This window comes from Lissotriton vulgaris, chromosome 2_2 (assembly GCF_964263255.1).
Source record: "Lissotriton vulgaris chromosome 2_2, aLisVul1.2, whole genome shotgun sequence".
Classification (NCBI taxonomy): Eukaryota; Metazoa; Chordata; class Amphibia; order Caudata; family Salamandridae; genus Lissotriton; species Lissotriton vulgaris.
Window position 1 is genome coordinate 330,887,361 of NC_141688.1, and position 1,109,813 is coordinate 331,997,173.

The following is a 1,109,813-nucleotide window of genomic DNA, read 5'->3' on the forward strand; positions in this document are numbered from 1 at the left end:
GTCCCGCCCCTTTTGTTTGACACTGAACTTGGGGCCACTCACTCACAGACTCTTCTCTTCAGAGCCCAGGGTCGCCTGATGCTGCTCACACTGCTGCATCTTTAGACCACATGTGATGTCATTTCGATGTGTGCGATGGAAGCTCTTTGGGGTGGTGCATCGAATGTGGGTGCAAAATATTGGAAAATTCTGAGCCCTCCAATAAACATGTTGCGTTTGTAAAGGAATGGGAGATACGTGGTATATGAACCAGACGTAGAGGGATACATATAAACATGCATACATGGCACATGATCCATGCATCCATAGATACATGGTACATGATCCAGAAGCAGTAGGATGCAAAGAAACACACACACATACCATACATACATACATGCATGCACAGTACATGATCCACACATACATAGATACGTACATGCATACATACATACACAGTACATGAATCATGCATCCGTAGATACATGGTACATGATCCAGAAGCAGTAGGATGCAAAGAAACACACACACATACCATACGTACATACATACATGCATACACAGTACATGATCCACACATACATAGATACCTACATGCATACATACATACACAGTACATGAATCATGCATACATACATGATCCACACATACTACATATGCACAAGCACACATACATGGTACAGGATCCACGCATACACGCATACATACATGATCCATGCATACAGACAGCTCCCATGTGCTGCGCCTGGACTCTGAGTGTTGTGCTACAGATGGTTCATGTTTGAAGCCTGGGGAGGCCCCTTGGCAGGGCCCCCACTGCTGAGAACAGGTCTAATCTCATGTCTTACCCTCCTGCAGGGACCCCCCCCTCCGACCCAGCGCCCCAAGGACCTTCCCGCCTCCAGCCCTGGCAAGGGACCGCCCGCAGAGCAGCAGCGCCCCCCACAGGTGGGTGTGTGAACTCCCCTGCTCTTGGATCATTTCTGGCTCTGTCTGTCTCAGGGGCAGCATCTCTGCTGGGGGTACATGGCGTGTGTCTCTTGCAGGTCTGTGTCTGTCCGTCTGCCGAGGTTGTGTGTCTGCTTCCTTGGTGCGTATGCACGGGCTGTGCCTGTCTCAAGTGCACTCACATCCTCTTTGTGGCTGGTTCAGCTACACAGATTGGGGCTGCACTTGTAATCTAGTCATAACCTCTGTGTCTGTACCTCTGATGATGTCACACCCTCTGTGTCTGTACCTCTGATGATGTCACACCCTCTGTGTCTGTACCTCTGATGATGCCACACCCTCTGTGTCTGTACCTCTGATGATGTCACACCCTCTGTGTCTGTACCTCTGATGATGTCACACCCTCTGTGTCTGTACCTCTGATGATGCCACACCCTCTGTGTCTGTACCTCTGATGATGTCACACCCTCTGTGTCTGTACCTCTGATGATGTCACACCCTCTGTGTCTGTACCTCTGATGATGTCACACCCTCTGTGTCTGTACCTCTGATGATGTCACACCCTCTGTGTCTGTCCCTCTGATGATGTCACACCCTCTGTGTCTGTACCTCTGATGATGTCACACCCTCTGTGTCTGTACCTCTGATGTCACACCCTCTGTGTCTGTACCTCTGATGATGTCACACCCTCTGTGTCTGTACCTCTGATGTCACACCCTCTGTGTCTGTACCTCTGATGTCACACCCTCTGTGTCTGTACCTCTGATGATGTCACACCCTCTGTGTCTGTACCTCTGATGATGTCACACCCTCTGTGTCTGTACCTCTGATGATGTCACACCCTCTGTGTCTGTACCTCTGATGATGTCACACCCTCTGTGTCTGTACCTCTGATGTCACACCCTCTGTGTCTGTACCTCTGATGATGTCACACCCTCTGTGTCTGTACCTCTGATGATGTCACACCCTCTGTGTCTGTACCTCTGATGATGTCACACCCTCTGTGTCTGTACCTCTGATGTCACACCCTCTGTGTCTGTACCTCTGATGTCACACCCTCTGTGTCTGTACCTCTGATGATGTCACACCCTCTGTGTCTGTACCTCTGATGATGTCACACCCTCTGTGTCTGTACCTCTGATGATGTCACACCCTCTGTGTCTGTACCTCTGATGATGTCACACCCTCTGTGTCTGTACCTCTGATGTCACACCCTCTGTGTCTGTACCTCTGATGATGTCACACCCTCTGTGTCTGTACCTCTGATGATGTCACACCCTCTGTGTCTGTACCTCTGATGATGTCACACCCTCTGTGTCTGTACCTCTGATGTCACACCCTCTGTGTCTGTACCTCTGATGATGTCACACCCTCTGTGTCTGTACCTCTGATGATGTCACACCCTCTGTGTCTGTACCTCTGATGTCACACCCTCTGTGTCTGTACCTCTGATGATGTCACACCCTCTGTGTCTGTACCTCTGATGATGTCACACCCTCTGTGTCTGTACCTCTGATGTCACACCCTCTGTGTCTGTACCTCTGATGATGTCACACCCTCTGTGTCTGTACCTCTGATGATGTCACACCCTCTGTGTCTGTACCTCTGATGATGTCACACCCTCTGTGTCTGTACCTCTGATGTCACACCCTCTGTGTCTGTACCTCTGATGATGTCACACCCTCTGTGTCTGTACCTCTGATGTCACACCCTCTGTGTCTGTACCTCTGATGATGTCACACCCTCTGTGTCTGTACCTCTGATGATGTCACACCCTCTGTGTCTGTACCTCTGATGATGTCACACCCTCTGTGTCTGTACCTCTGATGTCACACCCTCTGTGTCTGTACCTCTGATGATGTCACACCCTCTGTGTCTGTACCTCTGATGATGTCACACCCTCTGTGTCTGTACCTCTGATGATGTCACACCCTCTGTGTCTGTACCTCTGATGATGTCATAACCTCTGTGTCTGTACTTCTGATGTCACACCCTCTGTGTCTGTACCTCTGATGATGTCACACCCTCTGTGTCTGTACCTCTGATTATGTCACACCCTTTGATGATGTCACAGCCTTTGTGCGCGTACCTCTGATGTCACAGCCTCTGTGCCTGTACCTCTGATGATGTCACAACCTCTGTGCCTGTACCTCTGATGTCACACCCTCTGTGTCTGTACCTCTGATGTCACACCCTCTGTGTCTGTACCTCTGATGATGTCACACCCTCTGTGTCTGTCCCTCTGATGATGTCACACCCTCTGTGTCTGTCCCTCTGATGATGTCACACCCTCTGTGTCTGTACCTCTGATGATGTCACACCCTCTGTGTCTGTACCTCTGATGATGTCATAACCTCTGTGTCTGTACCTCTGATGATGCCACACCCTCTGTGTCTGTACCTCTGATGATGTCATACCCTCTGTGTCTGTACCTCTGATGATGTCATAACCTCTGTGTCTGTACTTCTGATGTCACACCCTCTGTGTCTGTACCTCTGATTATGTCACACCCTCTGTGTCTGTACCTCTGATGATGTCACAACCTCTGTGCCTGTACCTCTGATGATGTCACACCCTCTGTGTCTGTACCTCTGATGTCACACCCTCTGTGTCTGTACCTCTGATGATGTCACACCCTCTGTGTCTGTCCCTCTGATGATGTCACACTCTCTGTGTCTGTCCCTCTGATGATGTCACACCCTCTGTGTCTGTACCTCTGATGATGTCACACCCTCTGTGTCTGTACCTCTGATGATGTCATAACCTCTGTGTCTGTACTTCTGATGTCACACCCTCTGTGTCTGTACCTCTGATTATGTCACACCCTCTGTGTCTGTACCTCTGATGATGTCACACCCTCTGTGTCTGTACCTCTGATTATGTCACACCCTTTGATGATGTCACAGCCTTTGTGCGCGTACCTCTGATGTCACAGCCTCTGTGCCTGTATCTCTAATGATGTCACAGCCTCTGTGTCTGTACCTCTGATGATGTCACAACCTCTGTGCCTGTACCTCTGATGATGTCACACCCTCTGTGTCTGTACTTCTGATGTCACACCCTCTGTGTCTGTACCTCTGATTATGTCACACCCTCTGTGTCTGTACCTCTGATGATGTCACACCCTCTGTGTCTGTACCTCTGATTATGTCACACCCTTTGATGATGTCACAGCCTTTGTGCGCGTACCTCTGATGTCACACCCTCTGTGTCTGTACCTCTGATGTCACAGCCTCTGTGTCTGTACCTCTGATGATGTCACAACCTCTGTGCCTGTACCTCTGATGTCACAGCCTCTGTGCCTGTACCTCTAATGATGTCACAGCCTCTGTGTCTGTACCTCTGATGATGTCACAACCTCTGTGCCTGTACCTCTGATGTCACACCCTCTGTGTCTGTACCTCTGATGATGTCACATCCTCTGTGTCTGTACCTCTGATTATGTCACACCCTTTGATGATGTCACAGCCTTTGTGCGCGTACCTCTGATGTCACAGCCTCTGTGCCTGTACCTCTAATGATGTCACAGCCTCTGTGTCTGTACCTCTGATGATGTCACAACCTCTGTGCCTGTACCTCTGATGTCACAACCTCTGTGCCTGTACCTCTGATGTCACAACCTCTGTGCCTGTACCTCTGTTGATGTCACACCCTCTGTGTCTGTACCTCTGATGATGTCACACCCTCTGTGTCTGTACCTCTGATGATGTCACAGCCTCTGTGTCTGTACCTCTGATGATGTCACAACCTCTGTGTCTGTACCTCTGATGTCACAACCTCTGTGCCTGTACCTCTGATGTCACAACCTCTGTGCCTGTACCTCTGTTGATGTCATAACCTCTGTGTCTGTACCTCTGATGTCACAACCTCTGTGCCTGTACCTCTGTTGATGTCACAGCCTCTGTGTCTGTACCTCTGATGATGTCACACCCTCTGTGTCTGTACCTCTGATGATGTCACAGCCTCTGTGTCTGTACCTCTGATGATGTCACAGCCTCTGTGTCTGTACCTCTGATGATGTCACACCCTCTGTGTCTGTACCTCTGATGATGTCACACCCTCTGTGTCTGTACCTCTGATGATGTCACAGCCTCTGTGTCTGTACCTCTGTTGTCACAGCCTCTGTGCCTCTGATGATGTCACACGTCTGATGTTCTCAGACCCTATGTGTCTGCACATGTATGTATGTGTGCATGTGTGCAGATTGCCTGGTATGTATCGTGTGTATCCTCTGCTTGTAACCCATAGCTGTGTCTTCCATTTATAGGGAACCAATGAAAAGGGTTCCGGGGCTTCTAACGTCTTGATTCCGCGGACGGCCAGTGTGAGCTCTGTGCACCTGGAGTATCGAGGCGGGAGTAAAGCCAAGCAGGTGATGGAGGTGAGCCTATGTCCCCTTGGTCCCCTGGGAGCCCAAGGGCCCAGGAACAGCTGGAGGGTAGCAGCCAGGCAGGACCTTTGTACCTGCCGCTCATAGAGAGCAGCATCTCGGTCTGCTGCCATGATAGATCATTATCCGGTGTTATGGCCCTCTGCTCGGTGCTTTAACAGTGGTTATCGTCTGCATAATAAGAGGAAATAGAAGGAACTCTGGACATCTGACTGCATATGGACAGAGTGCACTTAGCACCCAAAACAGGTGAAAAAACACACCCACCCTCTTTGTAGGCCTCATGTCCCCACCACTGAGCCCGGATACAGACAGCAGTAGGTTTCGCTCTCTAAGCATTCTGATTGGCTGAGTGGGGAGTCCGAGAGAGGAACAAGAGCCATGTGGGATGGATGCCGCCAAGTCCTAGCTAGAGCCTCTGCCTGCATAGCTTGTTGGGTCTGACTCCCTTCATCTGTCTATTGCTTCCAATACCAGTATTTCATGCAGGATCAAATCTTTCATTAGGCCATCCCATCTGGGAATTCTGCCTAGATTCACAGAGAGGAGAGGCCATCCCACCTAGGAATCCTGTCTAGAAGAGAGACCACCCCACCTAGGAATCCGGTCTAGAAGAGAGACCATCCCACCTAGGAATCCGGTCTAGATTCACAGAGGAGAGACCATCCAGCCTAGGAATCCGGTCTAGATTCACAGAGAAGAGAGACCATCCCACCTAGGAATCCTGTCTAGAAGAGAGACCACCCCACCTAGGAATCCGGTCTAGATTCACAGAGGAGAGATGTAGGAAGGGGGAGGCTCTAGTTGGCGCAGTGTAACACTAGCGACAAGCAGGGACTCTCTCTTCCTCGTCAGGGCTGAGGGTTACCTTCCAGACAACCTCTGCTTACCCTCTAGGTAGTGTGGCTTAAGCAGTCGTAGGCTAATCTTTGGGGCACATAGGGTTAAACACTTGCAACGGTACACCTTTACAACCAACCCACCACACAACGAGACCAGACTGTATTCTTGTAAAAATATATATCTTTATATAGATTTTAAGCAGGCTTGTGAATACAGTCAATAACTTTATGAAGACGGTTGCAGGTTACTTAATTCGGGTTACCACAGTTCTTATGGAAGTTCTCTTGAGGCCCGTAGGCCGGTGTTATTCAAAGTTCTTGTGGAGCCGGCGGCTTCCAAGGGATCTGTCCCACGTCGCTTTGCCTTCCCGGGGTCGCTGATCGTTGCGGCTCTTCGGCCGAGTAGGTCACTGGTCGTCCGGGGCAGCGGTGTTCTGTGGCGGCAGGGTCCTCTCCTCGTCGTCCGCTCCGACCCTGGAGGCGGCGGCTGTGCGGTGGTGACAAGTGGCAGTACGGTCCCCAAGTGCAGGACGTACCCAGCCAAATGTCGGTGCAGCTGTGGGCTCACAGCTGGGCTGTCGGGCAGGCTTACCGACCTTGCGGATTCCCGTAGGGCACTTGTCCGTCTTTGCAGGTGAGTGAGGGCTCGCTATGCCTTCACCTCGATAGCTCGGACCGGACAGGTCCTCCTTCGCTTTGCTCTCGGGCTCCCGGTACAGTTGCGGTCACGGTGTTCGGAACAGCGGCGGCTGGTCCTTACTTTGCTTTCGCTGTTGCTTTGGGCCCCGGTCACGGTGGTCGGGAGGCTGTTGATGCCTTAGAGGAGATTCCTCCGTCGGTGCTGCGGCGATGGTCAGCACCCGCAGTCGCTTTCCAAGGGGGTAGCGTCCACTGGTCCTGGGACGCTGGTCAGGGGGCAAGTTCAGTTGCAAGCCCTTGGAGATCTCTTTGCAGAGTTTGGCACAAGTAGCACAACAGTCTTTTCGTAGTCTTATTGTCTTCCTCTCCTTCAACAGCAAGGCACCAGACACAGGCAAGAGTCAGCACCCTTCCTTGTCTCTCGCGGTCCTTCTCGTAGGGCAGAGTCTTTCTGTGGCCCAAACCGGATCTAATTTTCAAGGAGCAGGGCTCCGTCTTTTATAGGCCAATTCTTTTGTTCTCGCAGGCCAGGGGGGCCTTTGCATAGCCACTCTCAGTTCTGGAGTACCCCCGCGGGTGCACTCCGGCTTCTGCGTTCAGTGTGAGGGGCAGGCGCATCAGACGCCCCACAGGAGGTGGAGCCAGCATTGTGCAGACGGGAGTGGCCAGAGTACCTTGTTGATGGGGGCTTCGCCCTTCCTGGGCCAGGTGCCGGCAGAGTCATCCGCCGCTCCCCAGGAGGGTGGAGCCAGCATTGTGGAGGTCGAGCACAGTGACAGCTCGAGTCAAGAGGCACTCCTACCTCCCACTAAGGTGTAATCTGCGCATTCACCACCCGTCATCCCTCCAGCCCTGTCACTCACACATCCCAGACAGTCAGATACACACCAGCAGAGGCGGCTGAAATGGTTAAGCAAGCAAATGCTAACTTTCTAAAAGTAGCATTTGCAAACCCAGGATACTGAAATAAACTTGACTACAAGAAATATCTCATTATCCCGAGTTCAGGCATACTAAACATGACTCCCTACCATGCTCCTTGAGCCTGCGGGGATTATAGGGTGTAATAACCCTCGCAGCTCAGTCTGGCCTAATGGAGCAGGTAGCCTTCAGTAGTGAAATACGGTCTTCGTTGTAAGTCACTACTAGGACATGCCACGCACATCAGGGCTTGTCCTACCTTGCACCTACAACGCACCCTGCCCGCAGGCCTACCATAGGGGTGACTAATATGTAGTCAAGGGAAGGGTCGGTGCTGGCAAGTGGGGACACTTGCCCAGCTAGCGTGACAGTACGAGACCGCACGCGGGTTCTGCGGTCGCAGTTCCCAGGCACATCTTTACGGCTGCTTCGGTGGGTGGCGCAACCAGCGCTGCAGGCCCACCAGCAGTATTGGCATCTACAAGCCCCGGCACTCTCTCGTGCGCTTTACTAGGGACTAACAGTAAATCCAATGCACCAATCATGGATACCAATCGTATGTACAGTTTACAGTAGGGAGCACTTGCACTGCGGCATGGATCAGCCGTGGCGCAGTGCCCTGAGTATCGGAAAACCAGCAAAACATCGGAGGCACATCAGCAAAAAGTGGAAGGGAGACTCACGCCAAGGTGCCAGGTCTAACATGTGTCCCCTCCAGCTGAAATGTGGGGGGAACTACCCTTCCCCAGGGAGTTCCACATCACTAAGGCGGAAAAATCTGGACAGACCGTCAGCGTTGGCGTGATTGGTGCCAGGGCGGTGTTCCACCGTAAAGTCCATACTCTGTAGAGAAATGGACCACCTCAACAGTTTCGGGTTCTCACCCCTCATTTGCATCAACCATCTGAGGGGCCTGTGGTCCGTCTGAACTCGGAAGTTAGACCCAAACAAGTAGGGTCTTAGCTTCTTCAGCGCCCAGACCACAGCAAATGCTTCACGCTCTATTGCACTCCACCTACTTTCCCGTGGGAGTAACCTCCGACTTATGAAGGCTACGGGTTGGTCAAAGCCCTCCTCAGTCATCTGTGAAAGAACAGCCCCTACACCATGCTCTGAAGCGTCTGTTTGCACAATGAATTCCTTGGAGAAATCTGGCGCCAGGAGCACGGGCGCCGTGCACATGGCAGTCTTCAGGGTGTCGAAAGCCTTCTGACAGGTGTCCGTCCAAATCACATTCCTGGGCTGCTTTTTCGAAGTCAGCTCTGTCAAGGGGGCCACGATCGTGCCATAGCCCTTGACAAACCTCCTGTAATACCCAGTGAGCCCCAGGAAGGCTCTCACTGCAGTCTGGGTCTTGGGGGGTTCCCAAGCCAGGATGGTTTCGATTTTGGGCTGCAAGGGGGCTACCTTGCCACTCCCAACTTGGTGTCCCAAGTACACCACTGAACCCTGCCCAATCTGGCACTTGCTTGCCTTGATTGTGAGGCCTGCTCTGCGCAGGGCCATCAACACTTCCCAGAGGTGTCGCAGGTGTTCGGGCCAGGTGCCGCTGAACACCGCGATGTCATCCAGGTAGGCGGCACTGAACTCGTCCAGTCCAGCCAACACCTGGTTGACCAATCTCTGAAAGGTGGCAGGGGCATTCTTCATTCCAAATGGCATGACCCGGAACTGGAAATGCCCATCTGGTGTAGAGAATGCCGACCTCTCCTTTGCCCCATCGGTCAAGGCGATCTGCCAGTACCCAGACGTCAAATCAAACGTGCTGAGAAACCGGGCAGCCCCTAGCCGATCAATGAGCTCGTCAGCTCTGGGGATGGGGTGCGCGTCAGTCTTCGTGACTGAATTGAGTCCTCTGTAGTCCACACAGAACCGGAGTTCGGGTGTGGCTCCCGGCGCAGCAGCCTTCGGAACCAAGACCACGGGGCTGGACCAAGGACTGCTGGAAGACTCAACCACCCCGAGGGCAAGCATCTTGGAGACCTCCTCCTTGATGCAGGCCCGGACCCTGTCAGTTACCCGGTAAGCCTTGTGCTTCACCGGTAAGCTGTCTCCAGTGTCCACATCATGGACGCACCAATCTGTGACACTCGGAACCAGGGAGAACAGGTCTGGAAACTGTCCCAGCAACTGGCGGCAGTCCTCCTGTTGTTCGGCGGTCAGGGAGGGTGAGAGGTTAACTCCATCCACAGACCCATCCTTCTCACAGGCCACCAAGAGGTCAGGAAGAGGCTCCGACTCCTCCTCCATTCCGTCATCGGTTGCCAACAACATGCCCACTTCGGACCTTCGCAAGTGGGGCTTGAGGCGGTTGACATGTAGGACCCGCAAAGGGTTCCTGGGCGTCTTCATGTCCACCAAGTATGTCACGGGGCTCTTGCGCTCCACAACCTCAAATGGTCCTGTCCACTTATCTTGAAGGGCACAGGGCTCCACTGGGGCCAAGACATACACCTCCTGTCCAGGCTGAAGCTCGACCAGAGTGGCATTCTGATCGTACCACCGCTTCATTTCTTCCTGGCTCGCTTCCAGATTTGCCTCGGCAAGTTGTCTGAAGCGCCTGGTCTGGTTTCTGAAGGCCAGCATGTAGCTATATACATTCTGGGGAGGTTTCCTGGGAGATTGCTCCCAGCCTTCCTTTACCAAACTCAGTGGTCCTCTCACGGGGTGACCGTACAGCAGTTCAAAGGGGCTGAACCCTAGGGACTTCTGTGGTACCTCGCGATATGCAAACAGTAGGCATGGCAAGAGGACGTCCCACTTACGCCTCATCGGACCTTCCAGGCCCATTATCATGCCTTTGAGGGTTCGGTTGAATCTTTCAACCAACCCGTTACCTTGGGGATGGTAGGGTGTGGTGAACTTGTACGTTACGCCACACTCCTGCCAAAGGGACTTCATATATTTCGATATGAAATTGGTCCCCCTGTCGCTCACCACCTCTAGAGGGAATCCTACTCGTGATAAAATTCCCATCAGTGCACGCCCCACCACGGGAGCCGTCACTGTCCTCAGAGGGATGGCTTCAGGGTACCGGGTGGCATGGTCCACCAAGACCAGGATGAACCTGTTGCCCACGGCTGTCTTGGGGTCCAGAGGCCCAACGATGTCAATACCCACTCGCTGGAATGGCGTACCGACCACGGGGAAGGGTTGGAGGGGAGCCTTGTTCTTCCCTCCCGTCTTCCCACTTGCCTGGCAAGTCGGACAGGTTCTGCAATAAGCGTCTGAGCTTTTATGCATTTGGGGCCAGTAGAAGTGGGTGACAAGCCTGTCATAGGTCTTGTCCATCCCTAAATGTCCTGCTAAAGGCACATCGTGAGCCAGACCCAGTAGGAAGGCTCTGAACTTCTGGGGTACCACCAGCACACGGGCTGACCCAGGTTCAGCAGCCTTAGGCTCCGAATACAGGAGGTCGTTCTCCCAGTACACGTAATGTGTTTTGGCCTGAACACCATTGGCCTGGTCTGCAGCCTGCTGCCGCATACCCACGAGAGAAGGGCATTCTTTCTGCTCCCTGCAGAATTCCTCCCTGGAGGGTCCTCCTTCTTGCTGCCAATGGGTCAGCTCAGGCAGGTCCCCCAGTTCGGCGATCTGTTCCCCTGTAGGCTCCAGGGCATCCCCCTCAAGGTCTGCCTCCTCCTGGACCGTAGGAACTTCAGGGGCCGGTTTCCCGCGCCCCCTGCGCCTTCTCCCTAAAGCTGGTTCCTGGGCCTCTCCATCAGGCCCCAGGACCTCTCGATCACCCTTACTGGCTGCCATCGACCGGGTGGTCACGCACGCCCAGTCAGGCAGACCCACCATCCGCAGGTGAGTCGTCTTCTCCACCTTTTCCCAAGGGGAGTGCTCCAAGTCGTTCCCTAGCAAACAGTCAACAGGCATGGTTTTTCTCACACAGACCTGCAGAGTACCAGAGACCCCCCCCCACTCGAAGGGAACTTGAGCCATCGGACACTGACTCTCAGAATTATCAGCGTTGATAACCCTACAGTAGGCATGGGGTACAACCTGCTCTTGAGACACCAGGTGCTGCCTCACTGCAGTCACACTGGCTCCTGTGTCTCTAAGAGCCTCAGCTTCTTTACCATTGATGATCACCACCTGCCCATATTTTTTAGTGTTAGAGGGCAGGTAGTTCGTCGGGATCATCTCACTGTCTCCTAGCGAGACCAGGGTCATGTGAACGGGATCTCCACCCCCCGGGACCATCATTTCTTCTCCCAGGTGAACGCTAGTCACTTGTCGGGGCGGAGCACCAGTGGGTGCGGGTTTTCCAAATAGGCGACACTTGGGGTCACTGGATATGTGCCCAGGCTCGCCACATTTGAAACAATTGAAGGGCCCCTTTGGAACAGGTTTACCTGTCGGGGCTCCATTCTGCTTCGGGGGTGGGGGAGGCTGAGAACCCTGCTGCGGATTCCCTTGGGAACTACTTTGGGGGCCTTTTTGGAACCCTTTCTGTTTTCCCCCTTTGTCCCCCCCACTCTTCTGCTGGGGACCCTGCCCACTCTTGGCGGAATCTCCCACGGGACCCTTGTGGACCCTGGTGCTGAGCCAGCGGTCCGCCTCCTCAGCAAGCTTCCTCGGGTTGGACAGCTTGCTATCGATCAGGTGTTGGCGTAACTCAGGAAAACAGTGATCAGACAAGTGCTCCCATGCAATTAAATCAAAGAGACCTTGAAAATCATTCACTTTGTTACCTTTCACCCAACCATCCAGTGCTCTGCAAAAGTAAGTCACATACTCCACATACGTATTCCCAGGCCGCTTAGTACATCCCCTAAACTTCTGTCTATACATTTCAGGGGTAAGCCCGTACTTGTTTAATAAAGCTTCTTTCATGTGGGCATAGGATCTCTGATTCTCAACGGGCAAATCTAGCAAAGTATCTCTCCCTTCGCTAAGGAACCTTCCCCACAACCCCGCTCCCCAATCCTTGTCAGGGACCCGGTGGGCGGACATGGCTACCTCGTATGCCCTAAACCACTGTCCTATGTCATCCCCCTTAAAGAACTCCTTAACTACGTCCTTCGGGATGTGCACTCTTGACTCTACCTGCACTGGCGATGTGCTGCCACCAGAGGGAGGCCGATCCAAGTCTCTCTCCTTGAGACTTATCTCCCTCATCTTGATTTCATAATCCATCTGGTGCTTTCGCTCTTCCAGCGCCATTCTTTTGGTTTCCAGCTCCAGCTGGATTTTCAATTCTGCCAACTTTCTTTCGTGATTCCGGGTTTCCTTCCTGTCCGCCAGCTCCTCTGGCGACAGGCCTTTACCAAAGCTGTGCTCGCTGTCTTGCCTCTCGAGATCGATCAGATCCCCAAGTGCATTCTGCTCCTCCGTCGTATTCTGCTCGGCGAGGACGTCTTGCTCTTCCGGGGTCTTTCTGGACTCCACCCAGGCTTTCAGGGCCTTGTAGAGCTCCGGCTTGTTTTTGCAGCCAGCGTGCCGAACTTTGAGTTTCCTACAGAAAAACTTCAGTTCAACTCTGGTGTACTTATCCAGCTTTGCGGCGTCCCACTCCACCTCCAACACCTCAGAGGTCGTGGACTCCGCTCCATCCAGGCTCTTTGTGCCCGGCATGGTTTCTGCACGCGGAATCTTCTTTCAAAAAGCAAAGTCTGTGGTCTAGTAGCCGTACCGCAATCCTTGTGTAGTGGTCAGAAGCTCAGGTATAACTATCGCAAGTGTAAGTTCGAAAATCCTCACCGCTGCGTCCAATGTAGGAAGGGGGAGGCTCTAGTTGGCGCAGTGTAACACTAGCGACAAGCAGGGACTCTCTCTTCCTCGTCAGGGCTGAGGGTTACCTTCCAGACAACCTCTGCTTACCCTCTAGGTAGTGTGGCTTAAGCAGTCGTAGGCTAATCTTTGGGGCACATAGGGTTAAACACTTGCAACGGTACACCTTTACAACCAACCCACCACACAACGAGACCAGACTGTATTCTTGTAAAAATATATATCTTTATATAGATTTTAAGCAGGCTTGTGAATACAGTCAATAACTTTATGAAGACGGTTGCAGGTTACTTAATTCGGGTTACCACAGTTCTTATGGAAGTTCTCTTGAGGCCCGTAGGCCGGTGTTATTCAAAGTTCTTGTGGACTTGGCGGCTTCCAAGGGATCTGTCCCACGTCGCTTTGCCTTCCCGGGGTCGCTGATCGTTGCGGCTCTTCGGCCGAGTAGGTCACTGGTCGTCCGGGGCAGCGGTGTTCTGTGGCGGCAGGGTCCTTTCCTCGTCGTCCGCTCCGACCCTGGAGGCGGCGGCTGTGCGGTGGTGACAAGTGGCAGTACGGTCCCCAAGTGCAGGACGTACCCAGCCAAATGTCGGTGCAGCTGTGGGCTCACAGCTGGGCTGTCGGGCAGGCTTACTGACCTTGCGGATTCCCGTAGGGCACTTGTCCGTCTTTGCAGGTGAGTGAGGGCTCGCTATGCCTTCACCTCGATAGCTCGGACCGGACGGGTCCTCCTTCGCTTTGCTCTCGGGCTCCCGGTACAGTTGCGGTCACGGTGTTCGGAACAGCGGCGGCTGGTCCTTACTTTGCTTTCGCTGTTGCTTTGGGCCCCGGTCACGGTGGTCGGGAGGCTGTTGATGCCTTAGAGGAGATTCCTCCGTCGGTGCTGCGGCGATGGTCAGCACCCGCAGTCGCTTTCCAAGGGGGTAGCGTCCACTGGTCCTGGGATGCTGGTCAGGGGGCAAGTTCAGTTGCAAGCCCTTGGAGATCTCTTTGCAGAGTTTGGCACAAGTAGCACAACAGTCTTTTCGTAGTCTTATTGTCTTCCTCTCCTTCAGCAGCAAGGCACCAGACACAGGCAAGAGTCAGCACCCTTCCTTGTCTCTCGCGGTCCTTCTCGTAGGGCAGAGTCTTTCTGTGGCCCAAACCGGATCTAATTTTCAAGGAGCAGGGCTCCGTCTTTTATAGGCCAATTCTTTTGTTCTCGCAGGCCAGGGGGGCCTTTGCATAGCCACTCTCAGTTCTGGAGTACCCCCGCGGGTGCACTCCGGCTTCTGCGTTCAGTGTGAGGGGCAGGCGCATCAGACGCCCCACAGGAGGTGGAGCCAGCATTGTGCAGACGGGAGTGGCCAGAGTACCTTGTTGATGGGGGCTTCGCCCTTCCTGGGCCAGGTGCCGGCAGAGTCATCCGCCGCTCCCCAGGAGGGTGGAGCCAGCATTGTGGAGGTCGAGCACAGTGACAGCTCGAGTCAAGAGGCACTCCTACCTCCCACTAAGGTGTAATCTGCGCATTCACCACCCGTCATCCCTCCAGCCCTGTCACTCACACATCCCAGACAGTCAGATACACACCAGCAGAGGCGGCTGAAATGGTTAAGCAAGCAAATGCTAACTTTCTAAAAGTAGCATTTGCAAACCCAGGATACTGAAATAAACTTGACTACAAGAAATATCTCATTATCCCGAGTTCAGGCATACTAAACATGACTCCCTACCATGCTCCTTGAGCCTGCGGGGATTATAGGGTGTAATAACCCTCGCAGCTCAGTCTGGCCTAATGGAGCAGGTAGCCTTCAGTAGTGAAATACGGTCTTCGTTGTAAGTCACTACTAGGACATGCCACGCACATCAGGGCTTGTCCTACCTTGCACCTACAACGCACCCTGCCCGCAGGCCTACCATAGGGGTGACTAATATGTAGTCAAGGGAAGGGTCGGTGCTGGCAAGTGGGGACACTTGCCCAGCTAGCGTGACAGTACGAGACCGCACGCGGGTTCTGCGGTCGCAGTTCCCAGGCACATCTTTACGGCTGCTTCGGTGGGTGGCGCAACCAGCGCTGCAGGCCCACCAGCAGTATTGGCATCTACAAGCCCCGGCACTCTCTCGTGCGCTTTACTAGGGACTAACAGTAAATCCAATGCACCAATCATGGATACCAATCGTATGTACAGTTTACAGTAGGGAGCACTTGCACTGCGGCACGGATCAGCCGTGGCGCAGTGCCCTGAGTATCGGAAAACCAGCAAAACATCGGAGGCACATCAGCAAAAAGTGGAAGGGAGACTCACGCCAAGGTGCCAGGTCTAACAAGAGACCATCCAGCCTAGGAATCCGGTCTAGATTCCCAGAGAAGAGACTGTAGGAACTGGGATCACCAGTTCCCCGGGGGTAGCCTGGCACGAGCAGGTAGGCACCCGAAAGCTTAGGTGTTAAGTGACTACACAGCACACGCATCCACTGAGACAATAAAAGGCACGCAATGACTGACGCCACTCCAGTGAGTTTGATTAAAAATCAAATAACTTTTATCTAAGCTCAAGGTTCAGGAGTGGAAAATCACAGTATCAATTACTCATCAGAGCATTTCAGAGGGGAGTAAAGGGAGCAGTTCAATATCCAATTTAACACGTCGCAATAAATATTTCATTAAAGGATTAGCATTTCATTATTTCACAATAAACCAGGGTAACACATTTCATTTATTAGAGGTAACCCTCTCAGAACTCACTTGGCGCTGAGAGGGGCAGTTCCTTACGCCAGGGTGGACATCTCCTTAGTTAGGAAGAAATATTTCATTAGGCATTAAATGACCAGGCACCCAGCAGGGTTGGAGGGCTCCAGCCCTCCGGTAAGCCTCACGCGGCCTTTGAACCAATCCCAGACTCTGCGCCGGGGGGGCTCTTGCACTCTCGCTAAGCCCTCCGGCGACGACAGGCTGTTCCCGGGCCTTCTGCAGCCTCCACGGCCCGGGATCCAATCAGGACACGGCTGGTGAGGGGCTCGACCCCAACGGCAATCGCGGGGCAGCAATAGCGTGTGCCGAGCCCCAGAGCCAATCCGAGGCTCGCTTGGCAGCGCGTCCAATCACAGCGGGCGGGGGCGTGGCCTAGTGACGCGGCCGTCGGCCCCTGTCCCGTGATGGTGGTGATTGCTTCAGGGCCTATCGTGGCCCCTTCAACACTACGGTGGCCCTCTCCTGGCTCCGAGGGCCTCCGAGGGGGGCAATGATGTTGGCTCGTGTTGCGGTGTCAGCAACGGCGGCGGCCTCCCTCAGGCTCCGGGGGCCGCCTGGGGCATACACAGCGCTTTGCCAAACACAGCAGGTGAGCGCTTGAGGGGACAACAGTACGGCGCGGTCTGGAACAGCGCTTCAAAGGCAGAGGAGCTCTTGGCCAGTATAGCGCACAGGGGCCACCCCAGCAACGCAGCGGCTCTTCGCAGGGCACACCGATGAGCTCCGGCCAGGCAGCGCGATTGGGGCACAGCTCTTTTAAGGGCAATGCAGTCCTGGAGATGACAGCGCTTCTGCAGGGGGACTCAGCGCTTTGCGCTTGAGCTTCAGTCAGCACAATCAGCTCAGGGAAGCACTTGGTGAAACACGTTGTGGGTGCACACCCAGCAGTTCAGGGCAGGCAGTCTACATCCTAGCGCTTATCCGGTCAGCAGGTTAAAGCGATTCAGATAGTTCAGTCAGGACAGCGCTGGGGGCACAGAGGGGAGACAGCACCAGTACCTGGTTGATCCCAAGTAGTCCTTGTAGTTAGGTTCCTTCTTGACGCTGGATGGTTTTGGCGCCCTTGTAAATAGCAGATTCTTGGTTTCTTGAAGGGGGGTTGAGTTGAGGGCTGCTGACAGGAATCCTCAGCAGGACACTGCAGATGGTACCTGGGTTCCCCTCCTGCCGGGCCAGATCAGTGGGCTAGTTCAGGGTACCTCACTCAACTTGGAAGGTAGCACCTAAGCCCCGTCACTCCCAGTGTCATAAGTCCCTGACTAGGCCCTACCGCCTAAATCTCCTGTGTGGGTCCCCCAGGTCAGTGATGCCCCAACTGACTGGAAAGTTTCCCTCCCTTTCCTTTTATAGGCCCAGGTCAGGTGACCACCCTCTAAGGCAGCAAAACTAGGCTCCGCCCCTATTCTAGAAGGTGCCAGGAGCTTCCCTACTCTAACTGTGGGCAGGCAAGGCAGGCTGGAATGGCAACAATGTATGGGGTCTCAGCCAGCTCCTGGCAGCTAGAATGCGCCTTAACAAGACCACGCTGCAGTAGCAGGGGCCTATGGCAGCCATGATGAAGGTAGAGGGCACCTGCACCTAGCATAGATTTTAATAATACACAGGGCATCTCAGCTACACAGGGCCTATACAATTTTATTACAAGGGGGGGCTTCAAGAACTAGGGGAAGCAAAAAGCAAAACATTTCAGGGAAAAGGGCCAAGTCCAACAGAGACCATCCCACCTAGGAATCCTGCCTAGAATTAAAGAGAAGAGAGACAATCCCACCTAGGAATCCTGTCTAGATTCTCAGAGAAGAGAGACCATCCCACCTAGGAATCCTGTCTAGAAGAGAGACTATCCCACCTAGGAATCCTGCCCAGGATCAAAGAGAAGAGAGACCATCCAGCCTAGGAATCCGGTCTAGATTCACACAGAAGAGAGACCATCCCACCTAGGAATCCTGTCTAGAATCACAGAGAAGAGAGACCATCCCACCTAGGAATCCTGTCTAGATTCAAAGAGAAGAGAGGCCTTCCCACCTAGGTATCCTGTCTAGATTCACAGAGAAGAGAGACCATCCCACCTAGGAATCCAGTCTAGATTCTCAGAGAAGAGAGCCAACCCCACCTAGGAATCCAGTCTATATTCACTGAGAAGAGAGACCATCCCGCCTAGGAATCCTGTCTAGATTCACAGAGAAGAGAGACCATCCCACCTAGAAATCCTGTCTAGATTCACAGAGAAGAGAGCCCATCCCACCTAGGAATACTGCCTAGAATCAAAGAGAAGAGAGACCATCCCACCTAGGAATCCTGTCTAGATTCACAGAGAAGAGAGACCATCCCGCCTAGTAATACTGCCTAGATTCTAAGACAAGAGAGACCACCCCGCCTACGAATCCTGTCTAGATTCACAGAGAAGAGAGACCATCCCGCCTAGGAATCCTGCCTAGAATCACAGAGAAGAGAGACCATCCCACCTAGGAATCCTGCCTGGATTCACAGAGAAGAGAGACTATCCCACCTAGGAATCCTGCCTGGATTCAATGAGAAGAGAGACTATCCCACCTAGGAATCCTGCCTAGATTCACAGAGAAGAGAGACCATCTAGGAATCCTGCCTAGATTCACAGAGAAGAGAGACCATCTCACCTAGGAATCCTGTCCAGATTCATAGAGAGAGACCATCCCACCTAGGAATCCAGTCTAGATTCACAGAGAAGAGAGACCATCCCACCTAGCTATGCTGTCTAGATTCACAGAGAAGAGAAATCCTCCCACCTAGGAATCCTGTCTAGATTCACAGAGAAGATAGACCATCCCACCTAGGAATCCTGCCTATAATCAAAGAGAAGAGAGACCATCCCGCCTAGGAATCCTGTCTAGATTCACAGAGAAGAGAGACCATCCCACCTGGGAATCCTGTCTAGATTCACAGAGAAGAGAGACCATCCCACCTAGGAATCCTGCCTAGAATCAAAGAGAAGAGAGACCACCCAGCCTAGGAATCCTGTCTAGATTCACAGAGAATAGAGACCATCCCACCTAGTAATCCTGCCTACATTCTAAGACAAGAGAGACCATCCCACAAAGGAATCTTGTCTAGATTCACAGAGAAGAGAGACCATCCCACCTAGGAATCCTGCCTAGAATCAAAGAGAAGAGAGACCATCCAGCCTAGGAATCCTGTCTAGATTCACAGAGAAGAGAGACCATCCCACCTAGTAATCCTGCCTACATTCTAAGACAAGAGAGACCATCCCACCTAGGAATCCTGTCTAGATTCATAGAGAAGAGAGACCATCCCACCTAGGAATCCTGCCTAGATTCATAGAGAAGAGAGATCATCCCACCTAGGAATCCTGCCTAGATTCACAGAGAAGAGAGACCATCCCACCTAGGAATCCTGTCTTGATTCACAGAGAAGAGAGACCATCCCACCTAGTAATCCTGCCTAGATTCACAGAGAAGATAGGCCATCTAGGAATCCTGCCTAGATTCACAGAGAAGAGAGACCATCCCACCTAGGAATCCTGTCTAGATTCACAGAGAAGAGAGCATACCACCTAGGAATCCAGTCTAGATTCACAGAGAAGAGAGACCATCCCACCTAGTAATCCTGCCTAGATTCACAGAGAAGAGAGACCATACCACCTAGGAATCCTGTCTAGATTCACAGAGGAGAGAGACCATCCCATCAAGGAATCCTGTCTAGATGTATAGAAAGAGTGACCATCCCACCTAGTAATCCTGCCTAGATTCACAGAGAAGAGAGACCATACCACCTAGGAATCCTGTCTAGATTTACAGAGGAGAGAGACCATCCCATCGAGTAATCCTGTCTAGATTTATAGAAAGAGAGACCATCCCACCTAGTAACCCTGCCTAGATTCACAGAGAAGAGAGACCATACCACCTAGGAATCCTGTCTAGATTCACAGAGGAGAGAGACCATCCCATCAAGGAATCCTGTCTAGATGTATAGAAAGAGTGACCATCCCACCTAGTAATCCTGCCTAGATTCACAGAGAAGAGAGACCATACCACCTAGGAATCCTGTCTAGATTTACAGAGGAGAGAGACCATACCACCTAGGAATCCTGTCTAGATTCACAGAGGAGAGAGACCATCCCATCAAGGAATCCTGTCTAGATGTATAGAAAGAGTGACCATCCCACCTAGTAATCCTGCCTAGATTCACAGAGAAGAGAGATCATCCCATCAAGTAATCCTGTCTAGATTTATAGAAAGAGAGACCATCTATAAAGAAATCCTTTCCAGATTCATTGAGATGAGACATTATTGTGTGTGGAGGCCGAGTAGAGCCAGGTCTCAGTATTGGAAGACGATGTCGAAGGTGAGGGTGGTGATGGTGTCCTATATCTCCGTTGCCTGCTTGCAGAGGGATTGAGTGTTGAGCAGGAGGCATGGAGTTGTCGGGGTGCCCGCATTGCCGATTGGGTTGGTGGCAGTAGGGTGCACTGGTGTGGCAGTGATGCAGAAGTGGCAGCGGCGACAGCTGAAGGGTCCTGCTGTTGAGTGAGTAGAGGTGAGGCAGCAGTTCTTGTTGTGGGGTCTGGCATTCAGGGCAATGAGCTCAGCCCCGGAGTAGCGGCGGACAGTAGCAGAGCTTAGCACTGGGTGCGGTCAAGGCACGGACGGGTGGAGATGGGCGTGCCTTTGGCATGCAAACAGCACGCCAACGGCATACTTTCACTGCAAGGCTGCGCTGCAGCCGTCATTAAGTAGGTCCGGGGAGAGGAGCTGGGGAGGTGGGCAGCAGGAAGAGGATGGCAGGAAGGGGTTGGCGGAATGGCACTGGGCGTGCAGTGAGGCTCGTAGACCAGAGGACAACAAAGCCCAAAAACCGATGCCAACACAAAAACCAGCAATAAAACTCAAACAACTCAAAGCAAAGCAAGCTGGCTAGGACTGGCCAGCACGGGCAGGAGCAGCCAACAGTGGTAACACAGAGGGAGTCACAATGAAGGAAGTAGGGCAGGGCAGGCCTCAGGAGCTGTGGAAGACCGCCACCTCTGTTGCAAAACCATTCGGAGTCCAGAGGAGCTCAGGATCAGTAGACCGGTCGACTTAGGTTCAGTGCCTGCAAATGCAGGGGAGAGACTCCTTCACTCCAAGGGAGATTCCTTCAGGTGTCTTTGATGCTCACAGGCCTTGGAAGGTTCCTGTTTGGTGCACAGACAATGTAGCAGACTGGGAGGGGGATGAAGTTGAGCCCAAGTGAAGTCCAGCAAAGTCTAGAGCGCCCAGATGTTAGAAGAAGAAGTGGTGTCTGATCTGAATTGCATCCCAAGACAAATCTAGGGACATACATCCAGGTAAGCCCTTAAGTACCCCAGGGAAAGGGTTGGGATGATTCAGGGGTGTCTCCCAGGGAATGATCTGGACAGAGGGGAGGTTACTCCCATGTTCTTTGTCCAGTTTCGTGCTAGAGTGGGAGCCAACGGCTCCAAGGACTGGTTTGAACTGGACTATGCATGGGTCCACCAAATGTGCCCCACCTGCAGACTGAGTGGCGCTGGAGAGCGCACCCACCCTGCTCCAATACACTTAATCCTGTCTAGGAGGTGGTCACACCTCCCTGTGACAGGATGCCTATTGTTGTGCCTTCCCCTGCTCAAGCTTGGCTCAGCAGCAGGAGGGCAGAATCATGTCTCTAGTCAGCTGCAACAATTTGGTGCTGTCCAGGTCTGTGAGACTGGTACCTGGGACATGGAGAGCCGAACGGAGGGCTCTTACAGTGCTTGGAATCAAACCTCCCACACCATTTACGGTGTGGGGGTATGATTGGATTGGCATTTTGAATGGTCTCCCATGGGTGGCATAATATATGCTTCAGCCCATGGGAGACCTCAGGGGTACCTATGCCCTGGGTTCCTTAGTACCATATACTAGGGACTTGTAAGGGTACCTCAGTATCCAGTCTGGGATGTACCCAAGTACTGAACATAACCATTCAAGGAGAAAGCAGATAGACTGGGGTTCTGGTTATCAGGATCCCAGTCAGTAACAGCTTAGCACCAGGCAAAAAGTGGGGGTAACCATAGAAGCAGATCCTACTTTCCAACAACAAGAGACCTCCCATCATGGAATCCTGTCCAGGTTCAAGGAGAGGAGAGACCATCCCACCATGGAATCCTGTCCAGATTCATGGAGAAGATAGACCATCCCATCTTGGAATCCTGTCCAGATTCATGGAGAAGAGAGACCATCCCATCATGGAATCCTGTCCAAATTCATGGAGAAGAGAGACCATCCCATCATGGAATCCTGTCCAGATTCATGGAGAAGAGAGGCCATCCCATCATAGAATCCTGTCCAAATTCATGGAGAAGAGAGACCATCCCATCATGGAATCCTGTCCAGATTCATGGAGAAGAGAGACCATCCCATCATGGAATCCTGTCCAGATTCATGGAGAAGAGAGACCATCCCATCATGGAATCCTGTCCAAATTCATGGAGAAGAGAGACCATCCCATCATGGAATCCTGTCCTTATTCATGGAGAAGAGAAACCATCCCATCATGGAATCCTGTCCAGATTCATGGAGAAGAGAGACCTCCCATCATGGAATCCTGTCCAGATTCATGGAGAAGAGAGACCATCCCATCATGGAATCCTGTCCAGATTCATGGAGAAGAGAGACCTCCCATCATGGAATCCTGTCCAGATTCATGGAGAAGAGAGACCATCCCATCATGGAATCCTGTCCAAATTCATGGAGAAGAGAGACCATCCCATCATGGAATCCTGTCCAGATTCATGGAGAAGAGAAACTGTCCCATCATGGAATCCTGTCCAGATTCATGGAGAAGAGAGACCTCCCATCATGGAATCCTGTCCAGATTCATGGAGAAGAGAGACCATCCCATCATGGAATCATGTCCAGATTCATGGAGAAGATAGACCATCCCATCATGGAATCCTGTCCAGATTCATGGAGAAGAGAGACCATCCCATCATGGAATCCTGTCCAGATTCATGGAGAAGAGAGACCATCCCATCATGGAATCCTGTCCAAATTCATGGAGAAGAGAAACCATCCCATCATGGAATCCTGTCCAGATTCATGGAGAAGAGAGACCTCCCATCATGGAATCCTGTCCAAATTCATAGAGAAGAGAGACCTTCCATTAAGAAATCCTGTCCAGATTCATGGAGAAGAGAGACCTCCCATCATGAAATCATGTCCAGATTCATGGAGAAGATAGACCATCCCATCATGGAATCCTGTCTAGATTTATGGAGAAGAGAGACCCTTCCACCATGGAATCCTGTCCAGATTCATGGAGAAGATAGACCATCCCATCATGGAATCCTGTCCAGATTCATGGAGGAGAGACCATCCCATCATGGAATCCTGTCCAGATTCATGGAGAAGATAGACCATCCCGTCATGGAATCCTGTCCAGATTCATGGAGAAGAGAGACCATCCCATCATGGAATCCTGTCCAAATTCATGGAGAAGAGAGACCATCCCATCATGGAATCCTGTCCAGATTCATGGAGAAGAGAGACCATCCCATCATGGAATCCTGTCCAAATTCATGGAGAAGAGAAACCATCCCATCATGGAATCCTGTCCAGATTCATGGAGAAGAGAGACCATCCCATCATGGAATCCTGTCCAGATTCATGGAGAAGAGAGACCATCCCATCATGGAATCCTGTCCAAATTCATGGAGAAGAGAGACCATCCCATCATGGAATCCTGTCCAGATTAATGGAGAAGATAGACCATCCCATCATGGAATCCTGTCCAGATTCATGGAGAAGAGAGACCATCCCATCATGGAATCCTGTCCAAATTCATGGAGAAGAGAAACCATCCCATCATGGAATCCTGTCCAAATTCATGGAGAAGAGAGACCATCCCATCATGGAATCCCTTCCAGATTCATGGAGAAGAGAGACCATCCCATCATGCAATCCTGTCCAAATTCATGGAGAAGAGAGACCATCCCATCATGGAATCCTGTCCAGATTCATGGAGAAGAGAGACCATCCCATCATGGAATCCTGTCCAGATTCATGGAAAAGATAGACCATCCCATCATGGAATCCTGTCCAGATTCATGGAGAAGAAAGACCATCCAATCATGGAATCCTGTCCAGATTCATAGAGAAGAGAGACCTTCCATTAAGAAATCCTGTCCAGATTAATGGAGAAGAGAGACCTCCCATCATGGAATCGTGTCCAGATTCATGGAGAAGAGAGACCATCCCATCAAGGAATCCTGTCCAAATTCTGTGCTGTGGTTAAAGTGGAATCTGGGTTGGGATGCATCCAGAGGGTCGTTGTTCTCTAGCTGTTTCATGAGTTACAGGTTGATGGCCTTTTCGAGGACTTTGCCAGGAAAAGGGAGCAGGGAGTTTGGTCGGATGTTTTTGCGCTTGTTGGATCGGTAGAAAGTTTCTTGAGGGGGGGTCCGATTTTGGCGTGTTTCCAGTCATCTGGGAAGGTGGCTGACGTGATGGACATGTTGAAGATGTCTGTGAGCTTCCTGCTGATGGTGCTGTTGCTGACATTGAACACGTGCTGCGGGAAGGGGTATGTTGGAGATTCGGAGCAGATCAACTTCATGATGTCGGCGGTGTTCTGCGTGATTAGTTGCTTCCAGACGGGGATCCTGTTATTAGCAGGGGCATCTGTGGGGTCTAAGCAGCATCAGGTTTGGGTTTCAACCTTTTTGTAGATGGTGGATATCTTGTAGAAGAAGTCAGGTAGAGTGTTGCAAAGTTCCTGGGAGGGTGTGATGTTTTCAGTCACTATGAGGTTGGAGAACTCCTTGACGATGCTGAAGAATTCTTTGCTGTGGTTGGAGCTGGCTTTGGTACGGTTGGCTAAGGCGTTTCTTCTGGTGTTTTTCAAGAGTCTGTGGTATTGGCTGAGTTAAATTTTGAATGTGGTCCAGTCAGTGGGTTCCTTGGTGTTGTGCCATCTTCTTTCCAGTTGTTTGCAATTACGTTTGAAGGCTCTCAGTTCCAGGGTGTACCAGCTGGTTCGCCTGGAGGGTCTGTTGGGTTTATAGGTTTTGCTGGGGGCAACTCTGTTGGCGCTGTTGGAGATCCTGGTGGTGACGTTTTTGATGGCTTGATCAATGTTCGAGGAGGTGTCGGGGGAGGAGTTGAGAGTGTCTGTCCATTGGCTCTCGGATACTCTGTTCCAGCTGCGGTGAGAGGTGCTGATTGGCCTGGTGGCGTGACTGGGGACTGTTGTGTAGGTGAAGTGGACGATGGTATCGTCTGTCCAGGTGAGCTTGATGGTGTGGCTGTATTTGACTCTGTTACTGGCAGTGAAGATAGGATCTAGCATTCATCCTGCGATGTGCGTGTGATTGGTGACTATCTGAGTAAGGCTGATGATGTTCATGCTGTCCAGAAAGATGACGGTGTTGCCGTCATTGAGGTGAAAATTGGGATCTCCGAGAAAAAAGTAGTGTTCAGTGTCCATGGCTTGGGGGACGATGAAATCAGGAACGACATTGTAGAAATCAGGCTGGTGTTCCTGGGGTCCTGTAGGCTACTTACTCGTTCTCAGCACCAGATTATAAAACATCTTCATATCCCAGAGGTATGTGTGTCGAAGGACATCTAGGAAACTTGCATCGACATCTGAGTGCTGAAATAGGTTCAGCTACTGGTTTGGAAGGAGGCGCTTGCCCGGAGAACTAGAGGGAAGCGCCAAAGCTCGCTAGGCGGTCTTCAGTGTATGTGATTTGTGGTGCTCTGGAAAATACTGCTTCTAAATTGTTTTCATTGTTTTTTTAACCATAATCCCTGCTGCTAATAATTTGTGTTGAATCTGCACATGTTTTTTAAAAACTGAATCTGACCCGTTATTAAAATTGTAATCGACCGGTACCTGCAGCGCATTTCCCTCGCTGACGTTACGCAGAGCTGATTGGTTGGGGGGCGGAAGGGGAGTACCTAAATTGCCACGCTAGGGCGGACGCGCCGCACCAAAGACGTGCCAAAGTCAAGCCCATCTATGCCCGTCCGCTCCAGACTGGGTCCTCGTCAATTGCTGTGGTACTCAGCAGAAGAACTACAGAACATAGCCACAGGAACCTATGCTCTAAGCAGTAACTTAGTAGTAAAGCTGAGAGAGGTAAAATCCTGAGGGAAAATGGAGGGGGCAAGCCTATGTTCCTGCTTCCAGCATCCCACAAAAACAACGTATCTGAAAACCAGCCAAGGTTGAAGGTGGCAATCCTTAACACACGCTCCTTACAGAAGCACCACCTTAAAGTCTTTTCACTCCTCCAAGATGGGGTCATAGACCTCTTGGCACTTAGAGAAACCTGGCGAGGTGACACACCTGTCCCTGACATCATTGCAGCCCTCCTGGGAGACTTTGATGCCCTCTGGCATAACCGTGGAGATAAAACGAGAGGAGGGGGTGTGGCTATATTTTATAAGAGGCAGTTAATGTTTACCAAAATAATGGTCGGAGGGCATTGATAATGCAGACATACTTGGGGTCAACATCTCATTTCAATCCTCCTGCCTTCTACTTTTGGTAGCGTACCCTCCTCCGTGGTCAAACCCCTGCTTCAACGATCTCTTTTCGGAGATTATCACTGGCCTCTGCTCACGGTACCATCAACTCCTTGTGGTTGGGGACTTCAATTATCACTGGGATAAAGTATCGAAAGAGCCACTGGCCAGCCAATTTGAGACAGCATTGGGCTCGATGGGGCTCCACCAATTGGTCGACGGCCCCACCCACACTAAAGGTCACATCCTGGACCTCATCTTGACCTCGCAACCACAGGCTAGTCTAATAGACATCAGCCCCTGTGCCTGGTATGACCACTCATTAATTAGCTGATTGGTCCAGATGGACGGCCAACTGTCACAACCACCCCCAGGGTGGAAAAAAATGGAGGCAGTGAACCTAGTGGACACCCTACTCAGACTCCTCCCCCAAATTTGAGACAGGAAACTTGGACCAGGAAAGTGAAGCCCTCACTGGTACTCTATGTGCAGCCACAGAGCAAGTGGCACCAGAGCGGAGGGATAGGGTTAGAGACAAGGGTAAGGGGGCCCCCTGGTTTGATGAGTTCTTGAGGGAAAGAAAGCAAAAATTCTGCGAAGCCGAGAGACTGTGGCTTAAAGCTTATGACCCAGCCGAGCTGATAATTTACAAAACTCTACTTACCGTTTACAAAAAATATATTATGACCATAAAAGCCGAGTATTACAAGACAAGAATTACAGTCAAAGCAAACCAACAGAAAGAGACTTTCAGAATATTGAAAGAACTCAGCCAAAAGTCTGAGCGGAAATCGGCATCCGCGCCTATTGACTGCAATCATTCCAATCCTTCGTTCTCCAGAAGGTCAGGGATATCCTCTCCGAGATTGATAACACCCCTATTAATCAGAGCTCCCCGTTTTATCTCCAAGCCCCTTCCCCCTGTAAGCTACTAACCGCCATTCCCAAACTAGACTCAGCCTCTCTAACATTCCTGATGAATCAGACTAAATCGGACTAAATCAGGTTCTCCAGCAGATCCCTGCCCCCCTAGGATCATCCGAATGCCCCTTCCCGGGCTGGAAAGGCAGATCATCTCCCTAATAAACAACTCCTTGAGTCTGGCTACCTGCCATCTAACCTGACGGAGGCCAGAGGCATCCCCCTGCTAAAGAAACCAGGGGCAGACGCAGCTAACCCCAAAAACTATAGGCCCATCTCCCAGCTTCCCTTCCTGGTGAAAGTTGTGGAACAACATGTCCTTAAGACACTTTCGTCCTTCGTGGAGGAACACCAGCTACTCCAGGGGCGACAAGCAGGCTTTAGAGACCATCACAGTACTGAGCTGGTGATGCTGTCAGTACTTGACGAGCTCAGAATTATGCCTGGCAATAAAAAACAAGCGCCCTGATTTACTAGATCTATCAGCGGCGTTCGATACAGTCAGCCATGCTCCACTGCTGGCCAGACTCCCTGCTTTTGGCATCTGTGGGTTGGCACACTGCTGGCTAGAATCCTTCTTGTCAGGTCGGTTCCAGAGGATTTAGTTGGGTGAGCATGTATCGTACAGGGGCATTCTTACTTGCAGCATTCCTCAAGGCTCTGCCCTGTCCCCACTCCTTTTTAACATGTATCTACAGCCGCTGGTGGCGACCCTAGCCAGCTTGGACTGCAGAGTCTTCAATTACGCTGATGATACCCAACTCATCCTCCGTATTCAAAACTCCTCCCATGCACATGATCTGGTACAAAACATCCTCAGTTTTACAGTGAACACGATGACAGCCGATTCGCTGAAAACCAACCCAGATAAAAAAGAAGTCCTTGTTATTCCCACCAAAAGCAACCCCTGGAGTGACCTCTTCTGGCCCCAGGCGCTAGGTTTCACCCCTTTACCAGTGCGGGTCAAAGCCTGGATATAAAAGTTGATTCTGAGCTTTCCATGGCCAACCAGGTCACCTCAGTGGTCGGCACTTGTACAGGCCTTATGAGGCAGTTCTGGAAACTTGTCCCTCTCCTTTCAACCACCTCATTACAGATGATTATGTCAGCTAGTATTGTCTCGAGGTTAGACTATGGCAATGCCTTCCCCAGAAACATATTAATAAACTACAGGTGGCACTGAACGGCGCAGCCAGGTTGATTTTCAGGCTTCCGAGAAGGTCTCAAGCCACCCCGTTGGTGTGCAAGCTGCACTGGCTCCCCATTAGGCCAAGAGCAACATTTAAGGGCCTCTGTCTTGCCCTCAAAGCAATCTATGACCAAGCCCCGGCCTACATTAAAGATCGTCTGAGAACAATGTTCCACCCATACACTGCGGTCTTTCGTGGTCTGCCACTTGGCCCTTCCACGGTACAACACCGCATCCAAAGAGGGCAGAGCATTCTCCGGCCTGGTTCCACACCTATGGAACCATTAAATATAATCCTGTAGTCATCCAGGACTGATCGTTACGCAATGTGCACCATCCCCAGGTAGGTTTTGGGAGCGGCGCAGATTACAGTAAAGCTGGCTCAAGATGGTAAGTTGGTCCAGACTGAGCTTGCAGAATGGTTCTGTCTAAACTAGGCGTGGATCCGATGCTAGAGAAGGAGCGGATGCAGAACAGGAATACTATCTCTCCATCACGGGGATCCTGTCGATTAACCTCTTCGATGCGGCCGCGATTCCCCTGGTGTGCTGTAAACAGCACGAACAGGGGCGGGCCGTGACGAACCCCAGCCGTCATCAGCACACGAGCACCGTAGTGCATGACGGCTGGGGTTCGTCATGAGCATGGAAGGGGTTAATAACTGAACCCCCAGTCGACCTCTCATTGGAGGCTTCTGTTATAATTGAAGATATTGAGCAGAAAATGACCTGAAATTGCTCCATTAATTCAAAGATGTCTTAGGCGGCATGGACGTGGATAATGCTGAAAAACAGACATCTGTTTCAGAGTTCCTCAATCTATCAATCAATCAATTAATAAGTCTTGTAGCACACTTCCCCTCACCCCTGAGGGTATCCGGGCGCTGATGTGTAGGTGGTCTCATTTGAAAAGCCAGGTCTTTACTTCTCTTCTTAAGTCCGCCATGTAGGGAGATGCGCATATGTGGCAGGGCAGGTTGTACCAGGAGAAGGCGTGGTCTCCACTGCTGTTGTCACAGATGCGGGCGGTGCGCGCAAGGGCCCAGGAGGTGGAGTGCAGGTGTCTGAGAGGTTGGTGGGAGTTCATGTGGTGGTTGATGTAGACTTGTGCCTGGTCACGTAGAGCTCAGTAGGAGTGTGCTAGAAGCTTGAACTGGCATCTCTTCTTGACGGGGAGCCAATGGAGGTTCCTGAGGTGGGGAGAATGTGGGTGTGCTTGGGGAAGTCGAGGATGAGTTTATCTGCTGCATTCTGTATGGTCTGGAGTCTCTTGAGGAGTTGGGTGGTGATTCCGGCATAGAGAGCATTCCCGGAGTTGAGACAGCTGGTGATGAGGTCTTGGGTGACAGTTTTCCTAGTGTTGACAGGGATCCATTTGAAGATTTTCTGGAGCATGCGAAGGGTGTGGAATCACGGGGAGGCCACTGCGTTGATTTGGTGCTTCATAGTGAGTTCTGGTGCATACCTGCTGGCTCTTTTGGGGGCTCTGCAGGTGCTGGCTGGTTTCATGGGGACGTCTCAGTCAGTGTATTTGGTGATCCAGTCTGAGAAGTTCTGGATGGCCTGTTCCAGGTTTGTTACAGCATCGTGCTGGGAGGTGTTGAGGGCCTGTGTACATTGGGTCTCTGTTCATTTGGTCCATCTACAGTGTTGAGGAACTGGGTGTCTTGGTGGTGGTGTCTTGGGAGCCTGTGATGGTGAAATGGATGGCTGAGTGGTCGGTCCATGTGAGTTTGGAGATGTGGATGCGTTGGATTCTGTCGCTGGGTGCAAATATTGGATCGAGTATGTGTCCTGCGCTGTGTGTGGAGTCGATGACCAGGTGGGTGAGGCCAATGTTGCTCATGTTTTCTAGGAGATTGGTGGAGTTGGTGTTGTTGAGGTCGTTGAGGTGGAAGTTGAGGTTGGTGAGTAGTAAGTTGTGTACGGAGTCGAAGGTTAGCGGGCGATGAATTCGGAGATGGCTTTGCAGAATGCTGGTGGTGGCCCTGCGGGTGTGTAGGCGAGGGTGCCTATGATGATGGTGATAGTTCAGATGTTCCATGAATGGTGTGGTGTAGTCTTTGGTGGCGGTGCATCAGATTGTTTCCTTGTGGATTATGGCGATGCCTCATCCATGTTTGTTGGTGCAAGCACGATGGATCATCTCAAACTCTAAGAGAGTCTTATGCTCAGCTGATCACCATCTCCCAAGGTCCTGAGGGTACATTTGGCTACAGCAGGGGGTCTCTATTTTTCTTTCCTGCCCCCTCTAGGGTGGAACAAGCTCCTTCTTGACTTGCGTTAAACAAATGCTGAAGCTGTTTTCAAGAGAAAGCTTAAGACCTGGCTTTTCTCTCAGTAATTGCCATCTGCATCTTCTGCTATTTTTCAGACCGTATAGCGCCGGAACGACACTCTCACTATCTCTTATAGCATCAGGCATTGCTGTGGTGATGGTTGGGGCTGGGGTGGCATTGAACCAGGTCCTCGTTATGAAGATGCCCTCGGGGTGGGGTGGCGATGGTGTCCTAGAGTTCTGTGGTGTGTTTTCAGAGGAACCCGGGGTTGAGCAGTTGATCAGAATATGAGCAGAATATTTTAAACCCAGTTTCTGAGTTTAAAATATTTTTTCTTTGCTATTGTGTTGGGATCTCTTATTTAGAGAAGGAAAAAGGCACAAAGTGCTAAAAGAGTTTGGGCCAATACGCAAAGGTCGTTAGACGTTTGGTCTACACGTAGACCAAACGTCCAATTTTACAACTTTGGGATTTCACAAAGGGCATTTACGAGTGCTACTTCATGTCAGCAGTCGGGGCGGGGAGCCAGCCTGAGTGTGGACATCAAGATAGTACTAGTAAATGCCTTTTTTCAATTCCTACAGGTGTAGACTTAGACGATTGGTCTAAGTTTTGACCAAACATCTAAATGTACCTTTGTAAAACAGGTCCAAAGTGTTTCCACGGTGTGCATGGCAGCTGGGAATGATTCTAAGGTTTCTATTCCAGCGAGTTTACTCTTGCTGTAGAAGCCTTGTCCAGGTCAGTAACTAGTAAACCATTCTGGGCCTCTCAGGTCCTTTCTTCTCTGCTGGTCTAAGACACTCTCGCTCCCTTCCCTGTTTAGGCCTCTGTTCTGGAGCCAGCAGCAGCATCATGTGTGGTGATCGGGGAGACGTCCACGCCGCTCGAGGTGCCCCCAGGTATGATGCATGCTTCCCTCCTTTTAATATAATAGTTCAGCTCACTGAGAACGGCAGTGAGATAAAAATATCAATCAGAAAGGTGATTACCTTGAAGCATCCAGGCACAGGTACACTTACTGAGAACAGAAATACTAACACAAGTATGAAGGATCATATCCCATACCTGCCTGCCCCTGACATGTACAGACTGCACTGATAGAAGTCTTGCATAAACTGCACTGTTAGAATGCCCTGTGCGGACTGCACTGTTAGAATGCCCCTGTGCGGACTGCACTGTTAGAATGACCCTGTGCGGACTGCAGTGTTAGAATGCCCCTGTGCGGACTGCACTGTTAGAATGCCCCTGTGCGGACTGCACTGTTAGAATGCCCCTGTGTGGACTGCACTGTTAGAATGCCCCAGTGCAGACTGCACTGTTAAAATGCCCCAGTGCGGACTGCACTGTTAGAATGCCCCTGTGCGAACTGCACTGTTAGAATGCCCCTGTGCGGACTGCACTGTTAGAATGCCCCTGTGCGGACTGCACTGTTAGAATGCCCCTGTGCAGACTGCACTGTTAGAATGCCCCTGTGTGGACTGCACTGTTAGAATGCCCTGTGCGGACTGCATTGTTAGAATGCCCCGTGCGGACTGCACTGTTAGAATACCCCTGTGCGGACTGCACTGTTATAATGCCCCTGTGCAGACTGCACTGTTAAAATGCCCCTGTGCGGACTGCACTGTTAGAATGCCCCTGTGCGGACTGCACTGTTAGAATGCCTTGTGTGGACTGCACTGTTAGAATGCCCCTGTGCGGACTGCACTGTTAGAATGCCCCTGTGCGGACTGCACTGTTAAAATGCCCCTGTGCGGACTGCACTGTTGGAATGCCCCATGCGGACTGCACTGTTAGAATGCCCCTGTGCAGACTGTACTGTTAGAATGCCCCTGTGTGGACTGCACTGTTAGAATGCCCCTGTGTGGACTGCACTGTTAGAATGCCCCGTGCGGACTGCACTGTTAGAATACCCCGTGTGGACTAAACTGTTAGAATACCCCCGTTCGGACTGCACTGTTAGAATGCCCCTGTGCAGACTGCACTGTTAAAATGCCCCTGTGCGGACTGCACTGTTAGAATGCCCCTGTGCGGACTGCACTGTTAGAATGCCCTGTGTGGACTGCACTGTTAGAATGCCCCTGTGCGGACTGCACTGTTAGAATGCCCTGTAAGGACTGCTCTGTTAAAAAGAATGCCCTGTGCGGACTGCACTGTTAGAATGCCCCTGTGCGGACTGCACTGTTAGAATGCCCCTGTGCGGACTGCACTGTTAGAATGCCCTGTGCGGACCGCACTGTTAGAATGCCCTGTGCGGACTGCACTGTTAGAATGCCCCTGTGCGGACTACACTGTTAGAATGCCCCTGTGCGGACTGCACTGTTAGAATGCCCCGTGCGGACTGCACTGTTAAAATGCCCCTGTGCGGACTGCCCTGTTAGAATGCCCCTGTGCAGACTGCACTGTTAGAATGCCCCTGTGCAGACTGCGCTGTTAGAATGCCCCTGTGCGGACTGCACTGTTAGAATGCCCCTGTGCGGACTGCACTGTAGAATGCCCCTGTGTGGACTGCACTGTTAGAATGCCCCGTGCGGACTGCACTGTTAGAATGCCCCTGTGCGGACTGCACTGTTAGAATGCCCCTGTGCGGACTGCACTGTAGAATGCCCCTGTGTGGACTGCACTGTTAGAATGCCCCGTGCGGACTGCACTGTTAGAATACCCCTGTGCAGACTGCACTGTTAAAATGCCCCTGTGCGGACTGCACTGTTAGAATGCCCTGTGCGGACTGCACTGTTAGAATGCCCCTGTGCGGACTGCACTATTAGAATGCCCCTGTGCGGACTGCACTGTTAGAATACCCCTGTGCGGACTGCACTGTTAAAATGCTCCTGTGTGGACTGCACTGTTAGAATGCCCCTGTGCGGACTGCACTGTTAGAATGCCCTGTGCGGACGCACTGTTAGAATGCCCCTGTGCGGACTGCACTGTTAGAACGTATTGGACAGGCCTCGTGAAAGGCCCGCTCCCTCCCCGCCTGACGGGGACCGGACCCCTGCTCTCCCTGTATTCCCGACAAGAACCATCACGGCAACCCACCGAGGCAACCCGCAACCCGTCCCCAACGGGACTCCAGCTCCTGAACTCCCCCGTATCGGCTGGCCCGGGCCCCCGTCAGCACCATTGCCCCGGCCCAGCCGTCATCTTTGGACACTGCATCCCGAGGCCGCGTGGCCTCGGCTCGACCCCAACCCTGGGCCTGGCTAGGCCCCGACATCGAGGCACCACCATCCACCCAGGAGGTGAAGAGACCACTTGGCAGGTCAATGGGAGAGGGAGTGTCAATGGCTCTCCTCCGCCAGGTGTCGATCGCCCCCGGCCTTCCCGGGCGCTGGCTCCACCCCCCTGCTGGGTGTCTGGACTCCCTCATCCCGGACCTCCCGACCTCCAAGTGCGAGGGTCCGGACATCAAAGGAGGCCAGACCTATAACTGGGGCAGCTCCAGAGCAAGAAGGCATTTGTATCCTGGAGTCGAGAGACACCGAGAAGAACTCATCCTTGACGGACTGCTGGCGCTGCCGCAGCCCTGCCTTGTGAACCATCTCTGAAGCCTGCTGGCGCTGCCGCGGCCCTCTGCAACATGCACCTTCGTCTTGGCCTGCCGGCGCTGCCGCGGCCCATCCTCGTGAACCATCGCCTTGGCCTGCTGGCGCTGCTGCGGCCCCTCTGCAACGTGAACCATCATCCTAGCCTGCTGGCGCTGCCGCGGCCCTCCTCGTTGACAAGCATTCGTCCTGGCCTGCTGGCGCTGCCGCGGCCCTCCTTGCCGAGAACTTTCATCCTAGCCTGCTGGCGCTGCCGCGGCCCTCCTTGCCGAGAACTTTCATCCTAGCCTGCTGGCGCTGCCGCGGCCCTCCTTGCCGAGACCTTTCATCCTAGCCTGCTGGCGCTGCCGCGGCCCGACCTTGCAGACCCCTAAGCTCGAGGATTGTGAGCTCCTTCTTGCCGCCCCTGTACCAGACCGGTACCAAGACTGTCCCGCTACCCCTTTCCCTACAGAGACTAGAATTGGGAGGATCCTCGTGTCCTGACCCCACTGTATCGTTGATAACCTTGCCTCAAGAACCTTATATAAAGTGTGTAGACCTCATCCTTGTGTGGTGTCCATCTGTGGGGGGGGGGGGAGTTACTTGTCTGTACGATCGCCGGAGACGGCCCTCACCGGAGGCCTCTCCCCCTGTACTCGGCCGACCCTCCGGGTCCCCGTCTAACATTGGTGGCAGCGGTGGGATCCGAGCCAACGCGTAATCGTACAGAGAGTAACTCACCCCACGACACAACCACAATGTCAACACAAGAGAGCGGAACCACAGAAAAATTCCAGATGGAAAAACTAGAAGAATACAACCACAGAGAACTAAAACAATTCTGCATAGAACTAGGCATTGCTACCACAGGACTGAGCACGAAAGAAGACTTCAAAAACGCCCTGGAATCTTGGGCAGAGACGGGTACGGCCGTACCCCAAAACCAAAGCCTCGAGGCACCGGAAACGAGCACCACTCCGACGGAAGAAAGAAGATCGGGTCTCTCCCCGGAGGAGGTCCGAGAACGGGAAAAAAGCAGGCTCCATAAATTGGAACTGGCTCGACTTCGTTTAGATGGAGAACTTAAATTGGCGGAACAAAAAATAACGTTGGAACACTTGCGGCTCCGAGAGGAGCGAGAAGAGAAACAAAGACAGAGAGAGTTAGAAGAGAAAAAGCTAGCCTACGAACATGAGCGCAACCTAAAAGAACTAGAGATTCGGAAACAGAACAAAGATCTCGGGGTCCCCGAGCGCCCGAACACTCCTGCCACTACAGACCCAAAGGTCCACATCCCCAAGGATGTTGTCAGAGAGTATTACCGGAACGATGATATCCAGCAATGGTTCAAAGCCTACGAGGTAGCCATGACCTCCCACCGGATTCCCCGAAGCGACTGGGGAGCCGGGTTATGGGGGAGGTTTGTCAACGAAGGGAGAGACGCCCTGCTGCAACTCCCGGACCATCAGATGACATCCTACGACCACATGAAAGCCGCCCTCCTCACTCGATACGGACTCACGCCCGAGATGTACCGCCAGCGGTTCCGCGACTGCAAGCGGATCCCGGGTACAACCTGGGTGGAGTACGTGAACTTCTTTAGCAGAGCCTTCAAAGGGTGGATCAAGGGCAGCAAAGTAACCACTTATGAGCAACTCTTCGACCTTATTGTGTGGGAACACCTTTCTAACAACTGCTTCGTCGAGCTCAGGCAGCACCTCCTCGACAGTAAACTGACTGAACCTCGGCAACTCGCCGCCGAAGCTGACCGATGGGAAAGCACCCGAGTTGCCCGAAATGGGCCCAGCGACCAGAACAGAGCCGCCCCAGGACCCCATCGCCCCCGAGGGGGAGGAGGAGGCCAGGGTCGGGGCAGGGACACCGTCCCGGTGGCTCCCGCCAGCAACGCCCCACCCCCGGCCGGCAGGGGAAACCTCCCGATGCGTCCAGGTTTCCGAGCCAACGTTACTTGTCACCGATGCCAGCGACCCGGCCACTACGCCAATGATCCCAACTGCCCGAAGAACCAGAGCCCTATGCCCCGCCAGGTCGCTGCAGCCGCCCTGGGAGAAGAGCAAACCCAAGAAGACATTGAAGAGTACGAGCCAGACCAGCCCGAGTGGGAACCAGCCACCATGTCCCTGGTCTGACTAGGGAAAAGAGACATAATCCCGCGGGCCCCCCTGCCCGCCAACACGCAGAAATACAGCCAGTGGGTCAACATTAATGGGCGCCGGGCTGAAGCCCTCCGCGACACCGGGGCCAGTGTGACCGCAGTCCGCTGTCATCTGGTGACCCCGGACCAGATCTTGCCAAACATCCTTTGCCCAGTACGGTCGGCCGACAACTCAGAAAGCCTGTGTCGGATGGCCTGCGTCCCCTTCGAGAGGGGAGGAGTGTCCAGAATGCTGAAAGTAACTGTCCGCGATGATGCACCCGTGGACTGCCTCCTGGGGAACGACCTCGAAAGTTCCCCCTGGGCAGCCGTCGAAAGAAGAGAGAACCTGGGGATGTTGGGCCTCCCTGAATGGGCCTGCGTAACGACCCGGTCCATGGCCGCCCGCACCCTCCCCAGTCCCGAAGAACCCGAATGGCCAGATCCTCCTCCCCCGATCGTCCCAGAGGGAGCCACCCTAGAAGCCAGTCCTCCAGAACAAAACGCAGAAGGACTCGATCGGCTCCGGGACCATCCCGAACTGGCCTAGTGGCGTCAAGAGGGTGGTCCCACCCAGGAACAATTCCGACAAGAGTAGAGGACATGTCCCTCCCTCGAGGGACTCCGGCAGCAAGCCCTCGCCCAGAGCGCAGGAGACACCTCGGGGGCCCACTGGATTTATTGGGACAATGACCTGCTCTACAGTGAGCAAAGTATTGCTGAGCTGGGGGCCAGTGGGGTGCTGGTGGTACCCCTCCGCTTCAGAGACTTCCTCTTGAACTTGGCACACGATGTGCCTCTCGCCGGACACCTGGGGCAAGACAAAACGTACAGCCGCCTGGTGACCCACTTCTACTGGCCCAAAATGCGAAATGATGTCTCCCACCACTGCCGGACCTGCCCCACCTGCCAGACCAGCAGGAAGAGCGGCCGAAAGACCAAAGCACCCTTGCAACCCTTTCCCGTCGTCACCACCCCGTTCGAACGGGTGGTAATAGACATTGTGGGGCCCTTGGACCCTCGAACGGCACAAGGGCACCGGTTCATCCTGGTCCTGGTGGACCACGCCACCCGCTATCCCGAGGCCATTCCTCTTCGGACTGTGACAGCGCCCGTGGTAGGCCGAGCCCTGATGGGGATCTTCTCTCGGGTGGGCTTCCCCCGGGAAGTCGTCAGCGACAGGGGCACAAACTTTATCTCGAAGTACATGAGGTCTCTCTGGCAACAGTGCGGGGTCACCTACAAATTCACGACCCCCTATCACCTGCAAGGAAATGGACTGGTCGAGCGGTTTAACCGCACTCTCAAGGGAATGATCATGGGCCTAGAAGAACCCCTACGTCGCCAATGGGACGTGCTGCTCCCGTGCCTCCTGTTCGCCTACCGAGAAGTCCCCCAGAAATCCCTAGGCTTCAGCCCATTTGAGCTCCTGTACGGACACCCCGTCCAGGGTCCCCTCAGCCTGGTCAAGGAAGGATGGGAGATGGCCCCCCAGAAGACTCCTCCAGATATATATAAGTATCTCCTGACCCTTAGCAACCAGACCTGGCGATTCAGGGAACTCGCCAAAGCCAACCTTGAAGCCAGCCAGGAGGACATGAAGAAATGGTATGATCAGCATGCCTCCTCCATCGAGTTTGAGCCGGGACAACAAGTCTGGGTGATGTCCCCGGTCGAACCCTGTGCCCTACAGGACAAATGGACAGGACCCTTCAAGGTAATAGAGCGCAAGGGTCCCGTCACCTACCTAATCGACATGGAGTCCTCCCGGAACCCCCTACGGGTTCTCCACGCCAACAGACTCAAACCACACTTCGTACGCTCGGAACTCAGCCTCCTGATGGCTACCGATAGTGGGACAGAGGAAGACTCCGAGCCCCTCCCTGACCTACTGAGGACCCGTGAAAAAGATGGCTCAGTGGAAGGGGTCAGACTCTCCGATGCCTTGTCCCCGGAGCAACGCCAAGACTGTCGAGCTCTCCTGCTACAATTTGCAAACCTGTTCTCCCTCACCCCCGGGGTCACCCCCTGGTGCCTTCACGACGTGGACACCGGGGATAGTCCACCTATTCGACACAGGGCGTACCGAGTGCCAGATCGGGTGCGCGCCTGCATCCAGAACGAAGTCACCAAAATGCTGGCTCTGGGAGTGATCGAGCCATCTGACAGCCCCTGGGCCAGCCCAGTCGTACTGGTCCCCAAGGCTGCCGCCCCGGGCGTTGCCCCCGAGCTCCGGTTCTGTGTGGACTATCGGGGCCTGAACGCCGTTACCAGAACCGACGCTCACCCTATCCCCCGGGCGGATGAGCTAGTTGACCGCATGGGGGCCGCCCGCTACCTGAGCATCTTCGATCTGACAGCGGGCTACTGGCAAATCGGCCTCACCCCAGGGGCCCAAGAGCGATACACCTTCTCTACCCCGGATGGCCACTACCACTTCAAGGAGATGCCATTCGGCCTGAAAAACGCCCCAGCCACCTTCCAGAGACTCGTGAACCAGGTACTGGCGGGCCTCGAAGAATTCAGCGCCGCCTACCTGGACAATATTGCTGTGTACAGTCGCCACTGGGCAGACCACCTCCACCACCTCCGGGAAGTCCTGCACGCCCTCCGGCAGGCCGGCCTCACCATCAAAGCCAGCAAATGCCAGATCGGCCAGGGGTCTGTGACCTACCTCGGACACCAAGTGGGGAGCGGTCTGGTGGCCCCCCTTCAGCTCAAGATCGCTGCCATCCAGTCCTGGCAACCACCTGTCACCCAAACCGAGGTCCGAGCCTTCCTGGGGCTCACCGGGTACTACCAGCGGTTTGTGAAGGACTATGGCAGCAATGTGGGGCCCCTCACAGAACTCACATCCAAGAAGAACCCCAAAACAGTCAACTGGACTCCGGACTGTCAAGCGGCCTTCGAGAAGTTGAAGACCGCCATGTGCACCGCCCCCGTGCTCCAGGCCCCCGACTACAGCCGGGAGTTCATAGTGCAGACGGACGCCTCAGATCATGGCGTTGGGGCAGTCCTCTCTCAACTCAACGCCGAGGGAGTCGATCAGCCAGTGGCCTTCATCAGCCGACGCCTGCTGGCCCGAGAACAGCGCTGAAGCACCATCAAGCGCGAGGCCTTCGCCCCTGCCTTCAGCTGTGGGGGACGCATGTTGGACAGGCCTCGTGAAAGGCCCGCTCCCTCCCCGCCTGACGGGGACCGGACCCCTGCTCTCCCTGTATTCCCGACAAGAACCATCAGGGCAACCCACTCAGGCAACCCGCAACCCGTCCCCAACGGGACTCCAGCTCCTGAACTCCCCCGTATCGGCTGGCCCGGGCCCCCGTCAGCACCATTGCCCCGGCCCAGCCGCCATCTTTGGACACTGCATCACGAGGCCGCGTGGCCTCGGCTCGACCCCAACCCTGGGCCTGGCCAGGCCCCGGCATCGAGGCACCACCATCCACCCAGGAGGTGAAGAGACCACTTGGCAGGTCAATGGGAGAGGGAGTGTCAATGGCTCTCCTCCGCCAGGTGTCGATCGCCCCCGGCCTTCCCGGGCGCTGGCTCCACCCCCCTGCTGGGTGTCTGGACTCCCTCATCCCGGACCTCCCGACCTCCAAGTGCGAGGGTCCGGACATCAAAGGAGGCCAGACCTATAACTGGGGCAGCTCCAGAGCAAGAAGGCATTTGTATCCTGGAGTCGAGAGACACCGAGAAGAACTCATCCTTGACGGACTGCTGGCGCTGCCGCAGCCCTGCCTTGTGAACCATCTCTGAAGCCTGCTGGCGCTGCTGCGGCCCTCTGCAACATGCACCTTCGTCTTGGCCTGCCGGCGCTGCCGCGGCCCATCCTCGTGAACCATCGCCTTGGCCTGCTGGCGCTGCTGCGGCCCCTCTGCAACGTGAACCATCATCCTAGCCTGCTGGCGCTGCCGCGGCCCTCCTCGTTGACAAGCATTCGTCCTGGCCTGCTGGCGCTGCCGCGGCCCTCCTTGCCGAGAACTTTCATCCTAGCCTGCTGGCGCTGCCGCGGCCCTCCTTGCCGAGAACTTTCATCCTAGCCTGCTGGCGCTGCCGCGGCCCTCCTTGCCGAGACCTTTCATCCTAGCCTGCTGGCGCTGCCGCGGCCCGACCTTGCAGACCCCTAAGCTCGAGGATTGTGAGCTCCTTCTTGCCGCCCCTGTACCAGACCGGTACCAAGACTGTCCCGCTACCCCTTTCCCTACAGAGACTAGAATTGGGAGGATCCTCGTGTCCTGACCCCACTGTATCGTTGATAACCTTGCCTCAAGAACCTTATATAAAGTGTGTAGACCTCATCCTTGTGTGGTGTCCATCTGTGGGGGGGGGGAAGTTACTTGTCTGTACGATCGCCGGAGACGGCCCTCACCGGAGGCCTCTCCCCCTGTACTCGGCCGACCCTCCGGGTCCCCGTCTAACATTGGTGGCAGCGGTGGGATCCGAGCCAACGCGTAATCGTACAGAGAGTAACTCACCCCACGACACAACCACAATGTCAACACAAGAGAGCGGAACCACAGAAAAATTCCAGATGGAAAAACTAAAAGAATACAACCACAGAGAACTAAAACAATTCTGCATAGAACTAGGCATTGCTACCACAGGACTGAGCACGAAAGAAGACTTCAAAAACGCCCTGGAATCTTGGGCAGAGACGGGTACGGCCGTACTCCAAAACCAAAGCCTCGAGGCACCGGAAACGAGCACCACTCCGACGGAAGAAAGAAGATCGGGTCTCTCCCCGGAGGAGGTCCGAGAACGGGAAAAAAGCAGGCTCCATGAATTGGAACTGGCTCGACTTCGTTTAGATGGAGAACTTAAATTGGCGGAACAAAAAATAACGTTGGAACACTTGCGGCTCCGAGAGGAGCGAGAAGAGAAACAAAGACAGAGAGAGTTAGAAGAGAAAAAGCTAGCCTACGAACATGAGCGCAACCTAAAAGAACTAGAGATTCGGAAACAGAACAAAGATCTCGGGGTCCCCGAGCGCCCGAACACTCCTGCCACTACAGACCCAAAGGTCCACATCCCCAAGGATGTTGTCAGAGAGTATTACCGGAACGATGATATCCAGCAATGGTTCAAAGCCTACGAGGTAGCCATGACCTCCCACCGGATTCCCCGAAGCGACTGGGGAGCCGGGTTATGGGGGAGGTTTGTCAACGAAGGGAGAGACGCCCTGCTGCAACTCCCGGACCATCAGATGACATCCTACGACCACATGAAAGCCGCCCTCCTCACTCGATACGGACTCACGCCCGAGATGTACCGCCAGCGGTTCCGCGACTGCAAGCGGATCCCGGGTACAACCTGGGTGGAGTACGTGAACTTCTTTAGCAGAGCCTTCGAAGGGTGGATCAAGGGCAGCAAAGTAACCACTTATGAGCAACTCTTCGACCTTATTGTGTGGGAACACCTTTCTAACAACTGCTTCGTCGAGCTCAGGCAGCACCTCCTCGACAGTAAACTGACTGAACCTCGGCAACTCGCCGCCGAAGCTGACCGATGGGAAAGCACCCGAGTTGCCCGAAATGGGCCCAGCGACCAGAACAGAGCCACCCCAGGACCCCATCGCCCCCGAGGGGGAGGAGGAGGCCAGGGTCGGGGCAGGGACACCGTCCCGGTGGCTCCCGCCAGCAACGCCCCGCTCCCGGCCGGCAGGGGAAACCTCCCGATGCGTCCAGGTTTCCGAGCCAACGTTACTTGTCACCGATGCCAGCGACCCGGCCACTACGCCAATGATCCCAACTGCCCGAAGAACCAGAGCCCTATGCCCCGCCAGGTCGCTGCAGCCGCCCTGGGAGAAGAGCAAACCCAAGAAGACATTGAAGAGTACGAGCCAGACCAGCCCGAGTGGGAACCAGCCACCATGTCCCTGGTCTGACTAGGGAAAAGAGACATAATCCCGCGGGCCCCCCTGCCCGCCAACACGCAGAAATACAGCCAGTGGGTCAACATTAATGGGCGCCGGGCTGAAGCCCTCCGCGACACCGGGGCCAGTGTGACCGCAGTCCGCTGTCATCTGGTGACCCCGGACCAGATCTTGCCAAACATCCTTTGCCCAGTACGGTCGGCCGACAACTCAGAAAGCCTGTGTCGGATGGCCTGCGTCCCCTTCGAGTGGGGAGGAGTGTCCAGAATGCTGAAAGTAACTGTCCGCGATGATGCACCCGTGGACTGCCTCCTGGGGAACGACCTCGAAAGTTCCCCCTGGGCAGCCGTCGAAAGAAGAGAGCACCTGGGGATGTTGGGCCTCCCTGAATGGGCCTGCGTAACGACCCGGTCCATGTTCGCCCGCACCCTCCCCAGTCCCGAAGAACCCGAATGGCCAGAGCCTCCTCCCCCGATCGTCCCAGAGGGAGCCACCCTAGAAGCCAGTCCTCCAGAACAAAACGCAGAAGGACTCGATCGGCTCCGGGACCATCCCGAACTGGCCTAGTGGCGTCAAGAGGGTGGTCCCACCCAGGAACAATTCCGACAAGAGTAGAGGACATGTCCCTCCCTCGAGGGACTCCGGCAGCAAGCCCTCGCCCAGAGCGCAGGAGACACCTCGGGGGCCCACTGGATTTATTGGGACAATGACCTGCTCTACAGTGAGCAAAGGATTGCTGAGCTGGGGGCCAGTCGGGTGCTGGTGGTACCCCTCCGCTTCAGAGACTTCCTCTTGAACTTGGCACACGATGTGCCTCTCGCCGGACACCTGGGGCAAGACAAAACGTACAGCCGCCTGGTGACCCACTTCTACTGGCCCAAAATGCGAAATGATGTCTCCCACCACTGCCGGACCTGCCCCACCTGCCAGACCAGCAGGAAGAGCTGCCGAAAGACCAAAGCACCCTTGCAACCCTTTCCCGTCGTCACCACCCCGTTCGAACGGGTGGTAATAGACATTGTGGGGCCCTTGGACCCTCGAACGGCACAAGGGCACCGGTTCATCCTGGTCCTGGTGGACCACGCCACCCGCTATCCCGAGGCCATTCCTCTTCGGACTGTGACAGCGCCCGTGGTAGGCCGAGCCCTGATGGGGATCTTCTCTCGGGTGGGCTTCCCCCGGGAAGTCGTCAGCGACAGGGGCACAAACTTTATCTCGAAGTACATGAGGTCTCTCTGGCAACAGTGCGGGGTCACCTACAAATTCACGACCCCCTATCACCCGCAAGGAAATGGACTGGTCGAGCGGTTTAACCGCACTCTCAAGGGAATGATCATGGGCCTAGAAGAACCCCTACGTCGCCAATGGGACGTGCTGCTCCCGTGCCTCCTGTTCGCCTACCGAGAAGTCCCCCAGAAATCCCTAGGCTTCAGCCCATTTGAGCTCCTGTACGGACACCCCGTCCAGGGTCCCCTCAGCCTGGTCAAGGAAGGATGGGAGATGGCCCCCCAGAAGACTCCTCCAGATATATATAAGTATCTCCTGACCCTTCGCAACCAGACCTGGCGATTCAGGGAACTCGCCAAAGCCAACCTTGAAGCCAGCCAGGAGGACATGAAGAAATGGTATGATCAGCATGCCTCCTCCATCGAGTTTGAGCCGGGACAACAAGTCTGGGTGATGTCCCCGGTCGAACCCTGTGCCCTACAGGACAAATGGACAGGACCCTTCAAGGTAATAGAGCGCAAGGGTCCCGTCACCTACCTAATCGACATGGAGTCCTCCCGGAACCCCCTACGGGTTCTCCACGCCAACAGACTCAAACCCCACTTCGTACGCTCGGAACTCAGCCTCCTGATGGCTACCGATAGTGGGACAGAGGAAGACTCCGAGCCCCTCCCTGACCTACTGAGGACCCGTGAAAAAGATGGCTCAGTGGAAGGGGTCAGACTCTCCGATGCCTTGTCCCCGGAGCAACGCCAAGACTGTCGAGCTCTCCTGCTACAATTTGCAAACCTGTTCTCCCTCACCCCCGGGGTCACCCCCTGGTGCCTTCACGACGTGGACACCGGGGATAGTCCACCTATTCGACACAGGGCGTACCGAGTGCCAGATCGGGTGCGCGCCTGCATCCAGAACGAAGTCACCAAAATGCTGGCTCTGGGAGTGATCGAGCCATCTGACAGCCCCTGGGCCAGCCCAGTCGTACTGGTCCCCAAGGCTGCCGCCCCGGGCGTTGCCCCCGAGCTCCGGTTCTGTGTGGACTATCGGGGCCTGAACGCCGTTACCAGAACCGACGCTCACCCTATCCCCCGGGCGGATGAGCTAGTTGACCGCATGGGGGCCGCCCGCTACCTGAGCATCTTCGATCTGACAGCGGGCTACTGGCAAATCGGCCTCACCCCAGGGGCCCAAGAGCGATACACCTTCTCTACCCCGGATGGCCACTACCACTTCAAGGAGATGCCATTCGGCATGAAAAACGCCCCAGCCACCTTCCAGAGACTCGTGAACCAGGTACTGGCGGGCCTCGAAGAATTCAGCGCCGCCTACCTGGACAATATTGCTGTGTACAGTCGCCACTGGGCAGACCACCTCCACCACCTCCGGGAAGTCCTGCACGCCCTCCGGCAGGCCGGCCTCACCATCAAAGCCAGCAAATGCCAGATCGGCCAGGGGTCTGTGACCTACCTCGGACACCAAGTGGGGAGCGGTCTGGTGGCCCCCCTTCAGCTCAAGATCGCTGCCATCCAGTCCTGGCAACCACCTGTCACCCAAACCGAGGTCCGAGCCTTCCTGGGGCTCACCGGGTACTACCGGCGGTTTGTGAAGGACTATGGCAGCAATGTGGGGCCCCTCACAGAACTCACATCCAAGAAGAACCCCAAAACAGTCAACTGGACTCCGGACTGTCAAGCGGCCTTCGAGAAGTTGAAGACCGCCATGTGCACCGCCCCCGTGCTCCAGGCCCCCGACTACAGCCGGGAGTTCATAGTGCAGACGGACGCCTCAGATCATGGCGTTGGGGCAGTCCTCTCTCAACTCAACGCCGAGGGAGTCGATCAGCCAGTGGCCTTCATCAGCCGACGCCTGCTGGCCCGAGAACAGCGCTGAAGCACCATCAAGCGCGAGGCCTTCGCCGTGGTATGGGCCCTCAAGAAGCTCCGGCCCTACCTCTTCGGTACCCACTTCCGGGTGCAAACAGATCACCGCCCCCTGCAATGGCTGATGCAAATGCAGGGGGAGAACCCAAAACTGTTGCGATGGTCCATCTCCTTGCAGGGGATGGACTTCACTGTGGAGCATCGTCCAGGCCAGGACCACGCCAACGCAGACGGCCTGTCACGCTTTTTCCGCCTCGGCGAGGAGAGTACCCAAGAAGATGGGTGACTCTCCCTGCCTTCAGCTGGGGGGGACGCATGTTGGACAGGCCTCGTGAAAGGCCCGCTCCCTCCCCGCCTGACGGGGACCGGGCCCCTGCTCTCCCTGTATTCCCGACAAGAACCATCAGGGCAACCCACCGAGGCAACCCGCAACCCGTCCCCAACGGGACTCCAGCTCCTGAACTCCCCCGAATCGGCTGGCCCGGGCCCCCGTCAGCACCATTGCCCCGGCCCAGCCGCCATCTTTGGACACTGCATCACGAGGCCGCGTGGCCTCGGCTCGACCCCAACCCTGGGCCTGGCCAGGCCCCGGCATCGAGGCACCACCATCCACCCAGGAGGTGAAGAGACCACTTGGCAGGTCAATGGGAGAGGGAGTGTCAATGGCTCTCCTCCGCCAGGTGTCGATCGCCCCCGGCCTCCCCGGGCGCTGGCTCCACCCCCCTGCTGGGTGTCTGGACTCCCTCATCCCGGACTTCCCGACCTCCAAGTGCGAGGGTCCGGACATCAAAGGAGGCCAGACCTATAACTGGGGCAGCTCCAGAGCAAGAAGGCAGTTGTATCCTGGAGTCGAGAGACACCGAGAAGAACTCATCCTTGACGGACTGCTGGCACTGCCGCAGCCCTGCCTTGTGAACCATCTCTGAAGCCTGCTGGCGCTGCCGCGGCCCTCTGCAACGTACACCTTCTTCTTGGCCTGCCGGCGCTGCCGCGGCCCATCCTCGTGAACCATCGCCTTGGCCTGCTGGCGCTGCCGCGGCCCCTCTGCAACGTGAACCATCATCCTAGCCTGCTGGCGCTGCCGCAGCCCTCCTCGTTGACAAGCATTCATCCTGGCCTGCTGGCGCTGCCGCGGCCCTCCTTGCCGAGAACTTTCATCCTAGCCTGCTGGCGCTGCCGCGGCCCTCCTTGCCGAGAACTTTCATCCTAGCCTGCTGGCGCTGCCACGGCCCTCCTTGCCGAGACCTTTCATCCTAGCCTGCTGGCGCTGCCTCGGCCCGACCTTGCAGACCCCTAAGCTCGAGGATTCTGAGCTCCTTCTTGCCGCCCCTGTACCAGACCGGTACCAAGACTGTCCCGCTACCCCTTTCCCTACAGAGACTAGAATTGGGAGGATCCTCGTGTCCTGACCCCACTGTATCGTTGATAACCTTGCCTCAAGAACCTTATATAAAGTGTGTAGACCTCATCCTTGTGTGGTGTCCATCTGTAGGGGGGGAAGTTACTTGTCTGTACGATCGCCGGAGACGGCCCTCACCGGAGGCCTCTCCCCGTGTACTCGGCCGACCCTCCGGGTCCCCGTCTAACAGAATGCCCCCGTGCGGACTGCACTGTTAGAATGCCCTGTGCGGACTGCACTGTTAGAATGCCCCTGTGCGGACTGCACTGTTAGAATACCCCTGTGCGGACTGCACTGTTAGAATACCCCTGTGCGGACTGCACTGTTAGAATGCCCCCGTGCGGACTGCACTGTTAGAATGCCCCTGTACGGACTGCACTGTTAAAATGCCCCTGTGCGGACTGCACTGTTAGAATGCCCCTGTATGGACTGTGTCGTAACACTCTTACATGTACAGACTGCGCTGCAATAGTGTCTCCTGCATACACATACTGTGCTCTAATAATTTCTTGCATGTACAGACAACGCTGTAATAATGTCTTACGCGCACAGACTGTACTGTAACTATCTCTTACATGCACAGACTGCGCTGTAACAATCTCTTACATGCACAGACTGCGCTGTAATAATTACTTGCATGTACAGACAACGCTGTAATAATGTTTTACGCGCACAGACTGCGCTGTAACAATCTCTTACATGCACAGACTGCGCTGTAATAATGTCTTACGAGCACAGACTGCGCTGTAACAATTTCTTACATGCACAGACTGCGCTGTAACAATCTCTTACATGCACAGACTGCGCTGTAACAATCTTACATGTACAGACTGCGTTGTAACAATTTCTTACATGCACAGACTGCGCTGTAACAATCTCTTACATGCACAGACTGCGCTGTAACAATCTTACATGTACAGACTGCGTTGTAACAATCTCTTACATGTACAGACTGCGTTGTAACAATCTCTTGCATGTACAGACAACGCTGTAATAATGTCTTACGCGCACAGACTGCGCTGTAACAGTCTCTTACATGCACAGACTGCGCTGTGACACTGTCTCTTCCTTGAGGTCGGAGCTGCTTTGTGATTCGAATCCAAGAAGTGTCCCTTTTGCTGGAATGAGGTATAATGTCCTTTTAATGTTTTTCTTTCAGATAATCTTCGCTTGACCTATGTGACTGGACAGCGTTTATTTTACCAAGAAAGTGATATTCCACAAGGAGGTAAGTGTCTGTTGCAGTGTTGGGCAGACTCCAGCTTCCATCCCTACCTGTTCAGAGCGCCAGACAGAGTAGGCGTCACTATGTATCGATCTGTAATTGACACAGCGTGGTCCTTTGCAGCGCAGTCCAGACATTCGTGTCCGCTCGCATGCATTATTTGTGGTTAATGTGTGAGCCAGACCGACTGAGATACATCGAGAGCTGTTACCGTGGTCTTCAGATATCAGTGTCTGACTTCTGTATCCATCAATGTATGATACAAACATGTATCATGACATGTAGGGTGTCTGTCAGTGGATGTATGAGAGGCTGGGTGTTTCTTGCCCGGCTTTGACTGAGGTGCACGGGGTCTCTGCTGACCAGGTTCCCAGTCCCAGTGTCCATAGGGTGGAGAGCTGCGAGTGTGGGGACACAGTGGCAAAACTCCTTGTTTTAAAGCCAAGACAAAAAAGAGTGAAGAGCCAGAGAACCTCAATAACAAGTGGGGGAACCTCATATACAGAGCCGAGGGATATCGTGGATGTCTTCCATAAGTTGACCAGCGAAGAGTATAGGAGGCTGGGGGGGACGCGAGTGATAGGCTGGAGTCGGAATGCACAATGGAGGAGAGACAAACAGCGATAAAGCAGCTTGCCTCAGGTAAGGCTGCCGGCCCTGATAAGATTCCACTAGAATGTTATAAAATCTTTTTAGAAGTGCTAGCCCCTCTGCTCTGGGATCTGTCTCTGTGGTACAATATTCTGGAGACCCACCAGATTCTTGGAAAGGTACCAATATTGTTATCTTCCCCAAGGAGGATAAACAACAGGATATGCCTACTACTTACAGGCCCATTTCCCTAATTAACCCCTTCGCTGCGGCGGCTATTCCGCCGCAGCGCTAAGGGGGTGGGGCACCCACGCGGCGGCTCCATACTAGTGACGGAACCGCTCCGTCACGGTTCGCGGGCGAGCTGTGCTTGTGACGGAACGGTTCCGTCACGAACCCGCCCGCCCATCAAAGCGTCAGCACAGGCGCGAAATCAGCGCCGCGCAGGCGCGGCGAGCGGGCCGTGACGGAACCGTTCCGTCACAAGCACAGCTCACCCGTGGCTTGTGACGGAGTGGTTCCGTCACAAGCATGGGAGGGGTTAATGCGGATGCAAAAATCTATTTCCAAATCTTGGGGACTCGCCTCCAGGGGTCATAGCCAGACTTGTTCCACCGTGGAGTGGTGTGGCTCACTGGTTAGAGGTGGCAGACCCGGAAGCAGAGGACAGCCCGGGACCAGGATTCAATCTCCGACGCGGCCAGGTCATGAACCAGGGTCAGCGAACTCGATAATTCTCTCCTCGGTGCCTACTCCAACCATGGGTCACACTCGGCAACTCTGGGCATTAGCTTGCCTCATCTCCACAATGGCCCCCCACAAACGCCGGGGATGCCTGGTTTCACCTTGGAGATACTCAGGAGGGAACATCTCACAGGGAAAGCCAGGACGGGTTCCCCAGCGGTCTGTAGCGCCAGGACGCCTCCGGGTAGCAGTGCGCTTTACAAGACACACACACCACACACACCAACACGCTTTGTATCGGGTAGAGATACAACTGACAATGTAAGGCGAGCTGTGGCCTTATTCAATATTGCACGGGAAACCAATTACAGTCTGGCTATAATCCTCCTGGACGCGGAAAAAGCATTCGACAGGGTGCCATGGGAGTACTTATTTGGAATTCTGGCAGCCAAAGGATTTGGCCCTCAGGTAATCAATGCAATCAAAGCAATGTATAAGGCACCATACGTGAAGCTACAGTTGATGGGCAGAGAGTCAGACATAAGGGTGTCAAGGGGGACAGACAGGAGTGTCCCTGCTCAACAATTTTATTTGCCCTGTATATCGCCCCATTCCTCCAAACAATAATTGAGAATCAGGCAATTATAGCAGTGACAACCCAAGGGTTCAATAGTAAAGTATTAGCTTAAGCGGATGATATCATGGCCCGGAGGGAGGAATGAAGGAAATAGAAATAATGGCTGCTAAATTTGGTAAGGAGTCGGGGTATCTACTGAATAAATCCAAGACCCAGATAGTCTGTTCTGATAAGGCTATCAGGACAGCCGGCGAGTACCTACGCCCACCTATCTCGGGGTTAGGGTTAGTCTGGATACAGATCAGATTGCCCAAATCAATTTTAGCCCCCTGATTAAAAAAATGGTTATTGACCTCAGGCGGATGAGCTCACTTCACCTAACCATTATAGGAAGAATTAATGTCCTTAAAATGCTGACACTCCCCAAGATATTGTATCTGTTTAGGGCGCTCCCGGCAGATATCGAGGGTTCTATAATTAAAACTCTAGACTCTATAGACAGTAAATGTATCTGGCAGTATGGTACGGTTAGGAGATCTCTATAGTTTGTTGTCTTGCCACAAGCACGGGGAGGGTGGGCTGCTCCTAATCTTGCCTTTTATCATCGGGCAGCCTTATTACAACATTGGAACAGACTCATCTTTGATAATGACAGCAGAGCCAGTGGGCACAGGCCGAGGGTCTCCCGACAATCTACGAGCTGCCATTAGGGGAAGGGCAAGAGCATTGCTGCTTCGCCAGGTGGAACCCAGCTACTATAAAAAGGTTTGATTTAAGATTATAAGTGCGTGGAAAGTCTGGGGCAAAATCCAAAAACATATAAATATTAATAAATTTACAAAGTATACACGCATCTGTAGATCATCACTATGTCCCCCCAAGTTTTTTGATTCTACTGGGAAACAATGGGAGCAACTCGGCTTAAGGACAGTTTGGGATATTCAAGCAAAAGGCCAACTATATTCATTTGCTGAGTTACAAAGAGAGTACGGCATATCGGAAAGGCATTATTTTAAATACCTTCAAATAAAGGGTTCTTTTGGCAAATGGAAGCAGGCAATCCCAAGTGCCAAAATTATATTGTTTGAGACTATGGGAAAACCAATCTGTGATATTTAACATCTAAATGGTATAATGATGGAGCAAGTTCCGGTTGATATAGAAAAAATAGAACCACAATGGGCCAGTAGATTAGAAAATGATGATTTGGATATTGATATGTCATTGCGGCTGGCAAAGAAAACGCTCTTATCAGCCAAAATTTAAAGGCGCAACACTATAAAACAATCTACAACTTATACTTTACTCCTGCCAAAGTAATTAAACGGGGTAAAAGGAAGGACGACAAATGTCCTAGACGTGGGGTTGGGCCAGCAGAGGAGTTCCACATGTTTGATGGTTGTCCGCAGCTTGATTTGTTAAAAACAGAACCAGTAAAGTTCTGGGAAAGGATTTTTGGTAAAATGTGGAATTAACCCCTTCGCTCATGAGGGTGGGATTTGATAGCAGTGAAGGGATAGATCAAGTCCAAATTAGTATTACATTTATTTCAGTTACTATGATTAGGTTACTTCCTGCAACTAGATGGAGGGATCCAAGGCCTCCATGAGTATCGGGCCCGCTTTATAGCTGTATATAAATTTGAACAGGCCCTGTATGCAAGTAAGTGGCACCAGGCTAAAAAATGGGGCATGAAATGATGGCTCCAATTGCGAAGTGGTTAACAGGGTAGGGTAATGTATACAGTATGTGTAATACATTGAGATCATATAGACTAAGCTCGTGTTAATATTGTGATTTACCATTTTTCCCTCCCTCTCTCGGTTTGGCTTTTATTTTTCTCCCCACTTTTGTCGCAATGAACTATGTATATATTATATTCTCCAGTATTACATCTTTCATAGATTCACATGCTTGTATCTTCCCCGTCGTCATGGTGGGAGTCTCACGGTAACAGAATGACCAAGCAGTATCATAGAGAAGAAAAACTGCATAGAGAATCCCCATAGGGGCTGTATTATTTGGTAACCAGACCATGTCTTTGTTTTGGTCCAAAAGCTAGCCAATCAGAATTGCTGCCCTGCCCTCACACTCCCCAGCAGCAGCTTCCTGCCTCAGATTTCCAACCGCCTTCGTGTGAGAAAGGAGTCTCCCTGAGCTCTGCTCAGTTTTCTTCTGTTTCCTGTGTGAACTTTTGACCCTTTGGGAATCTGTTTACCGCCTTCTACCTTGAGGTATTGTGTGTATTCTTTTTGCTTAAGATGGCTGAAAGCTCTAAGAAGAGGCTGTTCAGGCCATGCAGATCCTGTGGGAAGGCCAGACTCTTCTCTGAGGACCCACATGAGGACTGCCTTTATTGCCTCTACCCTGATCACCTGGTGAAGTCCTGTAAGCTTTGTAGAAAATTTTCTGACAAAACTAAGCGTGACAGGGAGGCAAGATTACTGTTGTGGCTTCAGAAGAAGAAGGCCGCTCCAGGCACAGATTCTGAGGAAGAATCTTCTCACCCCACTCCCAAGAAAAGGAAGGCCTCTGTTTCTGTGGAGAAAGTGGAGCCTAAAAGGGGTAAATCTGAAGAAAAATCGACATCATCTCTTCCTATTACTCCTCTGGTGAAGCAGTCTAGTCTTAAAGGTCCTGGATCTGCACCTTCTACCAGTTCGATGGTTTCTGCTCATAAGTCTGTGGTGAAACCTCCGATTCAGTCATCTTCGGCTTCATCTAAGGCTGCGTCGACGACCACGACGTCTACGGCAACGACATCGATGAGTAAGATGTCTCTGTCAGGCCCGTCGACGATGACGACGACGACGACTTCGTCGACGACAGGTTCGATGTCTCGAATGTCGACGGGGGTCCCGTCGACGAAGGTCCCGTCGACGAAGGCCCCGTCGACGAAGGTCCCGTCGACGAAGGCCCCGTCGACGAAGGTCCCGTCGACGAAGGTCCCGTCGACGAAGGTCCCGTCGACGAAGGTCCCGTCGACGAAGGTCCCGTCGACGATGGTCCCGTCGACGATGGTCCCGTCGACGATGATCCCGTCGACGATGGTCCCGTCGACGGAGGTTCCGTCGACGATGGTCCCGTCGACGGTGGTTCCGGCGACGAAAATCTTACTTTCAACAGCTAAAGCCTACAGTTCTCCTCAATCAAAGACCATGATCTCCATACGCTCTTTTCAGTCGACAAGAGGTTCGGCTACCATCAGTAAGTCCGCGGAATTCACCTCTTGGACAAAGATTTCTCCATTGCCGCCAACATCGCTGTTGGAGCAGGATTCGGAGGGAGAGGAGTCCTCAGGTGCTGCCTACAGCCCCTCTCAGCTTCAAATAAAAAGCCAGGATACGGATGAGGAGGAAACCTTTTCCTTCAGGGACAGGCCACAATCTGCCAGATACGAATCATTCCAGGAATCTGGTGCCTATGAAGATGAAGAGGAGCAGCACGAGGACTCACGGGAGGAAGAACGTCAGGAGACAGTTTCCATACCCCTCACCCTTGTGTCTGACCTAAGACTGATGCTGAACGACTACTATCGTCGCTTCCCGGAGGCGAACTCTTCGCAGCCAGTTACGCTCACGCCTCCCACGCAGACACCCAAACAGGCACCTGCCCCTCAAGATCGGGGAGTTCAATCTCCGCAGGTGGTTACTATCAGGGATGACCTAACGGACTCTGATGACGATGAAGAGCCCGAAGATGGAGAGCTAGTCCATGATGCCTCGGGCAAGGAATGGGACGAGTACGTTTTGCCTTCAGCTGCATCGCCTGAACCACTCAAATCTACCTCCCCTCCTCAGGACATCGGAGGCTTCCATGATATCATGGAAAGGGCGGCCAAGAGATTCAGTCTGGATGTGGACGTACAGGAAACGGATTGTTTCTTGTACGATTTCAAGGATGATAACAAGAAGTCACTCCGCTCAATACCTATTATCCCGCATTTATGGGAGGAGGGCCTCAAGATTCTAAAAACACCAGCCTCCATAGCGGTTTCAGTTCCGCGAATCGAAAAGAAATACAGAGCTCCAGAATCTACGGCAGCCTGCCTCATTGGTCATCCCAGGCCGGAATCGGTGGTGACACAGGCGGCGCAAAGAAACTCAAAAAACCCGGTGGCTACGTCACTAGTGCCACCAGACAAGGAAGGGAGGAGAATGGATGGAGCGGGTAAGAGGTTTGCGGTCATGGCAGCCTCTACCATCAAAGCGGCAAATGCGATGGCTCTGCTCGGCCGCTACAACAGGCAAATATGGTCAGATCTGGCCCCCATCTTGTCGGCGCTTCCTGAGGATCGAAAGGAGGAAGCGGCAGCCCTTCTCAAGGAAGGAGCAAAATCAGCAGCTGAGTCTATCGACATCGCCATGGATGTTTCGTCCCTAGGTTTCAGGCAAATGGCAGGGGCGGTCTCGCTTCGCAGACAGGGCTGGCTAAAGGCGACTTCTTTTCGACCAGAAGTGCAGGCGAAGATTGTCGATATGCCCTTCGACGGTGAGAACCTGTTTGGGAAGCATATCGATGAGGCATTGCAAGGCATAAAGTCAGACACTGATACGGCTAGAGCGCTGGGATCTCTCCAGCAGGGAAGGTTTCAGTCCTTTCGGAAGAGGGGTGCAAGAGGGCAATTTAACCAACGATCCTCTTTTCAATCTAACCGATATCAGCCGTACAGTCAGCAGGGATATCGTCAGTTCAACTCCAACAACCAGTACAGATCCTCCAACTCCTCTTACCAACAACAGTCCAGAGGTAAATCCAACGCCAGGGGGAAAAATCAGCAGTCTAATAGACGTCAATGATTTCAGGCAGGCGCTCCCCACACTACAGATCCCGGACGACGACCACTATCTGTCTCAATACTACGCCAACTGGATGTCCATAACATCGGACAAATGGGTCCTGGACGTCATCAGCAAGGGCCACACACTGGAATTTGTGGAAATACCACCGGACCACCCTCCAGTGCTCAGGTCCAACCATCATCGCAAAGAAATGCAAATGGAAGTTCTCTCGCTCCTACAAAAGGAAGCCATAGAGGAAGTACCACAGCATCTCAGGGGGAGAGGCTTCTATTCACATTTCTTCCTCATCAAAAAGAAACAGGCCCAGAAATGGAGACAGGTATTGGACCTGAGGGATCTCAATCATTACATAAAAAAGATACCCTTCAGAATGTTGTCGTTGCAGGAGATCTTACTCATGTTAAAGGGCAAGGACTACTTAGCGTCCTTGGATCTCATGGATGCGTACTTCCATATTCCCATCCATCGGAAGCACAGGAAGTATTTGAGGTTTGCTGTGGAGAGTCGCCACTTCCAGTTCAAAGTCCTGCCGTTCGGACTCAAATCGGCCCCGAGGGTATTCACCAAATGCATGGCCCCGGTGGCGGCCCACTTAAGGCTACAAGGCCATTACATTTACCCATACCTGGACGACTGGCTGGTGACAGGTCCATCTTTCAGGGACGCAGCGGAAGCTCTACAAAACTGCGTCCGGTTGTTTCAGCGATTAGGCCTGAGAACAAACTTGGAGAAGTCCTCGCTGACTCCGGCCCAGGGCATACAATTCTTAGGGGCATGGATATGCACCAAAGAAGGCAAAGCCTACCCTTCCAAAGATCGGATCAGAAAGATCAGAGGACTGACGACTTCTCTACAAGCAAAAAAGTCCACTTCCGTGAGGATTTACAAGTCCATGTTGGGGATGATGTCATCCTGCATCCCGTTGGTACCAAACTGTCGTCTAAGGATGAGACCTTTGCAGGAACAACTCGACGAGCAGTGGGTACAGGCCAGCGGAACCTTCGAGGATCGCATTACCATCACGACCAGTATGAAGGTGGCCATGTCATGGTGGAAGATCCTAAAAAACCTAAACCAGGGACTGAGCTTCATTCCTCGGGATCACGACTTCGTGATGACGACGGACGCTTCACTGAAAGGATGGGGCGCGCATCTTCAAGAACTGGAGATTCAGGGCCTTTGGTCAGATTGGGAAGCTCAGCTGCACATAAACATGTTGGAGCTCAAGGCAGTATTCCTAGGGCTTCAGGCTTTCCTCCCCAGAATACGTCAGTCGTCAGTACTTATTCAAACAGACAGCACCACGTCCATGTTTTACCTGCTGAAACAGGGCGGGACGAGATCCAAACAGCTGTCAGCACTGGCGCAAAGGATCTGGAAGTGGCTCATATCCAACGAAATCTCGATCCAAGTCCAGCATATACAGGGAGTCCTCAACACTCGGGCGGACGCCCTGAGCCGCACTCCCAATGCGACACACGAATGGGAACTTCACGACTCTCAGATTTGCATTCTGTTCCAAAGGTGGGGCACTCCCACATTAGATTTGTTCGCGACTCAAACCAATTCAAAGTGCACTCACTTTGCGTCAAGGTACCGTCAACAGGGATCCATGGGAGATGCATTCCTCATGGACTGGACAGGAAGGTTTGCATACGCGTTCCCTCCGTTCCCGTTGATTCCGCGCATACTGCGCAAGATGAGACTGGAACCGTGCCGGATCATAATGATTGCTCCAGCCTGGCCAAGACAGGCGTGGTTTTCAGACCTCCTTCAATTGTCGAGGGGCGACAAGATCCAGCTCCCGACATTTCAAGACCTCATCTCCATGGAGAAAGGCCAGATTCTGCATCCGGATCTACGCTCTCTGAAGTTGTCTGCATGGAACCTCACGAGCGTGAATTTCAGGATCTAAATATTTCGCAAGAGTGCAGGCATATCCTCTCACAAGCGAGAGCTGTATCCACGAACAAAACATATACAGCAAAATGGACCCGGTTCTGCCACTGGTGCAACAGACAAAGCTTGCATCCCTTTGAGGTTCAGCCTGAAGGTATCCTGCCTTACCTGCTCTTACTATCAAAGTCAGGCCTTTCGCATGCTTCAGTCAAGGTGCACTTAGCAGCAATATCACGATTCAGGCGAAAGCCAAACGAACCATCTCTCTGGTCGTCCAGAGTAATAAAGGAATTTATCAAGGGACTCTTTAGAGTCTTTCCACCCATCCAACGACCACCTGTTCCGTGGCATCTGAATACAGTGCTATCGCAGCTTATGAGGCCACCCTTTGAGCCCATACATAAGACAGACTTGCAGTTCCTGTCCTGGAAAACAGCCCTCCTTCTCGCCTTAACATCTGCAAGGAGGGTTAGCGAAATCCAGGCCTTTTCGGTGGAGGAACCCTTCTTACAATTCCGTCAGGACAGGGTTATATTGAGAACTAATCCTACCTTTATTCCCAAGGTGGCGACGTCTTTTCACCTGAACGAACCCATTATTCTACCTACTTTCTTCAGCAAGCCCTCATCGGATGCAGAAAGAGCCTTACACTCTCTAGACATTTCAAGATGCCTAAAGTTCTACATTGAGAGGACAAAGCAGTTCCGTAAGTCCAAGCAATTGTTCATCGCATTTGAAGGGCAGAGAAAAGGTCTTCCATTGTCGAGACTGAGTATTGCTAGATGGATATCCTCAGCTATCCTGAAATGTCATGACAAAGCGGGGAAGCCGCTACACTCTAAAGTGCAGGCGCATTCAACGAGGAAGATGGCAACCTCGATGGCCTTGTTTGCAGGAGTGGCACTGCCAGATATCTGCAGGGCAGCAACGTGGAAGAGTGTCCACTCATTTACAAAGCACTACTGTCTGGACACTGCGTGGAAGGAGGACACGGCAGTGGGTCAGGCTGTTCTGAAGCGTCTATTCCAGTAAGGTATGGCCTAATGGCACATTGTTTTTTGCTATACAGTACTTTGATGTGTATTTGCATGCATTTATCGTATTGCTGATGTTTTTCATAGCTATTATTAGGTCATTGCTGTGCGGCAGAGCTTCCTTCTAGGTTCTGTCCTGGAAACGCTACGGATATGGTGAGCACTGCTTACTACTCTGATACAAGCATGTGAATCTATGAAAGATGTAATACTGGAGAAGGAATTAGTTACTTACCTGTACACTATAGTTCTCCAGTATTATCTTTCATAGATTCACATGCGCCCGCCCGCCTCCCCGTTTCTCAGGCAGATCTTGTTCTCGGAATTTATCCTTGTCTCTCACTCGGGGACGGAAATCTGAGGCAGGAAGCTGCTGCTGGGGAGTGTGAGGGCAGGGCAGCAATTCTGATTGGCTAGCTTTTGGACCAAAACAAAGACATGGTCTGGTTACCAAATAATACAGCCCCTATGGGGATTCTCTATGCAGTTTTTCTTCTCTATGATACTGCTTGGTCATTCTGTTACCGTGAGACTCCCACCATGACGACGGGGAAGATACAAGCATGTGAATCTATGAAAGATAATACTGGAGAACTATAGTGTACAGGTAAGTAACTAATTCCTTTTTGGAAATCGCCATCTACCTTGGAATTTTTAAAGGTAAGACGTAGAAATTTGAATTATTTGATAATAATTGATATTGTACAAGGAATTAATACGTTTTGATTACATATATGATATCTTTCTGAATTAATAAAAAAAGTACCATAATTGGCACAACTTCAGCTACCCCTGAAAGTCCCTAGTAAATGCTACCCCTGGTACCGAGGGCATTGGTACTGAAGAGGGTCTCCTGGGACTACAGCACTGGTTGTGCCACACCAGGAACCCCTCACCAAGGCTAAGCCCTTCCATTGCAGGCTGCAAGTTTTGGTTCAGGAAAATCCGAAGACTCGACATGGCACACATCACTGTGTACAAAAGCAGGAGTGGAGGGTCCGAGGAAGTTTTAAGACCAGCGCACATATATGCCTATACAAGTATTGAAAAACACCTGATAATCCACGGGTCTAAAAGGCTTGAGCAAACACTAGAAATTTAGAACACAAGCAGAAGGCTCTCAATCATGCCTAGTGCAAATCCTTTAATAAGGACAGAATCCCATCACCCACCAAGGTGGGCATGCATCATCATCTGGGATTTCTCCTCTTGGCTAAAACACCTAGTGTAGCCAAGGGCTACAACCCCCTCCCTGTGAGGGAGGAGCTTAGGGATGTTTTCAGATGCTACTCGTATATAGGATCTGCTAAAATCCAACAGATGTAAAGCACTATAGTCCTGGGGTGATGGGTGGAGTGCAAAAAAGTGAAGTGTGTGATGAAACTAACTGCCAAGAGAGAAAAGGCTTTATTAGTTACCTCTTGGGGTCAGGATTAAAAACAGTGCATGTGCAGTTCGAAAATAATATCTGCATCTGTCCTAAAAGCAGGTCTACAAGTTTCGGCCAATGTGACCTCAAAGGTGTGGCCTTTCTCAGGGCCTAGATGTTAAATGCTACTGCATAACAAACTGATCAAATGAATGTGATTCAGAACAAATGCAACCTACATCACCAGTGGTTTTACTTTAGGTAGATTATGATGTAATTGTGACACCTGTGAATAAAACAGAAAGAGATCGAATGCTTGTGTCTATTACATTCATAAACTTGTGAGTCACAGATACTCATCATATGGCTTATCTTCATGTATACAGTGAAATAAAGCTATAAAGTAGACGTTCCCATGAATTACGAATAAGAAGCCTCACGTCACCTGGCAACAGCTCAGGACGGGAGGCACCGGTCTAAAAAAATGTTGGCAAAAGGTCAGACTAAGATGGATGTTCTAGTGTAGACTGCAACTGGATGCTGGTTGAGAAACATGTGTTGACACTACGCCCAGAAGGTGCAGTGCGGGAATACATAGGTAGCTCCAAGGAGTATTGCACACTGACAACATGACTGACGTGTCTATACTCTGATAAGGGCATTGAGTATCACTGAACCTACATAACACCGCTACGCAAGTAGGTGCTGATATCAAAAAGTTACACATGTCTGCGAGTATTCAATACAAACACTTGTGATTATGTGGACTACAACCTACATTAGAAGGTAATAGAATAGGTTGGGCAACTGACTCCGCGAGAAACTAGCAGAGGGAGACTAGTCGCTATGACAAAACAGGGAGGCATTGTTAAATTCACAAGGATTAGTAGCAGGAGCCAGAGAATGAGCGTGTACGTGGCTACAGAGACGGATAATCATATACAGCTCAGTACTTAAATATGAGATGTGAGTGTCTCAAAAAGCCACGTACAGCAAACATTCTATCATTTCAGCACGTGATGGGTGTCAGACGTGCACTGCAGCCACTACTGAGACATGTAGTAATGTACGGTACATCCAGAGATGTAGATGTCTCAACCAAACCCTTGTGGTATACGTTCTGTTATTTCAGCGTGTCGTGAGTGTCAGACACTCTCCATCTTGCGCTATATCAGAAGTACAACTAAATCGCCCCTCAAAGGCACCGTAGCCTCCACTCTCACTTAGTGGTGATATCGAAACACAAAACCTCCGATACACAGTCTAGCACACATGAAAACGATTTGTGAGAACTCCCAATAATTTACAAGAGTACCATGTCACTTCAATTCACTTACCTCTCCGTTGATACCCCGGGCTGGCGAAAGCTGCGTCCGGGGGAACTGGGGGTAGGTAAGGAAAGGGGCCCGATTCACAGAACTAACTTAAGACAAAATTCTAAACTTACTACTTTTGGTATTCACAGAAGTTAGGATTTTGTCTTAAGTTTGTCTTAAGCCAGACTTAAGACAGACTTAAGTTAGGATGTTGTCTTAAGTCTGTCTTAAGTCTGTCTTAAGACAAACTTAAGACAAAATCCTAACTTCTGTGAATACTAAAAGTAGTAAGTTTAGGATTTTGTCTTAAGTTAGGTCTGTGAATCGGGCCCAAGGTCTTTTATACATATTCACATCAGCGGCCCTCGCCGGTGTAGGTAATTGACCTAATTACTCGGCCCATCACGATGGCATCACAAGTAAAGAACTACCCGAGCGCCGGTAGACTCATGGGGGTTGTAGTTCGATGCCAGGATGTTATTGTTTACAGCATTTAACTCCCAGCTTATAAGTTTGTGAGTCAGTACATATTGTAAAAATGATAGTGCAAAGTGCTCTCATGGATAACCGAGAGGCTGGCAGACCATCTGAATGTTGAAATCAGGTCTGTCCGTCTAACGTGCACATTGACCTAGGTGTCTTTATAGGAAAGTCAAACATCCTTTGGACCTTTGCCATTGCCCGATATGACTATTAGGCACAGGTTTACCTACACATAGTACACATATTTTACAGAGTCTCAGGGTTGTTGAACAGACTCATTAATCAGAAGATATTCTAATTTGAGAGTACTCTGGTGATATATGTGCATTGCCCCTCATACACTGCATATGATGTAGGTAAGTCACCCCTACTGCAAGCCATTAGCCCTAAGGCAGGGTATCCTATGTGAGAGCAGATGCCCCTGCAAAGTCGAGTCGGTTCTGAGATGTTGTAAGTGCACAACGAAGCCATAAGAGTACATGGACCGGATACTTGTCACTATCAGTTTCCTAGCTCCATGAAGGCTTCACTGATTCCTAAGTTGTTTGGTACCAAACATCTTGTCTTACTTACTAACTTCACACAGGAGACACTTTTAGATGGTCCTCTGAAAACCTATTAAGCACTGGTGTGGTCCATGACCTGTTGCAACCAGCATGCCACCACCAGACATGATTCTGGCCTCATGGGGTGAGGGCCAGCACTCTCAGAGGACATTAGCAATACCTACTCTGGGCAGAGGTGCTTCACACCTCCTTCAAGACAGGATGGCTCAAAGGCAATGTCTCCTTTGAAATCCAAATCAGGAACCTCCAGATAGTGGGGGAGGGCTTTCCTGCTCCACTTTTGGGTGGGAGGAAAGGGATGACAATTAGTTAGATTAGGAGGAGGGTTCCCACTTAGCCTGCACCACCTTTAGGGCAGGGCAGGTGATGTGAACCCCTCTCCTGAAATTCCACCGTCTTGAGATGTTGAGAAAACCTCTAATCAAGGCTAGGGTAATGCCTCTTCCCACGAAAGTGGTCACTAAAGGGTGTAGACCCCCTAATGTTAGCCCATTAGCTACTACGTGTCTCCCCTTGTAGCCCCCTTACATTGAGCACCATCAGATTCAACAGACAAGAGAAGACCAGGACCAAGAAGACCCTCTGCAAAGAGAACTGCAGCAGAAAGGAAAGGTGCCAAACCCTGCCAGCTGCTCCAAGGACTTGACAATTGCTGCTGCTACGTCGTCCCGAGACCTGAAAGGACTCAGAGAATACAGCGTTTCCAGCTTTCAAGAAATCGCCAAGAAGCTCCATTGGAGTGAAGGTGTCACTCCCCTCCCCCCCACAGGCACCGATCCCATGAAGTCCAGTTTGTGGATGTGCTGCTCCCCGATGACCTCATTGCAGCACTGAAGCAAGAAGAGGTACAACAGCTCTGCGAGGTCAGATCTGCCTCTCCCCCAAGTTTGGGGGCACCAGGACCTACGGGAGCTGCGGCCTGCTAATACCTAGGGTACCGGACTCCCAGTGGTAAAAGCCAAGAAGAGTCCACACCCGAATCCCAAAGCACCAGAAGCAAGCACCCGTCGAGAACAGTCAGTGTATGATACGGACAGCTGTATCTGTCAGTGTGTGATGCAGGCATGGGCTCTGTCAGTGTGTATTACAGGCCTCGCTATCTGTCCATGTGATATATCAGTATACGCCAGTGTGTGATGTAGGCGTTGTTATGTGATTTAGACATCGGTATCCAGTGTCCTCTCCTCCTTTGAGTTCATGAACATTAGGCGACGTCCTGGAACATAACTAGCATTATAAGCGTGTGCATCACACACTATGTTTACTTCCTATTGTCCCTCTCATGCAAGGCCCTTTCTTGCACTTATTCGCTTAGTTGAGGACTTGGACATAGATCTGTGGTTTGGGTCTCAGCTTCTGAATGTTTTGCCCCACATTCCTCTGTTGCACCTTCTAAAGTTGATGTCCTCATGTCAAGAGGCTTTTGAAAGGGTTCTACTGCTATGTGTGAGTGCTGCGTCACCAGAATCTCTGCCTGATGGCACATTCTTAGGGCTGGGTTGGGACAGACTCGTGTTATCAATTCTTAGAAACAGTACAAAAAGTACAGTGAGAGAGTGGTTCTTTGGCCCAAACTCCTTCAGCCATTGCCTTTCATGTGTTTGTCAAGATTTGGCATTGCTGAAGGAGCTGGACAACAAGGCAATGGCAGTCTGTGGGTGGTCATATTTCCTCCTTTCTGTCCCCCTTTGGTTTCAGTGAAGACAATGGCAGTCTGTGGGTGGTCACATTGCCTCCTTTCTGTCCCCTTTGGTTCCAGTGATGGGTAATGGCAGTCTGTGGGTGGTCACATTGCCTCCGTTCTGTCCCCCTTTGGTTTCAGTGAAGACAATGGCAGTCTGTGGGTGGTGACATTGCCACCTTTCTGTTCCCTTTGGTTCCAGTGATGGGCAATGGTAGTCTGTGGGTGGTGACATTGCCACCTTTCTGTTCCCTTTGGTTCCAGTGATGGGCAATGGCAGTCTGTGGGTGGTGACATTGCCACCTTTCTGTTCCCTTTGGTTCCAGTGATGGGCAATGGCAGTCAGTGGGTGGTCACATTGCCTTCTTTCTGTCCCCCTTTTGGTTCCAGTGATGTGAATGGCAGTCTGTGGGTGGTCACAGTGCCTTCTTTCTGTCCCCCTTTGGTTCCAGTGATGTGAATGGCAGTCTGTGGGTGGTGACATTGCCTCCTTTCTGTTCCCTTTGGTTCCAGTGATGGGCAATGGCAGTCAGTGGGTGGTCACATTGCCTTCTTTCTGTCCCCCTTTGGTTCCAGTGATGGGCAATGGCAGTCTGTGGGTGGTCACATTGCCTCCGTTCTGTCCCCCTTTGGTTTCAGTGAAGACAATGGCAGTCTGTGGGTGGTGACATTGCCACCTTTCTGTTCCCTTTGGTTCCAGTGATGGGCAATGGCAGTCAGTGGGTGGTCACATTGCCTCCTTTAAATTCCTCTTTGGTTTCAGTGAAGACAATGACAGTCTGTGGGTGGTGACATCGCCTCCTTTCTATTCCCCTTTGGTTTCAGTGAAGACAATGACAGTCTGTGGGTGGTGACATCACCTCCTTTCTATTCCCTTTGGTTACAGTGATGGGCAATGGCAGTCTGTGGGTGGTCATATTGCCTCCTTTCTGTTCCCATTTGCTTCCATTGATGGGCAATGGCAGTCTTTGGGTGGTGACATTGCCTCCTTTCTGTTCCCATTTGCTTCCATTGATGGGCAATGGCAGTCTTTGGGTGGTCACATTGCCTCCTTTCCGTTCCCCTGTAATCTCCTGGTTCCTCAGGATCGGATAACTATAGAATACCAACTGGCCAACCCTTGTCAGTACAAAGAAGCACTACAGATACGCTGTGTTGAATAAACCGGATTTAATAACTCAAAACACTGCCAGAGGGAGTTGTTACAGCCACTGTCCGTTACGGGGTTGATAACACCCTGTGTAGCTCCGAGACCTCTGTTACGCAGTACTGTCACACCGTCCTCCGCACGAATGCCGGTCCCCTCATTCCTCAACGGAGGGCACCGTGCTAAGTAGTGGCCGACAATGCCACTCGATTAGTCATATAGGGTATCTATTGCTTTAGACTTCAACCCTGTGTATCGTCCTCCGCATGAGTGTCGGTCCCGACACTCTCCAACAGAGGGCAAAGTAAATAAAGGAAGGGGCTTCGTTGCTCCTGTCCTTCTTTGCTCCGGTCCTGCTCGTTTACCCTCGAGCGGGGACTGGTGCTACAAACGTAGTAAGTTATGGAGTCCTACACACTCGATTACCCTCGAGCGGGGACTGTGACGTCAAGCCGGTATGAGGCTTTACGTCGCCCGATAACCCTCGAGCGGAGACAAGGCAGTAATGCCGGTATGCGTTTTTGCTCCGGTCCTGCTCGATTACCCTTCAGCGGGGACTGGTGCAACAAAGCCGGTCTGGGGCTTTAACCCGCTTGATAACCCTCGAGCGGGGACTAGTGCTCCAATGCGCTGTGAACAAACAGCGAACTGCGGGGCCATCTGCTGGTAGGTAGCGGCCGCTCACCTGACACAGCGAACCACGGGTAATTCGGAATAACGTCCAGGGGTCAAGGTCTACCCTCATCAGATGGCTCGGGCGTTGTGGTCCATAACACGAACTCTGAATATCCGACGCCGTCCTTAGCGTCCGTGTTCCGTTTTTTGTCGGCGAGAACAGCGCATGCTCCACGCGTTGCTCTCTGGGTAGCGTAGTTCCTGGAGAGGCGTTCCTGGGGGATGTAGTCCAAAGATCGGAACGCGTAGTGTGGACGATCCAATTCGTGTCCTGACAATACATTCCCCCTCCCTCAGGGGTCCCGCACAGGGCCCGGCTTCTCGGGATACTTTCTGTGAAAAGCGGACACCAACCGGGGCGCATTGACCCCGGAAACAGGCTCCCACGACTGTTCCTCAGGCCCGTATCCTTTCCACGCAACAAGGTACCATAGTTTGCCCCTGCTCCACTTGGAATCCCGGACGCCCTCAACCTCATAGTCACGCTCGGCATCCACAAGAACCGGCGAAGGGACGAAGGCTTGGTCGAGTGAGAGGGCTTGAGCAGAGACACGTGAAACACCGGGTGTATTCGCATACTAGCCGGCAACTCCAGTCTCATGTTCACAGGGCTGATGCATTCCTTGATGCGGTATGGTCCTATATATCGCGGGTGGAATACGCTGTGCTTGGGAAACCGTAGATTTTTGGAGGAAACCCACACGTAATCCCCCGCCTTGTATAGTGGACCAGGCCACCAGCGCTTGTCCGCGTATGCCTTATAGACCGCCTTGGCCTCCGCCAAACACCTCCGAGTGTGTACCTCTGTATTCTTGATGTGGGCCACCCGTCTGTTGGTTTCTGGCAGTCCTGTAGATGTCGAGGGGTGCACCAAAGGGAGGAACCTGGGATGGTGCCCATAATTGCCTTAAAACGGTGACACCTTCGTGGCACTGTGCGTGGCATTTTTGTACGCGATCTCTGCAAGCCATAACTGATCAACCCATTCTTCCGTGCCCTGATCAATGAAACAGCGGAGATACTGTTTCAGGGTCTGGTTGAGGCGCTCTGTTTGGCCGTCTGTTTGGGGGTGATAGCTGGTGGACAATGCTGATGTAACATGCAGAGCCGAACACCAGGTTTTCCAGAAACGCGCCGTGAACTGTGATTCATGGTCCGATACGATCATACTAGGTAATCCATGTACACGCACCACCTCTTTCAAGAGCGTCGTAGCCAGTTGCCCTGCCGACGGCACTCCTCTGCAGGCGATGAAATGACCCATCTTGGTCAGATAGTCGACTACCACGAGAATGGCGGTACACCCCTGGTCCACCGATAGTCCCACTATGAAGTCCAAGGAGATGTTTTCCCCTGGTCGCAAGGGGGTCGGGAGTGGCTGTAGGAGACCCTGTGGGCGGCCATGATCCGATTTCATGGCAGAGTATACCTCACACGCGGCTATCCATCCTCTGACGTCAGCCCTCACTGATGGCCACCAGAACTGACGTAAGACATAGTCGACCGTTTTCTCCAGACCCAAATGACCCGCACTGGGCGACTCATGACACCATCTGAAGGCTTGCTTCCTCAGTCCCATAATGGGCAGTAGGACGCATCGGCCTTTCACCGGGATCCCGTCTCTGACCTGCCATTCTTTGTGTTGACGAAGCCATGTTTTCCATGTGAAGGAGAGGATGCCTCTTTGAATCACTCGGAGGAAGTCCCCCGGCTGGATCGCCACCACCACCGCTCCGGGAAGGATGATGGACTTGATGGTCGGTGAAGGACGCTCCGAGGATGTGGACTGACGTGAAAGAGCATCCGGCTTCCGGTTTTCGGTACCCGGACGGTACGTGATGGTAAAGTGGAATCTGGAGAAAAACAGCATCCATCTCAGCTGACGGGGAGATAGCTGCATGGCCGCCGTCATGAACTGGAGGTTCCTGTGATCGGTAAACACTGATACCACGTGTTTGGCCCCCATCAGCAGGTGTCTCCATTCGGTGAAGGCGTCCTTGATGGCCAACAACTCCTATTCGGCGGCGTGCTAATTCCTCTCAGCCTCGTTTAGCTTCCTAGACATGAAGGCAACAGGATGTAGCAAGCCCGACACAGGATTCCTTTGCGAATGGATGGCTCCCACCGCCAGGTCCGATGCGTCCGCTTCCACGATGTACTGCTGTTCCGGGTCAGGATGTGCAAGAACAGGTGCTGACACAAACGCTTGTTTCCATGCAATAAACGCTCCCTGTGCCTCAGAGGTCCAAAGAAAAGAAGGCGATTTCCTCAGGAGATGTGTGATAGGAGCCACCAATCCAGAAAACCTCTCTATGAACCTCCGGTAAAAATTGGCAAAGCCAAGGAAGCTCTGCACCTCCTTTATGCTCCGTGGGGCTGGCCAATCCACTACCGCCCTTACTTTTCTTTCAGCCATTGTTTGGCCTTCAGGACTCAGCATGACCCCCAAGAATTCCACTGTTGTTACACTTGGAAGTCACACTTGCTGAGCTTGCAATATAGTGAGTTCTCCCTTAGGATCTGTAGGACCGAAGAAACATGCTGCACATGTTCTGCCAAGCTATCCGAGTACACCAGAATATCGTCTATATACACAACGACGTACACATCCAGGATGTTGCTTAGCACGTCGTTTAGGAAGAACTGAAACGCCGTAGGGGCGTTACACAGCCCGACCGGCATCACTCTGTATTCAAACAACCCGAACCGTGTTTTAAAGGCCGTTTTCCACTCGTCCCCACATCGCATGCAGACAAGATGGTATGCCCCTTTCAGATCAAGTTTGGTATACACCTTAGCTGTTTTGACTTGTTCCAAGAGCACGTTGATGAGCAGTAAGGGGTACCGATTCTTAACAGTGATGGCGTTAAGCGCCCTGAAATCCACGTAAGCACGAATTTCACCGTTGGCTTTCGGGATAAAAAACAGGGGCGAGGCCGCCAGTGATTTTGATGGTCTTATAAACCTCAGACTCAGCATTTTGTCCAAATAGTAACGGAGGTAGGTGTTCTCAGGCTCAGACAAAGCATACAGCCTCCCGCTAGGTATGTTCGCTCCAGGGACCAGGTCGATTTGACAGTCATAGATCCTGTGGGGAGGAAGGGCCTCTGCTTGCATGTCATCAAACACGTCCCAATACTCTTTGTATTCTCTGGGAAGGACCACCTCCTTCTCCGCTGCAGTGGCTACCTCATGCCCCATACTCGCAGCCTGTGCAGAACACCCCGATGGCCGACTGCAGTGTTGCGAACAATATGGGGAGTATATTTGTATGTCCAGGGATACCCAGTTGATAGAAGGGTTGTGTTTCTGCAGCGACGGCAACCCCAGTATGACTCTGTATTGAGGAGCACATATGATATTGAAGTCCAGGACTTCCCTGTGTTGCTTTCCATAACCTACCTCAATATCACCAGTGTGAAGACTTATGGGCCCTGAAACCAACCTGCGCCCATCCACCGCATATACTTCCTCCGGGACAGCACAGGGTAGGAGAGTAACGCCTATGTGTAGTGATTCCTTTTCATTCATAAACAGCCCAGTGGCTCCTGAGTCTATCATAGCTGACACCGAAACCCACTCGTTCTGAACCTTTAGCTGAAGAGGAATAAACATATGCCTGGGACTACTCGATGCATGCTGCTGTACTGAAGGGATGTAACCATGACTCCAGGAATCCCCTTCTTTGTTCCGGTAGTCCGTCAGTTTTCCGCCCCCTTTTCCACAGTTGATGTTGTCATCCGGTTGGGGCGAGAACGGCCTGTCCTTGATTTTGCTGGACACTCGCGGACGTAATGTCCCTTCTTTCCGCAGTACAAACATAGGCCTTGTTTCTGGTGGGACTCCTCCGTAGCCCTAAGGCTGGCTCTGACTGCCCCTGAGTCCATGGGTTCTGTCCGAGGGGATTGTGGCGATTCCGTGGTCCCCGGAAGGCCGGATGCGTGCGATGTCTTGTCCTTCTTTGTACCACCGCCTCAACGCTCGCTCAGTTTATGCTCTAAGCGAAGGGCCAGGCTGATCAATTCCTCACAATGCACAGGTTGCGGGTCGATCTGAGCTATCACGTCCTTCAGCTCTTCGCTCAATCCTTGGTGGAAGAGCGCCGTTTGTTTGGCCGGTGGCCATTTGGTTTCCGCGATGAGTCGCCTGAACGTATTGAGATACTGGACAAGACCAGTGGTGCCTTGTTTTAACTCGAGTAGTTCTCTGTCTGCGGTGTAGGAGTCCGCTCTCCGGGCGAACACCTTTACGAATTCCTCCTGAAAGGCTTCCCAATCATACAGAAGTGGGTCGTCTCTGCTTACCAATGGTACTGCCCATTGGGCTGCGTTCCCCACCAAATAAGAAATCATAAAGGCGACTCCCGCCTGGTTTGTAGGAAAGGACTTTGGCTTGCACGAGAAATGGAGGGCTACCTGAGTCAGGAAGTCCTGGACAGTGGCAGAGTCCCCACTGTATCTTTCCGGCGTGGCTAGCGGGATTGCGACTGGCATCTCCACCACCACTGCTGCCGGCTGTCCTGTATTGGGAGCCCCAGCATTGAACGGATTCCTCTGTATGTTGTCCATCCTAGCCCGCAGGTCCGCTGTCTCTTGCCGGGACGCAGCCAGCTCGTTCTGAACATCAAGCAACGCAGACAACACCTCGTCCATAGCGGCCATGGCTTCTTTACCCGACCAGGAGGGTGATTAAAGTTCAAGGTCGGATATTATGTAATCTCCTGGTTTCTCAGGATCGGATAACTATAGAATACCAACTGGCCAACCCTTGTCGGTACAAAGAAGCACTACAGATACGCTGTGTTGAATAAACCGGATTTAATAACTCAAAACACTGCCAGAGGGAGTTGTTACAGCCACTGTCCGTTACGGGGTTGATAACACCCTGTGTAGCTCCGAGACCTCTGTTTACACGGTACTGTCACACCGTCCTCCGCACGAATGCCGGTCCCGGCATTCCCCAACGGAGGGCACCGTGCTAAGTAGTGGCCGACAATGCCACTCGATTAGTCATATAGGGTATCCCTTGCTTTAGACTTCAACCCTGTGTATCTTCCTCCGCATGAGTGTCGGTCCCGACACTCTCCAACAGAGGGCAAAGTAAATAAAGGAAGGGGCTTCGTTGCTCCTGTCCTTCTTTGCTCCGGTCCTGCTCATTTACCCTCGAGCGGGGACTGGTGCTACAAGCGTAGTATGTTATGGAGTCCTACACACTCGATTACCCTCGAGTGGGGACTGTGCCGTCAAGCCGGTATGAGGCTTTACCTCGCCCAATAACCCTCGAGCGGGGACAAGGCAGTAATGCCGGTATGCGTTTTTGCTCCGGTCCTGCTCGATTACCCTCGAGCGGTGACTGGTGCAACAAAGCCTGTCTTTGGCTTTAACCCGCTCGATAACCCTCGAGCGTGGACTAGTGCTCCAAGGCGCTGTGAACAAACAGCGAACTGCGGGGCCGTCTGCTGGTAGGTAGCGGCCGCTCACCTGACTCAGCGAACCACAGGTAATTCGGAATAACGTCCAGGGATCAAGGTCTCACCTCATCGGATGGCTCGGGCGTTGTGGTCCATAACACGAACTCTGAATATCCGACGCCGTCCTTAGCGTCCGTGTTCCGTTTTATGTCGGCGAGAACAGCGCATGCTCCGCGCGTTGCTCTCTGGGTAGCGTAGTTCCTAGAGAGGTGTTCCTGGGGGATATAATCCAAAGATCGGAACACTCGCGCAGATGTCCAAGAACGCATAGTGTGGACGATCCGATTCGTGTCCTGACATCCCCTTTGGGTGTCATCAGCTTAGGAGACTAACTCCACTCCGAACGTCTGCACCACCTCAGCCAGAGGGGCCATATATAAATTAAACAAGGTGGGACTCAAGGCAGAGCCTTGAGGCACCCCTTGTTCCAGAGCTACCTCTGCAGACTGAAAGGAGCCCTGTTGGACCTGAAAGCTACGGGCCGTTAAGAAGGATTTCAGCCAGCCCAGTGCAGACCCTCTGACCCCACCTTTGTTCAGACACTGCAGCAAGGTGAAATGAGCTACAGTGTCGAATGCCGCACTGAGGTCGAGCATGATCAGTGCTATGGTATGTCCAGCATCCGCACCTTGCCTAATGGTCTCTGTAGCAGGGAGGTTTCAGTAGAGTATCCCACCCTAAAGCCCGATTGAGAGGGATGTAAGAGATTCGCCTTCCCTAGATGGGCCATCAATTGTGTATTTACCACCTTCTCTGCCACCTTGGCTAAATACGGCAGCAGAGAGATAGGTCTAAGGTTCTCTAGAACTTCATGGCTAACATTTGGTTTATTTCTAATTGGTAAGACTACCGCTCTCTTCCAAGCCGCCGGTAGAGTGTGGGAAGCAAAGGAGATCTCAAGGACATATCTAATATAGGGCTCCAGGATTTGCAGGCTCTCTCCCAACACCCTAGGCGGTGCTGGATCTCATGGGGACCCGGATTTGACACTGAGACAAATACTTCTCAGAATTTCCGGCAGGGGGACTATAAATTGCTCCAAGGTCCATTCCGTATTACTAGCCCCTGTCACTTCCTCAAAGGTCAGACCACTTTCAGGGCTGCTAGAGAAAAAGGCATAGATGTTCCTAACCTTCGTAGCAAAATACTCCGCAACTCGATTACATTCGGCCACTGAGTCATTGTCCGGAGCGATTGAGCAGGCCACAACAGATATCAGTTTTCCGTTTCCCCAATTCTGTTTTTATAATGTGAAGCCTTCGCTCCCCTCAGCAGCACTTGATATTTCCTCTGAGCCACCCTATAAAGTTTATTTTCCTGAATGCAAAAACCCTTACGCCACCTTCTCTCTAGTCTCTTACAATCAGACCTAGCCGTCTGCAAGATAGGAGTAAACCAGGGGGCCGATTTTCTAGCTCTGTTGCCAGGTTTTGTTAGTAGTGGCGGAGCCACCTCATTGAGTGCCAGCAGGATGCGCTCCTCTAGATTTTTATTAGCGCTATCACTGTCCGAACCTCCCGGGGGTCCACCTTTGCCCATCAACTTGTCAAAGGTGTCCTGGGAGAAATGTTTCCATTTACGACAGGGATAGCTTTTATTTTCTCCCCTCTGCATATCTTCCACCAGCCCATTTATCCTAAAGGGTACCAGAAAGTGGTCTGATCAGGGGACAGGTAAAGGTGTGTCCACCTCCACCCCATCCCAACTGGCGAACACGGGATCTAGCAGCTGGACATGCTTATGGGTGGGGATATCTGATTTCAGCTCCAGTTGCATAATCTGCAAGTCTTGCCTTAACTCTACCGCCTCCTTCAATGAACCGTCCTCCAGATGTATATTCAAGTCCCCTAACACAAGAAGCCTACGACGTCTAGTCGCCAAATGGGCAATACCCTCCTGCAGACTCAACCTAAAGTCTCCAAGTCCCCCTGGGGGACGATATAGAAGGATCCCTGCGATAGAGGACTTCGGGCTTACTATTAATCCAAAAAGACCTGCCTCACAGTTCTTCATTTCTAGGGGTTCCAAGGTGCATCCATAAGGTGCTTTGGTAATAATTGCAATTCCACCACCCCTACCTATAGCTCTATCAATTCTAGTCATTGTATAGCCAGGAGGGAGAGCCTCAATGATATCCGGATCTGAATTATCCCTCAACCATGTCTCCGTTAGGAAAATACCATCAGGTTTTTCCTCCAAAAGGAGCTCCCAGATCTGGGTACTATGTTTGCTTAAAGATCTACAGTTCAATAGTCCGCCCAGAAGCGTCCTGCTGCCTGTCCCGCTAGCTGACTCTTTATATACCTCGAAAGGGCAATTAGGGCAGTTACAGAGTTGCAATGCCTCCATAGAGTATCTGCACAGCACAGCTATGGGTGGGCGTCTGTGGGTGGTCATATCACTTCCTTTCTGTTCCCCTTTGGTTCTAGTGGTAGGAAACGGCAGTCTGTGGGTGGTCACATTGGGTGGTCACATTGCCTCCTTTCTGTGCCCCTTTGGTTTCGGTGAAGACAATGGCAGTTTGTGGGTGGTCACAATGCTTCCGTTCTGTCCCCATTTGGTTCCATTGATGGGCAATTGCTGTCTGTGGGTGGTCACATTGCCTCCTTCTCTGTCCCCTTTGGTTTCAGTGATGGGAAATGGCAGTCTGTGGGTGGTCACGGTGCCTCCTTCTCTGTCCCCCTTTGCTTATAGTGAAGACAACGGCAGTCTGTGGGTGGTGACATTGCCTCCTTTCTATTCCCATTTGGTTCCAGTGATGGGTAATGGCAGTCTGTGGGTGGTCACATTGCCTCCTGTCTGTTCCCCTTTGGTTTCAGTGAAGACAATGGCAGTTTGTGGGTGGTGACATTGCCTCCTTTCCGTTCCCCTTTGGTTCCAGTGATGGGCAATGGCAATCTGTGGGTGGTCACAATGCTTCCGTTCTGTCCCCATTTGGTTCCATTGATGGGCAATTGCAGTCTGTGGGTGGTCACATTGCCTCCTTTCTGTCCCCTTTGGTTTCAGTGATGGGAAATGGCAGTCTGTGGGTGGTCACGGTCCCTCCTTCTCTGTCCCCCTTTGCTTACAGTGAAGACAACGGCAGTCTGTGGGTGGTGACATTGCCTCCTTTCTGTTCCCCTTTGGTTTCTGTGATGGTCAATGGCAGTCTGTGGGTTGTCAGATTGCCTCCTTTCTGTCCCCTTTGGTTCCAGTGATGGGTAATGGCAGTTTGTGGGTGGTCACGTTGTCTCCGTTCTGTCCCTCTTTGGTTTCAGGGTCGACACTGAAAGTCTGTGGGTGGTCACATTGCCTCCTTTCTGTTCCCATTTGCTTCCATTGATGGGCAATTGCAGTCTGTGGGTGTTCACATTGCCTCCTTTCTGTCCCCTTTGGTTCCAGTGATGGGTAATGGCAGTCTGTGGGTGGTCACATTGCCTCCTTTCTATTCCCCTTTGGTTTCAGTGAAGACAATGGCAGTCTGTGGGTAGTCACAATGCTTCCGTTCTGTCCCCATTTGGTTCGATTGATGGGCAATTGCAGACTGTGGGTGGTCACGGTGCCTCCTTCTCTGTCCCTTTTGCTTACAGTTAAGACAACGGCAGTCTGTGGGTGGTGGCATTGCCTCCTTTCTGTTCCCCTTTGATTTCTGTGATGGTCAATGGCAGTCTGTGGGTTGTCAGATTGCCTCCTTTCTGTCCCCTTTGGTTCCAGTGATGGGTAATGGCAGTTTGTGGGTTGTCACGTTGTCTCCGTTCTGTCCCCCTTTGGTTTCAGGGAAGATAATGGCAGTCTGTGGGTGGCCACATTGCTTCCTTTCTGTTCCAATTTGGTTTCAGTGTCGACACTGGCAGTCTGTGGGTGGTCACATTGCCTCCTTTCTGTTCCCATTTGTTTCCATTGATGGGCAATTGCAGTCTGTGGGTGTTCACATTGCCTCCTTTCTGTCCCCTTTGGTTCCCGTGGGTGGTCACATTGCCTCCGTTCTGTCCCCCTTTGGTTTCAGTGAAGACAATGGCAGTCTGTGGGTGGTGACATTGCCTCCTTTCTGTTCCCTTTGGTTCCATTGATGGGCAATTGCAGACTGTGGGTGGTCACGGTGCCTCCTTCTCTGTCCCTTTTGCTTACAGTTAAGACAACGGCAGTCTGTGGGTGGTGACATTGCCTCCTTTCTGTCCCCTTTGGTTCAGTGATGGGAAAGGGCTGTCTGTGAGTGGTCACATTGCCTCCCGTCTGTCCCCTTTAGTTTCAGTAAAGACAATGACAGTCATTGCGTTTTCACATTGCCTCCTTTCTATTCCCATTTGGTTACAGTGATGGGCAGTTGCAGTCTGTGGGTGGTCACATTGCCTTCTTTCTGGCCCTCTTTGGTTCGAGTGATGGGCAATGGCAGTCTGTGGGTGGTCACGTTGCCTCCTTTCTGTTCCCTTTGGTTCCAGTGATGGGCAATGGCAGTCAGTGGGTGGTCACAGTGCCTCCTTTCTATTCCCCTTTGATTTCAGTAAAGACAATGGCAGTCTGTGGGTGGTCATATTGCTTCCTTTCTGTTCCACTTTGGTTCGAGTGATAGGAAATGGCAGTCTGTGGGTGGTCACATTGCCTCCTTTCTGTGCCCCTTTGGTTTCGGTGAAGACAATGGCAGTCTGTGGGTGGTGACATTGCCTCCTTTCTGTTCCCCTTAGGTTCCAGTGATGGGCAATGGCAATCTGTGTGTGGTCACATTGCCTCCTTTCTATTCCCCTTTGGTTTCAGTGAAGACAATGGCAGTCTGTCGGTGGTCATATTACTTCCTTTCTGTTCCCCTTTGGTTCTAGTGATAGGAAATGGCAGTCTGTGGGTGGTCACATTGCCTCCTTTCTGTGCCCCTTTGGTTTCGGTGAAGACAATGGCAGTCTGTGGGTGATCACAATGCTTCCGTTCTGTCCCCATTTGGTTCCAGTGATGGGCAATGGCAGTCTGTGGGTGGTCACATTGCCTCCTTTCTATTCCCATTTGGTTCGAGTGATGGGCAATGGCAGTCCGCGGGTAGTGACATTGCCTCCTTTCTGTCCCCTTTGGTTCGGTGATGGGAAATGGCTGTCTGTGAGTGGTCACATTGCCTCCCGTCTGTCCCCCTTAGTTTCAGTAAAGACAATGACAGTCATTGGGTTTTCACATTGCCTCCTTTCTATTCCCATTTGGTTACAGTGATGGGCAATTGCAGTCTGTGGGTGGTCACATTGCCTCCTTTCTGTTCCCTTTGGTTCCAGTGATGGGCAATGGCAGTCTGTGGGTGGTCACATTGCCTCCTTTCTATTCCCATTTGGTTCGAGTGATGGGCAATGGCAGTCCGCGGGTGGTGACATTGCCTCCTTTCTGTCCCCTTTGGTTCGGTGATGGGAAATGGCTGTCTGTGAGTGGTCACATTGCCTCCAGTCTGTCCCCCTTAGTTTCAGTAAAGACAATGACAGTCATTGGGTTTTCACATTGCCTCCTTTCTATTCCCATTTGGTTACAGTGATGGGCAGTTGCAGTCTGTGGGTGGTCACATTGCCTTCTTTCTGGCCCCCTTTGGTTCCAGTGATGGGCAATGGCAGTCTGTGGGTGGTCACATTGCCTTCTTTCTGTCCCCCTTTGGTTCCAGCGATGTGAATGGCAGTCTGTGGGTGGTCACAGTGCCTCCTTTCTATTCCCCTTTGATTTCAGTTAAGACAATGGCAGTCTGTGGGTGGCCACATTGCCTCCTTTCTGTTTCCATTTGGTTTCAGTGTCGACACTGGCAGTCTGTGGGTGGTCACATTGCCTCCTTTCTGTTCCCATTTGTTTCCATTGATGGGCAATTGCAGTCTGTGGGTGTTCACATTGCCTCCTTTCTGTCCCCTTTGGTTCCAGTGATGGGTAATGGCAGTCTGTGGGTGGTCACATTGCCTCAGTTCTGTCCCCCTTTGGTTTCAGTGAAGACAATGGCAGTCTGTGGGTGGTGACATTGCCTCCTTTCTGTTCCCTTTGGTTCCAGTGATGGGCAATGGCAGTCTGTGGGTGGTCACATTGCCTCCTTTCTATGCCCATTTGGTTCGAGTGATGGGCAATGGCAGTCCACGGGTGGTGACATTGCCTCCTTTCTGTCCCCTTTGGTTCAGTGATGGGAAAGGGCTGTCTGTGAGTGGTCACATTGCCTCCCGTCTGTCCCCTTTAGTTTGAGTAAAGACAATGACAGTCATTGGGTTTTCACATTGCCTCCTTTCTATTCCCATTTGGTTACAGTGATGGGCAGTTGCAGTCTGTGGGTGGTCACATTGCCTTCTTTCTGGCCCCCTTTGGTTCCAGTGATGGGCAATGGCAGTCTGTGGGTGGTCACGTTGCCTCCTTTCTGTTCCCTTTGGTTCCAGTGATGGGCAATGGCAGTCAGTGGGTGGTCACAGTGCCTCCTTTCTATTCCCCTTTGATTTCAGTGAAGACAATGGCAGTCTGTGGGTGGTCATATTGCTTCCTTTCTGTTCCACTTTGGTTCGAGTGATAGGAAATGGCAGTCTGTGGGTGGTCACATTGCCTCCTTTCTGTGCCCCTTTGGTTTCGGTGAAGACAATGGCAGTCTGTGGGTGGTGACATTGCCTCCTTTCTGTTCCCCTTAGGTTCCAGTGATGGGCAATGGCAATCTGTGGGTGGTCACATTGCCTCTTTTCTATTCCCCTTTGGTTTCAGTGAAGACAATGGCAGTCTGTCAGTGGTCATATTACTTCCTTTCTGTTCCCCTTTGGTTCTAGTGATAGGAAATGGCAGTCTGTGGGTGGTCACATTGCCTCCATTTTGTGCCCCTTTGGTTTCGGTGAAGACAATGGCAGTCTGTGGGTGGTCACAATGCTTCCGTTCTGTCCCCATTTGGTTCCAGTGATGGGCAATGGCAGTCTGTGGGTGGTCACATTGCCTCCTTTCTATTCCCATTTGGTTCGAGTGATGGGCAATGGCAGTCCGCGGGTGGTGACATTGCCTCCTTTCTGTCCCCTTTGGTTCAGTGATGGGAAAGGGCTGTCTGTGAGTGGTCACATTGCCTCCCGTCTGTCCCCTTTAGTTTCAGTAAAGACAATGACAGTCATTGGGTTTTCACATTGCCTCCTTTCTATTCCCATTTGGTTACAGTGATGGGCAGTTGCAGTCTGTGGGTGGTCACATTGCTTTCTTTCTGGCCCCCTTTGGTTCCAGTGATGGGCAATGGCAGTCTGTGGGTGGTCACGTTGCCTCCTTTCTGTTCCCTTTGGTTCCAGTGATGGGCAATGGCAGTCAGTGGGTGGTCACATTGCCTTCTTTCTGTCCCCCTTTGGTTCCAGTGATGTGAATGGCAGTCTGTGGGTGGTCACAGTGCCTCCTTTCTATTCCCCTTTGATTTCAGTGAAGACAATGGCAGTCTGTGGGTGGTCACATTGCCTCCTTTCTGTGCCCCTTTGGTTTCGGTGAAGACAATGGCAGTCTGTGGGTGGTGACATTGCCTCCTTTCTGTTCCCCTTTGGTTCCAGTGATGGGCAATGGCAATCTGTGGGTGGTCACATTGCCTCCTTTCTATTCCCCTTTGGTTTCAGTGAAGACAATGGCAGTCTGTCGGTGGTCATATTACTTCCTTTCTGTTCCCCTTTGGTTCTAGTGATAGGAAATGGCAGTCTGTGGGTGGTCACTTTGCCTCCTTTTTGTGCCCCTTTGGTTTCGGTGAAGACAATGGCAGTCTGTGGGTGGTCACAATGCATCCGTTCTGTCCCCATTTGGTACCATTGATGGGCAATTGCAGACTGTGGGTGGTCACATTGCCTCCTTTCTGTCCCCTTTGGTTTCAGTGATGGGAAATGGCAGTCTGTGGGTGGTCACGGTGCCTCCTTCTCTGTCCCCCTTTGCTTACAATGAAGACAACGGCAGTCTGTGGGTGGTGACATTGCCTCCTTTCTGTTCCCCTTTGGTTTCTGTGATGGTCAATGGCAGTCTTGGGGTTGTCAGATTGCCTCCTTTCTGTCCCCTTTGGTTCTAGTGATGGGTAATGGCAGTTTGTGGGTTGTCACGTTGTCTCAGTTCTGTCCCCCTTTGGTTTCAGGGAAGATAATGGCAGTCTGTGGGTGGCCACATTGCCTCCTTTCTGTTCCCATTTGGTTTCAGTGTCAAGACTGGCAGTCTGTGGGTGGTCACATTGCCTCCTTTCTGTTCCCATTTGTTTCCATTGATGGGCAATTGCAGTCTGTGGGTGTTCACATTGCCTCCTTTCTGTCCCCTTTGGTTCCTGTGGGTGGTCACATTGCCTCTGTTCTGTCCCCCTTTGGTTTCAGTGAAGACAATGGCAGTCTGTGGCTGGTGACATTGCCTCATTTCTGTTCCCTTTGGTTCCAGTGATGGGCAATGGCAGTCTGTGGGTGGTCACATTGCCTCCTTTCTGTTCCCCTTTGGTACCAGTGATGGGAAATGGCAGTCTGGGGGTGGTGACATTGCCTCCTTTCTGTCCCCTTTGGTTCAGTTATGGGAAATGGCTGTCTGTAAATGTAAATGTAAATTGATACTTGTAAATTGATACTTGTATAGCGCACTACTCACCGCAAGGGTCTCAAGGCGCATGTATGAATACCGCTGTGGAACCCATCCTGGCTTTCCCTGTGAGGTGTCCACTCCCGGGGACCCCCAAGGTGGAGGCCAGGCATCCTTAGCGTTGTGGGGGCCGTTGTGGAGATTAAGCAAGCTAATGCCCAGAGTTGCAGAGTGGGACTCCATGACTGGAATAGGCACCGAGGCGAGAATTATCACGTGTTGGACAGGCCTCGGGGAAGGCCCGCTCCCTCCCCGCATGACGGGGACCGGACCCCTGCTCTCCCTGTATCCCCGAACAGAACCATCCCGGCAACCCGCTGGGGCAGCCCACGACCCGTCCACAACGGAACTCCAGCCCCTGAACACCCCAATATCGGCTGGCCCGGGCCCCCGTCAGCACCACTGCCCCGGCCCAGCCGCCATCTTTGGACACTACATAACAAGGCCACGTGGCCTCGGCTCGACCCCAACCATGGGCCTGGCCAGGCCCCGACATCGAGGCACCACCATCCACCCAGGAGGTGAAGAGACCACTTGGCAGGTCAATGGGAGAAGGAGTGTCAATGGCTCCCCTCCGCCAGGTGCCGATCGCCCCCGGCCTCCCCGGGCGCTGGCTCCACCCCCCTGCTGGGTGTCTGGACTCCCTCATCCCGGACCTCCCGACCTCCAAGTGCGAGGGTCTGGACATCAAAGGAGACCAGACCTATAACTGGGGCAGCTCCAGAGCAGGAAGGCAGTTGTATCTTGGAGTCGAGAGACACCGTGAGGAACTCATCCTTGGAGGCCTGCTGGCGCTGCCGCGGCCCTTTCTTGTGAACCATCTCCGAAGCCTGCTGGCGCTGCCGCGGCCCTTTCTTGTGAACCATCTCCGAAGCCTGCTGGCGCTGCCGCGGCCCTTTCTTGTGAACCATCTCCGAAGCCTGCTGGCGCTGCCGCGGCCCTCTCCAACGTGAACCATCGTCTTGGCCTGCTGGCGCTGCCGCGGCCTTTCTCGTCGTGCACCATCTTCGTAGCCTGCTGGCACTGCCGCGGCCCTCCTCGTTGTGAACAATCGTCCTAGCCTGCTGGCGCTGCCGCGGCCCTCCTCGCTGTGAACCATCGCCCTCGCCTGCTGGCGCTGCCGCGGCCCATCTTTGCGGACCCCCATGCTCGAGGATTGTGAGCTTCCCTCTTGCCGCACCTGTACCGGACCGGTACTAAGACTGTCCCGCTACCCCTTTCCCCTACAGAGACTAGAATTGGGAGGACCCTCGTGTCCTGACCCCCCTGTATCGTTTATCACCTTGCCTCAAGATTCTTATATAAAGTGTGTTGAACTCATCCTTGTGTGGTGTCCATCTGTGGGGGGAAGTTACTTGGCTGTACGATCGCCGGAGACGGCCCTCACCGGAGGCCTCTCCCCCTGTACTCGGCCGACCCTGCGGGTCCCCGTCTAACATTGGTGGCCAGCGGCGCGATCCGAGCCAACGCATAATCGTACAGAGAGTAACTCACCCCACGACACACAACCACCATGACAACAAAAGAGAGCGGAACAACGGAAAAATTCCAGATGGAAAAACTAGAAGAATACAGCCACAGAGAACTAAAACAATTCTGCATAGAACTGGGCATTGCTACCACAGGACTGAGCACGAAAGAGGACTTCAAACACGCCCTGGAAACTTGGGCGGAGACGGGTACGGCCGTACCCCAAAACCAAAGCCTCGAGACAACCGAAACAAGCACCGCGCCGACAGAAGAAAGAAGACCGGGTCTCTCACCAGAGGAGGCCCGAGAACGAGAGAAGAGCAGGCTCCACAAATTGGAACTGGCTCGACTTTGCTTAGATGGAGAACTCAAATTGGCGGAACAAAAAATAACTTTGGAACACTTACGGCTCCGAGAGGAGCGCGAAGAGAAACAAAGGCAGAGAGAGTTAGAAGAGAAAAAGCTAGCCTACGAGCATGAGCGCAACTTGAAGGAACTAGAGATTCGGAGGCAGAACAAAGATCTCGGGGTCCCCGGGCACCCGAGCCCCCCTGTCACTACGGACCCCAAGGTCCACATCCCCAAGGCTGTCGTCAGAGAATATTACCGGAACGATGATATCCAGCAATGATTCAAAGCCTACGAAGTAGCCATGACCTCCCACCGGATTCCCCGGAGCGACTGGGGAGCCGGGTTATGGGGGAGGTTTGTCAACGAAGGTCACAGTGCCTCCTTTCTATTCCCCTTTGATTTCAGTGAAGACAATGGCAGTCTGTGGGTGGTCATATTGCTTCCTTTCTGTTCCACTTTGGTTCGAGTGATAGGAAATGGCAGTCTGTGGGTGGTCACATTGCCTCCTTTCTGTGCCCCTTTGGTTTCGGTGAAGACAATGGCAGTCTGTGGGTGGTGACATTGCCTCCTTTCTGTTCCCCTTAGGTTCCAGTGATGGGCAATGGCAATCTGTGGGTGGTCACATTGCCTCCTTTCTATTCCCCTTTGGTTTCAGTGAAGACAATGGCAGTCTGTCAGTGGTCATATTACTTCCTTTCTGTTCCCCTTTGGTTCTAGTGATAGGAAATGGCAGTCTGTGGGTGGTCACATTGCCTCCATTTTGTGCCCCTTTGGTTTCGGTGAAGACAATGGCAGTCTGTGGGTGGTCACAATGCTTCCGTTCTGTCCCCATTTGGTTCCAGTGATGGGCAATGGCAGTCTGTGGGTGGTCACATTGCCTCCTTTCTATTCCCATTTGGTTCGAGTGATGGGCAATGGCAGTCCGCGGGTGGTGACATTGCCTCCTTTCTGTCCCCTTTGGTTCAGTGATGGGAAAGGGCTGTCTGTGAGTGGTCACATTGCCTCCCGTCTGTCCCCTTTAGTTTCAGTAAAGACAATGACAGTCATTGGGTTTTCACATTGCCTCCTTTCTATTCCCATTTGGTTACAGTGATGGGCAGTTGCAGTCTGTGGGTGGTCACATTGCTTTCTTTCTGGCCCCCTTTGGTTCCAGTGATGGGCAATGGCAGTCTGTGGGTGGTCACGTTGCCTCCTTTCTGTTCCCTTTGGTTCTAGTGATGGGCAATGGCAGTCAGTGGGTGGTCACATTGCCTTCTTTCTGTCCCCCTTTGGTTCCAGTGATGTGAATGGCAGTCTGTGGGTGGTCACAGTGCCTCCTTTCTATTCCCCTTTGATTTCAGTGAAGACAATGGCAGTCTGTGGGTGGTCACATTGCCTCCTTTCTGTGCCCCTTTGGTTTCGGTGAAGACAATGGCAGTCTGTGGGTGGTGACATTGCCTCCTTTCTGTTCCCCTTTGGTTCCAGTGATGGGCAATGGCAATCTGTGGGTGGTCACATTGCCTCCTTTCTATTCCCCTTTGGTTTCAGTGAAGACAATGGCAGTCTGTCGGTGGTCATATTACTTCCTTTCTGTTCCCCTTTGGTTCTAGTGATAGGAAATGGCAGTCTGTGGGTGGTCACTTTGCCTCCTTTTTGTGCCCCTTTGGTTTCGGTGAAGACAATGGCAGTCTGTGGGTGGTCACAATGCATCCGTTCTGTCCCCATTTGGTACCATTGATGGGCAATTGCAGACTGTGGGTGGTCACATTGCCTCCTTTCTGTCCCCTTTGGTTTCAGTGATGGGAAATGGCAGTCTGTGGGTGGTCACGGTGCCTCCTTCTCTGTCCCCCTTTGCTTACAATGAAGACAACGGCAGTCTGTGGGTGGTGACATTGCCTCCTTTCTGTTCCCCTTTGGTTTCTGTGATGGTCAATGGCAGTCTTGGGGTTGTCAGATTGCCTCCTTTCTGTCCCCTTTGGTTCTAGTGATGGGTAATGGCAGTTTGTGGGTTGTCACGTTGTCTCAGTTCTGTCCCCCTTTGGTTTCAGGGAAGATAATGGCAGTCTGTGGGTGGCCACATTGCCTCCTTTCTGTTCCCATTTGGTTTCAGTGTCAAGACTGGCAGTCTGTGGGTGGTCACATTGCCTCCTTTCTGTTCCCATTTGTTTCCATTGATGGGCAATTGCAGTCTGTGGGTGTTCACATTGCCTCCTTTCTGTCCCCTTTGGTTCCTGTGGGTGGTCACATTGCCTCTGTTCCGTCCCCCTTTGATTTCAGTGAAGACAATGGCAGTCTGTGGCTGGTGACATTGCCTCATTTCTGTTCCCTTTGGTTCCAGTGATGGGCAATGGCAGTCTGTGGGTGGTCACATTGCCTCCTTTCTGTTCCCCTTTGGTACCAGTGATGGGAAATGGCAGTCTGGGGGTGGTGACATTGCCTCCTTTCTGTCCCCTTTGGTTCAGTTATGGGAAATGGCTGTCTGTAAATGTAAATGTAAATTGATACTTGTAAATTGATACTTGTATAGCGCACTACTCACCGCAAGGGTCTCAAGGCGCATGTATGAATACCGCTGTGGAACCCATCCTGGCTTTCCCTGTGAGGTGTCCACTCCCGGGGACCCCCAAGGTGGAGGCCAGGCATCCTTAGCGTTGTGGGGGCCGTTGGGGAGATTAAGCAAGCTAATGCCCAGAGTTGCAGAGTGGGACTCCATGACTGGAATAGGCACCGAGGCGAGAATTATCACGTGTTGGACAGGCCTCGGGGAAGGCCCGCTCCCTCCCCGCATGACGGGGACCGGACCCCTGCTCTCCCTGTATCCCCGAACAGAACCATCCCGGCAACCCGCTGGGGCAGCCCACGACCCGTCCACAACGGAACTCCAGCCCCTGAACACCGCAATATCGGCTGGCCCGGGCCCCCGTCAGCACCACTGCCCCGGCCCAGCCGCCATCTTTGGACACTACATAACAAGGCCACGTGGCCTCGGCTCGACCCCAACCCTGGGCCTGGCCAGGCCCCGACATCGAGGCACCACCATCCACCCAGGAGGTGAAGAGACCACTTGGCAGGTCAATGGGAGAAGGAGTGTCAATGGCTCCCCTCCGCCAGGTGCCGATCGCCCCCGGCCTCCCCGGGCGCTGGCTCCACCCCCCTGCTGGGTGTCTGGACTCCCTCATCCCGGACCTCCCGACCTCCAAGTGCGAGGGTCTGGACATCAAAGGAGACCAGACCTATAACTGGGGCAGCTCCAGAGCAGGAAGGCAGTTGTATCTTGGAGTCGAGAGACACCGTGAGGAACTCATCCTTGGAGGCCTGCTGGCGCTGCCGCGGCCCTTTCTTGTGAACCATCTCCGAAGCCTGCTGGCGCTGCCGCGGCCCTTTCTTGTGAACCATCTCCGAAGCCTGCTGGCGCTGCCGCGGCCCTTTCTTGTGAACCATCTCCGAAGCCTGCTGGCGCTGCCGCGGCCCTCTCCAACGTGAACCATCGTCTTGGCCTGCTGGCGCTGCCGCGGCCTTTCTCGTCGTGCACCATCTTCGTAGCCTGCTGGCACTGCCGCGGCCCTCCTCGTTGTGAACAATCGTCCTAGCCTGCTGGCGCTGCCGCGGCCCTCCTCGCTGTGAACCATCGCCCTCGCCTGCTGGCGCTGCCGCGGCCCATCTTTGCGGACCCCCATGCTCGAGGATTGTGAGCTTCCCTCTTGCCGCACCTGTACCGGACCGGTACTAAGACTGTCCCGCTACCCCTTTCCCCTACAGAGACTAGAATTGGGAGGACCCTCGTGTCCTGACCCCCCTGTATCGTTTATCACCTTGCCTCAAGATTCTTATATAAAGTGTGTTGAACTCATCCTTGTGTGGTGTCCATCTGTGGGGGGAAGTTACTTGGCTGTACGATCGCCGGAGACGGCCCTCACCGGAGGCCTCTCCCCCTGTACTCGGCCGACCCTGCGGGTCCCCGTCTAACATTGGTGGCCAGCGGCGCGATCCGAGCCAACGCATAATCGTACAGAGAGTAACTCACCCCACGACACACAACCACCATGACAACAAAAGAGAGCGGAACAACGGAAAAATTCCAGATGGAAAAACTAGAAGAATACAGCCACAGAGAACTAAAACAATTCTGCATAGAACTGGGCATTGCTACCACAGGACTGAGCACGAAAGAGGACTTCAAACACGCCCTGGAAACTTGGGCGGAGACGGGTACGGCCGTACCCCAAAACCAAAGCCTCGAGACAACCGAAACAAGCACCGCGCCGACAGAAGAAAGAAGACCGGGTCTCTCACCAGAGGAGGCCCGAGAACGAGAGAAGAGCAGGCTCCACAAATTGGAACTGGCTCGACTTTGCTTAGATGGAGAACTCAAATTGGCGGAACAAAAAATAACTTTGGAACACTTACGGCTCCGAGAGGAGCGCGAAGAGAAACAAAGGCAGAGAGAGTTAGAAGAGAAAAAGCTAGCCTACGAGCATGAGCGCAACTTGAAGGAACTAGAGATTCGGAGGCAGAACAAAGATCTCGGGGTCCCCGGGCACCCGAGCCCCCCTGTCACTACGGACCCCAAGGTCCACATCCCCAAGGCTGTCGTCAGAGAATATTACCGGAACGATGATATCCAGCAATGATTCAAAGCCTACGAAGTAGCCATGACCTCCCACCGGATTCCCCGGAGCGACTGGGGAGCCGGGTTATGGGGGAGGTTTGTCAACGAAGGACGAGACGCCCTGCTGCAACTCCCGGACCATCAGATGACGTCCTACGACCACATGAAAGCCGCCCTCCTCACTCGATACGGGCTCACGCCCGAGATGTACCGCCAGAGGTTCCGCGACTGCAAACGGATCCCGGATACGACTTGGGTGGAGTACGTGAACTTCTTTAGCCGAGCCTTTGAGGGGTGGATCAAGGGCAGCAAGGTGACCACTTACGAGCAACTCTTTGACCTTATTGTATGGGAGCACCTTTCTAACAACTGCTTCGTCGAGCTCAGGCAGCACCTCCTTGACAGTAAACTGACTGAACCTCGGCAACTCGCCGTCGAGGCTGACCGATGGGAAAGCACCCGAGTTCCCCGAAACGGGCCCAGCGAACAGAACAGAGCCGCCCAAGGGTTCCATCGCCCCCGAGGGGGAGGAGGAGGCCAGGGTCGGGGCAGAGACACCGTCCCGGTGCATCCCGCCAGCAACACCCCGCCCCCGGCCGGCAGGGGGAGCCTCCCGATGCGACCAGGTTTCCGCGCCAACGTTACCTGCCACCGATGCCAGCGACCCGGCCACTACGCCAATGATCCCAACTGCCCAAAGAACCAGAGCCCTATGCCCTGCCAGGTCGCTGCCGCCGCCCTGGGAGAAGAGCAAACCCAAGAAGACTCTGAAGAGTACGAGCCAGACCAGCCCGAGTGGGAACCAGCCGCCATGTCCCTGGTCTGCCTAGGGGAAAGAGACCTGATCCTGCGGGCACCCCTTCCCGCCAACACGCAGAAGTACAGCCAGTGGGTCAACATTAATGGGCACCGGGCTGAAGCCCTCCGCGACACCGGGGCCAGTGTGACCGCAGTCCACTGCCATCTGGTGACCCCGGACCAGATCTTGCCAAATATCCTTTGCCCCGTACGGTCGGCCGACAATTCAGAAAGCCTATGTCGGATGGCCTGCGTCCCCTTCGAGTGGGGAGGAGTATCCGGAATGCTGAAAGTGACTGTCCGCGATGATGCCCCTGTGGGCTGCCTCCTGGGGAACGACCTCGAAAGTTCTCCCTGGTCAGCCGTCGAGAGAAGAGAGCACGTGGGGATGCTGGGCCTCCCTGAATGGGTCTGCGTAACAACCCGGTCCATGGCCGCCCGCGCCATCCCCAGTCCCGAAGAACCCGAATGGCCAGAGCCTCCTCCCCCGATCGTCCAAGAGGGAGCCACCCTGGAAGCCAGTTCTCCGGAACACAGCGAAGAAGGACTCGATCGGCTCCGGGACCTTCCCGAACTGGCCCAGTGGCGTCAAGAGGGTGGCCCCACCCAGGAACAATTCCGACAGGAGCAGAGAGCATGTCCTTCCCTCGAGGGACTCCGGCAGCAAGCCCTCGCCCAGAGCGCAGGAGACACCTCGGGGGCCCACTGGATTTATTGGGACAATGACCTGCTCTACCGTGAGCAAAGGATTGCTGAGCTGGGGGCCAGCCGGGTGCTGGTGGTCCCCCTCCGCTTCAGAGACTTCCTCTTGAACCTAGCACACGATGTGCCCCTTGCCGGACACTTGGGACAAGACAAAATGTACAGCTGCCTGGTGACCCACTTCTACTGGCCCAAAATGCGGAATGATGTATCCAACCCCTGCCGGGCCTGCCCAACCTGCCAGGCCAGCGGGAAGAGCGGCCGCAAGATCAAAGCACCCTTGCAGCCTTTCCCCATCGTCACCACCCCGTTTGAACGGGTGGGAATAGACATTGTGGGGCCCCTGGACCCCCGAACAGCACAAGGGCACCGGTTCATCCTAGTCCTGGTGGACCACGCCACCCGCTATCCCGAGGCCATCCCTCTTCGGACCGTGACGGCGCCCGTGGTAGGCCGAGCCCTGATGGGGATCTTCTCTCGGGTGGGCTTCCCCCGGGAAGTCGTCAGCGACAGGGGCACGAACTTTATCTCTAAATACATGAAGTCTCTCTGGCAACAGTGCGGGGTCACCTACAAATTCACGACCCCCTATCAACTGCAAGGAAATGGACTGGTCGAGCGGTTTAACCGCACCCTCAAGGGGATGATCATGGGCCTAGAAGAACCCCTACGTTGCCAATGGGATGTGCTGCTCCCGTGCCTCCTGTTCGCCTACCGAGAAGTCCCCCAGAAATCCCTGGGCTTCAGCCCATTCGAACTCCTGTATGGACACCCCGTCCGGGGTCCCCTCAGCCTGGTCAAAGAAGGGTGGGAGGTGGCCCCCCAGAAGACTCCGCCGGATGTATACAAGTATCTCCTGACCCTCCGCAACCAGACCCGGCGATTCAGGGAACTCGCCAAGGCAAACCTTGAAGCCAGTCAGGAGGACATGAAGAGATGGTATGATCAGCATGCCTCCTCCATCGAGTTCGAGCCGGGACAACAAGTCTGGGTGATGTCCCCGGTTGAACCCTGCGCCCTACAGGACAAATGGACAGGGCCCTTCAAGGTGATAGAGCGCAAGGGTCCCGTCACCTACCTGATCGACATGGAGTCCCCCCGGAACCCCTTACGGGTCCTCCACGCCAACAGACTCAAACCCCACTTCGTACGCTCAGAACTCAGCCTCCTGATGGCTACCGATAGTGGGACGGAAGAAGACTCCGAGCCCCTTCCTGACCTGCTGAGGACACTCGAGCAGGACGGCTCAGTGAAAGGGGTCAGACTCTCCAATGCTTTATCCCCAGAGCAACGCCAAGACTGTCGAGATCTCCTGCTACAATTCGCAGACCTGTTTTCCCTCATCCCCGGGGTCACCCCCTGGTGCCTTCACGACGTGGACACCGGGGATAGCCCCCCTATTCGACACCGGGCGCACCGATTGCCGGATCGAGTGCGCGTCTGCATCCAGAACGAAGGATCCAAAATGCTGGCTCTAGGAGTGATCGAGCCGTCTGACAGCCCCTGGGCCAGCCCAGTCGTACTGGTCCCCAAGGCTGCCGCCCCGGGCGTTGCCCCCGAGCTCCGGTTCTGCGTGGACTATCGGGGCCTGAACGCCGTTACCAGAACCGACGCTCACCCCATCCCCCGGGCGGATGAGCTGATTGACCGCATGGGGGCCGCCCGCTTCCTGAGCATCTTCGATCTAACAGCGGGCTACTGGCAGATCGGCCTCACCCCCGGGGCCCAAGAGCGATCCGCCTTCTCTACCCCGGATGGCCACTACCACTTCAAGGTGATGCCATTCGACATGAAAAACGCCCCAGCTACCTTCCAGAGACTCGTGAACCAGGTACTGGCGGGCCTCGAAGAATTCAGCGCCGCCTATCTGGACGACATTGCTGTATACAGTCGTCATTGGGCAGACCACCTCCACCATCTCCGGGAGGTCCTGCACGCCCTCCGGCAGGCCGGGCTCACCATCAAAGTCAGCAAATGCCAGATTGGCCAAGGGTCCGTGACCTACCTGGGACACCAAGTGGGGAGCGGTCTGGTGGCCCCCCTCCAGCTCAATATTGCTGCCATCCAGGCCTGGCAACCACCTGTCACCCAAACCGAGGTCCGGGCCTTCCTGGGGCTCACCGGGTACTACCGGCGGTTTGTAAAGGACTATGGCAGCATTGTGGGGCCCCTCACAGAACTCACATCCAAGAAAAACCCCAAAACAGTCAACTGGACTCCGGACTGTCAAGCGGCCTTTGAGAAATTGAAGGCCGCCATGTGCACCGCCCCCGTGCTCCAGGCCCCCGACTACAGCCGGGAGTTCATAGTGCAGACGGACGCCTCAGATCATGGCATTGGGGCCGTCCTCTCTCAACTCAACACCGAGGGAGTCGATCAGCCAATGGCCTTCATCAGCCGACGCCTGCTGGCCCGAGAACAGCGCTGGAGCACCATCGAGCGCGAGGCCTTCGCCGTGGTATGAGGCCTCAAGAAGCTCCGGCCCTATCTCTTCGGTACCCACTTCCGAGTGCAAACGGATCACCGACCCCTGCAATGGCTGATGCAGATGCGGGGAGAGAACCCAAAACTGTTGCGATGGTCCATCTCCCTGCAGGGGATGGATTTCACTGTGGAGCATCGTCCAGGCCAGGACCACGCCAACGCAGACGGCCTGTCACGCTTCTTCCGCCTCGGCGAGGAGAGTACCCAAGAGGATGGGTGACTCTCCCTGCCTTCAGCTGGGGGGGACGCATGTTGGACAGGCCTCGGGGAAGGCCCGCTCCCTCCCCGCATGACGGGGACCGGACCCCTGCTCTCCCTGTATCCCCGACCAGAACCATCCCGGCAACCCGTTGGGGCAGCCCACGACCCGTCCACAACGGAACTCCAGCCCCTGAACACCCCAATATCGGCTGGCCCGGGCCCCCGTCAGCACCACTGCCCCGGCCCAGCCGCCATCTTTGGACACTACATAACAAGGCCGCGTGGCCTCGGCTCGACCCCAACCCTGGGCCTGGCCAGGCCCCGACATCGAGGCACCACCATCCACCCAGGAGGTGAAGAGACCACTTGGCAGGTCAATGGGAGAAGGAGTGTCAATGGCTCCCCTCCGCCAGGTGCCGATCGCCCCCGGCCTCCCCGGGCGCTGGCTCCACCCCCCTGCTGGGTGTCTGGACTCCCTCATCCCGGACCTCCCGACCTCCAAGTGCGAGGGTCTGGACATCAAAGGAGACCAGACCTATAACTGGGGCAGCTCCAGAGCAGGAAGGCAGTTGTATCTTGGAGTCGAGAGACACCGTGAGGAACTCATCCTTGGAGGCCTGCTGGCGCTGCCGCGGCCCTTTCTTGTGAACCATCTCCGAAGCCTGCTGGCGCTGCCGCGGCCCTTTCTTGTGAACCATCTCCGAAGCCTGCTGGCGCTGCCGCGGCCCTTTCTTGTGAACCATCTCCGAAGCCTGCTGGCGCTGCCGCGGCCCTCTCCAACGTGAACCATCGTCTTGGCCTGCTGGCGCTGCCGCGGCCTTTCTCGTCGTGCACCATCTTCGTAGCCTGCTGGCACTGCCGCGGCCCTCCTCGTTGTGAACAATCGTCCTAGCCTGCTGGCGCTGCCGCGGCCCTCCTCGCTGTGAACCATCGCCCTCGCCTGCTGGCGCTGCCGCGGCCCATCTTTGCGGACCCCCATGCTCGAGGATTGTGAGCTTCCCTCTTGCCGCACCTGTACCGGACCGGTACTAAGACTGTCCCGCTACCCCTTTCCCCTACAGAGACTAGAATTGGGAGGACCCTCGTGTCCTGACCCCCCTGTATCGTTTATCACCTTGCCTCAAGATTCTTATATAAAGTGTGTTGAACTCATCCTTGTGTGGTGTCCATCTGTGGGGGGAAGTTACTTGGCTGTACGATCGCCGGAGACGGCCCTCACCGGAGGCCTCTCCCCCTGTACTCGGCCGACCCTGCGGGTCCCCGTCTAACATTGGTGGCCAGCGGCGCGATCCGAGCCAACGCATAATCGTACAGAGAGTAACTCACCCCACGACACACAACCACCATGACAACAAAAGAGAGCGGAACAACGGAAAAATTCCAGATGGAAAAACTAGAAGAATACAGCCACAGAGAACTAAAACAATTCTGCATAGAACTGGGCATTGCTACCACAGGACTGAGCACGAAAGAGGACTTCAAACACGCCCTGGAAACTTGGGCGGAGACGGGTACGGCCGTACCCCAAAACCAAAGCCTCGAGACAACCGAAACAAGCACCGCGCCGACAGAAGAAAGAAGACCGGGTCTCTCACCAGAGGAGGCCCGAGAACGAGAGAAGAGCAGGCTCCACAAATTGGAACTGGCTCGACTTTGCTTAGATGGAGAACTCAAATTGGCGGAACAAAAAATAACTTTGGAACACTTACGGCTCCGAGAGGAGCGCGAAGAGAAACAAAGGCAGAGAGAGTTAGAAGAGAAAAAGCTAGCCTACGAGCATGAGCGCAACTTGAAGGAACTAGAGATTCGGAGGCAGAACAAAGATCTCGGGGTCCCCGGGCACCCGAGCCCCCCTGTCACTACGGACCCCAAGGTCCACATCCCCAAGGCTGTCGTCAGAGAATATTACCGGAACAATGATATCCAGCAATGATTCAAAGCCTACGAAGTAGCCATGACCTCCCACCGGATTCCCCGGAGCGACTGGGGAGCCGGGTTATGGGGGAGGTTTGTCAACGAAGGACGAGACGCCCTGCTGCAACTCCCGGACCATCAGATGACGTCCTACGACCACATGAAAGCCGCCCTCCTCACTCGATACGGGCTCACGCCCGAGATGTACCGCCAGAGGTTCCGCGACTGCAAACGGATCCCGGATACGACTTGGGTGGAGTACGTGAACTTCTTTAGCCGAGCCTTTGAGGGGTGGATCAAGGGCAGCAAGGTGACCACTTACGAGCAACTCTTTGACCTTATTGTATGGGAGCACCTTTCTAACAACTGCTTCGTCGAGCTCAGGCAGCACCTCCTTGACAGTAAACTGACTGAACCTCGGCAACTCGCCGTCGAGGCTGACCGATGGGAAAGCACCCGAGTTCCCCGAAACGGGCCCAGCGAACAGAACAGAGCCGCCCAAGGGTTCCATCGCCCCCGAGGGGGAGGAGGAGGCCAGGGTCGGGGCAGAGACACCGTCCCGGTGCATCCCGCCAGCAACACCCCGCCCCCGGCCGGCAGGGGGAGCCTCCCGATGCGACCAGGTTTCCGCGCCAACGTTACCTGCCACCGATGCCAGCGACCCGGCCACTACGCCAATGATCCCAACTGCCCAAAGAACCAGAGCCCTATGCCCTGCCAGGTCGCTGCCGCCGCCCTGGGAGAAGAGCAAACCCAAGAAGACACTGAAGAGTACGAGCCAGACCAGCCCGAGTGGGAACCAGCCGCCATGTCCCTGGTCTGCCTAGGGGAAAGAGACCTGATCCTGCGGGCACCCCTTCCCGCCAACACGCAGAAGTACAGCCAGTGGGTCAACATTAATGGGCACCGGGCTGAAGCCCTCCGCGACACCGGGGCCAGTGTGACCGCAGTCCACTGCCATCTGGTGACCCCGGACCAGATCTTGCCAAATATCCTTTGCCCCGTACGGTCGGCCGACAATTCAGAAAGCCTATGTCGGATGGCCTGCGTCCCCTTCGAGTGGGGAGGAGTATCCGGAATGCTGAAAGTGACTGTCCGCGATGATGCCCCTGTGGGCTGCCTCCTGGGGAACGACCTCGAAAGTTCTCCCTGGTCAGCCGTCGAGAGAAGAGAGCACGTGGGGATGCTGGGCCTCCCTGAATGGGTCTGCGTAACAACCCGGTCCATGGCCGCCCGCGCCATCCCCAGTCCCGAAGAACCCGAATGGCCAGAGCCTCCTCCCCCGATCGTCCAAGAGGGAGCCACCCTGGAAGCCAGTTCTCCGGAACACAGCGAAGAAGGACTCGATCGGCTCCGGGACCTTCCCGAACTGGCCCAGTGGCGTCAAGAGGGTGGCCCCACCCAGGAACAATTCCGACAGGAGCAGAGAGCATGTCCTTCCCTCGAGGGACTCCGGCAGCAAGCCCTCGCCCAGAGCGCAGGAGACACCTCGGGGGCCCACTGGATTTATTGGGACAATGACCTGCTCTACCGTGAGCAAAGGATTGCTGAGCTGGGGGCCAGCCGGGTGCTGGTGGTCCCCCTCCGCTTCAGAGACTTCCTCTTGAACCTAGCACACGATGTGCCCCTTGCCGGACACTTGGGACAAGACAAAATGTACAGCTGCCTGGTGACCCACTTCTACTGGCCCAAAATGCGGAATGATGTATCCAACCACTGCCGGGCCTGCCCAACCTGCCAGGCCAGCGGGAAGAGCGGCCGCAAGATCAAAGCACCCTTGCAGCCTTTCCCCATCGTCACCACCCCGTTTGAACGGGTGGGAATAGACATTGTGGGGCCCCTGGACCCCCGAACAGCACAAGGGCACCGGTTCATCCTAGTCCTGGTGGACCACGCCACCCGCTATCCCGAGGCCATCCCTCTTCGGACCGTGACGGTGCCCGTGGTAGGCCGAGCCCTGATGGGGATCTTCTCTCGGGTGGGCTTCCCCCGGGAAGTCGTCAGCGACAGGGGCACGAACTTTATCTCTAAATACATGAAGTCTCTCTGGCAACAGTGCGGGGTCACCTACAAATTCACGACCCCCTATCAACTGCAAGGAAATGGACTGGTCGAGCGGTTTAACCGCACCCTCAAGGGGATGATCATGGGCCTAGAAGAACCCCTACGTCGCCAATGGGATGTGCTGCTCCCGTGCCTCCTGTTCGCCTACCGAGAAGTCCCCCAGAAATCCCTGGGCTTCAGCCCATTCGAACTCCTGTATGGACACCCCGTCCGGGGTCCCCTCAGCCTGGTCAAAGAAGGGTGGGAGGTGGCCCCCCAGAAGACTCCGCCGGATGTATACAAGTATCTCCTGACCCTCCGCAACCAGACCCGGCGATTCAGGGAACTCGCCAAGGCAAACCTTGAAGCCAGTCTGGAGGACATGAAGAGATGGTATGATCAGCATGCCTCCTCCATCGAGTTCGAGCCGGGACAACAAGTCTGGGTGATGTCCCCGGTTGAACCCTGCGCCCTACAGGACAAATGGACAGGGCCCTTCAAGGTGATAGAGCGCAAGGGTCCCGTCACCTACCTGATCGACATGGAGTCCCCCCGGAACCCCTTACGGGTCCTCCACGCCAACAGACTCAAACCCCACTTCGTACGCTCAGAACTCAGCCTCCTGATGGCTACCGATAGTGGGACGGAAGAAGACTCCGAGCCCCTTCCTGACCTGCTGAGGACACTCGAGCAGGACGGCTCAGTGAAAGGGGTCAGACTCTCCAATGCTTTATCCCCAGAGCAACGCCAAGACTGTCGAGATCTCCTGCTACAATTCGCAGACCTGTTTTCCCTCATCCCCGGGGTCACCCCCTGGTGCCTTCACGACGTGGACACCGGGGATAGCCCCCCTATTCGACACCGGGCGCACCGAGTGCCGGATCGAGTGCGCGTCTGCATCCAGAACGAAGGATCCAAAATGCTGGCTCTAGGAGTGATCGAGCCGTCTGACAGCCCCTGGGCCAGCCCAGTCGTACTGGTCCCCAAGGCTGCCGCCCCGGGCGTTGCCCCCGAGCTCCGGTTCTGCGTGGACTATCGGGGCCTGAACGCCGTTACCAGAACCGACGCTCACCCCATCCCCCGGGCGGATGAGCTGATTGACCGCATGGGGGCCGCCCGCTTCCTGAGCATCTTCGATCTAACAGCGGGCTACTGGCAGATCGGCCTCACCCCCGGGGCCCAAGAGCGATCCGCCTTCTCTACCCCGGATGGCCACTACCACTTCAAGGTGATGCCATTCGACATGAAAAACGCCCCAGCTACCTTCCAGAGACTCGTGAACCAGGTACTGGCGGGCCTCGAAGAATTCAGCGCCGCCTATCTGGACGACATTGCTGTATACAGTCGTCATTGGGCAGACCACCTCCACCATCTCCGGGAGGTCCTGCACGCCCTCCGGCAGGCCGGGCTCACCATCAAAGTCAGCAAATGCCAGATTGGCCAAGGGTCCGTGACCTACCTGGGACACCAAGTGGGGAGCGGTCTGGTGGCCCCCCTCCAGCTCAATATTGCTGCCATCCAGGCCTGGCAACCACCTGTCACCCAAACCGAGGTCCGGGCCTTCCTGGGGCTCACCGGGTACTACCGGCGGTTTGTAAAGGACTATGGCAGCATTGTGGGGCCCCTTACAGAACTCACATCCAAGAAAAACCCCAAAACAGTCAACTGGACTCCGGACTGTCAAGCGGCCTTTGAGAAATTGAAGGCCGCCATGTGCACCGCCCCCGTGCTCCAGGCCCCCGACTACAGCCGGGAGTTCATAGTGCAGACGGACGCCTCAGATCATGGCATTGGGGCCGTCCTCTCTCAACTCAACACCGAGGGAGTCGATCAGCCAATGGCCTTCATCAGCCGACGCCTGCTGGCCCGAGAACAGCGCTGGAGCACCATCGAGCGCGAGGCCTTCGCCGTGGTATGAGGCCTCAAGAAGCTCCGGCCCTATCTCTTCGGTACCCACTTCCGAGTGCAAACGGATCACCGACCCCTGCAATGGCTGATGCAGATGCGGGGAGAGAACCCAAAACTGTTGCGATGGTCCATCTCCCTGCAGGGGATGGATTTCACTGTGGAGCATCGTCCAGGCCAGGACCACGCCAACGCAGACGGCCTGTCACGCTTCTTCCGCCTCGGCGAGGAGAGTACCCAAGAGGATGGGTGACTCTCCCTGCCTTCAGCTGGGGGGGACGCATGTTGGACAGGCCTCGGGAAAGGCCCGCTCCCTCCCCGCATGACGGGGACCGGACCCCTGCTCTCCCTGTATCCCCGACCAGAACCATCCCGGCAACCCGTTGGGGCAGCCCACGACCCGTCCACAACGGAACTCCAGCCCCTGAACACCCCAATATCGGCTGGCCCGGGCCCCCGTCAGCACCACTGCCCCGGCCCAGCCGCCATCTTTGGACACTACATAACAAGGCCGCGTGGCCTCGGCTCGACCCCAACCCTGGGCCTGGCCAGGCCCCGACATCGAGGCACCACCATCCACCCAGGAGGTGAAGAGACCACTTGGCAGGTCAATGGGAGAAGGAGTGTCAATGGCTCCCCTCCGCCAGGTGCCGATCGCCCCCGGCCTCCCCGGGCGCTGGCTCCACCCCCCTGCTGGGTGTCTGGACTCCCTCATCCCGGACCTCCCGACCTCCAAGTGCGAGGGTCCGGACATCAAAGGAGACCAGACCTATAACTGGGGCAGCTCCAGAGCAGGAAGGCAGTTGTATCTTGGAGTCGAGAGACACCGTGAGGAACTCATCCTTGGAGGCCTGCTGGCGCTGCCGCGGCCCTTTCTTGTGAACCATCTCCGAAGCCTGCTGGCGCTGCCGCGGCCCTTTCTTGTGAACCATCTCCGAAGCCTGCTGGCGCTGCCGCGGCCCTCTCCAACGTGAACCATCGTCTTGGCCTGCTGGCGCTGCCGCGGCCTTTCTCGTCGTGCACCATCTTCGTAGCCTGCTGGCACTGCCGCGGCCCTCCTCGTTGTGAACAATCGTCCTAGCCTGCTGGCGCTGCCGCGGCCCTCCTCGCTGTGAACCATCGCCCTCGCCTGCTGGCGCTGCCGCGGTCCATCTTTGCGGACCCCCAAGCTCGAGGATTGTGAGCTTCCCTCTTGCCGCACCTGTACCGGACCGGTACTAAGACTGTCCCGCTACCCCTTTCCCCTACAGAGACTAGAATTGGGAGGACCCTCGTGTCCTGACCCCCCTGTATCGTTTATCACCTTGCCTCAAGATTCTTATATAAAGTGTGTTGAACTCATCCTTGTGTGGTGTCCATCTGTGGGGGGGAAGTTACTTGTCTGTACGATCGCCGGAGACGGCCCTCACCGGAGGCCTCTCCCCCTGTACTCGGCCGACCCTCCGGGTCCCCGTCTAACATCACGTCCGTTGAATTTTGAGCCCAAGACCCGCCGAGGCGGGGAATTGAACCCTGGTCTCGGGCCAGACCTCTGCATCAGGGTCTGCCGCTCTAACCATTAAGCCACACTTCTCCACTCTGTGAGTGGTCACATTGCCTCCCTTCTGTCCCCCTTAGTTTCAGTAAAGACAACGACAGTCTGTGGGTTTTCACATTGCCTCCTTTCTATTCCCATAACCCAAGGAGTATCTTATTTCATAAATGTAATGATTCAATAGTCTCTTGTAGACAACATCAGTCCAACAACAAAAACTCTTTACTGCAGGCTTGCTTCTTCTTTCTTTTTTTTTCACACTTCAAGTGATATCTTCAACGATGTTTCAATAATTAATCCAACAGTTCAACTGATGAGCAAAAACAGCCACAGTACAAATGATGATCAAATACAGCCTACGCGTTTCGTCCCCACTGGGACATCATCAGGGCTTTAAAGAGACGTAGGTAAACTAACTTTTGACATGATGTTATAAAAAATTATGCATTTCTGAATCACTATTCAAACCATCTTTCACAGCTCTACAGCGACTTATCCATGTAGCTTCCTCCTTCCTGATCTGAAGTTCCCAACATCCCCCTCTTGCAATAGGTACTATTTTCTGAAGGCCATGAAATTTAAATTCTTGTTCACTTTCATGAAATTTTTTTATATGAACAAAAATAGGTGATTTGAAAGTCTTCATTAATAATAGCTCTTCTGTGTACTTGCACGCGTATTTTGAGCACTCTCTTGGTGCTCCCAATGTACACTTTGTTGCATGCACAAACCAATGCGTATACAACCCCTGTACTATTACAATTAATGAATTGCCTGATCTGATAAGTGCGTGAGCTGTTGTATCGAAATTTCTTGATCCTATTCAAACCCCAAGGACACATATTGCAACCCCCACATGTGAAGAACCCATTCGGTGTTATGGGCATCCATTCTTGTCTTACTTGTTGAATGGGTGGAATATAATTTCTAGTGATAAGATTACTGATAGTAGGACTTCGCCTATATACAATTTTAGGGACTTCTCCAATTTGTCCCAAAAGTCCTGGTACACCCATCAACAAATGCCAATTCTTTTTGAGAATCCTGTAGATCCTATCTTTATCTATGCTATATGTTGTCAAAAAGGTCTGTTTGATTCTTTTTTATCTTTCAACTTGGGAGTCAATGTTGTGTGTCTTTCTATCTGGCTTACTTTTTTACGCGCAGAGTCCAACAAATTTTTAGAGTACCCCCGTTTTTCCAATCTGTGACTAAGCTTGTTAATCTCATCTTTGAAATCTCCTTCATTACTACAATTTCTTCTAATTCTAACCATTTCGTCAAATGGTATGCCTTTAATCACTGATGTTGGGTGCGAACTATCTGCCCTCAAAATAGAATTAGTTGCGGTCTCCTTTCTAAATAATTAGCTTTTGATGGAATCTTCCACTACAAAGAGTTCCACGTCCAGGTATTCAATCCTTTCGTGTTGAAAGTTCATAGTCAGTGTCACATTGAACGAATTATCGTTCAAAAACAATAAATACTCTTCCATCTGATCCTTAGTCCCTCTCCAGAGGATTCAAATGTCGTCTATAAAACGACCCCAGAAAATTATACAGTCTGTCCAATTTGCAGCTCTTGGGGTCCAGTCATGCTCCCTCTCATACCAACCTATGAAAAGGTTGGCATAAGAGGGTGCAAACCGGGAGCCCATTGCCGTGCCCTTAATTTGTTGGTACCATATATTTTGGAAGAGGAAAAAGTTGTTATCTAGTATAAGTGAGCTCATGGCCACAAGCATTTCTGAGTGTTCCACCAGACTGGCACTTCTCTGTCCCAAGAAATGTTTAAGGGCAGCTTCCCCTTTGTCGTTATTAATACAAGTGTAGAGTCCCACTACATCCATAGTCACAAAGCTCATACTCTCATCCCAAATCACGTTTTCCAGTTTGTTTAGTATATCCATGGTGTCCCTAATGTAGGAAGGTAAATTATGTACGATAGGCTTTAAAAAACCATCAACAAATTCAGACAGGTGTTCTGTCAAGCTTCCTATACTGGAAACAATCGGTCTTCCTGGTGGATCAGTTCTTGACTTGTGTATTTTTGGGAGTGTGTATATAAAGGGATAGGATGGATTCAAAACTCGTAAATATTTATATTCAGCATCATCCAATAATCCTGCTTCTTTCCAAGAAAAAAGACGTTCTGCAATCATTCTACCTGCTAGTGTAGTGGGATTCTGTCTCAATTTTCGATAACACGTCTGGGCTGATAATTGTCTGGCTATTTCACCGCAATATTGGGTTCTATCCTGCACCACAATATTGCCCCCTTTGTCCGCCTCTTTGATCACAATAGATTCATCATTCCTTAAACTCCTAATAGCTAATCGCTCTTTCACAGTCAAATTGTCAGAGTTTTTCCAAAATCTCATGGGCCGTTTGTTCCTGTCCTGTAATTGGTGTAGATCATGTAAAGTTTTTTGAATAAATACATCTATAGCAGCAAATTGAGTCCCATGTGGGGTGAATTTTGAAGCCATACGCAAGCCGCTAGTTAAATTATAATTAGTTTCAACTCCCAGTAAACTCGCAACATCACTAATACCAAGTTCATCCCCCTCAGTGATTGATAGCAATAATTGTACTTCACGTAAGTGTTTCTTTAATCACTGTTTTTGAGTTAACAGTCTTATCAAACAAGGAGAAAAAACTTTTCAATTTCAGCAAGCGAGAAAACTTAAACAGATCAATTTCAGTTTCAGTGAAATCACATCTTTTCTGAGGACAGAAAGAAAGGCTCTTTTTCAATACAGTAATTTCATCAACATTTAAATTTCTTTGAGAAATATTAATGACCTCAAATTCGAGTCCTGATGTTTCTTCTATATTCTGAGTATTATCTACTTCCTCAATAGATCCAGGCTCCTTGTCCCCATTCTTGTACCGCCTGTGTTTCCTCCTCCCTCTTTTGGTGCTGTTGGGAATTTTTTCTTGCCTCTCTTTATCCTGTCTATCTCTTCTAAAAAAGATGAACTGGTGGATAGTACTGTACCGCCCCCTATTGCCCCAGATTCTTCAGTAGAAGAAATGCTGGAACTGCTAGGACTTGAATCGGAGGTCATTAATCTTTCTCAAACTCTCCATGTGCCTTCCATGCCTAGGACGAGATCACGTTCCAAAGGGCGCCTGAACCCTAATTCCACTCTAAGAAGTTCTAATTTGGATATTGTATGAGTTCCCAGAAGAGAAGAACTGTTTTCTTTTTTATTTTCAAAAAGAAAATCCCAAAGCGGAATTTTCTTTTTGAAAATAAAAAATAAATGCTCCCCTTGCCACCGGAGTCCTCTCCCGTGGCAAGGGAAACATTTAGCAGTTCTCACTACCCCTTACAGGGTTTTCCTGGCAGTGACAGGCAGGGAAAACTGACCACTTATTAAGCCCATCTGAATTAGGGGGGCGATATCAAAGGTCGGCCTCCGACTGCCCTTGCTCCACAGGGCTGCCTGCGAAGTTTGGCCATGGTCCTGCTGAAGTAGGCACTGCCGTGGTCAAACTTACAGTCTGTCCACATTTAAATAAGGTTGCCGCACCACTTTGTTGGTGGGGTTGAAACTCCCTGCGGTTGTGAAGAAGTTGCCTCTCCGCGTACATATAGATAGGGCCTGTTAGAAATGGGTATCTCTAGTTGGCAGCGGCTGGTGCCGAGGTCCAAATAGGGATCCTTCTTCCTAAGTCAGAGTAAGGGGGCTACACTCCTTTATTAACCCGTGCTCAACCCTGTGGTACCGTAGCACAAGCAGACAGGTCTATCTCAGAGGCAGTGTGTGAAGCATTTATGATCATACAAAATAACGCAGGAAGGACACTACAAACGGACACCACAAGTGGTTATCTTTATATAGACTGAACATGAGGCTTAAAAGCGCTCAAGGAGCCACAATGCACATAATTACAGATTCACTTCAAAAGTAATAAAAGCACTCAAAAAGGGGTGTGGAACGAACTTAGTTCGAGGCCATGGTCCATGCGACCCAGTAGTGCACAATGTATGTGAGATTTAAAGGGGCACAGCACGCAGCCTCACAAGGAAGCCGCAGTGATGATAGGTGGACTCGTAGCGGCCACAGCTCCCAGCTATAGCGGTCCGCGGCATGCACTCACGATAATCCTGGGACGGGGCTTAAAGGCGGGCACCCAGCGGCACGCGCAGGTGGTAACAAGATCCTTAAAGTGGGGACCATTGCGGGTACTCAGTGGCACAGCTCCTCAGCTGCAGCGGCCCACAATAGCAATTGCGATGATTCTCATAGGACGGCAAATGAGGGCACTCAGCAGAACAGTTCCTCAGCTGCAGCTGCCCACAATATCAAAAGCGGTGATTCTCGCAGGATGGCAAATGGGGGCACTCAGCGGCACAGCTCCTCAGCTGCAGCAGCCCACAATAGCGATAGCGATGATTCTCAGAGGACGTCAAAAGCGGGTACTCAGCGGCACAGCTCCTTAGCTGCAGTGGCCCACAATAGCGATAGCGATGATTTTGGTAACACAGGCAAATGTGGGCTCTCAGCGGCAACAGCTCCTAAGCTGCGGCGGCCCACAATAGGGATAGCAATGGTTTTGGTAACACAGGCAAATGCGGGCTCTCAGCGGCAACAGCTCCTCAGCTCCGGCGGCACACAATAGCGATCACAATGATTGTGGTAACACAGGCAAATGCGAGCTTTCAGCAGCAACAGCTCATCAGCTGCGGCGGCCCACAATAGCAATAATCATGACTTTCAGCCCCGCAGTAGAACCAGAGGCTATGGAATTCTCAACAGAGCCCTCACCTGCGAGTAGAATCCCCCTCAAATAGGAATCCGGACGGCTGATGGGTGAAGTCTAATGTCCCTGAGACTTCGGCAGGAGGCAAGCTCAAATCAGGCCCTTGGGTAGTTGCTTCAGCAAGAAGGATGAAAGTTTCAAAGTCCTTTCCCTCTAGTTACACGGACAGAGGTTCGTCTTGACATCCAGAAGTAACACACCTTGTAGGGGTTTTAGCACAGATCTTTATACCCCAAAAGTCTTTGTTCTCAAAAAGTCACAAATCACTGAGCCCAGCCAGAACCAGTTTGGTGTCGTCCTGGAGAACTTTGTTTACAAGGCTGAAGCCTGCCTTTCAGGAAGAGGGGGTCTGCCAACAGACGCACAGTGGGAGGTGGAGCCATCTTTCCCCAACTGCAGATCTCTCTATTCAATCTAGGTCGGGCTCAGCCTACCCTGACCCTCCAAACCAGACAGCCAATACATATACCAGCAGAGCACACTGGAAGGTTTAGGTAAGAAAATACCTACTTCCTAAAAGTGGTATTTTCAATCACAGAATATAAAAATAATCGTCACTAAAAGATGCACATCAATATTCTGAGCTCAGGCATACTAAATTTGACTTTCATATCCTGTTCTTTGAGTCAATTAGGATTATACCATTTCATTCAGTCAATGTACAATAGGGAGCATTCGTGCTACGGCACTGAATGGGTGTCACAGTGCCCAGAGCATCTAACATCAGCAAACACAGAGGAGACAAATGGAAGGGAGACCCACGCCAATGGTGCCAGGTCTAACCCGCGTCCCCTCCAGCTGAAATGTGGGGAGTACTGCCCACCCACTTGGGAGTATTCATCACTTAGGCAGAAAAATCTGGACAGACCATCCGCATTGGCGTGTTCTGTACCAGGGCGGTGTTCCACCGTAAAGTCCATTCCCTGTAGGGAAATGGACCACCTCAACAACTTTGGATTCTCTCCCCTCATCTGCATCAACCATCTGATGGGCCTGTGGTCTGTCTGAACCCGGAAGAGAGTCCCAAACAAGTAGGGTCTCAGCTTCTTTACTGCCCAGACCATAGCAAATTCCTCACGCTCAACAACACTCCACCTCTGTTCTTGTAGAAGTAACCTCCTACTGATGAAGGCTACAGGTTGGTCTAGGCCCTCCTCATTGACCTGTGACAGAACGGCCCCCACACCTTGCTCGGAAGCGTGTGTCTGGACAACAAATTCTTTTAAAAAGTTGGGCACCTGAAGTACAGTACAGTACATAGCAGTCTTCAGGGCGTCAAAAGCTTTCTGACAGGTGTCTGTCCATTTCACCATCTTTGGTTGCTTCTTAGAAGTCAGCTCAGGCAAGGCTGCAACAATGCTGCCGTACCCCTTGACAAACCTCCTGTAATAGCCTGTGAGACCTAGGAAGGCTCTCACCTGTATCTGGGTCTTTAGGGACTCCCAAGCCAGGATGGTTTCAATCTTAGGCTGTTGGGGCGCCACCTGGCCGCTCCATACCTGGTGCCCCAAGTACACCACAGAACCCTGCCCACTTACCACTTACTCACCTTGATTGTGAGGCCTGCCTTCCACAGTGCCATCAACACTTCCCAGAGGTGGCCCAGTTGGTCCTCCCATGAGGAACTAAACACTACAATGTCATCCAGGTAGACGCTGCAATGTCATCCAGGTAGATGGCACTTCCAGCTCAACCAACACCCTGTTGACCAACTTCTTAAAGGTGGCAGGGGCAGTCTTCCTCCCCAAGGGCATCACCCGAAACTGTTAGTGCCCATCTGGTGTGGAGAATGCTGACCTCTCCATTGCTCCATCAGTGAAGGCGATCTGCCAATACCAGACATCAGTTCAAACATGCTGAGGTACCGTTCAGCCCCTAACCGATCAATGAGCTCATCAGCTCTGGGGATGGGGTGCGCGTCGGTCTTCATGACTGAATTGAGACCTTGGTAGTCCACACAGAACTGAAGTTCTGGGGTGGCACCAGGCACTGCAGCTTTTGGTACCAGGACCACGGGCTGGACCATGGGCTGCTAGAGGACTCAATCACCCCTAAAGCAAACATTTTGGAGACCTTCTCCTTAAGGTATGCTCTGACCCGGTCAGTCACCCTGTAAGCCTGGTACTTGACAGGAGGACTGTCCCCAGTGTCTACGTCATGGACGCACCTATCAGTGACAATAGGCCCCTGGAAGAACAGATCACTGAATTGCCCCAACAGTTGGTGACAATCGCTCTGCTGCTCAGGGGTCAGTGTGGTAGAGAGGACCACACCCTCCACTGACCCATCTTGTTCCTCTGCACACAGGAGGTCAGGAAGAGGCTCACTCTCATTCCTGCATCTGTTGCTAAGAGCATGCCCACTTCAGACTTCTCAAAGTGGGGCTTCAGGCCGTTAACATGTAGGACCCGCAAGCCGTTCCTGGGAGACTGCAAGTCCACCATGTAGGTAACAGGACTCTTGGGCTCCACTACCTCAAAGGGGCCAGTCCACTTATCCTGGAGCGCACAGGGCTCCACTGGGGCCATGAACCAAACTTTTTGACTAGGCTGAAACTCAATCAGAGTGGCATTCTGATCATGCCAGCGTTTCATCTCTTCCTGGCTGGCTTTCAGATTTGTCTCAGCAAGTTTGTCTGGTTCCCGAAGGCCAGCTTGTAACTAAACACATCCTGGGGAACCCTAAGGACCTCTGTGACACCTCACAGTAAGTAAACAGCAGGCATGGCAGGAGGACGTCCCACTTATGCCTCATGGGCTCCTCCAGGCCCATAATCACGCCCTTAAGGGTCTGGTTTAATCTCTAAACCAGACCATTACCTTGGGGGTGGTAAGGAGTAGTAAACTTGTAAGTTACCCCACACTCCTCCCAGAGGGACTTTGTAAGTTTGGAAATGAAGTTAGTACCCCTATCAGACACCACCTCTCTGGGGAACCGAACAAGGGAGAAAATCCCCATCAGTCCCGTCCCACCACAGGGGCAGTCACTCTCCTGAGCGGGATGGCCTCAGGGTACCGGGTGGCATGGTCCACCAAGACCAGGATGAACCTGTTGCCCATGGCTGTCTTGGGCTTTAGGGGGCCCACAATGTCAATGCCCACTCACTCGAATGGAGTACTGACAACTGGAAAGGGCTGGAGTGGGGCCTTGATCTTCCTCCCACTCTTCCCACTTGCCTGGCAAGTTTCACATGTCCTGCAGTGAGCATCTGAGCTCCTGCGCATCTGGGGCTAATGAAAGTGGATGACCAGCCTCTCGAAGGTCTTGGTCTGCCCCAGATGTTCTGTCAATGGCACATCATGAGCCAACCCTAGTAAGAAGGTTCCTTCTTACTACCAGCACACGGGCTGACCCACGCTCAGCAACCTTAGGCTCGCTGCAAAGGAGGTCATTCCCCCAATAGATCCGATGTGGCCCTGACTGATCCCCTGCTGCCTGGGCGGCAGCCTGTCGCCGCAGCCTCTCAAGAGAAGGGCACATTCTCTGCTGTTCACAAAATTCCTCCCTGGTGGGCCCCACTTCCTGCTGCCAATGGGTCAGCTCAGACAGGTCCCTCAGTTTGGCGACTTGTTCCCCTGTAGGCTCCAGGGCATCCCCCTCAAGGTCTGCTCCCTCCTGGATCCTGGGAACCATGGGGGCCGGTTTCCTGCCCCCTACCCGTTCTCTTTAATGGGCATGGGCCATGCTTTCAGGCTCCAGGTCCTTCTGAACATCCTGACTGGCTGCCATGGACAGAGTGGTCGCGCACGCCCACTCAGGCAGACCCAACATTTCCAAGTGAGATTTTCCCCCACCGTAGCCCACGGAGAGTTATCTAAATCGTTGCCCAACAGACAGTCTACCGGCATGGCTGACCTCATAGCTACTTGAAGAGTTCCTGAGACCTCCCCCACTCGAAGGGAACCTAAGCCACCTCACACTGGCTCTCAGAGTTGTCTGCTGACACCACTGGGCAGAATGCATGGCGGACAACCTGCTCTTTGGATACCAACCAGGAGCTGACAGCAGTCACACACACAGAGCCGCCATCCCATGGCCATTGATGGCGGCTCTGTGTGTGTGACTGCTGTCAGCTCCTGGTTGGTATCCAAAGAGCAGGTTGTCCCCCATGCATTCTGCCCAGTGGTGTCAGCAGACAACCAATGGCCATAGGATGGCGGCTCTGTGTGTGTGACTGCTGTCAGCTCCTGGTTGGTATCCAAAGAGCAGGTTGTCCCCCATGCATTCTTCTTAGTGTTATCAGGCAGTGTGGGATAAGGGACCTTCTCAAAGTCTCCTAGCGAGACAAGGGTCAATTCTACAAGATCCCACCTGCTTTTGGCACCCATCTCCTCCCCTCCCAGGGCTTCACTGGCATTCTGTTGGGGGGGGGGGTGCATGGGGTGGTGCGCTGGAGTCCCTCTGGGGACACTGGGGATCGTAATACCGGTGGCCCACTTGACCACACTTAAAACAAGTAAGAGGCACCTTCTGAACAGGCCTACCTGTTGGGGGCACTGGCGTCTTCTCCGGGGGAGGCTGGGACACCACTCCTTGGTTCCCTTGGGAATTACTTTGGGGCCCTCTCTGGAACTCTCTCTGTTTACCCCTGTCCCCCATGTTCTCTGCTGAGGACCCAGCCCACCTTTGGCAAAGTCTCCCACAGGACCCTCGCCAACCCGGGTGCTCACCCAGCGGTCCTCCTCCTCAGAAAGCTTTCTAGGGTGAGTTAGCTTGCTATCAATACGGAGCTGGCGTAGCTCAGGAAAACAATTACTAGACAAGTGCTCCCATGCAAACAAATCATACAATTGCTCAAAAATGTGCACCTTGTTACACTTTACCCAGCGATCCATTGCTCTGCAAACAAAAGGCACATATTCAACCCAAGTGGTACCCTCTAACTTCTTACAGGTTCTAAATCTCTACCTGTACATTTCTGGGGTCAAACCATATCGCGTCATCAAAGCCTCTTTCATATGGGCATACACCATCCTGCTCTCGTCAGGCAGATCCAACAGGGTATCCCTCCCATCACTCACAAAGCGTCCCCACAACCCCGCTCCCCAATCTTTCTCAGGGACCCCGTGGGACACCATGGCTACCTCATATGCAGCAAACCATTGCCCAATATCCTCACTCTTATGGAAATTGTTAGAAATGGTATCCCTGGCTGGCCAGGGTTTGCGCCAAAGTCAGTCAGAGACCACCACTCTAAGTCAGGGCAAGGGAGTTACACGCCAAGATAACCTCTGCTCACCCTCTAGGTAACGTGATGCGAGCAGCAAGGCTAAACTTAGAGGCTATGTAGGTTAAGTGTTTGCACGCGCACCCAGCAACAACACCCAAGGCCCACCACAAAGGAAACTCCACACAAGGTGATATATAAAAATAGCTTTTGTTTTATACCAAAACACATTAGATAAGAACACACACTTTACAATGTGCCAACAGGCATGGGCAGAATTTACAGGGGATATGTACAAGACAGGGCCACTTAGTACTTGGTAGAATTAGCACTTGTAGGAATAATAATTAGCACATAGCACATATAATAATAATCACTGTAGCACAAAATAGAACATAAAGCACACAACCAGTAACCACTGCTAACAGGTAAGTACCACCTACGCAACCCTAACCACCTCAGGAAAAGGTCACGCAGGGAACCAGGACCTCGCTAGCAACACCTGTACTAGCAAGAACAACCACCTAAGTATCACCATACATTTAGGGGTATAGGCACATTACACATGATGCATCACAACACATTCAGAGGTGTAGGGAAGGAAAACACATGATGCAAAATATACATTCATTCATACATTCAGCGGTGTAAGAACAAGGCACATGACCCATCAAAACACATTCAGAGGTGCCGGGAAACACAATTGCGCAGAACTCACATAAGCCACCACATGTGGCAGTCCCTAGGCCAACTGGCCTTGCTGGGACTAGGACGCCCTGTGTCCCAATGTCAGGGCAGGCTGCAGGCAGCCAAGAACAAACCTAAACGGAGCAGCTGCCCACTAAGTGCTGGGCAGCTGGAGAATGGAGCCTGGCACCAGCGTGCCTCCTGGCTCTCCTCTGGGACTCACAATAAAACAACTGTGCGGCAAGAACCACGTGGGAGCCACTTAGGCACTGTAGGGATAAAACAATGGTGCCCCCGTGAGCCTCATGGGCTCTGGACTTAAATGTGCCTACTGGGGGTGCGGCCCGCTGCCAGCCGGGGCCGCTCGCTCACCCAAAATTCCCCCTTGGAGGCTCTCAGGGCTCGTAGTCAAGCTATGCCGCCGAGAGCCTCTTGGGCTCTGGAGAACTCAATGTCCCCGTCGTAGGAGTCCCCCACTGGGGACTCTGAACTCGCAACTGCCTGTGAGCCTAGTGGACTCCAAGTAAACAAAATGCAGGTACCCCTTTAGCCAGTGGGGGCGGGCACCAGCAATGTGCCCCGACACCCCCCTCTGTACCAAACAACACCAGGCCCCACTCACCGGATGTCTGGGGGACGTCTCCTCCGGTCTGTCTCTTCTGGGGCGGCACCACTCTTCCCGGTGTGGGGCTGACGGAGGTCTCCTGCGCAGCCCGGTCCGTCACGCGCCAGGTAAGCTGCTGGCGGGGAACGGGGCTATTTTTACACAGGAGAGCCCCCGCTGGTGCTGATCTCTAGCCTGGTCCGCTCCTGAGACTGGAGCTGAGCAGGGCTGCCCGTGAGCTGGGGAACAGCTTCCTCCCGCCTGGGGGGAGCGGAAATGGAGCCCGCAAGGCTCTTCTTTGTCCCAACCGGCCCCGCCCACCGTCAGGCGCGGGCGCCGGCTCCTCTCTCCCTCTCTACTTGTGCTGCAAGGCGGGGTGGCACCCCTGTGGGCACGAGAATTGGCCTAAGTGCAGCGTGGGCAGCTGCGAAAAAGCAGCAAAAGGCAGGGTGGGCACCTGCTTTACCCCACGCAAAATGCGGGCAAAGAACCGCTTAAAATAAATAAAAGCAAAAAGCGCTCCCAGGCCCTCGAGGTGAATGTAAAGCGCTGCCAGGCGCTTTGAGGAAAATCCAGCGCTCCCAGGCGCTTGAGGGGAAACAGAAAGTCCAGCAAAAGGTCCCTCAAGAAGTGTAGCAAGGTGGGGGGCAAGGCTGAGCCCAGGAGCCAGCTCACTGGTCCCTCCAGCAGGAAGGTGGCCCCAGTGGCGGTTCCTCCTGGCGCCCAGTAGCAGCAGCCCCCCTCAGTCAAGATCAGGAACAGAAAGAACAGTTTGTAAGGGGACACAGCCCCTTTTTATACACAGTATTCCTTTGTCTTTGCTCAGGGTGAGGGGAAAAACCAGTTGCAGCTGGTTTGTGAGCACTCTTGATGTGCTCAGCTTCTCACTCTATTCATTGGCAGGGCTAGGGACATTAGACGCACCACAGGGGGCGGAGCCAGCATTGTGTGGGGAAAGCCCAGCCCTATTCAGGACCCAGGTTCACTCCTCCCCAGCCATCAGCATGCTAATCTCCACACTCACCACCGGGCAGACCCATCCAGACTCCTGGAGCCAGGCTCACCAGCCAGCTCCAGCCAATCACACGCCAGCACATTCACTGCACAGACAGGCACACTTCTAGAAGTGGCACTTCCATATTAGACACAAACATGCTGCACGCATCATAGCGCAGCATTCAATCACACGAGTCCGCACATACCAAACTCGAGCCTGCACTCCCCACACATCAGGAACTAACATTCCTCATGCATTCCTATGGGAGGGCAGGCCAACCTTACTCCACGTACTCAGAGTGCGCACGCACTTTCCACTGGGACACAGTGAAAGTGCGCAGAAACCAAAAAACACTACCACCAATTCACATGGTTTAGGGGTGAACCTGCCATAAGGGCTAAGTCCAACAGAAATCCTTGATGATATCCTTGGGTATGTAAATTCTACTCTTGTTAGGTACTAAAGGTATGCTGCCACCAGAGGGGGAGACCTCTAAACTCTTAGCCTTGATCTCCAGCTCCCTCAATACTCTCTGATGCTCAGGTTTCATTTTCTCAAGTTCAAATGCCAATCTGTTATTCTCAATATCCAACATCTTACTATCTAGTGTACTTCTGACCTTCTAATTTGGCCATCTCCAAACTATACTTCCTATCTCTCTCCCTGTCCTCCATCTCTTCTGGAGACAGGCCCTTTGAGGACACACTAGTACCTGGACTGCAAAGTGCTTTATCTCCCACTAAATCCACCTAGTCATCCTGCTGCCCTCCAGCATTCTCTCCCTCATTCCAGGCGGACTCTCTTGCTTCTAACCAGGCCTTAAGGGCCTTCTGATATTCCTCCTTCCTAGAGAGACCCACAACAGGAGTGGTGAATCGCTTGCAAAAAGACTTTAGCTGTTTGGCAGTGTAGGTTTCTAAGCTGTCTTCCTCAAAGATGAGATCCTCAGAAGCATTGGACGTTGGCCTACCCATTGTAGATATAACTGGCAATTACAATCAACAATAGAACAAAATCAAACCGTATGTGGTTGCCTCTAGTCCTACACTCACTAGTAGCGTACATCAGTTATTGTATGTGGATCATAAATGCAAGTCTTGATCCAACTGCTGTCCAGTAATGTTAGAAATGGGGATCTCTATTGGCAGCGGTTGGCGCCGAGGTCCAAATAGGGATCCTTCTTCCTAAGTCAGAGTAAGGGGGCTACACCCTTTGATAACCCCTGCTCGACCCATGTTGTAACGTAGCATGAGCAGACAGGCCTATCTCAGAGGCAGTGTGTGAACCGTTTATGACCATACACAATAACGCAGAAAGAACGCTACAAACGGACACCACAAGCAGTTATAGAAAAGTAGTTATCTTTATATAAACAGAACATGAGGTTTAAAAGCCCTCAAGGAGCTACAATGCACATAATGACAGATTCACTTCAAAAGCAATAAAGGCAATCAAAAAGCGTGTGGAACGAACTAAGTTTGAGGCCGGGGTCCACGTGACCCGGTGGTGCACAATGTACCTGAGATTTAAGGGGGCACAGCATGCAGCCTCACAAGGAAGCCGCGGTGATGACAGGCGGACTCGCAGCGGTCACAGCTCCCAGCTATAGCAGTCCGCGGCATGCACTCACGATAATCCTGGGACGGGGCTTAAAGGCGGGCACCTAGCAGCACACACAGGTGATAACAAGATCCTTGAAGTGGTGACTAGTGCCGCACTCAGCGGCACAGCTCCTCAGCTGCAGTGGCCCACAATAGCGATTGCAATGATTCTCTGAGGACGGCAAATGCGTGCACTCACCTGCACAGTTCCTCAGCTGCAGCGGCCCACAATAGCGATAGCGATGATTCTCGCAGGACGGCAAATGCGGGCACTCAGCGGCACAGCTGCTCTGCTGCAGTGGCCCACAATAGCGATAGTGATAATTCTCGTAGGATGGCAAATGCGGGCACTCAGCGGCACAGCTCCTCAGCTGCAGCAGCCCACAATAGCGATATCGATGATTTTGGTAACACAGGAAAATGCGGGCTCTCAGCGTCCACAGCTCCTCAGCTGCGGCGGCCCACAATAGCAAAAGTGATGATTTTGGTAACACGGGCAAATACGGGCTCTCAGCGGCAACAGCTCCTCAGCTGAGGTGGCCCGCAATAACGATGACTTTCAGCCAGCGTTCCCCGCAGTAGAACCAGAGGCTCTGGAATTCTCAACAGAGGCCTCACCTGCGAGTAGAATCCCCCTCAAATAGGAATCCGGACGGCTGATGGGTGAAGTCTAATGTCCCTGAGACTTCGGGAGGAGGCAAGCTCAATTTAGGCCCTTGGGTAGTTGCTTCAGCAAGAAGGATGGAAGTTCCGTTCCTTCTAGTTACACGGACAGAGGTTTGTCTTGACATCCAGAAGTAACACCCTGTGTAAGGATTTTAGCACAGATCTTTATACCCCAAAAGTCTTTGTTCCCAAAAAGTCGCAAATCACTGAACCAGTTTGGTGTCGTCCTGGAGCACTTTATTTACGAGGCTGTATCCTGCCTTTCAGGAAGAGGGGGTCTGCCATCAGACGCACAGTGGGAGGTGGAGCCATCATTCACCTTGCCAGCTACAGCCCTGCTCAGATCAAAGGGTCATACCTCCCCATACTCCAACTGAAGATCTCTCCATTCAATCCAGGTCAGGCTCAGCCTGCTCTGACCTTCCAAAACCAGACAGCCAATACACATAACAGCAGAGCACGGTAGAAGGTTTAGGCAAGAAAATACCTACTTCCTAAAAGTGGTATTTTCAATCACAGAATATAAAAATAATCGTCACTAAAAGATGCACTTTAATATTTGGAGCTCAGGCATAATAAATTTGAATTTCCTATCATGTTCCTTGGGTCAATTAGGATTACACCAATATATACAGTCAATTTACAATAGGGAGCCTTCGCGCTGTTGCAGTCTGTGGGTGTTCACATTGCCTCCTTTCTGTCCCCTTTGGTTCCAGTGATGGGTAATGGCAGTCTGTGGGTGGTCACATTGCCTCAGTTCTGTCCCCCTTTGGTGTCAGTGAAGACAATGGCAGTCTGTGGGTGGTGACATTGCCTCCTTTCTGTTCCCTTTGGTTCCAGTGATGGGCAATGGCAGTCTGTGGGTGGTCACATTGCCTCCTTTCTATTCCCATTTGGTTCGAGTGATGGGCAATGGCAGTCCAAGGGTGGTGACATTGCCTCCTTTCTGTCCCCTTTGGTTCAGTGATGGGAAAGGGCTGTCTGTGAGTGGTCACATTGCCTCCCGTCTGTCCCCTTTAGTTTCAGTAAAGACAATGACAGTCATTGGGTTTTCACATTGCCTCCTTTCTATTCCCATTTGGTTACAGTGATGGGCAGTTGCAGTCTGTGGGTGGTCACATTGCCTTCTTTCTGGCCCCCTTTGGTTCCAGTGATGGGCAATGGCAGTCTGTGGGTGGTCACATTGCCTCCTTTCTGTTCCCTTTGGTTCCAGTGATGGGCAATGGCAGTCAGTGGGTGGTCACAGTGCCTCCTTTCTATTCCCCTTTGATTTCAGTGAAGACAATGGCAGTCTGTGGGTGGTCACATTGCTTCCTTTCTGTTCCACTTTGGTTCGAGTGATAGGAAATGGCAGTCTGTGGGTGGTCACATTGCCTCCTTTCTGTGCCCCTTTGGTTTCGGTGAAGACAATGGTTGAATGGTTCCGGTCCTTTCTAAAGGACAGGTCCTTTCGAGTTTCAGCCCCACCCTACATCTCCCAACCCCATTCCATCGAACAGGGAGTTCCCCAGGGATCGGCACTAAGCCCATCCCTTTTTAATCTGTACGTCCAGCCTCTCGCAGTAGTGGCAAAAGAGTGGGACCTTACGCTGGTGTCGTACGCCGACGACACACAGCTGGTCATCACACTCTCTGAAGGCCCATCATCCTCGGCTACTAAATTCAGGAATGGTCTAGCGGCAGTTGCACAGTGGATGACGCGCAACTGCCTGCAGCTGAACGCCGGGAAAACGGAGGTGCTTCTCCTTGGCAAAAACCCCAGCCACTGGAGCGATCATTGGTGGCCCTCTTTGCTTGGCCCCACCCCGTGCCAAAAAATGTTGTCAAGAACCTAGGTGTCTGGCTCGACTCCTCACTCAACTTTCAGTCCCACACAAAGAAAGTGGCAGCTACGTGTGTGGGTCTAATGAGGAGCCTTAGCCCGATACTCGGCTTCTTTGACTCCAGAACCCGCCAACTTATCATCCAATCCATGATCCTTGCCCGGCTGGACTATGCCAATGTTCTATTCTTGGGGGCAAATAAAGCAGAACTAGCAAGGCTACAGCGCATTCAAAACTCGGCCGCCAGAGCTGTGGTTGGCCTCCCACGCAGGTGCTCTGCCAGAGCCACCATCCGTAATTTGCACTGGCTGCCAATTGAATCCCAAATTCATTTCAAAACCCTTACCATTGCATTCAAAATTCTTAACTCAGACTGCCCTGAACTTCTACGCCCGCTCCTTGTACCCTACACTCCCCAGCGCACCTTGCGCTCACTGGGACAACACCTCGTGACGGTCCCCCGAACCAGGCTTTGTAGAATGGGCGGACGCTCCTTCAAAGTCTTAGGGGCAAGACTCTGGAACTCCCTGCCTCTACACATCCGCACCCTAACCAATTTGACTGCCTTTCGAAAGGAACTCAAAAACCATCTCTTTTCTGTCATCTAGTCTTCTGTTGGTTATCCCACCCACCCCTCAGGTACTGGTTAGGTCAGCGCCGGGACGCTCCGTTGCTGGGGCAGCTGTTTGCGCTTCAACAAAGGGTTAACATAACATAACATAACATAACAATGGCAGTCTGTGGGTGGTGACATTGCCTCCTTTCTGTTCCCATTTGGTTCGAGTGATGGGCAATGGCAGTCTGTGGGTGGTCACATTGCCTCCTTTCTGTTCCCCTTTGGTACCAGTGATGGGAAATGGCAGTCTGGGGGTGGTGACATTGCCTCCTTTCTGTCCCCTTTGGTTCAGTGATGGGAAATGGCTGTCTGTAAATGTAAATGTAAATTGATACTTGTAAATTGATACTTGTATAGCGCACTACTCACCGCAAGGGTCTCAAGGCGCATGTATGAATACCGCTGTGGAACCCATCCTGGCTTTCCCTGTGAGGTGTCCACTCCCGGGCACCCCCAAGGTGGAGGCCAGGCATCCTTAGCGTTGTGGGGGCCGTTGTGGAGATTAAGCAAGCTAATGCCCAGAGTTGCAGAGTGGGACTCCATGACTGGAATAGGCACCGAGGCGAGAATTATCACGTCCGTGGAATTTTGAGCCCAAGACCCGCCGAGGCGGGGAATTGAACCCTGGTCTCGGGCCAGACCTCTGCATCAGGGTCTGCCGCTCTAACCATTAAGCCACACTTCTCCACTCTGTGAGTGGTCACATTGCCTCCCTTCTGTCCCCCTTAGTTTCAGTAAAGACAATGACAGTCTGTGGGTTTTCACATTGCCTCCTTTCTATTCCCATAACCCAAGGAGTATCTTATTTCATAAATGTAATGATTCAATAGTCTCTTGTAGACAACATCAGTCCAACAACAAAAACTCTTTCCTGCAGGCTTGCTTCTTCTTTCTTTTTTTTTCACACTTCAAGTGATATATTCAACGATGTTTCAATAATTAATCCAACAGTTCAACTGATGAGCAAAAACAGCCACAGTACAAATGATGATCAAATACAGCCTACGCGTTTCGTCCCCACTGGGACATCATCAGGGCTTGAAAGAGACGTAGGTAAACTAACTTTTGACATGATGTTATAAAAAATGATGCATTTCTGAATCACTATTCAAACCATCTTTCACAGCTCTACAGCGACTTATCCATCTAGCTTCCTCCTTCCTGATCTGAAGTTCCCAACATCCCCCTCTTGCATTAGGTACTATTTTCTGAAGGCCATGAAATTTAAATTCTTGTTCACTTTCATGAAATTTTTTTATATGAACAAAAATAGGTGATTTGAAGTCTTCATTAATAATAGCTCTTCTGTGTACTTGCACGCGTATTTTGAGCACTCTCTTGGTGCTCCCAATGTACACTTTGTTGCATGCACAAACCAATGCGTATACAACCCCTGTACTATTACAATTAATGAATTGCCTGATCTGATAAGTGCGTGAGCTGTTGTATCAAAATTTCTTAATCTTATTCAGACCCCAAGGACACATATTGCAACCCCCACATGTGAAGAACCCATTCGGTGTTATGGGCATCCATTCTTGTCTTACTTGTTGAATGGGTGGAATATAACTTCTAGTGATAAGATTACTGATAGTAGGACTTCGCCTATATACAATTTTAGGGACTTCTCCAATTTGTCCCAAAAGTCCTGGTACACCCATCAACAAATGCCAATTCTTTTTGAGAATCCTGTAGATCCTATCTTTATCTATGCTATATGTTGTCAAAAAGGTCTGTTTGATTCTTTTTTATCTTTCAACTTGGGAGTCAATGTTGTGTGTCTTTCTATCTGGCTTACTTTTTTACGCGCAGAGTCCAACAAATTTTTAGAGTACCCACGTTTTTCCAATCTGTGACTAAGCTTGTTAATCTCATCTTTGAAATCTCCTTCATTACTACAATTTCTTCTAATTCTAACCATTTCGTCAAATGGTATGCCTTTAATCACTGATGTCGGGTGCGAACTATCTGCCCTCAAAATAGAATTAGTTGCGGTCTCCTTTCTAAATAATTTGCTTTTGATGGAATCTTCCACTACAAAGAGTTCCACGTCCAGATATTCAATCCTTTCGTGTTGAAAGTTCATAGTCAGTGTCACATTGAACGAATTATCGTTCAAAAACGATAAATACTCTTCCATCTGATCCTTAGTCCCTCTCCAGAGGATTCAAATGTCGTCTATAAAACGACCCCAGAAAATTATACAGTCTGTCCAATTTGCAGCTCTTGGGGTCCAGTCTTGCTCCCTCTCATACCAACCCATGAAAAGGTTGGCATAAGAGGGTGCAAACCGGGAGCCCATTGCCGTGCCCTTAATTTGTTGGTACCATATATTTTGGAAGAGGAAAAAGTTGTTATCTAGTATAAGTGAGCTCATGGCCACAAGCATTTCTGAGTGTTCCACAAGACTGGCACTTCTCTGTCCCAAGAAATGTTTAAGGGCAGCTTCCCCTTTGTCGTTATTAATACAAGTGTAGAGTCCCACTACATCCATAGTCACAAAGCTCATACTCTCATCCCAAATCACGTTTTCCAGTTTGTTTAGTATATCCATGGTGTCCCTAATGTAGGAAGGTAAATAATGTACGATAGGCTTTAAAAAACCATCAACAAATTCAGACAGGTGTTCTGTCAAGCTTCCTATACTGGAAACAATCGGTCTTCCTGGTGGATCAGTTCTTGACTTGTGTATTTTTGGGAGTGTGTATATAAAGGGATAGGATGGATTCAAAACTCGTAAATACTTATATTCAGCATCATCCAATAATCCTGCTTCTTTCCAAGAAAAAAGACGTTCTGCAATCATTCTACCTGCTAGTGTAGTGGGATTCTGTCTCAATTTTCGATAACACGTCTGGGCTGATAATTGTCTGGCTATTTCACCGCAATATTGGGTTCTATCCTGCACCACAATATTGCCCCCTTTGTCCGCCTCTCTGATCACAATAGATTCATCATTCCTTAAACTCCTAATAGCTATTCGCTCTATCATAGTCAAATTGTCAGAGTTTTTCCCAAATCTCATGGGCCGTTTGTTCCTGTCCTGTAATTGGTGTAGATCATGTAAAGTTTTTTGAATAAATACATCTATAGCAGCAAATTGAGTCCCCTGTGGGGTGAATTTTGAAGCCATACGCAAGCCGCTAGTTAAATTATAATTAGTTTCAACTCCCAGTAAACTTGCAACATCACTAATACCAAGTTCATCCCCCTCAGGGATTGATAGCAATAATTGTACTTCACGTAAGTGTTTCTTTAATCACTGTTTTTGAGTTAACAGTCTTATCAAACAAGGAGAAAAAACTTTTCAATTTCAGCAAGCGAGAAAACTTAAACAGATCAATTTCAGTTTCAGTGAAATCACATCTTTTCTGAGGACAGAAAGAAAGGCTCTTTTTCAATACAGTAATTTCATCAACATTTAAATTTCTTTGAGAAATATTAATGACCTCAAATTCAAGTCCTGATGTTTCTTCAATATTCTGAGCATTATCTACTTCCTCAAGAGATCCTGGCTCCTTGTCCCCATTCTTGTACCGCCTGTGTTTCCTCCTCCCTCTTTTGGTGCTGTTGGGAATTTTTTCTTGCCTCTCTTTATCCTGTCTATCTCTTCTAAAAAAGATGAACTGGTGGATAGTACTGTAGAGAAGAACTGTTTTCTTTTTTATTTTCAAAGAGAAAATCCCAAAGCGGAATTTTCTTTTTGAAAATAAAAAATAAATGCTCCCCTTGCCACCGGAGTCCTCTCCCGTGGCGAGGGAAACATTTAGCAGTTCTCACTACCCCCTACAGGGTTTTCCTGGCAGTGACAGGCAGGGAAAACTGACCACTTATTAAGCCCATCTGAATTAGGGGGGCGATATCAAAGGTCGGCCTCCGACCGCCCTTACTCCACAGGGCTGCCTGCGAAGTTTGGTCATGGTCCTGCTGGAGTAGGCACTGCCGTGGTCAAACTTACAGTCTGTCCACATTTAAATAAGGTTGCCGCACCACTTTGTTGGTGGGGTTGAAACTCCCTGCGGTTGTGAAGAAGTTGCCTCTCCGCGTACATATAGATAGAGCCTATTAGAAATGGGTATCTCTAGTTGGCAGCGGCTGGCGCCGAGGTCCAAATAGGGATCCTTCTTCCTAAGTCAGAGTAAGGGGGCTACACTCCTTTGATAACCCGTGCTCAACCCTGTGGTACCGTAGCACAAGCAGACAGGCCTATCTCAGAGGCAGTGTGTGAAGCATTTATGACCATACACAATAACGCAGGAAGGACACTACAAACGGACACCACAAGTGGTTATCTTTATATAGACTGAACATGAGGCTTAAAAGCGCTCAAGGAGCCACAATGCACATAATTACAGATTCACTTCAAAAGCAATAAAAGAACTCAAAAAGGGGTGTGGAACGAACTTAGTTCGAGGCCATGTTCCATGCGACCCAGTAGTGCACAATGTATGTGAGATTTAAAGGGGCACAGCACGCAGCCTCACAAGGAAGCCGCAGTGATGATAGGTGGACTCGTAGCGGCCACAGCTCCCACCTATAGCGGTCCGCGGCATGCACTCACGATAATCCTGGGACGGGGCTTAAAGGCGGGCACCCAACGGCACGCGCAGGTGGTATCAAGATCCTTAAAGAGGGGACCATTGCGGGTACTCAGTGGCACAGCTCCTCAGCTGCAGCGGCCCACAATATCGAAAGCGGTGATTCTCGCAGGATGGCAAATGGGGGCACTCAGCGGCACAGCTCCTCAGCTGCAGCAGCCCACAATAGCGATAGCGATGATTCTCAGAGGACGTCAAAAGTGGGTACTCAGCGGCACAGCTCCTTAGCTGCAGTGGCCCACAATAGCGATAGCGATGATTTTGGTAACACAGGCAAATGTGGGCTCTCAGCGGCAACAGCTCCTAAGCTGCGGCGGCCCACAATAGGGATAGCAATGGTTTTGGTAACACAGGCAAATGCGGGCTCTCAGCGGCAACAGCTCCTCAGCTCCGGCGGCACACAATAGCGATCACAATGATTGTGGTAACACAGGCAAATGCGAGCTTTCAGCAGCAACAGCTCATCAGCTGCGGTGGCCCACAATAGCAATAACGATGACTTTCAGCCCGCGTTCCCCGCAGTAGAACCAGAGGCTATGGAATTCTCAACAGAGGCCTCACCTGCGAGTAGAATCCCCCTCAAATAGGAATCCGGACGGCTGATGGGTGAAGTCTAATGTCCCTGAGACTTCGGCAGGAGGCAAGCTCAAATCAGGCCCTTGGGTAGTTGCTTCAGCAAGAAGGATGGAAGTTTCAGAGTCCTTTCCCTCTAGTTACACGGACAGAGGTTCGTCTTGACATCCAGAAGTAACACACCTTGTAGGGGTTTTAGCACAGATCTTTATACCCCAAAAGTCTTTGTTCTCAAAAAGTCACAAATCACTGAGCCCAGCCAGAACTAGTTTGGTGTCGTCCTGGAGCACTTTCTTTACAAGGCTGAAGCCTGCCTTTCAGGAAGAGGGGGTCTGCCAACAGACGCACAGTGGGAGGTGGAGCCATCTTTCCCCTTGCCAGGTACAGGTCTGCTCACAAAGGGCCACCCCTCCCCAACTGCAGATCTCTCTATTCAATCTAGGTCGGGCTCAGCCTACCCTGACCCTCCAAACCAGACAGCCAATACATATACCAGCAGAGCACACTGGAGGTTTAGGTAAGAAAATACCTACTTCCTAAAAGTGGTATTGTCAATCACAGAATATAAAAATAATCGTCACTAAAAGATGCACATCAATATTCTGAGCTCAGGCATACTAAATTTGACTTTCATATCATGTTCTTTGAGTCAATTAGGATTATACCATTTCATTCAGTCAATGTGCAATAGGGAGCATTCGTGCTACGGCACTGAATGGGTGTCACAGTGCCCAGAGCATCTAACATCAGCAAACACAGAGGAGACAAATGGAAGGGAGACCCACGCCAATGGTGCCAGGTCTAACCCGCGTCCCCTCCAGCTGAAATGTGGGGAGTACTACCCACCCACTTGGGAGTATTCATCACTTAGGCAGAAAAATCTGGACAGACCATCCGCATTGGCGTGTTCTGTACCAGGGCGGTGTTCCGCCGTAAAGTCCATTCCCTGTAGGGAAATGGACCACCTCAACAACTTTGGGTTCTCTCCCCTCATCTGCATCAACCATCTGATGGGCCTGTGGTCTGTCTGAACCCGGAAGAGAGTCCCAAACAAGTAGGGTCTCAGCTTCTTTACTGCCCAGACCATAGCAAATTCCTCACGCTCAACAACACTCCACTTCTGTTCTTGTAGAAGTAACCTCCTACTGATGAAGGCTACAGGTTGGTCTAGGCCCTCCTCATTGACCTGTGACAGAACGGCCCCCACACCTTGCTCGGAAGCGTCTGTCTGGACAACAAATTCTTTTGAAAAGTTGGGCACCTGAAGTACAGTACAGTACATAGCAGTCTTCAGGGCGTCAAAAGCTTTCTGACAGGTGTCTGTCCATTTCACCATCTTTGGTTGCTTCTTAGAAGTCAGCTCAGGCAAGGCTGCAACAATGCTGCCGTACCCCTTGACAAACCTCCTGTAATAGCCTGTGAGACCTAGGAAGGCTCTCACCTGTATCTGGGTCTTTAGGGACTCCCAAGCCAGGATGGTTTCAATCTTAGGCTGTTGGGGCGCCACCTGGCCGCTCCATACCTAGTGCCCCAAGTACACCACAGAACCCTGCCCAATCTGGCACTTACTCACCTTGATTGTGAGGCCTGCCTTCCACAGTGCCATCAACACTTCCCAGAGGTGGCCCAGGTGGTCCTCCCATGAGGAACTAAACACTACAATGTCATCCAGGTAGACGCTGCAATGTCATTCAGGTAGATGGCACTTCCAGCTCAACCAACACCCTGTTGACCAACTTCTTAAAGGTGGCAGGGGCAGTCTTCCTCCCCAAGGGCATCACCCGAAACTGTTAGTGCCCATCTGGTGTGGAGAATGCTGACCTCTCCATTGCTCCATCAGTGAAGGCGATCTGCCAATACCCAGACATCAGTTCAAACATGCTGAGGTACCGTTCAGCCCCTAACCGATCAATGAGCTCATCAGCTCTGGGAATGGGGTGCGCGTCGGTCTTCATGACTGAATTGAGACCTTGGTAGTCCACACAGAACTGAAGTTCTGGGGTGGCACCAGGCACTGCAGCTTTTGGTACCAGGACCACGGGCTGGACCATGGGCTGCTAGAGGACTCAATCACCCCTAAAGCAAACATTTTGGAGACCTTCTCCTTAAGGTATGCTCTGACCCGGTCAGTCACCCTGTAAGCCTTGTACTTGACAGGAGGACTGTCCCCAGTGTCTACGTCATGGACGCACCAATCAGTGACAATAGGCCCCTGGAAGAACAGATCACTGAATTGCCCCAACAGTTGGTGACAATCGCTCTGCTGCTCAGGGGTCAGTGTGGTAGAGAGGACCACACCCTACCCTGACCCATCTTGTTCCTCTGCACACAGGAGGTCAGGAAGAGGCTCACTCTCATTCCTGCATCTGTTGCTAAGAGCATGCCCACTTCAGACTTCTCAAAGTGGGGCTTCAGGCCGTTAACATGTAGGACCCGCAAGCCGTTCCTGGGAGACTGCAAGTCCACCATGTAGGTAACAGGACTCTTGGGCTCCACTACCTCAAAGGGGCCAGTCCACTTATCCTGGAGCGCACAGGGCTCCACTGGGGCCATGAACCAAACTTTTTGACTAGGCTGAAACTCAATCAGAGTGGCATTCTGATCATGCCAGCGTTTCATCTCTTCCTGGCTGGCTTTCAGATTTGTCTCAGCAAGTTTGTCTGGTTCCCGAAGGCCAGCTTGTAACTAAACACATCCTGGGGAACCCTAAGGACTTCTGTGACACCTCACAGTAAGTAAACAGCAGGCATGGCAGGAGGACGTCCCACTTATGCCTCATGGGCTCCTCCAGGCCCATAATCACGCCCTTAAGGGTCTGGTTGAATCTCTAAACCAGACCATTACCTTGGGGGTGGTAAGGAGTAGTAAACTTGTAAGTTACCCCACACTCCTCCCATAGGGACTTTGTAAGTTTGGAAATGAAGTTAGTACCCCTATCAGACACCACCTCTCTGGGGAACCCAACAAGGGAGAAAATCCCCATCAGTCCCGTCCCACCACAGGGGCAGTCACTCTCCTGAGCGGGATGGCCTCAGGGTACCGGGTGGCATGGTCCACCAAGACCAGGATGAACCTGTTGCCCATGGCTGTCTTGGGGTTTAGGGGGCCCACAATGTCAATGCCCACTCACTCGAATGGAGTACTGACAACTGGAAAGGGCTGGAGTGGGGCCTTGATCTTCCTCCCACTCTTCCCACTTGCCTGGCAAGTTTCACATGTCCTGCAGTGAGCATCTGAGCTCCTGCACATCTGGGGCTAATGAAAGTGGATGACCAGCCTCTCGAAGGTCTTGGTCTGCCCCAGATGTTCTGTCAATGGCACATCATGAGCCAACCCTAGTAAGAAGGTTCCTAAGCACGGGGGTACCACCAGCACACGGGCTGACCCACGCTCAGCAACCTTAGGCTCGCTGCAAAGGAGGTCATTCCCCCAATAGATCAGATGTGGCCCTGACTGATCCCCTGCTGCCTGGGCTGCAGCCTGTCGCCGCAGCCTCTCAAGAGAAGGGCACATTCTCTGCTGTTCACAAAATTCCTCCCTGGTGGGCCCCCTTCCTGCTGCCAATGGGTCAGCTCAGACAGGTCCCTCAGTTCGGCGACTTGTTCCCCTGTAGGCTCCAGGGCAACCCCCTCAAGGTCTGCTCCCTCCTGGATCCTGGGAACCATGGGGGCCGGTTTCCTGCCCCCCTACCCGTTCTCTTTAATGGGCATGGGCCATGCTTTCAGGCTCCAGGTCCTTCTGAACATCCTGACTGGCTGCCATGGACAGAGTGGTCGCTCACGCACACTCAGGCAGACCCAACAGTTCCAAGTGAGATTTTCCCCCCACCGTAGCCCACGGAGAGTTCTCTAAATCGTTGCCCAACAGACAGTCTACCGGCATGGCTGACCTCATAGCTACTTGAAGAGTTCCTGAGACCTCCCCCACTCGAAGGGAACCTAAGCCACCTCACACTGGCTCTCAGAGTTGTCTGCTGACACCACTGGGCAGAATGCATGGGGGACAACCTGCTCTTTGGATACCAACCAGGAGCTGACAGCAGTCACACACACAGAGCCGCCATCCTATGGCCATTGATGGTCACCCACCGCATGTACTTCTTAGTGTTATCAGGCAGTGTGGGATTAGGGACCTTCTCAAAGTCTCCTAGCGAGACAAGGGTCAATTCTACAAGATCCCACCTGCTTTTGGCACCCATCTCCTCCCCTCCCAGGGCTTCACTGGCATTCTGTTGGGGGGGGGGTGCATAGGGTGGTGCGCTGGAGTCCCTCTGGGGACACTGGGGATCGTAATACCGGTGGCCCACTTGACCACACTTAAAACAAGTAAGAGGCACCTTCTGAACAGGCCTACCTGTTGGGGGCACTGGCGTCTTCTCAGGGGGAGGCTGGGACACCACTCCTTGGTTCCCTTGGGAATTACTTTGGGGCCCTCTTTGGAACTCTCTCTGTTTACCCCTGTCCCCCATGTTCTCTGCTGAGGACCCTGCCCACCTTTGGCAAAGTCTCCCACAGGACCCTCGCAAACCCGGGTGCTCACCCAGCGGTCCGCCTCCTCAGAAAGCTTTCTAGGGTGAGTTAGCTTGCTATCAATACGGACCTGGCGTAGCTCAGGAAAACAATTACTAGACAAGTGCTCCCATGCAAACAAATCATACAATTGCTCATAAATTTGCACCTTGTTACACTTTACCCAGCGATCCATTGCTCTGCAAACAAAAGACACATATTCAACCCAAGTGGTACCCTCTAACTTCTTACAGGTTCTAAATCTCTACCTGTACATTTCAGGGGTCAAACCATATCGCGTCATCAAGGCCTCTTTCATATGGACATACACCATCCTGCTCTCGTCAGGCAGATCCAACAGGGTATCCCTCCCATCACTCACAAAGCGTCCCCACAACCCCGCTCCCCAATCTTTCTCAGGGACCCCGTGGGACACCATGGCAACCTCATATGCAGCAAACCATTGCCCAATATCCTCACTCTTATGGAAATTGTTAGAAATGGGATCCCTGGCTGGCCAGGGTTTGCGCCAAAGTCAGTCAGAGACCACCACTCTAAGTCAGGGCAAGGGAGTTACACGCCAAGATAACCTCTGCTCACCCTCTAGGTAACATGATGCGAGCAGCAAGGCTAAACTTAGAGGCTATGTAGGTTAAGTATTTGCACGCGCACCCAGCAACAACACCCAAGGCCCACCACAAAGGAAACTCAACACAAGGTGATATATAAAAATAGCTTTTGTTTTATACCAAAACACATTAGATAAGAACACACACTTTACAATGTGCCAACAGGCATGTGCAGAATTTACAGGCGATAAGTACAAGACAGGGCCACTTAGTACTTGGTAGAATTAGCACTTGTAGGAATAATAATTAGCACATAGCACATATAATAATAATCACTGTAGCACAAAATAGAACATAAAGCACACAACCAGTAACCACTGCTAACAGGTAAGTACCACCTACGCAACCCTAACCACCTTAGGAAAAGGTCACGCAGGGAACCAGGACCTCGCTAGCAACACCTGTACTAGCAAGAACAACCACCTAAGTATCACCATACATTTAGGGGTATAGGCACATTACACATGATGCATCACAACACATTCAGAGGTGTAGGGAAGGAAAACACATGATGCAAAATATACATTAATTCATACATTCAGCGGTGTAAGAACAAGGCACATGACCCATCAAAACACATTCAGAGGTGCCGGGGAACACAATTGCGCAGAACTCACATAAGCCACCACATGTGGCAGTCCCTAGGCCAACTGGCCTTGCTGGGACTAGGACGCCCTGTGTCCCAATGTCAGGGCAGGCTGCAGGCAGCCAAGAACAAACCTAAACGGAGCAGCTGCCCACTAAGTGCTGGGCAGCTGGAGAATGGAGCCTGGCACCAGCGTGCCTCCTGGCTCTCCTCTGGGACTCACAATAAAACAACTGTGCGGCAAGAACCACGTGGGAGCCACTTAGGCACTGTAGGGATAAAACAATGGTGCCCCCCTGAGCCTCATGGGCTCTGGACTTAAATGTGCCTACTGGGGGAGCGGCCCGCTGCCAGCCGGGGCCGCTCGCTCACCCAAAATGCCCCCTTGGAGGCTCTCAGGGCTCGTAGTCTAGCTATGCCGCCGAGAGCCTCTTGGGCTCTGAAGAACTCAATGTCCCCGTCGTAGGAGTCCCCCACTGGGAACTCTGAACTCGCAACTGCCCGTGAACCTAGTGGACTCCAAGTAAACAAAATGCAGGTACCCCTTTAGCCAGGGGGGCGGGCACCGGCAATGTGCCCCGACGCCCCCCTCTGTACCAAACAACACCGGGCCCCACTCACCGGATGTCTGGGGGACGTCCCCTCCGGTCTGTCTCTTCTGGGGCGGCACCACTCTTCCCGGTGTGGGGCTGACGGAGGTCTCCTGCGCAGCCCGGTCCGTCACGCGCCAGGTAAGCTGCTAGCGGGGAACGGGGCTATTTTTACACAGGAGAGCCCCCGCTGGTGCTGATCTCTAGCCTGGTCCGCTCCTGAGACTGGAGCTGAGCAGGGCTGCCCGTGAGCTGGGGAACAGCTTCCTCCCGCCTGGGGGGAGCGGAAATGGAGCCCGCAAGGCTCTTCTTTGTCCCAGCCGGCCCCGCCCACCGTCAGGCGCGGGCGCCGGCTCCTCTCTCCCTCTCTTCTTGTGCTGCAAGGCGGGGTGGCACCCCTGTGGGCACGAGAATTGGGCTAAGTGCGGCGTGGGCAGCTGCGAAAAAGCAGCAAAAGGCAGGGTGGGCACCTGCTTTCCCCCACGCAAAATGCGGGCAAAGAACCGCTTAAAATAAATAAAAGCAAAAAGCGCTCCCAGGCCCTCGAGGTGAATGTAAAGCGCTGCCAGGCGCTTTGAGGAAAATCCAGCGCTCCCAAGCGCTTGAGGGGAACCAAAAAGTCCAGCAAAAGGTCCCTCAAGAAGTGTAGCAAGGTGGGGGGGCAAGGCTGAGCCCAGGGGCCAGCTCACTGGTCCCTCCAGCAGGAAGGTGGCCCCAGTGGCGGTTCCTCCTGGCGCCCAGTAGCAGCAGCCCCCTCAGTCAAGATCAGGAACAGAAAGAACAGTTTGTAAGGGGACACAGCCCCTTTTTATACACAGTATTCCTTTGTCTTTGCTCAGAGTGAGGGGAAAAACCAGTCGCAGCTGGTTTGTGAGCACTCTTGATGTGCTCAGCTTCTCACTCTATTCACTGGCAGGGCTAGGGACATTAGACGCACCACAGGGGGCGGAGCCAGCATTGTGTGGGGAAAGCCCAGCCCTATTCAGGACCCAGGTTCACTCCTCCCCAGCCATCAGCATGCTAATCTCCACACTCACCACCGGGCAGACCCATCCAGACTCCTGGAGCCAGGCTCACCAACCAGCTCCAGCCAATCACACGCCACCACATTCACTGCACAGACAGGCACACTTCTAGAAGTGGCACTTCCATATTAGACACAAACATGCTGCACGCATCATAGCGCAGCATTCAATCACACGAGTCCGCACATACCAAACTCGAGCCTGCACTCCCCACACATCAGGAACTAACATTCCCCATGCATTCCTATGGGAGGGCAGGCCAACCTTACTCCACGTACTCAGAGTGCGCACGCTCTTTCCACTGGGACACAGTGAAAGTGCGCAGAAACCAAAAATCACTACCACCAATTCACATTCAAAAAGCAAAAAGTTTAGGGGTGAACCTGCCATTAGGGCTAAGTCCAACAGAAATCCTTGATGATATCCTTGGGTATGTAAATTCTACTCTTGGTAGGTACTAAAGGTATGCTGCCACCAGAGGGGGAGACCTCTAAACTCTTAGCCTTGATCTCCAGCTCCCTCAATACTCTCTGATGCTCAGGTTTTATTTTCTCAAGTTCAAATGCCAATCTGTTATTCTCAATATCCAACATCTTACTCTCTAGTGTACTTCTGACCTTCTAATTTGGCCATCTCCAAACTATACTTCCTATCTCTCTCCCTGTCCTCCATCTCTTCTGTAGACAGGCCCTTTGAGGACACACTAGTACCTGGACTGCAAAGTGCTTTATCTCCCACTAAATCCACCTAGTCATCCTGCTGCCCTCCAGCATTCTCTCCCTCATTCCAGGCGGACTCTCTTGCTTCTAACCAGGCCTTAAGGGCCTTCTGATAATCCTCCTTCCTAGAAAAACCCACAACAGGGGTGGTGAATCGCTTGCAAAAAGACTTTAGCTGTTTGGCAGTGTAGGTTTCTAAGCTGTCTTCCTCAAAGATGAGATCCTCAGAAGCATTGGACGTTGGCCTACCCATTGTAGATATAACTGGCAATTACAATCAACAATAGAACAAAATCAAACCGTATGTGGTTGCCTCTAGGCCTACACTCACTAGTAGCGTACACCAGTTATTGTATGTGGATCATAAATGCAAGTCCTGATCCCACCGCTGTCCAGTAATGTTAGAAATGGGGATCTCTAGTTGGCAGCGGTTGGCGCCGAGGTCCAAATAGGGATCCTTCTTCCTAAGTCAGAGTAAGGGGGCTACACCCTTTGATAACCCCTGCTCGACCCATGTTGTAACGTAGCATGAGCAGACAGGCCTATCTCAGAGGCAGTGTGTGAACCGTTTATGACCATACACAATAACGCAGGAAGAACGCTACAAACGGACACCACAAGCAGTTATAGAAAAATAGTTATCTTTATATAAACAGAATATGAGGTTTAAAAGCCCTCAAGGAGCTACAATGCACATAATGACAGATTCACTTCAAAAGCAATAAAGGCACTCAAAAAGCGTGTGGAACGAACTAAGTTTGAGGCCGGGGTCCACGTGACCCGGTGGTGCACAATGTACCTGAGATTTAAGGGGGCACAGCATGCAGCCTCACAAGGAAGCCGCGGTGATGACAGGCGGACTCGCAGCGGTCACAGCTCCCAGCTATAGCGGTCCGCGGCATGCACTCACGATAATCCTGGGACGGGGCTTAAAGGCGGGCACCTAGCAGCACACGCAGGTGATAACAAGATCCTTGAAGTGGTGACTAGTGCGGCACTCAGCGGCACAGCTCCTCAGCTGCAGTGGCCCACAATAGCGATTGCAATGATTCTCTGCGGACGGCAAATGCGTGCACTCACCTGCACAGTTCCTCAGCTGCAGCGGCCCACAATAGGGATAGCGATGATTCTCGCAGGACGGCAAATGCGGGCACTCAGCGGCACAGCTGCTCTGCTGCAGTGGCCCACAATAGCGATAGTGATAATTCTCGTAGGATGGCAAATGCGGGCACTCAGCGGCACAGCTCCTCAGCTGCAGCAGCCCACAATAGCGATATCGATGATTTTGGTAACACAGGCAAATGCGGGCTCTCAGCGTCCACAGCTCCTCAGCTGCGGCGGCCCACAATAGCGATAGTGATGATTTTGGTAACACGGGCAAATACGGGCTCTCAGCGGCAACAGCTCCTCAGCTGAGGTGGCCCGCAATAACGATGACTTTCAGCCAGCGTTCCCCGCAGTAGAACCAGAAGCTCTGGAATTCTCAACAGAGGCCTCACCTGCGAGTAGAATCCCCCTCAAATAGGAATCCGGACGGCTGATGGGTGAAGTCTAATGTCCCTGAGACTTCAGGAGGAGGCAAGCTCAATTTAGGCCCTTGGGTAGTTGCTTCAGCAAGAAGGATGGAAGTTCCGTTCCTTCTAGTTACACGGACAGAGGTTTGTCTTGACATCCAGAAGTAACACCCTGTGTAGGGATTTTAGCACAGATCTTTATACCCCAAAAGTCTTTGTTCCCAAAAAGTCACAAATCACTGAACCAGTTTGGTGTCGTCCTGGAGCACTTTATTTACGAGGCTGTATCCTGCCTTTCAGGAAGAGGGGGTCTGCCATCAGACGCACAGTGGGAGGTGGAGCCATCATTCACCTTGCCAGCTACAGCCCTGCTCAGATCAAAGGGTCATACCTCCCCATACTCCAACTGAAGATCTCTCCATTCAATCCAGGTCAGGCTCAGCCTGCTCTGACCTTCCAAAACCAGACAGCCAATACACATAACAGCAGAGCACGCTAGAAGGTTTAGGCAAGAAAATACCTACTTCCTAAAAGTGGTATTTTCAATCACAAAATATAAAAATAATCGTCACTAAAAGATGCACTTTAATATTTGGAGCTCAGGCATAATAAATTCGACTTTCCTATCATGTTCCTTGGGTCAATTAGGATTACACCAATATATACAGTCAATTTACAATAGGGAGCATTTGCGCTGTGGCACTGAATGGCAGTGGCACAGTGCCCAGAGCATCTAACATCAGCAAACACAGAGGAGTTAAAAGCGAAAAATGGAAGGGAGACCAACGCCAATGGTGCCAGGTCTAACAGGGCCCATTGTTTTGATTGGACATTGAGATTATTGTGTGCATTCACTTCTGAATTCCAACCTCTCTACCACTTCCTGCAGTAACATTAGACTGCTCCCCCTCGCTGAGCCTTGATTGACTCAAGTGTACGAAGGGAGACCCACGCCAATGGCGCCAGGTCTAACAGGGCCCATTGTTTTGATTGGACATTGAGATGATTGTGTGTATTCACCTCTCTTCCACTTCCTGCAGTAACATTAGCCTGCTCCCCCTCGCTGAGCCTTGATTGACTCAAGTGTACGAAGGGAGTAACTTCATTTAGAGTGCTGCTTTTATGGTCCTCAGACACCAGTGATGAAGAAAAGGGCCCCCCACAGACAATGGCCAGTAACCACTGCGTGATTTGGTTATTTATCACTCCTTCTTGTCACTTAGTGGTCCTTTGTGGCACAAAAGGGTTGCTGGACTCTTCTGGTTTGGTTGACGCTAGGCCGAGTATTGTTCATTTGTTCTTCTCACATGCTCTAGTTTGTATTCTTTTCTCTGTGTCACAAGTGGAGGACGCCATTTTACCTCAAATATGTGCAATGTTCATTTTACAGATTCTATTCCAGCAGCCAGTGATACTTTTTGTCATCGTCACCTGCCATTGAGATCACAACTCCAGCAACCTGGGCAGCACCACCCCCTCGTGATAACTGTGATTCAGCATCCGAGAAAGGCTGCGTCATCTAGACAGACTGTGTCACCCATCAAACAGCACCCACCCCCCTTTGATCCTCTGCTGAGCCAGCCAGGAGTGACTAACCAAGTGTCTAAGAAAGGTATGTCACCTGTGTGTGTGTGTGACCGTGTGTGGATGGATTTTCTCTACGGTGGATTATCACTACTGTGGATGGATTATCTTCACTGTGGATGTATGGATTAGCTCTACTGTGGATGGATGGATTATCTCTACTGTGGATGGATGGATTATCTCTACTGTGCATGGATGGATTCTCTCTGCTGTGGATGGATGATCTCTACTGTGGATAGATTATCTCTACTGTGTATGGCTTATCTCTACTGTTGGTGTATTATCTCTACTGTGGATGGATGGATTACTGTGGATGGATGGATTATCTCTACTGTGGATGGTTGGATTATCTCTACTGAGGATGGATGGATTATCTCTACTGTGGATGGAGTATCTCTACTGTGGATGGATGGAGTATCTACTGTGGATGAATGGATTATCTCTACTGTGGATGGATTATCTCTACTGTGGATGGATGGATTATCAAATTTAAAATTTAAAATCTTTATTTCGATCAATTGATCATAAAAGCTATACAACAGTTAATCATCATTAAAATGATTATTATTATTATTTTTTTTTTAAATGTTAAAACAAGAGTGACAGTGTATCAAAAACGAGAGATTTTCAGTGGTCCCCTGCCATCTTTACATGTCGGGTTCTGGCATACCACATTGCTGTTAAAAATTAGGCCAGGACAAACACCGTTGACGGGGATAAGTCTGTTTTTAAAACTCTAAATGCAGGAAGGAAAGTTCTGAATCCCAAGTTTCTCAATAGTGGGAGCAACCAGTATCGTCTGATTTTGAGGTAGGATGGGCAAAAAAAGATGACATGAACTTCACTCTCTTTAGTATGAGCACAAGCAGGGCATAACTCGGTAGACGGCTGTCCCGCCCACGCTCTAGTGAAAGTCTTTAGGGGAAGAGTCCCATACCTCTATTGCAAGAAAAGTTTCCTTGTTAAAATAGGAGCCATTACATCCAAAACGCTTTCGAAATTGTATAAGTCTTTATTTACAATAAAGGCATATGTCAGAGAACCCTCTCGAGCACTGGCCAGGACTCGGGTAAGCATTTTATCATAATATACTCTGGAGAGTGCTTTCCTTGAAATCCTGATACTTGTGCTTTCTGGGTGTGACCACAGTTCTGGTAATCCGAGGGTCTCACATGTTGTCTTAATGTAATTTAGCCAAGGTATCTTGGCAGCGTTAGGTAGAGTTAAAATTCCAGCAGCTCAGATCGATAGGAAGTGAGGTCCTGGCTGCTCCAAATGCGGTGCCAGAATGTTATAGGCTTTAGCCCTAGTTCCTCTCCGATGGGCCTCAGAGCCAAATCCAGTCTCAGGGGCAGGAGTGGAGTACTTGGTGGTAGGGCAGTGAGCTGTCTTATAAATGTATTTTCCGTCACCTGTAGGTTGGAAGATGACGTGTGGCCCCACAACTCCCCCCCTTAGATAACACCGCCCCGAGCCTGCATTTTATAAATTTGGATAGCGGGGGACAAAGGGCGGAAAGTTGACTTTGACGCAATTCTCATGATGCCCCCCGCCTTCTGGGCTAACCTCATATTGGCTTTTGTTTGGTGGGCCCCCCACGTCAAGTTTTGATTTAGCGTTAACCCCAAATACTCTATGGTGTGTATCCTTTCCAGACGCACAGAACCGAGTAGGGGATTTGGGCGCTTTGGGGACTTGGGATTTAAAATCATAAATTTAGTTTTTTGGGGGTTAATTTTGAGGCCCCTTTCTGTGCAGAAGTCCTGGAAGCCATCGAGCACCCTCTGTATGCCCATCGGGGTTTTAGATAGCAGCAGGGTGTCGTCCGCAAACATAATGGCGGGCACCCGGCTGCCAGTCAGTTTTGGGGCGTCGGTGTTGGCAATCCCGGTCAGGTGTGAGATTACCCTGTTCACAAAGAGGCAGAACAGGGTAGGTGCGAGCACACAACCCTGCCTCACCCCTCTGCGAACGGGGAATCTTTCAGTCAGTTTTCCACTTCTCCCACATCTGACCCTTGCGAAGTTGTTGTGGTGTAGTTTCATTAAAATCACAAGGATGTCTTTTGGGACACCTAGTTCTATCATTACCTCCCACAATTTTGCTCTTGGCACTAAGTCGAAGGCGGCACGCAGGTCCACAAAGACCGTATATAGGGTGCCGCCCTCGATAAGTGCCCTCCTCCAATATATGAAATTTAATCTAAATACTTGGGTCAATTGTGGAAACACCCCTCCTGAATCCAGCCTGGTATGGGCTGAGAGTGTCCGTTTCCTCCAGCCAATTCTGCAAGCGATTCAGTATTAATCTACCAAAAAGCTTCTGTGAGACATCTATCAGGCTTATGGGGCGATAGTTGGCTGGGAGCAGAGGGGATCCCTTTTTGAATATAGGGACCACCTCTGCGCCCAGCCAAGTATCTGGAACCTCCATGCCCCCAAGCACCGCATTAAATATCAGCAATAGATACGGTGCCCATATCTCTGGTTCCTGTTTGAAAAGGTCTCCAGGGACCCCATCCAACCCCGGTGCTTTACCTCCTGCCAGCCCCTCAATTGCGGCACGGACTTCTTTTAACAAGAATGGATCACCCTCCTGACCAGTCATAGCAATGCTGTTAGGATTGGTCTGGGGCGTTCCCTCCATTGAGTATAGGGATTGATAATGTTCCTGCCATAAGGCAGGGGCAATATTGGGTTCAATAGCAGAGGGGAGATCCTCTGACCCGTGGTTAACCACTCGCCAAAATTTACGAGAATCTTTATTGGCTAGTGCCTCAGACAGATCTTCCTAATGCTTTTGGTCCCATTCGGCCTTGGCATTTGCCAACAGTGTCCTGTAGGCCCGTCTTTTCCCTTGTATTATCTCGCGGCATCCGTGAGCCTTAATTACAGATAAAGGTTCTCGTTTTGATTCCCGGCATGCGGCATTGTACCAGGATTTTTTGTTTAACGCACTGGTTTTTAATGGCGCTTCTGCGAATAGGTCTAACTGTAGTGTGTTTATTAGTTCTTTATGGGTTTGTCCCAGTGATTCTAGATTCCCTCGGTCATCTAGTTTATCGGCAAGACCAAATGCCTTTTCAAGTACTGGAATTATTCTGGCGTAGAGCCTAGATAGTTTTACGTCATTTGTTGCCAGCTTCCCACACCTCACTCTCCTCCTATTGTTCTCTAGGAGTAGCCCAGTGGTTGCATTTCCGTTATCCGAACCCGTTTCCTCTATACCTGGAATGGCATATTCAAGTATGAGGGCGTTGTGGTCACTATCCTCTCTACTCAGTACCCTAAAATCAATTATTCGAGTCCAGTTTGATATTTGGACTAGAATATAATCTAGTCTGGATTCACTGCCTGGTTTGTTGAAAGTACATTTACAGGGGTTGTCTGATTTTGTACGCCCATTGCATGCTCCTAAACCATAATTGAGGGTCAATGCTGTAATTTGTAATGCAAGGGGTGTCCAGGCTCTTGGTGGGGGAGCCACCATGTCTGGTATCAGGCAACTAGCATCCTCCTCTAGGGAAGGTCCATCAAGCAAGCCAGGGAGTGGCTCGTAGTGGGAATTGAGGTCTCCTGCTACCAAATGCGGGAGATCCCTTGGGACATCGCTCAGGAAGGCTGAGAGATCCTCGATCGTTTTCGATTCCCCTGATATAGGCACGGGTCTCGAGTAAACATTTATGACCAACAACTTAACCAGATTTGGCCATTCTAGGAGGACGGGTAAAATGTCCTCAGAATCCTTGACTAAACACCTAGCCTTGCAACCCAGGTGGGAGGCAATCAATGTTGCCAACCCTCCTGACGGACGTCCCTTGCCCCCCCATTTAGCTTTTTTTGAAAAAACTTCGAAACCTGGGCACGTGAACTCCTCTCTTGCCCAGGTTTCCTGGAAAAGGCAGATTCCTTTTGAGCTGATGAATGACAGCCAATCGGGACATTCGATTTTATTGCCAATACCCGCTACGTTCCATGAAATTATGTTGAGCGCAGCGGGCCTTGGAGGTGATAGCTCGGTGTTAAACAGGATGTTCTCTGTGGGGGCGAGAGTAGGATTTGCCATTAAAGTTTGTGGCAATTCTCCTTGTTCAACCTCTGAGTTGGTAGTATTGTCCCCTATGTCAACTATACGACTAGGGTGGTCTTGGAAATGGTTTAGAGTGTCGGGAGTGGTTTTTAATTGTATTTGTGACCGGAGTTGATCTCCGGTGGTAGGTCTATCCTCATCATAATTTGCTATAGCAGGGTGGTCCACCGCCCTTATGTTCGGATCAACCAGTCAATCAACCATTTCCAGGGTGCTATACCTATTTGAAATTGGAAGGTAGGCTGGGTGATGCAATCTATGTGGGCCAGGGACTCCTCTCGGTCTGCCACCCCATCCCCCTCTCCTTCTGGTGCTGTACTCCCACCCCTCCCCCTCTTCATGTAATGGTGGGTATTCAGGGAGCGTGTTCCTATGGTAATGAGGCTCCCTTCTCCCTACACTGTTGCTTTCCCACTCTTCCAATAACTCCTGATGGTACCCCCATCTAGGATCTTCAGATAGATAGATACTTGATGGGTAGAAGAACGAGAGGGGTAGAGCCTGGATTAAGTTCCCTTGGTCGTCCGGGGCCCAGCTACAAATGTACGAGGGTGTCCTTGGATCCCTAAAGCTGACCACGATGCAATCACCCCTTCAGAGCCGCCTCAAACGCCCACCATCAACTCATCAGAGAAACGAGGAAAAAAGCGATTGAAGACAGAATCTCCACCCACGCACACAAGAGCAAGGAACTCTTCAGCATCATCAAGGAGTTCGCCCAACCCACCAGCGAGTCTACCGACATCCCTCCCTCACAAGACCTCTGCGACAAACTCAGCATCTTTTTCCACCACAAAATCAAGAGCATCTACGACAACTTCGACAAAGACAACCAACACACTGAACCCTCACCAACCACCCCGACACCCGGAAACCAGCGATTGATGACTGGACAGCCCTCACCACCGAAGACACACTTAAGACAATGAAGTCAATCCACTCAGGGGCCCCCACGGACCCCTGCCCCCACCGCATCTTCAACAGAGCCGCCACACCATCGCACCCATGCTCCGCCAAACCATCAACCGCTCCCTGGCGACCGCCTCGTTCCCCGACGACTGGAAACACGCCGAGGTCAACCCCCTCCTAAAGAAACCCTCAGCGGACCCCACCGACCTCAAAAACTACAGACCCATCTCCCTGCTCCCGTTCCCAGCGAAAGTCATCGAGAAAGCCATCAACAGCCAACTTGCCACATTCATTGAAGAACACAACATCCTCGACTCCTCCCAATCAGGCTTCAGAAAAAACCACAGTACGGAAACCGCCCTCCTCGCCGCAACAGACGACATCCGCACCTTACTGGACAAAGGAGAAACAGTAGCCCTCATCCTCCTCGACCTATCAGCGGCGTTCGACACAGTCTCCCACCGCACCCTAATACGCAGACTCTACGATGCAGGAATCCAGGACAAGGCCCTCGACTGGATCTGCTCCTTCCTCTCCGGCAGGACGCAGCGGGTCAGACTCCCCCCTTTCCTCTCGGACCCCACACCGATCACCTGCGGAGTCCCCCAGGGCTCCTCCCTCAGCCCGACGCTCTTCAACGTCTACATGGCTCCACTTGCCCCCATCGTCAGAACCTACGAACTCAACATCATGTCATATGCAGACGACACCCAGCTCATCCTCTCCCTATCCAACGAGCCCAACACCGCCAGATGCAACTTTCGAGAAGGCATGGAAGCCGTTGCCAAATGGATGAAAAACAGCTGCCTTTAACTAAACACCAACAAAACAGAAGTACTCATCATGGGCCCAAACCCCGACGCCTGGAGCGACACCTGGTGGCCCACCGCCCTCGGAAACCCGCCAACCCCCACAGACCACGCACGCAACCTGGGAATCATCCTGGACTCCGAGCTCAAAATGGACCGCCAGATCAACTCTGTCTCATCTTCCTGCTTCCACACCCTCCGCCTCCTTCGTAAGACCTTCAAATGGATCCCCCTCGAACACCGAAAGACAGTCACTCACGCCCTGGTCACCAGCAGACTCGACTACGGCAACGCACTCTACGCCGGAATAAACAAAAACCTCATCCGCAAGCTACAGAACATGCAGAACGCCGCCGCAAGACTGGTCCTCAACCTGCCAAAACACTGCCACATATCCCAGCACCTGCTCACACTCCACTGGCTCCTCGTCGAGGCGAGAATCACCTTTAAGATGCTCACCCACGCACACAAGGCCCTCCACGGCACCGGACCAGCATACCTGAACAGCCGACTCAAATTCCACGCACCCCAAAGGACCCTACTATCAGCCCAGCTTTCCTACGCCGTGGTCCCCCGCACCAGAAAGACCAGATCGGGAGGCCGCTCCTTCTCCTTCCTCGCGGCCAAAGCATGGAACTCCCTTCCGCTCCACCTCAGACAGACAACATCGCTCCCCATCTTCGCAAGAAACCTCAAAACCTGGCTCTTCGACAGACCCCCTCCTTGATGGAATGGAACCTGCACCCCCCCCACCCCCCACCCCTAGCGCCTTGAGACCCTTACGGGTGAGTAGTCGCGCTTTAACAAACTCCTGATTGATTGATTGATTGTCTTTCTCAGGTTACCCACCCAGGCGACGCGTCTCACCAGGAGTACATCGCTAGTTTTTCCTTGCGGGAGGGGTCTGTATATGGACAGCCAGTTAATGACTTTGTTTTCAAGCGAGGTTGTCATCTCAATGGAGTTGGGAGATAGTTCAGGCACTCCTGCCAAAATCACTGTGTAGGAGGACGCCTCCGGAGGTAAGTTTACGGGTTTAGGTTTTCGAGTATTGGTCTGGATGTTGTCCAGGGGCCTCGTAGCACTCTTAACTCTGTCTGGGGGATCGGACTTATGTGTGGGTTTGCTTGTTGTGTTTGGAGTCGTAGGGGTTGGTGTCTGACTTTGTATGGGGGATTGAGTTGATATGGATGGTATAGTTTTGTTTACACTAGCAGGGGCTTGCATCGTCTTGTTTTGGTTGGGTATGGTTTTTATATTTTGCAAGGTGGGAGGACCAGTTTTCTTCATCAGGATTGTATGATCTATACTCTTTTTAAGCATGCTATCTGACCCTATTTTGGTGCCCTTGGTTTCTGACTTAAGACTATCTGCCAGCTGGACTGTTGATTTCTCGATATTGACCAGCCTTGCTTCGATCTTTATCAGTCGGGCTTCCAAGGGGCTTAAGAGTGACCTGATAATTGTGCCTATATCTGCAAGAGTAATATCCTCATTTGTGGAGTCTATGGAGATATCAGCTTGGTGGAGGAGTGGGTCTGTAGGTCGAGAGGCAGTTTTTCTAGTTTTCCTGGTATTCATGGGTGGTTGTCCCGGAGTGTTACCACCAAGGGTACCAGCGTCACCCACAAGTTTGGGCTCTGATGTTTTTAACTTACTGCCTCCTTTGGTTTGCCCTCCTTTCTTCTTTTTTTGAATGGCTCCCTCCCTTGCCCCTCTCTGTAATTCTGGGGTATTCTCAGTAATGCAGGGGGTAGCCAGGTCCTTACTAGAGGCTGGGGGTGGCACAGATGATATGCGAGTCATCGGTAAGGTCATGAGGCTCATGTCCTCTAGGTCCTTAGAGCTCACCATGGTTAGATCTATGTTGGAGGCAGAGTGGGTTCTCTCAGGACCATTCTGGATGTTACCATGAGGTTCTGGCCTTTCTTCCGGTGTCTTAGCCAGAGCCATTGGCCCCATTGATGATCTCCTCACCCAGTCAATCTCTTGAGAGATGCGTCGTTCTAGCACGGAGATTTCATCTATCAGCAATGAGCCAGCTTTAACAAAATAATTATCAATAATACCTTTGGGAACTCCAACTCCGGCCAATGCGGTTTTACTTCTCGTTTCCCTGGTGGTCATCGTTGGATCCCGGTGGGCCAAGTCCGTTGAAAAGTGAGGTGATAGTACTGGGCCGGCCAGGGGGAGTTGCCCGGGCCCGGTCTCTCCGGTCCTCGAACGGCCTCAAACGGCCCACCCTTTGCCCGGGCTTTGCTCCGCGCTTTGCCCCGTGAGCGTCACGCTAGCGCGTCCGGCGCAGTCTGTTTAAAACGGGAGGTGGGCGGGAAGAGGACCAGCTGTGGCGAGTCTCCAGACGCAACGCCCGCTGGTCCTCGCAGTCCCGCAGGGGTTGGACGTCGCTGCAGGCTCCTCTCGCTGTTGTTGGTAGTCCTGTGATAATTCGGTAGCTCGAGCGGCTCCCGCGAAGCGGGGGCCGCGAGAAGTAGGCAGAGTCTGCTGGGTCAATGAGGGATTTCGCCAGAAGTCGGACAGGCAGAAAGTTAGCCCGTCCCGCAGCACACACAGCACCCAAGCCCTCCGGAGATTTATCCGAGCGGGAGGAGGGCGGGAAGAGGACCAGCTGTGGCGAGTCTCCAGACGCAACGCCCGCTGGTCCTCGCAGTCCCGCAGGGGTTGGGTGTCGCTGCAGGCTCCTCTCGCTGTTGTTGGTAGTCCTATGATAATTCGGTAGCTCAAGCAGCACCCGCGAAGCGGGGGCCGCGAGAAGTAGGCAGAGTCTGCTAGGTCAATGAGGGATTTCGCCAGAAGTCGGACAGGCAGAAAGTCAGCCCGTCCCGCAGCACACACAGCACCCAAGCTCTCCGCAGATTTATCCGAGCAGGAGGGGGGCGGGAAGAGGACCAGCTGTGGCGAGTCTCCAGACGCAACGCCCGCTGGGCCTCGCAGTCCCGCAGAGGTTGGGCGTCACTGCAGGCTCCTCTCGCTGTTGTTAGTAGTCCTGTGATAATTCGGTAGCTTGAGCGGCACCCGCGAAGCGGGGGCCGCGAGAAGTAGGCAGAGTCTGCTGGGTCAATGAGGGATTTCGCCAGAAGTCGGACAGGCAGAAAGTCAGCCCGTCCCGCAGCAGATTATCTCTACTGAGGATGGATGGATTATCTCTACTGTGGATGGATGGATTATCTCTACTGTGGATGGATTATCTCTACTGTGGATGGATGGATTATCTACTGTGGATTAATGGATTATCTCTACTGTGGATGGATGGATTATCTCTACTGTGGATGGATTATCTCTGCTGAGGATGGATGGATTATCTCTACTGTGGATGGATGGATTATCTCTACTGTGGACGGATTATCTCTGCTGTGGATGGATGGATTATCTCTACAGAGGATGGATGGATTATCTCTACTGTGGATGGATGGATTATCTCTACTGAGGATGGATGGATTATCTCTACTGTGGATGGATGGATTATCTCTACTGTGGATGGATGGATTATCTACTGTGGATGAATGGATTATCTCTACTGTGGATGGATAATCTCTACTGTGGATGATGGATTGTCTACTGTGGATGAATGGATTATCTCTACTGTGGATGGACGGATTACCTCTACTGTGGACGGATTATCTCTACTGTGGATGGATGGATTATCTCTACTGTGTATGGATTATCTCTATGGTGGGTGTATTATCTCTACTGTGTATGGATGGAGTATCTCTACTGTGGATGGATGGATTATCTCTTCTATGGATGGATTATCCCTACTGTGGATGGATGGATTATCTCTACTGTGGACGGATTATCTCTACTGTGGATGGATGGATTACCTCTACTGTGGATGGGTGGATTAGCTCTACTGTGGACGGATTATCTCTGCTGTGGATGGATGGATTATCTCTACTGTGGATGGATGGATTATCTCTACTGAGGATGGATGGATTATCTCTACTGAGGATGGATGGATTAGCTCTACTGTGAATGGATGGATTATCTCTACTGTGGATGGATGGATTAGCTCTACTGTGGACGGATTATCTCTGCTGTGGATGGATGGATTATCTCTACTGAGAATGGATGGATTATCTCTACTGTGGATGGATGGATTATCTCTATTGAGGATGGATATATTATCTCTACTTTGGATGGATGGATTATCTCTACTGTGGATGGATTATATCTACTGCGGATGGATGGATTATCTCTACTGTGGATGGATGGATTATCTACTTTGAATGAATGGATTATCTCTACTGTGGATGGATGGATTATCTCTAATGTGGACAGATTATCTCTGCTGAGGATGGATGGATTATCTCTACTGTGTATGGATGGATTATCTCTACTGTGGACGGATTATCTCTGCTGAGGATGGATGGATTATCTCTACTGTGGATGGATGGATTATCTCTACTGTGGATGGATTATCTCTGCTGTGGATGGATGGATTATCTCTAATACGGATGGATGGATTATCTCTACTGTGTATGGATGGATTATCTCTACTGAGGATGGATGGATTATCTCTACTGTGGATGGATGGATTATCTCTACTGTGGATGGATTATATCTACTGTGGATGGATGGATTATATACTGTGGATGAATGGATTATCTCTACTGTGGATGGATTATCTCTACTGTGGATGGATGGATTATCTACTGTGGATGAATGGATTATCTCTACTGTGGATGGACGGATTATCTCTACTGTGAACGGATTATCTCTGCTGAGGATGGATGGATTATCTCTACTGTGGATGGATGGATTAGCTCTACTGTGAACGGATTATCTCTGCTGAGGATGGATGGATTATCTCTACTGTGGATGGATGGATTAGCTCTACTGTGGACGGATTATCTCTGCTGTGGATGGATGGATTATCTCTACTGAGGATGGACGGATTATCTTTACTGTGGATGGATGGATTATCTCTACTGTGGATGGATGGATTATCTCTACTGTGGATGGACGGATTATCTCTACTGTGGATGGATGGATTATCTCTACTGAGGATGGATGGAATATCTCTACTGTGGATGGATGGATTAGCTCTACTGTGGGCAGATTATCTCTGCTGTGGATGATGAATTATGTCTACTGTGAACGGATTATGTCATGTATAGGAGAGTTATGGAGTGGAGAGTAGATGTGCACATAACAGGCACGGAGAGCAAATGTGTACAGGACAGATGTGGTGACAGTAGATGTACATTGAGCACTATGATAGTGTGGGTGCAGAATTCATGGAGGAAATGTTGTGTAGGAGAAGCGTGCAAGGACTTGTATTCATGAACGACGTTAAGTGGATGTAAATTTGAAAGGAATGAAGAGTTTGTGTACTACAGTCAAGCTTGTGTTCACAAGGCAGTGAGAGCAGGGTACAGGAAGAGATGGCAAAGGAAGAGATGGCAAAGGAAGAGATGGCAAAGGAAGAGATGACAAAGGAAGAGATGACAAAGGAAGAGATGGCAAAGGAAGAGATGACAAAGGAAGAGATGACAAAGGAAGAGATGGCAAAGGAAGAGATGGCAAAGGAAGAGATGACAAAGGAAGAGATGACAAAGGAAGAGATGGCAAAGGAAGAGATGGCAAAGGAAGAGATGACAAAGGAAGAGATGACAAAGGAAGAGATGGCAAAGGAAGAGATGGCAAAGAAAGAGATGACAAAGGAAGAGATGACAAAGGAAGAGATGGCAAAGGAAGAGATGGCAAAGGAAGAGATGGCAAAGGAAGAGATGGCAAAGGAAGAGAGGACAAAGGAAGAGATGGCGAAGGAAGAGATGGCAAAGGAAGAGATGGCAAAGGAAGAGATGACAAAGGAAGAGATGACAAAGGAAGAGATGACAAAGGAAGAGATGGCGAAGGAAGAGATGGCAAAGGAAGAGATGGCAAAGGAAGAGATGGCAAGGAAGAGATGGCGAAGGAAGAGATGGCGAAGGAAGAGATGGTAAAGAAAGAGATGGCAAAGGAAGAGATGGCAAAGGAAGAGATGGCAAAGGAAGAGATGACAAAGGAAGAGATGGCAAAGAAAGAGATGGCAAAGGAAGAGATGACAAAGGAAGAGATGGCAAAGGAAGAGATGGCAAAGGAAGAGATGACCAAGGAAGAGATGACAACGCAAATGATGGCAAAGGAAAAGATGGGTCTACCTCATTTAGAGTTGCGGTATCGCCGGGCCATCTGTCTAGAGTGGTAGATACAAAGCCTGTGCATGTGTATCTTGGTCTAGGCAAGACTCGAAAGACTTCACTTTGGGGGAGATATTTCGTGATTGAGTTCTTTGAGCTGTTCTGTGTTCAGCTTTAGTTCGGGCTGTCTGGATAGAACAATAAACGTAGCTTTGTTCTGGGTTGTTTCAAAATATAAACAGCGTTGATGACTGCAAGTTTTAAACAAATGTGACTGTCTTCTTCAAAGAAGTGAACTGTCAGGATCCATGTACAGGTTGAACAACTTGTGGGCAAACATGGAGCAGGAGGTACCTGACATGTGGACAGATCAGGACTGAGAAGATGTCTCCTATTTCCATCAGTTCATTGTGTTTGGTTAGGATTGAAGTCTCACCCAGAAGATTGCTCGAGTCCGTTGTGAGTTTCCAGGAAGGGTAGCAGCCTTCTAAGATCAGCGGCATCGAGTGCAGTTCGATGGTCAAGAAGATCGGGGAGACAACCGTTGCTCTCGTATGCAGTGGATGTTCTCCAGAACCTTCAGGATCCAGTCAAGTAGGAGCCAGTAGATTGCTTTTCACTATGAAGGAGCTGCGTTGTTTAGATGCAGCTTTCAATTACTTTGCCAATCCAGGGAGGCCTATTATGATGTGATAATGATTGAGTTGGTTTGGATTGGTCTGGATCTTTTTGGGTAAATATACCATTTCTGAGCCAAAAGTTAATGGCATGACACCAAGTTTCCATCTTTGTAATTAATGTTGCTGAGATAACAGTCTCATAGATGAAGGTTGGTTCAGTTCTTTAATTATTATGGTCGGCTGCTTCTCTGTAGTTGCTAAAATGGAATGATGACAATGCCCGAGGAAGAGGCTGTTGGTTACAAGTCTTCCCCTGAATAGGGAGCAGCAAGCTTGGAGGACAGCAAGAGACTGGGGCTTTTGCACTGCACATGGATTCCAAGGGGTTTGCTCCACCATGTGTCCCTCAAAGAGCAGTGTTTTGATGCTGCATCGCTGTACAAAGGATATAGCAAGGGTTGCGCTCCCAGATGTAGTGCATCACAGCTGTGCCTTGAGCAGTGCCTATGCAGCTCCGCTCCCACCCTTGTTACGGTTTCCTTGCCCAAGGCTGATCCTGCCTTGCCTCTGTGGTTTTTCCTCTTTCACTGTGGTCCTACACAAGAGTTTCGATCTCCACCTGCTCATGTCCTAATTTCTTATATTCCGTCCTGAGGCCTTACCAAGTTCCAGGCAGACTGTACTATGGCCAGGAAGCTGTGGGTTCTCGGACACGATGCTACACAAGGACTACTTTCTGATGACTTACTCTAGGCTTCAGTTACTCACCTGAACTTCTTCAAGACTTGGCGAAACTCACCCGGAAGCAGCTTGAGAGGATGTGGCGCTGGGGACAGAGCTATGAGTTGGGAGCTGGGGATTCGAGTTTGAGTCCCGCCGTCAGCTCAACAAGCTGTCATTCTAGGCAAATCAATGAATCTCCCTGAGCCCAGGGACAGCGCCTGTATACCCTCACAGAGGATAAGCCACGATATATAAATCTAGAAATGTAATTTAAATTTAATTTGTCTTTTCCATGTTCCTCATTTAAGAGACAAGCCCGTTCTGAGTGATGTCTACTGTTACAAGCTTACAATCTAACACAAGGGTGTGTAACCTCTCCTGTGCACACGTCAGCGGATCCTCTTCAGTAAGAACCTCTCCTGTCTACACGTCAGCGGATCCTTTTCAGCATGGGACCTCTCCTGTCCACACGCTAGCATGTCTACTTCAGTATGTACTCTCTCCTGCCCACACATCAGTGGATCATCTTCAGTAGGAACCTCTCCTGTCCACACGTCAGTGGATCCTCTTTAGTAGGAACCTCTCCTGTCCACACGTCAGCGGTTGCTCTTTAGTATGGCACCTCTCCTGTGCACATGCCAGCTTCTGTCAACACACTAGCAGATCCTCTTCAGCAGGAACCTCTCCTGTCCACACGTACGTGGATCCTCTCAGTATGGAACCTCTCCTGTCCACACGTCAGCGGATCCTCTTCTGTATGTACCCTCTCCTGTCCACACGTCAGCAGATCCTCCTCAGTATGGAACCTCTCCTGTCCACACGTCAGTGGATCCACTTCAGTAGGAACCTCTCCTGTCCACACCTCCGCGGATCCTCTTCAGGAGGAACCTCTCCTGTCCACATGTCAGTGGATCCTCTTCAGTAGGAACCTCTCCTGTCTACACGTCAGCGGATCCTTTTCAGCATGGGACCTCTCCTGTCCACACGCTAGCAGGTCTTCTTCAGTATGTATTCTCTCCTGCCCACACGTCAGTGGATCATCTTCAGTAGGAAACTCTCCTCTCCACACGTCAGCGGATCCTCTTCAGCAGGAACCTCTCCTGTCCACACGTCAGTGGATCCTCTTCAGTAGGAACCTCTCCTGTCTACACGTCAGCGGATCCTTTTCAGCATGGGACCTCTCCTGTCCACACGCTAGCAGGTCTTCTTCAGTATGTATTCTCTCCTGCCCACACGTCAGTGGATCATCTTCAGTAGGAAACTCTCCTCTCCACACGTCAGCGGATCCTCTTCAGCAGGAACCTCTCCTGTCCACACGTCAGCGGATCCACTTCAGTAGGAACCTCTCCTGTCCACACGTCAGCGGTTGCTCTTTAGTATGGCACCTCTCTTGTGCACATGTCAGCTTCTGTCCACACACTAGCAGATCCTCTTCAGCAGGAACCTCTCCTGTCCACACGTACGTGGATCCTCTTCAGTAGGAACCTCTCCTGTCCACACATCAGCGGATCCTCTTCTGTATGTACCCTCTCCCGTCCACACGTCAGCAGATCCTCCTCAGTATGGAACCTCTCCTGTCCACACGTCAGTGGATCCACTTCAGTATGGTATCTCTCCCGTACACACGTCAGCGGATCCTCTTCAGTACGGAACCTCTCCTGTCCACACATCAGTGGATCCTCTTCAGTACGGAACCTCTCCTGTCCACACGTCAGCGGATCCTCTTCAGTATGGTATCTCTCCCGTACACACATCAGTGGATCCTCTTTAGTAGGAACCTCTCCTGTCTACATGCTAGATGATCCAAGGATCAGGGCAGAGGGGTGTTAGAGGCCCAACGCATCCACATTATAGCTGTATTTCTCCATGAATCCACTGGATGGAAGGTCCATTGTCCTTGGTTGCTCCGGGGTCTATGCCACCTTCGCTGCCCCATTGTCTGATCCTACATGGTATGTCATCTGCGGGTTGTAGGGACAGGACATTGGTATGAAAGCCACGTGAGTGTGTGTGCAGGACAGATGGGCAGGGATGTCAGAGGACAGTTGTGACAGCCCATGATGTGTGCAGGAGAAGGATGACTGAGGAGATGTGTGCAGAAGGCGTGAACCTGTCATATTTTCATACATTCTTTCAGGCCCTGCTGACACATTTTAAAACTTTCTCTCAGTTGCTTCTCCTGTCTCTTGTTGCTCTCCGTCTAACGTTGTTTTTCTCTTTCTTCCTCCGGTGTATCCACCTCTCCATGTCTTTCTCCATTTTCCACTCTTCTGAACCTCTTTATCTCTCTAACTTGTTTCCCTCTGCTGTCTTTTTCTCACTTCATCTTCTCTCTCTGATTATATTTGCATCTTCCCTTCTTTGTTGTGCTGCAGTGAATTTTTGTGCTGCTCTTTCTAACAACATCCTTTCCTTGTTCAGATAGGTCATGGTCCGGAGACCCTTCTGTCACAGGAACCCAGTCGGGCAGGTGGGTGAGCTGCTGGGCTCTAGCCCACTTTATTTGTGAGAGAGATCATTTCCTTTCCCATGTTTTAAGGAGATGCTGGAAGTTTAATGGGATTACAGTTCTTACTGAGATGCTGAGGGGTTAGTAGGACTACAAGCAATGCAATGTCTTCCACAGCTCTTAAGAGATGCTGGGGGTTTAATGTTAATGTGACTTATACCTGTACGTGTCAAGGCGCTAACTCAGAGTGAGGTAAACAGAAGCCCTGTCTTGATCTCTAATTAGAAAAATGTTTTAAAGCCTTCCTAAACACAAGCACATGTGTTATGTCCCTGGTGTAAGGAGGGATGGATTCCATTATTTTGCTGTTGAGGTCACTAAACTTCTTCCCCCCGTTTTGTAAGCTTAAATCTGTTGACCACCAATTTCTGAGTGCCCATGGAACGAAGGTTTCTCCCCGGTCCTTACCCGGACCTGACCTCGGGTCGCTCCCCACGCCGCACGGCTCCTCCTGGGTGCCCGTGTCTCGTGTATCTCTCCCGCTGCTGCCGAGGGTTCGCCGCCCCTGGTGATTGCTTGGCTGTACTGCTAATCTTTTGTTGCTAATCTTTTCTTACTCTCCCATCTTGTCTTTTGTAACTTGCCTTTTGTTTTTTGCTTTTGGTCTCTGTGAGAAGTTGGCCTGATATGTAGTGTTTCCAATTCTGGAACCACTTGGTATCAGTCCAAACAAACCCCAAAGATGTCAGGTTGTAAGTCAACCTTGTAGACAAGCTATCCTAGTGGTAGCATGGACTAAGCAGCCTTAAAGGCTTAACTTAAGAGGTCGTGTTAAGCGAGCTTGTTTTACCACATACAATCCTGTAATCAAATGAAAGGACACCACACAAGTATATATTATAAAAATATATGTATTTATTTCTAAATTACTCCCCAGTACTCTTTATGAGGAAAGGGGCACAAGCGTTAAATCAAAAGCACTGTTACACATATAAAGTTGCACGTTTATGGATGAGGGCGGGTGGCCACTCAGACCATATATCAAAAAAGTGGTATAAGTAACACTTTACGAACAATGGTTAGGCCTAGGGCCTAGAGATTCGCTGGGAGCAGTCAGGACAAGCAATGAAGAAGTCGGGAGTAGCCCACAGGAGACGGGTGCAGCACGGAAAGTGCGGCGCGCACCAATGCACTGTCAATGGTGCGTAAAAGTCAGTTAAAGTGAATAAAAAGATACTTCCGCTGAACCTAGGAACACAAAACTTTAGACACAGACCCTAGAGGTGTGTACCAGTGTAAAGACACCGGCGTTGCAAAGTTACCTCACCCACAGGCCGTGGGTGCACAGGGTCGAAGTGGCGTCGGGTTCTGTCACGCAGGTTCTGGGTGCTTGGAGCTGTTGCAGCTGCAGGCGCTGTGAAGCAGAAGTGTCCGGTGCGATCCAAGGGTGGATCGATGTAGAAAAGTACCTGAAAGCAGAGGGGACAGAGTCTGGGTCACTCAGCAGTGACCAGGGTGGAACCAGGACGGAACCAGGCAATGTCGGGCGCAATCAGGCGGTTGTCGATAGGCTTCTCTCCGCTGTCACGTGGGCTCTGGGGCATCTGCGACGTCCAGGAGCAGGTCACGATCTGTCCCACGTAGGCTCTCGCCGTCAGCACCGTCGGCTTGAAGATTGTAGCAAACAGCACTTGGCAAAAGCAATCCACGCGGAACCGGGAGATTGCTTATCACTCGAACCAGGAGGGTCAGAGTGGGTGCTCCTTTTCACAGGAGCTGGTGCAGATCTGGAGCAACCAGAAAAGCAAGTCGGATTTCAAAGTTCGTCGGCACAGGGGCCACAAGCCAGCTGGCAAGTGACCGGGCCAACGCGTCGAGCGCACACAAGCAGAAGGGCCCCACGCAGCACTCAGCGAGTGTGGAGGGGTGAGCTTTGGTGCAAGTGGAGCTCGGGGCTGGGGCTTCTCAAACCCCGGTGTACAGCTTCGAGGGTCACTCGTGGGCCGCACGGTCAGCGTCTCGTGGCCTTTTCAAGATGGCGTGCCCCACGCTTCCGGTCGCCTCCACGGGTCTCAGCTCTGCAGGGACTGTGGATCGGGCAGGTAGAAGGCAGGCAAGCTTGATCTCGTCGATCTCTGTCGCTCGAGTTCCGGCGGGAACTGCAACAAAGCAAGGGTCGAGGGCTGGATGGTGCCTGTTTGCACAGGGTGGTCACTCCTTGACCACAAGGGAGATTCTTCAGTCTTCTCACGTCGTGTAGAAAGTCGAAGGGTCCAGATTTCGTTTCTTATGTTTCTTCAGGATGATCTGAGGTCCGTTGGGACTGCTCCCCCTCTTATTCGAATCTAGGGGGTTGGACATCCTGCTAGGTCCCCTCCTATGGGTGGGACCCAGGAAGGGGGTGGTTACACCCCTCTCCTTTGATCCTGGCCACGCTGGGACAGGGGCTGGGAGGCCCCAGAACCGGTTTGGCCGGATCCTGCAAGGGGCAGCCTTGTGCTCCCCAGGCAGTGTCTGGTTTCATTGAAACCTCCCTACTCCAATCCACTATCTCCTGTCTGGGGTGGTTTGACACCGCCCTGTGACAGGAAACTCTTTGTCCAGGCCTCCTCTGCCGGGTTTCGGTCAGCAGCAGGAGGTCAGACCCGTGTCTGTGGCAGGGGCATCCATTTTGTGGATCTGAGGCTCATTTTAAATCAACCGCGTTTCAGCAAAGTAACATGTCTTCTCCCTCTAGAAGGGTGGAATGCTACCCCCGTCGCCAGAACTGGCGAGGGGGTAGTATTCCAATTCGTATGACACCTTACACGACATGTTTTGATAAAGCCAAACCAAAGTTGCTATATAACCGCGAGGATTATAATGCGCTTAAGAGTATATGGTTTGGCATTATCCCGGAACAGCTAAGGGAATTGGTCCCGACAGCTGCAGACAGGCTCAGCTCATGCTAGAGCACCATCTCACATTAAACCACGCACTCTGCCTTCAGGATTGTTAAGGCCTGCCATAGGAGTGGCTCACAGGTTTATATGTGTCCAGATAGGTTTAGATATAGGCATACTATATCTAAGCAAGGGGTGATTACACCACCTTGCCCCAGCTGAGTGATCAGCCAGTTGTGTCAATTTTAGATAGCCAGCCAGGGGTGGCAAAAGATATGCTGCAGCCCCTGGTAGGCCTTGGATGCACCTATGCCCTGGGCACCTATAGTGCTCTGTACAGGGGCTGATAAGGTGACCCAAGCCAATCTAGTTATGCACCTAGGGTACATGGAATCCATTTTACAGAGAGAGCAGATAGCCTGGGGCCCTGATTAGCAGGGAACCAGGCCAACTAAGTCGAAAACCAGCTAAACACAGGGCAAAAAATCTGGGGTAACCATAGTCAGGTAGCCACCTTCCTACATAACCCCCCCCCAAACGAAAGGAGATAAGGCTATCCTTGGCCAGGTAAGCCTTTATTGCCTGAGTGGCCATATAAGGAAGTACCTGCACTAGCATGGGTACCCCCTGTCTCATGGTCCACTAAGCAGTCCCTCACCCTAGGGGTATTAGAGGGTCTCCACCATAGGGAATCACTACCTTGGGTGTGTTTATGCAAAGTTAAAGGCTGGTTTGGATATGGAGTATTGAAGTGAGGCTCCACTATTTTTGGGCTCAACTTCCTCCAATTATCTTCCACCATATGTGCCTTTCTTTCTTCAACTGAGTTGCACTGAGCTCTCAGGGTCAACCTCTGGCTACCTAAAGCTGGAGGCTGGGTCCCTCTGTTTGGTTTGCTGGAGGGACAGTTCAGGTTTGGGCCCTTTGGGTCCCAGGTTTGGCTGTGCCCAACAGAATCCATCTGTGGGAGGTCCCTAACTGTTTTTAAGGGGGCTCCCTCAGGAGTTTTTAAAGTTTTCACCTTACTAGGCCTACTAGTTTTGGTGCCCCTAATCTGTTGATGGGGGTGCTTTATTTGACAGGGGGCCCTCTGGGTCTCACTGTCCTTCTTGTCCTCTGCAGCCCTGGGCTGACTGAGGCAAGGTAGAGAGGGGCAGGTTACCTGCTCCAGACTGGATCCCACCTGAGAAGGGTCCACTGCCATCAGAGGCTCTGTCAGGCCAGGCCTAACAACCTCTGGGGCAGTTCCTTCACCAGGGGTAAGATCAGTTCCCTGAGGAGGCTGATCCTGTCCTACTGTCTGGTGAGGGGGAGATTTCTCTTCCTCCTCCATGCTCTCAGTTTGGGTGGAGTGATCCATCATTTCAGGCTTCACAACACACATATCTGTTTGAGTTTGGGCTGTGGCCATCACAGCCCCACCAACCTTTTCAGGAGGAGACTCAGTTTGGGTTTCTGCTGTTATCATAACAGCTTTGCTATTCTGTCTGGGAAGAGCTTCTGGTAAAGATGGGGCAGAGAGTTGCTCAGCCCTACCAACCTTTTCAGGAAGGACATCTTGAATTGGGGCCATAGCCAGTACATCCCCACTAACCTTTCCATTGGAATTTACCATTCTAGAATGGATTTCCTGTTCAACCTCAGCCCAGGCTGAGATTTCCAAATCATTACCCAGTAGACAGTCTACAGGCAAGTTTGGTGACACTGCCACTCTCTTTGGGCCAATGACACCTCCCCAGCTGAGACTTACTACTGCCATTGGATGATTTGTTTGGATACCATCAATGTTTGTTACCTGGTATGTGGCACCTGGTAAAAGTTGCTTAGAGGGGACTATACAGTCAGCCACCATGGTGATGCTAGCCCCTGTGTCTCTAAAAGCTTCAACTTTCAAACCATTGATGATGGGTTCCTGTCTATATTTGCTCAAGGTATTTGGGCAAACAGAGAAGTTGGCAAACCCCATGCCAGTCTCATAGACAAGATCATTTGGGGATGGAGACCTGGATAGGCCAGGGTCCCCTTGGGCTCCAAAAGTAAACCCACCCAGATTCCTGGGTGTGCTCCCACTTCCTGGGGGATTACTGCTGACAGTAACAGGAGGTGTTGGAGCTGGCTTTGGAGGTATGTTTTCTTTATTGCCATTCTTGGGACAACAGCTGTCTGTTTTGTAATGCCCAACCTGTTTACAGGCATGGCAATAAGGCTTTTTCTCTGTTGAAGAAGTGTCTTGGGACCCACCCCCCTTCTTGGAGTTTTGGGGCCCTGGGGAAGTGTTTTCTTTACTTTTATCCCCACCCTTATCTTGAGGCTTGGTAGACTCCTTCTTCTGGTTATTGTCCTGATTCTTAGGCCTAATCCTGGTTCTGACCCACTTATCTGCCCTCTTTCCCAATTCTTGGGGAGAGGTCAAATCTGAGTCCACCAGGTGCTGGTGTAAGAGCTGGTTCTGACAATTACTAAGGATCTGCTCCCTCATAATCAAATTATACAATCCTGTGAAGTCATGTACTTTGCTGCCATTCAGCCAACCCTCCAGAGCCTTAGTTGCACAATCAACAAAATCAGTCCAGTCCTGAGTCTGTGTCTTCTGGGTATCTCTGAACTTTAACCTGTACTGTTCAGTGGTTAAGCCAAACCCATCTATCAGAACACTCTTCAGGACTTTGTAATTGCTGGCATCCTCATGTCTGACAGTGAGGAGCCTATCCCTCCCTTTCTCTGAAAAGGAGTACCATAAGATTGCTGCCCACTGTTCCTCAGGAACCTGCTGTACCATGCAGGCTCTCTCCAGAGCAGTCATCCATTTGTGGATGTCATCCCCTTCCTGATAGGGGGGCACAATCTTTGTCAGGTTTCTACTATCATAGGACCTGGGTTTCTCTTTAGGAATTTTGCTGCCACCAGTGGCATCTAAGCCACTTAATTTCTGTTCCCTAGCCAAGGTAAGTTTAGCTTGAGCCAAGGTAAGTTTAGCTTGAGCCAGAGCTACCTCCTCCCTCTCTATCTGGAGTTGGACAGCCCTCATTCTGGCCCTATGCTCTTTTCTCTGGGAGGAAGTCATCCCTCTTTGAGATTCTCTTGAGGCACTAGAAAGATGAGAGTCCCCTGATGGAGATCTCACCCTCCTGTTGCCTGGGAGAATTTGGTTATGAGATCTGGAGTGGTGCTGGCCCTCTCCATTCTCATGTAGGTCCAAGTTGGCCTGGTTAAGCCTGGCAACCTGTACCTGGTTTCCCCTCTGATCCTGATCTTCAGGCTCTTCTAAATCAGAGCCTTCCTCTTCCTCTTCCTCCTCCTCTTCTTCATCTTCTGGAAGATTCTCATTCTCAGGGGAGTGTATCCCTTCACCTGAATCTAAGGGAGCCTGACTCACCTTATCTAAGTCATCCTTTTCTAGGATAGCTATTAGGGAAGGAATGGTAGGGCCTCTGCCCCTTTTTAGCCCCCTGGCTGTGCACAAGGCACTCAGGTCTTTGTGGCTAAGGTTGTCATATCTGGATGTTGTCCCTATAGGATCAACTATTACAGGAGCAGAGCCTGAGGCTCTACCTGTATCAGACATGACTGCTAGTGAGGTGTAAGTGATGCACTTACCTACACTAAGTGTTTTCCTACTGTACCTTGCTAGTGAGTTGTAGTCAGGGTGTGCTAATTCCTTTAATCTACAACTACTAAGTTCAGTAGAACTTAATATGCTAAGCTTTTGATTTATATGTACCTAAGGTACTTGATGTGATCTTTCAATTTGATGTAAAGATTGCAATGGTAAAACAAACAGCAAGCTCAAATCCGCACCGCTGCACACCAATGTGAGAAGTTGGCCTGATATGTAGTGTTTCCAATTCTGGAACCACTTGGTATCAGTCCAAACAAACCCCAAAGATGTCAGGTTGTAAGTCAACCTTGTAGACAAGCTATCCTAGTGGTAGCATGGACTAAGCAGCCTTAAAGGCTTAACTTAAGAGGTCGTGTTAAGCGAGCTTGTTTTACCACATACAATCCTGTAATCAAATGAAAGGACACCACACAAGTATATATTATAAAAATATATGTATTTATTTCTAAATTACTCCCCAGTACTCTTTATGAGGAAAGGGGCACAAGCGTTAAATCAAAAGCACTGTTACACATATAAAGTTGCACGTTTATGGATGAGGGCGGGTGGCCACTCAGACCATATATCAAAAAAGTGGTATAAGTAACACTTTACGAACAATGGTTAGGCCTAGGGCCTAGAGATTCGCTGGGAGCAGTCAGGACAAGCAATGAAGAAGTCGGGAGTAGCCCACAGGAGACGGGTGCAGCACGGAAAGTGCGGCGCGCACCAATGCACTGTCAATGGTGCGTAAAAGTCAGTTAAAGTGAATAAAAAGATACTTCCGCTGAACCTAGGAACACAAAACTTTAGACACAGACCCTAGAGGTGTGTACCAGTGTATGGACACCGGCGTTGCAATGTTACCTCACCCACAGGCCGTGGGTGCACAGGGTCGAAGTGGCGTCGGGTTCTGTCACGCAGGTTCTGGGTGCTTGGAGCTGTTGCAGCTGCAGGCGCTGTGAAGCAGAAGTGTCCGGTGCGATCCAAGGGTGGATCGATGTAGAAAAGTACCTGAAAGCAGAGGGGACAGAGTCTGGGTCACTCAGCAGTGACCAGGGTGGAACCAGGACGGAACCAGGCAATGTCGGGCGCAATCAGGCGGTTGTCGATAGGCTTCTCTCCGCTGTCACGTGGGCTCTGGGGCATCTGCGACGTCCAGGAGCAGGTCACGATCTGTCCCACGTAGGCTCTCGCCGTCAGCACCGTCGGCTTGAAGATTGTAGCAAACAGCACTTGGCAAAAGCAATCCACGCGGAACCGGGAGATTGCTTATCACTCGAACCAGGAGGGTCAGAGTGGGTGCTCCTTTTCACAGGAGCTGGTGCAGATCTGGAGCAACCAGAAAAGCAAGTCGGATTTCAAAGTTCGTCGGCACAGGGGCCACAAGCCAGCTGGCAAGTGACCGGGCCAACGCGTCGAGCGCACACAAGCAGAAGGGCCCCACGCAGCACTCAGCGAGTGTGGAGGGGTGAGCTTTGGTGCAAGTGGAGCTCGGGGCTGGGGCTTCTCAAACCCCGGTGTACAGCTTCGAGGGTCACTCGTGGGCCGCACGGTCAGCGTCTCGTGGCCTTTTCAAGATGGCGTGCCCCACGCTTCCGGTCGCCTCCACGGGTCTCAGCTCTGCAGGGACTGTGGATCGGGCAGGTAGAAGGCAGGCAAGCTTGATCTCGTCGATCTCTGTCGCTCGAGTTCCGGCGGGAACTGCAACAAAGCAAGGGTCGAGGGCTGGATGGTGCCTGTTTGCACAGGGTGGTCACTCCTTGACCACAAGGGAGATTCTTCAGTCTTCTCACGTCGTGTAGAAAGTCGAAGGGTCCAGATTTCGTTTCTTATGTTTCTTCAGGATGATCTGAGGTCCGTTGGGACTGCTCCCCCTCTTATTCGAATCTAGGGGGTTGGACATCCTGCTAGGTCCCCTCCTATGGGTGGGACCCAGGAAGGGGGTGGTTACACCCCTCTCCTTTGATCCTGGCCACGCTGGGACAGGGGCTGGGAGGCCCCAGAACCGGTTTGGCCGGATCCTGCAAGGGGCAGCCTTGTGCTCCCCAGGCAGTGTCTGGTTTCATTGAAACCTCCCTACTCCAATCCACTATCTCCTGTCTGGGGTGGTTTGACACCGCCCTGTGACAGGAAACTCTTTGTCCAGGCCTCCTCTGCCGGGTTTCGGTCAGCAGCAGGAGGTCAGACCCGTGTCTGTGGCAGGGGCATCCATTTTGTGGATCTGAGGCTCATTTTAAATCAACCGCGTTTCAGCAAAGTAACATGTCTTCTCCCTCTAGAAGGGTGGAATGCTACCCCCGTCGCCAGAACTGGCGAGGGGGTAGTATTCCAATTCGTATGACACCTTACACGACATGTTTTGATAAAGCCAAACCAAAGTTGCTATATAACCGCGAGGATTATAATGCGCTTAAGAGTATATGGTTTGGCATTATCCCGGAACAGCTAAGGGAATTGGTCCCGACAGCTGCAGACAGGCTCAGCTCATGCTAGAGCACCATCTCACATTAAACCACGCACTCTGCCTTCAGGATTGTTAAGGCCTGCCATAGGAGTGGCTCACAGGTTTATATGTGTCCAGATAGGTTTAGATATAGGCATACTATATCTAAGCAAGGGGTGATTACACCACCTTGCCCCAGCTGAGTGATCAGCCAGTTGTGTCAATTTTAGATAGCCAGCCAGGGGTGGCAAAAGATATGCTGCAGCCCCTGGTAGGCCTTGGATGCACCTATGCCCTGGGCACCTATAGTGCTCTGTACAGGGGCTGATAAGGTGACCCAAGCCAATCTAGTTATGCACCTAGGGTACATGGAATCCATTTTACAGAGAGAGCAGATAGCCTGGGGCCCTGATTAGCAGGGAACCAGGCCAACTAAGTCGAAAACCAGCTAAACACAGGGCAAAAAATCTGGGGTAACCATAGTCAGGTAGCCACCTTCCTACAGTCTCTCTGCTTAGGCGATCCTTTTTTCGCCACTGCCCTCTGAGCCCCCCCCCCCCACCCCCCAGCGCCAGAACCCCTGGACCCCTGAGCCCCGCCCCCTTTTGCCTTTTGTCTCCCTGCCCTCGCCCATTGGCCGCCCACTCCCGCCTCCCAGCTGCTCCTCTCTCCCACTTGGCCTCTTATGGAGGTCGCAGCGCGGCAGTGAAGTGACCTGACCTTGGGTCGCTCCCTACGCCGCACAGCTCCTCCTGGGTGCCCGTGTCTCGTGTCTCTCTCCCGCTGCTGCCGAGGGTTCGCTGCCCCTGGTGACTGCTTGGCTGTACTGCTAATCTTTTGTTGCTAATCTTTTGTTATTTCTCCCATCTTGTCTTTTGTAACTTGACTTTTGTTTTTTGCTTTTGGTCTCTCTGCTTAGGAGATCCTTTTTTTGCCACTGCCCTCTGAGCCCCCCCTGCCCCCCGATTCACGCCGCTGCTCTCCTGCGGCCCGCCCCCTTTTTTGCCTTTTGTCTCCCTGCCCTCGCCCATTGGCCGCCCGCTCCCGCCTCCCAGCTGGTCCTCCCTCCCACATCGCCTCTTATGGAGGTCGCCGAGCGCAAGCGCAGCAGACGCGCGCCGCTGGCGCGCCAAAGGCAAGCCCGTCTGCGCCCGTCTGCGCCCGTCCGTGCCTGGACCGCGCTCAGCGCAAGAACCCCTGGACCCCGCGCCTCCCGCAACACCAGACTGCACGCCAGACTGCACTACGACTCCAGCACCCTCCACGCACTCAACACCGGACGAGACCACCCCTGCCACCGGGCCACTCCGAAGCGCACCCAAGGGCCCTTCGCCTGCCGGAACTGCAGATTCACCAGCATCCAGCCCACCAAACCACCAACCAGAGAACACAATCACCTCCGCTGCATCCTCCTCAAACCCGCTCCGCTCGCAAGCACGCCATCAAACTCTGGGACCTCCTAGCCTCTACCGCCCCCAACATCGCCTTACTGACGGAGACCTGGCTGAACGCCACCTCAGCACTAGACATCGCCATAGCCATCCCACAGGGCCACAAGAGCTCCCGCAGAGACGCATCAACGGAGTGGGAGGGGGAATCACCATCATCCACAAGGACACCCTCAGAGTCACGACCAACACCGACGACACCCTCACCACCGCCGAGCACATGTACTTCCAGATCCAAACCGACCCCAACACGACCCTCAGAGGAACACTCATCTACAGACCACCCGGACCACGACCACAGTTCAGCGACACCATCGCCAACCTCGTCAGCACCCACTCCCTCGCCTCCACGGACTACATCCTCCTCAGGGACTTGAACTTCCACCTCGAGAACAACGACTCCAAATCCACCGCCCTGATGGACAACCTCGCCAACCTCGGACTCAAACAGCTCGTGACGACACCCAACCACGCCGCTGGACACACGCTGGACCCTATCTTCTCCACAAGCCCCCACGTCTCCTTCAACCACACCACCGAACCCCACTGGACCGACCACAGATGCGTCCACTTCACCTTCAGGAAACCCACCACACATCACCGCACCAAATAACTACCACGCCGCTGCTGGGCAAGGTCACCAAGGACCAACTGACTACCACCCTCACCCTGAGACCACCCGCTGACCCCACCGACCCAGACACCGCAGCGACCAACCTCAAACTGTGGATCAACGACTGCGCCAACACCCTCGCCCCCTCAAAACCTCCACAACCAACCACACCAGCAAGAAAGCCGCCTGGTTCACCGAAGACCTCCGGATCTCCAAGCGCACCTGTCGGAAGCTGGAGAAGAAATGGCTCCACGACCGAACACCAGACAGCCAAACAGCCCACAAGAGCGCCACCCGCAGACACCACCAACTCATCAGGACCGCCAAGAGGACCGCCTTCAAGGACCGCTTAGACAACAACGCACACAACACCAAAGAGCTCTTCAGCATTGTGAAAGAACTCTCCAACCCCAGCGCCAACACCAACAACTTCCCACCATCACAAGACCTGTGCGACTCCCTGGCCACCTTCTTTCACCTCAAGATCACTGACATCCACGACAGCTTCAACTCGGACACCCCCGCACCCACTACCGAGTCCACCACCCCTGCGACCCCCTCCCGCACCAGCCGTCTAACCACCTGGGCCTACGTCAGCGACAAAGACACCATCAAAACCATGAACTGCATTGACTCCGGATCCCCATGTGACCCCTGCCCTCACCACGTCTTCAACAAAGCCAGCACAACCATCGCGCCCCACCTCTGGAAAACAATCAACAGTTCCTTCGAGACCGCAACCTTCCCGGAAAGCTGGAAGCACGCCGAGATCGACGCCCTTCTGAAGAAGCCCAAGGCGGACCCCAAAGACCTCAAGAACTTCCGGCCCATCTCCCTGCTCCCGTTCCTGGCAAAAGTGACAGAGAAGATTGTCAACAAACAGTTAACCCGCCACCTCGAAGACAACAACATCCTGGACCCTTCCCAATCCGGTTTTCGCAGCAACCACAGCACCGAGACCGGCCTCATAGCCGCCACCGACGACATCAGGATCCTGATGGACAAAGGAGAAACAGCCGCCCTCATCCTGCTGGACCTATCAGCAGCCTTTGAAACAGTCTGCCAACGCACCCTATCAGCATGCCTCCATGACTCCGGAATTCAAGAGAAGGCCCTGTCCTGGACCACATCCTTCCTCTCTGGCCGAACCCAGAGTGTCCGCCTCCCACCCTTCCGCTCAAAAACCACTGAGATCATCTGAGGCGTCCCACAGGGATCCTCCCTCAGCCTGACGCTGTTCAATATCTACATGGCACCGCTCGCCCACGTCTCACGACAACATAACAAATCATTTACAAATCATATTTCATTCATTGTGAGCTCCTGTCTCTGTCTGCCCGCAGCTAATTTTGAGTTAGGCGCCTTGACGCCCACTGGGCATAGTAGCGCATTTACAAATCATATTTCATTCATAACCTCAACATCATCTCCTACGCCGACGACACCCAGCTGATCATATCCCTCACCGAAGACCCCCACACCGCCAAAGCCAACCTTCACAGAGGAATGAAGGCCGTAGCCGACTGGATGAAGGACAGCAGACTGAAGCTGAACTCAGACAAGACAGAGGTCCTCATTCTCGGACCCACCCCATCAGCCTGGGACGACTCTTGGTGGCCCACATCGCTAGGCACAACCCCGGAACCCACAGACCACGCAAGTACATGGGGGTCATCCTCGACTCCACCCTCTCCATGACCAGGCAAGTCAACGCCGTCTCCGCGTCTTGCTTCAACACTCTCAGAATGCTCCGCAGGATCTTCAAATGGATCCCCCCCGACGCGAGAAAAACCGTCACCAAGGCCCTCATCACCAGCAGACTTGACTACGGGAACGCCCTCTACTCAGGAACAACAACCAAGCTCCTGAGACGTCTACAACGAATCCAGAACGCCTCGGCACGACTGATCCTTGAAATCCCCCGACGCAGCCACATCACACCCCACCTGAGAGGCCTGCACTGGCTCTCCATCACCATGAGGATCACCTTCAAGCTCCTCATCCACGCACACAAAGCACTACACAACACCGGACCTACATACCTCAACAACCGACTCAGCTGCCACACCCCCACCCGAAGCCTCCACTCAGCCATCCCCGCCCTCGCCACCATTCCTCGTATACGGAAAACCACCGCCGGCGGCAGATCTTTCTCTTACCTCGCCGCCAAGACCTGGAACACTCTCCCTACCAGCCTACGACAGACCCAGGACCTGCTGGCCTTCAGAAGACTTCTCAAGACCTGGCTCTTCGATCAGTAGCGGCCCCCACCCCCAGCGCCTTGAGACCCTCACGGGTATGTAGCGCGCTTTAGAAATACAGTGATTGATTGATTGATCTAGAGGAAAGTTTCAGGAAGTCAGGGCCAGATCCATAGAGGGTTTTATGGGCCAGGCATAGGGCCTGACTGGCAACCAAAGGAGCTTGTTAATGACGCGTACAACAGACTTATGTTTGGGAATGCGGGCCAGTATTCTGGCAGACATATTTTGTAGAACCTGTGACCTGCTTAGATGTCGATGCTCCATACTAAGATTCATTGCATTGAAATTGTATTTTTTGACTCGGACTAAAGCAGTTATCGCTTTTTTTGGGAAGTTGAGGGAATGAAAACAAAACCTTTTAAAGCTTTCTAATAATTAAGAAATCAGAAGATGCGATTGCGTTAACCTGTGCCCAATTTCTTAATTTATTGTCCATGATCACACCTACAGTTTTTACTTTACTGTCTGGGACAGGAAGCTAACCCATTTCCTCTGGTCTCCAGGATGGGGACCACAGGGAGGGGTTATTTCCGAACAGAATGACCTCTGTTTTCACAGAGTTGAGTTTTAGACAATTTTCATTTTTTCATTTTCCAATGGCTCTCGTACAATCATGGTTATTTCCACCTCCATAGTTGTTGGGGGACGACATAGCTACAACAATTTGGGTATCATCTGCATAAGAAGTAAAATCCAACCGATCTTTTCAGTGGTGCCATGGATTTAGCGTAAACGTTTAACCAGGTGGGGCTAAAATAAGATCCCTGCGGGGCTCGAAATGGCAACCATAACGGTTCGGAAAGAAGAGGATCCGGGGCCACCATGTGTCTTCTTACAGATAGAAATGTCTTTATCAGTTTTAGAGACGAAGCCCTTGACACCGACAGCCCAGAGACGGTTAGCCTCAAGCCCTCGACAACGACAGCCCAGAGACGGTTAGAGCTGAGCCCTCGACAACGACAGCCCAGAGCCGGTTAGAGCTGAGCCCTCAACCCCGACAGCCCAGAGACGGTTAGAGCCGAGCCCTTGACCCCGACAGCACAGAGACGGTTAGAGCCGAGCCCTCAACCCCGACAGCCCAGAGACGGTTAGAGCCGAGCCCTTGACCCCGACAGCCCAGAGACGGTTAGAGACGAGCCCTAGACCCCGACAGCCCAGAGACGGTTAGAGCTGAGCCCTCAACCCCGACAGCCCAGAGACAGTTAGAGCCGAGCCCTAGACCCTCACAGCCCAGAGACGGTTAGAGCCGAGCCCTAGACCCTCACAGCCCAGAGACGGTCAGCCAAAGTCTTGTAGTCAACCTTATCAAAGGCTGCCGATGGATTGAGGAGAATCAGCGCTGCACTGCCGCTGTCAGCCGCTATTGATCTGATCTCTTCAGTTGTTTTTGCTGAGCCGTTTAGTACTATGACCGCTTCTAAACCCAGATTGGGTTGTATCTAGTATCTCATGATCGAGTAGAAACTGAGCTCGTTGCTGGTTCATGGCCTTCTCAACGACCTTTGATGGTAAAGGGAGGCGAGAAATAAGCCGGCAGTTATTTGGATCGTCAGATTCAGGTTTACCTTTTTTAAAAGGGGAGAACGGATGCTTCCTTCCAATCAGGGGGGATATAGCCATGTTCCAGCATTGAGTTAAAGATCATGGTAAGGCCTACAGCAATGGTATCTGTGGCCTGTCAGTGGACATGGGTACCGATACGACCCCGATTTAGTGGCAGTGATAACTGTGGCCATTTGCTGCACTGAAAAAGGGGAAAATTTGCAAATTTAGGACAATCCTCATCTGTGGCGGAACGATAGGGACTTTCAGGACTATAAATTATGTTTTGATCAAGCTTATTAAAGATCTGGACAACATTATCCAAAACGAAATGGGCAGTGTATCACAAAAAGACTGGCCATTCTTAGACAGATTATTCCTAGGGAGTCCAACCAGAGTGGAGACTGCTTGAAAGAGTTCCTTGGCAGAGTTGTTGTCCACTTCTGTTTGTCGAGTAAAATGTGTTTTTATCCTTGAGCATAAGTTCTTTTTAGGTGTTCAGGCTCTTTTTCTGTACTATTACGGTCTTTCCTCCAAAGTCTCTCTTGTCTTCTTCTTAAGTCTAAGGTTCTCAGAGAGCCAGAGGGCGGAAGGCTTGCGTCTCCGCGAATGCAAAGTTCAATGGGGCTGAAGCTTGAAATGGTTGAATTAAGCCCATCTGTGTATTTTGTAATAGACTCGTTGACATGTTCCTCAAATGGAGCCCTACTTGTTAGGACATTGCATGCACTCCCATCAGGTCACACTATTAATCAGACTTTGTGACATAGAGCCTGAGAGTGGTTTCTCAATGTTGACCTGTGCCGCAGGACACTGGTGCTCAGCAGCTTCCTATGAGGACCAGTGGTAAGGCCCAGAGGTGTAGGGACCTCTACCACAGCGTGCAGACCGGTGAGACAGCCAGAGGTGTAGGGACCTCTACCACAGCGTGCAGACCGGTGAGACAGCCAGAGGTGTAGGGACCTCTACCACAGCGTGCAGACCGGTGAGACAGCCAGAGGTGTTGGGACCTCTACCACAGCGTGCAGACCGGTGAGACAGCCAGAGGTATAGGGACCTCTACCACAGCGTGCAGACCGGTGGGACAGCCAGAGGTGTAGGGACCTCTACCACAGCGTGCAGACCGGTGGGACCACCAGAGGTGTAGGGACCTCTACCACAGCGTGCAGACCGGTGGGACAGCCAAAGGTGTAGGGACCTCTACCACAGCGTGCAGACCGGTGGGACCACCAGAGGTGTAGGGACCTCTACCACAGCGTGCAGACCGGTGAGACAGCCAGAGGTGTAGGGACCTCTACCACAGCGTTCAGACCGGTGGGACCACCAGAGGTGTAGGGACTTCTACCACAGCGTGCAGACCGGTGGGACCACCAGAGGTGTAGGGACCTCTACCACAGCATGCAGACCGGTGAGACAGCCAGAGGTGTAGGGACCCCTACCACAGCGTGCAGACCTGTGAGACAGCCAGAGGTATAGGGACCTCTACCACAGCGTGCAGACCGGTGGGACAGCCAGAGGTGTAGGGACCTCTACCACAGCATGCAGACCGGTGGGACAGCCAGAGGTGTAGGGACCTCCCTCACATCGTGCAGACCGGTAGGACAGCCAGAGGTGTAGGGACCTCTACCACAGCGTGCAGACCGGTGGGACCACCAGAGGTGTAGGGACCTCTACCACAGCATGCAGACTGGTGGGACAGCCAGAGGTGTAGGGACCTCTACCACAGCGTGCAGACCGGTGGGACAGCCAGAGGTGTAGGGACCTCTACCACAGCATGCAGACCGGTGGGACAGCCAGAGGTGTAGGGACCTCTACCACAGCGTGCAGACCGGTGAGACAGCCAGAGGTATAGGGACCTCTACCACAGCGTGCAGACAGGGGGGACAGCCAGAGGTGTAGGGACCTCTACCACAGCGTGCAGACCGGTGGTACCACCAGAGGTGTAGGGACCTCTACCACAGCGTGCAGACTGGTGGGACCACCAGAGGTGTAGGGACCTCTACCACAGCGTGCAGACCGGTGAGACAGCCAGAGGTGTAGGGACCTCTACCACAGCGTACAGACCAGTGAGACAGCCAGAGGTATAGGGACCTCTACCACAGCGTGCAGACCGGTGGGACAGCCAGAGGTGTAGGGACCTCTACCACAGCGTGCAGACTGGTGGGACCACCAGAGGTGTAGGGACCTCTACCACAGCGTGCAGACCGGTGAGACAGCCAGAGGTGTAGGGACCTCTACCACAGCGTACAGACCGGTGAGACAGCCAGAGGTATAGGGACCTCTACCACAGCGTGCAGACCGGTGGGACAGCCAGAGGTGTAGGGACCTCTACCACAGCGTGCAGACCGGTGGGACCACCAGAGGTGTAGGGACCTCTACCACAGCGTACAGACCGGTGAGACCACCAGAGGTGTAGGGACCTCTACCACAGCGTACAGACCGGTGGGACAGCCAGAGGTGTAGGGACCTCTACCACAGCGTGCAGACTGGTGGGACCACCAGAGGTGTAGGGACTTCTACCACAGCGTGCAGACCGGTGGGACCACCAGAGGTGTAGGGACCTCTACCACAGCGTGCAGACCGGTGAGACAGCCAGAGGTGTAGGGACCTCTACCACAGCGTGCAGACCTGTGAGACAGCCAGAGGTGTAGGGACCTCTACCACAGCGTACAGACCGGTGGGACAGCCAGAGGTGTAGGGACCTCCCTCACATCGTGCAGACCGGTAGGACAGCCAGAGGTGTAGGGACCTCTACCACAGCGTGCAGACCGGTGGGACCACCAGAGGTGTAGGGACCTCTACCACAGCGTGCAGACCGGTGGGACAGCCAGAGGTGTAGGGACCTCTACCACAGCGTGCAGACCGGTGGGACAGCCAGAGGTGTAGGAACCTCTACCACAGCGTGCAGACCGGTGGGACAGCCAGAGGTGTAGGGACCTCTACCACAGCGTGCAGACCGGTGAGACAGCCAGAGGTATAGGGACCTCTACCACAGCGTGCAGACCGGTGGGACAGCCAGAGGTGTAGGGACCTCTACCACAGCGTGCAGACCGGTGGGACCACCAGAGGTGTAGGGGCCTCTACCACAGCGTGCAGACTGGTGGGACCACCAGAGGTGTAGGGACCTCTACCACAGCATGCAGACCGGTGGGACCACCAGAGGTGTAGGGACCTCTACCACAGCGTGCAGACCGGTGGGACAGCCAGAGGTGTAGGGACCTCTGCCACAGCGTGCAGACCGGTGAGACAGCCAGAGGTATAGGGACCTCTAGCACAGCGTGCAGACCGGTGGGACAGCCAGAGGTGTAGGGACCTCTACCACAGCGTGCAGACCGGTGGGACCACCAGAGGTGTAGGGACCTCTACCACAGCGTGCAGACTGGTGGGACCACCAGAGGTGTAGGGACCTCTACCACAGCGTGCAGACCGGTGAGACAGCCAGAGGTGTAGGGACCTCTACCACAGCGTACAGACCGGTGAGACAGCCAGAGGTATAGGGACCTCTACCACAGCGTGCAGACCGGTGGGACAGCCAGAGGTGTAGGGACCTCTACCACAGTGTGCAGACCGGTGGGACCACCAGAGGTGTAGGGACCTCTACCACAGCGTGCAGACCGGTGAGACCACCAGAGGTGTAGGGACCTCTACCACAGCGTACAGACCGGTGGGACAGCCAGAGGTGTAGGGACCTCTACCACAGCGTGCAGACTGGTGGGACCACCAGAGGTGTAGGGACTTCTACCACAGCGTGCAGACCGGTGGGACCACCAGAGGTGTAGGGACCTCTACCACAGCGTACAGACCGGTGAGACAGCCAGAGGTATAGGGACCTCTACCACAGCGTGCAGGCCGGTGGGACAGCCAGAGGTGTAGGGACCTCTACCACAGCGTGCAGACCGGTGGGACCACCAGAGGTGTAGGGACCTCTACCACAGCGTGCAGACTGGTGGGACCACCAGAGGTGTAGGGACCTCTACCACAGCGTGCAGACCGGTGAGACAGCCAGAGGTGTAGGGACCTCTACCACAGGGTACAGACCGGTGAGACAGCCAGAGGTATAGGGACCTCTACCACAGCGTGCAGACCGGTGGGACAGCCAGAGGTGTAGGGACCTCTACCACAGCGTGCAGACCGGTGGGACCACCAGAGGTGTAGGGACCTCTACCACAGCGTGCAGACCGGTGAGACCACCAGAGGTGTAGGGACCTCTACCACAGCGTACAGACCGGTGGGACAGCCAGAGGTGTAGGGACCTCTGCCACAGCGTGCAGACCGGTGAGACAGCCAGAGGTATAGGGACCTCTACCACAGCGTGCAGACCGGTGGGACAGCCAGAGGTGTAGGGACCTCTACCACAGCGTGCAGACCGGTGGGACCACCAGAGGTGTAGGGACCTCTACCACAGCGTGCAGACTGGTGGGACCACCAGAGGTGTAGGGACCTCTACCACAGCGTGCAGACCGGTGAGACAGCCAGAGGTGTAGGGACCTCTACCACAGCGTACAGACTGGTGAGACAGCCAGAGGTATAGGGACCTCTACCACAGCGTGCAGACCGGTGGGACAGCCAGAGGTGTAGGGACCTCTACCACAGCGTGCAGACCGGTGGGACCACCAGAGGTGTAGGGACCTCTACCACAGCGTGCAGACCGGTGAGACAGCCAGAGGTGTAGGGACCTCTACCACAGCGTACAGACCGGTGAGACAGCCAGAGGTATATGGACCTCTACCACAGCGTGCAGACCGGTGGGACAGCCAGAGGTGTAGGGACCTCTACCACAGCGTGCAGACCGGTGGGACCACCAGAGGTGTAGGGACCTCTACCACAGCGTGCAGACCGATGAGACCACCAGAGGTGTAGGGACCTCTACCACAGCGTACAGACCGGTGGGACAGCCAGAGGTGTAGGGACCTCTACCACAGCGTGCAGACTGGTGGGACCACCAGAGGTGTAGGGACTTCTACCACAGCGTGCAGACCGGTGGGACCACCAGAGGTGTAGGGACCTCTACCACAGCGTGCAGACCGGTGAGACAGCCAGAGGTGTAGGGACCTCTACCACAGCGTGCAGACCTGTGAGACAGCCAGAGGTGTAGGGACCTCTACCACAGCGTGCAGACCGGTGGGACAGCCAGAGGTGTAGGGACCTCCCTCACATCGTGCAGACCGGTAGGACAGCCAGAGGTGTAGGGACCTCTACCACAGCGTGCAGACCGGTGGGACCACCAGAGGTGTAGGGACCTCTACCACAGCGTGCAGACCGGTGGGACAGCCAGAGGTGTAGGGACCTCGACCACAGCGTGCAGACCGGTGGGACAGCCAGAGGTGTAGGAACCTCTACCACAGCGTGCAGACCGGTGGGACAGCCAGAGGTGTAGGGACCTCTACCACAGCGTGCAGACCGGTGAGACAGCCAGAGGTATAGGGACCTCTACCACAACGTGCAGACCGGTGGTACAGCCAGAGGTGTAGGGACCTCTACCACAGCGTGCAGACCGGTGGGACCACCAGAGGTGTAGGGACCTCTACCACAGCGTGCAGACCGGTGGGACAGCCAGAGGTGTAGGGACCTCTACCACAGCGTGCAGACCAATGGGACCACCAGAGGTGTAGGGACCTCTACCACAGCATGCAGACTGGTGGGACCACCAGAGGTGTAGGGACCTCCCTCACATCGTGCAGACCGGTGGGACCACCAGAGGTGTAGGGATCTACAAGGTGCTCCTGCTTCCGTACCATCCACGGAATGAGCACTGAATGAGTCTAACCGAATGACCTGAGGGACAAGGACCCCTGGAGTACCTCCTGTGAGTTATCGGCCCTTATCTGGTGGGTTCTCTTAGAGTTTGAGGAATCACTGTCCCTGTTGAACTGCTTGAGATTGATATTTTTTAAAGATTCTCTTTGAACAACTTCATTGACCTCTCTCCACAGCTCCGTTGCTAACGCAGGCTTCCGGAAGGTTGGCGGTACTCCCTCTTCCTGGACATTTGGTGGCGTTCCATCTCAGATAGACGTTCCCAAGTCTGTGGACACTGGAAGAGTTAAAGAGGAAGCCCTGGTGTCTCTCGTCTCTTCAAGATCAGGTGAGAAGGCCCTGGTGGTGGAGCATCAATAACGGTCATGATATTAATCTGTCCCCATTACCACTTCGATCAAGAGGGCCAGTTATGATCATTCAATGCCCACACTTTACTGATAATACACATTGATCTGTTACCATTACTAGTGACAATAGAGAGAAGTGGGAACATCATTCTGAGTTTTAATGGAACAGGGGAGGGAAGGGTGTTGATCCATCTGATTATCTATAACTGACCCCAGGAGGAGGTCTCTGGCTCTATGAAGAAGCTTGCATCTTAAATGGAAGTCATATCATATTCCAGCCAGGAGCAGTAAAAGAGGTTTATGCTACAATGATGGATTATATCCATCATTCAATCAAGTCATACTTGTATGGCACAGCTTATCACCTGAGAGTGTATCCAGGCGCTGTGCCGCAGGTCTCAATCGAAGAGCCAGGTCTTGAGTCACTCACTGAAGTGGGTCAGCGAGGGTGCGGTCCGAAGGTGTAGGGGAAGGGCTTTCCAGGCTTTGGCGGCAAGGTGAGAGAAGCATCCTCTGTAACGTCCTCTGAAACGTCCTCTGAAACGGCTGTGGCGAATTCATGGTATCTGTGTGAGGGCAAGGTGTACAGAGCGGAGGATTCTGGGAGTTCGGTGGAAGTGCAGCTGGTTGTTCATGTAAGCGGGTCCTTGGTCGTGGAGGGTTTTGTAGGCGTGGGTCAGAAGCTTGAAATGGCATCTCTTCTGGACGTGGAGCCAGTGGTGGTCCTTCAGGTGCTGATTGATGTGGGTCCACTTGGGTAGCTTGCGGGTCAGTTTGACGGTTGCGTTCTCGATCGTCTGGAGTCTTTGCTTGAGTTTGGTTGTGGTTCCTGCATAGAATACATTTCCGTAGTCCAGTCAGCTGGGGATTAGGGTCAGTGTCACTGTTTTCCTGGTGCTGATGGGAAGCCCCTTGAAAGCTTTGCGGAGCATGAGGGGACAGTGTTGACCTGACGTTTTGTTGCTTGGATATGAGTTTACCTTAAAAAAAAAAGACCAGAGGCATTTGGCAAAACAGGAAACAGTTGGTTTAATTAAAGGCAGTGGCCAGTAGAGTCTCATCAGAATGTGTATGAGGAAGGTCTCTCAATGGGCAAAGCTTTGGCTGACATTATATACATCTTGTGAGGTACAATAAAGTAATTTCTGCATTCTTGATAAGCATCTCAGTCATAAATTAACAAGCTCGGGCATCAGATAACGACTCAGATGGCTCTCGACCTCGGGGACAGCAAGTGTGGGCCAGGGTGTATGTGTCCAGATATCCAGCATGAAGAGTGTGTGATCACTGCGTGTGGTGTGCATGTTGTGTCCTGATTAGCTACTTGTTCCTATCTAAACGTTGTATCAAGCTGTGTGGTATTTCTGGGGAATACAAGCCTTTCGCCAAACGTGTTTTATTGGGCCCAAATTCCTCGAACCTGTTGGTGGTGCAACTATCTATCTGTGCAATCAATCAGGGTTTTGCTTGGGTGCTCGATTGTCTTTGGGTTAAGAGAGACCCACCTGTGACCTGTCCTTTGATAGGCGTGGGTGCGGTTCGCAGGGCCTACCTGACCACATATCTGACTCATGGTTGATGCGGAAGTCTCCTTGGGTAAATCCAACAGCAATGACACAAGTTTGTTGGAACTCTGGAAAATAATACGGCAGTCACTTGTATCATTTTTATCGACATTCTCAACATAGTGCGTATGGCTGTCATAGCGTACATTGTTATTGTTTTTACTGATATTGACATAGTTATGTTTGCCTAGATCATGGCGTACATCAACATTGTTTCTAATGGTGTCATTTGTGCATGGACTATGGCAGACATTGACATGGTTACTGCTGCTATCAACGCTATTGGGCAGGCATAGATTATGTCAGACATGGGCATTGCATTTATGGGCATTGGCATTGTTATGCAGGCACAGGTTGCAGCATACGTTGACATTGCATTTATTGGTGTTGTCGTTCTCTGACATGCACATATCCTGGTATTCGTTGACACAGTATTTATCCATTCCAACAGTTTCATGAACAGTTCTCTGTCCAGTACGATGCCGCAGTTGCGGGTATGAACTCTCGGCGTAGAGGGGGAGGAGAGTCTGAGCCATCAGGAGTCATTCCAGAGGACGGTGTGTCTGCCCAAGATTAGAACTTCAGTTTTGTCCATGTTGAGCTTCAGGCAGTTGTCCTCCATCCAGTATGAGACTTTCTTAATACAGTTGTCGAAGTTGGTCTTCGTCAATGGATGAAAGCGAGAGGACGAGCTGGATATCGTCAGCATAGGACATGATGATGTTGATGTTGTGCGATCTGATGATGTCTGTGAGTGGAGGTGTCACATGGTTACTAGAGACATTACCGACATCTTTAAGTTAGCTTGAGCCCGGTGGTGGTTTGTTTACAGTAGTTACTTGGAAATCAGTTCACACGTTCACAATACACCTGTGCCTCGATTTTGGAACAGAAGCTGACTCTGGCGTCGCTGAAGCTGCTCTAAAACATCTCTTTGTATCCGAAACAACGGTTTCCCTTCTCACACGGAACCAGGGTATCTATCGTATAACAGGGGGAAACGGTTCCTGTGGACCATGTGTTTGATGCTTGATACAATGAACGCCCAATGGCATATACTTGTGTGGGAGGTGCAAGTCAGGATCAGAATCAGAACTCTACACTCCGTAGAATTGTCTATTCAATATGTTAGATCGAGAATCAGTCCTCTCGTACAACGCTAAAAGGCTGAAAAGGTGGCTCATTTGTAGTGTGTGTCCATACCACACATTGAATTGTGGTCGTTTGATATATATATTGAAACATTTTTTACCACTCACTAGCACTCCCCCTCTTTTCTAAGGTTCTATTTCACTTGGGACACGAGCACTTTTTTGTTCGCATTTTCAGTTAAAATATTATCAATTCAGTAAAAGTGTTTTTTGACAATTTTACTAAGTGTATAGTTCTGATTTTTTCCGCTGTCCCCTGTTATATACCAAAAAGTCTCTTTGGATTACTCTAAACGTATGTTTTCTTTTTTCTTTAATATCTCATATAAGTAAAGCTGTTATTCCTTTTACCCAAGAGACCCATATTTTAGCTTCCACTGTATCCTAAGATTTATGACTAAAAATCTTACAATGCAGGCGAAATGGTTTCTTGTCGTCCTGGTCTGTGTCACAAGAATCTTCATGAAGTCTTAGCTCTTCCCTCCTCCCAAACTTCCTCGCACACTCCAGACCCAAACTACTCACTTCAGAAAAGAACTGTGATGTTCCTGCCAGGACAGGGCATCGTACCCACATGGTCAGGATGGCTGGTGCAAGCCTCTTACCCTGCACTGCTCTTCAATAGGAGACATGTAGGCAGCAGTGTGTCGTGGGCGCTGCAATGGAGCTGTAAGAGAGGAGTTTTAGAATCAAACTGTCTACATTTTGGAAACCTTGCCTATCGCATGCTTTCGAGGGCGCTCAGCAACATATGAACATGTTGCTCTTTTCCCCCTAACCATTGAACTTTAGTCTCATATATTGATTTCAAGAGTCTGGGGTCCTTGCACGGAGCACGGAATGATTGTAATGTTTATGGCTTCAATGAAGATTGCCATGATGCAGAACCAGGACTTCAAGGAGCCTTTTCTTCTGATGAGATAAAAGTGGACATCCCGGAACACCGAGAGCCCGAAGAAGGAGGGTAGCGACGGCGGTCCGCTCTGCTCAATCAAGTTTAGGCCTACCGAAAACCCACAATAATTCTACGCGTAAAAAGTTGCTAATCGTAAATTTGGGTCTTCCCCCGGTGTCAGGGGGCGGAGACATGTGAGTCTACACATGGTAGTCAATTTGCATTCAGAATGGAAGAGGTGTGGCGCAGCGGTCAGGGTGCCTGACTCCGGACCATAGGTTAGCCCAGCACCGTGTGACTCTGGGCAATAGCTTCCTTAATCAGTCAGTCAGTCAGAATACACTTTATTCGATTTTTGTTAAAATCATAAAAGGCAAGGTACAATACAAAAAATTTTTAAAAACATCAGTGAATTTGATTACTAATTATGACAATGAATTATTAATCTCATTTTTCCTAATGTTTACAGATTATTAAAATTACAGATAAAACCACATTTAAAATAAGATTAAAATAAAACCTTCCGAGGAGTTCTTTTGTTCCTTAATCGGAAGGCAGCTGTTAAGAAGCATGCAATGCTAAAAATAGTATGAATGTCCGCTAGTGATTGGAGGAAAACTAGCGCTGGCCTTACTTGGATGAAGCCCGCAGCCTTCAGGACAGGTAATAGATATTTTGCCCTCTCAGTGGTATACAGACCACAAAAGAATGTAAAATGGAGGGTATCCTGGATCAAAAACTGGTCACAATCACAGGGTGGACCGTCTTCTGGTTTTGTCCACACGGGGAAACTACCAAGTGAACAGTGAATCAAGTTCAATCTAAATTTTGTTAGCAAGAATCTATGGAGTGGGTTAGTAACGATTTTTAAATATGGTTCCAGGAAGGGGGTAGTAGTTAAAACTATGTAAGCTCTTACAGAGGGTTTCCTCAGTTCCAACTCCTCTCTCTCCAGGCAAGCCCTCTCCCGGAATTCTTGCCTAATCCACCTGATGTCTTCCCTCCTGATGTTAGTTGGTGCGGTAAAGAGCTCCGGTCTCCCAAGCGTGGCAAATGCAGATCTGATGTATTTCAGCCAGGGTATTCTCATGGCCTGATCCCTTGAGGTTACATCTTTGAGAATAGCGTGATTAAGTGTTAACTCGGGGTTCGACCATGTTTTAGCCCAAAAAAGAAGTGGGGCTAATTTCAGTTTATCAGTAATATAGGTCAAACCCATTTCCTCATGAATCGTGAAGGTAGGGGTGGAATTGGGGACAGATAAAAATTGTCTAATGAGCCCATTTTCCACCCTCTGGATTTTATCCAGATTTACATATCCCCACATGGCGGACCCATACATGGCAATTGGGATGCACTTACTGTTGTATACCTTATCACTGCCTCCATTGGTTTGGCCCCTAGTCTTTTTGTAAAAGCCAACAGGGCTGATGTTGATCAGGCTAAGCTTATACTCTTTGCCTTGATCTGGGGGACCCAGGAGCCTCTCTGGTCAAAAAGAACCCCCAGATATGGGAAAACAGGGACCCTGGAAAGAACCTCACCCTTACAAGTAAAAGATTTTGCGTGCAACTTATTTCCTTTACTGTCTACAATCATAGTGTGTGACTTTGTTACATTAATGTTTAAGCTTCCTTAATCTTCCCGACGGCACCTAGCGCCCGGACACCTCTCCGGAGGTATCTGTGCGCTTTAGAAATACTGGTATTATTCTTATTCATTGGTGACTCGTTTAAAGTAGTACATTTACTACAAAGAATAAGAGTTCATTTTCACTTATATATTCACTCACAAGTAAATGTAAATGTGGCGTATTTGTATAGCGCAAACAGTGACCCGGAGGCATCCCGGCGCTTGTACTCCTACCACAAGGGAACCCCTCCTGGCTTTTCCTTGTGGGGTGTCCACTCCTGGGCATCCCATGGTGAAACCAGGCATCCCTTGTGTATCAGGGGGCCTTTGTGGAGACTAAGCAAGCTATTGCCCAGAGTTGCAGCGTGGGACCCATGCTTAGAATCGGCACTGAGGCGAGAATATCCCGGTCAGAGGAATTTAAGCCCGAAACCCGCCGAGGCGGGAATTGAACCCTGGTCCCTAGCCAGCGTTCTGCATCAAGGTCTGCCGCTCTAAGCATTGAGCCACACTTCTCCACTAATTGTAACTGTAAAAGTAATTGTAACTACGCGATTATCCCCTCACTTTTTAAAGGTAAGTTTCAAACACACATAATTGGCTTCAGGTTGAAGAGGGGCGGGGTTGAGGAGAGCACCGCGCTCTGGGGGGCTTTCAGAGTCTTCATTAGGGGAATATGTGTCTCAAAAGAGGCGGACATTCTTGAGGCTCTACAAGGTAAGCAAGAAACATCCGAAGCCTGTCTGAGCTGGAGTGGGGCCCCATATCCAGCGTGACTCCTGCAGATTACTGGAGGTCCGTGACAAACGAAAACTATTCTGAGACTTTGTCGACCAAGAAGCTCTATCTTCCTGAAAACCTGCTCGAGCTGGGAGTTATGGTTAGGGTGGCGGATTGGGTAGGACTCTAGCAGAAATAGTAAGGGGTCATGATGGTTATACTCATATAGTTCAAGTTACCACTACGGGGGTCACCTTGGTGTCCCAGCCTGAGGAAGTCCTGGATATCTTTGCATTTATGACACATATTTATACTCAAAAAACAATGTTATCCCGAGCACTCTTTAAACCATATTCATCCAAGTTTAGAAATTTACTGGAAGGTACCCTCGTCGCCGCACGTAGCCAAAACGTGCCTTTACAAATCAATCAAGTATTGAGGTTAGAAACACTAGCCTCCAGACTGGGCGCCAAATTCACAACGAAAACGTCGTTTTCTCTTTAAAGTTCATATGTGTTTATTCAGTTCATCCAATATGTTTCGAATCAATTCATTTATGCAACATTACATTGTCTTCCTGGCCAACATAATCGTCTTCTTATGTCGCAATGTTATTAGTGCAATAATCCACTTAATCGTGACACCCAATGCATTTCGGGTCAAACAAAACCATGACCCTTCGTCAGGGGTCTGCCAATGGAAATCAAACAGGACCAAATTAGTCACCCTCAATAATCCACAACTGTACAATGCTCTACGCCGCAATATCACTAACAGAAAAAACGGAAAGGAAAAGGAAAATAGAGTGCTGTTTCAAAAGTTTCCAAATCACCAAAAGCAAAATACACATTATAATCATTTCACTGAGCAGGAGCGTACTACACCCTCACGATAAGTGAACCCATTATAATGATAGCGCTTACTCCCTTCCCAACTGCATTGCTAACCGATGACCCACATGTAAATAACTTACGAGCATTCGGACGCGTTCGCGCCTCCGTGGATTCTGAAGTTTTACCAACATAGTAACTTCGACAGTTCTAATAGGATAGAGACTAAGTCACATGATCGCGACCACAACCAATGGTGTTGCGGCACTCCGGTCATGTGAGATGAGTGCTATGGCTTCATAACAAGAATCATGATCACGTTACGAATGGAGATTGACAAACAAATAATCACAAAGAAAATTCCTCGTGTTTTAGCAACACGCTAAGAAATATACATAAAAAGAAACAATGCATGAGCATTAATACTAAATGTGCAATACGAACAATATACAAGTAGAAACTTGCCATCATCAAAACCATACTATGTCAACATAAATGGGGAACATATGAACTTTAAAGAGAAAACGACGTTTTCGTTGTGAATTTGGCGCCCAGTCTGGAGGCTAGTGTTTCTAACCTCAATACTTGATTGACATATTTATACTCCACATGCAATACATTCCAGCAGCCCTATGTGAGGTGGCACGGGCTAGGGTGAAGGGGTAGTCCGGGGACGTCTTACCTCCTCCGCAGTGTGGGCAATGGTCAGTGGCCAGGCTCCTGTTGACTGTTATTAGGAGTATCTTTAACTCCTAGCACCGGACCTGCTGAAAGTCCACATTAAGGCCTTTGAGGCAGCACTCTGCCTGCCACCATGCAGCAGGTAATCGTCACCACCTTACTCCAGCCAGGCAGAGATCCTCAGCACTCCATCATACTGTCCTCCATCACTCCTAAATATTGACCATCAGAGGCTGGCTAAAGTGTTTTCAAGCAGGTCTCTGCCTCTCATGCCACACTCAGCCTTCCTGGATCAGGTGGGATTCATTGCCCAGCGGTGCATCAGACATGACTTTGCACATTGATAGCAAGACTCCTCTGCGACAGCCCATCCCTTCCTGCAGCGGCTGGACTCTTACATGCAGAGAGAGCACTTGGCTCGATGGAGTGGTCGTTCATGATGGAGGTACTGGGGTGACTCGGAGTGATGGCACGAGAATACTAGCTTTGCTTACTCCTTAAAACACCATACTCACCTGTGCCCATAAATACACATACTATAAGCCTGTAACCTATTTGGTGCCGATCAGGAATTATATTTACCTTATAATGACTTATACCTGTACATCATTTCTTACCAATTCCTTGTCACCTTGTTACTTAATTTATTCAGGTGGATAGATCAGGTTATTTGCATAATAGGCATGAACGACATTTACCTTATTCCATTGAATCACCACAGACTCGGGAGGGTTTTAAGCACTTTATCTAGGCAATAATTGTGTGAGTCAAATACCAACACATGTAAACGCCAACTTTTCGAGGAGAATTTTAAGATTCAAAGAATATTATAAAAGACTTAGAAAAATCTCATGACGTTGGTACCTGGGAAGGGTGGAGAAGGAAAACAGTACAAGGACATACCACATAGATTGATATTTACCTAGAATGGTGGGAGGACCAACCCCCGGTCAGGGGCTGGAAAGAAAGGGCTCCCGACTAATCAGGAGCCAACGGATCAGGACAGGTGCAGGGCAGGACAGGTAGCCTCCGCAAAGAGCAAGGCCAGAGGTACACCCCTCTTTGGTGCTACTCTTTTCCCCTTCCAAATGGATCGATGCTTCTTCAGCAATCAACGATTCTGCTCCCAGAGTGCTCGATTAGCCCCTGGCCTTTGTGGCATCTGCCTTCTTCAGTTTCAACCTCAGGGAGGGTATGGACACGAATCAGCCCTAGGCCCTGGCCCTCCTCGATCTCTCCGCCGCGTTCGACACGGTGGATCATGCCATCTTACTTTCCCGTGTCGAAGCGGCGGGTATCGGTGGTGTGGCTTTGGTCTGGTTGTCCTCCCTCCTGAGCGGCCGCTCTCAAGCAGTTCGCTTGGGGGATTACTCTGCCGACTTCCGGCCTGTACAGTGCGGGGTTCCCCAAGGATCCTCCCTCTCCTCATTGCTATTTAATCTGTACATCGCCCCTCTTATTTTTGCTTTACAGCAGCTGAAGGTCTCTATGTATAACTATGCGGATGACCTCCAGCTTATTTTTTCTTTATCCTCCTCCCCTGCTTCAATATCCAACTTTCATTCTGTTATGACCTTCATTCAGGACTGGATGAACCACAACCACCTGAAACTCAATCCCGATAAAATGGAATTGGTGTTGACAGGTGGTTGCTCCAGTCCATGGTCTTCTCTCTTTTGGCCCCCTTCCTTAGGTCCCCCACTCACCCCCTCCTCTTCTGTTAAAACTCTTGGTTTCAAACTCAATGATCAACTTTCCCTTCTTTCCCAAGTCAGTGCTGCCATATCCTCAGCTTTTCTCTCCCTCCGGACAATTCGCAAAGTCTCCCGCTTCTTTTCCCCTTCTGCCCTCAAACTCATACTCTTGGCGATGGTGACGTCCCACTTGGACTACGGTAATGTCCTTTATTGGGGCATGCCGGCGTACCTCGTGAGGCGTCTCCAGTTGGTTCAGAACCAGGCGGCCCGCCTCGTTTTTAATTTACCCATATTTTATCACGTACGCCCCTTCTTAAATCCTTACACTGGCTCCCTGTACAGCAACGTGCCCTGTTTAAACTGGGCTGTATCATTTTCAATGTTCGGTCCGGTTCTGCCCCTGCATTCATTGGGTCTGCAATTCACGCCTACACCCCGTCTAGAGAACTGCGCTCGTCTACCCAACAACTCCTCGTAGTCCCCTGTCTTAAACGAAAAAAATGGGGTGGATCCAAGTTCTCTACCTTGGCTCCTGCCTTCTGGAACTCTCTCCCCATCCACTTGCGATCCTGCCCCCAGTACTCCCTTTTTCGCAAAGCCCTTAAAACCTTTCTTTTTACTCAGGCCTTGTAATGTAATGTAATGTAATGTGTCTTGTAAAGCGCACTGCTGCCCTGAGGCATCCTGGCGCTGTAGACCGCTGGGGAACCCGTCCTGGCTATCCCTGTGAGATGGTTCCTACTGGGTATCTCCAAGGTGAAACCAGGCATCCCCGGCGAATGTGGGGGCCGTTGTAGAGATGAGGCAAGCTAATGCCCAGAGTTGCCGAGTGTGATCACTGGTTAGAGTAGGCACCAAGGCGAGAATTATCGAGTCCGCTGACCCTGGTCCACAACCCTGCCGCGTCGGGAATTGAACTCTGGTCCCGGGCTGTTCTCTGCTTCCGGGTCTGCCGCCTCTAACCAGTGAGCCACACCACTCCCCTCTTAACTTTTCCCTGTCCCCCCCGTCAGTCTTTCTTTACTTGGGTTTGTAGTATTGCATAGCGCCATGAAACCGCTGGGTGTACGTGCGCTCTAGAAATATTTTTTAACTCAAACTAAACGCTGGGTCAGTGACAGGTCTGTGACAAGTCGCACAATCTAACTGACTAAGCCTACCTTAGTTATACTATTCTCAGTGTATGTACCTCCCTCCAATGTTTCAATATTCGTGTATTCCCTTCATTCAAGTCAAGTCAAGTCAGGATTTATATAGCGCGCTACATACCCAGAGGGTCTCAAGGCGCTTGAGGAGGGGGGGGGGGGGGAGTTACTTGTCGAATATCCAAGTTTTAAGTTGTTTTCTGAATGTTATGTGGTTCTGAGTAAGACGTAGGTGAGTGGGAAGAGAGTTCCAGGTTTTAGCTGCCAGGTAGGAGAAGGATCTACCTCCCATGGTGGCTTTGTTGATGCGAGGTACAGTGGCAAGGGCTTGGTTGGAGGATCGTAGCTGACGGGAGGGGGTGTAGAAGGACAGTCGTGTGTTGAGGCATTCGGGTCCAAGTTCGTAGAGTGCTTTGTGTGCGTGGGTTAAGAGGCGGAAAGTAATCCTCTTATTTACGGGGAGCCAGTGGAGGTTTTTCAGGTGACCAGAGATGTGTTCTTTACGCGGGATGTCAAGAATGAGCCTGGCTGAAGCGTTCTGGATGCGTTGGAGTTTTTTCTGGAGTTTTGCGGAGGTACCGGCGTATAAGGTGTTTCCATAGTCCAGGCGGCTCGTGACCAGTGCGTGAGTGACCGTTTTTCTAGTTTCGGTGGGGATCCAGCGAAATGTCTTTTTGAGCATGCGGAGAATGTTGAAGCAGGATGATGAGACGGCGTTGACTTGTCTTTTCATCGAGAGTGAGGAGTCCAGGATGACGCCCAGGTTCCGTGCGTGGTCCGTCGGGATGGGTGCTTTTCCAAGGGCCTCTGGCCACCAAGAGTCATCCCAGGTGGAGGGGGAGGTGCCTAAGATGGGGACTTCTGTTTTGTCTGAGTTAAGTTTCAGATGGCTGTGCTTCATCCACTCGGCTACTTCTTTCATTCCTTCGTGTAAGTTGTTTTTGGCGGTGTTAGGGTCTTTGGTGAGTGAAAGGATCAGTTGAGTGTCGTCAGCGTAGGAGATGATGTTGAGGTTGTGTTGGCGTGCGATGGCTGCGAGGGGGCTCATGTATACGTTGAAGAGGGTGGGGCTGAGTGAGGATCCTTGTGGCACGCCGCAGATGACTTCAGAGGCCTCTGACTTGAATGGAGGGAGCCGGACTCTCTGAGTTCTTCCGGTAAGGAACGAGGTGATCCATTCCAGTGCTTTTCCTTGGATTCCGATGTTTCTGAGGCGCTGTAATAGGGTAATATGACAGACTGTGTCGAAGGCTGCGGAGAGGTCGAGGAGGATGAGAGCTACTGTGTCTCCATTGTCCAATAGAGTTCGGATGTCGTCTGTTGCTGCGATGAGTGCGGTCTCTGTGCTGTGTTTGGCTCGGAAGCCGGACTGAGAGGGGTCGAGGGATTTGTTGCTTTCGAGGAAGGTGGCGAGCTGGTTGTTGACAGCTTTCTCAATGACTTTGGCCGGGAAAGGAAGAAGCGAGATGGGGCGGTAGTTTTTGAGTTCGGTGGGGTCAGCTGTGGGTTTTTTCAGGAGGGCGCTGAGTTCAGCGTGTTTCCAGCTTTCCGGGAAGGTGGCGGAGTTGAGGGAGCAGTTGATGATGTCTCGGAGGTGTGGAGCTATGATGGAGTCTGCTTTGTTGAAGATGTGGTGAGGGCATGGGTCAGTTGGCGATCCTGAGTGGATGGAGTTCATCAGGCGGATGGTGTCCTCGGTTGAGATTGGGGTCCATTCGTTAAGGATGTTCAAGGGGGGTGAAGGTCCTGCAGTAGGTTGATTCGGTTGGTCTCCGGGTCGGTTGTCGAAGCTGTTGTGAATGTCTGCGATTTTGTTGTAGAAGAAGGAAGCTAGTGAGTCGCATAGGGCTTGGGAGGGGGTGATGTCGTTGGAGTTGGCTGATGGGTTAGTAAACTCTTTGACGATGTTGAATAATTCCTTGCTGTTGTGGGCGTTGTTATCTAGTCGGTGTTTGAAAGCGGCTTTCTTGGCAGACCGGATTAGTTGGTGGTGTATGCGGGAGGCGTTTTTGAAGGCGTCTTTGGTGCTGGTGTTTGGGTCTTTTTTCCAGGCCTTCTCGAGGGAGCGACAGAGTTTCTTGGATTTCTTAAGATCATCGTTGAACCAGGAGGCGTTTTTGCTGCTAGGCTTGATTTGACGTTTTTTCAACGGTGCTAGGCTGTCGGCGCTGTTGGATAGCCATTGGGTGAAGTTAATGGCTGCTTGGTCGGGGTTTGAAGAGTGGGCAGGAGGGTTTTGAAGGAGCGATAAGGAGATCTGGTCGATGGTGAGTTTGTTCCAGTTTCTACGTAGGGTGGGTTGAGGGTGGTTGTGTATTGTGGTCTTATTGTAGATAAAGTGAACGCCGCTGTGGTCCGTCCAATGGAGAGCTGTGGTATGGCTGAAAGAGACATGTTTGCTGGAAGTGAAGATAGGGTCGAGTGTGTGACCAGCAATGTGGGTGGGGGAAGTGACAATTTGTTTGAGTCCGAGGTTGGCGAGTTTGTCCAGAAGGGTGGTGGCGCTGTTGTCATTGCTCTTTTCCAGGTGAAAATTGAGGTCGCCCAATAGGATGTAGTCCTCGGAGGGGAGGGCGTGTGGGGTGATAAAGTCAGCGATGCCGTATTTTGAGATTAATTAGAACACAGCCTAAATGTGAGATTACTCACAAAGTATCGAGTGAAAATGTGCAAGGGGAACTAGAATACCCACTTTTTGAAAAAGTGAACCTGATATGTTAGTTTAACGTGCCCTACCATGTAAGTGCAACAAATGTTAATTAATTACACGTTTTGAATAGAGATTCCTAGTAATGTCTAAATCGTAAACATGATGATGAAAAGTTATCTTGGCACACACTGTCTAAAATCATGTATTTACTTACAATTGTAGATGTCCCTGACGAAGGGAGGTTTCCTCCCGAAATGCATTGGACCATGGTAATAAAACGTGACACGGAATTCACCCCATGCCTCTGAGTGCTTTTTAGAATGTGGAAACGACAGATTGAATAAAATGAATTGATCTCAAGAAAATGGTTTAAACATAAGGAGGAAAACTCGAAAGAAAACTCGAAAGAATCTAAAATATGAAGAATGCAAATGAACTTGATTCATTGGATTTAATCCAGAACTTGGCTGTGCGACTTTTGTGTATCCGTAAATAGGGTCCACCGTTCTTGGAAATAAAGTCAGCGATGTCGTCATTGAATTGTACACGGGATCCCGGGGGCCGGTAGAGGAGGGTGCCTCTGAGTGTGGTCTTGGGGTCGGTGTGGATCTGGAAGTGAAGGTGTTCGGCGCTAGAGAGGTTGACGTCTGAGCTGGTTGAGATGCGGATGGAATTTTTATGGACGATGGCAATGCCTCCTCCTGTGTGCTTGACGCGGTCTTTACGGATGATCTTGTATCCTTCTGGGATGGCAATGGAGATGTCTGGGGCTGAGGAGGCGTTCATCCATGTTTCTGTTAGGAAGGCGACGTCCGGAGAGATGGTGTCAAGTAGATTCCAAAGGTCGATGGCATGTCTGTGGACTGATCGGGTGTTGAGCAGGATACATTTTAGGTGGTTGGTGTCAGGTCTCTGTATGGCGTTGGTGGATGCGGAGATGGTTTTGGTGCCGTCGAACTTGCAGGAGTTGCATGAGAAGGGTCCATGGGTGTGTCCGGGGGCGGCTTGGGCGCAGGTGGGGAGTCGGCCGGGGTTAAGGGCTAGGAGGGTGGAGGAATCGTAAGTAATGCGGGAGGGGTGGGAGGGACGGGGACCAAGGGGTCTGGCGCTGGGCGCGGTCCAGGCGCGGACGGGCGTAGACGGGCTTACCTTTGGCGCACCTTCGGCGCGACTGGGGCGCGAACGCTGCGCGTGGACGCTGCGCGTTGGGTCATTGGTCATAAATGGATGGTGGAGGGGGCGGAGCGTGGGAGGGGCAGCAGCTGGGAGGCGGTGGCGGGAGGAGGGGCGGACCAGGGGAAAACAACACAAAATGGAGGGTCAAAGGCGAGCACAGACAGGGGCAGCAAATGCGCAGAGTGTGCAGGAAAAAGAGCCTTAAACGCACCAACCAGCCTTAGTGTAGCGCAAATTAAACTTACAGCCTCAGCGAGGTCGCGCTACTAATTAAATAAATAAATGCGATAGTGTCGCGCTATTAATTAAATAAATAAATGCGATAGTGCAGCGCTATTAATTAAATAAATAAATGCGACAGTGCAGCGCTACGCGAGCAGAGCGCTGCAGTGATGCTGGGTTCAGGTTAAACAGAACTGAGAGCAGGAGATAAAACGATACCAGCGTGCAGGTCAGCAGGAGCGTGGGGGAGCAACCGGACTGAAGGAGGGTCCAGGCGGTCACAGTGAGCTCGGGAACGAGGAAGGCTACAAATCGTGGGTGGGAGGGGCAGCAGCTGGAAGGCGGTGGCGGGAGGAGGGGCGGACCAGGGGAAAGCAACACAAAATGGAGGGTCAAAGGCGAGCACAGACAGGGGCAGCAAATGCGCAGAGTGTGCAGGAAAAAGAGCCTTAAACGCACCAACCAGCCTTAGTGTAGCGCAAATTAAACTTACAGCCTCAGCGAGGTCGCGCTACTAATTAAATAAATAAATGCGATAGTGTTGCGCTATTAATTAAATAAATAAATGCGATAGTGCAGCGCTATTAATTAAATAAATAAATGCGACAGTGCAGCGCTATGCGAGCAGAGCGCTGCAGTGATGCTGGGTTCAGGTTAAACAGAACTGAGAGCAGGAGATAAAACGATACCAGCGTGCAGGTCAGCAGGAGCGTGGGGGAGCAACCGGACTGAAGGAGGGTCCAGGCGGTCATTCGATTGGTCAATGGGATGGGGAGAGGTCATCACTCCATACTAATATGAAGTTATCTTTTTTGGTTTAATTGTTCTATGTTCCCGCCCTTAATTTACTTTCCGATGCTTTATTCACACCCGCATTTAACATTAGGATTTTAAACAGTGTATACAAATTGGTTCTTTTCTCCTTCCCCTCACCGGGTCAAAAGGTGCAGTTCCCAGGCGCATCGCTGGTGAGATGGGAATTGGCAGCACTTCAATGTCATAGCTCAAACTCTTGACAGAGTACCAGGCGCATGCGTTCATTCATTCAAGATGGAGATTTCAGTCACCCTCCAGGCCCAAATACGAACTAATGATAAAGTCAAGGAAGCACACATTATAATACAGAAATAAATGAATGTACTGTATACCACTTATTCCTACTCTAATCCCATTATTTTATTATAACTATTGCATTAGCAGTTTAGGAAAACATGCGAGGTTTAGTTTAAGCAAAGCATCTGCATTAGCATGTGAGGTTCAAAGTGACCATTTTAGGCTCCACTGCGCCGCTGCAAAGAATTCCCTCCAAAAGTAAAGGACGTCATACTACGTAGATGCAGTAAACGCATGCGCAAAAAGGTTCCCGCGTTTTTAGCAGCCCTATTAAGTCACTCAAGTTACTTGTTAGTAAAAGCACATTTAAAAGCTTCCCCTAGATGAAAAATATGTTGTGTGGTGCATTTATTAGTATTCACAAAACATGTTGGTTTGTAGCAGGGTTTCCGTTCTCCCACAGAACTGTGCATAGAGATCTAGAACCTCAGTGAGTTAGGATGATCCAAAAACTCATCTCAGTGTCAGAAATCTCCTTACCTAGCTAGCTACAGTGTCTCATGGATCATTATGGAATGATCCATGTCTTAGACAAACCAGAACATGATCTTTAGAATACCTCAGGAGTCGTGGAACACATGAACACTCTTTCGTTATATAATCATTTCAAACCAAAACTGAGAGTCAAAGAACACACGTGCAAGTTTGAAATATTTATTATTCAATGCAAAGTTCTCAAACGCAGTATCTTGTATAATACCAAAATGCAGATTATAAAAATCAGAGTCAGCAGCATAGTCACTAATCCATAGTAAGCAAAAGGTGCTAGCATGTTATAATGCAATTTCTATAGAAATCTATATCACCTATATTTCGCGCACCCTATCTAGCATATTATATTATATCTAAGAAGGTCTCATTTGGGCTTTAGCAGGGCGGCCCCATACCTCTCAATGTCAGTAGGAGCAGATCACATCAACAGCTACCAGCTCTCTTCATGCGCAGCACCAAGTGTCTACGTTCATTCCGTGTAACTCTATCTTAAACCCGCGTAGAGCCCAAAATGTTGGCATCAACATTATTTGTGTTATGTCTAATGTGGTGCGAGGATCAAGTCTCCCAGCAACCTTGTGTTAGGTTAATCTTAGAGTGTGCAGCTCTCAGTGTGCAGACAGTTGTACCAAGTGTACCAGGCAAAGCTGATAGCATAGAAATAACATATTATTCTCAAATAAACCACCTCACCGCTTCTAGGGTGAAGGCGACAACAACAAGTATGTGTCGTGTGCAAAACTGAAGCCGAAGGAAAAAAGGCTGTTTAAACATGTAATGCACTCATGCTAACTTAACGCAATATATGTAACGAAGTATCCATATGACACCCCCCCATTGGTCCGAGCACCGTCAAACATAAGGGAAAAGGCAATACTAAATCAGATACAAAAATTGAAAGCAAAGTTCAATAATCTTGAGCTAAAATAAGCTAAAAATATGTATGAATGAATATGTATGAATGCCTACAGTGGCCTCAAGTCTAAAAATAAAAACAAAACTTTCGAACCAAAAGTTATCCGCCAGGTCTCAAAATATGAAATGTAGGACCAGGCCGCATCAATTCAAATGTTTGTAAGAGAAAAAACAAGGCACTTATCCGATATCCAAAGTCATGTGCCACATTGACGTTATCCTCAGCGACATCACGTGATTGAACTTTCCATCAGCTGAACACAGTCCATCCCTCCAATTCAGCGAGGGGAAAGTCATATTTCACAACAAAGCACTCCTCCCAGGCATGTCATGATTGGAAAGTATATGCAAAGAAAGTTGCAACAGCCTCCAGTATGAAATCACTGCCATCATCCGAAAATAGTTCAGCAATCCAATTCAGCAATGGGAAAGAACATACGTGCTCCTCCAGCATCGGATCCTCCTGTAACGTCAGAGGACAACTCGGTGGGTTCACCAGATCGCTGTGTGTCAGAAAGGCATCTGCCACTGCAGAGATCTCCCATTGGCCCAGAACTCCATTTATCGCTGCCAAGGCCATAACTCTTTCGCCAGAACAGATCAGCTCGTGAGCCACCACGGGACGCATTAGCTGATCAAAATCGACGTCAGGAGCAGTCCTCAAGCATAGGCACAAATCAATGGCCCAATCGAACTCGCAGCTCAGGCAGTGAAACACAGGTTGGACACACGTGAAGTCGGTGAACCGAAATGACAATCTATAGGCCGTGCTTAATGCTGCAAGCGGCAATGTTCCATAGTAATTGAGCATCCGATTACGGCACAGTGTCAGGAGGCGTTGAACGGCGTCTTGCGCAGGATGGGCATCCATGTTTTATGAAGAAAAACACCAACAGAATGCCTGCGGCTACAGCCAGCAATACAGGTAGTCCACCAAACAAACTCGAAAAAACAGTGTGGAAAAACGTGGGAATGATACCAAAAACTTTTTCAAACGTAGTCACGAGGCCACTGCTTACTACCTTGAAAAAATGTGCAAGCCCAGTCGTTGAAGAAGCATTGAAAATCTGGTGTACCAGCTCGCAGAAATGAAACGGCAAATCAGTATTTAAAAGCGCCTGCACCTCTGTGCGGGTGTTGGCTATGTGAAGGACATAAGTTTCCCGGGCCGAACTCAGGGTCACTTGTTTTTGAGACAAAAGGGCCCTTATTCTGCTTAAACCATTGAATTTTGCTTCCAAGGTTGGAATCCGTGGCCAGATGGAGACATCTAAAGACCCATGCGTGGGTGGGTATAGAACATTCTTGCAGCACGCCACACGCTCTGATACAGTTACCACATAAGCCACACCAATTAATAAACCACAACATAATTCGTTGTTTAAAAGCAAATAACTACCATTAGCTAATAATGTGAATGTGGGAACCACTGCTGGAACTGGCGTGCCTTTTAAAACACATGCTAAATTTGGACGGTCCTGATTACAAGAACCGTGTAACTGAATGTGTCTGCATATTAATGAACGGTCAGGTGACTGTGTGCATTCCTCACCATTAAGATTCACTTCTTTCCCATCCTTCAGACATCTGTATGTGTATGGTAATGACCATGCCTCATGTAGGAATGCATTGCCTAGTGGTTCATATCGTCCTATAGCAATATACCGCATACAGTTAGTAAATTTATATAAAGGAAATGGTAATGTAATTAACCCATGAATAAGCCACGTGGCAGTAGTGGTTTCAGCAACAGAAAAAGGCAAGGATTCTAGCTTCTCAATATGTAACATAGAAAATGATGCATCACGCATTGAAAGCATGCGCTGTTTTTCAGTAAGATTAAAAGGGGCGAAAAGGGATGAAACGTTCAATGAGGTCCAGGGAACTCGACCAGCCTTAATTGTCTGTAGAGTCCAGGCAAACTGCATTACAGAACGCAATTGATTTTGACCATGGTATAACGTGGACACTTCATCATGTACAATATCAACAACAGAAGAAACAATATTATCCAATGTGTAAATCCTGGAAGAAAGCATGTTAATACTGTTATCGACCACTGCAAGCACTTTTTCCAAATTGGCTTGATCAATAGCCCTCAGGCGTTTAGCTGCTTCGACTTGTGAAAATTTCCAAATTTCATTATAAACAGCATAAATAAAGCGTTTAGACCTACCCATAGTCGGGCCTTTTATAAAATCATTTAGCTCTATATTCTCATTCAACTGGGACAGATGCAGTTTAACTGCAGCTAAAGTGGAATGTTGTAACCAGTTCTGACACAATTTGCCTACTGAATAAGTTGTAACAGTGTGATCTGTGTCAAACCTGGGATCTGGCCTGATGTGTGTAAAACCGTCAGACAAACCCAAAAAACGACGTTGGCAAGAATCAGAGCTTCTTTGCCATAAAAGCCACCCATCTGGATCAAAACTGGAAATATTAAAGGAGGAATTCTGCATAAGTGCTTGTATCTCACTTATGGATAATGTAGTGAAATTGCTCCAACCTGAATATTCTTCCAAATCAGGGATAGTAGGGGTATTTAATTTTTTTGATGTAGCCAATCCAAAACATGTTGTTTGGGAAACAGTCGAATTTAAAAACAACATGTGATTCGGGATGAGACATGCACGATGCAAAGCCTCAGTGCCTTGTACCTGCCAATCTTTTGTACCCCAAATCGATTTAAGGTCAATAGCATCCTTCCATAACTCATAGCCATCCACAGATAACCTTTCTAGAAAGGACTTTGAATACAGCAATTTTGTGTCAGTTAGCCTAACTTTGGGCATGAATTTCTGGTTCACTTTAAAATAAAACGACTCAGGATTTGAACGATTAAAATCTGTAAAGTAAGAGTATTTTCCCAGAAACGTACTTGAGCTCCCCTGTAAAGGAGTAGGGCAATGTTCCCACTGAGTGTAATTCACAGGAACCCGCCTGGAACTTGTTTTGTGCAAGAAATGATTCCCATAATGTTGGTAACAAAACAAATCACCATAATTGACAGAATCTAAATATAAATCCTCATCATCAAAGGCCGCATAATATTTCAAATCAGAGAACAATGCTTCTACGGCCTGAAGATCCCAATCATCAGAATGAATATTTTGCTTAATCACATCTCCCATGTTTACTCTAAGCACATTAGGAACATTAATAACCTCTGTGGGGCCATGTATCTGAAACCTAACCGCATCCCACACAATCCCATCAAGGACAGGCCAAGCAGTAATCTCTACTGAATGTAAGTCTCTCTTTAGTCTGTGTGCTGAATGTGAGGAGGAAAGAGGGGCCAATGTTCCATTAAGGTACCGAATTCCTGTTCTTTCTTTCACATAATGGCCATCAATCAGGCGGAAAAAATAAAACACAAAACCAATTGACATAAAAAGATAAAATGAAAATAGTATCAGCCAAATGTATGTCCAAGGTGGAACTAAAAAATGTTTTTTAAACAACGTGGCATATTTTGCAATAGTCGATGGTTTCTTTGAAAGTTCCGAATCAGAGTCAAAAGAGAATCTGGACTGGTTAGCCAAACGAGCATGTAAATCGGACATAGATAAATCAGCAGGATCTGCATATGTCACTTCATCAATGTTAGTAACAGGAATAGTATTTAATAAAGGACTGGATATGGCAGGCATCTCGAGGGACACCTCCTGATCTGCACCAGATGTTATAGCCAGCACAGAGTGCCTCACCATGGAAGGACAGGATACAGCCGGTGTCATGCTATGAAGAATCGGCCACCCTGTGTGTCTTGACATTGTCAATAGAAATAAATCTGTTTTCTTTACGACCTGGAAGTGGTGGTAAAATGACTGTTCTTGTGCCCTTCACTCCAAGGACTCGAACCGGCGCTCGATATGAGGGACCAAACTCTTTCTTGTTATCGATCTTCTCTCGAACCAGTTCTCCAACTTGGGGTAGCCAGCCAACTACCGGGATCTGCAAAGCATCATCCGACGTGGAGGGCAAGTGTTTCTTTGCAAGACTGTCTCTGGTCTTTTGTAGATCCTGTAAAACATTGCAATGTTCATCTACGTCAAAGGCCTCGGCCTGGGCCTGGCAGTCTGCACCATCAAGGTCAGGGACGTACATCTTGATACCAAAGAGCATTTCGTATGGGGTCCGCCCACCCAGAGACCTTCTAGGGAGATTATTAAGCGCACGCTGCACGCCATAGAGGTGGGTCAGCCAGTTTCTACCAGTGCCTATAACACGGGCTGTCAAAGATTGCTTTAAGTCGCGGTTCATTCTTTCTACTACAGAATTGCCCTCAGGCCTGTAGGGACTTGAAAACTTCACCTGTACTCCCAACGAAACCATAGCATCCTTATACGCCTTAGAGGCGAAAGCCGGACCCTGGTCCGAATGGAAAGCACCACAAGCAAAGATTCCCACAAAGACACGCAAATCCTTAATGACAGTTCGCGAATCAGCGCTTCGATGCGGCCATACCCATACAAAGCGTGTGCATGAGTCAACTGCTACTAAGATGTATTTATACGCAGTATCAGAAGAAAAAGGACCGCAGTGATCCAAATAAACACAACCAAGTGGTTTATTAGAGATGTACAACTGTGTCTGAGGCGAACGCGCAGCAGTAGAAGGCTTAATCTGCTGACAAATGTCACACATAAGGACATAATCGCGCGTCTGTTTGTACAGTCCCCGCCACCAGAACCTCTGTTGTAGCTGAGATACAGTGGCTGAGACGCCCGCATGCGCAGACGCCACACCTTCATGAGCCGCTGTAATCAGAGAAGCTCTGCGATCCGAGTTGGGAACTAGACGCTCTCCAACTTCAGGAATTTTCACATAAGGAACCTTATCGGGACTTAAGTGGTATGTGTACTTCGAAGGGAACCCCGCAGGATATTTACCTCCCTTCTCCGTGGCAGCAACAGCTGCCAAGATGTCATCATCTATTTTGCTTTTGGACCTCGTGACTGCTGCAACTAAGTATTTAGATACCGCTGACTTCGCCTCTTCATCAGCAAGCGAGTTGCCAACAGCGTGGACCCCCACGCGCTGGTGGCAGAGAGTATGAATCACAAACACGAGCGGCAGTTTCTCTTTAAGTTCCGCCACTCGGACCCAGATCATTTTATGTTTTATTGTGCTACCCTTGGAATCATGAAAATCATTCTGAATCCAAAAGAACAAGTTCTCATTGTAAGACTGGACACAATAGTAAGAATCACTTACGATTAAAGTCGTCACACAAGGATCAGCGTACTCCAATGCAAGCATCAGAGCACGCAGCTCAGCTAATTGTGCGGTGCAGTCCCCAAGCGTCTGCGTGTGCACGACACTGGACTTGAACTCATCGTTCACCATGGCACCGACCACAATGGCGCAAGCGGAAACGTAGGCATGTTTAGAGCCATGCGCAACCTGCGCCGAACCATCCGTGTAAATGATACAATGGAAATCCTCCAACGGCCGCATTGCTAAAGGAGCAGGATGAACAAATTCATACTGTAAATACTCCTGCGACCGTAAAGCGGCGTCAAAAATAAACGTGACATCCTGAGATGTCAAGGATGTAGCCCACTGAATCCACCGAGGGTGCAAAGCTTTAGAATTCGGTACACTGGCTTTCGTGACCGCCTCCAAGGCAGGACACGGGGTAACAACCAACATGCGCTTTCCCTGCGACAGGGCACGTTCTTTAAGAATTGCCATCTGCACAGCTGTTAAAACTTTCTCCACAGTGGAAAAACGCAGTTCAGCCGAAGTGTACAAGTGTGACTTGTAAGCAATAGGTACAGTATCCCCCTCATTAAAAGTCAGGTACGTGAAACCCACCGTCCCAGGGATAATTCTTATCACCAGGTTGGTCTGGTTATCACGGGTCTGTAAGTAGTCAGAAGTGAGCAAATCAGCCTGCAAAGACTGCAGAATGGCTGAATGCTCAGGCAGCCAGCATGATTTGGAAAAAGATGGTTGTACCAAGGCATATAAAGGCTTGATACGCTGGGCATATTCCGGAATGTATGTCCTCCCGAAATTTAAAAAACCCAGTAAAGACTGTAATTTTTTCAGCGTTGTCGGAGAGCGCAACTGCGCGCACTTCTCCAGGAAGTGAGGAGCCAATCCCTTTCCTTCATGGTTAAGTTCATAACCTAGAAACAACACTGTGTACTCCGCAATGTGTGATTTTGCAAAGTTAAACTTGTAACCCATGTCTGCAAAGTTACAAATTATGCTGTTTACTCGACACAGATGCACCCAAAGCTCGTCGTCTGTGAGATAAATGTCATCCACATACGAACATGCAACTGGATCGAAACTCTCATAAAAGAGAGACTATGCGGGCGGAAAACACTCCAGGACTATTTTTATATCCCATTGGGAGTCGTTTAAACATTTTTTGTACGCCGCCGCACGTAAAACTGGTCCATTGGGAACTTAGACCATCTAATCTATGTGCATAAAAACCATTGGAAATGTCAAGCGTGGTTTTGAACCGTTTACGCTCAAGACTATTCACTAGGGCAGAGCCGTGAGTATTCTGTACTGCACAGTTACGGCAATGCGAGTTCAAATGCCGGTAATCCAAAACCAGACGATATGAGCCGTCCGGTTTGTTAACAGTAAAAAGGGGATTATTCATTGGTGACACACACGTTTCAATTACACCTTGATATTCCAATTGTTCAAGGATAGCCGCGACCGAAGCTTTAGCTTCACGCCGTATGGGATACTGGGGTTGTGGCTGCGGCTGTGACCGTAAAGGAATCTCATGGCTAGGGGACAATTTATCCCAGCCACACTGATTCCGGTACACAGCCGGCGCAAGCGCCAGAGCCCACTCTTCTGCAAAATGCAGCGCTTCCACTCTCGGCACAGTGTGCGCGAAACTGGGGAGGATTACCTCCTCCCCTCGCGGAGCTGCGAGAACAAAAGGTGGGGGCCAGTCAGCCTCCGAAAGCAAAATGTCATACGTATCCGAAAGATTCTCCCAAAATACCCCTTTTACAGTTCGCTGCATGTCACCTTCAATCAACAGGACAATTTCAAAAAGTCTTTCAGGGGGAGCAACATGTGTATCAGCTGTTTCAATCACAATAAAAGTCTCAGTCGCTGTCACCTTCAACAGTGGACGGAGGGCCTCTCTCACTATGGTAATCTCCGCCGCGCTGTCCAGCAAGGTCAGAGCCCACGTCAGATTCCGAAGCCGCGTTCTCACTATCTGGGGCATATCGATGCGCCGTTAAGGCAGCGACTTTCTTCTTGGCAAACTGCGGTCTCTTAGGCGTAGAGTCGTCCCGCTGATCCCCTTCACTTCGCGTGCGGGGCTGGCCACGTCCTTGCTGGCCACCCCTGCCCCTGCCGCCCCCTCCACCACCGGTTGACGGAGCCGACGAGTCCTGAAAGGAACGAGGAGAGCGTTGGTCAGAAGCCTGATATCTCTCTGGCGTTTTAATCATCGCGCGATCGCGCAAATCATAAACTCGATCTGACTGCGCAGGCTGCGAAGGTGTAGGACCAGAAACCTGTGTCTGCTGTTGTTGTTGCTTACCCTGCTTCTGCTTTTTAGGCTAATTTTGTTTTTTGGACTTGGGTTGTCCACCCGTTTCCGAAGACTGTCCCTGGGGCTGCTTCCTCTCTTTTTCAGAAAAAGCTTTTAAACCCTTAGAAGTGCGGCCAACCATTTTATAAGCCGCCACAATAATTCTTGCCAGCTGACGGGGTTTCTCGGCCTCGGGAATTAACGCCAGAGCATTGGCCACCTGAAAGTTCACTGCATCCCCCTTGACATTTGCAAGGATAAGACCGCAAACCGTCTCAAATGAGCCGCTCAGGCGCATACCCAATTCGACCGCCGACTCCGGTCCGTGATCATCCTGAACACGTTTAAGGACCTCAGAAAGGTTTGACACTGACGGGGTGCCATAGCACCTCGAATAAACCGCTGCAAAAGTCTTACCCCATGTTTCACAGTCAGCAAGTTCAGGGGCTAAATCTTTCGGTAAACTAAGCGTAAGAATCCGGTGTTTTTCACCCGGAGTCGTATTAGGAAACACAGCCTCTAGCTGGTCGAATTTCTCGGCAAGCCAGTAAGGAAAATCATCCTTATTCTCTGGCTTTCTGCCCATAACGGAATTCACCAAGACAGGACTGATTTTCAAACCAGCCTGTTCCGCCCGAAGCTGCGCACCTGCGGGGGCTGCGCCATGAATATTACGACCAATGTAATGAACAAGCGCTCTAATCACTCCAACCGCGACCTCATGAAGACGCCGCAGGTCACCCACGTTACAAGTGGCGCGATTAGGATGAGGAGTAAATCCACCCAAAGCGGGCCAATTTGTGCCCGGAATGGACAAAGGACCTAACCTCGGAGCCGTTAAAGAATGGGGTAGGGCGCCACCAAACCAAACTCCGTGCTGCCAAGCGTCAATAGGTACTTCCAGTGCCCTGTACGGAGCATAAGCCGCCGGTACATCCGTGGCAGTGTATGAATGAAAGACACCCGAATTAGCGTCCACACCCGGAAATGTTACCCAGGAATAAAACAATTCGTACGGGTACGCATGTTCCGCACTCACCACTAGAACCACAGCTAAGCCTTCCGCAGGTACATTATATGCCCGCAAGTGGTCGCGAACCGCGACTCGGCTATGCTGCGCAATGTCCACGGCCATGTTAGCACAGGAAGTGAAAAGAGACAAAGAACAGTTTGTAGCACAACTGGGTAGTAATTCAAAGAAACCGTTTATAGAAAAATTCAAGCTTGAAAAGACCTATTTCAAAAATAGGTAGGTTTTTCCGACACCACCGTTTACCGGAAACGGGAATGAAGGTGTTAAGGTTTGAATGATATACTACTCGAGTGTCATGAAATACGGCCAACCAATCCGTTGGGCGCCATGTAGCAGGGTTTCCGTTCTCCCACAGAACTGTGCATAGAGATCTAGAACCTCAGTGAGTTAGGATGATCCAAAAACTCATCTCAGTGTCAGAAATCTCCTTACCTAGCTAGCTACAGTGTCTCATGGATCATTATGGAATGATCCATGTCTTAGACAAACCAGAACATGATCTTTAGAATACCTCAGGAGTCGTGGAACACATGAACACTCTTTCGTTATATAATCATTTCAAACCAAAACTGAGAGTCAAAGAACACAAGTGCAAGTTTGAAATATTTATTATTCAATGCAAAGTTCTCAAACGCAGTATCTTGTATAATACCAAAATGCAGATTATAAAAATCAGAGTCAGCAGCATAGTCACTAATCCATAGTAAGCAAAAGGTGCTAGCATGTTATAATGCAATTTCTATAGAAATCTATATCACCTATATTTCGCGCACCCTATCTAGCATATTATATTATATCTAAGAAGGTCTCATTTGGGCTTTAGCAGGGCGGCCCCATACCTCTCAATGTCAGTAGGAGCAGTTCACATCAACAGCTACCAGCTCTCTTCATGCGCAGCACCAAGTGTCTACGTTCATTCCGTGTAACTCTATCTTAAACCCGCGTAGAGCCCAAAATGTTGGCATCAACATTATTTGTGTTATGTCTAATGTGGTGCGAGGATCAAGTCTCCCAGCAACCTTGTGTTAGGTTAATCTTAGAGTGTGCAGCTCTCAGTGTGCAGACAGTTGTACCAAGTGTACCAGGCAAAGCTGATAGCATAGAAATAACATATTATTCTCAAATAAACCACCTCACCGCTTCTAGGGTGAAGGCGACAACAACAAGTATGTGTCGTGTGCAAAACTGAAGCCGAAGGAAAAAAGGCTGTTTAAACATGTAATGCACTCATGCTAACTTAACGCAATATATGTAACGAAGTATCCATATGACATGTCATTCGAGAGGGTTGAGTACAAGCAAGTTTCTTACATACAAAACCTTGCTTCATCAGGAGTAGGGAAAACTTCTTGCAATGATCCACTTACTTTCTACTATCCCACAGTTAAGGTTAAGGTAAATGGAATGATATTGCTTCCTGTGATAATGGAGAGGTGAATTAGGCGTAGGAGAGTAGGGTCTGCTTCCTATGGTCACCCCCACTTTTTGCTGTGATTCTCTGGTTTTTCGACTTTAGTGTGGCTGTGAGCCTGCTAATCAGACCCACGGCCCAGCTGTTCTCTCTCTAAGTTGATACCATGTGCTTTAGGTACATACCAGATTGGATATTGGGTCACCTTTGTGAGCCCCTGTATAGTGTACCCTAGGTACCCAGGGCATAGGTGCACCCAAGGCCTACCAGGGGCTGCACCCCTGGCTGACCCTCTAAACTGACACCACAGGCTGATCACTCAGCTTGGGTAAGGTGGTGTAATCACCCCTTACTTAGATATAGTATATCTATATCTACCTTATCTATAGACACATAGTAACCTATAAGTCACTCCTATGGCAGGCCTTATCGATCCTGGAGGCAGAGTGCTTGGTTTTATGTGAGAGGGTGCCCTAGCATGAACTGAGCCCCTCTGCAGCTTTTGGAACCATCTCCTTATAGCTGTTCTATGATATAGCCATACCATATACTCTTAAGTGCATTATAATCCTAGCGGTTAATGCTAACTTTGGTTTGGCTTTATCAAAACATGTTGTATAAGGTGTCAAACACTTTGGAATACTACCCCCGCCAGTCTTGGCAGCGGGGGTAGCATTCCACCCTTCTAGAGGGAGAAGACATTAAGCATGGGCGAATTTTGCGAATCTCGCGTTCGCGAATTTTGCGGATTTGCGAATTCGCAATCCGCAAAATCCGCGAATTCTCGCGAATTTGCGGATTTTTTTTTTTTGTGTTCGCAAGTGTTTCTGCCAGTTTGCGAGGATTTGGTACTAGTTCGCAATTGCGAACTTACTTGTCGGCTCGCAACGGTCGCGACTATGTTGTTTCTACGTCTGGTTCATCATCACAGCCTCCCAGCACCCTCTGTTTCACCACTGGCACCCTCTCTTTGACCCATGCCACCCTCTGTTACATCAATGCCACCCTCTGGTTCATCATCACTGTAGAAGATGGGGGGGGAAAGCAAGCCCACCTGCCCTGCTTGAACTGACATGAATTAATTTGGGGTTAGTTTATTAACAACACCTGCCCTGCCCCAACTGACAATAATGAATTAGGGGCTAATTAATGTGTCACTGAAAGAATTTGAAGTTCCAGCCTGGCACCTGCTTGTCTGCTCCTTTAGCTGTAAATCAGGACCTTTGTGGCATACAGTTAAGGTCAGAGCAGGGTCACACAATAGTTGCAAGCAGGCAACCGAATTCTGGAGGGCCCCCTCAGGAAGCACTACAGGGAATCGTTACAAATCATGAGGTTGACCTTTTGCACCTGCTCATTGCTTTTGCTTTTGCTAAAATCGTTTTTCAGTTTTTTTGCGCTATTCGCGGGGCGCGGCGTCGTGCGAAACCGACCGCGGAAGCCGCCAATTCGTGCGAATGAGCTTTTTATTTTTTTGCGGCTTGTTGTTTCGCGAGTTTTTTTGCAGTATTCGCGAGCCGCTTGCAGCGCAACACGCGAATTTACCCCAAGGTCGAGTACGGGCGCGGCCATTTTGTTTGCGTGACGTATTTCCGTTTCCGCCCGCTATGTATAATCTCGCGCAGTAAGCGCATTGCGAGTAGAGGTTCGCACGAGATCGCGAGGGAAATCTAGAGGTTCGCACGAGATCGCGAGGGAAATCTCGCGCAAACTTACTTTCGCGCTCGTGAACGGGCGCAGGCCATCTTGTTTTTCATTCATTTCCTGTGTCTGGGCATGGTGTTTAATCCTCTTGGTATCTTTGCCATCCTTTGCTTGTTTTCAGTTTTTTTTTTACGATTTTGCTTCTTATCTATCCCTCTCTTTTCCTAGCTGTATATTTTTGTCTTTTCTGCTATTTTTCTTTACTTTTAAACTACTTTTTTAAACTCTTTTCTTTTCTTCTTCCCTATCCTATTCTTTCTTAATTTTCTACTTCTTCCTACCTTACCTGCCCAGACCATGGTCAAGCCAGGCGCCGTGAAGCTGCCCAGGCACTTGAGGGCCGCAGCGGCGGCGGGGAGTAGTACTGGACCCAGTGCCAGGACAGCATGCGGGAGATTGAGGGGGGAGCAGGTGACGCGACGGGAGATATTCAGCCCAGAGGAAGTGTGCGCGCTGGTCTACTTCGTCCAGCGCCGCCTGCCCAGGACCATCGCGGGAGGCGGCAGGATCGCGGCCGGCGGCTACAACATGCGGGAGCGCCGGAAGCGGTGGGAGAAGGTGTGCTGGGCCATATCCCACCTCTACGGGGTCCAGCGCACCTACAGCCAGGTCACCCATCGCTGGACGGACCTCCTGGACCGGGAGCGCGACCTGCTGGACCAGCTCGGCTTGGAGATCCCCGGGCTTGGTGAGTAGTAGTAGCCATTTCATCACTCACTACTATGATGTTTTCTCCTGCTCTGTGTTGTTGTATTGCAAATATTTGTTTTTTACATGGAGCAAGCCAATAATGCCGCTGATGACGATTACATTGTAGTTAAATTATATTTCAAAATCTTCTGTGCATTTCAGGTGCACTGCTCTCCTTCTCAGTGGCGTTGCTACTATGCTTATTTGTTTTCTATTTCGTGGTCTCATTGGCCTGAGTAACTATTATGTATGAGTGTACTTTACAGAACTGCGTAATGCTAGACACTAGGGGGCAGATTACATTTACAAGCCCCTTGCACCACATTTACGTTGCCTTGCGTGACGCAACAGCGGCGTAAACGTGCCGCATACCTGCGAGTCATTTACAGCATGACGCATCTAGGGAGATGCGTCACGTTATAAAGCCATGGGCCTGCACCACAATGGGTGCGTTCCTAGTACGCAGGGTGGGCGGTCCTGCGGCTGTGCGCCTCGCAAAATTGCCTGCGTGAAATCTACAAGATTTAACGCAGGCACTTCTGCGACGCTGCTACGTCAATTCAATTCCTTATGCCTGCTTGAAGCAGGCGAAAGGACTGACACAGCATGTTAAGTATTGGGTGGCCCTGAGCATTACTGGAGTTGCATTGCGTTGGCGACGTGACTCCAGCGATGCGCCGCTCTTACGTGACGAGATGCGTCACGCAAGTGCCTACCCTTGCGCCAGGGCGCGCCGCATTGTAAATGAGGCGCATCTGCCGTGTCGCAAGGGTAGTTTTGCGTGACGCATTTGATCTGGCGCATCTCTGGAGATGCGCCAGAACGCGTAAGTAAGTATGCCCCTAAGGGGCAGAATTGCAATTACCGTCGCATCCATGCAAAGTAGCAGGGATGCGCCATTAATTGTGCGGCCCGCTACCACCACCAAACATGGTGCGCCGTATTTGCAATGCGGCGCACCATGGGCCCAAAACGTCACCGAAGCTTTACTGCTGGAGTTGCGTCGCAACGATGGCGCAGCTCCAGCAATGCTCTGGGGTACCCTATCTCCCCAATGCTGGGTCAAGCCGTACGTCTGCTTCAAGCAGGTGCAGGGTTTGTGTGACGCATCATTGTCCTAAAGGTGACTGATTGAAATTTTGTAGATTTCCCTCAGCCACTTTTAGGATGTGTTCCAGCGCCGGAACGCCCCCTGATGGCGCAGGGCTTTATAACGGGATGCATCTCTCAAATGCGTCACGTTGTTATAATATTATACGCCGCACCATGGCGCCCTTTTTTGTTTAGCTGCTGCGTCACAAAAGTCACGCAAGAACGGAGCAAAAGAGCCGCAAGGGGCTTAAATCTGCCCCTTCCTTTGTACCCCTGACAATAAGAAAAATAGTGGCGGTGGATTGATAGTTTGACTATTTAAATGACTGGTAATGTAGCAGGCAACTGTTAGTGTTGTCACTGATCTGACTGAAATCACAATGGAGTTTGTCTGTCACTTTGCGTCTTGCCTGCGGACTGCTGCCTGCCAGTCCTAGGTGAACCTTTCAGTACTTTGTTTAGTGAGTTACGTGACTTTCGAAGTCACAGGTCCGCAAATAAATGAAAACTAACCCTAATCAATATAAGTTCGCGGAAATATTTTGTTATTGTTCTTTTGAAATGTTTGATTTAGTTGACATTGACAAGCAACAATCATCCATGTTTTCTGTTCTTTCTTTCATGTTGTACGTCAGCTCCCCCCAGGGGCGAGAGGAGGACACAGGAGCAGCAGGCGGCGGATGCTGTTCAACAGGGCCAGGATCGGGCAGGCGAGGGCTCCTTTGCTGGCCCCAGTAAGTTTTCATTTTAGACTAGTACCTATTTTTCCTAGCGTTCCTCATTTGACTTTTTTCAAAATTGTCTTTGATCTTCTTGTAGACTGTATCTAAATTCTTATCCTGCCTCTACTATGACTCCCTGTGGTATTACTAGATTATTCTTATTAGTCTGTCTGTGTAGCTAACTAAGATTGCACGGTTGGCGAAACTCCCATGATTCTAGTCAGCAATAGCTCTATCAACTTAGTGCAGTCCTCTGGGATTGTCCATAATGTCTTTTGAAGTGTTCTATCTGGACTCATGCTTGCAAAAATTGCAAAACCTTTCGCTCAGTCACTCTAGTCTGGACCAAAAAACACAGATTGTATTTAAGTTTAAAAGCTTTATTAAAAGTAAACACATGTATTAAAATGAAGTCATAATAAAACTAAACGTTTAACTGATAATGGAAAAGTGGTTAGTGCTGACGATTAATTGAAGACATTTCTTGTGGTCGAGCCGAGCTCTCACCTGGTTTCAACTTGATCTTGTTGTTAGAAGTCCATCTTCTGTCTGTGTGGAGAAAAATGGTGCGTGTTAAAAAACCAGCCTTCATCAGTTGTGCCAAAAAGTGCAGCAAGACAACCTTCCCTGGAAAAAGGGACATTTTTTTTAACTTTAAAGTAGACAGTCACAAATTACATTGTTTTCACATGTCTTCATTCCTAGACCAAAGACTAGTGAGTGCTTTATTCTAACATTCTTCAATGTACTTTGTAGGTGGAACATCTGGTGGCGGGGCCAGCGTGGAGGTGGTGGTGCTCGACACAGAGGCGGAGGGCAATTCTTCAGGGGAGGAGGAGGCGGCGGCTGTGAGAGTTGAGACGGTGGTGGTGGCGGCCAGAGGTAAGCTCTTATATATTCCTTACTTATTGAGATTGAAGACTAGCTGGGAAGGCAAGAATATGAGATGCATGGCTGGGTGAATGATGAAGCAATGATGGGTGGAAGGACAACAGCCTGGGTGGGTGACACAGAAACTGTATGTGTCCATATACCTGGATCATGCTAATATCTGACTCTCAGATAGCATATGTGTATCTAGAGCAGGAGTACTCATAGTACGGTCCGCGGGCCGGTGGTGGCCCGGCAAGCCTTCCTTGGCGGTGCGCAGACCTTGCAGACAATCACTGCTCCCCCGGCCCCCACAGAGCAGAGGCTTTTTTGTATTTCACCTGTTAGCGCCCCTGCATCTCCACTCTGACAATCACTGCTCCCCCGGCCCCCACAGAGCAGAGTGGAGATGCAAGGCCACAAAGAAGTGAAATAGAACAAAGCCTCTGCTCTGTGCGGCCGGGCAAGCAGTGATTGTCAGGGTGGAGATGCAGGGGCGCTACAACAAACAAAGCCTCAATAATATGTTAATGGTCTTTTAAAGACCTGTTAAGTACTTTGGTGTTGTTGTCTGTGTGTGCGCGTTGAGGAAGCGGTCTCAACCCGGGCTGAAGGCTGACACAGATAGACACACACACAGTGAGATGACAGAGGGGGAGGGAGAGGGAGGGCAGGAGGGAGAGAGAGATGGAGAGGGAGGGCAGGAGGGAGAGCAGGAGGGAGAGAGATGTATGTAAATGCTGGGTCTGGTGGCTCAGTGGATGAAGGCATCTGCTGCAGGGACCTGTGTGCAACCTCATGGTCACAAGTTTTCGTTTTGCTTTAGCCCCGCCCCCTCTGACTCCGCCCCCACCAGTGCGGCCCTCGGCCACAAACTACACTGTAAATTTAGCCCCTGAGAGAAAGTTTGTGAGTACCCATGATCTAGAGAGAGTAGACGGTCAGTGGATGAACTAAGTGTAACTTTGAAGAGCATGTAACACTGCACCCGCACGTCCGTTCCAGTGTAGGAAAGGCAAGGAAAAGAAGTTTTAATTTTGTCCAAATACTACCATCAATAGTAGCAGTAGTTTGTATTGCAAGCACAGCATAGATCCGGTTATTACGGTGGCCACTCCCTACCTCTCTTAATAAGTTTAGTAGTACTCAGTCATTCATGTGTGGATGTATCACTGGTCACTCAATAAAAAGCAAAGCACCTAAAGTCATCCCATATATAAGCAAAAACATCCCATGTGAAGTGATAGATAATCAGATTATTTATCTTAGTACCATTTACCCCTGAGCACACAATCAATAAAGTATAAGTCCAGATATCCTGATGCTTGAATTGGTCAGCAAACCACAAAATATATTAATGAAAGAGTCCTTAGATTGTCCTTCAGATTTTAATTCCAAGTGTTGCAAATAATGGTCAGGAACCAAAGCAAATCTTCAGTACATCAATTCAGGTCAAAATGCCAACACGTGTTTCGTCATGTGTGTATTTCACATATAGACTTCCTCAGGGCTGAAAACACAATATACAAAAGCCCTGTATTAGATTCATACAAATTAATAACATAGGGAAATATAGGAATAGTCCCCATCACCACCGAACTTATCACGTGCAAAAGATGTGTGGGCTCAAGGTCGGAAAAAGATAGGAGAGAAGAATTACACCCAACATAATCACCAACAAAATGTGTGTACCTTATAACCAATAACATAAGAGAGAGTAAGGTCTCATATTCACCTTCAAATTATAGGTATATAATTCTCTCAACAACTTCAATTCTTCTATCCAACAGATGCGCGAATGTCTGAATAATATAAGGGACAGACATCACAATATACTCAAAGTTACTTATTATACCTATCCCAGCGTTCCTAGCAGAAGTCTACTAATAAAGCTTCTACCCCAGTTTGAACTGTATATCCAATAAACAAAAGCTACCTTATTCCAAATACATCCCCATTAATGCAAATTAAACAGTGATGGACTCGTCTTAGGGCTGCCTGCGTGAAACCACAATGTAATAACAGCTGGTGACTCACCCAGGGTCTCGTGGTAATCACTTCACGAGAATTTACCTAATCGCATCTGTCACAAACGTTCTGCAATAATATCCATAAGACGGAACAAGTATAAGAAAGACTGTAACTATCAAAATATAACCAGAAAAAACAGCGTAAGGACTACACTCACCAAATCCAGCAATATGAATCTCTTTACGCTAGGGCGCTGAAAATAAAATAGTGAATATTCACTATACACATAAAAGTGATATTGCAGGTTTGTAATTCGCAAACTGCACATATATGCTCACCTATCTCGTGATATATAGTCGCCCGGTCCCCAGGCTAATCCTTTAATCCAATGACTCTATCTTGCTAATCGACCTCTATCAATTATTGGACCTTCGAAAAAATGTAAACATAGAGTAAAAAACAGTTGTCAGTGATAGTGTTTTTAAGAATATTTTGCCGATACCATCACAGCCTATGCCCCCGCTATTAAGTCTTACCGAGGGTAATCAGTGCCGGCAGAGCGACGTATAAGTCCCCACCTAGAACACGAAGGAAACCATTAAATTCTGGCTTCAGAAACCGATATTACATTATTATAAAGTAAGAACATACACAAGGAACCGGCGCCGAGCACATAACCACTCACCAGTTGTCCAGCGGCAAGTGTCCTCGCTGAATTTCGGCGTTTGCTATGAGCGCCATCTTGAAATATCTAGTTATAGGGTCTAATAACGTCGCCATCTTGTAGTGGTGAAATACTACCACCATTTCTCAATATACGCCCATAACTTTAAATTTGTGTATATTATAATCCTCCGTGTTACAATATGTGATTCTAACAGTAAGCGGCTGTACCAGGTAACGTACCGCAGCCAATTCTCACTATCCAAAAAATAAAACGATTACAATGCTCTATAAATTTATCATTATCACCGCTACTCATTACCGAAGAATAATGCACTAACATTGAAGTTATCACTAACACCTCAAAACTGTTGATTACTTCACATTGCCGAGTAACGTAAGTGCAGAACAGAGTTACCACCTATGAATCTTTAAATCCCTGTAGTACTGCTGTTAAAACATCAAATAACTTAAGTACCAGTAGACTTATGTGGAAATCACTAACGCGTTCCACAGACAAGACCAGCAACTGAAAAATTACAATCACCCTGTGTAGTAGGGTGTACTGTATATGCTCCCTCAGTGATGAAACAAGGAAAGGTGTACAGATAGATCACACACCAAAGGAAGGAAAGACATCCCCATATTTAGTGTGAGAGAGCACAGTCTATAGCTCTGTTTTACATGCGAGCAGTTGTCACCCAAACTGTCAGAAAAGATCGATTCCCTATTCTGAGATGACCAGAGCAAGAAGGAATTGCTCTGAAGAGGAGGATTTTGAATATAACCTACAAGATTTGTCTAATAGATTTACGGCAAGAGGTTATAACAGAGAGGTTATTCACAAAGCCAGGAGGAGGGTCAAGAACCTACAAAGACATCAGACCTTAGAGAGTAAAGTGGTTACTAGAGTAAGCCCAGACAAGGTGAGGCTGGTTACACAATACAATACAGAATCCAATACTCTTTACTCTATTATTAACAGACACTGGCATTTACTGATGGCGGACAAGGATTTACTGCCATTCATAACTACCAAACCTTCAATTACGTATAGGAAGGGCAGGACACTAGCCAACGATTTAAGCCCAAGCTATCCCATCAAAACCAGGAGAGAAGTTTGGTTTGATGACCTTAGGAAGGGCTTTCACAAATGTGGGCGTTGTAACTCATGCAGATGGGCAGAGAAGAAAGTGGTTCGTTTTAGTTACAATGGCTCAGAGACATATACTATAGATGTATTTATGAATTGTGACACTACTTATGTTATATACGTCATTGCCTGCTCATGTGGTCAGATCTATGTGGGTAGCACCATTAGAAGACTGAGGGACAGAATGATGGAGCATTTTCGCGCATGGAAAAATGGAGACACCAGATACCCTATTGCAGCCCATAGCGTACAGCATCATGAGAAACGAGAACAACACCAATTCAGCTATCATGCAATAGATCATGTTACAGCTGACCCTAGGGGTGGCAATAGACAACTCAAGCTTAGAAGAAGGGAGGTAATCTGGATTATGAAGCTTCGGGCTGTCAGTAGGGGTTTGAACATTGATAATGAGTACCAATACTACTTGGGTCAGGATTAATGATGTTGAAGATGATGACCTAAGCTGAGGAGAACTAATATGTATTGATATGCAAATTTATACTGCACAGTGTCTGTTTTGATGTGTGATTATTCACGGTTGAGAAATGATGTATTTCTGTGATGTATTTTGTATTATAATGACAACCGTATACACATATACTGTCACTAGGTTCTTTTCGATTCCACTGAACTTTGTGCAAAAATAGTGTATTCCTCTGAACTTTGTGTAAAAATAGTGGATTTAGTGAGTGATCTTAAAAGATTTGTACAGAGCTATAGACTGTGCTCTCTCACACTAAATATGGGGATGTCTTTCCTTCCTTTGGTGTGTGATCTATCTGTACACCTTTCCTTGTTTCATCACTGAGGGAGCATATACAGTACACCCTACTACACAGGGTGATTGTAATTTTTCAGTTGCTGGTCTTGTCTGTGGAACGCGTTAGTGATTTCCACATAAGTCTACTGGTACTTAAGTTATTTGATGTTTTAACAGCAGTACTACAGGGATTTAAAGATTCATAGGTGGTAACTCTGTTCTGCACTTACGTTACTCGGCAATGTGAAGTAATCAACAGTTTTGAGGTGTTAGTGATAACTTCAATGTTAGTGCATTATTCTTCGGTAATGAGTAGCGGTGATAATGATAAATTTATAGAGCATTGTAATCGTTTTATTTTTTGGATAGTGAGAATTGGCGGCGGTACGTTACCTGGTACAGCCGCTTACTGTTAGAATCACATATTGTAACACGGAGGATTATAATATACACAAATTTAAAGTTATGGGCGTATATTGAGAAATGGTGGTAGTATTTCACCACTACAAGATGGCGACGTTATTAGACCCTATAACTAGATATTTCAAGATGGCGCTCATAGCAAACGCCGAAATTCAGCGAGGACACTTGCCGCTGGACAACTGGTGAGTGGTTATGTGCTCGGCGCCGGTTCCTTGTGTATGTTCTTACTTTATAATAATGTAATATCGGTTTCTGAAGCCAGAATTTAATGGTTTCCTTCGTGTTCTAGGTGGGGACTTATACGTCGCTCTGCCGGCACTGATTACCCTCGGTAAGACTTAATAGCGGGGGCATAGGCTGTGATGGTATCGGCAAAATATTCTTAAAAACACTATCACTGACAACTGTTTTTTACTCTATGTTTACATTTTTTCGAAGGTCCAATAATTGATAGAGGTCGATTAGCAAGATAGAGTCATTGGATTAAAGGATTAGCCTGGGGACCGGGCGACTATATATCACGAGATAGGTGAGCATATATGTGCAGTTTGCGAATTACAAACCTGCAATATCACTTTTATGTGTATAGTGAACATTCACTATTTTATTTTCAGCGCCCTAGCGTAAAGAGATTCATATTGCTGGATTTGGTGAGTGTAGTCCTTACGCTGTTTTTTCTGGTTATATTTTGATAGTTACAGTCTTTCTTATACTTGTTCCGTCTTATGGATATTATTGCAGAACGTTTGTGACAGATGCGATTAGGTAAATTCTCGTGAAGTGATTACCACGAGACCCTGGGTGAGTCACCAGCTGTTATTACATTGTGGTTTCACGCAGGCAGCCCTAAGACGAGTCCATCACTGTTTAATTTGCATTAATGGGGATGTATTTGGAATAAGGTAGCTTTTGTTTATTGGATATACAGTTCAAACTGGGGTAGAAGCTTTATTAGTAGACTTCTGCTAGGAACGCTGGGATAGGTATAATAAGTAACTTTGAGTATATTGTGATGTCTGTCCCTTATATTATTCAGACATTCGCGCATCTGTTGGATAGAAGAATTGAAGTTGTTGAGAGAATTATATACCTATAATTTGAAGGTGAATATGAGACCTTACTCTCTCTTATGTTATTGGTTATAAGGTACACACATTTTGTTGGTGATTATGTTGGGTGTAATTCTTCTCTCCTATCTTTTTCCGACCTTGAGCCCACACATCTTTTGCACGTGATAAGTTTGGTGGTGATGGGGACTATTCCTATATTTCCCTATGTTATTAATTTGTATGAATCTAATACAGGGCTTTTGTATATTGTGTTTTCAGCCCTGAGGAAGTCTATATGTGAAATACACACATGACGAAACACGTGTTGGCATTTTGACCTGAATTGATGTACTGAAGATTTGCTTTGGTTCCGGACCATTATTTGCAACACTTGGAATTAAAATCTGAAGGACAATCTAAGGACTCTTTCATTAATATATTTCGTGGTTTGCTGACCAATTCAAGCATCAGGATATCTGGACTTATACTTTATTGATTGTGTGCTCAGGGGTAAATGGTACTGTTTTCAACTCTGTGTGTTACAGAGAGATAAGGGTGTTGGATACACGCCCTTCCCCTAGACGCACCATCCACAACTTGATATTAAGCTTATACTATTCCCTGATAACAAGAGGAGCGCCCTGAGTTTTGGTTGTATCCCAATTTTGTAGATTATTTATCTTCTTCAATTTTCCATTTCTAGTACTCATTTCCACTGTAGGGTGAAAGTTAAATTAATTAAGCAGTAGCCCTTGAGTTGTAACAGAGTATTCTCAGTGCCACCCGTAATAGAAAAGTAAGAGCTTCACCACCTGCATGTACTGGACGGGTACAGTAACGCAACGCAAGTCTAGGTCACTCCTCATGGCGTGCGTCTCTTTTTCTCGGGTGCAAGTTTACTGCGCTGGCATTATGCCGGCTTGCAGAAGATAACGTACCAATTTTCCTAAACAAGAGACAAGAAGAAGAATAAGACTGGTGTACTTTCATAGTCGACTCCAATGGAAGTCCATAGTGCTCGTAGAATTTGTTCCTTAAACTCCCACTAATGTTAGAGCAAGGATGAAGAAGTGTGAGGTTAGATAGATACTGGCCTCAATAGTTATGTAATGCGCTTGCAATTAGCTAGTTGTAGTGCAACACAAATTTCTGCTGAATGATTGAGTTAATCTTAAAGAGCATTGGTTACAGACTATGTCTTTCTTTCTTCATATAGGTTCTCCTTCCAAACGAACAAGGAGGAAGGAGCTGGCTAGAGCGGCCCGGCAACGGAGGATCGATGCCACTGTGGCCGAATATCGGCGGCTGGTGGCCCTGGAGGACGAAGAAAGTGTGCAGTCGACCACAACAACTACGTCGTCTGCATCGGCCTCCGTGCCCCCACGGGCTGCCAGTGCCACCCAGCACAGTGGTCCACCCAGACTGAGCCGGGCTTCCAAAGCCAAACGCCACCGCCGAGTAGCAAGGACAACAGCTTCCTCTCACAGCCGTTGCACCTGCAAGGCATTGAAGGCACGCCCGCGCCGCAGTACCCTGATGGTGTCCCGCCTCCAGCAGGAGCTCCACCACTTTTCAAACCAGTTAGAGGGGCTCCGCGTAGAGCACGCCTTGCTCCGCCAGGAGCATGATGCCCTGGCCCAAAAAGTAGACAGCATCCACCCATAGTGTCCCTTGCCCCTTTTTTAGAGACTTTTGGGGGGTGGGAATTGGGAGTTGGGTTTTTGGGGACTTTTGAAGGACAATCGTTGGGGTTAGGGAGGGTCTTGCGGGAGATTATTTTGTTAGGGATATAAATATACTTTTTCAAACTTTATCTGAGCATACCCGTTTCTTACTGCTTGCCTGGTGGGTGGGGGTTTAACAGTGACTTTGTTTTCCTGAAAGTTTAGTTCCATTTTCTTCCTTTAAGTGTAAATGCCCAAATGTTTTCAACACTAAGTGCCTCTCACAGAGTAAGTGAAGTGAATCCAAGAGTCCTAGGACTTTAGTAGTACTACCGTCAGTCTCTCGTCTCTCCTACTAATACTCCATTATACCCCCAAACGCCTATCTTACCTGTAATTTGTGTTTGAAAGTAGGGCTATACCCAGGGCTGGCTCCACGGGAAACAGCAAATAAGGTTGGCAATCTTGGTCGGATAAAATTTCCTCATAGCAGTGGTACTAGTGGTGTGACACAGTGGCAGTTGCATGCCTATGAAAAAAAAGAAAATTAAATCTGGTTTGTCCTCCTGAGCAATTCAACGGTACAACTGAGAATATAGCAGGTGACAGAATTACACTAGAACAGTGCCACATTGTAGCCTAACAAATGGTAAAGTATAACTACTAATTCGGTTGCAGTTCTTTGACATTAGCCATGGGTCTTTGTCAAGCAGAGTAAGAATATATCCTCGGATTTCTTCACCAGCCTGTTGCTATCACCTTATCCTCCCCAGCAAGTGTGTGGATTTATTGCTGTAATTTAGTCACACATCAATCAAAACCACACAGCCCGGGGGAAGAGGGTTAGGGTTTGAAAAATGGATGGGTACGGGGGTTTTTGGGAAAGGTTTTGGGAGACAAGAAAAAAGGCACAGCATAGACAAACAATTGAACATAAACAATTCTTTGGGTACAAACCTATCCATCAATCTTTGAAAGTGCATGCACTACTGCATGCATGTCAGTGAAAAGTAAGTAGTACTTTCGACAACTGTGGAAGAAAGAATGCGACAGTACAGGGCCTGTGTGGAATTATTGATAACGATATTCAACATAAGGTCTCTGTACTAGCCAGATACCCGAGAGCCTTGCTGGTCACTATAAATCCATTCACAACAACACTCAATGGGGTTGGTCTGGAAGGTATAGTAGATAGAAAAGGAGAAATTGCTTTTTTTCTAGGTGTCCCCTCACTCACCAGGGTTGCCCCTTGGTGACATGCTTCATCATTGGGGCCATCCCAGTCCTCTACGGCCTGGGGCGTGCTGCGACTTGCGAATTACGTAGGAGCACTTACAAATGACTATGTGTGGTGCAGATGTGATAGTGGAGTGGACTAAGTGATGTGTTAAGGGATCAATTTAGAAGCAGAGAGAGATCCAAGAAATGCAGTCACAGTCAGAGAAAAAGGCAAGGGATACTGTATCTATGTGGTTGTAGTTGTCCTGTTGGAAGTGGTAAGTAAGTTGCCTGCAGAAAAAAAATCCTCTTATTAGCGGCACTCCTCCATTGCAGCCGACGCTTCGTCCATCGATGTTGGTCACCAGAAGACACCCTGTAAAAAAAGCACAGCATAGACAAACAATTGAACATAAACAATTCTTCGGGTACAAACCTATCCATCAATCTTTGAAAGTGCATGCACTACTGCATGCATGTCAGTGAAAAGTAAGTAGTACTTTCGACAACTGAGGAAGAAAGAATGCGACAGTACAGGGCCTGTGTGGAATTATTGATAACGATATTCAACATAAGGTCTCTGTACTAGCCAGATACCCGAGAGCCTTGCTGGTCACTATAAATCCATTCACAACAACACTCAATGGGGTTGGTCTGGAAGGTATAGTAGATAGAAAAGGAGAAATTGCTTTTTTTCTAGGTGTCCCCTCACTCACCAGGGTTGCCCCTTGGTGACATGCTTCATCATTGGGGCCATCCCAGTCCTCTACGGCCTGGGGCGTGCTGCGACTTGCGAATTACGTAGGAGCACTTACAAATGACTGTGTGGTGCAGATGTGATAGTGGAGTGGACTAAGTGATGTGTTAAGGGATCAATTTAGAAGCAGAGAGAGATCCAAGAAATGCAGTCAGAGAAAAAGGCAAGGGATACTGTATCTATGTGGTTGTAGTTGTCCTGTTGGAAGTGGTAAGTAAGTTGCCTGCAGAAAAAAAATCCTCTTATTAGCGGCACTCCTCCATTGCAGCCGACGCTTCGTCCATCGATGTTGGTCACCAGAAGACACCCTTTAAAAAAAGCACAGCATAGACAAACAATTGAACATAAACAATTCTTTGGGTACAAACCTATCCATCAATCTTTGAAAGTGCATGCACTACTGCATGCATGTCAGTGAAAAGTAAGTAGTACTTTCGACAACTGTGGAAGAAAGAATGCGACAGTACAGGGCCTGTGTGGAATTATTGATAACGATATTCAACATAAGGTCTATGTACTAGCCAGATACCCGAGAGCCTTGCTGGTCACTATAAATCCATTCACAACAACACTCAATGGGGTTGGTCTGGAAGGTATAGTAGATAGAAAAGGAGAAATTGCTTTTTTTCTAGGTGTCCCCTCACTCACCAGGGTTGCCCCTTGGTGACATGCTTCATCATTGGGGCCATCCCAGTCCTCTACGGCCTGGGGCGTGCTGCGACTTGCGAATTACGTAGGAGCACTTACAAATTACTATGTGTGGTGCAGATGTGATAGTGGAGTGGACTAAGTGATGTGTTAAGGGATCAATTTAGAAGCAGAGAGAGATCCAAGAAATGCAGTCACAGTCAGAGAAAAAGGCAAGGGATACTTTATCTATGTGGTTGTAGTTGTCCTGTTGGAAGTGGTAAGTAAGTTGCCTGCAGAAAAAAAATCCTCTTATTAGCGGCACTCCTCCATTGCAGCCGACGCTTCGTCCATCGATGTTGGTCACCAGAAGACACCCTGTCCACTGCCTGCCTGATGCTGAATTGTGGCTCGCTACTGTGAAGCCTGACTCCATCCTTTTTTCCCCATTGCAGAGACTGAAACCCGGCCTGTAATTATTCAATGAAAAACAGGAAGTGATATAATATTACAACACCACTGATAAATAAATATAAGGTATGTAGGCTGTGGAGTGCAAAAAGTCACAATTTGATTTTCCTAGTAGACAGTACAATATTTTTGAAAGTGCGTACTCTGTCTGAGTCACCTTTTGAAGGATAAATAAGTATGGGCAAATTAATGTAGCGGATCTTTCCCCTCAAGCTAGGTGTACTGTAAACTGTGTTTTAGAACAAAATTAGATCTTCCTAGCAGTGCTCCCACCCAGACCCTTACTAAAGCCAGTCGCAAAAATGTAGAAGACCCCCAATTAAATCTCAAAAAACGAGGCCTAGCAGAAAACTGGTGACAAAACTTACTTTGAAAGTAAAAGTAGGCCGAAGTACCCCCTTCCTAATTACCCCTTACCCACCGTGGATTGCATTCAAACCACTTGCAAGCAACCAAGCAAAAGTAGCCATAGCCAGCATCGCTCCAAGACTCGAAATCCCCCCCACTCAAACACATGCAATAGAAATACTGCTAACCCTAACGAACCCTAAGTTAAGAATAGTGGCAAAGGCTTTTCTTTAACTATGCCAAATCCCCCCTTTCCCACCATGGATTTTCTTCAAATGACTTGCAACCAAAATTACACATTCTCACGAGTGCTCTAAGACCCCAGAACTCAGTTGCAAAAATCTAGAACACCCCGAAACACATGCAATCCTGCTGCTAGGGCTAACCCTAACGAACCCTAAGTTACAAAAAGTGACAAAAGGCTTTTCCGTGAGGATTTTGTCCCAACCACTTCTACCCGGTATTAGACCTTCCCAGGAATGCCCCAAGACCCGCCAACCCAACCCACCCGCCAAGAAGCATAACACCCCCAAACAGGCCAAAAGCAAAATCTCATACTTGCAATATTTCTCGGCCTTCGGTCCAAACGCGCTGCGTAGCTAGGCCATAAGTCGGGGTTGCCACGACGGATTTCCTGAAAAGCAAATGCAATCAAGATTAGAGTGTCCCAGCAGTGCTCCCAGACCACGAAACTCACCCACAAACAGACGGAACCCCCCCTAAGAGCACCTCAAAGGCAAGCAAGTCATCAAAAACACAAAAAAAATTCCGCCTGGGATTTGGTCCAAAACACTTTTATCCGGTATTAGAGCTTCCCAGCAATGGCCCCAGAGCCGTCAACCCAGGAGAAAACGAGTAGAAGACCCCCAAACAGCCAAAGAGCAAAAGTACAAAAATGGGGACTTAGTCAATTTTTCACAAATTTCCCAAATCACTCCGCGCGCGCTCTGCAGCTAGGCCCTAACTCCCCTCTGCCACCATGGATTTGCTTCAAACCTCTTGCAAAGTAAAGTATATATAGCCAGCAGTGCGCCCAGACCCCAAAACCCACCCACAAACACCAGGAAGCCCCCCAAACAGGCCCCCGAAAATGCTACATTGAGCAAAATGTCAGAAATAGCCCAAAAAAAATCGGCCTGGATTTTGTCCCAACCACTTCTACCCGGTATTAGACCTTCCCAGGAATGCCCCAAGACACGCCAACCCACCCGCCAAGAAGCATAACACCCCCAAACAGGCCAAAAGCAAAATCTCATACTTGCAATATTTCTCTGCCTTCGGTCGAAACGCGCTGCGTAGCTAGGCCATAAGTCGGGGTTGCCACGACGGATTTCCTGAAAAGCAAATGCAATAAAGATTAGAGTGTCCCAGCAGTGCTCCCAGACCACGAAACTCACCCACAAACACCAGGAAGCCCCCCAAACAGGCCCCCGAAAACGCTACATTGAGCAAAATGTCAGAAATAGCCAAAAAAAAATCGGCCTGGATTTTGTCCCAACCACTTCTACCCGGTATTAGACCTTCCCAGGAATGCCCCAAGACACGCCTACCCACCCGCCAAGAAGCATAACACCCCCAAACAGGCCAAAAGCAAAATCTCATACTTGCAATATTTCTCGGCCTTCGGTCCAAACGCGCTGCGTAGCTAGGCCATAAGTCGGGGTTGCCACGACGGATTTCCTGAAAAGCAAATGCAATCAAGATTAGAGTGTCCCAGCAGTGCTCCCAGACCACGAAACTCACCCACAAACACAAGGAAGCCCCCCAAACAGGCCCCCGAAAACGCTACATTGAGCAAAATGTCAGAAATAGCCAAAAAAAAATCGGCCTGGATTTTGTCCCAACCACTTCTACCCGGTATTAGACCTTCCCAGGAATGCCCCAAGACACGCCAACCCACCCGCCAAGAAGCATAACACCCCCAAACAGGCCAAAAGCAAAATCTCATACTTGCAATATTTCTCGGCCTTCGGTCCAAACGCGCTGCGTAGCTAGGCCATAAGTCGGGGTTGCCACGACGGATTTCCTGAAAAGCAAATGCAATCAAGATTAGAGTGTCCCAGCAGTGCTCCCAGACCACGAAACTCACCCACAAACAGACGGAACCCCCCCCCTAAGAGCACCTCAAAGGCAAGCAAGTCATCAAAAACACAAAAAAAATTCCGCCTGGGATTTGGTCCAAAACACTTTTATCCGGTATTAGAGCTTCCCAGCAATGGCCCCAGAGCCGTCAACCCAGGAGAAAACGAGTAGAAGACCCCCAAACAGCCAAAGAGCAAAAGTACAAAAATGGGGACTTAGTCAATTTTTCACAAATTTCCCAAATCACTCCGCGCGCGCTCTGCAGCTAGGCCCTAACTCCCCTCTGCCACCATGGATTTGCTTCAAACCTCTTGCAAAGTAAAGTATATATAGCCAGCAGTGCGCCCAGACCCCGAAACCCACCCACAAACACCAGGAAGCCCCCCAAACAGGCCCCCGAAAACGCTACATTGAGCAAAATGTCAGAAATAGCCCAAAAAAAATCGGCCTGGATTTTGTCCCAACCACTTCTACCCGGTATTAGACCTTCCCAGGAATGCCCCAAGACACGCCAACCCACCTGCCAAGAAGCATAACACCCCCAAACAGGCCAAAAGCAAAATCTCATACTTGCAATATTTCTCGGCCTTCGGTCCAAACGCGCTGCGTAGCTAGGCCATAAGTCGGGGTTGCCACGACGGATTTCCTGAAAAGCAAATGCAATCAAGATTAGAGTGTCCCAGCAGTGCTCCCAGACCACGAAACTCACCCACAAACACCAGGAAGCCCCCCAAACAGGCCCCCGAAAACGCTACATTGAGCAAAATGTCAGAAATAGCCAAAAAAAAATCGGCCTGGATTTTGTCCCAACCACTTCTACCCGGTATTAGACCTGCCCAGGAATGCCCCAAGACACGCCAACCCACCCGCCAAGAAGCATAACACCCCCAAACAGGCCAAAAGCAAAATCTCATACTTGCAATATTTCTCGGCCTTCGGTCCAAACGCGCTGCGTAGCTAGGCCATAAGTCGGGGTTGCCACGACGGATTTCCTGAAAAGCAAATGCAATCAAGATTAGAGTGTCCCAGCAGTGCTCCCAGACCACGAAACTCACCCACAAACAGACGGAACCCCCCCTAAGAGCACCTCAAAGGCAAGCAAGTCATCAAAAACACAAAAAATTTTGAGGAATGCCCCAAGACACGCCAACCCACCCGCCAAGAAGCATAACACCCCCAAACAGGCCAAAAGCAAAATCTCATACTTGCAATATTTCTCGGCCTTCGGTCCAAACGCGCTGCGTAGCTAGGCCATAAGTCGGGGTTGCCACGACGGATTTCCTGAAAAGCAAATGCAATCAAGATTAGAGTGTCCCAGCAGTGCTCCCAGACCACGAAACTCACCCACAAACAGACGGAACGCCCCCTAAGAGCACCTCAAAGGCAAGCAAGTCATCAAAAACACACAAAAATTTCCGCCTGGGATTTGGTCCAAAACACTTTTATCCGGTATTAGAGCTTCCCAGCAATGGCCCCAGAGCCGTCAACCCAGGAGAAAACGAGTAGAAGACCCCCAAACAGCCAAAGAGCAAAAGTACAAAAATGGGGACTTAGTCAATTTTTCACAAATTTCCCAAATCACTCCGCGCGCGCTCTGCAGCTAGGCCCTAACTCCCCTCTGCCACCATGGATTTGATTCAAACCTCTTGCAAAGTAAAGTATATATAGCCAGCAGTGCGCCCAGACCCCGAAACCCACCCACAAACACCAGGAAGCCCCCCAAACAGGCCCCCGAAAACGCTACATTGAGCAAAATGTCAGAAATAGCCAAAAAAAAATCGGCCTGGATTTTGTCCCAACCACTTCTACCCGGTATTAGACCTTCCCAGGAATGCCCCAAGACACGCCAACCCACCCGCCAAGAAGCATAACACCCCCAAACAGGCCAAAAGCAAAATCTCATACTTGCAATATTTCTCGGCCTTCGGTAGAAACGCGCTGCGTAGCTAGGCCATAAGTCGGGGTTGCCACGACGGATTTCCTGAAAAGCAAATGCAATCAAGATTAGAGTGTCCCAGCAGTGCTCCCAGACCACGAAACTCACCCACAAACACCAGGAAGCCCCCCAAACAGGCCCCCGAAAACGCTACATTGAGCAAAATGTCAGAAATAGCCAAAAAAAAATCGGCCTGGATTTTGTCCCAACCACTTCTACCCGGTATTAGACCTTCCCAGGAATGCCCCAAGACACGCCTACCCACCCGCCAAGAAGCATAACACCCCCAAACAGGCCAAAAGCAAAATCTCATACTTGCAATATTTCTCGGCCTTCGGTCCAAACGCGCTGCGTAGCTAGGCCATAAGTCGGGGTTGCCACGACGGATTTCCTGAAAAGCAAATGCAATCAAGATTAGAGTGTCCCAGCAGTGCTCCCAGACCACGAAACTCACCCACAAACACCAGGAAGCCCCCCAAACAGGCCCCCGAAAACGCTACATTGAGCAAAATGTCAGAAATAGCCACAAAAAAATCGGCCTGGATTTTGTCCCAACCACTTCTACCCGGTATTAGACCTTCCCAGGAATGCCCCAAGACCCGCCAACCCAACCCACCCGCCAAGAAGCATAACACCCCCAAACAGGCCAAAAGCAAAATCTCATACTTGCAATATTTCTCGGCCTTCGGTCCAAACGCGCTGCGTAGCTAGGCCATAAGTTGGGGTTGCCATGACGGATTTCCTGAAAAGCAAATGCAATCAAGATTAGAGTGTCCCAGCAGTGCTCCCAGACCCCGAAACTCACCCACAAACAGACGGAACCCCCCCTAAGAGCACCTCAAAGGCAAGCAAGTCATCAAAAACACAAAAAAAATTCCGCCTGGGATTTGGTCCAAAACACTTTTAGCCGGTATTAGACCTTCCCAGCAATGGCCCCAGAGCCGTCAACTCACCTGCAAAGAGGTACAACAACACCCCCACAAGTGCTGAGTCTTTCTTCATTGGGCGTAAACCAGCCCTCTGGTTTGATGGAAATAGGAGTCTGGAGGAGGAGGATAGAGGAGCATGTTCTTCTGAACTTGTGAACCTGAGGAATGCAGACTGCGGCAACTTCAAATCAATTAGCAAACCAGTGAAGACAGTTCTGCTGATGGGCTTGATTTTGTGATTATCTGATTAAAGTTTGAAATATATTAACTGTGCACAACAAAGAAAGACAGACACACAGGAATAAAAGTGAATAAGGATGAAAAAGAAAGTTATTGATTCGTTGTCTCATTTTCAGGGCTCGGTATCACGGTCCAGGAATAAGAATAAGGCTTCGTCATCATACTCTGCGAATTCAGGCAGGGTGAGCTCAGTGTCACCTGACAGAGTAGAAATTCCCTCATCTATGTTGCTGGCCACCTCCTCTTCATCCGGCACGCTTTCTCGTACTCTGAAATCTGGTGGTATGAGGTGCTGATTCATCTTGATCATTGTTAACCTCTCCACATTTTTGGGCGAGAGGCGGCTCCGTTTGGGAGTTACAATGCCACCAGCAGCACTGAAAACCCGTTCAGAAGACACACTTGCGAGTGGGCAAGACAAGTAGTTTAAAGCCAGGTTGGTGAGCTGTGGCCACAATTCTTTTTTCCCATGCCAATACGCCAATGGGTCAGAATTAACATAGACCTCTGTTGAGTCATTCAGATAGTCCTTCACCATCGACTCAAGGTCCTCATCAAAGGTTCCTCCACTTTGCTTAGCTCTTGCTGTGCCTCTGACCTTTTGAGAACCAAACCCACGCAGAGCTAGCCAATCCTCTTCAGCCTCCAATGTTTCTGTTGTGTCTCGTGCAGATGATCCGGTTGCCGGTGTCTTTAACGGCTGAGAGGTCACTTGTGGCACAGCCACAGGTGCAGAAGTGGATTGTTTTGACTTGGGATGGCCTGCTGATGTACTGCCATTTCCTTCAATTTTCAGCCGTTCTGTTTCAAACCTCTTGGCTGACAAGGCTAGCCAACGTTTGTACTTTGGAACATGTTCATCATCAAAATGAAAGAATGCTTGGCCTGCCAGCGCCTTTTTGTAGCGTGGATCCAGAATAGTAGCACAAATGTAATGCTGTTCTGAGTGGATCTTTTTAAGACGTTCATCACCTTGTAGGAGCTCTAATAATTTCTCAGCCAGAAGCAAAGAGTCTTGGTTTTTGTCATCTTTTTCAAACACAGAACACACCTCCTTCAGTTGGTCCTCCAGCATGTACAACAATGGGATAGCTTTTCCCAAATTAGAGTCCTCCTTGCTGACTGCACGCGTGAAGAACTCAAAAGGACGAAGCATGCGTGTCAGGCTTTGAACTATGTTCCATTGCGCCGCACCCATCCTCAGCTCCTCTGTACCCTCTGTAAGGAAATATTGATCGAGTTCCGTATACTGCTCATACAGACGCTCAAGCATGTAGAAGGTTGAGTTCCAACGTGTTACCACCTCCTGGATGAGTGCTTTCACTGGCATTTGACGTTGATATAGCAGGCTCCTCAGCTGCTTCCGGGCCTTAAAAGAATGGCTGAAATGCTTGCACATTTTTCGGCAGGTGTCCAATACACTGTACGCTGCACTGCCTTTATTACCCAAGAATTTTTGGACAACCAGGTTTATACAGTGCGCCAAACACGGCACTCTGAAATAGTCACCGTCCCTCATGGCCTTAACTATATTGGCGCCATTGTCCGTGGAAACATAACCAACCTGGCGTTTTAGTGGGGACAGGCAGTAAGGACCTTTGTGTTAAAGACATGCAAAATGTTTTCTGCTGTGTGACGTTTCTCCAAACCAAACATGGCTAGTGTTGCATGTTTCCGAGCAGCTTTAAAAACAATGTCCGCGTCAACACCTGCGTTTAGCTTTGCTTTAGCCCCTGAAAAAGAGACCCAGTGTGCAGTGATGCACATGTAATCAGCGCCTGCGCCACTGGTCCACATGTCTGTTGTCAGATGTATAGTGTGAACAGCACTCTTCTGCAAAGCTGCCCCAATCACCTTCAGAACATCTTCATGTAGTGCTGGAACCGCAACTCGGGCAAAATAGAACCGGCTAGGAACCTTCCATTTAGGGCAGAGCGCTGCCACTAATTCTAGAAAACCAACCCCTTCTACAAAAGAAAAAGGGAGAAGGTCCAGAGCTAGCATTTTAGCCAGCTTAGTGTTATACAGACGCGTCAGTGGGTGGTTGCGTTCATATTGCGCTTCTGTAAACAACATCTTTTTAATGTTGCCCTGGACCAAGGATTTACGGGATGATGATGCTATCTTCGACCCAGTTACGCTCGCTGATGAACTTTTCCGCATTGATGTCTCACTCTCTCCCACACTCTTAGTGTGCCTCACATGGGGTGTGCTGCTGACAGGGGTACTGGTTGTAAGTGAAGTGTTTGAATCGTCTTCTTCCTCCTTGTCATCATCAGATGAAAAATCAACGTTTTCATTACGTGCAATTCGGGCTTCCTTGATCACCTGTAGGTGCGCAAACCATTGGACAGCGTGCTTTCTTTCAAGATGACCTCTCTGGCCTCCGGTACCATAGTTGGAACCAAACTTACCACGACTAACTGCCAACTTACAAATGCTACAAATGGCGAGGTTTTCCTTTTTTGTGGAAACACTAAGGAAGTCCCAAACTGTGGACTTGAAATGTCTTTGGGGGCCGGAGGAGGCGGCGATACTGGTGGTGGTGGTCCTGCTGCTAATGCCAGATGAAGTGGAGGATGTGGATTGCCGAACTTCAGTACGTTTTGCACTTTCACCACCACGAATTGAGGTCGAGGTGGGTACCTTCTTGCGAGGAAGAAATATGGAAGCGGTAGGTGTTGGTGTACTACTTAACTCCAAATGTAATGATTGTTGTGTTTCCATTTCCATTGCCTCCTCGTCGACATCATCATCACGCTCAGCAGCTTCTCGGGATAGGGTCAAAATGTCTCTTTGCTGCATGCCCGGTGGGGCTGCAGTGACCTTTGTGATGACTGGCTCGTCGTCATCGTGAGAGGCTTCATCACCAGCAGTATCTGTCACTTCTTGTTGAGCCTCATCACACTCCATAGGTATGAGTTTTTCGACGACCTTCCTTTTACGCTTAGGTATCTTTGTCAGATCATGGTGTGCCTCACTCTCAGGCTGCCGTTGTGGTACCCATTCGTCATCCAGATCATCAGTAGGAGGTGAGCTTGAAGAAGATGTAGACACCCCCCTTGATCTTTTCCTTGCTAGGGATGTGGAAGACAATGAATGATCATCAGGAGGAGTGGCTTCCTCAAATGATACCTCGGTCTGATTGTCAATTTCCTGATGTGCCCCTACTTCGGGAGGAACAACTATTGTGGGCACTTGTGACCCTCCATGCACCTCTGCTTGCGCATCTCCTTGCGCTGCCTCTCCTTCCACATGTACTTGGGCTTGTACTACTTGCACATGTTGTTGTTGCGGCTGTGGTTGTTCAACACTTGTCAGATGAGTTACAACAACCTGTGTTGATTCAGGGACATTGCTGCTACTTTCTTGCGATGAGCCAACATCACTGGTCGATGGTGATTGGAGAAGTACACTGACTGCCTCTGAAGCACTCAAGGGCTTTGACTTAAGTTGGCGTGGTGGTGGAGGCACTGAACCCAATGGAGCAGGGGTGCTGCTCCCAGCTTGGTCCCCAGCAGATCCTGCTGCTGCAGGCGTACTTTTTTTTTTGCTCCCAAAAAACGTGGCGGTTGGCACACCAGCCTCCTTGGTAACTTGCTTCTTCTGCTTCTTACTAGCAACTTTCTTGCTAGAGGAGCTACGGAGACCTTTTTTTGGGGCCATCTTCTTCAGAGCAGGTCAGACAGCAGGCCGCAGTTGCACGAATTGTAGAGTTGTCTGAGGCCAGACGTGACGTCGCGTGACGTTATGCTGCACACACACACCGCTGCAGGACTTCTTCCTGGCACTGGTGGTTCTCTTGAGTCTTGTGCACCTAAAAACAATGGAAGACAGAGGAACATCAGTTCAGTTATACAGCACAAAAAAAATCGAAAAACACTGCAAAATCAGCACAATCCCATTCCATCCATGCCCTCCATGATGTTTAAGTTCAAGACAACCCACAGAAAGACTAGGCCCATGCAAGACTCACTACCCCTGGGCATAAATAAAGGTTGAAAAGTAGGCAAAATGGTTGCAGGCCTAACAACAAAGCCTGCATTCAAAATGGCCACTTACCTGCCAGCACATGGCCAGTGCCTGTAGCTGCACTCAAAATGGCCACCAGCCACATGGCCTGTCCCTCCCCATGAACACCCCCAAAAATCAAAAAACACTGCAAAATCAGCACAATCCCATTCCATCCATGCCCTCCATGATGTTTAAGTTCAAGACAGCCCACAGAAAGACTAGGCCCATGCTAGACTCAAATACCCCTGGTGAAAAGGCCACAAGTACAGCGCCAAAAAACGAAAATCACTGAAAAATCAGCACAATCCCAATCCATCCATGCCCTCCATGATGTTTAAATTCAAGACAACCTACAGAAAGACTAGGCCCATGCTAGACTCAAATACCCCTGGTGAAAAGGCCACAAGTACAGGCCCAAAAAACGAAAATCACTGCAAAATCAGCACAATCCCAATCCATCCATGCCCTCCATGATGTTTAAATTCAAGACAACCCACAGAAAGACTAGGCCCATGCAAGACTCACTACCCCTGGGCATAAATAAAGGTTGAAAAGTAGGCAAAATGGTTGCAGGCCTAACAACAAAGCCTGCATTCAAAATGGCCACTTGCCTGCCAATACATGGCCAGTGCCTGTAGCTGCACTCAAAATGGCCACCAGCCACATGGCCTGTCCCTCCCCATGAACACCCCCAAAAATCGAAAAACACTGCAAAATCAGCACAATCCCAATCCATCCATGCCCTCCATGATGTTTAAATTCAAGACAACCCACAGAAAGACTAGGCCCATGCAAGACTCACTACCCCTGGGCATAAATAAAGGTTGAAAAGTAGGCAAAATGGTTGCAGGCCTAACAACAAAGCCTGCATTCAAAATGGCCACTTGCCTGCCAGCACATGGCCAGTGCCTGTAGCTGCACTCAAAATGGCCACCAGCCACATGGCCTGTCCCTCCCCATGAACACCCCCAAAAATCGAAAAACACTGCAAAATCAGCACAATCCCATTCCATCCATGCCCTCCATGATGTTTAAGTTCAAGACAGCCCACAGAAAGACTAGGCCCATGCTAGACTCAAATACCCCAGGTGAAAAGGCCACAAGTACAGCCCCAAAAACGAAAATCACTGAAAAATCAGCACAATCCCAATCCATCCATGCCCTCCATGTTGTTTAAATTCAAGACAACCTACAGAAAGACTAGGCCCATGCTAGACTCAAATACCCCTGGTGAAAAGGCCACAAGTACAGGCCCAAAAAACGAAAATCACTGAAAAATCAGCACAATCCCAATCCATCCATGCCCTCCATGATGTTTAAATTCAAGACAACCCACAGAAAGACTAGGCCCATGCAAGACTCACTACCCCTGGGCATAAATAAAGGTTGAAAAGTAGGCAAAATGGTTGCAGGCCTAACAACAAAGCCTGCATTCAAAATGGCCACTTGCCTGCCAGCACATGGCCAGTGCCTGTAGCTGCACTCAAAATGGCCACCAGCCACATGGCCTGTCCCTCCCCATGAACACCCCCAAAAATCGAAAAACACTGCAAAATCAGCACAATCCCATTCCATCCATGCCCTCCATGATGTTTAAATTCAAGACAACCCACAGAAAGACTAGGCCCATGCAAGACTCACTACCCCTGGGCATAAATAAAGGTTGAAAAGTAGGCAAAATGGTTGCAGGCCTAACAACAAAGCCTGTATTCAAAATGGCCACTTGCCTGCCAGCACATGGCCAGTGCCTGTAGCTGCACTCAAAATGGCCACCAGCCACATGGCCTGTCCCTCCCCATGAACACCCCCAAAAATCGAAAAACACTGCAAAATCAGCACAATCCCATTCCATCCATGCCCTCCATGATGTTTAAGTTCAAGACAGCCCACAGAAAGACTAGGCCCATGCTAGACTCAAATACCCCTGGTGAAAAGGCCACAAGTACAGGCCCAAAAAACGAAAATGACTGAAAAATCAGCACAATCCCAATCCATCCATGCCCTCCATGATGTTTAAATTCAAGACAACCTACAGAAAGACTAGGCCCATGCTAGACTCAAATACCCCTGGTGAAAAGGCCACAAGTACAGCCCCAAAAAACGAAAATCACTGAAAAATCAGCACAATCCCAATCCATCCATGGCCTCCATGATGTTTAAGTTCAAGACAACCCACAGAAAGACTCAGTCCACCCACCACTGAGTACCCCTGGGCAAAAGGCCCCAAAACAGCCCAAAAATCGAAAAATCCAAAATTTTAGTTGCAGCAACTGTAATGCCCCAATCAAACTTACTTGTAAAATTTCTAATCCAACAGTGATCCAAAGAAAGTCAAAAAGGCCTCAAATCCAAATATCCAGCAGCATCCACAAAAAGTAATCCTTCCAGCTCCAGATCCAAATGAAAAGTGACGAGGAGATGGACAAAGCACTGGGAGGAGCCTGCTGAACAGGAACAGGAAGTTGAAGACTGTGGGGCACTTCCTTCCTCCCACCCCCCTCCCCAAAATGGACTCCTCGCTAAAAAAGTGCAGGCAAATGTCAACCTAAGGAGTTATTCAGATAAAAATCATCATTTCAAGAAGGTTTATGCTGCTTGCTGGTGGATTTCTTGTGCAGAATTGCAAATTTTATATTTTCGCTTGTGCGAGATTCTTGCTGCTCGCCGCATCTCAAATCTCGCAATTGTGAAGTACCGCGAGACGTGATCTCGCCGTACTCGCGTTGACAAACTATCGCTGGCAAGCCGCGATGACGTAATCGCGCTCGCCAATTCCCGCGGGATCACACAGCAAGATCCAAAATGGCGCAGCACTCACAAACTATCGAGAAAAACAACCCGGCAAACGATGATAAACGCCGCGCGCCGCAAAAATTGTATCACCAACGCCGCGCGCCGCAAAAAAAATCCGCTGCGTGCGAATTTGCGGATTTTGCGGGAAATTCGCAAATCTCGCGGATTGCGGATTTCCCGAAAATCCGCAAAATCCGCGAGCGTAACGGATTTTCCGCCCATGCTTAGAAGACATGTAGTTACTGCTTTACCCGGTTAAAGTTAAACAGAGCATCAGCATCACAAAATGGATGCTGCTGCCACAGACACAAGTCTGACCTCCTGCTGCTGGACGAAATTCCGGCAGGGGAGGCCTGTACAACAGGTTTCCTGTCCAGGGAGGTGCCAGCACCTCCCCAGACAGGCTGATGTGTATTGGGACAGGGAGGGCTGCATCAGCAGATGCTTTTTGAGACTCTGCCTGGGGCACACAAGGTGCTCCATGCATAGCCTGATTCAAACCAGTTGCTGGGGCACTCCAGCCCCCCACGGCACGAAACTGGACAAAGGGAAAGGGGTGTTGTTGGACTTGGCCCTTCTGGCAGGTTCACCCCTAAACTTTTTGCTTTTTGAATGTGAATTGGTTGTAGTGATTTTTGGTTTCTGCACACTTTCACTGTGTCCCAGTGGAAAGTGAGTGCGCACTCTGAGTGCGTGGAGTAAGGTTGTCCTGCCCTCGCATCGGAATGCATGGGGAATGTTTGTGTCCCTGGTAGTTTCTGATGCGTGAGGTGTGCAGGCTCGAGTTTGGTATGTGCGGACTGATGTGATTGAATGCTGCGCAATGATGTATGCGGCCTGTATGTGTCTAGTGTGGAAGTGCCGCTTCTAGACATGGGTATGCGTGTGCAGTGAGTGTGCTGGCACGTGATTGGCTGGTGAGCCTGGCTCCAGGAGTCTGGATGGGTCTGCCCGGTGGTGAGTGTGGAGATTAGCATGCTGATGGCTGGGGAGGGGTGCACCTGGGTCCTGAATAGGGCTGGGCTTTCCCCACACAATGCTGGCTCCGCCCCCTGTGGTGCGTCTAATGTCCCTAGCCCTGCCAGTGAATAGAGTGAGGGGCTGAGCACATCAAGAGTGCTCACAAACCAGCTGCGACTGGTTTTTCCCCTCACAATGAAGCCAGACAAAGGAATTCAATGTATAACAAGCATTTGCAATGCAATAGGTCTCGCATTAGGAAATTTTGAGCTATTGGTATTGTAAATGACAAATTTTTTATTTATGTGTTGGTTTTGAAAATAGCAAAATTAATAGCTTTGTCATTTACAATGCCAATAGTTTTAACTTTGGCAAATGTGACACCTATAGCATTTGTAATGCAATGAGTTGTATTTACGTGACTTAGAAGTATTGAAATTACAAATAACAATGGCTTTTATTTTTTTAATAATGAATACTTAAATAAAAGTTATTGTCATTTATAATGGCAATAGCTTAAATTTTTGTAAGTACCTTTTGTGAAGATTATGTTCAGTGTATTTTATTGTGACGAAAATCCAAGAACAGAAGTGAAATATTAACATGTTTTTGTGACATTTGTAATAAAGCTTGAAACATTGAGAGAACATATTTGAACCAGTTGTTGTGGAATGGTTGCACATACTGATGCTGTGGTGGCGCTGAGTGATGTTGTGGTGGCGACGAGTGATGCTGTGGTAGCACATAGTGATGTTGTGGTGCCCCTGGGTGATGCTGTGTGGTTCCGAGTGATGCTGTGGTGGTGCGATAGATAGATAGAGTGAGGGCGATAGATAGAGTGAGGGCGATAGATAGATAGAGGGAGGGTGATAAATAGATAGAGGGAGGGCGATAGTTAGATAGAGGAAGGGCGATAGATAGATTGAGTGAGGGCGATAGAGTGAGGCGATAGAGTGAGGGCGATAGATAGATAGAGTGAGGGCGATAGATAGAGTGAGGGCGATAGATAGATAGAGTGAGGGCGATAGATAGATAGAGTGAGGGCGATAGATAGATAGAGTGAGGGCGATAGATAGATAGAGTGAGGGCGATAGATAGAGTGAGGGCGATAGATAGATAGAGTGAGGGCGATATATAGATAGAGTGAGGGCAATAGATAGAGTGAGGGTGATAGATAGATACAGTGAGGGCAATAGATAGCTAGATAGAGTGAGGGCAATAGATAGATAGAGTGAAATTACAAATAACAATGGCTTTTATTTTTTTAATAATTAATACTTAAATAAAAGTTATTGTCATTTATAATGGCAATAGCTTAAATTTTTGTAAGTACCTTTTGTGAAGATTATGTTCAGTGTATTTTATTGTGACGAAAATCCAAGAACAGAAGTGAAATATTAACATGTTTTTGTGACATTTGTAATAAAGCTTGAAACATTGAGAGAACATATTTGAACCAGTTGTTGTGGAATGGTTGCACATACTGATGCTGTGGTGGCGCTGAGTGATGTTGTGGTGGCGACGAGTGATGCTGTGGTAGCACATAGTGATGTTGTGGTGCCCCTGGGTGATGCTGTGTGGTTCCGAGTGATGCTGTGGTGGTGCGATAGATAGATAGAGTGAGGGCGATAGATAGATAGAGGGAGGGTGATAAATAGATAGAGGGAGGGTGATAGTTAGATAGAGGAAGGGCGATAGATAGATAGAATGAGGGCGATAGAGTGAGGCGATAGAGTGAGGGCGCTAGATAGATAGAGTGAGGGCGATAGATAGAGTGAGGGCGATAGATAGATAGAGTGAGGGCGATATATAGATAGAGTGAGGGCGATAGATAGAGTGAGGGTGATAGATAGATACAGTGAGGGCAATAGATAGATAGAGTGAAGGCAATAGATAGAGTGAGGGCGACAGATAGATAGATAGAGTGAGGGTCATAGATAGATAGAGTGAGGGCGATAGGTAGGTAGATAGATAGACAGACAGACAGACTGAGGGCAATAGATAGAGTGAGGGCGATAGATAGGTAGATAGATAGAGTGAGGGCGATAGATAGATAGGGCAAGTGTCATCATGGTTAAGGTCATGTGACATCACTTACTGGGATGTTTTGGGGTCAAAGGTCACACCATGTCACTTCTTGTGATGAAATTAAGTTTGAAGGGTGTGTCAATGTCATTTCCACTACCCTGGCATACTGGTGAATTGACATCCATACAGCGGTTGGAGGTGGGGTCATCGTTTTGCGTTTCCGCACTGATGTATAGATACTCTCCATCATACAACAGCAACCCTAAGCCTGTATAAAGCTCTCTTTTCCTGCTTCTCAGGTCATTCGCAAAAGTTTTTCTGTGTGAACACGATGCTGCTACTCGCAGATTGCCCACAGCAGATGAGCATCCCAGATTCCGACAATGCACGAATTGCCTCCCGGGTCCCAAGCAGCTTGAAATCAGGAAGAGTCTCTGGAGTTAAAGTATGGCCACGCAGGGCAGAGGGCTGCCAGGGAAGACCAGGAGAGGAGGGATAGGATTATTTCCCGCAAAGAGGTCAAGCTGCCATTCATGAGTCTCTAGCGCACAGTTGTGCACCTAAAAAAAATAGTCAAATGGGTTTTATTTCTTCAGCTGCATCCCAAGGAGGCGCTGTTGCGTGAGGTTTATCATGGGTCTGGGAAAGGGATCTCTGTATGTGTGAGGAAGCCTGAAGAGGAGACGGAGGGAGGGAACTAGGGTGAGAGGTGACTGAGAGAAAACGTCAGTACGGGGAAGCTAGTTAGATAAGGGGGAGGAGGTGAGGAGAGAGGGAGGCGGCCGGGAGAGTGGGAAGGAGGAGATTGGGAAGGAGCGGGTAAGGGCCCAAAGTTGCCAGAAGTGTATGAGCGGACGGCAGCATGCTGATCGGGACTCTGAGAAATAAGGCACCCGGGCCGGTGGGTGCTGGGGGAAGGTAGAGGAGGGGCGGGGGCTGCTAGGAAGACCAGGAGAGGAGGGATAGGATTAATTCCCGCACAGAGGTCAAGCTGCCATTCACGAGTCTCTAGCACACAGTTGTGCACCTAAAATAAATAGTCAAATGGGTTTTATTTCTTCAGCTGCATCCCAAGGAGGAGGCGCTCGCACACATGGTCATCAGTCTTGATATGGGTTTTCTTTAGAAGAAAGCCTATCGTAAGATAACTGCATTTTGTGCACGAAGGCTTTGTGATGCATGCTCATGTCTAATTTTTGATGTGTGCCTGTGCATGTGTCATGGCGCATTAGCGGACATTTACCATTGAAACATGGTGGACGGTAAATTAAATTGTGAAAAAAGGGGAAAGCGCACACAATGCACAAAGAAAAGAAACACGTCGACCAGTAAAAATTTGCAGCTGCTGGGCCCTCCAAAATAAATAACTAAAAATTAAGCTCAGCTAATGAGATGCAGGTAGGGCCAGAAGCATCAGGGAAAAATGTAGCATGCAGACGGGCGGGGCTGGGGCAAAGAGGAACAAGAATGATGCAAAGTAATCTGCTTGAAGAAATAAGGCGGGGGAGAAGAGGATAAGCACTAAAAGAAAAGGGTGAAAAGTAGCCTGCAGAGGAAAGGCAGCGCTGGGAGGGGGGCTGGGCACCCATGCCAGCATCCCGATTCACGAGCAGATGGTCCTGTTTATGACCTGCGGAGCGCAAGACCTAAAAAGGGGAGTTTTTTTATTTCAGGGGAAAATGGTGTTGAGACAACAGCTAATTCACACCCTTTTATCAACAGGAAAAGGCTTAACCCACGTATGGAAATCACTATTGACTTACGATGCACAAAAAGGACACGTTTAAGGTTAAACAATTGTTAGAGAAACCTATGAAAGCCTGTTATAGTGTGCATGTACACTCGTAACTTATGTCCCTCTCACTAAATCCACTGATAATTTGAAACTATTGTAGTGACTTCTTGAACATATTACCTGTAAAACATTTGCATTCACCGGGGACAATTTTATTTACATAACAGAAATACAACATTTTCATTTGAACGTATCCATTCAGCCACTTCCGTTCCACCACTGGTTTTATTAGCATTACACATTCAGTAGCCACTCACTGCTAGTGGATAAAATCACTTACAAGTGTCGTCATGAAAAGTATGTCGAGATTACTTTCTCAACCGACAATGCCTACAAGGACAACCTTCACACTGCCACATTAAAGATCCTGTAACATCAAGTCCTCTCGAATGCTGACGTCACCATCAAACTCCCCAAAAGAAACCTCTAGGAAGCAGGTCCGCTTTTCTTTGGAGCTCAGATCAGGATCGCTGGATACTCATGGGCGGGTTCGGTGCTCTGGGCCGAAGCCTCGCACCCCCAGCCTAGTATATCTGATCGAATCATCATGTCTGAGCCCCGGAGGACGGGATCCGCTGCCTGATTTGAAAGCCTCTGCGCACAGGGCCCAACAACGGGGCTAGCGACCGAGGAAGTCTTCTCATCCCAGCCGGAGGCCAGCAGCAGAGAACCCCGGCCGGTCAAATAAGATCAATGTGTAATGAGTGCTGAGTGGGAGCTCAAACACACGGTTCTCCTACACACAGAATCACCTCTCTTGCACAGCCATACAGCCACACACACTCACAAACCCATTCAACCATCTCACCGCTCAGCAGACGGCCGCGCCAATTTCTTGCGGTTTTATACACATAAAATATGCCCCGTGCATTCAGGGAAACCTTTGCCGGGTGATCATTACCGAAACATAGAAGATGGACAACAAAACTAGGGCCCAATTGCACAAGATAAGGCAAAATATATAGCACCTAACACCCGTTATTTGTCATAGAAATTAAATAATCTATAGTGAAAAAATCTTTATTTTTGTCTTAAGAGTGATTATTAAGGAAACAAGTCGGCCTGGAGCGGAGAACAGCCTAAGAGACGCGGGAGGGCATGAGCGTGATGCCGTGAGCGTGCACGTTGACGTTCCCTGCGGCTCCTGCCAGTGGCAGCCCTGCAAAGCTAGAAGCGCGTTCATAGACCTGAATCGACTCGTGCCCATACTACAATCGGCTCGGGCACAGGTCTGTCTCCAGGTCTGTCTCCCTTGGAGGCAAACACAGCGACTATAAATCTTGTTGGCGTCAGCGCTTCGCGCTGCAACGCCAGCGAGACCTAAAAAGGGCTGTTTCCCCTTACAAGTTGTTCTTCTTCTGTTCCTGATCCTACTGAGGGGTGCTGCTGCTGGGCACCAGGAGGAACCACCACTTGCGACTGCCTTCCTGCCTGGAGGGCCCAGTGAGCTGGCCCCTGGCCCAGCCTTGCCCCCCCTACCTTCCTGCCTGGAGGGACCAGTGAGCTGGGCCCAGCCTTGCCCCCCATCTTGCTGCATTCCAAGAACCTCTTTGTGCTTTGCGCTTTAGTGTCCACTTATAGCGCTTGGGAGTGCTGTTTATTGTCCTCTGCGCGGGGAGCGCTTTGTTCTTGCCACCAGCGCCTGGAAGCGCTTTATTTGATACTATAGCTCTTGGGAGAGCTGTATTCCCCCCTAAGCACCTGAAAGCGCTTTATTTTTCTGTTAGCACCTGGGAGCGCTTTATTTTTCACACCTGGCATTGCCTCGAGACATTGCCGCTCCCTGAACGGGAGCTCACCCCGTTTATTATTCAACTCGAGGGAGCCTACCCCTCGGTTACTTTATTCCCCAGCCTACAGTGCCTGGATGGGCCGCCGCGCTGCCCGCGACGACCCGGAAGTTCTGGGGCCAGGACCGGAAGTCCCGCCCTCGCAGGGCAGCACGAGAAAAGCTGAGGCAGCAGAAGGTGAAGGCGGGGCTCCGTTGTGGGAAGGAGAGCCCCACGCTGCCCACAGAAGAAGAGGGAAGAACGGCCCGGCCGCAGCTCCGGAGAGCCCCGAGGAGCGGGAGCTCTCCCTCCGCAGCCAGACACGGTGAGTGTTTCCCAGGAGCGGGGGCAGTTGTTGGTATGCGCAGAGCGGCCCCGGTTGGCAGCGGGCCACTCCCACGCTAAAGGTGCAGTGTGCCTAGAGTCCAGAGGGACTCCCACGAGCGGGACCATTGTCTTCTTGAGTCCCCCAGGAGGGGGACTCCAACAAAGCCGGAGCCACAGTTGTTGTGGAGCCCCGAGAGGCTCAAGGCCCCCCCCCCATTTTGTTGAGAGCCACGAGGGCTCTAGGGGCATCCTTTCTGCAGAGCCCAGTGGGGCTCAGGGGGCATTCTTTCCTTGCGGTAGAGCAGCCCCAGAAGGCAGCGGGCTGCTCCCACCTTGCCCACATTGTCTGCTCGGAGCCCACGAGAGGCTCAAGAAGGCCCCATTTATTTAGATCCCAGAGAGGCTCCCTCCGTCTTCAAAGGCCCCTTTTTGTTGAGGAGCCCAGCGAGGCTCCAAGGGGACAGTTGATTTGGCAAGAGCCTGCGAGGCTCCAGTGTGTTGGCCACGTCCTCATCCAGCTGCCCAGCACTTAGTGGGCAGCTGTTCCGTTTAGGCCCCTGACATTGGGACACAGGGCGTCCTAGCCCCAACAAGGTCAGAGGGCCTAGGGACAGTCACAGGTGGTGACTTATGTGAGTTTGACGCAATTGTATTCCCCTGCACCTCTGAAGGTGTTGTGATGCATCATGTGTAATGTGCTTATACCCCTAAATGTATGGTGATACTTAGGTGGTTGTTTTTCTCCTAGTACAGGTGTTGCTAGTGAGGTTCTGGTTCCCTGCGTGACCTTTTCCTAAGGTGGTTAGGGTTGCATAGGTGGTACTTACCTGTTACCAGTGATTACTGGTTGTGTGTTACAGTTGCTAATTTGTGCTACGGTGATTTATATTCTATGTTCTAAGTGCTAGTTCTAAAAGTGCTGATTCCTGACAGTGGTCCATGTGGCCCTGTCTTGTACATATCCCCTGTAAATTCTGCCCGTGCCTGTTGGCACATTATAAAGTGTGTGTTTTTATCTAATGTGTTTTGGTGTAATACAAAGGCTATTTTTACATATAACCTTGTGTGGAGTTTCCTTTGTGGTGGGCCTTGGGTGTTGTTCCTGGGTGCGCGCGCAAACACTTAACCTACATAGCCTCCAAGTTTAGCCTTGCTGCTCGGGTCACGTTACCTGGAGGGTGAAGCAGGGGTTATCTTGGCGTGTAACTCCCTTGCCCTGACTTATAGTGGTGGTCTCTGACTGACTTTGGCGCAAGCCCTGGCCAGCCAGAGATCCCATTTCTAACAGGTGTAACCACCTCTTCTCAGGTCCACCTATTGGAAGGACCTAGCAGGTAATCCAGCCCCTTTTCTTAGTATGAGTATAGGAGCTGCGTCCCCAGGACTTTAGATTATCCTGGAACGAAACTTTGATACAGAACTCTTGGACCTTCGACATTCTATTCTGACTAGAAGATGGAAGACATCTCCCTTGTGGTCAAGGAGTGACCACCCTGTGCAAACAGGCACCACCAGTGATTTGCCGGTCTGCTTTGTCGACGCTCCCGCCGGAACCCGAATACTCAGCGACGCAGGACCTAGACTTCCAGACTTCTCTAACTCCGACTCACATCCACAGCAAAGCTGAGACTCCTGGCGGACATGAGAGATGTGGGACCGGACACCCTGGACATCCTGCATTTCGCTAACTGCATCGACTCCTGAGGTAACTCGCAGTTGTGCATTGGGGTACGAGAAGCCCCAGACCCGAACACCATTTGCACCGAAGCTCAGCCCTCCACACTCCACGAGTGCCGTGTGGGGCCCGCTCTTGCATTTCAGCTCGACGCGTCTTCCCGGTTGCTAGCCCGTTGGCTAGTGAGCCCTCTGCTTTCCTGGTGGCTCCAGGCTTGCTCCAGCTTCCCTGCAAAGGAGAAGCTCCACAGACCTTGCTGGTCTGACTCGAAGCCAATCTTCACTTCCTGCGTGGGTTGCGTTTGCTAAGGCTTGTTGCGTCCAATCCGGATACCGACACCGCAGTCAACTAGATCCTTCATGGGACAGCTCGAATCCAGCTCCTGGTCAACGTCGACACCTCCTGGTCCTCATGGCTGCAGAGACAAGCTTCACCTCTTCACCTGAGATCATCGCGAAATCGCCTGGTTCCTTCCTGGTACCTTCCTGGTCACTGTCTAGTGACCCAGACTCTGTCCCCTCTGCCTTCAGGTTCTTCAGTTCTTCGATCCACCCTTGGATCCACCCGGACACTCTTCCTCTGGTCGCCTGCAGCACTTCTTTGCAGATCTCCATTGAAAGCATTGACGAAACCCGACACCAAAAGGCACCTATGCACCTGGCTTCCCTGGGTGAGGTAACACGAGTACTCCGGTGCTCCTGTGGGTCTTGACTCTCGAGTGTCCTAGTCTAAAGGGGTTTTGTCGTAGTCCATCCGAAAGCGCCCTAAAACAGTAACTCTGTGACTCTTACGTTCTCCATTATAAGTCAATGGTAACTCCCAACTTTTTTTTAGATACTGCACGCGTCTCCCGTGGGCCTCCTACTTCCTAACCCCTGGCTGTTTAGTGTAGCGCCAGAGATTCCCGAGGCCCTAGGCCTACTTTCTATTTGTGTTGTGGTTCTTATACCACTTTCTTAGTATATGGTTTGTGAGGCCTCTAGGGCATAACCGTATTTGTGCAACTTTTCGTATGCTAATTGAGTAACCTGTGATGTACTTTTACCTCTGACCTCATAAAGAGTGCAGAGGGGTTGTGTTAGAAATAAATAAATATATATTTGATATACACCTTGTGTGATGTCCTTTCATTTGGTATTCAAGGGATTATAATTGGTAATACAGCTTGCTTCACATGCTCTCTGAAGTCTTAGCCTAAGACTGCTTTGTCCATGCTACCACTAGGATAGCTGGTCTATAAGGTTGACTTTACAGCCATCACCATAAGGGTTGTTTAGACTGGTGCAAGGTGCCCACTAGAACAGTGGACATCATATACTAGGCTAAATTCTCATAACGCCCCTATTGCATCTAGTGCTTGTCGGGCCCTCAGGATGTATGGCGCAGCGCTGGTAGCGCTGCGCGCAATAAAAGGGACCCGGGACACCGTTCTGCTATTCCGCGTGGTCCGGACTAACTCCCAGACCACGCCCCATTTATTTTATACTAAGCGCGTGGTGACGTATCACGCCCACGCTAGCGCACAGCTCCGTGCGCAACAACTAGACTGCGATCCCGCAGTCATACAACATTATAGTGCTTGCTGCTGCTATGTGGAACACATGCGCACTGGAGCATATAGCAGGGGCCGCTCCCTGCTGCTCTCACTAAATTCAGATAATATTGTCAGAATTGTACCGCATTTGTATTTCGATAGGTATTTAAACCTTCTTTTGAGTTCGGCGATACACGGCGATCCCTGCGTCACCTTGCCTGACTTTGAAGTGGTGGCTAGTGATGACTTACTAGAGCCGCGTTTAATGTACATACTCAGTGTATGCCAATAAGTGCACAATCTTCAATTTGACATCAAACACTTTAACTGAGGATTAAAATCGCCAGCGGACAGCCCCCTTCAACAACGTAGCGTAAAATGGCGGCTGCCAAAAGCGCATCAGAGGCCTAAACTGTAGTCTGTTCATTGACGTGCTGTTTATTGTGGCACCAGCGAATAAACACCAAAGCACGCACAAAGGCTGTATCATGGATGCCATATTCTAGCACATTGTTCACCCCCATCAACTCCTCTGTGCGGATGTATAGCTGGCGGGAGCGCCGCGAACAGAGGTTCCACAGTTAAGTGGCCGATCACGAAATGTATGCGGTCTAGCAACACCGGTAACAGAAATATGTAATAAAAAAAGATTTGTTTCCAAGCCACTCAATGACTTCTCACTTTAACCCAACAGCCAGAATAGCTTCTGTCTGACTCTGGTAACATGATCATGCGTTCTCTAATGTAAAGACAAATGTAACGCTTCAGATCAACCCAGTTTCTTTATCTTTGTATGACTTTCCTAGCAGCTGTGAATCTTAAAAAAGAAATCAAGCTGTCGATGTATGCGCTGTGGGAACTATCCTGCCGGCTTCGAGTCTGCTGGGTTACAGGAAAAGAACAAGTTCTTTTGTTGTGGCTGCAATATGAGCAACTATGTGGAGCATTCACAACTTTCTGATGTCCCATAGTTGGTATGGCGGCCATTCAAGGACATCGAAAATCAGCTATTTCTGTTGGAAGAGTCAAGAACTGAATCTCAAGCCTGACCAGACCTTGTGCTTATGGGATTGCTCTACATGTGATTTCCTATCATGACAGTCCTTTGATACCAATGACATGGAGCCACCAGTTTGTTGTTTCTTGTCTTCTCCCTCGGTCCGTTGGACTTCATCCTGCCGCTCTCAGACATTGCTCCTCGGCTGGACTGCCTGATCTCTCCCCCTCCCCCCCCAGGCCCCTGTCTCTCATATCACCTACCTCATCTCCCCCCTCCCTCTCTCTACCCCCTTGCAGGTCTTATTTCTCTGTTCACTCTGTAGATAAGTAATATATAATCGATATTAGCCTAATTGTTGTGAATATGGAATCCTGAGTGAATGATACCATTTGCATTGATACAACTCTAACCACTAGTATATGTAGTAGTTCTTTGTACTGTCGATCACTATTTTGTGATTTTGAGCTTACCCGTTTGCATCTCTCCCCTGATTGACTCTACAACGCATGCAGTTCCTTTTCTTCTATCTGTATCTCTTCCTTGTGGGACTCTACTACTCGCTGACTCCCTCCCTTGGTTTCCCTATTCTCCCTTTCATGGATCCTGTTTTTTATTGGTTCGCTAACTTACTCGGGTATTGAGTGTGTAATCGTTCTGTAATTAATCTGTCTTATGTTCCCCCTCTGTTACTTGCCAGTTCCTACCCAGCTCCTAGCCCCTGTCCCTTGTTGCCCTTTGATTAAGCACTCCTTCTCCCCTTGTTGGGGAAAGATCCATATCTGTACCCTGGAGTCTCAGTGATCCCTCTGAGAGAGTCCACAGCGTAAAGAGAGCCTCTCGCAACAGGGATTTGGGAATGATACCACTTCCCCTGGGATCACAGCTTACCAGACTTTGGACACAGCTTGTACTCGTCTACCGGTTTGTGCCCCCAATCACCCTCCCCTCTTCTTTCATGCTTTGTCTCTCCCCCTCCCCCTCCTCTTTCCCTCCTTCATTCTTTGTCCACTTCCCCAGCTCCTACCCCCTCTCCCCTGAATCTCACCCCTGGCCTGCTTTTTGTCGTACGAATATGTCCTTATTGTTTTCTCGACCTATCATGTAACCATGTAGCTATGCTCTGATACTGTTTAACCTTGTAACGTTGTAACCTGCAACTATGGTCTGATACTCATGTAAAGCGCTCTGATACCTCCGGGTCTAGCCAGCGCTATATAAAACCTTTCAAATGCAATAAAATAAAAATTGTCCTCTATAGAAATGACTAGAGAATAACATAATATATTTCAGAGATAGTAAAGTCTGTTTGTTTTCTAGATGTCAGACCACTTGGACCACGTCTGAGGTACTCCCTCTTACAGCTGCCACGGAGCAGCTTGCCTGTAGATACCAACCACAATGGCGGCCTGACTTAGTTAGTTACTTGATGATTCATGGTAGTGGAGACGTGGGCGAGCTAGTCCACCTCAATCTCAGTAAAGCTATGGACAAGTTACAAACATAGGGCCCGATTCACAGAACTAACTTAAGACAAAATCCTAAACGTACTCATTTTGGGATTCACAAAAGGCACTTACTCAAAAGTTCAAACTTTAGGACTCCTAAATGCCTCTGTGAATACCAAAAGTATTATATTTGGGCTTTTTCTCAGTTTAGGAGTAGTAAAGTTAGGATTCCTAACTTCTGTGAATAACAAAATGAGTAAGTGCCTTCTGTGAATACGAAAATGGTAGTAAGTTTAGGATTTTGTCTTAAGTTAGTTCTGTGAATCGGACCTCTTAAACTGAGTGGTGGTCATGCTGTCGACATCAGCGATATAAGAATGGTGCTGCTGCCAATGCTTGATTGCCTCTTCAGGGACATACCTGTGCTGCTGACGCAGGTCTTGTGCTCCCATTTGAAAGCCTCATGTTGTTATTAATCTGACGTGGGGAACAGGCCAATTTGGAAATTTTCATCACAGCTATGGAGCTGGGTGTTATATTCACTCCTAGCGGCTGCGCTCAGTTTACTATGTATTGGCTCCAACCTAAGTCATATCACAACTATGTTTAGATAGAACAGTGAGCAGAACCCTGCGTGTTGATGTCAAACCTTGAGGACAAGCTGAAGAACTCTGGACACATGGTTGAGAAAGGGCGCATCACGTCACTCCTGGTGCCAGCTTGCATCATTGTTTGGGGTGCAGGTCCTGTACTACCTCCTACCACCATTGGTGGTTTACTCTGCTCTGCAACGTAACAGGAGACAGGGCGAGGCTCACAATGGCTCGCCTCAGGAATTTTAGGGAACTCTTTCTTGGAGAAAACCTTTGTATTAATCACCCATTTGCGACTTTACTATACCATGGACTGCTCCATGTGGCCAAAAACACTTGGCCCTCCTTCCCTCAGACCCCAGGAGAGTTGAATATTCTGACTAACTTGCACCAAAGAACTGATACGAGGAAAATAGTTTTTCTTATTTACACAGAAACCAATATAGACAATCTCAGATCCGGCTAGAAGGCAGTAGGAACTAGACTTGGGGGTGGTCATGTCGTTTGTGTTGGAACTATTGTTGTGTACAAGTATGAAAAATTTACAGGGCGCCAATCTACTGACACAAATTAATATATTTTAAATTCACCCACCGGTTCTGTGTCGCCCAGCACATATCAGTAAATTTGCAAATGAGGGTGTTCGCCATTTGGGATGCTCACTACGCCAGTCCGTCAGCGAAAGAACTCATAGCTGTCAACGTAGAAGAAAAGTCTACAATGGAGATACTAGGCATAGCGAAGAGGTGCCAGTGGCAGTCAGGAAGCTCACAGCATTGTCGCTGCTGTTGTCCAAGCATCATGTGGCGTTGCAACGGATAGGTAAAGCTTCTTCAGTTCATAAAGGCTGGATACAACACTTCCTCTACTGTAATGAAATGGTTGAGAACTCTACGACAATGTCTCGAATGGACTGAAGTGGTCAAAACTCTGGTAATGATGCTCGACCTATTCAGCTGATGCCTAATCAAATGGTGCAGATCAAAAAAGTGGAGGAAGGAAGAAGCAGAGGTTTATGCGCGCAGGAGCCTACTTTTCTCCACACCGTGATGCAAATGAAATGCATATTTAAGTCATAGGTCTAAAGACGGTACCTATAACCATGTTCCATCTGGTGCAAAGTGTGCTCACTGACGCAGATGGGTGAGTGCCTCACTGACGCAGATGGGTGAGTGCTTACTCTCACTTATAACACAGTTTTCGGGAAGCCCTGAAGTAGAAGGCCTCCATATGTATTCCTTTGGTTTTGACGAAGGCCATAAACCCGTAGTGGCTGGTCTAGGCTGAAATATGTCGCCCCGTCCGCTAGGTGTCGTGGACCAGTGACTCATCCACTAAACACTGCTTTGTTTTTAGACTTATCGCAATCCAACTCTTTTCCCCCAATAAAGATTCCCAGAAAAGATAGGAGATCATTTTAATCCACTCAACACTGTCAACATCCAGACAGTCGCCCTCCTGGTGGAGGTTATGATGCCACTTGTAGAACGGGAGACTCAAGTGACAAGACCCGATGAGGACGCTATCCACCAAACCACACTAAGCGGAGATTACATACACCGGAGTCAGTAAGCATGTGGTTGAGGGCCTCCGAGACAAAAAGTTCGGAGACTCTTGCACTGAGACTTACATGGTTCATGCCTAATCAAGTGGCCTGTACTCAAGTTGACCGCTATATGCGCTGCTATACTTTTGTCAATTTCAATGTTATGTACATACAAATGAACACTATGAAGTACGATTTTTTCTGATAGATAATTCCAACCGCAAATTTCACCTTTAAAATATCTCAGAGGTGCCAGACTGGATCTGGAAGAGTTCACGGCAGTGCTCCTGTGCACTGCTGGGTGACGCAAGGCAGCTCAATCTTGACTTTGTTCCATCTCCCTATAAAAGCATCACCCCTGTGCACCGACATCACTATCTTTCTGCTTCTTCGAACAGGAAAGCAGAGGGCTGCTCCCTTTTTCTTCAGTTTGACACATTTTCGAAGCTGTACGTCACCGAACATTAAAAAAAGCTACATACCTATCATGAGTCCTGTGAGAAGTTAGCCTGGCATATGATGTCCCCTATTCTAGTGGGCACCTTGTACCAGTCTAATCGGCCCTTATTGATGGTGGTTGTAAAGTCAACCTCATAGACAAGCTATCCTAGTGGTAGCATGGACCAGCAGTCCTAGGCTAAGACTTCAGAGAGCATGTGAAGCCAGCTGTTTTACCAATTATAATCACTTGAATACCAAATGAAAGGACACCACACAAGGTATATATCAAATATATATTATTTATTCTCAACACAACCCCTCTGCACTCTTTATGAGGTCAGAGATCGAAGTACATTACAAGTTACTCAATTAGCATACGATAAATTGCACAATCTACAGTAATGCCATAGGGGCCTCACGAACCATATACTAAAATAGTGGTATAAGAACCACGTGAGAAATAGTAAGTAGGCCTAGGGCCTAGGGAATCGCTGGGGCTTCATTAAACAACCAAAGGTTAGGAAGTAGGAGACCCACGCGAGACGCGTGCAGTGTCTAAACACAGCCGCGGGTTACCATTGACTTATAATGGAGAACGTAAAAGTTACAAAGTTGCTGTTTAAGGGCACTTCCGGATGGACTACAGTAAAATCCCATTAGACTAGGACACTTTGAGAGTCGAGACCCACGGGACCACCGGAGTACTCGTGTTACCTCACCCAGGGAAGCCGGGTGCATAGGTGCCTTTTCGTGTCGGGTTTCGTCGATGCTTTCAATGGAGATCTGCAAAGAAGTGCTGCAGGCGACCTGAGGAAGAGTGTCCGGGTGGATCCAAGGGTGGATCGAAGAACCGAAGAACTTGGAAGCAGAGGGAACAGAGTCTGGGTCCCTAGTCAGTGACCAGGAAGGAACCATGAAGGAACCAGGCGATGTCGCGATGATCTCAGGTGAAGAGGTGAAGCTTGTCTCTGAAGCCACGAGGACCAGGAGGTATCGACGACGACCAGGAGCTGGATTCGAGCTGTCCCACGAAGGATCTAGTTGACTGTTATGCTATGTTATGTTATTCGGAATTTGTCAAGCGCACGGTCACCCAGGGGTTTCATGGCGCTAAAGTGAGACAGATGGTAACTGAAGAGACAGATGGTAACAATGCTCTAACCGTGCGCTTGTTTGAATAACCAGGTCTTCAGAGCTCCCCTAAACTCTGCCAGCTTAGTACAGTTCCGAATAGACAAGGGGAAGGAGTTCCAGGTTTTAGGGGCAAGGTAGGCGAAGCGGGAGCCACCAAGTCGTTTCTTTTTGAACATAGGCAACGTGAGGAGGGACAGGTGGGCAGAGCGAAGGTCACGGGTCGGTTCGTATTTACTTATAAGTTGATTGACGAACCTGGGACTTTTTCCGTGGAAAGCTTTGAAGATTATGCAGCCAACCTTAAAGGTGGTCCGTTGGGCTATAGGGAGCCAATGAAGGGAGGCTAACAGAGGTTTAGCCGACTTCCTGCGATTGCTCTTGAAAATTAATCTGGCCGCTTGATTTTGAACAATCTGCATGCGTTTAGCAAGGGCAAGGGGTAGGCCCAAGTAGATGGAGTTGGAAAAGTCTAGTCGCGAAAGGACCAAGGCGAGTACCACCTGGATGAGGGCAGAGTGAGTCAGCAGATGGGCAATTTTCTTGATCTTTCTTAACTGAAAGAAGCAGGAAGAGATCACTGTTCCGACCTGGGTTTTCAGTGAGAGGTCGGAGCAGAGAGTGACCCCAAGGCTCTTCACTGACTGAGAGGGAGATGGAGGGGTGCCCATCGAAGCCGGCCAGAAGTGGGGGCCCCAACTTAATGCACTGTTGCCGGGGAGTACAAGCTCGGTCTTTCCTGGATTGAGCTTGAGATTTATTTATTTATTTATTTATTTATTTACGTAATTTTTATAGCGCAACAAATACCCTGGGGTGTCTCGGCGCTGTGGAGCTACTGGGGTCAGTCATCCTCTCACTGGTTAAATAACCACGTTTTTAAGAGCCTGCGGAAGCTCATCAGGTTCGGGGCAGTTTTGATGGAATGTGGCAGAAGATTCCAGAGTTTTGGGGTGGCCACCAAGAAACGTCTATCTCCCCAGGTGGCCGTTCTTGTGCGTGGCACAGTGAGGAGGTTGGTATTGGCCGATCTTAATTGCTGTCTAGGAGTGTATGGCTGAAAGGCTTCCGTCAGGAACCTGGGTCCTATGCCGTGTACTGCCCTATATGCAATGCAGAGGGCCTTGAATTTAATGCGGCTCTCTACTCTCAGCCAGTGGAGTTGACGAATGCCAAGAGTGGTGAAGTTGCGGCGAGGAATGCTCAGGAGAATCCTGGCTGCCGCATTCTGGATGGATTGCAGCTTTGTTATAACACGCTTCTGGGTATGGAGAAAGAGAGCGTTTCCATAATCCATTTTGGAGAAGACTAAGGTAGAGACCAGAGTCTTCCCAGCTGAGGGAGGGAGATAAGGCAGCAGCTTCTTAATCTTTTTCAGAATAAAGAAAGAAGACGACACAACCTTGTTTGTATGAAGGTCAAATACCAACTTGCTGTCAAAAATGATTCCCAGGTTTCTGGCTTTTTCCACTGGGACAGGTGGATAGCCGAGCTTTTCCGGCCACCAGTTAGAAGACCATTCTGGAGAGAGTTTTCCAAAGGTCATAACCTCGGTCTTGTCCGAGTTGAGCCTAAGACAATTAGAGGCCATCCAGGTACTGACCTCAAGCATAGCTCTCTGGAAGTTGGCTGCCACAGCGCAGCCGTCCTTATGGATGCCCAGGACCAGCTGGGTATCATCTGCATAAGATGTTAGCCGTACTCCATGTGCCTTTATTACCCTCGCTAAGTCTGCTACATAAATGTTAAATAGCATGGGACTTAGCGAGGAACCTTGTGGGACTCCACAGGGGAGTACAGAGGTGGGTGAGTAGAAATCTCCCAGCCTTACAGTCTGGGTACAGTCTGCCAGGAAAGATGAAATGAGATCCTTGGCCAGATCGCTTATGCCCAGAGCTGTGACACGGTCGACTAGGATGACATGGTCGACCGTGTCAAAGGCCGCTGACAAATCCAAAAGGATGAGGACAGCCGCCCCCCCCTGATCCATGATCGCCCTGATCTCGTCAGAGGCCTTAATCAGGGCGGTCTCTGTCCCATGCCCTTTCCTAAAGCCAAACTGCGATTCATCGAGAAGTTGGTGGGTCTCAACGAACTCTGAAAGCTGTCTATTCATCATGGATTCGCATACTTTGGCGGCAAAGGGTAGACACGCAATGGGTCTATAGCTGGCGACGGCTGTAGGGTCTAGGGAGGGTTTTTTCAGAAGGGGTTTTATAACAGCCTTCTTCCATATACTAGGAAATTGGCCTGTCTGAAATGCAGTGTTGCAGATCTCCATAAGGGGGCGTGCGATCACCTCTGTGAGTTTTTGCATCACAGAAGGAGGGCAAGGGTCCAAAGGGGAACCCGATTTAGTGGATGAAATGAGAGTGATAACGTCATCAAGTGAGGCAGGTGAAAAACATAAGAAAGGGTCATAATTATGATGAGAAGGTACCTCTATCACACTACCGCCTCTGCGTTCAGTTTTAATATCCCCTTCAAATGAAGCATATATATCTGCCACCTTTGTGGTGAAGAAGGTGGATAGATCATTACAGAAGGTCTGTGAGGGCTCTACCCCCGGGCCAGAGGGGGGGGTGAACAGAGTCGTAACAACGGAGAACAGCTCTCTGGCAGAGTTGGCGGCGGTTTCAATTTGTGCCGAAAAAAAGACCGTTTTTCGGGCCACAATTGCCTTTTTGTAAGGAGATGGTTCTGATCCATCCAGCTCTGGATGTGCAGCATGGTAGTTTGGAATTCCTCAGTGGAGTCCGTGGAGTTGAGGGGGAATACCAGCTGCAAATGATCCGCATAGTTGTAGATGGTGACTTTTCTGTTTTTCAGAGAATGCAGTAGCGGTTTAAGATATAAGTTAAAAAGGAGGGTAGATAATGAGGAGCCTTGTGGGACACCGCAAGTGGTGGAGAGTTTGGGTGCTATAAAGTTTTCCAGCTTTACTGCTTGGGATCTGTCCGTCAGAAAGGACTTAATCCAGTCAAGAGCCGCGCCGCTGAGGCCGGCTTGTTCGACACGGTGTAATAAGATGGTGTGATCCACCGTGTCGAACGCGGCCGATAAGTCGAGGAGTACGAGGGCTTGGTGAATTCCATTATCGGCGTTGGTCCTTAGAGTATTCTGGACAGCGAGGATCACCGCCTCGGTGGAGTGTGCCTGGCAGAACCCGGCTTGGTTAGATTCCAGGTAGTCGGATGTTTCTATGAAGTTGGATATGCAGCTGGTTACATGGGCTTCAAGCAGCTTGGCGGGAGAGATCGGCACCCGGTTTCTTAATTAGAGGGACTAGGGTGGCATCTTTAAATGAGTTGGGGACTATTCCTCGTGATAGGGAAGTGTTCAAAAGGGGGAGTATGCCTTGAGGGAGTGTAGTGTAAACTTCCTTCAATATATGAGGAGGGCAGGGATCATTGGGGGAACCAGATTTTACATGGTTCATCAGTTCCAGCAATTTGGGTGGATCGATGGGAGGGATATCCTGGAGTATGTATGGGTTTCTGCTAATGTCCGAGTAGGCTGCCATGACATGGTTAGTTTGAATGCTATCTTTTATGATGTCGATCTTCTCCTTGAAGAAATCATTGAGCCGGTTGCACATCATTTGGGATGGTGGTTGAGAGGGAGAGGTTCTGGAATCGTTACACAAGTCGTTTACGACTCTGAAGATTTCCCTCGATTTGTTTTGAGCGTTAGAGATTTTTTCTGAGAAAAAGGCTGCTTTGGCAGATAAGATAGCGTTCTTGTAGTTTTTACGAGCTGTCGTATATGATGATCTATCTTTGTCGTGGTAGCCGTGCCTCCACTTCCTCTCTAGTTGGCGGAGTTCTAACTTTTATTTTTTAAGTCGGCAGAGAACCACCTGTGGGCGTCCATGCGATGGGCGCGGGAGAACCTGGTTAAGGGAGCATGTTCGTTACATGCAGAAAGAAGCCACTCAGTGTGTCCTTTATCCATCGAGTTAATATCAAGGGCCGGGGTAGGGATAGAGTTAGTCAGGGTGGATAGAAAATCTTGGAGGTTTAGAGATCTCCATTTCCTGGCTAACCCTCCCGAGGGTGCATGATTTTTAGGGTTGCCCTGAGCGGTGATGGAAAACTTCAATAGGTGGTGGTCAGACCAAATGCATGGTGAGGCCGTGGGACTGGAGGTAGGGATATTATGAGACCAAATGTGGTCTAAGATATGTCCTTTTTCATGGGTGGGGATCAAGACATGTTGACGGAAGTTCAGATTGGAGAGGAGCTCGAAAAGTTCTGTAGCATGAGGTCCTGCTTCCAAATTATTATACCAATAGTTAAGATCCCCTATTACCATGACCTTATCGTAATCAACGACTAAACCGGCCAATTGCTCAGACAGGGAGACTGGGAAGGAAGGCATGGATGTAGGTGGCCGGTAGATCAGTACTAGCACCATGGTTCCTATGTCAGTGTCAGATTTAATGACTAAGTTTTCAGTATCTGATAGGTCTAGAGGAGGTAGAGTGGTGAACGTATGGTCTTTATGGATGATGGCGGCGACGCCGCCTCCAGATTTTCCTGATTTTCTGTTTGCTGACAGGATGTAATAATCTGCTGGTAGGGCAGCGAGAATGTCTGGCAAGGAATCTGCAGTGAGCCATGTTTCGGAGATAAATAGTATGTCTGGTTTGTCCGATTTGAGTAGTAGAAAAATATCTAGTTGATGTTTAACCAGGGATCTGGTATTAAGATAAAGACAGCGGAGGGTCAGGACATTGGGGCTAGGGGGGAGCTTAGTGGGGTTAGCGCTTTGAGGTGAGGTAGAAGGTGGCTCTTGCGTGTAATGGTGAGGATAAATATTGTTGGCCTTTAGACGAGCATGTGTGATCGGATCAAGGGTAGGGAGAACAGAATTCTGTAGAGAATGCAGTTCAGGGGAGGTGTACCTGAAGAATTCTCCATTCTGAATTCTCCATTCTGCCTGGTCCCTGGGCCCGTCCAGGCGCGGACGGGCGCAGACGGGCTTGCCTTAGGCGCGCCTTTGGCGCGCAAACGGCGCGCCTGCTGCGCTCGTCCGCTGCGCGTCCTTGGGAGGCACATGGTTATAAGGAGACAGGTGGAAGAGAGGGGGGCGTGGCCTCGCTAGAGTGGGCGTGACTGCAGCGTCGGTATCCGGATTGGACCCAACAAGCCTTGGCAAACGCAACCCACACAGGAAGTGAAGATTGGCTTCGGTGCAGACCAGCAAGTTCTGTGGAGCTTCTCCTTTGCAGGAAAGCTGGAGCAACCAGAAAAGCAGTTTAGTTTTAAAAGAAAGTCTTCAGAGGGCTAACTAGCCAACGGGCTAGCAACCGGGAAGACGCGTCGAGCTGAAATGCAAAAGCAGGCCCCACACTGCACTCGTGGAGTGTGGAGGGCTGAGCTTCGGTGCAAATGGTGCTCGGGTCTGGGGCTTCTCGTACCCCAATGCACAACTTCCAGTTACCTCAGGAGTCAATGCAGCTAGCAAAATGCAGGATGTCCAGGGTGTCCGGTCCCACGTCTCTCGTGTCGGCCACGGGTCTCAGCTTTGCTGTGCAGGTGGATCGGAGTCAGAGAAGTCTGGAGGTCCAGTTCCTGTGTCGCTGAGTCTTCGTGTTCCGGCAGGAGCGTCGACAGAGGAGACCAGCAAGTTACTGGTGGTGCCTGTTTGCACAGGGTGGTCACTCCTTGACCACAAAGGAGATGTCTTCAGTCTGCTAGTCAGAATAGAACGTCGAAGGTCCAAGAGTTCTGTATCAAAGTTTCGTTCCAGGATAATCTAAAGTCCTGGGGACACAGCTCCTATACTCATACTAGGAAAAGGGGCTGGATTACCTGCTAGGTCCCTTCTATGGGTGGACCTGGGAAGGGAGTGATTACACCCCTTTCCCTTTGTCCAGTTTCACCCCAGAGCGGGGCTGGAGTGCCCCAGCAACTGGTTTGAACCGGGCTGTGCATGGAGCACCTTGTGTGCCCCAGGCAGTGTCTGGAAAAGCATCTTTCCATTGAGCCCACCCTGCCCCAATACACTCCAGGATGTCTGGGGAGGTGCTAGCACCTCCCTTGACAGGAAACCTATTGTCCAGGCCTCCCCTGCCGGAGTTTCGTCCAGCAGCAGGAGGTCAGACTCGTGTCTGTGGCAGCAGCATCCATTTTGTGATGCTGAGGCTCTGTTTTACTTTAACCGCGTTAACAGTAACTACATGTCTTCTCCCACTAGAAGGGTGGAATGCTACCCCCACCGGCAGGACTGGCGGGGGGGGGGGGGTAGTATTCCAAAGTGTTTGACAGCTTACACAACATGTTTTGATAAAGCCAAACCAAAGTTAGCAATAACCGCGAGGATTATAATGCACTTAAGAGTATATGGTATGGCTATATCATAGAACAGCTCCAGGAATGATAAGGCCTCTATTTAGGAGTGACTTATAGGTTACTATGTGTCTATATATAAGGTAAATATAGATATACTATATCTAAGTAAGGGGTGATTGCACCACCTTACCCAAGCTGAGTGATCAGCCTGTGGTGTCAGTTTGGATGGCCAGCCAGGGGTGGTATAATACATGCTGCAGCCCCTGGTAGGCCTTGGATACACCTATGCCCTGGGTACCTATGGTACACTATACAGGGGCTCACAAAGGTGACCCAATACCCAATCTGGTATGTACCTAAAGTACATGGTATCAATTTAGAGAGAGAACAGCTGGGCTGTGGGTCTGATTAGCAGGCCCACAGCCACACTAAAGTCGAAAAAACAGAGTATCACAGCAAAAAGTGGGGATGACCATAGGAAGCAGACCCTACTCTCCTACACAACCCTCCCCCACCCAAACGTAGGGACATTAAACTAACCTTGACCAGTTGAGTCTTCATGTTCTAAGTGGAAATATCTGGAGAGTCCATCTGCATTGGCATGGTCAGTCCCAGGTCTATGTTCCACTGTAAAGTCCTTCCCCTGTAGGGAAATGGACCCCCTAAGCAGTATGGGATTTTCACCCTTCATCTGATTCAGCCACAAGAGGGGCCTATGGTCGGACTGAATCTTGAAGTGAGTACCAAACAAGTATGTCCTCAGCTTCTTCAGGGCCCAAACCACAGCAAAGGCCTCCCTCTCAGTAGCTGACCAACGTTTCTCTATAGGGGTCAGCCTTCTGCTAATAAAAGCTATTGGCTGGTCTTGACCATCTTTATTCAGTTGTGAAAGAACAGCACCCACACCCAACTCAGAAGCATCTGTTTGGACAATGAATACCTTGGAGTAGTCTGGACTTTGCAGAATAGGTGCAGAGCACATGGCCTGCTTCAGGTCATCAAATGCCTTTTGACAGCTTACTGTCCACTGAACTTTCTTTGGCATTTTCTTTGAAGTTAAGTCATTGAGAGGAGTCACAATGGACCCATAACTTTTGAAAAACTTCCTGTAGTACCCAGTCAGGCCTAAGAAAGCTCTGACCTATGTCTGGGTGGTGGGAGGAGTCCAGTCTTTTATGGTCTGGATTTTGCTCTGCAGTGGTTGAACCTGACCTCCACCTACAAGGTGGCCCAGGTACACAACCTTACAACGTGCGGTAGAAAATCTGAGGGACTGAGGCTCCTCCCAGGAAGGTTCTAGAGGGAGGTCGGAGCTGACTGGCTGACTGTGAGCATTTGGTCCTTTTTACATAAGGACAAGGAAAGGCTACTAAGGGGAGGCCCTTAGACCCTTTTTCTCTATGTATGTCTATGGACATTACTTTTTTATTTACCGGAGGCTCCCGTCTCGACGACGGGGAATGATTCAGGCATGTGAATCTATGAAAGACACCAATACTGGATAACTGCTGTTACAGGTAAGTAACGCATTTCTTAGTAGCCTTGATAGTTAGGCCTGCCTTTTGCAGGGCCTCCAAAACATTCTTCAGGTGGATCAGGTGATCTTCCCAAGTGGAGTTAAAGACAGCAATATCATCTAGATAAGCTGCACAGTAGTCATCAGGCCTGAGAGGACTTGGTTCACCAACCTTTGGAATGTGGCTGGTGCATTTTTCAGACCAAAGGGCATTACCACAAATTGGTAATGACCTCCTGGGGTTGAAAATGCTGTTTTGGCCTTTGTATCATCAGCTAGCCTGATTTGCCAGTAGCCAGCTGTCAGGTCAAATGTACTCAAAAACTTAGCAGAAGCCAATCTGTCAATGAGCTCATCTGCTCTTGGTATTGGGTGGGCATCTGTCCTAGTGACAGCATTGAGGCCTCTGAAATCCATGCAAAACCTCATCTCTCTCTTACCATTTTGGGTGTGAGGTTTAGGCACTAGGACTACAGGACTGGCCCAAGGGCTCTCTGAGGGCCCAATGACTCCCAACTCCAACATCTTTTGGACCTCTGTCCTGATACATTCCCTGACATGATCAGGTTGCCTGTAGATTGTACTCTTGACAGGCAGATTGTCCCCAGTGTCCACTTCATGAGTGCACCAGGTAGTCTGACTTGGAGTCAGTGAAAACATATGTCTGCATGCCTGCAGAACTGGTCTGCAGTCCCTCTGCTGCTGATCAGTGAGGCTGCCTGCCAAGGCTACACCATCAACTGATCCATCGACAGGGTTCTGAGAGAGCAGGTCCGGGAGAGGGTCACCCTCTTCCTCCTGTCCTTCATCCCGATTAGCTTGGAGGACACATATCAGGTGATATCCTCCATCAAGTCAGGGTCTCCTTTTGATCTCTTCCCCCCAACGTTGCTAAAAGCTATAATAGAGGAGGCTAATTCCGAAATAAATTCCATTATCAACTCATCCCTTCTATCAGGTGAGATTCCACCGCAATAGAACGTTGCAGCAGTAAGACCTCTGCAGAAGAAGGCACTGCAGGATCCCACAACCCTATCTAACTTACGCCCTATTTCGCTCCTTCCAGCCCTATGTAAATTGACGGATTCCGGCGTAAACAAACAGCCCATGGCATTCCCAGAAGGGAATTATATTTTCCGTCCCAACCAAGCAGGCTTTAGGGCCCATCATTCTACGGAGTCTGCCTTGCTGTCCTCGACAGAGACCATTCGAGCTGCACTGGATCAGGGCAAGAAGGCTGTCCTGATCCTGCTGGATCTTTCTGCAGCATTTGCCACGGTGTCCCATGCTATCCTTTTACATCGCCTGGCAAATGCTGGCATAGCAGGCACCCTGTTAAAACGGTTCAGAAATTTCCTGACGCACAGGCACCAGGTCATTACGCTGGGGCAATTTTGCTCGGAGGAGAAGGCTCTGAATACAGGGGTACCGCAGGGCTCCACACTTTTTAATCTGTATATGGTCCCCCTGATCAAACTGATCTCTTCTTTTGACATCAGCACGATTGCGTATGCTGATGATACACAGCTGGTACTTGTCCTTGACAAGGACTCGACCTATGCTGAACAGACTCTGCAGGAATGCCTATCTGCGACATTGACTTGGATGACCAACAATTATCTAAAGTGTAATTCCGCTGAAACAAAAATTTTGCCATTTGGACCAAACAACTATTTCTCTCCTCAGTCATGGTGGCCAAAGGAGGCAGAGGCCCCGCCAAACACTATAAATGCAGCACGAAATTTGGGGATCAAATTTGACAATACCCTATCTTTCAAGCAGCAAGCCAGAGAAGTGGCCGGTGCATGTTTCAACATCATTAAGGGCCTTAGAAAATTCTTTGATCTGCTCCCTCTGAGTGCCAGACGAACGGTTGCAGTTGCATTGATAACATCTAGACTGGACTACTGTAATAGCCTGCATGCAGGATCCAATAAATCGGTCCTGCACAGACTTCAGATGGTCCGGCATGCCAGACTGGTACTCAGATGGCCGAGAAAATCCTCGGCCTCTGCTGCATTGGATGCCTTGCATTGGCTCCCGATTCATAAGCGCATCCTGTTTAAGGTCCTAACTATTACTTATAGGACCTTTCATCATCAGGGTCCGATATATCCGCGCAAACACTTCACGCGATACCATCCATCTCGGGAACTCAGGTCATCCACAGCCAACCTGCTCATTGTCCCCAAATTCAAGATGTCGACAAAGGGAGGTAAATCCCTAGCAGTGATTGGCGCAAAAGCCTGGAACAAGCTACCCCACCAGCTTCGTGAGGCCACTACTGAGAAAAGCTTCATAAAATTGCTGAAACGTGGATTTATACACTGTCAGACACAGAATGCAAAGCACTGATATGAATTTCATCGACATCTAAGGACAGTCCAGCTGTACTCATCTGCTGGCAGGCGGGTAGTCAAAGCGCCAAGATGCTCCCTGGAGTGGTAGTGCACTATATAAATTTGTTCTCACTTCACTTCACTTCATCAGTAGCCATGAGCAAGCCCATTTCAGCCCTGTCAACATATGGTTTCAGCCTGTTGACATGAAGCACCCTGTTGGGCCTCCTGGGAGTTCCAAGAACAACCAAATAGGTTACTTCTCCCTTCTGTTCAACAATAGTGTGGGGTCCACTCCACTTGTCTTGGGGAGCTGCTGGGGCCAGTGGCTCTAACACCCACACCTTCTGCCCTGGCTGGTAAACAGTCAGCACAGCCTTTTGGCCATGCCAAGCTTTCTGTAATTCCTGTCTAGCCTCAAGGTTTTTGGATGCCTTTTTCATATACTCAGCCATCCTGGAGCGGAGACCAGGTACATAATCCACAATGTCTTGCTTTGGGGCTTTGAGAGGTAACTCCCATCCTTCCTTCACCAGACAAAGGGGTCCTCTTACAGGGTGCCCAAACAAAAGTTCAAAAGGGCTGTAGCCAACCCCCTTTTGTGGTACCTCTCTGTAAGCAAACAGAAGGCAGGGTAAAAGGATGTCCCATCTTCGCCTGAGCTTTTAAGGGAGACCCTTAAAATGCCCTTTAAGATCTTGTTGAATCTCTTAACTAGACCATTGCACTGTGGATGGCAGGCTGTGATGAACTTGTAGTTCACTTCACACTCTTTCCACATAGCAATCAGATATCCAGACATAAAGTTTGCACCTCTGTCTGAGACAACCTCCTTCGGAAAACCCACTCTTGAGAAAACTCCCAGGAGGGCTCTTGCCACAACAGGTGCTGTTGTGGTCCTTAGGGGAATAGCTTCTGGGTATCTGGTGGCATGATCCACTATCACCAGACTAAACCTGCGCCCAGAGGCTGTTTGGGGATCCATTGGTCCAACAATGTCAATCCCTACACGTTCAAAGGGAACCCCCACCACAGGTAGTGGTATTAGGGGGTCTTTGTGGTGCCACCTGATTTGCCACTGGCTTGGCAGGTGACACAGGAGCGACAAAACTCCTTGGTATCGTCTGACATCTGAGGCAAGTGAAAGTGAGGGACAAGCCTGTCCCAAGTCTTGTTCTGGCCAAGATGTCCTGCTAAGGGAATATCATGGGCTAAGGTGAGACGGAAGCCCCTGAATGCCAAAGGTATGACCAACCTCCTGGAAGCACCAGGCTTGGGGTCTCTAGCCTCTGAATACAGGAGCCCATCATCCCAATACACTCTATGGGTACCTGTAGCATTCCCAGCAGCCTCAGCAGCAGCTTGCTGTCTGAGGGGTTCAAGAGAGGGACAATCTAACTGCGCCTGCCTCAGATCTGCCCTTGAAGGTCCCCCTGTCCCAAGAAACTCAACCTGATCAGGCTCAAGCTCTTCTAGGACAGTTTCCTCCTGGGTCTCACAATCAGCTTCCTTGGAAGGCAAATCCTCATTCTGAGGCAGGGGGGACGGCACTGCCTTAACCCTACTGCTTCTCCTCCTGGTAGACAACTGGTCCATAATTTCAGGATCCAGGATCCAGTATTGCAATTTTTGACCTGTGACCTGGTCACAGCAAGGACATGTGCTGATATGCCTAACATCTCTGCATGAGTCCTATACTCCACTTCAGACCAGACTGAAGTTTCTAGGTCATTGCCAAGCAAACATTCTACAGGGAGGTCTGAACTAACAACAACCCTTTTGAGGCCAGTTACCCCTCCCCAGGAGAAATTCACAATTGCCATACTATGGGTGGTAGTGACATTGCTTGCATTGGTCACTAGGTAATTGTCACCTAGTATGATCTGTCCAGGGTCCACAAAGCTGGGTATCACCATTACGACACTAGCACATGTGTCCCTGTAGGCCTGAGCCACTTTGTTATTAATTAAAGGAGTCTGTCTGTACTTGCCCAAGTTACTGGGACTAACAGGAGAGGACATAGCCATGTCCACATCACAGACAAGAACAGCTTGAGTTGGTATTCTGACTAGGCCAGAATCCACCTCAGTTCCCAGGGTCAACCCTTCTGTTGAGAACCACCACTATTAGCTGTACTAGGGAGAACAGTTGCCTTAGGGGCAATGGTGGCTGGAGCTGCCTCCTTTTTGGTGCAATCACTGGACCAGTGAGTATTAACCTTACAAAAGATGCACCATGGTTTCTTTGGACCTTCTTTCTTTTTGGATTTCTTGGAACTCCCTTATTAGAAGCGTTTTGGGGACCTGGCGAAGACTTCTGGTCTTTTGCTTCTCCCCACCCTTTTCGTCTTCCTTCTTCTGATCACCACCTTGGTTCTGTACCTTCTGCTTCACCCTGGTTCTGACCCATTTGTCTGCCTTCTTACCCAATTCTTGAGGAGAGGTCAAATCAGAGTCAATCAGGTGTTGATGCAATAACTTGTTCTGACAATTATTAAGAATCTGTTCTCTCATAATAATGTTATACAATCCTGTATAGTCACTTACTTTACTGCCCAGTAACCAGCCTTCCAGAGCCTTAGTGGCACAATCTACAAAGTCAGTCCAGTCCTGAGTCTGTGTCTTTTGGGTGTCTCTGAACAGCAACCTATACTGCTCAGTGGTTAAGCCAAACCCATCTATCAGAGCACTCTTCAGGACATAGTAGTTGTCAGCATCCTGTTCATTAACTGCCAGGAGCTTGTCTCTTTCTTTATCTGAAAAGGAGAGCCATAAGATTGCTGCCCACTGACTCTGGGGTACCTGCTGTACTATGCAGGTCCTCTCCAAAGCAGTTATCCATTTGTGGATGTCATCCCCACTCTTGTAGGGAGGGACAATCTTATTTAGGTTTTTATGGTCATGAGACCTTTCCCATTCTCTAGGTACTGTGCTGCCACCAGTGGGCTCTAGCCCACACAATTTCCTCTCTCTCTCTCAAGAGCCAGGGTCTCTTTTGCAAAGGCAACATCTTGCCTCTTCATTCTAAGCTTAGATTCCTTTATCCTAGCCTTATGCTCTCTTCTCTGAGGAAAAGTCATTCTCCCTAGAGCTGAGGCATAGGACCCTACTGAGTCATCAGAGAGGTCAGAGCCACTGGAGAGTTACATTCTTCTCCTGTGCTCAGGGTTAGGCCTACTTGGGGGTCTGGTTTGGATTCTTCCATTCTCAGTCCCATGCAGGTCTAGGATAACCTGGTTCAGTATCCTGACTTCTACCTGGTTATCATCCACATCATCATCAGTGCCCCCTTGATTTTCATCAATGGGGTGTTCTGTTGAGGGATGGCCCCCCTCTATACTACCTAGGTGATCTGGGTTGAATGCCCTTTCTGCATCATACTCCACTAAAATATCTTCCAGGTGGTTAAATGTTGGACTCTGTCCTTATCTCAGTCTTCTCAGCTCATGAAAAGTGAATGTGTCATATTTAGAAGGGATCTTGGGAGGGTCCACTTCTTGCAGAGGCACACTAGGCCCTGCTTCCAAGGACATTTTCTAGTGAGGTGTGGTGTGTGCACCTACCTACACTAAATGTTACCTACTAGAACCTCTTTAGGAGCTGTAGTCAGGGTGTGCTAAGCCCTTGTCACCTACAACTGCTAAGTTCAGTAGAACTTAAAGTATTATAAGAACTTGATTTATATGTACCTACAGGTACCTTAATGCGATCTTTCAAATGATATCTTAAGATTATATGGTAAAACAATGCAAGCTCTTATCCCATCCGCTCCACATCAATGTGAGAAGTTAGCCTGGCATATGATGCCCACTATTCTAGTGGGCACCTTGCACCTGTCTAATCGACCCTTATTGATGGTGGTTGTAAAGTCAACCTTATAGATCAGCTATCCTAGTGGTAGCATGGACCCGCAATCTTAGGCTAAAACTTCAGAGAGCATATGAAGCCAGCTGTTTTACCATTTATAATCCCTTGAATATCAAATGAAAGGACACCACACAAGGTATATATAAAATATATATGTATTTATTCTAAACTCAACCCCTCTGCACTCTTTATGAGGTCAGAGGTAAAAGCACAATACAAGTTACTTAAGTAGCATACGATAAGTTGCACAATATACAGTAATGCCCTAGGGGCCTCACAAACCATATACTAAAATAGTAGTATAAGAACCACAACAGAAATAGTGAGTAGGCCCAGGGCCTAGGGAATCGCTGGGGCTTCACTAGACAACCAAAGGTTAGGAAGTAGGAGGCCCACGGGAGACGCGTGCAGTATCTAAACACAGTCGCGAGTTACGATTGACTTATAATGGAGAACGTAAAAGTTACAAAGTTACTGTTTAAGGGCACTTCCGGATGGACTACGACAAAACCCCTTTAGACTAGGACACTTTGAAAGTCAAGACCCACGGGAGCACCGGAGTACTCGTGTTACCTCACCCAGGGAAGCCGGGTGCATATGTGCTGTTTGGTGTCGGGTTTCGTCGATGCTTTCAATGGAGATCTGCAAAGAAGTGCTGCAGGCGACCAGAGGAAAAGTGTCCGGGTGGATCCAAGGGTGGATCGAGGAACTGAAGAACCTGAAAGCAGAGGGGATAGAGTCTGGGTCACTAGACAGTGACCAGGAAGGTACCAGGAAGGAACCAGGCGATGTCGCGATGATCTTAGGTGAAGAGGTGAAGCTTGTCTCTGCAGTCACGAGGACCAGGAGGTGTCGATGATGACCAGGAGCTGGATTCGAGCTGTCCCACGAAGGATCTAGTTGACTGCGGCGTCGGTATCCGGACTGGATCCAACAAGCCTTGGCAAACGCAACCCATGCAGGAAGTGAAGATTGGCTTCAGTGCAGACCAGCAAGGTCTGTGGAGCTTCTCCTTTGCAGGGAAGCTGGAGCAACCAGGAAAGCAGTTTAGTTTCAAAAGAAACTCTTCAGAGGGCTAACTAGCCAACAGACTAGCAACCGGGAAGACGCGTCCAGCTGAAATGCAAGAGCAGGCTCCAAGCGGCACTCGTGGAGTGTGGAGGGCTGAGCTTCACGGCAAATGGTGCTCGGGTGGGGCTTCTCGTACCCCAATGCACAATTTTGAGTTACCTCAGGAGTCGATGCAGTTAGCAAAATGCAGGAAGTCCAGGGTGTCCGGTCCCACGTCTCTCGTGTCCGCCACACGTCTCAGCTTTGCTATGGATGTGGATCGGAGTCAGAGAAGTCTGGAAGTCCAGTTCCTGTGTCACTGAGTCTTCCGGTTCCGGCAGGAGCGTCCACAGAGCAGAACGGCAAGTTACTGGTGGTGCCTGTTTGCACAGGGTGGTCACTCCTTGACCACAAGGGAGATGTCTTCAGTCTTCTAGTCAGAAGAATAGAACGTCGAAGGTCCATGAGTTCTGTATCAAAGTTTCGCCCCAGGATAATCTAAAGTCCTGGGGACCCAGCTCTTATACTCATACTAGGAAAAGGGGCTGGATTACCTGCTAGGTCCCTTCTATGGGTGGACCTGGGAAGGGGGTCGTTACACCCCTTTCCCTTTGTCCAGTTTCGTGCCAGAGCGGGGCTGGAGTGCCCCAGCAACTGGTTTGAACCGGGCTATACATGGAGCACCTTGTGTGCGGCAGACAGTGTCTCAAAAAGCATTGCTGAATGCAGCCCACCCTGCCCCAATACACTACAGGCTGTCGGGGGAGGTGCTAGCACCTCCCTTGACAGGAAACCTATTGTACAGGCCGCCCTTGCCAGAGCTTTGTCCAGCAGCAGGAGGTCAGACTCGTGTCTGTGGCAGCAGCATCCATTTTGTGATTCTGAGGCTCTGTTTTTCTTTAACCGGGATTAACAGTAACTACATGTCTTCTCCCTCTAGAAGGGTGAAATGCTACCCCGCCGCCAGGACTGGCGGGGTGGGGGTCGTATTCCAAAGTGTTTGACACCTTACACAACATGTTTCGATAATGCCAAAACAAAGTTAGCAATAACCGCGAGTATTATAATGCACTTAAGAGTATATGGTATGGCTATATCATAGAACAGCTATAAGGAGATGGTTCCGAAAGCTGCAGAGGGGCTCACCTCATGCTAGGGCACCCTTTCACACAAAACCAAGCTCTCTGCCTTCAGGATTGTCAAGGCCTGCCATAGGAGTGACTTATAGGTTACTATGTGTCTATATATAAGGTAGATATAGGGATACTATATCTAAGTAAGGGGTGATTACACCACCTTACCCAGGCTGTTTGAACCGACCTGTGGCGTCAGTTTGGAAGGCAAACCAGGGGTGGCACAATACATGTTGCAGCCCCTGGTATGCCTTGGATGCACCTATGCCCTGGATACCTATTATACACTATACAGGGGCTCACAAAGGTGGCCCAATACCCAATCTGTATGTACCTTAAGTACATGGTATCAACTTAGAGAGAGAACAGCTGCGCTGTGGGTCTGATTAGCATGCCCACAGCCACACTAACGTCGAAAAACCAGAGAATCACAGCAAAAAGTGGGGGTGACTATATGAAGCAGACCCTACTATCCTACAAGTCCTACTCATGCTTAAAGTCGAGGATGTGGACCTGTGCCCGGTTTCAAGGCAGTTCCTGTGACAGATCTTCTTCGTGATCAAGTCATCTAGTAAGTTTACGTTTAAGAGGAATTAGAAGAAGACAAAGCAGGACTCCGCTGCATCTGACCATTTAAAGAGCAGCCATGAAGGCATCAAGGTGCCACTCCATCTCACTCCGGATGTCCGATCGAGGAGCTAATCCCACACTTGATCCCAGTGAGCCCAAAGTTCCCAAGCCATCTGTGACGGGGCGAGTGGCCCAGGAGAGGAAGAGAACACTGACTGGTGGTCCGCCACCCCTCTATTACCCACTTCCTTTACTACCCAACAGCCGCCTGACCCCTCCTGGAATGAGGAGCCGGAATCGAACTGGCCGAGCAAAACAATGAGAGAGGGTCCCTTTAACTACGAGACCAGAGACGATCTGGCCCCTCCCACCTACAGCCGAGGCGGGACGTCAAAAGAGGGACCAGCCCCGGAAGCAGCGGACGGCGTTTCCCAGGCGGAGAAAGAAGATCGGAGTGCTGATTGCGGAGAGGAGACGGGAGAAGTAGAATGGCGAGGATTGACGGAGAGCGGAGAAGGAGTAGCGGACCTGAAGCCAGGAGGCCATCGTTTCCACGTTTCTCCCCGCCACGCTCCCACAGGAGGGGCGTGGCTCCAACAGGTACGGGGCCGAGTGGCGGGCTGGGTGGGACGGAGGGTCCAGCCTCCCGAGTGATTTGTACAGCCCCGTGTACAGCCCTAGTCCCAACCCTTATCCCTACACGAGCACTTCCCTCACTGAGTGTGTAAACTTCACTGTTCACCGGTTTCCCTCACCCCCGGCCCTACCGACCTGTATGGTCTTATGCTTTGATTTGACACGGTCTCTCTCCCTCTTTCCACACGCCCCGGAGCCGGAAAGGAGAAGCGAAGTACCCTCGCAGAGAGACCTTCCCGAAGCAAGCTAGATTCTTCCCTGAAGCCGCCCTTTGACCCAGCAGCGTTTGCCAGAGAACGGATCACAAGTAGGCAACAACGCTGTTATATTAAAATAAAGCCTTCGTTGAAAACCTTGATTAAGAATTCAGCCTCTCACTTGACTACCTCCCCCTTGGTTACCCCGGTGAAGTTAGACCCGAGCCTTCCTTCCCCACATAACCTGGGACACCATCAGTGATTCCGCGCCTTAAAGGATGGCAGGCTGCGTATTTCTGGCAACCTCTCGGTTCCCTCTGGTGTGCCTTCTGGCAACCTCTCGGTTCCCTCTGGTGTGCCTTTTAGGCCCCAAGGATCCCGAAGGGCCGGTGGTTGGCGCTGGAGGGAGATTTTCTGCCTACTACAGTGTCTGACCCTGAGCTGAATCCACCTGAACCTGGCCGAGGTACACTCAGACTCCATTCCAGTGGCACTGGTTCCGGTACACCCTGATTCAGACAATACGCTCCCACTGCCACTGACCCTCCTCAGAGGCTCAGATTCGGACAGTGGAGATAACGGGGATGATTCATCCCTGCATTACGATAATAAATTTGCAGGGGGTGAGTGGGCGTGAAACTTCCTCTGACACAGGGCGGATTCACCCATTGGACCACCTACAGAGGAGAGTGTTTCCTTCGCTGAATTACTCAGATGTGCTGCTGAGGTCCTGGACTTACAACGTTTCAACAGAAGGTATCCTGCTGAAATTAAGACAAACATCCTTGTATAAGTTCTGCCACCCGGGCAAGCTTCCTCTGAGCCTTTGCTCCAATTCAATGAAGTCCTAAATGACACTTTTATGGGCACTAGGTCTAAGCTTGCCTCTTGCCCACCAGTGAACAGGAAGTTGGGAAGATTCCATAGAATGGTGTGGCCAAGCAGTATGGCCGACAGGAAGTAGGCTCCGTCTGCTCCCGGCAGGCCGCCATAAAATCCTGTAGAACACATCCTTTCAGGGCTCCTGGGCAGTAAAAAACGGTGTCCGCGAGCCCAGTCTGTTGATGGGCACATCCTGACCCAATTTGGGACTGCTACCGAACCGGGAGGCAGAGGTGACGGCCCGGGCTGTACTGAGGCGGGGCCATAACAAATCGAGGCCAGTGTCTGCGGCCTACCTCCGCGAGACGGAGGCGGCCTGAGGTCAGAGGGCCCACTTCCATCGAGACCCTCCGAGGAGTGGAGAACATCAACGAAGGTGCAGGCCCACTGCCACCTGGGGCCCCTGCTTAAAGAGTGCCGCCTGATGCCGGCTTGCTGGAGCTCTGGAAACTGTAAATAAGGTCGGCGCCGGCCTGCAAGGAGCCGGGGAATTCGGAGTGCGTGTTCGGAGCCCCGCGGACCTGACTTAGAGGGGTATCCCGGCTTGGGAGGCGCCCACTGCCATCGGGGGGCCTACCATCTGTTTGGGCGACCAGCGGACTGTAAGAGGCCTGGTGACGGGCCTGGATGCCGCGGCGGGTGTGCCCGATGTATTGGCGGTGGGAGCGCCCGCTGGCCCTCCTGCGCTGCAGCGACGGAGCAGTGATTGAATGCCAGGCAAGAAATAGAGGTATCCACAAGCCCTTAATTGTCGGGGGCCAATCCTGACCCACGTTGGGGTTGAGTACAGACCGGGAGGCAGAGAAGGCGGCCCGGGCTCGCCTGCTCTGCCAGATTCCTAAATTTACATCTGTCTCTTGTTCCTTGTGCGATCTCCACTGGCTGAAATTGGAGAATCGCATTAAATTTAAGACCTTAACTTATATGTATAGGATTAAAATAGGTAAGGCCCCTCAATATTTGAGATCCATTGCTCAAGTGTATGTCTCTCCTTGCCCTCTTCGCTCAGCCAATCAGACAAAATTTGTGGTCCCAAGGTATAGATTATCCAGGGTAGGCGGTCGATCCTTTTCTTATTTGGGGCCTACTTTGTTGAATTCTCTCCCTCTGCCTTTAAGGAATGAGCCTAGCTTTGTGCACTTTCGTAGAATGTTGAAAACCTGGCTTTTTAATCAATAGGTTTCCATCTTTCATTTGTTCTCAGACCTTTTTCAGGTGCTGCCGGGAAACCCTTGGGTAGCTGAGCACCTTATAAAACTAAACTAAATAACAACATTGACAACCTCGCCAACCTCGGTCTCAGACAGCCCGTCAAAACACCCACCCACTCCGCTGGCCACACCCTCGACCCCATCTTCTCCATAAGCCCCCACGTCACCTTCAGCCACACCACCATACTCCACTGGACTGAATATTTCTGCATCCACTTCACCTTCCGAAAACCCACCACACACCACTGCTCCCAACAGATGCCTCGCCACTGCTGGAGCAAAGTCACCGAAGATCAGCTAACCACCACCCTCACCCAGAGCCCACCCCTGAGCCGCAACCTCAGACGGTGGTTCGACAACTGCACCAACACCCTCGCCCGATCAAGAAACCCTCCAACAGTCACACCAGCAAGAAAGCCAGCTGGTTCAAGCGGACGTCGAAGCCTCCAAGCAAACCTGCTGAAAACTAGGGAAGAAATGGCCGAATCAACATGGGGTGCCGAATCAACATGGGCAAAACTGACATATGACGCAAAAAACAACAACAGCGCCAAGTTTTGGTAGACTGTCAGAAGCTTAGAGAACCCATCAGCTCCAGGAATTAACTCACATATAACAGAGGACAATTGGGCAAAGCAACTACAGAGGCACTTTAATACGGAAGTCGGTGAAAGCGCGCAAGACTCATCGGTGTGCCAAAGCGACCAACAGCAATCCAGATTCGAAGGAACAGAACTTCCCAGCTTCTTTTCAACCAAACAGCTTGCGGATAGAATCCTGAAAAGTCGGAAAGATGGAGCTCCTGGGCCCAACGGCCTACCACCAATTATATATAAGCAGGATCCGAACTACTGGGCTGAAGCAGTATTACCCCTCTACAACAACATCTTGGAACTCGTGAGAATTCCCAACTCCTGGAAAGGGTCAATCATCTCACCAATCTACAAAAAGGGCAGCATGACTGAGCCAAAAAACTATAGCCTCATTGCATTGATATATATATAAGCCAAATTCTACGCAGGGCTCTTACTAAATTAACTTACGGTCTGGGCACAGGAAAAAGCCCTAATTCCCATCAACCAAACCGGCTTTCAGGAAAGCCTGGGGACCACATCAAACATTCTTTCTCTCGCTCTCTTGATAGACGCCACCAAAAACATCAACAAGCCACTATTTGTCTGCTTTATTGATTATAAGGCCGCTTTCGATAGCGTCGACAGGGGGATACTTTGGGCTAAATTTGCAAGGTGGGGAATACCTACAAACCTCCTGAACCAGCTAATTTTGCTTCACTCTGAAACACGGGTACAAATGAAAGTGGGAGCAGGAGACAGCTTGTCTAGGAGAATACCAACCACCAAAGGGCTGAAGCAGGGCTGCGTACTGGCCCCAGCCCTGTTCAACCTTTTGGTGTCAGACCTCACCATCGAGTTGGACAATTGCAATCATCATGCCCCGAATCTGGGGGGTCTAACCCTATCGAACCTCCTGTACGCAGATTTTAGATTTGGGGATCTCTGGCTGGCACAGGTAAGTATTTGTGACAAGCAGGGACCCTCTACTCCAGTCAGGACAAGGGGATTACCCTCTAAAATAACCCCTGCTCACCCTCTAGGTTGCGTGGCGCGAGCAGACAAGACTTATCTCAGAGCGTTATAGGTTAAGCATTTGCGAACACATACAGTAACTCAGTGAGAACAACACAAATGGACACCACACCAGGGTTTGTATAAAAATAAATATCTTTTATATAAAGGCTTAGTACAAGACCATATATCTTTGGCAATAATCCACAGTACTTGATTAGCAGAAAGAGTTCTTTTAAAAATGTGTAATTTCTTGTTCTGTGCGCTTCGCGCACTCTGGTCGACTCTCACGAGGTTGAAAACTGTCTAAGGTGTTTAACTGACACTGCGGACACTCCGGTCCGAGGCGTACCCCACTGGGGAGCGAGTCGTTTGCACAGTACCTTAAAGTTCGTGGAGTCCGGCTCGTACGATGCGGGCAAAAGAAAAGGCGGACTAGGAGCGTTGTTCGTCCCTTCCTCGATGCGAGCCCTGGCTCGATTCGGCGTCCTCTGCGAGGCGTAGAGCAGGGGCCACGGGGGGCAAGGCGGACTGTCCTGGTCGGGATGAGTTTGCTTCTTGATGAAGCGTGCGAGCCGCACGTTCAGAGCGGGGATGCCTTTCGGATTCAAGCAGCGCGGTACAAGGCGGCCGGTATGCTGCGAGCGTACGGGCCGTACTTCCAAGAGCGGGGCTGCCTGTTAGTTCCAAACAGCGTGGCGCGGGGTTGATGGTACGCTGCAAGCGTGCGAGCCGTACTCCGCCCTGCGGTGTGCTGCGTTCCTCAGATGCCACCGGCTGGGACACGGCGAGCAGTGCGGCACAAAGGGGGGAGGGTGAAGCAGTGTGCAGTGCGGCCCGGGGTGCTTACGGTGCGAGCTACGGCTCGGAACAGGAGCAGAGTCACACGGTTCGGGGCAGCACGGGCTTCACAGCGGTCAGGGCTTCGAGGCGGATTTTAGATCGCAGGTCCAGCAGTGCGGGGAAGATGGCAATTTCCAGCTGCTCTTTGGGAAGGCGTTGGCAGTCCAATAGTCCTGGGACTCTGTTTAGGGGACACACAAGCCCTTGGAGACATTTTAGAAGCACAAGTTGAACAAAGTCTTTTCCAGTCTTTTCCTCTTCTCTCGCAGCAAGGCAACACTCCAGGCCAATCCCCCAGGTCAGGGACAGTACTCCTCCTTGCAGCTTTCCCAGTTCCTTCTCGTCGGGCAGAGGTTCTTCTTGCTTCAGCAGGATCTGATTTCTTGGGAGCAGGGCCCCAATATTTATACCACAAATCTTTTGTTCTTTGAGGCCTGCGGGCCTTTGCCTAGTTCAGTCCAGTTCTTGAGCACTTTGTGGACATGCTTCTGACTTCTTCTTTCAGGGTGCAGGGCAGAGACATCAGACGCTCCACAGGAGGTGGAGCCAGCATTGTGGTGGCAGAGCACAGCCCTATTCAGAGTCTAGGTGCACTCCTCCCACTCATCTAGTGTAATCTTCCTATTCACCACCTGGCTGCCCCAGCCTGTCTCCTGGAATTCCCCAGCCCTGTAACTCACAGAAACCAGTCAGGAGATACACATCAGAGCAGAGGCGGGCTGAAATGGTTAGGCAAGCAAATACCAACTTTCTAAAAGTGGTGTTTGCAAACACAGAACATTAAAATAAACTTTACTAAAAGATGTATTTTATTATTCTGAGTTCAGGCATACTAAACTCGAATTTCTACCATGTTCCCTGAGTCTGTTAGGATCATAGGATGTAGCAATTCAAACGGCCCATTCAGGTAGCCTTGCAATAGTGAAAAACGAAAATGGCTGTAATTCACTATTAGGACATGCCACACACATCTGGGCTCGTCCTACCTTATCCTTACAATGCACCCTGCCCTTGGTCCTACCATAGGGGTGACTGATATGAAGTGGAGGGAAGGATTAGGGAGTGACAAGTGGGTGCACTTGCCCAGTCAGCATGAAAGTACCAGACTGCACGCAGGTTCTGCAATGGCAGACCTCAGATGGCAGCGGCTGGGACACGGCGAGCAGTGCGGCTCGAAGGGGGGAGGGTGAAGCAGTGTGCGGTGCGGCCCGGGGAGCTTACGGTGCGAGCTACGGCTCGGAATAGGAGCGGAGTCACACGGTTCGGGGCGGCACGGGCACGGGCTTCACAGCGGTCAGGGCTTCGAGGCGGATTTTAGATCGCGGGTCCAGCAGTGCGGGGAAGATGGCAATTTCCAGCAGCTCTTTGGGAAGGCGTTGGCAGTCCAATAGTCCTGGGACTCCGTTCAGGGGGCAAGCTCACACACAAGAAAATGGCTGTAATTCACTATTAGGACATGCCACACACATCAGGGCTTGTCCTACCTTACACTTACAATGCACCCTGCCCAAGGGCCTACCATAGGGGTGACTGATATGAAGTCAAGGGAAGGTTTAGGGACTGGCAAGTGTGTGCACTTGACCAGTCAGCATGACAGTACCAGACTGCACGCAGGTTCTGCAAAGGCAGACCTTAGACATTTTTTACCAGGCTGCTTCTGTGGGTGGCGCAACCAGCGCTGCAGGCTCACTAGCAGCATTTGGACTTACAAGCCCTGGCACTCCTGGTGCACTTTACTGGGGTCTAACAGTAAACCAAATAAGCCATTGGACTTACAAGCCCTGGCACTCCTGGTGCACTTTACTGGGGTCTAACAGTAAACCAAATAAGCCAATCATGGAAACCAATCAACATATACACTTTATACAGGGAGCACTTGCACTGTGGCACTGATTGGCAGTGGCACAGTGCTCAGAGCAGCTAACACCAGCAAAACACATGAGGCAACAGCAACAAAAATGGAAGGGAGACCCACGCCAATGGTGCCAGGTCTAACAGCAGATGACCTGCTACTTATCATCTGTACTCCAGTTGGCCTGCAGCATTTGATAAATACCACAAGTAACTTCGCCGACAAGAACGGGCTAAGTATAAATCTTGAAAAATCTAAAGTTATGGTACTAAACCAACGGACCAACAAATGCCATCCCCGATGGACAACGTGGGACCGGCTGCTGGAGACAGCAGAGGAGTACAAATATTTGGGAGTAATATTTGATAGAAACGGCTCGTTCACCAAACAGAAAGAACCATCAAAGGTAGAGGGATCGCACTGGCAGTTGCATTAAAAAACATCAAGCAAAAAATAACTGGCCCTTGTCTTCTTCCACTATTAGAAGTGCTTCGATTGAGACTTTTACCTTCGATCACTTATGGTAGTGAACCAATGAGAGGAAGAGACGAGGTTACCCTGAACAATGTGGTCGCCAAGTGTCACGGGGTCACGGAGCCACCTTTATTGTTCCCCGTGACTGACTCTCCGTCTCCCCTACAGGACTGGTCCGGGCCCTTTAAGGGAAGCCTGGACTTCCCTGACTGTGAATTCAACCCCCTGACGTCAGAGGCCTATCCCCATTGGCCGTTGCAGAAGAAAAGGCGGACCCGGAAGACGCGGAGCTGTTGGTGTACCGAGGCGACATCGAGCCAAAGAGAAGAAACCGACCTGGGGAGAAAGGGATCGACGACGAGGACTCGGAGGAAAGATCCAGATAAGCAGGGACGAGAAGAGCCGACAACGGAACATTGGAGCGAGAGGGAGACCCGGACGTCACGCCGAGGGAGAAGCCAGGAGGCCACCGTCCCCACGCATTGAAGACTCGTGGCTCAGCCAGGTATGGGGGCGCTTTAAAGAACTCCTACGCTTTACCAAGGGGGGAACCAGGTAACGAAGGGAGCGGGAGGGACCGCCGTTCCAGGGCACCCGTTTTACTTTTGAGCACTTTCCACTCCACATTTCGGGCTAGTGTTCTCTTACGTTCGCTGATGGTGACGGTTGATTGGGTCGACTCCTCCTCACGAATGTTACCCTCACTCCCTACCCCCTTTACCAGCCTGTAAACTTGAGCAGTGAACTAACTGCCACGTTTCCTTTCTTTCCTATAACCGGGCGAGACGGTGTGATTGGGAGAAACCGAGCAGACTGAGAAGAACACCGAAGACAAAGCAGGAAGCAAACCAAATATCCTGAGTCACTATGAACTGTCTATGTAAAGCAATCCCATTAAATAGTGTTGTTCTATACATCACTATTGGCTCCTTCTCCACTTGTACACCCGTAAGGCACCCGTAAGGTTACACCAAGGCGTTAAGAATAATATTCAATCTCCCGCAGTTCACTTTGCCAGCTCAAATAAGGCTAGAGTTTGGGCTTCAAAAGCAGCAAATCTCACGGAAGGGTGCCTACGCCAAGTGCTGGTTCAAAATAAAGAGAGCCGAGCCGGGCACATTGAACTCATACCTCTGGAAGGAAATCACAAAGAAAAACCACAGCCCAGCCATGAGTTACCTTCAATCAGCAATCAGGCTGCTAGCTCTAGAGGACCTATGGGTATCTAGCTTATCCCAAAAATGTTTCAAGGCCCTGGTAAACAAATCAGAAGACAAAGCTGGCCTCAATAGGAGAGCCCACGGCTGGTTCGTAATTCAGAGTTACTTGTCGGCAAAGCCTCAACCATACCTAGGAACAGGTTTTTCGAGAATCATAAAAGAAAGGTTCTTGCTTCTGAGGCTGGGAATTCTACCCGCAAAGCGTCACCTCCCACCGTGGAAACGCACAGACACTTCAAACCGTTGTAGACTATGTGGAGACCTCAACGAGGACGTATTACATCTACTATGCATCTGCCATGGCTTGGGAGCGGAACGAAGAGAGCTATTAAAGCCTCACCTGATCACAAGCCAGGTACGATCATGCAGGGAGGTCTGTTTTGAGGGCAGCAACATCCGGCTGGCCTGTTACCTTGTCCGGTTTATGAGTGCAGCAAATGCAAAGTTAAGCCTGGAAGTACTCCAACAAACTGGTCTTCAGCTCAGAGCTATTGGTCTTTGAGAGAAGTACAACAACATTGACCATTAGGATTTCTTCTGGCAACTCTGTTTATTACCATGGTTCCTACGCTCTCTTGCATCCACTTCGGGCCGGCAGCCAGCACAGCGACATCAATTTTTATACACATATTTTCTACGGGGCGCAACGACCCAGGAGTGCAAGCGACATAATGAACTATATTCTGCTACCATTAATAACAAGCTCTCTTTCGCCCGGCAACACTCCAAAACACCTTCAAGATCTAAGTGTTTAATATTAACTTTAAAGGAACCGGGACCAAACACGTGCACCCACCAATTAGCACTCCAACAAATGTTGTATTCTGCGCCATCCGACCCCCCTTATTAGTGTCTCGCACACTAGCTTTTACTCCCTTGTAATTTTATGGAACTACTGTACATTAGCAATTTTACCATTATTAACAAAGTCGTTTTGCTTTTTCTAACACATGTTTTATCTGTTTGCAAAGGTTTTAATTAATCCTGCAATAAAGCGATTATTATTATTATTATTATTATTATTAGGGAAGAAATGGCACCACGAACAGACACAAGACAGCTACACAGCCCACAAAAACACCATCCGCAGACACCATCACCTCATCAGATCCGCCAAAAGGGCCTCTGTCAAGGACCGACTCGACAAGAACGCGCACAACAGCAAAGAGCTCTTCAACATCGTGAAATAACTCTCCAACCCCAGCTCCAACACCAACGACATTCCACCTTCGCACGACCTGTGCTACTCCCTGACCTCCTTCTGCCATCACAAGATCGCAGACATCCATGACAGCTTCAACAACATGACCGCCCCGGCAACCACTGACACCTGAGACCCGTGGCCACCACCCACATCGATCCCCTGCTCAACTGGACCAACATAAACGGCGACGACGCCTTCAAAATCATGAACACCATCCACTCCAGCTCTCCGTCAGACCCATGCCCACACCACATCTTCAACAAAGCCAGCGCCACCATCGCACCCCATCTCCGCAAGACCATGAACATCTCCTTTGAGACTGCGACCTTCCCAGAGAGCTGGAAGCACGCCAAAATCAACGCCCTTCTGAAGAAACCCAATGCAGGCCCGAAGGACCTCAAGAACTTCCGGCCCATCTCGCTGCTCCCGTTCACGGCGAAGGTAATCGAGAAGACCATCAATAGACAGCTGACCCGCTATCTCGAAGAGAACAACATCCTGGACCCGTCCCAGTCCGGGTTCCACAGCAACCACAGTACCAAAACTGCCCTAATCACCGCCACCTACGACATCAGGGCCCTGCTGGACAATGGTAAAACTGCGGCCCTCATCCTCCTGGACCTATCAGCCGCCTTTGACACTGTCTGCCACCCTACGCACATGCCTTCACAACGCAGGGATCCGAGACAAGGCTCTGGAATGGACCACCTCCTTCCTCTCCGCAGGAACCCAGAGCGTCCGCCTCGCCCCTCTCCGATCCAAAGCCTCCGAGTTCACCTGCTGAGTACCCCAAGGATCATCCCTCAGCCCGACATTGTTCAACATCTACATGGCACCGCTCGACCACGTCGCCAGACTGCACAACCTCAACATCATCTCCTACGCCGACGACACCCAGCTGATCCTCTCTCTCACCAAGGACCCCATCACCACCAACACCAACCTCCATGAAGGATTGAAAACCGTAGCCGAGTGGATGAAGAACAGCCATCTGAAACTGAACTCGGAGAAGGCAGAGGTCCTCATCCTCGGCTCCACCCCCTCAGCCTGGGACGACTCCTGGTGGCCCAGCGACTTCAACTGACCACGCACGCAACCTGGGGTTTATCCTCGACTCCACTCTCTCCATGACCAAGCAAGTCAACACCATCTTGTCATCCTGCTTCAACTCCCTATGCATGCTCCTCAAGATCTACAGGTGGATCCCCACCAAAACAAGAAGAACAGTCACCCAGGCCCTCATCAGCAGCAGACTGGACTACGGCAACATCCTCTGCGCAGGAACAACAGCCAAACTCCAGAAAAGACTTCAACGCATACAGAACGGCTCCGCTCACCTCGTCCTCGACAACCCCCGCCGCAGCCACATCACTGCCACCTGAGAGACCTGCACTGGCTCCCCGTCAAAAAGAGGATCACCGTCAAGCTCCTCACCCACGCACACAAAGCTCTCCACAACAACGGACCAACATACCTCAACAGACGACTCACCTTCTACATCCCGAACCGACAGCTCCGCTCCGCCGACCTCGCCCTCGCCACCGTCCCCCGCATCCGAAGAGCAACCACTGTTGGCAGATCGTTCTCCCACCTCGCCGCCAAGACTTGGAACACCCTCCCCATTCTCCTACGGCAGACCTAGGACCTACTAACCTTCAGGAGGCTTCTCAAGACCTGGCTATTCGAGCAGTAGCAGCACCCCTTCCCCCCCAGCGCCCTGAGAACCTCACGGGTGAGTTGCGTGCTTTACAAATGTTATGATTGATTGATTGATTGATTTAAGAGCAGAAACACTTTGGAAATGGGGCCTACATGCATAGGGGTGCTATAGAGCACTGTAAGAAGGATAAAAAAGTTTGAGAGGGTACTCTAAAAAAGGCATGGGCAAATAAGTGTAACTAGGATATTTTACTAGAGGCTCCGCCTTAGTAATACGAAACACCCTGCGTCAATGATTATAATACCTTCCTCTGATTTATTCCAATTATATTCAGGGAGAAAAATGCAAGTACTCACGAGGCTGGGCTTACATTCACACCACCCTCCCAAAAAACGTAACAGTGGGGAGCCATTGGCAATGGCCAATGGGTCAAGGGAGCCGCGGGTTAAAAAAGTTTGGAAACCACTGGTATAGAGCCTTGTCAAAGCCATAGCTAGTCGGCTCGTCGAACTGAGTACGACCCTCCAAGTAAATAGAACACGTATATGCTTTGATGTCAATACAAAAAACTGAACAATAGTTAATATGAAAAAAGCTAACAGAAACCCCTATCTCCCATTATTTTTACCTGACTCTAAATATCCGCCCCACCCTTCTTCTCCGCCTGTGGATCTCCGAGTAAATGCAATGCCAACAGTTATATGTAAAAGCACGTTCGCCCGCGCAGCGAAACCTGAATGAGATAGAGAGGTATGGCATCACGTCGGTCCCAGCGTAAATGGTTCTGGAATAGCGGCCCATATGGAATGGTGCATATCCCTAGGTCTAGGATGAAAGTGCATACCAATTTTAGCATAACAGAAGTCGCAAACCGACTTTGGCCAAGCATATAATGAAGAGTAGAAACTAAAAGATGAAAACAAAGATATTAGTGGCAGTCAGCCGGACATGCCACAGACGTTCGTGGCCTTTAACGATAACATCAAGAAATCTTCTGTCTGATGAAGGTGTGGCGCATGGGTACTCGCAAGCATTTCCCCTTGGGCCTAAATGTTTGGTCTTTGGTGTGACTGAGGGCCACACTGATGTGGTGTGGGGCGGACGGGGGGGGGGTATAGTGGGTGTAGGGGAAGCACAGCATGTACATCTAGTGGCTGAACCAAATTACACAATGTGAATCCAGAAAACCTGGGATGAATCCCTGCTTCCCCACTTGACCAAATCGTGTGATCTTGGGCAATTGTTTTATTTCAATTTGAATCCTTTTTCTGCATTTTCACATATAGGAGGACCTCGAAATACATGACTTTAGGATGCGCGGTGTATAAAACATTGTTGTCAGGTGTCAGGGCGTGAACGTTTCTAAATTTGTTTGAAAACTTTCACTTTAAAGAAAAACAAACTTCTGAATGCACTGTTATAATCTGATTTAATAAGGTGAAACGGTTCAACAGGTTAATGAAATACACTTTTTTAATTTTGAAAAGACTACTATTTTTATACGTTTGTTGTCTTGAAAAATTAAGGTGTTCCTAAAGTTAAGGGCCTCGGTGTAGGAAGGTGGATATCTGACTATGGTTACCCCCAAACTTTTTGCCTGGTGTTTAGCTGGTTTTTGACTTAGTTGGCCTGGGATCCTGCTATTCAGGGCCCCAGGCTGATTGCTCTCTCCTTAAAATGGACTCCATGCACCTTAGGTGCATACACAATTGGAACTGGTTCACCTTATTGGCCCCTGTAACAGTGTACCCTAGGTACCCAGGGCATAGGTGCATCCAAGGCCTACCAGGGGCTGCAGCATATATTGTGCCACCCCTGGCCTGGCCTCCATATTTGACACAACTGGCTGATCACTCAGCTGGGGTAAGTTGGTGTAATCACCTCTTACTTAGATATAGTATCCCTATATCTAACCTTAAACTGGACACATATGTTCCTATCAGCCACTCCTATGGAAGGCCTCTTCAATCCTGGAGGCAGAGTGCTTGGAAATATGTGAGATGGTGCTCTAGCATGAGCTGAGCCTGTCTGCAGCTGTCGGGAACCACTCCCTAAGCTGTTCCGGGATATTGCCATACCATATACTCTTAAGTGCATTATAATCCTCGCGGTTATATGCTATCTTTGGTTTGGCTTTATGAAAACATGTCGAGTAAGGTGTCATACGAATTGGAATACTATCCCCTCGACAGTTCTGTCAACGGGGATAGCATTCCACCCTTCTAGAGGGACACGACATGTGTGTAGCCTTAACCCCGGTTAAAGTTAACCAGAGCCTCAGCATCACAAAATGGATGCTGCCACCACAGACACGAGTCTGACCTCCTGCTGCCAGGAGTCCTTCCAGCGAGGGAGGCTTGGACAAAGGGTTTCCTGCCTTGCGAGGTGCGAGCACCACCCCAGACAGGGTTTTGTGTATTGGGTAGGACAGGGCTGAATAGATTGAGATATGCCCGGGGCACACAAGGTGTCCCCGTGCATAAGCCAGTCCAAACCGGTCCTGGGACTTTCCAGACCCAGGCCTGGCGAGGAGCTGGACAAAGGAAAGGGGGTGTAACCACCCCCCTTCCTGGTTCCTCCCAGAGGAGGGACCTAGTAGGTGATCCACCCCTCAGATTGGGAATAAGAGTGGGAGCAGTGCCATTGCACAGCAGATCATCCTGAATCAACTTTAAACAAAGAAGAAGACTGGACTTCGACATTCTGCTGCTCAGAAGACTGAAGAGAATCTCCCTTGTGGCCTAGGAGTGGCCACCCTGTGAACACAGGCACCAACCAGCAACTCGACATCTGCTTTGCTGCCGCCTCCCGCCGGAGCCCGAGCCCAGAGCCTGACAAGACCCAGACTCCCAGACTTCTCAGAGCCCGATCCACAGTCCCTGCAAAGAAGGGAACCGTGGAGGCACCGAGAGACGTGGGACCGGACATCTTGGAAGACACCCGAAAAGCTGACAGCGCAGCAACCGAGGCACCCTCGACGTTGTGCTTTGGGGACTGAGAACCCCCACCACCGAGCAGCCCTTGCACCGAAGGTCAGCCCCCCAGCATCTCCACGATCTGCGTGGGGCCCTTTTGCATTGTGCCACTCGACGCGCCATCCCGGCCACTAGCCACGTGGTCAGCGGCCATCTTGGCGACGAAACCAATGAACTACACTGCGGGTCTGGTTGCTCCAGACTTGCCCTAGCTCCTGCAGAAAGGAGCCCCCGCTCTGACCTTGCTGGTCCGAGTGGTAAGCATTTTTCGATTCCTGCGTGGCTTGCATTAGCCAAGGCCTGTTTGCTCCGATCAAGTTGCAGACACCGCCAACAGCGAGAAGCCTGCGTGGGACAGCTCGTGATCGACTCCTGGATGTCCTCGGCCCCCGGTGTCCACGTGGCTGCAGAGAGAAGCTACACCTCAACGCCTGTTTGCACCCGACATCGCCTGGTTCCAATCTGGTTCCACGGTAGTCACTGGCTAGTGACTTTGAACATTGTCCCCTCTGCTTTCAGGTCGTCACATCTTCAGATCCACCCTTGGATCCACCGGAACTCTTCACATTGAGCCGCCTGCAGCATCTTCAGCTCCAAGCACCATCGACCAGCGTGACGAAACCCGACACTACTTCGACCCTGTGCACCCGCTTCCTGTGGGTGAGGTAACTCAGCTCCACCGGTGTTCCTACACTGGTACACATCTCAAGGGCCTGTGTCTTAAGTTTCAGCGTTCTAGGTCACTCGGAAGGTTCCGAACTAACTAACTTTGTGCTTTTTACGCACCATAGACTTTACAATGGTGAGTGCGTGCACTTTAAACACTGCACCCGAGTCCCGCGGGCCTTTCCCGACTTAGTCACTGCTAAGTCGGGAAAAGCTCCAGCGATTCCCAAGGCCCTAGGCCTGTTTCCGTTCTGATTGGTATCTCTTATACCACTTTCTTAGTATATGGTTTAGGTGGCCCCTAGGGCTCATCCATATTGTGCAAATTTTGTGTATTTTAAACTGTCTTGTGATTTAACGCTTGTGCTTCTGTGCTCATAAAGAGTCCAGGGGATTTTGTAGTTAATAAATCTAAATATATATTTTCAATATATATCTGTGTATTGTATTGTATTGTAAGAATATTTGTTAAGCGCGGTTGCTGCCCGTGGGCGTCCAAGCGCTGAGATGAACCAGAGAGGTGACGGACGGGGGAGCTAGGGTACACAGGATTTGGCAAACAGCAGTGTCTTTAAGTTTTTACGGAATGAAAGAAGATCAGAGTTGGACCGAAGTGCGAGGGGAAGATCATTCCAGAGCCTGGCGGTGTTCAAAGAGAACAGCCTGCCCCCGGTCCCGGTTCGCTTGACTCTGGGAACGACGGCGAGGAAGGCCTCCGACGATCGCAAGTTCCTGTTAGGGTGGTAGGGGGTGACAAGGTCAATGTTAATAGCTGGGCCTGTATTCCAAAAGGTGCGGTGCGCCAGGCACAGTGCTTTAAAGGCCACTCTCTGCCTCACTGGCAGCCAGTGGAGACTTTTTAGAGCAGGTCTGGTAGATTGGGTGCGCGGGATTTTCAGCAAGGAGCGCGCCGCACAGTTTTGAACTATCTGCAGTTTTCGGAGGGTCAGCTCGGGTGCTCCCACGTATAAAGCATTGTTCGAGTCCAGGCGGGACTGGATAAGACCCTGAACCGCAACCTTTTTGGCCTCTAGAGGAAGTAACGGGAGAACCTTCTTCAGGATTCTAAGTAGGCCAAAGCAGGTAGCGGACAGTTTAGTGGCCTGGGTGGAAAAAGAGAGTTTGTTGTCCAGCCACACTCCCAGGCTCTTCACGCTTTCCTTGGGAGTGGGTGGGGGGCCCAGTGCATTGGGCCACAAGGAGGTGAAAGGTACCGGGGAGGTTGGGCCTAGGAGCATGAGCTCCGTCTTTTCTCCGTTTAATTTTAGGGAGGAGTTGGTCATCCATCCCTTGACGTCCTCTAGGCACTTCAGCAGATCGACTGGGGAGTGCCTACTGTTCTCCGCAGCCAATGAGACCACAAGCTGGGTGTCGTCGGCGTATGACACGATTTTAATGCCATACGGTTCGACAACACCCGCCAGCGGCCTCATGTATACGTTGAACAGTACAGGGCTCAGGGAGGAGCCCTGTGGTACTCCGCAGCTTAGAGGTTTACTAGAGGACACTGTCTCACCGTCGAAGATCTGAAATGACCTCCCAGACAGAAAGGAGTCAAACCACCTTAGTGCGTCACCTGCAACTCCGATGTTATGGAGACGGTCAAGCAAGGTGGAATAGCTGACCGTATCGAAGGCGGCACTTAGATCAAGGAGGATCACTGCCACTGATCCTCCGTGGTCCAGTATCCTTCTGGTTTCTTCGGTGACTGCTAATAAGGCGGTTTCAGTACCGTGCTTCGGTCTGAAGCCTGTCTGGGACGTGTGAAGCAGAGAGTGGTCCTCCAGGAACTGAACCAGTTGTGCGTTTATGTGCTTCTCTAACACCTTGCTCGCCCAAGGGAGAAGTGAGATGGGACGATAGTTGGAATGGTCATCTGGGTCTAGGCTGGGCTTCTTCAACAGCGCCCGTACCATGGCCTGCTTCCAAGCTGTGGGGACAGAGCAGGCGGATATGGACGTGTTTAGGAGATCCAAGATTACAGGCAGGGTGGCTTTGCTTGCCTGCATCAGGACTTCTGGAGGAGCGGGATCACAGGGGGAACCCGACTTGACTGAACGAGCCACTTTACTTAGAGTGTCCAGGTCAAGAGGAGAAAAATGTTCAAGGGAAGGCTGATCCGAGTGAAGAGGTGATCTGGGGGGAAGTGGACTACTCGCGTCCGGGGTTGTGGCTACAGTTGGGAAGGAGGAGTAGATTTTTAGAACCTTGTTATAAAAGAAATCCGCAAGCTCGTTACATTGGTCCTGGGTTTTCTTCGGAGGGGGCGCTGCATTGGCACTGGAGCATTGCTTTATAATTTGAAAGATTTCTTTGGGTTTTGATTTCGCTCCTAATATTTTCTCCGAGTAATATGTTGTCTGGGCCGTTCTGATCCCTTCTTTATAGGTTTTGACCGCCTCTTTGTAGGAAGCCTTTTTATCTGGGAGGAAATCTAAACGCCAGGCTCTCTCTCGTTGTCTGCAAGTACGTTTTAACTGTCTTAGAGAATCAGAGAACCAGGGGGCAGATTTCTGTAGTCTCTTCGACGAGGATTTGCGGAGCGGGAGGGTCGAATCTAACGAGTGGGTGATCCAGCTTCCGTAGTTAGCATTCGCCACATTGGGGTCTGGGAAGGGTGAAGAGCGAGTGGCGTCCAGTTTATGCAGCCAAGACTCCAGAGGGAGTTTTGACCAATTTCTCCTGCTGATGACTTGGGGAGGTATTTGGAGGGTCTTCCGTGTGACCCAGGTGAAAGGAACCAGATAGTGGTCTGACCATGGAAGGGGAATGGGTTGATCGACAGTTAGATCCAGGCAGTTACTAAATATAGGGTCAAGTAGGTTGCCTTTTTCATGGGTCGGAGATGCGACCAATTGGAGCAGTTGCAGGGCTTCCAGATCCTCTAGTAATTCCTGAGCAATATGGTCTGAAGGGGAATTGAAATGGAGATTCAGGTCCCCTAGGATAGTGTGGTTAGGGGAGGACAGGGTTCTTTCCGCTATAATTTCTGGGAGGGACCTGTGGAACACTTTTGCAGGCTCAGGGGGGCGATAGATCAGGGTACCTGAGAAGGAGCTATTTGCGTTAAACTCTATGCGGAATGCTACACTCTCGCACTCAGGGATAGTATCAGCTGTCGTATGACATCGGTACTGGTTCTTCAATATAATCATGTGTGGTGTCCTTTCATTTGGTATTCAAGGGGGTTGTGTATGGTAATACAGCTGGCTTCACATGCCTTTCAGAGTTTAGCCTAAGACTGCTTTGTCCACGTTACCACTAGGATAACTGGTCTACAAGGTTGAATTACAACCAATCATCATAAGGGTTGCTTGGCATGGTACAAAGTGATCACTAGAATTAGTGAGCATTATATACCAGGCCAACTTCTCACACTCGGTACTTCCTTTCCATAGATGCAATTAACCTTTAAATAAGAGCTTGCTGTTTATTTATTTTATTTTTATGTTAATGCCGAGTCGAGTAAACAGCAGCCCAGTGCTGCTGTTGCCCAGGGGGCCTCATGTAAAGGTCAAGAGGGCCGCTTTCGGCCCCTGGGCTGTACTTTGAGTATCACTGGTGTAGAGTCACAAACCACTTGGCTCGGCTATACAAAGTATAGTCCTCCATGAGTAAGAAATTGAGTGAAGAAGGGAATGACCAAAGTGTATGTATAAGGCCTGAACAATAATAACCAACACGGTTAGGTTAGAATAGATAAAGCAGTATGGAAAAAAGGTTGGGTATGGCATAACTAGAGTGCAACAGACTGTACAGATAATCCTCCATAGTTTCCTAATTGTGAAGAATGACAGAGTGATTCTTGTCTAAAACTTGACATGTGTAATCCTAGAACAGTCTTATGTACAGATACAGTACAGTAATGTTCGAAATGTAGAACTACAAAGAGATATAAACACAATATAGATACATCTGTTGTAAAAGAACATAACATACATCACACAATATAATGGCGTCTGTCGTAAAAGAACATGCTGTAGAGTGAACTGGTTGGAGTATAGCAATACATAGAGTGTAATACAAAATGTCAAATTCAAGTACATGAATCATACAGTAATCTTGAAAGAAGATGTAAACTGTGTGAAAACAATCACAGAAATCTCCTAGACTGGTATCGAAACACTCAAAGCCCTCCGGATCAGTCTGTAAGGAATACATGGATTTCCCTGTCCGTGTTTTGACCCATGTCCACTGCCCTCAGTTTGATTATCCATGTAGTTTCCAACCTTCTCAGGACAAGTGTTGTTTTTTTTTTTTGTTTCCAAGGTTTTTGTATATTTTATTAGGAGGTTATAAAAAATATTTGTAATAGCTGACCTAAAGTATTTACATAGGGTTCGATTCATAAAGTTCAATTGGAAAAAATAAAACCTGTTGGTAGGTTCTTCAAGTAGGACAAGTGTTCTGTCTCCTCCTCGAGGGTTACACATAGCCATAGCTATGCCATGGCATTTTATATGGATTAGTTCACTGGCCGCTTGGACAGAGTTAAAGTGCACTGCGAGGGGATCATTGGGGTTGTTGTAAATCGCTCCAATACGTTCGCGAATGCGTTCCTTAAGTGGTCTTATAGGACTGCCTACATAAATTAAACCACAGTGACATACAATACAGTTTAGTGTTGCAGTTGATTACTGCTTCTATGATGTGTGTATGTTGTGTTGTATCGAAGGTTGGTGGTTTTGTTAGCAGCACATTGACATACGTTACACTGCGTACATTTGAAAAAGCCCTTAGGTGTGTCTGGTAGCCATGTATTACTTTGATGTTGTGGCCTAGGTGGGCTGTAGCGGGGGCTCAGTATACTTCTCAGGGCAGTGCCCCAACTATACGTGATTCTGGGTTTTAGATTGATGTACTTGGATAGCGCCCGGTCCAGATTAAGAAGATGCCATTGCCGGTGGAGAATTCTGCACACATCCTGACCATGGGTGTCGTAGCTCGTGATCAGGGCTAGTTTGTGTTCGCCCTATTTCTTCTTCACTTTGTCCACTAAATGGGGCTGGAGCTGTTTGTTCAAATGTTGTACCTGGCCTAGTCTAACACGTTTTCTGTGTATCCCCTTGTCCTAAAACAGCCTCCAACAGATTTAGTTCTTATTAAAAAACAATAGGTGCACTTCCCCCTGCTCCTGAGACCCTCACGGATGAGTAACGCGATTTATAAAAGCCTGATTGATTGACTGATTGATTGATTGATAGGTAGTGTCCCTCCCTGCGGTGCATGTGCTGCCAGCCTAAATCCCCGTTGGCCATACCTGTCATGAAGGTCCAGGCTAGGCTCTGGAAGCCATGAGGCCTGGTGAGGTGCGGCTCAGGGCTTAGGTGCTTTACTATTTTGTGTGGTGCAAAAAGGGTTATCATGCCTCCGCCTGACACTCTGAAGAGCCTTAGAAGAGACAGTGCCAGAGTGACTATGGTCAAGAATAGGTTCCCTCCCTTGGAGAGTCAACAGTGCAACTAATCAGACAGGCTAAGTCTGGTCTTCTGAGGGACAGAGGCTGTTCCATTGATCCCTGAAGATGTCCTGAGAGACACAGGCTGTGACATTCCCCCCAGAGATGCCTTCTGTGGAACAGACCTAGTGTCAGTCCATGTTGAGCCTCATTCTGAAGGGCACACACTGCTGCATGTACTTGTAACTCTCGCTCTCAGAATCGTGGGACTAACCTGTGAGTATTCTCTTTCCAGAGAACTTCCCGGCGCTCCCTCAGAAGAGACCTAGAGATCCAGCGGACACCCCAGGACTGATGCCTGCAGCCGCCACGCTCATTCAGCCACTGAATACAGCTTCAGCTGCCACCCACAGCAGTGAGCACCTCGCCGCAGCCTTGTGGGCGCCTAGTACACTGGCGGTGCTTCCCAGAATGAAGTAAGGATTGTCGTCTGCACTAGAGTGCACATGTTAGAGGCAAAATGTGAAACACAACACAGGAGGACTGATGGAAACAGATTAGCAAGACACTGTGATGAGAGGAGTGTCAGCAAAAGTGTGCACAGGTTAGAGGCGGAATGGGAAACACAACACAGTAGGACTGATGGACACAGACAAGCAAGACACTGTGATGAGATGAGTGTCAGCACAAGTGTGCACAGGTTAGAGGCGGAATATGAAACACAACACAGGTGGACTGATGGACACAGTGATGAGTTGAGTGTCAGCACAAGTGTGCACAAGTTAGAGACAGAATGTGAAACACAACACAGGAGGACTGATGGACACAGACAAGCAAGACACTGTGATGAGATGAGTGTCAGCACAAGTGTGCACATTTTAGAGGCGGAATGTGAAACACAACACAGGAGGACTGATGGAAACAGACGAGCAAGACACTGTGATGGGATGAGTGTCAGCACAAGTGTGCAAAAGACACTGTGATTATATTAGTCTGTCAGCACAAGTGTGCACAGGTTAGAGGCGGAATGTGAAACACAACACAGGAGGACTGATGGAAACAGACGAGCAAGACACTGTGATGAGATGAGTGCCCGCACAAGTGTGCACAGGTTAGAGGCAGAATGTGAAACACAACGCAGGAGGACTGATGGAAACAGACGAGCAAGACACTGTGATGAGATGAGTGCCCGCACAAGTGTGCACAGGTTAGAGGCAGAATGTGAAACACAACACAGGACGACTGATGAAACAGACGAGCAAGACACTGTGATGAGATGAGTGCCCGCACAAGTGTGCACAGGTTAGAGGCAGAATGTGAAACACAACACAGGAGGACTGATGGAAACAGACGAGCAAGACACTGTAATGAGATGAGTGCCCGCACAAGTGTGCACAGGTTAGAGGCAGAATGTGAAACACAACACAGGACGACTGATGAAACAGACGAGCAAGACACTGTGATGAGATGAGTGTCAGCACAAGTGTGCACAGCTTAGAAGCAGAATGTGAAACACAGGAGGACTGATGGAAACAGATGAGCAAGACACTGTGATGATGTTAGTTTGTCAGCACAAGTGTGCACAGGTTAGAGGCAGAATGTGAAACACAACACAGGAGGACTGATGAAACAGACAAGCAATACACTGTGATGAGAGGAGTCTTGCAGCACAAGTGTGCACAGGTTAGAGGCAGAATGTGAAGCACAACACAGGAGGACTGATGGAAACAGACGAGCAAGACACTGTGATGAGATGAGTGTCAGCAAAAGTGTGCACAGGTTAGAGGCAGAATGTGAAACACAACACAGGAGGACTGATGAAACAGACGAGCAAGACACTGTGATGAGATGAGTGTCAGCACAAGTGTGCACAGGTTAGAGGCAGAATATGAAACACAACACAGGTGGACTGATGGCCACAGTGATGAGATGAGTGTCAGCACAAGTGTGCACAGCTTAGAGGCGGAATGTGAAACACAACACAGGAGGACTGATGGAAACAGACGAGCAAGACACTGTGATGAGATGAGTGTCAGCACAAGTGTGCAAAAGACACTGTGATTATATTAGTCTGTCAGCACAAGTATGCACAGGTTAGAGGCGGAATGTGAAACACAACACAGGAGGACTGATGAAACAGACGAGCAAGACACTGTGATGAGATGAGTGCCCGCACAAGTATGCACAGGTTAGAGGCGGAATGTGAAACACAACACAGGATGACTGATGAAACAGACGAGCAAGACACTGTGATGAGATGAGTGTCTGCACAAGTGTGCACAGGTTAGAGGCAGAATGTGAAACACAACACAGGAGGACTGATGGAAACAGACGAGCAAGACACTGTGATGAGATGAGTGTCAGCACAAGTGTGCACAAGTTAGAGACAGAATGTGAAACACAACACAGGAGGACTGATGGACACAGACAAGCAAGACACTGTGATGAGATGAGTGTCAGCACAAGTGTGCACATTTTAGAGGCGGAATGTGAAACACAACACAGGAGGACTGATGGAAACAGACGAGCAAGACACTGTGATGAGATGAGTGTCAGCACAAGTGTGCAAAAGACACTGTGATTATATTAGTCTGTCAGCACAAGTGTGCACAGGTTAGAGGCGGAATGTGAAACACAACACAGGAGGACTGATGGAAACAGACGAGCAAGACACTGTGATGAGATGAGTGCCCGCACAAGTGTGCACAGGTTAGAGGCAGAATGTGAAACACAACACAGGAGGACTGATGGAAACAGACGAGCAAGACACTGTGATGAGATGAGTGCCCGCACAAGTGTGCACAGGTTAGAGGCAGAATGTGAAACACAACACAGGATGACTGATGAAACAGACGAGCAAGACACTGTGATGAGATGAGTGCCCGCACAAGTGTGCACAGGTTAGAGGCAGAATGTGAAACACAACACAGGAGGACTGATGGAAACAGACGAGCAAGACACTGTGATGAGATGAGTGTCAGCACAAGTGTGCACAGCTTAGAAGCAGAATGTGAAACACAGGAGGACTGATGGAAACAGATGAGCAAGACACTGTGATGATGTTAGTTTGTCAGCACAAGTGTGCACAGGTTAGAGGCAGAATGTGAAACACAACACAGGAGGACTGATGAAACAGACAAGCAATACACTGTGATGAGAGGAGTCTTGCAGCACAAGTGTGCACAGGTTAGAGGCAGAATGTGAAGCACAACACAGGAGGACTGATGGAAACAGACGAGCAAGACACTGTGATGAGATGAGTGTCAGCAAAAGTGTGCACAGGTTAGAGGCAGAATGTGAAACACAACACAGGAGGACTGATGAAACAGACAAGCAAGACACTGTGATGAGATGAGTGTCAGCACAAGTGTGCACAGCTTAGAGGCAGAATGTGAAACACAACACAGGAGGACTGATGGAAACCGACGAGCAAGACACTGTGATGAGATGAGTGTCAGCACAAGTGTGCAAAAGACACTGTGATTATATTAGTCTGTCAGCACAAGTATGCACAGGTTAGAGGCGGAATGTGAAACACAACACAGGAGGACTGATGAAACAGACGAGCAAGACACTGTGATGAGATGAGTGCCCGCACAAGTATGCACAGGTTAGAGGCGGAATGTGAAACACAACACAGGATGACTGATGAAACAGACGAGCAAGACACTGTGATGAGATGAGTGTCCGCACAAGTGTGCACAGGTTAGAGGCAGAATGTGGAACACAACACAGGAGGACTGATGGAAACAGACGAGCAAGACACTGTGATGAGATGAGTGTCAGCACAAGTGTGCACAGCTTAGAAGCAGAATGTGAAACACAGGAGGACTGATGGAAACAGATGAGCAAGACACTGTGATGATGTTAGTTTGTCAGCACAAGTGTGCACAGGTTAGAGGCAGAATGTGAAACACAACACAGGAGGACTGATGAAACAGACAAGCAATACACTGTGATGAGAGGAGTCTTGCAGCACAAGTGTGCACAGGTTAGAGGCAGAATGTGAAGCACAACACAGGAGGACTGATGGAAACAGACGAGAAAGACACTGTGATGAGATGAGTGTCAGCAAAAGTGTGCACAGGTTAGAGGCAGAATGTGAAACACAACACAGGATGACTGATGAAACAGACAAGCAAGGCACTGTGATGAGATGAGTGCCCGCACAAGTGTGCACAGGTTAGAGGCAGAATGTGAAACACAACACAGGAGGACTGATGGAAACAGACGAGCAAGACACTGTGATGAGATGAGTGTCAGCACAAGTGTGCACAGCTTAGAAGCAGAATGTGAAACACAGGAGGACTGATGGAAACAGATGAGCAAGACACTGTGATGATGTTAGTTTGTCAGCACAAGTGTGCACAGGTTAGAGGCAGAATGTGAAACACAACACAGGAGGACTGATGAAACAGACAAGCAATACACTGTGATGAGAGGAGTCTTGCAGCACAAGTGTGCACAGGTTAGAGGCAGAATGTGAAGCACAACACAGGAGGACTGATGGAAACAGACGAGCAAGACACTGTGATGAGATGAGTGTCAGCAAAAGTGTGCACAGGTTAGAGGCAGAATGTGAAACACAACACAGGAGGACTGATGAAACAGACAAGCAAGACACTGTGATGAGATGAGTGTCAGCACAAGTGTGCACAGCTTAGAGGCGGAATGTGAAACACAACACAGGAGGACTGATGGAAACCGACGAGCAAGACACTGTGATGAGATGAGTGTCAGCACAAGTGTGCAAAAGACACTGTGATTATATTAGTCTGTCAGCACAAGTATGCACAGGTTAGAGGCGGAATGTGAAACACAACACAGGAGGACTGATGAAACAGACGAGCAAGACACTGTGATGAGATGAGTGCCCGCACAAGTATGCACAGGTTAGAGGCGGAATGTGAAACACAACACAGGATGACTGATGAAACAGACGAGCAAGACACTGTGATGAGATGAGTGTCTGCACAAGTGTGCACAGGTTAGAGGCAGAATGTGAAACACAACACAGGAGGACTGATGGAAACAGACGAGCAAGACACTGTGATGAGATGAGTGTCAGCACAAGTGTGCAAAAGACACTGTGATTATATTAGTCTGTCAGCACAAGTATGCACAGGTTAGAGGCGGAATGTGAAACACAACACAGGAGGACTGATGAAACAGACGAGCAAGACACTGTGATGAGATGAGTGCCCGCACAAGTATGCACAGGTTAGAGGCGGAATGTGAAACACAACACAGGATGACTGATGAAACAGACGAGCAAGACACTGTGATGAGATGAGTGTCTGCACAAGTGTGCACAGGTTAGAGGCAGAATGTGAAACACAACACAGGAGGACTGATGGAAACAGACGAGCAAGACACTGTGATGAGATGAGTGTCAGCACAAGTGTGCACAAGTTAGAGACAGAATGTGAAACACAACACAGGAGGACTGATGGACACAGACAAGCAAGACACTGTGATGAGATGAGTGTCAGCACAAGTGTGCACATTTTAGAGGCGGAATGTGAAACACAACACAGGAGGACTGATGGAAACAGACGAGCAAGACACTGTGATGAGATGAGTGTCAGCACAAGTGTGCAAAAGACACTGTGATTATATTAGTCTGTCAGCACAAGTGTGCACAGGTTAGAGGCGGAATGTGAAACACAACACAGGAGGACTGATGGAAACAGACGAGCAAGACACTGTGATGAGATGAGTGCCCGCACAAGTGTGCACAGGTTAGAGGCAGAATGTGAAACACAACACAGGAGGACTGATGGAAACAGACGAGCAAGACACTGTGATGAGATGAGTGCCCGCACAAGTGTGCACAGGTTAGAGGCAGAATGTGAAACACAACACAGGATGACTGATGAAACAGACGAGCAAGACACTGTGATGAGATGAGTGCCCGCACAAGTGTGCACAGGTTAGAGGCAGAATGTGAAACACAACACAGGAGGACTGATGGAAACAGACGAGCAAGACACTGTGATGAGATGAGTGTCAGCACAAGTGTGCACAGCTTAGAAGCAGAATGTGAAACACAGGAGGACTGATGGAAACAGATGAGCAAGACACTGTGATGATGTTAGTTTGTCAGCACAAGTGTGCACAGGTTAGAGGCAGAATGTGAAACACAACACAGGAGGACTGATGAAACAGACAAGCAATACACTGTGATGAGAGGAGTCTTGCAGCACAAGTGTGCACAGGTTAGAGGCAGAATGTGAAGCACAACACAGGAGGACTGATGGAAACAGACGAGCAAGACACTGTGATGAGATGAGTGTCAGCAAAAGTGTGCACAGGTTAGAGGCAGAATGTGAAACACAACACAGGAGGACTGATGAAACAGACAAGCAAGACACTGTGATGAGATGAGTGTCAGCACAAGTGTGCACAGCTTAGAGGCAGAATGTGAAACACAACACAGGAGGACTGATGGAAACCGACGAGCAAGACACTGTGATGAGATGAGTGTCAGCACAAGTGTGCAAAAGACACTGTGATTATATTAGTCTGTCAGCACAAGTATGCACAGGTTAGAGGCGGAATGTGAAACACAACACAGGAGGACTGATGAAACAGACGAGCAAGACACTGTGATGAGATGAGTGCCCGCACAAGTATGCACAGGTTAGAGGCGGAATGTGAAACACAACACAGGATGACTGATGAAACAGACGAGCAAGACACTGTGATGAGATGAGTGTCCGCACAAGTGTGCACAGGTTAGAGGCAGAATGTGGAACACAACACAGGAGGACTGATGGAAACAGACGAGCAAGACACTGTGATGAGATGAGTGTCAGCACAAGTGTGCACAGCTTAGAAGCAGAATGTGAAACACAGGAGGACTGATGGAAACAGATGAGCAAGACACTGTGATGATGTTAGTTTGTCAGCACAAGTGTGCACAGGTTAGAGGCAGAATGTGAAACACAACACAGGAGGACTGATGAAACAGACAAGCAATACACTGTGATGAGAGGAGTCTTGCAGCACAAGTGTGCACAGGTTAGAGGCAGAATGTGAAGCACAACACAGGAGGACTGATGGAAACAGACGAGAAAGACACTGTGATGAGATGAGTGTCAGCAAAAGTGTGCACAGGTTAGAGGCAGAATGTGAAACACAACACAGGATGACTGATGAAACAGACAAGCAAGGCACTGTGATGAGATGAGTGCCCGCACAAGTGTGCACAGGTTAGAGGCAGAATGTGAAACACAACACAGGAGGACTGATGGAAACAGACGAGCAAGACACTGTGATGAGATGAGTGTCAGCACAAGTGTGCACAGCTTAGAAGCAGAATGTGAAACACAGGAGGACTGATGGAAACAGATGAGCAAGACACTGTGATGATGTTAGTTTGTCAGCACAAGTGTGCACAGGTTAGAGGCAGAATGTGAAACACAACACAGGAGGACTGATGAAACAGACAAGCAATACACTGTGATGAGAGGAGTCTTGCAGCACAAGTGTGCACAGGTTAGAGGCAGAATGTGAAGCACAACACAGGAGGACTGATGGAAACAGACGAGCAAGACACTGTGATGAGATGAGTGTCAGCAAAAGTGTGCACAGGTTAGAGGCAGAATGTGAAACACAACACAGGAGGACTGATGAAACAGACAAGCAAGACACTGTGATGAGATGAGTGTCAGCACAAGTGTGCACAGCTTAGAGGCGGAATGTGAAACACAACACAGGAGGACTGATGGAAACCGACGAGCAAGACACTGTGATGAGATGAGTGTCAGCACAAGTGTGCAAAAGACACTGTGATTATATTAGTCTGTCAGCACAAGTATGCACAGGTTAGAGGCGGAATGTGAAACACAACACAGGAGGACTGATGAAACAGACGAGCAAGACACTGTGATGAGATGAGTGCCCGCACAAGTATGCACAGGTTAGAGGCGGAATGTGAAACACAACACAGGATGACTGATGAAACAGACGAGCAAGACACTGTGATGAGATGAGTGTCCGCACAAGTGTGCACAGGTTAGAGGCAGAATGTGGAACACAACACAGGAGGACTGATGGAAACAGACGAGCAAGACACTGTGATGAGATGAGTGTCAGCACAAGTGTGCACAGCTTAGAAGCAGAATGTGAAACACAGGAGGACTGATGGAAACAGATGAGCAAGACACTGTGATGATGTTAGTTTGTCAGCACAAGTGTGCACAGGTTAGAGGCAGAATGTGAAACACAACACAGGAGGACTGATGAAACAGACAAGCAATACACTGTGATGAGAGGAGTCTTGCAGCACAAGTGTGCACAGGTTAGAGGCAGAATGTGAAGCACAACACAGGAGGACTGATGGAAACAGACGAGAAAGACACTGTGATGAGATGAGTGTCAGCAAAAGTGTGCACAGGTTAGAGGCAGAATGTGAAACACAACACAGGATGACTGATGAAACAGACAAGCAAGGCACTGTGATGAGATGAGTGTCAGCACAAGTGTGCACATTTTAGAGGCGGAATGTGAAACACAACACAGGAGGACTGATGGAAACAGACGAGCAAGACACTGTGATGAGATGAGTGTCAGCACAAGTGTGCAAAAGACACTGTGATTATATTAGTCTGTCAGCACAAGTATGCACAGGTTAGAGGCGGAATGTGAAACACAACACAGGAGGACTGATGAAACAGACGAGCAAGACACTGTGATGAGATGAGTGCCCGCACAAGTATGCACAGGTTAGAGGCGGAATGTGAAACACAACACAGGATGACTGATGAAACAGACGAGCAAGACACTGTGATGAGATGAGTGTCCGCACAAGTGTGCACAGGTTAGAGGCAGAATGTGAAACACAACACAGGAGGACTGATGGAAACAGACGAGCAAGACACTGTGATGAGATGAGTGTCAGCACAAGTGTGCACAGCTTAGAAGCAGAATGTGAAACACACGAGGACTGATGGAAACAGATGAGCAAGACACTGTGATGATGTTAGTTTGTCAGCACAAGTGTGCACAGGTTAGAGGCAGAATGTGAAACACAACACAGGAGGACTGATGGAAACAGACAAGCAAGACACTGTGATGAGATGAGTGTCAGCACAAGTGTGCACATGTTAGAGGCGGAATGTGAAACACAACACAGGAGGACTGATGGAAACAGACGAGCAAGACACTGTGATGAGAGGAGTCTGTCAGCACAAGTGTGGACAGGTTAGAGGCAGAATGTGATGCATCTGTTTGAACAATGAATTCTTTGGAGTAATCTGGACTTTGTAGAATTGGTGCTGTGCACATGGCCTGCTTCAGGTCATCAAATGCCTTTTGACAGCTAACTGTCCACTGAACTTTCTTGGGCATTTTCTTAGAGGTTAAGTCATTCACTATGGATCCATAGCCTTTAGCAAATCTTCTATAGTACCCAGTAAGGCCCAAGAAAGATCGGACCTGAGTCTGGGTGTTGGAACAACCCAGTCCATGATGTTCTGGATTTAGGTCGGCAATAGTTGAACCTGGCCTCCACCTACAAGGTGGCCCATGTACACAGACTGACTCTGCCCTATCTGGCACTTGGTGGCCTTGATTGTTAGGCCTGCTTTCTGCAGGGCCTTCAACACATTTCTCAGGTGGACCAGGTGATCCTCCCAGGTGGAGCTAAAGACAGCAATATCATCTAGAAATGGTGCACCTTTGTCTTCCAGGCCTGTAAGGGCTTTGTTCACCAACCTTTGAAAAGTGGCAGGTGCATTCTTTAAACCATAGGGAATCACCGCAAACTGGTAGTGCCCACTAGGAGTAGAAAATGCTGTTTTTGGCTTTGCGTCATCAGCTAATCTGATCTGCCAGTAGCCAGCTGTCAAGTCAAATGTGCTCAGAAACTTGGCTGAGGCCAAAGTATCATAAGCTTATCTGCCCTTGGAATTGGATAAGCATCTGTCCTAGTGACTGCATTGAGGCCCCTGTAGTCAACACAAAACCTCATTTCTCTCTTGCCACCATGGGTGTGAGGTTTGGGGACTAAGACTACTGGACTAGCCCAAGGACTATCTGCGGGTTCAATAACTTCCAATTCTAACATATTCTGGACTTCAGTCCTGATACAGGCCCTGGCATGGTCAGGTTGCCTGTACATCTTATTTTTAACAGGCAGACTGTCCCCAGTGTCCACTTTATGAGTGCACCAGCTAGTCTGACTTGGAGTCAGTGAGAACATATGTCTGAACTGACTGAGCACCTGTCTACTAGCAGTTTGCTGCTGCCAAGGCTACACCAACTACTGAACCATCATCAGGGTTCTGAAAAAGCAGGTCTGGGACAGGGTCACTCTCTTCCTCCTGTCCCTCATCGGTAGCCAAGAGCAAGCCCATGTCTGCCCTGTCAACATAACGTTTGAGCCTTTTGACATGAAGCACCCTGTCGGGGCTCCTGGGAGTTCCTAGGTCCACCAGGTAGTGACCTCTCCTTTTTGCTCAATTATAGTATGAGGGCCACTCCACTTGTCCTGGAGAGCTGCTGGGGCCAGTGGCTCCAACACCCACACTTTCTGCCCTGGCTGGTAAACAGTCAGCACAGCCTTTTGGCCATGCCAGGCTTTCTGTAATTCCTGGCTAGCCTCAAGGTTTTTAGTTGCATTCTTCATGTACTCAGCCATCCTGGAGCAGAGACCACTGGATTTTTTTTAGATGCCCTATTCTGCATAAATTTCTTACCAAGGTAGGAATTGCCACGTTGTCCCGTAATCACCATAACCGGTTTACATAAAAAATCCGGCTAACCTCGCATACTAAATTTGATGTGTCTTCTCCAGCCCTCAAAGACAATACAGTTACAATGTGAGCCGTTCCCCCTCCCGAGTTTTGTACCGCGAGTTGGGCAACATATCAACAAGAATTACACTCGGTTAACCACAGGTATGAGCCATCATTCTCTATGGATTTAAGTGACATGTACTAGCCTAGATTCCCTTATATTCCTCAATGGTCCAGTGTGCTAAGCACCCTTTGTATATGTCTTTCCAGATATAACCATTTCTTTGCGAATTACCGACACCAAGGCATACTCCTTGCCACGTGCAGGTAAAAGTCCACTTCTATGTGCGGAGTCACTGTTTATTTTTATTTATCACAACACTATGATATACAACTCTGACACCCATTCTGTATATTGTTACAGACTCACTGTTCCCAGTCCCCGTCCTGAAGAGAACCCTCAATACTCGGGTTCGAAACGCGTCGACACCTCCACCCTGTGGTTACTCAAAAGGGTGCATCTAGGAAAAGAAATTGTCCATCACTTGGGATCCTAGCTGTGCAACCCAACATAAACATTGAACCACAGATTTGTCAGGCAGGCAGGCGTCCCATTCCATCTGTCCCCGCCTGTCCCTTGGTTTCACATTTCCACGGACTGGTTGTTCTCTTGCTTCTTGCACGAATTTTTCACTGTTGATAAATGCAATTAATTTGTGAATACTGAATTTCTTCATTGTTTTTGGTGTGTCATTTCTCTTTGTTTTCATTTGTTTTGCTTCATTCATATTGTAAATATTGTATATTTGTACTTTTGTATATGTGTAGATATTGTACCCATGAAATCACTGTCGTGACAGTCCTTGGTTTGCCCTTGTGTTTTTGAAATTTTGAAAAACCAGATAAAAAGAAAATAAATTTGCTTTGGTACTTATGACTGTGGCTACGTAGTACATATTGACTGCGTTGCTTTTACTCACGATATGAATTTTCCCTATCCAGCCACTTTGTTCTGTTTACCCTTTTCTTGGAAGGCACCTGGTCCATTCTTCCAGGATCCAGGGCCTGTTCAGTGGATGACATATTTGCCTGTGACCTAGTCATAGCAAACACATCTGCAGGGATGCCCAGCATTTCTGCATGAATCCTGAGCTCCACTTCAGCCCAAGCAGATGTTTCTAATTCATTACCAAGCAAGCATTCAATAGGGAGGTCTGCACTGACCACAACCTTCTTAGTGCCAGTTACCCCTTCCCAGGTGAAATTAACAACTGCCAAGGAATGGTCTGTCCTGACATTGCTAGCATTGGTCACTTGGTACATCTCACCAAGTATGATTTGCTCAGGAGCCACAAGATCTTTTGTCACCACTGTGACACTTGCTCCTGTGTCCCCGAATGCCAAAGCCTCTTTTCCATTTATCAAGGGCTGCTGTCTGTATTTGCCCAGATTACTGGGACTCACAAAGGAGGACATATCCATGCCTCCATCACAGATCAGTAAATCCTGAGTTGGGACTCTGACTAGGCCAGAGTCCATCTCAGACCCCAGGGTTAACCCTACTACACCCTTATTCTGAGTACCACCACTTAGAGCTGAACTAGGGGGAACAGTTGCCTTAGGGGCAATGGTGGCTGGAGTTGAGTCTTTGGACTTGGTAAAATCACTAGTCCAACGGGTTTTCTGCTTACAGATTTTACACCATGGTTTCTTTCAGCCTTTTCCTTTGTTAGATTGAGAATCCCCACCAGATGTAGATTTTTGGGGCCCTTGAGAAGACTTCTGGACTTTACCCTTGTCCCCACCCTTATAAGAGTTATTAGACTCCTGCTTCTTAGAGTCACCTTGGTTCTGAACTTTCTGCCTCACCCTGGTTCTTACCCATTTGTCTGCCTTATTTGCCAATTCTTGGGGAGAGGTCAGATCAGAGTCCACCAGGTACTGATGCAACAACTGATTTTGACAATTATTAAGGATCTGCTCCCTCATAATTAAGTTCTACAATCCTTTAAAATCACACACCTTACTGCCAAGTAACAAGCCCTCCAGAGCCTTAGTAGCACATCTACAAAGTCAACCCAGTCTTGAGTCTGTGCCTTTTGGGTATCTCTGAACTTAATCCTGTATTGTTCAGTGGCTAGGCCAAACCCATCAATAAGAGCACTCTTCAAGACTTTGTAATTAGCAGCATCCTCTTCTCTCACAGTGAGGAGCTTGTCTCTGCCTTTGTATGCAAAGGAGAACCACAAGATTGCTACCCACTGCTCCTGAGGGACCCTCTGTACTTTACAGGCCCTCTCAAGTGCAGTTATCCATTTGTGGATATCATCCCCACTCTGGTAGGGAGGGACAATCTTGTTCAGGTTCCTATGGTCATGAGTATGTTCTCTACCTCTAGGGACACTGTAGCTGCCACCATGGGGCTCTAGCCCCTCTCTTCTTGAAGCTCTCTGAAGCTCCAGGGGTTCCCTGTCTAAGACCAGCTGCTCTCTCTTGATCCTAAACTTAGCTTCTTCAAACTTGAGCAGTCTGCACTTTCTATTAAAGGAGGACTCTCTCCTGTAGGAGGCTGAGGACTCGAGAGACAGATGTACGTAAATGATTAGACTCCTGAGAAGGAGATCTAGACCTTCTAGGTACACTGTGAACTCCTCCTGGAGGGGTGAAGAGAGGGCCACTGGGGTTCTCTTCTTCATCCACAGGGAGAATTTGATTGTCTAGGTTAGAATCATTCTGATCCTCCTGGTCAGAATCAAGGTCTAGGTCTTGGATGGTTTCACCTCCTTGCCTTTCCTCTTCTGCTGCCCCACCCATCCTGCCTGTCTCATCAGACCCTGGGGTCTTTCTGAGGTCATCTACAAGCAACAACTGTATGAGATGTTGTGTGGTTGGGCTTTTCCCTGTATTCACTTTCCTAGAGGAACACATAGACCTCAATTCTTGGTATGATACATGGTCATACTTAGATGGCAGAGGCCCACTGGCTCCTGCCCTTGAAGACATAACTAGTGTGGTGTGGTGTGTGCACCTACCTACTCTAGTGGGACTACTAAACTCTCTTGAGTTGTAGAAAGGGTGTGCTAAGCCCTTGACACACAACTCTAAGTTCAGTAGAACTTACTGTATTCTATTCTTGATTTATATGTACCTATGTACCTATAGTGGTTTTCGGTTAGTCACTCAATGAGATTATTTGGTAGAGCAATAGCAAGCTTGAATCCAACTGCTGCACACCAATGTGAGAAGTTGACCTGGCATATGCTGGCTACTAGTTCTAGTGGGCACCTTGCACCAGTCCAAACAACCCTTATTGATGATAGGTTTAAGACAACCTTTATTGAAAGCTATCCTAGTGGTAGCAGTGGAGAGCAGCCTTCAGGCTAAGTCTAGAGTGGTCCCTTGCTCACTTTGCCACTTGATTCAAGCTAGCCTGCCTGATGACAGCTGAAATGCCAGAAACAGGTCCCAGGATGCTTGTTTCAGGTCCAGGGAAGACATGGCTTGGCAGTTCGGGCTGGACTGTTCCCATGAGGCACAGGGTCAAACTGATTTGCATATGGCCATGTCTGAACTGGGGTGGTGGAGTGAGCTAAAGAATGATGATGGATTAAACCCAGATCAGTTGACTGGGGATGAGTGTTTGATTTGCTCAAGCGCTCCGTCCATCATCCCCTTTGGTATAGCTTTGTTCGCCCTAAGTTGGCAGGGTATGCCCAGACGTGGTTCCCTTGCTCACTTTGCCACGGATTCTAGCTAGCCAGGCTGATGACGGCTGAAATGCCAGAAACCGGTCCCAGGATGCTTGTTTCAGGTCCAGGGAGGACATGGCTTGGCAGTTCGGGCTGGACTGTTCCCATGAGGCACAGGGTCAGACTGATTTGCATATGGCCATGCCTGAACTGGGATGGTGGAGTGAGCTAAAGAATGATGATGGATTAAACTCAGATCAGTTGACTGGGGGTGAGTGTTTGATTTGCTCAAGTACTACGTCCATCATCCCCTTTGGTATCGCTTTGTTCACCCTAAGTTGGCAGGGTATGCCCAGACGTGGGTCCCTTGCTCACTTTGTCACTGGATGCAAGCTAGCCTGGCTGATGACGGCTGAAATGCCAGAAACCGGTCCCAGGATGCTTGTTTCCGGTCCAAGGAAGACATGGCTTGGCAGTTCGGGCTGGACTGTTCCCATGAGGCACTGGGTCAGACTGATTTGCATTTGGGCATGTCTGAACTGGGGTGGTGGAGTGAGCTAAAGAATGATGATGGATTAAACCGAGATCAGTTGACTAGGGGTAAGTATTTGATTTGCTCAAGCGCTCCGCCCACCATCCCCTTTGGTATCGCTTAATTCTAGAGTGTAAAGCAGAATGGTTTACCAGATTATAACCTCTTGAATGGCCAAATGAAAGGGAAACCACACAAGGTATATATAAAATATATGTATTTATTACTAAACACTGTCTACTAATCTCTTTATGAGATTAGAGAACAAGATACACAATATCAACACAATAGAACTTCAGTAAATAGCACAATAGACAATGGGCCCCAGGGGGAGACCAAACCATATATTAAGAAACTGGTATAAGAACCATGACTTGACTGGACACAGTGCCTAGAGCCTGTAGAATCGCCGGGACCACAAGGAACCACTCAAGGTAGGGACACAGGGGACCCACTAGGGACGTGTGCAGTGTGAGAACACAGCCGCGAGCTCCGTTAGCTTTTATCGGGATAGTCGCGGTTGGAATTTTAAAGTTTAAGGACACTTAGGAGCGCTCTTTGAGCAAACCCCTTTAGACTTAGGGGGTTCTAGGGCCAACACCCACGGGAGCACCAGAGTACTCAAGTTACCTCACTCAGGGAAGCCGGGTGCATAGGTGTCAAATGGTGTTGGGTCGCGTCATTGTTTTCAATGGCCAACTGCTGCAAAGTGCTGCTGCCAGGAAGAAGGAAAGTGTCTAGAGGGATCCAAGCCTGGATCGAAGATGAGAAGAACATGAAAGCAGAGGGGGCGGAGTCTGGGTCACTTGCCAGTGACCAGGGGTACAATAGACCAATGCCCACCGATTTCAGGTGCAAAGAGGTGAATTTTGAATCTGCAGCCACTGGGACCAGGAGATGTCCACAACAACCAGGATCCCATTCGAGCTGCCCCACAAAGGATGTCAAGTGCTATGTTGTCGGTGCTTGGATTGAACACAAGAAGCCTTGGCAACAGCAACCCACGTAGGAAGAGAAAAGATGCTTCGGTTCGGAACAGCAAGGTCCGGGGGACTCCCCAAGCAATGGAGAGTCAGGGCACATCTGGAGCAACCAGGGAAGCCCAATCAAAGTTACAGTTGTCTTCACAGGGACACACTAGTCGACGGACCAGGGATCGCGAAGGGACCTCAAGAGAAAACACGAAGGGCCAGCTCACGGAACACTCATGGAGTATAGTCTGGCAATCTTCGGTGGAATTACTGCTCGGGGTCAGGGCTACAAGTAACCCAAAGCTCAGCCTCAGAGGTTGCCTCAAATGATGTTTTTGCAAATGGTCGCGGTGTCCAGGGGTTCAGGTTGCATGGTTTCCACGTGGGAAACAGGCCTCAGACTTGCTGAGTGCATAGATCGACCTCAGAGACCACGGAAACCCACCTCCTGAGTTGCAAAATTCTTCGGAGTTCTAAGGAGCTTCGGAGATGCGTCTTTGGTGCCTGACAAGCAGGGGAGTAACTCCTTTACTCCATGGGAGATTCTTCAGTTATCTACTGCCTTGTAGATCATGGAAGTTCCAGGATTATGTATCAGAGTTTCGTCCAGGTAAATCTAAAGTCCTGTAGTCAAGGGTTCCTACTTTATACCCAAGGAAGGGGTGGGACAAACTCTGGGGACCCACCTATGAGAGGGTCAGGAAAGAGGCGTGGCTACACCCATTTACTTTGTCCAGTTTCGCGACAGAGCAGGGGCTGGTAGCCCCTGCAACCAGTTTGAGCTGGACTAAGCACAGGGACACCAAATGTGCCCCCAGTGGAGACATCAAAGCTCTCTTGGAGGCCACCCACCTAGCCCCAATACACTAAAGCCTGTCTGGGAGGTGGTTACACCTCCCTGTGACAGGAAACCTATTGTCCAGGCATCCCCTGCAGGAATTTCGTCCAGCAGCAGGAGGCCAGACTTTTGTCTGTGGCTGCAGCATCCATTTTGTGATGCCAGGGTTCTGTTAAGCTGGTACCCGGTGTACCAGTGTGTACATGTCTCTCCCTTTAGAAGGGTGGAATCCTACCCCAGGACTGGCAGGGAGGTATGATTCCAAGGTGTTTGACACCAAACACGACATGTTTCCTTGCTGCCATTACAAAGTTAGCATTTACCGCAAGGTTATAATCCACTTAAGAGTATATGGTCTGGCTGCATCACAGAACAACCCCGGATGATAGATTCCGAAGGCTGCAGAGGGGCCCTGCTCTTGCATGGGCCCCCTCACACACAAAACCCAGCACCATGCCTTCAGGATTGATAAGGCCTGCCATAGGGGTGACTGTGGTTTATATGTGCAGTGATATAAGGTAGATATAGGGGACCTATATCTAAGTAAGGGGTGCATGCACCACCGTACACAGGCTGCTGTAGCAGACCTGTGGTGTCATTTTGAGTGGTCTCCTAGGGGTGGCGTAATACATGCTGCAGCCCCTGAGAGGCCTCTGGGGTACCTATGCCATAGGTATATAGAATACCATAAGTCCCAGGGACTTATAAGGGCACCCCACAATCCAATCTGGAGTGTACCTAAAGTGCATGCAATCAGTTTAGAGAGGAAGCAGCTAGGCTGGGGTCCTGGATAGCAGGGCCACAGCCAGACTAAAGTCGAAAAACCGTAAAACATCAGCTAAAAGTGGGGGTAACTATAAGAAGCAGATCCTACTCTCCTAGAGTCATCAGAGAAGTTACACCAGCATCTGGTGGACTGTAAGCTGTCTAGCCCAAGAGAAATGGGCAAAAATGCTGATGAGTGGGTTCATGCATGGTCCCTAAGAAGGCCCTGGGTAGTGACCAGGAGAAAGGTGGTCAGGTCCCCCTTCAGCCGAATGAGGAGGTAAGGGTAACAAGAAAAATATGTCAAAAGAGCCCCCAAAAGATGCCAAAGGGGGACGGCCCGAGCCATATCCCACTTAAAGTGGAAGGGGTATCAGAGAAAGACGTTTGAGCCCTTGAAGACTGGGGTGTGTTTTGATTATAATTTGCCAGGACACACCAGAGGGAATGCAAGCTGCATAAAAAAGACACAAACCGGTGACCAGTCCAAGGGTTGGGCAGTGTAGCGATGGGCTGGGAAATTGCCACCAGAGATTCCTATGGGTACATAGAGGCCACCTTAGTAGCCCCTGGGTTGGGAGAACATTGAACCTTTGGCTCTAGGGCCTCTAAGTATGAAGAAATACCAACAGTGGCCAAATATCAATGGAGCAGAGGTGAAGCCTTGGAGGGATACAGGTGCCAGTGGGACCATGGCTATGGGTAAACTCGTTTCCGCAAACCAGATCCTACTAGAAGAGGTGCACAGGATTGTCAACCCTGGCAATGCCTCAAAGTCACATCCTATGGCTTTGGTTCACCTTTAGTGGGGAGGAATTACTGGCCCAACGAAGGTAGCTGTGTCCCCTGCTGACTGGGGAATGACCTGAAAACCTCTCATTGGCCAAACGTAGAGAGGAGGACCCTGCAGAAGACACAGCTTCCGGAGACATGACAGAGCTGGCACCCATGAGACTAGTGACCCCTCAGCAGTGAAGGATGTTTCCCCTTAACCTGGTCCATGATATCCCCTTAGATGGGCACCTGGGGCAGACCATGACCTGGGCCGGTCAATTACTTTTACTGGCCCAAGATGTCTGAGAAGGTCAAGGAGTTTTGCTGCACCAGCCAAGCACTACCTGTTGTGGGGACCCCCTCAGAGAGACTGTGGGTTGGCAATTTCTGATGGATACATCTACCTGTGAATTCCTCACCTTATGAATATCCCCTGCACCAGCATTCTGCAGAATGTTTTCCTAGCTCTCTACACCGACGAGGACGTCACAATGCCACGGCTCCGCTCGTGACTCCGCATGACGTCACTGGAGCCATAAGAGAGCCTGGTCGGCGTGATGACGTCAGTTCCTTTTTAGGTCTTGCTGAACCAACGCGCATGATTTGTTCAGCGAGAGTATAGAAAGGGCTCCCAAAAATGCTCCCAAAGTGCGGATCGGACACAGTTCTTGTGCGTCGGGCATGCGCACACCATCTGTCCGCCTACAACCTGGAGCAATTTTGCGGCCGCTTTGATGTTCTCAGTGAGCCGCTCGGCCACTGAGAACATCAAAGCGGCCGCAAAAGTGCTCACCATTTGACACCCCCTCCCCAGCTCTTGTTCACTTTTCCTCTCACACAGTCCGACGACTTCTGCAGACCAACTTTTCCTTTATTCTTCTGCTCTAATATTGGTTAGTTACTTCTGGTGTATCGCAGTGCTGTGAAACAATATGGACGTGTGATAGGCACCATTTGTTCTGGGGAAAAAAATCACTATCGTTTTACAAGTTGAGGAGAATTATATTTCCTGTTTTTCCTGTGCACCTAAGCCTCCTAAAATAAGCTGTCTAGAAGCTAAATTACAACTATAGACGGCAAAGATAATCCTGCTGGGCACACTGTGTGATCTTGGGCATCTCAATTTGTTTGCCTGTCTTAGTTCTAATATCAGCAAACCTTAACGAGCATTTAGAAATGGCCTACACAAACAACTGAATATTTTCGTTACTGCATGGTACCCACCACATCCACATCCACCACCACCACATCCACCACCAAGTCCACCACCTCCACATCCACCACCACTATGTCCACCACCACCATGTCCACCACCACTATGTCCACCACCACCTTGTACAGCACCACCACCACCACACCCACTTCCACCACCACCACGTCCACCACCACCACACTTACCACCACATCCACCACCACTACCACCACCACCACATCATCCACCACCACATCATCCACCACAACCACATCATTCACCGCCAAATCATCCACCACATCCACCACCACCACCACGTCCACCACCACCCCGTCCACTACCACCACATCCACCACCACCATGTTCACCACCACCACACCCACCTCCACCACTACCACGTCCACCATCCACCACCACCACCATCATGTCCACTACCACCACCACCACATTCACCACCACATCTACCACAACCACCACATCCACCACCACATCCACCACTACGTTCACCACCACCACCACATCCACCACCACTACGTCCACCACCACCATCTCCACCACCACTATGTCCACCACAATGTCCAGCACTACCATGTCCACCATCACCACCACCACACCCACCTCCACCACCACCATGTCCACCACCACCTCACCCGCCACCACCACCACATCCACCACCATTACCACCACCACCTGGTCCACCACGTCCACCACCACATCCACCACCACCACGTCCACCACCACCATGTCCACCACTACAATGTCCACCACTACCACGTCCACCACCACCACGTCCACCACCACCACGTCCACTACCACCACTATGCCCACCACCACCACGTCCACCACCACCATGACCACCACCACCTTGTCCACCACCACCACATCCACCACCATCACCACATCCACCACGTCCACCACCATCACATCCACCACCACCATGTCCATGTCCACAACCACCACGTCCACAACCACCACTTCCACCACCACCATGTCCACCACACGACATCCACCACCACTACGTCCACCACCACCATATCCACCACCACTACGTCCACCACCACCATATCCACCACCACCATGTCCACCACCACCACCACACCCACCTCCACGTCCACCACCACCACTACCACCACCACCACGTCGACCTCCACCATGTCCACCACCACCATGTTCACCACCACCACATCCACCACCACTACCTCCACCACCACTACATCCACCACCATGTCCACCACCACCACGTCCACCACCACCACATCCACCACCACCACCACCACACCCACTACCACCATGTCCACCATGTCCACCACCACCAGGTCCACCACGTCCACCACATCCACCACCACCACCATGTCCACCACCACCATGTCCACCACATCAACCACCACCACGTCCACCACCACCACGTTCACCACCACCCCTTCCACTACCATGTCCACCACCACCACCGCCACATCCACCACAACCACCACCATGACCACCACCACCATGTACACCACCACATCCACCACCACCACGTCCACCACCACCACGTCCACAACCACCACGTCCACAACCACCACCTCTATCACAACCACATCCACCACTACCACATCCACCACATCCACCACCACTTCGTCCACCACCACTACGTCCACCACCACTACGTCCACCACCACCATGTCCACCACCATCACGTCCACCACCACCACCACCACACCAACCTCCACCACCACATCCACCACCACTACCACCACCACCACATCCACCACCACCACGTCCACCACCTCCACATTCACCACCACCACGTCTACCACCACCACGTCCACCACCACCACGGCCAACACCACATCCACCACATCCACCCCCACTACTACGTCCACCACCACAACGTCCCCAACACCATGCCCACCCCCACCACATCCACCACCACCACCACACCCACCTCCACCACCACCATGTCCACCACCACACCCACCTCCACCACCACCATGTCCACCACCATGTCCACAACTACCACCACGGCCACCACTATGTCCACCATGAGGCCAATACCACGTCCACCACCACCACGTCTACCTCCAACACCACCATATCAATACCACCACCACATCCACCACCACGTCCACCACCAAGTCCACCACCATATCCACCACTACATCCACCACCACCACGTCCACCACCACCACGTCCACCACCACCATGTCCACCTTCAGGTCCACCACTACCACATCCACCACAACCACATGCACCACCACCATGTCCTCCACCAGCACTTTCACCACCACTACATCTACCACCACCATGTCCACCACCACCACCACGTCCACCACCACGTCCACGTTCACCACCACCTTGTCCACCAGCACCATGTCCACCTTCATGTCCACCACCACCACGTCCACCACGTCCACCACCACATCCACCACTACCACGTCAACTTCTACCACGTCCACCACCACCACGTCCACCACATCCACCACGTCCACCACCCCCACGTCCACCACCGCGTCCACCACCACCACCACCATGTCCACCACCAACACCACCACATCCACCACCACACCCACCACGTCCACTACCACCACATCCACCAACACAACATCCACCACCACTACGTCCACCACCACCATGTCCACCACCACCACCATGTCCACCACCACATCCACCACCACACCCACCACCACCTCCACCACCACATCAACAACCACCACCTCCACCACCACATCCGCCACCACTACGTCCACCACCACCATGTCTATCTATCTATCTATCTATCTATCTATCTATCTATCTATCTATCTATCTATCTATTGCCCTCACTCTATCTATCCCCCTTACTCTATCTATCACACTCACCCTATCTGTCAATCTATCTATCTATCTATCTATCTATCTATCTATCTATCTATCTATCTATCTATCTATCTATCTATCTATCTATCTATCTATCTATCGCTAGCAGACTCCTGCAGGATTACCACCACACCCACCTCCACCACCACCAAGTCCACCACCACTACCACCATGTCCACCACCACTACCACCACCACCACATCCACCACCACATCCACCGCCACCACATCCACCACCACCACAACCACGTCCATGTCCACGACCACCACCACCACATCCACCACCACTACGTCCACCACCACCATGACCACCACCACTACGTCCACCACCACCATATCCACCACCACCACGTCCACCACCACCACACCCACCTCCACCACCACCACGTCGACCACCACCACCACATCCACCACCACTACCACCACCACCACTTCCACCACCACCACGATGCCCACCACATTCACCACCATGTCCACCACCATGTCCACCACAACCACGTCCACCACCACTGCCCCAACCACTACATCCACCACCACTAAGTCCACCACCACCATGTCCATCATGTCCACCACCACATCCACCACCACCACGTCCACCACCACTACGTCCACCACCATTATGTCAACCACTACCACACCCACCACCACCACACCCACCACCACAACATCCACCACCACAACCACATCCACCACCACCACGTCCACAATACCACCTCCACCACCACCACATCCACCATATACACCACCACTACATCCACCACCACTACATCCAAAACCTCGCATACTAAATTTGATGTGTCTTCTCCAGCCCTCAAAGACAATACAGTTACAATGTGAGCCGTTCCCCCTCCCGAGTTTTGTACCGCGAGTTGGGCAACATATCAACAAGAATTACACTCGGTTAACCACAGGTATGAGCCATCATTCTCTATGGATTTAAGTGACATGTACTAGCCTAGATTCCCTTATATTCCTCAATGGTCCAGTGTGCTAAGCACCCTTTGTATATGTCTTTCCAGATATAACCATTTCTTTGCGAATTACCGACACCAAGGCATACTCCTTGCCACGTGCAGGTAAAAGTCCACTTCTATGTGCGGAGTCACTGTTTATTTTTATTTATCACAACACTATGATATACAACTCTGACACCCATTCTGTATATTGTTACAGACTCACTGTTCCCAGTCCCCGTCCTGAAGAGAACCCTCAATACTCGGGTTCGAAACGCGTCAACACCTCCACCCTGTGGTTACTCAAAAGGGTGCATCTAGGAAAAGAAATTGTCCATCACTTGGGATCCTAGCTGTGCAACCCAACATAAACATTGAACCACAGATTTGTCAGGCAGGCAGGCGTCCCATTCCATCTGTCCCCGCCTGTCCCTTGGTTTCACATTTCCACGGACTGGTTGTTCTCTTGCTTCTTGCACGAATTTTTCACTGTTGATAAATGCAATTAATTTGTGAATACTGAATTTCTTCATTGTTTTTGGTGTGTCATTTCTCTTTGTTTTCATTTGTTTTGCTTCATTCATATTGTAAATATTGTATATTTGTACTTTTGTATATGTGTAGATATTGTACCCATGAAATCACTGTCGTGACAGTCCTTGGTTTGCCCTTGTGTTTTTGAAATTTTGAAAAACCAGATAAAAAGAAAATAAATTTGCTTTGGTACTTATGACTGTGGCTACGTAGTACATATTGACTGCGTTGCTTTTACTCACGATATGAATTTTCCCTATCCAGCCACTTTGTTCTGTTTACCCTTTTCTTGGAAGGCACCTGGTCCATTCTTCCAGGATCCAGGGCCTGTTCAGTGGATGACATATTTGCCTGTGACCTAGTCATAGCAAACACATCTGCAGGGATGCCCAGCATTTCTGCATGAATCCTAAGCTCCACTTCAGCCCAAGCAGATGTTTCTAATTCATTACCAAGCAAGCATTCAATAGGGAGGTCTGCACTGACCACAACCTTCTTAGTGCCAGTTACCCCTTCCCAGGTGAAATTAACAACTGCCAAGGAATGGTCTGTCCTGACATTGCTAGCATTGGTCACTTGGTACATCTCACCAAGTATGATTTGCTCAGGAGCCACAAGATCTTTTGTCACCACTGTGACACTTGCTCCTGTGTCCCCGAATGCCAAAGCCTCTTTTCCATTTATCAAGGGCTGCTGTCTGTATTTGCCCAGATTACTGGGACTCACAAAGGAGGACATATCCATGCCTCCATCACAGATCAGTAAATCCTGAGTTGGGACTCTGACTAGGCCAGAGTCCATCTCAGACCCCAGGGTTAACCCTACTACACCCTTATTCTGAGTACCACCACTTAGAGCTGAACTAGGGGGAACAGTTGCCTTAGGGGCAATGGTGGCTGGAGTTGAGTCTTTGGACTTGGTAAAATCACTAGTCCAACGGGTTTTCTGCTTACAGATTTTACACCATGGTTTCTTTTAGCCTTTTCCTTTGTTAGATTGAGAATCCCCACCAGATGTAGATTTTTGGGGCCCTTGAGAAGACTTCTGGACTTTACCCTTGTCCCCACCCTTATAAGAGTTATTAGACTCCTGCTTCTTAGAGTCACCTTGGTTCTGAACTTTCTGCCTCACCCTGGTTCTTACCCATTTGTCTGCCTTATTTGCCAATTCTTGGGGAGAGGTCAGATCAGAGTCCACCAGGTACTGATGCAACAACTGATTTTGACAATTATTAAGGATCTGCTCCCTCATAATTAAGTTCTACAATCCTTTAAAATCACACACCTTACTGCCAAGTAACAAGCCCTCCAGAGCCTTAGTAGCACATCTACAAAGTCAACCCAGTCTTGAGTCTGTGCCTTTTGGGTATCTCTGAACTTAATCCTGTATTGTTCAGTGGCTAGGCCAAACCCATCAATAAGAGCACTCTTCAAGACTTTGTAATTAGCAGCATCCTCTTCTCTCACAGTGAGGAGCTTGTCTCTGCCTTTGTATGCAAAGGAGAACCACAAGATTGCTACCCACTGCTCCTGAGGGACCCTCTGTACTTTACAGGCCCTCTCAAGTGCAGTTATCCATTTGTGGATATCATCCCCACTCTGGTAGGGAGGGACAATCTTGTTCAGGTTCCTATGGTCATGAGTATGTTCTCTACCTCTAGGGACACTGTAGCTGCCACCATGGGGCTCTAGCCCCTCTCTTCTTGAAGCTCTCTGAAGCTCCAGGGGTTCCCTGTCTAAGACCAGCTGCTCTCTCTTGATCCTAAACTTAGCTTCTTCAAACTTGAGCAGTCTGCACTTTCTATTAAAGGAGGACTCTCTCCTGTAGGAGGCTGAGGACTCGAGAGACAGATGTACCAAAATGATTAGACTCCTGAGAAGGAGATCTAGACCTTCTAGGTACACTGTGAACTCCTCCTGGAGGGGTGAAGAGAGGGCCACTGGGGTTCTCTTCTTCATCCACAGGGAGAATTTGATTGTCCAGGTTAGAATCATTCTGATCCTCCTGGTCAGAATCAAGGTCTAGGTCTTGGATGGTTTCACCTCCTTGCCTTTCCTCTTCTGCTGCCCCACCCATCCTGCCTGTCTCATCAGACCCTGGGGTCTTTCTGAGGTCATCTACAAGCAACAACTGTATGAGATGTTGTGTGGTTGGGCTTTTCCCTGTATTCACTTTCCTAGAGGAACACATAGACCTCAATTCTTGGTATGATACATGGTCATACTTAGATGGCAGAGGCCCACTGGCTCCTGCCCTTGAAGACATAACTAGTGTGGTGTGGTGTGTGCACCTACCTACTCTAGTGGGACTACTAAACTCTCTTGAGTTGTAGAAAGGGTGTGCTAAGCCCTTGACACACAACTCTAAGTTCAGTAGAACTTACTGTATTCTATTCTTGATTTATATGTACCTATGTACCTATAGTGGTTTTCGGTTAGTCACTCAATGAGATTATTTGGTAGAGCAATAGCAAGCTTGAATCCAACTGCTGCACACCAATGTGAGAAGTTGACCTGGCATATGCTGGCTACTAGTTCTAGTGGGCACCTTGCACCAGTCCAAACAACCCTTATTGATGATAGGTTTAAGACAACCTTTATTGAAAGCTATCCTAGTGGTAGCAGTGGAGAGCAGCCTTCAGGCTAAGTCTAGAGTGGTCCCTTGCTCACTTTGCCACTTGATTCAAGCTAGCCTGCCTGATGACAGCTGAAATGCCAGAAACAGGTCCCAGGATGCTTGTTTCAGGTCCAGGGAAGACATGGCTTGGCAGTTCGGGCTGGACTGTTCCCATGAGGCACAGGGTCAAACTGATTTGCATATGGCCATGTCTGAACTGGGGTGGTGGAGTGAGCTAAAGAATGATGATGGATTAAACCCAGATCAGTTGACTGGGGATGAGTGTTTGATTTGCTCAAGCGCTCCGTCCATCATCCCCTTTGGTATAGCTTTGTTCGCCCTAAGTTGGCAGGGTATGCCCAGACGTGGTTCCCTTGCTCACTTTGCCACGGATTCTAGCTAGCCAGGCTGATGACGGCTGAAATGCCAGAAACCGGTCCCAGGATGCTTGTTTCAGGTCCAGGGAGGACATGGCTTGGCAGTTCGGGCTGGACTGTTCCCATGAGGCACAGGGTCAGACTGATTTGCATATGGCCATGCCTGAACTGGGATGGTGGAGTGAGCTAAAGAATGATGATGGATTAAACTCAGATCAGTTGACTGGGGGTGAGTGTTTGATTTGCTCAAGTACTACGTCCATCATCCCCTTTGGTATCGCTTTGTTCGCCCTAAGTTGGCAGGGTATGCCCAGACGTGGGTCCCTTGCTCACTTTGTCACTGGATGCAAGCTAGCCTGGCTGATGACGGCTGAAATGCCAGAAACCGGTCCCAGGATGCTTGTTTCCGGTCCAAGGAAGACATGGCTTGGCAGTTCGGGCTGGACTGTTCCCATGAGGCACTGGGTCAGACTGATTTGCATGTGGGCATGTCTGAACTGGGGTGGTGGAGTGAGCTAAAGAATGATGATGGATTAAACCGAGATCAGTTGACTAGGGGTAAGTATTTGATTTGCTCAAGCGCTCCGCCCACCATCCCCTTTGGTATCGCTTAATTCTAGAGTGTAAAGCAGCATGGTTTACCAGATTATAACCTCTTGAATGGCCAAATGAAAGGGAAACCACACAAGGTATATATAAAATATATGTATTTATTACTAAACACTGTCTACTAATCTCTTTATGAGATTAGAGAACAAGATACACAATATCAACACAATAGAACTTCAGTAAATAGCACAATAGACAATGGGCCCCAGGGGGAGACCAAACCATATATTAAGAAACTGGTATAAGAACCATGACTTGACTGGGCACAGTGCCTAGAGCCTGTAGAATCGCCGGGACCACAAGGAACCACTCAAGGTAGGGACACAGGGGACCCACTAGGGACGTGTGCAGTGTGAGAACACAGCCGCGAGCTCCGTTAGCTTTTATCGGGATAGTCGCGGTTGGAATTTTAAAGTTTAAGGACACTTAGGAGCGCTCTTTGAGCAAACCCCTTTAGACTTAGGGGGTTCTAGGGCCAACACCCACGGGAGCACCAGAGTACTCAAGTTACCTCACTCAGGGAAGCCGGGTGCATAGGTGTCAAATGGTGTTGGGTCGCGTCATTGTTTTCAATGGCCAACTGCTGCAAAGTGCTGCTGCCAGGAAGAAGGAAAGTGTCTAGAGGGATCCAAGCCTGGATCGAAGATGAGAAGAACATGAAAGCAGAGGGGGCGGAGTCTGGGTCACTTGCCAGTGACCAGGGGTACAATAGACCAATGCCCACCGATTTCAGGTGCAAAGAGGTGAATTTTGAATCTGCAGCCACTGGGACCAGGAGATGTCCACAACAACCAGGATCCCATTCGAGCTGCCCCACAAAGGATGTCGAGTGCTATGTTGTCGGTGCTTGGATTGAACACAAGAAGCCTTGGCAACAGCAACCCACGTAGGAAGAGAAAAGATGCTTCGGTTCGGAACAGCAAGGTCCGGGGGACTCCCCAAGCAATGGAGAGTCAGGGCACATCTGGAGCAACCAGGGAAGCCCAATCAAAGTTACAGTTGTCTTCACAGGGACCCACTAGTCGACGGACCAGGGATCGCGAAGGGACCTCAAGAGAAAACACGAAGGGCCAGCTCACGGAACACTCATGGAGTATAGTCTGGCAATCTTCGGTGGAATTACTGCTCGGGGTCAGGGCTACAAGTAACCCAAAGCTCAGCCTCAGAGGTTGCCTCAAATGATGTTTTTGCAAATGGTCGCGGTGTCCAGGGGTTCAGGTTGCATGGTTTCCACGTGGGAAACAGGCCTCAGACTTGCTGAGTGCATAGATCGACCTCAGAGACCACGGAAACCCACCTCCTGAGTTGCAAAATTCTTCGGAGTTCTAAGGAGCTTCGGAGATGCGTCTTTGGTGCCTGCCAAGCAGGGGAGTAACTCCTTTACTCCATGGGAGATTCTTCAGTTATCTACTGCCTTGTAGATCATGGAAGTTCCAGGATTATGTATCAGAGTTTCGTCCAGGTAAATCTAAAGTCCTGTAGTCAAGGGTTCCTACTTTATACCCAAGGAAGGGGTGGGACAAACTCTGGGGACCCACCTATGAGAGGGTCAGGAAAGAGGCGTGGCTACACCCATTTACTTTGTCCAGTTTCGCGACAGAGCAGGGGCTGGTAGCCCCTGCAACCAGTTTGAGCTGGACTAAGCACAGGGACACCAAATGTGCCCCCAGTGGAGACATCAAAGCTCTCTTGGAGGCCACCCACCTAGCCCCAATACACTAAAGCCTGTCTGGGAGGTGGTTACACCTCCCTGTGACAGGAAACCTATTGTCCAGGCATCCCCTGCAGGAATTTCGTCCAGCAGCAGGAGGCCAGACTTTTGTCTGTGGCTGCAGCATCCATTTTGTGATGCCAGGGTTCTGTTAAGCTGGTACCCGGTGTACCAGTGTGTACATGTCTCTCCCTTTAGAAGGGTGGAATCCTACCCCAGGACTGGCAGGGAGGTATGATTCCAAGGTGTTTGACACCAAACACGACATGTTTCCTTGCTGCCATTACAAAGTTAGCATTTACCGCAAGGTTATAATCCACTTAAGAGTATATGGTCTGGCTGCATCACAGAACAACCCCGGATGATAGATTCCGAAGGCTGCAGAGGGGCCCTGCTCTTGCATGGGCCCCCTCACACACAAAACCCAGCACCATGCCTTCAGGATTGATAAGGCCTGCCATAGGGGTGACTGTGGTTTATATGTGCAGTGATATAAGGTAGATATAGGGGACCTATATCTAAGTAAGGGGTGCATGCACCACCGTACACAGGCTGCTGTAGCAGACCTGTGGTGTCATTTTGAGTGGTCTCCTAGGGGTGGCGTAATACATGCTGCAGCCCCTGAGAGGCCTCTGGGGTACCTATGCCATAGGTATATAGAATACCATAAGTCCCAGGGACTTATAAGGGCACCCCACAATCCAATCTGGAGTGTACCTAAAGTGCATGCAATCAGTTTAGAGAGGAAGCAGCTAGGCTGGGGTCCTGGATAGCAGGGCCACAGCCAGACTAAAGTCGAAAAACCGTAAAACATCAGCAAAAAGTGGGGGTAACTATAAGAAGCAGATCCTACTCTCCTAGAGTCATCAGAGAAGTTACACCAGCATCTGGTGGACTGTAAGCTGTCTAGCCCAAGAGAAATGGGCAAAAATGCTGATGAGTGGGTTCATGCATGGTCCCTAAGAAGGCCCTGGGTAGTGACCAGGAGAAAGGTGGTCAGGTCCCCCTTCAGCCGAATGAGGAGGTAAGGGTAACAAGAAAAATATGTCAAAAGAGCCCCCAAAAGATGCCAAAGGGGGACGGCCCGAGCCATATCCCACTTAAAGTGGAAGGGGTATCAGAGAAAGACGTTTGAGCCCTTGAAGACTGGGGTGTGTTTTGATTATAATTTGCCAGGACACACCAGAGGGAATGCAAGCTGCATAAAAAAGATACAAACCGGTGACCAGTCCAAGGGTTGGGCAGTGTAGCGATGGGCTGGGAAATTGCCACCAGAGATTCCTATGGGTACATAGAGGCCACCTTAGTAGCCCCTGGGTTGGGAGAACATTGAACCTTTGGCTCTAGGGCCTCTAAGTATGAAGAAATACCAACAGTGGCCAAATATCAATGGAGCAGAGGTGAAGCCTTGGAGGGATACAGGTGCCAGTGGGACCATGGCTATGGGTAAACTCGTTTCCGCAAACCAGATCCTACTAGAAGAGGTGCACAGGATTGTCAACCCTGGCAATGCCTCAAAGTCACATCCTATGGCTTTGGTTCACCTTTAGTGGGGAGGAATTACTGGCCCAGCGAAGGTAGCTGTGTCCCCTGCTGACTGGGGAATGACCTGAAAACCTCTCATTGGCCAAACGTAGAGAGGAGGACCCTGCAGAAGACACAGCTTCCGGAGACATGACAGAGCTGGCACCCATGAGACTAGTGACCCCTCAGCAGTGAAGGATGTTTCCCCTTAACCTGGTCCATGATATCCCCTTAGATGGGCACCTGGGGCAGACCATGACCTGGGCCGGTCAATTACTTTTACTGGCCCAAGATGTCTGAGAAGGTCAAGGAGTTTTGCTGCACCAGCCAAGCACTACCTGTTGTGGGGACCCCCTCAGAGAGACTGTGGGTTGGCAATTTCTGATGGATACATCTACCTGTGAATTCCTCACCTTATGAATATCCCCTGCACCAGCATTCTGCAGAATGTTTTCCTAGCTCTCTACACCGACGAGGACGTCACAATGCCACGGCTCCGCTCGTGACTCCGCATGACGTCACTGGAGCCATAAGAGAGCCTGGTCGGCGTGATGACGTCAGTTCCTTTTTAGGTCTTGCTGAACCAACGCGCATGATTTGTTCAGCGAGAGTATAGAAAGGGCTCCCAAAAATGCTCCCAAAGTGCGGATCGGACACAGTTCTTGTGCGCCGGGCATGCGCACACCATCTGTCCGCCTACAACCTGGAGCAATTTCGCGGCCGCTTTGATGTTCTCAGTGAGCCGCTCGGCCACTGAGAACATCAAAGCGGCCGCAAAAGTGCTCACCATTTGACACCCCCTCCCCAGCTCTTGTTCACTTTTCCTCTCACACAGTCCGACGACTTCTGCAGACCAACTTTTCCTTTATTCTTCTGCTCTAATATTGGTTAGTTACTTCTGGTGTATCGCAGTGCTGTGAAACAATATGGACGTGTGATAGGCACCATTTGTTCTGGGAAAAAAAATCACTATCGTTTTACAAGTTGAGGAGAATTATATTTCCTGTTTTTCCTGTGCACCTAAGCCTCCTAAAATAAGCTGTCTAGAAGCTAAATTACAACTATAGACGGCAAAGATAATCCTGCTGGGCACACTGTGTGATCTTGGGCATCTCAATTTGTTTGCCTGTCTTAGTTCTAATATCAGCAAACCTTAACGAGCATTTAGAAATGGCCTACACAAACAACTGAATATTTTCGTTACTGCATGGTACCCACCACATCCACATCCACCACCACCACATCCACCACCAAGTCCACCACCTCCACATCCACCACCACTATGTCCACCACCACCATGTCCACCACCACTATGTCCACCACCACCTTGTACAGCACCACCACCACCACACCCACTTCCACCACCACCACGTCCACCACCACCACACTTACCACCACATCCACCACCACTACCACCACCTCCACATCATCCACCACCACATCATCCACCACAACCACATCATTCACCGCCAAATCATCCACCACATCCACCACCACCACCACGTCCACCACCACCCCGTCCACTACCACCACATCCACCACCACCATGTTCACCACCACCACACCCACCTCCACCACTACCACGTCCACCATCCACCACCACCACCATCATGTCCACTACCACCACCACCACATTCACCACCACATCTACCACAACCCCCACATCCACCACCACATCCACCACTACGTTCACCACCACCACCACATCCACCACCACTACGTCCACCACCACCATCTCCACCACCACTATGTCCACCACAATGTCCAGCACCACCATGTCCACCATCACCACCACCACACCCACCTCCACCACCACCATGTCCACCACCACCTCACCCGCCACCACCACCACATCCACCACCATTACCACCACCACCTGGTCCACCACGTCCACCACCACATCCACCACCACCACGTCCACCACCACCATGTCCACCACTACAATGTCCACTACTACCACGTCCACCACCACCACGTCCACCACCACCACGTCCACTACCACCACTATGCCCACCACCACCACGTCCACCACCACCATGACCACCACCACCTTGTCCACCACCACCACATCCACCACCATCACCACATCCACCACGTCCACCACCATCACATCCACCACCACCATGTCCATGTCCACAACCACCACGTCCACAACCACCACTTCCACCACCACCATGTCCACCACACGACATCCACCACCACTACGTCCACCACCACCATATCCACCACCACTACGTCCACCACCACCATATCCACCACCACCATGTCCACCACCACCACCACACCCACCTCCACGTCCACCACCACCACTACCACCACCACCACGTCGACCTCCACCATGTCCACCACCACCATGTTCACCACCACCACATCCACCACCACTACCTCCACCACCACTACATCCACCACCATGTCCACCACCACCACGTCCACCACCACCACATCCACCACCACCACCACCACACCCACTACCACCATGTCCACCATGTCCACCACCACCAGGTCCACCACGTCCACCACATCCACCACCACCACCATGTCCACCACCACCATGTCCACCACATCAACCACCACCACGTCCACCACCACCACGTTCACCACCACCCCTTCCACCACCATGTCCACCACCACCACTGCCACATCCACCACAACCACCACCATGACCACCACCACCATGTACACCACCACATCCACCACCACCACGTCCACCACCACCACGTCCACAACCACCACGTCCACAACCACCACCTCTATCACAACCACATCCACCACTACCACATCCACCACATCCACCACCACTTCGTCCACCACCACTACGTCCACCACCACTACGTCCACCACCACCATGTCCACCACCATCACGTCCACCACCACCACCACCACACCAACCTCCACCACCACATCCACCACCACTACCACCACCACCACATCCACCACCACCACGTCCACCACCTCCACATTCACCACCACCACGTCTACCACCACCACGTCCACCACCACCACGGCCAACACCACATCCACCACATCCACCCCCACTACTACATCCACCACCACAACGTCCCCAACACCATGCCCACCACCACCACATCCACCACCACCACCACACCCACCTCCACCACCACCATGTCCACCACCACACCCACCTCCACCACCACCATGTCCACCACCATGTCCACAACTACCACCACGGCCACCACTATGTCCACCATGAGGCCAATACCACGTCCACCACCACCACGTCTACCTCCAACACCACCACATCAATACCACCACCACATCCACCACCACGTCCACCACCAAGTCCACCACCATATCCACCACTACATCCACCACCACCACATCCACCACCACCACGTCCACCACCACCATGTCCACCTTCAGGTCCACCACTACCACATCCACCACAACCACATGCACCACCACCATGTCCTCCACCAGCACTTTCACCACCACTACATCTACCACCACCATGTCCACCACCACCACCACGTCCACCACCACGTCCACGTTCACCACCACCTTGTCCACCAGCACCATGTCCACCTTCATGTCCACCACCACCACGTCCACCACGTCCACCACCACATCCACCACTACCACGTCAACTTCTACCACGTCCACCACCACCACGTCCACCACATCCACCACGTCCACCACCCCCACGTCCACCACCGCGTCCACCACCACCACCACCATGTCCACCACCAACACCACCACATCCACCACCACACCCACCACGTCCACTACTACCACATCCACCAACACAACATCCACCACCACTACGTCCACCACCACCATGTCCACCACCACCACCATGTCCACCACCACATCCACCACCACACCCACCACCACCTCCACCACCACATCAACAACCACCACCTCCACCACCACATCCGCCACCACTACGTCCACCACCACCATGTCTATCTATCTATCTATCTATCTATCTATCTATCTATCTATCTATCTATTGCCCTCACTCTATCTATCCCCCTTACTCTATCTATCACACTCACCCTATCTGTCAATCTATCTATCTATCTATCTATCTATCTATCTATCTATCTATCTATCTATCTATCTATCTATCTATCTATCTATCTATCTATCTATCTATCTATCTATCTATCTATCTATCTATCTATCGCTAGCAGACTCCTGCAGGATTACCACCACACCCACCTCCACCACCACCAAGTCCACCACCACTACCACCATGTCCACCACCACTACCACCACCACCACATCCACCACCACATCCACCGCCACCACATCCACCACCACCACAACCACGTCCATGTCCACGACCACCACCACCACATCCACCACCACTACGTCCACCTCCACCATGACCACCACCACTACGTCCACCACCACCATATCCACCACCACCACGTCCACCACCACCACACCCACCTCCACCACCACCACGTCGACCACCACCACCACATCCACCACCACTACCACCACCACCACTTCCACCACCACCACGATGCCCACCACATTCACCACCATGTCCACCACCATGTCCACCACAACCACGTCCACCACCACTGCCCCAACCACTACATCCACCACCACTAAGTCCACCACCACCATGTCCATCATGTCCACCACCACATCCACCACCACCACGTCCACCACCACTACGTCCACCACCATTATGTCAACCACTACCACACCCACCACCACCACACCCACCACCACAACATCCACCACCACAACCACATCCACCACCACCACGTCCACAATACCACCTCCACCACCACCACATCCACCATATACACCACCACTACATCCACCACCACTACATCCAAAACCATTTTGTCCACCACTATGTCCAACACCACCACGTCCACCACCACGCCCACCTCCACCACCACCAACACATCCACCACCATCACATCCACCATGTCTGGTACAGTCGCCAGGAACCACAGGAGCGAAGAGGAATCCCTCAACTTCCAAAAAGCAGCCCTCAAAGGAGAATGTGTAACACTCTCTCCGAGACACTGCTCTCTAAAAGTATGGGGGAATAAAACCAAGGAGTGTCCACCACTCTCCCCATATGATGAAGATTAAGGTCGTGTAGAATGACAGCCAAGGAACGTAGAGGCTAGAAGAAAAAACATAATGATAATGATAATTACGCACTTATATAGCGCATGACTACCCGGAGGCATCTCGGCGCTTGTACGAATACCGCTGAGGAACACTTCCTGGCCTTTCCCTGTGAGGAGCCCACTCTTAGGCACCCTCAAGGTAGAGTCAGGCATCCTCGGCGTTGTTGGGGCCGTTGTAGAGATTAAGCAAGCTATTGCCCAGAGGTGCAGAGTGGGGCTCATGATCAGAATAGGCACAGAGGCGAGAATTATCAGGTCCGAGGAAATTGAGCCCAAGACCCGCCGAGACGGGAATTGAACCCTGGTCCCGGCCAGACTACTGCATCAGGGTCTGCCGCTCTAACGCTGCCGCTCTAACCATTGAGCCACACTTCTCTACAATAACCACCCTTACTTTTTCTAGGTCCCTCCTAGAACATATGAAACATTGAGCTGTGTTTATAATTGTCCAGCACTCACCAGCGTTCTTGTGGAAGACTCCTTGAAAGGAAGGACCATCAAGTATCGCAATCCTTCCGAGTATGTGGCTGGCACGAGGATAGTCTTAGAGAACTTCAGGAATATAGGTCTTAGACTGAGATATCCTGAACACTCATGCATTCATCATTCATACAATAGACTCTGTGGGGGACTGGCAGAACGGAGAAAAGGACAGGGTCTGAGGTGTTCCGACCGGCCAGCTAAGCCTAACGTGGCGGATCAGATACACACTCACCAAGGGGTGTCGTCCAGCTTCACAGGCAAGTCTGGAGCAGAACAGCGACTTCCTCGTTCTAAGGAAGGGAATCCGAGGTGCACCGCCAGGCCCTAACAACCACAGCAGGGCGAAGCAGAGACACACTCGGTGAGGTGTGCCGTCCGGCTCCGTAGGAATGACGGAACGGAACAGCAACTCCCTCACGGGTTAACACTAAGGGACTCGAAACAAAAGGAGGGGCTGGGAAAATGCAGCACAGGGAGAAAGCTGCTAACAAACGAAATACCGCTACTCCTCCGCAGAAGGCCAACTCCAAGGGGAACTGAGTCGGGTACCGCGGCAGCCATAAACAATACAGGAAGACGCCAACCAAGCAGCGTCAATACTGGAACACTCGATGGGAGAGAGGGGGCGTGGTCACGGAACTGGTCAGTAAGCCAAGCGTCAAACGACGCGCGAGGCGTTCCTTTAGAGAGCTAAGGGAGTGTGTGTAAAGTGCACCTCTCGAGTTCGTGACCCGACCCTAAACACAGCTCAAGGTCTCCTTCTCCTCCCTCGAACCCTAACACACCACCACCACATCCACCACCACCATGTCCACCACCACTACATCTACCACCACCACACCCACCCCACCACCAATACCACCACCACATCCACCACTTCCACCACCACCACATACACCACCACCACCACTACGTCCACCACCACTTCGTCCACCACCACTACGTCCACCACCACCACCATGTCCACCACCAACACGTCCACCACCATCACCACCACCACACCAACCTCCACCACCACCACCACATCCACCACCACTACCACCACCACCACATCCACCACCACCACCATGTCCACCACCATGTCCTCCACCACCACCACCACCACCACATCCACCACCACCAAGTCCACCACCTCCACATCCACCACCACCATGTCCACCACCACCGCATCCACAACCACCACGGCCACCACCACATCCATCACATCCACCACTACTACTACGTCCACCACTACTACGTCCACCAACACTATGCCCACCACCACCACATCCACCACCACCACCACACCCTCCTCCACCACCACATCCACCACCACGTCTACCACCACCACCATGTCCACCACCAACACCACCACATCCACCAACACACCCACCACCTCAACCACCACGTCCACTACCACCACGTCCACCAACACCACATCCACCACCACTACGTCCACCACCACCATGTCCACCACCACAATGTCCACCACCACATCCACCACCACACTTACCACCACCTCCACCACTGCGTCAACAACCACTACGTCCACCACCACCATGTCTATCTATCTATCTATTGCCCTCACTCTATCGTCCTTACTCTATCTATCTATCTATCGCCCTCACTCTATCTATCACCCTCACCCTATCTGTCTATCTATCTATCTATCTATCTATCTATCTATCTATCTATCTATCTATCTATCTATCTATCTATCTATCTATTTATCTATCTATCTATCTATCTATCTATCTATTGCCCTCACTCTATCTATCGCCCTCACTCTATCTATCTGTTGCCCTCACTCTATCTATCTGTCACCCTCAAACTATCTATCGCACTCACTCTATCTATCTTTCGTCCTCACTCTATCTATCTATCTATCTATCTATCTATCTATCTATCTATCTATCTATCTATCTATCTATCTATCTATCTATCTATCTATCTATCTATCTATCTATCTATCTATCTATCTATCTATCTATCTATCTATCTATCTATCTATCTATCTATCTATCTATCTATCTATCTATCAATCTATCTATCTATCTATCTATCTATCTATCTATCTATCTATCTATCTATCTATCTATCTATCTATCTATCTATCGCTAGCAGACTCCTGCAGGATTACCACCACACCCACCTCCACCACCACGTCTACCACCACTACCACCATGTCCATCACCACTTCCACCACCACCACATCCACCACCACCACGTCTATGTCCATGACCACCACCACCACAACGTCCACCACCACCATGACCACCACCACTACGTCCACCACCACCATGTCCACCACCACCACGTCCACCACCACCACACCCACCTCCACCACCACCACGTCGAGCACCACCACAACCACAACCACCACCACGTCCACACCACTACCACCACCACCATGTCCACCACAACCACTTCCACCACCACTGCCCCAACCACTACATCCACCACCACTAAGTCCACCACCACCATGTCCACCACGTCCACCACCACATCAACCACCATCACATCCAACACCACTACGTCCACCACCACCATGTCCACCACCACCACACCCACCACCACCACACCCACCACCACCACACCCACCACCACCTCCACATCCACCACCACCACGTCCACCAACATCACGTCCACAATACCACCTCCACCACCACCACATCCACCATATACACCACCACTACATCCACCACCACTACATCCACCACCACCATGTCCACCACTATGTCCACCACCACCATGTCTACCACCACACCCACCTCCACCACCACCACATCCACCACCACCAACACATCCACCACCACCACATCCACCACCACCACATCCACCACCACCATGTCCCCCACCACTACGTCCGCCACCACCACGTCCACCACCACCACACCCACCTCTTCCACCACCACCACACCCACCACCACCACCAATACCACCACCACTTCCACCACCACCACGTACACCACCACCACTACGTCCACCACCACTACCACCACCACCACATCCACCACCACCACGACCACCACGTCCACCACCACCACGTCTACCACATCCACCACCACGTCCACCACCACCATGTCCACCACCACTACGTCCGCCACCACCACGTCCACCACCACCACACCCACCTCTTCCACCACCACCACACCCACCACCACCACCAATACCACCACCACTTCCACCACCACCACGTACACCACCACCACTACGTCCACCACCACTACCACCACCACCACATCCACCACCACCACGACCACCACGTCCACCACCACCACGTCTACCACATCCACCACCACGTCCACCACCACCATGTCCACCACATCCACCACATCCACCATCACCATGTCCACCACCACCACCACGTCTACCTCCACCACCACCACATCCACTACCACCACCACGTACACCGCCAAGTCCATCACCAAGTCCACCACTAAGTCCACCACCATGTCCACCACCTCCACGTCCACCACCACCACCACATCCACCACCTCCACCACATCCACATCCACCACTACCATGTCCACCACCACCACGTTCACCACCACCACGTCCACTACCAACACGTCCACCACCACTGCGTCCCCCACATCCACCACCACCACCATGTCCACCACCACATCCACCACCACACCCACCACCACCTCCACCACCACGTCCACAACCACCACCTCCACCACCACATCCACCACCACTACGTTCACCACCACCATGTCCACCACTTCCTCCACCACCACCATGTCCACCACCACCACACCCATCTCCACCACCACCACGTCCACCACCACCACCACCACGTCCACCACCACCACGGCCACCACCACGGCCACCACGAGGCCACCTCACTCTATCTATCGCCCTCACTCTATCTATCTGTCGCCCTCACTCGATCTATCTGTCGCCCTCACTCTATCTATCTGTCGCCCTCACTCGATCTATCTGTCGCCCTCACTCTATCTATCTGTCGCCCTCACTCTATCTATCTATCTATCTATCTATCTATCTATCTATCTATCTATCTATCTATCTATCTATCTATCTATCTATCTATCTATCTATCTATCTATCTATCTATCTATCTATCTATCTATCGCCCTCACTCTATCTATCGCCCTCATTCTATCTATCTGTCTATTTATAGCACTCACTCTATCTGTCTATCTATCGCCCTCACTCTATCTATCGCCATCACTCTAGCTATCTATATATCGCCCTCACTCTATTTATCGCCCGCACTCTATCTATCGCCCTCACTCTATCTATCTATCGAGCTCCCTCTATCTATCTATCGCCCTCCCACTATCTATCTATCGCACTCACTCTATCTATCTATCGCATCACCACAGCATCACTCAGCACCAACACAGCATCACTCAGGGACACCACAACATCACTATGCTCTACCACAGCATCACTCGTCGCCACCACATCACTCAGCGCCACCACAGCATCAATCTGTGCAACCATTCAACAATAACTGGTTCAAATATGTTCTCTCAATGTTTCAAGCTTTATTACAAATGTCCCAAAAAGATTTTCGTCACAATAAAATACACTGAACATAATCTTTGTGAGAAGTTGGCCTGATATATGATGTTCACTAGTTCTAGTGACCACCTTGCATCAGTCCAAACAACCCTTATGATGATTGGTTGTAAGTCAACCTTATAGACCAGCTATCCTAGGGGTAGCATGGACAAAGCAGTCTTAGGCTAAACTCTGTAAAGGCATGTGAAGCAAGCTGTTTTGCCATATACACTCTCCTTGAATACCAAATGAAAGGACACCACACAGATATATATTGAAAATATATATATATATTTATTTACTACAAATATCCCCTATACTCTTTATGAGCACAGAAGCAAATGCGTTAAAACAAAACAGTGTTTAAATATACAAAAGTTGCACAATATGGATAGGCCCTGGTGGCCGCTCAAACCATATACTAAAATAGTGGTATAGGAACCACGTATCTGAAAGGAAGAAGGCCTAGGGCCTTGAGAATCGCTGGGACTACAAGAAGCTAACAAAAGTTAGTGACCAGGAGCCCCACGGAATGCGTGTGCAGTGCTGGAAGTTACACGCGGGCGCCTATTGATTTCAAGGGGTGCGTAAAAGTCACAAAGTTAAAGAAAAGGGAACCTTCCGGGTGACCTAGAACCTAGCAACTTTGAACTTAGACACTAGAGGTGTATTTCTACACAGGGGTACCGGAGTGCCAGTGTTACCTCACCCACAGGAAGCGGCTGCATATGTCTTAAAGTGTGTCGGGTTTCCTCGTGCTGTTCTATGGAGCCTGGAGATGAAGATGCTGCAGGCGGGTTGTCGAAGAGAGTTCCGGTGGATCCAAGGGTGGATATGAAGAAGTGAAGACCTGAAAGCAGAGGGGACAATGTTCAAAGTCACTAGCCAGTGACTGGCGAGGAACCAGGAAGGAACCAGGCGTTGTCGGGTGCAAACAGGTGAAGAAGTGCAGCTTGTCTCTGCAGCCACGTGGACACGAAGAGGTCGAGGATGTCCAGGAGTCGATCACGAGCTGTCCCACGCAGGCTCTAGCTGATGGCGCTGTAGGCGACTTGATTGAAGCAAACAGGCCTTGGCTAATGCAAGCCAAGCAGGAGTTGAAGAAAGCTTGTTACTCGGATCAGTAAGGTCAGAGGGGCTGCTCCTTTTTCCAGGAGCGAGGGCCAGTCTGGAGCAACCAGACCAGTGGTGTTGATTGTCAATTTCGTCGCCAAGATGGCCACTAGCCAACGGACCAGTGACTGGGATGACGCGTCGAGTGGCAAAATGCACAAGGGCCCCATGCAGATCGTGGAGATGCTGGAGGGCTGCTTTTTGGTGCAGATGCTGCTCGGTGGTGGGTCTTTTCAAACCCCAAAGATCAGCGTTGAGGATGCCTCAGGTGCTGCGCAGTCAGCTTCTCGTGGATCTTCCAAGATGGCCGGTCCCACGTCTCTCGGTGCCTCCACGGGTCTCTTCTTTTCAGGGACTGTGGATCGGGCTCTAAGACGTCTGGGAATCCAGGTCTTGTCGGGCTTTGGGCTCCGGCTCCGGCGGGAGGCGGCGGCAAAGCAGACGTCGAGTTGCTGGATGGTGCCTGTATTCACAGGGTGGTCACTCCTTGGCCACAAGGTAGATGCTCTTCAGTCTTCTGTGCCCTCTGGGTGGGACCAGAAAGGGGGGTGGTTACACCCCCTTTCCTTTGTCCAGTTTCACGCCAGGACTGTGGCTGGAAAGCCCCAGCTCCGGTTGGAACTGGCATATGCACCGGGACACCTTGTGTGCCCCAGGCATGTCTCAATCTATTCAGCCCTGTCCTACCCACTACACAAAATCCTGTCTGGGGTGGTCCTAGCACCTCCCCTGACAGGAAACCCTTTGTCCAAGCCTCCCTCGCTGGAAGGACTCCCAGCAGCGGGAGGTCAGACTTGTGTCGGTGGTGGCAGCATCCATTTTGTGATGCTGAGGCTCATGTTTAACTTTACCCGGGTTTCAGGTTAGGTACATGTCGTCTCCCTCTAGAAGGGTGGAATGCTTCCTGCGTCACCAGAATTAGCGAGGGGGTAGTATTCCAAATCGTATGACACCTTACTCGACATGTTTTGATAAAGCCAAACCAAAGATAGCATTTAACCACGAGGTTCATAATGCACTTAAGAGTATATGGTTTGGCAATATCATGAAACAGCTAAAGGATGTTGTTCCGAAAGCTGCAGATAGGCTCAGCTCATGTCAGAGTACCATCTCACATGAAACCAAGCACTCTGCCTCCAGGATTGTCGAGGCCTGCCATAGGAGTGACTTATAGGTTACCATGTGTCCATATATGTTAGATATAGATATACTATATCTAAGTAAGAGGTGGTTACACCAACTTACCCCAGCTGAGTGATCAGCCAGTTGTGTCAAATAGCTAGGCCAGGCCAGGGGTGGCACAATACATGCTGCAGCCCCTGGTAGGCCTTGGATACACCTATGCCCTGGGTACCTAAGGTACACTGTTACAGGGGCCTATAAGGTGAACCAGTTCCAATTGGTAATGCACCTAGAGTGCATTGGCAATAATTTAGAGAGAGAACAGCAGGCTGTGGGTCTGATTAGCAGGCCCACAACCACATTAAGTCAGAAACCAGTGAAGCAAAAAGCAAAAATTTGGGGTGACCATAGGATAGCTGACCCTACTCTCCTACAATCTTCACATTGGCGCGTAGGGACCTGCCTACTCGCCAATTGGACACCATGATGTCAGCTCTAAGCTTCAAACAACTTGTGGAGGTTCCCACACACATCAAAGGTCATGTTCTTGACCTCGTGTGGACCACAGACCCAAATGCGGCCCTTAAAGACGTTGCCCCATGCATATGGTCTGACCATCATTTAGTATCCTGCGAGGTACGCATTAACGGCCACATAAATAACTTACCGCCAGAAGCTAGGAGAACCCGTAAATGGGCAGAGGTTGATTTGATAACCCTGACCAAGGTGCTCTCACCAATGGATCAGTCTTTGGGCCCGGGACGTAGTCTGGACCGGGAATACGCGGAGTCTGACTCAGGCTATTGATCAGATAGCACCTATAAGAACACAGCTAATAAAAGGACCTGGTAAAGGGGCGCCATGGTTTACGCCATCATTGAGGGACCATAAAAGGAAGCTTAGAGGGTTGGAAAGAGGATGGAGAACAACTAAACAGGACACAGCTAGGAACCTCTACCGAAACTCTCTTCACCTATATAAAAAGTCTATTGCTCTAGCTAAAGCAGAATATTATGAGTCCCGCCTAAGTAAGGCAGCTAATGTCCAGAAAGAGACTTTTAAGATTTTGTCGGAGCTGAGCAAAAAACCTGAAAGCTCCCAGTCTCCCATAAATTGCAACATCTTCCAGGGATACTTCTTGGAGAAAGTGCAAACCATTATCCAGGAAATAAAGAGTGGCATGGCAAATGGGATGGCTATACCCACAGCCCCTCATAAACCGGTTGACTGTACTATCGCACTGTTTCCAGAGATTGATATATTGAGTCTGGAGCAGTTGATGGGTAGAATCAAATCCGGCTCCCCAGCAGACCTGTGTCCACCCAGTGTCTTTCGGGTAGCTCGCCCCTTACTGGAGGAATGTATCATCTCCCTCCTCAACAGATCCTTGGAAACAGGGTATCTACCAGCTGAACTTAAGGAAGCACGTGTAAGACCTCTACTGAAGAAATCAGGCGCAGACCCCGCAGTGCTAAAGAACTACAGGCCTATCTCTCAGTTGCCATTCCTCTCAAAAATACTGGAACAGCATGTATTAAAATCCTTGTCCATGTACCTGGAGTCTCACCATCTACTTCATGAACGACAGGCAGGGTTCCGAGCTCATCACAGCACCGAGCTGGTGATGCTCTCGGTGCTGGATGAATTGAGAGGCATGGCTGACTGTAAGAAACCGAGCACCCTGATTTTGATAGATCTTTCAGCGGCGTTCGATACCGTCAGCCATGCCCTGCTTCTGGATAGATTGAGTGACTTCGGGATCAAAGGCCTTGCTTTCAGATGGTTGCAATCCTTCCTCTTGGGAAGGACCCAAAGGATACAACTTGGGGACTAAACATCCGAGGTGGGGACTTTAGAATGTGGGGTGCCTCAGGGCTCGACCCTGTCCCCACTTCTATTCAATCTCTACCTGCAACCTCTGATTGCTTCCTTGGCAAGCATGGGCTGTAGAGTATTTAACTATGCGGACGACACGCAGCTGTTGCTGAGTGTCGATAACACAAGCGCCGCACAACTCCAAGCCCAGAATATCTTGAGGTACACTGTACAATGGATGACGGAAAATCTTTTGAAAATCAACCCAGATAAGACTGAGGTATTGGTGATTCCATCTACCACCTCACCATGGCCTGCGGAGTTAGGCCCGGCTCCAAAACCTATCTTTTGAAAATCAATCCAGATAACACCGATGTATTGGTGATTCCATCTACCACCTCACCATGGTGTGACCTCTACTGGCCTGCGGAGTTAGGCCGGGCTCCAAAACCTAGCTTGAATGTAAAGAGCCTGGGGATCAAACTGGACTGCGATCTATCAATGGCCAGTCAGATCTCTTCTGTGGTGGGAAGCTGCACTAATATCATCCGACAGCTACGGAAGCTAGCTCCCGTCCTTTCTCAATCCATGATGCGCTCAATCGTAGCAGCCGCTGTTATCTCAAGGATAGATTACGGTAATGCCCTCTATCTCGGCCTGCCGAAAACCCTGACCAATAGGCTACAGGTCGTCATGAACGACGCTGCACGACTCATTTTCAGGCTCCCAAGACGAACTAAAGCATCCCCCTGTTACAGAGCCTGCACTGGCTCCCTATCAAAGAGCGAGTGGAATTTAAGAATCTGTGCACAGCTCACAAGGCAATCTACGGTCTGGCACCCGCCTACATTAAGGATCGCTTGGTGGTGTACAGTCCAATGAGAACTCTTAGATCCTCAGATTCTCAGTTATTGGTCTGTCCCCGGTACAAACTTGTAACCAAGGGAGGGAGAGCCTTTTCTGTGTTAGTTCCTCAGCTATGGAACACGCTACCTGAGACGCTGCGCAGGGAAGGGAACCTCCTACGATTTAGAAAGGTGCTAAAAACACTGCTGTTCAGAAGAATCATGAGTGCTATATAGGCCAGTGGATGCCTCTTATTCTGTGATTGCCAAGTTATTGTTCTTACCACCGATTTCCGAGCGCCTAGAGACCTGCAGGTGATTGGGAGCGATACAAATCAAAAATAACAATAACAACAATAACAAAAGTTATTTACAAAATTTCTAGCTATTGCCATTATAAATTACAATTGCTTTTATTTAAGTATTAATTATTTTAAAAAAATAAAAGCCAATGTTTAAAAAAAAAAAAAAACCTTTATTTACAAGTACAAAATTACATGTGCGAGCCTACAACCACAAGGGCCGGCCGTCGCTAAAGCAAACAGTAGCATAATATTGTACAGGTACACGGCACTTCAGTCGACAACCCGGGGGTCCGGCGGCGAGTTGGCATATAGTCCTTGAGAGTATATGTTGAGACACAGGATGAATTGAGGTTTTACATTTTAAGTATATATAAAATGAACGGGAAAAAAAAACATAAAAACAGCGAGGCAAAACAGGAACTTTATGTGAAGTGTCCCTCCCAGAAGGGGGAGAGCCGCATCAGCGAAAATACACGAATGTCAGTGGATGAAACAATAGAAAAAAGGGGGAAGGGGGGAACAGAGAGTAAGCAATCATAGCAGCAGCGAAACTCTACAAGGTAGAAGGAACATCAGGCTATGGGGACTGCGGTATTTCCGGGATATTTACAAGAGGAGGAGTACAGATCTCCCCATGATACAGGTTCCACTGGTTCCATATTCTCCCCCACTTCTTGGGCCTGCCACGTGCAACATACACAGTTTCTTCCCTAAACATGCACCAGTCCATGTTTTCTTTCCAAGCTGAGACCCTAGGTGCTCTCTGGGACCCCCACAGTTGCGCAATGTCCCTCTTAGCCACCATATTCCCAAGAGTGACCCATTGTGTCTGTGCCACGTTATAGTCATTAGGTTCCCACACATTCAGCAAACAACGTCGGACCTCAGGCAACAACGAGACTCCCGTAACTTCCTCCATGACAACATGCACACGGTTCCAGAATGACACCACCTCAGGGCACTCCCATAAAATATGGAGGAAGGTTCCCATCATACCACACCCACGCTTACACAGCCCATCCACAGAATAACCCATACCCAACAGCCAGGGTCCTGTTATGTAGATACGTTGTAAGATCTTTAATTGCACCAGTCGGAGACGGGCTGGAATCGCGACCTCCTTAGGAGAGGATATCGCAGCCAGCCAATCTTCATCATCCAGCTCCAGCCCATCGCCGGTCCAGGTCTCCCGCAGCTGTAAAAGGAGATCTGTTCGATCATTAATACGTTTTTTATACATTAGAGAAATGGTGCTGTCCGGGACATGTCCATCAAGCACTCTATCTTCAAGGGGAGAAGATTCCGGGATTAAGGTTCCGGCCGGGAAGACCGAACCAAGCGCGTGCCGGGCCTGCATGTAACGGAAATACTCCCTATCGTTTAGCGCGTATTCCACTTTCAATTCCTCAAATGTCTTTATCCTATCTTTGACCCAAAGATCCCCAACCTTACTGATGCCAATGAGGTCCCACTTCTCGAAACCCTTAATAGTCCATAAACTGCCTAATTTCTCAGTGACGTAGAGCGGAGTCGCTCGAGTCAATTTATCCGACCATCCCATAGCTACATTCGCGCTATACCACACCCGCACTGCAACCCCGGTGGGCCCTGTTAATGTCCTACCGGTCGATTTGGAGTATAGCGCCCGGTTGTAGTTCCCTCCCGGGAGCAGCCATTTATCCATTTCGAATGCTGGGTTCGACGCAGGGCCGTACATGGCATGATTGATTGCACTCAGTTGGGAAGCCCAATAATAGCGTTTGATGTCCGGTAACACGATGCCCCCATCGTACCAGGGCAGTGTTAACTTTGCTACGGCGATGCCGGGACGCCCGCCCCATAACAGCTGCCTCTGAAGGCATTCTATGTCGCGGAAATAGCTGGCGGACACGAGATCGAGTGTATTTTGAAGGGCGTATAGAAATCTGGGCAGGGACATCATCTTGAATAGGGCTGCCCTTCCGACCGGAGACAACGGCAATCCACACCAGGCCGCTACATCGGATTTCAGCCGAAGATGCGGAGGGAGCAAGTTACGCTGAAACCGAACCGCAGGGTCAAGCGATACATAGATCCCCAAGTACTTAAAGACGGTTATCTGTATCGGGCAGATACGCGGCAAGGGTGGTACCTCACCGGTAAGCGAGTAAACACTAGATTTAGCCCAATTAATCACTAGGCCGGAATTCTTCCCGAATGAGCAAAGGACATCAAACAGCACCCCCAATGACTTCCGAGGGGAAGTAAGGTACAAAAGGATATCGTCCGCATATAAAGATATGCGGTCTTCAAAGTCGGGGGTCCATCTAATGCCCTTAAGCGATGGTTCCCACCGCAGCCACGCAGCTAGGGGTTCCAAGGCAAGCGCAAAGAGCAACGGAGATAAGGGGCATCCCGGCCGCGTGCCCCTCCCGAGAGTAAAGGATTCCGAAACCCTGCCATTAACCACCACCTGGGCCAGCAGATCCTCATAAAGGAGTTTGACCCAACCGCGAAACCCTGGACCCAAACCAAAGTTTGCGAGGGCCGCCCATAAGTACGGCCATTCCACGATATCGGAGGCCATCGTGGCATCCAAGGAGACCAAAATGGCCGGCTCACGCAACGACTCCGCTCTCGCGAGGACGCCATGAAGACGACGCAAGTTCAGCGCGGTGTTACGATGAGGAATGAATCCGGACTGATCCGGGTGTATCAGATCCCCAATCACCTTAATCAGCCGATTTGCTAACAGTTTTGCCAGGATCTTAGGTTCGGCATTCAAGAGTGATATTGGTCTGTAAGACGCACATAGGTCCCGGGGTTTCCCTTCTTTATGGATCACGACAATGGACGCCAGTCTCTGGTCTCGGGGAAGTGACCCAACTTCACGCGACTCCAGAAACATCTCGCGGAGATATGGCGCCATTTTGTCAGGACACAGCTTGTACAGTTCAATGGGGATACCGTTAGGGCCTGTAGCTTTTCCCGAGCGGATGGAGTGAATAGCGAGCGCTATTTCATCGTTGGAAAATTCCGCCTCCATAAGCTCTCTGTCAGAATCAGACAAGCAAGGCAATGCGATATCTCTGAGCAATAAATGCGAGTCCTCCTCAGGCCTATCTGAGACTGGCGCAAACACCGTTTGAAAATGATGTGCAAAACCCTCCACTATCTCCACCGGATCAACCACACGCACACCATCCGCTCTTTCAACAACAGGCACGACACGATTCAGTCTTTCCTTTTTATCCAACCATGCAATCAGCTTCCCCGCTTTATCACCCACATCATACAGTCGTCCCTGTTGCTCACGACTCATGGCCTTGGCAGCGTCGGTCACCAGGGCTCTATAGTCAAACTGTTTGAGGTTCAAGGCATGCAACTTATCCTGCGTGGCCCCAGACTCCAGCTCTGCCTCCAGGGCAGTGATTTCAGACTCCAAACGCATAACCTCCTCATTCTTACGTTTCTTCGCACTGGTGATCAACGACAGTGTCTGACCCCGAATCACAGTCTTAAAGGCCTCCCACAGCGAAATGGAGGAGGATACAGACCCCACATTTTCAGCGAAATAGTGATCGATTGACCTGACCACACCCGCCTGGGTTTCAGGGTTCCGGAGATGCCAGGGATTGATCGGAGCAACCCGACCCCCGGCTCCCAGCTGAATATCAATAAGAAGCCATAGTGGGGAGTGGTCCGAAATACCTCTGGCCAAGTGCCTAACCTCTTTTACCGACACGGCCTGCGCCGCCGGCATGAGGACGTAATCAAGCCTCGCGAGGCTCCCATGTGCACCAGAATGAAAGGTGTATTGAGCCTGTCCGGGGTGCATCAGTCTCCAACAATCAACAAGACCCAGTGTCTCCAGGAAGTTACCAAGCCAAGATTGCGATCTTGTAAGATCCCTGGGGGGGTTACGATCCTCTCTACCACAGACGACGGAATTGAAGTCTCCACCTACAACCAAAATCCCTTCGGGAAACCCCAACACCACTTTCCCCAATTCAGCAAATGCTGTGGTTTGTAAACCTGGTGGAACATATACGGAGAGTTATGTTATGTTATGCTAGTATGAATTTGTAGAGCGCACTTTCACCCCAGGGTTTCTTGGCGCTGTGTACCGCTGAGGAACCCGTCCTGGCTTTCCCTGTGAGATGGTCCCTATTGGGCATCCCCAAGGTGAAGCCAGGCATCCCCGGCAGCGAGGGGGCCGTTGTGGAGATTAAGCAAGCTATTGCCCAGAGTTGCAGCGTGGGACCCTTGGTTAGAGAGGCACTGAGCCGAGATTTATCAAGCCCGCTGACATTGGTTCCGTACCTTGCCGCGTCGGGAATTGAACCCTGGTCCCGGGCCGACCTCTGCTTCTGGGTCTGCCGCCTCTAACCGGTGAGCCACACTTCGTCTTCCCCTCCCATCTACCAATAATAGCGGCATACCGTCCCCTATCATCCAGGATTTTTTGTCAATTTCCAAGGGGAGGGAGTTCCTAACAAGGACACTAGTACCTCTCGATCCGGAGGTGAACCCCGAGTGTGCGATTAGTCGATAGCCTCGCCTATTCATTGCGTGGCATGTGTTCCCCACCAAGTGCGTTTCCTGTAACAACACTACATCAGGGGAAAGGCGTTTCAAGAACTGCAGTACTATCCCCCGTTTTATCCTGTCTCCCAAGCCAATGACATTCCAACTTAGTACCCTCAACCCCTACCCCCCATCCCAGGAATGATGTTGGAATCTCCCAAACAGCGAGAAGGACACAAAAAACAAAATGTACAAAGATACGTAGCCTCTAAAACAATACAAAAGAAAATAAAGTACCCCCTGCCACCCCCAAGAAATCCCCGAAACACATCCCCCCACCCTGCACCCCTGCGTTAGTCCAGAAAACCACCCCAACTTGCAGTGTGCCTGTCGCCCTACCCCAAAACTAATCTACAAAAAGAGAGAAGAACACCGCGGAAGGAGGAAGAGTCCCAATTACCCTGCCGCCTCTGGGTATATAATCTTTATATTCACATTAACCCAAGACTGCAACGAACCACTGCTGCAAAGTCCATGGACTGTACGCGCCGATCCACACTCACTCCTCTTGTTCCATCGGCCCACCTTCCGCACCTCCAGATTGTTCCGTGCGGTCTCGATGCGTCGATAAAGTATCCAGCCAGTCACTAACTACATCAGGCCGATCAAAAAAGAGCACACGTTCATTATGTTCAACACGTAGTCGGGCAGGGAAGAGTATGGCGTATTTCAAGCCCATGTCTCCAAGTCTCCGTTTCACCCCAGTAAATCCCATCCTCTGTTTCTGTACAGATTGGGTGAAGTCTGGGTAAAAACTGATAGACGCATTCTCGAATTTCGTCGGGCCATTAGCCCTCGATGCCTGCAGGATAGCGTCTCTGTCCCTGAAATTAAAAATTCTGGCAATTATGGGCCGTGGTGGGGCGCCTGGTTTGTGTCTCCCGCCCGGAACTCTGTGGGCACGCTCCACCGCGTAGAAATTGCTGAGGCCCTTAGGGGAGAGATGATTTAATATCAGATCTTCCACAAGGAGATCCGTCATCAATTCAGCGGACTTCTCCCGGTCACCGATGATGCGTACTTGGTTACGCCTCGCACGGCTTTCGAAGTCATCTAGCCGGCGGGCGAACTGGTCATTTGAAGTTCTTAAATTATGGACCTCGGTCTGGAGATCGGACATGTCGGTTGTAAGACTGGCGGTCTTGATATCCAATGACTTGACCCATTCATTGGTCTTCGCCAAGTCAGTCCTAATCAAATTGACATCAATAGCCACTGTGTCAAGTTTTGAGGCCAATGTCTCGTATTGCTGGCCCATGGATGTTTTCACGCTTGCAATGGCGCCCATTATGTCTCGCAGTGTCAACTCTTCCGTCTCTGGGGAGCCACCTCCAAGTCAAGTCAAGTCAAGTCAAAAGATTTGTATAGCGCGCTACATACCCAGAGGGTCTCAAGGCGCTTGAAGAAGGGTAGGGAGTTACTTGTCGAATATCCACGTTTTGAGTTGCTTTCTGAATGCTAGGTGGTTCTGAGTAAGGCGAAGGTGAGTGGGAAGTGAGTTCCAAGTTTTAGCTGCTAGGTAGGAGAAGGATCTACCTCCCATGGTGGTTTTGTTGATGCGAGGTACAGTGGCAAGGGCTTGGTTGGAGGATCGTAGCTGGCGGCAGAGGGTGTAGAAGGATAGTCGTGTGTTGAGGCATTCGGGTCCGATTTCGTAGAGTGCTTTGTGTGCGTGGGTTAGGAGCCGGAAAGTGATCCTCTTATTGACGGGGAGCCAGTGGAGGTTTTTCAGGTGATCAGAGATGTGTTCTTTACGCGGGATGTCTAATATGAGCCTGGCTGAGGCGTTCTGGATGCGTTGTAGTTTTTTCTCGAGTTTTGCGGTGGTGCCGGCGTAGAGGGTGTTTCCGTAGTCCAGATGGCTCGTGACCAGAGCGTGGGTGACTGTTTTTCTAGTTTCGGTAGGGATCCAGCTAAATGTTTTTTTGAGCATGCGAAGAATGTTGAAGCAAGATGAAGAAACGGCGTTGACTTGTCTGTTCATCGAGAGTGAGGAATCCAGGATGACGCCCAGGTTCCGTGCGTGGTCCGTCGGGATGGGTGCTTTTCCAAGGGCCTCTGGCCACCAAGAGTCGTCCCAGGCGGAGGGGGAGGTACCTAAGATGAGGACTTCTGTTTTGTCTGAGTTCAGTTTCAGACGGCTGTGCTTCATCCATTCGGCTACTTCTTTCATTCCTTCGTGTAGGTTGGTTTTGGCCGTGTTAGGGTCTCTGGTGAGTGATAGGATCAGTTGAGTGTCGTCGGCGTAGGAGATGATGTTGAGGTTATGTTGGCGTGCGATGGCCGCGAGGGGGCTCATGTAAACGTTGAAGAGGGTGGGACTGAGTGAGGACCCTTGAGGTACGCCGCAGATGACTTCAGTAGCCTCTGACTTGAATGGTGGAAGGCGGACTCTCTGGGTTCTTCCGGAGAGGAACGAGGTGATCCATTCCAGTGCTTTTCCTTGGATTCCGATGTTTTTGGGGCGCTGTAGAAGGGTGCTATGGCAGACTTTGTCGAAGGCTGCGGAGAGGTCGAGGAGGATGAGGGCGACTGTGTCTCCATTGTCCAGTAGAGTTCGAATGTCGTCTGTTGCTGCGATGAGGGCGGTTTCGGTGCTGTGCTTGGCTCGGAAGCCGGACTGTGAGGAGTCGAGGGATTTGTTGGTTTCGAGGAATGCGGCGAGCTGGTTGTTGACAGCTTTCTCGATGACTTTGGCCGGGAATGGAAGGAGTGAGATAGGGCGATAGTTTTTGAGTTCGGTGGGGTCAGCTGTGGGTTTCTTCAGGAGGGCGCTGAGTTCGGCATGTTTCCAGCTTTCCGGGAAGGTTGCGGAGTTGAGGGAGCAGTTGATGACGTCTCGGAGGTGCGGTGCAATAATGGAGTCTGCTTTGTTAAAGATATGGTGAGGGCAAGGGTCAGTGGGGGATCCTGAGTGGATAGAGTTCATCAGACGGATGGTGTCCTCAGTGGAGATTGGCTTCCAGTCATTGAGGATGATCAGGGGGGTGGGGGTCCTGCAGGGGATTGGGTGGGTTGGTCTCCGGGTTGGTTGTTGAAGCTGTTGTGGATGTCTGCAATTTTGTTGTGGAAGAATGAGGCTAGGGAGTCGCAGAGGGCTTGAGAGGGGGTGATGTCGTTGGAGTTGGCTGAGGGGTTGGTAAATTCCTTGACGATGTTGAATAATTCCTTGCTGTTGTGGGCGTTGTTATCTAGACGGTCCTTGAAGGCTGCTTTCTTGGCATTTCGGATTAGTTGGTGGTGTATGCGGGTGGCGTTTTTGAAGGCGTCCTTGGTGCTGGTGGTTGGGTCTTTTTTCCAGGCCTTCTCGAGGGAGCGACAGAGTTTCTTCGATTTCTTAAGGTCATCGTTGAACCAGGAGGCCTTTTTGCTGCCTAGTTTGATTTGTCGTTTTTTCAGTGGTGCTAGGATGTCGGCGCTGTTGGATAACCATTGGGAGAGGTTGGTGGCTGCTTGGTCTGGGTTTGAGGAGTGGGCGGGGGGCTTTTGAAGAAGCGATGAGGAGATCTGGTCGATGGTGATTTTGTTCCAGTTTCTTTGCAGAGTGGGTTGGGGGTGGTTGTTGGATGTGGGCTTGTTGTAGGTGAAGTGAACGCAGCTGTGGTCAGTCCAAAGGAGAGCTGTGGTGTGGCTGAAGGAAACATGCTTGCTGGAGGTGAAGATAGGGTCGAGTGTGTGACCTGCGATGTGGGTGGGGGTAGTGACAAGTTGTTTAAGTCCGAGGTTTGCGAGGTTGTCCAAAAGGGTGGTGGTGTTGCGGTCGTTGTTCTTTTCAAGGTGAAAGTTGAGGTCTCCCAAAAGGATGTAGTCCTCGGAGGGGAGCGAGTGTGGAGTGATGAAGTCCGTGATGTCTTCACTAAATTGTGCGCGGGGTCCTGGTGGCCTGTAAAGGAGGGTGCCTCTGAGTGTGGTCTTGGGGTCGATGTGGATCTGGAAGTGAAGGTGTTCAGAGTTGGCGAGATTGACGTCTGAGCTGGTTGAGATGCGGATGGATTTCTTATGGACGATAGCGATGCCTCCTCCTGTGTGGCCGGTACGGTTCTTGCGAATGATCTTATAGCCTTCCGGGATGGCAATGGTGATGTCTGGGGCTGAAGAGGCATTCATCCATGTTTCTGTTAGGAAGGCGACGTCCGGAGAGATGGTGTCGAGTAGATTCCAGAGGTCAATGGCGTGTCTGTGGACCGAGCGGGTGTTGAGCAGGATGCATTGTAGGTGGTTGGGATCGGATATCTGTTGTGAGTTCGTAGATGAGGAGTTGTTCTTGGTGCCGTCGAACTTGCAGGAGTAGCAGGAAAAGGGTCCATGGGTGTGTCCAGGAGCAGCTTGGACGCAGTTGAGGGAGCGGCCGGGGTTGAGGGCTAGGAGGGTGGTGGCATCGTAAGTAATGCGGGAGGGGTGGACTTTACGAGGACCAGGGGCTCTGGCGCTGGGCGCGGACCAGGCGCGGACGGGCGTAGACGGGCTTACCTTTGGCGCACCTTCGGCGCGAATTGGGCGCGGTCGCTGCGCGTGAACGCTGCGCGTTAGGTCATTGGTCATAAATGGATGGTGAAGGGGGCGGAGCGTGGGAGGGGCAGCAGCTGGGAGGCGGTAGCGGGGAGGAGGGGCGGCCCAGGGAGCACCAACACAGACAAGATGGAGGGTGAAAGTGAAACTGAGGCAGGGGCAGCAAATGGGATCAGAGCGCCTACAGCAATGCGGAGCGGAGCGAGCAGCGCTAAATGCCAATACAGGTCAGTTACAGTGTCTTCAAAAAGAGCCACGATGTGATGCAAAACACTGCGCCACCACAGACAACACACAGCGCTACACAGAGCGAGTTAGGATGAATGCCCACACAGCGCTATCACACTGATACACAGCGCTATACAGAGAGAGCTAGCCTTAAATGCACACACAGCGCTAACACAGTAATTCACAGCGCTAGCAACGATACCCAAATGCGGTCAGTAGCAGTCTTAAAGCGTGGGCCCAGGGAGTGGGAGACCGTTCTGGAGCAAGTCCGGGCGTCTCCAAGGTCGTCCTGGATTTTACCACTACCACTGGGGGAACCTTTAGGGTGAGTGTATCGATCCATGATGTTGGATTGAGTGGCGCCCCCTCGGGACGTGGTCTTGGTCGTCCGTCTCTCGCTGTCAGGCTTGTTCGCCATGTTGAGCGGTGCGCCCCAAAGGGGCTTTTGGAACCTGGTGTGAATGGCTCCTTACGAAAAAAGCTGAGAAAAGACAAAAGACCAGGCGCATCATACAAGCGTTCAATCCAATTAGACCATGGGCGAACAAGAGCAGAGGGCAGCCAGGTTTCAATAGACAAGAGCTGAAAACGAAACCGAAAGTACAACAGGGGCACCAGTCGTATTTCACTAGCCGTTGTTGTTCAACTGTCTCCTGGGTATTCCGGGGACTGGAGTCCAGGGCTACCCCTCGATGTAGGCCTTTAATTATCGGAGCGGAGTAAGTCCGGTTCTCGGCATCCAAATCGATTTTTGAAAAAAGCTATTAGATCAGCAGGGTCATGTCCGCAATAACCCGTCGTCTGTATCAGGATCTGTGGCAGGATATATGTGGGAGGCGGCGAGGGTCTCGGGAGCCCTTTGCTCACGCGACCATCTTGGATGCGCGCTAAGCTCCTCCTTCCAAAAGCCATTGTTATTTGTAATATGAATACATCTAAGTCACGTAAACACAACACATATTGCATTACAAATGCTATAGGTGTCACATTTGCGAAAGTTAAAACTATTGGCATTGTAAATGACAAAGCTATTAATTTCGCTATTTTCAAACCCAACACATAAATAAAAAAAGTGTAATTTACAATACCAATAGCTCAAACTTTTCTAATGCGAGACCTATTGCATTGCAAATGCTTGTTTTCCGCACCGTCGACGCGTAATGGTTTTCTGGCTCTCTCCATACTGTTGAGATACTTTGATGTTGATTCTATCTTTAGACTGTTGCTGTTAGGATGTCATCTTCGAGGAAGTCTAGATTCAAGCCCTGCAGAGAGTGTGGGGGTCACATATCCACCACTGACCTCCATGAAGACTGCATATGGTGTTTGTCGTCTGATCATAACGTGGAGGACTGTTCCAGTTGCAGGAAGATGAACCCTAAGGCTCTTAAAGAACGGGAAGCTAAGCTCTCTATGACTAAGGCGAAGAAGGAAGGAAGAGGCTGAAAAAGAGCTAAGTCGAAGTTGTCGGTTTCGCATTCGTCAAAGTCGAGGAAACACAAAAAGAAGAGAAGACATGGATCTCAGCGTCGTACGTCGAAGGGTAAGGGTTCGAGGTAGCCTTTGCCGGTCTCTCGATGTCGTCAAAAAGAACTTGTGTCTCCTTCGCCTTCTCCTTCTCCTCAAGTGACTCAGTAGAGATCTCCGTCTCCAAAAAGCACACTGGCACAGTCTCCGGCACCGAGGTGTTCGCAGGATTCGGAAGAGTTACCACTCCAGATTGTTTCTTCTCCTGCTTCTCCTGTGCACTAGGTCGATCCTGTGGCTCCGGTGGATTCAGCTGTTCCGAATCCGGATGCTCCTCGTTTGGATTCTGGGTCGAATCCATTTCCGCAATTTCCAACTCCGGGATCAGATCCTATGCATTTTTTAATGCTATGTACGGAGACTTTGCTACAGCAGCCTTCCCCTCTGGAGCACCCTCGGGTCCCATGAGTCCACTGGCCTTTAACTTGGGTGTGACTCAGCACTATGCCCAGGCACCCTTTATGCCATTCATGCCGACAGCGCCTTCATGGTAGTTTCTGGCTCTGAGGGTTTCGACGCCGTTCATGGAGTCCCAGGCGCAGTCTGGTGGACCTTCCTCTCGGCCATGTGCGGCGCTGATTCCTCATTCGGATCCTCCTTCGACACCGGCTCCAGAGATGTCGGTGCCATGTGTGGCGCCGCTGATTTTGATTCCTAGATTTAGATCAAGGAGAGAGGCGCAGAGACTGCTGGAGGAAGAGCAGTATCAAAGACAGGAGGTTGAAGAGGGTGAAATAGAAGAATCAGTAGATGATTTTGAAGGTATATAGGATGCAAGTGGGCTGGACACTTCTCCTGAGTAGGAGCTTTCTTCCACAAGGGCTTCTCCACCTCAAAAGGTAGCTCCATACTATACTGTTATAAGAAAGGCAGCGGATCTTTTGGACTTACAGTTACCAACTGCTGAGTTCAGGCCAAATTTGCTCACTGCGGTTTTACATCCGCCTTCTTCAATAGTTGAGCCCTTGTTACCTTTCAAAGAAGCCTTGACTGAGCCTATTCTTGAGGTATGGCGGAAACCACTATCTTCTCCTGCTGTGTCTAAATCGGTGGCAAGAAGGTATAGGTCTGTTCCAGGGGATTCTCCCTTTCCGTCTTCTCATCCTCCTCCAGAAAGTTTGGTGGTACAGGCGTCCTGATCTAAACAGTCTTCGGTGCTCTTCCCCAGGCTCCTGCTGACATAGACTCAAAAAAACTGGAGCAGTCGGCTGAGAAAGTCTTCAAGCATGGTTCTTAAATCTACCAATGCTACCTGTTGGTTGGGCCGTTATATACACGCATTGATGGCCAGGGTTATGGGTTCCTCCATTGCTACCAGGAGGCAAGCTTGGCTTAGATCCTCTGGTTTTTCCCCTGATATTCAAGCTACACTGGTTGATTTGCCTTTTGATGGGTCAAAGCTTTTCAGGGAGAAGGTGGATTCTGCCCTTCAAAGGTTTAAAGACAGTGGAGCTACGGCGAAGTCTTTGGGTCTGCAAACCCAGATAAGGGGGTTTGGATATAAAAAATATCGTGGATTCGGAAGGTCTTCCTTTCGTAGCTTACGATAACCTCAGCAGCAGCAGCAAAATCCCCTCTATGAGTCCTATAGAGGACGAGCCATGGGTCGCCAACGTGGATCTAACCGCAATCTCTCCTCCTCTTCGACCTCCCCTTCTCCCCCTGGTAACGCAGGAAAGCAGCCCTAGATCCCCCATCCTGGATCATGTAGGCCCTGTAGAGGGTCGGTTGTCTCATTTTCTTCAGGGTTGGGAATCGTTCATGTCAGACCTTTGGGTTTTAAACCTTGAAGAGAATGGGTATGCCCTTCCTTTCGGGAATTCCCTCCACATTACCCTCCTCGCCAAAGTTTTTGTTCAGAGGACCATTTACTTCTTCTTCAGAAGGAAGTACTTTTGCTTTTGCAGAAAGGTGCGATAGAGGTGGTTCCGGAGCAGGAAATGGGTCAGGGATGCTACTCCCGGTATTTCCTGATCCCCAAGAAGGATGGCAGTCGAGAAGCTCTGTGACTCTGGTCCTGGGCAGAGAACCATCAGTTTTGTGTGTTTGCAAATCATCTAGCCGGTGAGATAAATGTTCGTGCGGACAGTCTCAGTCGGCATTACTTGACCGATCTTGAGTGGAGGCTTCTTCACATCTTTCAGATGTGGGGGATTCCTCGGTTGGACCTGTTTGCCACTAAAGAGAACACGCACTGCCCGTTGTTCTGCAGTCTTCAGTATCCGGTGCAGGGAGCGTTGGGGGACGCCTTTCATTTGAATTGGAGCTCACATCTCCTTTACGCCTTTCTTCCCATACCCTTGATTCCTCTGGTTCTGAGGAAGATTCGCCAAGACCGGGCCCAAGTTATATTGATCACCCCGGATTGGCCAAGAAGGGTGTGGTACACAGATCTACTTCACCTCTCATAGCACCCTCCGCTCCGTCTCCCTCAAAGGGCAGACCTCCTCTCACAGTCGCAGGGGCAGGTTTTACACCCCCACCTCTAGAGCCTGCACCTTCATGCCTGGAGATTGAACGGGGCAACCTGAGTTCCTTCTCTCCCCCTCCGGATGTTGTGTGTGTTATCTTATCGTCCAGGTGACTCTTCACTAAGTCAATTTACTCTTACAGTTGGTCTAGGTTTGTTAAATGGTGTGGAGATAGATCCATTGATTCTTTAAGGCCCACTTCATGAATGTTCTTCAGTTTTCACTTTTCTTGGCTCAGCAGGGATGTGCTGTGGCCACTGTTAAGGGATATTTGTTGGCTTTATCAGTGTTTATTTGTTTGCCAGATCAGCCTTCTTTATTTAAATCTCCCATTGTTTTGAGATTTATTAAGGGCCTTACTAATAGGTTTCCGCCTTCCCCCTTTGTTATGCCTCAATGGGATTTGAATCTTGTTGTAACTTTCTTTATGGGTTGCCCGTTTGAACCCTTACATAGTTATCCTTTGAGGCTTTTGTCTTTTTCAAATCGTTCTTTGTTGTGGCTACTCCCTCAGCAAAGAGGGTGAGTGAGCTTCAGGCTCTCAGTTCAAACCCCCTCTCCATCCCCCGTTTTTAACCATTCATGCTAAAAGGATGGTCCTCAGGACTCCCTTCCCTTCCATCTAGGGCAGTCCATTACTCTTCCTATGTTATATCCTCCCCCTCACCCTTCCAAGGAGGAGGAGAGACTTCACTGCCTGGATCCTTAAAGAGCGGTGAGCTTTTATTTGGAAAGTGGAAAGGACCAAAGACTTGCGAGTGGACGATCAGCTCTTTGTGGGCTACGTTGGACGCATGAAGGGCAAGGTGGTACACAAGTGCACTCCATCCAGGTGGATCATCTTGTGCATCAAGATCTGCTACGCCCTGGCTGGTAAGGAACTGCCTTATGGTATTAGAGCTCATTCTAACAGAGCCAAGTCATCCACCTCTGCTTTGGTCAGAGGTGTACCTGTAGTGGACATTTGTAAAGCAGCGACTTGGGCCTCCCTCCACACTTTCGCAAAGCATTATTTCTTGGACTCCGAAATGAGGAGGGAGGGCCACTTTGCGCGCTTAGTCCTACGTGACTTTTTGGTATAGAAGGGTGGACACCCTCCGAGAGTGGGACTGCTGCGGGATTCTATTCATAAGATGAGGAATCCACAGGCAGATGTATCCATCAGAAGAACAAGTTACTTACCTTCGGTAACGCTTTTTCTGCTGGATACAGTATCTGCCTGTGGATTCCTCACTGGCCCACCCGCCTCCCCATTGTCCACCCTTATATACCTTAAAGGTGTTTTTTTTAACATGATTGTTTAATATGTGATGTATTATTGTGCATTGTGTGGTGTGTAGGAAATGCTGTTGCCCTTTGGCTTTCTTTTTGAATCTACACTATGTGTGGTTGTTGAATATTGTGTACTGTGTTTACTTTGAATATGCTGTCGGTTCACCCTTCGCCTCTGTGGCATGGAAAAATGGGTGGAACTGACGTCATCACGCCGACGTGGCTCTCTAATGGCTCCGGGGACGTCATGCAGAGTTGCAAGCGGAGCTGTGGCATTGTGTCGTCCTCGTCGGCGTAGAGAGTGGTAGGAAAGAAAATCCGCAGAATGCTGGCACAGGGGATATTCATAAGATGAGGAATCCACAGGCAGATACTGTATCCACCAGAAAAAGCGTTACCAAAGTTAAGTAACTTGTTTGTTGGTCCCATAGGCCACCCATCACTCTAAGAATAGGTTTATCTTGGTGTTAGTGAACCATGCCACCAGATGCCCTGAAGCTAATCCCCTGAGGAGAGTCACTGCTCCTGCAGTAGCTAAAGCCCTCCTTGGAGTTTTCATGAGGGTTGGGATCCTTAAGGTGGTGAAATCAGATAGGCAGACATGAAATGTGTGCCTCTATCTGAAAGCCATGTGGTATGAGTGTGGTATGACTTATAAGTTCACCCCCCACTGTCTGCAAGAAAATTGTCTAGTAGAAATATTCACCAAGACCCTGAAAGGCATGATCCTGGGGTTGCCTGAGAAACTCAGGAGGAGATGGGATATTCTCCCATGCCTACTATTGGCTACAGAGATGTCCCCAAAAAGGAGTTGGCTTTAGTCCCTTTGAGCTACCCTTTGGATACCCTCTAAGAGGTCTGCTTAGCTTGGTTAAAGAGGGATGGGAGGGACCCTTCAAGGAACCTAAGCAGGACATAGTGGAGTATGTGCTTGACCTACACTCCAGGATGGCTGAGTACATGAAGAGGCAAACAAGAATGTGGAGGCCAGTCAGGAGCTTATGAAGCACTCGTATGACCAGAAGCTCTCTATGGTTCAGTACTGACCAGGGTATTTGGTGTGGTTTTGGGAGCCTGTGGCACCATGGGCACTGCAGGACAGGTGGACTGGTCCATACCCTATCATAGAGAAAAATGTGGAAGCCACCTACTTGGTCGACTTGGGTACCCCCCGCCCCGGAGCCCTCACAGGTCTATCCAAGTGAACAGGCTGAAGTGACACCATGACAAGGAAGACCACGCCATGTTGATGGTGACAGATGGTAGAGAGGAAGAAGAGAGTGAACCTCTCCCTGGCCTCTTATTGTCTAACACCCAGCATGGAAGTGTGGAGGTAGTAGTACTCTCCTCCACCCTAGCAGAACAGCAACAAAGAGACTGTCGTCAGTAATGAGGCCGATTGCTGGACTTTTCTCTTTGACTCCAGTTCTGACAACATGTGTGCCCTTGATGTGGACAGTGGTGGCAGTGTGCCTGGCAAAAGCAAGATATGCAGGTTGTCTGACCAGGTAAAAGGACAGCATTGAAGCTGAGGTTAACATCCTGGAGTTGCGGGTGACTGAGCCCTCCAGTAGTTCATGGGCCATTCCAGTGGTGCTGGTACCCAGGCCCAATCCAAAAGGCGGGATGTCTGAGATTAGGTTCTGGGTGCCTCCTTGCAGTCACTAAGACTGACGCCTACCTTATTCCCAGAGCTGATAAGCTCATTGATAATTTGGGGGCAGCCAAATATCTGAGTCCCTTTGGCTTGACAACAGGTTATTGGCAGATAGCCCTCACACCAGGAGCCAAGGAGAGGTCTTCTTTGTCTACACCTGAAAGCCACTTTGAGTTCAAAGTGAAGCCCTTTGGGTTTAAGAATGCACCTGCCACCTTCCAGAGGTTGGTGAACAGAGTGCTTCCAGGCATGGATAATTTTAGTGCAGCTTATCTTAATGATAAAGCTGTATTCAGCTCCACCTGGGAGGATCAACTGAACGAAGTGCTTAGGGCCTGCAGCAGGCAGGGCAAACTGTCAAGGTAAGTATGTGCCAGATAGGGCAAGGCTCTGTTCCGTAATTAGGCCACCAAGTACAACTTCTCCAACCCAAGATCAAGACAATTCTGGTCTGGGAAGCTCCTAAGACCCAGACCCAAGTTAGAGACTTTCTTGGTCTGACTGGATGCTACAGTAGATTTGGAAAAGGTTATGGTACCATAGTGGCACCACTAACTGAACTGTCCTCCAAGAAACAGCCCAGGAAAGTTATCCGGACTGACCAGTGCCAGAAAGATTTTAATACCCTGTAGTAAGCACTGTGCTCAGCACCTGCCCTGAAGGCACCTGACTTCAGTAAGGGATTCATTGTTCAGACAGAATCCCTCTGAACACGGGATTGGGGCAGTGTTGTCACAAGTGAATGAGTTGGGCCCGGATCAGTCAGTTGCCTTCATTAGCAGGCGGCTCCACAGAGAACAGCATTGGAGTGCCATAGAGAGGGGATCCTTTGCTGTGGTTTGGTCCTTGAAGAAGCTGAGACTCTATCTGGGTCTCACTGCAAAGTTCCAGTGACCACATACCTCTTAGATGGTTGAAGCAGATGAAAGGAAAGAACCCCAAGCTTTTTAGGTGGTCCACTTCCCTACAGGGTATGGACCTTGCGGACTTGGGACTGACCATGCCAGTGCAGATCCCACTTTCCAGGCTCTTCCATTTAGTTAATGAGAACCACCAGGACAAGGGTTAGTTGTTCATCACCTTTCATCTGGCAGGGGGGCGATGTAATGCTCCTTTTCCCCCCAAGTTTTTGGACTGGTGCTGCTAGTTTTTCAACTCGGAGAGTGCACTGGGGCCTTCTAACTAGACCTCAGTGCCAGTGCTCTTACCCTCACCCTTAAACTGATCTGTCTAATTGGCGTTTACCCAAATTGGCTGAGTTAGCTTACCTCTAAGTCCCTAGTAAATGGAACCCAGGGCATGTATTTTAGAGGGTTACCCCAGGGATTGCACCTCTGGTTGTGCCGCCCTGGCTGCAACAAGAGTAAAATGAGTCTGCCAGCCCACCCTCGGCAGGCTGTAAGAGCAGTTCTGATGGATACATCTGCCTGTGGATGCCTCACCTTTTGAATTCCCGATGCGCAGCATTCCATAGCTCTCCCACATGTACGAGGACGTCACAATGGAATGGCTCCTCACACGACTCCGCGTAATTTCATCACAGCCATTAGAAGACCTCGTTGCCGTGCTTATGTCAGTTCCCTTTTTCCGCGCCGTCGAGCCGTAACTGTTTTTTCCAGGGCTCTCCATTCCTGGAGTTTCATTCTTACAGGACTCTTCCTGAAATTGTAGCAGTGACAGGGTTATCCAGAGGAAGTCTGGTTTTAAGCTTTGCAGGGAATGTGGGGGTCATATGCCTATCACCGACCCCAATGAGGATTGTCTTTGGTGCCTCCGTAGGACCACGACGACGACGAGTGTTCGTCATGCAGGCGCAGGTTTTTTTTGTTGTGTACTAGAAAAGTAAAAACATCTTGAATCTTCTCCTCTTCCATTGGTACTTATCAGTATTGGCACATACATTCTCTCACTTTGAAGTCAGAGAAAGATAAATAAACACTAAGCTGCCTCGGAGACAGAGCCTAACCTTTGACCTCTGTTTGTGTCTGCACGGTAAATGTGACAAGATAAGAACAAGATTTAAAATCCTCTTTACAGAAAACGATTTTATGGAAGTATAAAGTAAACAAGGTTTGGCAATGGGTGGGACAAACTCAACCTGGACAGCCTAAAGCTAATAAAGCTAGCAAATAGAAAGCAAGGTCAGCTTGCTGAATGTCCCCAAGATGTCTTTAGCAAACCAGACAGCTGTGCAGGAATTTGTAAGGAGCCATTGGTAAACTTTAATAGAAGAAATGTGTATTTTATTGAAAAGAATTAGAGGATCAACCAAGCTGTGTTTCGTAGATGTGTCAGAACCGCCTCCTCCTGGCATGTGTTGGAAAGTGCTGTGGTAACCTACACATGGGCAAGACCATTCACTTGTTTATGACTTCAGGGAAGATTCCCACAATTTAGACCTCGGATTACAAGTAAGTAACTTTTAATTTTTCTCTGATTAGTATAGAAAACAATCTCCAGCAGATTGTCTGTGTCAGTAGAGGTTGGCATTGGGGATTCTACAACCCCACTAGACTATGTGTAAACAACTGTCCTCCTCTTGGTTAAACTCAGCCCTGCTGCCAAAACTCACCTTCTCGTCCACAGTGATTGAGTGTCGAGAAATGATGATTGTGTAGGCTATTGGGTGCGACCAGTGAAGGTCTGTGATGATGTTACCCAGTGCCACTACAGACACCAAGCCGCACCTACTGACGGGGCAGAACTGAGGGCAGGAGCATCGCTCTGAACCACAATTGGGTTGGATAATTTGTTTCATATTTCGTTTCATACATGCTACAGAATGACCGACCGAGAGACAAAGGGGTAAAGTAGTCTGTGGCCATGTGCAGAGCAGAATAGGTGTTTCCAAAGCTCTTATGAACATCATCAACCATCCCAGTCAGAGGTCGATGAAGGGGGTTCCAGAGAGAGATGAGGGACAGACGTGCCCTCCCCTCTCTCTTAGACTCCCTTCATCATCATGTCAATTGAACAAACATCCTGACTTTTTACCATATAGCCGGCTGACATTTATATTAAAACTCACATTCTTGTATCTTTGCAGATCCAACCCCTTGAATGCGGAAGATCCATTCCTGGGCGCGCCAGTGGACAGCAGCAGATCGCTTGTGCCACAGTCGTCACTCAGTAGAGAGAGCGCAGACCAGAGAGAGAGAACGAAAAACCTTGGGACATGGAAGTCAGATATCTCCGATGCAAGAAAGAGGGTCTCTGGTCAGGCTTACCAGCTGCCTCGCTCCACTGGTAGGCAGCTCAGTGACTCAGAAGACAAGACCAAGAGTACAGCGAAGGACACCAACCCCATCTCTAAGGTTCCACAAAACTACAGCAGCGTTGCGAGTGCCAACATCATCAAGAGTGCACTGATGGAGGCCAACGGCAAGGCAAGTGCCAACATCATCAAGAGTGCACTGAGGGACGCGAGCAGCATCGCGAGTGCCAACATCATCAAGAGTACCCTTAAAGATTCTGGCAGCATCACAAGTCCAATGGACTACAGTAGCAAAAAGCTTGCACCAAACGACTCATGCAGCATTAACAACACTCCAAAGAACGCCAACAGCACCAAGTGTGCACCAAAGGCCGCTACAGGCTTCAGTGCCCAGAAATCAGACCAAGCAGCTACTGGTAGGGACCTCTCTGAGAAGCAGCGGGCACAGACAGGGATCAGACCCTCTCTGCTGGAGACCCTCAAGCATCAGCTGTCAACCCTAGGAGAGGACAGTGGTTCAGAGGAGCAAGAAGACCATCCCTGACATGAGCACAGACTTCTTCTCGCTTTATTCAGTCATGTGACTGCCATCGATATGGCCCGGCACATGGAGCTCTAGCAGCACATGCACAGAACATGCGATCCCAGATACCCTCAGGTACATGCACGCTCACCCATCAGCACGTGGAATCCCAGACACTCAGTACTAGCGCTGAGTAAGGTCTTTTCCTGGTTTAGCCAAAACCAGCTCCAGTGCAATTCTGCTAAATCAGAAGTGATTCTTTTTGGAGCTCTGGACCCAGAAGTCTGGAGGCAGTAGTGGCCGTCTGATATGTCCCCCCCTCAGACCTCCGTGAGAGTAGCTAAAAATTATGGGGTAAAACTGGACAACTCACTGGACGTGAAGACCCAAGTTCAATCAGTGGTTGGCACCTGCTATGGAACCCTGAAAATGCTCCGAAATGTTTTACCTCTTTTGTCTCTCTCCCATAGAAGGACGGTGGTCCAGGCCCTTATCACCTCAAGGCTGGACTACGCAAATGTCCTCTACTTGGGTCTCCCAGAATGCCTTCTGAGTAAACTCCAGGTTGTGCAGAACGCGGCCACTAGAGCCATTCTCATGTTGGGCCCTAGAGCCCACATTTCCCCCCATCTCAAGAACTTACATTGGCTCCCTATTCACAGCAGAATTCCGTTCAAAGCCCTGACATTGGCTTTTAAAGCCTTGCATGGCGCTGAGACAAACTACATTAGGAGAAGAGTGAGCTTTTACACACCTGGTGGAGCTTTAAGATCATCTCATCAACATCTGATGAGTGTGCCTAAATTCGATCGCTCCCGTAGAGGAGGTCGCTCTTTTCAAGTTCAGGTTGCACACCTATGGAATAAACTCCCAACAGCAATCAGGCAATTGTCCGACATTTGGCTTTTCAGGAAACAACTTAAAACATGGCTGTTTCAGCAGTAATCTCCTCCCTTTCGTCTGTGAGTTCGCTTTCTTCTTCATACTATTCGCTTTGTTTCCGCTAGCGCTGGGACACTCTATTGAGTAGCTGTGCGCTCTACAAATACGCGATAACATAACATAACACTCACAGACCCACTATCCCACATGCGATCACAGCAACTCCTTACTCCTGTTTGACTTTCACAGGACTTATCTCATTAGGTGAAGTCTGGAGCGTTGTTCAGCCCCTGGAAGGACCCTTCTCTGCTGTGCTCTGGGGGCCCTTCAGTTTGAAATCTAGAGCCTGTTCGTATGCTGTGTGAATGAGCGTGACCCAAGCAGTAAATACTTTCATCTGTAAACGCTAAATAGAGATATTTACACACTGTTTGTGTTGATAAACTCCAGCCACCGTCTTAGGGTGGGCAGTGTGCGGGTTTGAGGTACATGGAGGCGGGTGCGCCTCACTACAACCTTGCAGAGGTAGCAATGCTGCCTGGCCCAGATACGGAGACAGTTCCTTCTAAAAAATGACAAGGTGCAATGTTGAGGCGTAACAACACCCACAACCCACATCACACAAAGACGCAGCACAGACAGTATCTCTGGTGTAGTAGGACGCCACCTTTAACCCAAAATGCTATTATGGTAGTAAGTCTGGATCACCAGTCAAGGGAACCCAAAAAGGTGTTCATGGTTGATGATAAGTCTCCAAAAAGTCTCTCTTGAAAGTGATACTGTTAGCAAGGGAAGCCTCTTGCAGAATTAGGAACAATTCCCCCATGGGAACATACTTGAGCTGCTCAGTAAATTACATTCCTAGCTTGAAAGCTAATGGTGAGTGGCTGGGTATTTTGGTTTTAAGATACCTGGAAACATATGCATTATGGATCAGTAGCAGAACCCTGAGCTCGAGCGTACTGCAAACTCCTGCATGGTTGGGCCAGACACAATTTAAAAGAAGCCTTTGTATGGTTGCGTCTTTCTCCCACAGCCTACCGTGGCTTCTGTCACAAGCTAGGTCATAAAGTGGTCTCAAGATCCAAGGTTCATTGGCAGAATATATTAGAAGCCCGGAGATTGTCTTTCTTGTTAGGTGAATAAGAAAGCAAGGCACAGAGTGTAGGCCAACTGGAAATGGAACAAGGCCTTCTGTAATATTTTTCTCGCCGTAGAGCGGACGGCAAGTTTAGCTGCAGTTCAGCTGGAACAACTTGTCCCCTCCCCTACTCATGTCAAAGGACATCTTTTAGACCCCGTTTTCAGCAACTGCGCATATCTCGAAGTGGGCACCATCACCCGCCTTCCCTGGACAGATCATTTTCTGATTCCTATCACCTGGACCACTCACAACCTTCCCCCTAGCATTCCCACCACACGAAGAATGAGAAACTGGCACAGACTGAGTCTGGACCAGTGGACTAGCAGTCTTACATCCTCTAGACCCTCACTTACCCGTGGTCCCTTCTCCGACAACAAGAAATATGATATAAAGGATTTTGTAGCAAGCTCTGTTACTAAAATAGTATCCTGGCACGGAAGGTGAGGTCAGATTCCGAGGAAAAAATGGAAATTAGCAGAATTAGAGGGTGATGTTGAACAGATGGGGTTTCAGCCCTTTCTTAAAGGCCGTAATGTTAGGAGCAACTCTAAGATGGAAAGAGAGAGCATTCCAGGCCCTAGAGGCCGTGACCGAGATGGACTGGCCACCTAATCGGGAGAGCCTAAATCTGGGGACCGTCATTTGGCACTGATTGGCCGAACGGAGACATCTGTTAGGGATGTACAGGGCAAACCTTTTTCTCAGATAGACAGGATCGGTCAGATGGACCGCGCAGAAGGCCAGAACAAGAGTTTTAAACAAAATCCGGTGGGCAACCGGAAGCCAGTGGAGGGTCTTGAGACAAGAGCGAACACTAGAACTGATGGGGAGATTGAACAGAAGCCTGGCGGACGCATTTTGGATGACCTGGAGACGTTGGATCAGGAAGGCTGGGAGACCACAAAACAGACCGTTGGCATAGTCAAGCCTAGAAAGAATTAGGGCGCGCAGCACCGTCTCCTTGGCCTCTCTCGGAAGGAGGGGAAAAAACCTGCGGAGGGCCTTGAGAGTGGCAAAGCAAACCCCCGTAAGTTTTTTAATATGGTCTTCGAACTTAAGGTCATTCCCGAACCAGACTCCAAGGTTTTTTGCTGGGCCACCGATGGATTTTAGGCAGGGCAGGTCGCGAGGCCATAAAAGGTCACTAAAATTGTCAGGGAAGGAGCCGTAGAAGATCACCTCAGACTTGTCCTCATTGCACTTGAGCTGAGCAAGCGCTAACCAACGGAAGACGGATGACAGGCAGAGTTGGGCCGCCGATGTATCCAAATTGTCCTTTGGCCAGGTGAACAAAAGTTGGGTATCGTCGGCGTACGCCATGATTTTGGCCCCCAGTTGTTCCGCCAGATAAATCAGAGGGGTCAGGTAAATATTAAAAAGCAGGGGGCTAAGAGTAGACCCCTGGGGGACTCCAGTAGAAAGTTTCTTGGGGAGGGAGGCAAAAGGAGGCATCCAGACCTGTTGAGTCCTATTGTCCAGGAAGGACGTCAGCCAGTCTAGTGCGGGGCCAGTGATACCGACGGCCGCCAGTCTAGTGAGGAGTAATGAATGGGGCACCGTGTCGAAGGCGGCAGAGAGATCCAATAAAATCAGAGCTGCTCTGCCACCTCCGTCCAGGCACTCTCGAATAGCCTCTGACACTTCGACAAGCGCCGTTTCGGTACTGTAGGCGGCCCGAAATCCTGATTGAGCAGGATGTAGTGCTTGGGAAGTTTCAATAAAATTGTCCAGTTGTTTAAAAGCGATCTTCTCGCAGACCTTTGCTAAGGCAGGCAGTAAAGAGATAGGGCGGTAGTTAGAGAGTACAGCTGGATCAAGCCCAGTCTTTTTTAAAAGCGGTAGCAATTTGGCTTGCTTCCAGCAGAGCAGGACAGTAGCAGAGGAAAAAGAGAGATTGACAATCTGGGTAATCTCATTGCTTACTGTTTCAGCTATCTCACCCAGGACCCTGGCAGGGCAAGGATCGGAGGGAGACCCTGATTTCAAGGCTGCAAGGACTGTAGTAATGTCGGACACAGTCGGGGGAGAGAAGAAAGCGAACTGCTCTGTTGACTTCGGCATAGCAGTGGAGGCGGGTCTGGGGGGAGACTGAAAACCAGCACAGACAGTCTGAAGGTCTTCTTGGATTTTAGCAATTTTGTCTGTAAAAAAAACAAGAGAGCTCTTCCCACCACTGCTCGGAGAGGGGCAGTATAGGCTGTGCGGCACATGGTGAAAGGAAGCTTTTTACAATGGAAAATATTTCCTTACTATTATTGTTAGCTTTTTCGATTTGCCCTGCATAATAGCTGCTTTTAGCAGATTTGATGGTAGCATAGTAGTTTTTTTGCGCTGCACGCAGGTCACTTTTAGCCTTAGGTTGGTAGGTTTGTCTCCACACCCGTTCCAGTTTCTTGCAACCCAGTTTTAATTCCCGAAGGGTGTGGTTGAACCAAGGTTTGGAAGGGGTAGACCGCATCCTGCGGATGCATCCTTTATTGATGGATGCGGCAGATCCGAGTTCTACCCAGGTGTTAAAGGAGCTGACCGCTGCTTCAATCTCCGAAGGTAGTGTCGGACGGGTTTGAGACAGGGAATCAGCCAGAGTGACTAAGTTGATCCTCTGTGAGTGGGCAAGTGAGGGGCCGTTCTCTTTTTCAGCATTCGCAGACCAGGAAAACCTGATCAACTTATGATCAGACCATGTCACACTTTAAGGGCAGGTCATAATCAATGTCAAAGTTAGAACAGACTAAATCTAGTAAATGGCCTCCATCATGGTTTGGGAGGGCAACCAGTTGTTTGAGATGGGCCATAGAGAGGGCTTCTCCAAGGAGGATGGCCTCGGTGGCATCTGAGACGTCAATATGTATGTTAAAATCTCCGAGAAGGAGATACCTGGAATATCTCAGAGCACGCGGAGTGATGACCTCCTCTAGGGCCCCCACAAAGTTCCCAGCATACCAGCATACTTACTTTACTTTACATTTACTTACCCCGGAGGTCGATAGACCAGTGAGCCTCCGAGAGTGAAGTGAGAATTGAGCGCTAACGAAAAGTGGAGCGCCTCAGCGTCCTCCAGCACGCCCCGGGGCTCACAGGCAAAGACCCACTGATCCCTATAGATCACAGCAAAACCGCCCCCTCTGCCAAGCAGGCGGTCTGCCCTCGAGATTTTAAAGCCTCGGGGAATGGCTAACTCCACCACCGGGCACACAAGGCGTTTAACCAGGTCTCTGTGATGAATAAAAGATCAAGCTGCTTCTCCGCCAAAAGTTCGAATATATCGGCAGCATGCTTGACCATAGACCTGGCGTTGATTAAACCGCTCTGATCAGCAGGGGGTCGGTATTGGGTGAAACCTGGCAGCTTAGAGGGGGGTGGAAGCAGAAGTTACAGGCAGAGCACTCACGGGATACACTGTAGGCCACCTCCCATGGGTTATCTCTCCCACAGGGCATGATATTGCAGGCAATGAGGTCATCGCGGGAGTACCTTAAGGTGGAGGGATGAAGTTTTTTGTGAGGACTGGCAGGGGGACTGGCACTGAGCACGTCCGGAGCACGGACGGGCACAGACGGGCCCTCCTTTGGCGCTCCTTGGGCGCGCATACGGCGCGCCCGCATACGGCGCGCCCGCTGCGCGTCCTAAAGTGCATCGCTATTTATGCCCCGAGCCCCTCCCTTAGCTGGACCGCTAACTCGGGTCCCGCAGGGGACCAGGCCTCACTCAAGATGGCGCCCGACCTGGCCCTCCACAACAATCGGCACCAAGAAGCCGCTGTGGAACGGGGCACAGTGAGACCGGGTGCAGTACTCAGGGGGATTTTTAAAAATACAGTTTTAAAATAGGCACACAATACAATTCTTATATCAATTGTTTGTTATTTTTATAAAGATCGTAGCGCAATACCACGGGGTACAAGATGTAGCAGAGGAGAGTCCCTCGCAATCTGCTCGCCTAAAAACGATGTAGCAAGGTGCTGCCACCACCTTGAGCTATCGCACAGGCCCTCGGACACGAGATCTATTTATGCCCCAAGCCCCTCCCTTAGCTGATACTGTACTCCCTTTTTGTAACACCAGTCAAAAAAGACACCGGAAAACAGCGCCTTGGTACTCGGAAAAACTAAGAGATAACAAGCGCTTCTGCAAGAGGCTGGAAAGGAAGTGGCGGCTGGGCTATGATGCCACGGACAAAGCTACCTATAGGGAGGCTATCAGAGCCTACAAATCTGAAATAAAATCAGCACAATCGGACTGCTACAAGGAGAAAATTATGCTGGCCTGGTCCAAACCTAAAGAGATATATCACATAGTAAAAACTCTTACCACCCCCCCAGCCGTTAATCATAATTCACTCCCCAGGTGCAACGACCTGGCAGACTACTTTTTTCATAAGGTGAATAAAATCTATTCATCCTTTCCAGATACGGACTCAGACCCCCCTTCCTTAGGACCACAGCCCGCCACAGATGCTGAGGGCTCCCATCAAAACACCCTGGAACATTTTCCCCAGCTGGACTTAGAAACACTGGAGGCTCTGACGCACTAAATAAAGTCTGGCTCCCCATGCGACCCCGCCCCCCCAAACACGTTGGTTTCAGCTTCTCAAGTCATCCTGCCCACGCTTCTGGAATTACTGAATTCCTCCATAGCGACTGGGATAGTACCTTCCACCTGGAAACACGCTATGGTACGAGCACTCCTGAAGAAACCCTCCCTCGACCCCGCCAACCTCAACAGCTACCGCCCGATCTCTCTGCTCCCCTGGGTAAGCAAAATCCTCGAGAAACATATTAACACCTATCTCACTAGTTTTCTCGAGAGTAACCATCTGCTGGATGTTACTCAGACGGGCTTCCGCCCCAAACATGGGACGGAGACTGCTTTAATGGCAGTCACAGAGGAGGCCAGGCGGATCTTGGATCAGGGGGGATCAGTGGCAGTGATCCTCCTTGACCTGAGCGTGGCATTTGACACGGTGAATCACAAAATCCTTCTAAACCGTCTCCATAATGTAGGAATATCAGGAGGAGCCTTGTCCTGGTTCAAGTCCTTTCTCAGCGACAGAACCTTCCAAGTTTTTTAAGGAACCTCTGTCTCTACAAGCTGGCCGCTGGGCTGTGGGGTTCCGCAGGGCTCATCTTTGAGTATTAAGATCATCTTTTACGCGGACGATACTCAGCTAGTGGTCTCTCTTGCGCAAAAGAACTGCCATCAGTCACAAGCCAATTTGACAACTTGTCTAGAACAGATCAAGAAATGGATGATGCAGTCGTGCCTCAAACTTAACGGTGACAAGACCGAGCTGATGCTTATGGGTACATCAGCTCCCTCCACTTTGGAGCTGTTATGGCCCGCTAGTTTGGGCACGCCCCCTACACCCAGAGACAATATAAAAAGTCTCTGGGTGTGGCTGGACAAAACCCTGACTTTTAACATCCAAACAACTAAATTGTCTGCGACTTGCTTTGGTCTCATCAGGATGGTGAAAAAAATCCTTCCACTCCTTCCGTTTGAGGCCAAGCAGGTAGTTATGCAGGGTCTCATCCAGTCTCGTCTGGATTTCAGTAACGCCCTGTATCTAGGGGCGCCCGATTACTGCCTGCAAAAACTCCAGCGGATCCAGAACTGCGCAGCACGCGCATTGCTTGGTCTGCCGCGTAGTACATCGGTGAACCCTGCATTGGCTCCCGGTCAGGGAGAGAATTGAATTTAAATCTATGTGCATCTCCCATCAAGCATATTGGAAATCCGGCCCAGTAATTAATCACACGCTGATCACTCCCCACCGACCCAAAAAACAGCTCCGTTCTCTCCACGCCTTTTTGGCGGCAGTCCCTCGGATTCGGAGATCCAGAGCTGGAGGCCGGTCATTTTCTTACAATGCAGCCAAGTTATGGAACTCACTTCCCCTTCATCTAAGATCCAACCCTAATTTGACAACCTTTCGCAAACAGCTTAAAACTTTTCTTTTTAATAAATCAGTTTAACTTCCTTTTTGTCCTTCTCTGGAGGGTATTGACTCAGTCTGTTAGCGCCTGGACGCCTCAGGGCAGCAGCCGCGCTTAATAAAATCCTTTTTCATTTAATTTCATTTAATTTCACAATGAGGAACAGTCTCCCAGTGACAGGAGTTAGACCTCCAGGGGTACACCACTGCCCTTAGATGGGGATCCCCGTTCTTGAACAGCTGTACAGATGGGGAACAGGGTCACGGAGGTAGGAGCTAGACCCACAGGAGTACACCACTGATCTTAGAAGGTGATCCCCTCACTTGACTAGCTGTACAGATGGGGAACAGTCTCCTGGAGGCAGGAGCTGGACCTCCAGGGGTGCACTGCTGCTCTTAGAAGATGGTCCCCTCTCTTGAATAGCTGTACAGATGGGGAACAGTCTCACAGAGGTGGGTCGGGGGGTGAGACCTGTAGGATTAACCTACAAACATAAATCAATGGAGGACTAAAGAGACCGCATCTCACTCAAAGTTCCAACAGATTGTGGCCCAGTGCACTTCTTTTACGGTACCCAACATTGTTTGGAACCACTGCAGAAATAGATTGAAATTACAAGGGGAAAGGTGCAACCTGAAAAATTGTAGTTCCTAAAGATCACGTATCTGTCAAAATATATGTTTTATTCCTTGTTTACTTTGTATCAATAAAAATATTTTTTTGTACAAAGAATATCCAGCCAACGTTCTAACAGGATTATGAACTTCATCAGGGCTCATGTACATTTCATTACTTTAAACTCTGAACGTAGAGAATTCTTTCCTCTTTTGTCATATCCTTCCCAAGTATGTTTGATAAGTGTCTAATACAAAAGATATCCTCATAGTCACGAATAAATAAATAGTTACCTGAAATTTCTTTTGTAATTCATTGTTATTTTCGTTTTCTAACTTACATTTGGTTAAAAAGGAGGACACTTGACTCCTTGTGCTGTGCATGCTTTCCTTGCAAACAAATGATAGACGGAATGCTTAATAAATCATACTTTCACCCCCAGTCAAGAGATCTGGGTTAAATCCATTGTTCTTTTGCTCACCATGCCACCCCAGTTTAGACCCAGCCATATGCAAAACAGTCTTGACCCTGTGCCTCGTGGGAACAGTCCAGACCAAACTGCCAAGCCGGGTCCTCCCTGGACCGGAAACAAGCATCCTGGGACCGGTTTCTGGGTATTACCCTTCATCAGCCAGGATAGCTTGAATCCAGTGGCACAGTGAGCAAGAGACCCACGTCTGGGCATACCCATCCCACTTAGGGTGAAAAGTGGTATGCAAACAAATGATGGATAGAATGCTGAATAAATCATACATTCACCCCCAGTCAAGAGATCTGGGTTAAATCCATCATTCTTTTGCCCACCATGCCACCTCAGTTTAGACCCAGCCATATGCAAATCAGTCTTGACCCTGTGCCTCAGGGGAACAGTCCAGACCGAACTGCCAAGCCAGGTCCTCGCTGGACAGTAAACAAGCATCCTGGGACCGGTTTCTGGGTATTACCCTTCATCAGCCAGGCTAGCTTGAATTCTAGTCCGTAAAGATCACGTATATGTTTCAAACAATATGTTTTACCCCTTCTTTACTTTGTATCAATAAAACATTTTTTGGGACAAAGAATATCCAGCCAACGTGTTTCGTTCTAAGAGGATTATGAACTTCATCAGGGCCCATGTACATTTCATTATTTTAAACTCCGAACGCAGAGAATTCTTCCCTCTTTCGTCAAATCCTTCCCAAGTATGTTTGATGAGTGTCTAATACAAAAGATATCCTGATACTAACAGATAAATAAATAATTACCTGAGATTTCTTTTGTAATTCATTGTTATGTTCGTTTTCTAACTTACATTTGGTTAAAAAGGAGGACACTTGACTCCCTGTGCTGTACATGCTTTCCACGGCAGGCGTTAACCATCTGCTTGATGCGCAAGCATTACGCAGTATCTGACGGGCACAAAGTTCATGTGTTGTGTTTGAGACATTTCCAGTCACTGAGGTCTTGGTTTTTTTTGTGACAGGATTTATCTGAGGCCTCTGGGAAATGTCTCCATCCTAGGTCTGGTCTTTGTGACTGATGGGATCAGCCACATTTAGATAAGATGTTTCTGGTATAGGAGTGGGTATCCTTATAGTCACACTAGCTCAAGACTCGGTAGCCACAGCCGCCCGATTGGAAGAGCGAGCAACATGGATGGCCAAAAATTGCTCAAGCTAAATGGCAATAAGTGTCAGGATCGCGCGGCGACCAAAGACTACTAAGATCTCCGCCGATCTAGAACGCATATGTGTGGGGACAGGTCAGGCAAGCTAAAGCCCGGCCTTCCCCGATCAGCTGCGCTTCGCGTTCTAGTTGTTGATTCCTGACGTCTTACCTGAAGCTCTTCCGGGTCGTCGCGCTCCTCGTGTCGGACTCATCATTTGCCTGCCGTTTCTCGTGGCCGGTCGTCTTTCCCTGGCATCCCGTGCATATTGTTCCGATCCTCGGTTGCATGCATTAATAATTTCAAGATAAAAGAAGACAGACTGCATCAGCATTGAATTAAGTGGTAACAGCGCAAGGCGCTGGGGGCGTGGATTAGGAGCCAATGCGGACGGTCGCGTGAGCTGAGAGCTCCACGCCGGCCCCGACATTTCTCCTGATTGGGAGCCTGTATCACCCCTAAAAAGTACCTGGAGCTGTGCCTCGCTGCTCCGGAGGTGACCGCTGCAGCTTCTGGCAGAAATATTGGCGCTGCTGGGAACCGGAGGACAAGAAGGAGCGAGAGCGCGGCCGATCAAAATGGCACCGGGTGCGGACTCAAAGAACTGATCTGAAGTGGTGCGTGAAACAGAGCTGGCATGACTGTAGAGTGGGGAAACGGGCTGCGGAGCGCCGGGGGACCAGCGGAGCAAAGTCTGGAGCGGGCCCGGGAATTCGACTGAAGCGGCGATCCTGGGACGGCGGTAGCTAAGGAAGCGGACCAATCCCCTTCCTCCCCTCCCCCCACCCCCGGCGGCATGCAGCGATATCGGAGCGTCTGCGGCTAAGTCGGAGGGGCATCGCAGTGCTCCAGTACGCATAACATGGAGGGGGACCTAGTGAATTTTGGTAGGGACCTCGCCTGACTGGAGCTGGGGATTGAGGAGACGGCAAGTTGGTTGCCATGAAGATAAAGCCGCCATCTTGAGAAACACACGGTGTGGCACGACTGGGGACTGAGCGGCTCTTGGCACATTTGCCAGCTGATGACGGACGTAAGGGTGGTGGCTGTGAGGCACTCGTGAGTCGGACTGTGGAGGACTGGGCCTGATGCTTGCGGGATTAGAGGAGGCCCCTGGACACTAAAGTAAGAGGCTGTGGGGCTAACTGGGAACAATATCATAGTTGTACCCAAGTGGGGGCAGCAGAGTGACGGGAGCAGAGGCCGCGGGGCAATGGTGTGTTCATCTAGACCTAACATCTGGGCTAACCTTCGGCGGTAGAGGAGTGCAGAAGGATCCCACCCCTCGCCCTGGTGGTCCGGTGGTAGCAGCTTACTCCTAATGGTGCAAGTGTGACAGACACCCAGTGTGGCAATTAGAGCAGAACACGGAGGCCGCAACCTGTAGGATAAGGTCAGCGAACAGGGGTTGGGACCCCGGAGGACAACGTGCAACCGGACAGCACAGTGTGCACAGATAAGGCACTTAACCGGGATCGTTAAAATCGAGGTGGGGCTCGCTGCAACCATCAGACCAGGACCCAGCATATAGAAGAGTGGAATCGGGAGAGCAACCGCCTGGTGAGTCAGGGGAATAGATAGGCGCGTCACTGGGAAGAACCACAGCTAGCGAAGAGGTGCCAGGGGAGTGTCCTACAAGACCTGTGAACTGAGTGGTGGCCAACCCATACCGGGGGTAGAGAAGAGGACGCCCCGTAATAGTGAACACCACGCAGAGTCTCCGGCGAAGGCGGAGGACGAGGATGGAAACGGCGGAACACCGGTGGGATCACAAGACCTGTGAAGAGGACGACCATGGGAATGTCACAGGGCAAGCAGGGGGGAGCTCCCCCAGAGCATGAAGATGAAGCAGTGGATCATTGGTAGCAAGAGGCGTTGGAGTCACAAACGGAGGGGATGATGCAGCAACAAGTGGAGGTGATACTTAAGGCCATCACAGACACCAGAGACGCACTCCAACAGGATATAGCATAGGTATCAGTGGGACTGGGCCTCCTACGCCAGACCATGCAAAACTTGGCGGACCGTGGCAAAAGCTACTTCGGGAGTTTTGGACCCAGCACAAAAGGCACTTGAGACACAGATGGGGGAAGGGCATCGTCGCTTACAAACTCTAGAGAAGAGGGCTGAGGATCCTGAAGGGCAAAACAGGAGGAATAACATGCGGGTGGTAGGGCTGCCTGAGGGAGTGGAAGTACCCAGTATGGTAGACTATTTGGAGGCCTGGTTGAGGACGGAAGTTGCCCCAGAAGGCTTGTCCCCTTTTTATTCCTTGGAGAGAGCACATAGGGTGCTGGCAAGTCCGTTGACCCCCGGGCGGCCACCCAGACCAGTGGTAGCACGCTTGCTCCACACAAAGACAGAGACCTTCTTTTGAATAGGGCACGCACTATGGGCCCCTTCAATGTAAACAATAGTAGTGTAACACTGTTTCCTGACTACATATTCGAAGTGCAGTGCCAGCGGGCCTCCTTCTTGGAAGTCAAGAAAGCACTGCATGCAGAAGGAATACAGTACTCACTGGTGTTTCTGGCACGGTTGAGAGTGGCCATGGACGGTAAAACCTTTTTTTACAGTATGCCTGAGGAAGCATGGGACTGGCTGGAATCCTACAGAGCGGGACAGGGAGAGGCTGGTTGCGGCCAGGAGGCTGCCGGGAGGGCGCTGCACCCTCCCCGGCACTCTGGAAGATGTCAGCTCGGCTCCCAGAAGCCAACGATATCTCAGACGGAAAAGGAAAAATCGGCGGCGCTACAGGCAGTAACGGAGATATCTCAAGAATGGGGACTGAAATCGAGGGGGGCGACAGACTGAGAAGGGATCGGCAAACACGGCTTCTGAGGATTCGGATTCGGAGAGCATCACAATGCCTCATGTCAAACCAGGAACTGCTGATGAGATTGCAGATGCAAAGTACAGTAAAACTTTTCCAAGGACTGGAGGGTGCTTTTGTTTAATGACAATCCTTTTCAATACTGTGGGTGACAGTGATATGGTGTCAGTGGTGCGAGTGGGGGTGGGGCTCACTTAAACTGGGGTGCTACAGCAGAAGCTGTGGCCTTAGTAAGAGTGGGGTACGGTGGGAGATAGTTGAGATATTCTGATTCAGATTAACCAGGCCCTTAGACACCTCCCCTACTATTGTATTTAGAGGTTCCCTGGTAGCTACTGAGGAAGCAATTTGGTTGAGAGTTTGGATGGGTGCTGGATTGTTAGGACCTGCTCCGGGGGGGGGGGGTTGTTGGGGACTTTTGCGAGTGTTGTTTGGGGACGTAGGGCACACCGGTGTGTCCTTGGAGAAGGTACAGAGGTTCCAAGGAGTAGTGGACCAATAGGGGACAATGCTTGACTTCAAATGTATAACATGGAATCTGAGGGGGATGCACACAATGGGGAAGCGCCACAGGGTACATGCTTATTTGGTGCGGAGGGTGGTGCATATAACCTTCCTACAGGAAACCCATATTAATCGAGCGGAGGGCAGTGTGCCACAGAGAAGTTGGCGGGGGCAGGTATATTATACAACGTATTCAGCTTTTCCTTGGGTAACACTAATATGGATTAGAGCAGGGGTCCCCTTCCAGATGACCTGCCAATTAGCTGACCCAGAAGGGAGGTTTGTGGTGGTGGGGGGCGACTGAACGGTTTGGATGTAACGTGTGGCATATACGCCCCTAATGTTGATCAGATGGCTTTTTCAATCATCTGTGGGGTAAACTGGCACCTTACCTGACTGGCCCTGTGATATTGGGAGAGAACTTCAACTCAATGACTGATATTAATATGGATAGGTCGCACTCGCCGCTGCCGGAGGCCCCTGTACACAAAATATCTAAAGCTAGAAGGGACTGGCAGGATGGGTGGGAGCTCATAGACACGTGGCAAATGCAACACTTTGAGGACCGTGACTATTCTTTCTTCTCTGCATTACACAAACTGCATGTGCGCTTGGATGCCATATTGTGCACACCGGACGTACACGCAAAAGTACTTCATAGTGAATACTTGGCGAGAACAATATCAAATCATAATCCATTATTGCTAACGATTAGCTGGGTTAAGTAGAGACCTGCGATACCGATGTGGCACTTACGACCAGAGGTGCTGGAGGATGCTGTCTTCTGTCGTGGTTGTCAGCAGCACAAGATATTAATCGCCACTAACCTCATCTGCAGCAGCCAGCAGGAGCGATGCCGTGAAGAGAATCTTCCCAATTACCCCGAACACTTCCCCTACCGCACTGTATATATATTCTAGAGTGCGGAGAAAAGAAGTACCCAAGGAAAAAGGGAAGGGGACAAAATAATAAACGTCTGTATACTGCAGAGATCTGGTCTAGGCTGGTTTTCCTGTCTTGTCTGGATAGATTCTGTATGTAAAGAAAAAGGTATAAAGACAGTGAGAGACACCACATGCATTCCTTTAGCATTACACTAATAGCGATACATAACATTCACATTGGTAGTTATGTACCTTAGTTCCATTAGAGTCCACTAGAATACCAGGAATCCTTGCATCAGGATGGACATAAAATACCAGTTAGAACAGCCTTCCTTGAAGAAGCCAAATAGCGTCTTGTACTTCTAATATCAGGAGGGCTATTTAATGTATACCATAGCAAGTCTCCTTGTTTAGCACAAACCTTGTGCTCCTCATAAATTGGGATATTTAGACCAGTTCAGAATTTATACAGTAGCATTTCTGCCCGAGAAATAGGAATAACGTATTTATGAGCAACGGAAGTTCTTTGCATTCCTAATACAATAAACGTGCAAACGGAGTTCACTAGAAAACATGAATAAAGCACTCCGTTATTATTCAAGGAATATAACTTATCTGGAGCCCCAGGAGTAGGTTGCCGCAGAGCGCAGATAATAGCTATGCTGAAAATAGACACGTTATTTGTACAAAGTAGAACAGTCAAGGTCCCCGAGAGGAGAGCGCCTCCAGGCGCCGTCTTCCACTCCTTAGGGGAGAAGGGTCAAATACCTGCAAGTCGCGCTGGTCTACCGCTGCGTCTGAGCGGGTCCTCAGTGTTCGGGTAGTCAGCGTCTTTGCCAGCTCACGGAAACAAGATAAAATGACGCGCCGGCCATTTTACTCGCGTCAGCTAGTTTTCGGTGAATCGGGGAGATCGATTCCAGGCAGGCTCTCGGGAACGGGGCGGAATAGAGACCCAGCGTCTCTCAACCAAAATACCGACGAAATCCAGCGGGGAAGCACCTTCTGCTACACGGTCGAGGTTGATTGTCAAGCGCCCTCCTCAGGAAGAGGCGGGCTTATATTGAATCCGTCTTGTTTGTGTCACATGATGGCTCTTTCCCCACCATGGCCTTCTGGGATATGCAGTGTACCTGGAAGAAAGGTGAACTGCAGGTGTCACAGGCACAACAGGGAAAGGTGTTATGTTTTGTTCATTCACACTAACTCCCTTACATGTCTGGAGGCTGGTAATCGCGGCATCCGTACAGAAATAGAAATGGGAATTGCGCAATACTTTGCTGAAAATGAGGGGACGGCGTTCAACTTAGCGTTGGAGTGGGACGCTTTTAAGGCAGGGATGAGAGGAATGTGCATTACCAAAATGGCGGGAGTACAAAAGACATTGCTGCGTGACGTAGAATCGGCAGAACACCGACTGAGAGGGGCGGAAAGGGCGTGGTCTGAGAACCCAGGGGCGCAGGAAGAACTGTCAAGAGGCCAGGGAGGGGGTGGCGACCCAGATAGAGAGGTTGCATTGCCATGATCACATAGCTTACCTGGCAAGAGCGCATGCGGAACGGGACAAGTCGAGCACACTACTTGCCTGGCTCGCCAACCCGGCGCCTCGGGCACACCTATATTGGCATTGAACTCATCGTTAGGAACTCCGGTTTATACCCAGCGAGCGATCAAAGGATTGTTTTTAGAGTATTATGACAACTTGTATAGGAGTAGGTTGAGGAACACTGACAACGCCCTAGAGGAATTTTTGGCTGCTATAACGTTACCACAGTTGGAGGAGGAGCAAGCGGATTTATTGGAGATAGTGGAGAAGTGTGGCTCAATGGTTAGAGCGGCAGACCCTGATGCAGAGGTCTAGCCTGGGACCAGGGTTCAATTCCCCGCCTCGGCTGGTCTTGGGCTCAAAATTCCAGGGACCTGATAATTCTCGCCTCGGTGCCTATTCCAATCATGGAGTCCCACTCTGCAACTCTGGGCAATAGCTTGCTTAATCTCCACAACGGCCCCCACAACGCTAAGGATGCCTGGCCTCCACCTTGGGGGTGCCCAGGAGTGGACGCCTCACAGGGAAAGCCAGGATGGGTTCCACAGCTGTATTCGTACAAGCGCCTTGAGACCCTTGCGGGTGAGTAGTGCGCTATACAAGTATCAATTTACAAGTATCAATTTTACATTTACATTTATTGGGGCAAGAAATCACGTTGGGGGAAATACGAGGTGCCATTAAACACATGGCACGCAATCAAACGCTGCGCACCGATGGCCTACCTATCGAGTTTTACTCAAGCTATATTGATTTATTAGCTCCAAAATTGTTGACGGTTTATAAAGAAGCACAGGCAACGGGAAGGCTTCCAACCTCCACGAGAGAGGCTATCAAATCAAATCAAATCAAAAAATCTTTATTTAGATCTAAACATATATCTTTAAAAGAAGTTACAAAGTTCACAATGTACAGCGACTGTTAAAAACAAGAAGAAAACATGTAACAGTTAATAGGCAGCAGTGCAAGAAGAGGTTATCCGCTCTTGGGCCTCCTTAATCCAGAACAGTTTAAAAGAAAAATAAATACGCAGGGCAAAAATGATGAAAAAAAGAGTAGATTAAGACGTATTGTGCAAGATACTTTTCCCATCAACCCTTTTATAAAATACCCATTGCCCATGATGCCATACATGTGCAGGACCGCCAACAGTCCTAATTCAATGATAGGATTTCGTTTTGTCCCCCCTCAAAGTTAAAAGCTATTGTGAGAACATCAAGGTTAAACAAAATATAGGGGGGGGGAGCATTAGCAGGACCCAGTTTGGTTAAGGTTGTGGTATGCCAGCTGAATGAATTTTGTGAGTTTTATGTTTAAAATTGTGTTTTCGGGGTTCAAAGCCACTATAATCGCTTGCCTACAGGATCGGACGTCCAGGTTGTTCCAATCAACTTTAAGTTTGGACCTGCGTTCGGAGTTAAAGGCTGGGCAGAGGCAGACCACGTGCATCAGAGTTTCAGCTACTTTGCCACATCCTCTGCAAGTTACGTCCTCTGCTGTGCGTCGCCATGCGGGTAGATCTTGCAGAAATCGCCAATTACCCATTCTGATAGCGGTAAAACTACGTTTAAGATACAACGTGTATGTGCAGGCCAAGTAAGAGGCAGGGACTAACCAGCTGTATGAGTTTAAAAGGGCCCAAGCGTGGCTGCGTTTTGAAAAGAGTGCTTTGTCCATGATAAGAGATTTCATTTTCACACATTTTTTAAAACCCATTTTAAAAGCTGTCTGACCGGGGTTGAGCGCCCAGAATTCACTCGCTGAGATTTGCTGAATTGCGTCCTTGAAGAGGCGACCAAACGATCCACCTGAGTTATTCTGGGAGATTTCTAACCAGACTAAGGATTCCAGTGTGCCTGAGTCCGCCTGCCTCAGTTTGTGGCAGAGGTTCAGGTATACCCCAATGTCTGAGGCATCGTAGTTTAGTAGCCCCAGCTCTAGTCTTATCTGAGCAGCAGATGCAGACCTTGGTAACTGGAGGACCTTTTTATAGATTTTGGTTGTGTGCCTATTCAAAGCGGTGTTCAATTTACCCCTGAATGTTTCCATGCCGTATGATAAAGTGGGGCCAATTTTAGCTCTCATTACTTCTAAAAAAGGCATTAGAGTTGGACCTGAGAGTTTTTTAGAGAGCTTGCCTAGTGACACCGCTAAGGTCGTGGCTTTGGCTGAGATCTCTCGACGCTGTTTTCAGAGGTTGCGTCTAGAGTCCAGGTGGACACCTAGATATTTGTACGATTGGCCAGTGACGAGGGGTACGTTGTTAAATGACCACCCACCGCCGGTGTAACGTTTTTTACCAAAGGGGACAACTTGCGTTTTCTTTAAATTTACTTCTAGCTGGTTCAATTTCGTATAGCTGAGCAGTTTGTCCAGAAGCCTTTGTAGCCCGACCCTTGTAAGGCTAAAGAGAACCAAGTCGTCAGCATACAATAGGTTGATTAGTGATTGGCCTCCCACCTTTGGAGGATGGCTATTTGTTTCGTCCAAGGTCATCGGGAGGTCTGCTATAAACAGGTTGAAGAGGAGGGGGGCCAGCACACATCCCTGCTTCACGCCCCTAGTTGTCATAATTTTCCGTGAGAGATGTGTGCCGGACCCCAACTTCACCCACACCCAGGTACAGGAGTGTAGTTGGGATAATGGCCTCTAACAAAGACTCTGGAATCCCCCACTTCCTTAGTTTTACCCATAATGCAGCCCTGGGGGCGCTATCAAATGCTGCTTTGAAGTCGACAAAGCAGCAGAACACTTACCTGGATGTTAAAAAAGCATTGTCGACAATGGTTGATACTGCTAGCAGATTAGTCCTAGTCCCTGAATTGGCAGTGAACCCTGTTTGATTCATTGGCATCAGGTTCTGGTCTTTTACCCATAGTCTCAAGTGTTCCAAGAGTAGGCCTGCGTAGTGCTTTGCCTCATTGTCCAAAAGAGCGATGAGTCTGTAATTGTAGGGTGAGGCGCGTGGTCCTGATTTGTAAATTGGGTGGATAATAGCACCCCGCCATGAATCCGGGATTGTGGCTGTTCGCAGAGCGTAGTTGAAGAGGTTTGTTAGCGTACTTGACCAGAAGGCAATGTCCGATTTAAACAGGCTCTGTGGCAGTCCATCAGGGCCTGGTGCCCCATCGGCTCTTGCTTTTGTTATTGCTTTGGCAACCCCATCTTTTTTTTTTTTTTTAAACCTTTATTTCGATAAAAGCAATACAGTTGCAGGCCTACAACCACAGGGGCCGGCCATTGCTAAAACGAAACAGAAACACAAAATTGCATCGTTACACAGCTCTTCAGCCGACAGCCCGGGGGCCCGGCAGCGATCCCTCATATTATCCTGGAAAGTCCTGTGGTGGTAAACAGGATAAATTAAAGGTTTCACATTTTACGTTATATATAAATAAACAATGAAAAATAACTGAAAAAACTAGCGAGGCAAAAAGAAACTATACTATGAGTGCCTGTCTCGAGGGGGGGGAAAGCCGGAGAATGATATATGCAATATATATAGATGAAATCCTGGGAAGGGGGGGCCCGGAGCGAGTGAACACAGCATCAGCAGAAATATACACCAAACAAGGAATGTGCGGTCACGGGGACAGAGGCAATTTCTGGGAAGTCCACAAGAGGAGGAGTACAGATCTCTCCGCGGTACAGGTTCCATTGGTTCCATATTCTCCCCCACTTCTTGGGTCTACCACGAGCAACATATGCAGTTTTTTCCCTAAACATGCACCAATCCATGTTTTCTTTCCAAGTTGAAATCAGAGGTGCTCTTTGGGATCCCCGTAGCTGAGCTATTTTCCTTTTAGCTAACATATTACCAAGGGTAGCCCATTGCGTCTGTGCCACATTATAATCGTTTGGCCCCCATACATTCAGTAAGCAGCGTCTGGCCTCCGGCAACAACGGAACTCCCATAACTTCTTCCATGACAGCATGCACACGATTCCAAAACACCACCACATCCGGGCACTCCCATATAATATGAAGGAAGGTAGCAATCGACCCACACCCGCGCTTGCACAACCCATCCCAGAATAACCAATACGCAGCAACCGCGGACCTGTGATATAGATACGATGTAGGATTTTTAATTGCACCAGCCGGAGACGGGCCGGAATCGCGACCTCTTTAGGAAAAGATATTGCAGCCTTCCAATCTTCATCGTCCAACTCCAGTCCATCTCCGGTCCAAGCACCCCGAAGCTGCAAAAGCAAATCCGATCGATCGTTAATAAGTTTTTTATATATTAGGGAAATAGTGCTATCCGGGACGTGTCCGTCAAGCACTCTATCCTCGAGAGGAGAAGACTCCGGGATACCGGTCCCGGCCGGGAAAACCGAACCAAGCGCATGACGGATCTGCAGATAACGGAAATGCTCCTTATCACTAAGCGCATATTCCGATTTGAGCTCGTCGAAAGTCTTGACCCTATTCTTGACCCAGAGATCCCCGACCCTACTAATGCCAATGAGGTCCCACTTCTCGAAGCCTTTCGTAGTCCAAAGACTGCCCAAACTCTCCGCAGCGTAGAGCGGGGTCGCTCTAGTCAATCTGTCCGACCACCCCATAGCTGCGTTTGCGCTACACCACACCCGCACCACGACCCCGGTGGGCCCAGTCAGTTTCTTTCCAGTCGATCTGGAGTATAGCGCCCTATTATAGTTCCCTCCCGGTAGCTGCCATTTGTCCATTTCAAATGCAGGATTCGGAACGGGCCGTACATTGCATGATTAATTGCACTTAATTGGGATGCCCAGTAGTAACGTTTAATGTCCGGCAGCGCAATGCCCCCATCGTACCAAGGCAAAGTCAACTTCGCTAGGGCAATGCGAGGACGCCCACCCCATATCAACTTCCTCTGTAGGCTCTCAATCTCGCGAAAGTAACTAGCGGGTACAAGATCAAGCGTATTTTGAACGGCATACAGGAATCGGGGTAGGGGCATCATCTTGAAAAGAGCTGCCCTTCCGACCGGGTACAGCAGCAGGCCGCACCAAGCCGTCACGTCGGATTTAAGCCGGAGAAGCGGGGAAGCAGGTTCCGTTCGTTCCGAGCCGCGGGGTCTAGTGATATGAAGATCCCCAGATATTTAAATCCGGCATGTGAGATCGGTATCGGGCAGACACGTGGCAAGGGGGGTACTTCCCCGGTGAGTGAATAAATACTGGATTTAGCCCAATTGATCACTAGACCAGAGTTTTTCCCGAACAAACTAAGTACATCAAACAGTACCCCCAGTGACTTCCGAGGGGAAGTGAGATATAGCAGAATGTCATATGCGGTCTTCAAAGTCAGGAGACCACCTAATGCCTTTAGGCGACAGTTCCCACCGCAGCCAAGCTGCAAGGGGTTCTAAGGCAAGCGCGAAGAGCAATGGAGATAGAGTACACCCCTGTCGCGTACCCCTCCCAAGAACAAAGGATTCCGAGACTCTGCCGTTAACCACCACCTGAGCCAACGGTTCCCCATATAGGAGTTTAACCCAACCGATGAACCCGGGACCAAAACCGAATTTCACGAGGGCCGCCCACAAATATGGCCATTCCACAATATCGAAGGCCATCATGGCATCCAAGGAGACCAAGATGGCCGGCTCGCACAACGACTCCGCTCTCGCCAAGACGCCATGAAGACGACGCAGGTTGAGAGCGGTGTTGCGGTGGGGAATAAACCCGGACTGATCCGGTGTATCAAGTCGCCGACCACCTTTATCAGCCGATTTGCCAGAAGTTTTGCCAAGATCTTAGGTTCGGCGTTCAAGAGTGATATCGGTCTATATGATGCACATAGGTCCCGGGGTTTCCCTTCTTTATGAATAACAATAATGGACGCTAGTCTCTGATCTCGGGGAAGGGATCCGACTTTTTGCGATTCTAGAAACATCTGACGAAGGTGTGGTGCCATTTTGTCGGGACACAACTTATACAGTTCGATGGGAATGCCATTCGGACCCGTTGCTTTCCCCGAGCGGATGGAGCGGATGGCGAGCGCTATTTCATCGTTAGAAAATTCCGCCTCCATAAGCTCTTTGTCCGAATCAGACAAGCTAGGCAATTCTGTCTGAGACCGGTGCATACACCTTTTGGAAATGGTGTGTGAAACCCTCCACTATCTCAACAGGATCCACAACCCGCACTTCATCCGCTCTCTCAATAACAGGCACAACACGATTCAGTCTTTCCCTTTTTTCCAACCAGGCAATCAGTTTCCCGGCTATGTCTCCAACATCATACAGACGCCCCTGTTGCTCACGAATCATAGCTTTGGCCGCATCAGTCACCAGAGCTCTATTATCAAACTGTTTGAGGGCCAATGCATGTAACCTATCCTGTCCTGTGTAACTCCAGATTGCAGCTCTTCTTCCAAGTCAGTGATTTCAGTCTCCAGTCGTACAACCTCCTCGTTTTTACTTTTCTTTGCGCTAGCAATCAATGACAGAGTTTGGCCACGGATTACCGTCTTGAAAGCTTCCCATAGTGAAATGGAGGAAGACACCGACCCTACATTTTCAGTGAAATAATAGTCCATAGACTTAACCACACCAGCCCTGGTTTTGGGATTACGAAGGTGCCAGGGATTAATCGGAGCCACTCGACCCTCCGCTCCCAGCTGTATATCAATAGAGAGCCAAAGTGGGGAGTGGTCCGAGATACCCCTGGCTAGGTGTCTAACTTCTCTCACCGAGACGGCCTGCACCACCGGTACAAGGATATAATCAAGCCTAGAAAGGCTCCCATGTGCGCCCGAGTGAAAGGTGTATTGTGCCTGTCCGGGGTGCAGCAGCCTCAAACAATCCGCCAGACCCAGTGTTTCCAGGAAGTTACCCAGCCAGAATTGCGATCTCGCAAGATCCCTGGGGGGGCTGCGGTCCTCCCTACCACAGACAACAGAATTAAAGTCACCACCCACAACCAAAATACCTTCAGGGAGCCCCAACACCACTTTTCCCAAATCAGCAAACGTCGTAGTTTGTGAACCTGGCGGGACATACACAGAGAGTATGGAGATCGTCTTCCCCTCCCACCTGCCAATGATAGCAGCATATTGTCCCCTATCGTCAAGTATAGTATTGTCTATTTCCAGGGGGAGGGAGTTCCTGACAAGAACGCCAGCCCCCTTCGACCCAGTAGTGAATCCGGAGTGCGCTACCAGACGATAGCCTCGCCTATTCATTGCATGACATGTGTTCCCTATCAGATGTGTTTCCTGTAACAACACTACATCAGGGGAAAGACGTTTCAAATACTGCAATACTATCCCCCGCTTTATCCTGTCCCCCAGACATTCACAATCCAACTTAGCACCCTCAGCCCCCTTCCCCCCATCCCAGAAATGAAGACAGATTCCCTCCCATAACGAAACGGACACCAGAATCAAAATATGCAGTAATACGTAGCCTCGAAACAAACAAATGTAAAACAGAGTTCCCCCACCACCCTCAAAAAATTCCCCCAAACACCCCCCCCACCCTGCACCCCTGTGTTAGACCAAAAAGCCACCCCAACTTGCAGTGTGCCTGTCGCCCCAATCTGAAACTAATCTACAAAAAGAGAAAAGGCCCCCTGAAGGAGGAAGAGTCCCGGTTCCTCACCTCCTCTGGGTATTTACAAATATATATACAAACTCAAAAAGTCATCGAACCACTGCTACAAAGTAAATACAGTACTCATGCCGGTCGGCACTCACTCCTCCTGCTCCGATGGGCCGCCGTCAGCGCCTCCCGATTGCTCTGGGCTGTCTCGATGCGTTGGCAGAGTATCAAGCCAGTCACTAACGACCTCGGGCCAGTCAAAGAAGAGCGTACGTTCCTTATATTCAATGCGTAGTCAGGCAGGGAAGAGCATAGCGTATTTCAAACCCATGTCTATAAGTCTCCGTTTCACTCCCATGAATCCCATCCGTTGCTTTTGTACAGACTGCGTGAAATCCGGGTAGAAACCAATGGTCACATTCTCAAATTTCGTGGGGCCGTTGGCCCGCGACGCCTGCAGGATAGCGTCCCTGTCCCTGAAGTTAAAGATCCTGGCTATGATGGGCCATGGAGGGGCGCCCAGTTTATGTTTCTCACCTGGAACTCTGTGAGCGCGCTCCACTGCAAAAAAGTTACTGAGGCCCTTGGGGCCAGATGGTTCAGTATTAGGTCCTCTACAAGGAGATCCGTCGTTAATTTGGTGGACTTCTCCGGAACCCCGATGATACGCACATTGTTGCGCCTTGCTCGACTTTCGAAGTCATCCAGCCGACAAGCAAACAAATCATTAGAGGACCGCAGATTACGAACTTCTGTTTGAAGATCGGACACGTCGGTCGTAAGACTGGCAGTCTTAATATCCAAGGACTTGACCCGCTCATTGGTCTTCGCCAGATCAGTCCTGATCAAGTTGACATCAATAGCCACCGTGTCAATCTTTGAAGCCAATGTTTCGTATTGCTGGCCCATGGATGTCTTCATGCTTGCAATGGCGCCCATAACGTCTTGCAGGGTCAATTCTTCCGTCGCTGAGGAGCCATCCCCGGTCTCATCCGGAGCTTTACCAACACCACTGGGGGATCCTTTAGGACGAGTGTAGCGGTCCATAATGTTGGATTGGATTTATTTATTTATTTTTAATATTTGTAAAGCGCTGCATATACCCGTAGGCGTCTTGGCGCTAAAAACCAATATTAATTCAGCAAATGTGAGGGGGTGAGCCAGTTAATTAAACAGATGTGAGGGAAGAAACGAAAAGATTAATGAGAGAACAGCCAGGTTTTCAAGAGTTTACGGAACTGAAGCAATGTGACACTTTGTCTGATGTTAAGGGGCAGGGTGTTCCAGAGTCTGGGGGCCGCCACCAGAAAGCGTCGGTCACCCCAGGTAACTGTTTTGGTACGAGGGACGACCAGTTGGCTAAGAGTGGCTGATCGTAAAGCTCTTGTGGGTTTGTAAGATTGTAATTGGTCTCTTAGAAAATGTGGTCCTTGATTGTTGATTGATTTAAATACAATGCAGAGGGATTTGAACTGAATTCTTTTTTGCACAGTAAGTCAGTGAAGATCTTTTATGTTTTTGGAAATGGATTCAAACTTTGTTTTACCGGTAAGAAGGCGAGCTGCCGCATTTTGTATTGTTTGGAGTTTTGCAATTACTCTGGTTTGGGCATTGAGGAATAGCCAATTGCAATAGTCCAAAGATGAAAGGACAAGGGCAGAAACCAGTGTCTTGATGGCAGAGTCAGGGAGAAAAGGGCGTATTTTCCGGATCATTTTTAATTTCAGATGTGCTGTAGATGCTGTTTTGTTGGCGTGGTTCATGAAATTTAGTCCATCATCAAAGATGACACCGAGGTTCCTAACCTTCGAGGTGGGAGTAGGAGGAGTACCGAAGGTCTCTGGCCACCAGCAGGTGGGCCAAGCTGGGGAGAGTGGACCAAAAATGAGTACCTCGATTTTTTCCGAGTTTAGCTTTAGGCAGTTTGTAGCCATCCAATCTCCTATATCTAGGAGCCCTTTCTTAAATTTTTCCTCTACTTGCTCTCCATCCCCTTTAATCGCCAACACTAGTTGGGTGTCGTCGGCGTAAGAGGTTAGGCTCATCCCATGTGCTTTGATGGTCTTAGCAAGGTCCGACACATAAATGTTAAAAAGTGTCGGACTCAGGGATGAGCCTTGAGGAACTCCGCAAGGAGCAGAGAGTTGGGCTGATTGAAAGGGTCCCAGAATGACATCCTGCGTTCTTTTGGCTAGGAAGGACGCTATTAGGTTTTTGGCAGTGTGGCAGATGCCAAGTCCCTGGACACGGTCGACCAAGGTGTTGTGGTCGACCGTGTCGAAAGCCGCTGATAAATCTAGCAGAACCAGTATGGCGGTGCCACCCTGGTCCTGATTACCCTGATGTCATCAAGGCTGTCTCTGTCCCATGATGTATTCTGAACCCAAACTGGGTATTGTCGAGGAGCTGGTGTTTTTCAATAAACTCGGAAATCTGGGTGTTCATGATTTTTTCAATCATCTTCGCCATGAAGGGTAGACTAGCTATTGGTCGATAGTTTTTTAACTCACTTTTGTCCAGTGAGGGTTTTTTTAACAGAGGTTTTAGTAAAGTGTTTTTGAGGGGGTCCGGATAATTGCCTGACAGCAATATTAAATTGCAAACCTGCGTGAGTGCCGGTATGATGGCATCCATTACCGGTCTGAGTACAGATAGAGGGCAGGGGTCCAGGGGTGATCCTGATTTAATCGTAGATAGGGTATTTTTTATTTGTTCCGGGGTGACAGGTTGGAAGGAAGGGAACGTGTTAGCTAGAGGGAGAGTGGTAGATGAGATTGTGCCCGGAGTTGATTTGGAAGAGAACGCCTGGTAGATATCATCTACTTTGGTGTAGAAAAAAGAGGCAAGAGAGTCACACAAAAGTTGTGACAGGGGGGGAGTAAGGTCTGGGGAATTGCCTGATAATGCTTTGGTAATTAAGAATAGTTGTTTGCTTGAGTTCTTGGCTTTCTCAATTTGATCACTGTAATATTCTTTTTTTGCTTCCGCAATCATGGTTTTGTAAAGTGCTAAGGATTCCTTATAGACAGATTTACTGCTAATATCGTAGTCTTTTCTCCAAGTTCTTTCCTTACTACGATTTATCTGTTTTTGTCTCCTTAGTTTGTCATTGTACCAAGGGGCGGTGGGTTTGGCTCTATTACTCGAATGTTGTTTGGAAGGGGCTGATTGGTGTGTTGCCTGGCCTATCCAGTCGTATAATTGCTGGAGCGCTAGATTGGGGTCTGAAGCAAACACTGGGTGGGTTTGTTCTAGTATGAGCTTCAAATCCTCTTGATTTATATTTTTCCAATCTTTAAAAGATTGTTTGAGTGTAGGTTGAGGATTGCTATTGCAGTGATTATTGGTAGCTATGTTAGCAAAAATTGCAAAGTGGTCGGTCCAAGGCATAGGCAAAATATTGGTAATTTGCAATCCTTCTAGGTTAGAAAAAATGGGGTCTAAAATGTGGCCTGCTTGATGGGTGGAGGATGTGACGAGTTGTTTTAGCCCTAGGGTACCTAGATCAGAGATGAGGGCGGCGGAGTCGGTAAGGTGACCTAAATCTAAATGAAAGTTCAGGTCGCCTAGAACCGTAAAGCTACTTTCTGTAGCTACAGATTCCATCATGGTGTTTATGTTGGACAGGAAGGTCGTCTTTGATCCTGGAGGACGATATATTAGTATTCCCTTGAAATTGAACAAGGGGGAAATGTTGATAGCAAATTGCAAGGCCTCACAGGAAGTGGATGGAATAGGTGTTGTTCTGATAGGATATGAATCTCTGGCAATTATGGCCAGCCCACCGCCTCTTTGTTTAGGCCTGTCTTGACAGTAGGCTTTAAATCCCTCTGGAACAGCGATGACCAAGTCTGGCTGTGAAGTGTCATCCGTCCATGTTTCGGTGATGAACAGTATATCTAGTTTAAAATCAGTTATGAGATCAAAGATTTCCTGCCTATGCTTGCCGAGCGAACGAGCATTTATAAGGGCTATGGAGGTGGCAGCACCTACTTCGTGTTTAGTTGAAGTGCCATTAATTTGGGGAAGTATTAGTGGGATGGTGTCCTGACAGTGAGGGCAAATGATGGCAGTATCCTTGTGGATCTCTGAGGGTTTAGTTTTTAAACATTTGGCCATGGTGAATGGTCAAAGCGCATGTAGGTTGTGGCTGGTGTATGTTATAGATTCTCCTGGTGACTTTTGGGCAGGGGTTATGGCCCTGGGCCCGGTCCCGGCGCGGACGGGCGCAGACGGGCTTGCCTCTGGCGCGCCTCTGGCGCGCCGCCGGCGCGCCCGCTGCGCCCGCCACGGGATAGCACCCCCACGGTGCGTGACCTTGGTGGTCCGCTTCTCGCTGTCTGGCTTGCTCGCCATGTTGAGCGGCGCGCCCCGGAGGGGCCTTTGGGACCTGGTTTGAATGGCTCCTCACAAATCAGACTTGTGAAGTCTAGAGACGAGGGGCAGAGGGCAAGCGTTCAACCGAAACCGAAAGTACTTCAGGGGCACCAGTCGACTTCCACCGGCCGTTGTTGTTCAATTGCCTCCTGGGTATCTCGGGGACTCAAGTCCCGGGCTGCCCATCGGTGTAGGCCGCCAAATTTCGAAGTGGAGTAAGTCCGGTTCCCGGCAGCCAAATCGATTTCTGAAAAGAGCTTCTATGTCAGCAGGGTAATATCCATAAGAACCCGTCGTCTATATCAGGATCTGTGACAGGATAGATGCGGGAGGCGGCGAGGGTCTCGGGAGCCCTGTGCTCACGCGACCATCTTGGACGCGCGCTAGGCTTCTCCTGGCAACCCCTTCTTGTCTCGCCTCGGGGTCCTCGTAGGTGGGGTGAGTGGACTCGGTTGGTATGCTCCGCTTAATACAAGGGCCTGTATCAGTATCGTTTGGGCTACTGCTACCAGTGAGCCCTGGATGTTCAGGAGACTTAAAGTGGTCCGTTAAAAATGAAACCCAGTCTGATTCCTGGATGTTTGCGGATCCCAACATGGATGTACTACCATTTGACCGATTGATTAGGGCCCAACATTTTCTGGAGTTTCTGCTCGCTCTTACTCTCCCACACCAATGTACACCAGAATTGGTTGTCGTGTGATCGTTTATCTTTTCTTATAGCCAAATTAAACGATTTGTGGGCCGTTTGATAGAGCATTAAACAATCACTGTTCCCCAGGGATTTTGCCAGTGCCCGCAGGACTGGTTTCTGTGCTTCTTGAGTGACTTAGTCAGAGGTGAACTTGAAAACTGACGAGCGTGGGTTGCCCTTTGGGGCTGTGGTTTTGCGATGAAGAGGTTGGTCAAGTGGGAGCAGAGCATCGACCATGTTGCGGTTGGAGAAGCCTCTTGCTTGATTCCATCACTTATAATGCCCATGCTTACGTGCAGGATGCCAGGCTGATGACTTCGCTCCACTTGAGGCGCGTTAGATTTTCCATGTATATGCCCCGGCAGGTTGGGGGAGCAGATTTGTGATTAACTGGCCTTATATTGAAGGAGATGACCTGGGGCCTATGGTCACTTTCAGTTCGTGGACTAATGTGGAAGTTGGCTAAACATTGAAGCAGAGTGGCGTTGCAGATGGAGTAGTCCAAATAGGATTGTTTGCTGCCATTTGTCCAGGTCCAGTTTGGTGGGGTGTCATCTGCCGACCTACCGTTAATAACAAGAAATCCTGTGCTGTAGAATCTCATCGCACAGAGTTCGCCCAGCCCGCATTGGGCTTGGTTGTGCGGGATAGTGTGAGTGCTGAACTCAGTGATAGGAAATAAGAAAGGCCCATCTAGGTCTGCTGGGTCCCCTTGGAATAGATTGGTGTTAAAATCCCCCGTAACGATAGAATCTGAGTTAGGATGTTCCGAGACTAACTCGTTCATGATTTCCGTTAGACGTGCCAGATGGGCTTTTTTTGTACGTGTACTAGGATTAATGTTTAGAATAAAAAGTGGGCGTTTTTACGAGAGAGGCTATCATTATCCCGCTTCCGAAACCTGGAAGGGACCCCTTAGACAGGTCTTTTTTTTTTGCCCGTTATCTATGCTGACGACTACAAAATATTACGCAGAATTTTGGCGACTCGGCTCCTCCCCCATATGGTACAATTGGTTCACTGTGACCAGGCAGGTTTTATCCCGACCCGAAATACAGCCACTGATATACAACGCCTCCTCCGCATACTGGATAGAGATCAGGGGAATACCCCCCACTGCCGCGGTACTCTCGGTGGACATAGAGAAGGCGTTCAACAGCTTGGAGTGGCCCTACCTGTTCCGAGTTATGCGTGCATTTGGCCTTGGGGAGGCATTTGTGGGATGGACGGGGTTACTTTACAGCGCAGCGATAGCGCGGGTGCAGACGGGGATGGTGATCTCCTCTCCCTGCTCAATAGGTCGGGGAGGGCGACAGGGGTGCCCACTGTCCCCGCTGTTATTTGCGTTGGCCATTGAGCCGTTGGCCCCACATGCTAGACTGGGGCGGCACTATTAAGGACTAGCCTTGCACGGTGACCTGCAGCATATATCCTTGTGTGACGATGATCTACTTGATTTCCTGGCCAATACAGTGGAGGCGCTGGAAGGGGCGATGAACCTGCTCCAGGTGTTTGGTGGGCTATGAGGGCTGGGGTGAACCGGGGGAAGACTTGTCTTTTCCCGGTGACTCCATCAATGGCAGGCCCCGTTCAGGTGGCGGGAATTTGGTGGGAATCAAATTACTTACCCTATCTCGAGACTAATATATATCATACACCTGCTGATTTGCTGGAAGGAAATGTGGGCATGGCCTTAGAAGGACTGAGAGGAATCCTGGCTGTTTGGAGTGCTTTACCACTCTGTAGCCGGCAGGGTGGCCCGTCTGAAGATGGTGGCGCTTCTGCTATACTACTTTAGGACGCTGACGCTTTGGATACCAGGGGCAATCTTTAGGCAGCTTCGATCCATGGTTAGCGGTTTCTCGTGGGGGAACAGCAGAAGGCATGTAGCCTTGACTACAATGATGAGACCGAGAGCGGGTGAGGGCCTGGCGGTGCCAGATTTCAAACTCAATTATTTGGCAGCTCAGCTGCAATGGCTCACCCAGGCGGTGGCTCGAGAGTTTAGGGGCCCAGATGGTCCAGAGGGACGGTGGCTTCCACGCCACGTGATGTCATTTATAATATTACAGCAACACTTGCCCCTTGGCTCACTCACTGCTGAGGAACGGACGTTGAGACAATATTGGAACCGGAGCCAGCATAGACCCGGGATTAGTCGCCTGTAAGCCCCGGAGATTCCTTTGGGCATGTGTACTGCTCTCCCGCATGGGGGGAACTGGTCAGCACTGGCAGACTGGGAGATGATGGGCGTCCAGGTAATGGGAGATTTATATGAAGATGGGGTATTACTACCTTTACAAACGCTGCGGGACAGGTATGACCTTCCGCGAGGGAACAATTTGCTGCATGCAACCCTGATTTCGGCGATACATCGTCATTGGAAGGAAGGGTTGTCGGAACCGCGATCCTCTATGGCTTGCCAATATGTAGTAAGCTGTTACTTGTATATACAGGCTTTAGTAGACCAATGAAGTGCAAGGATTCAGTGTCAGAGTTTCGTCCAGGTGTAATCTAAAGTCCTGTTGCCAGGGCTCCCTTACTTATACTAAGAAAAGGGGTTGGACGTACTCCAGGGACTCACCTATGGTAGGGTCTGGAAAGAGGGGTGGTTACACCCATTTCCTTTGTCCAGTTTCGCGTCAGAGCAGGGGCTGGTAGCCCCTGCAACCGGTTTGAACTGGGCTATGCACAGGGACACCAAATGTGCCCCCAGTGCAGACTTCAAAGCACTCTCAGAGTGCCCTCACCCAGCCCCAATTCACTAAAACCTATCTGGGAGGTTGTTACACCTCCCTGTGACAGGAAACCTATTGTCCAGGCCTCCCCTGCCGGAGTTTCGGTCAGCAGCAGGAGGCCAGACTCGTTTCTGTGGCTGCAGCATCCATTTTGTGATGCCAGGGCTCTTTTAAACTAGTACCTGTTAGACCAGTTTGTACATGTCTCTCCCTCTAGAAGGGTGAAATTCCACCCCCGCCGCCAGGACTGGTGGGCGGGGGTAGGATTCCAGGGTATTTGACACCAAACACGACATGTTTCCATGCAGCCATTCCAAAGTTAGCATTTACCGCGAGGTTTTAATGCACTTAAGAGTATATGGTCTGGCTGCATCACAGAACAGCCTCCGAGAATAGGCTCTTAAAGCTGCAGAGGGGCCAAGCTCAAGCATGGACACCCTCTCACACAAAACCAAGCACTATGCCTTCAGGATTGATAAGGCCTGCCATAGGAGTGACTGATAGGTCTATATGTGTCAGTGATTAAAGGTAGATTATAGGTAACCTATATATTAGTAAGGGATGAATGCACCACCTTACCCAGGCTGCAGTAGCAGTCCTGTGTTGTAATTGTGGAAGGCTTCCCAGGGGTGGCATAATACATGCTTCAGCCCCTGGTAGGCCTCTGGGGTACCTATGCCCTGGGTACCTGGTGTACCATATACTAGGGACTCACAAGGGTACCCCAGTAACCAAACTGGCGTGTACCTAAAGTACATGCAATCAATTTAGAGAGGAAGCAGCTAGGCTGAGGTCCTGGATAGCAGGGCCCAGCCAGACTAAAGTCGAAAAACAGTGAAACACCAGCAAAAAGTGGGGGCAACCATAGTAGGCAGATCCTACTCTCCTACAATTGGAAACTGGGCCGCCGCCTCCATAAGATGGTATATGACAGCCGCCTTCTGGTGCCACAATGAGGACAATAAAGAGCTCGGTGTGGGAGTGACAAGCTGCAAATTTAGCGGGTTTGCTTAGGGAGGACTCACCAAGAGCAAAACATTGTTTTCCCTGTGGTACTTATAATCTCTACACCATTCCTTTCAGAAACGGACGCTTTCCATCAATAGACCTTTTTTCACTCTGCCTCCAGAGTTTGCGTGCAGCTGGAACCAACAAGGACATTATCCCATTCTAGACTCTTTGGGAGAGAATCTTTAGGTGTTTTCCTGGTTTCATTGTATGTCCTGGACTCATCCAAAATGTAGAAGACTCTTGAATTCCAAGATGATAATGATTTGCCTGATTCCGCCCGTGCCGGGTCTTGAGCTCAGAGCTCTCGCTGCTCAGGCAGAACCATCTAAATCTGATTGCCCAGATGAGGGGGTTGATTGGGCATACCCCCCCTCTTATGCTTAAACCCGAGAGCCTTGCTTCTAAAAGTTTAACCACCGTACTTCAGAATATCTGTCTATAATACTCCTCTCTCATGCCCTGCTAGACAATTCCACCTGAAGCAGCACAAAGGCAGGAGGCTTGGGATATTCCATGAGACCTTACAGAGAAACTGAAGTCCTCTCAATGCTTCCTTCGGTGACATCTTACTGTTCATTACGTGAGTGCCTTGAAATAAGGCCTCACTGATTCCTGCAAACAGCATCTATCAGCCAGTGGGCTTCCTGGAGCGCTCCAGTTCAGACATGCTCTCCAAAGAATGTGTCTATTTGGCAGTACTTGGTGGCACTTTACTCCTCATGTAGCAATCAAGCACTTAGCACCTGATTTGAGTCTCGGCGGACGGGTTACTCCGTCACAACTATGATGGATCTACCGTCCGCTAAAATATAAGTCCGATTATAGCCTATGGGATTTATATGTTATGCTAATGGTTTTTGTACCGCGCACAGCTGCCCCAGCAAAGGGGCGTCCTGGTGCCAGGAAGGTATACACAACATCACAAAACGCAAACAGAATCAGGGATTTTTATTAAAAAGAAAAGTTTTGATGGCACGTCTGAACTGGTATAGATCTTGCAGAGCTCGAATTTCATTGGGAATAGAGTTCCATAATTTTGCGGCTACTACTCGGAAGGAGCGACCTCCAATCCTGCTCAGCAAAAAGCGTGGAACAACAGACAAATTCTGGCCCATCGATCTCAAGGATCGAGAGGGAACATATGGGGTCAGTAAGTTCATCAGAATAGGTGGGGCCGTGCCTTTCAAAATTTTAAAAGCCAGGCAAAGCACCTTAAACTCGATCCGCCGAGCAACAGGCAGCCAATGGAGCGCTTGCAATGCTCTGGACACTGAGCAACGTCTGGGCAACCCCAATACCGCTCTTGCGGCGGCATTCTGCACTCGTTGCAGCCGCATAAGTTCTGCCTTGTTCGTACCTGCTAGCAGAGCGCTGGCATAATCTATCCTGGATAGTACAGAGGCTTGAACCACAAGCTGTCTAGTGGGGGCATCAAAAAATTTAAGCACTGGTCTGACACCCCTGATGATGCCAAAACAGGAGGCAGCCACCCTCTTAGTTTGGCAGGTGAAACTAAGCGTAGGGTCCAGCCAGACCCCGAGATTTTTTATCTCCATAGCAGGAGAAGGGATCATTCCTAACTCGGGAGGCCACCAGTTGTCATTCCACCATCCAGGTTGCTTACCGACCACCATAACCTCTGTCTTTTTTGTGTTCAATTGGAGACAGTTCTGGGTCATCCAATTGGCCACCGCACGTAACCCCTCACAAAAGTTGAGGGCTTCCACAGTTGAGTCCCCACTTAATGTGACCGCCAGCTGCGTGTCATCCGCATAGGACACCATTGTCAGGCCCCAGCGTTTGACTACCGCAGCCAGCGGTCTCACATATAGATTAAATAGAGTGGGGCTCAAAGATGATCCCTGTGGGACCCCCAAAGTGAGCGGGTGAGAGGTGGATTTACCGGGTGGTATCGCAACCTGAAAAGATCTGTTGGAAAGGAAGGAGCGGAACCATATTGTGACAAATGGGATAGCCGTCACCGTTGTGACGGAGTAGCCGTCCGCTGAGACCTAAATCAGCCCCTTAAGTCGGATTTATATCTGTTTTTGACAGAAGATTCCATGTCGGTCAGGCTCTTACCATGAAGGACCCTTACCTAGTCTTCCACAAGGATCAAGTTGTTCTTTTCATTTTCATTCGAAATTTCATTCATATCAGGACATCATTCTTCCTGATTTCAAGCAACCACCCTATGCTTCTGCTGCTGAGAAAGCTGTACACAGTTGTGGTCTTTGTTGAGCAATTTTGTTCTACTTAGAAATACGTAAATACAGGGTCCTCCAGGGGTTTGGATTATCTGTGCATGACTTGGGGTAGGAACAGTGGAAGACCACAGTAGAGGTGTGTAGTAATGTCTATCCTGTTTAATAACACCTTGGCTGTTAATGGTTTTCCCCTCCTGTGCTGAGTGGCTTTGAAAGCCCATTGTTCATGACGAGCTGAGCTCGTCATGAGCGTTGAAGGAGTTAAAGAATGTTTTAGATGTCATTTCCAGCACTTTGCGTGTTGCCCAGTGCTGAAGATTGGATATGCTTGACTGTCGTCTTGGGCTGCTGAGCCTGGTGGAGTCTCTTCTGGCTCCACGAGCATGTAGTTACAAATAAACTCTTCAAATCCTGATCCAGTTTCCGTCTCAATTACTATAAAGTGCTCTAGTCATTCTTACAAGTTTGTTAGTCTCTCACATCTTGGAAGATCATGGCACTAGAGGACTAGATGGGGCATATTTACAAGCCCGGCGTGCTGCCGCAGTGCCAATTTTTTTACGCTTCAGCAGCGCAGAGTGCAGGCACATATCCACAAGGCGGCGCAAAGACACCCTGTGTGGCTTTTCATGGCCGTGTAGATAAGGTCTAAGGCCATGCAGCGCAATCCGCTGCCTTGTCTGACTCTGCGTCAAGGAGGCGTGCCATGGGTGGAGATGTGGGCGTTCCCACGCAACACCCATGGATATTGACACTGCCCCAGATTCACAACATAGTGTGAATCTGGGGCATTGCCAAAAACATACACCTCCTCAGAGCAGACATAGCGAGAAGAAATGTTTACATTTCTCCCCGTTTTTCCTCTTTCCACACGTGCTGCATTGTGCAGCGCACATAGAACAAGGAAAACACGGCTCATGATTGTCTTTGTGCAGGAAGGTGCTTCTTCCTGCACAAAAACAACCCTGCCGACAATGCAGGCACCCTGGCACCCTGGCACCATGTCACCCTGGCACCCTGGCACCATGGCAGCTTGGCACCCTGGCACCTTGGCACCCTGGCACCCTGGCACCTTGGCACCCTGGCACCCTGTCACCCTGGCACCTTGGCACCCTGGCACCCTGGCACCTTGGCACCCTGGCACCTTGGCACCCTGGCACCCTGTCACCCTGTCACCCTGGCACCTTGGCACCCTGGCACCCTGGCACCCTGGTGCAAGGGTGCCTGTGTTGGCTCATGGCTGCAGTTTTTGTGCAGCGGAGAGAGCAAGGACAGGTATCTTGTAAATATGGTGCATTTCTATCGTTTCGAATTTGCTCAAGCAGCACCGTAAAAGGACAGTTCCTGCACCACGGGTGGGCTTCAAAAAGCCCATTCCCTTCTCAGACAATTCCATGGAGGAGATATGGGCTGCTTTGCAAGCTGTTTCCATGCTTCATCCATTAAAGTGTCTTGATTTTCCTCATGCGCAAACAACTGCGGTATCGTCGTCACGCCAGTCGGACAAGGGTTCACGCCAGGCCGGCAAGGGTTCACGCCAGGCCGACAAGGGTTCACGCCAGTCCGACAAGGGTTCACGCCAGGCCGACAAGGGTTCACGCCAGGCCGACAAGGGTTCACGCCAGTCCGACAAGGGTTCACGCCAGGCCGACAAGGGTTCACGCCAGGCCGACAAGGGTTCACGCCAGTCCGACAAGGGTTCACGCCAGGCCGACAAGGGTTCACGCCAGTCCGACAAGGGTTCACGCCAGGCCGACAAGGGTTCACGCCAGGCCGACAAGGGTTCACGCCAGGCTGACAAGGGTTCACGCCAGGCCGACAAGGGTTCACGCCAGTCCGACAAGGGTTCACGCTAGGCCGACAAGGGTTCACGCCAGTCCGACAAGGGTTCACGCCAGGCCGACAAGGGTTCACGCCAGTCCGACAAGGGTTCACGCCAGGCCGACAAGGGTTCACGCCAGGCCGACAAGGGTTCACGCCAGGCCGACAAGGGTTCACGCCAGGCCGACAAGGGTTCATTCAGCCAACATGGATCACGGGAATCCTCAAGTCAGAAATCCTTCCACTCTTCTGTTGTCATTCTAATATGAAAATCAACATTACAGTTTCCCTTATATTGTCCTTTCTTGTCTTTTGTTGATTGCTCATTTTGGAGCACCACATTTTCAAGCTAAACAAAGTGCTCTAGAAGTATCTGTGATTTGCGAGAAAGCCTGCGCCGCCCTGGTCCATCTCCTGTCTTAGTAAGGTACAAGGTCTGCTCTCTGTCCGCAGGTGTCGTGTCCGCAGAGACTTTAGTTTCACAGCACATTTGTAGGTTTCTGGCTACAACATCTTTGATTGTACTTAGGATGTGAACTGAAGTCATTTCAATAAACATTAATATGTCTCAATCCTGAGGGATCCTTAAATGGTTATTGTGGACTAAGCCCTGTCTTTGTATAAACACAAATGCTGCATTGTATTGTTTTTGTGTTGTGTACCTTTCACTCTTTATTCTCTGTTTCTCATGTCACTATGCTCAGATTTGTACTGTAGCATCACCGTCTCTCAAAGTAAAATGCATTCAATATCGCACACTTATGCTCTTGTAATCAGATTAAGTGGCATCATTTTATTGATTAGTGAAAGAACATGTAACATAAGTATTGGTGAGCTGCAGTTCTAAGATAATCCTATGAAAACTGTGCTTTTCACAGATTTGTATCTGATCCGCTTTGTATTGGTCAATAGAAGCCTCGGGTCGCGGGACCAGAACTCCGTCAATGACCTTCTGCACACAGAAGTACAAGGCCAGGGGGTCTGGTCTCTCAGTCAGACTCACTCTCTGCTCAGAATGAGCAGATTAAAAAGGATACTGATCGAAGACCCTTGTTCTGAAACAACCAAGAAATCAAAATAGTGTTTCTGACCAGCTCTGGTGCACGGTCAAAGTGACAAGTAGAAGAGGATGGTTTATTGTTACTAGTCCAGCAAGCTATCAATTGATCACTTATAAAATACTTACTGAATCTGCGAATCTTCCCAAAGAAGAGTCTCCTCTGGAAAACAAACATCGTGTGTGGAATATTCAGATGAAAAGCTATGACCAGGAGCTGTGGAAGTGAATTCTTTCAACAACAAAAAATCCATTATACTTTGCTTGCAGAATGGGCCTTTATCAGTAACTTGGTGTATAAACTTTCTTTAGAATCCCATTCCTTTGAATATTTCGTCATGAAAAGCGTTCTCTAATTAATACTCTACATTGATTAAAGTCTTTCTTGTCAAAAGAATTCTCCACTCTCTTCTCATTCAGGAGAGTAGACCCTGTTATTCTTTGGAGACTCTACTCCCCCTCTTCCTCCTCCCTTTTCATCCTCTCTTTTAGGGATGTCACAGTATCGTATCAAGAAGCACCATTTCTTTAAGGGCTGGAGCATTTATTATGCCACCCAAAGGACCCACACAAAAATTGCATGCATACTGCCGTTGCAGAATTCGTGAAATGTTGCAAGCCATACCAAAAACAGGCCTGTGCCCACTCCCTGTGCAATGCCAAAGTATACTGCATGCACTATATGTAAGTCACCCCTACAGCAGGTCCTAAAGCCCTAAAGCAAGGTGCATTATATGACACATGCGAGGGCACACCTGTATGAGCAGATATGCCCCTGTGATGCCCAGTTCCATTGCTACTCATTGCAAGTGATCAGGAGGCTATGTTGAGAACATGTGCTGGGCACTGGTCATTACGAGTTAGCCAGCTACATAATAGCTTCACGGAACATAATGATGTTTGGTATAGAACAACTTGTCTCAATAAGTCTGTGCTGGTGGCAGCCTCTGATTTATTAAGACATGCACTCAGAGGGCACCTTAGAGGTGCCCCCTGAACCCTACTAGTCCTCTATTAATATGTTTCTTATATAGCGCCAGAATCGACCCCCGAAGGGGTATCTCCGCGCTTGCCTTGGGAACCCGTCCTGGCTTTTCCCTGTGAGATAGCCCCTACAGGGCATCCCCAAGGTGAAAGCCGGGCATCCCGCCGCGGGGGGCCGTTGTGGAGATTAAGCAAGCTTAATGCCCAGAGTTGCAGAGTGTGAACCCATGATTAGGTCAGGCACCGAAGCGAGAATTATCGAGTCCATGGACATTTGAGCTCAAGACCCTGCCGCGTCCGGAATTGAACCCTGGTCCCGGGTCTGACCTCTGCTTCAGGGTCTGCCTGCTCTAACCAGTGAGCCACACTTCTCTAGTGTGTTGGCTGACTGTATCATTCACCCTGCCACCACAGGCGAGTTTCTGACCCCTGCAGGGGAGAGCCTGTGCTCTCAGAGGTCAGAAACAATGCCTGCTCTGGGGGAAGGTGGTCATACCTCCTGCAGCTGGATGGCTAGCTGATTAGCATCTCATACTCAGAGACTTTAAAGCCTCTACCACCTTTGAAATAGAACAACAGCTCCACCCCCTGCCCCCCCCCCCCCTGGCTGGAAAAACTCCACCCCCTTCCCTGGGGAACGTATGGCCCGGAGCAGGCAGGATATTCAGGACACGTGTTTCACTCACAAGCTAGTCACAGCCCTGAGGTGGGCTACCTGAAGTGGACAGACAAAGAATTGTTTCACCATCTTGGTTTTTTGTGTAATAGTGACATCTGGGTTAGGATTATGTCCACTGCTCACAGGAATTGGTCATATAGGGGGTGTAGTCAACCTAGTGGTAAGTAGGCCATTGCCTGCTGCCTCACACTCCCCTAAATGCCCCTACATTGAGTATTTAGGGTTCTCCGACACCTGATCCACAGATTCAACTACCTGGGAACAGAAGAAGGACAAGGAAGAGGCTACACCATGAGAACCTGTCCTGAAATTGGCCCCAACTCGCACCTTGACAATCGCAAAGACCTGACGCGCCCTGCAGCTGCGCATCCTCCACAACACCTGGAGGACTGTCCAGCACGTCGCCAACCATCTCGTGTTAGACCTGGCATCATTGGCGTGGGTCTCCCTTCCCCTCTACTCTTCCTATCTTTTATGTTGGCCGGATTTAGACGCTCTGGGCCATGCCATGGGCAAAATACATGACACATTGGGGCATATTTACAAGCCCCTATCGCCACCACAACTTCACTTCCAGTGATGTTGTGATGGTGATAGGGGCTGCGCCTTATTTACAAAGCAGCGTTAAGCCACTTAACGTGGCTTAACGCTGCCTTGTAAATAAGGCCCCCTTTCACGCTTTACAAAGTTTATAGGGGAGACCAATGGGTGTTGCTGTTGGCATTCCACCGCAACGCCCATTTATTTTGACACAGCCCCTATGTACAAGAACAGCGTACATAGGAGGCAGCACCAAAATTAAGACCAGGTAAAACCTGATCTTCAGTTGGCGAAACAAGGAGAAATGCATTATTTCTCCTCATGTTTGCTGTTTCCATGTGTGCTGACTTGTGCAGCCCACATCGAAACGACATTTAAAGGGGGACCTTCCTACACATAAACATTCTTTCCCTCAACACAGGGACCCTTGCACTATGGTGCAAGAGACCTCTGCGACAAACTCAGCACCTTCTTCCACCTCAAAATCAAGAACATTTACAACAACTTCGACGAAGACAACCAACACACTGAACCCTCACCAGCCACCCCTGACACCCTGAAGCCAACGATTGCAAACTGGACAGCCCTCACCACCGAAGACGCACTGAAGACAATGAAGTCAATCCACTACGGGGCCCCCATGGACCCCTGCCCCACCACATCTTCAACAGAGCCGCCGACACCACCGCTCCCTAACCAACGCCTCATTCCCCGACAAATGGAAACACGTCAAGATCAACCCTCTCCTGAAGAAGCCCTTGGCGGACCCCACCGGCCTCAAGAACTACAGACCCATCTCCCTGCTCCCGTTCCCAGCGAAATTCTATGAGAAAGCCAACAACAGCCAACTCGCCACCTTCATCGATGAGCACAACATCCTCGACTCCTCCCAATCTGGCTTCAGAAAACTCCACAGCACAGAAACCGCCCTCCTTGCCTCAACAGACTACATCCACTCCCTACTGGACAGAGGAGAAACAGTAGCCCTCATCCTCCTCGACCTCTCAGCTGCGTTCCGACACAGTCTCTCACCGTACCTTAATACGCAGACTCCACGACGCAGGGATCTGGGACAAGGCCCTCGACTGGATCCACTCCTTCCTCTCTGGCAGAACGCAGCCTACACCTACCACCTGCGGACTCCCCTAGGCGTCCTCCTTCAGCCCTACGCTCTTCAACGTCTACATGGCTCCACTCGCCCCCATTGTCAGAACCTATGGACTCAACATTGGGTTGTACGCAGACGACACCCAACTCATCCTCTCCTTATCCACCGAACCCAACACCGCCAGACACAACTTCCAAGAAGGCATGGAGGCCGTTGCCAAATGGATGAAAAAGAGCTGCCTACAACTCAACACTGAAAAAACAGACGTACTCAGCTTGGGCCCAAAACCCGACGCTTGGAACGACACCTGGTCGCCTCCCACCCTAGGAAGCCCACCCAACCCCACAAACCACGGACGCAACCTTGGAATGATCCTGGACTCCAAGCCCAAAATGGACCGCCCGATCAACTCCTTCTCGTCCTCCTGCTTCCACACCCTCCGCCTCTTAGGGAAGACCTTCAAATGGATCCCCCTCGAGCACAGAAAGACCGTCACTCACGCCCTGGTCACCAGAAGACTTGACTACGGCAACGCACTCTACGCCGGAATACACAAAAACCTCACCTGCAAGCTACAGAACATCCAGAACGCCGCTGCAAGAGTGGTCCTCAACCTGCCAAGTCACTGCCGCATCTCCCAGCACCTGCGCACACTCCACTGGCTCCCCGTCGAAGCTAGATTCACCTTCAAGATGCTAACCCACGCTCACAAGGCCATCCACGACACCGGACCGGCATACCTGAACAGCTGACTCAAATTCCACGCACCCCAAAGGACCCTACGATCAGCCCAGCTCTCGTACGCCCTGGTGCCCCGCACCAGAAAGACCAGATCGAGAGGCTGCTCCTTCTCCTTCCTCATGGCCAGAGCCTGGAACGCCCTTTCGCTGCAACTCAGACAGACAACATCACTTCCGATCTAAGCGAGAACCCTCAAAACATGGCTCTTCGACAGACCCCCACTTGATGGACTGGAGCCTGCTTAAGCCCCCCCCCCCCCCAGCGCCTTGAGATCCTTACGGGTGAGTAGTCGCGCTTAACAAACACCCGATTGAGTGATTGATTGCAAATATGTTACACCATGTCAATAATACTGCTTGAAAACAGTGCAGGCACCTGACGGCCATCATTCAGCCCCTTTTGAATTGTATCAAGGGTGGATCCATCTGAATTCGTGTGTATTCAGAACTAATAGAACTAAGAAGCCAGAGATCAGTGTTGTCCCCACGTCCAGCAGACAGGGGCCCCTTGGAGCTCAGTGTTGGCCCCACGTCCAGCAGACAGGGGCCCCTTGGAACTCAGTGTTGGCCCCACGTCCAGCAGACAGGGACCCCTTGGAGCTCAGTGTTGGCCCCACGTCCCACAGACAGGGCTCTTTGGAGCTCAGTGTTGGCCCCACGTCCAGCAGACAGGGGCCCATAGGAGCTCAGTGTTGGCCCCACGTCCGGCAGACAGGGGGCTCTTGGAGCTCAGTTTTGGCCCCACGTCACGCAGACAGGGGCCCTTTGGAGCTCAGTGTTGGTCCCACGTTGCGCAGACAGGGGCCCCTTGGAGCTCAGTGTTGGCCCCACGTCCAGGGTCCCCTTGGAGATCAATGTAGGCCCCATGTCCCACCAGCAGGGGCCCCTTAGAGCTCAGTGTTGGCCCCACGTCCTGCAGGCAGGGGCTCCTTGGAGCTCAGTGTTGGCCCCACGTCCAGGGGCCCCCTGGAGCTCAGTGTTGGCCCCACATCCAGGGGCCCCTTGGAGATCAGTGTAGGCCCCACTTCCCACAGGCAGGGGACCCTAGGAGCTCAGTGTTGGTCTCACGTCCAGGGGCCCTTGGAGCTCAGTGTTGGCCCCACGTCCAGGGTCCCTTGGAGCTCATGTTGGCCCCACATCCAGGGGCCCCTTGGAGATCAGTGTAGGCCCCACTTCCCACAGATAGGGGACCCTAGGAGCTCAGTGTTGGTCTCACGTCCCGCAGGCAGGGGCCCCTTGTGGCCCCACATCAAGGGGCCACTCGGAGCTCAGTGTTGGCCCCACGTCCAGGGGCACCTTGGAACTCAGTGTTGGCCCCACGTCCAGGGGCCCCTTGGAGATCAGTGTTGCCATAAATGCCAAACCACCCGACTCTGGCGGGAGACTCCCGAAGTGTGGAGGCAAATATGGCTTATTTTGCCTTTTTCCGTCTGAAGCTGCCTCTCCTTCAATAGACACCACCGGAGGAAACATACATAGCCCCGATTATTTCTGAGAAACTCTGCATTTACCATTAGCGAGCACTGCAAGCCCGATACAAGATGGCGTCACTTACACTGTTTAAAATAAGCGCCCGATCCAAGATGGCGTCACTTACACTGTTAATCTCCATTGGGGCTCTTTGGAAGACTCGGCTGCCAACAAGCTTGCCACCTTTCTCTCAGCTAACAATCTCTTCCAACATTGCTCGGAAACCACTCATTCCAAGGGCTCAATTTTGGATCTTGTTATATCCAAAGCAGACCTGCGACCTGCTGACTACTGCTCCCCCTATCCATGTAGACTGGTCTGACCACTTCCTTATTCCCTTTTGTTTTCATCTCTCGCACGTTATAACGCTTGGTCAACCAAAAAGAGCTACTACCTGGTTCTGCAACACTAAAAACACTTTTTGTGACTCTACTATGCGGTCACTTCCTAGACTTCACCCCAACATGGATGTCAACATTCTCACCTCTCAGTGCCTCTCAGTCCTAGCAGTCGAAATTGACAAGGTAGCTCCACTCCAAAGCAAAAGGAAAAGACCCACCCCCTCAGCACCTTGGTCCGATAAAGCTCTCTACGATGAAAGGAAAAACATTAGAAGCCTGGAGAAACATTGGAGAAAATCTCCTTCCACCTCCAATCACTCTCTGTTATGTTCAGCTAGATCCAAATAGCACAACCAGATCTTCCACGAAAAAGCTTCACATTTCAGATCCCTCCTCGACTCAGCCAAAAACAGACTCAAAAAACGTTTTAACTTCATCAAAAACCCTAACTGTTCTCCCCTAACTACTAATTTATTTTTATTTATTTATTTACTGACTTATACCGCGCTAGGAACTCGACTCCCAGAGGAGTATCTCCGCGCCTTTGGTAACATCAATGAGCAGAGACCCTATCGAATGTATAACAGATTCCCTATCAGGATTAATGATTGAACAGGAAAGTTTTTAATTTTTTCCTAAAAGGAAAATGTTCCTTACAGGTTCTGATGTAATGAGGGAGATTATTCCAGAGCTTTGGACCAGCAACTGACAATGCCCTACCCCCTTGTCGGGATTTCCAGAACCTAGGGACACACAGCAGTTCTTGGTCCCCCGATCTCAAAGACCTTGAAGGGGCATAAGGAATGAACCTCCTGGTTAGGTAGTCAGGGCCTTTACCAGTAAGGCATTTGTGAATGGTGCAGCATATTTTAAACGACACCCTCTGTTTCACAGTGAGCCAATGAAGTTTACTTAGTAATGGGATTGAGGGAGTGCGGGCTGGGGCATTACAGACAAGTCGTGCAGCAGTATTCTGCACGACCTGTAATCTGGCAATAACCCCCTCATTGGCGGCTAGCAGCAGACCATTACAGTAATCCAGTCTGCTCATCACGAGCGACTGAATTAGTGTTTTCCTGGTGGAATCAGGTAAGAGGGGAAATACCCGTCGTAGAAGGCCAATGACATGGAAACAGGAGCTTACTACTTGATTAGCGTGATGTTTAAGGGCAAGCTCCTGATCCAACTTAACTCCTAGATCTTTCACTACCACTTTGGGAATAGGGACTGGGCCGAGATCTTGAGGCCACCAGTCAGGAGTCCATAGCCGTTTGGCTTCCCCAAAAAGCATCACCTCAGTCTTAGAAACGTTGCACTGAAGGAAATTAGCTGCCATCCAATGTGCCACCTCTTTCATTCCCTGTGCAAAGGAGTTACGCACCTCAGGAGTCATGATTTTGAACGGGAAGAGGAGTTGGGTATCGTCTGCATACGATACAGGAATAAACCCATGCGATCTCATGATGTTCGCTAGGGGTGCCACATAGATGTTAAAAAGCGTTGGGCTCAGACACGAGCCCTGTGGCACCCCCTTTGAGATCTCAACCTCCTCTGACTGGTAAGGACCCAGTATGACTCTCTGAGTGCGATTGGTGAAAAAGCTCCTTAGCCAGGCCAGCGCCTTGCCACCCAGACCGATGTCAGTGAGTCTGGAGGTCATGATGTCACGTGACACTGTGTCAAACGCCGCTGACAAATCTAAAAGCACCAGGACAACGGAAAAACCCCTATCCTGGAGCATACGAAGATCGTCAGCGACGGACAGCAAGGCGGTCTCAGTGCTGTGCCGGGGTCTAAACCCCGACTGGGATGGATCAAGCCCCCCTACACTTTCGATGTGTTTGGATAGGTGTCGGTTGACAGATTTCTCAGTGAGCTTCCCTAAGAAAGGGAGAAGGGAGATGGGTCTCAGGTTTGTTAGGTCTGACCACGGAATAGAGTTGTTCTTTCGTAGAGGTCTGACCAAAGCACGCTTCCAATAATCTCCTCGACGTTTTCCAATCTGGCTTCATCCAAAATTGCAGCACTGAAACAGCCCTGCTGCAAGTGATTGATGATGCGCTGCATATACTCGACTCTGGGGAATCGTGTCTTCTGATTCTTCTAGACCTCTCTGCAGCCTTTGACACTGTTAATCATAGCACCCTCCTCAACACTCTTCAACAGAGAATGGGAGTGGATGGCACAGTGCTGAAATGGTTTGCTTCTTTCCTCTGTGACAGATCCCAAATGATTAAGATAACGAACAGTCTTTCATCTCCATTGGCGGTAGGTCAGGGCGTCCCTCAAGGTTCTATCCTGGCACCCACCTTGTTTAATCTCTACCTGGAACCATTGGGGAACCTCCTAAGCAAATCTGGGATCCATTACTATCTTCATGTGGATGACACTTAAATCTACCTCGAGGTATCTTCCGCACACGATCTCTCACTACTCAACTCTACTCTCAACTCCGTTCAGAACTTGTTGTTAGCTCACCAACTCATTCTAAATCCTGCCAAAATCAAATTCCTCCTCCTTTCTAACTCTCTCTCATCTCCTTCCATTCAATCGTGGATGGATCAGCTGAACTTTCTCAACAACAAACCCATCATTGTCGACAGCGCGAAATCCCTAGGTGTCATACTTGACAAAAGACTCAACCTAATCTCCCACATCAACTATATTGCCAAAAACGCACAATACCAGTTGCGCCTTCTGTGGGGTATCCGTCGTTTTTTCCAGGAGAAAGACTTAAAAACCTTGGTACAATCACCGGTTCTCTCAAGACTGGATTATTGCAATTCTCTTCTGACTGGCCTACCTAAATCTCACCTCTCCCCTCTCAAATCCGTCCTCCATTCAGCAGCTCGCTTCATTAAAGGGTCTAAACGAAGTGACCACATCACTCCTTTCCTTTCATCTCTTCCATGGCTTCCGATCGAGGCAAGATCTATCTACAAAACTGCCTGCATCACGCATAAAGCCTTGCACACGTTCTCCCCTCGTTACCTGGCGAACAAACTGAAATTGTCAGGAGGCTCGCGACCCTCGCGCAATGAGGAAAAGCTTCTGCTTGAGCCCCCCATCTTCAAAAGGGAAAGATCAATGGCACAATCCTTCTCAAGCAATGCGGTAAGAATCTGGAACTTGCTTCCCCCATTTCTCTGTGCCACCTCCTCTACCCGGATCTTCATAGTTGACCTCAAATTGCTCCTCTTTCAAAGACACTTTCAGAACTAATACTGTCATGCACAGGCCCCTCTTGGAAGTTCACTCGTAAATTTGTATTTGTTATATTTTTGTTATATTTTTTTATTTATCTATTTTTTTTTCCTGTACATTCCTCTCTCCTGCGTGCTTTGTTGGATTTTGTGTTTATGTAATCTTTATTTTTAGTTAGAAATGTAGTTTTATGGTTCCAGTGTTCTCTTATGACGTAACTGGTTCTATTGTACAGCCCTCTGACACCTTCGGGTAAAGTCCGCGCTTTATAAAATTGCACTAAATAAATCAAATAAGTAAAAATTTAAACGAGCGCCCAATCCAAGATGGCGTCACTTACAGTGTTTAAATGGGCACCGATCCAAGATGGCGTTTCGGCGATAGATACAATGAGATCCCAATCCAAGAAGGCTCCGCACACCCCGCTATGAAAGAGAAGACGTCTGCGACACAGCCTGTTCCAAAATGGACCCCACTGTGGTGAGCTCAGTATGTCCGTCTTCTATGTCCACAGAGGGTCGGCGCATAAGTCCTTGTTATCGTCGACGTCACTCTGTGGAGGGAAAACTCAAAGCGTGCTTGGCGCGAGGCGGGGGCTCCCGGCATGCAGCGCGGCGGCAAGATGGCGGCCTCGGCGGTGCTGGAGCGGAGCTTCACAGAGCTGAGCGGGGCCGAGCGCGAGACCCGACGGAAGCACCGCGAGATCACCGTGCGCGCGGGTGAGCGGTGGGCGGGGCCCTGGGGGAGGGGGGCAGGTGCAGCGCAGGAGGGGGGAGGCCACCTGAGGGTATCACATGTGTCACTGCCCCCCCCCCTGTCACTGCTGACTCCCCCTCCTGTCACTGCTGACTCCCCCTCCTGTCACTGCTGACCCCCCTCCTGTCACTGCTGACCCCCCTCCTGTCACTGCTGACCCCCCTCCTGTCACTCCCTCCTGTCACTGCTGACCCCCCTCCTGTTACTGCTGACCCCCCTCCTGTCACTGCTGACTCCCCCTCGACCCCCCTCCTGTCACTGCTGACCCCCCTCCTGTCACTGACCCCCCTCCTGTCACTGCTGACCCCCCTCCTGTCACGGCTGACCCCCCTCCTGTCACGGCTGACTCCCCCTCCTGTCACTGCTGACTCCCCCCTCCTGTCACTGCTGACTCCCCCCTCCTGTCACTACTGACTCCCCCCTCCTGTCACTGCTGACCCCCCTCCGGTCACTGCTGACCCCCCTCCTGTCACGGCTGACTCCCCCTCCTGTCACTGCTGACTCCCCCCTCCTGTCACTGCTGACTCCCCCCTCCTGTCACTGCTGACTCCCCCCTCCTGTCACTGCTGACTCCATCCTCCTGTCACTGCTGACCCCCCTCTTGTCACTGCTGACCCCTCTCTTGTCACTGCTGACCCCTCTCTTGTCACTGCTGACCCCCTCTTGTCACTGCTGACCCCCTCTTGTCACTGCTGACCCCCCCTCTTGTCACTGCAGACTCCCCCCTCCTGTCACTGCTGTCCCCCTCCTGTCACTGCTGATCCCCCTCCTGTCACTGCTGATCCCCCTCCTGTCACTGCTGATCCCCCTCCTGTCACTGCTGACTCCCCCTCCTGTCACTGCTGACTCCCCCCTCCTGTCACTGCTGACTCCCCCCTCCTGTCACTGCTGACTCCCCCCTCCTGTCACTGCTGACTCCCCCCTCCTGTCACTGCTGACTCCCCCCTCCTGTCACTGCTGACTCCCCCCTCCTGTCACTGCTGACTCCCCCCTCCTGTCACTGCTGACTCCCCCCTCCTGTCACTGCTGACTCGTCACTGCTGACTCCCCCCTCCTGTCACTGCTGACTCCCCCCTCCTGTCACTGCTGACTCCCCCCTCCTGTCACTGCTGACTCCCCCCTCCTGTCACTGCTGACTCGTCACTGCTGACTCCCCCCTCCTGTCACTGCTGACTCCCCCCTCCTGTCACTGCTGACTCCCCCCTCCTGTCACTGCTGACTCCCCCCTCCTGTCACTGCTGACTCCCCCCTCCTGTCACTGCTGACTCCCCCCTCCTGTCACTGCTGACTCCCCCCTCCTGTCACTGCTGACTCCCCCTCCTGTCACTGCTGACTCCCCCCTCCTGTCACTGCTGACTCCCCCCTCCTGTCACTGCTGACTCCCCCCTCCTGTCACTGCTGACTCCCCCCTCCTGTCACTGCTGACTCGTCACTGCTGACTCCCCCCTCCTGTCACTGCTGACTCCCCCCTCCTGTCACTGCTGACTCCCCCCTCCTGTCACTGCTGACTCCCCCCTCCTGTCACTGCTGACTCCCCCCTCCTGTCACTGCTGACTCGTCACTGCTGACTCCCCCCTCCTGTCACTGCTGACTCGTCACTGCTGACTCCCCCCTCCTGTCACTGCTGACTCCCCCCTCCTGTCACTGCTGACTCCCCCCTCCTGTCACTGCTGACTCCCCCCTCCTGTCACTGCTGACTCCCCCCTCCTGTCACTGCTGACTCCCCCCTCCTGTCACTGCTGACTCCCCCCTCCTGTCACTGCTGACTCACTGCTGACTCCCCCCTCCTGTCACTGCTGACTCCCCCCTCCTGTCACTGCTGACTCCCCCCTCCTGTCACTGCTGACTCCCCCCTCCTGTCACTGCTGACTCCCCCCTCCTGTCACTGCTGACCCCCCTCCTGTTACTGCTGACCCCCCTCCTGTCACTGCTGACCCCCCTCCTGTCACTGCTGACCCCCCTCCTGTCACTCCCTCCTGTCACTGCTGACCCCCCTACTGTTACTGCTGACCCCCCTCCTGTCACTGCTGACTCCCCCTCGACCCCCCTCCTGTCACTGCTGACCCCCCTCCTGTCACTGACCCCCCTCCTGTCACTGCTGACCCCCCTCCTGTCACGGCTGACTCCCCCTCCTGTCACTGCTGACTCCCCCCTCCTGTCACTGCTGACTCCCCCCTCCTGTCACTGCTGACTCCCCCCTCCTGTCACTGCTGACTCCCCCCTCCTGTCACTGCTGACCCCCCTCTTGTCACTGCTGACCCCCCTCTTGTCACTGCTGACCCCCCCTCTTGTCACTGCAGACTCCCCCCTCCTGTCACTGCTGTCCCCCTCCTGTCACTGCTGATCCCCCTCCTGTCACTGCTGACTCCCCCTCCTGTCACTGCTGACTCCCCCCTCCTGTCACTGCTGACTCCCCCCTCCTGTCACTGCTGACTCCCCCCTCCTGTCACTGCTGACTCCCCCCTCCTGTCACTGCTGACTCCCCCCTCCTGTCACTGCTGACTCGTCACTGCTGACTCCCCCCTCCTGTCACTGCTGACTCCCCCCTCCTGTCACTGCTGACTCCCCCCTCCTGTCACTGCTGACTCCCCCCTCCTGTCACTGCTGACTCCCCCCTCCTGTCACTGCTGACTCCCCCCTCCTGTCACTGCTGACTCGTCACTGCTGACTCCCCCCTCCTGTCGGTGCTGACCCCCCCCCCCCCTCCTGTCGGTGCTGACCCCCCCCCCCTCCTGTCGGTGCTGACCCCCCCCCCTCCTGTCGGTGCTGACCCCCCCCCCTCCTGTCGGTGCTGACCCCCCCCTCCTGTCGGTGCTGACCCCCCCCTCCTGTCGGTGCTGACCCCCCCCTCCTGTCGGTGCTGACCCCCCCTCCTGTCGGTGCTGACCCCCCCTCCTGTCGGTGCTGACCCCCCTCCTGTCGGTGCTGACCCCCCTCCTGTCGGTGCTGACCCCCCTCCTGTCGGTGCTGACCCCCCTCCTGTCGGTGCTGACCCCCCCCTCCTGTCGGTGCTGACCCCCCCCTCCTGTCGGTGCTGACCCCCCCCTCCTGTCGGTGCTGACCCCCCCCTCCTGTCGGTGCTGACCCCCCCCTCCTGTCGGTGCTGACCCCCCCCTCCTGTCGGTGCTGACCCCCCTCCTGTCACTGCTGACCCCCCTCCTGTCACTGCTGACCCCCCTCCTGTCACTGCTGACCCCCCTCCTGTCACTGCTGACCCCCCTCCTGTCACTGCTGACCCCCCTCCTGTCACTGCTGACTCCCCCTCCTGTCACTGCTGTCACTGCTGACTCCCCCTCCTGTCACTGCTGACCCCACTCCTGTCACTGCTGACCCCCCCACTCCTGTCGTTGCTGACCCCCCCCCCCCACTTCTGTCGGTGCTGACCCCCCCACTTCTGTCGGTGCTGACCCCCCCACTCCTGTCGGTGCTGACCCCCCCACTCCTGTCGGTGCTGACCCCCCCCCCACTTCTGTCGGTGCTGACCCCCCCCACTCCTGTCGGTGCTGACCCCCCCCACTCCTGTCGGTGCTGACCCCCCCCACTCCTGTCGGTGCTGACCCCCCCACTCCTGTCGGTGCTGACCCCCCCACTCCTGTCGGTGCTGACCCCCCCACTCCTGTCGGTGCTGACCCCCCCACTCCTGTCGGTGCTGACCCCCCCACTCCTGTCGGTGCTGACCCCCCCACTCCTGTCGGTGCTGACCCCCCCTCCTGTCGGTGCTGACCCCCCCCTCCTGTCGGTGCTGACCCCCCCACTCCTGTCGGTGCTGACCCCCCCACTCCTGTCGGTGCTGACCCCCCCACTCCTGTCGGTGCTGACCCCCCCACTCCTGTCGGTGCTGACCCCCCCACTCCTGTCGGTGCTGACCCCCCCCACTCCTGTCGGTGCTGACCCCCCCACTCCTGTCGGTGCTGACCCCCCCCACTCCTGTCGGTGCTGACCCCCCCCCCCTCCTGTCGGTGCTGACCCCCCCCCCCTCCTGTCGGTGCTGACCCCCCCCCCCCCCTCCTGTCGGTGCTGACCCCCCCCCCCCCTCCTGTCGGTGCTGACCCCCCCCCCCCTCCTGTCGGTGCTGACCCCCCCCCCCCTCCTGTCGGTGCTGACCCCCCCCTCCTGTCGGTGCTGACCCCCCCCTCCTGTCGGTGCTGACCCCCCCTCCTGTCGGTGCTGACCCCCCCTCCTGTCGGTGCTGACCCCCCCCTCCTGTCGGTGCTGACCCCCCCCTCCTGTCGGTGCTGACCCCCCCCTCCTGTCGGTGCTGACCCCCCCCTCCTGTCGGTGCTGACCCCCCCCTCCTGTCGGTGCTGACCCCCCTCCTGTCGGTGCTGACCCCCCCCCCCCTCCTGTCGGTGCTGACCCCCCCCCCCCCCTCCTGTCGGTGCTGACCTCCCCCCCATCCTGTCGGTGCTGACCTCCCCCCCATCCTGTCGGTGCTGACCCCCCCCCATCCTGTCGGTGCTGACCTCCCCCCCATCCTGTCGGTGCTGACCCCCCCCCATCCTGTCGGTGCTGACCCCCCCCCCCATCCTGTCGGTGCTGACCCCCCCCCCCCCATCCTGTCGGTGCTGACCCCCCCCCCCATCCTGTCGGTGCTGACCCCCCCCCCATCCTGTCGGTGCTGACCCCCCCCCCCCACTCCTGTCGGTGCTGACCCCCCACCCCCATCCTGTCGGTGCTGACCCCCCACCCCCATCCTGTCGGTGCTGACCCCCCCCCCCCATCCTGTCGGTGCTGACCCCCCCCCCCATCCTGTCGGTGCTGACCCCCCCCCCCAATCCTGTCGGTGCTGACCACCCCCCCCAATCCTGTCGGTGCTGACCCCCCCCAATCCTGTCGGTGCTGACCCCCCCCCCCCAATCCTGTCGGTGCTGACCCCCCCCCCCCAATCCTGTCGGTGCTGACCCCCCCCCCAATCCTGTCGGTGCTGACCCCCCCCCCCTGTCAGTGCTGACCCCCCCATCCTGTCAGTGCTGACCCCCCCCCATCCTGTCAGTGCTGACCCCCCCCATCCTGTCAGTGCTGACCCCCCCCCCCCTCCTGTCGGTGCTGACCCCCCCCTCCTGTCGGTGCTGACCCCCCCCTCCTGTCGGTGCTGACCCCCCCTCCTGTCGGTGCTGACCCCCCCTCCTGTCGGTGCTGACCCCCCCCTCCTGTCGGTGCTGACCCCCCCCTCCTGTCGGTGCTGACCCCCCCCTCCTGTCGGTGCTGACCCCCCCCTCCTGTCGGTGCTGACCCCCCCCTCCTGTCGGTGCTGACCCCCCTCCTGTCGGTGCTGACCCCCCCCCCCCTCCTGTCGGTGCTGACCCCCCCCCCCCCCTCCTGTCGGTGCTGACCTCCCCCCCATCCTGTCGGTGCTGACCTCCCCCCCATCCTGTCGGTGCTGACCCCCCCCCATCCTGTCGGTGCTGACCTCCCCCCCATCCTGTCGGTGCTGACCCCCCCCCATCCTGTCGGTGCTGACCCCCCCCCCCCATCCTGTCGGTGCTGACCCCCCCCCCCCCATCCTGTCGGTGCTGACCCCCCCCCCCATCCTGTCGGTGCTGACCCCCCCCCCATCCTGTCGGTGCTGACCCCCCACCCCCATCCTGTCGGTGCTGACCCCCCACCCCCATCCTGTCGGTGCTGACCCCCCCCCCCCATCCTGTCGGTGCTGACCCCCCCCCCCATCCTGTCGGTGCTGACCCCCCCCCCCAATCCTGTCGGTGCTGACCACCCCCCCCAATCCTGTCGGTGCTGACCCCCCCCAATCCTGTCGGTGCTGACCCCCCCCCCCCAATCCTGTCGGTGCTGACCCCCCCCCCCCAATCCTGTCGGTGCTGACCCCCCCCCCAATCCTGTCGGTGCTGACCCCCCCCCCCTGTCAGTGCTGACCCCCCCATCCTGTCAGTGCTGACCCCCCCCCATCCTGTCAGTGCTGACCCCCCCCATCCTGTCAGTGCTGACCCCCCCCATCCTGTCAGTGCTGACCCCCCCCTCCTGTCAGTGCTGACCCCCCCCCCCCCTCCTCCGGTCACTGCTGACCCCCCTCCTCCTCCGGTCACTGCTGACCCCCCCTCCGGTCACTGATGACCCCCCCCTCCTGTTATATTAACGGAGTGTGTGATTCGAGGGGGTCCGAATGTACTCTCGTTATGGCATTGCCAGATCTATGTATACAGGCGATGCCTCCACCCGTTTTCTTTAGCTTGTCTAGTCCCACAATGCTGTAGTGCGGGGGGACTAATAGATCAAGGCATGGGGAGGATGCTTCCGATAGCCATGATTCTGTTAGGATAGTTATGTTGATTTCCTTGTTTAAGATGAGGTTGGGTATGTCTATGACATGTTTCTTTGCTGAGCAATAGTGAAGTAGTAGACAAGATGGGTTTGTGTGGGATGACCCTTATTGAGTCTCTTGCTTTTTGGGAATTGGTCTTTTTTCAGGTTGTTAAGGTTTGGTTTTCTGTGTTTAGTCTTTGAAGTTCTGTTTGCTTTGATTAGGACTGATTGTTATGTATTTCTTAGGGGGAGATTGGGGGATGATTTATATGATAGCAATAGGATTAGTATCTCCGCATCAGTCAGATATCTTAGTTGATTTCGAGGTCGGTATAGTCTGTTTATCCATGACATTGGGATAGTATTTAAATTGCTATGGGATTTGTGTACTGATTTTTGAGAGAGCTTTATTTTTGAGACTTTTCTGAGAGGTGTAACGTTCTTCATATCTCAGATAGCGAGTTGCAAGGCCTGATAAGTCTTGTTTGATTGAGAGCTGAGATTATGTAACTCCAGTCAGGAAAGAGGAGAGACGGGTGGTTGTTGGGGTGAACCATTTGTTATGCTGGGAAAATATATCTCTGGGAGATTGAGGCTACTTTTTGTCTTTTCCGTAGATATTTCCCTATTTAATGCTATCTCGAGATTCGTGTGTCTTTGTGGCCTGTGTGGCGAGTATCTTTGTGTGTGTTTGTGTGGCGCGTTTGTGTGGCGCGTGTGTGTGTTTGTGTGGCGTGTGTTTGTGTGGCGTGTGTGTGTGTGTTTGTGTGTCTGTGTGTGTCTGTGTGGTGTGTGTGGCGTGTGTGTTTGTGTTGCACGTGTGTGTTTGTGTGGCGCGTTTGTGTGGCGCGTGTGTTTGTGTGGAGCGTGTGTGTGTTTGTGTGGCGCTCGTGTGTGTGGCATGTGTGTGTGGCATGTGTGTGTGGCATGTGTGTGTGGCATGTGTGTGTGGCATGTGTGTGTGGCATGTGTGTGTGGCATGTGTGTGTGTGGCATGTGTGTGTTTGGCATGTGTGTGTGTTTGTGTGGCGTGCTTGTGTGTGGTATGAGCGCGTGTGTGGTATGAGCGCGCGTGTGGCATGCGCGAGTGTTTGGCATGCGCACGCGTGTGTGTGGCATGCGCGTGTGTTTGGCATGCACGCGCGCGTGTGTGTGGCACACGTGTCTGTGTAGCGCGCATGAGTGGCGCGTCTGTGTGGTGCATGTAACTGTGTGTATATGTCTATATTTATCTATAGTTGGGGCTGCTTTTACATAAAGCGTTTTTTGGTTTATTAATAACTTTGGCCCAGTATGACAAATTTTCATACAACTTTCTAACAAACAAGTCCACCTCAGCTCCTTTCGGGACCGATTCGGGGTGATCTGTCCACTGGGAGATCTATATATTTAATAAATTCCCAATCCCATGCATTCCCATAGATTTCTTTAAGATGAGCTGCAATGAAAACTGCTGGAGTGAATTCCACAGAATTTGTCAGGAGGCGAGATCTTGATCCACAGATTGATTTTTGTGATTTGGTCTAAATCCATTTAGTAGTTTTTGAAAAATCAAAGGCAAAAGATAATTGTATATATGCCAATTGGGTCCATAAGTCTGACTCTCTCTTGCTGGATTTCCAATTTAAAAATAGAGCGTTCTGATTGGCCCAGCGAGCTTTATTTCCCTTGGGCCACCTCGCTCTTGTAACGGCGAGTGCACCAATAGGCTACCGGCAACATGAGAACCCGCATTGGCATAGCCAATAGGTCTCGCCTTTGGGACCCTACAAGTGTTTAGTCGGAGATATTGGCAGTGTTTTAAGGTATGTTGTAGAGCAATGTAGCTGCTGTGTTCAGTACTGTAAAGTTTGTGTGCAAGTTGTGCTTAGTGTAGTGACATAAGGGCATTAGCATGCTGTTGAATGTAGTGGTGAGTTGTGATATGTGTGTTGGTGAGCTTTGCTGGTGTGTATGTTGGTGATGTATAACCTGGTGGGCTGGGGCAGCTGACTCCTACTGACATCTCGTTCTACTTACGAGACAACATGGACCTATAAGATGCACCGGACTGTCACCCGCTCGTTATGAGGAGATTCACTTTATTGTAAACATTTGACTGGTGTCCTGTAATCTCTTGTCACCTTCTCAATAAAGTCCTTTAACCCCTTCCACGCTCATGACGAGCTGGGCTCGTCATGGCGTAGCCTCCTCGCACGCTGATGACGAGCCCAGCTCGTCATGTAAAGTGCGTTTTAGAATATCTCAGCGCAGGAGCAGAATTCTGCCAGCGCGGATGCGGTTAAAAAAAAAAAAGAGGGGGGGTGCTTTTCGATCACTGACATTTCAGCGCCATGTCAGGGGCAGTAAGCGCTATGGAAATCTACATTGAAGCTCTGATTTTGCTTTCAAAAGTCTTTATTCTGAATCAGAATGTACTCGCATGTATTTATTTGTTGTTGAGATGAACTAGAATGGTGAAAGGTTTGCAGATCTCTGTGCCCTGAACAGTCTGGTGCTAGGCGTCAGTGTATTCCCACACACAACAATATACAATGTGCAATGTGGGTGTCACCAGACCATTCAACAGAGTATCAGATTGACAATGTCTGGCTGGCCAAGACGTTCCGGAGGTCCCTGCAGGATGTGAGAATGGAGCGGACGTGGTGTCAGTCCATCACATTGTTGTGGCCAGGCTAAAGCTGGAGAAAGCCTGGCTAAACCAACAAACCGATGACAACACCACCTTCCTAAAAGGTGCACAGAAACTGAATAAATACTCAGTCACTCTCAGCAAAACGTTTCTAGCCCTGCAAGAACTAGAGGACAACAGAGACCCAGTAGAAAGTCAGTGGGAGAAGATCAAATCAAGTGATCTCAACCTGCCAGGAGGTACTGGGTCCAGAGAAACACCAGCATAAAGAATGGATCTCCGCCAAGACTCTCCGCAAAATCCAAGAGAGCTGCAGTCCATTCCAGCCCAACAACAGCAGAAAAGTGAGCGCTCAAAGTGAATACACCAAAATCAACAAGGAAGCAAAGGGAAGCTTCAGTGCATGCAAGCGGAGATTCATTGAAGGTTGCCACAGGCACCCAGGATGCAGCAAACCATGGAAACTTGAAAGAACTGTACTACAAAAAAGGAATCTCTCCAGCAGATACAGCAAGCCAGAAAAGACCTGTTCAACACAAAGCTGGAATGACAATCGTGGGTAATGAAGTCCAAACCAGGAGAGGAATGGACACCTTTAAAGAACTGGTACAATACACACCAAGCACAGGGGTTTGAGGCTATGCGATATTGCACCTATCCACTAGTGTCACGTCAATATCTGAAAATTTTAGGTGCTAAGGACAGGAGATCCAGACCCCTAGGTCTCCCTGAGACTAAAAAGTCTCAAACAAATACAATATAACACAATGTCCAGCACTCTACAAATGTATGGAAGTGATCTATTTCTTTACCGTATAGTAGCCAAGGAAACAATAATTATGGATAAAACACCATATAATTACAACATTTCATTCATTCTATCCAAGGAAATTAGGAGTCTTCAATAGTTGAGTAGTCAGGTCTTTTATTCTGTTCAAAAAACGCTATCTTCATAAAAGCAAAGTTGTAGCCAGTGCCTACGCGTTTCGTCCAAACGGACGTCTTCAGGGCAGGTTAGTTACTGTTTTTTGTCTAGTCTGATGCTTCATCTAAGGAGTTTGTCTGTGAGTTCCTTTCTCAGCGCAGTTGTACAAACATTAGGGTAAATATCTTATTGGAAGAGGAAAAGGTGCTGTCAGACTAGAAGAAGGGATATCTTATTAAGGTCCTCAAGAAAGGTGACATGAGTAACTGCACAAAATATAGAGGGATAACTATTCTGTCAATCCCAGGAAAAGGGTTCAACAGAGTCCTCCTAAGTAGAATGAAGGAAGACGCTGACGCTCCGTTTCGAGACCAGTAAGCTGGCTTCCATCAAAGATAGATCCTACACAGGCCAGATTGAAAAATTGCTCATCAGTGAGCAGTCAAAGAAATGGAACTCCCCCTGTCTGTCAACTTCGACTGAGTAAGCATTCGACAGCGTGGACCTGGAGACCCTTTTGAGAGTCCACTGCCACTACGGTGAGAAAGATACTCTTAAACATCAGGAACGTTTGCGGGAATGACCTACAGGATAAACCATGGAGGGCAACTCTCAGAAGCCTTCAAAGTAAGTACCAGAGTCTGCCAAGGGTGTTGGCGCTCTCCTTGTCTCTTCCTACTGGCAATAGACTGGATCACGAATACATCCACCGCAAGCAGAAGAAATGGGATCCAGTGGACACCTTGGTTGCCGCTAGAGGACCTGGCCCTACTTTCCCATCTCAACAAGAGACTGAAAACATGGCAGCCGCATCAGCACAATTCTGCTCAACATCCACAGAGGGCAAAACAAAGATCCTGAAGGCTAGCACTGCCAGCACAACTGCAGACACTCTTGCAGGTGATGCACTGGAAGAGTTTGTGGCCTTCACCTACATGTGCAGTGTCATAGACAAACTGGGCCATACAGATGCCGACGTCAAGGCAAGAATTGACAAAGCAAGGGCTTCCCTCATTCAGCTAAAGAATATCTGGAGCTCCAATGACCCAGCGCTGCAAACCAAGATCAGGCTTTTAACACCAATGTAAAATCGGTCCTTCTGGATGGAGCAGAAACTTGGAGGACAACAGTGACCACTACCAACGAAGCCCAGACCATCAACACCTGTCTGAGGAAAATTCTCCAAATCCTCTGGCCGAATACCATCAGCTTGTCCTTCACAAAAAAAAAAATCTGTAAATTTCGGAATTAAAAAAACCTAACCAAGGGAATGGGGAGTTCGCTGAATGCGTGGAAAAACAAGACCCCTGTCCAAAGAAAAGAACATTATTTCCTAGGTGACATGCTTCATCATTGGGGCCATCCAAAACAGCTGCTACTTGGGCGTGCTGCGACAAATACCATCAGCAACAACGACCTATAACAGCAGACTTAACTACCTGCTCATGAAGAAATCATGAAAAGACGCTTGGTCTGGAAAGGTCACACCCTTTGCAAGCCCCTACCGAACACCACCAGGCAAGCTCTGACCTGGAACCCTCCAGGGAAAAGGAAAAGAGGAAAGACCAGAAACAGCTTGCGCCGAGGCCTCTAGGCTGACTGCAAGGAGATTGGTTACACCTAGAATCAAATTAAAAGAACAAGCGTTGGCAAAGCCAATAGGTCGCGCCTTTTGGATTTGCCAATTATTCTCGCTGACTCTGTTAAGCATTTAAACACAAACGGGGACATGCCTTACCTCATGGGACTCCGCACATGTTGGGGTGAGGGTGAGAGCAGTAGAATGGGTTCCTCCTCTGATTAGGTTGTGCCACCTGTGGACCACCCGCTTGCGACCTGCCCACCGTGTGCTATAATTGACAATGCAGCGGGGAGAACAGTAGAAAAAGTACAACTAAAAGTACGGCGTGATGGGGGGAAACATGGCCAACGGGAGGGGGGTGAGAACAAAAGTAGTAAAGTGTGAGAAAATCCTCTGTGGGGAGGTGGGAGCAAAGTGAAACAGGAAATTAAACAAGCGAAAGCACGACCCACGAGGAATGCAGCTGCTAACCTTTGCCCCGCTGCTCGCTCTTGCAAGCAAAATGCTGTGGGAGTGAACATGTGCCAATAAGGGTGTGTCTATATATTCATGTGTGCTTGTGTGGACGTGAGGGGGGGAATAAGGGAATGAGTCAGTGGGTGGATAGAAGGATGAATAGAGGTGTGTTGACGACTGGTTAAGCAAGTGTACGAATAGATGAATGGTAAGAAAAGTTCATGGATGGCTGGATGAATAAGTGAGTGCACATATATATGAATGCGTAGGTGAGTGAATGAGGGAATATTCTAAACCTAAGTAGTGCCAGTTTCAGGGCGAGGCAACTGTGAGAGACTGACTAGCAAAAGGTGGTGATGCAAATGAAAGGACACAACAGTGCGTTGATGGGCGGTGTCACTGCTCCTGCCCCCTCTGTCAGCTTGTGGCAGGAATGTGCCAACACGCACACACCCAATACGTGACTCTACACGGGCAGCTCCACTGCTGCCCCAAGCACAGTGGATTCTGAGAAATCCCTTTATCTTAGAAGGTGATTCAGGGTCCTGTTCACTGCAGTGGGGAGTGGAGCAGGGCCAGGACGCAGGGGATACCGGTGGTTTGACATAGGGACATTGTGCCTTGGCTCGGGCTTTCTTCGGTACCATCACTTGCAGTGACGCAGCGTTAGACCTGCTATGTGCGTGCCTCTGCTGAGGAACCACTTGACCCTGCATCTATGACGTGCTGGCGAGACCCTGAAAGGGAGAGCGCCAAGCCTCGCTGCCTCTACAAAGTCGCTGGCACGGTAAACTTTCGCACCATATAGGTGCTGGTATTGTTGTAAAAAGAGCATCGCTCCATCCATGCACACTGGACAATCAAACAGGTTGTGTGCAAGCAAGCAAAAAAAAAATTCTCCATATGTTAAGAGTTTCATTTAAACTAGACCGTGTAAAGATGGAAGGTTAGGCGGAAACCTCGAGAAACAAATGAAAGTTGATACAAATTTTATTTTTTTTAAATTCTTTTTATTGAAACAAGGCATCTGCAAAGGACACAATTCGGAAGAATCACATTATAATCTAGTACATAGAGAGGGGGGGTGAAAAACCAGATTACATAATTATCAAATAGTTTCACGGGGATGAGGGAACATCAAAAACAGTATTTATAGGCGGCACACAAATCTCCCCTCTATACCTGTTCCACTGATCCCAGATTAATGCCCATTTTCAGGGGGTGTCCCCTCGCCACATAGTCCAGTCCAGATCTTTTTTCCTGTTCTCAAGGGTGGGCGGTGAGTCGGAACCCCACTTCTGGGCGATATTTCTTTTCGCTATCATATAGCCCCGTGTGGCCCATTGTGTTTGTGCAGCGTTAAGATAAGTAGGCTCCCATATGTTGAGGAGACATCTACGTGCCTCAGGCAGCAAGGAGACACCTGTGACTTCATGAATAGTGTTATGAATCTCTCCCCAGTACTCAGCTATGCATCGGCACTCCCAGATAATATGAGAGAATGTACCCAAGATTCCACATTTGCGTTTACACAGCCCGACATCAGACAACCCCATCCGAACTAGGCGGGGGCCGGTGCAAAATCTTCAACTGTACGAGCCGTATTCTTGCAGGAATAGCGACTACTTTTGGGGAAGAAACAGCTGATTGCCAGTCCTCATCATCTATCTCTATTCCGTCTCGTATCCATGTCAGTCCTCATCATCTATCTCTATTCCGTCTCGTATCCATTTTACTCTCAACTCCCTAAGCAGATCTGCTCTATTATTAATTAGTTTCTTATAAATTAGGGAGATCGTTCTTTCCGGGAGATAACCATCTAAGATTCTATCTCCAAGGGGTGATTCCTCCGGCAGATCTACCTCTACAGGCAAGACCGTCTGTAACGAAAGTCGAATTTGTGCATAGCGGAAATATTTAGAACCGGAAAGCTCAAATTCATCTTGCATTTCTTTTAAATGATTTAATCCGCCCCTGTTCCACACAAATTTAATAGTTAAGATTCCTATCTGCTCCCATTTATCAAATCCCTTTGTGTTCCACAGCTTGCCTAATTTTTCTGAGTCAAAAAGTGGGGTAGCTAACGCCAGCCTATCCCTCCACCCCAAAGAACTCATGCCGTCATGCCAGATCTTCACTGCATGTTTAGTTGGTCCTGTCAAATTCAGCTTCGTAGGCTTAGAATATAGTGCCCTGTTGTAACTGCCCCCGGGAGAAGCCACTTGTCCATTGCGTAGCCGGGATCAGCCGCGGGCCCATATGTTCCATGGTTAATTGCAGCCAGCTGGGAAGACAAATCATAGCGTTTGATATCTGGGAGAGCAATACCCCCGTCATACCATGGAAGCGTCAGCTTGGCTAAAGCAATACGGGGTTTCCCCTCCCATAAAAGACTACGTTGTAGTCCCTCTATCTCGCGGAAATAAGTAGCGGGCACTACATCTAAAGTGTTTTGAAGAGCATAAAGGAAGCGGTGCAGAGACTTCATCGTTAAGAGGGCCGCTCGGCCCAGCAAAGAGATCGGAAGCTTCCGCCAGTAAGCGGAGTCACTCTTAAGTCTCAGCAACGGGGGAAGAAGATTTTCAGTATATCTGACTGCCGGATCTAATGTACCACAAATACCCAAATATCTGAATCCAGTCATATTGATCTGGATAGGGCAGTTCCTAGGGGGAACCGGGGTCTCCACCCTGAGGACCTACAACAGAGATTTCCCCCAATTAATGGATAGTCCGGAGTTTTTGCCAAAAGAGGCCAGGACATCGCACACCCCCATGAGAGATTTTCGAGGGGAGGTCAGGTAAAGCAGAATGTCATCTGCGTATAAGGAAATCCGATCTTCCCAATCAGGGGACCACCGTATTCCCCGGATTGATGGTTCCCAGCGAATCAAAGCTGCCAGGGGTTCCAGAGCCGTTGAAAAAAAGGAGGGGGGGAGGGGGCAGCCCTGCCAAGTACCTCAACCCAAATGAAAGGGTGCAGAGACCCGGCCATTAACCACTACCTGGGCGAGCGATTCAGTGTACAATTTATTTATTTTATTTTATTCGATTTTATATAGCGCGTTATAACCCAGGGGTCTCTAAGCGCTTTGTCAGGTACGCACCCATCCAATAAAATCAGGCCCAAATCCAAATTTAGCCAGCACCGCCCACAAATAGGACCATTCTACAGTATCGAAGGCCATGGTCGCGTTAAGGGAAGGGATCACGGCTGGTTCCTGCAGAGTGTGAGCTCTTGCTATCACTCCATGTAGTCTGCGTAAGTTCAGGGCCATATTTCTATGTGGAATAAAGCTTAATTAGTCCGGGTGGATGAATCCACCAATCTCTTTTACCAGCGTATTAGAAAGAAGCTCGGCCAATATTTTGGGCTCAGCATTTAATAAGGAAATAGGCCTATAAGAGGCACATTTAGTCTTCGGCTTACCTTCCTTATGTATTACCACTAGACGCCACTCTCTGGTCCCGAGGTAGAATTCCTCTCTCTTGGGCCTCTACAAACATACCTTTAAGGTGTGGAGCCAGCTTATCTGGTCTGAGCTTATACAGCTCAATTGGGAGCCTGTTGGGTCCTAGCGCCTTACCCGAGTACAAACTGCGAATAGCTTGAGCTATTTCATCTACTGTCAGGTCGCTGTCCATTAAATCACAATCCTCTTTGGACAATCAGGGGAGTCGTATATCTCGAAGCAGCAAATGGAAGTCTTCCTCGGGCCTATCCGAGACCGAGGCATACACAGTTTGGAAATACGCCGCAAAGTCATCAACAATACTCTGGGGGTCAGTAAGCAACTCCCCTTCATCTGAAACACGCTCTGTGACAATACGCCCAGCAACATCCCTTTTGTCCAACCAAGCAAGAAGCTTCCCTGCCTTATCCCCTAGATCATAAAGTTGAAACCTCTGCTCCCTACCAAGAGCCCTTGCCACATCGGTGACCAAAGATTTATAATAGTGTTGCTTGAGGCTCAGGATATGTAAGTTAGCCTGCGTCACCCCACGCTCCAATTCCTCCTCCAGCCTACCAATCTCAGTCTCCGCTTCAACAATCTCTATTCCTCTCTATTTTAATCCCAGATATCAATGATAGGGCTTGACCCCTAATGACTGTTTTGAACACCTCCCACAAAGACACCAATGAGGACACCGATCCTTAATTATTCATAAAATAATCATCTAGGGCCTTGATGAGATGCTTACAGGTTTTTGGATTCCGCATATACCAGGAGTTAATAGGGGCGACCCTACCTGCTGAGTTTGGAGGGATACAAAACCGGATCCAAAGTGGGGAATGATCAGAGATACCCCTAGCAAGGTGAACCGCTTCAATTATATAAGATGCTTGAGCTGCTATGACCAGACAATAGTCCAGACGGGAGAGGCTACCGTGTGCACCTGAGTGGAATGTGTATTGCTTCTTGCCTGGGTGGAACAATCGTCAACTGTCCACCAAACCCATTTCACCAAGAAAATCGGGCATCCACTTCTGAGCACGCACCGTATCTCATGGGGGATATGTCTAAGACTCCAGAAACTACAGCATTGAAATCTCCACCTTGGATTAAAAGGCCACCGGCAGCTCGAACAACAGCTTTTCCTAATCAAAGAATGAGGCAGCCTGCAGACCCGGGGGGACATAGACTGACACAAGGGAACGTACACGTCCCTCCCAACGACCCGAGATCCCAACATACCTCCCCCTGTCATCCACCCATGTAGCATCTGTAACCAGGTGGAGCGCCTTTCGAATCAGGATACCTACCCCCCCTAGACCAGACGTGAACCCTGCATGAGCCACCAACTTGTACCTTGTTCTTTGCATCGCCATGCATTAGTTCCCAACTAAATGCGTTTCTTGTAGCAAGACCACGTCCGGTGCTTGGCGTTTGAGATACTGAAGAACCACACTGCGTTTAATTTTGTCCCCCAACCCATTCACATTCCAACTTAAAACCTTGAGCTCACTACTCCCCATCGTCAAATGCAAAAGAAAAATCGTCTTCCTGGGTCTGCTGCATGTTAATCAAATACAATATACTGACGCCGTCGAAAATACAAAACATTAGAACACTTAAATAAAATGCCAATAATGTGACCTACAATAGTGCGAAAATTCCCCCCAACACTTCTTCCCCGACCCCTCACCCTGCACCCCTGCATATCTCCTACACGCATCCCCAATTAGCAGTGTGCCTGTCGCCCCTTTTCACCCCAACACTAGTCTACTACTACCTAGAGGTAGAAAATAGAGGGAGGGCCCATACAGCCCGCCACCCCACCCCGTTCCCCGCTCTATCACCGCCACCTTATTTCAGGTTAATATAAGACAACAAACTTTACAGATGTAGCGAATCAAGAGAAATGTTGCGTATCCATTTCACCCTCTGATCATAACGTTATTAGAATGTAAGCCTAGCGACACTATTTACGCTTTGTTATTGTTCTTCTGTCTCGCCCCTGTTTTGGCCCTCCTTTTCAGTCGCAACCACACTATCCAACCAATCCGTCGCCACATTAGGGTTGTCAAAGAACCAGGCCTTCCCATTGAGTTCTACCCGGAGTCGGGCCGGGAACATCATTGCATATTTTAGGCCCTTATCCCTCAGTTTTTTCTTTACCGAGCGGAAGTTCTGACACTGTTTTTGAACCATCTGAGTAAAGTCTGGAAACAAGGAAAGGGTTGCGTTTTCATATTTCAAGGGGGGGGACCATTGCGTGCAGTTTGTAAAATCAGATCCCTGTCCAGAAAATCTTCAGGACCCTTGCAATCATGGGGCGAGGTGGTGTCCCCGGCCTCGGCCTACCGCCCGGGACTCTATGTGCACTTTCAACTGTGAAGTTGCTAAAGCTTTTAGGTTTGAGGTGGTTAAGGACAAGAGTTTCAACAAACCGGTCCGGAGCTAGGCCCTGCGATTTCTCAGGTACCCCAAGAATACGGATGTTATTGCGCTTGACCCTTCCTTCGTAATCGTCTAGCTTGCGATCTGTAAGAACTTTCGAGGCCTGGAGGTCCCGCATCTCTTGCTGCAATTGGCTCACATCGTCAATTAGGCTGGTAGTCTTAAGCTCAACCGACTTGACCTTTTCGTTGGTCTTCGCAAGGTCCGTCCGCAGCAGCCCCATCTCGATTGTGACAGTGTCTAACTTGGAATCCAGGGCTTCCATCTTCTGGCCCAGCGACGCTTGCACCCTGTTAATAGCCGCCATAAGATCGTTAATGTTGGTTCGATGGGGCCAGACATGAGCTCTTCACCCATCAATAATGACCTCTTTGATTCCACCAGGGACCCTTTTGGCAAGGTATAGTGATCCAGTCTATTTGATTGGATATTCCTGGATCCTTTAGAGCTGTGGTTCCCAAACTGTACGCCGCGGATCCCCGGTGCGCCGTAATGAGGTGCCAGGGGCGCCGCGGGCACACTGTGGGAAATTGCTACCAACAGCCCTCAGTCGTCCGTCATTCGGCGGGCTCGGCATGGACAGGAGTGAGAAACACACTTAACGTGTAACTGTGAGAGTGAGCGCACATAAGAAGGAGAGAGAGAGATGGAAAATAAAAAGACAAAGGCACCAAGAGATAGGTAAGTGTGACAGAGAGAGAGGCAACGACACAGAAAAACAGAGAGATTAGGACAAAAATAGGGAGTGTGAGAGAGAAAGTCTTCAAAGAGAATATAGAGCACTAATTTGTGGAGTTTTATATAGCGCGAACTTGACCCGAAGGCATCAGAGCGCTTCACAAATTTTACAGATTAAGGTAGACATAGAGATCAAAACAATGGCGGTACGTGAGCAAGACATAAGAAGGCATGATTATCCGTATCAATATGTTTGTTATGCTGTGAGACAAGACTTAAAGATATGTTTAAGCATTGTGCTGACTCGTTTCCTGGGACAGAGAAAATCAAGTAAAATCTAAATAACTTTTAAACAATTATAAACAATACATTAAATTGTACAGATACGTAGTTTTGCAAACAATGCAGGTCATGAGAACGTGAACCTCAGTTTGGATCCTGATTTAAAATATAAAAGTTAAAAAAAAAAATAGAATTGTGGACACCCAGGCGCTGTGGAGGACATGAGCCTGTTTGTTAGAAGAGCGCCTAGCTCTGTCCTGAAAGGGGGGCGCTGATGAGGGGGTCGTAAATCTGTAGGAAGAGAGGTCCATCGTGCTGGCAATGTCTGGGGGTGGGGGACTCTGTAATTACTGCTAATGGGCCCAGATGAGTGGTCACTCCTAAGGCTTAGGGGCCCCTTAGCCTTCCTTACACGAGGTGATTCTGAACTAACGCAGGTGCAGCTGACCTTTGACTCTTGGTCGGTGACCTCAAACAGATTCTTGAAGTGCTTCTTTTTATGTCCTCTAGAGCTCGGCCCAGGACGAGGCCTATGCCCTGATGCAGCCGCACTCTGCCAGCTCCACTGTTTCATGTAGGCACAATGCGCACCGCAGAAAACAAACAGCTTCATATATAGCGCTGTATAAAGCGCCGACTGGTTAAACGTCTTCAGAGGCTGTTTATGAATTTATGGTGATGTGAAAAAGCCTCTTGCGCCGTGCTCTTTGTAATTTTACTACGTCATCTGATTCAATGCTCCCCAAAAGCAGCACAAGGCACCCTACCAAGTATTTTTTTGCAGTTTTATATAGCGCGAACTCCATCCAAAAGCATCAGAGCACTTTACATTAGCACCAGTTACGTTCCAGACGGACACATTCATTTTTAGGCACGGGGAGATTAAGTGATTTTCCCAGAATCACACAGTTTTGCGCATCCCTGCCGAGACTCGAACCCAGTTCGCCAGCTTTAAATTCGGCCGCTCTAGTCGTTTAGCCACATCCTCTCCTGGTGACCCGTGAAATGAATGTCTGATGGTGAAATGTGTGTCCCTCACCACTGTTCGGGGCCCTCAATGCTATGTCATACCACCTTGAGCCTATGACTGGATGTTTAGACTCCGGTGGGAGAAAGCCCCCCCAGGGGCAGTGTAAAGTATTAGGATGGGAGTTGGGCAGGGACCTGGGGGTCTCTGGTGTGTTAGTTTATTTTATTGTAGCCCTTCCTTGGGGATAGCTCATCCCCCTCCCCCGACCCCCCCTCGCAAGTGGAGGATTGTTGTTTGAGCGCCATGAGATACCTGCAGGTCTCTGACAGAAATACATTTACTGAGAGACACGTCCTTCATTCGTGGTGAAACGGGAATCAGCAAGTGACATTTTTCCTTGAAGACAAACAACTCTTTCAGAGATGGGCGTATCGTTTATTCTTCCACGACGATTTACTTAAAAACTATTATTATTATTTTTCATCAGAAACCTTATGATGAGACTGAAAGAACTATAACGAGTCTCTTTGGTGTTACCTCAAAGGCAATGAAGTGACTGCTACAGAGTTAAGATTGTTTTTTTCATCTTGAGGCTGAAGGCAAAAATGGAGAGCTTGATAGGAACCCAGCCCACTTAAAACACTGGGTAGAAGGGATCTGGTGAGCCATCTTGGGTTCATCAGAGCCATGGGCTTCCGCAGAGGTGGGCAAGGGGGATTACTTGCCCCCCCTGGATTGCCAGTGCGTCCTGTGTGGGGGATAAGGGTGCAAGGCGGAGGGGTAAAAGGGTGCGAGGCAGAGGCGGGTAGAAGGGTGCGAGGCAGAGGCGGGTAGAAGGGTGCGAGGCAGAGGCGGGTAGAAGGGTGCGAGGCAGAGGCGGGTAGAAGGGTGCGAGGCAGAGGCGGGTAGAAGGGTGCGAGGCAGAGGCGGGTAGAAGGGTGCGAGGCAGAGGCGGGTAGAAGGGTGCGAGGCAGAGGCGGGTAGAAGGGTGCGAGGCAGAGGCGGGTAGAAGGGTGCGAGGCAGAGGCGGGTAGAAGGGTGCGAGGCAGAGGCGGGTAGAAGGGTGCGAGGCAGAGGCGGGTAGAAGGGTGCACGGCAGAGGCGGGTAGAAGGGTGCGAGGCAGAGGCGGGTAGAAGGGTGCGAGGCAGAGGCGGGTAGAAGGGTGCGAGGCAGAGGCGGGTAGAAGGGTGCGAGGCAGAGGCGGGTAGAAGGGTGCACGGCAGAGGCGGGTAGAAGGGTGCACGGCAGAGGCGGGTAGAAGGGTGCACGGCAGAGGCGGGTAGAAGGGTGCACGGCAGAGGCGGGTAGAAGGGTGCACGGCAGAGGCGGTAGAAGGGTGCAAGCCGGAGTGGGTAGAAGGGTGCAAGGCAGAGGGAGTAGAAGGGTGCAAGGCAGAGGGAGTAGAAGGGTGCAAGGCAGAGGGAGTAGAAGGGTGCAAGGCAGAGGGAGTAGAAGGGTGCAAGGCAGAGGGAGTAGAAGGGTGCAAGGCAGAGGGAGTAGAAGGGTGCAAGGCAGAGGGAGTAGAAGGGTGCAAGGCAGAGGGAGTAGAAGGGTGAAAGGCAGAGGCGGGAAGGGTGCAAGGCAGAGGCGCGAAGGAGAGGCGGGAAGGGTGCCAGGCAGAGGGAGTAGAAGGGTGCAAGGCGGAGGGGAGAAGGGTGCAAGGGGTAGGGCGAGAAGGGTGCAAGGCAGAGGGGAGAAGGGTGCAAGGGGGATGGTGAAGTTAAAAATTTGCGCCCCCTGGAAACATTTCTGCGGACGCCCATGAACAGAGCCCACCCCACATACACTTCTTGTAACGCCACAGAGCTCCTTGAGCCTTTCTCTAGCCTGGTTACTTTTAGTGGGAGTGCTTTATACTACTCTATGATGGTGTTGTATGCATTGACATGTACTTTATAAGATCTTTGTGATTGCAAATAAAGTTTTTATGGTGATGGCTACTCTCTGAATCCTTCATCACGTTTAGGCTTGATTCTTCATGTAGACCAGTGGTTCCCAAAGTGTGCGCTGCGGCACCCCGATGCACGGGTAAAAAAATGGTGGGGAGCCATGGCCAACTGCCATTTGGACAAGGGAGCCAGGGGACAAAAAAGTTTGGGAACCACTGCTTTAGAGGACCGTGGTATGGGCGTGTCCGACTCGGGTCAGGCTGCAGTTTTGTCGGTCCCTTTCACTAGAGCAGGTCAGAAGAAGCTCTTAGCCGGGGTCAGGTACACCACTCACTCCAATTTCTGCAATTTTCTCCAGCAGGCCACACTTGAATGCGGTTCCCCTAAGCCTCCAATAGACCGTATCTGACCCCTCAGCTCCAAACACTCCCAACATACCTCACAGCTCCCGGGAGATAAGACAGGAATGGGGAGGGTTATACTACTGTCCAGAATGTGCAAGCCAGGTGCAGAAGGATTTAGACACAAAATCTGAGTGTTTCACGTTGCATCGCCCCTGTCCCACGTAGCACACCTGGTGATCCATTCACCATTTCGGGGCCAATTCATCTTCAAGCCATGCCCGGTCAGATACTGCCATTGCGCTTTCTTGTTGGACGGATAAAGCGCCAAAGATATAAGTTCAAGACCTACCTATGGTGCACCCTCTTCCCCAACAGTGGAACACCGGCGATCCATTCGCAGGCAATCGGCCGATGTTTCCATGGTCAAGCGCATAATGCACAGAGAAGTTTCTGCCAGAGTACTCTGGCGGGTCTCCTCATAAAGCCCGCAATGTATTTCACTTCCCCGAGGCAACACAGGGTCAGCACCCAGAGCCCGTATTTCTTTGGCTAATAAATATTACCATGCCCTTCAGAATAAGTTCCCCAGTTAGTCAGGGGCTAACTGCTCGAAAACGGTCGGGGACGGGGAATCAGTCGCACTGCTCCCGTCGGGCACGTTTCAAGGCGGTCACAGCGCCCCGCAGCTCCGCGATGTACCTTCGGAGCCGGGCCGAGGCTTCTCAAGCGCCCGTGCTCCACTCACTCTTCACCACCGTACCGGCAGAGGCGGCGGGAGTCCGCAATATCCTCGGGGTACTAGAACGGAACCTTGGGCGGATCGACTTTTCCCGATCCGAGGTCCCCGATGTTATTCAACTGGCTGGCGGTTCCAAAATTACTCGAGGCCGCGGCTTCTCAGCAGACCAGGCCTCTTCATTCCAGACTGCACAGTTGAGCCCCCAGACCAAGGAGGCGACCCGGGGTAGAATATATCGGCATCGCTTACACTCCCAAAGCCGGGAATGGCATTTGGATGCAGGATAAGTTCCAGGATATGTTCGCAGGGAACGGAGGTCGGCGGAGCCGAGTCTCTTCGCGGCCATCTTAGTCGCCGGCTTGGCTCCTCCTGATACGAAAAATTTAATTAAAATGGAAAGAAAGAGGATATAAAGATTGAAAGAAAAGAGATGGGAAATGAAGTTATGTAGTAAAAGCAAACTGAAGTTGATATTGGAAAAAATATTAAGAGGTATTAATTTGGACAGAAATAAAGAAACCAACATAAATACAAAGAATGAAGTAAAAATGGAAATACTAAATGGAATGCAGATGAAAACAAGCAAAATAAACAAACCAAAGGAAAACAGATCAGCGCGGCCGCTAAACTGAAAGCGACCGCGCAGTTGTTAATTAGTAACCTGATCCATGACTAGGAATGCAGCTGCCACCCTGCGTGCCGCTGCTCGCTCCTAAGAGCAAAAGGCTCTGGGAGTGACACATTGGAAAGGAGGTGGGACATGCATCAGCCTTTGGCCATTTGCGTGTTTTCATTATTGAAAGACACACGCAAAGGCCAATGCAATGTGTGGAAGGAGTCAGACCCACACTGAGAAGTTTAGAGAGCTCACAAAAAGCTAGGCTCGACCTAAAAAAACAGGACTAAGATGGCTTGAGAGTCCTGGTTGATGACAAATACCCAGGAGGGGTTGTAGGCACAAGCAAGTAATTGACATCAATCTTCAGGGCTACAAATTTCCCAAATGTAGCCACGTAGAAGGTGTCTCCATCTGTGGCAGTGTTAAGACACCCCTTGCAGCCCTGCTTCCCACTGCAATAGCGATTCTTATAAAGAAAAGGGAGATGCATCACAGGTCCTTCTGCCCTGTTAGTCCATAACCAAAGTGCCAGTTGTATCTGCATTTCTCTGTCCTCGGACTCCCAAGCCATGGCAATGCACATCGAATACCAAGTTTCCACTTATTTCCAAACCGTACTGTGGTTCTTAAAGTGAATGTTTCCCCAACTTCTGCATCCTCTGTCTCTGGCCTATAAACAACTTTAAGTTACCTTACTGTACTGTGTGCCTGGTGGCAGTGCCCAGGTTTTTCAAGCCATGTTGTGCGTTTTATTGGGCAGGATTCAGAGAAGAGGTGTGGAGTGCCATGGGGTGACCTGAAAGGGGTATGTATGAAGTTCCGGAATGGGTTGTGTGTATGCCTGCACGTGTTTATCGAAAACAATGGTTCAGTTTGGCCCAATAGGGTCCTAAGAAAACATTTGTGGTCCTTGAAAAAGGACCCAGAGTAAGAGGATTTTTTAGGTCTCGCGACCTATCAATGCGCGCAAGCGCATTGAGCGATCGAGAATTCAAGTGCTCAAAATGCTCGTGAAACCAAGGGTTTCGTTTGTGCGGTTTTCTTTGAGTTCACGTGAATCACGTGACCAAACAAGCACGCGCATCAGCCTCCTTCCCTCCCTCCTAATTGCATTTTTTCACGGCCGCACAGCACATCAAAGGGCTTCTCCCAGCGTGTGCTTCTCCTCCCCTAATTATTCATGGCTGGCCGGTGGCCGGCCGTACTTTCAGTTTCCCGGCCGCTCTTGTTTCCTTTGCTGCTTGCATTTCCACATTTGGCAGCTTCTTGCCCTTACCCGACGCTGTTTATTTATTTACGTTTAGTTTATTCATAATGAAAAGGCACTGGAATGATGCAGCCCACCCTGAGGATTGAACCCTGTTTTCCTGCACCAAAGGCAGCAGCGTTATAGGTTGAGCCACCTCCTCGCACCGTTTGTATCATGTGTTTTTTAATGGCTTTGCTCCTGTCTTTGCTTTCGTCTTCCCACCACTCTCGAACTATCAATCAGCTGCTTTCCTTTATTTAATCCGCATTCCTCTGTCTGTGCTTGTTTCTAATAATCTTTTTCACAAACGTTAAAATTGGACGTGTTGCCATGTATCCAAGCGCTCCTGGTTTAGAAGACACGTGAAGTGAGTCGGCTGGTTATGTGGAAACCCGGGTGAGCCCTCTGGTTTCACGAATACAACCATTTAAAGCAGCGAAACGTGGCATTTGGGTGAACATTTGCAATAGACATGGAACAGGTCTAACAGTATTCAACAGACACCGGGGGTGTTGCGCGTATATTTTCAAATCACCCATCACAAAAAAAACCAGAAAGGTACGAGAAAGCAGAGCTTGGACTGCCAGCCCCGACAGTGAATTGTACTACTTTCTAGACAGATGTTTTTTTTCTCATGTTTTGCAGTTTTTATGTAGCGCTTCACACAAGCACCATTACATTTTGCAGGGACATTTTTGGCAGGCACAGGGAGACATGTTTTAGTATGCTTTTTTTTTTTGTTGTAAAACTGGACGCTGGCGAGATTAGACCAACGCCACTAAGTCACTTGCACAGCAGTCTGCCCCTATCAGGACAACATCCTTTAATTTAACATTAAACACAATTCCCTGCATAGCGCTTCTGAGCCACGCTGTCTGTGACCTCAGCTTGCCTCGAGGGTGAAGTTTGCACCTGTTGTCTTAGGAGTGTTAAGAGCTAACCTAGTTTACACTCTCAGTCCAGACAAGAAAAACATGGCATTGTCGGTTATCACGTCCAGATAAGCATGACGCATCCACTTACCTGCAAGAGTGAGATTAGATAAAGGACCCGGAAGGGGATTTTAAGAGGCCCGATGTGAACCCAGCACTGCGCACCTGTGGTTATAGGCGCAACAACATTTAAAAGCGCCGACCGAGGACTTCTGAGCAGTGCTTCTGGGCACCTACACTCTTTGTTTTCCAAATTAAGCACCGCGCCCGCCCCTTTTCACATCTTGTCCAGGACTTCGCCTCGGGACAGGGCAGGCGGAAGCACGCAGCAGCAGAGGAGTCAACTAAGTGACATTGTTGATTTAGTTGGTGGACAAAAGAAGTACAAATAATGAAGCGAGCACAGGTAAACTGTGCAGCATGGTAAGCAATAAACTCAGCCCGTGTGGAATATTCCGTGGCAGTTTCATCTAGCTTACTTGACATTTTAGCACACAGTAGTACCAAATGGAAGCCAGATGCTATGGAATCCATATATTTCACCAGGCAGAAAAGTATGCACGCCCAGCAGACCCTGTTCCGTATTACATCGACCAGTCATGAAGGGTTTTGTCTTGTTTCATAGTAGCGCCCTTCTCTCCACCGGAGAAACATAGTCTGCGCAAAGCGAACGCCATATTGCACTCAGCAGAAAGCAGGCAAACCTGTACAGACTACTAGCAAAAAATCATACAAAGGCACACGCACACACCTTCATCCTCACAACACCACATACCATCGGAATACACACACCCTCCCCCCTCACACCACCTCACACACTCACCCTCACACACAATTACACTCAAAGACCCTTACACACCCTCAATAACATTCTCAAAAATCACACACACTAACACACCCTATCAGCATCACACATCATATCACAATCAATCACCCTTTTCAAACTCACTCACACTCGCACTCTCACATTCACATCATAACACCCTCAAAGTCAAGTACAGCTACCGATGGCAGCGCGGTCTTCACAGAGTGGCATGGTACAACACAATGACTTGTGGTGGCACCATGAACCGGGGAAGTCTACAAGCAATGCAACTGGGCAGCAATGTTTTGTATTCCTTATCGTAACGTTCTAAGTACAACAGGTATACCCAGACATGGGCCCCAGGCTGCCCCGTGCCACTGAAACGAAGTTGCCATCCGACTTAAGAGACCCGAATCGGCTGAAACCGGCCATAGGTTGCATGTGTCCTGCTGCAGAGAGGACCTGGCTTGGCAGTTAGTTTGGACTTTCCCACTGGGCCAGGACCAAGGTTAATTTGGTCTAATCTGAGGTGGCATCATGGGCAGAAAAAAACACAATGGACTGGGGTGTGGACTCTGGAACCCTTATAACCATTAGGTGTTCCAGTGGTACCAAGGTGCAACCCGGGAAGCAATAGGGGCCAGTTCCATTTTTAAAGCAGAAATATGGTACATACCGGGTAGCCCTGGGACTTTGTGGTTAGTTCACAAAAGTCCGGCAGTGTATTCAGTGCTTAACACAATTTCTACATTAATGCCTGACAATTAACATTTTCAAGGGACAACTGATTTGGTTTAAACAAGCACTGGCATTGCCAATAGGTCTCGCAGTAGGAAAGTTGGAGATATAACAATTGCAAATAACAATGCCTTTTTATTTTTTTTTTCATTTTAAAAACATAAAGGACTTTGTCATTTACAAAACCAATAGCTCCAACTTTCCTACTGTGAGACCTATTGGCAACGCCAGTGCTTGTTTACTTAGACATTAATCATTGAGGGAGCACGATAGAGGTAGGGAAACATACGTAGTGTAAAATAACAGTTTATTCTACACTTCTAGATACTGCAACTTAGAGTAAACAGGTGGTCACATAGAGTGAAAGGTGCGTAATGTGACAAAGTGTAGTGAACTTTAAAAACATTACATCACATTGACAACCGAGTAGGCACTTCACATAAATGGGTACAATTGAGGAAGTTCCTGTTCGGGTCGACGGCGTTTCAAACTTTTAAGTATTTAAGATCATCATCAGGACAATGAGCAACCTGAAACTAAGGGGTAACAGAGTAGAATGATGGTATGTCCCTACACACTGATTTCTAGCGGCATGAGCGTGCTCCCGGTGTAGTAGCATGATTTAATTAAACACTAGCAGACAGTGCGGTGTAGACCAATGCATACTTTTTTGGGTTTGTTGGAAGCCAGGTGCGTAGCTAAGAGCTTTATCAATTCCCGTGGTCCCTACGGGGAGTTACGCGCTTTCTACGGTTGTCGGTGATAGTAACTGGCTGTTGCATTCGTGAGTACATTCAGTTGAGCATGTAGATGAACTTACTATTTACTAGGGACACATCCCTAGGGAAGGGGTAGTGGTGGAGGCTCTCTGTGCTCAGTGCAGGGTGGTTGGTTCTTCTTTAGGCGCGTCTACGGAGGACAGTGAGCGGGGTCGGTAAAGGGGGAGGCAAGGGAGAGGGGGGTTAAGACTCTTCATGTGTACACTGTTGGCCATGATTAATTAGGAGGCAATATTACTTACTTCGTCTATTGTGTGTGTGATCTATTCCCAATCGGGTATGGACCGGAAAGGCAGTCCGGTGCCATCTGCTCACAGGGGCATCATGGAAGGAGCTACTGTTGGAGCAGAAGGAAGTAGAAATGGGATTAGAAATGGGGCTCGTTAGTTGTTAACCGGTTGCGGATATCTAGGAGGCAATACTACTTACTCCCTCTATTGTGTGTGTGACCCGTTCCCAGCCGGGAATGGTCCGTGCTGACAGTCTAGTTACGCCTGCTCACTTGTGGATCAAGGATGGAGCTACTGTGGGAGTGGAAGGAGGTTCAAGCAGAAGTACATAACTCAGAATGGTGGGGTTACCAAAGAAAGGGCACTGGACTCACCCTTGTTTTAGTTAAGGCAGCGTGGTTGACCGGTACAATTAAGGTTGTCACAGTAAATAATGTAACGAAGTGCTTCTTAAGGGTAGCCTGTAAGGAGAGAGGTGAGTTACAATGTTTTGTCCTCGTGGTGGATGTACAGTACTATAGAGCCAACTCACCCTAATGGAGGCTGATGCTACGGGGCCACATTAAAGGCTGTCAAGGAAGTGAACGCCCAGCCTAGTGGGAGAGAAAAACCATAGTTCGGAACTATGGCCAAGTACAATACATTCCCGTGGCGGTGCCCGGGGGGGTTTTGAAAAAGGGTGGACTTACTCGCGTCTAGGACGCGTCACTCAGTTTGCACTTCAATCTGTAACGGCAAGAGAGCGCGATTAGATGAACTTGGGGCAATAAAGTAAATCGGACATATCAGGGCCTGTGGCCATTGTACTCATTATTAGTGACTTGTATCCAGGGACACCTCCAGTTCGGTCGGCGTGCTGCCAAGAATTATCTGAGTCGATAGTGTGTGTTGAGCGGAGGCGTGGTGTTAAGCTTGGAACCCGGCAGTGGCGTCATACAGGGGGTGGGACAGTCGCTAGTCTTTCCTCTGTGGTGGAAGTATTAACCCTATAGGGCGCGCAGGGTGACTACGATTTCTATAGTACCATACTACATACGCTGTAGTGGGTAATAACATTCTAACCACGTGGGGGAGTTAGGCGGTGAGTGAAGGTGGAGGAAATAGCTAAATACATACTAAATTAAAGAGTGTCCATTTTAGCTGATCATAGCGATTCTTATAAAGAAAAGGGAGATGCATCACAGGTCCTTCTGCCCTTTTAGTCCATAATCAAAGTGCCAGCTGTATCTGCATTTCTCTATCCTCGGACTCCCAAGCCATGGCAATGCACATCTAATACCAAGCTTCCACTTATTTCCAAATCGTACAGCGGTTCTTCAAGTGAATGTTTCCCCAACTTCTGCATCCTGTCTCTAGCCTAGAAACGACTTCAAGTTACTTGATCTGTGCTGTGTGCCTGGTGGCAGTGCCCAGGTTTTCAAGCCATGTTGGGCGTTTTATTGGGAGGGATTCAGAGAAGAGGTGTGGAGTGCCAGGGGGTGACCTGAAAGGGGTGATGGTCCGGAATGGGTTGTGTGTGTATGCCTGCACCCAAACACGTGTTGTGATGGTGTTGCTAAGTGTGTTGTGGGGAAGAATTGGTGTGTGATTAGGCCAGGGTGCTGTAGGTGTGAGTGGGTAGCAAGAAGCTAGGAAGTGTGGTGGACACCAGAGGTGATGAAAGCATACCAGCGCGGGGACACGCCGTAGGCGTCACCATGCGCTCTACAAATCCCCCTATTATTATTATTATTATTATTATTATTATTGTTATACAGTAAGGTCCTAAAGGGGCTTCCTGTGCTTGACGATGGAGCGGGAAGAGCTTCATGGGTGGTGTCTGGGGTAGAGGGATATTCTTTTGCAGTGACCGGGAAGGGGAGGGGCACTGAGGGCTGAAGTCATCTGAGAATAGCTTGGGGTGATGGAAGTTTTAAAGCGCTCTTGAGAAGGTTCCTTGAGAGAGAAGTCCTGGAACTGGTGTGAGAAGGTCCCTGCGATGCAGCAGTGGTGGTGTATTCGGGGGTAGATGAGAAGATGTACGAGAGCCACGAAGTCTGCATAACTACCAAGGCACGAGTGACCAATGATTGTTTCTTGTAACACGTTGGGTACATGAAGGCTTTACTCCGAAATACTGTGTTTTTCTATCTTGTTTTGTCTGGTGACCTGCGCGTACAAACATAGCTGTATACCGTTTCCCAGCCGGCTCTCGAACACTGGGAAAGTTTCCTCTTTGTACTTTTTTCTATTTCTGTAATGAAAATCTGTTGCATTGCTATTGCAGCAAGGACCAGTGTAATTTTTCAACCTGTAACCAGAATGTCTCAATGTTTGTACATCACAACTTTGTGCAGATGGCTGCCTGATGTTCGATCATCGGCAAGAGGAGCTGAAATGGTTTGTTCTTCTCCAGTCCTTTTCTGGAGTCTGTTTGCTGTCTCTCCTGTACATGAACTTGTAGGTCTGTGTTTGTGCCTTTCCTCTGCTAACTACGACTCCTGATCAGCTCCCAAGTCTACTTTTCTTACTAAATCTCCTTTTCAGGTTTCTATTTCCACTTTTAAATGATTAGACTATGCTTGATTTATCTCTGGCTGTCTCTTGTGACCCTCTTCTTTGGCTGTCTCTTGTGACCCTCTGCAGGTCTGAGTCCAATTCCTGGAAGTGTGAAGTATAATGAGAGCGCTGGAGGCTTCTACTATGAGGAGAGCAACAAACTGCTCTCGATTACTCGCAACAGATTCATTCATTGGTGAGTTCATGGCCTTCTCTTCGATTGTGGAAGGGGCCTGGTTGGGTGGTGAGAGTTTCTAACTCCAACAGGTGGGAGATGGAACAAATTGTTTTAACTCACAGAATTGCAAGCTTCTGGTTGGTTACTTTGTTGTGCAGGTAAGTAGTTTCTCTACCCAAAGTACGGGAGATATTTCTCAAATAGCGTTGCCTCCTGATTGTTTTTGCCTCTCAAACCATCTTGAACGTTCAATCACTCAGGGTTGGTAAGGCGCAGCCACTCAACTGTGAGGGTCTCAAGGCTCTGAGGGAGGAGGGGTGTTGTCTCCGAGTGCTGGGGTCATCTGAAGAGCCAGGTCTTGAGGTCCTTCCTGAATTGGGGCAGTGAGGGAGATTGCCGGACGGGGAGGGTGTCCCAGTCTTTGGCTACGAGGTAGGACAAGGACTTTCCTCCTGTTCTGGTCTTGTTGGTATGTGGGACGGTGGCCAGAGAGTGCTGGGCTGATCAGAGAGGTCTTTTGGGTGCGTGGAAAGAGGCGACTGTTCACGTATGCAGGTCTGGTGTTGTGAAGGGCCTTGTATGCGTGGGTGAGGTGTTTGAAGGTTATTCTTCTTTCGACTGGAAGCCAGTGGAGACTGCAGAGGTGTTGGGTGATGTTACTGCGAAAGGGGTATGTTTAGGATCAGTCTGGATGTGGCACTCTGGAAAGTCTGGCGTTTTCAAAGGTGTTCCTAGTTGATTCTGGTGTAGGGAGCGTTGCTGTAGTCCAGTCGGCTGCTGATCAGTGTGTACATTACAGTTTTTCTGGATTCAGCTGCGATCCATCTGAAAGTCTTTCCAGCCATGCGGAGCACTTCTGTATTTTCTGAGTTGAGTTTCAGGCTGCTGTTCTTCATCCAGGGTGCAACAGCTTTCATCCCTTCTTGGGAGTTGTGTTTGGCGATATTGGGTTCCTTGGTGAGGGAGAGAATCAGCTGGGTGTCGTCGGCATAAGAGACTATGTTGAGCCTGTGGTTCTTGACGATGGTTGGGAGGGGGCCATGTAGACGTTGAAGAGGGTGGGGATGATGGACCTTGTGGAGTGACCTGGGGCACTCCATAGTTGGTCACTGTTCCGAGAGGTAGGGAGGGAGTCTGACCCGCTGAGCTCTGCCGGTGAGAATGGAACTCTGCCGGTGAGAATGGAGCGTATACAGTCGAAGGCCTTGCCGGGGATGCCGACGTCGTGGAGTCTGGTGGCTAGGGTGCAGTAGAAGACTTTGTCGAATGCAGCCCAGAGGTCCAGGAGGATGAGGACTGCCCATTTTGCCCTGGTCGAGGAAGGAGCGGATGTTGTTGGCGAGCAGGGAGTTTGCTAGCTGGGTGTTGACGGCCTTTTCGATTACCTTGGCTGCTAATGGAACCCGGGAGAAGAGCCAGTAGTTCTTGAGGTCCTTTGGGTCCGTGGAGGGTTTCTGCAGGAGATGGTTGACTTCGGCCTGTTTCTAGTCATCTGGTAAGGTGGCGGTCTTAAAGGAGCAGTTGATCGTCCAACGTAGTTCTTGTGTGATGGTAGAGGTGGCTCTGTGGAAGATATGGTGTGGGCAGGGGTCTGAGGGTGCTCCGGAGTGGGTGCTTTTCACGGTCTTCAAGGTGTTTTCTGTCAAGAGCAGGATCCATTTGAGCAGGGTCTGTTAGGTGGCATCGCACGAGGGGGGAGCTGGAGCTGCAAGGTGGTCTTGGCTGTCAAAGTTGTCGTAGATCTTAATCTTGTGGTGGAAGAAGGTACGGAGTCTGTTGCAGAGGTCTCGGGAGGGTGGAACGTCTGTTTTGCTGCAGAGTTTGGCAAATTCCATGATGATGGAGAAGAGCTCTTTGGTGTTGTGTGCGTTGTTGAGGATTCTGTCTTGGAGGGATTTCTTCCTTGTGAATTTGATGAGTTGGTGGTGTGCAGTGGTGGCTGCTTTGTAGGCGGCGCATGTTTCTGGGGTGTTGTTGTTCCTCCATGTCTTTTCGAGACGTCTGCAGAAGCGTCTAGATTCTTGGAGTGCTGGGGTGAACCTGCTTGTTTTATTGATGTGTCTTCCGGTGGTTTTCTTAAGGGAGTGAGTTTGTTTGCGTAGTCCGTGATCTGGCGGTGGAGGTTGCGTACTGTGGTGTTTGTGACTGATGTAGTCGGATGTGGGGTGCTGACGAGGGCGGAGGTGAGCTGGACTTTAGTGACTTTTTTCCGGCTTCTGCAGGAAAGGCGGTAGGTGTGCTTAGGAACAGTGTTTTCTTTTTAAGGGGAAGTGGATGCAGTGATGGTCTGTTCAGAGGAGTTCCGTGGTGTAGCTGTAGGAGATGCTGTTCCCCTAGTGAAGACTGGGTCGAGTGTATCCCGCTGTGTGTGTGTGGGGGTGGCGACTAGTTGTTTCAGTCCTAAGAGGGAGGCGCTGTTTGTCCTCGTGGTTATCCAGGTGGAAGTTCGGGTCTTCGAGTAGGATGTAGTCCATGGATGCAAGGGCATGGTGTGTGATGAGGCCGGTGATTGAGTCGATGAAGGGAGCGCGGGGGCTGGGCGGCCTGTAGATGAGAGTTCCACAGGGAGTCGTTTTGGGGTTGGTCTGGATCTGAAAGTGGAGGTGCTCCATGAGGGTTATTGTTCCGCCCTGGAGGGAGGTCATGCGGAGGGTGCTTCTGTGAAAGACGGTGATGCCTCTTCCTAGACGGATGGGGCTGTCCTTGTGTAAGATCTTGTATCTGTCAGGAATGGCGGTTACTATGTTGGGTGCACAGTTGTTGCAGATTTCCGTGAGGAAGCCAACGTCTGGTGAGTAGGTGTTAAGGAGGTCCCAGGTTTCTGTGGCATGTTTGTGTAAGGAAAGTTCGTTGAGGAGGATGCAGTTGAGTGGTTTGCGAGCGGTGATGTACAGTAGGCTGGGAGATGCTGCTGGGTACGTAGGTGGGTGAAGGTGTGGCGGCAGTGTAGACAGGAGAGAAGGCTGTTGTGTTGGTGGGCGTTGAGAGCTGGCAGTTGTTATTGCATCTGGGGGTGAGATTGTGGTGGGTGCTGGTTGAGTCATGGACGAGCGCAGAATGGCTTTCCTTTGGCATGCCAGCGGTGTGGCCATGCAGCGGCCTCAATGGAGTAGGGATCGGGGGAGGGTGGATCAGCTTGGAGGTAAGTAGGACACACTGGAGGTGCCACAGTGGCAGCAGCGGTGGGGAAAACGAAGGCAAGAATGAGAAGTGAAAACAAAGGAAAATGAAGGAAAGAGCGAAGTGAAAAGGAGAAAAGTGACAGACGGGCACAACGAAGGAAAGAGGAAAACGAGCAACAGAGGCTAGAGAGGCAGAGGTGGAGCAGCAGAAGAGCAGAGTGCTCTCCCACTGGACCACCAAGGATGAGGCGCTGACGGGAGTCTGCGGGTGGAGGAGGGCCTCAAACACCCTTCAACAGAGTTCAGGGGGCAGCACTTGGTGGTGGAGCTGCGCAGGGGAAGAGTAGTCACACTGACCAGGTCAGTGGACGTGCTCCCAAGCTTTCAATCTAGGTGGAAGATGCTCATTCCGACTTGGACAGGTGGATTTTATTGTTGCCCCTTTCCGCGGAGTGAGACCTTTGCTCGTGGAAGTTGCCTCCCAGCTCACCAAGAAGTTAATGCGAGGTCAAGACCTGGTAGAGTCTGAGAACTGTATGTGGGAGGCCCTTGGGCAGGAGGGAGCTTCTGGGTAGTATACCCCATGGGGGCTGTTCTTCACTGGTGTCTCGGGGCCCCCAAACCAGGTTTTCTCAATAGCATAATTGAGTAATCCCTTTAGATGGTTGACTCTCTTGGGCAGTTGACGTTTATTAGTCCAGACTTACTTCACTATGTGACAGGAATTAGCTACTCAGACAACATCCATAACACTCAATAGGCCGTGTGAAAACACTACTGTGTCTTCGATGTAGAGGGCTTTATTCAATGATAAGTAAATAAGGCAGTTAAACATAGGAAGTTCACAAAGCTAGAAGGTGCGAGGACCGGGGATGTAGCTATCCCTGCAAATGTCTATATATCATTTACATGATAGATTTTGAAGTTATCTTCGGCCCTATAGCCAGTGTTATTCAGTGGAAAGCATTTGAGTATTGTTAGAAGCTTTAAATCTTGTCAAGCTTTAGTCGCTTATCAAGAGGAAGGCGGTACCAGACCTCCGGATACAGACCCTAGGTGGAATTAAGTCTCCATCTTATTTGCATCTCTGGATGCAAAGTCCTGCTAACTTTCGCCATAAACATTATTCAGAACTCACCTGGATCCAAATCAACAAGAGTCCCACCAGACTAAAGAAAATAGAGATTTAAAGTGCTTGGACTTGTTCAGTCTGTGTCTAGTTTAATATGATTATTAAGGGTCTAGATAGATGCACAATTGAAGGCGAGACCTTTGGGGCCTCTCTGCTCCGATTCGTTCAATCGTTTTCAATGAGGAGAACAGCATATGTAGTATTGGATGAGCTCCTGCAGCAGCCCCTGAAGGTATAAACTCTAGCGGCCTGTACCTCGAGGAGGGTGTAGGAGGTAGTAAGGGCTCAGCGGTCATGAAGCAGCCCCTGAAGGTATAAACTCTAGCGGCCTGTACCTCGAGGAGGGTGTAGGAGGTAGTAAGGGCTCAGCGGTCATGAAGCAGCCCCTGAAGGTATAAACTCTAGCGGCCTGTACCTCGAGGAGGGTGTAGGTAGTAAGGGCTCAGCGGTCATGAAGCAGCCCCTGAAGGTATAAACTCTAGGGGCCTGTAACTCGATGTATATGTGGTATTGGTTGAGAAAATCAACAACCCTGGATTGTCAGGATACCTCCTGTTTTCTTCAGTGCACACATTTATTAAATTCATCTCTACGTTCATTATACGCATCATAAACTGTGCTGTTGTGTCCGATGTCATACGTTCTCCAGAGCAGCAGCGAATGAATGTGAGCCATTCCACAAAGGATTGTATCAGCAGACGTGGATGCAAGGGCGACCCCTCGGCACACAGTCCTTTTATGGTTCACTTTGGACATGGGTTTGACCAACAATCAATCGAAAACCACTGATACACTGAGGGCGCAGGCGGACGATATTTGAACGGAAGGAACAGTCACCTTATTCATTGACTTCAAGCGATGCAGTTCATCGGCCATAGACTACTCTCGGATCAGTGTCACCTTCCTACTTGACACCTTAATGGTCCTCACGTTTCACGACCTGCAACCTTGGTATACTAAAGTCCCAGTGACTCCAGCAATCCGAGCCACAAAGAAAGATTGGTAGAAGATCTTTCAGTTGGGTGTCATGGCACAGTTTCCAATGAGAAGCCCAACCAATCACCTCTGTGCAGACATCCTTTCTACAGAAAGCCACAAAGCTAATAGGTGTAGCTTGCAATTTCAGTCCTGATAAAAACATTAACACCATCGATGCTGATGGTATTCCCCTCCTGTGCTGAGCTATCAGTAAAGCCCATTGTTCATGACGAGCTGAGCTCTTCATGAGCATCGAAGGGGTTAAAGAAAAGCTCACTGCTGGGGGAAAAAAAGTAATAAAGTTTAATTTCTGTATATAGTACATTTATGGCCTAAAGATTTTAAATGTGGTGATTTAGTTTACTTTTCAGATATGAAATACTCCCTCCTGATTTTAAATACAAGCTCTCCATAGACCGCCAGTCGCTTGAGAGGAAACCGTAGTACTCCCCTGTGTGGTGCCAAAGTCCACTTCATATAGCCACAATTTTGCTCAACCTTTTAAAAGATATTTTAGCTAGAATATTGAATCCCATGTTAATACGTAAGATTGGCTGGTATAAAGTGCGTTGTTCGATGGGGGTCTTTCTGCCTTTGATAGACCCAAAATAATTTTTCGCGTGGTGAAGATGAGGAAGCGGGCACCAGAGGTGTCTGCACACCTGCGCCCTGGGCTGACTTGGAACACTTGTCCATTTTGATTTGTTTTGTTTGTTGCGAGAAACGAAGAGCCTTGTTCTTAGCCATTGCTGGATAGTGACCACAGGGGTAGTAGTGTGGGGCAATCCGTGGGGTCAATAAGAGGCTTGCTGAGTGTGTTTAGCGGGATCTAGTGAAGGCCCCGTCACTGTTGGCCAAAGTTTCAATCTTCAAAGTCACTCAGCTCTGCTCAACCTGCTTGTGTGACATTTTGTACAGAGTTGTGTTCTTGCCATTCAACTATTTCTGTTTATCAACGGATGCATAGACTGCTTGATGGCCTGCGACAACTCCCGGGTTCTTGGGAAGACTAAGGTTTCAGGCTTGTTGTTCTCGGGGGATATGCTGTTTATACCAAAGACTCCCAAAGGCCTAGAAACTCTTCTGAGCAAGTTTAGCCTATCTTGTTTAGACCAAGGCTTTATGATAAATTAAAGCCTCTGTGCAAATGGATGGCAGGGAATTAGGTTTTACTTTAAAGGTACAGTATTTCCGTAGGGGAAACAGAGTGCATAAATTTGATTACCTCAGTATTCTTCTGTCTATTACAACAATTTCGGGTAAATCAAGTTACTAAAAGCTCCCTCATTCTGAAATACAGAGCCGCAACATTATTAAGATATTCAAATAATTCCTTTATCCATCCAGTCTCTCTGATCCTCGAAGCACGGAGGGTCCAGGCCGTTACTCTAGGTATCTATGGTGCAGAACTGTGGGGTCACGTTAACCTAGACTCACCGGAAGTCGCAGAGAACAACTTTCCGAGAATGGTACTTCAAATCCCCCAGAGCACCCATTTAGTTGTAGTTTATTTTATTATGCTTGATTAATTAAAACCATTGCATACGAAGGGTAAAATCTTACATTTTTCGACAAAATCATTATATTATATAAAAAGAAATACCCAGCTTTTTATCTGCAACGATAATTAAAATGACTTGTAAGATTTTACATCACGTTAAAAAAAAGTGCTCTAAATTATTAAAACATTCTGCACGTTAGCCTTTTTGACTGTAAATGTTATTTCAACTGTGGCTATTCTTGTAAAGTTCAGATCGATTCTTGTAATGAATAGTCATTTGGCCGCTCGGTCCGGTACTTCATTCTTTTTGCGGTTATGTAGACGAATTTAATTAGCCGGCAATTTAACTGGACCAGCTCAGGGTTAAAGCACAGCATTAACGCTTGTCTGCACGGTCTGGCTCCGTGCTGTTTGAACGCTGGCTTTAGCAGGGTGATCCTCATGTCTTTAAACTTCACTTAGGAATCCAGCCCATTGCCCAACTAATTGGCATCCGACCAGTCTTGTACTGTTTTCGAGTCTGGTTGACCCACAGTTGGCTAGTTACAGAGATGGTCTTCGAGACGTTTTGGATAGGTCCCAGGGTGGGAAATGGCTCCTGTAGCTGGCCTTTGTAAAACAGACACTCACTAGGTTTGCAAAAGTATTGGTCAGATCCATGATCGATTTCCTCTCCTGAAATTAAAACTCTGAAGGCAATGTACTGGGTCAGGTAAGGTCTGAAGAACTCCATCGGCCCGGCTTAGAGAAACAAACAATCTTTCCTAGAATTCAAGACATTCCCCTCTCTAGAGAACTACTTGGATGAAACGGAAACCATTCACAAAAGCATTGTACATCAGATTTAGGTTGGGCATCTGCCACCATCAGCTGGAAAGCCAACTGCAGGGGTTCGAATTCTTGCCCTGCATGTGGAAAGGCAGAGGAAACCGAACACATGCCGCTTTTTTTGTCTCCCAAAATACCACAAGCAGAGAAGGCGCTGGATAGTTTCTTTATGCAGTTTTCTCGGTGTCCGCTACTACAGAGTAACAGCATTTGTAGAGTTGACACATCCCCAGTTATAGTTTTCTCAATTGCCAAATTTTTAGAGGGCATCTGTCCTATACGGTGTAAAATATTAATGTCTTTTAACCCCACATTGCAGCCTAGTGCATCGATTGGGGATATTTAACTGTATTTTCAGTAATGTGCTTTGTTTTTATAGATTTGACTAGTGTTACTATCATTGTTATGGCCATGATTTTACTTATTTTATTGTACTGTGTCTAGATTTGATTTGTAGTAATTTATTCGTATTGTATATTTTATACTTATTGCTTTAATAATCTTTGACCGAAATAAAGGAAATAAAATGGACACATTGTGCAATCGTACAGACCGACGCGGTTGTACCTCTTATGTCGGCCAAACAGTGCGTCTTATTAAAGAAGAGGATGGGGCTTGCAATGGAAGCAGCAGTGCAGTCTGTTATTGTGGGCTCTGCTGGGTTATAACCGGTAGTGACGTTCAAGAAGCCCCGTGCCTGGCCAAAGCTCCAGGAAAAAAACATCTTTCCAGGGCCCCAGTGGTCCAGGTTTGGGGCTCTCCGCTGCCACGCTCGGGTCCAGGATTTCCCTTTAGTCATGCAAGTATTAAGTGCTGTGCCGCCTCTTTATAACACCAAACAACTGGGGGTGCCCATCTCTTATATGAACCTGCTGCTCTACCAGGTAAGACCTGGGGAGAAGGGGAGTGGGATGCCCTTGGAGCCCTCCTCCACCCAACCCAGAGCTGGCACGCCTACGAATCACTTAAGACTCCTTGACAGTGGCTGGTGTCATTGGAATGTGCTTCCTTCCCTTTTCTGGTTTTTAGGTCTCACCTGGCGATAGCAGCGCTTGTGCTGCTCTCGCCATGTGAGTACCTTTTGCAATCGATTCTCTGAAAGCCTTACATGCACACGTAGGGATGGACAAAGATGGTTGCTCTCGCCATTTATCCAAACCTAACAGCATGCACGTGTACGGACAGTGGACAGTCCGACGCCATCTCGTTTTTAATTATCGTGTCAGCGTGTTCGGTTTCACATTCACAGCCGCTCTCCTCAGGGCTTCACACACGTTTCCTTGCCCCCCATTGGCGCCTCTCACCGCCGCTCAACTTCGGGCTTCACACGCGTTTCCTTGCCCCCCATTGGTGCAGACCAGACAACAAAATAATTATACTTTCTTCATTGCAACCCTATTAAACTGATTGCCCTTCCTTTCTTGTAATGACGCCTAAAATAAAACTTTGAATGTATTCTAGTTTGTATGTAATCAACACAAGTCTATTTAGTTTACAAAAGCATCACCCAGGTCCTGTTAGTTTTTGGTGGCGCTGGACAGTTGTACTACACATCTGCATAAAGAAGGAGAGGGCAAATATTCCTTCCTGCCTTTGGGCATCAGTACGCAGTTTCCTAACTCTGGGTCCTGTTTGTTATTAGCCATATTAAAAAGAAAATTAAAACGACAGAGGCTTGTCTTATGCCACGTGTTCAATTATTACCGGGTTCAAGCTAAAATCATGGCCACCTTGACAAGAAGAAAGGGCAAACAGAAAATGCCCAAACTCCAATCATTAGTCAAGATCACAAAGATGGGAAGATGGAAATAAAGACAACCCCTCTTCCTCTGTGAATGGTCCCACTCGATTCAGCAGGGCAGTTGTCGAGGACATAGCAAACAGACTGTCCTGCTAATATGAGGCTCCCAGAAATGATCTGGCAGGGTCACTGAAAGCTGCACCATGCCAAATGATGGCAATATTGGACGTCAGTCTCTCAAAGATGGCAACAACGAAAAATACATGAAAGACTTTGCAACTGAACAGCTAATAAGAACGTATCAACCAAAAGTAAGCTGTAAGGAGGAGGCAGGACTTGCAAGCAGATAAAACGGAGTGAACTACTGCACAGTCCATCAAAAAAACCTACATCCACAAAGACACAGCAAAAGACAAAGAAGGTGCAAAGTCTCACCCCCTGGTGCACTTTCGACATCTCAAATCTGGCCCCCATACTCCGACAAGTCCCAGAACTTAGAAGCAGTGAGGCAGGGCACCCTCCAATCCTGCAAATGGTTTGTTCCACCATCTTGAATTGTTATTGGCCCATTTACACGCATTACCCTTTCCGCCATCTTGGAACAGTGCACTGTGTCTACAGAGCTTGCCTGCCATGCATAGGCTGTAGTGGTCAGAACCCCAATGTTTCTCCAGGGAGAAAACCCTTCTCCCCCTCCTCCAAACACTCGAGCAGGGGTGTCATGAACCCCCACTTCAGCAGCTTAAGTGGGGGCTTCGACCCGAGAGTGTAGGTCTGAGTAATATGTAACATTTAACCTGGTGTTTAATGTGAGTGGCAGTGAGATGGAGGGGGATTAGAGAGAAGGGTGGGGGGTATGAAACAATGTAGAGAAGAGTCCAAAGATGTATAGGTGGATTCAGAGATGTGTGGCTAGAGAGTAGGACGGATGGGTGGGTGGGTGGGTGGATGGATGGGTGGATGGGTGGAGGGATGCATGAAGAAATAGAAGTACTGGGAGAAGGATCGATGTAGAGACAGATGCAGAGAAGAGTGGATGATAGAGAATGATGGATGGATGGAAGGAAGGATGTGTGGATGCATGTTAAGAAGGAAGAGTGGCTAGATTAAACAAGCATTGAAAATGCAATAGGTCTCTCCTTGATTTAAGTCAAAGCCATTTGCTTTGCTATACAATACCATTAGCAAAGCAAATGGCTTTAACTTAATCAAAGCGAGACCTATTGCATTTTCAATGCTTGTTTTTATGGTGCTATTATGCAATGTTTCTGAGTCAGAACTGGTGGATCATGTCAGATGAGGAGATGCTGCTCGGTCCACAGGTCAAACTGTTTTTTTCATCTACTCAATTGGTCATCTTTTGAACTCAATAGAAACTGATGTGCTCTAATGAAGATGGTTCCTGGTAAGTGGGAGTGAGGACTGGCCAGCTCAACAGAATGTACTTAGGTTATGGAGAGAATGAATCTCAGCCACTGGCAATTACTGTGAACTGCATTTCATTCCATTCCATTGTTTTTATTATGTCTCAGCCATTACAAGCGGGTTCCAACCATACGCAAATCCAACTTGGCTTTGGACACATCTCTTGATGAAATCCGCAGACCGCGGTACACTCTCCCTACTGAGAGAACACATATTACATCACAACCTCTTCATTTGCAAATGCCTGAAAGTGCAGACTTTAGGCAAGACATGGGTAGGAGAGGGTTCCTTCACAGAGAAGCTTTTCAAGCCTTCCTCTGGTTGGTCGGTTGGTCCAGACCTGGGTCTGAGAGGAAGGAGTCTTCACAGAGAAGCTTTTCAGAGCCGCCTTTTGTTGGTCGGTCCGCCTGTACCTGAACCCGTCTGAACCGGACCACTTGCTAGTAAACTCATTATTTACCCTCTTCAGACGGTCGTGGGTCTTAAAATGCAAACCAGCTTACATCTCCCAGTTTCTAGACTAGCATGAGGTTAGCTCTGGACTGTGTACCATTACCCGCCCATTTTCATAATGTTTTCAGTCATTCCAAATATAGGGCTTTCTTAATAACTAGTTGGTTGTTTTTTAATGAAGAGGTGTTTTACTCCGTAATGGAGCATTAGATTTGTTTTACGAATAAGTCAGTCCATCCGCTTGACCTGACCAAAATTGGAGAACATGGTGAGTGACTAGTGAAGTTAACACGCAGAATAAAGTTTATAAAGAAGTACCTCAAAATAACTGTGCGATTGCCGCATAGAAAGGTTTTGTATATTCAAAAGAGAAAGAGGAGGCAAAATTAATTTTAAAAAGTATCCAAGGACTGTTTGGTAAGTGGAGTAGTTTAGCAGACGTAGCAGAGCCTGCATTCTTCGCGGGAGTGTAGGTGTCGTGGGGCTCAAGATTGGAGGTTACTCCGGTGAGTGATCTGTTCTGATCTTGTGTTCGCAGGACGTCGGCAGCGGATACTCTGGAGCTGGTGGAGGAGTCTCTGGATGTCAACCTGCTGAACAATGCCGTTCGCCTGAAGATCCCACACTGCAGCATTTTGCCTGGTGGGGTGCACATCTGTGAAACCCAGAGCAATGTTGTCCTCCTCATTGTCACCAACCAGACGCTGCACAGACTGCTGCTGCCACACCCCTCCCGCATGTACCGAAGCGTGAGTATCTGCGAGCTGTCACATTTGTCAGGGGCATAGAGACCTCCAATCCATTCACTCATCTGTTTAAGACCTAACTCGGGGCACTTTTCATACTGATGATCTTTAGAGAGCATGTTCTACTCAACCTACATAGAATATTTCTACACGTCTCCGGCCGCTGCTCCCCCTGATCTTGACTCTAGTTGTCCACCCGACTCACCCATGTCCCTCTCCAACCCCACACTCACAAATCCTTGCTGACATTCACTTGTTTATGATGTTGGTCATCACTCATTCTCTCTGCGACAGTCTGAGGTGACGACATTACATGCTCTGTCATTTGCCACTGGTGTCCTGAAGCCTCAAACTCAGTGACGAGCATGTGGTGTTTCCAGCCTTCTTTACAGCATAAGGAATGTTTAGAGCATTGCATATGTTCCTCGTGCTTGCATAAAACCGTGTTTAGTAGTACGTTGTGTGCATTTATCGAGATCATTACAAGGCGCTTGATTTACGTGCAGTGTGTTCTTTACACAGGAGCTGGTTATCGAGAGCCAAGTGCAGTCTATATTCACCGATATTGGAAAAGTGAATTTTCTTGACCCTTCAAACTACCAATTAATTCCGACCACTCCTGGCCTGGCCCCCAATTCTTGTGCCTCTGCGGCCTGGCTGGGCAGTGATGGCGAGGCCCTCTTCGCTCTGCCGTCAGCGTCTGGTGGGATCTTCATTCTTCAGATGCCCCCGTTGGATGTTCCCGGTAAGTAGGATTGAATTGTGGGACGCGTCCGATGTACTGTGATGCCTGGGCTTTGATGTAGTGATTCTCTGTTTTCACCTTCAGATGCTTCAGTTGAGTGTACCTCCTGCACTATGTGTCCACCAGAGCGCTTCTCACAAGCAGCACATGGTCGCGTGAAGCGAGGAGGATGTGGTCATTAGGCCCCTGGTGCTCTGTTCTAGTTGGGTACTGTGGTCTTTAACTGGGTGTGCCTTGTGCAAACTGCCCAGGGGTAACGCATTAGTTAATGACTGACTGGCTGTGTGCAGCAGCTGCTTTGCCTTTCACAGTGCAGGTGGGTGCAGGAAGTGACTGCAGCCGCCTACAGGGAGATGTCTGGGCAACCACCTTTTCTTTTTCAGAAGGAGCCCTCGAGGGCGCACGGACTTTGTACCACCTATTTGTGGAGCACTTCAGTGTGCCTCCTGGCCACCTCTTTGCCTCTGCACCTGTCTTTGTAACATGGCGCAGAGGAAGTGCTTCCCTCATTAGCATGGGGACCACGCCCTATGCTAATCATGGAATGCCACCTTAAGATAGCGACTGGTCTATCTGCATTATAACAAGTGCCGCACAAGAATCTCTGGCCCCTTCTGTACTACCATGGTAGACCAGGTGCCCTGCAAGCAGGTGCACACGTGCTTTGCGCCCCTGTGACTTAGCTCCTTCTGGGGGGCCATTCACGTCTGTCCCGGTGGAGTCATGTTGGCTGGGAGAGCTAAAGGCCGTCCCATTGGTGGTTTGGGCTTTTGGTGTTGTCTGCAGACATCTGCAGTAGCCGTCACTCAGAAAGAACGCTGCAGAAGGTAACACAATAATTCTTTGATGCTGCCTACATTGAGATACTCCTGTGACTATAATTATATTGATAGTCCACTTGGAGTGCCGCAGTATTGTGACCCTGAGAGATCAATGTTTATTGGTAGTACTGACCGTGGATAAGCGCTGCCTTCTACAGGACTGCCCAATCAGGCCTCCCTCTTTCGCCTCCCTATCTGACATGGTCCAGAGCTACGTAAACATGTGGGGGATCTGGTGGGTCACCATGCTGGGAATGAAACCGAAAAGAAGAGCATGTAGGGGAGAGTTACAAAGTCACTAGAGCGTTAAATATTTCCTTTTCCATCCCCATGAAAGCAGTTTCTGAGGTCTGAGCTCGATTAGTACTGTTGGAGCTCAGACTCTGCTTTGTTTGCGTTGAATTTATTCTGGGCCTGCAGTCTGTGAGTGCTGCTAGAGGTTCAACCTTGGTCTGTGTGAAGCAGGTCCTTTTAAAGGAGTCTTAATGAATGGTCTTTCTTGTTTTTCCAGGGCCCGTGTCCGTGGTGGAGTTGAAGCAGAGCTCGGTGATGCAGCGCCTGCTGACCGGGTGGATGCCGACAGCCATTCGGTACGGACTGTTCGCTAACATCGGTGCAGCATTGAGAATCTCTGGAAAATGGGGGCTTCGCTGGCTCTGTGGGGTGTAGCTGTTCACGCTCTGGGTGCATCATGCACACATTCAGATTAGCATTCACAGCAGAACGGCCAGCAATAGTCCTACTGTTTACACGCCGCAGTGCACGCATTCAAATGGATTACTTGCATCAATACAACAAACGTATGCATGCCAGATGTTGATTGTATCGAAAGTGCAGACCTAGTAATCGATAGTAGCTGTCCAGGTCCAGACTGATCACTACTCTGGCAGTGCTGTTTGCGTTGCCTCGTACATGCATTCATAATCTTGCACAGTGTCGCTGTGACACCTTCCTGGGTGATCCTGGGCTCTACAGACCTGCATAACATGTTACATTGTCCGTTCGAGTCTCGCTGTCATAATTTTCTGAATTCAAATAAGTTTGCTCCTTCCCTTGTCTTTCCTTTTATTTACAGAGGTGACCAAGGCCTTTCTGATCTACCCATCAGCCTCCTGGTTCACTGCCTTGAACATGATGCCTTCTTGTTTGCTTTGTGCCAAGATCACAAACTGAGAATGTGGTCCTATAAGGTGAGCAGTCCGGTGGCCTGCATATCTTGCTTGTCACACAAGGATAGAGCCACATCTCCTCTCACCCAGGTTTTGCAGTCATGGCTCGCTTTTTGCTACAGTTCAGGGCTGCTTCTCTACTTGTAGGTCCTGCTGTCCTTTGCACGTTTGGAGGTGCAAGCTGTGTATTCCAGTCAGATTGCCATGTCTCACACAGGGCTACATTTTCGATTGAGGTCTGATTGTTTCTGAAGTGTTGGGTCTGTGTCGCCTGCATACTGCAGGAAGTCAGGGCTGCACCCCGCACAGTTTTGGTCATCTCTGTGTGCCCAGCACCCGTCTTTGGGTCAGGATTCCTTCTGCAGATCTTTGGTACAGGTTGTTAACAGGCCAGGTCATGTCAGGGATGCGTCTCCGGCTTGGTTTAGGTCTAGTAAGGAATGTCTCGAGTCAAGTGCAGGTTGCATCTCTCCTAGAACTGAAGGACTGGGGGTGGGAGGGTGCACGCACATACCACGATCACTGGGTGAGGACTCTCTTGTGGCACGTGAACCACCTGCTGATGACGAGCAGGAACCAATGTAATACAGAGAAGAGCCAGCTTATAGAGATTTTTTAAAATTGGATGAAACTAGGTAATGCTGCGATGTTCCCAGGAGTGCTCTTCCAAAGGGTCTCTCCTCGTATGGGGGCAGCGCTGAGCCGGAGGCCCAGGTTTGGGATCACACGAGAAGGGTATTGGTATGACAGATGAATCAGATGTTTTTCAAGTGGTGGTTCCAGCTATGGGGAGAGATGCGTATTCAAGGGAACATATGTAGCAGTTGTCATGGGAATAGGCAGCAGGCAGTGACTGATGTTATGTGGAGGAAGGTGGTTCATATGTGGCATGTCCTGGGCATGTGTGCAGGGGCCAGAAGCACCTGGGAGAAGGTATGGGCTTGGGGAGGCCTCACCTGCGTCTGTGGCCTGTCCTGGGCATGTGTGCAGGGGCCAGAAGCAGCTGGGAGAAGGTATGGGCTTGGGGAGGCTTCACTTAACTTCTGACATCCAAAGTGACTTTTCTTTTTCCTTCACAATGTAGATAAGTAGCAACCTCTGCTGGACAGAATCCCCTTCAGTAATGACATTGTGTTGTTGTACTAGAAGTAAAAGCGTGGCCGCAGTAAGCAATGTTGTTTTACTCAATGTATAGGCATAGTATACCTACAGCATAACTGACGTGCTGCACACATCTTTACTATATGCATGGTTCCGTGCATAGTTCACAGGACATATGATGTGAGGTATTCTTCTCCACGCGCTGTGCTGCAGTGTATGTGGGTATATACAAATGATGCAATTTATATAAAATACCTTGAAACCCTGATTATTTGTTTTTTACAGTGTGTTCCTTGATCATGTTTTCACATTCAACCTGTGCAGAAAATAACTTGTTACTAAATGAAACTATATTTATAAGAAATATTTTGGTTACACCCGACAGAACCCTTGTACTTTTTGCAAGACTTTCCCCAGGTTCTGAGGGACACAGGGTCACCCCATTGTTTATTACGTGGGCTGTAGTGTACGGCGACAGTATATACGATGTGCAGAGTGCATGATGCGATATATACAGGAAAGGATCCTATACAGTATACATGATGTACAGAGCAGTGCCCTTACACATTACAGCACACATAGAAAAACATCAGAGTACGTTCAGTGTTGTAAACCAAGTGTGGCGTTGTGTTTCCGACCTTCCTTCCCTGCACAGGACCAGATGTGCCTTATGGTGGCCGACATGCTGGAGTTCGTGCCTGTGAACAAAGAGCTGAGACAGACGGCTGGCACGGGCCATAAGCTGCGACTGGCGTTCTCCCCTTCCATGGGGCTCTACCTCGGAGTTTACATGCACGCGCCACGGCGAGGACAGGTACAGTGGCAGCAAAGCAAGAGTTAATGTGTATTCGGTGCAGAGAAACTGTGGTAAGATGTCAGCAGTCCATTAATCCATAGTGCTGAAACATTTGCAGTCTTGCTCCAATTGGAGATCGCCTTAGTTGAAGCTTTTTTATTTATTAGACCAACACAACTTTTATCAGACACATTTTAAAATGAGTAGCGACTCAAAGTAACCTTCATTAGCTTCAGATCTGAATCTCAGATTACTCTGAGGAGCTGTTTGAGATTGAACAGTTTTATACAACTTCTACGATGCTTTACTTGTCTTGATCCACCCCCCCCCCCCCCCCCCCCCCCTCCGCTCCTCTCTCTGGGGATGGCAGCACCCCCCCTCCTCTCTGTGAATGGCAGCACCCCCCCTCATCACCCCTCTCTGGGAGCACCTACCTCCGCCCCCCCCCTCTCTGGGGATGGCAGCACCCCCCCTCCGTCCCTCTCTGGGAGCACCCACCTCCGCCCGCCTCTCTGGGGATGGCAGCACCCCCCCTCCGCTCCTCTCTGTGAATGGCAGCACCCCCCCCCCCTCCACCCCCCTGTCTGGGAGCACCTACCTCCGCCCCCCCTCTCTGGGAATGGCAGAACCCCCCCCCCCCCCTCCTCTACCCCTCTCTCTGGGAGCACCCACCTCTGCCCACCCCTCTCTCTGGGGATTGCAGCACCCCCCCCCTCCTGCCTCCTCTCTGGGAATGGCAACACCCCCCCTCCTCCGCCCCTCTCTCTGGGAATGGCAGCATGCCCCGCCCTTCTCTCTGGGAATGGCAGCATCTTCCTTCTGATGATGGTGACTGGTGATGCACAGTGGCTATCCTCCAACTCCATGCAGCATACTTTGCAATTGTTTTCTTTTTTATGGGCCTCCGAGCAGTGCTGAAGCTGCCTCTCTGCCGGTGGTGGTGGTTTTATGTATGTCCTGGAAGAGCGTGATATCTGCTCCGTGGTTAAACTCTTCTGTTAAACAGCTTTTTAAATCGATCAACCATGAAGCTCTACTTGACACACACAATCTCTCGGGCTCTCTCTCGTGAACATTCAACCTCTTACTGCTGTCCTACCTTGGAATCGTTCATTTTGGGCATTAAAATACCAATAACAGAACAAACCCCTGCTTAGGTGATCAAAATAGAGGGTGCGTCCTAGAGAAAGCCCATGGCATCTAGTTTAGGGATGTCCAATAGGCTGGAACATGTCGACCCTCCTTACAAAGGTTGAACTATTCCTCTAAAAAAATTTAATCATACCCACTGGGACCATAATAACACTTTCTGATTCACCAGGAAGTAGTTTTTAACAGTTTTCCGTCTCCACATTATTCACACAGCACACCCACACCAGATTTTCAAGGTCTCCACGTCCACTGGAGTGGAATTTTTCTTTCCTCCCCTTAAGAGCTCCCTGCAGGGTCAGGTTAGAGGCCCACATTGGCGTTTTTCTCTCAGTGAGCAGGGGCCATATGACCAAGCATGCCACTCTTTGGTGGACCAGCATTTTAAATCCATTAACCATTGTCCTTTCAATAGGCTCATACGAGGTTTGATTAGTTTTAGCCATCCGGGCACCATTGTCAATAATATATCAGGTAGTATGTGAATGATTGCCAGATTGTGTCAGTGAAGCCTGTGCAAGTGTTCAGGTTGTGAACTAATGCTGGATGATCGATGCCTCTCTAAAGCTGCGAGAGGTCGGTTGTAGATCAATGATGGATGCCTCTAAAGCAGCGAGAGGTCGGTTGTGGGTCAATGCTGGATGATTGATACCTCTCTAAAGCTGCGAGAGGTCGGTTGTGGGTCAATGCTGGATGATAGATGCCTCTCTAAAGCAGCGAGAGGTCGTTGTGGGTCAATGATTGATGCCTCTCTAAAGCTGCGAGAGGTCAGTTGTGGATCAATACTGGATGATCGATGCCTCTCTAAAGCTGCGAGAGGTCAGTTGTGGATCAATACTGGATGATCAATGCCTCTCTAAAGCTGCGAGAGGTCAGTTGTGGATCAATACTGGATGATCGATGCCTCTCTAATGCTGCGAGTGGTCAGTTGTGGATCAATACTGGATGATCGATGCCTCTCTAATGCTCCGAGAGGTCAGTTGTGGATCAATACTGGATGATCGATGCCTCTCTAAAGCTGTGAGAGGTCAGTTGTGGATCAATACTGGATGATCAATGCCTCTCTAAAGCTGCGAGAGGTCAGTTGTGGATCAATACTGGATGATCGATGCCTCTCTAATGCTGCGAGTGGTCAGTTGTGGATCAATACTGGATGATCGATGCCTCTCTAATGCTGCGAGAGGTCAGTTGTGGATCAATACTGGATGATCGATGCCTCTCTAATGCTGCGAGTGGTCAGTTGTGGATCAATACTGGATGATCGATGCCTCTCTAAAGCTGCGAGTGGTCAGTTGTGGATCAATGATGGATGATCGATGCCTCTCTAAAGCTGAGAGTTCAAACAGGTATTTAGGATAACTTGCCCTCTTGGTGGATTTTTATCTGTTTTTCTCTTTCGTGTCTGCCTCGCTTTCCTCTCTCACGCCATCCCTTTATCTGGCTTTTTCTCTCACCTCTCTGCTAGCCTTTGTCTCTTCGCTCCCTTGACTCCATCTGCTCTGCATTGTCTCTGTTCCTCTCCTTCTCTCCAGTAACTCCTCCTTTAATCGTTTGCCTCAGATCTTTTTAATGGGCCTTTGTGTCTCACTCTTATGTGTCCTCTTTCTCCTCTGTTCTCTTTCCTTCTGTCTTCTTTTGCTTCTCCCTGCTAGTTGCTTGATGTACTGCTTATTTTGTTATACGCTTAACCCCACAATACCAAGTGGTTTAGACCTTAACTACTTTAAGTCATGACTTGTACAATAGCTTCTTTTTTCCTATTTTAATTTGTCTTTCTTTTATTTTTCTCCAGTTCTGCATTTTTCAGCTGGTGAGTGCAGAAAGTAATCGCTACAGCCTGGATCACCTCTCAACGCTATTTACAAACCAGGTGAATTGTGCTTTCTTTCAGAGACAACTTTAAGCAGATTTTTGATGGGGGTCAGAGTGAAGCTTGCCTGAGACTAGAGATCGATGTAGCCTGCAGTAGGGCTGTGGGTATTCCGTTCTGAAACACCCATTTGTGTCCTTGCGTTGCAACTGTTTTAATTTTCTTTTTACTCTTGTCAGTCAATCATCAATCAGGGTTTTATAAAGGGCGCTACTCACCCGAGAGAGTCTTAAGGCTCTGTCAGTGCACCATATCTAGCACCGCTACGGTCACTCTTGATGTCACCAATGCATAAAATGGCAGAAAAACCCAAAGAACTGAAGCCATGGAGATGATTTTAAGAAATGTGTTATATTTGACAGATTTTAAAAATGCCAGCAGACCTGCAAGGAGTATGTCTGGCAAGAGCCATCGCCAGCGGAGATTATAATTTGTTTTTACACATCGTTATTGGGTTTCAGCATATACAGCGGTGTGTGTGGGACATTGCCCACATCCAAGATCGTATAGAGCGGAGTTAGAGCGCCATAGCAGTATCCTAAGTGCCCCATAGCAAGATCATTCGCTTAACCTCGATCAACTTAAGAATGGTACTAATTATCCAGAGACAGGCAGAGCCCAAAGTCCACTCTCTGGAGTGCTCTTCAATTTGTAGCTGAAGTTCGGAGCATCACAAGATGCTTTTCGATCTCCTGCCTTTGTCTGAGCCCATGCCCGATATGCAGAAGTGGTTCTATATGAATGAGCGGAGTGGGAGTAGCTGCCTATACGGAAATGCAGGAATGTGCCTCTTTTTGTAGGACTGACCTGCATCCGAGGGACCCACAAGAATGACTGTACCTGCTGTGCCCACTCATGGAACAGAGTCCCACTGGTGCCAGGTTGGGAGAAACCACTCCGTGGGTTAGTAGGCTAGCCTCCTGTTAAGCTTCTGGGCCATCACAACCTAAAGACACCTGAACCCATCGAAATCCCAACTGCCAAAAAAGCTTACTTTAATGTTCCTGCTGAGAGACTGAGCCGGACCTTCACAAGTTGTCCCTAAGCCAGTGGGGCCTGTAGCCAAAGTCGAAGTGGACTCTGCTCCCCCAAGAAAAGGATTTGCTTACCTGTAAGCAAAAAGCTGAACTTGAACAGTGGCAACTGAACCTGCACTGGACTTCCCTACTGCATCTTGGGATATTGAGCCCTGAGGCCAGAGACCCCTGAAGCTCGTAGACCCCAAGGTGACCCCAGGAAACTCCCTGCATCTCTTCAGTGTCCCTTCAGCATGTTGACATCCTTCACCCCCAGCATCAGGACCACCTCTTGGCTCTATTAAGTTAAAGGAGAAAAGTGCTTTGAGGACCCCAAGACTGCTGACCACATCAGTTAAACTATCCTCCTGGACCAGCGTGGCCCCTGCGGCTGGCCACTATGCCTGGCCCCCAGTCTGTGAAACTAGTCCAAGAGGATTCTAACAGGCGTTTTAACCTGTTGGCGACAAACTGCTTGCAAGGATTTATTGCATCTCGCATTTGTATTTTACACACATTTGAAAAATCCTATCTCCAGCGCCCTCAATCGATTGTCATTTTGGTTTCTAATTTAACACAAAAATACACGCTGTCTTTATAAACTGATGTTGAATTTTTGTTGTGTTTCTTACTTACCTTTTTTGATACTTCTAAATGCTTTACACTTGTTCCTTTGAGTAAGTCTGACGGCTCTGTGCCGCAGCTACCCAGGAATGAGCTAAAGGGTTTGTTAAAGAAACCTCACTAGAGCTGATAAAGATTGTGACATTATTGCATGGTGAGGGCTCGCACCACACCACAACCCTCCGTGATAGCATCTTTCTGGATTGAAACGTGGTCCCTGGGACGAGGTAGCACACAGCCTTTGCTGCGCTTTTCCTCCAAACACTCTGTGTTGACGCATTGTCTCCACAACCCTACTGTGGCTACGTATGAAAATAGGCATGACTTTTTTTATTTTATTTACTAAAACCAAAATAGTAGCTTTTCGTGTTCTGCCGTCAGCCTGGGGAGAAATACAGTGGCTTTTTCTCTTTGTGTGCTAGTAGTTCATTTAAGTTTTTTACTTTTAAAGACTGACTGCCCCCCTTGGGTTATTCTTACAGTGTTGTGTTGTTGAGATGAAAGGTTTTTTAGGACTGTTGTGCAGTACTGAATAATAGATGGATATGATACATGTGCTCCACACAACACTTCAATAACTGAGCACACCCGTCTCTTCCACCAGGAAACGCTTGTCGACTTCACACTGACCTCGACGGACCTTTGGGCTCTCTGGCAAGATGATGAAAACCAGACGATAGTGAAGCACACAAACTACGAGCAGTGAGTATCACCTGCCTGGAGAACAAGAAATATTGGTGTACTGTTGTGGGTCAGCGGTTTGTGTGAAGTGCTTGTGTGCATGTTGTGTGTAATTTGGGAGCGTGCTTATTCCGGCTTGAGATGGGTGGTGCTGGGATTGTTAGATAATCTACTATCACAAACGTGGTGGGGGGAGTGCACGTGGTGGATGGGGGACCTTTGTGCGCTGTAAGTTATTTGTTCTATGAGTTGTGTCTGTGCAAGTGGTTTGAGGATTAAACAGATGTTGGTTAGTGGGATCCCTTTCTGAGAGTCCTGGGGCAGCCGATCGTTACTAGGCAGTGTCATTGATTAATTGATTGATTCAAGACTTTATTCAGTATGTAAAAACAACCATGAAAGCGATTAACAATAGCACATAATTGTAATCGAGAATAAAAGCGAAAGCCCTTGCATATCTATTTACATCAATAACTATAGCAAATGAACATAACAAAACATTTTGGGAAAACTTCCTTCCTGTTTCCATAAAATGACATCATAAAACAATACCTTTACGTATATTGATTGCTTTGATGGTAAAAAGTGCAACATTAAAGCAAACTCAAGTATCATGATATAAGAGGTTTTAAATAATGGCTCCTAAAATTAGAATACAAATCACAGAATAACATCAAATGCCTGGTCCGTTGCTTGCTCTGGCCATCGCAGGGGCAGGGGGTCGTGTCTGGAGGACAAGACTTCATGGAGGGAAAGACCATTGAATGGTGGCTGTAAGAAAGTGGCTCTATGTACACCGCACCAAAGTAAGGTACAGGGTGTATAGAGTCCAAGGATCTCCAGAGGTTTGGCAGAGGTTAAAGTTAGATAGAACCGTACTCTCTAAAGTGGTAGCTTGGTCTAGCAGTAAGGCAGTACCAGAGGACAGTGTAAAGCATTTGTTGTGCACACTCAGTCAGCAAATGGTCTCACACACTCAAGAACTGAACTCTAGGCCAGTTGTATTTGTATAAAAAGATACAGTTGTTTATTTCTAGAACCAAGCAAGCCTGGCACAGGTAAACATTAAATACTTTTCAGTAATAAGTTACTGGATATAGAACTGTTTGAAAATGCAATAGGAATGGTACTTTGTGTGATTTACAGAGGAGCAGTAGTATGCCTCTTCATTTCAATGTACTGTATTTGCTTTGTCAACAAATTGCAGGTAAGTTACTTTTACGTTACTTTTTCTAACTCTGTGCTGGATGCCTAGATCAGCACTGGGACATCTCCTGCAAACAGGTGAGATAACGCGTTTTGGTTATTAGGACGATTTTAAAGAATATCTTTAATTTTCAAAACTCCACACAGTCGTTTTTTGGAGGGAAAATTGTCAATGTTATTCTATGGAGGAAAAACAGGTTATTGGTTTGCAGGTAAGTAAACGATTGTGGGAGTTATGGTTCTGGGGTTAGACTCGGAGGGGGGTGGGGGCAGTGGGGGGGTCTCCCAGGGTCAGTGATGCACTGTTGTTGCACCCCCAGCAGCACTCGGGCGGCCGGGTGCAGAGTGTTGAGACCCACTGTTATCCTATGGAGGATAGGGGGACTCCGGTTGGTGGCGGCTGGCAAGCAGGCCACGGGGTTGTCGGAGCAAAACTGCTAGGGTTAAACTCGGGGCACGTTGGGGACCAAGTTAGCACAAAAGGGGCACCCTCAGCGGCGCTAGGGCAGCCAGGTGCAGGGGGCTGTTTTGAGGTCTGGTGCCTTGCTGATTTCAAAGGAGAACCTCCGGGACAAAGAAACACTGCAGGCTTGGGGACGAGGATCTTCCAGGAGTGACCACCACTTCGAGGGGTTAGTTGGGATGTAGAGGGATGGGTGCAGGAGTGCCTGTGGACGTCGGATTTTCTTACCCTCTCTGGTCGCGGTAGGGGGGGGGGTCCTCTGGATTGAGGCTGCAGGTGTCGTCTGGAGGCTTGAGGCAGGTCAGGGGTCGCCGGATCTCGGGTCAGTATCGCCAGGGGACCTCCTCGTGGTGTTTGTTCACTCAAACACGGGCCGGGCTCGGCGGGTGCAGAGTGTGCTGGATTCGCGGTTTCTTGCTGGTATCAGATGCTGCAGTTTAAACCCATGCGGTTTTCACAGGAGAACAACTGGGAAAATGAATGCAGGCAGGTCATCCGGGGTTTTTGCAGTTGCTGGCCACTGGACACGCTGGAGTTTTGCAGGAGCAGGTTTGAGGGGAGACAGGCATGTAGGGCTAGGGCCAAGTCAGTGGGCGTGGTCTTCTTGTTAGCAGCTGCACGGCTCTTCGTCTTTTTTTTTTCTTCTCTCCTTTTCTTGCTGGATCTGAGGAAGGAAGGTTCAGGGGGCCCCTAAATACTAAATTTAGGGGTGTTACAGGTAGGTAAAGGCCAGGGACCAATGTGTCCCTTCCCTGGGGTGGGAACACCCCCTATTCTGCCACTATCCAGTGGGAGGGGGGCACGAGCCTGCCCCTGATTGGTTGGGTCTACCCATCCTCAAGATGGTGGGTACTCAAGGTTGTGCTTCACCTCGCCTCCCCCACCTTACGGGTGGAGTTGGCAGATGGGGGCACACCTCTTCCTCACTTTGTTTTTCCTGCCGGGTCCCCGCCCAAAGTGGGGGTCAGAACAAGTGGGGACCAGTTGCTGAAAGCAGCAAATGGTCTGGAGAGGCTCACAAAGGCAGCATGCCTTAGAAGCTTCTACTTCCTAAACCCTGCCCATCCTGGGTGAGGAGGCCTGGCACCTCGTCGCAGGATGTGCATTGTTTCAGGCCCCCAAGAGCAGCAGGCTCTCGACCCAGGGGTCCAGAAACATGCCTGGTGGTGGCAGCCTCTGCAGCCACACAGTCAGGACGCTGGGAGTTGGTCGAGTTTCAGGGGGCATCTCTAAGATGCCATCTGTAGTGCATTTTACATTACAAGCCTGGGGCCCTGAGGCTTACACTTGGCTCATCTTAATGTTACAAACCTCTGGAGACGCTTAGACTCAATACACACGGTACCTCACTTTGGTGCAGTTTATATAGAGCCAGTTTCTTAAAAAGTGCTTTTATTAAAAGATTGAATCTCATCATGTGGATCTGTTTAGGTCTCGCCTGTCGATGCGCATGCGCATCGAGCAAGGCGAGAGTATTGCGAGTTATCCACTCTTTATCCACACTGCAAGGAATCGTGGCGATTCCTTGCAGTGCCCGTGACTTTTAAGGTCAATGCGCATGCGCATTAAGCTTATGCGCATGCGCATTGACCTTAAAAGTCACGGGCGCGTGCACGTCCGTCTTTGTTTACCCCTCCGCCCCCTCCCGCCGTGTCGCATTTCTCCTCCCCCTCCCCTCTCTTCCTGCCGTCTTCCTGCCGTGTCGCACCTCTCCCCTCTCCGCCCCCTCCCCTGCCCGCCCCCTCCCGCGTGTCGCATTTCTCCTCCCCCTCCCCTCTCTTCCTTCCGTCTTCCTGCCGTGTCGCACCTCGCCTGCACGTTTTCGGCAAGGAACTTTGCCAGCGCTTGTTTGTCTTTGATTCTTTCAGGTAAGGTATATTACTTAAAAAAACACAACCACAGGGGTGTATTTTTCCAGTACTGCAATTTTCTTATACAAATCCAGTATTTTAAATTGTGCACCTTGTTAAGTGGTTCTTTCTGAGACGGATATCCGGTGTTAATTTAAGGAGGTCTTTTGAGGCTTCAGTAGAGTAAAACAACGAGGGGTAATGATTTCCAGCCGCCGATTGTTGTCTTGCAATGTGACCAGCCGAGATGTCCGTCAGTGTCTGGCTATTTGTGCTTCAGGTGGGCTGGCTCTGCTAACAGAACAGCAATGGCCGGACACCACAGGGGCGGTGGTAGACATCTGTTCACCCTCGCTCTCCTCCTCTTCTTACTACGAGTGCCACTCTGTCCTTTGCCCCTCTCCTGTTCTCCTTCACACCAATGTTCCCTTCTCCCAGTTACAGCTCCCCGTACCTTGGCATAGCCAGCACTGCTCCTCTTTACCGCGCCCACAAACTGCACCTCAGCTTCCCACTCTCAAACCACTGTTCCCTGACCTTCGTTGTCTGCACCGAGGTCTGTGCCACTCTCTCTCTGTCGCCTACTCTGCTGGCACATGCCCTGCCCGCAACCTCCTCCCTTTTCTGTGCCATGTCCCATGCAGGTTCACCGCTCCCTCTCCTCACAGGTTTTCTCTCTCCATCCCCTGATCCCAGCCACTGTGCCATGCGTCTTGCTTGCTCTCCTGCTGGCACCGTGTGCCCTGTGCCTCTGCTCCTCTCAGGCTCAGTCTCTCTCCATCTACTGACTCCAGTCTCTGTGCTCTGCCCCTCGCCAACTTCTCGGTCACTATACCTTGTTCCTCTTCACTTCTGTGTCCTGTCCCTCTCCGTCTCTGCGCCTTCTCACTGTGCCCCTGCTTCCTCTTCCTCCCAGTCTCTCTGCCCCTGCCTCCTCTTCCTCCCAGTCTCTGTGCCCCTGCCTCCTCTCTTCCTCCCAGTCTCTGTGCCCCTGCCTCCTCTTCCTCTTAGTCTCTGTGCCCCTGCCTCCTCTACCTCCTCCCAGTCTCTGTGCCCCTGCCTCCTCTTCCTCCCAGTCTCTGTGCCCCTGCCTCCTCTTCCTCCCAGTCTCTCTGCCCCTGCCTCCTCTTCCTCCCAGTCTCTGTGCCCCTGCCTCCTCTCTTCCTCCCAGTCTCTGTGCCCCTGCCTCCTCTTCCTCCCAGTCTCTGTGCCCCTGCCTCCTCTTCCTCCCAGTCTCTGTGCCCCTGCCTCCTCTTCCTCCCAGTCTCTGTGCCCCTGCCTCCTCTTCCTCCCAGTCTCTGTGCCCCTGCCTCCTCTTCCTCTTAGTCTCTGTGCCCCTGCCTCCTCTACCTCCTCCCAGTCTCTGTGCCCCTGCCTCCTCTTCCTCCCAGTCTCTGTGCCCCTGCCTCCTCTTCCTCCCAGTCTCTGTGCCCCTGCCTCCTCTCTTCCTCCCAGTCTCTGTGCCCCTGCCTCCTCTTCCTCCTCCCAGTCTCTGTGCCCCTGCCTCCTCTTCCTCCCAGTCGCTGTGCCCCTGCCTCCTCTACCTCCTCCCAGTCGCTGTGCCCCTGCCTCCTCTACCTCCTCCCAGTCTCTGGGTCCAGTGCTTTACCTGTCCCTTGGTGCTGTGCCCTGTCCCTCACCTGCTGGCGTGGTCTCTCTCCCGCTCCCATCCTCAGTGCCCTGAACCTCTCTTCCCTGCCCTCGCAGTGGGCCGTCCTAATGCTGCTTCCGATCCCTGGGGGCCATGCCCGCTTTCCTCGCAGTCCCCCCTCCCCCTTCAGTCCTTCCTTTTGTGTTCCCTGCTCCCCACCTGTCACTGTGCGCCGGGCTCTCCCTCTCAACCCCTATTCAAGACGCCTGTGCACCAGGTACTTGGTGAGGGCGGGGAAGGGCTGAGGTATAAAAAGATGCCCACTGCAACCTGTGGGTGATGTGGTGAGCACTGGACTTAAAGTAAGCAATCGATCATTTTTTTAAGCCTCGATAAAATAGAATATTTTTTCCAGTACTGCAATTTTCTTATACAAATCCAGTATTTTAAATTGTGCACCTTGTTAAGTGGTTCTTTCTGAGACGGATATCCGGTGTTAATTTAAGGAGGTCTTTTGAGGCTTCAGTAGAGTAAAACAACGAGGGGTAATGATTTCCAGCCACCGATTGTTGTCTTGCAATGTGACCAGCCGAGATGTCCGTCAGTGTCTGGCTATTTGTGCTTCAGGTGGGCTGGCATGCGTTCTCACATATTTTGCAGCGGGAAATGACTGTCTGAGGGGCTCGCTCCACAACAGACATTAGCAATAGATTTGTTTTCCGCCCGTGTTTGTGAGACGCAGCGCACTATCGGGCCATTTGAAGGACTTTGTGTCAGGGACAGGAAGCAAAATGAGTGGCGTGCTGACCAAGCATATCTGGTAAGGCGGCTTTGCAGATGAGCGAAGCTCGCGCTGTTTAAGAGGATGCAATTACTTTCGAACTTTGTGCGCGCGTGGAGCAATCTGATGGCTTGTGGGCGTCGTTAAAATCCAATAAATGTATTAGTGGATTTTCAAAACCTGTCTTTATTTTGAAACTAATGGCTGTGACATCCTTTGAAGTGGATGCCGGCTTGTGCCCTCTGGCTGCGATTCGTCTTTGCATCGTCTCCAGCGTGACATCGATGCCCAAGAACTCGCCCACCTGCACACCAAAAGCATCGCATGGGGATTGGTCAGGAGAATGTATGACGAACCTACTGTGACTCGATTGCCGCAGCCTAACCTGCCTGAAGCACGTTTTCTTTACAGCCAATAAGGGAGGAAGTTAAAGGCTTGTTTGTTTATTTTACCCGCCGTGTCTCTGCTGCTTCCCCCTGTCCTGTCTCTCCTCCTCTCCCTCTCTATACCCTCCCCCTCCCCCCCACCACTCCCATCAAGTCCCTCTGGCCCTTCCCTCCTCCCCGGACCCCTCCTCCCCTGCCCCCTCCACCCTTTCTTGTTACCACTTGTAAAGAGAAAGCGGGCCCATTCACAGTATGGCGTGCAGGCACAGGCTCCACTTTGGGGTCGACCAGATCCACCCAATCTGTTTAATCCTGGCGGCAAGCGGTTGGTGTGTCGCAGGGGTCTCCACAGGTCTCACCAGGTAGGGTTTACCACTGACCGCAGTTCCAGGACGCGTTCAACTTGTTTATTTTTTTTTATCGGGAATGCTTCTTGTCAGAGGATTTAGCTCTTCAAGTTAAATCTCGATGTTATTCAAATATATTGTTACTTGGTTTACTTGCTTTAATTAAATATTGCATATTCTAATTGAACAGTGCCACTGCTTCCAAAAATCAGGTGGACTTTGAAGACTTTTAGGAACCAATTTTATTTTGAATGCACACCGCATAAAAATTAGGGGCACATAAGAAATGTGATACTGCATTTAATCACTGTATACCGACACAAAATGCCACATTTAAGTATTCCTGTCGATGACATGTGGTCAGGCACCCTCAACCCCTCACCCTCACTCACCCTCAACCCCTCACCCACACTCACCCTCACTCACCCTCACCCTCACTCACCCTCACTCACCCTCACTCACCCTCACTCACCCTCACTCACCCTCACTCACCCTCACTCACCCTCACTCACCCTCACTCACCCTCACTCACCCTCACTCACCCTCACCCACCCTCACCCACCCTCACCCTCACCCCCTCAACCCCTCAACCCCTCACTCACCCTCAACCCCTCACCCTCAACCCCTCACTCACCCTCACCCTCAACCCCTCAGCCTCACCCTCACCCTCACTCACCCTCAACCCCTCAGCCTCACCCTCACCCTCACTCACCCTCAACCCCTCAGCCTCACCCTCACCCTCACTCACCCTCAACCCCTCAGCCTCACCCTCACCCTCACTCACCCTCAACCCCTCACCCTCACTCACCCTCAACCTCATGCTAAAGATTTACAAAAAAAACCATTAACAATTCTAAAAGCACTAACTCTAATGCTGCGAGACCTATTGCATTTCTAATGCTTGTTTTGCTATTCCTCTGCATGTTGACTTTACAATGTCTATGCAGCAAGAACAGATGCTAAGGGAATTAAACCATGTTTTACTCAACTTTGTTTTTAAATGTTTTAGTAACCCTGCCGGGCAGTGGAGCCAGGTGTTTGTTTTGCCCCTGCCGGAGGAGGAGGTGAATATTAGTGACGAGCAAGACCCCAGGGTGAGTATCGAAATATTTGAATAGAGTTTAATGAAGCTTCGTGCTAGTTCCCTTCTGACTCCTTTCTTCTTACAAGTCCCTGTCCCAGAGTCCCTGTCCCAGAGTCCCTGTCCCAGAGTCCCTGTCCCAGAGTCCCTGTCCCAGAGTCCCTGTCCCAGAGTCCCTGCGATTGACGCACAGACACTAGAAGTGTAGTCTCAGCACAGATCTTTTACAGTCACCTGGGAGAGCCCCATCTACCTTTTCCACCCACCAACTAGGTATATGTTGTGGACTTTTTTTCTAGATCCGTAATGTGGAGTTCTTCAGTGTGACCCGGATTGCCAGGAGTTTCAGACCCACCCTTTCCCTCTGAACAGAACAAGGCCCTTCTAACATTGCACCATCTGTGGTTACAAGAGTCCATGAGAATTGAGGCTTGAAATCCACTTCTCGCTTCCGCTCCCCGCCCTTTACCCATGTATGTTCAGTACAAGGAGAGCTGCACCCCTTTGGGGCAGTTATTTATTGCTACAGCACCTCGTTAGACATTCACCACCCAGGCTTCCCTTTCTCGTCCAATTGGCTTCTTTCAAACTCTGACAGGAGATCAGCTTTGCCAACCCCTACACCACCACCATCACGAGTACCCACATTCACCACAGATGTCCTTTAGCTGCAGTACTGTTGAATTCCACTTCATTGACTGTCTCCTGTCTGTCGCTTGCCTCTTTTGTTGTTTTGCGAGAGAGTAGTCAACGCTTACTCCGGTGAGAAGCGGGTTATAAACTCTGGTACAATGTGATGCCTTCTTTAGGTTGTAATGCAGTCAAAGGTTACTAGCAATTAACTTTTAGGACTAATGTCCACTGCTGATGTCCAAGGGCTGCCGGAACTGGTGCACATCAAACTGGATAACCGGAAAGAACCAGCAGTATTACGCATTAGATATATTGTATTATATCATTAGTTGCTCTCAAAGGTTTGCGATTCTGATGGTCCGACCCGCTGAACCAGTCATCCACATCTGTGAATGGAGACACCAGTGGCCACACCTCGACTTAGCGTTCGTAGTGTTCACTCCTGGTCTCTCTTGCTTCTGCTCAGTTGAGGCTTTCTTGGATTACTGGTTGTCAGTCAAACGGTCCTCTTTGTAGTGTTTGGAATCAGCAGACTTGATCACTGTTAATATCAGGTCACTCCTAGAAGTACTTGTGCAAACTGATAGGTGGTCATCTTGCTTTAAGTCAAGTCATAAGGCGCCTTTCTGTCTTTTTTTTGTGTTTTTAAAAAAAAAACATTTTTTATTGATTTTTAAACTTTTTAGAATCAGACCTAACTTTGCATACATTACATTACATTACAAATAAGACAATTATATATAAACATTTAAAATGCACAGTTTTCAGTCCGTCATTACATGCCCGCGGTCCCCCTTTTTTGACATTTCCAGTTCCGCCATTGGTGAAACACAGTTCTCCTCTGTACGCGTTCCACTGCCCCACTTTTTGTCCCACTTTTTAAGACAGCCCCTGGATTTGTAGACCTCTTTTTCAGCAATCATGCGCTTGTCCATTTCCTCCACCCAACCTATTGTCAATGGTCATTCTGCTGCCCCCATTTCATAGTGATTGTTCTTTTCACTAATGTGTAGCCCTACGTGGCTAATTGCTGCTCTATTTCTGTGAGGTCACTGGCCTCCCAAATATTTAGAATCCCCATTGGTGGTGGTAGGGTAATTTGTTTCCCTAGTGCGTCTTACATCTTCATTGTGGCCCTCTCCCACAAGGGGTGTATTTGGGGGCAGTACCATAGAACATGATAAATTGTTGCTTCTTGGTAACACTCGCGTAGACCGAGTGAGTCTTGCCTTGTTCCTATTTTGGCTAGAGTTCCACCTGTGAGGCATGCTCTGTGTAAAATGTTCAATTGAACGAATCGAAAACTATGATTTATGTCTGCCTCTCTGGGGACATCAATGCGCTCTGCCAGTCATCGTCCAGCTGCCCCAAGTCTGCCCGCCAGTGGTTTGTGAGAGTGCGGAAGGGGTCTGGTAAATTATTGCACAATTTACGATATGTGAGGGAAATGGCTTTGTCTAGGGTAGGCTCTCATAACAGCCGGTCCTCTAAGGGATATGAGTCCGGCACTTTTGTCATGTCTGCGAGTGCTGTCTTAAGAACAAGGCAAATCTGTAAATATCGAAATATCTCACTGTGTGCTAGTTCGTGTTTTGCTTGTAATTCCTTGAATGTAAGGATCTTACCCCTGTGTATAAGATCTCCTATGGTGGACTGTCCAACGGTGTCACATTTGTGAAAACCCATATGGTGACAAAGCAACCCCAGCTGTTGAGAGGACACAACGGCGTAGCTTTTGCCCGCACCCTTGTCCATCCCAGACGTTTAGTTGCTTGATGCCAGATGGTTACCGTTTGAGCCATAGGGCCCAGATGTCTGCCCCTGTGGACCTTGGTGTATAGGGCCCTCAGACACCCCTCTCGTCCCGTCTGATATCTTTCTAGTCTGTATGCTGGGTCCGTCGGGGAGCGGTACAGCCAGTGATTTATCGCCACCAATTGTGATGCCCAATATTAGTCGTCAATTTCCCTAAAGCTATGCGCGGTGTACCTCCATCCCACAATAGTGTGCGGACCTCGCCCTCCTCGCTGTTAAAATAATAGTCAGCATCCGGTATGAACAATTCTGGAGAATAGAGTAATCACGGTAGAGCCAACATTTTAAATAGGGACGCTCGACCTAGTAATGACAGTGCCAGCGATCTCCAATGTTTGACATCTTGATGGAACCTTTTTAGGAGACTGCTAAGTTCTGGTCATAAAAAAAGACCCCTGAGGGCTGCAGCACTTAATGTGCCACCCTCAGGGGCCCTGTACCCTGACACACACATCTTGCATTTGCAGGCTGAGTGCCTAAGTACAGAACTAAACCAAGAGTCGACAAGGCACATATCCCTGTGTGCCATGCCCACAGAACCCACTGCCCTGGCATACCTCAGTCACCCCTCTAGCTGGGTGCCCTATTCCAGAGGTGTGGGCACAGGTGCATGAACCATGTGCCCCTACAGTACCCAGGGCCATTCCTGGGCACTGTAAGTGCAGTGATGCCATTAAGAGTATATGGTGCCTGGGAGGTTGTCATTACGAACTCCACAGCACCATAATGGCTACACTGAAGACTGACAAGTTTGGTACCAAACTTCTCAGCACATTAAACCCGCACTGATGCCAGTGTGGGATTTAATGTAAAAATGCACCAGAGGGCATCTTGGAGATGCCCTCTGAAATCCTAACCTACAATCCAGGTCTGGGCTGGGTGGCTGCAGAGGCACACAGCAGACATGTTGCTGGACCCCTGGGTGGAGAGCTCCCCGCTCTCCTGGGTCTGCAACAATGCACATCCTGGGCGAGGTGCTAGGTCTCCGCCCCCAGGATGGGCAGGGGGAAGCTTCAAAGGCATGCCGCCTCTGTGAGCTTCTCCAGACCATTTGCTGTACCCAGCAACGGGCCCCCACCAGTTCTAACCTCCACTCTGGCGGGAAGACTGGCGGGAAAAACTACATCAGGAAGCAGGTGTGCCAGCCTGTGCCAACCCCACCCCTCAGGTCAGGGAGACCAGGTGAAGCACGACCCCGGGCTCCAGCCATTTTGTAGATGGGGAGCCCTGCCCAATCCCAGCTAGGCTCCTGCCCCCCTCCCACAGGAGTGGAGCAGGCTAGGGGGTGTACTCACCCCAAGACAGGGACCCATTGATCCCTGCCCTTGCCCTACCTGTAACGCCCCTAAATTCAGTATTTAGGGGCTCGCTGACCCTTCCTTCCTCAGATCCCTATATGGAAAGATCAAGAGGAAGAAGACCCGCCGTGCAGCTGCTAACAGGGCGACCACAACTGCCTTGGCTCGAGCCTGCAGCCTTTGTTCCTTTTTGACCTTTCCCATTGGATAACATGGAGTGCCCGATGACTCAAGAGCACCCTGCACCCAGCCGCCCGAGTGCCGCTGGCTGTGACCTTTGTCCTATCCTACTCCCATCCCCCCCCACCCTTGCACTGAGCAAGTGACTAGGAGCCCAGCTCCCACAGCCACGTGGCCTGCTAGCCAGCAGCCACCAATCGGAGGCCACCTTTCCCTCATTGGATATCATTGGCCCTACACACCTCTGCACCCGACCGGCCCTGCGCTGCTGGGGCGGAACAGACTGTACTTACCTGACCCTGGGGGACCCCCGAGTCCATACCCGGAACCTTACCTTCACCAGCAAAGTACTCACCTGGAAACCGGTAACTCACTTAACCTGCCATTGGATAACATTGACCAATTCTGACTCGAAAATGTTTTAAGTGTGAAGTTTTGAAAACTGCAAATATTCATATAAAATCAGCCGAAGTCCGAATTCGGAAGTACTCACCTGCAAGCAGGCGAGAAGCCAGTACTGTACCTTGCAGCCCAGTACTGAACCGCAAACGTAATCCTTACCGGGTTTGCTAGTAATCTGCATTTTCTCAATAGGAATCCATTGTATGCTTTAGTATGAAATTTCTTCTAAGTGCCTACTTTTGAAAACTTTAAATACTCTTTAAAAATCATACGAAATACTGAAACGCAATTACCTTCCTGTTTTGAGTTAAGACCCCACTGCTGGCCCTAGGATCTAAGTACTGGATTACAAAAGTAATGCGATCATACTTTACCTGCAACCTGAAATTTCTCCCATTGAATAACATTGCCAGATTGTCATTGAAAAGTTTCTAAGTGTGAACTTTTAAAACAGCTTTATATTCCTGAAAATTCACCACAGTAACCAAAACGTTTTTGCTAATCTGGTTTCAGCTTAGACCCCAGGACTAAATCTAGGATCTAGTCCTGGAACTACTAAAGTAGTACTGTAATCAACTGTACTTGTATGGTAACATTCCATTGAGCACAATCCTAAAGTGTGTCTAGACTTGTGTTGCCTTCAGCAACCCTGTATCTATTGTGTTCACAAACTTTATTGCTTCCTTGCAAAGTAATTACATGAGATTACTGCTATCTAGAAAAGTATATTTTTATGCATGTTGGTTCTAAAAATAAAACATCTATATCTTTGGATATAAAAGCAATTGGCCTGGAGTTCAGTCCTTGAGTGTGTGAAACCTTTTGCTGACTGAGTGTGTACAACAAATGCTTTGCACTGTCCTCTGATACTGCCTTACTGCTCGACCAAGCTACCACTTTGGAGAGTAAGGTCAGTCCTGACTTTAACCTCTGTTATACCTCTGGGGTTTGTGGACTCTATACACACTGTACTTCATTATAGTCCAGTATATATCGAGCCACTTTCTCACACCAGATGGGACGCTAAAAGTTTTGCTAGAATTTTGGCCTCCAAATTGATCAAGGAAATTGGCCTATAGGATCTGCAACTGTTCGCTGGTTTCCCGGGCTTTCAGATTACTAAAATGGAAGCTAATCTTTGATCGTCTGGCAGAATTCCTTTCTCCAAGCTTTCTTTATACAAATGTTTAAGATATGGTGCCACCCGTAGGGCCATCGATTTAAGGAACTCAATTGGAATCCCGTTGGGCCCCATTGCCTTTACTGACTGGATGCTGAGTATGGCTTTACATATTTTGTCATCTATGTCTGCTTCTAGCTTAGCTCTGTCTTCGTCTGACAATGTGGGTAAATTTATGTCTGCCAACAGTTAACGTGAGTCTTCGGATGTATAGGTGGTGGAGGAGGTGTACACCGCCTCCAGGTGATCCGCAAATGCCTCCGCTACGTCTTGGGGATCGGAGATCTGTTTTTTCTCCGTTAACGGATAGTTCGGGTAATCACCGATCTCCCTGTTCCTTCTCTCTAGCCAGGCAAGCATTTTCCCGGCTCTATCTCCCATTTCGTAAACCCTATGACGCGCGTGAAGTAGTTTCACCTGGGTTTTTTCCCGCGCCATAGTTTTATACTCCAGTTGCTTAATTATTAAGCTAGTTGTAGGCGCTCACTCTCGAGTTGTTAAGACACCTGTCTGGATATAATACTAGTATGGAGGGAAAATGGCAACCATGCAGGAGTTCCCTCCTGGATCTTGTGAACTTCTCCCAAGTACTGGCCCACAATCCTTCTCGCTGCCAAATACAAAGATGAAGCCTGTACTGGTTGAGCAGCGCCTACTTTGATGGCAAAAGCTGAACTATCAGACAATCTGAGGGAAAATGTAGGCACAAAAGCTCTTTCCATTTCTGAGGGAGCCTTTTTCAGCTGTTCACAGTGTTGGTAGGAAACACAGGCAAGCCGTTTGAGCTGTTACGTTTTTTCTATCTGTTTGTTCGAGACATACAAGTTGTAGATCACATGCTTTAGCATAGATCGCCATCTGGCGTTGGGTCCGGATGTTTGCACTTTGTTTTTGTTCGAAGAACTCTTGTAGTCACGAGGTAGGTGACTCCTCCTTTCGGTGATTGTGTGCATGGGCATCGACTCCATCCTTCGATTGTTTTTTTCTGCCATCGGGTTCGGGTGTGTATTGCTGCGCTCCGGTTCGGTACAGTTTTCGGACCCCTTGGACATGCAATCCACTACCCTTGAAGGTATTATCGATCACGGTTCCTCATTCGACGCACGTCTCACTTCGAAAAACTTTCCATCGGAAAACTTGAGGCAGGCCGTTTGGCCTACCTGTGCTGACCACGCTAGCAGTCGATGGAACCGACTCCATTTAAGCTATGTCCAGGGGGTCGTGCTACATTTCCACGCACCGACTTGCACAAAGTTTCCAAACTCTGCTTGTCCCCGGAACACGACAAAAAGGACTTTGACACGTGTCGATCATTCTGATTGAAAAAGATCGTCGGCCTCGGCTCAGCGAAATGCAGCATCAGAGCGACTCTATTTCGAGCATCTTTGGAGAAGATTCTGGTATCCAATATCCAGCTCAAGAGCCAGAGGAAAAAGAGCAGATCTTCGTGTCCGAGGCCGCCTCGGACATGGAAGAAGAGGAAGACATCACTGCGGGTCAGCGTACCGTGAGTACAGATCCTCCTGTGCCCATTCCACATAAGGCAAATGCTCCGAGTCCTCCTTCGCCCTCAGGTTCAGGTCGGCACCGACAAAACATTCCTAATGCAACGCCCTCCGGTCCGGCTGGGTTCCAAAACCAAAAGTGAAGCCTTTTGTCTCTGGCTAGAGCCAGCCCTGTTCTGATGCCGAACCGACACCTTCGGCAACAAAACAGAAGACCAAGCATCTATCAGTCAACGTACCTTTGGGACCGAAGATTCCACCTTCGTCGCCGAAAAGCTCGTAGCTGAAACCTTCCTAGCCCAAAGATTTGGAGCAGATAAGACAAATATATTTAAACATTTAAAACACCCCTGGCCAAAGACTCGGAGCCGAAATCCTCAACGGCCAAAGGCTCGGAGCCGAAATCCTCAACGGCCAAAGGCTCGGAGCCGAAATCCTCAACGGCCAAAGGCTCGGAGCCGAAATCCTCAACGGCCAAAGGCTCGGAGCCGAAATCCTCAACGGCCAAAGGCTCGGAGCCGAAATCCTCAACGGCCAAAGGCTCGGAGCCGAAATCCTCGAAGGCCAAAGGCTCGGAGCCGAAATCCTCGAAGGCCAAAGGCTCGGAGCCGAAATCCTCGAAGGCCAAAGGCTCGTAGCCGGAATCCTCGAAGGCCAAAGGCTCGTAGCCGGAATCCTCGAAGGCCAAAGGCTCGTAGCCGGAATCCTCGAAGGCCAAAGGCTCGTAGCCGGAATCCTCGAAGGCCAAAGGCTCGTAGCCGAAATCCTCGAAGGCCAAAGGCTCGGAGCCGAAACCTTCAGCGCTGAAATCTCCATAGAAAGACAAAGACACTCTCCCCAAAGAGCCTCCATCTAATGAACCAACTTTCGACCCAAAACAGAAAAAGCTGGTTATAAACCCTAAAACAGGACATATTCAGGCAACCATTCCAAATAAACGGAAAGCTGACTTGCCAGAGCACTATCATCTCCCTCTTAAGAAGAATGTGGGCACTAACCCCTCTACTCCTTATATTCCACCTCCTTCTCCTCCTCCTAACCCGAACTTGCTCATTACAGCATTAAATTCACCACCAAGACCTTATACACCTGACCCACAGGATGATGAGGATCAAGACAGTGTCTCTTGGGAGGATTACCACACAGATCCAAATACAGATAATGACCCTGATTTGTATCCCTCCAGACCCTCCCCACCTGATGACAACTTTGGCTATCTCGAGCTCCTTAACAGGGCTGCTTATTATCATGGAGTAGAGCTTCATCGAGAGCCTTTAGAAGAGGATGATTTCCTCTTAGAGACACTTGCTTCCTCACAAAGAACTACTCGTACCATGCCATTGCTGAAAGGCATGTTAAAACAAACTGACAAGGGCTTTAAGGATCCTGTAAAGGCAAGAAGGATCTCCCCTAGAGTGGGTACAAAGTATAAATCGGCTTCTACCGATCCTATTTATATTAAAGGTCAGCTGCCTTTAGACTCTCTTGTAGACTCCAGCGCACGCAAGAGAGCGAACTCGCAGGTCGCAGGAGAGACCCCTCCTTCGGACCAGGAGTCCAAGCTTATTGATGCCTCAAGCAAAAGAGTAGCTTCCCAGGCAGCAAACAACGGGCGCATTGGCGTAAGAGCTGCTAGCTCGTTATGACAGGGCTCATTACGATGAACTAGAATAACTTATTACCAACTCCTCCATTAAATGTGTACTGGACTCGGCAGACACAGCAGCTCGCGCCATGAGCACTCGTACATTATTACGCAGACACGCTTGGCTTAATCTCAGTATTTAAGCCAGAGGTGCAAATTGAGATGTTGTCCTGCACATGTGTGGAAGAAGTGAGCAAGGACGGGAGTGCTGTAAAATTGCAAAATGTACAGTGGTGGAATTATGCCAGAGGGGTCAAAGTGAAGGTGTTTGAGACAGTGAGCGGGGAATCTGTGGATGGTAAAGTGATCAGTAGTCCTGTTCCGCCATCTTCTCTATTGAATAGACTGAGTGCAGAGTTCCTGACAGATTCAAGGATTATGTAATGTTTTAATGCATTGTTTCTGTTTTATATGCCTTGTTCCTGCTCCGGTTGTTTCCTTTTTAAAGTGTTATGTTTTAGTTGCTTTTCTCATTTTGTTATTATACTTTATTTTATATTTCTTGTTCTTTTGTTTTTCTAGTGTTTAGCATTGTCATTTTGTGGGTGGGGGCGAGGAAACCATTATGTATATTCTTTTGTTGTATTGTAAATGGGAGGTGTGTTGTGTCCTCGTCAGACAGGGCCGGAGGGGAGGGGGAGCTCGTGGACAGCCAGCTCGTGGCTCTTCACCAGTGTTCTCAGCTCGTGGGTGAGCGGACGGTTGGTGCCTTGACCTCGGAGGAGTTGTGGCTGTGCTCCTTGGCTGCTGCCTGTAACCTTACAAGAATAAACTGCAGTTGCACAGACCGTCTGCCATAGTATCCTTTTCAGCGTTACATTATGGCTACATGGTTGTCATGCTTGCTGGTGGTAGTCTGAGGAGTAACGGGGTTGTCCCCAGTTTTCCAATGTTTGCTCATCAACCTTCTTATTAATAGAACTTGTGGGTAGAGGGTATTAGATTAAGACCTTTGCTACAACTTTGATAAATCTTTACACACAGTGCTTTGAAATGGTAAATGCTTTGCTTAAAAGGTGTTGCTGCCTTCATCTTATGTTCTGTGGTCATGTTTTATTTCCAGGAAACCTATTTGGAGAGTCTCTTCACTCCAGGCCGTTTCACGAACGAAGCTCTTCTGAAAGCCTTGCAGGTCAGCAACGGGGTGGGAGGTGGGACAGGGTAGAGATGTTTGGGTATGATTAACATGTGCTGCACTTCTGTAATCTTCTTGAGTTCTTTTTTGCTTGTGTGTTGTTCAGAAATATTGTCGGGCAATCTTTGAGCCCGGGGTGGCTCTATCATTGAGCCCAGGGTGGCTCTATTCATTGAGCCCGGGGTGGCTCTATCCATTGAGCCCGGGGTGGCTCTATCCATTGAGCCCAGGGTGGCTCTATCCATTGAGCCCAGGGTGGCTCTATCCATTGAGCCCAGGGTGGCTCTATCCATTGAGCCCAGGGTGGCTCTATCCATTGAGCCCGGGGTGGCTCTATCCATTGAGCCCGGGGTGGCTCTATCCATTGAGCCCAGGGTGGCTCTTTCCATTGAGCCCAGGGTGGCTCTATCCTTAAGAGCCCAGGGTGGCTCTACTCATTGAGCCCAGGGTGGCTCTATCCATTGAGCCCAGGGTGGGTCTATCCATTGAGCCCAGGATGGCTCTATCCATTGAGCCCAGGGTGGCTCTATCCATTGAGCCCAGGGTGGCTCTATCCATTGAGCCCAGGGTGGCTCTATCCATTGAGCCCAGGGTGGCTCTATCCATTGAGCCCGGGGTGGCTCTATCCATTGAGTCCGGGGTGGCTCTATCCATTGAGCCCAGGGTGGCTCTATCCATTGAGCCCAGGGATGGCTCTATCCATTGAGCCCAGGGATGGCTCTATCCATTGAGCCCAGGGATGGCTCTATCCATTGAGCCCAGGGATGGCTCTATCCATTGAGCCCAGGGATGGCTCTACCCATTGAGCCCAGGGATGGCTCTATCCATTGAGCCCAGGGATGGCTCTATCCATTGAGCCCAGGGATGGCTCTATCCATTGAGCCCAGGGATGGCTCTATCCATTGAGCCCAGGGAGGGTCTATCCATTGAGCCCAGGATGGCTCTATCCATTGAGCCCAGGGTGGCTCTATCCATTGAGCCCAGGGTGGCTCTATCCATTGAGCCCAGGGTGGCTCTATCCATTGAGCCCAGGGTGGCTCTATCCATTGAGCCCAGGATGGCTCTATCCGCACTTTTGAATGTCTATCTCTTGAGCTTCAACTACACCACCGCTCATCCCTCCGATTCCATGTCATTTACCGCCCACCTGGTAGCGGCCCTTCGTTTATGGAGGAACTCACTGACTTCATCAGTGATGAATACTCGCAAAGTGACAATCAGATCTTCGTGGGTGACTTCAATCTCCACTGGGGCTCGCTGCAAGACTCTTCCGCGAACTTGCTGGCCACCTTCCTCTCTACAAACGATCTTATCCAACACTGCACAGAATCAAAACACTCTAAGGGCTCAATCCTGGACCTTGTTATTTCTAAAGCAGGCATGCTGGCTATCACTACCCCTATTCACGTAGACTGGTCTGCCCACCTCCTCATCCCATTCTCTCTTCACCTAGCACACTCTATAACTCTTGGCCAACCTAAGAGGGCTACCTCCTGGGTTCGAGGCATGTGGGCTGCTAAATTCATATCTTTGCATTAGATCGCCACCTAGTGTTGGGTCCGGATGATCGCACATTGTTGTCCTGGAAGAGTCTTCGAAGTATCCTGAGATGGGTGGCTCCTCCCCTGGACTACAGTGCGCATGGGCATCGGCTCCATCCCCAGATTGTTTTTTTCCGCCATTGGGTTCGGATGCGGTCTCGACGTCTCTCCGTCGGAACCGAATAAACATCATTTTTTACGGCCAAAAGGCTTTGGGTTCTTTACGTCGGTATTGTTTGCGTACGGTCTCGAGTTCCTTCCGTCTCTCGGAGCCGGAATCACCGGAGTTTTCTTACAACTCTTCGGACATCGAGGCCTCCTCATCGCGACTCGACACTAAGTTCCCAACATGGAGCGGAGTCCGTTTAAACTCTGTCCGCTCTGTGGGTCCAAATACCCACATATAGATGTACACCCGGTCTGTAATAAGTGCCTTTCGCCAGACCATGACGAAGGAAGTTGCCGGGCCTGTGCGAAGTTCAGGTCGAAGAAAACTCTCACGATTCGGCGCGCGGTGCGCCTTGTGGCCAAACAGGCGGCCCCGGATCCAGATAACATCTTCGGCGACCAAGAAGAAGAGGACCAGAGCCATCATCTTCAAATCTCCCCGCCTGAGACGGAGGTCGAGGCCGATCCGGAATATGACGACGACGGAGTCGTGGGTCAGGGCCTTGAATACGTCGACGAGGTAGGGGACGACGTGATGGTTTATGGGGCCGAGGAAGATAGCTCAGGGGACGAGCTATGCCCCGAAGTTGAAGAACATCAGGAGGGGGTCGCGGGATCGCCTGTCGGCCTTACCCAAGACCCTGTAGCGCAAGCCACGGCCCCGCCTGTCGGCCCGGCCACGGACATACTTGCTGCGCCTAGGGTTTCGAAACCGAAACTGAAAGCAACGGTCTCGACTGCACCTAAAATGGCCGACCCGAAACCGAAACCGAAAGTGAAGGACTCGAACGTCCCTAAGATGGCGGTCGCAACGGCAAAAACAAGTAAACCGGCGGCCTCATCGACTCCGTCGACCTCCGGTCCGCAGAAGTCGAAGAAACACGGCGATTCCACAGGGTCGAAATCGGCGCCGGAGGAGAGATCCTCTAAGAAGGGTGGCACGCACAAGACAAGCGCGCCGGCGCCGGCGAAGCCTGCTAAAGCAACCGACACAGCACCGGCTCCAACGGGGACATCTGCGCATCGCTCCAGCTCGGGGTCGGCGCCGTCCATCCCTCCAAAAGACCAACGGAACGTCGCATCCGAAGGCAAGTCCACCTCGTCGGTGCCAAAGACATCGGTCACCGACGCATCTCTCGTGGCTGCTTCACTACAAAGAATTAAGGACAAGGTTTTTTCCTCGTCGACGCCAACGCCATCGACGCAGAAGGCGGCAGATGTCCCGGTCAAGCCGGCAAGCAAGCTCCTTTTCCTTCTACCGCCAAAAGTGGTGCCAAAGGCCTTTTCCTCGAAATCGACGCCAAAGAAGTCGGATTCTTCTACGGCGGGGACATCTTCGGGTCAAGTGCTCGACCCTGAAGAGGATTCGGAGTGTTTTATAGACGCGGACACGGGGAAGTTAACCCTTTATAAAAGGAAGATCACTTCGCAGCCGGTGGAATCCTACGTCATTCCCCTAAAGAAGAAGAAGTTTCCACAGGACGCCTCTGTCCTTATGGAACCTATTCCGCCTCCTCTGGGAAGGAGCCCAACACCGTCTCCAGACCACTCTGACAGTGGGGACTATGGTGAAGATGAACAATACACGTTCCCAGTAAATGAACCTGATGCACAGCCAGATTCTTATTATGGCATTGGGGAACAAGGCAACCAAGATGTGGGGCAAGACCCACAGTCCTTCAGTACACGTGCATCCCCTACGGAGGATTCTGCAGGTTTTCATGCACTAATTGAGAGGGCAGCTGCTAATCATGATGTGGACATGCATGCTGACCCAGTTGAGGAAGACTTTCTATTCGACACGTTTTCAGTTTCGGAACGAAATGTAAAGACACTGCCTATGCTCAAAGGGGTCCTCAAGCACGCTGCGGACATCTTTAAAGAGCCTACCAGGGCGAGGGTGGTCAACCCACGTATTGAAAAAAAGTACAGACCAGCGCCTGCAGACCCTGCATACATTCGAGGACAGTTGCCGCTTGACTCCTTGGTGGTAGCAAACGCACGCAAGAGGGCCAACTCCCAAACAACGGGTGAAGCTCCTCCCCCGGATAAGGAGTCCAAAGTGCTGGAGGCAGGAGGCAAAAGAGTGGCTGCACAGGCTGCCAATTTCTGGCGTATTGCAAATACACAGGCACTACTGGCACGTTATGATCGATCACATTACGACACACTAGAGCAGATTGTAGAACACCTGCCTCCGCAGTTTCAAGAAGGCACCAAAATGATTATACAAGAGGGACAACTGATCTCCAACGCGGCCATAAAGTGCGCACTTGATGTCGCTGACACAGCCGCTAGGGCCGTTAACACCAGTGTCATGCTCAGAAGACAGGCTTGGCTCCGCATATCGGGGTTCAAACCTGACATTCAAACAACCATACTTAATCAACCAGTCAATCCGGATAGACTGTTTGGTCCAGATGTTGACACCACCCTGGAAAAGATTAAAAAGGACACTGAAACTGCTAAATCGATGGGGGCCCTACAATCTCAGCAGTTTCGGGGCAATAATTTTCGTCGCTCAGGTGCCCGTGGAGTCACCAGAGGACAGATGGGTCAACAGTCACAGTTCCCTAGAGGTGGAGCACAGTCCTCGTACCCCAAACAAAACAAGAGGGGCTACAGGGGAAACAGCAACAAAGGACGTGGCAAAGGAGGCAACAATTCACGCTCCTCTGCCCCAAGCAACCAGTGACTCTCTGTCACTGCCCCCCGACCATTTAACACCTGTCGGGGGGAGAATACAACAGTTCCTGCCCGTCTGGACCAACATCACCACAGACAGGTGGGTGCGACAGCTTATCCAGTACGGTTATTGTCTAGAGTTAAAGTCCACTCCACCCAACATTCCACCAAGGCAAAGGCCTATGTCCGCAGAGCACTTGCACTTATTGCAGCAGGAAGTGTTGGTGATGCTGCAAAAAGGGGCAATCGAGCTCGTGCCAGTGGGGGAGGAAGGCACAGGGGTTTATTCTCTGTACTTCCTCATTCCAAAAAAGGATGGATCTCTACGGCCAATTCTGGATCTCCGTCCCCTCAATCTGTACATACTGTCAGAGCATTTCCACATGCTCACACTGCAACAGATTCTTCCTATGTTAAACAAAGGAGACTTCTTAGCAACCTTGGATCTCAAGGATGCTTATTTCCACATTCCGTTACATCCGTCCCACAGGAAGTACCTCAGGTTCACTATCCAGGGCACGCATTATCAGTTCAAAGTCCTACCCTTCGGAGTCACAACTGCCCCAAGGGTCTTTACCAAGTGTCTGGCGACTGTAGCAGCGCACCTCAGGAGGCAGAACATCCATGTCTACCCCTACCTCGACGACTAGCTCGTTCAAGCCAGATCGGAACAGCAGTGCGCCGCGGACATGTCAACTACCATTCACCTCCTTCACGACCTGGGTTTCTCGTTGAATTACCCGAAGTCACACCTTCAGCCGGCACACGTCCGGCAGTTTCTGGGTGCGACAATCAACACCCTGACGGCCTCGGCACAACCAAACCAGGTCAGGATAGACGGCATGCAGTCCTTAATCCAGAAGTTCAGACCGGGACACTCGCTTCCAGCAAGAGTGTTCATGCAGTTGATAGGCATGATGGCCTCCTGCATCTTCATAGTCCCTCACGCACGGTTGCATATGCGCCCGCTCCAGGAGTGCTTAGCAAATCAGTGGACACAGGCTCAGGGACAATTAACAGACCTAGTGTTGGTTACCAGTCGGGCATACAACTCTCTGCATTGGTGGACTCCACACAACCTTTGCAAGGGCCGACTGTTCCAGGAGCCAGTGCCACAGGTTATCCTGACAACGGACGCATCTCTCCAGGGATGGGGAGCACACCTGCTCACTTACACAGTGCAGGGACTATGGACGACGCAGCAACAGAAGATGCACATCAACTATCTAGAACTGATGGCGATCTTCATGGCGCTCAAGTCCTTCATTGTACATCTGTGCAACAAAGTGGTGTTAGTCCGGACGGACAACATGACCGCGATGTACTACATCCAAAAACAGGGGGGCACCCACTCACCACAGCTGTCTCACCTGGCTCAGAGCATGTGGAAGTGGGCCATTCAGAGGAACATCTTCCTCATGGCAGAACACCTCCCGGGGAAGGACAATCAGATGGCGGATCTGCTCAGCAGATACAGTCATCAAATGCACGAGTGGGAGATACATCCATCGGTACTCCAGCCGTACTTCCAAAGGTGGGGGCGTCCAGACATAGACCTGTTCGCCACAAGGGAGAATGCAAAATGCCAAAGCTTCGCCGCCAGGTTCCCACACCCCCAATCGCAGGGCAATGCGATATGGATGAACTGGTCAGGCAAATTTGCTTACGCTTTTCCCCCGACACCCCTGATACCACTGGTGGCGAGGAAACTACGGCAACACTCAATGACACTCATCCTAGTGGCTCCAACGTGGGCGCGCCAAGCATGGTACACCACGTTCCTCGAGCTCTCAGTGGTCCCGCATCAAAGACTGCGCCTCACGCCCAGACTTCTGACGCAGAACCATGGAGAAATTCAGCATCCAGATCCGCAACAGCTCAACCTAGCGATCTGGCTCCTGAAGTCTTAGAGTTTGGATACCTGAACCTACCTCCTGAATGCATGAACATCATCAAGGAGGCGAGGAAGCCGTCAACCAGAGCATGCTATGCCGCAAAATGGAAGCGTTTTGTCATTTACTGTGCAAGCAATGACATAAACCCGCTAGATGCGTCTATCCCTAACATCATTTGCTATCTGTTACACCTTTACAAGTGCAAACTAGCGTACACTTCTATTCGGATACATCTATCCGCCATCGCAGCTTACCTTCAGAATAGGCAGCATCTCTCAGTCTTCAGGGTGCCTGCCATTAAAGCGTTTCTTGAAGGCCTGAAACGAGTCATTCCCCCAAGAACACCGCCAGCTCCCGTGTGGAACCTCAATGTGGTCCTCACCAGGCTGATGGGACCACCGTTTGAGCCAATGCACTCGTGCGAACTGCAATTCCTAACGTGGAAAGTTGCTTTCCTAATTGCCATTACGTCACTAAGACGCGTAAGTGAGTTGCAAGCACTCACGATACAAGAGCCTTTCATCCAGATTCATCCAAATAGGGTGGTACTACGTACTAACCCCAAATTCCTTCCAAAGGTGGTGTCACACTTTCATCTCAACCAAACTATCGATTTGCCTGCATTCTTCCAAAACCCACAAACAGTGGCGGAGAGGATGCTCCATACCTTAGACGTACGGAGGGCATTGATGTACTACATAGACAGGACACAACACTTTAGGAAGACAAAACAACTCTTTGTTGCCTTCTCACCGCAACACAAAGGCAACCCAATTTCCAAAGCAGGAATAGCCAGATGGATTGTTAAGTGCATCCAAATCTGTTATCATAAAGCCAAGCGCACTTTAACAATACCCCCAAAGGCACACTCCACACGCAAGTTGGGGGCATCCATGGCTTTCCTTGGAAACATTCCCCTAGAGGATATTTGCAGAGCAGCCACGTGGGTTACACCACATACCTTTACAAAACACTACTGTGTTGATGTACATTCCAAACAGCAAGCGGCTGTAGGGCAGGCTGTTCTCAAGACACTTTTTCAGGTTTCTGCAGCTGGCACGGGCAACCGCCGCTGATGGAGGGACTGCTATGTATTCTATGCAAAGATATGAATTTAGCAGCCCACATGCCTCGAACTGAATATGCTACTTACCAGTATGCATCTGTTCTTGGCATGTAGGGCTGCTAACATTCATATCGCCCACCCTCCTCCCCGGTGCCTGTCGCAGCTGCAGATATACTATTGTATTCAATCATTAGCATGGACATCCTTTACACTTGCCACTCCATCCTCTGCCACAATGGCGAAAAACAATCTGGGGATGGAGCCGATGCCCATGCGCACTGTAGTCCAGGGGAGGAGCCACCCATCTCAGGATACTTCGAAGACTCTTCCAGGACAACAATGTGCGATCATCCGGACCCAACACTAGGTGGCGATCTAATGCAAAGATATGAATGTTAGCAGCCCTACATGCCAAGAACAGATGCATACTGGTAAGTAGCATATTCATTCCGTGACGCTAAAAATATTGACACCGTTTCCCTCTGTGATTCAGCTTTGCTGTCACTTCCAAGGCTAGACCCGAACCTAGATGTTGACGATCACACCTCCCAATGCCTCTCAGTCCTTGCAGTCGAAATCAATAATGTCGCTCCTCACCTTGGTTCAACAAATCCCTCTATGAAGAAAGGAAGCACCTAAGACTCCTGGAGAAACAATGGAGGAAAACGCCCTCCACCGATAATTTGGCCACGCTTTGTGCAGCAAGATCTAAGTACCACAAGCACATCTTCCTTGGGAAAGCATCACACCTCAGAACCCTCCTTGACTCAGCCAAAAATAGACCCAAAAACTATTTGATCTCCTCAAGAATACTAACTGCTCTCCCCCAACCTCCAAGTTGAAGGATTCTACAAACAAAGCTGCGGATTTCACTGTATTCTTTGACGAAAAAGTTAAATCACTTGTGGATCAGGTCGCTCATCCTACTCCCCCAGAGGAGCGCAAATCACTAACCATTTGGCAGAACTTTGACCCCCATCTCTGAAGATGTCCTCCTCAAGTGCATCCTCGAAACAAAGCCCTCCAACCATTCTCTTGACCCCATCCCTAGTGCCATTGCCATTGACTTCTATACCCATTCTCTTCCCTATTGGACCACTCTGGTCAACCTCTCCCTGTGTCAAGGCTCCCTTCCTGTTCCCTTAAAAACTGGGCAGGTCACCCCTCTGCTTAAAAAACCCACTGCTGATGCGAACAACCTCAACAACTTCCGCCCCATCACTAACCTACCCTTTCTTGAGAAGATCACAGAAAGATGTGTTGCGAAACAACTCTCTTGTCATATCAAGGACAATGATCTTCTTGACAATTATCAGTCCGGCTTCATCCAAAACTGCAGCACTGAAACAGCCCTGCTGCAAGTGATTGAGGACGTGCTGCGGATACTCGATTCGGGGAGGATCTTGTCTTCTAATTCTCCTTGACCTTTCTGCAGCCTTTGACAATGTCAATCACAACACTCTCCTCAACACTCTTCAACAGAGAATGGGCATGGAGGGCACTGTGCTTAAATGGTTTGCTTCCTTCCTCTCTGATAGATCCCAAATGATCAAAATAGCGGACTGTCTGCCATCTCCTTTGGCGGTGGGTCTAGGTGTTCCTCAAGGCTCTATACTTGCACCCACATTGTTCAATCTATATTTGGAACCACTGGGCAATCTCCTAAGTAAATCCGGGGTCAACTATCACCTCTACGCTGATGACACTCAAATCTACCTCAAGGTTGCCTCCACTCACGATCTCTCAGTCCTAAGCTCTACTCTGGACTCCATTCACAACTGGATGTCAACACATCAACTGATTCTGAATCCCTCCAAAACTGAATTCCTCCTCGTCTCCTCCTCACTTTCTCCTCCCCCGGTTCAATCATTGATGGACCAGATGAATCTACTGAACAATAAACCCATCATTGTCTGCAGCGCAAAATCCCTTGGTGTCATACTCGACACAAAACTCAATCATCTCCCACATTATTTCAATTGCAAAGTCTGCTCGATGCCAACTGTGCCTTCTCTGGGGGATTCGTCGCTTCTTCCCGGAGCATGACCTTAAAACCCTGGTCCAATCGCTGATCCTCTCCAGACTGGACTTCTGCAATTCTCTTCTTACTGGCCTCCCCAAATCCCACCTCGCCCCCTTAAGTCTGTTCTATCAATTTTACATTTACATTCAGCAGCTCGTTTCATTTATGGGGCCACAAGAAGCGACCACATCACACCCATGTTATCCACCCTCTGATGGCTTCCCATCGAGGCAAGATCTATCTACAAGACTGCCTGCATCACCCACAAAGCCTTGCACTCCTCCTCTCTTCGCTATCTGGCGAATAAACAAACTCTCTGGAGGCTCTAGACCATCATGAAATGCTGAAAATCTACTTCTTGAACCTCCCACTTTCAAGAAGGAAAGATCGATGACCCAATCCTTTTCAGGCAACGCAGTGAGAATCTGGAACTCACTTCCGCCTCAGCTCCGTACCACCACCTCCTCCCAGGCCTTCAAAACGAACCTCAAAGTTCTCATCCTTCAAAGACCCTTCCAAATTTAATTCATGCCCTCACTATTATCTGAAGGAAGCCCCTTTAGTATAGAAAATGTCTATTCTCCATGACTATGGAAGTGCCTTCCGAGTGTGTTCGTGTGGTTTGAGAGACTGCCATTTATTGCAGTAATACCCTTTTACCTGTGTTTGGTACACTTTTGTAACATGCACACGTCACTGTTCTCTTGTAACGCACTGTTTGCTACCTCTTATATTTTGTTTGCTTTCGATACTTGCACAAGTGCCACCATTGCCTACGTAACGTTTGTTATTGTGTCCTCCATTTATTGCAGTATTATACCTCTACTTGTACTTTGTATGCTTTTGTAACCTGCACACGTCACTTTTTCCTCCTGTAATGCACCGTTTGCTACCTCTTGTATTTTGTTTGCTCACGATTGTCACTTTTGCCTCATGTAATGTAACTTTTGCTTTTGTAATTTGTTTCATGTTTCAGTTCTGTTCCTATTGTGAAGCGCTCTGACACCCTCGGGTAAAGTCTGCGCTATATAAAAACGCACAAATAAATAAATAAAATACAGAAGTCCAACAGAGGCCCAGTTGGGCAACCAGGGGGTGCTTATAGGGCAGTCCAGGGTGAACACCCCTACAAGCACATCTCTAAGAGGGGAACCCGGCTGCAAGCATCGCAAGCACACAGCGCCCTTTCCTCACTCATCCTTAGCACCCCTGTCCCCCCTGCAGCCTTCAGCGCCCCCCCAGGGGCCAGAGCCCCTCCCGCAGCATGGGCTGTCTCATCGCCCCTATAACACGACTCAAGAGCAGATCACATCACTGAATCACTACTTTGGCAGAGCGAGGTCTCGGAGGAATGAGTGTTTTATTTTGTTTGTTTAAATGTGAGTCGTTACTTTAGTGCAAAAAGCCAGGAGAGTGTGCAATCACTAGGGTCCTTGGAGCTTTACTCCAGTATTGGAACTTTCATAGATTCCCATTGCTTGTATCATTCCCCGTCGTCGGAATGGGAGCCTCGGTAATTATATATATATATATATATATATATATATATATATATATATATATATATATATATATATATACATAAACACCTAGGTAAATACACCCTAATAGGTGTAAAAAATTAGGCCTAGGCCTCATTATATTTTGTAGCCTATTGGTGTCATTATGTAAAAAGACCCAAAAGTCACCTTAGCAACCAATCAGATCAGCCTCACCCTGTGGAACCTTCCTGAGAAAACTCAGAGCCTCAGATTTTCTACCGCATCGTTGGTGACAGGGAGTCTCCTTAGAGCTCTGCTCTAAGCCAGGAGAGTGTGCAATCACCAGGGTCCTTGGAGCTTTCTCAGAGCACCTGTCAGGTGACTGCACGTGTGACCTGCGGCACAACACGGTGTTCTGCTAGCTTGACGCAAGTCCATGTAAAATTCGTAAACACAGCGATAAAGATGTTGCTTTACATTTTTCTATTTAGATAGGCCTCTCGCCAGCCTCGACCAGTTAAGCTCTAGTGCATTGAAGTGTGCACTCTTGTTGTCGTGTTTCGTTACACACGACCTTTGCGCTTCTGATGCTGATTGGCAGGGATCCCGGCTCCAAGGGTCCTCCCTGCACACGACAGGCTCATGGCTGAACCAGTCACCCGTGCCTCCAGCCCGAGGCCTACAAAGTCCGCCTGTCCATTCACACGGACCCTGCAGATCTCCATAACTGAGCAATGTCCAACAGGCACCTGCATCTCATCTGCATACATTAGCATACGCGCCGCCCCAGGGGTCCTCCCCTTTAGAAGAGTCTGCTTGGCACCACACAGCGCAGGAACTTTAGTTGAGGCTTCATGGAAAAGGCTCACGCTAGAAAAGCGTGTACGTAACCCTGAACACCCTTTTCTGCTGATAGTGTTTGTTGCTATTACAGCTAGTGAGGTAGCTCGGTGAGTTCATGCACATTCCCTACGTTCTACACCTGAATTGCGGCACTCACTCCTGTATCTCAAATGTGACCACCACCTTACCCTGCAATGACCACCAATGCCACCTGTGGCTAAACTCTGCCATTTTAGTGCAACATTGTAAATTGTTTTCCTAGAATCACGCAATTTGTTGAAGCGGGGAAGTCGCTACCAAAGCCCATGTTTCACGGAGGGCGCCTGGAGGCAGTCGAACTCGTTGCGTGTCGCAGCCAGAGGCTAGCAGGGCCCACCTCCTCTGGACAAGCGCTGCGCCTGGATGCTCCTCTCTCTGCCTCAGGCGAGCGGGCTGCATCTAATAAACATGTGCAGCCGAGGGGATACGTCACAATCCTCTCAGAGAAGGGAGGAACGAGAGTGACAACGTTAAGAGACTCAGCGCACATTCACTGCAACACAACACTGAGTGGGTGGGGCTTAAGGGAGACCGGGCGGACACCAAAAACCAACGACAATAGATCGTGCAACGCCTAACCAGGCGAAGCAGCGCATGCGCTGCATTGAGGCGAGGCCTAACCAGGCGAAGCAGCGCATGCGCTGCATTGAGGCGAGGCCTAACCAGGCGAAGCAGCGCATGCGCTGCATTGCAGGCGAGACTTAAAAAGCATATTTTGTAAACTAACCTCAACAGAACCAGCAACTCACCTTTGTCTTGATTTTAGGGCACAGTTTCTAATCTGAGCCAATGCTTTTTTAGTCCTAAAACTCACTATGAAGTCATCCTGCAGTGGGATGTACAGTAAGGAAATGTCTGCTTAAGGAACTGCTATCCAAGGCACAGGCCATGCATTGGAAAGAGCAGCTGAATGCAGATTTGTGAGGATGTTTTTTAAAGGTTTTGTGAAGGGTCATCTTTGGCCACACGTCAGAGGCATAATGGATGAAAAGGAAAAATCGTATTCACACAAGGGCCGTAACGTGGGCCTCCGCAGACCCCGGCGAGCTTTGTCTCACTTATATTATATTTTCAGTGAAGGAATTTGAGGAAAAGTCTTTTTCAGTCCAAGAATCTGTGGGTTTAGGTTTCGGGCGGCGCAAGGTCTCTGGAGCAGACCAGATTGATCCAGAAATCTGTTAGTCAAAGCCTTTTGTTCTCCAGAAAGCGCTACGTGTGTGCGGCGGTCCAGACCGGCCTTGTCCAGAGATCAGAATTCAGAATGTTTTACTCTTGGTTCTAGAGCATTTTAAAACGATTTGGCCCAGAGCAGAGGGACTCTACAAATTCATGGCATTCGAGCGTCGGGAGTCGGGTGTCCAGGCATTTGGCACTTACTGCTGCTTAGCGCAGCGCCTGGCACTGCCGTCTAGCTTGCAGCATCAAGTTTGCAGTGCTACAGAGGTCTGCAGATCTTGACCAGTGAAGGTGTCTGCACCTAAATCTGGATAAGTGCCACCTTCACCTGTCAACAATGGACAGTATGGCTTGTTTCTTCCTCCAGCTGCCTCAGCAGAGCCCCACCATGTCTGAGCATGGGGGTGTGTGTACCCCACCTTTAGTCCTGAGGCTTTATTACCAAGCATGCAGGAATAGTTGTTCCTGAGGGAAAAAAAAGAAACTCTGGTTTGATGCATTCCACACAGTTGATCCTTAGTTTGGGCAGTACCAGGTTTTTACTTCTGTGTGTGGGGTGTTATCACACCCTTACCTGCAGCTCAAGCCTTTGCTCATGTGCTCTTGGTTTAGAGTGCCTGCAAAGTACACCTTGTGTTTCTCTGGTTGCCAAGTCCATGCGTTCTTCTGTTTGTTCTAGATCTTCCGTCGTGGAACAGGCCGCATCATGGACTTCTCCTGGGTGGAACTGAAGAAAGAAGTTACAATTGCTGTGGAGAATGAGGTGATTTATTTATTTTTAGCTTTGGCTTCTCCGATTGTGTTGTGACCTCAGTGCTGCGAGTTGTGTGTGAGCTGTCTCAAACGTAGTGTGTCCCTGAAGAGAGAGCATGTTTTTTTTATACACAGGCAATGGAGTGAACTGCCTAAGATAGTACTTTGGATTCTGGTGCATGGGTCTGTTTCATTTCATGGCTGTTCTCATAATGCCTCCGGGTTAGCCATATGTTTGGTTTGTACTCTGAAAGGGTAGAGCTGGTAAATCCAAGTGTAATACAGGAGCCCCTGAAGGCTTTCCCCAGGGCCCTAATGTATAAATATGTTGTTCTTCTGTATGCAGCAACGGCATGCCTTCAGCCTATAAGCTAACCTCCTTTCTTTCTCCATAAGCTTCATAGCAGTGTGACTGAGTACGAATTCTCACAGGAGGAGTTTCGCCAGCTCCAGATAGATTTCTGGTCTAAATTCTACGCCTGCTGCCTACAGTACCAAGAAGCGCTCTCGCGTCCACTGGCCCTGCTTGTGAACTCTCAAGCGAATATGGTGTGCCTGCTCAAGAAGGTGAGGGGTCGGCCGACCTTGGAATGAGTCGGTGTTTCATAGGAAGTTGATTAATATTTGTAAGGTTACACATGAAATTCAAAGTACATCGACTCTCTGCTCTTTACCTTCGTGAGATGTGGTTAACCTCTAGTGTGGAACTCCCCAGAGCGAAAAGCCAGTGTAAATGTACGGAACTTCATGCTCGAAATCAAACATCACCACACCAAGAGGCCCGCTCTTTGCTGTTGACTTCTGAACTCCCAGCATGTTCTCTTGGTACCATGACCTCCGCTCTGTCTTCCAAAACAGTCTTTTGTATTCTGGTGGATACGTGTAACCACAAGTTCCCCACCTTGTGAATCTCCAAGTGTCAAACATCCAGAAACTCTTGAAAAAGCCTTACTGTGCACCCTCCTGAAGACAGTCAAATAAAGTCACCATCCCTGTGTGCCAATGTCAGTTTTCTTTTTTTGATGAAGATGCGGATCTTGAGCTTCAATCTTATAGAATTTGGTTTCCAATAAATGTGAAAATTATTTAGCAAATTTCTAGCAATAGCCTGCATTCACGTGTCGCTGTGACCGATACCATTAAATCCTATTGGGCTCCCACCGCTGATTTGTACTCTGCACACGGCCGCTCTTGTGCCGCTGGTGCTGCCTTGAACGTTGCCCATCAATCGCCTTCACTCCTGGAGATTGGTCCTGTAAGTCAATGTACTGCACCTGTTTGCAGAACTTGTTCCTTCCATAGCATTGCAGAACTCAGAAATTGCACTGTGTCCTCTTTTTAAAGTGAAAAGATTTTATATTCAGAAACGTACTTACTTGAACAATTATTTTTTTCCGATGCCGTATATAAAGACATTTGCTATTTTTATAAAATGGTATGGATCTCTTCCTTGAGTTGTGTTGTAATTTATTAATCGTTGTGTGTATTTGCAAATGTCTTGCACTCCTCTGTGTTAAGCCTAAGGGTGCTCAACCACACTACCCCCCTAACAGAGCACGTTGGGATTCCATAGCAAGTCTCTGTCCACTTATAAGGGAATTCCTGGACTGTTGTCACTATATATCAGATTATTGATATATCGCATAAAGAGCCCGCTTCCTATAGGTAATATTGTTTCTTGGAATGTCTAAAGATGAAACTTTTATTAATGTGCAGAGGGTGGGTTCCTTTGTTCAGCTGTCATGTCCGGTAGGAAGCTGGCTCTGTATATACTATACCAAAGTGAGCTATAGTGTGCACAAAGTCCAGTGGGACCCTGTGAGAAGTTGGCCTGATATGTAGTGTTTCCAATTCTGGAACCACTGGGTATCAGTCCAAACAAACCCCAAAGATGTCAGGTTGTAAGTCAACCTTGTTAGACAAGCTATCCTAGTGGTAGCATGGACTAAGCAGCCTTAAAGGCTTAACTTAAGAGGTCGTGTTAAGCGAGCTGTTTTACCACATACAATCCTGTAATCAAATGAAAGGACACCACACAAGTATATATTATAAAAATATATGTATTTATTTCTAAATTACTCCCCAGTACTCTTTATGAGGAAAGGGGCACAAGCGTTAAATCAAAAGCACTGTTTAGACATATAAAGTTGCACAATTATGGATGAGGGCGGGTGGCCACTCAAACCATATACTAAAAAAATGGTATAAGTAACACTTATCGAACAATGGTTAGGCCTAGGGCCTAGAGATTCGCTGGGAGCAGTCAGGACTAGCAATGATGAAGTCGGGAGTAGCCCACAGGAGACGGGTGCAGCACGGAAAGTGCGGCGCGCACCAATGCACTGTCAATGGTGCGTAAAAGTCAATTAAAGTGAATTAAAAGATACTTCCGCTGAACCTAGGAACACAAAACTTTAGACACAGACCCGAGAGGTGTGTACCAGTGTATGGACACCGGCGTTGCAATGTTACCTCACCCACAGGCCGTGGGTGCACAGGGTCGAAGTGGCGTCGGGTTCTGACACGCAGGTTCTTGGTGCTTGAAGCTGTTGCAGCTGCAGGCGATGTGAAGCAGAAGTGTCCGGTGCGATCCAAGGGTGGATCGAAGTAGAAAAGTACCTGAAAGCAGAGGGGACAGAGTCTGGGTCACTCAGCAGTGACCAGGGGGGAACCAGGACGGAACCAGGCAATGTCGGGCGCAATCAGGCGGTTGTCGATAGGCTTCTCTCCGCTGTCACGTGGGCTCTGGGGCATCTGCGACGTCCAGGAGCAGGTCACGATCTGTCCCACGTAGGCTCTCGCCGTCCGCACCGTCGGCTTCAAGATTGCAGCAAACAGCACTTGGCAAAAGCAATCCACGCGGAACCGGGAGATTGCTTATCACTCGAACCAGGAAGGTCAGAGTGGGGGCTCCTTTTCACAGGAGCTGGTGCAGATCTGGAGCAACCAGAAAAGCGAGTCGTATTTCAAGTTTCGTCGGCACAGGGGCCACAAGCCAGCTGGCAAGTGACCGGGCCAACGCGTCGAGCGCACACAAGCAGAAGGGCCCCACGCAGCACTCGTCGAGTGTGGAGGGGTGAGCTTTGGTGCAAGTGGAGCTCGGGGCTGGGGCTTCTCAAACCCCGGTGTACAGCTTCGAGGGTCACTCGTGGGCTGCACGGTCAGCGTCTCGTGGCCTTTTCAAGATGGCGTGCCCCACGCTTCCGGTCGCCTCCACGGGTCTCAGCTCTGCAGGGACTGTGGATCGGGCAGGTAGAAGGCAGGCAAGCTTGATCTCGTCGATCTCTGTCGCTCGAGTTCCGGCGGGAACTGCAACAAAGCAAGGGTCGAGGGCTGGGTGGTACCTGTTTGCACAGGGTGGTCACTCCTTGACCACAAGGGAGATTCTTCAGTCTTCTCACGTCGTGTAGAAAGTCGAAGGGTCCAGAATTCGTTTCTTATGTTTCTTCAGGATGATCTGAGTTGCATTGGGACTGCTCCCCCTCTTATTCGAATCTGGGGGGTTGGACATCCTGCTAGGTCCCCTCCTATGGGTGGGACCCAGGAAGGGGGTGGTTACACCCCTCTCCTTTGATCCTGGCCGCGCTGGGACAGGGGCTGGGAGGCCCCAGAACCGGTTTGGCCGGATCCTGCAAGGGGCAGCCTTGTGCTCCCCAGGCAGTGTCTGGTTTCTTTGAAACCTCCCTACTCCAATCCACTATCTCCTGTCTGGGGTGGTTTGACACCGCCCTGTGACAGGAAACTCTTTGTCCAGGCCTCCTCTGCCGAGTTTCGGTCAGCAGCAGGAGGCCAGACCCGTGTCTGTGGCAGGGGCATCCATTTTGTGGATCTGAGGCTCATTTTAAATCAACCGCGTTTCAGTAAAGTAACATGTCTTCTCCCTCTAGAAGGGTGGAATGCTACCCCCGTCGCCAGAACTGGCGAGGGGGTAGTATTCCAATTCGTATGACACCTTACACGACATGTTTTGATAAAGCCAAACCAAAGTTGCTATATAACCGCGAGGATTATAAGGCGCTTAAGAGTATATGGTATGGCATTATCCCGGATCAGCTTAGGGAGTTGTGCCCGACAGCTGCAGACAGGCTCAGCTCATGCCAGAGCACCATCTCACATAAAACCACGCACTCTGCCTCCAGGATTGACGAGGCCTTCCATAGGAGTGGCTTACAGGCTATATATGTGTCCAGATATAGGTTTAGATATAGGTATACTATATCTAAGCAAGGGGTGATTACACCCACTTGCCCCAGCTGAGTGATCAGCCAGTTGTGTCAATTTAAGAACCAGCCAGGGGTGGCAAAAGCTATGCTTCAGCCCCGGGTAGGCCTTGGTGGCACCTATGCCCTGAGCACCTATAGTGCATGGTACAGGGGCTGACAAGGAGTCCATTTCCAATTGTGGTATGTACCTATAGCACATGTATTATAAATTTAGAGAGAGAACAGCAGGCTGGGGGTCTGATTAGCAGGCCCACAGCCTCAGTAAGTCGAAAACCAGTGAAGCAAAAAGCAAAAATTGGGGTGACCATAGGATAGCAGACCCTACTCTCCTACAGACCCCAAAGGTGGGCAGCGGTAAAAGTAGATGGCACCTCACTCTCTATTCGTGGTCGTGTGGGCGAGCACATCCTGTTCTTGGAGAATGCAGCTTAAGTTAGTTGAAGCAGTGAGAAGATGGAAAATGTGGAATAATAACAGATAAATGCACTCATCTGTGACTTAGACATAAAAGGTTGCCTGTCAGCAGAGTGTCAGACTTTGCTTCTGCTGTGATGTCACTGTCCCCTGCGTGTGCATGTGTATAATAGTGAATGACTAAAATGTGTGAGACACAAACCCTTTTTGGTGCGTATCTACGGTACTGATGTCTGTGGGTTGCTTTCTCTGTTTTTCAGGGTTTTCTGTCCTTCCTTGTTCCCTGCTCCATGGTGGACCATCTGTACCTTGTATCTGATGAGCAGCTCCTGACCGAGGACGAGAGCCTGATCTCTGAAGGTGAGGGGGTGATGGGTCGGTGTGAGCTGACAGTCTAGTGTCACAGCTGTTAAGTGTGCAAGATCATGTGTGAGTACAAGGGACTCTGCGTCACCCAGTGAAGTGTCCTAGCGAGTTATGCGCCCCTTGGATGTGGGTGACATGGGGGCAGTCTCCATATGTGGCTGTGATATGAGGGGGTGTCCTAGTGAGAGATGCACCCCTTGGTTGTGAGTAGATGGCTGTCAAAATCTGAAAAATTAAAAGCGTGGGGAAGGAGGGAAGGGTGCAATGTTGGTGGAGGTGGCAGGTTTTCCCTTGTGCCCAGCCCCACTAAGATTCTCAGACCTTGCTGTCAAACCCTCTTGTGAACAAGCCTCCTTTCAAACCCTCTCCCACTCTCCTCAAACAGGCCCTCCTCTCAAACCCTCTCCCACACTCGCTCCTCAAACCCTCTCCCACACTCGCTCCTCAAACCCTCTCCCACACTCGCTCCTCAACGCTCCTCAAACCCTCTCCCACACTCGCTCCTCAAACCCTCTCCCACACTCGCTCCTCAAACCCTCTCCCACACCCGCTCCTCAAACCCTCTCCCACACTCGCTCCTCAAACCCTCTCCCACACCCGCTCCTCAAACCCTCTCCCACACCCGCTCCTCAAACCCTCTCCCACACCCGCTCCTCAAACCCTCTCCCACACCCGCTCCTCAAACCCTCTCCCACACCCGCTCCTCAAACCCTCTCCCACACCCGCTCCTCAAACTCTCTCCCACACCCGCTCCTCAAACTCTCTCCCGCACCCGCTCCTCAAACCCTCTCCCGCACCCGCTCCTCAAACCCTCTCCCGCACCCGCTCCTCAAACCCTCTCCCGCCCTCGCTCCTCAAACCCTCTCCCGCACCCGCTCCTCAAAGCCTCTCCCGCACTCGCTCCTCCGCTCCTGAAAGCCTCTCCTGCACTCGCCCCTCAAAGGCTCTCCTGCACTCGCCCCTCAAAGGCTCTCCTGCACTCGCCCCTCAAAGGCTCTCCCGCACTCGCTCCTCCAAGGCTCTCCCGCACTCGCTCCTCCAAGGCTCTCCCGCACTCGCTCCTCAAAGGCTCTCCCGCACTCGCTCCTCAAAGGCTCTCCCGCACCCGCTCCTCAAACCCTCTCCCGTACCCGCTCCTCAAAGCCTCTCCCGCACTCGCTCCTCCGCTCCTGAAAGCCTCTCCTGCACTCGCCCCTCAAAGGCTCTCCTGCACTCGCCTCTGAAAGCCTCTCCTGCACTCGCCTCTGAAAGGCTCTCCTGCACTCGCTCCTCCAAGGCTCTCCCGCACTCGCTTCTGAAAGGCTCTCCTGCACTCGCTCCTCCAAGGCTCTCCCGCACTCGCTTCTCAAAGGCTCTCCCGCACTCGCTCCTCAAAGGCTCTCCCGCACTCGCTCCTCAAAGGCTCTCCCGCACTCGCTCCTCAAAGGCTCTCCCGCACTTGCTCCTCAAAGGCTCTCCCGCACTTGCTCCTCAAAGGCTCTCCCGCACTCGCTCCTCAAAGGCTCTCCCGCACTCGCTCCTCAAAGGCTCTCCCGCACGCGCTCCTCAAAGGCTCTCCCGCACTCGCTCCTCAAACCCTCTCCCGCACTCGCTCCTCAAACCCTCTCCCGCACTCGCTCCTCAAACCCTCTCCCGCACTCGCTCCTCAAACCCTCTCCCGCACTCGCTCCTCAAACCCTCTCCCGCACTCGCTCCTCAAACCCTCTCCCGCACTCGCTCCTCAAACCCTCTCCCGCACTCGCTCCTCAAACCCTCTCCCGCACTCGCTCCTCAAACCCTCTCCCACACTCGCTCCTCAAACCCTCTCCCGTACTCGCTGTGAGGTGGCCTGATATGCAGTGCTCACTATTCTAGTGATCACTATGTATCAGTCCAGCAACCCTTATTGATGATTGGTTGTAAGTCAACCTTATAGACCAGCTATCCTAGTAGCGTGGATACGAGCAGTCTAAGGCTAAAGACTCGAGAGGGCGTGTTAAGCCAGCTGTTATACCACATATACCCCTTGAACACCAAGTGAAAGGACACCACACAAGTGTTATGAAAATAAACAGTTATTTATTAAAGATCACAACAGCCCTGTACTCTTTATGAGGACAGGGTACTAAGCACAAACCAAAACTCTTACAAAAATACTTAAGTTAGCACAGTATATACAAATGCCCGAGGGGCACGGAAAACCATATACTTGAAAAGTGGAATGCGAAATTACTAGCAGGTAAGTACAGTACTGATAGGCTTTGGAATCGCTAGGACTTGACTAAAGAATCGTTAGATTACTTCTAGGAGACCCAGGGGACTCGGGTGCAGTGTGTGCACTCTCACGCGAGATGCGGGACAAAGTCTATGGTAGCTAGAATTTGCAAAGTTAGTGTTCTCGGGCGAACCCGACCTGGTAGGGAGAAAACGAAAGTAGATTCTGACCCTTGGATAGTGAGGCTATGCTGGGGCACCGAAATGCCGAAGTTACCTAGCCCAGGGGCTGCAGCTGCATAGGACTCAAAAGACGTCGGGAATCCTCGTTGACGGACCAGGAGCCTGGAAGAAAGAAGTTGCTGGCAGGCGACCAGTGAAGAAAGTTCGGTGGATCCAAGCCTGGATCGATGGAAGATGACACCTGAAAGCAGAGGGGACCAAGTTCGAGACTACTAGCCAGTAGTCAGTGGGCACCAGGAGGGCACCGGATGGTAGCCACCTCGACAAGGCGTGTGGGTGACGCTGGGCTCGGAGATCTCACGGACCAGGAGGCGTTGTCGGCGACCAGGAAGGAGGATCGAGCTGTCCCACGAAGATAGAAGCTGTCGGCGTCGCTGGACCCAGGATTGGGCAACAAAGCCTTGGCAAATTCAAGCCCACGCGGTGGACCTAAAATGGCGTCTGGTGTGGACCAGGAGGGTCCGGGGTGCCTCTCTTCAAGAAGGAAGCAAGGGCCAGCCTGGAGCAACCAGACCAGCAGCAGTGATGTCGTCGGGCGTCGTTCAGAAGGCCACAAGCCAGCCGGCTAGTAGCCAAACAACGCGGTGCACAGCAAACAGCAGAAGGGCCCCACGCAGATCGTGGAGATGCAGGGAGGCTGATCTTGGGTGCTGGAGCTGCGCAGGGTCGGGGCTTCTCGGACCCCAAAGCACTCACCCGTGGAGGACACGGTGGGCTTGCAGTAAAGATGTCGTGCAGTCTTGGCGATCGTCGGTCCCTCGAGGTCTCGTCGCACTCACGGTTCTCAGCTTTGCTGTAGAGGTGAGTAGAGGTCAGAGGTGCCAGGGAAGCCGGGTCTCGTCGAGCTGGGTCGTCGGATTCGTGATGAAGGACTTGCAGCAGACCGCAGTGTTCTTTAGGATGGTGCCCGCTTGATGCAGGGTGACTACTCCTTAGCCACAAGGGAGAATCTTGAGGAAGAAATCTTGAAGTCCTTTCGAAGAAAGTCGTGTCTTGATTCAAAAGATGATCTAATTTGAACAGGGGGCCCGCTCCCATCTTTATACTAAAAAAGGGGGCTGACCCGGTGACTAGGTCCTGCCTATGGGTGGGACTAGGAGGGGGGTGGTTACACCCCTCTGCCATGCCGGACTTCCCCAGGCCAGGGGCTGGTGTGCCCCTGGAACTGGTTCAGACCGGCCTATGCGTAGTGAGCACCGGGGTGCCACTCAGCAGTCACCTTCCTGTAAAGCCCTGCCTACCCAGGATACACAAAACCATGTCTGGGACGGTGCTAGCACCGCCCCTGACAGGAAACCCTTTGTCCAGGCTCCCCTCGCTGGAAGGACTCCCAGCTGCAGGGGGTCAGACTCGTGTCTGTGGTGGCAGCATCCATTTTGTGGAGCTGAGGCTTCAGTTAACTTTAACCGGGGTTCACAGTTACATACATGTCGTGTCCCTCTAGAAGGGTGGAATGCTAACCCCGTCGCCAGAATTGGCGAGGGGTTAGTATTCCAATTCGTATGACACCTTACTCGACATGTTTTGATAAAGCAATACCAAAGTTAGCATTTAACCGCGAGGATTATAATGCACTTAAGAGTATATGGTATGCGATATCATGGAACAGCTATTAGGACTTGGTTCCGCAAGCTGCAGACAGGCTGAGCTCATGCCAGAGCACCATCTCACACGATTCCAAGCACTCTGCCTTCAGGATTGTCAAGGCCTGCCATAGGAGTGACTGATAGGAATCTGTGTGCCCATTTTAGGGTTAGGTATAGGTATACTAAACCTACAGCAAAGCGTGATTACACGACTTTGCCCCAGCTGTCGTGCAGCCAGTTGTGTCAAATTTAAGAGGCCAGCCAGGGGTGGCATAATACATGCTGCAGCCCCTGGCAGCCCTGGGTACACCTATGCCCTGAGTTACAGGGTCTGATAAGGTGGCCCAGTACCAATTGGTAAATGCACCTAGGGTACATGTCGTAATTTAGAAAGAGAACAGCCAGGCTGTGGGTCTGATTGGCAGGCCCACAGCCAGAGAAAGTCGTAAACCAGTGAAACAAAAGCAAAAAATCTGGGTGATCATAGGATTGCAGACCCTACTCTCCTACATGACCCCCCCCCCCCCCAAACTTTGGGACAATAAGCTAACCTTGACCAGGTGAGTCTTCTTGTTCTAAGTGGAAATATCTGGAGAGCCCATCGGCATTGCCATGATCAGTACCAGGTCTATGTTCCAATGTAAAGTCCATCCCCTGTAGGGAAATGGACCACCTAAGCAGTTTGGGGTTTTCACCCTTCATCTGATTTAGCCACAAGAGGGGCTTATGGTCGGTCTGAATCTTGAAGTGAGTGCCAAACAAGTATGGCCTCAGCTTCTTCAGGGCCCAAACCACAGCAAAGGCCTCCCTCTCAATAGCTGACCAATTCTTCTCTCTGGGGGTCAGCCTTCTGCTTATAAAAGCAATGGGCTGGTCTTGACCATCAAAATTCAGTTGAGAAAGAACAGCTCCCACACCCAACTCAGAAGCATCTGTTTGGACAATGAATGGTTTGGAGTAGTCTGGACTCTTAAGGATAGGTGCTGTGCACATGGCCTGCTTTAGGTCATCGAATGCTTTTTGACAGCCTGCTGTCCACTGAACCTTTTTTGGCATTTTCTTACTTGTCAGTTCATTTAATGGTGTCACAATTGAACCATAGTTCCTGACAAACTTCCTATAGTAACCAGTCGGGCCCAAGAAAGCTCGAACCTGAGTCTGGGTGGTTGGAGGAGCCTAGTCCCTGATTGGCTGTATCTTGCTCTCCAGTGGCTGAACCTGGCCTCCACCTACAAGGTGGCCCAGGTATACAACCTGTGTCTGCCCTACCTGGCACTTGGTGGCCTTGATAGTGAGGCCTGCTGCTTGCAGAGCCTCTAACACTTTCCTCAGGTGGACCAGGTGATCCTCCCAGGTGGAGCTAAAGACAGCAATATCATCTACATATGCTGCACAGAAGTCATCCAGCCCAGTAAGGACTTGATTCACCAACCTTTGGAAGGTGGCAGGTGCATTTTTCAGACCAAAGGGCATTACCACAAATTGATAATGCCCACCAGGGGTTGAAAATGCTGTCTTGGGCTCGGCATCCTCAGCTAACCTGATTTGCCAATACCCAGCTGTTAAGTCAAATGTGCTTAAGTAGTTGGCAGAAGCCAATCTATCTATCAGCTCATCTGCCCTTGGTATTGGGTGGGCATCAGTCTTAGTGACTGCATTGAGACCCCTGTAGTCTACGCAAAACCTCATCTCTCTCTTACCACCCTGGGTGTGAGGTTTTGGCACTAGAACTACTGGACTAGCCCAAGGGCTATCTGAGGGTTCAATGACTCCCAACTCCAACATTTTCTGCACTTCAGTTTTTATACAGTCTCTAACATGATCAGGCTGCCTGTAGATTTTACTCTTAACTGGCAGGCTGTCACCAGTGTCAACCTCATGGGTACACCAATTGGTCTGACTGGGTGTCAGAGAAAACATATGTCTGAAAGACTGAAGAACCTGTTTACAGTCTTTCTGTTGATGCTCAGAGAGGCTGCCACAAAAGACAACACCATCTACTGACCCATCATCAGGATTTTGAGTGAGCAGGTCTGGGAGAGGGTCACTCTCTTCCTCCTGTCCCTCATCTATGGCCATGAGCAAGCTCATGTCCTTCCTGTCGACATATGCTTTGAGCCTGTTGACATGGAGCACCCTGTGGGGGCTCCTGGGAGTTCCAAGGTCCACCAGGTAGGTGACCTCTCCCTTTTGCTCAAGAATTGTGTGGGGCCCAGACCATTTGTCTTTGAGTGCTGCTGGGGCCACTGGCTCCAACACCCACACCTTCTGTCCAGGCTGATAAACAGTCAGGACAGCCTTTTGGTCATGCCAAGCTTTTTGAAGTTCTTGACTGGCCTTAAGGTTTTCTGATGCCTTCTCCATATACTCAGCCATCCTGGAGCGGAGACCAAGTACATAGTCCACTATGCTGGTTGCAGGCTTTTTGAGAGGTCTCTCCCATCCTTCCTTCACCAAACACAGGGGGCCTCTCACAGGATGCCCATACAAAAGTTCAAAAGGGCTGTAGCCAACCCCCTTTTGTGGGACCTCTCTGTAAGCAAACAGAAGGCAGGGAATCAGGACATCCCATCTACGCCTGAGCTTTTCAGGTAGTCCATGAATCATCCCTTTTAGGGTCCTGTTGAACCTTTCAACAAGCCCATTGCATTGTGGATGATAGGGTGTAGTGAATTTGTAATTGACACCACACTCCTTCCACATAGCAGTTAAGTAGCTTGACATGAAGTTTGCACCTCTGTCAGAGACAACCTCCTTAGGGAAGCCCACTCTGGAGAACACTCCAACTAGGGCCCTTGCCACCACAGGTGCTGTGTTGGTCCTAAGTGGAATAGCTTCAGGATACCTGGTGGCATGATCCACTACCACCAGTATAAACTTGTGCCCTGATGCTGTCTGGGGTTCCATTGGACCAACAATGTCAATCCCCACTCTTTCAAAGGGCACCCCCACCACAGGCATTGGTATAAGGGGGGCCTTTGTTGTGCCACCTGACTTACCACTGGCTTGGCAAGTGACACAGGAGCGACAAAACTCCTTGGTATCCTCATTCATGTGAGGCCAGTGAAAGTGTGAGACAAGCCTGTCCCAAGTCTTTGTCTGGCCTAAGTGACCTGCTAAGGGAATCTCATGGGCCAAGGTAAGTAGGAAACCTCTCTGAGACAAGGGTACAACCAGCCTCCTGGTCATGCCAGGCTTGGGGTCTCTTGACTCAGTGTACAGGAGTCCATCTTCCCAGTATACCTTGTGGGTACCTGTGGCGTTCCCAGCAGCCTCAGCAGCAGCCTGCTGTCTGAGGGGTTCAAGAGAAGGGCAGCCTAACTGGTCCTTCCCCAGGTCTTCTCTTGAGGGTCCCCCTGAACCCAAGAATTCAACTTGATCAAGTTCAAACTCTCTGGGCTCAGTTTCCCTCAATTCCTGTAGGTCAGCCTCCTCTGAGACTTGATCCTCAACCTGGGGCAAGGGGGAAGGCACAGCCTTAACCCTACTGCTCTTTTTCTTGGAAGGTGTCTGGTCCATTGTTCCAGGATCCAGCACCTGTTCAGTGGGGCATTTCCTGACCTGTGACCTGGTCACAGCAAACACATGTGCTGGCAAGCCTAACATTTCCATGTGAGTCCTCTGCTCCACTTCTGACCATTGTGATGACTCCAAATCATTGCCCAACAAACAATCCACTGGGAGGTCTGAACTAACTACAACCTTCTTTTGGCCAGTTACCCCTCCCCAGGAGAAAGCTACAATTGCCATACTGTGATTGGTAGTGACATTGCTTGCATTGGTCACCAGGAATTCTGTACCTGGCATGATCTGTCCAGGGTCCACAAAGTTAGGTGTCACCATTGTGACACTGGCACAAGTGTCCCTATAGGCCTGAGCCATTTTTCCATTAATGAAAGGTGTCTGTCTGTATTTGCCCAAAGTATTGGGACTTATGTCAGGGGACATGTCCATATCCCCTGTACTGACAAGGACAGCCTGAGTGAGTGTACCAACTAAGTTGTCACACCCCTCAGAACCCAGGGTTAACCCTACTAAACCCTTGGGAGGTGCACTACCACTGCTGGCTGTACTAGGGGGCACAGGTGCCTTAGGGGCTGCAGTGGCAGGAGTCTGCCCTCCTCCTTTCTTGGTGCACTCACTAAACCAGTGAGTTTTACTTTTACAGTATTGGCACCACCTTTTAGATTGGCCTTCTTTCTTCTTTTGGGGAGCCTGACCCCCACCCTCTTTGGGTTGTTGGGGACCTGTCGAAGACTTCTGGTCATTTTGTTCCCCCTTAGAATCTTTACCCTTCTGGTCTGCTTTCTTCTGACCACCTTGATTCTGGCCCTGGTTCTGTTTAACTCTTGTTCTAACCCATCTGTCTGCCTTCTTTCCCAATTCTTGGGGAGAGGTCAGATCTGAGTCAACAAGATGCTGATGCAACAACTGGTTCTGACAATTGTTTAAAATTTGTTCTCTCATCATCAAATTATACAATCCCTTATAATCAGTAACCTTACTGCCCAGCAACCAGCCCTCAAAAGCCTTAGTGGCACAATCGACAAAGTCAGACCAATCTTGAGACTGAGTTTTCTGGGTATCCCTGAACAGCACCCTGTACTGCTCAGTGGTTAGGCCAAACCCTTCAACCAGTGTATTCTTCAAGACTTGGTAATTGTTAGCATCCTCCACCCTTGTGGTGAGGAGCCTGTCTCTTCCTTTACCTTCAAAGGAGAGCCACAAGATAGCTGCCCACTGACTCTGGGGAACACCTTGCACAGTGCAGGCCCTCTCCAAAGCAGTAATCCATTTGTGGATGTCATCCCCTTGTTTAAAGGGGGGCACTATCTTCCCAAGGTGTTTTGTGTCAAAACTCCTTTCCCTATTGCTAGGTACAATGCTGCCACCAGTGGGGACTACCCCACTTAACTGTTGCTCTCTAGCAAAGGCAAGCCTCTCTTTGGCCAGGGCAAGTTCTTCCCTTTCAATCCTCAGATTGGCTGCCCTTTCCTTAGCTTCATACACTCTCCTCTGAGGGGATGTCATCCCTCTTTGAGAAGAGTTGTGAGAGCCATTGGTTTGAAGGGATCTGCCAGAGTCTCTTGACAGAGATCTGGCTCGTCCATTCCCAATGTTAAGCTGACCTGATAGTTGCCCCAGGGGTCCCCCAGTACCACTGTCATGTTTGCTTAAGTTGGACCTGCTTAGTCTAACGACTTCTACCTGTCCCTTATCTGCCTCATCCCCAGAGGGATCCTCATCCTCATCATCCTCTACATCTTCGTTCTCAGTTGAGAGGTGGATGAGGTCAGGGTCACCTCTGGTTCCCTCAAGGGGAGGCATACCTCCTTCTGGATTAGAAGAGCTAAGAAGGGTCTCAGCTTTTCTGGCATCATAAGTCTCCAAGAGACCAATCAGAAAGGAAGTTGTGGGGTTAGACCCCTGCTTGATCTTCCTGGAGTGACACACCTGTCTTAACTCCTTGAAGCTCAGCACAGTATATCTTGAAGGGATGACCTGTGGAGGGTCAGCTGACACAAGGGGAGACTCAGAGTTTCCTCCTTTGTCCGACATACTGTTTCTAGTGTGGTGTAAGTGATGCACCTACCTACACTATGTGTTTACCTACTGGTCCCTTGCTAAGAGTTGCAGCCAAGGTGTGCTAAGCCTTGAGGAGCTACAACAGCTGGTTCAGTAGAACTCAGAGTATTCTAAGCTTAGTTATATGTACTAACAGTACTTATGTGATCTTTCAACAAGATATTCTTAGGATACGTGTGGTAAAACAGCAAGCTCAAATCCCAACCGCTGCTCACCAATGTGAGAAGGTGGCCTGATATGCAGTGCTCACTATTCTAGTGAACACTATGTATCAGTCCAGCAACCCTTATTGATGATTGGTTGTAAGTCAACCTTATAGACCAGCTATCCTAGTAGCGTGGATACGAGCAGTCTAAGGCTAAAGACTCGAGAGGGCGTGTTAAGCCAGCTGTTATACCACATATACCCCTTGAACACCAAGTGAAAGGACACCACACAAGTGTTATGAAAATAAACAGTTATTTATTAAAGATCACAACAGCCCTGTACTCTTTATGAGGACAGGGTACTAAGCACAAACCAAAACTCTTACAAAAATACTTAAGTTAGCACAGTATATACAAATGCCCGAGGGGCACGGAAAACCATATACTTGAAAAGTGGAATGCGAAATTACTAGCAGGTAAGTACAGTACTAATAGGCTTTGGAATCGCTAGGACTTGACTAAAGAATCGTTAGATTACTTCTAGGAGACCCAGGGGACTCGGGTGCAGTGTGTGCACTCTCACGCGAGATGCGGGACAAAGTCTATGGTAGCTAGAATTTGCAAAGTTAGTGTTCTCGGGCGAACCCGACCTGGTAGGGAGAAAACAAAAGTAGATTCTGACCCTTGGATAGTGAGGCTATGCTGGGGCACCGAAATGCCGAAGTTACCTAGCCCAGGGGCTGCAGCTGCATAGGACTCAAAAGACGTCGGGAATCCTCGTTGACGGACCAGGAGCCTGGAAGAAAGAAGTTGCTGGCAGGCGACCAGTGAAGAAAGTTCGGTGGATCCAAGCCTGGATCGATGGAAGATGACACCTGAAAGCAGAGGGGACCAAGTTCGAGACTACTAGCCAGTAGTCAGTGGGCACCAGGAGGGCACCGGATGGTAGCCACCTCGACAAGGCGTGTGGGTGACGCTGGGCTCGGAGTCACCCATCAGAATTCAAGCAAGCCGGGCCGAAGACGGCTGAAATGCCAGAAACTGGTCCCCGGTAGCTTGTCTCCTTTCTGGTGAAGAATTGGCTTGGTAGTTTAGTCTGCCCTGTTCCCATGATGCACTGGGCCAGGGACAGACTGATTTGCATATAGTCGGTGATGGATCAAGCCCTGATCTTTGGACTGGGTAAGAGTGGTCTGCTTAATTCAGACACTCTGTTCATCACCACCCCCTTTTCTGAATCAGTACATATACTTGAGCTGGATTCCCTCTTCACTTGTACTATCTAGCAATTAAACTAGACAGCTCAAGGGCAAAGTGTGACAAGCTGGGTTTCTGTTGCAGTAATTTACCCCCTCCCCCTACACTGTTTGCCAGACTACTGATGCGCTTTGACTTGATGTTCCCTGGGTCCCTGCCAATCAGGTTCCCAGGGCCTGTGTTCTACCCCCAAAACTGTACCTTGAACACCCAATTGGCATCTCTGGCCACAGGTCAGCCCCTGGTAAATGGTACCATAGGTACCCAGGGCACTTTGACCAGAGAAGACCTCGAATGGCTGCAGCACTTATTGTGCCACCCATAGAGGCCCTGTACTCCGACACACACTGCCCTTGCAGGCTGAGTGTTTTGGGGCAGAACAAAGTGAAGAGGCGACATGGCACACATCCCTGTGTGCCATACCGTCAACCCACTACCCTGGCATACATCAGCCACCCCTCTAGCTGGGTGCACTGTACTAGAGGTGTGGGCACCGGTGCATGAGCCCTGTACCCCTACAGTACCCAGGGCCATTCCTGGACATTGTAAGTGCAGTGCTGCCATAAATAGTATATGGTGCTGGGAACTTGTGATTACAAACTCCACAGCACCATAATGGCTACACTGAAAACAGGGAAGTTTGGTATCAAACTTCTCAGCACATTAAACCCATACTGATGCCAGTGTGGGATTTAATGCAAAATGCCCCACAGAGGGCATCTTAGAGCCTGCTACCACAAGACCTGTTTCTGGACCCCTAATGTGGGAGCCTTTGCTCCCTGGGCCCAAAAACAAAGCCTTTCCTGGGCAGAGGTGTTCACACCTCTCCCAGGCCACGAAGAGCCATCTGTGGCAGGGGAGCTTTAAAGGTCTGGCAGCCTTTGTAATGCGACCCCACCCTCCCCCCCCCGCCCCCCCTTCTCAGCCTCTCCTGCTATCAGGAGCAGGTCCCTTTCTGTCTCACCTGCTTTTCGGCGGGAAGACAGGTGAGAAAAACTAGCCAGCCCAGGAGGTGTTCCCAGCTCTGCCAACTCCCCCTCAGGTGGGGGAGGCAAGGTGAAGCCCACTCTTCAGTGCCCCCCATCTTGCAGCTGGCAGGCACTCTCCAATCAGGATTAGGGATTGTAGTCACACCCCCACGTGGAATGAGCACACCAACGGTGTACTCACCCTAAGTTCAGTAACCCATTGGCTACTAACCTCGAGACCCCTAAAATTCTCCCTAAATACAGTATTTAAGGGCCAGCCCTGAACCAAGAACTCGGACAAGAAACCACAAGAAGAAAATAATCACGAACAGCTGTGCCGAAGCAAACCAGAGGAAGATGCCTACTGACTTGGCCCGAGCCCTACCGGCCTGTCTCCACCTCGAACCTGCTCCTGCGAAATCCCAGTGTTCCCTGCAGCCTGCAACCTCGAGAACCCCGGAGGACCTGCCTGCCTTCCATCCCAAAGACTTTGTTTCCCATGAGCACTACATTTTTTACTCTAAAACATCTGGCCCGGCTGGAAACTGCGAATCCGCCCCACTCTGCACCCACCGTCCATGGCCTGAGCTAGAGTGGGCAAACACCATGAGGAGGTTTCCCCGGCGATCCTGACCCGAGATCCAGCGATCCCTGACCTCCTCAAGCCTCCAGACGACTCCTGCAGTCTAAATCCGGAAGGTCCCCCCAACCATGACCAGGAGGTAGTAAGAAGATCTGACCCCAAAAGGCACCCCTGCATCCGACGCCCACGGCCTTGGGGGGCCCAACCAACGGTGGCTAGCCAACCCAACATCCCAAGTTACCTCTTGTAGTTGTGGTCCCACCCAGAAGACCTTCGTCCGCGAGCCTGCAGTGCCTTTGCAAACCAGAGAATCCCCACTGCAAGTAACAGAGCGCCCAACGTCGAAACAGCACCCTGCACCCGGCTGTCCTATTGCAGCTGAGCCATGTTCTGTTCTCCTCCTCTACACTAGCTACCTCCAGATGACCCTGTGATTGCCTGAAAGCGCATTCCTTCACCCCTGCTTATGCAAGCTGTAGGCTTCTGCTGCCCCAAATGATGTACATAAAGCATGTCCAGCCCCCCCCTCTTCCTCAGAAGCTAGCAAAAGGCATGTTCTCGTCTGTTGGAGTACAGCATGCACGTTCATTCACGTACCCATTACATTGTTCTCATTCAATTTGCTTTCCGTGTCGTCACCATCTTCATGACACACCAACACCTCGCCCCATACTTCCCATTGCTGTATTTTTAGGTCTCGCCCTGGCGAAAGAGCGCAAAGTGCGCTCTCGCCGCCAGACCTATAGTTGCCGGATCTGCTTCCCAGGAGACAGGAGATGGGCACACGCAGCCTCAGGAATCAGATCAGGTCACGCGCCCATTGCTCCTGGGAACAGCATGCCGGCATCGTATCAGGACGTACACACACACACTCTCTCACACACACACTCTCTCACACACACACACACTCACTCTCTCACACACACTCACTCTCACACACTCTCTCACACACACACTCTCTCACACACACACACTCTCTCACACACACACTCACTCACACACACTCACTCTCACACACACTCTCTCACCGGGCTCCTTTTTCTGCTGCTACAGGCTCCGCCGCATCACCTCACACGCTGCTTTTCCTGAAAAGTAAAGGTGCAGCCTACCATGCTCGTTGTTACGTCAGCCTGCTCCCGGGATGCGCTTCCTCCTGCCCCCTCCCGCTGATGGTGTTGGGGCTGGCGGTGCTGGCTAGCGCGGGCCCCCTGGTGGGCCCGCTCTTTCTCCTTCCCTGCCTTTGCTTCCCTTATCTCCCGCCAATCCTTGGTGCTCGGGCTCTGCTTCCCGGGGGTAGCCTCCACTGAGACCCCCGATCCAGCCACTATCCCCCCTCCCCTTGGGGAGTGGGGGGCCAAACCAAGGGGCATAGTGTTCCCACACCAGCTTAATTTGTGTTATATAAACCGCAGCGTGAGAGCACTCCATTTCCTTTTTTCATGGATTGGTGCAAATGGTACCGGATAAATGCAGATAAATATTCAACATGGGAGAAAGGCCTGCAACTGCAGTCCGCCAGGCCACCAACTACCTGAAAATAGGGCAGGAAATGTGAAAGTATGCTTTGCCCTCTAGGTAAACTATTGTACTGTAAGAAAAAGGCTTCGAATATAAACTATTAGATTTCTCTTTTTGTGTTCTATCCTTCCCTATATGTTTTTTATTTTTTTTATTTCAGGTTTTACATCTTTCTTTATTTGTCAATTCTTGCCCAGTTGTTTTCCAGCGCCTGCTTACCCCACATCCCTTCCTCCTTATCCCAGAAGCCACTGATGTCACGTTGGCTTAATTAAAGCCCCCTCAGATCCCGAGGTCATTAAGAGGAAGTGACGTCATAGTGGGGCGACAGTGACATCAGCAATGAACACCGCTTAGGTCGCTGGTGGTTTAGCCGATCAGGGGCAGCTAAGGTAGGCAAGGGCAAGAAAAATTAAATATTCTCGTGGTATCAGGAAGCAAGACATGGGTGCAATGATAGAAGCATTGCACTAAAACTGACATTTCATTTCTTTTTATTTGAGTTTTTATACTGCTAATACTAAACCGCTGTGCAAGCAAATAAAAGTGGTACAAACTTTGAAAGGGGGAGTAGAAAAGTGCTGCAAAGTTCAGCGAGTGAGACGAGACAGCTGAGCGAAGATGTGAGAGGAAGCGAAAGTGAGACTGGACAAATCAAGGGTAGACGCATGAAAACCGGAAAAATGACGGGTCCGTGAGGGAATACAGGTGGTAGCAGTTAAAAGGCTTTAGGCCAGGGAGAGGTCAGACTTAAAATAGCAAGGACGATGAAACAGAGGGAACCAAAAAAAATATGCGAGTGAAACCAAAGTCGTCATAGGAAGCGAAAGAGTAGTCATACTGAAAACTGAGCAGAGGGCAGAACAGGCTGGCAGATAGGGGAAAAGGGAGAAGTTTTTTTTAACAACTTTATTGAAATTAGTTAATAACATTTATTTGAAAAGTTTTCATATAGTGCAAACATGACCGGTAAGGGGTTGTCCGAGCACTGTACAAGGAAGCAGATAACGATGAGAAGGTAAAGGTAAATACTGCACATATAGGAAGTTAACCTGCGCAAATAAAAACAAGAGTATAAAACTACAATCAATTCTATACGATAACAATGTTTCTAGAGGCAAAAATATGTAATAATAAAAAGCTTCACTTTTCCCCCTATCAGATTAGATATAAAAACAAGTCGGCTTGTTTTGGTTCGGCACGGGGAGATTAAGTAATTTGCCCAGAATCACAGGAGGTTTAACGTTATTTCCGAGACTCGAACCCAGTTCCGAGGTCGAGCGCCCTAGCCGTTGACAGTTTTCCAGGGAAGCGCTTCATTCGCTTTATCGTTTTTCTTTAAACAACAGTGGTCCCTTCTCTGGTGACCTCTGGTCATCCCACATGCCGCACGGCTCCCCCCTGTGCCTCCGTGACCCCCTCCTGCTGCCCGGAGCCCGCCGCTGGTGTGCCCCTCGGACTGGTATTGTAGTGATCGTAATTGTGCTGCTGTAATTGTGTTTCTGTCGCGGTATTTTGTATTTTTGTGGTTTCTGGCTTCCCCTTGCGCCCCTTGACCCCCCACACCCACGCTCCCCGCCGCTGTTTCTCCACCCGTTTTTCCTTCTGTAATCCCTTCCCTCTCCCATTGGTCGCCCTGCTCCCGCCTTCCAGGTGCTCCTCCCTCCCACTTGTCCTCTTATGGAGGAAGCCGCGCAGAAGTGGCTATGACCTGACCTCTGGTCACCCCACACGCCGCACGGCTCCCCCTCCGTGACCCCCTCCTGCTGCCCGGAGCCCACCGCTGGTGTGCCCCAGCCCCTGGGACTGGTATTGTAGTGATCGGAATTGTGCTGCTGTAATTGTGTTTGTCGCTGTATTTTATATTTTGTATTTTGTGGTTTCTGGCTTCCCCTTGCGCCCCTTGACCCCGCCCCACACTCCCCGCCGCTGCTCCCCGCCCGTTTTTCCTTCTGTAATCCCTTCCCTTCCCTATTGTCTGCCCCGCACCCGCCTCCTAGCTGCTCCTCCCTCCCACCTGCTCCTCCCTCCCACTTAGCCTCTTATGGAGGAAGCTGCGCGCAGCGGGCGCGCCGGTGGCGCGCCAAAGGCAAGCCCGTCTACACCCGTCCGCGCCAGGACCCCAGGCCCTCGACTATGCCAGCCCACCCGACGGACTTACGACGCCTCCACCCTCCACGCACTCAACGCCCGCTGGAACCACGCCAGTCACCGAGCCACCCCGAAACGGACCCTTCACCTGCCAAGCCTGCAAATTTACCTGCCTCCGAACCTGCACCGCACCCGCCAAGCCAAGCACCAGCAACTATCACCTCAAGTGCATCCTGCTCAACACCCGCTCCGTCCACAGGCACGCCGTCGAACTCTGGAACCTCCTCGACACAACATCACCAGATGTCGCCTTCCTCACAGAAACCTGGATGAACGCCTCCTCAGCCCCTGACATCGCCATCGCCATCCTGGACGGCTACAAGATCACCTGGAGGGACCGCATCAACCAAACCGGAGGAGGCATCTCCATCGTCCACAGAAACCCCATCCGCATCACGACCAACTCCGACCACACCCTCACCGCCGACGAGCACCTTCACTTCCAGATAGACACCGACCCTAAGACCACCCTCAGAGGCACTCTCATCCACAGACCCCTGGGATCACGCACACAATTCAGTGAAGCCATCGCAGACTTAGTCAGCCCGCACGCCCTCACCTCCTCTGACTACATCCTCCTAGGGGACCTTAACTTCCACCTGGAGAACAATCTCTGCCCGTCTGAAAGACCTGCACTGGCTTCCCGTCAGCAAGAGGATCACGTTCAGACTCCTCACCTACGCACACAAGGCTCTCCACGACATGGGCCCCAAATACCTCAACAGCCGCCTCACATTCTACACACCCACCTGCCAGCTCCGATCCGCCAGCCACGCTCTCGCCGCCGTCCCACTAATTTGCAAAGCCACCGCCGGAGGAAGATCCTTCTCCTACCTGGCGGCCAAGACATGGAACTCCCTCCCCACCCCTCTATGGCTGACCCAGGACCATCTCTCCTTCAAGGTCTACAAGAGCCCTCTCGCAGCCATCACACGCCAACAAAACCTTAACATCATCTCCTTCGCTGACGACACCCAGCTGATCCTCTCCTTCACCAACGACCCCATCACCGCCAGACCCAGCCTCCAGGAAGGAATGAAAGACGTTGCGGAATGGATGAAGCTCAGCCGTCTGAATCTGAACTCTGACAAGACGGAAGTCCTAATCCTGGGACCATCCCCCTCTGCCTGGGACGACTCCTGGTGGACAACTCAAGACCTGGCTGTTTGAGCAGTAGCGACTCCCCTCCCTCCCAGCGCCTTGAGACCCTAACGGGTGAGTAGCGCGCTCTACAAATTTGATTGATTGATAGCAGCTACCGCTCCCCCTCTCTCTTTCTTTAACGTATTGCCTCTCCTTCATTAGTGCCACTTCACAGAGTTTAACAATGAGGTGCTACTTTACTTTTCTCCTCTTTCCTTTAAGCAAAATTGTTTTTCCCGGGTAAGGAAGTGCACCATTCCTGGAGGTACTACAAATACCTCGTGCAGGCTCTGCACAGAGAGAAATAAAAAGGTTCAAAAGACAGCTTTATTCTGATACATATTGACACCAATGGCGCATTTGTGTAATACTGCTAATTCAGCGAAGCTAATAGGATTCTCCCCACTCCCCCTCTATCTTTGGTCTATCTCTCACACAACCAAACACAATCCTACCGCATTAATCCCCATCTGCATACACCACTCTCCCCCCTCACATTTATTTCCATGCTGCCCCATATCCCTCCTTTTTCCACTCTGCCAGCTCTGCCACTGTATCTCGCGATGTACTCTCAACATTCTCCTCTGTATTTCCTCCTCACTTTGTCCACTCCACTCCAAACAAAAACACATAGATTAAAGAAGTTGTCATTTACAATGCCAATAGCTCTAAGTCTTGTTTTTTACCTGGCACACCGAACCGGCACCTCCTCACCGCTTCTTGTCAGCCGATAGCAACCCCCATGCCCAGCATACACAGAGAACTACACTGCTATGGCACAGCACTACCAACTGCCTGCCTTCCTGCCCCTACACTGTTACCCCGCGGTGCAGCCACAGGACAGTGGCTACATTGCCTGTGTCTGCCCCACAACACGTTGTTCCTGCCATGGAGGTTTCCCACAGCCTGGTGCAGTTAATAAATACAGGGACCCAAAGATATGTGGCATCGCAGAATAAGAACGGACGTGGTACAGGTAGGCTTTTTTAAATTTATTTATACGTTTTCACTTTTATATAGCGCAAACTTCACCTGCAGGAATCAGAGCGCTTTAAATCAGCATGCTTATAACAAGCAAGACTAGCGCACTATATTACTGCCAACTTTGCTTATCATAAGCAACAGCTAACCATTCACAAACAGTGTTTATGTACCAACTGCAGATTAAAAAAAATAAAATAATGCAAGGCATTGTCATTTACAATGCCAGTAACTCAACTCAATTCAATTCAAAAAGCTTTATTCAGGTCATTAAAAATAACCATAAAAGCATAAACATACATCATCATTATCATTTCGTTCATTACATTCATATTTTTTTTTTAAAATCATAATAAAGTGCATCAGTTAATAAGGGGTAAGATTAAAACATCATGCTTTTCCTTGGGTAAGATTAAAACATCATGTTTTTCCTTGTTTCAATAGATTTGAGCAGAAACGTTGCGGTAAAGAAGCAAACATCCAATTAATTCATTGAGACAATCAGCCTCCTAGCAGCATCAATTGTAAAAGTACGATATTTTAAAAATAGCGGTTTTAAAAAGGCTACACGAAAGTTCTTATCCAATTCATAGACTTGGAGGAAGTGCAGAGTGCTTTGTTTGGTGCGACCATTCCACGGACAAGGAGAAGCTGGGTATTCTTGAATCTGAGGGAATGCAACCAGTTAGTGCGCGAGCCCAAACATTACCCTGGTAAAGACTTATCCATGGGACGTTCTAGTTACCGAACTCAAGTAAGTTTGAAAACCTACAGCGTCCGAATAGCAAGAATAGACAAGTAGCTAGCTGTTCGTTGTCACCATTATTCTCCCTCGTTCTATTGGATAGAAACAAATTCTTAATTTCTAATTTTGTCAATTCTAATGTTACCTCAGGGTCATCCTTAATTTTTAATTTAAAAAATGTCATTAAAACATTGTACAACATATTTTAGCGAAGGGATCTTATACCAATTGTCCAACCGGAGACAATCTTGGATAATTACTCTATTAAAAGCAGTTTCTTCTTTACTCCAAATTAGTCTCCAGGACAATAAGGGTCTAAGCGCTATTTTATCTGACAAATAACTGATACCTAGTTCCCTTTGGATAAGCTCTGTTGATGCCGAACTAGGAAGGCTAAGCAAATTTTTTAAAAACTTATTTTCAGTTATTTGTAGTTTCTTATTACAGCCATGGCCCCAGACCCCCGCACCGTATAGTGCGATGGATATGCTTCTTGAAAGATATATATGTAGCATATCCTTAATTCGGTGCCCCCCCAGATTGGCTGCAAATTTAAAAATACCGTAGGAACTTTTGACCATTTTTGCTTGTACATTTAATTTTTCATTTGACCATGTACCGTTCCCGGCGAAAGTTATCCCCAGGTAACAAAATTTATCGTCAGTCTCAATTTTCTGTCCTTCTATATAAAAGGATTTAAATGATTTCCTTTTTTGGCCACGCACCAGGGCACACGTTTTACTTTTAATAATCACCATTTTCCTCCCAGTCATAAAATCAACAAATGCATCGAGTAGACGCAAGAGCCCTAATGGAGTTCTTGATAAGAGTACCGCGTCATCCACGTATAGCAGCACTGGGACATCTATTCCATTTGCCTTGGGCGCATCCGATTGAACCTGTTTGAGGGTTGAGTCTACCCATTAATAAAGAGTGTAAATAATAATGGGGCCAGAACACAACCCTGGCGGATGCTGCATCTTACCCTAAACTTAGAAGTACATTCTCCTCCCTGGCCAGACCGGACAGATGTGAAAAGCCTTTCATAAAGCCTTGCCAGGAAGAAGATTATAGGTTCCGGGGCACCAAGGTCCAATAGAGTTGGCCATAAAATGGAATGGTCCACTAGATCAAAAGCGCTGCTATGATCAGCGAAACATAAATATAGTGACCCTTGCACAAGTACATTTCCCAATGATCAAATCTAAATTGATACATTGTTCCAGGGTGCCTCTGCCTTTTCTAAAACCATATTGTGAATCCGCTAAAATCCTATTGTCCTCAGCCCATTCTTCTAATCTCACTAGTAGGATCCTGCTCATTATTTTAATTGGAGAATCTGACGGCGAAATCGGTCGATCGTGTTTTGGGTCCGATTTCGCCCCCTTTTTATATATTGGTATTATAGTTGATTCTCCCCAAGAATCCGGAGGGCCTTCCATTACTGCTGTATTAAATACGATATTTAAAAACGGTTCCCACAGAGCTGGTAATGATTTATAGACATCTACAGGCACCCCATCGGGGCCTACGACCTTTCCCCCCTTACTACTCTTGATAGCTTGTGCCACTTCATCAAGGGTTATATCAAGAGGTAAGATTGGCCAATTAACCAGGCCTGTGAGGTTATTAGCAACCTCTGTTTCGAAAAATGAGCTACCCATGACTCACTATTTACATTGGATGATAATTCGTGCTGGGCTTCATTCTTTAGGAATGGGGAATTCATAGTAGCCCAGAACAACTGAGTGTCAGAAGTATCTACGGCCTGGTTAAGCTTATCCCAGGCGTCCTGTTGCAATTCTCTCTTTCTCAATTTAAGAACATCTTTATATTCTATCCTTAGCTTCTTTACCAGCATCAGGTCCCTGGGTGAACTTGCCAGTGCTTTTATTAACAGGGTTAGTGAATGTTTGCAGGCATGATTAAACCAGCCCTTACCCCCTGCAAATTCCTCATTTGATGCTATAGTTAGGATAGTACTGATGTTATTGTTTATTTTACGGAAATGTGTTAGAATCGTCATTGGAGAGTTGCTATCATTCAGGTTCTCTATTATTTCTTGATAACTATTTCTGACTATATTTCCCATAGTTTTTTCTCGGTTCACTCCTTTCCATTTAATTCTTACCCCGTTTGGCCTAGTGGGTGCGATATGATCAACAATAACCGGTGTGATCTCAGACGTGGTGTACCAGATATCTACCTTTACAATTCTACATTTATGGTCGCTAATTATAAGTTCTTCTACCCATTGAGTAATACATTTCGGGGAAATACTAGCAGATACTAAAACATGATCAAAAATTGTATTTGCGTTCCTTCCCGTAAAAGTGGGGACCACTTTTCCCTTTCAATCCTTTGCACAAGGTAGAATGACTAAATCATAGTTTGCCATAGAGGTGTTAAGCAATTCCCCATAGAAATTATGGGGGAAATGAATACCATCATCTCCTAAATCATTTCCAACACCACATACCCTGGTGTTAGAAAGTGGGCAGGTGGGCGTATTAAAATCTCCCACCCAGATTATGTCAAACGAAACCATCATGCCCCCATGTAGCTTAGCGATAGCATTCTCTAATTCCAGGACAACCTTAAACTTGGTATTGTCAAACACATTATTGTAGAAATTTATTAAAAGTACATCTCTAACATGCTTTTGTTGCAGCCACAAAACCTGAGAATGACACCCAATGTTAATGCTTCTTTACAGTCAAGTTAATTCCAGTTGATATAAAAATAACGAGCCCTCCCTTGGCTCTACCGGTCCTGATCTTAATGCCAGTAATTCATCAGAAGTGAAACCATCAAAATTAATTGTCCCTGTACACCAGGTCTCTTGCAAACATATAATCTCGTTCGAGTCAAGGAACTCTGACCATCCTTGCATTTCCCGCTTATTAGATATTCCAGAAATATTCTAGGAGGCTATATAGACCCCTCTTTCCTGTTTGACTCCACCGTTTCCTGCAGGGGTACCAGGACGACTGCCTATATACAGGGGCTGTTCAGTGCCTACCGAGCCTGTCTCAGATACAATCTCAATATCTATCAGACCAACCGGTTCCAAAATATCGAGCTCTGTATCCAAGTTACTTACAAAGTTCTTCCTAGCTCCCCTAACAGTATTTTCATTATTCAAGTTGTTCATGGTCAGTCAGTCGTATTCCTCTAAGTTACTGATGGGTTGAAACCGGTTGGAGACTGGCAAGTTATACCTATTGTACAGTTGTGGTAGAATAACACTCTTAGTTTTATTCAATTCTTGATTTAACCCACCTGGTGCGGTTTGCCTATGGTGTTTATAAAAAAAAAAAAAGCCAAAGGTGGTAATGAGGTGCCATGCCCCAGGTCTTGTCTCAAATTTACTCTGTTCAGGGATATTCTTGCATAATGTCTGTTTTTAAAATTAATAATTATGCAGTCACCCTTTATAGTCTTTCTCGTTGGGCCTATCCATTTAACTCTTTGTGTAGTAATAATCTGATCTGCAAACTTCGTAGGGAAGTCACAATGACGATTTAGCCAGCTAATGCTTTTATTCTTAAGTGAGTTATGCGACTGTTCTTGTTGCAGATTAAGGGGGGTACATTTGTTATAACTACTACGTATGGGGCACATTCGGGAGGCAGGTTAGCAGAGTGATACCGCACCGTCTCTGTAGTCCCTTCCCCAGCTCTAGAGTTAACCTCTAATAATTCATTGTTATCACAATTACCCAGGTTCTGGGTTTGCATCTCCCCCGCTAATCCAATAACAAGGGGGATGACACATTTCCCAACCGTCCTTAGTTGTAGAATCTTGGGATGTATTCGTGGTTGTGGACGTACATTTACCATATTTAGTTAGTGCTATTGGGATTTCATTCAGGTTCTCATTCTGAGATAAGTCCCCCCTTAACCTAGTTATTTCCTCATTAATTAGATCTAATTTAACATATAGGGGTTTGAGGCATGCTTCAATCTTCCCTATAATTACTTCAGTAATCTGGGTTACAAGTAAATCATTAGTGTTACCTGTATTCGTTATTTCTGTAGCCGGTACAATGGTGTTCACGTTCCTACCCTTTCTTATTGCCCCTTGGCTACTCTGTGGTTTCCTACACCCCCTTCTTGCCCTAGGTGGCGGCGAATCTATATTAGTTATCTGTTTGTGGGTTCTGCCAGAGCTGTATTGGGCGAGGTAGCATCATCCCCAGATTCATTGGGGATTTCCAAGATATCCGGAATTACAGGCAAGCCACTTGTACCCAGGGAGATTTGTCTCTCAACTCTTCCTATTTCCTCATTAATAGCACTAACTGCCTTTACCAAGTACGATTCTATGCTGGAGCTCCCGGTGGCCATATTGTTGTTAGCACTTTTCCGACCCGTCATAATTGGTAGTCACACTACAAGCCAAACAGTCCCAGACGGTATCCAACTGGCCTAATAAAACAATTACTTAGACCCTCTTATTGCTTAATAAATGAAAAAACCTGCACAGTGCATTAATACAAACCTATATTAAATCAGGACAGTATACATTGCTGGAGGGTTTAACCAGTTAAAAGTATAGTGTACTCACTGTCTTTTTTAGGTGTCCAAGTCCTTACAATGGGATGAGAAAACCAAATAACATAGCCCAGCCTTGGTCTGCCTCGGACGGCCTCAGACAGTCCCGCCTTTGTCCCGGGCTTCTCCCTCTCCTTCTATTTTATGCGCCAACGGGCGCGTGAGCAGCGTCAGCGGTGTCCCAGCCGCAAGCGTCGCCGGGTTATGCAGTCCTCCGGCAGGCGGTCACCTCGCAGATAGCCCGGTGGTCTGTGTAGGGCTGTCTGTGGCCAGCGGCAGCAGGAGAGTAGGAGTGTCGTCTTCCAGTGAGTGCCCCCACTCCTAGCAGTGTCCCCTGCTTCCCCAAGGCTCTCCTTCTATTTTATGCGCCAACAGGCGCATGAGCAGTGTCAGCGGCGTCCCAGCCGCAAGGGTCGCCGGGATATGCAGTTCTCCGGCAGGCGGTCACCTCGCAGACAGCCCGGTGGTCTGTGCAGGGCTGTCTGTGGCCAGCGGCAGCAGGAGTGTAAGAGTGTCGTCCTCCAGTGAGTGCCCCCACTCCTAGCAGTGTCCCCTGCTTCCCCAAGGCTCTCCTTCAATTTTTGCGCCAACAGGTACATGAGCAGCGTCAGCGGCGTCCCAGCCGCAAGCCTCGCCGGGATATGCAGTCCTCCGGCAGGCGGTCACCTCGCAGATAGCCGGTGGTCTGTGCAGGGCTGTCTGTGGCGAGCGGAAGCAGGAGTGTAGGAGTGTCGTCCTCCAGTGAGTTCCCCCACTCCTAGCAGCGTCCCCCCAGTAACTCAAACTTTAATGCTGCGAGACCTATTGCATTGTAAATGCTCGTTCTTTCTCCAGATGTTTGTCTTCACTGTATCGGCCCTCCAGAGTGTGTACGCGCGCGTGTCTCTGTCCTGAGCCCTCTGAGTGTGAGTGCGCGCATCTGTGTCCCAAGTCTTTGCCGATCCGTTACAATATGTACGCCAGTACTCCTGCTGGATGCTCTAATGCCTTAACCTGACGTCATCGACCTGGTCTCACTGATTGTGATTTTTCTTGCAGACGCAGATATAGCACGTGACGTGGTCTGCCTAGTTCAGTGTCTGAGACTTATTGGAGAATCGATTTCCATGGAAATGGCATACCTCATGGAGACCAGCTGCTGCCACCTCCTCTCCCCTGAGAGCACTGCCGAGCAGATCCTGGAGGACTTAATAGCAAATGATACGTAAGAGTCGGCTAGCCTCATTTTGGTTTATACAGAACCCATTGCTGATTCCTAACATGTTTGCAATGACATTTGTAGGAGAGTAGGATCTGCTTCCTATGATTACCCCCACGTTTTGTTGATGTTTCACTGTTTTTCGACTTTAGTCTGGCTGGGGCCCTGCTAACCAGGACCCCAGGCTAGCTGCTTCCTCTCTAAATTGATTCCATGTACTTTAGGTACACTCCAGATTGGTTACTGGCGTACCCTTATGAGTCCCTAGTATATGGTACCATAGGTACCTAGGGCATTGGTACCTCCGAGGCCTCCCAGGGGCTGCAGCATGTATTATGCCACCCCTGGGAAGCCTTCCAGAATGACACCACAGGTCTGCTACTGCAGCCTGGGTAAGGTGGTGCCTGCACCCCTTACTAAGATAGGTTACCTATATCTATCTTTAATCACTACACATATAAGCCCATCACTCACCCCTATGGCAGGCCTTATCGATCCTGAAAGTAGGGTGCTGGGTTTTGTGAGAGCGTGCCCAAGCATGAGTAGGGCCCCTGTATAGCAGGTTTCCTTATGCCATGAGATAAACATGTAACTTCACACAGTTACTATTAAGACCTTCATTGAGTGGTGTCCTGAGGTGGTAGTAAAAGGGCCGTTGTCTTGATAAGTTGTGTTGGGTAACACGAGTATCACCTGACCTAAGTACTTGCCAGTCCTTTTCTCTACGTCTTGAGGGGGTCAGTGTCGGCTGTCAGTTGTGAGGTCATTAACGATACGAGAGGCATCCCTTGTGTCCTGTCTGTCCAGAGTGTAGGGTTGCTGTGATGCCTTTCCTGATCACCTGGCATTCACGCATTTAATCCTAACTATTTGAAGAGCTCTGTGCTAGTAACATTATACCCCGTACATGGAATTGAGCGGGTAAACAAAACCTAAACATAATTCTAATCAGTTCCCCTTTGTTAGTTGCACTGTGAAAATGTATTCCATCCTTCCATAAACAGTAGGTTAAACAATATGTTCGAGGCATGTGGGCTGCTGAATTCATATCTGTGCATAGATCGCCGTCTAGTGTTGGGTCCGAATGATTGCACTTTGTTGTCCTTGAAGAGTCTTCGAAGTATCACGAGATAGGTGACTCCTCCCCTGGACTACAGTGCGCATGGGCATCTTCTCCATCCTCAGATTGTTTTTTTCCGCCATTGGGTTCGGATGTTATTCCTACACTCCAACTTCGGAATCGAAACAAAACTTTTCCAGAGGCCAAAAGGCCTCCGACTTCGACTGTATTGTTCTTGCTCTGTACCTCTTAACTCGTTTAAGCTTTCCATCCCGATCCGGTCGTCGACGCGGGCCGTTGGGCCTTTTCGAGGCCACGTGGACCTACTGTCGATGGAAAGGAGCCTGTTTAAAAGGTGCCCACAATGCCACTCCAAGTTCCCGCATACTGACAAGCATTCAGTATGCAACAAGTGCCTTTCTCCAGACCATAAGGAAGAAACCTCCCCGTCCTGCGCCCAGTTTCGATCGAATAAAACCATACGGAATAGACGGGCTGCTAGGCAAGAGATGCAGCGACAGGCACCGGAACAGGACAACATCTTTGATGATGAGCAGGAACTTCCAGAAGCTCAAGACTCGGACCTAGAGATCGTCACAGTCGAGGACTATTCGGACTCCGATGACGAGATCCCACCGGGGCAAATCGTGAGTACACTGCCCCCAACACCAATTGCCCCATTACCGAAGGCTCCGGTCGAGGCATCGCCAAAAGGCCTAAGCCAAGATCAAAAGAAACATTCGGCAGACCCGCCATCCGGCTCAGCTCCGAAACCTGAGCATTCAGAGACCCTAGGGCCAAGTACCGCAATTCCAAAGAAGGTTCCAGAACCTAAGAAGGTTATCGACCCGAGACCCGTCGACCCTAACAAAAGCGTACATCTCAAAAGCGTCGACCCAAATAAAAACGTCGACGCGAAGAAGTCTGCGCAGCCTAAAGGCGTCGACCCCAAGAAAACAGTTGACCGAAAAAAGGCCATTGAGCAGAAGGGCGTCTACCCCAAACAGGTCATCGAACCCAGAAAGGACACTAAGCAGCCAAAAGGCGCCGACACCAAAAGAGACGTTGAGTCAAAAAAGCAAGCTGCGCCAAAGATCGCTGAACCAAAGAAGGTCGCCGACGGAAAGGGTGCCGTCCCGAAGCCTACAATCCGCCTGGAAAAGGCTATCGACCCGAAAACACCAGTCGCTCCGAAAAAGACCATTGACTCGGTAAAGGACAGCCAACCAAAGAAACCTGTCCAGCACAAGAAAAGTGTCGAACCAAAGGACACGGTCGACCCAAAAACACGCCCGACCCTAAAAAAGGGCCTGAGCCGAAGAAAAGCACTAAGGCACCGAAAATCGTCGAGGCTGAAGGTGGTATCGACCCACATGAGTCACCACCACAAACAGTGGAAGAAGAATTGTTCCATCCTGACCTAGCAGACGACCAGGCAAAAATATACATTAATCCTGAGACTGGTAAAGTCACAATCCTACGCAGGAAAAAAGAGGCCACTAGACACTGACTCTTTCCCCTATTCCATTAAAAAAGGACTTTGAGACCTCACCATCTAGACCCTTCATTCCTTTCTATCCTATTATGCCTACTACTCCTTTTGCTCCTTACTCTCGACAATGAGGGAAACACTGGGGAGGATCCTCAGGCTGATTATGAATATCCACAGGATCCCGAGCCACAAAATGTGCCATGGGAGGAGCCAACTGACCCTTACAACACCCATTCCATCCCTGATGTCTCCTCTTATCCAACTAAGCCTTTACCCACTGATGACACCATTGTCTTCAACCAATTAATAGACAGGGCAGCGCAGTACCACAATGTAGATATGCACAATGACCCTGTAGAGGAAGACTTCTTATTTGACACCTTCCCAACATCAGAAAAAAGTGTCAGAACACTTCCCATGTTGAAGGGAGTGTTAAAACACGCACCCGACATATTTAAGGATACAGCCAGGGCACGGGTAATCAATCCCAGGGTTGAAAAAAAGTATAGAGCAGCCCCTACAGACCCTACCTACATCAGAGAGCAGTTACCATTAGACTCACTAGTGGTGGCTAATGCACGCAAAAGGGCCAACGCACAGAAAACGGGGGAAGCCCCTCCCACGATAAGGAATCAAAGATACTAGAAGCCTTAGGTAAAAGGGTGGCAGCACAGCTTCCAATTCATGGAGGATAGCCAACACACAAGCTCTGCTAGCTCGTTACGACAGGGCGCACTATGACCAGCTTGAAAGCTTAATGCAACACCTGCCTGAGCCTTTCAAAGCCAAAGCCAATGACCTCATACAAGAGGGAAAGTTCATCACAAACGCCTCCATCAAATGTGCGCTTGATGCAGCAGACACCGCAGCCAGGTCTATTAACACCAGTGTTCTATTAAGGCGACATGCATGGCTGCATATTTCGGGCTTTAAGAACGAAGTGCAGTCCACCATCCTTAATCAGCCAGTCAACCAAGGCTTCCTTTTTGGCCCTGCGGTAGACACCATTTTAGATTAAATGAAAAAGGACACAGAAACCGCAAAGTCAATGGTAGCATTGCAGTTTCAGCAACACAGAAGTTCCTTTCGACGCTCCTCATACAGGGCAGCTACACGAGGCAATACTTCCCAAACGTCATCATCATACAAAGGCAACACACAAAGTTCCTTTACCAAAACCTCCAACAGAGGAGGTTATACAGGAAAAGAATAATAAGGGAAGAGGACGTTGAGGCAATAACACCAGAGCCTCCACTGCCACAAAACAGTGACTTCATCACTCTACCTCCAGACCACCTAACACCGGTCGGAGGCAGACTCCAACAATTCCTACCAGTCTGGAACGCAATTGCCACGGACAGGTGGGTGAGACAAATTATCCAGTATGGTTATTGCCTGGAACTCACTTCTACCACCCCAAACATACCACCCAGACACCGTCCTATGTCCAAAGAACACATCACCCTGCTACAACAAAATCAAGGGACAGGAGTATATTCCCTATACTTCCTTATTCCCAAGAAGGACGGTTCCCTCAGACCAATATTGGACCTCAGACCTCTAAATCAATACATTTTGTCAGAGCACTTCCACATGATCACACTACAGCAAGTGCTCCCGTTGCTCCAGCAAGGAGACTTCCTAGCAACATTGGACCTCAAGGATGCGTATTTTCACATACCCATCCATCCAGTTCACAGAAAATACCTCAGGTTCACAATAGAAGGTCAACACTACCAATTCAAGGTTCTCCCCTTCGGGGTTACCACAGCTGTGAGAGTGTTTACAAAATGCTTAGCAACAGTAGCGGCACATCTCAGGAGGAAACACATCCACGTGTTCCCGTATCTGGACGACTGGCTAATACTAGCAAAATCATACCAACAGTGTGCAGAACACCTGTCCCAAACCCTTCAGCTGCTGCACAGCCTAGGTTTCTTAATAAACAACCCAAAATCGCATCTGCAGACTTCCCACATACAACAATATCTGGGAGCCACGATAAATACATCACTGGCAAAGGCATATCCAAACTCAGCGAGGATAGCCAGCATGCAGATGCTCATTCAGAAATTTCTGCTACAACACTCTCTGCCAGCTCGAGTCTTCATGCAACTCATAGGCATGATGGCCCCCTGCATATTCATTGTCCCCCATGCCAGACTTCAAATGCGTCCACTGCAAGAGTGCCTAGCACGGCAATGGAACCAGGCTCAAGGGCAACTAAAAGACCTAGTGTTGGTGGACAGCCCCGCTCATAACTCTCTGCAGTGGTGGAACCCACAAAACCTTTCCAAGGGGCGACTGTTCCAAGAGCCAGTTCCACAACTAGTACTATCAGCGGACGCATCACTGACGGGCTGGGGAGCCCACCTCCTTCACTACACAGTTCAAGGGCTCTGGACGAACAAACAAAAGAAACTGCATATCAACCAACTAGAGTTGCTAGCGATATTCCTAGCCCTAAAAGCATTCCAAAAGTACTTGTGCAGCAAGACTGTGTTGATCCGGACGGACAACTTGACTGCAATGTACTACATCCAGAAACGGGGAGGAACCCATTCTCCACAGCTGTCCCACCTGGCACAGAGCATCTGGAAGTGGGCGATTCCAAAAGATATCTTTCTCCTGGCAGAACACCTCCCAGGGAAAGACAATGAAATAGCAGACCTGCTCAGCAGGCACAGCCAGCAACTACACGGATGGGAGATTCACCCCAAAGTTCTCCAACCATTTTTCCAAAAGTGGGGTCACCCAGAAATAGACCTGTTTGCCACAAAAGAAAACGCGAAATGCCAGTACTTTGCCGCCAGGTTCCCACATCCGTTGTCACAGGGTAATGCGATATGGATGAACTGGTCAGGCAGATTTGCGTACGCTTTTCCCCCAGCACCGCTGATTCTGCTGGTGGCACGCAAACTGCGGCAACAGTCACTCACGCTAATCCTAGTTGCTCCCACATGGGCGAGACAGCCATGGTACACAACCTTCCTGGAGCTTTCAGTAGTTTCTCATCAAAGGCTGCGCCTCGCACCCTCTCTTCTGACTCAGAACCATGGAGAAATCTGGCACCCAGATCCCAATCAAAGCAACCTAGCGATCTGGCTCCTGAAATTTTAGAGTTCGGATACCTTCATTTAGCTCCTGACTGCATGAAAATTATCAAAGAGGCTAGACGACCAACTACTGTTATTTACTGTAACAATAACCAAATCAACCCATTAGATGCCTCCATACAAAACATTATATGTCACCTACTGCATCTTCAAAGATGCAAACTGGCATACTCTTCAGTAATACTACACCTCGCTGCTATAGCAGCATACCTTCAAAACACCTTACACTGTTTAGAGTACCGGCAATCAAGGCTTTTATGGAAGGTCTTAAAAGGGTGATCCCTCCGAGACACCCTCCTTCCCCAGTCTGGAATCTAAATATAGTACTTACCAGACTTATGGGACCTCCCTTCGAACCTCTACACTCATGCGAACTGCAATTCTTAACGTGGAAGGTGGCTTTCTTGATTGCCATTACCTCACTCAGACGAGTTAGCGAATTACAAGCACTAAATATTCAAGAACCTTTCATGCAAGTACATGCTAACAGGGTAGTTCTTAAAACAAACCCAAAGTTCATATCAAATTTCCATATTAATCAATCTATAGAACTGCCAGTGTTCTTCCAAAATCCATAGTCCGTAGCGGAAAGAGCCCTACACACACACTGGATGTAAAGAGAGCTCTGCTTTACTATGTGGAAAGAACGAAATCATTTAGAAAGACAAAGCAATTATTTGTTGCTTTTGCATCACAACATAAAGGGAATCCAATATCAAAGTCAGGAATAGCCAGATGGATAGATAAATACATTCAAATATGCTATCAAAAGGCTAAACGCACTTTAACCGTCCCCCCAAGAGCACACTCTACAAGAAAAATGGGGGCATCCATGGCTTTCCTAGGAAATATTCCTCTTGAAGACATATGTAAAGCAGCCACATGGACCACCATACACACTTTCACAAAACACTACTGTGTAGACGTGCAAGCAAAGCAGCAAGCTGCTGTAGGCCAGGCTGTCCTCAAAACTCTTTTTCAAACTGCTGCGGCTGGTACAGGCGACCACCGTTAGAGGAGAAACTGCTATTCAGTCTATGCACAGATATGAATTCAGCAGCCCACATGCCTCGAACGGAATATGCTACTTACCAGTATGCATCTGTTCTTGGCATGTAGGGCTGCTGACATTCATATCGCCCACCCACCTCCCTGCAGCATTCTCTCTGGCATCGACATCTCCTACTGTACTATACTCCATCTCTGCCACAATGGCGAAAACAATTTGAGGATGGAGTCGATGCCCATGCGCACTGTAGTCCGAGGGAGGAGACACCTATCTCGTGATACTTCGAAGACTCTTCCAGGACAACAAAGTGCAATCATCCGGACACAACACTAGGCAGCGATCTATGCACAGATATGAATGTCAGCAGCCCTAAATGCCAAGAACTTATTGTTGGCAGTAGCTTTCCAGCAAATAACTAAAAATTGGAAGGATTTTACCAAAATATCTTATCAGGCTTGGTGGTATGCTGTTTGCTATAACCACAGGTTAGATACGACTTTTGTCTACCCCTTGGCTTTAGCTGCCAAGCGAAAAGAATTGTGGAGTCCAGTCACACAATTTTTTGATTTAAGTGCTCAGAGTTCTCTGCCTTTGTCCCCGTTACAACAAGAAGTTCCTAAACCTCCATGAATTCCTGTATTTTGTTAAACATATTGATATTATTTTCGCTTTTCTTGTAATTACAATGTATATTTAGTATATCTTTTATTACCTTATATCATACCAGTTGTCAATTTTGCTTATATTTATTCTCAATTTTTGATGTTTCTTTTTGTAGCTTATATTAATACCTTTAATTATCTTGATGTATACTTTTGCTTGTTATTTTCTTTGTCTTACTTTGTAAGCTTATGTCATATTCTTTCAATAAAATTTTTCTGAACTTAAAAAAAAAAAATGAATGTCAGCAGCCCTACATACCAAAAACAGATGCATACTGGTAAGTAGCATATTCCTTACAGCAGTCTTTCTTTCCATAAATGCTATAATATGAATGTTATGATCTTGGTTAGTCTTTGATCTGTATCGTATGTGTGGCAGTACAAATTCTGATTTAAACAATCGCCACATTTTATTATTTTTCTAAATTATTCCTGTTATCCGCTGCTAGTAGAAACTTTCCGCCAGTCCCCGAAACACGTCGGGCCTTTATTCTTCTTTGTTCTAACTTTTACATTTCTGGCAGGTAATACTGTGTATGATACCAAAGGCCAATATCCCTACTGTCGGCCCTGTCTAAGGTACTGGGAAAATGTGTAAGCCAGCAGCTTTCTCTGTATCTTAAAATTACTGTTCTGCGCTATTCTGGCCAGTCTGGCTTTAGACCAGTCTTCAGTACGGAGAGCGTGCTGTTGGAAGTCACCGAACACATCAGCGGCAAATTGGACGGTGGAGGGGAAGGACGTTCTGATCATGTTAGACCGGTCAGTGGCCTTCGATACGGTCCCTCAATCCAGGTGTCTAGCACACCTCCACTCTTTCGGGATAGGTGGACTGGCCCTGAACAGGCTAGCCTCCTTTTTGAAGGATAGAGGATAGGAAGTGTGGGTTCCTCTATTTTCCTAAAGAGCATGCGAGCTGACCTTGGCAGTGACGCAGGGCTCTGCCTCGGCTGGAGCCCCACATTGTTTACTGAGGACCTCACTCCTTTAGCCTAGCTGGCAGAGCCCTTGGGACAAAGGTGATTACATACGCCAATGACACTCCGCTGCTGTTCCCCTGTGAGAGGGGAGTGGAGATTGTGTAAGAGTCTGTTAAACCTGCCTTTCTTCAGTTTTTCACTCGATGACCACCCATCAACTAAAATGAAATGCAGAAAAGACCAAAATACTAATCTTTGGTTGCAGTGCCCCAGATACATGGCAGACCTTGTGGCCTAAAGACCCCTCCCCCCCCCCCTCTCAGGGTCTCCTGGGGAATAGTTAAGAACTTGGGTGTTGAATTGACACCACCCTTTCTTTTCAACCACAAATCAAGTCGGTGGTTAGAACATGTTGTGGGCTTCTGCGGAGGTTAAAAAAGTTCTTACATTTCTTTTTTTCTCTGTAAGAAAGGCGGTTCTCGAAGCACAGAATTGCCAGGCTGGATTATGGAAATTCCCTGTATCTGTGACCCCTGACTATCTGCTCCACAAGCTTCAGCTGGTTCAGAGTGTAACCCTGCATTCTCCTTAGCCTACCTCCAAGAATATGCGTTCCCACACCTTCCTGCCCTTCATCGGCTTCTGATAAAGAAGAGAATTCTCTTCAAAATGTTAGTTTAGGTCCATAGAGCACTGGACCGTACAGGTGCAGGTTATAGAAGGGCCAGAATCTGTTTCGATGCTTTCTCAAGAAACTTGGGGTCCGCCATCATCCTTCTTGAAAGGATTCCTACAATTCGCCACACGAGAACGAGTGGATGGACCTTCTCCTATCTTGGACCAATGGCATGGAACAAACTCCCTCTTGAGCTGCGCTCAGTAGATTTGACCTTACAGTTCAAGAAGAGGTTGGAGTCCGGGCTCTTCCAACAGGAGTAGATGATCTGACTGTACTCTGTAGATGACCGAAAAGCACAAAGCCAGGACACTCCATTTAGTAGCTGTGCCCTCTACAAGAGGCATTCCATTCATTCACTAAGGGATCTCGGCTACTCCAAAACAAAATTATTCAGGGGCCTGACTGAAGGATACTTCTAGTCATTAACTTAAGTGTATGGAATATGCTTTTGTAGAGTACACCGAAAACTAACAAACATGTGAATACAACGGCCTTTCAGTGGAGCACCGGCCCTTATCCATCGCGCTCCATTTCCCTATTTAGTCTGACATTGCACCGTCCTTTGATAGATCGGAGTAATACCTCTACGTCTCTCCTAGTGAGCTTCTTAAACATGTAAAATAAGTTAACTATGTGGTAAATACCAACCTTGAGAGGTTCTGGTGCCATCATAATCCACTTGGCCGAAGGCAGAGTGGTTTGTGTATGTTACCAGAACTCCCAAAAGCCATTCCCAGTGCTGTTTGCAGTACGTGCAGAAGGTGTGATGTGCATTGCACATTATAACTAGCCAACTGCAAGGCTTTTTCGACTTTGTTTGCTGAATCATAACTGACTTTTAACTGTTTTTCAGTTTGTATATTATACATAAATGTTTGTGGCCTATGGTAGTACATATGCGTGCTCTGCATCGTCCTTGGAGCTTGTTTTTTTGTTGTTGAAAGAAGTTAGTCACAAGACCCCTTGTGACTCCTCCCATAATCCACAATGCTTGAGGATGGTTTTCTTCTGCCATTGGGTTTGGACATTTGGATTACAAACTCCTAGACCAACTCATTCGCTTTGGGTCCGGCCCTTCGAAGTCTAAGACTCTGAAAACACCTGGCGAAACTCCTCCGCTCAACCGATTCCTCAGTGACTTGTGTTCTAATACCCGGCACAGACGATCAGCTGTGAACCTAGAGAAACACTTTGCATTGGTAAAGAATGCCCAAGGAAGGGCGATATGGAATGTTTGCTCTTGCAATTCTGCCCTCGATGCAATACCAAATGCTATGCAATCTTCGTCTCTCTCCTCAAACACAGTTTCATTTTTTGCAAGAAAGGCCTACCCTTTCGGTGCAAGAAGGCCCTCTGCTACCATAGAGGGAGCCGCTAAAACAGCTGACATCTTTAGGGAACAAGACCCTCTTGATGCAGAGGAAAAAGAAGCCAGCCATGAGGGCCATCCCTCAGCACCCGGTACGCCCAGCACTGAGCCATGAGGAAGCTGGGACTCCAGCTACAAAACCTTCAGGCCCCCAGTCAAAAGCCACACCTAGGTCTGCCGTTCCAATGCCCAGAGGCCAGGTATCGAAGCCTCGCCCCCAAAAGCACTCCAAGGCAGAGCACCTCTTTAGGAAGCTGCCTCTGTATCTGCGCCATTAGGTGGTTATACCGTGCCCAGAGTTCACATATTCCCCAAAAGTGTCCAGCAATCATTGCAAACCAAAAGTGCTCTGATGGTGGTAGTGTGGGCGAGCAGCCTTCAGCCTCACACAGAGAAGTGTAAGACATTTATTGCACAACATGGACCAATAATGGAAACACAACTCAAAAAGGAGATCCATGGCAATTATATAAAAAATAAGAGGTTTGCATTTTTTTTGTTTTTTTTAAAGACCAATGTCTTTCCAATAAGGTAAGGACATTTTGCAGGAAAAATACTTTTCACTTTCAGAAGTCGACACTTTAAGCAATTTTCAAAGAGTTCAATGTTATCCGATTGAGGAAAACAAAAATGCAGTTATACAGGTAAGTATCAACTTACAGTTCCAGTCTTTGGGACCAAAGGTCAGCAAAGGGCAGGGATCGGGTGAGTACCAGAACTGCACCACCAGCGGCAAACGGGCGGCCGGGGGTAGAGGTCAAAATCAGAGTTCGGCCCAATGCATTTCAATGGAGACTGGGGGTGCTTGAAGCCACTCTGCTTGCAGATAGGTAAATTGATTTCAGGGGTCAAGCTTTAGTGGTTAGAACAAGCAAAAGGGGTGGGTGGGTGTGTGAGAAAGTGCCCTTTTTCTTGCATGGTTGCCCCCACTTTTTGCTGAACTGCTGATGTGCTTTGACTGAGTGTGCCCTGGGCTCCTGCTAATCGGGTACCCAGGGCCTGAGTTCCTTCCCTAAAATTGCATTGAAGCCTAAACCCAATTGGCATTTCTGGCCACCTGTCAGCCCCTGGTAAATGGTACCACAGGTACCCAGGGCACTGTGACCAGAGAAGGCCCCTGAGGGCTGCAGCACTTATTGTGCCACCCTTAGAGGCCCTGTACCCTGAGACACACTCACTGCCTTTGCAGGCTGCGTGTCTTAGTTCAGAACAAAGTGAAGAGTCGACATGGCACACATCCCTGTGTGCCATCCCTACAAACTAACTACTACCTTGGCATACACCAGTCACCCCTCTACCTTGGTGCCCTATACCAGTGGTGAGGGTACCGGTGCATGAGCCCTGTGCCCCTACAGTACCCAGGGCCATTCCTGGGCACTGTAAGTGCAGTGATGCCATTAAGAATATATGGTGCTGGGAGGTTGTCATTACGAACTCCACAGCACCATAATGGCTACACTGAAAACAGGGAAGTTTGGTATCAAACTTCTCAGCACATTAAACCCGCAGTGATGCCAGTGTGAGATTTAATGTATAGTGCACACAGATGGCATCTCAGAGATGCCCCCTGAAATCGAACCCACCTCTAGTGACCCGACTAAGTGGCTGCTTAGGCTGCCACCACCAGACATGTTTCTGGACCCCTGGGTCGAGAGCTTGCTGCTCTCGGGTGCCTGAAACAATGCACATCCTGGGACGAGGTGCCAAGCCTACTCTTCAGGATCGGCAGGGTTCATGAGAGGGGACGGTTAAAAGGCTTGCCGCCTTTGTGAGCCTCTTTAGACCATTTGCTGCATTCAGCAACTGGTCCTCACTGGTTCTACCCCCCCACTTTGGGCGGGAGGGTCAGCGGTAAAAACAAGTGAGGGGGAGAGGTGTGCCCACCTCTGCCAACTCCACCCCTCAGGTGGGGCAGGCGAGGTGAAGCACAACTTTCCATCCACGCCATCTGAGGATGGGGGGGCTCAGCCAACCAGGGACAGGCTCCTGCCCCCTCCCACTGGAGAGTGACAAATAGGGGGTGTACCCACCCCAGAGAAGGGACCCATTTGTCTTTGCCCTTACCTACCTGTAACACCCCTAAATTTAGTATTTTGGGGCACCCTGAACCTTTCTTCCTCAAATCCAGCAACCACAAGAAAAAGAGAAGGACGAAAATCTGTGCAGATCTAACAAGAGGACGACGCCCACTGACTTGGCCACAGCCCTACAGGCCTGTCTCCCCTCGAACCTGCTCCTGCTAAACCCCAGCGTGTACAGCGGCCAGCAGCCTCATAAACCCTGGAGAACCTGCCTGCATTCCCTTTCCAAGCTGTTTCTCCCATGTTTAAACTGCAGCTTCTGGTGCCAGCCAGAAACTTCAAATCCAGCACACTTTGCACCCGCCGAGCCGGCCCGTGTTTGAGTGAACAAACACCACAAGGAGGTCTTCCCGGCGATCCTGACCTGAGATCCATCAACTCCTGACCTGCCTCAAGTCTCCATACGACGCCTGCAGCCTCAATCCAGAGGACCCTCCTACTGCAACCAGAGCGTGTTAGAAAATCAGACGTCCAAAGGCACCCCTGTGCCCGACGCCCCACGGCCTTGTGTGCCCAACCCAGCGGTGCCTAACCAACCCTCACCATCCCAACTTACCCCTTGAAGTGGTGGTCACTCCTGGAAGATCCTCGTCCCCAAGCCTGCAGTGTTTCATTGTCCGGGAGAATCTCCATTGAAATCAACAGGGCACCCGATCTCAAAATAGCACCCTGCACCCGGCCGCCCTAGTGCCGCTGAGGGTGCCCATTTTGTGCTAACCTGGTCCCCAACTTGCCCTGAGCTTAACCCTTGGAGCTTTGCTCCCACAATCCCGTGGCCTGCTTGCCAGCAGCCACCAACCGGAGTCCCTCATCCTCCATAGGATAACATTGGATCTCAACACACTGCACCCGGCCGCCCGAGTGATGCGGGGGGTGCAATGACAGTGCATCACTGACCCTGGGAGACCCCTGAGTCTAACCCCAGAACGCAACTCAAAAGACCGAGTGTGAGAAAGTGGCTCTATATATACTGGACCAGAATAAGGTACAGTGTGTATAGAGGCCACCAACCCCAGAGGTATAACGGAGGTTAAAGTCAGGTCTGATCTTACTCTCTAAAGTGGTAGCTTGGTCGAGCAGTAAGGCAGTACCAGAGGACAGTGTAAAGAATTTGTTGTACACACTCAGTCAGCAAAAGGTGTCACACACTCAAGGACTGAACTCTAGGCCAATTGTTTTTATATCAAAAGATATAGTTTTATTTTTAGAACCAACAGGTATCAAAATATACTTTTCTCAATATGAGTACTCTCAGGTAATTACTTTGCAGAAAGGCAATAAAGTTGCTAAACACAATAGGTACAATGGTTGCAGTAGGCAACAGAATTCTAAACACAATTTAACATTGAGCTCAATGGATTTTTCTACATAAATGCAGCTGCTTACTTTATAGATTACTTGTGTAACTCCAGGACTGGATTCTAGATTCAGTCCTGGGGTCTAAGCTGAAAACAGTTTCATTGCAAAAACGTTTTGGTTATTGCAATGATTTTTTGAAGAATATGAAGAATGAAGAATATGAAGGTATTTCAAAAGTTGACACTTGGAAACTTTTCAGTGAAAAGCTAGCAATGTTATCCTATGGAAGGAAATTCAAGTCACAGGTAAAGTAGGTTCTCGTTACTTTTGTAACCCAGGACTGGACTCCTAGGTTCAGCACTGGGGTCTCTACCCAAGACAAGTAAGTAAGTACGTTTTAGTAGTTGGTACGATTTTTAAGGAATATTTGTAACTTTCAAAAGTAGACACTTGAAAGAAATTTCAGAGAAAAACAGTCAATGGTTTCCTATGGGAGAAGATTTAGGTTAAGGGTAAGTACGGTTTTTATTACTTTTGCGGTTCAATACTGGGTTGAAAGGCACAGTACTGGCTCCTCTCCTGATTCCAGGTGAGTAATTATAAATGTGTTACTCTGTAACAATTAGAAATGTGTTACTCTGCGGATTTTATAGGAATATTTCAGAGTTTCAAAACTTCACACTTAGAAGATTTTTCGAGTCAAACCAGTCAATATTATCCTATGGCAGGAAAGTGAGTTATCGGTTTCCAGGTGAGTACTCGACTGGTGAAGTTAAGGTTCTGGGCAAAAACTTAGGGGTCTCCCAGGGTCGGAAAGGTACAGTAGGTTCGAGGCATATGGGCTGCAGACCACAAACTATTGCATTAGATCACCACCTGGTGGTGGGCCCGGATAATTACACTTTGTTGTTGTCTTGGAAGAGTCTTTGTCTGTTGGATGACTCCTCCCTTAGATCGTAGTGCTCATGGGTATCAACTCCATCTTCAGATTGTGTTTTTTTTCCGCCATTGGGCTCGGATGTGTTCATCGTTCGGTCCCATTACCGATCTCTTTTTGAATTCATAAACAATCATAATAACATCGGCATAGTCTTCGACAGTAATTCCGGTTACCCGCGTCAATGAAAGGCTTCTCTTCTCGATTCCAGCGTTCGTCGGGGCCGTAGGTCCCAACTGCGCCATTGGGCCTTTGGCTCATGGAAAGAACACCCTTCAAGAAGTGCCTTTGGTGTGGACACAAATTCCCTCACACCGATCTTCATGAGGTTTGCAATCTGTGCTTATCTCCAGAGCACGAGAGTCGAGACTGTGAGGCCTGCGCTTTGTTCCGGTCCAAGAAAACTATCTGGGACCGTCTAGCTCTAAGAGTAATGGCGCAGTCATCTTTGTCGACACCAGACCTCATCATAGATGAGGCTCCGATCAAGGTAGACGCAGAAGAACAGCAGCATAAAGACATCACTTCCAAAGCAGAGGATTCAGCTTCTGGAGCCGAGGATCAATCCGAAGATGACGATCTTCCAGCTGGTCAACAGGTCGTGAGTACAAGCGTCGACCCTGTTCACCCCACCATACCGGGACAGGCTTCAGTTTCACCTCCACCTTCGGGTCCAGGTGCACATTGTCCAAAAACTTCCGACGCCCCACCTTCTTCCTCGGCAGCGAAGAATATAAAAAAGCCTCCAGTCGACTCGGGCTTGAGTCAGTCTGTTGGTCCCGAAAAACAGAAGGTCCTTTAGCCAAAATTAACGCCGGCACCGAAGCATCCATTGGAACCGAAAGTGATAGAGCCGAAAACAAGCTCGGCATCAAAAGAGGTTCCCAAAGCTACCGAACCGAAGACCACCCCGGTTCTGAAAAAATGGGACCCGAAGACTGCTACGGCACCGAAACATACTTCGGCTCCGAAGGTAGATGAGTCCAAACGTACTCTGGGAACAAAAGACTCTGATCCAAAGAACACGGATTCTAAGAAAAAACAAGATAACAAGTTTTCGGAACCGAAACCAAAACCTGATCCAAAGATAATAGACACTGTAAAACATAAGCATTTCGGCCCCAAACAAGATAAATCGATGCCGAAAAAGGTTTTACCAGTAGAAGAGCTTTTCCAACCTGATCCAAAGCAAAAGACTGTTCATATTAATCCAAAGACTGGACATATCAATACAGTGCCTGAAAAGAGGAAAATGGACTATCCTAAACCACCGCCAGTTCCTTTAAAAAAGCATGCTCCAACTTCCGCTATAAGCATTCTTTGAACAGAAGTAGAAATACCAATAGATATTTCTCCTGTACATTCACCATCTAGTACACATAGTCTTATACCACAAGATGAGGATGATGGAGACAGTTACTCACAGGAGGTAGAAAGTGAACATCACATGGACGACATTAATGACCCAGATGATATTCCTGGGCCATCAGGTGACCCATGGGAGGATTATAATGCACCAGATCTGCCACAAGACGATGCATACCCGTCTAGGCCATCTCCCCCAGATGATCCTATTGGGTTTACGCAGCTCATTCATAGAGCAGCCGCTTTCCATGGAGTCGACCTGCACACAGATCCAGTGGAAGAAGACTTCCTCATGGACACACTACTGTCGTCACATAAGACCACAACCACACTACCAATACTTAGTGGAGTGGTAAAACATGCACCTGAAATATTTAAAGACCCCGTCAGAGCCAGGGTAATTAACCCCAGCCTCGAAAAAAAGTACAAAGCAGCTCCAACTGATCCAGCATATATTAAAGGACAGTTGCCATTGGACGCATTAGTAGTGTCAAATGCAAGGAGAAGAGCTAACTCGCAGACAACAGGGGATGCTCCACCACAGAGTCTAAGCTTTTAGATGCTTCAGGGAAACGCACCATCTCACAAGCAGCCAATGTCTGGAGGATTGCTAACACTCAGGCTTTGTTAGCGAGATATGATCGAGCTCATTATGATGAGTTAGAGCCACTCATGCAACACCTGCCAGAACAATATAAAACCAGGGCTTCCCACCTCGTACAAAAAAGCAAAGTTATTACAAATACCTCCATACAATGTGCACTAGACACTGCAGACATAGCCTGTAGAGCAATAAATATAGGGGTGCTGTTCCGTAGACATGCATGGCTACGCATCTCGGGTTCAAACCAGAAGTACAGGCCAGTATCTTAAACCAACCATTTGACCACAAACCCCTTTTCGGTCCAACAGTCGATAGTGCACTAGAAAAGATGAAAAAAGATAGATACGGCGAAATCTATAGGAGCTTTACAAACTCAAGCCCATAGACCTTCTTTTCGTCGCTCCTTATATAGGGGCATCTCTAGGGGTTTCCAAACTGACAATACCTCCTCTTCTTACAAGAAGAGGGTATAGAGGAAACAACAATAAGGGCAGAGGCAACAACAACCGCAACGCCTCTACCCCCAAGCAGTGACTTCCCTTCCATCCCCCCAGACCATTCCACTCCTGTCGGGGGGAGATTACAACAGTTCCTACCTGCCTGGAACTCCATGACCACAGACAGGTGAGTAAGACAAATAATTCAGTCAGGTTATTGCCAGGAGCTCACTTCCACTCCTCCGACAATACCACCCAGACAACGTCCTATGTCATAAGAGCACCTCTTATTACTAAGGCAAGAGGTACAATCACTACTGCAAAAGAATGCGATAGAACCAGTCCCAACACAGCATCAAAACACAGGGGTTTATTCTCTTTATTTTCTCATACCCAAAAAGGACCGGTCCCTCAGACCTATTCTAGATCTAAGACCCCTAAACCTGTACATACAATCAGACCACTTTCATATGGTCACACTACAACAGTTTCTACCGTTGCTAAAGAAAGACGACTTCCTTGCCACATTAGACCTCAAGGACGCCTACTTCCATATGCCCATTCATCAATTGCACAGAAAGTACCTAAGGTTCATTCTAGAAGGTCAACACTACCAATTCAAAGTACTCCCTTTCGGAGTAACTACAGCACCTCGAGTGTTCACAAAGTGTCTAGCAGTAGTAGCAGCACACTTAAGAAGGGACAACATTCATGTCTTCCCATATCTGGACGACTGGTTAATAAAATCCAAGTCGTACAACCAATGTGTGCAGCACACGCATCAAATGATCTGCCTGCTACGCAAATTAGGATTCACAATAAATCAAAAGCAGTCATCTCCAACCATCCCTGTCTCAGCAGTGTCTAGGTGCTACAATAGATACCTCTAAAGCAATAGCGTACCCCAACCCAACAAGAATACAAAGTATGCAGGATCGCATCAAAAGATTCCAGCCACAATACTCACTACCAGCTCGAGTGTTCATGCAATTAATAGGAATGATGGCATCTTGCATTTTCATAGTGCCATACGCAAGACTACAAGCCAGGGATGTGTGCCATGTCGACTCTGTTTAGTTCTATACTTAGACACTCAGCCTGCAAGGGCAGTGTGTGGGTGTCAGGGTACAGGGGTGCTGCAGCCCTCAGGGGTCTTCTCTGGTCACCATACCCTGGGTACCTAGGTTACCATTTACTAGGGGCGGACAGGTGGCCAGAGATGCCAATTAGGTTTTAGTTTCAACACCGTTTTAAGGAAGGAACACAGGCCCTGGGTATCTGGTTGGCAGGAAACCAGGGCACACTCAGTCAAAGCACATCAGCAATTCAGCAAAAAGTTGGGGCATACCATGCATGAAAGATGGCACTTTCTCACACTGATTACTTACCTTGAAACCGATAACTCATTTTTCCTCATAGGATAACATTGACACTTTTTCTCCCAAAAAGTTTTGATGTGTCGACTTTTGAAAACTGCAAATATTCCTTAGAAATCAGCCGAAAAACCAAAACGCTTTTTCTCAACTGTGTGTAGGAAATGTCCCAGTGCTGAATTCAGGATCCACCACTGAGTAAGCAGGTAAGTTAGGATATCGTTACTTTTTCTAAGTGAATTTCCTCCCATAGGACAACATTGGTGATTCTATCTGAAAACGTTTCTAAGTGTCAACTTTTGAAATGCAATAGTATTCTTTAAAAATCGTACCTTTAACCAAAATGCTTTAACGCTCCTGTTTTCAGGAATTGTCCCAGGGCTGAATCCAGGATCCAGTCCTGTGTTAGCAAAAGTAATCTGAAAAGTAATTAACTGCATTTTACATAAATAACCCATTCAATTGAATCTACTATACCTGCAAAGTGTTGCAAACTGCTTTCTTAAAACTGTAACCAAAACCAGTACAAGTTACACTGCTACTTTGAACTGTGTTCATACAAGTCATTTACTACTTAAAAGTATTATGCTTACCTGCACCAGGCTTTCTTGGTGCTAGAAATAAAACAGTATATTTTTTATATAAAACAATTGGCCTGGAGTTCAGTTCTTGAGTGTTTGAAACCTTTTGCTGACTGAGTGTGGACATCAAATGCTTTACACTGTCCTCTGATACTGCCTTACTCTCTAAAGCGGTAGCTTGGTAGAGAAGTACGGTTCTATCGAACGTTAGCCTCTGCCTGCCTCTGGGGACACTTGGACTCTGCACACTGTACCTTACTTTGGTGCAGTATATAGAGAGCCAGTTTCTTACAGAGGGCACCAAGATGTGCCACATGTACACCAGCGGCACCGGGGCGGCCGGGTGCAGGGTGCAAATTCAACATCTGGCGCCCAATGCTTCTCAATGGAGAACTTGCTTTGGACAAACAGTCTGCAAGCGTCACACCAGAGGCTGCAGGAGGGAGACTAGTGACAGCAGAGGTAAGTAAACATGTAGGGGTTGTAGGGGCATTGTCCAATCAGCTCACCAAGGCACAGGGGCTTCGGGTGCAGGGGTGCCTTTAGACCTCGGATTCTTCTTACTGGAGCCAGTCGCGGTCAGGGGAAGCCTTTGGATTCAGGCTGCAGGCGGCGTCATGGAGTCCAGGAGGGGTCAGCTAAGACTGGACTTGATGTCGGGATCACTGGGAACCTGTTCTGGGGCGGTTGTCCACCTGGACACGGGCCGGAAGAGTTGGGTGCTGAGTGGGCAGGACTCGCTGATCCGTAGGGCACATTGCATTGTGTAGGTTTCTTTGGGACATAGCTGCTGTCCTCGGGATTCTCTGGTCTTTGTCAAAGGCAGGCAGTCTTCTTCTGGTTCTGGAAGTGGCTGGTTGCAGGACAGGCGCATGCTTCTTCGCAGGGTCTTTGAAGCTGGAGACAGGTCAGTATGGCTGGGGCCAAGACAGTAGTAATCTTCAGGCTCCGCAGCATGGCGTTGACTTCAGCCTTCTTCTTAGGTCGGCAGGGAACTAGTTTCATGGTCTGAGGACGCCTCCTAAATACTAGATTTAGGGGGCCTTTTAAGGGAATAGCGGGTAGGGCCAGTGGGCACCCCACCTGGGGTGGCTACACCCTCTGTTATGCCACCCTACTGTGGGAGGGCCATTGACCTAGCCCTGAATAGAGGTCTTTCCATCTTCAAGATGGCTGGGACTGAAAGATGTGAATCACAATGACTAGCCCACCTTGGGGGTGGAGGTGGCAGAGGTGGGCACACTACCTATTCTCAAGTTTTCCTGATGGTTTTCCCACAAAAGTGGGGGTGTAAACGAGGGGCGGCAATCTGCTGCTAGAGCCAGAGGCTGTGGGCTCGCAATACAAAGGCAGCAGGCCTTTGAACCCTCCCTTTCGAGCTTTGTGTCCATGTTGGGGGAGGAGGAGGCATGACACCTCTGCCCAGGATGCGCGTTGTTTCTAGTCCCTGAGGGTAGAGACACAAGCATCTATTGGTAGACTACAAGACAAGGGTCATCAAAGAAAAACCGGCCTACTTTTCGAAGGTCACAACGTCCCTTACCTCTTCTAGGGATCTATTTAAAATTGTTGAATCTGTGTTCTCTACAAACTCCTGATCCCATCACAGGCTCCCAAGAGCTGTGCGACAGGATCGCGCAGTTCTTCCATACTAAAATTGCGGACATTTATCTTACTCTTGAAACTCAGAGAGCCCAAATGAGCCCTCTTCTTCTCCCGACCCAACCTTCCTTAGAATGTTCGGGGAAAAGTTCCCACGAAGATCATGTCCGATTTCCCACCCCTTACCCTTGAGCAATTAGATTCTCTCCTAAACAGAACCAAGACAGGCTCGCCACTGGATCCCTGCCCTCTGAAGATTCTGAAAGAATGCACGGAAACCCTGCTGCCCCCTCTTCTGGAGATAATGAAGTGTGCCATGACTCAGGGTATTTTCCCTGCTGTTTGGAAAAAGGCCATAGTCAAGCTGTTGCCTAAAAAGCCGACTCTGGATCCTGAAATCCTCAAACATTTTCGACCTATTTCGCTCCTGCCTGCCCCAGCTAAAATGCTGGAAAGCCATCTTAATCAGCATTTGACTTCCTTTCTTGAGGTCTCTGGGTTCTTGGACCAATCTCAGCACGGTTTCAGAAAGCTCCACAGCACCGAGTCGACTCTCACGGTAGTGGTCGACAATATTAGATCTAAGGTTGACCGAGGCCAGACCGTTCTGCTGGTCCTACTCGACTTGACTGCAGCTTTTGACACACTATCTCCTTTGACTTTAACAACTCCGCAAAAGGAGATAGGGGTGGAGGGCCCAGCACTGAGCCTCCTGTCCTCTTTCCTTAGCCAAAGAGAGCAGAGGGCCAAGCTAGGAGAGTGCCTCTCCCCTGCTAAGCCTGTGCAAGGTGGAGTCCCACAGGGGTCGGCCTTGAGTCCGACCCTCTTTAACATCTATGTGGCCCCACTTGCCAGGTTAGTAAGATCGCACGGGATGGAGGTGGTGTCATACGCCGACGACACGCAGATCATGGAGTCCCTCTCCCACTCGGTGAGTACCTCCGCGCTCAGCTTCAGGAACTGCATGCAGGCAGTCTCTGAATGGATGATTCTAAATTCACTGAAGCTGAACGGAGAGAAAACCGAGGTCTTGATCTTCGGCAAAGATCAAGACATATGGTCCACTGAATGGTGGCCCCCCTCCTTGGGATTATGCCCTGTGCCCGTAAAATCAGCCCGTAATCTGGGCGTGATTATGGATACGTCATTGGACATGACTCAGCAGGTCAACCGTACTGTGTCCACCTGTTGGGGAGTCATTAAAGATTCTTAGGAAGATAGCCCACTATCTCTCTCCCCAAGCTCGTAAACAGACCTTGGTGGCCCTTGTGACATTACGGCTGGATTACTGTAACGCACTGTACGCGGAAATAAATAAGAGCCTTATTCTACGCCTTCAGACCGTCCAGAACGCGGCTGCTAAATTTGTCCTGGGCGTCCCTAACACCTCCTCTGCTACTCTCGCTAGGAAGAGTCTGCACTGGCTCCCAATCCATTTTAGGATCACCTATGCCTGGTCTTCAGTGCTTTAGCAGGTGGAGGTTCAGAAGCCATTGGCTCTCTGCTTGTCCCCTACATCCCTAGCAGAAGCCTTCGTTCGGCCTCTAAGAAACTTTTATCTGTTCCTCGAACAAATAGTCAGATGGGGTGGAAGGGCCTTCTCTTTTATGGCCCCCAAACTGTGGAATGACCTCCCCTCCGAATTAAAAGCACAACCCTCTTTGGCCCTTTTTAAGAAACCATTAAAAACGCGGCTCTTCATTGAGGCCTATTAGTAGCATGCTCTTTGATTTTGGAGAAATATTTGGTTAGGCGCCTTGACGCCCGTTGGGCAAAGTTGCGCGTTATAAATCGCGTTTCATTCATTCATTCAGAGGCTCTCGACCCATGAGCCCAGAAACATGTCTGGTGGTGGCAGGCTGCCTGCAGCCAGTCTGGGAACATACCAGGGTCGGTAGGTTTTCGAGGGCACCATGTACATTATTTAATAAATCTCAAACTGGCATCAGTGTGGATTTATTAGAAGGAGTTGTTTGGTAGAAAACACTCCTGGTTTCAGAGAAGCCCTCATGGTGCTGGGGAACGCGAGTGGTTGAGTTTGCAGCCCATGTACTCTCTATGGCTTCCCTGGCTCTTACAATATCTCTGAATGGTCTTAAATATTGTAGGGGCATATCCGTTCATGCTGCTACACCCACCCCGTGGTATTGTGCACCGTGCCTTACGGCTGTAAGGCCTACTAGAGGGGTGACTTACCTATACCTTCAGGCAGTGCTGGCTGGTATGGCACCCAGGAAGGGTGCCATGTTTACTTAATCACCTTTCAACTCACAGGGGCATGCAAGCTGCAACGGCAGCGGCATGGTCCCAGGGGCCCTCTTCAGCTCCCAGGCCAAAGGTGCCCAGGATACCATTTACTAGAGACTTACAGGGGGTAGCAGTACCAATCGTGGCCTTTCTAGGGAAGAAGTACTGGCACAGAGGGCGTGGTTGGCTGAGATCCTGTGCACCAGTCGTAACCACATCAATTTCTTGGCAGGAAGTGGGGAGCTGACCATGTCAAAAGATGTCCTTTCTCACAACCGCTCCTGTGGGAGTCGGGCATTGAACCCTGAGCCAAACCATTAAAGGCAGCGATCATCTGGTCCGGCTCCAACACCAGATGTGGGTGAGCATCGAGAGCAGCCTTCACAGCCTGCTATGCTGTCGGGTGTCTTTACCTCCACCTGAGACGTCGGGCATAACCCCCTCCCACCCCTCCATCTCCCCCCCCCCCCCCCGCACCCCCCCCCTGGAGCGGAGATCGATGCTGAAAGCATTGATGCCGTGGTTGGACACTACTGAATCTCCCATCCTTCTGTATTGCAGGACGTCGCTGACGCCATGCAGAAGGCCCTGTTCATTCTCCCAGGTCTCGTCAAGATCCTCTCAAAGGCACAACCAGGTGAGCCTCCACATGCTCTTTTACGCAACTCTAATTTTGTTTGAGGAGGAGCTTGCTTTTATGGCTCCCAAGCCTCCCAATATAAACCCACTGTCAATCCTCGTCTCTCGTGAATCTTCGTCTTGATTCCTACATGAGATGTGCTCAAAATCCGAATGCAGCAGGTTGATGATCAGTGAGTTCAGTTGTCGCAATGGTCCTACTGGAATGCAAGTCAGAGCCTTAAGATCCTGCAGACAACTGATCTGGTGACCTTTGAACGTTGCCCACCAGATCCTCATCGACAGACGTCACAACATAGGCATTCAATAACACGCCCTCAAGTTGATCATCCCATTCTTTCGTCTACCTCCCTTTGCCTCCGCTTCCAAGGACATCCTATGCGGCGTGCCCCAAGGATCCCTCAGCCCCACTCTGTTCAATATCTACATGACCCTCCGTAACGAACGTCGTCTGATCCCACTGGCTCAACATCTCCTACACTGACAGCACTTCGGTCGTCCTCTCGCTCACCAAGGACCCCTCTAACACCAAAACTATCTGCAACTGTAGGAAAGGGCCCCTTTTTGCATAGTTACCCCTAACATTTTGCCAGATACCTGATGCCAATTTGACTGTTTGCTGGGATCCTCCTAACCAGGCCCAAGTACCTGTGTTCTTTTCCAAAATGGTACCTTTGTACCTCTAATTGGCGCACCTCTAGGCCACATGTAAGTCCCTTACAAAAGGTGCCACTGGTACCAAAGCGCCTTAGGACCAAAGAGGACATCTGAGGGCTGCAGAATGTATTATGCCACCCTCCGAAACCCCCTCACCTTAACTCCCCCACCCTGCTATCGCAGACTGGGTGTTTTTTGAGCAGACCGAACTGAAGAGCCGACACGGCACACATCCCTGTGTGCCATGCCCACCAACACTGCCTGTGGCATGGAGTCACACTCTAGCAGGCCACCCAGCCCTGGTGCACCATGTCCAGGTGAAGGCATAGCTGCAAGAGCAATATGCCCCCACAGTGTCTAAGACTATTCTTAGGCATTGTAAGTGCAGTGACGCCATTTTGGGTACATGGGCTGGGAGGTTGTCATCTTGAACTCCATAACTCCATGACAGCTTTACTGAAATCTGGGAAGTTTGGTATAAAACTTCCAAGCGCATTCCACCCATACGGATGTCGGTGTTGGAAATAACGAATAATGCACACAGAGGATATGTTAAAGACGCCCCCTGAAAAATGACCACCTCTGGTGTGGTTCCTGACTGGCTCCCAGCCATCTGCATCACCATACGGGTTTCTGGCCTCTGGGTAGAGAGCCCTCCGCTCTCTGGGTCTGAGAACAAAGCACATCCTGGGTAGAGGTGTCATGCCTCCTACCCCTTGATAGGCGGGGTCCTCAAAGTGGGAGCTTCAAAGGCCTGTCTCCTTTGTTAGCTACTACCAGCCTTTTGCTACTATCAGCAACTGGCTCCCACCGGTTCTGGCCCCCATTTTGTGTGCAAGAACCGGTGGGAAAACCTACCTAGGCGGAGAGGTGTTCCCACCTTTGCCAAGCCCATCCCTCGGGTGCGGGAGTCGAGGTGAAGCACACATCCACAGTCCCCGCCATCTTGCAGCTGGTGGGACCCATCAAGAGGCTTATGCCATTGGAGGATGGCATGCTAGGGGGTGTAGACACTCCAAGGAAGGGACCCATTGGTCCCAACTTGCACACCACTGTAATTTGCCTAAATCTAGTATTTAGCGGCACCCCTGAACCTTGCCTTTTCTGAATTGACGTGACAAGGAGGAGGACCCTAGAGCCGTGCTGCAGGATAGGACGACAGCTGCTTTGGCCCCAGCCCCGGAGACCTGCCCTGCCTTCACAAGGAACACCTTTCTTCCGTGGACACCGTATTTATCCAATACCAACCCAAGCCAGAACTCCCGATCCGGCCGGATCCACAAGTTCTCACCACTCTGCACCGGACAACAATCTGTTTGTAGCATGTGCTGCTGTAGGTACACGTGTTGCATATTCCTGACATCTTCTGTTGGGTGCAGATGTCTAAAACCTGCTTTTCTTCAAAGAAGTCTTTTGAATTGTGACTCCTCATTGTGCTGGCATTGTGTATGGGCACTGACTCCATGTTAGAATGTTTTTTTTCTTTTCTGCCATTGGATTCAAATGTGTCGACTGGAGCTCAAGTATAACACTTTCCTCGCCGTCCCTGTTCTTCTTTTCAACACAAATTCTAGGTTAAAACATCCTACTACTGCTGACCTACCACCAAGATCTTAGAAGTCAAGGATTGACCAACTCTCCGCAGGGGCCTTGAGTCCCCAAGTCTCTCCTCGACATTTTGTTCCTCAAGGATATTACTTCATTTCAATACTGCCCCTGTTGTAACCTGGGATACCCCTTCTCTAACCATTACCAAGTGCGTAGTTTGGGTTTGCCAATTATGAGGCATGCCTGCCTGTCGGTCAGGTTGAATAAGACTGTCACTATAGGGACAGATGCTAGGCGTATCTCAAGATGTGCCTGCTCTCTGCAGCAGATGCCTTGGACAACTTTGGTAACAAACCCGTGACACTGAAGACATTGAAGAAGCTGGTCTCATGGATATTCTACACAACCAACCGTAGCCAGAGCAGACCTTCTTTTCCTGCTTTGAGGAGAAAGAACAGTCCCAGTTTGAGGTCGAGTGAACAGGACCTCGCAGACGGACAACACCACGGACTGAGAGTCCAACTAAGAGGCTACTGGCCCCGAAATCACACTGAGCCGACACCAGCCCTGGTGCCGAAGCAGGGTGAGTCGAGACTTACTTCAATGCTGATGTCATAGCCTCCAAAAACCTCCAAGCTGCTTCTGAAAACCCTCACGGCACTTCCAAAGGCCAAACCTTCAGCAGTGAGAAATAGTCTTAGAAATTCACGATGATTCAGAACAGCCAGTCCTTGAGCAGCTCCATACTCTTTGGCCACCAAAGGAGACAATATGTTCATCCAAAGACTGGGAGGATTGCTACCAAGCTACAGCCAAACGTGGTTGACCCCTTACTGCGGAAACCATCCTGCGAGGAGAACATAACCTCGGCTCCGAAACACAAAAAGAAATACAAAGGCACAAGACCTATTCACTTTGCTCCTTCACCACCACCACCTCTACCTCCTATTCCTCTACGTCCTCTTTTGCTTCCCGTTCTTCTTTCAGCCGCACTAACAAGGGCATATGCGCCTCCTGGTTCACCTCAAGCCTCTGCTGAATCGTCCAGCCCCTACCATGAGGACGAGCATACAACACTTCTGGAGAAGACACTCCTCCTCATAGCTCCCAACAAACTGCCCTTGTACTCTACTCTTCTCAATGTCCATCAGTCCACACAAGAGGCTCCAAAAGTAAGTGGGCATCACCAGAAACCAAGGTCAGATCAGACACCCAGACCGTAAACAAGTTAATCTAGCGATTTGGCACCTGAGACCCTAGAGTTGGCTACCTATGCCTCCCAATGTAGTTCATAGACCTCCTCAAGGAAGCACGCAGGCCAATTGTGCAAGCTTGCCATGTAGCAAAATGGAAGAGTTTTGTCCACTACTTTATCCCAAGGAACATAAATCCATTAAACACTGCGGTCCAGGAAATATATATTCTTCCACCTTCCTCCACAGCTCTCCGGGCTGCCAATCCCTTCCATTAGACTCTAGTTATCAGACATATCTGATTTCATCCACCATAGAGAGATATCCTCGTTTCCTGTATAGGTCATCAAGGCTTTCATGGAGGGTCTAGAGTCATTCCCTCAAGGGTGAATCCAGTCCCTGAGTGGAATCGCAAAATATTCCTTCACAGACTCGCACCCATTTGAGCCAATGCATTCTTGTCCCCTCCATGTCTTGGACTGATAGGATGCATTCTTAGTGGCTATAATCTCACTCATTTTTATGCACTCACACTACAAGAACCCTATATCTAGGTCTGCAATGAGACGGTAATACTATTGACAAACCCAAAGGTGTATACCTCCTGATTCCCTTATCCATTTTTGTTATTTGAGTCTTGTTGCAAATGGTAAATTCTTTTGTGTTTTAGCACGTTGTTTTGGGAATTTTAACTAATTGGTTTCTTTTCTTTAAGTTAGGTTTGGTTCTCCTTGGTTAATTAATACTAATTTCTCCAGATAAAAGCTTTCTACTTTGTACTGTCACCGCCAAGGCTAAGCATCGTTGCTGATCGACTTTAGAGGGAGCTCTTCCCCAAAAGTACTAACCAGACTCTTGCAGTATGCCGGGCATGTGATCATCTCCGGTATCCCAACCTGTGTGTACGCACTTCCGGCTTCCATCCCTGTAACCTGTGTACCTGGTGGATAGATGTGGTTTCTAGGCCTAAGTGTGAAGTTTAAAAAAACTACATGTAGCAGAGCAGAGTTTTTCCTCTCCCGCGGCTCACCAGACCCCCACCCGGCGAGATTTCTCAACGCGGGCGGTCACTGCTGGTCACTACCGCTCGTGACGAGAAACCATCTGCTTGAGTTGAGGAAGCTGGCGCTCGGGTAGAAGATCTACTCAAGCGGCAGAAAGAAGCAGCGCCCTATTGGGCTGCACGTGGTGCCATTAGCGCTGAAGAAGCTTTCGCTCTAGTAGAAAATCTATACAGGAGTCGCGGATGGTCTCTACCACTCGCGACGAGAAATCATCTGCTCGCTTTGAGGAAGCTGCAGCTAGAGTAGAGTAGGTACTTGAGCGGCAGAAAGAAGTGGCGCCCTCTTGCGCTGAGCATGGTGCCGTTAGTGCTGATTTTACAGTGCGGGCATACACCTGGCATTAAAAATCTGTGCGAGCAGCGCGATGTAATTCACTCCGCCACTTGCAGATCTCCACGTAGCGCAACATCGTTTTTTGGTTACTTCGTGGAGTTCCCCCTAGTGTAACTCCGCCCAGGCCTAGTTGTTTCTAGCTTACTTCAGTTTATTGTTGGATTTAATTCCTGGTTTAAACTCACCCACCTTTCATTTCCTGCTTTGTGTGGTCTCCCTTGGCAACAGGAGCAAATACGGACCTCAGTATATATCGCACCTGGACCAATTAACCCCTTGCACGCTGATGACGGAACCGCTCCGTCATCAGCTGCGGGTGCGCTGTGCTGATGATGGAGCGGTTCCGTCATGGCCCGCTCGCCGCTCATGCGTGGCGCGAATTTCGCGCCTGCGCTGAACGTTCTATTGAGCGGGGCGGGCCATGACGGAACCGCTCCGTCATCAGCACAGCTCAACTGAGGCTGGTGACGGAGCGGCTCCGTCACCAGCATGCGGCCGCCGCGCGGCCGCCCCGCCCCCTTAGCGCTGCGGCGGAATAGCCGCCGCAGCGAAGGGGTTAAACTGTACATTTGGACGCTGAGCAAAGCAGCGTGCAAAATCTGACCAACCCCCCTTTTCTGAATCGTTTTTGGCCACTATAGGTGTGGCAGGGTATACTCAGACATGAGTCCCTTTCTCACTGCACCATCAGGATTCAAGCAAGCCGGGCCGAAGACGGCTGAAATGCCAGAAACCGGTCCCCGGTAGCTTGTCTCCTTTCTGGTGAAGAATTGGCTTGGTAGTTTAATCTGCCCTGTTCCCATGATGCACTGGGCCAGGGACAGACTGATCTGCATATAGCCAGGTTCTGAGCTGGGATGGTGCAGTGAGATAAATAACGGTGATGGATCAAGCCCTGATCTTTGGACTGGGTAAGAGTGGTCTGCTTAATTCAGACACTCTGTTCATCACCACCCCCCTTTTCTGAATCGTGCTGATGACGGAGCGGTTCCGTCATGGCCCGCTCGCCGCTCATGCGCGGCGCGAATTTCGCGCCTGCGCTGAACGTTCTATTGAGCGGGGCGGGCCATGACGGAACCGCTCCGTCATCAGCACAGCTCAACTGAGGCTGGTGACGGAGCAGCATGCGGCCGCCCCGCCCCCTTAGCGCTGCGGCGCAATAGCCGCCGCAGCGAAGGGGTTAAACTGTACATTTGGACGCTGAGCTAAGCAGCGTGCAAAATCTGACCAACAATGGGGAGCGATTGCTCCGCTAGGATTGGAGGAGACTACAAACGTTTAAAGTTGGTTAATACCTTGTTATGTTATGTTATGTTATAGGGGGGTTTTGTATAGCGCTCAGCTACTTCAAAGGAGTGTCCCGGCGCTTGATCAAGCGACCCTTCATTACTTTGGGAAACGGGGGTTGCGATGTACATCCAGATCTGGAATTGAATGGCATAGTGCAACCCGGCAGACAATGCAAGAGAACAGAGGGGCTAGAATTAACAATAACTGAACTTTTTTTATTTCAAAACCTTGAAATGTTATACTATTTATCCTCCGTCATGAAATCAGACCTATCCCTGATAGTCCTAATATTAAGAGGATAATGAACTTTGATGAGCCTCTGTTACAGGGCCTATACGCCCTATATACTTCCATCGAAACCCTCCTTTAGTTCGCTTCTAAAGCCCCTTTCAGATTCTGAACTAAATTGGCAACAAACGGTAGCTGGTGATGGAAGAGTCGCCAGAAAAGATACGTTAATCTGTGCTGCTTGGGGTCTAATTCCAGATTTACTCCTCAGGATGCTGATGCATGTGGTTGCCGATGGGGCCTCAAATGAGGATTCATGAGCTGGGTTTGCTCTGATGCTTGTGTCATTCCTTGTTTCTGGTCTATGCAGAGAGAACATCATGCAAGATCTACACAACAAACTGCAGGACGTCAAGAACCCGACCCAGGCCATTGGAGTGTTGCTTCGGGAAATGGATTATCAGACTGATATGGAGCTGGAGAGGACCTTTGACCCAGGTACTGAGCTGTGGGGAGCTGACCTTAAACCCAGGTACAGAGCTACGGGGAGCTGACCTTAGACCTAGGTCTAGCGTCTGCTTACCATAGCTCATATCTAAGTACTGAGCTATGGTGAGCCGACGCTAGATCCAGGTACAGAGGTATGGTGAGCTGACACTAGACCCAGGTACTGAGCTATGGTGAGCTGACACCAGATCCAGGTACAGAGCTATGGTGAGCTGACACTAGACCTAGGTACTGAGCTTTGGTGAGCTGACAGACCTAGGTACTGAATTCAATTCAATTAATTCATATAGCGCGCTACATACCCAGAGGGTCTCAAGGCACTTGGAGAAGGGTGGGGAATTACTGGTCGAATAAGTTGCTTTCTGAATGCTAGGTGGTTCTGAGTGAGGCGAAGGTGAATGGGAAGTGAGTTCCAGGTTTTAGCCGCCCGGTAGGAGAAGGATCTTCCTCCCATGGTGGTTTTGTTGATGCGAGGTACAGCAGCAAGGGCTTGGTTGGAAGAGCGTAGCTGGCGGGAGGGGGTGTAGAAGGAAAGTCGTGTGTTGATGCATTCGGGTCCAAGTTCGTAAAGTGCTTTGTGTGCGTCGGTTAGGAGGCGGAATGTTATCCTCTTATTGACGGGGAGCCAGTGGAGGTTTTTCAAGTGACCAGAAATGTGGTTGTTACGCGGGATGTCGAGTATGAGTCTGGCTGATGCGTTCTGGATGCGTTGGAGTTTTTTCTGAAGTTTTGTGGTGGTACCGGCGTATAGGGTGTTTCCGTAGTCCAGGCGGCTTGTAACTAGTGCGTGGGTGACCGTTTTTCTAGTTTCGGTGGGGATCCAGCGAAATGTTTTTTTGAGCATGCGAAGAATGTTGAAGCAAGATGATGAAATGGCGTTGACTTGTCTAGTCATCGAGAGTGAGGAGTCTAGAATGACGCCCAGGTTCCGTGCGTGGTCTGTCGGGATGGGTGCTTTTCCAAGGGACTCTGGCCACCAAGAGTCGTCCCAGGCAGAGGGGGAGGTACCTAAGATAAGGACTTCTGTTTTGTCGGAATTCAGTTTCAGACGGCTGTGCTTCATCCACTCGGCTACTTCTTTCATTCCATCATGTAGGTTGGTTTTGGCGGTGTTAGGGTCTTTGGTGAGTGAGAGGATAAGTTGAGTGTCATCAGCGTAGGAGATGATGTTGAGGTTGTGTTGGCGTGCGATGGCCGCGAGGGGGCTCATGTATACGTTGAAGAGGGTGGGACTGAGTGAGGATCTTTGTGGCACGCCGCAAATGACTTCAGTGGCCTCTGACTTGAATGGTGGGAGGCGGACTCTCTGGGTTCTTCCGGCAAGGAACAAGGTGATCCATTCCAGTGCTTTTCCCTGGATTCCGATGTTTCTGAGGCGTTGTATCAGGGTGCTATGACAGACTGTGTCGAAGGCTGCAGAGAGGTCGAGGAGGATGAGGGCGACTGTGTCTCCATTGTCCAGTAGAGTTCGAATGTCATCTGTTGCTGCGATGAGGGCGGTCTCAGTGCTGTGTTTGGCTCGGAAGCCGGACTGTGAGGAGTCGAGAGATTTGTTGTTTTCGAGGAAGGCGGCGATTTGGTTGTTGACAGCTTTCTCGATGACTTTGGCCGGGAATGGAAGGAGCGAGATGGGGCGGTAGTTTTTGAGTTCGGTGGGGTCAGCTGTGGGTTTTTTCAGAAGGGCGCTGAGTTCGGCGTGTTTCCAGCTTTCCGGGAAGGTGGCGGAGTTGAGGGAGCAGTTGATGACGTCTCGGAGGTGTGGTGCTATGATGGAATCTGCTTTGTTGAAGATGTGGTGAGGGCATGGGTCTGTGGGGGATCCTGAGTGGATGGAGTTCATCAGGCGGATGGTGTCCTCAGTGGAGATTGGGTTCCATTCATTAAGGATGTTCAAGGGGGGTGAAGGTACGGCAGAGGGTTGGGTGGGTTGGTCTTCGGGTTGGTTGTCGAAGCTGTTGTGGATGACTGCGATTTTGTTGTGGAAGAACGAAGCTAGGGAGTCGCAAAGGGTTTGAGAGGGAGTGATGTCGTTGGAGTTGGCGGTGGGGTTGGTAAACTCTTTGACGATGTTGAATAATTCCTTGCTGTTGTGGGCGTTGTTGTCAAGTCGGTCTTTGAATGCGGCTTTCTTGGCAGTCCGGATCAGTTGGTGGTGTATGCGGGTGGCGTTTTTGAAGGCGTCCCTGGTGCTGGTGTTTGGGTCTTTTTTCCAGACCTTCTCAAGGGAGCGGCAGAGTTTCTTGGATTTCTTAAGATCATCGTTGAACCCGGGGGCGTTTTTGTTGCCTAGTTTGATTTGACGTTTTTTCAGGGGTGCTAGGTTGTCGGCGCTGTTGGTTAGCCATTGAGTGAGGTTAATGGCTGCTTGGTTGGGGTTCGAAGAGTGGGCAGGGGGGTTTTGAAGAAGTGATGAGGAGATCTGGTCGATGAAGATTTTGTTCCAGTTTCTTCGCAGAGTAGGTTGAGGATGGTTGTGAGTTGTGGTCTTATTGTAGATAAAGTGAACGCAGCTGTGGTCCGTCCAATGGAGAGCTGTGGTGTGACTGAAGGAGATATGTATGCTGGAGGTGAAGATAGGGTCGAGTGTGTGACCTGCGTAGTGAGTGGGGGTATTAACAAGTTGTTTGAGTCCGAGGTTGGCGAGATTGTCCAGAAGGGCGGTGGTGTTGCTGTTGTTGCTTTTTTCCAGGTGAAAATTGAGGTCTCCCAATAGAATGTAGTCCTCGGAGGGGAGGGCGTGTGGTGTGATAAAGTCCGTGATGTCTTCACTGAATTGTGCTTGGGGTCCTGGTGGCCTGTAGAGGAGGGTGCCTCTGAGAGTGGTCTTGGGGTCGGTGTGGATCTGGAAGTGAAGGTGTTCGGCGCTAGCGAGGTTGACGTCTGAGCTGGTTGAGATGCGGATGGAATTCTTATGGACGATAGCGATGCCTCCTCCTGTATGGTGGGGTGCGGTCTTTTCGGATGATCTTGTAGCCTTCCGGGATGGCAATGGTGATGTCTGGGGCTGAGGAGGCGTTCATCCATGTTTCAGTTAGGAAGGCGACGTCCGGAGAGATGGTGTCTAGTAGATTCCAGAGGTCGATGGCGTGTCTGTGGACCGAGCGAGTGTTGAGCAGGATGCATTTTAGGTGGTTGGTGTCAGGTCTCTGTTTGGTGTTAGTGGATGAGGAGTTGGTCTTGGTGCCGTCAAACTTGCAGGAGTTGCATGTGAAGGGTCCATGAGTGTGTCCAGGGGCGGCTTGGGCGCAGGCGGGGAGTCGTCCAGGGTTAAGGGCTAGGAGGGTGGCGGCGTCGTACGTAATGCGGGAGGAGTGCGGATTGCGGGGGCCAGGGGGTCTGGCGCTGGGCGCGGGCTTGGCGCGGACGGGCGTAGACGGGCTTACCTTTGGCGCACCTTCGGCGCGCATGGGGCGCGACCGCTGCGCGTGAACGCTGCACGCAAATGAATCAGTCATATGTGGATAGTGGGAGGGGCGAGGGGGGGTCAGCTGGAAGGCGGTAGCGGGTTGGAGCTACGGGAGAGGACACAACAAACAAAATGGATGCAAAAATGGAGCCAAAGCGGGTCACAGCCGAAGCAAGCAGAGATCTGGCCACTGATAGCGTTACACCAAGCTAAAAGCAGGCGATGCGGACAGATAAAGAATAGCCAAACACTGTATGCCAAATTATGCTTTCTAATGATTCTGACGATGCAGCGCTAATATAAATAACAAGCTGTATGCAGAGTGTACTTTCTACTGATTCTGACGAAGCAGCGCTAATATAAATAACAACCGTCAGCTGCCTCGATAATGCAGCGCAAATTAGCACAATAGCACAGAGCAGAGCAGAGCTACGATACCAGGCGCTGCGAGGAGTCAGGGAGCGAGGAGGAGCGACCGGCTCGGGGCAAGCCCAGATGGTCACAGTGCAAGTTAGGACGGGGCGAGGGTTCTATCCGTGGGAGGGGGGGGGGTCAGCTGGGAGGCGGTAGCGGGGTGGAGCTACGGTAGAGGACACAACAAACAAAATGGATGCAAAAATGGAGCCAAAGCGGGTCACAGCCGAAGCAAGCCGAGATCTGGCCACTGATAGCGTTACACCAAGCTAAAAGCAGGCGATGCGGACAGATAATGAATAGCCAAACACTGTATGCCAAATTATGCTTTCTAATGATTCTGACGATGCAGCGCTAATATAAATAACAAGCTGTATGCAGAGTGTACTTTCTACTGATTCTGATGAAGCAGCGCTAATATAAATAACAAGCGTCAGCTGCCTCGATAATGCAGCGCAAATTAGCACAATAGCACAGAGCAGAGCAGAGCTACGATACCAGGCGCTGCGAGGAGTCAGGGAGCGAGGAGGAGCGACCGGCTCGGGGCAAGCCTGGTGAGCCGACGCTAGACTTATGTACTGAGCTATGGTGAGCCGACGCTAGACCTATGTACTGAGCTATGGTGAGCCGACGCTAGACCTATGTACTGAGCTATGGTGAGCCGACGCTAGACTCCGGTATTGAGCTATGGTGAGCCAACGCTAGACCTAGGTACTGAGCCATGGTGAGCGGACGCTAGACCTATGTACTGAGCTATGGTGAGCAGACGCTAGACCCAGGTACTGAGCTATGGTGAGCTGACACTAGACCTAGGTACTGAGCTATGGTAGCTTACCTTAGACCCAGGTACAGAGCTATGGTGAGCTGACGCTAGTCCTAGGTACTGAACTATGGTGAGCTGACGCTAGACCTAGGTACGGGGCTATGGAGAGCTGTCACTAGACCGAAGTACTGAGCCATGGTGAGCCAATGCTAGACCCAGGTACTGAGCTATGGTGAGCCGAGGCTAGACCCAGGTACTGAGCTATGGTGAGCCGACGCTAAAGACTGGTACAGAGCTATGGTGAGTCGACGCTAGACTTTGGTACCGAGCTATGGTGAACCACATATTGTTGTAATACATGACTGTTTTCACACTAATGTAGTGATCTACTAGTGCTCGATACCCAACATGTTGTAGACTATGTAGAGTGAGGAACGGAGACCTAATGCCACTGTCGTTACCTAGCTATGTCACAGAGTTCACATTGCATAACATTTCAGAATATGCTTTGGATCTGATACTAGCGAGAATTGAGACCGACTGCCACTGTCCGTAATAAGTCTAAGAATTTACAGTTCCATTTAAGGTTCACCCAACTATGTCACGAAATTCACTATCACAGTGCCCAATTCACATGTCACAAAACACACTATCATGTTGATTAGTTCAGGTTAGAACAACAAAGCATTTGGATATCATGTAAAATCTCTTTATAAGGATTTACATATGTATAAACGCTGCATGCACACTACCACAAATGTATGGTAGTGCACCTCAATGCTGTCATGTGCCCCTACAGATACGGCTGTTCGAGGCATGTGGGCTGCTGAATTCATATCTGTGCATAGATCACTGCCTAGTGTTGGGTCCGGATGATTGCACTTTGTTGTCCTGGAAGAGTCTTCGAAGTATCACGAGATAGGTGACTCCTTCCCTGGACTACAGTGCGCATGGGCATCCTCTCCATCCTCAGATTGTTTTTTTCCGCCATTGGGTTCGGATGTTATTCCTACACTCCAACTTCGTAATCGAAACAAAACTTTTATAAAGGCCAAAAGGCCTTCGAATTCGACGGTATTGTTCTCGCTCGGTACCTCTTGACTCGATAAAGCTTTCCATCTCGAATGTATCGTCGACGCGTGCTGTTGGGCCTTTTCAACGCCACGTGGGCCTGCTGTCGATGGAAAGGAGCCCGTTTAAAAGATGCCCACAATGCCACTCCAAGGTCCTGCATACTGACAAGCATCAAGTATGTAACAAGTGCCTTTCTCCAGGCCATAAGGAAGAAACCTGCCCAGCCTGTGCCCAGTTTCGGTAGAAGAAAACCATAAGGAATCGACAGGCCGCTAGGCAAGAGATGCAGCGACAGGCACCGGAACCAGACAACATCTTCGATGATGACCGAGAACTTCAAGAAGCTCCAGATTCGGACCTAGGAATAGTCACTGTCGAGGACTACTCGGACTCCGATAACGAGATCCCACCGGGGCAAATCGTGAGTACACTGCCCCCGACACAGATTACCCCGTTACCAAAGGCTCGGGTTGAGGCATCGCCAAAATGCCTTAGCCAAGATCCAAAGAAACATTCGCCAGCCCCGCCATCCGGCTCGGCACCGAAACCTGAGACCCCTGGGCCAAGTACCGCAATCCCAAAGAAGGTTCCAGAGCCTAAAAAGGTCGTCGACCCAAAGGCCGTAGAGCCCCAACAAAAATGTACAGCCCAAAGGCGTCGATCAAAAGAACACAGTCAAGCCGAAGAAGGCCGTGCAGCCTAAAGGCATCGACCCCAAGAAAACAGTCGACCCGAAAAAGGCCGTCGAGCCGAAGGGCGCCGACCCGAAACAGGCCGTTGAGCCCAAAAAGGACGTCAAACCGAAGGGCGCCGACACAAAAAAGGACGTCGACCCGAAAAGGGCGACTGTGCCAAAAGTCGCCGAACCAAAGAAGGTCGCCGACGGGAAGGGTGCCGTATCGAAGCCTATAATCTGGCCGGAGAAGGCTATCGACCCGGAGACCAGTGCTCCAAAAACACAGGTCGATCCTAAAAAGACCACCGACTCGGGGAAGGACAGTCAACCAAAAAAGCCTGTCGAGCACAAGAAACGTGTCGAACCGAAAGACCCGGTCAACCCAAAAACACTTGCAGACCCGAAAAAAGGGCCCGAGCCAAAGAAAAGCACTAAGGCACCAAAAGTCGTCGAAGCAGAGGGTGTTGTCGACCCAAAAAAGTCACAACCAAGAACAGTGGAGGAAGAACCAGCAGACGACCAGGCAAAAATATATATTAATCCTGAGACTGGTAAAGTCACAATCCTGCACAGGAAGAAGAGGCCACTAGACACTGACTCGCATTCCCCTATTCCAGTAAAAAAGAAGGACTTTGGGACTTCTCCATCTAGACCCTTCATTCCCTTCTATCCCAGTATGCCTACTACTCCTTTTCCTCCTTACTCTCGACAATGAGGGAAACACTGGGGAGGATCCTCTGCCTGATTATGAATATCCACTGGATCCTGAACCAAAAAATGAACCATGGGGGGAGTCAACTGACCCTTATAACACCCATCCCATCCCTGATGTCTCCTCTTACCCAACTAAGGCGTCACCTACTAACGACCCCATTGTCTTCAACCAATTAATAGACAGGGCAGCACAGTACCACAATGTAGATATGCATAATGACCCTCTAGAGGAAGACTTCTTATTTGACACCTTCCCTACTTCAGAAAAAAGTATCAGAGCACTTCCTATGCTAAAGGCAGTGTTAAAACACGCACCCGACATATTTAAGGATCCAGCCAGGTCACGGGTAATCAATCCCCGTTAGACCTGGCACCTTGGCGTGAGTTTCCCTTCCACTTTTTGCTGATGTGCCTCAGATGTTTTTGCTGGTGTCCGCCGCTCAGGGCGCTGCACCACGGCCAATCCGTGCCGCAGTGCAAGTGCTCCCAATGTAAAGTGTATATGTGATTGATTTCCATGATTGGCTCATTGGATTTACTGTCAGTCCCCAGTAAAGTGCACCAGGAGTGCCAGGGCTTGTAAATGGCAATATTTGCTAGTGGGCCTGCAGCTCTGGTTGCACCACGCACAGAAGCCGCCTTGTAAAATGTGTCTAGGGTCTGCCATTGCAGAACCTGCGTGCAGTCTGGTACTGTCATGCTGGCTGGGCAAGTGCACACACTTGCCAGCCTAAAAAACCTTCCCTTTGCTTCATATTAGTCACCCCTATGGTAGGCCCTAGGGCAGGGTGCATTGTAAGTGTAAGGGAGGACAAGCCCTGATGTGTGTGGCATGTCCTAATAGTGAATTACAGCCAATTTCGTTTTTCACTATTGTAAGGCTACCTGCTCTCTTAGGCCAAGATGGGCTGCTGGAATTATTACACCCTATAATCCCAGCAGGCTCAGGGAACATGGTAGAAAGTCAAGTTTAGTATGCCTAAAATCCGAATATTAAAATACTTCTTTAGTAAAGTTTATTTTAATATCCTGTGCTTGCAAATGCTACTTTTAGAAAGTTAGCATTTGCTTGCCTAACCTTTTCTGCTAGGATGTGTATCTGCTGTCTGGGTTGTGTGAGTGGCAGGGCTGGGGGATGACAGGTGGTGAATGCAAGGATTACACCTTAGTGGGAGGTGGGAGTGCCCCTGGACTCTGAATAGGGCTGTGCTCTGCCACCACAGTGCTGGCTCTGCCCCTTGGGGAGCGACTGATGACTCTGCCCGACACCTGGCCCAGGAAGAGGGAGGACTGTCAACAAGGTACTCCTGGCTGCCCCTGTCATCACAATGCTGGCTCCACCTCCTGCGGAGCGTCTGATGTGCCTGCCCCCAACACTGAAAGGAAAAGCCAGGAACATCACAACAGAGTGCTTCAAAACTGAAATAGGCTATGCAAAGGCCCCCCTGGCCTGAAAGAACAAAAGAAATGTCCTATAAAAGAAGGAGCCCTGCTCCCAAGAAACTAGATCCTGTTGACGCCAAGATGAAACTCTGCCCGAAGAGAAGGACCTAGGAAAGCTGCATGGAGAAGTACTGTCTCTAATCCTGAGAGACTGGCCTGTGGTGGGTGCCTTGCTGCAGAAGGAGGGAAGAAGAAAAAGACTGAGAGACTTTTTGAAACTACTTGTGCATTTGACAATCTCCAAGGACTTGCTGTTGAACTTGCCCCCTGAACTGCGCCCCAGGAACAGTGGGCGCTACCCCCCCCCCCTTGAAGGAAGCTGCTGCTGGCGTGTGCTGGTTGCCCCTCCAGCGCCGAGTGAAGGAGAGCTGAGAGCGTCGTGCTTCTACGCCGCGCGCTCTACGAATTTGTGCATCTGCGTCCCCTGAGCACCGTGACTGTGGCCTGATCGTGTCGTCAGCAACAAAGTGAAGACCAGCCCCTCGCTGGTATGAGCACTGTGACTGCCCCTGTTCTGAGCCGTAGCTCACATCGTGAAGGACCTGTCCGGTCCAAGCGTCGCCGCCTACTGATCCCCGTGTCGCAGGCTGCCCAGCAAAGTCGGAGTCTGCCTGTAATTGTGCCCTCCGTGACCCGGGCGCTGAGACCGGCTCCCCGCAGCTGTGAAGTGAATTGCTGCAGGGCGTAGCCTGGCTGGTACGTCGCGTCCTGTGGATCGTACCGCCATCGGCCCCGTCTGCAGCCGCTCCCCCTCCAGGGTTGAAGCGTACACTGCTGGTAAGTCTGTTTTGCCCCCACAATGCACCGTTATTGAAGAGCCCTGCGCCTACGTCTGCCGAGCCGTAGCTCGCATTGCCCCCAAGAAGCATCGCGATGTAAGGAGAGCTGACCCCCGCTGTTGTGCCCTTCGCCTCCCCCACCAGAAGGTACTGTGACTGTGTGCAACGTGCACTGCGCTCTGGTCCCGAAGTCCGTGAGGCGCAGACCCCCTCGAGCCTCCCTGAAGACCGTACACTGTGTGGCCGTACCTGCGAGACGTCCCCATCCTGTCTCCTGGGCTTGGTACGAACCGCACAGCTCCAGCGCCCAGTACGCCTCGCCCCCCTTCCTCGGCGCTGTACGCTTCCTACGCGAGACGCGTGAGGTTTAGCGGGGCCGCTCTAGAATTCCCGTACGAGACGAACTGAAACGCTGCGAAGCGCCCCAGCGGTAGCGAAAGGAGTCCACACGCGGCACCCGGTGCCTGGACCATTGTGGGACTAAAGTTAAGCTGGGAAAGGTCCTTTTTACACCCAGTGACATTGGTTCAAAGATTGCATATTGCTAATAAGAACTGGCATATTTACATGTAACTGGAACCCTGCAAAGAAGTAAGACTGTATTTAAAAACCTGCCTGAAGAAACCTATATAAAGATATATTTTTTACACAAAATACAATCTAGCGTCATTGTGTGGTGGGTTGGTGGTTATTGTGTGAGATACTGCAAATTTGTACCTACATGTACTATTATTATTATTATTTGAAAGTTTTATATACCGCGAACAAGATCTTTGCAGATATCAGAGCGCTTTACACAGAGAGGGTACATGATGGAGCATAGTCAAAACAGGTAAGTCAGTAAAGCTAACAGTACAAATAGATGGGGTCAGAGCTAATAGTGTAAAGCAATAATACAGGTAATAAAAATAAGCAAAGGGGTACATGATGGAGCATAGTCAAACAGGTAAGTCAGTAAAGCTAACAGTACAAATAGATGGGGTCAAAGCTAATAGTGTAAAGCAATAATACAAGTAATAAAAATAAGCAAAGGGGTCGAGCAAGTAGTACAGATCTGTGCAGATTCTTTAAGAGTCCAAAATAGTAGTTCAGGTGTATTTAGCCATGAGGATAGCTTTTACTTCTTTCTTAAAACGTATAGTGGAGGAGATGAGCCTGATTTCGGGAGGGAGTGAGTTCCAGATTCTGGGTGCCATTCCTGAGAAGGAGCGTTTATAGGTTTTTTCCTTCCGAAATCTTCGAGGCTGCAGCAGAAGATTGTTTGTGCCTCTAGTGCTTCTAGAGCCGCCAGAGATTGTCAACTTCTGATTGAGGTAGCCGGGTGTGTTAAGGTGTACCGCCTTGTGTGTCATGCAGGCAATTTTCAGGTGTATTCTGCCTTCAAAAGGCAGCCAGTTCAGGGATTTCAGGTCAGGGGAGATATGAGAGTGCTTTTTTGACCCCGTGATGAGTCTCGCTGCAGCGTTTAGGGAAGCTCTTAGGGAAGCTCTTAGGGGTGCAGTAGTGGTAAGGGGGAGACCGCAGAGGGCGATGCTGCCATATTCTATTCGAGGGATGACTAGTGCTTGTACTGCAGTTTGGAAGTCCTTGGCTGGGAGGAAGGGTTTGAGTTTCCTCAAGGTATTGATTTGGAAGTTCGCTCCCTTAGTTGCCTTTTTGATATGTTGCTGCATGTTGAGATTGGTGTCGAGTGTTATGCCTAGAGATTTTGCTGAGTCCACGATGGTGGGTTGGACATTGAGTGCTGTTAGGTGTTTAAGCCAAGTTTGAGTGGTCGAGATCTTCGCTGGAGGTGAGATCAAAAGGAACTCTGTTTTCAGGGCATTGAGTTTGAGATGATTATCGGCAAGCCAGGATTGGGTGCTTCTGATCGTTGAGTTCAGGAGCAACATGTCTTTGGGGGATTGTAGTTTGAGATAAAGTTGGGTGTCATCGGCGTACATGTGAAAGTGTACATTGGATGCTTGTAGCAAGGTGGTGAGAGGTTCCATAATTAGGTTGAACAGAGTCGGGGATAGGGAGGATCCTTGGGGGACGCCTAGCGATACAGGTATTGGCGAAGACATCAAGTTGTTGCTCTTGAATTTCTGCGATCTGTTGTGTACTTTAGGGATTAGCTTTGACTGCTTGCGCCACACTACCTAGAGGGTGAGCAGGGGTTATTTCTGGAGGGGAATTCTGTGCCCTGACTTAGAGGAGAGGGTCCCTGCTTGTCACAAGAGAATACTTGCGCCATCCAGAGACCCCCAATTCTAACAATCCCAGGATTGAGAAAAAGCATAGAGCAGCCCCTACAGACCCTACCTACATTAGAGGGCAACTACGATTAGACTCACTAGTGGTGGCTAATGCACGAAAAAGGGCCAACTCACAAACGGGGGGCGGGGGGAGTAGTGCCTCCCCTGATAAGGAATCAAAGATACTAGAAGCCTCAGGTAAAAGGGTAGCAGCACAGGCCTCCACTTATGGAGGATTGCCAATACATAAGCCCTGCTAGCTCGTTACGACAGGGCGCATTATGATCAGCTTGAAAGCTTAATGCAACACCTGCCTGAGCCTTTCAAAGCCAAAGCCAATGACATCATACAGGAGGGAAAATGTATCACAAACGCCTCCATTAAATGTGCGCTTGATGCAGCAGATACCGTAGCCAGGTCTATAAACACTAGTGTTTTACTAAGGCGACATGCATGGCTGCATATTTCGGGCTTTAAGAACGAAGTGCAGTCCACCATCCTTAATCAGCCAGTCAACCAAGACTTTCTTTTTGGCCCTGCTGTCGACACCATTTTTGATAAAATGAAAAAGGACACAGAAACCGCAAAGTCAATGGTAGCATTGCAGTTTCAGCAACACAGACGTTCCTTTCGACGCTCCTCATACAGGGCAGCTACACAAGATACTTCCCAAACGTCATCATCATACAAAGGCAACACACAAAGTTCCTTTACCAAAACCTCCAACAGAGGAGGTTATACAGGAAAAGAATAATAAGGGAAGAGGACGTTGAGGCAATAACACCAGAGCCTCCACTGCCACAAAACAGTGACGACATCACTCTACCTCCAGACCACCTAACACCGGTCGGAGGCAAACTCCAACAATTCCTACCTGTCTGGAACGCAATTACCACGGACAAGTGGGTGAGACAAATTATCCAGTATGGTTATTGCCTAGAACTCACTTCTACTCCACCCAACATACCACCCAGACACCGTCCTATGTCCAAAGAACACATCACCCTGCTACAAGAGGTGAAATGCATGCTGGAAAAGGGGGCCATAGAGACAGTCCCTTTCCAACATCAAGGGACAGGAGTATGCTCCCTATACTTCTTTATTCCCAGGAAGGACGGTTCCCCCAGACCAATATTGGACCTCAGACCCCTAAATCAATACATACTGTCGGAGCACTTCCATATGATCACACTACAGCAAGTGCTCCCGTTGCTCCAGCAAGGAGACTTCATTGCAACATTGGACCTCAAGGGCGCGTATTTTCACATACCCATCCATCCAGCTCACAGGAAATACCTCAGGTTCACAAAGAAGGTCAACACTACCAATTCAAGGTTCTCCCCTTCGGGGTAACCACGGCTCCAAGAGTGTTTACAGAATGCTTACCAACAGTAGCGGCACATCTCAGGAGACAACACATTCATGTGTTCCCATATCTGGACGATTGGCTAATACTAGCAAAATCGTACCAACAATGTGCAGAAAACACGTCTCAAACACTCCAGCTGCTACACAGCCTAGACTTCTCGATAAACTACCCAAAACCGCATCTGCAACAGTCCCACATACAACAATATCTGGGAGCCACAATAGATACCTCAGTGGCAAAGGCATATCCAAACTCAGCGAGGATAGCCAGCGTGCAGATGCTCAGTCGCAAATTTCAGCCACAACACTCTCTGCCAGCTCGAGTCTTCATGCAGCTCATAGGCATGATGGCCTCCTGCATATTCATTGTCCCCCATGCCAGACTTCAAATGCGTCCCTTGCAGGAATGCCTAGCACGGCAATGGACCAGGCTCAAGGACAACTAAAAGACCTAGTGTTGGTAGACAGTTGCGCTCACAACTCTCTGCAGTGGTGGAACCCACAAAACTTTTCAAGGGGCGACTGTTCCAAGAGCCGGTTCCACAACTAGTACTAACAGCGAACGCATCACTGACAGGCTGGGGAGCCCACCTCCTTCACTACACAATACAAGGGCTCTGGACAAACAAACAAAAGTAACTGCATATCAACCAACTAGAGTTGCTAGCGATATTCCTAGCCCTGAAAGCGTTCCATAAATACTTGTACAACAAGACTGTGTTGATCCAGACGGACAACTTGACCGCAATGTTCTATATCCAGAAACGGGGAGGAACACACTCTCCACAGCTGTCCCACCTGGCACAGAGCATATGGAAGTGGGCAATTCCAAAAGACATCTTTCTCCTAGTAGAACACCTTCCAGGGAAAGACAATCAGATAGCAGACCTGCTCAGCAGGCACAGCCAACAACTACACAAATGGGATATTCACCCCCAGGTTCTCCAACCATTCTTCAAAGAGTGGGTCACCCAGAAATAGACCTGTTTGCCACAAAAGAAAACTCGAAATGCCAGTACTTTGCCGCCAGGTTCCCACATCCATTGTCACAGGGCAATGCGATACGGATGAACTGGTCAGGCAGATTTGCGTACGCTTTTCCCCCAGCACTGCTGATTCCGCTGGTGGCACGCAAACTGCAGGAACAGTCACTCACGCTAATCCTAGTTGCTCCCACATGGGCGACACAACCATAGTACACAATGTTCCTGGAGCTTTCAGTAGTTCCTCATCAGAGGCTGCGCCTCGCACCCCATCTTCTAACTCAGAGCCATGGAGAAATCAGGCACCCAGATCCCAATCAGATGAACCTAGCGATCTGGCTCCTGAAGTCTTAGAGCTCGGATACCTTAACTTGCCCAGTGATTGCATGAATATTATCAGGAAGGCAAGACGGCCAACTACTAGAGCATGCTATGCAGCTAAATGGAAAAGATTAGTTATTTACTGCAACAATAACCAAATCAACCCATTAGATGCTTCCAAACAAAACATTATATGTTACCTGCTGCATCTTCAAAGATGCAACCTAGCATACTCTTCGATAAGGCTACACCTCGCTGCTATAGCAGCATACCTTCCAAACAGGCAACACCTTTCACTGTTTAAAGTACCAGCAATCAAGGCTTATATGGAGGGTCTTAAAAGGGTAATCCCCCCAAGACACCCACCATCCTCAGTCTGGAATTTAAATATAGTACTTACCAGACTTATGGGACCTCCTTTCGAACCCCTGCACTCATTCGAACTGCAATTCTTAACGTGGAAGGTGGCTTTCTTGATTGCCATTACCTCACTCAGGCGAGTTAGCGAATTACAAGCACTAACAATTCAAGAACCTTTCATGCAAGTACATGCTAACAGGGTAGTTCTTAGAACAAACCCTAAGTTTATGCCAAAGGTCATATCCACTTTCATATTAATCAATCAATAGAACTGCCAGTGTTCTTCCAAAATCCACAGTCAGTAGCTGAAAGAGCCCTACACACACTGGATGTAAAGAGAGCTCTGCTTTATTATGTGGACAGAACGAAATCATTTAGAAAAACAAAGCAATTATTTGTTGCTTTTTCACCACAACATAAAGGGAATCCCATATCAAAATCCGTAATAGCCAGATGGATAGTTAAATGCATTCAAATATGCTATCAAAAAGCCAAACACACTTTAACAGTCCCCCCAAGAGCACACTCTACGCGCAAAATGGGGGCATCCATGGCTTTCCTAGGGAATATTCCTCTTGAAGACATATGTAGGGCAGCTACATGGTCTACCATACACACTTTCACAAAACACTACTGTGTAGACGTGCAAGCAAAGCAGCAAGCTGCTGTAGGCCAGGCTGTCCTCAAAACTCTTTTTCAAACTGCTGCGGCTGGTACAGGCGACCACCGCTAGAGGAGAAACTGCTATTCAGTCTATGCACAGATATGAATTCAGCAGCCCACATGCCTCGAACGGAAAATGCTACTTACCAGTGTGCATCTGTTCTTGGCATGTAGGGCTGCTGACATTCATATCGCCCACCCGCCTCCCCAGTGCCTGTCGGAGCTGCAGCATTATCTCTGGCATGGCCATCTCTTACTTTACTATCTCCATCTCTGCCACAATGGCGAAAAACAATCTGAGGATGGAGAAGATGCCCATGCGCACTGTAGTCCCGGGGAGGAGTCACCTATCTCGTGATACTTCGAAGACTCTTCCAGGACAACAAGGTGCAATCATCCGGACCCAACACTAGGCGGCGGTCTATGCACAGATCTGAATGTCAGCAGCCCTAAATGCCAAGAACAGATGCATACTGGTAAGTAGCATATTCCTTCTAGCAAATAGTTTTTAGCATTTGGGCATACCACGGACCTTTGCTAGTTCTCACTGATTTTGATTCCAGTGCCCCAGGGGTCCCGATACACCATTCTACGATGGTGCCCAAAATGGGTTCAGTATCCCGGGAGGCGGGGGGGCCGACACCACTCTAAAATGGCCCCCAAAATTGTTCTAGGAACCGGTTTAGTCCACCCTTGCACTCCACTACTTAACACCACGCCGGGGTGGCCGGCTGCAGACTGCTGATTTGCACTGCGAACACGCTACGGCCTGGAGATCCAAGGGTATTCTACCTAATGCTGCCGTTAAGGAGTGAAAAAACTGACTTTCTATTCAGTCAAAATACTATACAGACAAATAAGGGATAATATTAATTGTTAATTTCAGTTTAGGATGGGGAAGTTCTTCTAAAAGAAACTCCCTTACACTTGGAAGCAATTTAGGATATTCGGACACAAGACTAAATAGTCTACCTCCCAGGCGCAGAAATTATAGGAACCCCTTCTGGGTTGGAATTATCACCGGAACTAAGGTAGGGGGATCCTTCATGGTTACCAAGTACACCGTATTAGAATGTACCGATTACCATTCTTTAGCTTACGTGCCCTTTTCTCTGTTACTTAGAGACTACTTCAAACTGACCTCAGGTATCGTATTTCAACAAAATACGTCCCCAGGCCCGTTTAACTACACTATATAGTCAGGATCTATTTATTATTGAGTGACAGCATGAGGGAGCACTACTTCCCCACGATTATAATGAAATAGAATTAATGAATAAACTAAGGATTATAAAACCAAATGGGTTGATTGCATGCCCACACCTTGCCAACCACAGGATTACTCCTATAAGGGAGTCTCGAATACCAACTGTACCTGTATGTCTTATAACGATAACAAACGACAGGGGGCCTTTTTTTGTTCTTTCTTTCCCCCATTGATAAATTGATACGCAAAGGAGTTGTACAAAAAGCACATACAACACCAGTTTCACATGGATTTCCACACAGTGATATTCACTATTTCATCATTCACACAAGTCACCGAAGTCACTGTCAATAATTTGAAAGATAGTCTCCTTACTGCCATTGCAGACACGAACATGTACTTGTTTATATATTCCCTTAACCCTGAAGAAGTCGCAGGGTAATCCCCTGTAACAGTGACAAAACACGTGTTGGCTAAGAAGGCTTAAGATCTTGAATTAAAGACATCTGAAAATATAAAGACACATCATTGTGATATTTTATATAACTATATGTATTTGCTTTTAAACGTTTGCAGAGGATTTGTATATATAGTAGAGTAGTCTACTGGCCACACACGTGGGGATTTGGAGGTCTTTCCCTACCTTATGCACCATACCAGATTACCTGCCATAACTGGCTTGTACTTGTGATAGACCTTAGAGCGCCATTTTGCCTATTGCTGACCACCGACTGTATACCTAATGACATTGGACCCAGGTACTGAGCCATGGTGAGCCGACGCTAGACCCAGGTGCTGAGCTATGGTGAGCTGACACTAGACCCAGGTGCTGAGCCATGTTGAGCCGACGCTAGGCCCAGGTGCTGAGCTGTGGTGAGCCGACGCTAGGCCCAGGTGCTGAGCTGTGGTGAGCCGACGCTAGACCCATGTGCTGAGCTGTGGTGAGCCGAAGCTAGACCCAGGTGCTGAGCTGTGGTGAGCTGACGCTAGATCCAGGTACTGAGCCAGGGTGAGCGGACGCTAGACCCAGGTACTGAGCCATGTTTAGCCGACATTAGACCTAGGTACTGAGCCATGGTGAGCCGACACTAGACCCAGGTACTGAGCTATGGTGAGCTAACGCTAGACCTAGGTACTGAGCCATGGTGAGCCGACGCTAGACCCAGGTACCGAGCTATGGTGAGCCGACACTAGACCTAGGTACTGAGCTTTGGTGAGCCAACCCTAGACCCAGGTACTGAGCTGTGTTGAGCTGACACTAGACCTAGGTACTGAGCCATGGTGAGCCAACGCTAGACCCAGGTACAGAGCTATCGTGGGCCGTAGCTAGATCTAGGTACTGAGCCATGGTGAGCCGACGCTAGACCTAGGTACTGAACTATGGTGAGCCGACGGTAGACCCAGGTACTGAGCCATGGTGAGCCGACGCTAGACCTAGGTACTGAGCCATGGTGAGCCGACGCTAGACCTAGGTACTGCGCCATGGTGCGCCGACGCTAGACCTAGGTGCTGAGCCATGGTGAGCCGATGCTAGACCTAGGTGCTGAGCCATGGTGAGCCAACGCTAGACCTAGGTACTGAGCCATGGTGCGCCGACGATAGACCTAGGTACTGAGCCATGGTGCGCCGAGGCTAGACCAAGGTACTGAGCCATGGTGTGCTGACGCTAGACCAAGGTACAGAGCTATGGTGAGCCGACATTTGACCCAGGTACTGAGCTATGGTGAGCCAACACTATACCCAAATACTGAGCTATTGTGTGCCGATGCTAGACCCAAGCACTGTTCTGATCCGACACTAGACCTGGGTACAGAGCCGATGCTAGACCTAGGTACAGGGCCGACGCTAGACCTAAATATAGAGCAGACGCCAGACCTAGGTACTGAGCAGACGCTATACCTAGGTACAGAGCCGACGCTAGACCCAGGTACTGAGCCGACGCTAGACCCAGGTGCTGAGCTATGGTGCGCCGACGCTAGACCCCGTTGCTTAGCTGTGGTGAACCGACGCTAGACCCAGGTACCGAGCCGCCGCTAGACCCAGGTACTGAGCCGACGCTAGACCCAGGTACTGAGCCGACGCTAGACCCAGGTACTGAGCCGACGCTAGACCCAGGTACTGAGCCGACGCTAGACCCAGGTACTGAGCCGACGCTAGACCCAGGTACTGAGCCGACACTAGACCCAGGTACCGAGCCGACGCTAGACCCAGGTACCGAGCCGACGCTAGACCCAGGTACCGAGCCGACGCTAGACCCAGGTACCGAGCCGACGCTAGACCCAGGTACCTAGCCGACGCTAGACCCAGGTACCGAGCCGACGCTAGACCCAGGTACCGAGCCGACGCTAGACCCAGGTACCGAGCCGACGCTAGACCCAGGTACCGAGCCGACGCTAGACCCAGGTACCGAGCCGACGCTAGACCCAGGTACCGAGCCGACGCTAGACCCAGGTACCGAGCCGACGCTAGACCCAGGTACCGAGCCGACGCTAGACCCAGGTACCGAGCCGACGCTAGACCCAGGTACCGAGCCGACGCTAGACCCAGGTACCGAGCCGACGCTAGACCCAGGTACCGAGCCGACGCTAGACCCAGGTACAGAGCTATGGTGAGCCGACGCTAGACCCAGGTACAGAGCTGTGCTGAGCCGACGCTAGACCCAGGTACAGAGCTGTGCTGAGCCGACGCTAGACCCAGGTACAGAGCTGTGCTGAGCCGACGCTAGACCCAGGTACAGAGCTGTGCTGAGCCGACGCTAGACCCAGGTACAGAGCTGTGCTGAGCCGGCGCTAAACACATTTGCTGAGCAGAAGCTAGTCCCAGGTGCTGAGCTATGGTGAGCTGGCGCTAGTCCCAGGTGCTGAGGTATGGTGAGCCGACGCTAGTCCCAGGTGCTGAGGTATGGTGAGCCGACGCTAGTCCCAGGTGCTGAGCTATGGTGAGCCGACGCTAGTCCCAGGTGCAGAGCTATGGTGAGCCGACATTTTGATAGTGACAGTTTGTGGTCTACTTTATTCTTCTAAACAGTGCAAGGTTTAACTTCTACCAACTTTGACATATTTGACTAATAACTTTAACTAAAAATACATCTCTGAGGCATGTAACATTTAGAAAAGTTACATTGCCTCCCCGTCCCACTCGTACGTCCGATTTAATCCTGTGCAGCTTCTTCAGTGTTGCCTTTCTCTGGCCTGCCTGTGATGAGGTCCTGCGAGATAGTCTTGATGTACTGAGGCAACCATTTGAAGATTTTTCACAGCATTTGTAGGATGTGGAAGCAGGAGGTGCACACCCTGCATTAACTTGAGCCGTCATGTTGAGCTTGTCGTCACGGATGAGGCCTAGATTTATTGCATGGTCTGTTGTTGTGGGTGTTGGTCCTAGCTCCGACTGGTACTAGGTGAGTCCCATTTGGAGGTCTTGTTGCCGAAGACCTTATGTACAGGCAGTTGGTACATCCAGTCTGCAGCCATGGTCATGCAGTTCGTGAAGTTGATTCTGGAGGTGGTTATGTCTGTCAGGGAAAGGACGTATCTGGTATTATCAGCGTAGGAGATGATGGTGATGTCTTGTTGTAGGAAAGTGGGTTTCTGTTGCAGTACCCCACTCCCCCACGCACACACTTTTTACCAGATTTCTGATGCACTTTGAATGCGCCCTGGGTCCCTGCCAATCAGGATCTCAGGGCCTGTGTTCTTTCCCTAACCTGTACCGTTGTTTCCACACTTGCCACAACTCTGACCTACCTGTAACTCCCTTGTGGTACCAAGGGTATGGTAGCACTGCTTGAAGCATAAGTCACCCTTAATGTGAGGTGCACTATACCTCATGTAAGGACCTATCACTATGACCAGATGGGCCACTATAATATCTACGTCTATTCTTGGATATTATAAGTGCAGTATAGCCATATAAGAGTATATGGTCTGGAAACTTGTCATTGCGAGTTTAGGAGCACCATAATGGCTTCACTAAATCCAGGGATGTTTGGTATCAAACATCTCAAAATAATAAACCTGCACTGATCCACGGGTCAGATTTATTAACCCTTGCACTCGGGGTTCCTTCTAGAGGAGTCCTCTTACCAAACCGACTTCTGGTGGGTTCCCTGACTGGTAAACACCAGCCTACCACCAAAGACCGGTTTCTGGACCCCTGAGGTGACAGCCCTCGCTGTTTCCTGGGCAGAGTTCCTAACACCTCCCCCGGGTCAGGAAGGGCTGAGCAGCTTCAAAGACCCCCCACCCCTCCTGCTAGCAGGAAGGAGGCCCTCTTCCTGTCTTCTCCCCCAATTTCGGTGGGAAGACAGGCGGGAAAAGCTAGCAAGCCCGGGAGGTGGGCCCACCTCTGTCAACCCCACCCCTCAGGTGGGGGAGGCGAGGTGAAGCTCACTCCTCAGTGCCCGCCATCTTGCTGACAGAGGGCATCCCCTAATCAGGATTAGGGAATGTGCTCACTGCCCCACGTGGGGTGAGCACATCAAGGGTGTAGTCACCCTAAGATATGTATCCCATGAGCTACTACCTAAAGACCCTTAAAAAGCCCCCTAAATACAGTATTTAGGGAGCATTCTTGAACCCATGACAGTAGATTCAACGTGACGAGAAGGACTGAAGAGACCTGCTACAGAAGAGGGCGACAACTACTTTGGCTCAAACCCTACCGGCCTGTCTCCTGCTCTGAACCTCTGTGAGCTGAAACCAACATACCCTGCAGCCTCCAAGAACCCCAGAGACCTGTCCTGCCTTTTCAAAGAACTCCTATCTCCTGTGGACACTGGAGTTGTCCAATACCAACACTCCAGATCCGGCTGGATCTGCGAACCCTCACCACTCTGCACCCGACGCCCACGGTCAGAGTCTGAGAGGCCCAACACCCCATCGAGGACCCCTCCCCCGACTTGAGTGCCAGCGTTGGACGACCTCCACCGACCTTCACTTCGATGCCTGTAGCCTCAATCCGAAGGGTCCCCCTCAACTGCGACCGGAACTGGTGAGAAGGATTTGACACTAAAGGACACCCTGCATCCGCAGCACTTGTGACTGGTGGAGTGCCCGACCGACGGTGTCCAGCAACTCTTCAACTTCATCCTCCAGTCGTTTATTCCCTTCGTCCAGTCTTCTGGCTCCAGCCCTTTTTCGCGAAAGACATCCTCCATAGAAAAGGCATTGGACTCCCGACACCCCCTGAACACCCTGCATCCGGCCGTCCCTGTGCACCTGGTGGTGTGGACTTGGTGCCAACCTGGGACCCCCTTTTCCTGATCTCCAGTATTCACTGTCTTGCTCAAAGTAACCTTGTATGAAGAGTTTAACTTTCCTGCTACTTAGCCAATCTTGGTCTAGAAATACAATAACACAATAATAACTTCTTATACAAACAATTGGTCTGGATTCCATTTCTGAGTGTGTGACGACATTTCTTGCCTGAGTGTGTCCAAAAAATGCTTAGCACTGCCCTCCTGATAAGCCTTGATGCTCGCCCATACTACCACAAATAAAGAGTAAGGTGTTATCCACTTTTACCTCTAAAATGTGGGGATCCATTGGACTCTGTGCACACTATACCTTACTTTGGTATATGATATATGATATAAAGGCTTTTGTAGCGCGCTCTATTACTAAAATAGTATCCTGGCGCGAATAGTATATACAGAGCCAGCTTCCTACACTTGTGATCGGATGATGTTGGCGAGTGGTATCCTGTTGAAAAGGGTGAGGGATGAGGGGCGATCTCTATGGAACTCGGCATATCAACTTCTTGGTCTCTGGTGTGAAGGGGGCAGCCTGACCCCTTGGGTTCTTTCAGTGAGGAAGGAACAGATTCATTTGAGAGCGGATCCTTGTATGCGAATCTCATGGAGTCTTCTGAAGAAGATATGAGAGACCGAATTGAAGGCCACAGAGAAGTCCAGCAGGATGAGGGCCGCTGTTTCTCCACTGTCATCGGTGACCGGTATGAATGGTGTTTCGGTGCGGTAGTTTCTGAATTCTGAGTGTTGTCCAGAAGATGGTGAAGTTCGAGGTGGGTTGCGACTTGCTTGTTTATGGCCTTCTCAATCACTTTGGCTGGATAGGAATGCAAGGAGAGACAGGTCGGAAGCTGCTCAGTTGATTCATGTCGGCTGTAGGATTCTTGAGGAGGACTGTGACTTCTGCCAGTTTACATTCATCAGGGAATGTGGCGCACATGATGGAGGTGTTGATGTGGGTCGGGTGGTGCTGATTGATAATGTTCCCAGGTTGTAGATGTGGTGGGGGCATGGGTCTGTTGGGGCCCCTGAGTGGATGTTACACATGATTGCTGCTGTGTTGTTTCTGATGAGTTGTCTGTTTGTTCAGGTGGCCATCCTGGTTGGTGGAGTGTAGGTGCTCAACGACTTCTCTGGGGTCAGGATGGTGTGCGAAGTTTCTGTAGATATTGGTGATTTTGCTGTGGAATAAGTTGGATAGGTTGTCGCAGAGTTGCTCGGAGGCAGTGATGTTGGTACCAATGGCTTACAGCGAGGTGAAATCCTCAACAATCGAAGATCTCCTTCCAGCTGTTGTAGCTTCCTTCGATGTAGTCCTCTAGTACTTTTTAGGGCACGTGGCGTTGAACGCGCGGTCTCGCCAGAGACCTATTGTCACGGAGTCAGCTTTCCAGGAGACAGGACCTGGCCACGCGCATCTCCCAAAAGGCGATCGGAGCGGGCCGCGCGCGCGAGAACGCGCACGCTGTGGCGATCTCCTGTCTCCTGGGAAGCTCTAACACACACGCAGCCACACCTCCTCCTGCACGCACACACAGAGACACACACGAGCGCACATACATACACACACGCACGCACACATACAGACCCCCCCTAGCCCCCCCTGGCGTCACACACATACACACTCTCGCACACACACGCAAGCGCACCGAGACCCCACCCCCAGGCCCACTTTCCGCCACTCCGGACTTCTTCAGCCTCGGCGGGGCTCTGGGAGCCCCGCGTCACCACCGCTCCTCTGGCCAGGCACTCTGTGGGCGCGGGCTTCAAAAGACAGAAGTCCCGCCCCATGATAGGTTTCGTTTTCTCTGATGTTGAAGTTCCGCCCCACGATAGGTTTCGAATGCTGAAAGGCTGTTAATATGCAGAGGTGAAGGGGCTGACTGTTTCCAGTAAGGCTCTCCCATATCTGGAGTTAAAATTCATTTTAAATTCACTGGCAATTGTGGAACTTAAAATGAAGTATGGCATGCGGGAACACGTGTGTAGGCTGTAAAAGTACACAAAAAGCAAAGAACTTCACAGCGTACGGTAGGTGTGTTGTGTTAAAGAGAATTATATTTCATTTGAGTTTATGGGCAACCCATTGCAGCTGGAGGTCTTCTCCCCGGATACACTTTGTGTTATACCGTAGAGTGCAGGTGCCGTAGGTGATATGTGGAACCGCCGAAATACAATCAAAACAAGGTTTTCATTCATTATGTGGGATCTACCACTCTTCAATCTCACTGTTACTTTTGGAGTCGAAGCTGCCTCAAACTTTTCATCACTCATTTTTGTCAAACTTTTGATGGTTCGATTTCCTTCAGCAAGTTTACCAAACACCTGCTGCACCAGGGTGTGCAGAGTGTGCAGAGTTGTGAGTGTGCAGATCATCAGAGCTGTGTGAATAATAACCGCATCAGCCCCGTGCGTGAGGTGCATCATCCACATTGCTCAGGTCACCCAAATTCCTGCACTCTACCACACTGCTTTCAAGAACAGCATACTCTTGCACACACTCTCACTGCTCACCAATTCAAAGTTTGCTAAACATTTTATGCAACGCATTGTCATACACAATGCCAATAACTCAAACTTTAATGCTGCGAGCCCTATTGCATTGTAAATGCTTGTTTCCTTGGTGTCTCTTATTTGCAGGTGATTGTGTCTTGTTGATAGTTCTGCCGGTGGTTTTGTGGCTGACTCTTAATTTCCTTTCTTGCTGTTTATAATGTTGTTTGGTGTCAGGTCTTCTGTGCACCAGCTGGCCTGCTTGTTTGATATACTACGCTTGTTAGGTTGAAGTCCCTGTACTTCTTGATCCAGTTGTCGATGTCCTCATCGAGGTTCTGTGGGGCTAGTTTGATCCATGTTAACCGTGCTGAACCAGTCTGCCTCTGTGATTTTGCCCCAGCTGCAGCTTGGAAAGCTGAACATGGTAGGTGTGTTGATTTCAAAGTGGATGATGGAGTGGTCGGTCCATGTGCGCTGTGTGGTGAAGTTGCATTTGATGTTGTCGCTTGTGGTGAAGATGTGGCCAGTGTTTGTCCTGCCGTGTCCGTTGATTCTGTGACGCGCTAGATGAGTCTGATGTTGCTCAAGCTTTCGAGGAGTGCTGTGGAGTAGGAGTCATTTCAGTCTTCCAGGTGAAAGTTAGTCACAAGGAGAATGTAGGCTCCGGAGTCGATGGTGAGTGGAGTGACGAAGTTGGTGATGAGGTTGGTAAAGATGTCTCACGGTTCTGGTGGTTGGTAGGCAAGGGGTCCATAGAGGGTGAATTTCAGTTTCCTGAGATTTGCAGCTTGAATTACAGGTTTTCCAAGAATGGTGTTGTTTTCACTGTGGATATTGTGCATTTGGCGGATTCCTTTTATATCGTAGCGAGTCCTACTCCTGGCTTGTGAAGGCGGTCCTGTTGAGTGATCTTGTAGCCAGCTGGGATTGCAGTGGCAATGTCGGGAGCTTATGAGTGGCTTTGTTTACTGAGTGATCGTGTGTTGTAGAATGCATGCGAGTGAGTGTTGACATGCAGGTTTGTTGTGGTATAGGGTGGGGGTGTAAGCGTGTGTGTTGGGAGAGGGTGTGTTTAGTATTTGCATGGGGGAGTAGGGGTGTGGCTGGGATAAGAGTCCCTGCTCTAGTGACCTAAGTGCTGGGCAGTGATGAGGGCTGGGGATCCTGGCGCTGGGTGCGGTCCAGGCGCAGACTAGCCTGCATTTGGCGAGCCCACTGCGTATCCATGTTGCAGCTGCCGTTAAGTAGGTCCTGGGAGGGGGAGGAGTGCATGGTGCTATGATGTCATTTCCTGTGCTGATGGGTGATGGGAAATTACGTTCTCTTGCTTGGCTTCTTTTAAATTCTATTTTGGCAGGAAAACCAGTAATATCACTTTCTGTCCAGATGTATGAAGGGAGATCCAGCGAAGTCACTTCCTCTGCTGATGGGTGATAATGCATTTTTTTTTTGCGTGGTAGGTCTTCGACATCAGACAGTCAGAAGCTTATTTATTTATTTTATTTATTTTATGTATTTGTATGGCGCTCAGCTACCCAACAAGGGTTTCCCGGCGCCTATGACATATGGATGGAAAATACTGGATTAATAGTTTAACACAGTTGTTTCTGAAACAACCAGGTTTTTACGTGTTTCCGGAATTTTATGTAGCTGTCCTCTTTCCGGATATGAAGGGGGAGTGAGTTCCATAGTACCGGTCCTCTAACAGAAAAGGATTTCCCACCAGATCTTTGTAGTTTGAAACGGGGGACGACAAAATTCGAGGCCGTTTGAGAGCGAAGACTTCTTTGTGGCAGGTAGGGAGAGGCTAAGGCTTGTAGGTAGGAGGGTGCCGTTTTGTTTTTGATTTTAAACATGTAGCTCAATGTTTTGAAGTTTATCCGATGTTCGACCCTGAGCCAGTGCAATTCGTTCAGATGTTTTGAAACGCTTTCGGACTTTTTAATCCTACACAGGAGTCTTGCAGCAGCGTTTTGAATTAGTTGGAGTCGCTTGATTACTGCTAAATTGGAACCAAGGTAGAGGACATTTCCGTAGTCAATACGTGAAGTTATTAAAGCGTTGACCACGGTTTTTTGCGTGTCTAGGGGCAGCATCCAGATGATTTTTTTTAGCCACTTGATTATGGTGAAACAGAGTCCCGTGACTTTGTTTGCCTGCTGTTTCATGGACAGGGTATTGTCCAGGATGACCCCTAGGTTTCTTACCTGGGAGGCTGGCGGGGGAATGTTACCCAGCTCAGACGGCCAGTGGAGAGGGGTCCAGAGCTCCTTATTTCTTCCCAGTAGAAGAACCTCCGTTTTGTCTCCATTTAGTTTCAACTGGTTGGTGGTCATCCAGTTGAAAGACCAGACTTAAACCGAGACCAAATGTAAGGAATACCACTGGGCTCTCTATAAAGATACATGTGTGATTTATCTGTGGTTTCTCCAAAGTGCAGAATGCCATAAATAATGCTATTGTAACCTTTTGAAAATTAGGTTCACATTGGTCTTGCTGTAACACAAAACCATAACAGTGTAGTTAATAACTCAGGGACGCCCATTACTGTTTTGCTTGCTTGCCTCCACTGCCTGCTCTGCTGTGGGATCACACGCTCCAGCTTGCTAAGTGACTTGCTGCCGCCAACGTCACTGCCAGCGCCAGGAGGCGCTTTAAAAATCATCGCGGGCTCCCGCAGCGCAGGGTTCTAAACATTTAATACATTTTCTCTACGAATCAGTTATTTTTAAGACATCTCAACACTCTACTTGCACACTACACCCTCACTACAACATCCACACTTCAGACGGCAGCTCAAAAGACCTCTGGCAAAGAGCCCCCAGCGGTTCCCGTTGGGCTTTGCAGCGCCAGCCCAACGAGGAGCTGCCCAATGATGAAGCATGACACCCCTCCGGTGTGTGAGGTGCCTGGCTCCTGAAGGATCCCAGGACTTGATCCATTCAGGACTCTTATCGACCTATCACCTATAGGAACTGTACACTGCTTTTGCTTCTCGACCCCTTGCCTGCTACAAGCATGCGCCTACTGCCTCAACCTGAAGGGTCACCCCAACCGGAGCTGGTAAGATCTGATGCTCTATGACTCTCCTGCCCCGGATGCCCATGGCCTTGGGTGGCCCAATCGGTGTCCATGCTTCACCTCCAGATCCCAATGTACCCCTCCTACCAGTGGTCGCCTTCAGGAAATCTGCTTGCCCAAGCCTGCAGCCTTTTCTTCGAACCGGAGATATCCATTGCAAACCACAGGGCTCCATGGCTTCTTGGCATCCAGCATCCGCCCGCCTCCGTGCCACTGGTGGTACAGCTCCTGTGCTGATAATTGGCCCCTTAAGTGGTGATCTTAACCTCAAGAGCTTTGCTCCCAGATCCGAGTGGCCTGCTCATAAGCAGCCTCTGACCGAAGACTCCCTTAGCCCCATTGGATAACATTGGGCCGCTGCACTCTGCACCCGGCCGCCCCAGTGCTGTCGGTGGTGCAATTTGAGTGCCTAACTGAACCTTGGGAACTTTGGTTCTAACCTCCAAAAGCTATTCTTTGAAGGTGTTTTCTTACCTGCAAACCGATGACCTTCTTAACCCCATAGGAACCAATGTTACAAGTTTTTGTTCCTAAAATGTTCAAAGTGCTGAACTGTTTTTGTTTGGAAGAAAAGTAATTTTGCTTTAAACCAAAAAGTCTTATTTACCTTTGTATTGTACAATCCACAATGTGATATCTGGGCATATCACCCCAAGTACTGGTTGTAATGCAAAAATAGCAAAAAAGTAATCGAAAGTAATTTCTATGTATTCTGAACTGTTTTAAAAGCAAATACAAACCTGTAACAATTGTAGTTTCATTCCCAACTGCATTTCCCTGTAAAGTTTTGCGTTTGAAATTTTTACCTAGCTGTGCCAAGTTCTGCTTGGTTCTAGAAATAAAACATCGGTATACCTATTTTTATGCTTACCCAATTGGTCTGGATTCTGTCTGAGTGTGCCATCAGTCTTGAGTGAGTGAATTCAATAAATGCTTAACACGCCCTCCTGATAATCCTAACTGCTCGACCCCACTACCCCAACGATAGCGGTTAGTGATTATCTACGTTAGCCTCTGCTCTACCACTGGGGATCCACCGGACTCTGTTCACACTATACCTCTCTTTGGTATAGTATATGCAGAAGCAGCTTCCTACATTGGTGGCAGCGGTGGGATCTAAGTCTTTGCATTTGTATGACTAACTTTGTCAACACCTGATCACAAGACAACAATCCAAAAAAATGACTGTAGCCTAGTCTCTTCCACCGGGCCCAAGACTCTAAGGAAAGGCCGCACAATGACATTGTTGGGTTTTTGTAGTTGAGTAAAATAATGGAAATTTGTCGTTTTATTTGATAGTTGTATGACAAAATAATTATCTAAATAATTGAAATAAAATTATGTGCATGGGTTCACATGTTGAAATCATAGCATTTAAAACCCTGGAAAGTATACGAAGCATTGTTGAGCAGCATGACAAGGATGACTCGTGCTGGTGGAGAAAACTGATTCATTGTAGTCATGAGCTTAAGAATCTTCACCGGTCCCCCACCAGTCCTCCGTCCCACTCATTCCACCCCCAGCATTCATTGTAGTCATGAGCTTAAGACTCTTCACCGGTCGCCCACCAGTCCTCCGTCCCACTCATTCCACCCCCAGCATTCATTGTAGTCATGAGCTTAAGACTCTTCACCGGTCCCCCACCAGTCCTCCGTCCACTCATCCCACCCCCAGCATTCATTGTAGTCATGAGCTTAAGAATCTTCACCGGTCCCCCACCAGTCCTCCGTCTCACTCATTCCACCCCCAGCATTCATTGTAGTCATGAGCTTAAGACTCTTCACCGGTCCCCCACCAGTCCTCCGTCCCACTCATCCCACCCCCAGCATTCATTGTAGTGATGAGCTTAAGACTCTTCACCGGTCGCCCACCAGTCCTCCGTCCCACTCATTCCACCCCCAGCATTCATTGTAGTCATGAGCTTAAGACTCTTCACCGGTCCCCCACCAGTCCTCCGTCCCACTCATTCCACCCCCAGCATTCCTTGTAGTCATGAGCTTAAGACTCTTCACCGGTCCCCCACCAGTCCTCCGTCTCACTCATTCCACCCCCAGCATTCATTGTAGTCATGAGCTTAAGAATCTTCACCGGTCCCCCACCAGTCCTCCGTCCACTCATCCCACCCCCAGCATTCATTGTAGTCATGAGCTTAAGAATCTTCACCGGTCCCCCACCAGTCCTCCGTCCACTCATCCCACCCCCAGCATTCATTGTAGTCATGAGCTTAAGAATCTTCACCGGTCCCCCACCAGTCCTCCGTCTCACTCATTCCACCCCCAGCATTCATTGTAGTCATGAGCTTAAGACTCTTCACCGGTCCCCCACCAGTCCTCCGTCCCACTCATCCCACCCCCAGCATTCATTGTAGTGATGAGCTTAAGAATCTTCACCGGTCCCCCACCAGTCCTCCGTCCCACTCATTCCACCCCCAGCATTCATTGTAGTCATGAGCTTAAGACTCTTCACCGGTCCCCCACCAGTCCTCCGTCCACTCATCCCACCCCCAGCATTCATTGTAGTCATGAGCTTAAGAATCTTCACCGGTCCCCCACCAGTCCTCCGTCTCACTCATTCCACCCCCAGCATTCATTGTAGTCATGAGCTTAAGACTCTTCACCGGTCCCCCACCAGTCCTCCGTCCCACTCATCCCACCCCCATCATTCATTGTAGTCATGAGCTTAAGACTCTTCACCGGTACCCCACCAGTCCTCCGTCCACTCATCCCACCCCCAGCATTCATTGTAGTCATGAGCTTAAGACTCTTCACCGGTCCCCCACCAGTCCTCCGTCCCACTCATTCCACCCTCAGCATTCATTGTAGTCATGAGCTTAAGAATCTTCACCGGTCCCCCACCAGTCCTCCGTCCCACTCATTCCACCCCCAGCATTCATTGTAGTCATGAGCTTAAGACTCTTCACCGGTCCCCCACCAGTCCTCCGTCCACTCATCCCACCCCCAGCATTCATTGTAGTCATGAGCTTAAGAATCTTCACCGGTCCCCCACCAGTCCTCCGTCCCACTCATTCCACCCCCAGCATTCATTGTAGTCATGAGCTTAAGACTCTTCACCGGTCCCCCACCAGTCCTCCGTCCCACTCATTCCACTTCCAGCATTCATTGTAGTCATGAGCTTAAGACTCTTCACCGGTCCCCCACCAGTCCTCCGTCCCACTCATCCCACCCCCATCATTCATTGTAGTCATGAGCTTAAGACTCTTCACCGGTCCCCCACCAGTCCTCCGTCCACTCATCCCACCCCCAGCATTCATTGTAGTCATGAGCTTAAGACTCTTCACCGGTCCCCCACCAGTCCTCCGTCCCACTCATTCCACCCTCAGCATTCATTGTAGTCATGAGCTTAAGACTCTTCACCGGTCCCCCACCAGTCCTCCGTCCCACTCATTCCACCCCCAGCATTCATTGTAGTCATGAGCTTAAGACTCTTCACCGGTCCCCCACCAGTCCTCCGTCCCACTCATCCCACCCCCAGCATTCATTGTAGTCATGAGCTTAAGACTCTTCACCGATCCCCCACCAGTCTTCCGTCCCACTCATTCCACCCCCAGCATTCATTGTAGTCATGAGCTTAAGACTCTTCACCGGTCGCCCACCAGTCCTCCGTCCCACTCATTCCACCCCCAGCATTCATTGTAGTCATGAGCTTAAGACTCTTCACCGGTCCTCCGTCCCACTCATCCCACCCCCAGCATTCATTGTAGTCATGAGCTTAAGACTCTTCACCGGTCCCCCACCAGTCCTCCGTCCCACTCATTCCACCCCCAGCATTCATTGTAGTCATGAGCTTAAGACTCTCCACCGGTCCCCCACCAGTCCTCCGTCCCACTCATTCCACCCCCAGCATTCATTGTAGTCATGAGCTTAAGACTCTTCACCGGTCGCCCACCAGTCCTCCGTCCCACTCATCCCACCCCCAGCATTCATTGTAGTCATGAGCTTAAGACTCTTCACCGGTCCCCCACCAGTCCTCCGTCCCACTCATTCCACCTCCAGCATTCATTGTAGTCATGAGCTTAAGACTCTTCACCGGTCGCCCACCAGTCCTCCGTCCCACTCATTCCACCCCCAGCATTCATTGTAGTCATGAGCTTAAGACTCTTCACCGGTCGCCCACCTGTCCTCCGTCCCACTCATTCCACCCCCAGCATTCATTGTAGTCATGAGTTTAAGACTCATCACCGGTCCCCCACCAGTCCTCCGTCCCACTCATTCCACCCCCAGCATTCATTGTAGTCATGAGCTTAAGACTCTTCACCGGTCCCCCACCAGTCCTCCGTCCCACTCATTCCACTTCCAGCATTCATTGTAGTCATGAGCTTAAGACTCTTCACCGGTCCCCCACCAGTCCTCCGTCCCACTCATTCCACTTCCAGCATTCACTGTAGTCATGAGCTTAAAACTCTTCACCGGTCCCCCACCTGTCCTCCGTCCCACTCATCCCACCCCCAGCATTCATTGTAGTCATGAGCTTAAGACTCTTCACCGGCCCCCCACCAGTCCTCCGTCCCACTCATTCCACCCCCAGCATTCATTGTAGTCATGAGCTTAAGACTCTTCACCGGTCCCCCACCAGTCCTCCGTCTCACTCATCCCACCCCCAGCATTCATTGTAGTCATGAGCTTAAGACTCTTCACCGGTCCCCCACCAGTCCTCCGTCCCACTCATTCCACCCCCAGCATTCATTGTAGTCATGAGCTTAAGACTCTTCACCGGTCCCCCACCAGTCCTCCGTCCCACTCATTCCACCCCCAGCATTCATTGTAGTCATGAGCTTAAGACTCTCCACCGGTCCCCCACCAGTCCTCCGTCCCACTCATTCCACCCCCAGCATTCATTGTAGTCATGAGCTTAAGACTCTTCACCGGTCGCCCACCAGTCCTCCGTCCCACTCATCCCACCCCCAGCATTCATTGTAGTCATGAGCTTAAGACTCTTCACCGGTCCCCCACCAGTCCTCCGTCCCACTCATTCCACCTCCAGCATTCATTGTAGTCATGAGCTTAAGACTCTTCACCGGTCGCCCACCAGTCCTCCGTCCCACTCATTCCACCCCCAGCATTCATTGTAGTCATGAGCTTAAGACTCTTCACCGGTCCCCCACCAGTCCTCCCTCCCACTCATTCCACCCCCAGCATTCATTGTAGTAATGAGCTTAAGACTCTTCACCGGTCCCCCACCAGTCCTCCGTCCCACTCATCCCACCCCCAGCATTCATTGTAGTCATGAGCTTAAGACTCTTCACCGGTCGCCCACCAGTCCTCCGTCCCACCCATCCCACCCCCAGCATTCGTTGTAGTCATGAGCTTAAGACTCTTCACCGGTCCCCCACCAGTCCTCCGTCCCACCCCCAGCATTCATTGAAGTCATGAGCTTAAGACTCTCCACCGGTCCCCCACCAGTACTCCGTCCCACTCATTCCACCCCCAGCATTCATTGTAGTCATGAGCTTAAGACTCTTCACCGGTCCCCCACCAGTCCTCCGTCCCACTCATTCCACCCCCAGCATTCATTGTAGTCATGAGCTTAAGAATCTTCTCCCGTCCCCCACTGGTCCTCCGTCCCACTCATTCCACCCCCAGCATTCATTGTAGTCATGAGCTTAAGACTCTTCACCGGTCCCCCACCAGTCCTCCGTCCCACTCATCCCACCCCCAGCATTCATTGTAGTCATGAGCTTAAGACTCTCCACCGGTTCCCCACCAGTCCTCCGTCCCACTCATTCCACCCCCAGCATTCATTGTAGTCATGAGCTGAAGACTCTTCACCGGTCCCCCACCAGTCCTCCGTCCCACTCATTCCACCCCCAACATTCATTGTAGTCATGAGCTTAAGACTCTTCACCGGTCGCCCACCAGTCCTCCGTCCCACTCATTCCACCCCCAGCATTCATTGTAGTCATGAGCTTAAGACTCTTCACCGGTCCCCCACCAGTCCTCCGTCCACTCATCCCACCCCCAGCATTCATTGTAGTCATGAGCTTAAGACTCTTCACCGGTCGCCCACCAGTCCTCCGTCCACTCATCCCACCCCCAGCATTCATTGTAGTGATGAGCTTAAGACTCTTCACCGGTCCCCCACCAGTCCTCCGTCCCACTCATTCCATCCCCAGCATTCATTGTAGTCATGAGCTTAAGACTCTTCACCGGTCCCCCACCAGTCCTCGATCCCACTCATTCCACTTCCAGCATTCATTGTAGTCATGAACTTAAGACTCTTCACCGGTCCCCCACCAGTCCTCCGTCCCACTCATTCCACCCCCAGCATTCATTGTAGTCATGAGCTTAAGACTCTTCACCGGTCGCCCACCAGTCCTCCGTCCCACTCATTCCACCCCCAGCATTCCTTGTAGTCATGAGCTTAAGACTCTTCACCGGTCGCCCACCAGTCCTCCGTCCCACTCATTCCACCCCCAGCATTCATTGTAGTCATGAGCTTAAGACTCTTCACCGGTCCCCCACCAGTCCTCCGTCCCACTCATTCCACCCCCAGCATTCATTGTAGTCATGAGCTTAAGACTCTTCACCGGTCGCCCACCAGTCCTCCGTCCCACTCATTCCACCCCCAGCATTCATTGTAGTCATGAGCTTAAGACTCTTCACCGGTCCCCCACCAGTCCTCCGTCCCACTCATTCCACCCCCAGCATTCATTGTAGTCATGAGCTTAAGACTCTTCACTGGTCCCCCACCAGTCCTCCGTCCCACTCATTCCACCCCCAGCATTCATTGTAGTCATGAGCTTAAGATTCTTCACCGGTCGCCCACCAGTCCTCCGTCCCACTCATTCCACCCCCAGCATTCATTGTAGTCATGAGCTTAAGACTCTTCACCGGTCGCCCACCAGTCCTCCGTCCCACTCATTCCACCCCCAGCATTCATTGTAGTCATGAGCTTAAGACTCTTCACCGGTCCCCCACCAGTCCTCCGTCCCACTCATTCCACCCCCAGCATTCCTTGTAGTCATGAGCTTAAGACTCTTCACCGGTCCCCCACCAGTCCTCCGTCCCACTCATTCCACTTCCAGCATTCATTGTAGTCATGAGCTTAAGACTCTTCACCGGTCGCCCACCAGTCCTCCGTCCCACTCATTCCACCCCCAGCATTCATTGTAGTCATGAGCTTAAGACTCTTCACCGGTCCCCCACCAGTCCTCCGTCCCACTCATTCCACCCCCAGCATTCCTTGTAGTCATGAGCTTAAGACTCTTCACCGGTCCCCCACCAGTCCTCCGTCCCACTCATTCCACCCCCAGCATTCATTGTAGTCATGAGCTTAAGACTCTTCACTGGTCCCCCACCAGTCCTCCGTCCCACTCATTCCACCCCCAGCATTCATTGTAGTCATGAGCTTAAGATTCTTCACCGGTCGCCCACCAGTCCTCCGTCCCACTCATTCCACCCCCAGCATTCATTGTAGTCATGAGCTTAAGACTCTTCACCGGTCGCCCACCAGTCCTCCGTCCCACTCATTCCACCCCCAGCATTCATTGTAGTCATGAGCTTAAGACTCTTCACCGGTCCCCCACCAGTCCTCCGTCCCACTCATTCCACCCCCAGCATTCATTGTAGTCATGAGCTTAAGACTCTTCACCGGTCCCCCACCAGTCCTCCGTCCCACTCATTCCACTTCCAGCATTCATTGTAGTCATGAGCTTAAGACTCTTCACCGGTCGCCCACCAGTCCTCCGTCCCACTCATTCCACCCCCAGCATTCATTGTAGTCATGAGCTTAAGACTCTTCACCGGTCGCCCACCAGTCCTCCGTCCCACTCATTCCACCCCCAGCATTCATTGTAGTCATGAGCTTAACACTCTTCACCGGTCCCCCACCAGTCCTCCGTCCCACTCATTCCACCCCCAGCATTCATTGTAGTCATGAGCTTAAGACTCTTCACCGGTCGCCCACCAGTCCTCCGTCCTACTCATTCCACCCCCAGCATTCATTGTAGTCATGAGCTTAAGACTCTTCACCGGTCCCCCACCAGTCCTCCGTCCCACCCCCAGCATTCATTGTAGTCATGAGCTTAAGACTCTTCACCGGTCCCCCACCAGTCCTCCGTCCCACTCATTCCACCCCCAGCATTCATTGTAGTCATGAACTTAAGACTCTTCACCGGTCCCCCACCAGTCCTCCGTCCCACCCCCAGCATTCATTGAAGTCATGAGCTTAAGACTCTCCACCGGTCCCCCACCAGTACTCCGTCCCACTCATTCCACCCCCAGCATTCATTGTAGTCATGAGCTTAAGACTCTTCACCGGTCCCCCACCAGTCCTCCGTCCCACTCATTCCACCCCCAGCATTCATTGTAGTCATGAGCTTAAGAATCTTCTCCCGTCCCCCACTGGTCCTCCGTCCCACTCATTCCACCCCCAGCATTCATTGTAGTCATGAGCTTAAGACTCTTCACCGGTCCCCCACCAGTCCTCCGTCCCACTCATCCCACCCCCAGCATTCATTGTAGTCATGAGCTTAAGACTCTCCACCGGTTCCCCACCAGTCCTCCGTCCCACTCATTCCACCCCCAGCATTCATTGTAGTCATGAGCTGAAGACTCTTCACCGGTCCCCCACCAGTCCTTCGTCCACTCATCCCACCCCCAGCATTCATTGTAGTCATGAGCTTAAGACTCTTCACCGGTCCCCCACCAGTCCTCCGTCCCACCCCCAGCATTCATTGAAGTCATGAGCTTAAGACTCTCCACCGGTCCCCCACCAGTACTCCGTCCCACTCATTCCACCCCCAGCATTCATTGTAGTCATGAGCTTAAGACTCTTCACCGGTCCCCCACCAGTCCTCCGTCCCACTCATTCCACCCCCAGCATTCATTGTAGTCATGAGCTTAAGACTCTTCACCGGTCCCCCACCAGTCCTCCGTCCCACTCATTCCATCCCCAACATTCATTGTAGTCATGAGCTTAAGACTCTTCACCGGTCCCTCACCAGTCCTCGATCCCACTCATTCCACTTCCAGCATTCATTGTAGTCATGAGCTTAAGACTCTTCACCGGTCCCCCACCAGTCCTCCGTCCCACTCATTCCACCCCCAGCATTCATTGTAGTCATGAGCTTAAGACTCTTCACCGGTCGCCCACCAGTCCTCCGTCCCACTCATTCCACCCCCAGCATTCATTTTAGTCATGAGCTTAAGACTCTTCACCGGTCGCCCACCAGTCCTCCGTCCCACTCATTCCACCCCCAGCATTCATTGTAGTCATGAGCTTAAGACTCTTCACCGGTCCCCCACCAGTCCTCCGTCCCACTCATTCCACCCCCAGCATTCATTGTAGTCATGAGCTTAAGACTCTTCACCGGTCGCCCACCAGTCCTCCGTCCCACTCATTCCACCCCCAGCATTCATTGTAGTCATGAGCTTAAGACTCTTCACCGGTCCCCCACCAGTCCTCCGTCCCACTCATTCCACCCCCAGCATTCATTGTAGTCATGAGCTTAAGACTCTTCACTGGTCCCCCACCAGTCCTCCGTCCCACTCATTCCACCCCCAGCATTCATTGTAGTCATGAGCTTAAGATTCTTCACCGGTCGCCCACCAGTCCTTCGTCCCACTCATTCCACCCCCAGCATTCATTGTAGTCATGAGCTTAAGACTCTTCACCGGTCGCCCACCAGTCCTCCGTCCCACTCATTCCACCCCCAGCATTCATTGTAGTCATGAGCTTAAGACTTCACCGGTCCCCCACCAGTCCTCCGTCCCACTCATTCCACCCCCAGCATTCATTGTAGTCATGAGCTTAAGACTCTTCACCGGTCGCCCACCAGTCCTCCGTCCCACTCATTCCACCCCCAGCATTCATTGTAGTCATGAGCTTAAGACTCTTCACCGGTCCCCCACCAGTCCTCCGTCCCACTCATTCCACCCCCAGCATTCCTTGTAGTCATGAGCGTAGGACTCTTCACCGGTCCCCCACCAGTCCTCCGTCCCACTCATTCCACTTCCGGCATTCATTGTAGTCATGAGCTTAAGACTCTTCACCGGTCGCCCACCAGTCCTCCGTCCCACTCATTCCACCCCCAGCATTCATTGTAGTCATGAGCTTAAGACTCTTCACCGGTCCCCCACCAGTCCTCCGTCCCACTCATTCCACCCCCAGCATTCATTGTAGTCATGAGCTTAAGACTCTTCACCGGTCCCCCACCAGTCCTCCGTCCCACTCATTCCATCCCCAACATTCATTGTAGTCATGAGCTTAAGACTCTTCACCGGTCCCCCACCAGTCCTCGATCCCACTCATTCCACTTCCAGCATTCATTGTAGTCATGAGCTTAAGACTCTTCACCGGTCCCCCACCAGTCCTCCGTCCCACTCATTCCACCCCCAGCATTCATTGTAGTCATGAGCTTAAGACTCTTCACCGGTCGCCCACCAGTCCTCCGTCCCACTCATTCCACCCCCAGCATTCATTTTAGTCATGAGCTTAAGACTCTTCACCGGTCGCCCACCAGTCCTCCGTCCCACTCATTCCACCCCCAGCATTCATTGTAGTCATGAGCTTAAGACTCTTCACCGGTCCCCCACCAGTCCTCCGTCCCACTCATTCCACCCCCAGCATTCATTGTAGTCATGAGCTTAAGACTCTTCACCGGTCGCCCACCAGTCCTCCGTCCCACTCATTCCACCCCCAGCATTCATTGTAGTCATGAGCTTAAGACTCTTCACCGGTCCCCCACCAGTCCTCCGTCCCACTCATTCCACCCCCAGCATTCATTGTAGTCATGAGCTTAAGACTCTTCACTGGTCCCCCACCAGTCCTCCGTCCCACTCATTCCACCCCCAGCATTCATTGTAGTCATGAGCTTAAGATTCTTCACCGGTCGCCCACCAGTCCTCCGTCCCACTCATTCCACCCCCAGCATTCATTGTAGTCATGAGCTTAAGACTCTTCACCGGTCGCCCACCAGTCCTCCGTCCCACTCATTCCACCCCCAGCATTCATTGTAGTCATGAGCTTAAGACTTCACCGGTCCCCCACCAGTCCTCCGTCCCACTCATTCCACCCCCAGCATTCATTGTAGTCATGAGCTTAAGACTCTTCACCGGTCGCCCACCAGTCCTCCGTCCCACTCATTCCACCCCCAGCATTCATTGTAGTCATGAGCTTAAGACTCTTCACCGGTCCCCCACCAGTCCTCCGTCCCACCCCCAGCATTCATTGTAGTCATGAGCTTAAGACTCTTCACCGGTCCCCCACCAGTCCTCCGTCCCACTCATTCCACCCCCAGCATTCATTGTAGTCATGAGCTTAAGACTCTTCACCGGTTCCCCACCAGTCCTCCGTCCCACCCCCAGCATTCATTGAAGTCATGAGCTTAAGACTCTCCACCGGTCCCCCACCAGTACTCCGTCCCACTCATTCCACCCCCAGCATTCATTGTAGTCATGAGCTTAAGACTCTTCACCGGTCCCCCACCAGTCCTCCGTCCCACTCATTCCACCCCCAGCATTCATTGTAGTCATGAGCTTAAGAATCTTCTCCCGTCCCCCACTGGTCCTCCGTCCCACTCATTCCACCCCCAGCATTCATTGTAGTCATGAGCTTAAGACTCTTCACCGGTCCCCCACCAGTCCTCCGTCCCACTCATCCCACCCCCAGCATTCATTGTAGTCATGAGCTTAAGACTCTCCACCGGTTCCCCACCAGTCCTCCGTCCCACTCATTCCACCCCCAGCATTCATTGTAGTCATGAGCTGAAGACTCTTCACCGGTCCCCCACCAGTCCTTCGTCCACTCATCCCACCCCCAGCATTCATTGTAGTCATGAGCTTAAGACTCTTCACCGGTCCCCCACCAGTCCTCCGTCCCACCCCCAGCATTCATTGAAGTCATGAGCTTAAGACTCTCCACCGGTCCCCCACCAGTACTCCGTCCCACTCATTCCACCCCCAGCATTCATTGTAGTCATGAGCTTAAGACTCTTCACCGGTCCCCCACCAGTCCTCCGTCCCACTCATTCCACCCCCAGCATTCATTGTAGTCATGAGCTTAAGACTCTTCACCGGTCCCCCACCAGTCCTCCGTCCCACTCATTCCATCCCCAACATTCATTGTAGTCATGAGCTTAAGACTCTTCACCGGTCCCCCACCAGTCCTCGATCCCACTCATTCCACTGCCAGCATTCATTGTAGTCATGAGCTTAAGACTCTTCACCGGTCCCCCACCAGTCCTCCGTCCCACTCATTCCACCCCCAGCATTCATTGTAGTCATGAGCTTAAGACTCTTCACCGGTCGCCCACCAGTCCTCCGTCCCACTCATTCCACCCCCAGCATTCATTTTAGTCATGAGCTTAAGACTCTTCACCGGTCGCCCACCAGTCCTCCGTCCCACTCATTCCACCCCCAGCATTCATTGTAGTCATGAGCTTAAGACTCTTCACCGGTCCCCCACCAGTCCTCCGTCCCACTCATTCCACCCCCAGCATTCATTGTAGTCATGAGCTTAAGACTCTTCACCGGTCGCCCACCAGTCCTCCGTCCCACTCATTCCACCCCCAGCATTCATTGTAGTCATGAGCTTAAGACTCTTCACCGGTCCCCCACCAGTCCTCCGTCCCACTCATTCCACCCCCAGCATTCATTGTAGTCATGAGCTTAAGACTCTTCACTGGACCCCCACCAGTCCTCCGTCCCACTCATTCCACCCCCAGCATTCATTGTAGTCATGAGCTTAAGATTCTTCACCGGTCGCCCACCAGTCCTCCGTCCCACTCATTCCACCCCCAGCATTCATTGTAGTCATGAGCTTAAGACTCTTCACCGGTCGCCCACCAGTCCTCCGTCCCACTCATTCCACCCCCAGCATTCATTGTAGTCATGAGCTTAAGACTTCACCGGTCCCCCACCAGTCCTCCGTCCCACTCATTCCACCCCCAGCATTCATTGTAGTCATGAGCTTAAGACTCTTCACCGGTCGCCCACCAGTCCTCCGTCCCACTCATTCCACCCCCAGCATTCATTGTAGTCATGAGCTTAAGACTCTTCACCGGTCCCCCACCAGTCCTTCGTCCCACTCATTCCACCCCCAGCATTCCTTGTAGTCATGAGCGTAAGACTCTTCACCGGTCCCCCACCAGTCCTCCGTCCCACTCATTCCACTTCCAGCATTCATTGTAGTCATGAGCTTAAGACTCTTCACCGGTCGCCCACCAGTCCTCCGTCCCACTCATTCCACCCCCAGCATTCATTGTAGTCATGAGCTTAAGACTCTTCACCGGTCCCCCACCAGTCCTCCGTCCCACTCATTCCACCCCCAGCATTCATTGTAGTCATGAGCTTAAGACTCTTCACCGGTCCCCCACCAGTCCTCCGTCCCACTCATTCCATCCCCAACATTCATTGTAGTCATGAGCTTAAGACTCTTCACCGGTCCCCCACCAGTCCTCGATCCCACTCATTCCACTTCCAGCATTCATTGTAGTCATGAGCTTAAGACTCTTCACCGGTCCCCCACCAGTCCTCCGTCCCACTCATTCCACCCCCAGCATTCATTGTAGTCATGAGCTTAAGACTCTTCACCGGTCGCCCACCAGTCCTCCGTCCCACTCATTCCACCCCCAGCATTCATTTTAGTCATGAGCTTAAGACTCTTCACCGGTCGCCCACCAGTCCTCCGTCCCACTCATTCCACCCCCAGCATTCATTGTAGTCATGAGCTTAAGACTCTTCACCGGTCCCCCACCAGTCCTCCGTCCCACTCATTCCACCCCCAGCATTCATTGTAGTCATGAGCTTAAGACTCTTCACCGGTCGCCCACCAGTCCTCCGTCCCACTCATTCCACCCCCAGCATTCATTGTAGTCATGAGCTTAAGACTCTTCACCGGTCCCCCACCAGTCCTCCGTCCCACTCATTCCACCCCCAGCATTCATTGTAGTCATGAGCTTAAGACTCTTCACTGGTCCCCGACCAGTCCTCCGTCCCACTCATTCCACCCCCAGCATTCATTGTAGTCATGAGCTTAAGATTCTTCACCGGTCGCCCACCAGTCCTCCGTCCCACTCATTCCACCCCCAGCATTCATTGTAGTCATGAGCTTAAGACTCTTCACCGGTCGCCCACCAGTCCTCCGTCCCACTCATTCCACCCCCAGCATTCATTGTAGTCATGAGCTTAAGACTTCACCGGTCCCCCACCAGTCCTCCGTCCCACTCATTCCACCCCCAGCATTCATTGTAGTCATGAGCTTAAGACTCTTCACCGGTCGCCCACCAGTCCTCCGTCCCACTCATTCCACCCCCAGCATTCATTGTAGTCATGAGCTTAAGACTCTTCACCGGTCCCCCACCAGTCCTCCGTCCCACCCCCAGCATTCATTGAAGTCATGAGCTTAAGACTCTCCACCGGTCCCCCACCAGTACTCCGTCCCACTCATTCCACCCCCAGCATTCATTGTAGTCATGAGCTTAAGACTCTTCACCGGTCCCCCACCAGTCCTCCGTCCCACTCATTCCACCCCCAGCATTCATTGTAGTCATGAGCTTAAGAATCTTCTCCCGTCCCCCACTGGTCCTCCGTCCCACTCATTCCACCCCCAGCATTCATTGTAGTCATGAGCTTAAGACTCTTCACCGGTCCCCCACCAGTCCTCCGTCCCACTCATCCCACCCCCAGCATTCATTGTAGTCATGAGCTTAAGACTCTCCACCGGTTCCCCACCAGTCCTCCGTCCCACTCATTCCACCCCCAGCATTCATTGTAGTCATGAGCCGATGACTCTTCACCGGTCCCCCACCAGTCCTTCGTCCACTCATCCCACCCCCAGCATTCATTGTAGTCATGAGCTTAAGACTCTTCACCGGTCCCCCACCAGTCCTCCGTCCCACCCCCAGCATTCATTGAAGTCATGAGCTTAAGACTCTCCACCGGTCCCCCACCAGTACTCCGTCCCACTCATTCCACCCCCAGCATTCATTGTAGTCATGAGCTTAAGACTCTTCACCGGCCCCCCATCAGTCCTCCGTCCCACTCATTCCACCTCCAGCATTCATTGTAGTCATGAGCTTAAGACTCTTCACCGGTCGCCCACCAGTCCTCCGTCCCACTCATTCCACCCCCAGCATTCATTGTAGTCATGAGCTTAAGACTCTTCACCGGTCCCCCACCAGTCCTCCGTCCCACTCATTCCACCCCCAGCATTCATTGTAGTAATGAGCTTAAGACTCTTCACCGGTCCCCCACCAGTCCTCCGTCCCACTCATCCCACCCCCAGCATTCATTGTAGTCATGAGCTTAAGACTCTTCACCGGTCGCCCACCAGTCCTCCGTCCCACCCATCCCACCCCCAGCATTCATTGTAGTCATGAGCTTAAGACTCTTCACCGGTCGCCTGCCAGTCCTCCGTCCCACTCATTCCACCCCCAGCATTCATTGTAGTCATGAGCTTAAGACTCTTCACCGGTCCCCCACCAGTCCTCCGTCCCACTCATTCCACCCCCAGCATTCATTGTAGTCATGAGCTTAAGACTCTTCACCGGCCCCCACCAGTCCTCCGTCCCACTCATTCCACCCCCAGCATTCATTGTAGTCATGAGCTCAAGACTCTTCACCGGCCCCCCACCAGTCCTCCGTCCCACTCATTCCACCCCCAGCATTCATTGTAGTCATGAGCTCAAGACTCTTCACCGGCCCCCCACCAGTCCTCCGTCCCACTCATTCCACCCCCAGCATTCATTGTAGTCATGAGCTTAAGACTCTTCACCGGTCCCCCACCAGTCCTCCGTCCCACTCATTCCACCCCCAGCATTCATTGTAGTCATGAGCTTAAGACTCTTCACCGGCCCCCCATCAGTCCTCCGTCCCACTAATTCCAACCCCAGCATTCATTGTAGTCATGAGCTTAAGACTCTTCACCGGCCCCCCACCAGTCCTCCGTCACACTCATTCCACCCCCAGCATTCATTGTAGTCATGAGCTTAAGACTCTTCACCGGTCCCCCACCAGTCCTCCGTCCCACTCATTCCACCCCCAGCATTCATTGTAGTCATGAGCTTAAGACTCTTCACCGGTCCCCCACCAGTCCTCCGTCCCACTCATTCCACCCCCAGCATTCATTGTAGTCATGAGCTTAAGACTCTTCACCGGTCCCCCACCAGTCCTCCGTCCCACTCATTCCACCCCCAGCATTCATTGTAGTCATGAGCTGAAGACTCTTCACCGGTCCCCCACCAGTCCTCCGTCCCACCCCCAGCATTCATTGAAGTCATGAGCTTAAGACTCTCCACCGGTCCCCCACCAGTACTCCGTCCCACTCATTCCACCCCCAGCATTCATTGTAGTCATGAGCTTAAGACTCTTCACCGGTCCCCCACCAGTCCTCCGTCCCACTCATTCCACCCCCAGCATTCATTGTAGTCATGAGCTTAAGAATCTTCTCCCGTCCCCCACCAGTCCTCCGTCCCACTCATTCCACCCCCAGCATTCATTGTAGTCATGAGCTTAAGACTCTTCACCGGTCGCCCACCAGTCCTCCGTCCCACTCATTCCACCCCCAGCATTCATTGTAGTCATGAGCTTAAGACTCTTCACCGGTCCCCCACCAGTCCTCCGTCCCACTCATTCCACCCCCAGCATTCATTGTAGTCATGAGCTTAAGACTCTTCACTGGTCCCCCACCAGTCCTCCGTCCCACCCATTCCACCCCCAGCATTCATTGTAGTCATGAGCTTAAGATTCTTCACCGGTCGCCCACCAGTCCTCCGTCCCACTCATTCCACCCCCAGCATTCATTGTAGTCATGAGCTTAAGACTCTTCACCGGTCGCCCACCAGTCCTCCGTCCCACTCATTCCACCCCCAGCATTCATTGTAGTCATGAGCTTAAGACTTCACCGGTCCCCCACCAGTCCTCCGTCCCACTCATTCCACCCCCAGCATTCATTGTAGTCATGAGCTTAAGACTCTTCACCGGTCGCCCACCAGTCCTCCGTCCCACTCATTCCACCCCCAGCATTCATTGTAGTCATGAGCTTAAGACTCTTCACCGGTCCCCCACCAGTCCTCCGTCCCACTCATTCCACCCCCAGCATTCCTTGTAGTCATGAGCTTAAGACTCTTCACCGGTCGCCCACCAGTCCTCCGTCCCACTCATTCCACCCCCAGCATTCATTGTAGTCATGAGCTTAAGACTCTTCACCGGTCCCCCACCAGTCCTCCGTCCCACTCATTCCACCCCCAGCATTCCTTGTAGTCATGAGCTTAAGACTCTTCACCGGTCCCCCACCAGTCCTCCGTCCCACTCATTCCACCCCCAGCATTCATTGTAGTCATGAGCTTAAGACTCTTCACTGGTCCCCCACCAGTCCTCCGTCCCACTCATTCCACCCCCAGCATTCATTGTAGTCATGAGCTTAAGATTCTTCACCGGTCGCCCACCAGTCCTCCGTCCCACTCATTCCACCCCCAGCATTCATTGTAGTCATGAGCTTAAGACTCTTCACCGGTCGCCCACCAGTCCTCCGTCCCACTCATTCCACCCCCAGCATTCATTGTAGTCATGAGCTTAAGACTCTTCACCGGTCCCCCACCAGTCCTCCGTCCCACTCATTCCACCCCCAGCATTCATTGTAGTCATGAGCTTAAGACTCTTCACCGGTCCCCCACCAGTCCTCCGTCCCACTCATTCCACTTCCAGCATTCATTGTAGTCATGAGCTTAAGACTCTTCACCGGTCGCCCACCAGTCCTCCGTCCCACTCATTCCACCCCCAGCATTCATTGTAGTCATGAGCTTAAGACTCTTCACCGGCCCCCCATCAGTCCTCCGTCCCACTAATTCCAACCCCAGCATTCATTGTAGTCATGAGCTTAAGACTCTTCACCGGCCCCCCATCAGTCCTCCGTCCCACTCATTCCACCCCCAGCATTCATTGTAGTCATGAGCTTAAGACTCTTCACCGGCCCCCCACCAGTCCTCCGTCACACTCATTCCACCCCCAGCATTCATTGTAGTCATGAGCTTAAGACTCTTCACCGGCCCCCCACCAGTCCTCCGTCACACTCATTCCACCCCCAGCATTCATTGTAGTCATGAGCTTAAGACTCTCCACCGGTTCCCCACCAGTCCTCCGTCCCACTCATTCCACCCCCAGCATTCATTGTAGTCATGAGCTTAAGACTCTTCACCGGTCCCCCACCAGTCCTCCGTCCCACTCATTCCATCCCCAACATTCATTGTAGTCATGAGCTTAAGACTCTTCACCGGTCCCCCACCAGTCCTCGATCCCACTCATTCCACTTCCAGCATTCATTGTAGTCATGAGCTTAAGACTCTTCACCGGTCCCCCACCAGTCCTCCGTCCCACTCATTCCACCCCCAGCATTCATTGTAGTCATGAGCTTAAGACTCTTCACCGGTCGCCCACCAGTCCTCCGTCCCACTCATTCCACCCCCAGCATTCATTTTAGTCATGAGCTTAAGACTCTTCACCGGTCGCCCACCAGTCCTCCGTCCCACTCATTCCACCCCCAGCATTTATTGTAGTCATGAGCTTAAGACTCTTCACCGGTCCCCCACCAGTCCTCCGTCCCACTCATTCCACCCCCAGCATTCATTGTAGTCATGAGCTTAAGACTCTTCACCGGTCGCCCACCAGTCCTCCGTCCCACTCATTCCACCCCCAGCATTCATTGTAGTCATGAGCTTAAGACTCTTCACCGGTCCCCCGCCAGTCCTCCGTCCCACTCATTCCACCCCCAGCATTCATTGTAGTCATGAGCTTAAGACTCTTCACCGGTCGCCCACCAGTCCTCCGTCCTACTCATTCCACCCCCAGCATTCATTGTAGTCATGAGCTTAAGACTCTTCACCGGTCCCCCACCAGTCCTCCGTCCCACCCCCAGCATTCATTGTAGTCATGAGCTTAAGACTCTTCACCGGTCCCCCACCAGTCCTCCGTCCCACTCATTCCACCCCCAGCATTCATTGTAGTCATGAACTTAAGACTCTTCACCGGTCCCCCACCAGTCCTCCGTCCCACCCCCAGCATTCATCGAAGTCATGAGCTTAAGACTCTCCACCGGTCCCCCACCAGTACTCCGTCCCACTCATTCCACCCCCAGCATTCATTGTAGTCATGAGCTTAAGACTCTTCACCGGTCCCCCACCAGTCCTCCGTCCCACTCATTCCACCCCCAGCATTCATTGTAGTCATGAGCTTAAGAATCTTCTCCCGTCCCCCACTGGTCCTCCGTCCCACTCATTCCACCCCCAGCATTCATTGTAGTCATGAGCTTAAGACTCTTCACCGGTCCCCCACCAGTCCTCCGTCCCACTCATCCCACCCCCAGCATTCATTGTAGTCATGAGCTTAAGACTCTCCACCGGTTCCCCACCAGTCCTCCGTCCCACTCATTCCACCCCCAGCATTCATTGTAGTCATGAGCTGAAGACTCTTCACCGGTCCCCCACCAGTCCTTCGTCCACTCATCCCACCCCCAGCATTCATTGTAGTCATGAGCTTAAGACTCTTCACCGGTCCCCCACCAGTCCTCCGTCCCACCCCCAGCATTCATTGAAGTCATGAGCTTAAGACTCTCCACCGGTCCCCCACCAGTACTCCGTCCCACTCATTCCACCCCCAGCATTCATTGTAGTCATGAGCTTAAGACTCTTCACCGGTCCCCCACCAGTCCTCCGTCCCACTCATTCCACCCCCAGCATTCATTGTAGTCATGAGCTTAAGACTCTTCACCGGTCCCCCACCAGTCCTCCGTCCCACTCATTCCATCCCCAACATTCATTGTAGTCATGAGCTTAAGACTCTTCACCGGTCCCCCACCAGTCCTCGATCCCACTCATTCCACTTCCAGCATTCATTGTAGTCATGAGCTTAAGACTCTTCACCGGTCCCCCACCAGTCCTCCGTCCCACTCATTCCACCCCCAGCATTCATTGTAGTCATGAGCTTAAGACTCTTCACCGGTCGCCCACCAGTCCTCCGTCCCACTCATTCCACCCCCAGCATTCATTTTAGTCATGAGCTTAAGACTCTTCACCGGTCGCCCACCAGTCCTCCGTCCCACTCATTCCACCCCCAGCATTCATTGTAGTCATGAGCTTAAGACTCTTCACCGGTCCCCCACCAGTCCTCCGTCCCACCCATTCCACCCCCAGCATTCATTGTAGTCATGAGCTTAAGACTCTTCACCGGTCGCCCACCAGTCCTCCGTCCCACTCATTCCACCCCCAGCATTCATTGTAGTCATGAGCTTAAGACTCTTCACCGGTCCCCCACCAGTCCTCCGTCCCACTCATTCCACCCCCAGCATTCATTGTAGTCATGAGCTTAAGACTCTTCACTGGTCCCCCACCAGTCCTCCGTCCCACTCATTCCACCCCCAGCATTCATTGTAGTCATGAGCTTAAGATTCTTCACCGGTCGCCCACCAGTCCTCCGTCCCACTCATTCCACCCCCAGCATTCATTGTAGTCATGAGCTTAAGACTCTTCACCGGTCGCCCACCAGTCCTCCGTCCCACTCATTCCACCCCCAGCATTCATTGTAGTCATGAGCTTAAGACTTCACCGGTCCCCCACCAGTCCTCCGTCCCACTCATTCCACCCCCAGCATTCATTGTAGTCATGAGCTTAAGACTCTTCACCGGTCGCCCACCAGTCCTCCGTCCCACTCATTCCACCCCCAGCATTCATTGTAGTCATGAGCTTAAGACTCTTCACCGGTCCCCCACCAGTCCTCCGTCCCACTCATTCCACCCCCAGCATTCCTTGTAGTCATGAGCGTAGGACTCTTCACCGGTCGCCCACCAGTCCTCCGTCCCACTCATTCCACCCCCAGCATTCATTGTAGTCATGAGCTTAAGACTCTTCACCGGTCCCCCACCAGTCCTCCGTCCCACTCATTCCACCCCCAGCATTCATTGTAGTCATGAGCTTAAGACTCTTCACCGGTCCCCCACCAGTCCTCCGTCCCACTCATTCCATCCCCAACATTCATTGTAGTCATGAGCTTAAGACTCTTCACCGGTCCCCCACCAGTCCTCGATCCCACTCATTCCACTTCCAGCATTCATTGTAGTCATGAGCTTAAGACTCTTCACCGGTCCCCCACTCATTCCTCCGTCCCACTCATTCCACCGTCCCACTCATTCCACCCCCAGCATTCATTGTAGTCATGAGCTTAAGACTCTTCACCGGTCGCCCACCAGTCCTCCGTCCCACTCATTCCACCCCCAGCATTCATTTTAGTCATGAGCTTAAGACTCTTCACCGGTCGCCCACCAGTCCTCCGTCCCACTCATTCCACCCCCAGCATTCATTGTAGTCATGAGCTTAAGACTCTTCACCGGTCCCCCACCAGTCCTCCGTCCCACTCATTCCACCCCCAGCATTCATTGTAGTCATGAGCTTAAGACTCTTCACCGGTCGCCCACCAGTCCTCCGTCCCACTCATTCCACCCCCAGCATTCATTGTAGTCATGAGCTTAAGACTCTTCACCGGTCCCCCACCAGTCCTCCGTCCCACTCATTCCACCCCCAGCATTCATTGTAGTCATGAGCTTAAGACTCTTCACTGGTCCCCCACCAGTCCTCCGTCCCACTCATTCCACCCCCAGCATTCATTGTAGTCATGAGCTTAAGATTCTTCACCGGTCGCCCACCAGTCCTCCGTCCCACTCATTCCACCCCCAGCATTCATTGTAGTCATGAGCTTAAGACTCTTCACCGGTCGCCCACCAGTCCTCCGTCCCACTCATTCCACCCCCAGCATTCATTGTAGTCATGAGCTTAAGACTTCACCGGTCCCCCACCAGTCCTCCGTCCCACTCATTCCACCCCCAGCATTCATTGTAGTCATGAGCTTAAGACTCTTCACCGGTCGCCCACCAGTCCTCCGTCCCACTCATTCCACCCCCAGCATTCATTGTAGTCATGAGCTTAAGACTCTTCACCGGTCCCCCACCAGTCCTCCGTCCCACCCCCAGCATTCATTGTAGTCATGAGCTTAAGACTCTTCACCGGTCCCCCACCAGTCCTCCGTCCCACTCATTCCACCCCCAGCATTCATTGTAGTCATGAGCTTAAGACTCTTCACCGGTTCCCCACCAGTCCTCCGTCCCACCCCCAGCATTCATTGAAGTCATGAGCTTAAGACTCTCCACCGGTCCCCCACCAGTACTCCGTCCCACTCATTCCACCCCCAGCATTCATTGTAGTCATGAGCTTAAGACTCTTCACCGGTCCCCCACCAGTCCTCCGTCCCACTCATTCCACCCCCAGCATTCATTGTAGTCATGAGCTTAAGAATCTTCTCCCGTCCCCCACTGGTCCTCCGTCCCACTCATTCCACCTCCAGCATTCATTGTAGTCATGAGCTTAAGACTCTTCACCGGTCCCCCACCAGTCCTCCGTCCCACTCATCCCACCCCCAGCATTCATTGTAGTCATGAGCTTAAGACTCTCCACCGGTTCCCCACCAGTCCTCCGTCCCACTCATTCCACCCCCAGCATTCATTGTAGTCATGAGCTGAAGACTCTTCACCGGTCCCCCACCAGTCCTTCGTCCACTCATCCCACCCCCAGCATTCATTGTAGTCATGAGCTTAAGACTCTTCACCGGTCCCCCACCAGTCCTCCGTCCCACCCCCAGCATTCATTGAAGTCATGAGCTTAAGACTCTCCACCGGTCCCCCACCAGTACTCCGTCCCACTCATTCCACCCCCAGCATTCATTGTAGTCATGAGCTTAAGACTCTTCACCGGTCCCCCACCAGTCCTCCGTCCCACTCATTCCACCCCCAGCATTCATTGTAGTCATGAGCTTAAGACTCTTCACCGGTCCCCCACCAGTCCTCCGTCCCACTCATTCCATCCCCAACATTCATTGTAGTCATGAGCTTAAGACTCTTCACCGGTCCCCCACCAGTCCTCGATCCCACTCATTCCACTTCCAGCATTCATTGTAGTCATGAGCTTAAGACTCTTCACCGGTCGCCCACCAGTCCTCCGTCCCACTCATTCCACCCCCAGCATTCATTTTAGTCATGAGCTTAAGACTCTTCACCGGTCGCCCACCAGTCCTCCGTCCCACTCATTCCACCCCCAGCATTCATTGTAGTCATGAGCTTAAGACTCTTCACCGGTCCCCCACTAGTCCTCCGTCCCACTCATTCCACCCCCAGCATTCATTGTAGTCATGAGCTTAAGACTCTTCACCGGTCGCCCACCAGTCCTCCGTCCCACTCATTCCACCCCCAGCATTCATTGTAGTCATGAGCTTAAGACTCTTCACCGGTCCCCCACCAGTCCTCCGTCCCACTCATTCCACCCCCAGCATTCATTGTAGTCATGAGCTTAAGACTCTTCACTGGTCCCCCACCAGTCCTCCGTCCCACTCATTCCACCCCCAGCATTCATTGTAGTCATGAGCTTAAGATTCTTCACCGGTCGCCCACCAGTCCTCCGTCCCACTCATTCCACCCCCAGCATTCATTGTAGTCATGAGCTTAAGACTCTTCACCGGTCGCCCACCAGTCCTCCGTCCCACTCATTCCACCCCCAGCATTCATTGTAGTCATGAGCTTAAGACTTCACCGGTCCCCCACCAGTCCTCCGTCCCACTCATTCCACCCCCAGCATTCATTGTAGTCATGAGCTTAAGACTCTTCACCGGTCGCCCACCAGTCCTCCGTCCCACTCATTCCACCCCCAGCATTCATTGTAGTCATGAGCTTAAGACTCTTCACCGGTCCCCCACCAGTCCTCCGTCCCACTCATTCCACCCCCAGCATTCCTTGTAGTCATGAGCGTAAGACTCTTCACCGGTCCCCCACCAGTCCTCCGTCCCACTCATTCCACTTCCAGCATTCATTGTAGTCATGAGCTTAAGACTCTTCACCGGTCGCCCACCAGTCCTCCGTCCCACTCATTCCACCCCCAGCATTCATTGTAGTCATGAGCTTAAGACTCTTCACCGGTCCCCCACCAGTCCTCCGTCCCACTCATTCCACCCCCAGCATTCATTGTAGTCATGAGCTTAAGACTCTTCACCGGTCCCCCACCAGTCCTCCGTCCCACTCATTCCATCCCCAACATTCATTGTAGTCATGAGCTTAAGACTCTTCACCGGTCCCCCACCAGTCCTCGATCCCACTCATTCCACTTCCAGCATTCATTGTAGTCATGAGCTTAAGACTCTTCACCGGTCCCCCACCAGTCCTCCGTCCCACTCATTCCACCCCCAGCATTCATTGTAGTCATGAGCTTAAGACTCTTCACCGGTCGCCCACCAGTCCTCCGTCCCACTCATTCCACCCCCAGCATTCATTTTAGTCATGAGCTTAAGACTCTTCACCGGTCGCCCACCAGTCCTCCGTCCCACTCATTCCACCCCCAGCATTCATTGTAGTCATGAGCTTAAGACTCTTCACCGGTCCCCCACCAGTCCTCCGTCCCACTCATTCCACCCCCAGCATTCATTGTAGTCATGAGCTTAAGACTCTTCACCGGTCGCCCACCAGTCCTCCGTCCCACTCATTCCACCCCCAGCATTCATTGTAGTCATGAGCTTAAGACTCTTCACCGGTCCCCCACCAGTCCTCCGTCCCACTCATTCCACCCCCAGCATTCATTGTAGTCATGAGCTTAAGACTCTTCACTGGTCCCCGACCAGTCCTCCGTCCCACTCATTCCACCCCCAGCATTCATTGTAGTCATGAGCTTAAGATTCTTCACCGGTCGCCCACCAGTCCTCCGTCCCACTCATTCCACCCCCAGCATTCATTGTAGTCATGAGCTTAAGACTCTTCAACGGTCGCCCACCAGTCCTCCGTCCCACTCATTCCACCCCCAGCCTTCATTGTAGTCATGAGCTTAAGACTTCACCGGTCCCCCACCAGTCCTCCGTCCCACTCATTCCACCCCCAGCATTCATTGTAGTCATGAGCTTAAGACTCTTCACCGGTCGCCCACCAGTCCTCCGTCCCACTCATTCCACCCCCAGCATTCATTGTAGTCATGAGCTTAAGACTCTTCACCGGTCCCCCACCAGTCCTCCGTCCCACCCCCAGCATTCATTGTAGTCATGAGCTTAAGACTCTTCACCGGTCCCCCACCAGTCCTCCGTCCCACTCATTCCACCCCCAGCATTCATTGTAGTCATGAGCTTAAGACTCTTCACCGGTCCCCCACCAGTCCTCCGTCCCACCCCCAGCATTCATTGAAGTCATGAGCTTAAGACTCTCCACCGGTCCCCCACCAGTACTCCGTCCCACTCATTCCACCCCCAGCATTCATTGTAGTCATGAGCTTAAGACTCTTCACCGGTCCCCCACCAGTCCTCCGTCCCACTCATTCCACCCCCAGCATTCATTGTAGTCATGAGCTTAAGAATCTTCTCCCGTCCCCCACTGGTCCTCCGTCCCACTCATTCCACCCCCAGCATTCATTGTAGTCATGAGCTTAAGACTCTTCACCGGTCCCCCACCAGTCCTCCGTCCCACTCATCCCACCCCCAGCATTCATTGTAGTCATGAGCTTAAGACTCTCCACCGGTTCCCCACCAGTCCTCCGTCCCACTCATTCCACCCCCAGCATTCATTGTAGTCATGAGCCGAAGACTCTTCACCGGTCCCCCACCAGTCCTTCGTCCACTCATCCCACCCCCAGCATTCATTGTAGTCATGAGCTTAAGACTCTTCACCGGTCCCCCACCAGTCCTCCGTCCCACCCCCAGCATTCATTGAAGTCATGAGCTTAAGACTCTCCACCGGTCCCCCACCAGTACTCCGTCCCACTCATTCCACCCCCAGCATTCATTGTAGTCATGAGCTTAAGACTCTTCACCGGCCCCCACCAGTCCTCCGTCCCACTCATTCCACCCCCAGCATTCATTGTAGTCATGAGCTCAAGACTCTTCACCGGCCCCCCACCAGTCCTCCGTCCCACTCATTCCACCCCCAGCATTCATTGTAGTCATGAGCTTAAGACTCTTCACCGGCCCCCACCAGTCCTCCGTCCCACTCATTCCACCCCCAGCATTCATTGTAGTCATGAGCTCAAGACTCTTCACCGGCCCCCCATCAGTCCTCCGTCCCACTAATTCCAACCCCAGCATTCATTGTAGTCATGAGCTTGAGACTCTTCACCGGCCCCCCACCAGTCCTCCGTCACACTCATTCCACCCCCAGCATTCATTGTAGTCATGAGCTTAAGACTCTTCACCGGTCCCCCACCAGTCCTCCGTCCCACTCATTCCACCCCCAGCATTCATTGTAGTCATGAGCTTAAGACTCTTCACCGGTCCCCCACCAGTCCTCCGTCCCACTCATTCCACCCCCAGCATTCATTGTAGTCATGAGCTTAAGACTCTTCACCGGTCCCCCACCAGTCCTCCGTCCCACCCCCAGCATTCATTGAAGTCATGAGCTTAAGACTCTCCACCGGTCCCCCACCAGTACTCCGTCCCACTCATTCCACCCCCAGCATTCATTGTAGTCATGAGCTTAAGACTCTTCACCGGTCCCCCACCAGTCCTCCGTCCCACTCATTCCACCCCCAGCATTCATTGTAGTCATGAGCTTAAGACTCTTCACCGGTCGCCCACCAGTCCTCCGTCCCACTCATTCCACCCCCAGCATTCATTGTAGTCATGAGCTTAAGACTCTTCACCGGTCGCCCACCAGTCCTCCGTCCCACTCATTTCACCCCCAGCATTCATTGTAGTCATGAGCTTAAGACTTCACCGGTCCCCCACCAGTCCTCCGTCCCACTCATTCCACCCCCAGCATTCATTGTAGTCATGAGCTTAAGACTCTTCACCGGTCGCCCACCAGTCCTCCGTCCCACTCATTCCACCCCCAGCATTCATTGTAGTCATGAGCTTAAGACTCTTCACCGGTCCCCCACCAGTCCTCCGTCCCACTCATTCCACCCCCAGCATTCCTTGTAGTCATGAGCTTAAGACTCTTCACCGGTCCCCCACCAGTCCTCCGTCCCACTCATTCCACTTCCAGCATTCATTGTAGTCATGAGCTTAAGACTCTTCACCAGTCGCCCACCAGTCCTCCGTCCCACTCATTCCACCCCCAGCATTCATTGTAGTCATGAGCTTAAGACTCTTCACCGGTCCCCCACCAGTCCTCCGTCCCACTCATTCCACCCCCAGCATTCCTTGTAGTCATGAGCTTAAGACTCTTCACCGGTCCCCCACCAGTCCTCCGTCCCACTCATTCCACTTCCAGCATTCATTGTAGTCATGAGCTTAAGACTCTTCACCGGTCCCCCACCAGTCCTCCGTCCCACTCATTCCACCCCCAGCATTCCTTGTAGTCATGAGCTTAAGACTCTTCACCGGTCGCCCACCAGTCCTCCGTCCCACTCATTCCACCCCCAGCATTCATTGTAGTCATGAGGTTAAGACTCTTCACCGGTCGCCCACCAGTCCTCCGTCCCACTCATTCCACCCCCAGCATTCATTGTAGTCATGAGCTTAAGACTCTTCACCGGTCCCCCACCAGTCCTCCGTCCCACTCATTCCACCCCCAGCATTCATTGTAGTCATGAGCTTAAGACTCTTCACCGGTCCCCCACCAGTCCTCCGCCCCACTCATTCCACTTCCAGCATTCATTGTAGTCATGAGCTTAAGACTCTTCACCGGTCGCCCACCAGTCCTCCGTCCCACTCATTCCACCCCCAGCATTCATTGTAGTCATGAGCTTAAGACTCTTCACCGGTCCCCCACCAGTCCTCCGTCCCACTCATCCCACCCCCAGCATTCATTGTAGTCATGAGCTTAAGACTCTCCACCGGTTCCCCACCAGTCCTCCGTCCCACTCATTCCACCCCCAGCATTCATTGTAGTCATGAGCTGAAGACTCTTCACCGGTCCCCCACCAGTCCTCCGTCCCACTCATTCCACTTCCAGCATTCATTGTAGTCATGAGCTTAAGACTCTTCACCGGTCGCCCACCAGTCCTCCGTCCCACTCATTCCACCCCCAGCATTCATTGTAGTCATGAGCTTAAGACTCTTCACCGGTCCCCCACCAGTCCTCCGTCCCACTCATCCCACCCCCAGCATTCATTGTAGTCATGAGCTTAAGACTCTCCACCGGTTCCCCACCAGTCCTCCGTCCCACTCATTCCACCCCCAGCATTCATTGTAGTCATGAGCTGAAGACTCTTCACCGGTCCCCCACCAGTCCTTCGTCCACTCATCCCACCCCCAGCATTCATTGTAGTCATGAGCTTAAGACTCTTCACCGGTCCCCCACCAGTCCTCCGTCCCACCCCCAGCATTCATTGAAGTCATGAGCTTAAGACTCTCCACCGGTCCCCCACCAGTACTCCGTCCCACTCATTCCACCCCCAGCATTCATTGTAGTCATGAGCTTAAGACTCTTCACCGGTCCCCCACCAGTCCTCCGTCCCACTCATTCCACCCCCAGCATTCATTGTAGTCATGAGCTTAAGACTCTTCACCGGTCCCCCACCAGTCCTCCGTCCCACTCATTCCACCCCCAGCATTCATTGTAGTCATGAGCTTAAGACTCTTCACCGGTCGCCCACCAGTCCTCCGTCCCACTCATTTCACCCCCAGCATTCATTGTAGTCATGAGCTTAAGACTTCACCGGTCCCCCACCAGTCCTCCGTCCCACTCATTCCACCCCCAGCATTCATTGTAGTCATGAGCTTAAGACTCTTCACCGGTCGCCCACCAGTCCTCCGTCCCACTCATTCCACCCCCAGCATTCATTGTAGTCATGAGCTTAAGACTCTTCACCGGTCCCCCACCAGTCCTCCGTCCCACTCATTCCACCCCCAGCATTCCTTGTAGTCATGAGCTTAAGACTCTTCACCGGTCCCCCACCAGTCCTCCGTCCCACTCATTCCACTTCCAGCATTCATTGTAGTCATGAGCTTAAGACTCTTCACCGGTCGCCCACCAGTCCTCCGTCCCACTCATTCCACCCCCAGCATTCATTGTAGTCATGAGCTTAAGACTCTTCACCGGTCCCCCACCAGTCCTCCGTCCCACTCATTCCACCCCCAGCATTCCTTGTAGTCATGAGCTTAAGACTCTTCACCGGTCCCCCACCAGTCCTCCGTCCCACTCATTCCACTTCCAGCATTCATTGTAGTCATGAGCTTAAGACTCTTCACCGGTCCCCCACCAGTCCTCCGTCCCACTCATTCCACCCCCAGCATTCCTTGTAGTCATGAGCTTAAGACTCTTCACCGGTCGCCCACCAGTCCTCCGTCCCACTCATTCCACCCCCAGCATTCATTGTAGTCATGAGCTTAAGACTCTTCACCGGTCCCCCACCAGTCCTCCGTCCCACTCATTCCACCCCCAGCATTCATTGTAGTCATGAGCTTAAGACTCTTCACCGGTCCCCCACCAGTCCTCCGTCCCACTCATTCCACTTCCAGCATTCATTGTAGTCATGAGCTTAAGACTCTTCACCGGTCGCCCACCAGTCCTCCGTCCCACTCATTCCACCCCCAGCATTCATTGTAGTCATGAGCTTAAGACTCTTCACTGGTCGCCCACCAGTCCTCCGTCCCACTCATTCCACCCCCAGCATTCATTGTAGTCATGAGCTTAAGACTCTTCACCGGTCCCCCACCAGTCCTCCGTCCCACTCATTCCACCCCCAGCATTCATTGTAGTCATGAGCTTAAGACTCTTCACCGGTCCCCCACCAGTCCTCCGTCCCACTCATTCCACTTCCAGCATTCATTGTAGTCATGAGCTTAAGACTCTTCACCGGTCCCCCACCAGTCCTCCGTCCCACCCCCAGCATTCATTGTAGTCAGGACCTTAAGAATCTTCTCCCACCCTCAGCATTCCGCAGTTTACCCCAGGATGGCCTCACAGGTGAAACATTGAGGACCCCTGCTGTGCATTGAGGCAGCAGTAATGCAGTAATGCAGGAGGAGACGGTCTTCTGCATCTCCCAGCTGTCCCTTGATGATGATGTGGAGGGCTGTGTGACTGGATGACATTTGCGATACTTCGTCCATGAAGATTTCAGAAGCTCGCTTATTGTCCTTCTGCTGGAGCACAAGTGCAGTTCCTGATGACTCCAAGTCCTTGTTTGTTTTCCTCAGATCAGCCTCTGAACGTGCGCATCAACGTTTCACAGCTCTTTGGGAGTGTTGCTGCGTCCCATGTGGTGTGCCAGGCTGTAGTCCAGATCGCAAACACACGATTCATGATCTGCCGTGACCTTCTGATCCTGCAGCAGCTGCTCCTCAAACTGGGTGATTCTGTAAGTTATTTCCACCTCCTCCGGTGGCCTTTGTTGTATTGGATTGATTTGCATTTCTTTAAAGTCATTTTGGGGCCTTTTCAAAGCATCGTAGAGGTAACATTGAGGGAGAGCACCGTGTCAAACGCGACACTGAGTCCAGCAAGATATGTGCCGTTGGTTCACCCTCATCTAACTGGTGCCTTAACATTTCAGTGACTCCTCGGAGAGGGGATTCAGTGAAGTAACCAGCTCTGAACCCTGGGTGCGACGTATGAAGAAAGTTCTGAGATTCAATAAAAGGGGTCCCCTGACCATTAACATGCTTTTCCAGAATTTTTGCAAAGATAAGAAGCAACGAAATGGAACAAAATTAGCTGGAATAGCAGGGTCAGGATTGGCTTTCTTTAAAAGAGGGAGCACCATAGCATGTTTCAATTCCAGCTGAACTATACCCTCTTGTAAAGATGCATGAAGAAGTTACTTTATTGTCAAATGTATTGAAGTATCCAGCTGTTTAAACACATGAGTGTGGAGTAAGTCACAGGGGGGACCAGATGCAATGCTTGCCTTGCCAAGAGGTGGTTAAAGGAGCTCGGTTCCCAGGGGGTCCTCGCCTCAAATATGCAGAGGATGTAATATTGTTGGTGTGCTCTGTCCGCACAGGATGGCGCAGAGCATTCGGACGAGTCTCGATCTCTGATGGACTATCTTGAGAGGTTTTACTTAACAGTGGAGAATGCATCTTTTCAACCTTATCCGTGAAATAGGGAGCGAGTTCTTTACATTGAGTGCCGGTAAGAGCAGGAGGAATCGTCGGGCTCTCCGAGCCGCATAGCTCTTTTACCACTCTGAGAAGCATTTTGGAGCAGTTTTGGGCTTGGAGGATTTTGTGTTAGAAAAACTCAGCGCGGGCTACTTTACAAAGAATATGATGTTCACTTGGGATTTTTTATATGCTACTTTGGCGTCTTCATTGTAGTGCTTCCTCCGGCACCTTTCCAGTGTTTTACATTTAGCCTTTTCACTTTTTAGCTTCTCAGTGAACCATGGGGCGGTGGCAGATGTCTGTTAGAGCACTTGTTGGACAAAGGAAGACGTGTATCTGCCGCTTGTAGAATCCAATTTTGGATGAGACAATGATCTGAAGTAGAATGTTCAAAACCTGGCCTATTGTCCACTAGAGGTTTGTTAAAAGCCTGGACATCGAGCTTTGCCCATCGTCTAGTCTTTTGTCAGGCACCAGACAGATCGACGGAGGAAAGGACGTTACTTTCAACAACAAAAACTACAACAAAAGGCAGGGCGGGGGCACAACTAAGGTCAGGCAAGTTAGGAAAAATATTATCTAGCAGATGACAGGCTATATGGGAAGGACCTGAGTTACATATTTGTATGTTTATCGTTTGTAAGTCCGCTATGAGCGACAGACTTTTGGTACATTTAGGATCATCTAGATGGAGGTTCAGATCTGCCAATATAGTAAAATTGGCAGCATTCAATAAATGCGGAGCTGCTCGATAAGGGAAGGAGGGCACCCATCGCCCGGCTGGGCCCGGAGGGCGATACAACAATATTCCAGAGAATGTGAAGTTAGGCATAAGGACAATTTTAAATAATAAGTGTAAAAGTATGAAAATTATTAATAGGGACAATGAAGACGGGCACACACAAGGTTTCAAAAGAAAGTGGCTTTATTGCCAATAAAGCTGCAGCTTGAGACAATTTGCAGGTTTGCAAAGTGATCTAATTTTCACAGAGAGAATTCAGCCTTTATATATGTTCACAATCTCTTGACAGGTTGTTCATTAACTATTACGTCATGGTGTGACCATGCTAGAATTAGATCCACGTGTACATTACAGTATCAAGGTGCATTTCAAAAATATGTCTACGTTCACATTTTACATTATTTGCGACACATCTGACCCTGCAGCTACAGGTTAATCTTTAAACCACCATCTCGTGTCTTTTCAGCCTTGCCTTGGCCGGTTATCTTGAAATGTACACATTAAATGTTGATCTACTTATCGGCAGAGGCCCGTGTCAGCCTTGCCTTAGTCGGTTATCTTGAAATGTTCATATACAATGTTGATCTACTTATCAGCAGTGGCCCGTGTTTTCTGCTTTCCCACACAATGACGCACTTGCTATCTGTGCTGGGCACACACTTTGCCTCTTTAGGACAACAAGGCAAGGACAGGCTAAACTTGTCATATTCTAGGTCAGCGAGCAATTCCTGGAAAAAGCTCGCTGAACTGACTGAACTGTCTCTGGTACATAGGTGAAAGCTAGTGAATCATTAAACAATTTGGAGCTTCCACAGAATGGGCACGCACAGGCTCACCTGCCTTTCTTTTCTGGTTTCAGCTGAATTTCAGACAACTTAATTTAACCCTCTGTGCACCAGCCGTGCACCATGGAGCAATCATTTCATTAAAACTAGTGGGATCTGTTTATTTGCAAGCAGGTTACAGACAGAAATTAATATAAACTACGGTTCACAAACAATGTTTTCTCTCCATAAGGGCCAACGTATTTTTTTTAATCTTTTACAAACCGACCCTTTGAACCTCAGTTTAAAATAATTTCATTACGCAGCATATCACAATTTAATAATTATATTGTTCATTCTTATCATCGTCAGAAATGTCTATGTTCATTAACTCTGTAGTGACTGTTTGCATCAGCATTCTTTCTTTTTCCTTTAATTTCCTCACTTGGCATTTTGTCATCTGTCCCAATAGTTGACAGCACATTGGCAGGCAATTAACTAATAGACAACAGCCTATTATCAGTAGGAAAATTGTTATGAACGCCATTCCTATCTTCCAACCCCATGCGCTCAACCAACTCCAAAGTGAACCTCCTATATCCCATGTACCAGAATCCTGATGTGCTTCTACACCTATATGATGCAATCTTTTTATTGCTTCCCTGACAGTAACAGAGGAGTCCGGGACATAGGTGCAACAGGACGCCCCTATAATTGCACAGACTCCTCCCCTTTCTGCTAGCATCATGTCGAGGATCATTCTATTTTGTAACGAAACTAATCTCACAGCTTGAAGCTCTACTGTAATATTTTCAAGTATGCTTGTTGTTTCATTTATTGTTGCTTCTAGTAGCCTGGATAATCTACGTATATCTCTGGAGTTGATAGCTGGACCAATCCATGGTATCACTCCTTTAAATATGTCACCCGCTATCTGTGATGCTGTATCTCTTTGATCCACATCCACACTTCTCCTGCCTCTCCGTGGTGCATGTCTTTGCATGTCCCTTCGAACTTCTTTTATTGCTATAGCAGGTAATACAAAACCTAGGTGACAACAACCACCCCAATTTGTTGGAAGCCATGTATAAGCCTTCTCTCCACAAATGAAATAAATTGAGTCACCTACGTAAAGTGGAATGCTAATATTTCCGGCCGTCATTTCAAATGTCATGTTACAATTTGTACTATTTCCTACCTGATAGGTCCCATTACTCTTAATACAAATACTCCCTATTGCGTTGTGTTTTCTTAATTTTAACTTCAAAAATGGTATATTCTTATTTGCTTCTTTTGATGGGCCTGCTATCCTAATGCTTGTATTCTTATTTGGAAAGAGCGGGGTAAAGATGTCAGACAGGGGAAATGTTGCATTTGGTTCTATCACTTCCGTGCAGTTCCCTAGTGTCAGAATATCTGCCATATATTTGTTATATAATGTTCCTGCAGGTGGGGCCATAGTTGCCCCTGCACCAGCAGTACTTTTCTTTAAGTTCTGCAAAACAGCTATCAGTTCTATTTTTACTATTGTTATGTAAATGGCATAACAGGATGCTGCAAACGGTAGTGGGACTTGAACCAGGGGCAAACTTTGGTCTACAGAAGCTGGGAATTGCAAACATATCCAGCAATCTCCCCTTGTTAATATCTTATTGGTATGATGCATCAAAGTCACAAAGGAATTGTGGTGCATATCTTCTCTGTGGGCTATTTCTTCAGGTGACAAAGTGTATGCAGGTATTGTAGCAGGTGTTGTTGGCGTTGAGATCAACTTTTCCATGGGATAGAACACATCTAATAGATATACAGTAATTAATGCTAATAATAACAGACAGAATATCACCCCAGATATGCACATTTTAGACTTGTACCATTTTCTCTTCATTTTTAGAACTGTATTTTCCCTATCCATATCTATCTATCTATTCTTATACTTTCTTTAATTGGATGTAGTGCTATTGATGATACTATGTTGTGAATTATCACTATGAATCTTTACTATAATATAAGCTAAACACACAAAAAGCATAAACACATATAAGGTGAGGCTGTAGTATAAAATATATTGCGAACAGCTATTCGTTAATATTTCAGATTGTCTCTGAATATTTTTTGGTACTTCTCTCCTCCCAAAGATATGCATGTAATTTCTATAAGGCACGACCCTTTGATCATGAATATCAATTGTTAGTGCAGCCACATTTACATTTACAGGAGTGTCCACTATACCTCACCCCAAATGTTTCTTTCTGAAGCTGGCTGTCCTGATGATCTGGAAAAAGTCCTTTGCTGGTTGCTGCAGCAGCACGGGTGCTCGCAGTGACAGAAGGATTCGCAAATACCTTCTGGATCAGTTCATCTACTAATTACTGCAGTGGCACGGGCACTATGCAGTTACAGGAGGACTCGCAAATACCTCCTGGATCAGTTCATCTACTCAACGTTGTATTGGCCCACTTTTTACTAAGAACTTCCCTAATGAATTGTTGTAGTCTCTTCCTGTTATGCAGACAGGCTGTTATTCCTGGTGGTAGTGTGCAATATACAATAATTTATTTTTCTCAGTCAGCAAGTACTCTATTCAAGGCTTCTTGTAATGCTAGACTATTCAAATCTTGCATTAGTTGGTATTCTAGCTGACTAAATACTTCCTCAAGGTAACTGAGTGCGACTTCGTTGTCTTCTTCACTGCTATTCTCAAAGTCAAAAATTGTTGTCAAGATATCTGTCAGGATAATATCTAATAGTAGTACTTCATCTATTTCCTGCAGAAGATCAGGTACCAGAATTACTGACATTTCATCTCCTTCTTCTTTGTAGATCTCAAATTGTACCTTTTTTCTTCTTTGATCAGTTCTGGTGTTGGCATGTGCTGCTGACCTGGGTCTTGGCTGGATGCAGTCTCAGGAGGTGCCAGTTTTATATGGCTGGCGTGGATCCAAGATTTGTTGTTGGTGCACTTCACCGCTGTCTTTGTTGCGAGCAGCACCTGCTGCGGTCCCTTCCAGCGAGCTTGGAGACAGTTGGACCTCTGGAATGCTTTAATGAGCACCCAGTCCCCGGGCTTGAACTTGTGCCCCTCGACCTGCAGCGGCTCTGGAAGGGCTTCCTTCACGTGCTGGTTGATAGAAGCAAGAGTACGTGTAAGTGACATGCAGTAATCATTCAACAGTTCATTCGTCATCATATATATTTACAACAAGGGGTGGTGAGGGACAGAGTCTCTGAATTAAGCAGAAAGCTCTCACCCAGTCAAGAGATCAGGGCTAGATCCAACACCGTTTTTTAGCTCACTGCACCATCCCAGTTTCAGAACCTGGCTGTATGCAAATTAGTCTGTTCCTGTCCCAGTGCATGATGGGAACAGGGCAAACCAAACTACAAAAGCCAATTCTTACACCGGGAAGGAAACAAGCTCCCGGGGACCGGTTTCTGGCATTACAGCCGTCTTCGGCCCGGTTTGCTTGAATCCTGATGGTGCAATGAGCAAGGGTCTCACATCTGAGAATACCCTTCCACGCTTAGGGTGGACAAAAATATTTACAACAAGGGGTGGTGAGGGACAGAGTCTCTGAATTAAGCAGAAAGCTCTCACCCAGTCAAGAGATCAGGGCTAGATCCAACACCGTTTTTTAGCTCACTGCACCATCCCAGTTTCAGAACCTGGCTGTATGCAAATTAGTCTGTTCCTGTCCCAGTGCATGATGGGAACAGGGCAAACCAAACTACAAAAGCCAATTCTTACACTGGGAAGGAAACAAGCTCCCGGGGACCGGTTTCTGGCATTACAGCCGTCTTCGGCCCGGTTTGCTTGAATCCTGATGGTGCAATGAGCAAGGGTCTCACATCTGAGAATACCCTTCCACGCTTAGGGTGGACAAAAATATTTACAACAAGGGGTGGTGAGGGACAGAGTCTCTGAATTAAGCAGAAAGCTCTCACCCAGTCAAGAGATCAGGGCTAGATCCAACACCGTTTTTTAGCTCACTGCACCATCCCAGTTTCAGAACCTGGCTGTATGCAAATTAGTCTGTTCCTGTCCCAGTGCATGATGGGAACAGGGCAAACCAAACTACAAAAGCCAATTCTTACACTGGGAAGGAAACAAGCTCCCGGGGACCGGTTTCTGGCATTACAGCCGTCTTCGGCCCGGTTTGCTTGAATCCTGATGGTGCAATGAGCAAGGGTCTCACATCTGAGAATACCCTTCCACGCTTAGGGTGGACAAAAATATTTACAACAAGGGGTGGTGAGGGACAGAGTCTCTGAATTAAGCAGAAAGCTCTCACCCAGTCAAGAGATCAGGGCTAGATCCAACACCGTTTTTTAGCTCACTGCACCATCCCAGTTTCAGAACCTGGCTGTATGCAAATTAGTCTGTTCCTGTCCCAGTGCATGATGGGAACAGGGCAAACCAAACTACAAAAGCCAATTCTTACACTGGGAAGGAAACAAGCTCCCGGGGACCGGTTTCTGGCATTACAGCCGTCTTCGGCCCGGTTTGCTTGAATCCTGATGGTGCAATGAGCAAGGGTCTCACATCTGAGAATACCCTTCCACGCTTAGGGTGGACAAAAATATTTACAACAAGGGGTGGTGAGGGACAGAGTCTCTGAATTAAGCAGAAAGCTCTCACCCAGTCAAGAGATCAGGGCTAGATCCAACACCGTTTTTTAGCTCACTGCACCATCCCAGTTTCAGAACCTGGCTTTATGCAAATTAGTCTTTTCCTGTCCCAGTGCATGATGGGAACAGGGCAAACCAAACTACAAAAGCCAATTCTTACACTGGGAAGGAAACAAGCTCCCGGGGACCGGTTTCTGGCATTACAGCCGTCTTCGACAACAAGGGGTGGTGAGGGACAGAGTCTCTGAATTAAGCCGAAAGCTCTCACCCAGTCAAGAGATCAGGGCTAGATCAATCCCCGGTAGCTTGTCTCCTTTCTGGTGAAGAATTGGCTTGGTAGTTTAGTCTGCCCTGTTCCCATGATGCACTGGGCCAGGGACAGACTGATTTGCATATAGCCAGGTTCTGAGCTGGGATGGGGCAGTGAGATAAGTAACGGTGATGGATCAAGCCCTGATCTTTGGACTGGGTAAGAGTGGTCTGTTTAACTCAGACACTCTGTTCATCACCACCCCCTTTTTGTAAATCGTTTTTGGCCACTATAGTTGTGGCAGGGTATACTCAGACATGAGTCCCTTTCTCACTGCTCCATCAGGATTCAAGCAAGCCGGGCCGAAGAAGGCTGAAATGCCAGAAACCGGTCCCCGGTAGCTTGTCTCCTTTCTGGTGAAGAATTGGCTTGGTAGTTTAGTCTGCCCTGTTCCCATGATGCACTGGGCCAGGGACAGACTGATTTGCATATAGCCAGGTTCTGAGCTGGGATGGGGCAGTGAGATAAATAACGGTGATGGATCAAGCCCTGATCTTTGGACTGGGTAAGAGTGGTCTGTTTAACTCAGACACTCTGTTTATCACCACCCCCTTTTTAGGTTTTGCCTCGCCAAAAAGATGCGCTCTGCGCATCTTTTTCGGCGCAGGCGAAAACCTGATGAGAATTGTAGTGTGCTTTGGCTCGGCCCTCGTCATTCATTGGCTGGCTCCGTAAATGGAGCCTTGCCATTGGATGAGGGGCCTGTCCGTCAATGCCGGACCAGACACGGGGGCGTTCCCGACATTCTTTGGCTTTTGGCGACGTCACGCTACGTCAGCCAAAAGCCCTCGGGAACGCCCCCGAATCTGGTAAGGCACTAATGGCACCCCGAGCGCTCTGCCGCCTCCTACTACGGCGGCCCCCCTGATTGACGCCGCTGCCCGGGGCCGTGAATAACTTTAGGACCTCGCCGGGGCACAGGAGAGCAATAACGAAGGAGCTGCCCTCCCATTGGCTGAGGCGGTCGAGCCCCCTCAGTGCCGCCGCGCTAGGAGTGGTTCTCGAGCCGGCCACGTCATCGCTGGAGCCGCGCATCCATTGGCTACAGCCTCGAAGAAGGACCAACAGCGATCACCTTTACAGAAGGAGCGCTCCGACATCACAGTCGACCCTAGTTTCTTCTTGCTGCAATCCATAGGAGTGGATTTTTTTCTTTTTGAGGATTTCCATGAAGGAAGCATTATTTGGTAAGGAAGGGTTCACCCCTTACACAGGCGATCATCAATCACAGACCTGTTTTGCCCCGTTGGGCGAACCTCCGGATGATGTTAGTAGCAGGCTCGCCTTTAGAATGACACCTACTATGCTGACACTACATAAAATCAACCTGATGAGAAATGCCTCCAGATCCCTCATGTGAGGATTGTGCTGGAGTCAGGAAATCCCGGGTCACTGGCGCGCGACATTCGCCCCTCTGTACTCCAGCAGACAACAGCCACTGTTGCATGTGTGACCGTGTGCTGTGGTGGAGTCGAGCGTCGCAGCGAGGCTGTGGCAGGCGGCGTGTGTGACGGGGGTGTTCCTTGCCCTCAGAGTGAGCTGGCAACACAAGTGCCCCTTGTTTTCAGGCGCCATTTTGTGCTCCTGTGTCCTGGGCAGAGTGTGAGAGGGGTTATTGAAGAGGAGCCGGGCTGCTGGCGGGCCGGGGCAGCGAGGCTGCACCCACCGTGCGTGCAGCGAGGAGGGGGGCTCTGGGAACCCACCCCGGCCCACGCACACCGGCTTTTTGTGGCATCGCAGATACTTGCGGAATTCCTGGAGCAGCAGTAAACCCCGTCCCCTGCACTTCCCTTGTGCAGTTATCACTGGTCCTTTCAAAGACACTTAGGACTTCAAGGGAACGGTAACGCTTTGTCCTAATGTTCTGCTCGCCTCCCTCTGGGTGGGGCCCGGGGGCCACCAGGCCAATTAAGGAACCAATAAAATTTGAGCTCTAAAGCTGTTCTCCGTCAGGTGTGAGTGACTTACTGCAGATGTGTTTCTTTTTATATTTTTCCAGTTTTTTTGTTGTTCAGCTTGCACTGCAAAAACGTGTTGGTTTCTTAGCGCTTCATCAGTGAGGTCTGCTTGGCAGAGTGACGTAGGGGCTAGATTGTAGGCACACCGCCCCACCTTACGAGAGGTAAGTGAACAAGCATCATCAACACTGAACGGCAATGATGAAAACGTCACAGTGTAAATAAAACCGCCTGAGTGTTTGATTCAGATGCTCCGTCCATCACGACCACCTTTTGTACCGCGTTCTGCATTTGAGGCATTTTTTTTTCTTTTTTGGGGCATTTTTCTATAGCCCAAACTCGACCCACCTGAACGTATTGGAGAGTTTTGTAATTTCAATACGCTTTACTGTTTTATTACACACAGGAGATTTAGTAATGTTACCATAATCCCAAAATGTTGAGCCGAGGCTTGAACCGGGATCCCCTACTCCAAAGTCTGCAACTTGAAGCACTGTCTTAATGAAGCCCGTATTTGACCACCTGTAGAACTAAAACGAAAGACTGGATTCAAACATTGAGCGACCAGAGGAACTTTTAACTAAGAAAGTTTAGTACACTGCACTTCGGGTTAGATAGAACTACTTCAGCATTCTGAATTAGTATGCATTTTGTTAGGATGTTCATTTTTTTTTTTTTAGAATGAAGAAAACGCTGTTTAGGTATGGCCATCTGTGTAACAACCAATACTCTATCACAACATTCAGAAAAGCACTCAAGATCTGGCTCTATGACCTCCGCAGGGTCCTAGCGCCTGGCTACCCTCACGTGTGATTGGTCGCGCTCTACAAATCCTGATTGATTGGACTAATACAAGTGGGTAAAATGAAAATGTAATTTGTCTTAGTGGAGGTCGACACCTTAAGGTGTAAATCCAGATGTTCTTTTTTTTTTAACCAATATTTTGAGAACCAGAACAAAAAAGCTGGGTTTTATATGTCTGGTCGTGGTGGCAGGAAACCGCAGCGTACTTGTCGCCTAGGCAGTGAAGTCTGGATTTATCTCGGTTGCTGAACGCTCAAATGTGGAAGAGGCTCAGTCTGCAGAGAAGAGCAGAAACCCCGTGTGAAATTGCCCCGGCGCAACGCCGTGTCATTTCTGCTGAAAACTCGTGAAAGCCGTCAAGAGTCCCCAGATAAACCCTACGTGTGCAGTAATGGGCTGGCTTCAAGTCCATATCAGATCAAACAGCCTCACAGTTATGTCCCTTAATCCCAAAAGAGTATACTTTACGTCGAGGCAAGCCAGTAGGTCGCAACTATGTGAGAACTATTGGTTTTGATCCATGTTGCACAGCAACATGACTGAAAACAAAGAAAAGAACTGCACCTTGGTTCGGCCATTGTTGACTGCTTCATAGCTTTTTAAAAACATGTATACTATTCAGCCAAGTTGGGTTGTTGTACTACATGGTTAAAAAAAAAACATGTGAGACATTTTTGCTTTGCCAATGTTTGTTTTCACATGCTGCACTAATCAGCGTAGTTAGTTGAGGCGTGTGAGTAATCGGGTTCTGACAGGTTCAGGGGCTCGGGGCCATGTCCACCCTCCTGAGTTTTGCTTCTATCTTCGTTTTCTTGAATACACGTTAAGTTACAAATTATAACTTTATAGCTAGTGCCTATTATCGCACTGAGCTACCTCACTCTGCCGCCCCTCATGCCCACACCTTGCTGCCCTTTCCATCAACCTGCACCTCTTTTGCTCAAAGAATGAGCAAGCCACGTGGCAGTGCCTGCAAAGAGGCCACGGGATCGCATGGGCTCGGCTTTGGGGGTAGATTGCTGTAAATCTTTTTGCATGTCTTTGTAGGGCGGTGTCGGGTGCATCACGTCTTGTTTTCCTGCATCGAAGCCTCTGTTATTCAGTCCTTTGCCAGCGGTGCCTCGGCACCAGCTAATCAGAAGTGATCTTGTGATGTAAAGTTGTAAGTAGGCCCTCCTTCGAGGGGTGTGTCGAAAGTACTCGCCCCAGACAACAATGGGCTTATTTGACAGTGAGGGAAGGACCCCTCCCCTGTGCCGGTTGTTAGGTTAATCTGCCCCTGCCCCAGATGGCTGCACACAATGGCGGCGGCTGGGCTGTTGGTAAATGCAGATGGTGCCCGGTGGGGTGGTGCTGCTGCGCACCGGGCCAGTAGGACTGTGAACTGGAGGGGTGCTCCGGAGCGAATTGCTGCCTGGTAGGTACGTAGTGTTTAAAATTTGACCGTGAACGTTTGCGGAGGGGCATTCCTTGTGTACGGCGGCCGTCGGCTCCTGTCTGGAGGCCTGGTGTGCACAGTGAGGGAGGGTCGCCGTGTCCTTAACCCTCCCTGTGCCTGGCTACCCTTTGCCCCTCCCTCGGCTGATGTGCCCCGAAGCCGCTCCATCTGCTGCCGGAGCCCCCAGTGTCTGATGCGCTTATCCGTCTGGTACTCTTCCCCCCCCGCACCCCCTCCCTCCCAGCCTAGTCTGTTATCGTTTCCCCCATGCGTGTGGTAGCTCGGCCTGTCCCTCATGGGGTTTCCTCCATTCCCTGGTGGTTCGGACCCTCTCTCTCTTCTCTGTTTCCTCCATGCCCATGGTGGCTGGAGCTTCCCTCTCCTGTGGTTTCCTCCATGCTTGTGGGGTCTTGGACACCCCTCTCTCCTGTGGTTTTATCAATGTGAGTGATGGCTGGGACTGTTCCTCCTCCCCCCACATCTCCTGTGGTTTCCTCTATGTAATGGCTCGAGCTACCCTCCTTCCTTTGGTTTCTTGTGGTTGCCGGTGCTCCCCTTGGGTTTCCTCAATCGGTGAGGTGGCTGGGACTCCCTCTCTTGTTGCTTCCTCTATGCGTGTGGTGGTTGGGACTCCCGTCAGTTCTAGTGTTTACTCCAGACGTGTGGTACCTCACACCCTAGATCTAGCCGGTGTTAGAGTTTTTGGCTTCGCAGTACAAAATGCAGGTTGTGTGGCTGCCATTCTGAGAATCTGAGATGCAGTGAGTACAGACATCGGTCAGGTGGAGAGAGTGTAATGTGCAATGAGTGAACCCTCCAAGGTTGCATTGCTTGCATGCATTTGTCTAATGTGTGAACCTGAGGTGAAGTGAGTGTCACTCTTGGGAGCAGTGAGTGTGAATCTGAGGGGTGGTGAGTGTGACTCTGAGGTCCAGTGAGTGTGACTCTTAATCGCACTGAATGTGAATTTGATGGGCAGTGAGTGTGACCCTGAGGTGGAGTGAGTGTCACTCTTAGGAGCAGTGAGTGTAAATCTGAGGGACGGTGAGTGTGAATCTGATGGGCAGTGAATGTGAATTTTTGGGGCAATGAGAGTAAATCTGAGGGACAGTGAGTGTGACTCTGAAGAGTGTGATTCTGAGGTAGAGTGAGTGTAAATATGAGGAGCAGTGAGTGTGACTCTGTTCATGTTTTATTTGTTCATGTTTTATGATTGCCAACCCTTTAAGCTTGGTAATCACTCTTGTTTGACACCGAGCTGCCCTGAAAAGTGTGATGCACACATTTGTAATATTGCTGCACTTCTTGAGAGAATGTTTTTGCAAAAGTAAACCTTCTTTTCTACCTACGGCGTTTATCCTATTGGGATTTCTGCAGAGAGGTGGGTTTGATCCCAAATGCAGCTACATTTCAAGTATTGAAGACTCGTTACTTATTTTTCACTGAGGCACTCATTTCTTTTTAGTTGGAAGGGGAATGCTTAGCCAATATGTCTTGGTCTGAGGATGACGACAAATGTGGTATTTTGTGCAGTCAAATGCAGGGACTGGGCAAGTATTGCGGTCTATCCGGGGTGCTTGTGACTGCTATAATTTTACAATAAGTAAGAATCTTTCTGTGGGCTTGGACATAACTAACATTATGCCCGAAGAGGGGCTGATTTTGTTACCCATTTTTTTGTTGGACTTTTTTTTATAGCCCCATGCATTAAAATCAAGTAGATGAACTTGTGTGTCTTCTGTTGATGCAGCTAAAAGTGGACAAAATTCTCAGCTATATTTTTGGTATATAGCGCGGATGCTACCCGAAGGTGTCGGAGCGCGTCACAATAGGAAGATAATGATACATGAGGAGAAAATTACAAGAGAAAAAATACGAAAGAAAACGATAAGTTACATGAGGCAAAAGTGACAATTGTGAGCACACAAAATACAAGAGGTAGCAAACGGTACATTACAGGAGGAAAAAGTGACGTGTTCAAGTTACAAAGGCGTACAAAGTACAAGTAGAGGTATAATACTGCAATAAATGGCAGACACTCAAGCACAAGAAGAAACGTAACGTAGGCAATGGTGGCACTTTGGCAAGTATCTAAAGCAAACAAAATGAGGTCTCGGGAACGCTCCTACCCCCAGGGAAAGGAGAAGGAGGGCGTTGGATGAGGCCGGGGAAGGAGGGGGGGGACATTCCAACCCCCCCCCCCCCCCCCGAAAAAAGGAGTGTAGTTCCAGGACGGTGATACTCGCCACATCTAATGCAGACAGGAACCAAAAATAAACTGCGGGCACTTATAATGTCCCTAGCATCTTCAGGGATGACGGCAGACTATATAATACAATATATCCAATGCCGAATATGTTCATACTGCAGAGGGCCACGGAGGTGCTTCGGTACAAGCGATTCCTATTCCCAGTCACGTTTTACACATAATTCAAAGAAGTTAGAAAAGACCATTTGTCAAAAGCAATACCAAAAGCTCAAACTTTAACAAAGGCAAAACCATTGCATTGTAAATGCTTGTTGTAAATCGTTTTTGGCCACTATAGTTGTGGCAGGGTATACTCAGACATGAGTCCCTTTCTCACTGCTCCATCAGGATTCAAGCAAGCCGGGCCGAAGAAGGCTGAAATGCCAGAAACCGGTCCCCGGTAGCTTGTCTCCTTTCTGGTGAAGAATTGGCTTGGTAGTTTAGTCTGCCCTGTTCCCATGATGCACTGGGCCAGGGACAGACTGATTTGCATATAGCCAGGTTCTGAGCTGGGATGGGGCAGTGAGATAAATAACGGTGATGGATCAAGCCCTGATCTTTGGACTGGGTAAGAGTGGTCTGTTTAACTCAGACACTCTGTTCATCACCACCCCCTTTTTGTAAATCGTTTTTGGCCACTATAGTTGTGGCAGGGTATACTCAGACATGAGTCCCTTTCTCACTGCTCCATCAGGATTCAAGCAAGCCGGGCCGAAGAAGGCTGAAATGCCAGAAACCGGTCCCCGGTAGCTTGTCTCCTTTCTGGTGAAGAATTGGCTTGGTAGTTTAGTCTGCCCTGTTCCCATGATGCACTGGGCCAGGGACAGACTGATTTGCATATAGCCAGGTTCTGAGCTGGGATGGGGCAGTGAGATAAATAACGGTGATGGATCAAGCCCTGATCTTTGGACTGGGTAAGAGTGGTCTGTTTAACTCAGACACTCTGTTCATCACCACCCCCTTTTTGTAAATCGTTTTTGGCCACTATAGTTGTGGCAGGGTATACTCAGACATGAGTCCCTTTCTCACTGCTCCATCAGGATTCAAGCAAGCCGGGCCGAAGAAGGCTGAAATGCCCGAAACCGGTCCCCGGTAGCTTGTCTCCTTTCTGGTGAATAATTGGCTTGGTAGTTTAGTCTGCCCTGTTCCCATGATGCACTGGGCTAGGGACAGACTAATTTGCATATAGCCAGGTTCTGAGCTGGGATGGTGCAGTGAGATAAATAACGGTGATGGATCAAGCCCTGATCTTTGGACTGGGTAAGAGTGGTCTGTTTAACTCAGACACTCTGTTCATCACCACCCCCTTTTTGTAAATCATTCGTCATCATAGGCAGAGCATTTTTGTCTGGAACTCCCCAAGCTACCATTGGCAACCCAGTGACAATTTCATGTGCACTGAGTTTGGTCTTGGCATCTGGTGTGCTCCTCATGCTCATTAGGGCAATAGGTAGGGCATCCGTCCAGGTCAATTTTGTGTCAGCACATATTTTTGCTATCTTGGACTTAAGCACGCCATTCTTTCTTTCCACTGCGCCAGCGGCCTCTGGATGGTAGGCGCAGTGTAGCTTCTGCTGTATTCCCAAGGCTTTGCATGTAACCTTTATTAGTTCATTACAGAAGTGACTGCCATTGTCTGAAAATATTGTTTTTAGGACCCCAAAACGTGGGATCAGTTCCTTTATCAAGCACTTGGCTGTTGAGATGGCATCATTGCGTTTCACCGGATATGCCTCTATCCACTTTGAATACATGCACACCACCACCAGGATATACCTATACTTATTTGTAGGGGGCATCTCCACATAGTCTATTTGCAGGGCTTCAAATGGCATTGTTGGTTTCTGAAAGTGGCCTTTGGGTCCTGGAGCAGTCTTACCCACATTGTACTGTGCACATACCATACATGTTTGACATATCTCCTGTGCAATTTTTCTTATGTTCTTGTTCACCCAGAACTTGTCCATGCAATTTACAATTGCATCTCTACATATATGTGCTGGGCCATGCATGGCCAAACACGTAGAGTAGACCATCCTGTCTGGTAACATATATTTATCCTTGGCGTCATTCATCCAACATCCTTGAACAAATGACCCATTCTTTGACCAACTCATCTGTTCTTCTGTGGTTGCTCCTTGTTGCATTAGTCTTATACCTTCACTTGTTAGATCTAGTGACTTCACTTCATCTGGTAATTCTTGGACAGTTAGTACTAGTGCTGAATTATTTCTTGCTGTCTGTTTTGCTGTTATGTCAGCAAATGCATTTCCCTGGCCTACCTTGTCTGTTACTTTTCTGTGGGCGCTGCATTCAACTATGGCCAATTTCTTTGGAAGTGCCAGGGAGTTAAGTAATTTGGTGATAAGCACTCCGTGCTGTATCTTTGTTCCTTTGTGAGGTAATGAAACCTCTTTCCTTCCAGAGTCTTCCAAAGGAATGTGCCACATTAAAGGCATATTGGCTGTCTGTATATATGTTAACACACCTTCCTTCAGATAATTCACAAGTTCGTGTGAGTGCCACAAGTTCTGCTGCTTGTGCAGACAACTCTGGTATCTTACAGGACTCAACTACAGTTGTATTTGTTACAACTGCATAGGCTGCTGATGTATTTCCATCCTCTGTTCTAAGGCAGGAACCATCCACCCACAATTCTCCCTCTGCATCTGCATAGGGTCTATCTGTCATGTCGATTCTCCCTTTTGTTTGCTCCTCAGTTAACAAAATACAATCATGGTCTGAGTCCACTAGATCATCAGTGGGAATAGGTAACAGAGTGGCAGGGTTAAGCACGTTGCATTTGTGAAGTGTCACATGTGCTGCAAATAAACAGATCTCATACTGCGTGAGCCTGGCATTTGTGAGGTGCTGCGTACGTGTCTTATTTAGTATCAGCTCTACCCAGTGAGAGCTCCAAAGTGCCAAGCTCGGCAGGATGTGCCCAGGTACAGCGCCTCTTCCATCAATGAGGGCAAAAGGCTCGCGGTGCTACAAGTGAGGCGGGCTATTATTTGGGCGCGTGGCACGGTGTTTGCGTCTGTGGCTGCACAACTGAACAGCTGCGAGGGTGGCCATTTAAATTTAAAAACGGGGTTGGTCTTAAATTTCAGGTGAAAAGCAGTAGTTAAGAAAAATATTTAGGCTGCTGGTAATGCAAAATGGTTATTTTCAGGGCCAAGCAAATTATAGCCCGTGGCGACTTGAGTGAAATGGAGAGGGCCTGGCCCTGCCTGGTTTGTGTCTTGAGGCACAACCGCGCAAAATTGTATCTGCGACACGGGACGACAAAGTAAACACATTAAAAGATAGCAGAAACAACATTTTCTAAAGTAATACAATACATCTACTGGGCTGCCGCATATTCTTAACTTCTGCCGCACTCTCGATATTTTCCATTTTTTTAAAGATGCAGGTTGAAACGGGAGCTCTCGCAAACATAAAGAGAAACCAGCGTGAATTCGGTATACTTTACTCCCATGAAATAAAACACATTTTTTCCATGTTGCTGAAAAGGTAAACGATAGAATGCATACGGAAATGTTAAAGCAAGTGGGGTCGAGTCTCTTCCCCGCCTCCCTCCCGGGGTGCCGTTCTTACCTGCTGGACGGGGGTGTTGGGCCCCAGAAACCTGCTGGAACCGTTTCGGTAGGGTGAGGGGGCCAGGAGCCGGGTCCGGGTGGAGTGCAGCCGCCGCGCTGAGTCTGTGTCCGGGCTCCGGGGGCGGGGAAGGAGGAAGGCGGCCATGAGGAAACAAGCGGGAGGGGGCGGGAAAGGGGGAGGAGAGACGCTGAGGCGGCCATGAGGAAACAAGCGGGAGGGGGCGGGAAAGGGGGAGGAGAGACGGAGCACGAAGGAACAGATTCGACGGCCGGGAAGGCGGGCACCAAGAAACAAGCGGGAGGGGGCGGGAAAGGGGGAGGAGAGACGCTGACGACGGAAGGCGGGTGCCGGCAATGCCGGACCAGACACGGGGGCGTTCCCGGCGTCGCGTGACGTCGGCAAAAGCCAAAGAATCTCGGGAACGCCCCCGTGTCTGGTCCGGCATTGACGGACGCCTCTCTGTTCCAATGGCTAGCCTCCATTTATGGAGCTAGCCAATGAAGCAGAGAGGCGTGTTCAAGTCACCCATACTAGAAACTACAGATTTTTTCATTATGCTATCTGCACGTTGTAGTGCTAAGGCGGTTGCTGCAACAGAACGTATACAGGAAGGTAAAGCCTTGGCTACAGTATCCAAGGTGGAAGAGAAATATGCGCATGGTCTTTTGTGGTCACCAAACTGCTGGCATAGAACCCCAAGAGCACTCCCGTCAGACTCATGAACATAGAGTTGGAAAGACTTAGAATAGTCTGGTAGGCCTAAAGCAGGAGCAGAGCAGAGAGCTTGCCGAATGGCAAGGAAGCTTTGTTCATGTTCTGGCAACCACTGGAGGGGTTCGGGCGAGTCCTTGTGGGTCAGGGCCAATAAAGGTTTTGAAATCAAGGAGAAGTTAGCAATCCAATGTCGACAATAACTGGCCATACCTAAAAAGGCTCGCACCTGTTTTTGGGTGCGTGGCACTGGTGTCTGTAGAATCAATTTAATGCGCTTATCATCCAATCTTCTCTGCCCTTTCGACAGGATGTGTCCTAGGTAGGATACTTCCTGTTGAACAAATTGAATCTTTTCTGGTGAAACTTTGTGACCACGTTCAGCTAAGAAATTTAACAAATTAATGGTGTCAGTTGTACATTGTGCCTCAGAGATGCTACCAAGTAGCAGGTCATCTATATATTGTATCAGCACAGAGTTAGGTGATAAATTGAATGTGTCTAGTTCTCTCTTTAAGGCCTGGTTGTAGCTTCACAGTCGGGGCTGTAAAATCTTCTGTTTTACATTTGAAAGAAGTTTTATTAAAAATCACTATGCCGCCCCCCATTTTCAGCCTCCTGTATTTCCTTATAATGGAGTAGTTCGGCGGAAGAGAACCTGCCACGCCAGGGCCAGAGCTTTCCTGCAGCCAGGTCTCTGTTAGAAAGACAGCCTCTGGTTGATTATCTGTCAGAAGATCAAAAATGTGGGCTTGATGTTTAGGGAGTGAGCGACAATGTTATAGAATGTACATTTTTGTGAGGTCAAAATGTACATCTAGGTGTAGTCCTATTTGTTTTCCCTGTATAATTGAATTTTTCTCCATTTACTTTATTTCGTGCCCTTCCATTGCAGTCATTGGTCTGAATGGAAGAAGTAAGGCAAAACATACAGTGTTGGCAGTCAACAAGGGCATCATTGAACTTAAAATTATTGCAATTAGGAGATAAAACCTGACGCAGCTCAGTCAGTTGTTTTCCTGAATAAATTAATCTCATTGAATGTGTTTGACCAGAAAAAAAAAAAAAGAATGTGTTTGACATGGGGTTGTGGCCCCTGGTCCCGGTCGGGGCGGACGGGCTTGCCTTTGGTGTGCCGTCTGCGTTCGCATCCGGTCCCTGGCCCTTAAGTAGGGGGCCGTTGTGAGAAAGTGGCTCTATATATACTGGACCAGAACAAGGTACAGTGTGTATAGAGTCCACAAACCACAGAGGTATAACGGAGGTTAAAGTCAGGTCTGACCTTACTCTCAAAAGTGGTAGCTTGGTCGAGCAGTAAGGCAGTATCAGAGGACAGTGCAAAGCATTTGTTGTACACACTCGGTCAGCAAACGGTTTCACACACTCAGGGACTGAACTCCAGGCCAATGGTTTTTATATCAAAAGATATAGTTGTTTTATTTCTAGAACCAACAGGTCTCAAAATATACTTTTCTCAATATGAATACTCTCATGTAATTACTTTATAAAGAGGCAATAAACTTTGCAAACCCAATAGATACAGGGGTTGCAGAAGGCAACACAATTCTAGGCACACTATAGCATTGAGCTTAATGGGTTTTCAGCATGTAAGTACAGTTGATTACTTTGTAGATTAATTTGGTAGTGCCAGGACTAGATCCTAGATTCAGTCCTGGGGTCTAAACTGAAAACTAATTAGGAAAAACGTTTTAGTTACTGTAGTGAGAATTCATGACTATAAAGCTGTTTTAAAAGTTCACACTTAGAAACTGTTCAATAAAAATCTGACAATGTTATCCAATAGGAGAAAATTCAGGTTGCAGGTAAAGTACGATCTTGTTACTTTTGTAATCCAGTACTGGGCTCCTGGGGCCAGCACTGGGGTCTAAACTTAAAACAGGTAGGTAATTGTGTTTCAGTATTTTGTATGATTTTAAAAAAATATTGCAAGTTTTCATAAGTAGACACTTGGAAGAAATTTCATAGAAAAACAGACAATGGGTTCCTATGGAGAAAATACAGATTACTAGTCATCCTGGTAAGGATTACTTTTGTGGTTCAGTACTGGGCTACAAGGTGCAGTACTGGCTTCTCCCCTGATCGCAGGTGAGTACTTCGGAATTCGGGTGATTTTATGTGAATATTTTTAGTTTACAAAACTTCACACTTAGAAGATTTTTTTTTGTCAAACCAGTCAATGTTATCCAGTGGCAGGGAAGTGAGTTACCGGTTTGCAGGTGAGTACTTGGCTGGTGAAGTCAGGGTTCTGGGATACACTTATGGGTCCCACAGGGTCAGGTAAGTACAGTTAGTTCACCCCCAGCGGCACAGGGGCGGCCGGGTGCAGAGGTAGTTAGGCCCAATGTTATCCAATGAGGGAAAGGGGGCCTCCGGCTGGTGGCTGCTGGCTAGCAGGCCACGCGGCTGTGGGAGCTGGACTCCTGGTCACTTGCTCAGGGCAAAGGGGGAAGTAGGATAGGACCAAGGGGTCACAGCCAGCTGCACTTGGGCGGCTGGGTGCAGGGTGCTTTTGAGCCGTTGGGTGCTCAATGTTACCCAATGGGAAAGGTCAAAAAGGAACAAAGGCTGCAGGCTCAGGGACGGAGACTCTCCAGGGGCGACCAGCACTTCGAGAGGTAAGTTGGGATCTTGGAGCACAGGTAAGTACCCCAAAGGGCGGCACAGGGGGCTGTAGGGTGCCTAGTGCAGGGGTGTCTTTGGGTGTCGGAAAAGCTTACCCTCAGCTGGTCGCGGTTGGGGTGGCCCCTGGTTCTGAGTCTGCAGGCGTCATCTGGTTCGTCAAGGAGAGTCTTTGGGCACTGGACTTCGGGTCTCAGTCGCCGGGGGGACGTCCTCTTGGTCCTGCATCACTCGGGCACTGGCCGGGCTCCACGGGTGCAGAGTGGGCTGGTCCGGAGCTTTCCGGCTGGCACCAGGGGAGTTGTTGCAGCAGAGCCTCTGCTGATGGGAGTCCCAATCTTTAGGAGGGTCAAGGCAGGCATGTCCTCTCGGTGTCCCGCGGTTGCTGTCCTCCGGAGTCGCCGGGATGAGGCAGGAGTAGGTTCCAGGGTCGACAGGCCGGTAGGGCTGGGGCCAAGTCAGTTGTCCTGTTAGCAGCTGTACGGCGAGTCTTCTTCCTCTTGATCATCTTCCTTCTTTTATCTTTTGGGATCTATGGAAGGAAGGAAGGTTCAGGGAGCCCCTAAATACTAAATTTAGGGGTGTTACAGGTAGGGCAAGGACAGGGACCAATAGGACGCTGTCCTGGGGTGGGTACACCCCCTAGCCCTCTCCTCTCCTGTGGGAGGGGGCAGGAGCCTAGCTGGGATTGGGCAGGGCTCCCCATCTTCAAGATGGGCGGAGCCCGGGGTTGTGCTTCACCTCGTCTCCCCCACCTGAGGGGTGGGGTTGGCACATGCTGGCACACCCCCCTTCCTGATGTAGTTTTTCCTGCCAGTCTTTCCGCCAGAGACGGGGGTCAGGACTGTTGGGGGCCAGTTGCTGGATACAGCAAATGGTCTGGAGAAGCTCACAGAGGCGGTATGCCTTTGAAGCTTCCCCCTGCCCATCCTGGGGGAGGAGACCTAGCAGTTTGCCCAGGATGTGCATTGTTGCAGGCCCAGGGGAGTGGGGGGCTCTCCACCCAGGGGTCCAGTAACATGTCTGCTGTGTGGCAGCCTCTGCAGCCACTCAGCCCAGACATGGATTGTAGGTTAGGTTTTCAGGGGGCATCTCTAAGATGCTATCTGGTGCATTTTACATTAAATCCCATACTGGCATCAGTGCAGGTTTAATGTGCTGAGAAGTTTGGTACCAAACTTGTCAGTCTTCAGTGTAGCCATTATGGTGCTGTGGAGTTCGTAATGACAACCTCCCAGCACCATATACTTTTAATGGCATCACTGCACTAACAGTGCCAAGGAATGGCCCTGGGTACTGTGGGGGCACAAGGCTCATGCACCTGTGCCCACACCTCTGGCATAGGGCACCCAGCTAGAGGGGTAACTGAAGTATGCCAGGGCAGTGGGTTCTGTGGGCATGGCACACAGGGATGTGTGCCATGTCGACTCTGTTTAGTTCTGTACTTAGGCACTCAGCCTGCAAAGGCAGTATGTGGGTGTCAGGGTACAGGGCCCCTGAGGGTGGCACAATAAGTGCTGCAGACCTCAGGGGTCTTCTCTGGTCACCTTGCCCGAGTACATAGGGTACCATTTACTAGGGGCTGACAGGTGGCCAGAGATGCCAATTGGGTTTTTAGTTTCAACACAGTTTTAGGGAAGGAACACAGGCCCTGGGTACCTGGTTGGCAGGAGCTCAGGGCACACTCAGTCAAAGCACATCAGCAGTTCAGAAAAAAGTGGGGGCATACCATGCAAGAAAGATGGCACTTTCTCACAGTCTTAGTGTAACGCAGTGTGAAAGCTAAAACGCTAACCAAACAATAGCATGAGGCACTAACAAAAAGGCCTCCCAGCAAAAAGACACTGGCAGTAAAATAAGTCCTTTAAAAAAAATATCGGGGGCGTAGCCAGGTGCCGGCGAAGATGGCCGCCTAAGAGGGGAGCTCCGCCGGAGCAACGTATGCCCCCTGCTAAATCCGTCACTATCCGCCCGAGTAGCACACTAGTGAGCGCCTGCTACTGCCGCTGTGGATCGCTGACAGCAACGGTTCTCCCGGAGGCGGGAAGAAGAAAGCATCCCTGACTGGCGGGCCTGGTGCGGCTGGTGACGCTGCTGGAGCCTTCCGTCCGGCCCGCAGACGCACGCGAGTCCCCGGCGTGAGGCCTAATGGGCGGAGAAGATCCTTGTGGGAGCTTGAACTCTGATGGCGCCGCAGGGCCTGGCGAAGCGGCCTAGCGCTTTGAGGTGAGCGGACCCCCGGGAGCGTCCTTCCATCCCACGGGGGCCTGCTTCTGGCCCTGGTGGCCAAAGAGCTGCTAATATTGGGAGGCGCGGCCTGCCCGGCAACTCACTCCCGCGGCAAATGCTGATGCGCTGGGCCCTGGCTGGAGACCTTTCCTGGTGAAAAACGGCCATACAGAAGCCTAAATAGCGACGGCGCCACAGGGGTCAAGGCAGTGACGAAGTACCCGGGGGTGAGTGGACCCCCTGAACTGAACTAGCCTTAACTCTGGCGGGGATCGGTCCCAGGCCCCGTGTTTGAGGCGCAAAATCGGAGCAGGGCTGGCTGCTCAGGTAAGGGGTCCTGGAGGTGGTGGCAGTAGCGCTTTGAGAGGAGGGCGCAATTGATCTGGAGGCGCTGACCGCCTGGGCCAACGGGATTACGGGGGCCGGTTTGCACCCTAGCCCTGCAGAAACACAGCACTGCCCTGCGGGTAGTACATCAATGACGAGCCTGAGGCCAAGGAGGGCAACGCGCGGGGACTTAGGTGCCTAACGCCCGCCACAGCAAGAGACTGCCAGAGGACGCGCCCGGCGGAGGTGATACAGAACGGTAACCAGCGGGGCGTACTCCTGCCAGCCGAAGTGGGCGGCCGCCCTGGATGTATTGTCCGGCCGCCTCGCTACTCCACACTTGCGCCGGAGAGCGGCTGGGCCCTGGACACGCACTTGAGTGCGGACGGACCATCAAAATGAGGCCAAAAACAAACGTGGCAGCCCAAACCAACCAGCTGGATAAATATGCAGTCTCCGTGGGACAAGCCCCGGCAGGGACCATGACCGAAGCTCAAACTGGTCCAAAGGAACCAACCCTGGCCTCCCTTATGACGGCGATACAGTCCCCGGGCACCAACTTGGAGACAATAATGGACAAAATCTCGTTGAGGTTAATCTTCTCCAGGCAGACCTCAGGAAAAACGCAGAAAAGGCCAAAGCGAACAAAACCGAAATACGAGAGCTCCAGGCCTCCTCGAAGACGCTAGAAAAACGCGTCAATGAACTGGTACATCAGCATCGGCAAATGGCCCTCAAGCTGGAAGACCAGTAAGGGAGGGCCCGAAGAAGCAACATACGCGTGGTGGGAGTGCCGGAAGGAATGGAGGGTCCCAGCGTGGAACTTTTCCTGGAAGACCTTATCCTTGCCCATCTCAAGGCTAAGCGCCTGTCCAACATTTTTACTATAGAGTGTGCCCACCGTGCCTCGGCCCCAAAACCCAAGCCGGGTGCGCCGCCCAGGACAATCATAGCTAAACTCCTGAACTACAGGGATAGAGACGCGATCCTCCAGGTGGCAAGGCAGTTGGGCGACCTGCAACATGAGAACCCCACAATCCGATTCTTCCCGGATTTCACGCTGCAAGTCCCAACGGGATAGGCGGTCCTTCGTAGGTGTAAAGGCGGCACTTCGTGAAAGGGCTTACAAATACATGATGTTGTTCCCAGCCAAGCTGAAAGTCATCGCGGGGGGCAAGTCGTTGTTCTTCACCGCACCCTCAGAAGTGCAGGACTGGCTGGACAGGGATTCGCCGAGGGCACAGGGCCAAGCAGAGGTTGGTAGCTGGAGAGACACTCAGGTCGCCTCGCCGAGATCTATGGCAGGGGGTTCAGAAGCGGATGCCCTGATCCAGCGTTCCTGGAGGTAGAGGTCAGCCAGCCCGAAGTGGGGGTCTCCCCGTGACAAAGATGGCGATTAGTGGATGCAGAAACGTGAAAAGGACCCCGCCAAACTGTAATGTATAAAGCTGTAACTTTCAGACTGTAGGGCCTCTACCTATTGGGTTGTTGCTGAAGTCTAAGGGAGGCTGCTACACTGCAATACGGGGTGCAGGACACGAAAAGGCACTGTGGGCGATCATCCTATTTAGGAGTGTATACTTGGGTGAAGGAATGTGTTGCGAGGGGGGCATGTGCCGGTGGCGGCTGGAGCTGGGGCCTGTGCACACTTCCCTTACAGGAGTTTATTCGTGAGGGGGAGGTCTCCTCACTCCCGGGTTGGGACTGGGTGAAAGGCGCTCTGCTAATTGGAGATGTGGGTAGTTTGGAACCTACGGAGCAGGGAGGGTGAGGTGGGGGGGGGAGTTAACTAGTTTTGGGGTTGCGGGTTGGGATGGCGGTTGGTTGGGGTGTTTGAAATGGTCGCACCTGGAATGTAGTCATGCAAGTGATTCCAGTGGTTCACTGGAACCATCCCTGAGGGAACACACAATTCTCCTCTCTGTTCACAAGAGGATTCCCACAGTTTTGTCGTTTTCAAAAAAGATTTCAAATGTTTATTCCTTAGGTATTTTCAAAGATAGTCAATTTAACTTCATATCCAATGCATTTCGGGCATTCATGATGCCCTTCATCAGGGAATGATACTGTCAACAAAGAAAGCACAAAACTTAATTACAATTATAATGAACTAATGTTTGATCATTGTGTCACATTGTGATTCTGTCTGATACATGCCAAGGTTTTATGCAAATGTCATTGTATTCACTAGCAAGTATCCCTCTTGAGAAAAGAAATACAAAAGTAATAACCAATGTGTGAAACAAAACATAGTTACAACTGCGCCACATTGTGATTCTGTCTAATTCGCGGGGTGATTTTGTGCACATGTCATAATATTCACCAGCTAGTATCCCTCGTGAGAAAAGTAATGGAAATGTTTAGAAACTCACATGCCTGTTTTCGATCGTGGTTGTTATATGCTGAAAAAAACGTAAAAGACGGGAAAATAAACTCTCGTTGGTTCGCATTATTAGCCAGTTTGTAACATAGATTTTCCGATTGTTGCATTGTTTACTAACCTTGTGTAAATGTTAGAGCGGCCTCGCGGCAGCTTCTGTGCGTCTACTGAATACGGACGCCACTCCTGAGAGTGTTCGCCATTATTGTTACCGGTTTGAAGTCTATTGTGGTCACATGGTGCGGGGTGCGTTGTAACAGACGAAAGGCTATCTGTGTATGATAGGTTGCGAGACGGTGGTGGTAATCTGTGGGAATAAATACTGTTAAATTAAATGTGAGGGGTTCCTATGAACATGTTCGGGGCTAGAAAAAATTATGAGGGAATTAAAAGAAAAAAACTCATCTTTACGGCCGTGGTCATTAAAAACGAGGAAGCTGTAATCGAACCCTGACTTTGTTATGTTGTGTCTGCAGTTGCTCGAATGTGGTGAGCTACATGGTGATGTGTGACCCAATCTGAAGAATTGCATGGTTTAACAGCAATTAATAAGATAAAACCATATTAACAGCAATTAATAAGATAAACTCATATTAACAGCAATCACAGTTGTGCCAGTTTGCACCTGGGGAGCATTATTAAAGATAACATGAAAATTCGATTCTCTCATTAAGTCCATTTGGTTTTTGGGTGGATAGTTTATGTATCCAGAATTTTTCCCTCCTTAGGAGGTATTTTGTGTTGTCTCTTCCTTCTGTTTTTTTAACACATTCCAAAATCATGAATTTGAGTTGGGAGATGTTGTGTTTTTCTTCCTTAAAATGTGTAGCCACTAAAGATTTGATATTTTTTAATCGAATGTTCGATTTGTGTTCTGTAAGTCTGATTTTGATGCAACGTTCTGTCTTTCCGATATATAGTTTTTCACATGGGCATTTTAGTGCATATATAACGTTTGAGTGTCGCATGTTGCATTTACTTTCAGTTTAACCTCATGACCCCTCATGGGGTGGTTGATTTTGCTTTCCTTCATAATGTTATTACAATGGCCACAGTTTAGGCACGCTTTTGTGCCCTTGAAGATTTCTGATGTTTTTACTTGAGGTTGGATCAATTCACCCATATTTCTTGCTCTGGTAAAGGCGAATAGTGGGGGCTGTTCAAAGATGTTATTGAAATCCAGTTCCAAAGTTAACATTCGCCAGTGTTTTAATATTATTTTCTTGAATTTGTTACTGGATGTTGAAAATGTTGATACTGCCACTATTCTAGTTTGCTCTATTTTGTTACTGGGTTGTAGAAGTGGTTTTCTGTCCATGTGTGTTATTTTGTTTCTCGATTCCTCTATGATCTGTGTGGGTTAACCTCTTTGTTTGAATTTGATGCCAATTTCTTGTATTCTCTGTCATCTTGGTGTGTCCCGATGTAATCCTTTTAACTCTTGCCATTTGTGAGAATGGTAGATATTTCTTAAGATTTTGTTCATGAAAACTGGTGTAATGCAGCATGTTGTTCCTGTCGGTGCTTTTGAAAAACAGGTCCGTTTCAAATCCTTCATTCGTGAGATTAACTCTGACGTCCAGAAATGTGACTGATGTGTTGGATATTTCCCATGTTATTTGAATTCTTTCGTCCACGTTGTGAATTCAGTCAGAGCTGCTTGTAAATCTTCCTTTGAGCTTTTCCAGACGATGTAGACATGCATAAAAAATGTACTGGGAATCACAGGGCTGATACCACATTGAAATGTTTTGATGGTTATGAAGTGGGATAAAAGTCTTAAAATGCTGAGCTGGAACGTCAATGGGTTGGGGGACAAGCTCAAAAGGACTATTGTACTGCAATTTGTTAAGCAACACCTCCCTGACGTGGTACTCTTGCAGGAGACCCACCTGTTAGGAAATACGTGCCACGCGTTGAATAGATGGGGGTATTCTTTAGTGACCCATGCTGGCTTAACCTCGGACTTCTGGGGAGTGGGGATCCTTCTGCGTTGCAACTTTCCCCTAGTCATCGATCACACGGAATCTGACCCTCTGGGGCGCTTTGCAGCGGTCTCGGGGAGGTGGGAGAGACGCAGGCTCAACCTTGTCACGACTTATATTCCGCCAGGTCTTCAAACCCAATCATTCCAGGACCTGGGCAGACTTCTCCTTTCACTTCCAGAGGGCAACTGCTAATAGGTGGGGACTTTAATGCTGTGGTCTCTGGGGATTCAGACAGACACCCGCCCAGGAACATAGCGACGGGGCACATGTGGTTGTCTGACTTTCTGGATGCGTTTGGCCTCCTGGACCTTTGGCGTCTCTGACACCCGACACACAAGCAATATACTTTCTTTTCAGGCCTACAGCGCTCCTTCTCATGCATAGACTACATCCTAGCGCCAATGCATCAGGGCACTACGATTCAGGACGTCACACACCTAGCAAGGGGCATCTCTGATCACTCCCCGTTGTGGGCTCACCTTACCGTCGGTGATCGAAGGGAGGGATGTGTGCCACCGATCAATGCTTGGTACCTCCGCAGCGAGGAGACGAAAAAAACAACGTACTCTTTCCATTGACCAGTACTTCGAGAACAACAAGGGCACGGTGGAATCTTCAGTAGTCTTGTGGGAAGCCTTTAAGACCGTACTCAGGGGGGAGGCCCTCTCGGCGATCGCAGGCCGTCGGAAGGAACGGGAGGCACAAATGCTAGCTGTGGAAACTGATCTTTTGGTTTTGGAAAACGAGGCGCAAACTGGAGGCTATCCAGAACTAGTGCATCAGATGGGACTCAAATCAGCGGAGTACAAGGCGTTGTCCACTGACGCTGCGAAGACTCTGGCAAGAGATAGGGAAGGTAGGATATATGCACAAGGGGACAAAGCAGGCAAGCTCATAGCTTGGCTAGACAAAAAGCAACAGGCGCAGAGTGGTCGCTGAGCTTAGAACTGAATTGGGGGGCGTTCTCACGGAGCCCCGGGAGATCGTTGGGGAATTTGCAATGCACTATCAAAAAGTATACAGTAGGGGTCTGACCGGCCGGAAGAGGACTCTATCGCCCTGTTGACGGATATTGGGCTACCTACCCTCTCGGACACTGTATGAGAAACTTTGGAGGCGCCTCTTACTATCGAGGAACTCTGTGGGGCCATCCGAGACCTGAAACCGGGGAAAGCACTCTGTCCTAATGGTCTCCCTATCGAGCTGTACAAGTTCAAACCTGACGGCATTAGCCCACACCTCAAACACATGTTTGAGGAGAGTAGGGATGGGGGCACACTGCCCAGAGATCAACGCATCGCCACAATTGTGGCCATCCCTAAGGAAGGAAAGCCGAGAGATTTATGTGCCTCCTACAGGCCGATCTCACTGCTAAACGCAGAACCAAAGATCCTGGCCAAGGTCCTTGGCAACAGGCTTAAACCAGTTTTAACCACATTGGTCCATCCGTACCAGTCGGGCTTTATGCCCCACCGCAACACGGCGCTTAACTTGCGCCGTCTCCACGGTGTGCTGGCCGTTGTCATACGTTGCAGGAGAACGCTGTGGTGGTGTTGCTGGACGCCGCGATAGCATTCGACATGCTTGAATGGCCCTACATGATGGCAGTCCTACAGAAACTGAGCTTCGGCCCTAATTTTATCAGGTGGGTGCATCTCCTTTTCTCTGAGCCTTTGGCCCAGGTCACAGTTAACAACAAAACCTCTGAGCCGTTTACCCTAGGCAGGGGGACGCGGCAGGGGTGTCCCCTCTCACCTCTATTTGCTCTCTCGCTGGAACCACTTAAGGCCTGGATCAGGCAGGATCCCTCGTTGAAGGGGCTCAGATGGGCTGATGATGGGAAGACAAAATTTCGCTATATGCAGATGACATCTTGCTGTACCTGACGAAACCTCGCAAGTCCCTAATAGTAGCCTTAGACATTTTCACCAGCTTCGGGAAGAACTCTGGGTACAGAATCAACTGGGGTAAGTCCCTCCTATATGTCCTACATAGAGCCCCCCCGATTCTCCCGCGCGCCTGCCCCATTAGGGTATCCACAGAAGGTTTTAAGTACTTGGGAATTTTTGTCTCAAAGGAGAAGGCCGTTCGGTACGAAAAAAACTTACTGCTGCCCTTGCAGCGGCTTAAAAGAGACTCTACCACATGGAGGAAGCTCCCTCTGTCCCTACTGGGCCAGGCAGCGCTCTTCAAAATGATGGTGCTGACACGTTTCCTTTATGCCCTCCAAAACTACCCGGACCTAGTTCCACAGTCATATTTTGCAGCCATCGAAGCCGCACAGAGAGATCTGCTATGGACCGGGACGCCCCGCATTGCCTTACAGAAACTCACACTAGGATGGTTCGACGGGGGTATTGCGCTCCCAAACAAACGGAAATACTGTTGGGCTGCGCATCTCTGGGCCATAAACCAGAGCACCTATTGTAATGGGAATGATCCGGGATATGGAATGGACTGATGGCTCCTCCCGGGCGGAAACTTTGAGGCTGTGCTTTATTCCAGACCTGGCAGATACTCTCTCACTGGGCCCACGCAGCATGCTGTTCAGTTATGGCACATTGTCCAGTGTAAATTGGGCTGTGCTGACACCCTTACGATGGCTACTCCGCTATGGCTCTCAGAGAGGTTGGGCACCCTAGGTCGCAGTAAAGGGTTCCGTAACTGGGACCTAATTGGGATCTCACACATCAAAGACTTATGGGGCCCTGACGGTGTTGTGCACTTTGACTCACTCCAAATCACCTACGACCTGGCGCCTACCGACTATTTTAGATATCTGCAGGTGCGCCATTCCCTTCAAACCAATATCCCGGCGGGGACTCAGCCCCCGGAGTCCTCCCCCCTGGAGGACAGATTGTTGGATGGCCATCTCCCTGAACGCGCCATCTCTCTCACATACAAGACACATCTGAAAGAGACACGTTAGTGATAGATTCCTTACCCTAGAATATCCCCAGCATCAGACTGGATCCGGAAACTTTTGCGTAGCAGTACCCTTGCACGTCGGTAGGCGTCGACTGCGGCTCCGCGTCCGTCGTCGGCGCCGTGATGACGTCATCAGAGTACTTAGACGCCGCCTCCGCGTGCTGACGTCAGTTCTTTTTTCCGCGCCAGCCAGCGCAGATCTGGAAAGAGCAGTTACCCTAGTCACTATTTGACTAAGTTTTTTGGTGATCTTTGTCGATCCATTTCGAAGTCTGTACGACTCCGACGGTGCCTGTAGGGATGCCCTGCTTCAAGCATTGCGACGAGTGCGATCGTACCATGTCGGTCACGGATCCCCACCGCCTGTGCCTGACGTGTTTGGGCGTCGACCATGACGACGAGGCCTCCCCCGACTGTCGGGCCCTTTCGAGGAAGGCCAGGCGGGAGCGGTCCCGCAGGCGGCTCGAACTCCGGCAGTCGGCCCCGCGCCGTGTTAGGTCCCGGTCCCACGGGAGGTCGAGGGACAGGTCGTGGGGACGGAGCCGTCAAAGCTCCGGGAGTCGGCACCACTCCTCCGGGTCCAAGTCGTCAGGTTAGAAGCATAAGAAGTCGAAGAGACATCATCGCTCTTCTGACTCCCCCCGACGCTCGCACGATGCGGCCGGGGGTTCGGGTGACACCGCCCACGTGGCTCCTCTGGAGTCGCGGGCGCCGCGTCCGGCCCCATACCCTCCGGTCCCTGGGCTGAACGCGACGCCGGAGGAGATTGAGCGTTTCCTCATGGCCATGAGGTCCCTTTCTCCTCCGACGGGTTCCGCGGTGCCTTCGGGCCCAGTGAACCCGTCTGGGGGCCCTAGTGGGTCGGGGGCTTCGACCCCGACACCGTTGGGTGCTTCGGCCCCGACGCCGCCGGCGCCTTCGGGCCCGGCGCCGCAGGGCCCCACTATCCCGGCGCCGCAGGGTCCAGCGGCACCGGCGCCTTCGGGCCCGGTGCCGCTGGACCTTCATCGGGCTCTGGATCGTCACCGGTGGACCTTACGACCCCCCCCCCGGCGTCGGTCCGTGTGGTGTCCCCTACGGCGCCGTCCTCGGGCGACGCCGTCCCCGATGCCTCCTTTCATTTGGTTCCGACGTCGGGACGGCGCCTATCGGCGCCGATCTCGACACCGTTTGGAGACTTTAGCTTCTACGAACCGACCTCATATAATTACGACCCTGAATCTCAGGAGATGAGGGATGAGGAGGATTGGGAGGGGTCTGAGGACCCTCTGGCCAGGGAGTGCCAGTCTAACATGGACTGGGCAGGAGACCTTGGGAAGGCCAGTGGCCTGGACACCTCTCCAGACACTAGATTTGTCTCTCCTCCTACCGTGGCTACGGAGGAGGGGGCTACCTATGGTGCGGTGTTGACGAGGGCGGCTAAGGCCTTGGGCCTTCAGCTCCCCGTCGCGGCCGTGAGGACTAACCTCCTCACTGAGGTCCTTAAGCCGCAGTCATGCTCCACGGAGCCTCTGCTGCCGTTTAATGAGGCCTTGGCGGACGTTCTTTTGGGCACTTGTTCCAGGCCCACTACGGGTTCGCCCGTAGATAGGAACGTGGCCAGACGCCACCGCCCGGCTCCGGGCGACCCATGTTTCCTGTCCTCCCACCCCACCCCCGAGAGTCTGGTCATCCAGGCCTCTAATTCCCAGACCGCATTCCCGACGGCCCCGCCGTACAGGGAATCCAAAAGGTACGAGAACTATGGCAAGAAGATCTTCTCGTCCCTTAGTTTGGGACTGCGGTCTTCCAACACTGCATGCCTCTTGAGCCGCTACACCCACTCTCTGTGGGAGACTGTGGCGGAAGTGCTGCCAGAGTGCCCGTTGGAGGTACGGGCCAAACTCGGCCAAGCCCTTGTGGAGGGCTGGGACGCAGCCAAGTATTCTATCAGGTGTGGGCTGGATACTACTGACTCGCTAGGCAAAGCGATGGCTACAACAGTGGCGGTCAGACGCCACGCCTGGCTGAGATCTGCCAATTTCTCGGCAGACGTCCAGAACACTCTGATGGACATGCCGTTCGATGGCCGTCGCCTCTTTGGCGACAAGGCAGACCACGCGCTTGAGCGCTTTAAGGACTCCAGGGCTACGGCCAAGTCCTTGGGCCTCTCGGCCCCGCGCCAGCAAACGGGTGCCTTTCGCTCCTTTCGTGGCCAAGGAAGGGGCGTCCCCACACGTGCCGCCAGCCACTCGCCGCAAACTGTCGTCCAGCGCGGCGGCGGCCGTGGGAACCGCCGCGGAGGCGGTCGGGGACCCAGGCCAAGTCAGTCCACACCTGCCCCCGTGGCATCCACCTCTAAGCCCTCCTAGTCCGTGCTTTTCGGCCCACGTGACGCCAGTGGGAGGCAGGGTTCGCCATCACCACTCTCACTGGCGCACTGTCACTTCGGACAGGTGGATGCTGCAGATCGTCCGGAGGGGCTACTCCCTCCCCTTCGAGACGACCCCTCAAGCCATGCCACCGCAACACCACCGCGTATCGGGGGATCACTTGCGGCTCCTGCAGGAGGAAGTTTCGGCTCTCTTGGCCAAGGGGGCCATCGAGTGCATTACTGGGCCAGAAGTAGGACGTGGTTGCTACTCCCACTACTTTCTGGTACCCAAGAAGGGCAAAGGGGGCCTACGCCCTATCTTGGATCTGAGGAACGTCAACGGCTTCCTCCGGAAGGAGAAGTTCAAAATGCTGACCCTGGCTCAGGTCTTAGCTGCCCTAGACCCAGGAGACTGGATGGTAGCGTTGGACTTGCAGGACGCGTATTTCCACATCCCTGTCCTGCCGGCCTACCGGCGTTACCTGCGGTTCATGGTAGGCCACGAGCACTTTCAGTTTACCGTACTCCCTATCGGCCTTACCAGCGCCCCACGGGTGTTCACGAAGATGATGGTGGTGGTCGCAGCTCATCTGCGCAGGTTAGGGGTGTCAGTCTTCCCCTACCTAGACGACTTGTTGTTGAAGGCGGGCTCGCCCCAGACAGTCGTCAGCCACCTCCAGACTACGGCGGATCTCCTGCAGCAGCTGGGATTTTCCATCAATGTGCCGAAGTGACACCTGTGCCCCTCTCAGAAGCTCCTTTTCATCGGAGCGGTTCTCGACTCGGCGCAGTTTCGGGTTTACCCGCCCGAACAGCGGGTTCGGGATATACAGGCTCCGATTCCGATCTTCCGGCCTTTATCCCGAGTTTCGGTCAGGTTGACGCTGCGGCTTCTGGGGCTGATGGCCTCCTGCATCCTTCTGGTGCATCACGCACGGTGGCGGATGCGGGCTCTGCAGTGGGACCTGAAGTTTCAGTGGGCCCAGCATCAGGGCAACCTGTCCGACCATGTCCTGATCTCGGAGGGCACTGCGAGACAGCTGCAGGGGTGGCTTACGGACCTTGATTGGGTCAACGGCAGATCCCTCTCCCTTCCCCAACCAGGGCACGTGGTTGCGACGGACGCGTCCCTCCAGGGCTGGGGAGGCCACTTGGGAGAGGCGGAGATCAGAGGACTCTGGTCTCCGGCGGAGTCCCGGCTCCATATCAATCTGTTGGCGATTCGTCTGGCACTGAAGGCATTTCTCCCGCCTGTCCGAGGGAGTGCAGTGCAAGTGTTCACGGACAACAACACTGCCATGTGGTACTGCATCAAACAGGGCGGAGTGGGGTCGTGGACCCTCTGCCAGGAGGCTCTGCGCCTCTGGCAATGGCTGAAACATCAGGGCGTGACTCTGATGGTTCAACACCTGGCAGGTTCTCTGAACGCCAGGGCGGACGAACTCAGCCGTCGGTGCTCGATGGATCACGAATGGCGTCTGAACTCGGACGTGGCGCAAGGCCTCTTTCTGCGATGGGGAGAGCCTTGGTTAGATCTATTCGCCACCAAAGAGAACGCGCAATGTCCTCAGTTCTGCACGTTGGAATTTCCAAGGCGGCACTCGCTCGGAGACGCTTTTCGTCGCGAGTGGAGCTGCGGTCTGTTGTACGCCTTTCCGCCTATACCACTTCTGCCCAGAGTGCTGAAGAAGATCAAGCGCGACCGGGCACAAGTCATCCTTGTGGCTCCGGACTGGGCACGAAGATACTGGTATCCCTAGCTACTCAGTATGTCAGTCGATCCCCCGGTTCGTCTGCCTCTTCAGGAGGACCTTCTGTCGCAGCAGCAGGGGACGGTCCTCCACCCGAACCTGTCCAGTCTCCACCTCCATGCTTGGAGATTGAGCGGCGACAGTTGAGGCCATTTTACTTGCCTCCTGAAGTTTGCAGCATCATTCTGGCAGCCAGGCGTCCCTCCACAAAGTCGGTATACGCCTGCAGGTGGAACAGATTTGTGGCATGGTGCACAGCAAAGGTTGTGGATCCCCTCAATGCCCCTCTCTCTGAGGTTCTTCTCTTCCTTCTTTCTCTTGCCCAGCAGGGATCTGCTCTGGGCACTGTCAAGGGCTATCTTTCAGCTCTTTCAGCCTTTCTGAGGCTGCCTGACCAACCTTCTTTGCATCACTCATACCTTTCCTCCGGTTCCCTTAGTGATGCCTCAGTGGGACTTGAACCTGGTTCTTATGTTTCTGATGTGCGCTCCCTTTGAGCCACTTCACAACTGTCCTCTTCGCCTTCTTTCTTTGAAGACTGCCTTCCTGGTAGCCATCACCTCTGCCAGGAGAGTGAGTGAGCTCCAGGCTTTATCTTGTAAGCCTCCTTTCCTTTCAGTCCATCCGGACAAGGTTGTGTTACGGACGAGGCCCTCCTTCCTACCCAAGGTAATCACGGCCTTCCACATTGGGCAATCCATCCCGTTGCCCACCTTCTTTCGGCCTCCGCACCCCTCGAGAGAGGAGGAGAGGCTCCACCGTCTGGACCCAAAACGTGCGCTCTCATTTTATCTGAATCGCACACAACAGTTCGGGGTGGATGATCAACTCTTTGTGGGATACGCGGGCGCTAAGAAAGGGAAAGCGGTGCACAAGCGGACCATCTCCCAGTGGATTATCTTATGCATCCAGGCGTGTTACTCCTTGGCTAAGGAGCCCCCTGCTGGGCTGAGGGCTCACTCCACTCGAGCCACGGCCACTACAACTGCCTTGGGCCGTGGCGTGCCATTGCAGGACATTTGCCAGGCAGCTAGGTGGGCCTCGCTGCACATGTTTGCAAGACGCTATTGCCTGGACAGTCAAGTCCGGAGGGACGGCTACTTTGGCCGTTCCGTCCTCCAGGACTTTCTGGTGTGAATATTGGTTCGCAGACCCACCACCACGGGGATGGTATTGCTGGGGTATCTATTCTAAGGTAAGGAATCTATAACGAACGTGTCTCTTTCAGATGCACAAGTTACTACTTGTGTAACAATATATCTGTAAGAGACATTAGTTAGTGATAGATTCCTTACCAACCCACCCATCCTCCCCGTTCTGCGAACCGATATCTAGGGTTAAGGTCATCCCCTTTCAGGGCCCTAGTTTCTTGGCACCAGTGTTGGTTTTTGTCATGGCTCTGCGCTTCTGGCGCGGAAAAGCTGTGGCTAAGAACTGACGTCAGCACGCGGAGGCGGCATCTAAGTACTCCGACGTCATCACGGCGCCGACGACGGACGCGGAGTCGCAGACGACACCTACCAACGCGCAAGGGTACTGCTACGCAAAAGTTTCCGGATCCAGTCTGACGCCTGGGGATATTCGAAGGTAAGGAATCTATCACTATCTAATGTCTCTTACAGATATATCGTTACACAAGATGTAACTTGTGCTTATTAACCATTCCCCAGTCCCACTGTTAACTCTAAAGGGAAAATGGGAGGCAGACAGACTTGAGATGGATGAGGAGTGGAGAGGCGCGCTGGCATCCCCCAAGGAGGTAGCAATAGCAGCCAGGCTTAGACTGATCCAGTTGAAAATACTCCATCGGGTGTATGTATCTGGAACTAGGTTGATGCTGATGGGCGGAAGTGAGGATAGTCGCTGCAGAAGGAGGTGTGGGGAGGTGGGAACTTTCTTCCACATATTGTGGGAATGTCCAGTGTTGGTGACCTACTGGAAACGAGTGCTCAAATGTATGCAAGAGGTGTGGGGGGTTGAGTTGCGGCCTGATAATTCTCCTCTCGGTGCCTATTCCAATCATGGAGTCCCACTCTGCAACTCTGGGCAATAGCTTGCTTAATCTCCACAACGGCCCCCGCAACGCTAAGGATGCCTGGCCTCCACTCTGGGGTCCCAGGAGTGGACGCCTCACAGGGAAAGCCAGGACGGGTTCCACAGCGGTATTCGTACAAGCGCCTTGAGAACCTTGCGGGTGAGTAGTGCGCTATACAAGTATCAATTTACATTTACATTTTGAATATCTGGGAGCCCACGGACTTGCCATCGAGGGGGAGACTGTGGGTGACACTAGGATTGGCAATCGCGAAACGTAATTGAGCTAGGCTGTGGGGGGCAGTGACGCCTCAGACACTCATTTCCTGGAAACAGGATATGGATTGGTGTATGCTTCAAGAAAAGATAGTATACGTAGCTCGGGGTTGCCCTCGAAAATGGGTGGCGGTGTGGTCCAATTGGAATGAGTATCGGGGTACCCTATGTGAACCCCCCCAAATATCACCCATTGACGACAAAATTACATTGTAACTTGCTGTAATAATTGTACTGCTTCAGAATATCTGAAATCGGACAATTTCTGTATCTACTGTGTTTTCCAATGATGCTTATGTGGCGAATGTATTCCTTGAATGTGCTGACCACCCCTTTATTTTTGTTGCAAATAAAAAGAATTAAAATTAATAAATATCGGAATGGGTGTTTCAGGTACAAGCACATTAAACACATAAAACTGTAGGCCGCCCGAAAGGCTCTTCATAGGTGCCAATCACAATTGAGGTCTTCACAAGGCGAGGAATCTATGGTTAGACAGAGTATCCACCAGAAAGAGCGTTTCCGAAGGTAAGGAAGTTGTGCTTTGCTGCATAGATTGTGGCTGCATTACAAAGTGGGTTACTTTGAGGGGGTTTTCTGCAGTTTCCAGGTTTGTATTCTGGATGAAATTTTATGGTAGTGGATTTCAATCAATCGGATTTATAGAGTGCGCTACTCACACGCTCTATAAATTCCCTAGATTGAAAGTGGACGGCTACATACCTGACTTCATGACTGACTGTATTAGCTTCTCATTTGGGTGGACAGAGACTCGGCTCATGTATGTAACTCTTTCCGTTACAGGTCTTCTCTGGAAGAGGATACCTACTCCAGATTCAGCAGGACCTGGTACAGCGCACATCGCATCTGCTCTCAACCTACTATGTCATCCGCTGGGCCAGCCAGTGCTTGGCTTCTGCAGTTCCTGTTGATGCTTTGTAAGTTTGTGATTTTCGGCCCTCCTGTCTAGTGTTGTGCTAGGCAGCCAGAAGCTTCTTGGGGATGGTTGGACCTCAAAACTGAGACCTATTTCAGGCTAGTTCTTGGCTCTTTGTATCTGCATGGCATAGTCCTTGCAACTTGCCCATATATTCAAATAAGGATGCAGAGCGAATTTGGCGTATAAGGGGTCAAATCAACCATGAGAACCCTGTGTATATGGATGTCTGCTGGGTGGATGAGATATCGGACATGTGTGAGGAAGTGTGCTCCGTATAGAAAGAACTGATTAGGAGTGTGTAGCGATAGGGACCGATTACTGGTGGAGAGCAGCACATTTAAAAAGCAAAGCCTACGTTCGGTGTCAGCATGACATGACAAAATATTTTTGGATGTGGATTAGAACACACAGGAAAACTGTGGTGTTGCTCCCTAAATCCTACATCCTGCACATTGCTTATGATCGAGATTTCTTGCTGCAGTTTGAATTTCCCAGGCGTTGGTTATGACATTGTTGTCATCTATATAGGAGGCACGCAGACCTCACTTTTTTTCTTTTCCGCAGCAGTTAAGCGCTGATCTTGAGAAGAGCTACCCCTCTGTCTCTTTGACAGGCTATTTTCGACATTTTGTCATAATTTTTACTTGTTTGTCGAGGATGTCATCTAGACATGCAGGGTTCAAACCGTGTGGTGCCTGTCACCGCACCATGTCAGTAACCGACACCCACCTCGTCTGCTTGTGGTGCCTCGAGTGCGACCACGACGCGTGCTTGGATTGCTGGGCCACGGTTCCGAAAGCCTTGCAAGAGTGATCTATGAAGCTCCTTGTGACCCGGCATTTAACACTGTTGAGCACGACTCCGTAAAGATCCTGGTCCCGTTCGAGGAAGAGAAAGTCATGGGACCTCTCCGGGAGCCCCAAATCCTCTCCTCACTGGAGGTCCTCGGGACACTTGGGGAAGATGCACAAAAAGAAGTCCAAATGTTCTTCAACTTCACCTCGTCTGTCATCCGTCGACAATACAGGTAAGAAGCTCTAGGCATGGTTCTGCGGAGCTGGAGCCAGGTTCAACTCTGCGCCCCACCCAACCCTCAATTTCCGGGAGCCGGAGCAACCCCTTCTCAAATTAAGGAGTTTTACGAGGCCATGTGCCACGTATTTGAGCGGATCGACCTCTCCGGTGTGCCTTTGGGCCCAGCGGGGTCGGAGGAGGCCAAACCAGGTTCTATACAATCCGTTCCGGCCTCATGGTTCCGATCCTAGGTGAAAGCCGAGGCATGACACGGCGCCCTTCCCTGGCTTCGGACTCCTGCACTTCCCAGATTTTCCAAGTCGTTGCCTGTGCATTTTAAAGAAGTTTAATGCACGGGTGAGGATTGGAAGGGGTCTACGGACCCTTAAGAACTAGACGTTCCTGTGGAACAGTTGGACTGGTATGAAGATCTTGGAGAAGCCAGTGGAATGGACACCTCTCCGGATACTGGTCTGCTCTCTTCACCTAGTGTGGCTACGGAGGAGGGGGCATCCTATGCCATGGTGGTGAGGAGGGCAGCAGAGGTCCTTGACTGGGAGCTGCCCTCTGTGCAGGTCAGGACTAATCTTCTGACTGAGATGCTTCAGCAAGGTCTTCAACCTATTCCGGACCCAAGAACAATCCAGCTCTTCCTCAAAAAGGAGAAATTCAAGATGCTTACGTTGGCTCAGGTCTTGCCTGCCCTAGACCAAGGAAACTGGCTGGTAGTGTTGGACTTGCAGGTTGCGTATTTTCACATCCCCTGCCTGCCCACAGGCGTTGCCTGCGGTTCAAGGCCACAAGTACGTTCAATTCATGTGCTCCCCTTTGGCCTTACCAGCACCCCTCGTTGTTTATCAAGGGTATGTTGGTGGTTGCAGCTCATCGGCGTAGGTTAGGGGTGTCCTTCCCCTATCTCGACGACTGACTGTCGAACAGGCCTGCTCCCCAGCCTGTCGTCTTCCACCTCAAGAACTACGGTGAACCTCCTGTATGGGCTGGCGTTCTCTATAAACATGCCAAAGTCGCACCCGACTTGTTCTCAGATGCTCCCTTTCATCGGAGTTGTTCTGGACACAGTGCACTTTCGAGCAGCGAGTCCAGGATTTTGAGGCTATGATACGGATGCTTCAGCCTCTGTCCTCGATTTTGGTGAGAATGACTGAGGATGCTGGGACTCAAGGATTCCTGCATCTTGTTGGTAAATCACACCAGAAGGCGTATGCGAGCTCTGCAGTGGGACCTGCAGTTCATTTGGCACAGCAGAGGAATCTCTACCATGTGCTCCAGATCTCGGAGGGAACTGCAGTGGTGGCTAACCAATCCCAATTGGGTCATTATCTGACCCCTTTCTCTTTCCCAGCCAGATCTCGCAGCAGTGACAGATGTGTCACTCCTAGGATGGGGCGACCATCTAGGAGAGGTCGAGATCAGGGTACACTGGTCTCCGGCGGAGTCGGGGTTCCACATCATTTTTAGGACCTTTGGGCGATCGACTAGTATTGAAAGCATTTCTTCTCTGTCATGCGGAAGTTAGTGCAGGTGTTCAGGGACAGCACCACCACCAGGTGGAACTGCAACAAGCAGGATGGGGTGGATCGTCGACCCTTTGTCAAGAGGCCCTGCGTCTCTGGAATAGGCTGGAGCAGCAGGACATAACCCTGGTGGTTCAATGCCTGGCCGGTCTCTGAACGCCAGGGTGGATGATCTCAGCCGTCGATGTCTAGCAGATCACGTATGTCGTCTCCAGTCAGAGTTGGTGCAAGGTGTCTTTAAGAAGTGGGGAGAGCCTCGATTCGATCTGTTCACCTGCGACGAGAAAGTGCAGTGTCAGCAGTTTTGCGTGCTGAAGTTTCCAAAGCTGTTATTGCTCGGCTGCGCTTTTCGTCGCGAGTGGAGCTCCGCCCTGCTGTATGCCTTTCAGCCCATACCATTCCTTTATTTATTTACTTATTTCTATAGCACCTGAATCGACCCCAAAGGAGTATTTCTGCGCTTTGGACAACTAACGGGAAAGCTGAGATGCTTGAGCATGATCAGGAACAGAAAAGAATAGTCTTAAGATGCACATAGCCATGTTTTGTGTGTATCTTTTTGTGTTGTTTTCTGTCTACATTATTTAAAAAAAATCTTTATCTTTAAAAAAAATGGTAATTTTGTACTCTGTGAAGAACGGATAAAAAAGTGTCAATTTATGCAAATAAATGGGAACTAAAGAATTTATATTTACAAAAATGAAATAAATCTTATATTATTTGAAAGAATGTAAATTATTGTTGAGCCTTTGTCACCAATACTTGATGATAATCTGAAACTCAATTGTACTAAAATTATGTGGTAGGTAAGGGAATTCTGTTTTCTCTGTTATGTAGTCTTAAGAAGCTTCCTGAATGGTGGTCGCAGCATTGCCTCAAATGCATGGGGAGCTTATTCCAATAAAGAGCCCAGAGTCCGGAAGAAGATAAAGAACAACTTGGCCCAAGTCATTCCAGTGGCTCCAGACTGGGCACGGAGAATCCGTTATCCAGACCTCCTTTGAGTGAGCATTAGTCCTCAGATCAGGCTGCCCCTTCGGAAGGATCTTCTGTCGTAGCGGGAGAGGAGGGATCTCCACCCGAACCTGTCCGCTCTCCGCCTTCCTTCGTGGAGATTGGGAGGCAACAGTTGATAGCTTTCGACTTTCCTCCTGAAGTATGTAATATTATTTTGGTGGTCAAGCAGGCCTCCACTAAAAGTTTACGCCTGCCATTGCCAACAATGTGTAAAATATTGCACAGAAACATCTGGACCCTCTTTCCTCTTCTCTGTCTAATATTCTTCTCTTTATGCTTCCCCTTGCCCAGCGGGGCTCTGCTTCGGGTATTCTCAAGAGTTATCTTTCAATAGAAGTCCCCTATTGTAAAGAGGTTCTTAAAAGGGCGACACCCTTTGTCATGCCGCAGTGGGACCTTCATTTGGTGCTCACATTTCTTATATGTGCTCCCTTCGAAACGTTGCTTAATTGTCCCCTCTGGCTGCTTACTATCAAGTCAGCCTTTCTGGTGCGATAACATCTGCCCGAAGGGTGAGTGAATTTCAGGCTTTATCATGCAAGCCTCCCTACATGATGACTTTTGTGGAAAAGGCAATGGTCAGAAATCTTTAGGATGATTTAAATTATGTCCACAAGAGTTGCATCCGTACCAAATGTTTAACCAGTTCCTTGCCACCAGTCAGGTGGCCACCACCCCACACCAGTGTGTGATCTTTCCTGCTGATTTACATCCCTCTCTTCCAACCCGTCTGTCATAGAAACATTCCTGGATTCGGTAGCCACAATCATCTTAAAACATAACCTCTGCAAACGTCGAGATTGCAAGACTTTGTTAAACCCATCGTCGGTACAAATACAAACGAGGTCATCAGTGACCTGAAAGCACCGGACCTGCTTCAGCGAACGAGACAAACTTTGGACCTCTTCAGCTCACCCAAAACTACTAATCACTGCAAATAAAAAGATCAAGTCGCTGCTTGTTCGTGATTGACAGCTTCCCACAAAGCTGATGATCGCTTCATTACTTGTCCAAAGAGCGCATGCAGAGTTAGCCGAACTGGCGCGGGTCTCTCACTTAAGGGACCACCTCATCGGACTCCGCGGCCTCAGCTGAGGACTTTAATTTTTGGTCGACATAAGCCAAGTTATTCCTGTTCAAGAAGGGCTGCATATGATAGATACCCTGGAGGGGTCAGCAAGGAACTGAAAGCGGAGAAAAGGGCACAGTTCAAGTGACTGAGGAACGGGTGGGATGAGGCGCATAAGCTACCACTGTGACGCCACCTCAAGGTTCTTACAGGCTGGTGAGACCCCTATTTTGTGTCCCATATCCTGTCCAGAAGCAATCCACCCATCAAAATGTAGGTATCCTGGGGCCACCGCCTTCTATATCACTCACTCAGACCTGCTCTGCGACCTGCTTTGTTGTCATTTGTCTTTCTTTAAGCAGACCCAGCATCAAAAGTTAAATACGGATGTGAAACCTTCCCCAGCGCCGAGGAGCATGGATACAGAGTGATTCTGCATACGCTGAATCACTCCACCATACCATGGACACACAACGCATACAGACCCTAGCTTGCAGCTCTTCTGTCAGCCCTAGCCGGCACCAACCTGAGGAAGGCCAACTCAATACTACATTGTGTTCTAGTTACGAGCCTGTAGAAGTATATTCAATTTAACTTTTAAAAACCTTTAGACTATTCACTATGTTTCTCTTCACAACACAAGCTTGATTATGCAAAGCGTCGAATTGGACCCACTGGATCAGAACCTCCCACAGGAGGTCACCCACCATACCACTGCATCCTACATGTGCCACAGTATAGTCGTGCACCCTACTGGTGAAGCCTACAAGCTCTAACCGGGCAGTGCAAGCGTCAGGTAAGCACCATCTTGCACTAAATAGGACAAGGCGACCCGACCACAGGCTCCAGCTTGCACCTGTTTGGATAAGGTTACTCGAGCTGTCACGCTGCCCTGGTGGTCGCTGTATGAATAGGAATGAAATGTCAGGTTTGCTGTGTACAGTGCCTCAGGGTTGGCGGGCTAGGAGCAGTGACCACTTGTCTGGATTGATTCAGGTTTGTGTTCTACCCTTTAGAACATGTTTGGCCTGGGAGCATTAATAGCATCCTCTGTGTTGGCGTGGTTGGTTATGTCTTCTTTTGCCAGATTTTCTTGGTCACTGTTGACTGGGACATATTTCAATTGGACGTGCTGGCTGTATTTTTTTGGGCCAGTTTGCTTGGTGCTCTGAGCAGAAGACCTTTGGTGATGATTGTCTGTCTTGACAGGGTGTCGTTAGGCCAGATTTCTTTAGTAATCGGCAGCATTCAATTAGATCTTCTGTCCGATAGCTCTAATTTGGAAGGTGATTGCAAGCCAGTTCTCTCTCAGATGGTAGCAGATATTCAGCACTTGCCTTACTGTAGCAACGCTTTTGAAAAATGTAAAATCTGACCTCTCACAGGGGAGTAATCTGTTTTCTGGTAGAATGTTGCTGTATGTTCTTGCTCCTTTGTGAAGGCAATAGAGCATTTCCCTGACTATTTCTTCTGTTTTTTTTCTTTTTATAGGGATTTCAACCTGCGGCTGTTGACCGTGCTTGACCTGTCCGATACTTCTGGCGTGTCACCCCCACTTAAATCAGGTGAACCTGTGCTTTCTAATGGTCCTTCCATTGTGCCTGAATGAACGTTGCTGCATCTTGTGCCTCTATAATTCCTCTGGGGTTTGTGTGTACCTCTTGTCGGTCTACTATATAAAGAGCCAGCTTCGTACGTGCACCCTTTAGACCAATATTTCCCAATCTTGGTGTTTTTCTGTCACTAATCGTTGTTGTCATCGGAGGTGTCAGGCCATGGTTTCGGTGGAAGCAGAACGGGTCTAGGACTCTCAGGATTGTAATTGTAATTGTAACAATATTTATAGAGCGCGGTTGCTGCCCGCAGGCGTCCAAGCGCTGGATGAGGGGAGGTGACTGAAGGAGCTAGGGTACATAGGATTGAACAAACAGCAGTGTCTTTAGGTTTTTCCGGAATGCAAGAAGGTCAGGGTTGGAGCGGAGTGTAATGGGAAGAGCATTCCATAGTCTTGCGGTGTTCAAGGAAAACAGCCTGCCTCCAGACCTAGCTCGCTTCACTCTAGGCACAACGGCGAGGAAAGCCTCCGAAGACCGAAGGTTCCTTTTAGGGTGGTAGGGGGTAACCAGGCCAGTGTTTATGGCAGGTCCCGTCTTCCAAAAGGTGCGATGTGCCAAGCATAGCGCTTTGAAGGACACTCTCTGCTTCACTGGCAGCCAGTGGAGACTCTTCAGAGCAGGTCTGGCCGACTGGGTCCGTGGAATTTTCAGCAAAGTGCGTGCTGCACAGTTCTGAACAATTTGCAGTTTTCTGAGGGTCATCTCCGGGGCCCCCAGGTATAAGGCATTGTTTGAGTCCAGGCGAGATTGAATCAGACCCTGGACTGCCACCTTTTTGGCCTCTAGGGGAAGTAACGGGAGCACCTTCCTCAGAATTCTGAGTAGGCCAAAGCAGGTGGCGGACAACTTTTTGGCCTGAGTGGAAAAGGAAAGTTTGTTATCTAGCCATACTCCCAGGCTTTTAACACTTTCTTTGTGAGTGGGCGGGGGACCCAGGGCGCTGGGCCACAGGGAGGTGAAAGACACAGGAGAGGTTGGGCCCAGGAGCATGAGCTCCGTCTTGTCTCCATTTAGCTTAAGGGAGGAGTTGGTCATCCATCCCTTCACGTCCACTAGGCAGTTTAACAGGTCTGCTGGGGAGTGAGTATTGTTCTCCGTTGCCAGCGAGACCACAAGCTGGGTGTCGTCGGCATATGACACGATTTTAATGCCGTATGGTTCGACAACACCCGCCAGTGGCCTCATGTACACGTTGAACAATACAGGGCTCAAAGAAGAGCCCTGTGGCACTCCGCAGCTCAAGGGTTTCCTGGAGGATACTGTCTTTCCATCAAAGATCTGAAACGACCTCCCTGACAGAAAGGACTCGAACCACCTTAAAGCGTCACCTGAAACTCCGATGTTATAGAGACGGTCTAGCAAGGTGGTATAGCTGACCGTATCAAAGGCGGCACTTAGGTCAAGGAGGATCACTGCCACTGATCCTCCCTGGTCCAGTATCCTTCTAGTTTCTTCGGTGACTGCTAATAAGGCGGTTTCCGTACCGTGCTTCGGTCTGAAGCCTGTCTGGGAGGTATGTAGTAGAGAGTGGTCCTCCAGGAACTGGACCAGCTGCGCATTTATGTGTTTCTCCAGCACCTTGCTCACCCAAGGGAGAAGTGAAATGGGGCGATAACTGGAGTGGTCGTCTGGGTCTAGGCTGGGTTTTTTCAACAGTGCCCGTACCATGGCCTGTTTCCAAGCCATGGGGACTAAACAAGCAGATATGGAGGTGTTAAGGAGGTCTAGTATTGTGGGCAGGGTGGTTTTGCTGGCTTGCATCAGTATCTCTGGGGGGGGCAGGATCACAGGGGGAGCCCGACTTGACTTGTTGAGCCACCTTGCTTAAGGTGTCCAGGTCCAGGAGATGGAAATGCTCAAGGGAAGGCTGGTCTGTGTGAAGGGGTGGTCTAGGGGGGAGTGAGTTGCTCAAGTCCAGGGATGTGGCTGCAATAGGGAATGTAGAGTAGATTTTTTGAACCTTTTCGTAGAAGAAGTCCGCGAGCTCGTTGCATTGGTCCTGGGTTTTGTTAGGTGGAGGGACCGTATTGACATTGGAGCACTGTTTTATAATTTGGAAGATTTCTTTTGGCTTGGATTTTGCTGCTAGTATTTTCTCGGAGTAATGGGTTGCCTGGGCTGACCTGATCGCTTCTTTATAGGATCTGATCGCCTCTTTGTAGGCAGCCTTCTTATCTGGGAGGAAATCTAGGCGCCAAGCTCTCTCTCGTTGTCTACAGATGCGTTTTAATTGTCTTAGAGAGTCGGAAAACCAGGGGGCGGATTTCTGTAGTCTCTTCGCGGAAGACCTACGGTGCGGAAGGATCGCGTCTAGCGAGTCGGTGATCCAGCTCTCATAGTGGGTGTTTGCCACGTTAGGGTCTGGATAGGGTAGCGGGCGAGTTGAGTCTAGATTGTTCATCCAGAGTTCCAGTGGGAGTTTTGCACAGGCTGTCAAATGAAAACCAAAGGCAGCCCACATGGTCTCCCAGCGACGTGATATGTAGTGGAGACCCGGCCCTACATATAAGTGTCAATATTCACCATCCACTGGGGACGTTATTCCTCGTGCCCGGACTATATCTTTTTTATCATCAAAAGGAAATGGTTTATGCCCAAGGCACACTGTAGGAAGGTACCTCCTGACTATGGTTGCCCCCAACTTTTTGCCCTGTGTTTTAGCTGGTTTCTGACATAGTCGACCTGGGACCCTGCCAATCAGGACCCCAGGCCTACTGCTCTCTCTCTAAAATGGATTCCATGTACCCTAGGTACATTTCCAATTGGTACTGGGCCACCTTATCAGACCCTGTAACTCAGGGCATAGGTGTACCCAGGGCCTACCAGGGGCTGAAGCATGTATTATGCCACCCCTGGCTGGCCTCCTAAATTTGACACAACTGGCTGCATGACAGCTGGGGCAAAGTCGTGTAATCACCCTTTGCTGTAGATATAGTATACCTATATCTAACCCTAAAATGGACACACAGATTCCTATCAGTCACTCCTATGGCAGGCCTTGACAATCCTGAAGGCAGAGTGCTTGGAATCGTGTGAGATGGTGCTCTGGCATGAGCTGAGCCTGTCTGCAGCTTGCGGAACCTAGTCCTAATAGCTGTTCCATGATATCGCATACCATATACTCTTAAGTGCATTATAATCCTCGCGGTTAAATGCTATCTTTGGTATTGCTTTATCAAAACATGTCGAGTAAGGTGTCATACGAATTGGAATACTAACCCCTCGCCAATTCTGGCGACGGGGTTAGCATTCCACCCTTCTAGAGGGACACGACATGTATGTAACTGTGAACCCCGGTTAAAGTTAACTAAAGCCTCAGCTCCACAAAATGGATGCTGCCACCACAGACACGAGTCTGACCCCCTGCAGCTGGGAGTCCTTCCAGCGAGGGGAGCCTGGACAAAGGGTTTCCTGTCGAGGGCGGTGCTAGCACCGTCCCAGACAGGGTTTTGTGTATCCTGGGTAGGCAGGGCTTTACAGGAAGGTGACTGCTGAGTGGCACCCCGGTGCTCACTACGCATAGGCCGGTCAGAACCAGTTCCAGGGGCACACCAGCCCCTGGCCTGGGGAAAGTCTGGCATGGGAGAGGGGTGTAACCACCCCCCTCCTAGTCCCACCCATAGGCAGGACCTAGTCACCGGGTCAGCCCCCTTTTTTTAGTATAAAGATGGGAGCGGGCCCCCTGTTCAAATTAGATCATCTTTGGAATCAAGACACGACTTTCTGTGAAAAGACATCAAGATTTCTTCTTCAAGATTCTCCCTTGTGGCTAAGGAGTAGTCACCCTGCATCAAGCGGGCACCATCCTAAGAACACTGCGGTCTGCTGCAAGTCCTTCCTCCGGAATCCGACTGCCCAGCTCGACGAGACCCGGCTTCCCTGGCACCTCTGACCTCTACTCACCTCTACAGCCAAGCTGAGAACCGTGAGTGCGACGAGACCTCGAGGGACCGACTAACGCCAAGACTGCACGACTTCTTTGCAACAAGCCCACCGTGTGCTCCACTGGTGAGTGCTTTGGGGTCCGAGAAGCCCCAACCCTGAGCAGCTCCAGCACCGAAGATCAGCCCACCAGCATCTCCACGGTCTGCGTGGGGCCCTTCTGCTTTTGCCTGCTCACCGCGCTGTGTGGCTACTAGCCGGCTGGCTTGTGGCCTTCTTCACGACGCCCGACGACATCACTGCTGCTGGTCTGGTTGCTCCAGACTGGCCCTTGCTTCCTTCTTCAAGAGAGGCACCCCGGACCCTCCTGGTCCACTCCAGACGCCATTTTGAGTCCACCGCGTGGGCTCGAATTTGCCAAGGCTTTGTTGCCCAATCCTGGGTCCAGCGACGCCGACAGCTTCATCCATCGTGGGACAGCTCGCTCCTCCATCCTGGTCGCCGACAACGCCTCCTGGTCCGTGAGATCTGCAGAGCACAGAGTCGCCCACACACCTAGTCGAGGTGACTACCATCCGGTGCCCTCCTGGTGCCACCTGACTACTGGCTAGTAGTCACGAACTTGGTCCCCTCTGCTTTCAGGTATCGTCCATCTTCCAGATCCAGGCTTGGATCCATCGAACTTTCTTCACTGGTCGCCTGCCAGCAACTTCTTTCTTCCAGGCTCCTGGTCCGTCTACGAGGATTCCCGACGTCTTTTGAGACATATGCAGCTGCAGCCCCTGGGCTAGGTAACTTCGGAATTTCGGTACCCCGGGCATAGCCTCACTATCCAAGGGTCAGAATCCACTTTCGTTTTCCTCCCACCAGGTCGGGTTCGCCCGAGAACACTAACTCTGTGAAATCTAGCTACCATAGACTTTGTCCCGCATCACGCGTGAGAGTGCACACTCTGCACCCGAGTCCCCTGGGTCTCCTAGAAGTAATCTGAAGATTCTATAGTCAAGATCTAGCGATTCCAAAGCCTATTAGTACTGTACTTACCTGCTAGTAATTTCGCATTCCACTTCCAGAGTATATGGTTTTCCGGGCCCCTCGGGCATTTGTATATACTGTGCTAACTTAAGTATTTTCGTAAGAGTTTTGTTTTGTGCTTAGTACCCTGTCCTCATAAAGAGTACAGGGCTGTTGTGATTCCTAATAAATATACTGTTTATTTTCATAACACTTGTGTGGTGTCCTTTCACTGGGTATTCAAGGGGTATATGTGTGGTATAACAGCTGGCTTAACACGCCCTCTCGAGTCTTTAGCCTTAGACTGCTCGTATCCACGCTACTAGGATAGCTGGTCTATAAGGTTGACTTACAACCAATCATCAATAAGGGTTGCTGGACTGATACATAGTGTTCACTAGAATAGTGAGCACTGCATATCAGGCCACCTTCTCACACACACACCCTGAATCTGGAACAGCTGGTTATAGTCGAGAGCACATTAAGCTCTTCCGGTGTTCAGTACACATCCCTCTCTCCCCCATTCCCTCCAAATCCACTGTGCAATCTGCGAGTTACCAGTTCTTTTTCCTCTGAGGGACAATTTAGAGAGCTTGTCTGACCACACAGGACATAGTTTTGTGTACATAGTAACACTTGTAGATCAATGGCCGTGTGTCCTTTCTGGTAGCGAGGTCTTTGTTCCTAGCAGGTCCTGCCTCCATTTACATAACAGTGTAAGACTTCCAGCTGTCCCACTAGAGCTCTAGAAGGTGGGTTGCTCGCTTCATTTACATATAAATACCCCCCTATAAAAATCCTGGACTCCTGAAAAGCTTCCAGTTGGTTTCCCTAGACCTTGTAGCAATGAAATTTGGAGTGCTTCTATACCGTACTGTCACCTACAGAGATTGCAGGTAGTAAAGGAGAGGAATTGCCCTTCTTCTGACTGCCTACTCTATCGGAGCGCAGCTCAGCGGACATCTAATGATGCCTGGTACAATGGAGCACAGCTCAGCGGACATATACTGATGCCTGGTACAATGGAGCGCAGCTCAGCGAATATGTACTGATGCCTGCTACAATGGAGCACAGCTCAGCGGACATGTACTGATGCCTGGTATAATAGAGCGCAGCTCAGCGGACATCTACTGATGCTTGTTACAATGCAGTGTGGCGCCCCAAACTCAGCACTAAGGGGTGGAAAAGCCTCGGCTGCGGAGGGGCTAAGCAGAACTAAATGCTGTGAGTTGTTTAGCAGCTGGTTGCTGCCCAGAGGTCAAAAATGCAGATACAACCCAGAGGCGCATGGGGATAGTGGACGCGGCGGCGTTCGCTGGCGGCAGGCAGGACTGCTTTACATCGAAGGCAGCAGGAGCGGTTTCGGTGGCTTCCCCAACAGCGAGAGGGGGTCGGAGTAACCGGTGGAATCAAGCACGAGTGGCTCCCCTCCTATTACATTTCAGAGGTCCAGTTTGCTGGGGGCAATTTTCTGCGGCAGCAGCTCTTTGTACATTACATCCACACACTGGTAAGGAGGCTCCAATTGGGGGAGGCTGTATGGAGTTGGCGCTACCTACAGTAGCAACTGCTGAATTGTTGAACTTGGTAAACCCTGCGAGAGAGGTGGGGGGCATTATAAAATCATCTACAGCGCCTGGTGCTCCTGACTTGGTTGTAGCGCTTCCTGTACCTTGTGGGAATAAACAAAGTGAGACTGTGGCTGAGTTAAAACACAGAAATAGATATCAGCTAAGATTCAAACAAGAGTTAAAGGATGTGTTGGAGGCTGCAGCTACAGCGGGGAACGGGGGGCCAACCCCTCTAACTCCATATAAAAGGAAGAAGTGGGGGGCTAAGAAAGTTGGAGGTACTAAGACGTCTCAGCAGTTGCAGGCGCAAAAGAACACCCCATCACTTAAAAGCTATTTTAAGATCATGGAGCAGCTGGTGGGCCCTAAGGAGGTAACAGTAATAGAGGCGGGCTGGGGGCTGCGGGTTCGGTTTTGGAGCCAGCAGTAGAGACCAGCCTGACGATTGAGAATAGATGCTCACCTTTGGGACCTATGCAGGATGCGGAATTCGAAGGGAGCCAAGAAGCGGCGAGGGGTGTGGAGGGTAGTCCTGCCATTCTAGGCTCTTTAAGTGATGTCACTCTCCCTACAACAGTCCCTTCAAAAGCCCCTGATAATTCAGTGGAGCCTCAGGTTGAACTTGCAGACCTGTTTTTGCCTCTGGTTCCAGCTGACCTCTGTAAGACTAAGGCCTCACAGTCTCTTCTAGCACAGCCCCAATTCCAGTCTTTGTCCCAGTACCAGTCCCTGGTCGCCGTTCAGGTTCCGGCACAGGTTTTGGCTCATGCTCATTCTCTGACACAGGCTCAGTTGTTGTCCCAGGTCAGTCCAGTCAGCAGGCCGGAGACTCAGCAGGTACTGAATTAGAGGGGGACATCATTGGCCTCTTATTTCAAACATTGAGACAAGACCTAATGAGTAAGTTTGTAGTCTCTGAGGCTAATCAAAGGGGTTTGCATGACTGATTTGATGTGTTGGAGAATAAGCTAGAGGATATATGTACAAGAACTAGTGCATTGGAGGGTAAAGTTTCCATAATATTGCAGTCCACTTTGGGGAACTCAAAGGATATCGCTACTCTAAAGGCACAGAATCTGTCTCTATTGATGGACATGGAGAGGTTGGAGATGCAGACCCGGAGGAACAACTTGAGAATTTTGAAAATTCCGGAGGGGGAGGAAGTGTCGGACATCAAGAGGTTCGTGTGTAACTTACTACAGGACGCGGTTTTGAAAGATCGACCCGACATTGATCTCGAGGCAGAGATTCAAAGGGTGCATAGGGACCCCTTCAGGTTACACCCGGAACGGAAGGCACCTCGGAAGATTCTTGTTAACTTCCAGACATATAGTGTTAAAGAATTAATTCTGAGTAGGTGTCTCACACGCTCCACCCTCCACTACAGAGCTAATCCATATCAAATAAGATCTGATATAAGAGGCCGGACTGCTCAAAGGCAGTGGGAACTAGGCTCGAGAATGCCAGAACTAATATCATTGGGGGCACTGTAGTGTAGTTCCTAGTTTCCCACTAGGCCCTGCGCATTGGAATAACATAAACAGTAGTATCGACGTGGAACTGCGGATATTCCAGGCCTCCACTGACTATGCTAAACTTAATTGGGTTGTGTTACCAACTAGCTCAGAGGTCACTGGAAACTTTCTTCTCTGCATAGGAAGTGATCAGTTTCCTTGGCACAGACAAGAAGGGATTCAGTTTTCCAACAACCGTGCAACATGACAACTTTGCTCCTCAGATCAAGAGTCGATCTCTAGGGTCGTGTGAAACAATAGACATAGATTTCACTCAGTCAGTTTAGTGCAGTTTACTTTCACGATATGTAGAGAATAGAGAGACGGGCGTTTATCAATAAAGGGTTAACATTTATTGAACAGTCTTTCTTCTCGTACAAGAGAAATGTATTGCCACAATTGCAATAACTGTTATTATAAAAAGTACGTACAGTAAGATAAGTATTGCGAAATAGAACTGTAAAAGCATTGATATGGTTTCTTAGCCATACAATGGTTTAAAAGTAATAAAACATATATACAGTCATATATACATTAGGCTAACATACTCAACTGGTGCTTCTAACTAAGCCTACCCCAGTGTGCCTGACCTAAGCCTAACACGTGAAAGGGGAGTAAGTAAGTAGCTTAAGTTAAGTTGGTTTTGCCAAGGTTTGTTTCAAGAATTCTCGTCTAAGGGTTTAGTCAACACCATACCTCTGAATAGAATGATGGAGGATTGGTATCTCCTTCAGGGGTCTCTCTCGATATCCCAGTCACCCGCGAGGGTAAACCGGAAGCGCCGGGACTGGATTTCTCTGCACGAGAAATGCAGCGGCTTCTCTCAGCGCATCGAGGAAGGAGGGTGACAGCGTCCGCGGGCAGCTGGAATCGGCTGGATGTCTTCGCAGAGGACGGCTGCTCCGCTCCTCAAGCGTACTGCACCATAGTTCGCGCTGTAGCGGCGATAATGGTAATCAGCAGCTTCACCACCACAGGATAGCAGGCTGCAGCGACAGAGTGCTAGTTTTTACCAACACAGGGTCATGCAGGCAGCTGGCATCAGCAACAGGGAACGAACTCGCAGCTCGTATCTCACTCATTGCTTAAGGCAACGTTGGTAATATTTATACCTGACAGGTGCCGGGTTTGACGCAAGTTTGCTGGACATAAGACGTCAATTAAAGATGTCACTAGGAAGTGACAGTTATCAGTTGCTCATTAGAGTTCCATTACTAATCAAAACATAGCAAGCGGGGATTTCCAGGTTTGCTAAGTTTTTATCTTGTTGAAGAACTCGGAGTGTTATCTAGGAATATCAGATAGTGACTGCTGCTCTGTCATTGCACTAATTGGTCGCAAAGGAAGTAGCAGAGAGTCATGCTGGAATGTGGCTCTGTTCGTGTGAGGCCAGAGATGACTTTTCAGAAAATCGCACGTGAACGGTTATGCCAATATAGGGAATAAATGGATTTATAGCCGAATAGGGGCATAAGGTCACAGTATCGATCAGGAACCTAGATAAGCACGCAACAGCACAAGTCCAGATGAAATTCCCAGCTCTTCTAAAGGTGATGCGGAACAATAAGATGTACAATTGTAATTACCCGGAGGAAGTGGATGAACGTTTGGTCAAGATGAGGAAATAGCTGTAGGTTCGAGCTAGTAGATAAAGATTTAAATAGACTTAAAAAGGTGGATGGTCACTTGGTGAGGGTTATAGGGGAAATAAACGGGGATAAAAATAATTTTTAAAAAACAAGAAAGGAGACTATAAGTGTTAACACGATTTATGTTTTGTTTTTGACTCCGCTAAATCAAAACATTAAATAGTTGCACCGCCGCGGGTGCCAAGGGAGTAGGGGGCTCCACATAGGCGAGAGCAGCGCCTGGTAGATGGGTGGGTTCCCTGGGGGAGGGTTTGGTTGGGGTCAAGGGGGGAGGGGGGGGGTGAAAATGATAAATGTCCTCATATGTTGCAAATTCGTTAGGTTGTTGGTTGGTGCTCCGGAAGGTGGCCATGCTTTGGGTTAAGTCTAGATATGGCTGTCAGTCTTAGTAATACATTCCTCTCCTGGGATCTCAATGGTTTAGGGGGCAGAAGAAAACAGTCTAGGGTCTGTGAATACTTAAAAAAGACCGAAGCCTATCTGTATTTACTACAGGAGACGCATTTAGAAGATAAACTTTGTAAACAAGTTTTTGGAAAACTAGGTTGGGTCCAAGAGGTACTGTGTTCCAGGCAAAAGGGTATTTCAAGGGGTGTAGCCATCACCGTTAGAGCAAATAAGGGGATTAAAGTCTTGAAATGGGACACTGATCAGTCTGGCAGATGGTTGGTGGCAGTTCTCTCCATAGGCAGCTCTACGTACACATATGCGGTATATTATGGACCCAATGAAGATAATTCCAGCTTTCTTTTGAAATTAGGGGGTATATTATTACAACATACGGCTCCAGTGATACTGGGGGGAGATTTTAATTTAGTTTTCGATAACCAGCTAGACCGTACTTCTAGAGCGAAATATTGTGTCCCGAAGAATTCCTTTGCAGCCCTTAAGAATATAATGAGGGATTTTAATCTACAAGATGGGTGGAGAGCTAAATATGGAGATGCCAGAGAATATTCTTTCTATAGTAAGAAATATAAACAGTATACCAGAATTGATTTTTTTTTTTTTTTGGGGGTAGATCGGTCTATAATCCCGGATGTAGTGTCTCTATCTCATATTCCAACAGGTCTGTCCGACTACTCAGTGGTGGAACTAGTAATTAAGTTAAGGGCTAGCCCCATAGAGGTTAGATGGGCCTTGGATAGAACACTTTTGTTGGACACAAAGTAACTTTAAGCTTAGAGAAAGCATTACAGACTTTCACCGTTTTAATATAGGTACTGGTACAGAGCGACTGGTGTGGGAAACTTTTAAGGCCTATTTGAGAGGTATACTCAGTTCACTGATGACCCATAGGAGGAGACTAAGTAAGAAAAAAGACACTGAGGATCTGGATATTATTAAGCAGAAAGAATTACAATTCCAGACGGCAGCCATAGGGGAAGGGTTCATATTCCGAGGCTGGAAAAAGAACTCTTGGAGCTACAGTCAGGATTTAAAGCAAAGGGTGATAAAATAATTATGGATAGGTGGGAGGTCAGCAGTATGGAGAGAAGTGTGGGGCTCTCTTGGCCTGGAAGGCGAGATCAGAGCGGAGCAGGAATATTATCGACTCTTTAATTCAGCGGGACTCGGGGGTATTGTTGACGGAAGAGGAGAAAATTAGGGAAGAAGCAAGGGGGTTCATGAGGGGATTATATCAAGAGAATAGTCGTTGTGGAATCGAGGAGATGGAGGCTTGGTTAGGGCTGAGGGACTTGCCACAATTGAGTGAAACAGACAAGTTCGGGTTGGCTACTGAGATTTTAGAAGGAGAGATACGGGAGCAGGTGAGGAAGATGAGCCGTGGGAAAGCCGCTGGCCCTGACGGCTTACCAACAGAAGTATATGCGGACAACCTCGAGGAAATTCTGCCTGGCCTTTTGATACTCTTCAATAAAACTTTTTTAGAGGGAGGTGAAGTCCCCCCTACATGGCTGGAGGCTACGATCGCCCTAATTATAAAACCTAATAAGGATCCCCAAAAAATAGTCGTACAGACCTATTTCTCTTTTAAATGCCGATTTGAAGATATTTTTGGGAATTTTAGCAACTAGACTTGCTAAGGTAATTAAGTCTATTATTCACCCTGACCAGAGAGGATTCATACCAGGAAGGCAGCTCAACGAGCTTACGTTCCAAGTGATTGGGGCAATTGATTTTGCTCAGGATAAAGGTCTACCACTCACCATTGTTGCGATAGATGCTGCTAAAGCATTTGACCAAGTAAACTGGGGGTTTTTATGGGAGACTAGGACTCGCTTTGGGTTCCCCTCCATCTTTATAGAGGGAGTTAAAGCCCTGTACAGGAGTCCTCGGGCCAAGGTATTGGTCAATGGGGGTCTGACACACTGGTTTAATATCTCCAGAGGAACGAGGCAGGGTTGTCCCCTGTCCCCCCTCCTGTTTAATGTATATATAGAGCCTTTTATCTGCTCCCTGAGATCGGACTCTGTCATCATGCCTTTTAGGATGGGGGACATGGAACAACTTAAAACAGCTCTGTACGCAGATGATCTCCTCCTTTATACTGCCAACCCTATAGAGGCTATTCCTAGGTTGTTTATATTAGCTGAAGTTTTTGGCAGGGTATCCGGATATCAATCAAAGAAAAAACGACAAAATGAGTTGGAGTATTATAGATCCGGTACAGGGGCCCAAATCTAAAATTAGATATCTAGGTATATATCTTACACATAAACCAGAGGACGTAGCTAAAACAAGTTGGAACACCGTGGTAAAGGAGGTAGATAAATTACTAATCAGGTGGGGGGTTTGCCCTGAATATCTATGGAAGAGTGAACTTGGTCAAAATGACTATCCTTCCCAAAATAACTTTTCTGTTTAATTGTATACCTTTAATATTTAACCCCAAAGACATAGCTAATCTCCAAGGGAAGATTGGGTCATTTATTTTGGCCACAAAATCCCCAAGGATAGCCTGGAGGAAACTAAGAAGGGGGTTGAAACGGGGGGGGTCTGGCTTTACCCAATTTGCTTTTATATTGTTATGCCTTCCAGTTTAAGAATTTCGGAATGCTGGCTAATAAGTTGGACTCTTCCTCACACGGCCGACTTTTTCAGGAAATGCAATCGGACCAGCCCCAAGGTCTCAAATTTTTTCTATATAAATTTGGGGACCAAAAATTCTTCAAAAAGGTACGCTTTAAGATTTTATTGATGGCACTTAAAATTTGGCTGCATATGCGGAAGACTCTGGGGATTCCCTACTATAGCACACATGCCCCGATCTGGGATTCCCCGGGCACTCCGGTTTGTTTGTTAGACTGGCACAACCATTGAGGGAAGCAGGCCTGGGAAAGTGGGGGGACCTCTGTGTAAACACTCAACTTTTGGATTGGGAATCTTTATCTAAGCTAACGGGTCAGTCCCTCACAAGATTCAAATATTACCAATTGTCATCGTGGTGGGGAAGTCCGTGCTGGGGAGAGGTTGAGGATACCCGATTCCTGGACTCTATGAGCAGAGGGGGAAGCTGGAAACGGGAGGTTGTCCTTTGGTGTCTGCAAAAGATTGTTTGGATTCTGAAATATCAAACCTTTGGGGCAATTCCATAACAGAGAATAGTGAGGAGATGCAGAAAGTTTGGGTTGATTCATTTACTATTTCACAAAAGGTAATAAAACCAGCTGATCTTAGAAGGGACCACTTATTTACCGCTTATGGGGTTTATTGGAGCCCTGCCAAACGGAGCAGGATATCTGCTGAAAGTGATCTCTGCCCGAGGTGTAATTCTACGGGAGCAGATGATCTGCACATGTTCATGGAGTGCAGGGAATCACTAGTCATTGGGGACATGTTTGTGACTTTCTGGAGGAGGTTTTATTAATTCCAATTACCTGCTCCTCCAGACTGATTTTCTTTGGCCTCCAGCAGAAATATTTAATGAACAGCCCAGTCACACAGTTTATATTCTATGCTGTAGTCATTGCCAGAAGGGATATCTGTAGAGAATGGAAGTCGCAGATCCCCCCCAAGATTTGCTGATTGTTTGAAAAATATTATGATGACTGCTCAGTCAGGCAGGTTGTATGGTGGAGAGACTGCTCAGTCAGTCAGGCAGGTTGTGCGGTGGAGAGACTGCTCAGGCAGACAGGTTGTATGGTGGAGAGACTGCTCAGTCAGACAGGTTGTGCGGTGGAGAGACTGCTCAGTCAGACAGGTTGTGCGGTGGAGAGAGCGCCACTAAGATCTGTTCCCCGTTAAAAGAATGGTCGGATAAGTAATCAATAGTCCAATGATTATGCCAGAGGTTTTGTGGTCCAGTCCTCCCTGGTAACACGGTAATACGGTAATAGGGAGTTGGATAAGGAGACAGCCTACCTCTGGGCGATTTCGGCAAGCCGCGCACATCATCCAGGGGCGGAATCTAAGTGAATATGTGCGAAAGGCTCTGAAAGATCCCATCTAGAGCATATATTTCTGGTGGCAAATGTATGGACAAAATAAAAATGCAGATACAACAGATTAATTCAAAATCCTGGGGTTTTATAAAGAATAAAAACATTTTTGACTTTCGAATTGGCATTCACTATAGTGTGTTCAGTTTTAATGTTCACTTGTTTGACTTAAATTTGAATTGAGCTTTTCTGAGTTTCAGAGTTTTGCAATATTTACTTGATATTATTTCGGTTGTTTGTTCATCAAAAGGCCGCAGTAAACTTGACAATGCACGTAGCTTAGTGATGCATCTATGCACGTAGCTTAGTGATGCATCTATGCACGTAGCTTAGTGATGCATCTATGCACGTAGCTTAGTGATGCATCTATGCACGTAGCTTAGTGATGCATCTATGCACGTAGCTTAGTGATGCATCTATGCACGTAGCTTAGTGATGCATCTATGCACGTAGCTTAGTGATGCATCTATGCACGTAGCTTAGTGATGCATCTATGCACGTAGCTTAGTGATGCATCTATGCACGTAGCTTAGTGATGCATCTATGCACGTAGCTTAGTGATGCATCTATGCACGTAGCTTAGTGATACATCTACCTGTGAGAGGCCGAGTGAGGAGGTGCTGGTCAGAGCCTCCGTTCTGACGATCTCCATGTGTAATGTTTATTCATGTTAGAACAGAGCCTTACACTTTCAGCCAAGGGCCATTAGTTCCCGCCGTGCTATCTTCATTATTCTGATGTGCCTTCAGCTAAAGTAATAGCCTCGCACCCGTGCCCCGCAGTGGGTTTCGTCCTCGTCGTTTGTGGAAGGTGTGCGGACAGTGAAATCTGTATTCACAGAAATGGGCACTATGTTATAATTACAAAAATAGGCAAGTACAACTGGACGCTTCAAGAATGAGGTATGCTTGTGCAGGGACAGTCAATGGTGAAAGAACAGAGCTACTTTTGTTAATATTGTACACTGTACAATATTAACAATATACACTGTGTAGCTAAGATTGTGTTTCTCATTTCAGTTTCACTTTGTAAAACACCAAGCCGTAATGTTTAGTAAGTTGCATGGTACGTGTACGCATTAAAGAGTCATATTATTTTTTTAACTACAGTCTTTGGTAGTACTCTAGTGTGCTTGCATAACGCGTAAGGCACACTGAAAACTGCAGCTAGGGCCCTGTGATGTAACGTGTAAGGCACACTGAAAACTGCAGCTAGGGCCCTGTGATGTAACGCGTAAGGCACACTGAAAACTGCAGCTAGGGCCCTGTGATGTAACGTGTAAGGCACACTGAAAACTGCAGCTAGGGCCCTCGCTGAAAACTGCAGCTAGGGCCCTGTGATGTAACGTGTGAGGCACACTGAAATCTGCAGCTAGGGCCCTGTGATGTGACGTATAAGGCACACTGAAAGCTGCAGCTAGGGCCCTGTGATGTAACGCGTAAGGCACACTGAAAACTGCAGCTAGGGCCCTGTGATGTAACGTGTAAGGCACACTGAAAGCTGCAGCTAGGGCCCTGTGATGTGACGTGTAAGGCACACTGAAAGCTGCAGCTAGGGCCCTGTGATGTAACGTGTAAGGCACACTGAAAACTGCAGCTAGGGCCCTGTGATGTAACGTGTAAGACACACTGAAAACTGCAGCTAGGGCCCTGTGATGAAACGTGTAAGGCACACTGAAAACTGCAGCTAGGGCCCTGTGATGAAACGTGTAAGGCACACTGAAAACTGCAGCTAGGGTCCTGTGATGTAACGTGTAAGGCACACTGAAAACTGCAGCTAGGGACCTGTGATGAAACGTGTAAGGCACACTGAAAACTGCAGCTAGGGCCCTGTGATGTAACGCGTAAGGCACACTGAAAACTGCAGCTAGGGCCCTGTGCTGTAACGCGTAAGGCACACTGAAAACTGCAGCTCGGGCCCTGTGATGAAACGTGTAAGGCACACTGAAAACTGCAGCTAGGGCCCTGTGATGTAACGCGTAAGGCACACTGAAAACTGCAGCTAGAGCCCTGTGATGTAACGCGTAAGGCACACTGAAAACTGCAGCTAGGGCCCTGTGCTGTAACGCGTAAGGCACACTGAAAGCTGCAGCTAGGGCCCTGTGATGTAACGTGTAAGGCACACTGAAAACTGCAGCTAGGGCCCTGTGATGAAACGTGTAAGGGGCACTGAAAGCTGCAGCTAGGACCCTGCGATGAAACGTGTAAGGGGCACTGAAAGCTGCAGCTAGGGCCCTGTGATGTGACGTGTAAGGCACACTGAAAACTGCAGCTAGGGCCCTGTGATGTAACGCGTAAGGCACACTGAAAGCTGCAGCTAGGGCCCTGTGATGAAACGTGTAAGGCACACTGAAAACTGCAGCTAGGGCCCTGTGATGTGACGTGTAAGGCACACTGAAAACTGCAGCTCGGGCCCTGTGATGAAACTTGTAAGGCACACTGAAAACTGCAGCTAGGGCCCTGTGATGTAACGTGTAAGGCACACTGAAAACTGCAGCTCGGGCCCTGTGATGAAACGTGTAAGGCACACTGAAAACTGCAGCTAGGGCCCTGTGATGTAACGCGTAAGGCACACTGAAAACTGCAGCTAGGGCCCTGTGCTGTAACGCGTAAGGCACACTGAAAACTGCAGCTAGGGCCCTGTGATGTAACGTGTAAGGCGCACTGAAAGCTGCAGCTAGGGCCCTGTGATGTAACGTGTAAGGCGCACTGAAAGCTGCAGCTAGGGCCCTGTGATGTAACGTGTAAGGCGCACTGAAAACTGCAGCTAGGGCCCTCGCTGAAAACTGCAGCTAGGGCCCTGTGATGTAATGCGTAAGGCACACTGAAAACTGCAGCTAGGGCCCTGTGATGTAACGCGTAAGGCACACTGAAAACTGCAGCTAGGGCCCTGTGATGTAACGTGTAAGGCACACTGAAAACTGCAGCTAGGGCCCTCGCTGAAAACTGCAGCTAGGGCCCTGTGATGTAACGTGTGGGGCACACTGAAAGCTGCAGCTAGGGCCCTGTGATGTGACGTGTAAGGCACACTGAAAACTGCAGCTAGGGCCCTGTGATGTAACGTGTAAGGCACACTGAAATCTGCAGCTAGGGCCCTGTGATGTAACGCGTAAGGCACACTGAAAACTGCAGCTAGGGCCCTGTGATGTAACGTGTAAGGCACACTGAAAGCTGCAGCTAGGGCCCTGTGATGTAACGCGTAAGGCACACTGAAAACTGCAGCTAGGGCCCTGTGATGTAACGTGTAAGGCACACTGAAAGCTGCAGCTAGGGCCCTGTGATGTGACGTGTAAGGCACACTGAAAACTGCAGCTAGGGCCCTGTGATGTAACGTGTAAGGCACACTGAAAGCTGCAGCTAGGGCCCTGTGATGTGACGTGTAAGGCACACTGAAAGCTGCAGCTAGGGCCCTGTGATGTAACCTGTAAGGCACACTGAAAACTGCAGCTAGGGCCCTGTGATGTAACGTGTAAGGCACACTGAAAACTGCAGCTAGGGCCCTGTGATGTAACGCGTAAGGCACACTGAAAACTGCAGCTCGGGCCCTGTGATGAAACGTGTAAGGCACACTGAAAACTGCAGCTAGGGCCCTGTGATGTAACGTGTAAGACACACTGAAAACTGCAGCTAGGGCCCTGTGATGAAACGTGTAATGCACACTGAAAACTGCAGCTAGGGTCCTGTGATGTAACGTGTAAGACACACTGAAAACTGCAGCTAGGGCCCTGTGATGTAACGTGTAAGGCACACTGAAAACTGCAGCTAGGGACCTGTGATGAAACGTGTAAGGCACACTGAAAACTGCAGCTAGGGCCCAGTGATGTAACGCGTAAGGCACACTGAAAACTGCAGCTAGGGCCCTGTGCTGTAACGCGTAAGGCACACTGAAAACTGCAGCTCGGGCCCTGTGATGAAACGTGTGAGGCACACTGAAAACTGCAGCTAGGGCCCTGTGATGTAACGCGTAAGGCACACTGAAAACTGCAGCTAGGGCCCTGTGATGAAACGTGTAAGGGGCACTGAAAGCTGCAGCTAGGACCCTGCGATGAAACGTGTAAGGGGCACTGAAAGCTGCAGCTAGGGCCCTGTGATGTGACGTGTAAGGCACACTGAAAACTGCAGCTAGGGCCCTGTGATGTAACGCGTAAGGCACACTGAAAACTGCAGCTAGGGCCCTGTGATGAAACGTGTAAGGGGCACTGAAAGCTGCAGCTAGGACCCTGCGATGAAACGTGTAAGGGGCACTGAAAGCTGCAGCTAGGGCCCTGTGATGTGACGTGTAAGGCACACTGAAAACTGCAGCTAGGGCCCTGTGATGTAACGCGTAAGGCACACTGAAAGCTGCAGCTAGGGCCCTGTGATGAAACGTGTAAGGCACACTGAAAACTGCAGCCAGGGCCCTGTGATGAAACGTGTAAGGGCCACTGAAAGCTGCAGCTAGGGCCCTGCGATGAAACGTGTAAGGCACACTGAAAGCTGCAGCTAGGGCCCTGTGATGTGACGTGTAAGGCACACTGAAAACTGCAGCTAGGGCCCTGTGATGTAACGTGTAAGGCACACTGAAAACTGCAGCTAGGGCCCTGTGATGTAACGCGTAAGGCACACTGAAAACTGCAGCTAGGGTCCTGTGATGTAACGTGTAAGGCACACTGAAAACTGCAGCTCGGGCCCTTTGATGAAACGTGTAAGGCACACTGAAAACTGCAGCTAGGGCCCTGTGATGTAACGCGTAAGGCACACTGAAAACTGCAGCTAGGGCCCTGTGCTGTAACGCGTAAGGCACACTGAAAGCTGCAGCTAGGGCCCTGTGATGTAACGTGTAAGGCAATCTGAAAACTGCAGCTAGGGCCCTGTGATGTAACGTGTAAGGCACACTGAAAGCTGAAGCTAGGGCCCTGTGATGTAACGTGTAAGGCACACTGAAAACTGCAGCTGGGGCCCTGTGATGAAACGTGTAAGGGGCACTGAAAGCTGCAGCTAGGGCCCTGCGATGAAACGTGTAAGGGGCACTGAAAGCTGCAGCTAGGGCCCTGTGATGTGACGTGTAAGGCACACTGAAAGCTGCAGCTAGGGCCCTGTGATGTGACGTGTAAGGCACACTGAAAGCTGCAGCTAGGGCCCTGTGATGTAACGTGTAAGGCACACTGAAAGCTGCAGCTAGGGCCCTGTGATGTAACGTGTAAGGCACACTGAAAACTGCAGCTAGGGCCCTGTGATGTAACGCGTAAGGCACACTGAACACTGCAGCTAGGGCCCTATGGTGTGACGTGTAAGGCACACTGAAAACTGCAGCTAGGGCCCTGTGATGTAACGCGTAAGGCACACTGAAAACTGCAGCTAGGGCCCTGTGATGTAACTCGTAAGGCGCACTGAAAGCTGCAGCTAGGGCCCTGTGATGTAACATGTAAGGCGCACTGAAAGCTGCAGCTAGGGCCCTGTGATGTGACGTGTAAGGCGCACTGAAAGCTGCAGCTAGGGCCCTGTGATGAAACGTGTAAGGCACACTGAAAACTGCAGCTAGGGCCCTGTGATGTGACGTGTAAGGCACACTGAAAACTGCAGCTCGGGCCCTGTGATGAAACTTGTAAGGCACACTGAAAACTGCAGCTAGGGCCCTGTGATGTAACGTGTAAGGCACACTGAAAACTGCAGCTCGGGCCCTGTGATGAAACGTGTAAGGCACACTGAAAACTGCAGCTAGGGCCCTGTGATGTAACGCGTAAGGCACACTGAAAACTGCAGCTAGGGCCCTGTGCTGTAACGCGTAAGGCACACTGAAAACTGCAGCTAGGGCCCTGTGATGTAACGTGTAAGGCGCACTGAAAGCTGCAGCTAGGGCCCTGTGATGTAACGTGTAAGGCGCACTGAAAGCTGCAGCTAGGGCCCTGTGATGTAACGTGTAAGGCGCACTGAAAACTGCAGCTAGGGCCCTCGCTGAAAACTGCAGCTAGGGCCCTGTGATGTAATGCGTAAGGCACACTGAAAACTGCAGCTAGGGCCCTGTGATGTAACGCGTAAGGCACACTGAAAACTGCAGCTAGGGCCCTGTGATGTAACGTGTAAGGCACACTGAAAACTGCAGCTAGGGCCCTCGCTGAAAACTGCAGCTAGGGCCCTGTGATGTAACGTGTGGGGCACACTGAAAGCTGCAGCTAGGGCCCTGTGATGTGACGTGTAAGGCACACTGAAAACTGCAGCTAGGGCCCTGTGATGTAACGTGTAAGGCACACTGAAATCTGCAGCTAGGGCCCTGTGATGTAACGCGTAAGGCACACTGAAAACTGCAGCTAGGGCCCTGTGATGTAACGTGTAAGGCACACTGAAAGCTGCAGCTAGGGCCCTGTGATGTAACGCGTAAGGCACACTGAAAACTGCAGCTAGGGCCCTGTGATGTAACGTGTAAGGCACACTGAAAGCTGCAGCTAGGGCCCTGTGATGTGACGTGTAAGGCACACTGAAAACTGCAGCTAGGGCCCTGTGATGTAACGTGTAAGGCACACTGAAAGCTGCAGCTAGGGCCCTGTGATGTGACGTGTAAGGCACACTGAAAGCTGCAGCTAGGGCCCTGTGATGTAACCTGTAAGGCACACTGAAAACTGCAGCTAGGGCCCTGTGATGTAACGTGTAAGGCACACTGAAAACTGCAGCTAGGGCCCTGTGATGTAACGCGTAAGGCACACTGAAAACTGCAGCTCGGGCCCTGTGATGAAACGTGTAAGGCACACTGAAAACTGCAGCTAGGGCCCTGTGATGTAACGTGTAAGACACACTGAAAACTGCAGCTAGGGCCCTGTGATGAAACGTGTAATGCACACTGAAAACTGCAGCTAGGGTCCTGTGATGTAACGTGTAAGACACACTGAAAACTGCAGCTAGGGCCCTGTGATGTAACGTGTAAGGCACACTGAAAACTGCAGCTAGGGACCTGTGATGAAACGTGTAAGGCACACTGAAAACTGCAGCTAGGGCCCAGTGATGTAACGCGTAAGGCACACTGAAAACTGCAGCTAGGGCCCTGTGCTGTAACGCGTAAGGCACACTGAAAACTGCAGCTCGGGCCCTGTGATGAAACGTGTGAGGCACACTGAAAACTGCAGCTAGGGCCCTGTGATGTAACGCGTAAGGCACACTGAAAACTGCAGCTAGGGCCCTGTGATGAAACGTGTAAGGGGCACTGAAAGCTGCAGCTAGGACCCTGCGATGAAACGTGTAAGGGGCACTGAAAGCTGCAGCTAGGGCCCTGTGATGTGACGTGTAAGGCACACTGAAAACTGCAGCTAGGGCCCTGTGATGTAACGCGTAAGGCACACTGAAAACTGCAGCTAGGGCCCTGTGATGAAACGTGTAAGGGGCACTGAAAGCTGCAGCTAGGACCCTGCGATGAAACGTGTAAGGGGCACTGAAAGCTGCAGCTAGGGCCCTGTGATGTGACGTGTAAGGCACACTGAAAACTGCAGCTAGGGCCCTGTGATGTAACGCGTAAGGCACACTGAAAGCTGCAGCTAGGGCCCTGTGATGAAACGTGTAAGGCACACTGAAAACTGCAGCCAGGGCCCTGTGATGAAACGTGTAAGGGCCACTGAAAGCTGCAGCTAGGGCCCTGCGATGAAACGTGTAAGGCACACTGAAAGCTGCAGCTAGGGCCCTGTGATGTGACGTGTAAGGCACACTGAAAACTGCAGCTAGGGCCCTGTGATGTAACGTGTAAGGCACACTGAAAACTGCAGCTAGGGCCCTGTGATGTAACGCGTAAGGCACACTGAAAACTGCAGCTAGGGTCCTGTGATGTAACGTGTAAGGCACACTGAAAACTGCAGCTCGGGCCCTGTGATGAAACGTGTAAGGCACACTGAAAACTGCAGCTAGGGCCCTGTGATGTAACGCGTAAGGCACACTGAAAACTGCAGCTAGGGCCCTGTGCTGTAACGCGTAAGGCACACTGAAAGCTGCAGCTAGGGCCCTGTGATGTAACGTGTAAGGCAATCTGAAAACTGCAGCTAGGGCCCTGTGATGTAACGTGTAAGGCACACTGAAAGCTGAAGCTAGGGCCCTGTGATGTAACGTGTAAGGCACACTGAAAACTGCAGCTGGGGCCCTGTGATGAAACGTGTAAGGGGCACTGAAAGCTGCAGCTAGGGCCCTGCGATGAAACGTGTAAGGGGCACTGAAAGCTGCAGCTAGGGCCCTGTGATGTGACGTGTAAGGCACACTGAAAGCTGCAGCTAGGGCCCTGTGATGTGACGTGTAAGGCACACTGAAAGCTGCAGCTAGGGCCCTGTGATGTAACGTGTAAGGCACACTGAAAGCTGCAGCTAGGGCCCTGTGATGTAACGTGTAAGGCACACTGAAAACTGCAGCTAGGGCCCTGTGATGTAACGCGTAAGGCACACTGAACACTGCAGCTAGGGCCCTATGGTGTGACGTGTAAGGCACACTGAAAACTGCAGCTAGGGCCCTGTGATGTAACGCGTAAGGCACACTGAAAACTGCAGCTAGGGCCCTGTGATGTAACTCGTAAGGCGCACTGAAAGCTGCAGCTAGGGCCCTGTGATGTAACATGTAAGGCGCACTGAAAGCTGCAGCTAGGGCCCTGTGATGTGACGTGTAAGGCGCACTGAAAGCTGCAGCTAGGGCCCTGTGATGTAACATGTAAGGCGCACTGAAAGCTGCAGCTAGGGCCCTGTGATGTGACGTGTAAGGCACACTGAAAGCTGCAGCTAGGGCCCTGTGATGTAACGTGTAAGGCACACTGAAAGCTGCAGCTAGGGCCCTGTGATGTAACGTGTAAGGCGCACTGAAAGCTGCAGCTAGGGCCCTGTGATGTAACGCGTAAGGCACACTGAAAAATGCAGCTAGGGCCCTGTGCTGTAACGAGTAAGGCACACTGAAAACTGCAGCTAGGGCCCTGTGATGTGACGTGTAAGGCGCACTGAAAGCTGCAGCTAGGGCCCTGTGATGTAACGAGTAAGGCGCACTGAAAGCTGCAGCTAGGGCCCTGTGATGTAACGCGTAAGGCACACTGAAAACTGCAGCTAGGGCCCTGTGCTGTAACTCGTAAGGCACACTGAAAGCTGCAGCTAGGGCCCTGTGATGTAACGTGTAAGGCACACTGAAAGCTGAAGCTAGGGCCCTGTGATGTAACGTGTAAGGCACACTGAAAACTGCAGCTAGGGCCCTGTGATGAAACGTGTAAGGGGCACTGAAAGCTGCAGCTAGGGCCCTGCGATGAAACGTGTAAGGGGCACTGAAAGCTGCAGCTAGGGCCCTGTGATGTGACGTGTAAGGCACACTGAAAGCTGCAGCTAGGGCCCTGTGATGTGACGTGTAAGGCACACTGAAAGCTGCAGCTAGGGCCCTGTGATGTAACGTGTAAGGCACACTGAAAGCTGCAGCTAGGGCCCTGTGATGTAACGTGTAAGGCACACTGAAAACTGCAGCTAGGGCCCTGTGATGTAACGCGTAAGGCACACTGAACACTGCAGCTAGGGCCCTATGGTGTGACGTGTAAGGCACACTGAAAGCTGCAGCTAGGGCCCTGTGATGTAACGCGTAAGGCACACTGAAAACTGCAGCTAGGGCCCTGTGATGTAACGCGTAAGGCACACTGAAAACTGCAGCTAGGGCCCTGTGATGTAACGCGTAAGGCGCACTGAAAGCTGCAGCTAGGGCCCTGTGATGTAACATGTAAGGCGCACTGAAAGCTGCAGCTAGGGCCCTGTGATGTGACGTGTAAGGCACACTGAAAGCTGCAGCTAGGGCCCTGTGATGTGACGTGTAAGGCACACTGAAAGCTGCAGCTAGGGCCCTGTGATGTAACGTGTAAGGCACACTGAAAGCTGCAGCTAGGGCCCTGTGATGTAACGTGTAAGGCACACTGAAAACTGCAGCTAGGGCCCTGTGATGTAACGCGTAAGGCACACTGAACACTGCAGCTAGGGCCCTATGGTGTGACGTGTAAGGCACACTGAAAGCTGCAGCTTGGGCCCTGTGATGTAACGTGTAAGGCACACTGAAAACTGCAGCTAGGGCCCTGTGATGTAACGCGTAAGGCACACTGAAAACTGCAGCTAGGGCCCTGTGATGTAACGCGTAAGGCACACTGAAAACTGCAGCTAGGGCCCTGTGATGTAACTCGTAAGGCGCACTGAAAGCTGCAGCTAGGGCCCTGTGATGTAACATGTAAGGCGCACTGAAAGCTGCAGCTAGGGCCCTGTGATGTGACGTGTAAGGCGCACTGAAAGCTGCAGCTAGGGCCCTGTGATGTAACATGTAAGGCGCACTGAAAGCTGCAGCTAGGGCCCTGTGATGTGACGTGTAAGGCACACTGAAAGCTGCAGCTAGGGCCCTGTGATGTAACGTGTAAGGCACACTGAAAGCTGCAGCTAGGGCCCTGTGATGTAACGTGTAAGGCGCACTGAAAGCTGCAGCTAGGGCCCTGTGATGTAACGCGTAAGGCACACTGAAAAATGCAGCTAGGGCCCTGTGCTGTAACGAGTAAGGCACACTGAAAACTGCAGCTAGGGCCCTGTGATGTGACGTGTAAGGCGCACTGAAAGCTGCAGCTAGGGCCCTGTGATGTAACGAGTAAGGCGCACTGAAAGCTGCAGCTAGGGCCCTGTGATGTAACGCGTAAGGCACACTGAAAACTGCAGCTAGGGCCCTGTGCTGTAACTCGTAAGGCACACTGAAAGCTGCAGCTAGGGCCCTGTGATGTAACGTGTAAGGCACACTGAAAGCTGAAGCTAGGGCCCTGTGATGTAACGTGTAAGGCACACTGAAAACTGCAGCTAGGGCCCTGTGATGAAACGTGTAAGGGGCACTGAAAGCTGCAGCTAGGGCCCTGCGATGAAACGTGTAAGGGGCACTGAAAGCTGCAGCTAGGGCCCTGTGATGTGACGTGTAAGGCACACTGAAAGCTGCAGCTAGGGCCCTGTGATGTGACGTGTAAGGCACACTGAAAGCTGCAGCTAGGGCCCTGTGATGTAACGTGTAAGGCACACTGAAAGCTGCAGCTAGGGCCCTGTGATGTAACGTGTAAGGCACACTGAAAACTGCAGCTAGGGCCCTGTGATGTAACGCGTAAGGCACACTGAACACTGCAGCTAGGGCCCTATGGTGTGACGTGTAAGGCACACTGAAAGCTGCAGCTTGGGCCCTGTGATGTAACGTGTAAGGTACACTGAAAACTGCAGCTAGGGCCCTGTGATGTAACGCGTAAGGCACACTGAAAACTGCAGCTAGGGCCCTGTGATGTAACGAGTAAGGCACACTGAAAACTGCAGCTAGGGCCCTGTGATGTAACGCGTAAGGCGCACTGAAAGCTGCAGCTAGGGCCCTGTGATGTAACATGTAAGGCGCACTGAAAGCTGCAGCTAGGGCCCTGTGATGTGACGTGTAAGGCACACTGAAAGCTGCAGCTAGGGCCCTGTGATGTAACGTGTAAGGCACACTGAAAGCTGCAGCTAGGGCCCTGTGATGTAACGTGTAAGGCGCACTGAAAGCTGCAGCTAGGGCCCTGTGATGTAACGCGTAAGGCACACTGAAAAATGCAGCTAGGGCCCTGTGCTGTAACGCGTAAGGCACACTGAAAACTGCAGCTAGGGCCCTGTGATGTGACGTGTAAGGCGCACTGAAAGCTGCAGCTAGGGCCCTGTGATGTTAGCCCTGCTGCCACAATATTAATACAAAGCTCAGTCTTCTAGGTGCTCAAGGGCTACATATTATGTTTGTCTACCGTTGAAGCCTCTTTAAATGAGGCAGCTGCAACATCTTTTTCTAGGTTGAGTGACCTTTGAACTGCCACAGATAGATTACTTTAGGGATTTCACTGCTGGGCTGCATTTGGTATTAAAGTAACTCTACTTCAGTGATGTGGTTTGTGGGCCTAATCTGCTATCCCTCATTTCAGTCACATTCGGCTCAGTCCTGTGTGGATGGTCTACAGACTTTAGTGCCAACCGTATCATGCATCACCCGGAGATTTCTGTCCAGTGAAAGACCACACTCAAGACATAAACACAGCGCTCAGAGGTATTTCTCTGCATACTGGCTCTTGAGACTTGCATTGCTGTTGGAATGAGCTCAGTAATGGGCCAGATTCGACTCCCAGACCCGCAAGTGTCCCATGAGAAGGTCACAGAAGGGCTGATGAGCCAGTTTAGTGAATGTCACAGTTCTGCATAAAGTGCATAAAGTGTCTTCTCTCACTCACATCCATTGTGATGGGGAAATGTCAGACTGCGTTCAGAGCGAGCTAGCACTCTTTCCCGCCAGTGTGTTTTGTTCTTTATGTCTAAATAGAGCACGGCTTGTTTTATGGATTTGAATGACTGGTGATTCTTTGCTATTTTTGGATGAGACATTGACTCTTGCTTTTTTTTGTTGTTGTTGCTGTTTTCAGGGCCACAGACGGTGGTGGAATTGTTCTTCGAGGATACAGCAAGGAAACACATCATTTCTCACATCTTCTCTCAGCCTGGCACCCCTCTTACCAATGCATCCCTGAACTGGCCACAGGTCATCAGTTTAGTCACCAGCTTTCTCATGCAACAAATGTATCCTTTCATGGCGAGGCGCTGAGGTTATTTGCTGGCTTCCTTCCAGCAGGAAGTCTAGTTAATGCAAGTGAGAATTTGATTGGCTTCTTGTTTCTGACTCTAATCTCAAAACTCTTCCTAAACTGCAACAATACAGCTGGCCCAGCAATCCTGGCTTCCTATTTGCAGAATGTTTGATGGGTTCCTGTCAGTACACACAGCTGCAGGTGTGTCACACTCTACTTTTCTTTACTGCACACATCAAAATGCTTAGACAATCTTAACATCTAGCTGTGGCGCTCATAAGGGGTGTGTGATCAGGTTAGGCTCTAATGACGTTTACAAGGGGTGTGTGATCAGGTTAGGCTCCCTTGTTTACAAGGGGGAGTGTGATCAGGTTAGGCTCTCTTGGTGTTTACAAGGGGAGTGTGATCAGGTTAGACTCTCTTGTTTACAAGGGGTGTGTGATCAGGTTAGGCTCTCTTGGTGCTCACAAGGGTGTGTGTGATCAGGTTAGGCTCTCTTGGTGTTAACAAGGGGTGTGTGATCAGGTTAGGCTCTTGGTGTTTTCAAGGGGTGTGTGATCAGGTTAGGCTCTCTTGGTGATTAAAAGGGGTGTGTGATCTGGTTAGGCTCTTGGTGTTTTCAAGGGGTGTGTGATCAGGTTAGGCTCTCTTGGTGTTTACAAGGGGTGTGTGATCAGGTTAGGCTCTTGGTGTTCACAAGGGGGAGTGTGATCAAGGTTAAGCTCTCTTGGTGTTTACAAGGGGCGTGTGATCAGGTTAGGCTGTCTTGGTGTTTACAAAGGGTGTGTGATCTTGTGATCAGGTTAGGCTCTCTTGGTGTTTACAAGGGGGTGTGTGATCAGGTTAGGCTCTCTTGGTGTTTACAAGGGGAGTGTGATCAGGTTAGAATCTCTTGTTTACAAGGGGTGTGTGATCAGGTTTGGCTCTCTTCGTGTTTACAAGGGGTGTGTGATCAGGTTAGGCTCTCTTGGTGTTTACAAGGGTGTGTGTGATCAGGTTAGGCTCTCTTGGTGTTTACAAGGGTGTGTGTGATCAGGTTAGGCTCTTGGTGGTTACAAGGGGTGTGTGATCAGGTTAGGCTCTCTTGATGTTTACAAGGGGTGTGTGATCATGTTAGGCTATCTTGGTGTTTACAAGGGGTATGTGATCAGGTTAGGCTCTCTTGGTGTTTACAAGGGGCGTGTGATCAGGTTAGGCTATTTTGGTGTTTACTTTGTGATCAGGTTAAGCTCTCTTGGTGTTAACAAGGGGGCGTGTGGTCAGGTTAGGCTCTCTTGTTTACAAGGGGTGTGTGATGAGGTTAGGCTCTCTTGGTGTTTACAAGGGGCGTGTGATCAGGTTAAGCTCTCTAGGTGTTTACAAGGGGTGTTTGATCAGGTTAAGCTCTCTTGGTGTTTAAAAGGGGTGTGTGATCAAGTTAGGCTCTTGGTGTTCACAAGGTGGTGTGTGATCAGGTTAGGCTCTCTTGGTGTTTACAAGGGGGCGTTTGATCAGGTTAGGCTCTCTTGGTGTTTACAAGGGGGTGTGTGATCAGGTTAAGCTCTCGGTGTTTAAAAGGGGTGTGTGATCAGGTTAGGCTCTTGGTGTTTACAAGGGGTGTGTGATCAGGTTAGGCTCTCTTGGTGTTTACAAGGGATGTGTGATCAGGTTAAGCTCTCTTGGTGTTTACAAGGGGGCGTGTGATCAGGTGAGGCTGTCTTGGTGTTTACAAGGGGTGTGTGATCATGTGATCAGGTTAGGCTCGCTTGGTGTTTACAAGGGGGTGTGTGATCAGGTTAGGCTCTCTTGGTGTTTACAGGGGGAGTGTGATCAGGTTAGACTCTCTTGTTTATAAGGGGTGTGTGATCAGATTAGGCTCTCTTGGTGTTTACAAGTGGTATGTGATCAGGTTAGGATCTCTTGGTGTTTACAAGGGGTGTGTGATCAGGCCAGGCTCTCTTGATGTTTACAAGAGGTGTGTGATCAGGTTAGGCTCTCTTGTTGTTTACAAGGGGGCGTGTGATCAGCTTAAGCTCTCTTGGTGTTTACAAGAGGTGTGTGATCAGGTTAGGCTCTCTTGTTGTTCACAAGGGGGAGTGTGATCAGGTTAAGCTCTCTTGGTGTTTACAAGGGGGCGTGTGATCAGGTGAGGCTGTCTTGGTGTTTACAAGGGGGTGTTTGATCAGGTTAGGCTCTCTTGGTGTTTACAAGGGGAGTGTGATCAGGTTAGAATCTCTTGTTAACAAGGGGTGTGTGATCAGGTTTGGCTCTCTTGGTGTTTACAAGGGGTGTGTGATCATGTTAGGCTCTCTTGGTGTTTACAAGGGGTGTGTCATCAGGTTAGGCTCTCTTAGTGTTTACAAGGGTGTGTGTGATCAGGTTAGGCTCTCTTGGTGTTTACAAGGGTGTGTGTGATCAGGTTAGGCTCTTGGTGGTTACAAGGGGTGTGTGATCAGGTTAGGCTCTCTTGATGTTTACAAGGGGTGTGTGATCATGTTAGGCTATCTTGGTGTTTACAAGGGGTGTGTGATCAGGTTAGGCTCTCTTGGTGTTTACAAGGGGCTTGTGATCAGGTTAGGCTATCTTGGTGTTTACTTTGTGATCAGGTTAGGCTCTCTTGGTGTTAACAAGGGGGCGTGTGATCAGGTTAGGCTCTCTTGTTTACAAGGGGTGTGTGATGAGGTTAGGCTCTCTTGGTGTTTACAAGGGGCGTGTGATCAGCTTAAGCTCTCTAGGTGTTTACAAGGGGTGTGTGATCAGGTTAAGCTCTCTTGGTGTTTAAAAGGGGTGTGTGATCAGGTTAGGCTCTTGGTGTTTACAAGGTGGTGTGTGATCAGGTTAGGGTCTCTTGTTTACAAAGGGTGTGTGGCCAGGTTAGGCTCTCTTGGTGCTTACAAGGGGTGTGTGATCAGGTTAAGCTCCCTTGGTGCTCACAAGGGTGTGTGTGATCAGGGTAGGCTCTCTTGGTGTTTACAAGGGGTGTGTGATCAGGTTAAGCTCCCTTGGTGCTCACAAGGGTGTGTGAGATCAGGTTAGGCTCTGTTGGTGTTTACAAGTGGTGTGTGATTAGGTTAGGCTCTTGTTTACAAAGGGTGTGTGATCAGGTTAGGCTCTCTTGGTGTTTACAAGGGGGCGTTTGATCAAGTTAGGCTCTCTTGGTGTTTACAAGGGGGTGTGAGACCAGGTTAAGCTCTCTTGGTGTTTAAAAGGGGTGTGTGATCAGGTTAGGCTCTTGGTGTTTACAAAGGGTGTGTGATCAGGTTAAGCTCTCTTGGTGTTTACAAGGGGGTGTGTGATCAGGTTAGGCTCTCTTGTTTACAAAGGGTGTGTGACCAGGTTAGGCTCTCTTGGTGCTTACAAGGGGTGTGTGATCAGGTTAAGCTCTCGGTGTTTAAAAGGGGTGTGTGATCTGGTTAGGCTCTCTTGGTGTTTACAAGGGGTGTGTGATCAGGTTAGGCTCTTGGTGTTTAAAAAGGGTGTGTGATCAGGTTAAGCTCTCTTGGTGCTCTCAAGGGTGTGTGTGATCAGGTTAGGCTCTCTTGATGTTTACAAGTCGTGTGTGATTAGGTTGGGCTCTTGTTTACAAAGGGTGTGTGGTCAGGTTAGGCTCTCTTGGTGTTTACAAGGGGGCGTTTGATCAGGTTAGGCTCTCTTGGTGTTTACAAGGGGGTGTGTGATCAGGTTAAGCTCTCTGTGTTTAAAAGGGGTGTGTGATCAGGTTAGGCTCTTGGTGTTTACAAGGGGTGTGTGATCAGGTTAAGCTCTCTTGGTGTTTACAAGGGGGCGTGTGAACAGGTTAGGCTGTCTTGGTGTTTACAAGGGGTGTGTGATCATGTGATCAGGTTAGGCTCTCTTGGTGTTTACAAGGGGGTGTGTGATCAGGTTAAGCTCTCTTGGTGTTTAAAAGGGGTGTGTGATCAAGTTAGGCTCTTGGTGTTTACAAGGTGGTGTGTGATCAGGTTAGGTTCTCTTGTTTACAAAGGGTGTGTGATCAGGTTAGGCTCTCTTGGTGTTTACAAGGGGTATGTGATCAGGTTAGGCTCTCTTGGTGTTTACAAGGGGGTGTGTGATCAGGTTAGGCTCTCTTGGTGTTTACAAGGGGTGTGTGATCAGGCCAGGCTCTCTTGGTGTTTACAAGAGGTGTGTGATCAGGTTAGGCTCTCTTGTTGTTTACAAGGGGGCGTGTGATCAGCTTAAGCTCTCTTGGTGTTTACAAGAGGTGTGTGATCAGGTTAAGCTCTCTTGGTGTTTACAAGGGGGCGTGTGATCAGGTGAGGCTGTCTTGGTGTTTACAAGGGATGTGTGATCTTGTGATCAGGTTAGGCTCTCTTGGTTGTTTACAAGGGGGTGTGTGATCAGGTTAGGCTCTCTTGGTGTTTACAAGGGGAGTGTGATCAGGTTAGAATCTCTTGTTTTGTTTACAAGGGGTGTGTGATCAGGTTTGGCTCTCTTGGTGTTTACAAGGGGTGTGTGATCATGTTAGGCTCTCTTGGTGTTTACAAGGGGGGTGTGATCAGGTTAGGCTCTCTTAGTGTTTACAAGGGTGTGTGTGATCAGGTTAGGCTCTCTTGGTGTTTACAAGGGTGTGTGTGATCAGGTTAGGCTCTTGGTGGTTACAAGGGGTGTGTGATCAGGTTAGGCTCTCTTGATGTTTACAAGGGGTGTGTGATCATGTTAGGCTATCTTGGTGTTTACAAGGGGTGTGTGATCAGGTTAGGCTCTCTTGGTGTTTACAAGGGGCGTGTGATCAGGTTAGGCTATCTTGGTGTTTACTTTGTGATCAGGTTAAGCTCTCATGGTGTTAAGAAGGGGGCGTGTGATGAGGTTAGGCTCTCTTGTTTACAAGGGGTGTGTGATGAGGTTAGGCTCTCTTGGTGTTTACAAGGGGCGTGTGATCAGGTTAAGCTCTCTAGGTGTTTACAAGGGGTGTGTGATCAGGTTAGGCTCTTGGTGTTTAAAAAGGGTGTGTGATCAGGTTAAGCTCTCTTGGTGCTCACAAGGGTGTGTGTGATCAGGTTAGGCTCTCTTGGTGTTTAAAAGGGGTGTGTGATCAGGTTAGGCTCTTGGTGTTTACAAGGTGGTGTGTGATCAGGTTAGGGTCTCTTGTTTACAAAGGGTGTGTGGCCAGGTTAGGCTCTCTTGGTGCTTACAAGGGGTGTGTGATCAGGTTAAGCTCCCTTGGTGCTCACAAGGGTGTGTGTGATCAGGGTAGGCTCTCTTGGTGTTTACAAGGGGTGTGTGATCAGGTTAAGCTCTCTTGGTGCTCACAAGGGTGCGTGTGGTCAGGTTAGGCTCTGTTGGTGTTTACAAGTGGTGTGTGATTAGGTTAGGCTCTTGTTTACAAAGGGTGTGTGATCAGGTTAGGCTCTCTTGGTGTTTATAAGGGGGCGTTTGATCAAGTTAGGCTCTCTTGGTGTTTACAAGGGGGTGTGTGACCAGGTTAAGCTCTCTTGGTGTTTAAAAGGGGTGTGTGATCAGGTTAGGCTCTTGGTGTTTACAAAGGGTGTGTGATCAGGTTAAGCTCTCTTGGTGTTTACAAGGGGGTGTGTGATCAGGTTAGGCTCTCTTGTTTACAAAGGGTGTGTGACCAGGTTAGGCTCTCTTGGTGCTTACAAGGGGTGTGTGATCAGGTTAAGCTCTCGGTGTTTAAAAGGGGTGTGTGATCAGGTTAGGCTCTCTTGGTGTTTACAAGGGGTGTGTGATCAGGTTAGGCCCTTGGTGTTTAAAAGGGGTGTGTGATCAGGTTAAGCTCTTGGTGTTTACAAGGGGTGTGTGATCAGGTTAAGCTCTCTTGGTGCTCACAAGGGTGTGTGTGATCAGGTTAGGCTCTCTTGGTGTTTACAAGGGGGCGTTTGATCAGGTTAGGCTCTCTTGGTGTTTACAAGGGGGTGTGTGATCAGGTTAAGCTCTCGGTGTTTAAAAGGGGTGTGTTATCAGGTTAGGCTCTTGGTGTTTACAAGGGGTGTGTGATCAGGTTAGGCTCTCTTGGTGTTTACAAGGGATGTGTGATCATGTTAAGCTCTCTTGGTGTTTACAAGGGGGCGTGTGAACAGGTTAGGCTGTCTTGGTGTTTACAAGGGGTGTGTGACCATGTGATCAGGTTAGGCTCTCTTGGTGTTTACAAGGGGGTGTGTGATCAGGTTAGGCTCTCTTGGTGTTTACAGGGGGAGTGTGATCAGGTTAGACTCTCTTGTTTACAAGGGGGGTGTGATCAGGTTAGGCTCTCTTGGTGTTTACAAGGGGTATGTGATCAGGTTAGGCTCTCTTGGTGTTTACAAGGGGGTGTGTGATCAGGTTAGGCTCTCTTGGTGTTTACAAGGGGTGTGTGATCAGGCCAGGCTTTCTTGGTGTTTACAAGAGGTGTGTGATCAGGTTAGGCTCTCTTGTTGTTCACAAGGGGGAGTGTGATCAGCTTAAGCTCTCTTGGTGTTTACAGGGGGGGCACGTGATCAGGTTAAGCTCTCTTGGTGTTTACAAGGGGGCGTGTGATCAGGTTAGGCTCTCGGTGTTTACACGGGGGTGGGTGATCAGATTAGGCTCTCTTGGTGTTTACACGGGATGTGTGATCAGGTTAGGCTCTCTTGGTGTTTACAAGGGGAGTGTGATCAGGTTAGACTCTCTTGTTTACAAGGAGTGTGTGATCAGGTTAGGCGGTCTTGGTCTGTACAAGGGGTGTGTGATTGTGATCAGGTTAGGCTCTCTTGGTGTTTACAAGGGGTGTGTGATCAGGTTAGGATCTCGTTTACAGGGGTTGTGTGTTCAGGTTAGACTCTCTTGGTGTTTACAAGGGGTGTGTGATCATTTGATCAGGTTAGGCTCTCTTGGTGTTTACAGGGGGGGCACGTGATCAGGTTAAGCTCTCTTGGTGTTTACAAGGGGGCGTGTGATCAGGTTAGGCTCTCGGTGTTTACACGGGGGTGGGTGATCAGATTAGGCTCTCTTGGTGTTTACACGGGATGTGTGATCAGGTTAGGCTCTCTTGGTGTTTACAAGGGGAGTGTGATCAGGTTAGACTCTCTTGTTTACAAGGAGTGTGTGATCAGGTTAGGCGGTCTTGGTCTGTACAAGGGGTGTGTGATTGTGATCAGGTTAGGCTCTCTTGGTGTTTACAAGGGGTGTGTGATCAGGTTAGGATCTCGTTTACAGGGGTTGTGTGTTCAGGTTAGACTCTCTTGGTGTTTACAAGGGGTGTGTGATCATTTGATCAGGTTAGGCTCTCTTGGTGTTTACAAGGGGTGTGTGATCATGTGATCAGGTTAAGCTCTCTTGGTGTTTACAATGGGGTGTGTGATCAGGTTAGGCTCTCGTTTACAGGGGGTGTGTGATCAGGTTAGGCTCTTGGTGTTTACAAGGGCTGTGTGATCAGGTTAGGCTCTCTTGTTTACAAGGGGGCGTGTGATCAGTTTACTCTCTAATGACGTTTACAAGGAGTGTGTGATCAGGTTACCCTGCATTAGCATTTACAAGAGGTATGTGATTAGGTAAGGCTCTCTTGGTGTTTTCAAGGGGTGTGTGATCAGGTTAGGCTCTCTTGGTGTTTACAAAGGGTGTGTGATCAGGTTAGGCCCTCGATGTTCCCAAGGGGTGTGTGATCAGGTTAGGCTCTCTTGGTGTTTTCAAGGGGTGTGTGATCAGGTTAGGCTCTCTTGGTGTTTTCAAGGGGTGTGTGATCAGGTTAGGCTCTCTTGGTGTTTTCAAGGGGTGTGTGATCAGGTTAGGCTCTCTTGGTGTTTACAAGGGCTGTGTGATCAGATTAGGCTCTCTTGTTTACAAGGGGGCGTGTGATCAGGTTATTCTCTAATGATGTTTACAAGGGGTGTGTGATCAGGTTACCCTTTGTTAGCATTTACAAGGGGTATGTTATTAGGTAAGGCTCTCTTGGTGTTTACAAAGGGTGTGTGATTAGGTAAGGCTCTCTTGGTGTTTACAAAGGGTGTGTGATCAGGTTAGGCCCTCGATGTTCCCAAGGGGTGTGTGATCGGGTTAGGCTCTCTTGGTGTTTTCAAGGGGTGTGTAATCAGGTTAGGCTCTCTTGGTGTTTTCAAGGGGTGTGTGATCAGGTTAGGCTCTCTTGGTGTTTTCAAGGGGTGTGTGATCAGGTTAGGCTCTCTTGGTGTTTACAAAGGGTGTGTGATCAGGTTAGGCCCTCGATGTTCCCAAGGGGTGTGTGATTAGGTTAGGTTCTCTTCGATGATCACCAGGGAAGGGGGATTTTGAACATTGCTCCAACCTTTCACTTGGACTGCTGTCAATGATTCCTTTAACTTCGTTGTTGACTGGGGGTCTTATTGAGAAGTCTTGCGTGGTCCACAGCAAGAGTTCTGGTCTCGATGTCTTCTATTTGTAAAGACCAGGAGGCCTTGCCCAGAAGTTCTTCAGCATGACATAAAGGGTCATGGACGAGAAGAAGACTTGAGGTCCAGGGAGCAGGAGGTCTGACCAAGGAGTCCTCTTGCGTAAGGACCAGAATGCTCTGTCTGAAAAGTTTTGTGGAATGAGGAAGAGGAGGCAGGAATAAAAAGCCTTGCATGAGTAGTTGGTGTGACCCATAAATGTTCTGGTGTAAGGACCATGAGCTCATGTAGAGTAGGTTTGTAGCATGACAAACTGGCGGCATGAACCAGAAGCAATTTGTGTGAACAAGAAAGCTTGTAATATAAAGGTGAGGCGTAGACTTTCTGCGGACTGAGGAATAGTAGTGAATGTGAAGCCTTTGATGCAAAGATCTGTGGTATGAAGTACAACCTTACGTTGTGCCAAGAAGCACGGGTCCTTTGGATGGTTTTTAAGAGCAGTCTTAATCTACGTATCGTCCATTTCTTAGCATATCCCGTTTCTCGCCACAGGAATATGTGCGCCTTGTGCAGTCCTGGTGCCAGGTAAATGTGGGCTCCTGCCGCTTTGTGATGGGGCAGTGTTACCTCATCACTGGAGAAGGACACAAGGTAAGCTGAGACACTCCAAGACCTGCCTTTAAACATTTGTACCTTTTGGAGTGCTGCAGTTTTGTAGCACTGTGCTTACTCTGAAATTGTGAAGTCTGTGTGACACTATCTGTACAAAATAATACAAGACTGCCTTGGTATGATTGAAATTGTCACGATTATCTACTTTGCCATTTAACTATAGCCATGATTGAGCATGAAGCGATCATACTGTGTGGTGTAAAGGCACTGCCCAAAGCATTCTGAACTCTCCCTCGTGTTACTCGGCCTTTCACTACCAACCATGTATCAAAGTCCACGATGTACTTGCAGTAAACCAGATCTATGCACGTTGATGCACAGAAGATGCACTCTTCCATTCATAGAGTCCTTGACTCCACCTTATAACTTTGGTTATGCTGTCCCTTCAGCGAAGGGCCCTACACTCAGCCTAAGATGTAACTCCATTATGGGATTTTCTTTTGGACCACCAGAACCAACCCATGCCACATTGTTGCTCAGCTGAACACTTCCCCCTGATTAAAAGCAAGACCTACTGGCTTTTCCAATACTTGTTATACTAGGTCTTCTGTGGTTTTTATTTTCACATAAAGCCTCAATGAAAGTTTCTGGACCCGTGTGCACCCTCGGGATTATCAGTTTAACGTGTTGGACTGCACCATCCTTTATAACTTCTGGTACATGTAGTTGTGCTTTCGTACCTGCCGTAGCTTTCCATGTAAAGAAACAACTACTGCATGGAAGACGTCTGGTAATTTCCTTGGTCATGTTTCATTCAGCGTGTCTCTAGCCGTCTTTGGTTTAGTAGATAAGCCGATCCTAGGGACCATCTCGTTGTATAGGTCGTGTATCAAAGACCCTCCCTCCTCCTCTTGAGTGAGCATCAGGATCATGGAGGACAGCTGGAATAGGTTTCTTCTCTTCTAATTGTGGTCTGAGGCTTGTAGAAGATGGGACGCCCTGTTTGCTCTGAATCCACTATTTGGTGAAGACAATATCTCATTGCATTTCTGTTGAAGTTGTAATTATCCAATTTGAGAAGTCGTTTTAACTTGCTTCATGCTGCTGAGAACTTTTTTTTATAACTCAGTAATGCATAGAAAAGGTGTAATCGAAATACAAAATAACAAACTGCGCTTCTTGAAACTCAGATATTTTTATGTATGGATTTTAGCTGCATCATTCTAAGCTCTGTGTGTTTCCATTTCATTTCACTCCACCCAATGCCGTTAATAGTTTAACTGCTAAACTTGTGATATCAGCAATGGGAATGTAATTTTGTCTACCAAATTTTTAAACCACTACATTGGCTTCTCATTGAGGCATGGGTAAATTTATAATCACTTGCCCTGTTTGCAAAGCCATTCACCTAAAGAGATCAGCCTTCCAAGGCACATGACCAGACCTCCCCGGCACACTGTGGCCTCAGAACTAAGAACTCTCTTCCCTTGAAAGCAGTGAGATGGAAATCCTTTCAAGCTGGAAATCCTTAATTCAAAGTAACGGCTACATCCCTTTGATCCCGCGCCCCTGTGGTAAATTTAAATTACCTATACTTAATTTATGCGGTAAAGTTAAATAAGAATAACTCAGTCAAAAATAAGAGGCAGAAGTCCGTGGCATCTGGGTTTTATAAGGGTTTTATTCCTTAAAAAGGAATTGGTGGGGGGCGTGGCTAGCAGCCGATGATGGCGGCAGCAACCTAGAGAGGCTCCCGTAGCAAGGCGGCTTCCCGCAACAATCCGCATGCCAATCCGCGCACTACTCAGTCCGAAGAGGGTGTACTGGGTGCGGTGACCGAGCGGCACCGGCACAGAAAATTTGGGAGTGCCTGGACCCCGATTTCGGGGCGAAACTTCATCTCCGTCCCTTGGGCGAGACGGGCCTGGTGACACGAGGCGAGCATCGGTGTCAAGTGAATCCTGAGGCCGGGCGGAAGTTTATCCTCCCCGGCGCAACCATCCGGAAGTAGCCGACGACGCCATCGCCCGACACCCTTGGCTGGCGATCCTTCCCCGCCGACTGCTCTACCCCTCCCGTGGAGTACACGGTGACGCTGGGCATCTGTGCCCCTTGGCTGCGCTCGACACGGACCGGAGGTCCTGCACGGCACCAGACGCCATTTTACCAGCGGACTTTGGCCTCCCACCAGTACTGAACCCCCCCTGCATTCCTTTTTCCCCCCCGTGGACAGCGACGGACCTCCGGCCCGTTCCAGCTTAGACTTTGTCACACTGGACAGCAATGGCGGGGAAGGGACAGCGGCAGAATGCTGCTCAAGCAAGGCTCGGGAAATATGCCTACGAGGGCCAGTCGGCCACACAATCTGAGCAGCGCAAATCATTGGGGAAGGGTTTTGACAATGACGGCGCAAAAAAGGCCACGCTGGACGACGTGCTACGGACACTGGAGCAGGTGCAGGCCACGGTGGGTTCGACCGCGGCGGAGGTTACCCTGATCAGAGCCGACCTCCAGAAAATGAGCGAAAGGGTGAAGCAGGTGGAGGTGGTGACCAAATCTTTGATAGAAGACGTTTCGGACCTGCAGGTGGCAATGGAGAGGCTGCAGGCGGACAATAAACTTTTGAAAAGTAAGCTGGATGACCAGGAGGGGCGCTCCAGACGCAACAACGTCCGTATTTTGGGGGTCCCGGAGTCTGAAACAAAGGGGGCCATGGACCTGTATGTTGAAGACCTTATAAAGACCAAACTGGCCCCGAAGGGACTATCAAACTTCTTCACAGTAGAACGGGCCCACCGGGTCCCGGGCGGGACGCCCACCCCGGGTGCCGCTCCGCGCCCCATCCTGGCGAGACTCTTCAACTTTCGAGACCGCGATGCAGTCCTCCAGGCCGCTAGGGTGGCACCGCCCATCCAAATCCAGAATTCAAGGATTTCATTCTTCCCCGACTACACGGCGGAGGTCACCCGCAAGAGGAGGACTTTCCTCGAAGTTAAAAAGTCGCTTCGCGACCAAGAACTGCCGTACTCCATGCTGTTTCCGGCCCGGCTACGAGTGGTAGCGGATAAGAAGGTCTGGTTTTTCGATTCAGCAGAGAATGCCAGGGAATGGCTGGATGGCTGGCGCACAGTGGACCGCACCTCTAACCGTCGACGCAACAGATCGGGGGGGACGAGCCGGCGGGGCTCCCGCTCCCCATCCAGGACCAGCGAGAATGGATCACCACCACAGGACCAATTGGGAGCGGCTGGCGGCAAATGAAGAGACCACAAGGGACTATCGAGTTACTCCTGAACTTTACTCCCACTGATTCTCTACTGAGCCGTTAATGGACACTGGCCCGGACGCCCGAGGGCTGCAAAGGGACCGCCTGCTTTGGGGGACACTCTCCCCCGACGTGCAAGTACTCTGTTTCAGCTATGGGTTAAGCGCTCTGCTAAGTTGGGGTGGCGGGCAGTTTTGAGTCCGTTTGGCAGGGAGGCAGGGTGGGGGGTGTTGGGGGGGGGACTTGTTTGGTTTTACGGGAAATTCATGCTATCGTCTGAACAATGTAGAATGTACTGTGCTGTTTACTGGAACGATGTTGGGAGGGTGGGCCATGTGCTGCGGGTTCTGGCCCCTGAGTTTCGATGGTGGTGGGTGAGCGGCTTAACGTGATGCAGGCGGGTGAGACGCGATTGGGCGGCTCCTCCCTCAAGCTTCTGGCATGGAACGTGCGTGGTTTGGGTGATAAAGTGAAGCGAGGCCTTGTTCTGTCCGAGGTCAAGCGACATAAACCTGACCTCATACTCCTTCAAGAGACCCATCTAATGGGTACTGCCACCAAGGCCCTGGACAGGCGGGGGTACTCAATGTTGGCCCACTCCGAATTCTCCACTGGGTCCCGGGGCACGGGTATCCTGCTTAGAAAATCCTCAACTTTTATCACCATTAGCACAAAAACCGACTCACAGGGCTGTTTTGCGGCGGTGAGTGGTCAATGGGAGGGGCGCCCCCTGACAATAGTATCAGTGTACATCCCGCCGTCCTTACACTCTGTGATGCTGCCTGCCCTGGGCGATTTCCTACTGTCCCTCCCCGAGGGTGACACCTTGTTAGGCGGGGACTTTAATTCCCCTGCCGACCCACTACTCGACAGGTTCCCCGCACCCGCTCTCCCCGGGGGTCCCTCCAGATTCCAACGGTTCCTTGAAGCGTTGGGGCTGGTAGACATATGGCGGCACGTCCACCCTACATTACGACAGTACACCTTCCATTCCACCGTCCACAATAGCCTGTCCCGCATTGACCACTTTCTGGCGCTTGGGGATGGTTTGCAGCGCGTAGAAGAGGTGCTCATTCACCCAAGGGGCATTTCGGATCACTCCCCACTGACTCTCACCATTACTTCACAAACACGCTCACGCCACCGCGTCTTCCCGATGCATGCCTCATATCTTAAGGTGCCGAAGGTCCGGAAGGCACTGCAGACCGCCACAACACATTACTTCATGGAGAACGAGCCTACCGCAGCCTCGGCTGAGGTGCTATGGGAGGCCTATAAGACTGTCCTCAGGGGGCAAGCCATTAGCTCCATAACCTCGTATAGGCGAGAACAGGCGGCGGACCACTCGGCGCTCGAGATACGACTGCGTGACGCAACAGCGGCCCATGAAACGGACCCCACTGACGACACACTGCATGCGCTCACGCTGGCTCAGCGTCTCTATACAGACCACGCTCGACACATTGCCCAAGGTCACATCACTGACACACAAAACCGAGTGTATGATTTGGGGGACAAAGCAGGGAAAATGCTGGCCTGGCTAGACAAAAGAGGCGGGAGTGCCAAGGGGATTCAACAGGTCAGGGATGACCTGGGGAACATTCACACGGACCCAGCTCGGATAGTAGAAGAGTTGGCTGCCCACTTCGAGAAAGTCTACACCCCGGAGCGGGACGTCACGGCCATTGCGGCCCAAAGCGCACTGTATGATCTGCCCATCCCGGCACTGTTGCCCGAGGCGGCGGCTGAGCTTGAGACGCCTTTCACTGCTGACGAACTGCGGATCGCCATTGGGGCCCTGCATACGGGCAAGGCGCTTGGACCAAACGGCATTCCAATTGAGTGGTTCCAAGACCGCACTGCTGTTATTAGCCCATACCTGCTTCGAATGTATGAGGAGTGCCGTACTGCGGGGGTACTCCCGTTAGACCAACGAACGGCCACGATAGTGGCTATCCCTAAGCCTGGCAAACCTCCGGAGGACTGCTCCTCATACCGCCCTATATCCTTACTTAACGCAGAAAGTAAAATTCTGGCGAAACTGCTGGCAAATCGTCTCCTGCCCCACCTCTCGGATCTAATTCACCCGGACCAGTCCGGGTTCATGCCCCACAGGAACACCTCACTCAATCTACGACGGGTGCATGGGGTGTTGGCCAAAACGGATGAACTCGACGAACCAGCGGCCATCTTGGCCCTAGATGCCAAGATGGCCTTTGACATGGTTGAATGGGCTTATCTCTTCGAGGTTCTCCGGTACATGGGTTTCGGCCCTGTCTTCATATCTTGGATTACACTGCTGTACACCATGCCGGTAGCGCATGTGGTGGCGAATGGCCACATTTCACGCTCCTTCCCGCTCAAACGCGGCACTCGGCAGGGCTGCCCTCTTTCCCCCCTACTATTTGCACTGTCGCTAGAGCCCTTGGCAATCCGCATTAGGACCACCCCCTTGCTCAAGGGGATTCAATGGAGGGAGGGCTGGGAGGACCGCATTTCGCTCTACGCGGATGATATGCTTGTATACCTGACGGACCCTGACCATGGCATCCCGGCTCTCTTAAGTATCTGCAATGCCCACGGGGAGGTGTCGGGCTACACCATTAATTGGACTAAATCTGAACTGTACACCCTGGCGGGCGGCCCACCCGCGGTTGGCTCTGACTGCCCCCTGCGGTTGGCCGGCCCGTCCTTTAGATATCTTGGTGTTCATGTTACGAGTGACCCGACGGAATTTGAAAAGTTGAACTTGGAGCCGCCGCTGGATCGCCTCAGGCGAGATGCGAGCTTCTGGGCAGGATTACCGCTAACGATGCTGGGAAAAGCAGCCCTCTTTAAGATGAAATCCCTGCCCCGCTTTCTGTATATTCTGGACAACACCCCCTTTGCGGTGCCCCCCAGGTACTTCAAAAAGGTGGCGGCGGTGGTCACTGGTCTACTATGGCACAATCGCCCGGCACGGATAGCTCACGCCAAGCTCTGTAAAGGTTGGTACGAGGGTGGCATCGCACTCCCTAACCTTCAACTTTATTATTGGGCGGCTCAGCTTAGACCGATTAATCAATGGCTGCATGCATCACAGTCGGACCCTGCATTCCAGGCGGATCGGGCCCAGCTAGGGGCGGGTACCCTGCTGGCCCCGCTCTATGACAAGCGTAAACTCAGGTTGTTGAGGGGGCCCACTAAGATCACAGTATCCGTCTGGCACGCAGCCACCGCTGCGCTAGGCTGGAAAAATACTATCACTAAGCTCACCCCGCTTTGGGATTCACGTGCTCTGGGCAACCTTCGGACCAGCAGGGGGTTCTCCCGCTGGGATGACATTGGCATCTCAACGGTGGGAGACATGTGGGACAGTGGGGCTGTCATCACGTTCGACCGCCTGAAGGAACTCTACGAAATGGGACCACATGAAACCTATCGGTATGTTCAAGTGCGTCATGCTCTGCTGGCGGTTATTCCGGTGGGGTCAACTCTCCCGGAGTCGTCCCCGCTAGAGGATCGCCTCTTAACTGACTATATGGTGGAGAAGGCCACCTCCCTTACCTACCGGAAACTCCTGAATAATTCCCCAGACCCGCTAGTGCCTCTTAAGGGAAAATGGGAGCAGGACGTGGGGGAGATGGATGAACACGAATGGAACGAGGCACTGGCATCCCCTAAAGAGGCGGGCATATCCTCTAGAATGAGACTTATCCAACTCAAGGTTCTGCACAGGACATACTACACCAGGACATTGCTTCATCACATACAGCGAGCCCCTGACCCCTTCTGCTTGCGCGGCTGCGGGGAGGAGGGCACACTACTCCATACACTCTGGGACTGCTCCCTTATACAAACATATTGGTGTCAGGTCATGCGCACCGTCTCACAGGTCCTAGAGGTCTCCGTGCTTCCAGAGCCACGTCGCTGTCTTCTTAATGTGTGGGAACCAACTGACCTGTCCCGACACGGTCGCCTCTGGGTGACGATTGGTATGATGATGGCGAAGAGGGACATCGCGCAGCGCTGGGGGGTGGCTGATCTGCCGAAGGCCTCCCAATGGTGTGTGAATATGGATAGGACCATGGTCACGGAGCGGGCGGTGTACTTATCCAGGGGGTGCCCGGCCAAGTGGAACAAAGTTTGGTCCCCATGGAATGTCTACCGGGGTGAGATTTGTGAGCCACTCCCTGAAGGGGACACACTGGAGTCGGATGAGGACGAGTGAATGGGAGGGGAGGGCATGATGGTGGGAGGGGGGGCTGCACTGGGTGGGGGCGGTATAACGGAATGGGGCAATTGCTACGGTATTTACCAAACTGTGAAAAGCGCAATTTGAATGGACTCAGAGGCACATTTCCACCTGAATGGCATTCAGTTTCCTGTGTCGATGGCAACGTGGTTTCCCGAAGTTTGAATGTTTTCCCCTTTTTTTTTTTAGGTATAAAACAAAAAACCAAAACCTCATAATTTGGCATGGACCATTCGCAACTCCTTCTTCACAATTTCCTTTTGGTGCTTTATCCTCAAGTCCTCACGACCGCATGTACTGTGTTACTGCATATTTATTGCTTATACGCTATATTAGCGGCCGGCCCGGTTGGGTTGTAGGCGACGAGCTGTGTACTAATCTGTGAAGACTCAATAAAGGTTTTCAAAAAAAAAAAAAAAAAAAAAAAAAAAAAAGGAATTGGTTCGAACCAGGTATCATGTTCCATCACCACAAGGGTTCAGGAAGGGAATGGACATGGACATGTACAATGCTTTATTAACAGAACATCATATATATAGTCAATGCATTACAGTAGTGATAGATGCAGAAGGCGTAACAGCTGAGAGAAACGAGATAAGAACACATGTACGTAACAGAAGGCGTGCATGAGGGCGTACACGGAGGTGTGTGCTAGACAACGTCACATGAAACGTATCACAGGTGGGTGGATCCATAGAAGAATCCTGCAGAGTCAGCAGAAATACATGGCAGAGATGCGCGCGCAGCAGCATGACGTGTGATTGACGTGGAACTGGAGGGTGAAGGGGACTTGACATTAAGCCCTACATGAGGAGACAGAAGTCTGGGGTATCAGAACAACCTAATCCCAAATCATATCTAATATCTTGTGTTTGAGGAACTGTATTATCTAGAAGGAAAGGTCTCTCGGGCAGAGGCTATTCTATACTGACTGCTAGTGCGTGCATACGCGACTACGTGTCTACATGAGATGCGAGGGGCCATGGGCCTACCATGGTAACGGGAGCTATGAATTACTTGCATGGAGACAGTGAGGCCGGGCCCTTTGCTCTGCAGCTGGGAAGGATGTTTTCCTAAACTACTAGACAGGAATGTATTTTCGAGGAGCGGAGCAGATAACTTGAAGGCTGAATACAGTCTTGGCAGGCAAGCAGGCCGAGCCAGGCACCGCTCGCCGCGCAGGGAGTAAGTCAAGGGTCAGGAAGCAGCAGACTGTAGCTTTCAGAGACAGAAGGCAGAAAGGGCTCGATGGCAGGAATCAGGGCCTAACTCACCAGAGCTAGTGAAACATGAAAGTGCACCATGGAAAGACGTTGGCAAGGCACACTTAGGAACTGAACATCCGACCCATTCATGGTGGGTCTGAAAGAGGACATGTTAACGTTGGACGCAAATGTATTTGCGTCTTCATAGCTGGAAGTGGAGGGAACATACATGTACTTGAAGCACGTACATGGAGCCGTTGGGGTCTACGATAGGGGACACAATTGACCATAAAAATTCATATTACCTCATTCCCTCCTTGTCCCCTACGGACCCTTCATGAGATATCAATCCTCATTAATCTATCAATCTGTTCATGTAACATCATTTGTTCTTCTTTCTTCTTACGGTGTTTTGAACGTGTACTTGAATGAGGAATACATGATGTGGCGCACAAGCCGCAAATCGCTGGCCCACATTGTAGACATAGGCAACAACTGAATACTATGAGAAGGGCAATACCTAGGAAGGATAGGACCTTCCATCACCAGGCTGACAACACGCTCCAGAACCAACCGGACCAAGTCCAGGTGCCTGGATTCTGGTGTATCTGACTTGCAATTTTGTGAAGACGGGTTATGGCTCTGTATACTGATGGCGCGTTTTCTGGAATGAAAACACAGCAGCTCGATCCGATGACTCTACAAGCTCCGCCCCTATCGGCCAGGATGACGTCAAGGACGAGACGATTTTGAAGAGCAACAATCCGCATAGCAGACTGCTCCTCTGTTAAGTTACCTAGGGCGGAAGTAGTTTCATTCACTACTGCTTCAAGGGTTCTGGTTAATTTTCGTATCAGTTTACTATTAAAAACAGCACCTAAGTAGGGAAAGAAACCTTTATTGAAGTCTGTGTATTGTTCCCATGCCGTTTCAGTGTAGTCGACAATCGGGAGATCTCTCTGTGGTCTATTGTGTACTAGATGGGTGTCCCTATGGTAATCAGGAGGGGCTAGGAAAACAGGTGGCAGAAGGAATGCAATGTAACAGGTGCCATCCCAATCCAGAGGTAAGCGTATATATGCGGTATGACCACAAATGAAGTAGGAATGACGTGAAGCTTTAAATGTAGACTTGCCCTTATCACTGAATTCGATCACAGTACTACATTTACTATGACCCAGGTGTACTGAACCATTCTTTCTGACACATAATTCACCTTTGACTGGTAGTACGGACATAGCAGGCAAGACTGGTTCGGTTTCGGATTCAACATTCAGAATCATGAGGTTAAGTGTAAAGTTACCTAATCCATATACTTCATTTTCTAGATCAGTCCCTGTCCTATTTGGAAGACCCTCCTTGTCAGGGAAACATACTCTATGCAAAACGGTGTTCAGATTTCCCCATACCCAGTTGCCCTGGTAAACTACGGAATCAGAATCTAGGGAATTAATCAAACTAAACCATGCACCACAGGAACCATTGTGTGTGAACGGGTACGGAAAGAGGGGCAGAACTCCCTTGTATTTCTGATAGGGAGGGAGTCGGCCACATATCCAACAATTTGTAGCATTGCTGGTCTGATGGGAATGATGTAACATACTAATGAATGTGTTGTTGCGCAGCGCAAGTCGGTAAGATAACTCATGCGGGGGCAGTTCACTGAAAGAGTGCTCGGCAGTGATATTGAAGGAAGAATGTGCACGCTTGAAAATAGGGTAATATATATGTAACAGTGTACTTGCAGCAATAATCAAAAGACTCAGAAAAAACATAATCAATAGTGTCACAATACAGTGGCTGCGAAGTGATTTACAATATTCACGTTTCTTGAGCTGTTTCTGTCTATCTCTCTCTCTCTGTTGGGGTCTAGGGGATACATGTCAGAAACTCATCTAACCGATTCACCTAGGGGAGGACTTAAACAATTAAACTGTCTGACTTGCTAGACCTCAATTTTAATTTATATTCTTGAGAAGAAGTTTTCTCGACCAGGGGGAGTTTTGAGTCAGTCTGTGGAGGAGGGCCGGGCTGGGAGGCTAGATCTGGCGGTAGTCCATGGTATTTTTTGATATGACTCGAGTGAAGCCAGCCCTTGCGGCCCTCCACTTTTATCGCGGTCCTTGTGGTCAAAAGTACTAGCTTCGGCGCTTGCCAACGGGGCTCCAGCAGACTTCTCCTGTCGAAGTTCCTTATGAAGACGAGGTCCCCCGGAACTACCTCATGTGGCTTCACCTCGGTGTTGTCGGGAAAGGCTGCAGCAACCTGTGAACGACATGATTGTAGTGCAGACATCAAAGAAGCAAGGTAATCTGTCAGCATGTTACAGTCAACATCAGTGATTTTGCGAGGCAGAGGCGTCCCCCACATATTCGGTGGCCTACCAAAGACCACCTCGTACGGGGATAGCCCTGTTCTGGAGTGTGCGACCATTCTCATGTAAAAGAGTGCGACTGGCAAAGCTACTATCCAATCGATACCTTTCTCTCTACAGATCTTGGCAAGACGAATTTTCAGAGTCTGATTATGACGTTCCACGAGGCCTGCTGCCTCGGGATGTCGGACACAGTGGAATTTCCATTGGTAGCCGAGCAGGAGAGATACCTGCTTCATAAGCTCGGACGAGAATGGTTGACCGTTATCTGAGTATACGATGCGGGGCAAACCATATCTGGGGAAGAATTCACGAACGAGCTGCTTGGCAGTGGTCGGAGCAGTATAATCTGGGACTGGATATGCTTCTGTCCAACGGGAGAGTGCACATACAACTACGAGGACATATTTGAATCCTCGACAACGTTCCATCTGGATATAATCCATCTGGAGGACTTCAAAAGGGTGATCGGGAGGATGAAATCCACCTTGCTCTACGGGAATGCTTTTACCTGGGTTGAACTGACAACAAATCATGCAAGTACGCACTTTCTGTTTGGCTGCTGCTCGTAAATGTTTATTGAACCAGAGGTTTTGAATACTGTCTAACATGGCTTTTTCTCCTAAATGTGCAGGACTGTGTACTGTGTTAATGATTACTTGGACCATAGAGTCAGGGAGAAACCATGTAGATTTTCCCTTCGTCATCCATCCCGGTTCTGTCTGGACCCCTCCTAGTTCAATCCATTTCTTGATTTCGTCTGGTGTAGCATGTGTCTGTATGTCAATTACATCTAGGGCGGGATCCTTAACTGTCATACAATGTGTCGGTGTCTGGACTATTGTCTTTGTCAGATCAGTTGCGTGAGTCTGAGTTTGAGCTGTATGCTTGGCTGTTCGGTCTGCCAGGTCGTTACCCTGGGAAATTATATCTGTGACTTTCGTATGTGCCTTGCACTTCATGATGGATATCGCTGTAGGCAGATGTATTGCATCTAACAGAGCTCGAATGAGAGGACCGTGTTGAATTTTGGCTCCGTGAGAGGTCAAGAAACCTCTCTCTCGCCACAGTACACCGAAGTCGTGTACGACTCCGAATGCATAACGTGAATCTGTGTATATATTAACTCTCTTGTTCTTTGCTTGAATACAGGCTTGAGTCAGAGCGATGAGCTCTGCTGCTTGAGCTGACAGGGTGTCAATACAATTTGTTTCTATGACTTCAGTCTCTGTCGTGACTGCGTAGGCGGCCACTAATTCTCCTGTACTTGTTCTCATGCATGAACCATCCACATAAAGTGTCAGGTCTGGATCTGGTAATGCGGTGTCTGTTAAGTTTTGTCTGGGTTTCGTCGTTATGGTAATGACTTCAATACAATCATGTGCCAATGGATCTGTCTCACTTAATGGCAAAAGTGTAGCAGGGTTCAATGTGTTGCAACGTCTGATTTCTATGTGTGGCTGAAACAATGTCAATTCATAACCTGTCAGTCGTGCTATCGTCAAGTGCTGGGTCTGTGTTCGGTTTAAAAGAACTTCCACGGAGTGTGGAACTTGTACTGTCAATTGGTGTCCTAACACTATGGAATCACTTTGTCTGATTGCTAGAGCTGTTGCTGCTACTGATTTCAAGCACGCAGGCAGAGCATGGGCTACTGGATCCAATGTACTAGAAAAATAAGCACACGGTTTGTGTGAACCTGCTTGATCCTGAGTGAGTACTGACAATGCAGTACCTTCACGTTCTGTGACGAAAAGTTTAAAAGGCTTGCTGTAACATGGTGTCGCTAAAACTGGTGCTTGACATAAGGCTTTCTTTAAGTCGTCAAAAGCTTGTGTATGTTCCTGAGTCCAAGGGAGGGCAGTCGATGTCGCTGCCTCCTGGGTTGTCAACTGTATGAGTGGTTTCGCTAGAAATGCATACTGAGGGATCCATTGTCTACAGTAAGAAGTAAGGCCTATAAAGGCTCGTACCTCCTTTTGTGTCTTGGGCTGTGACATGTTTACAATTAACTGAATGCGGTCAGGGGTTAGCTGTCTCCCCCCTTTGGACAGCAAGTGCCCAAGGTAAACCACTTGCTGAACACAGAATTGCAGCTTCGAAGGGGACACCTTGTGTCCCTTGTCAGCCAGGAAATGCAAAACCGTCAGTGACGCTTGCTCACATTCAGGTTCGCTGCGGGCGGTGATCAGTAGATCATCGACATACTGAAGTAGGGCAGTGTTATCAGGCATGTGTATACTGTCTAGTTGTCTTTTCAGTGCTTGGCTATAGATGCTGGGGATTTCTGTGAATCCTTGAGGTGCGCGTGCAAATTTGAAGCTTCGACCATTTAAACAGAATCCGAATAGGTATTGGCTTTCTGGATCAATTGGGACACTAAAGAAGGCGTTCTTCAGATCAATTACAGTAAAGAACGTTGCTTCGGAATCAATGGCAGTCAATAGAGACGAGATATCTGGGACCACGGGATACTGTGGTACGATGCATTTATTCAATTCGCGCAAATCGATAACTAATCGATAAACTGGGGGTGCATTTGGATCAGTACGTTTAAGAATTGGAATGATGGGGGAGTTACATAGATTCGAGTCGGTTTCTACAACCACTCCTTGTGCAATGAGCTCGTCAATGATTTTCAGTAAAGCCGCTACAGCATCTGGAGGTAACTTGTATTGTCGGATTCGTGGTAAGACTACTCCTGGCCTGAGTGTGACTCGATATGGTGTAATGTGCATACAACCTACATCAGTGGGGCCTTGTGCCCATAAATGTGCAGGAACATTCTGTAATCTGGGATCAATATCTCTCAACACATAGTGACCCTTAAAGTCACGTAAGAACAATCTTACTCCTTCCGGAGAACAGCAAATAACAGCTCCTAGAGCTTTCAGTGTCTTGATACCTAACAAGTTTTCTGGACATGATTTCGTTAATAACAAATCTGTAGTGCGAGACAACAGACCAACTAAAAGAGGTACTGGTTTCGATACTTCATTAACAATAGGCTTTCCTGAAAATCCAAGGGAAACATTCTGGGAGCCTGAGAGGGGTGCCCCTGGAACCTCGTCATGACTTATCGTTGTTCTGCTTGCCCCTGTATCAATCAAAAACTTTCTATCTTTTCCTAATACTTGGCTATGTACATAAGGACCCTCTTGATCTACAGGAACCTCAATAAGAGGCAAGCCAACTTCCCTCTCTAGGCTGTTTCATGTGTATCGCTGATAATCGGGATAATCTGTTTGTGCATACTGGTACATCTGTTGCGTGGCATGTTGTGTTGCGGCAATGGGCTGTGGCTGTGGTACTGCTACGGTCTGTACAGTCTGTTGCGAAGCTTGCATAGGCTGGATATTCTGTGATACTTGTTGTTGGACCTGGTCCTGTCTAGGAGGACGCGTCTTTCTTTAGTTTTACCCGTAGCTATATTATGTTTCAATACTGCACAATCGTTTATATAGTGACCTGGCTGTTTACAATAGTTGCATATCCCTTTAACAGGAGCTGCTGAATTGTTGGACTGTGTCATACCCTTTTTCTGACCGTCAGCTGGGACTGACTGAGCAACTAACATTTTCATTTTCGTGTCTTTCATACGTCTTTGTTCGTGATCATGTTCTTCTCTAATTCTATTCTGGTGGTACTGTAACATTTGTAACATTTGGGAAGGTGTATTAGCTTGCCATGTGCTCTCGACTTTCAGTACACGATTCTTGACTTGGGGCAGAGAATTCTCGACCAATTTGGATACAAAAAGATGTGGATATGACTCGCTACTTGCTTTCAGGCCACTATTAATAATAAAACATTTCTCAAATCGGGAATAAAAATCACTAGTGTCTTCATCGGGTTTCTGTTTGCAGGCTGAGATTGCATCCCAGTCCTCCTTTTTCGTTGCTAACAAACGTGGCAATACTTGTACTAACAATCCTGGTAATGCTTTAGTTTTGTCCCCAAGCCCTAGGCCTGGGGTTCGAGTATTTTCTTCGTTCTCTAATGCAGCCCAATCAATCTTTTGCTCTCCCACCTCCCATTCTTTTTCTTTCAGTTTCTCGTAAATACCGGCAGGCAGTAATACTTTTAATATTTTCATGATGTCGGGATAGGTATAATCACCCATGAGTAACATGTCTTTTATTTCACGGTGAAAGCCTGCTGGGTCTTTGTCATGGCTAGGCACTAGTTTCTTCATTTCTAACAGTTCCATTTTTGTTATGGGCGTGTACACAAACACACGTCTAAAAGTATTATCATCATTCCTAACTGGATGTACTTCTCGCAAGGGATTCTGTCTGTCTATGTAATACATTTTTCTTTCTACGGGTGGAGCTGGGACAAACTGTGTATTCAGAAAAACACTATACCTGTGTCGATGTTCTAGAATTACTTTAATTAAGTCGGTACCTAGACCTCTCCATCTATTCGAGAGTAGCTCTATTAAAATATCAGGTAGGGGACCTGGATCAGAATGTTGGCCTTTGAACAACGTAATGAGATGCTGAATCATGTATATTCCAGCTAATTTCTGTTCATCAGGGGAAAGGTTCAAAAAGGTCTGTGCTAATGCGTCATCACTATATTTATCAGAATTGTCAGCCCATTGTACGGCTGACCTGGCCAATTCTTGTTCATCCATGGAATCGAGTACATGGTACTCCATTCGTTCTTGAAGTATTTTATCGGTAGCCTGAAACATATGTTCAGGAGTTTTCGGATTTGACATAGCAGTGGGAAAAAGTCTTTTGCTTTCTGGACGTATTCTTTTCTTAAGGTATTTTCCCTTACCTACATATGCTATTGTCCCTTTGTCTGACTGATGCGACGTTTCTGCTAGATCCTCTGTTTCCTCCTCCTCTTGCGAGGAAGTTGGATCGTCTAATTCAAGATCTTCGTCAGGTGCTCGTTGGGCATGTATATCTATTATTTCTTTACGGACTTTTCTAACCATATGATGTACTTGCTTTTCCTTATCATGTTTACCCTCCGACATATTCTGACTCCATCTAATCAGTCTATCCATCTCACTTTGCGGAAAACCTGCCTGATTGTGTTCTCTTATTAAGCAATTAACCAAAAATCGCATTAACAAACCTTTAGTCTCAACTTTCTGACGTGACATGGCTTCAGCAACAGACTCCGGCCCTTCTCCTGTTCTAATAAAATCGTACAATTTATCTAGATGTTCTGGCATTCCTGGTAGTAACATTAAATAGTCTGTAACGCGTCTCAAACGTAGGGACGCTAGTAACATGGGGCCTGACGTACCAGGCACTGGGTCATATCTGCAGTCCGTAAGCTCTCTTCTAAGTAGTTCGGCCGGAACGCCTTTCGGTGTCCGTGCCTTTGCTAAATCTCTCATCGTAATTCGGTGTATCTGTGGGGGTGTTTGATAACCTCCCGTAGCACCTCCTGAACCGGAGGCTTGAGCATAACCTGACTGTACTTGCTGTAGCTGGGTTGGGTCCTGGGCCACGCCAGTCCCAAAAGGATTTGATGGATGCAGTTGTTGAATACCGGGGGGAACAACGGGAGCAGGTGCGGGCAGCGGACCTGGGAGCTGATGCTGTAGGGGTAGGGAGATGTCAGCCGGAGCAGGTGGTACGGGTACATGAGCAGGTGCAGAAGTATATGAGGGAGCTACATCGTCTAAATAGGAAGAAAGGAAAATGTCTTTTGTGGCCTTGTGACGTACTTTACTCGGGAGCAATGGAGGGGGCAGATCCTTCGGTATTTCCGGAGTGGCCTTAGGTAAACCCTCGGCCAGAAGAGGATACATACCATTCATAAGAGTGTTTCGTTGTCGGTCTACTTGTTCTGCTTTAACTCGTATCCCCTCTTCAACTAATACGTTTTCTCGGGCTTTGTCTGAATCCTCTCTACTTTTCTCTGCTTTTCTGAGTGCTTTCTCTGTCCGTCTGTGTGATTCTTTACGCCATAATTAAATGGCATCTTTCTGTGACTGTCTGGCTTTCTTTTTCCATAATGCTTCTTCTACTCTCATGATGCACTCGGCATCCCATGTCCCAGTAGCGGGCCATCTCTGATTCTCTGCTAAATCTTTGGTGTAATCCACCCACAAGTCGAGATATAATACAGCATCTAGGCCGTGTTTGTGGTACATAAAATACCCTGGAGTGTCCCTGGGTGGAATGGGAACAGCTTCCTCTAGTATCCCTTTTCTAGTTCCTATCTGTCTTAGTTTGGAAAACAGCGGCATGTTTCAGCTTGATACTTACTTGGACTTGGACACAACTCATACAATAAACACGATAATGTAGATCGAACAATCACTCATACCACGACATTAAAACACATTTAAACATTTTGAAAACGAACAACAATAGCCAGAATAAAACTAGCTACCTGCATACTCGATATACTGCTAAACAGTACAGATACACCGCTAAACAGTGCAGACCGGGTCTGTGTACCCAAACCCGTCTTGACCGGGCACAAATTAATGCACCCGTCTAGATGCGTCCCCAGCAACGGTACTCACCGGGAAGCACGGAAACGGAAGGCCTCGGAAACTCGACACTGGACTGGACCGGACTGGACTCGACTCGACTCGTGACGTAGGCACTTCGGAACTTCGGAACTGGTGGGCCTCTGAATACCTCGGACTTTGCTCTCTCAGCTAGGCTCTGGTCGGGATCCTCCGCACTCCTCACCGCCTCGTCTGGGTGTCGATCGCAGCCTCAGTCACCTCCGTTGGCCTGAGGGAGATACAGGAAATCCTGCGGGTACGCGTAGTTGTCCGTCCGGCTGTGGCAGGGGACCGGGCCTGCAACGCACCGCCGGCGCGTAAGGTGGGGGAGGGGTCCCTATTCGGGCGCCAATTATGTGGTAAATTTAAATTACCTATACTTAATTTATGCGGTAAAGTTAAATAAGAATAACTCAGTCAAAAATAAGAGGCAGAAGCCCGTGGCATCTGGGTTTTATAAGGGTTTTATTCCTTAAAAAGGAATTGGTTCGAACCAGGTATCATGTTCTATCACCACAAGTGTTCAGGAAGGGAATGGACATGGACATGTACAATGCTTTATTAACAGAACATCATATATATAGTCAATGCATTACAGTAGTGATAGATGCAGAAGGCGTAACAGCTGAGAGAAACGAGATAAGAACACATGTACGTAACAGAAGGCGTGCATGAGGGCGTACACGGAGGTGTGTGCTAGACAACGTCACATGAAACCTATCACAGGTGGGTGGATCCATAGAAGAATCCTGCAGAGTCAGCAGAAATACATGGCAGAGATGCGCGCGCAGCAGCATGACGTGTGATTGACGTGGAACTGGAGGGTGAAGGGGACTTGACATTTAGCCCTACATGAGGAGACAGAAGTCTGGGGTGTCAGAACAACCTAATCCCAAATCATATCTAATATCTTGTGTTTGAGGAACTGTATTATCTAGAAGGAAAGGTCTCTCGGGCAGAGGCTATTCTATACTGACTGCTAGTGCGTGCATACGCGACTACGTGTCTACATGAGATGTGAGGGGCCATGGGCCTACCATGGTAACGGGAGCTATGAATTACTTGCATGGAGACAGTGAGGCCGGGCCCTTTGCTCTGCAGCTGGGAAGGATGTTTTCCTAAACTACTAGACAGGAATGTATTTTCGAGGAGCGGAGCAGATAACTTGAAGGCTGAATACAGTCTTGGCAGGCAAGCAGGCCGAGCCAGGCACCGCTCGCCGCGCAGGGAGTAAGTCAAGGGTCAGGAAGCAGCAGACTGTAGCTTTCAGAGACAGAAGGCAGAAAGGGCTTGATGGCAGGAATCAGGGCCTAACTCACCAGAGCTAGTGAAACATGAAAGTGCACCATGGAAAGACGTTGGCAAGGCACACTTAGGCACTGAACATCCGACCCATTCATGGTGGATCTGAAAGAGGACATGTTAACGTTGGACGCAAATGTATTTGCGTCTTCATAGCTGGAAGTGGAGGGAACATACATGTACTTGAAGCACGTACATGGAGCCGTTGGGGTCTACGATAGGGGACACAATTGACCATAAAAATTCATATTACCTCACCCCGGACCCATCCTCCCATGTTGGCAATCTGAACTGACCATTGTTGCTGCTCTGCAGTTTTCCCTGTTTTTTTATTTAAAATGTGGGTACAGAATGTGTTTGCTGTGTATTCCTTGTAAGGCACGCTAATACCTTACTTGGGTAGTAGCACCATTGAAAACAATGACCTAGATTCACATTTTCAGCCTCCTATGGCATTCACATAGATGAAGTCTATCTCTGAACTGTACATGTATACAGCCCCTCCCACACACACAGAACCCTGTACTTGTATTCAAACCTTCCCCACACACATGCACACGCATACACAGACTAAATCTCTGACCTGTACTGAACCCCCCCCCCCCCCCACATACACACAGAGGCTCCATCTCTGACCTGTACTGAAACCCCCACCTCCCCCCCACACACACACACTGAGGCTCCATCTCTGACCTGTACTGAAACCCCCACCTCCCCCCACACACACACACAGAGGCTCCATCTCAGACCTGTACTTGTATTCAAACCTTCCCCCTCTCCTTTCCCCCCCCCCACACACACAGAGGCTCCATCTCTGACCTGTACTTGTATTCAAACCTTCCCCCCCCCCCCACACACACAAACACACACACAGAGGCTCCATCTCTGACCTGTACTTGTATTCAAACCTTCCCCCATACATACATACAGTCCTATTTGTTGTAACATTGGAGCTGCCGGTGGTTGTGGGTGTAGGAGACATTGTGACCTTCACCTCCATGTCTTAGTGTAATTCTATAGCAGCCCTGCCTGAAATCTTTTTTTAATTTGATCTTTTGAGGGAAACGCCGAAGTCTGAAACACTTTACTGTGCCGAAGGATAATGCCGGTCCGCAGAACTGTTGTCAGAGAACTGATTTCATCCTAGTGTTTCTCTTCGTGTTAACACCATCCTGGTTCTCTTTAGATCCCTTGGTTGCTGTCTGGACTGTTGCTTCTTTAGATCCCTTGGTTGCTGGAGGGACGGTTCTACTTTAGATCCCTTGGTTGCTGGCGGGACGGTTGCCTCTTTAGATCCCTTGATTGCTGGCGGGACGGTTGCCTCTTTAGATCCCTTGGTTGCTGGCGGGACGGTCGTCTCTTTAGATCCCTTGGTTGCTGGAGGGACGGTTCTTCGTTAGATCCCTTGGTTGCTGGAGGGACGGTTCTTCCTTAGATCCCTTGGTTGCTGGAGGGACGGTTCTTCTTTAGATCCCTTGGTTGCTGGCGGGACGGTTGCCTCTTTAGATCCCTTGGTTGCTGGAGGGACGGTTGCTCTATGGGCTACTCCTTGAGCGGTCTTGATATTTGGTGGGGGAGGGCTTGAGGTCGGTAGGTTCTACTCTATCATCATTGGGTTTTGGACCGATTTGCCTGGACTGGTTGTTCCTGTAAATCTCCTCCACACTTTCCACCTGCTTAACCCTCTAGTGTTTCCTCTTCTCGCTCCCCAAGCCCTGCCCAAAAACCACAGACTGCTCAACTTTTTGGTGCTCTGTTAAGACTTTCGTTGCCTGAACAACATCATTGTATTCTCCCCTTCTGCTTCCAGGCACTAGACTGTTTCTGCGAGGCAGCTTCAGAAGTGACACGGGAAGATTTTCTACAGAGGCTGATCCGAGTAGATGACCATGAAGCCGAGGCAACACCGCAGCTTCAGTACTACCTTAAGGTACCGTGACGTTCACTGTAGCTAGATGAAGAGAGGTTTTGCTGCTGACTAAGCTGGGGATAAATGTTATGTTAAATCCACAAATATTACACTGTGCTTTTATCGTTTTTGTTTTTTTTTACAGCTTTTGATAGCGTGGACAGACCGACATTATGGAAAATGCTAGTGTTTAGGAATTCCCACTGATCTTCTTACAGTAATTATCTCCCTGCACACTGCAACATGGTGTAGAGTTCAAATGCGGGGACAAAAGGGCTTAACCAATCCAACCCCTACAATGAATGGCTTGAAACAAGGAAGCCTACTAGCACCCATATTATTTCCATTTACATAAGTTATCGACCCGGGCGCTTTTCCCAAATTAAGAACTTGCTTCGAAATTAGCACAGCACGATATCCATTGCTTCATGTGAGCCGATGATATTGTAATATATCCTACCTCAATTAGCGTGCAAAGAAATCTAAATGAACTAAACAAATATGCAAAAAAAAACTTCTTGGTCCCTAACGTATCTAAAACCAAAATCTTACCTTTTAGTGGAAGAAGGAAATCTTTACCTTTCACCTGGTTATTGGCAGGTAACCCAACGGAGACAGTGGAAGAATGTGTGTACTTGGGCCGTATCTTTTCGTATAACGTACAAGTCGCCCCCATCTCCAACAACTAGGGCGAAAGGCCGACTCCCATGTCGGGGCACTACAGAGATTTTATCGCTCAACAGGCAATAGACCTTTCAAATCCTTGCTGGAGGTTTAAAGCATGACAATCCCATCGATTCTATTGTACGCCATGGAACATACACAGATTAAAACATGGCAATCAATAAAAGTAAAGGAAGGGATCATCCTTCGAAATCTGTTAAAAGTATCCCAAACAGTCGCCGTACAAGCCTTATGCCTGGAGCTCTCTCGAACTAGCACATTTTCTCGAGTCCTCTCCAGTATTATTAGGTCGGCCTTTAATCTCCTTCATGCAGTTCCTGGCACATTAAGATATATTTTAAAATTGGATACTTTTAGAGATGAAGCAGCCCGGTACACCTTTAATAGGAACCTTATAAAAGCCCTTGAGGTGTCACGATGCACTGTCTCACTTCTGCAGGCCTGGTCTCCAGCGCATCTAAAGCTCTCTTAAAAACCTATAACGCCGAGAATAAGCTATGAAATGGACAAAGAATATTGTATCCAATTAAAGCATTATAAAACTCTTTCCGAAAACATGGTATATAAAACCCCCAAACACTATCCACAGTTCCAGTTAGAGCTCCGTGTGAGGCGCTGGATCCTCCTTCTGATATTGGGTACTCTCCCTTTAAAAACCTATTCCGCCAGATGGGACGCCCCAAATAATTCTCCAGGCAAATGGGACTTGTGCAACGGCGGATCACAAGATCTCTACCACCTATTACTAATTCTTCCTTATCCGATATTTGTAGAGGCTCGGCCGTTTAAGAGACAATGCTATTTCAGCTCAAGATCTAATCATAGTGTGGAACCCCCCCCCCCCCCCCCCCCCCCAATGAATTTGTTTGCTACAACTTGTTTAAAAAGTGCAGAAATCTAATTGTTTTAACCATTGTATGTTGTTTGTGCGGACCGCAACCTTTTGTAACCTGTTTTTTCTCATAAAGAGTTTTTTAAAATTGTTAAAATAAATATAATCTAACATCTTCTTTTTTATGTAATTGTATTTGTTGACCTCAGTTGAGGTCAGAATCAAATACAATTATTTGTTCTAAGCTGGGGACCAGAGTTCAAGTCCCAGCCTCAGCAGTGTGATTGTGAGAAAATATTAGTCTCTCTGTTCCTAAAAGTGTCAATCTATGCTATACATTTGCAATACATGTGTTGTAATTATGTAGGATGTCAACCCCTTCTGGATGTGCATGGTCTTTTTTCGTTTCCCAACATCCTCATAACGTACTCTGCTCCATTTCCTGATAATTGTGTTAATCTTTTATTAATAACACATATCAATCAATAAAACTTGTAAAGCGCACTACTTACCCGTGAGGGTCTCAAGGTGCTGAGATGGTGGGGGAGGGGGGGGGGGGAGATGACGCTGCTACTGCTCGAAGAGCCAGGTATTGAGGAGCCGTCTGCAGGTGAGCAGGTCCTGGGTCTGAGGTATGTGGGTCGGGAGGGTGTTGGAGGTCCTTTCGGTGAGGAAGGAGAAAGATCTGCTGCCGGAGGTTGTTCGTTGGATGCGCGGGACGGCGGCGAGGGCTAGGCTGGTGGAGCGGAGCGGAGCTGGCAGGCAGGGGTGTAGAAGTTGAGTCTGTTGTTCAGGTACGCTGGTCCGGTGTTGTGGAGTGCTTTGTGTGCGTGGGTGAGGAGTTTGAAAGTGATCCTCTTATTGACGGGGAGCCAGTGCAAGTCTCAGGTGGGAGGTGATGTGGCTGCGGCGGGGGACGTTGAGGATCAGTCGGGCGGAAGAGTTTTGGATGCGTTGTAGTCGTCGCAGGTGTTTGGCCGGGATTCCTGCGTAGAGTGCGTTGCTGTAGTCCTGCCTGCTGCTGACGAGTGATTTGATCACTGTTCTTCTGGTTTCGGTCGGGATCCACTTGTAGATCCTGCGGAGGGTGTTGTAGCAGGAGGAGATGGTGTTGACTTGCTTTGACATGGAGATGGAGGAGATGGGGATGAATCGTAGGTTGCGTGCGTGGTCCGTGGGTGTCGGAGCTGTTCCCAGTGAGGTTGGCCACCAGGAGTCGTCCCACGCAGACTGGGTGGAGCCGAGGATGACATGCAGGCATCACAGATGAGCGCATTGATAACACATACATACACACATCACAAAAGAGTGCATCGATAACATACATACACACATCACAAAAGAGTGCATTGATAAATATATGCATCACAATGAGTGCATTGATCTCGGCCAGTCTTGGGTTACAGTAGCTGACCTGAGCCAGCACACAGACTTACTCGGAGAGGTGGTGTGGACTGATGACTCTGATCTCGGTGGCACACAGGATGACCTTTAATAAATACAGAGATTATTTTTTTTAAGAATATCCAAATAAACACCAAGTACTGAGCAGAAAGAGGCCCTGATACTAATTGCTAAATTGGTATTCACAAGAGTCTGAATGTTAATGCTCAACTGAGGTATTCCAGGTTTCAGGGAGATGCCAGCTGCGTTGACTACGGTCTGTCTATGTACTTCCCAGCCAGCACAGACTGTCTAAGAAAAACAGGTTTCTAGTTTAAGCCAGCCAACTCGCGGGTAAGTTAAGCGACTCAGTTTGTGGTAGGGTTGCCGTAGGCGGTAACTCCTAACAGCTGTTCCCAAAGCTTTGAGAGACCATCACAGCTGCCTCTCAATCAATCAATTGGGGCTTTGTAGAGTGAACAACTCACCCGTGAGGGTCTCAAGGCGCCTCGTAGCTTGTCCAAAGCTCATGTACTCTCCGCTCATGGTGTGTGCTTCAGCCTATTCTCAGTGAAGCTGCGCTGGAGCCGAAGCACTCAGATACAGGATTTTCAACCTTTTTTGGACCCAGTCAACAAACTGAATTCTGCAAACGCAAGACAATACTGACGTATAGACTAAAGACCTTTTGGTCTCAAGAAGGTTTTTCTATCGATTCCGACAAGAGGGAATTAAAGACATCCGAACCCAATGGCGGAAAAAAACAATCTGAGGATGGAGTCGATGCCCATGCGCACTGTAGTCCAGGGGAGGAGCCACCTATCTCGTGATACTTCGAAGACTCTTCCAGGACAACAATGTGCAATCATCCGGACCCGACACTAGGCGGCGATCTATGCACAGATATGAATGTCAGCAGCTCTACATGCCAAGAACAGATGCATACTGGTAAGTAGCATATTCGTTTTTGGACCCAGTCAACAAACTGAATTCTGCATCCAGCCGGTGCCAGCATTTGACACTTTGTATTGGATTAGCAGACTGTCACCTCAGAAGAGTGGGAGTGCAGATCGTTCAGTGGGGCTACCCACTTCATTCCTGGAAACCCTCGCCACCCATGCCACAGTCCGTCTGTCCACCCATGCCACAGTCCGTCTGTCCACCCATGCCACAGTCCGTCTGTCCACCCATGCCACAGACCGTCTGTCCACCCATGCCACAGTCCGTCTGTCCACCCATGCCACAGTCCGTCTGTCCACCCATGCCACAGTCCGTCTGTCCACCCATGCCACAGCCCGTCTGTCCACCCATGCCACAGCCCGTCTGTCCACCCATGCCACAGCCCGTCTGTCCACCCATGCCACAGCCCGTCTGTCCACCCATGCCACAGCCCGTCTGTCCACCCATGCCACAGTCCGTCTGTCCACCCATGCCACAGTCAGTCTGTCCACCCATGCCACAGTCCGTCTGTCCACCCATGCCACAGCCCGTCGGTCCACCCATGCCACAGCCCGTCGGTCTACCCATGCCACAGCCCGTCGGTCTACCCATGCCACAGCCCGTCGGTCCACCCATGCCACAGCCCGTCGGTCCACCCATGCCACAGCCCGTCGGTCCAACCATGCCACAGCCCGTCGGTCCACCCATGCCACAGCCCGTCGGTCCACCCATGCCACAGCCCGTCGGTCCACCCATGCCACAGCCCGTCGGTCCACCCATGCCACAGCCCGTCTGTCCACCCATGCCACAGCCCGTCTGTCCACCCATGCCACAGCCCGTCTGTCCACCCATGCCACAGCCCGTCTGTCCACCCATGCCACAGCCCGTCTGTCCACCCATGCCACAGCCCGTCTGTCCACCCATGCCACAGCCCGTCTGTCCACCCATGCCACAGCCCGTCTGTCCACCCATGCCACAGCCCGTCTGTCCACCCATGCCACAGCCCGTCTGTCCACCCATGCCACAGCCCGTCTGTCCACCCATGCCACAGCCCGTCTGTCCACCCATGCCACAGCCCGTCTGTCCACCCATGCCACAGCCCGTCTGTCCACCCATGCCACAGCCCGTCTGTCCACCCATGCCACAGCCCGTCTGTCCACCCATGCCACAGTCCGGCTGTCCACCCATGCCACAGTCCGGCTGTCCACCCATGCCACAGTCCGGCTGTCCGCCCATGCCACAGTCCGGCTGTCCGCCCATGCCACAGCACGTCTGTCCGCCCATGCCACAGCACGTCTGTCCACCCATGCCACAGTCCGGCTGTCCACCCATGCCACAGTCCGGCTGTCCACCCATGCCACAGTCCGGCTGTCCACCCATGCCACAGTCCGGCTGTCCGCCCATGCCACAGTCTGTCCGTCCGCCCATGCCACAGCACGTCTGTCCACCCATGCCACAGCACGTCTGTCCACCCATGCCACAGCCCGTCTGTCCACCCATGCCACAGCCCGTCTGTCCACCCATGCCACAGCCCGGCTGTCCACCCATGCCACAGCCCGGCTGTCCACCCATGCCACAGCCCGGCTGTCCACCCATGCCACAGCCCGGCTGTCCACCCATGCCACAGCCCGGCTGTCCGCCCATGCCACAGCCCGGCTGTCCGCCCATGCCACAGCACGTCTGTCCGCCCATGCCACAGCACGTCTGTCCGCCCATGCCACAGCACGTCTGTCCGCCCATGCCACAGCACGTCTGTCCGCCCATGCCACAGCACGTCTGTCCGCCCATGCCACAGCACGTCTGTCCGCCCATGCCACAGTCCGTCTGTCCACCCATGCCACAGCCCGTCTGTCCACCCATGACACAGCCCGTCTGTCCACCCATGCCACAGCCCGTCTGTCCACCCATGCCACAGCCCGTCTGTCCACCCATGCCACAGCCCGTCTGTCCACCCATGCCACAGCCCGTCTGTCCACCCATGCCACAGCCCGTCTGTCCACCCATGCCACAGCCCGTCGGTCCACCCATGCCACAGCCCGTCGGTCCACCCATGCCACAGCCCGTCGGTCCACCCATGCCACAGCCCGTCGGTCCACCCATGCCACAGCCCGTCGGTCCACCCATGCCACAGCCCGTCGGTCCACCCATGCCACAGCCCGTCTGTCCACCCATGCCACAGCCCGTCTGTCCACCCATGCCACAGCCCGTCTGTCCACCCATGCCACAGCCCGTCGGTCCACCCATGCCACAGCCCGTCGGTCCACCCATGCCACAGCCCGTCGGTCCACCCATGCCACAGCCCGTCGGTCCACCCATGCCACAGCCCGTCGGTCCACCCATGCCACAGCCCGTCGGTCCACCCATGCCACAGCCCGTCGGTCCACCCATGCCACAGCCCGTCGGTCCGCCCATGCCACAGCCCGTCGGTCCGCCCATGCCACAGCCCGTCGGTCCGCCCATGCCACAGCCCGTCGGTCCGCCCATGCCACAGCCCGTCGGTCCGCCCATGCCACAGCCCGTCGGTCCGCCCATGCCACAGCCCGTCTGTCCGCCCATGCCACAGTCCGGCTGTCCGCCCATGCCACAGTCCGGCTGTCCGCCCATGCCACAGTCCGGCTGTCTGCCCATGCCGCAGTCCGGCTGTCTGCCCATGCCACAGCCCGTCTGTCCACCCATGCCACAGCCCGTCTGTCCACCCATGCCACAGCCCGTCGGTCCACCCATGCCACAGCCCGTCGGTCCACCCATGCCACAGCCCGTCGGTCCACCCATGCCACAGCCCGTCGGTCCACCCATGCCACAGCCCGTCGGTCCACCCATGCCACAGCCCGTCGGTCCACCCATGCCACAGCCCGTCTGTCCACCCATGCCACAGCCCGTCTGTCCACCCATGCCACAGCCCGTCTGTCCACCCATGCCACAGCCCGTCGGTCCACCCATGCCACAGCCCGTCGGTCCACCCATGCCACAGCCCGTCGGTCCACCCATGCCACAGCCCGTCGGTCCACCCATGCCACAGCCCGTCGGTCCACCCATGCCACAGCCCGTCGGTCCACCCATGCCACAGCCCGTCGGTCCGCCCATGCCACAGCCCGTCGGTCCGCCCATGCCACAGCCCGTCGGTCCGCCCATGCCACAGCCCGTCGGTCCGCCCATGCCACAGCCCGTCGGTCCGCCCATGCCACAGCCCGTCGGTCCGCCCATGCCACAGCCCGTCTGTCCGCCCATGCCACAGTCCGGCTGTCCGCCCATGCCACAGTCCGGCTGTCCGCCCATGCCACAGTCCGGCTGTCTGCCCATGCCGCAGTCCGGCTGTCTGCCCATGCCGCAGTCCGGCTGTCTGCCCATGCCACAGTCCGGCTGTCTGCCCATGCCACAGTCCGGCTGTCTGCCCATGCCACAGTCCGGCTGTCTGCCCATGCCACAGTCCGGCTGTCTGCCCATGCCACAGTCCGGCTGTCTGCCCATGCCACAGCCCGTCTGTCCACCCATGCCACAGCCCGGCTGTCTGCCCATGCCACAGTCCGGCTGTCTGCCCATGCCACAGTCCGGCTGTCTGCCCATGCCACAGTCCGGCTGTCTGCCCATGCCACAGTCCGGCTGTCTGCCCATGCCACAGTCCGGCTGTCTGCCCATGCCACAGTCCGGCTGTCTGCCCATGCCACAGTCCGGCTGTCTGCCCATGCCACAGTCCGGCTGTCCACCCATGCCACTGTCCATACATCGACTGTCTTGCAGACCTTGTGTCCTTGGTACCTCAGAGACTGTCCAGGCTCTTTTGGCCTAAGGAGTCCTTGTGAGGGTGCTGGCGCCATAAGTTGGCCGCCAGTACTACTTATCCAGTATTATGGGTATCTTTCATAGATTCACATGCCTGAATCATTCCCCGTCGTCGGGGTGGGAGTCCTATAGACATATACATACTAATAGGCCAGAGGCCTCACATTAGTAACCTATCCAAGTCCTTTTGTAAAAAGGACCAAACTTTGGCCAGGAGCCAATCAGCTACAACCACCCTCTAGAACCTTCCTGGAAGGAGCCCTAGTCCCTCAGATTTTCTACTGCACGTCGTGCTAAGGGAGTCTCCACTGAGCTCTGCTCAGCTTTCTGGTATTTCTGGATTTATTCCATATTTTTCTCTTCAATATTACTCTTGTGGAGGAGTGCTAGAGTCGACGATGTCTACCACTCCTAAAAAAAGGGCTCTTTAGACCCTGTGCCTTGTGTAGTAAGCTGAGACTGCATGTAGATGACAAACATGAAGACTGCCTCTACTGTCTCTACCCTGAACATTCTACCAAGGATTGTAAGGTCTGTTGCACTTTCTCTGTCAAGACTTTAAAAGACAGAGAGGGAAGCCTGCTTCTGTGGCTTCAGAGACTAAAGGACAAGGATCAAACAGTCTCTTTAGGTGAGAGCGAGTGTTCCTTCAGGAGCTCACACTCCTCTGCCAAAAGGCCAAGACAGACATCTCCAGGTCCGTCTAATATGCCACCTCAAAAGAAGACGCCAGAGGGTCATCCAAAAGCCATAGCAGTTAAGATTTCTCTTCAGGAAACCACCTTCAAGAAGCCTGTGCTGGGGTCTTCTGCCATGCCCGTGACAGCATCGACAGTAACCATCTCTGCGTCGACAGCATCAGCCTTCACCACCTTGTCGACAACTACCTCAGCATCGTCGTCGACGGGTAGGTCTATTACATCTATAATTCCTGCCAAAAAAGCGTCGACTACGTCTCCGTCGACGACAGCTTCCACGTCGACGAAGTCTAAGCCATCGTCGTCGACGAAGGTCCCATCGACGGCGACGACAACCTAGTCGACGATGTCATCGTCGACGAAGCCATCGACGTCGACACCAGCGTCGACTAAGCCATCAACGTCGACACCAGCGTCGACTAAGCCATCGACGTCGACACCAGCGTCAACAAAGCCATCGACACCAGCGTCGACGAAGCCGTAGACGACGAGATCGTCGACGAAGCCATCGACGACCGCTCCAGCGTCGACGAAGAAACCATCGTCGACGACGCTACCGTCGACGACGATGAGAGATGTCTGTTGTGGCTGTCAGCATCCCACCGTCGATGATCACCCTGTCGACGGGCCCGTCGACGGAAGACTCTCCTAAGCTGAAGTATAATTATACACACTTCAGGCTGTCAACGCGTATGCTGACGCCAGAGGCTACATCTCCTAGCAGAGTCCAGCCACTGCCACCGGTCCACTTACTGGAGACTAAAGATTCTGATGATGGTGCCATGATCCACACTGCAACAAGTCCATCACAGCTCAATGCCAAGGTCCATGAGAGTTCGGATTGCGAAGACCTGGGTCAGGCAGAAGCGCCATACCAGGAGGAATATCAACCGCCTCCTCCTTCACAACCTATGGTGTGCCTCTTGGCCTCAATAGTCAGGGACCTCCAGTTCCTCATAGTGGACTGCAAGCAGCGGTTTCCGCCTACTCCGCCTCCTTCAGTAGGGCCACCACATCTTGTGACACCAGCTCCTCCTTCCCGCCCTAGACCACCACCGCTGGTCATTCGTCCGGATCCTGTGACTTTGCCTCCTCTACCGTCTTCTGATGAAGAAGAAGAGGAAGCAGTAGGAGAAGATGAAGAAAGTCAACAGGAGGAGGGAGAAATAGGGGGTGATGAGTGGAATAACGATGTCATTACAGATCCGACATCCCCAGACCAGGCACAGGCGGATTCGACCCCAGAATATCAGGGGGTTTCATAATGTTGTAGAGAGAGCAGCAGCAAGGTTCCAAATACAGATGACTTCGCAACCTCAGGATTGCTTCCTAAATGACTTTAAAGAGCCATTCAAGAAGGCGGTTCGGTCAATCCCTATTATTGATTACTTGGAGAGGTGTGGCTCACTGGTTAGAGGCGGCAGACCCGAGTGCAGAGAACGGCCCGGGACCAGGGTTCGATTCCCGACGCGGCAGGGTCTTGGACCAGGATCAGCGGACTGATAATTCTCGCATCGGTGCCTACTTCGACCAGGGAGCACACTCTGCAACTCTGGGCATTAGCTTGCCCTACTTCGACCAGGGAGCACACTCTGCAACTCTGGGCATTAGCTTGCCTCATCTCCACAACGGCCCCACACAAACGCCGGGGATGCCTGGTTTCACCTTGGAGACCCCCAGGAGGGACTATCTCAAAGGGAAAGCCAGGACGGGTTCCCCAGCGGTCTATAGCGCTACGAGGCCTCCGGGTAGCAGTGCGCTTTACAAGACACAACAATTTACAATTTAAAAAAATCTGGGACCAGGGGGTAAAAATAATGAAAAAACCCTCATCTTTACTACCAGTGCCTGTAGGAGAGTAGGGTCTGCAATCCTATGATCACCCAGATTTTTTGCTTTTGTTTCACTGGTTTACGACTTTCTCTGGCTGTGGGCCTGCCAATCAGACCCACAGCCTGGCTGTTCTCTTTCTAAATTACCTCATGTACCCTAGGTGCATCTACCAATTGGTACTGGGCCACCTTATCAGACCCTGTAACTCAGGGCATAGGTGTACCCAGGGCTGCCAGGGGCTGCAGCATGTATTATGCCACCCCTGGCTGGCCTCCTAAATTTGACACAACTGGCTGCATGACAGCTGGGGCAAAGTCGTGTAATCACCCTTTGCTGTAGGTGTAGTATACCTATACCTAACCCTAAAATGGACACACAGATTCCTATCAGTCACTCCTATGGCAGGCCTTGACAATCCTGAAGGCAGAGTGCTGGGAATCGTGTGAGATGGTGCTCTGGCACGAGCTGAGCCTGTCTGCAGCTTGCGGAATCAAGTCCTAATAGCTGTTCCATGATATCGCATACCATATACTCTTAAGTGCATTATAATCCTCGCGGTTAAATGCTATCTTTGGTATTGCTTTATCAAAACATGTCGAGTAAGGTGTCATACGAATTGGAATACTAACCCCTCGCCAATTCTGGCGACGGGGTTAGCATTCCACCCTTCTAGAGGGACACGACATGTATGTAACTGTGAACCCCGGTTAAAGTTAACTGAAGCCTCAGCTCCACAAAATGGATGCTGCCACCACAGACACGAGTCTGACCCCCTGCAGCTGGGAGTCCTTCCAGTGAGGGGAGCCTGGACAAAGGGTTTCCTGTCAGGGGCGGTGCTAGCACCGTCCCAGACATGGTTTTGTGTATCCTGGGTAGGCAGGGCTTTACAGGAAGGTGACTGCTGAGTGGCACCCCGGTGCTCACTATGCATAGGCCGGTCTGAACCAGTTCCAGGGGCACACCAGCCCCTGGCCTGGGGAAGTCCGGCATGGCTGAGGGGTGTAACCACCCCCCACCTAGTCCCACCCATAGGCAGGACCTAGTCACCGGGTCAGCCCCCTTTTTTAGTATAAAGATGGGAGCGGGCCCCCTGTTAAAATTAGATCATCTTTGGAATCAAGATACCACTTTCTTCGAAAGGACTTCACGATTTCTTCTTCAAGATTCTCCCTTGTGGCTAAGGAGTAGTCACCCTGCATCAAGCGGGCACCATCCTAAAGAACACTGCGGTCTGCTGCCAGTCCTTCATCACGAATCCGACGACCCAGCTCGACGAGACCCGGCTTCCCTGGCACCTCTGACCTCTACTCACCTCTACAGCCAAGCTGAGAACCGTGAGTGCGACGAGACCTTAAGGGACCGACGATCGCCAAGACTGCACGACATCTTTACTGCAAGCCCACCGTGTCCTCCACTGGTGAGTGCTTTGGGGTCCGAGAAGCCCCGACCCTGCGCAGCTCCAGCACCCAAGATCAGCCCCCCTGCATCTCCACGATCTGCGTGGGGCCCTTTTGCTGTTTGCTGTGCACCGCGTTGTTTGGCTACTAGCCGGCTGGCTTGTGGTCTTCTGAACGACGCCCAACGACTTCACGACTGCTGGTCTGGTTGCTCCAGGCTGGCCCTTGCTTCCTTGTTCAAGAGAGGCACCCCGGACCCTCCTGGTCCACTCCAGACGCCATTTTAGGTCCACCGCGTGGGCTTGAATTTGCCAAGGCTTTGTTGCCCAATCCTGGGTCCAGCGACGCCGACAGCTTCTATCTTCGTGGGACAGCTCGATCCTCCATCCTGGTCGCCGACAACGCCTCCTGGTCCGTGAGATCTTCGAGTCAAGCGTCACCCACTCACCTAGTCGAGGTGGCTACCATCCGGTGCCCTCCTGGTGCCCACTGACTACTGGCTAGTAGTCTCGAACTTGGTCCCCTCTGCTTTCAGGTGTCATCTATCTTCAAGATCCAGGCTTGGATCCGACTGAACTTTCTTCACTGGTCACCGGCCAGCATCTTTTCTTCCGGCTCCTGGTCCGTCTACGAGGATTCCCGACGTCTTTTCAGACCTATGCAGCTGCAGCCCCTGGGCTAGGTAACTTCGGCATTTCGGTGCCCCAGCATAGCCTCACTATCCAAGGGTCAGAATCTACTTTCGTTTTCTCCCTACCAGGTCGGGTTCGCCCGAGAACACTAACTTTCTAATTCCTAGCTACCATAGACTTTTGTCCCGCATCTCGCGTGAGAGTGCACACACTGCACCCGAGTCCCCTAGGCCTCCTAGAAGTAATCTAACGATTCCCTAGTCAAGTCCTAGCGATTCCAAAAGCTATTAGTACTGTACTTACCTGCTAGGAATTTCGCATTCCACTTTCAGAGTATATGGTTTTCCGTGCCCCTCGGGCATTTGTATATACTGTGCTAACTTAAGTATTTTTGTAAGAGTTTTGGTTTGTGCTTAGTACCCTGTCCTCATAAAGAGTACAGGGCTGTTGTGATCTTTAATAAATAACTGTTTATTTTTCATAACACTTGTGTGGTGTCCTTTCACTGGGTATTCAAGGGGTATATGTGTGGTAAACAGCTGGCTTAACACGCCCTCTCGAGTCTTTAGCCTTAGACTGCTCGTATCCATGCTACTAGGATAGCTGGTCTATAAGGTTGACTTACAACCAATCATCAATAAGGGTTGCTGGACTGATACATAGTGGGCACTAGAATAGTGACCACTGCATATCAGGCCACCTTCTCACATTGGTGAGCAGCGGTTGGGATTTGAGCTTGCTGTTGTTTTACCACACGTATCCTAAGAATATCTTGTTGAAAGATCACATAAGTACTGTTAGGTACACATAACTAAAGCTTAGAATACTCTGAGTTCTACTGAACCAGCTGTTGTAGCTCCTCAGGGCTTAGCACACCTTGGCTGCAACTCTTAGCAAGGGATCAGTAGGTAAACACATAGTGTAGGTAGGTGCATCACTTACACCACACTAGAAACAGTATGTCGGACAAAGGAGGAAACACTGAGGTTCCCCTTGTGTCAGTTGACCCTCCACAGGTCATCCCTTCAAGATATACTGCGCTTAGCTTCCATGAGTTACGACAAGTGTGTACCTCTAGGAAGATTAAGCAGGGGTCTAACCCCACAACTGCCTTTCTGATTGGTCTCTTAGAGACTCATGATGCAAGGAGGGCTGGTAACCCAGACCCTTCTAATTCAGATGGCAACATGCCCTCCTTACAGGGTCCCTTTGATGCCCAGGACCATCCTCTTCAGGAAGCAGATGATGCTGATGATGAGGATGATGATTTGGTATCAGGGGATGAGGCAGAAAAGGAACAGGTAGAAGTCAGCAGACTAACCAGGTCCAACTTAAGCAGACATGAGATGGGCACTAGGGGACCCTTGGGGCCACTCTCAGGTCAGCTTAACATTGGGAATGGACGAGATAGATCTCTATCAAGAGGCTCTATCAGATCCCTTCATACCAATGGCTCTCAACGTTCCTCTCAAAGGGGAATGACATCTCCCCAGAGGAGAATGTATGAAGCTAAGGAAAAGGCAGCCAATCTGAGGATTGAAAGGGAAGAACTTGCCCTGGCCAAAGAGAGGCTTGCCTTTGCTAGAGAGCAACAATTGAGTGGGACAGTCCCCACTGGTGGCAGCATTGTACCTAGCAATAGGGAAAGGAGTTTTGATACAAAACACCTTGGTAAGATAGTGCCCCCCTTTAAACAAGGGGATGACATCCACAAATGGATTACTGCTTTGGAGAGGGCCTGCACTGTGCAAGGTGTTCCCCCAAGTCAGTGGGCAGCTATCTTGTGGCTCTCCTTTGAGGGTAAAGGAAGAGACAAGCTCCTCACCACAAGGGTGGAGGATGCTAATGATTACCAAGTCTTGAAAAATGCACTGGTTGATGGGTTTGGCCTAACCACTGAGCAGTACAGGGTGCTGTTCAGGGATACCCAGAAAACTCAGTCTCAAGATTGGGCTGACTTTGTAGATTGTGCCACTAAGGCTTTTGAGGGCTGGTTGCTGGGCAGTAAGGTTACTGATTATAAAGGATTGTACAATTTGATGATGAGAGAGCAAATTTTAAACAATTGTCAGAACCAGTTGTTGCATCAGCATCTTGTTGACTCAGATCTGACCTCTCCCCAAGAATTGGGAAAGAAGGCAGACAGATGGGTTAGAACAAGAGTTAAACAGAACCAGGGCCAGAATCAAGGTGGTCAGAAGAAAGCAGACCAGAAGGGTAAAGATTCTAAGGGGGAACAAAATGACCAGAAGTCTTCGACAGGTCCCCAACAACCCAAAGAGGGTGGGGGTCAGGCTCCCCAAAAGAAGAAAGAAGGCCAATCTAAAAGGTGGTGCCAATACTGCAAAAGTAAAACTCACTGGTTTAGTGAGTGCACCAAGAAAGGAGGAGGGCAGACTCCTGCCACTGCAGCCCCTAAGGCACCTGTGCCCCCTAGTACAGCCAGCAGTGGTAGTGCACCTCCCAAGGGTTTAGTAGGGTTAACCCTGGGTTCTGAGGGGTGTGACAACTTAGTTGGTACACTCACTCAGGCTGTCCTTGTTTGTACAGGGGATGTGGATATGTCCCCTGATATAAGTCCCAATACTTTGGGCAAATACAGACAGACGCCTTTCATTAATGGAAAGATGGCTCAGGCCTATAGGGACACTTGTGCCAGTGTCACAATGGTGACACCTAGCTTTGTGGACCCTGGACAGATCATGCCAGGTACAGAATTCCTGGTGACCAATGCAAGCAATGTCACTACCAATCATAGTATGGCAATTGTAGCTTTCTCCTGGGGAGGGGTAACTGGCCAAAAGAAGGTTGTAGTTAGTTCAGACCTCCCAGTGGATTGTTTGTTGGGCAATGATTTGGAGTCATCACAATGGTCAGAAGTGGAGCAGAGGACTCATCTGGAAATGTTAGGTTTACCAGCACATGTGTTTGCTGTGACTAGGTCACAGGCCAGAAGATGCCCCACTGAACAGGTGCTGGATCCTGGAACAATGGACCAGACACCTTCCAAGAAGAAGAGCAGTAGGGTTAAGGCTGTGCCTTCCCCCTTGCCCCAGGTTGTGGATCAAGTCTCAGAGGAGGCTGACCTGCAGGAATTGAGGGAAACTGAGCCTAGAGAGTTTGAACTTGATCAAGTTGAATTCTTGGGTTCAGGGGGACCCTCAAGGGAAGACCTGGGGAAGGACCAGTTAGGCTGCCCTTCTCTTGAACCCCTCAGACAGCAGGCTGCTGCTGAGGCTGCTGGGAACGCCGCAGGTACCCACAAGGTATACTGGGAAGATGGACTCCTGTACACTGAGTCAAGAGACCCCAAGCCTGGCATGACCAGGAGGCTGGTTGTACCCTTGTCTCAGAGAGGTTTCCTACTTACCTTGGCCCATGAGATTCCCTTAGCAGGACACTTAGGCCAGACAAAGACTTGGGACAGGCTTGTCTCACACTTTCACTGGCCTCACATGAATGAGGATACCAAGGAGTTTTGTCGCTCCTGTGTCACTTGCCAAGCCAGTGGTAAGTCAGGTGGCACAACAAAGGCCCCCCTTATACCAATGCCTGTGGTGGGGGTGCCCTTTGAACGAGTGGGGATTGACATTGTTGGTCCAATGGAACCCCAGACAGCATCAGGGCACAAGTTTATACTGGTGGTAGTGGATCATGCCACCAGGTATCCTGAAGCTATTCCACTTAGGACCACCACAGCCCCTGTGGTGGCAAGGGCCCTAGTTGGAGTGTTCTCCAGAGTGGGCTTCCCTAAGGAGGTTGTCTCTGACAGAGGTGCAAACTTCATGTCAAGCTATTTAACTGCTATGTGGAAGGAGTGTGGTGTCAATTACAAATTCACTACACCCTATCACCCACAATGCAATGGGCTTGTTGAAAGGTTCAACAGGACCCTAAAAGGGATGATTCATGGACTACCTGAAACACTCAGGCGTAGATGGGATGTCCTGATGCCCTGCCTTCTGTTTGCTTACAGAGAGGTCCCACAAAAGGGGGTTGGCTACAGCCCTTTTGAACTTTTGTATGGGCATCCTGTGAGAGGCCCCTTGTGTTTGGTGAAGGAAGGATGGGAGAGACCTCTCAAAAAGCCTGCAACCAACATAATGGACTATGTACTTGGTCTCCGCTCCAGGATGGCTGAGTATATGGAGAAGGCATCAGAAAACCTTAAGGCCAGTCAAGAACTTCAAAAAGCTTGGCATGACCAAAAGGCTGTCCTGACTGTTTATCAGCCTGGACAGAAGGTGTGGGTGTTGGAGCCAGTGGCCCCAGCAGCACTCAAAGACAAATGGTCTGGGCCCCACACAATTCTTGAGCAAAAGGGAGAGGTCACCTACCTGGTGGACCTTGGAACTCCCAGGAGTCCCCATAGGGTACTCCATGTCAACAGGCTCAAAGCATATGTCGACAGGAAGGACATGAGCTTGCTCATGGCCATAGATGAGGGACAGGAGGAAGAGAGTGACCCTCTCCCAGACCTGCTCACTCAGAATCCTGATGATGGGTCAGTAGATGGTGTTGTCTTTTGTGGCAGCCTCTCTGAACATCAGCAGAAAGACTGTAAACAGGTTCTTCAGTCTTTCAGACATATGTTCTCTCTGACACCCAGTCAGACCAATTGGTGTACCCATGAGGTTGACACTGGTGACAGCCTGCCAGTCAAGAGTAAAATCTACAGGCAGCCTGATCATGTTAGAGACTGCATAAAAACTGAAGTGCAGAAAATGTTGGAATTGGGAGTCATTGAACCCTCCGATAGCCCTTGGGCTAGTCCAGTAGTTCTAGTGCCAAAGCCTCACACCCAAGATGGTAAGAGAGAGATGAGGTTTTGCGTAGACTACAGGGGTCTCAATGCAGTCACTAAGACTGATGCCCATCCAATACCAAGGGCAGATGAACTTATAGATAGATTGGCTTCTGCCAACTACTTAAGTACATTTGACTTAACAGCTGGGTATTGGCAAATCAGGTTAGCTGAGGATGCCAAACCCAAAACAGCATTTTCAACCCCTGGTGGGCATTATCAATTTGTGGTAATGCCCTTTGGTCTGAAAAATGCACCTGCCACCTTCCAAAGGTTGGTGAATCAAGTCCTTACTGGGCTGGATGACTTCTGTGCAGCATATCTAGATGATATTGCTGTCTTTAGCTCCACCTGGGAGGATCACCTGGTCCACCTGAGGAAAGTGTTAGAGGCTCTGCAAGCAGCAGGCCTCACTATCAAGGCCACCAAGTGCCAGATAGGGCAGACACAGGTTGTATACCTGGGCCACCTTGTAGGTGGAGGCCAGGTTCAGCCACTGGAGAGCAAAATACAGTCAATCAGGGACTGGGCTCCTCCAACCACCCAGACTCAGGTTCGAGCTTTCTTGGGCCTGACTGGATACTACAGAAAATTTGTCAGGAACTATGGTTCCATTGTGACACCATTAAATGAACTGACAAGTAAGAAAATGCCAAAAAAGGTTCAGTGGACAGCAGGCTGTCAAAAAGCATTCGATGACCTAAAGCAGGCCATGTGCACAGCACCTATCCTTAAGAGTCCAGACTACTCCAAACCATTCATTGTCCAAACAGATGCTTCTGAGTTGGGTGTGGGAGCTGTTCTTTCTCAACTGAATTTTGATGGTCAGGATCAGCCCATTGCTTTTATAAGCAGAAGGCTGACCCCCAGAGAGAAGAATTGGTCAGCTATTGAGAGGGAGGCCTTTGCTGTGGTTTGGGCCCTGAAGAAGCTGAGGCCATACTTGTTTGGCACTCACTTCAAGATTCAGACCGACCATAAGCCCCTCTTGTGGCTAAATCAGATGAAGGGTGAAAACCCCAAACTGCTTAGGTGGTCCATTTCCCTACAGGGGATGGACTTTACAGTGGAACATAGACCTGGTACTGATCATGGCAATGCCGATGGGCTCTCCAGATATTTCCACTTAGAACAAGAAGACTCACCTGGTCAAGGTTAGCTTATTGTCCCAAAGTTTGGGGGGGGGTCATGTAGGAGAGTAGGGTCTGCAATCCTATGATCACCCAGATTTTTTGCTTTTGTTTCACTGGTTTACGACTTTCTCTGGCTGTGGGCCTGCCAATCAGACCCACAGCCTGGCTGTTCTCTTTCTAAATTACCTCATGTACCCTAGGTGCATCTACCAATTGGTACTGGGCCACCTTATCAGACCCTGTAACTCAGGGCATAGGTGTACCCAGGGCTGCCAGGGGCTGCAGCATGTATTATGCCACCCCTGGCTGGCCTCCTAAATTTGACACAACTGGCTGCATGACAGCTGGGGCAAAGTCGTGTAATCACCCTTTGCTGTAGGTGTAGTATACCTATACCTAACCCTAAAATGGACACACAGATTCCTATCAGTCACTCCTATGGCAGGCCTTGACAATCCTGAAGGCAGAGTGCTGGGAATCGTGTGAGATGGTGCTCTGGCACGAGCTGAGCCTGTCTGCAGCTTGCGGAATCAAGTCCTAATAGCTGTTCCATGATATCGCATACCATATACTCTTAAGTGCATTATAATCCTCGCGGTTAAATGCTATCTTTGGTATTGCTTTATCAAAACATGTCGAGTAAGGTGTCATACGAATTGGAATACTAACCCCTCGCCAATTCTGGCGACGGGGTTAGCATTCCACCCTTCTAGAGGGACACGACATGTATGTAACTGTGAACCCCGGTTAAAGTTAACTGAAGCCTCAGCTCCACAAAATGGATGCTGCCACCACAGACACGAGTCTGACCCCCTGCAGCTGGGAGTCCTTCCAGTGAGGGGAGCCTGGACAAAGGGTTTCCTGTCAGGGGCGGTGCTAGCACCGTCCCAGACATGGTTTTGTGTATCCTGGGTAGGCAGGGCTTTACAGGAAGGTGACTGCTGAGTGGCACCCCGGTGCTCACTATGCATAGGCCGGTCTGAACCAGTTCCAGGGGCACACCAGCCCCTGGCCTGGGGAAGTCCGGCATGGCTGAGGGGTGTAACCACCCCCCACCTAGTCCCACCCATAGGCAGGACCTAGTCACCGGGTCAGCCCCCTTTTTTAGTATAAAGATGGGAGCGGGCCCCCTGTTAAAATTAGATCATCTTTGGAATCAAGATACCACTTTCTTCGAAAGGACTTCACGATTTCTTCTTCAAGATTCTCCCTTGTGGCTAAGGAGTAGTCACCCTGCATCAAGCGGGCACCATCCTAAAGAACACTGCGGTCTGCTGCCAGTCCTTCATCACGAATCCGACGACCCAGCTCGACGAGACCCGGCTTCCCTGGCACCTCTGACCTCTACTCACCTCTACAGCCAAGCTGAGAACCGTGAGTGCGACGAGACCTTAAGGGACCGACGATCGCCAAGACTGCACGACATCTTTACTGCAAGCCCACCGTGTCCTCCACTGGTGAGTGCTTTGGGGTCCGAGAAGCCCCGACCCTGCGCAGCTCCAGCACCCAAGATCAGCCCCCCTGCATCTCCACGATCTGCGTGGGGCCCTTTTGCTGTTTGCTGTGCACCGCGTTGTTTGGCTACTAGCCGGCTGGCTTGTGGTCTTCTGAACGACGCCCAACGACTTCACGACTGCTGGTCTGGTTGCTCCAGGCTGGCCCTTGCTTCCTTGTTCAAGAGAGGCACCCCGGACCCTCCTGGTCCACTCCAGACGCCATTTTAGGTCCACCGCGTGGGCTTGAATTTGCCAAGGCTTTGTTGCCCAATCCTGGGTCCAGCGACGCCGACAGCTTCTATCTTCGTGGGACAGCTCGATCCTCCATCCTGGTCGCCGACAACGCCTCCTGGTCCGTGAGATCTTCGAGTCAAGCGTCACCCACTCACCTAGTCGAGGTGGCTACCATCCGGTGCCCTCCTGGTGCCCACTGACTACTGGCTAGTAGTCTCGAACTTGGTCCCCTCTGCTTTCAGGTGTCATCTATCTTCAAGATCCAGGCTTGGATCCGACTGAACTTTCTTCACTGGTCACCGGCCAGCATCTTTTCTTCCGGCTCCTGGTCCGTCTACGAGGATTCCCGACGTCTTTTCAGACCTATGCAGCTGCAGCCCCTGGGCTAGGTAACTTCGGCATTTCGGTGCCCCAGCATAGCCTCACTATCCAAGGGTCAGAATCTACTTTCGTTTTCTCCCTACCAGGTCGGGTTCGCCCGAGAACACTAACTTTCTAATTCCTAGCTACCATAGACTTTTGTCCCGCATCTCGCGTGAGAGTGCACACACTGCACCCGAGTCCCCTAGGCCTCCTAGAAGTAATCTAACGATTCCCTAGTCAAGTCCTAGCGATTCCAAAAGCTATTAGTACTGTACTTACCTGCTAGGAATTTCGCATTCCACTTTCAGAGTATATGGTTTTCCGTGCCCCTCGGGCATTTGTATATACTGTGCTAACTTAAGTATTTTTGTAAGAGTTTTGGTTTGTGCTTAGTACCCTGTCCTCATAAAGAGTACAGGGCTGTTGTGATCTTTAATAAATAACTGTTTATTTTTCATAACACTTGTGTGGTGTCCTTTCACTGGGTATTCAAGGGGTATATGTGTGGTAAACAGCTGGCTTAACACGCCCTCTCGAGTCTTTAGCCTTAGACTGCTCGTATCCATGCTACTAGGATAGCTGGTCTATAAGGTTGACTTACAACCAATCATCAATAAGGGTTGCTGGACTGATACATAGTGGGCACTAGAATAGTGACCACTGCATATCAGGCCACCTTCTCACAGTGCCAACCAGGCTTGATAAGAAGTATAAGGCCCCGGACACGGCTCCGGCATGCCTTACAGGCCATACCAAACCGGACTCCGTTATTACTCAGGCTGCGCAGCGGAAATCCAACAACCCATCTGCTGCGCTGACTGCGCCTCCGGATAAGGAAGGCCGTAAACTGGATAACATCGGTAAGAGGTTCTAGTCGATGTCGGCCCTTACAGTCAGGGCGGCAAACTCACTAGCGCTCTTAGGCGTTACAATCGCCAGATGTGGGCGGATGTTGCACCATATCTAGGCACACTGCCAGAGGAGCAGAAAGAAGAGGTAAAGAAGATCCTCCATGAGGGAGAGCAGTCCGCCTCGGAAATGATTGACGTTGCGATGGATATCGCCTCTACAGGATTTCGGCATCTGGCGGGGGCAGCAGTCCTTAGGCGCCAGGGCTGGCTGAAAGTTACATCTTTCCGGCCGGAGGTACAGACTAAAGTACTGGACATGCCGTTTGACGGAGCGCTGCTCTTTGGGGAGCATATTGATGAGATGCTTCAGGGTATCAAGAAAGATACTGAGACCGCAAAAGCCCTGGGTACCCTCCAGTACAAAAATACTTCCTTTCGGGGCTCCAGAGGAAGAGGCCAGCAGACAAGAGGTGGCTATCAGGGATACAAATCCTCCCACGGCTCGTCCCAACAATACAAGCCTCAATTCCAACAGAGGCAGCAACAAGGCTAGTCCTCTTACAAGAAGTCTTCCTTTCGAGGAAGAGGAGGAAAGAAAGAGTCCGCCAGAAGGCAATGACTTCTTTCTCCAACAGGCCTCCACTTCTTCTCCACATTACGTAGTTGGAGGGAAAATTTCCAACTTCCTCCACAATTGGGAAAGAATAACGACGGATCGTTGGGTTCTCCAGCTGGTTCGGTTCGGCCATACTCTGGAGTTCGTGGAAACTCCTCCTTCGAACCCCCATGTCCCATGCAGCCCAAGAATCTGCATCTCCTTCAAGCGGAACTCTCACTAATGCTCAAGAACAGAGCCGTAGAAAGAGTTCCCAGAGATCAGAGGGAGAAAGGATCCTATTCCTGGTTCTTCGTAATACGAAGAAAGGAGAAGAAATGGAGACCTATATTGGATCTAAGGAACCTCAACAGATACCTCAAAAAACAATCGTTCCGTATGGTATCCATTCAGGAGGTGTTACACCTACTCAATTCCAAAGATTTCATTGTGTCCTTAGACCTCCAGGACCCCTATTTTCACATACTCATCCACAAAAGTCACCAACAATATCTGAGGTTTGTCGTGGCGGGCAGACACTACCAATTCAGAATGTTGCTCTTCGAGAGCCTGGGGCTTACGCTCAACCAGGAAAAGTCAGTACTGCAGCCCTCTCAACGCCTCACTTTCCTGGGAGCAACTCTAGACACTCATCAGGAGAAGGCCTTCCCATCACAGGAGCGTCAGGTCAAACTGAGGTCTCTGGCGGCCCACATTCAGGTCAAAAAGACCATCAAGGTGCGACTCTTCAAATCATTGCTAGGAATGATGTCCTCCAATATCCTCCTAATACCACACTGCCGCCTCCGTATGCGTCCCTTACAGGAGGCACTATCATCTCAGTGTATCCAGTGTACGGGATCCTTCGACTATCTTATCAGGATCACTCCGTTCATGGTGAAGGCCCTGCGCTGGTGGCTTCAAATAAAAAACCTGAACCAGGGACTTCCATTCCTGCTTCCAATCTCCCCACACGTGATAACTGATGCATCATTGGAAGGATGGGGTGCGTTCCTGCAGGAACTTCAGATACACGGTCAGTGGTCGCTGGTAGAAAAACAGCTCCACATCAACCTGCTAGAGTTGAGGGCAGCATTCCTGCCCCTTCAAGCATTCCTGCCCCGGATCAGGAACTCCCCAGTGCTTGTGAGGACGGACAACACCACCACAATGCACTATCTAAACAAGCAAGGGGGAACTCGATCCATGACGTTGTCTCAAGAATCACAGCGAATTTGGAAGTGGCTACTCCAACACAACATTTCGCTGAGAGCGGAGTATGTCCCAGAAGCAGACAACACCATGGCGGACTCACTAAGCAGGCAACGCTCCATTTGCCACGAGTGGGAGCTCGACCAACATGCTCTCGACGCAGTATTCTCCCGATGGGGCAGACCTCACCTGGATCTATTTGCGACTGAGATCAATGCAAACTGCCAACATTATGCAAGCTGGCTTCCCCAGAAAGGATCTCTCGGGGATGCATGTTCGATCGCATGGTGCAACGTCTTTGCTTATGCTTTTCCTCCATTTCCCCTGATCCCCAGGGTCATTCGGAAACTGAAAGCAGAGCATTGCACCCTGATCCTGTTAGCCCCAGCGTGGCCGTGCCAACACTGGTTTACAGAACTCCACATTCTGTCACTGGAGCCTCCGATTCCTTTCAGGCCTTACCCGCATCTCCTCACTATGAACCAGGGGCAAGTCCAGCATCCAGATCCGACATCTCTGATTATCGGCTTGGCTCCTGAGTTCAGAGAGTTCCAGGACTTAGATATTCCTCAGGACTGCAGGGTCGTCTTGGCCCGGGCCCGGGCTGGCAGTACCAACAAGACGTATTCCTTTAAGTGGAAGAGATTCTGTTTGTGGTGTAAAGCTAACAGACTGCACCCGTTCTCGTCATCTCCGGCACAACTTCTGCCTTACCTGCTTCATCTGGCCAACTCGATATTGGCCCACGCCGCAAACAAAGTCCACCTGGCAGCCATATCTCGGTTCAGGCGCTCTTCGTCTGGTATTTCCCTATGGTTCTATAGACTGGTCAAGCAGTTTCTGAAAGGCTTATTCAGGACTTATCCTCCAGTGAGACCTTTACCACCTACATGACAACTCGATGTTGTCTTGGCTCAGTTGATGAAACACCCCTTTGAGCCAATGCATAAAGCAGTTCTCAAATACTTGTCATGGACAACAGCTCTTTTACTGGCTCTCACGTCGGCAAGGAGGGTGAGTGAACTGCAGGCTTTCTCTATTCAAGACCCGTTCCTTCAGTTCAAACAGGACAGAGTCATTCTATGGACTAACCCCAAATTCATACCAAAGGTTCTGTCTGCTTTTCATCTAAACGAACCTAGTGTCCTGAGATCTTTCTTCCAGAATCCATCTTCAGCGGCGGAGAGATCTCTACATTCCTTAGACCTGAAAAGATGTCTGAAATTCTACATTCATAGAACGGAACAATTTCGCAAGTCCAACCAATTATTTATTGCCTTCAGCAGGCCCAGGAGGGGCCTACCATTGACAAAGCAGAGCATTTCAAGATGGATCTCTGCGGCCATTGCCTTCGGCCACCAGCAGGCGGGACATCCTCTGCCCTCCAAGGTTCGGGCTCATTCCACTAGAGTGGTTCCCACCCCCATGACGCTCTTTTCTGGGGTGCCCATTGTCGACATTTGCAGAGCGGCGACATGGAAGACACCACATACGTTCACCAAGCACTACTGCTTGGATTCGGAACTTATGAAGGATGCAGCAGTGGGCCAGGCGGTGCTCCGTCATCTATTTCATTAGAGGGGAGCCTTCTTCCTTTCATCCTACCTTTCCAATTACCTAATTACACATTTCTTATCCTGCTACTGTTTGCAGTTTATTGTGTTGCACTGTTGATAAGTTATTATCAAGTGTCTTACATGCTATATTATGCGAAATGTGCTGCCTATTGCTTGCTACTCTGATTCAGGCATGTGAATCTATGAAAGATACCCATAATACTGGATAAGAAATGCGTTAGTTATCCAGTATTGGTATCTTTCATAGATTCACATGCAACCCACTCGCCTCCTCTGGAAGGGCTCACCTTGGTTCTCTCAGTAGGTACTACTTAGCACTGTGCTTACGAACATCTGAGGGACTAGGGCTCCTTCCAGGAAGGTTCTAAAGGGTGGTAGTAGCTGATTGGCTCCTGGCCAAAGTTTGGTCCTTTTTACAAAAGGACTTGGATAGGTTACTAATGTGAGGCTTCTGGCCTATTAGTATGTATATGTCTATATGACATTACTGTTATTATGTACCGGGGACTCCCACCCCGACGACGGGGAATGATTCAGGCATGTGAATCTATGAAAGATACCAATACTGGATAACTGCAGTTACAGGTAAGTAACGCATTTCTTCTGCTGCTTTCTGGTGCTGACAAAGGATGGGGGGCCCGACCAGTGCTTAGTTTGTGAAAACAAGAGTGAGTACCAGGGCCCGCCCTGCGGAGGCAGCCATTGCAGCTTGCACCACTCATTGCCTCTGTCAGCACTGCCAATGACAGTACCAACACAACTACTACCTATCACACGCCTACAAAACAATTTCAGGCCACCCAAATCTATAAGACTGTGTGGGTGACGAGTATTTAAAAAAATCTATATTGCATTATTAAAATACCTGTTGTGCTCATCTCAAAATTAGAGAAACAGCGCCGCCATTTGATAGGCTGGCATAACTGCCCGTGTTAAGAAATAAGTGCTGGTGCTGAGCACCAATACCACTGTTCAAATTAGGCACTTGTCTTCATCCCTTCCTCTAGTCCTTCGCCCTCTTAAATCAACTGGAGAATGAGCTTTTCATTCAATTCAAAGTAGCACAGAAGGGCAAGGCAGTGAAGAAGAGGACCACCTCTCGGTGGATTGTTCTTTGCATAGAAATCTGCTACGCATTGGCAAAAAAACAGCCTCCCTAGAGGCTGCAACTTCCACGGAGTCCCTCCTCGGGAGGTTATTGCTGTGGAATCTGCTATTAGAAGTCTCTTCAAGAAGAACAGGGTGGTTCCCTTAGATAACGCCTTTTCTGGGAGAGACTCGTACTGCAGATTCCTTCCCCATCCTCCCTTCTGGTTCTGCGAACGGGAATCTTTCTTCTAGAAGGCCCTCTCTAGATTCAGCGCACTGGTCACAACCATTCTGCTGTTGCTCTCTGTGGGTGCAGAATGTATCCTGAAATAAACGGATGTCATCACGCTGGGATGGAGCCTTTAGACGCACTGCGCACGTCACATCTGGCATGGATGACTCACTGCAGAGGTAGTGCTCAAGATGTTCTGGATCCAGAGGAAGGAAATCTGCAGTTAGTCTATACCAGAGAAGGCGTTACTGTGAGTGAAGTGAGGCAGAAAGATTAATTGTTGCCCCCGAGCGAAACGCTGCCCACAGTGCCCCCCCCCCACTCTTCTTAACTCCTTTTAAATACTTTGGAAACCACTCGTTTTTAACCTTTTTAATCCCCCCAGACTCCCCTTACCTGCGCATTTGCACTTGCTCTCTTGCACAGCCCTTCAGCTCTTTCGTCCGGACTTTGCCCCCAGCCCCGGTCCACCGCGGCAGGAGCAGTTTGAGTGAGGGCGGTGCCAAACTCTGTCAGCTGCCATTCAGGGACGGGGGAGGGGCGGAAACACTTCCGGAATCCCCCTTCATTAACACATGGTTAAACTAGCGGGCCGCGGACGCGCGCAGCCGAAGGCGCGCTAAAGGCAAGCCCGTCTGCGCCCCGTTCGCGTACAGCGTCGGCCATGCTTACCTGTATGCTATCCGCCCCCCAACCAGGACTCACAAGAGAACAAATCCTGTCACATCGTTTTAAAGACTGCATTATGCCCTTTAAAATAGACCTTTCTACCATCACCTATAACTGCACAGATCAACTGTTTCACTGTGACAATTGCTCCTCTACGCCTACTGAGATCCCCAAACTGGCATACAAACCATCAGAAATAACGGCCACTTTGAACACCACATCTAGCTGTCCACCTACTGTTACTTCTATTAAAGCCTGCCTGATTCACAGTCGGTCACTTCCCAAACACGCTGTTGACATCTGGCTCCTCCTAGAATCCAATGCCTGGGACTGATTTTCCTCACGGAAACCTGGTTGAAAGAAAGTATTTCACCCGCGATTTATCTGGCTATTCCTGACAGATTTAAAATTGTCACTGAAAATCGTAAAGGAAATAAGCGAGGAGGAGGACTAGCTATAACTATTAACAAAGACTGGGACATCACACACAACAGGGTCGAGACCTCTGAGTCACTCAAAGCCATATTCTTTAGAATCACCATCTCACCCACACTTACTATACCCGGGACGTTAGTCTACAGACCACCAGACTCAACAGTCTCAGAACTATGGAACTTGTGTGAACTCATATCTGATCACTCCCTGAAATATACTAACTACATAGTCCTGGGGGATTTCAATGTCCATGTGGACAACGAACGATGTCCCCACGCCTCTCAACTAGTAGACTCCCTGAAAGGGCTCAATCTAAACCAGCTGGTTCCTGATCCTACCCACTCAGCCGGCCACACACTTCGACTTGGTCTTCTCCAATCTACCCACTCTGGTGGTAGAAAAACCTTATCCTCTAATTTGGTCTGATCACTTCCTGGTCCCATTTAATATCACTCCTAAAACAAACCAGGACTTCAAGGACAATAAACAGGAAGTCAGACAGAACGGGTGGAATGTTTCTTCCGACACTCTGGGCCCACTTCTTCTCAACTTCCCTTTGATACTTATAGGCGATCCTATCAAAGATGCTGAAAGCTTCAATCAGTGGATTACCTCGGCTTTAGATACGATTGCCCCCATGACGTCTACTAAGTCTGCCTTGGTTTACGCAACAGCTCCAAGCTGAAAAAAGTAAATGCAAGCGACTCGAAAGATCATGGCGAAAGAACTATAGTACTGAAGCCAAAATTAACTACAGAATAGCAGTGAAGCGTTTTCACATAACACCCAGTCCGGTTTCAGAGCTGGCTACAGCACTGAAATCACACTCTTGGAAGTAACAAAAACCATCCGAGAATCTGTGGACAATGGCTGCTGTTCAATGCTGGTGCTGCTCGATTTGTCAGCAGCGTTTGACATGGTGGCCCACAAGAGACTGCTTAATAAAGTTAACCAGATGGGGATTACTGGAACAGTACTTGCGTGGTTTCAATCCTTTCTTGAAGGACGTGTCCAAAGAGTCAGGCTACAACCATATATCTCTTCCCCACTGCCGTTGATATGTGGAGTCCCCCAGGGCTCAGCTCTCAGCCCCACCCTGTTTAATGTTTATCTTGCTCCCTTAGCCTCATTCATTGAACAGCAGGAGGTGAGTGTCATCTCAGTCAGCTGATGTTCTCCTCTACAGACCATTCAGAAGAAGCGTTCTCTAAATTCAAACATTGTCTTACAGATATTTCCACTTGGATGACCAACAACTGTTTACGTCTCAATACTGACAAGATCGAAGTCCTGGTCAATAAGGGCGTCCCCCAAGGTTCGGTGCTCACACCTCAGCTTTTTAACATCTATATGGAACCACTTTCCAAGCTACTTAGGAAAGCCAACATCGGCTTTCACCTCTACGCAGACGATACACAAATCTATCTGGAAACTTCCTCTCTCTCTGACATCCATAGACTAAATGATGTCCTGAAAGATGTTCAACAATGGTTGACAAACAATCACTTGAAACTGAAATCAGACAAAACTGAGACACTCCTCATCTTGAACAAGGAAGACAACCCTCAAATCACCGAATGGCTAAATGCAATCGATGCGCTTAGAGGAAATCTTACCCATTTCCATTAAGTGTGTGCTCTCAATTGCTGTGTGCGCCGAGCGCAAAAAATCTGAAATATCCAGAGGCCCACCACACGAGGAACCCTGGGCAGAGATGCCTGCGTTCCAGAGCATTCCAGGTAACTTACGATGTCTGTTCTCTGGAAGTTTAAATGTGTAACCTTCCGCGAAAGTGAAATCACTCAAGGGGTTTGCGGAGCATTACATTTACCAACATAGTACACTCTGCCTTTCTCTGCTGCTTTCTGTTCGGGTCTTTGTAGATTGCAATGAAACCATGCCAGTTGCAGGTATTAAAGTTAGCAACTACACAGGAAAAGTTTTTGTTCAAACAGCGTACAATACAAGAAGATAAAGGACAAGCGAAATACAAGTTGAGATTGAAACCCCTTGCATAAACCCTTTCCCATTTTGTTGTATGGATGGGTCATTCTCGCATCTTTGACAGTGGACTCGGATTGAAATGTGCCACTGAGCAAACCCCCTCTGTCATCACTGCACCCCATTGGCGATGTGGAGGGAGATGTTTGTCTCTCTCTCTCAAGTGACTGGCTATGTCAAAATGTACCCCTTTATCAGCTGGACGGGGGCTGATCTCCATCCCATTTCCAGGGCTGTCTGCTGGCAGGTTTGGGACAGTGGCTGCGCTGCCTGTTTGTGACACCTTCAAAATATACGTGTGCCAGGGTGTCATTGGATCTCTATTGCCCTTTATTGCCTTCCCTTTGTGTTTTTACTCCGGTTTCTTGTGTCTTTCTGTAGGTCATACGGATGCTGGAGGAGGTGAACCTGTCTGAATTGGTCATCAACTTAGCAACTGTAGCAATAACTGTGGCGACTGCTGATGACTGGCGGAACCAGGTGGGTGGTCGCCCGCACCAGGATGCTGGATGGTAGCCTGTACGAGGCTGCTGGTGGGGTTAATGTGGGGTTGGTAGTTGTTCACACCGTCAATCAGGTGAACAATAAAGCGGGGTGTTCTGTAGATCAACTTGGGAAATGGTGACAGACCTAGCCAGAACTACTGGTGGTGGTTTGGCAGTAGTTAGTTGGAGGTCAGGCAGAAGAGGCTGGTTACCCTCCAGAGCAGAGTTGATGGCTATTGGGCGGGAGGGCTCTGTTGGCTGTTGTCCAGAAACTTATACTGGGATTAATGTGCCTACGTTTAGCCTGGTTTGTAATAAAGCTGTAAATATGCTGTTCTTCACAGGCGGCACTACGGATGCGCATTTTCTCACGGCACCTGGATTTGGGTGACAACAACCGAGCATACGAGGCCTTGACACAGATTCCAGATCCTGGCCGGTGAGCGTGAGGCATTGTGCAGCTTTGATTGGCATGCAAGCACTTCTTAATTGTGTTACTGGAGTCCATGCTTATCGTTGACGCAAGTATTGAGTATTTCTTTGTTATTAGTTTTACTTTGCCCATCTGTAATAACCCTAGTTGATTCCCTGTGGCTGTGAGCAGGTAACTGGGACTATGCATCACTACCTACGGGGTGCAGAGGTGAAGAGCACCAATTATGATTTTACCCAGAAATCTCCTCTCAGTATCCGAGGTCGAACAGCCCCTTTTCTCATGTGGTTCAGGGTACTGGATGCCAGGCCTGCACTGGTCTTCCTTGACACCAGGTAGAAGGATTGGAGCACACAACTCCAGAATCCGATGTGAATTGCGGCGCTCCGGTCGACATGCAATCCACTACCCTCAATCGCGCTTCCCATTCCCTGCGTATCATTTCAAGTCAGTCTTCGATCTGAAGATTCATGGAGGGCCATTAGGCGTACCCGCATCAGGCTCGCTAGCAGTCGATGGAACGGACTCCATTCAAATGTTCCGAGTGTCACACTAAGTTTCTGTGCACCGACTTGCACGAAGTGTGCAATCTGTCTATCCCCGGAACACGACAAACAAGACTGCAAAGCATGCCGATCGTTTCGATCCAAGAGACGTTCCCTGACCATCTGGCTCAACCCCACGAAATGCACCAAAAAAGCGGCTCTGCACCGGACATCTTTGGTGAAGATTCCGACCAGGAAGAATTCCACGCACAAGGAGCCAAAGAATAATGCTTAAACATACTGACAAGATTTTTAAAGACCCTGTGCGGACAAGAATTATCACGCCCAGAATTTAGAAGCCAACACCTACTGACCCCACTTACATCCGGGGTCAACTTCCATATTAGACTCCCTTGTAGTCGCCTACGCTTGCAAAAGAGCAAACTCACAAACTACAGGAGATGCCCCTCCTCCTGATAAGGAGTTGAAATTAATTGATGTCTCGGGCAAAAGAAAAGCATGGCAAGCAGCCAATCACTGTCGAATTGCAAATGCGCACGCACTCTTAGCTCGCTACAACAGAGCTCATTATGATGAGCTAGAAAAATGAATGCAGTTTTTACCCGACGTGCACAAAGCCAATGACATAATTCAGGAGGGGAAATTAATGACCAATACTTTTATTAGGTGCGCCTTGTACGCAGCAGCCCGCGCAGTAAACAACAGTGTGATGCTACGCAGACATGTTTGGCTCAGAATTTCAGCGTTCAAACCCGAGGTCCAAGCTTCTATTCTGAACCAGCTTTTTGATAAAGAGCACCTCTTCTGCCCTACCGTGGACACATCTTTAGAGAAGATGAAAAAAGAAACTGAGGTCGCAAACTCTATGGGGGCTTTGCAACTCCTTTCCAATGGAGGATCCTTTTGTCGCTCCTTTTGCAGGGGTGGCGCCAAAAACACTTCATCAGAGAATCCCCCTCTCCTCTTAGCAGGGCAATAATCAATCACCCTCGTCAAGAGTAAGGGAAGAGGCAGAAGCAACTCCACACACACTTCCCCAGCAAACACCAAACAGTGACTTCCTTCCTCAACCCCCCTATCATTCCACTCCTGTCAGGGGACGTCTCCCAATTTCTAAAAGTCTGGAATACAATCACTTCAGACAGATGTGTTTTACAAATTATCCAAGATGGTTATTACCTGGAACTTGCAGACACTTCCCCAAACATTCCTCCAAGATCACACGCAATGTCACAAGAACAACTCAACCTTCTGAAACAAGAAGTTCTCTCCCTGTTACACAAAGGAGCTATAGAACCATTCCCATTACACTGTCAAGGGGCCGGAGTATACTCCCTGTACTTCTTGATTCCCCAAAAAAGACAGCTCTCTGAGACCTGAATCTATACATCCAATCAGATCACTTTCATATGGTGACACTCTAACAAGTACTCCAGCAAGGCGACTTTCTGTCCACTTTAGATTTAAAGGACGCCTACTTCCACATCCCCATGCACCCGGCTCACCGCAAATACCTCAGGTTTGTGGTAGGGGCTGTCAACATTACCAATTCAGAGTACTCCCATTCGCATTCACTACTGCTCCCAGGGTTTTCACCAAATGCCTGGCAGTAGTTGTAGCTCATCTACGAAGACAACACATTCATGTTTTCCCATACTTAGACGACTGGCTCAAAAAAGCCAGCTCTCAAGAAAGCGGTCTACGACACACTCACAAAACCGTGCAGCTGCTCCACGATCTTGGATTCTCAGTGAATCTGTCCAAGTCCCATCTCCAACCCTCCAACACGCAAGCATACTTGGGTGCCACTCTAGATACTCTGCTGGGCTTCTGTTGCGCTTTGCTGGATTTGCTCTGCTGGCATTTTTGTAACGCTTTGCTAGCTTCGCTCTGCTAGAATATAGTAGCGCCTCTTACTATCACTCTGTTGGGCTTCATAGCGCTTGGTGTTAGCGCTTATACTATTGAACTTCAGGGCTTCATAGCGCTTGGTATAGCAACTGTAGTAGTGAACTGCTGGGCTTCATAGCGCTTAGTGCTATCGCTTTACTATTGAATCACTGGGCTTAGTAGAGCTTGGTGTTTTTATTTCACTGATCTCCGAGTTTTCTTTATCATTGCTAATTTAATCTAGCCTCGACCTACGGGCTACACATTTACATAGCTTAGTGAACCTCACCCAAATACTGCCTTACCTCGTAGCGCTTTATCCTCCCCATTAAAGCTCCACTATATTTACAGCTGGTACCTAACATCGTCCTGCCTTGCAACATTTGTTTGTTTACTGTTGCCGCCATTTTGTTAGCAGTGCCGTCCTCCCACACCGTCACTCCACCTGACTCCCCGCCTCCCTGCTGACCCTCCCACGCTCTGCCCCCTCCACTGTCCATTTATGGCAGATGGTCCCACTCGCAGCGTCCACGCGCTACGGCCACGCCGAAGGTGCGCCAAAGGTAAGCCAGTCTACGCCCGTCCGCGCCTGGACCGCACCCAGCGCCAGAGCCCCTGGTCCTCGTAAAGTCCACCCCTCCCACATTACTTACGATGCCACCACCCTCCTAGCCCTCAACCCCGGCCGCTCCTTTAACTGCGTCCAAGCTGCTCCTGGACACACCCATGGACCCTTTTCCTGCTACTCCTGCAAGTTCGACGGCACCAAGAACAACTCCTCTTCTACGAACTCACAACAGATATCCGATCCCAACCACCTAAAATGCATCCTGCTCAACACCCGCTCGGTCCACAGACACGCCATTGACCTCTGGAATCTACTCGACACCATCTCTCCGGACGTCGCCTTCCTAACAGAAACATGGATGAATGCCTCTTCAGCCCCAGACATCACCATTGCGATCCCGGAAGGCTATAAGATCATTCGCAAGGACCGTACCGGCCACACAGGAGGAGGCATCGCTATCGTCCATAAGAAATCCATCCGCATCTCAACCAGCTCGGACGTCAATCTCGCCAACTCTGAACACCTTCACTTCCAGATCCACACCGACCCCAAGACCACACTCAGAGGCACCCTCCTTTACAGGCCACCAGGACCCCGCGCACAATTTAGTGAAGACATCACGGACTTCATCACTCCACACGCGCTCCCCTCCGAGGACTACATCCTTTTGGGAGACCTCAACTTTCACCTTGAAAAGAACAACGACCGCAACACCACCACCCTTTTGGACAACCTCGCAAACCTCGGACTTAAACAACTTGTCACTACCCCCACCCACATCGCAGGTCACACACTCGACCCTATCTTCACCTCCAGCAAGCATGTTTCCTATAGCCGCACCACAGCTCTCCTTTGGACTGACCACAGCTGCGTTCACTTCACCTACAACAAGTCCACATTCAACAACCACCCCCAACCCACTCTGCAAAGACACTGGAACAAAATCACCATCGACCAGATCTCATCGCTTCTTCAAAAGCCCCCCGCCCACTCCTCAAACCCAGACCAAGCAGCCACCAACCTCACCCAATGGTTATCCAACAGCGCCGACATCCTAGCACCACTGAAAAAACGACAAATCAAACTAGGCAGCAAGAAGGCCTCCTGGTTCAACGATGACCTTAAGAAATCCAAGAAACTCTGTCGCTCCCTCGAAGGCCTGGAAAAAAGACCCAACCACCAGCACCAAGGACGCCTTCAAAAACGCCACCCGCATACACCACCAACTAATCCGAAATGCCAAGAAAGCAGCCTTCAAGGACCGTCTAGATAACAACGCCCACAACAGCAAGGAATTATTCAACATCGTCAAGGAATTTACCAACCCCTCAGCCAACTCCAACGACATCACCCCCTCTCAAGCCCTCTGCAACTCCCTAGCCTCATTCTTCCACAACAAAATTGCAGACATCCACAACAGCTTCGACAACCAACCCGGAGACCAACCCACCCAATCCCCTGCAGGACCACCACCCCCCCTGAACATCCTCAATGACTGGAAGCCAATCTCCACTGAGGACACCATCCGTCTGATGAACTCTATCCACTCAGGATCCCCCACTGACCCTTGCCCTCACCACATCTTTAACAAAGCAGACTCCATTATTGCACCGCACCTCCGAGACGTCATCAACTGCTCTCTCAACTCCGCAACTTTCCCGGAAAGCTGGAAACATGCCGAACTCAGCGCCCTCCTGAAGAAACCCACAGCTGACCCCACCGAACTCAAAAACTATCGCCCTATCTCACTCCTTCCATTCCCGGCCAAAGTCATCGAGAAAGCTGTCAACAACCAGCTCGCCGCATTCCTCGAAACCAACAAATCCCTCGACTCCTCACAGTCCGGCTTCCGAGCCAAGCACAGCACCGAAACCGCCCTCATCGCAGCAACAGACGACATTCGAACTCTACTGGACAATGGAGACCCAGTCGCCCTCATCCTCCTCGACCTCTCCGCAGCCTTCGACACAGTCTGCCATAGCACCCTTCTACAGCGCCTCAAAAACATCGGAATCCAAGGAAAAGCACTGGAATGGATCACCTCGTTCCTCTCCGGAAGAACCCAGAGAGTCCGCCTTCCACCATTCAAGTCAGAGGCTACTGAAGTCATCTGCGGCGTACCTCAAGGGTCCTCACTCAGTCCCACCCTCTTCAACGTTTACATGAGCCCCCTCGCGGCCATCGCACGCCAACATAACCTCAACATCATCTCCTACGCCGACGACACTCAACTGATCCTATCACTCACCAGAGACCCTAACACGGCCAAAACCAACCTACACGCAGGAATGAAAGAAGTAGCCGAATGGATGAAGCACAGCCGTCTGAAACTGAACTCAGACAAAACAGAAGTCCTCATCTTAGGTACCTCCCCCTCCGCCTGGGACGACTCTTGGTGGCCAGAGGCCCTTGGAAAAGCACCCATCCCGACGGACCACGCACGGAACCTGGGCATCATCCTGGATTCCTCACTCTCGATGAACAGACAAGTCAACGCCGTCTCTTCATCTTGCTTCAACATTCTTCGCATGCTCAAAAAAACATTTCGCTGGATCCCTACCGACACTAGAAAAACAGTCACCCACGCGCTGGTCACGAGCCGACTGGACTACGGAAACACCCTCTATGCCGGCACCACCGCAAAACTCCAGAAAAAACTCCAACGCATCCAGAACGCCTCAGCCAGGCTCATATTAGACATCCCGCGCAAAGAACACATCTCTGATCACCTGAAAAACCTCCACTGGCTCCCCGTCAATAAGAGGATCACTTTCCGGCTCCTAACCCACGCACACAAAGCACTCTACGAAATCGGACCCGAATGCCTCAACACACGACTATCCTTCTACACCCCCTCCCGCCAGCTACGATCCTCCAACCTAGCCCTTGCCACTGTACCTCGCATCAACAAAACCACCATGGGAGGCAGATCCTTCTCCTACCTAGCAGCTAAAACTTGGAACTCACTTCCCACTCACCTTCGCCTTACTCAGAACCACCTAGCATTCAGAAAGCAACTCAAAACGTGGATATTCGACAAGTAACTCCCCACCCTTCTTCAAGCGCCTTGAGACCCTCTGGGTATGTAGCGCGCTATACAAATCTTTTGACTTGACTTGACTTGCCTATCCCAATCCAGCCGGAATCCGCAGCATTTAAACTCTAGTTTCCCAGTTCAGGCCTCAACACTCATTGCCAGCTCGAGTGTTCATGCAGTTACTGGGAATGATGGCGTCTCGCGTTCTAATAGTCCCTTATGCAAGACTACAAACGCGTCCCCTTCAGGAGTGGGACCAGGCTCAGGGTCTCTTATCAAATCTAGTGTTGGTGGACGGCCGCACCCATCGCTCTCTGGGGGAGCTCATCTCAAAACCCACACAATTCGGGGCATGTGGAGCCTGCAACAAAAGCAGCTTCACATAAACCATCTAGAGCTTCTAACGATATTTCTAGCGCTCAAAGCCTTTCAAGTTCACCTGGAAGGCAAAGCTGTCCTGATACGCACAGACATCATGACAGCCATGTATTACATACAGAAACGGGGAGGGACGCACTCAACTGTCACAATTAGCACAGACCATCTGGAGGTGGGCCATACATCACAAAATGTATCTCCTCGCAGAACACCTTTCAGGAGTAGACAATCAAATCGCGGATTTGCTCAGCAGACAGACAAAAGATCCACAAGTGGGAACTCCACCCTCGAGTTCTTCTGTTCTTACAGATGTGGGTCTTTCCAGACATAGATCTGTTCGCCACACACCAAAAAGCAAAATGTCCAAGCTTCGCCTCCAGGTATCCACACCCATTATCCAGAGGCAATGCACTATGGATGAATTGGGCAGGGATATTTGCTTGTGCTTTTCCGCCTCTCCCACTCATTCCACTTGTGGTTCAGAAACTCAAGCAAGCGTCCCTGGAACTAATCCTAGTTGCTCCCAGATGGGCCCGTCAACCGTGGTTCACCACCCTGCTGGAGCTCTCAATAGCCCACCACCAAAAACTACATCTTGCACCTAATCTCCTCATGAAGAGCTGTGGAGACATAAAACATCCAGACCCCAGTCAAATCAATCAGGCGATCTGGCACCTGAAGTCCTAGAGTTCGACTGCCTCAAGCTCGCACCAGACTGCATGAACATTATCAAAGAGGCTGGATGTCCCACCACAAGAGACTGCTATGCAGCAAATGGAAATGGTTTGTTATTTATTGTAATAACAATCAAATCAACCCGCTTGATGCTTCCGTTCAGAACATCTGCTATTTACTGCATCTACAGCGTTCAAATTTAGCGGAAATATCCATACGCTTAAATCTTGCTGCAAAAGCCGCATACCTTCAAAATACACATCGGTCTCTCTTCAGAGGGCCTGTTAAGGCATTTATCGAAGGACTCGAGTCATTCTCCCAAGATTTCCACCTGACTCAGTGTGGAATCTCAATATTGCCCTCACCAGACTGATGGGTCCACCCTTACAGCCATTACACAGATGTGAGCTGCAATTCACATCACTGAGGAGAGTGGGTGAGATTCAGGCACTGACCATGAAGGAACCATTTTTACAAGTTCACCAAAACAAAGTAGTTCTTCAGACTAATCCTAAATTTCTACCCAAGGTAATTTCTGCCTTCAACATCAACCAATCTGTTGAGTGGCCTGTGTTCTTCTCTCAAACAGATTCTGTGGCAGAATGTGCTCTTCACACCTTAGCCGTTAAGAGTGTTACTCTACTATATATAAAGGACAAAACTGTTCAGTAAAACGAAACAACTGTTTGTGGCTTTTGCTCCACGTTGTAAAGGCAATCTTGTTTCAAAATCAGGTTTTGCACGGTGGATAGTCAAGTGCATTCAAACATGTTACATTAAACCTAAACGCACATTGACAATTCCCCCTAGTGCGCCCTCCACTCTCAAACTAGGGGCTTTTATGGCTTTCCTAGGAAACATCCCCAAAGATGACATCTGCAAAGCTGCAACATGGTCTACACCGCACACATTCACAAAACACTATTGCATAGATGTGTTAGCAAGACAGCAAGCTAGTGTGGGCCAGGCAGTTTTACGTACACTCTTTCAGTCACTGCAACAGATACAATTTAGCCACCGGTTGGGGGATAACTGCTATAATAGTCTATGCAAAGCATACAGCTCATATCCCTCAAACGGAAAATGCTACTTACCCAGTATGTTTCTGTTCTTGGCATATAGAGCTGTAGAGTTACACACGCCGACCCGCCTCCCTGGGTACCTATACCTGTTGGAGTAACATCTATCTTGGATACATTCATGGACATCTCCTTTTACTCCTCTTACTAACTCCATTCTTACCCTCTGCGGGAAAACAATCTAACAATGGAGTCGATGCCCCTGCGCACTATCACCGAAAGAAGTCGTCACCTACCTTGTGCCTGAAAAGACTTCTTCGAAGAAAAACAAACTGCAAACATCCGGACCCCACACCTCGATGGCAGGAGTATGCAAATCATGTGAAACTACAGCTCTACATGCCAACAGCAGATGCTTACCGGCTAAGTAACATTATCCTTGTGGCTTTGTGCAGTGTCGGCAGACACATCTCCTCCAGGCGGGGTTATCTCCTGTTTTATAGTTTGTTTTGGCCCTAGCCTGGCAAGACTTTGCTCTGGGCTTCATGTAAGGATGGCTTTCGGCCTCTTAGCAGTTGCCAGGTTAGCTCTCGGTTTGTCTCCCGCAGGTATGCACTTGTTGAAAGGTTTGCAACAGTTCTTTCCAATCTCTCCTTTTATCATCCCTCAGTGGGACCTCAACTTGGTCCTCACATTTCCGATGTGCACTTCCTTTGAGCCACTTTACAGGTACCCCATGATGCTTCTCACCCTCGAGACAGTGTTTCTCATCACCATAAGTGGTATGTCATATGAGTGAGCTCCAGGCTCTTTATGTCAACCCGCTGATACCACCATCTTCCCTGATGAACTGTTTTTGTGGCACGTGTAGTCTTCATGCCAAAAGTTGTGCCGCCGTTTGTTGCCGGTCGGCTTATCACCCTGCTGGTGGTTTATGCTTTGCCTAACTGCTCCAAGGGAAAGGAGAGACTCCACCATTTGGACCCCAAGAGAGCTCTCCGCTTATAAGAATCGTACCAAAGACCACCGTGTAGACTGTCCGTTCACTGTCCGTTCTTCATGGGGTTCCTTGGAACGAAGAAAGGCAAGGCTGTGACGCAGAGAACCATGAACTCTCTCCCGCTGTATCATGCTGTGACTTGAGAACAGCTGCACATTGGCCAAATAACTTTCGGACGGACTGTGTGTTCATTCTACCTTTGCCAAAGCTACTACTTTCTCACTCTGCGTCCCTTGTCTGGACATTTCCCAGGTGGCCATGTGGGCATTCCTCCATACGTTCCCAAAGCACTATTGTCTGGACACTAAGTTTCACCCAGGGGGGCTCTTTGCCCTCTTAGGGCTTCAAGTCTTTCTGGTTTGAGTCCACTCACAGACTGACCTCTAAATAGGTCCTGCTTTGGTTTCTATTCAAAAGGTGAGGAATCTGCAGCTGGAGGTCTCGTTCAGATGAACAAGTTACCTAACCTTTGGTAACACTCTTTCAGGTAGATACTCTAGTCCGATTTTTCACCGATCCTCCCCATTTGGGGGTTGGACTCTACGCATTGAAAGCTCCCAAGTCTAGGAATATGCACCCCGCTCACATCGGTTTGCTTTCGGAGCTCTATGTCTGGTGCACGCGCACTCGAGAGCAGCTGACCCTAAATATTAACTGTGTGTCCTTTTTGAAGTGGACCTCTATGGCGCCACCTACTGGCATGCAGAGGTATTCCTGAAATGTTTCCTGAACCAGTCAGATGCCAGGAATCTGTGGCTAGTTAGTCTCTACCAGAGAGAGCGTTATTGAATTAAGCTAGTTCCAGTAAAGTTGGGCGTTAAGTAAGCACACGTAGGGGACTCTGAAGAGTATTTTGGTTGTCCTTGGCACTCAGATTTTTCCCTACATTAATGAAGAGATATTTTGTGTCTTCCACAGGCAGCAGGATTGCTTACGGCAGTTGGTGGTGGTTCTGTGTGAGCGCTCTCAGCTGCAGGATCTGGTGGAGTTTCCTTTTCTAAACCTACACAATGAGGTAACAGTTGGCAGTGTGCTAGTGAGTGTGTCTCTGTTGGAACTGTTCAGTGTGTAAAGTCTGAACCTCGTTGGTTTCTTGTCTCAGGTGGTTGGAATAATCGAATCTCGGGCTCGGACGGTGGACCTCATGACACACAACTACTATGAGCTGTTGTACGCTTTCCACATCTACAGACACAACTATCGCAAAGGTAAGTGTGTGCTCCCGGAGAGTAACTTTGTGTTTTGTCTAAATTGCATCAATCTATAAAGTACCCATTGCAGGAGAGGAATGCTTTACTACCTTCTAAGTATAACTCTTCAGGGGCGTGGCTTGGCCGGCTGCAAGATGGCCACACTGTAAGTGGGCTCTGCCGGCCAAGCTTCATCATCCGTCACTATCCGACAGACATCGCAGTCGGAACTGCACTACCTGGTGTTTTTCTGTTCCCGGAGCTCCCGAGGCTTCTGCCGATCCGTCCCTGACCTCGCTGTGAACCTCTATATGTGAGAAAAACAAGGACCCCCTGGGTACTAATGTAGATTCCTAGGGCAGGGTAATTACCAATGTGGATAAAAAAACCTAGGACATCAGCAAAATTTAATGACCAATTAACTTAAATCAGTAAGTGTGAAGAATGGACAAAAAAAGAAGTTAAAATTGTATACAAGTATATATTTAATAGGTATTGATTAAAAATCATATAGAAAGCAAACTATATGATCTCAGTAAAAATATATCATTCATAAAAAACAACATATACAAGTCAAAAAATAATACATTTCCTAAAAATTATGCACATAGTGGAAAACAATACATTCATATAATTAACATAAGAATACAGTTATGAAGCAACTCGACGCGCGTTTCGGCAGAAAACCGCCTTCTTCAGGAGTCTCTGCTGATAATCTACAGAAGCAATTGCAAAGAAAAAATGTATATAAATGACATATATAGCTTCATGTTTTTCATATATCGAACATTCTCCTTTTCTTAAAATAGAAAACAACAACAGAAGATAACATAAATAAAGGCTTATAAAACCTAAGTTCATAATATGCATAATGCCTATGTCCTGCTTCACAACATACTAGATTTACACATAACAAAATATTGGTCATCTAGTGTCATTTGATTGACAGATATTCGCAGACTCATTGAACAGTACTTATCCATTTCAAAAAAACTAATGTTGTATATATAGGGAATGATGTTACGAAGTTTGACAATGGATTTACCTGAACCTATTTGTAGAAAAGATTATAACATACAGGGTTTCTGATGATCAAGGATAGCAATATTTACTCCTATCATAAGTATATGTTGACATTGATATACTGTTTCTGATATTGTAGATGTCTTCATATCTACATAGAGTTAGAGCCACTTGATTAAGGCTAATACCTGATTACTGTTGATGCCACTGGTTTTCAGAAAAAGGGGGGACCCATTCGAAATTTAGAAACTCCCCAAATCACTTTGAACACATGGTGCCATAAGGAACAGGTATAAACTTCATTAATCGCTTAAAATACCCTGACTGTTGATAAGCCCAAGGTATGTCTCTGAACAGTTAGCATTGGATAAATAAGATTACCTTAATTTGTATAGATATCGGCTTATTACATCCACTTGATGTCAAAGGGGAAAATCTTAAGGGTATCGTTGTAAGGTTCGGGCGTTGATCACTGAATCAACTAAGCATTCCCGGTGCTATATAAATAAAAAGACAAGATACTATGAAATGAGGTGTCTATCTCGCTATCTATTTAACATGTAGATATTGATTCAATGAAAAATAATTGTTGTAGAGAGGGGTAAATAGAAATTACCTCTGAAGTTCTATAGATCAAGCTTCATATATTTCTGTGAGTGCTGATATTGCCAACAAAATCACCTGATTAATAGCTGTGGGGATTAAAAGGGAAACCGCAATGGGTGAACGTGAATATATTTACAGTCTAAAAAAACCAAGTTGGTTTATTGTCCAGGTTGAAATGCATGACTATTTTTTACTGATTACGGATAGAAGTATAAACATACCTTTCTTAATCATACGGAGTGTCTCAAAAGGGATTCTTACTCGTAATTAAAAAGTGGTTCTTGCAAATTAAAAGTAGCGCAGTCAGAAAAACTGTAAAGATAAAAAGGAAATTCTCAGAAATGGTTGGAAAACCAAGGCTGGTAGTAAAAAACAGAAAATTACAGACACAGGAAAAAGGTGAATTCCTAGTCTAGGTAGGATAAGATGGTTGTTATCTGATGGTATTCCCTAGATGTCAAGGGACACGGACACATACCTTTGGCATTTCTAAACAATGTATCATTAGGGATTCTTGATCATTGTAGCAAAACTCGGCGTTTTGATGAGAGTGGTAAAACTGAAAAAAATAAATAGATAAAAGGAGAGGTTTAGGGTGATTGTGTTCCATCTAACGTGAAAGATGGTTGTGCTCTATATTTCAAGGTTAGTGACATAAAAGGACACATACCTATGGTTTTTCTGACGAATATATTAAACAGGATTCTTGGTAATTATAAAGATATTCGGCGCTCGTTGAGATGACGAAAATGATAAAACTGAAAAGAAAAACGAACAGGCTTGAGGTTGGTCGTGATTTATATTAACAGGTTTGGTGATAAAAAAGGAAAAGGGGACTAAGTATGTATCTAGCGGAATACGGGGGTATTCCGACTATCCTCTCTAATTCTTACCTGTTTGAAGAACAGAATCAAACGGACAGCAAGATGGTGCTGCTCCAAAACGGACCTGGATCGTTACATCGGGTCCTCCAGTCGTAAAAGTGAAATCAGCTGGTATTGGGCTTACATTTAAAGCTCCAATATTGGCGCGAAATGAGCGATGAGATGGTAAACAAAGAAGATGGACTATGGATCCCACAATATAGAGAAAGACGAGACCGTTCTAAAATGGCGCTACAAATCGGCACCACTGTAATGACAACAGACATGAAAGATAAATCATCATGTTTCGCTTAATCTACAACTTAAAGCCCGTATCCAAAATTTTTAAAAGACAGATTATATATGAGGCGATATCTATGTACCGAAGTACGCTAGGTGGGGTGATGTCTATTACGATATCTCGCGGAAACGGCTCAATTCAAAGTTGCGCTACATATAGCTGTAGGTATTTACAGATCTAAATGCCGAGTAGTAAAAGTAACATTGCTGAATGACTGTGTACCAGAATATAATAGCGGGGGTGATATATATGATAAAATTATGTGAAGTAGCTCGTTACAAGATGGCGCCTCGCCGGCAGAGCTACACGCCTCGTGACTGGCGCTGTGGACTTGGGCCGGAGGCCTACCCCAGTGTGGCCTGTAGGCCGCGGGTGCTTGCTGATCTGCAGACGCTGCCCTTGCGGGGACTGCTGGGGGCCGCCTGCTGTGCTGGCCGGTTCGTGGATGCTGCCCCCCTCGTAATCCTCGGCTAGCGACCCCCTTTGGGGGCGCGCTCGCTCCCACGCCTGCTCACTACTTGTGCGGGGAGCGCCCTGCTGTACACATCTCTTTTGCCCCCGTGACTCCTGCTCCCGGCCTGGGCCTGCTGGGGGATCCTGCGAAGCCCCGGCCTCGATTACCGGACCTGCAGCGGGGGTGGCCCTGCTGCTGCTCTTCGACCCCTGCAACCCCTCGCCTGCGCTGAGTCACTCCCGCTGGGCCTCCTCTGCTACTCCACTGCTGGCTGGGGCCTGTTCACCCACTGTTGGTCGCTGTGTGGGCCCTCCCGCTTCTGACGGCCTGTAGATACTCCTTTCATTGGTGTGCGCCTATAACCCTCCACACGGACCGCGGCGCCGGTCCCCTGTTGGTCGCTACGCCATTCCCCTGGCCTCCTACCTGTGGTGATACCTACCTCCGCTCTGCCACCAGTTGTTTTGCCCCTCACCTGTGACACTAGCTGCCCATGGGGGGCCTTGACCGTCGCTACAGAACCTGCTGGGCCGGTGTAATTTGCTCCTCTTCCCCCCCCCCCATTCCCCAACCCCCTCCGTTGCTCTGTGGGGGACATCTCCAGAGCGCCAGTCCTGTGCTCCTTGCCGCCCTGTCGGAATCCACGTGGTGCCTTCATTGAGTTGTCTGCTGGGTCCCCAGAGGGTCCGTTTCTTCTAACCATTGCGGCATCCACCGCCATTGCCCCCTGGTCCAAGCGGGGGTTGACCCTTGTTGGGCTGCTGTGCGCCTGCTATGCATTCAGATTTTCTTTGGAATCCTTTGGCTAGCATGCAGTGCGTTTCCACCCTGAGGTGCGTGGGGCCTGCGCAGTAATTGGTGACCGCTGGCTGTGGTGCCTGATCCGCCTCTGTTGTCTCCTTGGGCTGGCGGCCGGGGGCTGTTTCTTCTTGCCTGGCTGTGGGAGTCTGGGGCGGCCCTGCGTCTGTTGTACCTGGTGGCCTGTGGCCTGCTGCTGACTCATCTCTGCCCGACACAATGGGGAAGAACGACCTCAAACAACCCAAGATCACCTTTGATCTGCGTAGATCTTCTCGGCAGGACGTTGCGGGCACCGAGGGTGCGGACTCTGCTGCGGGGGTCACTGAAACCCCGCCTTCCTGCGATGACGACCTCAAAGCCATAATGCTGGAAGTTAAGTCCACTGTGACAGGGATTGCTGCTCAGCTGGATCAACTCTCAGTCCGCCTTGATAATGTGAAGTCCCGCGTGGATTCTCATGACATCCGCCTGCTGCACGTGGAGTCCCGGGTCTCCGATGCTGAAGATTCTGCCACCCAGGACCGGCAAAAGCTGTTGCAAATGGACAAGCTTCTTGCGGTTATCCGAGAAAAGAACGAGGATTTGGAGGCCCATTCTCAGAGGTGCAATTTGCGCATCACGGGCCTACCGGATTCCAGGAACATTATAAAGATGGAGGACTTAGTGGAGGAGCTGCTCAAGGAGCTGTTTGGTGAGGTCCTGTCCACTGTCTTTGTCGTTGAAAGGGCTCATTGTTCGCTGGGGCCTTCCCCCGCGTCCGATCATTGCAAAGATTTTAAACTATCGAGACCGTAACACCAGTCTCCGGGGGGCTCGTGAGAGGGGGACCATCAACCATCAGGGCAACAAACTTTCCTTCTATCCAGATTACACCCTCGCCATGCAGGCCGCCCGGAGAGAATTCCTCCCTGCTAAACTGATTCTTCTCAAACACGAAGTTTCATATTTGTTGGCCTACCCGGCTAAACTACGGGTACGTCAGGGGGCTAAGACACTGGTCTTTCAGGAGCGTAGGGAGGCCATGGCGTTTGCCAAAAAACTGGACAAGGAGCCCCGCTCTGCCACCCCTTCGTCTCAGCCTGATGGGTCCGGGCACCTCAGAGACATTGAATGAGTAGTGCCACCCTTACTGTCTGACTAAGAATAGTTCTCCTTTACTGATGTCTGTCACTTACTGGCTTGGCCACCCTGCTTCTCTGCAGGGGTGTATGCTGGGTCCTGCCATGCCCCCACGGGATGATTCCCAGTTCCACTTGTCTTCCTCTCCTGGTTGTGGGTCCCTGGGGTGGGGTGGGTGGTATGCTCAGCCTGATTGGGGGGTTGGTGTGGGCGGTCTGAGGGTTTGTTTCTGGGTTCTAGCTCTGGTTCCGCTGGCGGGGGCACTCTGCCTGTTTGGAGGGCAGTAGTGGGTGGGGATGGGTGGGGAACTGAGGGTCGTTCCGCTTTTTGTGCTCTGTGTGTGACTTGCCAGGGGGGGTTTGAGGGGGTGGGTGGGAGGGTTTGTTCCTCCTGGGAAATGGTGGTTAGTTTTCTTTGTCGTTTTACTGCTTCTTTTTACCAACGCAGGTTTTAGTGCATATAGGGCCCAACCTTTATGATCCTTGTTTTTGGCATTTAATGTGCGATACTGTGTAATTTGCTATATCTTTGGCTTAACACCATTGCAGTCTCTTCACTCTGATGTGCTGGCCCCTTCCGGCTTTATTGGTTCTCCCCCTTCCCCCCCTTCTGAGCTGGTGTTCCTCCTGTGGTGGCCCCCTCTCTTTCTGTGCTCCTGCAGCGTCTGGGCTTTTCTATTGGTCCTTCCTCCCCACTATGGCTCCACTGGGCTGCATGCTGCTTGGCCTCCTGTTCCGCGTCCGGGGTCTGATCGTCCCACATCCCCTGACCTATGGCTGATTTAACTTGTTGGTCCTGGAATGTCCGTAGCCTAAATGACCATCGCAAGGCCCGGCTGACATATGCCCACTTGCAGCGCCACAATGTTGACATTTGCCTCCTACAGGAGACTCACCTACTCCCTGATTCGACCTCCAGGCTTGGCGCAAGGTACTGGGGGGAGTCCCACTCTTCCACATACTCCTCCTACGCCAGGGGTGTCTCCATCCTGTTGCGCCGCGGCCTCCCCTGGCAGACCTCTCGTGTCATAGTCGACCCTGAAGGTCGGTATGTAATTCTCCACGGATGCTGCTTGCTCAGCCCGTCACCATTGCTTCGGTGTATGGGCCCAATACAGACGACCCGGAGTTCTTCTATACTGTTTGGCACCTGATCTCCTCCTGTGGCGGTAGTATGGGGTGGTGATTTTAACGTCACTCTATCCGCGGATTTGGACAGGTCGGGCTCTTACCGGTCTCACCCGCGCGCGGCCGCCGCTCTGTCTTCCATTTTGTCGGACAACTCGCTAGTTGAGGTTTGGCGTCACCTTCGGCCCGATGCCCGGGAGGGCACGTGCGTCTCTGGTGCTAGGGGCTGTTGGTCGCGCATTGACCTCTGGCTGGTTTCGCTGGATGCCCTCTCTTGACTATGGACACCGCTCACATGGCGCGCACACTTTCCGGCCATGCTTCGGTCTGTCTACTTCTTCGTCCTCCTGACTCCCAGCGCCGCGCATTCACATGGCGCCTTCCTTCCAACGCTCTCCGGGATACTGTATTTTGTGACGAGATTCAAACAGCCATAGTTGATTATTTTGAGCTTAATGTTGGCTCTGTGGATTCGGCCTCTATGCTATGGGAGGGGTTCAAGGTATTCATTCGGGGGGAGTGCATATCCAAACGCTGCGGTGAGACTCATCACTGGGTCAAAAAAGAACTCGCATATTACCCCTGACTTGAAATCCCTGAACTGGCTACCTCTTGAAGCCAGAATACATCTGAAAATCGCTTGCATGACACACAAGGCGGTACACCTGAGCTCACCCGGTTACCTAACTCAGAAGTTGACAATTTCTGGCGGTACTAAAAACACTAGAAGCGCAAACAATCTTCTGCTGAAGCCTCGAAGATTCCGGAAGGAAAAAACCTATAAGCGCTCCTTCTCAGGAATGGCACCCAGGATCTGGAACTCGCTCCCTCCCGAAATCAGGCTCATCTCCTCCACTACACTTTTTAAGAAAGAAGTAAAAGCTATCCTCATGGCTAAATACACATGAACTATTATTTCAAACTCTTTAAGACTCTGCACCGAACTGTACTATTTGTTTCGATCCCTTTGCCTATTTGTATTACTTGTATTATCGATTTACATGATTGTCTTTGCTCCCACCTATTTGTACTGTTAGCTTTATTGACTTACCTGTCTGACTATGCTCCCTCATGTACATACCCCACTTGTTACCTTCAATTGCGCTACGCCTAATTGGCCTATTACTCACTCTCCTGTTTTGCACCCCATCTTTGTAAAACGCTCTGATATCTGCAAAGATCTTGTTCGCGCTATATAAAACTTTCAAAATAAAATAAAAAAGCAGGCCGGTGTCCTCCGGGCCATTCGTTCCACACTTACCCAGCAGGAGGGGGAGATCCGGTACCTTGACGCCTCCATTGCGAACGGCGCTGGCCCGACGCGTTGGCGCTTCTGCGTCAAAAGCACTCTGAATTCTCCGAAGAGGCTAGCCGCGAGCTATCCTTTCTGGGTAGGGGGGGTCGTGCTCGCCGCTTCGGGGAGGGGGACCGCCTGGGACGCACCCTCGCCAACTTGCTGCGCCCACCGCGTGCTTCTTACATTACTGCCCTCGTTGACGGGGGACCGGATCGCACCACCTCTTCCGAAGAGATAAAGTCCCGCTTCCTTGCCTGCTCTTCCCGGCTCCATTCAGCCGGCACTCCCCCCTACTTGGTGGACTTGATCAATACTTTGAGTCCATTGCTTTGGTTTGGCTGGCGGACCACCACCGCAAATTTCTTGATGAACCTTTTTCAAAAGAGGAAATACTGGTGACGATCAACAGTCTGCCGTGTGACAAGGCGCCCGGCCTGGACGGCCTTCCAGCCGCCTTCTATAAACAGTTTGCCCCCATTCTGGTTCCACATCTTGCCGCCATGTACAAAGAGTCCGTTGATACTGGCACGCTCCCACCGTTGCTCCCCGAGGCCTCGCTAATGTTGCTCCTCAAGCGGACAAACCTGCAGACCGGTGTGATTCCTACCGCCCCCTCTCCCTCATTAATATAGACAATAAAATTTTCGCTAAGCTCATCACTTCCCGTCTGCTTCTTTTAATGCCAACCATCGCCCTCCCGGACCAATCTGGCTTCATCCCGGGCAGGGCAACATCAAGTAATCTTCGTACTATTTTTTCTGTTCTGCATCAAATTAACCCTGACCTTCCGGCCGTGGCCGCGCTGCTCGATGCCACCAAGGCGTTTGACACGCTGGAGTGGCCTTTTTTCTTTTATGTCCTCTCACGTATGGGGTATAGCGCTCACTGTTTGAGGAATATTAAATTGCTTTACACTGACCCACTCGCTCGGTTGAGCATTAATGGCCAGATCACAGACCCTATCTGCATCTTGCGTGGCACGAGGCAGGGCTGCCCTCTGTCGCTCATGCTTTTTGCCATCACTATGGAGCCTCTGGCAGCCTGCCTTCGACAGCACCCCACACCCAAAGGCGTATCGGTTTCTCGTCCCGCTCCCTCTTGGTCTCCATGTATGCGGACGATTTCACCCTTTACATTCGTCATCCCCAGGAAAATCTCAGTCCCCTGGTACGTGAGGTTATTCGGTTAGGAGGGCTTTTGGGGGTCCAGATTAATTGGTATAAATCCGTACTTTTCCCCCTGACAGATGCCACTCTTCCGTTTGTGCCTGATTATCCCTTCGAGTGGGCTACAGGTCCCACCCGCTACCTCGGCATCTGGTTGAGCAGGGACCCGGACGACCTCTGGAGGTCCAATTTTGGCTGCGCTGTGGACTGGCTGGAGTCTAAGATTCCCCAGTGGACTCGGCTGCCCCCTTCCCTCGCTGGCCTCGTCGCCGTCACCAAATGGTAGTCTTCCCCAAATTCCTTTATCTTTTCTCTAACATCCCATCCCCCTGACTGCTTATTTTTTCCGCAGGTTGAGCTCTTATGGTGTCCTTAATATGGGCGGGGCGACAGCCCAGGGTCGCTTATGAAATCCTGACCCTGCCGATGGCTGGTGGTGGTCTTGGTGCGCCTGATCTCCGTCTTTACGCCCTCTTCGCTCAGGCCAGTTTCCTGCACTTCTGGCTGCATCCCACCCCCTACCAGCCTTACGTCGCGGTGGAGTCTGATGTCGCTTCCCTTTGGCCCCTCACCACTGCGTTGTTTGTCCCTGCGGGGCGCCCTCGGTCAGAGGTGAACACGGTGGAGACACTGCGCTGGGCATGGTCCTATCGGCGCAGACTCGCTGGGCTTACTCTCCTATCAGCGGGCACTAGGCCCATTACCAACCACCCGGACTTTCCCCCACTTCAGTCATCCTGTATGTCTCGGCATGCGGCGTCGGGGGGCCTCGAGACTCTGGCTGATCTATATCCCGATGATTCTTTCTATCCACTCCCGGAGTCGCCATCCTTGATGGACACGCTTCTGTATTATCAGCTGCGTGCCACCTGCCGGAAACTGCACCCGACCTTTCCGCAGCCTCCGCCCACTTTTCCCGCTCTGGATTTGTTATATACTTCCACGACTCCGCGTAAGCTCGTTACCAGACTGTATGCCTCTGCCCTGTTGTCCTCCCCTGCCTCTACAACGCGGGCGTGCGAGGCGTGGAGCGGCGACCTGGGTCTGGATATCTCGGACGCCGACTGTCTTTATTGTTGTAATCAAACTACTAAACTTTCCCCAAATTACCGGCTCTGATCCATTTCAAGTTTTTACACCGGTTTTATCACACTCCACGACCTCTTCACCGCCTAGGACTCATACCTGATGATTCCTGCGTTCCGTGCTCTGCCCTCTCCGCGGACTTCGCCCACTTGGCATGGCTTTGCCCGCGGGGGCAGGTGTTCTGGCTGGAGGTCCGCTCCGTGATCTCCGAAATTGCTAGTACTGCCATCACTCCAGACCCCCTTCTTTGTCTTCTCGGTTTTGTTAAGCCCTGTCCGGATGCGTCGCGCCGGCTGATTTTGATGCTCCTTGTACTGGCTAGGCGTTACGTGGCCATGTGTTGGGGCCGCCGGCCTGCCCCCTTGGTGTCCGCCTGGCTGGAGGATGCATCCCGTTGCCAAACATTGCTATCGGAATTTTGGGATCTGCTGCCGGCTAGGTTGCGCCCGGTTGATATCTGGGGTCCCCTGGTCGCTTACCTCCTATCCCGCTCCCCCTCTAGCGAACATGCGTCCCCTGCCCCTGCGCCCGAGGTTGCTGCCGCTTTGGTCGATGAGTAGGTATCACTGGTCATGGCATTATACTGGGTCTGCTCTCATCCTGTCCCATTTAGAGCAGAGTGGGCTCCAGTTGCTGCCCTATTTCCCCTTTGCACCTGCTGCTGCCTCTCCCGCGCTCCAGGCTGGCCTCCGGTCCGAGGCGGCCGCCGGTGCTGACTGTTGACAGTCCCCCGCTTGGCATTTCCCCTGGCTTTCCCCCCTGCCCTTCCCCCCAACACCTTGCCAAGCCTACAAGCCATTTTGTCTTCGTATGCACCCCTGGAAGAGACTGTATTAGATACGTGACCTCTTTGGTAAAGGTTTGTCGTTCTATGCCGCTAGCACTGCACTGTTGTAGACCGATTATTATGTACTTGTCCTGATCTGTATTTTGTCGCTCTGTACTGAGCCTCTGCATGACGCTTCCTTATTTGATTGTACTGTTGTTCTGCAATTGCAATTGCAATTGCATCAATAAAAAGTTCAACAACAAAAAAAAGTGTGACTCTTCAGTGGTGGTATCTGACTAGATTCAAATGCATCCATGTTGAGTTTTCGACTCTTGCATGTGGTATATTTATGAGTTACAGCAAAGGAAGCATTGTAGAAAGGCACGGAGAGGAGGGGAAAGGGGAGCGCAGGAGACTCCAAGACATAACCTATTACACGAGTACTCGCTGAAGGATTCCCACCTTGACATGTGGGGATATATGCAAATAGAATGCAAATCTATAGAAGGTACCAGTGTTCAGGATCAGTGTCTACATTTTAATGACTAACCTAGTCTTTCCTCAATAGTGATACCAGCGCTTTGGGTGGGAATCACGAGTGCTTTCATTTCTGCCAGGTTCTTGCTGTAATTTCTGTACTTTGATATTGCTTCCCTCTATTTCTCCCTTTTCCGATGAATACTTCTCAGACACCATACTGGATCTGGATGTTTTCACAGCAGTGCTCCTGCGCTGGGTGGTGCCTTGCAGCTCTGGATTGACCTCTTTCTGCCCCAGAAGTGATGGAGAGGACCCAAGTATCTGTGCCACCCCTGCACACCAATGCCTTGTAATGTGGTTCTGGAGCTCTACTACGTTTGTCTGTCGAATTCCTTCTAAAATCTTTTCTAGTGTGCAAGGACCCATCTCCCCATTGAAGACTAACGGTTTCAATCTGTGCTGTGACTGTTCCTATGTCTACAACTCCCAAGTCATGCGAAGAATGTTCCCTCATGCACCTGAGGGTGATCCAGGACTGTGAAGCGTAGTGGTAAGTCCCTGTTCACCAAAAGATGCCACATAGCTCTTGTAAGTCCGGCTCCCAAGTCAAGGGCTCGGACTTGCTCCCGCACCTGTGATGGGTCCACTTCACAGTCGAGGTCAGTTGGTAAGTTGAAGCCTAAACCTAAGAAGAAGCCCAGGAAGTCGAAGCAAGACTTAAAACTATTCCGCTTCTCTTTGTCCAAAGAGTAGTCCGGAGTGCATCAAGCTGCCAACATGTCTTGCTCCAGATCCCAATTCCACAGCTTGTCCCATTGCTCCCTGAATGTTGTGGCCATCAGCCACGCCTCAGCAGGTTGAGGCTGTTAAGGAGGTGGTGCTGCACACTAACTCTGCCCAAGGGCATTGGATAGATTTACATGAGCACCATGTATATTATGCAAGATTATTTTCTTTCATTTATTTTTAAGGCTCCAGGAGATTAAGCGATCTGCTCATTCGCAGGTTGTTAAGTCGACGCTGGACTCAAATCGTGTTCTCCATTTCTAAAGTCTGCAGCTTTGCCATGATGCAGCATCCTCTCTCTAGTGGAGATTGGCGTTTAGGCCCCAAGGACTTACAGGAGCCTCCAGTCGAGTTACCGCTGCAGGTCTGTCCTAGGTACCATCGGAGCCCCTAGCACCCTCCTTGGGTTCTTATACAACAACTCCAGTGAGAAAGTGCCATCTTTATTGCATTGGTATGCCCCCACTTTTTTCTGAACTGCTGATGTGCTTTGACTGAGTGTGCCCTGGGTTCCTGCCAACCAGGTTCCCAGGGCCTGTGTTCCTTCCCAAAAACTGTGTTGAAACTAAAACCTAATTGGCATCTCTGGCCACCTGTCAGCGCCTAGTAAATGGTACCCTAGGTACCCAGAGAATGGTGACCAGAGAAGATCCCTGAGGGCTGCAGCACTTATTGTGCCACCCTCAGGGGCCCTGTACCCTGACATCCGGCCACTGCCTTTGCAGGCTGAGTGTCTGAGTACAGAACCAAACAGAGTCGGCATGGCATACTTCAGTCACCCCTCTAGCTGGGTGCCCTATGCCAGAGGTGTGGGCACAGGTGCATGAGCCTTGTACCCCCACAGTACCCAGGGCCATTCTTGGGCACTGTAAGTGCAGTGATGCCATTAAGAGTATATGATGCTGGGAGGTTGTCATTACGAACTCCACAGCACCATAATGGCTCCACTGAAGGCTGACACGTTTGGTACCAAACTTCTCAGCACATTAAACCCACACTGATGCCAGTGTGGGATTTAATGTAAAATACACCAGAGGGCATCTTAGAGATGCATCTTAAAAACCTAACGTACCATCCACGTCTGGGCTGAGTGGCTGCAGAGGCTGCCACATAGCAGACATGTTGCTGGACCACTGGGTGGAAAGCCCCCCGCTCTCCTGGGCCTTCAACAGTGCACATTCTGGGCGAGGTGCAAGGTCTCCTCCCGCAGGATGGGCAGGGGAAAGCTTCAAAGGCATACCACCTCTGAGAGCTTCTCCAGACCATTTGCTGTACCCAGCAATCAGCCCCCACCAGTCCTGACCCCCACTCTGGCGGGAAGACTGGTGGGAAAAACGGTCAGGCAGGGGGGGGGGGGGGGGGGGATGCCAGGCTGTGCCAACCCCACCCCTCAGGTGGGGGAGACGAGGTGAAGCACCACCCCGGGCTCCGGCCATCTTGAAGATGGGGAGCCCTGCCCAATCCCCGCTAGGCACCTGCCCCCCTCCCACAGGAGAGGAGCAGTTTAGGGGGTGTACTCACCGCAGGAAAGGGACCCACTGGTCCCTGTCGTTGCCCTACCTGTAACGCCCCTAAATTCAGTATTTAGGGGCTCCCGGAACTTTCCTTCCTTAGATCCCGAGAAGAAAGAAGATCAAAAAGGAGACCCGCCGTGCAGCTGCTAACCACAGGACGACAACAACTGACTTGGGCCCAGCCCTACTGGCCTGTTGATCCTGGAAACTGCTCCAGCCTAATCCCAGCGACTCCTGCGAACAGCAACCGTGGGACACCCAGAGGACCTGCCTGCCTTGACCCTCTTAAAGATTGGGACTCCCATCAGCAGAGGCTCTGCTGCAACAACCCACCTGGTGCCAGCCAGGAAGCTCCGGACCAGCCCACTCTGCACCTGCCGAGCCCAACGGAACCAAGACCACGAGGACGTCCCCCGGCGACTGGAACCCGAATTCCAGAGCCCAAAGACCCTCCTCGACGAACCAGACGACGCCTGCAGATTCAGAACCAGGGGCCACCCCAACCGTGACCAGCTGAGGATAAGCTTTCCCGACACCCAGAGACACCCCTGCACCCGGCGCCCTGCAGCCCCCTGTGCCTCCCTTTGGGGTACCTACCTGTGCTCCAAGATCCCAACTTACCTCTCTGGTCGCCCCTGTAGCGTCTCATTCCCCGAGCCTGCAGCCTTTGTTCCCCTTTGACCTTTCCTATTGGATAACATTGAGTGCCCGGCGGCTCAAAAGCACCCTGCCGCCCAAGTGCCGCTGGCTGTGCCACCTTTGTCCTATCCTACGTCCCCCCTTGCCCTGGGCAAGTGACCAGGAGCCCAGCTCCCACAGCCGCGTGGCCTGCTAGCCAGCAGCCACCTACCGGAGGCCCCCTTCCCTCATTGGATATCATTGGGACGAACTACCTCTGCACCCGGCCGCCCCTGTGCCGCTGGGGGTGAAATAACTGTACCTACCTGACACTCGGGGGACCCCTGAGTCTATGCCCAGAACCTTAACTTCACCAGTTGAGTACTCACCTGGAAACCGGTGACTCACTTACCTGCCACTGGATAACATTGACAGGTTTGACTTGAAAAATCTTCTAAGTGTGAAGTTTTGGAAACTGAAAATATTCTCATAAAATCAGCCGAATTCCGAAGTACTCAGCTGTGATCAGGAGAGAAGCCAGTACTTTACCTTGTAGCCCAGTACTGAACCACAAAAGTAATCTTTACCGGGTTTATCAGTAACCTGTATTTTCTCCATAGGAATCCATTGTATGCTTTTCTCTGAAATTTCTTCTAAGTGTCTAATTTTGAAAACTTTAAATATTCTTTAAAAATCATACGAAATACTGAAACGCAATCACCTACCTGTTTTAAGTTGAGACCCCAGAGCTGGCCCCAGGAGCCCAGTACTGGTTTACAAAAGTAACGCCATCGTACTTAACCTGCAACCTGAATTTCCTCCCTTTGGATAACATTTGCAGCTTTACAGTGAAAAGTTTTTAATTGTGAAGTTTTAAAACCGCTTTATATTCCTGGAAAATCACTACAGTCCCTAAAACGATTTTGCTAACCTGGTTTCAGCTTAGACCCCAGGACTGAATCTAGGATCTAGTCCTGGAACTACCAAAGTAATCCATAAAGTAATCAACTGTACTTATCCGATAAACTCATTGAGCTCAATGCTAGAGCGTGTTTCAGAATTGTGTTGCTTACTGTCACTACTGTGTTCATTGTGGGCACAAACTTTATTGCTTCCTTGTTAAGTAACTACCTGAGAGTACTCCTATCTAGCAACGCATATTTTTATACCTGTTGGTTCTAAAAATAAAACAACTATATCTTTGGATATAAAAACCATTGGCCTGGAGTTCAGTCCTTGAGTGTGTGAAACCTTTTGCTGACTGAGCGTGTACAACAAATGCTTTGCACTGCCCTCTGGTACTGCCTTACTGCTCGACCAAGCTACCACTTTGGAGAGTAAGGTCAGTCCTGACTTTAACCTCTGCCAAACCTCTGGAGACTGTGGACTCTATACACACTGTACCTCATTCTCGACTAGTATATATAGAGCCACTTTCTCACACAGTGCAGACTTCTATCCTGGCTCCAAGATCTGCACCAGTCCCTCCAGCACCAGCGTGGGGTCACTAGAGTTCATGTCTCTGCTGATTCCAATGTTCAACCTAGAGCTGAATCTGCTTCGACTAAGGTCGCGCCTTGACTTCACTCACTGTGCACCTGGTCCCTGTACGCTCTGATGCAGGCAAAACACTTCAGTTTCCGCAAGGCCTTTCTCCGAGGCTTCATCCTTTTAGCTTGGATTCTGTTTAACCTGATAACGATGGAGGGGATGAGTTACCCCCGCACCATGATGATTGTTAGCTAGATGGACTTGCAGGAGAACACTGTGCCGGATCCCTCTCCTGACATTGTTTTGGTTGCACACGCAGTGAAGGTGAGTGCATCATTTGCCGTCGTAATTATACGTGCAGCTGAGGTCCTGGACTAACCTCTCCCTTCAGTTGAAGCCCAACCTCATCTGAGCCCTTACTTCCATCTCATGATTCCCTGACTGACTCCTGTAGGGCGTGTGGGCGAAGCCATGCTCATGCCCGCCAGTGAACAGGCAGGTGCCCCAGCGTCATAGATTTTCTTACACCGCCCCTGACTCCTGACAGTTTTGCGGTCTAAGCTCCCACCGGCAGTCCTCATGACTCCTCTAGACATTAAGTCAAAGTATCGAGGCATTGTAAATGTAAATGTATAGGCATTTATATAGCGCACTACTTACCCGTAGGGTCCCAAGGCGCTTCGACCGCTGCGAAACCCTTCCTGGCTTCCCTGAGAGATGGTCCCTTAATGGGTATCTCCAGGGTGAGACCAGGCATCCCCGGCGGTCTGGTGGGGCCGTTAGTGAAGATGAGGCAAGCTAATGCCCAGAGTTGCCGAGTGTGATCGCTGATCAGAGTGGGCACCGGGGCGAGAGAATTATCGAGTCCGCTAACCCTGGTCCAGAAACCTGCCGCGCCGGGAATCGAACCCTGGTCCCGGGCCGTCCTCTGCTCTCGGGTCTGACGCCTCTAACCACGTTCTCTACCGCCAGCTCGGCATGGAGGTCAGTGAGTGCCGTCCCTCTAAGAGGCTGTTCAATGCATTCCCTGTGGGCCATGGCCGTGAGATCTTGCCAGCGGTCCCGGTGGAGTTTCAACCCTGACCGCCAGGATGCAGCACAATGTCATTAGGGCAGGACTGGATACTGTTGGCGGTTTGTGGGCGGCAGTGGGCACTAGTGTGATGCTTTGCCGCCACACGTGCATACGATCTACTGACGTCTCTGGGGACGTGCAGGCGTCTCCAATGGATGCCTTTTGTTGGGTCCTGCCTCTGTGGCAAAAAGGCTGGTTCGGCCCTCGAACGCTGCAAAGGAAGCAGGGCCACAGTGCCTTCCTTGAGCCTTTCATCCCCAGCCCAGCAGTTTCCTTAGCAGCTCTAACCCTTTTTAGGCTCCTCCAGAGAGCTGGCGTAGAGGCACTGCTAAGTGATGGTGCTGGTACACTCACTTCTTCCAAGATCTGAGGTTGGGGATACTAGATTTCTCCTACTTTGACCACTCGTTGAAGGTGGGCTCACCAGTCTGTGGTAGACCACCTCCATATGATGGGGAACCTCAGACATCTTTGGGGTTCTTGATCAACGAGCCGCAGTCTCACCTGGCTCCTTTTTCGAGACTTCCTTTGATAGGCGTTCTACTGCACACTGTGCATTTCTAGGCCTTTGACCAGAGCAGCGAGTCCTGGACATTTGGGTTATGATCCTGATGTTTCAGCCTTGGTCCTAGATTTTGGTGAGAGCAGCTGAGTCTTCCTTGCCTGCTTGTCGGGTGCCCCACAAGACTCACCTTTGCTTGTGAAGAGATTCCGCAGAGACGACAAGAGCCACCGTTCCTGTACCTACCTGACCCGTGCGGAGAGTGTCACCCAGCAGGGATGGGAAGGAACCAGGGCAGGGAGCCAACAAAGGAATGATGTCTTGGTGGTTGTGGAGCAGAGAAGGATCTTTCAATAACTGGGGAGACAAGAAGGACCCAATCAGGATATACCACACCTCCCACTTCAGGGTAGACCACTAATCACATGCAGGAAGGAGCACTTGCTCCATAGACTCACCATGGCTCATGTGGACTCTGTAACCAAGGAGTGAAAGGAGAACAAAGGCAAGCGCCCATGCGCTACTGTAATTAACCAAGGAAAAGCGCTCCTGCGCGGATAAAGGGTAAACAAGCACAACCTCCAAGTACTGAGCGCTCCTGCGCGGATAAAGGGTAAACAAGCACAACCTCCAAGTACTGAGCGCTCCTGCGCGGTATAAGGCAAACCAATGTACAAGCAAGAGGTACCTGCGTGGTGATTGGGGAACAAAGTATTTAACCACCAAGTATCAAGCTCTCCTGTACTTACAACATACAAATAAACAATGCGCTCCTGCGCTGTGAAGGGTAACCAAGAATAAAGCGCTCCTGCGCGGATAAAGGGTAAACAAGCACAACCTCCAAGTACTTAGCGCTGCTGCGCGGTATAAGGCAAACCAATGTACAAGCAAGAGGTACCTGCGTGGTGATTGGGGAACAAAGTATTTAACCACCAAGTATCAAGCGCTCCTATACTTACAACATACAAATAAACAATGCGCTCCTGCGCTGTGAAGGGTAACCAAGAATAAAGCGCTCTAGCGCGGTGTAGGGGACAGAACAAACAAAAAGCAGCGCTCCTGCGCGGGGTTAACCTGATGTGGATGCCAAGGGTAAGCGCTGTAGCGCGGCCCATAACCAGGACTCAAAGCGCTCCTGCGCTGATACTCACAAAAGTAGAAGCTTACTGCAAGCGCTGAGATACTGCCATGGAAAGGCACCAGCAGCGCTCCTGCGTGGACACGTTCCATAGTAGAATCCCCAGGCAAGCGTTTACAGTGCGGCGAGGGCAGAAGCCAGGGAGCAGTCAGCAGCGTCTTCTGGGCTCCGTTCAGGTTCAGGACAGGATCAGAAGCATAGAGCCGGCGGGAAACGCAGTGTTTAAGCGTTTCCCCCGGAAGTGCTTAAAGTTCCAAAGAACTAGACCGGGACTTCACTTCCGCCCGGAAGTGAGGATCCCGATGCCTACATGTGAGTAGAGGCCGCTCGGGACGGCGGATACGCCACAACGCGACACTGCTGGCCTCATGCATCCTGCTTATGCACTTAACCAAGTAGCATATGTGTGCTCCAGAAAGGGGTCGGAATTCAGTAGGTTTGGCACCAAGGAACCCTGTCAGATATCAAAAAGGTTTCAGAGGAGACTGCACAACATCTGCAGTGGTGGCTGCTAGACCGAAACCTGACCAGCAGCAGACTCCTCTCCCTTATATACCCAGAGCGGACTGTGGAGACAGATGAGTCACTGTTGAGCCGAGGAGGTTATTTGGGAAAAGTTGAGATCAAGGGTCTCTGGCAAAACCCAGCTCCACTTAAATATGTTGGAGTTGCAGGCCGTGCTTCTGGCATTAAATGCCTTCCAGGAATCCATAAAGGGAAGGTCAGTGCAGTGACAATATCACCACCATGTGGTATTGCAAAAAGCAGGGTGGATTTGGGTCCTGGGCTCTGAACCAAGAGTCTCTGTGCCTCTTGAGTTGGCTCGAGCATCAAGTGAATGACCTTGTAGGATCTTTAAACACCAGGGTGGGTGAACTCTACAGGCAAAGTTTAGCGAATCACAAATGGTGATTACGTCCTGAGGTGGCACAGGACATCTTCATACGGTACAGGTGTGAGAAAGTGCCATCTTTCTTGCATGGTTTGTCCCCCACTTTTTGCTGAATTGCCGATGTCCTCTGACTGAGCGTTCCCTGGGCGCCTGCCAATCAGGTGCCCAGGGCCTGTGTTCCTTCCCTAAAACTGCATTGAAGCCTAAACCAATTGGCATCTCTGCCAAGCCTCCTCCCCCAGGATGGGCAGGGTTCATGAATGGGAAGCTTCAAAGGCATATCGCCTTTGTGAGCTTCCGCAGACCACTTGCTGCTTTCAGCAACTGGTCCCCACTCGTTCTGCCCCATACTTTGGGCAGGAGAACCAGCGGGAAAAACAATGATGGGGAGAGGTGTGCCCACCTCTGCCAACTCCATCCCTCAGGTGGGGGAGGCGAGGAGAAGCACAACTCTCAGTCCCAGCCATCTTGAGGATGAGGGACCCAGCCAACCAGGGGAAGGCTCCTGCCCCCCTCCCACTGGAGGTTGGCACGATAAGGGGTGTACCCACCCCCAAGGAAGGGACCCATTGCCTGTAACACCCCTAAATCTAGTATTTAGTGGGAACCCTGAACCTCGCTTCCTCAGATCCAGAAAGGACAAGGAAGAAGATTAGAAGAAGGACTAAAGAATTGTGCACAGCTAACAAGTGGATGACGCCCACTGACTTGGCCCCAAACCTATAGGCCTGTCTCCCCTCGAGCCTGCTCCTGCGAAATCCCGATGTGTCCTGCAGCCAGCAACCTCAAAATCCACGGAGGACCTGCCTGCATTCACTTCCAAAGACTGCTTCTCCCATGAACACCGGGTTTGTTCAAGAGCAACCTCTGACTACGGCCGGACACCGCAAATCCATCCCACTCTGCATCTGGCTCGAGCTCAAGTGGAAAAACACGACGAGGAGGTCTCCCCGGCGATTGTGACCCAAGATCCGGAGATGCTAGACCTGCCTCATGACCCATGCCGACGCCTGCAGCCTCAATCCAGAGGATCCCCTCTACCGCGTCCAAGAGCAGGTAAGACTTTATGATGCCAAAAGGCACCCCTGCACCCGATGCCCAACGGCCTTGTGTGCCGAAACCGACGGTGCCCAGCCAACCCAAGGCATCCCAACTTACCCCTCGAAGTGGTGGTCGCACCCAGAAGATCTTCGTCCCCGAGCCTGCAGTGTTTCTTTCGACCAGAGTCTCTCCTTAGCAAACAGGGTGCCCGGTGCTGTAACAGCACGCTGCACCCGGCCACCCCAGTGCCACTGAGGGTGCACCTTTTGTGCTACTTTGTTTCCCCATTTGCCCTGAGCTAAACCCCAGGAGCTTTGCTCCCACAGTCAATAACTTATCTTTGACCCGTTAGCCTGTTTTTCCTCAATAGAATAACAGACAGTTTTCTCCCAAAAAGTGTATATGTGTGGAGTTTTGAAACCTAAAAATATTGTTTAAAAATTGCACGAATAACCAAAACTTATTTACTCACCTGTTTGCAGTAAATGTCCCAGTGCGGAATCCAGGTATCCAGAATTGAGTTCGAAAAGTAACGTAGAAGTAACTTACCTGTAATTTACTGAAAAAGGATATTCATTCCAATGTACTGTATTCACTAAGTATTGCAACCTACTGCATCCCCTGTAAATCAAGCAAAGTACAATTCCTATTGCATTTTCAAACTGTTCTACAGTTAGCAACTTATTACTGAAAAGTATTTAATGCTTACCTGCACTAGGCTTGCTTGGTTCTAAAAATAAAGCTGTATATTTTTTCATCTAAAACAATTGGCCTACAGTTCAGTTCTTGTGTGTGAAACCATTTGCTGACTGAGTCTAAACGTCAAATGCTTAACACTGTCCTCTGGTACTGCCTTACTGCTCGACCAAGCTACTACTTAGAGAGTAAGGTTAGATCTAACTTCAGCCTCTGCCAAACCTCTGGGGTCACTTGGACTCTATACATACACTGTACCTCACTTTGGTGTAGTGTATATATAGAGCCAGTTTCCTACAATTGTCCCCCATGGATGGCTTCACATACATCTCCTCCAGAAATGCTTAGCGAGTCAGTGGAACCAGTCGCAGGGTCATTTGACCGATCTGGTGTTGGTAGACGGCCGCACCCATCGCTCTCTGTAGTGGTGGAACCCACAAAATGTATCCAAAGGGCGGCCCTTCATAGGCGCTGTTCCACAGACCGTGCTAACAGCAGACGCGTCGCTCACTGGTTGGGGGGGGCTCATCTGCAGAATCACACAATTCGGGGCACGTGGAGTCAAAACCAAAAGTCTCTCCACATAAATCATGTAGAGCTGCTAGCAGTGTTTCTAGCGCTCAAAACATTTCAAATTCACCTTCTAGACAAAGCTGTCCTAGTCCGCACCGACAACACAACAGCTATGTACTGTATACAAAAACAGAGGGTGTGGGGGGGGACACACTCCAAATGTCACTGCTAGGTCAAGCCATTTGGAAATGGGCCGTCCGCCACAAAATGAGTAGAATGCCTTCTGGGTGTAAATGATCTTGATTTTGGTTTAGTTCGGAACTCTGGGCTGCGGTTATGCCCACTCCCCACAGGAAGTTGTCATAGAGGGGGCACTGTGACCCCCAAGGGTAACTAGCCCATTGGCTACTGCCCTTCACTACCTCTAATGCCCTTAGATTCAGGATTTAGGTGTCTCCCTGGCACTAGGAGCACAAATTCACCTGACAAAAGAAGGACAAAGAAGTGCAGAAGAAGCAAGAACTGTGGACTATGGCGACAAACACTGCCTGCCTGCCGCTGTCACAACAACTATTCCAGACAACCCGACTCGTCCTGCAGCTGGGCATTCTCCAAAAGCTTTGGATGGCTTCCAGCACTACGCCACGAACTCAGGATCTCCCTTGAAGTGGAGGAGCCACTTCCCTTCAACCTGCAGATACCGACCACAACGTCCGGTTCACCAATCTGCTGACCACTGGGTCCATCGACTCAGCAGCCACCCGGGAGGAGGTCACTGTGCTCCAGACGGTTGGATCTGTCGCTCTCTCTCTCTAGCAAGTTTGGAGATGCCAGGGCACCAAGGATTTGTCCTGCACCAGTACCCTGCGGATCAGACACCTTGCAGCAACCAAGGCTTGTTTGTAGTCCAATCCGGACTCAAACGCCGCAAAGACCAACCAGCCGTCGAAGGACCTCAGCACCACAGAGGCCAGCACAGAGAGTGACCCTGTTTTGTTGCCCTCTGAATCTCTGACCGAGAACCAGGAGTGCCTTCACATGGGAACAGCTGACGAAAACCCCCTGCTGCTGAGCTCTCTGGCCTGGGTCCAAAAACCGACTGCGCCCCTCTGCTCCCAATATCCTCACGAGCTGACCTCCAAACGGAGGGGGGGGGGGCTCACAGACTTGTCACCAAGTCCCTTTCTGCAGCCTCTTTCTATGTCTTAGTCTTAAAAAATATATTAAAAGATACCGTTTTTTTCTCCTAAATTGGTCTTTAGTTTCTTCTCAAGTTTTAGCCTAGTTTATTAAGTTTTTGCAACAAATGCTTAACACTAAACTCTGATAAGTCTAAACTGCTCACCCACACTACCCCAAAAGAGAGTGTGGGATTATTAATGTAAGCCCTTCAAGCCAATAAGGGTAATTTGGACTTTCTACACAGTGTACCTCATGTTGGTATAATACATGAAAAACAAGCTTCCTACATCTATCTATGCCATTCTGCACAACTCTACTCTGAACCAATCAAAACTCACTACCCTGTGCCCCTCTACCCTACGCCACTAACTTTTAATCATGCAAAACAGCATTCACGCTGCTGTATAACATGGCTGAAGACATTGGCAGAGTCAATAGCTCATGAGGAGGCAAGACATTTGTTTTGCCAATGCTTGTTCACTCTCTGAAGGAAATGAGGCAGCTCCACAACCCAGATGATGCTCCTCTTGGTGTTTAGTATCCAGCCAGGCAGCGGGACGGTCCCTGTGTCATGTCTCCTAGGAAGGCTCCGTCTGTCAGTCTGCCCTAGAGTCCTTTGCACGTCCCATGTGTCGGAGTCCTTTGCACGTCCCATGTGTCGGAGTCCTTTGCACGTCCCATGTGTCGGAGTCCTTTGCACGTCCCATGTGTCGGAGTCCTTTGCACGTCCCATGTGTCGGAGTCCTTTGCACGTCCCATGTGTTGTGCAATCTTTCTGGCAGGTGACATGTAGGTCAGTGGAAGGCTGCCTTTCATCACAAAGCATAACGTAGGATCCTCCATCTTGGTCCTAGACCCAGACGTGGTGTTTTGTGGTCCTACATGAAGCGAGCCTCTTTGGTGTTATCGGAGAGAAGCCTCCAATCCCAGCGGCTGGCCGGACTCTGCAGCCTCTGGAGCCTCGGAACCACACTCAGACCAGGTCTGACTGTTCTAGATGTTAATTGTAGACCCATGAGGCGCAGGGTCAAGACGGTTGTACATATGGCTGGGTCTGAACTGGGGCGGCGAAGTGAGCAGGACAACCATGATGGATTCAACACAGATTTAATAGTTACTAGGGGTGAGTATCTGGAAAGTTTCCGCACTCCGTCCATCATCTTATTGTGTTTGACCTCTGTTCTAGGCCAACAGTTGCTCGCGTTGCCAAAGAAGTTGGACAAAAGCAAAGGAAAAGCTGATTGTGGGTTCCTTTAATAACAAGGGAGTGAACACTGGTTGAAAGGAATACATTGTTCTTCCCACACCCATCAGTTGTACAGTTTTTGGGAGTGTAACAGGAAAGGGCGTAGGGGCAAGCTGTCCTGTCCGAGAAGGACAGCACCAGCTTAGCCCAAAAGAGACTAAGCAAATGTACTCACTTTACAGTTCTCCTTTTGTGATCCTTGTAAGTTGTTCCTAACACGATGAAGGCAAGGGACTCCAGTTATGGGTCCTGGGCTTCTCTTCACTGGGGGAGAGCTGGAGACTGCCTCCCCAAAGGGGATTCTTGACTGTGCTGATACAGCTGTTGCAAAGTTCATTATATGCTTCTCAGGGTACATCTCTGTAGAAAGTAAGGAAAGACATTTCTGTGGTTTGCTGGCCCGTTTATTTCGAGTCGGAATCTGTGCTTTTTGGTTTTCCTGACACAACCTGAAAGACTAGGCTTTTGGGGGGCTGTGCTCTAGCAGCAAATGTATTGCAAAGGTGAGTCTGTGCAGAATGGGGCTGTCGTCTGACAGATGTAAACTGAGACTGGGCACTCTGGAGCTGTGGCAAGTTTATTGTATACAAGTGCATGCTCCAGGAGATGTTTCCATAGATGTAAGTAGAGAATGTGCTCGGGGGACTGTGTCTGACACCCTTTTTGCAACTGAGTCTGTGCTCACAGATGATGGGCTAAGTTGACACATGTATCCCGCAGTCAATCCGTTTTGGGGTGTGGCTATGGTGACAAAACTGTTGCACTGCTTGTGCTGTTATGGTTGTTCCTCACGGTCCGGACCCTTTGCGTAATACCATTTGTTGCAAGGTCACAAATCCTAATTGTCTGTCTTTTACCTCATTGTTCACCCTCAGCTGGAACTGTGATGTTTGAGTACGGGATGCGTCTGGGCCGTGAAGTTCGAACCCTCCGAGGGCTTCAGAAACAAGTTAATTCGTATCTTGCATCTCTCAACTGCCTACGGCTGATTCGTCCAGAGTATGCTTGGATTGTGCGTCCTTCATCTGGAGCAACGGTAAGACTTTTACAGCTTATATTGTATAGTGTTCATGGGCTCACACTATGAGATCTTTGTTGGAACACAGTCACTGTATTTGCCATATCCAGGAGAACTTTTAACAAGTGATAAATGTTTGGTTCGAGGCATGTGGGCTGCTGAATTCATATCTTCGCATAGATCACCGCCTAGTGTTGGGTCCGGATGATTGCACTTTTGTCTTGGAAGAGTCTTTGATATATCAGAAGATACTTGGCCACAATGGCTAAAAACAATCTGAGGATGGAGTTGATGCCCATGCGCACTGTAGTCCAGTGAAGGAGCCGCCTATCTCGTGATACTTTGAAGACTCTTCCAGGACAACAATGTGCAATCACCCGGACCCAACACTAGACCAGATCACGCCAGGGCAAAAAAGGGAGTACACAGACCCCAACACCGCTTAGCCCAAAACCTAAGGCTCCGGTCGAAGCATCGCCTAAAGGCCTTAGCCGAGATCGACAAGCTCCTTCAGGAGCTCCGCCTACCGGCTCTGCTCCGAAGCCCAAAACCAAGCCTTCTGATAGCCCAGGACCGAGTAACATTCTCCCCAAGAAGGTTCTCGACCCCAAAAGGGTCGCCGAACCAAAGGTTGTCGAACCGAAGAAGGTGGTCGAACCAAAGAAGGTCGCCCGCCCAAAAAGGTTATCGAGTCAAAAGCTATCCAGCCAAAGAAGAGCCTCGAACCAAAATGGGTCGTCGATCCAAAAAGAACAGCTGACCTGAAGAAGGCCGTCGATCCAAAAAAGTGTTGATCAACAAAAACAGAATCACACCACATAGCCCGTCAAACCGAAAAAAGGCATTGACTCGACCAAAAACCTTGAGCCGAAAAAAGCAGTCAAACATAAAAAACGTATCGAACCAAAAGCGCCGGTCGGTCCGAAACAGGTCGTCAAATAATCAATGGATGGCGAGGGCGAGGCTGGTGGAGCGAAGCTGGCGGGTGGGGGTGTAGAACGAGAGTCGGATAGGGCGATCCCGTAGTCCAGTCGGCTGATGACTAGGGCCTGGGTGACTGTTCTTCTGGTTTCCACCGGGATCCACCAGAAGATCTTTTGAAGCATTCTCACGGTGTTGAAGCATGGGGATGAGACGGCGTTGACATGTTTGGTCATCGTGAGGGAGGAGTCCAGAATAAAGCCCAGGTTGCGTGCGTGGTCCATGGGTGTCGGTGCGGTTCCCAGCGCCGATGGCCACTAGGAGTTGTCCCAGGCAGATGGGGACTGTCCGAGGATGAGGACTTCCGTCTTGAGCTTGAGACGGCTGTGCTTCATCCAGTCTGCTACTTCTTTCATCCCTTCCTGGAAGTTGGTTCTGGTGGTGGCTGGGTCCTTGTTGAGGGATAGTATCAGCTGGGTGTCGTCAGCGTAGGAGATGATGTTGATGTTGTGTTTTCGTGCGATGGTGGGTGAGGGGGTTCATGTAGATATTCAAGAGTGTTGGGCTGAGTGAGGATCCTTGAGGGACGCCGCAGATGATCTTGGTGGCCGTGGAGCGGAAGGGGGTGGAGGCAGACTCTCTGGGTTCTTTCGGACAGGAACGAGTTGATACATTCCAGGGCCTTTCCTTGGATTCCGGTGTTGCTGAAGCGGTGTATTAGAGTTCGGTGGCATCCGGTGTCGAAGGCTGCTGAGAGGTCCAGGAGGATGAGGGCAGCTGTTTCCCCGTTGTCTATCAGGGTTCTGATGTCGTCTGTGGCTGCGATGAGGGCGGTCTCGGTGCTTGGAATCCGGACTGGGAGAAGTCGAGCGAGTTCTTGGCCTTGAGGAATGCAGTCAGCTGTTTGTTGACTGTCTTCTCGATGACTTTAGCCTGGAAGGAGAGGAGCGAGATGGGTCTGAAATTCTTGAGGTCCTTGGGGTCTGCTGAGGGTTTCCTCAGGAGGCGTTGATCTCTGCATGTTTCCAGCTTTCAGGGAAGGTCGCCGACGTGAAGGAGCGGTTTCACGTTCCGCAGGTGGGGTGCGATGGTGGTGCCGGCTTTGTTGAAGATGTGGTGGGGGAATGGGTCGGACGGGGAGCCGGAGTGGATGGTGCTCATGACATGGGTGGTGTCTTCAATGCTGATGGAGGTCCAGGAGTCGATGGTGATGCCGGGGGTCATTGGTTTGCTGTCCTGGAGTGGAGTTTGGGGTCAGAAGCTGTCGTGTATGTCTGCAATTTTGCGGTGGAAGAACGTGGCGTGGGAGTTGCAGAGGTCTTGTGAAGGGGTGATGTCGTTGTTGCTGGCGTTGGGGGTTGGAGAGCTCTTTGGCGATGCTGAAGAGTTCCTTGCTGTTGTAGGTGTTGTTGTCCAGTCGCTCATTGAACGATGTTCTCTTGGTGTTCCGGATCTGCTGATGCTATTCGCGGGTGGCGCCCTTGAGGGCTGCCATGTTTTCTGTTGTACATTCTTGGCGCCAGGTATTTTCAAGTGATCGGCAGGTTCTCTTTGCGGTTTTGAGGGAGTCTGTGTACCATGAGGGTTTTGTGGAGGTGGTTTTGCTGTTGGAGTTTTTCAGTGGAGTGAGGTCGTCGGCGCAGTGGGTGATCCATTGTGCGAAGTTGAGAGCTGCGCCTTTGGTTTCGGGTATGTTGGTGTCAGCATGTGGGTTCTGGCTCAGTGACGTGGTAAGCTGGTCAGTGGTGACTTTGCTCCAGCATCTGCAAGGGATCCGATGCGAGTGGTGGTGAGATGTAGACTTCTTGAATGTGAAATGTATGCAGCTGTGGTCGGTCCAGTGTAGTCCTGTGGAGTGGTTGAAGGCGACGTGGTTACTGGCGGTGAAGATGGCGTCGAGGGTGTGGCCAGCGAGCTGGGTGGGGGTGTCCACCAGTTGCTTGAGTCGGAATTTTGCCAGATTGTCGAGCAGGGTGTCGGTGTTGTTGTTCTCCAGGTGAAAGTTCAGGTCTCGTAGGAGGATGTATTCTGGTGAGGCTGGGGTGTGCGGGCTGATGGCGTCGGCGATGGTTTCGCTGAATTGTGTGCGTGGTCCCGGGGGTCTTTAGATGAGTGTTCCTCTGAGGGTGGTCTGGGGGTCAGTGTGGATCTGGAAATTAGGGTGTTCGGTGGAGGAGATGGTGTCTTCGGCGTTGGTCGTGATGCTGATGGTGTTCCTGTAGATGATGGCAATTCATCCTCCTGTTTTGTTTTTGATCGGTCCTTCCGGGTGGTTTTGTAGCCATCCGGGGTGGCTATGGCGATGTCGGGGGCTGAGGAGGCGTTCATCCAGGTTTCCGTGAGGAAGGCGACGTCAGGTGTTGTTGAGTCAAGGAGGTCCCAGAGTTCGATGGTGTGCTTGTGAACGGAGCGGGTGTTTAGGAGGATGCACTGGAGGTGGTTGTTGTTGCTGTTTGCTTTGTCGGGCGGGGGACGGGGTTTGAGGCAGTTCGACCCAAACAAAGTCGCCGAACCAAAAAAGGTTACCGACCCAAAGCAACAGTCGAGCCGAAAAAAACTATACAACCGAAGGCCCTCGAGCCAAAAGGCCACAAACAAGTCTGTAAGCCAAAAACATCGGCGCCAAAGCCGCGGACAGTTGAGGAAGAACTCTTCCATCCTGATCCACTAACTGAGGAACAATCTAAACTGTATATAGACCCTAATACAGCAAAAGTTACAGTTTATCACCGGAAAAAGAGACCATTGGACACTGACACTTCTTCCCCTGTTCCTCCAAAGCAAAAAGACTTCGGGACATGTCCCTCTAGGCCTTTTACTCCTCCTCCTTTCTATCCTAATATGCCTTTTGTGCCCTACTCTCCTACACATTCAGACTATAATGATGAGGATAACATGGGGGAAGATCCTCAGGATGATTTTAATGAACCAGAGGATCCACATCCACAGGATAACACATGGGAGGACCAGAATGATCCATATGACACACAACCAATCCCTGACACCTCCCCATACCCTACAACGCCGTCGCCTACCGACGACACCATTGTTTTTAACCAACTGCTAGATAGGGCAGCAAAATACCACAAGGTCGACATGCACTCTGACCCGATAGAAGATTTTCTATTTGACACTTTTCCTACCTCTAAGAAGAATGTCAAGACACTTCCTATGTTAAAAGGAGTACTAAAACACGCGCCAGACATATTCAAAGATCCAGCCAGAGCACGTGTACTCGATCCCAGGATTGAGAAGAAATATAAGGCGGCCCCTACAGACCCTACTTATATTAAAGGCCAGTTGCCTTCAGACTCAATAGTAGTAGCAAACGCTCAAAAGAGAGCTAACTCACAAACAGGAGATGCTCCCCCTCCTGACAAGGAGCCTAAAATATTAGAAGCCTCAGGCAAAAGAGTAGCTTCACAGGCTGCTAATTCATGGAGGATTGCAAACACACAGGCTCTACTGGCTCGCTACGATAGAGCATACTATGACCAGCTTGAAGGTTAACTGCAACACCTGCCAGACCCTTCAGAGCTCAGGCTAACGACCTCATACAGAAAGGCAAATTTATAACTAATGCTTCCATTAAATGTGCACTTGACGCAGCCGACACATCAGCCAGGTCCATTAATACTAGCGTATTACTACGCAGACACGCGTGGCTACGCATGTCTGGTTTTAAGAACGAGGTGCAATCCACCATCCTCAACCAACCAGTTAATCAAGACTTCCTGTTTGGCCCTGCAGTAGACACCATTTTAGACAAAATGAAAAAAGATACCGAAACTGCTAAATCTATGGGCGCACTGCAGTTTCAACAACACAGAGGTTCCTTTCGTCGCTCCTCCTACAGAGGCACCGCACGAGGCAACACTTCACAGACTCCCTCTACATACAAAAGCAACACCCAAGGTTCCTTTAACAAAGGCTCCAACAGGTGAGGTTATTGGGGCAACAATAACAAGGGAAGAGGACGCGGCAGCAATAACACCAGAGCCTCCACTACCACCAAACAGTGACTTCATCACGCTACCTCCAGACCATCTAACACCAGTCGGAGGCCAACAATTCCTACCAGTCTGGAACTCCATTACCACAGACAGGTGGGTGAGACAAATTAATCAGTATGGTTATTGCCTGGAACTCACTTTTACTCCACCCAACATACCACCCAAACACCGTCCTATGTCCAAAGAACACCTCACCCTGCTACAACAAGAGGTGAAATGCATGCTGGAAAAGAGGGCCATAGAGCCAGTCCCTTTCCAACACCAAGGGACATAAGTATACTCCCTATACTTCCTTATTCCCAAAAAGGACGGGTCCCTCAGACAAATATTGGACCTCAGACCGCTAAACCAATACATACTCTCAGAGCATTTCCATATGATTACTCTACAACAAGTACTCCCGCTACTCCAGAAGGCGACTTTCTTGCTACATTAGACCTCAAAGATGCATATTTTCACATCCCTATACATCCAGCTCACAGGAAATACCTCCGGTTCACAATAGAAGGTCAACAATATCAGTTCAAAGTTCTGCCCTTCGGGGTAACCACAGCTCCAAGAGTTTTCACAAAATGTTTAGCGGTAGTAGCAGCACACCTCAAAAAGCAACACATTCACGTATTTCCATACCTGGACGATTGGCTCATAAAAGCAAACTCGTACGCGCAATATGCAATCCATACGTCTCAGACACTCCAGCTGCTACACAGCCTGGGTTTCTCCATAAATTTACCCAAAATCACATCTACAGCCCTCCCACATACAGCAATATCTGGGGGCTACAGTAGACACCTCAGTAGCAAAGGCATATCCAAATTCAGCCAGGATAGCCAACATGCAGCTCATAGGCATGATGGCCTCCTGCATATTCATTGTCCCTCATACCCGACTCCACATGCGTCCATTGCAGGAATGCCTAGCACGGCAATGGAACCAGGCTCAAGGACAACTAAAAGACCTAGTGTTGGTAGACAGTCGCGCTCACAACTCTCTGCAGTGGTGGAACCCACAAAACCTTTCCAAGGGGCGACTGTTCCAAGAGCCGGTTCCACAAGTAGTATTAACAGCAGACGCATCACTGACAGGTTGGGGAGCCCACTTCCTTCAATACACAGTCCAAGGGCTCTGGACAGTCAAGCAAAAGACACTGCATATAAACGAACTAGAGTTGCTAGCAGTATTTCTAGCAATGAAAACCTTTCAGAAATACTTGTACAACAAGGCCGTGTTGATCCGGACGGACAACATCACAGCCATGTACTACATCCAGAAACAAGGAGGGACACACTCTCCACAGCTGTCTCACCTAGCACAGAGCATATGGAGGTGGACAATTCCAAGAAACATTTTCCCCCTAGCAGAACACCTTCCAGGGAAAGACAATCGGATCGCAGATCTGTTAAGCAGACATAGCCAACAGCTACACAAATGGGAGATTCACGCCCATGTTCTCCAACCATTCTTCCAGAAACGGGGGCACCCAGAGATAGATCTTTTTGCCACAAACGAAAACTCAAAATGCCAGTTCTTTGCCGCCAGGTTCCCACATCCGTTGTCACTAGGCAATGCGATATGGATGAACTGGTCAGGCAGATTTGCGCTTGCTTTTCCACCAGCTCCACTGATTCTGCTGGTGGCACGCAAACTACGTCAGCAGTTACTCACAATGATCCTAGTTGCCCCCACATGGGCAAGACAGCCATAGTACACAACGTTCCTGGAACTTCCAGTAGTTCCCCACCAAAGGCTGCGCCTTTCGCCACAACTGCTAACACAGAACCATGGAGAAATCAGGCACCCAGATCCCAATCGGATGAACCTAGCGATCTGGCTCATGAAGGCTTAGAGTTCGGATACCTTAACTTACCTCCTGATTCCATGAACATCATCAAGGAGGCAAGACGGCCAACTACTAGAGCTTGCTATGCAGCTAAATGGAAAAGATTTGTTGTTTACTCCAACAATAACCAAATCAATCCATTAGATGCTTCCATCCAAAACATTATCTGTTACCTCTTGCATCTTCAAAGATGCAATCTAGCATACTCTTCTATAAGGCTACATCTTGCTGCGTTCGCAGCATATCTCCAGAACAAACAACACCTTTCCCTGTTTAGGGTGCCACCAATCAAGGCTTTTATGGAGGGTCTTAAAAGGATAATCCCTCCAAAGCACCCACCTTTACCCAGTCTGGAACTTAAATGTGGTACTTATCAGACTTATGGGACCTCCCCTTCGAACCACTCCACTCATTCGAATTGCAATTTCTAACATGGAAGGTGGCATTCTTGATTGCCATCACCTCCCTCAGGAGAGTAAGTGAGCTTCAAGCACTAACTATTCAAGAACCCTTCATGCAATTACATGCAAATAAGGTAGTACTTCGAACGAACCCTAAGTTTATCCCAAAAATCATATCTACTTTCCATATCAATCAATCGATAAAACTGCCAGTTTTCTTCCAAAACCCACAGTCAGTAGCTGAAAGAGCCCTACACACACTAGATGTAAGGAGAGCTCTGCTATATTATGTTGACCGGACTAAATCATTTTGGAAAACAAAGCAACGGTTTGTTGCTCTTTCGCCACAACATAAAAGTAATCCTATCTCAAAATCCGGGATAGCCAGATGGATAGTTAAATGCATTCAACTATGCCATCAAAAAGCTAAACGCACTTTAACCGTCCCCCCAAGAGCACACGCTACGCGTAAAATGGGGGCATCCATGGCTTTCCCAGGGAATATTCCTCTTGAAGACATATGTAGAGCAGCCACATGGTCTACCACACACACTTTCACTAAACACTACTGTGTAGACGTGCAAGCAAAACAGCAAGCTGCTATAGGACAGGCTGTCCTCAAAACTCTTTTCAAACTGCTGCAGCTGGCACAGGTGACCACCGCTAGAGGAGATACTGCTATTCAGTCTATGCACAGATATGAATTCAGCAACCCACATTCCTCGAACGGAATATGCTACTTACCAGTATGCATCTGTTCTTGGCATGTAGGGCTGCTGACATTCATATCGCCCGCCCTCCTCCCCGGCGCCTGTAGCAGCTGCAGAATTCACACATACTTCTAGCATGTCATCATTCACTGAGTTTCACTCCATCTCGGCCACAATGGCTAAAAACAATCTGAGCATGGAGAGGATGCCCATGCGCACTGTAGTCCAGGGGAGGAGCCACCTATCTCGTGATACTTCGAAGACTCTTCCAGGACAACAAAGTGCAATCATCCGGACCCAACACTAGGCGGCGATCGTAGTTCGAAGCTCTTCATCGACTCCGATTCTGGCAGGCTCGCCATTCATAAACGCAAAATCGCTCCAGAACATCCTTTGGAGTCATACAAAATCCCTCTCTAAAGAAAAAGGGATTCTGCCACTTCACCTGTTCTTTTTGAACCTGTGGAGTCATATACACAGCACTATGTCTATTCTCCCACACGCACCAACGAGGATGTGGGGGAAGGTTACGATGAGGATGAATTTACTTATCCTGCTGACGCAGATCAGGAGGAACCTCAACCCTGGACTGACCCTGATGAGCCACACACTAAGCCTGATACTCAGTCCTATAATGTCAAAACATTGCTTACTGAAGACACGGCGGCGTTTAATGCTTTAATTGAATGGGCGGCAATTAACCATGACGTGGAAATGCACGCTGACCCAGTGGAGGAGGACATTCTGTTCGATACTTTCTCCACCTCATAAAGATCAGTAAAGACATTGCCTATGCTAAAGGGTGTCCTGAAACATGCTACTGACATTTTCAAGGAGACCACAAGGGCAAGGGTTGTAAACCCAAGGGTTGAAAGAAAATACCGGCCTGCGCCTGTGGACCCTACGTACATCAAGGGCCAGCTCCCATTGGACTCCGTAGTAGTGGCTAATGCTCGCAAGAGAGCAAACTCTCAGACAAGTGGTGATGCTCCTCCTCCGGACAAAGAATCCAAAATCTTGGAAGCTTCTGGCAAACGTGTAGCTGCTCAAGCGGCTAATATATGGAGGATCTCAAATACACCGGCCCTATTAGTCAGATAAGATAGGGCTCACTACGACACGTTAGAGCAGCTAATGCAACACCTGCCTGATGTTTATAAGGAGGGAGCAGAAATGCTGATACAGGAAGGAAAGTTGATTTCAAATGCATCCATCAAATGTGTCTACTCGATGCCGCAGACACAGCAGCTAGGGCCATCAACACTAGCGTAATGCTGAGACGTCATGCCTGGCTCCGCATCTCTGGTTTCAAACCAGAGATACAAACAACTTTGCTCAATCAGCCAGTTAACCCTGACTTTCTTGTTGGTCCTGATGTAGACACGACCCTTGAAAAGATTGAAAAAAGACACTGAGACAGCAAAATCCATGGAGGCTCTGCAGTCACAGCAGTTCAGGGGCAGTTCCTTTCGTCGCTCCGGTAATAGGCGAGCCTCTAGAGGTCAAGCATTGCAGCAAGCCCAATACAACAAGGGGAGCACGCAGACCACCTATAACAAGAATAACAGGGGTGGATATCGTGGGAACATCACCAAAGGCAGAGGACGTGGAAATAACAATTTCAGATCCTCCGCCACCAGTAAACAGTGACGCCTTGTCACTGCCCCCAGACCACATAACACCGGTCGGGGGAAGACTCCAGCAGTTCCTGCCGGTCTGGGAAGGCATTACCACAAACAGGAGGGTGAGACAATATGGCTATTGTCTGGAACTAACCTCCACTCCTCCCAACATACCTCCAAGGCACCGTCCTATGTCCGCAGAGCACATGCACTTATTGCAGCAAGAAGTACTCTCCATGCTGCAAAAAGGGGCCATAGAACTCGTGCCTTTAGAACAGCAAGGTACAGGGGTGTACTCACTGTACTTCTTGATCCTAAAAAAGGACGGTTCCCTGCGGCCCATTCTAGACCTCAGACCCCTGAACCAGTACATCTTGTCAGAACATTTTCACATGTTAACCTTACAGCAAGTTCTACCATTGCTCAGTCAGGGGGACTTCTGGCAACCCTGGACCTGAAGGATGCATATTTCCACATTTCCATTCACCCAGGTCACAGGAAGTATCTCAGGTTCACCGTCAACAACCATAATTACCAGTTCAAGGTCCTGCCTTTCGGGGTCACTACTGCCCCCAGGGTGTTCACCAAGTGCTTAGCGACTGTGGCTGCGCACCTTCTGAGACAACACATCCATGTCTATCCTTACCTGGACGACTGGCTTGTCCAAGCAAAGTCAGCCCAGCAGTGTGCCAGCCACATGTCCCGCACGATTCACCTCCTACACAGTCTAGGATTTTCACTAAATTACCCAAAGCCATACCTTCAACCTGCACATGTACAACAGTACCTAGGTGCAACAATAAACACTCTGTCAGCAACAGCGCAGCTAAACTCTGCCAGAGTCAACAGCATGCAATTGCTAATTCAGAAATTCAGGCCCCAACACTCACTCCCAGCGCAGGTATTCATGCAGCTGATAGGTATGATGGCCTCCTGCATCGTCATAGTCCCGTACGCAAGGCTACACATGCGTCCGCTTCAGGAGTGCCTGGCACGACAGTGGAACCAGGCTCATGGGCATCTAAAAGACCTAGTTTTGGTGACCGGTCGTGCATACAACTCTCTGCATTGGTGGAATCCACAAAACCTTTGCAGGGGACGACCGTTCCAAGAGCCTGTCCCACAAATAGTGCTAACAACGGACGCATCTCTCCAGGGCTGGGGAGCGCATGTCCTCCATTACACCGTGCAGGGACTATGGACGACGCAGCAGCAGAAGATGCATATCAACCTGTTGGAGCTGATGGCAATCTTCATGGCGATGAAGGCATTCAAATTGCACCTGTGCAACAAGGTCGTGCTGATCCCGACAGACAACATGACTGGCATGTATTACATCCAAAAGCAGGGAGGCACACACTCTCCGCAACTGTCTCATCTAGCCCTGAGCATGTGGAAGTGGGCTACTCAGAGGAACATGTTCCTCATGGCGGAACATATCCCAGGCAAGGACAACCAGATGGCAGACCTGCTCAGCAGGCACAGCCATCAGATGCACGAGTGAGAGATACACCCTTCGGTGCTCCAACCATATTTCCAGAAGTGGTGTCATCCAGAGATAGACCTATTCGCCACAAAGGAAAATGCAAAATGCCAAACCTTCGCCGCCAGGTTCCCACACCCGCAGTCTCGGGGCAATGCGATATGGATGAACTGGTCAGGCAGATTTGCGTATGCTTTTCCTCCAGCCTCACTCATACCGCTGGTGGCGCACAAACTGCGGCAGCACTCCATGACGCTCATCCTGGTTGCTCCAACGTGGGCAAGGCAGGCCTGGTACACCACGTTCCTGGAACTTTCAGTGGTGCCTCACGCCCAGTCTCCTCACTCAGAACCATGGAGACATTCAGCACCCAGATCCGCAACAGTTGAGCCTTGCAATATGGCTCCTGAGGTCATAGTTTGGCTACCTCAACTTGCCCCCTGACTGTACGAACATCATCAAGGAGGCAAGACGACCTACAACTAGGGCATGCTATGCGGCCAAATGGAAGCGATTTGTCATGTACTGTTCCAATAATGATATTGATCCGCTAGATGCGTCCACGCAAAACATCATATGTTATTTGTTGCATCTATACAGATGCAATCTGACATATAGTTTCAACAGGATACATCTAGCCACCATGGCAGCATATCTTCAAAACAGGCAGCATCTTTCCATTTTCAGGGTGCCTGGCATTAAGGCTTTTATGGAAGGACTCAAGAGAGTGATCCCTCCCAGGCACCCTCCTTCACCTGTCTGGAATCTAAACATATTTCTCACCAGACTGATGGGACCACCCTTTGAACCTCTTCACTCTTGTGAGATACAGTTTCTTACATGGAAAGTGGCTTTTCTAGTAGCAATAACATCGCTAAGAAGAGTTAGTGAGCTTCAAGCCCTAACTATTCAAGAGCCTTTCATACAGATTCATGCTAATAGGGTAGTGCTACGTACCAACCCTAAATTCATGCCTAAGGTGGTGTCGCAGTTCCACATTAATCAAACCATAGAACTGCCAGTTTTCTTCCCAAATCCTGATTCTGTGGCAGACCAAGCACTGCACACCTTAGATGTTAAAAGAGCTCTCCTGTATTACATCGACAGGACAAAAGATTTTAGAAAGACTAAACAACTGTTTGTTGCCTTCTCTCCACAACACAAAGGCAACCCCATTTCCAAATCAAGTATAGCCAGATGGATTGTTAAGTGCAAACAGATCTGTTATCAAAAAGCTAAACGCACGTTAACAGTTCCCCAAGAGCGCATTCCACACGCAACTTAGGGGCATCCATGGCTTTCCTAGGTAACATTCCCCTAGAGCAGGGGTACTCATAGTACGGGCCGCTGGCGGCCCGCCAAGCCTTAGTTGGCGGCCCGCCAAGCCTTAGTTGGCGGCCCGCGAACCTCGTAGCCATAGGAGTCCTACATGGCTAAAGTTTAAAGTTAAACAGAGAAGATGGCCGCAGGCGCGTACGTTGTGAATACTTATTGAATACCTATTCACAACTTTTGCTCCTGCGGCCATCTTCTTTGCTTGTGCTTGCCTCAGATTGGATTAGGCCCCTGTGACGTCACACCCGCCACCCTGCGCGAAGCACAGGCCCTTTAAAAGTCAGCTGTAAGTAGCGCTTTTACAGCTGACTTTTAAAGGGCCTGTTTAGAAGCTTCCTGTGTCCGTGGTGACGACGTCCTCGGAGCTCGCAGCCCCCAGCCCCAGAGAATCTTCGACTTCCTTGGACCCCAGGAGAATCTTCACTGACGTCCTTGCAGCCCCGGAGAATCCTCACTGCACCCGGTAAACCTCCAGTTTACCAGCAGGTAAGTGTAACTGAGGGTATATGTCATTTATGCCTTTTGTAATTTTTGGCTACCTTTTGTCATCTATATGCCCTGGTCCTGGCTGGGGTGACGCGCTGTCCTCCTCTGAAGCTGCCCCCCTCTCTCCCCCTGGTGTGATCTCTCCGGGCTGCGGCTGCTTCTCGAATGTCTGCAGCCGAGCCCCAAGCTGTAATTGTGTTAAAATCCCAGTGGTGCTGTTTTGTTGTAGGGGTCAGGGGTATGAGATGTACGTTTGTGGGGGATTATTTATGTTGAGAACATGCAAACGCCCTTTGCCCAATTTACCGACATTTGCATTTACGATAAGCATTTTTACAATGAGTATGATGCCATCCTCAAGGGTTTGTGGTTGCAAGTACTATGAAGTGCACCTTATTGTCTGTTGACTGCTTTGCCACCCAACCCCGTTGACCCAGTGCGTGGCGAGGACAGTACTTGCTCTTAGTGCACATATATCGCAAAAGGCGATTGAATGTGGGAAGGAGCCTGTCTCTGATGGACAGAGTCTCTTTGAAATGCACCTTATTGCCACACAACCCCGTTGACCCTGTGTGTGGCGAGGACGGTACTTGCTCTTAGTGCACATATATCGCAAAAGGCGATTGAATGTGGGAAGGAGCCTGTCTCTGATGGACAGAGTCTCTTTGAAATGCACCTTATTGCCACACAACCCCGTTGACCCTGTGTGTGGCGAGGACGGTACTTGCTCTTAGTGCACATATATCGCAAAAGGCGATTGAATGTGGGAAGGAGCCTGTCTCTGATGGACAGAGTCTCTTTGAAATGCACCTTATTGCCACACAACCCCGTTGACCCTGTGTGTGGCGAGGACGGTACTTGCTCTTAGTGCACATATATCGCAAAAGGCGATTGAATGTGGGAAGGAGCCTGTCTCTGATGGACAGAGTCTCTGTGAAATGCACCTTATTTCCACCCAACCCCGTTGACCCTGTGTGTGGCGAGGACGGTACTTGCTCTTAGTGCACATATATCGCAAAAGGCGATTGAATGTGGGAAGGAGCCTGTCTCTGATGGACAGAGTCTCTTTGAAATGCACCTTATTGCCACACAACCCCGTTGACCCTGTGTGTGGCGAGGACGGTACTTGCTCTTTGTGCACATATATCGCAAAAGGCGATTGAATGTGGGAAGGAGCCTGTCTCTGATGGACAGAGTCTCTTTGAAATGCACCTTATTGCCACACAACCCCGTTGACCCTGTGTGTGGCGAGGACGGTACTTGCTCTTAGTGCACATATATCGCAAAAGGCGATTGAATGTGGGAAGGAGCCTGTCTCTGATGGACAGAGTCTCTTTGAAATGCACCTTATTGCCACCCAACCCCGTTGACCCTGTGTGTGGCGAGGACGGTACTTGCTCTTAGTGCACATATATCGCAAAAGGCTATTGAATGTGGGAAGGAGCCTGTCTCTGATGGACAGAGTCTCTTTGAAATGCACCTTATTGCCACCCAACCCCGTTGACCCTGTGTGTGGCGAGGACGGTACTTGCTCTTAGTGCACATATATCGCAAAAGGCTATTGAATGTGGGAAGGAGCCTGTCTCTGATGGACAGAGTCTCTTTGAAATGCACCTTATTGCCACCCAACCCCGTTGACCCTGTGTGTGGCGAGGACGGTACTTGCTCTTAGTGCACATATATCGCAAAAGGCGATTGAATGTGGGAAGGAGCCTGTCTCTGATGGACAGAGTCTCTTTGAAATGCACCTTATTGCCACCCAACCCCGTTGACCCTGTGTGTGGCGAGGACGGTACTTGCTCTTAGTGCACATATATCGCAAAAGGCGATTGAATGTGGGAAGGAGCCTGTCTCTGATGGACAGAGTCTCTTTGAAATGCACCTTATTGCCACCCAACCCCGTTGACCCTGTGTGTGGCGAGGACGGTACTTGCTCTTAGTGCACATATATCGCAAAAGGCGATTGAATGTGGGAAGGAGCCTGTCTCTGATGGACAGAGTCTCTTTGAAATGCACCTTATTGCCACACAACCCCGTTGACCCTGTGTGTGGCGAGGACGGTACTTGCTCTTAGTGCACATATATCGCAAAAGGCGATTGAATGTGGGAAGGAGCCTGTCTCTGATGGACAGAGTCTCTTTGAAATGCACCTTATTGCCACCCAACCCCGTTGACCCTGTGTGTGGCGAGGACGGTACTTGCTCTTAGTGCACATATATCGCAAAAGGCGATTGAATGTGGGAAGGAGCCTGTCTCTGATGGACAGAGTCTCTTTGAAATGCACCTTATTGCCACACAACCCCGTTGACCCTGTGTGTGGCGAGGACGGTACTTGCTCTTAGTGCACATATATCGCAAAAGGCGATTGAATGTGGGAAGGAGCCTGTCTCTGATGGACAGAGTCTCTTTGAAATGCACCTTATTGCCACACAACCCCGTTGACCCTGTGTGTGGCGAGGACGGTACTTGCTCTTAGTGCACATATATCGCAAAAGGCGATTGAATGTGGGAAGGAGCCTGTCTCTGATGGACAGAGTCTCTTTGAAATGCACCTTATTGCCACACAACCCCGTTGACCCTGTGTGTGGCGAGGACGGTACTTGCTCTTAGTGCACATATATCGCAAAAGGCGATTGAATGTGGGAAGGAGCCTGTCTCTGATGGACAGAGTCTCTTTGAAATGCACCTTATTGCCACACACCCCGTTGACCCTGTGTGTGGCGAGGACAGTACTTGCTCTTAGTGCACATATATCGCAAAAGGCGATTGAATGTGGGAAGGAGCCTGTCTCTGATGGACAGAGTCTCTTTGAAATGCACCTTATTGCCACACAACCCCGTTGACCCTGTGTGTGGCGAGGACGGTACTTGCTCTTAGTGCACATATATCGCAAAAGGCGATTGAATGTGGGAAGGAGCCTGTCTCTGATGGACAGAGTCTCTTTGAAATGCACCTTATTGCCACACAACCCCGTTGACCCTGTGTGTGGCGAGGACGGTACTTGCTCTTAGTGCACATATATCGCAAAAGGCGATTGAATGTGGGAAGGAGCCTGTCTCTGATGGACAGAGTCTCTTTGAAATGCACCTTATTGCCACACAACCCCGTTGACCCTGTGTGTGGCGAGGACGGTACTTGCTCTTAGTGCACATATATCGCAAAAGGCGATTGAATGTGGGAAGGAGCCTGTCTCTGATGGACAGAGTCTCTTTGAAATGCACCTTATTGCCACACAACCCCGTTGACCCTGTGTGTGGCGAGGACGGTACTTGCTCTTAGTGCACATATATCGCAAAAGGCGATTGAATGTGGGAAGGAGCCTGTCTCTGATGGACAGAGTCTCTTTGAAATGCACCTTATTGCCACCCAACCCCGTTGACCCTGTGTGTGGCGAGGACGGTACTTGCTCTTAGTGCACATATATCGCAAAAGGCGATTGAATGTGGGAAGGAGCCTGTCTCTGATGGACAGAGTCTCTTTGAAATGCACCTTATTGCCACATGTTGGACAGGCCACATGAAGGGCCCGCTCCCCCTCTGCCCGACCAGGCCCGAGCCCGGTCCCTCAAGTGTCACACACCACCACTTCACGTTTTCCGTCCCCTCCGGGACCCCTGCCTCTGAACATATCGACCTCGTGGGCCCGATCCCCTACTGGCCCGCGCGCCCGACCTGGGCGCCATCTTGGACACTACACCACGAGGCCGCGTGGCCTCCGATCGACCCTAACCCTGGGCCTGGCCAGGCCTCAGACATCCCGGCACCACCATCCACCCAGGAGGTGAGCGGACTACTTGGCAGGTCAATGGGAGAAAGAGGTGTCGATGGCTCTCCCCCGCCAGGTACCGCTCGCCCCCAGCCTCCCCGGGCGCTGGCTCCACCCCCCTGCTGGGTGTCTGGACTCCCTCATCCTGGACCCCCCGACCTCCAAGTGCGAGGGTCCGGACATCAAAGGGCACCAGCCCTATAACTGAGGCAGCTCCAGAGCAGGAAGGCAGTTGTATCCTGGACTCGAGAGACGCAGAGAAGAACTCATCCTTGACGGACTACTGGCGCTGCCGTAGTCCCTCCTTGTGAACTATCGTCCTGCCTGCTGGCGTTGCCGTAACCTCCGTAAACCTTCATCGTCGTCGGGACCTGCTGGCGTGGCCGCGGACCGTTTGTACCTCCATCTTCATCGGGACCTGCTGGCTCCGCCGCGGACCGTCGCTACCTACAACCATCTCGGGACCTGCTGGCTCCGCCGCGGCCCGATCATCTAGAACGCCGAGCTCGAGGATTGAGAGCTACCCATCTACCCAATTGGTAACAAGACTGTCCCGCTACCCCTTTCCCCACCAGAGACCCGAACCGAGGGGACCCCTGAGTCCAGACCTCCTTGTATCATTTAACCGTACTCGAAGAATTGCTGATAAAGTATCGTTCAACCTTATCCTTGTGTGGTGTCCGTCTGTGGGGGGGGAAGTTACTTGTCTGTACGATCGCTGGAGACGGCTCTCCCTGGAGACCTCTCCCCTTATACTCGGCCGACCCTCCCGGTCCGTCTAACATTGGTGGCCAGCGGCGCGATCCGAATCACCGCATAATCGTACAGAGAGTAGCTCACCCCACGACGAAATCACGATGACGACCAAAGAAAGCGGATCCACCGAGAAATTTCAGATGGAGAAATTGGAAGAATACAGCCATCGTGAATTAAAACAATTCTGCATCGAACTAGGTATCGCTACCACCGGTCTAAGTACCAAAGATGATTTCAAGCAGGCCCTAGAGTCCTGGGCAGAAACCGAGGCCGTCACACCCCCGGACCAAAATGTCGCAACAGTGGAAAAAGACACCGCGGCTTCCGAGGAGCGAAGAACGGGTTTCTCGCAAGACGAGATCCAGGAACGAGAAAGAACAAGACTACATGAACTAGAAATGGCCCGGCTCAAAATGGATGGTGAACTCAAGTTGGCCGAACAGAAACTGAACTTAGAACATCTGAGGCTCCGAGAAGAAAGAGCGGAAAAACAGAGACAAAGAGAGCTCGAGGAAAAAAGACTGGCATACGAACATGAGCGCAAATTAGCTGAGATAGACTTACGCAAGCAGAACAAGGAATCAGGGGCGACCGAGCAACCCCGCACCCCGGGAGCAACAGATAAGAAGGTACACATCCCCAAGGATGTCGTTCGAGAATACTTCCGAGAGGACGACATCCAACAATGGTTCAAGGCTTACGAAATAGCTATGACCTCCCACCGGATCGATCGAAGCGACTGGGGAGCCGGTCTATGGGGGAGATTCCTCAATGAGGGCCGCGATGCCCTGCTACAGCTCCCGGACCATCTGATGACCTCCTATGACCACATGAAAGCAGCCCTCCTCACCCGCTATGGGCTCACACCCGAGATGTACCGCCAGAGGTTCAGAGACTGCACCCGCATCCCGGGTACAACTTGGGTGGAGTACGTTAACTATTTCAGCAGAGCCTTCGAGGGTTGGATCAAAGGAAGCAATGTCACAACTTACGAACAACTCTTCAACCTCATGGTGTGGGAGCATCTGTCAAACAATTGCTTCATCGAGCTCCGGCAGCACCTCCTCGACAGCAAATTGTCTGATCCACGGCAGCTCGCAGCCGAAGCTGACCGGTGGGAAATCACCAGAGTGGGCCGGAATGGGTCCTATGAGCAGAACCGAAACCACCACGGTCAGCACCGTCCCCGAGGAGGAGGAGGAGGAGGCCAAGGAAGAGGAAGAGACAGCACTCCGGCCGCCCCCGCTGCCAGCACCACTCCCCCGGCCAACCGGGGCAGCACCCCGGCACGACCGGGATATAGGGCCAATGTCACTTGTCATCGATGCCAGCGAGTCGGCCACTACGCAAACGACCCAAATTGCCCACAGAACCAGAGCCCGAGACCCCGCCAGGTGGCTGCCGCTGCCCTGGGGGAAGAACAGATCTCCGAGGAACAAGAAGAATATGAGCAAGAACATCAAGAATGGGAGCCAGCCGCCATGGCTCTAGCCTGCTTAGGGGGGAAAGACATGGTCCCGCGGGTCCCCCTACCCGCTAACACCCGGAAGTACAGCCAATGGATGAGCATCAATGGACGCCGGGCCGAAGCCCTCCGTGACACCGGGGCCAGTGTAACAGCCGTCCGCTGTCACCTGGTGACCCCAGAACAGTTCCTACCAAACATTCTCTGCCCTGTCCGTTCAGCCGATAACTCGGAGAGTCTGTGTCGGATGGCCTGCGTTCCTTTCGAATGGGGAGGGGTCTCCGGCATGTTGAAGGTGACGGTCCGAGATGATGCCCCCGTAGACTGCCTCCTGGGGAATGACCTTGAAAGCTCTCCGTGGGCAGCCGTAGAACGAAGAGAACACCTGGGGATGTTAGGCATCCCGGACTGGGCGTGCGTCACCACCCGGTCCATGGCCGCCCGTGCCAATCCCCGACCCGAGGAACCTGAATGGCCGGCGCCTCCTCCCCCGGTCGCTCCAGTCGAAGACACCGACCGTGCCGTCCCCCCAGAACCAGCTCAACCTCCGGACCTCGCTGGCCTCGACCAGTGGCATCAAGAGGGGGGGCCCACACAGGAGCAGTTTCGCCAAGAGCAGAAGACCTGTCCCTCCCTCGAGGGACTCCGCCAACAAGCCCTCGCCCAGAGCGCAGGGGATACCTCCGGAACACATTGGATTTATTGGGACAATGATCTGCTATACAGTGAACAAAGGATCGCGGAGTTGGGGGCCAGTCGAGTGCTAGTGGTGCCCCTCCGTTTTAGAGACTTCTTGCTAAATCTGGCCCACGATGTCCCCCTGGCTGGACACCTGGGTCAGGATAAAACTTACAGCCGCCTAGTGACCCACTTCTTCTGGCCTAAAATGAGGAATGATGTACTCCAGCATTGCCGATCTTGCCCCACGTGCCAAGCCAGTGGAAAGAGCGGCCGCAAACTAAAAGCCCCCCTGCAACCATTTCCAGTGGTCACCACCCCGTTCGAGAGGGTCGGGATAGACATTGTGGGGCCCCTGGACCCCCGTACAGCACAAGGACATCGGTTCATCCTGGTACTGGTGGACCACGCCACCCGCTACCCCGAGGCTGTTCCCCTGCGGACTGTGACAGCCCCGGTAGTCGGCCGGGCCCTGATGGGGATCTTCTCCCGTGTGGGCTTCCCCCGAGAAGTCGTCAGCGACAGAGGCACGAACTTTATTTCCAAATATATGAAGTCCCTCTGGCAACAGTGTGGGGTCACCTACCGATTCACGACCCCCTATCACCCTCAAGGAAACGGACTCGTTGAGCGGTTCAACCGCACGCTCAAAGGGATGATTGGGGGGTTGGAAGAGCCCCTCCGTCGCCAGTGGGATGTGCTACTGCCGTGCCTCCTCTTCGCATATCGAGAGGTCCCCCAGAAGTCCCTCGGCTTCAGCCCGTTTGAACTATTGTATGGACACCCCGTACGGGGGCCGCTCAGCCTAGTCAAGGAAGGCTGGGAAATGCCCCCTCTAAAGAACCCTCCAGATGTCTTCAAATACCTCCTAACCCTCCGCAACCAGACCCGACGGTTCAGAGAGCTGGCAAAAGCAAACTTGGAGGCCAGTCAAGAGGACATGAAAAAGTGGTATGACCAAAATGCCTCCTCCATCGAATTTGAACCCGGCCAACAAGTATGGGTGATGTCCCCCACCGAACCCTGCGCCCTGCAAGACAAGTGGACGGGGCCCTTCAAAGTAGTCGAGCGCAAGGGCCCTGTCACCTATCTCATCGACATGGAATCTTCACGGAACCCCCTCCGGGTCCTCCACGCTAATAGGCTGAAACCCCATTTTGTGCGTTCAGAACTCAGCCTCCTGATGGCCACAGACAATGGAGCCGAAGAAGACTCCGAACCCCTCCCTGACCTCCTACGGACTCGGGAGAAAGACGGCTCCGTGGACGGGGTCCGACTCTCGGAGGCCCTCACCCTGGAACAACGCCAAGAATGTCGAGACCTTCTGTTGCAGTTCGCCAGCCTGTTTTCCCTCACCCCAGGTGTCACCTCCTGGTGTGTGCACGACGTGGACACGGGGGACAGCCCCCCTATCCGCCACCGGGCCTACCGCGTACCAGATCGGGTACGGGCCTGCATCCAGGAAGAAGTAACCAAGATGCTCACGCTCGGGGTCATTGAGCCCTCAGACAGCCCCTGGGCCAGCCCAGTAGTACTGGTCCCCAAAGCAGCCGCTCCCGGCACCACACCGGAACTCCGGTTCTGCGTCGACTACCGGGGCTTGAATGCGGTCACCAGAACAGACGCACACCCCATCCCCCGGGCAGACGAACTAATCGACCGCATGGGAGCTGCCCGCTACCTCAGCATTTTCGACCTGACGGCGGGCTACTGGCAGATCGGCCTCACACCCCGGGCCCAAGAACGATCTGCATTTTCCACTCCTGACGGCCATTATCATTTCAAGGTCATGCCCTTCGGCATGAAGAATGCCCCAGCAACGTTTCAGCGACTCGTTAATCAGGTCTTGGCCGGGCTCGAAGGATTCAGCGCCGCCTACCTAGACGACATCGCTGTATACAGCCACCACTGGTCCGACCACCTCCACCACCTCCGAGCGGTGCTACAGGCCCTTCAGCGAGCTGGCCTCACGATCAAGGCCAGCAAATGCCAGATTGGTCAGGGGTCCGTAACCTACCTCGGACACCAGGTGGGAAGCGGCCTGGTGGCCCCTCTGCAGCTCAAGATCGCCGCCATCCAGTCCTGGCAGCCCCCCATCACCCAGACCGAGGTACGTGCCTTTCTGGGACTCACGGGCTATTACCGACGGTTCGTGAAGGACTATGGTACCATAGTGAGGCCCCTCACAGAACTCACGTCCAAAAATCAACCAAAGAAGGTCAACTGGACCCCAGATTGTCAAACAGCCTTCGAACAACTGAAGGCTGCTATGTGCTCCGCCCCTGTGCTCCAGGCCCCCGACTACAGCCGGGAATTCGTCGTCCAGACGGATGCCTCCGACCACGGCATTGGGGCGGTCCTGTCTCAATTGAACCCCGAAGGCCTTGATCAGCCAGTGGCCTTCATCAGCAGGCGACTCCTACCTCGAGAACAACGCTGGTGCACCATCGAGAGGGAGGCCTTCGCCGTGGTATGGGCCCTCAAAAAGCTCCGGCCCTATCTCTTTGGCACACACTTTCGGGTACAGACCGATCATCGACCCCTGCAGTGGCTGATGCAGATGCGGGGGGAGAACCCAAAACTACTACGTTGGTCCATCTCCCTACAAGGGATGGACTTCACTGTGGAACATCGACCTGGGCAAGATCACGCCAACGCGGATGGCCTGTCACGCTTTTTCCGCCTCGACGAGGAGAGTCCCCAAGAAGATGGGTGACTCTCCCCGCCTTCAGCTGGGGGGGACGCATGTTGGACAGGCCACATGAAGGGCCCGCTCCCCCTCTGCCCGACCAGGCCCGAGCCCGGTCCCTCAAGTGTCACACACCACCACTTCACGTTTTCCGTCCCCTCCGGGACCCCTGCCTCTGAACATATCGACCTCGTGGGCCCGATCCCCTACTGGCCCGCGCGCCCGACCTGGGCGCCATCTTGGACACTACACCACGAGGCCGCGTGGCCTCCGATCGACCCTAACCCTGGGCCTGGCCAGGCCTCAGACATCCCGGCACCACCATCCACCCAGGAGGTGAGCGGACTACTTGGCAGGTCAATGGGAGAAAGAGGTGTCGATGGCTCTCCCCCGCCAGGTACCGCTCGCCCCCAGCCTCCCCGGGCGCTGGCTCCACCCCCCTGCTGGGTGTCTGGACTCCCTCATCCTGGACCCCCCGACCTCCAAGTGCGAGGGTCCGGACATCAAAGGGCACCAGCCCTATAACTGAGGCAGCTCCAGAGCAGGAAGGCAGTTGTATCCTGGAGTCGAGAGACGCAGAGAAGAACTCATCCTTGACGGACTACTGGCGCTGCCGTAGTCCCTCCTTGTGAACTATCGTCCTGCCTGCTGGCGTTGCCGTAACCTCCGTAAACCTTCATCGTCGTCGGGACCTGCTGGCGTGGCCGCGGACCGTCGCTACCTACAACCATCTCGGGACCTGCTGGCTCCGTCGCGGCCCGATCATCTAGAACGCCGAGCTCGAGGATTGAGAGCTACCCATCTACCCAATTGGTAACAAGACTGTCCCGCTACCCCTTTCCCCACCAGAGACCCGAACCGAGGGGACCCCTGAGTCCAGACCTCCTTGTATCATTTAACCGTACTCGAAGAATTGCTGATAAAGTATCGTTCAACCTTATCCTTGTGTGGTGTCCGTCTGTGGGGGGGGAAGTTACTTGTCTGTACGATCGCTGGAGACGGCTCTCCCTGGAGACCTCTCCCCTTATACTCGGCCGACCCTCCCGGTCCGTCTAACACCACACAACCCCGTTGACCCTGTGTGTGGCGAGGACGGTACTTGCTCTTAGTGCACATATATCGCAAAAGGCGATTGAATGTGGGAAGGAGCCTGTCTCTGATGGACAGTCTCTTTGAAATGCACCTTATTGCCACCCAACCCCGTTGACCCTGTGTGTGGCGAGGACGGTACTTGCTCTTAGTGCACATATATCGCAAAAGGCGATTGAATGTGGGAAGGAGCCTGTCTCTGATGGACAGAGTCTCTTTGAAATGCACCTTATTGCCACACAACCCCGTTGACCCTGTGTGTGGCGAGGACGGTACTTGCTCTTAGTGCACATATATCGCAAAAGGCGATTGAATGTGGGAAGGAGCCTGTCTCTGATGGACAGAGTCTCTTTGAAATGCACCTTATTGCCACACAACCCCGTTGACCCTGTGTGTGGCGAGGACAGTACTTGCTCTTAGTGCACATATATCGCAAAAGGCGATTGAATGTGGGAAGGAGCCTGTCTCTGATGGACAGAGTCTCTTTGAAATGCACCTTATTGCCACACAACCCCGTTGACCCTGTGTGTGGCGAGGACGGTACTTGCTCTTAGTGCACATATATCGCAAAAGGCGATTGAATGTGGGAAGGAGCCTGTCTCTGATGGACAGAGTCTCTTTGAAATCGACCTTATTGCCACACAACCCCGTTGACCCTGTGTGTGGCGAGGACGGTACTTGCTCTTAGTGCACATATATCGCAAAAGGCGATTGAATGTGGGAAGGAGCCTGTCTCTGATGGACAGAGTCTCTTTGAAATGCACCTTATTGCCACCCAACCCCGTTGACCCTGTGTGTGGCGAGGACGGTACTTGCTCTTAGTGCACATATATCGCAAAAGGCGATTGAATGTGGGAAGGAGCCTGTCTCTGATGGACAGAGTCTCTTTGAAATGCACCTTATTGCCACACAACCCCGTTGACCCTGTGTGTGGCGAGGACGGTACTTGCTCTTAGTGCACATATATCGCAAAAGGCGATTGAATGTGGGAAGGAGCCTGTCTCTGATGGACAGAGTCTCTTTGAAATGCACCTTATTGCCACACAACCCCGTTGACCCTGTGTGTGGCGAGGACGGTACTTGCTCTTAGTGCACATATATCGCAAAAGGCTATTGAATGTGGGAAGGAGCCTGTCTCTGATGGACAGAGTCTCTTTGAAATGCACCTTATTGCCACACAACCCCATTGACCCTGTGTGTGGCGAGGACGGTACTTGCTCTTAGTGCACATATATCGCAAAAGGCGATTGAATGTGGGAAGGAGCCTGTCTCTGATGGACAGAGTCTCTTTGAAATGCACCTTATTGCCACCCAACCCCGTTGACCCTGTGTGTGGCGAGGACGGTACTTGCTCTTAGTGCACATATATCGCAAAAGGCGATTGAATGTGGGAAGGAGCCTGTCTCTGATGGACAGAGTCTCTTTGAAATGCACCTTATTGCCACCCAACCCCGTTGACCCTGTGTGTGGCGAGGACGGTACTTGCTCTTAGTGCACATATATCGCAAAAGGCGATTGAATGTGGGAAGGAGCCTGTCTCTGATGGACAGAGTCTCTTTGAAATGCACCTTATTGCCACCCAACCCCGTTGACCCTGTGTGTGGCGAGGACGGTACTTGCTCTTAGTGGCACATATATCGCAAAAGGCTATTGAATGTGGGAAGGAGCCTGTCTCTGATGGACAGAGTCTCTTTGAAATGCACCTTATTGCCACCCAACCCCGTTGACCCTGTGTGTGGCGAGGACGGTACTTGCTGTTAGTGCACATATATCGCAAAAGGCGATTGAATGTGGGAAGGAGCCTGTCTCTGATGGACAGAGTCTCTTTGAAATGCACCTTATTGCCACCCAACCCCGTTGACCCTGTGTGTGGCGAGGACGGTACTTGCTCTTAGTGCACATATATCGCAAAAGGCGATTGAATGTGGGAAGGAGCCTGTCTCTGATGGACAGAGTCTCTTTGAAATGCACCTTATTGCCACACAACCCCGTTGACCCTGTGTGTGGCGAGGACGGTACTTGCTCTTAGTGCACATATATCGCAAAAGGCGATTGAATGTGGGAAGGAGCCTGTCTCTGATGGACAGAGTCTCTTTGAAATGCACCTTATTGCCACCCAACCCCGTTGACCCTGTGTGTGGCGAGGACGGTACTTGCTCTTAGTGCACATATATCGCAAAAGGCGATTGAATGTGGGAAGGAGCTTGTCTCTGATGGACAGAGTCTCTTTGAAATGCACCTTATTGCCACCCAACCCCGTTTATCCTGTGTGTGGCGAGGACGGTACTTGCTCTTAGTGCACATATATCGCAAAAGGCGATTGAATGTGGGAAGGAGCCTGTCTCTGATGGACAGAGTCTCTTTGAAATGCACCTTATTGCCACACAACCCCGTTGACCCTGTGTGTGGCGAGGACGGTACTTGCTCTTAGTGCACATATATCGCAAAAGGCGATTGAATGTGGGAAGGAGCCTGTCTCTGATGGACAGAGTCTCTTTGAAATGCACCTTATTGCCACACAACCCCGTTGACCCTGTGTGTGGCGAGGACGGTACTTGCTCTTAGTGCACATATATCGCAAAAGGCGATTGAATGTGGGAAGGAGCCTGTCTCTGATGGACAGAGTCTCTTTGAAATGCACCTTATTGCCACACAACCCCGTTGACCCTGTGTGTGGCGAAGACGGTACTTGCTCTTAGTGCACATATATCGCAAAAGGCGATTGAATGTGGGAAGGAGCCTGTCTCTGATGGACAGAGTCTTTGAAATGCACCTTATTGCCACCCAACCCCGTTGACCCTGTGTGTGGCGAGGACGGTACTTGCTCTTAGTGCACATATATCGCAAAAGGCGATTGAATGTGGGAAGGAGCCTGTCTCTGATGGACAGAGTCTCTTTGAAATGCACTTTATTGCCACACAACCCCGTTGACCCTGTGTGTGGCGAGGACGGTACTTGCTCTTAGTGCACATATATCGCAAAAGGCGATTGAATGTGGGAAGGAGCCTGTCTCTGATGGACAGAGTCTCTGTGAAATGCACCTTATTGCCATACAACCCCGTTGACCCTGTGTGTGGCGAGGACAGTACTTGCTCTTAGTGCACATATATCGCAAAAGGCTATTGAATGTGGGAAGGAGCCTGTCTCTGATGGACAGAGTCTCTTTGAAATGCACCTTATTTCCACCCAACCCCGTTGACCCTGTGTGTGGCGAGGACGGTACTTGCTCTTAGTGCACATATATCGCAAAAGGCGATTGAATGTGGGAAGGAGCCTGTCTCTGATGGACAGAGTCTCTTTGAAATGCACCTTATTGCCACACAACCCCGTTGACCCTGTGTGTGGCGAGGACGGTACTTGCTCTTAGTGCACATATATCGCAAAAGGCGATTGAATGTGGGAAGGAGCCTGTCTCTGATGGACAGAGTCTCTTTGAAATGCACCTTATTGCCACACAACCCCGTTGACCCTGTGTGTGGCGAGGACAGTACTTGCTCTTAGTGCACATATATCGCAAAAGGCGATTGAATGTGGGAAGGAGCCTGTCTCTGATGGACAGAGTCTCTTTGAAATGCACCTTATTGCCACACAACCCCGTTGACCCTGTGTGTGGCGAGGACGGTACTTGCTCTTAGTGCACATATATCGCAAAAGGCGATTGAATGTGGGAAGGAGCCTGTCTCTGATGGACAGAGTCTCTTTGAAATGCACCTTATTGCCACACAACCCCGTTGACCCTGTGTGTGGCGAGGACGGTACTTGCTCTTAGTGCACATATATCGCAAAAGGCGATTGAATGTGGGAAGGAGCCTGTCTCTGATGGACAGAGTCTCTTTGAAATGCACCTTATTGCCACACAACCCCGTTGACCCTGTGTGTGGCGAGGACGGTACTTGCTCTTAGTGCACATATATCGCAAAAGGCGATTGAATGTGGGAAGGAGCCTGTCTCTGATGGACAGAGTCTCTTTGAAATGCACCTTATTGCCACACAACCCCGTTGACCCTGTGTGTGGCGAGGACGGTACTTGCTCTTAGTGCACATATATCGCAAAAGGCGATTGAATGTGGGAAGGAGCCTGTCTTTGATGGACAGAGTCTCTTTGAAATGCACCTTATTGCCACACAACCCCGTTGACCCTGTGTGTGGCGAGGACGGTACTTGCTCTTAGTGCACATATATCGCAAAAGGTGATTGAATGTGGGAAGGAGCCTGTCTCTGATGGACAGAGTCTCTTTGAAATGCACCTTATTGCCACACAACCCCGTTGACCCTGTGTGTGGCGAGGACGGTACTTGCTCTTAGTGCACATATATCGCAAAAGGCGATTGAATGTGGGAAGGAGCCTGTCTCTGATGGACAGAGTCTCTTTGAAATGCACCTTATTGCCACACAACCCCGTTGACCCTGTGTGTGGCGAGGACAGTACTTGCTCTTAGTGCACATATATCGCAAAAGGCGATTGAATGTGGGAAGGAGCCTGTCTCTGATGGACAGAGTCTCTTTGAAATGCACCTTATTGCCACACAACCCCGTTGACCCTGTGTGTGGCGAGGACTGTACTTGCTCTTAGTGCACATATATCGCAAAAGGCGATTGAATGTGGGAAGGAGCCTGTCTCTGATGGACAGAGTCTCTTTGAAATGCACCTTATTGCCACACAACCCCGTTGACCCTGTGTGTGGCGAGGACGGTACTTGCTCTTAGTGCACATATATCGCAAAAGGCGATTGAATGTGGGAAGGAGCCTGTCTCTGATGGACAGAGTCTCTTTGAAATGCACCTTATTGCCACCCAACCCCGTTGACCCTGTGTGTGGCGAGGACGGTACTTGCTCTTAGTGCACATATATCGCAAAAGGCGATTGAATGTGGGAAGGAGCCTGTCTCTGATGGACAGAGTCTCTTTGAAATGCACCTTATTGCCACACAACCCCGTTGACCCTGTGTGTGGCGAGGACGGTACTTGCTCTTAGTGCACATATATCGCAAAAGGCTATTGAATGTGGGAAGGAGCCTGTCTCTGATGGACAGAGTCTCTTTGAAATGCACCTTATTGCCAGACAACCCCGTTGACCCTGTGTGGCGAGGACGGTACTTGCTCTTAGTGCACATATATCGCAAAAGGCGATTGAATGTGGGAAGGAGCCTGTCTCTGATGGAGAGTCTCTTTGAAATGCACCTTATTGCCACACAACCCCGTTGACCCTGTGTGTGGCGAGGACGGTACTTGCTCTTAGTGCACATATATCGCAAAAGGCGATTGAATGTGGGAAGGAGCCTGTCTCTGATGGACAGAGTCTCTTTGAAATGCACCTTATTGTCACCCAACCCCGTTTACCCTGTGTGTGGCGAGGACGGTACTTGCTCTTAGTGCACATATATCGCAAAAGGCGATTGAATGTGGGAAGGAGCCTGTCTCTGATGGACAGAGTCTCTTTGAAATGCACCTTATTGCCACACAACCCCGTTGACCCTGTGTGTGGCGAGGACGGTACTTGCTCTTAGTGCACATATATCGCAAAAGGCGATTGAATGTGGGAAGGAGCTCGTCTCTGATGGACAGAGTCTCTTTGAAATGCACCTTATTGCCACCCAACCCCGTTGACCCTGTGTGTGGCGAGGACGGTACTTGCTCTTAGTGCACATATATATCGCAAAAGGCGATTGAATGTGGGAAGGAGCCTGTCTCTGATGGACAGAGTCTCTTTGAAATGCACCTTATTGCCACCCAACCCCGTTGACCCTGTGTGTGGCGAGGACGGTACTTGCTCTTAGTGCACATATATCGCAAAAGGCGATTGAATGTGGGAAGGAGCCTGTCTCTGATGGACAGAGTCTCTTTGAAATGCACCTTATTGCCACCCAACCCCGTTGACCCTGTGTGTGGCGAGGACGGTACTTGCTCTTAGTGCACATATATCGCAAAAGGCGATTGAATGTGGGAAGGAGCCTGTCTCTGATGGACAGAGTCTCTTTGAAATGCACCTTATTGCCACACAACCCCGTTGACCCTGTGTGTGGCGAGGACGGTACTTGCTCTTAGTGCACATATATCGCAAAAGGCGATTGAATGTGGGAAGGAGCCTGTCTCTGATGGACAGAGTCTCTTTGAAATGCACCTTATTGCCACACAACCCCGTTGACCCTGTGTGTGGCGAGGACGGTACTTGCTCTTAGTGCACATATATCGCAAAAGGCGATTGAATGTGGGAAGGAGCCTGTCTCTGATGGACAGAGTCTCTTTGAAATGCACCTTATTGCCACCCAACCCCGTTGACCCTGTGTGTGGCGAGGACGGTACTTGCTCTTAGTGCACATATATCGCAAAAGGCGATTGAATGTGGGAAGGAGCCTGTCTCTGATGGACAGAGTCTCTTTGAAATGCACCTTATTGCCACCCAACCCCGTTGACCCTGTGTGTGGCGAGGACGGTACTTGCTCTTAGTGCACATATATCGCAAAAGGCGATTGAATGTGGGAAGGAGCCTGTCTCTGATGGACAGAGTCTCTTTGAAATGCACCTTATTGCCACACAACCCCGTTGACCCTGTGTGTGGCGAGGACAGTACTTGCTCTTAGTGCACATATATCGCAAAAGGCGATTGAATGTGGGAAGGAGCCTGTCTCTGATGGACAGAGTCTCTTTGAAATGCACCTTATTGCCACACAACCCCGTTGACCCTGTGTGTGGCGAGGACGGTACTTGCTCTTAGTGCACATATATCGCAAAAGGCGATTGAATGTGGGAAGGAGCCTGTCTCTAATGGACAGAGTCTCTTTGAAATGCACCTTATTGCCACACAACCCCGTTGACCCTGTGTGTGGCGAGGACGGTACTTGCTCTTAGTGCACATATATCGCAAAAGGCGATTGAATGTGGGAAGGAGCCTGTCTCTGATGGACAGAGTCTCTTTGAAATGCACCTTATTGCCACACATCCCCGTTGATCCTGTGTGTGGCGAGGACGGTACTTGCTCTTAGTGCACATATATCGCAAAAGGCGATTGAATGTGGGAAGGAGCCTGTCTCTGATGGACAGAGTCTCTTTGAAATGCACCTTATTGCCACACAACCCCGTTGACCCTGTGTGTGGCGAGGACGGTACTTGCTCTTAGTGCACATATATCGCCAAAGGCTATTGAATGTGGGAAGGAGCCTGTCTCTGATGGACAGAGTCTCTTTGAAGTGATCTTAATTGGCGAAAATTCATTTTAAATAACTTTCTTTTGAAGTGGTAGCTGTGGAAACACTTGGGATATGGTGTTTTTTGGGAGACAATACTGAATAGCATCAGATTTACTTTAGTGATTCAGCCAGAGCATCTAGCGTTTTTCTAAGTTTTAAACGAAAATGTCAATGCTTATTTGACCTGGCCATACTCTTCTTCGACCTCGGACCTTCTGGCTGCACATTGATGTCTACAAAACTCATGGGTCAAGTCATTGGGTAACCAGTCACCTACTGAAAAATAGGATACTTAAAAGCCAAAGGAAAACATCCTCGGGACTACTTTTTGTGGTATTCATTACCTGTTGTTCATTTCCGCCATCCCGCCCTTTTACATCACAGAATTTACTAATTCACACCCCCTATTCCCCTTCAGCACGTTAGCTTCCATGTTCTTCCCAGGTGTGAGTCCTACTTGCTGGCTTAAATATACATTAATGACCCTTATAGATACCCATTCATGACTACAATGGCCAAAAGCCATAAGCCTAGGTATGACTTTGTTTATCTATTTGAGTGACTCTTTAATCCTTTTCATTGCATTAGCATGGGTCCATTGAACCCTGCTTCTCCAACCTTTGTAATTGCAGTTTTGGAGCTAGTTCCTTCTGTTGTCCCAGAAATTCAGGGCTCCGGACTGCGGCTGTTTCTCGAATTTCTGCAGCCGAGCCCCAAGCTCTAATTATGTTAAAGTCCCAGCTGCGCTGTTTGTGGTAGGTGGCAAGGGTAAGAGATGTACGTTTTTGGGGGGATTATTTTTGTTGAGAAGTGGCAGCACATTTAAGTTGAGAAATAACCAATTTTGCTTATTCTACGAAACAAACTTTTTAAAAGTGGCAGTCTATTTGTTCATGGCTAATTCACAATATTGAACTAAGTATCTTGCAGTTCTGAATATTGTTTGGAGGGCCCTTAAACGTGCAGTGATCTGTACTACTTGTGGAATGTTTCAAGGCTCCCACACATTGAACTGGAAACAGGGGCCATGTTGATTGATGATGTACGAGAGGATTGGAGGCTTTACCTGAAGGGCCTTTAAAAAAGGGTTTTAATTCTTTAAACTGTGATGTCGTACCTTGGCCTCAATCACACGTTTCACATCCCAATGATAGTGCTGCCAGGGTGGTTTCTGATTCTTCTCTCTGCCCTGCACCCTTCTCCCTCTCTGCCCGGCACCCTTCTCCCTCTCTGCCCTGCACTCTTCTCCCTCTCTGCCCGGCACCCTTCTCCCTCTCTGCCCTGCATCCCTTCTCCCTCTCTGCCCGTCACCCTTCTCCCTCTCTGCCCGTCACCCTTCTCCCTCTCTGCCCGGCACCATTCTCCCTCTCTGCCCGGCACCCTTCTCCCTCTCTGCCCTGCACCCTTCTCCCTCTCTGCCCTGCACCCTTCTCCCTCTCTGCCCTGCACCCTTCTCCCTCTCTGCCTTGCACCCTTCTCCCTCTCTGCCTTGCACCCTTCTCCCTCTCTGCCTTGCACCCTTCTCCCTCTCTGCCTTGCACGCTTCTCCCTCTCTGCCTTGCACGCTTCTCCCTCTCTGCCTTGCATCCTTCTCCCTCTCTGCCTTGCACCCTTCTCCCTCTCTGCCCTGCACCCTTCTCCCTCTCTGCCTTGCACCCTTCTCCCTTTCCCCCTTGTACCCTTCTCCACCTCCACCTCCGCCTCAGAGTACAGCAGTGCAGGCTATCTAATGAACTCTAATAAACAGAATATACTGTGGGCTTGATGTTTAGGTTATGATTGTTGTTACCCTTCTCCCTCTCTGCCTTGCACCCTTCTCCCTCTCGGCTGGCACCCTTCTCCCTCTCTGCTTCTCCCTCTCTGCCTTGCACCCTTCTGCAGTGATTTATTTTTACCCCCCTCTATCCCGGCCCCAATGACCCCGCCCCCAAATGACCCGGCCCCCACCGGTGCGGCCCTCGGCCACAAACCACACTGTAAATTTGGCCCCCGAGAGAAAGTTTGTGAGTACCCATACCCTAGAGGATATATGTAGAGCAGCCACATGGACCACCATACATACATTTACCAAACACTACTGCGTAGATGTACACTCCAAACAGCAAGCTGCTGTAGGACAGGCTGTTCTCAGAACTCTTTTTCAGACTGCTGCAGCTGGCACGGGCAACCACCGCTAAGGAGGAAACTGCTATACAGTCTATGCACAGATATGAATTCAGCAGCCCTCATGCCTCGAACGGAATATGCTACTTACCAGTATGCATCTGTTCTTGGCATGTAGGGCTGCTGACATTCATATCGCCCACCCACCTCCCCGGTGCCTGTCGCAGCTGCAGCATTCTCTCTGGCATAGACATCTCCTACTGTACTATACTCCATCTCTGCCACAATGGCGAAAAACTATCTGAGGATGGAGAAGATGCCAATGCACACTATAGTCCAGGGGAGGAGCCACCTATCTCGTGATACTTCGAAGACTCTTCCAGGACAACAAGGTGCAATCATCCGGACCCAATACTAGGCGGCGATCTATGCACAGATATGAATGTCAGCAGCCCTACATGCCAAGAACAGATGCATACTGGTAAGTAGCATATTCCAACCTATCTCTCAGATCTACTGTACATACGAGGACACCTTTCCCCGGACTCGCTCACCGAAGTAAGTCACATCCTCGACATCTCCCCATCCGGCTTCCAAAGCAACCACAGCACTGAGACCGCACTCCTCACCGCCACCAACGACTTCCGCTCCCTCATCGACCGGGGTGAGACCGCAGCCCTCGTCCTACTGGACCTCTTGTAGGCCTTTGACACTGTGTCCCACCGCACTTTAATCACGAGACTCCACAACGCCGGCATCCGTGATAAGGCACTGGGCTAGATCCACTCCTTTCTCACCGGTCGGACACCGCGAGTTAGACTACCCCATTCCTCTCTGAATCTACAGAGATTAGTTGAGAAGGGCCCCAGGGTTCCTCCCTGAGCCCCGCACTCTTCAATGTCTACATAGCCCCCCTGCAGACATAGTCAGAAGCTACGGACTCAACATCATTTCCTATGCAGACTACACTCTGCTGATCCTCTCCATCACCAACAAACCCACACCCACCAGAACAAGCTTCCACAGCAAAATTAAGGCCATTGCCACCTGGATGAAACACAGGTGCCTCAAGCTCAACTTGGACAAGACAGAAGTACTCATTCTGGGTCCCACCCCTTCAGCCTGCGACAACTCCTAGTGACCAGCTGTTTCGTTCCTACGAGTCCTCCAGGACCTGCGCGTTTTGGATGACCTAAACTGAGGGCTTGGTGTCCCAACTGCTTCCGGACACCCCCACAGGATATCTCAGCCGTTAGACCAGCTAGCTCTACAGTGCCACTAACAACCCCCTGCATGTGCGTGTAGCTATGTGTATCTCTAGCCAAGAAACCCCAAGGGATGAACCAGCCTCTCACCTGATGGTTGAAAATGAATTACCCCGTCTCTGTGTTGAGGATGACACCCCGCAAGGGATGTCAGACCGCTGCTTGTTGAAGATACAGCATGCAGGACACAGTGTCCGCTTGGAAGGAATTCTCCTCTAATTTGTAGGGGGAAGTGCGGGTCTTTTATACTAAAGTGCTCACTCCAGGGTTTTTTCTAGAATCAAAATGTTTTAAAAACAATTGTGGATGTTTGGAAGCCATCATAAATGTTTTGAAAACAATGACTGATGCCTTTCTAAACATATGCGATCATGCACAGATCGCTGTTGTCCAAGGATTAAAAAAGTGGTGACCCGTATACAGAATAATTCTGCCGTGCCTGGGAACATGTTTATGTACGTCGGGTACAGGAATTATGATCGAATACCGAGAGCCTAGGATCGGTTGGTGGCTGCTAACAAACCACCACAAGGTTGTTTGAGCAAGACTCCTGGACTTAAGCTCAGGGCAAATGTGGGTTCAAGCCAGCACAAAGGAGCACCCTCAGCGGCACTGGGGCGGCCTGGTGCAGAGTGCTGTTTTGGCATTGGGCGCCCTGTAGCTTTCAATGGGGAGTCTCCGGTTTGCAAACACACTGCAGGCTCGGGGACGAAGGTCTTCTGGGTGCGACCACCACTTGGAGAGGTAAGTTTTAAGTAAGTACATTTTATTATGTATAGCTAATTAAAACCAATACAATCGTTGCATTTAAAACAGTTTCTTAAAATGTGGTAAAAAAGTAGTCTGTGTAATCGTCCTTATCGAAGACCATGCGGTGAGAGACCGAGAGTAGTTATCTAGCATTGTTCCCTGAGCCGGGGCGGGCTAGTCATTTGTAGCCCAAAGTTCGTCCGTTAGGTGGAGAAGTGTGGCTCACTGGTTAGAGCAGGCAGACCCTGAAGCTGAGGTCAGGCCCGGGACCAGGGTTCAATTCCCGACGCGGCAGGGTCTGTAGCTCAAATGTCTACGGACTCGATAATTCTCGCTTCGGTGCCTGCTCTAATCATGGGTTCTCACTCTGCAACTCTGGGCATTAAGCTTACTTAATCTCCACAACGGCCCCCCTGCGGTGGGATGCCTGGCTTTCACCTTGGGGATGCCCTGTAGGGCTATCTCACAGGGAAAAGCCAGGACGGGTTCCCAAGGCAAGCGCCGGGAAACCTCCGGGTAGCTGTGCGCTCAATAAATGCAATAATAATAATAATAATAACAATAATAATAATAACCAATGGTTGCTGCAAGTTGTAGATTTGGTAGTCTTTGCTCTATTGTAGTCAAAAACTTGACGTATCTACAATTCAGTTTTGTGTTCGCAGGGTTCAAGCATGCAAGCACAGCCTGCCTTCGTGTGCTGGTTCCTATCTGCTTGAACTGGTCCCTTAGTAGCTGTCGGCGGACTAGTCGGAGCTCTTTGCAGAGACAGGTCATGTGGAGTATGTCTCCCGTTGCTAGATTGCAGAGCGGACAGACTTCATGGCCATTGCTCCTGAGCCATGGTGGTTGATGCTCTCTGCTGGGCAGGATCCCTAGTCTATATTTCAAAAACGTCAGTTTTTTTGATTTTTGGGTAGCCCTGGCTGAAATAAAGTTGTGGTGTCAGGGATTTATACGTCTTTAATGTCATCTACGCATGGTTTCTTTTGGCAAAAGCTGCCTTGTCCTCTATTAGCGAAAGAGTTTTTACGTTTTTCCAAACCGCTTTTTTAAACGGGTTGTGCCCCAGTTGCATGTCCCAAAGTGCGGTTGCCTTGACAGCCCCCAATGCTGCCTTCAAGTAGGAGCGTGCCTGAGATTCATCCCTGCTTTGTATGTCTTGCCACAGCATCGCGTTTAAGGTGTCATTGGAGGCAGAGCGGAGTTTGTGGCAGCAGATAATGTAGGCTCCTTGTCTTGCAAGGTCTTGTTTTTTTAGGCCAAACTCCAGCCTTGTTTGAGCAGGCGAGGTGTAAGACGGAAGTGAGAACAGAGTTCTATATGCTTTTACCTGGATGTTATCTAGGTTCCTGGAGTCTCTTCCTCGTAGTGCCTCGCTGCCGAAGGAAATTGAGGGGAGCAATTTAGCCTGGATGACTTTTAGGTATGGTGTCAGGGTCGGCCCCGATAGTTGGTTTGCTAGATTTTTCAATGTGATGGCGATCAAGGCCCCTCTTCTTTTAGTTTCCTCCATCTGCCTGACAAATGAGCCGTCGGTGTCGAAGATAAGTCCCAAGTGTTTATATTCGCGTGAAGACTCTATTAGTCTTGGAGAGCTAAGTTGGGATGCTGGGGGTTGGTTACGCACCGTCGGTTGGGCCACTCAAGGCCGTGGTGTGTCGGGTGCAGGGGTGCCTTTTTAGTATCGGATCTGCTTATCAGCTCCTGGTCGTGGTTGTGGGCACCTTCCGGATTTAGGCTGCAGTCTTCGGCTTGAGGCAGGTCAGGGGTCACTGGTTCTCGGGTCTGGATCGCCGAGGAGCCCTCCTCATTGTGTTGGGCCGCTCTAACTCGGGCCGTGGGCGTTGGGTGAAGAGTGATGCAGACTCGCGGATTTCGCAGAAGCTGGATTCTGTTGGTGAACAAATCCAGTTTTCACAGGAGACAAAGTCTTTGGTTTGGTTTGGAAGGCAGGGCAGGTTCTCTGGGTTCTTGAGGTTTCTGGCTGTAGGAGACACCAGAGTTTTGCTTCTGCAGGTTCGAGTTGGGGACAGGCAAGTAGGGTTGGGGTCAAACCAGTAGGCGCCCTCCTTGTTAGCTTCGGCACAGCTATTCAGTCCTCCTTCATCTTGTAGTTTCTTGTCTGAGGAGGCAAGGATCGGGGTGCCCCCTAAATACTAGATTTTGGGGTGTTACAGCTAAGTAACGGTTGGGACCAATTGGTCCCTTTCTTGGGGTGGGTACACCCCCTTTTTATGCCACCCTCCAGTGGGAGGGGGCAAATGCCTCACTCTGGTGGGCTGGGTCCCCCCATCTTCAAGATGACTGGTACTGAGTGTTGTGCTTCACCTCGCCTCCTCCACCTGAGGGGGGGGGAGTTGGCAGAGGTGGGCACACCTCTCTATTTCACTTGTTTTTCTCTTCAGTTCTCCTGCCTAAAGTAGGGGGTAGTGCCAGTGGGGACCGGTTGCTGAAAGCAGCAAGTAGCCTGGGGAAGCTCACAAAGGCGGCAAGCCCTTGAAGCTTCCCCTTCCTGGACCCCGCCTATCATGGGGGAGGAGGCTTGGCACCTCGTCCCAGGATGTGCATGGTTTCAGGCCCCACAGAGCAGCACGCTCCCGACCCAGGGGGGGAGCCTAAGCAGCCAATCAGCTTGGACACTAGTGGTAGGTCGTTTTTCAGGGGGCATCTCTAAAATGCCCTCTGTGTGCATTTTTCATTAAATCCCACACTGGCATCAGTGTAGGTTTATTATGCTATGAAGTTTGATATCCAACTTGTCAGTTTTCAGTGTAGCCATGATGGTGCTGTGGCGTTCGTAATGACAAACTCCCAGCACCATATACTCTTAATCGCAGTACTGCACTTACAGTGACCAGGAATGACCCTGGGTACTGTAGGGGCGCAGGGCTCATGCACCTGTGCCCACACCATTGGCATAGGGCACCCAGCTGGAGGGGTGACTGTATGCCAGGGCAGTGGGTTGTGAGCATGGCACACAGCGATGTGTGCCATGATGACTCTTTACTTTGTTCTGCCCCAAAACACGCAGCCTGCAATGGCCGTGTGTGGGTGTCAGGGTACAGGGCCTCTAAGGGTGGCACAATAAGTGCTGCAGCCCTCAGGGGCCTTCTCTGGTCACAGTGCCCTGGGTACCAAGGGTTTAATTTACCAGGGGCTGACATGTGGCCAGAGATGCCAATTTGGTTTAGGCTTCAAACAAGATTTAGGGAAAGAACACAGGCCCTGGGTATCTGTTTGGCAGGAGCCCAGGGCACACTCAGTTAAAGTACATCAGACAGAAGTTTTGCAAAAAGTGGTGGCAACCATGCAGAAAGACAACACTTTCTTATTACGGTGAGGTGTGCGTTAGATGCGGCTGATACCTCTGCAAGGGGTATAAACATAGCTGTCATTTTAGGCTGGCATGCTTGGCTGCACATTTCAGGATTCAAACAGCAGCAGTTCCTACTTAACGTTCATTTTGATTGTGAGCATTTATTCTGCTCAAAGATGTAAAAAGTTACTGAAAAAGAAAAAGGTTGTGGAGGCTTTATAAACCACAAAACCCACCAGTCCTTTCGTAGGCAGCAAGGAAGGGGAAGTTCCCAAACGCCCACTTCTGAGCATGGACACACTAACTAAAGACTGATTCATATGTGCCCACCCACCTCACCGGAAGTCATGGATTGTCCCAGATATTCTTTTAAATAGTTTCTGAATGTATATATTGTACATATTCTTGCTATTAACACTTACAATGCATGATCCGCAGAGGAGCCATGATGCCTCATGAATCGAAAAACTTCTTCAAAGAAAAACAAGTTGCAGATGTCCGAGCCTAAGTCTATTTGGCAGGAGTACGTACAGCAAGTGTATCTGCACGGCATGTCAATCTACAGCACTATGTGCTATGAATAGATGTCTACAGAGTAAGTAACTTGATCCTTTTCAAAATGCCCATTTTGTACAGATGCAAAAAAGAGGCATCACTTTTCAGGATACATTAACTGAAATTCATTAGCTTTTTCTTCGATAAAGAACCTGTTGTAATTGAAACAACCCTTGAAACTGAACTAGACTGTGTATCCCTTAAAGCATTCCGTTTAAAAGGACAATTGTGTCTGGATCCCACACATGGGCAGAGCTGTTGTAGGTTTGGTATTAACGAGTATTCGAGTAATGGACCATTAGTGTTAAAAGTACATAACTTTTGTCAGGTTCAATAAATGTTTTTTAAGGGATTTTCTTCAGATTCACGTTTACATTCAATTTTTTCCCCAAAGAAGAATCCTAAAAAGCTTATCTTGATAGTTTAGTTTTAACTGAGAAGTGGACATTCTGCTCGCTATGGGCACTTGTGTGGTAGCTGTTTTATTGCAATTTCCCTTCTATTCACGTCCTTTCTGGCAGTAAGTGTCCCTCTTGAGCAGACGGGTTCCCACAGAAGGCTCGTCTCTGCGTGATGAATCTGACAGGATCCTCAAATCCCATGTTTGGGCTCCCATTGTAGGACCTGCTTGGGTGCCCAGTTTTATCCACGGTACTGATAGCTGAGCACATTTGTCTGTATCCGTGTTCTACTTGTAGGTATTCTTGAAAAAAGCTGTGGTTGAAGTCATTTTATCTACTGCGTCTCAAAGTGAAGGATTAAAGTTCTATTTTAGGTGATGAATTCTGCGGCCAACAGTGAGTTAAGGAGCCCACATCAACGTATTGGTCCGTTTGTGTCCGCCTCTCCTGTGACTGTCCGGTTCTCTGTTAAGGGATCTTAGTTTATTCTCCTATTTATGAACAGCAAATAGTACAGCCCTTGTGCAGGATCCCACAACAATGTATGCATTGTATATGTGGACCGTGCTTCTGCAGTTTCACCAGGAGTTGAAGGTTGCAGCTGAGGCAGCTCTCGGATCGAGTGCTTGCTGAACGTGGTGCAGATCCTGAGTTTGTGAGATCAGCCAGTTTATTTTATGCACACGACATTGACTGCTGCGTACGAGGCTGGATCTGCATTGCTCATGGAGCCTCTGTTGTCCAGTATGTGCTAAGCCCAGATCTTGAGGGAATGATACTTTTTCTGGCCTCATGTGCTCTGCTGTCTGTGTCACCTTTAATTCTTTCCTGCGTCCAGTGCAGTTTCTAGTTTTGTGGCTTTTGATACATATTACTTTCACATCTGTGGTCATTCTTTGTAGGTCAGTAAATGATATCTTCTTATTTTAGAGTGAACGACCAGGATCTTCCCCCAAGCGAAGCCATGATGGAGAGACGACAATGCCAAGTAAGTCTTCCACCGACCCTAGTGCCCCGAGTGTGCCTTCGTTGTCGCCCCTTTGCAGTTGCAGCCATCAGACTGTCCCTCCCATTAATGTGCTTGTATTTCCCTGACTAAGTTCCCTTCCTTAGAGCTGTACATTCAGCTCATAACCTATGACAACGTTCGTTCTGATTGGACTTGGTGATCAATAGATAGCTTGGACATTTACCTCTTTCCCATGTGCATAGGTATGCGACAGATCGAGATTCTGGAGCTGCGGGACCTGGAGAAAGAGTATGTGCTGGCTCGCACACGTCTGACGCTGGCCCAGCAGGACCCATCCACAGCTGCTGTTGCAGGTTCAAATTCATTTAGAAATGTGGCACGGAAACTGGTGCTGACAACATTGATATCATTTAGTTCAACTTGAAGACATAAGAACAACTAAAACGATTGTTTTGCTTGAAGCACTCAATCTAAAGGAATGCTTTAAAGCCCACTAAGGGCCTCTGTTGGACGGGTGCTCGTAAAAGACCTCACTTCACGCAAGTGATTTTTTTTGCATGGCATAAAGCGTGACCAATGTTTATTTATTTATTAACAGTTTTCTATAGCGCAGAGTTTTCTATGACCCATGGGTATCAGAGCGCTTAACAACATATGGTATGAGTTAAAAACACGATGTACATAGAGCAGTAAGATCTTACAGACTTAAATAGTGTCGTTTTCGACATAGCAACTAAAAGGCTAATATAGGGGAACAATAAAAGGTCGGTATTGAATAAGACACGAGTTAACAATGTTCTGAGTTACTGAGGCCGTCAGTTTCTCATTTTAGACGTTGGGAAATATGTGCCCAGCTCGCTTGCAGGATTCTTGGCCCATAAGGAGAGAATGATGTTGGAAAAGGCGAGATGCATTGTTTGGTGGAGGCCGGGGCCAGCAAGAAAGTAGTTTTGCTAGTTTTTGGCACAGACCGTGAGAATAAGGCAGAGATTAGGTGCTTAAAGTTTTCACATAAGTTTGTTACCTACGAATGTATGCATCATGAGTCAAGCTATGGGCAAAACCATTTGAGACTATAAAACCGGAGAACAGAAGCCTTTGCTGCTTGGTGAGGCAAGGTTCTTCATACACTACACTTCGGTTCGATTGGAAGCTTTCCTTTTCTGGTCTTCACATTTGCGTGACCTCTACGCTGGTGGCATGCAGGGTGTTCAAGTCTACAAAAGTAGTCTTGTTGTTTGGCTTCATGCAGGTCTTCGCGTAGCCTAGGCCCAGTAGTGAACCATTGACTCGTGTGTAGTACATTTTCTAGAAAGGACGTTGTGCCAACCCCAAGAATTTAAGCAGTTGATCCTCTAGGTTGAGCCACATCGTTTACTCTCACCTGAAAAACTCGTGGCGGATGAACATTATGATCTGACCACAATAAACGTAACTTGTACAGCTGCTGTCTGGATTAGAGTGCATCTTTTGACACCATGAGCAGGGCAAAGGTAACCCTGATTAGTGTATCTCTTTACCGAATGCATACAGGACACTAGGTGCAACGTCATATGGGACAAGAACTACACAGGACAAGCTGACGTCTTTAATGGAGTACAAATGGGCTGTGTTCTTTCCCAGTATTAAAAGCTTAAACAATCCAGTGTCCATCATACAGGTATTGGGCTGTTCCACACAGGCTTTGTAGCCTTTATCTCTTGATGTATCACTCGCAATGAAAGCACCGAGCATTTGTACAGGGCAGTTGAACAGTAATCTCTTGTTGTAACCCTTGCGCTGATAGTACAGATCAGTCTAAGAAGACGTGTTTAGCACTCACATTGATCGGACAGGCAGGTCTAATAAGACTCGTGTTGTAGCACTGGTGCTGACACAGCTGCATTCACAAACCCTGGCCTTTGGTAATGAGACGGTCATTTCTGGTGTTTATTTGAATGTCTTGTACTTGGTCTGTGACCCTCTGATTTGTACCACAGGGAGCTCTGCGGCTGATGAAATCCTTGCCCTCCTGGTGCAGGCTGGATTGTTCGACACTGCGGTCTCTCTCTGCCAGACCTTCCAGCTCGATCTTACGCCTGTGTTTGAGGGACTTGCTTTCAAGTAAGTGCAGAAGAGCTTGTTACTCCTACCTATGGGGTGGGTGGGTGGGTGGGTGTAAGAAGCACTCAGTGTGTCCCCGACTAGTGGAAAAGATTGGCATGTCTCCATTTTTCTCGCTAGTGATGTGTGCTGTTTATTTACAGAAATCATTATGTACCCTGAGGGCTGGTCCATCTGCCCCACTCAACAATGTTTTGTGTCTGTTACTAGCGCTGGGGCGCTCCTCTGAGCAGCCAGGCACTCTAGAAATCCTGGCATTCATTCATTCTATGTGCTTATCCTTTACTGCCCTCTGTTCTGCCTCTACTGCTCTCCTTACCCCACGACAGCAGACGGTCCACAGCGCTCCACCTGCCAAACGTAGTAGTAAATCCAATGATTTAGCCCCCAGCCGACCTGTCTTGGTCTTTAGGACCACAGTTTAATACAGCAGCAGGACATGTTGACCATGGCAGATTTGAAAAATGCTGTCTTTGTGATGTTTGCTTTTGAGTGACTGTCCGCATGTTGCCGTTGTGTACTGGACTGTGTGAATCCATAGCGCAAAGTCCAGATGTTTCCCTGTTTCCATCACTTGTTAAGGATTGAGCTCAGCTCTGCTGTTCCCTGCATCCCTCTTCAAACTGTGACCCTGCTAGGCCACCTTGGGAGCTCACGTCTCAAGCTCGGAGTGTTTCTAATCCTCATCCCATCCCCTTCCAGAACCCCTTCCCCCACCCCACTCATGATGCCCGATGACCAGGGCTATGTACAGGCACCGGGAGCGACCAGTTGCTTCACCAGATGTTTGCCCACACCCTTACCATTGGAGGTAGCTGTCCTATGGTCTGCTGCCACGTGCTGTACTATGTAAAGAGCCTAGAGGGGACAGTAAGCGGAGAAAGTACTGATTCTAAAACATGCCGTCATGCTGGACAACTGGCTCTCTTCTGATTGGCAGAGAATATTACAAACCCACACAACTGTTCTCTATTCCAGGTGCATCAAGCTGCAGTTCGGAGGCGAGGCAGCACAGGCAGAAGCTTGGGACTGGCTGGCAGCCAATCAGCTCTCTACTATCATCACAACCAAAGAATCCAGGTACAGGCTTTGTGCCGTGGAAGTGGATTTGTCTAAAGTCTGGCAGAAAGAGCAGCAGCTATTGGGTAGAAGGGTTGAGTTCCTGTGCCATCATGCCACAACGAGTGGGTTAAAGAGAAAAACAACCTCTTATGAAAGCAGACTGACGACCACATGAACCGCCATTACTGTAATGCAAATATTGACTCCCAATCCAAACTCTGTCCCTCATTCAGAGTCCACAGATTCCACAAACATTCCTAAATGTACCCACACCAATAAACCCAATTTAATCTGCATCTATTAAGCGCACCAATCACCCAAGAGGGTATCCAAGTGCTGTATGAGATGGGGCTATTCGAACAGCCAGGGCTTGAGGCCGCTCCTGAATTCTGCGAGGGAGGTAGATGGCGAGGGCGTTCCAGGCCTTGGCAGCGAGGTGGGAGAAGGCGTGTGTTCGAGGCATGTGGGCTGCTGAATTCATATCTGTGCATAGATCGCTGCCTAGTGTTGGGTCCGGATGATTGCACATTGTTGTCCTGGAAGAGTCTTCGAAGTATCACGAGATAGGTGGCTCCTCCCCTGGACTACAGTGCGCATGGGCATCGACTCCATCCTCAGATTGTTTTTTTTCCGCCATTGGGTTCGGATGTTACTATCTTAGCTCAAGTTAGGAAAACTTTCTACAAAGCCAAAAGGCTTTCGACAGCGTCGGTATCGTTTGGTTTGGTTCGGTACCTTTGTTTCGAGAGGACATCGAGGACTCAAACGGTTTTTCTTTCCATACTCAACCCGATCTTCGATCTCAAATGGAAAGAAGTCCATTCAAGAGGTGTCCACTTTGCAATGCAAAATATCCGCACATCGATGTCCACCCGGTGTGCAACAAGTGCCTGTCCCCGGATCACAACGAAGCTAACTGTATGGCCTATGCCCGGTTCAGGTCGAAGAAAACTCTTCGGATTCGACGCGCGGCTCGATTGGAGTCGAAGTCAGCGCCTGTTCCCGTAAACATCTTTGGGACCGAAGACGAAGAGGTCGTTGATCTGGAGGATCAGGAACACCGCTCCGATCCGGCTTCGGGCCATGACTCCGAGTATGACGCCGAAGACTAAGAGCTGCAAGAAGAAGACTAAAACGTCGTCGAGGAGGTAGGAGACGAAGTGGAGACCCTTGGGGCTGTAGAAGATAGCTCAGGCGAGGAGCTAGGCCCAACCGGCTATACGGGGGCCGACGATGACGCACTCAATAAGGCTCAGGTCGAGGTATCGCCACTAGGCCTTACCCAAGATCTACAGTCTCGTTCTACAGCCCCGCATAAAGGCCCGGCTTCAAACATTACTAAAGAGCCATCGGTTTCGAAACCGCCATCGGTCGATCCAAAGAAATGGAAACCGACAGCATCATAACCGAAACCGAAAGTGCAACTAACTCTGGTCGGCTCCAAGGCCTCAAACCCCTCGGAGCCGAAGAAAATGGCCGTCGATGCCGGAAAGCTCAAGAAGGTCGTCGAACCGACGGTTGGGGCACCGAAGACTAAGGTCAAGGCAGTCGAACCACCAAGGCCGACGCCGAAGGGAGTCGACTCACACAAAAGGCTCGAACCGAAAGACGGGAACGATCCTCGGTCGAGGCCTACGGACAAGACGAAGACTGGCTCCAAGGACACTGTCGAGTCGACGCGCCCCAGTCCATTCATAGCCAAGGAAGTGTCGGAGTCACTCCAACGCATCAAGGATAAGGCTACAGCGGTCGGGCCAAAGAAGGCCCCAACACCAAAGCTGGTCGGACAAGTTCAGACCGCGTCGACACCTATCAAATTCGGGTTGCCACCCTCAGTGCGTCCAAAGATGTTCGAGCCGAAACAAGCTATTGGCGCCACTAAACAAGTGTCGGCGGAAATGGAGGCTACAGAGGAGCCTGAATACCAGGAGCCGAGGCAATTCATCGACTCAGAAACTGGTAGACTGTCCATATACAAAAGAAAAATAATACCAGAAACACCCATGGAATCATATAAGATTCCCTTGAAGAAGAAGAGGGTTTCAACAACGTCTCCAGCTCTTGTGAACCCCTCCATCACTATGGACAGGAACCTCAACATTTTTCCCCAACATACTCAGATGTGGATGCAGGGGATGATGAACATGAAGATGACCTTTTATCATGTGGACACTGATCCCAATGATCAAGCCCAACCATGGGCAGACCCAGCTGACTCAAGGGATCCGCAGACTGTCCCTGACACTCATGTGTACAGTGTGAAAACATCTCCTTCTGAGGACACAAGTGCCTTTAACGCCCTTATTGAAAGGGCGGCAAGTAACCATGACGTGCAACTACATGCTGACCCTGTTGAGGAAGACTTTCTTGTCGACACCTTTTCCACTTCCGAAAGAACAGTCAAGACCCTGCCCATGCTAAAAGGGATAAAGCATGCTAATGACATTTTTAAAGACACCACTAGAGCCAGGGTGGTAAACCCAAGGATTGAAAAGAAATATAGACCGGCCCCTGCGGACCCTACTTATATAAGGGGACAGTTGCCATTGGACTCATTAGTTGTTTCTAATGCACGTAAGAGAGCAAACTCCCAGACTACAGGTGATGCTCCTCCTCATGACAAAGAGTCAAAAGTTATGGAAACTTCAGGAAAAAGGGTGGCAGCGCAGGCAGCTAACATCTGGCGCATTGCCAACACTCAGGCACTCTTAGCCAGATAGGACAGGTCCAATTATGATACCCTTGAGACACTGTTGCAACACCTACCAGATCAGTACAAGGAGGTGTAGGAAGGTACATCCTGACTATGGTTGCCCCCAACTTTTTGCCCTGTGTTTTAGCTGGTTTTTGACATAGTCGACCTGGGATCCTGCCAATCAGGACCCCAGGCCTACTGCTCTCTCTTTAAAATGGATTCCATGTACCCTAGGTACATTTCCAATTGGGACTGGGCCACCTTATCAGACCCTGTAACTCAGGGCATAGGTGTACCCAGGGCCTACCAGGGGCTGAAGCATGTATTATGCCACCCCTGGCTGGCCTCCTAAATTTGACACAACTGGCTGCATGACAGCTGGGGCAAAGTCGTGTAATCACCCTTTGCTGTAGATATAGTATACCTATATCTAACCCTAAAATGGACACACAGATTCCTATCAGTCACTCCTATGGCAGGCCTTGACAATCCTGAAGGCAGAGTGCTTGGAATCGTGTGAGATGGTGCTCTGGCATGAGCTGAGCCTGGCTGCAGCTTGCGGAATCAAGTCCTAATAGCTGTTCCATGATATAGCATACCATATACTCTTAAGTGCATTATAATCCTCGCGGTTAAATGCTAACTTTGGTATTGCTTTATCAAAACATGTCGAGTAAGGTGTCATACGAATTGGAATACTAACCCCTCGCCAATTCTGTCGACGGGGTTAGCATTCCACCCTTCTAGAGGGACACGACATGTATGTAACTGTGAACCCCGGTTAAAGTTAACTGAAGCCTCAGCTCCACAAAATGGATGCTGCCACCACAGACACGAGTCTGACCTCCTGCTGCTGGGAGTCCTTCCAGCGAGGGAGGCCTGGACAAAGGGTTTCCTGTCCGGGGCGGTGCTAGCACCGTCCCAGACATGGTTTTGTGTATCCTGGGTAGGCAGGGCTTTTCAGGAAGGTGACTGCTGAGTGGCACCCCGGTGCTCACTACGCATAGGCCGGTCAGAACCAGTTCCAGGGGCACACCAGCCCCTGGCCTGGGGAAAGTCCGGCATGGCAGAGGGGTGTAACCACCCCCCTCCTAGTCCCACCCATAGGCAGGACCTAGTCACCGGGTCAGCCCCCTTTTTTAGTATAAAGATGGGAGCGGGCCCCCTGTTCAAATTAGATCATCTTTGGAATCAAGACACGACTTTCTACGAAAGGACATCAAGATTTCTTCTTCAAGATTCTCCCTTGTGGCTAAGGAGTAGTCACCCTGCATCCGCAGGCACCATCCTAAGAACACTGCGGTCTGCTGCAAGTCCTTCTTCACGAATCCGACGACCCAGCTCGACGAGACCCGGCTTCCCTGGCACCTCTGACCTCTACTCACCTCTACAGCAAAGCTGAGAACCGTGAGTGCGACGAGACCTCGAGGGACCGACGATCGCCAAGACTGCACGACTTCTTTGTAACAAGCCCACCGTGTGCTCCACTGGTGAGTGCTTTGGGGTCCGAGAAGCCCCAACCCTGAGCAGCCCCAGCACCGAAGATCAGCCCTCCAGCATCTCCACGATCTGCGTGGGGCCCTTCTGCTTTTGCGTGCTCACCGCGCTGTGTGGCTACTAGCCGGCTGGCTTGTGGCCTTCTTCACGACGCCCGACGACATCACTGCTGCTGGTCTGGTTGCTCCAGACTGGCCCTTGCTTCCTTCTTCAAGAGAGGCACCCCGGACCCTCCTGGTCCACTCCAGACTCCATTTTAAGTCCACCGCGTGGGCTTGAATTTGCCAAGGCTTTGTTGCCCAATCCTGGGTCCAGCGACGCCGACAGCTTCATCCATCGTGGGACAGATCGCTCCTCCATCCTGGTCGCCGACAACGCCTCCTGGTCCGTGAGATCTGCGGTCACAGCGTCACCCACTCACCTTGTCGAGGTGGCTGCCATCCGGTGCCCTCCTGGTGCCCACTGACTACTGGCTAGTAGTCTCGAACTTGGTCCCCTCTGCTTTCAGGTGTCATCTTCCTTCGATCCAGGCTTGGATCCATCGAACTTTCTTCACTGGTCGCCTGCCAGCAACTTCTTTCTTCCAGGCTCCTGGTCCGTCTACGAGGATTCCCGACTTCTTTTGAGACCTATGCAGCTGCAGCCCCTGGGCTAGGTAACTTCGGCATTTCGGTGCCCCAGCATAGCCTCACTATCCAAGGGTCAGAATCCACTTTCGTTTTCCTCCTACCAGGTCGGGTTCGCCCGAGAACACTAACTTTGCAATTACTAGCTACCATAGACTTTGTCCCGCATCTCGCGTGAGAGTGCACACACTGCACCCGAGTCCCCTAGGCCTCCTAAAAGTAATCTGAAGGTTCTATAGTCAAGTCCTAGCGATTCCTAAGCCTATTAGTATTGTACTTACCTGCTAGTAATTTCGCATTCCACTGTCAGAGTATATGGTTTTCCGTGCCCCTCGGGCATTTGTATATACTGTGCTAACTTAAGTATTTTCATAAGAGTTTTGTTTTGTGCTTAGTACAGGGCTGTTGTGATTCTTAATAAATATCTGTTTATTTTCATAACACTTGTGTGGTGTCCTTTCACTTGGTGTTCAAGGGGTATATGTGGTATAACAGCTGGCTTAACACGCCCTCTCGAGTCTTTAGCCTTAGACTGCTCGTATCCACGCTACTAGGATAGCTGGTCTATAAGGTTGACTTACAACCAATCATCAATAAGGGTTGCTGGACTGATACATAGTGTTCACTAGAATAGTGAGCACTGCATATCAGGCCACCTTCTCACACAGACCATAGAACTGCCAGTTTTCTTTCCTAATCCAGAAAATGTCGCGGAGAGATTCCTACACACGTTAGATGTCAAAAGGGCTCTAATGTACTATATAGACAGAACAAAGGATTTCAGAAAAACAAAACACCTTTTTGTTGCCTTTTCTCCACAACACAAAGGCAACCCCATTTCCAAAGCAGGGACAGCCAGGTGGATCGTTAAATGTACACAGATTTGCTATGCTAAGGCTAAACGCACACTAACCATTCCACCACGAGCACACTCCACACGTAAGTTAGGAGCGTCCATGGCTTTCCTGGGGAATATTCCTTTAGAAGAGATATGTAAGGCAGCCACATGGTCCACCACACATACATTTACGAAACACTACTGCGTAGATGTGCATTCTAAACAGCAGGTAGCTGTAGGACAGGCTGTTCTCAAAACTCTTTTTCAGACTGCTGCAGCTGGCACGGGCAGCCGCCGCTAACAGGGGGGACTGCTATGTAATCTATGCACAGATATGAATTCAGCAGCCCACATGCCTCGAACCGAATATGCTACTTACCAGTATGCATCTGTTCTTGGCATGTAGGGCTGCTGACATTCATATCGCCCACCCTCATCCCCGGCGCCTGTAGCAGCTGAAGCATTCAGAATTACTATGTAGCATGGACATCACTCACTGTATTACACTCCATCTCTGCCACAAGGGCGAAAAACAATCTGAGGATGGAGTCGATGCCCATGCGCACTGTAGTCCAGGGGAGGAGCCACCTATCTCGTGATACTTCGAAGACTCTTCCAGGACAACAATGTGCAATCATCCGGACCCAACACTAGGCGGCGATCTATGCACAGATATGAATGTCAGCAGCCCTATATGCCAAGAACAGATGCATACTGGTAAGTAGCATATTCGCCTCCCCCTCTGGTGCGTTGAATGCAAGGGGTGGTGGTGAGGGCCAAGGAGGCAGGTCGCAGGTGTCTGGTGGAAGACCAGGCAGTTGGTCACGTATTCTGGTCCCGTGTTGTGGTGGACCTTGTATTCATGGATGAGCAGTTTGAAGTGGCATCTTTTCTTGACAGGGAGTCCTTGCTGGCTGCGGGGTGGGGGTTATATGGGATGGTCTGGGTTATTCCAGGATGACACTTGCTGCTGCGTTCTGGAAAGTTTGGAGGCGGTTGAGGCAGGTGATGGTATTGGTGTAGAGAGCGTTCCCGTAGTTAAGACGACTGGTGATGAGGGCTTGTGAGACGAATCTTTAGGGATCCATCTGAAGACCTTACGGAGCATTCTAAGGGTGTTGAAGCAGGCAGAGGTGATCTGGTTGACCTGTTGTCCCGTGGAGAGCTCGCTGTCGAGGATGGTTCTGAGGTTGTGGGCCACCATTTTGTTGTTGTGCTTTCCCCTGGCCCGCCTCCCCGCTACCGCCTCCCAGCTGACCCTCCCACTCACGAACAGAGGGATCTCCACCCCCCAAGCAAGACTGTGACCGCCTGGACCTCGTCCTGCACGGTCGCTCCCCCACGCTCCCACAGCTGAAGCACTTTCACTCAGCACTCGTGTCTCTGCACTCGTGTCTGGTATCGTAGCTTCGCTAATTGAATTGACTGAACTGCTGTGTACATTTATAGCGCAATTGCATCGTAGTGTATAGCACTTGTGTTAGAACTTGTGTAGCGCTTGTGTTGGAGCTTGTGCATTGTACTTAATAGCGCGTGTGTTATCTCAGCTCTGGTGACTGAATTGCAGTTTAAAATTATAGCGCTTGTGCAGTATTGATTTTTGGGAAGCCCTCCTTCACTGAGGGCATTGCGCTGGGTTTCGCTTTGAATCCCTCCCACCATTTTGTTGTTGTGCTTTCCCCTGGCCCGCCTCCCCGCTACCGCCTCCTAGCTGACCCTCCCACGCTCCGCCCCCCCACTATGCATTTAAGATAGATGAACCCACGCGCAGCGTCCACGCGCTACGGCCGCGCCAAAGGTAAGCCCGTCTCCCCCCGTCCGCGCCTGGACCGCGCCCACCGCCAGACCCCCTGTTCCTCGCTCCACCCAACTCCCCCTCATTACATACGATGCCACCACCCTCCTAGCCCTTAACCCCGGCCGACTCCCCCACTGCGTCCAAGCCATTCCTGGACACACCCATGGTCCCTTCTCCTGTTAATCCTGCAAGTTCGACGGCAGCAACATCAACTCCTCATCCACTGACACAAATGAGTTATCTGACTCCAACCACCTAAAATGCATCCTGCTCAACACCCGCTCAGTCCACAGACACGCCATCGAACTTTGGCATCTACTAGACACCATCTCTCCCGACGTCGCCTTCCTGACAGAAACATGGATGAACGCCTCATCAGCCCCTGACATCACCATTGCCATCCCGGAAGGATACAAGATCATCCGTAAGGATCGCACTGACCAAACAGGAGGAGGCATCGCTATCGTCCATAAGAACTCCATCCGCATCTCAACCAGCTCAGACGTCAACCTCGCTAGCGCCGAACACCTTTACTTCCAGATCCACACCGACCCCAAGACCACACTCAGAGGCACCCTCCTATACAGGCCACCAGGACCCCGTGCAAAATTCAGCGACGTTATCACCGACTTCATCACCCCACACGCTCTCCCCTCCGAGGAATACATCCTACTAGGAGACCTCAACTTTCACTTGGAAAAGAGGTTGGATGTTGCGGAGGTTCCTTCCCCTGTTGTCTGAGGAGCACAGGAAACTGACAGTGCAGGCTCTGATTGGGTCCAGGTTGGATTATTCCAACATTCTTTACCTGGGCCTACCAGAGTACTTGCTGCAGCGGCTCCAAGTGGTGCAGAACGCTGCAGCGAGAGCAATCTTTGGATTAAATAGACGGGCCAGTGCATCGGGCCTGTTGAAAACCTTGCACTGGCTTCCTATCCGGAAACGGATCGCCTTCAAGGCTCTGACTTTGGCCTATAAAGCTCTCCACGCGGTGGGAGCAAAATACCTTCAAAAGAGGCTGGTTTTCTATCAACCGACCAGGTCTTTGAGGTCGGAATCTCTGTTTTTGGCGGTTGTCCCGCGTGTGAAGAGAGCTCGCCTGGGAGGCCGCTCTTTTGGATTGCTGGCGCCACAGTTGTGGAACTCTCTGGCGGTTGCTCTGCGGGGAGCTACCAGTCTCCTTGCTTTTAGAAAAGGCCTTAAAACCTGGTTGTTTACCCAGTAGCCTGTTTTCCCTGTATGTACTTGTTTTGCATTCTGTCCTTTCTTTTATCGGTGTTATGTTATTGTGTTGCAGCCTTCCTTCTCCAATAAAGCGCCGGGACACTCTTTTTGAGTAGCCGTGCGCTATACAAAAGAATAAATAACATAACATAACGACAGCAACACCACCTCCCTTCGGGACAATCTCGCCAACCTCGGACTCAAACAACTTGTCTCTACGCCCACCCACATCGCAGGTCACACACTTGACCCCATCTTTATCTCCAGCAAACCTGTCTCCTTCAGTCACACCACTACCCTCCAGTGGACGGACCACAGCTGCGTACACTTTTTCTACAATAAAACCACCACTCGCAACCAACCCCAACCTACTCTACGAAGAAACTGGAACAAAATCACCATCGACCAGATCTCCTCATCGCTTCTTCAAAACCCCCCTGCCCACTCCTCAAACCCCGACCAAGCAGCGAATAACCTCACCCAATGGCTATCCAACAGCGCCGACATCCTAGCACCGCCGAAAAAACGTCAAATCAAACTTTGCAGCAAAAACGCCTCCTGGTTCAACGATGATCTTAAGAAATCGAAGAAACTCTGCGGCTCCCTCGAGAAGGCCTGGAAAAAAGACCCAAACACCAGCACCAGGGACGCCTTCAAAAACGCCACCCGCATACACCACCAACTGATCAGGACTGCCAAGAAAGCCACATTCAAAAACCGACTAGACAACAACGCCCACAACAGCAAGGAACTATTCAACATCGTCAAAGAATTCACCAACCCATCAGCCAACTCCAACGACATCACCCCTTCCCAAGCCCTCTGCGACTCCCTAGCTTCCTTCTTCCACAACAAAATCGCAGACATCCACAACAGCTTCGACAACCGAACCGGAGACCAACCCACCCAACCTTCTGCAGGACCTTCACCCCCCTCGAACATCCTTAACGACTGGAACCCAATCTCCACCGAGGACACCATCCGCCTGATGAACTCCATCCACTCAGGATCCCCCACAGACCCATGCCCTCACCACATCTTCAACAAAGCAGACTCCATCATAGCACCACACCTCCGAGACGTCATCAACTGCTCCCTCAACTCCGCCACCTTCCCGGAAAGCTGGAAACACGCCAAACTTAGCGCCCTTCTGGAAAAAACCCACAGCGGACCCCACCGAACTCAAAAACTACCGCCCCATCTCGCTCCTTCCATTCCCGGCCAGAGTCATCGAGAAAGCCGTCAATAACCAGCTCGCCGCCTTCCTCGAAAGCAACAAATCCCTCGACTCCTCACAATCCGGCTTCCGAGCCAAACACAGCACAGAGACCGCCCTCATCGCAGCAACAGACGACATCCGAACTCTACTGGACAATGGAGACACAGTCGCCCTCATCCTCCTAGACCTATCCGCAGCCTTTGACACAGCCTGCCATAGAACTCTTCTACAGCGCCTCAAAAACATCGGAATCCAAGGAAAAGCACTGGAATGGATCACCTCATTCCTCACCGGTAGAACCCAGAGAGTCCGCCTCCCACCATTCAAGTCCGAGGCCACTGAAGTCATCTGCGGCGTACCCCAAGGTTCCTCACTCAGCCCCACCCTCTTCAACGTATACATGAGCCCCCTCGCGGCCATCGCTCGCCAACACAACCTCAACATCATCTCCTACGCAGATGACACCCAACTGATCCTATCTCTCACCAAAGACCCCAACACCGCCAAAACCAACCTACATGAAGGTATGAAAGAAGTAGCAGAGTGGATGAAGCACAGCCGTCTGAAACTGAACTCAGACAAAACAGAAGTCCTTATCTTAGGCACCTCCCCCTCCGCCTGGGACGACTCTTGGTGGCCAGAGGCCCTTGGAAAAGCACCCATCCCGACGGACCACGCACGGAACCTGGGCATCATCCTGGACTCCTCACTCTCGATGACCAGACAAGTCAACGCAGTCTCATCTTCATGCTTCAACATCCTCCGCATGCTCAAAAAAACATTTCGCTGGATCCCCACCGAAACCAGAAAAACAGTTACCCATGCACTGGTCACAAGTCGCCTGGACTACGGAAACACCCTATACGCCGATACCACCGCAAAACTCCAGAAAAAACTCCAACGCATCCAGAACGCATCAGCCAGACTCATACTAGACATCCCGCGCAAAGACCATATCTCCAGCCACCTGAAAAACCTCCACTGGCTCCCCGTCAATAAGAGGATTACTTTCCGCCTCCTAACCCACGCTCACAAAGCACTCTACGAACTTGGACCCGAATGCCTCAACAAACGACTTTCCTTCTACACCCCCCCTCGCCAGCTACGATCTTCCAACCAAGCCCTTGCTACCATTCCTCGCATCAATAAAACCACCATGGGAGGTAGATCCTTCTCCTACCTGGCAGCTAAAACCTGGAACTCACTCCCCACCCACCTACGTCTCACACAGAACCACCTAGCATTCAGAAAGCAACTTAAAACCTGGATATTCCACAAGTAACTCCCTTCCCCTCCTCAAGCGCCTTGAGACCCTCTGGGTATGTAGCGCGCTATATAAATTTCTGACTTGACTTGACTTGAGGGTGGTGGGGTGGGTGCTCGTCCAAAGGTGGAGGGCCACCAGGAGTTGTCCCACGGTGAGAGGGACCTTCCGTATAGAAGAACTTCTGTTTTGTCAGCGTTGAGTTTGAGGCAGTTGGTTGGATCTCATCCATTCAGTGATGTCAGTCATGGTGTTCTGGAAATTTGCTCTTGTGGTGTTCATGTCTTTGGTGAGGGAGACTATGAGCTTGGTGTTGGCGTGAGAGATGATACCATGGCTGCGAGAGATGGGTGCCAGCGGTGTGATGTAGACGTTGACCAGTGTGGGGCTGAGTGAGGAGCCCTGGGGTACACTGTAATTGAAGCTCTTGGAGGCAGATTCTCTGACTGCGCCAAATGAGGAAGGAGGATAGTAGTTGGAGGACGTTGCCGTAGATGCTGATGAGGTGAAGTCTTTCGATGAGGAGATGGTGGGAGACTGTCGAAGGCCGCTGACAGGTCGAGGAGGATCTGGGCTGCTGACTTGCTGCGGTCAATGGCTCTGATGTCGTTCGTGGCGGCTGTGAGGGCGGTTTCAGTGCTGTGGTTTGAGTGGAAGACCGATTGGGAGGGGTCGAGCAGGTGGTTGGATTCCAGGTAGTCTGAGTGTGCAGTTGATGGCTTTCTCCAGAACCCTGGCCGGGAAGGGGAGGAGCGAGATGGGGCGGTAGTACTTGAGGTTGGATGGGTCCGCTGTGGGTTTCTTCAGACACGGTTTGACTTTAGCGTGCTGCCAGGATTCTGAGAAGGTGGCGGATCAGAACACTGGGTTGATAATGCTGTTGAACGGGGATCAGATTTCTGTGTGTCCGGGGTTGAAGGCATGGTGAAGGCATGGGTCGGGGAATCCGGAATGGATGGGGGGACATGATGGAGGTTGTGGTTTCAGTTCAGAGAAGGGTCCAGTTGGGTTCACAGGGTTATGTAGCACTGCTAAATATTATATGCGCAGCCTGGGAATCCAGGAAGATTGAAACTGCAAAACGAAATGGTTACTGGGTTACTTTCTGGATTCACGTGTGACCCTCCCACCTCTGCCACAAAGCGAGTAAAACTTTGCAACATGGAAGGAAAATTGTCAACATAACATGAATGAGGCCTGGAAGCCAGAGCCACAGGAGATCGCTGAAAAAGAATCTGAAAATGGCAACTAAACTTTGGGACTTCATGGGTGTACATCTGATGTCAAGATAGGACGGACATGACACCAAATGGTCAAAAGCAACGTCCACTCAAAACAAGCATTTGCAATGCAATTGGTCTTGCATTTACGAGAGTTTCGTAAATGCGACACCCTTTTGCATTACAAATGCTGCTTTGTAAAAACGTCAGTGCGGCACTTTAATTTTAATGTCGACTGTACCCTTTTTAGACGAGCAGAGCAAAGTCTAATGAAAGGAGTGTGGCGCCATTAAAGTGAAAGCGCGGTATGGGCCGCTTTTACAAAAAAAAGCATTAGTTTATCAAGTTGGGAAACACATGCTTTTTTTTTTTTTAAAGCACCCCATACCGCGCTTCACAGCCTTAACAGACAGTTCCCCGCCGCAGCCCGATCGCCCAGCACTAGGAAGCCCTTGGGGAACCACGCGCATTACAAAACCTTACAACAACTGACGCTCCCCTCCCCCACTTCCTCTCCGATGGCATAAGTTAGGATTCTTTATTATCAGCCAGGACTACGAGGGACCGAGTCAGGTTTACAGCAGAGGGACCTATCTAACCAAATCGGTTATGTGGATGAGCAAGCCACCCCCGAGCCCCGATTTTCCAGCATTGTTGGCCCTAAATTGTATTTTTTCCGAAGTGTCAGTAAGTACACAGACCCTTCCAAAACACACACCTTAGCTCGTGTGTAGGTATCACAAAAGGTTTCACGTGGCACCAATCACCTTTGCCACTCACTTTCAGCCACTTTTCTGTTCCTGAAGAAAGCCCTTGCAATTGCAATTGTTTTTATGGCTTGATACAGGTAGACCGCCACACATATAGCAACTTACGGTAGATAAATCCAGATTAGTTGCATGACACATATTATCTTTTTAACTATATCCTGAGCCGCCACTATTAAAGTTATTGGCAAGGATCCTCAGAGATATTGTGATAAGGTGGCTCTATATATACTGGACTAGAATGAGGTACAGTGTGTATAGAGTCCCCAGTCCCCAGAGGGTTAACAGGTTAAAGTCAGGACTGACCTTACTCTCCAAAGTGGTAGCTTGGTCGAGCAGTAAGGCAGTACCAGAGGACAGTGCAAAGCATTTGTTGTACACGCTCACTCAGCAAAGGATTTCACACTGGAAAAGGGCCAATCTACCTGAGTTTCATGATTCCCTAGCCTCTACCGCACCCACGTCTCTGACCTCACTAGAGAATCAGGCGGTTAAACTCGAGGATTGGCTGCGTCAGGCTAGTGATAAAGCTGCCCCTCTTAAAAGAATCAATGCAAAACGCCCCCACGACGCACAACGTTGGTTTACGGACCAACTCAAAGCAGAAAAATTAACCCTCCGGCAAACTGAACGCCGCTGGCGGCGTCATTACGACCCACAGCTCAAAATCATATATAACGAAACTCTTAAATCTTATAAACAATCTATCCTGGCTGCCAAGACGGCATACTTTTCACAAAAAATCTTGGACTCTAACAATAAAACGAAAGACATTTTCTCTATCGTGAATGAGCTCTCCCGGCCAGATAGAGTCACTCCCCAACCCCAGCCGACTCAAACCCTCTGTGACTCACTTAACTCTTACTTCATAGAGAAAATCACCACAATAAAAAACAATATTCCGACTCCGGCATCTCCTACTCCTCTTCCTCTTCCCCCCACTAATACCAGTATCCTGACTGAGTTCCCACCTATATCCCAACAAGAGTTTGTCTCTCTCCTTCATAAAGTCAGATCGGGATCCCCCAACGACTGCTGTCCCCCGCAGATCTTGAAAGACGCCTTTCTTGCATTCCCAGGCCCCCCTTTAGCTCTACTAAACAACTCCCTCGCTACCGGAATGGTTCCATCTTTTTTCAAACAAGCTGCAGTTTTACCCATATTAAAGAAACCCAATGCAGACCCATCAATTCTCAGCAATTACAGGCCCATCTCCCTCCTTCCCTACCTAGGAAAGATCTTGGAGACCTACGTTACCCGCTGCCTGAGCTCTTTTATAGAGAAATCTTTCTTCTTAGATCCTCAACAAGCGGGTTTCAGACCCCTCCACTCCACCGAGGCGGTCATAGTAGCAGTCATGGACACTCTCAGGAAGGGCGCTGACAAAAACATCCATCAAGCCCTCGTCCTTTTGGATCTTTCAGCGGCGTTCGACACGGTCGATCACACCATCTTGATCGACCGTGTCCACAACGCCGGCATCCAGGGATTAGCCCTCGACTGGCTCAGATCTTTCCTGCACCAACGCTCTCAGTCCGTTCACCTTTCCACCTTCTCTGCACCCTACATTTCTCTTCCCTGTGGTGTTCCTCAGGGCTCTGCACTCTCCCCTCTTCTTTTTAATTTGTACCTCCAACCCCTGTTAGCCTCCCTCCACAACTCCCCGGTCACAATCTTTAACTATGCGGACGATCTCCAGTTAATTTTTCCTATAGATTCCCTCCCCTCCTCCCGCTTGAATTTCCAGGCCACTATGCTGACCATTGCGGAGTGGATGTACCACAGTCACTTAAAGTTGAACCCTACCAAAACTGAGCTCGTTTTGGTAGGAGGCCCCAACCATCCTTGGAATTCCACCTTTTGGCCAACATCTCTGGGGACTGCTCCCACACCTGTGAGCTCAGTCAAAAGCCTGGGGGTGATCATTTCAGAAGATCTATCCATGAGACCGCAAATCAACGCGGTCACCTCTGCTTGCTTTTTCCACCTCAGGCGGATCCGCACGATCAGCAGATTTCTCACCAAAGAAGCCCTGACCCAAGTTGTTATTGCGCTTATCACCTCCAGGCTTGATTATGCCAACACTCTCTATGCAGGAATCCCTGCATGTCACCTCCACCGACTGCAGCTGGTGCAAAATCAGGCCGCCCGCCTGATCTTCCGCCAGCCCAAACATCAGCACGTCACTCCCCTCCTCCGTAGTTTACATTGGCTCCCTCTTTCTAAACGCTGCACCTTCAAACTGGCATGCACAACTTATAAGGCCCTCTCGGATGCAGCCCCTGCGTTCATCTCTTCGGCCCTATCCCGTCACCTCCCTTCTAGAGCCCTTCGCTCAGCATCACAAAATCTCCTTGTTGTTCCCAAATTTAAAAGAAAGAAGCATGGCGGCCTGAGCTTTTCTGTCCTGGCTCCTTCCACCTGGAACTCCATGCCACTTTCCCTCCGCCTTTGCCAAAATTATGACTGTTTTCGCAGACTGCTGAAAACGCTGCTTTTCCAATCCGCATATGTATAACCCTCTCACTCTGGATCACGTTATCTGTCAATGAGCGCCAAGAAACCTACGGTGATAGAGCGCGTTATAAATAATTTTAACGTAACGTAACGTTCACACACTCAAGGACTGAACTCCAGGCCAATTGTTTTTATATCAAAATATATATTTGTTTTATTTTTAGGACCAACAGGAATAAAAATATCCTTTTCTCGATATAAGTATTCTCATGTAGTTACTTTGCAAGGAAGCAATAAAGGTTGTGCACACAATAGTTACAGTATAAACAGTAAGCAACACAGTTCTGAAACAGTCTAGGATTGAGTTCAATGGGTTTTTCATCAATAAGTACAGTTGATTACTCCATGGATTACTTTGGTAATTCCAGGACTAGGTCTTCGATTCAGTCCTGGGGTCCAAGCTGAAACCAGGTTAGCAAAAACGTTTTAGTTACTGTGATGAATTTTCAGGAATATAAAGATGTTTTAAAAGTTCACCCTTCGAAACTTTTCAATGTAAATCTGACAATGTTATTCAATGGGATGTAATTCAGGTTGCAGGTAAAGTACGATCGCGTTACTTTTGTAAACCAGGCCTGGGATCCTAGGGCCAGCACTGGGGGGTTAACTCAAAACAGGTAAGTAATTGCGTTTCAGTAGTTCGCACGATTTAAAAAAATATTTACAGTTTTCAAAAATAGACAGAAGAAATTTCATAGAAAAGCAGACAATGGGTTCCTATAGAGAAAATACAGGTTACTAGTAAACCCGCTAGGGATTACTTTTGCGGTTCAGTACTGAACTGAAAGGTACAGTAGTGGCTTCTCCCCTGTTCACAGGTGAGTACTTTCGAATTCGGACTTTGGCTGATTTTATAGGAATGTTTTCAGTTTTCAAAACGTCATACCTAGAAGAATTTCGAGTCAAAATGTGTAGGAGAGTAGGGTCTGCTATCCTATGGTCACCCCAATTTTTGCTTTTTGCTTCACTGGTTTTCGACTTACTGAGGCTGTGGGCCTGCTAATCAGACCCCCAGCCTGCTGTTCTCTCTCTAAATTTATAATACATGTGCTATAGGTACATACCACAATTGGAAATGGACTCCTTGTCAGCCCCTGTACCATGCACTATAGGTGCCCAGGGCATAGGTGCCACCAAGGCCTACCAGGGGCTGAAGCATAGCTTTTGCCACCCCTGGCTGGTTCTTAAATTGACACAACTGGCTGATCACTCAGCTGGGGCAAGTGGGTGTAATCACCCCTTGCTTAGATATAGTATACCTATATCTAAACCTATATCTGGACACATATATAGCCTGTAAGCCACTCCTATGGAAGGCCTCATCAATCCTGGAGGCAGAGTGCGTGGTTTTATGTGAGATGGTGCTCTGGCATGAGCTGAGCCTGTCTGCAGCTGTCGGGAACAACTCCCTAAGCTGATCCGGGATAATGCCATACCATATACTCTTAAGCGCATTATAATCCTCGCGGTTATATAGCAACTTTGGTTTGGCTTTATCAAAACATGTCGTGTAAGGTGTCATACGAATTGGAATACTATCCCCTCGCCAGTTCTGGCGACGGGGATAGCATTCCACCCTTCTAGAGGGAGAAGACATGTTACTTTACTGAAACGCGGTTGATTTAAAATGAGCCTCAGATCCACAAAATGGATGCCCCTGCCACAGACACGGGTCTGACCTCCTGCTGCTGACCGAAACCCGGCAGAGGAGGCCTGGACAAAGAGTTTCCTGTCACAGGGCGGTGTCAAACCACCCCAGACAGGAGATAGTGGATTGGAGTAGGGAGGTTTCAATGAAACCAGACACTGCCTGGGGAGCACAAGGCTGCCCCTTGCAGGATCCGGCCAAACCGGTTCTGGGGCCTCCCAGCCCCTGTCCCAGCGCGGCCAGGATCAAAGGAGAGGGGTGTAACCACCCCCTTCCTGGGTCCCACCCATAGGAGGGGACCTAGCAGGATGTCCAACCCCCTAGATTCGAATAAGAGGGGGAGCAGTCCCAACGGACCTCAGATCATCCTGAAGAAACATAAGAAACGAAATCTGGACCCTTCGACTTTCTACACGACGTGAGAAGACTGAAGAATCTCCCTTGTGGTCAAGGAGTGACCACCCTGTGCAAACAGGCACCATCCAGCCCTCGACCCTTGCTTTGTTGCAGTTCCCGCCGGAACTCGAGCGACAGAGATCGACGAGATCAAGCTTGCCTGCCTTCTACCTGCCCGATCCACAGTCCCTGCAGAGCTGAGACCCGTGGAGGCGACCGGAAGCGTGGGGCACGCCATCTTGAAAAGGCCACGAGACGCTGACCGTGCGGCCCACGAGTGACCCTCGAAGCTGTACACCGGGGTTTGAGAAGCCCCAGCCCCGAGCTCCACTTGCACCAAAGCTCACCCCTCCACACTCGACGAGTGCTGCGTGGGGCCCTTCTGCTTGTGTGCGCTCGACGCGTTGGCCCGGTCACTTGCCAGCTGGCTTGTGGCCCCTGTGCCGACGAACTTCGAAATACGACTTGCTTTTCTGGTTGCTCCAGATCTGCACCAGCTCCTGTGAAAAGGAGCACCCACTCTGACCCACCTGGTTCGAGTGATAAGCAATCTCCCGGTTCCGCGTGGATTGCTTTTGCCAAGTGCTGTTTGCTACAATCTTCAAGCCGACGGTGCTGACGGCGAGAGCCTACGTGGGACAGATCGTGACCTGCTCCTGGACGTCGCAGATGCCCCAGAGCCCACGTGACAGCGGAGAGAAGCCTATCGACAACCGCCTGATTGCGCCCGACATTGCCTGGTTCCGTCCTGGTTCCACCCTGGTCACTGCTGAGTGACCCAGACTCTGTCCCCTCTGCTTTCAGGTACTTTTCTACATCGATCCACCCTTGGATCGCACCGGACACTTCTGCTTCACAGCGCCTGCAGCTGCAACAGCTCCAAGCACCCAGAACCTGCGTGACAGAACCCGACGCCACTTCGACCCTGTGCACCCACGGCCTGTGGGTGAGGTAACTTTGCAACGCCGGTGTCTTTACACTGGTACACACCTCTAGGGTCTGTGTCTAAAGTTTTGTGTTCCTAGGTTCAGCGGAAGTATCTTTTTATTCACTTTAATTGACTTTTACGCACCATAGACAGTGCATTGGTGCGCGCTGCACTTTCCGTGCTGCATCCGTCTCCTGTGGGCTACTCCCGACTTCTTCATTGCTTGTCCTGACTGCTCCCAGCGAATCTCTAGGCCCTAGGCCTAACCATTGTTCGTAAAGTGTTACTTATACCACTTTTTTGATATATGGTCTGAGTGGCCACCCGCCCTCATCCATAAACGTGCAACTTTATATGTGTAACAGTGCTTTTGATTTAACGCTTGTGCCCCTTTCCTCATAAAGAGTACTGGGGAGTAATTTAGTAATAAATACATATATTTTTATAATATATACTTGTGTGGTGTCCTTTCATTTGATTACAGGATTGTATGTGGTAAAACAAGCTCGCTTAACACGACCTCTTAAGTTAAGCCTTTAAGGCTGCTTAGTCCATGCTACCACTAGGATAGCTTGTCTACAAGGTTGACTTACAACCTGACATCTTTGGGGTTTGCTTGGACTGATAACCAGTGGTTCCAGAATTGGAAACACTACCTATCAGGCCAACTTCTCACATTGGTGTGCAGCGGTGCGGATTTGAGCTTGCTGTTTGTTTTACCATTGCAATCTTTATCAAATTGAAAGATCACATCAAGTACCTCTAGGTACATATAAATCAAAAGCTTAGCATATTAAGTTCTACTGAACTTAGTAGTTGTAGATTAAAGGGATTAGCACACCCTGACTACAACTCACTAGCAAGGTACAGTAGGAAACCACTTAGTGTAGGTAAGTGCACCACTTACACCTCACTAGCAGTCATGTCTGATACAGGTAGAGCTTCAGGCTCTGCTCCTGTAATAGTTGATCCTATAGGGACAACATCCAGATATGACAACCTTAGCCACAAAGACCTGAGTGCCTTGTGCACAGCCAGGGGGCTAAAAAAGGGCAGAGGCCCTACCATTCCTTCCCTAATAGCTCTCCTAGAAAAGGATGACCTAGATAAGGCGATTCAGACTCCCTTAGAAACAGAGGAAGGGATAAACTCCCCTGAGAATGAGGATCTTCAAGAAGGAGTAGAGGAGGAAGAGGAAGACCCAGAGGAAGGCTCTGATGTAGAAGAGCCTGAAGATCAGGATCAGGTGGGAAACCAGGTACAGGTTGCCAGGCTTAACCAGGCCAACTTGGACCTACATGGGAATGGAGGGGGCCAGCACCACTCCAGATCTCATAACCAAATTCTCCCAGGTAATAGAAGGGAGAGATCTCTGTCAAGGGACTCTCACCTTTCTAGTGCCTCAAGAGAATCTCAAAGAGGAATGACTTCCTCCCAGAGAATAGAGCATAGGGCCAGAATGAGGGCTGTCCAACTCCAAATAGAAAGGGAAGAGGTAGCCTTGGCTCAAGCTAAACTTGCTTTAGCAAGAGAGAAAAAATTGTGTGGCTTAGATGCCACTGGTGGCAGCAAAGTTCCTAAAGAAAAAGACAGGGCCTATGACAATAGAAACCTGACAAAAATTGTGCCCCCCTACAAGGAAGGGGATGATATCCACAAATGGATGACTGCTCTTGAGAGGGCCTGCATGGTACAGCAGGTCCCTGAGGATCAGTGGGCAGCAATTTTATGGTACTCCTTTTCTGAGAAAGGGAGGGACAGGCTCCTCACTGTTAGACCTGAGGATGCCAAAAACTACTCTGTTCTGAAGAGTGCTCTTATTGAAGGGTTTGGCCTAACCACTGAGCAATACAGGTTGTTGTTCAGAGACACCCAAAAAGCACAGACTCAGGACTGGACTGATTTTGTAGATTGTGCCACTAAGGCTCTGGAGGGTTGGCTGCAGGGAAGTAAAGTTTCAGACTATACAGGATTGTACAATCTTATGATGAGAGAACAGATCCTTAATAACTGTCAGAACCAGCTGTTGCATCAATACCTTGTTGACTCTGATTTGACCTCTCCCCAAGAATTGGGAAAGAAGGCAGACAAATGGGTCAGAACAAGGATTAAGCAGAAAAACCAGAACCAAGGTGACCAGAAGAAAACAGACCAGAAGGGTGGGAATCAGAAAGATAAAGAAAAGGACCAGAAGTCTTCAGGCCCCCAAACTAGCAATAAGGAGGGGGGTTCCCAAAATGGAAACAAGAAAAAGAAGAACGATGGCCCAAAGAAACCTTGGTGTAATACCTGCAAATCAGTTTCACACTGGGGCAGTGAATGCACTAAGAAAAATCCAGTCCCCACCACTGCAGCTCCTAAAGCAACTGCACCCCCTAGTACAGTCAGCAGTGGTGGTACACAGCCAAAGGGTTTAGTAGGGTTGACCCTGGGTACTGAGGTGGAATCTGGCCTAGTCAGAATCCCCACACAGGCAGTTCTCCTATATGATGTGGACATATCTTTGCCCACTGCAGTAAGCCCCAGTAACCTGGGCAAATATAGGCAGACTCCCTTAATTAATGAGAAACTGGCTCAGGCCTACAGGGACACTTGTGCCAGTGTCACAATGGTGGCACCTGGCTTTGTGGACCCTGGACAAATTGTACTAGGTGAAAGTTACCTAGTGACCAATGCAAGCAACTCCACTACTTCCCATAGTGTGGCTGTTGTGAACTTCTCCTGGGGAGGGGTAGATGGCCTAAAGAAAGTTGTTGTGAGTGCAGACCTCCCAGTAGACTGTCTGTTAGGCAATGATCTTGAAAGCTCAGTTTGGTCAGAAGTGGAGTACAGGACTCATGCAGAAATGCTAGGGATTTCAGCTCATGTCCTTGCAGTGACAAGGTCTCAGGCTAAGAAGTGCCTTCCTGAACCAGTGGTGGATCTTGAAACAATAGACCAACCACAACCCAAGAGAAGGAGCAAGAGGGTTAAGGCTGTGCCTTCCCACTTGCCCCAGGTTGAGGATCAGGTTTCACAGGAAACTGATTCTGCAGTCCAAGAGGAGACTGTCTCTGAGGAGCTTGAACCTGATCAGGTTGAGTTTCTGGGGACAGGGGGACCCTCAAGGGCAGACCTGGGGCAGGCCCAATTAGATTGCCCTTCACTTGAACCCCTCAGACAGCAAGCTGCTGCTGAGGCTGCAGGGAATGCTCAAGGTACCCATAAAGTATATTGGGATGAAGGACTCCTTTATTCAGAGGCTAGAGACCCCAAGCCTGGCACAACCAGGAGGTTGGTTATACCTTTGAAGTTTAGGGGCTTCCTTCTTACCTTGGCCCATGATATTCCCCTTGCAGGACACTTAGGCCAGAATAAGACTTGGGACAGGCTTGTTCCACACTTTCACTGGCCTCACATGTCAGAAAATGTCAAGGAGTTTTGTCGCTCCTGTGTCACTTGCCAAGCCAGTGGTAAGTCAGGTGGCACAACAAAGGCCCCCCTGATACCACTACCTGTGGTGGGGGTACCCTTTGAAAGAGTTGGAATAGACATTGTGGGTCCCATGGATCCTCAAACAGCATCTGGGCACAGATTTATACTGGTGGTAGTGGATCATGCCACCAGGTACCCAGAAGCAATTCCCCTGAGGACCACCACAGCTCCTGTGGTGGCAAAGGCCCTCATTGCAGTTTTCTCAAGAGTGGGCTTTCCAAAGGAGGTTCTTTCAGACAGAGGTACCAACTTCATGTCTGGATACTTAAAAGCAATGTGGAAAGAGTGTGGAGTAAACTATAAGTTTACCACACCCTACCATCCACAGTGCAATGGGCTTGTGGAAAGGTTCAACAAGACCCTAAAGGGAATGATAAAAGGGTTACCAGAGAAGCTTAGGCGGAAATGGGACATCCTTTTACCCTGCTTGCTCTTTGCTTACAGAGAGGTCCCACAGAAGGGGGTTGGCTACAGCCCTTTTGAACTTTTGTTTGGCCACCCTGTAAGAGGTCCATTGAGTTTGGTGAAGGAAGGATGGGAGTTACCTCTCAAAAAGCCTAAACTAGACATTGTGGACTATGTACTTGGTCTCCGCTCCAGGATGGCTGAATACATGGAGAGAGCATCCAAAAACCTTGAGGCAAGTCAGGAATTACAGAAAGCCTGGCATGACCAAAAGGCTGTTCTGGTTGAGTACCAGCCAGGGCAGAAGGTGTGGGTGTTGGACCCAGTGGGGCCAGCAGCTCTCCAGGACCAATGGACTGGACCCTACCCTATCATTGAAAAGAAGGGAGAAGTCACCTACCTGGTTGACTTTGGCACCCCTAGGAGCCCCCACAGGGTGCTCCATGTCAATCGTTTGAAAGCATTTGTTGACAGGGAGGACATGAGTCTCCTCATGGCCACAGATGGGGAACAGGAGGAAGAGAGTGACCCTCTCCCAGACCTGCTTTCCCAGAACCCTGATGATGGTTCAGTTGATGGAGTAGCCTTGGCAGGCAGCCTCACTGAACAGCAACAGGTGGACTGCAGACAGGTGTTGCAGGCCCACAGACACTTGTTTTCACTCACACCCAGTCAGACTAGCTGGTGCACCCATGAGGTGGATACTGGTGACAATCTGCCTGTGAAGAATAAAATCTACAGGCAACCTGACCATGTCAGGGATTGTATAAAGGCTGAGGTGCAAAAGATGTTGGAGCTTGGAGTGATTGAGCCATCAGAGAGCCCATGGGCTAGCCCAGTGGTCCTTGTGCCAAAACCTCATACCAAAGATGGAAAGAGAGAAATGAGGTTTTGTGTGGACTACAGAGGTCTCAATGCTGTCACTAGGACAGATGCTCATCCCATTCCAAGAGCAGATGAGCTCATTGATAAATTGGCTTCTGCCAAGTTTCTGAGCACATTTGATTTGACAGCTGGCTACTGGCAAATCAGACTAGCTGAGGAGTCAAAAGCCAAAACAGCATTCTCTACCCCTAGTGGGCATTATCAGTTTGTGGTAATGCCCTTTGGTTTGAAGAATGCACCTGCCACTTTCCAAAGGTTGGTGAACCAAGTCCTTGCTGGGCTGGATGACTTTTGTGCAGCATATCTAGATGATATTGCTGTCTTTAGCTCCACCTGGGAGGATCACCTGATCCACCTGAAGAAGGTTCTGGAGGCCCTGCAAAAGGCAGGCCTGACTATCAAGGCTACTAAGTGCCAGATAGGGCAGGGCAAGGTTGTGTACTTGGGCCACCTAGTAGGTGGGGGTCAAGTTCAACCACTGGAGAGCAAGATCCAGACCATACAGGACTGGACTCCTCCAACTACCCAGACACAAGTCAGAGCCTTCTTGGGCCTGACTGGGTATTACAGAAAATTTGTAAAGAACTATGGGTCCATTGTGACACCATTGAATGACTTGACATCCAAGAAGATGCCCAAAAAGGTTCAGTGGACAGTTAGCTGTCAAAAGGCATTTGATGACCTGAAGAAGGCCATGTGCTCTGCACCTATCCTGAAGAGTCCTGACTACTCCAAACAGTTCATTGTACAGACAGATGCTTCTGAGTTGGGGGTGGGAGCTGTGCTTTCACAACTTAATCAAGATGGTCAAGACCAGCCCATTGCTTTTATTAGCAGAAGGCTGACCCCCAGGGAGAAACGTTGGTCAGCTATTGAGAGGGAGGCCTTTGCTGTGGTTTGGGCCCTGAAGAAGTTGAGGCCATACTTGTTTGGTACTCACTTCCTAATTCAGACAGACCATAAGCCCCTCTTGTGGCTAAATCAGATGAAGGGTGAAAATCCCAAACTGCTCAGGTGGTCCATTTCCCTACAGGGGATGGACTTTACAGTGGAGCACCGCCCAGGGACTGACCATGGTAATGCAGATGGTCTCTCCAGGTACTTCCACTTAGAACATGAAGACTTATCTGGTCAAGGTTAAGTTTAATGTCCCTGCGTTTGGGGGGGGGTTATGTAGGAGAGTAGGGTCTGCTATCCTATGGTCACCCCAATTTTTGCTTTTTGCTTCACTGGTTTTCGACTTACTGAGGCTGTGGGCCTGCTAATCAGACCCCCAGCCTGCTGTTCTCTCTCTAAATTTATAATACATGTGCTATAGGTACATACCACAATTGGAAATGGACTCCTTGTCAGCCCCTGTACCATGCACTATAGGTGCCCAGGGCATAGGTGCCACCAAGGCCTACCAGGGGCTGAAGCATAGCTTTTGCCACCCCTGGCTGGTTCTTAAATTGACACAACTGGCTGATCACTCAGCTGGGGCAAGTGGGTGTAATCACCCCTTGCTTAGATATAGTATACCTATATCTAAACCTATATCTGGACACATATATAGCCTGTAAGCCACTCCTATGGAAGGCCTCATCAATCCTGGAGGCAGAGTGCGTGGTTTTATGTGAGATGGTGCTCTGGCATGAGCTGAGCCTGTCTGCAGCTGTCGGGAACAACTCCCTAAGCTGATCCGGGATAATGCCATACCATATACTCTTAAGCGCATTATAATCCTCGCGGTTATATAGCAACTTTGGTTTGGCTTTATCAAAACATGTCGTGTAAGGTGTCATACGAATTGGAATACTATCCCCTCGCCAGTTCTGGCGACGGGGATAGCATTCCACCCTTCTAGAGGGAGAAGACATGTTACTTTACTGAAACGCGGTTGATTTAAAATGAGCCTCAGATCCACAAAATGGATGCCCCTGCCACAGACACGGGTCTGACCTCCTGCTGCTGACCGAAACCCGGCAGAGGAGGCCTGGACAAAGAGTTTCCTGTCACAGGGCGGTGTCAAACCACCCCAGACAGGAGATAGTGGATTGGAGTAGGGAGGTTTCAATGAAACCAGACACTGCCTGGGGAGCACAAGGCTGCCCCTTGCAGGATCCGGCCAAACCGGTTCTGGGGCCTCCCAGCCCCTGTCCCAGCGCGGCCAGGATCAAAGGAGAGGGGTGTAACCACCCCCTTCCTGGGTCCCACCCATAGGAGGGGACCTAGCAGGATGTCCAACCCCCTAGATTCGAATAAGAGGGGGAGCAGTCCCAACGGACCTCAGATCATCCTGAAGAAACATAAGAAACGAAATCTGGACCCTTCGACTTTCTACACGACGTGAGAAGACTGAAGAATCTCCCTTGTGGTCAAGGAGTGACCACCCTGTGCAAACAGGCACCATCCAGCCCTCGACCCTTGCTTTGTTGCAGTTCCCGCCGGAACTCGAGCGACAGAGATCGACGAGATCAAGCTTGCCTGCCTTCTACCTGCCCGATCCACAGTCCCTGCAGAGCTGAGACCCGTGGAGGCGACCGGAAGCGTGGGGCACGCCATCTTGAAAAGGCCACGAGACGCTGACCGTGCGGCCCACGAGTGACCCTCGAAGCTGTACACCGGGGTTTGAGAAGCCCCAGCCCCGAGCTCCACTTGCACCAAAGCTCACCCCTCCACACTCGACGAGTGCTGCGTGGGGCCCTTCTGCTTGTGTGCGCTCGACGCGTTGGCCCGGTCACTTGCCAGCTGGCTTGTGGCCCCTGTGCCGACGAACTTCGAAATACGACTTGCTTTTCTGGTTGCTCCAGATCTGCACCAGCTCCTGTGAAAAGGAGCACCCACTCTGACCCACCTGGTTCGAGTGATAAGCAATCTCCCGGTTCCGCGTGGATTGCTTTTGCCAAGTGCTGTTTGCTACAATCTTCAAGCCGACGGTGCTGACGGCGAGAGCCTACGTGGGACAGATCGTGACCTGCTCCTGGACGTCGCAGATGCCCCAGAGCCCACGTGACAGCGGAGAGAAGCCTATCGACAACCGCCTGATTGCGCCCGACATTGCCTGGTTCCGTCCTGGTTCCACCCTGGTCACTGCCGAGTGACCCAGACTCTGTCCCCTCTGCTTTCAGGTACTTTTCTACATCGATCCACCCTTGGATCGCACCGGACACTTCTGCTTCACAGCGCCTGCAGCTGCAACAGCTCCAAGCACCCAGAACCTGCGTGACAGAACCCGACGCCACTTCGACCCTGTGCACCCACGGCCTGTGGGTGAGGTAACTTTGCAACGCCGGTGTCTTTACACTGGTACACACCTCTAGGGTCTGTGTCTAAAGTTTTGTGTTCCTAGGTTCAGCGGAAGTATCTTTTTATTCACTTTAATTGACTTTTACGCACCATAGACAGTGCATTGGTGCGCGCTGCACTTTCCGTGCTGCATCCGTCTCCTGTGGGCTACTCCCGACTTCTTCATTGCTTGTCCTGACTGCTCCCAGCGAATCTCTAGGCCCTAGGCCTAACCATTGTTCGTAAAGTGTTACTTATACCACTTTTTTGATATATGGTCTGAGTGGCCACCCGCCCTCATCCATAAACGTGCAACTTTATATGTGTAACAGTGCTTTTGATTTAACGCTTGTGCCCCTTTCCTCATAAAGAGTACTGGGGAGTAATTTAGTAATAAATACATATATTTTTATAATATATACTTGTGTGGTGTCCTTTCATTTGATTACAGGATTGTATGTGGTAAAACAAGCTCGCTTAACACGACCTCTTAAGTTAAGCCTTTAAGGCTGCTTAGTCCATGCTACCACTAGGATAGCTTGTCTACAAGGTTGACTTACAACCTGACATCTTTGGGGTTTGCTTGGACTGATAACCAGTGGTTCCAGAATTGGAAACACTACCTATCAGGCCAACTTCTCACAAAATGGGTCAATGTTATCCAATGGCCGGTAAGTGAATTACCGGTTTCCAGGTGAGTACTTCGTTGGTGAAGGTATGGCTCTGGGTATAGACTCGGGGGACCTCCAGGGTCGGGTGAGTACAGTTAGTTCAGTCCCAGCGGCACAGGGGCGGCCGGGTGCAGTGGTAGTTAGACCCAGTGCTATCCAATGAGGGAAAGGGGGCCCTCGGTTGATGCCTGCTGGCTAGCAGGCCACGCGGCAGTGGGAGCTGGGCTACGGGTCACTTGCTCAGGGGAAGTAGGATAGGACAAAGAGGGTGCAGGGTGCTTTTGAGCCGTCGGGCGCTCAATGTTATCTAATGAGGATCTTGAAAAGGGAACAAAGGCTGCAGGCTCAGGGACGGTGACTCTCCAGGGGCGACCAGCACTTCGAGAGGTAAGTTGGGATCTTGGAGCACAGGTAGGTACCCCAAAGGGAGGCACAGGGGGCTGTAGGGCGCTGGGTGCAGGGGTGTCTTTGGGTGTCGGAAAAGCTTATCCTCAGCTGGTCGCGGTTGATGGGGCCCCTGGTTCTGAGTCTGCCGGCGTCGGCTAGTTCGTCGAGGAGGGTCTTTGGGCACTGGACTTTGGGTCCCAGTCACTGGGGGGACGTCCTTGTGGTCTTGATTCGGGTTGGCCCGTCCCGGGCTCGGCTGGTGCAGAGTGGGCTGGTCCGGACCTTCCTGGTGGCCTCCAGGTGGGTTGTTGCAGCAGAGCCTCTGCTGATGGGAGTCCCAATCTTCGAGAGGGTCAAGGCAGGCAGGTCCTCTGGGTGTCCCACGGTTGCTGTCCGCGGAGGTCGCCGGGATTAGGCAGGAGCAGGTTCCAGGATCAACTGGCGGGTAGGGCTGGGGCCAAGTCAGTTGGTGTCGTCCTGTTAGCAGCTGCACGGCGGGTCTTCTTCTTGATCTTCTTTCTCGTTTTCTTATCTGAATCTGAGGAAGGAAGGTTCAGGGAGCCCCTAAATACTAAATTTAGGGGCGTTACAGGTAGGGCAAGGGCAGGGACCAATGGGTCCCTGTCCTGGGGTGAGGACACCCCCTAGCCTGCTCCTTTCCTGTGGGAGGGGGCAGGAGCCTAGCTGGGATTGGGCAGGGCTCCCCATCTACAAGATGGCCGGAGCCCGGGGTCGTGCTTCACCTTGCCTCCTCCACCTGAGGGGTGGAGTTGGCATAGGTTGGCACACCGTCTTTCTTGACATAGTTTTTCCTGCCAGTCTTCCAGCCAGAGTGGGGGTAGAACGGGTGGGGGGCCCGTTGCTGGGTACAGCAAATGGTCTGGAGAAGCTCTCAGAGGCGGTATGCCTTTGAAGCTTCCCCCTGTCCATCCTGGAGGACGAGACATAGCACCTCGCCCAGGATGTGCACTGTTGCAGGCCCAGGAGAGCGGGGGGCTCTCCACCCAGGGGTCCAGCAACGTGTCTGCTGTGTGGCAGCCTCCGCAGCCACTCAGCCCAGACGTGGATTGTAGGTTCAGGTTTTGGAGGGCATCTCTAAGATGCCCTCTCGTGCATCTCTAAGATGCCCTCTCGTGCATCTTACATTAAATCCCACACTGGCATCAGTGCAGGTTCAATGTGCTGAGAAGTTTGGTACCAAACTTGTCAGTCTTCAGTGTAGCCATTATGGTGCTGTGGAGTTTGTAATGACAACCTCCCAGCACCATATACTCTTAATGGCATCACTGCACTTACAGTGCCCAGGAATGGCCCTGGGTACTCTAGGGGCACAGGGCTCATGCACCTGTGCCCACACCTCTAACACAGGGCACCCAGCTAGAGGGGTGACTGAGGTATGCCAGGGCAGTGGGTTCTGTGGGCATGGCACACATCCCTGTCGACTCTTGTTTTAGTTCTGTACTTAGGCACTCAGCCTGCAAAGGCAGTGTGTGGGTGCCAGGGTACAGGGCCCCAAGGGTGGCACAATAAGTGCTGCAGCCCTCAGGGGTCTTCTCTGGTCACCATGCCCTGGGTACCTAGGGTACCATTTACTAGGGGCTGACAGGTGGCCAGAGATGCCAATTGGGTATTTTGTTTCAGCATAGCTTTTCCTTTTAGGGAAGGACCACAGGCCCTGGGTACCTGATTGGCAGGGACCCAGGGCACACTCAGTCAAAGCACATCAGCAGTTCAGAAAAAAGTGGGGGCGTACCAAGGCAAGAAAGATGGCACTAAAGTCCTAGAGATGCCCCTGAAATCCTAACCTACAATCCTCGTCAAGGCAGAGTGGCTGCAGAGGCTGCCACACAGCAGACATGTTGCTGGACCCCTTGGTGTAGAGCCCCCCGCTCTCCTGGGTCGGCAACAATGCACATCCTGGGCGAGGTTCTAGGTCTCCTCCCCCAAGATGGGCAAGGGGAAGCTTCAAAGGCATGCCACCTCTGTGAGCTTCTCCAGACCATTTGCTGTACCCAGCAACTGGCCCTCACCAGTTCTAACCTCCACTCTAGCGGGAAGACTGATGGGAAAAACTGTCAGAAAGGGAAGTGTGCCAGCCTGTGCCAACCCCACCCCTCAGGTGGGAGAGACGAGGTGAAGCACGACCCTGGGCTCCGGCCATCTTGTAGATGGGGAGCCCTGCCCAATCCCAGCTAGGTTCCTGCCGCCCTCCCACAGGAGTGGAGCAGGCTAGGAGGTGTACCCACCCCAGGACAGGGACCCATCGGTCCCTGCCCATGCCCTACCTGTAACGCCCCTAAATTCAGTATTTAGGGGCTCCCTGAACCTTCCTTCCTCAGATCCCGATACAAAAAGAAGATCAAGAAGGAGACCCGCCGTGCAGCTGCTAACCACAGGACGACAACAACTGACTTGGCCCCAGGCGTACCGGCCTGTTGATCCTGGAACCTGCTCCTGCCTAATCCCGGCGACTCCTGTGGAGAGCAACCTTGGTACACCCAGAGGACCTGCCTGCCTTGAACCTCTTGAAGATTGGGACTCCCATCAGCAGAGACTCTGCTGCAACAACCCACCTGGTGCCAACCAGGAAGCTCCGGACCAGCCCACTCTGCACCCGCCGAGCCCGGGCCTGGCCCAACAGAACCAAGACCACGAGGACGTCTCCCCGGCGACTGGGACCAAAAGTCCAGTGCCCAAACACCCTCCTCGACAAACCAGCCGACACCTGCAGACTCAGAACCAGGGGCCACCCCAACCGCAACCAGCAGAGGGTAAGATTTTCTGACACCGAAAGACACCACTGCACCCGGCGCCCTGCCTTTGGGTTACATACCTGTGCTCCAAGATCCCAACTTGCCTCTCGAAGTGCTGGTGACCCCTGGAGAGTCTCTGTCCCCGAGCCTGCAGCCTTTGTTCCTTTTTGACTTTTCCCATTGAATAACATTGAGCGCCCGACGGCTCAAGACCACGCTGCACCCAGCCGCCCAAGTGCCGCTGGCTGTGCCACCTTTGTCCTATCCTACTTCCCCGTTTGCCCTGAGCAAGTGACCAGAGCCCAGTTCCAACAGCCGCGTGGCCTGCTAGCCAGCAGCCACCAACCGAAGGCCCCCTTTCCCTCATTGGATATCATTGGGCCTACCCACCTCTGCACCCTGCCGGCCCTGTGCTGCTGGGGCAGAACAGACTATACTTACCTGACCCTGGGGGACCCCTGAGTCTACACCCGAACCCTTAACTTCACCAGCCAAGTACTCACCTAGAAACCGGTAATTCACTTACCTGCCATTGGATAAGATTGACCCATTTTGACTCGAACATTTTCTAAGTGTGAAGTTTTGAAAACTGCAAATATTCATATAAAATCAGCCAAATTCCGAAGTACTCACCTGCAAGCATGAGTGAAGCCAGTACTGTACCTTGCAGCCCAGTACTGAACCGCAAAAGTAATCCTTACCGGGTTTACTAGTAATCTGTATTTTTCTCCATAGGAATCTATTGTATGCTTTAGTATGAAATTTCTTCCAAGTGCCTACTTTTGAAAACTTGTAATATTCTTTAAAATTCATATGAAATACTGAAACGCAATTACCTACCTGTTTTAAGCTCAGACCCCAGTGCTGGCCCTAGGAGACCAGTGCTGGGTTACAAAAGTAACACAATCGTACTTTACCTGCAACCTGAATTATCTCCCATTGAATAACATTGCCAGATTGTCATTGAAAAGTTTCCAAGTGTGAACTTTTAAAACCGCTTTATAGTCATGAAATTTACCACAGTAACTAAAACGTTTTTGCTAACTTGGTTTCAGCTTAGACCCCAGGACTGAATTTAGGATCTAGTCCTGGAACTACCAAAGTAATCTGTACTGTAATCAACTGTACTTGTATGGTAACAATCCATTGAGCTCAATGCTAAAGTGTGTTTTAGGATTGTGTTGCTTACTGTCGATGCTGTATTAATTGTGTTCACCAACTTCATTGCTTCCTTGCAAAGTAATTACATGAGAGTACTCATAACAAGAAAAGTATATTTTTATAACTGTTGGTTCTAAAAATAAAACGCCTATATATGTGGATATTGAATTGTTTACTTTATGCAGTTTCAATTAGTAGAAAACCATAAAAGTACATACATGGTATATTAATACATTTGTCAGTAAAAAAAAAACATGAATTATTTCTTAAAATACAATTGAGTTAAAATACACAGCAAAAGATTAAAAGCGCCAAACTTCCGTTATAAGTTCGTTGTGTGGCGAATACACATTTTAAAAACCTGGCTTTTAGTGCCAGAAAATCAGACTCAAGAAGTTAAAGAACCAGGAGAGCGTGACAACAATGGCGCAGCCCAAAACTTTTTAAAATTGGGGCAAACCATCTCTTTCTCGGTTCTGAGTGAAATTTGCAAAAAAGGGTCAAATGTAAGAGAGATTGGGGAGAGATGCCGTCACAAGGGCATTGACAGAGCGGCTGTGACCAATCATTAACAGTAGGGAATGTGACAAGCCGATGGAAGGTGTTGAGCCTAAACCGGGTCAGCAAAAATCTATCGTAACTGCTTAGGTTCCAAGTTAAGTATGGTTGAATCAGCAAGGAAGTTTGAATCAATGAAGCATGCTGTGCAGAGGTTTTATTGGCTCCAACTGTCAAGCGGAGTTCCGCTAGATGGGTTAAGCATTGATTTTTTTTTAACGTTTTCCTAGAGATCAGGTCCAGCTCTGGCGGATTGTGATAGAATTTCTGTAGCGCCAGATCATATAGGAACTTTTTAACGTATCGGAGCCAACCAATCTTCTTAACATTTTCAAGCAGAAGACAATCCTTCAAGATGCTTTGGGTAAGAACCAGCTTACTTGAGGTCCAAAGATGGTGCCATAAGAGAATAGGCTGAATCTTTGTGATGTCCGTGATGTAGGGCAGGTCTAACTCTAAATGTCAGCTAAATGTTGATGTACCCTGGGGAACAGCAAGAAGGAACCTCAAAAAGCTGTTTTCCACTTTTTGAAGGGCTTCTGCCTGGACGTAGCCCCACACCCCTGCCCCATAGATGGCAGTACTGATGCATTTGGCCTGATAAATGCGAATCAACTCCTCGGGCGCTCTTCTTCCCAGTCTGTGGGTGAATTTTACCAGGCCCATGGTTGATTTTATGAACTGCAGTTTTCTTGCCTCAATAGATTTCCTCCAGGTGCCCTTTTCATCGATTAGGACTCCAAGATATGGATAGGTAGGGGTGTACTCTACACTGGAATTATTTATATAAATTGCTGTCCCTTTTCGTTGTTTTAGGCCACAATACATAATAAAAGTTTTTTTAATGTTTATTTTTAAATCTAGATTTGACATAAAAAAGTTATATCGGGTCAGTGAACGCTGAAGTTCAAGCGGAGTGCGGGCAATAATCACTGCGTCATCCGTATAGAGGAGAGCGGGGATCGGACGATGTTGAATTAAGGGTAGGTCCTGGGATCCCTCCAGCATGACTTCTTCTAATCCATTTGTGTACAGGGTAAAAAGGAAGGGGGCCAGGACACAGCCCTGTCTGACTCCCCGCTCAACCCTGAAAGATGCGGTCAGCTCACCCCCCCCCCCCCCCCCCCCCCCCCCATGCAAATCTCTCTCTGGCTGTGGCGTGGAGTACATTTCACGAAGAAAGTTAACAAGCAGTTAACTAGCATTGGGTTGACTCCCATTTCTGTTAAGATATCCCATAGCTTAGAATGACCCACGCAGTCGAAAGCTGCGGTAAGATCTACGTAGGCCAAGTGAAGACTCCCACCTTTCGCGTTCGCATATTTGCCCTTGAGGAAAGACATGTTTAAAACCTGCTCGATGGTGCCCAAGCCTTCCCTAAATCCATACTGAATGTCCGATATGATCTTTTTGTCTTCGGTCCAGGACTGTTTGTGTTCTAAAATGATGCGCCCCACGACTTTTCCGAAAGAGTCCATTAATGAAACAAGACGATAACAAGTTGGACTAAGTCGATCGCCCTTTTTAAAAACTTCAATCAAGATGGATTCTGACCATGAGTCCAACAGTCCAACTTTGCAGGTTGCGTCTAATACCCTACGTAAAATTGGGGCCCAGAGGTCGATTTTAAATTTATAGAAATCAACCGGAACCCCATCGGGCCCCGGAGCCTTTCCCCCTTTACTAGCACTTAGAGCTTGCTTGACTTCAACTAAAGTGAAATCCAGAGCAAGTGGAAAGGACGAGGGCCTAGTACTATTGCTATTCGTCCCTGAGTGGCCCTGATCTAGAGGAGAGTTAGCTGTTGCCCCAAATATTTGGGAAAAATGGGTAATCCAGGATGGTGCGTCAATTGTAACTTCTATTTTATTAGAATCTCTGGGGCCAGGCAGAAATGGAGAGTTTATCACCTCCCAGAAAGCAGCACTGTCATTCAATCGACAACTTTTATGTAGTTCTGCCCAAAGATCCTCTTTCAATTCTGATTTTCTTAATCGTATGGCTTTATTGTAGGTTTTCCTGAGTTGGGCGATCTCTTTCCTGCCTCTAAGGGGTTCGTTAAGGACTTTTTTAAGGTTTGAGTACGCTTTGGTGCAGGTGGAGTTAAACCAGCCAACCTTGTGATTTCCTGCCCCTTTAGGTTTGCTGTTTAAAGCTTCTTGGGTAGAATTGGTCACTAACAAGAAGTTGTCCATGACCTCCTGCGGGGACGATGAGTCGGCCAAACAGGTGCTGATTTCAATCATGGTGGTGTTGACAACTTTTTCAGTGATCTTTACCGGGTCGACCTTGGCCCACTTACGGGTATAACCATTTAATCTGACCATAGACAAACTTTCCTCCCCATAGAGATTCAGCTGCTTGTTCTTTCCTCTTATCAACGGGAGGGAGAGGGTGACTGAGATGGGGAAGTGGTCACTAAATACACAGTCGTGGGTTGTAAAGTTAGAAATGAAAGAAGAGGCCGTGCTTGCTAAAAAGATGAAGTCGATACAGCTAGAGGCACCTCTACCGTTAAAAGTTTGAGTTAGTCACTGTGGGTGATACCAATTCGTTTCCCAAGGCTAGTTAGAGGCTCAAAATCGTCTCATTCAAACAGGCCCCGCTTTGGGAATGAATAAAGTGAGTAATGCTATTGTCATTCTCGTCTAAAAGGCCACATGTAAGATTATCATTGTGTGCACAGATTAAAGTCACCTCCCCAAATGGTGGTGGTATTTTTCCCTAGGTGTTTGGTGTTAAAATCCAACAAAAAAGTGCGGATTTCCTTCAAGGTGACAACCAACTGAACCTGCGGTAAAATAATATACAAGTTAACTATCACAAGGATATCCAATTTGTTGATATCAATTAAGATTATCTGATAATTAGCCTTGATTTTAAGGGCATATCTGTGGATATAAAACAATTGGCCTGGAGTTCAGTCTTTGAGTGTGTGAAACATTTTGCTGACTGAGTGTGTACAACAAATCCTTTACACGGTCCTCTGGTACTGCCTTACTGCTCGACCAAGCTACCACTTTGGAGAGTAAGGTCAGTTCTGACTTTAACCTCTGTTGTACCTCTTGGGTTTGTGGACTCTATACACACTGTACTTCATTATTGTCCAGTATTTATAGAGCCACTTTCTGACAACCTCACATCACATTTATGCACCACACCAGCTCCGCTGTAGTCAAGCGTCGAAGCACAACCAGGAGTCACTCGGCCGCCCGGTTGGGACGCCAATGATGAAGCATGACACCAACTAGGTTGGTGTGTGGGAGCTCTTTTAAGAACACCTAATGGGTCCATGTTCTTACTATTCACAGTGATCTAATCGCATAGACATAGTGGGTCCGTCCACATTGTACGTCTTGTTCTGATTTGGGGAAGGGACATACCCCCCTTTCTTCCTCCCTAGCTCTCTCTTTTGATTTTGTATCATCCTTTAATATCTCCCACCCCTTCCTGTTACCCCTACTTCCTTCTTGAGGTTTGTACCGACGCTGTGCTTCTCTTCTCCAGTCTGTTGTGAGCGAGGTCTGTGCTGTCATATGACCATATCTTGTGGTTGTTCCACACCACATTCTTCTAGTGCCTCTGCGAGGATTATGCTGTGGTTTCCCCTTATGTTGCTGTATTTTATTTCCTTGGCCTCCTCTAGTGCAACGGACGAGGCGTGGCGCCTCCTTTCATCCTACCTGGAGAAGCACAAGTCCCTCAATTGTCCGTACCATCAATGTGTCATCAAGAAACTCCTGTCCCATGGCGTGCCGCTGCCCAACTGGCTTGTTAACAATTACAAGGTAAGTGTATCTGTAAACGAGCACTCGACTGGCAAAGAGCTTATACAAGCTACAAGCTATCTGTGAAACGTCTGTCTGCTCGGTGGCTGTACCTGGTTAGCCTTATGTGAGGGCCTCCATATGCACACAAGCCATGCCAGCCTTCCCTTGTCAGCAGTCGTGACACTGTGCTGCACACTTCAGTGCACTGAATGTACTGTCCGTTGTTACGACCCTCCTGATATCGTCCCACGCTCTGCTTTCCTCTTCCTTATTACAGCGTGCACAGCCTGCAGCGAGCTATGTTATCCTCCTCCATGAGTGAGCACTCTCCCTGCCGTACGGTATCCTGGACTGTCCCTCTCTGTGAGAAAGTGCCATCTTTCTTGCATGGTATGCCCCCACTTTTTGCTGAATTGCTGATGTATGTATTTATTTAAAGAGTTTTATATAGCGCTGGCTAGACCCGAAGGTATCGGAGCGCTTTACATGAGAATCAACAATGTTACAGAAAAAGATCAGCAATTACACAATGAATCACAAAATACAAATAGGAGAGGAAAGAAAGGAAAGAGAAAAATAGTGGAGGGGGCAGGGGAGGGGAGAAAGGGAAGATAAGGGAAGAGACAAACAAGGAGAGACTAAAAGGAAGTCTGTCTAAAGACCGACTGCGTAGGTGACGACCGAGGGGGGAATCCACGGTCCATCTCCCCTATAGCTAAACCAGGTAGCTCCATCGGGCATCAGACAAAATGGTTCAGTCTCAATACATTGAGAGAGGAGAGAAGGAGAGAAATGAATAGAGGGAGGATGTGGGAAGAGATGACAGGAGAGAGGAAAGGAAGTCTGTCTAGAGTCCGACTGGGTTGGTGACGTCCAAGGAGGGAATCCGAGGCCTGTCTCCCCTATAGCTAAACCAGGCAGCTCCATCGGGCCTACCAACTGTGTTGAAACTAAACCCCAATTGGCTTCTCTGGCCACCTGTCAGCCCCTAGAAAATGGTACCCTATGTACTCAGGGCAAGGTGACCAGAGAAGACCCCTGAGGTCTGCAGCACTTATTGTGCCACCCTCAGGGGCCCTGTACCCTGACACTCACACACTTTGCAGGCTGAGTGTCTAAGTACAGAACTAAACAATGAGTCGACATGGCACACATCCCTGCGTGCCATGCCCATAGAACACACTGCCCTGGCATACTTCAGTCACACCTCTAGCTGGGTGCCCTATGCCAGAGGTGTGGGGACAGGTGCATGAGCCCTGTTCCCCTACAGTACCCAGGGCCATTCCTGGGCACTGTAAGTGCAGTGATGCCATTAAGAATATATGGTGCTGGGAGGTTGTCATTACAAACTCCACAGCACCATGATGGCTTCACTGAAGACTGAGAAGTTTGATATCAAACTTTTCAGCACATTAAACCCGCACTGATGCCAGTGTGGGATTTAATGTAAAATGCACGACAGAGGGCATCAGCTGCCTCCTGAAACCTAACCAACTCCCAGTGTCTTGACTGTGTGGCTACCGAGGCTGCCACCACCAGACATGTTTATGGACAATGGGTCAAGAGCCTGCCGCTCTCCTGGGCCTGCAACAATGCACATCCTGGGACGAGGTGCCATGCCTCCTCCCCCAGGATGGGCAGGGGAAGCTTCGAAGGCATACCGCCTTTGTGAGCTTCTTCAGGCCACTTGCTGTACTCCGCAACTGGCCCCCACCGATTCTGACCCACACTCTGGTGGGAAGAACGGCAGGAAACCCTAAGTGAGGAAAGGGGGTGTGCCAGCCTATGCCAAACCCACCCCTCAGGTGGGAGAGGCGAGGTGAAGCACGACTCCGGGCTCCGGCTATCTTGAAGATGGGGAGCCGTGCCCAATGTTGAAAGGAATGGGGCGACATTTCACCCCAATGCTGGACGCACAGCATTGAAGAAAGCAAGTTCGAGGCATGTGGGCTGCTGAATTCATATCTGTGCATAGATCGCCGCCTAGTGTTGGGTCCGGATGATTGCACATTGTTGTCCTGGAAGAGTCTTCGAAGTATCACGAGATAGGTGGCTCCTCCCCTGGACTACAGTGCGCATGGGCATCGACTCCATCCCCAGATTGTTTTTTTCCGCCATTGGGTTCAGATGTGTTTCGGTTCCCTCTGTCGGAATCGATAGTTGTTTAACTTCTTTTACTTGAGACCAAAAGGTCTTTAGGACTCACGTCGGTATTGTCTATCGTTCGGGATCGTTTGTTTCATCGACTCCGAGCCAACACTGCCCTTCCACGTGCTTTCGGCGCGGACGGGCCTACACGACGCTCCAAACTACTTTCATCATGGAACGAAGTCCATTTAAGAGGTGCCCGGTGTGTGCCTCAAAGTACCCACACATCGACGTGCACCCAGTGTGCAATAAATGCTTGTCGCCGGACCACGACGAGGCCAAGTGTATGGCCTGCTCCAAGTTCCGGTCGAAGAAGACGCTCAAGCTCCGCCGAGCTGCAAGACTGCAGGCCCAGCGATCAGCGCCCCCTCCGACTGACATCTTCGACACAGAGGATGTCGGCGACGACAGTATTCAGGATATCACGGAGTCTAACCCGGCGTCGGAGGTCGAGGAAGACTACGACGCGGAAGACGAGGATTTCGATGAAGTCGTCGAGGAGGTAGGGGACGACGACGGGGCCATTGCCACCGTAGAGGACAGCTCGGAGGAGGAGCTTCCTCACACTGACTCCGGGGCCAGCCACCAGTCTAAGGCCCAGGCCGAGGGATCGCCTTCGGGCCTTACCCAAAGTCTTGATTCCCGTCCCACGGCTCCGCCTTCCGGCCCGGCCACGGACATGGATACGGCACCACTTACGGTACAGAAACCGAAAGTGAAACCATCGGTCTCGACGCCAGACGTATCGAAACCGAAAGCGCAAGTCGCACTGGTCGGGTCGAAGGCTTCAGAGGCCTCGGCGCCGAGGAGATCCAAGATGGCCGTCGAGCTCAAGAGCCACGCCAAAATGGCCGACCCTTAAGCCTACGGTGTCGAAGCCAAAGGTGAAAACGTCTGACGCGGCTGCGTAGGCGCCGAAGTTGGTCGACGCACTTAAGTCGCATCGATGCCAAGAAGGTCGACGACCATAAGAAGACCACAAAGAAGCGGCAGGACGACCCCAAGTCTATCACTGCCCCGCTTCCAGTCGACAAGGCCAAGGGGGCAGCTGCGTCGGCTCTGAAGACTGCGGCCTCGGTCGCCGGCCCAAAATCTGCTTCAGAAGACTCTCTCGAGCCGGTGCGTCCCTCCGCCTCGCTCACTAAAAAGGTCAACGAGTCCCTTCAGCGGATTAGAGAGGGGACCGCGGCTGTCGAGCCGCAGGGCACTGTGCCGCCCAAGCCTCTCCAGACACCGGCGAAAGAGCCCACGCCGATTCTGTTCACGTTGCTGCCGAAGACGGCGCCGAAGGCTTTCACAGCGAAGCCTAGGGCCGGGGTGCCCTTGAAGTTATCTTCGGCGCCGAAGGCATCGTTGGTGGTTCCAAGCCCGCGCCACCAACCACTGGCAGAAGAAGAGCGTCGAGAAGTGATCATCGACGCCAACACAGGCAAGCTCTCTCTCCTTAAAAGGAAAATCACCCCTGAACCAGCTTTGGAGCATTTCCAAATCCCACTTAAGAAAAAGATGGACTCTGCTGGTGCCTCTGCCCTTTTGGAGCCTGCATCACCCCAAGGCCATGAACTTTCACCCACTCATTCTAATGTTGAGGAGGGTGATGGTAACGACGAGGATGAGTATGCCTATCCTGTCTACTCAGACCCAGAGGATGTGAATGAGCCTTGGTCGGCTGGTCGACCCTGGGGACCCGCATTCAGGACAGGAGCCTCAGCTCTTTTCAGCAAAAACTTCCCCAACTGAGGACTCTGCAGCTTTCCATGCTCTAATCGAAAGAGCGGCAGCGAATCATGACTTCGATCTCCATGCTGACCCAGTAGACGTCGATTTTCTTTTTGACACCTTTTCAGTCGCTGAAAAAACTGTGAAGACTTTGCCAATGCTAAAAGGGGTGTTGAAACATGCGCCAGAGGTCTTCAAGGAGCACACCCGAGCATGAGTCATCCACCCACGTATTGACAAAAAGTACAAGGCAGCTCCCACTGATCCTACTTACATCAAAGGACAGTTGCCTCTGGATTCCTTGGTTGTCTCCAATGCTCGCAAAAGAGCCAACTCACAGACTACGGGTGATGCTCCTCCCCCAGACAAGGAATCAAAAGTATTTGAAGCTCCTGGGAAGAGGGTGGCGGCGCAGGCAGCCAACATATGGCGCATATCCAACACACAGGCGCTGCTTGCGCGTTATGACAGGGCACACTATGACACTCTAGAGACCCTTTTACAGCACTTACCCAATCAATATAAGGAAGCAGCAGAAATGTTGATACAGGAGGTGAAGCTTATCACCAATGCTTCTATTAAGTGCGCTCTGGATGTGGCTGACACCGCCTCAAGAGCAATAAACACTAGCGTCCTACTGCGTAGGCATGCATGGCTCAGAATATCCGGTTTCAAACCGGACATTCAAACTACCATCCTCAACCAAACTGTCAACCCAGACCACCTGTTTGGCCCAGAAGTCGATACCACCCTCGAGAAAATGAAGAAGGACACCGACACTGCTAAGTCTATGGGTGCCTTGCAGTCCCAGCAGTTTCCGGGTGGTTCCTTTCGACGCTCCAATAATAGAGGCACCTCCAGGGGTCAAGCGTCACAGTCAACGCAATTCTATAAAAGTAACACCCAAACCTCCTATACCAACAAGGGTCGGGGTGGATACCGTGGCAACAACGTCAAAGGCAGAGGACGTGGTAATAACAGCTCCAGGTCCTACACCGCCAACAAACAGTGACGCCTTGTCACTGCCCCCCGACCACGCGACACCGGTCGGGGGGAGACTCCAGCAGTTCCTGCCCGTGTGGAAGTCCATCACCACGGACAGGTGGGTCAGATCTCTTATCCAATATGGTTATTGTCTGGAGCTCACATCAACTCCACCCGACATACCCCCAAGGAGCCGTCCTATGTCCGGCGAGCACTTGCACTTGTTGCAGCAGGAAGTCAACGTCATGCTGCAAAAAGGAGCAATAGAGCTCGTGCCCCTGCGAGAAAGAGGTACAGGAGTTTACTCCCTGTACTTTCTGATCCCAAAGGAGGACGGATCCCTCAGGCCCATACTAGACCTCAGACCTCTCAACTTTTACATTCTGTCAGAGCATTTCCATATGCTCACGCTGCAGCAGGTTCTCCCACTACTTCAGCAAGGGGACTTCCTAGCAACTCTGGACCTCAAGGATGCGTACTTCCACATTCCACTGCATCCTTCTCACAGAAAGTACCTCAGGTTCACCATTCAAAACCAGCACTACCAGTTCAAGGTTTTGCCTTTTGGGGTCACCACAGCACCCAGGGTTTTCACAAAGTGCCTGGCGACGGTGGCGGCGCACCTAAGACGTCAAAACATACACGTCTACCCCTATCTGGACGACTGGCTCATTCAGGCAAAGTCGGCCCAGCTGTGCGCCGCCCACGTGTCCCAAACCATTCACCTTCTGCACGATCTGGGGTTCTCACTGAATTACCCAAAGTCCCATCTCCAGCCCGCTCACATACGGCAGTATCTGGGTGCGACCATAGACACTCTGGCGGCCACAGCACAGCCAAATTCAGTGAGAGTCAACAGCATTCAGTTGCTGATCCAAAAATTCAGACCTCAGCACTCGCTTCCAGCACGAGTGTTCATGCAGTTGATAGGCATGATGGCCTCCTGCATCTCCATAGTCCCACACGCGAGGCTACATATGCGTCCGCTTCAGGAGTGCTTAGCACGTCAGTGGACTCCGGCTCACGGGCAGTTGACAGACCTAGTGTTGGTGAGCGGTCGGGCATACAACTCTCTGCATTGGTGGAATCCACGAAACCTTTGCAAGGGCCGACCGTTCCAGGAGCCTGTGCCACAGATTATCCTGACGACGGACGCTTCTCTCCAGGGATGGGGAGCGCAAGTACTCCAATACACTGTGCAGGGACTATGGACACTACGACAAAGGAAGATGCACATCAATGTACTAGAACTGATGGCGATCTTCATGGCCTTAAAGGCATTCAAAGTACATCTGTGCAACAAGGTCGTGTTGATCCGGACGGACAACATGACGGCCATGTACTACATTCAGGAACAGGGGGGTACTCACTCTCCGCAGCTGTCTCATCTGGCTCAGAGCATGTGGAAGTGGGCCATTCAGAGGAGCATCTTCCTCATGGCAGAGCATCTCCCGGGCAAGGACAATCAAATGGCGGACCTGCTCAGCAGGCACAGCCACCAAATGCACGAGTGGGAGATACATCCATCAGTACTCCAACCGTACTTCCAAAGGTGGGGTCATCCAGAGATAGACCTGTTTGCCGCAAGGGAGAACGCAAAATGCCAAAGCTTCGCCGCCAGGTTCCCACACCCTCAGTCGCAGGGCAATGCGATGTGGATGAACTGGTCAGGCAGATTTGCGTACGCTTTTCCCCCAGCACCTCTGATACCGCTGGTGGCACGCAAGCTCAGGCAGCACTCGATGACTCTCATCCTAGTTGCTCCAACGTGGGCTCGCCAACCATGGTACACCACGTTTCTGGAACAGGGGCAGCCTTGGGGTGGTTCAGAGACTTCCTGTCTAACAGGTCCTTCAGAGTCTCCACCCCCCCTTACATCTCGAAGGAACATAGCATTGGACAGGGAGTGCCGCAGGGCTCGTCCCTTAGCCCTACCCTGTTCAATGTCTATGTCCGCCCGTTAGCGGAGGTGGCTAGAAGGAATGGAATGGCTTTGGTATCATATGCAGATGATACCCAGTTGGTGGTGGCTTTGAATAACAACAGTGGTCTGGAAGCCCATCACTTTAAACAGACACTCATTGACATCACCAACTGGATGACGGCGAATTTTCTCCAATTAAACGCCGGTAAAACCGAGATTCTCCTCCTGGGGAAAAATACCGTATCCTGGGGAGACAACTGGTGGCCTGACATCCTGGGCCCACCCCCCAAGCCAAAAGACTGTGTCAAAAATCTAGGTGTCTGGGTCGACTCGGCTCTAAAATATACCATCCATACTAAGAAAGTGGCTGCCACGTGCTTTGGCATTTTACGCAACATCAGGCCCATTCTGAAGTTTTTTGACTGCCGCACCCGCCAGCTCATTGTCCAGGCGACGATCCTTTCTAGACTGGACTATGCCAGTTCTCTCCTTTTGGGAGCGAACCTGGCTGAAACCACCAGACTGCAGAGAGTCCAGAATGCGGCTGCCAGGGCTTTGGTCGGCCTCCCTCGCCATTCTTCAGTCTCAGGAACCTTAAGAAAACTGCATTGGCTCCCATTGGGAAAAAGGATCCAGTTCAAGGCTCTAGGTTTAGCCTTCAAGATCCTCAAAACCGCCTCTCCCCCATTGCTGAGTCCCCTTTTGTCTGAGTACATACCTAGCAGAACGCTCCGCTCAGAGGGACAACATCTAGCGATCATTCCCCGCACCAGACTTGCCAGAGTTGGCGGCCGATCCTTCAGCTTCCTTGCTGCCAAGCTCTGGAACAGCTTGCCTGTAACCATACGGGGGATGCATGACCTCTTAGCCTTTAGAAAGGCCATCAAAACCCATCTTTTTCAATAAATCTGTTTTCTTTGTGCACCTTCACTCTGCTTCTGGTCAGCTCGCAGCGCCGGGACGCCCCTTGGCTGGGGCAGCCGTGCGCTATACAAATTCCCATAACATTAACATTAACATTAACTCTCCGTGGTACCGCATCAAAGGCTTCATCTCACACCCAGCCTTCTGACGCAGAGCCATGGCGACATTCAGCACCCAGATCCGCAACAGCTCAACCTGGCGATCTGGCTCCTGAAGTCCTAGAATTTGGCTACCTTAACCTTCCTCCCAATTGCATGGACATCATTCGGGAGGCGAGAAAGCCCACTACTAGAGCATGTTATGCGGCAAAATGGAAGCGGTTTGTCATCTATTGCGCAAACCACAACATTGATCCACTAGATGCTTCCATTCAGAACATCATCTGTTACCTGTTCCATCTATACAAGTGTAATCTGGCATATACTTCCATTCGCATTCACCTGTCTGCGATGGCCGCATACCTCCAAAATAGGCAGCACCTTTCACTTTTCAAAGTGCCTGCCATCAAGGCATTTCTGGAAGGCCTCAAAAGAGGCATTCCGCCACGGACTCCACCAGCTCCGGAATGGAACCTCAATGTGGTTCTTACAAGGCTGATGGGTCCTCCCTTTGAGCCACTACATTCTTGCGAACTTCAGTTCTTAACATGGAAAGTGGCTTTCCTGGTAGCAATTACATCGCTACGGAGGGTTAGTGAACTGCAAGCCCTCACTATCCAAGAGCCTTTCTTCCAAGTTCATTCAAACAGAGTAGTGCTCCGCACTAACCCTAAATTTCTACCCAAGGTTGTGTCTCAGTTCCACCTCAACCAAACAATTGAGTTGCCAGTGTTTTTTCAAAATCCTGAGTCACTGGCGGAGCGGATGCTCCACACCCTTGAAGTTAAAAGGGCCCTAATGTATTACATTGATAGGACCAAGGATTTTAGAAAGACTAAGCAGCTTTTTGTTGCCTTTGCGCCACATCACAAAGGTAACCCTATTTCCAAGGCTGGTATTGCCAGGTGGATCGTGAAATGTATTCAAATCTGCTATGCAAAGGCAAAACGCACTCTCACAATTCCACCAAGGGCCCACTCCACCACAAGGTTGGGGGCCTCTATGGCTTTCCTTGGAAACATTCCCTTGGAGGACATATGTAGAGCAGCCACATGGTCTACCATACATACATTTACTAAGCATTACTGCGTAGACGTGCACTCCAAACAGCAGGCAGCTGTAGGGCAGGCTGTTCTCAAGACTCTTTTCCAAACTGCTGCAGCTGGCACGGGCGGCCGCCGCTAATGGGGGGACTGCTATGTATTCTATGCACAGATATGAATTCAGCAGCCCACATGCCTCGAACGGAATATGCTACTTACCAGTATGCATCTGTTCTTGGCATGTAGGGCTGCTGACATTCATATCGCCCGCCCTCCTCCCCGGCGCCTGTAGCAGCTGCAGAATTCACACATACTTCTAGCATGGTCATCATTCACTGAGTTTCACTCCATCTTGGCCACAATGGCTAAAAACAATCTGGGGATGGAGTCGATGCCCATGCGCACTGTAGTCCAGGGGAGGAGCCACCTATCTCGTGATACTTCGAAGACTCTTTCAGGACAACAATGTGCAATCATCCGGACCCAACACTAGGCGGCGATCTATGCACAGATATGAATGTCGATTTACAAAAAGGGGGTGGTGATGAACAGAGTTTCTGAGTTAAACAGACCACTCTTACCCAGTCCAAAGATCAGGGCTTGATCCATCACCGTTATTTATCTCACTGCCCCATCCCAGCTCAGAACCTGGCTATATGCAAATCAGTCTGTCCCTGGCCCAGTGCATCATGGGAACAGGGCAGACTAAACTACCAAGCCAATTCTTCACCAGAAAGGAGACAAGCTACCGGGGACCGGTTTCTGGCATTTCAGCCTTCTTCGGCCCGGCTTGCTTGAATCCTGATGGAGCAGTGAGAAAGGGACTCATGTCTGAGTATACCCTGCCACACCTATAGTGGCCAAAAACGATTTACAAAAAGGGGGTGGTGATGAACAGAGTGTCTGAGTTAAACAGACCACTCTTACCCAGTCCAAAGATCAGGGCTTGATCCATCACCGTTATTTATCTCACTGCCCCATCCCAGCTCAGAACCTGGCTATATGCAAATCAGTCTGTCCCTGGCCCAGTGCATCATGGGAACAGGGCAGACTAAACTACCAAGCCAATTCTTCACCAGAAAGGAGACAAGCTACCGGGGACCGGTTTCTGGCATTTCAGCCTTCTTCGGCCCGGCTTGCTTGAATCCTGATGGAGCAGTGAGAAAGGGACTCATGTCTGAGTATACCCTGCCACACCTATAGTGGCCAAAAACGATTTACAAAAAGGGGGTGGTGATGAACAGAGTGTCTGAGTTAAACAGACCACTCTTACCCAGTCCAAAGATCAGGGCTTGATCCATCACCGTTATTTATCTCACTGCCCCATCCCAGCTCAGAACCTGGCTATATGCAAATCAGTCTGTCCCTGGCCCAGTGCATCATGGGAACAGGGCAGACTAAACTACCAAGCCAATTCTTCACCAGAAAGGAGACAAGCTACCGGGGACCGGTTTCTGGCATTTCAGCCTTCTTCGGCCCGGCTTGCTTGAATCCTGATGGAGCAGTGAGAAAGGGACTCATGTCTGAGTATACCCTGCCACACCTATATTGGCCAAAAACGATTTACAAAAAGGGGGTGGTGATGAACAGAGTGTCGAGTTAAACAGACCACTCTTACCCAGTCCAAAGATCAGGGCTTGATCCATCACCGTTATTTATCTCACTGCCCCATCCCAGCTCAGAACCTGGCTATATGCAAATCAGTCTGTCCCTGGCCCAGTGCATCATGGGAACAGGGCAGACTAAACTACCAAGCCAATTCTTCACCAGAAAGGAGACAAGCTACCGGTGTTGGATCTAGCCCTGATCTCTTGACTGGGTGAGAGTATTCTGTTTAATTCAGAGACTCTGTCCCTCACCACCCCTTGTTGTAAATATTTTTGTCCACCCTAAGCGTGGAAGGGTATACTCAGATGTGAGTCCCTTGCTCATTGCACCATCAGGATTCAAGCAAGCCGGGCCGAATACGGCTGAAATGCCAGAAACCGGTCCCCGGTAGCTTGTTTCCTTCCCAGTGTAAGAATTGGCTTTTGTAGTTTGGTTTGCCCTGTTCCCATCATGCACTGGGACAGGAACAGACTAATTTGCATACAGCCAGGTTCTGAAACTGGGATGGTGCAGTGAGCTAAAAAACGGTGTTGGATCTAGCCCTGATCTCTTGACTGGGTGAGAGTATTCTGTTTAATTCAGAGACTCTGTCCCTCACCACCCCTTGTTGTAAATATTTTTGTCCACCCTAAGCGTGGAAGGGTATACTCAGATGTGAGTCCCTTGCTCATTGCACCATCAGGATTCAAGCAAGCCGGGCCGAAGACGGCTGAAATGCCAGAAACCGGTCCCCGGTAGCTTGTTTCCTTCACAGTGTAAGAATTGGCTTTTGTAGTTTGGTTTGCCCTGTTCCCATCATGCACTGGGACAGGAACAGACTAATTTGCATACAGCCAGGTTCTGAAACTGGGATGGTGCAGTGAGCTAAAAAACGGTGTTGGATCTAGCCCTGATCTCTTGACTGGGTGAGAGTATTCTGTTTAATTCAGAGACTCTGTCCCTCACCACCCCTTGTTGTAAATACAGATATGAATGTCAGCAGCCCTACATGCCAAGAACAGATGCATACTGGTAAGTAGCATTTGCATTCTGCTGCCATAAACCATTTTCAACAACGTTTATTCACATTTCATCCAATTTTTCACGTTTCCATTCTTTTTCCTTATGTCACATGAGAAGGCATCTCAAGTTTTGAACACTGTATCCTAAAAGCTTATGAAATGCTGATCCGGGCCTTATTCAGTAGCAGGAAGTGTCCGTAAGAATTCCACATCAGTTAATCCTCATAACCCAATGCATTTCGGGCCTAATCGTGGCCCTTCGTCAAGGGTGCTCTACAAATTAAAAACATTCTTGTGAGACCATGTGTTCAAACCTGTTATATATATATATAGTAGCCACTCAAAATATTGCAAACCCCTAGTTCTTTGACCTCTCACCATAACATACGTCTTCCCGCTAACTGTACTTTAACAACGCTACACAAACATGTTGAAAGGAATGGGGCAACATTCCTTTCAACATGTGTGTGAGTACGTGGCCTAGGGCAGACCACGATTCTGGGCCGGCATGCGAAAAAATCAAACATTAGATTTATGAACTAATTAACAAACCGGTGTGCACTCTGTCATTTCTTTTCTTGAGCCCTGCCCAATCACAGCTAGGCTTCTGCCCCCTCCCACAGGAGAGGAGCAGGCTACGGGGTGTACCCACCCCAGGACAGTGACCCATTGGTCCATGCCCTTGCCTGACCTGTAACGCCCCTAAATTTAGTATTCAGCGGCACCCTGAACCTTTCTTCCTCAGATCCCGATTGCAACAAGAAACAAGAAGAACTGCCGTGCAGCTGCTAACAAAAGGACGTCGCCCACTGACTTGGCCACAGAACCCTACAAGCCTGTTGATCCTTGAACTTGCTCTTGCGAAACTTCGGCGTCTCCTGCGGACAGCAACCTCGAAAACCCCGGAGGGACTCCCACGAGTACTGGTTCTGCTCAAACAGCAATAACCCTGGTGCCAGCCAGGAACCGCAAATCCAGCCCACTCTGCACCCCCAAGGCCGGCCTGTGCCCGAGTGATCCAAGACGAGGACGTCCCCCCGGCGACTGTGACCCGGAGTCCAATGCCCAAAGACCCTCCTCGACGAACCAGAAGACGCCTGTAGCCTCAGAATCAGGGACCGCGACCATCTGAGGGCAAGATTTCCAGACACCAAAAGACACGCCTACACCTGGCGCCCCACGTCCCTCTGTGCCTTCTTTTGGGGTACCTACCTCTTTTCCAAGATCCCAACTTACCTCTCGAAGTTGTGGTTGCACCCTAAGATTCTCCGTCCCGAGTCTGCAGCCTTTATCAACTTTTTAACTTTCCCATTGGATAACATTGAGCGCCCGACGGCTCAAAAGCACCCTGCACCCAGCCGCCCGAGTGCCGCTGGAAGTGCAGTTACTACTCTACTTCCCCACTTGACCTGAGTAACTGACCAGGAGCTCAGCTAACACAGCTGCATGGCTTGCTTGCTTGCTGCCACCAACCAAAGGCCACCTACCCTCCATTGGATTGCATTGGGCCTACTCTCTCTGCACCCGGCTGCCCCAGTGCTGCTGAGGGTGTAACAACTGTACGTTTCCGACCCTGCGAGACCCCTGAGTCTATGCCCAGAACCTTAACTCCACCAGTCGAGCACTTATCTAAAAGCAGATAACTCATGTTCGAGGCATATGAGCTGCAGATCCTACACTGTGCATTAGATCGCAACCTGGTTTGGGCTTGGATGATTGCATGTTGTTGTCGTCTTGGAAGAAGTCTTTGTAGTCACGAGATAGGTGACTCCTCCCTTGGACGATAGTGCGCATGGGCATCGGCTCCATCCTTAGATTGTTTTTTTCCGCCACTGGGTTTGGATGCAACTTTTCCGCTCCGGTTCGAAAATCCACTTTTCGAAGACTTCGATGCACAAAACTTTCTAAAAACAAGCTTTAACTTCAATATACATAGACTCGACCTCATCACTTCGATTCCGGTCGTCGACGCGGGCTGTCTGGCCTACCCACGTAGTGAGGCCTACACCTCATGGAAAGGACACCACTCAAAAGATGCCATGGGTGTGGAGCCAAATTTCCACACAGCGACCATCACAAGGTGTGTAACCTGTGTTTATCACCTCAACACGACGAGTCAAGCTGCACAGCTTGTGCGTCCTTTCGATCCAAGAAGACCATTCGAGATCGGAGGGCCCGTCGACGCGACATGCAGAGATCAGCTCCAGAACCGGTGGATATCTTCGAAGGTCCATGTTTCCCCGAGGAAGATTTCAGTGATCTCCAGATCGTATCTGAGGCAGACGACTCCGATGACTCCATACCATCAGGTCAACGCACGAGTACGACTGCCCCTACCCTAGCCCCAACCTATAAACCATAGGCTAAGGTCAAAACTCCGCCTTCGGGACCCAGTCGAGACAGAGACATTGCTTCAAAAGCCCCGCCATCGAGCCCGGCTCCGAAGAAATTATTTAAGCTTTCCGGTAGCTCCATACCGAGCAAACCGCACGAGCCGATACTACCAGCTCCCTCAGCACCGAAACCAAAAAAAGTCCTGGTTCCGAAAAAGACTCTGAAACCGTTGACTCCTAAAGACAAGACGGCACCGAAACCAATGAGGCCTGCTTCCACCCCAAAATCTTCGGTGCCGAAATCCACAAAATCTGCTCCAGATGCCTCTAAGCCCTCGAACCAGGTCTCGACTCTGAAAACAATATTTTCGGTCCTGAAAACTACGCCACAGGATTATACAACAACTACTAAGGCTAAAGACAAGCAGAAACCAGGCCCGGGGCCGAAACAATCTGCGCCGAAAGCAATTTCTCAAGAAGAGCTTTTTAGACCTGATCCTCTGCAATAGAGGATATACATAGATCCAGAAACAGGACATGTTTCCACCACACCACACAGGAAGAGGAAGTCAGATACAGCACCTACACCTCCAGTGCCTGTCAAGAAGGATTCTGCCACATCTCCTATGCACCCTTCTTCTCCTGTATCTCATTCTCCTGCTCTCCCTTTAAAAATTCTCCTCCTCATTCTCCACCACATACACCTGCTCAGGATGCTGATGAGGATCAGTATAGCATGGGGAGAGGGAGAGACCCAGATGACCCTTTTCCCTACCCAACAGGTTCACCAGACTGGGAGTATCCAAACCCACAGGATACACCAGATATTCCTGACCCACATATATATCCATCTAGACCTTCTCCCTCAGAAGACAATACTGGGTTTGGACACTTGATTAATAGGGCTGCCATCTATCATTACTGCCAATGATTAAAGGAGTCATTAAACAAGCACCAGAAGTGTTTAAAGATCCTGTACGAGCTAGAATCCTAAACCCAAGGATAGAGAAAGTACAGAGCAGCTCCTGGGGACCCCGCTTACATTAAGGGACAGCTACCCTTAGACTCCCTAGTAGTTTCAAACGCTAGGAAAAGAGCAAACACACAAACCTCAGGAGAAGCACCACCTCCTGATAAGGAATCAAAGATCATTGATGCGTCAGGGAAAAGAATAGCTGCACAGGCTAGTAATGCATGGCGCATTGCTAACACACAGGCCCTCCTAGCAAGATATGATAGGGCTCACTATGATCAGCTAGAGAAGCTCTTACAACACCTACCTGACCAATATAAGGCACAAGCAGATGACCTCATACAGGAGGGTAAGCGTATATCAATAGCCTCCATTAAATGCGCACTAGATGTAGCAGACACTGCATCCAGGGTAATAAACACCAATGTCCTTCTGAGACGTCACGCGTGGCTACGCATTTCAGGATTTAAGCAAGAGGTACAGACCACTATCTTAAATCAACCATTCAACCAACAGCAGTTGTTTGGTCCAGAGGTAGACACAGCACTTGAGAAAATAAAAAAGACACTGACACAGCCAAGTGTATGGGAGCTCTGTAGTCCACCCAAGCAACAGGCTCCTTTCATCGCTCCTTCTACAGAGGAGGCTCCAAACAAACTGGAGCAGACAATTCCACTTCCTTTAAAACTAATACACAAGCATCCTCCAATAGGGGATATTTTAGAGGGGGCTACAGAGGTAATAACAATAACTGAAGAGGTTGAGGTAACAACAACAATTGATCCTTTTTCACCACTAAACAGTGACTTCCTTCAGCTCCCCTAACAGAATACCACTCCTGTGGGGGGCAGATTAACACAGTTCCTACCTGTCTGGAATTCCATCACAACAGACAAGTGGCTAAGACAGATTATCCAGTATGGTTACTGCCTAGAGCTCACAGCAACCCCTCCACATATACCACCCAGGCAGCGTCCAATGTCCACAGAACATCTAACGCTGCTCCAAAAAGAGGTTCTCTCATTGCTGCAAAAAGACGCAGTAGAGCTAGTTCCGTTGCAACATCAAGGAACAGGGGTCTATTCACTCTACTTCCTAATACCCAAAAAGGATGGGACACTAAGACCAATTCTAGATCTGAGGCCTCTCAATCTCTATATACACTCAGATCATTTTCACATGATCACTTTACAACAAGTGCTCCCATTATTGCAACAAGGCGACTTTCTCACTACACTAGACCACAAATACACCTACTTTCACATTCCCATACATCCTTCTCACAGGAAGTATCTCAGGTTTGTGCTACAAGGACATTATCAATTCAAAGTTCTTCCATTCGGTGTCACAACTGCACCAAGAGTGTTCACAAAGTGCCTAGCAGTAGTAGCAGCACATCTCAGAAGACATACTTAGACGATTGTCTCATAAAGGCCAAGTCATTCAACCAGTGTGTTCAACCAGTGTGTTCAACACACATCTCTCACAATTCAGAGACTGCACAACTTGGGGTTTACAATAAACCACACCAAGTCACATCTTCAGCCCTCTCATGTACATCAATACCTAGGGCCTGCCATAAACACCAATACAGCTCTAGCTTATCCCAGTTCAGCAAGGATACAGAGCATTCAAGCCTTAGTCACAAGGTTTCACAACCAACACTCTCTCCCAGCCAGAGTGTTCATGCAACTAATAGGCATGATGGCATCTTGCATTTTTATTGTACCACATGCAAGACTGCAAATGCGTCCGTTACAGGAATGTCTAGCACATCAGTGGAATCTGGCACAAGGACAACTAACAGATCTGGTGTTGGTGGACAGCAGCACACCTCGCTCTCTGCAGTGGTCTAACACCAAAAACGTATCCAGAGGGTGGCTGTTCCTCGAGCCAGTTTCACAAATAGTGCTGACAACAGATGCATCCCTCACAGGATGGGGAGCCCATCTGCTCCACCTCATGACTCAGGGAAGATGGACCGCTCAACAAAAGGTGCTTCACATCAACCACCTAGAGTTGCTGGCAATTTTCCAGGCTCTAAAGTCCTTCCAAGTGCACATACAAAACAAAGCGGTCTTGATCCAGACGGACAACATGACAGCCATGTACTACATACAAAAACAAGGAGGCACACATTCCCTGCAACTGTCACAGCTCTCACAAAACATTTGGAGATGGGCCATTCCAAAAATCATATATCTGCTTGCAGAACACCTTCCAGGAGTTCACAATCAGATAGCCGATCTGTTAATTCGACAGACACAACAGATTCACGAATGTGAACTACATCTGCAAGTTCTTCAAACATTCTTTCACAAGTGGGGTCATCCAGACATAGATCTGTTTGCCACACACGAGAACGCAAAATGCCCAACCTTCGCCGCCAGGTTTCCACACCCGTTGTCCAAGGGCAATGCGATATGGATGAACTGGTCAGGCAGATTTGCGTACTCTTTTCCGCCAACACCGCTAATACCACCAGTGGTACGAAAGTTCAGACAACAGTCTCTCAAACTGATCCTGGTAGCTCCCACATGGGCACGCCAACCGTGGTTCACCACACTACTAGAACTCTCTCTAGTTCCACGCCAAAGACTATCTCCAACACCATCCATGCTAACGCAGAACCATGGAGACATCAGACATCCAGATCCAAGTCAACTGAATCTGGCGATCTGGCTCCTGAAGTCTTAAAGTTTGGTTACCTTAACCTCCCACCAGACTAAAGAAGCCAGAAGACCTACTGCTAGAGCAGGGTACATCCCCCTAGAAGACATCTGCAAGGCATCAACATGGTCTACAACACACACCTTCACTAAACACAACTGTGTTGATGTGCAAGCCAAGCAGCAAGCTGCAGTTGGCCAAGCTGTCCTTAAAACTCTCTCACAAACTGCTGTAACAGATACAGGTGAGCAGCGTGAGGCACACGGAAGGAGTTAGGAGAAGAGCAGCGTGAGGCTAAAGGACAGAGTGAGGAGGAGAGCAGCGTGAGGCACAAGGATGGAGAGTGAGGGGAAGAGCAGCGTGAGGCAGAAGGGATGAGAGTGAGAAGAGCAGCGTGAGGCACAAGGAAGGAGAGTGAGGGGAAGAGCAGCGTGAGGCATCAGGAAGGAGAGTGAAGAGGAGAAGAGCAGCGTGAGGCTAAAGGACAGAGCGTAAGGAGAAGAGCAGCGTGAGGCCCAAGGACAGAGTGAGGAGAAGAGCAGCGTGAGGCATAAGGAAGGAGAGTGAGAAGAGCAGCGTGAGGCACAAGGATGGAGAGTGAGAAGAGCAGCGTGAGGTACAAGGATGGAGAAGAGTGAGGAGAAGAGCAGCGTGAGGCACAAGGACGGAGAGTGAGAAGAGCAGCCTGAGGCAGAAGGGATGAGAGTGAGAAGAGCAGCGTGAGGCACAAGGAAGGAGAGTGAGGAGAAAAGCAGCATGAGGCACAAGGGAGGAGAGTGAGTAGAGCAGCGTGAAGGACCAGGAAGGAGAGTGAGGAGAAGAGCAGCGTGAGGCACAAGGGAGGAGAGTGAGGAGAAGAGCATCACGAGGCAAAAGGAAGGAGAGTGAGAAGAGCAGCGTGAGGCACAAGGACGGAGAGTGAGAAGAGCAGCGTGAGGCACAAGGACGGAGAGTGAGAAGAGCAGCATGAGGCACAAGGAAGGAGAGTGAGAAGAGCAGCATGAGGCACAAGGAAGGAGAGTGAGAAAAGCAGCGTGAGGCACAAGGGAGGAGAGTGAGTAGAGCAGCGTGAAGGACCAGGAAGGAGAGTGAGGAGAAGAGCAGCGTGAGGCACAAGGGAGGAGAGTGAGTAGAGCAGCGTGAAGGACCAGGAAGGAGAGTGAGGAGAAGAGCAGCGTGAGGCACAAGGACGGAGAGTGAGGAGAAGAGCAGCATGAGGCACAAGGAAGGAGAGTGAGGAGAAGAGCAGCGTGAGGCACAAGAGAGGAGAGTGAGGAGAAGAGCAGCATGAGGCACAGGTAAGGAGAGTGAGGAGGATAAGAGCAGCAGGAGGCACAAGGAAGGAGAGTGAGGAGAAGAGCTGCCTGAGGCACAAGAGAGGAGAGTGAGGAGAAGAGCAGCCTGAGGCACAAGGTCGAAGTGAGGAGAAGGGAAGCGTGAGACAAGGACGGAGAAGAGTGAGGAGAAGAGCAGCATGAGGCACAGGGAAGGAGAGTGAGAAGGTGAAGAGTAGCATGAGGCACAGGGAAGGAGAGTGAGAAGGTGAAGAGTAGCATGAAACAAAAGGATGGAGAGTGAGGAGAAGAGCAGCATGAGGCACAGGGAAGGAGAGTGAGGAGAAGAGCAGCGTGAGGCAGAAGGGAGGAGAGTGAGAAGGTGAAGAGTAGCATGAAACAAAAGGATGGAGAGTGAGGAGAAGAGCAGCGTGAGGCACAAGGAAAATGAGCAGTGTGAGGCACAAGGACAGAATGAGAAGAGCAGCGTGAGGCACAAGGGAGAAGAGTGAGGAGGCGAGCAGCAGAAGGCACAAGGATTGAGACTGAGGAGAAAAGCGTGAGGCACAAGGAAGGAGAGATAGAAGAAGAGCAGCAGGAGGCAGAAGGGAGGAGAGTGAGGAGGCGAGCAGCAGAAGGCACAAGGAAGGAGAGTGAATAGAAGAGCAGAATGAGGCACAAGGGAGGAAGGTGAGGAGAAGCAAGAGCGTAGGGCACAAAGAAGGAGAGTGAGAACAGCGCAAGGACGGACGGAGAGTGAGGAGAATAGCAGCGTGAGGCGCAAGGGAGGAGAGTGAGGAGAAGAGCAGAGTGAGGCACAAGGGAGGAGAGTGAGGAGAAGAGCAGCGTGAGGCACATGGAAGGAGCGTGAGATCAAGAGCAGCGTGAGGCACAAGGAAGGAGAGTGAGGAGAAGACTGAGGCACAAGGAAGGAGAGTGAGAAGGAGAAGAGCATCGTGAGGGACAAGGAAGGAGAGGGGAGAAGAGCAGCGTAAGGCACAAGGAAGGAGAGTGAGGAGGAGAGCAACAGGAGGCACAAGGGAAATGAGCAGTGTGAGGCACATGGACAGAATGAGAAGAGCAGCGTGAGGCACAAGGGAGGAGAGTGAGGAGGAGAGCAGCGTGAGGCACAAGGGAGGAGAGTGGGGAGATGAGAAGCGTGAGACAAGGACGGAGAGTGAGAAGGTGAAGAGTAGCATGAAGCAAAAGGATGGGGAGTGAGGAGGAGAAGAGCAGCGTGAGGCACAAGGGAGGAGAGTGAGGACATGAGTAGCGTGAGGCACAAGGATAGAGTGAGGAAAAGAGCAGCGTGGGGCACAAGGAAGGAGAGTGAGGAGGAGTAGAGCAGCGTGAGGCAGAAGGAAGAAGAGAGAAGAGCAGCGTGAGGCAGAAGGACGGAGAAGAGTGAGGAGAAGAGCAGCTTGAGGCAAAAGGAAGGCGAGTGAGGAGGAGAAGAGCAGCATGAGGCAGAAGGAAGAAGAGAGAAGAGCAGCGAGAGACACAAGGACGGAGAGTTAGAAGGTGAAGAGTAGCATGAAGCAAAAGGATGGGGAGTGAGGAGGAGAAGAGCAGCGTGAGGCACAAGGGAGGAGAGTGAGGACATGAGTAGCGTGAGGCACAAGGATAGAGTGAGGAAAAGAGCAGCGTGGGGCACAAGGAAGGAGAGTGAGGAGGAGTAGAACAGCGTGAGGCAGAAGAAAGGAGAGAAGAGCAACGTGAGGCAGAAGGACGGAGAAGAGTGAGGAGAAGAGCAGCTTGAGGCAAAAGGAAGGAGAGTGAGGAGAAGAGCAGCGTGAGGCACCAGGAAGGAGAGTGAGGAGAAGAGCAGCGTGAGGCACCAGGAAGGAGAGTGAGGAGAAGAGCAGACTGGATAGCTCTGTAAGATGCAGAGTGTGACGCTACCGTTTTCAAACAAAGGCAACGGGGCAGATTCCAGGTTTTCTGGTTTCACACACTATAACTCAACCACTAGATGGATATCTCTACCTTGCTCCTTTTTTACGTGAAAGGCAATAGCTTTTTTGCATTTTTTTTGGGTAGAAACCAGAAGTCACATTAAAATTCAGCTTCAGGGGAAAAAGTTACTGAACTGCGCGACAACCATGAGATGTGTGCTGCGCTGAAAGAAATAAACGTCTTAAATGTGGAAAAAATTATTTCATGACCGGCAAAGTGGCCATGAGGTGGGTGCCGCGCTGAGGGAGAAATGAATGTCTGAAATGTGAAACAAGAAATGGCAACGATTGCTCCCGGGAGTGCTGTTTAATGGAATAAATAGTTCTCAGGAACTGCTAAATAAAGCTCCAGTGTAAGGACACAAGTAAGAGGGGCTGTCTTTATGAGAGGTAACTGAAGAGCGGCAGGTACTAAGGAGGCACTACTAAGCCTATTGACAAAGCCATCATTTACAAAAGACCGGAAGAGGAGCCAATTGTAAAGATAGGCGGAGCTTAATGCCCATATCCTGAATACAGCATGTATTCTCGAAGAGACATCGCAAGCGCTGCCCAGGCAAGACCTAAAGGGCGTTTGTGCTTTGCCGTTACTTCAAATGGCGAAGTCGAGTTAGCAGTTATAAATGACCCTTCCTGTCTGCAGTGGCAGACTGGAAGCCATGTTTTACCTTGTACCACTCAGGATGGCACAAGTGCTGCTGTCCCGGGGGATGCTCTGATTTACAGGCCTGGGTACCCCTGGTACCATATTCTAGGGACTTACAAGTAAGTTAGGCTATGCCAATTGGGAACAAGTCAATTAAACATGCACCATTTTAAGGGTCAGAGCACATGCTTTGAGTCCTGTTTAGCTAGGCTGAGTATTTCCGAGCCAATTCACCTGTACTTAGTAATCTAAATGGATGCAGAAGTCGGCGTAAACCTGCAAAAATCCTGTTTCCTTACAAGGGCCTATTAGGACCTATTTTCCAGTCTAAGTTCACTAGTACACCAATGTTCAATGGGCGCATTAATGCGAAACCCTGCCTTGTGCCCACTGACTCCCAGATAGTGTGGTCTTCCCAACCTCACTGTTGGATAGCTCACCGTGTTTTGAGTCTGTTTCATGAATGCCAAACGTGGTCTGAAGATGGATTGAAACCTAGGACATTGTGGGTCTAGACGTGATGTACCATAGAGCTGCACTAGATAAGCTGGTTGGCCACTGGTAAATGGAAATCGGATGATAAGCTGCTGAACTATTGCAACAGGTAAGTAACACATCCTTTTTCAGCCCTGAGACGCTTCCAATAGTCCAGATCTGATGGCAGCCGGTTCTCCTGCCTGGGCTGAAGCAAAAATAAATTAATTGGAATACATCATAAGGGGAAGGTCCTTGGAGTGCTAGGCTGCCTTGCCTACTCAAGCCCTGTTGGTACAGTCTTGCCCACTACCTACTCTCGTAGGCACAGGGTGTCGGACACCCATGTGCTGGGTCCCTGTCCCTGATCAGACTCCTTAATTACTAGTTCCTGAATGTATGAGTTTGTGATTTTTTCCGATGCTCTCAGAAATTTCTTCTTAAAGGTTTTGGTTAGGAATTGATTATAGGTTCTAACACAATAAAATGGCCATTTGTCTCTCCCCAGGCTGTGGATACCGCGGAGTTGCTCCGCTTATACCTGAACTATGACCTCCTGAGCGAAGCTGCAGAGTTGATCTTGGAGTACGTGGATGCATTACTGGGAAAAGGACATCAGTATTTTGGAATCGAGGTGAGTGCCTCGAGGTGTTTCTGGCGCTTATCCACTGTGCTGCATCATAGAAATGCTTTGTATGCTGAAGCTGGCCCGGTATAAGCTAGTGTCCCGAGTGGGTTGGTAAAATAAGGCAGACTTGCTACAAGATCAAGCACCCTGTACCGGCTCTAAGGAAATGAACACAAATTTCAGAGCCCCAAGACCTGATTGGCTTCAGAAGCTGGTGCCTCTGAAGCACTTCTACAATGCATACATCTCATCACAGATTCCTGACCTTGTGAATTTCTCCCCGTGTGCTAGAATGGGTCTTATAACTCAAAAAGCAGCTCTCCTGTGCAGCTCCGCACCTTCCGCTCCTCAAGTGAGGAATGGAGCTGCATACAAACGCTACCCTTGCAGGCTGACATCCATTCCTTTTTTGGCGCACGTTTAGACCTGGAGCTGCACCCCTCTCTTTCTTCACTCTGCAAAGTGATTTTATTCTCTTCAGTCATTTTCTAGTGCCATGGTAACATGTCACCCATAAGGATGCAGGATGTAGGGACTGTTGCAAACCTGCGTCTGTATCGGATCCCTATAAGTTGTCTTTCTGGTGTTTGGGTTCAGTGCAGCGGCGACTGCACCCAGGTAAATCCCAAGGCCATTTGTGGATGCAAAGCTTTATGTAGCGAAGAACAGCAGGAATCCACACTGGTCCTGCCCCAGGTCAAAGTCAAGAGTTTGGACCCACTCCCAAAGATGACCCACACAGATATCATCTTGGCGGTCTAAATATTTGAGTAAGTCCAGGAAAAATACAAGAAGTCCAAACCCCTTCCTGCCACTCTTGTTCTCCAGAGAAGAGGCAAGGTTGTCTTTGTACCTCTAGGTTTCCCTCACTTTTGACTGAGTGGTCAGTTGATTCCAATGCCCTCTGAGTTCCAAAGTCTGTTGGTGACATTACAGCAGGTTTGAAACCTTTCGTGCGGCCATGCCGGCCATCTATGGCACGCTTCCGTCTCCCTCTGGAATGCTTTGGGCCCAAAATATCCACAGGGGCCTCTATTTGGGTTACGGCTGGTGAACTAACTTTTGGCTTAGTCTTTGCCCCTTGAACCTGCTCCGGTTTCTGTACCAGCGTCTGTGGGGAGTTTGGTTTCAGCAGCAAATTCCGTGCTGGTTCATGGAAGAGGAGACACAATGTGGTCTCATACTCCGAGCCAAATCCACCTCCACCATCACACAGTCCATATACTCATTCCCTCCGACACTCGTCGTATACTGTGCAGCTGTGTGCCCACAATACACATTTTTCTTTTACTTTGACCAGAACCAGCCAGATGGAGACCTGGAAACCAATGATTGGTTCAAAAAGGCTACTGGGACAAGCGTGCTGCTCAGGGGCCACACCTAGATGAAATCCACACGCATCTTTAATGGACAAGTGGGGGCGTGAGCATATGTTTCTCTTTTCCACGTAATCAGATTCAGCCAATTGGATAATTCCTTTTATGTAACACAGGACAATAATCAAAAAGCAGTTTGAATATAAGTAGTTTTATTGGCATCAGCCTCTTTGTCATTTCATTGTGCAAGAATTTTACTCTTTTAGAAAAAGGAACAGCCGACATGTGTTTCGCCCTTCGTGACAAATTAAGCCTGGGCTTTCTCAAGGCTGTGAAAAAAAAATGCAATTAATACAAAGTGTATCGAAACCGTAGGAAGAGAACCCAGAGAGGAGCCACCAAGTAGTGCTCAACGAATAGAGAAACATATGCTCACACCCCCACCTTCACGTAACAATACGAGGCTGGAAAGGTCCAGAGCCTTGAGCAGTTTCTCCATTATAATAGGAATCCATATCCAGCTCCAGGACCTCTAGACCCTCCTCTACTGCTCTGATCTTTAGTGGACAAGTCTTCCAATGGTATCCGCGGCATACGATGCCCTGGAGGGTTTTAAGGAGAGCCGCACCGTGTTCCTAAACCTTTTTGGCACCATTCCGGCAAACGACCCAGCCAGGAGGTGAAGACTCTTTTATTTAGCCAAAGGAGCCATAGAAAGGGTGCCAGCCTCGGAAGTAGGAACTGGATGTTCTTCTCGCTACTTCCTTCGGCCACAAAAGGGCGAAGGCCTTTGTCCTATTTTATACCAGTCCTGCGCAAGGACAAATCAAAATACCTGCGCTAGCCCAGGCCTTTCTTCTCTGGATCCCAGAGGCTGAATGGGGGTGTTGAACTTGCAGGATGCCTATTTTCTCATCCATGTTGTGCAGGCCGCCTGCACTCCCTGCAGTTCAAGATGGGCCACAAGATTAGTCAGTTTGCCGTGCTCCTTTTCAGCTTCACCAATGCCCCTCCGGTGCTCACAAACATGATGGCATTGCCCATGTGTGTGGATGGTGGTGGTGGGGCGGGACCTTCCCTTACCACGATGGCTGGCAGTTGAAGGATAGCTCCCCACTGTCCGTCGTGGACCACCTCTAGACAACGACGAACCTCATGACATCTTTGAGGTTCTCAATCAAGATGCCAAAGTCACACCTGACTCTCTTGCAGCGACTCTACTTCATCTGAGCCGTCCTGGATACGGTGTGCTTTCTGACCTTTCCTTTGGACCAGCGACTCCAGGACATTACGTCTATGATCCCAATGTTTGACTCTTTCCTGGGTCTCAGCTCGGATAAGTCTGAGGTTTTCTGGCCTGCCTGCCCCCTGTATCCTGCTTGCTGATGACATTCCTTAGCATATGCAGGCTCTGCAGTGGGATCTTAAGTCTTACTGGGCCCAGCACCAGGGTAACCTGTCAGATTCCATTCCGGTGTCTGAGTGGACTGCAAGAGTTCTGCAGGGGTGAATGCTGGACATGGGGCAGACCCCTCTCTCTAACCCGATCAGAAATAATTATGGTAACCGTCTCATCACTACAGGGCTGGGAGGCCATGTGGGGTAGATAGGCAGAGGAATCTGGTCTCCTGCGCCCCGTCTCCAGTTGAAGCGGTGAGTCCTTCCCGCTGAACTCCAGGGGCAGGCTGCTTCATGTTCTCGTGGAGAACACCAGAGTAATCTGGTACTTCAACAAGCAGGGTGGGTGAGGTCTTGGGTCCTGTGCCAGGGGCTCCGCCCCAGGGCGGGTGAGGTCTTGGGTCCTTGTTCTTCTGGTTGCGATGACATCAGCTCTTCTTGTAAGTGAGCTTCAGGCCCTCTTAGTCCAACCACTGTAGACCACTTTTTTCAGACAAACTGGGGTTAAGAACTCAAACTGCGTTCCTGCCGAAATAAGTGAAGCCTTTTCATGCAGGGCAGGCTATCACCCTGCTGGCATTATTGGTCCCTCCCAACCCCTCAAAGAGGACCCAAGACTCCATCGCATAGACCCCTAACGAGCACTCTCCTCTACTTTGAGCGGACAAGAGACCAACTGGTGGACATTCAGTTGTTTGTTGGTTTCTCGGAGGCAAAGAAAAGAACCATCTCAAAATAGATTCTCCTTTACATTAAAATGTGGTATGCACTGGCCAAGAAGGCGGCGCTCTGAAGAGAAGGGTTGTTTCTACTCAAACCAAGGCTGTTACCGCTGCTTTCACACACACAGTGCATGTCCTGGATATCGGTCAGGCTACTGCTAGTGCATCAGTGAACACATTCACAAAACACTTGAGCTGGGTAACAATGAACATCTGTTATTCAGCGCCAAGAGACCTCTGGGTGAACGTGCGCTTTACAAATACACGTGTTATGTTATGTTTACAGGTTAGACAAGATGGGTATTTTGCCAGTTTGGCCCTACAGGATGTTTCGGTTTGAGCCATTTCACAGACCCACCACCTTGGGAGGTACTGCTTTGGGATCTGTTTAGAAGGTGAGGTATCTGTGGTTAGAAGTATCCTTCAGAAACCGTGTCCCTTCATAATATTCTGAAATACAGTGATGTACAAGACACAGGTGGTCAATACAAGTTGCTTACCTTCGATAACACTCTGTTGAAGGCATATGAGCTGCAGATTACACACTATGCATAGATGGCCTGCTAGTGTTGGGCCCGGATGTTTGCAGTTTGTTTTGTTGTAGAAAAGTCTTTCGGAGTCACGGGATAGGTGACTCCTCCTTTGGATGATACTGCGCATGGGCATCTGCTCCATCCCCAGATTGTTTTTTTCCGCCACCGGGTTCGTATCTGTTTCCAGCGCTCCGTGTTGGAACCGATTTCCTTCGGCGCGCAATCCTCACCAACTTACAGAAATTAAGTTTTGAACACTTTTCCAGTCGACGCTACTCTTCAACACCGAAAACTTCGATTCCGGTCATCGTCGACGGCCTTTGGGCCTAACTAGGCCTCGACTCCAGCTAATGGAACGGACGCCATTTAAAAAGTGTCCTCAATGTGGGACGAAGTTTTCCCACCGACCTTCATGAAGTATGTAACCTTGGTCTCTCCCCGGAGCACAAGGCCAAAGACTGTTCCTCTTGTGCCTCTTTCCGCTCCAAGAAGACTATCCGGGACCGGAGAGCGAGGCGAACAATGGCTTGATCTTCAGCTTCGATTCCGGACGACAACTTCGAGGAAGGCATCAACGTTCCAGAACAACACGACATCGACAGCAATTCCGGGGCAGAAGACTCCGAAGTCGAGGACATCACTCCAGCACAGAGGGTCGTAAGCAAGACCGTCGACCCCGACCCTTCCTGGACACACCCAAAGAAGGCCCCGGTCACACCCTCGCCCTCGGGCTCGGGTGCACACCGACACACTGCTTCTACTGCCCCACCTTCGGACCCGGCTAAGACGCTAATGAAGCCTTCAGGCGACTCGGGCTCGAGTCGGCCTTCGCACGGTGCTGGCGCACATTTACCAGCACCGAAAAAGACAACTTCACCGGCTACGCCGACATCCAAAACATCAGCACCGAAACATACCACTACTCCTTCGGCACAGAAACCCAGGTCTGAACCAAGCAAACCCGCTTCGGATTCGAAAAAACCATTGGATCCAAAAACATACCGGAGCCGAAAAAACCCTCGGAACCGAAAAAAGCTTCAGAGCCGAAAAAGACTCCTACTTCTCCTGTTTCCCGTTTTTTTGCCAAAAAACAAAACAAACCGCTTAGGTGCCAAAACCTTCCTCCACACCAAAAGACCTCCTGCAGAGGACTTACTTTATCCAGACCCTGCTCAAAAGACTCTGGCTAAAGATCCAATCACTGGACAGATGATTTTGGCTTCAAAAAAGCGACCACTGGACGCACCAGCTCCAGCTCTGCATTCAGAGAAGGACATGGCTACTAGTCCAGGGGAGGAGCCACCTATCTCGTGATACCTCGAAGACTCTTCCAGGACAACAATGTGCAATCATACCTCTCCCTTAAGACCGCCTTCCCTTCTCTCTCGCCTGTACCATCACCACCACCTCTTGTACCACAGCATTCTCCAGCATCCCCTATCACACCACACCGGGATAATAGGTCTGACAATAGGGGGGGGGGGGGGGGGGGGGGGGGGGGGGGGGTGTAACACACTGGATCCAACAACGCCCACAGGATCCCCAGACTTGTGGGACAATTATACAACCCCAGATGTCCCAAATGTCCCTCAGGATGACATGTACCCTCAAGGCCTTCCCCACCAGAAGACACTATAGGGTTTAATGAATTAATCCACAGGGCTGCACATTATCATGGGGCAGATATTTACACAGACCCTGTTGGGGAAGACTTCCTGATGGATACTTTCGATAATGCACAAAGGTCTTCATCCTTTTTACCCGTGCTCAAAGGAGTGATCAAGCATGCCCCTGAAGTCTTCAAAGAACCAGTCAGAACTCGGATCATTAACCCTCGGATAGAGAAAAAAATATAAAGCTGCCCAATCAGACCAGGCCTATATTAAAGGCCCAGTACCACTAGACTCACTTGTAGTTTCCAATGCACGCAAGAGAGCAAACTCACAAAACATCCGTTGAGGCTGCACCACCAGATAAGGAGTCTAAGCTACTTGACTCATCAGGCAAAAGAACAGCGTCTCAAGCAGCAAACATGTGGCGTATCGCCAGTACACAGGTACTGCTAGCCAGATATGACAGGGCACATTACGATGAGCTGGAGTCACTAATGAGGCACCTCCCTGACCGGTACAAGGATAGAGCAAACAAGCTCATACAAGAGGGGGAAAAACATTACAAACACCTCTATTTGGTGTGCACTGGATGCAGCAGATACTGCATCTAGGGCACCAGCGTCCTATTACGTAGACATGCCTGGCTACGCACATCAAGGTTCAAACCTGAAGTACAAAGTGCCATTTTTAGTCAACCCTTTGATGAGCAACACCTATTTTGACCTAACGTAGATGTATCACTTGAAAAAATTAAAAAGGATACAGATACCGCCAAATCTATGGGAGCCCTGCAGTGGCAGGATCCCAGACATTCATTTTGTCGCTCATCCTATCGAGGCGCCACCAGGGGGTACTCTTCGGACACAGCTTCTACCTCGTACAATGCCTCTACACAGTCCATTTACAGCAAGGGCTACCAAAGGGGTGGTTACAGGGGTAACAATAACAAAGGCAGAGGTAAAAATAACAACTCCCGCTCTGCCTCTACCCCTGCCCAATGATTCCCTTCCCCATTCCACTCCTGTTGGGGGGAAGACTACAACAAATACCTGCCAGCCTGTGAAAATATCACATCAGACAGGTGGGTGCTCCCAATAATTCAGTCAGGTTACTGTCTACAACTAACATCCACCCCCCAAACCCATACCACCCAGGCAACGTCCAATGTCACAGGAACATTTAACACTGCTCAGACAGGAGGTAATATCTCTCCTGCAGAAAAATGCAATAGAAATAGTTCAGAGCATCAGAAAAACAAAGAAGTATACTCCCTATATTTCTTAATACCAAAGAAGGACGGCTCTTTAAGACCCATCCTAGACCTCAGACCTCTAAACATTTATATACAGTCGGATCATTTTGACATGGTCACACTCCAACAACTCCTTCCACTTCTGGTACTAAACAACTTCCTGGTCACCTTAGATCTCAAGGACGCATACTTCCATATTCCCATACACACAGCGCACAGAAAATATCTCAGATTTGTGCTAGACGGGCAGCACTACCAGTTCAAAAGTGCTCCCATTGGAGTCACAACAGCGCAACGGGTGTTTACCAAAATGCCTAGCGGTAGTAGCAGCACACTTAAGAAGATAACATATTCATGTCTTCCCATATCTAGACGACTGGCTCATAAAAGCCAGCTCGTACAACCAGTGTGTACAACACTCACGCTACTATTCAACTGCTTCACAACTTGGTATTCACAGTAAATCACACCAAATCGCATCTGCAACCCCTCGCACATACAACAGTATCTCGGCGCTACAATAAACACCCAACTAACACTAGCTTATCCCTCTCCAGCCAGGATAACAAGTGTACAAACTCTCCTAATAAAATTCAAACCACAACACTCGCTACCAGCTCGAGTGTTGTGGTGATGGCATCTTGCATATTTGTAGTACCTCATGCAAGACTGCAAATGCGTCCACTTCAAGAGTGCCTAGCACGCCAATGGAACCAGGCTCAATGTCAACTAACAGGCCTAGGGTTGGGTAGACGGTCTGACTCATCGTTCTCTGCAATGGTGGAACACCAAAAACCTTTTCCAGGGACGACCGTTTCTAGAGCCAGTTCCTCAAATAGTCATGACAGCGGACGCACCGCTTTCCGGCTGGGGAGCTCACCTACTGCATCACACCATGCAAGGCAGGTGGACACCGCAACAAAAGTTACTCCATATCAATCATTTGGAGTTGCTAGCCGTGTTTCTAGCCCTAAAAACATTTCACATGTAAGTGTCAGGCAAATCTGTCTTAGTCCGCACAGACAATATGACAGCTATGTACTACATAAACAAACAAGGGGAAACACACTCTCTGCAGTCGACAAACACAGCAGATCCACGAGTGGGAACTTCATCCGCAAGTTCTTCATCCGTTTTTTCAAATGTGGGGACAACCTCAGATAGACCTCTTTGCCATCCACGAAAACGCAAAATGCCCAAGCTTTGCCGCCAGATACCCACACCCATTGTGCAAAGGCAATGCGATATGGATGAATTGGTCAAAACTATTTGCGTACGCTTTTCCTCCTCTCCCACTACTTCCGTTAGTGGTGCGCAAACTACAACAACATTCCCTGACACTCATTCTAGTCGCTCCAACTTGGGCTAGACAACCTTGGTACACCACGCGGTTGCAGATATCTGTAGTAACACACCAAAAACTAAATCTATCTCCACGCCTATTAACAGAGAACCGTGGAGAGATCAGATATCTATTACACCTTCAAAAGTGTAAACTAGCCTATACATTTATCAGACTGCACCTCGCTGCCATTGCAGCATACTTACAAAACAGACAACACCTGTCTCTTTTTAGAGTACCAGCTATTAAAGCTTTCATGGAAGGACTCAAAAGAAAAATCCTCCCAGAACGCCACCAGCACCAGTGTGGAATCTGAACATTGTTCTTACAAGGTTGATGGGTTCTCCCTTTGAACCATTACATAAATGTGAATTGCAATTCCTAACCTGGAAAAGTAGCTTTCCTGGTAGCAATTACTTCTCTCAGAAGGTTTAGTGAACTACAGGCATTTACAATTCAAGAACCTTTTCTGCAAATGCATCATAACAAAGTGGTTCTTCGTACTAATCCCAAATTCCTTCCTAAAGTCATTTCTCCATTCCCATCTAAATCAATCAGTTGAGCTGCCCGTATTTTTCTAGCAGTCGCAGAAAGAGCTCTACACACCTTAGATGTCAAAAGAGCATTACTGTACTATATCGAAAGAACACAAACGTTTCGTAAAACAAAACAACTTTTTTGTGTCTTTTTCACAGCCACATAAAGGCAACCCCATATCAAAATCAGGGATCGCCAGATGGATTGTTAAATGCAAACAGATATGTTACCAGAAAGCTAAACGTACATTAACAATTCCTCCAAAAGACCATTCTACAAGAAAGATAGGGCTTCAATGGCATTCTCAGGGAACCTTCCCCTAGAGGATATCTGCAAAGCAGCCACATGGCCTACACCGCACACGTTCACAAAGCATTACTGTGTAGATGTGCAAATTGAACAAGCCACTGTGGGCCAGGCTGTACTAAAAACACTGTTTCAAACAACTGCAACAGATAACTGGTGGTGCCAGTAAGTGTGGGTACTGGCTATACAAGCATAGTGTGTGATCTGCAGCTGATTTGCCTCGAACGGAAAATGCTACTTACCAGTATGCATCTGTTCATGGCATGTAGAGCTGCACAGTTACAGACGCCCACCCGCCTCCCCGGCTACCTTTGTCTGTTCCAGTATTATCTTAATTAGATACAAATCACATGGACATCACTACCTCTTGTACAGCTCCATCACTTCCCTACTGGCGAAAAACAATCTGGGGATGGAGCAGATGCCCATGCGCAGTATGATCCAAAGGAGGAGTCGCCTATCCCGTGACTTCCAAAGGCTTTTCAACAACAAAACAAACTGCAAACATCCGGGCCCAACACTAGGTGGCGATCTATGCACAGTGTGTAACTCTGCAGCTCTACATGCCAAGAACAGATGCATACTGGTAAGTAGCATTTTCCTTCTGTGGATACATGTCTAACCACAGATTCCTCACTGCTGCCTTGTCTACCCCCCCCCCCCTTCTGCGGACTGTAATAAACTGGGCTATTGTTGCAGTTTTTAACCACCCCCCCACCCCCTCCCCACCTTAACACACACACTTTTTGCCCCCTTTTTAGCTAATAAATGCTGACTTATGACTCTGACATTGCACCGAGGCCTGCTAACCAAACCTCCGATCCAGAGCGCCCTCTCTAAAATAAGGTGATGCCTAATTGTTCTATGGACTTAAGCACCCCTCAAAGTCCCTAGCAAATGGTAGCCCAGGTACCTAGGGAACGGGTACTAAAGGGCTGCAGCGTATCTTATGCCCCCGAAGGGATCCACACAGACTGCGAGTGCATCTGCGTGATACGATGCAAACCATGTTCGAAACACAGGATGACACACTCCTTTGTGCCATGCCAAAGACACTCCATGGGCTGTATGTATCGCACCCCAGGCCTTGGAACCCTAAGGCAGGTGCGTTATAGCATGGGAGGTCATATCTCCATGAACAGATAGGCCCCTGTAATGTCTAGGTCCATTGCTGGATTTTACAAGTGAGCAGGGAAGCCATCTTTAGGTATGTACTTGGCACTGCTCAAAAAGAGTTAACCAGCTACATAATGGCTTCACTGAAACATATGCTGTTTGGTATCGACCACCTCGTATTAATAAACCCACACCGATTCCAGTGATGTATCTATTAACATATGCCATTAGCTGTACCCCTGAACCATACCAGTCCTCTAGTGTGTTGGCTGACTGGTTCAGTCCAGCCTGCAACCTCAGGCGAGTTTCTGACTCCCTAGGAAGTGAGAGCCTCGCTCTCTGTTAAGAGACCATGTCTACTCTAGTGGGAGGTGTTTACACCTCCCCCAGGAAGGCTAGTAAATCAGCATATCAAGGCAAGAGGCTTCAAAGGTCTCTGATGCCTTTGATGTGCGAACCAAGACTTCCTCAGACAGGGAAGAAGCCAACCCCTGCCATTGGCCCATTTGGCACCAGGACATGCTGGACAATGGGCTATGCAGGAGGCGTGTTGCCCTGCCGTACTGGACATACCTCCAAGGTGAACAGTCTAAAGTGAACACAAAAATAGGAATGTCACCATCTTAAGTGTGGTTGAATTATAAATTCTGGGACAGGGTGATGCCCACTCACCAAAGGAAGTGGTCATTAAGGGGGGTGTAGTTACCCCAGGGTGAGGACCCCATTGGCTACTAACCTTCCATCCCCTTAACGCCACTAAATTGTGTATTTAGGGGATGCCCTGACACCAGGAATGTTGATTCGACTGATTGAGACGAAGAGGACACAAAGCCGCAAGAAAAATCGAGAACAGAAGACTGCTGTGAACTTTTGGCGCCGAACACTGCCTGCTCTCGACATTCGCGACCCTTTGACTCGTCCTCCAGCTGAGCATCTTCCAAGAACTCCAGGGGACTGCCCGCCCTTCGCAAATTGCCAGTAAGTCTCACTTGGAGTAGAGGAGCTACTCCCCTGCAGGATACAGGCACCGAAGAGCAATGTCCAGTTCACAGAGTTGCTGCTCCCCGGTCAGCTGACGCAGCATCCCCTCCAGGAAGACAAACCTGTGCCTTCGAAGGTCCGATCTGTTACCCTACCGAGTGAGAGGACGCCAGGACCAACCGAAGCAGCACAGGAAACAGACCGGAGAGTCCAATCGAGGCTCCAACAACTCCTAGACGAAGCAGCCGTCAAGGGACGTCAGCACAGCAGAGACCCACTTCCATGGTTAGGACAAAAAAAATGGTGGATTTGCTATTTTGATTTGCACATCAACCTTAGTTCTCAATAGTCATATATCAAAACAAAATACAATATGCACACTGTACAATGTGGCGTTGGATGCACATCTACCACTTCCATGGTGATACACAAAGCCAAGCCAACATGTTTACTCTATACTCTGGAGCCCAGCCCCTGTACCGATAAACCGGCTGTGCCCCATGGTCGTAGGGCCCTGGTTACTCTAGCCCCACGTTGGGAGCTCCTGGACTTGTCCCCAGACCCCCTCTGCAGCCTGTTTACGGTGGGCCCCCTTCCTTCAACCAGCTTAGCTTGCACAGTTACTAACTCTACCAGCACATCTGCACCCGGACTACCCAGAGCAGGTAACGATTGACTGCTGGTGGCACTTGGACCCTCCCCCCCCCCCCCCCCCCCCCCCCCCCCCCCAAGTCCCAAAGGAGACCCCCAGAAAACGATCACAAACAACTGTATGCAATATATGCCTTTTCTCCCATAGGAAAGCATTGCTATGTAAAAACACATTTTAAGTAAACATTTTACATACCTGCTAAAATTGCTATTTAAAAAAAGTACTTATTTGATCACAAGGTGCTTGGTATAAAAATGTATATTAAAATACCTCCTGTTTTTCTAAATTGGTCTCGGATTTATTCTTATGTCTCCTTTATTGCCTCTGTGTGTGTCAACAAATGCTTAGCACTAATCTCTGATATGCCTAGATGCTTGCCCACACTCATTTCTGCCTCTCTGAACCAGCTAGGGTTTGCCTGGACTCTTCACAAGGTCTACCTTATTTTGGTTCACTATATAAAGAACCAGCTCCCTACGAAGTGCGTTTTTCTTTCTAAAAGAAAGTCCCAATGAGAGATGGGAAAACTGGGCATACCAATATTTGGATGGGCCCTGCCGCTAAGGGCACAGACACAACTGTCTGATGCAGCACGCAAGGGTGGCTCATATATGTGGCTCCATCACCACTTCTGGAACAAAGCCTGTGCCGATTCGCCCAACGCCACTCACAAGTTCACAGAAGTCCTGCTTGAGAGTTTTCTGAATCCCGTCTCACTCCTGGCAATATTCACAAGGTGAGGGATCTGCTGGATGCACCGGAAAGAGCGTCATCAAAGGGAAGCGACTTGTGCAGCTGGTATTACCGAGGTGTGAATCTAGATTGATGGAAGTACAGTGCCCCCTCTAGGGGATTGGTTGAGTGAATATTAGGCCCTACAACTTCGTCTCAAGGATCACTCTGCTTAAACCCTGGTTGGACGTAGCTGTGTCCAGTTGTAGACACCTGAGAAGAATGTTGGGGTCTCCTCGTGGACACCTGGAAGGGTGGAGCGATGTCCCTGTGTGGACAAAGGTCGTGACAGAGGGTGATAATAGTGGTGATCCCTGGTAGACACCTGGGGGAGGACGCGGCAGTATCCCAGAGTAGGAATCTGTACAAAAAGAGCAGTCGTTTGCCAGAGTTAACACTAGGATGGGACGGAACACCAGTGTCCATAGGTGCACAGATCAGGAACTGAACATTGGTGAATCTGAACAGACACTTGGGGCGAGGGAGCAGTTACCCCTGGCTGGAGGACAGTGTGGTGTCACTGTGTGGACACCTGCCTGGGGCGAGGGAACAGTGACCCCAGGCTGGACGGCAGTGTGGAGTCACTGTGCGGACATATGGGCCGAGGGAGCAGTGACCCCTGGCTGGACGGCAGTGTGGTGTCATTGTGTGGACACCTGCCTGGGGTGGAGCGGTGACGTTCCAGAGTGGACAGACCAAAAGGACCGAACGGTTGTACCCCTTTCATGGTCATCTGCAAGATGTAGTTGTTGTGTTCCTGAGAGGATACTTCAGTGAGCGTTTGGATTGCGATTTCCTTTTTTGGTGGGGGGTAGGGCCAGGTGATGAGGCCATGTTCCGCAAGGGGACGCTTGAGATATAGGGCATTGTATGGACCGATTGGGCTCCTTGGGGTGACCAGTGTCACATCAAATGTACCCCTCGGTTGGGCAATGTCTCTTATTCTTGCATTTACTATTTGATAACGGTCCCTGTTGCTCACTCTCTTTCAGCGTCCTCTCTCTGGCGCTTCGCCCATGGTGTGGTTACCCTACTCTGCCATCGACCATCTGCTTCAAGCACTGAGTGAGAATCCTTCCAACCAGCACAGCATTGCGGTAAGTGTGGCTTTCACTCTCTACCGTTCAGTGGAAAAAAATTAAAATAAAGATCTCATCCAAAATTAAATTGCCCTAAAAAAGGTATTACATCAATAATTCTGGCATTTTTCAGTGCTACAGACGCAACATTGTCAAAGAATTGTACATCATGTAGTCTATATGTATGAAGATGGTACTTCTGTAGCACAAACCTCGCCAAAAGGCAGCAGAGCACTGTACAGGGTCAAAGGTGAGCATACCGCCAATGAGCAGTAGGAGAGGTAGCTGGTCTGTGGATCAATAAGCGTTCTTCGAATTGGTAACTTGAGTTCTTAAACTGGAGCAGCGTTGGGGCGGTGCTGATGGCTACAGCTTTGTTTTTCCAGATCCTGGGCGCATAAGATGGGAAAGTTCTGCTGCTTTGTTGTTTTCCTTTTTGCTCTTTATCAGCAATCTGGTGGTGTACTGGCGGCTGGTGTGCAGAGAACCACCAGTTAAAGCAAGCTTCTCTGCGGTATAAGCATGGGTTCCAGTGGCTTTTTTAAATTATGAAGCTGGTTTGAAGATGTGTGGGCCAGCAAAAGGCAGCCAGAGGCATTTGTAGAGAGACTTTAAAATATGGAACAGGCAGTGACGTGAGAGTAGATTAGTAACCAGGATTGCATCTAGTTACTACAAATGTTGGCAACGATAAGCTGTGCGCAGAGGGCAGAGATTGGCGAAGTAACCTCCACCTCTGGAAAAGTGATATTTACAAGTTGGGGGAATAGCACTACATGAACATTTGAAATTCGGGTACTGTACGTTTTTGTAGATATTTTTAGCACTGCACTATTTGCGTTTAAGTGCCTGCGTTTATAAGCGCTAATTTAAGGATCTGCTCGGTACGGAGTACCAACAGAACGCTGTCGACACCCTTGAAACTCACCGGGGCTATTTGAAAGCTGCGTTGCTAAGGCCTAACACTGCTGCTAAGCAATGCGCATAAGGAAAGTAGCATTGTCAAAACCCATCGGAAATGCTGCGTTGCCAGAATACGCCATGTGTTCTGCCTCTCACAGTGCACATCAAGAAGGCAGCGTGCTGGGGCTTGTCGCACCTTAGTGTCTCTACAGCAGTGCGCGTTGGGAAGGAAGCGTACTAGAGACCATCACACGCTGTTGTCTTTGAACCCATACACTACGGCCTGACCAAGTCACTTAGCTACAAAATTTGTGTTGCAGGCATGTATGATGTAGATACACATGCTTTGCATACTCCTGCTATCTATTTTGGGTCCGGATGTTTGCAAGTTTTTTTTCCTCGAAGTCTTTCAAGTCACGAGGTAAGGTGACTCCTCCTTTCGGTGATAGTGCGCGTGGGCATCGACTCCATTGTTAGATTATTTTTTCCGCCATCGGGTTCGGCTGTGCATTGCTGCGCTCCAATTCGAAACCCTTCTTCGGGTTCCGCTCAGTGTGCAATCCTCTCCTTGATGGTATTGTTTTGTACGCTTTTCCTACTTCTCTGCGTATTGTTTTGCCAACAAATCCTTTATTTTGGATGGAAAACTTCATGGGTGGCCTTCGGGCCTAACTGCGTTGGTCTGGGCTTCTGTCGATGGAACGGACTCCATTTAAATTCTGTCCTCGATGCCACGCTAAGTATCCTCATTCCGACTCACATAAAGTACGTAACTTCTGCTGGTCTCCGGAGCACAACGAAGACGACTGCTCTTGTAAATTGTTTTGGTCCAATAAGACTTCGGGATCAACAGGCTCGACATAGTGAAATGCAACATCAGAATATGCAACGCACTCCGGATATCTTCGGTGAAGAATCTGAGCATGAAGACTTCTAAGCGTCAGCGGCAGAAGACGAGTCCATCTCTGTTCCATGGTCGGATTCAAAACTCTGGGTAGACATGGAGTCTGAAGACGTGCCTCCGGGACTGGGTTCTGGATGGAGTCTGAAGACGTGCCTTTGTGACAGGGAGCTGTGAGTACCAATTACCCCTTGCCCCTTAATTCCATACCCAAAACTCATAATGCTTCGGCACCAGCTCTGCCTTCTGGTGAAGGTCTGCACCAACACAATGTTTCCGATGCCCCACCTTCCGGCTCTGCACCAAAACAGTCAAACCTGCCGGCTCGGGACCGAGTCGACCAAATCCTCTTCGGATCTCAAACCTTCCAGTTCAAAACTCAAATCTGGTTCAGAGCCGAAATCCTCCATGCCGAAAGAACAGCATATTGCGGAGCCGAAACCTTCTGCTCCTATAAGCAAGCCCATCCCGGCATCTAAACTTTTGGTGCCGAAATCAAGACCGCAGTTTTGAACCTTCTGACTCTAATTTAGACATTGTTCAACACAAACTGGATCCCAAACAAGATTTATATCAATCCTGTTATAGGACATGTTCATGCTAAATCTCCAGTTAAACGCAAGCTCCCTTCAGAGGACTGTCACTATAAGATTCCTTTAAAGATGGAGGAGGATGTGGCTACCAGCCCTATTTATCCTGCTCCACCATCTCCTCCATTTCCATCCTCCTCTCCACATTTAACCTCCGGTCTTTTACCTATAGACCCATGGAAGGATTACAACATGTGACCCTCCATTAGACAATGACCTAGACCTTTACCCTGTGAAGCCTTCCCCACCTGACGAGAAGGTTGCTTATCAGGGCGTGGTATTACATAGAATCGTTAGGAGAGGACTTTTTATTTGAGACACTTGACGCCACACACCGGTCAACTCAGACACTCCCTATGCTGAAGGGCATGATGAGGCATGCAAATGACCTTTTCAAAGACCCCCTGCGAGCACGCATTTTGACTCCAAGAGTTGATTAAAAAAATACAAACCTTCGCCATCTGATCCTATCTTTATTAAAGGTCTGCTGCCTCTTGACTCCCTTGTAGTGTCCAACGCTTGCAAAGGAGCTAATTCACAAACATCTGTTGATGCTCCTCCCCCGATAAAGAATCTAAGCTCATAGATGCTTCATGCAAACGTGTAGCCGCTCAAGCTGCTAATCACTGGCGCATCGCAAATACACGAGGCCGGTTAACTAGGTACGGCAGCACACTGGGATGAGATGGAGCAACTGCTCCAATATCTCAAGCAGTTCAAGCACTTAAGGGTCTGCTAGTCTACAGACCCCCTGGCCCGGTGGGTTCCTTTTGGGAGGATCTACAGACTGCCATCTCGGAGCTGGCGCTTTCTGCACAGCATTGCTTGCTGGCAGGCGATTTCAACGTTCATCTCGATGTCACGGACGATCCGAATGGGGCCAAACTGCTGGATATTACATCTCCGCTCGGCTTGACACCGTTTGTGTCAGGGCCCACACACGAGAGAGGGCATACCCTCGATCAAGTGTTCTCTTCTGTCCCAATTGTTGACATCGAAACACGGCCGGTGCTCTGGTCGGATCACAGTCTGATTGGGTTTTCCGTGTTGGAAAATGGGCGGTCTGACATCTGCGCCCCCACGGTGCCCAGAACGGCTTCGAGAGCGCTGCACAGAGTGACGCCAGATATGTTGGAGCAGGCGCTCACGGAACATCCCTGCCCCCTCTCGGGGGATCCGGAAAGAGACACTGAGGCCCTGCAGTTATGGCTGACTGAGAGGTTAGATGATCTTGCACCAAGGGTGACCCCCCGGTCCTCGGTTATACGGCAGTCGGCACCGTGGTTTACGGAGGCGCTGCGTCTGGCTCGCAGTCAATGTAAGGTTGCTGAGCGGGCCTGGCGCCTTCAATATGATGGGGAGGCCAAACTCGCCTATAGATCGGCGGTGAAGGCCTATCATCGTGACATTCTGGGTGCCAAGCGGGAATATCTTGCCAGGAGGATTGAGACGGCGGCGAACTCCTGTAAGGAGATCTTCACGATTGTGAAGGAGTTCACGGCCCCTTCCTCCTATTCTCCCCCGCCTGTCTCTTCGGATGCGTGGGCATGTGATCTTGCCACTTTTTCCACCGACAAGATTAAGGCTATTCAGGCCTCCTTCTCGGAGAGCGTTGTGGAGGGCTGCTGTGGCCCCGGGGCAGGACTTGGAACATCGTCCCTGCCTACGGCAGTACTGGCTGACTTTCCACCTGTCTCCAGTGATATGTCCCGGGCCCTGCTGGCCAGTCTCAAATCTGGTTCCCCGCTTGACCCCTGCCCTGCCAAATTTTTGGCCGGGATGGCGGCAGTGGTGAATCCCCTGGTCAACCCTATCCTCAATGCCTCCTTGAGAGAGGGGAGTGTCCCTCGCACCTGGAAAAGGGCGATGGTGATCCCCCTCCTGAAAAAGCCTGGTCTTGATGCCGAGGTCTTGGCCAATTATAGGCCAATTTCACTGCTCCCGGCCCTGGCTAAGATCACCGAGAAACATGTTCATGGTGTCTTGTCGAGCTTTTTAGAATCTAACAACTTGCTCCATCCGTCCCAATCCGGGTTCCGTCCGAACTTCAGTACGGAAACGGCGTTGGTGGAGGTCTCTGAGATCATCAGGGAGACCTTGGATGTGGGTGGCAAGGCCATGCTAGTCATGTTGGACCTGTCGGCGGCCTTCGACACCGTCCCTCATGAGGCGCTTCTCGCTAGGCTTCATGACATCGGCCTAAGGGGGACGGTGTTCAGATGGTTTTCATCTTTTCTGGAGGGTCGCCGCCGAGATGCCGCCATTGGGAGTTGGGGTTCCACAGGGATCTGTGTTGAGCCCGACATTGTTCAACATCTTTATGTCCCCCTTGGCGGCAGCGGTGGAGGCTTACGGAGCCCAGATCGTGTCCTATGACGACGACACGCAACTCCTTTTCACATGTGCCAAAGACCAGCCATTTGATGGGGAGAGAATTCGGGACTGTCTGGATATGGTCTTTGGCTGGTTCCAGCGGAACAGTCTAAAGGCCAACTCCAGTAAGTCGGAGGTGTTATTCTTCGGCTGTGTCACTGATCCCGAGTGGCGGCAGTGGTGGCCGGCCGCCATGTGTCCTCCGGCACAATCTTCCTTGGTGGCCAAAAATCTTGGCGTTAAGCTTGACAACAAGCTTTCTCTCAGATCACATGTTCTTGGCCTGGCTGGCACCTGTTTCGGCGTTCTGAAAATGCTCCGCAAGTTTCTTCCACTTCTTTCTGCGGAGCATAGAAAGATTACGGTGCAGGCGCTTATCGGATCCAGGCTAGACTATGCCAATGCTCTTTTCCTGGGTCTTCCAGAGTATTTGGTCCAGCGTCTGCAGGTGACACAGAACTCGGCAGCGCGCGCAATCTTGGGTCTGCATAGACGCGCACGAGCATCTGGTCTTCTGCGGACGCTGCATTGGCTCCCGATCCGTAAGCGGATTATGTTCAAATCCTTGACGCTGGTGCATAAAGCTCTTTTTGGCTCAGGCGCAGGATATCTTCAGAAGAGATTGGCGTTCTATCGCCCTGCCCGCTCATTGCGTTCGGAATCCCTTTTCACAGCTGTGGTTCCTCGCGTGAGGAAGGCCCGGATTGGGGGGCGCTCCTTCAGCCTCAAGGCCTCCCAGCTGTGGAACTCGCTTCCACTGGAACTTCGCAGCACGCCCAATCTGCTTCAATTCAGAAGGAATTTGAAGACTTGGCTTTTTAATCTTTCTGTTTAGGTGGATTTTCTTCTTTGTTTTCTCCTGGGCTCCTGTTTTTCTTGTTATGTTGTTATACACTGTAGCTTTATGTGGAAAGCGCCGGGACACTCTTTTAGAGTAGCCGAGCGCTATATAAACACATTTTAACATAACATAACATAACATCTCCCAGAAGAACACAAAACCAAGGCACAAGAGTTTGTTCAGGAGGTCAAACTTATTTCTAACTCTTCTATCAAATGAGCCGTAGATGCTGCCGACACCGCTGCTAGGGAGATGAATACCAGCGTTCTCCTCAGAAGGCATGCATGGCTTAGGATTTCAGGTTTTAAACCGGAGGTTCAACAATCCATTTTAAACACCCCTTTTGACAAAGAGCACCCGTTTGGTCCTGTAGTCCACCAATCCGTACAAAAAATGAAAAAAGATACTGAAGTGGCAGTCCATAGGATCGCTCCAGTCCCCATCAAATAGAGGCTCCTCTATACGCTCTTTTTACAGGGGAGGGTCTAAGACCGCAACCTTTGTCCAAATGCTTCCTCTTATAAAACCAATACCCAATACTCTCCCCCTAGAGGTTTTTATAAAGGAGGGTATAGAGGAAATAATTCCAAAGATGAGGCGCCTCAACACGGAACACCCCTTTCCCTAACAAACGGTGATTTGCCCACACTTCCCCCTGATTACTTAACACCTGTCAGGGTAAGACTTCAACAGTTTCGCCCCATTTGGCAATCCATAACAACCAAAAATGGGTGATCAACATTATCCGTCATGGTTATTGCGCGGAGTTTACCACCAATCCTACAAACATTCCACCTCGCACTTACAAACTGTCGTCAGACCACTTGCAGTTACTCAAACAAGAGTTGCAATCCCTCTTACAGAAAGGAGTAATAGAACCATTTCCGTTACACTACCAAGGTTCAGGGATTTATTCTCTATATTTCCTAATTACCAAAAAGGACGGCGCCGTAAGACCCATTCTGGATCTCAGAGTGTGAAACCAGTACATAATCTCAGAACATTTTCATGTGGCAACACTTCAACAGGTGCTTCCGCCTTTACAGCAAGGCGATTTTATGTCCACACTGGACTTAAAAGAAGCATATTTTCACTTTCCCATACATCCAGCTCATTGCACATTCCTCCGATTTGTGATAGTAGGCAAACACTAGCAGTTCAAAGTACTCCCATGCGGAGTAACTACTGCCCCAAGGGTGGCATCTCATCTCAGTAGACAACAGATCCACGTCCTCCTATACCTAGACGACTAGCACATCAAAGCGGGCACACACCAAAAGTCATGTGATGGGGAGCGGTGGTCACCTTGGGGCCTCTGCCCTCCGTGGCGTTACGGTATGTTGCAGGTGCAATCCTCTTGCTGATGGCTTGGAATGGCTTGGGTCGCGCCCCTGGGTGTCCTTCTCCGGGGTTGCTGCGCTATTAGCCTGGTCTGACCTGCTGTCTGCGGCCTGGTGTCATGGCTCTGTCTGGTTCCACTTCTTTTTGGGCCATGTATGCGGACTCCTCTCTGGGGCGTGTCCGTCTCGTCTTCGCCTTCCTGCTCTCAGTCTTCGGCTGGCGTCTGTTGGACAAAGGCGCCATAGCTAGGATTACGGCACTTGAGATAGGGGCTGGATGGTGCTCTCATTATTACCTGGTGCTGAATAAGGGTGGATTAGGTAATCCTATTTTAGGTCTTGGCCCCCTCAGTATCCTACTGAAAAAAGACACATTTAAGGAGCTCATTTTTGCCAAAGTTTTGATCTCTGAATCTAGAAGACTGGACGATAGCACTGGATCTGCAGGAGGCCTATTTTCACATTCCCATCTTTCAGTTTCAGAATATTACCTGCGAATTCAATGAGGCTCGGGTGCATTTTCAGATTTCTATGCTTCATTTTTCCCTTGTGAGTGCTCTTCGGTGTTTGCGAAAGTGGTGGTGATGGGGGAAGCACATCGTCAGTGATTGGGGATACCAGTCTTCCCCTACCTCAATGACTGGCTGCTGAAGCTGGACATGCCAGACACAATCGTAGACCCCCTCCAGACGATGGCGAACCTCCTAACATCTTTATGGTTCTCAATCAATCAGGGGTTTTAATGCGTGGTCCTCACCTGGGAGGGTATCAGGGGTAAGAGGGGGTGTAACACGGGTTCAGCCGATTCAACTTTGCAAAGTTGCACCAGATGCTTTCACAGAGGCTCCCATTGATTGGAGCCATCCTGGATACAACGCGGTTCTGAGCCTTCATCCAGGTCAAGTTCAGGACATTGGGATTGTGATGCCGAAGTTTCAGCCTCTGCCCTCGGGCGCTCTGAGACTTCTTGGCCTCCTGTTTGTCTACTATGACCGATGGCAAATGTGGATTCTTCAGTGGGATCTGAAGCCTAGGCACCAAGGGAATCTGTCGGATTCAGTTCAGGTTTGAGGCGAGTGCACAAATCTGCAGTGGTGACTGCTTGACCACAGTTGGACCTGAGCACAACCCTAACCCGCTCAGAGCGGATGGTGGTGACTAGCGTGTCCGTGTTTAGTTGGGGAATTCATCTGGGAGAGGTGCAGATCAGAGAACTCCGGTCTGTATCGGAGACCCGCCTCCACTTCAATCTCTGGCGTTGAGGCCCATTCACATAATTGTTTGATTGTTATTTGGGACCCATGCACATCGTTTGTACTTTTTTTAGCAGATTACTTGCCGATCGCCTGAAATAGATATAGATATCGATACCTACTTTGCTGCTATATACATTCCAGAACACTGACACTTTGCTGCTATTCCTTTTACTCTGTGATTTAATACGTGTGTATTTTTAGATTTGTCAAACTTACTGTGTTTTTATTCAGTCCGTGTTCGCGCTATTTGCACCACCCTCTCAGAGCCGCCCACGAGCCCAGCCGCCATCTTGGGACGGGTCGGGACGCGCTCTAGCCTCTCAGACACTTCACGAGAGGCAGCTATATAGCCCTCGCTCACCAGGATGTGCAGCGGACGAGCGCAGCGGGCGCGCGCCGAAGACGCGCCTAAGACAAGCCCGTCTGCGCCCGTCCGGGACCGGGCCTAGGGCCACCCCCCTGGCACTACTGCCCCTCAAACCTCTGGCCTTTTATGTTGTTACACTCCGGCCCAATTGAGGGATCTGAATCCAGGTTTCACCGGTAGACAATGTACAGCTAGGCCCCCCCCCCAACCAATGTGGCCTACACTCCTGCCCCGTGTCCTGGGTGTCCCTTTAAACTGCCCCGACCCAGCCTATCTAAGCACTGTACCCCCCGTGCATCGCGAGCCTCTCTGCCACAGCTTTGAAGCCCCACACAAGCGCCAATATCGGGCAGCACTTATTAACACGCGCTCTCTTCCCAGTCATAGCTTACAGATTAGGGAATGTATCCTCGACATTCTTTTTGTCACGGAAACCTGGGGGGATGCTGCCTCGGGACCAGACTTCTGTCTAGCTAGCCCGGAAGGCTACAGTGTGGCCAGGCATGACAGAACCATAGGAAGAGGCGGTGGATTAGCCATTATTTACAGGGACACATATCGCTCTAAACTTGACCCTATCCAGTGTTCAAACTGTGAAGCTGCTACCTTTGCCATTAACCTCAACCATAAACAGGCTCTAAAAGGGATCCTTCTGTATCGACCCCCTGGCCCCCGCAGCTCTTTCTAAGCCACACTCTCTGAACTTAATGAGCATATCATAGGATCACCCGAGTATGTGATCTTGGGCGATTTTAATTTTCTCCTTGAAGATCAGGATAACAATGACACTGCACAGCTCACTGCCAATTTGCAGATCAAGGGACTGCAGCAGTTAGTGAAGGGTTCTACCCATCAAGCCGGGCATACGTTGGACGGCATGTTCACCAACAACCCCGATATCACCGTGGTGGATGTACTACCACTAGTATGGTCTGATCATAGGGCCATCATTTTCACCATACAAACCCGTGCCATTAATCCCCCCCAACCCAAACATCGAGTTAGGATAGGAACACGGGCATGGAAAAATGCAGACATCCCCCGATTTGCGGATATTTTAGCCTCCTCTCCCTACACAGGATCCGATAATCCTGATGTATTATCCTCTAGATTCCAGGACTGGATCCGGAATGCAGCTAACCAGGTGGCCCCGGAGAAATTTGTTCTCCCCAACAGAACCTCTCCCTCAGCACAATGGTACACTGAGGAGCTCAGACTCCATCGGCAGCATTGCCGGAACCTGGAGAGGCGTTGGCGAAAGCAGTACTGCCCGGTGGCCAAGCAATCCTACAAAGATGCTCTCTCAATCTATAAAAAGGCCATCGTTGCTCAAAAAAGTGCCTTCTTTTCCGCCCAAATTGAGACTGCCGAGAATTCGGCTAGGGAATTGTTCTTAGTGGTGAATACTCTTTCCACCCTCCCTTCAGGTTCAGGGATCGAACCTTCACAAATACTGTGCAATTCACTGGCCTCTTTTTTTTCCACTAAGGTCGCCAACATCTACTCATCCTTCTCTGGGAACCTTAGATGGGAGGCTACGGAGCCAGGCTCTGAATTATCCATCTGTCACACTGCCTTCCCCTCCTTCCATCCCGTCACTAAGGACCAGATCAGCAGGCTCATTGCTGCTACTAAGTTGGGCTCCTCTCTTGACCCCTGTCCCCTTGCAATGATGAGTGCTATAAACGAGGCGATCTCCTCTCCTCTCACAGATATCTGCAATACCATCTTTCAAACAGGTATCTACCCAGAGGTCTGGAAGAATGCGGTCATCAAGCCTCTGTTGAAAAAGTCGTCGCTGGATCCAACAGTTTCGGCCAACTATAGACAGATTGCTGGCCTCCCCTTCCCGGCCAAAATATGTGAAACGCTGATGAACCAACAGCTTTCAGAGTTCATCGACTCGCACCATCTCCTTGATGATACTCAGTTTGGGTTCAGGAAGGGCTATGGGACCGAGACCGCACTAATAAAAGCCTCTGATGAGATCAGATCCATCATGGACCAAGGAGGAGCGGCAGTCCTCATCCTTTTGGACTTGTCCGTAGCTTTCGACACGGTCGATCACGCTATTATGATCGACCGTGTCGCAGCCTTGGGGGTTGTCGGCCTGGCCAGAGATCTCATTTCATCTTTCCTGGCTAGTCTAACGCAGACAGTGAAATTGGGCAACTTCTACTCCCCCGTCCTTGCGCTCCCCTGTGGGGTCCCCCAGGGCTCCTCGCGAAGTCCGACGCTATTCAACATCTATGTGACGGACTTAGCGAGGGTGGTAAAAGCCCATGGGTTGCGTCTGACATCTTATGCAGACAACACCCAATTAGTCCTGATGATGCACAAGGATGGTCCAGTGGTGGCAGCAAAATTCCAGGAAGCAATGCTTGCTGTCTGCTCCTGGATGTCTACGAATTGTCTGAAGCTCAACTCGGATAAGACCGAGGTTATGACCTTTGGCAACCTTGTCCCGGATTGGTCATCCATCTGGTGGCCCAGTCAGATGGGTCCCCCGCCTGTCCCGGTTGCCAAGGTCAGAAACCTGGGAGTTCTCCCGACATCACCCGACCACCACAGCCATTCGTCACCTCCACTGGCTTAAAGTGGAAAATCGCATCAAGTTCAAGGCCCTCTGTATTGCTTACAAGGCTATCCACGGCATGGGCCCCAGGTTTCTGATAGAGGCCTTTCAGATTTACAGCCCTAAAAGACAGCTTAGATCCGCAAACATTTGTTTGCTCCCAGTTCCCCGAACCAGAACTGTGACCTGGGGGACAGGCGTTTCATGGTAGCAACACCTAAGCTATGGAATGCCCTCCCTCTGACTATTAAAACAGCTCCGAATCTTGTCAGCTTTCGTAAGCTTCTTAAAACATGGTTATTCAACCAGTAAGGCTTCTGAGTATTGGTCCTTCTGAATAGTCACATGCGCCGAGACACCTTCGGGTAATTGTCGCGCAATAAAAATCTCAAAAATAAATAAATAAATAAACATAACATTGAAGGCCTTCCCACCGTCCATCCGAGAGAGGCTGGTCCACATCCTCACAGACCACACCACAGCCATATGGTGGTGCCACAAGTAGGGCAGAGTGGGGTCCTGATCTTATGTCAGGGGTCCTTGGGCCTCTAGAAATGGTTGAGTCAGTAGGGCATCTCCCCTGTCATGAACAACCTGGCGGTATCTTTAAAAGAGAGCGCAGATTAACTGAGCCAGCGTCTTCCAACGGATCATGAATCACAGCTACACTTGTAGGCGGCACAAAGCGTCTTCTAAAAATGGGGAGAACCTTCACTCCTGCTGAAAACAAGCAGTGGAAACACTTGCACACTGGAGTTACCGCTCCTCTCCCGAACATGCATTCCGTGAGTGGAGCTCAGGACTTCTTTATACCTTTCCGCCCAGAATTCTGAAGGCCAGGTTCGACAAGGCCGAAGTCATCCTAGTGCCCAGGAAAGTGTGGCACCTGAAACGTCTGGGCATGAGCATCTATCCTCCTATCAGGCGGCCACTTCCGGAGGATCTTTGGTCGCAGCAGCAGCGGGGTAGTGTCCTGCTTCTGGGCCTGCGCAATCTACACCTCCATGCATGGACATTGTGCGCAGTAGGTTGACTGCCTTTTATCTCCCTCCTGAAGTAGCAGAAAACAGTTTACGCCAGCTCCTGGGTTTAGTTTGTGGCCTGGTTCGATTCTTGCCCTACAGACCCATTACAGGCAAAGCTGTAGGATGTTGTGCTTCTTGTTTTGGTTAATGCCCATCTGACTGAGGTTTTTTGTCTGCCTTTTTGCATTTAGCAAACTAACCTTTCTTATTTAAATCATCTGTTGTAATGTTGTTTTTTAAGCGTAGTGTATATTTTTCAACTTTGCTTCTGTCTGCCCCATTTAAGCTGATGCACAACTGTCTTTTGAATCTCCAGACTCTCAAAACAGTCTTTTTCATATAGGTAATTTCAAGTGAGTGAAAGGAGGTTTCACTGCTTAGACACCGAAAGAGCTTTGAGCTTTTACATCGATCCTACCAAGGGCTATCTGGTGAACGGTCCACTTTATATGGGGTTCGCTGGGGCACAGAAAGGTAAGTCTGTGCAGAAAAAGAACCATATCTCCTGGTTACCTCCTCAGTATAAAGACCTGCCATGCTTTGGCCATAAAGCAGCTTCCAGAAGGTCTGAGGGCTCATTTGTCATGGCTGCTACCCCTGCGTTGACACTCAGGTCACTCAGCATACTTTACAGCCGGCCCACCAATCTCGCTCCCGTGGACAGACCACTTTCTGGTGCCCTTTATATGGACCACATCTAAGCCTATGGCAACTGGACCCACTACAAAAACTCACCTGAGCTTGGTCCCGCCTTTCAGTCAACGACTGGTCTTTCAAGCTCGCCATCAACCAACCCCTTTACAATGAGGATCCAGGCCTAGCCAACCAGGCCTATGCTGACTGGATCACACAAACTCTCTAGACACCACTCGAGCTCGGCGGCGACGGGTAGGTCTCACGGCCAGGATACAGGCTTGCAGAGCCTCAACCAATGGGTTCGCCCCTGTTATCCAATCCCGCCGACCCTCATGTGGTGTCTAGTCCTTGACCCCTGGGCATAGGAGACCCCATAGAGGTAACACGCACCGCATACATGACACGAGCATGTCCCCCCCCCCCTTTTCTCACTGTTTGTAAAGGTCCTGATGAATCGCGGGTGACTCGACCCCTAGCGAGAAACATGTTGACCACTTTGACTCCTAGTCTTTTCTAGTATCACTCAACCTAATTTGTTGACATCTAGTAAGCTAGTCCCACGTTTTAATTGCAGCCAGGGGACCCCCAGAATAAAGTTAATTCCGGTACCCCTAGCTACATTTTAGCAATCATCCAATCATTTCATACCCTCCTGCCCACACACCCCCACTTCACCATAAGGCTGTTGGATAAAAGATCTCCGCCAAAGAGCCCCTCTTGAGGTGAGCCCGTCGGGGATTGCACCGCCTCCCCGACGAGGAGCAAACGCCGATGATGAAGCATGACATCCTTCGGGGTGTGTGAGGCAAATACATCCAACATAATGGATGCCCCAGGGTGTTAGTCAAACACCTTTGGTCATGCCAGTTAAACCTTCCCTCCTTTCTACATAGGAACAGTACAGCAACCTCCCCTTTGTATCCTCTGTACCGGACACAAGCTGTGACTGGACCTTCCACCATCCTTGGTGGTAATCTGTGTCCACTGATCAGAAGATCAACCTTCCTCCCTCTTTTTGATAAATAATCCGAGAGTTAAGTCACTCCCCAACAAGTAAAGTTTATGGAAACAATCACTGGAACACGGTTTCCTTAATAATGAGGAACACCAATGAAACCTTGTACAGTTCTCTCCTCCAGGGCAATAACTCTCCTTGCCCACAGATACAAGCTTAATAGTCCAGCCTTAATATACCATATGAAGGCTCTTGTACCCCCTCCACATGGAAGCACCAAAACAGTTACAGAGAGCTTCAGTTCCAGCAAAGCACGATCCCGTGCAAACAAAGAAAACGCCGTTTGTTAACTCCACAAACGATTGTGAATGGAGCTCCGAACAGTACACAGAGAACTGTGCCAAAGGCACCCTTACCAGCCGCCAAAACCTCCGGTCCCAACCTCCAGTCGCCAGTGATACACAATAATCGGCAGCGTCCTGCCCAGTCTCCATACTGTTATGCGCTGCGACCACGTGACCCGGAAGCAATCCGATCACGGTCGCGCATGGCGCTACTGCTTCTGGGGATTGTAGTTCGTGACGGGCTGTGCCATCGTAAGCCTAGTGCCCCCTAACAAAACCATAGCTCGGAAAGTAAAAACCGGTTCCCCTGATGATCCAGCCCCGCCAGATATCTTAATGTCCGCATCCCAAATCACACTGTCAATCATCAGGGATGTCTTAAACGCATCGATCACTTCCGGCACTGTCCTTCCAGCCTGGAAACGGGCCATGGTCCGCTCACTATTAAAAAAAAAAACAATCTAGACCCGTTAGACTAAAGCAATTACCGGTCCATCTCCCTGCTCCCGTGGGTGAGTAAAATATTAAAAAAGATACATTAATCACCATCTGGTAAATTTCTTAGAAGACTCCCAATTGTTAGATGCCACCCAGACGGGCTTCAGACCCAAACATGGGACCGAGACCGCCCTCCTCGTGGTCACGGAGGAATCCAGAAAAATCCTGGATCAGGGAGGATCAGTGGCAGTGATCCTCCTTGATCTCAGTGCAGCCTTCGACACAGTCAGCCATGACACCTTGCTGCACCGTATGTCCAGCATCGGCATTAAGAACAAAGCTTGGCTCTGGTTCAAATCCTTCCTGGAGGACAGATCCTTTCGAGTCTTTGACGGTGAGTCCGTGTCCACCAGTAGACCATTGAGGTGCGGGGTCCCTCAGGGCTCCTCTTTAAGCCCCGCACTTTTCAACATCTATATGAGGCCACTGGCCGATGTCGTCCGCCCATTTGGGATTAAGATTATTTCTTACGCGGACGACACGCAGTTGGTGGTCTCACTGGCGCAGGAAGCTAACCCGCCTGCGTCAGGCGGACTTAGAGGCTGCCTAAAAGAAGTAAAGAGTTGGATGTCCTCATCGTCCCTCAAACTGAATGGGGACAAAACGGAGCTGGTGCTCCTGGGCCCCTCCGACCCCCTTTCTTTCAACTCTCTGTGGCCCCCTGATCTAGGCCCCCCTCCAGCACCTAAGGAAAAAATCAAGAGCCTTGGGGTATGGTTGGACAGCTCCCTCTCATTTAAGACTCAAGCCACAAAACTTTCTGCAACCTGTTTTGGCCTCCTTAAGATGCTTAAGAAAATCCTGCCTCTCCTCCCCATGGAAGCCAAGCAGGTAGCCATACAGGGTCTGATACAGTCCCGCCTGGATTTTAACAACGTGTTATACCTTGGCGCCCCAGACTACACCCTACACAGACTTCAGATAGTGCAAAACTGTGCGGCCCGTTTACTGCTCGAGCTTCCCCGCAGACAATCAGTCAGGGCTGGTCTGGTCAACCTTCATTGGCTGCCAGTACGTCAAAGAATCCTTTTCAAAGCCATGTGCATTGCTCATCAGGCCTTCTGGGATACGGGTCCTATGATCAACCGGGATTTAGTCACCCACTACATACCCAGTAGAAACCTCCGCTCTAGCCAGAACTTCATGGCTACACCCCCCAGAATAAAAAAGACCAGGTCGGGCGGCAGGACGTTCGCCTATAATGCATCAAAGACCTGGAATGCTCTTCCCCTGCATCTCAGGGCCAACTCCAACCTTTCCTCATTCCGCAAGCAGTTAAAAACATTCCTTTTCAATCTTCCCTACTAATTCCCAGTCAGCCACTCTATGAGGTTGCCTTTATTATCTTCTAGCGCTTGGACGCCTCCGGGCAGCAATTCGCGCTCTACAAATTTACATCCGTTTCCATTTCCACTTGTTTTGGGCATCAGTCAGGCTACGACGTGGGCGTCATTTCATATGTTCACAAAGCACTAATGCCTTGCCTGTTCGGTCCTGCAGGACTTATTGGTTTGAGCCATTCCGCAGCCACCAACTCTGGACTACCTGTTCTGTGGAATGGACTTTTTTATCCATAAATAAAAGGTCTCAATGTATAGATCGGCATACGGTAACATGATCAGATACTAAGCTTAGAGTCCCATGGTGCAGAGAGCTTGAAGAAAAGCTGCCAGCGCAGGGGTGGGGCTTAATGTGGCTTCGGAGTCTCTTCTGGGGCGGGATGGAGGCACCACGGAGCCACATGGCGCCACCTGCTGGCGTGCGGGATCAGAGCTGAGAAACATCTGTGGATCTAGCCAGGCTTCTGGGGTTATTCACAAGAGGAATCTGCAGATAAGAGTATCTACCAGAGGGAGAGTTACTAAGAGTAAGTAACTTGTTTTTTTTCAACACTGGGAAATCTATTCTCCCAGTGTTCTGATTCAGTTGTTAAACACTTGCTTTCTAGTAACAGCCATTTTCTTGTCTCCTAAATATCTGCTGAATTTGTACATCAACACTGACACCAAATCTTATCTGTCCCCAGGTGCACAAGAAACTGAAAGACAAGCTTGATGACTACCTTCAGAAGGTGGACACAGCTACCCGAGACCTGCTGTTTCGTCGCCACTAGCACATTGACCCCTGTGGGTCCGTATGCGACATGCACCTGGTGCTGGAAGATCTTTATATCAATCTCAAAATGAACACTGCCCCCAGGGGTGGGTTGGTGCCCGCTCCACTCAGTAGTAACATGAATAAAAATGAAATCATGAACAGATGTTATATGAAACTAGCAAAAGTTGTATCGTGCTCCGTGGTGGCAGCCGCTGGTGCTAATTGTTTTACAAATTATATTTTTTCATGAAGATCCTGAAAAGACTTTCAGTGAGTGATTTTCAGATACCTGTCAAGTATATTTTTGAATTTATTACAGAGGTTCATGATCCGCTCACAAGAACGTTTCAATTTGTTCGCAAGCACTGCGTCGCCATTTTAGATGGCATCTGTTCAACTCTGTCTCCGTTTTCTTGGTTGTCCTGAGCTGTAAATAGATGAAAAGTCAAAGATTTTTTGTTTCTAATATTTATTCTGTTGTTTTGAATGATCTTTATTAAAAAAAAAAAACTTTTTTCAACTAAAATGTTTCTCCTGTGTTGCTCCTGCGGTGCAAGGTCTCAAAGGCAGCACAGCGGTGCCATTGCCTAGTTAGAGGGGGCATCTGCTTCATTGTGCATAAATATTCTTTGATTTTTCGTTTTCAGCCTTCTTCAAAAAAGAGGTCTACTCTCAACCATTGATGCAAGGTAACCTGTCACATCATAAATGCAGTCTGAGCGCGTGAGACCCATCCCTGTGTATCATTTTTCATTTCTCTGCTTGATAGAACAGTATCTGCCACCATTCAGCATTTCTAGGACCATGCATTTCTTTTTAAGTTTACTGATCTGATCATCAGACGTGTCTGTATAACTTCCTGGAATGAATTCTCTCTCACACATCCGGTTTTAGGGCAGCCATGTGCACTGCCTTCATGTCTGAGTTACAGATATCAGATTTGTGGGTGACGCATGCAACTAGTTTGTCAGGGAGGATGCGCAGACTGGAGAATAGGAGGCCTAGAACTGGTCTTTGAGGGGACAGCCCCCGATCGGAGAGCAGACTGGCATAACCACCATTCGATTGAGAAGGAATGACTGCAGCGGTAGGAGAACCGATCAAGGGTGGTGCCTGCAATACTTTGAGGGGAATAGTTTCAAACAAAATGCAGTACCTAAGACAGGCAGTAAATCAAGGAAGATGAGCATGTCTGATGAGGATTGCGTAGAAAAGAATATAATTGAAGAAAGTGGTTAAAACAGTTCAGTTTTGATAGGAGAAATGTAGAGAACTGAGTGGCTTGGTGGTGATTAGTAAACATACTGTTGCAGCGTGAATCTTTTCTGGATTCACAGGCTGTGCATTATTCCGCCATCTAGTGGTTTGGTCCAACCTTCTCCAGGATCCTAGTAGCGCTTCTCTTTTCCTTGGATTTTATTTTTTGTGGGTGTCCACGATCCCTCCATTTGGTGTCTCTTCTGATATCATACACCCTACCTGTAGTGGAGAAGTGTGGCTCAGTGGAGAAGTGTGGCTCACTGGTTAGAGGAGGCAGACCTGGAAGCAGAGGTCAGCCTGGGACCAGGGTTCAATTCCCGGCTCGGCGGGGTCTTGAGTCCTAAAATGTCCATGGACTCGACAATTCTCGCTCCGGTGCCTACTCGATTCACGGGTTCACACTCTGCGACTCTGGGCAATAGCTTGCTTAATCTCCACAACGGCCCCTCGTGGCGGGATGCCTGGCTTTCACCTTGCGGATACCCTGCCGGGGTATCTCACAGGGGATTCCCTAAGCAAGCGCCTTGATGCCTTCGGGTGATACGTGCGCTATATAAATCGCAATACATACATACATACATACATACATACCTGTAAGCTCACCATCTTCACATTTTTTTTCCTCCATTGCTTCTGGGCGCATTGCTGACGGCTCTCCAGTCTGCACAAATAAGAGGTTTGGATGAAGTTTCAATGACAAAACACTGAAGTCTACCAAAAAAAACATACCAGAGAAGATTTAATTTGATCGTATATGTCGAGGCCATATTGGAGAATGCCAAGACAGGGGACCCAGTGTTCGCATGATATGAAGACCACTTTCCAATTTTGCCCGAATTCCACCACAAGTTTCCCCAGAAGGACAACCATCCGGCGTGTAACCTTTGCCTCCTGCTCAACCACAAGAGCAACGACTGAGAGGCCTTTGCAGATTTCAAGCCTAAGATGCTGAGGGCAAAGGACAAACAGAGGCAGGTATACTACGCCTTGCAGGGCAAGAAGCTGACTCTATTGCTTAAAGACCTGGGTTTGCCGAGCGACGATGAGAATATCCTCGCTGAAGTGACAGGAGGAGAAGACTCGGACGTAGATGAGAAACATTGATTTCAAGAGGTAACATCGCAAGCCGAAGGATAAAAGAACCCAGGTGACACCCAGTGGGATAGCAGGGTCAGGTGGTACCCGGTGCAGAAAATTTCTTGTCACCAATCCCCCCTCCCCAAACATTGAAATTATTAAATAAAGTAGGAAAAATAAGATACTTACAGTTGCAAGTATATATATTTTTTATTATAAAAAAATATTTTTGCCATTTTGTCTCCCCCCTCAGTGATGACACCCGGTGCGGCTCGCACCCACCGCACCCCCCTTCCTATGCTGTTGGTGACTCCTAGAAAACATTCAGAGAGAGAATGTAGAACACTAGACTCTAAAAGACCAAGAGATGTCTCTGCGTCGAAATAAATTGCCGACCAAAGGCAAGAAAACTCAAAAAGAACTCCTCGGGTCCCACAGCAATGACACAGCAGGCAGCGTAACACCCGTAAAGACATTGTCGAAAGATTATTGAACTTGAGGTTTCTACGCCAAAAGAAGTCTGGAGACCGAAAATAATCAAGCGATACACCGTCAAAGGAAATTTCAACTGCGAAATTAAAATGTTCGATGCTCGACCCTGAAGATCGATCTGCCAAAATGGAGCAAAAGAAAAAACCTCTTGAGACAGAAATGGCTGCAATTCTGCAGAAGAAAAGGGATTTCAATGCAACCCTTTGGGAACTCCAAATCTCTCTACAGATGCTGATGCCGAAAGAACAAATGGAGAAGGGCATTGAAGAACTGGATCCCAAAATGAGACCAGAGCCACTTGAAGAACATGAACAAGAGTTCTTCCTCGACAAAGATGATCCTGATACTATCAGTATGGGCATATTTCACGACTTTGAAGGGGATGGAGTATGGGGAAGCTCAGTAGCAAGACATCGAAACAGATTCCCCAGAAAAGGGAATTGACTTGCATCGGTTGAGGCCATTGCCTACGTATGATATTACAATGTATTGACAACTCACAAAAAGAGCAGCAAATAAACATGGAGTGAAATTAGAGAAGAGAAGACACAATCCTGCTACCGCCTAGAGGACATTGCTGCCTTCTCAAACCAGGAACCAGTTCCTGCCAATGTAGCCCAGAATTCTGGATCAAGGGAGCCAGGCCTTCAAGGAAGCTGCAATGTGCAGAGCTGTTACACCGAGGGCTGAGACAAAATACAAACCTGTGCAGAAGATCTTTTGACAGTCCCAGCTGACTCCATCATTGCAGCTACAGCCAGGAAAAGGGCAAACACCCCAACATCTGGACCGCCACCAGTTAGAGACAGTAAGAAGATGGATACGGTGGGCAGGTTATTTGAGAGATGGGGCAACCTAGAATAGCCAACTTGGACACTTTCCTCAATAGATGCAGATGGAATGAGATGACCGAGCTAATGAAGCACTTGCCAGAACAATACTGTAAGAGAGCAGCTTCCCTGGCAGGAAGGGAACAACATTGCGAATACATGCCTCAGGTCGGCATTAGATGCTGCAGACACTGCAAGTTGGCAAATGATGGCTGGAATATTAAGACGCCATGCATGGTTAAGGTGTCCGGTTTCAAGCCAGAAGTACAGGTGAACATCTTCAATGCGCCGTTCGCCGGCAAACAACTGTTGGGTAGAACAGTGGGTAAAAGCCTTCCACAAGTGGAAAAAAATAGAACAAGATGGCAAAGTCAAAGGTAGCATTACATTCAGAGGAAACCTACGGAGAGTAACAACACCAGACCGAAGAGCAGAAGGAAGAGGAAGTTTTGCAGCGTGAATCTTTCTGGATTCACCATGCTGTGCATTATTCTGCGGTCTAGTGGTTGGGTCCAGAATCGTATTTTTTCTTTCTTTTTCGTAGCCCAGGTGGGCGTCGTCGTCTCACCATTTGGTGTCCTTCCTGTGACGTCGGCACACTTCCTTCGGAAGCTCCCACCTTGGGCCGCCATCTTCAGATTCTTTTTTCCGCCGTTGGGTCTGGATCGTCACCGAGAGATTCCGGAGTTTTTGGACAAAAGGAGAAGATAAAGACAGAAAGCCACCCAAAAAAATGGAGAATACATCTCGCAATCAAGACCACTGAACCGGGACGCCAAAGAAGGAGGAGATTATCGAAAACTTCGACGTCCAAAGGAGAATGCGCATACAGGGGGTCCCCTGAGCGCAGGAACGGACAAAACACCTTTTAAATTCTGCCGTAATTGCCACCACAAATATGCGCAGAAGGACCAGCATCTGGTTTGCAACCTCTGCCTGCCAGTCGACCACGAGAGCAAGGATTGCAATGCCTGCTCGGCTTTTACCCCGAAGACACTCAGGATAAGAGAAAGACCGAGGAGAGCCAACTACAACATGCAAGGTCAAGGTCAACCTCCGTCGCTCCGGGACTTGGGCATCTCCAGTGGGGAAGAGGACAACATCGCCGTGGGACCAGATGACAACATGGTCGTAGAGACCGATACGAAAACCACAAAGGAGGTAAGAGACGTCGACCCCTAAGACCCTGACAGACTCTCGAAAATCAGAGTCAGACTCTCGAAAAACAGAGTCAAAGTCCTCGAAAGGAGCACTGGCGCCGAAACATTCGACGAAGCAGCTGCATCCAGGGACAAACAGCCCAGCGGATCCTTCTAAATGGACTCCCAGTCGGCGAAAACCCAGAGTCTCACGACGCCTGTCGTCTCTGTCTGGAGGACCCTGTTAGAAGTTAGCCTGGCATATGATGTCCACTACTCTAGTAGGCACCTTGCACCAGTCTAATCGACCCTTATTGATGGTGGTTGTAAAGTCAACCTTATAGACAAGCTATCCTAGTGGTAGCGTGGACCAGCAGTCTTAGGCTTAGACTTCAGAGAGCATGTGAAGCAAGCTGTTTTACCAATTATAATCCCTTGAATACCAAATGAAAGGACACCACACAAGGTATATATCAAATATATTTGTATTTATTTCTAACACAAACCCTCTGCACTCTTTATGAGTTCAGAGATCGAAGAACATCACAAGTTACTCAATTAGCATACAATAAGTTGCACAAATACAGTTATGCCCTAGGGTCTCACAAACTATATACTAAGTAAGTGGTATAAGAACCACTACAGAAATACTGAGTAGGCCTAGGGCCTAGGGAATCGCTGGGGCTACACTAAACAACCAAAGGTTAGGAAGTAGGAGACCCACGGGAGGCGCGTGAAGTGTCTAAACACAGTCGCGAGTTACCATTGACTTATAATAGGAACGTTAAAGTTACGAAGTTACAGTTTTAGGGCACTTCGGGATGGACTACGGCAAAACTCCTTTAGAATAGGACACTTCAATAGTCAAGACCCACTGGAGCACCAGAGTACTCGTGTTACCTCACCCAGGGAAGCCGGGTGCATAGGTGCCTTTTGGTGTCTGGTTTCGTCACTGTTTTCTATGGAGATCTGCAAAGAAGTGCTGCAGGCGACCAGAGGAAAAGTGTCCGGGTGGATCCAAGGGTGGATCGATGAAGTGAAGAACCTGAAAGCAGAGGGGACAGAGTCTGGGTCACTAGCCAGTGACCAGGAAGGAACCAGGCAATGTCGCGATGATCTCAGGTGAAGAGGTGAAGCTTGTCTCTGCAGCCACCAGGACCAGGAGGTGTCAATCAATCAAGGACATTTATAGAGCGCACTACTTACCCGTTGGATCTCAAGGCGCTTAGGGGGGGGGTGCCGTTACTGCTCGAACAGCCAGGTCTTGAGCTTCTTCCTGAAGGAGAGGTGGTCTTGGGTCAGGCGCAGGTCAGCTGGGAGGGAGTTCCAGGTCTTGGCGGCCAGGTAGGAGAAGGACCTTCCTCCTGTTGTCGCTCTACGGATGCGTGGGACGGTGGCGAGTGCGCGGCTGGCTGAACGGAGGTGGCGTTTGGGAGCGTAGAAGTTGATTCGTTTGTTGAGGTAGCTCGGGCCTTGATCGTGTAGGGCTTTGTGTGCGTGGGTGAGGAGACGGAAGGTGATTCTTTTGTTGACGGGGAGCCAATGCAGGTCTCTCAGATGTCCGGAGATGTGGCTGTTTCGTGGGATGTCGAGGATGAGTCTGGCTGAGGCGTTCTGGATCCGCTGGAGTCTCTTCTGGAGCTTGGCGGTGGTTCCGGCGTAGAGGGCGTTGCCGTAGTCCAGTCGGCTGGTGACGAGGGCCTGGGTGACGGTCTTCCTGGTCTCCGTGGGGATCCACCAGAAGATCTTCCGTAGCATGCGCAGGATGTTGAAGCAGGCCGAGGAGACGGCGTTGACTTGTCTGGTCATGGAGAGGGAGGAGTCCAGGATGAAGCCCAGGTTGCGTGCGTGGTTTGTCGGTTTGGGTGCGGTGCCCAGGGCGGGGGGGCCACCAGGAGTCGTCCCAGGCGGTGGGTGTGGAGCCCAGGATGAGGACCTCCGTCTTGTCTGAGTTCAGTTTCAGGCGGCTGGTCGTCATCCACTCGGCTACCTCCTTCATCCCTTAGTGCAGGTTGGCTCTGGCGGCGGCGGGGTCGTTGGTCAGGGAGAGGATCAGCTGGGTGTCGTCGGCGTAGGAGATTATGTTGAGGTTGTGTTGGCGTGCGATGGCCGCGAGGGTGCTCATGTAGGTGTTGACGACAACCAGGAGCTGGATTCAAGCTGTCCCACGAAGGATCTAGTTGACTGCGGTGTTGGTATCCGGACTGGACCCAACAAGCCTTGGCAAATGCAATCCACGCAGGAAGTGAAGATGGGCTTCGGGTCAGACCAGCAAGGTCTGAGGAGATTCTCCTTTACAGGGAAGCTGGAGCAAGCCTGGAGCAACCAGGAAAGCAGTTTGGTTTCAAAGGTTTGTCTTCAGGAGGCGTACTAGCCAACGGGCTAGCAACCGGGAAGACACCTCGAGCTGAAATGCAAGAGCGGGACCCACGCGGCACTCGTGGGGTGTGGAGGGCTGAGCTTTGGTGCAAATGGCGCTCGGGTCTGGAGCTTTTCGTACCCCAATGCACAACTTCAAGTTACCTCAGGAGTCGATGCAATTAGCAAAATGCAAGATGTCCAGGGTGTCCGGTCCCACGTCTCTCGTGTCTGCCACGGGTCTCAGCTTTGCTGTGGATGTGGGTCTGAGTCAGAGAAGTCTGGAAGTCCAGTTGCTGTGTCCCTGAGCCTTCGTGTTCCGGCGGGAGCGTCGACAAAGCAGACCGGCAAGTTACTAGTGGTGCCTGTTTGCACAGGGTGGTCACTCCTTGACCACAAGGGAGATGTCTTCAGTCTTGCCCCCTCAAGAAGCAAAGAAAAAGTCTCCGGTCCTTCCTCTGCCTTCGGGCCAAGGGCAGCATCGACAAAAGGTTTCTGACGCTCACCTTCGGGTCCGGCTCAGAAACGCAAAAAGAAGCCTTCCAGCTCAGGCTCGAGCCTGCCCAATATCAGTGCCAAACAGACACCTTCAGCACCGAAATCCAAATATCTCCTGTAACAATTCCATTGTTACCGAAGAGTCCACCTTCTGCACCGAAAGGCTCAGAGCCGAAACCGGCGAGTAAGGAGAAAGACATTCCGGCTAAAGAGCCTCGGCCCGATGCTGAAAAACTGGTTATAAACCCTGATAAAGGACATATCCCTGCCACCCTTTCAAAGAAATGTAAATAGACCAGACAGAGGATTACCGTATTCCTCTCAAAAAGAAAAGTGTGGGTACTAACCCTTCTCTCTCTTACATTCAACCTCCTTCTCCCTCTGATCCAAACTTACTTATTACACCCTCACATTCACCACCACTTTCACCTGACCCACAGGATGACTGAGATCAGGATATGGCACAGGACATTGACCCTTGGGAGGATTATCACAGTGACCCACATACAGATAATGACCCTGATCTGTATCCGTCCAGACCCTCCCCACCTGAAGATAACATTGGATGTATTGAGCTTCTTAATAGGGCTGCTCGGTCTCCGTGGGGATCCACCAGAAGATCTTCCGTAGCATGCGCAGGATGTTGAAGCACGCCGAGGAGACGGCGTTGACTTGTCTGGTCATGGAGAGGGAGGAGTCCAGGATGAAGCCCAGGTTGCGTGCGTGGTTTGTCGGTTTGGGTCCGGTGCCCAGGGCGGGGGGCCACCAGGAGTCGTCCCAGGCGGTGGGTGTGAAGCCCAGGATGAGGACCTCCGTCTTGTATGAGTTCAGTTTCAGGCGGCTGGTCGTCATCCACTCGGCTACCTCCTTCATCCCTTCGTGCAGGTTGGCTCTGGCGGCGGCGGGGTCGTTGGTCAGGGAGAGGATCAGCTGGGTGTCGTCGGCGTAGGAGATTATGTTGAGGTTGTGTTGGCGTGCGATGGCCGCGAGGGGGCTCATGTAGGTGTTGACGACAACCAGGAGCTGGATTCAAGCTGTCCCACGAAGGATCTAGTTGACTGCGGTGTTGGTATCCGGACTGGACCCAACAAGCCTTGGCAAATGTCGGTATCACGGGTGGAGCTCCATAAAGAGACGTTAGGAGAGGATTTCCTTTCAAACCCTTAGATAATCTCAAAGAACAGCCCATCCACTGCCAATGCTTCAAGGCTGTTAAAACACACAGAGGACATATTTAAACATCCTATGAGGGCAAGAATTATTACACCTAGGGTGGAGAACAAATATAAGCCTGCCCCTACTGACCCGGCTTCTATCAGAGGTCAGTTGAACTTAGACTCTCTGGTGATTTCCACCGCTCGCAAGAGAGCCAACTCACAGACCACAGGTTAAGCTCCCCCTCCCGATAAAGAGTCTGAGCTCACTGATGCGTCTGGCAAGCGAGTGGCTTCACAAGCAGCCAATCATTGGTGCATTGTCAATGCTCAAACTTTGCTGGCTCGCTACGATAGGTCTCATTACGATGAGTTGGAAAAGCTCATGCAATTTCTGCCTGATGAACAAGGCTAAGGCTAATGACCTTATCCAAGAAGGTGAAGTCATCATCAAAACCTCTATCAGGTGTGCCCCAAACACCACAGCCCGTGCAGTAAATACTACTGTACTCCTACACAGGCATGCTTGGTTGAGAATCTCAGGATTCAAGCCTGAGGTGCAAACCTCCATTCTCAACCAACCATTTGATAAGGAACACCTCTGTGGCCCATCAGTTGACACCTCGCTGGAGAAAATAAAAAAAGACACAGAGGTTGCAAAGTCCATGGGGCTTTGCAGTTACCTACCACTAGGGGCTCCTTTCACCGCTCCTTTTACAAGGGTGGTTCCAAAAATGTATCCAAATAAAATCCCTCCTCTTTTAAGGGACACAACCAATCCCCCTCATCAAGAGGTTATTTCAGAGGAGGTTTTAGAGCAAACAATGGTAAGGGAAGAGGCACAGGCAACTCCACACGCACTTCCCCCGCAAACAAACAGTGACTTCCTTCCATTACCACCAGCTCCCCCCTCCCCGCCCCCCCCTGATCATTACACCCCTGTCGGGGGGACATCTCCCAGTTCCTACCTGTCTGGAATTCAATCACCTCAGACACGTGGGTACTACAAATTATCCAATATGGTTACTGCCTGGAGTTTACAGACACTTCCCCAAATATTCTTCCAAGTTCACATGCAATGTCACAAAAGCTTCTTGCACTGCTAAAGCAAGAAGTTCTCTCTCTGTTGGAAAAACACGCTATAGAGCTAGTCCCATTACAATACCAGGGTACCAGAGTATACTCCCTGTACTTCTTAATTCCCAAAAAGGATGGCTCTCTCAGGCCTATACTAGACCTCAGAGAACTAAATCTGTACATTCAGTCAGACCACTCTCACATGGTCACACTCCCAACAAGTGCTCCCACTCCTTCAGCAAGACAACTTTCTGTACATTCTGGACTTAAATGACACCTATTTCCTTATTGCCATTCACCCTGCTCACTACAAATACCTCAGGTTCGTGGTAGCTGACCTACATTATCAATGCAAGGTCCTCCCATTCGGAGTAACTACCGCACCCAGGGTTTTCCCAAAACGCCTGGCAGTAGTCGCTGCTCCTCTAAGAAGACCGCACATCCACGTCTTCCCTTAGCCAGACGACTGGCTCATAAAAGCCAGCTCGCAGCAAAGCTACCTACGCCATACTCGAAAAACAGTGCAACTGTTTCACGACCTTGAGTTCACAGTAAACCTCACCAAGTCTCATCTCCAACCATCCAACATACAAGTGTATCTAGGAGCCACAATAAATATTCACAAAGCTCTACCGTGTCCCAACCCAGTCAGAATCCGCAACATACAGATTCTAATCTCAGTTTCAGCCCCAACTCTCATTACCAGCTCGAGTGTTCATGCAATTGTTAGGAATGATGGTGTCATTTTAATTGTGCCTCACTTAAGACTCCAAATGCCCCCCTCCAGGAGTGCTTAGCACGTCAGTGGAACCAGGCAGGGTCCTTTGTCCGATCTAGTGTTGGCTATACACATCGCTCTCTGCAGTGGTGGAACACATGCAAAGTTTCAAACAGGCAGCCCTTCAGTGACCCAGTTCCACAGATAGTGCTAACAGCAGACGCATCGCTCACTGGTTGGGGAGCTCATCTCCAAAAGCATACCATTCAGGGCACGTGGACTCTGCAACAAAAGCAATCCCACATAAACCATCTGGGTCTGCTAGCAATTTTTCCTGCGTTCAAAGCTTTTCAAATTCATCTACTAGGCAAAGCTGTTCTAATTCACACCGACAACATGACAGCAATGTACTACCTACAAAAACAAGGGGGGACACACTCTCCAGCTGTCACAATTATCTCATAACATCTGGAAATGGGTCATTCATCACCAAATAGATCTCCTAGCAGAACACCTTCCAAGAGTAAACAATCCGATGTTAGATGTGCTCAGTCAGACACCGCAAATCCACAAATGGGAACTCCACCCTCAAGTCCTGCTTCCATTTTCTCAAATGCGGGGCTCCCCACAGATAGATCTTAAGTAAAGCTGTATTCGATTTTAAGACAGATTAAAATCATAAAAGCGACATCGATAAACAATTTCTTACACAATTATTAAAAATAATTTAAAAAATATTATTAAACGAATTACATGGTCAGAATAAAGTCTTTACGTAGATAAAAATGTTCGAATAAAATTTGAGTTTAAAATTCAAACAGAAATTAATATCTTTGACCAATTCCAGGCAAAAATACAGTGCACAAATCTATATTGGGCCGTCTGATGTTGTACTACATAAAAACTACGGTTGATCAAGATTCCTACGGATTTTCAGACAGTTTTTAAGATACATTGCTACGGTTTTTGCATTCGATACTGAATCAAGGTATTGTAAAGCCAAAAATTCAGGACGGCATCTGCGCAAACCCTGTGATCGTAGCAATGGGATAAGCCAACACTTGCGGTGTACTTTATAATAATTACAAAACAGTAATACATGAATAGTAGTCTGTTCCGAAGTACCATCATAGGGACATCGAATAATTGAGTTTGACCAATCTTGTCTCTTATGGAATGTAACTAAACGAAAAAATGTGTTGAACCTGAATCGAGTCAACAAATATTTTTCATAGCTGGTCAGACAAAAAGAGAGATATGGTTGGATGCCCTGAGTACTTTGGATTGTTACAATGTGTCGACTAGATGCTTTCTGCATTTCTTTGGCTGTTCGTAATTCTCTTATGTGCGACATACAGAGCGTCCTAAGTGACTTTCTTGAGATAATAGTTAAAACAGAGGGTTCAGTAAAATAAATAGAAAGATCCATATCTTTAAAAAAGTTATGTACAAAACACAGCCACGGAATGTCTGACCAGTTATCAAGGCTTAAACAGTCTGTCAATAGCCCCTGAGTGAGAAAACATTGCTCTGTTATACAAACACGATGCCACAGTAAAATTGGCTGCATTTTAATGTAATCGGCAATGTAATCCATACCCAGTTCAGTATGAGATGCGAACGTTGGGGAACATAACGGAACAGCCAGCAAATAACAGATACATTTATTTTCTACCCTCTGTAAGGTATCCACTGATACATAACCCCAAACCCCAGCTCCATATACAGCTACGCTTTGGCACTTTGCGTTGTATATTTGAAGTAGTTCAGTTGGAGGGGGCTTCCCTATTTTGCAGGAGAAACCAATAAGGGCGGATGTAGCTCTCAGAAACATAAGATGCCTGCTGAGGAAGGCCTGTTTCCAAGAGGAGATGTTATCAAAAAGGATCCCTAAGTATGGATAGGATTTAGTACAAGCCAGTTTTGCTTTGTCAATAAATATCGGCTTTTAGTTTAGTTTAGTTTAGTTTAGTTTAAAGGAGTTTGTAAAGCGCCTGGTGACTCCTCCCGGCGTGTCGCCGCGCTGTGGAGAGAGCATATTCAAAGGAGAGAAAGAAACCATTCACACAGTAAAGAGGCAAGTTTTCAACTTCTTCCTAAAAGAGGACTCATTACTCTCTAGCCTGGTATCCAGAGGCAGGAGGTTCCAGTGCTTAGCCGCTAAGGTGCGGAATGATCTGCCCCCCATTCTAGCTTTTTTGGGGCAGGCAGTTCTGAGCAGGCCTATTCCTTTGGATCTGAGAGATCTGTTGGGTTCATACAAAGATGCCAGATCCGACATATAGGCCGGTGCTCTGTGATGGATTATCCTATTGCACCAGAGCATAGCTTTAAAAACAATCCTCTTACTAATAGGTAGCCAGTGGAGGGCTGCTAGAGAGGGGCGTGAAGGGGCTCGGAGGGGAAGCCTTAACACCAGGCGTGCTGCCGAATTTTGTAAAACCTGTAGTTTCTTGATATTTTTCTCCGATGTACCCATGAGCAGTACATTGCCGTAATCAATACGGGAAGTTATTAATGCCTGCGTCATGGTACGCCTGGAGTTAAGAGGTAGCAGGTCAAGGGTGCGATTGAGCGTTTTCATCACCCCAAAACATTTGCCCACAGTTTTCTTTATGTGGCTATCAAAGGACAGCTTATTGTCAACCCAGACGCCTAGATTCTTCGCCTCTCGATTAGGAGAGGGCAGAGGTCCCAGGCAGCTAGGCCACCATTCTGCCGTCCATTTGGCCTCATTGCCTCCAATGATGAGGACCTCCGTTTTTGTACCGTTGAGTTTTAGACAATGCTCTGTTATCCAAGTGGCCAGCTTGGTCATGCAGGCATTAAAGTTATCAGCTTCCATAGACGGGGCTTGGGTCAGAGATATGAGAAGTTGCGTATCGTCGGCGTAGGAGACAAGCTCCACGCCGAACGATTGCACCACCTCTGCCAGGGGGGCCATGTAGAGATTAAACAGGGTGGGACTCAGGGCAGAGCCCTGAGGAACCCCCTGTTCAAGCATCACCCTGTCTGAGAGGAAAGTCCCTCTTTGAACTTGGAAGCTCCTATTGATCAAGAAGGCTTTCAGCCATCCCAGTGCCTTGTTGGTGACTCCAGCTTTGTTTAGACACTGTAGCAAGATGGAATGTGCTACAGTGTCAAACGCGGCACTGAGATCGAGCATGATGAGGGCCATGGTCTTGCCCTCATCTGCTCCCTCTCGTAAGGTTTCAGTGGCCCTCAGGAGAGCTGTCTCCGTAGAGAAGCCAGATCTGAAACCTGACTGGGATTTATGGAAGACATTATGGGCCTCAAGGTGTTCCATGAGTTGATTATTAGCAATTTTCTCCGCTAACTTGGCCACATAAGGTAGCAAGGATATTGGCCGGAGGTTATCCATTATGTCTTGGCTGATGTTGGGTTTTTTCTTGATCGGTAACACTACTGCCTGTTTCCATTCCTCCGGTAAGCAAGCAGTAATAAAGGAGATCTGTAGTAAGTGCCTGAAGTGTGGTTCTAATACAGAGAAAGCTTCAGCTAAGATTTTTGGGGGCGCCGGGTCCCGAGGAGATCCCGATTTGATTTTATTGCACAATTTAGACAGGACTTCATAAGAGGGGACTACAAAAGATTTTAGACACTCAGGTGTATTTACATGGTTGTCATTTTCAGTAAAGTCCATGGCCGGCTCTACCTGTTTGGAGAAGCTCGTATAGATTTTATTAATTTTGCCTGCAAAGTATTGAGCAATATTGTTACAAGATTCCACGGAATCATTTTGGGCGGGGGAAGTCACGTCCACTATGGATATTTCTTTATATATCTGAAACAGTTCCCTAGAGGAGTTGCCTGCTTCCATAATACGGGTGTGATAGTGTTCTGCTTTGGCCAGACGTACTGATTTATAGTATTCTCTCTGTGCTGTTTTAAACTGCATTTTAATATCTGCACAGAAGTTCTGGCGCCAGGCTCTCAAGTTTTTTGCATGCCGTCTTCAAGGTCTGCAGTTTTTGGCCAAACCAGGGAGCAGCTTTTTTTGATCTCCTGGCATTGGTCAGGGTGCGACTGGGGGCTGTGATGTCCAGGGCCTTAGTGACAATATTATTTTTTGCCTGGTAGTCTTTTTTCCAGTGTGCATGACAAATGTTTTTTTGATATTTACCATTCGCCCCAGTGAGGTCATAAAATTACAGTAAGAATGTAACTGTTTTTGGAGCTGTATTGGGGTGCGTGTCATGATCACCGCGTCGTCCGCATAAAGTAACGCGGGGATGGGACGACGGGCGATGTTTGGCAGGTCCTGACTTCCTTCTAACATGGCTTTCTCGAGTCCATTTGTATAAAGGTTGAATAAGAAGGGGGCCAGGACACACCCTTGTCTGACACCCTTAGAAACTGAAAAAGGGGAGGTAAGCTCACCGTTTATCCCGAATCTCACCCTGGCCGACGCTTCTGAGTACAACTCTCGTAAAAAAAAGATATTATTGTGGGGTCTACACCCAGGTCAGTTAAAATTGACCACAGCTTTGAGTGAGAAACGCAGTCAAAAGCTGCGGTCAAATCGACATAGACTAGATGGAGATTGCCTTTCTTGGCCTGGGTGTATTTCCCAATAAGTAGCGAGAGATTTAACGCCTGCTCCACAGTGCCCAGTCCCTCCCGGAACCCATATATCTGAAAGAGACACGTTAGTGATAGATTCCTTACCTTAGAATATCCCCAGGCGTCAGACTGGATCTGGAAATTTTTGCATAGCAGTACACTTGCGCGTCGGTAGGCGTCATCTGCGGCTCCGCGTCCGTCGTCGGCGTCGTGGGTGCCGTGATGACGTAGTCGGAGTACTTAGACGCCGCCTCCGCGTGCTGACGTCAGTTCTTATTTTTTCCACGCCAGCAGCGCAGATCCGGAAAAAGTGGTACCTCAGTCACTTTGTGACTAACTCTTTTTGATCTTTTGATCCACCTTTTCGAGTCTTCGACTCCGATCGGTGCCGATAGGAAAATGCCTGGTTTCAAACCCTGTGAAGATTGCGATCGACTGATGTCGGTCACGGATCCTCACCGTCGGTGTCTCCACTGTCTCGGCGTCTACCACAACGACAGGCCTGCCTCGACTGCCGGGCCCTTACTTCGAAAGCTAGACGGGATCGGTCCCGTAAGCGGCTCGAACTCTGGCAGTCGGCCCTGCGCCGAGAGGTCCCTGTCCGGACAGAGGTCAAGGGACCGGTCGCGGGAGCGGAGCCATCATAGCTCCGGGAGTCGACATTACTCCTCTGGGTCGAAGTCGTCAGGTAAGCACAAGAAGTCGAAGAGACGTCATCGCTCTTCCGACTCCCCCCGACGCTCACGCGACGCGGCCGGGGGTTCAGGTGGCCCCGCCCACGCGGCTCCATCAGAGTCGCAGGCGTTGCGTCCGGCTTCATACCCTCCGGTCCCTGGGCCTAACTTGACGCCGGGGGAGATCGAGCAGTTCCTCATGGCCATGAGGTCCCTCTCTCCCCTGACGGGTTCCGCGGCGCCATCGGGCCCAGCGGCCCCGTCTGGGGGTCCTAGCGGGTCAGGGGCTTCGGCCCGACGCCGCAGGGCCCCACTGGATCCAGTTCCGGGTCGTCGCCGGTGGATTTAACGACCTCGGGCGGCGCCGTCCCCGACACCTCCCTCAACCCGGTTCCGGCGCCGATTCACACACCGTTTGGTGAGTTCACTTTCCATGAACCGGCCCCATCCTTTACTGACCCTGAGTACCAGGTGATGGGTGATGAGGAGGATTGGGAGGGGTCTGAGGACCCTCTGACACGTAAGTGCCAGTCTTATGAGGACTGGGCAGGTGAACTTGGGGAAGCCAGTGGTTTAGACACTTCCCCTGACACTGGCTTTGTCTCCCCTCCTAGCGTGGCTACGGAGGAGGGGGCAACCTATAGTGTGGTGTTGATGAGGGCTGCCAAGGCCTTGGGCCTTGAGCTCCCCGTCGCGGCCATGAGGACTAACCTCCTCACTGAGGTCCTTAAGCCGCAGTCATGCTGAGCCGAGCCTCTGCTGCCGTTTAACGAGGCCTTAACTGACGTTCTTTTGGGCACTTGGTCCAAGCCCGCTACGGGTTCGCCCGTAGATAGGAGCGTGGCCAGACGCCACCGCCCGGCCCCGGGTGACCCATGTTTCCTGTCCTCCCACCCCACCCCACCCCACCCCTGAGAGCCAGGCCTCCAATTCCCAAACCGCATTCCCGTCGGCTTCGCCGGACAGGGAATCCAAGAGATATGAGCAGTATGGCAAAAAGATCTTCTCATCCCTTAGTCTGGGACTGCGGTCTTCCAACACCGCATGCCTCTTGGGCCGCTATACCCACTCTCTGTGGGATACGGTCACGGAAGAGCTGCCAGAGTGTCCGTTGGAGGTACGGGTCAAACTCGGCCAATCCCTTGTGGAAGGTCGGGATGCAGCTAGATATTCCATCCGGTGTGGACTGGATATCACCGAATCACTGGGTAGAGCGATGACCACGACGGTGGCAGTAAGACGCCACGCCTGGTTGAGGTCCGCTAACTTCTCGGCCGATGTCCAGAACACACTTATGGATATGCCGTTCGACGGCCGTCGCCTCTTTGGCGACAAGGCAGACCATGCGCTTGAGCGTTTCAAGTCCTTGGGCCTCTCGGCCCCACGCCAGCAATCGGCTGCCTTTCACTCCTTTCGTGGCCACGGAAGGGGTGCACCCACACGTGCTGCCAGCCACGCTCCGCAGGGTAATACCCAACGCGGTGGCGGCCGTGGGAACCGCCGTGGCGGCAGTCGGGGTCAACGGCGAGGTCAGTCCACACCTTCCCCGGCAGCACCCGCCTCAAAACCCTCCTAGTCCGTGCTTTCAGGCCCATGTGACGCCAGTGGGTGGCAGGGTTCGCCATCACCACTCCCACTGGCACACTGTCACGTCGGACAGGTGGGTGCTGCTGATCGTCCAAAGGGGCTACTCCCTCCCCTTCGAGGAGACTCCTCCAGCCATGCCACCGCAGAACCACCGTGTATCTGGGGATGATTTGCGACTTCTGCAGGAGGAAGTTACAGCCCTCTTGGCCAAGGGGGCCATCGAGTGCGTTCCTGGGCCAGAAGTAGGGCGTAGTTGCTACTCCCACTACTTTCTGGTACCCAAGCAGGGCAAAGGCGGCCTACGCCCTATCTTGGGCCTAAGGAACGTCAACGGCTTCCTCCGGAAGGAGAAGTTCAAAATGCTGACACTGGCTCAGGTCCTAGCTGCCCTGGACCCAGGAGACTGGATGGTAGCGTTGGACTTGCAGGACGCTTATTTCCACATTCCCGTCCTGCCGGCCCACCGGCGCTACCTGCGGTTCACGGTTGGCCAAGAGCACTTTCAGTATACCGTGCTCCCCTTCAGCCTTACCAGCGCCCCACGGGTGTTCACAAAGGTGATAGCGGTGGTCGCAGCTCATCTGCGCAGGCTCGGGGTTTCAGTCTTCCCCTACCTAGACGACTGGTTGTTGAAGGCGGGCTTGTCCCAGACAGTCGTCAGCCACCTCCAGACTACGGCGGATCTCCTGCACCAGCTGGGGTTCTCCATCAATGTGCCGAAGTCACACCTGTGCCCCTCTCAGAAGCTCCTCTTCATCGGAGCGGTTCTAGACTCGGCGCAGTTTTGGGTTTATCCGCCCGAACAGCGGGTCCGGGATATTCAGGCTCTCATCCCCCTCTTTCAGCCTTTATCCCCGATCTCGGTCAGGTTGACTCTGCGGCTCTTGGGGCTGATGGCCTCCTGCATCCTTCTGGTGCATCACACCAGGTGGCGGATGCGGGCTCTGCAGTGGGACCTGAAGTTTCAGTGGGCCCAGCATCAGGGCAACCTGTCTGACCACGTCCTGATCTCGGAGGGCACTGCGAGACCGCTGCAGTGGTGGCTCAAGGACCGCGATTGGGTCAGCGGCAGATTCCTCTCCCTTCCCCAACAGGAGCACGTAGTTGTGACGGACGCGTCCCTCCAGGGCTGGGGAGGCCACATGGGAGAGGCGGAGATCAGAGGCCTCTGGTCTCCAGCGGAGTCCCGGCTCCATATCAACCTTTTGGAGCTGCGGGCGATTCGTCTAGCACTGAAGGCATTCCTCCCCTCTGTCCGAGGAAGTGTAGTGCAGGTGTTCACGGACAACACCACCGCCATGTGGTACTGCAACAAACAGGGCGGGGTGGGGTCGTAGACCCTCTGCCAGGAGGCTCTGCGCCTCTGGCAGTGGCTGGAACTTCAGGGCGTGACCCTGGTGGTTCAACACCTGGCAGGTTCTCTGAACGCCAGGGCGGACGAATTCAGCCGCCGGTGCATGATGGATCACGAATGGCATCTGAACTCGGACGTTGCGCAAGGTCTCTTTCTGCAGTGGGGAGAGCCTTGGTTAGATCTATTCGCCACCGAACAGAACGCGCAATGTCATCAGTTCTGCGCGTTGGAATTTCCAAGGCGTCACTCGCTCGGAGACGCTTTTCGTCACGAGTGGAGTTGCGGTCTGTTGTACGCCTTTCCGCCTATACCACTTCTTCCCAGAGTGCTGAAGAAGATCAAGCGCAACCGGGCCTAAATCATCCTTGTGGCTCCGGACTGGGTACGAAGGTACTGGTATCCAGAGCTACTCAGTATGTCAGTCGATCCCTTGGTTCGTCTGCCTCTTCAGGAGGACCTTCTGTCGCAGCAGCAGGGGACGGTCCTCCACCCGAACCTGTCCAGTCTCCACCTCCATGCTTGGAGATTGAGCGGCGACATTTGAGGCCATTTGACTTGCCTCCTGAAGTCTGTAACATCATTCTGGCAGCCAGGCGTCCCTCCACAAAGTCGGTATATGCCTGCAGGTGGAACAGATATGTGGCATGGTGCACAACAAAGGCTGTTGATCCTCTCTCTGCCCCTCTTTCTGAGGTTCTTCTCTTCCTTCTTTCTCTTGCCCAGCAGGGCTCTGCTCTGGGTACTATCAAGGGCTATCTTTCTGCCCTTTCAGCCAACTCGAGGCTGCCTGATCAACCATCTTTGTTCAAGTCCCCTATTGTAAATCGATTCCTAAAAGGCATCACACACACATTTCCACCTGTTCCGTTTGTGATGCCTCAGTGGGACTTGAACCTTGTACTTACATTTCTGATGTGCGCTCCCTTTGAGCCACTTCACAACTGTCCTCTCCGCCTTCTTACTCTGAAGACTGCTTTCCTGTTTGCCATCACCTCTGCCAGGAGAGTGAGTGAGCTCCAGGCCCTCTCTTGTACTCCTCCTTTCCTTTCTGTCCATCCGGACAAGGTTGTGTTGCGTACTAAGCCATCTTTCCTGCCCAAGGTTGTCACGGCCTTCCACATCGGGCAGTCCATCACTTTGCCAACCTTCTTTCCGCCACCGCACCCCTCTAAAGAGGAAGAGCGGCTCCACCGTCTGGACCCAAAACGTGCGCTCTCATTCTACTTGGATCGCACACGCCAGTTCCGGGTGGATGACCAACTCTTTGTTGGCTACATGGGCGCTAAGAAGGGTTAGGCGGTACATAAGAGGACCATCTCCCGATGGATCATCTTGTGTATCCAGGCATGCTACTCCTTGGCTAGAAAGGAGCCCCCTGTTGGATTGCGGGCTCACTCCACCCGAGCCACGGTGACAACTACTGCCCTGGGCCGGGGAGTACCCTTGCAGGACATTTGCCAGGCAGCTACGTGGGCCTCGCTGCACACGTTTGCAAGACAGTCAAGTCCGGAGGGAAGGCTTCTTTGGCCGTTCCGTCCTCCAGGACTTTCTGGTGTGATTATTGGTTCGCAGACCCACCACCGGGGTTGGTATTGCTGGGGTATCTATTCTAAGGTAAGGAATCTATCACTAACGTGTCTCTTTCAGATGCACAAGTTACTACTTGTGTAACGATATATCTGTAAGAGACATTAGTTAGTGATAGATTCCTTACCGACCCACCCATCCTCCCCATTCTGCGAACCGATAACTAGGGTTAATGTCATCCCCTTTCAGGGCCCTAGTTTCAATGGCACCAGTGTTGGTTTTTAACACGGCTCAGCGCTTCTGGCGCGGAAAAGCTGTGGCTAAGAACTGACGTCACCACCCGGAGGCGGCGTCTAAGTACTCCGACGTCATCACGGCGCCCACGACGCCGACGGACGCGGAGCCACAGATGACGCCTACCGACGCGCAAGGGTACTGCTACACAAAAATTTCCGGATCCAGTCTGACGCCTGGGGATATTCTAAGGTAAGGAATCTATCACTAACTAATGTCTCTTACAGATATATCGTTACACAAGTAGTAACTTGTGCTGCAGGTCTGTCATAGTGTTGTTATCCTCAGACCAGGCCCGCAACCTGTCTAATACCAGACGGCCTGCAACTTTGCCAAGAGAGTCCAGGAGTGAGATGGGCCTATAGCATGCCGGATTATTTCGGTCACCCTTCTTGAAGATGGGCAGCAGGATAGAGCTTGACCAGGATTTTAAAAGACCTCCTTTTAAGGCTGCTTCAATTACTCGGGTCAGCACTGGCGTCCAAAGTTCCTGAGTATGTCTGTATATATCCAGGGGTACGCCGTCCGGCCCGGGGGCTTTACCAGACTTAGAGGATGTCAGTGCGTTAATTACTTTAGCGTGGCTAAAGGATAGTTCGATGGGATAGGGTGGAGAGGAGGTGATAATGTCCTCTCCAATTATATTAGAATATACACCTTCTGCTGTAAATATTTTGGAAAAGTGGGTGACCCATCCCTCTGCTGTGATTGCCACGTCTATGGTGGGTCTAGTGTTCCCCTCATTTAGGAACGGTGAATTAACCACTTTCCAAAAAGTTTCGCTGTCCTTTCTGTTGCAACTCTCAAAGAGCTTCTCCCACAGGGCTTTTTTCCTTTCTTTCATACATTATTTTTTGGCCAAGTTATAACGCTTCCTCAACTTCCTAATTTCTGGTTTGTCCCTCACAGAGTTGCATAGGGCCTTTTTTAGATTTGATAGTGCCTTGCGGCCGGCTGTATGAAACCACCCTTTATCATGATGCGGTGTCTGTTTTTGTTTACGTTGAAGCTCTTTACTAATTACCTTTGTAATAGTTATGAAACTAGTCAGGATCTGTTCAGCCGGGGAATCCGGGTTTAGACAGGTTTCTAGTATAGGGGAGGCTTTGGTAATTACCGCAGTTGTAATGGCATCCGGGTCTACTTTGGTCCATTTAACTGAGTAGCCATTTATTTTATCTATGCTGATCGCCTTTTGAGTTAATAGCCCACGGTTACCAGATACACTGCGTACTGGTTGCATTAACATAGTGACGCTGTTCGGGAAATGGTCGCTGCTAGTGTCGTCTCCAGTTAAAAATTGCAGTGACTCATCCTTCATTGAGTTAGAGATTAGGATAAAATCAATTATACTATGACAGCCCCTACCGTGAAAAGTGGTGGAAAAATCAATTGGAGAGTCAACTAATTCATTTGCGAACCCCTATCCTAGGGAAAAGAACGCTTCATGTAAAATATTCCCCACGCTAGAACGTACGAAATGTCAGTGGTCTCCCTCCCTCATCAGTTATACCACAACTTGGATTTTTAAACTCTTTGCATAGAGTAATGTTAAAATCACCACCCCAGATTAATTTTAGGATCGAAGAGGGACGTTTTTTTTGGAGCTCATCCAAGACGAGGATTATCCTTTTTAGGACCTTATAGACCTCTGATAGTGGCAGATTATTGTAAAAATTTACTGGAAAATGTGTGCCCTTGGAAAGTTGTAAACTTAAGTATCTGATAGTTCTCTTCGGATGCTATTTCCACAGTTGCCTTTAATAGAAGGGTATTGGATACATAAATCGGTAGGCCACCTTTAGGCCTACCACAGGGTGAAGGACGTGCGCTCGAATTATACAATCTATACCCCTGTAGGTGAATAGCAGATACCGACCATGTTTCCTGGCAACATATTATATTATAGTTTTTTATTTTATCTAGCCAGTTAGGTTGGTTGGTTTTGGAGCGTAATCCTGCTATATTCCAAAAAGTGATGCAGAGAGTCTGAGAACTGATTGAAAAGGTATTGGAAAAAGAGTGTGTCCGGGTTGGATAGGGATAAGTGTTTAATGGTTTGACCCTCGACACCGGTGAGGGGTCTTTTGAGGAAGTCCCAATCCCTTCAATAAGGCTGCTGACATCCAAAGCATTTGTTTTGCACACATTAAGGGACACGGTACTACCACTGGAATCCACAAATATTGATGCTTTGTTATCTACCGTCAGGTTACCCGTAGAGTGCAGATTAGAATTATCCTCAGGAAAAGGGATATTTCTCAGTCATTCTATATCGTCCATTCCTGACAAGACCTTAAATCGGTTATAGGTGGGAATCAGGAATGGCCTAATAGGCGGTTTGTATTGTAGATTGTAGTCCTGTCTTTAAAAATGTGCCCATGATGGAGGATCTTGAGTGCCTGAGGACCTAAAATAATCATTTTGGAGGTGGAGTGGGGGTCTATGGTTATCGATAGGAGGCAAGGTTAAAAATCTAGGGCGGACATCCTGAAATCGTGGGAAGGAACCAAAGTGATTGGGCCGATAATTTAATTGGGGCCCGTAGCAGCACTCCTCTCGGCGGGGTACTAGTATTGCGTGGTCATCAAAATGATTAGATGGCAGTCTAAAATTGTACGGTGAAGTTATCAAATTTCTGGGCTAAAAATAAGTCAAATCACGAGGTGTGATAGCATTACTGTCCTCGTGGGGGAACCAGTCTAATATATATCGGACTGCCCTAGCATCTCTAAAGTTTATTATAATTATATCCCCTGTGATATTTTTTATGCTTGGGCCAAGCCAGGGAAGGCGTCTAGCATGTCAAATCTCAACGTTCATATTGGGGGGGAAGAGGTCGGTTCTTCCTGAGCCAGAATATGACTTTATTTTTTAGTTGCGTGTGATTTTCATTTTTGCCTTTCTCTAGAGCCGGGACTCCAGTAAGGACTACCACTAGCGGGGCTGCTTCGGGGGGTAAATCTACTTTAAATCTCTTTGTATGGGATGGCCTTGGTATGTCTTCCCGTTCATTATGTACATTGGGATTTTCTATAAAATTGGTTATAGATTTTTCCTGGGTGTTAGGTTTAGGACCTGCCTGAGTTCCCTTTGTAGTGTTTGTTGTCTTTAGCAAAGATTTTCCAGTAGTTATTGATTTTGGGGATTTTGGTGTTAATTGTTTAATCGGTTTGGTTTTAGTTTTTGATACTGATTGATCAGTTACAGTTTGGAGAGAAACAGTGCTAGTACTAGTAGGAACTGATGGTGGTACTGGGGTTATCTGGACTCCTACTTTAATTACGTTGATGGCCTGTTCTAGATATTCCAACTGCTGACCTATTTTTTGTAGCCTTGCTACCAATGGCAATATAAAGGATCTAATTAGTTTTTCTAGGTTACCCATTAAATCGTCACTTAAGGAAACTATCGGGGGATTAATCGGAGGGAGGGGTAAGTCAGTCCCTAGTACTGATGAAGTGGAAACATTTAAAGGTAAACTCTTGGTTTTGGGTAGATCTATTATGTTGGTCTTAATTTCCTGTGGTCTTCTCCCCCCCCTTTCTTCTTCTTTTTGGTGGAGGGCCTTGTTGTCGTAGGTTTTTACGGGGTTTGTTACAGTTATTAACGTGCTCTACTTGTGGTGTTGAAATATCAACCAAGGTATCAGTTTCATGTGTCAAGTTATCTGAGGAGACGGTAAAAATTTTAAGCGGGTCATTGTTATGGACCGGAGGGGGAGTAACATCTTGAAGTAGTAAGGGAATACTTTCTCCAAGCAAAGTGCCAGATCCCGCACTATCTTCCTGCACAGTAGGTATCGGAGACATAGCTTGCTGCAGCGGGCCCAATGAGGAGCATTTGTTTTTAATTAGCTCAATGGAGCGACGCCTTTTAGCTCTTCGTTCAGCAAGTGCTGTCTCTCTATCGGATGCAGCAGAAGCCCTGATGAGAAAATTGTCCAACGTCCCTTGTTTATCTCCCCCACCTACTTAAGATGTTGCTATGGGGGTAGTAGAAGGCATGTTTCTAGGTGAATCTAAGAATATGGCCCCAAAACAGTCTTGGTACAATAGATATGTACGAGCCTGTGCAAGAGACTGGCTACGCTATTATGAGTGAAACAGTGAAGTAAGTTATATCATAGGAGCCATGGCGGCCCCGGGTACATATAACAATAGCAACGACTGACCTATTCCTGTAGAAAGTCCGTATGTCCGATAAACCAAAAGGATAGCCCGGCCTCCTCCGGCCTATGAGGGTTTTAGAGGGCCCGCCCTTTGCCTGGGCTTAGCCCCTGGCACTCCCGCGACGCGGGAGTGAGAGATCTTTAAATGCGCCTCCGGGCGCTCTTGTGACGGCGTCAGAGCATTGGGATGGCGAGTCCTCCGCTCGGCGGCCGCTAGGATGGAAATAGCGGCGGCGGGAGGACTCGCTGTGCAGGGCGCTGGTGGGTCCCGTCAGGTACAACTCGGCAAAAGCAGGTACAGAATTAAATGCGGATGCTGATCCCGCTTCCGCAGGGGGTGAGAGATCTTAAATGCGCCTCCGGGCGCTCTTGTGACGGCGTCAGAGCGTGCCGCCGCAGGTGTTGTTGGGATGGCGAGTCCTCCGCTCAGCGGCCGCTAGGAAGGAAATAGCGGCGGCGGGAGGACTCGCTGTGCAGGGCGCTGGTGGGTCCCGTCAGGTACAACTCGGCAAAAGCAGGTCCAGAATTAAATGCGGATGCTGATCCCGCTTCCGCAGGGGGTGAGAGATCTTTAAATGCGCCGCCGGGCGCTCTTGTGACGGCGTCAGAGCGCGCAGCCGCAGGTGTTGTTGGGATGGCGAGTCCTCCGCTCGGCGGCCGCTAGGATGGAAATAGCGGCGGCAGGAGGACTCGCTGTGCAGGGCGCTGGTGGGTCCCGTCAGGTACAACTCGGCAAAAGCAGGTCCAGAATTAAATGCGGATGCTGATCCCGCTTCCGCAGGGGGTGAGAGATCTTTAAATGCGCCGCCGGGCGCTCTTGTGACGGCGTCAGAGCGCGCAGCCGCAGGTGTTGTTGGGATGGCGAGTCCTCCGCTCAGCGGCCGCTAGGATGGAAATAGCGGCGGCAGGAGGACTCGCTGTGCAGGGCGCTGGTGGGTCCCGTCAGGTACAACTCGGCAAAAGCAGGTCCAGAATTAAATGCGGATGCTGATCTGTTTGTCACACATCTAAACGCAAAATGCCCAAGCTTTGCGTCCAGGTATCCACACCCATTGTCCAAGGGCAATGCGCTATGGATGAACTGGTCAGGGATATTTGCTTACGCTTTTTCACCATTAGTAGTTCACAAGCTCAGACAGCAGTCCCTGACACACATGCTAGTTGCTCCCACATGGGCACGTCAAACAACCCTGTTCGAGTGATCAAGAGTGTTGGAGAACCGGGCCTTATGGGCCGGGCGGCGCAGGGCACGCCTTAATCCCAGAGTTCACCTGCCTTGTTACTAACAGAGACACGAGACACTCCGTTGAGCGTGAAAGCCAGGTTTATTAGCTGCAGCTAAGCACAGTTGTCCTAGAAGTACATACAGAGTGTAAGTTCTAAGGAGACTGCCACTTCAGTCCGTGGCGTCCAATCTCTTATACTAAACACATTTACAATATCCCACTCCCCGCTCACACAAAACGAACCAATAGGAAAAGTTGGAAAACAAGCTATCAGGTATCCCAGTATACGCCTCTTTCTCAGACCCAGTGTGTCACCCCTCCCAACAAATTAATCAGTGATGGTGTTCACAATCCCCTCTCTCAGGTGGCAGGACATGCTGGTGTGTCTCAAAGGATAGTTGTGTAATAGGAGCATACTAGGAGAGAATAGCGAAGGCCAGTCGGATAAGATAGTATAAGGGAAGAATAGGAGAGGGCAAATAGTCGGCTGAGACGGGGATCTATCGAACCAGACCTAGATTAGCGAACTCGGCTAGACCCTGACATCGGGTTTCATGAACAAGGACAATAGGGTTACTTTTTAACTGAAAGGACACGTAGCAGATGGAAAAGCAAAAGCATGGCGTTCGCCGTGCCGCCTGAGTGAGGGCAACACAAAATGGCGACAGGACACAAAATGGCGGCTAGATACGGGACGAAATCTGAAATCGCAGAACCTCAGCACCCTCCTTTTGCCATTACTCAGGCAATACATCAGGGACTCAAGTCAATCTGAATCGATATCAATGGCCATGAGGTCCTCGAGCTGTTGCTGTAACATCATTCTAATGTTTTCGGTTTTCCGTGATGCAGGCTTCGGGACACACATAGCGGCACATGGAGTGTGGACATATTACAGGTCCACACTGCACACAAAGGCAACAGGAGAAAATAATAGCTAAGACCATTCCAAGGAAAGTTAGTATCTTCCATCCCCATGTGGACAGTAGTCCCCAAAACCATCCCATCACAGACCAATCTACTGTGTCCCGATGTATAGACTCGGAGATGGTATGTAACTTAGAGATAGCTTGGTATACTGTAGGGGCATTATCAGGAATGTAAATACAGCAACTAGACCCGATCAATTTACAGACTCCACCCCTATCTGCAAGGATAATATCTAAAACTATCTGATTTTGTAAAGTCCTAGGACGATCCGCCTGAAGCTCGGCTGTCACATTACTCAAGGCTCCGGAAGTTTTGTTTGTTGTAGCCTTAACAACACGAGCTAGGTGTCTGATGTCTCTGCTATTGGCCATTGGGCCCCAGAAAGGAAGCAACCGTTTGATGAAGTCCGCTGCCTCCTGTCCTGCCGTGTCCTTCTGGTCAAAGACTCCCCTACCATGTCTCTTTTTGTGATGACTTGAAGGAGTGGTATATGTTGGGGGAAGAAGAAAAGCCACATAGCATGTTCTCGAGAAGTAAGTAGGAAGCCATGTATAGGCTCTATCATGACAGATTAAATATGTGCCTTGTGATGGCACTAGCGGTGAGGGAATCTGAGGTGTATAGACATAGGTATAAGAACATATACTCCTCTCTGGCTGATTCTTAACATTCTGAGCATTAATTCGTAAGCAGAAATTACCTCGATGAGGTACAGTCCAGATTGGCGGAGAGCTCCTTAGTTTAGCCTTTTCTGTAAGGCTAGTGACATATCGTGTTATGTTCCATCCATCATATGCTCTCTTCTCATCTACAGGAATCTTGCTAATCAGACCAATCTTAGCCACAGTCACAATTCCCTTAATCAAAGTACTATGACTAAAGTCTGCTCGACCACCATATAGACTGCCAGGATGATATCTCAACTGATTTTGGTAAAGATTGGAAAACATAGCAGATAAGCCCATGCGGAACCTTCATAGGAGAATGGAAAAACCAAATATGGCATGCCTCTCTGTATTATGAGGCATGAGCCCACAAACCCAACAATCAGTAGTATTCATTACTAACTGGTGTTGGTGTAATAGCTGAATGAACGAATTGTTGAAGTATTCGGTCCTAATCTGTTCGTGTGCTGAGAGTGTATAGAATCGGTGTGGGGAGGCAGTAGCAGAAAAAGATACGGGGACAGAAGTAGGAACAGGTAACGGCTGTAGGACATAAACAATCCAGCTTCCACACGCTAATAGAGTACATAAGCATATCAGAATACATAAGGTTGTCCCACATGGACTAACCATGAGTTTCTTAACCCCTTCCATGCTCATGACAAGGTCAACTCGTCATGGGTGTTACCTGCGCTGTGCTTATGACGAGTTGACCTTGTTATGAAACTATAGTATTCAAACATCAGCACAGGAGGGGAAAACCCCCTAGCAGCCAAGGTGTTAAAGTGCTGTTTCATATTTACAGTCTGATCATTAATTTCCACTTTTGCATCCATTACTCTAAAGGCGTTGCTCACGATAATCTTCCTAGATCACTTAGCTGTGGTTGTTAGCCGTCCTATGACACTGCAAGTCCTGTGGAACCTAGGTCACTACTCGGGTCACAGCTTAAGACTCATACCGTGACCCTGCAACTTGATGGATAGTGGAAGAAAATACATACACAAAATGTCTTTTCAAAACAAAAAAGTTATACCAGAAAAATCGTAAAAATTCAATTATCCTCGATCCTTCTCGGTCGCAAATTATATCGAGTCTTATTGGGCGATCGTCTGGTCCTTAAACAAGGTTTCTGGATTCACAGTGTTCAAACGCGAATGTGTTGGGACGGCCTCCTGTAACACTTCGTCGTCTTCTTTCTCACAGTTCGTGTGGTCCAGGCGTGCACTACTAAATGGTACAAATCTAGGCACTGTCTCACTTTCATTGTCCGCTATACCCTCTCGAACCCATTGGTCAAAAGGCAAGGGCAGGGGTATCTTTTTACAGTGCACGCCGTGGACCCAGTTCTTTTTCCCAAAAACCTTCACTGCCGTCCTTGTGGTTAGTAGCACTTGACGTGGTGGGCCCCAACGAGGTTCCAGATTCCGCTTCCGTTGAAAGTTCTTCACGCAGACCCAGTCCCCAGGTTGGATGGAATTACCTGGGTCTGCGGAGGCCTCGGGCAAAGCGTTTTGAACCTGTTGGTGAAGAACACGTAATTTAGTGGTGAGGTCATGCAAGTAATCAATCAGCATTGGGTATGGAATGTCAGAATATTTCTTAGGTCGAGGCACTCCCCAGACATTTGCTGGTCGCCCAAAGATGACCTCATACAAACTTAGACCTAAACGGGAGTGAGCAGTAGTTCTTGTAGACAGAAGTGCTAATGGTAAGGCATCAGGCCAGGCGAGACCTGTGCTCGCCTGAATCTGTGCCAATTTGAGCTTGAGAGTACCATTTTAACACTCTACCAATCCCGCTGACTAAGGGTGGTTTGCCGCATGGAATTTCTGTTAAATACCAAGACCTGCACATACTTTCTCGCCCACAAATTCACTTCCATTGTCAGACCAGACAATGCGCGGCAAACCGTTACTCCAGGAAAAACTCCTTTAAAAGAACTCTAGCAGTAGATAAGGCAGTATTGTCCTTTAGGGGGTAGGCCTCTATCCATCTGGAAAAGGCACAAACCACCACCAGAACATACTTGAGGTTATTGCAACGATCCATATGAATGAAATTGATTTGCAATACCTCAAAAGGATATGTAGGGGGAGCAAAATGACCTGCTGGAGTCGGGGTTCCCTTTCCTGGATTATGCATTAGACAAACAATGCAATGTTTCGCTACGTTTTCTGCACATTTTGGAATTCCCTCATTCTGCCATACTGGAGCCAAAACTTTACAAATGCCCTTCGCACTAATATGGGCTGGACCATGCGCCATAGTAACTACAGGTAGCACATAGGTGTCTGCTAACAGCCATCGTTAATGCTCTGACAACTCCGTCCAACACCCAGTCGGGTCCAACATTCCCGTGCTTTCTCTCCTCTTACTCAACTCTTTCTCAGTATCTTTGTCCTGAATCATTCTCACACTTTCTATTGTGTCCTCACACATTCCTCCTTCTCTGATCCATCTTGCAGGGCCCGCAACATACATTCGACTCGTAACATCTCTCGCTGTCTCTTTTGCTACCTCATCTGCAAAAGCATTCCCACATCATCGATAATCTTTTTGTGAGCGCTACACTTGATTATTGCTTTTTGTTTAGGCAAAGCAAGTGAGTCAAGAAGATCAGTGACCAACTGGCCATGCTGTATTTTAGTCCCATGGGAAGTAAAGAATCCTCTTTCCTTCCACAAGCGACCGAAACTCTGAGCTACACGGAAAGCATATTTGCTATCGGTGTAGATGTTTACTCTCCTTCCTTTCGCCAAAACACATGCTCTTGTTAAAGCAATTAACTCAGCTGCTTGGGCTGAATTCTGTGCAATACGTGCTGACTCCACTACAGTATGCAAAGTAGTGACAGCATAGGCTGCAGTTATCTCTCCATTCGGAAGCTTGAAACAAGATCCATCCACCCATAGGATCCCGTCCGGATCCACGAGTGGTGTATCTTTCAGATCTATTCTGCCTTTCGTCTCCTCCTCTGTTCGGAGAAAACAATCATGCTGTTCCTGAATGCCTTTCTCATCTGGTATGGGCAACAATGTCGCTGGGTTCAGAGTATTACACCGCTTGATATGTATATGACTAGCCAAAAGCGTTAACTCATATCCAGACAAGCGAGCACTCGTAAGGTGTTATGTCTTAGTCCTATTCAAAAGAGTATCTACTGTATGTGGTACCATAACAACAAGGGTGTTGTCCAATACCAATCCAGCAGACTGACGAATAGAAATTGCTGCCGCTGCTGTAGCTCTGAGACAACTAGGCAATGCCTTGGCTACTGGATCCAATGTAGCCGAAAAATAGGCACATGGCCGTTGTTTGTCTCCAAATTGTTGTGTTAACACTGACAATGCAAACCTTCTCTTTCATGCACATAGAGTGTAAAAGGCTTACTGTAATCTGGAGTACCTAACACAGGTGTAGAACACAAAGCATTACGTAAATCAGAAAAACTCTTTTGGCATTCATCGGTCCAAGGGAGAGGTTGTGGCATATCTTGCAACGTAAGCGCCAGCAAGGGCTTAGCTAGCAAAGAATAATTCGGAATCCATTGCCTACAATATGAGGTAATGCCCAGAAAGGCACGTACCTCCCTCTGTGTGGTTGGCTCAGACATTTGTGCAATCGCTTGAATTCGTTCTGGGGTCAATCATCTTCACTCCTTCGACAAGAGATGACCTAAGTAGGTAACCTCTTGGCGACAATATTGTAACTTAGAAGGGGACACTTTATGATGTAGATCAGACAAATGACGCAACAAAGAAACCGTTGCATCCTTACAAACATCCTCTGAATCAGCAGCAATCAGCAAATCATCAACGTATTGGATCAAAGTAGCACCTGAAGGCAAAGTGAACACGTCAAGCTGAGATTTCAAAGCTTGACTGTAGATAGAGGGACTTTCACAATAACCTTGAGGAGCACGCTTGAACCGGAAACTTCGGCCTCCAAGAGAGAAGTCAAAAATATCTCTACTTTCCTCAGCAATGGGAATACTAAAGAAAGCATTCTTTAGATCAATAACAGAAAACCATGCCGCTGAGGCGGGTATTATAGTGAGCAAAGCAGTGATATCTGGAACAACAGGAAACTGGGGGACAACAATCTTGTTGACCTCCCTAGATCAATCACAAAACGATACACAGGTGGTTGAGAAGGATCGCTACGTTTAAGAACAGGGAGAACAGGACTGTTACAAACATTACCTCTTGTTTCCTCAACCACGCCCTTCTGAACCAGATCATAGATAATGGCCATCAAGGCTCGCTCACCATTATTAGAGATATTGTATTGTGGAATACGTGGCAATTTAACATTAAGCTTGATAGTAACCACATAAGGAGGAATCTGTAACAAACCAACATCGTTCGGACCTGTAGCCCAAAGCGTAGCAGGAAGAGACTGCAACTCGGGTGGAAAACTATCCTTCGATAGATATATGGGAGAAACCAATTTCTTACCCAAAGTAAGACGCACACCAGAGGGGGAACAGTACAACGTTGCATGAAGACGTTTCAACGGATCCAGACCCAACAAATTCTCTCCGCAAATAGTTGTTAAAATAAGTGGAGCTTCCAGATCGTAAGGACCAATCGAAAGAGGCAAAGGACAAGAAACTGGGTAAGTAACTGGGGCGCCAGAAAATCCTACAGAAATGTTTGTTAAGCCAGACAAAGGTGCCCCAGGGAGTTTTGAATGGATCATAGAACTTCTCATTGCACCACTATCCAAAAGAAATGGCTCTGCAACACCCAAAGCAACTACCTCAACATAAGGTCCATTCTGATCCACTGGAACTGATACAACTCCCTTTCTTTGTCCATGGCTGTCCTAACTAGAATGAAAATCCTGAGCCTCACCTTCAACACAATAATCATCATTGTAATATTGTGCAGACTGAGTATTCTGCTGATCAAAATAATTTGACGAGTTCTGAGGGGGAAAGGAACGCTGTCCCTGAAGCAACGCACCTCGCCCTCTACCCCTAGGTGCTGATTGAACACCACCACGGCCTCGCGGCCCTTGAAATCCACCATTACGCTGCAATAAAAGCGGACAGCTATTCTTAAAATGGCCTTCCTCTTTGCAATAGGCGCACTGATTAGGACCCAGGAAAGGTCGCGGAACGAAAGGCTCATTTTTCTGCAGCAACCTTTGAGACTGAATCGGTTGCTGAAACTGACGCTGACCGGAACGAGGAGGATAAGCCTGCTGAAGAAGAACTTTTGTTTTTAAATCCTTAGTCTTCTTCTCAGCTTTATCTTTTTCCTCCTTGTCCCTATTCTCATAATATTGAGCAGTAGCAAATATTTGAGCAGATGAAGAAACAGCCCAAGAACTTTCAGAATCTTTTAACTTATGAGACAATTCAGGAAGCAAATTGAAAACAAATGTATCCACAAATAATCGCTGTCCCCCTTCAGTACTCAAGTCCTGACCACTATGGTCAATAAACGTCTCTTCAAACCGAGTGAAGAAATCGGAAACACTCATCTTTCTTCTGCTTGCACGCAGCCAACTTATCCCAGTTGACGCGTAAGGCAGGCATCATCGTCTTCATTTAAGTTATAATTCTACCAGGCAACTGTGTAATCAAATCATCTGGCTTAACACCACCCACTTGTGCTGCATCTGCAGCAACTATAGCATTCCAAGTACCACCTAAAGCTTGCTCGTGGTCCTCTCTACGAATCCGAGCCCACAATGCTTGTGGAACTACATTACCCATCAGCATATCAATATCGGCCAAATTCATAAGACATGTATCAACAGTCTGGGACAACTCTTTATAATAACCAGCAGGATTTTTACGAGGGTCCGGCAAAGACTTCTTAAGTGCATAGGATTTCGGCTTCTGTGAAGAAATCGTTTTTATATTTACAATTCCTTCTGATCCTCAGGAACTGGCCATAAGGGAGGCCGCCCCTCAAAGCCCTTGGGTGTGCACTTTGATATTGCAGGAGGGTATTACGTTCTGTAGGCTTGCAAAATAGAGTGGTATATAGCTTTTCATTTTCGCATTTAATCGTCAAATCTAGGTAGTCAACTTGCTGTTTATTGTGTGAGTAAGTAAATCTAAGATCAGGTTGATTAGTGTTAAGCCATGTACAGAAGCTATGTAATGTCTCCTCATCTCCACTCCATATCATAAGGACATCATCGATGTACCTGCGCCAGAGTTTTATTTGGTCATAGAAGGGATTGTTTTCAGTCAGGATGAAATTTGACTAAGTCGTCTACAAAGAGAATGGCAAAGTTGGGGGCAAAAATTGCCCCCATAGAAGTTCCCTTACACTGTCTATAGTATGTGTCTTTGAACAGGAAGTAGTTTTTGGTTAGGGCAATTTCGAGGAGACCAATTATAAACTCGGTGGGCACTTGATGTGGTGCTGGCCGGTTGTCTAGATGTTTCTTGATCACAGCTATCCCTTTTTGTTCAGGGATGTTCGTGTACAGTGATTCTATATCAAGAGTTACAAGAATTTCACTGTTGGGATGGAAAGGCTGGGATTCAATAAGGTTAATGAGATGAGTTGTGTCTTTGATGTAGGTGGCGGTATCATGGACTAGATCTCTAATAAAGAAATCGATATATTTTCCCACGGGTTCTACAATGGACCCACATCCTGAAAGTATTGGCCTACCAAGTGGTTTTTCTGCGTCTTTATGCACCTTGGGAAGGGTGTAAAGTACTGGGGTACGCGGGTCTTTATTGTTAAGAAATAAAGATTCATTTTTGCTGATGAACCCCTGTTCCAATGCTTCTTGGGTTACAAGGAGAATGGTTTCACTTATGTTTTTTACAGGGTTACCTCTAAGTTGTTCATAGTGGTCCCTATTGCGGATTTGACGCATGATTTCATTCTCATAGGTAGTGCGATCCTGGATGGCGATCCCGCCTCCTTTGTCACACGGCTTTATGACAATATCAGTATTTTGTTTTAGCCTGGCCAGGCTATTTTTCTCCTAAAGGCTGATATTGTAAGGGGTGAATTTGTAATCTTCCTTTAGTTTTTCTAAATCACGGAGTACTAAGTGTTCAAAAGTGAGCACTTCTGGCGGCATCGTCCCACTAGATGAATTACATTTGGACGGTGGGCGCAGACCTGTGGCATCGTTTTTTTTGGGGCCATCATGGTCTTTAAAGAAAGTTTGGAGCCTTACCTTTCTAAAGAATTGCATGATTTCTGACTGGATATTAAATCAGTTTGGTTTCTCAGCTATCACAAAGGATAGACATCTGCTGAGAAGAGCTATATCTGTAGAATTTAACTGGTGCTTAGATAAATTGAATATGGGGATTGTTTCCGTATTAGAGTTAGGTTCAGCCACAGTGTCTAGTATTGGTAGCCCCATTGATAGTGCCTGTTCCTGGTCTGACGTTTCTTAAAATTTCTATCCTTCCCTCCAGAAACCTCTTCTGCAAATCGATCTTAAGCACGACCTAATTCCAACTGAATCTCCTGGCCTTGCCGGACGACACTTACCACAGAGTAAGTTAGAATAACTACGTACATGCTACAAAATGCGCCTTCGCCTAGTCAATAAAATAGCGCAGCACACACTGGGATATTGCTAAGCGCCCCCATCCGATTATATTCGAAATGTGCATGGAAATGAATCCTGCCACTGGGAGCACTAGAATCACCTAGCTTAAAAAATGAATATGTAGGTTTCTAATTCTAACCTCAACTACTTCTCTACAGTTTCAGGAGGCTCTTCAGTCCTGAAGATGATCTAAAATAAATATAGATCGAAACGTCGTCGACTTACCCAAGGAAATATCACCCCCCATTGTATATATTCATGTGGTCTTTTACCTTGTTGTTGTGTGACATTCCGTTTTTCACTATGTTAACTTGTGTCACGTTATGCACCTTGTCACTCATATGAGCACCTGAAACGTTCTTGATAAATGTTGAAAAGAAAATAAAATAATTTTACATGTACCACACCCTTAGCTCCCTAGCGTGAATTAATCTTACGCCTTTCTTCTTTTAGGACCTTATTAGACCACCCCTGAACCATTGTTCTTCCAAAAAACATTATCACCCCAGGTTCGCTTTATGGGGTACCCTTGTTTTCAAGATATACACTATATAATGGACCATTCATCATCCACCTATGAGCAAGAGAGTCAAATACAACCTGTTCCTCAGAATCTGGGAGTTTACTACGGGATTGTCTTCGAGAAAAAGCAGGAGTCCTATTAAACGAACCAAAGAGGGGGGAGAAAAGACCAGAAACAGTATCAACTAACCTATTACGAATCGGAGAAGAAGTGGGGAGTAAAACTGGAGATGAAGTATTAAGCAAAGGCAGAGAAAGGCTACCTGCTACAAGAGATACAAAAGGAAAAGGAGACTGAGATACAGAAGACAGTGGCAAAGGAGGTGCTGGTGGTATTACTGGAAGAGCCAAGGGTGCAGGAGCCGGAGCTCCTGGCTGAACAACAGGTTGCTGCGCAGGTAGCAATAATACGGGTGCATTAGCGCCTGGCGCATAAGGCAGAGGCAATTTCAGTAAATGAGACATTAAAGGTTCTTCTTCAAGATCTTTACGTTGTGGGGGTAACAAAGTATAGCACCTATCTACTGCCATCCGATGGTGTCTATCCGAGACCTCAATCGCTCGATCAGTCTCATCGTCTTTAAATTGCTGGGAAGCCTGTATAACTGTCATATCTTTCATTTTTCTATCTCTTTTTGCTCGTTTAATTTCTCTGTGTTTGGCTTCCTTACGCCAAAGGCGGAAAGAGTCAAACATTGCCGGCCAGGCTTTTCTTTTAAACAGAATCGACTCCAAATTATCTAATATGTCAGGCTCAAAGCTACCATTTTGTGGCCACCGTAAGACACCATCTTTTTTTGTGTATCGGACCATTGCATCGTTAAAAGCAATAGGACCAACACCATGCTTAGAATAGAGCTCATAAGTGGGAGTTCCAACCGGAGGAATCGGACATGATTCCTCAAGACTGGAATCCCTAGAACAGCAAAAACAAAGAATTTCCTAAGTCCGCTCACACCAGGCATTTCAAGCACACCGATCTGTTCACTAACTTCGAGGAGTGAAAGCAAAGAACACAGTACAAAAGTACTCACCCCTCGGCTTCGACTATTGCAACAGGCGAATAACAAAAATCAAAAACAAAACCGTGGGCGCTACCCACGAATACTTAACTAGATGGTCTTCTCACGCCAACGGAGGTCCGTCTAACGTCTCGCGATACCAATCATCACCAGAGGGTCCAAGGCAGGGCGGTAGTCAGGGCAGCAGTCATCAGCAGCCGTCGGAAAGGAGTAGCCGCGCTGCAAAAGACCTTCGGTCCACTTCGACATACAGGGGTCGCTTCGTGTGGCTCGCGAATCCTCCGGAATTTTCTTGTGGGGTTTCTCACGACCCTCGGGCTGAACCGCTACCACTGAAACCGCCCCACGTTGGGCGCCAGTTGGAGAACCGGGCCTTATGGGCCGGGCGGTACAGGGCACGCCTTAATCCCCGAGTTCACCTGCCTTGTTACTAACAGAGACACGAGGCACTCCGTTGATCGTGGAAGCCAGGTTTATTAGCTGCAGCTAAGCACAGTTGTCCTAGAAGTACATACAGAGTGTAAGTTCTAATCAGACTGCCACTACAGTCCGTGGCGTACAATCTCTTATACTAAACACATTTACAATATCCCACTCCCCGCACACATAAAACGAACCAATAGGAAAAGTTGGAAAACAAGCTATCAGGTATCCCAGTATACGCCTCTTTATCGGACCCAGTGTGTCAACCCTTCCAACAAATTAATCAGTGATGGTGTTCACAATCCCCTCTCGCAGGTGGCAGGACATGCTGGTGTGTCTCAAAGGATAGTTGTGTAATAGGAGCATACAAGGAGAGAATAGCGAAGGCCAGTCGAATAAGATAGTATAAGGGAAGAATAGGAGAGGGCAAATAGTCGGCTGAGACAGGGATCAATCAGGCCAGACCCTGACATCGGGTTTCATGAACAAGGACAATAGAGTTACTTTTTAACTGAAAGGACACGTAGCAGCTGGAAAAGCAAAAGCATCGCATCCGCCGTGCCGATCTGAGTGAGGGCAACACAAAATGGCGACAGGACACAAAATGGCGGCTAGATACGGGACGAAATCTGAAATCTCAGAACCTCAGTTCCTCACCAAAAACTACACCTTACTCAGAACCATGGACGGATAAGGCATCCAGATCCCAGTCATCTCCATCTTGCGATCTGGCACCTTAAATCATAGAGTTTGGCTACCTTAATCTTCCCCCAGACTGCATGAATAGCATCAAAGAGGCTAGACATCCTACCACAAGGGCATGCTATGCAGCGAAATGGAAGCGGTTTGTTATATACTGTAATAACAATCAAATCAATCCGCTGGACGCTTCAATCCAAAACATAATTTGCTATCTGTTGCATCTACAGCTTTCCAATTTAGCGTACACATCCATACGCTTACATCTTGCTGCAATAGCTGCATATCTGCAGAACAGACAACATCTGTCTCTTTTTAGAGTGCCTCCTATTAAAGCATTTATGGAAGGAGACGTATTCCCCCCAGACGTCCATCTGTTCCAGTGTGGAACCTCAACATCGTCCTTACCAGACTCATGGTTCCACCCTTTGAGCCATTGCACAAGTGTGAACTACAATTTCTCACTTGGAAGGTAGCTTTCCTCATAGCCGTCACATCTCTGAGGAGAGTGGACGAGCTTCAGGCACTAACAGTAGAAGAGCCATTTTTACAAATACAGCAAAACAAAGTGGTTCTTGGGACTAACCCCAAATTCCTACCTAAAGTCACTTCTACCTTCCATATCAACCAATCTGTTGAGTTGCCTGTGTTCTTCCCTCAACCAGATTCCGTGGCAGAATGTGCTCTTCACACCCTAGATGTGAAAAGAGCATTACTCTACTACATTGAAAGGACAAAATCTTTCCGTAAGGCCAAGCATCTCTTTGTTGCTTTTGCTCCACCACATAAAGGCAATCCAATATCAAAATCAGGTTTTGCACAGTGGATAGTCAAGTGAATTCAAATATGCTACATTAAAGATGAACGCACATTAACAATTCCCCCTAGAGCGCACTCCACCCGCAAACTGGGGCATTTTTAGGAAACATACCCACAGATGACATCTGCAAAGCTGCAACATGGTCTACACCACACACATTCCAAAACACTATTGTGTAGATGTGTTAGCGCTAATGTGGGTCAAGCAGTTTTACGTACACTATTTCAGATGGATGCAACAACTACAGGTTAGCCACCTCTTCGGAAGTTAACTGCTATATAGTCTATGCACAGCATGTGATCTATAGCTCACATGCCTCAATAGGAAAATGCTACGTACCCAGTATGCATCTGTTCTTGGCATGTAGAGCTGTCAAATTCATGCGCCCACCCACCTCCCCGGGTACCTGTACCTGTTGCAGTAACATCTTACTTAAATACAATCAACATGGACATCACTTTTTACTATTCTTACTAACTCCATCATCACCCTCTGCAGCACAACAATCTAACGATGGAGCTGATGCCCATGCGCACTATCACCGAAAGGAGGAGTCACCTACCTAGTGACTGGAAAGACTTCTTCGAACAAAAACAAAGTGCAAACATCCGGACCCAACACTAGATGGTGAGCTATGCACAGCATGTGAATCTACAGCTCTACATGCCGAGAACAGATGCATACCGTGGTAAGTAGCATTTTCCTTTCTCCCATAGAACTTGTTCCACCGAAAAACAGTCAATTCAGTCCTAAGTGTGGAGTTGAAAATTGTATGAGAACCTAACAAACTGTGTGTTTACAAAAACTGACTGACTTACCTTTTATCCAGGAAATATCCCAGTGTGATATCTAGGCATATCACAAGGAGTAGAAAATGTAATCCTGAAAAGTAATCCTGATTAGAGAGTGCCTGCCCATCTGCAAGATGGGGGCACTGAAGAGTGGGCTTCACCTCGCCTCCCCCACCTGAGGGGTGGAGTTGGCAGAGGTGGGCACACCTTCTGGGCTGTGCTAATTTTTCCCGCCTGTCTACCCGTCGAAAAGGAGGGGAGACAGGAAGGGGGCCTTCTAATAATAATAATAATAATAAAGGAGCTTATAGAGCGCCTGATAACGCCTTCCCGCGTGTCCCCGCGCTGTGGAGAGTAGAGACCTACCGAAAGTCAAGGAGCGGACCCCGATTCCTGCTCGGCACTATGTAGTGAATAGGTGAGTTTTGAGAAGACTCCTAAACCTGGACTCAGCTTTCCAGCCTTCCAGCCTAAGGCATTTCGGGAGTTTGTTCCAGCTTTGTGCGGCTAGGAATCTGAAAGAGCGGCCGCCCATCCTGGCATCTGAAACCTGGGAATAACTAACTGTCCAGTCCCTACTGATCTCAGCACTCTACCTGGCACATACCTGGTGACCAGATCTCCTAGATGGGAAGGAGCCTTGTGCCAGAGGATACAATGACATCTGAGCAGGGATTTGAACAAGATCCGTTTCTTCATAGGAAGACAGTGAAGGGCTGCCAGGGTAGGCTTGGAGGCCGCTCTTCCAGGTAATCTCATTACCAACCTAGCTGCTGCATTTTTTAAAACTTGTAGGCAGCCAAGATTCTTTTCAGGCGCTCCCAAGTATAGCACGTTCCCGTAATCCAGGCGGGACGTGAAAAGCGCTTGTGTCAACGTTTTTCTGGCCCCTAGTGGGAGCAAATCCAGTGTTTTATTTTAAGTTTTTAAGACACCAGAGCATTTCCCTACCAGCCGCCGAATATGAGCTTCATAGGAAAGGTGGGATCCACCCATATCCCTAAATTCTTAGCCTCCTTACAAGGGGTGGGTGTGGTGCCTAGGCATTGAGGCCACTAGTTATCTGTCCAGCTGAGTGTGTTCCCGCCTACCACCATCACCTCGGTCTTTCCTCCATTTAACTTTAGGCAGTTTTTATTCATCCAGGAGGCAAGCTCCTGCATACATGTCCTAAAGTTGGAGGCCTCGACCGAGGGAGCCTGGGATAGTGATATCAACAACTGGGTGTCATCAGCGTAAGAGACTAACTGCATTCCATATGCCTGCACCACATCAGCCAGGGGGGCCATATACAGATTGAACAGAGTGGGGCTCAGGGCAGAGCCCTGTGGCACCCCCTGCTCTAGAGCAACCTCTGTGGATTGAAAGGAACCCTGCCGGACCTGGAAACTCCGGCCCGTCAGGAAGGATTTCAGCCAGCCCAAAGCTGGGCCCGACACCTCCCCTTGTTCAGACATCGCAGCAAGGTGAAGTGTGCCACAGTGTCGAACGCCGCACTGAGATCAAGCATAATCAGTGTCATGGTGTGTCCGGCGTCCACTCCTTGCCTGATGGTCTCTGTGGCTCTTAGCAGGGCCGTTTCTGTGGAATAACCTGCCCGAAAGCCCGATTGAGAGGGCTGCCGGAGATTAGCCCCCTCCAAAAACGACATCAGCTGGGTGTTCACCACCTTCTCAGCTACCTTGGCTGCATATGGCAGCAGTGAGATAGGTCTAAGATTTTCTAGGACGTCATGACTGATGTTGGGTTTTTCCTAATTGGTAGGACTACCGCTCTCTTCCAGGCCCTTGGCAGTGTCTGGGATTCGAAAGAGGTCTCCAGGACATATCTAATATAAGGCTCCAGAACCACCAGGCTCCCTTCAAGCAACTTGGGCGGAGCTGGGTCTTTTGGGGACCCAGATTTAATGCTGAGGCAGATGTTTTTCAGTGTTTCTGGAGGGGGGACTGTAAACTGTTCTCCTGATAGCAGAGAGGCTGAGGGTCACATTTTAAAGGCTGCCAGGCCTTTGAAGCTCCCCTGCCACAGATGGCTCTTCCTGACCTGGGGGAGGTGTGCACACTACCGCCCAGGTAAGGCTTTGTTTCTGGGCTCAGGGAGCGAAGGCTCCCAGCCCAGGGGGCCAGAAACATGTCTCTTGGTGGCAGGCTGGTGTGTACCAGCCAGGGAACCCAACAGAGGTTTGTCGTTTTTCACTGGGCATCTCTAAGATGTCCTCTGTGTGCATTCTATAATAAATGCCACACTGGCATCGGTGTGGGTTTAATGTGCTGAGAAGTTTGATACCAAACTTCTCAGATTTCAGTGTAGCCATCATGGTGCTGTGGAGTTCGTAAGACAAAATCCCAGCACCATATACTCTTAACGGCAGCACTGCACTTACAATGCCCAAGAAGGGACTTGGGCCCTGTAGGGGCACAGGGCTCGTGCACCTATACCCTCACCACTGATATAGTGCACCCAGCAGGAGGGGTGGTGACATATGCCTGGGCAGTGGGTTGTAGGCATGGCACACAGGGATGTGTGCTATGTCGACTCTTCACGTTGTTCTGCACCAAGACACTCGGCCTGCAAAAGCAGTGTGTGAGTGTCAGGGTACAGGGCCTCTAAGGGTCACAGTGCCCTGGGTACCTGTTGTACCATTTACCAGGTGCTGACTTGTGGCCAGAGATATGCCAATTGGGTTTTACAACAGTACAGATTAGGGAAAGAATAGTGTGCCCTGGGTTCCGGCCAACTAGGTTCCCATGACCTCAGTCAAAATACATCAACATTTAGGCAAAAGGTAGGGGGCAACCATTGAAAATGGGGCACTTTCCTACACTATACCCCTTATTATGCCACCCTCCTATGGGAGTGTGCATAGTCCTAGCCCTGATTGAACGACTCCCCTCATCTTCAAGATCGAGGGGACTGAAAAGTGTGCTTAACTTCGCCTCCTCCACCTTAGGGGTGGAGCTGGAAAAGGGTGGTACATCACCTAGTCTTTGTAGGTTTTCCCACCGAAAGTGGGGGGTGAACTGGGGGCTGTCATCTGCTGCAGCAGAGGCTGGGGGTCGCACTATGAAGGCAGCAGACCTTTAAAGCTTTCCCTTCAAGCACTGGGCCCATCCTGGGGTAGGAGTTGTGACACCTCCGCCCAGGATGTGCATTGTTTCTGTTCACAGAGAGCGGAGGCTTTTTACCCAGGGGTCCATGCTGGAAGCTGGCTCTGTGTATACTATACCAAAGTGAGGTATAGTGTGTGTATAGCTCAGTGCAAATGAGAAAACAAAGTAGCACCAAAGGTGCACCCTCAGCGGCACTGGGGCAGCCGGGTGCAGGGTGCTGTTTTGGCGTTGGGCGCTGTTATTTTCAATGGAGAACCTTCGGTTTGCAAAGACACTGCAGGCTTGGGAATGAAGGTCTTCTGGGTGTGATCACCACTTTGAGAGGTAAGTTGGAAAGTAAGGGGGTGGTTAGGCACAGTTTGTCTGGGCACACAAGGCCGTGGGGCGTCTGGTGCAGGGGTGCCTTTTGGGGTTTGATCTTCTTACCAGCTCCTGGTCACGGTTAAGGGGGCCTTCTGGATTTAGACTTCAGGCGTCGGCTGGAGGCAGGTCAGGGGTCGCCAGATCTCGGGTCAAGATCGCCGGGGTAGCCTCCTTGTGGTGTTTGCCCGCTCAGGCCTTGGATGGTGGGGGCAGAGTGGTGTGGTTTTTGGCCAAGGCCAGAGGTTGCAGATTAACAAATCCGGTGTTCACGGGAGACAGTCTTTGTGGATGAAGGCAGGCAGGTCCTCTGGGGTTTTCGAGGTTGCTGGCTGCAGGACACACCGGGATTTCGCAGGAGCAAGTTCGAGGTGGAGACAGGCTGGTAGGGCTAGGGCCAAGTCAGTGGGCGTCTTCCTCTTGTTAGCTGCTGCACGGCTGTTTGGTCCTTCTTCTTTTTTCTAGTTTCTTCTTGTCTGAGGAAGCAAGATTCAGGGGTGCCCCTAAATACTAGATTTAGTGGTGTTACAGGTAGGTAAAAGGCAGGGACCAATGGGTTCCTTCCCAGGGGCAGGTACAGCCCCTATTATGCCACCCTCCAGTGGAAGGGGTGCATGAGCCTGTCCCTGGTTGGCTGAGTTCCCGAATCTTCAAAATGGTGGGGACTGAGAGTTGTGCTTCACCTCGCCTCCCCCACCTGAGGGGTGGAGTTGCCAGAGGTGGGCACACCTCTCTTCCTCACTTGTTTTTCCTGCCGGTTCTCCTGTCCAAAGTGGGGGTCAGAACCAATGGGTACCAGTTGCTGAAAGCAGCAAATTGCCTGGAGAAGCTCACAAAGGCGGCAAGCCCTTGAAGCTTCCCCCTTCGTGAACCCTGCCCATCCTGGGGAGAAGGCTTGGCACCTCGTCCCAGGATTTGCATGGTTTCAGGCCCCGGAGAGCAGCGGGCTCTCGACCCAGGGGTCCAGAAACATGTCTTGTGGTGGCAGGTTAGTTTTCAGGGGGCATCTCTAAGATGCCCTCTGTGTGCATTTTTCAATAAATCCCACACTGGCATCAGTGTGGGTTTAATGTGCTGAGAAGTTTGATACCAAACTTCTCAGTTTTCAGTGAAGCCATCATGGTGCTGTGGAGTTCGTAAGGAAAAACTCTTAGCACCATATACTCTTAATGGCAGCACTGCACTTACAATGTCTGAGAATTGACTTGGACACTGTAGGGGTACAGGGCTCATGCATCTGTATCCTCACCACTGACATAGGGCATCCTGCTAGAAGGGTGACTGACCTATGCCAGGGCAGTGGGTTGTCGGCATGGCACACAGGAATGTGTGCCATGTCGACGCTTCACTTTGTTCTGCACCAGAACACGCAGCCTGCAAAGGCAGTGTGCGAGTGTCCGGGTACAGGACCTCTAAGGGTGGCACATTAAGTGCTGCAGCCCTTAGGGGCCATCTCGGTCATGGTGCCCTGGGTAACAGTGGAACCATTTACCAGGGGCTGACCTGTGGCCAGAGATGTCAATTGGGTTTAGGCTTTAATGCAGTTTTAGGGAAGGAACACAGGCCCTGGGTACCTGATTAGCAGGAGCCCAGGGAATACTCAGTCAAAGTACATCAGCAATTCAGCAAAAAGTGGGGGCAACCATGCAGAAAGAGGGCACTTTCTCACAGTCTAGAAACATGTCTGGGTGTGGCAGGCTTCCTAAAGCCAGTCAGTGACCACACCAGGGTTGGTAGGTTTTTAGGGGGGCACCTCTGAGGTGCCCTCTGAGTACATGGTTTAATAAATCTCGCACTGGCATTAATGTGGATTTATTACAAAAAGTTGTTTAGTACCAAACACTCCTGGTTTCAGTGAAGCCATCATGGTGCTAGGGAACTCGAGTTGTCAAGTTTCTAGCCCATGTGCCCCTTATGGCTTACCTGGCACTTACAATATAAGTATTGTAGGGGCATATCTACTCATGCAGATATGCCCTCACCCGTATAGCGCACCCTGCCTTAGGGCTGTAAGGCCTACTAGAGGGGTGACTTACTTATACCGTCAGGCAGTGCTGGCTGGCGTAGAAGCCAGGCGGGGTGCCATATTGACAGTTTTTCACCTCAAAGGGCATGCAAGCTGCAAGGACAGTGGCATGGTCCTAGTGAGGGGAATCCCAGGGGACCCTCTTCTCCTTCAAGGCCCTAGGTACCAAGGGTACCACTTACTAGGGACTTACAGGGGGCAAACGTGCCAATTGTGGATAGGCGTTTTAGGGAAGAAGCCCGAGCACAGGGTCATGGTTGGCAGGGACACTTTGCACTACAATCAAATACCAGGCAAAACTTGGGGCTAACCATGTCAAAAGAGGCACCACCTCACACGCTAGGTGAACAGCTTGAAGCTCTAGGTAGTTGATTTGGAGATTTTGGTATCTGGTGTCCAGAGACCCTGAACTGATTAATTTTGGAGGTGAGAACCCCATCCTGTGAGGGATGAATCGCCTGTTAGCGCGACTAGTGGAACAGCGTCGATGAACAACTGTTCTTTTTGTGTTCCACCACTGTAGAGTGAGGACAGTGGCTGTCTACCAACACTATCGTCCAGTCAACCCAGCGACTGATCCACTGTTCAATCAATCAATCAGAGTACTTGTAAAGCGCGCTACTTACCCGTGAGGGTCCCAAGGCGCTGAGGGGACGGGGGGTGCTGCTACTGCTCGAAGAGCCAGGTCTTGAGGAGTCTTCTGATGGTGAGTAGCTCTTGGGTCTGCCGTATGTGGGTAGGGAGGGTGTTTCAGGTCTTGGCGACGAGGTAGGAGAAGGATCTGCCGCCGGAGGTCGTTCGTTGGATGCGGGGGACAGCGCAGAGGTCGAGGCTGGCAGAGCGGAGCTGGCTGGTGGGGGTGTGGAAGCTGAGTCTGCTGTTCAGGTAGACTGGTCCGGCATTGTGCAGTGCTTTGTGTGCATGGGTGAGGAGCTTGAAGGTGATCCTCTTGTCGACGGGGAGCCAGTGTAGGTCTCTCAGGTGGGGGGTGATGTGGCTGCGGCGGGGGATGTTGACTATCAGTCGGGCAGAGGCGTTTTGGATGTGTTGTAGTCGTTGTAGGTGTTTGGCTGAGATTCCTGCGTAGAGTGCGTTGCCGAAGTCCAGTCTGCTGTTGACGAGGGCCTGTGTCACCGTTCTTCTTGTTTCGGTCGGAATCCACTTGTAGATCCTGCAGAGCATGCGGAGGATGTTGTAGCAGCAGGAGGAGGAGACGGCGTTGACCTGCTTAGACATGGAGAGGGAGGAGTCTAGGATGAATCCTAGATTGCGTGCATGGTCTGTGGGTGTTGGTGCTGCTCCCAGTGTGGTCGGCCACCAGGAGTCCTCCTAGGCTGAGGGGGTGGGTCAGAGGATGAGGACCTCCGTCTTGTCCGAGTTCAGCTTCAGACGGATGCTCCTCACCCAATCGGTGACGGCCTTCATTCCTTCGTGGAGGTTGGTTTTGGAGGTGTGTGGGTCCTTGGTGAGGTAGAGGATGAGCTAGGTGTCGTCAGCCTAGGAGAGGATGTTGAGGTTGTGATGGCGCGCCACTTGTGAAAGGGGGGCCATGTAGACGTTGAACAGCGTTGGGCTAAGGGATGAGCCCTGGGGGACGCCGTAGATAATGTCGGTGGCTTCGGATCGGAAGGGTGGGAGGCGGACGCTCTGGGTTCTGCCGGAGAGGAAGGAGGTGGTCCAGTCAAGAGCCTTCTCTTGGATTCTGGCTTCTAGGAGGCGTGTCTTTAGAGTGCGATGGCAGACCGTGTTGAAGGTGGCTGACTGGTCCAGGAGGATGAGGGCTGATGTTTCGCCGTTGTCTAGTTAGTGCCTGATGTCGTCTGTGGTGGCAATGAGGGCTGTCTCGGTGCTGTGGTTTCGTCTGAATCCGGACTGGGACGGGTCCAAGATGTTGTTGTCTTCGAGGTGGCGGGCCAGTTGCATGTTGACGATTTTCTCAATGACCTTTGCCGGAAACGGGAGCAGGGAGATGGGCTGGAAGTTCTTGAAGTCCATGGGGTCCGCTTTGGGCTTCTTGAGGAGGACGTTGATTTCAGCGTGCTTCCAACTTTCCGGGAATGTCGCGGTTTCGAAGGAGATGTTGATGACCTTCCGTAGTTGGGGTGCCATGGCTGCGTCTGCTTTGTTGAATACGTGGTGTGGGCACCGGTCAGACGGAGATCCTGCTTGAATGGAGTTCATGACCTTGCGTCTCTCGTCGTCGTTGACGTTGGACCAATGAGGAAATATAAATTTTATGGTCAATTAATGTTCCCTAACGTGTACCCCACCGTCTCCATGTACCAGCTTAAAGTGCATGTAACTTCCCTCCTGTGCCAGCTATGAAGACGCAAATACATTTGCGTCCAACGTTAACATGTCCTCTTTCAGACCCACCCTGAATGGGTTGAATGCTCCGTTCCTAAGTATGCTATGCCAACGTCTTTTTGTAGTGTACTTTACACGTTTTTCAGCTCTGGCAAAGTAGGCCCTGAATTCTGCCATCGAGCCTTTTTCCTGCTGTCCGACTCCGAAAGCCTCAGCCCAGGCTGTCTCTGTACCCGTGACCTCTGCCTTACTCCCTGTGCGGCTCATGGCGCTTAGCTCAGCCTGCTGCCTGCCAAGACTGTATTCAACCTTCGAATTATCTGTTCCGCTCCTCGAAAATGCATTCCTGCCTACTAGTTTAAGTAAACATCCCCCCAGCTGCAGAGCAAAGGGCCCGGCCTCACTGTCTCCGTGCAAGTAATTCATAGCCTCTGTTACCATGGTAGGCCCATGCCCCTCGCATTCTCATGTAGACACTTAGGCGCTTAATACACGCACTCACAGTCAGTATAGAATAGCTTCTGCCCCAGAGACCTTTTCCGTTTAGATAATATGGTTCCCAAACATCAGATATCAGATATGATAGAGGTACGAGTTGATCTGACATGCCAGACTTCTGTCTCTTTCCGTCAGTGTAAATGTCAAGTCCCCTGCACCCTCCAGTTTCACGTCAATCACACGTCATGCAGCTGCGCGCGCATCCAAGCCTCAGATTTCTGCTGACATTGCAACATTTCTGCTTTGTGCCACCCACTTGTGACACCTATCTGTGACGTTTCTAGCACACACCTCTAGTTCACGCCTAGTTCACGCCTTCTAATTACGTATCACTACCACGTGGATGCTGTTATCTTGTTTCTCTCAGCTGTTACGCCTACTGTATTGGTTTCTATAATGTAACTAAAATTCAACCGTCTGAGTCAGTCAGAGCAAGGAAGGAAAGGAAACCTGCCAAGCTCTATATGCCATGGAGGGAATTGGATGGGAAAGCATTGGAGGAACGTCTGGCAGCCTCCACCTTTACCCCTTCGATTGATGTAAACGAAGCTACGGAGAGATACACCAACTGGATAAAAGATGCATGCACATCTCTAATTAAGCCCAAACTATCTCGTCCAACACGTACAATACCATCTGCCCCTTGGTTCACCTTGGAATTAAGAGATTACAAAGTATCTTGCAAAAAACTCGAACGCCAATGGCGTACTGAATATTCACAGGCAGATAAACAAAAACTCAAATCAAGCCAAAAGATATACAAAGAAATGATCAAAAAAGCAAAAATTGAATATTTCTCTGCTAGAATTGAGGGAGCTAAAAACTCCTCCAAAGAACTTTTCCAGACGGTGACCACTTTGTCCAGTCCAAATTCTGTCACTGTCCCTCCCAGTCTGGAGCTTTGCGAGACCCTTGCCAAGTACTTTTTTAATAAAGTGGAGCAAATCTTCGCAGCCCTTGAACCTCATGTGGGGCTCACTCTTACCGAGGGAGCACATACGACTACGCCAACAAATCCACATAGTTTGGAATTCAGGGAATTTGGGCCAGTTACAACAGAAGTAGTAAAGAAACTACTTCTGAGAACCAAATCTGGCTCCCCCCGGGATCCCTGCCCAGTCTCAGTGGCTCATCTGGCAGCCGCCCCTATATCTGTCTTGCTAGCAGATTTGTTCAATAAAATGTTCAAAGAGGGAGCATATCCACTATGTTGGAAACAAGTTTCAATAGCTCCTCTGCTGAAAAAATCTAATCTAGACATTTATGACCCTAGTAGCTATCGGCCTATATCCAGACTCCCTCTACCGGCCAAGCTTATTGAAAGGATCATGAACGTTCAGCTCTGTGACTTCCTCCGATCCTCTGGGGGCTTGGACCCTGCTCAACATGGGTTTAGGGAAGGTCACAGCACCGAGTCCGCCCTCATTAAATCCACTGAGGAAATCAGGAAGGTGATGGATGCTGGAGGACGGGCAGTCCTGGTGCTCCTGGACCTATCCGCAGCCTTTGATACGGTCCACCATGACATTCTATTGGACCGTCTTGAGGGCTGCGGAATCCAAGGAGTCGCATTGACCATGCTGAAATCCTTCCTAGCAGACAGGATACAAGTGGTGGCCATGGGAGATTTTGAATCGAGCCCTTTTACCCTTCCAGGAGGGGTTCCTCAGGGCTCCTCCCTGAGCCCTACCCTATTTAATGTTTATGTTACCTCCCTCGCCCCGGTGATTCGTTCTTTTGGCTTCGAATTAACATCGTATGCAGATGATACTCAAATTGTGGTATCTCTGCTCCCGGGGCGAGAGGAAGGAATTGCAGCCAGATTCCAGGATTGCATGACGGCAGTAAGTTCATGGATGGCTAAGAACTGCCTTAAATTGAATTCCTCTAAAACTGAGGTTCTTCTCTTTGGAAATGTGACCAATCTCTGGACCCCTGACTGGTGGCCTCACGAAATGGGAGCCCTACCCATTCCAGCCACTACAGTAAAAAACCTGGGGGTAATTATTGACTCCCAACTCTCCTTTAAAGCACAGGCTAATGCCTTATCATCCTCCATTCACTGGATAATAAAAACTATTAGGAAAATTCTTCCTTTCCTCTCCAGTGATAGCAGGAAAACGGTGGTGACAGCACTTGTGCTGTCTCGCCTTGACTACTGCAATAGCATGTATCTGGAGGCCCAGCAGGGAGTTCTGAACAAATTGCAAACGCTACAAAATGCTGCTGCCCGACTGATTACCGGTCTACCTAAGTTTGCATCGTTAGCTCAGGAATTAAAAAATCTACACTGGCTTCCAATACGGAAACGTATAATGTTTAAGGCTCTTTGTATGGTATTTAAGGCAGTAAATGGAATAGGTCCATCCTTCCTTCAAGAACACCTCCAACTGTACAAACCAGGGCGACAACTAAGATCTGCTAATAAAAGCCTGGTCATGACTAACCGTATTAGGAAAGCCCGTTGGGGAGGCCGTAGCTTCTTCCACGGAGCATCTAACATCTGGAATGAATTGCCTCTCGCCCTAAAACAAAGCAATGATCTCCTGACCTTCAGGAAAAATATCAAAACATGGCTTTTTAACCTCCAGTAACTTTCTTTGCCTCTTGGAGATAATGTATCGTTTCAGCGCCAGGACACCGCCCGGTAACAGCGCGCTCAACAAATGGTAAAAATAAATAAATAAATAAACTTAAGTATATAAGCTATGTATTGTCAATAAAATATTGCTCTATCCCTTCCTGAACCCCTGTGGTTGCAGGAACATGATATCCAGTTCTAGAACCATTCCTTTTTAAGGAATAAAACCCCAAAGAACTCTAACACCACGGACTCTGCCTCTTTCTTTCCGATTGAGTTATTATTGATTAAGTACTTACCTGCATAGAAATTAGGACGGTAAATCAAATATTTACCACATTATTCTGGCGCCCGAATAGGGACTCCTCCCCCACCCCACGCGCCGGTTGGTGCGTTGCAAGCTCTGTCCCCTGCCATCAGTTAGACGGAAACTACGCGTACTGGCAGGATTTCCTGTATCTCCCTCTGGCCCACGGAGGTGACGAAGACTGCGATCAGCACCTAGACGAGGCGGTGAGGAGTGCGGAGGATCCCGACCAGAGCCTAGCCGAAAGAAGCAAGGTCCGAGGTGTCAAGAGGCCCACCAGTTTCCGAAGTATCCACGTGTCGAGTCGAGTCGAGTCCAGTCCGGTCCAGTCGAGTTTTCCGAGGCCTTCTGTTTCCGTGCTTCCCGGTGAGTACCATTGCTGGGACGTATCAAGACGGGTTTGGGTACACAAATTCGGTCTGCACTGTTTTAGACAGTGTATCTGTACTGTTTAGCAGTATATCAGTTATTCCAAGTTCTTGCACTGTTCTTAGCAGTGTATCTGTGCTGTTTAGCAGTACATCCGGTATAGGGGGTAGTCGTATATGTCTCAAATGTCTTTCATGTGATTAATGTCGTGGTATGAGTGTGACTGTTTTTAATGTGCATTATTGTGTTCTTGTGTAACTAGCTGTATTCAGTATTAAGTAGCAAGGATTGAGCATTCAGTACTAAGTAAACAAGATGCCGTTTTTCAATAAGTTAAAGCAGATAGGAACTAGGAAAGGGATACTCGAGGAAGAAATTCCTATCCCCCCTAGGGACACTCCTGGAAATTTTGTGTACCACAAGCATGGCTTAGATGCCATATTGTATCTAGATTTATGGGCCGATTATACTAAGCATCTAGACGAGAGAGCAGCATTAATATACATATACTCCAACACGCCTCTGACCAAGTTAGAACTGTTAGAAATGAAGAAACTAGTGCCCTGTCACGATAAAGACCCTGCAGGTTTTCACAGAGAACTTAAAGACATGTTACTGATGGGGGATTACACATATGAAGATATCATGAAAATGTTAAAGGTACTGCTGCCCACGGGCATCTACGAGAAACTCAAGGAAAAAGAATGGGAGGTGGGAGACAAAAAGATTGTATGGGCAGAAATAGAAGACGAGGAGGAAAAACGTACCCCAGGGCTAGGCCTTGGGGAGAAAACTAAAGCATTACCAGGTTTGATAGTACAGGTTCTGCCAAGATTACTGACGACTAGAAAGGAAGATTGGGACGCAATTTCAGCCTGTAAACAGAAACAAGATGAAGATACTAGTGACTTCTATTCAAGATTCGAGAAATGTTTCATTATTAATAGTGGTCTTAAACCAAGTAGCGAGTCGTACCCGCATCTTTTTGTATCGAAGTTAGTGGAGAATTCCCTGTTAGCAGTTAAAAACCGTGTATACAAGGTTGAGAGTACATGGCAAGCAAATACGCCATCACAGATGTTACAAATGTTACAATACCATCAGAACAGAATTAGAGAAGAACAGGATCATGAACAGAAACGTATGAAAGACACGAAAATGAAAATGTTAGTGGCCCAATCGGTTCCAGCCGACGGCCAGAGAAAGGGTACGACCCAGACAGGTCACGCCGCAGCTCCCGTTAAAGGGACATGCAACTATTGCAAGCAGCCAGGTCACTACGTACATGAATGTCCAGTCCTGAAACATAACATAGCAACAGGTAAAACTAAGGAAAGACCGCATCCACCAAGACAAGACCAGGCCCAGCAACAGACTTCACAGAATGTACAGCCCATGCAGAATACACAGCCTATGCATGCTTCGTCACATGCAGCACAGACAGTAGCGGTATCACAGCCACAGCCCATTGCCGCGACTCAGCAAGTTTCCCAACAGATGTACCAGTATGCCCAATCTGCTTACCCCGATTATCCACGATACACATGAAACAGCCTAGAGAGGGAGGTTGGCTTGCCTCTTATTGAAATTCCTGTAGATCAAGAGGGCCCTTATGTACACAGTCAAGTATTGGGAAAAGACAGAAAGTTTTTAATTGACACAGGGGCAAGCCGCACTACAATCAGCCATGATGAAGTCCCAGGGGCACCCCTCTCAGGCTCACAGAATGTTTCCCTTGGTTTTTCAGGACAACCTATTGTAAATGAGGTATCGAAACCCGTCCCCCTGGCTGTGGGTCCATTATCACGTGTTACAGACTTGTTACTTACAAAATCATGTCCAGAAAATCTGTTAGGTATCAAAACATTGAAGGCTCTAGGAGCAGTGATATGTTGTTCCCCGGAGGGAGTTAGACTCTTTCTGCGAGATTTCAAGGGTCACTATGTATTACGAGAGTTTGATGTCAGATTGAAAAATGTACCAGATCACTTGTGGGCACAAGGCCCAACCGATGTAGGCTGCATGCACATTACACCTTACCGTGTTACACTGAAGCCAGGAGTTGTTTTACCCCGAATCAGACAATACAAGTTACCACCCGATGCTGTAGTGGCTTTACTGGAAATCATTGAAGAGCTCATTGCCCAAGGAGTGGTCGTAGAGACCGACTCCAATATCTGTAATTCCCCTATCATTCCGATTCTTAAACGTACTGATCCCAGTGCACCGCCAGTATATCGGCTGGTGATTGATTTACGAGAACTGAATAAATGCATTGTACCACAGTACCCTGTGGTCCCCGACATCTCTTCCCTATTGACTGCTATTGATTCAGAAGCAACGTTCTTTACTGTAATTGACCTCAAGAACGCCTTCTTTAGTGTACCCATTGATCCAGAGAGCCAATACCTCTTCGAATTCAGTTTAAATGGACGAAGCTTCAAATTTTCCCGCGCACCTCAAGGATTCACAGAAAGCCCTAGCATCTATAGTCAAGCACTGAAAAGACAACTAGATTGTATTCAAATGCCAGTTAACACCGCTTTACTGCAATACGTCGATGATCTGTTGATCACCGCACGAAGTGAGCCCGAATGTGAACAAGCATCTCTGACAGTTTTACATTTTCTGGCCGACAAGGGACACAAGGTGTCCCCTTCGAAGCTACAATTCTGTGTTCAGCAAGTTGTGTACTTGGGTCACTTGCTGTCCAAAGTGGGGAGACAGCTCACTCCTGATCGCATTCAGTTAATTGTAAATATGTCACAACCCCAGACGCAAAAGGAAGTGCGGGCCTTTATAGGCCTCACCTCGTACTGCAGACAATGGATTCCTCAATATGCATTTCTAGCTAAACCACTCATCCAGTTAACGACACAGGAGGCAGCGACTTCGACTGCCCTTCCTTGGACTCAGGAACATACACAAGCCTTTGAAGAATTAAAGAAAGCTTTATGCCAAGCACCAGTTTTAGCGACACCATGTTACAGCAAACCTTTTACACTTTTTGTTACAGAACGTGATGGTACAGCGTTGTCTGTCCTCACTCAAGATCAAGCAGGTTCACATAAGCCTTGCGCTTATTTTTCAAGTACATTGGATTCAGTAGCCCAGGCACTCCCTGCGTGCTTAAAGTCAGTAGCAGCAACAGCATTAGCAATCAGACAGAGCGACTCAATTGTTTTAGGACATCAATTAACAGTGCAAGTTCCACATTCTGTAGAGGTTCTTCTAAACAGAACCCAGACTCAACACTTGACTATAGCACGACTGACAGGTTATGAATTAACACTATTCCAGCCACACATAGAAATCAGACGCTGCAGCATTCTGAACCCCGCAACATTGTTACCCTCAATTATGACAGACCCAGCCCCGCATGATTGTATAGAGATCATTAATGCAGTAACAAAGCCTCGACGAGACTTAACAGATGTTCCATTGACAAATCCAGACCTGACACTTTATGTGGATGGTTCATGTATGAGAACAAGTACAGGAGAATTAGTGGCCGCGTATGCAGTGACCACTGAAACTGAAGTTAAAGAAACACATCGTATTGACACACTGTCCGCTCAAGCGGCGGAGCTCATCGCTCTGACCCGAGCCTGTATACTAGCCAAGAACAGAAATGTTAACATATACACTGATTCCCGTTATGCGTTCGGAGTTGTACACGACTTCGGAATGTTATGGCAAGAACGAGGTTTCTTGACCTCTCACGGTGCCAAGATCCAACACGGTCCCCTCATTCAAGCACTGCTAGAAGCAATACATCTGCCTTCAGGCATATCCGTCATGAAGTGTAAAGCACATACTAAAGTTACAGATTCTGTTTCCCAGGGTAACGACCTGGCAGACCAGACAGCAAAACATACAGCATTGACTCACACCCAGACAACTGACGTGACAAAGACAATAGTACTGACACATTGTATGACAGTCAGGGATCCCACACTAGATGTAATCGATATTCAGACACATGCTACTACAGATGAAATAAAGAAATGGACCGAACTAGGAGGGATCCAGACAGATCAAGGTTGGATGACGAAGGGAAAATCTACATGGTTTCTCCCCGACTCTATGGTTCAAGTCATAATCAATACAGCACATAGTCCAGCACATCTAGGAGAGAAAGCGATGTTAGACAGTTTACAGAATCTCTGGTATAACAAACACTTACGAGCAGCAGCAAAACAGAAAGTGCGTACTTGCATGATCTGTTGTCAGTTCAATCCAGGTAAAAGCGTCCCTGTAGAGCAAGGTGGATTTCATCCTCCTGATCACCCTTTTGAAGTCCTCCAGATGGATTATATCCAGATGGACCGTTGTCGAGGATTCAAATATGTCCTCGTAATTGTTTGTGCACTTTCCCGTTGGACCGAAGCATATCCAGTCCCAGATTACACTGCTCCGACCACTGCCAGGCAGCTGGTTCGAGAATTTTTCCCACGGTACGGCTTGCCTCGTGTCGTGTACTCAGATAACGGACAGCCATTCTCACCCGAACTTATGAAACAAGTTTCCTTGTTGCTAGGATATCAGTGGAGATTCCATTGTGTCCGACATCCCGAAGCCGCTGGCCTTGTAGAGAGGCATAACCAGACACTAAAGACACGCCTTGCTAAAGTTTGTAAAGAGAAAGGGGTCGACTGGATAGTCGCCCTGCCAGTTGCATTGTTCTATATGAGGATGGTCGCCCACTCGAGATCAGGACTATCCCCGTATGAAGTGGTCTTTGGCAGACCACCGAATATGTGGGGGACGCCCATTCCTAAGAAAATTACCGATGTTGATTGTAATATGTTGACAGATTACCTTGCCTCCTTGATGTCTGCACTCCAATCATGTCGTTCACAGGTTGCCGCAGCCTTCCCTGACAACACTGATGTAAAGCCGCATGATGTCCGTCCAGGAGATCTGGTCCTAATTAGGAACTTCGACAGGAAAAGTCCGCTGGAGCCCCGCTGGAAAGAGCCGAAGACCGTCCTTCTTACAACGAGGACCGCCATCAAAGTTGAAGGCAGAAAGGGGTGGATCCATACAAGCCATATAAAAAAGTGCAATGAACTGATGCCAGAAAAAGACTCGTCCACCCCTTCCAAAGACTGTATCGAACCTAGTGACTTTAAAGTTCCGAAACAAGAGAAAACTCCCCAAGAAGAGTACCGCATGAAACTCCGATCTAGCAAGTCAGACAGTTTAATTGTTTAAGTCCTCCCCTAGGTGAATCGGTTAAATAGTTTCTGACATGTATCCCCTAGATCGAGAGAGAGAGACAACTCAAGAAACGTACATATTGCAAATCACTTCGCAGTCACTGTATAGTGACATTATTGATTATGTTTTTTCTAAGTCTTCTGATTATTGTTGCTAGTATATTGCTTCCCATATACTACCCTATTTTCAAGCGTGAACAATCTGCTTACAATGTTTCTGCTGAACATTCTTTTAGTGAATTACCTCCCCACGAACTTTCTTACAGACTCGCGCTGCGCAACAACACATTCATTAGTATGTTACATCATTCCCATCAGACTAACAATGCTACAAACTGCTGGATATGTGGCCGACTCCCTCCCTACCAGAAATACAAGGGAGTTCTGCCCCTCTTTCCGTACCCGTTCACTCACAATGGCTCCTGTGGTGCATGGTTTAGAATAATTAATTCCTTAGATCCTGATGTCGCTGTTTTCAAAGGGAGCTGGGTTTGGGGAAACTTGAACTTAGTTCTGCTTAATGTCTGTTACCCTGACAAGAAGGGACTCCCCACTAGAATAGGAACTGATCTAGAAAATGAAGTATATGGTTTAGGTAATTACACAATTAACCTTATGATTCTTACTGTTGAATCCGAAGCTTCACCAGTTCTCCCCGCTATGTCAGTATTACCAGTCACTGGTGATTTATGTGTCAGTAAGAAAGGTTCAGTACACTTAGGTCATAGCAAATGTACTACTGTGGTCGAATTCAGTGATCAAGGCAAATCTTCCTTTAGAGCTACCCGTCATTCCTACTTTGTTTGCGGCCATACCGCATACATACGCTTGCCTCCAGATTGGGATGGTACCTGTTATATTGCATTCCTTCTGCCCCCTGTTTTTCTAGCTCCTCCCGATTATCACAGAAATACAAACCTAGTAAAGAATAGACTCCGAAGAGATCTCCCGATTGTTGACTACACTGAAACGGCATGGGAGCAATATACAGATTTTAATAAAGGATTCTTTTTCTTCACAGGCCCTGTCCAAAATAGTAAACTAATACGCAGATTAACTAGAACACTTGAAGCAGTAGTGAATGAAACTGCCTCCGCCCTAGGTAACTTAACAGAAGAGCAGTCCGCCATACGGGTTGTTGTTCTTCAGAATCGTCTTGTTATTGACGTCATCTTGGCAGATAGAGGCGGAGCTTGTAAGGTCATCGGGTCAAGTTGCTGTGTTTTCATTCCAGAAAACGCGCCAACGGTATATCAAGCTATTACACGTCTTCATAAAATTGCAAATCAGATACATCAGAATCCAGGCACCTGGACTTGGTCCAGTTGGTTCTGGACAACGTTAACCGCTTGGGGATGGAAGATCCTATCCTTCCTAGGCATTGGCCTAGTCATAGTATTCAGTTGCTGCCTGTGCCTACAGTGTGGGCCAGCGATTTGTGGACTGTGTGCCACATCGTGCATTGAACATTCCAGTTTTCTCTCAAAACGTGAGAGGAAGAAAGAAGAGCAAATGATGTTACAAGAACAAACTGATCGATTTATGAGGATCGATACATCATGAAGGGTCCGTAGGGAACAAGGAGGGAATGAGGAAATATAAATTTTATGGTCAATTAATGTTCCCTAACGTGTACCCCACCGTCTCCATGTACCAGCTTAAAGTGCATGTAACTTCCCTCCTGTGCCAGCTATGAAGACGCAAATACATTTGCGTCCAACGTTAACATGTCCTCTTTCAGACCCACCCTGAATGGGTTGAATGCTCCGTTCCTAAGTATGCTATGCCAACGTCTTTTTGTAGTGTACTTTACACGTTTTTCAACTCTGGCAAAGTAGGCCCTGAATTCTGCCATCGAGCCTTTTTCCTGCTGTCCGACTCCGAAAGCCTCAGCCCAGGCTGTCTCTGTACCCGTGACCTCTGCCTTACTCCCTGTGCGGCTCATGGCGCTTAGCTCAGCCTGCTGCCTGCCAAGACTGTATTCAACCTTCGAATTATCTGTTCCGCTCCTCGAAAATGCATTCCTGCCTACTAGTTTAAGTAAACATCCCCCCAGCTGCAGAGCAAAGGGCCCGGCCTCACTGTCTCCGTGCAAGTAATTCATAGCCTCTGTTACCATGGTAGGCCCATGCCCCTCGCATTCTCATGTAGACACTTAGGCGCTTAATACACGCACTCACAGTCAGTATAGAATAGCTTCTGCCCCAGAGACCTTTTCCGTTTAGATAATATGGTTCCCAAACATCAGATATCAGATATGATAGAGGTACGAGTTGATCTGACATGCCAGACTTCTGTCTCTTTCCGTCAGTGTAAATGTCAAGTCCCCTGCACCCTCCAGTTTCACGTCAATCACACGTCATGCAGCTGCGCGCGCATCCAAGCCTCAGATTTCTGCTGACATTGCAACATTTCTGCTTTGTGCCACCCACTTGTGACACCTATCTGTGACGTTTCTAGCACACACCTCTAGTTCACGCCTAGTTCACGCCTTCTAATTACGTATCACTACCACGTGGATGCTGTTATCTTGTTTCTCTCAGCTGTTACGCCTACTGTATTGGTTTCTATAATGTAACTTAAGTATATAAGCTATGTATTGTCAATAAAATATTGCTCTATCCCTTCCTGAACCCCTGTGGTTGCAGGAACATGATATCCAGTTCTAGAACCATTCCTTTTTAAGGAATAAAACCCCAAAGAACTCTAACACCACGGACTATGCCTCTTTCTTTCCGATTGAGTTATTATTGATTAAGTACTTACCTGCATAGAAATTAGGACGGTAAATCAAATATTTACCACACCAGGAAGTCGGCGGTTGGCGCTGATAGTGTTCACAGGAGAGGTGGAGTCTGGCGTAGTCGGGGCGGTCGTGGTGTTGAAGCGGTCGTGGATGTCAGCGATCTTGCGGTGGAAGAAGATGGCTAGTGAGTCGCACAGTTCTTGTGAGGGCGGTATGTCGTTGGCGCTGGGGTTGGAGAGTTCCTTTATGATGCTGAAGAGCTCTTTGCTGTTGTGTGCGTTGTTATCCAAGCGATCTTTGAAGGAGGATCTCTTGGCTAATCTGATGAGATGGTGGTGTCTGGGGGTGGCGTCCTTGTGGGCTGCGTGGTTGTCCGGTGTGCGTTCGTGGAGCCATGTCTTCTCCCGTTTCCGGCATGCACGTTTAGAGGGCTGGAGCTCGTCAGTGAACCAGGTGGCTCTCTTGTTGGCCTGGCTGTTGGAGGGTTTCGTGAGCGGGGCGAGGGTGTTGGTGCAGTCGTCGATCCACTGTCTGAGGTTTTGGGGTGCGGCGTCAGGGTTGGTGGGGTCGTTGGGTGGGTTCTTGGCGAGGGAGGTGATCAGCTGGTCTTAGGTGGCTTTGCTCCAGCAGGGGCGAGGCAGCTGTTGGGTGCGTTGGTGCGTGGTTGGTTTCTTGAAGGTGAAGTCGATGCAGCGGTGGTCGGTCCAGTGGAGTTCGGTGGTGTGGTCGAAGGCGATGTGGGAGCCTATGGAGAAGACGGGATCCCGCCTGTGGCCGGCGGCGTGGGTGGATGCGGTGACGAGTTGTCTGAGGCCCAGGTTGGCGAGGTTGTCTATCAGGGTGGCGTAGTTGGAGCAGTTGTTGTTCTCGAGGTGGAAGTTCAGGTCCCCGAGGAGGATGTAGTCCGTGGAGGCGAGTGCGTGGGGGTCGGCGATGGAGTCGCTGAACTGAGCCTGGTATCCGGGTGGGTCTGTAGATAAGTGTTCCTCTGAGGGTGGTGTTGGGGTCGGTGTGGATCCAGAAGTGCAGGTGTTCGGCGATGTTGAAGGTTTCATCTGCGTGGGTGGCGACATTGAGGATGGACTTGTGGACGATGGCTATTCCTCCTCCGATTCCGTTGGCGCGATCCCTGCGGGTGATCTTGTAGCTGTCCGGGATGGCTATGGCGATGTTGGGCGCCAAGGAGTCGTTCCACCAGGTCTGGGTCAGGAAGGCCACGTCTGGGGCGGAGGTGTCGAGCAGATCCCAGAGCTCGACGGCGTGTTTGCGTGCGAAGCGGGTGTTGAGGAGTATGCAGCGGAGGTGGTTGGGTCCAGTCCTTGGAGGTTTGGGGTTTCTGTCGCAGGTGAGGCTGCAGGTGTGGCAGGAGAAGGGTCCGTGGGTCTGTTTCGGGGCGGCCTGGAAGCAGGTGTGGTTCCGGCCGGCGTGGAGGGTGCTGGCTTTGTAGTGGATTCTGCTGTTGTGGCATTTCTCGGGGTCCAGGAGTTCTGGCGCTGGGCGTGGTCCAGGTGCGGATGGGCGCAGCTGCTTCTCGGCCTGCATGGGGTGGCTTGGGAGGGAGAAACAGCTGGGAGGCGGGAGCAAGGAGGCGAATGGGTGTTGCGGGGGGGGCGGGCCGCAGGGATGCAGCGGCGGGAAAGGGGCGGGTCGGGAGCGGAGGGGGGGGCGAGGGGGAACTGGTGCACAGGGCAGAGGGGAGGGAAAAACCCAGGAAACAAGGAGGCAGCAAGGAGGCAGGAACCAGGCAGTCAGGTGACGAGCAGCGGTGTGGGGTGCGACCTGCCTGCAAGCAGGGTCAAAGGTCACAAAAAAGGCCAGAAATGTCACAAAAAACGGGGGGAAACTGTTGTGCTCAGTCCCGCAGAGGACGCATGTTTAGTATTGCACGAGGCACTATGGCAATACACAATGCCATCATCCCCAGAAGACGCATAAACATTTGACTGTTAGGTATTGATTGGCTTGAAATTGTGGCAGCAGTCTTTGAAAATGTTGAGTCCTGGCTGCATATGGACAGGCAAGACTTGCTCGAGTGTTGAGCATTCCTCCTAGATATGGCTGCCGCTGTGAAGGTTGAAGATGGGATTTGGAGTATTGATCGTGAATCCCAGCTGATGGAGAAGATTTATGGTAATCAGCGTGTTGACCGCATAGCTGTGTACGGGCTTTGATAAGACCATCGTCCAGATATGGGAAGACATGAATGTTTTTCTTCGTAAATTGCTGCTACCACTGCAAAGCATTTGGTGAATACTCAGGGCGCAGTGTTGACTCCGAATTTAAGTACTTTAAATTGAAAATGTTTCCCTGCTATCAAACATCTGAGAGATTAGCGATGTGCCGGGTGAATGGGGATGAGGAAGTGTGTGTGCTTTAATTCTAGAGCCGACATGAAGTCGCCTTGCTATAGAAGTGGAAGCATTTGTTGAAGTGTGACCAGATGGAAGTCTTCTGATAGTATTTAATGATTTAGAGGGTTTAGATCTCAAATAGGCCTTAGGAAGCCTTCATTTTTGGGAATTAGGAAGCACAGAGTAAACCCCTGATCCTTGATGTTATAAAGGGACCAGCTCCTTTGAGTAATAGAGCTTTCACTTCCTGTTTGAGCAGTTGTTGATGTTCCAGAGAGAGCCTGTGGGTGTGAGGTGGAAGTTCAGACAACCTACAAGAACGTCATGACTGAATACCACCAATGCATCAGATCCACTAAAAGGACCATCATCCGGAACAAGATCCTCACCAACTCGAAGGAACTCTTCAGCATCATCCAGGAATTCAACAAACCCCCCAGCGAAGCCTTGGACGTCACACCCTTCCAGGACCTCTGCAACAAACTCTGCTCCGACTTCCGCTACGGCAACTTCAACAAACACACCAATCACCGAAACCACTCCTTCCTCCAGCCACCCTATCATCTCCCCCTGGATCCTGGTAACCACCAAAGACACCGCCACGATCATGAACAGCATCCACTCAGAAGCCCCCACGGACCCCTGCCCACCACACAGCTTCCACAGAGCCGCCGCCACCATAGCACCTGAGCTACGATGCACCTTCACCGCCACCTTTGAATCCGGCACATTCCCCAATGACTGGAAATGTGTAGAAGTCAAGCCCCTCCTCAAGTAGCCCTCAAAAACTAGATCCATCTTTCTCGTCCCCTTCGCTGCTGAAGTCAACGAGAAGATCATCAACATCCAGCTAACGAACTTCATCGAAGACAACTCCACCCTCGATCCTTCCCAATCCAGGTTCCGCAGCAACCACTGCACCTAGACTGCCCTCCTTGCCACCAGATGACATCCGCACTCTCCACAACCAGGGCCACACTGCCGCCCTCATCCTACTAGACCTCTTTGCAGCCTTCGACACCGTCTCTCACTGCACTCTCACCGCTAGACTCCAAGATGCTGGCATACAGGGAACCACCCTAGACTAGATCCGCTCATTCCTCACTGGCTGAACCCAGAGAATCAGGCTCCCACCTTTCCTCTCTGAACCCACAGAGATAAACTGCAGAGTCCCCCCAAGGATCATCGCTCAGCCCGACGACCTTCAACATCTAAATAGCCCCTCCACCGCTATCGTCCGACAGCATGGACTCATCATAGTATTCTACGCCAACGACACCCAGTTCATCCTCTCCCTCACAAAGGATCCCCACACCACTAGACTCCGCTTCTGTGAGAAAGTGGCTCTATATATACTGGACCAGCATAAGCTACAGTGTGTATAGAGTCCACAAACCCCAGAGTTATACCAGAGGTTAAAGTCAGGACTGACCTTACTCTCAAAAGTGGTAGCTTGGTCGAGCAGTAAGGCAGTACCAGAGGACAGTGTAAAGCATTTGTTGTACACACTCAGTCAGCAAAAGGTTTCACGCACTCAAGGACTGAACTCTAGGACAATTGTTTTTATATCCAGAGATATAGTTTTATTTTTAGAACCAACAGGAATAAAAATATACTTTTCTCGATATGAGTATTCTCTTGTAATTACTTTGCAAAGAGGCAATAAACTTTGTGAACACAAATACAGGGGTTGCAGTAGGCAACACAATTCTAAACACACTATAGCATTGAGCTCAATGGGTTTTCATCATATATGTACAGTTGATTACTTTGTAGATTACTTTGGTAGCACCAGGACTGGATCCTAGGTTCAGTCCTGGGATTTAAGCTGAAACCAATTTAGTAAAATTGCAGCATGGGACAACACCTGATTGCCCACTGCCCTCGGCAACCCTCCACCCCTTCCACGGACACAACCAGAACCTCGTCATCCTACTCTACTCCTCCCTCACCATGACCCAACAGATCAACGCAGTGCCCTCCACTAGCTTCAACATCCTGCACATCCTTCGCAAGACCTGCAAGTGGATCCCTCCCGAATCCAGACAGACCGTCACCCACGCACCCAACAAGTAGACTGGACTACGGAAACACCCTCTACACCAAAATCAACAAATCCATGCTCCGCAAACTCCAGACTATCCAGAACACTGCAGCCACGACATGAACACATCACCCAGCACCTCCGAGACCTCCACTGGCTCCCCATCAAGAAGAGAGCACCTTCAAGCTACTGACTCACACCTACAAATCTCTCAACACAGGACCCCAATACCTCATCGAAAGGCTCCTTTCACGTACCCGAGAGACCTCCGCTATGCCGACCTTGCCCTTGCCGAACCCCCGCGCATTCGCAGAGCCAGAGTGGGTGGAAGAGCCTTCTACCGCACCGCAAAGATGTGGGACAAGCTCCTGCCAAATATCAGACGCTCACCCAGTCTGCACACCTTCAAGAAGAGCCTTAAGACCTGGCTCTTCGACCAACTGAGTTGCGTGCCCTCCTTTCCCCGCACCCAGCAGCTTGAGACCCTCACGGGTGAGTAGCATGCTTCACAAATCCCCGATTGAATATTGCACAGGATTGCTGATGAGCACCAGGCAATAACCATGTTGGATAATGTCACCCACTTGTCTGTTACTGACTGTCAGGTGGGAAGAAACTGCTGTATTCTACCCCTGACAGGTGTAGGATGATCGGGGGGAATAATAATTGAGTTTGTTTGTTGCCACATTATAGCTTGGTGTACCATAGCCAAGACCTTTGGAGTAGTTACCCCTGTAATTGCCTCTAAAATATCCTCTAGTTGGAGGGGATTGAGTTTGTGACCTCTAGGAAGATGAGGAGGCATGTATGGAAGTGGTTTTGGAACTGGCTCTATAAAAGAAGCAACAAAAGAAGCCTCTATTACTAGGTGTTTGAAGTGCTCCCATGGATTTGACAACTTGGTCTCGTTTCCACTTTCCTAGACTTACATCCCGACCTTAGTCTGTACAGTGAGTGCAGAAGCCTCCAAAGTTATAACAACGTTAGCTGTTATTCGGTATGATCGGCCCATGCTCTAAACACAACATGCACACAGCTGCAGCTAACTGAAATTCTAGTGCCTTTAATATCGCACAGCATGCATGATTAGGGCACTTGGAGAAAATCCTTTTCCAGTGAGAGAGCTTTTGCTGATCCTGATTTGATTCACTCCTGCTGATCTTGGAGATATGGGGTTCCCCATTCAAGCCAAAGAGACCTTCTATTATTATAAAACTTAGTTCCTAGCTAGGGAGGTGCAATACAAGGCACTATAGGACCTCTAACTTTGGAAGAGGACTTAGTGGTCATCTTAAAGTAAAAAGCATTCGGATTGGACTGAGTAAAATAAGTAAATTTTTTCAAGAGTTTTCGAGCTGCCTTCAATGGGAGCTGGGCAATGTTCCCACTGTGTGTAATTAACCACATTTGGGATTGCTTTATGTAGGAAATGATTGTTATAGTGTTGGTAGCAGAATACGTCTGCATAATTAGCTGAGTCTAAATGCAAATCTTCAGCATTAAAAGCAGCATAATATTTCAAATTTAAAAAAAGAGCCTCTACGGCTTGGACATCCCAATCATCAGAGCATATGTGTTGTTTGACAACATCCCCCCATTGAAACACGTAGTACATTGAGAACATTTATAACCTCTGTTGGGCCGTGGATTTGAAATTTAACAGCATCCCACGCAATCCCATCCCCGACAGGCCAAGCTGTGATGTTCACATAAGTCTGGTCCCGCTTCATGATGTGGGACGAGGAGTGGGGTGCCAAAGTTCCATCAATTAATCTAATTGTAGATCGTTCTTTAATATAATGTCCATTCACTAGACTAAAAAACATAACTACAAATCCAATTGACATGAATAAAAAAATTGAAAAAGCACCAGCCAAATGTAAGTCCAAGGGGGAATCAAAAACTGTTTTTTTAAACCATACAGCAAAAATAGAAATTTTAGATTGGGACTTTGATGTTGTAGAGTCAGTGTCAAATGAAAAGCGTGACTGATTAACAGCACTCGTTCACACATCAGGCAACGATACATCTGTGGGGTAAGTATACTCAGTATCATCATGGAGCTCACTAGCCGGTAGATTCAATAAAGGATACGTAACTGTATGTATCTCAATGGCAATGTCAGGCCTGTTAGTATTCTCCGGAGCCAAAACAGAATTTCTCAGCATTGCTGGACAAGAGACTGCAGGAGTCATACTAAGAAGAATCGGCCACTCGCTGTAATTTGACATTGTCAATGGAGATGTACCTGTTTTTCTTGCGACCAGGAAGTGGGGTTAAAATGACTGTTCGTGTGTCCTGCACGCCAAGCACAGGTACTGGTGCACAATATGAGGGGCCGAACTCCTTTTTCTCCACCTTTTCACAGACCAGGTCACCGACTCTGGGTAGCCAGCCAACTACCGGAATCTGAAGCGCAGCATCAGTTGTGGAGGGCAAATGTTCCTTTGCAAGACAGTCACAAGTCTTTTGTAGGTTCAGTAATACAACAGAATGATCATCTACGATAAAGGGTGCGGCAAACGCCGCCAGGTCTAGACCCGCAAGGTACCGAACAAACATTTTGATGCCAAAAAGCATTTTGTATGGGGTCCACCCACCCAGAGACCTTCTAGGGAGATTATTAAGTGCATGTTGAATGCTATAGAGAAGGGCCAGCCAGTTTCTAAAACCCTAGCTGTCAAGGATTGCTTTAAGTCACGGTTCATCCACTCCACATCACTATTACCCTCAGGTCTGTATGGAGAAGAAAAGTTGACTTGGACCCCGCATGCACCCATGGCATCCTTGTACTCCTTAGAGGCGAACGCTGGACCCTGGTCCGAATGAAAGGTGCCACATGCAAAAATTCCCACAAAGAGACGCAGATCCCTGATGACAGTTTTGGCATCAGCACTCCTTTTCGGCCAGAGCAAATAAAGCACGGTCACGAATCCACTGCAACTAAGATGTACCTATACGCAGTATCTGAGGAGAAAGGACCGCAGTGATCTAAATAAACTCACCCAAGTGGTTTATTAGATATGTACAACTGTGTCTGGGGCGGCGTGCAGCAGTTGAAGGTTTTATCTGCTGGAAAATGTCACAATGAAGGACAATCACTCGTCTGTTTGTACAATCTGCGCCACCAGTAACGCTGCTGTAAGAGAGATACAGTAGCTAAAACGCCGGCATGCGCCGATGCCATGCCCTCGTGAGTGGCTGTTCTCAAGCACTGCCTGCGGTCCGTGGGAATCAATCTGTCACCAATGTCGTTAATTCTCACCTAGGGAACTTTATCTGGACTTTAATGATAAAATGATTTAGAAGGGAAACCTCTAGAGTAATTACCTCCGTTCTCTGTTGCCGCAATGGATGCCAAGATGTCCTCATCAATCTTACTTTTGGACCTTATAACTGCTGCTGCTACATAAGTTGCCACTGTTGTCTTCGCTGCTTCATCAGCAAGACTGTTACCAACAGCGTGTGCTCCTACGGGCTGGTGACCAAGAGTATGACAGATTTTCTTTAAGCTCTGCCACTCGAACCCATAGCATTTTGCTTTATTGTGCTACCTTTGGAAGCATGCTATTCATTCAGAGTCCAAAAGAATAAATCGTCATTGAAAGACTGAACACAGTAGTAAGGGTCACAATAAGAGTAGTCACACAAGGATCAGCGTACTCCAGTGCAAGCACTAGAGCTCGTAGCTCTGCCAACTGGGAGGTGCACTCTTTCGTTTGGTATTCTCATAACAGTCCACAACGTGAGTAAATAGAGACACGGAAAGTTTAAAATGTTTATTTTAACAACGTGCTCTAAGGTGCAGTATTTTTGCTAACATAAGCAGGTATATTATTAAAAATAATACTATCAGTTTATTTTTATTTTGCAGTTACTCAAAACCATTGCAATGCATGCAAGAAGTAAAACCATATATAAAAGATTAGTTCAAAATAATAACAAGCATTGGAAATGCAATAGGTCTCGCAATAGAAAAGTTTGAGCTTTTGGTGTAGTAAATGTAAATATTTTTTAATTTTTGTTTGTTTTGCAAATTTTAAAAGTATTAATTTTGTTATTTGAAATGCCAATAATTATTAATTTAGCAAATGTTCTATAGCATTAGTAAAGGTACATGTTTAGTTTTCCCCTGTCTTCTATGTATTGATCTGACGAATCACAATGTTTTAAAAATGTTATAAATAATACGTTTGCAATGCAATAGGGCTCGCATTAGTAAAGTTAGAGGTATTAGTATTGTGAATGACAATTTTTTTATTTATGTTTTTGTTTTGAAAATAACGAAATTAATAACTTTCATTTACAATGCCAATAGTGTTAACTTTTGCAAACGTGACACCTATAGCATTTGTAATGCAATATGTGTTTTATTTACATGACTTAGATGTATTAATATTAAAAATAACAATGGGTTGTATTTGTGAGAAGTTGGCCCGATATGCAACGTCCGCTATTCTAGCGACCGCTATGTATCGTTCCAACGACCCTTATGGTGTTTGTGTCAGAAGGTACCTGGAGATTCCGGCTCCGCTGAAGTGTCAGACCCAAGGAGATGCTAAGCTCCCAATTCCCCTTCACCACTGTGCCGGATTCCTCTTGCAACAGTGATAACGGGGAAAGGGGAAGTGGATAACAGACAGAGAGACTGCTCACACATATATCTTCTCCCGCTCAAGGAATGGTGTAGATTATTCTGTAAAACATAAGGACAATATTACTAAGTTCTGACCTCTCTATACCCTAGCTCCTAAGACTCTCTCCCAGGAAAACCTGACTAAAATTACCTGTGTGAGTGTGAGCTTTAGCTGCTCTCTTTAGACCTAGTTCTCAACTGTTAGATGATGTTCGATGAACTGACCAGTTGACCAGGAGAAGAAGACGATAGTGAACAGTCCAGCTGCATAGGAGGAATTGGAGGTACACAAGAATATATATATATATATATTTTCATTTACATGAGTAACTGTCCCTTGAATGTGAGGTAGCAGCTCCTGACATATATTTCTCTGAGAGTTCAACAAGGAAGGTCCAGGAAAGCTACGAGTCAAGGCAGTCAATTTCGTGCAAGTCTTTGAATGAAGCTTGGGAACACTGCTAATCTGCGACAGGTTTACAGTTCAAGTATTAACTACACTGGTTCGAGCTCACCGACATGAAGCAGCTGGCCGCAGGTAAAGCTGAGCAGAACTAGTCTCTGGAATTCTCTGCACACGGGTTCCGCTGACTGAAGAATGTCGAGTCGCTCCAGTCGTTCCAAAAAAGGAATTCCAAACTTGACAAGAAAGGGCAAAGGGGCGAAGAGCTGAAGGCAAGGCTGAGGGAAAATGGGAATAGCCTCGTTGAAGTCCGAGAGGCTCAAAGGGAATAAACGTGAGGGAAGGTGCAGCCGGGAAAAGCCGCCGGGCTGAAAGGAAATCCTCAGGAAGGTGGAAGGGAACAAAGGAAACACCTATCCTGACAGAACTACTCGCTAAAACTATGAATCTAGACTTTGAGAGAGAGCGCAAAAAACGTACATTCGCCTCTCAGGGATAATTCCGTTGAAGTGCGCCGTTTATCGAACGCTCGCGCTCCAAGTCACCGAGACGGCGTTCTAAGAACACTAGAACGCTAACTGGTCCCCTGACACTGGCAACCAGGAAGTGGATGTTCCAAGGCGAAACGATAACTCGCCACTAGCAATGTCCAGTTGAGGGAAGGGGGGGAATACTTGCTGATGGAAGATATCTGCGCAGAACTGCCTGCCCTGGGTCTAATCCTGACAGTACCCCCCACCAAAACCCCCTTCCTAGGCTTGTGTGGATAGGTGTTGTGAAACTCTCTCACTAGTCTGGCTGCGTGAACATTAGAGCTAGGTTCCCAGGATTGTTCTTCAGGACCAAAACCTTTCCAGTCCACTAAATAGAAAATCTGTCCTTTCCTGATCTTAGAGTCTAGGATTCTCTTAACTTCATATTCCTCCACTGAGTCTACCTGAACTGGAACGGGTGGAAGAACCTTACGAAGATTTGGTGGATTTTTCCGAATCAAAGAGACATGGAATGTTGGATGAATCTTCAATGTTTTTGGCAAATGGAGTCTCACACTAACAGGATTTATCATTCTGTCCACTGAATAGGGTCCCACATACCTGGGTTGAAACTTTCGATTTCCCCGCAAGCGCATATGGCGCGTGGAAACCCAAACCTTCTCCCCAGGAAGATAAACTGGATTTGCCTTGCGACCCTTATCTGCTTGCTGCTTAAATGCTGCCTTAGCCTTGACCAAATTTGCAGTTGCTGACTGCAGGGCGATCTGTAACTTATGGATAACTTCCTCAGCTGCTGGAACATCCCCTACAACTCTGCCCACCAACATATTGGGATGTCTACCAGAATTCAAGAAAAAGGGAGAAAACCCAGTGGCGGTATGCACTGAGTTATTATAGGCAAATTCCGCTGGAGCTAGTAAAGATGGCCAATCTCCTTCCTGGTCCAGCAAATACAGACGCAGGTACTGTTCTAAATCTTGGTTTACTCTCTCCGTCTGTCCATCGGTCTCGGGATGATAACCAGTTGACAAACGAGAATCCACCCCCAGACCTCTTAGGAAAGATCTCCAAAATCGGGACACAAACTGGGATCCCCTATCTGAGATCACTACTTTTGGAATTCCGTGCAGCTTGACTATGTGTTGAACAAACAGGGTGGCCAAATCAGTAGCATTAGGTAGACCCTTGAGAGGAATGAAATGGCTCATTTTGGAAAATTGATCGACCACCACCCAAATGACAGACATCCCTTGACTAGATGGTAACTCAACAATAAAGTCCATGGAGACGGTGTGCCAAGGATAAGGTGGGACTGGTAATGGCATTAAAAGGCCTTGTGGGGATTGCCTGAGACTTTTCCCTTTCAAACACAGTTCACAAGTGGCTACATACTGTCGAACCTGAGCTTCCATGCCTGGCCAAAGATAGTTTCGTTTTATCAGCTCCAAAGTCTTCAAAACTCCCTTGTGGCCCGCCAAGGGCTGATCATGGAACCTTCGAATGGTCTCTTCTTGTAGTTTCTCTCCTGGGACAAACATTTTCCCTTGAAAATAAGGTTTCCCATTTTCCACTAGGCGATCCGGACCCATGTTCTCCCAATTCATGTATTCATCTTTTTTGAATTCCAAGACTATCTTCTCTTCCATCTCGTCCTCAACAGTTACTGCAACAATCTTATCCGCAGGAATAAGGAATTTCTCAATTTTCTCTTCAGAATTCTCTCCCACACTTAGTCGAGAGAGGGCATCAGCCTTTCCATTGATCACACCTGGCTTGTATGTGAGAACAAAATCATAATCAGCAAAGAATAAAGACCATCGAAGCTGCCTCGGGGTCAAGGTTCGCGCCGTCTTCAGAAACTGCAAATTCCTATGGTCTGTAAACACAGTTACCACATGCCGGGCTCCCAACAAATAATGTCGCCACTCAAGAAACGCCACCTTTACTGCCAGCAACTCCTTATCGGCTATAGCATAGTTTATTTCGGCTGCAGTAAGTTTTCGAGAGAAAAAGGCGACTGGATGAAGCTGCCCCGTCTTCTTATGGCGTTGGGACAAAACTCCCCCAATGGCCAGATTGGAGGCATCGGCCTCCACAAAAAATGGTTCCAACGGATCCGGGTGTTGCAAGATGGGTGCCGAGACAAAGGATTCTTTGAGGAATTGAAAAGCGCCTTCTGCCTCAGTTCCCCATACAAACTTTTCGTTCTTCCGCAGCAAGCGAGTAATAGGGCTCACTTTTTCGGAAAAATTCTGAATGAATCGCCGATAAAAATTGGCGAACCCTAAAAAACTCTGGATTTCTTTCACAGAACTTGGAGCTGGCCAATCTCGGATCGCCTTGAGTTTGGATTCATCCATGGAAACTCCCTCTGGTGAGAGTATGTATCCCAAAAACTCCACCTTGGTTGCATGAAACACACATTTCTCCAACTTCACAAAGAGTTGATTCTCCAACAGACATTCCAAAATGGTACGTACATGCTGAATATGTTCCTCGGTACTCTTGGAAAAAATAAGAATATCGTCAATATACACCACTGCGAAGCGGTCCAAAAATTCACGAAGGATGTCATTCACAAAATTCTGAAATGCCGCTGGCGCATTGCACAACCCAAAAGGCATGACCTGATATTCGAAGAGCCCATAACGAGTTCTGAAAGCCGTTTTCCACTCGTCTCCTTCTGCCATCCGGACTAAGTGGTAAGCCCCTCTCAGATCCAATTTAGTATAGATCTGGGCCTCCTTTACCTGATCCAAAAGTTCTGAAATAAGTGGCAATGGGTATCGATTCTTCTTGGTCACCAGATTCAAGGCCCTATAGTCTATACAAGTCCTCAGACTTTTGTCCTTCTTCGGAATAAAGAAAAGAGGAGAGGAAACTGGGGATTGAGAGGGCCTGATGAATCCGTTAGCCAAATTTTCGTCTAGGTATTCTTTCAAATGCAGATTTTCTGATTCCGAGAGAGCATATATGCGACTACAAGGAAGCGAGGCTCCTGGTTCCAACTCAATTTTGCAGTCATATTCCCGATGGGGAGGAAGTCTCTGCGCTCCTCGTTCATCAAAAACGGCTTTTAAATCTTGATACTGTGCAGGAATTTCAGGGAGTTCCACCAAACAGATTACTTGTGGTTGATTGGCCAAACAGTACTTTTCACTCGACTCCGTCTTCACAGGATGAGAGTGGAAACAATGTTCCAGACAAAAATCAGAGGTCAAATCTACAGTTCTTCTAGCCCAGTCAATCTTCGGATTATGCTCTGTTAACCATGGCAGACCCAAGATCAGTTGGAATTGAGGAGCATCAATTAAACTGAATTGAAGATTGCTCTTATGCTCTCCAGGGCCTATCACTGAGATGTTTTCTGTATCGAAAGCTATCGGACCGGAAGATAAAGGGGTTCCATCCACGGCTCGCACAGGTTCCGGCCTTTCCTTCCTAACAAAATGAATGCCCAATCTTTTTGCAAACAGAATATCGCAAAAGTTCCCAGTGGCTCCAGAGTCAATCATGATTGCCACATTGGCACCTTGTTCTTTTCCATATATTATTTGACAAGATAGGATTAGATGAGGTGCCGATAACTGCATGGTGTTTGACAATGACTGACTTAAAGGAGTTGTCTTACATTCGGCTTCCACCAGGGCAACCCCGTCTACTGGTGAAGCTTGTCTTTTACCCACGTCGAAGTCTTGGGTCTGCGTGGACACTCCTTGACGAAATGCCCAGAACCTCCACAGTACATACATAGCTTGCCTTGTCTTCTCTTTTCCCGTTCCTCCGAACTAAGCGGTCCCCGGACTGTTCCGATTTGCATGGGTTCCTCAACTGTGACTTCTTCCTTGGACTTAATGCTCTCAGGCCGCATGCGATCAAATCTTGGAGGAAAGGTCCGAGTTTCTTTTCGTCGCTCCTGACGCCTCTCCGCTTGCCTCTGGTCAATTTGAAGTACTAAGTCTATGAGTTCTGAAACGTCGGTGGGTCTCTTGGGAATCTGGGAGAGTCCATCCTTCAGTTCGTCACGTAGACCTCTGTAGAAAATTGCTGCTCTTTTTTCTGAAGGCCAATTAGTCTCCACAATAAGCTTATTGTACTGCGCCAAGTAGGCCACCAACTCTCGATTCCCTTGCTTTAAATCCAGTAACTCATTGTCTGTGGTTTGAGAGATTGCTCTCCTATCAAAAATTCGCAAGAATTCTGTCTTGAATTCCTGAAAATTGTACAACACAGGATCATTTGTAGACACCAAAGGCAATGACCAAGAAGCGGCATCTCCACTCAGGTACGACAGCATGAACGCCACCTTGGACTGATCTTCCTTGAAAATTATTGGCTTGCAGAGATAGTGCAAAGAACACTGAGTGACAAAAACCTGTGCCTTATTTGGGTCACCCAGAAATCTTTCGGGAGGGGCTAATGGAATAGTGGGGGACATGGCATGCACTACCTGTGTGGAAAACTCACTGGTGGCAGGCGAAGGGTTAAAGGTTGATGACTTAGGACCCCCAAAATCAGGACTGGGACTAACCGTGAGTTCATTTATCTTTTGACGAAGAAAACTAGTCTCCTGATTAGATTTCCTAACCTCCTCTCTGGTTTCTATCAACTGTTTTTGTAGATCTTCTAAAATGGATCCCAAGGCTTTTAGGTCGAGTCCTTCGGCCATGACACCCAAGCGGAATTTTCAGCTGGCACTTCAATCTGTCAGAAGGTACCTGGAGATTCCGGCTCCGCTGAAGTGTCAGACCCAAGGAGATGCTAAGCTCCCAATTCCCCTTCACCACTGTGCCGGATTCCTCTTGCAACAGTGATAACGGGGAAAGGGGAAGTGGATAACAGACAGAGAGACTGCTCACACATATATCTTCTCCCGCTCAAGGAATGGTGTAGATTATTCTGTAAAACATAAGGACAATATTACTAAGTTCTGACCTCTCTATACCCTAGCTCCTAAGACTCTCTCCCAGGAAAACCTGACTAAAATTACCTGTGTGAGTGTGAGCTTTAGCTGCTCTCTTTAGACCTAGTTCTCAACTGTTAGATGATGTTCGATGAACTGACCAGTTGACCAGGAGAAGAAGACGATAGTGAACAGTCCAGCTGCATAGGAGGAATTGGAGGTACACAAGAATATATATATATATATATTTTCATTTACATGAGTAACTGTCCCTTGAATGTGAGGTAGCAGCTCCTGACATATATTTCTCTGAGAGTTCAACAAGGAAGGTCCAGGAAAGCTACGAGTCAAGGCAGTCAATTTCGTGCAAGTCTTTGAATGAAGCTTGGGAACACTGCTAATCTGCGACAGGTTTACAGTTCAAGTATTAACTACACTGGTTCGAGCTCACCGACATGAAGCAGCTGGCCGCAGGTAAAGCTGAGCAGAACTAGTCTCTGGAATTCTCTGCACACGGGTTCCGCTGACTGAAGAATGTCGAGTCGCTCCAGTCGTTCCAAAAAAGGAATTCCAAACTTGACAAGAAAGGGCAAAGGGGCGAAGAGCTGAAGGCAAGGCTGAGGGAAAATGGGAATAGCCTCGTTGAAGTCCGAGAGGCTCAAAGGGAATAAACGTGAGGGAAGGTGCAGCCGGGAAAAGCCGCCGGGCTGAAAGGAAATCCTCAGGAAGGTGGAAGGGAACAAAGGAAACACCTATCCTGACAGAACTACTCGCTAAAACTATGAATCTAGACTTTGAGAGAGAGCGCAAAAAACGTACATTCGCCTCTCAGGGATAATTCCGTTGAAGTGCGCCGTTTATCGAACGCTCGCGCTCCAAGTCACCGAGACGGCGTTCTAAGAACACTAGAACGCTAACTGGTCCCCTGACACTGGCAACCAGGAAGTGGATGTTCCAAGGCGAAACGATAACTCGCCACTAGCAATGTCCAGTTGAGGGAAGGGGGGGAATACTTGCTGATGGAAGATATCTGCGCAGAACTGCCTGCCCTGGGTCTAATCCTGACAGTTTGGTTGCAAGTCAACCTATAGACCAGCTATCCTAGTAGCGTGGATACGAGCAGTCTAAGGCTAAAGACTCGAGAGGGCGTGTTAAGCCAGCTGTTTACCACACATGTACCCCTTGAACACCCAGTGAAAGGACACCACACAAGTGTTATGAAAATAAACAGTATATTTATTAAGAATCACAACAGCCCTGTACTCTTTATGAGGACAGGGTACTAAGCACAAACCAAATCTCTTTAGCAAATACTTCAAGTGCACGTTTAAACAAGTGTCCGAGGACACGGAAAGGTTAAGGCAAGTCGGAAGCGAGGGACTCGGGACCCTAGAGTAAGGAGGCTATGCAGGCACCGAAATGCCGAGTTACCTAGCCACGAGGGCTGCGGCTGCACAAGTCTTACAGGCGTCGGGGTCTTCGCTGACGAGCCAGGAGCCGGAAGAAAGGAGTTGCTGGCCGGCGACCAGTGCTGAATAGTTCGTAGAGATCCAAGCCTGGATCGGAGATTGAGGAAACCTGAAAGCAGAGGGGACCAAGTTCGTACTACTAGCCAGTAGTCAGAGGGTACCAGGAAGGCACCGGTTGGCCGTCACCTCGACCAGGTGAGTGGGCGACGCTAGGCTCTGCAGTCTCACGGACCAGGAGGCGTTGTCGGCGACCACGGTGGAGGTGCGAGCTGTCCCACGAAGGATGATGCTGTCGGCGTCGCTGGGCCCAGGATGGGGCAACAAGCCTTGGCAGATCTCAGGGCCACGTGGTGGGCCTAAGATGGCGTCTTGAGTGGACCAGGAGGGTCCGGGGTGCTTCTCGCAAAGATGGAAGCAAGGGCCAGTCTGGAGCAACCAGACCAGCAGTGATGATTCTCGGATGTCGTCACAGAAGGGCACAAGCCAGCGGCTAGTGACCAGACAACGTGCTGAGCAGCGAGCAGAAGGGCCCCACGCAGATCGTGGAGATGCTGGGAGACTGCACTTCGGTGCTGGAGCGGCTCAGGGTCGGGGCTTCTCGGACCCCAGAGCACTCACCAGAGAGTTACCTCGATGGTCGTGCTGGTTTTAAGAGCGTGCAGGTTCTGATGATGGCCGGTCCCTCGAGGTCTCGTCGCACCCACAGATCACAGCTGAGCTGATGACGTGGGTAGAGGTCAGAGGTGCCAGGGAAGCCGGTTCTCGTTGAGCTGGGCCGTCGGATTCCTTGAGGAAGGACTTACAGCAAACCGCAGAGTTCTTAGTTGGTGCCCGCTGATGCAGGGTGACTACTCCTTAGCCACAAGGGAGAAATCTTGAGAAGAGTCTTGAAGTCCTTTCGTAGAAAGTATTCTTGATTCAAAGATGATCTAATTTGGAAGGGTCCCCGCTCCGGTCTTTATTCTAAAGAAAGGGGTGGGTACATGACTAGGTCCTGCCCTAAGGGTGGGACCAGGAAGGGGGGTAGTTACGCCCCTCTCCCCTGCCGGACTTTCCCCAGGCCAGGGCTGTCGCCCCTGGAACTGGTTCTAACCGGCAGATGCGTAGTGAGCACCGGGGTGCCACTCCGCAGTCACCTTCTCGCCAAAGCCCTACCTACCCAGAATACACAAACCCCGTCTGGGACGGTGCGAACACCGCCCTCGACGGGAAACCCTTTGTCCAAGTGCTCCTCGCTGGAAGGACTCCCAGCAGCAGGAGGTCAGACTTGTGTCTGTGGTGGCAGCATCCATTTTGTGGAGCTGAGGCTTTCGTTAACTTTAACCGGGGTTCACAGTTACGTACATGTCGTGTCCCTCTAGAAGGGCGGAATGCTAACCTCGTCGCCAGGGTTGGTGAGAGGGCAGCACCCCGATTCGTATGACACCTTACTCGACATGCCTGGATAACGCGACACCGGAGTTACCGATATGGTACGCGTTATCATGGAACAGCTATTGGGTCTTGATTCCGCAAGCTGCAACCGGGCTCGGCTCGGGCCGGAACCTAGCTCACACGAGCCCACGCACTCTGCCTTCAGGATTGTTAAGGCCTGCCATAGGAGTGACTGATAGGAACTCGGGTGTCCATTGTATGGTTAGATATAGGGCTACTATACCTACAGCGAAGGGTGATTACACGGCTTCGCCCCAGCTGTCGTGCAGCCAGTTGTGTCAAATTTAGGAGGCCAGCCAGGGGTGGCATAATACATGCTGCAGCCCCTGGCGGCCCTGGGTACGCCTATGCCCTGAGTTACAGGGTCTGACAAGGTGGCCCAGTACCAATTGGTAAATGCACCTAGGGTACATATCGTAATTTAGAAAGAGAACAGCCAGGCTGTGGGTCTGATTAGCAGGCCCACAGCCAGAGAAAGTCGTAAACCAGTGAAACAAAAGCAAAAAATCTGGGTGATCATAGGATTGCAGACCCTACTCTCCTACATGACCCCCCCCCAAACGTCGGAACAATAAGCTAACCTTGACCAGGTGAGTCTTCTTGTTCTAAGTGGAAATATCTGGAGAGCCCATCGGCATTGCCATGATCAGTACCAGGTCTATGTTCCACTGTAAAGTCCATCCCCTGTAGGGAAATGGACCACCTAAGCAGTTTGGGGTTTTCACCCTTCATCTGATTTAGCCACAAGAGGGGCTTATGGTCGGTCTGAATCTTGAAGTGAGTACCAAACAAGTATGGCCTCAGCTTCTTCAGGGCCCAAACCACAGCAAAGGCCTCCCTCTCAATAGCTGACCAATTCTTCTCTCTAGGGGTCAGCCTTCTGCTTATAAAAGCAATGGGCTGGTCTTGACCATCAAAATTCAGTTGAGAAAGAACAGCTCCCACACCCAACTCAGAAGCATCTGTTTGGACAATGAATGGTTTGGAGTAGTCCGGACTCTTGAGGATAGGCGCCGTGCACATGGCCTGCTTTAGGTCATCGAATGCTTTTTGACAGCTCGCTGTCCACTGAACCTTTTTTGGCATTTTCTTACTTGTCAGTTCATTTAATGGTGTCACGATGGAACCATAGTTCCTGACAAACTTCCTATAGTAACCAGTCAGGCCCAAGAAAGCTCGAACCTGAGTCTGGGTGGTTGGAGGAGCCCAGTCCCTGATTGACTGTATCTTGCTCTCCAGTGGCTGAACCTGGCCTCCACCTACAAGGTGGCCCAGGTATACAACCTGTGTCTGCCCTATCTGGCACTTGGTGGCCTTGATAGTGAGACCTGCTGCTTGCAGTGCCTCTAACGTCTTCCGCAGGTGGACCAGGTGATCCTCCCAGGTGGAGCTAAAGACAGCAATATCGTCAAGATACGCCGCACAGAAGTCATCCAGCCCAGTAAGGACTTGATTCACCAACCGTTGGAAGGTGGCAGGTGCATTTTTCAGACCAAAGGGCATCACCACGAACTGGTAATGCCCACCAGGGGTTGAAAATGCGGTTTTAGGCTTTGCGTCCTCAGCTAACCTGATTTGCCAATACCCAGCTGTCAGGTCAAACGTACTTAGGTAGTTGGCCGAAGCCAATCTATCGATAAGCTCGTCTGCCCTTGGTATTGGGTGGGCGTCAGTCTTAGTGACTGCATTGAGACCCCTGTAGTCTACGCAAAACCTCATCTCTCTCTTACCACCCTGGGTGTGAGGTTTCGGCACTAGAACTACGGGACTAGCCCAAGGGCTATCCGAGGGTTCAATGACTCCCAGCTCCAACATTTTCTGCACTTCACTTTTGATGCAGTCTCTAACGTGATCAGGCTGCCTGTAGATTTTACTCTTGACGGGCAAGCTGTCACCAGTGTCAACCTCATGGGTGCACCAATCGGTCTGACTGGGTGTTAGAGAAAACATATGTCTGAACGACTGAAGAACCTGTTTACAGTCGCTCTGTTGATGTTCGGAGAGGCTGCCACAAAAGACAACACCATCTACCGAGCCATCGTCAGGATTCTGAGTGAGCAGGTCGGGGAGAGGGTCACTCTCCTCTTCCTGTCCCTCATCTAGGGCCATGAGCAAACTCATGTCCTTCCTGTCGACATATGCTTTTAGCCTGTTGACATGAAGCACCCTGTGGGGGCTCCGGGGAGTTCCCAGGTCGACCAGGTAGGTGACCTCTCCCTTTTTCTCCAGGATGGTGTGGGGCCCGGACCATTTGTCCTTGAGTGCTGCTGGGGCCACTGGCTCCAACACCCACACCTTCTGTCCGGGCTGGTAAACAGTCAAGACAGCCTTTTGGTCGTGCCAAGTTTTTTGGAGTTCTTGGCTGGCCTTAAGGTTTTCGGATGCCTTCTCCATGTACTCAGCCATCCGCGAGCGGAGGCCAAGCACATAGTCCACTATGTTGGCTGCAGGCTTTTTGAGAGGTCTCTCCCATCCTTCCTTTACCAAACACAGGGGTCCTCTTACAGGATGCCCATACAAAAGTTCAAAAGGGCTGTAACCAACCCCCTTCTGTGGGACTTCTCTGTAGGCGAACAAGAGGCAGGGGATCAGGACGTCCCATCTACGCCGAAGCTTTTCCGGTAGTCCATGAATCATCCCTTTTAGGGTCCTGTTGAACCTCTCAACAAGCCCATTGCATTGTGGATGATAGGGTGTAGTGAACTTGTAGTTGACACCACATTCCTTCCACATAGCAGTTAAATAGCTCGACATAAAGTTTGCACCTCTGTCGGAGACGACCTCCTTAGGGAAGCCCACTCTGGAGAATACTCCAACTAGGGCTCTTGCCACAACAGGTGCTGTATTGGTCCTAAGGGGAATAGCTTCAGGATACCTGGTGGCATGATCCACTACCACCAGTATAAATTTGTGCCCTGATGCTGTCGGTGGTTCCATGGGACCGACGATGTCGATCCCCACCCGTTCAAAGGGCACCCCCACCACAGGCATTGGTATAAGGGGGGCCTTTGTTGTGCCACCTGACTTACCACTGGCTTGGCAAGTGACACAGGAGCGGCAAAACTCCTTGGTATCTTCGTTCATGTGAGGCCAGTGAAAGTGCGAGACAAGCCTGTCCCACGTTTTTGTCTGGCCTAAGTGACCTGCTAAGGGAATCTCGTGGGCCAAGGTAAGTAGGAAACCACGCTGAGACAAGGGGACGACCAGCCTCCTGGTCATGCCAGGCTTGGGGTCTCTTGACTCAGTGTACAGGAGTCCATCTTCCCAATATACCTTGTGGGTACCTGTGGCGTTCCCAGCAGCCTCAGCAGCAGCCTGCTGTCTGAGGGGTTCAAGAGAAGGGCAGTCTAACTGGTCCTTCCCCAGGTCTTCCCTTGAGGGTCCCCCTGAACCCAAGAATTCAACTTGATCAAGTTCGAATTCCCTAGGCTCAGTTTCCCTCAATTCCTGTAGGTCAGCCTCCTCTGAGACTTGATCCACGACCTGGGGCAAGGGGGAAGGCGCAGCCTTAACCCTACCGCTCTTTTTCTTGGGAGGTGTCTGGTCCGTTGTTCCAGGATCCAGCACCTGTTCAGTGGGGCATTTCCTGACCTGTGACCTAGTCACAGCGAACACATGTGCTGGCAAACCTAACATTTCCATGTGAGTCCGGTGCTCCACTTCTGACCATTGTGACGACTCCAAATCATTGCCCAACAAACAATCCACTGGGAGGTCTGGACTAACTACAACCTTCTTTTGGCCAGTTACCCCTCCCCAGGAGAAAGCTACAATTGCCATACTGTGATTGGTAGTGACATTGCTTGCATTGGTCACCAGGAATTCTGTGCCTGGCATGATCTGTCCAGGGTCCACAAAGTTAGGCGTCACCATGGTGACGCTGGCACAAGTGTCCCTATAGGCCTGAGCCATCTTTCCATTTATGAAAGGCGTCTGTCGGTATTTGCCCAAAGTATTGGGGCTTACGTCAGGGGATACGTCTGCGTCCCCTGTACTGACAAGGACAGCCTGAGTGAGTGTGCCAACTAAGTTGTCACGCCCCTCAGAACCCAGGGTTAACCCTACTAAACCCTTGGGAGGCGCACTACCACTGCTGACTGTACTAGGGGGCACAGGTGCCTTAGGGGCTGCAGTGGCAGGAGTCTGCCCTCCTCCTTTCTTGGTGCACTCACTAAACCAGTGAGATTTACTTTTACAGTACTGGCACCATCTTTTGGATTGGCCTTCTTTCTTCTTTTGGGGAGCCTGACCCCCACCCTCTTTGGGTTGTTGGGGACCTGTCGAAGACTTCTGGTCATTTTGTTCCCCCTTCGAATCTTTACCCTTCTGGTCTGCTTTCTTCTGACCACCTTGATTCTGGCCCTGGTTCTGTTTAACTCTCGTACGAACCCATCTGTCTGCCTTCTTTCCCAATTCTTGGGGAGAGGTCAGATCCGAGTCGACAAGATGCTGATGCAACAACTGGTTCTGACAATTGTTTAAAATTTGTTCTCTCATCATCAAATTATACAATCCTTCGTAATCAGTAACCTTACTGCCCAGCAACCAGCCCTCAAAAGCCTTAGTGGCACAATCGACAAAGTCAGACCAATCTTGAGACTGCGTTTTCTGGGTATCCCTGAACAGCACCCTGTACTGCTCAGTGGTTAGGCCGAACCCTTCAACGAGTGTATTCCTCAAGACTTGGTAATTGTTAGCGTCCTCTACCCTTGTGGTGAGGAGCTTGTCTCTTCCTTTTCCTTCAAAGGAGAGCCACAAGATAGCTGCCCACTGACTCTGGGGAACACCCTGCACAGTGCAGGCCCTCTCCAAAGCAGTAATCCATTTGTGGATGTCGTCCCCTTGTTTAAAGGGGGGCACTATCTTCCCAAGGTGTTTCGTATCGAAACTCTTTTCCCTATTACTAGGTACATTGCTGCCACCAGTGGGGACTACCCCACTTAACTGTTGCTCTCTAGCAAAAGCAAGCTTTTCCTTGGCCAGGGCAAGTTCTTCCCTTTCAATCCTCAGATTAGCTGCTCTTTCCTTCGCTTCGTACACTTTCCTCTGAGGGGACGTCATCCCTCTTTGAGAAGAGTTGTGAGAGCCATTGGTATGAAGGGATCTGCCAGAGTCTCTTGACAGAGATCTGGCTCGTCCATTCCCCATGTTAAGCAGACCTGACAGCTGCGCCGGGGTTCCCCCAGTACCGCTATCATGTTTGCTTAAGTTGGACCGTGTTAGTCTGACGACTTCTACCTGTCCCTTATCTGCCTCGTCCCCAGAGAGATCCTCATCCTCATCCTCCTCCACATCCTCGTTCTCGGTTGCGAGGTGAATGAGGTCAGGATCGTCTCGGGTTCCCTCGAGGGGAGGCATGTCTCCTTCTGGATTAGAAGAGCTACGAAGTTTCTCAGCTCTCCTGGCATCATAAGTCTCCAAGAGACCAATCAGAAAGGACGTTGTGGGGTTAGACCCCTGCTGAATCTTCCTGGAGTGACACAATCGTCTTAACTCCTTGAAGCTCAGCACAGTATATCCTGAAGGGATGACCTGTGGAGGGTCAACTGACACAAGGGGAGACTCAGAGTTTCCTCCTTGGCCCGACATACTGTTTCTAGTGTGGTGTAAGTGATGCACCTACCTACACTATGTGTTTTCCTACTGTTCCCTTGCTAAGAGTTGTAGCCAAGGTGTGCTAAGCCTTGAGGAGCTACAACAGCTGGTTCAGTAGAACTCAGAGTATTCTAAGCTTTTAGTTATATGTACTAACAGTACTTGTGCGATCTTTCAACAAGATATTCTTAGGATACGTGTGGTAAAACAACAGCAAGCTCAAATCCCAACCGCTGCTCACCAATGTGAGAATTTGGCCCGATATGCAACGTCCGCTATTCTAGCGACCGCTATGTATCGTTCCAACGACCCTTATGGTGTTTGGTTGCAAGTCAACCTATAGACCAGCTATCCTAGTAGCGTGGATACGAGCAGTCTAAGGCTAAAGACTCGAGAGGGCGTGTTAAGCCAGCTGTTTACCACACATGTACCCCTTGAACACCCAGTGAAAGGACACCACACAAGTGTTATGAAAATAAACAGTATATTTATTAAGAATCACAACAGCCCTGTACTCTTTATGAGGACAGGGTACTAAGCACAAACCAAATCTCTTTAGCAAATACTTCAAGTGCACGTTTAAACAAGTGTCCGAGGACACGGAAAGGTTAAGGCAAGTCGGAAGCGAGGGACTCGGGACCCTAGAGTAAGGAGGCTATGCAGGCACCGAAATGCCGAGTTACCTAGCCACGAGGGCTGCGACTGCACAAGTCTTACAGGCGTCGGGGTCTTCGCTGACGAGCCAGGAGCCGGAAGAAAGGAGTTGCTGGCCGGCGACCAGTGCTGAATAGTTCGTAGAGATCCAAGCCTGGATCGGAGATTGAGGAAACCTGAAAGCAGAGGGGACCAAGTTCGTACTACTAGCCAGTAGTCAGAGGGTACCAGGAAGGCACCGGTTGGCCGTCACCTCGACCAGGTGAGTGGGCGACGCTAGGCTCTGCAGTCTCACGGACCAGGAGGCGTTGTCGGCGACCACGGTGGAGGTGCGAGCTGTCCCACGAAGGATGATGCTGTCGGCGTCGCTGGGCCCAGGATGGGGCAACATGCCTTGGCAGATCTCAGGGCCACGTGGTGGGCCTAAGATGGCGTCTTGAGTGGACCAGGAGGGTCCGGGGTGCTTCTCGCAAAGATGGAAGCAAGGGCCAGTCTGGAGCAACCAGACCAGCAGTGATGATTCTCGGATGTCATCACAGAAGGGCACAAGCCAGCGGCTAGTGACCAGACAACGTGCTGAGCAGCGAGCAGAAGGGCCCCACGCAGATCGTGGAGATGCTGGGAGACTGCACTTCGGTGCTGGAGCGGCTCAGGGTCGGGGCTTCTCGGACCCCAGAGCACTCACCAGAGAGTTACCTCGATGGTCGTGCTGGTTTTAAGAGCGTGCAGGTTCTGATGATGGCCGGTCCCTCGAGGTCTCGTCGCACCCACAGATCACAGCTGAGCTGATGACGTGGGTAGAGGTCAGAGGTGCCAGGGAAGCCGGTTCTCGTTGAGCTGGGCCGTCGGATTCCTTGAGGAAGGACTTACAGCAAACCGCAGAGTTCTTAGTTGGTGCCCGCTGATGCAGGGTGACTACTCCTTAGCCACAAGGGAGAAATCTTGAGAAGAGTCTTGAAGTCCTTTCGTAGAAAGTATTCTTGATTCAAAGATGATCTAATTTGGAAGGGTCCCCGCTCCGGTCTTTATTCTAAAGAAAGGGGTGGGTACATGACTAGGTCCTGCCCTAAGGGTGGGACCAGGAAGGGGGGTAGTTACGCCCCTCTCCCCTGCCGGACTTTCCCCAGGCCAGGGCTGTCGCCCCTGGAACTGGTTCTAACCGGCAGATGCGTAGTGAGCACCGGGGTGCCACTCCGCAGTCACCTTCTCGCCAAAGCCCTACCTACCCAGAATACACAAACCCCGTCTGGGACGGTGCGAACACCGCCCTCGACGGGAAACCCTTTGTCCAAGTGCTCCTCGCTGGAAGGACTCCCAGCAGCAGGAGGTCAGACTTGTGTCTGTGGTGGCAGCATCCATTTTGTGGAGCTGAGGCTTTCGTTAACTTTAACCGGGGTTCACAGTTACGTACATGTCGTGTCCCTCTAGAAGGGCGGAATGCTAACCTCGTCGCCAGGGTTGGTGAGAGGGCAGCACCCCGATTCGTATGACACCTTACTCGACATGCCTGGATAACGCGACACCGGAGTTACCGATATGGTACGCGTTATCATGGAACAGCTATTGGGTCTTGATTCCGCAAGCTGCAACCGGGCTCGGCTCGGGCCGGAACCTAGCTCACACGAGCCCACGCACTCTGCCTTCAGGATTGTTAAGGCCTGCCATAGGAGTGACTGATAGGAACTCGGGTGTCCATTGTATGGTTAGATATAGGGCTACTATACCTACAGCGAAGGGTGATTACACGGCTTCGCCCCAGCTGTCGTGCAGCCAGTTGTGTCAAATTTAGGAGGCCAGCCAGGGGTGGCATAATACATGCTGCAGCCCCTGGCGGCCCTGGGTACGCCTATGCCCTGAGTTACAGGGTCTGACAAGGTGGCCCAGTACCAATTGGTAAATGCACCTAGGGTACATATCGTAATTTAGAAAGAGAACAGCCAGGCTGTGGGTCTGATTAGCAGGCCCACAGCCAGAGAAAGTCGTAAACCAGTGAAACAAAAGCAAAAAATCTGGGTGATCATAGGATTGCAGACCCTACTCTCCTACAGTATTTTTTCCAATATTTAATACTTAAATAAAAGTTATTGTAATTTATAATAGCAATAGCTTAAACTTTTGCAAATAACTTTGGAAGATTATGTTTAGTGTATTTTATTGTGATGAAAATACAAGAACAGAAGTGAAATATTAAAAATTTTTTGTGACATTTGTAATAAAGTTTGAAACATTGAGAGAACATATTTGAATCAGTTGTTGTTGAATGGTTGCACAGATTGATGCTGTGGTGGCTCTGAATGATGTGGCGGCGACGAGTGATGCTGTGGCGTTCAGTGATGCTGTGGTAACGCATAGTGGGCGAGGGATGGAGTGTGGGCGAGGGAAGGAGTGTGTGCCGGGGAGGGATGGAGTGTGTGGCGGGGGAGGGATGGAGTGTGTGGCGGGGGAGGGATGGAGTGTGTGGCGGGGGAGGGATGGAGTGTGTGGCGGGGAGGGATGGAGTGTGTGGCGGGGGAGGGATGGAGTGTGTGGCGGGGGAGGGATGGAGTGTTGGGCGGGAGGGATGGATGGAGTCGGGGGATGGATGGATGGAGTCGGGGGGGGGATGGATGAGTGGGGGAGATGGATGGAGTGGGGGGGGGATGGATGGAGTGAGATGGATGGATGGAGTGAGATGGATGGATGGAGTGAGATGGATGGAGTGGGGGGGATGGGTGGATGGATGGATGGATGGAGTGGGGGGGGATGGGTGGATGGATGAAGTGGGGGGGATGGATGGAGTGGGATGGATGGAGTGGGGGGATGGATGAATGGAGTGGGATGGATGGATGGAGTGGAGGGATGGATGGATGGAGTGAGATGGATGGATGGATTGAGTGGGGGGATGGATGGATTGAGTTGGGGGGGTGGATGGATGGATTGAGTGGGGGGATGGATGGATGGAGTGGGCGGGATGGATGGATGGAGTGGGCGGGATGGATGGATGGATGGAGTGGGGATGGATGGATGGATGGATGGAGTGAGTGGGGTGGATGGAGTGGGATGGATGGAGTGGGGGGATGGATGGATGGAGTGGGATGGATGGATGGAGTGGGATGGATGGATGGAGTGGGGGGATGGATGGATGGATGGATGGAGTGAGATGGATGGATGGATTGAGTGGGGGGATGGATGGATGGATGGAGTGAGATGGATGGATGGATTGAGTGGGGGGATGGATGGATTGAGTTGGGGGGGTGGATGGATGGATTGAGTGGGGGGATGGATGGATGGAGTGGGCGGGATGGATGGATGGATGGAGTGGGGATGGATGGATGGATGGAGTGAGTGGGGTTGATGGATGGAGTGGGATGGATGGATGTATGGAGCGGGATGGATGGAGTGGAGGGATGGATGGATGATTGGATGGAGTGGGGGGATGGATGGATGGATGGATGGAGTGGGGGTATGGATGGATGGATGAATGGAGTGGGGGGTGGGATGGATGGATAGAGTGAAGGGGATGGATGGATGGAGTGAAGGGGATGGATGGATGGATGGATGGAGTGATGGATGGATGGATGGATGGATGGAGTGGGGGGATGGATGGAGTGAAGGGGATGATGGAGTGAAGGGGATGGATGGATGGAGTGAAGGGGATGGATGGAAGGAGTGGGGATGGATGGATGGAGTGGGGGTGGATGGATGGATGGAGTGGAATGGATGGATGGATGGAGTGGGGGGGAAGGATGGATGAGTGGGGGGGAAGGATGGATGAGTGGGGGATGGATGGAGTGGGGGGGATGGATGGATGGATGGATGGACTGGGGGGATGGATGGAGTGGGGGAGCCGAAGGCAAGAAAAAACTAGAGCAATCAGGGGAGCAGAAGGCACGAAAAACGAGTACAATCAGAGGAGAAGAAGGCACAAAAAAAATAGAAGAAATGGAGAAGCACGGGGAGCGGGCAGGAAAGAGATGGGGGTAAGAGGATAAAGAGTTGGATAGAAGGACCAGGAGAAAAGGATGGAAGGTGGTGAGAAGAGGGTGGATGAGATAAGGGCGAGGATGTAGGTGGAAGAGAGAGACTCGAAAGAGATGGGAGTGGAAAGAGACTATAGAGGAAAAGGAGGCTGGAGAGGAGAGGAGCAAGAAAGAGATCACGGGGGAGGGGGCAGAGAGGCCAGAGGAGCTGTGAAGCATCCAGACTGTCCTGAAGAAAATAAGGTGTGAGGTCGAGGTGAGGCCAGAAAGAGATGCAGGGGTTGCGCTGAGTGAGGCAGGGGTTGCGCTGAGTGAGGCAGGGGTTGCGCTGGGTGAGGCAGGGGTTGCGCTGAGTGAGGCAGGGGTTGCGCTGAGTGAGGCAGGGGTTGCGCTTAGTGAGGCAGGGGTTGCGCTGAGTGAGGCAGGGGTTGCGCTGAGTGATGCAGGGGTTGCGCTGAGTGATGCAGGGGTTGCGCTGAGTGATGCAGGGGTTGCGCTGAGTGATGCAGGGGTTGCGCTGAGTGATGCAGGGGTTGCGCTGAGTGATGCAGGGGTTGCGCTGAGTGATGCAGGGGTTGCGCTGAGTGATGCAGGGGTTGCGCTGAGTGAGGCAGGGGTTGCTCTGAGTGAGGCAGGGGTTGCTCTGAGTGATGCAGGGGTTGCGCTGAGTGATGCAGGGGTTGCGCTGAGTGATGCTGGGGTTGCGCTGAGTGATGCTGGTGTTGCGCTGAGTGATGCAGTATTAGGGGCTGGGGCCAGATGATGATGAAAGGAGTGCAGTTTGTGGTGCCTTACATCTGCTGAGCTGCCATCTGTCAGGTGTGAGGGTCAAACCATTGGAAGCTGAATCCTACTAGTAAAGATGGATCTACGGTGGATCTAGAGGCTGTGAGCTTCGAAACAGGATCTGAGAAATGCAAGAGATGCTCCCAATAGTCGCAGGCAGGGACACAAACCAGCTCTTCGGAAAGCGGCGGGGTTCTGCGAGCGTGGGGATCAGCCAGATAAATTAGACTATTACAGAATTAAATCGGGGACAAGCTGTTTGTGATGTCAGGATGGCCTTTCACCTCTGCAGAGGCATCCATGATAGTCCCATCCCGGCAACATATTCTGCGATGTTGTTGCATGCAGACACAGTGTGCTGGACTATGTAGAACGAGAGGGTTTTCAGAAATGTAGCCACTGCTGTTTTTTTGCCGGCCTGACCTTTGGCTCAAGGCATAAAGTTGTGAGTGCCCCCACACTTGTTGTGGCGATTGTGATGTAAACACACACTGTCTGGTGAACGTGCTCTCTGGTGAATGCACTTTCTCTGCTCCCTGACTTTACGTGGGCTCTGCATCAGGAGGAGCACTTGAGACCTCCAGCAGCTGCCACCCTCTCACTATCACACAGTGGAGATAGATATCAGCTTGGATGTTGGTGCCTCTCCCAACGTTTCTCTAATTAAAAAAAACATTTAGTAAAGAAGAAAAAACACCACAGAGCCAGAAAAGGGAGAGGAGGAGGGAGGTGGTCAACAACGACAACGGGAAAGGGGCGGCAGCAGGCAATTAACAACACGGACAGCATGAGGAAGGGAAGGAGGGACTAAAGGCCAAATGGACAACAGGTGAATTAAACTAGCACGGATGCCGGCGCTAGGAATCCATGCAGAGCACTTGTGAGGAAGGCATTGGGCTCGGAGCGGATCCAGACGAGGACTAGCTGCTCACATCAATCCTCGGCTCCTTGCAGCTCCCGGCCCGCGCCCGACTGCCTCCAGCTTATGTGTATTTCACGCGCGTGCCAGCGGACTGACAGAATGGGGCTAGGACGCGGGGAACAGCACATTAGTATTTCATCCACGGGACGGCACAGGAGGAGGTGGAAGGGAACACTTGCAAGGTAAAGTGCTGAGCTGTGCCGGGGTCTGCGGAGAGAGAGAGACAGTTAGTATATGCTAGCACTTCAGAATCAGGACAGAAAATAGATGGCGGGAAGGACACGAGGATAAGTCACAACAAACAGACGCACATGGGAATAAGACCAGAAAGGGAAAGTAAGGACAGGTCAGTAAGCATGCACCAAGAAAATATTTTTTTACACTGACAGGAAGGTTACAAGCTGCGTAAAAAACAATCAAGAGTGAAAAAAGGGTGTATTAGCACATATTGGGTTCCAAGCCACATAAAGCGTAAAGCATGAAATGTCTATGTACCGTGAGATTGTTTACAGGCTGCTGAAGAACGTATACATCAACCAGAGCTCTTAACACAGATGGGAGTAAGAGCATAGAGGCAGGAAGATACGAGAAAACAAGTTAAAAAAATAAAAGTACACTGGGAGGGGGGGAGGAGAAACGCGAGAGACGGCCTGGCGGCTGTCAAAGTGAAAGTACGGCCGGCCGGCCAGCCAATAAATTAGGGGAGGAGAAATGCCTGAGAGTGCCAAATGATCCCTTTCAAGTGAAGCTGCTGGCGGCAGATGGCTGGCTTTCATGTACACGCGCTTTTTAGGTCAATGCGCTTGCGCATTGAGCTTGCTTTTCACGGGCACAGCATGAAATCGCCTGATGGTTAAGCTCTCGTTAACCCCCTATATTCTCGCAAGCGCATTGACAGGCCGAGACCTAAAAATTTCATGATTAAACTGTGAAACACTTCTGTTACTTTCAAGTTAAAAGAAATACCAATTAATCATATGAGAGCAGCCACTATAGGTGGCTCAGTCAATACAGCGATTTGTTACTCCCACTAGGAAATTAAAATTGATTATCCAATGGCTCCTTGCCCCAAAAAAGCTTTAGTGGCAGTTTGACATTTTTACCCTGGCCGCTTTAGGAAATCTAACTAGTCTGGAGTTCAATTGTGGTGATGCAGGGTTGAAGCAAGCCAGAACTGCTTGCCTCCTTGTCCTAATTCTCCTTTAATTAAAGTTTTTTTTTAGCAATTGCCTCCTTTCCTGAAGCATCTCTGTACAGGAACAAACGGTATGGATGATGTTGCCCTGGGCGTGGCTTGGATGCCGAGGGGATAGGTGGCGTGAGACCGGAGCTCCGCGCCCGATCCCCGCTATTATCCTGCATAAAGGCACGAAATTCATCGTGAACAGGACTATCCGGACATATAAAGAAACCGGAATGGCGGCGGACCCCCAGGCACGGGGTTTAAGGCTTCTCCAGTAACCCATTAGCCCGGCAGAGGAACAAAGAGACACCGAGCGCGCTGATTCAATATGGCGGCCGGGACTCGGAGCCGGAGAAGCTAAAGGCCGAGAGAGCGCGGCGCTCCCCCAGCTACGGCCCGAGGCAGCAGTAGTGCCGCTCGAACTTGCCTGGGCCCCCCTCCATGAGTGCGGACAGGGGAGCCACTCACAACTGCGGCTGGGGCGAATTGGATCCCTAAAGGACGGTGAACACAAAAGCAAGATGGCGGACGTCCCTTAACTCATCAGCCGAGAGAGGCCCTGTGAGTAGTGGCGGAGCAGGGAGTTATCAGCTGCGCTGAGCGGCGGGAAGCCCTGTGACGAGCTTCGCTGCGAGACGAGCAGCGAACTGGGACTCCAGGGAGCAAATCCTTCAGACGTCGGAAACCAGCGCCAGATAAGCCTGACGAGTGCAGCGCAAGGTGGAGAACAGCGGGCGACGGCTGTATGATCGGGAGCCTAGACTAGCACGCTGCGGAGGCCGGTGCACGGGCCTGGGGCTGCGCTGAGCCTAATTACGTTTTGGGTGGCTCAGAGCCCACAGGAGCTGACTCGGCATATTGCGGGGAAAATCCTACATGGGAGACAGGAACTCGAGGGACGAGGGGCTTGGCTGCCAGCGCGCTGTCCGCGCCGATGAGGCCAAGAGACACATAGGAGGACAGGCGGTTCCCTGCGGGGGCAGACCCTGATCAGGACTAAGACTAGTGCTAAGGGGCTGACTGAGGAGCCCTGGGACGACCCTGGAATAGTGCCGAGACTTCCCGAAACTCGTTACTAGCTGGGACTGGGCTGCGACTGAGCTGGAGACCCCAGGAAATAGCAACACACCAAGAAGTGAGTCAGAGCAAGAGCTTTAACGCTGTGGCGGCCTGTAGCGAGGGCAAAGAGGGCACGGAGTATCGAACGGGCCTCGGAATCCTGGAAGAGCGACCACTAGTAGGGAACATTGGTGGTATGACCGGCGAATCAGGGTCGACCGAATCCGGATGGGCACTGCGGATTTGAAGTGGCACTGATCCATTCCCACAGGAGGCCGAGAAAGCACAGCGCTTCAACCCTGGTGGGATATCAGCGCTAACTGACGCTCACTAACGGTGACGATCCGCTGCCTGAGGAGCATCGGGGGCGACCGGAGGTCGGGTACTTGCCACTCACTGCTTCTGAAGAGCGGACCCGCTTGTTCCCACTATCCGGGAGAGAGTGGGGAAGAAGTTTCTCCCCCCCCCCCATCCGAGAAGGCGAGGCAGGCGCTGGCGGCTAACACGCAGATCAAATGGGGAAGCCCAAGGGGAAAGTGGAGGAGGCTGCGAGCTCTGGGGTGACAGAAGGAACAACACAGCCCCGGCGGATCTGCAGCAGCTGCAAACCTGTATCCTGGAAGCCATCCAGGCCACGAAGGAGGCGCTGCAGCAAGATATTGCCCAGGTGGCGACGGGACTGGGGCTTCTACGAGCAGATCATGATAAACTGAAAGACAGAGTTAAAAGTACAGAAGACACCCTGCAGGAGATATTGCCTGAGCACCAATCCATGGAGGGACGGCTGGTGGATGCGCTCGATCGCATACAAGCACTGGAGAGGAGAGCAGAAGATGCGGAAAACCGCGGCAGACGCAACAACGTGCGCTTAGTGGGCCTTCCGGACAAAAGGAAGGTGATGACATGGTGGGGTACCTAGAGCACTGGTTGAAGACGAAAGTAGCGCCGGAGGGTCTTTCGCCTTTCTTTACGTTGGAGCAGGCGCATCGGGTCCCAGCTCGAACCCCTAGACCGGGCCAGCAGCCCCGTCCAGTGGTGATAAATTTGTTACATTACAAAGACCGAGACTGGCTGCTGCAAAGGGCCAGGGACATGGGCCCTTTCCAAGTGGACAACTGTAGAGTAACGCTTTTCCCTGATTACACGTTTGAGACTCAGAAACTGCGCGCCTCCTTCCTATCACGTAAGCGAGAACTACGAGCGGAAGGCATAACATACTCGCTCCTTTTCCGGGCCAAACTCAGAGTAGTAGTGGATGATAAGACGCTCTTCTTCCCTACATCGGCGGACGCTTGGGCGTGGTGGGACACATACAAGGCTGGTACGGATGGCGCAAAATACAGAGCCGAAGAGGAGCGGAATCGGCAACCAACCCGGAAATCGAAGAGGCTCCGGAAGCACCGGCAAAGGTCACGAAAACCGACAGAGTCACAGACGGAAGGTGAAAGGAGAGCAGCGTTACAAGAAGTGATCGATTTGTCGGGGACTGTGAGGACTCAATCATGCAGGAGCTCGGACTTGGAGGGCCATGTCACTGGCTCGGAAACGGACCTATCTGAACTAAATGGTGCCAACGGCCCAGTGGTGACACCGCAGACGTCGGGAGGGCTAATTGACGCTTGATAATGGAGACGATTCATGCTAACTTTGGTGGATGCCTGGAGAGGACCGGAGCCAACCGATGGTGAAGGACACAATAAAGTAGGATGGATGTTCGGGAGTGATTGTGGGGGATTGTGGGGTGGGAGGATGGGACTGTGGTGACCACCTTCGGAGCCGAGCTACGCCTTTCAGGTCCCTAAGGCCACCGTGGTGCAGACTACGGTATAGTTGGGGGGTTCAATAGCCCTCACTAGGTTTGGATGGGAACTGCTTTCGCGAAGCTGGGTCCTGTTCTGGGGGGGGGGAGGGTGCCGAGAGTAGTTGGGGGGGCTCGAGGTGGGATGGTTGGGGAGGGGGGGATTGCTGTGTTGGGGCTGGGGAGGAAGAGTGCAACCCTGTGCGCCTGGATGCGAACTACTGCTAGCTTTCATCGGACAACATGGGACTATGGCTAGTACTGGAACTGTGAAATGTGTAACCTGGAATGTGAGGGGACTACATACGATGGCAATGAGGAATAAAATACACGCTTACTTGATACGGAGAGGGGTGCAGATTGCGCTCTTGCAGGAACCGCTTTTGACAAAGCAGGAGGGCATTGCGCTGCAAAGAAGATGGAGGGGGCAACTGTTCAATACCACATACTCTGCATTTGCAAGGGGCGTGCTGGTCTGGATACGAGCGGGGGCCCCTTTCCAGGTGATCAGGCACACAATAGACCCAGAGGGCAGGTTTGTGGCAGTTGAAGGGAAACTAATGGGCAAGGACATAGTGCTATGTAGTGTGTACGCGCCAAATACTGATCAATCGTCTTTCTTCACAAACCTTTCCGGAGAACTGGCGGGTTTTTAGCGGGCCCCATTGTTATGGGTGGAGACTTTAACTCAGTAACAGATACTGTAATGGACAGGTCCCATCCGCGTCTGGGAGCGTCCCCAGTGCACCGTCTGGCGAAGCGAAGATTCGAATGGTAAGTGAGTTGGGAGTTGCAGGACGCCTGGCGGGAGCAACACCCGACAGCGAGGGATTACTCCTATTGTTCTAGCCTGCACGATCTCCATGTCCGCCTTGACACCTTCTTATGCTCCTCACATGTGCTCCCGGCGGTGACAAACACGGAATACCTAACTCGCACAATATCTGATCATAATCCCTTGCTGCTCATCCTTAATTGGATAACTGAGACCTCGCGTGTCCCGATGTGGCAACTGAGGCCGGACACACTAGATGACTTATTATTTCGAGAAGCGCTGGGGGGTAGGATCACACGTTACTTTGGAGTAAACGATGGCACCGCGAAATCCAGAGCGATGGAGTGGAACGCCTTTAAGATTGTGGTTAGAGGCCACTGTATTGGGAAATATACCGGAATGCGAAAGGCCTTACTAGATGATCTGGAGAAGGCGGAGAGAACTCTGCGGGAGGCTGAAATAGCGCGCCCCAATCATCCGGAATTGCAGGAGACGGTATGCACGGCCAAGGAAGCGGTGGCCGTGGAAATGGAGCGGCTCCGCTGCTTTGATCATAAGACTTATTTGACAAGAGCTCATGCGGAGGGGAAGAAGGCGGGGGCGCTACTTGCCTGGCTGGCTAACCCCACAAGGCGTAGCCACCTGATCTTAGCCATAGAGGGGGAGGATGGCCTTACGCACGACACCCAAATGGAAATACTAGAAAGTTTCCGCTCGTACTATGAAACGCTCTACGAGAGCGCGCTGGAAGGGCAGGAGAATGAGATCGGTGCCTTTCTGGAAGGACTGCAGTTGCCGCAACTAGAACAAGAGCAGGCAGAGGCCCTGGGCTAGAATATAGAACTAGGAGAGATTAGGAGCGCAGTGAAAAATATGGCTCGTAACAAGACCCCGGGCTTGGATGGGCTGCCTATAGAATTTTACAGCAAATATATAGAACAATTGGCTCTGCGGCTCCGGGTAGTGTACAACGAGGCTAAGTCTCGGGGTAGACTACCTGAATCCATGTGTGAAGCTTTGATGATACCGTTGTTGAAACAAGGCAGAGAGAGCAAGTACCCAGCATCCTATAGGCCGCTGTCTATGTTGACGACGGACTACAAAATTCTGAGCACCATACTAGCGACCAGGTTATTGCAGCACATGTCAGAGCTGGTCCATAGTGACCAATCTGGGTTTATTCCCACCCGAAACACAACTGTCAACATACGCCGACTCATACGCCTGCTGGGAGAGCCGATACCAGACACGCAAACGCCTGTAGTACTATCGATTGACATTGAGAAAGCATTTGACAGTTTAGAATGGGAATACCTGTACAGGGTCATGCAAAGCTTTGGCCTCTGAGACGGCTACATACGTTGGACGAAAGTGCTATACGCCTCGGCGATGGCACGAGTACGGGTGGGCTCCCTCGTATTGCACCAATACCCGGTGTGCCGCGGCACTAGACAGGGGTGCTCACTTCCCCCCCTGTTATTTGCATTAGCGATAGAACCCTTTGCAGCGGAAGCCAGGAAGGGACATTTTTATAAGGGCCTAGTCTATTGGGGACGTCCACAGATTATTTCGCTGTATGCGGACGACCTCTTGTTATTCCTAGAGAACGCGAGCGAGGCGTTGGAGGGAGCAGAAAAACTCCTGGTGTTATTTGGCAGGCTATCCGGCCTAAAGGTCAATTGGTCTAAATGTTGCTTATTTCCATTACGGCAGGGGGAAACGAGGCCCGCCACCCGGCCACTGCTTAACTGGGAACCTGACTGCCTGAAATATTTGGGAGTGCACATATATCATAGAGCTTCGGACTTGCTCGAGGGCAATGTGGGCCGCTGTATACGGGCATTGCGGGGCAGTATGACCTTCTGGGCCACCCTCCCGCTTTCGGTGACGGGACGTATATCCCTGGTGAAAATGATAGCCTTGCCGCGCCTCCTTTACTAGTTTCGCACACTGCCTGTGTGGATACCTAGATCCATCTTTCAGCAATTGAAGTCTTTACTGATATCTTTCCTCTGGGGCACGGGCAGGCGTAGAATAGCTCGGACCACATTGCTTCGGCCGAAGGATGAGGGAGGTCTAGCGGTTCCTGATTTCGAGCTTTATTACTTGGCAGCTCAATTGCAGATTTTTACGCAGGAGGTGGCGAGGGTGTATCGAGGGCTGGAGCACGAGAGAGAGAGAGGGGTACCCCCCGGCATGTGCTGGCGTTCATAACCCTGCAGCAGAAGCTGACTATCGGAGACCTATCGCTGGAAGAGCAGACGTACAGACTCTGCTGGAACCGAGCACAGAGGCGAGCGGGGGTACGACACATGTACGCACCTGAAATACCGTTGGGTATGGTGACGGCACTTCCGTATGGCGGGGATTGGTCGAGGTTGCAGGGATGGGAGGATGCGGGACTGCAGATGCTGGGAGATCTATATGAGGATGGGGCGCTGATCCAATACCGAACCCTGCAGGATCGTTTTACCTCCCGAGGGGGGACTTCCTGATGCATGCGGCTATTATACAGGCGATGCAGATACATTGGGGGGAAGGGATCCACGAGCCCACCACATCCATGGCTTGCCAATACACCATGATGGCTACCGGCACGTATAAAGCGGTGACGTGCCTCTACTCAAGGATGCTGCGCGAGACGCTGCACCCCCTAACAGCACTGAAAACTGCATGGGAACTAGATTTACAGATAGAGATCCCTGATACTACTTGGGCGCAGATAGTGAGGCGGGCGAGGAGGAGCACAAGAAACGCACGTTTTCAGTTAATACATTTCTACGTCTTACATAGAGCCTACCTTACACCAGGGAAGATTGGGAAGTATTTTGGTGTGGAGAGCGCGGCAAGCTCTAGGTGTAACACGATAGGAGCGGACCTGGGACATATGCTCTGGGACTGCACACACCTACGGGACTATTGGAGGGAGATTATTGAGACAGTAAACAGTGTGACGGGCAGGGAGTTACAATTCACCAAGGCGGTAGGTGTGCTGCACTGGTTTCCGCATACACCCAAGAATAGGATTTCCAGTAAATTTGTAGACATGGGCCTGATCTTAGCCAAAAGGGAATTAACAAGAAATTGGAAATTGAAGAACTGTCCGACGCTCAGAAGATGGACTAATAAAATGCTTAAGTGGGCAGCGAGTGAAAGTACACTTAGATACCAGCTAGCCCGCCGCAGGTCGGATGACAAAGCAATGGAGGCGGCTATGGAATGGGAGATGCTAGTGCAGACTTTGCGGGACAGCACAGTGGAGGAGGAGGAGGGACTCTCTGAATAAGGCGATGAGGCCCCCATACACACACCGGGAGCACATTCTCAATAGTGCATTAGTCACTCCTGATAGTACACATACATGTATACCAACGTACAGCTCAGGCGCAGGGGATAACACTCGGGGTGGGTGGGAAGGTTGGGGGATGAGGGGGGGATCGGGGTGGAGGGAGTTGAGGGACAGTTGGAGGCCGGGGTGGAAGGGGCGAAAAAGTTAAAAGCGGAATGAGGAACTCCTGGCAAGTAGAACAACCATATTCGAGGGATATCAAGAAGGGGGATCCACCTATTGACGCCGCCCGACCTCCGGGTTGTGGGCTTAATGGCTGTGTATAAAATATATGTGATACGAGAGTGGCGCATTAGCGTCAGCGGACCAGGAGTATTGTAAGAATATGCTGTGGATTGTTTTCTGCAATAAAAACGGTTTAAAAAAAAATGGATGATGTTGCCCTGGCCATTTTTGCACAAACTGCAAACTGTAAAAGTCTGCGCCCTTCTTCATGGTGGAAGATGCTGCATGCATGGCATCACTCTGAGTCGGAGCTTTAGGAATTTTTATTTCTGTGCTTTTGGATAGCCCAGGTTGAAATATTGTTGTGGGGCTAGGATCTTATAAGAATTCAGAGTCATTCAGGCGTGCACTCTAAATATAAGTCTGCTTTATCCTCCACCAATGACTGTTTTTTAAGCGACTTCCAGACTAGTTTCTTCAGAGTTGAGTTGTGGCACTGTGTATTCCATAAGGGTGATAAGCCTGTGTTTGCCAGTGCTTCCTGAAGGTACGTTCTTGCGGGTGAGTTCTCCCTCTGTTTGAGATCTTGCCACAGAAGGTGGTTTAATGAATTAGGGGTTGATGTTCTAATTTTATTCCAGCACTTAATGTATGCTCCATATCTAGCCCAAGTTTGCTTTAGCAGGCCAAACTCCAGTCTAAGTTGCGCCGGAGAGGGGGCGTGGCTACAAAGGCGACAATGATGGCCGCGTCTGACTAGAGCTCCGCCGGTCGGGCGATACCAGCAGCCTCGATCCGGCGTTGAGCGAGCCCTTCCACAAGCCAATACCTCCCCCCTGGGAGCACGGGGCTCGGAGCTTGGGATAGATGCCGCCATAACAGCTGAGACGCTCCTGGGGACAACGCTGGAGCCTGATGCCGCCGGGCCTCGGCTTGAGCCTTTCTTTCTTCGTCCCGGTGACGCCGGAGTCGGGGTGAGTCCTCGCCTCTTTCCTCCCCCTGCCCATCCGCTTCTCCCTACTCTTGCCTGCCCCGGTGCCTGCTCCAGCGGCCCGTTACCTGGTTGCCTCTCTCCTGCCTGGCCCCCGCAGTCAGTGCGGTCCCTTTGGCTTTCGGGCCTACCGCGCTGCGGAAGCCGGGGCCTAAAGTAGGTGTGCAGGCCGGACCGGGATGCGGGTGGCGTGCGTGAGGTGATCTGGGGCAGGTGGGGGGATTGGGAGGCGGTGGTGGGCCGGTGGCGGTGGGCGTTCGTGCTCCCCTCCCCCCTCAGCGCCTGGAGGGTGTTCTGTGACCGGTTGGAATTGGATCAGCCTTATCCCCCTTTCTCCCTTTCGGTTTGGGGCCCCTCTTGGCTACACCTAAGGACCCGTTCGCCTGGTTGTGCCAATGGCTGCCTGGACTCCCAGATTGACGGCTATCCCTGTCGATTGGCCCTACCAACACTCTTAATCCTGCCTTAGGGGTAGCTGTGCCCGAGCCCATCCTGCACATGGATCAATCAATCAATCAATCAATCAGTGACACTTATAAAGCGCGCTACATACCCGTGGGGTCTCAAGGCGCTGGGGGGGGGGGAGCCGCTACTGCTCGAACAGCCAGGTCTTCAGCTTCTTCCTGAAGGAGAGGTGGTCTTGGGTCAGGCGCAGGTCGGTCGGGAGGGAGTTCCAGGTCTTGGCGGCCAGGTGGGAGAAGGACCTTCCTCCTGTAGTCGCTCTTCGGATGCGGGGGACGGCGGCGAGGGCGTGGTTGGCTGATCGGAGGTGGCGTTTGGGAGCGTAGAAGTTGACTCGGCTGTTGAGGTAGCTCGGGCCTTGGTCGTGTAGGGCTTTGTGTGCGTGGGTGAGGAGGCGGAAGGTGATTCTTTTGTTGACGGGGAGCCAGTGAAGGTCTCGCAGATGTCCGGAGATGTGGCTGGTTCGTGGGATGTCGAGGATGAGTCTGGCTGAGGCGTTCTGGATCCGCTGGAGTCTCTTCTGGAGCTTGGCGGTGGTCCCGGCGTAGAGGGCGTTGCCGTAGTCCAGTCGGCTGGTGACGAGGGCCTGGGTGACGGTCTTCCTGGTCTCGGTGGGGATCCACCAGAAGATCTTCCGTAGCATGCGTAGGATGTTGAAGCATGCCGAGGAGACGTTGTTGACTTGCCTGGTCATGGAGAGGGAGGAGTCCAGGATGAAGCCCAGGTTGCGTGCATGGTCTGTCGGTTTGGGTGCGGTGCCCAGGGCGGGAGGCCACCAGGAGTCGTCCCAGGCGGAGGGAGAGGAGCCCAGGATGAGGACCTCCGTCTTGTCCGAGTTCAGTTTCAGGCGGCTGGTCGTCATCCACTCGGCTACCTCTTTCATCCCTTCGTGCAGGTTGGCTCTGGCGGCGGCGGGGTCGTTGGTCAGGGAGAGGATCAGCTGGGTGTCGTCGGCGTAGGAGATTATGCTGAGGTTGTGTTTGCGTACGATGGCCGCGAGGGGGCTCATGTAGACGTTGAAGAGGGTGGGGCTCAGAGATGATCCTTGGGGGACGCCGCAGATGACTTCGGTGGCCTCTGACTTGTACGGTGGTAGGCGGACTCTCTGTGTTCTCCCGTCGAGGAAGGAGGTGATCCACTCCAGCGCTTTGTCCTGGATTCCGACGTTGCTGAGGCGCCGTACTAGGGTGCGGTGGCAGACCGTGTCGAATGCCGCGGAGAGGTCTAGGAGGATGAGGGCCGCTGTTTCTCCATTGTCCATCAGGGCTCGGATGTCGTCGGTGGCGGCGATGAGGGCGGTCTCGGTGCTGTGGTTGGCTCGGAAGCCGGACTGTGAGGGGTCGAGGGATCCGTTCGTCTCGAGGAAAGCGGCCATCTGCTTGTTGACGGTCTTCTCGATGACTTTGGCTGGAAACGGGAGGAGCGAGATGGGGCGGTAATTCTTGAGGTCGGTGGGGTCCGCTGTTGGTTTCTTGAGTAGGGCGCTGAGTTCGGCGTGTTTCCAGCTCTCGGGGAAGATGGTGGTGTCGAGGGATGTGTTGATGATGTCTCGCAGGTGGGGTGCGATGACAGCGTCGGCTTTGTTGAAGACGTGGTGAGGGCAGGGGTCGGTCGGTGATCCGGAGTGGATGGAGTTCATCGTGCGGATGGTGTCTTCGGTGCTGATCGGGGTCCAGGCGCGGAGGGTGGTGGTGGGGGGTGGTTGTTCGGTCATGGTGTGCGTTGGTTGGTTGTTGAAGCTGTTGTGTATGTCCGCGATCTTGTTGTGGAAGTATGAAGCCAGGGAGTTGCAGAGGTCTTGCGATGGGGTGATGTCGTTGTTTCCTGCGCTGGGGTTGGAAAGCTCTTTGACGATGTTGAAGAGTTCCTTGCAGTTGTGTGCGTTGTTGTCCAACCGGTCCTTGAATGCTGTTTTCTTGGCGGCGCGGATCAGCTGGTGGTGTTTCCGGGTGGCAAGTTTGAAGGAGGTCCTGTTGTCCGGTGTCGGTTCCCTTCTCCAGACTTTCTCGAGGGCTCGGCAGTTCTTCTTGGAGCTCTTGAGTTCGTCGGTGAACCATGGGGCTTTCTTGCTGCCGGGTCTGCTGGGCGGGGTCCTCAGTGGGGCGAGTTCGTCCGCGCAGTTGCTGATCCACTTCGTGAGGTTGTCGGCGGCCTGGCTGGGGTTCGCTGAGCTGGCAGGAGGGTGCTGGCTCAGGGAGGTGGCGAGCTGGTCTGCTGTGATCTTGTTCCAGCTTCTGCGGGCGGTCTGTTGCTGGTGGTGGTGGGTCGTTGTTTTCTTGAAGGTGAAGTGGACGCAGCTGTGGTCCGTCCATTGAAGCTCTGTGGTGTGGCTGAAGTTGATGTCCTTGCTGGATGAGAAGACAGCGTCGAGTGTGTGTCCGGCGAGGTGGGTGGGGGTGGACACCAGTTGCTTGAGTCCCAGGTTGGTGAGGTTGTCGAGCAGGGTGCTGGTGTTGCGGTCGTTGTTGTTCTCCAGATGGAAGTTGAGGTCTCCCAGGAGGATGTAGTCAGCGGAGGGGAGGGCATGTGGGCTGACGAAGTCGGCGATGTCCTCGCTGAATTGTGTGCGTGGTCCAGGGGGTCGGTAGATCAGGGTGCCTCTGAGGGTGGTGTTCGGGTTGGTGTGGATCTGGAAATGCAGGTGTTCGGCGGTGGTCAGGGAGTTGTCGGTGCTGGTCGTGAGACGGATGGTGCTCCTGTGGATGATGGCGATGCCTCCTCCCATCTGGTTGGCGTTTCGGTCCCTCCGGACGATCTTGTAGCCCTCTGGGATGGCGATGGCGATGTCGGGAGCTGAAGAGGCGTTCATCCAGGTCTCCGTGAGGAAGGCAACGTCTGGAGCTGTGGTGTCGAGGAGGTTCCAGAGTTCGATGGCATGTCTGTGGATGGAGCGGGTGTTGAGCAGGATGCACTTGAGGTGGGTACTGCTGGTGTTCGGCTTGGTGGGTGCTGGTGCGAGGCAGGTCCGGATGCAGGTGAACTTGCAGGCGTGGCAGCTGAAGGGTCCGTGGGTACGTCGTGGAGAGGCTTGATGGCATTCTGGGAGTCGGCCGGTGTTGAGAGCGGTGAGGGTGGCGGCGGAGTACGTCAGGCGGGTCGGTCGGGGTCTTCGTGGGCCAGGGGTCCTGGCGCTGGTCGCGATCCGGTCGCGGACGGGCTCGGCGCACAATCGGCGCGCCCGCTGCGCGTGACCGCTGCGCGTCCGCACGGTCGCCATTTAAGGCGAAGTGCGCGGGTGGGCGGAGCAGCTGGGAGGCGGGAGCGGGGAGGGAACAGAAGAGAAAAAGGGGCGGGGCCAATGTCGGTGGCGGGAAGCGAGAGCGGAGGGCGGCGAGGTAGGCGGCCAATCAGGAAGGAAACTGGACACGGCACAGGGGATACAAAGAAATTAACAGGCACAAATTTAGGGCAAAACAAATAAAAACGGCAAGATACGCGAGCAGACGGCAGAAACAGACAAGCACAAATTTAGGGCAAAACAAGGAAAAACGGCAAAATACGCGAGCAGACGGCAGAAACAGACAAGCACAAATTTAGGGCAAAACAACTGGGAAACCAGAGGGGAGCGACCACGGCGTCAGCGAGGCAGAAGGCAGGCAGAGGGGAACACACGCAGCAGCTGGTGGCCGTGCGGCGCGGGGGTGTCCCACAAGATGACTTTTGAGTGTTTCCAGCCATTGCAGTCCACCACAAGACTTTCCCCTGGCAGCTCAACCATACTTACACTGCGGAGACGGTCCCGCCTGGCACTGTTCTGGTCCTTCCTGCTGCTTCATTCTGGCGGCGCCCCTGCTGCGGCTGGCGCGCTGTTCGCTTGGAGGCCTGTATTAGGCCGTTAAGTCTGCATTCCTGACCACGCGGGCTGTTCAGCTTCTGCCCTGACGGTCAGTGGTTCATCTCCGCTCCTGTCCACAGGCCTGGCTGCGCCTTCCACCCGTGCCATACTTATGGAACTTGTTTTTGGTCATTTTCGTCGCAACTGGACTGCAACTAGCTCGCTACGGTGGTCAAGAAAGAGCCGGGGCAGCCCAAGCTCCAATTTGACAAGCCACCGGCTACCGCGTCGGACCCCGCGGTGGACTCTGCCGCAGAGGCCGCACCCCATCAGGAGGAGACCGACTCGGCCCACCTGGCTGCCGCCATGATAGCTGAAATGAGAGCTGGATTCAAGGCCCTGGATGCCCGTTTCGATGACCTGGATAAGAAGTTGGCTGACATGAACGTGAAGGTCCAGGGCCACGATTGCAGGCTAGACGTGGTGGAATCCCGAGTTTCGGACCTTGAAGACAGCGCCTCCTCCTCTCTGAAACAGCTGGAGAGGGTCGAGAAAATCCTTAAGGAAGTGGCTATAAAGAACAAAGACTTGGAGGCCGGGGGGCACCGCAACAACATACGCATTCTCGGCGAACCAGAGACGACAGCCACTGGTCGACTGGACTCATTTGTGGAGCAGCTTCTGTCGGACTTGTTTGGAAGAGAATCCTTTACCAAGGCTTTGTGGTTGAGCGAGCGCATCGATCATTAGGCCCTCACCCCAAACCGGGCCTACCTCCCAGACCAATTGTCGCAAAACTTATGAACTTTCGTGATCGGGACACTGCCCTCCTGGCGGCCCGAGAGAAGGGCGAGATCCAGTGGCAGGGTTACAGTCTTAACTTCTTTTCGGATTTCACGGTCATGGTGCAGGAGGCCCGGCGAAATTATCAAAGTGTCAAGGCCATGCTTAGAAATCTGGGGCTCCGATATGGCATGCTTTATCCAGCTCATCTCAATGTGGATATTGATAGCAGGCCAAGGATCTTTGACACTCCATACGCTGCACAGGAATTTTTTCGAGACTTTAAGAACAACAAAGGTGGAGCGTCAGGCAGCTCATGGTCCCATTCCCCTTCAGTGCAGACCTCACAAACCAGCATGGACCTCTTTTCCCAGACGGGGAATGGCTGAGTACAGTCTTGTATTGTTCATTGGCTCTATAGTGTTTTGTGGACTTTGGCTCGTTCGCATGCTTATCTACTATTCGATTGTTCAGTTGTTTGTTTGCTGGGTTGCCCGACTGGCGTGATGTTGCCATGCCCCATGGTGAATACCTCCATGGTTTGTTTTCTGGGGAATGATGTTAGGGTGTTCCTCTTTCTGGGTAGAGAGAGGGTGGGTGGTGGGGGATTTTTGTTTTGATTTTTGATGGATATTTTAGTTTACAGAAGATGAGGATGGCTTTATATGTTGCGATGCATTTATACACTGACCTCCATTATTTGGTATTGTACATATGGTGCTGTTAGGAAATGTGCCCGGTCCTTCCGGGCTTTCGTTATTAACGTGGAATGTACGGGGCCTGAATAATAATAGGAAACGTAGGCAAGTCTTGAACTATGTTGCACGGCATAAGACTGATATCATCTTTATGCAAGAAACCCATTTGGCAGATGCAAGTGCTAACTCTATGGCGTCGGGATGGGGTCCACACAGGTACTTCTCTGCTTACAGCTCATATTCAAGAGGAGTCGCTGTTTTTGTACACAAAAGGATTCAGTTTGCACACTATGCTACACACCGTGACCCCGAAGGCCAGTTCTTGATTGTCACTGGGCAGTTAATGGGTCATAGGGTATCACTGGTTTGCGTGTATGGTCCGAACACTGATCTCCCTGGTTCTATCACTCCCTGTTGGCCCGCCTTCTCACTGTTGACACAGGGCTCTTGATCATTGGTGGGGACTTTAACCTTCTCCTGGACCACTCTAGGGATAGCACAGGTTCCACTCTCGACTCCAAGCCCCATTCCCGCCTGGCCCTTCGTGAGATTTGCACACAATAATCCTTAGTAGACATTGAGTCCCATCTGCACGCACACAACCATCTTGGAGCGGACTCGCGCGCTAAGGGCTGATTGGAGCGCCTATTTAAGGCGGTCCTCTGTGTGGCGGCTGTCTCTACTGGCTACCACACTGCTGCGCTCGCGCTTGCATTAGCGCTGTGTTTTTTAGCATTTCCTTGTTTTGTATTTGTGTTGGAAATTCTGTTTTAACTTACCCCTGCTTTTAAAGTTCTTGCTTGCAGCTCGCGCTCCTATTCCCCTCACTGCATATAAAAAGTGCATTTTTGCCAAAAAAGCACCACCACTTTGGTGGGTCCGGGTCCCGGGGGTGAACTTTGGTGGGCGCCATCTTGGATTGGGGCACTTGATCCGGCGGAGCACGCCATCTTGGAGCGGACTCGCGCGCTAAGGGCTGATTGGAGCGCCTATTTAAAGTCGCTCCCTCGCAGCGGGACGCGCAAGTGGGCGCCTTCGCTTAGCCTGAGTCGTGCCGGAGTCCTGCCCGTCTGCGCCCGTCAGCGTCCCGGAGGCGCCGGGGCGGCGGTGGACTGCGGCCCGGTTAGGCTTGGGCGAAGATGATCTGTTACACCTCAGCGACGCTGCGCGCCCTGCAGATTATTTCTTGTTCCTGTCGCTCTGTTTTCCCGGGGCGTTTCAGGGGTAAACGGCGTTGCCCGGGCTGTGGCTGGTCGCCTGCTTGGACTCCTGTTACCGTCCACCGACCAGCTGTGGCTCGTGTTAAACATCTTTGTCTGCTGCTCAATACGAGGTCAGTGGGTAGTCATGCCCTGTACATTTATGATCTCCTTGTCAGGGAAAATCCCTTATGTCTTCTACCGACTGAAACCTGGTTGGGCGAGGCGTCAAATCCGGACATTTTCTCAGCCATTCCTCCGGCGTATAACATCTTCCGGCAGGACAGAGCCAAGGGAAGGGGTGGCGGGGTTGCTGTGGTGGTGAAGAAGAGCGTGTCCTGCTCAGTTCTCCCCCTGAATTCCATTGGGGGTTCCGAGTCCCTTGCCTTTGCGCTTAGACTGTCCCCAGGCCAAGCTCTGAAGGGGCTGCTGGTATACAGGCCGCCAGGCCCGGTGGGTTCCTTTTTTGAGGACCTGCAGATGGCCATTTCCGAACTGGCGCTGTCCACACAGCATTGTGTGGTGGCGGGTGACTTCAAATTCCATCTAGACGTGGCGGACGATGCAGATTCAACTAAATTGCTGGACATTACATCCCCGCTGGGCCTTGCACCTTTTGTGACGGGTCCTACACATGAGAAAGGGCATACCCTGGACCAAGTGTTTTCGTTGGCCCCGATTGTTGATATTGAAACCCTGCCGGTGCTCTGGACGGATCACAGGCTGATTAGGTTCTCCGTGTTGGAGAACGGGCGAACGAACAGCAGCGCCCCTATACAGCCCAGATTAGCCTCGAGAGCGCTGCATAGAGTGACGCCCGATATGTTGGAGCAGGCGCTTGTGGATCATCGTTGCCCCTTCTCGGGCAATTTGGAACAGGACACTGAGGGTCTGCAGCTGTGGCTGACTGAAAGGTTGAATGATCTTGCCCCTAGGGCGGCCCCCCGGTCCACGGCAATACGGCGATCTGCGCCGTGGTTTACGGAGGCGCTGCGCGCGGCTCGCAGCCAATGTAAGGTTGCTGAGCGAGCCTGGCGCCTTCAGTATGACGGGAAGGCCAAACTCGCCTACAGGTCGGCTGTGAAGGCTTATCACCGGGACATCCTGTGTGCAAAGAAGGAATATCTTGCTAGGAGGATTGAGGCGTCGGCGAACTCCTGTAAGGAGATCTTCACTGTGGTGAAGGAGTTCACGACCCCCAGCTCCAACTTGCCCCTTCCAGTGTCATCTGATGCGTGGGCGTGTGATCTTGCCAGCTTTTTTACAGATAAGATCAAGGCGATTCAGGCTTCCTTCTTGGAGAGATCGGAGGAGGGGCGCTGCGGCTCCGGGGCGGGACACGTTCCATCGTCCACGCCTGTCGCTGTGCTGTCGGATTTTCCAGCTGTCTCTAGCGATGCGTCCCTGTTGCTGCTGGCCAGCCTTAAATCGGGCTCGCCGCTTGACCCCTGCCCTGCCAAATTTTTGGCCGGGATGGCTGCGGTGGTGAACCCACTGGTCAACCCCCTTCTCAATGCCTCCTTGAGGGAGGGGAGTGTCCCACGCACCTGGAAAAGGGCAATGGTGATCCCCCTCCTGAAAAAGCCTGGTTTAGATGCCGAGGTTCTGGCCAACTACAGGCCAATCTCTCTTCTCCCGGCTCTGGCTAAGATCACAGAGAAACATGTGCATGGCATCTTGTCCGGTTTTTTAGAAAGAAACAATCTACTTCATCCATCCCAATCCGGATTCCGTCCTAATTTAAGTACGGAAATGGCTCTGTTGGAGGTCTCGGAGGTCATTCGGGAGACTTTGGATGTTGGAGGCAAGGTCATGCTGGTCATGTTAGATCTGTCGGCGGCCTTTGACACCGTCCCCCATGAGGCGCGCCTCGCCAGGCTTCATGACATCGGCCTTAGGGGGACGGTGCTTAAATGGTTTACATCTTTTCTTGAGGGCCGCCGCCAGACGATCTGGGTCTCCCAGAGCTCCGCTGAGATGCCGCCACTGGGAGTCGGGGTTCCACAGGGTTCTGTGTTGAGCCTGACGTTGTTTAACATTTTGATGTCCCCTCTGGCGGCCTTGGTGGAGGCTTATGGGGCCCAGATCGTCTCATACGCAGACGACACGCAACTTCTCTTCACATGCGGAAAAGATCAGGCATTTGATGAAGAGAGCATCCGGGGGTGCTTGGGGATGGTCTTCGACTGGTTCCAGCGGAATAGTCTGAAGGCCAACTCCAGCAAGTCGGAGGTTTTATTCTTCGGCTGCGCCACCGACCCTGAGTGGCCGGAATGGTGTCCGTTGGATATGTGTCCTCCTGCACAGTCATCGCTGGTCGCCAAAAACCTGGGAGTCAAGCTGGACAATAAGCTTATGTTGAGAGCGCCTGTTTTTGGTCTGGCTGGCACCTGTTTTGGCATCTTGAAGATGCTCCGCAAGTTTTTACCACTGCTTTCTGTGGAACACAGGCGGATCACTGTGCAAGCTCTTATTGGATCCATGTTGGACTATGCGAATGCCCTCTTTCTAGGTCTCCCGGACTATTTGGTCCAGCGCCTGCAAGTGGCGCAGAACTCTGCTGCTCGTGCCATTTTTGGCCTTCACAGGCGAGCACGAGTTTCTGGACTGCTGCAGACGCTTCACTGGCTGCCCATCCGGAAACGGATCATGTTTAAATCTTTGACGCTGATGCATAAAGCACTTTTTGGCTCAGGCGCTAGGTATTTGCAACGGAGGCTGTCCTTTTACCGTCCAGCCCGCTCACTGCGGTCAGAATCTCTTTTCATGGCCGTGGTTCCCCGTGTGAGAAAGGCCCGCACTGGGGGTCGCTCTTTTAGCTTCAAGGCCTTTCAGCTTTGGAATTCGCTTCCGATGGTTTTACGTAGCACCTCTAATTTGTTTCAGTTCAGGAAGAGCCTAAAGACTTGGCTTTTTAACCTCTATGCCTTCTATTTTCTCCCCTTTTTGCTTTGTGGTCTGTTATTTGTCTGTTGTGTTATTTACACTGAGCTGCATGTGGAAAGCGCCGGGACACTCTTTTAGAGTAGCCGTGCGCTATATAAACACAATATAACATACCATAACATAACAACCCTGCTTGTACTCATTATTCTGGGTTTCACAACACCTGGACCAGAATCAATTACTGACTGGTCTCCCCTGGAGTTGCTGGCTGGTTGGGGTCGATACAGACTCTCCTTCGCACTCTTTCCGATCACTGCCCGGTTCTTCTTCAGGAATTTATTCCTCGTGAGGGGGGTTATGAGAGGCAGTGACGTTTTCCCGGCCGGGCCTTGATGGATTCCGCCTTCAGCGAGGAATTAAGGTAGGCCATAGAAGATTATTTCAATTTGAACACTGGCTCTGTCGACATGTGGGCCGTCTTATGGGAGGGATTTAAAGCTTACATAAGGGGGGTCTGCATCTCTAAACATGCTGGAGTCCTCCGCGATCTGTGTTCTACCTTAGATAGGGTCGAAAAGGAGATCGCTGCTGCTGACCGGGAATTACTCACTTCTCCCTCAGATTCTCTTTCTGCCCACCGTTTGGAGTTATGTATCGAATTTCGGAACGCGGCGGATAGGGAATTATAGTTTCTTAATAAACATTGCGTAGCGCGGCGGTATGGGGAAGGAGAACGCCCGAGTCGCCTATTGGCCAACACACTCTGCCCCCCTAGGGGCCCCACATGTATCATCTTTATGGCGGGTCTAGATGGCTCCCCAGTCCATTCTACCCCAGCGGTCTGTGAACTGTTTCTTACATATTATAAGACACTCTATGCTTTACGCCTGTCCGGGAAGCTCAATGGTCAGGAAGATTATCTATTTGAGGTTGCCCTGGTGTATCTGGAACGGTACATGCAGGAGTTCCTTCTGACCCCCATTACCTCGAACAGTATCGCTGAAGCGATCAATGCCCTATTTGTGTCATCTGCCCTCGGACTGGAGAGCTTCTCGGCTGCCTTTTATAAAGCGTATAAAGACCTTTTGGTCCCGTTCTTGGTTGAGGTCTATGCGGAGGCCTTAGAGGTGGGAATCCTTCCTCCAACATTTCGCAAAGCTGTGATCATTTTACTGCCCAAACCCGGGAAAGACCCCATGCAATGCGGCTCATATAGACCACTGTCATTGTTAAACTTAGACTACAAGATCTTAGCCAAGGTCATCGCCATCAGACTATCGCTACTGATATAATTCATCATTTTGCCCCGTGCAGTCGGGTTTCGTTCCGCACAGGTCCACTTCCCTCAATCTCCGTACGTTATTCACTGTACTACACCGTATTGATCCTTCCACGCCGGCCGCTGCAATTTTTCTGGATGCGGAGAAGGCCTTCGACTCACTTGAATGGCTCTTTGTCATGCGTCGAATGGGTATGCCGGAATGTTTTGTAGCAACTGTTACTCTTTTATTTTTTATTTTTAAGTTCAAGTTTATTGAAACCAAAACATAGCATAGAATACAGAATGTAATACACTCAATCAATGAAAGGTATATGAGATACAAAAATAAAATTGAGAAGGCATAATAAAACGGAATCAATAAACACCTATATCTAAGTCATGGAAAAGGAAAACAAGGGGGGAAAAGGAAATAAAACAAAAAGGGAAGTGAAGTATGAACATTTCATAAAATATACCATTGTATGCAGATATTAAAACTTAAATAAAATGTATACAATTGACAGCGAGTAAATAAATAAGCATAAAACTTTATAAATCGAAGGAAAAAGATAAATAAGCAAAATCATGGCGGCTTATGAACATCATCAGATGGATTTTGGTGGTTAACAATAGTATTTTGAGGAGAGGGAGAGGTTTTGGAGAGGTAGGTAGTAAGAGGAATCCATAATAGGTCTCGTTTAATAGCTAAGGAAATGGGGGTAACATAATTGGTATCAAGCCTATGGTGAAAACAAATAGCATTCCACCAAGCTGAATAATAGACTTTGGTAGAATCTTTCCAATTGGAGGTAATCAGATGAAAGGCTATGGCCAAAAAAAGGTCAAGCAACTTATAGTGAGAAGGGGAGAGTGGTAAATCAGGAGACAAAGAACCCAAAAGGACGTTGGAAAGGGAGAAAGGGAGTGTGAAACCAAATATTTTGTGCAAGCGGGACCAAATCAATTGCCAAAAGGAAGCAATGTTAGGGCAGTGGAACAACATATGAAGTAAATCAGCAGATTGGCAAGGACAGGACCAACACTTAGGCGAAATGTCCTGGGAGAATGTGGCCAATTTTTGTGGAGTTAATAGTAAACGGTGATATAAAAAGTAAAGAGTTTGGGTAGTATTAGCAGCTCTGGACGTTTTGTGTATTTTTAACCACAGCTTATCCCATAGAGAGACAGGCCAGGATATTGACAAATCCTGTTCCCAGGCCAATTCAGTCTTCGATTTGAGTCTGTCAGGTGAAGTTATAAGACATTTGTAAATGTGAGAAGCGGACAGAGAGGAATTCAAAAGCGGGCTAATGAAGCAACTGTTACTCTTTTATACACTAGACCCACTGCCCGGTTGCGTCTTAATGGTACTTTGTTGATTCCTTTCCCTCTGTCTCGAGGCACAAGGCAGGGTTGCCCCCTTTCCTCTCTATTATTTATTTTAGCCATGGATCCCTTGGCTCTGCAGTTTCGGGAGAACCACCTTCAGCAGGGGTTGCAATTCCGCACTGGCCCTTTGTTGATGTCCATGTACGCGGACGACATGGTATTATACGTTCGACAACCTCCTGACAATTTATCATCATTGATTCAGAAAATCATACGATTCTGCAATTTATCCGGGCTCAATATCAATTGGCACAAATCAGTCATTTTTCCGCTCACTGCCTGCACTACACCCTGGTCATTTGAGTTTCCGCTAGAATGGTGCGACGATTCCATTAAATAACTGGGTATTCACATTCATTTAGACACTGCATCAGTGATCCGACTCAACTATGGCTCCGCAGTCGACATATTAGAATCACAGATCACCCGATGGATTCGCTTACCCTTATCCATGGCGGGCAGAATCGCAATTATTAAAATGATAGTATTACCCCGCTTTTTGTATTATTTTCATAATATTCCTGTTACCTTAACCAAGGCATTTTTCAATCAACTCTGTTCTCTTCTGCTTCGCTTGATCTGGGGGGATAAAACACCTCGGGTCAGTTGGAAGGCATTGATCATGCCACCAGGCAGAAGTGGGTTGGGTGTACCAGACTTTAATTTGCATTATTTGGTTGCGCAGTGCGCCTATGCCTGGTTCCACCCGGACGCACGCATACCATATTTACGGCCAGAGGCAGATCTGGTTCTCCCGAGATGGCTCCTTACAATTCTCCCCACTGGCTTCCCTCGGGACCCCCACGACATCCAGACGGTTTCCACCACATGCTGGGCCTGGATTAGACTGCGCAAACTTTTGGGAATCGGTCCATTATATTCACCGGCGTTGCCCCTTCCCAATGCCTCCCTTTTCCCCATTACAGGGAGGCTCTGATGGAGCGCACCTTGGCGAAATTTAACATATGCACCCTCAGGATTTATTCCCGGATGGGCATGTGTTCTTGTTGGAGGAGGTCCGGTTTAGCAACCGCTCCTTCATGGACACATTCATTCTCACTCAGTGTTGAGGGTGGGGTTCCCCTCCTTTCCTTTAGCCCCGGATGTGAGACCCCCCCTCACTTTGCTGATACAGAGCCCAACTAATGCGCACCTGATCTCCAAGTTGTATAAACAGTGTGGGGCACTCAAGCCACTTGACGACTCTAAGCTCAGGGCCACCTGGGAGGAAGACATGGGTTGGCCCATCTCTGATGAGCAATGGGTATATTGCTGTTGGACCACAACTCTCTTTGAATAATCGCCATAAGTTACTTCAGTTTAAATTCCTTCGTCCAATGTATTTCACTCCGGCCTGCGCACACAGAATTGACAATTCCCAGCCCCATCATTGTCGGAAATGTCTTTCCCCCTTTGCTGATTTCGCACATCTAGCCTGGACTTGTCCCAAGATACACCAGTATTGGCTAGAAATCCATTCCACATTGGGTGATATATTGTCCGTGCCACTCCTTCCCATACCTGAGATTGCGCTGTTGGGGTATGTCGAGAATTTCCCTAGGAAAGTTTGTAAACTAGCGGCGCTTGGCTTTCTATTAGCCAAAAGGGAAATAGCATTGCTGTGGGGCAGTAGGCGTGTCCCTACTCTTCGCTCCTGGTTAAACAGCTTAGCGTTCTGTAATGTGAATTGCGAAGAATTCAGTACCTTGCTCCCCACCTCCTCCAGACCAAACCGATATATGGGGCCCATATCGAGACTATATCTCCTGGCGGCAGCTAGCCCATGATTCTCAGTTACAGTCCGGCATCACCCCTACCGGGGTGGGTTAGTTCCCATCAGACTCTGGAATGGAACAACAGGGTAAAGACGACTTTATAAGCGCTCGACGGTTTGTCTTTGTTTTTTGTAGTACCCAGTGGTTGCAGTTTTGTCATTAGACTCATTTTTCATTATGTATGGTATATTTGATGCAGTCGGTGTTAATGTATCGCTTTGTTCTTTTTTCTTTTTTGTCCTCATGATTTGTGTTGATATTTCATTGATATGTTTTGCAGATTCTTTGCAATTGTCATTTGATGTGCTCATATTGCAATGCCAGTGTTTGTTTTCTTTTCATGCAAAATGGAAAAATAAAGTTTAAAAGAAAAAAGTTGCGCCGGAGAGGTATACGTCGACAGGCTGAACCTAGTTCTGTATGCTTTTACAAGAGTTTGTATAAAAGACTGGAATCTCTCCCTCGCAAGCTTCACTACCATAGGTGATACTAGGTAGAATTTTAGCCTGTGCTACCATTAAGAGAGGGCTCAGCGTTGGTCCCAGTAGTTTGGCTGATAAGCTTTTCATGGTTAAGGCAAGGATCATCCCTTTTCTTTTGATCTCTTCTTGTTGGCGGGGAATTGATCCCTCTTTATCTAAGTAGACACCCAGATACTTGTAAGATTCCGCTGGTTCAATATGTGTGCCGCCCAGATCCGCCTTTTTCTTGGTTTGTTGTTGATTGACATGGTCCTGGTTTTGTCTAAGTTTATTGCAAGGCTGTTATCTTCTGAGTAGTCCTGCAAACCGTTAATACTATCAGCATTGTTACAGTTCCATAAAACACAAAGGGAGAAATCATATAAAGATAGTGGAAACAGGTCATATAACCTGTTTTCAGGTAAGGGAAGGGTGAACCACCCTTCCCAGCTAGGAACTAGGTTTTATAATAATAGAAGATCTCTTAGGCTTCAGTGGGGAACCCCAAGATCAGCAGGAGTGAATCACATCAGGATCAGCATAAGCGCTCTCTCTATTTTCTCCAAGTTCTCTAATCATGCATGCAGTGCAATATTAAAGGCGCTAGAATTTCAGCTAGCTGCAGCTGTGTGCATGTTGTGTTTAGAGCGTGGGCCGATCACCCCATATACTGCACTTGAACCCGATGCACTCCAACCAAGGAGGTGTAGAGTACACGTAACTCAGCTATAGTGACTGTCAGATAACGCGGATGCGGTGTGTGCCTGGCCAAGAAGCGCCAGGGATAGACAAGGGACCTAACTGAACCGCTGTTACAGAGTGGGGAAAGGCACCATCAAACCAAACTGGATGCTGCCAAGCCGTAATCGGAATCTCTAACGTCCTATAAGGAGTGTAGTCCATAGGCACGGCAGTGGGAGAGTAAACGTGAAACGTACCACTAGCCGCATTAACTGCTGGGAAAGGTAACCCATGAGTAGGATAGAGCACACGGGTAAGCAGATTCAGCACTCACCATCAAAACAACTGCCATGCCCTCCAAAGTGACGCCAACCGCCTGCAAATGATTGTGGAAACCACCCTACTATGCGGTGGGATCTCAACGTCAACCATGAGGACACAGTAGAGAAAAGACAATGCAAATGAAGCACAGCACTAATGGGTTGTAATTCAAAATACAAACCTTTTTAAAATATCAAGCTTGAATTAACCTATACTAAAACCATATAGGTAGGTCACCACCATCAACCGGAAACAGTAGTGAGGGTGTCGTGGACTGTTATAAGCACTACTCGAGAGTCTCAAATATAAGGCCTTATTGCGGGGATTCTGCTCATACACAGAACTGTGCACAGAGACCCAGGACCTCAGTGAATTGTGGTGGACCAAAAAACTCACCTCAGTTCCTAGCACCCCTAACCGACTAGTATCAGTGTCTCATTAGCTCTCCGTCCTATAGCGAAGCTACCAATAATTAGACAACCCAGAACATGCGACTTAGGTTACTATCAGGAATGGTGGGAAGCAAGAACACTTTTTTGTTATTCTCATAACAGTCCACAACGTGAGCAAATAGAGACACAGAAAGTTTAAACTGTTTATTTTAACGACGTGCTCGAAGGTGCAGTATTTTTGCTAACATAAGCAGACATAATATTAAAAATAATACTATCAGTTTATTTTATTTTGCAGTTACTCAACCATTGCAATGCATGCAAGAAAAAAAACCATATATAAAAGATTAGTTCACAATAATAAAAATGTCATTATTAAACTGTAAAACACTTCCGTTACTAACAAGTTAAAAGAAATACCAATTATTCGTAGGAGAGCAGCCACTATAAGTGGCTCAGTCAATACAGCGATTTGTTACTCCCACTAGGAAATTAAAATTGATTATCCAATGGCACCTTGCCCCAAAAAAGCTTTAGTGGCAGTTTGGCATCTTTGCCCTGGCCGCTTCGAGAAATCTAACTAATCTGGAGTTCAATTGTGGTGATGCTGGGTTGAAGCAAGCCAGAACTGCTTGCCTCCTTGTCCTAATTCCCCTTTGAATAAAGTTTTTTTGTTTTTTTTTGTTTAGTAATTGCCTCCTTTCCTGAAGCATCTCCGTACAGGAACAAACGGTATGGATGATGTTGCCCTGGACATTTTTGCACAAACTGCATAATATAAAAGTCTGTCCCCTTTTCCATGGTGGAAGATGCTGCATGCATGGTATCACTCGGAGTCGTAGCTTTAGGAATTTTAATTGCTGTGCTTTTGGATAGCCCAGGTTGAAATATTGTTGTGGGGCTAGGATCTTATAAGAATTCAGAGTCATTCAGGCTTGCGCTCTAAATGAAAAGTCTGCTTTATCCTCCCCCAATGACTGTTTTTTCAGCGACTTCCAGACGAGTTTCTTCAGAGTTGAGTGGTGGCACTGTGTATTCCATAAGGGTGATAAGCCTTTTGCCAGTGCTTCCTGAAGGTACGTTCTTGCGGGTGAGTTCTCCCTCTGTTTGAGATCTTGCCACAGAAGGTGGTTTAATGAATTAGGGGTTGATGTTCTAATTTATTCCAGCAGTTAATGTATGCTCCATATCTGGCCCAAATTTGCTTTAGCAGGCCAAACTCCAGTCTAAGTTGCGCCGGAGAGGTATAGTTCGGGAGGCTGAACCTAGTTCTGTATGCTTTTACAAGAGTTTGTATAAAAGACTGGAATCTCTCCCTCGCAAGCTTCACTACCATAGGTGATACTAGGTAGAATTTTAGCCTGTGCTGCCATTATAGCCTGTGCTGCCATTAAGAGGGGGCTCAGCGTTGGTCCCAGTAGTTTAGCTGATAAACTTTTCATGGTTAAGGCAAGGATCATCCCTTTTCCTTTGATCTCTTCTTGTTGGCGGGGAATTGATCCTTCTTTATCTAAGTAGACACCCAGATACTTGTAAGATTCCGCTGGTTCAATATGTGTGCCGCCCAGATCCGCCTTTTTCTTGGTTTGTTGTTGATTGACATGGTCCTGGTTTTGCCTAAGTTTATTGAAAGGCTGTTATCTTCAGAGCAGTCCTGCACCCCGTTAATACGATCAGCATTGTTACAATTTCATAAAACACAAAGGGAGAAATCATATTATAATGATAGTGGGAACAGGTCCTATAGTGCCTGGTACACCACCCTTCCCAGCTAGGAACTAAGTTTTATAATAATAGAAGGTCTCTTAGGCTTGAATGGGGAACCCCAAGATCAGCAGGAGTGAATCACATCAGGATCAGCATAAGCGCTCTCTCTATTTTCTCCAAGTGCCTTAATCATGCCTGCAGTGCAATATTAAAGGCGCTAGAGTTTCTGTTAGCTGCAGCTGCGTGCATGTTGTGTCTAGAGTGGGGGCCGTTCAGCCCGAATAACAGCTAACATTGTTATGATAACCTTGGAGGCGAAGGTCCATATGTAAGTCTAGGGACGTGGAAAACAAGCCCTTCTCTTTTTTTTTTTTAAACTCTTTTTTTTTATAATTGCAGGAAGAACATCTTCATCAAATTTCAATACAAAAAAAAAGAAAATACAATTCCTCCTTTAACAGCTAAAGCAGAGAATAGACTTATATAATTCCAAAAAAATGCTTTAAAAAAAAAGCATATTTGCAACAACAGATTTGACACTGGTCTGTAAACATATTTACAATTCAAAAAAAGTTCCCCAGATTTTTTCCTTCTTTTTCAAAGCATTAGGACCTCTAAGTCTTGCTAGAGAGAGTTCCATAACATTAATTCCATTTATGAGACTCCACCATTCCATTACACTAGGAGGGTCTTTTGAGATCCAAGATCTCGCTATGGCTAGCCTAGCACATGCATATACTATAGTTAATAGATCCCTATGTTGGCTAGGGTTATCATGAAGATCGAGTAAGATCAACTCTGGCGATATCGGCGGAGTATCAATTAGTTTCTTCGACAGAACGTCAGTTAACCCATTCCAAAATATAGATAACTTTGGGCATAAGACCAACATATGTTCAATACCTGCTGCTTCCATATCGCATTTCGGACACTTGGTACGATCATTGGTCTGATTGTCACGTGTCCAACTAAATATTCTTTGTGGGGTGTAGTATAGCTGAGTGACTGTTCGATACAGCTGGAGCCTCAAGTTGGAAGAATGGACTATCCGGTTTATTTGGCATAATGAGGCTGAAATCTGTTTAGGGTTAATGTAGACTCCTAATCTGGATGACCGTTTAGCCGCTAGTTTCCCACTATCGTCCCTTTTGTTTGCGATCAAATGGCCATAGCTTGAGCTGATAAGTGATTTAACTTTGTCTGAGTAAAGACACGTTAAAGAGTCCGAATGTGATACTTCTACAATCTCATCTTGCGAAGTAGAAAATCCCTGATTTGGATATATTTAAAATACATATCATCATTAATTCAAAAATAAGTTTAAGTGTGTCAAAATCTAGAAAACCATTCGGGCCATAGAGGTCTCCCAGAGTGGTAATTCCATGCCTAGCCCATGTCTTCCCCAAGCCATCTGAAAGAATAGAAAGCAGCCCAGGATTACCCCACAGTCTAAGCTCAGCATTATAGTAAGAAATTTTTCCTAGAGTCATGATTTGGTCCCAAATTTTCTTAATGTGCCTAGCGGTCTTGAATTTGACTCTTTTGAAGTAATTAGGATCGTGTACACAAAATAAGAATTGGTTGCAGTCAGATCCCAGCATGTAGTGGTGGTAAAATAGAGAACTCATTTTTCAGCAAGCTCCGTATACGTTGGAAAAAAGTGGCAAAATAATATAATCTAAAATCAGCAAACATCAAGCCTCCCTTTTTGATTTGTAACTCCAATAATTTGATGGATCTTCGCGCTTTTTTATAGCCCCACACAAAGCTACTACAGATGCCTTCTAGTTTCTTAAAGAAAAGTTTATTAATTTGCAAGGGAATTGATCTAAATAAATATAATAATTTGGGCAGGATCTTCATTTTAATTAAGTTGATTCGCCCCACTAGGCTGAGCGGTATCATGTGCCATTTTTTTAAGAGTAACATAATTTCCTTTAACATAGAGTCATAGTTCATAGTTATCACCTTGTCTATATTAGCTGCCAACTTGATTCCAAGATAAGTCCTGCTTTGGCATAAACCCAAGATTGGTTCCAATGGTTTGTAGTTTGCAATAACTTGTGTCTTGCTTACGTTAAGTTTATAGCCGGACACAGCTCCAAAATTTCCGGCCTCTTGTATTATTGCCGGAATGGCTGTAACCAAGTCAGTAGTATATATCGCTATATCATCTGCGAAAGCAGTTATCTTCGGATTTTTACCACCATGTTGTACAGGTATAATATTATCCTGAGCTGTCAAGGCATTTGAGAAAGGCTCCAAAGATAGCGCAAAGAGTAGAGGGGACAGAGGGCAGCCTTGCCTTGTTCCCCTCTCTATCAAAAACGTAGCTGACTCCGTTCCCCCATAACTGATCTTCGCCCGTGGTGTATCGCAAAGCGAGCAAACCCAGTCAAAATAGGGGCCGTTGATACTGATTTTCTTCAAAACCTCCCACAGATACTCCCACCCCACTCGGTCGAATGCTTTTTCGGCATCTAACAATACCATTCCGAGTGGGGTGTGAGTAGTTGAGGCGACATCAAAGGCTGTGATTGCCAAATTTACATGGGCGGTGGTATCCCTTCCTGTCACAAAACCGTGTTGTTGGGGGTTAACTGAACCTGGCATTATAAGAGCTAAACGTTTAGCCAAAACTTTGGCAAAAATTTTTACGTCAGAGTTAATCAAAGAAATTGGCCGATAAGAGCCGCATTCTTCCGGGGGCTTGTTTTTCTTTAAAAAAAAATACTATTTTAGCAATTTTCCAGGACATGGGAGCCTTTCTAGACTCCGTTATAGAGTCCATCACTGTTTCTAAGATAGGGAGTAGTTCTTGTACACATAGTTTATACAGCTCTATAGGCAAGCTATCCTCTCCTGCCGCTTTGCCAGAGGGCAGGGCGAGAGTTGCTGCATTTATTTCAGACATTGTTATTCTAGAATTAAGTTGATGCACAGCTTCAGTGTCTGGAGATGTAGGTATATACTTATCGAGATACTGAAGTATTTTGGCTGTAGTAGGAGCGTTGTCAGGGGTGTATAGTTTGCGATAGTATTTAGTGAATTGGTCAATAATCTGATCTGTTTGTTCATAATTGCATAAATCTGGGCCTTTAATTAGTTTAATCTTAGTTCTTGCTTTCTTATCAGCGACTTTGTATGCAAGTACTTTGCCTATTCTATCCCGTCCTTCATACTGAGCCAGTTTGTATTTATGGATTTTAGCGCTGTACCCTTCTCTTAGTGACTTTTTATTAGAAGATTGTAGTTTTAACAGCACCATTCTTAGTAGTTAAATGTTTGGTGTTTTTTGAGCGGCAGCTTCTGCTAATTGCTGCTCAACCCGCAAAATATTAGAGATGGTTAGCTTAGTTTCTCGGCGACTTTCAGCGTTTTTCCTAAAGATATATTGTTGGGTAAAGCCCCTAATGCTGCACTTACAAGCGTCCCAGACTGTATTTATCGGAGCCGTATTGGTGTTTAAATCTATATATTCCTTAATATGTTCCTTTAAAAGTAAAACAAATTGAGTCGCTAAACAAGTGCTTTGGAAATGTAAAAAGTCGTGCAACCGGGCTTTGCTCAGTAATTTTAAGTTCCATAAGTATCGGATTGTGATCCGAGGTAACCCTCGGGCATTGTTCTATCGTACAATTTTCTATTATATGCTCAGAAGCCCACACCATATCGATTCTAGAGCAAGATTGGTGAGGCGCAGAATAATAAGTGAAGCCAGCTAATTTGGGGTGTTTTGATCGCCATGTGTCTTTCAAGTTATGAATTCTACCCAACTCCATAATAGCAGCCCTCACCTTACGTATCCTCTTAGCACTACCTAAACCGGTAATGTCTATTTTATTTTCCATAGCACGATTAAAATCTCCCATTACCAAGACTTCGTCCTCCCAGTCCAATAACTCAGTGTTCAACTGCTCGTACATTTTCGGGTCATCAATATTGGGCCCATACACAGGACAAATGTCTTAGTTTCCAATTGAATTTGCGCAACCGCCCATCTTCCCCGTGCATCAGAAGCTGTTTTAATAATTTCCATCACTAAGCTTTTCTGTTTGAGTATAGCAACCCCACAGATCGAAGCTCCTAAGGACGAGCTAACAACCAAGTCATAGCCCATTTGGGACAGTAGCTTTCTGTCTTGGTATCTGATGTGTGTTTCAGACGTAAGTGCTAGATGGGGCTTATACATATCCATTTCCTCTTGTACCAATTTTCTTTTCTGTTTGTTATTGAAACCGGCAACATTCCAAACTAAAAGTCTAATTTTTGACATTTTCTATAGTCATACAATTGTCTATCCTCTGTGCACACAATTTTATTGATACAAACAAATATGATTTATGATTATCTAAGCAATCTTGCCTTCCTGCAATAAAACTTTTTCTCCCTTTTTTTACCCTAACCCAAGTCAAAACTCCTCCCACCCCTCCTCCATTGCCCTGCCCTCCCTTCCACTCTCCTAGATCCCTCCCCCCTGTACCTACCGGAAGCATCCCCCTATGTTCTGCTGCCGTTTGTAGGGCAGCCAGCCAGAGAGGATTCCCCAGGAACCCCAACCCTCTGTATTGCTCTCATACAGAAAGACAAATGACCCAAAATATAGAACGAGATTCAGAAGAGAAGGAAATTGCCCTAATCAATTATAGACACATATAGCACCCATAGCAAGTTAGCAATATAGCAAGTTAGGCTAATGTATCTTATTTTTTCCCGTCTCCTTCTATCCCATTAATTTATTGATTAAGATTTTAAATCCATTTTCGAAAGAAAGTGCTCCGCCTCTTTAACATCATGAAAAAAATAGCTATGGCCGGACATAATAACTTTGAGGCGAGCCGGTTCCTGTAAATAAACCGTTGCACCATGAGACTTACTGGGGTCAATCAAATTACGTAGGCCCCATCTTTTATCCATAGTTACTTTGCTGAGATCAGATTTTACAAAGAAAGTTACATTGTCGATTGTCACTGGAGTTCTTGGTCTGTCTTTCATTGAAACTGCTTGTCTAAGCAAGTAATTGCCAAAGTAGATTAGAAAGGGCCTTGGGTATTTACTCTCCTGGGTTCTGGGAATGATGGGGAGTCTATGTACCCGCTGAAACCGAGAGTCCCAGTCGGATAGATCCGGGGATGCCCTTTGTAGTGTTTTTACCATATACCCCCTTGCATCAGCTCCCTCAGATCCTTCAGGAATCCCAAGGAGTCTCAGGTTCTGCCGCCTCTGTCGGTTTTCCAAATCTTCAACTTTGCTCTTTCTTCATTGTGTCGATCCGATGAAGCCGTAGTAGTAGCAAGGGTTTCCTCCACTTCGACAACTGTTTGCTGTATTTCCTCGATTTCTTTTGTTACGCCACTCAGCTTATTAGTGACTTCCTGAAGGGAGCTGTGAATTTTAGTATTATCCTCCCGTAGTTGTCGGAAATGGTCTTATACCTCTTGGCGATGTTCCATTAATGTTTTTAAAATTAAATCCAAAGATGAGGCATTAACATTAGCAGCAGTAGCAGAAGCCGGTGGAGGGGAGATAATAGGTGTAAGCACTGGACCACTATGGGGGGGAAGTAAATGCAAGAGGTTTGTCTTTCCGAAAACTCCCGGTACTCCCAATAGTATCAATATTGCCGTCAAGAATGTTACCAGTAGATGGTGTATTCGCAGGAACAGGAGCTGAGAGGTCAGTGGTAGGAGGCAGCGGCAAAGGCAGCGATTCAGAGTCTGTATTAGATGGGGCAATGTTCACGAGCGGAATAGCCTGCGATTTTTTTGAGTTATTTTTAAGGCTTTTACCTGCAGTAGGATTATCTGATGGTAAGGTCGGCGACAATTTTTTAGCTTCTCTTTTTTGAGCTTGAAACCATTTACTCACAGGCTCTGATCTGTAAGCAGTTTCCCTCCGCTGATGGTTGGTATTAATATGTTTAATAAAACTGCAGGGATCATATTTCTACTCCCTTTCTTAACTTTATTTTCAGCTGCTGTAGTAGAGCTAGTTTTGATAAGTGTATCTGGAGAAAGTTGAATAGCTTGTTGCTTATCAGTTTACCTGTCTGCGTGGCGGAGCATCCTTGCTACCACTGCTGGTGAAATCGGTTTAAAAATTGGTGAACTCCTCTCATCCACTCCATCTTTCATGGGAGTGCCTTTGGTTAATTTGCTCCTGATGTTTTTGGGTGCCATCAGCGCAATATGCCTGTTTTTCCCTAGTAGCGTAGTTAATAGAGTTGATAGCGTTAATAGCGTTGTTGCTGGAGTCAATGATTACTGTACTATACTGACGTAGCAGCGCCAAAGGCCAATAGCCCGGTATGCCTTCTCTCCACAACGCCCAAACAAGATTAGGCAAGCCTTGAACTTCGTAACCGATTCCTAGCTTCAGCGGAGTCACTTTAATATTACCGGCAACTCAGGCTAAACACCTCAGGCAAAGCACCTCGGAGAATCAAAAATCAGAAACCCCCCCGTACATTACCCGGTGAAGTCAGTCAATTGAGATAGTCACTCTAGTTCAGTGCCTGGACGCTCTAAGCCAGTGCTTCTCGGCTTCGTGTCTCTGCCTCCATCTCTGACGCCTCTGACACCTCTGCATCCGCCTGCGTGGGTGTTCCTAGCGCTTGCTGGCTTGCCGGCTCCACCTCTCAGGCAGTTCATTGCAGCGGCTGCCGGGTTTCTTCCAGCCCTCCAAAAGCGCGTTTCCACATTTTCCCAAACCTGAGCCCAAACCGAAGCAGCGAGTGTCGAGCTCCGTAGGACCACAGCCAACGGTACGGAAAGTAAGCAAGCTCCCGCTCAGAAAATCAAGAAAAAGCCCCGCAAAGACAGTGTAACTTTGCAGTATAACAGCAGTATGACTTGCAGGTTGCCGCTTGCCGCACCCATTTCTTTGTAGCTTTATAGTTTTTTATGGCTGGTAACGTTATATATCGCTGTGTAAAACCTTTTATGCCGCTAATGAGGCACCTTCTCAGCGCTTTGAGGATCGTTTTTTCTCAACAACCAAGACGTCCAGACATCAGAAATCAGGCCATAGCTATCACGGGAGCATACTCGGCACTTTCTTTTTTATTTTTTTTTTATTTTTGGAAAACCTTTATTGTGCATTTGTAGCAGTACATATACGGGCCTACAACCCTCGGGCCGGCCACGAAAAACTGTAGCAGCACTGTCGCAAGCAATACAATGACACGGTAGCACATAATGAACACAGGCTGACATCAAAAAGTTACACCATTAATTAACGTGATAACGCGTCACAGGAGATGTAAGGTTAATTTTAAAGGTTTTTTCCTCGGCAACAATTAAAGTCCAACATTGCTGTTTCAATATAAAATACAAGATAAGGGTAGAGGAATAATAAGGCAGGGCCCGTGCAGGTGTAAACGCATCGGTGGCGGTATGTCCACCATACAGATAATGATATAAAATCAAGGTTCCGCAGGCAGCATAGGGGTCAAGTACGACCAACAGGGGTATCAGGATCAATAAACTATCTGGTGTGCACCCCCAGCCACCCGCACACAATCCCGACACAGGCCCAAGGCAGAAAGAAAGAGAGAAATCATAAAAAGGAAAAACAAGGCACCATAGAAACCGAAAATAAGAAAACCCATCCCCCAACCCACCACCCTACACGCATGCAGAGGCTACGGCCTACCCCCCCCCCCAGCAGTGTGTCTGTCGCCCAGGAAGCCCGAAATTTAGCGTAAGAAAGAAAGAGGGAAGAAAAAGGAAACACGATAGTGACTGAAGTATGAGAGTAAGAGAAGAAAATCCAATCCCACTCCCATAGAACAGAAGCCCGGAGGAGGGCCAGAAACATTATTACCCAGGCTCCCAGCCCACACCTAACCTCCCACCCGACAACCACGACCCACCAGAGACCATGTCAGATGTAGCACAGAACAAGCAATTATACCAACCATGTAGCCTCCCAGTACATCGAGGGATAACACAATCCAAAATGCAACCAGCCAAATAAAGAAAACCGCAGCAGGGACCCCTCCATCTGCACATACCCCAGGACCGCCCGCACGCCGAACCCCCATCCCTCAAGCAGAAATCAGCAGCTGTGCCCACCAAATACAACCCCATGCTGGTCAATACAAAACGCCGTCAGAAGTTCCAAAAAAGGTCGAGAGTCCCGATATCTGGCAGCCAGGCAAGCAAAGTCAGTACAAAGATACATCACCCCTGGCCTGAGTGTTGCAGTCCGTCCGAAAATGGCCACCGCGGGAACCATGCCGAAGGCAGAACAAAGGGACAAGATGGCCGTCCCCAACGAGGAGAAAACCTGGAAGAAAGAGGTGCAGGGTCCCGGTCCACAAGGGGATGACTGACAAAAAGGGGGGGCTTCCCAGCACACACAGGAGAAGGTACCACCGACTGAGGAGAGGATGAAGCTCCAGCAGCAAGAACAGCAAGGAAGTCCAGCAGCCGGGGTGTCAGCAAACCATGTGGAAGCAGTAATGGCAGAGGCTGAGCATCAGAGTGCAGGGTGGAGAAAGACAATGCATCCCCCTTCACGTCGGCAGGCAAGTCAGCAACACTGTCGCCAGAAACCATCAGCTCCGTGGCAGGCGCCAGCTGAAACATAGTATCCGGGCCATGGATAGTTGCAGGCAGCTGGTGTCCCGGTGCAGAAATCACCTCATCAAACTTGCGGCTCAACTCACTAGCAATTTGCCGACATGCGGAACCCAGATCCACAAGAGCCGCCAGGACCTCCACACAAGTCGGGGCCCGCTGCGGGGCCTCACAATACGGCATTTGGGTCGATGTCCCCGGTGAACAGGAGTGGGGCAGTGCAGGCAAAGCAGTACATCCAGGGGACAAAGAAGCAATCATCTCCCCAAGACCGCCATCTTTACTGCAGCAATCCAGAAACAAAGGGGGGGGAGAGAGACGATCGAAAATCGGGATGCAGCAGGCGGGGGCGCCGGCAGGGGAGCAGATCGTATATCAGAGTGGCAAACAGCAAGCGACCCCTCGCCGCTGGTCTGAAGGCAGCCCCCGGCGCAGGTGGCGCAGCCAGCCGGAGCCGAGTCAGCCCTCCAGCCGAGTCACTCCGGAAAACAAAGGGGTTAGGGGTCCCATCCCGCCAGCGCCCACCGCATCCAAGTCCGGAGAGCCCCGGGTTAAGAAGATGACCTCGCCGTTTCACTCCACCGGCAGTAATTCTGGTATGAGGTGCGGTGCCTCCCGTGTCAGTCCTCCCAGCGCAGCGTCATCCCGCGGCGGCCAGCAGAGCGGGGTCCAGGGGGATACAATGGCGAACGGCTCGCGTTACCGTATCTTCGTCCACACGGCCGGTAGAGCCCTCGGAGGAACGCGGTCGTGATCTGCGCGTTCATGCGGTCGTGGCGCCGCAGCTGGTTATCAGGATTAATGACAGGATACCGGTGCAGGAATAAGAGGCTCGCGGAGCTGGGAGCCTACACGTCCGTCCTGTCGGCCATCTTGGCTCCTCCCCATACTCGGCACTTTCAATCGCTTATGAGCTCGAGGGTTCACAGCGGGAGCATCCTCTCCGTGGCGTCTTCACACCGCCATCTTGCTTCCGCCTGCAGCACCGACTCGGAAAACAAGCCCTCCTCATGTGAAGAAATTCAAGTATCCTAACTTACAACAGTTATATGCAGTGTTGTGTGCAAAAATGGCATTTAAACTGCTAATAAACCTATGCTAACATAAGCAATGTGTGCAAGCAGGGCCCTGCCTTCACTACACTACCTGCGGGCCGAAGAGATGTTTCTTATCAAAGGAGATGTTTACTTAAAGTTTGCTGGACTTCTGGCTTAAATCCAGAGATACACAGCCGGGCATAAATCCATAGGAGGACCCTTGCATTGAGGCCTCTGGCAGCGGTATCAGCTGAGTCCAGTGAGCGTAGAATGGAGGAGTTGGACATTAATTTGCCTTCCTGCACTAATTCTTGTCCCTTCTTTTTTATGCTCCTCTGGGAGATATTGGAGTCCTTCCTCCATTTCATCCCAGTGAGCTCGGTCATGCCTGTCCTACAGTCATTCTGTATTTACCATCCACCAATGATTGGCAGACTGTGCAGCAACCAGTTTGCCTGAAGCATCAATACATTTTGAATTCAGTGCATCTACTGTAGTTTGTGAATTTGCTCTTTTACAGGCATTTGAAACTAGGGAGTCTGGTGGAAGCTGGCCTCTAATAAAAACTGGGGCAGGTGGTGCACCTTTATATGTTGTATGCAATGATGTGAGCACATGCAGGGTCTTTAACAATATCATCTGAATGGCAAATCATACCTCTCAGCATCACTCCTGGATTGTCTCCGCTGGTCAGCAGTTGGCTCCTCTGACCACACGGAGATCAGTCAGGCAGGCGCCCTCTGAACCATGGTTCAATGAGTCACTGAAGGCACGGAAACAAACATGTAGAAGACTAGAAAGAAAACGGAGGTTAGAAAACAATGTCCAGACTAAATCAGACTACAGACGAGCCATCCAAACATACAAAAATCGTATTCCGAAGGCAAAGTAAGCCTACTTCGAAGAAAGAATAGAAGAAGCCGACGGCTGAGCCAAAAGGCTACTCACCACAGTTAAAAAAACTATCCAAGCTCCCTGAATCACTAGATCACAAGAAGCCAACAATTCTGCAATAGGTTAGCAGACTCCTTTAAACAATAAGTTAAACAAGTCTTCGATACTTTTTGTACCCCAATCAAACCTTTCGGCATACCCCCACAAGCCCCGAGTGAGAATCCAGTTTCGCTCGTCAGGGCAGATAGATTCACCACCCCTATACTTTGTCTTCCCACTGATTATGCTTGAAAGGACCGCCACATTCATTTCCCTAGCTACATTTGGTTCTTCTCGCAATCCTTGCCCTTCGAAAATTCTCCACCTGGTCCCCGAGACCACTGTGTCTGTTCTACTGCCCATCTTCAATCTTATGATTTTTTTCAGGGCGTTTCCCCACGGAATGGAAAAAGCCTCCATTCTGCCACTTTTGAAGAAACCCAATGTGGATCCGGAGGACCCCTCCAGCTACAGACCCATATCCAGGCTGCCGTTCCCAGTTAAGATTAATGAAAAATTTCTTAACGAGGAACTATCCACTTCCTTAGAGGAGGGTGACATTCTACACCATTCGCAATATGGTTTTTGGGCCCATCACAGCAATGAATTGGCGCTTATGACGGCCACTGATGAACTGAGGCAAACACTCGACAGATGGGGGAGCGCTGCCCTTATCCTGTTAGATCTCTCAGCGGCATTTGACGTGGTCAAACACAATGTGTTGGTTGAGCAGCTCGCTTCGCTGGGAATTCGGGATAAAGCGATCCTCCTACTTAGCTCCTTCCTGTCTAACAGTTCTCAATTGGCACACGATACGTTCGTCTCCCCGGCGTTCTCACTCCCCTGTGGAGCCCCACGGGGCTCATCATTGAGCCCCACCCTTTTGAACCTGTATGTCACCCCTCTGGCCAGACTCATAAGAAGCTTCGGCTTTACACTGGTGTCTTACGCGGATGACACACAGATAATAGTGTCCATTAACAGCTCGTTCTCTGACACTGCAGCTCGATTTAAAGAATGCATGAGCCACATAGGGAAGTGGATGCAGGATAACTGTTTAAAGCTCAACACATCCAAAACGAAGCCATACTTTTTGGCAACACGCCAGTTAACTGGTCAGACAGATCGTGGCTGAATCATATGTGCTCTCCTCCGACACCCACTAACAAAGTAAAAAATCTTGGAGTTCTCTTCGACATCAAACTGTTCTTTGGAACCCAGATCAATCACAGCACATCTGCTTGCTTTTTCCTTCTTAAAATCCTGAACAATGTACTTTCATTCATTCCACTTGATCTAACAAAAACAGTAGGCCCAGCGCTTATTGCCTCCAGGCTGGACTATTGCAACGCACTTCTATCTAGTGCAAGCAAGCGTAGCATACATAAACTCCAGATGACTCAGAATGCCGCAGCGAGAGTCCTGCTTGGGCTCACTCGCTAGGACTCTGCCTCCAAGGCTCTCGCAGAGCTTCACTGGTTGCCCATCAGCAAACGTATTCATTTCAAAGCATTATGTATTGCGTTTAAGGATACACATGGCCTTGGTCCTTGGCAACTGTTGCAACTTTTTATTCATTACATCCCGGCCACATCACTCAGATCATCAGACAGCAGCAACCTGATCATCCCCAAGGTACACAAAGTTAAATGAGGAGGAAAATGTTTTTGCATATAACACCTCCAAACTTTGGCACTCCCTGCCTATTTTTCTCAAAAAACAATCCGATTTGCTTAGTTTCAGGAAGCACCTAAAAACCTGTCTCTACAAACGTATCTTCATCTCTACCTCTGCTTGCCTACCCTTGGTAAGCACCTAGACACCTCTGGGTACCTGCAGCGCTATATAAATTCTTTATTTCAACGTAGGAAGAGATGGATATGTTGTGTGTAGTGCCTAGTGTCTCAAATAAAAAATCTTCTATAGATTCTTTATGTTGTGTAACCCCATGGTATGCTGCTGCCCTAGTTATAGGCTCCTGATATGACGAAGTAGCATCAGGTGGCAAGGGTTCGGCAGGATGTAGGTCTGGATCGGTCTCTCCTGGATGGTCGATACGAGGGGGTGGGCGTAGCGCGCAGATTTTTTTACTCAGCAGAATTCTGCAGAGTTACATAAAAACTCCACGAGATTCTGTGGCGTTCCGTGCACCATTGTGCTACACACACCATGAAGGTGTGTGTAGCACAAGGGCAGGGACTCCTGTCAAGTAGACCCAGCGTGAATAAATGAGTCCGGGAATGTCATTAATTAACTGATGCCTGTGGTCTGTGTGGTGTCCTGCGGGACACGTTCTAGTCTTTATGGAAAGTGTAACCCACACTATACACCCACCCACCACCGGCGTCACGAGTCAGGTGACATGATCAATAAAAGGGGGCCGAGCGCACGTGCTCGGGGCCAGTTACTGCAGTACCTCGCCTGGTGTATGTGTCCATCATTAGCATAATGTGGGCCTGAGGCCCGACATCACGCTGGCGACGAGGGGGTCTAATCCCACGCATAAGAAGGCAGCCGCCTCCTGTTTCCTACGGACCATTGCGAAGCTGACACGCCTGAATACGTGCCTGCCAGTCAACCTCTACAGTCTCCCGACTGCTGTCCCAGTGTCAGCCCTTCACACTGCTAGCCCCGCAATGCTCGCTCGACTAATGACGGGGGTCTACCAAGACGCGCGCCAGAACTGGTGAGACTCGACCGTGGTTGCTGCGCTCGGCCGCGCGGACGTTGTGAGACCGCCTGCGTGGGAGGGAGAGAGAATAGCACCATCCTCTGACCCACAGGATGCCCAGGTGAGAAGAGTATGCTGCGATCCGACCTCACAGCTCCTGACGCATGCCACCACACAAACAAATTGAACCGGCAGCCCACACAAACTTCTCCAGCCAAGCAACCCCAACCTAACTCAATCACTAACACCAAGACGCTACACGACAAACCCCCACTAGCAAGAGTTGACAGCCAGCTGGGACAGCAACGTCTCAAAGGAACTGCCCCAGCAACAGCACAAGAAAGACTGGTGCAGAGCATGCACCACACGTAGCTGCCCAACGCCACCGCCAGTGAAGAGGTCGCATCACCTGCTCCTACTGGTGAAGAGACCCAACCGCAAGCCACACACAGGCACCAGAAGAAAGCGTCCAAGAACAAGCACTCAAAGAGCACGCAAAGCCAGAAGCGCGCAGAAAGCAGCTCCAGTGCACCTGATTGCACAGAAAGCACCCGGGAGACCTCTCCACACCAAAGCACTGCTGAACGCAGCAGGAGAGCACCCACCACCACAGCAAAGCCCTGCAGTAGGCCGAAGCCCACCTACTCTGTCATCCCTCACTGCCTCAAGACTGAGTCGGCCGCGACCCAAGATCGGCAAGAGGAGAACCGCACACCCCACGTGGCAGGCCGTCACAGCACCATGCGCTCCAATGAACAGTGACACAAGACCAGACGTCACGTCGCCCAGCAAGCAAGGAGCACCTCACCAAGGGACTAGTCCAGACAAGCATGCCGGAGCAAAGGCAGAAGCCGGCACCATGACAGCGCTGCCTCGAGGTCCAAACGCAACGCCCTCGAAGAAAGGAAGAAGAGTGACAGCCCTGTCACCCTGAAGACCGGATGAGCACAGGTGGGCTGAACAAGCCAACAAAGGGAGAAGACCGAGCACTCACAGCCAGCCAAGAAGCACACCCTGACACACCAGACAGCTACCAAGGCGGACCGACGTCCCTGGATACAGCCTCATGGATGAACCGAATGTAAGCCGTAGCATGCGCCAACCGCGTCTCATCCTAACGCTTCCCCAGGCGACCGACCGTCCCGGAGCGCCGGCAGTCTAAGTCACGCGCATCCCTGCTCTTGTCCGCAGATGCCACAGGTGAAAATCAGCACTGAGTGCCCACCTTCACACCGCCTCAAGATGGAGTCGGCAGTGGCCCCACAACAAGCAAGCGAGGGTCCCCACACTCTACGCGTCAAGCCGCCACAGACACGCCACCTCAGCAAGGCGGAAGCACATGGCTGCCAAGTCTCTCCGGACATACAACACTCCCAGCAAATCACCAACACCTGTCATCCCTAGCCACTACATGGCTGGCAACCACCATCACCCCAGCCATCAGCACCTGCGCCAAACAACTCCACTGCCAGAGATCGGCAGAGTGGACTGGCAAGAGATCCGAGAAGTTCAAATAAGACGTGGTCCGCGAACATGGACCAACGACCTTTGACATCATGAATGAATGAATGAATGAATGAAGCAGTACTTGTATAGCGCTATCTACCCGGAGGCCTCGTAGCGCTAAGAACAGCGCATCAAGAACCAGAAGTAAAACTATCAATAGAAGAAGGTCGCGGCGACCGGTCCAGTCACAGAGTGAAAAAGAAGAGTGTCCTAGAGCCAGCACAAGACCAGAAGGAAATGGGCGGAGTGCACGCCGCTCGGAGAAGCCTGGTCATGAAGACAAGAGCAGCAAGATGATCGGACCGCGTCATGAGGAATAAAGGAATCGAAGGGCATGATGCCACCAGAAACAACAACATCCTGGAGGATGTGAAGAGGTGTGGCAAGCCAACACACACCAAAAGAGAAGGTGACACGTGCCACGACACCAAATACAAGGACTTACTAGTCCAGGGGAACATCGGTAGCACTAGAAGAAGAACAAGCATCTACTTACAAGTCCTCTGACAACCTGTCGGGTGCAGGAGAGAACAGGCCGGACCATTGTCAACACCCACCTTTTGGATTGAGCGGAAGTCTGGATGAGGGGAGCGCTCAGACGTCCGGCAGAAGGAGAACTGACCACTCCACACCAGCCCGTGGATATCCAAGGGGCAAAGGCCTCAGGGACAGCGGTGGCAGAGGGTCCCAACAAGAGAGAAGGATCCCCCGCCATCAATCCTGCATGTCGCAGGAAGAAGAGGAACTTGTGCACAAGGACAGGTGTCAACAACACCCTCCAGGTGGAGCTACGGACCTTGAGGTTGTACTCTCATTGTCTCCTCCATTCACACCCAGACTGTGGAGTTGGAGCAACGCTGCGGAGAACGCCCAGCCCAGTGGAAACCTGATGAAGAGGGCCTCCGGGATATCTTGTAGCAGGGGAACACCAGTGAGAGGGGCGTCCTAGTGAGAAGGACGTCTTTCAACTACTCCTTATTTTGCAAAGAGAAGCCACGCTGCCTACACAAAAGAAACCAGGGGCCTTATTTATGAGGCCGTGCGTCAGTTTTGCGCCGCTGGTGCGTCACTTTTTGTGACGCACCAGCGGTGTAAAAAATGTGCCTTGTTGCGCCATATTTAAAAAGTGACGCATCTAGGTAGATGCGTCACTTTTTAAACCCCTGCGCCACATTATACCTGCGTCAGGTATAATGTATGCAGAGGGGGCGTTCCCCCGCAAAAAGCCTCGTAATAGTGACGCAGTGAAATCTATGAGATTTCACTGCGCCACTTTTAGGACGCTGTTGCGTCAAAATCTTGCGCCTGCCTCACAGCAGGCATAAGACTGACGCAAGCCCTCTCACATGGGGCTTGCCCCATGTGAAAGGACGCATTGCTGGAGTTGCGTCACTTTTGTGACACACTCCAGCAATGCGTCACTTTTGCGCTTACAGATACGTCAGAAATACTGACGTATCTGTAACTCCTTGCGACATGATGCGTCATACATTAAATATGACGCATCAGGAATGTCGCAAGGAGTGCGCAGTGAAAAGTGACGCATCGCTGTTTTCACGCAGCAATGCGTCACTTTTCATAAATGAGGCCCCAGGACTGATTGGTAGAAAACAACATCCATCAAATCTACCATCTTGTCATCTGTTTGTCGTCACCCCAAGAGCGAGGCTGAAAATCCAGAAGGGTACATCTACGGAGCACCAGGACGGCATGCCCATGTGAACCAGTAGTTCCAGCTGCAAGTTTTCACCGTCGTCATCCATCAAGCAGCTGAAGAGACTTTTGTAAAGTTGTGACCATCATATATTTGTGTATCATTTTCACCTACAGGTTCGGACTTTCGTTCCTTTCAATTTTTATTAAAGTTTGGGAGGAATGTTGTTTCCTGCGGGACACGTTCTAGTCTTTCTGGAAAGTGTAACTCACACTATACACCCACCCACCACCGGCGTCACGAGTCAGGTGACACGGTCAATATAAGGGGGCCGAGCGCACGTGCTCGGGCCAGTTACTGCAGTCCCTCGCCTGGTGTCTGTGGGCCTGAGGCCAGACATCACAGCCTGCACTGTGGAAACATGGCACGTACCCTGCACACTCCACAGACCGTGCCCCAGTGATGGGTGGGCATGGGTGGGCATGGATGGGCCTGCCCACGTCTGTTGTGCTCGCGACGAGGTGCCAAAGTGCAAAGACAGGAGAACAGAAGAGTTTCTGCGTCACTGGAGCTCGCCTGAGAAGTGGCGGCCAATGAACACACATGTTTCTCTTGCTGAGAGAATCCAATCAAGGGCCTTTGCTTTGCTTTCCGAGTTAACAGAGGCAAGGGGGGCTGGCATAGAGGGAATTCTGGAACTTTCCCGACATGCAAGTGCTTCTGAAAAAAAGTGATACAACTGAGGAGGCAGTTTGGAGAAATATTCAATACAAAATTCCGATACTATAAAAAATGTCTACTCTATTGTGGAGAGGTGTGGCGTAGCGGCCAGGGCAGCTGACTCCGGAGCGCAGGGCTTACGGTTTGATCCCTGGCGTTAGCTCAGCACCATGTGACTCTGGGCAGTAGCTCACGCGCCAGCGCCGTGAGTAGTTCACGCTTTACAAATACCCAATTTAGATGTATTCCAATTCAGGGTGTTCATGCTTTACAGAATTGTTGACATACATACTATACTACTAGTACTAATCCACGCTGCCACTGGGGGGCAGCAACTTGCCATTTTCCTCATAGTTTAATTCCATAGTGCTACAAACGGCTTAGAAAGAATTTCTGAACACTTACATTTAAACAAGCATTTACAATGCAATGGTCTCGGCATTATTAAAGGTAGAGCTATTGGCATTGCTCATGAATTTTTTAAAAAAAACATAAATAAATGGTATTGTCATTTACAACGGCAATAGGTGAGCATTAGAGAGTAGTAGAGAGTATTAGCACAGACAGAGCCGCGCACACACACACACACACACACACACACACACACACACACACACACACACACACTCAGAGAGAGCCGTGCACACACACACACACACAGAGAGCCGTGCACACGCACACACACACACACACACACAGAGAGCCGTGCACACACACACACACACACACACACACACACACACACACACACACACACACACACACACAAAGAGAGACAGACAGAGACAGACACACACAGGGCCTCGCGCACACACAGACAGAGCCACGCACACACACACAGACAGAGCCACGCACACACACACACACACACACACACACACACACACACACACACACACACCCACACACACACACACACTCAGAGAGAGCCGTGCACACACACACACACACAGAGAGCCGTGCACACGCACACACACACACAGAGAGCCGTGCACACACACACACACACACACACACACACACACACACACACACACACACACACACACACACACACACACACACACAAAGAGAGACAGACAGAGACAGACACACACAGGGCCTCGCGCACACACAGACAGAGCCACGCACACACACACAGACAGAGCCACGCACACACACACAGACAGAGCCACGCACACACACACACAGACAGAGCCACACACACACACAGACAGAGCCACACACACACACAGACAGAGCCACACACACACACAGACAGGGCCACGCACACACACAGACAGGGCCACGCACACACACACAGACAGGGCCACGCACACACACAGACAGGGCCACGCGCGCACACACAGACAGGGCCACGCACACACACACACAGACAGAGCCACGCACACACACAGACAGAGCCACGGACACAGACAGAGCCACGCACACACACACAGACAGAGCCATGCACACACACAGACAGAGCCACGCACACACACAGACAGAGCCACGCACACACACAGACACAGCCATGCACACACACAGACAGAGCCACGCACACAGAGGCACAGGAAAACCAGAATGACAAGCAGGGAACAGAGGCACAGAAAAACCAGGGGAACAGAGGCACAGAAAAACCAACAGATTTTAAACTTGACGGAGTATATGTGGCGCCTTCTTTGGGAGGACTAGGTGCATTTTGATCTTAACAGTTATTTGGCACGCTTTTCGTGTGAGTATCTGGGTGGGAGGCCAGTGCTGCTACTTTGGTATTTTCCCCAGTGGACCGCAAACCAGGGTTTTTTCTGAGCAGGATAGGAAACCATGACCCAACCATGCCTTTAAAGTCGCATTCTAGTCGGTGCTTCCTGTGTGGCAGGACTGGTTTGAACATTGCCAGGACCCGTCTTGCTTTCCAATCCGGCCCCGATGAGCTCTGACTGACTTGAACCTTTGAAGAGATATGTGGCAAACTCGTTAGGTGAGCACTTGCAGACTTCGGGGGAGCAGGGGGGGCAGAAAAGCACGCACAACAAGGGAACAGGGGGGCAGAAAAGCACGCACAACGAGGGAACGGGGTGTAGAAAAGCACGCACAACGAGGGAACGGGGGGGGGCAGAAAAGCACGCACAGCAAGGGAACGGGGGGCAGAAAAGCACGCACAACAAGGGAACGGGGGGCAGAAAAGCACGCACAACGAGGGAAAAGGGGGGACAGAAAAGCACGCACAACGAGGGAACAGGAGGGGGAAGAAAAGCACGCACAACGAGGGAACAGGGGGGGCAGAAAAACACGCACAACGAGGGAACAGGGGGGAGCAGAAAAGCACGCACAGCGAGGGAACGGGGGGCAGAAAAGCAAGCACAACAAGGGAACGGGGGCAGAAAAGCACGCACAACGAGGGAACAGGGGGGGCAGAAAAGCAAGCACAACAAGGGAACAGGGGGGCAGAAAAGCAAGCACAACAAGGGAACGGGGGCAGAAAAGCAAGCACAATGTGGGAACGGGGGAAGAAAAGCATGCACAACGAGGGAACAGGGGGGGGGGGCAGAAAAGCACGCACAACGAGGGAACGGGGGGGCAGAAAAGCACGCACAATGAGGGAACAGGGGGGGCAGAAAAGCAAGTACAACGAGGGAACAGGGGGCAGAAAAGCAGAGTTCGCAGGCACAGATCTGACACTAATGAGAGATCACAGACCCCCCCTTCCACCGCACCTGCCTCCGCATACAGCACGAGCCACGAAACGCATTTACGCCATTCACGCTCCCCAGAGGTCCGTCGCCTTCCCAGGCAGCCAGTCCTACCTTCACTGCGATGCACCCCCAAACCGTGGGGCTCCCTCTGCCTGACATCACCAGAGCACAGCCTCTTACACTCGGTCACCACAAGCGACACAGGCCACTGTGCTACCGCCCCACAAACAGCAGCGTCCACTGTGCTAGATCCCCATCAACACTAGTCGCCCCTGCGCTAGATCCCCACAGAGTCCACTGTACTGGAACCCTACAAACACCAGCACCTATGCTAGATCCCCACAGAGTCCACGGTGCTGGATCCCCACAAACAGCAGGAGCTGTGCTAGATCCCCACAAACAGTAGAGTTATGTGTGATCTATCCCCATCAACACTAGAGCCCCCTGTGTTAGATCCCCACAGAGTCCACTGTGCTAAATCCCCTCGGAGTCCACTGTGCTAGATCCCAGAAAATAGCAGCCCCTGTTCTAGATCCCCACAAACCGTAGAGTTACCTGTGCTAGATCGCCACCAACACTAGAGGTCCCTGTGCTATATCCCCACCAACAGCAGCCCCTGTACTAGATCCCCACAACTGAGCACCTTAGGCTAGATCCCCACAAAAAGAAGAGCCCTCGAACAAGATCAACGCAATTCATTGTGCCAAATTGCCACAGCTTCGCCTAGAATGTGGAGTGGGCAACAGTCAAGGGGGGAGCCAGACTTGACTTTTACGATTAGTGTTGAGAAAGAATCTATATGGATGAGTGGAATTTGATCCGAGGATGCCGAATTTTGACAGGATAAGATAGGCATATCGATAGTGCTATTGCCTGGGATACTAGCTTTGATAGTGGTGATCTTATCAAAGAAATAATTATTGAGAGAGTCACATAGAAGCTGTGAATGGACAGGTTTTGCAGAGACTCTCTCAGGATTAACCAATTCATCAACAATTGAGAAAATGTCTCTGGTTTTATTTTTCGGATTTCAAGATTTTGGACGAGAAATACTCAGTTTTGCATGAGAGAATGGAAATCTTGTAATCTTTAAGGAGAGACATGTAAATGGATTTGTTTTCCGGTATATAGTTCCTTCTCCATTTCCGCTCTGCTTGTCTGAGTCTACGTTTTTGTTCTTTCAGGGCTGGTGAGAACCATTGTTGGGCATCATGGGCTCTTTTAATTTTGATAGTTTTCACGGTAGCAATTATGTCGCTGGCCGACTCAAGCCAGGAAGTCAGATTTTCTGCTTGAGTAGATAGAGAACTATCTTCAGCCAAGGGTGCCGATCCCAGGGTGCCCCTACCGACGTGGACCCTTCAATCCTCATTTCTAAAGCGCAAAGCAGACCCCCTCGTCCACACCAACTCGCGGGACAGATCCCTGCTCGAGCTGCCGTCCTCTCGGCCCCGGGGTCGGAGAGACCAGGGTCCGAGGGGGAACCCCCCCCCCTCCCTGCTTGAGGGGATCCGGGGGGCAGCCTTCACGCTCTTTTAAGAGAGGGGGTGCTCAGTGGGGCAGAGGACTCCGGTGAGAAGCTGAACTCCAGCCGACCCTTGACCCAGTGACAAGGGAGGTCGCTCCCTCTGCCACTGCGCAGACCCCCGTGTGCGTCGCCGCTGCCCTCCTGTGACCAGCTGCCCTGAGGTCAGGTCTGCGCTCACTGTGCCTGTGTGGTCTATCTGTCCCCCTTCTATTTCTGTACCCCGTGAGCTGATTGAGTGTCTTGTCCAATTCGTTTGGTCCCCTTGCCTGCTTCTTTGCCTCCTCAGTGCCTCTGTGGTCTGTCTGCCCCCCTTCTCTCTTTTGTATCCGGTGAGCTGAGTTGAGTGACTTGGCTGCTCTTTTGGCCCCCGTGTTTTCTTCTTTGACCTCTCTGCACCGTCGTACCCGTCCTCCCCTGCCCCCTCCTGCCTTCGCATCCCTTTCCCGCCGCTCGCTCCCCGCGGCCCGCCCCCTCGCTCCCCATTGGCCGCCCCGCTCCCGCCTCCCAGCTGCTCCTCCCTCCCTCACCCACTCTTATGGAGGCCGTGCAGCGGGCGCGTGTAGCGGGTGCGCCTAAGGCAAGCCCGTCTGCGCCCGTCCGCACCTGGACTGCGCCCAACACCAGGAACCCTGGATCTCGACGATGCCAACGTTCCCGACACACATACGACGCCGCCACCCTCCACGCTCTCTACACCGGCCGGAACCCCACCTGCTACCTGGCCAGCCCGAAACGCACCTACGGACCCTTCACCTACCAAGAGTGCAAATTCACCGGCATCCGTCCCGAGCCAGCACCCGCCAAGCCTACCACCAACAAGAATCACCTAAGTGCATCCTGCTCAATCCCCGCTCCGTCCACAGACACGCAGTCGAACTTTGGAACCTCCTAGACACTACAGCACCAGACGTCGCCTTCCTCACGGAAACCTGGATGAACGCCTCCTCAGCCCCCGACATAACCATAGCCATCCCGGACGGCTACAAGATCTACCGGAGGGACCGCACCAACCAAACGGGAGGAGGCATCGCCATCGTCCACAGAAACACCATCCGCATCTCGACCAACTCGGAAGACACCCTCACAGCTGCCGAACACCTGCACTTCCAGATACACACCGACCCCAGGACCACCCTCAGAGGCACCCTAATCTACAGACCCCCGGGACCACGCACTCAATTCAGCGAAGCCATCGCAGACTTCGTAAGCCCGCATGCCCTCACCTCCCCAGACTACATCCTCCGACCTCAACTTCCACCTGGAGAACAACAATGACAGCAACACCACCACCACCCTGCTGGACAACCTCGCCAACCTCGGACTCAAGCAACTGGTGAACACCCCCGGCCACACGCTTGACCCCGTCTTCTCCAGCAAGCACATCGCCTTCAGCCACTCCACCGGACTCCACTGGACAGATCACAGCTGCGTCCACTTCTCTTTCAAGAAAACCACAACCCATCACCACCCGCAACAGGCCCCCCACAGAAGCTGGAGCAAGATCCCCGCTGACCAGCTCACCACCTCCCTCAGCCAGAACCCTCCCACCACCAAGACGGACCCCAACGAAGCAGCCCGCAACTTCGCACAATGGCTCACCGACTGCGCCGGCGAACTCGCACCACTGAAGAAACCACCCAGCAGACCCCACAGCAAGAAAGCCTTGTGGTTCACGGACGACCTCATCAACTCAAAGAGAACCTGACGCTCCCTGGAGAAAACCTGGCGCCAGGACCGGACAGCAGAGAACATGACAGCCCTCAAGAACGCCATCCGCAAGCACCACCAACTGATCCGTACCACCAAGAGAACTACTTACAAACAACGTCTGGACAACAACACCCACAACAGCAAGGAACTCTTCAGCATCATTAAAGAGCTCTCCACCCCAGCGCCTGCAACAACGACATTACACCCTCGCAAGAACACTGCGACGCACTCGCCTCGTTCTTTCACCGCAAGATCGTCGCCATACACGACAGCTTCGGCGCACAGACCAACCACCGAACCAGCGCACCCAACCACCACCCTCTGCGCCTGGACCCCGATCAGCACCAAAGACACCGCCTGCACCATGAGCACCATCCACTCCGGATTCCCCACCGACCCATGCCCACACCACATCTTTAACAAAGCTGACTCCATCATCGCACCCCAACTCCGGGACATCATCAACAGCTCCTTCGCATCAACCACCTTCCCGGAGAGCTCGAAGCATGCCGAACTCAGCGCCCTCCTGAAAAAACGCACCGTGGACCCCACAGACCTCAAGAACTTTTAAACCATCTCACTCCTCCCTTTTCCTGCAAAAGTCATCGAGAAGACGGTCAACAAACAACTCTCTGCCTTCCTCGAGACGATCGGATCCCTCGACCCGTCACAGTCCGGTTTCCGAGCGAACCACAGCACCGAGACCGCCCTCATCGCAGCCACCGACGACATCAGGTCTATGCTCGACAACGGGGAAACCACCGCACTCATCCTCCTGGATCTCTCAGCAGCCTTCGACACGGTTTGCCACCACACCCTGATACAACGCCTCAGCGACACCGGAATCCAAGGCACGGCCTTGAAATGGACAATCTCGTTCCTCGCCGGCAGAACCCAGAGTCCGCCTTCCCCCGTTCCAGTCCGCGGCTAACAAAGTCATCTGCAGTTTCCCACAAGGATCCTCGCTCAGCCCCACCCTCTTCAATGTCTACATGAGCCCCCTCGCTGCTATCGCACGCAAACACAACCTCAACATCATCTCCTACGCTGACGACACACAGCTGATTCTCTCCCTCACCAACGACCCAGACACTGCCAGAGCCAGCCTCCAGGAAGGAATGAAGGACGTCGTGGAATGGATGAAGCTCAGCCGTTTGAAACTGAACTCAGACAAGACAGAAGTCCTCCTCCTGGGACCGTCCCCCTTGGCCTGGAACGACTCCTGGTGGCCACCTGCCCTGGGCACCGCCCCCAAACTCACAGACCACGCACGCAACCTGGGCTTCATCCTGGACTCCTCCCTCACGATGTCCAAGCAAGTCAACACCGTCTCATCATCCTGTTTCAACACCCTGCTCATTCTCCGCAAAATCTTCCGATGGATCCCCACTGCAACCAGGAAGACGTTCACCCAGGCCCTTGTCACCAGCCGCCTGGACTACGTAAATACCCTCTACGCCGGAACCACAACCAAGCTCCAGAAAAGACAACAGCGCATACAGAACGCCTCGGCAAGACTCATCCTGGACATCCCTCGCCACAGCCACATCTCTGCCCATCTGAAGAAGCTGCACTGGCTCCCCGTCAGCAAGAGAATCACATTCCGACTCACCCACGCACACAAGGCTCTCCACGACGCGAGCCCCATGTACCTCAACAACCGCCTCGCATTCTACACACCAACCCGCCAGCTCCGCTCCACCAGCCGCGCACTCGCTACTGTCCCACGTATTCGCAAAGCCACCGCCGGAGGAAGATCCTTCTCCTATCTGGCAGCCAAGACATGGAACTCCCTCCCCACCCACCTCCGGCTGACCCAGGACCATCTCTCCTTCAGGAAACAACTCAAGACCTGGCTGTTTGAGCAGTAGCGACGACCCCCCCCACCCCCAGCACCTTGAGACCCTAACGGGTGAGTAGCGCGCTCTACAAATTCATTCATTCATTGATTGATAGATTCCCTCTCTAGTGAGATTCACGATACAAGAACCGATCCGTCGAGAAGAGATCCCACCTCAGAGATCTCCCGCTCCGTGAAGTGCGAGCAGCTCGTGGAGCGTACCCCTGCACCCCTACAGCGGGAAGAAGACCAGGGTGTCTAACTGCAGTGGTAGATCCTTCCGGCCCGCGATATGAAGCGGACCCCGCTCCCTGGCACGGATCTCATGCATATAGAAGGGATCCCCAGCTAGGCTGGTAGTCCGCCACCAGATCACCCTCGGAGCACAAAACGCTGATCATCAGTTCATTTTTGGGGAGTTCATTTTCAGCACAGCCCACACACCTCTACCCCCAGGGGTTGACGTCCGGACCTGGGCAGCCCACCTACATACTCTGGGTCAATCTACAGACCCCCGGGCATCAGATCTCTACCTCCGTCGAGTCGATCTCAAGCCTCGAGCATCCGATCTGGAGACCCCGTGGAGTTAATCTACGGCTCCGGCTGACCAGATCTCCTGCCCCAGAGAGCAGATATCCAGGCCCTGCACAGCAGTTTCTCGCGCTATAGACCCGGTCAGAAGATCTCCGAGCCCGGGGAGTCGAACTGAAGCCCCGGGCACCCAACCTTCTCTTCCGGCCATCAGATCTCCGCGTCCAGGACCCACATCTCCGGCAGCTCGTAGGAGCAAGACTTCCACATGCCCGCTATGCCAATCCGACAAACTTTTCCGGCTGCAGAAGACGAGGAGGGAAAAGGGATCCGCAGCCAGAAAGAGCTGCGATCCCGGGGACCCCCCTGTAAGGTCCTTCCAGCCCCCACCGGCCCAGCCCCTTAGCTCACACGGCGCGGACAAAGAGCCCACCGCACAGAAGCAGCCATAAAAAGGTGACATTTGGCTGTCAGTCCGCGCAAGAGACAAACAAGCACTCGCCCCCCGAATATGACGGGCGTTTCTCCGAGCCATTTCTGAATGACCTCGGAGAAACTTGGTGGTGTGGAGCGCTCCTCTCTTGCCTTCCGGAGACCATGTTTCTCCGAGGTCATTCAGAAATGGCTCGGAGAAAGCATTGTCTTTTTCAGATTCGAGGGCATGGTTTTCGTTCTCTCCTCTTCCCATTGGCTGGAAGGTAAAATTCCAGCCAATGTGAAGAGGAGAGATCGAAAACAAGAAAGAAGAGAAAAAACACGCCCCCGAATCTGGAAAAGATGGGTCTTGAACCGAGTGACGTCCCTCCCCTCCAATGGCTGGTCTCCGTTTAGGAAGCCAGCCAATGGAGAAGAGGGACGGGTTCAAGCCCCCTACTAAGAAATGTGAAATCTCGTGCTGCGCGAGCACTGCTGCACAATGCAACGCTAGTCCGAGACCTAAAAAAGAAACTGCTACTTACCAGTTTGCATCTGTTCTTGGCATGTAGAGTTGTACACTATGCATAGATCGCCATCTGGTTTTGGGCTCGGATGTTTGCATGTTGTTTTTGTCATCGAAGAAGTCTTGTAGTCTCGAGGTTGGTGACTCCTTCGGTCGACAGTGCGCATGGGCTTCGGCTCCATCGTTAGATTGTTTTTGCCACTTACGGTTAGATGGAGTAGAGAGAAATAGAAATATGTCCCTGCGTGATGTATCTAATTAAGATAATACTGGATCAGCTAGAGGTACCTGGGGAGGAGGGTGGGCGTGTACAACTCTGCAGCTCTACATGCCAAGAACAGATGCATAGGGGTAAGTAGCATTTTCTGTTCGAGGCATATGAGCTGCAGATTGTACACTATGCATAGACTATATAGCAGTAACCTCCTAAGCAGTGGATACCTGTATCTGTTGCAGTGGTTTGAAAAAGTGTTTTTAATACAGCCTGGCCCACGCTAGCTTGTTGTTTTGCTTGCACATCTATACAAAACGTTTTGGGAAGGTGTGCGGTGTAGACCAAGTTGCTGCTTTGCATATGTCATCTGGGGGAATGTTCCCTAGGAATGCCATAGATGACCCTAGTTTACGTGTAGAATGAGCTGTAGGGGGAATGGTTAATGTGCGTTTGGCTTTGAGGTAGTGTGAGAAAGTGGCTCTATATATACTGGACCAGAATAAGGTACAGTGTGTATAGAGTCCACAATCCCCAGAGGTATAACAGAGGTTAAAGTCAGGACTGACCTTACTCTCAAAAGTGGTAACTTGGTCGAGCAGTAAGGCAGCACCAGAGGATAGTGTAAAGCATTTGTTGTACACACTCGGTCAGCAAAAGGTTTCACACACTTAAGGACTGAACTCCAGGCCAATTGTTTTTATATCCAAAGAAATAGATGTTTTATTTTTAGAACCAACAGTTATAAAAATATACTCTTCTGGTTATGAGTACTCATGTAAATACTTTGTAAAGGGGCAATAAAGTTTGTGCACACAATGATTACAGTATTGATAGTAAGCAACACAGTCCTGAAACACACTTTAGCATTGAGCTCAATGGGTTTTCTACATATAAGTACAGTTGATTACTTTACAGATTACTTTGGGAGTTCCAGGACTAGGTCTTCGATTCAGTCCTGGGGTCTAAGCCAAAACCAGATTAGCAAAAACGTTTTAGTTACTATAGTGAATTTTCATGAATATAAAGCTGTTTTAAAAGTTCACACTTAGGGCAATCAAAGGTGTTTTTGACGGCAGGGAGGCAAGATGGCCGCTGAGCTGTTGTGCTGAGAGGTCGCACTCTCCTTCTCTCTTAGAATGAACTGACATATTAAGAAGAATTTCGTGCCACCCATGAAGGAAGGTTCTAATGGAGACCGGGCACTGCTGGCTTGAAAGGATACCCCTTAAGAAGCAGCTACTACGGATTGGGCAGGTTTGGAGTCGGTTGAAAGAAGGACTCTTGTACCTGGTAAAAACGCGCCAGTATATGGCTCCTAAACCACCCACACGAATGGTCAATCAGGAAAAAGAAAAAGTGAACGACAGAATTAGAAAACCCCCCGACACTCCGATGGCAATGAAGACAGGGGGAGCTGGTAGCGTGAAAGGGGATTCCCTGCCAGCAAAGAACACCGGCGCGATTAGGAAAATAATCCCTCCACCAGCGGAAAAAAACAAAAAGAGTGAAACGCGGAAACAAAACACCACCATTAAAATAAACAGCATGGCGAGCAAGAGCATGTTACTACCGACGAAGGGAGACGAGCAAAAGGCTCGAGATACAAACATGCGTCAACCTACCATGTCAGAGATGCTAGCAGGGAAGCCCTCGGAAACAGCAACGGCAACTGTAACTGCAGGAAACCCGAGCACTCTCCACGACTCAGACGCTGTCATCCCGGCAGCTGGAAACGTCCTCGAGGACGTAATCGACATGGACAAGGAAGACGCGAAGGTGGTTGCCAGGCAACGGGCTGAGTCAGCGCGGAGAGAGGCACAGAAGGCTGAAGCACCACAGACAGACGGTGCACACGCAGGAGCTCGCGCTGAAGACGAAATACCTCATATAACAATGTACCTTGAGGAATTGTTTCAGCTTATTATTTACTCTTTATCAAGTCATATATATGTACATTCATTTAAATAAACATTGGAGTCATGGTATCAATTATTTCCACTTTTATATCACATTAGAAACGGTGAATAATTTATAACAAATGACAAGAGGCAACAAACACAACACTATTACATTCAATATACTTCCGATAGTGCGTTATACTGTTGGTATAGTACGTATTATAAGCATATATACATGACGTGCTCCTGAAGCCTCAGTGAGCTCATTCCATAGATTTTTGTAAATGTTGTAGTTTATATTTACAACCAAACAGTATAAAGTGCGTCGACGTTTCGGTCTTTAACATTCGATTTTCACCAAGACCATCCTCAGGACTGAAAGTTGCTCAAAATATCTACAAAAATATACAATATATACAATATATTAGATCCTACTCCAAATGTCCAATATAATTGATTGTCTGCTAACACTACCCGTCACCACACCCAGTGTGACTACACATAATCTACATTATACTCACTATATTATAAGTTGGAAATCACCAATCTTCATAGACCAATGGAAAGGTCTGAACTATAGACCATCCGATTCCAGTATGTTCCTATGTAAACAACAGGTATATACACTAAGCATATGTCTACAAACAACATCACTTCATTAGTTAAGCTCTGCCCTTGAATTGCTTCAACTCGAGACCTGCTTACCTCCTCAAAGAGATAGAAACACCTCACAAGTGACCCGGTATTACTCCTTCGTATTTTTTATATATCCTCAGTGTGGTTCCAATCTACAATACAAAACGGGGGAACCCTTCGTAAACCCAAAACAATTACTTACACAGCCTTAACTAAACCTTATAACCATTCACTCGCACAAGCGTCTGTCCGCTGGCACTTACTTGCACACCGTGTAACAGGACTCTCATTTGCACCGTCTCCGTTAGAATGTCGGCTTCCCGATGCCGGAAGGAACCTTAACAACCTCGCGGACTCCACGCATGCGCAGATCCGTGAAGTCGCGCCGATCTATGAGGCGGCCATATGTAAGAAGATATTAAAGCCTACCCTAGCGTTTGAAAAATGCCTTATAATCTCCAATGTAATGCCAAACGAGTCGCATTCAAAGTCAAAAATGACAAATCATGAATACAAATCAAGAACTAAGAATTAGATAATATGTGTAAGAAGGCTGTGATTAATAGGCCTCCACATAGGATTCAGAGTATATTCGGGTGTCGTATTCACAATAGGGACCAGTCAAAGAAAACTACCATAAGTTTTAGAAAAGATATTTAAAAACATCCACAGCAGTTGCTGAATTACAGATACATTACGGAATGGTTACAAGGTTGCCAAACTATGCCATTCCACATACTGGTTAAGGCCCAGGACCATCGTCCTGCACATCCATATCCATCTATTTTCCTTCAATGTTAGCAGACGCTCTACATTGGTCCTTCTTTTGGAGCCTTTAATAACCTCAAGAACACACCATTTCATGTCCTGGGGACCGTGTGACTTTTCAATGTAATGTTCCACTAATGGTGCTGTCAATACTTTACACCTAATTCGTGATTGGTGCTGGGTTATCCTTTTCTTTACCTCTTGGGTCGTTTTACCAATGTATGCTAGGCTACATGGACATTTTATACAATAAATGACGTTTTTAGTCAAACAGTTCGAGTGATGTCTCATTACAAATTCTTTACCATTCAGTATACATGATTTAGTGACAGTGGTTGTGTCACAGGCTACACATTGTCCACAGGGGTAATGTCCCACTCTAGGTGTCAAACCCCACTGACTATGTATAGTGTTAATCCGTGGTTCTCTGTATGTTTTCACCAAATAATCCCGTAGGTTCCTAGCCCTTTTGAAAGCAAAGTAAGGGCATTTTAGCTGCAATTCACATTTTTGTATAAGATGCCAGTTTCTCGAAACAATCTTTTTTATCTGATTTGACTCCGTTCCGAAGGTGGTAATACAGGCAATGGTATTATTTGTTTCATCTTTCTGTTTATTTTCATCCAAAAGTGACGTACGGTCATAATACCACGCTCGTTTGAGAGCTTTCTTCACCAATCTATTGGGATGCTGGGGGTCGCGTAACTAGTTAGCATGGAGGAGTCTCGTTCGTTATCGGAATTAACCAGACAAATCGCTCCACCAACTAAGAACGGCCTTAGTTGGTGGAGCGATTTGTCTGGTTAATTCCGATAACGAACGAGACTCCTCCATGCTAACTAGTTACGCGACCCCCAGCATCCCAATAGATTGGTGAAGAAAGCTCTCAAACGAGCGTGGTATTATGACCGTACGTCACTTTTGGATGAAAATAAACAGAAAGATGAAACAAATAATACCATTGCCTGTATTACCACCTTCGGAACGGAGTCAAATCAGATAAAAAAGATTGTTTCGAGAAACTGGCATCTTATACAAAAATGTGAATTGCAGCTAAAATGCCCTTACTTTGCTTTCAAAAGGGCTAGGAACCTACGGGATTATTTGGTGAAAACATACAGAGAACCACGGATTAACACTATACATAGTCAGTGGGGTTTGACACCTAGAGTGGGACATTACCCCTGTGGACAATGTGTAGCCTGTGACACAACCACTGTCACTAAATCATGTATACTGAATGGTAAAGAATTTGTAATGAGACATCACTCGAACTGTTTGACTAAAAACGTCATTTATTGTATAAAATGTCCATGTAGCCTAGCATACATTGGTAAAACGACCCAAGAGGTAAAGAAAAGGATAACCCAGCACCAATCACGAATTAGGTGTAAAGTATTGACAGCACCATTAGTGGAACATTACATTGAAAAGTCACACGGTCCCCAGGACATGAAATGGTGTGTTCTTGAGGTTATTAAAGGCTCCAAAAGAAGGACCAATGTAGAGCGTCTGCTAACATTGAAGGAAAATAGATGGATATGGATGTGCAGGACGATGGTCCTGGGCCTTAACCAGTATGTGGAATGGCATAGTTTGGCAACCTTGTAACCATTCCGTAATGTATCTGTAATTCAGCAACTGCTGTGGATGTTTTTAAATATCTTTTCTAAAACTTATGGTAGTTTTCTTTGACTGGTCCCTATTGTGAATACGACACCCGAATATACTCTGAATCCTATGTGGAGGCCTATTAATCACAGCCTTCTTACACATATTATCTAATTCTTAGTTCTTGATTTGTATTCATGATTTGTCATTTTTGACTTTGAATGCGACTCGTTTGGCATTACATTGGAGATTATAAGGCATTTTTCAAACGCTAGGGTAGGCTTTAATATCTTCTTACATATGGCCGCCTCATAGATCGGCGCGACTTCACGGATCTGCGCATGCGTGGAGTCCGCGAGGTTGTTAAGGTTCCTTCCGGCATCGGGAAGCCGACATTCTAACGGAGACGGTGCAAATGAGAGTCCTGTTACACGGTGTGCAAGTAAGTGCCAGCGGACAGACGCTTGTGCGAGTGAATGGTTATAAGGTTTAGTTAAGGCTGTGTAAGTAATTGTTTTGGGTTTACGAAGGGTTCCCCCGTTTTGTATTGTAGATTGGAACCACACTGAGGATATATAAAAAATACGAAGGAGTAATACCGGGTCACTTGTGAGGTGTTTCTATCTCTTTGAGGAGGTAAGCAGGTCTCGAGTTGAAGCAATTCAAGGGCAGAGCTTAACTAATGAAGTGATGTTGTTTGTAGACATATGCTTAGTGTATATACCTGTTGTTTACATAGGAACATACTGGAATCGGATGGTCTATAGTTCAGACCTTTCCATTGGTCTATGAAGATTGGTGATTTCCAACTTATAATATAGTGAGTATAATGTAGATTATGTGTAGTCACACTGGGTGTGGTGACGGGTAGTGTTAGCAGACAATCAATTATATTGGACATTTGGAGTAGGATCTAATATATTGTATATATTGTATATTTTTGTAGATATTTTGAGCAACTTTCAGTCCTGAGGATGGTCTTGGTGAAAATCGAATGTTAAAGACCGAAACGTCGACGCACTTTATACTGTTTGGTTGTAAATATAAACTACAACATTTACAAAAATCTATGGAATGAGCTCACTGAGGCTTCAGGAGCACGTCATGTATATATGCTTATAATACGTACTATACCAACAGTATAACGCACTATCGGAAGTATATTGAATGTAATAGTGTTGTGTTTGTTGCCTCTTGTCATTTGTTATAAATTATTCACCGTTTCTAATGTGATATAAAAGTGGAAATAATTGATACCATGACTCCAATGTTTATTTAAATGAATGTACATATATATGACTTGATAAAGAGTAAATAATAAGCTGAAACAATTCCTCAAGGTACATTGTTATATGAAGTAGTTACCCAGTTCCTTGGGGAATATTGGGTTGCCCTGTCTTAATTTACTGAAGACGAAATACCAGCGGGAGATGGAGGTAAAGGGGTGATTGACAGTGAAAGAGTGGAGAAAGGGAATACAAGCGCCAGGGGAGGCACTACAGCAGACATGCTTGGCGCATTAATGCAAGTTGAGAAAGAGATTAACGAGTCCCGGAAAGTGACTGGTTCGTGGGGGAGCAGAGAAAGTATAGCAAGTTCTGAAAAACAAAGCCTTGAAGGGGGGATCAATATAATTAAACAGCCCCACGGAGGCGGAGACTGTACATCCTTAGAAGGGGAGGGAGAGTTTTACTCTGTAAATGAGGATTCTGAGTCATTGTCATCAGCAGAATCAAATACAGAGGAGGATGAAGGTACAGAGTCAGGCATAAGTACCTCTGGCAAAGAGTCCACAAAGAAAAAGAGGAAACATAATAAAGTAGAGAAACGTCTCCTATGGGACTACTCAGCGACTTCTCAAGTGTATCAGGAGGAGGATACGCATGCAAATATGGCAGAGAGAGCAACAAGTGGCAATATCCCTTCCCAACAAGACCCTTTCCAGGCTTTATTCTCGACGCTGAGGCAGATGCAAAATGAAGCAAGAACAGAAAGTCGCAGAGCAAGGCAGGCGTCAAAGAAAATACAGAACAGCCTAAGGAAGGTCAATAAACTGTATGATGAGCTGGTCGACAGAGTTCCAGAGGTGGAGGAATGGACAGGAAAGCTCGAGGACGATGTTGGGAGATGGCAATCATTTAAGACAGAACACGAGAAAATGGCAGAGGACATGCGTTGGAAGATGGAGGATTTTGAGAATCGGCAGAGGAGGAATAATGTCCGCCTTTTGGGTGTGGAGGAGGGGGCAGAAGGGCAGGACGTCAGGCAGTTTGTGATAAACCTTCTGAGTGGCGCATTCCCAGAGTCCCAGTGGCAGTGGGAAACAGAAATACAGAGGGCACACAGGTTCCCTTTTACACTAAAGAAGGTGGGAGAAGCAGGGGGAGCAGGCAGAGGCGGGCAAAAAAATCAACCAAGGGCTATACTAGTCTATGTTGGGAATTTTCTGCTTAGGGAAGAGATCCTAGCCAAAGCAAGGCCAGAGAGTAGGAGAACTTTTGAGAGTAATACCTTTTTTGCCAGGCCTGACTTCTGTCATTTTACTGTAGAGAGGAGGTGGAAGATGAGGCAGCTGATTGCACCATTTCAGGCTCTTGGTATGGAGGCGTATCTACTTTACCCTGCCAGATTGAAGGTAATTGTTAGAGGGAAAACTTGGATGTTCAACTCAGAAATTAAAGCGGGGCTCTTTTTAGATGAAATGAAGAAACAGAAAGGAGCATAAGTGCCCGGGGGAGTATAGGATATAAAGGGATCAGTGGGTGACACGAAAAGGTAAATGGTTGAGAGAAGGAAGCGATTTGCACAACATAAGGCGGGCACACATAGGTCGGCTGACCTATTTGCCTGTGAAGGGGGGGGGATGGGGAGGGGTGAGCAGAGCAGGGACGGCGAGGGAGGGGGGTGTGGGGGGGGAGAATAACAATTGGTTGATTATGATTTTGCACATTGTCATGTTTTTGGGATACAGAGGAGATATACAGACTGGTTTGAGGCTGACAAAGATTGCTTTTTGTTGCTGGTATCTACGCATGTTAACACAATGGCATGTAGGGTAGCGTCAATTAATGTGTGTGGCTTAAATGATTTAAATAAGAGAATGAGGGTGGCTGCATATTTAAAAACCCTGCGGTTGGATTTGGTATGTTTGCAGGAAACCCATATTGAGTCAAGCAAGATGAATCTTTTGGAGCAACTTGGGTTCAGGGTATTGGCTAGCTCTAAACAAGAAACTAGGACCAGAGGAGTGGCAATCCTGGGCAGGCATAGGGATATGGTAGTGGGGAAAAAGAAGGAAGATAAATGGGGAAGATGGGCTATAGCGGAAATATCCTTCAGGGGTCAGAAAATATCATTAGCCACAATTTATGGATCTACTGAAGACGATCCTGAGGTATTTCAGTTTCTTGATGCGGAGTTGGCTCAGTGGCCTGAACCCATAATTTGCTGTGGTGATATTAACATACATGATTCAGAGAGTTCATTTACACGGATAGATGCAATTTATAGAGGGAGGAAAAGGAAGGTGTTCAGGGCTCTGGCTGATATGGCTTTGAATAACTCATTGATTGATCCTTGGATAAAACTACATCCTCATCTTGATGGAAGTACTTTTTTTTCGGCCCCACATAAAACATTGGTTAGGCTAGATTATTTTCTTATAACTAGCAGCATGTTAGCTGGGACACAGATTGAGAAACTTCCAAGGGTGATTTCAGACACAGCCCGGTAATACTTACCATTAAAAATAATTATTTACAAAGAGCACCTGCACAATGGACTTTTGAGAGAGGACTTTTAAAAGATCCTACATATAAGGAGCACATGTCAAAGTGGATTAAAGGGTTTTGGGATATCAACAGGGGGACAGCAGCTACAGGAGTAGTTTGGGATGCATTTAAGGCGGGAATAAGGGGTGAAACATTGAGCTTTGTCCTGGGAAGACAAAAAAGAGAAAGGGAAAGGAGAGAGTTGATAGAGTATAAATTACTAAGGGAGGAGGAGAATCTAAGTAGGGCAATAAGAAATAATATACCTTTAGAGGAATGTCTGCTTAGAATAATAGCATTAAAAGCAGAGGCAGTGGAGGGCCTGGCCAGACAGGCGGCAGACAAATTTTTGTCTAATAAGGAAAAGACATATGAGCTTAGTGAGAAGGTAGGGCGGGTGCTGGCAGCTAGAACCAGGCAGAGAGCAGCTGAAGCAGGAGTAAAAGAAATACGGGATACACAGGGAAATTTGGTTATGGAGACTGATGCAGTAAGAGAGGTATTTAGGAAATTCTACGCAGATTTATATACTCCAGAAGAGGTACCAAATTTGGGGGAGATTGAGGAGTATCTGGATAATATACCCCCTCCGGCGATCTCAGAAGAGCATAAAGAAATACTGGATAGTCCAATATTGCTAGGAGAGGTGGAGGAAGCTCTTGACAGCTTGCCGAAAGGCAAAGCGACAGGACCAGACCAAATTCCGCTAGAATTTTATCAGATTTTTAAAAATGAACTCTTGGCAGACATGTGTATAATTATGCAACAAGCACAGGTAGGAGACCTTAGCCCAGAGTCCTGGGGGGGGGCTAATATAATAGTTATCTTAAAAAAAGGAAAGCCATCAGAAATGCCAGGGTCGTATAGGCCAATTACATTAATGAACTCGGATATCAAAATATATTCCAAGATTTTAGCAAAGAGACTGGCCGGGGTTATTGAGCAGTTAGTGACCCCTATTCAGCACGGCTTTATACCTGGGAAAGGGACTACGCAGCACGTAAGGACTGTGATTACAGTATTCGACCATGCAGAAATACTAGGAGACCCTGCCGCAGCACTTTTCCTCGATGCCGAGAAAGCATTTGATAGGGTGGACTGGAAATATCTTTGGTGTGTAATGAGATGGTGTGGGTTGGGTGATTCCTTTATAAAAGCGATACAGGTATTGTACAAGAATCCAGCGGCAAGGATAAGGGTGAATGGGGGGCTTTCAGACGAAGTAAAAATCGCCAGGGGGACCAGGCAGGGATGCCCTTCCTCTCCCCTATTGTTTGCATTATACCTGGAACCCTTACTGCGTAGGTTGGAGGAGAATGAAAGGATGCCTCCAATGAAAAGAAATTAAAATATGGTGAAGTCCTTAGCCTACGCAGATGATGTGGCAATTTTAACTCCAAACCCTATCCTAGCTATAAAGGAGGTAGAGTTAGAGGCTCAGAAATTTGGGAAATTATCAGGGTACAGTTTAAATAGAACAAAGACTCAGATTATTATGAATAGATATACTCCTTGTGCGGACAATAGAGTGGTTGACTCAGCAGTATATCTAGGAGTAGTACTAACTGCAAGTTTGGAGAGAGTAGTAGAGATGATTTTGGATCCTCTAATAGGTAAAGTTAAAAAAGAACTAGAAAGAATGAATAACCTACACCTTTCCCTTATGGGATGCACAAATGTTGTCAAAATGCTAATCCTACCTAATTTTTTATATTTTTTTCGTACTATTCCTTTAGTTTTCGAAGCTAGATGGTTTAATTTGATAGAAAGGGTACTGAACAGATTTATCTGGGCACATGGAAAGACTCGTAGAGCGTACAGGTACATGACCCTACCAAGAGAGAGAGGGGGCTGGGGAGCCCCTGACTTTAGGTTGTATCAGATGGCTGCTGCATTACAATACATGCAGGGAATAATTGGGGGTGGAGGAAGCGATGCAAGGGTTGTGACCATGTCCACGGAAGTGTATGCTATTATACTGGGGGCTGAGGCAGAAAATAATTTGTTAAATAGAGTGGAATTTGGATACTATAAAAGAACAAGGTTTAAGACCCTGATGGCAGCATCTAGAATATGGAACACATTCCTTAAAAGAATGGGAATGGGCAGATATAATAGGTATGTAAGGCTCTATAAAAACAGTTCCTTTCCGGTAGAAATATTTGCTGATTCAACAATGTTGGGATGGACACAGAAAGGGATAGAACAGATTGGGGATATAATGGATGGGGACGGGGTAATCCAGTTTTCAGATCTTAGTGCTAAATATGGGGTTGAGAGAAAGGATTTCTTTAAATACTTGCAGGTAAGGAGTTTTTTATCGCACAAGCAAGGAGGTAGGGAGGGGTTTAATAAAAATGAGCTTCTGGAAAAGATAAAAGTAGGAGGGGATTGCACAATCAGATCCTTTTATGCAATACTAACCAAAGGGAAGGTGGATGATTTGGAGAAAGTTAGCACTAAGTGGGTTGGAAAGTTGGGAGTGGACGCAGGAAGTTTTCAAGAGTCTTTAAATTTAGGATCTAATATTTTGTGCTCTGGACCCCTGCAATCGCAACACTACAAGACGTTATTTTCGCTGTATTACACCCCAGCTAGAATAGCTAAGTGGGGAGGGTCCACTGGTATTACTTGCCCACGGTGTAATGCAGCAGCTGCCGATATTATCCATATGTTTGCCACTTGCCCCCAGTTATATACTCTGATTCGAAGTATAGAAGATTTTATTAACAATACTCTTGATATAAGAATTAAACTAACATCTAGGATGATCTTGTTTGGAATAGATAATCAAGTTGGATTGGATCATAAAGAATTTATGTTTGTAGCAACTGCAGTACTGAGACTATCAATTGCAAGAGTATGGTTGGATAAGGTACCCCCTGATTTACAAGTATGGCTGTCAAATCTGTTAGCTAGCTATAACCTTGAGAGAGCTATATATGTTCGGAAGGGGAAAAGGGGAAGGAGACTTGGGCTGAAAATTTGGGAACCAATAAACAAATGGAAGGAGAGGATGGCAGCGTAAGATACCGTAATTTGATGAATAGCAAAGGTTAGGATCTTGATATATGATTTGGTGATATAAATATACTGTTTATATTGGTTGTATTGTTTTGAAAAACTTCTAACCAGTGATATATATTGGATGTAATCTGTAAAATGTATAAAAGTATGTTTTGTAATTCAATGTGCAAGTTAACAAGAAAAAGGAGAAAAATAAAAATATATTAAAAAAAAAAAAAAAAAAAAAAAGTTCACACTTAGACTTTTCAATGTAAATCTCACAATGTTATTCAATGGGAGGAAATTCAGGTTGCAGGTAACGTACGATTGCGTTACTTTTGTAACCCAGCACTGGTCTCCTAGGGCCATCTCTGGGGTCTTAACTCAAAACAGGTAGGTAATTGCGTTTCAGTATTTTGTACGATTTTTAAAGAATATTTGCAGTTTTCAAAAGTAGACACTGAAGAAATTTCATAGAAAAGCAGACAATGGGTTCCTATGGAAAAAATACAGATTACTAGTAACCCCGCTAGGGATTACTTTTGGGGTTCACCACTGAGCTGAAAGGTACAGTAGTGGCTTCTCCCCTGAACCCAGGTGAGTACTTCGGAATTCGGACTTTGGCCGATTTTGTAGGAATATTTTAAGTTTTCAAAACTTCACACTTAAAAAAGTTTCGAGTAAAAATGAGTCAATGTTATCCAATGGCAGGTAAGTGAATTACCGGTTTCCAGGTGAGTACTTGGTTGTTGAAGGTAAGGTTCTGGGCATAGACTCAGGGGTCCCCCATGGTCAGGTAAGTACAGTTAGATCCGTCCCAGCGGCACAAGGGCGGCCGGGTGCATAGGTATATAGACCCAATGATATCCAATGAGGGAAAGGTGGCCTTCGGTTGGTGGCTGCTGGCTAGCAGGCCATGTGGCTCTGGGAGCTGGGCTCCTGGTCCCCTGCTCAGGGCAAGGGGGGGGGGGGGGGGGGGGGGGAAGTAGGATAGGACAAAGGTCACAGCCAGCGGCGCTCGAGGAGCGGGGTGCAGGGTGCTTTTGAGCCGTCGGGCGCTCAATGTTATCCAAAGAGGATATTGAAAAGGGACAAAGGCATCAGGCTCGGGGACGGAGACTCTCCAGTGGCGACCAGCACTTCGAGAGGTAAGTTGGGATCTTGGAGCACAGGTAGGTACCCCGTAGGGAAGCACAGGGGGCTGTAGGGCACCGGGTGCAGGGGTGTCTTTGGGTGTTGGAAAAGCTTGCCCTCAGCTGGTCGCGGTTGGGGGGCCCCTGGTTCTGAGTCTGCAGGCGTCGGCTGGTTCATCGAGGAGGATCTTTGGGCACTGGACTTTTGGTCCCAGTTGCCGGGGGGACGTTCTCATGGTCTTGGTTCGGGTTGGCCTGGCCCGGGCTTGGCTGGTGCAGAGTGTGCTGGTCCGGAGCTTCCTGGTGGGCACCAGGTGGGTTGTTGCAGCAGAGCCTCTGCTGATGGGAGTCCCAATCTTCGAGAGGGTCTAGGCAGGCAGGTCCTCTGGGTGTACCAAGGTTGCTGTCCGCGGAGGTCGCCGGGATTAGGCAGGAGCAAGTTCCAGGATCAACAGGCCTGTAGGGCTGGGGCCAAGACAGTTGTTGCTGTCCTGTTAGCAACTGCGCAGCGGGTCTTCTTCTTGATCTTCTTTCTTCTTTTTGATATCGGGATCTGAGGAAGGAAGGTTCAGGGTGCCCCTAAATACCAAATTTAGGGGAATTACAGGTAGGGCATGGGCAGGGACCGATGGGTCCCTGTCCTGGGGTGAGGACACCCCCTAGCCTGCTCCTCTCCTGTGGGAGGGGGGCAGGAGCCTAGCTGGGATTGGGCAGGGCTCCCCATCTACAAGATGGCCGGAGCCCAGGGTCGTGCTTCACCTCGCCTCCTCCACCTGAGGGGTGGAGTTGGCATAGGTTGGCACACCCTCCTTCCTGACTTAGTTTTTCCCGCCAGTCTTCCCGCCAGAGTGGGAGTAGAACGGGTAGGGGGCCCGTTGCTGGGTACAGCAAATGGTCTGGAGAAGCTCTCAGAGGTGGTATGCCTTTGAAGCTTCCCCCTGTCCATCCTGGAGGACGAGACATAGCACCTCACCCATGATGTGTATTGTTGCAGGCCCAGGAGAGCGGGGGCTCTCCTACCCAGGGGTCCAGCAACGTGTCTGCTGTGTGGCTGCCTCTGCAGCCACTCAGCCCAGACGTGGATTGTAGGTTCGGGTTTTGGAGGGCATCTCTAAGATGCCCTCTCGTGCATCTTACATTAAATCCCACACTGGCATCAGTGCAGGTTTAATGTGCTGAGAAGTTTGGTACCAAGCTTTTCAGTCTTCAGTGTAGCCGTTATGGTGCTGTGGAGTTCATAATGACAACCTCCCAGCACCATATACTCTTAAATGGCATCACTGCACTTACAATGCCCCGGAATGGTCCTGGGTACTGTAGGGGCACAGGGCTCATGCACCTGTGCCCACACCTCTGGCATAGGGCAACCAGCTAGAGGGGTGACTGAAGTATGTGAGGGCAGTGGGGTCTGTGGGCATGGCACACAGGGATGTGTGCCATGTCGACTCTTGTTTTAGTTCTGCACTTATGCACTCAGCCTGCAAAGGCAGTGTGTGGGTGCCAGGGTACGTGGCCCCTGAGGGTGGCACAATAAGTGCTGCAGCCCTCAGGGGTCTTCTCTGGTCACCATGTCCTGGCTACCTAGGGTACCATTTACTAGGGGCTGACAGGTGGCCAGAGATGCCAATTGGGTATTTTGTTTCAGCATAGCTTTTCTTTTTAGGGAAGGAACACATGCCCTGTGTACCTGATTGGCAGGGACCCAGGGCCCACTCAGTCAAAGCACATCAGCAGTTCAGAAAAAAAAGTGGGGGCATACCATGCATGAAAGTTGGCACTTTCTCACGGGTAGCATATTCATATGCATTTTACAATCCGCCTTGCAATTCCTGTCTTGGAAATAGGATTGCCCTTATGAGGTGGGGAGAAAGCTATGAAAAGTTGTTTGGTTTTCCTAAAGGATTTTGTTCTTTCAATGTAGTAGATTATTGCTCTTTTAACATCCAAGGTGTGTAGAGCTCTTTCAGCTACTGAGTCTGGCTGAGGGAAGAATACTGGTAGTTCAACAGACTAGTTTAAATAATAGGCAGATACGACTTTGGGTAAAAAAGTTGGGTTTGTTCTAAGAATCTCTTTGATATGCTGGATTTGTAAAAGTGGTTGTTGTATGGTTAATGCCTGGAGTTCACTAACTTCTGAGAGATGTGATAGCAAACAAAAAGGCTACTTTCCAAGTAATGTACTGAAGCTCACATTCGTGGAGAGGTTCAAAAGGAGCACCCATTAGTCTTGTAAGGACTACATTGAGATTTCACACCAGAGAGGGTGGAGCTCTTGGTGGAATTATTCTTTTGAGTCCTTCCATAAAAGCTTTGATAGCAGGAACTCGAAACAAAGACAACTGTTGTCTGTTTTGGAGGTAGGCCGCTAAGGCAGTGACATGCAGTCTTATAGATGTATGCGCGAGGTTACATTGTTGTAGATGCAAAAGGAAACAAATGAGGTTTTGAATGGAAGAGCAATAAATGACGCACCTCTTCCATTTTGCCGCATAACATGCTCTTGTTGTAGGGCATCTAGCTACTTTGATAATGTTCACACAGTCTGGCGGAAGATTAAGGTAGCCAAACTCTAGGATTTGAGGAGGCAGATCGCAAGGTTGAGTTGATTGGGATCTGGGTGTCTTACCTCTCCGTGGTTCTGAGAAGCTAGGGTGAGAGGTGCAGCTTTTGGTGTGGTACTACTGATAGATGCAACAGAGTTGTGAATCATGGTTTGCCTTGCCCATGTTGGAGCAGCAGGATCATTGTGTGGGAATGCTGTTGGAGTTTCCTCAGCAATGAAATGAGTGGGAGAGGCGGAAAAGCGTAAGCAAATTTGCCTGACCAGTTCATCCCTAGCACATTGCCTTTGGACAATGGGTGTGGATACCTGGATGCAAAGTTTGGGCATTTTGTGTTTTGGTGTGTGGCAAAAAGATCTATGTCTGGATGTCCCCACATGTGAAAGAAAGGAAGAAGACCTTTGGATGAAGTTCCCAATTTGGGATCTGTTGTGTTTGACTGCTGAGCAGATCCGCTATTTTATTGTGTACTCCTGGTAGGTGTTCTGCCAGGAGGTATATTTTCCGTGGAATGGCCCATCTCCAGATGCTCTGTGCTAGGTGGGATAACTGGAGAGTGTCCCCCCTTCTTTTGTGTGTAATACATTGCGGTCATGTTATCGGATTAGGACAGCTTTGCCTAGGAGTTGCTGTTGAAAAGACTCAAACGCTAGAGAGATTGCCAACAATTCCAGGTAGTTGATGTGGAATTGTTTTTGTTGAGAGGTCCATAAACCTTGAGTGGTTTGGTTTTGGAGATGTGCTCCCCAGCCGGCGAGCGACGCATCTGAGCGGTCCATAAACCTTGAGTGGTTTGGTTTTGGAGATGTGCTCCCCAGTCGGTGAGCGATGCGTCTGTCAGCACTATCTGTAGAAGTGGCTTGAAGAACGACCACCCTTTAGACAGGTTTTTGGTGTTCCGCCACTGCAGGGAGCGAAGTGTGCCGCTGTCCCCCAACACCAGATCCGTTAGTTGACCTTGAGCCTGGTTCCACTGATGTGCCAGACACTCTTGTAATGGGCGCATTTGCAATCTTGTGTGAGCGACGAGAAAAATGCAAGATGCCATCATTCATGTTAGCTACACGAACACTCTGGCTGGCAGTGAGTGTTGTGGCTGAAATCTTGGAACTAGTGTTTGTATAGCTGTTATCCTGACAGGATTGAGATATGCTAGGGCTGTGGAAGTATTCACTGTAGCTCCTAGCTATTCTTGCATTGTGGACAGTTGGAGATGGGATTTGCCTAGATTTATTGTGAATCCCAGACTGTGAAGTGTGTGTTGAACACAGCTGTTGTGGGAGTTTGCTCTTATGAGCCAAACGTATAGGTAGGGGAAGACATGTCTTCTGAGATGGGCTGCAACTACTGTGAGGCAGTTGGTGAAAACCCTGGGGGCTGCGGTGACTCCGAATGGGAGCACCTTGAACTGGTAGTGTTGACCATCTACCACAAACCTGAGATATTTCCTGTAAGCAGAATGTATGGGAATGTGGAAGTAGGTGTCCTTTAGATCTAGCGTGGAGAGAAAGTCGCCTTGCTGTAGTAGTGGCAGCACTTGTTGAAAAGTGACCATGTGGAAGTGGTCTGATTGAATGTAAAATTTGAGCGGTCTGAGGTCCAGCATTGGTCTTAGAGAGACGTCCTTTTTTGGGATTAGAAAATAAAGGGAGTAGACTCCTGTGCCCTGATGAAGTAGAAGAACTGGCTCTATTGCATCTTTTTGTAACATTGCTAAGACTTCCTGTTTGAGGAGCGTTAGGTGTTCTAATGACATTGGACGCTGTCTTGGAGGAATGTTGGAGGGTGTAGAAGTGAGTTACAGGCAGTAACCATACTGGATAATTTGTCTTATCCACTCGCCTGTTGTGATGGAATTCCAGACAGGTAGGAACTGTGAGAGCCCTTGACAGGAGTGGGATGATTGGGGGTGGGGGGGAAGCGCAGGGAAGTCATAATTTATTGTTAGGGGAGTTGTAGGAGTTATTACCTCTACCCTTATTGTTTTTACCTCTGTAACCTCCTCTATTGTATCCCCTAGAAAAGGAGCCCTGGTGGGACTTTTATAAGATGATGTGGGGTGTTCTGATTTATTTGTTTTGGAATCTGCTCTATAAAAGGAGCGACGGAACTAGCCTGTGGCAGATGGTCACTGTAAGGCTCCCATGGACTTTGCTGTTTGTGTCTTTTTAAATTTTCTCTAAAGATGCGTCAACTGCAGGTCCAAAGAGGTGCTCTTGATCAAATAATTAATGTTAAGTATGCTTGTAGAGCGGGAACTGATACCAGAGGGTGTCCTGGCGCTATGTGAAGACCTGCTGAAGGCTGGGAGGGGAGAGGAAAAGTACACCGGGTCAGTTACAAAGCAGCCATGTTTTTAGTGCTTTTCTAAATGGCAAAAGATTGGTCATATTTCTAAGGGCCAGAGCATTCCATCATTGAGCCGCATTGACAGTAAAACTTCTGCTGCCCCAGTTGGCTTTTTTCACCCGTGGGACATTTACGAGTTTTGCGTCGGATGACCACAGTGCTCTCTTTGGTAGATACCAGAGGAAACTGTGTTTTAGGAATTCTGGTCCGGTTCCATGAAGGGCTTTGAATACCAGACAAAGAGACTTAAATTGAGTCAGTTCCCTGACTGTTAACCAATGAAGTTTTTTTATTTTGGCTGAGATAGACTCGTACTTTGGTGTTGCGGTGCAGAGTCTGGCCGCAGCGTTCTGCAAAATCTGTAATTTATTCATCGACCCTTTATGGATCATGAGATACAGACTATTGCAGTAGTCTAATCTGGATATTATAAGTGCTGTGACTACAGTTTGTTGTGCATCTATCGGCAGAAGAGGCATAATTTGTTTTGCAAGATTTGAGGATGTACTATGTGGAAGACGCAACATGATTAACCTGGTCCCTAAAGTTTAGTTTATTGTCACTCAAGACTCCTAAGTTCTTCACCTTCTTGATTGGTGTAGGTAAAGGTCCCATCTCCTCCGGCCAACACTTAGAAGTCCAGATGCAGGGTTGTTTCCAAACCACACTACCTCCGCTTTGCCAGAGTTAAGTTTTAAACAATTTTGGGCCATCAAAACCTCCACCGCTTTCATGCAGACCCGCAGCCTAGACGCGGTATCTTGTATATCCCTTGGTAGTAATGTCACCGCAATTTGGGTATCATCAGCGTAGGACGTCAAGTTGAACCCAAAGGTCTGAATTAGGGGAGCTAGTGACGACACGTAGACATTGAATAATGTTAGGCTCAGCAATGGTTGATTTTGAATCGTATTTTGCACCTCTTACTTAAACCCAGATTCCCTGAGCCAGGCGTGTCTACGTAGCAGAACACTGAACTTATTGCACGTGACGCTCTGTTAATTAGCTGGCAAACCCCAGATTGTCATCCGGTGGGGATGGTTTTGAGGGGTAGAAGTCCGGATCATTTGTTAGATCAGGATCAGTATTATAATCATGCCATGGGTCTGGTTCCTGTGGTGAATCATCAGGATCTAATGGCATTATGTATTCAGCTAATTGCCCATCCCCTTGTGAATTGTCACTATCCTCTGATTGTGGAGAGTGTAGTGGCAAAATAATTAAATTCGGGTTAACTGGTGGTGTAGGTGGTGGTGAAGTGTTAGTAGCTATATGAATTTTCTTTAGAGGAACTGGAGCTTGTGGCAAATGTTCTGGTTTCCTCTTTGTAGGTGGCTTGGTGACTATATGACCAGTCTTTGGGTGAATAAAGATAGTAGTCTGTTTTGGATCCGGAAAGAAAAGCTCTTCGGGTTCGATAGGCTTGCTTAGCGTAGAAGATTTCTCTTTAGGAGCTGTTTTTGGATGTTTTGAGACATTGTCCGGTACAGCATCCTTTCCAGATTCCGAAGCTTTCGGTGCTGTGTCTTTTGATAGTCTTGACTCTGAAGCTTTCAGTGCCAAAGTCTTTTCTCTGTGTTTCGGTGCCGAAGATTTGTCTGTGTGCTAAGGGCCGAGGTTTTATCCGGCTGTTTCGGTGCCGGTGGCTTTTCCGGTTGCTTTGGCACCAAAGCTTTATCTGGTCGCTTCGGTGCAGATGCTTTATCGGAGTGCTTCGGTGCCAAGGAATCTTTTGTAGATTTTGGTGCTGAATGTTTTCCCGGTGCCAGAGCAGGTGGCAACTCGGACGATGTTCCGGAGAGAGGCACAGATTGCAAACAGGATGGAGGTCCGAGTGTGGAAACTTAGCACCACACTGAGGACATTTTTTAACTGGATCCCTTTCCATCGGCGTCCGTCTCTATCGGCAGGGGTAGGCCCAACAGCCCGCATCGAAGTGTAATTGAATGTTGTTAAGGGTGCACGTGGAAGGCACGCAATCAAAACAATACCATTGGTTAACTGTGATAGCGCGTCGAAGGGGGTTCGATAATGATCCGGAGCGCAGCAAGTGAAGTACCGGGTTTTTAAGAACCCAGCGGTGCCAGGGAGAACACCCAAAGACTTCGAGACCTTCCTGTTTCAGACTACAGAAACACACAGAGTCTTCTTGGTGAAGTCAAAGATCGTATTTATTTGCTGCAGCCAGTAACAGGTATCCTAGAAGTACAACAGCATGTATGTTCTCAGGAGACTGCTCAATCTTACAAAGCCAGACTTCTCCTTATATACAAAATAATATGCTTCAGGCAAACATTCCTTATTTTACAGTTAGACCATTCACATATTTTCACTACAAAGGAAAAGCAGAGTCATGATGACAAGCCCACATTTCAGTTTGTCCAGTCCATAATCAATTACCCGGCAAGGCCCAGAACTTTCATCAGATATTGACGGACCCCTAATAAAAACGGGCACCTCCTCCTCGTAAAGCAGGTCATAAAGAAGAAACAGGGACAGGTGTGTGTGAGATTAGGCATGGTTTGTGTGCGATGATCGGTTTATGACATGTTGTGCCTTGATACTAATCTCATTCGGCCACTGGGAAAGGAACTGGCCGAACAAGTTTGGCTTCAGGCAGTGGAGTCACAATGCCCAGGTCACAGAGGAGTCAGCAAAGGTGTACGTGTCCTTCAGATCAAATTTAGCCTTAGTTATTTGGCTATGTGAGGGCAATCACAAAATGGCTGCTGTTCACAAAATGGAACCCAAGGGTTCAGGACGAAAACTCCGATTTCAGGGTGATTTCGTCACTCGAACATGACGGAAATGCTTGTGCATAGTATTCGAACCATTACCGGTCTGCTGATACCAAAATCGTCATGATACGACGATGTTTATAACACGGGTCCAGAATTTTCAGTACCACAGACCCTCCTTTTGCCCTTACATAGGCAATAACCTATACTCATGCTAATCTAAGTCCAGGTCTATATTCATAAAGTCATTGAGATGTTGCTGTAGCATCATCCTATTACTTAGTTCGTTTCTTGATACAGGTTTCCTTACACACGATGTAGCACAGAGGCCACATATTGCAGGAGCACACTGTACACACAGACAGAACAGGAAAAGAATGCCTAAGATCATCCCAATGACTATCAGAATCTTCCATCCCCAGGCGGATATCAGTTCCCAGAACCACCCCAACAAGGACCAGTCTCCTTTATCCACGTGAATGGATTCAGAGATCTTATGCAGTTTGGAAATGGCCTCGTATACTGTCGTAGCGTTATCTGGGATGAACACACAGCAACTTGATTGGATCACTTTACATACCCCACCTCGGTCTGCAAGTATGACGTCTAATGCGACCCCGTTCTGAAGAGTCATAAGGCGATCCGACTGGAGCTCAGCAGTCAAATTACTAAGGGCACCGGCGGTTTCAACTACAGTGGATTCAACCACCCTTGTCAATTGCCTTATGTTCCTGCTGTTCACCATAGGCCCCCAAAACGGCAGAAAACCCTTTACAAAATCTCCGAATTCTTGTCCTGCAGTGTCTTCTTTACTGATGACACCTCTAACTATCCTTGTCCTATGGTAATCTGCCGCGGCCGTGTAGGTGGGAGGCAACAGGAACGAGACAAAACATGTGCCAGAGATGTCAGGGGGCAACCATGTATAGGCCCTATCATGGCAGATGAAATAAGTACCCTTAGCTGCTAGGAACTTCGAGATGCAAAAACATATGTTTCAGTGCAGACGCTCTTCCCCAACTGAGCTCTGGGGTTTTTGCCATTACCTTGCAGACATAGGTGACTCTGATGGGGTACAATCCAATTCGGGGAGGATCTTTTTGCTCGCTGGTTCTCACCCAGGGTAATTCCATATCCTGTTATGTTCCATCTATCGTAGGCTTGTAACTCATCTCTGGGAATCATTCTATAGGTGTCAATGTTTCTGCTCATATTCGTGATTCCTACTACCAATGCCTTGTTGCTCGAGTTAGTTTTTGTGGAACGTGGGGGGTATGGTTCGATGGCATATGTGAACATCGTCTGAAACACCCATAAAGAAACATTATAACTAAACGGTAAGACCAAGTATGGGATACCCTTATCTGTCGTATGCGGCATAAGACCACACACCCAGCAGTTAGTTGTGTTTACTACTAATTGGTGTTGGTGTAAAAGCTGAATGAAAGAGTTGTTGAAAAACTCTAATCTTCTAGAGGACTCATGTTCAGGCAGAGGGTGAAAAGAATGCGAGGAAACAGTAGAAGGAGGTATTGGCTGTGTAGTGGGTGCAAACGTCACTTGAAAAGAGAATAAAACATATCCTATTAAAAACGTCATTACACTAAGCAACATGAAAATACACAATATCAAAAATCTTTTCTTTGTCATAAGTATAAACATTATGGCTTTAAAGTTCATTTGTTTGGCAGGTCTCTCCATCTTAAAAAACTCCATCCTCTCTAATTGCTGCCCGCGGCGGTAGGGTGTTCTATGCCAAAGAGTGCTTCTGTCAATCCGGGGCAACTCCCTTAGACCGACCAGAACTGTCGACCTAACGTCTTCAGCTGCACTCCAAACACTTGGGCAACCGCGACCCTAGCAGCAGAACCGGATGGCAGTTTGAAAAACAAAAATGAGGAAGTTTCTCAGAGAGAGCTGCACTTTCAAAAATAGCAAAAATAAATATTTTATTTGTCCATAGTCATAGTTCTCGGCCTCAAATTGTAACGGTTTCTTCCAGGTGCAGTCTGATCTTGGAATAAGAGTTCAGGCTCTGTAGTGTTATATCGAATTGACGGAGGCACAGCTTCTTGCAAGATATTGTCGCTTTCCTGTTCAGAAATTGTTCCTTTTACACGTGTATTGCTAAAAAGGCAGAAAACGAGGCACAGTCTCAGTTTCAGAGTCAGCGATCCGCTCCTGGACCCTACGGTCGTACGGAAGAGGTAGTGGGACCCTCTTACAATGAATGCCGTGGATCCAGTGTTTCTTCCCTTCCACTCGAACAGCTGATCTTGTTGAGAGAAGGACTAGATGAGGGCCGGTCCACCGGGGCTGGTCATTCTTTGTTCGCTGAAAATTTTTAATCAGCACCCAGGATCGATCGGATGTCCTGGAGCTTCAGAGGCCTGAGGCAGAGTGTCGTGGACCTGTTGGTGTAAAAAACGCAATTTAGCCGTCAATTCATACAAATAATCAAGCAGTACAGGGTGTTCGATCTCGCTATATTTGGTTGGCCTTGGCACTCCCCAAATGTTGGCCGGGCGGCCGAACACAATTTCATAGGGACTAAGTCCCATTCGCGAGTGAACAGCCATTCTCGTTGATAGGAGTGCTAAGTGCAGAGCGTCAGGCCATTTAAGACCAGTACTCGCTTGAATCTTGGCCAGTTTCAGTTTTAGTGTGTCATTATAGCACTCTACTAGTCCAGCTGATTGGGGGTGATTTGCAGCGTGGAACTTTTGCTGAATGCCTAGCCCCTCACATACTTTCTTCATCACTCGACCCACAAATTCACTCCCATTATCACTCCAGACCATTCTCGGCATTCCGAATCTAGGGAAGAGTTCTTTGACAAGGGCTTTAGCTGTGGATAAGGCAGTATTGTCCTTTAAGGGATATGCTTCTACCCATCTTGAAAAGGCACAAACAACAACGAGTACGTATTTCAAATTGTTGCACCTTTCCATGTGGATGAAATCTAGCTGCAAAACATCGAACGGATACGTTGGAGGCGCAAAATGACCAGCTGGAGTTGGGGTTCCCCTACCAGGATTGTATTTCAGACACACCATACAATTCTTGACCACATTCTCTGCACACTTAGGAATTCCAGCATTTTGCCATACTGGAGCTAACAACTTACAAATCCCTTTCACACTGATATGAGCCATTCCATGAGCCATTGTCACCACTGCAAGCACATACGCATCGGGTAACAACCATCGCTGATGTTCTGACAATTCAACCCAACAACCATTTGCATCCAATTTACCCGTACTTTCTCTCCACACACTCAATTCTTTCTCTGTAGCTTCAGCTTGAATGGATTTCACGCTCTCAATTGTATCTTCACACATTCCAACGTCACCAACCCATCTTGCAGGGCCTGCAACATACATTCGACTCATTACATTCCTTGCAGTTTCTTTCGCAACTTCATCTGCAAACGCATTCCCGCGACCAACATCATCAGTAACCTTTTTGTGTGCATTGCATTTCACAATCGCAACTTGTAAAGGCGAAGTCAGTGACTCGAGAAGCTCATTCACCAACTGACCATGCTGGATCTTAGCACCATGCGAAGTCAGGAACCCACGTTCTTTCCACAATCATCCAAAACTATGAGCCACACCAAAGGCATACTGACTGTCCGTGTACACATTCACTCGTTTTCCCTTCGCCAACACACACGCTCTTGTAAGTGCAATCAACTCTGCTGCTTGCGCTGAATTATGTGGGATACGTGCAGCTTCAACAATCGTATGCAAAGTCGTCACAGCATATGCTTCAGTCGTGTCACCATTCGGCAGCTTGAAACACGAACCATCAACCCAAAAAGTACCATCACATTCTGGAAGAGGAGTATCCCTAAGATCTATCCTCCCTTTCGTTTCTTCTTCTGTCCTGAGACAGCAATCATGCTTTTCGACCTCATCTGTCTCTACTGAAATCGGCAATAACGTGGCTGGATTATACTTATTGCACCTCTTTATGTGCCCATGACTCGCTAACAGTGTCAGCTCATAACCTGACAATCGAGCACTAGTTAAGTGCTGTGTCTTTGTTCTGTTTAACAGAGTGTCAACTGCATGCGGGACCATCACAATTAACATGTTATTCATCACTAACCCAGCAGACTGTCGAATAGAAACAGCTGCTGCCGCAGTGGCTCTCAAGCAACTCGGCAACGCCTTAGCTACCGGATCTAAAGTCGACGAAAAATACGCGCATGGACGCTGTTTTTCCCCAAAAGACTGTGTCAGAACTGACAATGCACAACCTTCTTTCTCATGAACATACAATGTAAAGGGCTTACTGTAGTCGGGGGTACCCAACACAGGAGCCGAACACAATGCATTACGCAATTCGGAAAAACTTTTCTGACACTCTTCAGACCACGGAATGGGATTCGGTGTATCTTTACAAGTTAATGCCACCAAAGGTTTGGCCATATAGGAAAAATTTGGTATTCATTGTCTGCAATATGATGTAATGCCCAAGAAAGCACGCACTTCTCTCTGTGTCCTTGGCACACTCAATTTTGCAATTGCCTGAATTCTTTCTGGAGTCAGTTTCCTTCCCTCCTTCGATAAGAGGTGACCTAAGTAGGTCACTTCTTGTCGACAATATTGCAATTTTGAAAGAGAGACTTTGTGATGCAGATAACACAAATGGCGCAACAACGACAATGCGGCTTCTTTACAAATCTCCTCAGTATCTGCAGCGATTAGCAAATCGTCGACGTACTGAATAAGGGTAGCGCCGTCAGGTAAAACAATCGTATCAAGCTGTGTTTTTAAAGCCTGACTGTATATTGATGGACTTTCACAGTAGCCTTGAGGAGCGCGTTTGAAGCGGAAGCTTCGGCCTCCTAAACTGAAGCCAAAAATATCCCTGCTCTCCTCGGCAATCGGGATGCTGAAGAAAGCATTCTTCAAGTCAATCACTGAGAACCAAGTCGTGGAAGCTGGAATCATAGTCAATAGGGCAGTGATATCAGGGACAACTGGAAACTGTGGCACAACTATTTTATTGACCTCCCTAAGATCAATCACAAACATGTAAACAGGTGGCAGTGAAGGGTCAGTACGTTTCAAAACAGGCAGAACAGGACTATTACAAACGTTGCCTCTTGTCTCTTCAATTACATCTTTTCATCTTTTTCAATCAGATCATAAATGATCGCTAACAACGCCTTTTCACCTTCGCTAGAGATCTTGTATTGGGGAATGCGCGGCATTCTAACATTGGCTTTCAATGTTACAACATATGGCGCTATTTCCAAGAGACCCACATCATTAGGACCAGTAGCCCAAAGAATATTCGGAAGAGAAGACAATTCTGTCGGAATTTTATCCTTCGACAAATACATCGGAGAAACCACTGTCTTACCAGGTGTAAGTTGTACTCCCGAAGGAGAACAGTACAAAGTCGCATACAATCTTTTCAACAGATCCAATCCCAACAAGTTTTCACCACAACCTGTTGTAAGAATAAGGGGTGCTTCGAATTCACAAGGTCCAACAGAAAAAGACATAGGACTAGAAATCGGGTTCCTAACCGAGGCGCCAGAAAAACCTACTGAAACGTTCATTTCGCCAGACAAAGGTGCGCCAGGGAGTTTTGAGTGCATAATAGAACTCTTTGTAGCACCAGTATCCAACAGAAAAGGCTCTGACACACATGATGTAATCACCTCAACATAAGGTCCACTCTGATCTACTGGAACTGAAACAACTCCCTCTCTTTGTCCATGGCTGTCCTAGCAATCATTACCTTCCATATTCTCATCTTCTGCATAGTAGTCATCAGCATAGTACTGAGCCGTCCAACCAGACTCATTATTCTGCTGGTCAAAACTATTCATCGAATTCTGAGGCGGGAAGGAACGAGCGTTCTGGGGGAAATTTCCACGTCCCCTACCTCTAGGAGCTTGTTGAACACCTCGACCTCTTGCACCAGAAGCACCATTCGTACGCTGTAACAAAACCGGACAACTACTCTTGAAATGACCCTCTTCTTTACAATACGCACACTGATTGGGTCCATACGGTAAACATTGTTGAGAAGACTTGTTTCTTTGCGAGTTCCTCGAATATTGCTGAGGTTGCTGATAATCATGCTGATTATTAGTACGTGGTGGATAAGCTTGCTGTAGAAGAACTTTAGTCTTCAATTCCTTAGTCTTTTTATCCGCTTTCTCTCAGCAACAGACGACATTCGAACTCTACTGGACAATGGAGACACAGTCGCCCTCATCCTCCTCGACCTCTCCGCTGCCTTCGACACAGTCTGTCACAGCACCCTTCTACAGCGCCTCAGATACGTAGGAATCCAAGGAAAAGCACTGGAATGGATCACCTCGTTCCTCACCGGAAGAACACAGAGAGTCCGCCTCCCACCATTCAAGTCAAAGGCCTCTGAAGTCATCTGCGGCGTGCCACAAGGATCGTCACTCAGCCCCACCCTCTTCAACGTATACATGAGCCCCCTTGCGGCCATCGCTCGCCAACACAATCTCAACATCATCTCCTACGCGGATGACACTCAACTGATCCTATCACTCACCAAAGACCCTAACACCGCCAAAACCAACTTACACGAAGGAATGAAAGAAGTAGCCGAGTGGATGAAGCACAGCCGTCTGAAACTGAACTCAGACCAAACAGAAGTCCTCATCTTAGGCACCTCCCCCTCTGCCTGGGATGACTCTTGGTGGCCAGAAGCCCTTGGAAAAGCCCCCATCCCGACGGACCACGCACGGAACCTGGGCGTCATCCTGGACTCCTCACTCTCGATGACCAGACAAGTCAACGCCGTTTCATCATCTAGCTTCAACATTCTTCGCATGCTCAAAAAAACATTTCGCTGGATCCCCACCGAAACTAGAAAAACGGTCACCCACGCACTGGTCATGAGCCGCCTGGACTACGGAAACACACTATACGACGGTACCACCGCAAAACTCCAGAAAAAACTCCAACGCATCCAGAACGCTTCAGCCAGGCTCATACTAGACATCCCGCGTAAAGAACACATCTCTGGTCACCTGAAAAACCTCCACTGGCTCCCCGTAAATAAGAGGATTACTTTCCGCCTCCTAACCCACGCACACAAAGCACTGTACGTACTTGGGCCCGAATGCCTCAACACACGATTGTCCTTCTACACCCCCTCCCGTCAGCTGCGATCCTCCAACCAAGCCCTTGCCACTGTACCTCGTATCAACAAAACCACCATGGGTGGTAGATCCTTATCCTACCTGGCAGCTAAAACCTGGAACTCACTTCCCACTCACCTTCGCCTTACTCAGAACCACCTAGCATTCAGAAAGCAACTTAAAACTTGGATATTCGACAAGTAATTCCCCACCCTGCCTCCAGCGCCTTGAGACCCTATGGGTATGTAGCGCGCTATATAAATCTCTTGACTTGACTTGACTAGCTAAAATCTGTGCTGACGTGGAAACAGCCCAAGCACTCTCAGAATCCTTCAACTTATTGCACAATTCAGAAAGCAAATTATGTACAAATTTGTCAACAAACAATCTCTGGCCACCCTCAGTAGCCATATCCTGACCACTATGCTCTACGAAAGTCTCTTCAAACGCAGACAACTTGTCCCAATTAACACGCAATTCGGGCATTAAAATCTTTATATACGTAATAATCCTACCAGGAAGTTCTGCTATTAAAGGCTCGGGCTTAGCACCACCAACTTGTCTGCCATCAGCAGCAGCAATATTAACCCATGTGTCACCTAACTCTTGATCATGATCCGCATGACGAATCTTTCCCCATAAAAGCTGTGGAACAACATTTCCAAATAACATGTCTATATCAGCTAAGTTCATGATGCATGAGCCTGCAGTCTGTGATAAGTCCTCATCTGTTGCCTAATTCCAGTGGCTCTGACCATGGCATTGAAGAACAACCTTCATCCTTGCGCCAATATTTTTAGAAATGACGATAACGACCACGCTCCATAAATATTAGAACTAGTCAGTACCCTCACATTGGGCTAAAGGGGACTTAGCCATGTCCTCTCTCATAAGTTCATTAGAGGAAACAGAATGTGAAAGTTGGTTATTATGGAGCAGTACCAAGATGTATTGTTACTGATGAAATAATTGAGAAAAGAGGACATGACCACAGAGGTTGCAACCTAACCACTAGGGAAGGAAGTTGCATCCCAGTCCCACTGCTTTTTTATTTTTATACCTTCAATTTTGGTGAGGTACTGCAGGCTATCCCAGTGGTTCCCTCTGAAGTTATTTTGTCTTATTCTGAAGTCATGTTTGCTCTGCATTATGCACAAAGCACCATATAATCTGATCACGTATTTGTGGGTGTGCAAGTTTACCTTAATTTGCTATGAATAGCTAAAAGTTATAGCATAAAATGAAGATACTCACTGCATTAAGCTGAATTATTAAACTAAAAGTGCAGAGAGAGAGGTATTGTGCTGATGCTGAGTTGCTGCAAAGTCGAACCAATCTAGTTCCAAAAAATGAAACTGGCTTATGTACGGGAAGAATAACCTACACTTGGTACCTGTGGTCAAGCACCAAGGTCTTCATTAGAGAAAACTGCATGAGGCGTTTGAACTGCAATACGAAATACAATGAAGTTAAGAAATAAATATGTTCAAATTACAACGTCATTTTGTTTAACAAGTGAAAAATGTAATGATCAGGCAATGTCTGTTTAAGGGCCAAAACTTCAGCTCGCTTCCATGGAACATGTATCCACACACGTTGAAAATGTGGCGGAATGGCGGGATTAGCATTAGCGTCCCCTTCCCTCCAAACTGGGGGAACCTCTCTCATGGGATATTGTCTTGCCTTCTGCTTAACCTCGGACTCAAACAACGACTGAGAAACACTCTCACTCCTAAACGACAACAATGTCGCAACTGCTTTCTTAACATCAGAACCTACAATTGTGCCTTTTGCAAACTCGAACCGTACACGATACAACTCAGACATATTGGATTCCAAATTGTTTTCCTCCAATTCCTCACAAAGGAAAACACACATTTTCTCAAAAACGTATCTCTGTTTCGATGCTTCCCACTGATGGAAGACATCCATGATGGATTCTAGTTCGTATCTTATCGGGTCTGTAACCCATTTATGTGCCAAACGATCCAATATCTCTCTCTCTAGAATCAGGCAATTGACTGCGTGACTGTCTACGCTCTGTAACAGGGGACATACCCAATTGTCCCAACCAAGGAGAAAAGAAACCAGAAAAGGCAGCAGTCATTCCCTGTCTAGTAGAAGGAGAAGAAGAAAGAATAAGGGAAGACGGAACAACAGTAGAAGAATCCAGAGTCGGAGCAGGAGGAGCATTAAAAACAGACGTAGAAGTAGCAGACAAAGGCTAAGTTGGCGGCCCCGGAGGAAGCTGCGCCAAAGGAACGGTAGCCAACGGAAGAGGAGCTGGCTGTGGAGGAATCACAGGTGGCACAACAATCGGAAGTTGTACGGCCACAACTGGTGGCGGTGGTGCCGTAGCATTCTGTGCATAAGGGGGTGGCGAACTCAAAAGATGTGACATTAAAGGATCTTTCTCAAGATCTTTTGCTGCATCCTGCTGAAGAGGCGGCAAAACTGGATAACATTTATCAATCGCCATTTTACGTTGCCTGTGCAACTGCTCACTTGCCTGTTCTTCATTATCCTTAAACTGGGTAGCAGCTTGCATTATCGAGATACCCCTTTCTCTCTTATTTCTCTTTGCTAATTTATTTCCTTCTGTTTGGCTTCCTTACGCCATAAGCGGAAAGAGTCAAACATCGCCGGCCGGGCTTTCTTCTTAAAAAGTTTAACCTCTAAGTTATCCAAAATCTCTGTGTCAAAACTACCATATTGGGGCCATTTTAAAACACCATCCTTTCTGGTGTATCGGATCCATACTTCGTTATATGCGATAGGGCCTACACCATGTTTCACATATAATTCATAGGTCGGAGTTCCAATCGGAGGAACCGGACACGAGTCCTCCAACCAGGAATCCCTACTACAACCAAGACAAAACAAATTTCCAAGTCTGCTAAGACCAGGCATCTTTGCTCTCTAGTCTAGCTTCAAACTTCAAAGGATTATCGAATACGATAGTCTTGTGAATACACGAGTACTTCGGCTTTGGCACTTGCAAGTTCCAAACAAAGCAATCCCAAGGGGATACCAAACTAAGAACCAAACTAAGGACTAGGAGACGCTCCACTTATACTTAACTGAGGTATCAATGACGTCACCAGAAGACTCGTCTATCGTTTCGCTCTACCAATCATCAAGGGTCCAAAACAGGGCGATAGTCAGGGCAGCAGTCCTTCGTAGCCGTCGGGACGCGGGGAACCTCGCAACAAAGACTTTCGGACCATGTCGACATACAGGGGTCGATGAAGTGGCGGCCTTCCTCCAGAATTTTCACACGAAGCTCCTCACGAACCTCTGGCTTGGACAGGTACCGCTGATACCGCCCAACGTTGGGCGCCAACTGAAGTACCGGGTTTCTAAGAACCCAGCGGTGCCAGGGAGAACACCCAAAGACTTCGAGTCCTTCCTGTTTCAGACTACAGAAACACAGAGTCTTTTTGGTGAAGTCAAAGATCGTATTTATTGGCTGCAGCCAGTATCAGGTATCCTAGAAGTACAACAGCATGTATGTTCTCAGGAGACTGCTCAATCTTACAAAGCCAGACTTCTCCTTATATACAAAATAATATGCTTCAGGCAAACATTCCTTATTTTACAGTAGACCATTCACATATTTTCACTACAAAGGAAAAGCAGAGTCATGATGACAAGCCCACATTTCAGTTTGTCCAGTCCATAATCAATTACCCGGCAAGGCCCAGAACTTTCATCAGATATTGACGGACCCCTAATAAAAACGGGCACCTCCTCCTCGTAAAGCAGGTCATAAAGAAGAAACAGGGACAGGTGTGTGTGAGATTAGGCATGGTTTGTGTGCGATGATCGGTTTATGACATGTTGTGCCTTGATACTAATCTCATTCGGCCACTGGGAAAGGAACTGGCCGAACAGGTTTGGCTTCAGGCAGTGGAGTCAGCTTGCCCAGGTCACAGAGGAGTCAGCAAAGGTGTACGTGTCCTTCAGATCGAATTTAGCCTTAGTTATTTGGCTATATGAGGGCAATCACAAAATGGCAGCCGTTCACAAAATGGAACCCGAGGGTTCAGGACGAAAACTCCGATTTCAGGGTGATTTCATCACTCGAACATGACGGAAATGCTTGTGCATAGTATTCGAACCATTACCGGTCTGCTGATACCAAAATCGTCATGATACGACGATGTTTATAACACGGGTCCAGAATTTTCAGTACCACACAAGTCACATCCAAACCCGATAGTGGAAAAAACCAATCGAAGGATGGAGCCGTAGCCCATGCGCACTGTCGACCGAAGGAGGAGTCACCAACCTCCTGACTACAAGACTTCTTCAAAGACAAAAACAACATGCAAACATCCGAGCCCAACACCAGATGGCGATCAATGCATAGTGTACAATCTGCAGCTCATATGCCTTGAACATATTTATGATAGAGGTGGTTCTCAGCCAGAACGGGAGTAGCCATTTTTGCATTAATAAATGAAGCTTGAGTGAGCAACACTATATGCTCGTAGTACACGAAGCATTCAATGAGGCATGAGCACAGCGCACAATGCTGAATGCAAAATGTATTCATTAACTTAATAAGAACTGTCCCTCCCCCGCGTTTAGTGTGTACAGTAACTAAAGCCTTTATGCTTTGAAAGCAGAGTCCACTGTCGGTGATGTTAACACTTAATAAACATGCTAAAGTAAGTGGTGATTGATTGAACATAGAAAAAAAAGGCAAGCAGCTTAAAGTAATTCCAGAGCAAATAGCTAGTGCCTGGCTTCCCTGGATTAATCTGCCCCTATGCAGCTATAGGAAGTTAAGGATTCTAAGTGTCTTTTTCAAAAGCGATGCAACAAAATGAGCCAGAACAATTCTAGCTCTCCTCATTCCTTGGTGCGCATGCTCTCTTGCTCGCACACAGCCTCACCAGGTAGTCCATTCCCAAAGGTCCTCAGGCTGCCCTTCTCCCTGGTGTGCCTTTAGCGTCGTTTGCCTGTGTAGCAACAGCACACGGGTGAAAGAGTGGATATGTCCAGCGCTCCACAGCACATGAGAAGGGCAGCCCCACTTCACCTCTTGTTCAAATCTCATACTACTTGAGTTGCACTGTGAAACTAAGGGACTGGCAGCCGATCTCTACTACCCTAGGGCCTTATTTATGAAGGCCTTGCTCCAACGGTGCGTCACTTTTTCCCATTTTAAAAGTGACGCACCGGTGGCGCAAGGCCTTCATAAATACGGCCCCTAGTCTTCTTCTGCCGGCACTTTGTAGTGAAAGTGAGAGCTCCTAGGTTAACGCCACGGGGGGAGCTGAAAGGCTGCTACTGGCCGCCGAGAGCCAGGGTGCGGCCGGTGCAACTGCCTGCCTTTTACTTTCAAATTTGTTTTTATTGGTTTCAAGAGCATCATTGGTCATTACAATGCAAGGGAGTTGTAGCATGCAAAAGAGGCATTCGGGCAGATAAGATCCACATGGTACAGAGAGTATATGAATGTTCATTTGCGCCTGGTGGAGCAGGGATACTAGAGGTGCAGACACTCCTTGCTAGGCAGCAAGGAAACCATAATAAGAAAAACCCCAACTGTAACCCCCCCATGCTACCCGTCCCACCACCCGGTTCCCACCCCGCCCAGTGTGCCAGTCAGGTGAGGCAGGCGAGGCCTCAGCCACATGATAATGAAAGCGGTCACTCAGGTGGATGTGTGGAGTCATTCGTGTTCGCAGTAAGTCTGAGAATACGTAGGTATTTAGGGCACTTGATCTCATTAAATTCCCTGGATAGAAGGGAGAGCAGTGGGAGCCATACTTTTTGGTAAGCAGCCGTGGACTGCGTAATCGTGTCGTGAAACCATATCTTATGTGAGTAGGTCTAGTGGTGGCGCCCCATAGGGATAGGATGTGTTGTGTCGCGGCCTGCATAGCCACTCCCATCTGGCGACCTCTAAGGGATTTCAGGGGGAATGGGAGTGCGTTGGGTAATCCCAAAATATTTACAAAAAGGGGTGGTGAGGGACAGAGTCTCTGAATTAAGCAGAAAGCTCTCACCCAGTCAAGAGATCAGGGCTAGATCCAACACCGTTTTTTAGCTCACTGCACCATCCCAGTTTCAGAACCTGGCTGTATGCAAATTAGTCTGTTCCTGTCCCAGTGCATGATGGGAACAGGACAAACCAAACTACAGAAGCCAATTCTTACACTGGGAAGGAAACAAGCTCCCGGGGACCGGTTTCTGGCATTACAGCCGTCTTCGGCCCGGTTTGCTTGAATCCTGATGGTGCAATGAGCAAGGGTCTCACATCTGAGAATACCCTTCCACGCTTAGGGTGGACAAAAATATTTACAAAAAGGGGTGGTGAGGGACAGAGTCTCTGAATTAAGCAGAAAGCTCTCACCCAGTCAAAAGATCAGGGCTAGATCCAACACCGTTTTTTAGCTCACTGCACCATCCCAGTTTCAGAACCTGGCTGTATGCAAATTAGTCTGTTCCTGTCCCAGTGCATGATGGGAACAGGACAAACCAAACTACAGAAGCCGATTCTTACACTGGGAAGGAAACAAGCTCCCGGGGACCGGTTTCTGGCATTACAGCCGTCTTCGGCCCGGTTTGCTTGAATCCTGATGGTGCAATGAGCAAGGGTCTCACATCTGAGAATACCCTTCCACGCTTAGGGTGGACAAAAATATTTACAAAAAGGGGTGGTGAGGGACAGAGTCTCTGAATTAAGCAGAAAGCTCTCACCCAGTCAAAAGATCAGGGCTAGATCCAACACCGTTTTTTAGCTCACTGCACCATCCCAGTTTCAGAACCTGGCTTTATGCAAATTAGTCTGTTCCTGTCCCAGTGCATGATGGGAACAGGACAAACCAAACTACAGAAGCCAATTCTTACACTGGGAAGGAAACAAGCTCCCGGGGACCGGTTTCTGGCATTACAGCCGTCTTCGGCCCGGTTTGCTTGAATCCTGATGGTGCAATGAGCAAGGGTCTCACATCTGAGAATACCCTTCCACGCTTAGGGTGGACAAAAATATTTACAAAAAGGGGTGGTGAGGGACAGAGTCTCTGAATTAAGCAGAAAGCTCTCACCCAGTCAAAAGATCAGGGCTAGATCCAACACCGTTTTTTAGCTCACTGCACCATCCCAGTTTCAGAACCTGGCTGTATGCAAATTAGTCTGTTCCTGTCCCAGTGCATGAAGGGAACAGGACAAACCCAAAATGGCGTAAGCCGGGAATCTAGGTATTTCGGTTTCAAATACTGAATCAATGTCGTCTAGGACAGCCTTTCAATAGTCTTGAACCTCTCTGCATTCCCATAGAAGGTGTGTTAGAGTGCCCCTTTCCCCACAGCCCCTCCAGCACGACGCACTGCGCGCGGGGTTACCTTTGTTGAGCCGGGCCGGAGTAAGGTGCCAATATATAGCCAGTTTCGTCGCTGTTTCCTTAGCAGCTGTGTTGCGGGTGGTATGTGCCGCTCTATAGTAGACATAGCTCCATTACTTATGGGACAGTGCTCTCCCCAGTTCTGCATCCCAGCGCCTCTGGCCCGCTGTTTTGCCTGTTGGGGGGGTTGGTGTAAGCATTTTGTAAAGGTCTGTCAGAGTTCTTCGTCACCAGCCATTTCTCGAAGACTGCCATGGGCCTACCTACCAAGGGGAGAACGTCCGGATGGGTGAGCCAGTATCGGAGTTGGAAATACTGGAAAAGCTGAGGGGAAACTACATCGTAGCTTTGAATTATGTCTGCGAGAGGGAGGAAACCTCGCAAGTCAAAAAGGTGACCGGTGGAGAAGCTACCAATTCCGCACCATTGCGGGAAGGTGTTTGGGTCCTTGCCCAGAGGGAACTTCGGGTTATCCAGAACAGGCGTAAGGGGAGAGGAGAAAGTAGTTAGACCCCCTTTGGCCGCAACCGTGTTCCAGACCTGCATGACAGTGAGGGTGATAGGGGATCGCAACATGTAGTGTGTTCTGTGTTGTCGAAGAAGAAATGGGATCTTCCAAAGGGGGGTTCCCGCCATTGCTCTGTCCTGGAATAACCAGCGTTTTTCGGACTCTGGCCTAAACCATTCCACCAGGTATCGGAGCTGCACCGCTTGGAAATATTACAGCAAGTTGGGGATGCCAAGACCACCGTCCTCGGTGGACCTATAAGCTAGGTGTTTATTTAGGCGCGCACGTTTGCCCTCCCAGATGGAGTGATGGATAGCAGCTTGGAGGGCTGGAATGATGCCCCTGGGGGGGAGCAGAGGGAGAGTCTGAAAAAAGTACAGGATCTTAGGCAGAGTCGACATCTTGACCGCCGCAATGCGGCCAAGTAGAGACAGTGGCTGTTTGGCTCACCAAGCCAGGTCAGACCGGATCCGGGAGGAGAGGGTCGTGTAATTGAGAGCCAGCGTGGAGTCTGTGGAGGCTGTGAGTGTTATACCTAGGTATGGAAGCTGTGTCGCAGAGGAGACACCTCCCCCGTAAGCAGGAGGGGAAGTGTGTTCGTGGGCGTTCCTGCCTAAGGGTAAAATAAGGGATTTCCCTTTGTTGATTTTGAAGCCGGAAATGGCGCCAAATGATTCTAGCTCCTTCAGGAATGCGGGGACGGAGTCGTCCATGCATCCAGAGCGGCAATGATGTCATCGGCATAGAGGCCTATGATGTGAGGCTCGCGGCCAAAATTCATGCTTCGGATGGTAGGGTTGTCGCGGATCTTCTGCGCAAGAGGCTCTACATAAAGGGCGAAAAGAAGGGGCGAGAGGGGGCACCCTTGCCTCGTGCCCCGCTGGATTTCAAATGGATCAGAACGCAAGCCTCCCAAGCGGACGCGAGCTTGGGGGCGGTGGTAACAGCTCGCGATCCAGGCCTGGAACCTGTCACCCACGCGGAAGCACTGTAGGACCTGTTGAAGGAAGTGCCAGTCCACTTGGTCAAACGCTTTCTCCGTGTCAATGGCCAGCAAGACGGAGTCCGAGTTCTGAAAGTGAGCCTTATCTATCAGATGTAAAATGCGTTTAGTATTGTCGCTACATTGGCGATTGGGGACAAAGCCGGATTGGTCCGGTTCTAAGATCCCAGGCAGACATGGGCCAAGGCGCGCAGCCAAGATCCCAGTGAAGATCTTCAGGTCCAGATTAAGAAGAGATATGGGGCGGAATGCCGAGCAGCTGGAGGGCTTTTTGCCTGGTTTGGGCAGTACGACAATCTCAGCCGCTAACATGTCAGGGGGGATAGAACTCGGGCCTTCAAAGGAATCAAAAAGTCGTGTGAGGACCGGGCCAGCAGTTGACAAGAGGTTTTATAAAACCCAGCCGAGAATCCATCTGGGCCCGGAGACTTCAGAGGGCGCAGGCAAAAGATAGCAGCAATGACTTCATCTAAGTGGATAGGGGCGTCCAAGGAATTCACATTGTCGTGGGACAGCTCCGTTATATTCGCCGATTCTAAGTATCGATGGACCTCCTCCGGCGAGACCTCGTCAGCTTTGTATAATGTAGCGTAAAACATACAGAATGCTTCTGCTATCTGAGCCTCGCCAGAGTTGTCTTGGCCGGTATCATCCGTCAAACTAGTAATTTGGGAGCTTTGAGTCTTCGCTCTCAGGGCGCTAGCAAGTAAGCGGCCCGTTTTGTTCCCCCCTACGTAGTAAGAGTGGCGTAAGCGTAAAGCGGCAAATTCCACCCGGTCCGTGTCCAGACTGGCCAGCTGGGCTCTGGCAGATTTAAGTTGCCTCCATATCCTTGGGGCACCTGTGCAGCTATGGACCCTCTCGAGTTCCGAGACACGGGCCGTGAGGTCAGCCCCCTACGCTTTGCGTTCCTTGGCCTCCGCTGACGCAATGGCAATGAGCTCCCCTCTAGCTACAGCCTTCAGGGCTCCCCATATGGCGGCCACGGGGGTCTCAGGGGTGTCATTAAGCGCCAGGTAGTCGGTAAGTCATGTGTGAAGTTGTTTGATAACTTCCGGCCGTTGCAAGAGAGTCTCACGCAACCGCCACGACCCAGGGGGGCGAGCGGACCTGGGAACCTGTATAGTTAACTCCACATCGTCGTGGTCAGAAAGCGCCGCGGGTACAATGTCAATATCTTTGAGAATAGGGAGAAAATCAGGCGAGCCCAAGATGTGGTCCAACCTAGCGTATGTGTGATGAAAGTGCGAGTAGAATGTGAATTGCGATGAAGTGGGGTGTGCAGATCTCCAAAGGTCCACCAGACCATGGTCCCGCAGCCACTCTTTTCCAGCCGCTGTTATGGCCCCTGTGTCCCCGCTCCGACGACCTGATCTGTCTATGTCTGAGTCCATCACTAAGTTGAGGTCCCCCCCGACCAGCAGAAGCGAGGTTGGGGAATGAAGGGACTCCGAGACGGCTCGTTTCAGGAAGGGTTCTTGACCCGAGTTCGGGGCGTACAATGAAGCAATTGTAAAGCGTTGCCCCCCTAGAAGGAAGGTGTGTGCTAGCAGCCTGCCCTTAATCTCCCCCACTTTGTCCCCCACGGAGCCGCAGAAGCGCTTGGAGATTAAAATAGCCACTCCCGCCTTTTTTGTCGGGAGCGAGGAAAAGAGTTGTTAGGGAAAAGCGCGCAAGCGCATCCTGTGCCAGTCTTTAGGTAAGAGGTGGGTTTCTTGGAGTAGGCATATATCTGCCTCGGAATTCTCTAAGTACGAGATCACCGCTCTCCTCTTTATCAGGTTGTTCAGACCCTTAACATTAAGGGTCAATACCTTCAGAGTGGACTCCATCAAGGGGATCATGTAAACCCTGATCTGTGTAGTGGCAAACTTCCTTCGGGACCGAAGGGGTGAGACACAACAGGGTCACCGCAAACTTACCCCTTTCAGCACACTGGGCCCCCCCCCACGCACCCCTCCATCCCCCCAAACACCTCCTTCCCAAACAGCCCAACTGTCAAACTGACTACTCATAGTCCATAGCCATAGTCCCAAAGTTGAACATGCCCCCCTCCTCCCCACTCCCGCCCCCAATCCCTTCAACCAAGAAAAGACATAGTCCCAGTCCTGCCAGTCCGCGCAGGGCTGTGGTAAAGGTTCGCACAAGAGTCATATCCGATGGCAGCCACGCCGGCCCCCCACCCAACCCCCCCCCCCTCCAGCACCAGCGATGGTCAAGCTGTGAATGATCTCCCGGTCTCGGCTACGAGTTATTCGGAGGAGGAGGATGTCTCTTTGGCCACCTCTGACACTGCTGTTGCCCTTTCTTGTGAGATGATGGTCGCGTCGGGCTTCAAGCGATGCGAGGGGGACCGTCTCCTGCCCACCGTCTACCAGCCCCCCCTGGAGGGCCCTCGTGGGTTTCTTGCCGGTGGTACATCGGCATCTTGATCGATTCCCAGAAGGGTGCAGGTGTCCGTAAGTGATCTCAGTTGATGAAGGGTTCCATTCCATTTAAAAATTAGCCTGAATGGGTGACCCCAGGAGTAAGGGATCTCTTGGCTTCTCAGGAAGTCCGTTGCTATTTTAAACTCCTTACGTTTCTGCAATGTGATGGCCGACAGGTCCTGATATAGGGCGACTGAGTTACCCTGGAACTGAAGGGGTTGTGCTTGTCGGGCCTCCTGTAGGATCCGTCCTTCAGCGGAAAGTCAAGGAGAAAGGCCATGATGTCCGGCGGAGGGGCAGAGGCGCGCCGCGGCAATCCGACCCTGTGCGCTCTGTCAATGCGTATAGTAAAGTCTGCAGACTCCCCTAGAATGGTCCGGAACAGGGCTTGTAAGTATCCCACGACGTCAGTCCCCTCCGCTTTTTGAGGGACCCCCCGGACCCGTATGTTATTGCACCGGGAACGGTTTTCAAGGTCCTCCGCGTGGGCCTGAAGGTCCAGCTGCTGGTCCGTGAGTCTCAGGACTTCTTGTTGGAGCTGTGTGATTTCGTCGCTCCTAGTATGGTCAGCCTCCTCTATCGCCTCCACCCGTTCACCAAGCCCCTCAATATCTCGCCGAAGTTCACGGACTTCGCCCGCCACCTCTTGCTTCAGGGACTTAAAGTCGACTCTGAGGGAATTAAACAGGGTCTAGGAATGATCTAGTTATGGGTACCTGGTTGTCAGGTGATGTGGGCGAGGTTTTCGCGGCCACCGGGGAGGGTGGGTCCTTGCTGGGTTTGGGTTGGGACTTGGCCAGCATCCTGGGTTCTCAAATAGAGGACAGGGAACCAGCGGCTGAGTGCCAAGGGCAGGTCGTGTGCCTTTGTTGTGTGTGAGGGAGTTGCTCGGCGTTCTCTGGGCACAGGCTTGCGAGGTAGTCGTGGTAGAGCGTGCAGCCGAGCAATGCACAGCAATGGAGCGATCAGATGCAAAGCCTCTCAACCGCTAAACAGGCCCCCAGCAGACTCTTGTGCATCCCCAGATGAGCAGGCAGCCACATTTAGTCCTACGGCCACTGTTGTCCCCCTTCGCACAGTCGTGGTCCCCTTTAGGCAACTCCCCGGTGGCCCCACGAGGCAGAGGTTTCCGGTTGCTAGGCCCGGAGGCCTTTGGTTCTTCCCCTGTACTGGCGGGGAAGCTTGGCCTGGCTATTGTTCCCCGCCGGGAGCTCGATTGTGCCCCCCAAGCCCTCCACGCAGCGCCCGCCTCCGCTCACTCACCTTCCGTTCCTGGGCTGTGGTTGTAGCTCTGCAGGGCGTTGTACCACTCGCTCTGGTGTGCCCTGGTCCGGGACAAATCCTCTGCCACCTGAGCCTCGAGGTGCGGCACCTGGGTCAGCCTGGTCCGAAATGAAGCGGTGTGGGGCCGACCAGGCCTCCCCCTCGCTGCGGGACCGATCGGTGGGCCCTCACGGAGGACCGCGGGCTTGTGGTTAGTAGGTCCGAAGCCGGGGCCTCGATTTCACTGTGCCCGGCTGGGCCGTTCCTCACCGCGGGCTGGGATGAGTGCGCCACGTGGGGGCCCCCAACTCCTCAGGGCCAGCGGCCAGGGGGCCCCGGCAGCAAAGTCCGCTGGTGTCTGGTCGCTTCCTTGACGTGAAGGATAGGGGCGGCGGGCCTTAGGCCGGTTAGCCGCTCAACGCGGCCGCCATTACTGTGGCCGTGACCGGAGAACTCACGGCGTCCTCTGCTTCTCCAGCGTGTGCAGGCGCCGCTGGAGGATCCTCGCCGTGTGCCGCTGCTGATGCAGACTACTCCCGGTGTTGTAGGGAGATCGCCGCCGCCACGTCTCGTTTGCGGGCACAGGTCATTTAGCCGCTCGTCGCGGCTGCCATTGCCGGAGCCGCAGGCCAGGGATCTGGGTATATCCGCTGCTTCCCCCGAGTGTATGGGCGCCGTTACGGGGTCACCGCCGTGTTCTGGTGTCGGCGCTGACTACTCCTGGTGGTGTAGGGAGATCAGCGATGTAATTTGGCGCTTACGGGCAGGATCGGGCAGGGAGCCTCGCAGACCTGCGTCCGATCAGGCTGCCTTCTTGGACACGCCCCCCAAATGCCTGCCTTTTAAGCTTCACATATGGGACAATTTAGGTGTCGGGTGGGCGGTAAAACTCCTGTATGTGGAGGAAGGCAGAGTTTCTGTCAAAGTGCAGAGGAGCAAAATTCTGCACACTTTGCCAGCGGAGCAGAGTTTGCCGCCCACCACTAGTCGATACCATAATTCTGACAGGGGTCTGGTGGTGGCAGTGCTCTATAACAGTCGTCTCCTATATCTTCATCTGGGTCTGTATGTGGGGAACCCAGAGGTGTAATTTTTAAAGGACTGTGCGGTGAATGAGGTACAGATAATGAAGGGGGTGGTATAAGAGATGGAGGAGGAGGAACAGGATGAAGGGGACTGGTAGCTTTGTCCTTTTTTTTTTTAAAGATATTGGGAGATCAATGTCCTGATGGAAAGAGGTTTGTCTCTTAAAAGAAGGCACTGACTCAGTCTTTGTGATAATGCAGCCAGTCTCTGGGTAGATATGGATCCTCTTTCATTTCGGATTAAGTCGTTCCCATATTCCCATATTGTCTCTAAAAGTGGCTCCGGCAGTGTTGTAGTAGCCATATATGTTTCGGTGCCGAGGTTTCAGAACCAAGCCTCTCTGCCCCGCGCCAGCAAACGGGTGCCTTTCAATCCTTTCGTGGCCAAGGAAGGGGCGCTCCCACACGTGCTGCCAGCCACGCACTGCCCGCCGTGGCGGCAGTTGGGGACAACGGCGAGGCCAGTCCACACCTTCCCCCTCAGCATCCGCCTCTAAAGCCTCCTAATCCGTGCTTTCAGGCACATGTGACGCCAGTGGGGGGCAGGGTTCACCATCACCACTTCCACTGGCGCGCTGTCACTTCAGACAAGTGGGTGTTGCAAATCGTCCGAGGGAGCTACTCCCTCCCCTTCGAGACAACCCATCCAGCCATGCCACCACATGTTGGGGGACCACTTGCAACTTCTGCAAGAGGAAGTTACGGCCCTCTCGGCCAAGGGGGCCATCGAGCACGTTCCTGGGCCTGAAGTAGGATGTGGTGGTTACTCCCATTACTTTCTGGTACCCAAGAAGTGCAAAGGGGGCCTACGCCCTATCTTGGACCTACGGAACGTCATCGGCTTCCTCCGGAAGGAGAATTTCAAGATGCTGACACTGGCTCAGGTCTTAGCTGCCCTGGACCCAGGAGACTGGATGGTAGCGTTGGACTTGCAGGACGCTTATTTCCACATTCCCGTCCTGCCGGCCCACCGGCGCTACCTGCAGTTCACGGTAGGCCACGAGAACTTTCAGTTTACCGTGCTCCCCTTCGGCCTTACCAGCGCCCCACGGGTGTTCACGAAAGTGATGGCGGTGGTCGCAGCTCATCTGCGCAGGTTGGGGGTTTCAGTCTTCCCTTACCTAGACGACTGGTTGTTGAAGGCGGGCTCGCCCCAGACAGTCGTCAGCCACCTCCAGACAACGGCAGACCTCCTGCACCAGCTGGGGTTTTCCATCAATGTGCCGAAGTCACACCTGTCCCCCTCTCAGAAGCTCCTCTTCATCGGAGCGGTTCTCGACTCGGCGCAGTTTCGGGTTTATCCTCCCGAACAGCGGGTTTGGGATATTCAGGCTCTGACTCCAATCTTTCAGCCTTTATCCTGGGTCTCGGTCAGGTTGACGCTGCAGCTTTTTGGGGCTGATGGTCTCCTGCATCCTTCTGGTGCATCACGCCCGGTGACGGATGCGGGCTTTGCAGTGGGACCTGAAGTTTGTGGGCCCAGCATCAAGGCAACCTACCCGACCATGTCCTGATCTTGGAGGGCACTGCGAGACAGCTGCAGTGGTGGCTCACGGACCGCGATTGGGTCAGCAGCAGATCCCTCTCCTTACTCCAACCGGAGCACGTAGTTGTGACGGACGCGTCCCTCCTAGGTTGGGGAGGCCACATGGGAGAGGCGGAGATCAGAGGCCTCTGGTCTCCGGCAGAGTCCCGGCTCCATATCAACCTTCTGGAGCGGAGGATGATTCGTCTAGCACTGAAGGCATTCCTCCCCTCTGTCTGGGGGAGTGTAGTGCAGGTTGTTCACAGACAACACCACTGCCATGTGGTACTCCAAACAAACAGGGCGGAGTGGGCTCTGCTCTGGGCACTCTCAAGGGTTACTTTTCTGCCCTTTCAGCCTTTTTACGGCTACCTGATCAGCCATCTTTATTCAAGTCCCCAATTGTAAATAGGTTTTTGAAGGGCATCACACACGTTTCCCCCTGTTCCATTCTTGATGCCTCAGTGGGACTTGAACCTTGTTCTTACCTATCTGATGTGCGCTCCCTTTGAGCCACTTCACAACTGTCCTCTTCGCCTTCGTACTCTGAAGACTGCCTTCCTGGTTGCCATCACCTCTGCCAGGAGAGTGAGTGAGCTCCAGGCTCTTTCTTCCAAACCTCCTTCCTTTCTGTCCATCCGGACAAGGTTGTGTTGCGGACAAGACCCTCTTTCCTGCCCAAGGTTGTCACAGCCTTTCACATCGGGCAGTCCATCACCTTGCTCACCTTCTTTCTGCCTCCCTCAAAGGAGGAAGAGCGGCTCCACCATCTGGACCAAAAACGTGCACTCTTGTTTTATCTGGATCGCACACACCAGTTCTGGGTGGATGACCACCTCTTTGTTGGTTATGTGGGCGCTAAGAAGGGAAGGGCGGTACACAAGCAGACCATCTCTCAGTGGGTCGTTATGTATCAAGGCATGCTACTCCTTGGCTAAGAAGGAACCTCCTGTTGGGTTGAGGGCCCATTCCACTCGGGTCACAGCGGCTACTAATGCCCTGGGCCGGGGAGTCCCCTTGCAGGACATTTGCCAGGCGGCTACGTGGGCCTCGCTGCACACCTTTGCGAGGCACTACTGCCTGGACAGTCAAGTCCGGAGGGATGGCTTCTTTGGCCGTTCCGTCCTCCAGGACTTTCTGGTGTGATTATTGGTTCGCAGACCCTCCACCGGGGTTGGTATTGCTGGGGTATCTATTCTAAGGTAAGGAATCTAATACTAACCTGTTTCTTTCAGATGAACAAGTTACTTACCTTCGGTAACGATATATCTGGAAGAAACAGTAGTTAGTATTAGATTCCTTACCGCCCCACCCATCCTCGCCGTTCTGCGAACCGATATCTAGGGTTAAGGTCATCCCCTTTCAGGGCCCTAGTTTAATGGCACCAGTGTTGGTTTTTATCATGGCTCTGCGTTTCTGGCGCGGAAAAGCTATGTATAAGAACTGACGTCAGCGCGCGAGGGCGGTGTCCAAGTACGCCGGCGGCGGACGCGGAGCCGCAGACGACCGCTACCAACGCGCAGGGGTACTGCTACGCAAAAGTTTCCGGATCCAGTCTGACGCCTGGGGATATTCCAATGTAAGGAAACTAATACTAACTACTGTTTCTTCAAGATATATCGTTACCGAAGGTAAGTAACTTGTTCTTTAGGATCGAAACAACCAACAGGCCTCAAAATCTTCTTTGTTCTCCGGGGATAAGCGCAGATTGCAGACCTCATGAAGGTCGGCCACAGGTACTTGGAATGGCACAGAGGGCAGGATCAAAACTGAGTCTGTTCCACCAGCAGGTATCATCGATGGAGTCAAATGAGTACAAGGCAGCCCAGGGCCAAAAGCCACAATTGGAGTGGTCCGCCCCAAATGAGTTTTCTGAATTTCGATATGCGAGGGAAGGAAAACACGTTTCAAAACCATACAGACTAGGGCAGATTGGATTATGCACAGAGAGGACCCCATAAACTATCTCGAACCAGCACGCTGTAATACACGTCCAAACCAGATGGCGGAAAGAAAACAATCTAACAGTAGAGTTGATGCCCATGTGCACTATTACCAATAGGAGCAGTCACCCTACCTCATGACTTGAGACTTCTTTGATGAAAAGAAACCTGCAAACATCCAGACCCAAACTTTGGAGCGGCGCACCACTTGTTATTACAAGACGCTTGGTCAATTAAGTCAATAAATCATGTTATAGTTGGAATTGTCTCGGACAATCCTTTATTTTCAAAAGTGTCCAAATACAACAAAAAAAAAACCCAGCCAATGCGTTTCGTTCATATAAAATGAACTTCTTCAGGGTATAAAATGACGGTCCTGGGAGGGACAATGGAAAAGCTGTTTGGGCCTCCTTGATATGGGCCAGATAGAGGGGAGTGATAACTCCGTGGAAAGTGACCGTCTGCTTCGGGTGTGAGAGTGATATCAATTCCAACTATAACATATGATTTATTGGCCATCTGTCTTGTAATAACAAGTGGTGCACCACTCAAAGTTTGGGTTCATTCTTCATCTTCATCGCAGCTGGCGCCCAACGGCAGGTGCCAGAGTAGTTTGTGCACACTCAGTCAGATTGTCCTTAAAACAAACATGAGGGGAACACAGCAAGGGAGTGCAGTCACCGTGTCTGCCGTTGCCCGCAACAGTACTCAGCAAACATCCAGACCCAACACCAACTGGCAGGAATATGCAAAGCATGTGTATCTACATCCACACATGCCTCGAACACATAATTACCATGCATATCAAAAAAAGGGTAAGAATTGTACCCCATGTATTGGATTGAGACTTCTAGCCACAGATTTCTGATCTTGGAATGTTCCTCAGGAATCAGACTTGATCCCAAATTTGTTTGTGAGCAGTATCCCTGCACTCTGGTTGGAGCCATTTAGCACAGATTGGAGTAGTCCGCGGCGGAAGTGACGTGTGCAGCGATTATCTAGCTGCCACTCCAGCACGCCTAGGTTATGTTCTTTTCTTTACGCATGTAGGAAGCTGGCTTTTTATATAGTGTACCAAAATGTGGTACACTATGTAGAAAGTCCAGAAGCCCCTTATTGGCTTTCAGGGCTTCAGGTAATAATCACAAATGCTTTCTTTGCGGTAGTGTGGGTAAGCAGTTTAGGCTTGTGAGAGGGTAGCTCACCTGTTACGCATTTGTTTAACAGAGTCAATAAATGAGAAACACTCAAGAAGAAACGCGAGTCAAATTTTGAAAAATAGATTTTCATATAATTTGGAATCAAGATAATCAGGTAAGTACTTTAGACATAACATTTTACGGGGGAAAAATTTAGAAAATGACAGCTGTTATGATGCAGTATTATCCTATGGGAGAAACATGCACTGCATAGGTATACTTACAGGACTGTTCTACTGGTCTTAGGTAAGTAGGGGGCCAAGCTCTAATAAAGCATTAACAGTTGGTGGTGTTTATTCTGTAATGGTTAGTCCAAACCAAAATTCGGATAGCCTATGCAGGTTATCTGTATCATTCAGCCCACTGGTGTCTATCAATTAAAAATACCCTCTTGTTCGCTTTGTAAGTTTATTATTATTTTTTTTAATTTAAAACTGAGAAATGGACAAACTGAGGAGGGATGAGCATTCACTGTCCATCGTAAATCCTTGCCATTATGCTGCTTCGCTCTAAAGTAACTCATTTAGCAATGAGCTTAGCAAACAAGTTACTTACCTTTGGTAACGATGTATCTGGTAGAGACAGTGTAGCCGCAAATTCCTTAACTTAGAATATCCCCCAGGCGTCAGGCTGATCTAGAATCCGGGGGGTGGCGCCGTACAGCTCCGCCCTGACGTCGTCCATGGACGCGACGTCAGCGGAGCCATATATGCCACGCCGGCATCAGTTTTCATCAGAAGACTTTTCCTGGTCATTACGCAAAGCCACCACCCAAAACTGAAAATATGGGAACATTTTGCAGAAATAGAATAAAAAAGGTATGGCGAAAAACATCACCATAGAAAGACCGTGCCAGGCACCGTATATTGTAAACGGGGGGGGGACGGGACTCTGTGAGGGACTTGTTAAGACCAAAACCACCCCCTGAGGTAGAAGAAGATGCAAAGCATAGACCGGATTCGAACCCTTGGCCTGTGTGAGCCTGTGCCACCAGAGGCACAAGACTTATCATTGAGCCATAGCTCCTCTGTGAACCATCCGAGCAGCCGAAGAAAGACTGCAACCGTGAAGGACAACCAGTCCAGACCCCAGGAGTAAGGACGGATACCATAAGACGTCACCCAAAAGGAGACGTCAGATTCGAAAGTGGGAACTACCGAATGTAGCATTGCCAGAAACCGTAACCACTGGAGTGCAGGGGAGGCAAGAAACCTCATGCGTTAGAAGAAAGGATTGAGACTCACAACGGGCAACCCAGGGTAAGGGTTGTAAAGGACAGATGGCATATGGGCCTACCGTCAAAATACAAGGATGGGTAGAGCAGAGCCACGAGACAGAATGTAGCATTGTGAGTAGGAGAGAAGACGTCACCCCGCAGAGGAATAAAGCCACCCAAAGGGAGGCGAAGACAAGAAGCCCAAACTGAAAGGGTTGTCATAGGGAGGACAGGCGGGCGTTAAGGAATCTACGGCTAGACTATGTCTCTACCAGATACATCGTTACCGAAGGTAAGTAACTTGTTCATCTGATAGAGAAGTCTAGCCGCGGATTTCTTAACTTAGAATAGATACCAAAGCCATAACCATAGAGGAGGAGGAGGGACTGCGAATAAATCTCACCAAGGTCCAAAAAGAACCTGTCAATCAATTACCAAAAGAGTGCGGTCAACCAAAGGGTGAAACACAGTGGGGACAGAAATGCCAGCGCAGCCCACCACCAGACCCCGATGCCTTGAAGAGAGCAGGAATCAAGGGGAGGCTAGGGCACCACAGCCCATCCAGAATAACACAAAAACCTCGTATGTAGAGGGGATGAGAGAAGGAAAAACACCAAGCCAGAACGCTTGTGCCTAATTGACAAATGCCAAACTTTGAAAGAAGACGACCAAAAAGGCATGCAGGATCCACGGTGTCGAAAAGAGCCAGAGCTTGCTCCAGCCGAAGAACTCGAACAGCGTAAACACTGTTGAACCTGCTCCTGTAGAGAAACTAAGGAAGCAGGATACTGACCCCTGCCCAGCACGGGTCGACATGGAACAAAAACATACCCAGTAAAGAAACTGACGTGAAAAGAGATTTCGATTCAGAAAAGGGGGTGGTGATGAACAGAGTGTCTGAATTGAGCAGACCACTCTTACCCGGTCCAAAGATCAGGGCTTGATCCATCACCGTTATTTATCTCACTGCATCATCCCAGCTCAGAACCTGGCTATATGCAAATCAGTCTGTCCCTGGCCCAGTGCATCATGGGAACAGGGCAGACTAAACTACCAAGCCAATTCTTCACCAGAAAGGAGACAAGCTACCGGGGACCGGTTTCTGGCATTTCAGCCGTCTTCGGCCCGGCTTGCTTGAATCCTGATGGTGCAGTGAGAAAGGGACTCATGTCTGAGAATACCCTGCCACACCTATAGTGGCCAAAAACGATTCAGAAAAGGGGGTGGTGATGAACAGAGTGTCTGAATTAAGCAGACCACTCTTACCCAGTCCAAAGATCAGGGCTTGATCCATCACTGTTATTTATCTCACTGCACCATCCCAGCTCAGAACCTGGCTATATGCAAATCAGTCTGTCCATGGCCCAGTGCATCATGGGAACAGGGCAGACTAAACTACCAAGCCAATTCTTCACCAGAAAGGAGACAAGCTACCGGGGACAGGTTTCTGGCATTTCAGCCGTCTTCGGCCCGGCTTGCTTGAATCCTGATGGTGCAGTGAGAAAGGGACTCATGTCTGAGTATACCCAGCCACACCTATAGTGGCCAAAAACGATTCAGAAAAGGGGGTGGTGATGAACAGAGTGTCTGAATTAAGCAGACCACTCTTACCCAGTCCAAAGATCAGGGCTTGATCCATCACCGTTATTTATCTCAAGGTGCTGATTTCAGCACCTTGCAGGGAATAGACCTGAACCCTATGGCATGAAAGAATCACAAGATGCGGCAGTCGACAAAACCAACCCAAAGGACTGGCTAAGTGGTATGGCGGAGAGAAAGTGCAGTGCCCTCCCACGTACCACAGAAGAAGAGTACCGCAGAGAACCTTGCCAGTCAGACATGTGGAGAACATGAAAAGGATGCCCCTAAATAGCCGGAAAGACACTCACATGCGGCCAGGAGGAACACCAGGAAGCAAGACAGCAGGAACAGCTGAGATGCGCCCAATAGCAAGAAGGCAACGGGCCGCACAAGCCGTGAGGAAGAACATGGCACAGAAACAGCCGCAAGAAGATTCTGAAACCCGGCCAAAGGCAGGCAGTAGGGGGAGAGGGGGAGGGAGAGGGTGAGGGTGAGGGAGAGGCAACAGTTCCCTCGCAGAACAATTTTTAGAAGACAAGACGAGCCAAACAAGGGAGTACTAAGGACCATCTCACTGGTCTTAGACGCCAGGAAGAGCGGTGTTCAAGGATTACCGTCTCTACGAGTCCACCATATCTAAGAATGCTAGTGGGACGTAGAGATCCCTGGGCAAAAGCAGAAAACTGTTGGGGAAAAGCCAAAAAGCCATAACAACCTCAGAGAGGCCTACGGCAACTCCCTACTTGGGAGAACAGCCCAGAAGGGGCTGGCACCAAAAGCCGGGGCAGAGGTCAAAAGCAAGATGCCAGCCCATGTGAGGTAGATACTACCGAGCATAGACCCAGATCCGGCGTCTGATCACTGCAGACAAGCGAGCGGTGCGACCCTGCGGGACACCGTAAAAGGGAGGTATATGAGCCCCAGAGGGATACCCATAATGGAAACTCCACAGGAGCGTACGAAGGCAAAGGCAGACGCCTGCCACCCGCCAATACCCCATTTAGCGCAAGGGTTAACCCCTGGCAAATAAGGGGGGGGTCCTCTTAGCAAAACTGACAATCAAAGGACTTGAAAACAAAAACAGCCCAGCCAGACGCTATACAGACAATACAGAGGCACCAACCGGCCTCTGATAAAAACTGGTCCGTAAAGGAAGACCGCAACGAAGAAGAAGAAAAGCCAATCAGTCAATTGCACAGCAGAATTACGGCAGCCCTGACAGAAGCCTTGAGATAGAGTCAGCGCGGGACCCAAAAAGGTCTATCCCATTAAACGGCATGTCTTAGAGGCTCCACCGAATATTATTAGGGAAGCGACATCCAGGCATGACGGCGCAAAGCCACCGACCGTGCAAGAGCACGGCCCACAGAGACTGTGGTATCCAAGGAGGAGCATATTGTAAAATGAGCCATTTCCTTGCCGTGAAGGACCAGACGGAGTAACTTAGGGCGCAATTTCTCCGGAAGGGAAGGAAGGAGGTTAGCCACGGAGTCCCAGAGTGCAGAGGACGCACAAGCAAACACGCATGTAGTGTTTAAAGCACGAATGGCCGCGCTGGAAGAAGCAAAAAGTTGCCTTCCGCATGCATCCAGCCACCGGGATTCCCGGGTGGGACGAAACAAGGGCAAAGTGGAGGAGTCCTGCAACCCTGAAGCACCAGGGTGTTAGACCGGTCAGCCCTAGGGTGATCTTTCTCTATTTTTTTCGCCCTTGCCTCGTTTTTTTCCACCTTCTTTTTGTTGGCCTTAGGTCTCCGAGCACCTTCCCATTGCTAATCAATGCTAAGGTGCAGATGCTCTCTTCCCCCAATATGGCTGCCACTGACCCCTGGTCTTTATAGACGCACTCTAGTAGCCAGGAGCTGGCTGGAACCCCTAAACATTGTTGCGACACCAGCCTAACTTCCCTGCCCATAGCTAGAGTGAGGAAGCTCCTGGAACCTCCCGGAATAGGGGAGTGGTCACCAACTGCCATCTCAGAGAGTTGGGGCATCACTGACCTGGGGGTTCCTACGCAGGAGACTTAGGCGGTAGGGCCTAGTCAGAAACCTATACCACTGGGGGTGACAGGGTTTAGGCACTGCCCACCAAGCTCAGTAAGGAACACTGAACTAGCCCACTGATCTGGCCCGGCGGGAGGGGAACCCAGGGACCACCTGAAGTGACCTGCTGAGGAAACTTTTCAAGCCTTCAACTCCAACCCCCCCCCTTCAAGCAACTACCTTCAAAGGGCGCCAGAACCACCAAGCGCCAAGAAAAAAACCACCTGTGCTATCCAGGACAACTGGGGATCAACCAGGTACCGGGCTGTGCCAGCTGTGCCCCCTGCGCTGCCCTGCATCATCCCCTCTGCTGTCCTGCCTTGACTGAACTGACTGGGCTGCTAATCTGGTTGCCCTACCTTCCCAGCGCTCTGACTGTGCCCTTGAGAAGCGCTGTGGACTGCCGGAATTGCTGTGCCCTGAGAAGTGCTGTACTGGTCCCCCAAGCCTGCCGTCCTGTCAATTGCCTCTAAAGCGCTGTGAACTGTCCTTGAGGCGCTATAATTTACCAGCGCCGTACTGCCCTCACCCGCGCTGCCCTGATCGCTGCCCCGCCTTGTGAGGAACTTAGCGCTGTGGCTGAGAAGCGCTGCGGCAAGGCAAGACTCACCGCTGCGGCCCAGGAGTCCTCGGGGCTTCCCCTGTCAGCGCCGCGGCCCGGTGCTCCCTCCTTGGGCCCAGCGCGTCAACTTTGCCCCCGTGGCAGCCCCCGGTGTCAGGGAGGGCCACCAGAATTTCTGACAGGCCGCACTAGGCCCTGATGCCTGCGACCTGCGTCACGTGAGGGAGTGCATCCTGGACTCCGCCCACGCTGCCCCGCCATTGTCTGGGCCTGTTGCACTCCTCTGCCGTCCGCGCTGGGATTGGCGGCCGGCTCCACACCTCCCAGGGACCGTCGGGAATTGGCCTAGAGACGCCAGGAGAAACCCCGGACCACCGGAGCAACGTCGGGGCTGTGGGGAGGCCCGGGAACCGCGCCGTAGCTGCGCGGGCCTCCCCTGATCAGCCTAAATCCCGTCAAGGCTGAGAGTACCAGCGAGGGGGCTCCGGAGTCAGCGTGAGCCCCCTCCCCCTGCCAAACACGCTGAAACGCCCAGCAAGAGCACGGGAGAGCCGAAGGTAAAGGTCATCCCCGGGGAGGCGGGCGGGAGGCTCCGAGTGCGCCCCTCCCCTCCCCTGGGAAAAATAGTGTCTGGGCCCGTTTGAGTTTAAGTTTGAGTTTAAAATTTCTTATAGAGCGCACGTCTACCAGCGGTTTCTTGGCGCTATAGCTAACAAGGTCGAGAGCTAGAAGGCTGGAGGAGCTGCTGGCGTATTATTCAAAGGACTTCGTAAACAGGAAGGTCTTGAGGTGTTTACTGAATTGAGGGTACAGGGGGATGGAACGAAGTTCAAAGGGAAGAGAGTTCCAGAGGATCGGGGCGAGAGTGGCAAGTTTTGAGCCTCCCCACTTCTTTCTCCGGTAGCGTGGGATGGTGAGGAGGGACTGGGAGGACGAGCGGAGTTCTCTGGTGGGGACGTAAGGAATGATCTCAGAAGAGATGAACGCTGGTGCCAGGCCAAGTCGGGCCAAGAAGGTGATGGAGGCTGGTTTGAATTGGACCCTGGCTCGCACAGGGAGCCAGTGCAAAGATTTCAGAAGAGGGGTAGAGTGGTGAAATTTTGGAAGTTTGAAGGCCAGGCGGGCCGCCTGGTTTTGTATCTGTTGAAGGCGCCGCAGGCTATATGCGGGGATGCCGGCATATAGGGCGTTGCCGTAATCCAGGCGGGACATCACCATGGCCAGAATGATGAGCTTGAGGTCGGAGGAAGTGAAGAAACGGGACACCCTGCGTATAGTGCGCAGTGAAAGGAAAGAAGAAGATACCACAGAGCTAACCTGGGAGTGAAGGGCAAATTGAGAACTGAGTTTTATGCCTAGGGTTTTGACAGAGGAAGAGGGTATAGGAGAGGGGCCAAGGGAGGGGGGCCAGAAAAGAGGAGACCAGGGGCTGGATGAACCACCCGTCAATACCAGCTCGGTCTTGTCGGGGTTAAGTTTGAGATGATTGTGGCTCATCCAGTCCCTGATATGGAGCATAACAGATTGAAAGTTTAGAACAGAGGAAGGGGAAGAGGATAGATTGAAAACAAGCTGGAGGTCATCCGCATAATTGAATACGGCGACCTCCATCTGTTGGAGAGAAAAGATAAGGGGGGCGACATATAAATTGAACAGGAGGGGGGAAAGGGAAGAGCCTTGGGGGACCCCGCACTGAACTTTCCGGACGTCCGCTGTGAAGTCACCCAGGCGGACGGCCTGGGTGCGGTCCCTCAGGAAGGAGGAGAGCCAGACCAGGGCGGTCCCCCCGATCCCCGCCGCCTTGACACGGGATAGCAAGATGGTGTGATCCACCGTGTCAAAGGCGGCTGAGAGATCGAGGAGCACTAGGGCCTGGGGCTGATTGGTATCCATACCCTCCCTGAGGTTGTCTAGGACCGAGATGACAACGGACCCCGTAGAGTGTGCGGGGCGGAAGCCGGCCTGGCGGGGGGCAAGAGCTCCATGCATCTCCACAAAGGAGCTCAGAGCGCCGGTGACATGGCGCTCGAGCACCTTAGCCAAAAATGGCAAGAGGGAGATGGGGCGGAAATTGGCAGGGACAGAAGGGTCTGCCCCGGGTTTTTTCAGAATAGGCACAATAACCGCGGACTTCAAGGGGTTTGGGACTACGCCTTGAGCAAGAGAGCTGTTGAGGAGATGAAGGGGGGGGTCTGGGCAGGTAAAGATATGGCGGAGAATGTGGGCAGGACAGGGGTCAAGCGGAGAACCAGATTTAACCAGGGGAACTAAGGAGGTCAAAGATTCCCTAGTGATGGGGGGAAGGGTGGTGAGTTCACCCTTGGGAGGGGGGCATTGGGGGTCAACAAAGGAGGGAGAAGGGGGGGGATGTTGGCCTTGATGGTAGCAATTTTGTGGATAAAATAATCGTTGAGGGAGTTGCAGAGTTCTTCGGACGGGGCGGGCTTAAGGGTTGTTCTGTCCGAGAACGCCAGGTTGTGGACGATCGTGAATATCTCCTTAGACTGGTTTTCCGCGGCTAGGATTTTGGAGGAGAAATACGATATTTTGGCCTCCAAGATGTCTTTTTTATACTGGGTAAGAATGGTAGTATACTCCAGTTTTAGAGTGGGGCAATAGTTTCTCCTCCATGCCCGCTCCGCGCGGCGTACTTTTAGTTTGGTGGCCTTAAGCTCTTCGTTGAACCACCGGTTGGCATCCTTCTCACGTTTGGAAGTGATGCGCTTGAGCGGGGCGACGGAGTCGCGGCCAAAGGAGAGCCACTGGTCAATGGCCTCAACCTGGGAGAGAGTGGAGAGGCCCTGCAGGGACGGGAGGGAGGAGGTGAGAAGGGAGGAGAGATTTTCCGGATTAACTCGGCCCCATGATCGAACCCAGGTGTTTTTGGGGTGGGGGGGCTTGGCTGGAGGGTGGATAGGAAGGGAAAATGAAATCAGGTGATGGTCGGACCATGAGCAGGGCGAGATGGAGAGAGATTCCACCGGGCAGTTCAGGGACCAGATCTGGTCAAGCGTATGACCTTTGACATGGGTGGGGGAGTGAACATAGGATGTGAAGTTGAGGGATTGGAGGGTATCGGAGAATTCCTTAGAGGACGAACATTCAGCAGGGTCGAAGGGCCAGAAATTGAAGTCGCCAAGAAGCAGAATGGAGGAATTATTGACTGTGATAGTGGCCAAGACATCCAAGAAGTCAGGGAGAAACTGTAGAGGGGTTTGAGGAGGACGGTAAGTGAGAAAGCAGGTCAAAGGAGGGAGAAGTGGAAGTGGTGCGAATCACCAGATATTCAGTGGTCGCGACGTCAGGCAGATATAGGATTTGAAAGGGAAGATCGGCACGTGCGATGACCGCCACGCCACCCCCAGCTCTGCCAGTAGGGCGATCGGCCCTAAGGGCATAGTAAGTAGCCGGCAAGGTGGATAATAGGGCGGGGAGGGAGTCATCGCAGAACCAGGTCTCCGTTAGGAAGAGAAGATCTGGGGCATGAAGATCCAGCAGAACCGAGAGTTCATGCACATGGGCGACTGCAGACCGGGTGTTAAGATAAAACGCCGTGAGGGCTTTAGGGGTTGCGGGAGGAACGGTGCTGCAGGGTGGGGGCGTGGGCCCAACTGTAGGAGGGGGAATGTGAGAGGGAGCGGCAGGAGAGAGACCAAGAGAGAAGATGCGGGAACAAGTGGCGGCTGCGATGGGCCAGGGTCCCTGGAGGTTGTGAAGTTGGTCCGGGGTATAGGTGAAGAGCGGGGTAGAGTGACGCGCCCCTAGCCCCGGACAGTCGCGGACGGGCGCAGACGGGCTTGCCTTAGGCGCGCCTTCGGCGCGCAAACGGCGCTCCCGCTGCGCTCGTCCGCTGCGCTTCCTGTGAGTGCACATTTGTGTAACAGTAGGGGGCGTGGCCTGTAGGGGGCGTTGTCAGCGCGCACGCCTGTGCTAATGGCGGCCGCTCGAGATATGCCAAGCGCAAGCAGAGCCAAGATCGTCTGTGCGCTGAAGAAGATGTCCGGTAGTAGCGCATTCCAACACAGGAAATGAGTAAGTGACACCACACAATATAACAATTTTAAAAGAAGTTTGTAAGTTTTTAAAAGCAATTAAGCAAAGTCCACGTACCACCAGCTCCCGGCTTTTCGCCTCAGGACTGGGAAAGCAATCTGCCAGGCGCTAGCGATTCAGCGCTTATATAGCGAGGATGGAAAGGGGGCGTGGCCTGTAGGGGGCGTGGCCTGTCGGGGGCATGGTCAGCGCACACGCCTGTGCTAATGGCGGCCGCTCGAGAAAGGCCAAGCGCAAGCAGAGCCAAGATTGTCTGTGCGCTGAAGAAGATGTCAGGTAGTAGCGCTTTCCAACGCAGGAAATGAGTAAGTGACACCACACAATATAAAAATTTTAAAAGAAGTTTGTAAGTTTTTAAAAGCAATTAAGCAAAGTCCACGTACCACCAGCTCCCGGCTTTCCGCCTCAGGACTGGGAAAGCAATCTGCCAGGCGCTAGCGATTCAGCGCTTATATAGCGAGGATGGAAAGGGGGCGTGGCCTGTAGGGGGCGTTGTCAGCGCGCACGCCTGTGCTAATGGCGGCCGCTCGAGAAATGCCAAGCGCAAGCAGAGCCAAGATCGTCTGTGCGCTGAAGAAGATGTCAGGTAGTAGCGCTTTCCAACACAGGAAATGAGTAAGTGACACCACACAATATAACAATTTTAAAAGAAGTTTGTAAGTTTTTAAAAGCAATTAAGCAAAGTCCACGTACCACCAGCTCCCGGCTTTTCGCCTCAGGACTTGGCCCCCAATTAGTCCACAAATGAGTCAGAACTGGGACCAGAGTATGCAGTAGGCCCCCGTAACTGTGGGTTAGTGGAGTTACCTCCGGAAATGTTACCAGGGGTTACTAAAAGAGCTGTACTTGCTACTGTAGACAATGAGATGATCTTTCTGGCTTCATGAGAGGTTTACTGAATGCCCACAGTTATATAGTGTAATGGTTACTTTACGTAAGGAAATGTCTATCTTGGCCTGATGTGATGTTCACATTGCTGATTTATTGAGAAGCAGACTGCGACCTCATGCACCAGATCTGCCCTTGCTAAATGCAATATTGATGGTGGTTTCCACTAATGAATTTCTTGCAGGTGCTGACTAGGAGCAAGGCTGATGCCAGGCCTACAGTTATTTAATATTTATGTATTTATATATTTATGGCTGAGTAATGAAAAGTATGCTTTTTAAGGAAATGTGAATTGAGTTAATGCTACCTTGAGGACTTGTTCACCCTGATGGAACTATCAACCGTGATCTTATTCTAGATAAAAGTACATTGTTTAATCAGCCTCACTGGTGTGGTCTCAGTCTTTGCGTGCATTTATTGTTTCAGTGGATGTGTGTGCTGTGTAGTCACTTAACACCTAAGCTTTCGGGTGCCTACCCGCTCGAGCCAGGCTACCCCCGGGGAACTGGTGACCCCAGTTCCTACATTTGGTGTCGAGCGGTGGGATCAGGACCTGACTATACAGCACCCTCCGGTGGGACAGGGTGCGCCGCAATTAGACTAGACACCTATCGTGCATGCAAGCCTACTCAATTGACCCCCACTGTCTAACCTGAGTGTGTAGAGTCCTGTTTTGACCCAAGCCTGTTACTTACGTCCTAGTGCTTTCCCTTTATTGTATCTGGGTCCCCACCTGGCAAAATGGAGTTCCAGCTAGTCGACCTGGAAGAGTACACAGTGATGCAGCTAAGGGAATTTTGTCAGGGGATGGGGGTGCTGGTTGGGCGGAGAGCCGCAAAGGAGAAGCTCCGTACCGCTTTGATGACATGGATAAGGGCCCACCCAGAGGGGAGAGGGGATGGGAACAGGAGGGGCAGGGCACACAAGGGGAGGCGGGTGCTCCAGGAGAACTAGATCTACTAAACATAGATGTGTCTGAAAATGTGTTGCCAGGAAGACGTTCCAGGGCAGGTAGTAGTGGGTCTAGAAGGAGTGCGTCAGAGGAATATGAGGACAGGAGGGAGGAGAGGCAATTGAAGTGGGAGCTTGCCAAGCTAGAGCACGAGAGGGAGAGAGAAAGGGAAGATAAAAAGCTCGCAATGGAAGAAAAGAGATTAGCAATGGAGGAGAGGAAGTTGGCGTACGAGCTTCAGCTTAAGGAGTTGGAGCTGAGAGCCTTGCAATTGAGTGCGCCAGGAAGTCCCAATGGTGGCAGAGTACCAGGGGCTCAACATGAGCCTAGGTTTTGGTTACCCAAAGAGGTGATAGCGAGTTACACTCCGGAAGATGACATCGCCAAGTGTTTGAGGCATATGAAGTGGCCTTGACATCCCATGGGGTGCCCGAGAGCCACTGGGGAGGTGGCCTGTACCAATACATACCCCCTAATGTCAGGGACACCCTCCTGTACCTAGATAAGGTGGATCAGTTCAGGTATATCCCCCCCATGAAGGAGGCGCTACTCAAAAAGTTTGGCCTCAACCCCAAAAGGTATCGCCAGAAGTTCCGTGGCAGCCATAAGCTGTCCACGCAGAATTGGGTGGATTTTTGTTCATTATGCCCAGTAAGGCTCTGGATGGTTGGGTGTGTGGCAGCGAGGTGCAAGATTATGAGGGCCTGTACAATTTATTTTTGAGAGAGCGCCTCTTGGATTAATGTTTTCCGGAGCTGCGCCAACATCTGGTGGACCACAAGCTAACTGATCCCCGTGAGCTTGCGGAGGAGGCGGATACTTGGGTTAACACCCGGGTGTCCCAAAAGGACCCCGGGGGAGATGGCCCGAAAGGCAGACAGGGCGTCCCCCAGAAGAAAGAGTGGGGAGATAAAAAGAAGGAGTTCTCAGGAGGCCCACAAACCAGACAGTTTGGGAAAAAAGTAGGTATCCCACCTCAGTCCAGTTCCCCAAAGCCCACTTACCCTGAAAAGAGTCAGCAGCCAAGAATTGTCCGGTGCTACGAATGCGGGGAGGTTGGACACTACAAGGGGGATCCCCAGTGTCGCAAGAGACCCCCAGCCCCCACAGGAGGCAAGAGTCCCGGGGTGGCTAGTGTAGCGCTTGGGATGGAACTGCCCCTAGATAGGGAAGGAGTGTGAACAGGCCTAACCCTGGTTTCACTCTGGGACAGAGAGTTAGTCCCAGTGACGTCCTTACCATCAAACACTGTTAAGTATCAACAGAGGGTGAAGGTATGAAGGTTAACGGGGAGGCGGTGGAGGCTCTGAGGGACACAGGTGCCAGCATGACCACCTTGGTGAGGCGGCTGGTGTCCCCTGAGCAAGTGGTACCTGATGTATTCCATCCGGCTGTGTTGGCTGACGGCAGTCTGAGCTACTATCCCATGGCTCAGGTTCCCTATGAGTGGGGAGGAGTGAGAGGCCCGTTGAAAGTTGCGATAAGCCCTGCCTTGCCTGTGGACTGTCTGCTAGGAAACGACCTGGAACACACCGCCTGGAAGGAAGTGGAGTTTAAGGCCCACACTGAGATGCTGGGGTTACCAGGATGGACTTGCGTGGCCACAAGGTCCATGGCTGTCCGGCAGGAATCTCAACCTGGATTGGAGCCGGCGACAACGGCCCAACCCCATGCTGGTCCCGAAGAGGAGAGTGTTGTGGAGGACACGCCCCGTGTGATGGATGGGGAGCCCGCTGAGGTACCCCCGGAGTCCGCGGAGGTTGTTCCCGTGGGGGACTTGCCGACCCTTGCCGAGTGGCATGTGGAAGGAGGGGCTACCCGGGAGGAATTTTGTGGGGCGCAGAGAGAGAGTGCCCCACGCTTAAAGGCATACGGCGACAGGGCGAAGCCCAAGCGACCAATCAGGAGACCGGCAGTTTTCACGTGTACTGGGAGGATGGCCTCCTTTACAGTGAGCCTAAGGTTCCAGTACATGGATCCTCGAGGGCCTTAGTGGTCCCCCAATGCTACTGGGCCTTCCTATTGGAATTGGCGCATGAAATACCTTTAGCTGGACACCTGGGTCAGGACAAAACCTTTGCGCGGTTGGTCCCGCATTTTTATTCGCCCAGGATGAGAGTTGCCTCTGACAACTATTGCAAGACCTGCAAGACTTGCCAGGCGAGTGGCAAGACTGGGACTAAAGTGAAGGTCCCTTTGGAACCGCTCCCGGTGGTCGGGACCCCTTTTGAGCGGGTCGTAATTGACATCGTTGGGCCGTTGGACCCTCCGACCTCTGCGGGACACCGGTTCATCTTGGTGTCAGTGGACCACGCCACTCGATACCTGGAGGCTATTCCTCTGAGGACCGTCACTGCACCTGTGGTGGCGCGGGCCCTGATGAGGATATTTACCAGAGTCCCCAAAATCGTGGTGTCAGACAGGGGCACAAACTTCATGCCGGATTACATGCAGGCCATGTGGAAGGAGTGCGGAGTGACCTACTGGTTCTCCACTTCTTACCACCCCCAGACTAACGGGCTCGTAGAGCGCTTCAACAAGACCTTGAAGGGGATGATCTGGAGCCTGCCAGAGGACTTGAGGCGGAAGTGGGACGTCCTCCTCCCTTGCCTGCTGTTTTCGTACTGCGAGGTACCACAGAAGGGAGTTGGGTTCAGCCCCTTTAAGCTGCTCTATGGCCATCCCGTTAGGGGGCCCTCAGCCTTGTCAAGGAGGGGTGGGAGAAGACTTCGAAGAAGCTTCCCAGTGATATCGTCAGCTACATGCCGGCATTCTGCAGCCAGATGGCCAAGCTGTGGAAGGAAGCCTCAGACAACTTGGAGGCTAGCCAAGCCGTCATGAAGGAGTGGTATGACCGCAACGCTCGGACGGTGGAGTTGGACGTTGGACAGAAGGTGTGGGTCATGGAGCCTGGGTAGCTTAGTGCCCTCCAGGACCGGTGGACTGGTCCGTACGAGATTGTGGAGCGTCGAGGCCAGACGACCTATGTCGTTGACTTGAAGGCCCCCCCCGTCAGCCCCATCGGATGCTCCACGTCAACCGCCTGAAGCCTCACCATGAGCGATCTGAGCTTGCTCTCCTCATGGTGACGGATGTGAGCGAGGAGGAAGAGAGTGAGCCTCTTCCTGACCTTCTGGCGGCTCAGGAAAAAGATGGATCAGTGGAGGGAGATGTCCTTTCCCCATCCTTGACACCAGAGCAAGAGGGACTGCCGTCAGGTGTTGGAACAGTTTGCCTCGTTCTCCCTCACGCCTGGAATTACACATCTGTGTACCCATGATGTGGACACACGGGACAGTCCGCCTGTAAAAACCAAGTCTTACCGGCTGTCCGATAAAGTTAAGAACAGCATCCAGGGTGAGGTGGCCAAAATGCTGGAGCTGATCGAACCTTCCAGCAGCCCTTGGGCTAGTCCGGTTGTGTTGGTGCTGAAAGCGGCTCCACCAGGCACCACCCCAGAACTTCGGTTCTGTGTGGACTATCGGGGATCGAACTCTGTCACCAAGACAGACGCTCACCCGATCCCACGGGCAGATGAACTGATTGACCGGCTGAGAGCAGCCCGGTACCTCAGCACCATCAACTTGACATCAGGGTACTGGCAGATTGCCATGGCCGACGGAGCAAAGGAGAAAACAGCGTTCTCCACCCCGAGGGCCACTTTCAATTTAGAGCGATGCCCTTCGGGCTTAAGAATGCTCCGGCCACTTTCCAGCGGTTGGTGAACCAGGTGCTGTATGGCCTGGAGTCCTCCTCAGCGGCGCACCTGAATGATAGTTGTCTTCAGTAGCACCTGGGAGGACCATCTGCAGCATCTTCAGGAGGTGCTACATGCATTGCAACGAGCTGGCCTGACCAAGGCTAGCAAGTGCCAGATTGGACAGGGATCTGTGGTCTACCTGGGACACCTAGTGGGCGGGGGTAAGGTGCAACCCCTCAAGGCCAAAATTGAGACCATCTTGGCCTGATAGCCCCCCAAAACCCAGACTGAGGTCCGAGCTTTCCTCGGCCTCACTGGCTATTACCGCTGGTTCGTCAAGGGATATGGTACCATCGTAGCCCCCTTGACTGAGTTGACGTCCAAGAAGCAGCCACAAAAAGTGATCTGGACGGCTGCTTGCCAAGAGGCATTCGAGACACTGAAGCACGCGATATGCACCGCTCCGGTGCTTGCAACACCTGACTTCTCGAAAGAGCTCATCGTGCAGACGGACGCCTCTGAGCACGGCATAGGCGCTGTGCTTTCGCAACTCAACAACGATGGCCCAGACCAACCTGTGGCCTTTATCTGCAGAAGACTCCTCCCTCGGGAACGGCGATGAAGTACCATCAAGCGAGAAGCCTTCGCTGTGGTCTGGGCCTTGAAGAAGTTGAGGCCATAACTTTTTTGGCTCTCAGTTCGGGTTCAAACCCAACCTCCAATCTCTTTGCGGGCTCATGCATATGAGAGGCGAAAATCCCAAGTTGCTAAGGTGGTCCATTTCCCTACAGGGGATGGACTTTAGGGTGGAACATCGACCCGGAGTTGCCCATGCCAATGCTGACGGTCTCTCCCGGTTTTTCCGCCTTAGTGACGAGAACTCCCTAGAGGCTGGGTAGCTCTCCCCACTTTCAGCTGGAGGGGACGCATGTTAGACCGGTCAGCCCTAGGGTGCTCTTTTCCTATTTTCTTCGCCCTTGCCTCATTTTTTTTCACCTTTTCGTTGGCCTTAGGTCTCCAAGCACCTTTCCATTGCTAATCAATGCTACGGTGCAGGTGCTCTCTTCCCCCAATATGGCTGCCACGGACCCCTGCTACTGCAGCGTGGTCTTTGTAAACGCACTCTAGTAGCCAGGAGCTGGCTGGAACCCCTAAACATTGTTGCGACACCAGCCTACCTTCCCTGCCCATAGCTAGAGTGAGGAAGCTCCTGGAACCTTCCGGAATAGGGGAGTGGTCACCAACTGCCATCTCAGAGTTGGTACGTAATAAACACTACACTTGCCAGTGCTGGGGGACTTGTTAAATACACACTATTCAACTATATAGTGTACATGACAAAGACATGCACACCTGCTTTATGAATTGCAGTTTTTTATTAGTTTCTTTTGTTGCCTAAATTTTTAGGTCTGCATCATTTTTTGGTTTTATGCATGGGAATACAAAACATTCTATATACATATATATACAAACAAAAACAAAGTATACAAGTGATTGGGTATGTACAATGAATCAACAACTTCCATACAACTCATTCATGGCCTTCCATTCATACAAAACATACACACTGGTCCCAGTGTCAAGAAAAATCTTTAAGTTCAACAAATGTAAAGTCAGTTTTTAGTCTACTTCAGATTGAATTGAAACCTTTTAGAACAAAAAAGAAAACAAAGCAGTCTTTTATCGTGTTCCCCTAGGGGTTTCCTTGGGGAGGACTCTAGGTAATGACCTGGGACCTGGTGGTTTGTTTGTATATATATGTATATAGAATGGTTTGTATTCCCATGCATAAAACCAAAAAATGATGCAGACCTAAAAATTTAGGCAACAAAAGAAACTAATAAAAAACTGCAATTCATAAAGCAGGTGTGCATGTCTTTGTCATGTACACTATATAGTTGAATAGTGTGTATTTAACAAGTCCCCCAGCACTGGCAAGTGTAGTGTTTATTACGTAGTATATTGGTTCAGCCTTGCTGTAGTTAGGAGCCAAGACCCCTTCGGTTCCCTAAAATCTCAGAGTTGGGGCATCACTGACCTGGGGCACACTACGCAGGAGACTTAGGTAGGCGGTAGGGCCTAGTCAGAAACCTATACCACTGGGGGTGACAGGGTTTAGGCACTGCCCACCAAGCTGAGTAAGAAACACTGAACTAGCCCACTGATCTGGCCCGGCGGGAGGGGAACCCAGGGAACACCTGAAGTGACCTGCTGAGGAAACATTTCAAGCCTTCAACTCCAACCCCCACCCCCTTCAAACAACTACCTTCAAAGGGCGCCAGAACCACCAAGCGCCAAGAAGAAAACCACCTGTGCTATCCAGGACAACTGGGGATCAACCAGGTACCGGGCTGTGCCATCTGTGCCCCCTGCGCTGCCCTGCATCATTCCCTCTGCTGTCCTACCTTGACTGAACTGACTGGGCTGCTAATCTGGCTGCCCTACCTTCCCAGCGCTCTCCTACTGTGCCCCTGAGAAGCGCTGTGGACTGCCGGAATTGCTGTGCCCTGAGAAGCGCTGTACTGGTCCCCCAAGTGCTACAGCCTGCCGTCCTGTCAATTGCCTCTAAAGAGCTGTGAACTGTCCCTGAGGCGCTATAATTTACCAGCGCCATACTGCCTGCACCCGCGCTGCCCCGCCTTGTGAGGAACTTAGCGCTGTGGCTGAGAAGCGCTGCGGCAAGGCCAGACTCACCGCTGCGGCCTGGGAGTCATCGGGGCTTCCCCCGTCAGCGCCCCGGCCCGGCGCTCCCTCCTTGGGGCCAGCGCCGTCAACTTTGCTCCCGCGGCAGCCCCCGGTGTCAGGAGAGGGCCGCCGGAATTTCTGACAAGCCGCGCTAGGCTCTGAAGCCTGCGACCTGAGTCACGTGAGGGGCGCATCCTGGACTCCGCCCCCGCTGCCCCGTCATTTGCTGGGCCTGTTGCACTCCTCTGCCGACTGCGCTGGGATTGGCGGCCGGCTCCAGACCTCCCAGGGACCGTCGGGGATTGGCCTAAAGACGCCAGGAGAAACTCCGGACCACCGGAGCAACGTCTGGGCTGTGGGGAGGCCCGGGAACCGCGCCGGAGCTGCGCGGGCCTCCCCTGATCGGCCTAATTCGCGTCAAGGCTGAGAGTACCAGCAAGGGGGCTCCGGAGTCAGCGTGAGCCCCCTTCCCCTGCCAAACACGCTGTAACGCCCAGCAAGGGCCCTGGAGGACCGAAGGTATAGGTCATCTCCGGGGAGGCGGGCCGGAAGCTCCGAGTGCGCCCCTCCCCTGGGAAAACTAGTGACTGGGCCCGCTGGCCTCCAATTGGTCCACAAATGAGTCAGAACTGGGGCCAGAGTATGCAGTAGGCCCCCGTAACTGTGGGTTAGTGGAGTTACCTCCGGAAATGTTACCAGAGGTTACTAAAAGAACTGTACTTGCTACTGCAGACAATGAGATTATCTTTCTGGCTTCATGAGAGGTTTACTGAATGCCCACAGTTATATAGTGTAATGGTTACTTTACGTAAGGAAATGTCTATCTTGGCCTGATGTGATGTTCACATTGCTTATTTATTGAGAAGCAGACTGCGACCTCATGCACCAGATCTGCCCTTGCTAAATGCAATATCGATGGTGGTTTCCACTAATGAATTTTTTGCAGGTGCTGACTAGGAGCAAGGCTGATGCCAGGCCTAAAGTTATTTAATATTTATGTATTTATATATTTATGGCTGAGTAATGAAAAGTACGCTTTTTAAGGAACTGTGAATTGAGTTAATGCTACCTTGAGGACTTGTTCACCCTGATGGAACAATCAACCGTGATCTTATTCTAGATAAAAGTACATTGTTTAATCAGCCTCACTGGTGTGGTCTCAGTCTTTGCGTGCATTTATTGTTTCAGTGGATGTGTGTGCTGTGTAGTCACTTAACACCTAAGCTTTCGGGTGCCTACCCGCTCGAGCCAGGCTACCCCTGGGGAACTGGTGACCCCAGTTCATACACAGGCCCTGAGCAGTAGGGTGGAGGGATAGACAAAGTGGATCCCCTGGGGCGGGTCAGTGCCTACCAGCAATGGCCTGATCAACCGGGGCCCCGGAAGAGGGGCATGCCCATGTGCCATGCAGTGCCTCTAATAAAGCGCCCCGAGGGGGTAGCAAGGGCTCCACAGTAATGGGCTCAAGATGAAGCAAATCCATTAAGGGATCAGGAATGAGGGGTACCACAGGAGGTTGAAAGCTGAGGATAGCAGCTGCCCGGTTAATAGTCCGTGCATAGGCAGCCCCTAGCTCAGTAGGTTGGAGACTAATCCTCCCAGTTGCCATAAAGGGATTGGCTGGGGAACGACACGAAGGCAACGCCACACTAGGGACCTGTACCAGTGGCTCCAGACCAGTAGAAGCAGCACCATCGGAAAGGGCTGTAGTGGAGACCGGTTTTGCCTGACCCCGCTGAGGAGAATCCGGAGGAAGGTCCACCCCATGCATGGACACCGGTGTCTATGAATGGATGGACAACGGCGGCGATGGATGAGTCGACAGCGGTGTCTGTGGGCGCCGTGTCAGAGTCAACTTGACTTCGACAGCCTCCACTGGGGACACAACCTGGGCATCGACCGGCGTTGACTGAAGCGTTGCCCCAGACGTGGGCTCAGGCTTAGAGTTGGGCGTGTGCTTGTCCGACGTGGAGCCCAGCTCCAAGCTCGGCATCGACGCCGTCTGTGCAGGAAGCCACACAGGGCTATGCGTTGATTGGCAGTGATAGCCTGGCGTCGAACTCGGCATCGCCAACACCACGTCCACCATCTGCGCAGGAAGACGCACAGGGCTATGCATTGACTGGCGGAGTGTGCAAGAGCGACCAGGACGGTCTGGGGCAGCGCCCACCGTCGTCGACTAGGCTCCGTCTGGGAACCCTACGCCTCTGTAGGGCCCGAAGGCGCACCAGGGAGAGAGGGGGAGGGATCAAATTAGGCCTGAAGAGCCCGGGAGTAGGCCTCCATTTGGGCACACCTCGCTCCCACTCCTGGAAAACGAGGGTATGGAGGAGGTGACCTCCAGGCGGCCGTAGCTGACCCCATACGAGAGGAGTGGGCGCCAGCGGCACACATACAGGAGGTGGACCTCAGTGGATGCTTTTGGCTCCGCTAACCTTTTTTAGGGCGCCGGTCGCGGGAGCGGCCTTGGGAGGGAGCCCCCTATGGAGAGGGAGAGCAGCAACGAGAAGCTGGGCCAGACAGCCGCTCAGACAACAGCTTCATACGGCGTTCACAAAGGGACTTCGGCTTCATCTGTTGACAGTCGCCGCATTGCTTGGAATCGGAGTGCACACCAATGCACCACATGCAAATAAGGTGCGGGTCAGTGCCGGACATCTGACGCGCACAGGCCTCACAGGCTTTGAACCAGGAGTGCTTTGCACACTGTTCCGTTATGACACCAACGGTGTCGAAGGCCCGTAGGCCAGGAACTGCTGGTTTCCAGGATCCACATTGTTACGCGGAAAAGAAGAAAACTGATACTGGTGCGCCGGGGCGGGGCATATATGGCTCCGCTGACGTCGCGTCCATGGATGAAGTCAGGGCGGAGCCGTATGGCTCCGCCCCCCGGCGCACAGAGAAGTGTTAAAACGAAGAATGGAAGCTCAAACATGTCTTATAGATGGTAATAGTACATTTATTCTTGTGGTAATCTTACAGGTTCTCAGTTACAGGAAGATGTTCAGATCCATGGTAATGCCCCACCAGGAGCAAGCTCCTCTCTGCTCAGCCCTTCACACCAACTGATTCTCTCCTACATACAAACCAACCCAACATTCCTTGTGACCTCATAACACCTGAGCAGAAAAGCAGAGAACCACAGTGGGGAGACCGCATTGGTAATTAGCACATTACAACAAGAAGCTGTTGCGCAAAATTTCCTGGACCAGTCAGACGCCTGGGGGATATTCTAAGTTAAGGAATCTGCTGCTAGACGTCTACCAGATACAGCCGATGTTCGTACTGTAAGTTGGCAGTCCTATATACCTCAAGTACAATGGGAATTCAACATGCACACACATTCTGGCTGTTACAGTTTGTATGATATTTTGTACCAAGGGAAACCAACTCCCAATTAAAACCTCTGGGACTAGATGACATGAGTGCATACACTACATGACCAGCAAAGACAACTGCCTGCAACTGTGGTTTCCAGAAAGTAGTCTGTGATCAAGTCTTATGTTATGGAGAGGTCTTGTGTACACTTGTCTTGGATAATTTACCTCTTTTAAAGGCAAGCTACAACATCATGTTTTTCATCTTACAAGGATACCCCCAATGTTTCACGATTCATTGGTTGATTTGGTTTGAAGTGTTAAGTCGTTCTTTTGTGTTTTTATGTTCACAAGTATATTAACCCTTCTTATACAGGAATGCTTGCATCACTAGTTTCATTGGGTATCTGTATGCATTTAATTTTTCAGTGAGTCAGTGCCTACCTATTCATATTTCGTACATGTTAAGCTGCATGAAAACAACCCCAAAGTGCTGTTCAATACCATCCCAGATCACACTGATGTCATTAATGTATCTACACCACAATTTGATCCCACAGATATAGGTTTGCTTCAGGATACACTTAAATTTAAAATTCAGGACACAAATGAATCAGGCTAGTCCTTCCTATTCGGAAGTAGTCTTGTATGAACTAGAAGAATTTATTTTGAGCAGCCCCATTGAGGCACATGCCAAAATGAACCAAGCAGGAGTAAGACATTAGCAGTCTCACTCTTAGAAAGCCTCATTGTTCACACACTGGTGCATCAAGCCTTTACATCCAAGGACATTATCATTTGACTGCTAAAATTTACTTGATAAGTTCAGGGTCTCTCTTGTATCTGGAGTAGGAGGGCACATTCTTACCAAGGGTTGGTGGAACAAATTGATGAATTGGGCAAGTGGATGGAACAGGGGCCCTATTCCAGATGCAATCAGTCTTCCATGAGGGAGAAACCTTTCCTAAGTAATTTTGGTAAGCAGTGTAGATAAGATCTTATTGGATGGTCAGCTTTAAGGAACTCACTTGTTTTTAAATCCAACCAGCTACCTTTGCTTTTTCCAGTGAAATCACAACTTCGGACTGTAAGTTGGCACTTGATTTGTTTAGAGGAAATTGGCTGGTAGTTTTCTGTAACCTTGTTGATCAGAAATTAGTCAGCAGCATTCTTCTTGGTATGCAGTTTTGACCTCCACTACAACCTCACCACCGTTGTCAGCATGGTTTGATTACATCTTCACGGTTTTTGGGCACAAGTGTGTTATGCTTTCTACTCTCCGTACATTGTCATGTAGCTGGGTATCAATTTCTTTTGTTTATAAAGGTCTGACAGGACAGCTTGTTAGGTCAAAGATTACCAGACTCCATAGCGGTCTGTTTTGCTACAGACATCTTAGAGACACTCAGAAAGCTGACCAAGGAATGCATTCCACCCATTGCGGACCATTGGTTTTGTAACTCACATTTCTGTCTTTATAATTGCTGGCTTTATTTGCTTTAGTCTGCCTAGCTTTAGTTAGTCTCTCCTTTCACCCAAACCTTATTTACTGTACTCTTCTGCAAACTTTCTGTAACATGCCTTTAAAGCTTTTATCTTGACACATTTGCCGTACATTCAAAGACAGAAGTCAAATGTCAAGCGCGGTCTTCCGAGGGAGCTTGGTGTTTACTTTTTTCCCCTTTGAATTCAAAGTGAGCATTTGTATGATAATCGTGCTGAGTATCTATGTAAGAGCAGGATGGTTTTTTCTAGTACACAAAAAAATGAATTGTGATGTTTTGTAACATATCAGAGTTAGTACAAAGGAACTTTTTGTAATCCTGAACTGTGGTGGACACATTTAAATCAGATCAAAACACATTAATACACTAGGTGATGACATTTGCACACATTATCGTTTGTTTACAGTAAGGATAATGTTACTTACCCAGTATGGATCTGTTCTTGGCATGTAGAGCTGTAGATTCACATGCTTTGCATACTCCTGCCATCTATTGTTGGGTCCGGTTGGGCTGGGGTGGGAAGAGGGACTGGGAAACAATTTCACTATTTTTTCGGACTGGCACTGACAACGGAAAGTTGCATGCTATGCTGAAATGATTATTATGGCACAGTAACACTTTGTTCAATTTGTGGATTTCAATTTAAAAAATGTATCCCCCCGCCCCCACAAAAAAATTGGTTCTGGAGACTCGGAGACACTGTTCTTTGATTTTGGCGTCGAAATAGACTTGTCTTTGGCAGTAGAAGGTTTTGGCTCTGAAGCGGGTTTTTATTTCGAAGCAGAGGGTTTCGGCTTGGAGTCTGATGGCTTCAGATCCGAAGGTAATTTCTGTCAGCTCGGTACCAAGCTGGAAGGCATGACTGTTTGTTTTGTGCCGAGAGGCAGGGCCTCAGAAACATTGCCTTGGTGCCCACCTTGTCCAGAAGGCAGAGGTGGGGCCGTAACCTTAAGCATTTTGGAAAAGGGTTTAAGGGGCAAGTGGTATTCGGTACTCATGGCACCTTGCCCCAGAGGCACATCTTTGGTCTCCAGACCGATCTAGCTCATAATCAGACTCAAACAGAAAAGCCCTCTTCTGCGGCAGATGCTTCGGTCTACTCTTGCTCGGAATCTTCCCCGAAGATATCAGGAGTGTGTTGGATGCTTTGACATTGCATCTCTCGTTGTCTAGTCTATCAAGCAGTCTTCATGGACCGGGGAGAGGCATGAGTTACAAACTTGATGTAGGTCTGTGCGAGGGTACTTAGCGTGGCACCCAGGGCAGAATTGGAATGGAGTCTGTTCCATCGGCAGAAGGCAGGACCGACACGGCTAGGCCCGACAGACAGAGAATTTGCCTATTGATTCAATAGGCGGAGAACAGGGAAGCGCGTTCAGAAACAATACTGTGGCGGGTAGAGTGGATTGTGCCCAGAGGGGACCCGAAGAACAGTTTTGAAGTACAAGTTACTTACATTCAGTAACGATATAACTGGTAGAGACGTTGTCTAGCCGCAGATTCCTTAATTTAGAATATCCCCTGGCGTCAGACTGCATCCGGAATTTTTTTTGCATCACCACCTCTGCGCGCCTGGGGATGGAGCCAAATGACCCCGCCCTGACATAGCCCACGTACATGACGTCAGCGAGGTCATATAAGTCCCTCCCGGTGCACTGAGGAAGGTGGAAGGAGGGGAAAGCAATAAGAGGAAAATGAGTCTCCTAGCGAAGGTGAATTAAGAAGGCACCATATTACATGAAGAAGTCACTAGAGGGAATGAGCTGTACATGGAAATTCTGAAAGGGACGCAATAAAGTGAACTCCCCTAAGAGAAAACCAATGGCACCTAAAAGAGGCCAGTGGAGCACACTACTCTGCAATGTCCTCGCAGAACGGAGAGGCTGGGTGGGGGTTAAGGAATCTGTAGCTAGACAATGTCTCTACCAGTTACATCATTACCAAAGGTAAGTAACTCGTACATCTGATAGAGACATGTAGCCACAGATTCCTTAACTTAGAATAGATACCACAGCCATATCCCAGGAGGGAGGTGGGTTTGCGACAGGACAACGGAAAGTGTGAATCATCTGAGCAGGCAACCTGGTGACGGACAATAGGTAAGCTGTGGCAGAACAGCCAGACAGCACCCCAAGCCGCTCGGTAGGGCAGAGATAACAAGATGCAAGACTTCCCAAAAATGCCAGAATGACACCGGACCATACCTGCATTAAAATGACAGGTAGAAACAGCGCCAGCCATATACCAGAACAAAGGAAGAGAGAGAGAGAGAGAGGGGAAGGGGAACTACTCAGCTCCTCAGTGCACTATATGGACCCCGACTAAAGGATGAGAGATGCAACCAAATGAAGCGCTGCAACCAGAGCCTACCAGACCAGCTTATGGAAGGAATGCTGGAGGACCTTCTGCCAAAAACCAAATGGCAAGAGGTAGAAACTGCTTGGGTACAAGAAACAAAACTAAGTGCACACCCAGTCCCAAAGGGGAAAACAGGGGTGAATAACAGCAATGTGAACCCTGCTGAGGCAGGCCACTACCAAGACAGTAGCAGGCAACCGGTTGCAGAGACCTTAAGGTGGCATGGCTAAAGAAAGCATAAGACTGCCCGACCGTGCAGTATGAAGGTCGAAAGAAGAATGAACCCAAGAATACAGACATGTAAGGAGTAGGCCACAGACAATTGCCCCAGCCTTAGTAGCCCTCCTCGAAGGGGACAACAGCTCATCTGTGGGGGAGGGTTGTAAGCTGACCCTCCCCAAACACTGAGGGTGTGACCAATGCCCTGCGTAAGGGAGCCCCATTGAAGAATGAGGATCCTGCTGTGGTTTATGGGGAGGGGAAGAGCCTGCCAGCTCTGGGAGTTCCAGAGGAAGCTCCACAAATTCCAAGGGGGGCACGGGTAAAAGGACCTCCGGCAACGCTGGGCGAGAGGGCAGTGCCGAACTCTCTCCAGAAGCCTCCAGAGAAGTCGAGAACTCAGTGTCTACACGCCGCCAAAATGATACGTGTTGCACCGATTGTGCCTAGTCAGACGCAAACTCTGCCACATCCAGCGTCGAGTCGGCACCGTCCGGCGCTGAAACTATGACAAGCTCCCCTTCGGAAGAAGGCGGCGCTGGCTTCGGACAGGCATCTGCCTGCCCGGAAGCCCCGGGTGTGCTCAAGGCAGGGCTTTGAGCACCGGCAACCACCTGCGGCGTCACAGGGGCTATGCGGCACGGCAGAGCCGCTGTGGGTGGTAGAGGGGCACCCAGCTGGGCAGTGCCCAGACTCCACATGGACCGAAGAGGGGGAACCGACCGGACCGCGCCTTAACGATAACACATACCAGCGTTCCCAGGGAGCAAAGGCTCAATAGGCGCCGGGGGCGAAATCACCGGCGAGTCAGTCAGGGACCCTACAAGAAGCGGAGGCCCAGAAATGGGAGAGGACCCCAGGGAGGCCTGTAAAGCCGTAGCATATGCCTCCATCTGGGCTCGCGTCGCCCTCGCACCCGGAAGGGCAGATAAAGAGGAGGGCGACTGTCGGGAGCGCATGTCCGGAACATTCCAGGAGCCAGCGCCCCAGACAACAGAAGAAGGGGAGGTCGAAGACCTCAACAACAAGTGCCTCGACTTACCAAGAGGTGAACGAAGGCCCCAGACCAGAGAGGGCGATCTACAGTGGAACCGGACAGTAGACGGACCTGCTGTGGACGACCAGGCCGTGGGGCGAGAGTACTCCGACCGGAACAGCAATGCTGATATAAGCTTCATACAGCGATTGTGAGAAAGTGAGTTTCTGTTGCAGTACCCCCCTACTTTTTGCCTGATACCTGATGCACCTTTACTTGGTGTGCCCTGGGTCCCTGCCAACCAGGTACCCAAGGCCTGTGTTCCTTCCCTAAAAACTGCACTAAAGCCTAAACCCAATTGGTATCTCTGGCCACATGTCAGCCCCTAGTAAATGGTACCCTAGGTACCCAGGGCATTGAGACCAGAGAAGACCCCTAAGGGCTGCAGCACTTATTGTGCCACCCTTAGGGGCCCGGTACACCGACACACACACACTGCCTTTGCAGGCTGAGTGTCCTGGTGCAGAATTAAATAAAGTCGACATGGCACACATCCCTGTGTGCCATGCCCACAAACCCACTGCCCTGGCATATATCAGCCACCCCTCTAGCTGGGTGCCCAATGCAGTGGTGTGGGCACAGGCGCATGAGCCCTGTGCCCCTACAGTACCCAGGGCCATTCCTGGACACTAAGTGCAGTGATGCCATTAAGAGTATATGGTGCTCGGAGGTTGTCATTACGACAACACAGCACCATAATGGCTACACTGAAGGCTGACAAGTTTGATATCAAACTTCTCAGCACATTAAAATGCACTACAGAGGGCATCTTCGAGATGCCCCCTGAAACCTAAACCTACAATCCATGTCTTGTCAGAGAGGTTGCCTAGGCTGCCACACAGCAGACATGTTGCTGGCCCCCTGGATGGAGAGCTCCCGCTCTCCTGGGCCTGCAACAATGCACATTCTGGGACGAGGTGCCAAGCCTCCTCCCCCAGGATGGGCAGGGGAAGCTTCAAAGGCATTCCGCCTTTGCGAGCTTCTCCAGACCACTTGCTATATTCAGCAACTGCCGCCCACCAGTTCTGACCCCCACTCTGACGGGAAGACTGGCGGGAAATTCTACGTCAGAAAGGGGTGTGTGCCAGCCTGTGCCAACCCCACCCCTCAGGTGGGAGAGAGGTAAGCATGACCCCAGACCCCGGCCATCTTGAAGATGGGGAGCCCTGCCCAATCACAGCTAGGCTCATGCCCCCCTTCCACAGGAGAGAAGGCTAGGGGGTACCCACCCCAGGACAGGGACCCATTGGTCCCTGCCCTTGCCCTACCTGTAATGCCCCTGGATTCAGTATTTAGGGGCACCCTGAACCTTTTTCCACAGATCCAGATAACGAAACAAGAAAGAAGATCAAGGAACACTAAGACCTGCCGTGCAGCTGCTAAAAAGGGGAAGACACCAACTGATTTGGCCCTAGCCCTACAGGCCTGTCGACCCTCGAACATGCTCCTGTTAAACCCCGTTACAAGCAGGGGAAACCCAATTAACCCTTGTAGGCTTGGGCACAAAGTATTTAAGGTCAAAGGGTGCTACAAGGGACTTATTTAAGACAAATTATGGTTCATTTATGAGTTGTACATATGTAACGGACTCTCATGTATCCAATGGATGACTGTCTTATTTTAACTATACCAAATAGATTGATGGAAGGCGGACAAAAAATATAGAGCAAGAATCTTATTAAGTGTTCAAAAGAGGTTTTCTTTATATTATAACCAAAGTAGGGAGACAAGTACAAATCAAATGAAGCAATAAAGCCATGAACAGAGGTCAATCAAATTATAACTACAGTTCATAACTCAATACATCAACTCCAGGTAATCAAAAACACAACCAAAATTAATTAATAAAGCTGGATTGTGAATTGGTGATAAGACAACCCAACGGGAGATGATGGAGTGTCGACGTTTCGGTCTAGGTAGCAGTCGTCTGTTAGACCATCATCAGGACGGTGTTTTGTATGCAGGAAAACTCCCTTGAATCCTCAAATTTGAGAGAGTTGTAACATATGGCAGAAGTCGCATATGGGTAATATGGGCAGCAATGGCGAGTGGAATTGATGTCCAACGCGGGTCTCTGGCTTCAAATTAATTTAAAGCGAGTGGAGTCTGTTTTCAAATTCTTGTCGTTACCATTTTTTGAAAAGAGAAACTGTGTGAGCAGGCAGAAGGCGTCGTCAACAAACAACCGATGACGACGCCTTCTGCCTGCTCACACAGTTTCTCTTTTCAAAAAATGGTAACGACAAGAATTTGAAAACAGACTCCACTCGCTTTAAATTAATTTGAAGCCAGAGACCCGCGTTGGACATCAATTCCACTCGCCATTGCTGCCCATATTACCCATATGCGACTTCTGCCATATGTTACAACTCTCTCAAATTTGAGGATTCAAGGGAGTTTTCCTGCATACAAAACACCGTCCTGATGATGGTCTAACAGACGACTGCTACCTAGACCGAAACGTCGACACTCCATCATCTCCCGTTGGGTTGTCTTATCACCAATTCACAATCCAGCTTTATTAATTAATTTTGGTTGTGTTTTTGATTACCTGGAGTTGATGTATTGAGTTATGAACTGTAGTTATAATTTGATTGACCTCTGTTCATGGCTTTTTTGCTTCATTTGATTTGTACTTGTCTCCCTACTTTGGTTATAATATAAAGAAAACCTCTTTTGAACACTTAATAAGATTCTTGCTCTATATTTTTTGTCCGCCTTCCATCAATCTATTTGGTATAGTTAAAATAAGACAGTCATCCATTGGATACATGAGAGTCCGTTACATATGTACAACTCATAAATGAACCATAATTTGTCTTAAATAAGTCCCTTGTAGCACCCTTTGACCTGTTAAACCCCAGCATCTCCAGTGGTCAGCAACCTCAAAAACCCCGGAGGACCAGACTGCCTTGTGACTGACAACCTGGGTCTCCCACGAGCAGTGGTACTGCTCAAAGCAAGTAACAAGCCCTGGCATCAGCCCGGAACCGTGAACCCTACACACTCTGCAACAGAAACTCACTTTCTCACACAACTCTTCCCCCACCCGCCCCGGCCCAGCCCAAAGGCCAGGAGACTCCGCCAACGCTGGGAGAGGGTCTCTAATCTTTCAGGCGAGGAAGAGTTGGGGAAGGGGTTTGAAAGTTGCAGGGCCTACTCTGCCTTATATCTTTCTGTCCAGGTCGGTCCCTTTGGGGAGCTGGCCTACCTTGTCATTTTCAGGACCTAATTCCCAAAGCTCCTCTCCTTGCTTTTTAGCGTCTTCATCCCATCTTTTTATTTTGGTTCCAGAGGTGCCTACCTCTGTAGAGTCTAACTTAGCCAGGGCAAGGCCCAGCTTACCCACAGAGGTTACTCACAGTTTGAGCAACCCCACCATGACCAATAGGGTCAGGGGGCCTAGCTTACTATTTGGCAGGGAGTTAGGCCACCATGCCAAAGATAGGGCTGCCATGAAGGCGAACACCCAGCAGAGGCGGCTGACAGCTGTCCGTGCCCAGAACCACATCTTTAGCTCCCGACTGGCAAGTGAAGGGGCTATTTTACAGGTCTCTTGGGGTCCTCTGTCTGCCTGTTTTAGGGTGGGGGGGTCACCACACTGGGTAGTGATCACCCTTCCGCCACCCTGGGTTCTGCCAGCTGAGGAGCCACCAACTCAGGCTGGACAGTTGCCTGACTAGGCAGGGGTTTGTGTTGGCTGGGGGGGGCTTTACCAAGGCCGTGTTCGGAGTTCTCTCACTGGAATGGAACCTCCCTGGCCCTCTGGAACTGTGGCTAACAGTTGCCCACCTTCCCTATCCTGTTCCTTTATCTCTTTTGGGGCTCAGCTGCACTGACTGCAGGTGGAGCCCCCCTAGGTTTCTTGGGTGAGGTCTGGCATTGGGCCAGTGCCTCTTTTTGGCTCAGATCCACCTCTAAGTGGTCATTCCCCAAGAGACAATCAAGGGGGAGGTCTTTACGGACTAACACCTTTCTCCATTAAGGGACCTAGCTATTGCTAGGGGCACTACAGCCACAGGCCTAACAGTGACTCCCCCTGGGACAGCCCTTACTCTTCTTGTTTCTCCTGGGACATACTGGTGTGGTAGTACCAACCTGTCATGAACCACAGTGTGATTGACACAAGTATCTCTCAGGGCAGCGACTGGGACTTCATTCACCAGTAGGTGGTGGAAGAGAGAATCTAGGATACAGTCCTAGAGTTACAAAAGTAATCAGCAGCATTTATGTAGAAAACCCATTGAGCTCAATGTTAAATTGTGTTTAGAATTGTGTTGCCTACTGCAACCATTATACCTATTGTGTTTACAAAGTTAATTGCCTCTTTGCAAAGTAATAACATGAGTACTCCTAGAGAAAAGTATATTTTGATACCTATTGGTTCTAAAAATAAAACAACTATATCTTTGGATATAAAAACGATTGGCCTAGAGTTCAGTTCTTGAGCGCGTGAAAACTTTTTCTGACCGAGTGTGTACAACAAATGCTTTACACTGTCCTCTGGTACTGCCTTACTGCTCGACCAAGCTACCACTTTAGAGAGTAAGGTCAGACCTGACTTTAACCTCTGTTATACCTCTGGGGTTGGTGTACTCTATACACACGGTACCTTACATTGGACCAGTATATATAGAGCCACTTTCTCACAGTGCTCCGAGACTTCGGTTTCAGACATTGGCAGGCGTCTCAGTCCATGGAGTCATGGTGCTCGCCCAGACACCACATACAAATAAGATGCAGGTCGGTCACAACATCTGCCGTGAACAGGAATTGCACGTTTTAAAGCCCGAAGGCATTGCACACTGTTCGACGTGAAGCGTCGAAAAGGAGGCCTGAAAACAGGCCAGAGCAACCGCTCACTCCGGATCCGCGTTGCACGTGGAAAAGAAAGAAACTGACGTCAGTGTGCCGGGAGGGACTTATATGACCTCGCTGACGTCACATACGTGGACGACGTCAGGGCGGGGTCGTGTGGCGCCGTCCTCTGGCGGAGAGGTGATGCTGCAAAAAAAACATCCAGATCCAGTCTGAGGCCTGGGGATATTCTAAGTTAAGGAATCTGTGGCTAGATGTATCAGATCCGGAGCGCAGCAACACGTCCGAACCCGCTGGTGGAAAAAAACAATGGAGTCCATGCCCATTATCATCAAAAGGAGTAATCGCCTTATCTCATGAATGGAAAGAAGTCTTCGAAGAAAAACTTGCGAACATCCGGACCAAACACTAGATAGCAGGAGTATGCAGAGCATGTGTATCTACAGCACACACACTTCGAACATTAGAATTTCTTTACCCATGTTTATTATCAGTGGAGAGGCCATTGGCTGTACTCTGGAAAAATTAACCTTACTTTTTAGAAGAAATGATGCAGGTCTATCAGGGTCGGAATTATTAAGTATGGTGGGTTTATTGAATGGGATGATACCAAGAACTTTATTTTCCAGTGTTGTCAGGGGCACATTCGATACGTTCATCAATATGTTCCTTGCTGCATCTATTTTAGATTCAACCCCTGCTTCTGGTTCCTACCACAAAATGTTCCATCCACTCTGGCTGGAATATTTTCTTCCACTGCCATAGACTGGCAGTCTGCCGACGTCTTAAAAACCAGCATAATCTGCTATAAAAAGATACTGAAGGTGAAATAATCTGACTAATATTCAGTTTATTAGTTCTGGCAGTTGCTTTGCCCTTTATTTTTACTGCTCCCATCACCTGGACTAGATTATTAGTTTGAAGAGTTATATCACCTCCCTCTGTTCATTGGCCTGAAACTCAGGACTTCTGTAATAATCCTGCATAGTTTAAGGATAGCTTTTCTCCAGAATGTTTTTTTTTTTAGCTTCTAAACTTGCCGTTGGTAAGGTATTCTTTGTGGTCTCCCATTTTTTGTTGATTTCTCCCAATATTTTTAACTGATTTGGACCATAGGTTTAAAGGTTGCCGGCTTTCTAAAGTTAATTTATTTATTCATTCATGTTCGATTAATTTAAACCATTGCATGACTAAGAACTGTACAATACATTTTCAACAATGAATTCTGTGACCAGAATTGAATTTCAGGGATTTAAAAACAATGACAACTATATTGCTTCATAAGTATGGAAGAGTTAAAACCTGCTCTGTATAATTAAGATAAAACAGTGTCCGAGGTTTTACAGATAGAGGTAAAGCGCTGTGTGCAAACTAACAAGTCCTCCTGCTGTTAGGGATAGGGTTAGGGTTACTAACATCTCGGTACCCCAAAATGTATGTCATGGCTGAGGGGGCATCCCTGCCCTCAGTAAATGATGTACAGCAGTCAGTCGTATTGTCTGGGATTGTAATCCCCACATCCCGTGGCCGCATGACCGTGAAGGATGCTGCACTTCCCCCTTGAGATCATCTGCTCCAGTTGGTGGCTCTCCTAAGAGCTAGCTGCTAAATGCTGTTCTGGGTTCTACAGACAGACTGTTTTCGCTTCAATGAGTGAAAGGCAAATAAAGCATGTGGATTTCCCCAGTCTAGATACTGTACTTGGTATGTTTTCAGTAAAGCACATATCCGATGCCTCCTTACAGCACTTGACCCCTTTTGAACGACACAGCGGGTGGAGCAGGCGGTGTCATTCCTTGGTCAGTATGGGGCAGCAGCACAACAGAGGGCACCAGGATTCTTTTCAGTAGTTGCATAACCTGCATGAAATTACCTCTCCTCACCTTAGTGAACCCAACCAGGATTGAAGTCTAAAATTGGAAGTGCAATCAGCCTCATATAGAGAATTTGCATAAGGGCCTGGGTTGAGAGCGCTTGTTTAAAGTAGGGTTGTGCCTTCCCGGAAGTATAAGATGCATCCTACACCTCAGCCTTCAACCCAGTACCCTAGCGACATCCCGTTCAAAGGGCGTTAATAGCACTTTCCTGTTCACAACTTTTTTTCCAGGCAGAGTAAGGAAAAGGGAGTAAGAGCAGGCTATTGGTCCTGAATTTCAGAGTACTGGTTGTGGTTGCTAGCTGCAGTTGCCAGGGAGATCCTGCTGCGAAGACAGGCTTCAAATAATATTTGAACGGTGGGGGGTGGAGGGCATGCAGGGGGGGGGGGGGGGGGGGGGGGGGGCAGTAGGAATAAGATTTTCTTGTACGCCTTGATCTGGGAGTTCATTAAAAATGTGTCAAAGGCGCCTGGGACTGTCAAGTGACCATAGTTGAGGGCCGGGAGAAGTTTTTTTAAAAACCCGTCAACATGGGTTCTGTAGTTGGGCTTAGTAGACGATTACGAAGGCGCTACAGTGAGTGGAAAACAGTGATGGCCTTTGTTCTAAGGTGCTTTAAGTGGACGGCCGGTGTGGCGCTTTCAGAAAGCCACACTACAAGATAGTTATCGGCTGGGGTTGTAGTAATTTGGAGGTCTCCCAGCTGTCATTGAAGCTGTTCTTTGTTCGGGAATTTCCCAAATATGACCACCTTGGTTTTGCTCTGTTTCACCTGAAGATTATTTGCTTGGTTGTAACGGTGAAGTGCTGTGAGGGCTCGCTGCTGGCAGACACTGGTTGATCCAAGATGGCAGTATCGTCCGCATACTGCAGGGTGGGAAGATGCAACCCTCCCAGCCTTGGTGTTACTAGTCTGGCTCCTTCCTGAGCGGCTCCCAGATCTGCAGTATAAAGGTTGAAAAGGAGGCGAGCCAACACGCAGCCCTGTTTAAGCCAGTTGTTGGAAGGCACAAAGGCAGTGGAGCTTTTTTTTAAGCCGGACCCAAGTTCCCTTGTTTAATGATGCGATTGCCCTGAGAAGCAGGAGCGGGATCCCTCAAGCGACTAGCTTCCCCATAGCTTCCCCCGGTCCACCCTATGGAAGGCAGTGCTGTAGTCAATGAAACAGCAGAACAAGGGTGCTTGCTTCCTCCTGGCCGCTTGTGTTAAGTGAGCCAGAGCTAGGAGGCTATCCATTGTTGAGCTCTTAGCCCTGAATTCGGATTGGTATAGAGGGAGAGTTACCTTTTCCTCTAATCACGTTTCAAGCTCTTTTAGAAGAATATGAGCACAGGCCTTTGCTTCCATACAGAGTAGAGATATAAGCCTGAAGTTGGCTCGGTTAGAGCGGTTTCCCTTTTTGTGAATGGGGAAAAGAATGTAATCCCTCCAGGAGGCAGGGATTATTGCAGTGGCAAATAGGCTGCCAAAAGTCTGGC

The 1,109,813-nt window shown here is 50.0% G+C and overlaps 2 protein-coding genes and 1 pseudogene across 2 annotated transcripts in view; 2 read left to right on the forward strand and 1 right to left on the reverse strand.

The window, feature by feature from the left end:
* AGBL2 (AGBL carboxypeptidase 2) overlaps nt 1–343,146 on the forward strand; it is a 986,768-nt gene extending 643,622 nt beyond the window's left edge. The window contains exons 15-23 of the mRNA XM_086959752.1: nt 838–927; nt 5,195–5,308; nt 31,909–31,984; nt 48,302–48,370; nt 130,231–130,452; nt 146,136–146,184; nt 166,890–167,041; nt 276,215–276,395; nt 341,175–343,146. Coding sequence (XP_086815878.1) covers nt 838–927; nt 5,195–5,308; nt 31,909–31,984; nt 48,302–48,370; nt 130,231–130,452; nt 146,136–146,184; nt 166,890–167,041; nt 276,215–276,395; nt 341,175–341,886 — 1,665 coding nt within the window. The 3' untranslated portion in view covers nt 341,887–343,146. The remainder of the gene's footprint in view (nt 1–837; nt 928–5,194; nt 5,309–31,908; nt 31,985–48,301; nt 48,371–130,230; nt 130,453–146,135; nt 146,185–166,889; nt 167,042–276,214; nt 276,396–341,174) is intronic.
* Nucleotides 227,341–227,731, reverse strand: LOC147729417 (small Cajal body-specific RNA 2; annotated as a pseudogene).
* Nucleotides 343,147–388,921: 45,775 nt separating the features above from the next.
* NUP160 (nucleoporin 160) lies at nt 388,922–887,855 on the forward strand. The gene is made up of 36 exons (XM_086959753.1): nt 388,922–389,074; nt 419,747–419,855; nt 431,556–431,766; nt 432,286–432,508; nt 433,841–433,919; nt 434,405–434,519; nt 436,255–436,413; nt 439,337–439,414; nt 441,659–441,756; nt 449,369–449,453; nt 459,162–459,230; nt 472,830–472,913; nt 473,300–473,470; nt 477,801–477,900; nt 502,601–502,766; nt 532,916–533,043; nt 590,390–590,550; nt 628,213–628,346; nt 634,475–634,548; nt 661,032–661,185; nt 661,325–661,394; nt 670,019–670,117; nt 690,759–690,878; nt 720,108–720,206; nt 720,556–720,650; nt 730,636–730,732; nt 730,820–730,925; nt 755,569–755,729; nt 795,475–795,532; nt 795,757–795,867; nt 797,494–797,617; nt 798,596–798,697; nt 834,524–834,665; nt 856,930–857,055; nt 870,542–870,646; nt 887,259–887,855. The coding sequence occupies exons 1-36, from the start codon at nt 388,960–388,962 to the stop codon at nt 887,343–887,345; spliced, it is 4,215 nt and encodes a 1,404-aa protein (XP_086815879.1). The 5' UTR covers nt 388,922–388,959; the 3' UTR covers nt 887,346–887,855.
* The last annotated feature ends 221,958 nt before the right edge of the window (nt 887,856–1,109,813 follow it).

Excerpts from the sequence above, each read along its gene's own strand:
- NUP160 (XM_086959753.1), top strand. The coding sequence starts at position 388,960 with ATGCAGCGCGGCGGCAAGATGGCGGCCTCGGCGGTGCTGGAGCGGAGC. Across the intron at positions 449,454-459,161 it reads GTGACGAGCAAGACCCCAGG|GAAACCTATTTGGAGAGTCT; the intron begins GTGAGTATCGAA and ends TTTTATTTCCAG. Across the intron at positions 690,879-720,107 it reads AGCTTCAGTACTACCTTAAG|GTCATACGGATGCTGGAGGA; the intron begins GTACCGTGACGT and ends GTCTTTCTGTAG.